Source organism: Capricornis sumatraensis, chromosome 11 (genome assembly GCF_032405125.1).
Source record: "Capricornis sumatraensis isolate serow.1 chromosome 11, serow.2, whole genome shotgun sequence".
In the NCBI taxonomy this organism is placed as follows: Eukaryota; Metazoa; Chordata; class Mammalia; order Artiodactyla; family Bovidae; genus Capricornis; species Capricornis sumatraensis.
The window spans coordinates 93,778,736-94,752,472 of record NC_091079.1 but is presented as its reverse complement, the minus strand read 5'-3'; the positions used below and the strand labels follow the sequence as shown (position 1 = coordinate 94,752,472).

Below are 973,737 nucleotides of genomic sequence, written 5' to 3'. Positions count from 1 at the left end.
TTCTCTCACAGTTTGACAGATTAACATTTAGCTGTTAAACAAATTATGAAAGAAATATTGCAGTTTTTAAAAAATACTATGTTTTAACCATTTAGCTTTTTAAAAAATATCAAACATTTTTGTAGAAAAAAAAAGATGAAATGAATATTTCAATTGTGAAACTTTGTTCTGCTCTTGTAAAAAAAGAATTGAATAATTTAAATAATAGAAAATGTTCTTTTCATATCATGAAAATCCTTTTGAAGTGAGATCTTGCTTACTATATCAAGTTCCAAGGACACCAGAAACATTAAAATACTGATGGATTAATTACATCTTACTTGGTTTTCTGGAGAATAAATATTTTATATAAATGCAAAAAAAGCTACTTTTATAAAATAAAATCTGGGCCTGTAGTTTGTGAAGCAAAATACTTGCATATTAATAGGTGGAATCTTATTCCTTAACATGCCTTATTTTATTTTAATTTTTATTTTTACTTTAATTTACTTTACAATACTGTATTGGTTTTGCCATACATTGACATGAATCCACCACAGGTGTACATGAGTTCCCAAACAGGAACCCCCCTCCCACCTCCCACCCCTTATCATCTCTTTGGATCATCCCCATGCACCAGCCCCAAGCATCCTGTATCCTGCATCGAACATAGACTGGCGATTCGTTTCTTACATGCCTTATTTTAAAAAGTAAAATTTCCTAGCTTTATTGAGATATGATTGACATATGCCATTATGTAAGTTTCAGGTGTACAATACAATGTTTTGATACACGTATATATTGCAAAATGACTTCCACAGTAAAGTTAGACAACACAGCCTTTCCCTGACATATTTACCATTTCATTGTGTTGTATGCTGAGAAACATTTAAGCTTGATTCTTCTCGAGACTTACAATCTTGTTAGTTATGGTTACTTCTGGTGGTTATTTCTGCATTACTAAAAAATCTGCTTATTCCACTCTTTTTGTGTGTTAATTTGAATCCCAAATCAGTGTGAGGGAGATTCAACACTAAGAATTGTTAAGGAGAACTTTATTTTCCTACCCAGAGCCCAAACAAACTTCCTTGATGGTCTATGCTGTTGGACAGATTTTTTTTCAGTTCAGCAAGAATGCACTTTTTTAAAGGGTGCTTTGACTTTGTTTTCAATAGAGTTTTTAGTGAATTTCTCTTGTGCACTGCCAATTAAAACCAGAGCCTTTCAGCTCCAAGACCACCCTCCACATTATCTACATCCAGGGCAACCTAAGTTAACACATCTAATACTTCTTCCTTTTGTATTTCTGGAACCTGGGGATTTCCTTGAGATAACAGTTATGTATTTTAAGAAAACAATATGAAAACAATATGCATAACTGAATCACTTTAATATATAGCAGAAATTAACACAACATTTTAAATCAATTATATGTCAATAAAACTAAAAAAATAGTTATGCATTTTAAAATGTATTTGTAAGAGGAAAAATATGCAGGAAAGGTTTTTAAGGAAGAATTTTAATTTAGTTTTTCATATTATCAACATCATAAGTCTTTTATTGATTTTTTAAAAAGAAACTATAAGTTTTCATTTTAGATTCAGTCATTTCATCAAAAAGAAACATATAAAAACCACCTTTATTGATTATATAATTTGATTTGTATGTCTTGAAAATACAAAATTATCAATATTTATTTTTGTTCAAAAGGCAAGCTTTTCTCTTTTATTACATTTTTGCTTCAGAAACAATTATGAATGAATTGTCAGATATGTATGGGGTCATTTTAGGAGCTTCTCAGTAAATCCTCTATGCCTGTGGTCAGTTAGATTTTTGAACTTAGGATATAAACATGCAAGAAAATGTTAACAACAGATTTGTGACTGATTCTCCCCCTTCCCGGGACCCTCAGAGGAATAAACAGCTTCATCAGACCTCCTTGTAAATCTGACCGTGATATTTACTGGTGGAAAGATACCAGGAAGACCCTATGTGTAGGAAATGTATTTAGTAGGACATTTTTGGTCTGTCTAGGTTGCTTAGGAGATCAGTCTTGGGTGTTCATTGGAAGGACTGATGCTGAAGCTGAAACTCCAATACTTTGGCCACCTCATGTGAAGAGTTGACTCATTTGAAAAGACCCTGATGCTGGGAGGGATTGGGGGCAGGAGGAGAAGGGGATGACAGAGAATGAGATGGCTGGATGGCATCACCGACTCAATGGACATGAGTTTGGGTAAACACCAAATTCCGGGAGTTTGTGATGGACAGGGAGGCCTGGTGTGCTGTGATTCATGGGGTTGCAAAGAGTCGGACACAACTGAGCAACTGAACTGAACTGAACTGAGGTTGCTTATTGCAGAAAAGCCTGTAATTTATGGATTTATGTGGCATGGCTGGCTGGAGATGGGGTAACTTTGTAAGGAAGCTTAAAATGGAGATATCCTCGAATCACCTTGCTTTCTCTTTTTTATTGGCCACATCATGGGGTTTCCCAAGTGTCTCAGTGGTAATCTGTCTGCCAGTGCAGGGGCTATGGGTTTGATCCCTGATCCTGGAAGATTCCCTGAAGAAGGACATGGCAGCCACTCCAGTATTTTTGTCTGGAAAATCCCATGGACAGAGGAGAATGGTGGGCTACATACAGTCCGTGGTGTTACTAAAGAGCCAGACACTATTGAGTGACTAAAACAAAAAAACGCAGCAAGTGGAATCTTAGTATCCCGACCAGGAATTGAACCCTGGCTCTCTGCAGTGAAAATGCTGAGTCTTAACCACTGGATTTCCAGGAAAGCCCCAAATATTTTATTTCTTTGCTGAGTTGGGTTTTAGGTGCATCATGCGACATCTTTTGTTGTGACACACACACTAGTTGTGGCCCACGGGCTCCCGGGTGCCTGGGCTCAGTAGTTGCTCCTCATGGGCTGAGTTGCTCAGCGGCATGTGGGATCTTCCCAGACCAGGGATGGAATTCATGTTCCCTGCATTGCAAGGCAGATTCGTAACCACCAGACCACCAGGGAAGTCCCTCCCACTGCCTTCCTCTTGTGAGAAATACTTTTGCACACAACACTCAAAACCTCCTCGTACATCTGAAATCAAAATGTGTCAAAATGCAGGAGAGAGTGGACAGTTTTAAATGCTGGGTCTGATGGTTATAGCTTTTCCCTAAAAGGATGTTTTATATATGTTTGACAGTGGCCTGTATCCATTGAACCATTAATGCAGTTTGCTGTGATTTGGGGAAGTCTGATTAGACAATTCAAACCTTAGGATTTATCACAGATCATAAGAAAATGATACAGATATTAATTCAAGCATCTTTATCAACAACTTAAAATACTTTCAGTATCTTGATCTTTGTCAGTAGCATGGTGTTCACACAGGCATTAAAATTACAGATGAATACTTTCACTCTGTTTAGATCAGTTCAGCCAGTCAGTTCACTCGCTCAGTCGTGTCCAACTCTTTGTGACCCCATGGACTGCAGCATGCCAGGCCTCCCTGTCCATCACCAACTCCTGGAGTTTACTCAAACTCATGTCCGTTGAGTTGGTGATGCCATCCAACCATCTCATTCTCAGTCGTCCCCTTCTCCTCCTGCCTTCAATCTTTACCACCATCAGGGTCTTTTCTAATGAGTCAGCTCTTCGCATCAGGTGGCCAAAGTATTGGAGTTTCAACTTCAGCATCAGTCCTTCCAAAGAATATTCAGGACTTATTTCCAGGGATGGACTGGAACTCCTTGCAATCCAAGGGACTCTCAAGAGTCTTCTCCAACACCACACTTCAAAAGCGTCAATTCTTCAGCGCTCAGCTTTCTTAACAGTCCAACTCTCACATCCAAACATAAATAGCCTTGACTAGACAGACCCTTTTGGGAAAGGAAATGTCTCTGCTTTTTAATATGCTGTTGGTCATAACTGTTCTTCCAAGGAGCAAGCATCTTTTAATTTTATGGCTACAGTCACCATCTGCAGTGATTTTGAAGCCCCCCAAAATAAAGTATCTCACTGTTTCCACTGTTCCCCAGTCTGTTTGCCATGAAGTGATGGGACCGGACGCCGTGATCTTAGTTTTCTGAATGTTGAGCTTTAAGCCAACTTTTTCATTCTCCTCTTTCACTTTCAAGAGGCTCTGTAGTTCTTCACTTTCTGCCATAAGGGTGGTGTCATCTGCATATCTGAGGTTATTGATATTTCTCCCAGCAATCTTGATTCCAGCTTGTGCTTCATCCAGCCCAATGTTTCTCATAATGTACTCTGCATATAAGTTAAATAAGCAGGGTGACAATATACAGCCTTAACGTATGCCTTTTCCAGTCTGTTGTTCCATGTTCAGTTCTAACTGTTGCTTCCTGACCTGCATACAGATTTCTCAAGAGGCAGGTCAGGTGGTCTGGTATTTCCATCTCTTTCAGAATTTTCCACAGTTTGTTTTGGTCCACACAGTCAAAGATTTTGGCATAGTCAATAAAACAGAAGTAGATGTTTATCTGGAACTCTCTTGCTTTTCCGATGATCCAATGGATGTTAGCAATTTGATCTCTGGTTCATCTGCCTTTTCTAAAACCAGCTTGAATGTCTGGAAGTTCATGGTTCAAGTGCTGCTGAAGCCTGACTTGGAGAATTTTGGGCATTACTTTGCTAGCATGTGAGATGAGTGCAATTGTGTGGTAGTTTGAGCATTCTTTGGCATTGTCTTTCTTTGGGATTGGAATGAAAAATGACCTTTTCCAGTCCTGTGGCCACAGCTGAGTTTTCCATATTTGCTGGCATATCGAGTGCAGTGCTTTCACAGCATGATCTTTTAGGATTTGAAATAGCTCAACTGGAATTCTATCACCTCCACTAGCTTTGTTGCTAGTGGTGCTTCTTAAGGCCCACTTGACTTTCCAGGATGTCTGGCTCTAGGTTGGTGATCATGCCATTATGACTATTTGGGTCATAAAGATTTTTTTGTATAGTTCTTCTGTGTATTCTTGCCACATCTTCTTAATATCTTCTGTTTCTATTAGGTTGATACCATTTCTGTTCTTTATCGTGCTCATCTTTGCATGAAATGTCCCCTTGGTATCTCTAATTTTCTTGAAGAGATCTCTAAACTTTCGCATTGTATTGTTTTCTTCTATTTCTTTGCATTGATCACCGAGGAAGGCTTCCTTATCTCTCCTTTTTATTCTTTGGAACTCTGCATTCAGATGGGTATATCTTTCCTTTTCTCCCTTGCCTTTTGCTTTTCTTCTATTCACAGCTATTTGTAAGGCTTCCTCAGACAACCATTTTGCCTTTTTGCATTTCTTTTCCTTGTGGATGGTCTTGATTCCTGTCTCCTGTACAGTGTTCTGAACCTCTGTCCATAGTTCTTCAGGCAGCGTTCTGAAAGTTCAGCAAATGGGAAACTGGAAAGTATTTTAGAATTAGAAATATGAATTTTGGCTCATTCTTCTTCAGTGGGTAGATGTGTGAGCTGGCTTCCCTGTTGGCTCAGTGGTAAGGAATCCACCTTCCAAAGCAGAAGATGTGAGTTTGATCCCTGGGTTAGGAAGATCCTCTGGAGAATGAAATAGCAACCCACTCCAGTATTCTTGCCTGGGAAATCCCAAGGACAGAGCAGCCTCGTGGGCTATGGTCCATGGGGTTGCAAAAGAGTCAGCAAAACTTAGTGACTCAACAACAACAACAAAGATGTGTGAGTTAAATTGAATCTCTTGCCTTAATCTGGAAATGGCACGATGGGGCAAAATGATATTTACGTTTCCTTCTAACTCTAAATTCTGTGATTTTGTGTCCCACAGAAGAAGACAAGAAAAAGAAGAGGGTTGCTTTTCTGGGTGAATTGGCTATTGGAATTTCACCAAGAGCACTCCGGATTTTTTGTGCAAGGTTGATTGCTGCAGTAGTGACTGCCAGCCCGAGTAAAGACAATCATGCTCCAATATGAATCTGATCAATATGTCTGGATGAAAGCCCTCAATGGCTCCTCCTGCTTTTGCTATCATGTCCAGGCTACCATTCTGAACTTTCTGGCCTTTAAAATCGATCTTTCCCTAACCCTCTGATTTCATGTAGACCGCACTCTTAGCCCTCGCTGAATTATTCGTGGTAACTTGAATCGCACTGCTTTCTCTCACCTCTATCCATGTCTTGGCTCACAGGTCCTCCTCCTGCCTGAAATCCTGTTCCACTCTTATCTATCTACCTCGCTGGGTATTTTCTTCTCCCAGCTTTTCTCCCAGTAAGTGTCCGTATAATCCTTTCTTTGTTGTTCCGATTGTACCTTGCGCCACATGTACACCTTCACTTTGTCAGTTTTCACTTGACAACCATTTCCAGATCTCTTTTTCCTGTGAGAGAGGAAGCTTGTTCAGGTTGAGGCTGAACATTTGGGTCACCTTCAAATCCCCTTTGTCTGGCTCAGTGCTAGTATATGCTAAATGCAACATGAGTGTTTGTTGAATTAATGATGAGAAAATGATGGTTTAGACCATCTCTTAGCTCAGAATTAATTATAAAGAGGTTCTCTGCAACAGAAACAGCTTGTAAGAAGTGGAGAAGATGCCTCTGGAGGACAGAGATATTGTTCAGTCGCTAAGTGGTGTCCAGTTCTTTTCAACCCTGTGAACTGCAGTGCGCCCAGCTTCCCTGTCCTTCACTACTTCCTTGAGCTTACCCAAACTCCTGTCCATTGAGTCGGTGATGCCATCCGACCATTTCATCCTCTGTTGGCCCCTTCTCCTCTTGCCTTCAATCTTTCCCAGCATCAGAGTCTTTTCCAATGAGGCAGCTCTTCACAGCAGGTGGTCAAAATACTGGAACTTCAGCTTTATATATTATGGTCTTATTAACTTTTATGAGTCATTATTCATTGTATGCAAGACTTGATTTTAGGCTGGGCATGGTGTAGGTTAAGAGAAGTATACATAAAATGATGATGGATTTTACAATGAATCATGTTTTAGATTTGATGAATATGGTTTATAAATGACATGTAGTAATATTTTATATATAATTCTAACTCTAAATTCTATAATTTTTGTATTTTTCTGAACATGTATATATCTATGCAAATATATGTAATTACACATGTGTACACAGAGATGGTAACAGAGCCATATTAAAATAAAAAGAATCATCAGTGGCAAATAGTACCTATTCTTCCTGGTTAGCTTCAGTAGAGCTTTATCCATCATAGCAATGTTGCTTGCATTAACTTGATTTTTGAGTGTTCTGTTAAGTTTACAAATGGATTTTAGCTTTATAGTTATATAAAAGATACAAGCAAATGGAATTTATATCTAGCTCCAGGTGTGAACATATTTATATCTTATTCCTACACAATTATTCAAATCAATGTTGGAGGATCAACAATAAAGTTTCCACTTTATAGAAATTCAAACTTTCTTTGAGCAAACCTTTATTGACAGAATTTCAACATTCCCACTGAAGTGTGATTAAGAGGAATTCTTAATAGTTTAAAAATCACAGCTTCTGCTTCTGAGAGGGGCATGGGTTGGAACGAACTTTCTTTCTTTCCTTTTGGAAGACTGTTGGACACAACCCTTTCACAGACCACAACCTTGTCGTGGCAAAAGGGGCTTGAAGCTATGAGCCACGGCATATGGTCCCATCAGTTCACAGCAAATAGAAGGGAAAAATTGGAAATGGTGACAAATTTTATTTTCTTGGGCTTCGAAATCATTGCAGATGGTGACTGCAGTCATGAAATTAAAAGATGCTTGCTCTTTGGAAGAAAAGCTATAACAAACCTAGATAGCATATTAAAAAGCAAAGACATCACTTTGCTGACAAAGGTTTGTATTGTCAAAGCTATAGTTTTCCCAGTAATCATGTACAGATGTGAGAACTGAATGATAAAGAGGCTGAGTGTCAAAGAATTGATGCTTTTGAGAGAAGATGCTTGAGAGTCCTTTCAATTGCAAGGAGATCCAGCCAGTCAATCCTAAACAATTTCAACCCTGAATACTCACTGAAAGGACTGAGTACTTTGCCCACTTGATGTGAAGAGCTGACTCTTTGGGGAAGACCCTGATGCTGGGAAAGATTGAGGGCAGAAGAAGAAGGAAGCCACAGAAGATGAGATTGGTGAATGGCATCACTGACTCAATGGACCTGAGTTTGTGCAAACTGGGAGACAGTGAAGGACAGGGAAGCCATATGTGCTGTAACCCATGGGGTCACAAAGAGTCAGAGATGACTTAGTGACTGAACAACAAATTGGAGAAGAACTACAAAATCAGCTAAGATTATATTTTCCCCTATGTGTACTAAAGATAGTAATATTTAGATAATTTTATGAGATCATTCTGAATTAAAATTAAATTTAAATAATTTGGATATTATTTCAGTAAAAGAATAGTAGCCACTAAGTTATAAAGGGAATAACTGGTTTATAGTAGATAACCTAAAGCAACAGCTTGAATGGAAACAACCATGAGTTTTCCTTTCTAGGTTTTGAGAGCAGTTTTCATTTTAGGAGAAGATCATTAACTGATAACAAGACTGAAGTGTGACCACGTCCTGAAAAATTCACTGCACTGAATACATTATATTTAGTAAGAAGGAAAGCAGATAAAGTATGCATTTTTTTAGTTATAAAAATTCAGAAAAAACTACTGGATACTCAGGACACCTGAGAAATTGATTTTGGCACTTATTTACAAAATAGAAGATAAAACAACAATCTCTTAAGGATTTGGGGAAGATTTCTAAAGGTAATGAATAGGATGACTTAAAAAATATCTGAATCAAATTCATTCCTTTGTTGTGGTTGAATAATATTCAAAAGCAGAGACATTACTTTGCCAACAAAGGTCTGTCTTGTCAAGGCTATGGTTTTTCCAGTGGTCATGTATGGATGTGAGAGTTGGACTGTGAAGAAAGCTGAGTGCTGAAGAACTGATGCTTTTGAACTGTGGTGTTGGAGAAGACTCTTGAGAGTCCCTTGGACTGCAAGGAGATCCAGCCAGTCTATTCTAAAGGAGATCAGTCCTGAGTGTTCCATGGAAGGAATGATGCTGAAGCTGAAACTCCAGTGCTTTGGCCACCTCATGCAAATAGTTGACTCACTGGAAAAGACTTTGATTATGGGAGGGATTGAGGGCAGGAGAAGAAGGGGATGACAGAGGATGAGGTGGCTTGATGGTATCTCCGACTCAATGGACATGAGTTTGAGTGAACTCCGGGAGTTGGTGATGGACAGGGAGGCCTGGCGTACTGGAATTCATGGGGTCGCAAAGAGTCGGACACGACTGAGCAACTGAACTGAATATTCCATTACATACATGTACCACAACTTCTTTATCCATTCCTCTGTTGATGGGCATTTAGGTTGCTTCAACATCGTAGCCATTGTAAATGGTACTGCCATGAACATGTGTCTTTTTGCATTATGGTTTTCTCAGGGTATATGTCCAGTAGTGGGATTGCTGGGTCATCAGTTCAGTTGAGTCTCTCAGTTGTGCCTGACTTTTTGTGATTCCATGGACTGCAGCACGCCATGCTTCCCTGTCCATCCCCAACTCCTGGAACTTACTTAAACTCATGTCCATCAAGTCAGTGATGCAATCCAATCATCTCATCCTCTGTCCCTTCTCCTGCATTCTGTCTTTCCCAGCATCAGGGTTTTTTTTTTTTTTTTTTCCCAATGAGTCAGTTCTTCACATCAGATGGCCAAAGTATTGTAATTTCAGCTTCAGCATCAGTCCTTCCAATGAATATTCAGGACTGATTTCCTTTAGGATTGACTGGCTGAATCTCTTTACAGTCCAAGGGACTCTCAAAAGTCTTCTCCAACATCACAGCTTAAAAGCATCAATTCTTTGACACTCAGCTTTCTTTATAGTCCAACTCTCACATACACATATGACTACTCGAAAAACTGTTGCCTTGACTAGGTGGACCTTTATAGGCTAAGTACTAAGATCATTGCATCTGGTCCCATCACTTCATGGCAAATAGATGAGGATAAAGTGGAAACGGTGGCTGACTTTGTTTTTCAGGGCTCCAAAATCACTGCAGATGGTGATTGCAGCCATGAAATTAAAAGACTCTTACCGCTTGGAAGGAAAGTTATGACCAACCTAGACAGCATATTAAAAAGCAGAGACATTACTTTACCAACAAAGGTCTGTCTTGTCAAGGTTATGGTTTTTCCAGTGGTCATGTATGGATGTGAGAGTTGGACTGTGAAGAAAGCTGAGTGCCGAAGAATTGATAGTTTTGAACTGTGGTGTTGAAGACTCTTGAGAGTCCCTTGGACTGCAAGGAGGTCCAGCCAGTCCATTCTAAAGGAGATCAGTCCTGGGTGTTCTTTGGAAGGAATGATGCTGAAGCTGAGACTCCAATACTTTGGCTACCTCATGCAAAGAGTTGATTCATTGGAAAAGACTCTGATGCTGGGAAGGATTGGGGGCAGGAGGAGAAGGGGACAACCGAGGATGAGATGGCTGGATGGCATCATGGACTCGATGGACATGAGTCTGAGTGAATTCCGGGAGATGGTGATGGACAGGGAGGCCTGGCGTGCTGTGATTCATGGGGTCACAAAGAATCAGATATGACTGAGCAACTGAACTGAACTGAAGGTTGGTCATAAGTTTTATTCCAAGGAGTAAGTGTCTTTTAATTTCATGGTTGCAGTGATTTTGGAGTGATTTGCAGCCCCCCAAAATAAAGTGTCACTGTTTCCATTTTTTCCCCATCTATTTGCCATGAAATGATGGGACTGGAAGCCATGATCTTAGTTTTCTTAATGCTGAGTTTTAAGCCAACTTTTTGACTCTCCTCTTTCAGCTTATCAAGAGGCTCTTTGGTTCTTCTTCACTTTCTGTCATAAGTGTAATGTCATCTGCATATCTGGGGTTATTGATATTTCTTCCGGCAATCTTAATTCCAGCTTGTGCTTCATCCAACCCAGCATTTCTCATGATGTACTCTGCATAGCAGTTAAATATGCAAGGTGACAATATACAGCCTTGACGTACTCCTTTTCCTATTTGGAACCAGTCTGTTGTTCCATGTCCAGTTCTAAATGTTGCTTCCTGGCCTGCATACAGATTTCTCAGGAGGCAGGTAAGTTGGTCAGGTATTCCAATCTCTTTAAGAATTTTCCACAGTTTATCGTGATCTACACAGTCAAAGGCTTTGGCATAGTCAATAAAACAGAAGTAGATGTTTTTCTGGAACTCTCTTCCTTTTTTTGATGATCCAATGGATATTCACAATTTGATCTCTGGTTCCTCTGCCTTTTCTAAATCCAGTTTGAACATCTTGAAATTCAGGGTTCACATACTGCTGAAGCCTGGCTTGGAGAATTTTGAGCATTACTTTGTTAGCGTGTGAAATGAGTGCAATTGTGTGGTAGTTTGAACATTCTTAGGCATTGCCTATATTCGGGATTGGAATGAAAACTCACCTTTTCCAGTCCCGTGGGCACTGTTGAGTTTTCCAAATTTGCTGGCATACTGAGTGCAGCACTTTCACGGCATCGTCTTTAAGGATTTGAAATAGCTCAACTGGAATTCCATCACCTCCACTAGCTTTGTTTGTAGTGATGCTTCCTAAAGCCCTCTTGACTTGGCATTCCAGGATGTCTGCCTCTAGGTGACGGATCACACCATCGTGGTTATCTGGGTCATGAAGATCTTTTTTGTACAGTTCTTCTCTGTTTTCTTGCCACCTCTTCTTAATATCTTCCTCTTCTGTAGATCCATACCATTTCTGTCCTTTATTGAGCCAATCTTTGCATGAAATGTTCCCTTCCTATCTTTAATTTCCTTGAAGAGATCTCTAGTGTTTCTCATTCTATTGTTTCCTGTATTTCTTTGCACTGATCACTGAGGCAGGCTTTCTTATCTCTCCTTGCTATTCTTTGGAACTCTACATTCAAATGGGCATATCTTTCCTATTCTCCTTTGCCTTTAGCTTCTTCTTTTCTCAGCTATTTGTAAGACCTCCTCAGAGAGCCACTTTGCCTTTTAGCATTTCTTTTCCTTGGGAATGATCTTGATCACTGCCTCCTGTACAATGTCATGAACCTCCATCCATAGTTCTTCAGGCACTCTGTCTATCAGATCTAATCCATTGAATCTATTTGTCACTTCCACTGTATAATTGTAAGGGATTTGATTTAGGTCATACCTGAATGGCCTAGTGGTTTTCCCTACTTTCTTCAATTTAAGTCTGAATTTGGCAATAAGAAGTTCATCATCTGAGCCACAGTGAGCTTCTGGTCCTGTTTTTGCTGACTGTATAGAGCTTCTCCATCTTTGGCTGAAAAGAATATAATAATCTGATTTCTGTATTGATCATCTGGTGATGTCCATGTGTAGAATCTTCTCTTGTTTTGATGGAAGAGGGTGTTTGCTATGACCATTGTGTTCTCTTGGCAAAACTCTATGAGCCTTTGCCCTGCTTCATTTTGTACTCCAAGACAACGTTTGCCTGTTACTCCAGGTAGCTCTTGATTTCCTACTTTTGCATTCCAGTCTCCTGTCATGAAAAAGACATCTTTTTTGAGTGTTAGTTCTAGAAGGTGTTATAGGTCTTCATAGAACTGTTCAACTTCAGCTTCTTCAGCATTACTGGTTGGGGCATAGACTTGGATTACCGTGATGTTGAATGGTTTGCTTTGGAAACAAATAGAGATCATTCTGTTGTTTTTGAGATTGCATCCAAGTACTGCATTTCGGACTCTTTTGTTGACTATTAAGGCTACTCATTGGAAAAGACTCTGATGCTGGGAGGGATTGAGGGCAGGAGGAGAAGGGGACGACTGAGGAAGAGATGGCTGGATGGCATCACTGACTCGATGGACGTGAGTCTGAGTGAACTCCGGGAGATGGTGATGGACAGGGAGGCCTGGCGTGCTGCGATTCATGGGGTCACAAAGAGTCAGACACGACTGAGAGACTGAACTGAACTGAACTGAACTGAAGGCTACTCCCTTTCTTCTAAGGGATTCTTGCCCACAGTACTGGATATAATGGTCATCTGTGTTAAATTCACCCATTCCAGTACATTTTAGTTCGCTGATTCCTAAAATGTCAATGTTCACTCTTGCTATCTGTTTGACCACTTCCAATTTACCTTGATTCATGGACCTAACATTCCAGGTTCTTATGCAATATTGTTCTTTACAGCATCGGACTTTACTTCCATCACCAGTCACATTCACAACTGAGTGTTGTTTTTTCTTTGGCTCCATCCCTTCATTCTTTCTGGAGATATTTCTCCACTGATCTCCAGTAGCATATTGGGCACCTACCAACCTGGGAAGTTCATCTTTCAGTGTCCAATCTTTTTGCCTTTTCATACTGTTCATGGGGTTCTCAAGGCAAGAGTACTGAAGTGGTTTGCCATTTCCTTCTCCCGTGGACCACATTCTGTCAGAACTCTTTACCATGATCCATTCATCCTGGATGGGACTACAGGGCATGGCTCATAGTTTCATTGAGTGAGACAAGGCTGTGGTCCATGGTAGCTTTAGTCCTAGGTTCTTAAGCCATCTCCACACTGTTCTCCATAGTGCCTGTATTAATTTGCATTCCCACCAACAGTGCAAGAGGGTTCTCTTTTCTCCGCATCCTATCCATTCTTTATTTTTTGTAGATTTTTGGATGATGGCCATTCTGACCAGTGTGAGGTGATACCTTGTTGTAGTTACAAATTTGAATCAGTTGAACTGAGGTAGAAGAACCTAGAACCTGTTATATAGAATGAAGTAAGTCAGAAAGAGAAAAACAAGTATCATGTATTAACACATATCTATGGAATCTAGAAAATGGTACTGATGAACCTATTTGCAGAGCAGGAATAGAGACACAGACATGGAGAATGACTTGTAGACACACTGGGGAAGAACAGGGCGGGACCGATTGAGAAGAGCGCTGAAATATATACATCACCACGTGTACAATAGATAGTTATTGGAAAGTTGCTGTACAACACAGGAAGCCCAGCCTGGTGCTCTGTGATGCCCTAGAGGGGTGGGTGAGGGTGTGGGAGAGAGACTCCAGAGGGAGAGGATATGTGTCTACTATGGATGATTCCCTCGTAGCTCAGATGGTGACGAACTCGCCTGCAGTGCAGGAGATCTAGGTTCCATCTCTGGGTTGGGAAGATCCCCTGGAAAAGGGAACAGCTCTGCACTCCAGTTCTCTTGCCTGGAGAATTCCATGGACAGAGGAGCCTGGCGGGCCACACTCCATGTGGTCACAAAGAGTCAGTCATGACTGAGCGACTAACACCCATTGTTGTACAGCAAAAGCCAACACAATATAGTAAAGTAATTATCCTCCAATTAAAAACTTAAAAATTTTAAAAAGATGTGAAATAGTCATATAAAAAAGGTATCTAGTAAAAATGAAAAATGCTCAAGAAATACTTGTTAATTAATTGAGTAAAATAAATTGTATTTCCAGAGAGCAATAAGATTTAAGACACTCTGTTTACTAAAGTATGTAACTTTCCTGAGCAATAAATATTTGCATTCTTACTGCTAGCTGTTGTAGGGTATATAGAGATAACCCACATATACCCTGTGACACACGCAGATTCTTCAGAGATGGATAAACAATCACAATTCACCTTCTCTAATGGACAGCTGTGAGTAATGTTATATTAACAGTAGCACAGACGAGCAGGTGACCGAGTCTGCCTAGGTGTGAGTGAAAGTGAAAATGCTGGTCGCTCAGTTGTGTCTGACTCTTTGCGACCTCATGGACTGTAGCCCACCAGGCTCCTCTGTCCATGGGATTCTCCAGGCAAGAGTACCGAGTTGGATTGCCATGCCCTTCTCCAGGGGATCTTCCGAACGTGGGTCTTCTGCATTGCCAGCAGACTCTCTGCCTTCTGAGCCTCCAGAGTGGCCCGTAAAATGGAGAGTAAATCTTTGTGGAGGAGTTAATGCTCACAGTGGGTTTAAAGGAGGAGGAATTCACTGAGTAGATGTGGAAAAATAGGACATTCCAGACACAGAGACATCATGCAATTAATTAAGGTATTACAGGTAAGTGGCAGTTAATGTGGCCAGCACATTGCCCATAGTAGACATAAAACAAATCTTTATTAAACTAGTGGTGAATATTAACAATAAATATGAATATATACATAATTTTCTTTACATTAAATATTAGTCATAGTCCATATTATTTCCAAAGAGGACCAAAGACACTGATTTTGCATTCTTTTCATTTTATAGGGTTAGCAAAATCATCAAAATCAAAAAACAAATATTCAAATAAAATTCCCAAATATGTTTTTCTTGAGTTGATGACATTGACTATTTACTGATATTACAAAGTAGATTTATAGCAACTTGGAGAAAATTTTCCATCATAAAATATGTAATACACTATTAAGACATATTTGATAGTATGATTTCATGTGATGATAAATTTAGAGTAGTTTTTTTAAAATCACCTGCCGGTGTAATGGCACTAGATGTAAATCAGCTGATATGAAGAATTTCTGAAACTTAAGTGATTTGAAGTATAGTATTTCAGTGACTAGAAATGCTCTCTGTTTCTCTGATTATAATATTTGCATTGCTTTTAATTTATAATTAAAATGCATGAGCAGCAAATGTACCAAATATTAAGGGTAAAAATGCCTTCAGGAAATTGTTAATAACTAGTGGCATCTGTGACTAATGAATTCTATATTGGTTTAGACTGTGACTAATAGAATAAATGTTTTGAAAAAACCCTTATGTTAGTATTTTATAAACAGTAATCAGGTCATGATGGATTTGTTATGTGGAATATGGATAGGGTAACTCTGTGAAGTTCCCTTAGTCTTTTACAAAGTTGATTAGCCTGTTTCAGTATTTGATTCCAATTATGGACTAGCATTGCTTATTTATTTCTTTTTTTATCATCAAGTGAGCTAACTGAAAGCACTTCAGTTAATTGAACATCATGATTTACTGTTATGTAAGAAGATTAATAGTGCATTTCGTAAAGAAGATTGTCTATATACAGTTAGCTCCCTGACTAAGCTGCTTTCCACTGGATTTTTTGGTTTTCTATATTCTAAATTTGTCGGCGATCTAAACCTAATGTTTTAGACATTTTTGAGTTATGTTAGGATGTTCTTCATCCTAATAATATATCCAGCACTAGTGAAACTTGGAGCTGGTTTATGACTAATACTGCTGGTTATCTCAATAATAAAAGCAGATGTATCCTTGACCCAACATGAGAATGGTACTAGTTTTCAACATTCAAATTTACCAGTAGTGAAAACTTTATTGATTGCTTAGGTTTGAAGGGTGAATATAATATATAGCAATTTGAAAAAATTTGAGGAAGATGACCAGTTCTTTATTTAGAAGGCAGAATCGATTTCATGTTGGAGTTGTAGTCTCCTGGTTCTTACAGTCTGCCGGATGTTTAATTTGAAATGTCTTGTGTATTTTATGATCAACCCACTTAAAAACAAAATTTATCTTCCTTACCATCAAACCAGTAGCGTCTTCTGATTTCTTGTTTAGTTAAAGGTGTTATCATTCCTTTACTTTCCTCCCTTACCCTAGTGATATGAATTATTTACCTGTTTCTTTGATTCTTCTTTACAGCTTCTTCTCTTATCCATCCCATTTTCAGCATTGTCTCTAAGCACATGGAGATGCTTTACTGCTGCTATAAGGTCTGGCTGGCTAGCAGAAGCCATGAATCATGCTCTGAGGCCAGCTGGTTAGCTTGTGTATATGAAGGCTGGAGACGCCCAGCCCTGAAATGTGATGAGAGGAGTCCCACAGAGCAGTTGTTGGAGCAGTGTTGCTCATATTCTTCTGTAATTTCAAAGAAATCGCTGGTTTCATTAAGTATGAGTTCTAACATTGGTCTATAAATATCTCTCATGTTGACTCTTGCGATGCACTCATTAGAAATTTAAAAATATACTTCTTCTGAAATAATTTAAAATTTAGAGGAAAGTTACAAGGACATGGCAAATAAATCAGTATCTGCTTCATTAAGATTCCCCAACCGGAATACATTTTGCTATACTTGTTCCTTCTCTGTCTCACTGTTTCTCTGTATACATGCTAATTACCGTAGTATTTTCTTGAATCATTTGAGTGCAAGCTGCAAACATGATACCTCATCACTCTTAAGCATTCAATGTATGTTTCCCAAAACAAGATTCTCTCCTACATGACCACAGTTCAAACCTCCAAATCAGGGACTCCATACCAGTCCGACATTGTCCAATCCACAGACTGTTTAAATTTTGCAAAAATGTCTCAACCATTTCTCCTTTTCTTCCTGGTCCAGAGTCCACTCAGGATTATGTGTTGCAATTAATTGCTATAACTCCTCAGTCTCCTTAAATCTGGAATGAGTCCTCTGTCTTTTCCTGACTTTCCTGACTTTGACAGTTTTAAAACGCACTAGCCTATCTTTTTACAGGATGGCACCATCTATTTTATACAATTCTGTCCAATTAATATTTCTAAAAATTTTAATCAAACCTCTCAGATAGTACCAGTCCAAATCTCACATTGGCTCTCTTATGTTTACAGTTGAGTTAGGAGGTTAAGGAGTTTTCAAATGTTGCTTTTGTAGCTCATGTCATTTATTAAATTTCACCACAAGTTATACTCATATTCATCCATTTGCTGATTTGTGGACTCATTTACTCAGTCATTGTAGGCCAGTGGCATTTCGTGTGTTATTTCACTTAAGGCTTGTAATACCTTATCAGATTAAGTTTTTATTATTGGCCCCAATAATCAAATGAAAAATGAAGCTTACAAGAATCAAGCAATTTGTCAAAAGTCAAAATAATAAACAGTATAGCTGAGACTCTAATGCCAAAGCTATAATGCTTTCAAGGGCTTATTTACTGAACATTGGCGATGCTGAAATTGAGACCCCTGTTCTTAAAAAACTTGCAGCTTAGTGGAGATACAGGCATGCAGATGGAGAGTGTAAATATTTAGATGCAGGGAATATAATTCATTCATTTTGAGTCCTGGCACTGCCTTATAATATGCAATCATCCAATATGCCCTGCCAAATAAATATATGTATTAAGTGGAAGGGGTTAAAAACACCCTGCTTAATTAGTTACTTAATTATACCTAAGATTTGCAAATCCGTTTTAACCTGAAGAATATTTTAATTTGAATAGTCAAAATAGCTTATATTTAAAACTATGTAATTTTAAATCAATTAGTACTTAAATGAGTGGTTACAAGCTATCTGTACACAGGCAGACAAATGTAGAGAATTTTGATTGCTACTAGTTAAGTTATATAATAAATTATTAAATGAATCTTGTGGGAATCTATATTGAATTAAATTATTGCATTTAATTCAAAAGATGCTTTCCAAATTCTACACCTCACTTTATTTTTGTAGGGTATTATCAGTTATGTAATTCCAGATGTAAATTTATGTGAAGTTTCTGTTATGGCCATTTCTGATTTCACAGAATAGTTGTAACTAAAGGGTTTATGAATGTCAACTAGTCTATTTATTTGTTCCTAGGATGTGTCCCCAAAAGAAACTTGTTTGCATTCTAGTGGAAATCTATACCAATGAACTCACTTTCTCTTAACATTTTGATATTTAGTACATTTATTTTTTTGCATAAAGTTGAAATGTCATCATGAATCATTAGAAATGGGCAACTTGACCTAGCAGGAAACATAAGAGTATTTGAAACTAGGGAGTGTGGATTGAAGAGCCAATTCCAACACTTACTGAATTTGGCAACTCACAACTTTTATGAACTGTAATTTTCTTTTCTATATAAACAAGATATGCATACCTCTTTTATAATATTTCCATCCATAATTATTTTTATGTTTAATTAAATGATGTTTGTGACAGTAATCTGTAACATTGAAAATGCTTGATAATAAAAGTTTTAATGGTAATTATAAGTAATAGATTAAAAATAAAAATGAGCACAATATTGAGCACATTATATCAGAACACTAAAAATAGGTTATCCTGGTTCATTGATATATATATATAGATATAGACATATAGTTGGTTAATGGATAACTTTGTTAAACCTTGTTATTGTAATACATCAAGATAACTACTTTAACATCATTTTCTCAAAGATTTCCTCAGTATTTATTGTAGAGGATCAGTAGCTTATTCTACAAGCACGTACTGAGACCACAATGAGTTAACACTATCTAGGCACCAAAATTTGTATGGAGTCCTGAAAGTGAAAGTGAAGTCGCTCAGTCGTGTCTGGACTCTTTGTGACCCCATGGACTGTAGCCTAACAGGCTCTTCCGTCCATGGGATTTTCTAGGCAAGAGTACTGGAGTGGGGTGCCATTTCTTTCTCCAGGAGATCTTCCTGACCCAGATATTGAACCCAGGTCTCCTGCATTGTAGGCAGACCATCTGAGCCACCAGGGAAGTCCTCATATATTACTGCTGCTGCTGCTGCTGCTAAGTCACTTCAGTTGTGTCCTACTCTATGCGACCCCACAGATGGCAGCCCACCAGGCTCCCCTGTCCCTGGGATTCTCCAGGTAAGAACACTGGAGTGGGTTGCCATTTCCTTCTCCAATGCATGAGAGGGAAAAGTGAAAGTGAAGTCGCTCAGTCGTGTCTGACTCCTAGCGACCCCATGGACCGCAGCCTACCAATGGGTGTATAAATGTTATAACCACTTTAGAAAATTGCCAGTTTCTTTTATTTTTCAATTCAGAAATTGTATTACATTATATTTGTCTTACTGACTCTGTTTTATCACAGCATATCTTGTTATACTAATTACAACCCAACATCCACAATTGTCCTGGGCCATTGGAATCCGCATCTCTCCCTTCAGTGCCTGGGAAATGAACAAAAGATCTCTTTCTCTACATCTATATTGCACTCCCAAAGCTTAATGAAACTAGAGTGTGTTAGTTCTGAAAACGTTTCTTTTGCATTCTTTGACTAATACATTCACACACACCACAGTTTCGGGTTACTGGCCTTTATAGAGACCCCACTGAGAGATGTAAAGATTTTTAAAAATATACATTTATTTATTTTAATTGGAGGTTAATTACTTTACAATATTGTATTGGTTTTGCCATACATCAACATGAATCCACCACAGGTATACACGTGTTCCCCATCCTGAACCCCCTTCCCTCCTCTCTCCCCGTACCATCCTTCTGGGTCGTCCCAGGGCACCAGCCCCAAGCATCCAGTATCCTGCATCGAACCTGGACTGGCAATTCGTTTCATATATGATATTATACATGTTTCAATGCCATTCTCCCAAATCATCCCACCTTCTCCCTCTCCCACAGAGTCCAAAAGACTGTTCTATACATCTGTGTCTCACATTTTAGGCAGTGGAAATGGTAGTTTTCATAGCTGAACAAAAAGCATCACTGTTTATTTGCCAATACAGATAAACATGAATGGCATTATTTTGCAAAGAGTCTAGTGACAACTGGCCCACAAAGTGTCATATAGTTGCTGAATCCTGAGTTTCCTTAGCATGTGACCTGTTTCTCTTTCATTACTGCAGTTTGAAGCATGCGCTGCGTTGTGTTTCTCAGTTTCTAATGTGGTTAAACTGCGTATTTACTCTATGACTCCTCAATTCTCCTCCTAGAAACTCACCCAACAGAAGTGAGTGCTTCTGTCCACATAAAGACTGGTATGGCAACATTCATTGTTAGCTCGAAACTGGAAATAACTCAAATGTCCAGTTTTGAGAGAATACTTAAAACTGGGGCCTATTCATACAGAGAAATATTTCAAAGCAGTCCAAAGGAGCAGACAAGTGATGTATACAATAACACTTAAAACCACTGTGTTGAAAGAAACCAGACACAAAATAATGCATAATTAATGATGTAATTTATATGAAGTGAAAGAACAGATTAAGCTCATCTGCACTAACAGAAATTCGAGTAGCAGTTGCCTCTAGGTGGTGGGTGGGACTGTGGGTATGGGGGGCAGCTGACTGGAAAGGAGCAGGAGGGAACTTTCTGGGGTGATGGAAATATGCTAAACCTTGATCTGGATGATGCTTACCTGGAATCACTATATTTGTTAAAATTTAGTGGTCTATATTTCATATTTGCACATTTTATTGTATATCAATTATAGATCAATAAAGTGCTATGAGCGACATTACCACATTTATGAGCTCTAGTGTGTGCTTTTTACTTTGAGAGAACATCTGATGTCTGGATTAGTCGGGTAAAGTCCTGAAATGCGCTCACGTCGTCGTGGAGGTGGAGAGTGAGGGCGCGGCTCTAGATACACGGTGGCAGTAATCCTTCAGTGCAGGGATACACACAGGCACAGCACAATGGATGGGACAATTTACTTGGTTGCATGATATTTTCAGGAAGCTTCTCAGAAGCTAATTCTAGACTGCTGAATGCAAACTTGTGAAGTCAAGCAGGGGCAAGGAAGAGATATAAAGGTCTCTGGGCTTTTTCATACATCTGTGGTCAGCAGGAAGGTCAGCTGGCCCTGGCAGCTGGTGAATTTAGTCTGTTTGTACGATGTCGATCTGGCTTCCTTGATTCTCTTTCATGTGGCTTGTCATTCTTCATTTCACTCGGGCCCTTTTACATGGTAGGGTCAGAGTACCAAGAGAATCAAGAAATAAAACCTTTATATGTAAGTTCTTTTCATGTCTTTTACAGCACTTTGGGTAATATTCTGTTGTCCCAAAGCACGTCGTATGTTCAACTCAGTTTGAATAGTTAGCAAAGTTAAATTCCATCTTTCAATGGGAAGGAAAGAATTTAATAACATTTTTGGGTAATCTATATAAAAATCCCCACTCAAGATTTGTTTTATATAGTTACTTTCCTTTTTTTTTTTTTTTTTTTTTAAGAAAACACCTTTTCTTGGAAGTTTCTAGGCAAGGTAATTTGTAATAGGTAGTTAAATAAGCATCAAGTCATACTACAGAATTTAATCACAGTTTCAACTTTAAAAGCCTAGGGGCAAAAGAGAAGACTGGCTGGAATAAGATTTGTGAAAACTTTTACAAACTAGAAATAAATTTGTTATGGCAATATTATGAGTGTTATGGGCCTCTCAGGTAGTGTTAGTGGTGAAAAACCTGTCTGCCAATGTAGGGGACGTAAGAGATGTGGAGATGATCCCTGGGTTGGGAAGATCTCCTGGAGGAGTGGAGGAGGGCATGGCAACCCACTCTAGTGTTCTTGTCTTGAGAATCCCACGGACAGAGGAGCCTGGTGGGCTACAGTCCATGTAGTCACAAACAGTCGGATATAACTGAAGCAATTTAGCATGAACGCATGGGTATTATGGGTATGGGTATATTTTATCATTTTTACTATTTCTTTTGGTTTTATATAAGAAAATGTCAACTCAAACTAGTTTAAGCACAAAAGAGAATTTATTAAGGGGATATGGAAATGACTCATGGATCCCAGGGAGAATGCTATCTTGCCCTTAGGGTACTGAAAAACCTCTATCTTCTCTGATTATCATCTCTTCACATCTCATAATTTTTTTCTTTGGCTCATCACTCTGACAGAAAATGACTTTTAACAACACCTGGCAGCCAATATGCTACAATTTAGAATCTTAGAGAATGAACTCTGACACAGGTCCAAAATATGGGGTACTGATGGGCCTACTTGTCCTTGATTAACGCTCCTTCCTTGAGGTCGGGTGAAATCGCTCAGTCATGTCCAACTCTTTGCAACTCCATGGAATGTAAGCTACCACACTCCTCTGTCCATGGGATTTTCCAGGCAAGAGTACTGGAGGGGGTTGCCATTTACTTCTCCAGAGGATCTTCCTGACCCAGGGATCGAACCCAGGTCTCCCGCATTGTAGGGAGATGCTTTACTGTCTGAGCCACCAGGGAAGTGAAAAGTGACTGTTGCCATGGCTATGACGTATATGGAAAAGCAACGATTTCAAGAAATTTTGGGAGAATATACTAGGAGGAAATGTGTTGAGAACATTCTACGTAGCCTTTATGCTTTAAGTACAAATAGTTTTTCTTTTTATGTCTGCCTCTGCACCAAAGCATCACTACGAACAAAGCTAGTGGAGGGGATGGAATTCCAGTTGAGCTCTTTCAAATCCTGAAAGATGATGCTGTGAAAGTGCTGCACTCAATATGCCAACAAGTTTGGAAAACTCAGCAGTGGTCACAGAACTGGAAAAGGTCAGTTTTCATTCCAATCCCAAAGAAAGGCAATGCCAAAGAATGCTCAATCTACTGCACAATTGCACTCATCTCACATGCTAGTAAAGTCATGCTCAAAATTCTCCAAGCCAGGCTTCAGCAATATGTGAACCGTAAACTTCCTGATGTTCAAGCTGGTTTTAGAAAAGGCAGAGGAACCAGAGATCAAATTGCCAACATCTGCTGGATCATGGAAAAAGCAAGAGAGTTCCAGAAAAACATCTATTTCTGCTTTATTGACTATGCCAAAGCCTTTGACTGTGTGGATCACAAGAAACTGTGGAAAATTCTGAAAGAGATGGGAATACCAGACCACCTAACCTGCCTCTTGAGAAATCTGTATGCAGGTCAGGAAGCAACAGTTAGAACTGGACATGGAACAATAGACTGGTTCCAAATAGGAAAAGGTGTATGTCAAGGCTGTATATTGTCACCCTGCTTATTTAACTTATATGCAGAGTACATTATGAGAAATGCTGGACTGGAAGAAACACAAGCTGGAATCAAGATTGCTGGGAGAAATATCAATAACCTCAGATATGCAGATGACACCACCGTTATGGCAGAAAGTGAAGAGGAGCTAAAAAGCCTCTTGATGAAAATGAAAGAGGAGAGTGAAAAAGTTGCCTTAAAGCTCAACATTCAGAAAACGAAGATCATGGCATCCGGTCCCATCACTTCATGGGAAATAGATGGGGAAACAGTGGAAACAATGTCAGACTTTATTCTTTTGGGCTCCAAAATCACTGCAGATGGTGACTGCAGCCATGCAATTGAAAGACGCTTACTCCTTGGAAGGAAAGTTATGACCAACCTAGATAGCATATTCAAAAGCAAGGACATTACTTTGCCAACTAAGGTCCGTCTAGTCAAGGCTATGGTTTTTCCAGTAGTCATGTGTGGATGTGAGAGTTGGACTGTGGAGAAGGCTGGGCACCGAAGAATTGATGCTTTTGATCTGTGGTGTTGGAGAAGACTCTTGAGAGTCCCTTGGACTGCAAGGAGATCCAACCAGTCCATTCTGAAGGAGATCAACCCTGGAATTTCTTTGGAAGGAATGATGGTAAAGCTGAAACTCCAGTACTTTGGCCATCTCATGCGAAGTGTTGACTCATTGGAAAAGACTCTGATGCTGGGAAGGATTGGGGGCAGGAGGAGAAGGGGACGACCAAGGATGAGGAGGCTGGATGGCATCACTGACTCGATGGACATGAGCCTGAGTGAACTCTGGGAGCTGGTGATGGACAAGGAGGCCTTCATGGGGTCGCAAATAGTTAGACACAACTAAGCGACTGAACTGACTAACTCACTGATGGGACTGGATGCCATGATTTTCGTTTTCTGAATGTTGAGCTTTAAGCCAACTTTTTCACTCTCCTCTTTCACTTTCATCAAGAAGCTCTTTAGTTCTTCTTTGTTTTCTGCCATAAGAGTGGTGTCATCTGCATATCTGAGGTTGTTGATATTTCTCCCAGCAATCTTGATTCCAGCTTGTGCTTCATCCAGCCCGGCAGTTTCCTATGCTATACAGTAAATCTTTGTTTCTTGTTGCATATCTATGTTTTAATTAGAAATCTAGCATTCTAATTCATAATAAGCCAAACAAGTGGAAGCAAAGTGTCATAATGTTTTTAGTTAGGCAAAAATTCATAAGTTTTCTAAAATATATATTGTACATATTTGTATATCTGTAACAAAAGCTTTTCTACTCCACTTGAAAAAGCCTTGGGAAAGAACATCAAAAAAAAAAAAAAAGGAAGAGATGGAGAAACTGGAGAACATAAACTAAATGAAATGGAAGCTCAGAATATGAAATAGAAAAATTGACACAAAATAGATAAAAGATCATCATAGCTCGACTATAAAGAAAGCTGAGCACCAAAGAATTGATGCCTTTGAACTGTGGTGTTGGAGAAGATTCTTGAGAGTCCCTTGGACTGCAAGGAGATCCAAGTAGTCAATTCTAAAGAAAATCAGTCCTGAATATTCACTGGAAGGACTGATGTTGAAGCTGAAACTCCAATACTTTGTCCACTTGATGAGAAGAAATGACTCATTGGAAAAGACCCTGATGCTGGGAAAGATTGAAGGCAGGAGGAGAAGGGGACAACAGAGGATGAGATGGTTGGATGGCACCACAGACTCAATGGACATGAGTTTGAGCAAGCTCCTGGAGTTGGTGATGGACAGGGAAGCCTGGCGTGTTGCAGTCCATGGAGTCACAAAGAGTCAGACACTATTGAGTGACTGAACTGAACTGAAAATATCATCATATAGTCCAGTTGTTTTTAAACATTACTGCGCATTAGAAACACACCTGGAACTCTGGAGAAGAAAACGAAATATTGAGCATTTGTATTTTTCAAAAAATTTTAAGTTAATTCTGATATGCATTTGGATTTTGCCATGTGATTACAGACTTTTCTATTAGATCTTAGTTTTGGTGATACAGAGTTCTATTATTTTTCTGTTGACTAATCATGATACAGTGGTGTTCAGTGAGTAACAGTTACATAATTACAATAGTAAAAAATGTTTATCAGTTTTCACAATCAATAGGGCTGCCGTCTATGGGGTCCCACAGAATTGTACATGATTGAAGCGACTTAGCAGCAGCAGCAGCAGCAGCCAGACAAAAAATAAAAGGTAGTCACAATTGTAAGCCATAATGGGAACATGATTAACCTAACAATATAAAGTAATAAGTACAATTTAGGGGGGAGGTCAAGCAGAGTGATATGGTAAGTGAAAGTGCATGAATGCACATGTTTTCATCTACCCAGCCAGTCTATGTCTTTTAGTCAGTGCATTTTATCCATTTACATTTAAGGTAATGATCGATATGTGTGAACCTATTACCATTTTCTTAATTGTTTAGGGTTTATTTTCTATAGGTATTTTCCTTCTCTTGTGTTCCCTGTCTAGATAAGTAGTGGCAGCAGTCTGCTCTAGGGATGATGGATTTTTTTATTGTGGATTATTACTTAGTATTGCCAGTATATGATAACAGTAAAATTATTATTTTTTAATTACCTAAGGGTAATACAGCCCTCTTGTTATCTATAAGGGACTGTCAACTTGCATTACCCCTTCTTCCTTGATAAAGCCATTTACCTTCGAATATTTTTTAGTAGTATTTTTAAATTAATGTTTTTGCCTCTTTATTTTGTCCACTAATGGCTTGGATAATATCTGTTCAATTTCTATTTGTTTTGTGGTTACCCTGATAATGCCTACATTTATCCTCAACCTATCAAACTCTGTTTTACAATGCCTTCACTCCTCTCTAGGACAATACAATGACTTTAGAATATTTAACTACAATTACTCTCTTCATGACATAAATATTATTTATGTTTTATCTCATAATCTTACTAAAAATCACATAAAACATTATTCATATTATTATTTTTTATAGTCAAAGGTCTTTCTGATTTACATGCATTATTTATCATGTTTAGCCCTTTAAGTCTTCCTGCCTCTTAGACTTTTCATCTCACATAATTTTCTCTTTTCCTGAAGTATATTTATTGATGTTTGTCTCATGAGAGTTTGCTAAAGACAGATTCCTTCATTTCTTTACTTGAAAATGTCTTTTTTTCATCTTCATTTTTGAGAAAATTTCTTTCAAGATATATTCTTTTAGCACATCGACAGATTATTATTTCCTGGCTTCCAGCATTGCATTGGAGAAGTCAACTTTAAAACTTGACCTTTGAAGATAATCTGTAAAGATCTTCTATCTCATGCTGTTATTCTTCAGATTCACCATGCGTTTCTTAGGTGTACCATTTTATTTATTTCTGTAAGATCGTTGGGCATCTTTAATCTATGGATGCGTGTCTGTGACTGACAGCCTCTAAAATGTCTCCCAGTGGCCCCTGCCCCCTTGCATCCGTGCCCTTATTTAGTCCTCTACGGCATTTATCTGGTTGGCTTGGGTTGGCCGGTAGAATGTTGCAAGAGCGATGGCATGTTACATCTGAGATTATTCCTCAGATCTCTCTCCCACCCTTTCTCTCTCTCGGATAATTTTCCCTCGGGAAGTCAGCTGCCATGTTGTTGCATATTGTTAGCCGCACTTCTGATAGACCCCCGTGATGAGGAATTGAAGCCTTCCACCAACAGCCATGCTGGTGATTTTGCAATCAGTGCCCTCACCCCAATCAAGCTTTCAGACGGCTGATTAGAACCTCATGTCATGCTTTAAGCCAGACCCACCTAAGTCACTTCTGAATTCCTGATCTTGTCTTTGTAAAATAATACATGTTTGTGGTCTAAGCCACTAAGATTCGGGGTAATTTGTTACATAGCAATAAATAACTAGTAAACTGGTGTTCATCATTTCTGGAAAATCCCCAGCCATATCTCTTCTCCTGTTCCTGCTTTGCTCTGTTCTCTCTGCTTCTTTTGATCCTCTCATGTAAAAATCTGTTTCATTCCCACTTTATTTTCCATTTTGTTTTGTCACATCGTGTTGCATTCTATGTAATTTATCCTGACTTTGCCTCGTGAAATCTGATATAATTGAGAAATAAAGTCTGTCAAACATTTTCTTATCACATTGGTGAAAAGTATATATAATTCTAACTTTGAAGGGGAAAGCATTCATTTTAAAACTAATTAGCCTGCAGTTATCTTTTTTTTTATGAATATAGATGCAAAATTATCAGCAAAATATTAGCAAACCAGATCCAACAACAATAAAAAAAATCATATATCATAATCAAATGGGATCCATTCCAAGTTCACATGATGTTTCAACATATGCAAATAAATCAATGTGATACATGACATCAAAAAAGATAAAACCCTCTTGATCATGCCAATAAATGCAAAAAAAGCATTTGAGAAAATTCGACATCCATTCATGACAAAAACTTTTACCAAAATGAGTATAAAGGGAGTATATCACAATATAATAAAAGCTATAAAAAAACCCATAGTCAATATTATACTAAATGGTGAAAAGCTGGAAACATTCCTGCTACAATCTAAAGCAAGGCAAAGATGCCCCCTCTTACCACTTCTACTCAACATAGCACTGGAAGTCTGAGTCACAGCAATCAGACAAGAAAGAGAAATAAAAGATATGTACACTGGAAGAGAAATGGTAAAATTTTCATTATATTCAGATGATATGATACTGTATATAAAAACCCTAAAGATTCCACCTGAAAACTACTAGAACTGATAAATGAATTCAGCAAGGTAACAGGATATAGTATTAACATATGGAAATTGGTTGCATTTCTTTACATTAATTATGAAATATTAGAAAGGGAATGTAAAAAGAAAATCTTTTAAAATCACACGAAAAAACACCCAAAAACCAAAACAAACCAACACTTTAGAAATAAATGTGACCAAGGAGGTGAAAGAACCTAGTTTTAGCAAGAATCTTTCTAAGTTTAACCAGAATTCTCCACCATCAATATCTGATTATCTTTCATATTTGATCTTCCTTCTCACCTCTCACTGTCCTCCAGGTAGTATCTCATCACACCAGCCTTCCTTCAGCAAGAATCTTGTTAGATCAGTGAGCAAGAATTATTCTACCTTTTAGTAATTTTCCACCACTGACTCCCCAGCTTGTTCCTTAGCTATAGAATTCCGACTTTCCTTTGTTATACCTGGAACTGAGCCCAATCTTTCCCCTACTGCAAAACAGCCTATCGTGAGCGTTCCTTTGAGTAAAGTCTGTTTTAAAATTTTAACAGTTTCATGAGTAATTTTTTCTCTAACAGTTTCATGAGTAATTTTTTCTCTAACAGTTTCATGAGTAATTTTTTCTCTAACTGTTCACCACCACACCAAGGCATGGTCTCTGTCCCAGTTAACTGTGGCTTCTGCTTCACCAGATCCTATATGGTTCCTGGGTTCTGACCTTGACCCCCAGATAAGCCATCCAAGTGAAATTTCAAAATTTCTTGCATAGACAAATGCTTTCAAAGTAAACATATCTTCTGAGTTTGTTTTCCCTTCTAGATTCCCATTTTCTCCTCAGCCTTGGCAGAGAAACTTCCTACCATTTGTCAGCTATTTTTCAGTATTTCTAAGAGAGTACTTTTCACATTCCTGGTCAAATTCATTTGGTAGAGTTTGTTTGCATACCTTCAGCTTTCTCTCATATAGAATGAGAACTATAACATCACTTTTACAATCTGGTAACAGTTATTAGATGAGGATGAGATGGTTGGATGGCATCACCAGCTCAATGGACATGAGTCTGAGTGAAATCCGGGAGTTGATGATGGACAGGGAGGCCTGGTGTGCTGCAGTCCATGGGGTCGCAAAGAGTCGGACATGACTGAGTGACTGAACAGAACTGAACTCAACAGAACCGTTATTAGATAACCTGTTAACACAAGAGAATAGTTTTCAAGCTCTCGGACTAATTCTTTCTAGCGGTGGTGGTGGTGGTTTTGTCACTAAGTTATATCCGACTTGTGACTTCATGCACTATAGCCTTCTAGGCTCCTTCTCTGTGGGATTTCCCAGGCAAGAATACTGGAGTGGGTTGCCATTTTCTTTTCCAACTGTAACCCCTGCCATTTGTTAAATTAGCTTCTGCTCAGCTGCATAAGAAGGGGCCTGACAGGCTTTATATCTTAGCTGAAAAGGAGAGGAGAGATTCTGGTTGAGAGAAAGCTCTCCCCCACCTCCACTCCCCAATTAGAAAAGGGAAAGAAGAAGTACGAAAATGTGGAAGGTGTGAAAATGCCTCTTGGTCTGGCCATTTGAAGCAGAGATGATCGTCCGGAGTTGACTGTGAGGAACGGAATCTGCTCTGGGCAGGAGTCTGTGTGAGACCAACACAAGGAGGACTGTGCTGGGGCCCAGGAACGAGGTCTGCGTGACTCCACATACGCATTCCCTCACTTTGAAAATCCAGAACCCCTCCATGTCTGAGGCACGGACAGTGCAGCTGTCATGAACTACAAGGGCAGAGTGAGGGAAAAGAAGAAATAGGCAGTTTTTATCATATATGTAGAATGGGTAAATGACAAGCTTCTACTGTGTAACACAGGGAATTATATTCAATATCCTGAGATAAACCATAAAAGAACATGAAAAAAATGTATATATAACTGAATCACTTTGCTGTATAGCTGAAATAAACACAACATTGTAAATCAACTATACTTCAATAAAAAAAAAAAGTAAAAGAAATAGGCAGTTTTTGTGGGCAGTGTATATGGATAAGGTAGAGCCAGACCAGGGGACAAGTTATAAGAAATAGGCTGAATTTTCCTGCTGTTGACAGTCTTGATTATGATGTGCTACTCTGGGGATAATCAGGGATCAAGGGGAAGGCTTTCGAGAAGAGCTGAGAGACCGCGGTGACCCTAGAGGGGGCGCTTGAGTGTTACGCCATTGAGATGATACTAATAGCAAATGTCTACGTGATACCACATGCAAGGGACTGTCTTAGATGCTGTACATGTACATGAAGAAAAAGTGAAAGTGAAGTTGCTCAGTTGTGTCCAACTCTTTGCGACCCCTTGGACTGTAGCCAACCAGGCTCCTCGATCTATGGGATTTTCCAGGCAAGAATACTGGAGTGGGGTGCCATTTCCTTCTGCAGAGGATCTTCCCAACTCAAGGATCGAACCCAGTTCTCCCACATTGCAGGCAGACGCTTTAACCTCTGAGCCACTAGGGAAGACCCTTTATATGTACATGAATCCGTTTAATCTCCACGCCGCTTTGTGAGGTGGGTGTTATTATTTTACAGACAAAGCGCCTATGAAGCCAAGAGAAGTTGAAGTGGGGTCTGAATCCAGGCAGTGTGGCTCCAGCATCTGTGCTGTTAATCACCATGCTGCAGCGAGATTCACAAGTCCACGCGAAGAACTCAGAAAACTCAAGGTCATTTATCAATGCAGCATCCAATGAGGCACTACGTGCAGATATTGAGTAAGGCCCATCACTTTTGGCCAAACTCTGCAAACTGAGTTTTTATTTAAAAAAAAAAAAATTTAAGAAGTATGAAAGATGGGACGCCACCTCTCAGAAATCATGCTTTAATTAGTTTCAGATACTTCCTAGGAAATCTAGTTTTCAAAATTTCCCCAGATGATTTCATCGTGTAGTCCAGTGTTAACAAATATTGTCTCAACAAGACTTTTTCCATTAAGTTAAGCATCCCTTGAATGATTAAGCCACCTGTTCTCAAAGTATGGACCACTCTCTTCCCCTGACTTCATCAACAGTACCTGGAAACTTGCTGTGCTTAGTTGCTCAGTCATGTCCTACTTTTTGCGACCCCATGGGCTGTAGCCCACCAGGCTCCTCTGTCCATGGGGATTCTCCAGGCAAGAATACTGGAGTGGGTTGCCATGCTCTCCTCTGGGGGATCTTCCCAACCCAGGGATCAAACCCAGGTCTCCCTCATTGCAGGCAGATTCTTTACCATCTGAGCCACCAGGGAAACTTGCTAGAAATGGAAATCGTTTGGTCCTACCCAGACCCATTAAATAAAAAACACTTTTATGGGGCCTAGGAATGTGTGTTTTAACTGGTAATTTTCTTGGTAATCTGATGCATGTTAAAGTTTGCGAACCACTGACCTTAAGTAATTACCACGGCTCACTTGTATATATACGTTTCACTTTGAAGTCATCAGTGTTAAATGTTAGGCTGCTTAAATGTTTTTCCTCTGTTTTGAATACTAGATTGTTATGTTACAGTTTGTATTTATTCTGTATTTTACCCATCTAATTTTCGACTTTATTAGATAAGCTCTCAATCTGTCCCTTGTAAATACACGTTAAGAGATCATGGTTTGGATAAGGCTGCATTGTCTTCAACTTTATGTTGCATTTTTCCTCGATGAGACACACATGGGAATTATGAATAATTCATTATCTACTAATAGCCTGATAGTGTTTTGGTTAATTAACCTAAAATGTAGGAAAACAGAATAGCTTTTAGTAAGAAAATATCTCTGGGGAATAAGTCGGGAGATAAAAAGCAGTGTACAAAACCTAGTCTCCTGTCACTTTTCTAACTTTTTTTGTTATGTGAATTGTAGTAATTGTTGCAGTAGGGAAGTAAACACTTGGGAAATCAGCTGGTGGCTTAGACAAGGTTGGAATCTTTATTTGATATGGTCACCATGTTACTGCATCTGGTTCTTGGCTCTGCAGGCTGAGAAATTAATTTCTCAAGCTTGCCCTTAGGTGATATCCTCAGGGCATTCTTACCACACCAAACCCCTAAGAGACTAGTGTGTTGCCCAGAGTTCTAACTTATTAACGTGTTATTTTAAATATTTAACTTTCAGGTAGGGTAGAGGGAATTCTCTTTCCTTTTAGCAAATCTATAAGAAAAGACAAATTGTAATTAAAAGGATGCTTGGTGAGCATAGAGCCAGTCCAGAGGGATGAACTGAAGGATAGGTGTCTGTTGCATCTGTCTTTCACTTGAGGTTGTTTATGAGGGGAGAGGGACTTATTGCTAAAATCAGAATGTGCTGTTCTCTGGGTCCTCCTGGATGCTTTCTTTTTAGAGAATCCTTCCTATTCTTCCTGTTTGATCATTCACTTTTTCTTGATGTATATTCTCTCTTCATTATGGAAACAATGCAATTTATTTGATTATATGTTCTAATTATCCTTCATGATGATGACTTTTAAAGAGAACTATTCTAATTTATTGAATGTTGATTTTTCTATACTTTCATTTTATGTTCAAAGTATGCTTTGAATATGCATGTGCGTGCGTCTACTTGCTTGTGGAAGTGGAGGTGAATAAGTTGACTGCAATTATATTGTGTTTTATTAAATCTAGGACACTATTATTGAGAAAAAAATAATTTGTAGTACTAAGGAATAAAACTCTGCTAATCAATGGCACCCCACTCCAGTACTCTTGCCTGGAGAGTCCCATGGACGGAGGAGCCTGGTAGGCTACAGTTCATGGGGTTGCTGGGAGTCAGACACAACTGAGCGACTTCACTTTCAATTGTCAGTTTCATGCATTGGAGAAGGAAATGGCAACCCACTCCAGTGTTCTTACCTGGAGAATCCCAGGGACAGGGGAGCCTGGTGGGCTGCTGTCTCTGGGGTTGCACAGAGTCGGACACAACTGAAGCAACTTAGCAGCAGCAGCAGCAATCATGACACAATGCTTTAGCACTTAGATGCTTTATTTTGTATTTATAAAAGGAACACTTTTAAGGACATGCACCCTTCTCCTCCAGGGAGAGCACCAAAATCACAACCAACAGTTGAACAACCATTGAATGGAGGACACTGGAACCTACAAAAAAAAGATACCCCATGTCCAAAGACAAAGAAGGAGCCGCAGCGAGATGGTTAGGAGGAGCACAATCTGATAAAGTCAAATCCCATGCCTGCTGGGTGGGTGACCCCCGAACTGGAGAACAATAGTACCAAAGAAGTTCTTGCACTGTCGTGAAGGTTCAGAACCCGAAGTCAGGCTATCCAGCCTGGGGACCCGACAAAGGGACTGGGAATCCCAGGGAATCTGACCTTGAAGGCCAGAGGGATTTGACTACAAGACTTCCACGGGGGGAAACAGGGACTCCAGTCTTGGAGGGCACACACAAAACCTTGCACGCACCAAGACTCGGAGGAAAGGGGCAGAGACCCCACAGGAGACTGAGACAAAACTACCTGCACGTGTTGGAGGGTCCCCTGTGGAGGCGTGGGTCAGCAGGGGCTCACTGCAGGGATGGGGGCATGGCAGCAGCTGTCTGGGAAGGTCCCCTTTGGAGTAATCCCTCTTGGAAATCACCGTTAACTGGACCATAGAGCCTGTGGACCAGAGGGCTGGGTCACCTCAGGCCAAAAAGCTACCAGGGAGGGAGCACAACCCCGCCCATCAGCAGGTAATTGGATGAAAGCTTTACTGAGCAGGCCCTGCCCACAGAGCAAGACTCACTTTTTCCCACCAGCAGTCCCTACACAAGTCTCTTAGCCTCTTCCATCAGAGGGCAGACAAATGAAGCAAGAAGAACAACAATCCCACAGGGACTAAAATAGGAAATACTTGAAGAGATAATAGCTGAAAACTTCCCTAACACGGGAAAAGAAATAATCAACCAAGTCCAGGAAGCACAAAGAGTCCCAGGCAGAATAAGCCCAGGAGGAGCACACTGAGACACATAGTAATCAAACGGGCAAAAGTTAAAGACAGACAAAATATTAAAGGCAGCAAGGGAAAATGACAACAGACAAGTGAACTCCATCAGGCTATCAGCTGATTTCTCAACAGAAACTCTACAAGCCAGAAGAGAACGGCACGATATCTTTAAAATGATGAAAGGGGAGAACTTGCAACCAAGAATACTCTACCCAGCCAGACTCTTATTTGATGGAGAACTCAGAAGCTTTCTGGACAAGCAAAAGTTCAGAGACTTTGGCACCACCAAACCAGCTTTACAAGAAATACTAAGGGAACTTCTCTAGGCAGAAAACAAGAGACAGAAAAGCCCTAACTACAGAAAATAAACCCAAAATAATTAAGAAAACAATAATAGGATCATGCGTATTGATTAAAAGCACCAAAAGACAAAGGCTGGCTGAGCAGATGAAAACACATGCATGTAGGCACTTGCACTTACCACATCACTCTTCTTGACGCCCCCCCACCAAATGAATGTAATTATTTTATACTGTTAGGTTAATCATGTTCCCATTATGGTTTGTAATAGTAATTATCTTTTACTTTTGTCTGGCTATTGATTGTGAAAACTGATAAACATCTTTAACTATTGTGATTATATAACTATTACTCACTTAATACCATTATATCATGATTAGTCAACAGAAAACTAATAGAATTTTATTCTCACCAAAGCTATCACTTAATAGAAAAACATGTAATAACTTTAAAAAATCCAGATGGATATCAGAATTATCTTGAAATCTCTTGAAAAATATAAATGCCCAGGTATTTTTTTTTTTTTTGGCCAGAGCTTCAGATATGTTTCTAACGAGCAACCATGTTTAAAAACAACTGGACTATATGAGGATCTTTTACTTTTATCTAGTTTATTTCACTTTTTATATTTCATATTCAGTGCTTTCATTTCATTAAGTTTGTCTTTTCCAACTTTTCCATTTCTTCTTTTGTTTTTTTTTGATGTTCTTTCTCAAGCCTTTATCAAGCAGAGTAGAAAATCTTTTGTGTATATGTATAATAATATATGCATTTCAGAAAAGTTATGAAGTTTTGCCTAACTAAAAAATTTATGACATTTTGATTCTACTAGTTTGACTTCATATGAATAAAATACTATATTTCTAATGTAAAAAGATAGATATGCAACAAGCAACAAAGATTTATTGTATAACACAGGGAACAGGGAATTATAGTCAAAATCTTATAATAATCTATAGTGGTAAATAATTTCAAAAATAGCATATATGTATATATATATATATATAAAACTGAATAACACACACAAAAAAGAATTCTACTTTTTGAAATTTAGGTCAGGAAGCAACAGTTAGAACTGGACATGGAACAATAGACTGGTTCCAAATAGGAAAAGGAGTACTTCAAAGCTGTATATTGTCACCCTGCTTATTTAACTTATATGCAGAGTACATCATGAGAAATGTTGGGCTGGAAGAAGCACAAGCTGGAATCAAGATTTCTGGGAGAAATATCAATAACCTCAGATATGCAGATGACACCACTCTTATGGCAGAAAGTGAAGAGGAACTAAAAAGTCTCTTGATGACAGTGAAAGAGGAGAGTGAAAAAGTTGGCTTAAAGCTCAACATTCAGAAAACGAAGATCATGGCATCTGGTCCCACCGCTTCATGGCAAATAGATTGGAAACAGTGGAAATAGTGTCAGACTTTATCTTTTTGGGCTCCAAAATCACTGCAGATGGTGATTACAGCATGAAATTGAAAGATGCTAACTCCTTGGAAGAAAAGTTATGACCAACCTAGATAGCATATTCAAAAGCAGAGACATTACTTTGCCGACTAAGGTCCGTCTAGTCAAGGCTATGGTTGTTCTGAGCGCCGAAGAATTGATGCTTTTGAACTGTGGTGTTGGAGAAGACTCTTGAGAGTCCCTTGTACTGCAAGGAGATCCAACCAGTGCATCCTAAAGGAGATCATTCCTGGGTGTTCTTTGGAAGGAATGATGCTGAAGCTGAAACTCCAGTACTTGGGCCACCTCATGCGAAGAGTTTACTCATTGGAAAAGACACTGATGCTGGGAAGGATTGGGGGCAGGATGCAAAGTGGACGACAGAGGATGAGATGGCTGGGTGGCATCACTGACTCAATGGACATGAGTTTCAGAGAACTCCGGGAGTTGGTGATGGACAGGGAGGCCTGGCATGCTGCAGTCCATGAGGTCACAAAGAGTTGGACATGACTGAGTGACTGAACTGAGCTAGTTGATTCAAGTTAGCCAGGCGTCCCAATGCATTACAATTTTATCCATTTGTAGGACTCTTCCTTTCTTAATTACTGTAATATTTTTGACTGCTCCTTTGCAAGAAAGTAAGGATTTGAGGTAATTTCTCCAACAATGATTATTATTCACTTAATTATTTCCCCACTCCTCTATTTCTATGTCTTTCTGTATGCTTAATAAGTTAATTTTAGTAATAAGTCATGGTCTAGTTTTTTGAAGGCATTTTAAATCATAATTCCACTCCTAATAGCAAGAGTGCATATAATCCGATTGAAACAAAAACAGTATGCACAATTATGTTTATGATCCCTGGTAGAGAGTGGTTGCAAAATGATGTAGCTCACTTTTAGAATGTTAAAATATAAACAAAATATGTGTGCTTTAGGGTTAATGACATATGGTAATTATTGAGTTTAATATTAGACTTTTTCTACCCTTTGCTTCTTCACTCTTTTATCCTGAAAGAAAGGAGATGGCAATGGAGTTGAGATTTTAACTTTAGTCATATGTTTAAAGATGAGAGTTCCTGGATTTTCCAGACATAGGAATAGGGAATAAAACTGGGCTATTCAGTGGTTCCCTTGTGGCTGCTGCTGCTGCTGCTAAGTTGCTTCAGTCGTGTCCGACTCTGTGTGACCCCACAGATGGCAGCCCACCAGGCTCCTGGGATTCTCCAGGCAAGAACACTGGAGTGGGTTGCCATTTCCTTCTCCAATGTATGAAGGTGAAAAGTGAAAGAAGTGAAGTCACCCAGTCATGTCCGACTCTTAGCGACCCCATGGACTGCAGCCCACCAGTCTCCTCCATCCATGGGATTTTCCAGGCAGAAGTACTAGAGTGGGGTGCCTCCCTTATGGCTCAGATGGTAAAGAATCTGTCTGCAATGCCAGAGACCTGGGTTCCATCCCTGGGTCGGGAAGATCCCCTGGAAAAGAATGGCGACCCAGTCTAGTATTCTTGCCTGGAGATTTCTATGAATAGAGGAGCCTGGAGGACTACAGTCCACGGGTGGTAAAAAGTGAGTCACGACTGAACACTGACACTTAAAGAGTTGGACACGACTGACGAGACTAAGCGTGCAGGCACACTGGGAGAAGACTTTAGGATGGGAGATCAGGTCTGTGTCTTCAGAGCCAGTTTGTGAAAATATTTTCCTTTTAATATTCACCTTCAACAAGCAATAACAATTTCTCCTCCTATGTTGTGGTCACAGGCCTTACTTCTCCAGGATTTCCAAGGCTCTTTGGATGAAGGTCTTATATTTGATATTTGCACAGCCACGAGTTCCACCAGGTAAGGTCAGTTGCTAGTCCAACAGAGTGACTTAGGGTCTAAGGCCAGAGGTTAAAAACCTGGTTGGATTAATTTGGCTGGGACTTGCCTGCTGGTCCAGTGGTTGAGAATGCAGGGGACATGGTTCCTTCCCCGGCCGGGGAAGATTCCATAATCCGCAGGGAAACCTGTGTGCTGCAGCTCCTGAAGTCAGGCACCCCAGAGCCTGTGCTTTGCAACAAGAGAAGCCACTGCAACGAGAAGCCTGCACACTGCAACTAAAGAGAGCCTTCATGCAGTCATGAGACCAACAGGCAAAATAAGTAAATAAAAATTTAAAAAATTAGTTTGGTTGGAGTAATATAGCAATATGGATTCAGTTTAGTATAGAACTGTTGGATTGCTCACTTCTGATCTTTTTCTTGGCAGATTCTCAAGTGGCTAGGGCCTATGGGATATTCAAAACATGAAAGAGTTGGAATATTGAGCGTAGACAACCCAAGTTCATCCACCTGAAAGCTTCTAGGTCTTAAATGTCTCTTTAATTTTTAGGTACTCAGTTTTTTCCTCCTCTGTGTTACCAAATGCCTTGCTCATTGAAATTCTATAACATTTCTGGGCAAATTTGATCTGTAGGTCATGCATTGATGAAAAATATATCTTTCTTAACTTTAGTATGTCTTTCAAAATCTTTAGAGAAAACATATGCTGAAAGGTAGCCCATATAATATCTACTAGATTTAATTTTATTATATTGATTGTGTAAACCTTGTTAATTTATTTTTCACTTCAGATATTTTTATATTAAGAATAAGTGATTATTGGGGGGAAAATACCCTCCATTTTGTGGACAAGGTCCTGTAAGCCTCAGGGCTCTTACACATCAAAGAAAGTTTTGTTTTGTTTTGTTTTTCAGTAGAGGATGAAAATAGGAGATCTATTTGCTTGCATTGACCTTTAGTAACCTGAAGCTCCTTGGGAAGCTAAAATGTGCCATGATATCAAAGAGATGTATTCCTTAAAGTTCCCTTGTTCTTTGCTTCACCAATACTTCTTTATTCTGCATTGACACTGAGATTCCTGCTCTTTTATCATTAATATTTAAACTTGTCACTATAAAAATCATACTAGCTAGTTACAGCAGGAACTTGGATATCAAAGGGTGGAACTGAGATAGTCATAAGTGAAAAAACAAAACCAAACCATCAGTTGGTCATTTACACATGAAATTCAAATTTTGAAAGTCATGTGGATTTATTGTACTTACATTATTAAAGTGTTAGGCAGCTTTGCTTTAGCCCAAATCATTATCCTTTTGAAACATTTGGATGGAAACACCAATGCATCAACTGGGACCCTGCTTGGATGTTATTTGCTTACCTTAATGTGTAATGTTACACTGCTACAGTCATCTGGTTCTCTTGAAGCTTGTTTATTGCATAATTACAAGGTAACAGGACACCAGGTCTTTTGAGATTTTGGCACAAAGCCAATAATACTTTTATTTCTAACTTTACTACTAACTTTTACTTCTCTTTTGTTGCTGTATTTTGGAACTAAATTCACACAAAAATTGATAGCTACTTACAAGATATGAAGCAAGCACCTTTGCAATATGGCTTATGAAGTAAATAGCATTTAAAGTGAATTCAAAAGCATGTTTAGTGCATTATTACATGTGAGTATTAGAAATACAGGCAATTAGTAAGGGCTAAGTCAAAGCTATGGTTTTTCCAGTAGTCATGTGTACATGCGAGAGTTGGACCATAAAGAAGGCTGAGTGCCGAAAAACTGATGCTTTTGAACTATGATGTTGGAGAAGACTAGAGAGTTCCTTGGACTGCAACGAGATCCAACCAGTCCATCCTAAATGAAATCAGTCCTGAATATTCATTGGAAGGACTGATGTTGAAGCTGAAACTCCAATATTTTGGCCACCTGATGCAAAGAGCTGACTCATTTGAAAAGACCCTGATGCTGGGAAAGATTGAAGGCAGGAGGAGTAGGGGACAGAGGATGAGATGGCTGGATGGCATCACCAACTTGATGGACATGAGTTTGAGTGAACTCTGGGAGTTGGTGATGGACAGGGAGGCCTGGCGTGCTGTGGTTCATGGGATCACAAAGAGCTGGACATGACTGAGCAACTGAACTGAACTCAACTGAGAAAGGGCTATAACTAACTCAAGCTTCTACTCTTCAGAGATTATTCCTGTTAAAAACCTTACTTTTAATTTCTTTCTCTCCATATGGGTGGGTATGTATATAGATAGTGATTAATAAAAATAGATATAATATTTAGGATTATGTATACCTGCTATTACTTTTTTATTTAGTAATAATACATTATGAATCAAGGAGATCAAACCAGTTAATCCTAAAGGAAATTGACTCTCGATATTCATTGTTGGACACGACTGAGCGACGGAATAACATCATGAATAGCATTGTGTCAGTAAATGTTGTGCTACAACCTTGTTTCTCTTGCTGTGTTAATTGTGTGAATTTAACAAATTAATTCCTTAGTGTTGAATACTTTCTGACGTGAGGTGAGGTGAAGTGTCCAACTCTTTGCGACCCCGTGGACTGTAGCCCACCAGGCTCCTCTGTCCATGGGATTCTCCAGGCAAGAACACTGGAGTGGATTGCCATTTCCTTCTCCAGGGGATCTTCCTGACCCAGGGATTGAACCTGGGTCTCCCGCATTGGAGGCAGACTCTGTAACCTCTAAGCCACCAGGGAAAATTTACTAAACGGGGTCCTACTTACTTTGAACTTTGGTTAATAGACTACATTTACACAAACAGAGTATTAAACAGTGTGGAAAAGGAAAAGGGTTCAGGGGTTAACTGTATGTTGCCTGCATGAAAGATATGCTAGAAAATAAAATGTCCTCAACTTTCAGTTTAAGGAATGAGGATGGTAATAGTGCAAAATGGAATACAGTTTTCTTCAGCTCTCCTGCAGATTTAAGGAAAAGAACCCAGACTTGCATTTAGGCAAGACTCTGAAGCACACCCACTATATTTTCCTGCCTTTTGGGAATCTGGAGCTATTAGTCATTCTAGAGAAATTTACACTTGAGAAGATTGTGTAAGAACCAAAGAAAAAAGATCAAATTTCAAAAGTTGTTTAATCTTGAGACTATGTAATCAGATGGAATTGCTGACAAGTGGCTATTTCATAACGTTCCTTAGTTAGAACTAGTTCATACAACCATGGTATGGTATAAGTAGATGATAGAATGCTTTTTTTCTTTTTCTTTTTAAAAATTGATTCTGGACTTCTACAGTCATTGAAGGAAATAATTTTTCTCCAAATGATAGTTTCTACTTTTAATAAATATTAATTTTTAATCTTTACTACTATGTTTCGAAATGACTATATTTAAATATTCTATGAAAACTTCCTTATTTACAGGGGTATGCCTGCTTCTTTCAAGCTCTTCATGATGATTTTATGTATAATTATATATATAATATATTCATATACAGGCTTTCTCATGTAGCATCTTGTAAGAACAAAGCTTTCAGGAAGCTGTTCTTTTCAACTGAACATACCCTCCTACCTATTTATCCCCTACTATCTACACATTCTTCATCTTGTTGCTTTAATATAAACATGAGCAGAATATAGTTATTTCCCTGCTGGGCCTTATAATTTTTGCATTAAGTTATGCTTATGTAGATGCAACAAGTGCTAGTTAAAAAGCAGCTTATGATAGGGAAGAAGTTTAAGAAAGTATTCTGGGAGCACTGAGAAGATAAAATAAGTTTAGTTTTAATAAAGAGAGGTTTTGGGGGTAAGTCAAGATTTGAGATAGATCTTAAAGGAGGAGCAAAGCCCAGTAGGCAGATAAGCGGAGTACCAGAAGAGGTCTTATAGCCTAAGGTTAAGTGTGAGGATGTTAACTTTAGACAGACTAGGTTCAAATTTGGGTTTTCTCTGTTCTAACCATGGTTTAAGTTCATAAACTCTGTAAATCTCAATTTCCTTTTCTAAGGAATAGAAAAATACTATGAATACTATTTAGGCTTTTGAGGAGAGTTAGTGGGATAATATTTGTGCCAAATAGACATTTAATAAATTTCCATGATAATTATTACTACAATCTAAGCCCCAGCATTTGGGACAAAGATTTGGCATATAATGAAGGGCTAAATAAATATTTCTTAAGTGAAAATTTTTTCAACTTGAGTAAAGATATTGAGAAATGTGTGTATGACAAGGTAAGGGAATGGTGACAAAATTTGGATGATTGTCCATAGGATAAGCACTGATGGTATTGATCTAATGAGTTTGTATGACTGAGTGGCTTTGAGAGAGGTAATGAGGGCTGTCAGTGAAGTCAGATGAGGGAGGTAGACTGAGGCTGTAGAATGTTTAAAGAATCTTATGATGTTTGATGTAATGTGCGTTAGGGAAAGTATGAAAACGACTTTGATATTCATAAGAGAAATATTCCAAAGATAGGCTTGATGCATTCTACTTAGAATAACAGCACTGGTTTTGAACAGAGAAAACATATGCTTATTACTTTGTTCTTTTACTTAACATATTTTTACCTTAGGGAAGTTACTATACCTGTGAAGACTTCAGTTTCTTAATTTTTAAAATAAGAATGAGAATATCCATATATATACATGCTGCTGCTGCTGCTAAGTTGCTTCAGTCTCACCCGACTCTGTGTGACCCCAGAGACAGCAGCCCCCGAGGCTCCCCCATCCCTGGGATTCTCCAGGCAGGAACACTGGAGTGGGTTGCCGTTTCCTCCTCCGCTGCACGAAAGTGAAGAGTGACAATAAAGCCACTCAGTCGTGTCCAACTCTTTGCGACCCCATGGACTGGAGCCTACCAGGCTCCCCCGTGCATGGGATTTTCCAGGCAAGAGTACTGGAGTGGGGTGCCATTGCCCTATACATATGTGTATATGTATATATAGTAAACAGCAAATTGCTTCACAGTATTAATTGATTTTGCTTGATTTTGGTCCACAGATTTTGAAAAAGGTAAAGACTAGAGGCATATTTGGGAATGGTTTTGCAATGGATGTTATTAGAAGAAAAAAGGATGAAAGATCCATGTAGTACATTTACATGTAGATGAAGAAGCAAATCCGGAGACAAAATGGGGAAGAGACCAGATAATTGGAAGAATGTAAAGTCCACCGGGCAAGCCAATATCTGTTTCCTTTGCCGCTATATTTCTAATATCTAGATTAGTCCAGGCATATAGTAGGCCCTCAGTAAACGTTCACTTAGGGTAAATAAACAATAGCCAGGAGATTGTAGATTTGAAATAGCAAAACCAGAATACTTACTTTGTATTCTTAAAAAAGTTGATATAATTGGAGGTAAATAGAAGATAGGTGATCTTCCAATACAACAATATTGTTTGGCCTAAGGAGGATGGAAGCACAGAAAATGAGGCAAAATAAACAAGCACTGACTAGTCATCAATTAGGTTTGTAGAAAATAGAAGGCCAGCAGCAAGACTGATGACTCTGGGGGAAGGAGTTAGTGATGGCCCTGTGTGCTTCTCATGTGCACACTTTTCCTGGGAGAAGATATCCACTCACAGGCTTTTAACGAATGTCTACTGGGATGAGACTCCAGAGTCTTCTCCTTTAGCTGAAATCTTTTCCCTGAGGCTAGAGCTATGTATCTAATGACCTACTCTTACATATTTCCATTTGGATTTCAAAAGAAAACGCAAACTTTATTATAAGAACTTGAACTAATTTTCTTTCCCTAAATTACTCTTTGTATCTATTTTCTTTTTTCATTAAACTTTTAATTTTGAGATAATTATAGGTTCAAAGGCAGTTGTGAGAAATAATGCAGAGAGATTCCATGTACCCTTTACCCAATTTTCCCAAAGGTAACATTTTGCAAATTATAGTACAACCAAGATGTTGAATTGATATATTCCTCCTATATATTTCTTTTATTTGTATTAAGAATTATTATCAAATTAGATGGAAATACTATATACATAGAGTAGTTAAAAGTTCAAAAGACATTCATAAATTATGTAGTAATAACAATTATCATTCAAAATTAAAAGTCATCTCTTAATTTTTCTGATTCACAATTTTTTTTCTTCAGACAGTAAAAGATGTCCCAGTAAAAGGGAGTGGTTTGCCCATGACTGTTCAGTCGTTTAGTAACCTTTCTTAGACCACTTTATCATGTCAAAATTGACTTGACTAAGCACCTTCTATAGATTTTCTTTTGGAGGGACCAGCACTCTCCTCTACCTACTGCCCAAGTCAGAAAATTACCATTTCTCACTCCAATAAAACATCTATTCATTCACTGTGGTTATGAGAGACAAAATCAATGTAGCTTCAAAACATTATGGGGCTTATCATATGAACAGAAAGCATACTTTTTGAATACAGGAAATTTCAAAGTATTCAAATGTTTTCTTAGAAGTTAAGATAGTTAATGAAAGACGGCCGGTGCTCTTGATGAGATGTTATAGATTTAATGCTAGAGAGCAAGGACTCTGCTAACCTTTTACGCTCTTGTGTCCCCAGTTCTGAGCACATGCCTGTTGTACAGTAGTAGGTGTTAGTCGCTCAGTCATGTCTGACTCTTCATGACCCCATGGACTGTAGCCTGCCAGGCTTCTCCATCCACAGTATTCTCCAGGCAAGATTACTGGAGTGGGTTGTTATTTCTTTCTTCAGGGGATCTTCCCCACCCAGGGATTAAACCCAGGTCTCCCATTGCAGGCAGATTCTTTATGGTTTAAATAGAAGTCTCTACTTCATGTTTCCCTGTACTTTACTGATATTTGATTGTTGATGATGAAGAGTGTGGAAGCATCCTGCACTGTCAGATGCTAACAGCCACATTCTCTGCCTAGAGGCGAGCTCCACATTGGGTCACATTATACCATTCCCCCCGCCCCCTATATGAAATGGTTAAAGCAACATTAGGGAATGGGTGATTTACCGTCTTACAAATTTTATCAGAAAATGAGAAACATTAAAAGCAAACCAGCTGAGCACTCAACTTATGAAGTTAGAAACAGAGTAAGAGAGCAAACCCAAATAAGTAGGAGGGAAAGACATAATAAAGGGCAGAGAGCCGTGAAATGCAGTACAAAGATAACACCAGAAAAAAACAGAGAAGGTTTCAGAATGGATCTTTGAAATGATTAATAAGATATGGAGACTTCTGGCAAGACTGATTAAAAAAGAAAAGAAATGGCATGTAAATAGACAAAATACAGAGTGAAAAAGGAGAAAGTTATAATAAGACAGAGATTAAAACTAAAATAAATCAAGACAACTATACCCTAACCAATTTAAAATTCATCATGAAATTATGTATATATACTTGAAAAAACATAAAAGGGCACAAAATTGGAAGAAATGGAAAATTGAATAGACTAATAAACATATAAATAAATCAAAATGGTAGTTAAAGACTCCTCTTTATGAAACTTAGGCCAAAATATTACCAATCTTTCAAGGAGCTGTTAATTCCAAACTTATAAAAAATTTTCCAGAATATAAAAAGTGGCAAAATATGCCAAGCCTATTTTATATAGTTAGCTTAAGCCTTATTCTAATACTGTGTGATGAAAGCACAAGAAAAGATGCCCACTTTACTTACTAACACAGATGTGAAATTCCTTAATAAAAAAATCATTAGCCAACTCAACTCAAAAGTGTATAAAAATAATATATTATGAAATAGGTTTTATCTAGGAATGCATGGACATCTGAATATACTAAAACATCTAAGAACTTAATTTATCCATTAATTGACCAAAGTAAAAATGTCATAGTTCTCTTAAAATTGCAGAAAGATATATTTGATAAATTCTATGTACTATAAAACCCTTAGGAGACAAGAAATAGAAGTCTTTAATTTGGAGAGGCTATATGTAAATTCTTATTGTAAGCAAACTTGATGGAAAAAATAAACATATTATTTTAAAGATCAGGAATAAGACAAGAATTTCTACTGTCACTGTCACTGACTTACACAACATTGGATATTCTGACGAAGCCCATAAATAAGAAAAACAGAAACGAATTGTGAGAATTGGTAAGAGAAATGCATGCCAGAATTTCCATGTATATGATTATCTACTGTATCATTTTCCTGGAGCTGGCATAAAAAATTTAACACAAGTTAGTTGACTCAAAGCAACAGAAGCCTATTCCATCACAGATCATCAGGCCAGAAGTTCAAAATCAAGTTCCAAAATGAGCAGAGCTGATTCTATCTGGACATTTTGAGGCAAGTCTGTTCCGTGCCTCTCTGCTAGCTTCCTGTGGTTGCCTTGACATCCCGGGGCTTATAGCTGCATTAATCCAAAACCTGTCTCCATCACCTCATTTCCTTTTCTTTATCTATGTGTCTTTGCATGGCATTTATAGAAGGACACCAGTCACTGGATTTGGGGCACATGACCTCATCTTAACTGATTACATATGCACAGATCTTATTTCTAAATGAGGTCAACTTCTGACATTCTAGGTGAATATGAATTTTTTGAGAACACTATTTAATCCAGTACATTTGAAGAGAACAAATAAGCCAAGAGAAACAAAAGATGAATTTAGAATGAATATGAAATTTTAGCACAATCATCAGATACAAAATCAATGTTTAATAACCAATGACACTTTTCTATACCATATCTAGACACTATCATCACAGATAAGATATTCACAATAACAACAAAATCCACAAAGCTTATAGAAATAAATATATCAAAGAATATGCGAGACATCTATGAAGGAAATTTAAAGTATATTGAAAGATATACTCTTTTTAAAATTATACAAAAAACATCAGAATAAAAAGAAAGACTTCCATATTTTATTTGGATGGATTAATAGTAAAAAGATTTACTTTTTATTAAAGTTTAAACTCAATACAATCATAATCAAAATTCATCCAGTTTTTTTGAGGAACATGATAAGCTTATTCTAAAATGTATGTGGAAGAACAGAGATCTAGGGGTAGAAAAATCAATTATCAAAGAAAAAAAAAGGGACATTTTATATTTTACACATGTAAATAAAAAGGTATGTATTATTTGAGCATATTAGATTGGATACCTATGTGAAGTTTAGGGAAACAGAAATGAATGAAGAGGCACCTTGCTCAGATCAACGTGTAAATGAACTGAAGCTTAAAATAAGTTACTTTGTGAGCATGGAGTCAGAATAATGGCATTTTTAAAGGGATTTCAGTCTCTAGAGAAGGGATAATACTTTTGCCATCATTTCCATGTATTAGGTAGCTGTACCAAGTCTGTAGGAGTCAGTGAACTAAAATGGATGCGAATGGGCGAATTTAATTCAGATTACCATTATATCTACTCCGTGGGCAAGAATCCTATAGAAGAAATGGAGTAACCCTCCTAACCAACAAGAGAGACCGAAATTCAGTACTTGGGTGCAAGGGAGAAAGGGAAAGGCATATCTAACTAAATGCAGAGTTCCAAAGAATAGCAAGGAGAGATAAGAAGACCTTCTTCAGTGAACAGTGAATAAAAATCGAGGAAAACGACAGAAGAGGAAAGATTAGAGACGGCTTCAGGAAAATTGCAAATATCAAGGGAACATTTCACCCAGAGATGGACACAAGAAAGGACAGAAATAGAAGAGTCCCAGTAAATGCAGAAGAGATCAAGAAGAGATGGAAAGAATACACCCAACTGCACAAAAAAGGTCTTAATGAACCCGATAGCTACCACGGTGTGGTCAGTCACCCAGAGCGAGACATTCTGGAGTGTGAAGTCAAGAAAGGGCTTAATGAACCCGATAGCTATGACGGTGCGGTCAGTCACCCAGAGCGAGACATTCTGGAGTGTGAATTCAAGTGGGCCTTAGGAAGCAATACTGCCAGTAAAGCTAGTGGATGCGGTGGGGAGAAATAGGGTGGATCAGGGGATCGCAGTGAGGGCAGGGCAGATGGCTGCTGGCTCAGATGGTAAAGTGGCTGCCTGCAATGCCAGAGACCCAGGTTCGAACCCGTGGTTGGGACGATCACCTGGAGAAGGCAATGGCAACCCACTCCAGTACTCTTGCTTGGGGAATCCCATGGACGGAGGAGCCTGGTGGGCTACAGTCCACGGGGTCCCAAAGAGTCGGACACGACTGAGCGACTTCACTGTCTATCTAGATGGTAGTAGACTCCTCTGAAGGTAACATCTGAACTGAGACCTGAGTGAAGTGCACTCTGAGGCTCTCAACACAAAGGAGGAATAACCAGTGCGGTAGGAGCGTGCTCGGTGTGTCTGAAGATGGAGAAAGAGGCCAGGGTTATCGGAAGAGAGTGGCTGGAGGAGAGTGGTAGAAGATACGTTTGGAGGACTAGCCAGACCAAGCAGTCAATTGCAGGCCTGGTAAGGGCTTTGAACTTAAGCTTCACAGTGAGGGAAAGGCAAGGAGGCACTCACTGTCAGGTGCCTTCACCCTGATGCCTCGCAGCCTCATCCCAGATCTGGCCCTCCTGGATAGACTGTGTCTCTGGACTCATCTGCTGTGCCTTTCACTTCTGTTCACTCGACCTCAGCCGCTCTGGCCCATCTGTGGCTTCTGCAGCAGGCCAGGCACACTCCAGGAAGACTCGATTCTCCCCTTCATTTCAATCTCTGGTCAAATGTCACCTTCTCGGAACAGCCTTCCTGAAGATTCTATTTGAAATATCAGCCTCCGTCACTTTTTATCCTCTTCCCACCCTTATACTGTGTTTTATTTTTTCCTCCTAATGCGTTACACTCTTGACGTCACATTGTTGTGCATTTGATTTCTGTTTTTTTTTTCCTGCTAAATTTGCAGGGTCTTTATCTCCAGTATGATTCATTACCAGGTATAGAAGGGTCTGGCATATTGAAGATGTTCAATAAGTATTTGTTAGATGAAAGGGTCCAAGGAAAGATTTAGCAAAGTTACTTCTATGAATCCCGTAGGAAACGCTGATCAAGTACTTCCTATGAGACAGTTATTATTCTAAAGACTCTAGGTGTGGGAGTGCTACGTTGCTTCCGTCTTGTCCGACTCTTTGTGAGTCTATGGACTGTAGCCCACCAGGCTCCTCTGACCATGGGATTCTTCAGGCAAGGATACTGGAGTGGGTTTCCATGCCCTTCTCCAGGGGATCTTCCCGACCCAGGGATCGAATCTATCTCTCTTACGTCTCCTGCATTGGCAGGCAGGTTCTTTACCACAAGTGCCACCTGGGAAGCTCCAAAGACTCTCAGTATATTAATTTATTTCATCCCCTCTGTACTTGCAAGTGAGAAAACTGAGGCAGGGAGAGGCCATGGAACTTGCCATACTCACACAACTAAGCGGTGTTAGACCTGAAACTGAATCTAGATGACAGGGCTCCAGAAGTCGGCACTCATCCATGTTTAATCCCATGTTCTATTTTTATTTTCTTAAGCTTACTGTTGGATGTTAAAAATTAATATATACCCTAGCATGCCATTAACTTTCAAAATTTACTACTGCTCTAAACATGGTAACAAATTGTTTACTTGAACGAACTTTAATATTATTGACAGCTTTGTTAGGAGTTTCTGAAAAAAATTATGGGAGAGGGAAAAGCAACTGAGCATTTACTAATTTGTTTAGGTCAGGTTGTTAGAGAAGGTAAACGTTCCCATTCTGGTGCATTCATTGGAAATGTATTTTTAACTTGACTACTCTTTTCCCCAATTAATTCTGGAATGAGAGAAAAGAAGGAAGTGACTCGTGGATAAGCTTCATAAGGTGGCACAGGATGAGAAATAGGACAAGGGTCAGTTTTGTAAATTACTAGAAATATGAACTTGGGAAAATTATTCTTAATAAGCAAAAGAGTTGAAATTTAAGGGATGTGTGCTGGATGGTCTGATGGGAACTCAACACCATTTTCCCCTTCCTCGGCTTTCTCCTAAATTCTCGGTAATGACATTTTTCCGAATCGCGGCCAGCAGGGCTCTGGATTAGTCTCCACCCTGTGGATCACCCATTCTGAGGCTGCAGGCAGTTGAGTTCATTGGTGGTAATAAGCCTGCATTTCTTGATTTCCTAAAAACCAGCAGAGGCTTTCCCTGACCTGTGCTGCCCCAACTCTCTTAGCTGTGTTTTATAAGCTCTAACTCATTTCTATTAAATTTATTTCTGGATGAACTACTTTAGACTGGCTTCTGCTTTTCTGACCTGATTCCTAATTGCTGTACACACATTTTCTCAGGAAGAGTACTTTATCTGATATGTCTTTTATAATTTGTTTCCTTCCACAAGGTACTAATATATATATATATATTTTTTTTTTTAAGAAAGTGAATGAAGATATTAGTGTCAATTACTGCCTTAAAATGTTTCATTTGTATCATTAAAATGGGTAAGTCAAACCAGTTATTCCATAATTTATATTTATATAATATTTATAACTTGTTTAGTACTCCTACAGTTTTTGGAATAAAGTCAATGGAGATTTCCTTGATAGGTAAGAACTGCCAGATTTTCAGTACAAAGAAATGGAAGAACCTTTCAGATATTGTTAAAAAATATTTGGATGCAACCAATTTCTTCTTCAAAGGAAGATGCTTGCACTATCTCTTGATTCTTCTGACCACTCCTACTATTTTACCACATTCTGTGTCATTAAACTAGGGACAGAACAAAATGACTCGTCTTTGTACAGAGCTTTTAGTTTACAAAGCACATTCCATATGTTGTATCATTGGATCCACACACATTTAAGCTCAGTTCCTATGTTTCCTGCATTTTCTCTTATTGAAGCACTTATGAATCACATTTACATTTTCATGTCTCTTTCACTACCTTTGTATTTCAGTTTTTTTGAGAACAGGAATCGTGCCTCAGTGATCACTGTCTGCCTGACGATTAGCTGGGGATCAAGCTCTGAGTAGATGCTCAGAAGTGGTATATTTAATGGATGGATGAAAGAGGCTGAAATTGAGCTGATGCAAGGTATTTTAGATTCTGAAATCCATGACCTCTATATGATGTCACTTTACTCCTCATTCAGAGTCTATTTATGATACCAGTTAAGTTGGTAAAATAATTGAAAAGAAAAAAACCGCTAAACCCCACACCGTATTTTAAGGAAAGTACTATAAAGGAAAAGGTGATATTTGGCTTTATTGATCTTTAACTTGTATTAACCCCAATTTACCTTTGCAGACACATCTCCCTGATCTCACCAACATAAATATTCCAGTCTATCCAATAGCTGTGACAAGGAAATGGTTAACAAAAGTAATTCACTTTAGGTGCCTAGAAATCTTGACAAATGCTTCAATGTCTGAGAAATTCAGGAAAGTAGAGAAAAAGCAGTGACAGATGGGGTGGTTTATTTTGAGCCAAGTTTTAGGCAATCTCTGTGTTGATGAAGAAGAGTTATTCATTCTGGAACATTACTATATGCAAAAAATTACATAAGTGCTGAAGACAGGAACATGTGTTAGGCATGGTGTCTATCCTCACGAAGTGCAATGCCTTGTGGAAGAGTCAGATATTCAACAGGTACCATAAGATGTGATAAGCACTGGATAAACGACAAAGTAAATGGTGGGATTTCATATTAAAGGATGCTCTTTATTCTCGAATTATGCTGGAAGAAGTACCCCCTTGATGCTAAGCCATTAGACATAGATCAAGTAGAAAGGACTGATATTACCTGTGCAAATTACCTATTTCCAAGTATAAAGTACAGTCTACCTTAGAGGCGTTTGCCCTGGCTTACAACAATTGATTGGAAACTAAGTGTTTAGAGCACAGAGGGGGAAAAAAAAAGCTCTTAGTAATGCACACACCCAACTACTTTTTAAGGAAAAAAGAAATTAATCTAAGACTTTCTGTCCTTCCTGTTGCATGTTAGAGTGAATGAAGTAAAAATTGCTCAGCTGTGTCTGACTCTTTGCAACCCCATGGATGATACAGTCCATGGAATTCTCCAGTCCACAATACTGGAATGGGTTGCCTTTCCCTTCTCCAGGGTATCTTCCCAACCTAGGGATCAAACCTAGGTCTCCTGCATTGCAGGGGGATTCTTTACCAGCTGAGCCACAAGGGAAGCCCAAGCATGTCATAGTAAATGAATATAAAACTGTGCATTTTTATTTAAATGTTTAATTTGCAGGAACAGTACCCAAGAATAGGCATTGGAGGGAGTGGGAAATGTAGTTAAAGTGGAAGTGGTCTTGGATTGAGTAACGGGGTTCCTTCATGAACACAAGACAAATAATTTCTATTTTCCGCTGAATGGAATTCTTGCAGAATTCTTACTAATGTTACAGAGTTTTGCTTGTATATCAATACTAGGAAATTAAAAAAAATTATACTTCATTTTAATTATAGTTAAAAGATTCTGCATGATTTAATCCACTATTGTTTTTTCCCCAAAAGCAGAGTGACTTTTTATTTTGGTAGACGTTTCTTACCAGATAAAGCACGTATTCATCAAGAATTGCTGTGATTGCCTAGCAGAGAGGAAAAAAAACCCTACCCTAAATTAAAAATAAAACCCATCTACTTTAATTATAAAATCAGAATGATTACTACCATTACTGATTATTTAAATATTCATGAGAAAAAGGCTCTAAATTTAGACGGCTGTATTTGAAGATAAGGTATGTTCACATTTCTTATAAAGAGATACAGTTAATCCCTTTCCCCATGGTGGAGCTCTGGGAGAACTGTGGAACGTGTCTTTCTTGCTTTCTGTACATTCAAAATGTAGTGAGTGGCACTAAGGGAGTTTTTCTACCAGGTCAAATGGAGTGGATCAGGATGCTTTTGCCTTAAATGCACAAAAATAATTTATTTCCTTATTCCTTTTGATTTCACACAATGCTTCAAATATTGACTATCTGAATTTTGAAAATTGACATGTCTATTTTTAAAATAGCCACATGAGTAAATGAAATATTGCCTGGTACCCAGGGAAATTCTGTGACTACCTGGAAAATATTGGAAAATCCCATATACCCTGGATAAACTGTTGTTCCAATGCCTAAATGTTAGAACTAAAATGGACTCTAAGGAATAATCCAGTTCAAGCCATGATTTTAGTGACAATGAGTTGAAGGCTCAGAGAGTTGAAGTGATAAAAAGTCAGATTTAGTAGCAGAAATGAGATGGAAATGTAGGCTCCCAGAGTTCCTGGTTAATACCCTTTCTGATGTTTCACCATCCTTGGACTTTTTTAGATCTCAGGGATAAGCATTTCAATCCCCACATCTGGTTTTTCCTTCAAGCAAAATTATTTATTAGGAACTGTGTTTCTGCCACATATCTCTTCCTGTGACTTTTTTCCCCCCATTCCACTTTCTCACTCTGTCCCTTGTGCTTTCTCTTGTTTCTCTTTGCCTTCAGAAAGTCTGCTACTCTATTAGAGGCTTCTCTTAGAGACTGCCATCTAGTAAATTTGCTGGTAAGGTGGGAGGCGGTGAAATGAGATGGATGAATAAAGACATTCCATTTTTTCATTCATTTTTAATGAACATTACTACCACTTTCCCTACTAGATTTTGTGCATCTGGAGGGCAAAAGCCAAGACATTTTCTCACTTTTCTGTTATTTGGCAGGAAAAGAAATGTGCAACAGATATAGCAAGTGTCAGTACGTTTATCTTTAAGTGGTACTTCAATCAAAGCAGCAGGAGAACACACACCACCCACAAGCTCAGCATCATTTTGCGATGTAACCAAATGTGATGTGAATGACATAAAGCTAAGGACACATTTCCATTAATGTTTTCTGAACTTACAAAATCTGCTAAAAAGCTATATGCCATCTCAGAAAAGAATAGCATATGTTGTCCAAAATTTGGTCAAGAACAAAAAACATCACTCAAGATCTCTCAAGCAGAAAAGGTTTCAATAAATCGGATGAAATGAATTAAACTAGACACATTTAGTTCAATAAACTATATAGTGAAGGTAATTAGATGCTTACAAAGCCATTAGCAGAGCTGGGAGTGTGAAGGTCAGAATAGAGCCTTTTACTCTCAGGTGTTGTAGTTTTCAGAAAATCTCTGGAATTACAGGAAACTACTGATTTTGTTCACAGTGGAGGGAAGGGCAACCACTTCACCATTCTTGCCTGAAGACTCCCATGGACAGAGGAACCTGGTGGGCTACAGTCCATGGGGTTGCAAAGAGCTGGATATGACTAAAGTGACTTGGCACACGTGCCCTGATTGTATCCATAGCTGCTTCCAAAGCTGAGCTTGGTGATTCCCAGGAAAGTACCTAAAGGTTTTGCTTGCCTCCAGCGCAGAAACAATACCCGGGTTTCTGCTTTTCTTTTGCCTCTTAAATTTTATGCAAGTGCTCCTGGCTGGCGCATTCTAACCTATAATCCCACTCACAGGAATTGTGAAGAAGGTAGCTTCCAGGCTTTAGCTTTGCAACACAAAAGGGAGCCTGGGGCAGGTGGGGAGGAACGGCATCAGGAGTCTAACGACAATCGAACACATAACAGTTTCCACAGCTTTTAATTCTTCTGCTTTTACCAATTATTTTAGATTGTATTAATTAAAAAATCCTCCTGGGTGTTTTGTTCCTTTAGTCATTTGACGATTTGAGTATGTAACTCATTTACGCATAATACAATTCTGATTTTGCCAAGAAGAGTAGCTTGATTAATTATTCATTAGAATATCCTGTAAGAGAGAACATGATATTTGGGCCATTGAAATAATTCTTCAAATGAAAAAATCATGTGGCTATACTCTGACAAAAACTTACCTCAGGGAAATATTTTGCCTTGAAAGAGTTCTATTTTTGAAAGGAGAAGTATAGTGAATACAAATCATAAATATTTTGGCTTGAAAAAGTTTTATTTTTGGAAGGAAAGTAAGATGAAAGCAAGTCATTTATGAAATTATTCCTTTTGCTTTGGGGAGAGACTATAACTTTGGGATTGGAATTTTGAAATAGCTTCCTAGTATAACTTAGGGATGAATGATTCTTTGCTTTTACCAATGATAAGTATCTAAGTATGACATGTACCTCAAAAACTTTCATGGTAACAAATACACAACTGCTGATACTTGAGGGATAATAAAAGCTCTTTTTATAGAAATGCTACCATTTTCCTGCCACTGATCATCACCTTTCTTTGCGAATATTTAACAATTCATACATTTCAAATCTATCAAAATATAGAGGTTAAATATGCTTTATTTCCCAGAGAAAATATTATTTCCTAATGGATTCAGAAAGAGAGTCACACAAAAGAATAAAAACATGCCTGTACAAATAATAGCTATCTATAAATAAGGAAGGGCTTCCCTGGTGGCTCAGTGGTAAAAAATCCACCTGCCAAGCAGGAGACATGGGTTGTATCCCTGGGTCGGGAAGACCCTCTGGAAAAGGAAATGGCAACCCACTCCAGAATTCTTGCCTGGAAAATCCCACAGACAGAGGAGCCTGGTGGGCTACAGTCCATGGGATCACAAAAGAGTTGGACATGAGTTAGCAACTAAACAGCAACATATAAATAGGAAAAGAAATTTAAAAATAGTATCTTTCCACTATTGTTCTTAGAGGGAAAATGGTCCTTTTGTGGGTGTGATTGATAGGTTAAAACTTGTTAATGTTGTGCTGATCACACTTTATTACCTTTGCTGACCCTGAAATTGTCAGCAATAGGATAGGGAGAAGATATTTGTATACACTACATAGGTGGTCTAACTAGAAGACAGTAAGGAAGTTTTCGGGAAAGAGAGAAATTGACAAATAGGAGAGTGTGTGAGGAGGGTGAAAAATGTTGGAAGAACAAGGATCAGTGAGGGTAAGGACCTGTATAACAGAGGATGAGGATGAGACGGTTGGATGGCATCACCAACTTGATGGACATGAGTTTGAGCAAGCTCTGAGAGTTGGTGATGGACAGGGAGGCCTGCTGTGCTGCAGCCCATGGCGTCACAAAGAGTTGGACACGACTGAGTGACTGAACTGATCTGAATGACCTGTATTCCTTCACTGCCTTTGGAGAGACATATAGGGGGCTGAAATTCTGCTTTATTAATTGATATGAGTAATATTATTTGCATCTTTGGACTGCATTCTTTAAATGTAATACTGATCCTGAATTGAGCTACATGAGTTATGGCTCAAACAAGTTTTCTGAGCACATGAGGCTTATAATTGGATGACCACAGTAGGGAGTCTAAGGCAGAAGAGAATTTCTGCTCCTTACCCACTGAGCTGGTCAACCGCTATGCTCCCTGACTTGGGGAACAGATTTTGCAATGAACACATCTTCCTTCTGGTATGAGATTTTAGAGGCTGCTCATCTTATATGTCGTGGTGGATAGTCCCACAAAGAGGAGACTGACTTTCATAAATATTAGGGTGGTCAGTCAGGTAGCTCAAGAAAGCCCAGCTTTTTGTGCAGCCATCCTCTTTACTTTGTGTGTTTGAGCTTGTGTTTGAATAGCCCATGAGTCTGACATGCTGGATAGGGGCACTCACTGCCTTGTCCTAAAGGGCCAGCCACACTCTTTCCTGACACCTTTCTGTCAGGATTCCGTCATGCACTTTATAAACATGTGAAAGTGAAAGTCGCTCAGTCTTGTCCGACTTTTTGCAACCCCATGGACTGTATAGTCCATGGAATTCTCCAGGCCAGAGTACTGGAATGGGTAGCCTTTCCCTTCTCCAGGGGATCTTCCCAACCCAGGGATTGAACCCAGGTCTCCCACATGGCAGGTGGATTCTTTACCAGCTGAGCCACAAGGGAAGCCCCATAAATATTTACTGAGCATTTAATATGTATCAGGAAGTATGCTCCGTTCTGGAAATACAGTAGAGAAAAAGAAAGGTGAGGTCCCAGCTTTCATGGAGCTGTCATTCAAGAGAGAGAAATGGACATTTCACAAGTGATAAACCTTAAGATAATCACAGACACCGATAAGAGCACTGTGGATAATGAGTAAGGTGATGAGATACAATAGAATAGGACGCCAGGGGCCAAGAAAGAACTCCTTCTGGAAAGACATTTATCAACAATGAGAAAGACTCATCTGTGGGAAAAAAAAAACTTGTTGAAGAACGTTATAGACCAAGAGAGGAGCCAGTAAAAAATTCCAGCCGCTAGAGAGAGGGGACCAGAGTGTGCCGATATGGTTCCCAATTTGCAAAGATTTTCTTTGGTGACTCTCTGCCTCCTAATTCTTCCATTTCATAACTTTGGGAAATTTTGCTCAATTTTTCTAAGCCTCAGTGTGTCTCTATCTTTATTGCAGGATGATAATTTTTTATTGTTTTATTGATTCAATGAGACAATGAAACACCGAGCATGATCTTCCGCACCTAAGAGAAAGTGAAAGTTGCTCAGTCGCGTCCGACTCTGCGAACCCAGGGACTATACAGTCCATGGGATTCTCTAGGCCAGAATGCTGGAGTGGGTAGCCTTTCCCTTCTCCAGGGGATCTTCCCAACCCAGGGACTGAACCCAGGTCTCCCACATTGTGGGCGGATTCTTTACCAGCTGAGCCACCAGGGAAGCCCAGCACCAGATAGGTATTATGTAAATGATCACTCATCTTCATCACCATTATTATTAGAATAGTAAAACTGTAAGCTAAAGGTGATGATGAGCCTTCCAGCATTCTATCTATATCTTTCAGTTTTATGTAGCTTAGAATAGCTTAGGATGCCATTGACATTAGATCGGAATTGATGTTAGAGCTGCATAATTGGGAAAACATCTGGGCAGAAACAGTACAGAGATTTCTACAGACCTCTCCTTACTCAATCATTTTACTGTATTCATTGAAGACGTTTTAGAAATCACTGCATGAGAGGGAAGCACTTTTATCCCAATCCCCTGGCTGCCCCAATCCATATGCCATAAAAAATCAAATTGCCTCTTTACCAATGGTTTGGGAACTTGAGCTCAAGATTTCTAATCAGCTATAGAAAAGTTAATATATCCTATAAATAAGTAATTAATTACCAATATTTTTAGCTTGATTGTCTAGACTGTAATGATTAAACTGAGGACAGATTTTATATTTGGCATGCTGCCCTGAATATTTCCATGAACTTCAAAACAACTCCCCACTCAAATCAGCTTCATTGGAGTGTGCAGTTCGATAAGCTGATTTCCTCAACTGTGAAGTCTGGATTTCTTCTAATTCATATCACTCATGAGACACACTTGTGGAACTCTCACTTAATATTTAAGAAGTACTTTGTGAGGAAAGTAACATGTACGAAGTTTATATTTAAAACTACATATGCACTGAAACACATATACTGTCATGTAAGAAAGGAATCACCAGTCTATGTTCGATACAGGATACAGGATGCTTGGGCCTGGTGCACGGGGATGATCCAGAGAGATGATATGGGGTGGGAGGTGGCAGGGGGGTTCAGGATTGGGGACTCATGTACACCCGTGGCAGATTCATGTCAATGTATGGCAAAACCAATACAGTATTGTAAGGTAAAGTAAAGTAAAAATAAAAATTAAAAAAATAAATAAATAAAACACCATATGCAAGCCCTGCCTTACCTCTCTATTCTTCTTGGAATATATCTATCCTTTACTTTGAATGAAATAAGCCATGATCCTTCTAAAGAGACTGATTGGAGATCCAACCAGTCCATCCTAAAGGAAATCAGTCCTGAATATTCATTGGAAGGACTGATGCTGAAGCTGAAACTCCAATACTTTGGCCACCTGATGGGAAGAACTGACTCATTTGAAAAGGCCCTGATACTGGGAAAGATTGAAAATGGGAGAAGGGGACAGAGGATGAGAAGGTTGGATGGCATCACCAATTCTATGGACATGAGTTCGAGTAAACTCTGGGAGTTGGTGATGGACAGGGAGACCTGGCATGCTGTAGTCCATGGGGTCACAAAGAGTTGGACATGACTGAGCAACTGAACTGAACTGAAATGTTATTTAAAAGAGCATTTTCCTGAAAAAATACAAGAGTTTCTATATGGTTAATGGAAGTGGTTGCTACAAATAACATTGACTTCTGCATCAGGCAAAAGCTTCAGTCAGTTTTCCTTTGCAAAGGCAAAGGCATTCAGATATAAGCTTGAAATAATAATAGTTTACCTAAATTGCAGGGAGCAGTTTAAATGCATGTGAAGGGCTAACACATAGCAAATAAAACCTTCATGACAGATCTAGAGAGAAGCTATGGAAGAAAAGAAAATACTTTTAATGATACTTTCCCCCCACTTTTCTGGACACGCGGCCTCACATTTTCCATCTAGCACTGGGACCTCCAGCCCTCCTCATCTCCATGCTTCTTCTTCCATTGCTATTTCCAGTATCTCTCCTCCCCAGGCCTTTACAGTGACATTCCAGCGGATCTCTCTACCATCATATTAGTTTCCTCTCTCCATCACAGATATCATTTGTCATTAATATCAGTAGATGATTATTATAACTATCACTAGGACTTCTAATAGTAAGATAAAAGAAGTAACAGTAATAATGTGAACTGATTTCTATAAATTCTTGCTTTAATAAAAATAAGTTAAATGTTGTTATGTTAATATAGTAATGAGGGGTTTAGAACGAGTGACTTTCCATGCACATGGCACAGTAGTTTTTTCTTATTTGGATATAAATTGGTTTGCGTGTGTAAAATCTTTTTAAAACCTCTATTCATTACTTGTTTTGCTTTTAGAAATGTTTGTCTTCACAATTTCAGACACATTAAGACTACTGACCAAACTATATGAGCGTTTTCTAAAGCTTGCAATATTTACCAAAGCTGGATCTTGAAGATATTGCAAAGCAACTTTATAGGCATAGGTACTTTTAAAATGAGTTGTTTTATCACATCCTTTAAGGGAGAAAGTTTTAGCTTTTAAATAATTGTTTGAGAGCTTTTCAAACATCTGAAGATTTTCAGTTTATCCCAATTATATTATTTTGACTTTATTTCACATGAAATTAAAATTGTAAAACTAATTTAACATCTAGCTATATTTGGCATCTATTTTAATTCTTATTAGATGGGTCACATAGCATTAATCTTACTTATAACTTTTTTCATTAAAGTAATCCACTTTTATTGTAGAAAGCTTGGAGATAAAGGATAATGAAAAAATAGAAAATGAAAAATTAATAGCAATTAAGGATATTTTAATTGGCTGTTTTAAAGGAAAATGTTTATCCTGGAATTAGGTTTCAGCTTTTGGAGATGAATGAGCATTACCCGGCATAAGAGCACGGGTGGCCTTTTAAACTGTCTTTTGTTTCTCACGTGTTCTATTATAATGGAAATTACAAAAATCAAATCACATGCTTCTGCCTTGGTTTAATGCAACTATAATTAAATAGACTTAGTTTGAAAAAAGTTGTGTCATGAAAGAAAAGGACTTTTGAAAACCTTTTATTATATTGGCAAAAAAATCATGAATTTTACTTGTTCAAGACATTTGACGTTCTGAAATTAAAGAAACATTTTAATTCTATTATTCACAAAGCATTATGTAAAAGAAAGTAAATCTTGTGATTAAGTTTTTAGAGAGCAGATTAGGACAAATATTAACAAGAGAAATTCTTTTCTTAAAAATGTTGTTTATAGAATGATAAATGTCACAAGCTTCCTAAGTCCATTAAAGAAAGAATAAGACATCTCGTGGGTTGTAGATTTTGGAGGATTTGTGCTCAAGATTTAAAATTTCATACAAATGGCTAATAAACACATGAAAAGATTCTCAACATCGCTTATTATTTGTTTGTGAAGTCGCTCAGTCGTGTCTGACTCTTTGCAACCCCATGGACTGTAGCCAATCAGGCTCCTCTGTCTATGGGATTTTCCAGGCAAGAGTGCTAGAGTGGATTGCCATTTCCTTCTCCAGGGGATCTTCCCGACCCAGGAATCGAACCCAGGTCTCCTGCATTGCAGGCAGACGCTTTACCATCTGAGCCACCAGGGAGAAATGCAAATCAAAAGTACAACGAGGTATCACCTCACACCAGTTAGAATGGCCATCAGGAAAAAGTCTGCTGCTGCTGCTGCTGCTGCTAAGTCACTTCAGTCTTGTCTGACTCTGTGCGACCCTATAGATGGCAGCCCACCAGGCTCCCCCATCCCTGGGATTCTCTAGGCAAGAACACTGGAGTGGGTTGCCATTTCCTTCTCCAATGCATGAAAGTGAAAAGTGAAAGGTGAAGTCGCTCAGTCGTGTCCGACACTCAGCGACCCCATGGACTGCAGCCTTCCAGGCTCCTCCATCCATGGGATTTTCCAGGCAGGAGTACTGGAGTGGGGTGCCATTGTCTTCTCCGAAGAAGTCTACAAGCAATAAATGCTGGAGAAGATGTAGAGAAAAGGGCACCCTCTTGCACTGTTGGTGGGATATAGCTGTTCTGGAAAACAGTGGGGAGATTCCTTAAAAAATTAGGAATAAATCTACCATATGACTCAGCAATCCCGCTACTATTCATATACCCTGAGAAAAATCACAATTCTAAAAGACACATATACCTCGTTGTTCACTGTAGCACTATTTAAAATCCCAGAACATGGAAGCAACCTAGATGCCCATCCACAGATGAAAGGATGAAGAAGATGCAGTCCCTATAAACAATGGACTATTACTCAGCCATAAGAAGGAATGAATTTGAGTCAGTTGTAGTGAGGTGGATGAACTCAGAGCCTCTTATGAAGAGTGAAGTACGGCAGAAAGAGAAAAATGAATATCATATATTAATACATATATATGGAATCTAGGAAGATGGTAATGATGAATCTATCTGTAGAGCAGAAGTAGACACACAGGCCTAGAAAATAGACTTGTGGACACAGCCAGGGAAGGAGAGTGGGGGGTGAATTGAGAGACTAGCACTGAAACATATGTATCCCCATATGTAAAACAGAGATAGGCATGGGGATTTGCTGTATGATGCAGGGAGCTCTAGAGTGGGGTGGGGTGAGAGGTGGGAGGGAGGCTCAGGAGGGAGAGGCTATATGTATACCCATGATTGATTCATGCTGATGAATGGCAGAAACGAACACAACACTGCAAAGCAATTATCCTCCAACTAAAAATAAACAAATTTTAAAAAATTGAATAATAAATTCTAAGCATTCCTATACACTAATAATGAGAGAGTAGAAAAAGAAATTAAGGAAACAATTCCATTCACCATTGCAAAGAAAAGAATAAAATACTTGGGAATATATCTACCTAAAGAAACTAAAGACCTATATATAGGAAACTATAAAACACTGATGAAATAAATCAAAGAGGACACTAATAGATGGAGAAATATACCATGTTCATGAATCAGAAGAATCAATATAGTGAAAATGAGTATACTACCCAAAGCAATCTACAGATTCAATGCAATCCCTATCAAGCTACCAGCGATATTTTTCACAGAGCTAGAACAAATAATTTCACAATTTGTATGGAAATACAAACAACCTTGAATAGCCAAAGCAATCTTGAGAAAGAAGAATGGAACTGGAGGAATCAATCTGCCTGACTTCAGGCTCTACTACAAAGCCACAGTCATCAAGACAGTATGGTACTGGCACAAAGACAGAAATATAGATCAATGGAACAAAATAGAAAGCCCAGAGATAAATCCACACACCTATGGACACCTTATCTTTGACAAAGGAGGCAAGAATATACAATGGATTAAAGACAAGCTCTTTAACAGGTGGTGCTGGGAAAACTGGTCAACCACTTGTAAAAGAATGAAACTAGAACACTTTCTAACACCATTCACAAAAATAAACTCAAAATGGATTAAAGATCTAAATGTAAGACCAGAAACTGTAAAACTCCTAGAGGAGAACATAGGCAAAACACTCTCCGACATAAATCACAGTAGGATCCTCTACGATCCACCTGTCAGAATACTGGAAATAAAAGCAAAAATAAACAAATGGGATCTAATTAAAATTAAAAGCTTCTGCACAACAAAGGAAACTATAAGCAAGGTGAAAAGACAGCCTTCTGAATGGGAGAAAATAATAGCAAATGAAGCAACTGACAAACAACTAATCTCAAAAACATACAAGCAACTTATGCAGCTCAATTCCAGAAAAATAAATGACCCAATCAAAGTATGGGCCAAAGAACTAAATAGACATTTCTCCAAAGAAGACATACGGATGGCTAACAAACACATGAAAAGATGCTCAACATCACTCATTATCAGAGAAATGCAAATCAAGACAACAATGAGGTACTATTTCACACCAGTCAGAATGGCTGCGATCCAAAAGTCTACAAGCAATAAATGCTGGAGAGGGTGTGGAGAAAAGGGCACCCTCTTACACTGTTGGTGGGAATGCAAACTAGTAGAGCCACTATGGAGAACAGTGTGGAGATTCCTTAAAAAACTGGAAATAGAACTACCTTATGACCCAGCAATCCCCTGGCTGGGCATACACATTGAGGCACGTGAACTGAAAGAGGCACGTGTACCCCAATGTTCATCACAGCACTGTTTATAATAGCCAGGACATGGAAGCAACCTAGATGTCCATCAGCAGATGAATGGATAAGAAAGCTGTGATACATATACACAATTTTGAAAAGGTACATAAGAAAGAAGTTAATTCAAAACCAAATTTAATATAATAATTAAATATTGTTATCTAAACTCCATCTATTAATATTTTTCAGAATAAAATATTTCTACAAACAAAATGTATATGTAGCTAGCAGGATATTTACTAAGTTTTTTAAAGTTGCTTATGAAGATAAGCTATAAAGATTAAACTGATAAACTCAACAAGTTTTTCCCTGGTAGTAATCGAAGATAATGAATGAAAGACTAAATAATGGTCAGTAACCTATTAGCTAAAGTGTGTTGTAAATGTCCAACATGATGCTAAAGATAATATATTCTATTAAAAACTCAAGAAAAACTGTATAGGCAGAATATGGTTATGCTATTACTGATGTATACATCTTTCTTGAGTTATCTGCACCATGGAGAGACAGAAAAAGAATATTTCATTAAGAGGAAAATAAAGAGGAAGTTAGAGAGGATTGACCCCGGGGCAGCAAGCCACAGCTGTGAGGCTGGTTGGGTGGAGGGTGCCCTCTACTCCTGGGTGTCTTCCAACATCAGCTCCAGCCTCCCCTAAACCCCCTTCCCAGCCACTCCAGCAGGGCCTTTGCTTGACCCCCGGCTGCATGTTGGCTGACATCCGACAGCAAGTAAAGATTTATACACTCAATGGAGACCTCAGTGGGACAGCCAGGTCACCGGGTAAGTAATCCCGCTCCGCAGAGTGGCCGAAGGGCACGTCCCTGCTGGATAGGGCCTGACAAAGCGTGGTCCACTGGAGAAGAGAATGGCAAGACACTTCAGTATTCTTGCCTTGAGAACCCCGTAAACAGTGAAGGAAAAACATGGTCATCAATCTACAAAGGGATTAAAGTTGAATTTTTATAAAATTTAAAGAAAATTTCAATAACTTCCAAATATATTTTATTACAGTGGTTGCTGTGGGATATTTCTTGAATTCCCTATACTAGACTTACAAAGGCACTGCATAGGAAATGTCAAGCCAAAGAATTATATAGTAAATGTAAGAATTTTAAATAATATCCCATCTAGGGTCTGAAGTCTTTTATTTCTTTTCCTTTCCCTCTGATTAATGTAGAGTACAGGAGAAATCTGTTGTTTTCCATTATGAATTTTAAAAAAACAAAGGCTTTATTTTGTTAATAGAGAACATTGACTGTCTATTTTTTTCACATTGTGGTTGTGATATTTTTCTTTGTTTTGATGTATCACTTTACCTTTAAAGATTAGGTTTGGTCTTTTTTTATTGTATAAATTTCAGATATAAAACATTATAATTTGATATCTGCATACATTACAAATTGATAACCCCCAAATGTCTAGTTATCATCCATCATAGTTTGGTCTTTTGTTTCTTCAGATTCATCAGAGGAAAATAATTCTATAGTAATCTTCATAGGAAATCACAGATGCATAAATTTTTAGAACAGGATAGAGAGGTACTACTAAACTAGCCATCAAATATATACATCCTTTTTAAATGCTCCCATTAAGTCATATAGTTATAACAAAAATATTTACCAAGTACCTCTTCTGACTCAGGGACTGACAAGCCATTAAGGTATGATCTGGTCTTCAATGAGCTTACAGTCTAATGAGAGCACAGATATACTTGCATATACAGTAAAATGTTCAGTGTACAAGGATACTATTAATTTTAGGGTATTATGATAGACTCATCCTCTGTCGTCCCCTTCTCCTGCCTTCAATCTTTCCCAGCATCAGGGTCTTTTCCAATGAGTCAGTTCTTCACTTTGGCCACCTGATGCAAAGAACTGACTCACTGGAAAAAACCCTGATGCTAAGAAAGATTGAAGGCAGGAGGAGAAGGGGACGACAGAGGATGAGATGGTTGGATGGCATCACTGACTCAATGGACATCAGTTGTAAGCTCCGGGAGCTGGTGAAGGACAGGGAGGCCTGGCGTGCTGCAGTTCATGGGTTTGCAAAGAGTCGGACGTGACTGAGTGACTGAACCGAACTGAACTGATGATAGCGCTTAGAAAATTATTTAATTCCCATTCTTCTGGTGATGGAGAGGCCACTTCATTGTATAAAGTTTAATCTTCAGGCAATTCTTGTAACTAGAAATGTCTTCCTAATTTAATTTAATTTTACTAATTTGCTTTTGGTACCTGCGTGTCTGTCTTAACTTTTTTCCTTTCCTGTCATTCTTGAATTATATGGTCCAATTTCATCAATAAAAGTTACCTCTTTAGTGCTCAGTGGGAAGAGAGAGGAGCATAGATGAGATGGTGGGCAGCCTGTGCACTTTGTATCAGGCTACTTTCTCCACTTAACATGAAACCCGTACTGTCAGAAACCTTAGGTCTCCTCAATACCAGGAAGAGAAGGAGATCCAGTTTTCAACCATGACTTGAGACCGTTCAATTGAAGAATGCTAACTGAAGTTCTTACTTTCTACCAGAGAAGATTACAGGGCACATTATGGGCTGAAGACAATCTATTGCCCGAGTTATAGGTATATGACTTATCACTCCCATGACAGTGATTCTGATATGCCTTCTAAAAAGTGAGGCTCACTGGCTTACCTATATATGTACCTATGTTAGGTGATACAGAAAAAAAAATTAGAATATAAAAATGAAAAAGAGTGAAAAAGCTGGCTTAAAACTCAACATTCAAAAATGAAGATCATGGCATCAGTCCCTTACTTCATGGCAAATACATGTGGAAAAAGTGGGAACAGTGACAGATTTGATTTTCTTGGGCTCCAAAAGTACTGTGGATGGTGATTGCAGCCACAAAATTAAAAGACACTTGCTCCTTGAAAGAAAAGTTATGAAAAACCTAGACAGCATATTAAAAAGCAGAGACATCACTTGGTCGACAAATGTCCATATAGTCAAAGCTACGGTTTTTCCAGTAGTCATGTATGGATGTGACTGTTGGACCATAAAGAAGGATGAGCACTGAAGAATTGATGCTTTTAAACTGTGGAGCTGAAGAAGACTCTTGAGAGTTCCTTGAACTGCAAGGAGATCAAACCAGTTCATCCTAAAGGAAATCAACCCTGAATTTTCACTGGAAGGACTGATGCTGAAGCTCCAATACTTGGGCCACCTGATGCAAAGAGCTGACTCATTAGAAAAGACCCTGATGCTGGGAAACATTGAGGGCAGGAGGAGAAGGGGACGGGAGAGGATGAGGTGGCATCACTGACTCAATAGACATGAGTTTGAGTAAGCTCAGGGAGAAGGTGAAAAACAGGGAGGGCTGGAGTGCTGCAGTTCATGGGATCATGAAGAGTTGGATATGAGTTAGTGATTCAACCAAAACAACATAAAAATACCTTTTAAATATTGTAAAGAATATTGAATGCTGTCAATTGTGAGATAACTTGCTGGGGGTTGTCGATTGATATTATATAAGTAACGGAATCTCAAATTACTTAAAATATCAGGATAAATTCAACTTCATCCCTGTCATCTCTGCCCTCTCCCTCCCAAATCTTAATCTGTTTTCCTGAGTGGGCGAGAAAGAAAGTGACCAAGCCCGATGATCTAGTATTGCACATGTGAACATCACTTGTTTAATTTATTAAGGAATAAAATGATGACAGCCACTGTAAACTGAACTGAACTGTGACAATGAGACAAGACAAAACTGCAGATGAGTATAATTCAAGGCCCCGTTTTCCAAGAGACAAGAGTGAAGTAAGAACAGAGGGAAACGAGATTCTTTTTAAGTAGCAGTCACATTGTGTTGAGGAATAAGGGAGTAGAGAGAATCCAGAAGAACTTTAGGAAAGGAAATGAAGGAAAAATATTGAGATTCATCATAAATATTGATGGGACACAGACAGTTGAGGTAGTGCGAGCAAGGTGAAGGAGGGTGAGCCAGTTTGTTGCAGACACAAACAACATAATACATTGCATGATAAATCTGAAAATGGAAGTTGAAGTCTGATCAGGGTGGAAGAAAGAGTTTATATTTTATTGTCTTCAGTTCAGTTCAGTTCAGTTCAGTCGCTCAGTTGTGTCTGACTCTTTGCGACCCCAAGAATCACAGCACGCCAGGCCTCCCTGTCCATCACCAACTCCCGGAGTTCACTCAGACTTGCATCCATCGAGTCAGTGATGCCATCCAGCCATCTCATCCTCTGTCGTCCCCTTTTTCTCCTGCCCCCAATCCCTCCCGGCATCAAAGTCTTTTCCAATGAGTCAACTCTTTGCATGAGGTGGCCAAAGTACTGGAGTTTCAGCTTCAGCATCATTCCTTCCAAAGAAATCCCAGGGTTGATCTCCTTCAGAATGGACTGGTTGGATCTGCTTGCAGTCCAAGGGACTCTCAAGAGTCTTCTCCAACACCACAGTTAACAGTAGATAATCACTGAGGATTTTGGATTTAGGGAGCAGCTTAATTACAACTGGAAAAGCTCCTTAATTTCAGTCTTATTTCTGCCATCTACTCCTTTCTCATGTTCCAATCTTTATTCTTAAATTCAGTAAATATTTACCAAGGTCCTGCTATACACTGGGTATGTTCTAGGCCTTGTGACGACTCAGCACACAGAACAGACAATTTCTACCTTTCTGAAGCTTGCATTCTTTCCTTTCACGGAGGATCCCTTCTTTCCATTGTTAGCTTTGTTCCCTGACATACTTCACAATTAAAAGCCTCTTTAGGAATTTAGGAATACAAAAGATTTGGGAAGAAAAGAGAAAAGAAATGACAAGGAAATTGGTTGGATGCTGGAAATTGAGTAGGCGGATGTGTCTGAATGGCACTGTTTTATTTCTTTTTTAATAACAGAGGTGTTTCTACTCTTCAGTGGTTCAGGCTGCCATAGCACAAGCCTCTTCCATTTCTGCTGGTGTTCAGAAAGGCACATGCGGCAAAGGAGAAGGAAAGAAACAGCTCAACTGCACACCTATGCAGCAGCTGAATTTTCCAGACCCCATCAAAGCTCTAGTGACTGAGGTGGTAGGTTTTAGTTGTCCAAGCCTGACAATTCTATTACCAGGAGCAGTAGAACTGATAAAGTTTTGGATGTACTGGATGTGAAAGAAAGGAACTTCAAATAAGGTTAGGTGACTGAATCTGCTATCACCGTAAATAGAACGCTGTGAGACATCAATATTTCCAATGTGGCTCTTTGAGAGAAATGGCATTATGGCTAGTAAACATAGCATGGTGAATATTTATAGTCTAAATTAAACTTCTGCTAAGAGGTTTGCCAGTTGAATTTGAGCTCACGGTCCTTAGATTCTGAACCACTGAGTTAAACTGACTGCAAGCTGCTGTGTCGGTTATGGTCTTCGGCGAAATTCAGCCTGTATCTTGCGCATGTTCGGCATGCGGTAATTGTCTAGGGGTCAGGAATAGGTTAATAGGATGGAAGGTTTCTGTGACATGTACCATAGTAAGTTGTTGAATTTTATAAAAGGTTAGGCATGTTAGTGACTTGATGTTGAGTGGGTTCGACTGCCAATATCCTAAGGGTAACACCCTGAGATGAATTTCCTTAATTTATATTCTCCTAGAACATCACTTATTTTGTACAGGTGTTTGAATACAGATGAGGCAAGTAGCCGCTAATCTTGTTTTTGGGTCTTTTCCTATTAATGATTTCTCATTTTATACTTTTCTGTGCTCCTTTTCTTGTTTCTTTTCTCCTTTCTCCTTAATTAGTTTATCTAGTGGTCTATCTGTGAAAGGGGCTTCCCAGATGACGCTGGTGGTAAAAAATCTGCCTGCCAACTCAGGACACACGAGAGTCGCGAGTTTGGTCCCTAAATTGGGAAGATCCCCGGAGGAGGGCATGGTGACCCACTCCAGTATTCTTGCCTGGAGAATCCCATGGACGGTAGAGCTTGGAGGGCTACAGTCCACAGGGTTGCAAAGAGTCAGACACTAGACTGAAGCAACTTAGCACAGGACAATCATTTATAGCTTTTGACAAAGTGAGAAAATGTTTCTCACTTTGTGAGAGTGAGAAACAAAAATATTTCTCAGCAAAAGTGTGAGTGACAAAATGTTTCTTTCACTTAAACATTTAAAGGCAATTGTATGGCTATTAATTGCCTTGATTTCAGTATTGTTGCATTTCAGGGATTAGAGAAGTGAGAGGAGAGCGAAAGAAATGAACAGCTGGTCAGTGGAGCAGACAGGACATACATAACCTTTATCGATGAAGCTCAGTGTCTTATTTGAGCACAGTTCAGAGCACACCGAAACAATGACAACAGTTGATCACAGATTACTAATATATTAATAATAATGATGAAAAAGTTTGAAATCTTGTGAGAGTTGACAAAATGTGACACAGAGACAGGAAGTGACCAAGTGCTATTGGAAAAGTGGCACTGATAAACTTCTATCCAGTTACCACAGACCTTCAGTAGCACAATAAAACGTAGCAAAGCACAGTAAAACAGAGTGCAATAAAATACGGTATGTTGGAGAAGACTCTTGAGAGCCCCTTGGACTGCAAGGAGATCCAAGCAGTCCATTCTAAAGGAGATCAGCCCTGGGATTTCTTTGGAAGGGATGATGCTAAAGCTGAAACTCCAATATTTTGGCCACCTCATGCAAAGAGTTGACTCATTGGAAAAGACTCTGATGCTGGGAGGGATTGGGGACAGGAGGAGAAGGGGACGACAGAGGATGAGATGGCTGGATGGCATCACCAACTCGATGGACATGAGTTTGAGTAAACTCTGGGAGTTGGTGATGGACAGGGAGGCCTGGCGTGCTGCGATTCTTGGGGTCGCAAAGAGTCAGACACGACTGAACGACTGAACTGAACTGAACTGAACTGAACTGATACTTTTAATTTTGTGAGTATTGCTGCTATGTTTTTTGATCATAATTATAATTCTGCATTTTGGATTCTGCACTTTGTCTTAGAGAGCATGCTTTTTTGTATAGTTCATCCTCTTTGATATGTGTACTTTGCCATCCCTTATGTGTGGAATATAGAAGAAATGATACAAACGAACTTACAAAACAGAAGGAGATGGCAAACTTATGGCTGCTCGCTGTGGGGAGGGAGAGTTAGAGAGTTTGGGGTGAACACGTAGACACTACTATAGTTAGAATGGATAACAGCAAGAACCTACTGTATAGCACTTGGCCCTCTGCTCAGTGTTATGCGGCAGCTGCACGGGAGAGGGTCTGAGCGAGAATGGGTGCATATATACGCATGGCTGAGTCCCTTCACTGTTCACCCGAAACTATCACAACAGTGTTAAGAGGCTACGCACCAGTACAAAATAGAAGGTTAAGAAGTAATAATAGAGGTAAAATAAAGATATTTCATACAAAGAAAGTGGTTATGGCATCTGTGTTCTTTTCATTTTCATGTGCCTGGTATGTATATGTTCATCTTTTTATATTTACCTTTCTGCTTTGTTTTAGAAGTCTCTATTGTCAACCTAATATGTGAATTCAGCCCACTAGTAGAAAAGATTTGTTTAGTGTTTTTGTATTTTAGTATGTTACTATGATTTTTTTTTACATTTTTATATGTTTGTTTTTGAAACTCGCAATATAGTTTGAATTTGTTTTGCTAATTCTTGTCTTGTATATAGTTAATTTGTAATATTTATATGCAATTATTCTGATTTTTCCTAATAATTACACTTCTAACTGTAAATTTTTATAACGAATTATTTTTAATGGAAAGTCTATTGACTATTTACTGTCATTCATAATAAAGTAATGATATTTCAATGCTTTCTCACCTTATATCTTTCCTTTCTATAACTGATTTCAATTAATAGAGACACTTCTCTTAGTTTTTGCATTTATTCTTTTTATTATTTTATACCTTCAAGTATCAGCTTTAAATGACTTCTCTTTTCCCTATCCTGCCATAAAAGAATTGAAAATGGGAGCTTGACTTAGAAATACCTTGGACTGGAAGTTTTGGTGCATTTTTTCCTGTGTCCTGTGAACTCGTAAACTTATTATTTTTGAATTTATGGATTAAAAAATGTGGACTTTTGAATCATGGATTGATTTCTTCAACCAAATATTTTTTTACTTTTGTCTACCATTATTTTGCATTTCTTTTTATCAACATCAATCCTGCATATAATGAATCTCACGTCTCCATATGCATGATTTTCTCTAATCAACTTGCTCATTTTTATCTTATTTTCTTCCTTTTCCCAACCACCGCTTCCATCTTTTACTGGGTTTGCAGCATTATTTACTTTCTGTCTGTTTTCCAAATGGAGCTTCTTTCTATGATAGCATTTTTTCCCCACCATTTATTTTCTACGTTCAACGATGTGATATTTTCCCTTATTCTGTTTTACTACTATTTCTCTCCAGAGCTCACGTCCTTTTCTTTTGAGATTTTATTGAATTTTTTGGAGAAATGTATTGATTACATTTTTAAAAATTCATGATAACATTGATGGTCACAGTTTTCATTTGTTTCTTTTTATATTGAAGTGTACTTGATTTACAATGTTATGTTAGTTTCAGGTGTACAACATAGTGATTCAATAATTTTATAGATTATATGCCATTTAAAATGATTTGCTCCTTTATCAATATTTTTGTGGTGAGTTACTAACTTTTTTTGTTTTTGTTTTCTACTCCTCTTATTTTCCTTTGGTGTGTTAGTAAAGACTTGTACGATGTCCTTGCATACTATTACTCATTTGTTTGATGAGATGGGTTCTAGCTGGACCATGCGTTTTCCTTGAGAGAAAGGTCAAGGCAATCTTTTCCGCTGGTAGAAGTTCTCGTTATAAGATAGCATGTATATGAGTGAGATGTTTATAGTCTACTTCCTCCCAGTCCTCCAAGATTGGCAGTTCTAGGGCTATCAATGATTCAGTCTCTCTTCTCCAACCTGTCTCACCAACAGACTGCTTCCTGACGGTGCCCTCTGCCTGTGTGATTCCTCCATCCATCCCTGCTGCCAGCTTCTGTTTAATGACATGCTCCCATGTCTAGCCTGTGCACTCTCTTCTTCTTAGCTTCTGGTTATCTCCGACATTGCGACGTAAGTGGGGTTTGTGTTTCAGGGTTTTTTCCTCGTTTTGAGTAATTTCTGGTATAAAAAGGGTCAGCACTGTCTTAAAATCAGAAGTCTCATTTTCACTGTGGATCTTTGTTTACCTAAATCTCTTGCTTTATTTTCTGTAAATATGGTACCATGATTAGTTGTCTGGCTGGATGGCATCACCGACTCGATGGACGTGAGTCTGAGTGAACTCCAGGAGTTGGTGACCGACAGGGAGGCCTGGCGTGCTGCGATTCATGGGGTCTCAAAGAGTCGGACATGACTGAGCGACTGAACTGAACTGAACTGAATGAAGGACAGTGTTGTGTTTTAAAGCAGTTAGTCCTTTTTGTTCAAGGTTGGAGAAATAGTTTGAGAGATTATCTGTTTGTTTCCAAGGCAGAAACTGAAATTAATAATATCATTATTAACATAATGCCCTTAATACATGTTTTGAGACCTCATTACTGGGATGAGAAACTGGGCCCTATTTGTCACTGGCTATGAAATGCAGAAATACATAGGTAACTCAGTGTCCTCATATATAAAATGGTTTAAAAAAACAGCAATATTTTTCATATAATACATTACCTAACATATATAATGTGCTTATAATTGTGTCTGAACATAATAGGTATTTGATAAATGTAGCTCTTATCACATCATTATTTTCACTATTGTTATGCATGCTTTTTTTTTTCATTAAAAGTGAAAGTATTAGTAGCTCAGCCAAATCTGACTCTCTTCGACCCCATGGACTGCAGCTTACCAGGCTCCTCTGTCCTTGGGATTCTCCAGGCAAGAATACTGGAGTGGGTTGCCATGTCTTTCTCCAGGGGATCTTCCTGACCCAGGGACTGAGCCACAAAGGAAGTCCTTTTTCATTCAAAATGAGTTTAAATAATTATAGTAACCTCTGTTCACTAGGAAAACTTTTGAAGCCAGTTAAGACGGAGGTGACCAAATTTTTAATTCATAACATTCTAAATGGTTAATTTTTATGAGTCTTTTTGGGACTATTTCAATCTTCACAACTCTGCATAAGCAGTAATGCAGAGGTCCTGCACTTCACACTTTGCCTAGTTCTAGTGCTTATATCTGAAACCCAGGGCTTCCTTATTATATTCTGTGCAATGTTTTTGAAAAAGGTATAGATACATATGGACATTTGAGGCAATGAGAAGTATATAATTTAAAAAATTATATGAAAGCGTCTTGTTTTGGAAAATCATTTCATAGCTGCAACAGAAGCTAAGTCTAAACTTGCCATATTGCATTTTAAAATCTAACTTTTTTTCATCAGCTTTCCCTCTTTTCAAAATGCTAACTCACAGGAGCACTGCAAGATGTAATTGAGAGGTAATTAAAATCAAGTCTTAATGTAAGGTTTTGAAGAAATGATGTGAATACTAATTTGGTATAGACTATGCTGAACATTTAGAAGATGTTTAAGAAAGCCAAATATTTCAAATTTCCCCTTGATTTGATAACGTTGAAGTGGAATAATTGACAAAGGAGTTTTCACATAAGAACTGATAGGGAGAATTTAGGTGTAATATGATCATTGAAAAGACCAACCGCATTAGATGAAAATCCAATTATTTTAGAGTAGAGGTCATATTATTTGTTATCTTTTGGAGTTATTTTATTGCACATATTTTTGTGCAGGGATCTTTTATATTTATTGTTAGTTCAATAATCATAAAACATATAGAGGAAAGTCAAGATTTAATTGCCCAGAAAGTTAAAAGAAATTTAGAGGTTACCCACCACAACAATGCTCTTCACAATACTCGATAAAGGCAGTAATTCAGCTTTTGATTAAATTCCACCTGAAGAGCAGGCCAGTCTAATTCGGGACATTTATAATTGTTATAGAAACTATTAGATCAAAACTTGTGTCTCTGTTACTTAAATCCTTGGAATCACTCTTTCCTCCTCTGTCACATTAAGTACAGTCACTTTTCCACTGTGAACACGAGCTTTGGGTTAACCGGTACTGAATTAATATGCTCTCTGTTCTGTCCACTAGTGGCATGACAGGCTATTAAATTTTCTCTGTTGTATGAACTGGAGGGTATCTTTGACTAAATCTGTTACCATCAATGGCAGAGGTGGAAACACAGCTATTTTTCTCACAGTTAAATCTGAGTGATGAAGACAGGACTTGGAAAAATAGAAGCCTTTATGATGTCTACCTACAATAGATTATCAATTATGACTCATTATTAGTTCATGAGTCATTTGAAATTACCTGATGTACAGTTATGTACAGTCCAGACAGAAATGGTATGGACCTAACAGAAGCAGAAGATATTAAGAAGAGGTGGCAAGAATACACAGAAAAACTGTACAAAAAAGATCTTCATGACCCAGATAATCATGATGGTGTTAAAACTCACCTAGAGCCAGACATCCTGGAATGTGAAGTCAAGTGGGCCTTAGAAAGCATCATTATGAACAAAGCTAGTGGAGATGATGGAATTCCAGTGGAGCTATTTCAAATCCTAAAAGATGATGCTGTGAAAGTGCTGTACTCAATATGCCAGCAAATTTGGAAAACTCAGCAGTTGCCAGAGGATTGGAAAAGGTCCATTTTCATTCCAATCTCTAAGAAAGGCAATGCCAAAGAATGTTCAAACTACCACACAGTTGCACTCATCTCACATGCTAGTAAAGTAATGCTCAAATTCTCCAAGCCAGCCTTCAGCGATACATGAACTGTGAACTTTCAGATGTTCAAGTTGGTTTTAGAAAAGGCAGAGGAACTGGAGATGAAATGGCCAACATCTGCTGGATCATCAAAAAAGCGAGAGTGCCAGAAAAACATCTATTTCTGCTTTACTGACTATGCCAAAGCCTTTGACTGTGTGGATCACAATAAACTGGAAAATTCTGAGAGAGATGGGAATACCAGAGCACCTGACCTGCCTCTTGAGAAATCTGTATGCAGGTCAGGAAGCAACAGTTAAAACTGGACATGGAACAACAGACTGGTTCCAAATCAGGAAAGGAGTACGTCAAGGCTGTGTACTGTCACTCTGATTATTTAACTTACATGCAGAGTACATCATGAGAAATGCTGGGCTATAAGAAGCACAAGCTGGAATCAAGATTGCTGGGAGAAATATCAATAACATCAGGTATGCAGATGATACCACCCTTATGGCAGATAGTGAAGAAGAACTAAAGAGCCTCTTGATGAAAGTGAAAGAGGAGAGTGAAAAAGTTGGCTTAAATGTTGGCTCAACATTCAGAAAACTAAGATCATGGCATCCTGCCCCATTACTTCATGGCAAATATATGGGAAAACAGTGCAAACAATGGCTGACTTTATTTTTTGGGCTCTAAAATCACTGCAGATGGTGACATGAAATTAAATGATGCTTACTCCTTGGAAGGAAAGTTATGACCAACCTAGACAGCATATTAAAAAACAGAGACATTACTTTGCCAACAAAGGTCCATCTAGTCAAGGCTATAGTTTTTCCATAGTCATGTATGGATGTGAGAGTTAGACTATAAAGAAAGCTGAGCACCAAAGAATTCATGCTTTTGAACTGTGGTGTTGGAGAAGACTCTTGAGAGTCCCTTGGACTGCAAGGAGATCCAACTAGTCCAACCTAAAGCATATCAATTCTGAGTGTTCATTGGAAGGACTGATGTTGAAGGTGAAAATACAATACTTTGGCCACCTGATGGAAAGGGGTGACTTACTTGAAAAGACCCTGATTCTGCGAAAGTTTGAAGGTGGGAGGAGAAGGGGATGACAGAGGATGAGATGGTTGGATGGCATCACAGACTCAATGGACGAGTTTGTATAAACTCCAGGAGCTGGTGATGGATAGGGAGGCCTGGCGTGCTGTTGTCTGTGGGGTTGCAAAGAGTCGGACACAACTGAGCGAGTGAACTGAAATGATGTACAGTTTGACTTGCAACTCGAAGTCTTTATTGAGAGAAATTTTCCAATATATGCAGTCCACATTCATGATGATCCAACCTTATTCTTACCATTTCCTAATCATACTAGCCTTTCCTTCCCTCTACCTTCTTCAGATACTATCTATTCAAGACCCGATTTAAATTCCATCATTTTCTTAAGGACATTTTGGCATGCACAGTGTCGGTAAAAACTGAGCAATTGAAATATGGTGACTATTTCTTGGTATACTAGACTCTTCTTGGCAGTGGGTCTTCTTCCTTTTAAGGCAATTTCTTTGGAATGAGTTCTGTGATTTGTGGTGCCCCACTGACAAAGCCCCCAAACTTACTCCTCTTCTTTTCAGACTCTTTTCCTTACATCTTCTTGATCACTTTATTTCTTCACCCAGTTCCTTGTCACTCCAATCCTTCTATTTCCTTTTTATTTTTTCTTAGTAGGTACTGAAGATCCATTAGTGTGAATTATTAGCAAATGAAAACAAGAGGTCAAGAAGGGCGAAACCTTCCAACTGTCAGAAAGCGAGGGGAAATAATTGTATTCTATGAAGTTTCCATTAAAGACAAGACGAATGTTTCTATCCCACCACATGATTTTTGATACGTTTATGTATTAAAAAGTTTAAATTCATGAGTGATATACACCTACCTGTTTTTCTATTAAATGATAATTTAATCTTTTACAAATCTAATACAGTTTGTCATCTTTTAGTAGCTATCCTTTGCTTAGGCAACGTAAAATAATTTATTATATACATTTTTGGAATGGAAAATTTAGATGATTTTGAGTAGCATTTTTAGTTTCTGTTTATCAGGAAACCTGGAGATTTTGGAATAAGAAAATATCTTAGGAAGCCCATTATAACATTGTTACATGCATAATCCATGTTGGTAACAACTGTTCCCAACTGCCATCCGGGGTAATTTGGGTCATTTGTGTAAAACTGTAATGAATCAGGCCTTGTTTTTAAAGAATGCAGTCTGTTCATATCTTCTTGATTCCATAACACTATGTGATCCAAAGAGGTTTTTTTTTGTTTCAGTTATGAATCTTGAGCATATATTCAACTCCTAAATAGCAATTCCTGCAAATAACATAAATGCCAAGTTTGAAATTTTGACTTTGTTGATGGTGGTCTGCTGAAAGCAAGTGACGCTTTTTCATGCTGAAGTCCCTTTCCCCTCTGTATGTGTCTAAGCAAGGAAGACTCTCCCTTATGTAGTCATCAGCTCCACTGACACATTTTAAGAAATTGAAAAGACAGGTTTTCTGTGGTTAGGCCACAGTTTTCAGACTTCTTCTGACTTTAACTAAAATATTCCGTCAAGAACTTCTTCTGAACATGGAGGAAAACACAATAATTATACTCTTTTTCTCACTTTGGCATTTAGCCATGGTTGATTAGAATTCTGTTGTTTGGGATGTAGACCTTCTGATTTCTTTTGTCTTGTATTTTCCTGAGTCTTTAATTAGTGAAGTTTAAAAATAAAGTCTGTATTCAAGCTTAAGCAAAAACTCTGATATACATTTTTTAAAAAAATTTAAATGTCACATTGGAACGAACCAATCTAATTTTTTTTTGGAAAGAGTTTTTTTTAAGAATATCCTTTTGCTTTCTACAAATGAGAGCAGTTTTATTATGTAAGTTTGGTGAATTTGGGGGCATAGACTTCACAATGCACTTCTTTTGGGCAAAGATAAAAAAGCAAGTCTGTTTCTGAAGACATCAAAACTCTGGGAGAAGATTGATAATGTATTGCCAGAAAGCTTTTCTTCTTAAATGTGCTCTATGTGCTCTGCTGGGCAGCAAATCTCTGAGAGTGTCTCCTAATGCTTACTGACACGTTGGTTCTCAACAGTGCAGGCTGATCTATCAGGTTTTCTGAGTAAAAACTTTCTATTATAATTACCTAAATCTCTGTGTATGTTCGCATGACAGCATGCAGTGGCTTATGAAAAATGATTATAAACTTTTGGTAAAATATATTCTTTTAAAACTTTCACAGAAGGATTTCATTTGCTCATAGATGTTATTCTTTAGAGATGAAGAAAGTGAGTCTTTGAAGGTTGAGTAACTTGCACAGCGTCCTGCTGTAGAAAGCACAGGAGTCACTGAACCTTTTTATTCTAGTGACAGGCTCTTTCCACCAAGCCATTGCTAGTGCTTTGGGAAACTGAACCCAGAGGATACTCTAAATCCACCCTCCCTGTGATTGAAAACGCTCTTTTCCCTTTTGACTTCTTTTCCCTCTTTTCCAAAGTGAATGTTCTGTTGTGAAGGACTTCTAGCTCCCATGATGATCTCTAAATGCACTGTCTGCAGCATTGATGTGGATGGATGCACACAGTCTAGAGAATGTTATCAAGAACTCATCAAACCCTTTCTAGGAATAGAGAGAAATATATAAGCCTCTGGTAACATCACCAAAAAATTCTGCCAGAGCAGGGAATTAAGTCATTGGTGAAGAATAGATTTTTCTAAGACACAGTTTATTCAAAGGGGTACTTATGACAATATTCTAAAAGATTATAAACTCTTTTCCCTAGAAGAGATTTGTATATTTTAACAGATTGGTGGAGCAGATGGAGATTTGACATTCACTCCCATAATTTACATTAACATGCTACAAGACAGACTTGCCTTGATAAGAAAGCCCAAACCACTTCAAAGATTCAGAAACAGCTTTTCATCAGTTCATTTCATCTCATTGAAACCTGATTTGATTTAGTCAACTTTGAAAAGAGGGACATCATAAATTTACACCAGGTATGATGATATATTGTAGCAAAATCCTTTAAAACGCCCCACCTTCAGAAAATGCAATTCATAAAAGTGATGATCTCTTATTGCCAAATGTGTCTATTTCATTATGATATTCCCTGCTTACTGAAATAGAAGAGTGAGTGATGCATCTGCTCAAGGAAGCAGAGGAACATTTAAACATCTGTCCAGTATCATAACATATGTTTAAACCTGTACTGAAAATTCCTTTCTGTAATCTTGAAGCCTTATAACTTTAATGGAGTTAAAGTTCTTTGTTTTAGATTTTTCTCTATTTAACATTAGAATTCCCTTATCCTTGACACAGATAATGTACTCCTCACTTTGGAGAACTCAGTCTAATTCAAGATACTTTTGTTATTAACAGTATTTCAATTATTGAGAGGATTGTAGGAATAGAAATAGGATAGTCAAACAGATGGGATCTAGTCATAACCAAAGTGAGAAATAATGGCCTATCATGAGAGGAAAATTACGTGTGCAAGTCTTAATAGTTTGTTCAGATCATAATTAGATGTTCTATATCAGCGACTTTCTTAAAGTGCACGATCAGTATATGTCTGGGGAATTTGGGTTGCTTCATATTGATTGGACATATTACCTAAGTCTCAGGTAAATTAAAATTTTCTGGGTTTCAAAGTTCAGTTCAAGTTCAGTCGCTCAGTCATGTCCGACTGCGACCCCAAGAATCACAGCACGCCAGGCCTCCCTGTCCATCACCAACTCCCAGAGTTCACTCAGACTCATGTCTATCGAGTTGGTGATGCCATCCAGCCATCTTATCCTCGGTCGTCCCCTTCTCCTCCTGCCCCCAGTCCCTCCCAGCATCAGAGACTTTTCCAATGAGTCAACTCTTCGCATGAGGTGGCCAAAGTACTGGAGCTTCAGCTTTAGCATCATTCCTTCCAAAGAAATCCCAGGGCTGATCTCCTTCAGAATGGACTGGTTGGATCTCCTTGCAGTTCAAGGGACTCTCAAGAGTCTTCTCCAACACCACAGCTCAAAAGCATCAATTCTTCGGTGCTCAGCCTTCTTTACAGTCCAACTCTCACATCCATACATGGACTACTGGAAAAACCATAGCCTTGACTAGATGGACGTTAGTCGGCAAAGTAATGTCTCTGCTTTTGAATATGCTATCTAGGTTGGTCATAACTTTTCTTCCAAGCAGTAAGCGTCTTTTAATTTCATGGCTGCACTTGCCATCTGCAGTGATTTTGGAGCCCCCCAAAATAAAGTCTGATACTGTTTCCACTGTTTCCCCATCTATTTTCAATGAAGTGATGGGACCGGATGCCATGATCTTCGTTTTCTGAATGTTGAGCTTTAAGCCAACTTTTTCACTCTCCTCTTTCACTTTCATCAAGAGGCTTTTTAGTTCCTCTTTGCTTTCTGCCATAAGGCTGGTGTCATCTGCATATCTGAGGTTATTGATATTTCTCCCGGCAATCTTGATTCCAGGTTGTGTTTCTTCCAGTCCAGCATTTTTCATGATATACTCTGCATATAAGTTAAATAAGCAGGTGACAATATACAGCCTTGGTGTACTCCTTTTCCTGTTTGGAACCAGTCTATTGTTCCATGTCCAGTTCTAACTGTTGCTTCCTGACCTGGATACAGATTTCTCAAGAGGCAGGTCAGGTGGTCTGGTATTCCCATCTCTCTCAGAATTTTCCACAGTTTATTGTGATCTACACAGTCAAAGGCTTTGGCAAAGTCAATCAAGCAGAAATAGATGTTTTTCTGGGACTCTCTTGCTTTTTCCATGATCCAGTGGATGTTGGCAATTTGATCTCTGGTTCCTCTGCCTTTTCTAAAACCAGCTTGAACATCAGGAAGTTCACAGTTCACGTATTGCTGAAGCCTAGCTCAGAGAATTTTGACCATTACTTTACTAGCGTGTGAGATGAGTGCAATTTTGCGGTAGTTTGAACATTCTTTGGCATTGCCTTTCTTTGGGATTGGAATGAAAACTGACCTTTTCCAGTCCTGTGGCCACTGCTGAGTTTTCCAAATTTGCTGGCATATTGAGTGCAGCACTTTCACAGCATCATCTTTCAGGATTTGAAAGAGCTCAACTGGAACTCCATCACCTCCACTAGCTTTGTTCGTAGTGATGCTTTCTAAGGCCCACTTGACTTCACATTCCAGGATGTCTGGCTCTAGATGAGTGATCACACCATCGTGATTATCCGGGTCATGAAGATCTTTTTTGTACAGTTCTTCTGTGTATTCTTGCCACCTCTTCTTAATATCTTCTGCTTCTGTTAGGGTTTCAAAGTTAGAGATAGGCAAATATTACTCTCCTGAATTTAAACTTAATACAAACAATGTTTGGGGGTCTTAAAAATATGGGATTGTTTCATAGCATAGCCCTAAATTGCTACTTCAGAGTGGCCTTGTTTTAATTCACATAATAATGAGCTTACTGGAATTTATTAAGCTGAAACATGAAAATCCATTTGTAGTAGTTTATTGCCATCAAAAGAAAATGTGTATCCCCAAATCATATGCATTTTCATTTTTTTACTCTATTGTATACAAACTAATTTTTCATCCAGTCAGTTGAGACTTTTGTATGAATCATCTTTGCCAAAGTGAAGCAAGATTTATGAATTTTGATGCAAACAACAACATGTGGTGAATCAGAATAAGATCAAGTAAGTTAGTATGTTCAAGTCAGTTTCACATATGGCCTGGGCTTTTATGAAACTGTGCATAACTCTTGGATAATATGCAAGGGCTTTAGCACTCTCTAGAAGGAAGCTATTAATTATCACCAACTACAGGAAAAATGTTTTCATGAAACAAGGAATTGTTTGTGAGATGACAAACTCACAACTCTTTCACGGACTTTGGTAGGAAATAAGGTATACTGTGGATCATCTTTTAGGAAATAAAGAACAGAGAGACTGAATATGGCTTTATGCTGTTGTCTCTTTATTGGCATCTGTGCAGTTTCCCCAGATATCATTTTTACATAGATTCTGACGATGGGTATGATAAAACTTTCCTGTGATATGCTCTCCCTAGAGCTGAAACGCATAAGTCTAAACCCGGCATATGTCACTTAGCCAGGAATTGTTTCCAACTCACAACTAAATACAGGCTGATTTAGATACACTGCTACTTTGAAATGTCTGTCACAGCTCTTAAAAGATCTCAATTGTTATTTGTGTTCTATCACATTGATACGGATTCTGAATTATTAGTCTCTGGCCTGAAATATTCAGCTTAGTCCTCTATAGTGGGATTCTAACCCAAAGCTACTAATATATTCATCAGTTATCAAAGTGATAATCTATTTGTTTGTCTATCTATCACCTGAATGTGAATAAATACATATAAAATCACTGTAAGGAACTGTGTGATCTGTGTCTGATGAGGAATATTGATGTTGAGTTACAGAAAAGTGGTAATGAGATATCCTGTAGCCAACTAATAGGGAACTTTGTGTCTTTGGGGAAAATCACCTATTTTTTTCAGTCAAATGGGCCTTAGGAAGCATTACTCTGAACAAAGCTAGTGGAAGTGATGGAATTCTAGTTGAACTATTTCAGATCCTAAAAGATGATGGCATTAAAGTGCTGCACTCAATATGCCAGCAAATTTGGAAAACTCAGCAGTGGCCACAGTAATGGAAAAGATCAGTTTTCATTCCAATCCCAAAGAAGGGCAATGCCAAAGAATGTTCAAACTATCACATAATTGCACTCATTTCGCATGCTGGCAGGGTAATGCTCAAAATCCTTCAAGCTAGGCTTCAATGGAAGAACCTCCATATATACAACCTGGATTTAGAAAAGTCAGAGAAACCAGAAATCAAATTGCCAACAATCCATTGGATCATAAAAAAGCAAAGGAATTCCAGAGAAACATCTACTTCTGCTTCATTGACTACACTAAAGCTTTTGACCTTGTGGATCACAACAAAGTGTGGAAAATCCTTAAAGAGATGGGAATACCAGACCATCTTACTTACCTCCTGAGAAACCTGTATGCAGGCTGAGAAGCAACAGTTAGAGCTGGACATGGAACAACAGACTGGTTCAAAATTGGGAAAGGAGTCTGTATATTGTCATCCTGCTTATTTAAATTATATTCAGAGCACATCATGTGAAATGTGGGCTGGATGAAACACAAGCTGGAATCAAGATTGCCAGGAGAAATATAAATAACCTCAGATATGCAGATGACACCACCCTAATGGCAGAAAGTGAAGAGGAACTAAATAGCCTCTTGTTGAAGATAAAAGAGGAGAGTGAAAATCCTGGCTTAAAACTCTACATTCATGTTGATGTATGGCAAAACCAATATAATATTGTAAAGTAAAAAACAAAAACAAAAACTCTACATTCAAAAAATGAAGATCATGGCATCTGGTCCCATTACTTCATGGCAAATAAATGGGGAAAAAAATGGAAACAGTGACAGACTTTACTTTCTTGGGTTCCAAAATTGCTGGGTATGGTGACTGCAGCCATGAATTTAAAAGACACTTCCTCCTTGGAAGAAAAGGAATGATAAACCTGGACAGCATATTAAAAATCAGAGACATTACTTTGCCAACAAAGGTCTGTATCATCAAAGCTATAGTTTTTCTAGGGCTTCCCCACTAGCTCAGTGGTAAAGAATCTGCCCGCAATTCAGGAGACCCAGGTTCAATCCCTGTGTCAGGAAGATCCCCCAGAGAAAGGCATGGCAACCCACTCTAGTATTTTTGCCTGGAGATTCCCAAGGACAGAGGACCTTGACAAGCTACTGTCCATGGAGTCACAAAGAGTTGGATATGACTGAAGTGATGGAACATGCATTGATGGTTTTTCCAGTAGTCATGTGTGGGTGTGAGTGTTGGACCATAAAGAAGGCTGAACACTGAAGAATTGATACTTCAGACTTTGTTGCTGGAGAAGTCTCTTGAGAGTCCCTTGGACTGCAAGGAAATCAAACCAGTCAATCCTAAAGGAAATCAACCCTGAATATTCATTGAAAGGACTGATGTTGAAGCTGAAGCGCCAATACTTTGGCCACCTGACTGAAGAACCGACTCAATGGAAAAGACCCTGATGCTGGGAAAGATTGAGGGTAGGAAGAGAAGAGGGCAACAGAGGAAAAAATGTTTGGATAGCATCACCGACTCAATGATCATGAGTTTGAGCTGGGACTCTGGGAGACAGTGACGGACAGGTAAGCCTAGCATGCTGAAGTTCATGGGGTCACAAAGATCCAGATGTGACTGACCAGTAGGAACAACAACAAACGGAGAAAAGACAGTCTTTTCAGTCAGTGGTGCTGGGCAAATTGGACAGGTATACATAAAAGAAAGAAATAAGAATATTTTTTCACATTATCTGCAAACATAAACTCAAAATGGATTAAAGAGCTAAATGTAGGACCAGAAACCATAAAACTCCTAAAGAAAAAATGTACTTAACAATTTTTAAAATAAATCTTAGCAATATTTTTTGGAATCTGTTTCCTAAGGTATCTTTTAAAGCAAAGAAAACAACAGGAAGAAGAAAGAAATAGAATCTAATTAAACTTAAAATCTTATGCACATCAAAAGAAACCACTGAAAAAATGAAAAGACAGCCTATTGAATGGGAGAAAGTATTTGTGATGATATGATTGACACCTTTATCCAAAGTACATAAACAGCTTATATAACTCAATATTAGAAAAATAACAACTCAATTAAAAAATGGACAGAAGACCTGAAAAATCATTTTCCAAGAAGATATACAGGCAAAAGGAAAGATGCTCAACATCACCAATTATCAGAGAAATGCAATTTAAAACCACCATGAGATATCACCTCATACCTGTCAGAATGGCTATGATCAAAATGCTATCAAAATAACAAATGTTGGCAAGGATATGGAGAAAAGCAAAGCCTAGTATACCGTTAGTAGGAATGTAAATTGGTGCAGTTCTTATGGAAACAGTATGGAGAGTCCTCAAATTGAAAAATAAACTACTGTGTGATCCAGCAATTCCCCTCCTTGGTATATGTCCAGAGAAAATCAAAACACTAATTAAGAAAGACATATGGACCCCAATATTTATTGCTACATTGTTGACAGTGAGAACCTAAATATGGAAACAACCTAAGCGTTCATCAACAAATGAATGGATAAAAGCATATAGTTACAATGGGATAATCTGTTATTGCAATGGGATAATCTGTTGCTGTTCAGTTGCTAAGTCATGTCTGACTCTTTAAGGCCCCATGGACTGCAGCACTCCAGGCTCCTCTGTTCTCCAGTGTCTCCTGGGGTTTGTTCAGATTCATGTCCATTGAGTCAGTGATGCTTATCTAAGCTCCCCATCCTCTGCTGCTCCCTTCTCCTTTTGCCTGAAATCTTTCCCAGCATCAGAGTCTTTTCGAATGAGTCAGCTCTTCACTTCAGGTGGCCAAAGTTTTGGGACTTCAGCTTCAGCATCAGTCCTTCCAATGAATATGCAGAGTTGATTTCCTTTAGGATGGACTGGTAGGATCTCCTTGCAGTCCAAGGGACTCTCAAGAGTCTTCTCCAGCACCACAGTGTGAAAACATCAATTCTTTGGCGCTCAGCTTTCTTTATGGTCCAACTCTCACGTCCACACATGACTACTGGAAAACCATAGCTTTGACTATATGGACCTTTGTCAGCAAAATGATGCCTCTGCTTTGTAATACACTGCCTAGAAATACTCAGCCATAAAAAGGAATAAATTTTTCTTATCTGTAACAACATGGATGGACCTCAAGGGTATTGAAATAGTCAGATAAAGACATAATGTGTGTTATCACTTAAACATGAAATCTAAAAAAAAAAATAATAAAAGAAAGCAATTTATATAACAAAACAAAAACAGATACAGAGAATAAGCTAGAGATTACCAGTGGGGAGAGAAGTGAGGAGGAACAACATAGGAAAAGAGGATTCAGAGGCACAAACTACTTTGTATAAAACAAATAAGCTGCAAGGACATATTATACTGAACAAGGAATATAGTCAATATTTTATGATAACTTTAAATGCAGTATAACCTGTAAAATATTGAATCTCTACATAGTATGCTTGAAACTAATAAAGTATTGTAAATCAATTCTACTTTAATAAGAAAATTGACCCCTGATTGCCTGGCTTCTGCTCTGTTGATGTCCTTTTAACTTGGCAACCGTCTGCTCCTCAGTCAAGGGAGTTAGGGTGAGTACACAAGGCTGAGAGGTGCTGTGGGAAATCCAAGATGGCCACTCAGTTGTTCCTGGCTTCGTGGCAAACCTCATTTTTCACAGCATTCCTTCACACACCACAGTGCTTTTCCTATACTTCAAGTGGTAAATAGACATTATGGGAAGATTTCTATAAAACTGTGAAAATGTTCTACCAGGATGTCTGACATTTCAGCACCACAACCCTGAAGAAAATTGTTTTCTCCTCAGAGGTCTCACCTCTCTCCCTCTGGAGTCTCTGAACACCTGCAAATGACACATGGTGGGGTTACTGAAATAGTCTTTTCATTGTATGTATGTTTTCTGGATGCCTTCTCTTGCTGCAAGACTCGTGCCCTCACAAAGAAAAAGAAACTGTTCAAGATGTGTTTTCTGCTTCAGGGGTATCCTCCACAAAACCTCCAGGGATCAGGGCGGCCATTACACTGGGAAAACTAAAAACTTTTCAAGCTTCTTGAAATTATCACTGTCACAGTCACTCTCAATCATTAGGCAAGACTGTCAGAGCTACTGGAAAACCTGGACTTAAGCAGATTGAGAATTAATTATAGGGGATTGAATGAACTGATAAATACTATAATAAGTTTTGTCATTTGTCTAAAACGTTACTGGTTTTTAATCTTTTGTTATCCAAATATAGGGAACTTTTTTTCCCAAAACTTACAGTCATTTGGTAATATCTTTGTAAGCAGAATTGAGACATTCATCTTTTTCTCCCTACATAATCCCTCCAGAATTCAGAAACTCTCAGACTAAAACTGCCCTTTTCCTGAAGCCCTGCGAACTGAAATTAGATGACTTGATATAAACTATGAAGAAGATGCCACAGTTAGGTCATATTTAAACCTCATATTTAATCATGCCTGATTCTGTAGAAGCCATACAGAAAATTTACCTGAACTCCTGAGGACATCATCAGAGACATTTCAAACTGCAAAAGATGCTTCAATGACTGACTGCTGCCTGGGCTAAGAATCTGTTTTATAACCTGGTCCAATCATTAACATTTGTTTGATTGCCTTGTTTGTTTCCACAGAAGTGCCTCTTACTAAACACCGAATTGTTTATATCATAGGCCTAACTTGGGGAACCTACCTGCATCACCGCGTCCTGCACTGAGACACAGTCTGTTTAACTGAAATGACCAGTTTGTTCTTAGAACTGAGAAAATGGTTCAATGAAATGAAGGACTCTAGTAACCCATTCTCTCTCTCCACAGTTACCAACTCAGCTTTTAACACATGAAACTTCCAGGTAAGTTTCAGAGGAGGTAACTGTTGAGGTTTAGAGTGGGCCAGTCAAAAATGTGCCTCAATGAGGGGTGTTAATTATTTTGAATTGAAGTTACTTAAAAAGCAATCAATGTGAGAGGAACACGCAGACCCTTCTTTTTGTTTTCCTGAAAACAGGAAGTGAAACTCCCTTGTGAAAGGTACATTCCCTGCAATTTGGGGTAGAAGAACACCTTCACCGCCAATGGTAGAGATTTGGGCCAAGAAGCCTATATAAACAAATCTTGTTACTTTCTTTTTACTATCCTATTCAAGGTTTGTTTCAAGTCTTCATTAATTGAGTAACCAAAAACCTAAGTTTCTCTGTCCTGTCAATCCTCATAAATTTATTGTTTCTTCATCTTTAACCACCTAATAAGCAGAAATTTGTGAGTTCTCCTTAGAGAAAAATGTTGTTTTTTAATAAATAAATCATAAAAGTAGTCTAATAATTAGAAATATTAAAGGCTAATATTGATATCTTAAAAAAAAGTCCATGAAATCTCTGGATATTGTATGGACCTATTCAGTTTGTTGTCTTCCAGATTAAGCTACCTTTTAAGACATGGACTATAATTTGAATCACTAATTGTTATCCTAGCCTTATCTGTTAGTTTGATTGTTATGCAAACTAATAGCATTATTATTCCCAAAATATTTGAAATCTTCTGAATCTACTAGAATGACAGTGAACCAGAGATTGGAGAGTCTTTGAGTCATTGAGTCTTTGCCTCATCACTTGCCATTGCATTCCAAAGAGGTCAACCAGGTTCAGAATCTTGATTGAGATGTGTCTGCCTGAGACCTTAACCCTAAGACCCCTTGTTACTCAAACACAACCCAAGCATGAAACGCTCTTCTCTTGCTCCTTTAACCCTAAGGTAAACTTCCCGTGACAAGTCCATTTCAGCTCTGTGGGACAAAACATCTAACTGATACAAAGGCTTGTTCATCAATGCTTTCTGGAAGAAAGATTTTAACCAGAAGGGGAAATGATGAGAATTTGAAATCATAATGGAATGAATAATGCCTGTTTAGGCATACGAAATGGAATTGGGCTGCTACTGGGGATCAGGCCACAGGCATGTCCTTGCACCACTGAGAACTTGAACTTTGTGAACTATACCAAACCCAAGGACCCCAGCCACTTTTAAAACAACATCTGCTACATACAACTTTGTGGTCTTAAGGCAGTTCTCCTTTGTAGTTATTCAGCCATTTTGGACCTCAACCAAGTTCTGCTCAATAAACACCATTACTCTTTGCCAGCTCCAGTTATAACTCTTGATAAACAGTTCATATAACTAACTCTGACCTTGTGGTTTCTGCCTTTATAAGTTTTCTCCATATTTTTGGAGAAAATTTCCATTGTAGTCCAATGGAAAACAATTTAAAGTTTTCTTGAATTTGTATCTCCTGGGCTGCAGTCCTAACAACGCTGAAATAAATGCCTCTTTACTTTAATCAGGTTTCTTTTTCTGAAGTTTTGGTTAACAAAGGTATTGTCTAAAATATTAAATACAATCTGCCATCAGAGGCAACCAACTAGTGAATATTGCATTCATATGTCATCCTTTAAAAAGCTTATCAAAGGGACAATGTTATGCACTGTGCATCTTTTCCTTTAATATTTAATCCTGGAAATCTCTCCCATGTTAATTATAGATCAAATTCACTTTTTCTAATGATTGCAGGGAAGTCAATTGCATTCAGATGTTCCATGTATCTACTTTTATTCTTAAAACTACTTTAATACTCAAGAAAATTTAGATTATTCTAATACTTTTGCTACCAGAAAATGACTAGTCTTTTAGATATTTTCATGGAGTTTTGTAATATTATCCTTGAGGCAGATCCTTTGAAATGGAATTGGCAAGTCAAATATATGTGCTTTTAAGGTTGTGATATATATTATCTAATTGCCTCTCCAAAGGCTGTGCTAATTTACATTCTTAATAGTGAATGAAAGCACTTTGGTTCCCACATCTTGGTCTGTACTTGGTATCATAAAACTTTAACAATTTTACCAGTCTAACTGATGAAAAATAGCATCTCATTATTGTTTCAATTTATTTATATATGAGTGAGGCTGAACATTTTTCTCTAAGTGTATTGACCTTTTAAAATTTCTTTTTACTTGAGGGTAGGGAGTATTATATTCATATTACCTTTTGTTCTTATTAATATGGACCTTTTAAATATTAAAAATTATTTTGTCTATCATATATATTATACATTTTCATCTACTTTTCTTTCGCTAAGGTATTTATTGGCTATAATATTAAAAAACCTGTAATTTAAGTGATTAATTATATAATTTTAATACATGGATTATGTCTTATCCTTAGAAAATTCTTCTCATCAAAGTTGTAAATACATGCACTTAAATTTTTTTTCTAAAATTTTAGTGACTTCATTGTTTAAAAAGGTTTCAATCTTTGAAACATCTAAAATGTGTTTCTCATTGCTAATTCAGTTGACTTCCTTCAGTCACACAGCTAGTGAGTGTCAAAGCCTAAACAAAAACTACAGCTTTTTGATACATAGAGTCTAGCATTTCCACTAAAGACCACAAGAGATGGAATCCATTCTGGTCAGTTTAAGCAGGGAAGGAATTTATTAATAGAGCTTCCATAGCTCATGGACTTCCCTGGTGGCTCGGTGGTAAAGAATCTGCCTGCCCAGGCAGAAGACATGGGTTTCATTCCTAGGTCAGCAAGATTCCCTGGAGAAGGAAATGGCAACCCATTCCAGAATTCTTGCCTGCCTGGGAAATCCTACGGACAGAGGAGCCTGGCGGGCTACACTTCATAAGATCACTGAGTCGGACCTGACTTAGAAACACTTAACAACAACACAGCTCATAGCATCTCTGTGGCTTTCACAGAGGAAACGGGGTGGCCTGGCAGTCATGAGTGCCCAACCTACAGACGTCTGTACTGAAGATGCTGCTGCTGCTGCTGCTTGTTGCAGTTGATGGTTGGGACTGCACCCCAGGAGCTCTACTACTGATGCTGTGTTACAGCCTGCCTCCAGGGAACACCAGCTAGTGAACACTATGCATACACGTCATCCTTTAAGAAGCTTTCCACCTCATTTACCTTTGCTGGCTCACTTGCCAGATCAATTTCCCGGAGTATAGTCTCCATCTTATATTACTAAATTGCAGACTCAACTAACTCCATATGGTGTATTTGATTGGCAAAATTTAGGCTCTGGGTGCATGGGATCCCTGGGAAGGCAGTAACTGGCTTCAAAAAACGTTGATAGCTATGGAGGTCCACTTTCGTTTCCATCCATTCTCTTCAGATTTGTTACTAAGTTTTGTGTGCTGTTGCTTGGGAACAGAGATATCTGTTGCCTACATCATACCTGAGAAAAGTAGAATTTTATGGCACACCATTGAAGTTGGAAAGCTCTCTCATTTTTATCAAGAGACAAAAAAGAACTTTAATGTATCTTCTGATTTTGCCTCTAGTATTCAGATGAGGCACATATACTCACAGTAGAGAATTTTCCAGCTGAATAATTTGTTTGAAGCTGTGTTTTAGAATTCTGCATAAACAGAGCTAATTCATTTATAATTCAGTTATTTTCACTCAAAACTAAGTATTTGAAAACTTAGATCCAACTTAATGCACCCGTGTTGAACATCTATTATGAACTAAGCTTTGTACTGCTCTCTACGTTCACTGAAGTTGGGAGAATTCTTTTATATCCTGTAATAACATTTTCAAATTGTATAGTTTAGTATTCAGGAAAAGGATGAAAATACACAATTGTTCATATTAAAACCATCTACTTTTGGCAACTTTTTCATAGTCTTTGGAACCAAAGTATATTTACTTGCTACTATGATATAACTGAACAGAGTCATAAAGAAAAAAATAATTACATCTATAAAATTAAATAAAAATGACAAATCTCTTAAAATACCATACTTGCATATTGAATTATTGAGTGGAAAAATGTATTGACAGTAGATTTGTCAGTTTTAAACTATACTTCTTTTTGTAGAGCTACTAAACATGAAATATTTTGAAGAAGTTTGAGCCTTACTATGTCATAATTTAGATATTCAGTTGGTGCATAAGATTTCTACCTTTATATTTACTACTTTGACTACTCTCATTTATTACTTTGACTACTTTACCATAAAAATGAACAGGTCTTAAAGAGCATCACGTTCAAGTACATGAAGATAGAAATAGTCTGTAACAGAAATGCAGTAAGAACCTCTAATTTTCTTAGAGTTTTCCCTTTGGTTTTCCTTACGTTCCATGGGAAATCTATTTTGAAATTGAATATATTTTAATTAAAAAATAATTACCATCAACTCTATTATCAGCTAAAATATAAGGGTTATTTAGGAGTGGGTAAAATAAAAAGCAAATTGGGTCTGTGCATCCATCTAGTCATTTCCCCTGTACTTCAGAGAAGTATTGTGCAATGTACTGTATCACAGTGGTAACTAAGATTCCCAGATTACTGATGATTTTCTTGAGCAAGATTGCTGAAATGGCTTTGGATCTTGTCTACAGAACAATGGTTGTGGCTGTGTAGTATTCTGGATAGAGAACATCTATTGGACTTCCCTGGTGGCTCAGATGGCAAAGCATCTGGCTACAATGCGGGAGACCTGGGTTCAATCTCTGGGTCAGGAAGATCCCCTGGAGAAGGAAACAGCAACCCACTCCAGTATTCTTGCCTGGAAAATCCCATGGATGGAAGAGCCTGGTAGGCTACAGTCCAAGGGGTCGCAAAGAGTCGGACACGACTGAACGGTTTTCTTTCTTTTCTTTCAAAATTGAAGAAAAGGAAGAAGTCTGCATGTTCATAAAACAATCAATCAGAAGTATAGGCTAGAACCAGATAGTTCAAACTGGGTTCCATTACCTGGCTCTAGTAGCAGCAATAATATGTAATTATAGTTAAAACTGACTGGTACTTTCTTCATATAATCTTCTATGGCCAGCCTTCATACGCATTACCTTATTCAACCCTCACAGCAACCTTGTGAAAGTGGTGCTTTTATTACTTTTATTTAAGAGATGGAAACAGTATCTTCAAGAGTTTAAAAATATACCCAATGTTATATAAGCAGAAAATGAGCTGGGATTCACATCCAGTTTTATAAGACTGCAGAGCTCCAGTTCTAAATCACTGAATTTTATGTTTTTTTTTTTCAATAGTATCCTTTTATGCAATAAATATATCATTGCTCTAGATCTTTTAAAGTATGGGGGGAAATCAAAGCAAAATTTGTTCTATTTTCAAAGCTAAAAAGTTAGTTCTTAGAAAAAAATAGACTGGTCTAACTAAGATAAATCTAGTACTGGTTATATATTCATTCATTTAATATTTATTAGACATCTACAATAAGTCAAGTCTTCTGCATGTATTAATATTGTTCCTTTTTCCAATAAGATTATAGTCTAATAAGCAGATGTAAAGACAAACATGTATGATTAAATATCAGAGTTTTTATGACACAGATCTAATCAGAAAAAAAGAAGGGTGAAGATAAAATGTGGCGGCATGTGTCAGAGTACATGTGGTGATGGCTGAGGTTGGGGTTAGAGTTTACTGGGGAGAAAGTCTTCCTGAGACAGATGCTTGAAATAGATCTCGGCCAAGCCAACAGAAGGCAGGGCATAGGATAGGAGGGGGACGTTAGGTAGGCTGGTCAGGGCCACACCAGGGCTAGGAGAGTCCTGGGGAGACGAGGTTGGGTTAGCAAAGGGGTGGGGGCAAGGAGGAACACTGACCACGCCAGGCACTGTGAAGTCAGGAAACTGGGTATTTTAAAAGGTGAAGAAAGGCAAAGAGTGAAAGACAAACCTGAGTTTGGCTTTAATCTGTATGGTGAAAAGAGTCACTGAGGAGTTTTAAGCTACGAAAAACATATAATTTAAGTTCTGAAAATATCACTTCATACAAGGATGAATTTGAATTTTGGGGGAAGCCATATGGAAATTTAGCCTATAGAGTACGAGACAGGTAAAAGAAGTATTTATGAGGTATGAAAATAAGCTGATAATTCCCTCTCCCAAATCACGTGACCATTGTAATCCCTTACCTACAGGACTCTATTTAATTTATGCAGCACAATGTCTGGCAAATAAATACATACTCCATACATATCTGGCACAGATTACGGTAATTTGAAGGAAAGAGATAATTTTTCAGTGAAGTGAGTCACTCAGTCCTTTCCAACTCTTGCTGACCCCATGGACTTTACAGTCCATGGAATTTTCCAGGCCACGATACTGGGAGTGGGTAGCCTTTCCCCTCTCCAGGGGATGTTCCAGGGATGGAACCTAGGTCTCCTGTATTGCAGGCGGAGTCTTTGTCAACTGAGCCACCGGGGAAGCCCCAGGAATTTGCAACAGGGGATAAAGAAAGAAACGGAACTTCCAAGGTCCTGTTTTTTTTATTAAAGTACTTTAAAAAGAAAAAAAAAATTGTTTGTAGTTTTAATTTACATGTTATAGTTTTGTACGTATTCTCAGGGGTCAGACATTTTAGTGATCTTGGATGAGCAAACCTTCCTTCCCAGCGTTCTCTGCCTGACTTTACTTGTGGTGTGGCCATGCTCATTATAGTCTCAAAGAAGGAAGACAACTTTGTGATAAAAGCAAAGATGACAACCAAGACAACCAACCTCATTCCAGGCGTTCCAGTAACTTTTTTGTGTATGTACCTAGCCGTACTGTTAAGCAGTTGGTTTGTATGAGGTGATTAAAAAGGCCAAAGATAAACATTTTCTTTTGTCTATGAAGTTGTTGTTTCTTTATTCTTTGGCCTGTTTGATGTATGTGTGGAACAATGTTGTCCAACAATAAACCAGAATTTTATTTTGTTGAGTTGTTCTAACAACAGCAATAACAAAACAACCCATGTTTTAAGAATTTTCTTTCTAGCACCTAGGATTAATACCTTTTCTCTCTCTCTTTTTCCCTTTATTATAACAATATCTCTTCAAATTGTTGTTCCCCTTACTTATTGTTTCTGGGAGAAACATGGTTTTCTATAATTCAAACATCAAAACAGGGTCATTTGAACGCTTTTGCCTTCAAGGTTCTTTTCCAGTTAGTCACATAGCCTATGTATTTTTATCCATTTTTTTCCCCATATCTGTGTTCTTTGGATTAATCTTGCTCCCAAGAGGAACCTTTCATATCTCTTATCTGAATTATTATAATTGCCTTCAACTGGTTCCTTCATTTTATAACCCTTTCCTTTTAATTCACATTAAACAGAGCCATGTGATTGATCCTCCAAAACTGCAGCCTTGAATGTACAATATTTAGGCTAATAATGATAGCAGTAACAATAGCTACAACAGCAAAATTCAATTGTGTCTCACTTTCTTCTAAATTTCTTTACTTAGCGCCCACAGCCCTTCCAGTTCTTACCCAGCTCTTTACATGGTTGCCTTTCTCACATTTCTCTTTCATGCATCTTACATCTTTTCTCATTTTATTTCCCCTTCTCATTATCTCAGGCTTTTCCATCCTTGTGCTTTGCTTATTTTTCTTTGTCAGAAATTGTCTTCCCCAATCTATGCCAGTTGAGATCTTGTTTATCTTTTAAGGCTCTTCCAACATCCCATCTTTTTTGTATTTCCTTCTCATATTCCTTAATAAGCCATCTCCCTCCTATGAGCTGAATTTTGAAAACAATTTTTTTTTTCTTTGTAGAAACAAAGCAAGTTATCAAGAGTTTGGTTCTGATGCAGTTATTTTCTTCTGCATAAGTTTATTAACATACAAAAAAAATTGTAGCAACAGCCTAACTATATTTGGCTAGACTCAGAGACAGTTTGGTTGTAAATGGAATATTTTGGACCTCATAATCTTTGATCCACACAAGACTCCCTCTTGTTTATTTGCTTCCCTTCTTCCCCATTCCATTTTGTCATTCTCTTACAAAATGTTTGCAGGTTTTTTGTGTGCAAATGTATTTAATTTAAATGATATATCCCATTTATTTGTTATTTTCTTGATATATATTTCTACATGGACTTGTAGCACACTTATGCTAACTCATACTTAGTATTCCACATAGGGCTGTTTTTCAATTAGTATGCAAATGTATGGTCACACAAGTTGTTAAAATATGTGCTTAGTCACTCAGTCGTGTCTGACTCTTTACAGCCCCATGGACTGTAGCTCTCCAGGCTCCTCTTTTTCAGGCAAGAATACTGGAGTGGGTTGCCATTTCCTTCTGCAGGGGATCTTCCTGATCCAGGGATCCAACCCGTGTCTCCTGTTCCTGCTGCTGCTGCTGCTGCTAAGTCACTTCAGTCGTGTCCAACTCTGTGTGACCCCATAGACGGCAGCCCACCAAGCTGCCCCGTCCCTAGGATTCTCCAGGCAAGAACACTGGAGTGGGTTGCCATTTCCTTCTCCAGTTCCTCCTGCACTGCAGGCGGATTCTTTACTCACTGAGCCATTGGGGAAATCCCTGTTAAAGCACAGAAATGCCTGAACATGGACTGATGAACAGTCTCTACTTAGAGTCTCCTGCGGGCTCCTCGGCTATATCTCTTGCTCTCTCCACAGTCCAGCATCTACAGGGATAATACCACGTGCTTTTTTGGGGGGTAGGGAGATGGGGTCTCTAGGACCCTGTTTCAGTGCCAAGGCTGGTATTCATTTTGACTGACTGGGACTGATGCCACCAGCTTTGTTACATATTTTGAGCATTAACCTGACTGGCATGAATCCACCACATTTTGCCTATCTGTTCTTCCATTGATAGACAACTTGATTGCTTCCAAAATGCTGTTGCTACAAGCAATGCTTGATAAACATCTTTGTAAATGTCCCCTTATGACATGTGTGAGAATTTCTTGGGAGATACTGTCAGATGCGGAAAATTTCTGGGTCATAGGTTGAAGCTGAGTTGCATAACCACCATCTTTCCCACAGAATGAGCCAACAAAGGAAGTCCAGGAAAAGCAATTTCCTTTTAAGCAGTGTGCTGTGATTTTCACAGAATCTGTTAGATAGAAGAACTTGGTTACACAGTCATGATTAGCTGAAAGAAAAGATGGGAAATGCTGTTTGTCTTGCCATGTGCTCAGATAAGTTATTACAGTATAAGAAAAGGAAATAGATTTTATATAATGAGCAATCTGCCATGCATGGAAGGGTTAACACAGAAGGACAGAGTTGCTCGCATCCTGCATACTCCCGAGAAAAGATTATCCTCAGGACTGACCCTTGGCCAGCTCTTGGGAGATGAGCTCTGAGTCCTTGGAATGCCTAGCTGGTAAGAGTGTTTTTGTGTGCCTGAGGCTGTAATCCATGAGGTACCAGTTTGATCAGACAAATTATGCTCGCAAAAGGATTTATGGTGAACATTTGTTTTTGCTCCATGAGGGCTAGAGTAGCTGAAGTCAGTTTTGCAAGCAAGCACCGCATACCTGTGTTACTGAGCCCCCACTACAAACCCTGGACTCCGAGGCTCTGTGGACATCCCTGGCTGGCAGTATTTGGCACATGTTGTCACATATTGTTGCTCAGCGGTTAAATGCATCCATGCAACTCCACTGATAAGGACATCTAAAAATTTGTATCTTGTTTCTCCTGGAGTTTGCCTCATAAAAACCTTTCCTCTTTGCTGAATTTAATTGGTATCTTTTGTAATAATAAATCATAAATGTGAGTTTAACCGTTTTTGAGTCTGGTGATCTTTCTAGCGGATCATTGAGTCTGGATGTAGTCTTGGGGATTCCTGACATGGACTCAAATTTCACCCTTAAAATATTGAAAAAAAAATCAGCACTTTAGTATACTTGCAACCCAATGAATAAATATGTAAAATTTTAATAAACAAGTCATCCTTTCCCTGTTTTCAAAATTTCTGAGAATAAATTGAGTATGTGAGAAGTTGTATTAACTCTTCCAAATCACAAGGGTACTCTGTAGATCAGTGACTCTGGCATTGAATCACATTAGAGTTTCACAGAATAGAATATATCCATCCAACTAAATTAGAATCAGACTGATCAGGTCTTAGCAACTGAGGTTGGAGGGGGTGGACAGGCTTTGTCAAGCACCACTTTACCATACTTGATAGGGTTCACTGCATGTGAGAGCTATCTCAAGGAGAGAATTGGAAAAATAACACCCTTTTACTACTCATCATTTGAGTTGTCATGGAAACATTGTTTCAACTGGTTGGCATGGTAACCATGTTATCCATGAGCCCAAAGAACCAGAGGGTAGGGCTTAAAATTTTGGTACATAATTCAGAAGGTTGCTGATCTTTGATATAATGCAGTATTTTTCTGATTCGGATTCTCAGATTTTTTTCTATTTATGTACTTTCTTGAAAATAAAACTACCCGCTTACTATTCTGGATATATTAATCCAACTTAAGTATCTAGCACAATCATTTTGTATAATTGCCTTTGAAAACCATTCAGTTTGCTATATAGTAATCATAGAAAATGTTTCCCTTGGGTTAATTCTCATTCCCCAAATAGTCTACTTTCTGTTCTCCATGTTTATTTGCACCCATTAAAAAGTACTCACTTTAATAATATCATATATAAAACATGCAACAAAATTATTTTGTTCTGAGTCTGTAGATGCCACTGAAAAAGGTAAAAGAAATAAAGGTGAATACTTGAAATAAATAGAGGCCAGTGCACCTGCTAGCAAGGTATTGCACAAAATCCTTCAAGCTAGGCTTCAGCAGTATATGAACAAAGAAATTCCAGAGGTACAAACTGGGTTTCAAAGACACAGAGGGGTCAGAGATCAAATTGCCAAGCAAAGGAGTTCCAGAAAAACATGTATTTCTGCTTCATTGACTACACTAAAGCCTTTGACTGTGTGGATCACAACAAACTGAGGAAAATTCTTCAAGAGATGGGGATACAAGACCATCTTACCTGTTTCCTGAGGAATGTGTATGTGGGTCAAGAAGCAACAGTCGAACTGGACATGGATCAGCTGACTGGCTCAAAATTGGGAAAGGAGTGCAATCAAGGCTGTATATTATCACCCTGCTTAGTTAACTGCTCTGCAGAATATATGTGAACTTTGCATGTGAAATGCTGGGTTGGATGAATCACAAGCTAGAATCAAGATTGCCAGAAGGAATATCAACAACCTCCAATATGCAGATGACACCACTATTAGGGCAGGCAGTGAAGAGGAACTAAACCTCTTGATGAGGGTGAAAGAGGAGAGCGAAAAGCCTGGCTTGAAACACAACACTGAACAAACTAAGATCATGGCATTTACTTCATGGCAAATAGAAGGGGATAAAAATGGAAGCAGTGACAGAATTTATTTATTTGGGCTCCAAAATCACTGTGGACAGTGGCTGCAGCCATGAAATTAAAAGGCACTTGCTCCTTGGAAGGAAAGTTATAGCACACTGAGACATCATATTGATGTTTGACAGAAAACAACAAAGTTCTGTAAAGCAATTATCCTTCAATTAAAAAATAAATAAAAAGTAGAGATACCACTTTGCTGACAAAAGTCCATATAATCAAAACTATGGTTTATTCTAGCAGTCATGCACAGATGTGAGAGTTGGATCATAAAGAAGGCAGTTGTTGCCATCTAGTAACTAAGTCGTGTCCATCTCTTGTGACCTCATGGACCATAGCCTGCCAGGATCCTCCATTTATGGGATTTCCCAGGCAAGAATACCTGTTTCCATTTCCTTCTCCAGGGGATCTTCCTGACCCAGGGGTCAAACCTGTGTCTCCTGCATTGCAGGCAGAGTCTTACTACTGAGCTACTAGGGAAGCCCCAATAAATGACCAACAAAGAACTGGTGCTTTCAAACTGTGGTGCTGGAGAAAACTCTTGAAACTTCCTCGGACTGCAAGGAGATCAAACTGGTCAATTCTAAAGGAAATCAACTCTGAATATTCACTAGAAAGACTGCTGCTGAGGCTGAAGCTCCAATCCTTTGGCCACCTGATGCAAAGAGCCGACTCACTGGAAACAACCCTGATGCTGAGAAAGATTGAAAACAAAAGAAGAGGCTGGTAGAGGATGAGATGCTTAGATAGCATCACTGACTCAATGGATATGAACTTGAGAAAATTCTGGGAGATAATGAAGAACAGAGGAGTCTGGTGTCCCACAGTCCAAGAGATCAGAGAGTCAGACACTGCTTGGCAACTGAACAACTACAGAGAGCCTAAATTTGAGGTTGAACCACGCGAAGCTGCATTTAGTTCAGTTTCTTCAGGCTATAGTGATACAGTGTGATTCCAAAGTAACTAGTTCCTCTGAGACGGTTAGTTTCTTAATGGCAGGATTCACATCTGGCTCATCTTCCACATCCTGACTTTTGTTAGAAGATGACTGCATGTAATATAAAACATACTCATGAGGAATATTTCTAACTTTGCTGGCTGGCTGACACCAATTCTTTCCTAATGGCACCCTGCCATTTTGTGGAGTTGCCTCTCTTCCATCATGCACAGTTTGGGGGGGTGGTGTCAGTGGTAACAACCTCCTCCTGGGAAAGCAGAAGTATTGAGGACCTCCTTTTCCCTGCTAGGTGAGGGGCTCATGAGCTTAAGCCTGGTCCGCTGATCACCGGGCAAACTTGAATGTACTCTTAGCAGTAAGTGATGCTGGGATGGGAGGCGTGGTTGAATAGTAACAAAGCCGTCGCCAGAATGTTTACGGTCAAGGTTGGTTGGCTCATTTGGTTTCTGCGGCCTGTTCTCTGCAGCCCATTGGCTCCGCCCCTTCTCCCACTGTGAGCCTCCAGACTGTGTAGCAAGTTCTGCAAGCCTGCTAATACTCTCTCCATCAACCCTTTTCATTTTATTTTTTTTCTTTTTCTTTTTTTTTTAATTTTAAAATCTTTAATTCTTACATGTGTTCCCAAACATGAACCCGCCTCCCACCTCCCTCCCCATAATGAAGAATCCTGCTGACAGTATATTTGTGGTTTTACTAACTGACATATTAAGAAGTCGTGAATGAATAAATATCAGTAAATAAATACCTACATCAGGTTCTATGAAAAGTGAAGAAGATAATGATTATCTAATAAAACTCCAAAAAATACTTAATTTACCTGTAAATTAATCCTTATAGAAAAAAATTTAGCAGTCTTTACAGGAAAAAATTTAGGGGGATAATGTATTACTCAGATATGGAGAAGAATGATATTTTTCTACAGAATTTCTACAGCTGCTGCCATTCTGCTATTTATTTCTGTCAGCTCAAAATAGACAAGAGAAAGATTAAATTTAATCCAAAGCAGCCAAATGATTAACTTAGACTCCTGCTTCCTAACATTCAATCAATTAATCAATCAGCTGATCATTCAGTAGACATTTATGGAGTTCTTAATACGTCTCAGTCATTACACTTCGCCTTGTAGGTACAAGGTTGAATAAACACTCGATGATGACAACTTCCCAGTTCTGAGGAGGAATCAGTCCAGTAGTGAAAGGATAATATATAAGATGAGATAGCATAAGCTCTGTGTTGGATTTTTGTGCAGATGTCATGGAGGCCTAATGCGGGAGCACCTCTCTGGGAAGGAGGAGAACGAGTATGTCAAAGCAGAGAAGATGACGCTTGGCTCCATACTGAAAGGGAGAAGAGATTTTTACAGGTGGAAGGAACAAGGGGTAAGGGGACAGTGTTGATTAGTCATAAGAAATCTATCATGGAGGCTTAATATAGGTATTTTGAAATAAATGAGTGGATTGATGACTAATAGTGGGCATGTTACACCATAATTTTGAATTAAAGTATTTTTAAAAGATTCTTATGGTCTCTTTTATTGATCCACATAAGCAAATTGTGAATTCAAATTCAGGAATTTCCCTGATCACGTTACACAAGAGCAATGTAAATACATCAACCATTTGTGGCATAAATCTGCAAATTTTCTGTAACAACTCAGAACTTTATCTGAAAATGGAGTTATCTGCTACGAAGAAAACTGATTTGGAACAATAACCATGTTACATTCTTATTCATTTGTATCCAGCAAAGCACATTCCTTCCCACAATTTTAGTCAATCGGCCAACTAGCACATCAATTTTATATGGCTTCCATGTCCACTCCTAACTGAAGCCATACAGATGAAGTTTAAAATGAAATGTGGTAAGTTCTCTGGACTCAGCCTTAAGCACATGTGATTATGAAGTGTGAGGGAGAGACCTGGGAAGCGTTGACGGAGAAATGTTTCTGTGCGGTCATCATAACGCTCGCTGCTAATGATCCTATGTTCACGGTCCATTGGAAAACGTTTCTCTCCTCATATGTTTACATTTCCCCTTATTCATTTGTATTAAACTTGTGCAAGGACTCTAATGATATTCTTTGTTATGTACATCACACACTCACTTTCTTTTTCCATGTTCTTTTCTGTCCTGTATCTATGACATGGGAGTTTCAATTTAGCCAAAATCACTTACTATTTTATCAGTCCTACTTAACAAGTGTGTAAAATGTATGCAAATTAAAGTTAACCCTTGAAAAACATTTAGCTTGAAGTGGGTGCATCAGCTTATACATGTTTTTTTTTCTTTTTTTTCAGCAAATACTGACTGCAGTACTACACAATTTGCAGTTGGTTGAATAAGCAGATATAGAATTTTGGATTTTGAAGACAATTGGCAAAATTTTGCTTCCCTGCTGGCTCAGGCAGGTGTCTGCCTGCAATGTGGGAGATTCGGGTTCGATCCCTTGGTCAGGGAGATCCCCTGGAGAAGGAAATGGTAACCCACTCCAGTACTCTTGCCTGGAAAATCCCATGGACAGAGGAGCCTGGTGGGCTACAATCCTTGGGGTCACAAAGAGTCGAATACATCTAAGCAAGTTCACTTTCTGTAAAATTTTATGGGGACTTTTGACCTCGTAAAAAGTATGCACCCCTGACGCCTTCCTGTTCAAAAGTCAACTGTATATGAAAAGACTGTAAGACTATTAATAGTCACTAGGAGTTGAAGGCTTTAGTTACTGTAACTATAATTAAATATGGCTGCTCACCTTAGAATAGAAGGAATTAAATGGGGATAGTGGTCAAAGGGACAGCTCATGCCACAATTTCTCAGATTATTTGCACTTATATTCTAGGAATACAGAACACCTACTCTCTTAATGATGAATAACACTGGAATAAAGCCACTGACTTGAGTGTTATGATTTTTGCTGATATGACTGGTTGTCATCCCTACCCTTAAGAAGAGTATTGTGGGTCCTGCCTAGAATATGGTAACTGAACTACAAATGTCCAGCCATGGAAAACAGAATGGGATGATTTACACCAACAGTTGGGAGTTGAGGCAATGAAAATACTTAAAAATGAAAGGCCCCTTGCAATTTATTAAGTCCCAAAAAATGTACAGTAACAGCCAGACACACCAGCTTTACTTGGTTGAGTTTGACACCCTGGAATTAGGCTATCCTTCTACCCAAATGATATGAGTACTAATGACCCTAGCAAAAGGAGGAGCTGCTTATTGTAGACAGGAACAATGAGAAAAGAACTTCTGTGGGAAGGAAGTAGTCATGGTCTTTTGGGGACAAATCATCTGCGGGATATCTCTCAGCTTCCGTATTTGCCTCCAGGGTGGAACTTCATGTCTGTAATAGTACCCAAAGTAGGTGTTGGTGAACATGCCCTAGTGAAAGTCAGCTGGAGTTTCAGTTGCCCAGAGGACTAAGTCTGAGGCAAAGTCAAGCTGGATCTGTGTTTAAATTGACGCTACTACCCCAGGCAATAACAAAGGCAGAAGAGATGTCAAAAGGACTATGTGCTCTGAACTTGACTGTGTTTGGGCAATGGGAGAGAGACTAGAAATTCCTCCTTTGGAAGCAGATTTTCTCTGTTTTCCCCTGGAGTCATGGCACACATTTTCACCAAACATCTTCACAGAGGAAAACAGCTCTAAAAAGATCCCTCACTTTTCTGTGAAAAGTTTCAACATGTTTTGAAATTTGCACAACTTGTGTCAGTTTGTTCTGAAATTTAGACAGCCAACTTCTTTTTGAACTCAAAATCAGAAAGAAAGAATCTTATTATAAAAAGTTGTTTTTTAAAACTTCTGGTCAAAACACTCTAACATTCTACTAACAACTGAGTTCTTTAAAAAAGTGATTTTGAGTGCTCTTTTGCTTTTTTCATGTTGTAATGAAGAGTATAACAGCAATAAATTGAATAGTTTTTGATAAGTAGGACTTCTGCACCTTGCTGCTGCTGCTAAGTAACTTCAGTCGTGTCCGACGCTGTGCCACCCCATAGACGGCAGCCTACCAGGCTCCCCCATCCCTGGGATTCTCCAGGCAAGAACACTGGAGTGGGTTGCCATTTCCTTCTCCAATGCGTGCAAGTGAAGTTGCTCAGTCGTGTCCAACCCTCAGCGACCCCATGGACTGCAGCCTACCTTAGGTTAGCAAATAAATGGCCTCTTGTTTGCTTCTCTCTCACTCAGCTTTCTAGAAAACATGTGTCATTTATATCTTAGTTTTTTTTTCTGAGACTAAATTCAGGTCTTTTATTTTCCTCTTTGATTCTCTTTAGCAAAGGCCTATATCCAGTTAACATTTTGCCTCTTTTTTCAATTGAAATATATGTGACATACAATAGTATGGTCTAATTTTCAGGTATACTATGTCTTTCAGAGATGACATTTGCGTACATTATGGGATGATCACTATGATGAGTCTAGCAACCATCTGTGCCTATGCAAAGTTATTGTAAAATTATTGAGCATGTTTCTTATGCTATATATTACATCCATGTGTTTTATTTATTATATAACTGGAAGTTTGTGCCTCTTAATCCCCTTCACATATTTCATGCACCTCCCACCCACTTTCCCTCTGAACTACTCCTATTGTTCTCTCTATCTATAGTCTGCTTTTGTTTTGATTAGTTTGTTTAGATTTCACATGTGAGACCATACAGTACTTGTCTTTCTCTGTCTCACTTATTTCACTTCTCTTTAGATTCATCCATGCTGTCACAAAAGCAAGATTTCATTTTTTATGACCAAGTAATATTTCATTGAACATCATTTATATATATATGAATAAAGAACATATATGCATATATATGTACACACCACATCTTCTTTATCCATTCATCTATTAGTAGATAGCTAAGTTGCTTTTATATCTCAAAACTATAAATAATACTGAAATAAACATAAGGTTGCATATATCTTGTTTAATTAGTATTGATATTTCCTTCGGGTAAATACCCAGACATGAAATTGCTGGGTTATATGGAAGTTGTATTATTAATTTTTTGAGGAAACTTCATACTATTTTCCTTAATGGTTGAACCAATTTGCATTCATACCAACAGTATATGAGGGTTCTCTTTCCTCTACAGCCTCACCAACACTTTTTATTGGTTGTCATTTTGATGATAACCACTCTCACAGATGTGACATGATATCTCACTGTAGCTTTGATTTGGAGTTCCCTGATGTTTGCTTGATATCAAGCATCTTTTCATGTGCCTGTTGGCCATTTATATCTATTCTTTGGAAAAACAATCATTCATCTCTTCAGGCCATTTTTAAATCAGTCTTCTTTTTGATATTGAGTTGAAAGAGTCCTTTGTATATTTTGGATATTAGCTCACTGTTCCATATATTGTTTGCAAATATCTTCTTCCATTCATTAAGCCTTTTGTTTTTCTGATAGTTTCCTCTACTCTGAAAAGCATTTTTACTTTGATGTAATTCCTTTTGCTAATTTTTGCTTTTGTTTCTCCTGCTTGAGGAAATATACCTCAAAATATTGCTAAGATCAATGTCAAAGAGTGTATTGCCTATGTTTTTGTATGTGAATTTTATGTTTCAGGTCTTTAACTCTTTATATTTTTAAGTCTTTAACCCATTTTGAGTTTATTTTTATATATGGTGTGAGAAAAGAGTCGAGTTTTATTCTTTTGAAGGACTAGACAGTTTTCCCAGAATCATCTACTGAAGAAACTCTTTTCCCCATTGCCTCCTATGTTGTAGATTAGTTAACTATATAAATGTGGGTTTATTTCTTAGCTCTCTATTCTGTTCCAATGATCTGTGTGTTTGCTTGTGCCAGAGATATTCTGTTTTGATTATTGTAGCTTTGTAGTATAGTTTGGAATCTGGGAGTGTGATACCTACAGCTTTGTTCATTTTTCTCAAGATTGTTTTGGTTATTTGGGGTCTTTAGTGTTTCTATACTGGAGAAGGCCATGGCACCCTACTCCAGTACTCTTGCCCGGAAAATCCCATGGATGGAGGAGCCTGATGGGCTGCAGTCCATGGGGTCACTAAGAGTCGGACGTGACTGAACGACTTCACTTTCACTTTTCACTTTCATGCACTGGAGAAGGAAATGGCAATCCACTCCAGTGTTCTTGCCTGGAGAATCCCAGGGACGGGAGAGCCTGGTGGGCTGCCATCTCTGGGGTCACACAGAGTTGGTCACGACTGAAGCGACTTAGCAACAGCAGTGTTTCTATACAAATTTTAGAACCATTTGTAGTACTTCTGTGAAAACATGACTTTGGTATTTTGACAAGGACTGCATTGAATCTGAAGATTGCCTTGGGTGGTATGATCATTTTAACAATACTAACTCTTTCAACCCATAAGCACAATGTATTTTTCTGTCTGTTGTGTCATTTTCATTTTCTTTCATCACTATCTTATAATTTTCAAAGTATAAGTCTTTCACCTATTTATTTAGTGTATTTATGACTTTCTCTGTATAATATAGTATTATGTTATCTGCAGACAATTCAAATGATTATAGTTTAACTTTTTTCTTTACGATTTAGATTCCTTTCATTTATTTTTCTTGTCTAAATGCTGTGGCCACTGCTTCCAATACCATGTGAAATGAAAGTGGTAAGAGTGGGCATCTTTATCTTTTTCCTGTTTTTAGAAGAAATGTTTTCAACTTTCTGCCTCTTTTTGTTAAATATCTTATTTGTGTTCTGCATTATATTTGATACTGGACTGAAGACAGTCCTATATTTGAGAATAATTTGTAGGAGATTAAATATATATTTTCCCTTCTCAGCCATCAGAAGGGGAAAAAACAAAAATCAATGGGAATTTTTTTCCCTAACTTTGAACATTAGAAGTCTACTGAAAGAGAAAGTGACTGAAGTTCAAGAAATCCAATTTCTATTCCAAATTCCTCTATTTACTGTATAACTCTATTCCTGTATTTATTCTATAATTATCCTTAAAGGATTGGAGATGATTCTCTTGTCCTATAGGAATTCTTCAGCAAAAGAGTGGATTTGTCCAAATTAGGCTTAGTCCTCTGAACATAAAGGTCCTTGTCTGTTCTCATTGCTTCACACTGGCTCTTCTCCTGGAAAACAAATCAGCATTCTACATTTTTCCTGTGGCTCTTTTTATACCTGACTTGGAGACGGAAAGGCTACCCACTCCAGTATTCTGGCCTGGAGAATTCCATGGACTATATAGGCCATGGAGTCGCAAAGAGTTGGACACGACTGAGCAATGTTCATTTTCACTTTTTTTGGGGGGGGGTGGGGGGTTGCAGTGAAATTTGTTCTCTTGACTTCAATACTAGCTTTTTCCCCATTGCTTATCTGCTTTTGACTTTTTTCTGATGTCATTTGTGTACTTTTATATCTACCAATTGTCTGATTTCTGTTAATAATTAGGTAAATCATTTGGTCTAATTTATACCACAACTCAATTTCACAGCCATGCCCTACTCTGATAATATCAAGGACTTAGCCTATTTTCAACTTTGAATTAATGCTGTCAAAATACCAAAGTCATGTTTTCACAGAAGTACTACAAATAGTTCTAAAATTTGTATAGAAACACTGCTGTTGCAAAGTCGCTTCAGTCGTGTCCGACTCTGTGTGACCCCATAGATGGCAGCCCACCAGGCTCTCCCATCCCTGGGATTCTCCAGGCAAGAACAATGCAGTGGGTTGCCATTTCCTTCTCTAATGCAGGAAAGTGAAAAGTGAAAGTGAAGTCGCTCATTCGTGTCTGACTCTTAGCAACCCCATGGACTGCAGCCCATCAGGCTCCTCCATCCATGGGGTTTTCCAGGCAAGAGTGCTGGAGTAGGGTGCCATGGCCTTCTCCAGTATAGAAACACTAAAGACCCCAAATAACTAAATTCAAAATTCAACTTTGAATTAACGTAAATTCACTATCACTTCTTCCTTAGGGGTGTTTACTTCAGTAGTTCCATTTTTGACGTAAAGAATACAACTATTGTAATTATGGGGTTAACATACACTCATGCATTTAAGAAGAAGTAGTTAATGGAGAAGGCAATGGCACCCCACTCCAGTACTCTTGCCTGGAAAATACCATGGATGGAAGAGCCTGGTGGGCTGCAGTCCATGGGGTTCACTAAGAGTCGGAAACAACTGAGCAACTTCATTTTCACGCATTGGAGAAGGAAATGGCAACCCACTCCAGTGTTCTTGCCTGGAGAAGCCCAGGGATGGGGGAGCCTGGTGGGCTGCCGCCTATGGGGTCGCACAGAGTTGGACATGACTGAAGTGACTTAGCAGCAGCAGTTAATGGTTACTTGAATACTCAATCACAGTTTGAATTTCCCCATTTTTTTTGTACAAAAGTTATATCATTATGATTTTTAAAGGCACAAATATTAACAGAGGCCAGGATTATTTGTGGTAAAGAGTGATGTTATATCTTCTATTAAACTGCATTATTCTGAAAACTCAGATACTTATCTATGTATCTTTAAGTTTATATTCACCTGTAAGGAAAATAAATAGAGTATTTGGCTTAAGATTCTTTGGCGACAGGCCTAACCACCCATGAATGAATAATAGCATCTTTATCTTAACAAATTTATTCCTAACCCTTTCTTCCTATGTGAATAATATCATATGGAATTAGAGGACAGCTTTTCTGTCTTCCAAGATCAGAACTGTGTGTTGCAAACACTGTCAAAGACACAAAAGGGGAGAGTACACGTAGTTAAAGTGATGGATGTCACTCATACTCAGAGGTAATTAGAACTATCACTCTCTTGGAATTTTTCATTTATTCCAGCAATAGCCATAGATTGTATCATCAAATCAAATATTTTTCAGTATTGCATTTACACAGAGGGTCAGGAATCCTGTCAGTGTGTAGGCCTGCCCTAGCTGGGCTGGCATTAAATACATACAGACCAGTGCAGACCTGGTTATAAATAAGTTCTTTAAGAAGTTTTGAGTTCAACTTTGGCTTCTGGTGAGTCATCAGTCAGTCCAGTCGCTCAGTTGTGTCTGACTCTTTGCGACCCCATGAATCGCAGCACGCCAGGCCTCCCTGTCCATCACCAACTCCCAGAGTTCACTCAGACTCACGTCCATCAAGTCAGCGATGCCATCCAGCCATCTCATCCTCTGTCGTCCACTTCTCCTCCTGACCCCAATCCCTCCCAGCATCAGGGTCTTTTCCAATGAGTCAACTCTTCCCATGAGGTGGCCAAAGTACTGAAGTTTCAGCTTTAGCATCATTCCTTCCAAAGAAATCCCAGGGCTGATCTCCTTCAGAATGGACTGGTTGGATCTCCTTGCAGTCCAAGGGACTCTCAAGCTGTACTGATTAACAATTTTCTCTGGCCTGCTTGAATCCTTGTGGTGTAGATTCTTGTCTGGGCCCTCATTCCCCTGTGGCCTGCCTATTTTGCAAGTTTCAGAGTTCCTCTATGTTACTTAATAGGTAAGACTTCCAATGACTATTCTCCTTACTTTGGAACTCTTACACTGTACTGCTCTTTGAATTGAACCGAAAAAAGAAAATTATTTGTCAGAGTTGGTATTTTACCCTCTCTGTATAGTTTATATTCAAATTTCATTACTTCATAGTTACATCTTTATTCTCAAGATATTCCAGGGCTGAAAAGTTTTGCAGTGATTCTTAAATCAATTGATCTATAAGTAGTAATTCTAAAACTAGAAGTCTGAGGATTTTTTAACTTAAAATAGTTTTTTTTTTTTTGACTTCTTAGTTGTTTCAGATATCCATTCTAATGGTTTGAACTCATTCTGAAATTTGCTTTTATTGTAGAGCATGTAATTCCGGCAATTCCCTAAAAGGTAAATGCTCTTAGAAAAAAAAAAAAAAGAAAAGAAAAAACACAACAACTTCTCTTTGATCGTAACTCAAATTCAAAGGCCAAAGTTTATTGGTAGTGTTTTGTTTTTTAGCTTTTCATGAATAGGCAGATATGGCTAACAGCAATTCCAGGCAGATTTGACAATTTATCAGGAGACTAAGGAATGACTTTGATGCTTTTGAAAATATAGCTAAGAACGGGCATCTCAACTAGGGTCATCATCAGTCAACTGTTCAGCTTGACAGTCTTTTTCAATGTTTAGTCAAGACTGTACTGGGGTATTTTTTTTCTTTGAAGAATCTCTATGATATTTTCCCTGGAGCATCTGCTTTTAAAACTTAAAAATAGATATGACATTCTAAATTTGGATCTCAAAGCATGTCTTAATTAAACTTGGTATCAGTCCAATAAGTATAATTTAATGTGAAATTAGTGACTAAAGCACTGAGAATCTTTTTAAGCTTTTTAAATAATCCATGAATTGCTAATATATCCTTAGCAATGACTGATGCAGATATGGCCCTACTTATTTTCTCTTTACTGTGTAGCTCTCTCAAAATACTTTGGCCATCATTATCATCATCATCATGATCAAGAAACTCTAAGGCCAAATTACAAACACTGTGTGCAGACCTTTTAAAGGAAGTGATCTTTTTCCAGCAGGTGACAACTTAAGAAAAATATTAGCAGCGTAGGTTATTTCAAAATGTCTGCATTACAATATGATAATAGTGATGGGTGCCAAGATCCTTCCTTCATTCCATTGTGAAGCCACAAGACAGCTAAGTAGAGGTAGCAAGTTCAGTTAACAATGCATTTTAATTGCCCAAGAAGGGATACACTCAGATTTAAAGGTGAATCCATAACCTGAATTACCAGCAGTAAAGATATAATAGAAAATTATCTAAATAAGTTGTGTTTGCTAAGAAACACCTAATACAAAACTCCAATTGTGATGAAATTTCTTTTAATTAAATTACCAGTTAAGTCAACAGAAATTTTAAATGTTATTTAATCAAAAACCAATGCATTTATATAATTATAGTAAAAATAATTAATAACTAAAAACTTAAGAATAAAATCTGTTAATCAATGTGGTATGTTCAGAACACAAATAGTAATACTTTGAAAAGATAAGGTTCACATATATAATGAAATATAGCAAGAATTGTGGTGAGATTAGGATTTTAGGCAAATTTTGCTCAAATAACCAATTAATCATCTGAAATGATGATATACCATATATCATCTCTCTCTCACACACACATATAAGTATATATATGAAAAACAAAAGAGTCACTCAGATGTCCAAATTTTTGCAACCCCAGGGACTGTTGCCTGCCAGGCTCCTTTATACATGGAATTATGCAGGCAAGAACACTGGAATGAGTAGCCATTCCCTTCTCCAGGAGATCTTCCAGACCCGGGGATTGAACTCTGGTCTCCTGCAGGGTAGGCGGATTCTTTAGCAACTGAATCACCAAGGAAGCCCATATATGTATGATTTGGTTATTGGGCACAAGCTCCCCTGGGAAGGAGGTACCTTCTGAATGCAGATTTTTCTTTAGCTGAGACTAACCTGTTGCTGGGGCAAGACATCCTCCCTTGAAGGAAGATTCTGGCAGATCATCTCCATGTTCATAAATACAATTCTATGAACCAATTTAACTGATATCCTTGGACAGTGCTGGTTAGAAGGAACAAATTAGAAGGAGAGACGTTGCCACATTAACAGAAGTAACTTGAACCATGTTAAAACTGGGAAGAATTCTCCAAAATTAAAAACAAAAAAAACCCACAAATATTTAATCGTCTGCCAAACTTAACAACTTAACAAATTCCAAAGGCACTATTATAGTACTCTAGTATAAAAGTTGACGTTCTTGTTGATAATCCTGAATCACCAAGCCATAAAATCTATTTATCAGCTTCTGTTACTTTTGTAGAATGTTTTGGTGCTTTAAAGTTTAGGTTCAGTTATCTAGAAATATTTTCACCGGTCTTTCTACCACCTTATGCGAGTATTTTCAAAGTTGGCTGTGAAGCAGGTGAGGGGCAATAAGAAGAGGTGGCGGTGCAGGTGCTGTGGTGCTTACCCTGGACTGTGGACCAGACTCTGTGGCCGGCTCTCGAGAAGCGCAGCGCAAGACAAAGTCCAGACCTGAGCCACCTGTGGGAGGGGCCAAGGAAAGCGAGGGAGGGTGGGAACCAGTTCAGGAATGAAAGAAATAGTGGATGAAATGGATGAACAAGAATTATTAGAGCATATACATACAAGGTGGAGAGGGCAGTGGCGCCCCACTCCAGTACTCTTGCCTGGAAAATCCCATGGACGAAGGAGCCTGGTGGGCTGTAGTCCATGAGGTCGCTAAGAGTTGGACATGACTGAGCGACTTCACTTTCACTTTTCATTTTCATGCATTGGAGAAGGAGATGTCAACCCACTCCAGGGTTCTTGCCTGGAGAATCCCAGGGATGGGGGAGCCTGGTGGGCTGCCATCTCTGGGGTCGCACAGAGTCGGACACGACTGAAGTGACTTAGCAGCAGCATACATACAGGCAAATCTGAAGGAATTTGCAAGGCAGAGGATGGGTATCCATCATGGGGATTTTTAGTACAATTTACACACCAACTTGCAGAGGGTGAAGAATGCATGAAAAAGAGCTGGCATAGGACCATACTGTGGATGATGCCACGTGAGGAAGCATTGTTAGTGAATTAGTTTTCCGAGGCTGTTGTAACAAAGCACCAAGCGGGGCGGGGGAAAAACCTAGGTGGCATAAAGCAAGAAAAAATTGTTGTCTCCCAATTCTTGAGATTAAAATCAGAAGCCAAGGTGTTGGCAGGGCTGTCGTCTCTCTGAAGTCTCTGCGGGAGAATCCTTCCATGCCTCTTCTAGCTTCCGGTGTTTCCAGGAAGTCGCTGGAATTCCTTGGCTCACTGGTGTGTCACTCCAGCCACAGGGCCATCTTCTTGCGTTGAGCTGTTTCATTTGCTTTGCGATATCGATGTTGGTTTGAACCTGTTTTGAGTGGATTCCCGAGTTACACCTAGCGGGGCAGGCGCTGGAGACGAGCGAGGCTCCTGCGTGGAGGCCGGGGGTGGGGGACCGAGGTCGTCCTTCAGCCGCCTCCGGCCTCGCGCGTGATGGGCCGCTCTGGGCTCTCCACGGTTCCCGGGGAACAGTGAGCCGGTAGGGAAGCGCGCGCGTGCGTGCAGTGGGGAGATTGTCAGCGAGGACTGTGTGGGTGAGGGCACGGGGAAATGGCAACCCACTCCAGTGTTCTTGCCTGGAGAATCCCATGGACGGAGGAGCCTGGTGGGCTACAGTCCGCAGGGTCGCAAAGAGTCGGACACGGCTGAGCGACTTCACTTTCCCTTTCCCGTCTGTGAATGTCCAAATTGCCCCCTTTTCATAAAGGCACCCGCCACGCTAGAGTAAGGCCCTCTCTAATGACCTCATTTTAACCGGATTATCTCTGTAAAGACATTAACAAATAAATCTATATTTTGAGGTACTGGGAATTAAGACTTCTTGAAGCAAATTTCTAGGCCCAAGATGGAGCCACTCCTGGTGGGATGCCATGTCAGCAAGCTGAAACTTAGACTTCATGTTCCTGTAAATACCTCCCTCAACCAGAAACACAGTGTGTCCAGCCAGGCAAACCCCGACTGCCAAGAACCTGTAATGATTTCTTTGTTCTAAATAAGGTCTGATATGCAATTCCAGCCAATCAATTTAAGCCAAATTCCCTTCCCTGTTTCCCTGATTGCCTTCTTTTGTAAAAGCTCACAGCCCTATTCCTTGGTTTGTAGTTCTCTGGACTCCGGAGAGGGGAGACTGCCTGCTTCAGGATGCAAAATAAGAAAGAAAGAAAGAAAGAAAGAAACCTGCTTTGCTCAGTTAAACTGTACTCTTTGAATATTTTAACAGACTTAAACATATCATTTTAGGGAACACATTCCAGCCCATAACAGGAAAAGTCTCATCAATCTTACTCCACGTGCTTTAAATTTTCACAGAGTTTATTCAGGTTGTGTCATCATGCTGTCTGTCCCTATTAATTTTTCACTTTATGGATTTTGTCTTTTCTGGAATCTTTATGACGATTTAAATGAAAGCTGGGAAGAGGTTTCCTGGAGTTGGTATCCAGATGCCATTTTTAACCATGTTGCTGTCCTGTTCTTTTGAATGTACTAATGTATTTCATGGCTATTTGGCAGTTCCTCCTAATATTTTTAGGAAAGTGTTTAGAGGATAAATGGAAGTCAGATAAGTAAAAGTTGAGAAATGAGTTGGATTTTCGTTGTGTCACTGTAGAATCTCAAATCTCTCGATAAATCCCTTACACCATATATTTCCTAGTTCTCCTTCTCATATCAAACCCTGACCGAAGCAGTTGGACAGAGGAAACAGCAGTTCAGGCTCTGAAAATCAGCTAGATTTTTTATTTTTATATCCAACCCATCAAAAAAGTGAATCATGTATGATTTTGAAGGACAATTTGATGTATCACAGAAAATGATAAACCATCAAAATTGTTGTATTCCAAAGCTGTGTTTTGGCTGGCTTTTTCTGGGTAGTTATTTCTCTTCTGTATTTGACCTAATAAAGTCAGGGATTTACTTCAACTAATCCATTTGTCATGGCCTATAAATCTGTTCTGTTTTGGTTGCAGATACCATGTAACTAAGCAATGATTAATAAAGATATTCAAATGGACATCAGCTCTCTTAGTGACCTACAGTTTATTAATACGTGAACACATATACATGCTTTTCATTCAAAGACATTGCCTCTATTAAGGACTAAAGTGTAATTTTAAACAATAGCAGCTACCAAACAACAACCAAAAAAAACAGAAAAATATGACTCCTGCCAGACTTTCTCTGAACAATACAATGTGACTAATAGTTCTCTAGAGAAAAAATGCACAGCAATGGCTATTTACCTAAGTAACATTTTATGCCAAAATATCACAATGATTTATAATATTATAGGCCATTTCAGAAGTTGCTAGAGGATACCTCATGCAGATAGTGTAAATTACAGTGATTTGTGGAAGTGTAGAGTGGAAGACTGGAGCAATAAAGAAAGAAGAATAATATTCTTCCTTGAATCAGTGGGGAAAAGCACAGCTCAGCACATGTCTCCAGGCACTTTTGAGTAGTACAGTGCATTGAAGTTCAAGTTTCTGAAATGTCAAACCTAAATGACGATGAGATTACATTAGAAAAAAATCAAGATGACAAGTGGCTCATTTGATGCTGTGAATAGTATCTTCATAAAATTCACTTTATGGTGTGGTGCACTGGGAAACACTTCAAGCTCTTAGGTGAAGAGGGAAATAATATTGTGAAATGTCTGAGGGGAGGGAAGCAAACCAGGAGAAAGAATTGGGCTGGGCAAAGAATTTTTAATTTAGGCCTCAATCATGAGCCCCTTCCTGATTCACTAGTGACCTTTCAAAAGTTGAAGGTAGGTAGGATGAAGAGGCCAATTTTGTCTGCTGCACAAATGAAAAGCAGAATCATCTGTTCAGGAAGTAGAGAGCACTCAGTAGGCTCACCCCAAGAAAGAGGAAACGCCTCACATCCTTCACAGGCTCTGTGAGTGCTGGCATGTCTGGACTTCACTCCTTTAGCCACATAATCCTGTGAATTAGAAAGTAAGGATGTATAAGGAATGGACAGGAATCATGGGCCATGCACACATCTATGACCTTTCTAGGTGCTTCTCATAGGCAGTTGTGAATATACGCAAGAGAATCTTTAAAATGTCTAAATCATATGAAAGAAAATGCAAGAGAGGAAGAAAAAGAAAGGGACTTTTTTTCCCCCCCTTTTAGATTAGGGGGACACAGTTCACATCGTCCTGGGTTTAAAGGGAATGATGCACTTTTAAATTGAAATAAATTTTGAGCACTTGCAGAGCAAAATGTTGGGAATTCAGAGTAATGTATCTGGAGAAAAGTCAGGAGAAAAAAAAGATTGTGTGTCTAAGGAGCTCCTGGAAGACAGTATTCATAGTGTTCAGGAATGATCACTACTGTGTGTCTTTGTTAAGAACACTCACTTATTCAATGGGGTCTTCCTTCTAACAAGAGGCACTGAGATTTAAAGTAAGTTTGGGAAAGTGCTGCTGAAATGTATTTTCCTTTGCTTGAATGGATGATGAACCAACAGGCTGAAGAATCCAGTGGAATTTGAATCCTGGAGGTGAATTTCAATGGCTGGAAGGGGAGAAAAACTATTTATCATCATCAAGACTGTTTTCAAGTTGTAGAATGGGAACAGTACTAGTTTCTGCCTGGTAGACTTTTGCAAAGATTGAACAAAATAGGGGATAATGCAATAAGAAGTCACTTAGCTTGATAATTAGAATATAGTCCACAGATGTTATCTGTCATTCAATTATTCTCATGAGACTAGAAATTCAAACAGAAACGTCATGAATTAGCCTTTTCTCATAAGGTTATGGAAGTAAACTTTGATCAAATAAACTCAAAGAGCTTGGTAGTAAGTGGAGCACAAATGGGTTTGTGATTTTCAGAGTGAATTTTGAACAGGCATTAAAACACTAGGGCACTTCCTAAGCTGGTAAAGTAAATGGCTTAACGTACCACCCTGGTTAAAATTCTTGGTAATGTAAACATTCTGTAGTCTTTCTCTATTTTATTTAGGAAAAATCTATTTTCAACAAGGAGACTCCATCTGTTTGTGAGTGCCTATAAAGGGAAAGAACTTTAAAGTTGGCAAGAGAAGATATTTTTAAAGTTCTGTGATATAAGGAATGTGCTTCAAATAATTTTACCTGAAAGCCATCATGGGAATTGTTAATGCCATCAAGTCTGACAAGGATTTCTGATCTCAGTAGTTTTCCAAACTGCATGATTGTTATAATGTTTAATTATTTCCTTGAAGAGTTGATTTCATTTAAGATGTTTTTCATTTATAATCAACAGCTGATAACATCTTGATTATTTTAAAAAGCCATCTTTCAATGCTCATATGCTCTGCCCTTCCTGCTGAATATTTATATTTCTTATAAGAAGGACTGGCACAAAATCTTACTTTGATCTTTTTGGTTAATATTATTAAGAGTTTGAGTTTCCTAGGTTGCTCAGTGCTAAAGAATCTACCCTTCAATGCAGGAGATGTAGGTTCCATCCTGGGGTTAGGAGGATCCCCTGGAGAAGAAAAAGGCAACCAACTCTAGTATTCTTGCCTGTGGACAGAGGAACCTGGCAGGCTACAGTCCATGGGGTCACAAAGAGTCAGACACAATTAAGCAACGAAGCACAGCAGCAGCACAGAGTTGATTTACAACGTGGCCTCAGTGTTGCAGAAAAGAATCAAATCTGTGTTGTAGAGGAGCCAATTCTAACTCCATGTTGGACACTCGTTTCTTTGACTTCCTTTTTGTTTCTTTTGTTATTATAATACAAAAGAGCCTGCCTCAGAGGACCCTGCCCCTCTGCCTCACGGTAAACTGACGTGCCTTTGTTCAGCTCATAGATAGAAAATCTGATGCCTGCCCACCTGTGAATAGCTACAACAAAAAGAAGAGATTAACACACTGCTTGCAACAGCTGGCCATTAGGAGAGGCGTTTGCAAGACTGACGACTATTTCACTTCACTTCCCCACTGCCTCTCCATCTCTGTGTTACTTTTAGGCCTCGTCACTCATTGCTGCTCTCTCTGGTTCTGTGAAAGAGCCTGGCTTCCAAACCCCCGACAATATGGTCACTCTGAGACATTAGTCTGCCGTCTTCTCGGTCAGCTGGCTTTCCAAATAAAGCCTTATTTCTTGCCTTACCTCATCTCTCAGATTCACTGACCTGTTGTGGGGCAAACAGAGTAAGCTTGGACTCAGTAACATTAATTTTATGTGTAGAGCAAAGTGATTCAGTTATACATGTTCATATATCTATTCCTTTTCAAATTGATTTTCCCATTAGGTTTTTACAGAGTATTGAGCAGAGTTCCCTGTGCTATACAGTAGTCCCTTGTTGGTTATCTATTCTAAAACTCCCAATTTTTATCCCCACCCCCACCTTGTCCTTTCAGTAACCATAAGTTTGTTTTTTTAAGACTGTTTCTGTTTTGTACATCAGTCCATTTGTATCATTTTTTTTATGATTCTGCATATAAGTGATATCATATATTTGTCCTGCTCTATCTGACTTACTTCACTCAGTGCGATGATCTCTAGGTATATTTATGTTCCTGCAAAAGGCAATGATTTATTGTTGTTTAGTTGCTAAGTTGTGTCCAATTCTTTTGTGACCCCGGGGATGGTATAACCCACCAGGCTTCTCTGTCCATGGGATTTCCCAAGCAAGAATATTGAAGTGAGTTGCCATTTCCTTCTCCAGGAGATTTTCCTGATGCAGGGATCAAATCTGTGTCTCCTGCTTGGTAGGTGGATTCTTTATCACTGAGCCACCTGGGAAGCTTTATTTATTTCATTCTATATAATGGCTTAACTGAATAATATTCCATTATGTGTGTGTGTGGAGAAATGCCACCGATTTCTGTGTATTTATTTTGTTCATTGGTGAACTCCAGTAGTTCTCTGGTAGCATTTAAGAATTTTCTATGTATAGTAGCAGGTCATCAGCAAATATTGACAGTGTTACTTCTTTTTCTTCCCTGTTTGCCATGGTTAGGACTTCCAAACCATGTTGACTAAAAGTGGCAAGAGTGGGCATCCTTGTCTTGTTCCTGACCTTAGAGGAAATGCTTTCAGTTTTTCATTGTTGACTTTGATGTTGGCTGTAGGTTTCCCATAAATGGATTTTATTATATTGAACTATGTTCCTTCTATGCTCACTTTTCTGGAGCGTTTTTATCATAAAAGGGTGCTGAACTTTGTCAAAAGCTTTTCTGCATATATTAAGATAATCGTATCACTTCTACTCTTAAGTCTGTTAATGTGGCCTATCACACTAAGGTAAGATTGGGCTTCCCTGGTGACTCAGACAGTAGAGAATCTTATATTTCTCTAAGCTTCCCTCTTAGAACTTATTTTGCCACAGCCCACTGGTTTAAGATCATTATGCTATCATTTTCACTGGTCTCTATGTATTTTTTGATTTCCTCAGTTACCCATTGGTTGTTTAGTAGCATATAGTTTAGCTTCCATGTGTTTGTGTTTTTATGCTTGTAGTTTATTTCTAATCTCATAGTGTTGAGGTTGGAAAAAAATTTGATATGATTTAAATTTTTTTTAATTTACTGAGGTCCAATGTGTGGCCCAGCATGTGGCCAATCCTGAAGAATATTCCATTTGTGCATGAGAAGAAAGTGTATTCTGCTGCTTTTGGATGGAATGTTCCATAAATACCCCCCCCCCCAAAAAAAAGATCAATTAAGGCCTGTGTTTTCTCATTGATTTTCTGTCTTGGTGATCTGCCCAGTGATGAAAGTGTGTGGGGTTAAGGTCCCCCACTGTTATCGTGCTGCGGTTGTTTTTTCCCTTTTATGGCTGTCAGCATTTGCTCTATGGGCTTTCCTGGTGGCTTATGGGTAAAGAATCTGTCTGCCAGTGCTGGAGATGCAGGTTTGATTCCTAGATTGGGAAGATCCCCTGGAGAAGGAAATAACAACCCACTTCAGTATTCAGGCCTGGGACATCCAAAGGACAGGGAAGCCTGGCAGGCTACATTCTATGGGATCACAATGGAGTCAGACATGACTTAGCAATGAAACAACAGCAACAATATTTGCCTTATATATTGAGCTGCTCCTATATTGGGGATATATAAATGTATTATTATTATAACTGCTTGGATTGATCCATTGATCATTATGTAATTTTTGTTTCTTGTAACAGTCTTTATTTTAAAGTCTACCTTGTCTGATGAGAGTATTGGTACTTTTGATTTTCATTTGTATGGAATGCATTTTTAAAAGATGATTATTGATATCTATGTTCTTAATGCCATTTTGTTAATTGGTCTGATTTGTTTTTGTAGGTCTTTTTCCCTTTCCTTCCTCTTTTGTTCTCTTCTCTTGTGCTTTGATGGCTAACTTTACTGCTGTGCTTATTATATTCCTTAATCTTTTTTGTATATGTATCTATTGTGTTTACCATGAGGTTTAGATATAGCAATCTATATAGAAACAAAATTGTTTGAAGTTGCCAGTCTTTTAATTTCAGAAGCATTTCCGAATCCTGTGTTTTTACTCTCGTCTTCTCACAAGTATTGGTTTTAATATATTTTTCTGTGAATGATTTCCTACTGTATGTTTGCCTCTCCTGGTGAGCTTTTTCATTCATAATTTTCTTGTTTCTAGTGGTGGCCTTTTCTTTTCCACCTAGGGAAGCTTGTTTAGCATCTGTTGCAACGCTGATCTGATGGTGGTGATTTCTCTTAACTTTTGCTTATCTGTAAAGCTCTTGATTTCTCTGCTGAATCTGAATAAGAGCCTTGCTGGTTGTGGGTTCTTCCCTTTCATTGCTTTAAATGTGTTTGTGCCACTGCCTTCTGACCTGTAGAGTTTCTCCTGAAAAATCAGTTAATAACCTTATGAGTGTTCCCTTGTATATTATTTGTTGTCAAAGTAAAGTCACTCAGTCATGTCCGACTCTTTGCGACCCCATGAACTGTAGCCTATCAGGCTCTTTCATCCATGGGATTTTCCAGGCAAGAGTGCTGGAGTGGATTGCCATTTCCTTCTCCAGGGGATCTTCCCAACCCAGGAGTTGAACCCAGGTCTCCTGCATTGCAGGCAGATGCTTTACCATCTGAGCCACCAGGGAAGTCCATGATTATTTGTTGTTGTTGCTTTCCCCTTATTCCTTTTAATATTTTACCTTTGTCTTTAATTTTTGTCCATTTGATTACTATGTGTCTCTGTGGGTTTCTCCACGTGTTTATTCTACCTGGTATTCTCTGAACTTTCTGGAGTTGGGTGACTATTTTCTTTCCTGTGTTAATAAAATTTTCAGCTAGTAGCTCTTTAAATATTTTCTCTGGTACTTTCTCTCTTCTCCTCTGGAGCCCCTATAAGGTGAATGTTGGTGCATTTAATATTGTCTCAGCAATCTCTTAGACTTTCCTCATTTCTTTTGATTCTTTTTTTCCTCTATTCTATTCTGCAGTAGTGATTTCCACAATTCTCTCTTCCAGCTCACGGATCCATTCTTCCGCCTCATTTGTTCTCCTGCTGATTCCTTCTAGCGTGCTTTTCGCTTCAGTTACTGTATTGGTCATCTCTGTTTGTTGTTTGGGCAGCTCTGGTGGCTCAGATGGTAAAGAATCTGCCTGCAATGCAAGAGAGCTGGGTTCAATCCCTGGGCCAGAAAGGTCTCCTAGAGAAGGGGATAGGTGCCCATTCAGTATTCTTGCCTGGAGAATCAGATCTGGGATCTTGGATCATCTTTACTATCATTTTCTGAATCCCCCGCCCCGCCCCCCCCCGTCCCTGCATGTATATTGCCTATCTCTATTTCACCCAGTTGTCTTTCTGGCATTTTATTTTGTTCCTTTCTCTGTGATGTATTCTTCTGCTGTCACATTTCATTTAATGATCTGTAATCATGGTTTCTATTCTACACGGGTGTAGTTCTTGCTTCTGTGGTCTGCATCTTGGTGGATGAGACTGGTCTAATGGGCTTGTGCCAGCTTCTTCATGAGAGGGACTGGTTTCTGCCCACTGGTGGGGAGAGTTGAGTCTTGTCCCTCTGGCGAGTAGTGCTGTGTCAAGGTCTGTGTTTATTGTGCAGGTGTGGGCTCAGGATGAGTAGGCAGCCTGTCTGCTGATGACTCGGGCTGTGTTCCCACCCTGCTGGGTGTTTGGTCTGAGGCATCTTAGACCAAACAGCACAGAAGCCTACAGGCTGTGGGTGGGGCTAGGTCTTGGTGAGAAAATGGGGCTCTCTTGGAAAGCTCATGCCAACAAGTACCCCCCACCAGAACTGCTGCCTCCAGGGTCTTTGTCTCTGCAGTCAGCCACGGCCACAGCTACCTCCACTGGAGTTGCTTCAAAACCAGCCAGAAGGTCTGACCCAGGGTCTTATAAGATCATTGCTTTTTCTCCTGGGTCCTGGAGTATACAAAACCTTGTGTACCCTCTAAGAGTGGAGTTTCTGTTTCCCCCACTCCTATGGAATTCTTGTTATCAAATCCTGCTGACTTTCGAAACCTGATGCTCTGGGACCTCCAGCTCCCAATGTCAGACACCAGGCTGGGGAACCTGACATGGGGCACAGAACTTTCACTCCTTTGGAGAACTTCTGTGGTATAATTATTTTCCAGTTTGTGGGTTGCCTACCTAGTATGGGTATGGGATTTGATTTTATCATGTCTTCACCCTTCTAACCATCTTGCTGTAGATTCTTTTTTTAGTAGGTTCCAGTATCTTTTTTGTTGTTGTTGTTATTGATGGTTATCAGCAGTTAGTTGTAATTTTCATGTTTTTATGGGAAGAGATGAGCTCACTTCACTTATTATAATTATTCTGTAAATCCTGTTAATTATTTTGTAAATCCTATAGTTACTTTATAAGTCCTGTAAGACTGAGCTATTATGATCCCTAAACAAGAACATAAATATATGAACCTATCAGTTCAGTTCAGTTCAGTTCAGTCGCTCAGCCGTGTCCGACTCTTTGCGACCCCATGAATTGCCGCAGGCCAGGCCTCCCTGTCCATTACCAACTCCCGGAGTTCACTCAGACTCACATCCATCGAGTCAGTGATGCCATCCAGCCATCTCATCCTTTGTCGTCCCTTTCTTCTCCTGTCCCCAATCCCTCCCAGCATCAGGGTCTTTTCCAATGAGTCAGCTCTTCGCATGAGGTGGCCAAAGTACTGGAGTTTCAGCTTTAGCATCAGTCTATCCAAAGAACACCCATATAGAGAAGACTAAAAAGAATGAACTAATGTTAATTGGACAACTGTGTTAAGCAAGCTGCATTAAATGATCTCTATTTTTTTTTTCATTCTTCAAAATAATCTTATGGATAGATATCTTTCCATTTTGCCTACAAAGAAACTGAGGCCTGTAAATAACTCAACATATAGGGCCGAGCTTGTTAATGGCTGAGGTGGCATCTGAAACTCTGTCCACCTGGCCTTTCATATGATAATAATATACATGTAAGAGTACTGTGGTTTACTATAACTGATTCATTTCTTTCCATTGGTTTTTGGTGAAGCCCTTAGCTAGGAGTGGTTTATCACTCTTTATTCTTATTATCTAGTTTTTGAGTCAAATGCTTCTCCACTTTGCCAGTACCTAGGGTTATTTTCTATGAATGTTCAGACTTTTGCTTATTGTCTCTCTAGACCTTGCTGTATTTAAGATTGCATGCCTGATCTAAGGGTTACTGAAGGGCTACATTGGGAATGTGACTAGTTAATTTTATTAATCTAATAAAGCTATTTGGATATAATACTTGCAAATCTTTAAACTGACAGGGAAATTGCTTTGGTAAATTTTTTGAAATCCTCTATTAAATCATGCAAGTTTATTTTAAGTTGACATATCTTTCCTAATAAATAAAGCTTACAGATATACCAGAATGAATACTCAAAATAGGTCTTAATTCAAGCAGGAAGTGATTAGTGCAGCTCTAGAGAAACCACTTTAGCTGTGGCACAACAAATTATACAAATGTGTGTAGCCACATCTGTGGAGAAATTTGATCCTCTTTTTCAGGTAAATACATAACCCATTCAAACAAAAGATTATATTTTTCTTAATAAAAATTTCTATACACTTAAAGAATATATGTGGCAAGGGCTGTGACTATATGTCTGTGAATGTACTATTACTTGGGTCCGTATATGGTAAAAGACTGAATCGAAACCAAGATTTTTTTGAATATAGGTAGTATTTTATTTATACATTATAGATAAGTAATAGTCATATGTGTATATACCAAAATATCATTGTCAATAGGTCCTGGAAAATGAGTTTATTTCTTTAATAGCATATTTATCAACACATTATCCAACTTATCAGTTGGAGTTTAAATTGCTTATAAATTAATCTTACAGTAAAAATTACTATTTGGAAGGATGTAAAAATTATACCTCAGAGCAATTTGCAATAAATGAAACAATAGAATTTAAGTCAGAAGTTAGTGACAATATTTTTGTACTCTGTACTCATTTTATATTAGCAAATTTGACATAAATTGATGTAGGTGTACAGAGTACCATATAAGTTTCATTTCTATCCATTTCCATATATGTCTGAATATATAAATAAATATATAAGTACTGTAATTCATTAGTCAGGGTAAGACTATATGCGGATTGCATATATTTCAGCTAATTTTAATATGACTTTTAATCATTCACATTAAAAATATGTACATGTATAAATATATTTGTATATTAATGATTTGCTTTGTTTTGCTATTATTATAAGCATCAGTTCAGTTCAGTTCATTTGCTCAGTTGTATCTGACTCTTTGTGACCCCATAGACTGCAGCACGCCAGGCCTGCCTGTCCATCACCAACTCCCAGAGCTTGCTCAAACTCATGTCTATCGAGTTGGTGATCCCATCCAACTATCTCATCCTCTGTCATCCCTTCTCCTCCCACCTTCAATCTTTCCCAGCATCAGAGTTTTTTCCAATGAGTCAGTTCTTTGCATCAGGTGGCCAAAGAATTGGAGTTTCAGCTTCAGCATCAGTCCTTCCAATGAATATTCAGGACTGATCTCCTTCAGGATGGACTGGTTGGATCTCCTTGCAGTACAAGGGACTCTCGAGTCTTCTCCAACACCACAGCTCAAAAGCATCAATTCTTCGGCACTCAGCTTTCTTTATGGTCCAACTCTCACATCCATACATGACTACTGGAAAAACCATAGCTTTGACTAGATAGACCTTTGTTGGCAAAGTAATGTCTCTGCTTTTTAATATGCTGTCTAAGTTGGTCATAACTTTTCTTCCAAGGAGAAAGCATCTTTTCATTTCATGGCTGCAGTCACCATCTGCAATGATTTTGGAATCCCTCAGAATAAAGTCTGTCACTGTTTCCCCTGTTTCCCCATCTATTTGCCATGAAGTGATGGAATTGGATACCATTGAAAGGTTGTTGCTGAACCATGGAAGATGCCAGGATTCTTGGCCTCCGGAGGGGAAGAATTCCATCCAGGGCCAGAGATGAGGCTTGATTGCTCAGAGCTTTTGTGTAATAGAGTTTTATTAAAGTATAAAAGAAATAGGGAAAATTTCTGACACAGACATCAGAAGGGGGCAGAAAGAGTGCCCCCCTCACTAGTGTTAACAATGGAGTTCTGTACTTTTAATTAATTATGACAGTGAATCCAAAGAATGTCTAGAGATTGTAAAGACCTTACTAGACTCACTCCCATAATTTACATTTTAAGATAACAGGATTAGCCAGAAGGTTTTTTCCAGAAACTCTCCTCAAGCAGGATACTTTATTGTTATATAATCCTAAGGAATGGAGAGGAAAAAAAGTTTGTCCTTTTCTCCTCCTTGAGAATTCCAGATCCCTCTCTCCTTGGGAACCCCTGGACTTCTTATCAAAACTCCCTTGGAATTGACTTTCTTAAGCCAACTTTTTCACTCACTTCATTCACTTTCATCAAGAGGCTCTTTAGTTCTTCTTCACTTTCTGCCATAAAGGTGGTGTCATCTGCATATCTGAGGATATTGATATTTCTCCTGGCAATCTTGATTCCAGCTTGTGCTTTATCCAGCCTGGCATTTCTCATGATATAATCTGCATATAAGTTAAATAAGCAGGTGACAATATACAGCCTTGACGTACTCCTTTCCCAATTTGGAACCAGTCTGTGGTTCCATGTCCAGTTTAACTGTAGCTTCTTGACCTGCATACAGATTTCTCAGGAGGCAGGTCAGGTGGTCTGGTATTCCCATCTCTTTCAGAATTTTCCAGTTTGTTGTGATCCACACAGTCAAAGGCTTTGATGTTGTCAATAAACCAGAAGTAGATGTTTTTCTGGAACTCTCTTGCTTTTTCCATGATCCAGCGGATGTTGGCAATTTGATCTCTGGTTCCTCTGCCTTTTCTAAAACCAGCTTGAACATCAGGAAGTTCACGGTTCACGTACTGCTGAAGCCTGGCTTGGAGAATTTTGAGCATTACTTTACTAGCATGTGAGATGAGTGCAATTGTGCAGTAGTTTGAACATTTTTTGGCATTGCCTTTCTTTGGGTTTGGAATGAAAACTGACCTTTTCCAGCATGAACATATGTAATTTATAGACTATCCTTTCCAGGAACAGATTGGCCAATGAGAGGACATGTAACACTTTATTTTATATAAATGTTTTGTATCTCTCCAGTTTTAATTTTTATAAATGTCTTGATAATTATACTTTAAAATATATGTATTGAATTAATTTAATTTTAATTGAAGCATTGTTCTCTCTGGAATTATTTGAAATATTAATAGTCTATAGAAAATTATCATGGTTAATTTCATCATTATTATTATTGGTCTTTGTAATATGGAATGGATACCTAAGGTGTATCTAGAAACACCAACCTATAATATGCTATTGCTGACTATGTAATGGGAAGGGTAGGATACATATGAAATGTATACTTGAGAAAAGGCTATTATTTAAAACATTTTCAATTCATGTAAATTTCTGAAGGCTTACCTCAGCAATAATAACAATACTACTAGTAAAAATGACAATTGAGTGATTATTATTCTGTGCTAGGATCTTAATATTCATTTTTAAATTTAATATTCATAACATTTGTATGAGGCATTGTTACCTTTATGGTGTAGACTAGGATTATGAAATTAAGATTAAGTGACTTGAACAGGATAATTTTACAAGTTAAGTGTTTGAGAAGTGAGTAGACTTCTGAAGAATATCTAGAAACTGAGATAAAGCTTCAAATGTCTGTCCACCAAAGACAAATTAATGATTATGCTATTGTTCTTGGAATGAATTTTAAGATTATTCAGAATATACTGCAAAGACTAATCAAAAACATTTCATGGAAGCTGAATTTGTGATTTCCTGGATTCTCTCTGGACACATACCAGCAGATACTAGCAGATGGTCATGCAAAATCTTGAAGATTACAGAAATATTCCATGGACAGAAGAGCCTGGAAGGCTACAGTCTGTGGGTCTGTGAAGAGTTGAATATGACTGAGTGACTATCACATTCATTTTGTTTTTCAGAGAAAATGAAGTAAGTTTTTAAAATTGCTTATTTTGCTGTTTTTTTCCTTAACATTCTTGTTTACTTGCGTTAGTTGTTTTCAAGCAAGGTCCAATTTGATGTGAAATTATTATAATATTAATTTGCTTTAAGCACATGGTTTTTTGCAGACAAAATATAGAAAAGATAAAGGAGACAATTTAGAAAAGGGGGAGAAAGAACTAGAAAATAAATAAAAGTTCAGTTCAGTCACTCAGTCATGTCTGACTCTTTGCGACCCCATGAATCGTAGCACACCAGGCCTCCCTGTCCATCAACATCTCCCAGAGTTCACTCAAACTCACATCCATCGAGTTGGTGATGCCATCCAGCCATCTCACCCTCTGTCGTCCCCTTTTCCGCCTGCCCCCTATCCCTCCCAGCATCAGAGTCTTTTCCAATGAGTCAACTCTTTGCATGAGGTGGCCAAAGTACTAGAATTTCAGCTTTAGCATCATTCCTTCCAAAGAACACCCAGGGCTGATCTCCTTTAGAATGGACTGGTTGGATCTCCTTGCAATCCAAGGGACTCTCAAGAGTCTTCTCCAACACCACAGTTCAAAAGCATCAATTATTTAGTGCTCAATTTTCTTCACAGTCCAACTCTCGCATCCATACATGACCACTGGAAAAACCATAGCCTGACTAAACGGACTTTTGTTGGCAAAGTAATGTCTCTGCTTTTCAATATACTATCTAAGTTGGTCATAACTTTTCTTCCAAATGGTATGGACCTAACAGAAGCAGAAGATATTAAGAAGAGGTGGCAAGAATACACAGAAGAACTGTACAAAAAAGATCTTCATGATCAAGATAATCACGATGGTGTGATCACTCACCTAGAGCCAGACATCCTGGAATGTGAAGTCAAGTGGGCCTTAGAAAGCATCACTATGAACAAAGCTAGTGGAGGTGATGGAATTCCAGTTGAACTCTTTCAAATCCTGAAAGATGATGCTGTGAAAGTGCTGTACTCAATATGCCAGCTAATTTGGAAAACTCAGCAGTGGCCACAGGACTGGAAAAGGTCAGTTTTCATTCCAATCCCAAAGAAAGACAAAGCCAAAGAATGCTCAAACTACCACACAATTGCACTCATCTCACATGCCAGTAAAATAATGCTCAAAATTCTCCAAGCCAGGCTTCAGCAATATGTGAACAGTGAACTCCCAGATGTTCAAGCTGGTTTTAGCAAAGGCAGAGGAACCAGAGATCAAATTGCCAACATCCGCTGGATCATGGAGAAAGCAAGAGAGTTCCAGAAAAACATCTATTGACTATGCCAAAGCCTTTGACTCTGTGGATCACAAATAAAAGTAAGAACTTGACAAAATTGGAATTAGAAAGGAAATTGATCAGTATGAACTTAGGGCCTTAAAGAACTTTTCTTTGATCAAAACTACTTGTGAAAGGAAAAAAAAATATCTAATACAGCCCCATCTATTTAAAATCCATGAAAACTTCAGTAGTTTACAATTAACTTTTATAAAGATGTCCTTGGTTCTTTGAGTTTTAAATGTAAGATTGGGAAGAGAATGGATCTGGAGAGTCTGTCAAATTTAGGCATATGAATTCCCAAGGGGTTACAGTTGGGATGGCGACGTGGGAGTCATGCAGATGAAGGTAGCTGGCTAGTGTAGAAAAAACACAAGATTAAATGTAATGATAAACCTCAAGAAATTTGAGTCTACAGAGTCTAGAGTTTATAAAACTGGAGACAAGAAAACAGATGTAGTTGAAAAGTTATAGTGCAGTAAAGTTTTTGTAGAGTGGCAATTTGATAAGCACTATTATAAGATAAACATGTTACTTTTGTAATGCACTACAATTTTCAATTCTGGCTAATATTTTCCAGATGAAGTTGATCTATGAATAATTATAACTATATCATGTTCAGGAATAAGTCACAGCCCTTTTGCTTTATGACCCATTATAGTTATGACACTAGAAAATATTTTTAAATGCCTTCAGAGATGATATGCAGAAGTAAAAGATGCATTAAGACTCTAAATCCTAGCTGTTGTTGTGAGCCTTAATTATTGTAAAGCAGAAGAAAACAAGAAAAAACATATATCATACCTTAGCAGAATATGGTGTGTACTGGTGTCTGATCATTACAAGGTATGTAGCCTTGGAGAGCAGTATAAATAATCCTGTTGCTACTGTTACATAAAAGGTTTCCAATACTAATGCAGACATTTAGTAAGCTGAAAAAAGGGCTCAGGACAGTGAAAGACCAATGACATGCGTTTCTCCTTTACCCAACCGAGACTCCTGAGTGCTACGGATTCTGCTGTACCTGCCTGTACGTTATCACTTCCCTCTTCAGTCCTTACTGCTCACTGTAGCTCACAAAGCCTCCTTCATAAGTTCCACTGGACTAAACTATCTCTCCTCCTGGTCTAGGTTTCACTCTTAGAATACGTATACACACATAGAACTGTGAACTTGAAGATTCCATGTTACTTTACCTATCAGGGCATTCCTTAAGCATTCCGCTTTGTGATGCCTGAAGGAGAGGAGAAGTCATTTGCCTCTTAACAAGCCTCTGGTCAGCTGCCTTTGAGCCATCACGATGCCTATGTCTTCTCTTCCGGCAGCCATTTTATCCCATATGACAGCTGTAAGCAATGTGCTGCCTCCTCCACTTCGCAGTATTCCAAGTGAGTGGGAAAACCTGTAGGGTCTACCATTTTTTTCAGTGGTACTGACCCCAGAGAAAAGAAATGGGGCTTTTCAGGGTTGGTAGGCACCCTGGGAGCCTTACTGAGAGCATAGTGGCCTGGAAAGAACACAGGTGTGCTGATTCTGCTGTGTCCTTCTGATAACATTTTCATCCTCTAGGCTTCCAGTGCTTTACTTAGTAAAATGAGCATTTTTATGAGCTCTCAGAGCTTCAAATAACAAATAGTTTAAAAATGAAAACAATGAAGGCTTAGAGAGGTCGCTTGTCTCACCTGTGAAATGTTAGGGACCAAACGACGGGCTCTAGGACCTGAGTCATGTTTACCAGAAAGAGACAGGATATGCGCTCATCCTGCCTGGCCAATCTTGTAATGCCAGCTACTCCTGTAACTGAGACAAAGAACTGCCTGTATATAAGCCGCCATACTCCTTTGTTCGGGGCTCTTGTCGGATTCCCTTGTGTGGGATGAGACTTGGGCCCTAGCGCGCTAGGAATAAACAAACTCCCTTCTTGCTTTTGCATTACTGTGGTGGACTTGCTCTCTCAGTCGGTTCAGAGATACAGGCTCGGAGCATAACATTTGGGGGCTCGTCCGGGATCTCCGTCCCGCCGGGGAGGACAACTCTCCTGGTAGAAGGGAGTAACCTCGTTAGGAGATAAGAGCTCTGAGCACCGGTGCTAACGTTGCAGAAGCCCAGATTAAGTCCGGGGCCCAGTATCATACTGGGGAGGCATCTGGGTGTAAAGTGCAGAGGCAAGTCCAGCATAAGGCCAGGGCCTGGTTTCGTCCTGGGGAGGCGGCTGGCTCTGGTTACTAGATTAAGTCCAGCATAAGGCCGGGGCCCGGTTTCATGCTGGGGAGGCAGCTGGCTCTGTGAACATCCTGCAGGTAAGATTGAGTGCATTGTTGGTGGCCACCTTGCGTTTGTTATCTGTTTGTCTATTTGTGGTGTCTGTGCTGCTCTTTGTGTGCTCTGTTGGCTCCCAGTGTACTTTTCTGTGATCATGGGACAAACAACTTCTACTCCTTTATCTCTTATGATTAACCACTTCTCTGATTTCAAGTCTAGAGCTCAGAATCTTTCATTACTGGTGAAGAAGAGCAAACTGGTGACTTTCTGTCCCGCCAAGTGGCCCACCTTTGACGTTGGATGGCCACAAGAGGGAACCTTCAATACCCAAATTATCCAGGCAGTTAAAGAGAGAGTTCAAGGCGCGTAGACGGTATGAGGCCAGTAATGGCCCCTGGCGCGCTGGGCCTGGGTTTTGCCAGAGTCGGGTTGCTTGAGAATACAGCCCAAAGCGGGTGGTAAACTCCATCTAAGGCTAAATACCGCACGATACCGATAGTCAACAAGTACTGTAAAGGAAAGTTAAAAAAAAACTTTAAAGAGAGTTCAAGAGGGTGTAAAACCGTTAAGAGGTAAACGGGTGGGGTCAGCGCAGTCCGCCTGGAGTATTCAACCCGGCGGCGGGCCCGGCCATGCCGGCGGCCCGGCGGATCTTTCCCGCTCCCCGTTCCTCCCGACCCCTCGCCACTCTTCCCTCTGCCTCCGGGCGGGGGTGGGAAGAGAAAGAGGGGGGAGATCGCGGGGGTAGGCAGGCGGGGACAAGGGTGGGGTCGACGGGCGCCCCGGGCGCATTTCCACCGTGGCGGTACACCGCCACTGGCTCCGGGACGGCTAAAAAGGCCCGGCAAAAAAAAAGGTAGCTCGGTGGGGGGGGGGGGGCGCCATCTTGCAGTGGTGGGTCCACCCTCCCTGAGTGTTACAGCCCCCTGGCAGCAGCGCTCGCTGACTCCTGGGGCCGAGGGAGTCAGCCCTTGTCGCTGTGCTCTCCCCCCTCCCGGCGCTTCCCCCTGCGCCGGGGTCTCTTCCCGGGGGTGGGGGGGGGCGCCTCCGAGTGTACCGCCAGACTCTCATGGCCGGCCTTAGAGCAGCCGCCAGGACGCCAACTAATTTGGCCAAAATAAATTCAGTGAGGCAGGAACCAAATGAGAGCCCAGCAGCCTTCCTTGAAAGGATAATGAAAGCTTTTAGACAGTATACCCCTATGGACCCACAGGCAGATGAGTCACAAGCGGCAGTTATGTTAGCATTTGTAAATCAAGCAGCCCCCAATATTAGAAAAAAGTTACAAAAGATAGAGAGGTTAAATAAACAATCCTTGCAAGATCTAGTGAGGGCAGCCGAGAGAGTTTTTAATCATAGAGAGACCCCAGAAGAGAGAGAGGACCGCATTAGAAGAAAAAAAAAATTTAGAGCTGAAGAAAACCGTAAAAATCAAAAAGAGCTGGCCCAGATATTACTTGCTGGGGTTGAAAACAAAAACAGGTTCCAGAAAGGAAAAAAATTGGACTCAAAAACTGAAAAAAAAAAAACGACAAGGCATAAGCTTGAGAAAAACCAATGTGCATTTTGTAAAGAGTTTGGACATTAGAAAGATAAATGCCCCCAAAAAAATCTAAAAGAGGGGCCCAAGAACCCCAAGAACGAGACTCCCTCTCCAGACAGTCATATCCTCTACGCGGGTAAAGATAGCGACTAGTGGGGTCAGGGCTCGAAGCCCCTCCCCGAGTCCTGGGTAACTATAAATGTGGAGGGAAAACCGGTTGGCTTCATGGTGGACAGGGGAGCCCAATACTCAGTCTTAAACCAAAAAAGATGGACCCATGTCTAAGAAAAGTAGCTGGGTGCAGGGAGCAACCGGGACTAAACGATATGGATAGACTACAAAACGGCATGTGAACTTGGGGGCCCACCAGGTAACCCATTCTTTTCTGGTGATACCTGAGTATCCAGCGCCCTTGTTGGAAAGGGATTTACTGTCTAAAGTAAAGGCCCAAATTCATTTCGACCACGGACAAGTGTCGATTTTAGATGGGACCGGGCATCCTCTTCAGGTCCTGTCTCTGGCATTAAAAGATGAATACAGACTCTACTTGCCAGAGGCCCCAGCGACAATAAGCCCCGAAGTACAACCATGGGTTCAAAGATACGCTCAGGCCTGGGCTGAAACAGCAGTAATGGGACTGGCCAAACAGAGGCCCCCTATCATTGTGGAACTGAAAGCCAGTGCTTCCCTGGTGAGGGTACGACATTATCCCATGAGTCAAGAGGCTCGACAAGGAATTACTCCTCATATACAACGCCTCATAGATGCTGGGGTCCTGAAAAGGTGCTGGTCCCCATGGAACACTCCCCTGTTGCCTGTAAAAAAGCCTGGGGGAACTGATTTTAGACCAGTTCAAGATCTACGAGAAGTCAACAAATGGGTGAGTGATATTCATCCTATGGTTCCTAACCCTTATACATTGCTAAGCAACTTGCCTCCAAACTACATTTGGTACACTGTTTTAGATTTAAAAGATGCCTTTTTCAGTTTGCCTCTTGCCCCTGCAAGCCAAGAGATCTTTGCCTTTGAATGGCAGGAAGACGGTAGTCAGACCCCTGTGCAGCTGACATGGACTCGCTTACCGCAGGGTTTCAAAAACTCGCCCACATTATTTAATGAGGCCCTGGACGAAGACCTCCATGAGTATCGGGTTAAACACCCTACCATTGTTTTATTACAATATGTTGATGACCTTATGCTGGCAGCGGCTACAGAGAAAGAGTGCCAAGAGGCAACAGGTGACCTTCTCCAAACCTTGGAGACTTTAGGTTACAGGGCCAGTGCCAAAAAGGCCCAGATTGCCAAGCAAGAGGTTACATACCTCGGTTATAAGATAAAACAGGGCCAGAGGTGGCTAACACAGGCTATGAAAAAAAACCATCCTCCAGATCCCTGAGCCGGCTAACCCTAGACAAGTGAGAAAATTTCTGGAAACTGTGGGATATTGCCGCTTATGGATCCTGGGGTTTGCAGAAAAGGCCAGGCCCCTATATGAAGGGACCAAAGAAAACAAAGACTAAAAATGGACTGAGCCAATGAAAGAGGCCTTCCAAAAGCTCAGGCGAGCCTTGCTAAAAGCTCCTGCCCTTGCCCTCCCTGATCCATCTAAGCCTTTCCAATTATTTGTAGATGAAAAGCGGGGGATAGAGAAAGGGGTACTAACACAGAGATGGGGACTATGGAAGCGACCTGTAGCTTACCTTTCAAAGAGACTGGACCCAGTGGCAGCCGGATGGCCACCTTGCCTCCATATCATCGTGGCCACCGCGCTCTTAGTCCACGATGCTGATACACTGACTTATGGACAGAGACTCTTGGTCTACACTCCTCATGCCATAGAGAGAGTTTTAAAGCAACCCCCAGGTAAATGGATTTCTAATGCCCACTTGACGCACTACCAGGCCTTGCTACTTGACACCCCACGGATTCATTTCCAAACGCCCTGCACTCTAAATCCGGCAACTGTTTTGCCCAATCCGGAAAAAAATAGCCCCCTCCATGATTGTGATGAGATACTGGCCGGGGTAACAGCAATGTGAAAGGACTTAACCAATACTCTACTGGATAACAGTGAGCTAAAATGGTTCACAGACGGCAGCAGTTATGTAAAAGATGGACAGAGACGGGTGGGAGCCGCAGTAGTAGATGACTCTGGACAGACGATATGGGCAGAGGCCCTTCCCCCGGATACCTCAGCACAAAAGGCAGAGTTAATTGCCCTGATTCAAACATTAGAGAGAGCCAAAGGAAAAAAAATAACTATTTTCACTGACAGTCGCTATGCTTTTGGCACGGTACACATCCAGGGCCCGATATATTGGGAACGGGGGTTTTTGACAGCTGAAGAAAAAAACAATTAAAAACTTGCCTGAAATTCGTAGACTTTTAGAGGCTGTACAGATGCCTCGGGCTGTGTCAATAATACAATTACCTGGACATCAGAAGGGTGACAGCCCCACGGCATGAGGGAATCGTGCCGCAGACCTGGCAGCTCAAAAAGTAGCTGATAAAGATTTCATCACCCCTGTGTTGGCGATCGGACTTCCACCTCCAGGTATGGGAACTCTGCCCCCAACCCCTGAGTATTCATCCACAAACCTTGCTTGGATCCAAAAACACACCAACCTTCAAAAAGGTGAAGATGGATGGTACCGAGACTCAGACGGCTACTTGATACTCCCTGCTCAGTTGGGACGGCAACTATGTGAGCATTTGCACTTGTCTACTCATCTGGGAGAAAAAAAAGACTCTGATGCTCTTTCAAACTGCGCGCCTGCGATTTCCCCGGCACCAGACAACTGTAAAGAACATAGTGCATGCTTGTAAGGCGTGTCAACAGATGAGGTCAAGAAAAGGACAACATGCAGGACTGAGGTATTGGGGAGAAGGACCAGGGCAACACTGGGAAATAGATTTCACTGAGGTAAGGCCAGGCAAGTATGGTTACCGGTACTTGTTAGTGTTGGTGGATACCTTCTCAGGGTGGGTGGAGGCTTTTCCTACAAAGGAAAAAACCACGATAATAGTGGCAAAAAAGATTAAAAAAAAAAAAAAAAAGTTCCCAGGTTTGGCCTGCCGGTGACCATCGGCTCTGATAATGGACCTGCTTTTGTGAGTCAAATAGTTCAGAGCCTTGCCCTAGCCCTGGAGACTAAATGGAAGTTACATTGTAAATACAGTCCACAGAGCTCAGGGCAAGTAAAAAAAATGAATCGGACTCTAAAAAAACTTTAACTAAATTGGCTATAGAGACTGGCGGGGACTGGGTGACCCTCCTTCCCTTCGCCCTCTTCCGTGCACGTAATACTCCTTATCAACTTAATCTGACCTCATTTAAAATTCTGTATGGGAGACCTCCCCCTGTATGTCCAATATTTAAAGAGAAGAAACTACCGCCTCCCACGTTGGGACAATTCCAAGAGGCCTTGATGGCCTTAAGCAAGGTGCACTCTCGTGTCTGGAAACTGCTCCGGGAAATACATGTGGGTCAAAATAAGGGAACTATTCCCTCACATGACATTGGCCCAAGAGATTGGGTATGGGTCAAAAGGCACCAAACCAAGGCACTAGAACCCAAATGGAAGGGTTCTTTTGTTGTTCTTCTTACCACCCCAACTGCCCTAAAGGTTGACGGTATCGGACCTTGGGTGCACTGCAACCATGTATGCCCAGCTGCTTCAGCAGAGCAGGAAGATGCTAAAAAAAAAATGAAAAGCATCTCTGCACCCGTCCAACCCCCTGAGGCTAAAGCTTCGAAGGCGCCAACAGGACCAGGACAGCTCGGCTGGGCCGTCTTGTGGATGACCCAGTTACTCTGCTCCGGAGCTGCCAGCGTGAACCCGCACCAACCCGTCAAAATCACCTGGAAGCTGCAAAATAGACTAAAACGTGAGATGCTTAACTCCACCACCGCAATACATCCACCAAATACTTGGTGGCCAGACTTATACTTTGACCTTAAGCCGGTGGTAAATGTACCCTGAAAGAGGGGCAAGCTCCGAAATCATGCATTCTGGGCATGTCCAGGTGCGCCGAGGCATAACTAAAAGATCTGTGGAGAGATACAGGGGGGACTCTGTGCTGCCCTAAAAAAGAGTGTGGTTTTTATGCTGATCACATAAAAATAGTTAAAAAATCTATGGCCGAAGTAAGAGAGGGACTAGCTCAATGTAAACGAGAACGTGAGACTCAACAAGGATGGTTTGAGTCTTGGTTTCAACAATCCCCTTGGTTGACCACCCTAATCTCCACCTTGCTGGGACCCCTGCTAATACTTCTACTGATGCTTACCTTTGGCCCATGTATTATCAATAGACTTATAGCCTTTGTAAAAGAACGCATAAATACAGTACAGCTGTTTGTGCTTCGACAACAATATCAAACTGTGTCTCAGGACCGAGAGGAAGATTCCTCTATATGATCTAAGGACAGGGGGGAATGTTAGGGACCAAACGACGGGCTCTAGGACCTGAGTCGTGTTTACCAGAAAGAGACAGGATATGCGCTCATCCTGCCTGGCCAATCATGTAACGCCAGCTACTCCTGTAACTGAGACAAAGAACTGCCTGTATATAAGCCGCCATACTCCTTTGTTCGGGGCTCTTGTCGGATTCCCTTGTGTGGGATGAGACTTGGGCCCTAGCGCGCTAGAGATAAACTCCCTTCTTGCCCTTGCATTACCGTGGTGGACTTGCTCTCTCTCTCGGTCGGTTTGGAGATACAGGCTCGGAGCATAACATGAACAAGTCCCTTGCTTCTGACGGGTCTCCAGGTGCCTACTGAGAGTTAGGCTTATAGCCTGACCTTTGTGAGTTAATTCATGCATAATTTTTACTAGGAGAATTCCTACTTAAAATTTTCAAGGGAAAAAAAGACATAATTCCCATTTTTCTTGCTCTGAAATGTATTCCATTTTATTTTAATTTTGTAGTCTTTGGTTTACAATATTAAAGGAACTATACATTTTGAGTTAAACATTTTGAAGTTTATATAATTTACAGTGTTTTCTTATATTATAGAGTCAGAATAAACCAGAATATTTTTCTCAAGACCCCTCTTCATAGTCATCAAATTCATAGATCTATTATTTGATCGCAAATACACTGACTAATAATATGTAATAGTCCCAGTGATAGCTGAGATTTAAAAAAATTTTTAGATACCAGCAGTAATTGTGACCTTTTCAACTTCAATAATGCATTTACCTTATTATTTTAATATTGACTGGGCAAATTTCTAGCGTTGATTTGAAAAAGCTAACCCGTCTGTTTTTTTACCTTCCTCTGAGAATTAACTTTTATGTATATATATATTTTAAATTAATGAACATAGTCACCAGCAAAAAGTTGCCACAGGCAGCACTTGATACCATTTGAAAGGCTCTACTTAAGCCTTGAACAGTATTAAATGAAGTCCTTATGTTAAATCAAATTTACTCTTATGTAAGTTACTTCTATATGTTTTTATTATTATTGTGCAAAAATTCTTGTATGTAGTCAAAATCATATTTCAATGTCAGTGAAAATAAATGTCAAATGTAATTTTGTCAAAAAGCGGCAGTCTCTACTGTACAGAAAAAAGTTACTCTAAGATGGTTTCTTTTTTAGCAGCCTAGGAACTACAGTAGCTGGGAGTTAAAAGATCAAATTAATTTAGAATCAATGGGATGAGATATGTGCTACCCTCTGTAGTGTCTCCCAAGGACACTTAACTTGTGTGAAGTGATTAAAAGATGAAAAATCAGCAGCAATTTAGATCTCAGAACTGAATAGAACATAATGGAAAGGCGCGGACCTCCCCGATTGTCCCTTTAGAGTTTCCTGCTTCATGTTCTGTCTGTGACTTCTCTTTAGATACGTGTCTGGCTTGCTTAGTAGCTGTGTCTTTGTGCTAACTCTAACAAGTCAGCAATTTCCCCTATTAAACTCTGCGGAAACAATGATCTCATGAAAGTGTGTGTGAGGATGCTTTCAACCCAAATATGACTGAACCTGAATTATAAAGGAGATATAAAAAGGAGTTACTCAAAATGTGGCATAAATAGGAAGGTGCAGATAGGGACCTTAAAGAAAGTCTAGGCATTATCTGTATTCTGTTTACTTAGGATCAGGTTAGCTACGTTATGTTTCGTGAGTCACGTCTACTTTCTCTGTAAATTTCATATGTGGATAACATTTATTGAGGGCTTTCTATAGGCAGTGTATAAATATTTTGCACGTTATGCTGTTATTTCATTTATTTTCTACAAGAACCCATGAGCTCTGTGGTAAGCAGAATATTGGCTTGCTTACCACAAAGATGTCCATGTCCTAATCCCTTGAACTATGAATATGCCGTGTTACTTGGCATGTAGACTTAAGGTTACAGATGAAATTGAGGCTGTTAATCAGCTGACTTTGAGACGAGACAGTGTTCTGGAATATCTGGTGGGCCCATCATAATCTGAAGGATCCTTATAAGTGGAAGAGGGCAGCGTGTGTGGCAGATGAAAGTGAAGTTGCTCAGTCGTGTCCGACTCTTTGTGACCCCGTGGACTGTAGCCCACCAGGCTCCTCCGTCCATGGGATTCTCCAGGCAAGAATACTGGTGTGGGTTGCCATTTCCTTCTCCAGGGGATCTTCCCTGACCCAAGGATCGAACCCAGGTCTCCTGCAGAGAAAGGCTGGCTTGGCTGTTGCTGACTTTGAAGACAGAAGGAGTAGGTAATGCAAGGAATTCAGGTGGCCCCTATAAACTGGAAAAGCAATGGATTCTTCTCTAAAGTTTGTAGAAGGAATGCAGTCGTGCTGACAATATGATTTTAGCTTTGTGAGACCTGTTTCAAACTTCTGACTTAGAGAACTGTAAGATAACAAAGTTGTGTTACTTTAAGCCAATAGATTGGTGGTAATTTGTGACAATGGTAACACAAAACCAACACATGCTATATTTTACAGTTAGGGATAGGGAGGCTTAGGTGTCATACTAATGTTCACGTAGGTGTCAAGTGGTAGAGATTATTCACAGTATCATCCTTGTTATGAATTTCCTCTCCTCATAAACCAACAACAAAGTCAGCCACACTTCGGCTTCCTCCTTGCCCACTACCCTGAAATCCCTTACACAGTTTACCACTTAAATGAGGGTGATGCATTTGTTTGAATTTTGCCATCTACCTCGACACTGTCGATTTCAGGAAGAGAACATATCACACGTCTTTAAACACCCCCTACCCTGCCCCAGTGCTATCTCCTTGGCTCTGAAATTCAGACCCACAAACACTCCAGTAGTTAAGCTTCTTGAGTCACTTACAAATATTTTCTTTGAAACTTTCAAGACTTCTACACTCTCTTTGACTTGTATCTCTGGATTCTTCATAACCCAGGAAAGAGATGATTGTTTTCGAAAACAAAAATGTCATACCACTTTTTCCTTTATATTTAAAAAATCTTACAAGTTAGCTAAACCTGCAGTAGTTTACCACCTATGTGAAACAGCATCTAATCTAGGGACACATTAGATCCGTTATTATTAGCAGTTGATTTTCTGAAGAGACAAAAGGAAGAAAAATGTTTTAATTTTTTTTTTTTTTTAAGGAGACAGTGAGCTCTCCTTTAGCATTTGGCTGGAGGAAACCATTTCACACCTATAATTAGTATGGTCCAGTTAGCTACCTTTGTTTGGGTTAATAAGTTATACCTTTATTTTATTTATACTTATTAGGTTTATCCTTCTGAGAAAGGACAAGTTCAAAAGTGTGCTTTGCATTTTGTAGTGGTTTATCTGATAATTTTTGTGCTTTAACAAAAGGGTTTGTTTGTTTGCTTTCCCAGTAACAAATGGCTTTCAGGTTCACAAGATATCAGTGGGTACATTTTGCTTGTTCCAACATGTGGGGATGCAGAAGGAAAAAAAGCACTCAAGATAAGATCAGAGACACTTGAAGGAATTTAGGAACAAGATACTACTCCTAAATAAATGCTTTCCTTTGCTCTTTTTCATTTTAAGGGCATATGAAAAAAAAATGGTGTCATTGTTACTAACTCTTCAACGGCATTTCCTGTATTTTGAGAGTTGTTATTTCTCTCGTAGCAAAAGATGAAAAGACCCTCAGAATGTATATTTATCTGTAAGGGGGAATATTACTTCATTTTAAAGTTCTACACTATTCAAATCCTAGGAGTCCAAGTAAGAAAAGGGGGGGTTGGGACTCATTTGCAGAGAAGCAGACTTTGTAATGTGTAAAGAAAGCAAAGCTGAAAAACAGAGCTGAAAGAGATGAGAATGGGTATTCCAAGAAGGGATAAAAGATGGAAAAAGAGGTTGGGTTATTGTGTGTGTCTCTGTGTGAGTGTAATCAATCATCGTCCTAATGGAACATAACATCAGATAGTTTAAGAAAAGAAATATTGGAAAGTTGTTTTCTCTACTTTGTTTCAGTTTAAAAGTCACTGAAATTTTTCTTAAAGTCCCAAAGGAGAAAGGATGAATATTTTAATGAAAAGGTAGAGTTTTCACTTTGGTCCTCAACGTGCTTGTACTTTCTGTTAGAAAATCTTGAATGGCCTTTAGAAATGAAGTTACCTCAATTTAAGTGAAAAAAAGTGAAAGTGTTAGTCGCTCAGTCGTGTCTGATTCTTTGCGACCCCATGGACTGTAGCCCACCAGGTTCCTCCATCCATGGAATTCTCCAGGCAGGAACACAAGAGTGAATGGCCTTTCCCTTCTCCATGGGATCCTCCGGACCAGGGATTGAACCCAGGTCTCCTGCATGGCAACTTAAACTTGAGCTTAATTGTGACTGCGGTGTTCAGGCAGGAGACCTTGAAGTAAATTGCAGCTCATCACAGGTCAGGTGTCTGTAGAGGTCACTCTGGGTCACCCCCAGTCTCAGGCTATTTTCTGCTCTGCTCCCGGCCGTCGTCTCTGCAGTAGCTCCTGCTTCAGTCCCCTGGTGTCGCCCTCCAGCCATCTGCATCCTCTGTCACCTTCCTCCCAACATACATTGTGGACCACATCTTCTTGGTGATATGATGATTTAAAATTAGATCATAGTAACTCTCTGCTCAAAAATTATCAGGGCCCTACTCTCCTCCAAAAATTAGATCACAATTCATTTCCCTTAATCTGGCATTTAAACTTTTCATGATTGGGCTTAAGTCTGTCTCTCATGTCATAAACTTTACACTTGATAAAGGGTAAAATGCAGCTAAAATTATTTGATTGACGTTCTTTAAACCTACCTGCAACACTTCTCAGGAGGATGAGAGAGGTTTCTAGGAGTAAACATTCATGTGACCCTATTTGGCAATTGTGCTCAGAAGGCTGTAGGGTAGAATCACAACCTTCCAGAAGAGCAGAATCAGGTGCTTCCCTTTTGTGGAAGCAGTTCTCACAGCTGCCAAGGCAGCAGCCCACAGAGTCCTCTTTGGCCCCCAGGATCAAGGTAATGAGAGTCACCAAGGGCAGGTACAAAATAGTACTGACTTAAAAGCCTCATATGAAGAGGAGCTAAAGAGCCTCTTGAAAGTGAAAGAGGAGAGTGAAAAAGCTGGCTTAAAACTCAACATTCAAAAAACAAGGATCATGGTATCTTGTTCCATTGCTTCATGGCAAATAAATGCTATGTTTCCCCAAATAAGTGGGGAAACAATGGAAACAGAGACAGACTTTATTTATTTGGGTTCCAAAATCACTGCAGATGGTGACTGCAGCCATGAAATTAAAAGACGCTTGCTGCTTGGAAGAAAAGCTATGACCAACTTAGAGAGCATATTAAAAAGCAGAGACATTACTTTGCCAAAAATTTCCATCTAGTCAAAGCTATGTTTTTTCCAGTAGTCATGTATGGATGTGAGAGTTGGACCTGAAGAAAGCTGAGCACTGAAGAATTGATGCTTTTGAACTGTGGTGTTGGAGAAGACTCTTGAGAATCCCTTGGACTGCAAGGAGATCCAACCAGTCCATCCTAAAGAAATCAGTCCTGAATATTCATTGGAAGAACTGATGTTGAAGCTGAAACTCCAATACTTTGGCCACCTGATGTGAAGAACTGACTCATTTGAAAAGACCCTGATACTGAGAAAAATTTGTTTGTCTAATGCTTAACATTCAAGTGTTTAGTAAATTGACAGAAGAATGAATAAATCTCAATTTGTGGGAATTTTGGTGAATTTTCTTTTACAAATCATTACATAAATAGTACGTGCATCAGACACAAGGCCAGGTCATGCTAATGGTACCTGCCTGCTAATGCAGGAGACCTAAGAGGCCTAAGATTCTTTCCCTGAGGGAGGAAGATCCCCTGGAGTAGGAAATAGCAACCCATGCCAGTATTCTGGCCTGGAAAATCCTACGGGCAGAGGAGCCTGGCAGGGTACATACAGTCCATGGGGTTGCAGAGCATGAGACATAACTGAGCACACACACAGAATCATGAGAATATTAAAAGTTGAGTGAGTCTTCCTCCCGACCCGTACTCCTGATCTTATCCTCAGAAGTATCATAAAACTATTTTTTCTTGGAGTTTTCCAAGCATATTCATGTTTATATGTGTTTGAATACAAGAAAATGCTACTGAAGGATGTTTAAGTTAGTGTGTCTCATCTTCTAATCCACCCTTCTATATTCTGCTTTATGAAACCGGGGCTGGGACTCTGCAAACCAGTTTTTCCCAAGAAGAAATGTGGCCTCCTATCAGGCTCTGTCAAGAGCATTGTTAGAGGGGGATTGGAAGGCAGGAAGAAAGTTAACGAAAGTGTTCATTCTTCTGATTTCTGTTTTTGGTTTGTTTCTCCTTGTTAATATCTCACCAGAAATGTGTTTTTCACCGAGGCAGTGGCTGGCTATTCCAGCAGCAGCAATTAATTCCGTTTGCATTTTTCCCGACATTCTCAGGAATAGCCCCATCACCTCCCTTCAAAAATCCAGTGCCAGCTGCTTAGGCCCTGTCCCCAGAGGGCCATGTTTCAGCTTTGTAGGGCCATTGATCCAGTTTCTAAGTTTTAGTAATTAAACCTTCATCAGCAGAAATATTGGTGGTAGATGCTTTCTGCGTGGTATGTGATGTTCCTTCTTTTGTCTTTTCATCTCTTTAATCCCTAACAGTCCTTTGTATTATTTTTTTTCCATTTAAACACTGATATGGCTTCTGTTCCTTGGCTACTGGATCCTAACTAATAGGGTGGGAATTTGTTTCTAGCAAGTTTTGCTGTTAAAATCAAATAAACACCTTGCATGTACCTTTTACAGTTGGCAAGCAAGTGCTTCAATAGAACTGCAAGGCCAAAGGATGTGTGCATTTTAAATTTTGATTACTGATACTGTCTTCTAAAGAGGCTCTACTAATTTCTAGTCCTACCATCAATGAACGTAAACTTCTATTTTACAGCGTTTCTACTGCTATTATGTGTTATAAAACAAATGTTTGTCAATAAATTAATTGGAAACAATTTTAACTGCTCTTTAAGTTTATTTTTCTTAAATAGCGAGGTTTAGAATCTTTTCATATATCTTTGGCAATTTGTATTCATGTGAATAGCTGTTTATGTCCCTTGCCCATTCACTGAGGTTTGTTTTCCCTTTTACTTAAAACAACTCTTTGTTTATAAAAGAAACGAGCCTTTCAGCTTGAGCTTTACAAGTATTTTTCTCAGTTTGTATTTTTCTTTTGTCTTTATGATTTTTGTGTCTGACAAAGATTTTAGGATGTTTGCGTAGCTTTGTCCTCTGTTATTGATTCTTGCTTAGAATGTCATTTTTCATATCAAGATTTAAACATATTTCCTCCATGCGTTCTCTTAGTGTTTGTATAGTTTTATTTTTCAGTGTTAAACTTGTTAAATAAATATTTGGTGCATCTAAAAATCATTTTGAATACATTTACTTTAGAATAGTGATGCAAGGCTACAACACAATATTTTTCCAAGTGACCAACCAACTGTTCTAACACCATTTGTTGAGTAATTCTTATTACTAATCTAAAATGTCAGTTTTTATTAAATACTAAATTTTTACATTTATTCTGGATCTATATTTGTAGTATATTATTACTGTTGACACTAATCTCTTGTTTTCTCTCATCTACTTATGCATTCATGTTGAACTGTTATAATTTTGAAACCTTATATTTCAATACCTGGTAAGATTAATCTTTACTGATTACTCTTTTTTAAAAGACATTTTTCTGGCTATTCTTCCGTTTTTATTTTCCTTTGTGAACTTTAGAACTATCTGGGCTTCTTCAACCAATAAACGTTTTGGTATTTTATCTGGAAAAAATGTGCTAAATTTAAAATTAACTTAAGGAGAACAGACATCTTTATGGTATTGAGTTTTTCTACTTAGGAACTGGTATCTTTATTCAACCTTTCTACTTCCAAGTTATGCAGGTGTCCATTTATGACACTCAATAAAGCTTATTCCTGGGCATTTAATTTTTTCCTTTTTAGTATAAAAATCTTTTCCTCATTATGTTTTCTAACTATAAAAGTCATACAAAGAAGCTATTGAATTAAAAGATAAAATAAAAAATTGAAGCCACAATTGTACAGAAATGCTGTAAATTCAACATAAAGAAATATACTTTTCCAGAGCCATTTGACACTCCATCATCCTTAAATATTTTATTATGTATTTCTGAAAAACAAGGACATTCTCTTATTATGTAATCACAGTACATTCATCACAACCAGGAACTTAACACAGATAAATTACTGTAATCTAATCTTTGGACCACATTCAAATTTAGCCAATTGTTCTTATAATCTTCTGTAAGTAAAGGATTCAATTTAAAATCTCACATTGCATTTCATTGTCTCGTCTCTTTGATTTCCTTTAGTCGGGAATGGTTTCTAAGTTTTCCCTGCATTTCATGACCTTGATGCTGGGAGATTACAAACCATTATTAGTAGGTTATGATTCAGTTTGATTTGCCTGATATTTCCTTATGATTAGATTCAAGTCAGATATCTTTGGCAGGAATGTCACAGAAGTGATTCTGTGTTCTCCTTCCGTCTTACCAGGTGGTGCATAATTTTACTTTAATCAGTTGATTTCAGTATACACAGAGAACTTCACTGTAAATTTACTCTTTCCTTTTTTGTAATTAATAAGTATTTTGCCAAAAAGTATTTTGAAAGTATATAAATATTCTATTTCTTCTCAAATATTTAATCAATTAATCATTGTAAAATTATGATTTCTTCATTTATTCAAAAGGGCTTCCCTGGTGGCTCAGCGATAAAGAATCCACCTGCCAAGCAGGAGATGTGGGTTCGATCCCTGGGTCAGGAAGATCCCCTAGAGAGGGAAATGGCAACTCACTCCAGTATTCTTGCCTGGAGAATCCCATGGATGGAGGAGCCTGGCGGGCTATAGTCCGTGGTGTCACAAAAGAGTGGGACATGATTTAGTGACTAAACAATAACAGCAACAGTCAACTCAAAGTATTTTGATGAATTACTATCATTATATGTTTTGATGCCTAAACTGTTTAATTATTCAATCTGGCCACTGGGAGTGCTCTCAAGGTTGTTAAGCATTTTCCTTCCTAGAGCAATATGATTTTTGCAGGTTCATCTTGTACTTTTCCCTACCTGAGCCCACAGACCAGCCATTTTCCCAAAGAACTCTAGTTCATTTTAATGCAGACTTGGATTTAAAAATCAAGATCAAAGTACTCTGGGTGTTCGTCGATGTTAGAGTGTTACTGCTCCCAGCCCCTCTCAGTGGACAGATTTAAGGAATTAGATTTTACAGTTATTTTTGCTTGCATATCAATTTACTTCTAATAAAAAGCCAATATTTCTGTTTCTATTTTGCTTGCATACCAATTTATTTCTATTGCAACTTAGTGTTGCAACTCTGTAGTCACTTTGGTCTTCTCCTTCTCTATTTGTAAGTCTCTTCTCTCAAGTGTGAAACCGTGCTCCTATAATCCAAACGTCTCTGACCAGTTCCCCTGTATGTGGCCCGTTTTCCATACCACTGCCCCTCTCCTCATCCCCACTGAGGGTCCTACACTCAACCCTGGCACATCCTGACGCTTCCCATTTCCCACTTTTGTGGTCCTTACCCCTCTTGGCCTCTAATACTCTTCCCGGGCCCACCCCACGTGTGGGTGCCCACCACCCCGGTATTGTGCCTTGGGACACCCTATCATCACCCCACACCTACAGCTGGAATTGACGCCTACCTTTCTCTACTCTCTCAGCAGTTTTGGGACTCATTGGTTCAGAGGAAGGTAAAAGCTATTGAATATCTAGTTACTCTCATAATTAGCCACTTAAATTGATACCCTAAGGGAATGTCCGTCTATGAAGTTCTGTTTTCTACTTAGATAATTACAATATTATCAAATAATTTTGTCTTCTTTATTCATTCTTTTTTAATAGGCATACCTTGTTTTATTATGTGTTGTAGATATTGCATGTTTTACAAAATGAAAGTTTGTGGCAGCCTTGCATTGACTAAGTCTATTGGCACCATTTTTCTCCTTTTAAAAAATTTATTTTAATTGGAAGATAATTACAATATTGTGTTGGTTTTGCCATACATCAACATGAATCGGCCACAGACGTACATGTGTTCCCCGCAACCTGACCCCTCCGCCACCTCCCTCCCCATCCTATACAGGGTTGTCCCAGTACACCGGCTTTGGGTGACCCGGTTCATGCATTGAACTTGCATCTGGCCATTGATTTTACATATGGTAACATACATATTTCAATGCTATTCTCTCAGATCACCCCACCCTCAAATTGGCATCATTTTTCTAACATTTGTTTACTTCTTGTCTCTGTGTTATATTTTAGTATTTCTTACAGTTTTTCAAACCTTTCCATTATTAGTGTTACATTTGTTATGGTGATCTCTGTTAAGTGATCTTTTTTTTGTCTCTTTTTCCCGAATTTTTGTAACTTGCATATTTCTTTTATCAAATCCTGTTTCTTGGCACTTGCAGACATGTGTTGCACTAGTGTATGTTTGTATTCTGTTCCTCAATTTATGCTGTTGCTTTTGGCGTTTCAACATTAAATATGATGCTGTCTTTTGGTTTGATATATTCATCAAGTTAAGAACCTTTTTTCAACTTAAATTATTAAAAAACAGTGTTGAATTTTATTGACGACTTCTGCATCTGTTGAAGTTATAATTTTTAAAATGTTCACTTGTGGCAAATTATATCATTGTAACTTGAAATTTCTTCAAATTACTATGGTAATCTTACATTTTTGTGGGTATGATTATGTTAATATGCTTCTGGACTTAATAAACATATTCATCTTTATTTATATATGAGATCAGCGTCTGTTTTTCATTTTCACACCATCATTGCTTTACTTGCTTCATCAAAGAAATTTGGAAGCGTTTTTTTTTCTGTGGTTTGAAACATTTAACTAACATTAGAGTTACTTCTATAAAAATTTGATAGAATTCACCGGGATAACACCTTGCTTTGATACATTTGTCTGTTTGTGTGTGTGTGTGTGTGTGTAAGAGAGAGAGAAACTGAACTGTGAGATTACTTTCTACTTCTTTCAAGGCAAATTATTTATTTGGGTTTTCTCTCCCTTCTAGGGTCAATTTAGGAAATACACATTTTCCTGAAAACTCACTCATTTTTAAATCAGAATTTTAATTATTTTGCATGTTGTTGTAAAAAGTACATTATCTTTATGATATTTCAAGTTAATTACACCCCAGTTATCTTTCCGACATTGAGTACTTATGACTTTTTTTTCCTTGTTTAGATAAGTCAGTTATTTATTTTTTCCCTTCAGGGAACAACCTCTTGAATTTGCTTACTTTTCAACAATTTTTCCTGTTTTATAAGTTCATTAATTTCTACTTTCCCATTTTCTCTCTTCCATTTCTCTTATTATTTTAATTTTCTTTTTCTAACTTCTTGAGTAGAATGCTTAATTCTTTTTCCTTTATTGTAATATATATATTTAGGGGAGTGTATTGTCCCCAAAGAAAGACTAATTACATCCCATCGGTTCATGAAAGCATTCACTATTTTTACTTTCTTGATATTTTATAATTTCAGTTTTGATATGCTCTTTGATTTAAGGAATATATTTGACATATGATTATATATCTCATTAACTATGTAAAATAATTATATCCTCAGTGATTCAATTTCCACTTAATTTTTGGGTTAAAAGGAAAAAAACTTACTGTGGAAGCTATTTTGTCTCCTGAGTTTTTCTTTCCAATTTGCTTTTTTTAAACAATTTTTAAAATTGAGGTATAGCTAATTTGTTAATACAAAAGCTGTGATTTTTTATTTATATATTTTAATGCCATTTAATTTGGAAAACATTTAATAGTAAGGCCCCATATCTAAACCTATATTGCTTGACTCATTAACTTTAGACAATGGATATTGACAGTTTAGTACAAAATAAGAAAACTTTCTCCATATCCTAATTTGATTATTAATGTCTAATAAATATTAATGTCTAAGTCTTTGGCTAAATTCATACCTTCAAATATTATTAGTACACATCCATTAGTTTTAAATGTTCTTTAGTCTGAACTACTATCTGTTGTGTGAGGAAATTTATACAAATATATTTTATACTTTTGCTTCTCTGAAGAAACTTCCAATTTGCTACTCATTATTATTTACACTGTCTCCACTAGAATCTATGGAGAATCTAAAATTTGCATGAAGGTTTAAGGATTTACTTAACCTTTGTTAGAATGTGTGCTAAGTTGGTTCAGTTGTGACTCTTTGCGACCCTAGGACCCACCAGGCTCCTCTGTCCATGGGATTCCCCAGGCAAGAATGCTGGAGAGGGTTGCTGTGCCCTCCTCCAGGGGATCTTCCTGACCCAGGAATCGAACTCACAACTCTTACTACTCCTGCACTGGCAGGCAGGTTCTTTACCACCTGTGCCACCTGGGGAGCCCTTTAGCACAGTCCATGCCATTTAAGGCTTAGTCGTATGTCTATCAAATTGTATTTTTCAGAGAGCTCATGGTACATTATATTCTTTGAAGTTTTTGTTACATTTATTTTTATTTATTTATATATACCTTATATATTTATTATATATATTTTTAAAATACCTTTATATTTATCTTTAAGAAAAAATTGTCTTACTGTTTGTCAGGGAAAAATTTGTCTTACTGTTTGCCAGGACTTTGCCGCAGAGAAGACTAAGGACAAATTGAATTTTGCTTCTTATAGGAGACGCTTCCTCTTTTGGCTGGGTGCTAAAATAATCGTTTACCTTTGAAACAGCAACGTTTAGCTGGTAACCTAGTGCATCTAAAATGTCTGGTCTCTTTGTGGATCGTGAACTATGCTTTCTCTTTCCTGTTCTGGGTCATGGTATTTAGTTCTTCAGATTCAAGTCTTTGTATGAGAAAAATGTTCTTGTATTATATATTCGAGCATTGCCCCCTCCCCACCACCCCTACCCTACCAATGCTACTATTTCCTTCTTCAGGAGCAGTTTTCACATGTAGTGTCTCCTGTCTTCATTTATCACTTTCATCTTTTTTTTTTTTTTCTCTATTGATGTTAACTTCTATCTTCTGGGACCATATTTTCTTAATACTCTATTGACAGTTTTGCTATTTCTAATGTGGATTTTGTTATAATTATTTTTTCTTTCCTTTCCTGAATATAACCTGTTCATTTGTAATTTATTTCTATTGTTTTATTTATATTTAATGCCTTATAGGTCATTTTTCTTCCATCAAGGGTTTGTGCGTGTGTGTGTGTGTGTGGTGGGACTTTCTTCCCATTTCCTGCTTATTATATCTTTTAATGCATATTATTTTTCATTTGATAGGTTAAGTGTTTTTCACAATTTCTCTTAGAGTATGTTATGCCTAGGTATCAGTATTATTGAATGATGGTTATTTTTTTGAAGGTGGATTACTTGCAAGAAAAAATGAATGAACGAGGGTAGCAGACTGGTGGAATTTTCTTGTATGTTAACTGTGAGCACTTTCTCATCACCTCTGTTCTGTACTCTTCCCTAAATTGTATGTCTCTAATTAGTGCTGTCATAATTCAACAGTTATAATTCTGCCAAGCTTTCTTGGTAGAGATTTCTCTATTTCTCTTTAATGACTGAGATCAGCTGCTTCTGTGATTGTCATCTAACATTTGCCCTCTGTTTTACCATTACAACAACCTGACTCTTAAAAAGAGTATAAGTACAGGTGGAATCCTTGTTCGGCCCTACATTTCATATATATCATGGGCTTAGGGTTCTTGAGAGTGTCCAGTCTCGAGAACCTGCCGTTCCAGGTAAGAGTTCATCGGTTGTATCCTCCAGGACCGTACAGTCTTCCCCTGGAGAATGCTGCTTGTTTCCTCAAACAAGAGAAGTATGCATATGCTTGCTTCTTTTAAGGTTCATTGACATCACATCATTTGGCTGATATTCTTCAAATTTCATAGTAAGGAAATGTGCTTAATCCTCAGTTTAATGAAGTCCGAAATATTTCCTCCTTTGAACACTTTTTTACTTAGTGAGCTGTTTGTCATGGTGAATAGCTTTTTAATGCCAAAAATGACATTTCCATGATCTTCAATCTCATGTAGAAAAGAAGGTAAAATGATTCATGTACAATACCCTACAAGGGGCAGAGTTGTTTCATTTGTTCATCTATTAGCTTTTGGTGTGTATTCTTTGCCATAGTCTTTTAAAACTTTATATTCATCAGCTATTCCTGCCTTCATTGGTTTTCTTTATTTTCCTTGCATACAACTGACCTTTGTCTGACATATAGAACAATGTTCTAATTTTCCATTATAATTTAACAAACAATATTTATTTAAATCCAAGCATTGTGACAAGTTCTAGAGTTTCCTATACGAGTGAAGAATGGATCCTACCTTTAGGGGACAGTGATAAATTGAAATAAACATTAAATACAATTGAAAAAATCATAACAAAGGATGATGCTTGCTCCACTACAATTATTTTCAGGTTTAGTAAAACTGCTTTTTTTTTTAGTGATGAGAAGTTTAAATGTCACAGACAAGTTAACTTTTGGGGTGGATCTAAAGTTTTTTTTTTTAAGTTGGGCAAGAACCAAAGAGAATATCATAATGAAAGGACTAAATATGTTCATGGAGTACATAGAAAATGTGTAGAACATGTGTTATTGAAACATGGGGAGCAAGGGAGATGAACATGGTGGTGGTGTTTAATGAAGTTCAATGAGGTTAATTTATGATTTAAAAAGGCATTGTATTCCATGCAAAGTTATGTGACCACCACTGGGATTTTCTTTTCTTCCCTTTTTTGTGGTCGCACTGGGTGGCATATGGGATCTTAGTTCCCCCACCAGGGATCAAACCCACACCCAGTGGAAATGTGGAGTCTTAACCACTGACTGCCAGGGAAGTCCCTACCATCGGAATTTTAGAAAGTACTGTGATACTAGCATGAAGGATGGGTTGGAACAGAAGAGACTGGAGTCAGGGAGACTAGAGAGATTATTGCAATAAGACAGATGCGACGCTAAGAGGGTCTCAAACACGATCCTGACCTGTGGCCTGCATGGCAGTGGCGCTTCTTCACAGCGGCCCTACTTGGCGGCTACACCATTAGGATTGGAGAAGACGTGTTTGAAAGATACTTTAGAGTGCATTTCAAAAGAGGCAGAATTGATGGGTTTCATAACACACTGGCCCTGAAAGGGAAACAAAAGAATAGGATCCCAAGGTTGGCGATAGAGTTACGGAAAATAACAGGATTTTCTTAACCCAGGTGGAGGATTCAGGAAGAGGATCAGGCTTTTGGGGGAAAGAAGTATGAGAGGAATTATCATTGAAGTCTTTGCTGTCTTGAGTTTGATTTTCTTGGATGACATTCACATGAATATCATCAGAGTGAAGGTTAGAATTCTGGGCTAGAGAGTTTGGTGAGAGGATCTGAAGCGTATGTGTGACAGTGGGGGTGTGAGTGCTGAGAAGGTCATGCAAGGAGAGGGTCTAAACTGAGAAGAGAAGACAAGGACCCTGAGAATGGATTGGTGGACAGCATGCTCAGAGGGGGAAGATGCGAGTTAGTTCAGTTCAGTTCAGTCGCTCAGTCGTGTCCGACTCCTTGAGACCCCATGAATTGCAGCACGCCAGGCCTCCCTGTCCATCACCAACTCCCAGAGTTCACTCAGACTCACGTCCATCGAGTCTGTGATGCCATCCAGCCATCTCATCCTCGGTCGTTCCCTTCTCCTCCTGCCCCCAATCCCTCCCAGCATCAGAGTCTTTTCCAGTGAGTCAGCTCTTCGCATGAGGTGGCCAAAGTACTGGAGTTTCAGCTTTAGCATCATTCCTTCCAAAAAACACCCAGGGCCGATCTCCTTGAGAATGGACTGGTTGGATATCTTTACAGTCCAAGGGACTCTCAAGAATCTTCTCCAACACCACAGTTCAAAAGCATCAATTCTTCGGTGCTCAGCCTTCTTCACAGTCCAACTCTCACATCCATACATGACCACTGGAACAACCATAGCCTTGACTAGACAGACCTTTGTTGGCAAAGTAATGTCTCTGCTTTTCAATATGCTGTCTAGGTTGGTCATAACTTTTCTTCCAAGGAGTAAGCGTCTTTTAATTTCATGGCTGCAGTCACCATCTGCAATGATTTTGGAGCCCCCCAAAATAAAGTTTGACACTGTTTCCACTGTTTCCCCATCTATTTCCAAACATGAAGTGATGGGACCCGATGCAATGATTTTTGTTTTGTGAATGTTGAGCTTTAAGCCAACTTTTTCACTCTCCTCTTTCACTTTCATCAAGAGGCGTTTTAGTTCCTCTTCACTTTCTGCCATAAGGGTGGTGTCATCTGCATATCTGAGGTTATTGATATTTCTCCCTGCAATCTTGATTCCAGCTTGTAGAGCAGCCTAATAAGGAAGAGGCAAGCTAGGAAGGCATGTTGTCACAGAGGTCTCACAGGCAGAAACTTCACCAGACTTCAAATGTCAAATGGGTTAGTAAGATGAAGACTGGAAAGAAGTTACTGGGCTAGAAACTACAGGATTTCCTATAATTTTTAATAAATACAATTTTTAACAAATAATGAAGGTGAAAGATAAATTTTAGTGAGTGGAAAAGCGAATGTGAGTTGAGGCCATAAAGATGTAGATGATTGCATTCATCAAGATATAAACAGAAGCTGTGTCAATAATTTGTTGTATAACATTCTCCTCATTTTCCCCTCTTCAGTTAATACGTGTTTATTTTAAGGTCTTAACTGTTCAGACAAGGGGTAGGAACAACAAGGCCTGCTTGTATAATTGTCCATGTTGGTATGTCAACTTTTATTTTTAGAAGCCCTTCATTGGGCACTATTTCTTTGCCTTTGATGGTTTATTTAATTGAAAATTTTCAAGTGCCTATGTTTATTGAATGTTATTGGAAGAAGAATTAACTTTGGGATTTTAGAAAACAGCGGAGTTGAAGAGAGAAGAATAAACACATTATTAACCATTGACATAGTGAAAGGTTGCTGCTATGAGCCACGAACAATGCCCAGATTCATGGCCTCCAGAGGAAACGAATTCAATCTGAGGCTTGGTCACTTAGAGCTTTTAATGTAGCAAAGTTTTATTAAAGTATAAAGGAGATAGTGAAAACTTCTGACATAGACATTAGAAGGAGACAGTTTTTAGCAAGGAATTGTATACCTATTAGCAAGCTGCTAATTAGAGAAAGGAAACATCTCAAAACAGAGAGAGTTGCACCAGGGCCCTCTCCCACAACAGGCATTTTGAGACAGCAATGGCACAGGGTGAGTCATCTTGGGCCATAAAACAATGGACATGAACCTTGAAGAAAGGCAGATTTCCAAGCAAATGCATAGTCCATCAACATACCCTAAGAAAGACATTTCCATGAGAAAAACTGCATTGGTTAGCTCAGGGTTTGTGATGAAGTTGAGTTCAGGTGGAACCAGGTGTCACCATGACAACACAGAAAAAAGAAACCTCCTTTAATTTTGCATAGAGAAGGAAAAAAAAAAATCCGCCACTTGCAGTTTATTCCCTCCTGTCACTTGGGGGCCTCTGGCCTGCCTGCCCAGGCTGTTAACACTCTGAATAGGTATGTTTCAGTTCAGTTCAGTTCAGTCCAGTTCAGCCGCTCAGTCCTGTCCGACTCTTTGCGACCCCATGCACCGCAGCACGTCAAGCCTCCCTGTCCATCACCAACTCCTGGAGTTCACCCAAAGTCATGTCCATTGAGTCGGTGATGCCATCCAACCATCTCATCCTCTGTCGTCCCCTTCTCCTCCTGTATTTATTGTCTATTATTACAGAAATTTAGGCTTATTTATTAATAGAAACATAGAACTAGATCAACTATCCCAGCACACACAGAGAATCAGTTACACTTGCAGCCTCTGATGGAAATTTTCCTTTCTCCTACCCTACTCCTTGTTCTGTACCTTGCTATGCTAGGATTCACTGCTATGTATTAGTATGAGACTTACTATTCTTACTAAAAGTTTATTGATAATGTTTCTGTTACTACTGGTACTTAACCATTTGTACTCTGAATACTGTATTAAGCAAATTTCTACTTATCACTGGATTCATCATTAGAGTATGGTACAGGTAATTACTTTGAAGCAGTCTGTTTCGTAGGCTTCCCAGGTGTTGCTACTGGTAAAGAACACGCTTGTCAAGGCAGAAGATATGTGCAACACAGGTTTGATCTATGGGTTGGGAAGATCCCCCGGAGAAGCCAATGGCAACCCATTCCAGTATTCTTGCCTGGAGAATCTGACTGACAGAGGAGCCTGGCAGGCTATGGCCCACAGAGTTGCAGAGTCAGATGCGACTGAAGTGACTTGGCATGCATGCGTACTCTGACATTTTCGCATCGTATTCTCACATTTTCTCTTTGGCTCCACTGTCCATCTCCTTTATTTTGCCCTATAAGCCACTCAGATGAGTCTAGTCTCATAGTAAATAGTGGTTATGCGTTTACAGTATTGTTAAGGCTTTACTTATTCTACCATTTCCTCTTTGCTTTATGCAAAGGATATTTATCTGTTATATTTTTAAGGGAAAGCTTGTTGGAGAAAAATAATTTAGTTTTCAGTTCAGTTTTATTCAGTTGCTTAGTCATGATTCTTTGCGAGCCCATGGACTGCAGCATGCCAGGCCTCCCTGTCCATCACCAACTCCCGAAGTTTACCCAAACTCATGTCCATTGAGTCAGTGGTGCCATCCAACCATCTCATCTTCTATCGTCCCCTTCTCCCACCTTCAATCTTTCCTATCATCAAGGTCTTTTCAAATGAGTCAGTTCTTTGCATCAGATGGTCAAAGTATTGGAGTTTCAGCTTCAACATCAGTCCTTCCAAAGAATATTCAGGACTGATTTCCTTTAGAATGAACTGGTTGGATCTCCTTGAAGTCCAAGGGACTCTCAAGAGTCTTCTCCAACACCACAGTTCAAAAGCAGCAATTCTTGGCACTCAGCTTTCTTCACAGTCCAACTCTCACATCCATACATGACTACTGGAAAAACCATAGCCTTGACTAGATAGACATTTGTTGGCAAAGTAATATGTTTGCTTTTTAATATGCTGTCTAGGTTGGTCACAACTTTTCTTCCAAGGAATAAGTGTCTTTTAATTTCATGGTTGCAATCACCATCTGCAGTGATTTTGGAACCCAGAAAAATAAAGTCTGCCACTGTTTCTTTCCCTGTCTATTTCCCATGAAGTGATGGGACCAGATGCCATGATCTTCGTTTTCTGAATGTTGAGCTCTAAGCCAACTTTTTCACTCTCCTCTTTCACTTTCTTCAAGAGGCTTTTTAATTCTTCACTTTCTGCCATATGGGTGGTGTCATCTGCATATCTGAAGTTATTGATATTTCTCCCAGCATGTGCTTCATCCAGCCCAGTGTTTCTCATGATGTACTCTGCACGTAAGTTAAATAAGCAAGGTGACAATATACAGCCTTGACCTACTTCTTTCCCTATTTGGAACCAGTCTGTTGTTCCATGCCCAGTTCTAACTGTTGCTTCCTGACCTGCACACAGATTTCTCAAGAGGCAGGTCAGGTGGTCTGGTATTCCCCTCTCCTTTAGAATTTTCCACAGTATTTATTGTGATCCACACAGTCAAAGGCTTTGGCATAGTCAATAAACCAAAAGTAGATGTTTTCTGGAACTCTCTTGCTTTTTTGATGATACAGCAGATGTTGGCAATTTGATCTCTTGTTCCTCTGCCTTCTAAAACCGGTTTGAACATCTGGAAGTTCAGTTAACATAATGTTGAATTTAGTCTTATTACTCGCAAAATGTATCTTTATGTTTTAACATATCTTTATAACACCCATCACAAACAAACAATTCACCATACTGCACAAATATGAAAATATATATTTACCCCTGAAGTAATATTAAGACATGTAAGAGATCATCAATATGTCACTCAGATAAAACACTGGATTTTTCTTTTATTTCAATAACATATAATGGACCATACATACACACACACACACACACACACACACACACACACACATATATATAATGTGTATATATATATATGGGCCATATATATGGGCCGTATTAAAGATGATATTGGCTTCCCTGGTGGCTCAGATGGTAAAGAATCTGCCGGCAATGCGGGAGACATGGATTCAATCCCTGGGTCAGGAAGATGCCCTGAAGAAGGGAATGGCTACCCACTCTAGTATTGTTGCCTGGAGAATTCCATGGACAGAGGAGCCTGATGGGCTACAGTCCATGGGATAGCAAAGAGTCGGACAAGATGGAGCAAGTTTAGTTTTTCAATTTAATAATATACAGTGAACTTTTTATATAATTAAAGACATGCTCAGTTGCTAAGTTGTATCTGACTCTGCAACCCCAGGGACTGTAGCCCAGCCCACCAGGCTCCTCTGTACATGGAATTTCCCAGGCAAGAATACTGGAGTGGGTTGCCATTTGCTTTGCCACAGTAAAGATATAGATAAAGATAATTGTTTTTAATTTCACCATGAATTTCAAGTTTAAAATTCTTTATAACCATTCATTTATATCAGCCACTAATCTCTTTTCAAACTTACTCTTCTCAAAATCCTTTATTTTTATCCCCAATATAGGGTTAAGCCTCTTCTACTTTTGCTTAAAGCTCAGATAAGACATATTTATGAAGAGAAAAAAGACTGGAAAATAATATAAGCTTAGTCCTCTTTATACTGTTTAAGCCTTATCCTTCTATTAAATTTCATCACCAGAAATGCTCACCTTTATAATTTATGGTAAAGTCTTTTGGTTTTTTCCTTTTTAATGAAACTGCAGGAAAGACAAGATCTAAAATATTGTTTAGTGGCCTTTATGTAAAACCTCTGTGACAAATAAATACCTCTTGGGAATGAGGCTTCCCTCATAGTTCAGTCAGTAAAGAATCTGCCTGCAATGCAGGAGACAGGGGTTGGATTCCTGGGCCAGGAAGACTCCCTGGAGAAGGCAATAGCAATCCACTCCAGTACTCTTGCCTGGAGAATCCCATGGACAGAGGAGCCTGGCAGGCTATGGTCCCTGGTGTCACAACAGGCGGACACGACTTAGTGACTAAAACACCAGTATATTGCTCAGTGGTTTTTATGTGAAACCTTTGTGACCAAAACCTGTTGGAAATGAGGATCAGTGGAGACGTTTTTGGTGAATTGTAAAGTATCCTTCTAGGCTGCGAGTACTATCTAGCCTAGTCTAAGTTTTTTAGTTCACTTGGCTGTGCCAAGCCCTGTGCAAAATTGGTCCTTCAGATGCTACAGCTTTCCTCAGGCAAGGTGAACTTTCAATTTTTCTGTTCTTTACTGGCAATTCATAGTCTGATAATACCTGTCCTATGGATTTTATATTTTTGCTTTACCTGAAAGATGAATATATTTACTTTTTCAGAGCCCCTTTCAAAGTCAGAATTTCTCAAACCTTGTCCTTTTCCCAAATCTCTATGGCACCATCCACTTTTTATGTCCACACCAGTCCCCAGGGCTATTTCTGGCCCTGCTGTTAAACTCAGTTAGGAAGATGGACTAAATCAACACTTAGTGTTTAGTCTTTTTTTTAACTCATGTATATAAATCTACTATAAAATTTTACAGAATATCCTATAATAGAAATATTACTATACTGAAAGTATTTTGATATAATTTAATTGTCATTTGATTCATTTAAAATAGTCATTCCATATAATGCTAAAATGCAATTCATTAATTTTTCCTTAAGCTTTAACTGAGTAATTTAAGTAAGAAGATACCTAAAATGTACAATTAGAATTTTCAGGTTTATTAAATGGTGATGATTTATGTGGTAGGCAGCAGCCAGTTTTTTGTTTAAATTTTACTAATCTCAGTTTTGCATTTAGAAAGTGTTTATCTGTTGTTGATTCATTTTTAGGTCACAAAAGGCTTAAAACATTTTTGAAATTTAGGATTCTGTAATCTGGCATTAAAGCAGATACATTTATTGAAATGCAATCAATGAATACATTTTGACAAAGGGTTAGAAATGCATTAGGCTGCTGATTTTCTCAGTACCTGTTCACTAAGGGAAGGAGTAATGTGCACCTCAGTATTCACTACTGCTTTCCATTCTACAACATTTCCAACAGTATGCATTCTCCTGGGATATGGAGAGGACCTGTTATGTGAGTGCCCATCTTTGCAATAACGGTTGTCATCAATATTCTATCTTCCTTTTCATCTCCTCTGAAAGATGTCAGTTCTTTCTGGCACTGAAGGGGAATGACAATTAGTTTGCTTCTTGGCTATGATTACTATCTTTCTGCTTGTAAGGGAGTGTGTGTGATTTGCTTACACTTGAACTTCAGAAGGAATTGCAAACTGAATGCAGACCCTGGAAGATGATCTGTAGAGCCCTGATGAGGAGCTCGCCAACGGTGGGGCCCTGCATAGGAATGAACAAAAATGACTAATATTTCAGAGATAGACAGGGTGATAAAGAGGGAGAGGGAGACCTCAAGAAAGCTCTTCTTTGAAGTTTCAGGTCTGGAGTTCTGGAACCACTTCACGTTTGAAAGGCATAGGATAAAGATTCTGAAAGGCTTGCTTCCAGAGAAGTGATATGATATAAACATTCCATTTACTGGAATTAAACACATAAAATATGCCAGACTAAATCTGACATACATGAAAAACATGAAATTCTTTCCTCTTTTTAATCACCCTATGCAATTCTTCTTGTGTATCAAATAAAGTCTGGTAATACCTCATTTTCATAGTCACTGAATAACTTTACTATGATGAATGGTTGCAATTAAACTCTGTTTGCAAATTTGGTTAATAAGGTTGCAGAAACTTACATTTTTAATTGATTTTTTTTTACTTTTGCAGACTTGCAAAAATCTAAGAACATTGATTATGGTGAGTTGAATGCATTATGCCACATGAGAGGAAAACAACACAGGTAGGTTATCATTCCTTTCTTTTCCTGTCACTCAAATGAATATGAATATGTTTGTTCCATGGATAAAGCAGAGTAATAAACCATTGCTGACTTTCAGAGGTACCTGATTTACCACACAGATAAAAATATCTGAAAACCTGGAGGTTATTTCTCCAGACTGAAGGGGCAGACTATATATGTCATATTTTAAGGAAACAATTTAGTGTGAAGCACGCATAACTCATCCCTAGCTGGACCCTTTCTAGTACTCAAAAAGTAGTCATAAGAGAAAAAAGCTTCAAATGGTCGAAAACACAAATCCTGAGTGAAATAGGCACTTTAGCAGTGCCTAGGAGATGCCTAGTTGAAATATATTCAACAGAAAGAACTAAAAAAATATTGGTTTAAAGCTCAGGATACCTAAGATATGTGATACTTGAAGATACAATTTTTAAAAAATCTATTTTCTTGTCAACTCCTTTTCCCAAGTTGGATTTTTGAAATTATAAAACTAGCTAGTTTCTTTCCTATCCATCAGTGTCTATCTATCCTCCTACTTTTCTTTACTGGGAGAGGCCCTTGCCTCATCTTAAGTCATATCTGCTTAATCACTTCAGATTATTTACATCTCCTCTTAACCACTTCAAATTATTTACATCTTCATTGATGTAAATTATTTCCATAATTATTACATAATTATCTACAAATTATTACATAATTATTTACAAGTTATTTACAAATTATTTACCTCTTCACTGATGTAAAGTATTTACATAATTATTTACAAATTATCACATAATTTTTAATAAATTATTTACATCTTACATTTCTCTACTCCTCCTTTCTTGGAGAAAGAGAGGAGGCTATGCTTTTTTTCTTTTTTTAAAAATTTTTCCAAAGCTTACATTTTTTACTATGCCTCCCTGTCCGTTTTGTACACATGACATCTTTTGCCATAGGGTAAAGAATTAAATAAACTTACTCTGGAGTCAGGCAAGTCGCCTGGTTTTAATCCTGGCTCAGCCACTTCCCAGCTGTGTGGCCTTGGACTGGTTACATAATTTCTTTTTACCTCAGTTTTCTCATTAGTAAAATGGGGTAACAGTCTTATCCATTTCAAAGAATTATTAGGATGATTAAATGAGCTAATGTATATGTAAACAGTATCTGGTACATGGTAAGAGCTATGTAAGTATTCTTATTATTGTTTAAAAAAGCTCACCCAGGCTTTTGACTGTTGAATTTATACGCGGCTCCCCTTAGCCTTTTTTTTTTTTCCACATGAAAGATTTTACGTGAGGCTTTTGGAGCAGAACGCTTCCTTTACCCTTATTTCCCTTTTGCTTTCTAGGCCAGATATTTTATTTTAAAATCTATTTCTAGATTCTACCTCCGTACCCTTGAGGAACCATAATAAGAGAGATTCAATCATGTAGCTCTGGGTCTGCCAAAGAATCCATTCTACAAAAACTTGGCCAGCCTTCATCTTCCTGGCTTGAGAACCCTCGCAGGCAGTGTTGCCTCTTCAGACAGTCACCGGGTCCGGGTGCAGTCTGGCGGTCCTGCCTTCCTCCCCTCTATGTAGTCCCCTGTTTTCTGTGCCTTCTGTTAGACACTGTCTGTGTGTGCTCACTTAGTCATGTCTCTTTGTGGCCCTTTGTACTGTAGCCCACTAGGCTCCTCTGTCCAAAGGATGTTCCAGCCAGCGATACTGGAGCGGGTTGTCATTCCCTCCTCCAGGCAATCTTGCCAACCTAGGGACTAAACTTGCCTCTCCTGCAGATTCTTGACCTCTGAGCCATCAGGGAAGCCCCTCTCTTTCACACTAGCTCCCCTGAATTTCTTGGATGTTTTCCTTTTGTAAACACCACGGGCCTGGAAAGGGGCACATCTTAGGGGGACTATGTATAGGTTTTGGCTCATTCTTTTAGAAAACATTTTGCTGTTGCTGTTCACTCACTAAGTTGTGTCTGACTCTCTGTGACCCCATGGACTACAGCACGTGGGCTCCTCTGTCCTCCAGTATCTCCTGGTCTTTGCTCAAATTCATGTCCATTGATTCGGTGATGCTGTCTAAGCATTTCATACTCTGCCACCCTCTTCTCCTTTTGCCTCAGTCCTTCCCAGCATCAGGGTCTTTCCAGTGAGGTGGCTCTTACCATCAGGTGGCCAAAGTTTTGGAGCTTCAGCTTTCGCAGCAGCCCTTCCAATGAATATTCAGGGTTGAGTTCCTTTAAGATTGACTGTTTTGATCTCCTTGCAATCCAAGGGAGAGGCTCTCAAGGGTCTTCTCCAACACCACAGTTTGAAAGCATCAATTCTTTGGTGTTCAGCTTTCTTTATGGCTTAACTCTCACATCTGCTCATGACTACTGGGAAAATCATAGCTTTGACTGTACAGACCTTTGTCAGCAACGTGATGTCTGCTTCTTAATACACTGTCTAGTTTTGTCATAGCTTTCCTTCCAAGGATCAAGCGTCTTTTAATTTCATGGCTGCAGTCACCTTCACAAAATTAGATATGGAAATGGGTATTTAAAATGAGAAAATAAACTACAACAAATTAATGAAGACTTGGCATTCAGGTTTCTTTTCCCTCATGAGACCTCTTAAGGCGATTTATCCAAAATGCATACATAGAAATTACTTAAGTCTTTCAGAGAGATTTAAGGAAAACTTGCTCTTTCATATTTATTTCATATGCATTATATGTTTAAAATGACAAATGAAATATACTTTTTCCCTGTAATATAAACAGAAAGGCTGAGAATTAACTGACCCCAAGGATTAAATATTTTTATACACATAAACTATGAAAGATCATAGTTTTTGGAGTCTACTGTTTTCTGGTTGCAGTGGAAGGATATAGAGGCTTCTCATTGCGGTGGCTCCTCTTGTTTCAGACATGCACTCCAGGTTGCATGGGCTTCATTCAGTAGCTGTGACTCCCAGGCTTCAGATCACAAGCTCAAAAGTCGTGGTGCATGGCTTAGTTGCTCTGCAGCATGTGGGATCCTCCTGGAGCAGGGTTCAAACTTTTCTCTCCTGCATTGGCAGGCAGATTCTTTACCACTGAGCCACTAGGGAAGCTCAGCTCTTTGTTTGATATTATACCATATATATAATGTTATACCATACATATGCATATATATCTTAGGTTGGCCAAAGGGTAGATTTGTTTTTTCTGTCAGATGACTCTAGTAGTGCTTGTTCTTTTTTACTTCCTTTGAAATAATTTTGTGAGACTGTAATGTGACAGCTGTCATGTTCAGTTCAGTTCAGTTCAGTTCTGTTGCTCAGTCGTGTCCGACTCTTTGTGACCCCATGAATCTCAGCAGGCCAGGCCTCCCTGTGCATCATCAACTCCCAGAGTTCACCCACACTCATGTCCATCGAGTCGGTGATGCCATCCAGCCATCTCATCCTCGGTCGTCCCCTTCTCCTCCTGCCCCCAATCCCTCCCAGCAACAGAGTCTTTTCCAATGAGTCAACTCTTCGCATGAGGTGGCTGCTTTAGCATCATTCCTTCCAAAGAACACCCAGGTCTGAGCTCCTTTAGAATGGGCTGGTTGGATCTCCCTGCAGTCCAAGGGAATCTCAAGAGTCTTCTCCAACACCACAGTTCAAAAGCATCAATTCTTCGGCGCTCAGTCTTCTTCACAGTCCAAATCTCACATCCATACATGACCACTGGAAAAACCATAGCCTTGATTAGACGGATCTTTGTTGGCAAAGTAATGTCTCTGCTTTTCAATATGTCATTTAGGTTGGCCATAACTTTCCTTCCAAGGAGTATGTGTCTTTTAATTTCATGGCTGCAATCACCATCTGCAGTGACTTTAGAGCCCCCCCCAAAATAAAGTCAGCCACTGTTTCCCCATCTATTTCCCATGAAGTGATGGCACCAGATGCCATGATCTTCATTTTCTGAATGTTGAGCTTTAAGCCAACTTTTTCACTCTCGTCTTTCACTTTCAACAATAGGCTTTTTAGTTCCTCTTCACTTTCTGCCATAAGAGTGGTATCATCAGCATATCTGAGGTTATTTATATTTCTCCCAGCAATCTTGATTCCAGCTTGTGCTTCCTCCAGCCCAGCGTTTCTCAAGATGTACTCTGCATATAAGTGAAATAAGCAGGGTGACAATATACAGCCTTGACTTACTCCTTTTGCTATTTGGAAGCAGTCTGTTGTTCCATGTCCAGTTCTAACTGTTGCTTCCTGACCCGCACATAGGTTTCTCAAGAGGCAGGTCAGGTGATCTGGCATTCCCATCTCTTTCAGAATTTTCCACAGTTTATTATGATCCACACAGTCAAAGGATTTGGCATACTCAATCAAGCAGAAATAGATGTTTTTTTTCTGGAACTCTCTTGCTTTTTCCATGATCCAGCAGATGTTGGCAATTTGATCTCTGGTTCCTCTGCCTTTTCTAAAACCAGCTTGAACATCAGGAAGTTCATGGTTCACATATTGCTGAAACTTGGCTTGGAGAATTTTGAGCATTACTTTACTAGTGTGTGAGATGAGTGCAATTGTGCGGTAGTTTGAGCATTTTTTGGCATTGCCTTTCTTCAGGATTGGAATGAAAACTGACTTTTTCCAGTCCTGCGGGCACTGTTGAGTTTTCAAAATTTGCTGGCATATTGAGTGCAGCACTTTCACAGCATCATCTTTCAGGATTTGAAAGAGCTCAACTGGGATTCTAACACCTCCACTAGCTTTGTTTGTAGTGATGCTTTCTAAGGCCATTTGACTTCACATTCCAGGATGTCTGGCTCTAGGTGAATGATCACACCATCGTGATTATCTGGGTCATGAAAATCTTTTTTGTACAGTTTTTCTGTGTATTCTTGCCACCTCTTCTTAATATCTTCTGCTTCTGTTAGGTCCCTGCCATTTCTGTCCTTTATCGAGCCCATCTTTGCATGAAATGTTCCCTTGGTGTCTCTAATTTTCTTGAAGAGATCTCTAGTCTTTCCCATCCTGTTGTTTTCTTCTATTTCTCTGCACTGATCGCTGAGGAAGGCTTTCTTATTTCTCCTTGCTATTCTTTGGAACTCTGCATTCAAATGCTTATATCTTTTCTTTTCTCCTTTGCTTTTCATGTCTTTTCTTTTCACAGCTATTTGTAAGGCCTCCTCAGACAGCCATTTTGCTCTTTTGCACTTCTTTTCCATGGAGATGGTTTTGATCCTTGTCTCTTGTACAATGTCATGAACCTCATTCCATTGTTCATCAGCACTCTATCAGATCTAGTCCCTTAAATCTGTTTCTCACTTCCACTGTATAATCATAGGGATTTGATTTAGGTCTTACCTGAATGGCCTAGTGGTTTTCACTTCTTTCTTCAATTTAAGTCTGAATTTCGCAATAAGGACTTCATGATCTGAGCCACAGTCAGCTCCTGGTCTTGTTTTTGCTGACTGTATAGAGCTTGTCCATCTTTGGCTGCAAAGAATATAATCAATCTGATTTCAGTGTTGACCATCTGGTGATGTCCATATGAAGAGTCTTCTCTTGTGTTGTTGGAAGAGGGTGTTTGCTATGACCAGTGCGTTCTCTTGGCAAAACTCTATTAGCCTTTACCCTGCTTCATTCCGTATTCCAAGGCCAAATTTGCCTAGTACTCCAGGTGTTTCTTGACTTCCTACTTTTGCATTCCAGTCCCCTATAATGAAAAGGACATTTTTTTTTTTGGTGTTAGTTCTATTAGTGTGCATTTAAAAAAGAAACATCCAAATTGGTGAATTTTTGTGTTCAGTTCAGTTCAGTTTAGTCTCTGTCTTGTCTGACTCTTTGCAGTCCCGTGAATCTCAGCACACCAGGCCTCCCTGTCCATTACCAACTCCTGGAGTTTACCCAAACTCATGTCCATCAAGTTGGTGATGCCATTCAGCCATCTCATCCTCTGTCGTTCCCTTCTCCTCCTGTCCCCACTCCCTCCCAGCATCAGGGTCTTTTCTAGTGAGTCAACTGTTCACATCAGGTGGCCAAAATAATTTTTGTGTAGCCATTTTAATATTGAAGGTGGAAGAAAAAATGTAACATTTTCAGCATATTATGCCTTATTATTTCAAGAAAAGTAAAAACACAACTGAAACACACACACAAAAATTTGTACAGTGTATATAGACTCGGTTGTGACTGATCAAATGTGTCAAAAGTGGTTTGCAAAGTTTCACATTGAAGATTTCTTGATGGATGATGATCCGTGATTGAGTAGACAAGTTGAAGTTGATAGAGATCAAATCAAGACATTAATTGAGAATCAAGCATTGAAAGTCTGCACCAGCTTGGTTATGTTAATCGCTTTGATGTTTGAATTCCACATAAGTTAAACGAAAAAACCTTGGCCATATTTCCACATGAGATTCCTTACTTAAACATAGCAAAAATGTTCTGTTTTAAAGACAGATTGTGGTAGGCAATGAAAAGCGGATAATAGACAATAACGTTGAATGGAAGAGATCATGGGATAAGTGAAATGAACCACCACCAACTACACCAAAGTCTGGTCTGCATCCAAAGCAGGTGATGCGTATATGGTCGGACTGGAAAGGAGTCCTCTATTAATGAGCTCCTTCTGGAAAACCAAAAGTTTAATTCCCATAAGTACTGCTCCCAATTAGACCAACTGAAAGCTGCATCTGATGAAAATCATCCAGAATTAGTTAACAGAAAATGCTCAATCTTCCATCAGGAGAACATAAGACTGCATGTTTCTTTAATGACCAGGCAAAAACTGTTACAGTTTGGTTGGGAAGTTCTGATTCATTGCCTGTATTCATTAGACATTTCAACTTTGTATTCCATTCATTTTGGTCTTTACAACATTCCCATAATGGAAAAAATATCAATTTCCTGGAAGACTGTAAAAAGCACCTGCAACCGTTCTTTGTTCAAAGAGGTAAAAAGTTTGGGGAAGATGGAATCATGAAGTTTCTTGGAAAATAGCAGATGGTATTGCAATAAAACACTGATCACAGGATTCAATAAAGTTCTTGGTGAAAATTAAAAATGTATGTTTTACTTAAATATCAAAGGAATATTTTGGGCAACCCAATACACACACACACATATGTACATATGTGTATTCACTGTCTTTGGATAGCTGTCTTTCCTCCCAGTCCTTCCTGTGGCCCAGGGTGTGAAGGGGAAACAGGGAGGCTGCTACTCCTTACCATTTACCATGTACCTCAACCATGGGCTCAATTCCTGCTGTTAAAGCTGCTCCTGTCTACTGTTTAAGTGCATGTGAGTTCTTCTCTGTCCTTCTCACTGAGAATCACACACACACACACACACACACACACACACACAGCATGCACATGTGCTCAGTAACTCCAGTTGTGGCTGACTCTGCGACCCCATGGACTGTAGCCCCCCAGGCTCCTCTGTCCATGGGATTTTCCAGGCAAGAATACCCAAGTAGGTTGCCATGCCCTCCTCCAGGGGATCTTCCCAACCCAGGGATCAAACCTCATCTCCTGCATATCCTGCATTGCAGAAGACATGGAGACGCTAGTTCAATCTTGCCTGAGAAATCTCATGGACAGAGGAGTCTGGCAGGCTATAGTGCATGGAGTCACAAAAGTTGGACATGACAGGAGCAATGAAACAATAAACATATATCCAGAATACAACCATTTCTCACCACTTCTACTAAAACCATCTTGGTCCAGAGCACCAATGCTCTTGCCTGGATTACTGCAATAGCCTATTGATTGGTTTTCTTACTCCACCCCTTGCCCATTTACAGTCTGTAAGTTGGCACAGTAGCCAGGGTAATATTGTTAAAATGTACATCAGAACATTGTTTGCTCAAAATATTCTAATGCCTTCCATATCACTCAAGGTAGAAGCTAGGATGTTCACGGTGGCCTGCAGGGTCCTACATGATCTCATCCCACTGCGTCTCTAACCGCTTCTTCTGGACAAGGCCCTTCTGTTTCTTTTGCTCTAGCCACAGTTACCTCCGTGAGCCATTCCTGCCACATCACGTACGCTCCTGCCCCAGGGCCTCTGCATCATGCTTTCTATCTGGGATGCTCTTTCTTCAGATGTTTACTCTGCTTTATCCCTCACTCCCCTCAGTGTAACAGGGAAGGACAAAATCTGACTCCATGCTGGATTGGTTTCTTTAACCTCTACTTTCCATTTCTTTCATTAATATAATCACTAAAAGGACTCTGTCTATAGCTGTAAGCATACACAATGGTCTGCCTTGGGGAACCCTGCCTGTCTACCTGAATGTGAAATAAAAGTGCCTTTGTTCAGCTCACAGGGAGTCACCTTGCCCCTGTGAATGGCTTCAGGAGAATTAACACATCCACTCCCTGAGGCTGGCTAAACCAGAATATATTTTGCCAGACTTATGGCCTTTTTACTTCATTTCCTCACGTCATTCCCCTCGCTATTCTATAAAATAAACTAGCATTCAGACCCCAATAAAGTGGTACTCTAGGACTCTAGTTAGCCATCTTCTTGGATGCCTGACTTTCTGAATAAAGTTGCTCTTCCTTGTCGCAGCACCTAGTCTCTTGATTATTGGCCTGTTGTGCAGTGAGCAGACCAAGCTTGCACTTGGTTACATCAGGCTGTCTGTGACCAGCCTATATGAAATAGATACTCTTAGCACATATTATCCTCTGAGTGTTGCTTTCATTTCTTAATAGCATATCTGGCATATAGTTATACAGTTATTTTTGTTTCCTCTCTCTACATTGAAAACTTCATAAGGAAAAAATTCATTTTATTTCTGATGTATTCTCAGTGATTAGAATAGTATCTGACATATTATTGGTACACTTTAAATATTTGTTGAATAATCTCCTTTATCTGGCATGATTGGTTTTCTATAATCTGAATAAATCAATATATTCTTGTTACTACCTGTTGATGTTAATATTACTCCTGAGTGAGTATCCCCTAAAGTCCCAAACCTTTTTATGAACTCCTTTCCCTTGATACTCTTATTAATCTTCCCTAAAGAATCTACCTGCAATGCAGGAGACCTGGGTTTGATTCCTGGGTCGGGAAGATCCCCTGGAGAAGGAAAAGGCAACCCACTTCAGTATTCTTGCCTGGAGAATCCCATGGACAGAGAAGCCTGCTGGGCCACGGTCCACGGTGTCACAACAGTCAGACACGACTTAGTGACTAAAACACGCACGCCATACCAACTTTAATTTTATTTATCCGTCAAGGTCCAGATTGTCTCCCATCAAATGTCATTGTTTTTAATTTTCCTACACATTTGTTTCAGAAAGTCTGTAACCTGGGAGTCAGAATGATTGCATTCTAGCTCTTGTTCTGCCACTAAGTGTGATGGAGGTATTTGTAATATCAGTTACATTCTCAGGGTTCAGCGTTCTCATTTGCAAAAGGAATGACATAAATTTGATCTGACAGATAAAATTTTAGCCATATTACTGTATAAAGCTGAAGCTATATTTTTATCCACACTTTTATCTTAGTGAATGATAAAATTATCTACACAGCTGTCCAAGCCAGAAACTGTTATATCATAGACTCCCATCTTCTCTGCATTTGATAAATAAATTGTAATCACATTACTTATAAGAGCTTTTATAATGGGATGCTTTTGACATCTCCAGTCTTGTCTCCCAGTGACTCTTCCTTTCCTCCCAGTGATGACATGACTGGTGGCTTCTTCACTACACCTGCACAATATTGTTGAGGGTCTTGTACTTTTTACTCATATTGATGTCTTGGTCTGAATTACCATCTTCCCATTCATCCCCAACTTCCAATAAATAGGTGAACTAATCTTCATAGCCAACCTAAAATCTTCTCCAAAAGAGTATTATTCTCCATTTCCACTTGACTCTGTAATACTTTCTATCAGAGCACTCCTGATAATTTATTATGCATTTGTTTAATTCATTGTTTAATTGTTAATAATTGTTTAATTAATTATGCATTGTTTAATTCTCTTGTTCTCTATTATAATAGAAACAGCTCCTTGAAGCCTATATTTATTAGATTAGGGTACCTGCCAGTATAGATTTATAAGGGAAATAGATTTAAGGGACTAGATCTGATAGACAGAGTGCCTGATGAGCTATGGATGAAGGTTCGTGACATTGTACAGGAGACAGGGAGCAAGACCATTGCCAAGAAAATGAAATGCAAAAAAGAAAAATGGCTGGCTGAGGAGGCCTTACAAATACCTGTGAAAAGAAGAGAAATGAAAAGCAAAGGAGGAAAGGAAAGATATGCCCATTTCAATGCAGAATTCCAAAAATTGCAAGGAGAGATAAGAAAGCCTTCCTCAGGGATCAGTGCAAAAAATAGAGGGAAACAATGGAATGGGAAAGACTAAAATCTCCTCAATAAAATTAGAGATACCAAGGGAACATTCTATGCAAAGATGGGCTTGATAAAAGACAGAAATGGTAGGGTCCTAACAGAAGCAGAAGATATTAAGAAGAGGTGGTAAGAATACCAGAAGAACTGTACAAAAAAGATCTTCATGACCCAGATAAACATGATGGTGTGATCATTCACCTAGAGACAGACATCCTGGAATATAAAGTCAAGTGGGTGTTAGGAAGCATCACTACGAACAAAGCTAGTGGAGTTGATGGAATTCCAGTTGAACTATTTCCAATCCTGAAAGATGATGCTGTGAAAGTGCTGCACTCAATATGCCAGCAAATTTGGAATACTCAGCAGTGACCACAGGACTGGAAAAGGTCAGTTTCCATTCCAATCCCAAAGAAAGGCAATGCCAAAGAATGCTCAAACTACCACACAATTGCACCCATCTCACATGCTAGAAAAGTAGTGGCTCAAAATTATCCAAGCCAGGCTTCAACAATATGTGAATTGTGAACTTCCAGGTGTTTAAACTGGAACTAGAAAAGGCAGAGGAACCAGAGATCAAATAGCCAACATCCGTTGGATCATCAAAAAAGGTGAGAGAGTTCCAGAAAAACATCTACTTCTGCTTTATTGACTATGCAAAGCCTTTGAGTGTGTGGATCACAATAAACTGTGGCAAATTCTGAAAGAGATGGGAATACCAGACCACCTGACCTGCCTTTTCTTACATCAGAAAGTGATGAAAAACTAAAGAGCCTCTTGATGCAAGTGAAAGAGGAGAGCGAAAATGTTGGCTTAAAGCTCAACATTCAGAAAACTAAGATCATGGCATCTTGTCCCATCACCTTATGGCAAATAGATGGGAAACAATGAAAACAGTGACAGACTTTATTTTTTGGGGGGTGGGGAATCCGAAATCACTGCAGATGGTGACTACAGTCATGAAATTAAAAGATGCTTGCTCCTTGGAAGAAAAGCTATACCCAACCTAGACAGCATATTAAAAAAGCAGAGACATTACTTTGCCAACAAGGTCTGTCTAGTAAAAGTTATGGCTTTTCCAGTGGTCATGTATGGATGTGAGAGTTGGACTATAAAGAAAGCTGAGTGCTGAAGAATTGATGGTTTTGAACTGTGGTGTTGAAGAAGACTCTTGAGAGTCCCTTGGACTGAAGGGAGATCCAACAAGTCCATCGTAAAGGAAATTAGTCCTGAATTTTCACTGGAAGGACTGATGCTGAAGCTGCAACTCCAGTACTTTGGCCACCTGATGCAAAGAGCTGACTCATTTGAAAAGACCCTGGTGCTGGGAAGATTGAAGGTGGGAGGAGAAGGGGATGACAGAGTGTGAGATGGTTGGATGGCATCACTGACACAATGGACATGGGTTTGGGTAGACTCCAGGAGTTTGTGATAGACAGGGAGGCCTGGTGTGCTGCAGTCTATGGGGTCACAATGAGTTGGACACAACTGAGCAACTGAACTGAATTGAACTGAACATGTGTGATCTGATATCTCCTTGTGGTTTTGATTTGCATTTCCCTGATAATTAGTGGTGTTAAAGATATTTTAGTCTGTTGATGGAAATCTGTATTTCTCTTTGGAAAAATGCCTGTTCAGATCCTCTGCTTATTCTTAAATCAGATTTTTTTTGTTGTTATTGAGTTGTATGAGTTCTCTATATAGTTTTATATATATACACACACATGCCCTTTATATATGGCACAGTGGTAAGCATTCCACCTGCCAGTGCAGGAGACATGGGTTCGATTCCTGAGTTAAGAAGATTCCCCTGGAGGAGGAAATGGCAACCTGCTTCAGCATTCTTGATCCCATGGACAGAGGAGCCTGCTGGACTCCTGGTGGACTACATCCATAGTGTTGCAAATAATCTGACATGTCAGAACCAGAGTATGCATCTTTATAACTGCAACTATACATGTAGCTGATTCCCTATGAAAGGGATTTGAAAACTGGATGAACAAATTCTTCACAACAAAGAGGAAGATATCAAGATGGGTAGAAGAAACAAGATACAACTTTGCCAATCAAAAGTCACATCCCTCACCCATCTGCACAGAAGAGACAAGTCCCCCCAAACATCTGGTCTTGAGGATCAACAGGGAATAGTAAGTGAAGTGAAGTCGCTCAGTCGTGTCCAACTCTCTGCGACCCCATGGACTGTAGCCTACCAGGCTCCTCCGTCCGTAGGATTTTCCAGGCAAGAGTACTGGAGTGGGGTGCCATTTCCTTCTCCAGGGGATCTTCCCAACCCAGGGATCGAACCCAGGTCTCCCTCATTGTAGGCAGATGCTTAACCATCTGAGCCAGCAGGGGTTCTGATAGTAAAATAGAGAATAGTAAAACTACTCTTAAAAGCCACACACACAGCCTCACTCAAACCCACTTGACCCAAAACTAAGTCAAGACATCAGATTGAACAATGCGTGGACCACAGGTGAAGTGGTCCTTCACCACTTACTAGTCTATGTTTCTCTCTGATGCACAAGGCTGAGTGAGGGTAATCCTGTCTGCTGATGATTGGGTGTGTATTTCCATTTTGTTTGTTGTTTGGATGAGGTGTCCTGCACAGGGTGCTATTGGTGGTTGGGTGATGCTGGGCCTTGTGTTCAAGTGGTTTTGCTTGTGTGAGTTCTCACTGTTTGATACCCCCTAGGGTTAGTTCTCTGGTCGTCTAGGGTCTTGGAGTCAGTGCCCCCAATCCAGGGGCTCTGGGCTTGATCTCTGGTCAGGAACGAAGATTCCACAAGTGGTTTGTTATGGCATTAAGTGAAATTAAAACAAATACCCCAAAATGAGAAACCAAAGATGAACCCCAGACCAATGGCAGTTACAAAATCAGGCAAATAATAATTAAAATAATAGAATATACATATATGCATACATACCCATAAGCAAAATCAAAACAGTCCAACAAAAATGAAGTACATTAGATTGACCTGGCAAACAAAGGATACTAAAAATTATGTGTACTAGTGAAGAACAAAACTCACTAAAGCACAAACTGGAAAACAAAACTAAACCATGGTGCCCACTGTGAAATAAACCAATGAAAACAAAACTAACCAATATTTTGAGAGGAAAGGGAAAGAAAGAATAGATAGGCAAAGTTAAATAGAGGTAGATAAAGAAAATTTATATACATTAAAGATTAACTGCAAGGGAAAAAAGAAGAGTTGGAAAAGCAAACAAAGGAATAAATGTAGAAATAATAATAATAGGTTTAAAAATTAAAATTAAAAAAAGGGAAAAGAAAAAAAAATTCCACAGAACTTCTAAAGCCCAATGTAGAAGCAGAGGTTTATAACAACAATAAAAGATGTGGTTAAAAAAAAAACTCAAAAGCTTAATTAGATTTCATAGTGCCAATAAAATCAACAACTATGACAGAGGGGGGAAAAAAGAAAAAAAATCCAAAAGAAACTACAGAACAAGTTAAAACAGAAGAATAATCAATGTTTTTCTTGAGTCACTGCTGTCACCCCTTTCTCTCGCTGGGAGTTACAGTCCACCTCACCTGCCTGGGATGCCCTCCAACACTGTGCTGGTCTCTGGACCTGCTGTGGGGGCAGCCCAGATTCTAATCTGGTCCTACTCCCGTGTGTTCTTGCCTCCAGTGTCCACCACTATCAGAACTACTGCGTTTTCTTCTGTGGGGGCTCTCAATTTCCTTTTATATATTCCATAGACAGAGTCTGCCTAGTTGATCATGTGGATTTAATCTGCAGCTTGAACAGCTGGTGGGGAGGTTTTGGGTCTTCTTCCTTACCTACACTACCCCTGGGTTTCAACTGTGGTTTTTTCTTTCCGCCTTTTATTTCTTTATGTGGGTCGTCTACCAGGGTTAGCTCCTGCGGCTGCCCTGGAGGACTTGGGTCTGCCCCAGTGAGGGCCAGGTGTGGAGGTGGTGCAGCTGCTTGGGTCACAGGGGTTCTGGCAGCACCAGGGCAGTTGGCAGCCAGGGGAGCAGGAAATATAGCATTCTAGAAAGATACGGCAACCAGTTGGCCAATGCACTCCAGTGTTCTTGCCTGGAGAAACCCCCCCCCCCCTCCGTCCCCCCACCGACAGAGAAGCCTGGTAGGCCAGGGTCCACAGGATCACGAAGAATTGGACACAACCGAGTGACTCCGCGTGCACAGATGCAAGACATTTTCACCCGTGGCAGCTCTGCCCCAGTGAGCGCTGAGCGTGAAGGTGGAGCAGCTGCTGGGATCGCGGGGACCCTGGTGGCGCCAAGTGTGCAGGGACACGGACTGTCTCCGTCACAGGAATTATGGCCCTGCTGCTGCTGCTGCTGCTAAGTTGCTTCAGTCGTGTCTGACTCTGTGCGACCACATACAAGGCAGCCCACCGGGCTCCCCCGTCCCTGGGATTCTCCAGGCAAGAACACTGGAGTGGGTTACCATGCCCTTCTCCAATGCATGAAACTGAAAAGTGAAAGTGAAGTCGCTCGTTCGTGCCGGACTCTTTGCGACCCCATGGACTTGCAGCCCACCAGGCTCCTCCATCCATGGGATTTTCCAGGCAAGAGTACTGGAGTGCGGTGCCATCCCCTTCTCTGAGTTATGGCCCTACCAGAGCCTCTTTTGGAACCTCTTGTAGCTGGCGATCAGAAGGCCTTTTTGGGCGGTGTTTTTCCATAGCTCTGCCTGTTCAGGCACTTAGAGGGCTCCCTCGCCTGGGGTCCTTCTCTGTTCAGTGTCAGGCACATAGAGGGGCCCCCCCCAGGCTGGCATCCTACTCTGTAGATCGGTGCATCAGGCACTTAAAGGGGCACCCTGTGTGGGGTCCTACTCTGTAGTGAATCAGGCGTTTGATGGGCCAGCCTCTTTATCGTCAGCTGCCAATGCTGGCGTGTGGGAAGAGAGGCTATGGTGATGGCTCCACCCCGTATGCATGACTCAGCAGTATCGCCTTGCTTCTTTGGCTGCCTGGCGTTCCTCCGCAGGCATTTCCCATCACAATCTCCTTCCTTAGATACCCTCAACCCGTCTCTCCAAAGTCAACAGCAGCCCTCACCGTGGGGTTGCTCCACAATCCCTAAACTCTGGCTTGCAGCCGCTGCACCTCCTAGGGGACCTGCGTCTCTGTCTGGGGTATGTTTGGCTGCGGTAAGGACTGTCTGATTCTCATTCCATTTAGGCGGCCACAGATCAGCTGTTTCACTCTCAGCCTCAGGTGTTTCTCTGATTCTGACAATTGCCCTGATGTGACGACCGGACCCCTGCTTCAGTTCCCCCACCCACCGAGGGCAGGCCCAGTCCTGCTAACACTCCTGTTTTTCCCCCTAATTCCTTCATCCACCCCGGTTTCGCATGGTTCTGTATATTCTTTTCCGCTGGTCAGGCACTCCTGTTGGCTCTCAGCTCGTGTTCTGCATGCGCTTCTGTGTCTGAAGGTGTAGTCCTGATGTATCTGTGGAGAGAGATGTACTCCACGTCCACCGGCTCCTCCGTTATCTTCTCCCCTCCCACTTACTAAGCTGGAATCATCTGTTAAAGAGGTAGGGGCCAATTAGAATACCTCCGGGAGCTGAGAGACTTGCACCAGGGCGTGCCGAGTGTCACTAATATCTTAGATGGAGATTTCCAAAATGGTTTCTACTAGTATTGGTATTAGCAAGGTAGCCTGTGATCACAAAAATGGCTCCCACTAGATTTTCATTACTAGCAATGAGAAAATGACTCTACCTTGTAATCCTTCCTGATTGTGGATCGGTGTGAATGGGATGTGATTTTCTGCGTCCATGGGAGGAAGTGAATTAAGGGTTTTTTAAACCACCATCTTAAATCTTCCACAAAACTTCAGTTTTATATACAGTTTAGATATTTTTTTCTTAAACTAGGGAGATTTTCAGTTATTTTATGGGAAGTAAAATTTTATGACAGATTAATATCTCTCTAAAGGCAATGGCACCCCACTCCAGTACTCTTGCCTGGAGAATCCCATGGACGGAGGAGGCTGATAGGCTGTAGTCCATAGGGTCGCAAAAAGTCGGACATAACTGAGTGACTTCACTTTCACTTTTCACTTTCATGCGCTGGAGAAGAAAATGGCAACCCACTCCAGTGTTCTTGCCTGTAGAATCCCAGGGACGGTGGAGCCTGGTGGGCTGCCGTCTGTGTGGTTGCACAGAGTCGGACACGACTGGAGTGACTTAGCAGCAGCAACATCTCTCTAAAAAGTTTAGATTCAGTCTTCATATTTTTGCAGTTTAACTTTGTCAAAAAACTTTGTCAAAATAGATCTTTTAAGTTTTCTCCAGGAATTTTATAAAATAAAAATCTTGGACTTAACCTTTTGTGATTAACTGCAATAGCATGTGGAACTCCTTTGAAAAAAATATAGTTTTAAAGCCATGATGTCATTGGCTAATGCACTTTATCAAAGAATGATTATTAAATTAATCCATAAAGGGAAGTTAATAATTTCCAAAATTCAAAGAATAAGTATAGAGGAAATAATAAAATAACACTTTGTAGTGGTATTCTCTGAAGACTGATGATTAATCTAACTTTTCATTTAAGTCTAGGATGTGTTAAATACATCGAGCTTACAACAGAGCATTTTTTCTTCAACTTAATATTGTAAGAAAAGAATCTATATAGTATAATATAAATTAATGGAATATAATATAATACAATATATCTGTTATACATAGTAAATTATGATATATACATATACACATATGTCATAAACATTTTATAAATATTGTATCTCCTAATGTGCAAAGATAACATTCATATTTCTTTCAGTTTTCATCAAATAAGTGTATAGATGCTACAACATTTATAAGACACATTCAACAAAAAAATCCAAAAGTGGTTGAATAGATTCAGATTTTATGACTTTTTAAATTAATTTGTAATAAAACTGTAAATCGCTTTAGGGCAATCACATAAATATAATTGATAAGCAAACATATTATGAAAAAGCTTATTATCTCCTGAGACTTGTGAGCAGAACTAAATGGGATGCAGAAGACATAGTCTGCTACTTAGGATATTCCTAGCTGCTATCTGTTGTTGTTCAGTTGCTCAGTTGTGTCCAGCTCTTTGTGACCCCATGGACTGCAGCTTGCCAGGCCTCCCTGTCCATCACCAACTCCTGGAACTTGCTCAAACTCATGTCCATTGAGTCGGTGATGCCATCCAACCATCTTGTTCTCTATGGTCCCTTCTCCTCCTGCCCTCAACCTTTCCCAGCATCGGGGTCTTTTGCAATGAGTTAGTTTTTTGCATCAGGTGGCCAAAGTATTGGAGCTTCAGTTTCAGCATCAGTCCTTCCAATGAATATTCAGGACTGATTTCCTTTGGGATGGACTTTTTTTTTTTTTTTTTTTTTAATCTCCTTGCAGTTCAAGGGACTTTCAAGAATCTTCAACACTGTGGTTCAAAACCATCAATTCTTCAGCACTCAGCCTTCTTTAGGGTCCAACTCACATCCGTACATGACTACTGGAAAAAATCACAGCCTTGACTAGACAGACCTTTGTCAGCAAAGTAATGTCCCTACTTTTTAATATGATGTCTAGGTTGGTCATAGGTTTTCTTCCAAGGAGCAAGCGTCTTTTAATTTCATGGCTGCAGTCGCCATCTGCAGTGATTTTGGAGCCCAAGAAAACGATGTGTGTCATTGTTTCCCATCTATTTGCTATGAAGTGATGGGACCAAATGCAATGATCTTAGCTTTTTGAATGTTGAGTTTCAAGCCAGCTTTTTCACTCTCCTCTTTCACCTTCATCAAGAGGCTTTTCAGTTCTTCTTTGCTTTCTGCCATAAGGGTGGAGTCATCTGCATATCTGAGGTTATTGATATTTCTCCAGGCAATCTTGATTCCAGCTTGTGCTTCATCCAGCCGAGAATTTTGGATGATGTACTCTGCATTTAAGTTAAATAAGCAGGGTGACAATATACACCCCTAATATACTCCTTTCCCATTTTTGAACCAGCCCATTGTCCCACGTCTGGTTTTAACTGTTGCTTCTTGATCTGCATACAGGTTTCATAGGAGTCAGATAAAGTGGTCTGATATTCCCATCTCTTTAAGAATTTTCCACAGTTTGTTGTGATCCACACAGTTGAAGACTTTAGCATAGTCAATAAAGCAGAAGTAGATGTTTTTCTGGAATTCTCTTGCCTTTTCTATGATCCAGCGGATGTTGTCAATTTGATCTCTGGTTCCTCTGCCTTTTCGAAATCCAAATTGTACTGCTGGAAGTTCTTGGTTTATGCGCTGCTGAAGCCTAGCTTGGAGAATTTTGAGCATTACTTGCTAGCATGTGAGATGAGTGCAATTGTGCAATGGTTTGTACATTCTTTGACATCGCCTTTCAGGACTCAACATAATAGAATCTATTTCTTTTTCACATCAAACCCTATAATGCTGTTTTGATTGGCAGGCTGTTTTTCTGGTTTAGGAACTCAGGTTTTTTCCAATCTTTTGCTCTCTGATCTTTTTCTGTGTGTCTTCCAAGTTCTCCCTAATAATTTGCTTCATGCGGAAAGGAAAAAAGGTAGAGGATCTCACATGGAAAGGATTTTTTTTGAAGTTGGGGAAAGATTTTGATGATCCCAGTCTGAAGTGGTACACATCCTTCACACCTCATCTTCCATATTCCATTGGCTAGAACTCAGCCAGATACTACAAGAGAGGTTAGGAAATGTCTCCTTCTGTGCCCAAGAAGAAGGTATGGTTTAGTTTAGTGTAGAGAAGTCTTTGAGATAAATATATGATATTAAATATTATACCTAGAGATGCTGATATTACTAATCTCTTGCTCTAAGGATAAAGAAATGAGGCATATAAAGTTCAAATGACTGGCAATTTTATATAAAGTATAAAAATTAGTACACAAGTAGGTTATCTTAACCACAAGACTAGGATTCTTCATGGACTTCCCTGGTAGCTCAGGCAGTAAAGAATCTGCCCTGAGTCAGATTCAATTCCTGAGTCAAGAAGTTCCCCAGGAGAAGGGAATGGCAACCTACTCCAGTATTCTTGCCTGGAGAATTCCATGGACAGACAGGGTGTTGCAGAGTCGGGCACAACTGAGCAGATTCTTAATGTTACACAGTCAAGGAACACTCCCAAAGCTGTTACTCAGTTGCTATTCTTCTCTCTGACCTCAGATACATACCACACCCAAAATTACCTTGATTGATCCACACACAGAAATTTAGACAAATTTTAAAGTAAGTTACTATCTTAGTCTGCTTGGGCTGCCATAACATAGTACTTCTTTTTATTGTTGTTCAGTTGAGATGTCATGTCCAGCTCTTTGCAACCCCATGGATGAAGCACGCCAGGCTCCTCTGTCCTCCACTATCATGTTTCCTAAAATTCATGTCCATCCAGATGATGATGCTGTCTAACCACCCCATCCTCTGCTCCCATCTTCTTTTTTTGCCTGCAGTCCTTTCCAGAACCAGGATCTTTTCCAGTGAGTTGGTTATTCCCATCAGGTGGCTGAAGTAATGGAGCATCAGCTTTAGCATCAGTCCTTCCAATGAATATTCAGTGTTGATTTCCTTTAGGATTGACTGACTTGATCTTCTTTCAGTCCAAGGGACTCTCTTGGGTCTTGTCCAGCACCATAATTCTAAAGCATCGCTTCTTTGGTGCTCAGCTTTCCTTATGATCCAACTCTGACATCTGTACATGACTACTGGAAAAACCATACCTCTGCTTATATGGACGTTTTGGCTAAGTGATGTCTCTGTTTTTTGACACACTGTCTAGGTTTGTCACAGCTTTCCTTCCAAGGAGCAAGCGTCTTTCAGTTTCAAGGCTGCAGTCACTGTCTGCAGTGACTTTGGAGCCCAAGAAAATAGAATTTGACTCTGCTTCCACTGTTTCCCCTTCCTTCTGCCATGAAGTGATGGGACCAGATGCCACAACCTTATTATTGTTATTTTTGAATGTTGATTTTCAAGCCAGCTTTTTCAGTCTCCTCTTTCACTGTCATTAAGAGGCTTTTTAGTTTGTCACATTCTGCCATTAAAATAGTATCATCTACATATCTGAGGTTGTTGATCTTTCTCCCAGCAATCTTGATTCATCCAGCCCAGCGTTTCACATGATGTACTCTGCATAGACGTTAAACAAGCAGGGTGACAACATACAGTGTTGTGGCATTTCTTGCCCAATTTTGAATTAGCCAGCTGTTTCATGCCTGGTTCTAAATGTTGCTTTTTGACCCACATACAGATTTCTTAGGGGGCAGGTAAGGGGCTCTGGTACTCCCAACTCTTTAAGGATTTTCCACAGTTTGTTCCACATTTGTCAATGAAGCAAAAGCAGTTATTTTTCTGCAATTCTATTGCCTTCTCCATGATCCAGTGAATGTTGGCAATTTGATCTCTGGTTCATCTTCCTCTTCGGAAGCCAGTTTGTGTATCTGGAAATTCTCAGTTCACATAATGCTGAAGCCTCGCTTGAACAATTTTGAGCATAAACTTGCTAGGTTGTGAAAGGAGGACAGTTGTATGGTAGTTTGAGCATTCTTTGGCATTGCCCTTCTTTGGGATTGGAATGAAAACTGACCTTTTCCAGTTCTGTGGCCACTGCTGAGTTTTCCGAATTTACTAACATACTGAGTCCAGCACTTTCACAGCATCATCTTTCAGGATTTTAAATAGCTCAGCTGGAATTTCATTTCCTCCTATAGCTTTGTTCATAGCAGTTCTTCCTAAGGCCCACGTAACCTGACACTCCAGAATGTCTGACTCTAGTGAGTGACCACAGCATCATGCTTATCTGGGTGATTGAAACCTTTTTTGTATAGTTCTTCTGTTTATTCTTGCTACCTCTTCTTAATCTCTTCTGTGTCTGTAGTGTGTTTTATCTTGCTCATCCTCGCACGAAATTTCCCTTTGATATCTCTAATTTTCTTGAAGCAATCTCTAGTTTTCCCTATTCTATTGTTTTCCTCTCTCTATTTCTTTGCATTGTTCAACTGAGAAAGCTTTCTTATCTCTCGTTGCTCTTCTCTGGAACTCTTCACTCAATTCGGTATGTCTTTTCCTTTCTCCCTTGCCTTTTGCTTGTTTAATTCCTCTATCAATATTTGTAAAAGTCTTCTCAGACAACCACTCTGCAGTCTTGAATTTCTTTTTCTTTGGAATGCTTTTGGTCACTGCCTCCTGTACAATGTTGCAAACCTCCATCCATAGTTCTTTGGGCATTCTGTCTAGCACGTATAATTCCTTGAATCTATTGGTCACCGCCACTGTATAGTATAAGGGATTTGATTTAGGTCAGACCTGAATGGCCTAGTGGTTTTTCCTACTTTCTTCAGCATAATACTATTAACTGTTTTACACATCAGAAACTCTCACAGTTCTGGAGGCCAAGCAGTCCGAGTCCAAGATGGCAGTTGATTCAGTTTCTGGTGGAGGTGCTCTTCCTCGCTTGCACAGAGGTACCTTCTCTCCATGTCCTCTCTTGGCCTTTCTTTGGTGTCTGCATGTGTGGAGGGAGAGATCCTTCTTACTCCTCTGCTTTTATGGCCACCAATCTTTTTGAATTGATTAGATATCGATTTGTACAATATAGTTTAGCCTTAGTATCTCCTAAAATTTCTATCTCCAAATACAGATGAAACGGGGAACCAGGGCTTCAGAATAAATTTTGAAGGGGTCATAATTCAGTCTACAGCAGTTGCTAATATTCAAACATCACAATTTTTTCACGTATGTGTTCAGATTTCTGGCTTCTTAAGAAAAAGCCCGCAATGTCTAAGCACTTTGAACTTCCCTTATTACAAGACAAAAGTGGATTTAAGAGAGGGGCCATGGCTCCCATTTTACGGGCATAATCTCTCCTGTTCACCACAGTCCTCACCTTTTGAAACCTGCTTGGGCAGGGCAAGCATTTAATTTTATGATCCTTGAATATGTAGCATCTTGGACATGGTTTATATTTCTTGTGTGTAAAGCTATTGGTTTGTTTATTTTTACTGAAGTATAATTGATTTATAATGATTTTATATTGTGTGTATGTGTGTGAGTGTGTGTGTGTGTGTGAGCTCAGTCATGCCTGGCTCTTTGTGACCCCATGAACTGAAGCCCATCAGGCTCCTCTCTCCATGGAATTTTCCAGGCAAGAATTACTTTCAGGTATACTGCATAGTGATTCAGTATTTTTGCAGACTGTATTCCATTAAAAGTTATTACAAAACAATGGCTATAACTGCCTTGCTATATATCTTTGTGGCTAATCTATTTTATGTAAGAGTTTGTATCTATTAATTCCATACCACTATCTTGTCCCTCCTTGCTTCTTTCTTCTTGCTGATAACCAAGATATTTATATATATATCTGAATCTGTTGTGCTGAATACATTCTTTTTATTTTTTAGATTCCACAAATACTGTCCAAAATACACAGTATTTGTCTTTGTCTGACATTTCACTAAGCGTAGTATTTTCTAGGTCCATCTACATTGCTGCAAAAGGCAGAATTTTGTTTTCATATTTTTGTTGTTCAGCCATGTTGGATTCTTTGTGCCCTCCCGCCCCATGGACAGCGACATGCCAGGCTTCCCTGTCCTTCAGTATCTCCTGGAGTTTGCTCAAACTCATGTCCATTGAGTCAGTTATGCCATCCAACCATCTCATTCTCTGTCGCCCCCTTTTCCTCTTGCCCTCATTTTTTCCCAGCATCAGAGACTTTTTCAATGAATATGCACTTTGCTTCAGGTGGTCAAGGTATTGGATTTCCAGCTTCAGCTTCAGTCTTTCCAATGAATATTCAGGATAGATTTCCTCTAGGATTCACTGGTCTAATACCTTGCTGTTCAAGGGACTCTTAAGAGGCTTCTGATGAGTAATATTCATATATATATACACACACCATATCTTTTTTATCCATCCATTTATTGATGGACACTTGGGTTGCTTCCATATATTATTTATTGGAAATAGTGCTATTAACTTTGGGAGGCATGTATCTTTCCAAATTAGTGCTTACATTTTTTTTCCAGATATATTCCCAGCAGTGGAATTGCTGGATAATATGGCAGTTATAGTTCTAGCTTTTGGAGGAAATTCTATAGTTTTTTACATAGTTGCCTTATCAATTTATATTCCCACCAACAGTGTACAAGTGTTCCCTTTTCTCGATATCCTCAGTTACATTTATTTTTAAAATTTTTGTGATAACAGCTATTTCAACAGGTGTAAGGTGATACTTCATTGTGGTTTGAATTTGCATTTCTCTAGAAATTAGATTTTGATCACATTTTTATATGTCTGTTACCCATCTGAATGTCTTCTGTGGAAAAATAACTATTCAGGACTATTGCCCAATATCATTTGGGTTGCTTGTTTGTTTCTTGATACTGAATCTTACAAGCTGTTTACATATTTTGGATTTTATACCTGGGTTGCTCGTGGCATTTGTAAATAGATTCTTCAATTCTGTTTGCTGTCTTTTTGTATTGACAGTATCTTTGCTCTGCTGAGGATTTTAAGCTTAATTAGGTCCCATTTGTTTATTTTTGCTTTTATTTCTGTTGGCTTAGGAGTTCAGTTCAGTTCAGTTGCTCAGTCATATCTGACTGTTTGTAACCCCATGGACTGCAAAATGCCAGGCCTCCCTGTCCATCACTAACTCCTGAAGATCAAACTCATATCCATTGAGTCAGTGATGCCATCCAACTATCTTATCCTCTGTTGTCCCCTTCTCCTCCCACCTTCAAACTTTCCCAGCATTAGGGTCTTTTCAAATGAGTCAGTTCTTCACAGTTTGGTTCAGTTCAGTCACTCAGTCGTGTCTGGCTCTGCGACCCATGAATTGCAGCACACCAGGCCTCCCTGTCCATCACCAACTCCCGGAGTTCACTCAAACTCATGTCCATCAAATTGGTGATGCCATCCAGCCATCTTATCCTCTGTTGTCCCCTTCTTCTCCTGACCCTAATCTCTTCCAGCATCAGGGTCTTTTCCAATGAGTCAACTCTTTGCATGAGGTAGCCAAAGGACTGGAGTTTCAGCTTTAGCATCATTCCTTCAAAAGAACACCCAGGACTGATCTCTTTTAGAATGGACTGGTTGGATCTCCTTGCAGTCGAAGGGACTCTCAAGAGTCTTCTCCAGCACCACAGTACAAAAGCATCAATTCTTCAGTGCTCAGCTTTCTTGACAGTCCAACTCTCACATCCATATATGACCACTGGAAAAACCATAGCCTTGACTAGATGGACCTTAGTAGGCAAAGTAATGTCTCTGCTTTTGAATATGCTATCTAGGTTGGTCAGAACTTTTCTTCCAAGGAGTAAACATCTTTTAATTTCATGGCTGCAATCACCATCTGCAGTGATTTTGGAACCCCCAAAATAAAGTCTGATACTGTTTCCACTGTTTCCCCATCTATTTCCGAACATGAAGTGATGGGACCAGATGCCATGATCTTCGTTTTCTGAATGTTGAGCTTTAAACAAACTTTTTCACTCTCCTCTTTCACTTTCATCAAGAGGCTTTTTAGTTCCTCTTCACTTTCTGCCATAAGGGTGGTGTCGTCTGCATATCTGAGGTTATTGATATTTCTCTCGGCAATGTTGATTCCAGCTTGTGCTTCTTCCAGCCCAAGGTCTCTCATGATGTACTCTGCATAGAAGTTAAATAAACAGGGTGACAATATACAGCCTTGGTGTACTCCTTTTCCTGTTTGGAACCAGTCTGTTGTTCCATGTCCAGTTCCAACTGTTGCTTCCTGACCTGCATATAGGTTTCTCAATGGGGTCGCAAAAAGTTGGACACGACTAAGCGACTGAACTGAACTGAACTGAACTGAATCTTTTCAGGTTATATACATATAGAATTAGAGAAAAATTATGTAAAGACCTCAGCAAAATTTTGGTCATATAGGAAGTAACGATCCATACAAACAGATGATTGCAAAATGTGTGTTCCAGTTAGAAAAAAAAAGAAAGATCTTAGGAAATTTCCCAATGGTTTCAGTGATTCGCATTTAAAAAACAGTAGATTCTTGGTCAGTGCATCTCTACAGTGTCTGAGTAGGAATGAAAATTTCTAATGTCATATAAATCACACATTGCATTATTCAAATCAGTTAAATAAGATTCTTAAAGTATATACTCTCTGTTTTGTGTAAAAAATTAACATGGTATTTTATGAACTCAGGACAAGAGAAAAAAGATGCTATAAATATTTTAAAGTGTGGTGCTGTTGACATTGACATTAACAATGAAACAAGAAAATCTTGAAGACTTTTATATTCAACGTCATGAGGCAAATATTGACTAAGACGTTTGTCAATGTTCAATTTTAAGTATGATTATTTTTGATAATTATTGACACAAGCTGTTGAGATGAGCACTCAACATTCTAAAAAACTGACCAAATTTTCATGATGTTGTCGGTTAAAAATTGAATGAAGCAGACTTTTCAGAAACAAGTGTCATTACCTAACACTGACAATTTGCTATATTTCGTTAGATCTTGTTATTCACATATTAAAATATTTTCACTGGATTGAAACCTGATTACAAGTAGGAATCACCTGGAGGTTGATATTCAAAATAGAGAAGACTACCCAAACTCTACTTTGCAGATCTTGCTTCATCAGGAAAAGGATCGGAAATCTATATTTAAAAAACACCTGAGACGAGTCCAGTGATCTGGATTTCAGAAATGCTGAAATATTGCTCGAAAACATCTTTATTCTGATCCTGAAACAATAGCACATGAGATTTTCATAAATAATTGCAAAGATTCAGATAACTACACTTTGAATAATGTGTATGTAAACTATATATGTGGAGAAGGGAATGGCAACCCATTGCAGTTTTCTTGCCTGGAGAATTCTATGGACAGAAGAGCCTTGTGGGCTACAGTCCATGGGGTTACAAAGAGTCAGACATGACTGAGGTGACTAATACTAATACAATACTAAACTATAGATGAATCATCTCGGGGGAATTTTAGTTACGTGGTATATTTTATAAGCAGTGTAATAAATTACAGAAATAAAATTTTAAGAAGACTCAGCTAAAATAATTTTTTGACAATTAGCATTACCCTAAATTTGATATTCTTAAAATATTTCTCAGTGAAACACACTACAGACAGTTTTTATAGTGGATATTTTTTAAGCATAAAATGTTTATGCTTCATATTTTTGTCATTTTCTTTTTTAGACTAAATAGTATAGAATTAGGTTGTATATATTGAGTTTAAAATCTTTCTTTCAGAAGTCTCATGGCACTTATAATAATTTCTCTTTCTCTCTTTTAAGCCAAACCAATATTCTATCAGCACACAATGTGTTTATGAAGCAATATCCTAAAATATTCGTGCAGAAAAAAGTCAGACTGCCTAAACTTTTCAAAGAGGAAGAGAAAAGGTAATGATATCTTCTTTTGAAAGCAAGCCTTTGTGTGTGTGGATGTGTGTGTGTTTGTGCAGATGTGTGTGAATGCATGAAAAAACAAGTGGAACTCAAACACTGAGTGTTTGGTCGGTTCCCAGTACTACATGTTAGGGATCAGCCAAGGAAACAGATATTGGTAAGGAAGGTTGAATTCTTACCATAATTCTGCAGGCTTTTAATTAGGTTGTAAGATAACTGGGACTAATAAATATGTGTAGCTCCTTGAATTTTTTCATTAAACAGCTATCCCTATACAACAAACTTAATAAGATAAAATACTATTAGGAATGAGAATATAGTAAATGATACAGAGAAAACTAAATAAATCATAATTTGTGAGAATATTTCATATAACTGGAGAATAATCTAGATGTTTTTGGTTCATTTTGTAAAAAATTCATACTACTAAAATTATTCAAGATGATATAAATAAAAATAATTATGGTATGAATAAAAGAGTTGTAAAAATAACTCTTCAAAAGTATTTTTGAAGCCTAAATAGAACAAAAGCAAAAATTAAAAACTCATAGTCTCAGTGATATGACTAGATGTTCTTTTTAAGAAAAGGTGCTTTCTATGCAATTTAATATTTTTGGAGTATAGAAAATGAAAATAGGTTGTGTATTTGCCATGCAGGTATAACAAGATTTCACAAGAATAGTATAAACAAGAAATATCAGTTTTTAGTTATGACTGTAAGACTCTACACATGGACATCACCAGATGGTCAACACTGAAATCAGATTGATTATATTCTTTGCAGTCAAGATGGAGAAACTCTATACAGTCAGCAAAAATAAGACTGGGAGCTAACTGTGGCTCCGATCATAAACTCCTTATTGCCAAATTCAGACGTAAGAAAGTAGGGAAAACCACTAGACCATTCAGGCATGACCTAAATCAAATCCCTTATGATTATACAGTGGAAGTGAGAAATAGATTTCAGGGACTAGATCTGATAGATAGAGTGCCTGATGAACTATGGACTGAGGTTTGTGACACTGTACAGGAGACATGGATCAAGACCATCCCCATGGAAAAGAAATGTGAAAAAGCAAAATGGCTGTCTGGGGAGGCCTTACAAATAGCTGTGAAAAGAAGAGAGGCGAAAAGCAAAGGAGAAAAGGAAAGATATAAGCATCTGAATGCAGAGTTCCAAAGAATAACAAGGAGAGATAAGAAAGCCTTCCTCAGGGATCAATGCAAAGAAACAGAGGAAAAAGCAGAATGGGTAAGACTAGAGATCTTTTAAAAAAATTAGAGATACCAAGGGAAACTTTCATGCAAAGATGGGCTTGATAAAGGACAGAAATGGTATGGACCTAACAGAAGCAGAAGATATTAAGAAGAGATGGCAAGAAAACACAGAAGGATTGTACAAAAACGATCTTCACAACCAAGATAATCACAATGGTGTGATCACTCACCTAGAGCTAGACATCCTGCACTGTGAAGTCAAGTGGGCCTTAAAAAGCATCACTATGAACAAAGCTAGTGGAGGTGATGGAATTCCAGTTGAGCTATTTCAAATCCTGAAAGATGATGCTGTCAAAGTGCTGCACTCAATATGCCAGCAAATTTGGAAAACTCAGCAGTGGCCACAGGTCTGGAAGAGGTCAATTTTCATTCCAATCCCAAAGAAAGGCAATGCCAAAGAATGCTCAAACTACCGCACAATGCACTCATCTCACATGCTAGTAATGCTCAAAATTCTCCAAGCCAGGCTTCAGCAATACGTGAACCATGAACTTCCAGATGTTCAAGCTGGTTTTATAAACCGTAGAGGAACCAGAGATCAAATTGCCAACATCCGCTGGATCATTGAAAAAGCAAGAGAGTTCCAGAAAAAAACATCTATTTCTGCTTTATTGACTATGCCAAAGCCTTTCACTGTGTGGATCACAAGAAACTGGAAAATTCTGAAAGAGATGGGAATACCAGACCACCTGACCTGCCTCTTGAGAAATCTGTATGCAGGTCAGGAAGCAACAGTTAGAACTGGACATGGAACAACAGACTGGTTCCAAATAGCAAAAGGAGCACATCATGGATGTATATTGTCACCCTGTTTATTTAACTTACATGCAGAGTACATCATGAGAAACCCTGGGCTGTAAGAAGCACAAGCTGGAATCAAGATTGCTGGGAGAAATATCAATAACCTCAGATATGCAGATGACACCACTTTTATGGCAGAAAGTGAAAAGGAACTAAAAAGCCTCTTGATGAAAGTGAAAGAGAAGAGTGAAAAAGTTGGCTTAAAGCTCAACATTCAGAAAACGAAGATCATGGCGTCTGGTCCCATCACTTCATGGGAAATAGATGGGGAAACTGTCAGACTTTAATTTTGGGGGCTCCCAAATCACTGCAGATGGTAACTTCAGCCATGAAATTAAAAGATGCTTACGCCTTGGAAGAAAAGTTATGACCAACCTTGATAGCATATTCAAAAGCAGAGACATTACTTTGCCAACAAAGGTCCATCTAGTCAAGGCTATGGTTTTTCCTGTGGTCATGTATGGATGTGAGAGTTGGATTGTGAAGAAAGCTGAGTGCCGAAGAATTGATGCTTTTGAACTGTGGTGTTGGAGAAGACTCTTGAGAGTCCCTTGGATTGCAAGGAGATCCAACCAGTCCATGCTAAAGGAGATCAGTCCTGGGTGTTCATTGGAAGGACTGATGCTAAAGCTGAAACTCCAGTCCTTTGGCCACCTCATGCGAAGAGTTGACTCATTGGAAAATAACCTGATTCTGGGAGGGATTGGGGGCAGGAAGAGAAGCGGACAACAGAGGATGAGATGGCTGGATGACGTCACTGACCTGATGGACATAAGTTTGAATAGACTCTGGGAGTTGGTCATGGACAAGTAGGCCTGGCGTGCTGCAGTCCATGGGGTCGCAAAGAGTTGGACACGTCTGAGCAACTGAACTGAACTGAACTGATAAGGCATATATGGGCTTCCCTGGTAGCTCAGCTGGTAAAGAATCTGCCTGCAATGCGTGAGACCCCAGGTAGATTCCTCGGTCGGGAGGATACCCTGGAGAAAGGGATAGGCTACCCACTTCAGTATTCTTGGGCTTGACTCAGACGGTGAAGAATTCACATGCGACACAGGCAAGCTGGGTTCTAAGCACAGTTGATACAGGCAGAGTAATAGTGCTAGTTGCTCAGTGGTGTCTGACTCTTCGCAACTCCTTGAACTGTAGACTGCTAGGCTCTCTTCTCTCTGGGGATTCTCTAGGCAGGAATACTGGAGTGGGTTGCCATTCTGTTCTCCAGGGGATCTTCCACACCCAGGCATTGAATCCAAATCGCCTGCATTACAAGCTGATTCTTTCCTACCTGAGCCACCAGAGAAGTCCACATACAGGCATACATAAAAAATAAAGTGTTAGCAATAGTGAATTAGCATATTGGTACACTATAGTTAAGTTGACTTCATCTCATGAGTACAAAGAAGGTTTGTTATAAAAGCTGTTGTTAAAATTTTATATTAGTAGCTCAAAGAGAAACTATATTATGATATCTACAGATGATGAAAAGGCATTTGATTTAATTCAGTATCCTGTCTCATAGTAAAAGGAAAATCAGGCAAGTAAAAATGTGTAATGAATACAATCATGTGACTGTTAAGAAATACAAAATCTTTCTCTCTCTTTTGGTCATGAAAAATCATCTGCTCTAAAGTAACAATAAAATATCTTAAAATGGAATTAAAATAAATTACAGAAAATATATTAAGAAATTATAAATCTCATCTACACTTAGCTTACATTGGTCCCTCATGTAATGTGATAAACTCATATATGCCCAGTTGATGGGAAGAAAGCTGCAGTTAATTCAGAGAACATTTGGCAGGATAAAATCATTCAGGAAACAAGAATCTTAGTAGACACTAAATTCCTAAACTATTAAATTATTCATCAATAACCTTTACCTATTATCACTGTCATATTCAACACTTTATAATTCATTTAATTCAAATGTCCTGTGACAGATACAAGAGCCAGACTGAAGTATGACACCTCCTTTGCGGTGGCAGCTCATGAGAATACTGATGCCAGGGCATTTGCTAAGCAGTGAAGTAAGACAGTCATGTGCAAGGAGAACAGAAGAAATGCTTTATATAACCATGAAAATGACTTGGAGCAAAGCTGCACTAATGAAAATAAATGGAACACATGGCAGAGACATAGGGAAACATTTCTACATGAGCAAAAAATGTGAGCGCAGGACGAGAATGAGACAAAGGGCTGTTTGGAACTGTGACCATTATCTAAACTCTTTTGTTTTTTGGTGGATCATCTAGAGAGAAGGTAAACTTTCGGTATATTCACAGACATGGGAAGTCAAATAGACACATTAAAAAAAAAAAAGCACACTAAATTTTGATCCAGAAGACTTGGATTTGCATTGTTGTTCTACCCAATAGCAAAAATGTGTCTTTGGAATTGTCTTTGAACATTAACTGCACTCCAGATTTTTTTACTCAGAAAAAGAGGTTAATGTTATTCTACTCAAAGTTATGCATTGAAAGAGTGTTTTAATTTAATAGTTCATTACTGAGCTTCACTAGTGACTCATATGATAAAGAATCTGCCTGCAGTGTGAGAGACTGGGGCTTGACCCCTGGGTTGAGAAGATCCTTTGGAGAAGGAAATGGCTACCCATACAGTATTCTTTATTGGGAGAATTCCATGGACAGAGGATTCTGACAGGCTACAACCCATGGGATCACTGATTATTACTGTGGACTACAGATTTAAACAATAATCACCTCCACAACAAATTAATAAAAATTCACAGCATTGCTTGCTTCAAAAATTTTTAAATAACAAGAAATATATAGACTTTAATCAATGAATTTTTACATTAACTTATATCCAAGGAAAAAGAAGTTTAAGATAATAATAGTAACAGAAGAAACAAAAGACATCCACAGAACTGTAGAAATCTATATTAAAGATACATTTATAAAAAACATAATTTTTTAGGAGAATGGGAATTTAAATATTTGTAAGGATTCCTGGATCCCTGTTAATATCTTGTCTTTATAAAAATTCCTATTTGATGTTACAGATACTTTAGGGGGACATATGTAATAAAGATAATATTTTGTATTATATTTTGATATTAATATATTCTCTTAATAATATGACTTCTGCACTCCATGCATCATCATGGTTTCAGAGAAAAGAGAAGGGTAAATACTGCATTGAGAAGGAGAAAGTTATAAAATGGAGGCATATGAGGAAAAGTAGTGATATAGAAACAGAGGAGGTTAGCTAAGCTTGAAAAGTGTTGATCTTCATTCACTCCCATTGGAGTACAAAATGAAGCTGGGCAAAGGCTAACAGCTTTGCAAGAGAATGCACTGGTTAGAGCAAACACACTCTTCCAACAACACAAGAGAAGACTCTACACATGGACATCACCAGATGGTCCATACCGAATCAGATTGATTATATTCTTTGCAGCTGAAAATGGAGAAGCTCTATACAGTTAGCAAAAACAAGACCAGGAGCTGACTGTGGCTCAGACCATGAACTTCTTATTGCCAAATTCAGACTTAAATTAAAAAGTAGGGAAAACCACTAGACCATTCAGGTATAGCTAAATCAAATCCCTTATGATTACACAGTATAAGTGAGAAATAAACTTACGGGACTAGATCTGATAGAGTGCCTGATCAACTATGGATGGAGGTTCATGACATTGAACAGGAGGTGGTGATCAAACTATCCTCAAGGGAAAAAAAATGCAACAAGGCAAAATGGTTGTCTGAGGATGCCTTAGAAATAACTGAGAAAAGAGAGGCAAAAGGCAAAGGAGGAAAGGAAAGATATACCATCTGAATGCAGAGTTTCAAAGGATAGCAAGGAAAGGTAAGAAGACCTTCCTAGGTGATCAATGAAAGAAATAAAGGAAAAATAAGAATAGAATGGGAAAGACTAGAGATCTCTTCAAGAAAATTGTAGATACCAAGGGAACATTTCATGCGGAGATGGACACAATAAAGGACAGAACTGGTATGGACCTAACAGAAGCAGAAGATGTTCAAAGAGACGGGAAGAATACACAGGAGAACTATACAAAAAAGATCTTCATGACCCAGGTAACCATGATGGTGTGATCACCCACCTAGAGCCAGACATCCTGGAGTTGAAAGTCAAGTGGGCCTTAGAGGGAATCACTACAAACAAAACTAGTGGAGGTGATGGAATTCCAGTTGAGCTATTTCAAATCCTAAAAGATGATGCTGTGAAAGTGCTGCAGTCAATGTGCCAGCAAATTTGGAAAACTCAGCCACGGCCACAGGACTGGAAAAGGTCAGTTTTCATTCCAGTCCCTAAGAAAGGCCATGCCAAAGAATGCTCAAACTACTGCACAGTTGCACTCATCTCACACGCTAGCAAAGTAATGCTCAAATTTCTCCAAGTTAAGCTTCAACAGTACATGAACCAAGAACTTCCAGATGTTCAAGCTGAATTTAGAAAAGGCAGAGGAATTAGAGATCACGTTGCTAACATCCGTTGGATCATAAAAAAGGAAGAGAATTCCAGAAAAACTTCTATTTCTGTTTCACTGACTATATTAAAGCTGTCTGTGGAAAATTCTTCAAGAGATGGGAATACCAAACCACATTACCTGTCTCCTGAGAAACTTTTATGCAGGTCAAGAAGTAACAGAATCAGACATGAAACAACAGACTGGCTCCAAATTGGGAAAAGAGTAGGTCAAGGCTGTATATTGTTACCTGCTTATTAAACTTATATGCAGAGTACATCATGTGAAAAGCTAGGTGGATGAATCATAAGCTGGAATCAAGTTTACCAGAAGAAATATCAACAACCTCAGATAAACAGGTGATACTGCTTTAATGGCAGAAAGTGAAGAGGAACTAAAGAGCCTCTTGATGAAGGTGAAAGAGAAGAGTAAAAAATCTGGCTTAAGACTCAACATTCAAAAAACTAACATCATGTCATCCAGTCTCACTCAGTTCAGTTCAGTTGTTCAGTCATGTCCGATTGTTTGCAATGCAATGAACTGCAGCACACCAGGCCTCTCTGTCAATAACCAACTCGCGGAGTTTTTTGAGTCATGTCCATTGAGACAGTGATGCCATCCAACCATCTTATCCTCTGTCGTCCCCTTCTCCTCCTGCCCTCAATCTTTCCCAGAATCAGGGTCTTTTCAGATGAGTCAGTTCTTCGCATCAGGTGGCCAAAGGATTGGAGTTTCAGCCTTAGCATCAGTCTGTCCAGTGAATATTTGGGACTGATTTCCTTTAGGATGAACTGGTTGGATCTCCTTGCAGTCCAAGGGACTCTCAAGAGTCTTCTCCAACACCACAGTTCAAAAGCTTCAATATATATACATATATGTATATATATAAATAAATAGTCTTCTTTGTATATTGTAGAGTTTAGATAAAATTCAATCCCACTAATCTACTTAGGTATTAAAATACAAAAACTGCATCCATAGAAAGAGCCAGAGGAAAATGTCCTTTAACAATGCGAAGGGGTTCCTGTCCGTATGAAATATGTTATTCTAAACGTTCACATCTCAGGATGCCTGTTAAGGCACAATTAACATGGATACTGGCATAACTTTTCTTTAGTATAAGAGCAATTGGAAATCTAATTAGGACATTGTAAGAAGGAAATTTCAGAGTAATGATAGCAAAAAGTAACCTCATGTGAATAGATGTCTACATCATGTATCATCAGGAATGCAAATTGAAGCAATAGTAAGACACCACTATAAACTTATTAGAAGATCCAAAATCCAGAACGCTGACAATGCCAAGTATCAGCAAGATTGTGGAGCAACAAGGACTCTCATTTATTACTGGTGAAAATGCAAACTGGTACTGGCAGTTTGGTGGTTTCCTACAAAACTCAGCCCACGGTTACCACAAAATTCAACAATAACACTTCTTGTCATTTACCCAAAGAAGTTGAACTATATGACACACAGAAGGTGGCACATAAATACTTATAGCAACTTTATTCATAATTGCCAAAACCTGGATGCAATCAAGATGTCCTTCAGTAGGTGAATGACTAAACGAACTGTGCTACATCAGATAATGAAATATTATCTAGTGTTAAAAGAGAGCCACAGAGCCATGAAAAGACATGGAAGAAACTTAATTACATGTTACCAAGTGAAAGAAACTAAAAGCCATGAAATTAAAAGACGCTTACTCCTTGGAAGGAAAGTTATGACCAACCTAGATAGCATATTCAAAAGCAGAGACATTGCTTTGCCGACTAAGGTCTGTCTAGTCAAGGCTATGGTTTTTCCAGTGGTCATGTATGGATGTGAGAGTTGGACTGTGAAGAAGGCTGAGCGCCGAAGAATTGATGCTTCTGAACTGTGGTGTTGGGGAAAACTCTTGAGGGTCCCTTGGACTGCAAGGAGATCCAACCAGTCCATCCTAAAGGAGATCAGCCCTGGGATTTCTTTGGAAGGACTGATGCTAAAGTTGAGACTCCAGTACTTTGGCCACCTCATGTGAAGAGCTGACTCATTGGAAAAGACTCTGTTGCTGGGAGGGATTGGGGGCAGTAGGAGAAGGGGACGACAGAGGATGAGATGGCTGGATGGCATCACTGACTCGATGGACGTGAGTCTGAGTGAACTCCAGGAGTTGGTGATGGACAGGGAGGCCTGGCGTGCTGGGATTCATGGGGTCGCAAAGAGTCGGACACGACTGAGTGACTGAACTGAACTGAAGTGAAAGAAGGCAATATGAAAAGGACATGTTGTATAATTCCAACTGTATGATATTCTAGAAAATGAAAAACTAGGGAGATGGTAAAAAGAGTAGCAGTTGCCAGGGTTAGGGGGAAGGGAGGGATGAATAGATGGAATCAGACGATTTCAATGAAAATATTCTATATGATACTATAATGGTGGTTATATATAATTATATGCTTATCCAGCCCATAGAGTTGAGGGTAAACACCAAGTGTGAGCCCTAATGTAAGCTATAGGTTTTGGCTAATGGTGATTCAATGTAGGTTCAGCAATTGTAAGAAATGTACTAGACTTGCAGAGGATGTTGATAATATGGAAAGCTGTGCATGTGTGTCAGGTGGGGTATATATGGGAAATCTCTGTACTTTCTGCTCATTTTGTATAAACAAATAAATACAAATACATATAGGAGTTATTTATTTTGTGATCCAAAAAGATGTATGGTGGAGGATTGCAGAATAAACTCTCCTTCATGGTCATTTATTGTTAAGCATTTACAGAGGTAGCATTACTTGAGAGTCAAAGACAGAAAGTTGGCATTGCTTTCAAAGCAACTTTCAATAAATTCCAAATCAGTGCTTCTCAGCTTTTCATATGTGCATTAATCTCCAGGGTATTGTGAGTAGTTGTTTTTTAAAATGCAGATTTTGATTCAGAAGGTCTAAGGTGGGGTAGAAAGAGTGTTTCTAATAAGCTGGCAGCTGCTGTCGCTCCCGGTCCATGAACCACAATTGAACTATTCAATTTTTTTTCTTTAAGAAAAGGAAAAGAAAAATACAGAATTGCAACTTTTTAATGGAAAAGTTTGATCCCCCTTTTAAACAATTCATTCATTCATTTATGGGCTTATTTCAGTTCGTTTAACAGCATTGCTGTGCATGCTCTTTGGCCATAATGCAGTTGTTTTATTAAATTTATAGCAAATATCATGTTGCAGTTAATATGCAGAGTGTGACATTTTGGAGTTTCTTTGGTAGATTTTTACTCAGTACATTTTAGTGAAATGTGGCAAGTATCTGTTATCTTTAAAATTTCAATTCTAATTAAGTATAGGATCAGATAAGGAAAAAACATAAGTAAACCGCTATGTTCAGAAGGAGATTCCAAGTTTATAATGTATAACAGATTATGACAGATTTGTAATCATAAATTGCAATATTTTGCAATATCATTTTCTCTCAGCTTGTGTTATGTAACACACAATTGAATGACTTAAGTTGGGAAGAGCGAAAAGATTTTGGGAGTCTGCAAATGGTGTTCTCCCATCCCACCAGCCCCAGGACTCCACCAAGAGTCCTCTCCAAGTTCCAAAGGCAGCCTGGCCAGAAGCGTCTTTTGGGATCCTCCTCATGGGCTCAGAAGTCTGTATGCTCACTCAGTTGGTCAAATTACCAATCACTCCAAAAGCTTTCAACATGTGTTTTGTGCAAACACCGATGCTTTAATTTGGACTTTAGATTCTGAAGAGATTAGGTTATCCCCGCTGCTTGAGTTAAAGCTCAGAATTTCACTTCTGGATCTAAAAGCAGTAGTAACAAGTGGCTATGATCTGATTAGAATGATGTGGAACTTTGTAATTTGTATATTTTCTCAAACATTTTAAAACAACAATTTGGTATAGTACATAAGCTACCTAGATGGATTATAAATTCTTTCTAAAAGTGTAAGTTCAGAAAGTGTTGGAAAATAGGAATATTTGGAGATAAAGCAACTGAAAACCTAGGCAAATGAATTCTAATAGATTGATTTTAAAAAATCTCTGCAAAATTGATTTTTTTGTTTGTGATTTGCTTCTGAAAATCACAGATCTGTTTTGAGAAAATCTGTTTTGTTCTCTAGCATTGTCAAAATTACCCTTGGAGAACAGCTACATCTAAGTAGTGTTTATTTCATGCTAGCTTGAATCTAGCCTCAAGACATTTAACTGTTTGGAAAATATGTATTTAACATTAGAACTAATAAAACTACTCTTGTTATGGTTGTAAAACCCATATTTTCATTGAAGTTTTGAGATCTATTGAATGAGATGCTCCTCGTATTTTTAAAAGTCAGAATTGGAACACTTCTGCTTTACTGAATGTGCATGCTAAGTCGTGTCAGTCATGTCCGACCCTGCCACCCCATGGACCATAGCCTGCCAAGCTTTTCTATCCATGGGATTCTCCAGGCAGGAATACTGGAGTGGATTGCCATGCCCTCCTCCAGGGGATCTTCCTGACCCAGGGATCAAACCCAAGTCTCTCATGTCTCCTGCATTGGCAGGCAGGTTCTTCACCACTAGCATGGCTCTATTGGTAAAGAACCCACCTGTTTCACACTCTCCGGAAAGAAACCTTATGATACCTCAGGAGGTTTGTTTATTTAGTCTTATTCACTTAATATATACCAAGCAGTGAGCATGCGCTGAATCAGTCGGGCAGGGTCTCTGTACTTAGAAGGTGCATGTTGGCGTCACTGAGAGGCCCTGAGTAAGAAGGATGAAAGAAATGAAGTGAGTGTCAGAGATGATTACAAGTTTGGGAGCTGCTTGCCCTGAAAGAGCTTATGCTAGCCACAGATGGGGTCCTGGAAATCAAGGCAAGCATCCCTGAGGGAAGGCAAGTTTAAATTCAAAGACGACTTAACGGTTGGCTACAAGAAAGGAGAGAATCTCTGAGGCAGAGAGGCCTGAGTGTGATGTTCTTCACACTGCTGATTATCCAAGCACTCAGGATGCTCTCCCCACTGACACTCTGCTTGCCCTGTTTAGCAGCTGGGAACAGAAACGTAAAAATGGTATTTCTTCAAAACGGCCCATGTTCTCCGCCACAGATTCCAAGAGGAAAATGGTGGGTGGGAGGGATGCGAGAGGAAAAAGGAAGAAAATAAAAGGGGAAGGGAAAGAGAGAGGAAGCAAAGAAAGGAGGAAGGAAAGAGGGAGAAAGGGAAGGGAGAAATGCAGGGGAGGAACGAAGGGCCATCTCGCCAGCTCGGGAGCAGTACTGTGACCTTTCAGAGAGTTCTATGAAGGCAAGAGAGGGAACTTTATAGAAACCTAACTGGTCACTTTAGCCATGCTCTGGGGTCATCCTTTGTGTCATCCTGATGTCATCCAGATTAAAGCCTTTAATATGACATAAGCGAAATTCTGTATGGGTTGGGGCGTTATTGTAGCAAAGTGATGGTGATTTGTAAAAATCGTTTATGTGTGCAGGATTTCCCTGTGTTAAAGTGGACTGATACAGGAGAGTTTCAAGTCTGAGTCTAAAAACAAGCGTCATTTATGTTTACGACCCCCACTGAGAAGTGATAGATTTTGCTGAAAGGGAGGACCTTTGGTTATGCTTCTTTCTTGATGATTTTGGTTGGAAGTATCTGAGAATAGGTGCTAAGAACGGAATTGCTTGGCCTCATAAAGGTATTCTAATTTGGAGCTGTGGAGCAAGTCTGGAGTGGGGAAAGGCAGACAAAAATGGGGTGAAAAAGAAGCAGGAGTAGCCAGGAAATAAGTGAGGGGAGATGTGTACTGAGTGAGGAAAACCCCCTGATCCTGGGCAGGGAGGTGAGGGCATTTAGGAAAAGAGAGGTCGGTTAGTGGATTTCAAGTACCCTGTTTCATATGTGGTCAGGATCAGTTCAGTCACTCAGCCGTGTCTGATTCTTGGCAACCCCATGGACTGCAGCACGCCAGGCCTCCCTGTCCATCACAAACTCCCGGAATTTATTCAAACTCATGTCCATTGAGTCGGTGATGCCAACCAACTATCTCATCCTCTGTCGTCCCCTTCTCCTCTTGTCTTCAGTCTTTCCCAGCATCAGGGTCTTTTCCAATGAGTCAGTTCCTCACATCAGGTGGCCAAAGTCATATGTGATACAAACATCTAAGATAACCCCAGCATTTGATGAACTCTGCCGTACTTACAAATGCTCTGAATACTTGGTTTAGTTTAGTTTAGGTATGTTGAGGAAATACAGAAAAAGTTGGTTTTACCTCTGGATAAACAAGGCATGCAATAAGGAGAATATTTAAGGAAGAAGCGCAGTGGCACAGGTGACATCAGGATGTAAGTATAATCTCCTGGGAGATTGCTGGAAATTTAGAAAGAGCTTTCTACATGCATGAATTTCCACGGGAACTTATTTTAAAAAGATAGCATATGATATTCCTTAGATGCAAAATTTAAAATAAAATGATGCATACAGGGTCATCGTTAGCATCTTTGTAATTAACCTCCAATTAAAATAAATAAATTTATATTAAAAAAAGAAAATGATGCAAATGAAATTATTTACAAAACAGAAATGTATTCACAGACTTAGACAATATACTTATGGTTAGGGGAAAAGAGTGGAAGGAAGGGATAGTTAATTTCAGGTTCACATATACACACTGCTATATTTAAAACGGATAACCAACAAGGACCTGTATATAGCACAGTAACTCTGCTCAGTGGTATGTGACAGGCAGCCTGAATGGAAGGGGTGTTTTTGGGGAGAATGGATATATGTAAATGTAAGTCTGATCTCTCTGTTGTGCACCTGAGACTATTGCAACCTTGATAATTGCTTATCACCAATAAAAAACAAAAAGTTTTTTAAAAAAGAAGTAGTGAACAATGTGAAATTATGAGTTCAGCTGAAGAAGTAATGTGAGTGGTGATGTCTTATTATTCCTGTTCATCAAAGATCATATGTAACTAAGAAAAAAAGTCACCTTTGAGTTAAAGGGAGTCAGTCCTAAGGTTCAAAAAGATATGGTTGAAATTTTGGACTTTCTTCCCTATTGTATAATATTGGTGGCAGGAAATTTTGCTCCCTGTCTCCAAACTGATCCTTCCATTTCCCTAAATTAGGGGTTCCACTCATTACTTAGATTAACCCTATGGGGTTAAGATTTACTCGAAGAGATTAGTATAAAATAAAAAGAGAAATTCTGAAAATTCACAAGCCACATTTTCTTTGCATTTGATTCTTCAAAAATTTAAAATTAGGTTCAGCTTGTGTGACACTGTACCTGAATAACTGGAATGGTGTTTATCATTATTTCTTAAGAGTAAGTAATAATCGTTAATTCCTATACAGATGTCAAGTAGAGAGCATTAAGTACTGACATAAGACTGTCCATAAAATGTGGAAATGAGAATGGAAAAAGAAACTAAATGGAAGCCACTGAGGGGAATGTGTGAGAGCTTGACAAATAGCTGATTTTAGAATGCTGAGCGAAAGCAAAGATCAGTTAAAATTAGATAATGTAGATTTGTAATCACCCAAGTGTGTGACCAATTCAGCAATGTTCTTTGGGCGGAAAAAGTAGGGTGATTAAATTGGAAATATGGAAATGATTCATACCTGGGAGCTAAGATAATGAACACAAAGAACTCTACTTGGGCTAGAGAGTCAAGAAATGTTTGCTGAATTGAATCATGACTGGAGGGAATTTAGGTTGCACGTAAAGATAGCACACAATATTTGATTAGTATTTTCTAAATATATATTAATATATTGCTATATTAAAAATTATCTTAGATATCCCAACTTTTTAATTTGTTGCCTATTAATATTTGCAATTAACCCTTCAGAGATAAATCTGTTATAATCTTCTCTAAATAACTTTCTTGTATGTCTGTATAGTTTGTCATATAATCTGGAAAATGTATTGCTGCCTTATTCTGTAGAATACATGTAAGTCCAATGTTCATTTTTAAATGTGGATTTTCTATTGCTCCTTGGAAATGAAAGAGAAGACATTGAGTCTGTCAAGGACATTAATTTAATAGAAACCAGGGAAATATTGCTTACCTCTGTCTAATCTTAAAATATTCTTTCTTATATTATAAGAGGTGACAGGATTCCAATGTTGACTGTCAAAAGTTTATAATGGAACTTGTCTTCAACTCTCCTCAATTTTAACTTTGGATATATTGGCAATGTGTGGGACAAAGTCAGCACTCTTGCTCAGCACAAAACAAAGTCTGCAACTCACCAACTTTCATCCTGGGGCTGGAGACTTACCCTCTGCTATTTCCCTGTTTTGACGTTAGTGATAATTAAGCTAACATCAACAGATAGAGTAAACTTAGTTTCCTGAAATGACTGAACTTAATTTTTATTGTTATAAGTCAGGATGATTTCAGTTTCCTTAAAAAATGACTGAAGAATCCCAGCAAATATAGAAAAGGACATATATTTTTCTGGCTTTAACTACTACTTAGTAAAATTCCGGAGAAGGCAATGGCAACCCACTCCAGTACTTTTGCCTGAAAAATCCCGTGGACGGAGGAGCCTGGTGGGCTGCAGTCCATGGGGTCCTAAGAGTCGGACAAGACTGAACGACTTCACTTTCACTTTTTACTCTCATGCATTGGAGAAGGAAATGGTCACCCACTCCAGTGTTTTTGCCTGGAGAATCCCAGGGACAGGGGAGCCTGGTGGGCTGCCGTCTGTGGGGTCACACAGAGTTGGACACGACTGAAGCAACTTAGCAGCAGCAGCAAAATTTGTATGGATTTACAAAAAAGTGATGGAGAAGGTTAAAGAAGGATTTTGAGGAATGAGAAAATGTTTATAAGAGGGCTAATGTAAGAACATATGGAAAATAAAGTTCTGTGATGGCCTCTAGACTAGTCAGATCTGGGTTTGAACTTCAGTTTGGTGATTATGGTGCCTTAAGAAGATTACCTTAAACTCTGAATCTTAGGCTCTTTATCTAAAAATGGAGACAAGAATGTACACACAAGAGTGATATTGGAGGATCAGATGAGATAATGTATGCTAATTTGACTTTATTTTGCTTAGTGGTGCTAATAAGTGCTAATCTTAGTGCTAATCTCTACACCTGAGTTCACTGAGGAAAAGAGAAAAATAATTTTTCTATGCAACCACAATGACCAACAAATAGAACAACATTTTATTTTAAAAAATCCTAAACACTTTAGATACAGAACTATTATTACCTATATACAAGGAACATAATAAACATATACATAATTTGTAACAACATATTACATATCTTGGAACAATCTTATCAGGCAACAAGTAGGACTTATATGAAAGAAAAAAGAATATTTGGAGGCCTTAGACTAACACAGGGCTTCCCTGATAGCTCAGTTGGTAAAGAATCTGCCTGCAATGCAGGAGATCCTGGTTCAATTCCTGGGTCAGGAAGATCTGCTGGAGAAGAGATAGGCTATCCATTCCAGTATTCTTGGGCTTCCCTGGTGGTTCAGCTGGTAAAGAATCTGTCTGAAAATAAAGAGACCTGGGTTCCATCCCTGGGTCAGGAAGATCCCCTGGAGAAGGGAAAGGCTACCCACTCCAGTATTCTGGCCTGGAGAATCCCATGGGCTGTATAGTCAATGGGGTCACAGAGAGTTTGACAAGACTGAGTGGCTTTCATGAACACTTCCAGTCTACCACAAAGGGCTCAGTTATCAAATCAGACTCAAAAGAATCAGAGATTTACCCAGTGTAAAACTTCACTAAAAATTTAAAGATACATGTATTTGTGAAAGACAGAAACACAGAGAAGTGTGAGATTATAACAGCTCCCCAGAAAAGATGTGATTGATGTCTACAACTCATACTTTAGTTTGTCTTGGCAATTTGCACAAGTTAACCACTCATAAACAGATTTTGAATTTTGTATGACTGAACATTTTAGGCTATATATAATATTGAATTGTTGCTAGTTTTGCTACATAAATATAATGATGAGGATTATTTTCTATTGTTGACTAAAAAGATGCACAGTGTGAGAGTTGCAAGTTAATTTTATTTGGGGCAAAATGAGGACTTCAGTCTGGGAGACAGCACCTCTGCTAGCTCTGAGAGACTGCTCCAAAGAGGTTGTAGGGGGAGGTTGATATATAAGATTTTGGTGAAAGGGGAGTTCAGTGCAATCAAAAGATTTTCTGCTAGTCATGAGGAGCTGATGTCACCATGAAGGGATTTAATATTTTTCTAGATATGAAGAGACACAAGGATAGGGGTCATTAAATCAGTTCCTGAAAATATCCAACTACCTGAAGACCCATCCCAGAAGTTTCCCTGGATTGCAGAACTCCTCACTGTCCACCCCGAATTCCCCTCAGAGGGTGATGAAGGTTGGAATTTGTGGCAGCACAGGGCTTAATCACCACAGAGGCAGATGGCAAATGCCCCTGTTGTCGTTCACCTGCTGGCAAATGTTCTTGGCAAGTGCTAGTCTGTAGTTGACACTACCATTTCCCAGAGAGCAAGACATAACTTAGTCCCTCAGTCAGTCATTGTACGTGACCATCTATTTGTCCCTGTTGCTTTTGGTGGTTTGCTATCTGCTGGTTTTCTTCTGGGCTTCCATCATGGCTCAGCTGGTAATGAACTTGCCTGCAACTTCAGGAGACAGAAGAGACTCTGGTTCAATCCCTGGGTCAGGATGACCCCCTGGAGAAGGAAATGGCAACCCACTCCAGTATCCTTTCCTGGAAAATCCCACAGACAGAGGAGCCCTAGGGGGCTACCGTCCATGAGATTGCAGCGTCAGACACGGCTGAGTGTAAACACAAGCATGCAAGCTGGTAGCAGGTATAACTTCCAGGTTGGCTTCAAATGGCTTAAATATCATTGAGGACTATTCTGAATCCTTTGGCTGCCACTTCCCTGGTGGCGTAGGCGTTAAGGAGTCTGCCTACAATGCAGGAGACCCAGGTTCGATCCCTGGGAAGATCCCCTGGAGAAGGAAATGGCAACACATTCCAGTATTCTTGCCGGAAAATTCCCATGGATGGAAGAGCCTGGCAGACTGTAGTCCTTGGGGCCACAAAGAAATGGACAGGACGGAGAGACTTCACTTTCTTTGGCTGGCTTGAGATTTTCAGTGTAAAGGCAGGAATTTCAGGAAACCCTTGCCTTGGGCAAATATGATGAACTTGCGCCAGAAGAATACTGGGTCAATGGGGACTCACTTTCTAAATTTCCCCTTCAGAGTTCAGTCCACAGACCACTCTTCTTTAGAACATAAGAACTTTATTCCATTGGCATTTGAAAATCAGAGCTGGGGGAAGGAAAGCCGTCAGTTGTTTTATGTATGAATCTCCAACATTGCTGAGCTTTACTGTACTTACTATTTATAGATGTAACTAGGGATAGAGTATTAAATAGAGTTCTAGGCTTCTGTGGATAGGATGAATGAGGTTCTGTGAAAATGGTAGAAGGGGAAATAAATTTTGACTCTCAGTTTTATCTTTGTAAATTATGGTGCAGTATCTTTCTGTATCTGTCAGACAAGTAAGTTTTGCTATTAAGCATTAATGTTCTGTGAACTGTGGATCGCAAAAAGCTCTTTCCAGCTCTACTGGAAAGTGGATATGAGTGATTAGACAAATTATGCAAACTCTTTAAGCTGAAATTTCCTTGTCCCATAAATGGGGGATAATATTTATTTAACTTAGTTAATGTTAATGATAACTATGTATATCATGTTTAATAGAGTAGCCAGTACCTTTAAAAAGACTCAAATATAAGTTAGATGTTAATGTGATGATTGTTATTGTTATTCTACATGATGCTTATTTTATATTTAACTCTAAAAAAGTCTCATGTTTATAAGTAGAGGTGACTAATCTGTGATCATTTGGATCTTTATCTTCTCCTGCTCTATTTTTTTTTCTTAAGGATGACAATGTTTGTTAGATTGGTTTTCCTTAGGCTTTTTAGTTACCTCTTAATTGGAAGGCTACAGTCCATGGGGTTGCAAAGAGTCAGACACGACTGAGCGACTTCACCTTCATCTTCATTGGAAAGCTTGGAGCTGGAAGGATAAATGGGAAAACGGTCATTCATTCACACATCTCTTGGGGACTTAAAAGTATATCATCCAGTAACACACGAATAAGTTATGGTGGCTGCTTCCAAGATGTGCATAATTTACAAGTTGGAAACAGAAGTTTTTTAAAAAGTACTTTTATCATTGGTGAAAAAATAGTTGCTGGAAAACAACCATGCGAAAATAAAGAAAGTGTGGTAACCATTGTCTTAAAATATTTTCCTAAGTATATGTACCTAATTTATTATGGAAGATGTTTTAATCACTTGGGACAGTCATAACATCTATAATCAAATTCTAGAAAATATTTTATATATGGTGATTTTGAGTGATAATTTTGAGACTTAGAGTGATGTGTTTAATTGCGTTACTAATGACCAGAGAAAAACAGACACGAGAAGGAATATATTATTAAAATGCAATATTATCTTGGAACAGAGCATTTGTACTCTTGACAATAATGTGTTCACATCAGTAACTTTATATACAACAAAAATATTATGTTTCCTTGTTTAGAATACCTGCTGAAGACACAGAAGAAAGTAAACCTCCGCAACCTGATGATTCTCACAACATAGCTATCCATGTTAAGAAAGCACGCAGTGGGCACACGTTATACGGACCAAAAAAGTATGAAGAGACGGTAGTGCAATTCATGGCTATTTTAAAGAAACTGTAAGTATTTTAAATATGTTACTTATGGTAGTTGAATAATTCTTTTGAATAGCTTTTAAAAAATCATTATTTATTCCTATTCAACATGGATAGTCTATTGGATAGGAACAAATCACTACTCTTTCCTCCATCTCCTAAAACCCAGGGAGAGGTGATTGAGGGTCCCCTTGGGGTGTATTAGTCATATTTGCTAACATCATAAATCTTATCATGACTCCATTAATCACATTGCAATGGGTCTAAATGCTTTATGTAATTCAAACAAAAATAATGCAACTGAAACCTGTTTAATTGATGGATATGTTGTATCTATAGCCCTCCATTTATCTTTAGCTGAACCATGAGCAGATCCATGGACTACTTGAGTAATGCCATTTAATACGTTTTTAAAAATAACTACCTTATACTCTAAAATTTTTTACTTTGTCATTATACTTGAAATTTTAACAAATTGATTTTGAGTAAGAGTAGCCGCTTTTTAAAGAAATGCAAATATGCCTGACAAGATTAAGAATACTAGTTATTGATAACAGAGCACTTTGGCTTAATCATATTATGATGTCTTAACTTATACTTAAATTCAGCAGCTCTGAGTAAACAATGTTAGATGGGAGGAAGGAAAAAAGAGGTTGAAACATTAAAATCATTGGAAAGGTCATATATGGGGGATGTCACCAGAAAGGAAGGGTGTAAATAAGTAGAGGACACTGTAATTGTGAAGTGTGTACAGAGAACAGACAATGGGAGGGAGAGGTGAGAGAGAAAAGAGAATTACAAATCTTTCTGTTAAGTTTTGTATTTTGAGGCATATCAGGTTAAATACAACCTTACACGTGTTAGTTAGATTTTGGGTTGTAAGCAACAGAAACTGGCTGGTTAATTAAAACAAACAAACAAGAAGGAATGGGGGAAGGGGAAACTTGTGGAGAAATATTGGATAGCTCCCAAAATAGAGAAAGAAGTATTTGACTCTTCTGGGTGTATAACATTGGACTCAGTCAGCTACAACTATTTTTGATTGGGGGTTATTAGGCTCATACCTTAGTTTCAGAGAGAAGGAGTCAGATTGTTGATTGTTGCAGTTTGCTTTCATATTCATATCTTGGATAAAGGCTGATGGGGATCACACACTTTAATTTACAGTTGTACTGAATTTACATTCAATTGGTAAGAGATAGGATTTCAAAAGAGAAAATATCAATGTCTCAGAAAGAGAGGGAAATGGATCATGAATAAACAATATTAAAAGCAATGAATTAAAACATGATGAAATTTTTATAAGTAATTTTGACTGACTGTATTTTTCACTTATTAATGAATTCAGTATGTACTTTTGAATCCCAATAGTTTCTGAAAATATTCGTAATTTTGGGACAGCAGTGGTGAATACAATATTTTTGCCCTCATGGGGAGCTTATATTCTAATGTAAGAGGGATAATACACACACACACACTATATATGTATGTATATGTATATATTATGTTAGTGATAGGTATTAGAAATAGAAACTAATGCTGAATAGGTGTATAGGGGATGATGGGAATGATTAGAGAAGTCATATAATTTAATGAAATGAGAGCGCTAGTGAATCAGATGTCTTGGAGAAGTTCATTTCAAGCAGAGGAAACACAAGTGCTGGAGCCAGGGATGACACGTGTTTTGTAAATTGGGGAAAAAAAAAAAAAATCAGCAAGCAGGCCAGTGTTGTGAAAGTACATCGGTAAGGGGAAGAATGGGTAGCAGTGAGTCTTCAGAGTTGGCTGAAGCAGATCATTACTTTGGATCTTGCAGGCTATGGTAAGTTTTCAATCTTGGTGTGACAGGCAAAATGGGAATGACATTGTTTTTATTTATGTGGTAATGTGTCATGTGGGTACCAGGAGGAGATTTGGGATGACCTGTCAGAAGGCTATATGGAATTGGTCTAGGTGTGAGATAACTGTGGTCTGAGTTCTGTTTTTAGGGAGTTCAGTTTGACACGTATCAATAGAACTTAGCATTTAAAAATACATGAGCTGAACAGTTTTCAATTGATATTCCTGGAAGCACATTAGGTTATTAGCTCAACCTGACCCCCAACAAAGATAATGCCGGGCAATTCATCTCCTGCTCTCACATGTTTGTATTTGATGACATTGCCTATAACGCCACCGGCTTTAAAAACAGAATTATGGATTTCTTTGGTAAACATAATTGATTTCTTTATAAATGACTAATTTCTGGAAAACAAGTGATGTGTATATGTAACTGTGGGGGTTGTAGAAAGGATAGGAGAGGAGACAAACTGATAAATGAGCTGTGAAAAGCAGTTCAAGATCCTCTGAGAAAACTTGGCCCAAATGATTTTTCTCCTACTTTCTCCAATTAAAGATGTTTCCTTTGAGGGAAGGAGGCATCTGAAGATCATTATGTTTCAGTGGAGCAGTGATGCAAAGCCGCTTCTCAGGAATGACTCAGAGAAATTGGTCCCTGAAAAGACATGAGGGTTTGTGCTTTTTAGATTTAGGCTGTTTAAAATCCAAATGCAATATGGTTCTTACAGTACTGTTTGCTAGTGAAATGGGGTATAAGAGGAGGAGATGTAATCTCAAAGTATATTTTAGGGTTACATGCTGATGAGAGAAATAAACTTTGTGGGTTATTAATTCTGTTAAAAATGCAAAGTTGGGTTAAAATCTAAGTGGAACTGGAAAGGCCCTCTTCTTTACATTAAAAAAAAAAAGTCTTTATTGCAAAGAGTTGACTCATTGGAAAAGACCCTGATGCTGGGAAGGATTGAGGGCAGGAGGAGAAGGGGATGACAGAGGATGAGATGGATGGGTGGCATCACCGACTCGATGGACATAAGTTTGGGTGGACTCTGGGAGTTGGTGATGGACAGGGAGGCCTGGCGTGCTGCAATTCATGGGGTCACAAAGAGTTGGACACGACTGAGCAACTGAACTGAACAAAACTGACTGGAAGCTAAAAGGGAACATAAGTTAACAAAGAATGATGCAAATGCTAAATGTAGTTTAGATTTCTGACAGAAACAGTTTATAAGAATTGTTTATAAGAATGGAAATTGTAAAAGAGAGCTATTTTTGTTAAAAGAGATGAGTTAGCCAAGGACAGAAATTAAAACCTCCTTGACAGTAGATTGATAGCATAGAAGAGTAAGGCACTTTCTTGGCCCACCAATGACAATGAGAGTTAAATTTAAATTTGGGGTGCACAAATCACAAATGCCTGACTTCAGAGTGAAAAGGAATATGTCTTGACTTGCACTCCACTAGTAATTAGTTGCTTAGTTCCTGCTGCGGCTGCTGCTAAGTTGCTTCAGTCGTGTCTGACTCTGTGCGACCCCATAGATGGCAGCCCACCAGGCTCCCCCGTCCCTGGGATTCTCTAGGCAAGAATACTGGAGTGGGTTGCCATTTCCTTCTCCAATGCATGAAAGTGGAAAGTGAAAGTGAAGTCATTCAGTCGTGTCCGACTAAGTAGTGTCCAATTACTTTGCGCCCCTGTGGACTGTAGCCTGTCAGTCTCCTGTCCATGGGATTGCCAAGGCAAGTGATGAGTTATATGATCTCGGGCAACTTTCTACCTCTTGATATATAATTCACTAATCTCTAAAATGGGTACAACTGTTAATGTCATAGGATCATTGTTGTTGAAAAGCCTAAATGAAGTTAAAAAATGTAAAGCCCTATGAATATTATTAGTCCATCACAGGTCTTTGCGCAAGTCAATCTCCCCTTTCCAAAGGAATCTTCCATGTTATGATAAGAATTTTTTATAGAAGACTTTGCTATATACTTCCTATAGCTGAAGTACAAAGAGGTTTCTAGTATTGCAGAATAACAGTGATCATATATATATTTTTTAATTTAAGAAGGAATATGCAGATTTCTCTTAGTTTGTGAATAAATCTACTGTGCTGTGCTTAATCATTCACTCATGTCCAACTCTTTGTGACCCCACGGACTGTAGCCCACCAGGCTCCTCTGTCCATGGGGATTCTCTGGGCAAAAATGCTGGAGTGGGTAGCTCTCTTCCAGGGGATCTCCCCAACCCAGGGATCAAACCCAGGTCTCCTGCATTGCAAGAGGATTCTTTACTATCTGAGCCACCAAGGAAGACCAAGAATATGGAGTGGATAGCCTATCCCTTCTCCAGGGGATCTTCCTGACCCAGGTATTAAACTAGGGTCTCCTGCATTGCAGGGGAATTCTCTACCAGCTGAAGTACCAGGGAAACCCTTGTGAATAAGTAATTGCCATTAATTATTTATTATGTATTTATATTAATTTACAAAGGTGCCAGTGATATTTTTATATTAGAGTTTCAAAAGCCACTAGTTGGTCACAAATTAACTAATGTTTAAGAAAATGATATCTTTGTATCATTCTCTTATTGTTTGGAAATAAGTAAATGCTCTCCTTACTTATTTCTAGTCAGATTTTTTTTTTTTTCACTGTGTAGCTATGTCTTAGTCCCTTTGTGTTGCTATAACAAAAAACGCATAGACTGGATGGCTTAAATAACAGAAGTTTATTTGTCGCAGTCAGTTCGGGAGGCTGGGAGGTCTGAGATCAAGGAGCCTGCACATTCCTTGGGTGGGGCAGGGCCCCTTCCCACGTCATCGGTGGCCATCTTCTGGCTCTGTGCTCACGTGGCCAAAGTGGAGAGAGCTCCCAGAGTGTCTTCTGAGATACAGTGCCCAGTGTGTGGAGCGGGGTGGGAGAGTGGTTCCCTGAACCAATACGCAGTTCAACTCAGAAACAGCACCAGGTTTCATAGGTTTGGGGTTCAGATCTGCAAAACTACTGTCTTTTCTCCAACTCATTCTCCCCTTCCAGACAGCAGTTGAAAGCTTGTGCTTCTGACCGACCTACCACAGATTAGAGGTTGCCACAACCCTTCCGTGGACTTCAGATGCCGCTCACAAGTCTAGATTGTTGCCTGTACTTCTGACCAACTGACTGTAAATCACAGGCCCCATGGCCCCTTCCTTAGGTTCAATTAATTTTCTAGAGCAGATCAAAGAACTCAGAGGAACATTTTTCTTACTAGATCACTAGTTTATTATAAAAAAAAATATAACTCAGGAACAGTCAGAAGGAAGAGATGCATAGGACAAGGTGTGTGGGAAGGGATGTGGAGCTTACATGCATTCTTGGAGCGGGAGTGAGTGAAAGTTGCTCAGTTGTGTCTAACTTTGCCACCCCACTGACTGTAGCCCACCAGGCTCCTCTGTCCATGGAACTCTCCAGGACAGAATACTGGAGTGGGTAGCCATTTCCTTATCCAGGGGATCTTTCCAACCCAGGGATTGAACCCACGTTTCCTGCATTGGCATGAGGATTCTTTATACTGTGCTACATATAAGCTCAAAGAAAGACATTATGCATATTATTAATATTATTGTTTAATAATACACATACTGCTGCTAAGTCGCTTCGGTCATGTCTGACACTGTGCGACCCCATAGATGGCAGCCCACTAGGCTCCTCTGTCTGGGATTCTCCAGGCTACAATACTGGAGTGGGTTGCCATTTCCTTCTCCAATGCATGAAAGTGAAAAGTGAAAGTAAAGTCGCTCAGTGGTGTCTGACTCTTAGCGACCCCATGGACTACAGCCTACCAAGCTCCTCCGTCCATGAGATTTTCCAGGCAAGAGTCCTGGAATAGGTTGTCATTGCCTTCTCCAATACACATACTATTATTATATAATACAGTTAATTAATATATATTAAATATTTTTATTGAAGTATAAGTTAGTTACAATAAAATGCATATTTTAACACATTCAATTTGATGCATCTTGACACATGTATACATCTATGAAACCATCATCACTGTATAAATTTGGTATGTCTTTGACATGTATATATCTATGAAACCATCACCACAATCAAGATAAAGAACATATTCATCATTCATAAGCATTTCCTTGTGCACCTTTGCAATCCTTTTCTTTTACTCAAACTTATAACCCATTCCCTTTCCTGAAGCAGCCACTCATTAGCTTTCTGCCACTATAGCTTGTTTTCCAGAATTATGTATACATGGAATCATACAACATATTTCGTATTTTAGTCTGGTTGTCTCACTGAACACAGGGATTCTGGAGAGTCATTCATATTGTTTTGCATACTAGTAGCTCATTTCTTTCTTTCTTGTGTGGTAATACATGATAATGTGCAACCATTTCTATCCATTCATCTGTTTATAGGCATTTGGTTTGTTTTTAGTTTTTGTCTATTATATTTATAAAGCTGCTATGAACATTCAAGTACAAGTCTGGACATTTGCCTTCATTTCTGTTAAGTAAAAACCTAGAAATGGAGAAACTTCAGTTAAGTTTAGTTCAGTTCAGTCACTCAGTCGTGTCCAACTCTTTGCAACCCCATGAACAGCAGCATGCCAGGCCTCCCTGTCCATCACCAACTCCCAGAGTTCACCCAAACCCATGTCCATGGAGTTGGTGATGCCAACCAAGTATCTCATCCTCTGTCATCCCCTTCTCCTCCCACCCTAAATCTTTCCCAGCATCAGAAGCTTTTCCAATGAGTCAGCTCTTCACGTCAGGTGGCCAAAGTATTGGAGTTTCAGCTCCAGCATCAGTCCTTCCAATGAACACCCAGGACTGATCTCCTTTAGGATGGACTGGTTGGTCCTCCTTGCAGTCCAAGGGACTCTCAAGAGTCTTCTCCAACACCACAGTTCAAAAGCATCAATTCTTCTGTGCTCAGCTTTCTTTATAGTCCAACTCTCACATCCATACATTGCCACTGGAAAAACCATAGCCTTAACTAGATGGACCTTTGTGAACAAAGTAATGTCTCTGCTTTTGAATATGCTATCTAGGTTGGTCATAACTTTCCTTCCAAGGAGTAAGCATCTTTTAATTTCATAGCTGCAACCATCTGCAGTGATTTTGGAGCCCCCTCAAAATAAAGTCAGCCACTGTTTCCACTGTTTCCCCATCTACTTCCCATGAAGTGATGGGACCAGATGCCGTGACCGTAGTTTTCTTAATGTTGAGCTTTTAGCTGACATTTTTACTCTCCTCCTTCACTTTCAAGAGGCTCTTTAGTTCTTCTTCACTTTCTGCCATAAGGGTGGTGTCATCTGCACATCTGAGGTTATTGATATTTCTCCCGGCAATCTTGATTCCAGCTTGTGCTTCCTCCAGCCCACTGTTTCTCATGATGTACTCTGCATAGAAGTTAAATATGCAAGGCTGACAATATACAGCCTTGACGTACTCCTTTTGCTATTTGGAACCAGTCTGTTGTTCCATGTCCAGTTCTAACTGTTGCTTCCTGACCTGCATACAGGTTTTTCAAGAGGCAGGTCAGGAGGTCTAGTATTCCCTTCTCTTTCAGAATTTCCACAGTTTCTTGTGATCCACACAGTAGGAGGCTTTGGCATAGTCAATAAAGCAGAAATAGATGTTTTTCTGGAACTCTCTTGCTTTTTTGATGATCCAGCAGATGTTGGCAATTTGATCTCTGGTTCCTCTGCCTTTTCTGAAACCAGCATGAACATCTGGAAGTTCACGGTTCACGTATTGCTGAAGCCTGGCTTGCAGAATTTTAAGCATTACTTCACTAGTGTGTGAGATGAGTACAATTGTGTGGTCGTTTGAGCATTCCTTGGCATTGGCTTTCTTTGGGATTATGGAGAAGGAAATGGCAACACACTCCAGTATTCTTGCCTGGAGAATCCCATGGTCGGTGGAGCCTGGTAGGCTACAGTCCACGGGGTCGCAAAGAGTCGGACACGATTGAGCGATTTCACTTTCACTTTCTTTGGGACTGGAATGAAAACTGGCCTTTTCCAGTCCTGTGGCCACTGCTGAGTTTTCCAAATTTGCTGGCATATTGAGTGCAGCCCTTTCACAGTGTCATCTTTCAGGATTTGAAATAGCTCAACTGGAATTCCATCACCTCCACTAGCTTTGTTCGTATGATGCTTTCTAACACCCACTTGACTTCATATTCCAGGATGTCTGGCTCTAGGTGAGTGATCACACCATCATGATTATCTAGGTCATGAAGATCTTTTTTGTACAGTTCTTCTGTGTATTCTTGCCACCTCTTCTTAATATCTTCTGCTTCTGTTAGGTCCCTACCATTTTGGTCCTTTATTGTGCCCATCTTTGCATGAAATGTTACCTTGGTATCTTTGATTTTCTTGAAGAGATTTCTAGTCTTTCCCATTCTGTTGTTTTCCTCTATTTTTTTTCATTGATCGCTGAGGAAGGCTTTCTTACCTTTCCTTGCTATTCTTTGGAACTCTGCATTCAAATGAGTATATCTTTCCTTTTCTCCTTTGCTTTTCGCTTCCCTTCTTTTCACAGCTATTTGTAAGGCCTCCTAGGTAAGTATATGTTGAACTTTTAAGAAATTGCCAAACTCTTCCAAAAGTCTTGTACCACAAACATTGCACTATTAGTTTATGAGTGTTTATTTCTTTTGCATTCTTGTCAAATCTTGATTTGATCATTTAAAATTTTTAGTTATTCTAATAGGCTTATAGTGCCATATCATGATTTTTAATATATCCTTCTCTACTAACTAATGATGTTTAATGTATTTGTCATTCATATATGTTCTTTGATGAAATACTTGTACATATATTTTACACAATTTAAAAGTGAAAACTCAATTTTAAAAGAGGGAAATATTTACTCAAATATTGAAGGTAATTTTTATATTCTAAACATATTAAAACATATACCAGATATACACCTAGTAAATATTTTCTTAGTCTTTAGCTTATCTTTTTCACTTTCTAAAGTTTCAAAAAGTAGAAGTGCTTAATTTTTATTAAATCCAATTTAATCGTTTTTCTTTTATGAATCGCGCTTTTGATATTGTATATGGGAAATTTTGCCCTATTAAAAATCTTGAAGGATTGATTGTATGTTTTCTTTCACAAGTTTTATAGTTTTAGGTTTTGCATTTAAGTCTGTTATTCATTTTGAGTTAATTTTTGCAAATGGTATAAAGTGTTACTAGAAGTTTGGTTGCTTTTTATTTATTTGTTTGTTTTGCTCATTGATATCCATTTATTGAAAATGATACTCTTTCTGGATTGCGAAGCCTTTGTAGTTTTGGTGGAAATTATCTATTCATGCACAAGTGGTTTTACTTATGGAATTTCTATTTTGCTGATGTATGTCTATCTTAATTTACTTAATTTACATGTGATGATTACTGTATTTTTTTGATATGTCCTAAAATCAGATGGGTTTGCCTATTGGCAATGGTGGTAAGGAGCCCACTTGTCAATGCAGGAGATATAAGACATGTGGGTTTGATCCCTGGGTGCGAAAGATCCCCTGGAGGAGGGCAAGGCAACCCACTCCTATGTTCTTGTGTGGAGAATCCCATGGACAGAGGAGCCTGGTGGGCTACAGTCCATGGGGTCACTCAGAGTTGGACACGACTGAAGGAACTTAGCATGCATGCAAGTAAAACCAGGGAGTGTGATTTCTTCCGCCTTGTTGCTCTTTTGGATAATCTTCAGTCTCTTGTGTATTCAGATGAATGTTTAGAATCAGTTTGTAAGTTGCTAAAAGAGAAAAGACTACTTGGAATTTTACATATTTATTGCAATTTTCATTTGCTTTTTAATTTTATGTTTGTTTTAGGTAACAGAACTTATTGAATCTTCCTAGGTTTTAAAAAGAATCTAGCTGTAGAACTCATTTCAAAATAAACTTTGTACAGATAAATAATGTGTTAAAATCATAACAATTTTGACCGAGAGATGGTTGGATCTGGAAAACTTTCTACTCTGTGTATAAATCCTATAAATCAATATTATTAAGACTTTGAAAGAAACTTTTTCTTTTTTTTAAGTTAGATTTACCCAGTTTTAACCTTTCATCTCTTCATTTTTTTTCTCTGCCTGAAGTATACCGTTTAATATTTTCCTTAGTGTGTCTTCTGATGGAAAATTCTTTCAAGTTTCATTTCTTAGAAAAATGACTTTATTTATTCTTCATTTTTGGAAAATAGAATGTGAAATTGGCAGTTATTTTATGACTTTTTGGCTTTGTTTCAGCTGCAAAGTCAGCTATCTGTCTTGTTGTTACTCCTTTGTTCCTCCTTTGAAAGTAATAAGACTTCTTTTTTTTTTCTAGCTATTTCTAAGATTTTTCTCTTTGTATTTGGTTTTTAAAACTTAAAAGTTTTAAAATCTTGCTTTTATTTTTCTAGTCACCAATTCTCTTTTGCTCATTCATGGAGCTGTTAATTTCAGTTATTTCATTTGTCATTTCTAAAAACTTCAGCGGACTATTTTTTATAGTTTGCAGTTCTTTGTCCAAACCTTCATATTATCGTTTGAGTTCTTGGACATTTCAATCATAATATTGATTATGATGCAAATTGGTCACATTTTAAGTTTACTATACACTTGGGCTAGCTATTGTTTTATTGATGTCTAGTCTTGTGCCAGATTCATCTGAATTAAAACTAACTAGCTTTATGATGTGTGCTGATATCTAGTAAGACAATTTCTTACTAATTTGTTAATTAATTACATATACAATGTAGTATCTTTCTCATTCAGGAACATGGTGTATATTTTGCATTTTTTTAAGTCATCTTTTGTGACTCTTAGTAGAGTTTCATAGAGATTCTATATTTTTTAAGGGGGTCATTTCCTAGTTCTTATATCTTTTTTGTAAATACTGTAAGTGCATTACTTTCTTATTGCATTTTTTTCAAGACCAGTCTCAAAAAAATTAATGGGCACAGTTGAAGAAGTACTTTTTCCTTTCAGATCTATTGAAGTATAATTGATACATAGCATTCTGTAAGTTTAAATGTATACCATAATAACTTAAATGTATTATGAAGTGGTTACCACAAGTTTAATTAATATCCATAAGCCTATATAAATACAAAAATGCTTTTTTTTCTTTGAGATGGAAACTTTTAGGATTATTCTCTTATAAACTTTCAAATCATTGTATTTTTTAAATATTGAAAGTATATGGGAAAGCTAGTGATTAAACTAGACCTATATATGTCAGTTTTGTTTATTTTTTCAAAACATCAGTTCTAAGTTTTACTGGGCTTCCCTGGTGGCTCAGATGGTAAAGAATCTGCCTGCAATGTGGAAAACCCGGGTTTGATTCCTGGGTGGGGAAGATCTCCTGGAGAAGGAAATGGCAACCCACTCCAGTATTCTTGCCTGGAGAATCCCACTGACAGATAAGCCTGGTGGGCTACAGTCCGCAGGGTCACAGAGTCGAATGTGACTGAGCGAGTAACACACACATATATATTGGTAGTTAAACAGCTAGCTTCCCAATATACTTGCAATACTTAAACAATACGATGATTTGCAAGTTTTCAGGAGAATAGGTCCTAAAAGTTCCCATCTCAAGGGAGAAAAAAATATATATTTTAGTAGGATTTCCCTGGTGGCTCAGATGGTAAAGCATCTGCCTCCAATGCGGGAGACCCGGGTTCGATCCCTGGGTTGGGAAGTTCCCTGGAGAAGAAAAAGGCAACCCACTGCAGTACTCTTGCCTAGAAAATCCCATGGACGGAGGAGCCTGGTGTCCATGGGGTCGCAAAGAGTCGGACACGACTGAGCGACTTCACTCACTTACTCCCTGGTGACTCAGACAGTAAAGCATCTGCCTCCAATGCCGGGGACCTGGGTTAGAGCTCTGTGTTGGGAACATGCCCTGGAGGAGGGTATGGCAACCCACTCCAGTATTCTTGCCTGCAGAATACCCATGAATAGAGGAGACCAGTGGGCTACAGTCTATGGGGTTGCAAAGAGTCGGACAGGACTGAGTGACTAACATTCACTTTCACTTGCACTTTATTTTAAAATGCAAAAACTAAAAATCCATTCAATATAAGTCTAAACATTTTCAGTTCAGTTCAGTCACTCAGTCGTATCCGACTCTTTGCGACCCCAGGAATCGTAGCACACCAGGCCTCCCTGTCCATCACCAACTCCCGGAGTTCACTCAGACTCACGTCTATCAAGTCCGTGATGCCATCCAGCCATCTCATCCTCGGTCGTCCCCTTCTCCTCCTGTCCCCAATCCCTCCCAGCATCAGAGTCTTTTCCAATGAGTCAACTCTTCACGTGAGGTGGCCAAAGTACTGGAGCTTCAGCTTTAGCATCATTCCTTCCAAAGAAATCCCAGGGTTGATCTCCTTCAGAATGGACTGGCTGGATCTCCTTGCAGTCCAAGGGACTCTCAAGAGTCTTCTCCAACACCACAGTTCAAAAGCATCAATTCTTCGGCGCTCAGCCTTCTTCACAGTCCAACTCTCACATCCATACATGACCACAGGAAAAACAATAGCCTTTACTAGACGGACCTTAGTCGGCAAAGTAATATCTCTGCTTTTGAATATGCTGTCTAGGTTGGTCATAACTTTTCCTCCAAGGAGTAAGCGTCTTTTAATTTCATGGCTGCAATCACCATCTGCATTGATTTTGGAGCCCAAAAAAATAAAGTCTGACACTGTTTCCACTGTTTTCCCATCTATTTCCCATGAAGTGATGGCACCAGATGCCATGATCTTTGTTTTCTGAATGTTGAGCTTTAAGCCAACTTTTTCGCTCTTCTCTTTCACTTTCATCAAGAGGCTTTTTAGCTCCTCTTCACTTTCTGCTATAAGGGTGGTATCATCTGCATATCTGAGGTTATTGATATTTCTCCCGGCAATCTTGATTCCAGCTTGTGTTTCTTCCAGTGCAGCGTTTCTCATGATGTACTCTGCATATAAGTTAAATAAGCAAGGTGACAATATACAGTCTTGACATACTCCTTTTCCTATTTGGAACCAGTCTGTTGTTCCATGTCCAGTTCTAACTATTGCTTCCTGACCTGTTTTTCCTAAACATTTTAGGAGAAAACTATTGGGAAAAACTCTATGATGAGCAAATAAAATGAAAATATTCTCCGTGTTTGGAGGCTTCTCTGTCTATGGGATTCTCCAGGCAAGAATACTGGAGTGGGTTGCCATTTCCTTCTCCAGAAGATCTTCCTGACCCAGGGATCGAACCTGGGTCTCCCACATTAGAGGCAGACTCTTTAACCTCTGAGCCACCAGGGAAACCATGTATTACATTAGTGTACATGAATTCTTTATTGAATTAGTCCATTGTTGTTTAGTCACTAATTCATGTCCAATTCTTTGCAACCCCGTTGACTGTAGCCTGCCAGGCTCCTCTGCCCATGGGATTTCCCAGGCAAGAATACGAGAGTAGGTTGTCATTTCCTTCTCCCAGGAATCTTCTTGACCCAGGGATTGAACTCATGTCTCCTGCATTGGCAGGTGGATTCTCACCACTGAGCCACTAGGGAAGCCCTAAAGTAATCTATACTGCTATGAATTGCCTTTTAATATCTGGTTTTACGTCTTGAGATTATACTACTTCATTCTCCCTATTTTCTTGTCATTTGAGCTTATTTTTGTCATTTACAGTCCCTTTAGTTGTTTAGTAGAAAATTTAGAGAAGAAACTAGCCATCTTTTACTAAAATTTACCTCAAGCCATTAATCTTATTTACAGAAAGCCAATATCCTTATTGACCTTCATTTCTTTAAGTGTCAGTGTGGGTAGATGAACTTCCTCTTGAGGAAACATCAATAATATTAATAGCAATAAGAATCAGTTTTTATTGCTATCTTCTAAAAGCATAAATGAGACAGGAAATAATCTAGGCAGTGGGTTTGAAAAAATTGTGTCACTGATTCAAAGTTAAATTGACTAGTGTTTTTTACTTGAAATTAGATTTATAAAACATTTTGAATGTAGTGTTATTAATAAATAAGCATCTCTCTTTTTTGTATTTTACAGTATATACACAAAATCCTGGTAACCCATCCTAATTTCATATTTGTAAATGATATGCTTTTTGTTTTAGGAACATATATTCTAAGTATAGCTCTCTATGTAACAAATACATATTCTTTTATAGAAAAAAGTATAATCTATACAACAGCCTAGGAATATTTGGAATATGAGTATATACACTGAATATTCCAAATAACATCACACAAACAATGTAACTTTTCATTGTCTTTTTTTTTTTCAGTTATGGAAAGGTTAAGATTACATCTTTGAATCAGTTCAAGTTTTGAATCTGTCACTGAGTTATTAATTCAGAATAAAGTATCAATTCACATTTTCCCTCTGTAGTCAACCTTGTCCTTATTAATCAGTAAATAACAACAGCATTTGTTTTCTTGTGTATTTGTAATATGGATGATATATTTTTCCTTAGTTTAAAAGAAGAGAATTGTCAGAAGGAAAACTATTATAAGAACACTAAATATCCAATTCCAAATGATTTTTCTCCTAAAAATATTTCTTAATACACAAACACTTTGGATAAATCAGCTCTTCAGTATAGAAATAGATTTTTATTTAGAACTAACTGTCTCCTATGGGAGGTCCCATAGGGGTGTATTTCTAAGGCTACTGCCTGTGCCAGAGGCTGCTCAGCTGACTCACCATCACTTATGAGGTTAACTGCTTATTTTTTACAGAGTTAAAAGGTGATATAAAAGCAAAGTGAGACATGCTAGATTCTTCCAATGTTGTTGAAAAATGTAACAATTAAAGGTCCTTGACAGAAAAATCTTTTTGATTGAATTACTCTACTTATATTAAATAATAGTACTTCCACAAACACATATGACTCAATTTTTTCTGTTTTCAGTGATTTTGATACTTATAAGTTCTAAAAGTCAAATTTATCACCACCTTTCAAGTATTTGACTTTATTTTTGTCTTCTGACTTCCTTTTTTGATTTTCATACTTGAGACTAGAATTTTTATAACAGTTGAAAATGTATTACTTTGAAGAATGAGGCAAATTAAACAATGTTCCAAAGAATGCTTCAGTTATGGTATAGTAAGCCCTGATCCTTAAGGGGCTTATTCCCCTGGTTGTGGGCAATCTTGCCAGCTGCTGGCTCACAGATGCCAGCTCTGAGTGAGGGAGCTATCCAGCCCAAGTTTGTGCCCTTTTGCTGACATTCAGTAACTAAGGTGGATGTTGGAGACTGTTTTATGCCATATTCACATTATGCATTTCTTGACTTTAGCAAATGTCTAGCTCATTGCCCAACTTGTATCTCAGTGTGGATTTATGTTCATATTTTAAACACATTTTGAGAAAGTATAAAAGTTTTGCCAGTTTAGATACAAAACCAAAGACATGATCCATGAAAGAAATAATTAATAAGGAAGAGTTTATTAAAATTAGAAATTTCTGTTTTGAGAAAGACAAATTCAAGAAAATGAGAATGAGTTAAGATACGTCAAAAGACTGGGAGAAAATGCCTGCAAAAAATACATCTGATAAAGAACTGGTATCCAAAATATACAGAGAAATTATAAAACTAAACAATAAAAAAACAAGTTGATTTTAAAAAATAGACAAAAGACTTTAACAGACACTTCACCAAAGTAAATATACTGATAAAAAATAAGGGTCTGAAAAGATACGTTGCATCACATGTCATCAGGGAAATGCAAGATAAAACAAGAAGGTGATACCACTACACACCCATCAGAATGGCTGAAGTGCAGGGCACTGACAATATCAAATGTTGGCGAGGATGTGGAAAACAGGAACTCTCATTCATTTCTGGTGGGAATGCAAAATGGCAAAGCTGCTTTGGAAGATAATTTGGTTTCTTATAGAACTCAACATCCTCTTTGTACCTGTGTGTTAGTTGCTCAGTTGCGTCTGACTCTTTAGGAGCCCATGGACTGTAGCCCACCAGGGATCCGCTATCCATGGAATGCTCCAGGCAAGAATACCACAGTGAGTAAGCATTCCCTTCTCCAGGGAATCTTCCTGACCCAAGGATTGAATCCGGGTCTCCTGCATCGCAGGTGAATTCTTTACTGTCTGAGCCACCAGGGAAGTTGGCAAGTGATTGTTCTCATTAGCATTTACCCAAAGAAGTTAAAAACTGTTCCCACAGAAATCTGCACATGGATGTTTATAACAACTTTATTCATAACTGCCAAAGCTTGGAAGCAACCAAGGTGTCCTTCAATAGGTGAGCGGATAAGTAGACTGTAGTAATGGAGACATCAGAATATAACCCAGAGTTAAAAGGAAATTAGCTATCACACCATGAAAGATGTGGAGAGAACTTGATTGCATATTAGTAAGTAAAAGAAGCCAATATGAAAAGACAGCATATGATGTGATATCAACTCTATATGGCATTCTAGAAAATGGAAAACTATGGAGGCGGTAAAACATTCATTCATTGCCAGGACTTGGGCAGTGGGAAGGGATGAATCGGTGGAGCACAGACAATTTTTAGGGCAGTAAAAGCTCTCTGTAGGATATTGTAATGATGAATACATGTCACTATACATTTGCTCAAGCACATAGTCTGTATACCAAGAGTGAACTCCAATGCAAATCATGGAGTTGGATAATTATAATGTGTCAACGTAGATTTATTAATTTTAATAAATGTCCTTCTCTGGTGGATGACGATAATGGGGGAGGTTGTGCATGTGTAGAGGCAGGGAGTATATGAAAAATCTCTATCATCTCTTGTTAGTTTTGCTCTGAATCTAAAGCTTCTCTAAAAGATAAAGATTATATAAAAAAGTTTACTGACTCAAGCAAATGCACAGTTAATATGCTATATTATATTAAAATTAATGTGGTAGAGTTTATTATAGAGATAAAGTTTATTTTAAACTTTTGAAAATGACTTCAGTCATATGTGTTATAGACTGTATAGTACATATAGTCATATGTTCTAAGAGCCTAAAGGGACTATACTTAAATTTTTTGGTTACACTTTGCTGTGTTTTATGGGGCAAATTATTTGCTATTGTATTATTAAGGGATTTGCAAAGATCTCAAGATATAGGATAAGAGTAATAGTTGATACTTACTGAACTTTATATTTGTTGTTGCTTTTAATGTTCACAGCAATCTAATTAGGTGGGAGATATTATTTCCCATTCCACTCCCTACCATTTTAACAGATGAGGAAACTAGGGTTCATTAGTACTTTCTGGGAATCGAATCTGGGACTGAAACTCAGAATGATATGAAAGCAAAATGTCTGTTTTCAGCCACTGCAGTATACAAATTTGCCTATTAATACTCTGCAGAACTTTCGTATGCATAAACTCACACCCTGATATACCTGCACATGGTACTTTCAGAGTATGTTTTTGAGAGGGAGACTAGACACAGCAGTTTGTTTGGAAAATAAGGTGAGACCTTGAAGCTTTACATAAAATTAAGAAACATGAACAGCCTACATAACAGATCACATTTGGGATGATGCAGACTGTGGGAAGACTGTGGTATTGCTCTGTGTGTGCACGTGTGTATATGTGTGTACATGCTGTATGTTTACACATACTCAAGCCTTCCCAAAGAACATGAGACAGATGTCTGATTACAAGGGTTTTAGATGCCCTTGCCGGCATAAGTCTCTTAATTCTGTTAATTTAATCTAAGATTTGTTGATATATATATACACACACACACGCACACATGCATGTGTGTGTGCTCAGGTGCTTCAGACTCCAAGGACCATAGCATGCCAGGCTCCTCTGTCCATGGGATTTCCCAGGCAAGAATACTGGAATGGCTTCCCATTTCCTCCTCCAGGAGACCTTCCTGACCTAGGGCTTGAACTCATGTTTCCTGTGCCTCCTGCATTACAAGCAGATTCTTTACTGCTGAACCACCAGGGAAGCCTATATATTAATATATAATTAAACTCCCCCTTTAAAATGTTGAGCTTGATGGATTTTGACAATTGTGTACAGTTGTGTAACTGTCATCAAAATTCATCCTTTATGCGGTCCATATTTTCTCATCCCTGAACCAAGATACCCTCTGATCTATTTTCTGTCATTAGAGTTTGGCATTTACTAGAATTTCATATAAAAGGAACCTTGGATGGGAGGCAAGTTTGGGGGTGAATGAGTCAGTTCAGTCATTCAGTCGTGTCCGACTCCCTGCGACCCCATGAATTGCAGCACACCAGGCCTCCCTGTCCATCACCATCTCCCGGAGTTCACTCAAACTCGTGTCCATTGAGCTGGTGATGCCATCCAGTCATCTCATCCTCTGTTGTCCCCTTTTCCTCCCACCCCCAATCCCTCCCAGCATCAGAGTCTTTTCCAATGAAACAACTCTTTGCATGAGGTGGCCAAAGTACTGGAGTTTCAGCTTCAGCATCATTCCCTCCAAAGAAATCCCAGGGCTGATCTCCTTTTGGACTGGTTGGATCTCCTTGCAGTCCAAGGGAGGTGAATGGATACATGTATATGTATGGCTGAGTCTCTTTGCTGTTCACCTAAAACTATCACAATATCATCAATTTGCCATCAGTTCAGTTCAGTCACTCAGTCATGTCTGACTGCAGCACGCCAGGCCTCCCAGTCCATCACCAACTCCCAGAGCTTGCTCAAACTCATGCCCATCAAGTTGGTGATGCCATCCAACCATCTCATCCTCTGTCATCCCCTTCTTCTCCTGCCTTCAATCTTTCCCAGCATCAGGGTCCTTTCCAGTGAGTCGGTTCTTCTCATCAGGTGGCCAAAGTATTGGAGTTTCAGCTTCAGCATCAGTCCTTCCAATGAATATTCAGGACTGATTTCCAAACCAGTCAATCCTCATCCATAATTGCATTCTAATTTAATTTTCCTTAGTCCCTCAAAAAAGAAGCCTCTCTCTCAGGCTTATTTCCTACCTGGTAATTTGTTTTCTATTATCTAAAGGATAATGGGGCTTCCCAGGTGGCCCTGGTGGTAAAAAATCTGTGTGCTAGTGCAGGAGGTGCAAGAGACATGGTTTCAGTCCCTGGGTTGGGAAGATCCCCTGGTGAACAGAATGGCAACTCACTCCAGTATTCTGGCCAATAAAATCCCAGCGACAGAGGAGCCTGGCAGGTTACAGTCCATGGGGCAGCAAAGAGTTGGACATGACCGAGTGATGGACCACACCTATTTAAAAGACCAACTGTCCTTGTTTCTACTATTATTATTACTCTTCCAAAATTTTTTATTCAGGAGGAATTTCTAGAGGTTTCCAAAGCCTCTTTTCCTCGCACTCCACCTCTCCTTTGGTGACTGCTGCTCACAATTAGACAAAATCTTACATGCACATTTGTTGCCTTTTTTTAATCTTATGGTCTCACCAGAATTATGAACTTTTTGAGCATAGAAACCATGACTTCCTACCAAGCACTGGTCTTAATGCTGAGAATGCTCAAAAGCACAATAAACACATCGATTAATTGATGCAAATGTCAATAACACTGACAATTTTACCTGAGCACAAGCTAATGCAAAAAACTTGTAAACTGCAAAAATGTTTTCATTGGGGTTTCTAAAAGTTTTTTCATACTGTTGTTTTATATATATATACATGAACTATTTGTACTTTAAAACACTGTAGTAGTCGATTGAATATAAAGTTTTACAGCTTTTGTTTTCAGTTTTAGACACCAACATATTTTCTGCTTTTGGGCAGAAAGACATGTTCTATCTTAAATAATTAGTTATGAAATTAGACTGGGAGTGGAGAGTAAGCAGAATAGTTGAGTGTCACAAAGTTCACACAGTGAAAGCATAGTGAGGTTAGAGCTTAGACAGTTAGGTATCCTCTGTCTTAAAGACCCAATATTTTATGGTAATACAGAGTCACAGCTGAAATCTTCATCCTAGGACCATGAGATACTTGCTACCTTTGCTATGGATACACAGTGTATTTAAGAGCCAAGACTCTCACCCCTTTTTGATGATCAACGTGATGTATTTAGAGGAGACTTTGCTTTAAAAATATAATCATGAAAGCTCTTTACAGAAGACACTTTGTATACCTTAGAGGAATTTGGATAATATAGAGCAAGCCTCTCTGCCTGTGGCTGATTCACTGCACTCTTCAGTGTCCTGGAGGAGGCCATTCTCCTCTGTCACCGCCTTGGAAATGTGATTAGATCACATTCAGTTTGTCAACATTCCCAACCCTTTGGTTGGTTTTCCCAAATGTTTAGGCCGCCTTGAAAAGAATTAAGCCAGTTGTTGCTGATAGGGCTTCATTATCCTGTGAAAAAGTGGTTAGAGAGATATTAGCTCTGAGGAGGCAGTTTTCCTGGTAGACATGAAATGGGGTCTGTGAAAGCGGTGGGTAGTGTGTGACTCCTGACTGGTTCTTCTTAGGTCCGGTGTGACAGGGCTTGTGCGTTCTAGTATGACCTTTATTGCACTCTAGCTCTGAGGTCTCTCAGGAGTCACAGTGAGGAGAGGTTATAGCCGTTCTCCAAGCTTATTTAGCCACCTGAGTCATAAGTCTCCCTCCAGACCCCGGGGTGTCTCGTCCCTTAGTGAATCCTAATCTTTCTTGTTGGCAAGGTCGTGCCCACCTTATGATATGGCTTCCTCACCACTAGCAGCTCATGGAACAAAACAGAATAGAGTTCAATGTTCCTTGGTAAGCCTGTTTCTTTTTCTCAAAGGCTGAGTAAGCCCAGAGTGCACTCAAGATTCCGTTTCTCCACACCCACATTACAACACAAAGGCAAATCTATACCATAAATACTAAGTAGATAGAATTGATTTTCATTTCCTGTGGTTATCGTGGTCTATCAAGTTGCTGACAATTCTGACCATTGTTTTCAGAGGAAATACGGGGTCAGGTCCCTTGTGAGTCTCTAGGTTCTCATATCTTGATTAATATCATACGGTAGTTTCACGTACATTGAACTCATGGCCAGCAGTTCTAACTCATGCCTAAATGAAGCTTATCTAACATTTTCTCCAGAAGGCACATCGCAGCCCTCTTACAATTTAGGAATACTAGACAGCAAGTGTAATAGGGAAGAACCTTTTACACGTTCATGACTGCAGCGATGCTGCCAATAAGCTTAATTACACATAATGGCCCATTTCTGGGAACCCTGCCTTCCAGGCAATGAGCATTATGCTAAAATATTCTTGTTTAGCTCACAGGAAACATCCTGGCCAGGCCCACCTGTGAATGATTGTACTTATACATCAGTATAGGTAGAGATAGAGATACAGATAGAAATCCTTCCTACAGTCATTCACAGGTTTCACTTTAGTGACTATCAGTTAAACTTTTAATTCCTTAAAAAGTCAGGTTCTCTTTTTGTTTTCTCCATTTTAATTCTTATTCCCAGTAGTCACTTATTTTTTTTTAAAATAAATTTATTTATTTTAATTGGAGGTTAATTACTTTACAATATTGTATTGGTTTTGCCATTTAGAAAGATGGTAACGATAACCCAGTAGTCACTTATAAGTGTTCTTTGTAAGAAGAGGGAAAAGAAGAAGACATATCTTCAGTTTATTTATCTCAATATTGAGGGGATAATAGAATTATCCAGATATTGTCATTTGCTAGCATACCCTTTGGAGAAGGAAATGGCAACCCACTCCAGTATTCTTGCCTAGAGAATCCCATGGACAGAGGAGCTTGGCGGGCTACAATCCACGAGGTCGCAAAGAGTCGGACAGTTTGCGACTATGAAGGGTGGACTCAGAGGTAAGAGCCTCCAGTGTGAGCCGCTGTGCTTCATTCTGCTATAGAAACTTTACTTGATTTTTATGAAAATTCACATATAAATTGTTTAGTTCTCCTTTTACCTTTCATACATTACATCTAATTCAAAACCAAATCTTTCTGAGATAACCCTAAAAATAGAGGATGTCCAGAATTCAATCCATGTTTTTCCTCCAGTTCCAAAAGAGCAGAGCTAATCAGAGCCACTGCTGTGTCTCTCTAGGTTCATTTCCGTGGACTCCTTAACTAGTCTTGGCTTCTATTCGTCATCTGCCACAGCTTGTTCATAACATAGTAGCAAGAGTGGTCCTTCAGAAGTTAGATCATGTCTTTCCTCTACTCCAAATCCTGGATGGTTAAAAACTGGAGTTCCTTAAACATTCCACAAGGCAGTATATGAGTTTAACTCCTTGCATTTGTTCAAACCCATCGTCTTTTAGTAATAGGTCCAACGTTCATTCTATTGCAGCTGCATGGTCTTTTTGCTGTTTTTCAAAAATACCAAATATATTCTCCCCTTTGCACTGATGTTTACCTATCCTGAAACCCCTTCCCTCACATATTCTCAGGCTAACTCTTCCCTAAAGTCTTTGCTCAAATGTTAGCTTTTCAATAAAACCTGCCCTGGTCACCCAGTTTAAATCGACAACATATTTCCTTTGCCCTGCTTTCCTCACCGTCCTTACTCTAATGTATTATTCTATATCACTTATTGCCATCTAGCATATTATGTAATTTATTTAATTATGCTTACTATTTGTCTATCTTGTTTCATCTCTAGAATGTAAGTTTCACAGACACAAGCATCTATGTCTGTCACAAGTATCTAGTAAGTGTCTAGTAAGTATCTAGATATGTGCCTGGCATGTATTTTGTGTGTAGGAAAATATTTATTGTCTGTTTTAAATAGTCAATCTTCTCTTTCTTAGGACAGATGATAAGAAAGTGAAATCCAATCACCTTTTTCCCTTGAAGAAATTACCAGTTCATGCCCATAAAACTTGGCTGAAACGTTCATTGCTTTATCTTTTTCTGACCTTCATTTTGGAAGGAGTCCAGATTTATTTCAATGTTTGCAAAGAAACGAGGGAGTTAAACGTCGAAGATCAGAAAAACAATGTAAAAAAATCTTGATATTTAATATTGTCTTGTACATAAATGAAAAGATATGTTGAAAATCTTTTTTGATTGTTCCATGTTCTGTGGTTCTTCGTGTTTTAGAATATTTGTGTCGGACTTTAAAAAAATAAACAATTAAAAAGAAGGGAGAAATTCCTAATTTTATGATATTCCAAAATACATAGACCATCAGAATATAAGACTACTTGTTATTGTAACTGGATAATGATAAAAGGAGACCGGTTAAGATGAAAGGAGCAGTTTAGGAGTTGGGTAGATCTTACTTCATACAAATCATAATTGTGCTGCCACTTAAACTCTATGTGAGTCTGACCTTTCGTAAAGTACTTAAACAGTAAATTGGTGGGGGGAAGTTATTTATCAAGTAGGAGACATCAAAACTTTATCAAAGAGAAAAACACTTTATTAGGGAAAAAGTAATCTCTTTATTAAAAAAAAAGAAGGAATTTAACCTCTGGAATTGGTAACTAGATGAGATGAAAAGCCCAGCAAGGAAAACTTAAGCAACTCAGAAATTACTACAATAGGAGGGACAAAGGGAGAAAGAGGAAACAGCAGAGTCCGTGGATTAGTGCATGAAACGGCAAAATGATAGGACACTGAAAGAGGAAGTCCCCAGGTGGGTAGGTGCCCAATATGCTACTGGAGATCAGTGGAGAAATAACTCCAGAAAGAGTGAAGGGATTGAGCCAAAGCAAAAACAATACCCAGCTGTGGATGGGACTGGTGATAGAAGCAAGGTCTGATGCTGTAAAGAGCAATATTGCATAGGAACCTGGAATGTCAGGTCCATGAATCAAGGCAAATTGGAAGTGGTCAAACAGGAGATGGCAAGGGTGAACATCAACATTCTATGAGTCAGCAAACTAAAATGGACGGGAATGGGTGAATTTAACTCAGATGACCATTATATCTACTACTGCAGGCAGGAATCCCTTAGAAGAATTGGAGTAGCCATCATGGTCAACAAAAGAGTCTAAATGCAGCATGTGGATGCAGTCTCAAAAACAACAGAATGATCTCTGTTCGTTTCCAAGGCAAACCATTCAATATCACAGTTATCCAAGCCTATGCCCCAACCAGTAACGCTGAAGAAGCTGAAGTTGAACAGTTCTATGAAGACCTACAAGACCTTTTAGAACTAACACCCAAAAAAGATGTCGTTTTCATTATAGGGGACTAGAATGCAAAAGTAGGAAGTCAAGAAACACCTGGGGTAACAGGCAAATTTGGCCTTGGAATGCGGAATGAAGCATGGCAAAAGCTAATAAAGTTTTGCCTAGAGAACACACTGGTCATAGCAAACACCCTCTTCCAACAATACAAGAGAAGACTCTACACATGGACATCAAGATGGTCAACACCGAAATCAGACTGATTATATTCTTTGCAGTCAAAGATGGAGACGCTCTATACAATCAGCAAAAACAAGACTAGGAGCTGACTGTGGCTCAGATCATGAACTCCTTATTGCCAAATTCAGACTTAAATTGAAGAAAGAAGGGAAAACCACTAGACCATTCAGGTATGACCTAAATCAAATCCCTTATGATTATACAGTGGAAGTGAGAAATAGATTTAAGGGACTAGATCTGATACATAGAGTGCCTGATGAACTATGGACAGAGGCTCATGACATTGTACAGGAGACACGGATCAAGACCATCCCATGAAAAAGAAATGCAACAGAGCAAAATGGCTGTCTGGGGAGGCCTTATAAATACCTGTGAAAAGAAGAGAAGCGAAAAGTAAAGGAGAAATGAAAGATATAAGCATCTGAAGGCAGAGTTCCAAAGAATAGCAAGGAGAGGTAAGAAAGCCTTCCTTAGTGATCAATGCAATGAAATAGAGGAAAACAACAGAATGGGAAAGACTAGAGATCTCTTCAAGAAAATTGCAGATAATAAGGGAACATTTCATGCAAAGATGGGCTCGATAAAGGACAGAAATGGTATGGACCTAAGAGAAGCAGAAGATATTAAGAAGAGGTGGCAAGAATACACAGAAGAACTGTACAAAAAAGATCTTCAGGACCCAGATAATCATGATGGTGTGATCACTCACCTAGAGCCAGACATCCTGTAATGTGAAGCCAAGTGGGCCTTAGAAAGCATCACTATGAACAAAGCTAGTGGAGGTGATAGAATTCCAGTTGAGCTGTTTCAAATCCTGAAAGATGATGCTGTCAAAGTGCTGCCCTCAATATGCCAGCAAATTTGGAAAACTCAGCAGTGGCCACAGGACTGGAAAAGGTCAGTTTTCATTCCAATTTCAAAGAAAGGCAATGCGAAAGAATGCTCAAGCTACCACACAATTGCACTCATCTCACATGCTAGTAAAGTAATGGTCACAATTCTCCAAGCCAGGCTTCAGCAATACGTAAAGAGTGAACCTTCCTGATGTTCAAGCTGGTGTGAGAAAAGGCAGAGGAACCAGAGATCAAATTGCCAACATCTGCTGGACCATGGAAAAAGCAAGAGAGTTCCAGAAAAACATCTATTTCTGCTTTATTGACTATGCCAAAGCCTTTGACTGTGTGGATCACAAGAAACTGTGGACAATTCTGAAAGAGATGGGAATACCAGACCACCTAACCTGCCTCTTGAGAAACCTATATGCCGGTCAGGAAGCAACAGTTAGAGCTGGACATGGAACAAGAGACTGGTTCCACATAGCAAAAGGAGTACGTCAAGGCTGTATACTGTCACTCTGCTTATTTAACTTCTATGCAGAGGACAACATGAGAAACTCTGGGTGGAAGAAGCACAAGCTGGAATCAAGATTGCTTGGAGAAATATCAATAACCTCAGATATGCAGATGACACCATCCTTGTGGCTGAAAGTGAAGTGGAACTAAAAAGCCTCTTGATGAAAGTGAAAGTGGAGAGTGAAAAAGTTGGCTTAAAGCTCAACATTCAAAAAACGAAGATCATGGCATCTGGTCCCATCACTTCACGGCAAATAGATGGGGAAACAGTGGAAACAGTGTCAGACTTTAAAAGACGCTTACTCCTTGGAAGAAAAGTTATGACCAACCTAGATAGCATATTCAAAAGCAGAGACGTTTCTTTGCCAACAAAGGTCCGTGTAGTGAAGGTTATGGTTTTTCCAGTGGTTATGTATGGATGTGAGAGTTGGACTGTGAATAAAGCTGAGTACCAAAGAATTGGTGCTTTTGAACTGTGGTGTTGAAGAAGACTCTTGAGAGTCCCTTGGACTGCAAGGAGATCCAACCAGTCCATCCTAAAGGAGATCAGTCCTGGCTGTTCATTGGAAGGACTGATGCTAAAGCTGAATCTCCAATACTTTGGCCACCTCATGTGAAGAGGTGACTCATTGGAAAAGACTCTGATGCTGGGTGGTATTGGGGGCAGGAGGAGAAGGGAACGACAGAGGATGAGATGGCTGGATAGCACCACCGACTCGATGGACATGAGTTTGAGTGAACTCCAGGAGTTGGTGATGGACAGGGAGGCCTGGTGTGCTGGGATTCATGGGGTTGCAAAGAGTCAGACACAACTGAGCGACTGAACTGAACTGATCTGAACCGATTAGAAGTGATAATGGTGGATTGGATCATAGGTGCTTGAAGTCAATTAGGAGGCTAATAGTTACACAAGATAGGTGCCCAAGAAAGAAAGAACATGGGGTTTCTATCCATGTTTCTGGTTTCTCCCTATGCCTGTACTTGAATTCCTCCCCAGTACCTCTCAAATGCCACACCTTTGGAGAAAGAATCAAAACACGTGGGAGATCAAAGAATAAATCTAACACCAAATATACTAAGAATTGACACCAAATATTTGTAAATTAAGCACAATACTTAAAGTATTATTTTGTATTTTGCATAATAAATCATAATTTTGTATTATTTTTTATCACTGCAACTCCTAGACTTATGTTGTCTTAGTAAATTCAGAAAATTTACTTTGAAAATTATGTTTTTTTCTCAAAAGATGGATGTAATTTTATTTCTAACGCACAAAGCCCCCAAATCTAATCTATATACCACATGCCTTTCCTGTTGAAGACGCTCTTGTTATTGCTGACTTCTTCGGGGTAAAGTTCAAATTCTTTAGCTTGAAAGCAATGTTCTTCTCATTGTAACTACAGCTTACCTCACCTGCCATTTTCAGCCTACACCAGCGTTCCCTCTTTCCTCTGAACACAATTTCTCTTTTCGTACTTTTGTGCCTCTTCTCACATGACTCCCCATTCTTCTCCTTGTGGCCGGTTCATCTCCACTGTCCAGGCCCAGCTCAAACTTCAGCCCCTCTGGGAGAAGAAGCTTTCTTCCGCTTCCAAGTCAGACATCAAACAGGGCAAGAGGCATGGTATTTAAATTATGAGTGAGCAACTGTGGAGAACCAAGCTCAAAGGGGCGCCCAGCATTCAAAAATCAGGAAGGACCCAAGAGGAGAAGCTGAGAAGCCACAAACCAGGTGGTAGCAGGCTCTCCAGTGTGATGTGAAGGGAACCAAACAGAGCAGTGTTTCAGCAAGCGGGGAGAGATCCTCGGTGTTGAATGGGTGAAGTGCTCAATGAATAAAGAAGTCGCGTCTAAGGGGGAATTCCACAATTGGTCAGAAACTAAAATAGATGCGTTGTTTCGAACGCTTAGTCTCTAAAAATGTCCAAGGATACAAAAAAGGATGCAGTTTCCTGGCGCAAAGCTTGTCTCAAGTGGCAAAGAAATTCAGGGTAGGATTACTGAGGCAGGAGGGTAGTCTAGGAGAAATTCTATATGAGTTCTGTATTACACCATATGCATTTGAAGACTCAGCATTGAGGCCTCATTTATACAGTCCAACAACGCATGCATAGGTAGGTATGCTACCTAATAGACGTTTGGCAATACAAAAGGTATTGTTACAATGCAACATGTAACAGGGGCTCATAGTTAGGAAAATTTCTGTTCAGAGTTCAGATTCACTGAAGGTAAAAGGAGGGTTCTCGTGGGCATGGGATCCTACAGGTCCATTTTGGAGTTGAGATCCTAGGTAAAGTCAAGACTGTGGAACCTGCTCCAGGGAGCTCTTCCCCTAAATTCGGCCTCAGTTCTGATTGACCATTACTCTGAACTGAGGAATAAGGGTGAGCGATCTTCTTCAGTAAGTCTCCCTGTTGTCCACGTCCTCAATCCCTAACCTTAGTTCTAAGTGAGGTTTCTGGAAGGAAATAATATTTTCCAGACAGAAGACACCACTAGTCCTATTTTCTTTGTATTAATAATTATAGCAAGTGCGAAATGAATGAGCCAAGAAGACAATTAACCTCCTTATTTATTTGCTTTAAATGTTTTACTTCCTAATGTAAGCGGATGAAAGCTAAAAATATGTATCTATTATAATCTCCTTGTTAGCATTTAATTGAACGGTGTGAAATAAAAATTCATATTATTACTAATTTTCCTAAATATATTCATCATTTATTATCATGTTTTTATACTATAGAGACTGCAGAAATATTAAACTCTTGGAGACTCAATTCTCAGCAAACTAGAAAATATTTTCTTAAACAATCTTTAAGCTTTTATTATATTTTTCAACTAACTTATGCTTTTAGATTATGTGACAATTTTCCCTTAGTGTATATTTCATATCTTTTGGATATAAAAGTATCTTTTGAGCTTCCAGTCCTAGGTTTCAACAACTGACAGTGACTTTACTCTATCTGAGATTGTAACTTTCCATGTTTGTCCATTGAGTTATCTTTGTCATTTCCCCATGTTACTTAAGATATTTAGTTACATGAATAAATAGTTTCCATCTTTATGCTAGTTTTCTCTTAGCTTGTGAAATTTAGTTGCCCCTTGTTGTACTTCAGGGGAAATAAAAAGGTTTTTTATTATTGAAAAATACATTTTAGATGACATCTTAATATTTTCCTTAAAAATTTGGAAAAAATGTTTAAATATTCCTATTTTTATGTTTATAGTAAATTGCATTTTTCTACTTATTTTATCTTATTTTGCTTAATTTTTATTTGATGTTGACTAAAAGAGTTTGACTCAGGGTTTGAGTTGCTTTTATTTATTTTATTAATTAAAATTTGTATATAGCTTTTAAAGTTTGCATTCCATTTACAACTATTATAAAAGATTGGGTATATTTCTCATCTTCTACAATATACTTCTGAGCATATCTTACAGCCAGAAGTTTGTGCATCTCATCCCCCAATTGATATATTGTCCCTCCCCATCTCTCCACTGGTAGTCAGTTCAGTTCAGTCCCTCAGTCGTGTCCAACTCCTTGTGACCCCATGGACTGCAACACGCCAGGCCTCCCTGTCCATCACCAACTCCCGGAGTTTACTCAAACTCATGTCCATTGAGTTGGTGATGTCATCCAACCATCTCATCCTCTGTCGTCCCCTTCTTCTCCTGCCTTCAATCTTTCCCAGTGTCAGGGTCTTTTCAAATGAGTCAGTTCTTTGCATCAGGTGGCCAAAGTATTGGAGCTTCAACTTCAACATCAGTCCTTTCAATGATAATTCAGGACTGATTTCCTTTAGGATGGACTGGTTGGATCTCCTTGCAGTCCAACGGCCTCTCAAGAGTCTTCTCCAGTACCATAGTTCAAAAGCATCAGTTCTTCGGTGCTCAGCTTTCTTTATAGTCCAAATCTCACATCCATACATGACCACTGGAAAAACCATAGCCTTGACTAGACAGACCTTTGTTGGCAAAGTAATGTCTCTGCTTTTTAATATGCTGTCTAGCTTGGTCATAATTTTCCGTCCAAGGAATAAGTGTCTTTTAATTTCATGGCTTCAGTCACCATCTGCGGTGACTTTGGAGCCCCCAAAAATAAAGTCTCACTGTTTCCACTGTTTTCCCATCTATTTCCCATGAAGCGATGGGACCAGATGCCATGATTGGTTACTCCACTGGTAACCACTAGTTTAGTCTCCACATCTGTGAGATTGCTTCTTTTGGGGCTATATTCATAAGTTTGTTGTATTTTTTAGATTTCTACATCTAAGTGATACTATCCAGTGCTTGTCTTTCTCTGTCTGACCTATTTCACTTAGCCACATGTTTACCCTTTCATCTGCTGATGGACACTTAGGTTGCTTCCATATCTTGGTAATTGTAAATTATGCCTATAAATATTGGAGTTCATGTACCTTTTTGAGTTAGTTTTTTTTTTTCTTTCTTTTTTGGATATATACTCAAGAGTGAAATTGCTGGGTAATATGGTGTTCTGGAGTATGGCAGTGCTGAAGAAGACTCTTGAAAGTCCCTTGGACTGAAAGGAAATCAAAGCAGTCTGTCATAAAGAACATCAACTCCAAATATTCAATGGAAAGACTGATGCTGACTCTGAAACTGATGCTGACTACCTGATGCAAAGAGCCAACTCATTGGAAAACACCCTGATGTTGGGAAAGACGGAAGGCACGGGAGAAGGCAGTGGCAGAGGATGAGGTGGTTAGACAGCATCACCGACTCAATGCACATGGATATGACAAACTCCAGGTGATGGGGAAGGACAGGGAAACCTGGCATGCTGTGGTCCATGGTGTCACCAAAAGTCAGACAGTGACTGAATAAAAATGGTAGTTCTGTTTTTAGTTTTTTAAGGAACCTTCATACTGTTCTCCATAAAGGTTTACCAATTTACATCCCCACAAGCAGTGTATCAAGTTTCCCCTTTCTCCTTATCTTGGCCAACATTTGTTATTTGTAGATCTTTTTGATGATTTGTAGGTCATTCTGACAGGTATGAGGTGATAGTGCATTGTGGTTTTGATTTACATTTCCCTATGAATACTGATGTTGAGCATCTTTTCCTGTGCTTGTTGGTTATCTGCATTTCCTCTTTGGAAAAATGTCTATTCAGTTCTTCTGCTCACTTTTTAATCAGGTCTCTCTGTCTCTCTCTCTCTCTCTCTTTTTTTTTGATGTTCAGTTATATGAGCTGTTGGATATTAATCCTTTATTGGCCATATTTGCAAATATTTTCTCTCATTCATTTTTATTTTATCAGTAATTTCCTTAGCTGTGCAAAAGCTTTTAAGTTTAGTGAGGTCCCATTTGTTTACTTTTTATTTTATTTCCTTTTTTGGAGATTAACCCAAAAAAAGTTTACTACAATTTTTACTAAAAAAAATTTTTGACTAATTTTACATTTTGTTCATTAAATTTTCAAATATCTAGATAAGATATTAAGCAAGTCAACATACTACCCTTTTCTCTTAATAACATAGTACTCATATAATAACTGAATAACTTTAAACCACTACTGGTACATGAATATGTTTAAATGATCTTTGAGGTGAAGGATAAGAGAAGAACTAATCTAATAAATTAATATTTTGGTCTACATATTTATTTTCATATAGACTTTAAAAAACACTCAAACCAACCCACTGATGCATTACACTAAGCTTTTGAAATTTTATCTACATAAACTACTTCTGTGAGATGTAGATACTTCTCTTAATGCCTACTAATTTGAAATGCACAATTATTTTCTTTGTGTTTTAAAATATCAATTTAGGACTAATGTAATGGGTTGGTTCTCCAATCAGTTTCTCCCTGTTGTTTTTTGTTCTAAATGTCATCTTTATTTTAATCTATTTACATTTGTTTTTAAGCACATTGCTTGATGTTCTCATAGTTTAACGTATTTTCTATTATATGCTTAATTTTAGAAACAATGAGTATAGAAATCTGGTGGTGAAAGTGACTGTACTGGTGTTTCTCACACACTTTACACAGTAATTACTTTCCTTGCCACCCCTTTGTACTTTTTCTTTAGTCTTAAAAGTGCTTCCTGAAGAATTTATCCAGTAAGAGTTAATTTTAGATGTGCTGGAGTTTATTTTTAATGTATATCTGAATCCCCAGTGTTGACAACTCAAATGTATCCTGTCATGTAAGGCCCTGCTGAGTGAAATGTTTTGCCACAGCTAAACGTCTGGAAAGAAAAGCAGAAATCATCAGGGAGTTAGCTTGATGTATGAAAGACCCACAGGAAGCAAAATCGAATTGATGTTAGCCAATAGGAGCAATTAAGGAAGAATGGGCTTGTGCCAAAATGTTCCTTGTAAGCTTATTTGGGGAAATTTTATTTCTTAGCCTTACCAAACCATCTTTATTCATCCTTTTATAAACAAAATGTCCTGTTCATAATTGCAAAAACGTTTCCCTTCAATGCAAAAAAAATTGTGTTCACATTTTCAATGAATTTATATGGATGATTTTTTGCTGTTTGACAGTCTTGTTTTAATTATGACATCTGTTCTATTTATCAGCTTCCCAGGTGACTCAGTGGTAAAGAATCTGCCTGGTAAAGCAGGAGACATAAGAGATTTGTGTTCAATCCCTGGGTCAGTAAGATGCCCTGGAGAAGGAAATGGCAGCTCACTCCAGGATTCTTGCCTGGAGAACCCCATGGACAGAGGAGCCTGCAGGCTACAATCTATAGGGTCACAAAGAGTCAGACATGACTTAGCAACTGAGCAGACATGTTCTATTTATAATTAAAAGTAATTACATGTTTAAGTTGAAATGTGTCATGGGTTTTCTATTTTAACTATCCATTATCTTTTCCTATTTTGTGCTTTCTTTCTGCATATTATCTGGTTAGCCATGTATTCTTTCATTTACTTTAATTTACAGTAGTAATGGTTATACATAACCTTGATTTCCTAGTGAAAGTGAAAGTGTTAGTAGCTCAGTCCAGTCTGACTCTTTGACCCCTATGGACTGTAGCCCACTAGGCTCCTCTGCCTGTGGAATTCTCCAGGCAAAAGTACTGGAGAGGGCAAGTTCAGTCAGCTCAGTTCAGTCGCTCAGTTGTGTCCGACTCTTTGCGACCCCATGAATCACAACACGCCAGGCCTCCCTGTCCATCACCAAGTCCTGGAGTTCACTCAGACTCACGTCCATCAAGTCCATGATGCCATCCAGCCATCTCATCCTCTGTCGTCCCCTTCTCCTCCTGCCCGCAATCCCTCCCAGCATCACAGTCTTTTCCAATGAGTCAACTCTTCGCATGAGATGGCCAAAGTACTGGAGTTTCAGCTTTAGCATCATTCTTTCCAAAGAACACCCAGGGGTGATCTCCTTCAGAATGGACTGGTTGGATCTCCTTGCAGTAGAAGGGACTCTCAAGAGTCTTCTCCAACACCACAGTTCAAAACCATCAATTCTTCGGCACTCAGCCTTCTTCACAGTCCAGCTCTCACATCCATACATGACCACAGGAAAAACCATAGCCTTTACTAGATGGACCTTAGTTGGCAAAGTAATATCTCTGCTTTTGAATATGCTATCTAGGTTGGTCATAACTTTTCTTCCAAGGAGTAAGCGTCTTTTATTTCATGACTGCAGTCACCATCTCCAGTGATTCTGGAGCCCCCAAAAATAAAGTCTGACACCGTTTCCACTGTTTCCACATCTATTTCCGAACATGAAGTGATGGGACCAGATGCCATGATCTTCGTTTTCTGAATGTTGAGCTTTAAGCCAACTTTTTCCCTTTCCACTTTCACTTTCATCAAGAGACTTTTTAACTCCTCTTCACTTTCTGCCATAAGGGTGGTGTCATCTGCATATCTGAGGTTATTGATATTTCTCCCAGCAATCTTGATTCCAGCTTGTGTTTCTTCCAGTCCAGCATTTCTCATGATGTACTCTGCATAGAAGTTAAATAAGCAGGGTGACAATATACAGCCTTGACATACTCCTTTTGCTATTTGGAACCAGTCTGTTGTTCCATGTCCAATTCTAACAGTTGCTTCCTGACCTGCATACAGATTTCTCAAGAGGCAGGTCAGGTGGTCTGGTATTCCCATCTCTTTCAGTATTTTCCACAGTTTATTGTGATCTACACAGTCAGAGGCTTTGGCATAGTCAATAAAGCAGAAACAGATGTTTTTCTGGAACTCTCTTGCTTTTTCCATGATCCAGCGGATGTTGGCCATTTGATCTCTGGTTCCTCTGCCTTTTCTAAAACCAGCTTGAACATCAGGAAGTTCACGGTTCACGTATTGCTGAAGCCTGGCTTGGAGAATTTTGAGCATTACTTTACTAGCATGTGTGCAGTACTAGCATGTGTGAGATGAGTGCAATTGTGCAGTAGTTTGAGCATTCTTTGGCATTGCCTTTCTTTGGAATTGGAATGAAAACTGACCTTTTCCAGTCCTGTGGCCACTGCTGAGTTTTCCAAATTTGCTGGCATATTAAGTGCAGCACTTTCACAGCATCAACTTTCAGGATTTGAAACAGCTCAGCTGGAATTCCATCACCTCCACTAGCTTTGTTCATAGCAATGCTTTCCAAGGCCCACTTGACTTCACATTCCAGGATGTCTGGCTCTAGATGAGTGATCACACCATCATGATTATCTGGGTCATGAAGATCTTTTTTGTACAGTTCTGTGTATTCTTGCCACCTCTTCTTAATATCTTCTGTTTCTGTCAGGTCCATACCATTTCTGTCATTTATCGAGCCCATCTTTGCATGAAATGTTCCCTTGGTATCTGTACTTTTCTTGAAGAGATCTCTAGTCTTTCCCATTCTGTCCTTTTCCTCTATTTCTTTGCACTGATCACTGAGGAAGGCTTTCTTATCTCTTCTTCCTTTCTCTGGAACTCTGCATTCAGATGCTTATATCTTTCCTTTTCTCCTTTGCTTTTCGCCTCTCTTCTTTTCACAGCTATTTGTAAGGCCTCCCCAGATAGCCATTTTGCTTTTTTGCATTTCTTTTCCATGAGGATGGTCTTGATCCCTGTCTCCTGTACATTGTCACAAACCTCAGTCCATAGTTCATCAGCCACTCTATCAGATCTAGTCCCTTAAATCTATTTCTCACTTCCACTGTATAATCATAAGGGATTTTACTGCAGAGGGTAGTCATTCCCTTCTCCAAGGCATCTTCCTGACCCAAGGGTTGAACTTGAGTTTCCTTCATTGGCAGATTCTTTACCATCTGAGCAACCATGATTTACGAATCTGTGGTAAATTAATGCTCTTCCACTTTCAGAAAATTCAAAATGGTATTAGAACAGTTTAACACCATTTAACTTTCTTTGCCTTTGTTCTTTTTTCATCACTTAATTCTACATATATGTTTCCATCTGTCAAACATTATTGGTATCATTTATTATTTAGGCCAATATTCATTCCAACTCATCCACCTGTTTATCCTGCTTTGACTCTTCTTTTCTTCCTATTTCCCATGCTTGATAGCTTATGATGAGCGATGTCAGATTCTAGATCTCTGAAGAAGATTTAGCTTTGGGACCAGGGAGCAGACTTGATCACTCAAGAGCTTCTGTGCAGCAGAGTGTTATTAAACGGAAGAAAGGACAGGGAAAGCTCCTGACATGGACATCAGAAGGGGGTGGAGAGTGACCCCCTTGTTAGTCTAAGCAAGGGAGCTATATACTTTTTAATTGGTTATTACAATAAATCAAAAGAATGTCTCAAGGTTTCAAAGATCTTACTAGACCCACTCCCACACTTTACATTTTAAAATGATAGGATTAGAACTAGCTATAGAAAGATCTTACCAGACTCACTCCCATAATATACATTTGAAATTAACAGGATTAGTCAGAAGGTTTCCAAGAAGAAACTGTCCTCAAGCAGGATACATTGTTGTTACATAATCCCTAGTACAGAGTTTAAACTGAGTTATTTGTTGTGTAATCATCCATTCTGGGCTTAAAGAAAACCTCAGTTTTATGTGACTAAGACTCAGGAATATAGAGGAGAAAAGACTTTTGTCCTTTCTTCCTCCTTGGGAATTCCAGACCCCTGTCTCCTCTTCAAGAGCCCCAGACCCCACTCTCCTCCTCGGGGACCCTGGACTTCTTATCAACCTGCCTACAAACTGACTCTCTCAGTCTGATCACTTTTCTTTGTAAGGAAGAATTCCTTTCTAACTTAGGTCCGCTGGTGACAAATACTTTTATTTATTTGAAACACGTTTATTTTATCTTTGCTTTTAGAGGATATTTTTACAAGTTGGAAAATTTTAGTGTTCACTTAGGTGCATTAAAGTTGCCACAGCAGGGTTTTGTCCCCTTCGGCTTCTGTGTCCCCTCTCCTCCCCTCTCCTCATCTTTGTCCTCCTCATCTTCCTTCCTCTCTTCCTTCTTTTTGTTCTTTGACATAAAGTCAACTGAGGGTCTTATTTCTCTGTTTGAAGGGGATATCCTCTCATGACTTGCTGCTTTTAAGTTTTCTTCCTTATCTTTGGATTTTGGAAATTTTTTTCCTCTAACATATTAATTTGTTGTTAGTTGATACAGATCTTTCGGTCACTCAGTCGTGTCCGACTCTTTGTGACCCCATGGACTGCAGCACGCCAGGCCTCCCTGTCCATCACCAACTCCCAGAATCTACGCAAACTCATGTCCATTGAGTTGGTGATGCCATCCAACCATCTCATCTTCTGTCATCCCCATCTTCTCCTGCCTTCCATCTTTCCCAATATCAGGGGCTTTTCTAAAGAGTTGGCTCTTCACACCAGTCCTTCCAATGAATATTCAGGACTGATTTCCCTTAGGATGGGCCAGTTGGATCTTCTTGCAATCCAAGGGACTCTCAAGAGTCTTCTCAAACACCACAGTTTGAAAGCATTAATTCTTTGACTCTCAGCCTTCTTTATGGTCAACCCTCACATCCATCATAACCATAGGTTTGACTATACAGAACTTTGCCTTTCTCTTCTTTTCTCAGCTATTTGTAAGGCCTCCTTAGATAATCATTTTGCCTTTTTGCATTTCTTTTTCTTGGGGATGGTTTTGATCACCACCTCCCATATGGCATTGTGAACCTTTGCCATAGTTCTTCAGGTACTCTGTCTATCAGATCTAATTCTTGAATCTATTTATCACTTCCACTGTATTATGGTCTTTATTTTTGGAAAAACTGCACACGGAGTTTTCTCAAATATTACTTCCTCCCTTACCTCCATTTTTCATTCTCTAGCACTTTAAATACATGTTTTAGACCTGTAATAAGTGGCCTATATACTTCTGAAACTATTTTGATTTTTATCTTTTTATTTCGACAAGCTTCACTCTGGCTATTTTCTACTGATCTAACTTCCAGTTTACTAATGCTCCATTTTTTGTCTAAGCTGCTGTTAAATGTACCTACTAGCTTTTATTTCTGTTACAGTATTTTCGTTTTTTTGAATTACATTTTTCTTCTTTATAAATTCCAGTTCTGTGGTAATCTTTATACTGTCATGTCTTCTTGAATATATCGAAAACATTTATTTGAAGTCCATGTCTGAAAACTATAATATTTGGATTACTTATAGGTGTGTTTTTGCCTTTTCCCCTCTTTTTCTCTTCTTTGATTTATAAGCATTTGATTTACTCTCATGGCATGTCTAATAATGTTGTTTGTAAGCCAGTCATTGAGTGGAAAACCCTATAGAGACTGAATAATGATATCTTTGATGCGAGAAGATGAATTTTTTTTTCTGGCAGAGATGATAGGAACAGATCCCCATGTTGCAGTCATAGCTGGAAAGTTTAGGACTGGATTCAGTCTTTCCTAGAGCTGGTTTTGTTTGTTTTGTCTTATTTTCCTAAATAATGGCTCTTTAGGTTTTTCAATCAAAAACATGGGATGTTTACTAGGGTTTTCTCCTTCTTGGCAGTCTCTGAATTTCAATATTATTTCTGTTCAGCATCGTGAGATTGTAGAAAACTTTGTTTAGATATCCTGTTAAATTTTATATTTTGTTTGGCTTCTTAGCCTCTTGGCTTATGTAGCTTATGAATCATCAAATGCCTTGAGGAAAAAGCAGCAAAAACCATTTTGCTCATCTCTAAGAATTTCCATCTCTGCAGCATTTTGACTTGTTGTCTACTTTAGTTTTATTTAATACACTAAAAATTGTATGTTTCTTTGCTGCTTTTGCTAAATACTCATAAAAATGTACCCAACTTTTATCATTTTTCTTTTTTTCCTTGTTGGGTGGAAGTTATCTGAGAAGACCTACTTTATCATAGCCAGAGCAGAATAATTTAATTTTCATCTAATATCTTTAAGATAAATCTAAAAAAAAATATTTTATTAAATGGGTTAAGTCTTTATTCTCTTTCATTTGAATGGTCATTTTTATTTAAGAAAAATATTTCATTAAAAACTATGTTTTATCTTCTGCTTTTAGAGTTAATGTTAGGTATAGTCAATTTGTTCCAGGACAAAAACTTAAAGAATAAACATGAAGATCGTACTCTTTTCAGAGAAAATTAATTGAAACTCTGGAGAAAATAAACAATATTAGAAGAACAGCTGAGATAATTGACACTAAGAATAATTGCACATGGAATAATTTATGCTCGAAGGAGAGCAGATTTATTGGAGTATTAAAGCTAGGGAACATTTGGGATCTTTGGTTTTGTACTTTTTTCCTATGAATTGAAATTAGTATAAATAAAACCATGTAGGTGAAGTTCTCTAGAGGACATCTAAATCTCTTCTGGGACAAGTTCATTGTGGTTTTTAAATTTACAAGCTATAAGGAATTAGAAAGTCACTAAGTGAGCAATGAAAACATGCTATCTCTAACAGCAGATGAATGAGCAGGAAATTTGTTATCCAACCTTATAGAGAAATTTCTGGTTGCAGAAATGTTAGTGATTTTGTTGGTTCTTAATGTTGCTGATTTTTGTGAGGGCAAGGCTATACACAATAGGTATAGTTTAGCAGACATCCTTTATTCTTTCAAAGTAATTTTATGCAAGTTAGTTTGAGAAGTTTACCTGCAGTCAGGAAATGCTCTTGTAGTAAATGTATTCTTATTCCTATTATATTTACTCATACTGCATAGACCCAAGAAGTATGTGAAGATAATTAAATGTGATTTTGGAGCTGTATTTCTTACATATTTGAGATATTTTCAATTACAGACTTCCTAAACCTTTAGCAATCTAATGGCTACATTTTCTTATCAAAAGTTGAAATTAGATTCATTGATGTAAACCAGTGGGTCTGAACTGGAGGTGATTCTGCCTCCTATGTGACATTTGGTAGTATCTGGAGATATTCTTGCTTGTCACTCATGTCATGAAGTTCCCATTGGCATCTGAGTGTAGGCTAGAGGCCAGGAAAGAGCCTTAATACACCCTTGTGCTGTGCTGTGCTTAGTCGCTGAGTTGTGTCTGACTCTTTGCGACCCCATGGACTGCAGCCCACCTGGTTCCTCAGTCCATGGGATTCTCCAGGCAAGAACACTGGAGTAGGTTCCCATGCCCTCCTCCAGGGGATCTTCCCGGCCCAGGGAGCAAACCCAGGTCTCCTGCATTGCAGGCAGATTCTCTCCCTTGTTATTGCCAATATCTTAAAGGCATCTCTAGTCTTTCCTATTCTATTTTTCTCTATTGTTTTGCATTATTCATATAAGAAGGGCTTCTTATCTCTCCTCGCTGTTCTCTGGAATTCTGACTGCAGTTGGCTGTATCTTTTCCTTTCTCTCTTGCTTTTTGCTTCTCTTCTTTATTCAGCTTTTTGTGAAGCCTCCTCAGACAACCACTTTGCCTTCTCGCATTTCTTTTTCTTTGGTATAGATTTGGTCCCTGACTCCTGACTAATGTTATGAACCTCTATCTGTAGTTCTGGCACTCTGTCTATCAGATCTAATCCCTTGAATCTATTTGTCACCCCCACTGTATTATCATAAGGGATTTGATTTAGGTCATACCTGAATGGCCTAGTGGTTTTCTGTGCTTTCTTCAATTTAAATCTGAATTTTACAATAAGGAGCTCGTGACCTGGGCCCAGTTCTTGTTTTTGGTGACTTATAATTAGAGCAGCACTATTTACAATAGCCAACACATGGAAACAACTCAAGCACCCATCAAAAGACAATTGGTTTAAGAAAATGTAATATATATATGCATCCACACACACGTAAAATGTAATGTTTCTCAGCTACATAAGGAATGAAATTTTGCCATTTGCAGCAAAATGGGTAGACCTAGATAATATCAAACTAACTGAAGTAAGTCAGACTGAGAAAGGCAAATATTATATGATATCATTTTTGTGTGGAATCTAAAAAATAGTACAGATGAATTTGTATACAACACAGTAACAGACTCGCAGACATAGAAAGAAAACTTACGGTAACCAAAGGAGAAAGGGAAAGTGGGAAAGATAAAGAGTGTGGGATTACCAGATACAAACCACCATACATAAATAGAAAACAACAAAGATTTATTGTATTGCACAGGGAGCTATAGTCAGTATCTTGTAATAGCTTATAATGAAAAATTACCTGAAAAAATATGTGTAGATAACTGAACCATTTTGCGGTATACCTGAAACTAACACAACCTTGTAATTCAATTATACTTCAATGAAAATAAATTATTTTGGAGAGTTACATCTTTCTCTTGGTGAGAAGAGAAATAATAGGTTGCATCAGATGAGTCACAGTGACGCAAAGAAAGTGAAAAATAGAAGTTAATCTCAGATGATTCCAAGTGGGGTAATCTACCGTAAGGAAGAAAAAATACTCGGTGCTCTGAGCTTTAATGTTTCAGATGAATTTGATTACATTTTGTTTATTCTGGTCCTTCAGTGTATTAAATTCACAAATCTCCAATTGAATAAACATTTATACTACAGGCTTTTGTAGCTGCTATTACTGAGATCATAGTTTTGAAATTAGCCTGCCTGTTTTTATACTACACATTGTCAAATATACTGCTTAACCCCCAGAAAAGTGAATATAATTCAACATTGATTCTCAGTAAATATCTAATAATTGCTGGAAATGTTTTAACAGTCTATATAATGGGGACAATTTGAAATTTAAAGACAACTTACGTTTGTTTGCTTGAAGTCAAACAAAATTTGTCTTCTGGATTTGAAAATAGGGAGAGAAGAAAGAAGGCAATTTAAAAAACGATTCTGTGAGCCCAGCCACCTTCAAATATTATAGTATTTAAATCTTGAAGTAAGGCTTCTAAGTGGATATTATTATCACTCTTACATAAAAGGAATCTGAAGCTTATGCTATTAGTGTCTCTCATAGTGTCATGGGTAACTTGGCATGTCATATCTCCAAAACAGAGAGATGAGACCTGAATTTAGATCCTTTGACGCAAAGGTCAGGGGTTGTTATGGATGATGGTTTGTGATTCCCCCTTAAGCATATGTTAAAGCTAAATCCCTGAAAGAGTGCTAATTGGAGATGGGGCCTTTGGGAGATGACTTGAATATAAGGATGCCACCTTCATGAATGGGATTCAGTTTCAGTTCAGTTCAGTCACTCAGTCGTGTCCAACTCTTTGTGACCCAATGGACAGCAGCACGCCAGGCCTCCTTGGAGTCAACTCCTGGAATTTACTCAAACTCAAGTCCATTGAGTCAGTAATACCATCTAACCATCTCATTTTCTGTCTTCCCCTTCTCCCACCTGCAATCTTTCTGAGCATCAGGGTCTTTTACAACGAGTCAGCTCTTCGCATCAGGTGGCCAAAGTATTGGAGTTTCAGCTTCAACATCAGTCCTTCCAATGAATACCCAGGACTCATCTCCTTTCATGGACTTCCCTGGTGGCTCAGACAGTAAAGCGTCTGTTTACAATGTGGGAGACCTGGGTTTGAGCCCTGGGTTGGGAATATCCCCTGGAGAAGGAAATGGCAATCCACTCCGATACTATTGCCTGGAAAATCCCATGGAGAGAGGAGCCTGGTAGGCTACAGTATATGGGGTCGCAAAGAGTCAGACATGACTGAGTGACTTCACTTTCACTTTCATCTCCTTTAGGATAGACTGATTGGATCTCCTTGCAGTCCGAGGGATTCTCAAGAGTCTTCTCCAACACCATAGTTCAAAAGCATCACTTCTCTGGCGCTCAGCTTTCTTTATGGTCCAACTCTCACAGCCACACATGACTACTGGAAAAACTATAGCTCTGACTAGCTAGACCTTTGTTGGCAAAGTAATGTCTCTGCTTTTTAATAGGCTGTCTAGGTTGGTCATAACTTTCCTTCCAAGGAGTAAGCATCTTTTAATTTCATGGCTGCAATCACAATCTGCAGTGACTTTGTAGCCCCCCAAAATAAAGCCTATCACTGTTTCTACTGTTTCCCCATCTATTTGCCATGAAGTAATGGGACTAGATGCCGTGATCTTAGCTTTCTGAATGTTGAGTTTTAAGCCAACTTTTTCACTCTCTTTAACTTTCATCAAGAGGCTCTTTAGTTCTCCTTTGCTTTCTGCTATAAGGGTGGTGTCATCTGCATGTCTGAGGTTATTGATATTTCTCCCAGAAATCTTGATTCCAGCTTGTGCTTCCTCTAGCCTAGTGTTTCTCATGATGTACTCTGCATATAAGTTAAATAAGCAAGGTGACAGTATACAGCCTTGACGTTCTCCTTTCCTGATTTGGAATCAGTCTGTTGTTCCAAGTTCAGTTCTAACTGTTGCTTCCTGACCGGCATATAGGTTTCTCAAGAGGCAGGTCAAGTGGTCTTGTATTCCCATCTCTTTCAGAATTTTCCACAGTTTCTTGTGATCCACACAGTCAAAGGCTTTGGCATAGTCAATAAAGCAGAAATAGATGTTTTTCTGGAACTCTCTTGCTTTTTCCATGATCCAGTGGATGTTGACAATTTGATCTCTGGTTCCTCTGCCTTTTCTAAAATCAGCTTGAACATTAGGAAGTTCACGGTTCACATATTGCTGAAGCCTGGCTTGGAGAATTTTGAGCATGACTTTACTAGCATGTGAGATGAGTGCAATTGTGCGGTAGTTTGAGCATTCTTTGGCATTGCCTTTCTTTGGAATTGGAATGAAAACTGACCTTTTCCAGTCCTTGGCCACTGCTGAGTATTCCAAATTTGCTGGCATATTGAGTGCAGCACTTTGACAGCATCATCTTTCAGGATTTGAAATAGCTCAACTGGAACTCCATCACCTCCACTAGCTTTGTTTGTAGTAATGCTTCCTAAGGCCCACTTGACTTTGCATTCAAGGGTGTCTGGCTTAAGGTGAGTGATCATACCATAGTGATTATCTGAGTCATGAAGATCTTTTTTGCGTAGTTCTTCTGTGTATTCTTCCCACCTCTTCTTAATATCTTCTGCTTCTGTTAGGCCCAGACCATTTGTGTCAGGTCCAGACCATTTCTGTCCTTTATTTTGCCATCTTTGCATGAAGTGTTCCCTTGGTATCTGTAATTTTCTTGAAGAGATCTCTAGTCTTTCCCATTCTGTTGTTTTCCTCTATTTCTTTGCATTGATCGCTGAGGAAGGCTTTCTCATCTCTCCTTGCTGTTCTTTGGAACTCTGCATTCAAATGGGTATATCTTTCCTTTTCTCCTTTGCCTTTCACTTCTCTTCTTTTCACAGCTATTTGTAAGCCCTCGTCAGACAAACATTTTGCCTTTTTGCATTTCTTTTCTTGGAGATTGTCTTGATTCCTGCCTCCTGTACAACGTTAGGAACCTCCATCCATAGTTCTTCAGGCGCTCTGTCTATGCGATCTAATCCCTTGAATCTATTTCTTACATCCACTGTATAATGTAAGGGATTTGATTTAGGTCATACCTGAATGGTCTAGTGGTTTTCCCTAGACCCAGTCAGATCCCGGTCTTGTTTTTGCTGACTCTACAGAGCTTCTCCATCTTTGGCTGAAAAGAATATAATCAACCTGATGTTAGAATTGACCATCTGGTGATGTCCATGTGCAGAGTCTTCTCTTGTGTTGTTGGAAGAGGGTGTTTGCTATAACCAACGCATTCTCTTGGCAAAACTCTATTAGCGTTTGCCCTGTGCTCTTATAGAAGATACCCCTGAGAGCTCTCTAGTCTCTTCCCGCCCAAGTGAGAGGATAGCGGGACAGCTGTGTGTGAAGAAGGAAGTGGGCTCTCTCCAGACCCTTTACGTTCCGTTCCAGTTCCTTGTTCTTGGACTTTTCAGTCTCCAGAACTGTAAGAAATAAATGTCTATTGTTTATAAACTACCCAGTTTATGGCTTTTTTTTTTTTTTAAATAGCAGCCCACAAAAACTAAGATGGCGGTCTTTCATCAGTTCATGCTTCCTTTGTTTGACAGGATCCTCTGTTTATGTTTAGGTATGGCTTCAGTGACTCTCTCTTGCATGAGAGATTTTCTGAGGATAACAAGTGAAAAGATACACAAACCTTGTTGATGAGGGGTTCACAATGCAGAGTTTATGGACCTTGTAGATTGAATACTGTGACATGTTAAAAATATAAAAAAGATTACAGTAAAATATACCTTTAAGATGATGTAAAATAATCATCTCTTAAATATAATTATAGAATTTGCAATCTACTGTATTATAAATATTTTTTCTTCGTGTGATTTTTTAATCTGAAAATGAATGTCCTAGGCCCAAACACAATTTTTACACTTTGAACTTTTGTACTATTTCCTCACCCTTAGAAAACCGTAATAGTACTTATATATGTAAGGCAATAATCAGATCATATATTTCCTTAGAAAAATTTTAATTCAAGTGTTCAATTGCCATTAACCATCTCTTCCTTGTAGTCCTGCATATCAAACAGGCCATATCGTACTGAATTAAAATTCCAAACCACTCTCTTGAAAGGAGAAAATGCTTTGTTAGCATGGTTCAGTGTCTTTCTTTCCTGGAAAGCTTAGACTTTATCATTTTAAATATTTATTATGACATTTAAAAGCTTTCTTAGAGTTACTTATTTTGATCATTAACTAAAAATATAATCAGATATTTTTTGTCTGAATTTCACATTTTCTTTATGTTGATAGATTAACCCTGAATAATATTTCACAAAGAAAACTGTTAATGAATTATTACAATATATAAAATATAGAAATATCTTTTTAGAATCAAGTATTTCATAATGATTTCTTAGTGTTGATGTTGTTGTTCAGTCACCAAGTCATGTATGACTCTTTGAGACCCCATGGACTGCAGCACACCATGCTTCCCTGTTCCTCACCATCTCCTGGAGTTTGCCCAAGTTCATGTCCATTGAATTGGTGATGCCATCCAACCGTCTCATCCTTTGTGCCCTCTTCTCCTTCTGCCTTCAATCTTTCCTAGCATCAGGGTCTTTTCCAATGAGTTGACTGTTCTCATGAGGTGTCAATGTATTGGAGCTTCAGTTTCAGCATCAGTCCTTCCAAGGAATATTCAGGGTTTATTTCCGTTAAGACTGTTTTGATCTTTTGGTGTTGAAGGGACTCTCTAGCGTTCTCTCCAGCCCCACAGTTAGAAAGCGTCAATTCTTAGGCTGTCTGCCTTCCTTGAGTACCCTCACATCATTACAGGACTACTGGAAAGACCATCCCATTGACTATACAAAGAACGGTTGGCAAAGTGATGTCTTTGCTTTTTAAAATACTGTCTAGGTTTGTCATAGCTTTCCTGCCAAGAAGCAATCGTCTTCTAATTTCATGGCCGCAGTAATCATTCGCAGTGATTTTAGACCCCAAGAAGAGGAAGTCTGCCACTGCCTCCACATTTTCCCTTTCTATTTGCCATGAAGTGATGGGACCAGATGCCATGATCTTAGTTTTTTGAATGTTGAATTTTAAAACAGCTTTTTCATACTCCTCTTCCACTCTCATCAAGAGGTTCTTTAGTTCCTTTTCATTTTCTGCCATTAAAGTGGTATCATCTGCAAGTCTGAGATTGTTGATATTTTTCCCTGCAATCTTGATTCCAGCTTGTAACTCATCCAGCCCAGCTTTTCGCATGATGTGCTCTGTGTATAAGTTGAATAAATGGGCTGACAGTAAGCAGCGTTGCCGTATGTCTTTCTCAATTTTGAACCAGTTGTTCCATACAGGGTTCTGACTGTTGCTTCTTGACCTGCATACAGGTTTCTCAGAAGACAGGTAAGATGATCTGATACTCTCATTTCTTTAAGAATTTTCTATGGTTTATTATGATCCACACAGTCAAAGGCTTTAGTGTAGTCAGTGAAACAGGTGGATGGTTTTCTGGAATTCCCTTGCTTTCTCTATGATCCAGCAAATGTTTGCAATTTGATCTCTGGCTCTTCTGCCTTTTCTAAATCCAGGTTGAACAACTGGGTGCTCTTGGTTCACATAATGCTGAAGCCCAGCTTGAAGGATTTTGAGCATAACCTTGCTAGCATAGGAAATGAGTTCAATTGCCTGATGGTCTGAACATTCTTTAGTACTGCCATTCTTGGGAATGGGGATGAGGATTGACATTTTCCAGTCCTGTGTCCACTGCTGGGCTTTCCAAATTTGCTGATACATTGAGTGCAGCGCTTTAATAGCATCATCTTTTAGGATTTTAAATAGATTTACTGGAATTTCATCATCTCCACTAGCTTTATGAGCAGCAATGCTTCCAAAGGCCCACTTGACTTCACACTCCAGAATGTCTGTCTCTGGATGAGGGACCACACCATCGTGGTTATCCAGGTCTTTGAGGTCTTTTTGTATTTTTGAGGTCTTTTCTGTGTATTTTTGCCATCTCTTCTTGATCTCCTCTGCTTCTGTTAGCTCTTAACAGTTTCTTTCCTTTATTGTGCCCATCTTTGCATGAAATTTTCCTTTGTTATTTCCAGCTTCTTGAAGAGATCTCTACTCTTTCCCCTTCTGTTGTTTCCCTCTGTTTCTTTGCATTGTTCATTGAAGAAGGCTTCTTGTCGCCCCTTGCTATTCTCTGGAATTCTGCCTTTAATCAGGTACATTTAGTACCCTTCCCTTTCTCCCTTGCTTTTCACTTCTCTTCTTTCCTCAGCTATTTGTGAAGACTCCCCACACAACCGCTTAGCTAACCTTCTTGCATCTTTTTCTTTGGGATGCTTTTGTTTGCTGCCTCCTGTACAACATTACAGAACTTTGTCTGTAGTCTTTCAAGTCCTCTTTTACTAGATCTTATCCCTTGAATCCCCTCCACTGTATATTCATACGGGATTTGGTTTAAGTCGTACCTGACTGGCCTAGTGTTTTCTCCCATTTTCTTTAGTTTAAGCCTGAATTTAGCTATGAGGATCTGATGATCTGTGCCACAGTCAGCTCCAGGTCTTGTTTTTTGCTGGCTGTGTACAACTTCTTCATTTTTGGCTGCAAAGAATGTAATCAGCCTGATTTTGTTATTGACCATTTGGTGATGTCCATGTGTCAAGTCATCTCTTGTGTTACTATGACCTCTGCAGTCTCTTGGAGAATTGTGTTAACCTTTGCCCTGCTTCATTTTGTATTCCCAGGCCAAACTTGCCTTACTCCAGGTATCTCTTGACTTCTTTCTTTTGCATTCCTGTCCCTTATGATGAATAGGACATCTTTTTTTGGTGTTACTTCTAGAAAGTCCTGTGGGTCTTCATAGAACCTTTCAACTTCAGCTTCTTTGGCATTGCTGGTTGGGGCATAGACTTGGATTGTTGTGATATTGAATGGTATGCCTTGGAAATGAATCGAGATCATTTCGTCATTTTTGAGGTTGCACCCAAGTACTGCATTTCAGACTCTTCAATTGATTATGAGGACTACTCCATTTCTTCTATGGGATTCTTGCCCAGAGCAGCAGATAAAATGGTTATCTGAGTTAAATTCCCCCATTCCAGTCCACTTTAGGTCACTGATTCCTAAAATGTCGATGTTCACTCTTGGCATCTCCTGTTTGACCACTTCCAATTTACCTTCATTCATGTACCTAACATTTCAGGTTCCTATGCAGTACTGTTCTTTACAGCATCATATTTTACTTTCATCACCAGACACATCCACAGCTGAGCATCATTTCCGAGGTTGAAAGAAAGAAAGGTTTATAAAATCAAGTTAAATCATTTTAAATGATTAAATATTAAATTAAATCATTATGTTAAATCATCACCATATTAATCATTAAATATGAAAAATTTTCTTGAATGCATAGAAGGTGACTAAGAAATTTAAAACATATGAATTAACATCCTTTTGTGTTTTGAGGGTAACTTTTGGGTGGGATGAATGAAGAGCAAGGTGGGGAAAATTGGCAGATGAAAAAAGTGGGAAAGGAGTTAAAGTCTATGATCCCAGATTATATGACTGATATCTTTTCTTTTACAAGAGGCATTTTCTAAGCTTTCTGAGAGGAACATTATTACATTTTAAATAGATTTATGAAGTGTTCATTTTTTTCTATAAATCAACTTTTATTTAATTTCAAATGTTTTGCTTTTGTTTTAAATTAAAATAAACTGATGTTATCAAAGCATTCTTTTTGAGACATGTCTTTTCAAAGCTCACAAATCAGTAAGACCTACAAACACTGGGAGAATCAAATTTTGTCTTTACGGTGATGATTTTCTTGCATTTAATAGAGCTAGAGAGTTATATCTGAGAGTTTTCTTTACTTTTCTCTTTTTCTTTTTCTCTTCTTTTCCCTTCTCCTTGTCATCTTTTCCTTTTCTTTCCCTTTCTTGCTAAGATTATAGAGTACATATACCTGCAGGGAAAATGTGATCTTTTCCATTTTTAAAATATATGTACATAAAAAATTCTATTCTAAAATGTGGCTAATCTTCAGATAATAAATTTATGTGTAAAATATTTCCTGATTTAGAGAAAAAAAAAAATCAGGGAGCAGAAGAGTAATACTGGAATATTAAAATAAATCTCATCAAAATGACTATTCTATATATAAATGAGAAGATGCTTACAAAAGAATTCTTTTGTAATATTTCTTTATTCTAATTTGAAATATAAGCAAAATATTTTATTTTAAATAGGTGAAAAAAAAAGGATATATTTGTCCTGCAAAAGTTTTCATGAAGAAGAGAATTGTTCTTATCTCTCTTTCTCAATCTCTTTCTCTTTTTCCCTTTCATTTGAAATCTGCATATGTTTCATTTAAAAATACTCTTTCAGGGGGCTTCCCTTGTCGCCCAGTGGTTAACAATCTGCCTGACAATACAGGAGACACGGTTTCGATCCCTGGTCGGGAAAGATCCCACATGCCACAGGGCAGCTAAGCCTTGCTAACCACAGCTATTCAGGCCACGTGCTGCAGCTGCTAACTCCTGTGTGTCCCGGAGCCCGGGCTCTGCAGTAAGAGGCCATCGCAATGAGGAGCCTGCACCGCTGCAGCTGGAGAGTAGCCCCCGCTCACTGCGGCTAGAGAAAGCCCACGCACAGCAGCGAAGACTCCGTGCAGTCAAAAACTAATTTCATTCAGATGTACTTGCGTGAAGAGTGAAAATGCAGGAGAGACCAACAAACAAATACACGGCAAAGGGCTCTGAGCATGTACTCTTCAAAGGCACATTAATTCAAACGCGAAATACAGGCTCAACCAAAATTATTGCAATTTTTGTATAGTTATATAATTATTAGAAAGGGTGGCAGGTAAATCAGTGTAATTAAGAAAGGTAAAAATAATCAAAAGCGATTGACCTATGTGAGAGAGACAAAGGGAAGGATGAGGAACTGTCTCAAGTACTTTTTTTAGAAGTTTTTAAAAATATTTGAAAAAGAAAATTGTGTCATTAGGAATAAAGATTTATGGAAAATAACTTACATATTATTATTTTGCATCTTAATTTGTTTGGCAATTAATATAGCAATTATATTTAAATTGTAAGGATATGAGATATGTTTTTAAGATATATTTTCACTTCAAGGGATTAATTTCCTAAAATATCAAGTCTGAATGTATGTAAAAAATAATTGTAAGCTGCCATGAAATTGAAGACCTTGAAAATGTATGTAGGTAGATCTGATTTGTAATATACTGTGTCAGGCACTTATATGTGTGTTCAGCATTCCATATACAAATTGAAGCCATGAATATAATAAATTGCAATAAAAGTGAAATAAATTTAGATATTCATTTTCTTATTGAATTCTGTACGTTGTTCATTGAATTTAACACATCTGCTGAGTTTTCAGGATTATTATCAGCATGCAACAGAGATGATTACTAGTCAAGATAAACACTTGCAAAAGTTTTTTATTTTTTTAAGTGCTTGATGACACTAATTCTTTTAAGCAGCCTGCTAAGTGTTTTATGGGTGCTGGAATTAACGTAAGTAACCATGGAAACTGTCTTACAATGTTTTGTGGTTGAATGGGATTTAAAATATCCATTTAAAAACATAAACACTTTGACAGCTGTGAGAATATTTACATTGCCTCAAATTTGGATTTGATAGCACTGCTTGAAAATGGGAGGAATCAGGATTGAAGCAGAAGCTATTCTAGATATTTTTGGAGATCTTATGTAGTGCTCCAGTACTTTGGTTTATCTGTACAGATTGGCCCACATTTGGGGAGGTAGTAGAGGGGGAGCAAATCGTAAAATTCCAGACATCCTGTTCCGGGGCATGGGAATCGTATTTTCCTTTTTGTTCTCTTGTCTCCATATAGTCTGTTCCTTTTGCTTATTCTTCCCATGTCGGCTCTTTCTAATCTAACTGACTAAACACATTTTAAATAATGAAAAAAAATTTAAAATAAAACTGTCAGTTCATTTTGATGCTGTAGAATTTATCCATGAATGCAATATATCATTAGAATTCTTAGTAAAAATGCACACCTTTTCATGCTGTTTGATGTGGGGTGTTCAGTGATTCAGCTAGGACTCAGGATATGATGGAAGGAAACCCAGCTCCAGCCATAATCCTAGTGTTCAAGGCAAGAAGAGGGAAAGATGGTGATGAGCATGTCTTCCTCTTCTTATCTGTAAGAAAATGCAACTTTTCCAGAAGCCTCCTTCACTCAACATATTTTTGGTTATATGTGATAGTTGGGTCTTATGGATGCTCCCAACTTTTAAAAAGTTTTGAAAAATATAAATAAGCCTTTCTTTTTAGATTTAAATTTATGTATTTTTAATGAGAGGATAATTGTTTAACATTGCTGTGTTGATTTCTGCCATAGGTACACATATGTGCCCTCCCTCTTGAACCTCCCTCCCACCTCCCACCCCATCCCACCTCTCTAGGCGGTCACCGAGGGCTAGATGTGAGCTCGCCTTGTCATTCAACAAATTTCCTTGTCTGTCCAGTTAGTTCCACTGTGTATATGTACCACAACTTCTTTATCCATTCATCCATTGATGGACATCTAGATTGCTTGCATGACCTCTGTGCTAAGTCGCTTCAGTCATGTCTGACTCTGCTACTCTGTGGACTGTAGCCCACCAGGCTCCTCTGTCCATGGGCTTATCCAGGCAATATCCTTGGAAGGAATGTTTTGACCAACCTAGACAGCATATTAAAAGGCAGAGACATTACTTGGCAAAAAAAGGTCCATCTAGTCAAGGCTATAATGTTTCCAGTAGTCATGTATGGATGTAAGAGTTGGACTATAAAGAAAGCTGAGCATCAAAGAATTGATGCCTTTGAACTGTGGTGTTGGAGGAGACTCTTGAGAGTCCCTTGGACTGCAAGGAGATCCAACCAGTCCATTCTAAAGGAGATCAGTCCTGAGTGTTCATTGGAAGAACTGATGCTGAAGCTGAAACTCCAATACTTTGGCTACCTGATGCGAAGAGCTGACTCATTTGAAAAGACTGGGAAAGATTGAAGGGAGGAGGAGAAGGGGACAACAGAGGATGAGATTGTTGGATGGCATCACTGACTCAGTGGACATGAGTTGGGTGAACTCCAGGAGCTGGTGATGGACAGGGAGGCCTGGCATTCTGTGGTCCATGAGGTTGCAAAGAGTCAGACACGAATGAGCAGCTGAACTGAACTGAACTGAACCATCCAGGCAAGAATACTGGAGTGGGTTGCCATGCCCTCCTTCAGGGGATCTTCCTGACCCAAGGAACGAACCTGGGTCATCTTCATTGTGGGCAAATTCTTTAGCATCTGAGCCACCAGGGAAGCCCCTTGGCTTCCATGTCCTAGCTATGGTAAATAGTGCTGTGATGAACATTGGGGTACATGTATTTTTTTTTCAATTATGTTTTCCTCAGAGTAAACGCCCAGTAGTGGGATTCTTTAATGTTTTAGTTTTTTAAGGAATCTCAATATCTGTTTCCATAGTGGCTGTATCAGGTTGCATTCCCACCAACATTGCAAGAGGGTTCCCTTTTCTCCACACCCTCTCCAGCATTTCCTGTTTGTAGATTTTTTGATGACTGCCATTCTGACCTGTGTGAGGTGATACCTCACTGCAGTTTTGATTTGCACTTCTCTCATAATCTGTGATACTGAGCATCTTTTCACATGTTTATTAGCCATCTGTATGTCTTCTTTAGAGAAATGTCTGTTGAGGTCTTCTGCCCATTTTTGATTGGGTTGTTGGTTTTTCTGGTATTGAGCTGAATGAACTGCGTTTGCATATTTTCGAGATTAATTCTTTGTTGGTTGTTTGATTTGCTAAATATGCCTTTCTATCATGAATCTGTAATGAAATATGGCAAGGGACCAGGGATTGGAAATAGCAATTTTATTATCAGTTGACAGTGTCTCTCCCTGGGACTTAGTCATGGGGAAAAAAATGGAGAAAAAAGATGCTTTAAGTACATATTGACGTTTTAGTAGAAAACTGCCAGTTTATTACCTTGGGATACACTGTGTCATGGAAATATGTTCAAAGATCCCAAGCTAAGGAGACATTTGTGGGTTAGGTAGTCCAGTATCAGGTAACAAGGAATAAAGTTCTAACATCCACAGTTGCTTCAACATGAAGTATAAGGAAATTTCTTTTATAACCAAAAGGGACAGAGCCAGTCTGTGTTTTCAAAGAAGATACTGGAAAACTAACACTTGACGTATCTACTGGCCAGACCTCAGTCCTGTGACTGTAGCTGGGTGCAAAAGAAGCAGGGAAGTAATCTCTTTTCTGTACATCTATGTGCCTGAACAACCTTCTGTTATTGGTATGGAGAAGTGTGTGTGTGTGTGTTGGGAGGGACAAGTAGTGTCTGGAACACGTTTAACTTTTTGATTTTTCAGTTTTAGACATTCTCTAGTCACTTCTTACTATAGAAATTAAGGATACCCCATGTATCACTCCCTATCCATACCATTCATGCTTCTCTTTCTTAATTTTTGATTAAATCTCTTTGGTGGTTTTCCACTATTTTTACTGTTGGCTCAGTGGTAAAGAATTCAGTGGTAAAGGTACTGCCAGTGCAAGTATGTGGTTTCAACCCCTGGGTTAGGACAATCTCCTGGAGAAGGAAGTGGCACCTCACTTCAGCACTCTTGCCCCTACCCATGGACAGAGGAACTTGGTGGGCTACAGTCCATGGAGCTGCAGAAGAGCTGGGCATGACTGAGCATGTCTAATCAGCAATGATTATTTTTGCAGACTGAATATTAGTCACAGTTGTTCCATATAGCATCCCATTTCCTTTCTCATACAACTTTTTGTTTTTCCTGGAGTTAATAAAGTCTTTAATTTTTTATTTACCTACTTGTTTTTATATCTATCATTAATTTACTTCCAAACTGCTCAAAAGGGTAAGGTTCTCTTACTAAGGTCAAATATGTCAAATCTATATATCTATCTATCTCTCTACAATGTTTTTGAGGCAAGGTGCCTGGATACTTTGTTTTCCTGCTTCATTTATGATAAATATCATCCAAGCTTGGTGCACATCTGGCATCCTGGGGCTTACTTCCCCTTCATCCTGTGAAGTCCCTTTAACTTCCACTTGTAATAGATCAACCTGGAAATTACTATTTCTTCCCAGGTCATTTACTTCCTCCTTTGAGGGCAGCCTTTCCTTTGTGAACTTCTAAGAATGTTAACATTTTTTGAGACCTTGGATATAAAAATATGCTTTTTATTAGTATCTTCTCTCACATTTAATTACCAGCTTGGCTTGATGTACAATTGTATAGTTCAAAATGAGTTTACCTCAAAATTTTCTTGCCTTGTCTTTCAACTTCCCAGTTGCTTTTGTGAGGCCTTTGATGCTACTGTGATCAACAATTCTTTGAAAATGCCTTTCTTTTTTTTTCAAACCAAATTTTTTTTCTTCCTGAAAGCTCTCAGTATCTTTATTTCTACAGTTCCGAAACTTCACAATAATTTAATTATTGTCGACAGTTTTTCATTCATCTTGTTGGCTGTTTGATTGGCATTTTCAGACTCCAAGTTATAACTTTACAAATACAAAAATTGTGCATATTATTTCTATGATAACTACTTCACCTTTTACATTTTATCATTTTTTTGAAAAATATAAATCTTTCAACATTATCCCCCACCCTTTATTGAACTTATAAATCTGATGTTTTTCTGCAAGTTTAGTGTTTTTCAAATATTTCTATTAAAGGCATCCTTTTATTTTAAGAGTTTAGCATTCTCTTGTCTTTCCTGGGTTACTAGTTTTTTAAAAATATGTTTTCAAATCCTTCAGAGAATACTTCTTGGTGAAAAAGTTTTTTTTTATGGTTATGTATTTGTGACTACATTTCCTGTTGGAAACTTTTCTCATTTGTCTAGTTGCCCATATTTAAGAGTGAAACACTGAAGTGATGACTTAAAGTTTTGTTTGTAGGCCTCATATAGGATGAAATAGCTTGTTGCTGGGCATTTCAGTCTTTCTACGTGATTTTCTAGACTGTGTTGTTTTGAAGACTAACCCTGTACAGAAAGGCAAGGAAAGACTGAAGAAAGATTCAGACCCCTGCAGATTAATGGGTATCAGGCTAAACAAGCCAGAATTTACATACAAGGCTTGTTTGGGGCAGCCTCAAGATAAGTAGGGAGAAGCAATGTCACCCCACTCCAGTACTCTTGCCTGGAAAATCCCATGAACAGAGGGGCCTGGTAGGCTGCAGTCCATGGGGTCGCTACTAGTCGGACACGACTGAGCGACTTCCCTTTCACTTTTCACTTTCATGCATTGGAGAAGGAAATGGCAACCCACTCCAGTGTTCCTGCCTGGAGAATCCCAGGGACGGGGAGCCTGGTGGGCTGCCGTCTATGGGGTCGCACAGAGTCGGACACGACTGAAGCGACTTAGCAGCAGCAGCAGCAGCAAGATAAGTAGATCTCTGCATGTGCCTGCTAGAGTCTTATGTGTTGTTAAGAGGCCTTAACTCGGTTCAGCTGCATACACTGTCCGGATGGTCTCAGCAACACATTGTCTTCTCAAGGCTGTGTCCTTTGAAACTAGCTCCCACTGTGGGGCATTTCAAGGACAAGGGAAATGTGTAAGGAGCCTCCAGTTTCCCTGGTCCAACTTGAGGGTCAGCTGTCGGTCATGCCCTCTCAATGAACTCCTCTTGTAGTCTGGTTAGTTTCACTCGAGCATCATCTTTTAATCTCTGATCTGTTTGTACCATGGATCAGAGTCTTGCTTCCAGTCTTCCTGGGACTTGACGATGGGGAAGCTGCTGAGCTGAGGGCGTCTCATAGTCTGCTGTTTGGACTTAACACTTACATGTCCCTCTTCTCAATAACATGACTCTCTGTCTTCTGTTTCCCAGAGCCTGCACAAATGGTAAACCTTCTGGTGTCACCTGTATGGTGTGAGGGAGGGAATCTAGAGATGTAATACCTAGTATAAGTGCATGTTCGGTCAGGACTCCTTTTTGTAGGGGTCCTACCTGTACTTCCCATGAATGCCTTTAGTGAAACCTGTTGCCTCTGATTTCTGAGATTTTCCTGGAGTTTGTATAGTAAATCTTTTACCTTTGTGGGCTTCTTCCCAAGTATAAGCCTTTATCAGAGCAGAGAAAGTTGAAAATTAACTCAGTTACTGTGGTCTTTTCTTTTTCTAAAATTTTATGACATCTTTTGTCTGCTGTTAACTTTTTTCATTGTTTGTGTATGCCTGAATTTATATATCTTTTTCGGTTCTTTCACTTATATTTTAGTGATAGTTCAGGAAGAGTGAAGATATCTTCAACCTGCCATGTTCAACTGGAAGCTAATTATCTATTGCACATGTGTGCATTAATACTCTCTGGTGATTTTTCTGGGTGTATGTCTTTGGAATTCAAAAATGATTTTCCTATTCACATTTCTACCTCTTCCCAAATTTACTTACTAATTTAGTTAGTGGATCACAAATTACTGAAGTATGTTTGTACTTACTAATTTCAACCTTTTCCTTAGCTTTTTTCTCTTTATTATTTCTGAATACTTATATTGTTGCTGGTGTTCAGTCACTAAGTCGTGTCCAACTCTTTGTGATCCCATGGACTGCAGCACACCAGGCTTCCCTGTCCATCTCTATCTCCCAGAATTTTCTCAAACTCATGTCCATTGAGTCAGTGATACTATCCAATCATCTCATTCTCTTTTCCCACTTTCCTCCTGGACTCAATCTTTCCCCACATCAGGGTCTTCCAGTGAGTTGGCTATTCACATCAGGTGTCCAAAGTATTGGAGCTTCAGCATCAGTCCTTCCAATGAATATTCAGGGCTTATTTTTATTAGGATTGACTGGTTTGATCTCCTTGCTGTCCAAGGGAGTCTCAACAGTCTTCACCAGCACCTCAGTTTGAAAGCATCAGTTCTTTGGCCCTCAGCCTTCCTTATAGTCCAACTCTCACATCTGTATATGACTACTGGAAAAATCATACTTTTGACTATATTAATCTTTGTTGGCAAAGTTATGTCTCTGCTTTCTAATATGCTATTTAGGTTGGTCATAGTTTTTCTTCCAAGGAGCAAGCAACTTTTAATTTCATGGCTGCAGTCACCATCTGCAGTGATTTTGAAGCCAAAGAAAATAAAATCTGCCACTGTTTGCACTTTTCCCCCATCTATTTGCCATGAAGTGATGGGACTGGCTGCCATGATCTTCGTTTTTTGAATGTTGAGTTTTAAAGCAAATTTTTCACTCTCCTCTTTCACCTTCATCAAGAGACTGTTTACTTCCTCTTTGCTTTCTGCCATTAGAGTGGTATTATCTGCATATCTGAGGTGGTTGATATTTCTCCTAGCAATCTTCGTTCCAGCTTGTGAGTCATCCAGCCAGGCATTTCACATGATGTACACTGCATAGAAATTCAACAAGCAGGGTGACAATATACAGCTTTGATATACTCCTTACCCAGTTTGGAAGCAGTCTATTGTTCCATGTCTGGTTTTAACTGTTGCTTCTTTACCTGCATACAGGAGGCAGGTAAAGTGGTCTGGTATTTCCATCTCTTTAAGAATTTTCCATAGTTTGTGCTTCAGCATAGTCAATGAAGCAGAAGTAGATGTTTTTTTTGGAATGCCCTTCCTTTTTCTGTGATGGAAAAGATGTTGGCAATTCGATCCCTGGTTCTTCTGTCTTTTCTAAATCCAGCTCGTACATCTAGAAGTTCTCAGTTCATGTACTGTGAAACCTAGTTTGATAGGTTTTGTGTATTACCTTGTTAGCATGTGAAATGAGCACAATTATTCAGTAGATTGCACATTCTTTATCATTGCCCTTCTTTTGGTTTGGCATGGAAACTGACATTTTCCAGTCCTGTGGCCACTGCTGACTTATTTGCTGGTATATTGAGTGCAGCACTTTAATGGCATCATTTTAAGAATTTGAAATAGTTCAACTGGAATTCCATCTCCTCCACTAGTTTTACTCATAAGATTCTTCCTAAGGCTCACTAAACTTCACGCTCTAAGATGTCTGGCTCTAGGTGAGCAATGACAGCTTTGTGGTTTTCCGGATCATTAAAACCTTGTTTTGTAGAGTTCTTCTGTGTGTTTTTGTCCTTGTCTTAATCCTTCTGTTAGGTCCTTGTCACTCTGTCCTTTATTGTTTCCATTTTTGCATGAAAATTTCCCTTGGTATCTCCAATTTTCTTGCAGGGATCTCTAGTCTTTACCATTCTGCTGTTTTCCTCTATTTCTTTGCGTTGTTCACTTAAAAAGGCTTCCTTATCTCTTCTTGCTATCCTCTGGAGCTCTGCACTCAGATGGGTATATCTTTTATTTTCTTCTTTGCCTTTCATTTCTTTTCACAGCAATTTGTAAGGCCCCTTCAGACAACGATTTTGCCTTTTTGCATTTCTTTTTCTTTGGGATGATTTTGGTCACCACCTCATATACAGTGTTATGAACCCGCCTCCACAGTTTTTCAGGTATTGTCTTCCAGATCTAACCCCTTGAATCTATTTGCCGCTTCCACAGTATAAGCATAAAAGATTTAGGTCATACCTGGATGGCCTAGTGGTTTTCCCTGCTTTTTTCAATTTAAGCATGTATTTTATAATAAGGAAGTCATGACAATCTCATCCACAGTCAGTTCCAGGTCTTATTTTTGCCGACTGTATAGAGCTTCCCTATCATCAGTTGCACAGAATGTAATCAGTCTGATTTCAGCATTGACCATCTGGTGATGCCCATGTGTAGAGTGGTTTCATGTTGTTGGAAAAGGATGTTTGTTATGACCAGTATATTCTTATGACAAAACTCTGTTAGCCTTTGCCCTGCTTCAAATTGTACTCTAAGGCAAACCTGGAGAAGGAATGGAAAACCACTTCAATATCTGTGCCTCAAGAAACTCATGAACAGTATCAGTTCAGTTCAGTTCATTTCAGTCACTCAGTCGTTTCCGACTCTTTGTGACCCTATGAATTGCAGCACACCAGGCCTCCCTGTCCATCACCATCTCCTGCAGTTCACTCAGACTCACATCCATCGAGTCCGTGATGCCATCCAGCCATCTCATCCTCAGTCGTCCCCTTCTCCTTCTGCCCCCAATCCCTCCCAGTATCAGAGTCTTTTCCAGTGAGTCAACTCTTTGCATGAGGTGGCCAAAGTACCGGAGTTTTAGCTTTAGCATCAGTTCTTCCAAAGAGATTCCCAGGGTTGATCTCCTTCAGAATGGACTGGTTGGATCTCCTTGCAGTCCAAGGGACTCTCAAGAGTCTTCTCCAACACCACAGTTCAAAAGCATCAGTTCTTCGGTGCTCAGCCTTCTTCACAGTCCAACTCTCACATCCATACATGACCACTGGGAAAACCATAGCCTTGACTAGATGGACCTTAGTCGGCAAAGTAATGTCTCTGCTTTTGAATATGCTATCTTGGTTGGTCATAACTTCTCTTCCAAGGAGTAAGCGTCTTTTAATTTCATGGCTGCAATCACCATCTGCAGTGATTTTGGAGCCCAAAAAAATAAAGTCTGACACTGTTTCCACTGTTTCCCCATCTATTTCCCATGAAGTGATGGGACCAGATGCCATGATCTTCGTTTTCTGAATGTTGAGCTTTAAGCCAACTTTTTCACTCTCCTCTTTCACTTTCATCAAGAGGCTTTTTAGTTCCTCTTCACTTTCTGCCATAAGGGTGGTGTCATCTGCATATCTGAGGTTACTGATATTTCTCCTGGCAATCTTGATTCCAGCTTGTGTTTCTTCCAGTCTAGTGTTTCTCATGATGTACTCTGCATAGAAGTTAAATAAGCAGGGTGACAGTATGAAAAGGCAAAAAACATATGACACCAGAATATGAATTACCCAGGTTGGTAGGTATCCAGTATGTCACTAGGGAAGAGGGGAGATATAGGTCCAGAAAGAATGAAGAGTCTGGGCTGAAATGGAAATGACACTTATTTGTGGATGTGTCTGGTGGTGAAAGTAAAGTACAATGTTGTAAAGAACAATATTGCATAGGAATCTGAAGTGTTAGGTCAGTGAATCAAGGAAAACTGGAAATGGTCAAGCAAGAGATGGCAAGAGTGAACATTGATGTTATAGGAATGAGTGAACTAAAATGGATGGGGATGGGTGCATTTAATTCAGATGACCATTATATCTACTACCATGTCAAGAATCCCTTAGTAGAAATGAAGTAGCCCTCATAGTCAACAAAAGTCTGAAACATAGTCATTGGGTATAGTCTCAAAAATGAGAAAATTATCTCTGTTCATTTCCAAGGCAAACCATTCCATATCATAGTAATCCAAGTTTATACCCCAATCATTAATGCTGACAAAGTTGAAGTTGAGTGGTTCTATGAAGACTTATAAGACCTTTTAGTGTTAACACCAAAAAATGATGTCCTTTTATTGTAGTGAATTGGAATGCAGAGAACCACTCAACTTCAACTTTGTCGGCATTAATGATTGGGGTATAAACTTGGATTACTATGATATGGAATGATTTGCCTTGGAAATGAACAGAGATAATTTTCTCATTTTTGAGACTATACCCAATGACTATATTTCGGACTTTTGTTGACTGTGAGGGCTACTTCATTTCTACTAAGGGATTCTTGACATGGTAGTAGATATAATGGTCATCTGAATTAAATGCACCCATCCCCATCCATTTTAGTTCACTCATTCCTATAACATCAGATTTATCAGAGATTTATCTATTTTATTTTCCTTTTCTAAAACAATACTCTTGGTTGTAATTTTCATTTTTACTATTTCTTTTTTAAAAAAAGGATTATAATGGATTAACTTTTTTCTTAATCCGCTATATCCATTAATTCTTAACATGTAATTTTCTTTCTCCTATTTTATGGCTCCTATTCTCAATTTTTGAGTTGAATGCTTAAATAAGTTATTTTTAATATTTTCATTTAACAATGAAAAACAAAGCTTTTAAATCTTCTAGTGCGATATGATGAAATATATGTTTTATTTGGAAGTAGTCTCCCTATTATTAATTTTCATGTGATACATTATTATGGCTTCTAATTAAAGTAATTTATTGTTTCAGATTGAAAAAGCAATGTACATATTTTAGAATACTCAGACACAGGAAAGAGATTATATTGTTTAGAGAGGTTGCAGGCAATAAATGTACAAATGAAAAAGTTGCATTTATTACAATTTCAGTGTAGTCTGAAGTTGTAAAAATTGCAGTGAAGAAAAATAGAAAAGGAAAAGGTGCCAGCGGAAGGAGTGGGAAAAACTAGTTTAAATATGGTGTTAAGGAAAGTCTTCTCTAGGAACATGACATTTGAGAAGATAACTAAATGATGTATAAGAGTGAGCAATGTGCTTTTTTGGGGGGGTGTGCAGAGTAAGGAGTTGCAGGAGCATATCTGAGAGAGGAAACAGAACATACAAAAGTTCGAGTCAGGAATTAAGTTATTTGCAGAAGAGCAAAAATACCAGTATAGGTGAAATGGAATGAGGGAAGAGGAGACTGCCATTATGAGAGATAAAGAGCATATTAGGGTTCTCAAGATAAGCTATCTATCTATCAAGGAGATTTATAGTGAGGAATTGGCTCACACAGTTAGGAAGCTGAGAAATTCTCTCAACGCCATACACAAGCTGGAGATCCAGGAACACCTGTGATGCAATAGAGTCAGAGTTCAAAGGCTCATCAGAGAGGTCAGTGACGTATATATATCCCGGTGTGAGGGAAGAAGAAACTAAGACGAGATGTCCTGCTTTAAGTAGGAATAAAAGAACAAACCAGTCCTTCCATAGCCTCTGATTTATTCAGGCCTTCAGTGGATGGTGTGACGGCACCTGCACTGAGAGGGCCATCTAGTGAGTCCATGGGCTCAAATGCTAATCTCACTTGCAAACACCCTCACAGACACCTCTAGAAATAACGTTTCATATGGTCGCTTGGTGGCCAGAAAACGTAACACATAAGATTGGCCATCCCAAAGATGAGAAAGCTCTAGATTATATGATAGTGTATGGAAAAGTGGATTTGAAAGATGTTGAGAGGTGTTAAAGAAGCATGGGAAATGTTCTGATGTAAGCAGTACAAGTATTATGACTGTTTCTCCAGGGATCACCCTGGAGGAATAAAGAAAGAAAGGATGGCAGGTATAAAGGTATTCCTGGAATCTAGGAGTGCAGTGATGACAGTTACTTTATCAAGGTTGAACTAGCAGGAGAGATGATGAGAAAGCAGTCAGATTTATCATATAATTGTAAGCTAATTTTTTTAGCTCAAATATTTATTTCATTGAAGTATAGTTGATTTTCAAATTTGGAAAACTCAGCAGTGGTCACAGGGCTGGCAAAGGTCAGTTTTCATTCCAATCCCAAAGAAAGGCAATGCCTAAGAATGCTCAAACTACCGAACAATTGCACTCATTTCACACGCTAGTAAAGTAATGCTCAAAATTCTCCAAGCCAGGCTTCAGCAATACGTGAACCATGAACTTCCAGATGTTCAAGCTGGTTTTAGAAAAGGCAGAGGAACCAGAGATCAAATGGCCAACATCCGCTGGATCATCAAAAAAGCAAGCGAGTTCCAGAAAAACATCTATTTCTGCTTTATTGACTATGCCAAAGCCTTTGACTGTGTGGATCACAATAAACTGTGGAAAATTCTGAGAGAGATGGGAATACCAGACCACCTGACCTGCCTCTTGAGAAATCTGTATGCAGGTCAGGAAGCAACAGTTAGAATTGGACATGGAACAACAGACTGGTTCCAAACAGGAAAAGGAGTGCATCAAGGCTGTATATTGTCACCCTGCTTATTTAACTTATATGCGGAGTACATCATGAAAAACGCTGGACTGGAAGAAGCACAAGCTGGAATCAAGATTGCCAGGAGAAATATCAATAACCTCAGATATTCAGATGACACCACCCTTATGGCAGAAAGTGAAGAGGAACTAGAAAGCCTCTTGATGAAAGTGAAAGAGGAGAGTGAAAAAGTTGGCTTAAAGCTTGATATTCAGAAAATGAAGATCATGGCATCCGGTCCCATCACTTCATGGTAAATAGATGGGGAAACAGTGGAAACAGTATCAGACTTTATTTTGGGGGGCTCCAAAATCACTGGAGATTGTGACTGCAGCCATGAAATTAAAAGACGCTTACGCCTTGGAAGAAAAGTTATGAAAACCTAATAGCATATTCAAAAGCAGAGACATTACTTTGCCGACTAAGGTCCGCCTAGTCAAGGCTATGTTTTTCCCAGTGGTCATATATGGATGTGAGAGTTGGACTGTGAAGAAGGCTGAGCACTGAAGAATTGATGCTTTTGAACTGTGGTGTTGGAGAATACTCTTGAGAGTCCCTTGGACTGCAAGGAGATCCAGCCAGTCCATTCTAAAGGAGAAGAGCCCTGGGATTTCTTTGGAAGGAATGATGGTAAAGCTGAAACTCCAGTACTTTGGCCGCCTCATGCAAAGAGTTGACTCATTGGAAAAGACTCTGATGCTGGGAGGGATTAGGGGCAGGAGGAGAAGGGGACGACAGAGGATGAGATGGCTGGATGGCATCACGGACTCGATGGACGTGAGTCTGAGTGAACTCCGGGACTTGGTGATGGACAGGGAGGCCTGGCATGCTGCGATTCATGGGGTCGCAAAGAGTTGGACACGACTGAGCGACTGAACTGAACTGAAGCTAATTTTTTTAGCTCAAATATTTATTTCACTGAAGTACAGTTGATTTGCAATTTTGTATTAGTAATAGTTGGTGCAGTAGTAAAAGAATCTGCCTGCCCATATAGGAGATGTAGGAGAGGCGAGTTTGATCCCTGGGTCAGGAAGATCTTGTGAAGGAGGAAACAGCAACTCACTCCAGTAATCTTGCCTGGAAATTTACATAAACAGAGGAGCCTGGTGGGCTAGAGTCTATGGGATTGCGAAGAGCTGGACACGACTGATCACGCACACATGGACACATTAGCGTTAGTTACACAGAATAGTGATTCAGTATTTTAAAAGGCTAAACTACGTTAAAAAGTGTTTCAAATTAATGCCCCTAATTCTTTATGCTGTACAATATGTCCCTGTTGCTTATTGCTTTTTTTACACAGTAGTTTATATATCTTTATCTCCCTTTCCTGTCCCACCTTTCCCTCTCTTTCTTCTCCCCAGTGGCAATCATTTGTTTGTTTCCTCAAACTATCTGTGAGTCTGTTTCTGCTTTGTTCTGGATATGTCTGTTTATTTTTTAGATTCCACTTTTAAGTGATATTATATAGTATTTATCTTTATGTGGTCTGATTTATGGTGCCTGACGGAAAAAAATGAATTAAAGTTATTTCTTAGCCTTTGGCCTGAACTGTGGTTTTTTTTTTTTTTTTTTACTGAGGAGAAAGCTCTGGGAAGAGCAAAGTTTTGGGGGGATAGACGAATCAAAGGATCAGTCTTCAATATGTTTATTTAGATTACCTATTATTATTATTTATTCAACATATTTCAGTTGAGAAATTGATTTAACAATGGGATATAAGTACCTGGAGCTCAGATAAGGGCCTAGGGCAAGACATGACTCATGAATAGGATTTAAAACCATGGACCTGAATAGAATCTGCTAGAGTGATTCTTTTAGAGTATAAGTAGAGAAAAATATTTCCAGGCAAGAATTTTACATGTCTCCTGAGAAACCTGTATGTGGGTCAAGAATCAACAATCAGAATTCTGTATGGAACAACTGACTGGTTCAGGACTGAGAAAGGAGTATGACAAGGTTGTTTGTTGTCACCGTGCTTATTTAACTTATACACTGAGCACATCATGAGAAATGCTGGGCTGGATGAGTTACAACCTGGAATCAAGATTGGTGGCAGAAACATCAAGAACCTCAGATATTTGGATGATACCACCCTAACTGCATAAATGAAGAGGAACTGAAGAACCTCTTGATGAGGGTGAAGGAAGAGAGTGGAAAAGCCACCTTAAAACTAAATATTAAAAAAAAAAAACTAAGATCATGGCATCCAGCCCCATCACTTCATGACAAATAGAAGGGGAAAAAGTGCAAGCAGTAACAGATTTCCTCTTCTTGGGCTCTAAAATCCCTGTGCATGGTGACTGCAGCCATGAAATCAGAAGACAACTGCTTCTTGGCAGGAAAGCCGTGACAAGCCTTGACAGTCTGCTGAAAAGCAACGACATCACCTCGCCAACTAAGGTGCATATAGTTAAGGTCATGGTCTTTTCTCATCACATACGGTTGTGAGAGTTGGATCATAAAGAAGGCAGAGCATCAAGAATTGATGCCTTCAGTCTGTGGTGCTGGGGAAGACTCTTGAGAATCCCTTTGATAGCAAGGAGATCAAACCAGTCAATCTCAAAGGAAATCAACCCTGAAAAATCATTGAAGGACTGACGCTGAAACTGAAGCTCCAATATTTTGGTCAGCTGATGCAAATAGCTAAGTCACTGGAAAAGACCCTGATGCTGGGAAAAATTGAGGACAGAAGGAGAAGAGGGCATCAGAGGATGAGATGGCTGGATGGCATCACCGATGCAATGGGCTTGAACTTGGGCAAACTCAGGGAGATGGTGGGGGACAGGGCATGCTGCAGTCAATGGGGCTGTGAAGAGTCGGACACGACTGGGTAACTGAACCGCAGAGAGAAAAAAGCTAAGTAATAAGCTATGTCTAGCAATGCTGTGGAGAATATGAGGTTGTCAGGGGACGTTTAACTTTGAGGAATCCAATATGTTACATTTTTCTTCCTTTGTGTGGCCTTTCTCAAGGATTCTCTGTTCCTTATCAGTTCCTATTTTGGGACGAGTAGCAGTGCAAGCAGTTCTCAGGACTGAGATCATGAGAAAGGGTATCTCCTTGGATTCCTTTCAGCGACTCCCTTCAGTGACTCTTTCCAGCGTCAGCAATCTTGTATGTTTTAGACTATCCATATTGTGGCTATTGATAAAATTTCATCCTGTGTAATAGCTGAGTAATCATCTTACTAAAGATATATAACCCTGCATTTCTGCCAATAAAATACCCTTGCTCCATCAGAGCTTGGGTCCCCATGTCTTTCTTTCTTTCTCTCTCTCTCTTTCACTTTCTTATTGTCGACTCCAGACTGCCAGGTTCCAGTCCATTAAAGGACCACAACAGTTGGTAATTTCAACAAAACTAAATGATGGAAAAGAAATTTTGATTAAAGTAAATTAAACAGAGATTGGGCAACTAGGAACCAGCATATCTTGTTTTGGAGAGTTTTATGTGAAATAATGCTTATAAATATTTTATGGCCAACAGAATGTTTTAAGTTAATCTGTTTTTCACAGAAAAATTTGAATATATGTAGATATGTATACATATACTATGACTAACAATTGTTTTATAAACACTAATTATACAGTGACTATTATATAAATTAAACATATATACCCTATAAGATATAATAAAATACAATTATAAATATACTTGTTATACTTTTATATCTTCATATCCTCAGAAATTATATATAATCTGACATTTATTAAAATCATTTATTGTAAATTTAGGTTTGCCAAGTTCTTCTTATATTTTTCTATATATAGAATTCAATGCAATATATTTTACCTATAAATTTTATAAATGTGATTCAAAGGTTTCCAATTTTTGACATTTTAGTTTTGTTATTTAAGTCAGCTCATGTTGTATACACAGTGGCCTTTGGGCTCTGATATTAGGATCCAGGTTAGGGCCCTGGAACTCTGAGCCCTTGTGTTTTTTGGTAGGTTTGGAATGAACCTTTGGATCTCATGTTCATCACCTGTGGCCATAGGTAAGCAGAACTGTTGTGCAGAAAGCTTACCACCACCTGTGCCCCAACTCTGCTGGAACCAGTGCGTATCCTAGAGGCCTGCAGCCCCCACTACCACTGCCTGCTGGGGAATAAGTCGCTATTTCTCACATGCTCAGTTTCTCTTCTGTCTCTCCTGATGGTTCTAAAAGCCCCTTCTCTCTTCTCTGCGGGTAACAGTGAGAAACCTGGTGTTTCACTTCACTGATATGACCTCTGCCATCCCTCTGCCAGAAAGGATTTCTCCTCCCTCTTGAAGAGCAAAGTTCCTGTGTTGACATCTTCTAGAAAGAGTTGCACAGTAAGGAAGAGCTCATGAATGAGGCACTCTTGTTCTTAATGTTAACACAAGGTAGATGGTTCTAAAAGGATTTTCGTTTTACTTTCAAGATGGCTATTTTTCTTCAAACTCCAATTTTGGTTGTCTATGGAAGCATATTTCGCTCGGACCTAATGAAAGTTGAGTCTCAGTGTCCTTCCCTTACACAGTCCTTCTAAGGCCCTGGGAGGGATCCTAACAATGGGCTCACATGGTAGTATATTTTTTTTGGCATTTTGCAAATTAATTTTTTTGTATTATGTTTATTAAAGAGGGACTCAGTATAAGTTTTAGGCTCCATAAAATCTGGCTGTGCCCTTTGACATTTTTTTCTTCTAGTTGTATTGATATGGAATTGATGTACAGCATACGGAATAAGGTGTGTGACATAGTGATGTGACTGACATACGTCATGAATGATCACAAGAAGTTGAATGAACATCTATGGTCTCATAGATAGAAAAAGAAAAAAAATTTTTTTTGATGAGATACCTCAGGATTTGCTCTCTTAACAGCTTTCATATATAGTGTGCAGTAGTGGTAATATTTATCATATTGCACAATACATTCTTGGTACTTATCTTATAACTAGGAGTCTCTACCTTTTAACTGCCTTCATCCAATTCCTTCTCCTTGCTCCTCTCTCACGTTAAATATTTTAAGTCAAATAGTTTTTCTTCTTTCTTTCCCTCTCTTACACTTTCCCTTTCTCTCTTCCTCTTTTTTCTGATTGCTTTGTTCCTTCTTTTCTTTTTTCTTAAACTCCTGTGCTGACAATTCTAAAACTCCTGAGAAAAAAATGGGAAACTCAAGGAGAATAAAACAATAATAACAATACTGAACAACTTTAACTGAAATGCTTACCGAGCATTTACTAAGAACCAGGAACTGCTCATTTGCACACATTAATAACCGATGTACTGCCTGTGTTTGTACTGCTGTTTCAATCATGTCTGACTCTCTGCGACCCCATGGACTGCAGCACGCCAGGCCTCCCTGTCCATCACCAACTCCCGGAGCTTCTTCAAACTCATGTCCATTGAGTCGGTGATGCCATCCAACCATCTCATCCTCTGTCGTCCCACCTTCAATCTTTCCCAGCAACAGAGTCTTTTCCAATGACTCAGTTCTTCACATCAGGTGGCCAAAGTATTGGAGTTTGAGCTTCAGCATCAGTCCTTTCTATGAATATTCAGGACTGATTTCCTTTAGGATTGACTGGTTTGATCTTGCTGTCCAAGGCACTCTCAAGAGTCTTTTCCAACACCACAGTTCAAAAGCATTAATTCTTCGGTGCTCACCTTTCTTTATAACATAGAAATATGTTCTTTATATTCATAATGATATTAAACTAAAAATTTTTGAATTAAAAAATGTCTCCAACAAATATTAAAAAGGGTAACATATTTATTGTATGATGAGCTAACAGAATCTGAAAGAGAAAATGGGTAAAAAATATAATTCATAAGAGATAAATACAGTTTGTATACTTTAGATAAAAAAAATTTTTACACATGAAGGAAGAAGCTTGTCAGCAATAAGTATTTCAAGATAAGGATTGCAAGAATTCTTGGCAGAAACAAGATTTCATAAGAGTGAAACTCAAATTCATCTTTCAATGTAAATTTGATTTTGAAAAGCCAATTTCAGGATTTTTAAACTGGTGCTTGAGACTCTGTGAATGTTTGCAATGAGTAAATAGCATATTCACATCTCTTGTACTAGTGGAAAAATTGTTCTGCTCAACACCCACCACTCAGTGATGGCTTGCCCGAACTTTGTACCAAACAAGAGACAAGCAAGACACTGGGAGTTAGGAAATCCTGTCACTAAATAGGATCAGTGTCCTTAAACAAGGTTAATCAATCCCATCAAGTGGAAAATTCATTTGGATTTGGCTGACTCAGGCTGTATTGACAGCAGGTTACAGAATAATGCTGCAAACAGTTTTATTTTTCAGATGCTCTATGAGCCCCACAAATGGCCAATTTACTTCATTCCTTCTTTTCTAATCACAAAGATTTAATCCTCAATCTCCATTCTCATTGGCCTCCGAGAATAGCCTTCATAATTATTTACACTCAAGTTGAATGTACTAACTGTTTAAAAACTAGAGCTTCGTTTGCAATTTGAAATAACTAGTATGAATTCACCAGGTCTGAATATATTTTGTATGTCCTATTCTGAGATGGGTTTAGGAGTGTGGGAGTGAGCTGATGACATTTCTAGTCGCTTAACATTTGTCTTTGTTTTGTGTGTTCCAAGCAAGTGTATTTCAGAGACTATGAAACTTGTGTAAGAAAATATGCCTTTAAAGTGAAATGGACGAGAACATTTCCCCGATAGTTACACAAAAGAAGAAGCGGTAGCTCTGACAGAGGCCACGTGACTCTCCTAATGGCTTCCCTGCAGGCGCCGCCATAATTATCCTACGCTGTGGTCTGTCCTGTCAGCACAGCTAAGCTTGACAGGGAAAATGAAATGATCAATGTTATTCAGAATCTATTTTCAGCTGAGCAGTGATTGCTGAGCAGAGATAGTCAATTATCTATTGGTGAGGGTAGGCCATTAGTGACATTAAGGTATGACACCAGCTGAATGAAAAGTGAACTGAGCTTGTTGCTAGCCAGGGGCTCAACTTCCAGACAAGCGGAAACAATCGTTCAGAAACAATAGCCTACTTCAGAGGTCTGCAGTGACAACCTGGGTTATTTCCAGTTTCCAAGTAGGTGTGTACTACTTTGTTATTCAAGGCAAAGTTAATTTCAGTGAATAACCTTTATAACAGCAGCATCTTTCAACACTAATTTTAGGCTTGAGAAAAATGGACACATTAATGCCTGTGTGTATGTTTGTGTTGTGTGTTTACGAGTATTAATAAGTGAGATTTTACTGTCATCTTCCTAGAAGGTGCCTAAATTATTAAGGAAGCGCTCACTTTGGCAGCACATACTCTAAGCTATTAAGGAAAATCTGACATTTTCAACAGCTAATATTTTGATTACTTACTGTAAATCAGGTACCTCATTAAAGTGCTCTACATATTATACATCATTTCCCCTTAAATGTAATAGGATTTAAGGTAAATCTTGGGCCTTAGGTTAAAAGTCTTATGCAACTCCACAATTCAAAAAGGAGAAGATAGGTCTTAATACATGTTTAAAAAAAAGGATTTTGGCTGATTATAATTTTAGTACATGGCATCTACTGATGGGGTTGCCAAGAAAATGAACCAATAGCTGTATTAATAGTATAGGAACTGAAACACAAGAAATCATGGTACAGATCAGATCCACTCAAAGCATGTGTTCACTTTATGTGTTCTGAAGGAGACTGGCAAATCGTGACCTTATGGAGATGAAGGTAAGAGTTACAGAGGGTGGCTTAGAAGTCCTATCACACGTATCAAGCTCCTCTGGCATTCAGCTAGAGCCCAAAGCACATGAGAATGGGAGAACAGTGATAATTGTCTTCAAATTCACTCAAACCTCCTTAACACAGGCACCATGTTTCTGGAAAAAGAAGTGATTGGACCAGTGTTGCAAGAGTGGTAATGGTAAGGCTATATGGGCCTCATATGGCTATCCAGCTGTCCAAGGACAACTTATTGAAAAGACCATGAATTTTCCAATGCTCTGCAGAACCATCTTTGCTTTAGATGAGGTGTCAACATAGTCAAGTGGTTGGTTCTGGCCTCTGTTCTCTTACAGTCTATTGGTAATCTTAATGCTGAGACTGTATCACCTTAATTACTTAGTTTTATAGTTAGATTTAATGTCTGAAAAGTTCTCAAATCTTGTTCTTTAAGAATCACAGCTATTTTTATTCCTGGAATCTCCATTAAAAGTTTAGAATCAAGGCTTTAATTTCCAGAAAAGAGGATTTGGAATACTAACTGAGATTCTATTGTCAATATATTGATTTAAGAAAATTCTCTTCCTAGGTAAGGAAAGCCCCTTAGAACACTGCAAATCCACTGTCCTCCACCCTGAAAAACATGCTATTTTTCATGTCTTTTAATTTCTCTATATTTTAAACTCCAAAATACACTAGTATTTTCAAAAACCAGTATATTTTTTGTGTTTTATATCTGCTTTTATGTTTATTTCTACTTTTTTATCTTGAAAAAAAAACCCATTTAGTATTTTTTTTTTAAGCTCAGGTCTTCCAGTGACAGAATTAGTCAATATTCTTTGCATATCTGAAAGCGTTATTCCTTACCTTCTCTTCCCCCCAGCCTCACCACACTCCCAACCCTTGGCCAGTCACCTGGAGCAGCCCGCCAGCCTGCACGGTCTCCCCTTGGCCCAATGCCCTGCGCAAAAGTGACTGCAGGAGGGTTCGTTGGGTGCCTCTTCAGCCCCAGGCCCCTTCCTTAGCTTCACTTTTAAAAGACATTTTCTCTAGGAATCTAATCTGATAGCTAGGTTTTTATGACTGAGTTTGTTTTGTCTTCCATGAGGCTTTTAAAATCTGAGGCTTGTTGCCTTTTATTGCTCAGGTGCTATTAAAAATTTGATTCTGTTCCGCTTACTTCTCTTCTGCAAACACAACTGCACGTGCGCTGCACCTTCTCAGGGCGTCTTGATAACTCACTCTCTGTGTATTTTTCATTCTGCATACTTTAGTCTGGCTGTTTTCCTCGATCAGTGTTGGTTCATAAATTCTGTATGTCTTTTCTTCTGTTCCCAACATCTATTCAGTTCTTAATTTGACTGTTGTGCTTTTTCATTTTCATACTTCCATTTGCTTTTTATAGGTTTACCAGTTCTCTGCAGAAGTTCTAATATCTCTTTGAAGCATAGTAGGCAAAGTTCATTTTACAGCCGATGCCTGATAACTCCAGCATCTAGAGTTTTGTGTTTATTTCTGTCGGTTTTTCTGCTGTTTTGTTTTGTTTTGTCAATGGTGTCTTTCTACTCCTGGGGCCCAATTATTATTATTATTATTTTATGAGCCAGACACTTTTTTTGAAAAATAGTAGAAACACTGTGAGCATTAGTGATGCTACCACTCCCCAGACAGGATTTACAATGCTTCTGGTAGGATTCTAGGAGCCGTATCAATATGGACTTCTTATTCCCATCTAAGGAATTGGGATGATTTGAGATTAGGCCATATGTAGTCCCTCTGTGATCCTAATTCTAATTCATTCTTACTCTGAAACTTAACCTTTTCAGCTACCAAAAAATTTGTAGGGTGTTTACTTGGCACACTTTTAGCTGGCCTGGATTCCAATTTTTTTCTCTATTTTCCACCTCAAAATGTTATTAAGAGGTTTCTAAGGGAAAGGAAACTAAAAATATTGAATGTACTTTTCCTCATGGCAATATCAACCCTCTGTGTAAATATTTTCATGTGTTGTCCAAGCATTAAAGTTGTCCTCCAAAATTTCCACCAAACTTAGGAGTAAATTGGGCCTTGTCAAAAGGCACATGGATGTGTATGCTGAACTCAAACCTGGCTCTCTCAAATTCTAAAGCACATATTCCTAACCAATATGTGACTTTTTCCTACTAACTCTATATTTAAGTTACAAAGAAGAAAACCACAGTGATTCCTGGAGGTCATGAAGGAAGCACAAATTACTGGAGGTTAGGAACTTCAATACGATCCTACAGCAACTTTCGGGAATTCGCCACATCTAGGGTTAGACTTCATCCTTTTATTTTTAGTGACCCAGGGTTGTCAGCATGATGGTGGCAAATCCTTGGACTTAGAGTCACAATACCAAGCTCATAGATGGTCATGTGTAAATCCAAATGCCAACCTACTCAAAATGATCATGAAATATAGGTTTATGCCAGTCAATTAGTGATCTCTGTTACTCTTGGTAAGGAACTGGAAAAATGATGAACTATAATTAGAAGCTTGTATGTAATTAGAACAAGAGTTATTTGGGTGTTACATAGATTACCATACTCCTAAAACCAGGAGTGCTTAAATCCATGGTTCAGAACATTCTCTTCCCTGAAAGAGTGTTCCTGCCTTATAAATTGGGGGGCTTCCAATTTTTATTCACTTATAGGGTGTCTCCTCTTTCCTCTTATTCCAGTTCTTTCTCCCTAAAGAAATATCTCAGATACTTTGATCAGAGCTTTAGGTATCCCCAAACTTTTCAACTGAATAATTAGACATTCTAGAGTATTCAATTACTTTGATTGAGTAGGTAGGTTTATTGTTTTAACTTAATGTACAGCTTTATGTATCTTAATTTCAGATAGAAATTATACACATTCTATTGCTTGATTTATTGATAAGCCCCTTTTAAAAATAATTTTACAAATTCTAGAAACTGCTCCTATTAGGTTATAATTAAATATTCTGAAAAATAACAATTCTTTGAAAAAGTATGATTAAATCATGCATCTATCTGTTTGTATATGTCCATATGATTGGTAAAATATATTTTATTTTTGCTTCCTATAATCTGCTAATTGTGTTATACTTTATAATATAATTACTTCATTTCTTCAAGCTAGGCAGTTTGTCTTTCTGGGTTTTGCTTGTGAAATAAAAGTTTGGGATTAGATAATACTGATGGTTCCTTCCAGATCTAAAATGTCATGACTGTGATTCATGCGGGCTTGGAAAAAATCATTCTACTGGCGGCATTTTTCACTTGGGCATAATCCTCTTGTGTGCTGCTGTCATTAGTCAGGGGCATCATTTCTTCTGCATGATCAAGCACGTGAGAGTTGAGCTCATTTCTCTAGAGATGGAATATTAAGCATGTCTACATCTGGTGCTCATATGTGAACAAAATGCTTAAAAATTGATCCTTTGACTGTATTATGCCAGTGAATAAGCTTGGGGAAAAATGGATAAAGCGTCAAGAGGAAACATAAACATTTCTCAATGTGTGGCTATTGCATGCCTTAAAAATAAAAGTCCACCCTAATAACTGTACAGTTTTCATGGAATTACTAATTCTCCTGGTGATATTTTGACTTTGATCTTAAACCCCATGATGTTACCAGAAAACATATGTTGTGTACAATACAACACATCTACTTTGATTTTAGAAAATGCTACTTATGGCAGTTTTAAATGAGGTACAGCTTTCCTTTACAATTTAATATTTGTAAAACTTTTAAAAAGACCAATAAGGGAAAGCTTAAAGTGAAAACAAGTTGCATTTAGTCACGAATATTTAAATCGTTTTTCCACCTTCCTCCAGGGTAACTCTTCAGAGATTTCAGAACATTCCTTTCATTTTTCAGTCATCACTTTTAATAATAGTGGATTTTAGGTCCAATGTAGTAAGATAAGAAAATAAAAGTTATATGAAGAGGAAATAGAGAACAATGTTTTCACTGGCAAATGGCATGATTACACATGTAGAAATTACAGAATACTCTAAAGAAACTTTAATATAATAACGTACTAACATTGGTGAACACAAGATCAATGTAAGACAAACCTTTGTGCTTATAATTTTGAAAAAAATAAGAAAACCAAGGTTACAGGTGATCAGATAACTTACTGATGTGCCAGTGTTTATCAGTGTTCAGTTTCTGTGTGTTTAGACCACATCATGACACTGAGCTTGTGTGGTCACTCATGTTTGTGTTTGGATGAGCTAATTTAGAATATTTTATAGAGCAAAGGGGTGTATCAATCAATAAGTCCATCTGTAAGTTTAATACCTCAGAGGAGAAAGATAATTTGTCAGAATCTCTTCTAGGTTTGATGTTCAATATATGTTGTTCAGTTGCCAAGCTGTGTCTGCCTCTTTGTGACCCCCATGGAGTGCAGCACACCAAGCTTCCCTGTCCCTCACCATCTCCCAGAATTTGCCCCCCGTTCATGTTCATTTAACCGGTGATCTGTCCAACCGTCTCATCTGTCACTCTCTTCTTGTGCCTTCAATCTATCCGATCATCAGGGTCTTTTCCAAAGAGTTGGATCTTCCACATCAGGTGGCCTGAGTACTGGGGATTCAGCTTCAGCATCCGTCCTTCCAATGAATATTCAGGGCTGACTTCCTTTAGGATGGACTGGTTGGATCTCCTTGCAGTCCAAGGGACTCTCAAGAGTCTTCTCCAACCCCACAGTTCAAAAGCATCAATTCTTCAGCACTCTGCTTTGCTCATGGTCCAGTTCTCACATCCATACATGACTACGGGAAAGACCATAGCCTTGACTATACAGACCTTTGTCAGCAAAGTGATGTCTTTGCTTTTTATACAATGTTTAGGCTTGTCATAGCTTTCCTGCTCAGAAGCAATCATCTTCTGAGTTCATGGCTGCAGTCACCATCCGCAGTGATTTTAGAGATTGCAGATTTAGGGGAAATCTGTCATTGTGTCCACATTTTCCCCTTCTATTTGCCATGAAGTGATGGGACTGGGTGCCATCATCTTAGTTTTTTAATATTGAGTTTTAAGCTGGCTTTTTTACTTTCTTCTTTCACCCTCAACAAGAGGCTCTTTAGTTCCTCTTTGCTTTCTGCTGTTTAGAGTAGTATCATCTACATATCTGAGGTTGTTGATATTTCTCCTGGCAATCTAGATTCCAGTTTGTAACTAATGCAGCCCAGCATTTCTCATGATGGGCTCTGCGTATAAGTTAAATAAGAGTGACAGTAAACAGCCTTGTCATACTCCTTTCTCAACTTTGAACCAGTCAGTTGTTCCATATAAGGTTCTAATTGTTGCTTCTTGTCCCATATACAGGTTTCTCAGGAGACAGGTAACACAGTCTGATATCCCCAGCTCTTTAAGTGTTTCCACAGGTTGTTATTATCCATGTTGTCAAAGGCTTTAGCATAGTCAATGAAACAGTAGATGCTTTTATGGAACTCCCTTATTTTCCTTTATGATCCAGCAAATGTTGGCAATTTGATCTCTGCTTCCTCTGCCTTTGCTAAACCCAGCTTGGACATCTGGAAGTTCAATAATACTGAAGCCTAGCTTGAAGGGTTTTGAGCATAACCTTTCGAGCATTGGGGTGAGCAATTGTTTGGTAGTTTGTACATTCTTCAGTACTGCCCTTCTTGGGAATTTGAATGAAGATTAAATTTTTCCAGTTCTGTGGCCACTGCTGGGTTTCCCAAATTTGCTGACATATTGAGTGCAGCACTTTAAGAGCATTATCTTTTAGGATTTTAAATAGCTCTGCTGGAATTAAAAATGTACTTAAAGCAACTTTATGAATAAAGTTATTTTCTCTTCCCTTCTCAGCCAGGCTACTTCCTCTCACTTAATTTTTCCCTCCTCTCAAAGTATTTCTCCACAAGGAAGGCAGAGCTCTAAAAGGGCCTAGATATTACACCCATCACGCAGGTAAAGCTCCAGATCTCCTAGACTAATGTAAGGCTCTCACATAGATGGAAAAAGAGTAAGCTCCTTTTGGGATTGCCCAGGAATATTGCAAGTGTAGAAACTGTCTTCAACAAAACTGTGAGTTACTTGAGAAATGTGAACCAAAAAAAAGACCTAGTTGGAAGTGAGAAAAGCAGCCGTGTCTTGTTCTTGCAAGCTACACATGCTAATTTGGTGCAAAGACGAAGAATTTTTAAAATGAATAACAAATTTCTGTTTTGTAAACTTACCTGTTTATGTCTTTTGTATCATCTAAATGATTTTGGTGTTATTTCATCATCTATTTGTTGCTATGGCTACTCCTGCTATTGTTGTTGTTTTGAAAAATAGTTTTGAATAATTATAACTACAAGGAAGAAATTTTGTGTATGCTTATGTCAGGCAGTAAGAATAGTGAACAGTGGGAATTGGAATAAACTAGGGCTCTCTTGCCTGGAAAATCCCATGGATGGAGGAGCCTGCTGGGCTGCAGTCCATGGGGTCGCGAAAAGTCAGACGCCACTGAGCGAATTCACTTTCCCTTTTCACTTTCATGCATAGGAGAAGGAAATGGCAACCCACTCCAGTATTCTTGCCTGGAGAATCCCAGGGACGGGGGAGCCTGGTGGGCTGTCACCTATGGGGTTGCACAGAGTCGGACATGACTGAAGTGACTTAGCAGCAGCCGCAGCAGCAGCAGCATACAGTATATATATAAATACAGGCCGAGAGAGAGATCAGCCTTTAGTTTTAACCATATTGCTGGCTGTAGTTGCACCTCACTGTTTAGTTAGCATGACTTTATCTGATAACTGGTGAGATTGAGTGACTTTTCATTTGTTTATTGACAAATGAAATGCAATTTTTAAGGAGATCTGTTCAAATATTTTGCCCTTTTTAAAAATTAGGTTGTCACCATCTTATTGAGGATATAAACCCATTGTAGGCTGTATGTGTTACAAATATCTTCTCCCACTGTGAGGCTTTAGTTTTCAGTCTCTTAATGCTATCATTTAATAAATGCTATTTTAAATTTTAACATGGTCTAATATTTCAATCTTTTCTTTTTTTGTTAATAGTTTTTGTATCATGTTTGGGAAATTGAAGCTCTACCAGAGCTTTATAAGATATTCTTTGTTACCTTCCAAAGTTTTTGGTTTGTCTTTCACACTTAGATTTATAATTCACTTGAAAATATTTGGCATTTCATTCAATCTGGAGATAAATCAGCAGTGAACTCACAGCTTTATAGGAGTCTTCCCATGTGTGAAGAGTTGGTTTCTCCACTTATGAGACCTTTTCTATTTTTTCTCAATAATGTTTTATTTTTCGATTTGAATTTGTTCGATTTATTCTAGATTTATTTATTATTTCAGATACTACTGTGCATAGTAGCTTTTAAAATTTTGTTTGAAATATTAAATATATACAACTGACTCTTACATTGATCTTGTGTTCACCAGTGTTAGTACGTTATTATATTAAAGTTTCTTTAGAGTATTCTGTAATTTCTACATGTGTAATCATGCCATTTGCCAGTGAAAACATTGTTCTCTATTTCCTCTTCATATAACTTTTATTTTCTTATCTTACTACATTGGACCTAAAATCCACTATTATTAAAAGTGATGACAACTGTCAAAAGTCATTATGTCTGTTAGAGGAAAGCTTTCAGCTTTATGTGTGATGATTGTTGTAAAATTGTTTTCCTTATCATACTAAAGATGCTCTCTTATAGTCTTGGTTTCCTAATTTTTTTTTTTTTTGGTTAATATTATTGAATTTAAATGAGTTATTTTTTATACATCTATTAAGATGATCACATGGATGTTTTTCTTTATTCAGTGGTGAATAATTCTGTTGGAAAGTTTTTGAAAATTAAAGCATCCTTGACTCATTATAAACCCAACTTAGTTTTATGTATTCAGTTCAGTTCAGTTCTGTTCAGTTCCGTCACTCAGTCGTGTCGACTCTTTGCAACTCCATGAATCGCAGCACGCCAGGCCTCCTTGTCCATCACCAACTCCTGGAGTTCACTCAGACTCACGTCCATCGAATCAGTGATGCCATCCAGCCGTCTCATCCTCGGTCGTCCCCTTCTCCTCCTGCCCCCAATCCCTCCCAGCATCAGAGTCTTTTCCAATGAGTCCGCTCTTCGCATGAGGTGGCCAAGGTACTGGAGTTTCAGCTTAACATCATTTCTTTATCTTTCAGATTATTGCTTGGTTAAGCTTGTTAATATTTCACTTAAGATTATTTTGACTCATTTTTGTGAGTGAGCTTTGTATTTAATTTTCCTTGCTATGTAGTTTTCTTGTAAGGTTTTATTTTTAAGTTTATGCTTATAAAGTGAACTATGAAAGGTTTCCCCATTTTCTTCTTTCTGGAAGCATCTGCTGAAGTTTTCTTTTTCTTTTTAGCTCTATCTAGGGATGGAGTGGCAGTATAAGTTTAGAGTTAGGAGCATAAGCCTTGGCTCTTCCATTTACTTTATCCCTTTGGAAAAAGTATATAACTTCTGTATGTCTCAGTTGCTCATCTGTACATGAGCAACTGAGATTTTATGAGGATTAAACATATTAATTTTTTGTAAAACTCTTAGAATACCTTATGATACATAAAAGTACATAATATAAAATTGCTTTCAGCTGTACTTCTCAATTATTCACGAGGTAAAACATATAGTATGCCCATATGCCATTTGCATATATTCCTTTTGAACTGTGTACACGGGGGTTTTGGAATATTTTCCTGTGTACCTTGTTATTTTTGTCTTTAATGGCTCTCTGAGAGAGACACCTTTAGCCCATGAGTCTAGCCTCTGTCTTCCAAATTTCCACTGATATAGTGAAGCAGCATAGAGATATGTTTGTAAATGTGGTAAATTGGTATACATTAAACATGCAGATACTTCAAGACATTTCTGAAAGAGTGCAGATGTTTTGAGAAAGAGTAATGCAAAGATTTGCTTCTTGTGTAGAAAAAGCTGTAACATTCCTAGCATGAAGTGAATGGGAGCTGCTGAGGAGGCCGAGTGACAGGGCAGGGAGTAGTTTTTAATAAACCTCTGAGAAATGCTCTGATTTCTAGGGTCCACACGGACTGGTGATTCTATAACAATAATTATACCCTACACCTGGATGGTATGTTAATAGGGCCTGAAACAATTTGTCCCAAAGATATAATTACCTTCCAAAGAGGACTTTTGACTGATATTACTGGGGGTTTGTATTCTCAGCTTAAATTATTAGGCATCCTAATTGTAATAAAATATGAGATAGTGTAGTGTCTGACTCTGCGACACTGTGGACTGTAGCCCACCAGGCTCCTCCGTCCATGGGATTCTCCAGGCAAGAATACTGGAGTGGGTTGCCATTTCCTTCTCCAGGGGATCTGCCCAACCCAGGGATCGAACCCAGGTCTCCTGCATTGCAGGCAGATGCTTTAACCTCTGAGCCAGGTGACGCTTAACCTTAGATAGTGTAAGGAAATATTAATTAGAATTATAATTGTAATTATTGCTACTCATCCAGTTGAGTGCAGTAAAGCTCTGACAGGCTTATGTCAGGAAAATGTAACTGAGAGATTTATTTGAGAAATTTATGAACAAATATTCATGGTGAAAACTACAGAGGTTTATGAATTAATTTTCTTTGAGACTGTCTTGAATCAGTGTTCATGATTTGAATGAAGAATTTAGCATTCTGAAGTTTCTTAACTTTGCTGATGTCAAAAGTTGTAATTGTTTGCTTCTTGAAAACATCACCAAAATAGCATGTTGAAACAAATGGCTTACCACATAAAGGGAGGTATCGATCTTAATAGTGTTTAGTGGTGTCTCAGAATGGAGAGAGCAAAGGCAAGGTATTTATGAGGCTTATGTGACCTGGATTAACAAGGTTTTTTTCAATGTTTGGGCTTGGTTAGGATTGGTCAAGTTTGGGGATATAATATTTAATAAGTGATAGACCCAGAAAGACAAGAATATTAAGGCAAGAATTTCTAAGTAAGTCTGAAGATGGAGAAGCTCTGTATAATCAGCAAAAATAAGACCTGGAACTGATTGTGGCTCATACTGTGAGCTCCTTAATGGAAAATTCAGGCTTAAATTGAAGAAGCTATGGAAAACCACTAGACTATTCAGATATGACCTAAATCAAATCACTCATGTTCATGCAGTAGAGATAACAAATAAATACAGGCATTATATCTGGTAGACAGAATGCCTGAAGGACTATGGATGGAAGTTCAGACCTAAACAAGAAGCAATTACTAAAACCATCCTCAATAAAAAGAAAGGCAATAGGGCAAAGTGGTTGTCTGAGGAGCTTTTACAAATAGCTGAGTAAAGAAGAAAAGTGAAAGGAAAGGGAGAAAGTGAAAGATATGTCCAAGTGAATGAAGACTTCCGGAATATAGCAAGGAGAGATAAGAAGGTCTTCTTAAATGAATAATAATCCAAAGAAATAGAGGAAAATAATAGAATGGGAAAGACTAGAGAACTTTCAAGAAAATCGGAGATACCAAGGTAACATTTTATGCACAAGTGGGTGTGAATAAGGACAGAAATGTTAAAAAACAGAACAGACTAAAAAGAGATGGCGAGAATACACAGAACTATTCAAAAAAATGTCTTAATGACCCAGATAACCATGATGTAGTGGCCACTCACCTAGAGCCAGACATCTTGGAGTCTGAAGTCAAATGGGCCTTAGGAAGAATTACTTTGAACAAAGCTAGTGGAGTTGATGAAAGTCCAGCTGACCAATTCAAAATCCTCAAAGACAGTGCTGTTAAAGTGCTGCAATGTGTCAGCAAATTTGTAAAACCTGACATTAGCCACAGGTCAGTTTCACTTCCAATCCCAAACAAGGGCAATACCAAAGAATGTTCCAAATACTATACAATTTCACTCATTTTACATGCTAGATTTAGGTGATGCTCAAAATCTTTCAAGCTAGGCTTCAGCAGTACATGGACTGGGAACTTCCAGATACACAGGCTGGGTTTCAGAGAGGCAGAGGAACCAGAAATCAAATTGCGAATATTTGATGGATCATGGAGAAAGCAAAGGAGTTCCAGAAATATATATGCTTCTGATCCACTGACTAGGCTAAAACCTTTGACTGTGTGGATCACATTTGTGAAAATTCTTTAAAGAGATGGGAGAAACAGACCACCTGATTTGTTTCCTGAGAAACCTGTATGCTGGTCACGAGAGAAGAGTAGAACCGGACATGGAACAATGGACTGGTTCCAAACTGGGAAAGGAGTATATCAAGGCTGTATATTGTCACCTTGCTTATTTAACTTATGTGAAGCGTACATCATGAGAAGTGTTGGGCTGGATGCATCATAAGCTGGATTCAAGACTGCTGGGAGAAATATCAACAACCCTAGACATGCAGCTGATAGCACTCTAATTGCAGAAAGCATAGAAAAACTAAAGAGCCTCTTGAAGATGAAAGAGAGTGATAAAGCTGGCTTAAAACTCAACTTTCAAAAAGCTAAGATCATGGCATCCAGTCCCATTAGTTCAGTTCAGTTCATTTCAGTCACTCAGTCATGTCTGACTCTTTGCCACCCCATGAATTGCAGCAGGCCAGGCCTCCCTGTCCATCACCAACTCCCGGAGATCTCCCAAACTCATGTCCATCGAGTTGGTGATGCCATCCAGCCATCTCATCCTCTGTCGTCCCTTTCTCCTCCTGCCCCCAATCCCTTCCAGCATCAGGGTCTTTTCCAATGAGTCAGCCCTTCGCATCAGGTGGCCAAAGTATTGGAGTTTCAGCTTTAGCATCAGTCCTGCCAATGAACACCCAGGACTGATCTCCTTCAGAATGGATTGGTTGGATCTCCTTGTAGTCCAAGCGACTCTCAAGAGTCTTCTCCAACACCACAGTTCAAAAGCATCAATTCTTTGGCGCTCAGCTTCCTTTACAGTCCAACTCTCACATCCATACGTGACCACTGGAAAAACCATAGCCTCTACTAGACGGACCTTTGTTGGCAAAGTAATGTCTCTGCTTTTGAATATGCTATCTAGGTTGGTCATAACTTTCCTTCCAAGGAGTAAGCGTCTTTTAATTTCATGGCTGCAATCACCATCTGCAGTGATTTTGGAGCCCAAAAAATAAAGTTTGACACTGTTTCCATCACTTCATGGCAAATACATGGGGAAAAATTGGAAGCAGTGACAGGTTTGATTTTCTTGGTTTCCAAATCACTGCAGATGGTGATTGTAGCCATGAAGTTAAAAGACACTTGCTCCTAGGAAGAAAAGCTATGACAAACCTAGTTTATTAAAAAGCAGAGACATCACTTTTTCAGCAAAGGTCCATGTAGTCAAAGCTATGGTTTTTCCAGCAGCCATGTATGGATGGGAGGTCGGACTATAAAGAAAGCTGAGCACTAAGGAACTGATGCTTTTGAACTGTGGTGTTGGAGAAGACTCTTGAGAGTCCCTTGGACTGCAAGGAGATTGAATCAGTCAATCTAAAGGAAATCAACCCTGAATATTCATTGGAAAGACTAATGCTGAAGCTGAAGCTCCAATACTTTGGCCACCTGATGCGAAGAGCTGACTCATTTGAAAAGACTCTGATGCTGGGAAAGATTGAAAACAAATGCAGAAGGGAGCAGCAGAGAATGAGATGGTTAGATAGCATCACTGACTCAATGGACATGAATCTGAGCAAACTCTGCGAGGTACTGGAGGACAGAGGAGCATGGGGTTGCAGAGAGTTGGACATGACTTAGTGACTGGACAACAACAAGTGATTTCTTATATATTTCCATTTGTATTTAATTAAGATGTTTCTCATTTTTCTTATGGATTCTTCTTGACCTATTGGCTATAGAGTGTGTTGCTTGATTTCCAAGTATTTGGGATTTTCCAAATATCTTTCTATTTACCTCTAATCTAATTTCCTTGCATGTTTTCTGTTTGATTTTTAAATTGGTTTCTTTTATCACCTAAAGTATAGTTTATCCTAATTAACATGCCTCATGGTTTCTGTTGTTATTGCATGGATTATCCTATAAATGTAAACTGGCTCAAGCAGGTTGATAATCTTATTCAGACACACAATCTCTCCTCTAATTCTTTCCATGTATTACTCTGAGTACTGATAGAGTATTTTGGAGGTTCTTAACAATAATTGTAGGTTTATTTATACCTCCTTTCAGTTGTATCAGTTTTTGCTTCATGCATTTTAAAATTTTATCATTAGAGGAATGTCCATTTAGCATACAAATATGCTCTGGATCCCTTTATAATCCTGCGATGTCCCTCCTGACCCTGGTAATATTTCCTATTTTGTTATTTACTTTGTCTGTTTTATTGTAGCCTCTGTAGCTTGCTTTTGTTTAATGTTTAAATGGTATATTTTACCCTTTTACATTAAAGTCTTTACATCTTTATATTTAAAGTGGGATTCTTATATACTGCATATACCTGAATCATATGTTTGTGTATGTGTATGTGTGTGTTTAATTCAATCTCTATAATTTAATTAAAACTCAACATTCAAAAATTAAAGATCATGGCATGCGATCCTATCACTTCATGGCAGACAGATGGGGAAACAATGGAAACAGTGACAGATTTTATTTTCTTGGGCTTCAAAATCATTGCTGATGGTGACTGCAGCCATGAAAGTAAAAGATGCTTGCTCCTTGGAACAAAGGTTATGACAAACCTAGACAATGTATTAAAAAGCTGAGACATTACCTTACTGACAAAGGTCTGTGTAGTCAAAGCTATGGTTTTTCCAGTAGTCACGTGTGGATGTGAGATTTGGACGATAAAGAAAGCTGAGCGCCGAAGAACTGATGCTTTTGAACTGTGGTGTTGGAGAAGACTCTTGAGAGTCCCTTGAACTACAAGCAGATCCAACCAGTCCATTCTAAAGGAAATCAGTCCTGAATATTTATTGGAAGGACTGATGATGAAGTTGAAGTTCTAATACTTGGGCCACCTGATATGAACAGACTCACTGGAAAAGACCCTGATGCTGGGAAAGATTGAAGTCTGGAGTAGAAGGGGACGACAGAGAATGAGATGGTTGGATGGTGTCACCGACTCAATGAACATGAGTTTGAGTAAACTCCAGGAGATGGTGGAGGACAGGGAAGCTTGGTGTGTTGCAGTCCATGGGGTTGCAGAGTCGAACATGACTGAACTACTGAACAACAATAGGCCATTACATTTGAGTATGATTGTAATTAGAATAAACCTACCACTTTTCTGGTTTTTCTCTATATGTTCCATCTGTTCTTTTTTTTTTTTTTTCTCATTTAGAATTTTCTTTAGAATTGAGTTTTATAAATGATTCCATTTTATTTCGCCTATTGGTTTATCAATTGTAGATCTTTTTAAAACATTTTAGTGGTTACTTGAGGTTAACAATGTACAATTTTAATTTTTCACAGTCTTTAAATATTATTTATTCCATGTCACATATGGTATTTTAATATTATAACAATATATTTCCATTTTCTTACAATTCTTTATTCTTCTGTTTCATATACTCTATCTTATATGTTTCAAAATTCATAATACACTGACGTTTTAGCCTTAGATAATAAAAGTATCTGTTAAAGAAGTTAATAAAAATGTTTATATTTAGCTTTATTTTTGTTATTTCTAGAGCTCCTCATTTGTTTCTATAGATGCCAATTTCCATTTGGTAGTATTATCCTACTGGAAGAAATTGAGTTAATATTTCTGGTAGCACAGAACTACTGACTATAAATTATTTCAGCCTTTGTTTGCCCTCAAATATGTTTATTTTACTTTTGCTTTTCATTTGTTTTGAGAGATGTTCTCACTGATATAAAATTCTGAATTAATCACTTATTATGTTATCCTTCTGTCTTCTGGTGTGCATAATTTCAGGTGAAACTCTTACTATTCTTATATGAGATGTACTATTTTCCTCTGGCCAATTTTTAGATTTTTTACTTTTCAAAATTTTTTCCTCTGTTTAGCTAAAATGTGTTAGTTATCGTTAAAAAATTATATTGCCTCATATTTTCTGAGCCTCTTAAATCTGTATTTTGATGCCTTTCATTATTTTTGCAGACTTGCCAATAATTACCTCTTCAGCCAATACTTACTTCATCTGCCTCATTTTCTTATCTTCGTCTTTTGGAATCCTTCCACGGCTCCTGGATGCTCTATTCTGAATTATTTTAAGTCTCTCTCTTTTTTTTTTTTCCTCTTTGGGTTTTAGTTTGAGCAATTTCATTGACCTGCCATCAGGTTCATTAATTCTTTCCTTAGCTATGGTTAAGTCTCCAGTGACTCAGTTGAAGGTGTTCTCATATGTAGCATGCTTTTTATTTCAGTTGTCGCCTTAGTAACCCGATGGATCATATATGGGTCTGGTTCATTTGATCTCTTTGTCTTCTACCAGTGTTTTGCTTTTCCTTGCTGCCTTCATTTTTCTCAAAACTTGTACTTGGTGAGCAGACATGTATGTAAGATAGGAGAGTAACAGTGATTCATGCTGGAAGTAGGGCTCACTTTTTCCTTTGTTCAGTTTTTGGAAAGGAAGATTGAGCAGCATTTGGAGCTTTTATTGCTATGGTTACCCTCAATACGTGGGTTACCCTCAGTTTCTTTATTTGTGCTGCCACTAGAATCTTTCCCAAGGTGCGGGTAAGATCTTTGAAAAGTCTGTAAATGAATGTGAACTGTCTTTGAGTCTGAAGCTCCTAATGGTTTTATAATCTCACCATAGCCCTCACTCACATCCTTTTAGAAATTTTAAAGTGATTTTTTTTCTTAAGAGTATGGCACCCACTTCCTCTTCTCATTCTCTGCCTCATTTATACCCCTCTCTCCTTGGACATAGCTGCTTTTCCTTAGATTTTAGGTGCATTTTTTTGTCCTGCAAAAAATGTCCTCAGCTCTCTAATTTATCTGAAACATATATACCTTTATAGATTATTTGGCTTTTTCTGATTGTTAGAGCATGGGGGAGACATCCAGGCTTTATACTTGCTAAGCAGAATGCAAATTTTGAAAAGTAGAAAAATAAGGTATATCAGCAGGGAAGAGAATATTTTTTGACAAGTATATAAAGATATATCCGAAGCAATAATTATTATATTCAGATTTTCAGATGTTACTATACTGAAATATTGTCTCTTGAGCAATACAAATATTATGAATCTGCTTTTAAGGCCAAAGCATCATTTATTTTTAAAATGATGGTTTTATGAAAAATGAAATAATTCATTTTATGGGAGTAGATTTGTTGAAAATACAAATTACAGGATTGATGTTAAACCATAAAACAAAACAAAATAATTTAATAATATATGTCATATAGTCAGTATTTAGCTTTGGGAGTTCTGTGAGGTGTTACTAACAAGATCCTGTAAAAGTTTATTAACTGCTTGTATTTGAATACTTCTGTTGTAAGTAAAAGAAAATCTGACTTAAACCACCTCAAACTGAAAAGTAAATGAGCTTTCTGTAAAACCCCAAATTCAAAGGCAGTAAGAATTCTACGCACCGGTTGAGCAAGAAGTTCATAATTATCAACAGTGCCGAGTGACATTGTCTGTCACTGTTCCCCTTGGCCTTCCTTTGAGGGTCGGTTTTATCCTTTGTCCAGCTTAGCTATTCAGACCTGACACTTAGAAATGATTCTGTGAAAGGAAGGAAGAGGGCCCAGCATTCAAATAAAAACTCAAGAGTCGTTCGGTTCAAATCAGGTTTGGTTCTATGCCTACTCCTGAACCAATCACTGTCCCCAAGGAAATGTAATATGCTTCCTGGATTGGTCTAAATCACGGAATTCTTTCCTGGAAAGGTCAGTGAATTAAACATCTTTAATAAAATTAAAGACAAATGAACATCAAGAATACCTGGGAGGCAGAGCACCGGTTGTTAGTAAACTTCTTAGTATCCATTCTATATATATATATATATATATATGTATGTATATATATATATATATATATATATATATATATATGTATATATATTTATATATAAGTTCTCACTAGGTATAAAGAAGTAAAGTGGACACTGTGGAATGCATGGAGAAAATTCACTATCTACTTTCAAAAATGGAGCAAAATATGACAATATGTGGCAAAATATCAGGAAACATATTGTTGGGAGATATTACAAGAGAGAACTTTTAGAAATTCTTCTATCAAAATATATTCCTGAGAGTTATAGGTTTTTAGAGCTTAGAGTTACCTGAGAGATCACTGGGTTCACCTTTCTCATTTTACAGATGAGGTAACAGAGACCAGAAATGCTCAATGATTTGACAGAGGTCATATAGGCAGCAAGCAGTGGAGCCTGAGAGAGGACACAAGTGCTTTGGCTCTGAGTCTGTAGCTCTTTCCATTACCTTGTGTTTATTCTGGAAGAGGAAAAAAAAATTGTGATCACATTATGTGCACATAAAGTCATGTGTCACTATATAATAGTCTTTTTCAAGTGATAAATTGATTGCAAAAGTTCTATCCTCCTTTCCAAAGGCTGAGTTGTATATATGCCTGCTTATGAATGTAACTTTCAGGTTGAAAGGCATATTAGCTTTCCCCCTCTGTTTCAAAGACATTTTTAAAATGTTTCACCTTTGACACTGCTACCTACTAACATTTGTGAATATTAAGTAATGTTAGAGGTTAATGCACTGCTAATGATAGGTTGTTGTAACTCAGTTGACCCCTTGGGCATGAAATGTCCAATAAAAGTATCTTTTTGCAGCAAAACTAAGTAGTCTTAGTCATATTGTAAAGGACAATGGGATGTTTTGTATATCCATATGGCCTAGCTGTCTTTCAGGGTAATCTGAAAAGAGCATTTATGACTTTTATAAATCATTTTTTTAAATTATTGATGAATTTACCTCATTTTCTGTACTATGCCATTCATAGTTATGATTCTTTTTAGGAGTGCTTGTCTTTTAAATGTCATAGTAAATTAACCTTTAATAATATTTAAGTGAAAAAAATTAAAATCATATCTGAAGGAAATTAATTTATTTTATTAAAAGTAGTAGTATTATTTAGTGTGATTAAATTTACTAAGGAGGAGTAAGTTTGACACTGGTTTCACTATCATTTTGTTGACATGCACGCACAGTTGCCTCAGCCATGTTCAACTGTTTGTGACACTATGGACTGTAGCCTGCCAGGTCCATCTGTCCTTGGGATTCCCAGGCGAGAATGCTGGAGTGGGGGGCCATTTCCTCCTCCAGGGGGTCTTCCTGACCCAGGGATCGAACCCTTGTCTCTTATGTCTCCTGCATTGGCAGGCAGGTTCCTACCACTAGTGCCACCTTCTTCAACTCCACATCTCTCTATTAAACATGAAGAGTATTTTTTTAAAAAAATAATAAATTGAGAGAGTAGTACCGCCCTATATATACTACCATGTGGAAAATAGCAGGAAGCTGCTGTATAGCACAAGCAGCTCAGCTCAAAGCTCTGTGGTGACCTAGAGGGGTGGGATAGTGGGGTGGGAGTGAGATTTAAAAGGGAGGAGATATATTTATACATATGGCTGATTCACAATGTCATACAGGAGAAACTAACACAACATTGTAAAGCAATTATGTTCTAGTAAAAAGGTCTATAAACCAAGTGTTCTTGAAAATAAGTTGAAATGTTTAATGCAGTATAACAAAAAATGAACTCTTATAACTGTCCTAGGTATTTTGGTGGACAGAAGTATAACAGGAGAAGAAATTACTTTCATGGAGGAGATTTAGGAAAGACTCCATAAAGAAGAAAGTAGTTGAGCAAGGTTTTTAAAAGGCTTAGTAGAAACTGGAAAAAATAAATATTGAAGCATATAAGCAGGGAACATCACAGAATCTACAGGGAATGGCCGGGTGTCTTGTCTATGGGAGAGATGGATCAATGAAGTGAAGTTGATGGGATCACAGGTGAAAAAGCAGGTAGAACATAGTGGAACCAGATCCAACAGTGTTGTGAATAGTATTGGACGAACTCTAGACTTGATTCCTTAGTCAGTGATAGTCATTAAAAATACAATCTCGAGAGTCACATGGTCAAGTATCTGAGTATAATAAAAGATATTATATTTCAGCTGTATTAAATAGTCTCAAATGTGTGTGTATACGCACATTTGTGTATGTGTGAATGTGTGTGTGTATGTAGAGATGGGGGGGGGGAGAACATGGAAAATAATTAAATGATATTATTGCATATTCTTATCCAGAGACATTGGAGAAGGAAATGTCAACCCGCTCCACTATTCTTGCCTGGAGAATCCCAGGGACTGAGGAGCCTGGTGGGCTGCAGTCCACGGGGTCGCTAAGAGTCAGACACGACTGAGCGACTTCACTTTCCCTTTTCACTTTCATGCATTGGAGAAGGAAATGGCAACCCACTCTAGTGTTCTTGCCTGGAGAATCCCAGGGACAGGGGAGCCGGGTTGGCTGCCATCTATGGGGTTGCACAGAGTCGGACACAACTGAAGCGACTTAGCAGCAGCAACAGCAAGAATAAATTTGAGAAAAAAATAAAAGTGTCAGATAATTTATGAAAAGTTGGAAGAATGAAGACTGAAAGCAGTTACTGAATTTGATATTTGCAGACCCTTCATTCTATAAAGATCTGTTTATGAAACAGTCATGAGATAATATTGCAAAATTTGAAAACAAATGAAGGGTTAAAAAATGGATTTGGAGTTGTAATTTACTCTTGCTTTTTCCCAAAGAATCATTTCTTTCCTTCTATATAAAAACATTTTTATAATAGACTTTCACAGTATTGAAAATGTCACTTTTTCATACAAATGTCTTTTATTAATAATGTATAGATATTTGATAACATATCCTCAGATTGGTTATTCAGATATAGTCTGAATACACCTTTTTAATTTTTAGTCACATGGTTCTTCTGGTATACCCTTTCAAAGAATGTAAATGGATTGAGAATGTACAAGACAGAGCATGTTTTAAAAGATAGCTTCAAAAAGATTATTTCCTTTCCCTCATTCTCTAATACATCCTCTGGAGAATGTTAATTTGTTGTGAATGACTGCCCTGTGTTGGAGTTAATAACCTTCTAAGATGGTTGACTGATGGCAATGCAGTGTTTACCAACATCTGCAGAAGATCAGGGAGTGATTAAAACTATATTAATTCAACAGAATATATCAGTTTTCAGTATTCTACTGAATTAACAGCTGAGGTGCCATCAAAGTACAATTATAGTTATATGCAATTGATATGAAATGTCTATAACAGGATTCTTAATTTTTTTATCTTGAAAATCAATTTTTTATTTAAAACATTTTTCAATTTTGTTGAGGAATCATTGAAAAATATATATATTTAAAATATCCCATGTAATGATCTGATATACATATACACTATGACCAACCTAGACAGCATATTCAAAAGCAGAGACATTACTTTGCCGACTAAGGTCCATCTAGTCAAGGCTATGGTTTTTCCTGTGGTCATGTATGGATGTGAGAGTTGGACTGTGAAGAAGGCTGAGCGCCGAAGAATTGATGGTTTTGAACTGTGGTGTTGGAGAAGACTCTTGAGAGTCCCTTGGACTGCAAGGAGATCCAACCAGTCCATCCTAAAGGAGATCAGTCCTGGGATTTCTTTGGAAGGAATGATGCTGAAGCTGAAACTCCAGTACTTTGGGCACCTCATGTGAAGAGTTGACTCATTGGAAAAGACTCTGATGCTGGTAGGGATTGGGGGCAGGAGGAGAAGGGGATGACTGCTGGGGTCCAGCCCCATTGGATCCAGGGTAATTTGAAGTGGGGATGGCGTGGTGAGGAAATACTTATTTATTTAGAAATATAAGGAGAGATTAGGAAGAAATAGTGTAGTAGGAAAATTTAGTGGAGAAAAGATGTTGAATAACTTGGTTTACGTGGAGAACTAATAAAACCTCAGGACAAGAGGTTTGCACCATCTACGTTAGGCCACCAGCGCCCTTTTGAATAGCAGAGGGTGCCCCACCTTAGGCTCCCTCTCACATGGGTCTTAGAAGCCAGGGCAAGTAAGTGGACTTGGTGAGCCTCCACACCCCAGATGGGAATTCAGCCAGAAAACAGAGTAAGAAAAGACACGGGGGAACCAGTCTTTCTAATGACGAGCCCATCCTCTATTGTCTGGAAAAGCCTTTTATACTTTTGATTGTACATAGAGATCAATGGATAATACAAAATTATGCAGCATCAGCAGCCCTGACTCTTATCAAGACCAGGCTTTCTCTCTGCATACCTAGTTGCATACACAAGTCTTAGGTGATTTACATCATCTTCTGGCCAGAAGGCCAATTAACATTTTACGGCCCTTTTCTGATTAAGGGTCTGTTAACCAGAGAACTTATTTGTGTTGTTCTTTCCAATGCCACTCTCAGAAAGCACTAAATAAATTACATTCTTACATAGCAAGGACACAACAATTTGTAACAATGAAATAAGTACAGTGATTTATAACAAAGAGAAAAGTAATTAACTCAAAAGTCTAGTGTTGCTAACATCAAAACTACTATATTCCTTTTTCTGTATCCCAATTACATTGATTAATATCCTTCAGGTGCCTAAAAGATAAAGAATATGGAGGCCTGGCAGCAGTCATTGACTCAACAGTGAAACCTGTCACCAATATAATTTTTAGCTCTTTAGAAAAGGCTCTGTATCTTTAAGATACTTTAAGCTTTGTGCCTCTCACGGTTGGGGGGTTGTAAACAATTTACAAGTTGTAAAAGTCTGGGCAGACCAGTCAGGTATTTTAGGTTTAAACCGAGACATTCTTTTTATATGCAGGAGACTGTTAACTGGAGCCCTAAGTTAATTCCTTTTAGAGGAAGGTGATTGAGGATGGCCCCCTGTTATGTCAGAAGAGTGGAAAGCACAGTGCAATAAGGCAGGCAGACTCTGGCTTTTCGGGTAGATGTTCAGGAAAACCCAGGGGGAACCCCTGAAGCCAGATCACGCCTTTGCATATGTCTGGCTTCCTTCCTCATGACCTTTGCCACGGGCGGGATTCCTCATGCTGGCTCCCAGCAGACGACAGAGGATGAGATGGCTGGATGGCATCACCGACTCAATGGACATGAGTCTGAGTGAACTCCAGGAGTTGGTGATGGACAGGGAGGCCTGGCGTGCTGCGATTCATGGGGTCGCAATGAGTCGGACACGACTGAGCGACTGAACTGACTGACTGACTGACACTATGGAATGTTACGACATTTCAATATGCTATGTTGATACTATATACAGTATTGATTTAATTCTTCTATGTAACAATTGCAGGGAGATATAGTAATTTAACTTTCCTAAAGAGAAAACTAAGACACTGAGAAATTTTATGCAGGAGCAAAGACATAACAAGATAAATAGTCAGGGTAGGGGTTTAGGTCTATTGATGCTGCCTCTAACTCCACTCAGTCTCCTATCCGAGAGAAATAATTTGGTTTTTATCTATTCCCAATAATTGGGAAGTTCTTGCATGTACATTTTAAATCTAGAGAAATTTCACAAGTTTTAGGATTAGTGTGTGACCAATATATAACTGCAAATTGGATTCATAGATATATATATACACATATATGTATATATATATATGCTTCCCAGGTGGCCGTAGTGGTAAAGAACCTGCCTGCCAAGGCAGGATACATAAAAGACTTAGATTTGATCTCTGGGTTGGGAAGACCCCCTGGAGGAGGGCATGGCAACCCACTGCAGTATTCTTGCCTGGAGAATCCGCACGGACAGAGGAGCCTGGCGGGCTACAGTCCATGGGGCTGCACAGAGTTGGATATGACTGAAGCAACCTAGCACACACACACATGTCTATATTATATATATGTATATAATAAAATTCCCTTCCCTCCCACCCACTTTGTTGGCCACCTCCTTTGCTGTGAGAGGCATTTTTATTCACTAACATAGTTATCTAAGACAGAAACCTTGGACTCACCTCTGTTCCTCTTCTCATCCTCATTCATGCCTGCCATTTTGAGTTTATCATGGATCTTTTAACTTTTACCTCCTAAATATCTGTGACAGGGCCTAAGGATTATTAATATATGAATAAACACAGTATTTTCACCTCTGACTTCTAGGATAAATATATATTATTTCCTTTGTGAACTCTTGGCAACTCTTTTTCTGTAAATGATTCATTAAAAGGGGTGGTTCGTGTAAGAAACGCATTAAAGGGGGCTTCCCATTTGTGAGGAACTTAACTTGTTGTTGGGATGAATTCAGTTCAGTTCAGTTCAGTCACTCAGTCGTGTCTGATTCTTTGCGACTCCATGGACTGCAGCATGCCAGGCCTCCCTGTCCATCACCAACTCCCGGAGTTCACCCAAACTCATGGTCATTGAGTCAGTGATGCCATCCAACCATCTCATCCTCTGTCATCCCCTTCTCCTCCCGCCTTCAATCTTTCCCAGCATCAGGGTCTTTACCAGTGAGTCAGTTCTTCGCATCAGGTGGCCAAAGTACTGGAGCTTCAGCTTCAGCCTCAGTCCTTCCAATGAATATTCAGGACTGATCTCCTTTAGGATGGACTGATTGGACCTCCTTGCAGTCCAAGGGACTCTCAAGAGTCTTCTCCAACACCACAGTTCAAAAGCATCAATTCTTCGGTGCTCAGTTTTCTTTATAGTCCAACTTTTCATTTTTCTGACCACTTGTGAGCAGTAAAAGGCAGATGAGAACAGAAAGCCAATGACTTCTTCTGGCTGGGAGAAAGGGAGTGAGCAGCCTGGCATTGTGCAGTGCTTAGGGAGTTGGCAGAAAGAAGTGAATGGAACTGTTCTATGGCTGGGAGAGAGCAGCATGCTGACAGGAAAAACTGATTGCAGTGAGCCGAAAAGAGTGCATTCGTTTCTCCAGAGAAACTGAAGCAATAGGATGTGTGTATATGAGGACAAAGATTTATTTTAAGAGACTCGCTCATGTGATTTTGGTGCTGCCAAGGCAATCACCTGCTGGGAAGACTAGAAACCTGGGGAGACTTGATATTGCAGTTTGAGTCCTAAGGCAGCTGGAGGTAGAATTCCTTCTGAAAGGAGGTATCTCAGGCTTTTTCCTTCATGCTGTCAACTGACTGGATGAGGCCTAATCACATTATGAAGGGTAATCTGTTTTAGTCAAAGTCTACTGATATGTAGGGCTTCCCAGGTAGCTCAGTTGGTAAAGAATCTGCCTTCAAGAGGCAGGAGACCCTGGTTGGATTCCTGGGTCAGGAAGATCTGCTGGAGAAGGGATAGGCTACTCACTGTGGTATTCTTGGGCTTCCCCTGATGGCTCAGCTGGTAAAGAATCCACCTGCAATGCAGAGACCTGGGTTTGATTCCTGGTTTGGGAAGATCCCCTGGAGAAGGGAACAGCTACCCACTCTAGTATCTGGCCTGGAGAATTCCATGGACTGTATACTCCATGGAGACACATAGAGTCGGACACAACTGAGTGACTTTGGACTTCCGTAGTAGCTTAGATGGTAAAGCAACTGCCTGCAATGCAGGAGACCCAGGTTCAATCCTTGGGTTGGGAGATCCCCTGGAGAAGGAAATGGCAACCCACTCCAGTATTCTTGCCTGGAGAATTTCATGGACAGAGAAGCCTGGCAGGCTACAGTCCATGGGGTTGCAAAGAGTTGAACATGATTGAGCGACTAACGCACTGATTTAAAAGTTAATCTTCTGAAGATGAATAAAGCATGTCTTCACAGCAACATCTAAATTGCTGTTTGCCCAAACACCTGGGTACCATAGCTTAGCCAATGGATACATAAAATGAATTATCACAGAGGATTTTCAAGGATATCTCAGTGAGAAGTAGTGTGCAAAGTCCTCAAAGTGAAGTTGCTCAGTTGTGTCTGACTCTTTGCGACCCCATGGACACCAGGCTCCTCCGTCCATGGGATTTTCTAGGCAAGAGTACTGGAGTGGGTTGCCATTTCCTTCTCCAGGGAACTTTCTGACCCAGGGATCGAACCCAGGTCTCCCACATTGTAGACAGATGCTTTACTGTCTGAGCCACCAGGGAAGTCTGTTAAAAAGTCTACAAAGTCCTCAAACCAGTCCTCAAATCCCAAAATGCAGTGAAAAGCACCTTGATTTTCAAAGTGTTGATTGCTGTTTAATGCAATCCTAGCTGGGGGGCATCAGCTTCATTTAAACAACATGTTGAATGCATCCACCTCTTTTCACCATATTGCTGCCATGCTTCTGTGTGGAGGGTTGCTTCTTGTCTGAAGGATTGTAACGTGGTTACCCATTTAGTCTCCCTACGATAACTCTGGTCCTCCTCCCCAGTATTTTTTTCCACTTTCCTCTATGGAGTTGATGTGACTTCTACAAAAAATGAGATTCAAGTGTTTCCCCTTAGTCTGAAGAGCTCAGTACTTAGCACTGACTGTAAACTTCTTGAGTACATTTCCATCTTCAGCTTATACCGTTTCCTCCTCCAGTCTGTGCTTTAAGTGTTCTAGGCCTGTTCCATTTTGGCCTTCTTCACTGTAACACTTTTACAGTAATTCCCTTTTTAAAAAATTATGCCCAGTGAACTTTGACTCTCCTCCCATCCACACGTATTCTTCTACTGCATTTATGATAAGAAACTATTTCCATTTCTTCAGTTCTCAATTTGAATGTCATTTTATCAGAGGAATCTATCCTAACTCCAAGAACAAGGCCGATTCCTCTTTAAATGCTTCCGTAAAGCCCTATAATAATTTGTTTAAAAATCTCTATCCCTTTCTAGTCATATTAGCACATACTAGGGACGGAATAACTAGTGAATTCATGGCTGGATCCACTTCAGAACACACTTCTACAAAGCATCTTTCATAATGTTCTGGTTTTCTGAAAGTGGCATCTATGACAAGCTCTCTTTCTCACCTCCCGCTTCAGCAACAGTGGGAAAATACAACTTGTGGATCATGCAGGTCCACTGATGACTGTGCAAGGAATTTGGATAAGCAGGATGTTAAAGGCTCTGGCTTCCCAGAATAAGATGCTATGGATTCATTTTTTAGCTTTTCTTCTTTCTCCTTTACAAGGCACAGCTTTAATTAGAAGATATGGGGGTTATTGCAGGTAGAAAGGGCCCAAGCTTTGGGAATATTAAGCATAAGCTCTTAGGTGAACCTCTTTTCAGATCTGAGAGCAAATGCTTCCTTTTCCTGTTACTTTCCCTGATGTTTCTTTCTTCTCCAGTGCTTTTTAAAAATTTAAATTAGTTTTTTAATTAAATTTTGCTAGGTAGGCTTACTTTCTTAGAGTGGTTACAAAAACCATCAAAGAGAAAGAAATGTCATATTTATGCATTCACTTCATAATGAGAATACTAATTTCTTAATGTTCAAGTTACATCTAGCCCCCTGAGATGTTAGATGACCTAGTCTCATTGTTATGACTATTCATTGTTTGAGCCTGTAAAAGAGCCTGCAGAACCTTAAGACTTTAATCCAGAAGTCAGCTTGTCAGGAAATTTTGCCCAGGGCTGTTCTGTTAAACCCACAAAAATAATTTGTGCATTGTGGATAAATATCTAGAACCTACTCAAACATCACATTCACAGAAGCAAAGCCTCTTCACCTAACCTGTGAAAGCTTCAGATTAAATGAAGGTTAATTACATTTCCTACTGTTTTGTTTTTACAAAGTGAAAAATGCAAAATAAAAAAACCTAGAAGCTGCAAATTAGAATTAACATTTCACTCTCTTTTGGAGGCTAAGAGATTGCTTATGTTGGCTTTGGATTCCTGGAAAACCTAGTTCTTGCTTAAGATCCTACACCTGATGACCTATATTGAACATACTAACTCATTTAGAAGATAAGCCTGTACTATTTTGGATAGCTTCCTATTTGAATATCATCTTTCTTTCTTATTTTCCTTTATTAGATGGCTTTCCTCTCTGCTATATATAACAGTCAATAAATAGGTTTTATTTTTAATCTGTGATTTTGCATCATAAATACTAGATATGTTTATATCCTCTAACTAAATTGCCTGTTGATAAGTGCTAATCTTATTATCTTTTTAACTTGGCCTAAGGCAACCACCCAAATTATTATGTTCTGAGCAAATGAGTGAATGAATGGTTATGTATTTGCTTAGTCTTTGAAACACCCCTTCTCTTTTTGTGTTATTGAATGCACCTTTAGAGGATGTTAGGTCAGTCAGTCAGATCACAGTTCTTTTTCTGCTTTTAGACTCACCCTTCGGAGAAGGCAATAGCAAGCCACTCCAGTACTCTTGCCTAGAAAATCTCATGGACAGGGGAGCCTGGTAGGCTGTAGTCCATGGGGTCACTACAACTGAGCGACTTCACTTTCACTTTTCACTTTCATGCATTGGAGAAGGACATGGCAACCCACTCCAGTGTTCTTGCCTGGAGAATGCCAGGGATGGGGGAGCCTGGTGGGCTGCCGTTTATGGGGTCGCACAGAATCAGATATGACTGAAGCGACTTAGCAGCAGCGGCAGCAGCAGCAGCAGACTCACCCTTATGCTCTGAAACAATAAGTCCTTTCAGGTGTTTTTAAATACGACAAAAAGGAACTGATTTGTGGGGAATCAAACAGGGGCTGTATTAGTCACCCAAGCTGTCACAGCAAAGACTGTATAGACCAGATGGCTTAAACAGCAGAAACAATTTCTGACAGTTGTGGAGGCTGAAAAGTCCAAAATCAAAATGCTGGCTAATTGGATTGGTAATGAGAGGCCTCTTCCTTAATTGCAGATGGCCATCTTCTTCCTGTGTTCTCAGGGGGGTGGGGGGACCCTGGTGTCTCTTCTTATAAGGACGCTCATCCATCAAATCAGAGCCCCACTCTATGACCTCATTTAACCCTAATCACTAACTCCAAATACAAGTCACGTGGGAGTTAGGGTTTCACGTATGGATTTTTGGAGCACACAGTTCTGTCCATTGCAGGGGCACTGGGAAATTTTTAATGTAAAAGTCTACTTTTAATGCTGAAAATCATGATTAAATCAGAAGAATCTGAGAGAGAACTCAGCAGAGCTACAAACGTGCAACAGGTCCCTTTCCTTCCACAAGTCTCCTGCTCTCTAGAATGGAGAAAGAATGGGAAAACCATGCGTCTTACTTCCAGCACAATCAATTAGGCTCTGAGTTACAGGTCACAGGCCAGAGAGTGGAGTCAAGGAGGTAGCAAAGTCCACAGAGCAGGCTAAGATGAGGGGGCTTTGCTTCTTCTGATTCTATTTATTTCCCCCTTACTCTTCCCTTTATAAACCTTTACTTTACAAAGCTGTGTGCATAGGGGTAAAAATATATTACAAGGAAATTCGAGTGAAAGCAAATGTAAGTGTCAAAGAACAGTGCGTGCAGCAGTGGCTGAAGCAGAAATTAAGGTAAGAAGGGGAAGATCCAGGTACACCAGGAAGTAGGCATCCCTCAATCACATGCCTTTCATTTGACATTATTCTTTCCAGAGCACTTCCTGAGCACCAACAGTTCACTTTTAGTGAGGGGAAAAGGTTACAGGTTATGTTGAACTTTTCAGGGATAAAGGAAAGTGTTGTGCTTTCTTTTACTTTCTTATGCAATGAACCTTGTGTATATGAGCTTCATTTTGCTTTTCCATTTTAATTTTGATTTTGATATCATGTAATTTTTTTCTTTTAATTCTATACTTCTATTGTTTAAACTAACTCGTGACTTTTTAGTTGGACCTAAAAATGAGTGAGGAGAAAATATTCTTCATAATTTGCAAGAGAAGAAACTGAGGTTCACAGTTTATGTAACACATGAAATCACAGACCTCCCACATGAGGAAGTTGATTCAAACCCAAGAGCGTCTGATTCCAAAGACTGCTGTCTTTCATGTAAAACACTTCAATGTGTACCAAGAAAAGCATTTATGTTTCTTCACTTGACAAGCATGGGCTCTGTCTCTAGAGGCCATTAAAAATAATTACAGTCTTCATAGTGGGGCAGGAGGCTGTGTTCTGCTTTGATGTATGAGAAGAATAACATTTTAACTATGATTTTTGACTTTATTCTTCATTAGTTTACATCATGTTGAGCTTTTTGGGAAGCATTTTAGTGCAATACATGTGACAGCAAATTTGATAAGATTAACTGGCGGTTGATTATGCTTTGCCACAAACTTTCCTCCCTGTTGCCTCAGGTGCTTTTTAGCTTAGTGCAATGATCAGCAACTAGAGAGATTTGCACTCTTGACACCTTAGCAGGTAAATTAACTTCACGGTCTGTCAAATTCCACTAGAGTCATAATTATTTTGACCGTGTTGTGACACACAAAGCTTGTAAAGTATTTTAAGTGGCTTGAATATTGATGATACATAAATATGTATGTCTAAAGATGAATATAACATAGTTATGTCACCCTTTGCCTATTACTATAGGGAGAAAACTCATTTCATCAATGAAAAATTCCCAGGGATGATCAATAACTTATACTGGAAACAAAGGTGTAACACATGATGATAAATTGTTATTTTAACACTCATAAGAAAATTATAAAACTCATGAATATGTCATGTAGAAAGAGTATGGTGTTAGACTTGGGTTCAGATACTGGTTCATTCACATCATGGTTTTATAGCCATAAGCAAGCCTTAGTTTGCTGTTCTGTGCTAAGTTGCTTTAGTTGTGTTTGACTCTTTGTGACTCTATGAACCATAGGCCACTATACTCCTCTGCCCATGGGATTCTCCAGGCAAGAATACTGGAGTGGGCTGCCTCAGCCCTCCTCCAGGGGATCCCCTCTACCAAGGGACTGAACCCATGAACCCAAGTCTGTTATGTCTAACCTGCATTGACTGATGGGTTCTTTACCACTAACTCCACCGGGGAAGCTCCAAGCCTTAGTTTACTCACTTCTAAAAACTTCGGGTTAACAATTGTGATATCTTTCAAGCTTTATTTTTGACAAATATTATATTTGACCATGGGCTCCCCTGGTGGCTCAGTTGGTAAAGAATCTGCCTGCAATGCTGGAGACCTGGGTTCAGTCCCTGGGTTGGGATGATCCCCTGGAGGAGAGCATGGCAACCCACTCCACTATTCTTGCCTGGAGAATCCCCATGGACAGAAGATCCCGGTGGGCTACAGTCCACGGGGTTGCAAAGAGTCTGACACGACTGAGCAACTAAGCCCAGCCCGTATTTCACCAACTATTTGGAATAAAATAGCCCACAGAAGAGAGGTGATGGTGATCTTGCTATGAACAACTTAATAGTTTTAAGCTTCAGTTGAATAGACAAATACTACAGTGAATAATAGGTATTCTGAGGACAAGAGAAAACTAACCCAGACTGGAGTAAGATGTTTCTAAAAGAGTAAGAAAACTTCTTGAAAAATGAAACTTAAAACATGACTGTACATTATCCAGTGGGGAGAAAGACCATATGGAGCTTTTGGGAGGCATATAGCAATAATATTATGCCTAAGAGTATAAAACATATTAGGATTTTGGACTGTTTTCAAAGGTCAGAGAGAAATCAGATAGGATTTGCTTAATTCATTTAGTTATTCATTGAACAACTATTCATTACCAAACTTGTGTTAGGCACGATTCTGGGTTCTAAGCACATAAAAGTAAAGAAACAGTGAAAATTATTAACCTCATGCTTACATTACAGTGGGAGAAAACAACCTAAATATAATAAATAAATGGACTATATATGAAGCAAGACTATCAATGCTGTTGGGGAAAAGCAAATTTAAAATAAAAGGCAAAGTTAAGGGACTCCATTTTTAGAAAAAATAATCCAGAATGGCAGCCACGTACTAAGCAGATAGGAAGGAAGCTGAAGCACTCAGAGACGGCCCAGACCATAAAGGACTCTGGGTATTGTGACAACTTGGGCTTTTACTAGAAATGAAGCACAAATTCTTGAACAGAGAAATACTATTTCCATTTTATACTTAAAAAATAATCTTTGGCAGAGACATAATAGTATTTGTTTTATATTTTAAAGCAATAACTTAGGTACTAACTTGACACAAATAGTGGGATAGCAAGGGTAGAAGCTGAAAATGAATCAGGAGGCAGTTGCAATGTCAGACCAAGCCACAGACCACGGTAGATTTAACCAATTTCAGAGGCGATTAGTAGACACACTCTTGAAAATGTTCTGATGGTTGACCATTTAATGTTCTCTGCTATTTTGAATGTGAAAGTGAGAAAATAGAATATCTAAGGAAGATCTTTCACATGGAGATAGTAAGCGAGTAGTTAAATATGGATGTCTGGAATTCAGGGAGAAGAGCTATACATTTGGTCATTTTGTGAAGCCACTAGACTGGATGACATCACCAAGGAAATGTTTGTAGACATAAAATGGAAGTTGCAAAATTGACTCATAGCATACTTTTAAAGTTAAGAGGCCTGGAAGAAGATGAAGAATCAGGAAAACAATTTAAGAAGAAAAGTCAATTAGTTAGGAGGAAAATAGAAAAAAAATATGTATTCCTGGAAGGCAAGTAACGAAAGTGGTTCCAGGAGAAGGACATGTAAAATTCTGCTGAAAGTTTGGGTCAAGTTGAAGACTGAGAGTTAACCATTAGACCTAATAGTGTGGGGCTATTGGTGATGCTAACAAGAGCAGTTTCTTTAGAGTTGAAGCTATGGCTTTTGGTACCGGAGAAGCTTTGTCATTATTACCAATATGCAGATAACAATATCTTGATAAATTATTTTAAGATGTTTTAAAAGAAAACATCTGTTTGCAAAAAACTGGAAAAAAACAGGCAGAAACTGGAGGGAATTTGACCTTTGGAAATGAAACCAATATCAGATGATATTTGTGTATTTGCAACTTTTTTGTCCTGATGGAATTCTTGATCTGAGGGCAGGATAGCAGAAATCCGTCTTAAAGGCTTACTTTGTCAGAGACTAGAGTGCAGAACTGGCAAAGTAGCTGGAAAATTTAAGTGGAAAACTAGACTTGGTGAGTCTTAAAGTCTATGTCGTAACTCTACCAAAGGCTTTGTTTTCCCACTGAACTACGCATGTAAGGAAGGTTCAGTTCTTCTAAAACTAGTAGCTATAAGAAAGAAATGAACAGAAATTTCAGCTTCTGCCTATTGCTGGAGATATATTTTTGCAATCTGAATCTGACTGCCTATTAGAGCAAAACCTCAATACCTTTTAGAGAAAAGTAAATCCAAGACTGTGTACAATGTACACAGCACAATGCCAAGCACACAATAGAATACTGCTAGGCATAAAGTAGCAGGAAAAAGTTACTCAATAAAAGTATCAATGAATAGAAACTCTAAGATGATACAGATGTTGGAAACAATAGACAACAACTTTCAAGCAATTATTATTATGTTCAAAAATAAAAAGCAAAACAGAATCATAATGAATTAACAGATGGAGAATCCAAACAGAGAAAGTGTAAAAAGGAACGAAATTAAAAGACTAGAATTAAAAACAAGTAGTATTGTGACATCAGCCTCGTGGCAGGGTAAAAAGCTCCCTTACTCTCTCCCCTGTAATCTACAACAAGTAAAAATAGCCATAACTCAATACAGGTTCCTCTGGACCAAGCGCTAGGATGCTGGATAGACCTGCACGTCTGTATGTCTGAAGGTGGTGGAACTAGAACCCAGAGAGGAGGAGGAACAGAGGAACGCCAGTGGTGGTACCCATGAGCTCAGACCCGTGGTTGAGACAGCTGAGTTCACAGCCCCAGAGGACACAGTAGCAGCAGCAGATGTGGAATAAATGACTCCAGGCTCCTGGTTGCAGTGGTGTCTGCAGGCACAGGGAACTGGGGAACAATGGCAGCAGGAACTGTGACCCAGGCCCTTCCAGTTTTGGCAGGCCCTTGACACTCAGGGGCCCCAGCCCCCTGCCCTCAACAGTAGCATCTATAAATCTGACAACTCCAGAACGGCAGAGGTGCCCAACAATCCTAACTTCCTCCCCCAAGCTCTTGCTCTCTAAAACGCAATGGCAGTGCCAGGGACACAGACTGCTCTGGGTGCTGCAGAGATGCCCACCATCCTGATGCCCACGTCAGCAACACCATTGACTACAGCGATACCGACAGCAGGGACGTCAGTGATCCTGGAGGCACAACCACCAAGAAGGTGCCTGGCAGAGGTGGTGGAAGAGAGACAGTGCAGGCTCGCAAATATAGACAGAGGCAATATTTGTGCTATAGTGCCACCTACTGAAGAAGAAAAGAAAGGCCTCTAACAGCACCTGTTGACGAGTGAGAATGAAACTTTATACAAAAAAAAGTTTTACCCAAATAAGAAAGTTGTTCACTACTACAAATGTGCCAGCAGTGGAAACTCATCAAGCACAGTGATGAAAATGTGGTAACATGGTATCTTTCTCTCTCTCACACACACATACATCAAAGACTATTCTTCAAGAACCAAACTTTGAGTTATGGAAGTTTGCAATCTAATAAAGAAATCAGCATAGCTAACAGGAGGAAACTCAATGAGCTACAAGAAAACTCAAGATGGTACATAAACTATACTTCAATTAAAAAACAAACTATTAAAAAAAGAGAAAATTTTAAAAGGCAATTCAATGAACTAAAAACAGAAGGCAGACTTTACCAAAGATACTGAAACTCTAAACAAATAGAAATACTTGAACTGAAAAACTTAATAAATAAGATGAAAACTGCAATAGAAAGCATCAAATTACAGCAGACTCTATGAAAGAGAGAATTAGCAAGCTTGAAGATATAAATCTAGAAATTATTCAAGTAAGAAGGAACGAGAAGTAAGATTTTAAGAAATGAAGAAATTATGTAAGAAATATTCTGCTCCATCAGGTAAGGAATGAGTATCCTGGAAGAAGAGAAGCGAGAAGGGAGCTGAGAGTTTATTTAAAGAAATAAAAGCCAGAACTTCCCAAACTTGGGAAAGTAACTGGATATTGAAGTATATGAAGCTAAAAGAACTCCTAATTATCTCAAAGCAAAAAGACCTTCTCTAAGAAACACTATATTAAAACTGTCAAAAGTCAATGATATAAAATTTAAAAGTAGCAGGGAAAAAGGACAGTGACCTACAAAGGAATCTCTGTGAGGCAGTCAGATTTCTCTGCAGAAATTCTAAGGACCAGGAAAAAGCTGAATGCCATCCAAAAAGTACTGAAAGATAAAAGCTGTCATCCAAGAAAACTCTACCCAGCAGTGTTATCATTCAGATACGAAGGAGAAACACTTTCCCAGACAAACGTATGAAAATGTTTACAGGAGTTTTTCTGCCTAAAACAAAAAGACAGAGGTACACAAAAGTTTGAATCACACTATGAATAGATGAGCATAATCAGAAATGACAACTTTATACCAGAAGAGGTTGCTAAGCATTTAATTAGAGCATACATGTTAAAGAGAAAAATGACACCTTCAATGAGGCTATGAACTCGCACCATAAAAAAAACAAACAACAAAAAAACACAAAATGAAGAAGACAATATGGAACCCACAGAGGCAAATGAAAAAAAAAACTATTATCAGTCAGAGCCCTGATGCACTTTCTTCAGTATCGTGGAAGTCAGACTCAGTGGGACCGTCACATCACGTTCAGTCCTTTAAGGGCCAAGCCCTTCTTCCATCTGCCGAGTCTTCCCCCCAGGACGAAAGCATGACTGCCTCCCCACTGATGAGTGTGGATGCGAGGTCTTCATCGTTAAAGACTCTGCATTTAAACTGACCTTTTTAAGATTAGGTCTTGGACATGGACAACAAAACTTCTGGTCCCACGTATTGGGTGCCAGCGCTAAACCTCACGAAGCTGAGCCCCCTCAAATGAGGTCCTCGTATCTTCACAGCAGGACTCACTGTCAGGGCGCATGCTGTTATTCGGCCAGCTGGGCACTTTCTTTATTTTGTCCCGTAGTTACACTCGACTGCTCATCACCCTGTAACGTCAGCAACCGCGGGGAGCAGCTCTCCCTCTTGACGTTCCCTTGTCACGCTCTCCGTGAGAGTCAAATGTAAACGCTTTTCTGTTCATGTCTAGGTTATAATCAAATAGCAGCTGTTGTTTTTTTTCTGATGTGTAAGGGCCGTCTTGAACTTTGCAGTGTTTTCATTCCGATTCCACGCGTGGTTCTCTGCCCTCTTTCCGTTCCTTCCTTCCTGTCTTCCAGCTCCCAGGACAAGAACGCAAAACCACACTGAACTGTTTCCTTCTCCAGCTTCACTGGATGTGTTGCCGTTTATTATCTTACACCATGCTCTGAAGATAGATGTTCTGAATCCTGAGAGGTTCCTATTTGTATGCATTTATTGTATATTTTGCTGATATTGCACAAGCGGTGTGTACAAAAGGACACTCTTGGTTTCATCCCCCAAATCTGAGTTCTGCTGTACTTAGAGGACATCTCCCAACCGTGGCTCACGAGGTCTGTTACCTCTCTGCTGCCACCTTCCCTTCATTTCCTGCCAATCTTCCTGTGCTCTAGTTTCTAGCAATATTCATTTCTGTTTCTTGCATATAGAAGGCACATTCACACTGGAGGATACTGTCCATCCCTGATCTCTTTGCCTGTCATGCTCCCAGCTAAAGTATTTAATCTTCAGAGAGCCCATTTGCAACTACTCTTCTAAAATTATCATCAACCATGTCATTATTCTCTATCTCAGCATCTAGGTTGCTTGTTTTTTTTTTTAAATTTTCAATAGCACTAATATCCTAGTTTGAAATTGTTTTATTTGTAAAAATACAAGCTTCAGGAAGGTAGAAATCATATCAATATGTATTACATATCCTAGTAGCACTATTGGAGAAGGCAATGGCACCCCACTCCAGTACTCTTGCCTGGAAAATCCCATGGATGGAGAAGCCTGGTAGGTTGCAGTCCATGGGGTCACTGAGGGTTGGACACAACTGAGTGACTTCACTTTCACTTTTCACTTTCATGCATTGGAGAAGGAAATGGCAACCCACTCCAGTGTTCTTGCCTGGAGACTCCCAGGGATGGGGGAGCCTGGTGGGCTGCCATCTATGGAGTCGCACAGAGTCAGATGCGACTGAAGCGACTTAGCAGCAGCAGTAGCCCTATTACCTAATTTAGTATCTGGTGAATCAGTTCAGTTCAGTAGCTCAGTCATGTCTGACTCTTGGCAACCCCATGGACTACAGCATGCTGGGCCTCCCTGTCCATCACCAACTCCCGGAGTTCACTCAAACTCATGTTCATCAAGTTGGTGATGCCATCCTACCATCTCATTCTCTGTCATCCCCTTCTCCTCCCTCCTTCAATCTTTCCCAGCATCAGGCTCTTTTGCAGTGAGTCAGCTCTTTGCATCAGGTGGCTAAAGTATTGTAGTTTCAGCTTCAGCGTTAGTCCTTCCAATGAATATTCAAGACTGATTTCCTTTAGGATGGACTGGCGAATATGCAATTAATATTTGAATAATGACTATATCTCAAGAATTTATCTTGCTGGGGCATTCCTTTTAGCCACCTTTTAGCACTGCAGCGTTGGCATCACTGGACTTGGAGCTGGCCTCCTGGGAAGACCCAGACTTCTAAGAAGAGCTTGCTCCAGCCTGTGTTCTGAAACACACTCACAAGTGCTGAGCAACTGACATGCCCTTCATATCCCTGCTATCTGTTCATTTCTTTGCTACCTGTGTACCTCTTTAAATAGAATACTTGCTTATGCCTCTAGTTACTTGTTTCCTTTAGAAGTGAAATCATGTTCATGTAACCAAATAAGAATAATACATACTTTTAAATACTTTTAAATTGATAAAGGAACCCTCTTCTTTCTATTAGTGACATAATAATCTTGTGTATAGGCAGTTCACAGCTGTGTTCTAAGAGGCTTGGGGTAAACTGACATCTCAATCATATGTTCTCACAAATGTTATATCATATATGTGGTTTTTAAACTTCCTGCTTAGTCTTCAAGCTACTTTTAAAAGTGTATTGAATATACCTAAAGTAAACTTTTAAGCTATGCTTTCAAACAAGATGTTTCTTAAAATGTCTTGTATTCTATGAAAAACAGGGCTTTGAGGTCAAGGTTGGGTGAACAACTTTACAGTTGTTCAAATGGTAATTCTCAGGTAGGGGTATACAGCAGAATCACGTGGGGTGTTTTGCCCCCCCCAACTTTATCAAGGTACAATTAACAAAAATTGTAGTATATTTAAAATATACAATGTGATAATTTGGGATTTCCCTGGTGGCTCAGATAGTAAAGAGTCTGCCTGCAATGCAGGAGACCCAGGTTCCATCCCTGGGTTAAGAAAATCTCCTGGAGAAGAGAATGGCAACCCATTCCAGTATTCTTGTCTGCAGAATTCCATGGACAGAGGAGCCTGCTGGGCTACAGTCCATGGGGTCCCAAAGAGGTGGACATGACTGAGTGACTAACACTTTCACTTTTTATACATTGTGAATGGATTCTTGTAAGGCTTTTAAATTACTCAAATGACTAGGTCCAATATGAGATATTATGAATTAGTGAGTCTGGCTCTTGGTGTTTGTGTACTTTTTAAAAGCTTGCAGATGATTCTGACACATACTTCTTAAGAATCAATACTCTAGGTAATTTACTATCCAAATTTTCCATGAATTAAAGGGACATTGGAGAGTGTAGGAGAGGAAAAGTTAGGAGCTTTTGCTGTGTGAACATTAAGACAGTCCTCAATCGAGTTCCGGGATCATTTTTATTTTGTTAATCTGCTTGATATATTTGCAATGTTGGTAACCTCTTCATGTATATGAGACTACTTGCCTTTGGCTTACTTGTAATCTATTACTGTATTTATAATAGTGACTTTCTTCATTTGTGTTAGGATGTTTTATAACTTGTTTTGGTTTCAATGAAATAACTACTTTTCCTGTGTTTCATTGCCTTTAATCTCTTGGTCTGAATGCTAGCCAAACTTTTGTGGTTTCTACAGGGACAAATGTATGTCTTTATCCATAACAACACCAAAAAGAAGCATTTGATACAAGTTTTCTATACAGCTGGCAAAAGGTTGCTTTACTTTATCCTCCACTTTGTTCCACTTAACATATTTTTAACTGACTGAAAGAGTTCAGGTATTCAGCTTATCTAAGTATATAATCAAAGCTAGACTTAATTGCTGCAAAATCTGGAATTTATGAAGATGGTGTTTGATATTGTTTTCTGTTGAGGGGAAAATAAACAAAAGCTGAGATAAGATCCTAAGTATATTGAGCAGTAGGGAGTGATACTTCCAACCCCTAGGATTACTTCTAATAGACCCCGAAGGACAGTTCATATAGGCACACAGTGACAGAGAATCACTTTGGCTGATCTTTAACTTCAGTATATTTATGCACAGGGTTTGAGAGGTAACACTGGTGTGTGAAGTGTATCTGGCACACTGTGGTTAGGAAATCAGTATTATAATTCATTAGTATCTACATAGTAAAATATTTGCATAATTCAACTCACATAAATCTTATTATAATATAGAGCTGTGTTAGTGTACCTGAACTGGGCAGAAAACATGTCAGAGTTTACTCTGTACAGAAGACTGAGCTAGATAAGCTTGAAGACAAACGTTAATAGAAAAGAACAAAAGCTGTCCTGGAGATTGTTTGCAATATGCCTCATCCCCAGACCTCCTTGTTCATAATAGTCCAGTTTTGCTTCTTCCAGCCTTTTGACCAAACAGCTAAATCATTTGTCACTGCTCATGAATCTGTTTATATTTTTATCCACTTTTCTCTTCACACTAAAAGAGTAGATGACCTAACGCCATCTGAAGCTCTGCCTTTTGGGAGAATTTCTCCACACCGCCGTCTTTAGGGCCCCCCAGGAGTGGGGCTACGGTATAGTAACCAGTGCTCTGAAAACATGCCTAGTTCTCTCTGGCAGGCACACACTTGCTTTACAACATTAGGTATAGCCCTTTGAGTCCTGCGGGCTTACCAGAGACTCTACACGGATTTTTTCCTAGAAGAATACAAATATTGTTTATTGGTTGAAATACTACCCTTTTATGCTATCTGACATTCTTCTCTCCACCTATCATTTTTTATAATTTAATTTTTAATTTTTGCAGGAATCTAGTTGATTTAAAATGTCTGTTCCATGTGTACTGCAAAGTGATTCGTTATACATATACATTCATCCATTCTTTTACAGCATCTTTTCCTGTATAGGTTATTGCAGAACATTGAGTAGACTTCCTTGTGCTGTACAGTGGGTCCTTATTGATTATCTATTTTACATGTAAGTGTAAAGTGTTAGTCTCTCAGTCGTGCCCGACTCTTTGCGACCCCATGCACTGCAGCTTACCAGGCTCCTCTGTCCATGAGATTTTCCAGGCAATGATACTGGAGTGGGTTGCCATTTTCTTCTTCAGGACATGTAGTGGTATATATATGTTAATCCCAAATGTCTAATTTACCCCTTCTTCCCTACCCTACTTTCCTTTGGTACCATAGTTTGCTTTGAAGTCTGTGATCTGTTTTTGTTTTGTAAATAAGCTAATTTGTATCATTTAAAAATATTTTAAAATTATTTCCCTTATTTGTTCATTTATTTTTGACCCTGTCATGTGGTTTGCAGAATCTTAGTTCCTTGACCAGAGATTGAACCTGGGCCCTGGCGGTGAAAGCACGGAGTCCTAATGACTGGACCACCAGGGGATTACTGATTGTTTCATTTTTTAAGATTGCACATGTGAGTGATATCATATAGCATTTGTATTTCTCTGACTTATTTCAATTAAAATGATAATATCTAGGTCCATCCTTGTTGCTGCAAATGGCATTATTTTATTCTTTTTCTATGACTGAGTACTTTTCCTTTGTATATATGTGTCACATTTTCCTTATCCAGTCCTCTGTTGATTGGCATATGAGTTGTTTCCATGTCATGGATATTGTGAATAGTACTGAAATGAACACTGGGGTGCATGTAACTTTTCCAATTACTATTTTCTCCAAATATATGCCTAGGAGAGGGACTGCTGGATCATATGGCAGTTCTGTTTTTATTTTTTAAGGAACTTCTATGTGCATGCATGTGTGCTGCCCCTGTGTCTGACTCTTTGTGACCCTCTGGACTGTGGTCTGCCAGGTTCCAGAATACTGGAGTAGGCTGCCATGCCCTTCTCCAGGGGATTTTCCTGACCTAGGGATCAAACCTGCATCTCTTACGTCTTCTGTGTTGGCAGGCAGGTTCTTTACCACTAAGGCCACCTGGGAAGCCCAAGGAATTTTTATGCTGTTCTCCTTAGTGGCTGTACCAATTTAAATTCCCACCAACAGTGTAGGAGGGTTCACTTTTCTCCACACCTTCTCTAGCATTTATTGTGTGTAGATTTTTTGATGATGGTCATTCTGACCAGTGTGAGGTGATACCTCCTATAGTTGTGATTTGCAGTTCTCTAATAATTTGTGATATTGAGTGTCTTTTTTATGTACTGTTTGGTCATCTGTATGTCTTCTTTGGAGAAAAGTCTATTTAGATCTTCTGCCTATTTTTCGAGTATGTTGTTTGCTTTTTTTGATATTGAGCTACATAAATTATTTACAGATTTTGGAGATTGAACCCTTGTTGGTTGCCTCATTTGCAAATATTTTTTTCATTCTATAGGTTGTCTTTCCATTTTTCTATGGTTTCCTTTGCTATGAAAAGTTTTAAGATTAATTAGGTTCCATTTTTAAAATTTTGTTTTTGTTTTTATTACTCTAGATCTTGCTTTGATTTATATTCAGTGTTGTGTCCATATTTTCCTTTGGACGTTTTAAAGTACCCAGTCTTACAGTTTGGTCTTTAATCTATTTTGAATTGATTTTTTTGTGTGTTTGGTCTTAGAAAATGTTCTAATTTTATTCTTTTACATTAAGCTGTCCAATTTTCCCAGTAGCACTTATTAAAGAGACTATCTTTCCTCCATTGCATATCCTTGCCTCCTTTGTCATATAATAACTGAACAGGTGTGTGGGTTTATCTCTGGACCTTATACTCTGTTTCATTGATCAATATTTCTATTTTTGTGCCATTATATCATACTGTTTTGATGACCATAGCTTTGTAGTACAGTCTGAAGACAAGGTGCTTGATTCCTCCAGCTCCGTTTTTCTTTCTCAGGATTTCTTTGGCTATTTGGGGTCTTTTGTGTTTCCATACACATTGAAAAACTTTGTTCTAGGTCTGTGAAAATGCCACTGGTAATTTGATAGGGATGGCGTTGAATGTGTACATTGCCTTGGGTAGTATATTTATTTTTACCATATTGATTCTTCCAGTCTGAGAACATGTAGCTTTCCATCTGTTTATGTCATTTGATTCCTTTCATCAGCATCTTATAGTTTTCAGAGTATAGGTCTTTTGTCTCCTTAGGTAAGTTTATTTCTATGTATTTAATTCCTTTGATGTGATGATAAATAAGATTGTTTGATTTCTGTTTCTGATATTTTGTTAGTGAACAGGAAGCAAGAGATTTTTGTGCATTCATTTGCGTTCTGCAATTCCACCAAATTGATTGATGAGCTCAGGCAGTCTTCTGGTAGCATCTTTAGGATATTTTATGTATATTATCATGTCATCTGCAGACAGTACCAGTTACTTCTTTCCCAATTTGGATTTCTTTTATTTCTATTTCTTCTCTGATTGCTGTAGCTGGCACTTCCAAAACTACGTTAAATAAAAGTGGTGAGAGTGGGGATACTTCTCTTACTCCTAATCTTAGAGAGAATGCTCTCAGTTTTTCACTATTTAGAATGATCTTTGCAGTGGGTTTGTCATATATAGACTTTATTATGATGAATTCACTCATGGTTCAGAAGGTAAAGAATTCACCTGCAATGTGGGAGACCTGGGTTTTATCCCTTGATTGGGAAGACTCCCCTGGAGGAGGGCATGGCAACCCACTCCAGTATTCTTGCCTGGAGAATCCCCATGGACAGAGGAGCCGGGCAGGCTATAGTTCGTAGAGTCACTGAGCTGGACATGACTGAGCAACTAAGCTCAACACGCACCTATTTGCTCTATGTCCACTTTCTGGAGAGTTTCTATCAGTAATGAAGGTTGAATTTTTCTCAAAAGCTTTTTCTTCACATATTGAGATAATGATATGATTTTTATTATTCAGTTTGTTAATATGGTGTATCACACTGATTGATTTGTGGATATTGAAAAATTATTGCAGTCCTGGAGCAAATCCCACTTGACCATATTATAAGACTCTTTTAACGTACTATATTCAGGTTGCTAGTATACTATTGAATAAGTTTGTTTCTATGTCCATTAGTGATATTGGTCTGTAGTTTTCTTTTTTGTGTGGTATCTTTGTCTGGTTTTGGTACCAGAATGACGATGGCTTCATAGAATGAGCTTGGGAGTGTTGATTCCTTTGCAATTTTTTTGGAAGAGTTTCAGAAAAATCAGTATTAACTCTTCTCTAAATGGCTGACAAAATTTGTCTGTGAAGCCCTCTGGTTCTGGACTTTTGTTTGCTAAAAGTTTTAAAATCACAGTTTCAATTTCAGTACTTGTGATTCATCTGTTAATATTTTCTATTTCTTTCTTGTTCAATCTTGAAAGATTCAGTCTTTCTAAGAATATGTCCATTCCTTCTAGATTGCTTCCTACTTAGAAATGCTTTTGCTGTCTCTCATAGGTTTTGGATCATCTTATATTCATTTTTGTATTTTTTCTTTTTTCTTTCATTTCTTCAGTGATTCATTGGTTGTTTAGTAACAAATTTAGCTTACATGTGTGTTTTTTTTACAATGTCTTCACATGTTCCTCTTTATATTTATTCTATATTGGACCCTGCACTTCCTGGACTTGAAAGAGTGTTTCCTTTCCCATATTAGGGGATTTTTTGGTTATTATTGCCTCAATATTTTCTTGGGCTCTATCTCTCTTCATCTTGCTGTTTTTCTAAGATGAGATTTTATCTAGTCTCTTCATATAGAACATATTTCTCTGCTGTTTTGTTTGGTCTAAGTTTCTGTGTTTATAGCCTCTGTTGTTCAAGGTTAAAGTTCTTCTTTTTTCTGGTGTCTGGCCCTTGTTCCTGGAGATCTTGGGTTATGCAGTCTTACTGACTGGAGGGACTGGTCTCTGCTCATTGGTGCATGGAGCAGGATCTTGTTCCTCTTGTGAGCAAGGTCATGTCAAGGGGCATATCTAGATGCAACCATGGGCCCTAGTGGCTCAGATGGTAAAGCGTCTGCCTACAATGCAGAAGACCCGGGTTCAATCCCTGGTTGGGAAGATCTCCTGGAGAAAGAAATGGCAACCCACTCCAGTACTCTTGCCTGGAAAATCCCATGGATGGAAGAGCCTGGTAGGCTACAGTCCATGGGGTTGCAAAGAGTCGGACACAACTGAGCAACTTCATTCTTTTTTTTATGGGCTCAGGATGACTTTAGGCTGCTTGTCTGTTGATGGGTGGGGCTGTGTTCCCATCCTCTTGGTTGTTTGACTTGAGGGGTCCTAGTGCTACAGCCTGCAGGCTAGAGGGTGGGGCCAGGTCTTGGTGCCAAAATGGCAACCTCCAGGAGAGCTCATGCTGGGGGCTCCTGGTTTTTTTTAGAATAGGTATCTCAGCATGCCCTAGACCAGGAAACTCCTGAAATCTTTACTGATTTAGCAGCTATTTCCTGTCTTCTGGAGAATTTATCTGTTCAGGCATCCAGAGTGCATGCCTCTTCTTGCTCATCAAGTACAATTCACATGATGCCATTGACATGATGGGCCAATCTGATGGTCCGTGCAGCATCCAGGTAATTCATGTCCTTTGGCACTATTGTGTGACAGAAAGTTAAATTAGCCCTTGCATACAGCAGCCATAGAATGTATATGTTATACATACATCACATGTGAAAGTAACATTTTCTTCTCTTCCTAATGGATATGGAAAAGGATGCATTTGCTGGATGAATATCTCCACACCTCATAGCAGGGCAATATGAATGCATTCTAGTAAAGATATCACATCTACCATGTCAGCTGCTTTAAGGCTGTCATGAAGCTGAGTTTTTAGCCATCTATTTTTATTCAACGTTATCTATCTCTTCAATTTTTTATTTTTATATCTGTGTGGGACAGACTGATGAAATGAGATATGAAGAGAACTGCTACCCCTTCATCTCAGAGGGTAAAATTAAACTCTTTAACTAATTTCAGGATTTACTGTGTATTTCTTTTTTATTTACTGACTTGGTCTGTTTCAGGAGCTTCCACTTGTCTTTTCCTAAAACAATAATCCTTATACCACTAGACAAGGAGTCAGTGTGAAAGTTCTGAGAGCTGCTAAGTGTGTTCATTTAAAAAACACATTCAGGGTTTGAGAAATGACCACTAAGTGGACCCATGGGCACAGTAAAAAACTGAGATAAACCTTGGTTAGGACTCCTTTTATTTTCTGAACCTATAATATCACTCTCAGCTCAAATCCTATGTCCACCTGCCCTTGAAAAATATGAGTATTCTCCTTAATCCAAGGTATATTTCCTTGGTTATGGGACCTCTTTGGTCCCATTCTTCAAAGACATCTGGCCTCCCTTTCAGTCAATGCAGTTGTGGTCTGAGAACTAGTTCAGGTTTGAAAACTGAACAGTGGACTGCTTTTCTGTCAGGTAAGCTGATCAACCTTCTGTTGATTCATTCTTGATCTCTGTTGATTAAGCAATATTCTTGGTGACCGCTCATCCATCCTTCCTCTAGGGTCATGCTGTATGAGTCGTTTCATGGAGGCTCAGATGGTAAAGAACCCATCTACAGGATTGCAGGAGACCCAAGTTCGATCCCTGGATAGGGAAGATCCCCTGGAGAAGGAGATGGCAATCCACTCCTGTATTCTTGCCTGAGAAATCCCATGGACAGAGGAGCCTGGCAGGGTACAGTCCATGGGGTCACAAAGAGTCAGACACGACTGAGTGACTAACACTTTGAGCCGCCTCCATAGTTCTGTGAGTCAGGTCCAACCTTGGTTCTCATTAAGATCAGATTGTCTATAACGGTAGCTACTCTCACATTATCTCTGACAGTTTAGTGATGTCATATGCTCTCTGATATTCTGGAAAGTTATTGCCTCCATTAATAGTAGGGAGACCAGTTACAACTATCTCTACAATACAGAATTCCCCAAAGCACTGGCGCCTCCCTTATGAAGGCATTCCTTGCTGTCCTGATAAACAGAATGTCTTCTGGATGCTCCTGAGAACAGTGTCAGATGCGGGGTCTTTCATTCTTACATGATGGATTCACTCTTGCACCCCCACTTTTCTGAGACTTTTCATTCTTTGTTCCACAATTCTGAAATCATTTCTGCATGTAATATAGGCCATCGGCATCTCTGATCTTTGAGTGGATATTCTAGTTATTAAAAAGCCTCTAAGGGCCATGTCAGGCAATTAAATCCAGAGTCACAGGAGAGTGACCTATTTCTGACAGAATTTCTTCTAACTAGTTTAACGTTCTATTCAGCACTCTAAGATACATTTCTGGGCCAAGCTCCTGGAGAACTAGTTACATCCTATAATCCTTTATCAAAAAATCACTCCCTCCCTTAGTGGCTCAGCAGTTTATCAATGGTCAGTCTATTTGACCCTCAGGAGGTTTGATCCCCACCACTGGTCTGGCAGACAGAAGGAGAGGCGTAACATTGAAGATGGCAAGTGCTGTCCTGTGAGACAGCTGTTCTGAGGCCCTCTCACAGTTTGGAGGCTCGGAAGATGCTCTTACTTCTGTCAAGTGGAGGTGGGGTATGCTATCATAAAACTCAGGGTAGCCTAAAGTTGCGTGTTTCTTCATTGCTACTGCACAGATATCCATACCTCAAATCTTAAGGTTCCAGTCATTCCTAGTAAGTCCTAACTTTGGCCTGTAAGCATTGCCAAGGTGAAAATTCAGCTTTCTCTGATGTTCTGTTTCTTTTGCAGTTAATTCCTATAATTAATTAGGCCTCAAACAGCACTGGGTGAGAGTCTCTTTGAACCCTGCCAAGGGGGCACTCTGACTCTCAGACTTTGCTTTAAACTGTTGATTGACTGATTGGAGCCTGTCATTTCTCCCTAATAAATTAGTAGCTCTCAGCCATACCCACTCAATTCTCCACTAATTTTAGAGTTACTTTTCCCCTGTATCTATCAAATGCCAAAGACACTAAAGAAGCTAGTGCATCTGCAACTAGTCCTGTCCTAGAACCCCACGGTGCACTTCCCAGCAATTGTCCTGCTTCAGCACACTGCATACACCACTGATGACCAGGGCTGGGGTCTTCACTGGGACTGGCTGATAAGAAAGTCAATTTTAAAATCCTGTCTTCACAGTCTACTGTAGAGACACCCCTGCCTCCTGAGCCAACTCTCTCAGGTCAGGTTTCCTACCGGTGAAACTTCAAAAGGGGGTTCCTGTGTGAGGCAAGGTTCTCAGGAAATGCCTGTAAGTGAAGAAGAGGAGGAAACCAGGATAGAGGAAGAAGCTAGTTATCAGTTCAGTTAAGATCAGTTCAGTTAAGTTCAGTTCAGCCACTCAGTCATGTCCGACTCTTTGTGACCTCATGAATTGCTGCACACCAGGCCTCCCTGTCCATCATCAACTCCCAGAGTTCAGCCAAACCCATATTCATTGGGTCGGTGATGCCATCCAGCCATCCCATCCTCTGTCATCCCCTTCTCCACCTGCCCCCAATCCCTCCCAGAATCAGGGTCTTTTCCAGTGAGTCAACTCTTTGCATGAGGTGGCCAAAGTATTGGAGTTTCAGCTTCAGCATCAGTCCTTCCAATGAACACTCAGGACTGATCTTTAGGATGGACTGGTTGGATCTCCTTGCAGTCCAAGGGACTCTCAAGAGTCTTCTCCAGCACCACAGTTCAAAAGCATCAACTTTTCAGCGCTCAGCTTTCTTCACAGTCCAACTCTCACATCCATACACGACCACTGGAAAAACCATAGCCTTGGTTTTACCTTAGTAATGGTAACTGACACATTACTGACTGACAGTAACCTTAGTAATGGTAACTGACTGACATTACTTTGTTGGCAAAGTAATGTCTCTGCTTTTCAATATACTATCTAGGTTATATTTTCCTTTGTTGTGCAGAAGCTTTTAATTTTAATTAGATCCCCTTTGTTTATTTTTGCTTTTATTTCCAGAATTCTGGGAGGTGGATCATAGAGGATCCTGCTGTGATTTATGTCGGAGAGTGTTTTGCCTATGTTCTCCTCTAGGAGTTTTATAGTTTCTGGTCTTACATTTAGATCTTTAATTCATTTTGAGTTTATTTTTGTGTGCGGTGTTAGAAAGTGATCTAGTTTCATTCTTTTACAAGTGGTTGACCAGTTTTCCCAGCACCACTTGTTAAAGAGATTGTCTTTACTCCATTGTATATTCTTGCCTCCTTTGTCAAAGATAAGGTGTCCATATGTGTGTGGATTTATCTCTGGGCTTTCTATTTTGTTCCATTGATTTATATGTCTGTCTTTGTGCCAGTACCATACTGTTTTGATGACTGTGGCTTTGTAGTAGAGCCTGAAGTCAGGCAAGTTGATTCCTCCAGTTCCATTCTTCTTTCTCAAGATTGCTTTGGCAATTCGAGGTTTTTTGTATTTCCATACAAATCTTGAAATGATTTGTTCTAGTTCTGTGAAAAATATGGCTGGTAGCTTGATAGGGATTGCATTGAATTTGTAAATTGCTTTGGGTAGTATACTCATTTTCACTATATTGATTCTTCCGACCCATGAACATGGTATATTTCTCCATCTATTAGAGTCCTCTTTGATTTCTTTCATCAGTGTTTTATAGTTTTCTATATATAGGTCTTTAGTTTCTTTAGGTAGATATATTCCTAAGTATTTTATTCTTTTTGTTGCAATGGTGAATGGGATTGTTTCCTTAATTTCTTTTTCTACTTTCTCAATATTAGTGTATAGGAATGCAAGGGATTTCTGTGTGTTGATTTTATATCCTGCAACTTTACTATATTCATTGATGAGCTCTAGTAATTTTCTGGTAGAGTCTTTAGGGTTTTCCATGTAGAGGATCATGTCATCTGCAAACAGTGAGAGTTTTACTTCTTCTTTTCCAATTTGGATTCCTTTTATTTCTTTTTCTGCTCTGATTGCTGTGGCCAAAACTTCCAGAACTATGTTGAATAGTAGCGGTGAAAGTGGAAACCCTTGTCTTGTTCCTGACTTTAGGGGAAATATAAGCAAGGTGAAAAGACAGCCTTCTGAGTGGGAGAAAATAATAGCAAATGAAGCAACTGACAAACAACTAATCTCAAAAATATACAAGCAACTTATGCAGCTCAATTCCAGAAAAATAAACGACCCAATCAAAAAATGGGCCAAAGAACTAAATAGACATTTCTCCAAAGAAGACATACGGATGGCTAACAAACACATGAAAAGATGCTCAACATCACTCATTATCAGAGAAATGCAAATCAAAACCACAATGAGGTACCACTTCACACCAGTCAGAATGGCTGCGATCCAAAAATCTGCAAGCAATAAATGCCAGAGAGGGTGTGGAGAAAAGGGAACCCTCCTACACTGTTGGTGGGAATGCAAACTAGTACAGCCACTATGGAGAACAGTGTGGAGATTCCTTAAAAAATTGCAAATAGAACTACCTTATGACCCAGCAATCCCACTGCTGGGCATACACACCGAGGAAACCAGAATTGAAAGAGACACATGTACCCCAATGTTCATCACAGCACTGTTTATAATAGCCAGGACATGGAAACAACCTAGATGTCCATCAGCAGATGAATGGATAAGAAAGCTTTGGTACATGTACACAATGGAGTATTACTCAGCCGTTAAGAAGAATTCATTTGAATCAGTTCTGATGAGATGGATGAAACTGGAGCCGATTATACAGAGTGAAGTAAGCCAGAAAGAAAAACACCAATACAGTATACTAACACATATATATGGAATTTAGAAAGATAGCAATGACGACCCTGTATGCAAGACAGGAAAAAAGACACAGTGGTGTATAACGGACTTTTGGACTCAGAGGGAGAGGGAGAGGGTGGGATGATTTTGGAGAATGGCATTCTATCATGTATACTATCATGTAAGAATCGAATCACCAGTCTATGTCCGACGCAGGATACAGCATGCTTGGGGCTGGTGCATGGGGATGACCCACAGAGATGTTATGGGGAGGGAGGTGGGAGGGGGGTTCATGTTTGGGAACACATGTAAGAATTAAAGATTTTAAAATTAAAAAAATAATAAAATAAAAAAGGAAACTGAAAAAAAAATGTAAAAAAAATTTTTTTTACAATGGGGGAAGAAGTTCAATTAAGCATGATCTTTCCTAATAAAATATTAATAGGAAAAAAAATATACTATCTAGTTTGGTCATAACCTTCCTTCTAAGCAGTAAGCGTCTTTTAATTTCATGGCTGCAATCACCATCTGCAGTGATTTTGGAGCCCCCCAAAATAAAGTCAACCACTGTTTCCACTGTTTCCCCATCTATTTCCCATGAAGTGATGGGACCGGATGCCATGATCTTCGTTTTCTGAATGTTGAGCTTTAAGCCAACTTTTTCACTCTCCTCTTTCACTTTCAACAATAGGCTTTTAGTTCCTCTTCACTTTCTACCATAAGGGTGGTGTCATCTGTGTATCTGAGGTTATTGATATTTCTCCCAGCAATCTTGATTCCAGCTTGTGTTTCTTCCAGTCCAGTGTTTCTCATGATGTACTCTACATATAAATTAAATAAGTCAACATGGCTTCAAATTCAATCTGATTTCACAGGGGATTTTTGAAGCAGGGTGGCTCTGATGGAAAAGAATCCACATGCAATGTGGAACACCCAGATTCAATCCTTGGGTCATGAAGATCCTCTGGAGAAGGGTATGGCTGTCCACCTCAGTATTTTTGCCTGGAGAATTCCATGGACAGAGGAGCCTGCTGGTCTACAGTCCATGGGGTTGCAAAGACATGGATATGACTGAGCAACTAACATTTCAGAAGCATGATTTGTACTAATGAGATTGCTCTCTCCAGGAACAAAGGGGATAGGAATTAGCTGAAGGTTACCCCAGGCAGAAGGTAGAGGCGGGATCACCAGGACATCTTTGGGCAAGTTGACTCATGCCTGTCAAGGACAGTTCTTCTGAGAAGAGTTCCAGTGTCAGCCATTGGCAGTAATCAGGGATGGGTGGAGGAGCCAGATAAGAGGAATCCAGTGGGAACATCCACGGCATCTGTAACACTCATGATAGAATATTTGAGAGACAATGTAATGTTAATAGGTTGACCTTTGAAGTTTTATAGATCTGCATTCCTTTGGGCAAGAAATAACATTTCAGATTTTGTTTCCTCTACTGTAAAAATAAGATAATAACTCGTCTTATATTTGAAAGGATTAAGTGAAGATGAATCTGTAAAGGAGCCAATAGGTGCTAAATTTGTGTTATGTTAACTAAGCAAGTAAAACTTGTCTATTTTACAAGGAAAAATATGTATGTTTATTCAATTCTACTTAACATAGAAAGCTAATCTATAACTCTTAATTACCTCGAAAAGAAAATGTGGTACTGTATTTCTTAGATCAGTGCAAAATAAATGAATAAATCAGAAAAATGAAACATTGACATCACTGGTAAGAATAAAAAAAGTGTATTATTTAGCCAAGATACAGAAGCAGATCTTACCTATGAATTAAGCCATGTGATTAATGTTTAAAGAAAGTGAGCTACTATTAGCATTCCTTTTCAGCATACTACTCAGTACAATTTTTGAAAAGGTTATTGGTGAAAAGGTATGCATGGCATAAGATTCCTAATGTGCATATAAATTTCTCTTCAAAGTTCAGGATGTCACTTTGTTTCATTAGTGGTTCTTGGGATGTCTTAGTCTGAGTGCCTTAGTTTAGGATCAGGTTTTCAGCCAAGTGATGAGATCTTTTTTCATGGAACACCCAAGCGTTATCAACCACCACTATTAGCCCTAGCATTCACTGTACGCAAGTGATTCATTACCTTGCAAGACAATCGACATATACAAGGACTATGTCCTGGCTCTTTTCTCCTCGCCTCTTTTCCTTAATTCAATTTCATCTTTAATTTTTATCTGCAAATTCGCATTTTCTAGTTCCCTTTCATAGCAGGACCCTTGCAAGTGCCCTCTGTACTTGAATTTCTTCATCTGATTATAAAAGTGTTTGCATATCATGAATGAAACAATTTACCCAAGAGCTTTTGGATATCCTTGGTAACTGACACATGTGCTCTTCCAGTACAACAGCAAACATGTTCACAGTCACTGTAATATAACTCTTATTATTAACCACTTCACTTCAGGAGGCTGTCCTCTAGGTAAGTATATTTCTTTCATATCTAAAATAAATATGAAATAACTGTGCAACCAGAATCATATATAAAATGAATATGAAATAAATATGCAACCAACCTCTAATATAAGTTGTAGCATCATATGATGCAACAAAGCAATCATAAATATAAGCTGCAACATGCAATTATTTTTTAAAAGGGATTGGTCCTTAATTATCATTTAATCTATATAACCTACCAGAGGTGACATGTAATGACTAATTTATTGAATCCATCAGCAAACGCAGTTAGGAACTATATATATAAACACTAGCTTTTTAAAAATACATTCCTGTCAGGCATACAACTTTTTTTTTTTCACTTAAAAGTGCTTTCAATGATATTCTTTAGAAAAATTTCTCAACATAAAAAATATGAGACATACACAGTACACCATATCATGAATTTACCATTATTTATATCAGTTTATAGAACATTTAAAACTGTAATGTGTTGTATATGTATATATATTACATATATATGCGTGTGTATATCACATATATGTTGTGTGTGCCTAACCTTGTCTCTGTTAATTGCATACATTAGGATACCCACTGAATTTAATGTAAATATCAACCACTTTGAAATTACCTGCAATCTATTTGATGGTAATGAATGAGCATGAAAATATGGAAGGAAATGGGAATATTTTAAATTGCTCCTAGTTCCTGAGGCTTTCTTTCAAAAATAATCTGAATTTTCCCATACTAGAAAATATTTTCCACTCGATGCAGAAAATAGCTGTGCATGTTTATAGAGTGATATTAAGTGGAAAGGCACAAATACATGGTATTTGGACATGTGAAATAGGTCTTAAGATGGGAGTTCCCACAAGACAGCTTATACATAGGTACCCAGAACTTGAGGTCCAATTAATTTAAGATGATCAGAGTTGTCTTACCTGCTAATTATCTTTTCTCATCTCTCTCAAAGGCCAAAGATATTGTTGAGTCTTTTGGAGACTGTTTCTCTGCAAGTGTCCGTAATTCATATTTATTGTTGTTCAGTTGCTCAGTCATGTCCTACTCTTTGCAGCCCCATGGACCGCAGAACACCAGGCTTCCTGTCTTTTACTGTCTCCAAGAGTTTGCTCAAACCCATGTCCATTGATTCGATGATGATATTCAACCACCTCATCCTCTGTTGCCCCTTTCTCCTCTTGCCTTCAATCTTTCCCAGCATCAGGGTCTTTTCCAAAGAGTCAGCTCTTTGCATCCGGTGGCCAAAGTATTGGAGTTTCAGCTTCAGCATCAGTCTTTCCAATGAATATTCAGGACTGAAGTCCATTAGGATGGACTGGGTGGATCTCCTTGCAGTCCAACGGACTCTCAAGAGTCTTCTCCAGCACCACAGTTCAAAAGCATAATTCTTCACTGCTCAGCTTTCTTCACAGTCCAACTCTCACATCCATATATGACTACTGGAAAAGCAATAGGTTTGACTAGACAGATCTTCATTGGCAAAGCAATGTCTCTGCTTTTTAATATGCTATCTAGCTTGGTCATAGCTTTTCTTTTAAGGATCAAGCATTTTTTAATTTTGTGGCTATAGTCACCATCTGCAGTGATTTTGGAGCCCAAAAGATAAAGTCTCTCACTGTTTCCATTGTTTCTCCATCTCTTTGCCATGAAGTGATGGGTCCAGATGCCAAGATCTTCATTTTCTGAATGTTGGGTTTTACGTCAACTTTTTCACTCCTCTTTCACTTTCATCAAGAGGCTCTTTAGCTCTACTTTGCTTTCTGCCATAAGGGGGGTGTCATCTGCCTATCTGAGGTTATTGATATTTCTCCTGGCAATCTTGATTCCAACTTGTGCTTCATTCAACCCGACATTTTGCATGATGTACTCTGCATATAAGTTAAATAAGCAGTGTGACAATATACAGCCTTGACGTACTCCTTTTCCTATTTGGAACCAGTCCATTGTTCCATGTCCAGTTCTAACTGTTGCTTCCTGACCAACATACAGATTTCTCAAGAGGCAGGTCAGGTGGTCTGGTATTCCTATCTGTTGAAGAATTTTTCACATCTTTTTGTGATCCACACAGTCAGAGGCTTTGGCCCATCAATAAAGCAGAAGTAGATGTATTTTCTAGAACTCTCTTGCTTTTTCTATGATCCAACAGATGTTGGCAATTTGACCTCTGGTTCCTCTGGCTTTTCTAAATCCACCTTGAACATCTGGAATTTCATCGTTCATGTACTCGTTAAGCCTGGCTTGGAGAATTTTGAGTATTACTTTGAGGAGGTGTAATATATATTTTACAGGATGATCAGGGTGAGCTTCACTGAGAAAATATTTGAGAATAGCTTTGAAGGAGGTGTAGGAGGGAGGTCTGCCAGTGTATTAGTCCTCCAGGCAGAGGGCACAGTCTGGGTGCAGAGGCACAGAAGCCTTAAGGCAGGAGAGGGCTTAGCATTTCTAGCAGGAGCTAGGAGGCCGGTTGTTGCTGGAATGGAGTGAGACATTAAAGGCGTGATGGCTTTTGCGTTCATGCAGTGGGAGGGATTCACGATTCTATATTCAGTGCCCATCTATTGTATGTTCTCATTTCTCTGCTTCTGCTGCCCAGCATCAGGCTTCTTAACTTTAGAAATAGCCATTGCCGCTTTTGCCTTCACTTCAAATTTTTTTTCCTTCTTTTTAAGCACGCCTGATAAGAGCATAATTGTATGCCTAACTACTTTCCCTTCCTACAACTTCAGTTTGGCAAAGGCCCTGAATTTTTCTTTGTACCTGCCTTTTTCACAGAAATATTTTGAACCTTTACTCATAGAAGCGAGTAAAGCCTGATGCACATGTAGCCAGTCTCAGTTTTATCACTTACACTTAGACAGTTGTCCATAGCTCTATTGCTTATGCACTTTTCATTCAATAGACGTAGTCCGCAACTTCTGTGTACCTAGTACTGTTCTGTGTCTATGTAAGGACATAGAACACCTTGAAGGTGTAATAAACCCTCACTGTTCTTGGTTGCGTGAGTCCAAAGGCTAGCAATGGTGTTTACACAAGAGGAGAATTATTAAAACATAGATCCAGGAGTTGCAGTTTTAATAGAAAAAAATGGCTTTTAAAATAGAATTTATTTAATTTCTGTCATAACAGTTTAAGTTAATGGAGAGTCAGAAGCTATTTTAATGAGTGAAAAATAGTTATAAAGCTTTTAAAAAAGACATATTAGTAATTGGTGTATATATATATGTGCATACATACATATACAAAAATCTGTTTATATAAAAAATCTATATATACACATAGCAATCTTTCAGCATTTCTTAGAGGAAACAAAACTCTCTTTGCTTTGGAAGTCTATTTAATCCACACGTGGCTCTGATTTGTTCTGCTGTTCACAACTTACGAGGTTTTTCTAGTGCTGTCAAAATATTTCTCACATCACACGGACATAATAATGTAGAAAACTCCAGTGACTTTTGACAGCTGTGTAATGGTCTCTAATGTTAGTATGGATTATGTTGGGGGTTTAAACTACTATTCAGATCAATAGTACTAATGTTGAGCTGGTATTACTATGTTGAGCGCATACGATTTGTATCTTCATAACAACAAAAATTAAAAACAGGCCAAGGAGAGGAAAGAGAACACTGATATCTAACATAAAACTAGAGATTTAATTTTTTACACTAAAGATGATAACAGGTATTCATTATGTAACTGTATTTAGGCAGAGTGATTTTCCTATATGGCTTTAACAAAGTTCCATAATTTGTTACTCTTTTTATCATTCAATTTAAAATATTTTAAAGTTTCTTTCTTGAGTTTTCCTTTGACTTGTGGATTTTTTTAGCAGTGTGATTTTTTTCACTGATACATAATTGATCTTTATTCTAGATACATTATGTTTATTGATTTTTAAATTATTTCATATCACTAAAGAACAGTCTTGCAGGATTTCAGTATTTTGAAATTTATTGAGACTTGTTTTATGGCTCAGTATATGGTCTATCTTGGTGAATTTTCTGTGTATTCTTAAAAAGAATATATTCTGCAGCCTTTGGGCATATGTATTATAATTGTCAACTAGGTCAAAGAAGATGATAGTGCTGTTCAGATCTTCCATGTCTTTTCTGTTTTTCTATTTTTTAAAATCTTGAGAAAGGAATGTTAAAACTATGCAACTATAATTGTGAATTTGTTTTTTATTTTAATTTTGTCAAATTTTTCTCAGATGTTTTGAGGCTCTGTTGAATGCATGAATATTTATGATTTTTACTCCTTTTTAGAATTTACTATTTTCTCATTTTAAAATATTTCATTTTCTTGTTGCCTCAAAGTAAACGTAAGTAGTACTAATATTAATATGGGATTCTAGCTTTCTTACATGTTACACATGGTTTACCTATCCATTCTTTTACTTTCAGCCTACCTTCATTTTTTATATTTAAAGTATGCCTCTTGTAGAAAGGTTGCTATGTCTCTTTTCTGTATACCTTCTGAAAATGTCTATGTTTAAGATTTTGAATCCCCAGTTCTGTGCACTTAATGTGCTTATTCATTATGTAGATTTTTCCTACCATTTAATTACATCTTTTCCATTTTCCCCACGTTTTTGTTTCTGTTGTCATCTTGTTTCCTCATTTTTTTTTTTAAAGTTAACTCATTTTTGAAAATAAATTTCTTATATAATAGTTTTGTGATTCTGGTTCTTTGCAATCTTAAATGGTTTCTCCAAGGGATACAATATATGTTTTTATCCTTTTTTATTGGACTACAATAGCTTTGCAATATTGTGTTAGTTTCTGCTGTGCAGCATCATGAATCAGCTATATGTACATGCATATCCTCTCCCTCTTGAGTCTCCCTTCCATCCTCCATTCCACCCTGTGAGGTCTTCACAGAGCAGGCGGCTCTGTTTGCATACAGTAGCTTCCCACTGGCTGTCTATTTGACACAGTAGTGTCTGTAAGTCAGTTCTGCTCTCTCAGTTTGTCCATCCCTCACCTTCCCCCTGCCACGTGTCCACAACTCTGTTCTCTACAGATATGCCTTTCTCTTTTCACAGTCTGTTTAGAGTTAAGTATTATATGATTCCATGCAAAAAAATAAAAAAGCTTTGCAATCAATATTAGACTCCCTTTCACTTCACTTTGGCTATTGTTGTCATATATACTATATCCGTAAGAGATATCTCTATATATGTTGCACTTATACTCTTTTACTCTTATAATTAAACATTTAAAACTGTTACCTATAAGTGTTGCTTTTGTGATCTCTCATAATTTATTTTGTATAATTCAATTTAAAATATTTTAAAATTTCTCTTGAGCTTTTCTTTGATGCATAGATGAATTATTTTTGTTCTTATGTTAAATATTAGAACACACACACACACATGCGTGTATGTTCAAACCCCATAGTACAATGCTATGTTTTGCTTTAGCTGATCATAAGTTTTATTATTAGCACAGAGAAAAACATGTGTGCTTAATGACTTAAACTCCATTTCTGATAGTCTTGATTCCCTCTATAGGATTTGAGTTTTAATTTGGTACCATCTTCCTTTATCTAGAGCTTCCTTTATTATTTCTTATATTGTTTTTAGCTAAGGATGAATGCTCAGTTTTTATTTATTCATTTTGTTTTTCTATATTTGATTAGGATATTTTCACTGGATTTATAAACATACATTCTCAGTTTTTCTTTTAGCACCTTAAATATTTGTTCCAGTTTCTTATTTTGATTTTTTATAATGAGATATAGATGTTTGTATTGTTTCTATCTGTAGATAGTGTCTTTGGGGAGAATTGCTTTTAAGATTTTCTTGGCACATTGGAGTTGCAACTGTTTGACTTTAGTATGCATCATATATATAGATTTGTATATACAGTTTAGGGCTTCTTGAGATTACTGAAAGTATAACTTTTATATCTTCACTATTTCTTCAAGTATTTTTTTCTGCTTCTTTTCTCTCTTCTCTCTCTATAGGACTCCAATGCATGAATGTTATGACTTGATGGTATTCTGCAAATCACTGAAGTTCTGTTTAGTGGTTCTTCATCTATTTTCTCTGCTTTCTTCAAATTGAAAAACTTTTATTAATTTATCTTCAAGTTTGATAATTCTATTTTTTTTTAATTTCCCAACTGACCACTCCTTAATGAGGATATGTATTTTTTTAATGTAGATATTTTTTATTGTCATAATTTTAATTTCATTTATTTTTATATTTTCTATTTTTCCACTGAAATTTCTTTTTTATTTATTCACTACAATCATGGTTTCACATACTTTTTGGCAATGATTATACTTGCAAATTTAAAACACTTCTCTGCTAATTTCAACTTGTGATATTTTAAGTGTCAGATTATATTGTTTTTTAATCTGTGTACTAGTCATCTTTTTCTGTTTTTCATATGTCTAATAATTTTGACTTTTTACCTTCAACATTGTGAAGACCCTGGGTTAAGTTGTGTTCCTCTCAAAACTTGATTATTTGCTTTAGCAAGCTGGATCAAAACTCCAAATTCAGCCTTTTCTGCAGCGAGCAGAAGCTGAGAGCTCTGTTTATATTTTTAGCCTTATCTGGGCTGTTTGTATGTGCTTTTGGCCTGGTTAGTTTAGAGTTTAGCTAGACAGGGAGTCAGGTGTATAAAAGAATGAATCAGACAATAATTTGAAGTTATTGAACTCTAAATCTGATACTAAGAATGGGAAGAGAAGGGGGAAGCTATTCGTCATGTGTGATTTAATCTAGATGCAGGGTAACCCAAACTATTCTGATGATAGAGCATTCAGAAGCATTTGTTTAGCGCCTATCTGAAAATTGTTACTTAATAAAGCACTTCACTTTTTGCTTTATACCTCTACTACTTGCTGTTAAAAATAGAATAGAAGTTATCAAATATTAGAGTATTTGCCAGACATTGAAAGTATTGATGGTTCCTTTATTTTAAATATAAGTTTATATTATTGGGAAAGTATATGTGCTTTTAAATTTGTTCATAAAGTACATTGAAAAAGGGCTACTAATAGTGTAAGTCTGTGTTATCCGTACGATGAATTCATTTAAAATGTGAGTTATTTGGACTGAGACTCAGGTTCTCAGGGAGCCAGCACATTCCTTGACTTTCCAGTTTCCCTGTACCGTGTAAACAACGTTTGGTAGCAGGTGAACATACTGATCATTCTGCAAATGATGGCATCGGGAGACAAAGAGCAATGCTGAGACTCCTGCAGCCAAGATGGGTGTGGGAGGGTAGCTGTAGTTTCCAATGACCTGAGACGAAGTCGGATTAGTTGACAAGCTTCGAGATGACTCCTGACGAGGATGGAAGAAGCAGCCACAGATTTCAGCACAACCAAGCCTGAGGACCAAGAGGAGATGGCAGATGCCAACAAAGGCTAGAAGTTCCTGATCAGCTCCACCTGTTGATGTTGCATTAATATAAAAATATCAGCCTTCCCTCTCGAGTTGTCATTGTTCAGTCGCTCAGTTGTGTCTGACTCTGTGACCCCATGGGCTGAAGCACAGCAGACATCCCTGCCCTTTACCATCTCCGGGAGCTTGCTCAAACTCAAGTCCATTGAGTTGGTGATGCCATCCAATCATCTCATCCTTTGTCATTCCCTTCTCTTCCTGCCTTCAATCTTTCCCAGCATCACGGTCTTTTCCAATGAGTCAGATCTTCACATCAGGTGGCCAAAAAGTATTGGAGCTTCAGCATCCATCCTTCCAGTGAATAATCAGGACTGATTTCCTTTAGGATTGATTGGTTTGATCTCCTTGCAGTCCAAGGACTCTCAAGAGTCTTCACCAACACCACAGTTCAAAAGCATCAATTCCTTGGTGCTCAGCTTTCTTTATAGTCCAACTCTTACATCCATACATGACTACTGGAAAAACCATAGCCTTAACTAGATGAACCTTTGTTGACAAAGTAATGTCTCTCCTTTTTAATATGCTGTCTAGGTTGGTCATAACTTTTCTTCCAAGGAGAAAGTATCTTATAATTTCATGACTGCACTCATCATCTGCAGTGATTTTGGAGCCCAAAAGATAACATCTGCCACTGTCTCCACTGTTTGCCCATCTGTTTGCCATGAAGTGATGGGACTGGATGACATGATCTTAGTTTTCTGAATGTTGAGATTTAAGCCAACTTTTTCACTGTCCCCTTTCTCTTTCATCAAGAGGGTCTTTAGTTATTCACTTTCTGCCATAAGTATGGTGTCATCTGCATATCTGAAGTTATTGATATTTCTCCTGGCAGTCTTTATTACAGCTTGTGCTTCATCCAGCCCACCATTTCTCATGATGTACTCTGAATATAAGTTAAATAAGGAGGGTGACAACATACAGCCTTGACATAGTCCTTTTCCTATTTGGAACCAGTCTCTTGTTCCATGTCCAGTTCTAATTGTTGCTCAAGAGGCAGGTCAGGTGGTCTAGTATTCCCATCTCTTTCAGAATTTTCCACAGTTTAATGTGATTCTATGAAGACCTACAAGACCTTTTAGAACTACTACCCCTCCCTCCAATTTCCTTTTCACTATAGGGGACTGGAATGCAAAAGTAGGAAGTCAGGAAACTCCTGGAGTAACTGGCAAATTTGGCCTTGGTGTACACAATGAAACAGGGCAAAAGCTAATAGATTTTTGCCAAGAGAAAGCACTGGTCCATAGCAGACACCCTCTTCCAACAACACAAGAGAAGACTATACATATGGACATCACCAGATGGCAAACACTGAAATCAGATTGATTATATTCTTTGCAGCCAGAGATGGAGAAGCTCTATACACTCAGCAAAATCAAGACCGGGAGCTGACTGTGTCTCAGATCATGAACTCCTTATTGCCAAATTCAGACTTAAATTGAAGAAAGAAGGGAAAACCACTAGACCATTCAGGTATGATCTTAATCAAATCCCTTATGATTATACAGTGGAAGTGAGAAATAGATTTAAGGGACTAGATCTGATAGACGGAGTGCCTGATGAACTATGCACAGAGGTTTGTGACATTGTACAGGAGACAGGGATCAAGACCATCCCCAAGAAAAAGAAATGCAAAAAATCAAAATGGCTGTTTGAGGAGGCCTTACAAATAGTTGTGAAAAGAAGAGAAGTGAAAAGCAAAGGAGAAAAGGAAAGATATACCCATTTGAATGCAGAGTTCCAAAGAATAGCAAGGAGAGATAAGAAAACCTTCCTCAGTGATCAGTACAAAGAAATAGAGGAAAAGAACAGAATGGCTTGCAGATTTTTGGATCGCAGCCATTCTGACTGGTGTGAAGTGGTACCTCACTGTGGTTTTAATTTGCATTTCTCTGATAATGAGTGATGTTGAGCATCTTTTCATGTGTTTGTTAGCCATCCGTATGTCTTCTTTGGAGAAATGTCTATTTAGTTCTTTGGCCCATTTTTTGATTGGGTCGTTTATTTTTCTGGAATTGAGCTGCATAAGTTGCTTGTATATTTTTGAGATTAGTTGTTTGTCAGTTGCTTCATTTGCTATTATTTTCTCCCATTCAGAAGGCTGTCTTTTCACCTTGCTTATATTTTCCTTTGTTGTGTAGAAGCTTTTAATTTTAATTAGATCCCATTTGTTTATTTTTGCTTTTATTTCCAGTATTCTGGGAGGTGGATCATAGAGGATCCTGCTGTGATTTATGTCTGAGAGTGTTTTGCCTATGTTCAAAAAACACCAATACAGTATACTAACACATATATATGGAATTTAGAAAGATGGCAATGATGACCCTGTATGCAAGACAGGAAAAAAGACACAGATGTGTATAACAGACTTTTGGACTCAGAGGGAGAGGGAGAGGGCGGGATGATTTGGGAGAATGGCATTCTATCATGTATACTATCATGTAAGAATTGAATCGCCAGTCTATGACGCAGGATACAGCATGCTTGGGGCTGGTGCATGGGGATGACCCACAGAGATGTTATGGGAAGGGAGGTGGGAGGGGGGTTCATGTATGGGAACACATGTAAGAATTAAAGATTTTAAAATTAAAAAAAAAGAAAAAAGAAAAAAAGAAAATGAGCAAAAAATAAATAAATAAATAAATAAATGAAAGGTTTCTGGAAAAAAAAAAAAAAAGAACAGAATGGGAAAGACTAGAGATCTCTTCAAGAAAATTAGAGATACCAAGGGAATATTTCATGCAAAGATGGGCTTGATAAAGGACAGAAATGGTATGGCCCTAACAGAAGCAGAAGATATTAAGAAGAGGTGGCAAGAATACACAGAAGAACTGTACAAGAAAGATATTCATGACCCAGATAATCACGATGGTATGATCACTCACCTAGAGCCAGACATCCTGGAATGTGAAGTCAAGTGGGCCTTAGGAAGTATCACTATGAACAAAGCTAGTGAAGGTGATGGAAATCCAGTTGAGCTATTTCAAATCCTAATGGACGATGCTGTGAAAGTGCTGTACTCAATATGCCAACAAATGTGGAAATCTCAACAGTGGCCACAGGACTGGAAAAGGTCAGTTTTCATTCCAATCCCAAAGAAAGGCAATGCCAAAGAGTGCACAAACTACTGCGCAATTGCACTCATCTCACATGCTAGTGAAGTAATGCTAAAAATTCTCCAAGCCAGGCTTTAGCAATACGTGAACCGTGAACTTCCTGATGTTGAAACTGGTTTTAGAAAAGACAAAGGAACCAGAGATCAAATTGCCAACATCTGCTGTATCATAGAAAAAGCAAGAGAGTTCCAGAAAAAAATCTATTTCTGCTGTATTTACTATCCAAAGCCTTTTTAACTGTGTGGATCACAATAAACTGTGGACAGTTCTTCAAGAGATGGGAATATATGGTAACTACTCCTTATGTCAACACTTCACACACTTTGTTTTAAATTTCTCTCCCTCTTTCTCTTTCTCAAACATCAACACACATCCTTTACATTTCTATTTAATTAAGAAACAATGATTAAAAAACTGAAAATGTTACATTACTTAATCTAAAGCACATTATAAATGGTAGAAATAAGATGCAAATTGTAAATTAAAGTCTCTCTCCCTTCAAAGGGATTTGCTTTTTCCATTTATTCTTGTGACTTGAAAATACTGATTATTCCTCACTGTATTTTTCCTCGCTTAACTGATGGCAAATGATTATAAAACTTTGAGCTTGAAGAAGACTATCCTATAAAATATTAAATGTAAAAAAGTCTTGATGATTTAGACAATCTGTGAATATTAAACATAATGATTGACTAAAATATTGATATTTATTGACATCACAGTATGGAATGACAGATAATGAAAGGATTTTTGTCTAGAAGAATAAAGCATTTCCTTGTAAATTTTTTATATTCAATTTTTGAAATTATAGCAATATATCAAAATTCATGCTAGATGTATTAAAAATTCAAAAATTCAGCATTTCAGTTGTCAAGATACCACATTATGTAGAATCAGAAACTTTAATAAGAAAAAAATTACCATGAGATAAAATGAGAAGAAGCCCCAGAGTAGGTGTAACTTGTGGCAATATGTTGGTGGCTATTATCATATTTCATCTGTAGGATCTAAATAATTTCTGGACCTTGTCTTTCTATCATAAATAATACAAAGTTACTGTTTAGGTCTGCTAAACCTTTAGCCATTTTTAGGATATATGAAGTTTTTGAAGAGACTATGGAAGGAACATATCTCCTAAAGTGTTCACTCTAAACATTAAAAAAAATATATTCTGTTAACATTGTTGATTACCTTTAAACATCTACGGGTTGTTCAGTTCATAATAGTGTTCACTCTTGGTCTTTTCAAAATCAATGTACTGGAAATGGCTTTAGTTTTTTCAAGCTGCCTATGTTTCATTTAACAATATGACTACCAAATAAAAATGGATTTTCTGATTACAGATCTTAATGAGACTTATTTCAGCATCAAACTATATTTCCAGTGATAGAAATCTAGAGTGTATTCACTAACATAATGGAAGTGTATGCACTGTATTTTGTGTTGATTTCTTTGTTTCTTGAAAAAGAAGGAACTGCGTAAATGCGTATGTTCCTGTACTCTTGTTTCTACTTAATCATATTATAAAAAATTGGTTCAGTATCTTTCTGTACCTGTGTTCTAAATTCTCAGAAAATCAAAGCACATCACCAATTCTACTTATAGTCAAGCTAATGTATATTTCATTTAGGACAGATGATTTTCCACCCATTTTTAGTATTCTTCAGTTTTAAACATTTTCAAAGTCCTCATAAGTATAACTTATTTCAGTAACTGATCTTGTATTGGTCTTCATGTATAATATTTTCAAATAATGGTGATTCTAAAACATGAAAATATACATAATAGTATTAGATAAATGAAGAGCAGCAGTTGAACTATTAGCCTAATGTAAAAAGAAAGGGCAAGATCAGTTAGTATAAGTCCTATAGGAACACTCACGAAAGTTTGATTTGACCTTATGTCTAATTACATTTTATATTCTAAAAAAAAAATAGAAACAACTTCTTTTTAAATTTTATAGCACTCAGGGTAGCTCACACTAAATATTTCATATGTTTTTAATACTGATCATGTTCATAAATTGCATTTATAATGTAATTATTTCTTTGAAGTTGAGTAGATTTATCTGGTGGCAAAGATTTAAAAAAAAAATTCCTTTAACCATGAAGCATATTTATGTACATAAAGCAAACTGGAACATCTGTATTTTGCCATTGCATCAGTTATCTTTATTTTCCCTTCAATATCCCTATTTTTTAATATATTTGTCAACATTTATTGAAATCCAACTATTTGGCAAGAGAGAGCAAAAAGAAGAAATGGGGCTACAAATCAGTGAATTAAGGCCATTGTACCACCTTTAGAAATGACTGGTATTATTTTTTCTGAGTTTATTTGTTTTTGAAATATGCTTGACCTACAAAGCTATGTTAGTTCCTGTTACACAACACAGTGATTTGATATTTCTGTGTATTTCAAGATAATCACCACTAGTCTAGTTACCATCTGTTACTATTAAAAATACCATATAGCCATTGACTGCCTTCCTCACGCTGTGCATGAAACGAGTGGTATTGTTGTCTTGAGGAGTAGCTGTTACTGGGCCTACCTACTCCAGTATTCTGTCTTAGAGAATTAAGTGGACAGTCCGTGGGATCTCAAAGAGTTGGACACAGCTGAGCAACTTTCACTTTCAACATTTCCACCTGGTTTTGTAACCGTGATATAGCCAACTATTAATTCCTAGCTTTGTCTTCATACGCTTTTGTCCATTATATGCCCTGTTGGTATGTCAGCTATTCCAAGGATTGGTTCTAGGTTTGTGCTAATTAACCAGCATAGTATTAGGCCAACAGGATATCTATTAATGGCACCCATATCAACACATTTAACTTAAAGACTCTCAAAATTAAATTCATAGATATGTTCTACTGCTTACTATTAAACATGCATATATTTCTATTATTTTCAGAGAAATCAAAATAATTTTCTTTCACTTGTGGCTTTTAAATACTATTTTAAGGCAACATTGCAGGGCCACAGAATAGATCCTCCCAATAAAATAACTACTAAAGGGCTCTTCTAATAAAAGTAAAATATGTCATGGGTAAATTACACCAAATATAAATGCTAATGCATTTTAAGAATTGTTAAAATCAGTTAATTCTCATAAAATAAAATAATAAAAAAGTAAAATGAGGCAATATCATAAGAGAGAGATCTAAATATTAAGCTAAGATCTAAATAATAAAGTTGTGAGAAATAAGAAGACAAAGTGACTATTCAATGGTTTGATGGAAAGAAAGTCCAAAGACTTCAGAAATGTGGAGAAACTGAACTGAGTTTTCTCCACCAAGCTTAGGACACTTGAAAAGGCCAAAGTGTGCCTAGGTTGCTGGTATTCCTTGGAACTCAGGAAAAGAAAATTCACCTTTAAAAGAAAATGTCCTCAATTTATGCCCAAAGCGATCTATCTCATGGATGACATTTAAAAATTTGACTTTCATTAAAGCACAAAATCACTCAACATTTAAGGAAACAAGTCACCACTATTAAAATAGACTGAAATAACAAGTAGCAGACTTATTCCTCCAATGAATGAATATTCATTGGAAGGACTGATGCCAAAGCTGAAACTCCAATACTTTGGCCACCTGATGTAAAGAGCTGACTCATTGAAAAGACCCTGATGCTGGGAAAGGTAGAGGGCAGGAGGAGAAGGGGATGACAGAGGATGAGATGGTTGGATAGCATCACTGATTCAATGGGCATGAGTCTGAGCAAACTCTGGGAGATAGTGAAGGACAGCAATTCCCAGTGTGCTTCAGTCCATGGGTTGCAAAAAGTCAGACAGGAGTTAGCAACTGAACAACAACAGCAAATTCTTCCAATGACTTCAAAGACTATAACATCAGATTCAAGATATAAATTAAAAGAAGGAATAGACATTAGTAAAATATAGGAACCAATAGAAAATGTCTTGCTGAATTTGAAAAAGAAATCCCATGAGATATTTTAGAAATTAAAACATTATTATAGAAATAAAAACTCACCTTGTTGTTGTTCAGTCACTAAGTCGTGTATGGCTCTTTGTGACCCCAAAGACTGCAGTACACCAGGCTTCCCTGTCCTTCACTATCTCCCACAGTTTGCTCAAATTCATATCCATTGAGTTGATGATGCCATCCAACCATCTCATCCTCTGTCATCCCCTTCTCCTCCTGCCTTCAATCTTTCCCAACATCAGGGTCTTTTCCTATGAGTCAGCTCTTCACTTCAGGTGGCCAAAGTTTTGGAGCTTCAGCTTCAGCATTAATCCTCCCAAAATTCAGGATTGATTTCCTTTAGGTTTAAGTGATTTGAACTCCTTGCTGTCCAATGGACTCTCAAGAGTCTTCTCTAAATCTCACTGCTGCTGCTAAGTTGCTTCAGTTGTGTCCAGCTCTGTGCGAACCCATAGACGGCAGCCTGCCAGGCTCCCCCGTCCCTGGGATTCTCCAGGCAAGAACACTGGAGTGGGTTGCCATTGCCTTCTCCAATGCATGAAAGTGAAAAATGAAAGTGAAGTCGCTCAGTCGTGTCCGACTCCCAGTGACCCCAAGGACTGCAGCCCACCAGGCTCCTCCATCCATGGGATCCTCCAGACAAGATTACTGGAGTGGGGTGCCATTGCCCTAGGTGTAAGAAAAAGAAGACAAATAAATTTTAATAGAAAATAAATTTTATGGTAGAGTTTTAGGAGGTAGTAATTTTAACATGTGTATAAAAACATAAAAGACCCAGTTAGCCAAAACAATTTTGAGAAAAGATAGAGCTGGAAGAACTGTACTCCCTGGCTTCAGACCATACTATTAATGCAAAGCTATAGTAATCAAAGCAGTATGATACTGACCCAGAAACAGACACACAAATCAATGGAACAGAATAAACAATCCATAAATAAACAAGTGGTGCTAGAAAAATTGGACAGTTACATGTAGCACCATATATGAAAATAAACTTGAAATGGCTTAAAGATCTAAATGTAAGACCAGAAACTATAAAACTCCTAAAGGAAAGCATAGACAGAACATTCTGTAACATAAATCATAGCTATATATTTTTTGGATCTGTCTTTCAGAACAAAGGAAATAGCAGTAAAAATAAACAAATAGAAACTAATTAAACTTATAAGCTTTTGCACAGCAAAGGAAACCATTGATAAAACCAAAACGCCAACCTAGTTAATCAGAGAACACATTTATAAATAATAGGACCAGTAAGGGGTTAATATCCAAAATATATAAACAGTGCTACAATTCCATGATGGTAAAAAGGGAACCTGATTATAAACAAGCAGAAGACTTTAAACATTTTTTTCAAAGAAGACAACAGGTGGCTAATAGGCACATGAAATAACGCTCAACATTGCTGATCATCAGGGAAATACAAATCAAAACCACAGTGAGACATCACTTCATATCTGTCAGAATGGCTATTATGAGAAAGAACACATATAACAAATGCTGACAAGGATATGGAGAAAAGGATGTGTACACTTTTCGTGAGAATGTAAATTAGGGCAGCCTTTGAGGAAAATGGTATAAAGATTTCTCAAAAAACTAAAAATAGAGCTACCATATGACCCAACAGTTCCATTCTTGGGTAATATCTGAAAAACAGAACAATACTAATTTGAAAAGATACATGCACCTCAATGTTCATAGCAGCATCATTAACAATTGCCAAGATATGGAAGCAACCTAACTGTCCATTAACAGATGAGTGGGTAAAGACATGGTATGTAATATAAATAGAATGCAAGACTGCCCTGTCATAGAAAAGAATGAAAAAAAAAAAGCCATTTGCAGCCACATGGATGGATTTGGAGGGCATTATGCTTACTGAAATGTCAGACAGAGAAAGGCAAATACGGCATGATATCACCCATAGGTAGAATCTAAAAGTTGTAACAAAGTAATTAATATAACTAAAAAGAAGCAGATTCACAGATATAGAGAGCAAATTAGTGTCATCTACGGGGAGAAGGAAGTTGGGAGGGGGGCAACATAAGGGGAAGGGATTAAGAAGTACAAACTATTATCTATAAAATAAGATACAAGGGTATATTTTACAACATAGGGAAAATAGCCAATATATTGTAATAACTATAAATGGATAATAACCTTCAACAATTATGAATCACCTGTATTGTATGCCTGTAACTGACATAATATTGTACATCAACTATACTTTAATTAAAAAGAAAGAGCTGAGGATAGATATAATCATAATGGATACTAAAGGAGAGTAGACTACAGAAACCTCTAAATTCTCCAGAAAACTTCATGTCAATTTTAGAAATTATACTTATCAAAAGTATCTTTTATAGATAAGACAGACATTTTCAGATGCACAAAATTCAACACGTGGTCACCAAAGAAAATTTTAAGGATGCATTTTAGGAAGAAGTGAAATAATTCCATAATCCAGGCTTATAATAAAAAAAAAAACTCATAAGCAAATAAACTACATGCAATTCATGTAAACAAAACATCTGTATAAAGTTATAATAATCACAGTTGGAATAATAATATGTAATGATACATTTAATTTTGGTCATTTCCTATTGCAGCCCTGTAAAATAGATTTATCAATATTGTTTATTTTACAGAATAGAGATTCAGATAGGTTTATGACCTGTCTAAGATTAATTTAGAAGGGGCAGAATTAGATTTGAACTCAGAATGTTATGTGGCAGCCAAGGAAGAATACTAATCTGGAAGCATGAATAGACAGACTAACATGCTGCAATCTTTAATTTATAGACTGCAGAATCTCGGAGAAGAATGTTGACATATAGCCCAGCATGCTTTTGTGAGTCATATACTGCTGAAATTCTCCAGTCATAATCAAGGGGGATCTGAATCTGATTCAGAATAATAACTGGCATGTGTCCTTGGTCATACAGTTTCCAGATCTGAGAATAAAGGATAAAAAGAAACAAATTTGAGCCCATATTTTTAGGAGTGTCTGTAAGTTAGTTATATCACCCTGCAGTAGAGTGCTGTGGTAGAACAGTTGTTAATCATAAGGGGTCAGTTTCCCTGGGAAACTTAAGACAATCTAACTGACTAAAAATTCATTTCATTGCAAAAGGAATGAGGCCCCAATCTGTTCCTTGCAGTCAGTTCAGTCACTCAGTCATGTCCAACTCTTTGTGACCCCCATGGACTGCAGCACGCCAGGCCTCCCTGTCCTTCACCAACTCCCAGAGTCCACCCAAATTCATGTCCATTGAGTCGGTGATGCCATCCAACCATCTCATTCTCTGTCATCCCCTTCTCCTCCTGCCTTCAATCTTTCCCAGCATCAGGGTCTTTTCCAAGGAGTCAGTTCTTCACATCAGATGGCCAAAGTATTGGAGCTTCAGCTTTAGCACCAGTCCTTCTAATGAATATTCAGGACTGATTTCCTCTAGGATGGACTGGTTGGATCTCTTTTCAGTCCAAGGGACTCTCAAGAGTCTTCTCCAAAGTCACAGTTCAAAGGCATCAATCCTTCGGCACTCAGCTTTCTTTCTAATCCAACTCTCACATCCATACATGACTACTGGAAAAACCATAGCTCTGAGTAGATGGACTTTTATCGGCAAAGTAATATCTCTGCTTTTTAATATGCTGGCTAGGTTGATCATAGCTTTGCTTCCAAGAAGCAAGCGTCTTTTAATTTCATAGCTGCAGTCATCATCTGCAGTGATGTTAGAGCCCCCCAAAAATAAACTCTGTTACTGTTTTCATTCTATTTGCCATGAAGCAATGGGACCAGATTCCATGATCTTAGTTTTCTGAATGTTGAGTTTTAAAGCCAACTTTTTCACTCTCCTCTTTCACCTTCATCAAGAGGCTCTTTAGTTCTTCTTCGCTTTCTGCCATAAGGGTGGTGTCATCTGCATATCTGAGGTTATTGGTATTTCTCCCGGCAATCTTGATTCCAGCTTGTGCTTCATCCAGCCTGGCATTTCACACAATATACACTGCCTATAAGTTAAATAGGCAGGGTGACAATATACAGTCTTGATATACTCCTTTCCTGATTTGGAACCAGTCTGTTGTTCCATGTCCAGTTCTAGCTGTTGCTTCTTGACCTGCATACAGATTTCTCAGGAGGCAGGTAAGGTGATCTGGTAGTCCCATCTCTTGGAGAATTTTCCACAGTCTGTTGTGATCTACACAGTCAAAGGCTTTGGCATAATCAATAAAGCAGAAGTAGATGTTTTTCTGGAATTCTCTTGATTTTTCAATGATTCAACAGCTGTTGGCAATTTGATCTCTGGTTCCTCTGGCTTTTCTAAGTATAGCTTGAACATCTGGAAGTTCACAGTTCACATACTGTTGAAGCCTGGCTTGGAGAATTTAATTCAAAAAACCATTATATCTAGTACTGTGGGCAAGAATCCCTTAGAAGAAATGGAGTAACCCTCCTAGTCAAAAAAAGAGTCGGAAATGCAGTACTTGGATGCAAGTTTAAAAATGACAGAATGATCTGTTCCCTTAACTATTACCAGTCTCCAGAGTCATGAGACTCCATGTCTCACGTATGTGATACTGTTCTACCAATGTCTAACATGCTTTGAACTAACAGTCTTCCTATTGTACGCACTGTCCAGGGCCTGAACATCTATACTTAGAAATCTAGGGGTAGTTTCTTTTCCTTTCTATACCTAGGTAGAACAGATTATTCATTTGTTGTTGTTGCTACCGAATGTATGGTATGTTTTGTTGGTGATTACATGTAACATTGAGCTCACTGATTTCGTAAAAAATAACATACCATTGTTATTTGGACTGTACTCGAGGAGAAATGCAGAGAAGGCAATAGCAACCCACTCTAGTACTCTAGCCTGGAATCTCAGGGACAGAGGAGCCTGGTAGGCTGCAGTCCATGGGGTCGCTAAGAGTTGGACACGACTGAGCGACTTCACTTTCACTTTTCACTTTCACGCACTGGAGAAGGAAATGGCAACCTGCTCCAGTGTTCTTGCCTGGAGAATCCCAGGGACGGCAGAGCCTGGTGGGCTGCCGTCCATGGGGTCGCACAGAGTCGGACACGACTGAAGCAACTTAGCAGCAGCAGCAGCAGAGGAGAAATGGGAGTCCCTTGGATTAGGATCACAAGATTACTGGCATGAACCTTTTTAAGTAGCTTTATGACATTTTCTCTATCTCAAGAAAGCTTGTACGATTTTGCATTATTGCTTGACTGAGAGTGGTAGGGATGTATTTATAGTTGAACTGTGATAAGAGATCATGTTAGGTAGAGAGTATCTTTGACACTGTATTTGTCTAAAAGAAATGTATGTACAACTGGAAATTAGAGGGTGAGGTAAAGTGCACGTGGCCATCACCGTCTCTGCCGTTATCGCATGCCAAGCACTATCCTGACTGAATAGCCACAGCAAAACAGTTCTTATTTTCATGTGCTTTGACTCCCCTGAGCATAGACACTTGGATTTCCGGGGTAGAACTCAGTCCAAGGGCAGACAATCCCTAGATGAACAGGACATGAGGTGGATTTTTGTAAAGGAATAAAATAGGTCTTTCTCTTGACAATTCAAACGAGAAAAACAGTGGTGTGAATCAGATAGTAATGGGGATAGAAACTGAAATGATGCAGCAAATTAAGAGTAAATGCACAAAGGGTCACTGATAAGCGAAAACCATGAGGGAACATAAGAGACTTAATAAGGAAAACTAGCAAAATAGAGGTCAGCTATCCCGAATAGAGGGATTCCCTGGTGGCTCAGATGGTAAAGCGTCTGCCTGCAATGCGGGAGTCCCGAGTTCGATCCCCGGGTTGGGAAGATCCCCTGGAGAAGGAAATGGCAACCCATTCCAGTACCCTTGCCTAAAAAATTCCATGGATGGAGGAGTCTGGTGGGCTACAGTCCATGGGGTCGCAAAGAGTCAGACACGACTGAGCGGCTTCGCTATACAGAATAGAACAGTGAAAGTATTTTGTTTACAAAGCCCATAGCAATAAGAGTAGAGATGCACTGAGTCAAAAGTGCATAGAATGTGCTATAGAGTGAAGATCTACAGGACTTTCCGCTTTTGCTGTAGTTCCTAGAGTTCCTTGAATTCTAAATGGGATTTCAGTTCTAGTTCCTTTGAGGCCCAACCATATTTGATTAAGATTCTTGTCTTTTTGTGTGTGAATTGATGTTTCTTTTCTCTCAAGCAAGAGACCTAAAGTCTGAATGGCTTAAGCAAAATCCACAGTTCATTTCAAGACTATGTCAAAGCAAAATCTCACTGGACAGAATCAAATAGCAAAGGAATCCTTTATTCAGCAGTGATAGGGGTCAAGACCACTGAGACAGAAAAGAGATTAAACTTAACATCTCTGAAAAAAGAGGTGGGAGAGTTTTTAAGTGCTGGAGTGAGCTAGTGAAAAAGTGTTGGAGGGCGCCAGTGAGAGGTTGTTAGTTTCATGAGACCATTTGCCTTCGCCCAATGGCACTTACTGAAGTTCAGTTCAGTGCAGTGGCTCAGTCGTGTCTGACTCTTTGCGACCCCATGGACCACAGCACACCAGGCCTCCCTGTCCATCACCAACTCCTGGAGTTTACCCAAACTCATGTTCACTGAGTCAGTGATGCCATCCAACCATTTACCCTCAGTCGTCCCCTTCTTCTCCTGCCTTCAGTCTTTCCCAGCATGGGGGTCTTTCAAATGACTCAGCTCTTCACATCAGGTGGCCAAAGGATTGGAGTTTCATCTTCAACATCAGTCCTTCCAATGAACACTCAGGACTGATTTCATTTAGGATGGACTGGTTGGATCTTCTTGCAGTCCAAGGGACTCTCAAGGGTCTTCTCCAACACCACAGTTCAAAAGAATCAATTCTTTGGCGCTCAGCTTTCTTCACAGTCTAACTCTCACATCCATACATGACCACTGGAAAACCCATAGCCTTGATTAGATGGACCTTTGTTGGCAAAGTTGTCTCTGCTTTTTAATATGCTGTCTAGGTTGGTCATAACTTTCCTACCAAGGAGTAAGCATCTTTTAATTTCATGGCTAGAGTCACCATCTGCAGTGATTTTGGAGCCCTGCAAAATAAAGTCTGACACTGTTTCCACTGCTTCCCCATCTATTTGCCATGGAGGGATGGCACCAGATGCCATGATCTTAGTTTTCTGAATGTTGAGTTTTAAGCCAACTTTTTCATTCGCCTCTTTCACTTTCATCAAGAGGCTCTTTAGTTCTTCTTCACTTTCTGTAATAAGGATGGTGTCATCTGCATTTCTGAGTTTATTGATATATCTCCCTATAATCTTGATGCCAGCTTGTGCTTCATCCTGCCCAGTGTTTCTCATGATGTACTCTGCATATAAGTTAAATAAGTAGGGTGACAAAATAAAGCTTCGACGTACCTTTTTCTCATTTGGAACATGACTAAGTGACTGAACTGAACTGAACTGTTGTTCCACGTCCAGTTCTAACTGTTGCTTCCTGACTTGCATACAGATTTCTCAAGAGGCAGGTCAGGTAGTCTGGTATTCCCATCTCTTTCAGAATTTTCCACAGTTTCTTGTGATCCACACAGTCAAGGCTTTGGCATAGTCAATAAAGCAGAAATAGATGTTTTTCTGGAACTCTCCTGCTTTTTTGATTATCCAGCAGATGTTGGCAATTTGATCTCTGGTTCCTCTGCCTTTTCTAAAACCAGCTTGAACATCTGGAATTTCACATTTCACGTATTGCTGAAGCCTGGCTTGGAGAATTTTGAGCATTACTTTACTAGCATGTGAGATGAGTGCAATAGTGTGGTAGTTTGAGCATTCTTTTGCATTGCCTTTCTTTGGAATCGGAATGAAAACTGATCTTTTCCAGTCCTGTGGCCACTGCTGAGCTTTCCAAATTTGCTGGCATATTGAGTGCAGCACTTTCACAGCATCATCTTTCAGGATTTAAAACAGCTCAACTGGCATTCCATCACCTCCACTAGCTTTGTTCGTAGTGATGCTTTCTAAGGCCCACTTGACTTCACATTCTAGGATGTCTGGCTCTAGATTAGTGATCCCATCATCATGATTATCTGGGTCGTGAAGATCTTTTTTGTACAGTTCTTCTGTGTATTCTTGCCACCTCTTCTTAATATCTTCTGCTTCTGTTAGGTCCAGACCATTTCTGTCCTTTATCGAACCCATCTTTGCATGAAATTTTCCCTTGGTGTCTCTAATTTTCTTGAAGAGATCTCTAGTCTTTCCCATTCTGTTCTCTTCCTCTATTTCTTTGTATTGGTTGCTGAAGAAGGCTTTCTTATCTCTTCTTGCTATTCTTTGGAACTCTGCATTCAGATGCTTATAGCTTTCCTTTTCTCCTTTGCTTTTCACCTCTCTTCTTTTCACAGCTATTTGTAAGGCCTCCCCAGACAGCCATTTTGCTTTTTTGCATGTCTTTTCCATGGAGATGGTCTTGATCCCTGTCTCCTGTACAATATCACGAACCACATTCCATAGTTCATCAGGCACTCTATCTACCAGATCTAGGCCCTTAAATCTATTTCTCACTTCCACTGTATAATCATAAGGGATTTGATTTAGGTCATACATGAATGGTCTAGCGGTTTTCCCTTCTTTCTTCAATTTGAGTCTGAATTTGGCAATAAGGAGTTCATGATCTGAGCCACAGTCAGCTCCTGGTCTTGTTTTTGCTGACTGTATAGAGCTTCTCCATCTTTGGCTGCAAAGAATATAGTCAATCTGATTTTGGTGTTGACCATCTGGTGATGTCCATGTGTAGAGTGTTCTCTTGTGTTGTTGGAAGAGGGTGTTTGCTATGACCAGTGCATTTTCTTGGCAAAACTCTATTAGCCTTTGTCCCGCTTCATTCCGTATTCCAAGGCCAAATTTGCCTGTTATTCCAGGTGTTTCTTGACTTCCTACTTTTGCATTCCAGTCCCCTATAATGAAAAGGACATCTTTTTTGGGTGTTAGTTCTAAAAGGTCTCTTAGGTCTTTATAAAACCGTTCAACTTCAGTCTCTTCAGTGTTACTGGTTGGGGCATAGTCTGGATAACTGTGATATTGAATGGTTTGCCTTGGAGATGAACAGAGATCATTCTGTCGTTTTTGAGATTGCATCCAAGTACTGTATCCCATTCTTTTGTTGACTATGATGAAGTTTCTGAAGTTAGACTTCTAATTTCCACAGAGACTGGGAGATAGGTTCTCTGTCTTGATTACACATCAAAGAGATGGCTTTAAGGTCCTTGAGAAAGACATTGCTGGGTTGTACAAAACTGCAAGAGGTTAGGAGATTTACATCTCAAAGGAGCTGTGAATTTACAGTTACAATTTTCTAAAGTGAATGCTCTAAAAAATGGTCAGGGGCTTATTATCAGGAATAAACCTGTCTAAAGTTTAGTCAGATTGAGGGAAATGTTAAAACCTTCTTGGTCAATCACCTGAGAATTCAAAGAGCTGCAATCTTGACAATCAAGCTTTAGGGAGGCAAGGAGCCGAAAAGTTGTAGTGATGTTGGCAGCAAGAGGTCTGTGTTCTCCCAAAACACCATTGTGAAGGCAACATAGTTGGGCTTCCCTGGTAGCTCAGAGGGTAAAGCGTCTGCCTACAAAGCAGGAGACCTGGGTTTGATCACTGGGTTGGGACAATCCCCTGGAGAAGGAAATGGCAGTCCACTCCAGAACTCTTGCCTGGAAAATCCCATGGATGGAGGAGCCTAGTAGGCTACTGCCCATGGGGTTGCAAAGAGTCAGACACAACCCAGCGACTTCACTTTCACTTTCTTTCCAACTATGACTTGGCTGTATCTTTGCAGTTACTTAAAAACTGTCAAAAACATCGTTTTGACCCAGTTTAGATGGGGTGCATATATATTCATTTTTCATTCATTTAGCAAGTGTTTACTGAGTGTTTACAATGTACCAGACACTTTCTAAACATAGAGACTTATTCATTAGTGAAGAAAATATTCAAATTTCTCTGTATTTAAATACCTATAAAGTCAACAGATGGGACCAAAATAAGTAAACAAAATATTTAGCAGTGACATCAACCAGATGATGGAGTAGGAATCTTCTTTTAACTTTCTTTAGGATGTTTCTACCACTTTCTTTAGGATGTTTCTACCATCATTTCCCCACAGAAACTTTATTTTGTCAACAATCTGCAGGTGAGAGTACCTTTTTGGGAGTTCAAGTTTCTAGCAGCGAAGTTCTAGCATACCATTAGAGCAATATCTATCTCTATATACAATATATCTGAGAATGGGTGTGTTGAAGAGGGGAGGAAGAATGGTTGCCCATCATCTGCATCATCCCTTTTCCAAGGCAGCAGAGTTCAGGGCCATGTAGTTTCTCCCGTGGAGGAATGCAAGAACTTAGTGAATGAGTGCCCTCCTTCCAGCTCTTCTGGATGCTGCTAAAGAGGCTCACTTCTTCCTTACTGTACCTCGAGTACTGAAATTATAAAACTGAGAGGGAGGGGGAAGGGAATGTTTCTCAGAATTCATCATAGGGCAGCAGAAGCTTTATGAACTCCATCAAAAAGTCTACCCATGAGCCACTTGGGGTGCCTCAACTGTGATTCTTCCAACTGGCACGTGAGCACCCTTAATATTAATCCTCTGTGTTCCTCACCCCCACCCCTGTTTTAGATTCTCCATGTAGCCTCATGCACAATGGTAAGACGCTTTTGCAGATGGCTAACATACATGCACAGAAAGCTTGCCGCCTCTGTGGGATTGGAAGAAGCCTGTATTTCAGAATTCCAGGTCCTTCCCTAAGGGAAACAAACGGGAGGCTCTCAATCCCAAGTCTGTCATTGCAGAATTGAGAGATGGCATGTCAATTTAAATATCCCCTCTCCAGTGTGGAGAAAAGGGAACCCTCTTACACTGTTGGTGGGAATGCAAACTAGTATAGCCACTATGGAGAACAGTGTGGAGATTCCTTAAAAAACTGGAAATAGAACTGCGTTATGACCCAGCAATCCCACTGCTGGGCATACACACCAAGGAAACCAGAATTGAAAGAGACACGTGTACCCCAGTGTTCATTGCAGCACTGTTTATAATAGCCAGGACATGGAAGCAACCTAGATGTCCATCAGCAGATGAATGGATAAGAAAGCCGTGGTACATATACACAATGGAGCATTACTCAGCCATTAAAAAGAATACATTTGAATCAGTTCTAATGAGGTTCATGAAACTGGAGCTGATTATACAGAGTGAAGTAATCCAGAAAGAAAAACTCCAATACAGTATACTAACGCATATATATGGAATTTGAAAAGATGGTAACGATAACCCTGTATGCGAGACAGCAAAAAAGACACAGATGTAAAGAACAGTCTTTCGGACTCTGTGGGAGAGGGAGAGGGTGGGATGATTTTGGAGAATGGCATTGAAACATATATAATATCATATAAGAAACAAATCGCCAGTCTAAGTTCGATGCAGGATACAGGATGCTTGGGGCTGGTACACTGGGATGACCCAGAGAGATGGTATGGGGAGGGAGGTGGGAGGCGGGTTCAGGATTGGGAACACGTGTACACCCATGGCAGATTCATGTTGATGTATGGCAAAACCAATACAATATAGTAAAGTAAAATAAATAAATAGTAAAAATATATATATATCCCCTTTCCAGAAGGAGCAGGTAGTGTGGAGCAGGTGCATTCAAAGAAAAGTTTGGAGAAAGCCTCAGAATCTCTAGTCAGGCTCACCTGTGAAGGCATTTCTCTATGAAAACTAAAGGTCAGTGAAGACTGGAGGAGGTGAGTGCTGCCTCGGATGTAGACAGTAGTGCAAGACCTTGAGGACCATGAATGACCAAGGACACCTGACCCCACCAAAGGTACACAGGCACACAGTTATTTTTCTGTAACCGGCCCCCTAAAAAGGAAATCTAAAGGTACCTGGCAAAGAATTCAAAACCTATTTTAGGAAGCTCAATGAGTTACAAAAAACAAACAGACCACTCAATGAGATTAGGAATAAATATGTATGTAAAATGAAAAGTTCAACACAGAGAGAGAAATCATTTAAAAATACAAAAATTCAAGACCTGAAAAATAAATTGAATGAAATGAAAGCGTCAACATCATATTTAAACAAGCAGAATAAAAAAATATCTGAGCAAGTCCGTGACATGTATGATATACCATCAAATGAGCTAATATTTTCATTATGGGAGTTTCAGATATAGAAGAGAGGGAGAAAGAGGCAGACCATTTATTGAAAGAGATAGTGACTGAAAATTTTCCAAATCTGGAGACAAATATGGACAACCAAGTGCATACAGATGAAAGGTCCAAAATGATATTTAGCCCAAAGAGGATTTCACTGACAAATCAAACCTTAAAAAAAGAGAGAGAGAGACAGTTTTGAAAGCAGCAAGAGGAAAAAGAGGGAGATCATAGAAAAGGAAGCGTCAATAAGATTACTAGCTGATTTCTTAGCAGAAAACTTGCAGGGCAGAAGATGTGGCATGGGCCTTCCCAGACAAAAAAGAGCTGATGGAATTCATCCTGACTGGAACTGTTTTAAAAGAAATTTGAAAGGGAGTTCTTCATACTGAAATGAAGCTAATTTAGTAACAATAAAACAAACTAAAGTACAAAGTAAAGGCAAATATATAGTCAAATTCAACGTACTCTTTTGATGTAATAGCAGTTTGTGAATTACTTTGAATACAAGTATAAACTTTAAAAGACAAAAGTACTAAAAAAAAGCTATAGTTACAATAGCTTGGTAATGGGTATACACTTTAAAAAGACATAAACTGTCAATCTTGAATAAAATAGAGCAGAAGTAAAACAGTTCCTTATGCAATTGAAGTTGTCATTGTCAGCTTAAAATAGGCTCTTACAACTATAAGAAATTTATGGAAGCCTCATGTTAAAGTGAAAGTTGCTCAGTCACGTCCGACTCTTTGCGACCCTATGGACTATACAGTCCGTGGGATTCTCCAGGCCAGAATACTGGCGTGGGTAGCCTTTCCCTTCTCCAGGGGATCTTCTCAACCCAGGGATTGAACCCAGGTCTCCTGTATTGAAAAGAGATTCTTTACCAGCTGAACCCTAAAGGAAGCCCAAGAATACTGGAGTGGATAGCCTATTCCTTCTCCAGAGGATCTTCCCGATCCAGGAATCGAACGAAGGTCTCCTGCATTGCAGGTGGATTCTTTACCAACTGAGCTATCAGGGAAGTCCAAGCCACATGTCAACCATAAGTCAAAAACCCATAGCAGACATACAAAAGATTGTTGTCATTGTCCTTTTGCTCAGTTGTGTCAGACTCTGCAATCCCACAGACTGCAGCACACCAGGCTTCCCTGTCTTTCACCATCTCCCAGAATTTGCTCAAACTCACGTCCATTGAGTTGGTGATGCCATCCAATCAGCTCATCCTCTGTTGTCCCGTTCTCCTTCTGCCTTCCATCTTTCCCAGCATCAGGGTCTTTTCTAATGAATCGGCTCTTTGCATCAGTTGGCCAAAGTATTGGAGCTTCAGCTTCAGCATCAGTCCTTCCAGTGAATATTCAGGACTGATTTCCTTCAGGATGGACTGGTTTGAACTCCTTGCTGTTCAAGGGACTCTCAAGAGTCTTCTCCAACACCACAGTTTAAAAGCATCAATTCTTTGGTGCTCGGGTTCTTTATAGTCCAACTCTCACATTCATACGTGACTACTAGAAAAACCATAGCTTTGACTAGATGGACCTTTCTTGACAAAGTAATGTCTCTGCTTTTTAATATGCTGTCTATATTGGTCATAGCTTTTCTTCCACGGAGCAATAAAGAAATCAAGGTATGTCATTAGAGAAAATCATTAAATCACAAGCAAAACAGCAAGCAAGAAAGAAACAAGTGAATTAAAAAGAAATAAAAAAGCAATTAGTGAAATGACAACAGAAAGCCCTTACCTAGCAATAATTCTTTATTTTAAATAGATTAACTTCTCCAATTAGAAAATATAGAATGAATAGATTATAAAAAAAACCACACACACACACACACTGTATACTCTTTACAAGAGATTCATTTCAGTTTCAAGAACACATTGGCTTAAAGTGAATGGATGGAAGAATTACTCCAAATATTCCAAGCAAATGGAAACCAAAAAAATAGATAAAAATGATGTGATATACATATGTATATGTACATGTATATACATATATAGAGAATATAATAATTCTATTCTATTATTTAATATTCTATTCTATTATCTAATATAATTCTATTACTCTGTATAATATATATACAGAATAGAATAATACTCAGGCATTTGCAGCAACATGGATGGACTTAGAGGGTATTGAAACTGTTAGTCACTCAGTCATGGCTGACTCTTTGTGACCCCAGGGACTGTAGTCTGCCAGGCTCCTCTGTCCATGGAATTCTCCAGGCAAGAATATTGGAATGGGCTACCATTTCCTTATTTAGGGGATCTTCCCCACCCAGGAATTGAATCCTTGTCTCCTGGATTGCAGGCAGATTCTTTACCATCTGAGCCACCAGCGAAGCTTAGAGGGTACTAGGTTAATTGAAATAAATCAGACCAAGAAAAATGAATCCCATATGGTTTCACTTATTTGTGGAATCTAAAAACCCGAATCAAAAAACCTAACCAAACAAAACAGAAACAGGCCCATCAATTCAGTTCGGTCACTCAGTCGTGTCCGACTCTTTGCGACCCCATGAATTGCAGCATGCCAGGCCTCCCTGTCCATCACCATCTCCCGGAATTCACTCAGGCTCATGTCCATCGAGTCCGTGATGCCATCCAGCCATCTCATCCTCGGTCATCCCCTTCTCCTCCTGCCCCCTATTCTTCCCAGCATCAGAGTCTTCTCTGATGAGTCAACTCTTCGCATGAGGTGGCCAAAGTACTGGAGCTTCAGCTTTAGCATCATTCCTTCCAAAGAAATCCCAGGGTTGATCTCCTTCAGAATGGACTGGTTAGATTTCCTTGTTGTCCAAGGGACTCTCAAGAGTCTTCTGCAACACCACAGTTCAAAAGCATCAATTCTTCGGCACTCAGGCTTCTTCACAGTCCAAATCTCACATCCATACATGACCACAGGAAAAACCATAGCCTTGACTAGACGGACCTTAGTTGGCAAAGTAATGTCTCTGCTTTTGAATATACTATCTAGGTTGGTCATAACCTTTCTTCCAAGGAGTAAGTCACCATCTGCAGTGATTTTGGAGCCCCCAAAAATAAAGTCTGACACTGTTTCCACTGTTTCCCCATCTATTTCCCATGAAGTGATGGGACCAGATGCCATGACCTTAGTTTTCTGAATGTTGAGACTTAAGCCAACTTTTTCACTCTCCTCTTTCACTTTCATCAAGAGGCTTTTTAGTTCCTCTTCACTTTCTGCCACATGGGTGGTATCATCTGCATATCTGAGGTTATTGATATTTCTCCCGGAAATCTTGATTCCAGCTTGTGTTTCTTCCAGCCCAGCGTTTCTCATGATGTACTCTGCACAGAAGTTAAATAAGCAGGGTGACAATATACAGCCTTGACATGCTTTTTTTCCTATTTGGAACCAGTCTGTTGTTCCATGTCCAGTTCTAATTGTGCTTTCTGACCAGCATACAGATTTCTCAGGAGGCAGGTTAGGTGATCTGGTATTCCCATCTCTTTCAGAATTTTCCACAGTTGATTGTGATCCACACAGTCAAGGCTTTGGCATAGTCAATAAAGCAGAAATATATGTTTTTCTGGAACTCTCTTGCTTTTTTCATGATCCAGCGAATGTTGGCAATTTGATCTCTGGTTCCTCTGCCTTTTCTAAAACCAGCTTGAACATCAGGGAGTTCACGTTTCATGTATTGCTGAAGCCTGGCTTGGAGAATTTTGAGCATTACTTTACTAGCATGTGAGATGAGTGCAATTGTGTGGTAGTTTGAGCATTCCTTTGCATTGCCTTTCTTTGTATGCAGAATAAACTGGTGGTTGCCAAGGAGAAGGGTTGTTGTTGTTCAGATGCTCTTTGTGACCCCATTGACTCCAGCAGATCAGACCTCCCTGACCTTCACTATCTCCTGGAGTTTGTGCAAACTCTTGTCCATTGAGTAGATGATGACATTCAATCATCTCATTCCTGTCACCACCTTCTGCTCTCAATCTTTCCCCACATTAATGTCTTTTCCAATGAGTCAGCTCTTTGGATCAGATGGCTAAAGTATTGGAGCTTCAGCTTTAGCATCAGTCCTTCCAATAAATATTCAGGGTAGATTTCCTTTAGGATTGACTGGGATGTGTCCTGCTGCTGCTAAGTCACTTCAGTCGTGTCCGACTCTGTGCGACCCCATAGATGGCAGCCCACCAGGCTCCCCCATCCCTGGGATTCTCCAGGCAAGAATACTGTAGTGGGTTGCCATTTCCTTCTCCAATGCATAAAAGTGAAAAGTGAAAGTGAAGTCGCTCAGTCGTGTCCGACTCTTAGCGACCCCATGGACTGCAGCCTACCAGGCTCCTCCATCCATGGGATTTTCCAGGCAAAGGTACTGGAGTGGGGTGCCATTGCCTTCTTCCGGGATGTGTCCTAGTTGGCCCATATTAGGGCAGGTGGGTTCTTAGCATATGGAGCCTTAGTTCCCTGACCAGGGATTGAACCTGGGCTCCCTGTATTGAAAGTGTGGAGTATTAACCACTGGACTGCCAGGGAAGTCCCAAGAAGGGTGGTAGGGGGACAGAGAAAATAGGTGAATGGATTAAGAGGTATAAACCTTCAAATCTAAAATAAATGAATTGTTTATTACATTATGTGACATAATGTATACGTCAGGAATGGAATTGATGATATTGTAATACTTTATATGTTACAGGATAATAACTGGTCATAGTGTACTGATCATTTCATAATATATAAGTATATTCAATTACTAAGTTGTCCACTTGAGATTAATGTAATAATGTGTGTTAATTATAACTAATGGAAAGAATTAGTTCTAATTCTAATTAAATAAAACACATCACTAAAGACAAATGGATCATAGAAGAAATAAAAAGGGAAATTAAAAAATATCTTGAGACAAACAGAAATGAAAACACAGCATACCAAATCTCATGGGATGCCCCAAAGCAGTTCTGAGATGTGTTTATAAGAAATAATTTCAGCAAGAAAAAGGAAAGATCTCAAATAACCTATTTTTGCTTCTCAAGGAACTAGAAAAATAACAAATTAGGCCCAAAGTAAGTAGAAGGGAAGAAATATTAACAAAAGCCAGAGCAGAAATAAGTGAAATAGAGACCGGACCAAAACACAATATATGAAACTAAGAATTTAGCGGTTTTTTTTTTTTTTTGAAAAGATGAACAAATAAGAAACCTTTTGGTAGACTAAGACAAAAAGATGTCTCAAATTCAGAAATGTAACAATGGATATTGCAACAGATACCACAAATACTATGGATCATAAGTGACTATTATGAATAATTATACACCAAAAAATCAGATAACCTAATAGAAATGGATACAATTCTAGAAGCATGCAACCTAACAAGCCTGAATCAGGATGAAATCAAAAATCTGTATAGAGCAATAGTGAGTAAGGAGATTGAGTCAATAATGAGAAACCTCCCAGCAAGAAAAGTCGAGGGCAGATGATTTCTCTGGTGAATTCTGATAAATTAACACCAATACTTCTCAAACTCTTTTAAAAAATGGAAGAGGAGGGTACATTCCCAAATTCATTTTATACATCCAGCATTACTTTATAGCAAGACTATATGGATGTCAAATGAAAAGAAAATTATAAGCCAGTGTCTCCGAAAAAAAAACAGACCACAGAAATCCTGAGCAAAGTACTACTAACTGAATTTGACAGCACACTAAAAGGATCATGCAATGCAATCAAGTGAGATTTATCCCTGGGATGCAGGGATGGCTAATACATGTGAATCAATCAATACATGTACCACAGTAACAAAAACTGTGAAAGTGTTAATTACTCGTCATGTCTGATTCTTTGCAACCCCATGGACTGTAGCCCACCAGGCTCTTCTATCCATGAAATTCTCCAGGCAAGAATGCTGGAGTGGGTAGCCATTTCCTTCTCCAGGGGATCTTCCTGATCCAGGAATGGAACCTGGGTCTCCTGTACTGCAGGAAGATTCTTTACTCTCTACGCCACCAGGGGCAACCACCATATTAACAAAATGAAGGATACCACTCATATGATTATCTCAATAGATTGCGGAAAAAACATTTGACAAAATTCAACATAAAAACTTTCTACAAGGTGGATATAGAAGGGATACATCTTCTATAATAGAGCAAAATTTTACTTTTTTTATTGCTGTGATAAATGTCATGGGAATTTAAATAGGAATTGCATTAAATCTATAGATTGCTTTGACAATGGATATTTTAACAATGTTAATTCTTCCAATCTGTGAACATGGGATGTCTTTCCTTTTATTTGAATCTTCTTTAGTTTCTTTCTTCAAAATATTTTTCAGTGTATGGATTTTTCACCTCCTTGATTAAATTCATCCCCAAATATTTTATTATTTTTGATGTAATTTCAAATGATAGAGTTGTATTTCTTTTTCAGATTGTTCTTTGCTAGTGTAGAGAAACACAATCAATTTTGGGGGGTTAAATTTGTATCTGATAACTGCTGAATTTGCTTATTAGTTCTATCATTTGTGTATGTGTGTGTGTGTGTGTCTATGTATGTGAAATCCTAAGACTTTTTTTTTTTGCATAAGATTTACATCCAGCAGAGACTGCTTTACTTCTTTTCTGGCTAGGATCCATTTTATTTCTCTTTTGCTCAATTGTGCTGGTTAAAATATCCAGTGTTGTTAATAGGAGTGATGAGAGTGGACATCTTTGTCCTGTTTCTGATCTTAGATAAAAAGCTTTTATTAACTATTATTATTACTATTATTTTTTTTATTTTTTACTATTGCATATGATAGCAGCAATGGGCTTTTCTTATATAATCTCTATTATAGAAGGTACCTTCCTTCTATGCCCACCTTTTAGAAAGTTTTTATGTTGAAAAAGAAAAAGTTATATATAGGGTGGACCAATGTGGGGAGAATCTGGAGTTGGCTGTAGCATGAGTGGGTGAAGATATAAGTGTAATTATGGAAGGAAAGAATTATTAAACCTCAGCTAAAGAAGAAGACAAGGAGACATTTGGAAAATTGGGGGAACCACAATTTTACTTAATTCACAATTTTGTATAGCACTGAAATAGATGGGGAAACAGTGGAAACAGTGTCAGACTTTATTTTTTGGTGCTCCAAAATCACTGCAGATGGTGACTGCAGCCATGAAATTAAAAGACGCTTACTCCTTGGAAGAAAAGTTGTGACCAACCTAGACAGCATATTGAAAAGCAGAGGCATTACTTTGCCAACAAAGGTCCATCTAGTCAAGGCTATGGTTTTTCCAGTGGTCATGTATGGATGTGAGAGTTGGACTGAGACGAAAGCTGAGCACCAAAGAACTGATGATTTTGAACTGTGGTGTTGGAGAAGACTCTTGAGAGTCCCTTGGACTGCAAGGAAATCCAATCAGTCCATTCTGAAGGAGATCAGCCCTGGGATTTCTTTGGAGGGAATGATGCTAAAGCTGAAACTCCAGTACTTTGGGCACCTCATGCAAAGAGTGGACTCATTGGAAAAGACTCTGATGCTGGGAGGGGTTGAGGGCAGGAGGAGAAGGGGACGACAGAGGATGGGATGGCTGGATGGCATCACTGACACGATGGATGTGAGTCTGAGTGACCTCCGGGAGTTGGTGATCGACAGGGAGGCCTGGCGTGCTGCAGTTCATGGGGTCGCAAAGAATCGGACACGACTGAGTGACTGAACTGAACTGAACTGAATCCTATATTCCTTGTCAAGAAGGCTGTAGATTGATAACTGTCAGCAGCCTCTCCATGCAAAGCTGTTTCGTTGTTGTTTGGTTGCTGATTCATGTCCTACTGTTTTAAGACCCTATGGACTGTAGCCCACCAGGCTCTTGTGTCCATGGGATTTCCCAGGCAAGAATACTGGAGTGGGTTGCTATGTCTTCCTCTGGGGGATCGTCCCGACCCACGGACTGAACCTGGGTCTCCTGTATTGCAGGCAGATTGTTTACTGCTGAATCACCAGGGAAGCTCATAAAGCCGCCTATTCTCTACATATTCCAAATATCTACACATAATTCTGCTCTTACATGGTTCTAGCATTTCTGTAGTGAGTTTTCAGATTATTTCTAGTTTTCCAAATTTTCACTAATGAACATATGCTAGATTTTAGTCCCTTCAGTCATGTCCGACTGTTTGCGACCCTATGGACTACAGCCTACCAAGCTCCTCTGTCCATGGGGATTCTCCAGGCAAGAATACTACAGTAGGTGGCCATGCCCTCCTCCAGGGTATCTTCCTGACCCAGGGATTGAATCCAGGTAACCTGCACTGCAGGCAGATTCTTTACTGCTGAGCCACCATAGAAGTCCTTTTAAAACTGAAGAAAAAACAATAAAAACCTAAGTTCTCAAGGTTAAATAAAGCAGTATATTTCTGCTTTGTGGGAGCCATTGTGGTTTCTGGAAATTGTGTCCTATTAATTTTACCTCTTTTAAGTTCTCTAGCCTAACCATGTTCCTCATTTAAAATAATATCAAAACAATTTCCAATAAACACTACATACAAGGAGAATAGATATAGAAATAGGATTTCCTTCACCTTTGTTAAGAAGGATATTCTATAGCTTTCCTGTTTGTGGTCAGTTTGTTTAAAAAGTGGTTGAGGGTGATATGCTCACACATGTTTCTAACTTGACTGGTTAGCTATTTACTCTTCAGCTTGTTGCAGGTCTCTCTAATTGGATAGAAAATGTTAGTTACTCACCACAGCATAAAATAGTGGAAGGTGACATGGGGAAAGTGCTTTACTAGTCTCTTGGGAAAGAAAATTGCTTATCTGTAATTGTTTTGCTAGATGAAGAAGTATATCAGACTGCCATTTCCACATGAGTTTTCTGGATATGATGGGAGCTACTACTTTAATGTCAATGGAAAGAAGCCCTTGTAGGTTTTCTCAGCCTTTTGTATGCTCTAGTTAACCTGAGGGACCTTTAAGCTATAATTTGTAGAGAAAGACTGCAGAATGACATGGAGGAGGTAAGCACTGAATTGTAAGTCATGTCCCAGCAGGCAGGTAACAAATTATGAACAGAAGCATTGGGAATAAGAAAAAAGAAAAGTAAATTCACATATCACCTTTTACCTAAAAGCAGACAGTGTCGCAGGATATTGATGAAGTAAATGTCATAAAATTCCAGAATGTTGTCTGGAGCTTGAGTGAGAAACGTAATTAATTGCTCATTCATTTAATGACTGCTTGTGGCTCACCTACATTGTATCAAGTACCATGTCAGGCAATGGAGACACATCAGTAAGCAAGGTAGACACGGTCTGTGTATTTAGATAGAATATACAATTAAACAAGCAATAACACGTTGGAGAGAGATAAACTGTATTTGGAGACTTGCACAAAAATCGACATCTTATCTCATTTTGGGAGAACTTGGAAGGATGAAAAGGCATGAATAATAAATAAGGAGTTCAGTAGAAAGAAACTTAATGGCACTCCAGAAAGAAGAAACCATATATGAAAAGACCAGAGAGACAAGAATCTGGGCTGAAGAGAGTGAAATTCAGGATGACTGGTGCACAGCATCATGTTAAAGTGGAATTGACACCCAAATAAGTCCAAGTGCATTCTTCTTTCTACAATGATTTATCAGATGCCTAACAGTTTTTGATCTCAGATACAGAGATAAAATATTTTCTAAACTGTAGTATCTTCAGTTATGGATAATAAAACCAACAGTAACACAGAGTGAAAAGTGATATAATTGTGAGAGCCTGAAGCTCTAAAGAAACACATAAGTAGTATGTGTCTCAGCAGCCTCTCCATGCAAAGCTGTTTCGTTGTTGTTTGGTTGCTAACTCATGTCCTACTGTTTTAAGACCCTACAGACTGTAGCCCACCAGGCTCTTGTGTCCATGGGATTTCCCAGGCAAGAATACTGGAGTGGGTTGCTATGTCTTCCTCTGGGGGATCGTCCCGACCCACGGACATAAGTTGGAAAATAAGGAGGAAAGTCTAAGAACTGAAAAAGTTTTAAGAGGTGATTCTTGAATCGAATTTTAAAGGGCCATGAGGAGTTGGTTGAGGGGAAGGGAGTGGATTTAAGCAGTAGGACAGCGTGTCCAGTGGTTTAGAGACAAGAGAGAACAAGATACATTTTGAACTGTGAGTGGGATGTTTTTACTACAGTAGCATTTTCCAAAGCCTCAGGAAACATCCTGTAGGAAGATCTGGAAACAAGCGTATTGTCTGTCCCCTTCTTGGAAAGTCACAATGCCCATTAGCACAGCAAAAGATCTGAAAATATCTACAGTGAATAACATAACACTGTTTGATTCAGCATTTTTCAAAATTGCTTTATCATAGAACTTCCTCTATTACCTTCCTTTTTTGGGGGTAGAGGGATCAGGAGTTGAAACCAATTAAGAATCTATGAAACACAGTTTGGAATTGATAGAAGGACCTACCTAAACTCGGTGGCAGGGAGTGTCAGAGGATGAGGCCACAGAAGTAACTGCTACAGGTTAGATCAAAAAGGCCTTGGTCTGCCTGTCTTGTTAGGGAAGAGCATAACAGATCTTTCTTCCAGTTGAAAGGAGCCCCACTTAGTGATATATCAGGCCTTAGCACTCGCTCCACTCTAAGGGTGTTGGGAACCACCTCTCTGAGAGGTAAATTAGGAAATATTTACATGGAAGTTTGGGCATATTGTCATCATTTTTCCTCTTTTCAGCTTAGCTTTTATTCACTATAGTAAGAACACTTGACGTGGGATCTATTAACTTTAGTTTTTGAGCGCACAATACAACATTGTCGATCATAGTATCAGTGCTATACAGCAGATATATAAAGTCACTCGTCTTCCATAACTGAAACTTTGTACCTACTGAAAAGCAGCTCCCCATCTCTTCCTCCCCCAGCCCCAGAAATCACCATTCTACTCTTTTTTTATATGTCTATTTTAGACACCTCGTATAAGTAGTATCATGCAGTATGCCCTTCATTGAGTGTTTTGTCTCATTTAGCATAATATCCTCAAAGCTAATCCAAACCGCCACATATGACTGGATTTTCTTCCTTTTCTTCAGAGCTAGTACACATGCTACATATTTGTATTTAATGTATGTACTGCATTTTCTTTATAGACTGCTTCCACATCCTGGCTACTGTCATTAGCGTTGTAATAAACATAGGAACATCTTTAAGTTAGCGGTTTCATTAGTTTTGGATAAATGCTCATAATTGACTTTGCTGGATCATGTGGAGTCACTATTTTTAATCTTTTGGGGACTCTCCATACTGTTTTCTAATGATAACCCTGTATGCAAGACAGCAAAAGAGACACAGATGTATAAGAACAGTCTTTTGGACTCTGTGGGAGAGGGAGAGGGTGGGATGATTTGGGAGAATGGCATTGAAACATGTATAATATCATATATGAAACGAGTCGCCAGTCCAGGTTCGATGCATGATACTGGATGCTTGGGGCTGGTGCACGGAGACGACACAGAGGGATAGGACAGGGAGGGAGGTGGGATGGGGGTTCAGGGTTAGGAACACGTGTACACCTGTGGAGGATTCATGTTGATGTATGGCAAAACCAATACAATATTGTAAAGTAATTAACCTCCAATTAAAATAAATAAATTTATATTAAAAAAATTGACTGCACCATTTTACATTTCACCAACAGTGTACAATTTCTGTACATCCTCATCAAAGATTGTCATTTATTTTTTGTTGTTTTGTTTCCATAGCAGTCATCTTAACAAGTGTGAGGTGATATCTCATTATGATTTTGATTTGCATTTCTCTGATGATTAGTGATGTTGAATATCTTGACATGCATTGCCCATTTGTATGAGAAATGTCTATTTGAGTCCTCTACCCATTTGGTTTTTTTAATTGGCTCCTTTGTATTTTTTTGCTGTTAAGTTGGAGGAGTTGTTCATGTGTTTTGGATATTAATCTTTTATCAGATATATTGTTTGCAAATATTTGATCTCATTCCATAGTTTGCCTTTTCATTATGTTCACCATTCTTTGCTATGCAAAAGTTTTTCGGTTTGGTGTTATTCCACTAATCCACTTTTGCTTTTGTTGTCTATGCTTTTGGAGCATATTTCATATTCAAGGAGTCATTGTCATAAGGACAGACATATAGACCAATGTAACAGAATAGAGAACCCAAACATCAACTCAGGCATACATCACAAGTCTTCAAGAGTACACAAAGGGTAATCTCTTTAACATATGCTGTTAGCAAAACTGGATATCCACATCCAAAAGAATGAAATTGCATACTTATCTTAAAACACACACACAAATCAACTCAAAATGGATTAAAGATTTAAATGTAAGACCCCAAACTGTAAAACTCCTAGGAGAAACCATTCTTCCACTTGAAATATGCTTTTACAAGGGTGCACTCTCTCCAGGTGGAGAAATATACTCTTGTTCAACAATACCTAGGGCTGGGATAGTTTTTCTGATTATAGAAAATGCTTCATTAGTAATAAAGTAATAAAAAATAATAAAAAGTAATAAAATAAATTAAGAACATTTAAAAAGTAATATAAATAAGCATAGCTTTGTTAGTAATAGAGTGCTTTAGTTATCTATTTCTTATTATCTTCACAATTTGGCAGGTAAGAACGTGCTATTTATTATCTTCCAAGAGATCCAGATATTAAATGATTTGATCTCTATTGTGTAGGTAATTGGGAGCCACTGAAGTATTTTATCAGTGAGCAACATGGTCAGACTTCCCTTTGAAGGATTGATGGCAGTGTGGAAGATATGCTGAAGGGGGCACACGTGGAAGTTGAGAAACCAATTAGAGAGGAGGAATCCAGGCAAGAAATGATCAGAACTCAAACTACACCAATGGCAGTGGCAATATGAATAAGGAGATATGGGTATGCGGTTTAGTTAGAAAGTGAATCAACAGAACTAGGAGCCAAGAGGTGCGATGTAAAATAGAGAAAACCTAGGACAACTCACAGATTTTTGAATGGAGGTGAATTATATTTGGTTTGATGAAAGTGTACAACTTTATTCCCAGCACACTGAACTGACATGCTTTAGAAATATCCAGGTGGAGGTGTACAGTTGTTACATTATATATATATATATTTTTAAAGTTGAGAGACATTTATAGTGCAGAAATGCATGCATAGCGGTTGTTCACATTTAGTGATATTTGAAGTGCTGGTCTCAGTCACTCTTGAGAGTGTGTGGGTAGCGGTCCCACTCAGTATCAACACTTAACCCCATTATGTGCCTAATCTGTGCCAGCACTATAGTAAGGACTTTGCACACATGGTCTCATTTACTTCTCTTGATAGTTCTTTAAGGTGAGCGCAATCACCATCATTTTACAAATGAAACTGAAGTTTCCACTTGTTTTGGCAACTAATAATTCATTTGGTTCATAATTATTTCCAGGATGGCTTAAATGTATCTGATAAAATAAACTTGTAATCAGACACAAACATATATACGTCTTTGTGGTTTGTTATCGCAAATAGTTTTTGTAGGGGGTGTATATTCAAAGAATGTTGCTCAGTGATGCCTTTTGACAAATTTAATTTTAATCTTGATTGGGATTTCAGTTTGTTATGAAAATAAAGAACAGAAAATCATGGTGCTGTCATTACCTTTTCATTTCTCTATCAAAGATCAAATTCAGAAGCATTCTTTCTACAGCATTTATGAGTCAGAAACATAGTTCCCTACTAGAATTCTAGTAAAAAAGAAAAAAAAAAAAAAAGGAAGAATACACTTATTTTCCACATGCATTTGGGGTAGGAAGTGGTCCAAGATCTAGAATTTGGTGAAAATCAGCTACTTTGAAGTTTAAGGCGCAGAGCTAAATGAGTTTGTGACCCCTTGTATGGTGGAGGTATCTGGATAGTCAAGTTTAGAGGAAGCCTCTGCACCCATGAGCTTTAACAGCAGACTGACCAGCAGATGAACATTATCTTAAAAAACAGCCTACTCCAAAAAGTAAGTTAATGTAGATTTATCAGCAATTGTTTATGCACCATCTGATTTCTGAGATTTAAACTTGATTATCAATACTGTTTCTTTTCTAATCAGATGTGTTTTTTCTTAATTGTTGGTCTGTCTGGCTAGCTTTGAATATTCAATAAGATTTTTTTTGTGTGTACATATATATTAGATGGTAAAGAAGCCTCCTGCAATGCGGGAGACCTGAGTTCGATCCCTAGGTTGTGAAGATCCCCCAGAGGAAGGCATGGCAACTCACTCCAGTATTCTTGCCTGGAGAATCCCATGGACAGAGGAGCATGGCGGGCTATAGTCCATGGGGTTGCAAAGAGTTGGACACAACTGAGTGACTAAGCATAACACATATATATATACATTTCCATAAATCTGAAAATAGAAAATAAATATCAAGGGTGCCTAGTGAGAAAAAACAGGAAAGAAAACCCTTCACACCAGTGGGAGAGTTGATGTCCACTGGAATTGCAGAATGCAGGCCGAAGGTAACGGTGATAAGGTGACCGTCTTGGCCAAAGTTAACAGACACATTGGTATCCCACATTATGACCACTCTGCTACCTGGAATAATTGACAACTGACTACATATAGAGATACATTTGATTTCTTTGTACATTCTGCAGAGTGCCGCAGACGGTGCTTTGGCTGACATAAAAGACACTTATTGATGTTCTTCCTTTGCCCTTCCCCATCTCCCTTCTCAAGTGCCTACATGCCAGGGGCTTTGCCTGGAGACTTGACTGGATTCCCAGGGCCACTCTTCCTGTTAAACAAGCTCAGGCTGGTCAGAGGGATCTCAGGATCCTTAAGAGTAGAGTTTGGAATTCTGAAGTCTGTATAATTGACATAATTTCATTCCCAGCACATTTGTCTATTTTTCCTTTCACTGTGCAAAGCAGTTTGATTTTTTTAAGTTAAAAAAAATGTTTGGCATGGATAAAGAGCTGTGATTTCTCTCTTTAATACATTCATAAAGTCAGAGTAAATTGAAGTTGGCCATTCATTCTCCTTGTCAATCACATAAGCTTTGAATCACATAGATGAATTTCAGATTCACTAATTACTGCATTATATTATGATAAGCATGTAATTAAACTTATACTTTTTTTTTTGGATTTTACAATTTGGTTAGCAAGGTGTAATAGGTTTTTATACAAAATGTAATGAGTTATTGTGTATCAAGTGCGTAGGATAGTGTCTGATCCTCAGAAGGTACACAGAGTATATCAAGAGTGTTATTCATTTGGCCCTAGGCTTGATCTCTCTTGGGTCAAACTGTGTGGCGTAAAATATGGACTCCACACTTTAGCAGTCTGGACTTTGGATAAGTTATGTAACATCTCTCTGGTTCAGTTTCCTCTTTTGCTATGAGGGGTTCATAATAAGATCTAGGCTTTAGGTTCATGAGAAGATTAAGTAAGTAAAGCTCTTAGAATGGCTCTAGATAATACTGAACCTTCAGTAAGTATTTTTGATGAAATGGATTATATAGTATATCAAAATTACTGTCACTGTGTGGTGTTGTCAAAGGTATCATGGGAAACTGTATGAAGCTTATGCTCAATAGCAAGTTATAGCAATTATTAAGATAAATTGGGGAGCTGGAGAATCTGTCCAAAGACAGATGCCTGTTGTTACACAGTAAAGTAATAAATACTCTGGTACTATATGTAAAGACTTTTTACTCTGAGACTAGTGCATAGTCTAATCAGTTCATAGCACTACATAACAATTGTCAGCATAATATCAATTTAAGAGTTTACATTAAATAAACTTTCTGGAGTTAAAGAGAGTGAGCAAGAACTAAAACAGAAGCATTCCTTAGCAAACACCTTCATTGTTATGCAAGTTACATTATGCAGAAAATATCATATCTCATTTCCCACACAATTTAATAGCCTGCCAGTTATCATTTAGCAGGATCAAGCTATAAATCTTTTATACAATTTAAAGAAGGCTTATGGCACTCATTACTTCTTTCACTTTTTAAAAAGTTTCTAATAATCTTTTTTTCTTTGTAGTTAACAAGGTGCTAAACTCTAAGTTTTCTAGTACAAACTGAGTGTATCATATTGCCTGGTTTCATTGGGTGTTTATTTGCATAGATTATGAGAGGTTAGTATTGAATTCCAAGTAAGCATAGAATCAGTTCAAACAGTACTTGCCGTAATCCTTTCCAGTGCATGATCCTTCAAACAATATCTTAGAATTCCAAGTGGCCTTTATTAATTTAAATGAAGTAGAAGACTAGTTTTTTTTTTCTTAGATTAGTCTAAAAGCTATACTTAAAAAAAAAACCCACATATATGTTTTTGGAATTTTCCTAAGATGTAAAAAAATGGACCGATTCAGAAATTCTTCCTCTAGCCCCTGTATAAAGCAGAAGTGAAGAATTAAGTGTTGACTGATGAAACGCGGCTTGGTGCAGTGGGAGACAGGGCTCTTGGCTGTGAGTGTTCTGTCCTTGTGGCTCTGTGAGGCAGGAGTGGGATGGTAGCTGAAGGAATGCAAACTTCCATGTTTGCCTTCTACTTGGAGATGGGACAGATTTCTGTCATGCCTTTTAAGGTTCTGTTGCTGGATGACTGTCCATTCCATCTGCCATAGGATGGAAACTGCTCTTCTAGACAGCTTCTGATGACCTCTGAAGAGCACCTTCTGCAGTTAACCCATGGCAGTTGGTCCATGTCTTCCAAGAATCATGGCTGTGCCAGAGCCACCACTAACCTGTTTTCTAAATTACTTATGCATTTCTGGCTGTTGGAGCCTTCTGTGATCAAGCAAGTGAGCTGGACCACTCTTATTACCACCAGTGATATAATAGGACTTACAAATCAACGTGAGTGCTCATACTTTTAATATGTCCGAAAAGCTCTATATACATCCCAACACAAGCAACAATAAGATGATTCTTCTCCATGCCTTGGGTTCAATAGAGTAGTGTGCTAAGCAAAATATGTCAGATAGAGAAAGACAAATACTACCCAATCCATCTTATATGTGGAATACAAAGATAACACAACAAATGAAAAGTCAAAAAACAAGCTCACAGATAACAGACAACACATTAGTGGCTGCTGGAGGCAAGAGGTGGGGTTGGAAGAAATGAGTGAAGGGGAATCACAAGGTTTAAAAAAAGAAAAATCAAGACTTATTCACAAGTACATTCACAATTTAAAAAGTGTGCATGTTAAAAAATACATTATAAAAAAGGTCAACCTAACCAGTAATTTAAAAAGGCAAATTTAAAAGTGAGATAGTAGGGGGTCTGGATCAAAATGGCAGAGAAGGATGATCCTGAGCTCATATCGTCCCAAGGACACACTGAAACTGCAACCGCATATAAAACAACCATCTCTGAGACCAACCTGAAGACTAGCAGAACAGATTTCCTACAACTGAGGATATAAAGACAAGGCCACATCTGGAGGGGTAGGAGGGTCAGAGATGTGGTTGAGTCAGAATCCATACCCTAGGTGCAGAGACCTCAAAGCAGGAGGGTTTTGAAAGCTGCAGAGGTCCCCCAAGGAGCGAGATCTCTAACTGACCCCTTGCTGGGATCCTTACCTGGGGAAACTGGCACTGGAAGATGAGTCCCCATCATTCTGCCTTTGAAAATCACAGGGTGTATATCTGAGAGAGCCTGAAAGCTGTAGGAAGCCCAGACTCTGCTCCTGATTAATACATAAACTCTCTTCAAGGCCCAGCACAGGGGCAATAGCTTGAAAAGCATTCAAATGAAGGGGAGATCCATTTGCTAATTTCAGGAAGTGAGCCAGAAAGGCAGAGATGTGGTGGGACTTTCTCCAGGGACAAAAATGCAAGCAGGCTCCTTTTTTGGTTGTTTTGTTTTGATCAGTCCATCCACTTAGCTGGCCTGGTGCTGGTGGGGGCACCTTTTTCTCACTCTCCATCAAGCTAACTAACACCATGTGCTTGGCCCCAGCCCAGAATTCCTCTGAGGGCCACCCCACCATACCACTCACACTGGCCTCGAAAGTGACTCCCACCCCCCCTCCACCGGGCAGGCCACACTGACCAGGACCAGTGCCCCTTCCAAGTGGCTCCTGCTCCAGGAAGCCAACCTTCCTCCGCTTAGTGGGAGCCTCTGCCAGCATGAATCTCGCCTCAGAGTAGCTCCTGGCTTCTGTGAAGCCAGCCCCCGCACCAGAGTTCCGGTACAGGTGTTATCGGATCTTGCACAGCCAGTCCAGGGGCCAGTTCTGTGTTGTTAGCACACCTGTGGCAGTAGAAGCCAGGCCTGACAGACAACCATGTTGGGGGGGGGGGGCAGTCCCCACAGCTGTACAATAGTAGTAGTTGAGGTTAAGCCTTGGAGCCAACCCCACCCATCAGCCTGCCTGAGGCAACCATAGCTAAACCACAACACCCTCAGATTCAGGAAAGCCGCCACCAATAAACAGCAAATACATTGAAATCAGCCAACTACCATGTCAAAGACACAGCAGTCACCAGAGATGGCCTGGATGAAGGTCTCAGGATCAGTACAGACATTTTCCATGTGGAAGCTGACATCAATGACATCAATACTTAGCTCTTTTGCACATTCCTAAAGAAGCCTGCTAGTTTTGACTCTGGGGCCAAATTTCACACTGAGGCGGCAGACTGCTTTGGAATCATCGGTGGCAACCCACAAAACCGACTTTTCCTTTGGGTATGCCCTGGCAACTTTTATCAACTCAACTTCACTATCAAAAGTCATCATCTGGATTCCATTATTGGCAGCATACTTAATCTGAGATACTTGCTTGTAAGAATTCACATAGATAATCCTTTCTGGAGGCTCTGTGAGACTCTGCACCAATTGTATCCCAGTCATGCTGGCACAGTCATATCTTATTCCAGTGGAAGCTCAGGACTTTACTGCGGTTCTGCTCTCATTACACTTGACTGCATTAAAGGGGATGACCAGTGGAAGAGCTTTTAACCATCTCAATTATTTCTTTAGAATGTCTTCCTGGTCTGCCACATGGAAAGCATCCTTATCATCAAAAGAAGAAATTTCATTAATTTTTTTTTGGTCCAGAATGTCTTTGCAGTAAAGCCTTTGTCCAGGAAATGACAGTGAAACTGTTCACTACCAAAGTTGTTCATAGTTGCTTGATGTCATTCTGAAACACAGCAAAAAGGAAAACTAAGAGATTTTAAAGAAATTATTGCCAGCTTTTCACAAAAACTTTTCTCCAGGAATTTTGAGTCCCACTGAAGATGCATTGCCCTCAGTGCAATGGAGGGAGTATTCTGACAAACACAGAATTCGGGGTTCATCTTAGAAGGCATGGGTACACCACACCGGCCCCACAGAGATGCAGGACCACAGGCTGCCCACTGCTCCATTTCTGCTCCCATCAGCTCCCCGTCCAGCCACTGGCCGCCTTGCTCCCACCTGCAGAGGGCTGCCAGCCCAAGCTGGGGCTGCAGTGCTGGAAGAGAGGTGTTGCTGGTGGACGCTGAGGAGACTGACCATAAAGGGACTGTAGATGGACGAGAAAAAGCCATAACTGGAAATAAGAAAACAAGGAAAGACGACTATCTCACTGATAAAAGCATATACACAGGACAGGTAGTGGATCAACCATCTATAAATCAAGCATGACATTTAAAAGACAAGTAAAATCATTATACCTAAAATAGTTACGAGATACACAAAACAAAAATGCAAAATAAGACACCAAAAGCATTAAATGATGGGGGAGGGCAGTAGAAAGCTGCTGCTTTGACAATGCACACGGATTAAATGACTATCAACTTGAAAACAGATTGCTATACACATAGGCTGTTATAAATGACCTTCATGGCAACCAGAAACCAAATCCTATAACAGATGTGCAAAAAATAAAGGAGAATAAATGTAACACTAAAGAAAGTCATCAATCACAACAGAAGAGAAAAAGAAACAGAAAGGGAGAGAGGAGAGCTACAAAACCCATCAGACCACAAAGGGCAAGCTGTAAATAATTACATTTGCTGTGCTTGGTCATGTCTGACTCTGGGACCCCATGGACTGAAACCCACCAGGCTCCTCTGTCCATGGGATTCTCCAGGCAAGAACACTGGAGTGGGTTGCTATGCCATCCTCTAAGCGATCTTCCCACCAGGGATCGAATCCAGGTCTTTGTATTGCAGGCGGATTCTTTACCATCTTAGCTACCCAGGGAAGCCTGAGAATACAGGAGTGGGTAGCCTCTCTCTTCTCCAGGGAAACTTTCCAACCCAGGAATCGAACTGGTGTCTCCTGCACTGCAGGCAGACTCTTTACCATCTGAGCCCCAATAATTACATGCCAATCAACAATTACTTTAGATGTAAATGGAATAAATACTCCAAACAAAAGACATAGGGTAGATGAATGGATAAAAAAAAAGTGAAGTAGCTTTTGTTATTTTGAAGTGTTTTTATACTCTGTTGTTTTTACACAAATAGTGTTATAAAACTCATTTCCAAAATTGATTTTATATTTTTCTAAAATATGATACCTAAATACATAAATACATTGTTTATCATAGGTATAAACAACAGAAGGATGGAACAAGCACAAAGAACTTTATATAGTACATTTTTTTCAGCTCTAGTTTTATCAAAAATCAGTGCCCATTAACACCATCTGAAAATGAAATACATTATAAAAGGTATATGGATATTCTCCATGACTTCATTTGTAGCAGAGTGACTTTTATCATGAGGGTCAAAATTGACTATATTCTTGAATTATCAATATATTCTTCTAGAACAATGTTGTTAACAACTTAAAGCAGTAGTCATGATGTTTTTAAATTATTAACAAATGTATACTTTATCCAATAGTCAATTTTTACTTAAATCACTTTAAGTCAGAATATAAATCTGTAAAGGAATCTCTGCAGAGTGGAATTAGTAAGACGTTGAGTCAAACAACTAAGTTATGGGAAGGCTCCTAAACTAGATGAGGCTTCACTTAAAGTTTTCTCCAAGCAGAAATTTTTAACCAGAGATGAGGTCTTATGACAATTAGAAAATCCAGAATGTATTATAATGGAGATCAATATTTGATGATTGAACTACGTGGTGTATTTCCTTAATTCAAGCATCTTGTTTCTAGGAACTGGTTTAGCTGCTCTAACAAAGAGATCCTAAAATACAGTGAATTACATAATCTAAGCTTTATTTTATTTGCTTGTGTAACAGACTAGAGAAGTTTGGGCTGGCAGGAGCCTCAGCTTCAGCAAGATATTCAGGAGCTAAATTTGCTTTCATCATGTTACTTGCCATCGCACATATATATAACCCTCCATATATATCTGCAGGGAGAAACGTAAGAGTGGAAGGGGAGGGAGAACAGTTTCCCCTTTGTGTATGTAATCAGGAATTATCCACATCACCTTCTTTCACTATACTTTGGCAAGAGTTCACGCTTGTAGACACAGTCAGTTGCAAGGGAGGCAGCTGTTGCACAGCTAAAACTTGCAAGGATTTCTATTACAAAAGGTAGAAGGGGAGGCTGATAGTGACAGACAATCTTCAATCACCCCTGTGCTTTTTCATGACAATATACGGTAGAAGGGCATCAAAAAGGACTCGTTACATGACAAAATACACATGAGCTGCTTAAAGGAAAACTTGGAGAATATTGAGCCAACTAATAATTGAATGCACATAAAAGCAGTCTAGAATTCCAAAAACAATAAAAATAGAGAATTTAAAAAATTTTTAGAAACACTTTATTGAAGAACTGGAAATTCTAAATCAGTTTCTACAGCACTGAGTGTGACTTATTCAGACAATGTATTGTATTCAGCTATGCCTTACCAAGTAACTTGGCAAATCTAACTACATATCCACTTTCAAGTACAGGAAAAAATTTAAAAAATCATATTATTGACACAATAACACTTTCATTAGTTTATCCAGAACATTGTAAAGCTCTGGAATACAAAATTTAAAGGCCAAAATATGATGAAAGCATTTTGTGTATGTGTGTGTGCCCAGTCACTCAGTCATGTCTGACTCTTTGCAACTCATGGACTGTAGCCTTCCAGGCTCCACTGTCCATGGAAATTTCCACTCAAAAATACTGCAGTTGGTTGCCATATTTTTCTCCAGGGAATCCTTCTGACCCAGGGACCAAACATGCATCTTTGGTGTCTCCTACATTGGCAGGAGGGTTCTTTAGAACTAGCACCACCTGGGGAGCCACAGAGCAGCATTTTATTAGATTACAAAACAGTTTCATACTTAGGTCTTGGTGTCGAAGTGTTGCTCTGTAAAAGGTTTCTTTATAGAGTTAATTCAGGTATGCTGAGTGTTCAAACATATTGCAGGGTCTTTCTACAACAAAATATTAGACATCCCCCCTCTTTTATTTTATTTTTTTGACCTACAACATTATGTTAGTTTGTGTACAAAACATAGTGGTTTTATATCCACATGCATCTAAAAACGGGAATTCCCAGGCGGCACTAGTTCTAAAGAAGACACCTGCCTGTGCAGGAGACATAAGAGCCACAGGTTCAATCGCTGGGTCAAGAAGATCCTCTGGAGAAGGAAATGACTACCTTTCCAGTATTCTTGCCTAGGGAATCCCATGGACAGAGGAGCCTAGAGGGCTACAGTCCACAGGGTCACAAAGAGACACAACTAAAGTGACTTTAGCACACGAAATGATCGTCGTGATGAGCCTAGTCGTCTGTCACTACACAAAGATGTTTCATAATTATTGACTGTATTCTCCGCACTGTGTATTTTGTATCCATGGCTTATTTATGTTGTGACAAAGATTGTGCCTCTTAATCCCCCTCACAGATGGATTTCTCTCTTTCCCATACTGATCTCTCTTGACACCACCTGTTTCTTCTGCGTATCTATGACTTTGTTTCTGTTTGGTTAGGTTTATTCACTTGTTTTGTCTTTTAGGTTCCACATAAAAGTGAAATCACATAAGATGTGCTTTTCTCTGACATTTCACTTAGGTCAGTATCTTCTAGGTGCATTCATATTGTCACAAATGGCAGGATTTCATTTTTTATGGGTAAGTAATGTTCCATTGCTTGTTTACGTGGACTGTATAGCCCATGGGATCACAGAGTCGGACATGACTGAGTGATTTTCACTCCACTTCATATAAATATTTACACACACACACACGTATAGAAATGGGATTTCAAAAAATTTACCTCTGCTTCACTGACTACACTGAAATCTTTGACTGTGTGGATCACAACAAACTGTGGAAAATTCTTAAAGAGATGGGAATACCAGACCACCTTACATGTCTCCTGAGAAACCTGTATACAGGTCTAGAAGCAACAGTTAGAACTGGACATGGAATGATGGACTCATTCAAAATTGGGAAAGGAGTACATCAAGGCTATATGTTGTCATCCTGATTATTTAAATGCAAAGTACATCATGCAAAATGTCCGACTGGATGAGTCACAAGCCAAAATCAGGGCTGCCAGGAGAAGTACCAACAACCTCAGATATGCAGATGACAACACTTTAATGGCAGAAAGTGAAGAAGAGCTGAAGAGCCTCTTGATGACAGTGAAAAAGGAGAGTTTTAACTGGCTTAAAACTCAGTATTCAGAAAACTAAGATCATGGCATCTGGTCTACCAAGGTCCACATAGTCAAAGCTATCGTTCTTACAGCCATCATGTATGGAAGTGAGATTTAGACCATAAAGAAGGCTGAAAGCCAAAGAACTGATGTTTTCAAACTGTGGTGCTGGAGAAGATTCTTGAGATTCCCTTGGGCAGCAAGGAGATCCAACCAGTCCATCCTAAAGGAAATCAAAGTAAATATTCATTGAAAGAACTGTTGCTGAAGCTGAAGATCCTAACTTTGGCCATCTGCTGTGAAGAGCTGACTCACTGGAGAAGACTGTGATGCTGGGAAAGATTGAAGGCTGGAGGAGAAGGGGACGACAGAGGAGAGACGATTGGATGGCATCACCAACTAAATGGACATGGGTTTGAGCAAACTCCAGAGATAGTGAAGGACAGGGAACCCTGGTGTGATGTAGTCCATGGGGTGGCAGAGAGTCAGAGATGACTTTGCAACTGAGGGACAACAACAACAATATAAATATCCCACATCTTCTTTATCTATTCATTTATTGAAGGACTAGGTTGTTTATATGTCTTGGAAAAAGTGCTGCAGTGAACATAGAGATGGATATATCTTTTTAATTAGTGTTTTCATTTTCTTCAGATAAATACCCAGAAGTGGAATTGTTGGATTAGATTGTAATTTATTTTTAAAATTTTGAGGATATTTCATACTGCTTTCCATAGTGGCTACACCAATTTACATCCCCACTAAGAGGGATATAAACATATTTATTCAGGAATAGGATTTTTTTTCTGAGTCTAAGCTAAAGTAGACAAGCTAAAGTAGATATTCCATAATAGGAAATAAGCCAAGAAAAAACATATACTTACCACGGGAATATTAAAAAAATCCTTAAACATTGACCCACACTGTAGAAACTCAATGAATATTTTAAATTAATTTTTAATGCTTAATATTGTTCAGTATGCTAAAGTTGCAAGGAAATTTAAAAATTATTTAGAAGAATTTGAGTAATCAAATTGATATAGTTAAGTTACAGGTCTGGAAATTAAAACTTTCTGATTTCTCATAATTTTAAATTTCTCAAATTTTAATCTTGACTCATAGAAGTCCCATGGTTTTAAGACTCTGTGGACAATTTTCACTGTGACTTCAATATTAATGTTTAATAAAAACAACCCACATTTCTATCAAATTTCTTGTTATTTTTCTGCATAAGTTATTACTTACCCCAGACAGGTTGCAAACCTAAGAATCATTCTGAAATCCTGTTTCCTAGCATGCAAAACTAAAAATTTATCTAAATCCTGTCTGACTTTTCTTTGCAGTATTGTTTCTTATTTATGCACATTCAGCTAGTTTCTTTGCTATTATGTATGATATAATTATTGTAAACAATTTCATAACCACACTTTTATTTCCTAACTATAACTTTCTGCAAGTGAAATTTCTAAGTCAAATGTTATAAACTTGTAAAATGAAATAAATTTTTAGCCATTGAGAGATTACATAAAGAAATTAATGTGACCTTTCTTCGTGTTCTGCATCCAGGTATTGAACTCTCTTTTTTGACATCTACTTAGCATACTCAAAATAGAACTCTCTGCTTTTACTGCCTACCTGCCTCACTGTCAATGACTCTAAGCTATTTTCCATTTCCTTCTCTCACCATACGTCAGATCAAGATTCACTAAAGTGACAAATGTAAGCATTATATTTAATAATTTCTGTCCATTTTACGCCACATGTTGATAAGTCTTTTTAGGTTTGTCTCCAAAATACGTCTTGATTTTGTCTGCTTCATTCCATTCACACTGACATCAGTCTCTGATCAGCTTGCCACCTGGATATTGTGATAGCCTCCTTTGTAGACTCTTGGACTCTGCTACTTCTGCCTTCGAGTCTGTTATATACACAGCTGCTAGAATGCTCTTTCAAAACACAAACTGAACTGCAATGGCTCTTCAGTTAAATCTGTTTACTGATGTACCATTTCTCTTCTAATAAAATCTAAAGTAAAAACCAAACAAAACAATTCAAAGAAAACTAAACTTAACAGGTCCACAAGTGACGTGGGGGACCTGGTCCTGCCCATTCTTCTGAAAGTCAGCTCTTCTCATTCTTCTTTGGTGCTCCAATCTCTGGTCAGCTTCTCTTCTCTTCCTCAGGATTTCTGATCTTTGCACATGTGGTTCTTTCTTCTCTCTTTTTTTTTTAAATTAGTGTGTGGTTGCTTTACAGTGTTGTGTTAGTTTCTGCCGGACAAGAGAAGCAGCTATATGTATATATGTATCCCCTCCCTCTTGGGTCTCCCTCCCCAAAATCCTTCTTAGTAAGAAAAAATAAAGATTTAATGCATTATTATGTACTCTGTTGAAAGAGGAAAAATGCATTTTGTTGGGGGGTGGGGTATGCAGGGCTCCCGACACTGGTTGTTCACTGAAAACTTCTCTCAGAGTCGAATATTTAAGAGTAGACAGAAATATAAGGAAGAGCCAGCCATAAGTTTTTGTGACAAGAATGATTGGAAAATAAGCTTATTTCCATTTGGGCAGTTCTTTCCCAACTATTCTTGTTGCAAAAATTTATGGGTGGCTCCTCCTCATACTTCTGTTTACCCTTAAATATTCTTCTCTGAGAGAAGTTTCCCATGGACAGCCAGTGTCAGGATCTCTGCATCTCCACCACACACACACACACACACACACACACACACACACACACTATTTTTCCCTTTTCAACAGAGTATATAATTATGTATTTAATGTTTATGTTTTATTACTAAGAGAATCACAGCCCATGCTCCATCTATCATTTTAAACAAAATCTATGAAGTCATTTTCTGAAGCTTAAATTCAGTAGCTGTTATGTGATCTTATAAAATATTTTGAATTTTTGGTAGCAGAAATAATGCATGCTCTTTGTGAAAAAATTCAGTATTATTTGGAAACATTATCATAAAACATACTTACCTTAAATCCCACAACTTTGATATTATCACCATTAACATTTCTGTGACCATTCATTCAAGTATGTCTTTAATATCATATCAAACATAATTATGCATTATAAAGTGAAATCAAAACACACATGCTTTGTATGGAAATTTATTGTAAACTGTCATTTAGAAATTTGGCTTCTTTCTACCTTTTCTCCTTAAATATGATTTTTAAAAAATATCAACACATTGCTGTATAGATATGTATATGATCAGCAAGATTTATTATTATTTTATCATATTGGGATATTATTGATGCACTTTGGATGGCTTTTCTCAATTACCTTCTACATCATGAGAATGTTGCCAAATTTATGGTTATAGAGTTAATGTGTAATGTATCTCTAGTACTTCTAACAGCAATCTCCCAGTTGAGAGGCATATTTTATGAACTAGGCTACAATAGTCATTCTTGTGATGTTGCTTAAGGGTGAAGTTAAAATTTAGATTTGGAAGTCTGAATTAAGAACTCATTAGCCTAATATGTCTGGTGTACTATAACATGCATTTTTCATTTTTGAGGAAGATTATTTCAATTTATAGTTACAGCTTTTCAGTCTTGTTTTTTTTTTTTTTTTTTGGTGATACTCATCAATGTACCTGGAGACAAGGCTGGGATTCAGAGGAGATGCCAAAGTATGTGCCAAAAAACTCAGTAGTCAAGATAAAATATTTTTAATGCAAAAATTTTTAAAAATAAAAATAAATGCAAAAATCTATGATGAACAAAATATTAGAATTTTAAACAGATGTGTTTTCTTGATTTGTTTTATGATTCTGCATTTTTATTCAATGACAAGTACTGTTATTTTCCATCTGCTCACTGTTTCTGAACCACTGGGTGGTCGGGTCCCTACTAGGTGGATTTATGAAGGTTGACAATGGTGTGTGAACAGATTAGGCAATGCAGGGTTTTATATTCACTCATGGGTTTTATTATATAACCTTTTTATTAACATTTTCCACTTGGTTCAAAATATGGGAGGTATTTTGGTAAGTCTACATACAAGGGGCATTTTTTCTTTTTTTTGCTTCTGTTTCCAAGTTAGCTCCACATGACAGTGCTAGATGAAAATATTGTGATTTACTCACCTAGAAAATATGATTATATTTCTTTATTATGTTCCCTTAGTCTTCAATTATTTGAATATCTAGTTCAGTAATAAGCTTAATTAAATCATGCTTGCACTGAATTCAGTCTGTCAAGGATTAAGTCAGTTTGTTAACTTAGGTTAAAATTTACTGTTTTATAATTCTTGCATTAATATTTACTGACTTTTCAGTTTTGAATGAATATTTGCAGTACAAAATACAGCAGATGTTACTGGTTTCTTCTTCTTATTTTTGCATTCCTAAATTATGAAAAAGAAAGATAACCATAAGTAATAGTCAATTTTAAAAAGTGTTATTTCCCTATTCCCATGTAGAATGGCAGGACAGAGGAAAATGATATCTGACTTAAGCTGTATCTGACACCGACACTATCTGTGTTACCTTGAAATCTGAGGCTACTCACGTTCATTCAATAATAAGAAAACCGACTATTTGAATTTACAGTGCTGTTACTATATGACACGAAGCAGTATAAGTGAAACTGCTTTGAAAATGTAAAAATGTTATTCAAATTATTCTTGAATGCTATTAATTATGCTATTCTTGAATGCTAATAATTATTCAAATGCTATTATAATGATTCTTATTATATGCATTCATTTTTTTCCATAGAGGGAGAAGGAAACATTCTCGGGACATAAAATGGGAGTAAAGGTGTAAAAGGGCGTATGTAAGAAGTAATTGTCATGGCTCAAATTGATAGCACGGCTAGTTCTGCTACTTCCTCAGATATACTCTTGCTATGAAAAAGGTTTGCTCCCAAAAACCTCATAATGTTGAAAATCATTTTATGAAATAACTGTTCCAGTGGAGAGAAAGACTGAGATTTAGAGAATTTTATCCTCAAAATAATGGAGTTTTTTTTTCCTACAGTAACTTCAATATGGAATTATTTTAAATAGCAAAATTCCATAATTCTAAATCTTACCATGTCACTGAACAAAGCCAGTGCTGATAATGAAGAATTTGGCCTTTCTTTTCCTAAAACCATGGTCAAAATATTAACACAGTGTGGCTTATCATTCTTATTACACATTTTATATAAACACAAGGCACAAAATTTTACTACCCATAAGTCCTAACATCCTTTTTTAATCACATAGTAACCAGTATTAATGAGATAATGCAATTCATATTCCTTAATTTGTTGATGTTATAGTAAATAATATTATAAAGCCTCACACTGTAGTAGAATTGCATGTATTATAAAAATTGCTTTCTAGTATATTAGAAAGAAGACAGCTCTGAGAATAATTATAACAAAAAATGGTTTGGATTTATATGCATGACTTTGGGTAATTGTTGAAGCAGAGACATTACTTTGCAGACAAAGGTCCATACAGCCAAAATCATGGTTTTTCCAGCAGTCATGTGCAGATGTGAGCGTTGGACCATAAAGAAAGCTGAGCTCTTAAGATTTGATGCTTTCAAACTGTGGTTTGGAGAAGACTCGTGAGAGTCCCTTGGACTGCAAGGAGATCCAACCAGTCCATTCTAAAGGGAATCAGTCCTGAATATTCATTGTAAGGACTGATGCTGAAGCTGAAGCTCCAATACTTTGGCCACCTGATGCAAAGAGCTGACTCATTAGAAAAGAACCCTGATGCTGGGAAAGATTGAAGGCTGGAGGAGAAGGGGACAACAGAGGATGAGATGGTTGGACGGCATCACTGACTCAATGGACATGAGTTTGAGCAAACTTAGGGAGATAGCGAAAGACAGGAAAGCCTGCTGTGCTGCGGTTCATGGGGTCACAAAGAGTCGGAAATAGCTTAGTGACTGAACAACAAATAATACAGAATGTAATAAAACCTCACTTTTATTTGCTTATAGTCTAGTAGGAGATAACTGTGAAGAACAAGAAAAGAAAATACATATATACACACATAAGCATACAATAAGGTCTCTTTCATTGAAGGCAGATTCTTTATTGTTTGAGCCACCAAGGCGTGTGGGCTGCCATTTCCTACTCCAGGGGATCTTCCTTACCTAGGGAAGGAAGATCTTACCAGTGTCTCTTGTTTCCTGCCTTGGTAGGCAGGTTCTTTATGAGTAGTCCCACCTGGGAAGACAAAATCATGAAGTGCAGTATTATTTTTTCCTCAAAGCCTGACCAAACAGATATGGAGAAATAAAAAGATGTCATTTTTATTACCAGCCTTCAAAAAGTAACATGTTTTAAAATTAAAATGGTTATATAGTTATATTTCAATAGCTATCTATAGATATGTTTATATATTCTACAAACAAATATATAGATTTTGATCAAATAAATAGATAAAAATTTCAGTATATATTTCAATACTTATATATGTCTTGTCATGGTGAAGAAGCTTGTGTAACTAATGAAACTATGAGCCATGCCTTTCAGGGCCACTCTAGATGGTTGGCTCATAGAGAAGAGTTCTGACAAAATGTGGTCTGCTGGAGGAGGAAATGGCAAGCCATTTCAGTATTTGTGCTTGGAAAATCCCACTGGTGGTATGAAAAAGGGAAAAGCTATGACATTGGAAGATGACTCCCCCCAGGTCAAGAGATCTCCAAAATGCTACTGAGGAAGAGCAGAGGGCAATTAATAATGGCTTCAGAAAAAATAAAACTGCTGGGTCAAAGTGAAAATGATGCTCAGCTCTGGATGTGTCTAGTGGTGAAAGTAAAGTCTGATGAAGTAAAGAACAATATTGCATAGGAATCTGGAAAGTCAGGTCTATGAATCAGGCATTTTGGATGTGCTCACGCAGGAGACAGCAAAAGTGAACATCTGAGGAATCAGTGAACTAAAATGGACGGGAATGGGTGAATTTAATACAGACGACCATTATATCTACTGTAGTGTAAGGCAAGAATCCCTTAGAAGAAATAGAGTAGCCCTCATTGTCAGCAAATGAGTCTGAAGCAGTACTTGGGTGCAATCTTAATAATCTCGATTCGTTTCCAAGGCAAACCATTCAACATCACAGTAATTCAAGTCTATTCCCCAACCACCAATGCTGAAGAAGCTGATGTTGGCCAGATCTAGGGAGACCTACAAGACCTTTTAGAACTAGCACCAAGAAAAGATGTGTCTTTCATAAGAGGGGAATAGAATGCAAAAGGAGGAAGTGAAGAGATACCTGGAGTAACAGGCAACTTCAACCTTGGAATATGAAATGAAGTAGGGCAAAGGCTAAAAAAGTTTGGTCACGATAACATACTGATCATAGAAAACACCCTTTTCCAACAACATGAAAGATGATTGTACACATGGACATCACCAAACGATCAACACTGAAATCAGGTTGATAATATTCTTTGCAGCTGAAAATGGAGAAGCTGTAAAAAAAAAAAGATCTGGAGCTGACTGTGGCTCAGATCATGAGCTCTTTATTGCAAAATTCAGGTTATTTTGGGGGTCAAAATCCATTATGATTATAAAGGATCTTATAATCAAGATCTCTTTTGACCTAAGTCAAATCCCTTGTGATTATACAGTGAAGGTGACAAATAGATTCAAGGGATTAGATCTGGTAGACAGGGTGCCTGAAAACCTATGAACAGAGGTTCATAACATTATACAGCAGTCAGTGACCAAAACCATCCCCAAGAAAAACAAATGCAGGAAAGCAAAATGACAGTTGTCTGAGGAAGCTTTATAAATAGCTGAGGAAAGAAGAGAAGTTAAAGGGAATGGAGAAAGGGATAGATATACCCAACTGAAAGCAGAGTTCCAGAGAACAGCAAGGAAAACAATGGGATGGGAAAGACTAGAAATCTCTTCAAGTAAATTGGAGATATCAAGGGAAAAGTTCATGCAAGTTTGGGCATGATAAAGTACAGAAATAATAAGGACAGAAGGAGAAGAGATTGAAAAGAGGTCTCAAGAATAAACAAGAGAATTATACAAAAAAGACCTTAATGACCCAGATAACCACAATGGTGTGGTCACTCACCTAGAGCCAGACATCCTAGAATGTGAAGTTAAGTGGGTCTTAAAAATCATTATCGTGGGCTTTCCTTGTGGCTCAGCTGGTAAAGAATCTGCCTGCAATGTGGGAGACCTGGGTTCCATCCCTGGGTTGAGAAGATCCCCTGGAGAAAGGAAAGGCTCCCCACTCCAGTAGTCTGGCCTGGAGAATTCCATGGACTCAGTCCCTGAGGTCACAAAGAGACTGAGCGACTTTCACTTCACTTCACTTCAAGATAATGGAGGTGATGTAATTCCAGTTGAGCTATTTAACATCCTAAAAGATGTGGGTTGGAGAGCTGCACTCAATATGTTGGCAAATTTTCCACAGGACTGGAAAAAGTTAGTTTTCATTCTAATCCCGAAGAAGAGCAGTTCCAAAGAATATATAAACTACTATACAACTGTGCTCATTTTGTGTGCTATAAGCTTATGCTCAAAACCCAACAAGCTTCAGCAGTACATGAACCAAGAACTTCCAGATGTACAAGCTGGGTTTACAAAAGGCAGAGGAAGTAGAGATCAAATTGCCAACATCCACTGGATCATAGAAAAAGCAAAGGATTCCAGGAAAACATCTACTTCTGCTACATTGACTATGCTAAAGTCTTTGACTGTGTGGCTCACAACAAACTGTGGAAAATTCTTAAAGAGGTGCGAATACCAGACCACCTGACCTGTCATCTGGTCCCATCACTTCGTGGCAAATAAAAGGGGAAAAAGTAGAAACAGTGACAGATTTTATTTCCTTGGGCTCCAAAGACACTGAGAAAGGTGATTGAAATTAAAAGGAAATTGATCCTTAAAAGGAAAGCTATGACAAACCGACAGTGTATTAAAAAGCAGAGACATCACTTTGCCAACAAAGGTACATATAGTCACAGCTATTATTATTTTAGTAGTCATATACAGATGAGACAGCTGGATGATAAAGAAGGCTGAGCACTGAAGAACTGATCCTTTTGAATTGTGGTGTTGGAGAAGACTCTTGAGAGTCCTTTGGACTGTAAGGAAATCAAATCAATCTTAAAGGTAATGAACCCTGGATATACATTGGAAGGATTGATCCTAAATCTGAAGCTCCCATACTTTGGCCTCCTGATGCAAAGAGCTGACTCATTGGAAAAGACCCTCATGCAGGGAAAAATTGAAGGAAAAAGGAGAAAGGGGCAGCAGAGGATGAGATGGTTAGATAACATCACTGACTCAATGACTATCAATTCAAGCAAACTCTGGGAGATGGTGGAGAATAGAGGAGCTTGGTGTGCTGGGGTCCTTGAGGTTGCAGTGTTGGACGTGACTTAGGGACCAAACAACAAGAGTTTTCATCAGTTTAAAGAAATCAATTCAAAAGAGAAAGCAAAACAAACAAACAAAAAAATTGCAGTGTCAAAGTTTTTTCTTCCATAAAACAAATAAAGAAGTATATAATTGACAACATCATGCATTTTAGTATTTCTTTTATTCAATGCCTAACCTAAAGGGTTTTCTCCATATTGTCATTTTTATTACCAGTTTTCAAAAAAATAACATTTTAAAAAATTAAAATATTTAAAATAGTATATTTCAGTAGCTAACTGCTGGGGGCCAGCATGAGGAAACCTGACCGTGACAAGGTCATGAGGAAGGAAGCCTGACAAAATGCAAGGACGTGATCAGGCTTCAGGGGTTCCCCCTGGAATTTCCTGAGCATCCACCCCCACCCCCCCACCCAAATAAGAATCTGCCTGCTTTTCCAGTCTTCTGATATTCTCTGGAAAAAGTCAAATCAGGGCTTTAGTCGTCTGCATTTGAAAGGGATGTTTCAGTTAAACCCCCTCTGATAACTCTCTAGCTTGCCTAACAGTTTCCCCTGGATCTCTTACAGCTCGTGAATTGCTTACAGCCCCCCAACCGCAAGAGGCACAAAGCTTAAAGGCATCTTAAAGATACAGAGCCTTTTCTAAAGAGCTAAAAATCATATTGGTGATGGGTTTTCATTGTTGACTCAATGATTGCTGCCAGACCTCCATATTCTTTATCTTTTAGGCACCTGGGAGGATGTTAATCAATGTAAACGGGATATGGAAAAGGATATATAATAGTTTTGATGTTAACAACAGTAGACTTTTGAGTTAATTACTTTTCTTTTGTTGTAAATCACTGTACTCCTTTTACTTGTTATAAATTGCTGTATATTTGCTATGTAAGAATGTAACTTTATTTAGTGCTTTCTGAGAGTTGCACCAGACTTTGGGAAGAACAACACAAATAAGTCTTCTGGTTGACAAACCCTTATCAGAAAAAAGGTTGTAAAATGTTAATTGGCCCTTTTGGCCAGAAGATGATGTATATCACCTAAGACTTGTGTATACAACTAGGTATGCAGAGAGAAAAGCCTGGTTTTGATAAGAGTCTGGGCTGCTAACGCTGCATAATTTTGTGTTACCCATTGATCTCTATGTACAATCAAAAAGGTATAAAAGGCCTTCATACACAATAGAGGCTGGGCCAGTCGCTGGACTGGTTTCCCCCGTGTCTCCTCTTTACTCTAATTTTAGGCTGAATTCCCATCTGGAGCGGGGCGGCTCACCTAGTCTACTTACTTGTCCTGGCTTCTAAGACCCACGCAAAAGGGAGCCTAAGGCGGGGCACCCTTCGATATTCAAGTGGGCGCCAGTGGCCCAACGTAGATGGTGCAAATCTCTTGTCCTGAGATTTTATTGGTCTTCCCCGTAAGCCAAGTTATTCAGCCTCCTTTCTCCACTTAATTTTCCTACTACACTATTTCTTCATAATCTAATCTTATATTATAAATAAATAAGTTTTTTTCCCTCACCAATGCTGTCCCCACTTCGAATTCCCTGGATCCACCTGGGCTGGACCCCGGCAGCTAACTGCAGATATGTCTATATTTTTCAAATATATAGATTTCAATTAGACATAGATATAAATTTTGTTGTCTATTTCAATATCTATATATACATCTACTGCAGATAAGTAGATATATAAGCTACAGATAGATACCGAAATACAGCTATATAAATATATATATATATATTATGTCTCAGTTCAGTTCAGTCACTCAGTCGTGTCTGATTCTTTGCGACCCCATGAATCACAGCATGCCAGGCCTCCCTGTCCATCACCAACTCCCGGAGTTCACTCAGACTCACCTCCATCAAGTCAGTGATACCATCCAGCCATCTCATCCTCTGTCATCCCCTTCTCCTCTTGCTCCCAATCCCTCCCAGCATCAGAGTCTTTTCCAGTGAATCAACTCTTCGCATGAGGTGGCCAAAGTACTGGAGTTTCAGCTTCAGCATCATTCCCTCCAAAGAAATCCCAGGGCTGATCTCCTTCAGAATGCACTGGTTGGATCTCCTTGCAGTCCAAGGGACTCTCAAGAGTCTTCTCCAACACCACAGTTCAAAAGCATCAGTTCTTCGGTGCTCAGCCTTCTTTACAGTCCAGCTCTCACATCCATACATGACCACAGGAAAAACCATAGCCTTGACTAGATGGACCTTTGTTGGCAAAGTAATGTCTCTGCTTTTCAATATGCTATCTAGGTTGGTCACAACTTTTCTTCCAAGGAGTAAGTGTCTTTTAATTTCATGGCTGCAGTCACCATCTGCAGTGATTTTGGAGCCCCATAAAAGAAAGTCTGACAGTTTCCACTGTTTGCCCATCTATTTCCCATGAAGTGATGGGACCACCTGTGTAAATACCTACTCCTCTATCCACCTGACACATGTAACTGTTTGTGACTTTGCTAAGGATTTATTTCCCCTCAGATCACAGAAATGTTAGAGCTAACCTAATGAAATTTAAGTTTGTCGGTTTCCTTGATCCTAACATTAGATAAGGAAAGAGTACACTCTAAAATATATGTTAAAGAGGATAATAGTAGGGTATTTCTTACATTTTATATTTTTCTGGCTAGCATTTTGACAGTAACTGAAATATAGTCACAATTAGTTTAGATTGGAAAACTTTTAAAGTAGTCTTACTAGTCAGCAATCCTGACAAAAGAAGTCTCTCCTGTTATGATAGTGATAATACTGGTGGATACCAGTGTTATTCCAAAGGAGGAGTCTTCTTGAGATTCAGTTGTACTGCTTTTTTCTTGACCCGTAAAACTCACTAAATATATTCCAAACAGATTTTAAAAACCCAACCTGCTAGATGAAATTGTACAATCTGTTGTAATAGCCTTCTAACTGATCTCAGTGCATTAGTTTTAATCCATCCTCCTTTGTATGGCCAGAGTGACAAAAAGGCAAATCCCTGTAGTTATTACTCATAATGAAAGTCTTTGGATGACTTTAACTTTTCTTATGGCAAAGTCTAAAATTCTTAAGAGTTTACAGTGCCCCTGGGATTTTACCTTTCTGTCACTTTGGCCTCATTTCATGTCCTTTTTCCTCCTTGCCTTCTCTGCTCTGATTTGTCTGGACTGTCTTTACCAGCCTTTCTTGAACACTTGACTCTGGACCCTTGGGCGTGAAATTCCTTATACCTTCAACAGTGGTATCCTCCCTTTCCCCATTGCTCAGTTTATTCTTCTGGAATATTTTTGACCCAGCTAGACTAGGTAAGCCTCTCTATTACTTCCCATAGAACAGTGCTTTACCCTTCATAGTAGTTTTATAGAAGTTCCACAGCCACGTGTTCCTGCGTGCTAAGTCGCTTCAATCATGTCCGACTCTGTGCAGTGCAATGGACTGTAGTCTGCTAGTCTCCTCTGTCCATGGGATTCTGCAGGCAAGAATACTGGAGTGGGTTGCTGTGCCCTCCTTCAGAGGATCTTCCTGACTCAGGCATCGAACCTGCTTCTCTTATGTCTCCTGCTTGGCAGGCAGGTTCTCTACCATTAGTGTCCCCTGGGAAGCCCCTCCATAGCCGTGTGTTAATCGCTCAGTAAAGTCTGAATTTTTTGCGACCCCATGGACTGTAGCCTGCCAGGCTCCTCTGTTCATAAAATTCTCCAGGCAAGAATGCTGGAGTGAGTTGCCATTTCCTTCTCCAGGGGATCTTCCCAACCCAGGGATCAAACCAGGGTCTCCCACATTGTGAGTGGATTCTTTACCGTCTGAGCCACCAGGGAAGCCTACAGTCCATGTCATGTTTCCTTTAATATCTGACTTCTTCACTGTGTTTTATGTTGTGGAAGATAAGGAACATATTTGTCTTTTTCTTTGTTGTATGATGCCAATATTTGGGCTTCCCTGGTGGCTTAGTGGTGAAGAATATGCCTGCCAGTGGGGGAACCATGAGTTCGATCCCTGAATCAAGAAAATCCCCTGGAGGAGGAAATGGCAACCCACTCCAGTATTCTTGCCTGGGAAATCCCAAAGACAGAAGAGCCTGTGGGATACAGCCCAGGGAGTCACAAGAGAGTCCGACATGATGTAGCAACTAATGAACAAAAACGCCAATATTTAGAATAATATCTAAAAATCAACCATTGCACAAAACTATTTGGTGAATAGAAAATGAATGAATGATCAGATAATATGGGCTCTTTTTTAGCTGACCAAAAAAAAAAAAAAATTTCAAATACGGGTAGAAGCTACTGTTTGCCTTCTGATTTTAACATGTAGTCATTACATTCCTCTGAGCATAAGAAGAGAAGTAAGGTGATTAAGTTGAGAATGATTAAGATTCCTGACAAAATTGCTTGTCAGTCTCTCTTACAGAGAAATCCATCACATCAATTTTGTTTCTCGGAAGCAGCTCTTTCAAACGTGTAAGGGCAAAAGATGTGTGCTAAGTCGATTCAGTCGTGTCTGACTCTGTGTAACCTTATGGGCTATAGTCCCCCAGGCTCCTCTGTCCATGGCATTCTCCAGGCAAGAATACTTAAGCGGGTTTCCATTTCCTTCTCCAGGGAAATGTTCTAAACCTCTGTGCACTTTGGTACTCCATGGTTATCTTATTTATTGAACCTGAGCATGTTTAGGAAGTGAGATTATAGGTGACTTTTGAAATATTTTGAGATCTTACTTATGCCCTTTTTGTGTGGCTATTGTTAACCACTAAGGTCTTAGGAACCAAGTCTGTGAAAGATGTTGAAGAAATGTTCTTTGATGAGGTACCTTTCCTGAAGGGTCTCAAAATTCCCTAATTTGGTGTTGGATTCCTAAAGAAATATAAATTAAGTTCTTTGAAACTTGATTTATGACCTGCTCCTCCTAAAATTTTTCAATCAGCAGGTTAGTTTAGTATGTTCTTTAATCACATCCCTGAGAAATGATAGGAAATCTGTTTTTTATCTTGGAGGTATGTATCTTTTGATTTTTTCACACCACAAGGAAAAGCCCTACTCGTCCTCTCCAGACAAAAAGAAGAGACATTTTAAAAAATTGTCAATTTTCTATAATATATACATGCTAAGCTTGAAAAGAAGAGTTAAAGTTGTTGTCACTGATCTTTTCATTTTCAACAGTGTTTAAGAATAGCAAAGAAAGCCCAAACCATCCTGTGACTCTGGTGTCTGCCTTTCATGACTGACCAGACCCAATTTCTGGAAAAACTGATAATGATCAACACTTGTCACCTGAATTTGGATGATCAAATAAAATAAATTGTTATTCTGTTCATTCATCCTTAACTGATTAGGCAATTCAAATGAGAAGTCACAGAGAAGGTGATGTGCATATTAATAATCAGTGATTCAAGAAAAATTCCGGTACACACTAGATTCCATGAAAATAATTTTATACTGGATTAGTTGAAAGCATAAAGGGGAAATGGAGAAAAATAAATGACATTTGGGGAAAATCACATTTTTAACTGTTTTAAGTAATTTTGTTCCTTTGACAAATGATGCCTTTAAAATTAGTAAGGAGGCCCAAGGGTATGAGTGTATGCATCCTTTAATTAAAGTGACCTTTTCAGCTGGAGTTTTTTTTATCCCAATAATCTGTGGTTCACAGAACATTGGATCAAATGTTATATTCTCTCTAAAACCCAGGAATTTAGCTGAAAATGTTTTTGTATTGCCAACATAACCACCATCAAGTTGCAGCAAGTTTTGGGGTTCCTTGGTGCACCCGGTATGGACTCTAGGGACAGATATAACCAAATGGAATAGACTCACTGGTATTCTACTCCCAGATGGTAATCCCCACTGTAATGTTGACCTTTGTTTTTCTTTTCCCAAATTGTAAACCTGAGCAAGTTTCACCTTGGTCTTTGATTCAGGCTGATACCTTTATTTTGCTCTGTGTTCCTCCTTCATGCCTTAAGAAAATTTCTACCTCTTTTCACTCCAGATTCAAAGCCTTCAGTTTTTAATCCAGTCTGATTACTGATTCTATTTTCTTCTTATTGTTTCTTTTGCTTAATAACTAGACCTTAATTCACAGGTAGATTTAGCCTGAAGGTAATGAAGCTTAGGCTTTAGGCCTGTCATTTGATCAGCATGGGTTCCTTCCACAGGCCTGGGAGAGGCCTTAGAAATTTACTCACATGGTCATAAATTTTTGTAAAGTTCGCAAAAGTAAGATATTTTACCTTTAATCTCTTGTTTTCATTTAGCCTGCCAACTGTTTTTCCTTTGTTTGACATTCATGACAGCTGGCATTGGAGTGGCTTCTGGTGCTTTGTGGGTCCAGTTTAGGGAGAATTGAGTTAAAGATACATATCATTTTGGTCTAGTGGGATATAATTTTTGATTCTTAGTCATGGTTGTACATGCAGGTTATTACTGCTCACTGTTCTAGTGTATGAATGACTGTCAGAATTAACCCGATCACTCACTGAGAGGACCCAAAACGTCTTGACTGGATCAGAATTACCATCACCATATGGCAGCCTGGTAACAGAAACACGTGAGCAGCCAAATGGTACATATTTTGAAATATATCAGGAGAGAATAGAATCCATGGAAAAGCTTTTCACATTTTAAGGCTCATGCATGAAACAAATGTGGATTTAGATATTCCCAAATTTGACAGGAATTCTAATGTTTTTTTAAAAAAATTTTAAGTTATTGAGAACAAATTTAAAAATTTTTACTCACCAAGCTCATTTTTGTTCTTTCAATAAAAATGACTTAAAATTGGTGTCATACAAAGAGGTAAAAAAATGTAAGAAATGCAGTAAAAATTTTAGAATAGCAAATATAATAGTTGTTACTCTTCAGTTGCTAAGTCATGTCCAACTCTTTGTGATCCCATGGACTGCAGCACACCAGGCTCCTCTGTCCTCCACTATCTAGATGTACTTATACAACTAATTTAAAAATTCTGTACTATTTTTCTGGTTTTGATGATGTTTGAAATTGTCTAGCTTTTAAAACTTTTAATTTATTGTCCTTGCTTCCCTTCCTCAGTTCAGTTCAGTTGCTCAGTCGTGTGCAACTCTTTGTGACCCCACGGACTGCAGCATGCCAGGCTTCCTTGTCCATCATCAACTCTCAGAGTTTATTCAAACTCATGTCCGTTGAGTCAGTGATGGCATCCAGCCATCTCATCCTCTGTCCCCTTCTCCTCCCGCCTTCAATCTTCCCCAGCATCAGGGTCTTTTCTAATGAGTCAGTCATTCGCATCAGGTGGCCAAAGTATAGAAGTTTCAGCTTCAGCATCAGTCCTTCCAATGAACACTCAGGACTGATCTCCTTTAGGATGGACTGGTTGGATCTCCTTGCAAGTCCAAGGGACTCTCAAGAGTCTTCTCCAACACCACAGTTCAAAAGCATCAGTTGTTCTGTGCTCAGCTTTCTTTATGGTCCAACGCTCACATCCATACATGACTACTGGAAAAACCATAGCCTTGACTAGATGGACCTTTGTTAGCAAAGTAATGTTTCTGCTTTTTAATATGCTGTCTAGGTTGGTCATAACTTTCCTGCCAAGGACTATCTTTTAATTTCATGGCTGCAGTCACCATGTACAGTAATTTTGGAGCCCTCCAAAAGATAAAGTCAGCCACTGTTTCCATTGCTTCCCCATCTATTTTCCATGAAGTGATGGGACCGGATGCCATGATCTTAGTTTAGCCCTTAGTTTATGTCATTTGTTTAAGTCCTTATGGACTAAGGAATCAGCTTCCCTTCCTAAATAAAGACATTTGTTCCAATTTTGTAATTTATAAATTTATGCTTTATAATTTGTCATCCTCACTAAAACCTGGAATAGTCCCTGCCCTAACTCAATTACCCAATAACTCAAAAAAAAAAAAAAAAAAAAGAAAGAAAAGAAAAGAAAACAACTATAGTGAAGGTTTAGCTAAGTGGATGCGAGCCAAGGATCCAGAATGAGACTACGGGAATAAAATTCTGACTCTACAGTTTCTTATCTATGTGTCCCTGAACAAATTACCTAACATATGTAAGCCTCATTTTTCTTATTTTAAAAAGGAGGAGATTGGGTTTAGGAAATATAATTCCTAGTAATTTATGATAATATAAAGAATTTTAAAATGGTAGGCAATCAACTAAATAAAATAATAGAATATTCATGTTGAAAGGAACTTGGATTCTGTGTAATTTTACATTGGCTCTGTGACTCTCTCGCTGCTCCTTCAGATGTGAAGGAGGAGAACTGGGTCTGGTTTGGAAACTCACCTAGCCTCCCACTCACTAAACTAGTGAGGTCTGCTTTCATTTATACACAAGTCTGTGTAAGATTTAGTTTGAACAAAGTGTTCTGTGACTGTGTGTGTTTGAACACCATCGCTCCTGTCCAGTCCTGTGTGCACGCTGAGTCACCTCAGCCGTGTCGGCCTCTGCAGCCCTCTGAACTGCAGCCTGCCAGACTCTCCTGTCCGTGGGATCCTCCAGGCAAGGACACTGGAGTGGATTGCTACTTCCTACTCCAGGGGATCTTCCCAACCCAGAGATGGCACCAGTGTCTCTTATATCTCCTGCATTGGCAGGCAGGCTCTTTATCACTGGGTCACCACTGGGAAGCCCTATCCCATCCATTTATATACATAGATATATAACCACTTGAGAGCATTAGTAAAAATATTAAACATTGCAAACAAGTAGTAATCTGTTCTCCATATGATCTCAATCTCATATGTGGTAATAAGATGTTATTTAAAAGTAAACAAAGAAATACTGACCACAGCAAATTTTGCTGTCCAGACCAGAGTTTAATATTCAGTGAAAATGGGATAATGATAATAAGCCACTTGAGGAAACATAAGCTTCCCCCCAGCTCTCAGGGATATTGAAGGAATACCGTTTCCCACAGTACAGAAGACTGAGCTCCCTGGTGCATTCTGTTTGGTTGGATATTTTTAACCATTATTGAAAGAAAATATGCACTCAAACAGCAGGAGGACCTGATAAGGAGCTAAATATTTGAATTTTTATATACATTCCCAAGGATCTGTTCCATTGTTTTTAATTTTTAATTGCACTTTTAATTAGAAAACATGATTTCTTTATAGCTTTTACTCAAATTGCCTGACAGAATAATCTCAATTCCTCTTTAATTTGACAGCTCTTTAACTATATGAATCAGCTTTATCCAACAAATATCTTCATTTCCAATTAAAAGTTAATTGTTTTATGACAGGACCTAAAGATATTTTCTTTGATGTTTATAAGTCACTGAGAAGAAGAAGTTAATCAGCCTCTCTGAAGTTTGCTTTCAATTTTAGAGAACTTCATGGGCCTTCTGGCAACTCTTCCTTAATACATTTTTCTTGCAATTAGCATTCCTCCTGAATTCTGATTCCAAGAAATATTTTGCAAGTTTTGTTGTTGTTATGTGTGTGTGTGTGTGTGTATATGTGTAATTGAGTGTTAGAATGATTTGTTCTTCACTTAGAATATTTTAGTATGTCAATTTATTTTTAATCATCCTTAACTACGTGTCCTTAAGGAAGTAAACCTCTTTTTTTAGTTTAAACATTGCTTCTTATAGCATTTTCCACCGCTGCTCTCTCCATTTACTTGCGCCTGCATGTTCTGATTTACTACAGTTTTATTGGCAAGCATCCTACTCAAGTTAAATGGCTCTATTTATGTGTCTTTTAATTTAACTTATAATATTTCTTCAACAAAATTTTCTGCACATGGAGTCTAACTGCTTTTTTAGCCACTGCTACAAGGACCCAGTCAATCCTCTTATATGCTGGAATCCCCTCTTGGGGAGAAGAGTTGTGAGTGGATTAGCAATGGAAGACAAGTACTTTTATGAAAGAGTCTAAATCTTTTTAAAAAGGCCATGTGAGTCTGCCAGTGTTGGAAGTTAAACTTTGTGTAGTCTCAATATTTAAATTGACTAGAAGATGTCGTATTGATAAGAAACAAGTGCAAGAAATTTTGTTTATTTTACTCTTCAACCTCGTAAATTAGGGACTATTAGGAAAGCTAGATTAATTGAAAAAAATGCAGAAGCTCCATTTCATCTACACATCTAAGTAAATTAGTGTTAGGAGCATAGAGACCATAAGAGAACCCTAACCACTTTCCCACAGCCACAGATAGGTTTTCTAAAATGATCAAACTCTCTTCTCACCAGCACGAAGTGTGATGAATTAGTGGAGAGTGAAAAAGTCAACAGGTTAACAAGAGGTTTACACAGTATAGATCATGTGTCCCTATAACTTGAAACAAATAGAGGTTCAGGGAATGATAGTATGAATGCCAATGGCTACACATAACAGAAGTCAGCAGATGCCAATGCATGCAGGTGCTGGTGATCAGAAGCCACAGGCCTACTTATCATGGCTCTTTATAAGCTCCTAAGTTTGAGATGATCACCAGGAGAGCAAGGCATGGAAGAGAAATCACATCATTATTTTGCTTGCAACTGTAATGCCTGAAATACTTGGAATATATTAAGACGTTGCTTTTTGTCACCAGCTGGAATCGGGGCTAGAAATAGAAATAAAGATGAGTAAATGAACCTGCGAAGGGAATAACCTTTTTTTGACGCCGCTGCAAGTGGCCTGATAATTCATAACGATGATAATGGTAAGAACGGCAGTATTAACTCCTTATTTAGTGGTACTGGTTTGAACACTATAGTTGTTGAAGCATCTCTCAATATATGAATGTCTTCTTTTTGCTCATCTGGTTTCTTTCACTCAAATTTTTCTACATTCAGAGTAGGTCAGGAAGATGTGGCAAGAAGGAGTGGGTATGATGTGTGTAAAAGTTCCTGCCAGATGAGAAACGTAGAGGTTGAAAGAGAAGAGAAGTCCAGTTTAGAGAGAGGAAGTGAAGGTCAGGTTTTCAGAACCAAATGTCTTATTCCAACATTTTGAGGATAGTAAACACAAGGGTGTGTGTTAGACCGCACTGAAAAATGTTGGGGGGATTTCATTGTTTGTCAGGGTGTAGCCTCAGACGCCCTAAAGACAAGTGCCCACGTGGGCAGCGTAAGTGAGGCAGGCACGGTGGCAATGGGAGCCTGGGGGCGACTCACAGCCCCTCTCTTGTTGCTCATTTTCCAAGCATGACATTCCAAATATTTGAAAATTCTTGAGTGCTTGAGTAGGAAAGACAGAATTAAGCTGAAAAGTAGGAAGATATAAATCCTATTTATCAGGAGTAGGATTTCCAGAGTAAGATTATGTTAGCTGAAGAAAAGAAATGGTTTTAATTTTCAGTCAGAATATGGAAATTATAAGCCCATTCTTTTTTTTTTTTTAAAATCAAGCTAATAGCTATAATTTTGGGATGAATTCCAGACTTTTAAACTTTATTTCTTTTAATGCCTTCTGGTAGTAATATTATTTTACAAATGTTTTTGATTGTCCCACCCACAAGGGCCACCTGTGCTTCCTACTGCTTGTCATTAAGTGAGTTAAATCTATGCTGACTTTGTGCTGTGGGAGGAAATTAGGGGTGTTGCTATCAATCAGAGAATTTAAGGTTCAGCATGGAGTACAGGTCTCCTAGAAAGGCAAAATGAAGACCTCTGTATATCTGCTCCTCTATACACGCAATGAAATACTGGCAAAGACTGTCAAAATACATTTTTTTTTCAGAACTCTGAAATTAATCAAATGCATGGAACAAAATGAGGAGCATTTATTCAAGACAAACAGCAGAGTTTGTAGCCTTTTATCTTGACCTCTTTTAATCCTTCTATCTCCAATTCTGTGATGGTCTTGAAAACTGGCAGCCTTGCAACTTCTGGGAGGACAGATTGTTCAGAAGCACCTTAAAAACCCAGTCCCAGATCACTGCTACACAGTTTCCTGGAAAAGCCACATTCATAGGGTTTTGCTCTTATTTGGCCCTGAGAAAGAGGGGAAAAGTTATTTCCAGATTTGCTACATTATTCAAACTGTTTAATTTTAAATAAAAATTATGAGACATGCAAATAGATAACAAGTGTCTCCCATTTGTAGGGAAAAAAGCAGCCAAGAACAAACAATGCCCTTAGATTCAAATGTTAGAATTAGTAGATGAAAATTTTAAATCTACCATTATGAAGAGGTTCAAAGAAATAAAGGAAACTGTATCTAATGAATTAAAGTAGGACATGAAAACAGCCTACCCACTGGCAAAAGTTGGGTGACTTAATAGTTCAGGCATTTAAGAAAATCTCCAAACAAGTATTAGATGAATAAGTGAAATGAACAGAGGGTTAGCTGCACACTATGGCTCTGATGGTAAGGAATTCACCTGCAGTACAGGAGACCTGGGTTCAGTTCCTGGGTTGGGAAGATGCCCTGGAGGAGGGCATGGCAACCCACTCCAGTATTCTTGCCTGGAGAGTCCCATGGACAGAGGAGCCTGGTGGGCTGCAGTCCATGGGGTTGCAAGGAATCAGAAACGACTGAGCAACTAAGCACGCACACACGTAGGGCACACACCCTGGTGGCTTAGACATTAAAGGATCCCCCTGCAGTTCAGGAGACGTGGATTCATCCTCTGGGTTGGGAATACTCCCTGGAGGAGGAGATCGCAACTCACTCCAGTATTTTTCCCTGGAGGATTCCATGGACAGAGGAGCCTGGCAGGCTACAGTTCAAGGGATTGCAAAGAGTTGGACATGACTGAGTGACTAACACTTTCACCCACTCATGAGAATAATAATGTCTCACCACATAGATAATATCACTAAAAGAAATTACAAAAAAGATACAAATAGAGATTATGGAGTTTGAAAGTACAGTAACAAATAAAAACTTCACTATAAGTGTTCAACAAGAGATTAGTTCTGGCAGAAGAAAAGTTTGATAAACTTCAAGAAGATGTATATATTAAGATGATCCAGTCAGAAGAACAGAAAAAATAAGAATGCAAAGGATGAACAGAGCCTCAGAGACCCGTGGGACATCACCAAGTATACCAGAATCAACACAGTGAGAATCCCAGAGGGAGAGAGCAAATAAAAGAGCGAGAGATTGGAAGAGGGAATAGCCAAATCTTTCCAATTTGATGAAAAACATTAGGCTACTCATCCGTATTGGTAGATGTGGCTACTATATATATATCTAACAACATGGTTCATTTCCAAATCTTCTCTAATCCTTTTCATTTAGCTTGATAGCTGGTCAATTTTACCCAGGTAATAATTCATGGCTGCATGAATTATTATAATATAACTAACTCTGAGCAAACAAAACCCAGTAACTTTCTGGGTTTGCCCAACTATTATCAGAGAAACGACAGGTTTTCTAGGCACTTGGTCTACCTTTCAAGTTATTGCAGGCAATTACCATATCAAATGTTTCAACACTAAAAACATATGTCTGTTTTTAAAATCTGTGATATTATTTCCTTGTCATCCTCTGTTTCATTGCTAATCAATGACATTTATTTCAGGATTTTGTTATAATATCACGCCATTTCTAAATACTAGGTCCTTTTTATTGCATCTGAATTACACGGTTTTAAATGATGTTAAATGGGGTGCTGGTTTACTCAAAACTATTTCTTAAGAATATTTCTTAAAGAGATGGGAATACAAGACCACCTTACTTGCCTCCTGAGAAATCTGTATATAGATCAAGAAGCAACAGTTAGAACTGGACATGGAACAACAGACTGGTTCAAAATAGGAAAAAAAGCACGTCAAGGCTGCATATGGTCATCCTGCTTATTTAACTCCTATGCAGAGTACATCATGAGAAACGCTGGGCTGGAGGAAGCACATGCTGGAATCAAGATTGCCAGGAGAACTATCAATAAGCTCAGATATGCAGATGACACCATCCTTATGGCAGAAATTGAAGAAGAACTAAAGAGCCTCTTGATGAAAGTGAAAGAGGAGAGTGAAAAAGTTGGTTTAAAACTCAACATTCAGAAAGCTAAGATCATGGCATGTGGTCCCATCACTTCATGGCAAATAGATGGGGAAACAATAGAAACAGTGACAGACTTTACTTTCTTTGGCTCCAAAATCACTGCAGATGGTGACTGCAGCCATGAAATTAAAAGATACTTGCTCCTTGGAAGAAAAGCTATAACAAATCTAGACAACATATTAAAAAGCAGAGACATTACTTTACTGACAAAGGTCCGTATAGTCAAAGCTGTGGTTTTTCCAGTGGTCATGTATGGATGTGAGAGCTGGACTATAAAAAAAGCTGAGTGCTGAAGAATTGATGCTTTTAAACTGTTGTATTGGAGAAGACTCTTGAGAGCCCCTCAGACAGCAAGGAGAGCAAACCAGTCAATCCTAAAGCAAATCAGTCCTGAATATTCATTGGAAGGACTGATGCTGAAGCAGAAGCTCCAATACTTTGACCACCTGATGCAAAGAACTGACTCATTTGAAAAGACCCTGATGCTGGGAAAGATTGAAGGCAAGAGGAGAAGGGGGTGACAGAGGATGAAATGGTTGGTTGGTATCATTGACTCAAGGGATGTGAATTTGAGCAAACTCAGGGAGATAAAGGACAGGGAGCCTGGAGTACAGCAGTCCGTGGGGTTGGAAAGAGTTGGACATGACTGAGCAACTGAACTGAATGAAAAGTAAATAAATATCCTCCATCACAGGATAACTGTTTTATTTAAAATTACACATGCATCTTTCAACTTAACATTTATATTCTCAAATGTTAAATTACAGATTCTTTTGCTCTGACTGTAATAGTATTTTAAAAATACAGAATAAATAATAGCTAAAACATCAATCATTTTACTGTCTAAAAAGTATTATTATTATAATGACTAATAATGAGAGATATAATCGTAAAACTGAAGCATTGCGTTTTCTATTAAATACGTAAACCCACTATTTAATACCCCTATAGTTTAAAGTTTCATGGAGGTGCATCTTTATCTTGAAAGGAGAACACATTTGAAAGATGTTTAAGACGAAAGAGAACACTATCACTTATTCTTGAGCAACCATTTTAAAAATAAGAATAAACAAATTTGGAAACTCAAAAGTGAAGGATTTTTTGGCCTGTCTGTTTCTTTGTATTTATGCTATAGTCTGTTAATATGCAATCTTTTTTACTTTAAGGCCCATTCACAGGACTCCATTTGAACACAACATTGTGTGGAAGATGCTGAAAACGATTCCAGATTTAACCTCTCAACTACTTGATGAGCATCTGAAAATACTTAGTAAGAATGTCATTTCTGAAACCTGGATAAAAGGCAGCACAGGTAAACTGACTAATCTGGAGGGAAATTTGGCAAGACAAAACGTGTATCATTATTTTGAGTTTTCTGTCATAATAATCTGAATTTCACTTGACATGCTAGAGTGTAGTGTTTGGCTGTATATAATTTGTAAAGTTATAACTAGTGAAACAAATAACACTTCACATTTTGGTAATTAGATTTTAAAGGTCTACAGTGGTGTTTCTCCCTTTTGAACATGCATCAGAATCCCTCAGGACTCACTGAGATGTGTTGCTATGCTTAGCACCTAAGGTTTCTGATTCAGTAGATTTAGGATGAAGCTTAATTTGCATTTCCAATAACATTCCAGGGGTTTCTGCTAGTCTGGGAACCACACTTTGAAAACCATTTATTGACACACACATTCAATAAACAATCTAGCATTGATTTTCATAGTTAAGACAGTAAGTGGTCAGAGTACTTATCTGACTGACCCAGATATTGAGAAAAACAAAAACAAAAACTTCAGACAAATTTTAGTTAGGTCTCCCATTTTAATTTCTAGTGCCTTGACCAGGGATATAAAGGGTGCATTAACAGAAGCATTTTATATGTTAATATTTTGGGGCAGTGGCCTATAAATAAACACACACACAGAGTCACACACACACATACCTAAACCAACAGACTTAAACATTATTCTTTTGCATTTGTTTAATACGTATTAGAAAATTATGAAAAGGCAAAAACAGATGACACTGAACGATGAGCCTCCCAGGTCAGTAGGTATCCAATATGCTACTGGGGAATAGCAGAGAAATAGCTCCAGAAAAAAAAATGAAGAGGCAGATTCAAAGCAGAAATGACACCCACTTGTGGATGTATCAGGTGGTGAAAGTAAATTCCAAGGCTAAAAGTACAATGTTGAATAAATCAAGGTAAACTGGATGTGGTCAAACAGGAGATGGCAAGAGTGAACATCAACATTTTAGGAATCGGTGAACCTAAATGGATGGCAATGGGCGAATTTAATTCACATGACCATCATATCTACTAGGGGAAAACATCCCTTAGAAGGAATGGAGTAAACCTCATAGTCAACAAGAGAGTCCAAAATGCAGTACATGGGTGTAATCTCAAAAGCGACAGAATGGTCTCGGTTTGATTCCAAGGTAACCATTCTATATCACAGTCATCCAAATCTATGCCCCAACGACTCATGCAGACGTCTATGAAGACCTATAAGAACTTTTAGAACTAACACACACACACACACACACACACACACACACACACACAATGTTCTTTTCCGCATAGGGGATTAGAATGCAAAAGTAGGAAGTCAGGAGATACCTGGAATAACAGGCGAGTTTGACCTTGGTGTACAAAATGAAGCAGGGCAAAGGCCAACAATTTTGTCAAGAGAACACACTGGCCATAGCAAACACCCTCTTCCAACAACACAGAGACAATTCTACATATGGGCATCACCAGATGGTCAATACTGAAATCAGATTGACTATATCCTTCACAGACAGAGATGGAGAAACTGTATACAGTCAGCCAAAACAAGACTTGGAGCTGACTGTGACTCAGATCATGAGCTCCTTAGTGCAACTTTCAGACTTCAATTGAAGAAAGTATAACCACTGGGCCATTCAGGTAGGACCTAAATCAAACCCCTTATGATTATACAGTAGAAGTGACACATAGATTTAAGTGATTAGATCTGATAGACAGAGTACCTGAAGAACAATGGATGGAGGTTTGCCACATTGTAAAGGAGGCAGTGATCAAAACCATTCAAGAGAAAAAGAAATCCAAGAAGGGAAGATGGCTGTCTGAGGAGGCCATACAAATAGCTGAGAAAAGAAGAGAAGTGAAAGGCAAAAGAAAAAGGAAAAGAAATGCCCAACTGGTGCAGAGTTCTGGAGAACAGTGAGGAGAGAAAAGAAAGCCTTCCTAGATGAACTATGAAAAGAAATAGAAGAAAATGATAGAATGGGAAAGACTAGAGATCTCTTGAAGAAAATTAGAGATACCAAGGGAAAACTTCATATACAGATGGGCACAATAAAGGGTAGAAATGGCAAGGACCTAACAGAAACAGAAATAATTAAGAAGAGGTGGCAAAGATACACAGAAAAATTGTAGAAAAAAGGTCGTAATGGCGTAGATATCCATGATGGTGTGATCACTCGCCTAGAGCCAGACACCCTGGAGTATGACGGCAAGTGGACCTTAGGAAGCACTACTATGAACAAAGCTAGTAGAGATGATGGAATTCCAGCTGAGCTATTTCAAATCCTAAAAGATGGTGCTGTAAGAGAAGGTGTTGCTGCACTCAATATGCCAGAAAATTTGGAAATCATCAATAGCCACATGTCTGGAAAAGGTCAGTTTTCATTCCAGTCCCAAAGGAAGGCAATGCCGAAGAACCTTCAAACTACTGTATAATTATGCTCATTTCACACACTAGTAAAGTAATGCTCAAAATCCTTCAAGCTAGGCTTCAGCAGTACATGAACCAAGAACTTCCCAACATTCAAGCTGGATTTAGAAAAGGCAAAGTAATCAGAGTCCAGATTGCCAGCATTAAAAAAAACCAAAAAACCACATATATTTTGTGTTGAATTTTCCACAATGAATGTATATGTATGTGCTAGTGTTTGTAAGTAGCTATTAGTTTTTTATAAAAGGTTTTAAAACTAAAATTAGAAGCAAATACTGCATTCTCCAGGTATTGTAATGACTTGTGTGATAAACTGATAAAATATGAACTTTCATTACTTAACAAAGACCAACTTTAAAATGTGAAGATTTATGTTAAATAAGACTTTGCAATTCATTTCAATAGTGCATATTTTTAAACACATCAAACATTTTTATTATCTGTGTTTACACCTACATGTGCTACAACCCTTCTCTTGAGTTTTTAAGACATCTAATTCTGGCAACTCATTTGTGTTCCACTATCAAAGCAGTCAACTCATTAAATATCTGACCTTTGTAAATCTCTTTGTTCATCCAACTCTAAAAAAACAAAACAAAACAGGTCCAACCAGGTGTCTTTCTTTTTCCCCTTTCTTTATTCATGTGTGCATTTCCCTCCCTCTGCTGTTATTTAAAGTATTCACCCTAGTAACCTCTCATCACAGGCTGCTGACTCTCACTCTGCTACTAAGGCTTTGGCTTCGTTCTCAGGATTCTGCACAGCTGTTTGCACCTTCTGGTCTCTTCTGGTCATGGGATTTTTTGGAGTTTCATCATTTAAGGCAGCTTCCTACTCAGCCTCTCATGAATTGTTTTCTTAGACAATAAAATATTAAAGAGCAGCAATTTTTTTATTTCAAACACTGAATAATACACATACATATTTCTAGCTTAGGTGAAAATGGTACTAAAAACATGAGTGCTATATGACGATCATTATATATAAAGGTTGTTTATGCTGCTATAATAAAATACTTTATATATATATATATATATATATAGTACATATGGTAAACTCTATATGCTATATAGACATAGTTTACTTAATTTAATCGATCCCAAGAGTTCCCCACTGGATCTCATTTTATGGCCTGGGCAGAAGGCATTTTTAAGACTGGCAAACTAAAGTTCAGAAAGCTAAGAAAATTAGCTTAGAAGAGAATCCATTTTAATGGCTAATATGGAATTGGATCATAGATAAAAACTTTATTAATATCTACCTTTAAATTAACATTGCAACATTGCTATGAAATTATTGATATAGGGATTTTTGTCTCTCAATATATATATATGTCAATTTTTCCCTTTTCTTTACTTGAAGTCCACTAAGTCTTAATGTTATTTCTCTACTATTTGTTTCAATTTATTCCCTTTTGGTCTTACGTTCTATGAGGTTAGATCTGAAAAACTCCATAGCTCCTCATTTTTAAATATTGTATTTATTTTTAATGCTGAAAAATATGTTTAGATCACTAAACCTTAAACAAATCTTAGTGTACATAGACTTTATTTTCTGTGGTGGCTTAAATTTCATATAGCATATAAAAACATAGTAGTTACATCTCATGAAAAATCTAATGGGCCCCTTCCCCATATATAAATTAACCATAATTTGACCAATATGGTCTTACAATAGAAGTAATAAAATATTTCACCTTACCGTAAAGACTGTGTCTTTCTTAAAGGCAAATGTGGCCTTGAAGAATATATATTGATTCTAAAGTGTACATGTGTCTTCACTGCAACTAAGGTGTTCTCCATGGGTCATAAAGATTCATCCTTGAAAGTTACATTAATTTTCTCAAAACCTCACAAATGTCTCTTGCATAGGGTATGCATGTGTGCTTAGTTATATCTGACTCTTTGAGATCCCATGGACTATAGCCCGTTAGGTTCCTCTGTCCATGGAACTTTTCAGGCAAGAATTCTGCAGTGGGTTGCCATTTCCTTCTCCAGGGAATCTGCCCAACCCAGGGATCAAACCTGCATCTCTCCTATCTCCTGCATTGGCAGGTGGATCTCTACCACAATACTGCCTGGGAATCCTCTTGGGTGAGAGGAAGGTAGAAATGAAACTGGAATCCTGAAATGCAGATAAACATTGAAAACAGTTTCTGGAGATTTAATATGGGATTTTAAGTATTGTTGACTAATTTAAATATTGTAATTAGATAAGTCTTTTTCATCTGTATTTCTAAATGTTTATTAAAGCTATCCAAAATTTTTTAAAGTAATCTTTTTATTGGTAAAATTTGGTTATTTATATAGTTTTGAAGTTCTGATTTATTTAAACTTGAATAGTAAGTTCAGCAACATATAAATATATTTCAGTGAATATTGGAAAAATAAGAAAATATAATATGTGTAGATAATTTGACTTAGCATGATGATTTCTGAATTGGAAATTGAACTTAGAAATACATGATTCTCCCAAGAATACGTAATGGACGCAAAAATGGGACTAAATACAAATCTCCTAAACCAGTACTTGATCCATCTATAGTATCTTATTTTGAAAAGAAAAAATGATCAGTGTGTAGTAAATCATTTAAAATGGTATCTACCGAAAGACCTAAAGGTAAGACTGGATATCATAAAACTCCTAGAAGAGCACATAAGTCAAACAGTCTTTGATATTAATTGTAGCAATATTTTTTGAGTGTGTTTCCTAAAGCAGAGGAAATAAAAGTAAATATAAGCAAATGGAACTTAAATGTAAAAGCACAGAAGAGGAAACCATTGACAAAAAGACAACTTACTTAATGGGAACAATTTTTTGTAAGTAATGCGATTTTTATATAAATGGAGTTAATATCCAAAATATTTTAAAAACTCATACAACTCAACATCAAAAATATAATTAATTCAGTTAAAAATGAGCTGAATAGATACTTTTCAAACAATACATGCAAATGGTCAACAAGCACAGGGAAAGATGCTCAGTCTCAGTGTCAGGGGAATGCAAATTAAAACCAAAGTGGAATACTATGTTTCACCTGTTAGAATGGCTATCATCGAAAAGACCAGAAATGACAAATGTTGGCAAGGATATGGAGAAAAGGAAACCTTTGTAAGCTGTTAGTAAGAAGGCAAAATGGTGCAGCCACTGTGGGAAGCAGTATGGAGGTTTCTCAGAATACTGGTATAGCACCCTGCAGTCCCATTTCTGGGTATTCATCCAAAGAAACCAAAACCACTGATTTGAAAACACTAATTTGAACATGCACCCAGTATTCATAGCAGCGTTATTTACAACTGCCAAGATATGGAAGGAACACAAGTGTCCATCTACAGATGACTGAATAAAGAACATTGAATACTATTCAGCCATAAAAATAATATTTTGTCATTTGAGGCAACATGGATAGACTTAGAAGTTATTATGTTGAGTGAAATAAGTCAGAGTTGGAAAGACAATTATATGATATCACCTATATATAAAATCTAAAAAATAAAACAAACTAGGGATTATAACAAAAAGAAACAGGCTCACATATATAGAGAACAAACTGGTGGTTACCAGTGGCGATAAAAAAGAAGAGAGGGGTAAGATAAGATGGGATAGGGGATTAAGAAGTACAAACTACCTTATATAAAATAAATAAGCTGCTGGGATTTATATAGTGCCATACATGGAATATAAACATGCGTGCTTAGTCACTTCAGTCGTGTCCAACTCTCTGCGACCCCATGGACTATGGCCTGTCAGGCTTCTCTGTCCATTGGATTCTCCAGGCAAGAATTTGGAGTTGGGTTGCCATTTCCTTCTCCAGTGATAAAGTGTGAAGTGAGTGAAGTGAAGTCACTCAGTCGTGTTCGACCCCCTGCAACCCCATGGACTATAGCTCACCACGTTCCTCCATCCATGGGATTTTCCAGGCAAGAGGACTGGAGTGGGTTGCCATTTTCTTCTCCTGGAATATAACCATATTTTATAGTAAATAGAAATGGAATATAACCTTTAAAGAATGAGTCACTATGTTGTATATCTGAAATTTACATAATATTGAACATCAGCTATATCTCAACAAAAAGAGAAAGTTATATCTACCTAATATTAATAAAATATTTTCTTTTAAAATAGAGCCCCTCGTTGCCATTTCAAATACAGCTATCATCTTTTATATAAATGGAGTTAGCAGATTCCAGAATGGCTTTGTTTGACTGCTTTTTGAATAAGTATAATTTGGGTACTGATGAGATATTTTCTGACCAAAAATATTTTCCATGGATCTCAAAGTCCCTATATTCCTTAAACTCCTTAGTTGGGCTTCCCTGGTGGCTCAGATGGTAAAGAATTTGCCTGTAATGTGGGAGACCTGAGTGATCCTTGAGTCAGGAAGATTCCCTGGAGAAGGAAATGGCAACCAACTACAGTATTCTTGCCTGGAGAATCCCATGGACAGAGGAGCCTGGTGGACTACAGCCTATGGGGTCACAAAGATTAAGGCACAACCAAATTCCTTAGATTGCTTAAACTCTTAAGGCCTCCTTAATATCATAGATATTTTTAAAATTTAAATATAAAAATTGATACATTGCAAGCAGAATTTATTTAGTTAGAGTCACTGTCACTGGGCCAAGGCTGAAAGAAAAGGAAAATTTCCTCCAGAGGCCTGAAGAATGACATTCATCAGTAAGGTGAACATGTTTTATGAATAGAATTCAGTGAAATTCCAACAATATTCACACAGAAAGTATGTTCAGCTGTGAGTAACAAAGAACTAGAGGACATTAGTTTATAACATTTTTCAGGTTTATTTTATTTTATGTTACATAATGAGAAGTCACAGGACAGTAGTTTAAAGACGTGAGGTGAGGCCTCCGAAATTCTCCTTGCATTTTCCTCAGCTCAAATATCCTATACCCATTCTAGTGTGGAAAAAGGGGTGATGTGCATATCTGGAAATCAAAAATCCTCTCAATGTTTTATTAATCAGAATGATCATGTGACCACACAAGTAAACATCTCTGGGAAATGCAAGGTGTTTTTTTTTCTTATACAACCCACATGAAAGCTATTCAAAAACAATGTTTCAGACTTCCCTGGTGGTTCACTGGTTGAGTCTGCCTACCAATGCAGGGGGCATGTGTTTGAACCCTGCTTCAGGAAGATCCCACATGGCACAAGACAACAAAGCTTCCCTAAGGCAGCCACTGAAACCCTCATGCCGCAACCACTGAAGCCCACACACCATAGCGCCCAGGTTCTACAGCAAGAGCATTCACTGCAACAAAGAGCCTGTTCAATGCAGTTCAGTCATTCAGTCGTGTTTGACACTTTGTGACCCCATGGACTGCAGCACACCAGGCCTCGCTGTCCATCACCAACTCCCAGAGTTTACTCAAACTCACGTCCATTGAGTTGGTGATGCCTTCCAACCATCTCATCCTCTGTCATCCCCTTCTCCTACCACCTTCAATGTTTCTAATCATCAGGATCTTTTCAAATGAGTCAGTTCTTCACATCAGGTGGCCAAAGTATTGGAGTTTCAGCTTCAACATCAGTCTTTCCAATGAACACCCAGGACTGATCTCATTTGGTATGGGCTGCTTGGTTCTCCTTGCAGTCCAAGGGACTCTCAAGAGTCTTCTCCAACACCACAGTTCAAAAGCATCAATTCTTTGGCGCTCAGCCTTCTTCACAGTCCAACTGTCACATCCACACATGACTACTGGATAAACCATAGCCTTGACTAGACAGACATTTGTTGGCAAAGTAATGTCTCTGCTTTTTAATATGCTGTCTAGTTTGGCCATAATTTTCTTCCAAGGAGTAAGTGTCTTTTAATTTCTTGGCTGCAGTCACCATCTGCAGTGATTTTGGAGCCCCCCCAAAAAAAGTCTGCCACTGTTTCCACTGTTTCTATTTGCCATGAAGTGATGGGACTGGATGCCATGATCTTAGTTTTCTGAATGTTGAACCTGTGGACCACAATAAAGATTCAGTGGAGCCAAAAATAAAACATAAGCATTTTTTTAAAAAAAGGAATATTTCTGCAGTGCCTTTGTCACACAGATTAGATGTTTAATAAGAAATGATATTGAGCTATCTAGGAAGTATTTATTTTAAGCTCAGGCATCCAAAGAAACACTATGTTTGCTTTAGTGAAGATTAAAGAAAATCACTATTTTATAGTCACCATGTACAGATGGCTTAAAGCTCAACATTCAGAAAACTAAGATTATGGCATCCAGTCCCATCATTTAATGGCAAATAGATGAGGAAACAGTGGAAATAGCAGCTAACTTTATTTTTCTGGGCTCCAAAATCACTGAAGATGGTGACTGCAGCCATGAAATTAAAAGACGTGTATTCCTTGGAAGGAAAGTTATGACCAACCTAGACAGCATATTAAAAAGCAGAGACATTTCTCTGATAATGAGTGATGTTGAACATCTTTTCATGTGTTTGTTAGCCATCTGTATGTCTTCTTTGGAGAAATGTCTATTTAGTTCTTTGGCCCATTTTTTGATTGGGTCATTTATTTTTCTGGAATTGAGCTGCAGGAGTTGCTTGTATATTTTTCAGATTAATTGTTTGTCAGCTGCTTCATTTGCTATTATTTGTTGGGAGAATGGCATTGAAATATGTATAATATCATATAAGAAACAAATCGCCAGTCTAGGTTCGATGCAGGCTACATGATGCTTGGGGCTGGTGCACTGGGATGACCCAGAGAGATGGTATGGGGAGGGAGGTGGGAGGGGGGTTCAGGACTGGGAACGCGTGTACACCCGTGGCAGATTCATGTTGATGTATGACAAAACCAGTACAGTATTGTAAAATAAACTAAAGTAAAATTTAAAAAAAGTAGAAAAACAAACAAAACAAAATGAAAGTAGAGACATTACTTTGCCAACAAAGGTCCGTCTAGTCAAGGCTATGGCTTTTCCAGCGGTCATGTGTGGATGTGAGAGTTGGACTGTGAAGAAAGCTGAGCGCTGAAGAATTGATGCTTTTGAACTGTGGTGTTGGAGAAGACTCTTGAGAGTCCCTTGGACTGCAAGGAGATCCAACCAGTCCATCCTAAAGGAGATCAGTCCTGGGTGTTCGGTCATTGGAAGGGCCGATGTTGAAGCTGAAACTCCAATACTTTGGCCACCTGATGGGAAGAGCTGATTTAATGGAAAAGACCCTGATGCTGGGAAAGATTGAGGGCAGGAGGAGAAGGGGCGACAGAGGATGAGATAGTTGGATGACATCACCAACTCAATGGACATGGGTGTGGGTGAATTCCGGGAGTTGCTGATGAACAGGGAGGCCTGGCATGCTGTCGTTCTTGGGGTCGCAGAGTCCAACACGACTGAGCAACTGAACTGAACTGAGCAGATGTACAGATGGTATACAAAAGAGCCCCCCATTAAGGACTCAGCTTAGACAAAAGCAGAGAAGGCAAGCAGGTGACATATCATAGGGGATAAAAAGAAAGAAATGCAGGTATCCATTAAAGTCAACTTGTAAAGTTTTTATTTACAAGTTAATAAGCAAATGGTAAGAAAAGCACCCCACTTGAATAATTTCCTCGTTTGGAGCCATTAGTAAGTGATAGAGAAAAGGAGCAACATCATCCAGTTCCCATGATGTGCTTCTCCAAGATGACGGGCTTCAGAAAAACTAAAACTGATTTGTGTTTCGTTCAAACCTTCACAAGTGAATGAGCCTTCCAGACCTTCAGCATATATTTGAACTTTAGGTAGTGGGGTTGGATGACAGATTGTGGAGAGTTAGAAAATGGAATAGAAGAAATGTTGAAAAAATACCCAAAACTTTTTCCTAGTAATGATCCATTTCTCTTTTCATAGTATATTCTTTACTCAGTTCTATGAGTGATTCATCCTGCCTAGAGCAAACATAAATGAAAATTATTAGTGATAAACTGCTACTTATATAAAACAAAAAGAATGGCACTTTTGAAGGGGACAGAAACATTTTAAAAAGTTCAAGGGCTTTTCTGGCACTTTTCTCCTCATTTTGCCTGAAATCTATTAATCTTGATTTGTCACCACGATTTTTTCCTAGAATTTATCAGTTCCATAAGGGGATTGATTAAATAGCTGTCAGCAAATAGTACTCTAAGTGTAGATATCTTTGTTATTTTTGTTATTTGTCTAAATTTTTGTGAGGCCTAACTGCTACATTAAAGTCACTGTCAATGAATAAATAAAAAGAAATCTGCTAAAAGGGAAGCAATTGTAATATGTATTGCAGACACATACATGTCAAAGCACCTTTGAAATAAGGTCTATAGTATATCTTGTTTGGTTTTATTTTCTTTCAGTGATTGGAAATGATGGATTTTATATAATACTGAAAGGCCTAGCCCGACGTCAAACACAAATATATAAAAATCTGATTGAAGAACATGACTCTACAACCTCTTTCATGCCTCAGAGTTTTCACAGCTTTGTTTTCAGTGAAGACATCAGAAACCCTCTATTGACTGGAGTTGGTCACACAGTAAGAAATGAATATTTGCTCCTTCAATAAGCAATGATGTATCATTGTTATAAACTTTATCTCTTCCAGATATTTAAATTTACATATATCCAGTGTTACCTGAAATATTAAAGCTAATATAGCTTTTAAAAATTAAAAATTATACTGTCATCACAACTGGAGATGTGTTTTAAAAAAGTTAATGTGGGATGCCTTCCACAACATACTGCCCACTGACTGGTGTTTTGTGGTGCATTTGATTACTGAGACAAAACCATTCTAATTAGATCACTAAATGAAAAAAGAGGGCTGTTTTGAGATAAGAGAGAGGGAGGGAGTGACTTAAGAAAGGGAACACAGAGGACAGAACATGAAGGACCTTTTAGTAAAATTAAGAGTGTGTGCTTGTGCTGTCTGTCTCAAGAGCAATGATAGGTAATCAAAAGGTTGATTCTATTAAATCAGAAAGTCTCGACTGAAGAAAACACTTTGTTTATATGCAATGTTTGAAGACTATCAACTGGCTCAAATAAAGATTTAGATCTTTCTGGATACCTGGATACCCCACATGAGGGTCAGAACTGGTTCAACTAGAACTGCAGCTCTAAAAGCCAGTTTGGGATATAGGGTGATCAAGATGCTCAGAGGAGTAAATAGCCGAAGAAACTAATTAAAATCAAATGATTTTAGCACTAAGGATTGAAGTCAGGAAGACCTAGAATATTCTTAGATTCAAGAAGGATAAGCATAGATAAAGACAATAAAGACAGACATGGATAAAATATTAATGTTTTTTTTCAGTCATTAAGTCATGTCCAACTTGTTGCAACATTATAGACTGCAGCACAACAGGCTTCCCCATCCCTCACTATCTCCCAGAGTTTGCCCAAGTTAACATCCATTGAATTGGTGATGTTATCCAATCATTTCATTTTCAGCTGCCCTCTTCTCCTTTTGCCTTCAGTTTTTCCCAGCATCAAGGTCTTTCCCAATGAGTCGACTCTTCACATCAGGTGGTGAAGAATTTTGGAGCTTAAGCTTCAGAATCAGTTCTTCCAATGAATATTCAGGTTTGTTTTCCTTGGGGATTAACTGGTTTGATCTCCTTTGCTGTCCAAGGGACTTTCAAGAGTCTTCCCCAACACCACAATTCGAAAGAATCAATTCTTTGGCACTTAGCCTTCTTTAGGGTCCAGCTTTCACATCCGTTCGTGACTGTTGTAAAACCATAGCTTTGACCTTGTGGAACTTTGTCAGTAAAGCGATGTTGCTGCTGTAATATGCTGTCTAGGTTTGCCATAGCTTTCCTTCCAAGAGGCAAGTGTCTTCTAATTTCAAGGCTGCAGTCACCAACTGCAATGACTTTGGAACCCAAAAGAAAAAATGAGACAAAAACATAGAAGTATAAATTGTTGATCACACATGAATGACTAAGGCTTCTAAACTTCTATCTTGATTGGAATGGAAAAGAATGAACTCATTACTCAATGGCCAACTACTGTGTTGTTTTTCAGTCATTCAGTCATGTCCAACTATTGCGACCCCATAGACTGTAGCACGCCAGGCTTCCCTATCCTTCATTATTTCCAAGAGTTTGCTCAAAGTCATGTCCATTGAGTTGATGGTACCATCCAGCCATCTCATTCTCTGTCACCCCCTTATCCCCCTGGCTTCAATCTTTCCCAGCATCAGGGTCTTTTCAAATGAGTCAGCTCTCTGCACCAGGCCCCAAAGTATTGGAGCTTCAGCTGCAGCATCAGTCCTTTCAATGAGCATTCAGGGTTGATTTTCTCTAGAATTGACTTGTTTGCTCTCCTTGATTTCCAAGGAACTCTAAAGAGTCTTCTCCAGCACCACAGTTCAAAAGCATCAGTTCTTCAGTGTTCGGCCTTCTTTATGGTCCAACTCTCACATCCATACATGACTACTGGACAAACCATAGCTTTGACTATATGGAACTTTGTTAGCAGTGATGTTTCTGCTTTTTAATATGCTGTCTAGGTTTGTCATAGCTTTCCTTCCAAGGAACAAGTGTGTTTTAATTTCATGGCTGCAGTCACCAACTACAAAGACTTTGGAACCCTCCAAAATAAAATCTGTCATTGTTTCCATTTTTTCCTCATCTATTTGCCATGAAGTGATGGGACCAGATGCCATGATCTTCATTTTTTAAATGTTGAGTTTAAGCCAGCCTTTTCACTCTTCTTTAAGCCAGCTTTTTCACTCTTCTCTTTCATCTTTATCAAGAGGCTCTTTCGTTTCTCTTCACTTTCTGCTGTTAGAGTGGCATCCTTTGCTTATCTGAGGTTATTGACATTTCTCCCAGCAATCTTCATTCTCAGTTCAGTTCAATTCAGTCACTCAGTAGTGTCTGACTCTTTGTGACCCCCATGAACTGCAGCACGCCAGGATTCCCTGTCCATCACCAACTCCTGTAGCTTCCTCAAGCTCATGTCCATCGAGTCAATGATGCCATCCAACCATCTCATCCTTTATCGAACACTTCACCCCCTGCCTTCCATCTTTCCCAGCATCAGGGTCTTTTCCAATGAGTCAACTCTTTGCATCAGATAAACAAAGTATTGGAGTTTCAGCCTCAGCATCAATCCTTCCAATGAGTATTCAGGACTGATCTCCTTTGGGATGGACTGGTTGGATTTCCTTGCAGTCCAAGGGACTCTCAAGAGTCTTCTCCAACACCACAGTTCAAAAGCATCAGTTCTTCAGCACTCAGCTTTCTTTATGATCCAACTCTCACATCCAGACATGACTACAGGAAAAATCATAGCTTTTTCTAGAGGGACCTTTGTTGGCAGAATAATGTCTCTTCTTTTTAATATGCTTTCTAGGTTGGTCATAGCTTTTCTTCCAAGGAGTACGCGTCTTTTAATTTCATGGCTGCAGTCACCATCTGCAGTGATTTTGGATTAGAATCTTAATTCTAACTTGTGATTTAGCATTTCACATGATGTACTCTAGAAAGTTAAATAAGTAGAATGATAATATACAGCCCTGGCATACTCCTTCCCAATTTTGAACCAGTCCATTTTTCCATGTCTGGTTCTAACTGTTGCTTCTTGACCTGCATACAGGTTTCTCAGGAGACAGGTAAGGTGGTCTGGTATTACCATCTCTCTAAGAATTTCCTGGAGTTTCTTGTGATCCACAGTCGATGCCTTTAGTGTAGTCAACAAAGCAGAGGTAAATATTTTCCTGGAATTCCCCTGCTTTTTCTATGATCTGGTGGATATTGGCAATTTGATTTCTGGTTCCTCTTCCTTTTCTAAATCCAGCTTGTACATCTGGATGTTCTCTGTTCATGTACTGCTGAAGCCTAACTTATAGGATTTTGAGCATTACCTTGGTATTTTGTGAAAGGAGCATAATTGTGTGGTAATTTGAACATTCTTTCACATTGCCCTTCTTTGGGATGTACATGAAAGCTGACCTTTTCCAGTTATGTGGTCACTGCTGAGTTTTCCAAATTTCCTGGTGTATTAAGTGAAGCATTTTAACAGCATATTCTTTTACAAGTAGAAATACCTTAGCTGGAATTCCATCCACTCCAGTCTTCTAGGATCAAGTTGTTTGCTTGTTGAAGACAAAACTCAAGAATTTAATGAAATAAGATGGGACTACCAACTCTGAATCCTGAATTAGGTCTTTGAGGGCAGCAGTAATAGGTGTCATTCTTACATGAATGTAGTAGTGTTTTTGTTCCAGCTTTGCATAATTTTTTTGTTCCAGGTGATGTATAATTTGACAAGAAAATTTGTCTGTGTTTAGGGTGTGTATCTTGGTATTTTGATATATGTATTGTGAAGTGATCAGCACAATCAAGCTAATTAACATATACATCATCTTATATAGTTAAATATTTGTGTGTTTGTAATGAGAACACACTATCCTCCTAGTAAAGTTCAAGCATACACTATTTTGTGTGTGTGTGTGTGTGTGTGCATATGTGCTCATTTGCTCAGTTATCTCTTACTCGTTGTGACTCCATTGACTTCAGCCCAACCAGCTCCTCTGACCATGGAGTTTTCCCAGCAAGAATACTGGAGTGAGTTGCCATTTCCTACTCCAGGGGATGTTCCTGACAGGAATCTAACCTGCATATCCTGCGTCTCCTGCACTGGCAGGCAGATTCATATTGTTGCTTATATTCAGTTCAGTTGCTCAGTTGTGTCTGACTCTTTGCGACCCACGAATTGCAGCACGCCAGGCCCCCTGTCCACCACCATCTTCCGGAGTTCACTCAAACTCATGTCCATCAAGTCAGCGATGCCATCCAGCTATCTCATCCTCTGTCATCCCATTTTCCTACTGCCCCCAATCCCTCCCAGCACCAGGGTATTTTCCAGTGAGTCAACTCTTCACATCAGGTGGCCAAAGTATTGGAGTTTCAGCTTTAGCATCAGTCCTTCCAATGAACACCCAGGACTGATCTCCTTTAGAATGGACTGGTTGGACCTCCTTACAGTCCAAAGGACTCTCAAGAGTCTTCTCCAACACCACAGTTCAAAAGCATCAATTCTTCAGTGCTCAGTTTTCTTCACAGTCCAACTCTCACATCCACACATGATTATATTACTGTGTTGTATACTAGATCTTTAAGAGTTACTCATCTTGCATACAGCAAACTTTGTACCCTTTGATCAATATCTGTCCATTTTCCCTAGCCCTTACACCTTGTGGCTTCCCTTGTGGCCCAGCTAGTAAAGAATCTGCCTGCAATGCAGGAGACTTGGGTTTGATCCCTGGGTTGGGAAGATCTCCTGGAGAAGGAAAAGGCTACTCACTCCAGTGTTCTGGCCTGAAGAATGCCATGGACTGTATAGTCCATGGGGTCGCAAAGAGTCAGACATGACTAAGCAACTTTCACTTTCACTTTATACCTTGCACCAACATTCTACTGTCTTCTATGAGTTTGACTATTTTAGATAAAATATATATGTGAGATCCTATCTGTCTTTGTTTGGCTTATTTTACTTCAGTTCAGTTCAGTTCAGTCCCTCAGTCATGTCCGACTCTTTGCGACCCCATGAATTGCAGCACGCCAGGCCTCCATGCCTATCACCAACTCCTGGAGTTCACCCAAACTCATGTGCATCAAGTTGGTGATGCCATCCAGCCATCTCATCCTCTGTCGTCCCCTTCTCCTCCTGCCCCCAATCCCTCTCAGCATCAGGGTCTTTTCCAGTTAGTCAACTCTTCACATCAGGTGGCCAAAGTATTGGAGTTTCAGTCTCAGCGTCAGTCCTTCCAATGAACACCCAGGACTGATCTCCTCTAGGATGGACTGGCTGGATCTCCTTGTAGTCCAAGGGACTCTCAAGAGTCTTCTCCAACACCACAGTTCAAAAGCATCAATCCTTCAGTGCTCAGCTTTCTTCACAGTCCAATTTTCACATCCATACATGACCACTGGAAAAACCATACCCTTGACTAGATAGACCTTTGTTGGAAAATTAATATCTCTGTTTTTTAATATGCTATCTAGTTTGGTCATCACTTTCCTTCCAAGGAGTAAGCGTCTTTTAATTTCATGGCTGCAATCACCATCTGCAGTGATTTTGGAGCCCCCCCAAAAAAAGTCTAACACTATTTCCACCATTTCCCCATCTATTTCCCATGAAGTGATGGGACCAGATGCCATGATCTTCGTTTTCTGAATGTTGAGCTTTAGGCCAACTTTTTCACTCTCCTCTTTCACTTTCATCTAGAGGCTTTTTAATTCCTCTTCACTTTCTGCCATAAGGGTGGTGTCATCTGCATATCTGAGGTTATTGATATTTCTCTTGGCAATCTTGATTCCAGCTTGTGCTTCTTCCAGCCTGCTGTCTTTCATGATGTACTCTACATATAAGTTAAATAAGCAGGGTGACAGTATACAGCCTCGATGTACTCCTTTTTGTATTTGGAACCAGTCTGTTGTTCCATGTCCAGTTCTAACTGTTGCTTCCTCACCTGCATACAGGTTTCTTAAGAGGCAGGTCAAGTGGTCTGGTATTCCCATCTCTTTCAGAATTTTCCACAGTTTATTGTGATCCACACAGTCAAAGGCTTTGGCATAGTCAATAAAGCAGAAATAGATGTTTTTCTGGAACTCTCTTGCCTTTTCGATGATCCAGTGGATGTTGGCAATTTGATCTCTTCCACTTAGCATAATGTCTTTCAGGTTCATTTGTGCTGTTGCAAATGTCAGAATTTCCTTCCCTTTCAAACTTAATAAAATCCCATTGTTTGTGTATACATGGTATTTTCCACTTCCGTTCATCCATGGATAAATAGATTGTTTCCATATTTTAGCTATTGTGAATAATAAGTCAATAAACAAGGAAATGCAGCTGTCTCTTCAATATCTTGTTTTCCTGTTTTTTTAGATGACAGCACAGAAATGAGATTCCTGGATTGTATGGTAGTTCTGTTTCAGTTTTTTGAGGGATGATCCATGCATGCGTGCGTGCTTAGTCACTTCAGTCTTGTCCTACTCTTTGCGACCCTGTGGACCATGGCCTGCCAGGCTCCTCTGTCGTGGGATTCTCCAGGCAAGAATACTGGAGCGGGTTGCCATTTCCTTTTCCAGGGAAGCTCCCATACTGTTTCTTAAAAAGGCTCTACAAATTTACATGTCCACCAACAGTATACAAGGATTCAATTTTCACCACGTCTTTTCTTTTTGATAACAGCTGTTCTAACAGATGTGAGGTGATATCTCATTATGGTTTTAGTTTCATTTCCTTGATGGTTACTGATGTTGAACACCTTTTCAAGCACTTGGTCATTTTAATGTATTATTTTAAGAAATATCTATTTAGGTTGTTTTCGGATTTAAAACATTGTGTTATTTGTTTCTTTGCTATTGAATTGTGTGAGTTCCTTATATATTTTGGATAGTAACCCCTTATCTGATATATGGTTTAAAATTTTTCTCCTGTTATATGGGCTACATTTTCATTTGTTTATTTTTATTTTGCTGTGCTGCTGCTGCTGCTGATAAGTCGCTTCAGTCGTGTCCGACTTTGTGCGATCCCATAGACGGAAGCCCACCAGGCTCCCCCATCCCTGGGATTCTTCAGGCAAGAACACTGGAGTGGGTTGCCATTTCCTTCTCCAATGCATGAAAGTGAAAGGGAAGTCACTCAGTCATGTCCGATCCTTAGTGACCCCATGGACTGCAGCCTACCAGGCTCCTCCATCCATGGGATTTTCCAGGCAAGAGTACTGGAGTGGGTGCCATTGCCTTCTCTGAAGCTTTTAAGCTTAACGTAATTCTGATGGTTGATTTTTACCTTTATTTGTACTTCTGGTATTGTGTCCAAAAAATCATTACCAAGGCCAGTTTCAAGGAGCTTCTTTCCTGCCTATTTTTCTAGGAGTTTTGCAATAGAAGATCTTGTGTTTAAGTCTTTAATCCATTTCAAGGTAATTTTTGTAGTATGCTCTAAGATATGAGTTCGGTTTCAGTATGTGGTTATCTGGTTTTTCAAGCACTATTTATAGAAGAGACTATTCTTTCCCTGTTGAATTTTCCTGAAGTCCTTGTGAAATATATGTTGACTGTATGTGACGGCATTTATTTCTGAGCTCTGTTTTCTGCTCCATTGGTATGTCTCTCTTTTTATGCTGATGCCATAGTGTTTAAATTACTATATCCTTGTAGTAAAGCTTAAAATTAGATCCTGTAAGGCCTCTACCTTTGTTCTTTTGTCTCAGTATTGTTTTGGTAATTCAGTCTTTTGTGGTCCCATACAAAGTTTCTGTTCAGTTCAAATTTTAGGATTTCTTTATTTCTGTGAACAATACCACTGGAGTTTTGATAGGGGTCACATCGATTCTATATATGACTTTGTATAGTATAGACATATTTATAATATTAACTGCTCCAGTCCATGAACATGGGATATCTTTCCCTTTGTATCTTCTTCAATTTTCATCATAAAAGTTCTGCAGTTTTCATTGTACAGATCTTTCAGTTCCTTGGCTATATAAATTTTTAATTATTTTATGTTTTTGATATTATTGTGAGTGGGATAGTTTATTTGTTTTTCAGGTGTTCTATTAGTATATAGAAATGCCACTGATTTCTATACATTGATTTTATATCCTAAAGCTTTATTGAATTTTTAAATTAGTTCCAACAGCTTTTTAAAAAATTTTTCTGCATATAAGATAATTTCACCTACAAATAATAAAACAATTTACTGTGTCCTTTATGATTTGGATGCCTTTTACTTCTTTGTTTTAACTAATTGGTCTAACTAGGATTTCAGTATCATATGGAATAATAGTGATGAGAGAGGTATCCTTGTCTTTTTCCTGATCTCAGAAAAAAAAGCTTTCAATCTTTCACCATTGAGTAGGATGGTAGCAATGGCTTTGTCATAACAGCCTTTATTGTGATGAGGCATGTTCCTTCTATACTCAATTTGTTGAAACGAAAGACTGGTATATTTTGTCAGATTTTTTTCTGTATATATTGAGGTGATCATATGATCTTTATCTTTCATTCTGAGAATGTGGTGCATCACATTTATTGATTGCATGTATTGAACTATCCTTGCCTCCCAGGGATAAATTTCACTTGGTCATAGTGTATAATTCTTTTAATATGCTGTTGAATTGGAGTTGATAATATGTACATTTTAACTATGTTAATTTTTCCTATTTGTGAACAAAAAATATCTCCATTTATTTGTGCTTTCTTTAATGTCGTTACTGTTTTATAATTTTTAGTACATATCTTTAAGTTTATTCCTAAGTATTTTATTATTTTTGTTCTTATAAATGCTTTCTCAATTTTTTTGTATAATTTGTTATTATGTATAGAAAAGACACTGATTTTGTATGTTACTTTTGTATTCTGCAACTTTACTGGATTTATTTATTATTTATAACAAATTTTGGTGGAGTTTTTCAGGTTTTGTACATATAACATCATGTCATGTACAAGCAAGTTATTTTATTTCTTCCTTCCTGATTTGGATATCTTTTCTTCCTTTCTCTCCTTTTGTTTTTTTTTTTTTTTTTCTTTTCTTCTTCTCTTTCTCTTTGTACCATTTCTCTGCCTAGGATGCTAGTACTATGTTGAAGAGAAGTGGAAAGAGTGGGCATCCTTGCCTTCTACTAAATATTTTTAGGTTTTTATTGGTGGGTTGCTGTTAAATTGTTACTTCTGTGGGGGAATGAGGACTGGGTGGGAATTCCCAGCCTTCCTTCTTGCTGATGTCTATGATATTGTTTTGGTTTACTGTCTTGGCTAAGGTGGAAGATAGTAGGGAGAGGGAATTTGAGATTTCTACTTGATCTTCCTTACTGATAGCTCTTAGCACAAAGACCAAGAAATCAATATGGGGTCAATATCAAGTATCCATTCAAATTACATATTTAAAGTCCATGGAAGCTGTCATGTGGTGGTTCTATGAATCCAGTGGCACCACTGTGAACCAGACCTGGGCCAAGCTCAGTTTCTTTATTTTTTATTTTATTTTTTTTTTTTCCCATTCTGAGTCTTTGTTGCTACATACATGGACTTTGCCTCTAGTTGCAGAGAGCAGAGGCCACTCTCCAGTAGCAGAGTATGGGCTTCTCATTGCAGTGGTTTTTCTTTTTGAGAAGCAAAGGGCTCTAGGGCATGTGGGCTTCAGTAGTTGCAGCATGTGGACTCAGTAGTTGCAGACCCCAGGCTCTAGAGCACAGGCTCCATAGTTGTGGTGCACACGCTTCGTTGCCCCACAGCATGGGGGATGCCCCTGGATCAGGGATTGAACCGGTGTTCCCTGCATTGGCAGGGGGACTCTTTGCCACTGAGCCATGAGGGAAGCCCCCAAACTCAATTTTTTTATTGCATTCTCTATATTTTCTCACTGTAAAGATGGCAATTATGATACTTAATGTACCAGGTTTTAAAGTCTCTACCCTGAGTTTCAGAGTTCAACAGAGTACTTGCTGGGGTTGTGTATGCAAGGTTATTTGGAGCTATCATATCCTTATAATAAAATATTAAGTCAAATTCTTACCTTTTTCTGTTTTCCAACTATAGAAGAATAAGTTTTCCTTATATGCTACCATGGAGTTCTTTGGTTATATCAATTTAAGCTGATGATAAATTTTCCTAAAATATTATTTCTTTTATCCATTGTATTTATATCCCCCCAAAACAGTTATTCTTTTTGAAAATTTATTTTTAATTAAAGTATAGTTGAATTTCAACATTGTGTTCATTACTGCTGTACAGAAACATAACTCAGTTATTCTTTTCTATGGTTCTTAATACTCATCCCCAACATCTCAAAGTCTAAGATACTGTAGCTTCCTGAGCATTGTCTTCTGACAATACCCTTGCCCTGTTCAGCATCATTAAAAGTTTTATCAATTGTACTGCCACAGCAGGCCAGGAACTACCACTACTAAAGTAATGGCTTTTTATCGCAAGCTGGCTGGCAAGCAGTTAATAACTCTAAATCATTCTTTTTTCTAGTACTTATAGAATATTTTGAAAAAATAATATAGATAAAACCAGACAATTCTATTGCATGTCAGCAACTCTAGCGATTTTGTTCTTAAGTCTGCTGAAGAAAAAGTATGTGACTATTGCCTATAATTTAATTTGGATTGGTAAAAATATAAAGTATCCTTATGGACCCTGTTTCCTATAGAAAATGTGAGTTACATTTTAAAACATGCTATTTTTTGTCTAATATTATTGACTTGCTTTTCTGTGTATTTATTTAAAAAATAAGCATTAAATATTATTTATGTTTGTGAGTTTTGTTGTTTTTCACAAAGCGTTATGTTTTACTTTTCCTCCATCTATTTGGCTTCTTTACCACTATTTGCTTTTTTTTTTATTGTGTTGTATCAGAGAAAAGCCTCTTGAAGAAAGTGAAAGTGGGGAGTGAAAAAGTTGGCTTAAAGCTCAACATTCAGAAAACAAAGATCATGGCATCTGGTCCCATCACTTCATGGGAAACAGATGGCAAAACAGTGGAAACAGTGTCAGACTTTATTTTTTTGGGCTCCAAAATCACTGCAGATGGTGACTGCAGCCATGAAATCAAAAGACGCTTACTCCTTGGAAGGAAAGTTATGACAAACCTAGATAGCATATTCAAAAGCAGAGACATTACTTTGCCAACAAAGGTCTATCTAGTCAAGGCTATGGTTTTTCAAGTGGTCATGTGTGGATGTGAGAGTTGGACTGTGAAGAAAGCTGAGCGCTGAAAAATTGATGCTTTTGAACTGTGGTGTTGGAGAAGACTCTTGAGAGTCCCTTGGACTGCAAGGAGATCTAACCAGTCCATCCTAAAGGAGATCAGCCCTGGGATTTCTTTGGAAGGAATGATACTAAAGCTGAAGCTCCAGTACTTTGGCCACCTCATGCAAAGAGTTGACTCATTGGAAAACACTCTGATGCTGGGAGGGATTGGGGGCAGGAGGAGAAGAGACGACAGAGGATGAGATGGCTGGATGGCATCACTGACTCGATGGACATGAGTCTGAGTGAACTCCGGGAGTTGGTGGTAGACAGGGAGGCCTGGCGTGCTGCGGTTCATGGGGTCACAAAGAGTTGGATACGACTGAGCGACTGAACTGAACTGAACTGAACTGATCAGAGAATCACATAAAAAAAGAGAAGTAATACTATCTTAACTCTTTAACTTAAAATTTTGTAAACAAGTGGGCATTATCTGAGTATAATGAGCATAAAGTGAAAAGCATTCAGTCAAAAAATCAAATACATTTTTTATGAGATGCAAACATATTACACTTATTCCCTGTTACAGATCTAAATTTGACTAAAAGAAATGGTAAAGTACAAATAACAATTTTTGTTTTTGTTTTTCTTGATATTGATTTATATAGTAAGGCAAATTTGTTTTGTGGTGGCTCAGACAGTAAAGAATCTGCCTGCAGCATGGGAGACCTGGGGTCCAATCCCTGGGTTTGGATAATCCCCTGGAGAAGGGAAAGACTACCCATCCAGTATTCTTGCCTGGAGAATTCCCATAGACAGAAGAGCCTGGAGAGGGCTGCAGTCCACAGGGTTGCAAAGAGTCGGACATGACTGAGCGAGTAAGCACATCACATATAAGGAAAAGAGAGAAAAAAACATTCATTTACAAGATCATCAGTAAGGATCCTAAGTAATTTAAAAATCTTTAGTTTGTTTTTAATTAGTTTCACAATTTTTCAAAGAACAATCATAAAGAAAATCAAGTTTCCTTAGAGTCAATTCAGGTATGATATGGTATATTTTAACACAAACGTACACACACACACTCACTCTGCATTTTATACCTTATTTTGTATTTTATACTTTATATACCCCTAAAATTGATATATATTTGGTTACACTGGTATTTTTATTAAGATGTATTTTTAACATGATAACATTTAGCAACATTATACAAGAAATTTTTAAATGGAAGCTCTTTATTACTAAAAATAACTTTATAGTTTATTAGTAGAGCTTTTCTTTGAACAATAAACATTTGAAGACATGTGCAATGAAAATCCTTTGATAAATGTATATTGAACAATTTGGACCGAGTAGGCGGAGCCTGGTGGCCAGCCGTCTATGGGGTTGCACAGAGTCGGATCCGACTGAAGCGACTTAGTCGTAGTAGTAGTAGTAGGGTAAAATTACAAAATAGCTTTAATATTTTTAATAACAAAGCTTTAAAACAATCTGTGTAGTAGTATTTTTCCATGCTCTCTGGATGAAATCTCAGTCAGATTCCTAGTTATTAACAAGTAGCCTCATTTTTAGATATTAAAATTTGCAGTCTTGTCTTCATATCAAAATTTCAAACTCTCATGGTTGACAACACAACTTGCATCTTATTAAGCTATAATTCTGCAGTGGGGGAAGGAGTTCACGATAGTTTATTCCCCCTTTCTTACTCTGCATCCTCTTCTATTTATTAACTGCTTTTTCTGCTCCTCTCAGAGGATCAGGAAGGAAGGGAGAATGAATATTAGAGGTGAATTTATGGTTACCGTCAGTGATTTGGTGTCTAAACGCAATCTTTTGTATGTCTTTCCTTCTGTAACTCCCTTGAAAGGTAATGTCTTGTGAATGCATGCTCAGTTTTGTCTGATTCTTTGTGACCCAATGAACTGTAACCTGCCAGGCTCCTCTGTCCCATGGTATTTTTGAGGCAAGAATACTGGAGTGGGTTTTTATTTCCTCATCCAGGGGATCTTCCCAACTCAGAGGCTGACCTGTGTCTCTGTATTTCCTGCATTGACAGGCAGATTCTTTACCACTTGAGCCATCTGGGAAGCCCACTGTCTTGTACAGTGAGTTATTTAATACAGCTTTTGTCCCTGGCTTCATGCAGTGGAGATCACAGAAGTCTTTTGAATCAACTCGCCACTTCAGGCAGATCCCCAGGTTTGCTCCCTTTGCAGAGAGTTCCACACTCTTTAACTTTGGTGAGTCCACCTAGCTGATGGGAGAGGGAGAGCCACACACTTAGCCCATCAGCCTCCTGTCTTCTTGTGACTGAACTCAAGTTTGGCTGCCCACTGATCAATCAGTCAATACGCACAAGGTAGGTGAACGGTTGCTTTCTCAGAGAAAGGAGAAATTGCTTTCTCAGAGTTCTAGCAACCTGGGGAGAAGGTGGATTTGTGCTCCAGATCAACTCGGAAGAGTCTGCTTGGCTATGACTGCTTTTGGAGTCTCAGTGAATCATCCAGGCAGGAGGTTGGGTTCTGTGTCATTTCCCCTTGCATGCAGACTGGCTGACTCCTGCTGATCTTTCTTCAGATGCTATCTTGCCCACGTGATCTGCCTGCAGGATTGCTAATGAGGCTACTGGGAGTAGAGAGCTAGTCATTTTCTTACTACTTAATGCTTCATTCTTATTTCTTTCAATCTGGGAAAAGAATCAACAGGTTAGCAAGGCACTGTGTGTGTTCAATGGAGAATAAGTTAGAAGTTAGGTTAAATTATCTAGTGATCTCATTCCTATAATGAAGTTCTTTTAAGGCCAGAGAGGAACAGAAGCAGGCAGACAGGAAAGGGGCAGAAAGAGCTGCTTTCAGTCCTCACTTTGAGCTTTGGGCAAAGGGAAGGAGGAGGATCGGAGATGATTGCAGGACTCTGACAGCTCTCACTACACAGACCTCTCTGTCTTTTCCATCAGTACTGTGATCTCAGTTTACAGTCTCTCAAGGCGGAAAATGAGCTAAAGTTCACAAAATCAATTTTACGATTGATAAATCTCTATGCAAGTTCTACACATTTTGATTTCTAATACTCTGAAGCAACAGGAAAAGTCACTTTCACTGTAGGGAAACTACCCAGAGCACTCTGTTACATAAATATCCATTCAATCTTTATTATGTGTGCATATATAGTCTACTTTATATCACTTAAATTTCTATAAATACAAGTTTAACATCTTAGAATAATTGAAAATATTGCACTTAATATTATATGTGTTTTAGGTATAACACATCTTATGTAATGATATATCCTGTTAGAATATATCTATATGAATATAATAGGATGTTGTGTGTACACATAAAAATACATATAGCACATAGAATGGAATAGATTATATATATTGCCACATGAAATCTTACATATAAAATTATTTATTAATTTTCTTGAAACTCCCCCATCTGACAAAAACTGGGATATTGAAATATATCTATATTACTTATGGGTTTTGCCACACAAAAAATTAATTTCAACAAGATAGTTTCTCAGAGTAAAAACGTTTTTTCATTGTGTGTGTGTTTATGCATGCTAAAAATTCAGTTAAATCAACTAGTTTTATTAAGCAGTTATTATGTAAATATTTTTAAGTGCTGTGTTGAGTATACAATATAATCTTAAAATGGTTAGAGATATAAATTTTGAAACTGTCTACATAGAAGTGTGATATTAAATCCATAAGATAGATAAAATCTTAAGGAAAATAGTATTGAAAAGAAAGAGCTGAACTCAAGGAGCAAATCTTAAGTAAATTTCTCACTTGAGAAAAAGGAAAGTAGTCACTATATATCCCAGCAACGGAGCTGACTAGAAATATGACAGGGAGAAGAAAATTCCCCTGAAGGTGAGATGATTAAATAATTATTGGTATTTGGAGGCCTTTCCTTTTACAATGAGAACTTTGCATGAACCCCTCATGTTTTCTTGCCTGGTTGTAGGTGGTGACTCTTCGTGAGTATTTTGTTATGTGACTTGGTAACATCCTAAAATGGAGAAAATAGGTTTCCTTTGAGGATTATAATTTAACTAAAAGTTAAAACCTTTATTTTTGTTTAAATTTATTTTTTAATTGGAGGAAGATTGCCTTACAGTGTTGTGTGGGTTTCTGCTGTAGAACAATAGGAATCAGCCATAGTTTTCCATGTATCTCTTCCCTCTTAAGCCTCCTTCCTCTCCCCTCACCCATCCCTCTAGGTCATCACAGAGGGTCAGGCTGGGCTCCCTGTGTTATGTAGCAACTTCCCACCAGCTCTCTATTGTACCCTTGATAGTGTTTATATGTCTACACTACTTTTTCCATTTGTCTCACCCTCTCCTCCCCCCACTGAATCCATAAGTCCATTCTCTCCATCTGCATCTCCACCCTCTCCTTGCAAATAGGTTCATCGATACCATCTTTCTAGATTCTGTGTGTATGTATTAATACACAATATTTGTTTTTCTGACTTACTTTACTGTGTTTAACAGGCTCTAGGTTCATGCAACTCACTGTAACAGACTCAGATTTGTTCCTTTTTATGCTTGAGCAATATACATATTACCATACATCTTTATCCATTCATCTGTCAATAGTCATCGAGTTTGCATCCATGTCCTAGCTATTGTAAATAGCTCTGCAACAAACATTGGGGTACATGTGTCTTTTAGAATTGTGGTTTTCTCAGAGTATATGCCTAGTAGCGGGATTTCTGGGTCATATGGTATCTATTCCTAGTTTTTTAAGGAATCTACATACCCTTCTCCATGATAGCTATATCAGTTTACATTTCCACCAACAGTGTAGCAGAGTTTCCTTTTCTCCACACCCTCTCCAGCATTTATTGTTTGTAGATTTTTTGATGACTGCCATTCTGACTGGTGTGAGTTGATACATCATTGTAATTTTCATTTTCTAACAATTAGTAATATTCAATATCTTTTCATGTGTTTGTTGACCACCTGTTCCTGTTCTTTGGGGAAAAGTCTGTTTAGCTCTTCTGCCCATTTTTTTGACTGGGATGTTTGTTTTTCTAATTAATATTGAACCGTATAAGCTGCTATATCCTTTGTCTCACTTGAAATTATGTTCTCCTATTCTGTTACGGGACTTCCCTGGTGGCTCAGACGGCAAAGCATCTGACTAAAGTGCAGGAGACCTGGGTTCAATCCCTGGGTCAGGAAGATCCCCTGGAGAAGGAAATGGCAACCCACTCCAGTATTCTTTCCTGGAAAATCCCATGGACAGAGGAGCTTGGTGGGCTACAGTCCATGGGGTCACAAAGAGTCATTCTGTTATCTTTTAATCTTGTTTATTATTTCATTTGCTGTGCAAAGACATTTAAGTTTAATTGGGTCTCATTTGTTTATTTCTGTTTTTATTCCCACTACTCTAGTAGATGAGTCAAAGAGGATCTTGCTGTGATTTATTTCAAAGTGTGCACTGGCCTATGTTTTGCTCTAAGAGCTTTATTGTTTCTGGCTTTACATTTAAGTCTATAATCCATTTTGAGTTTATTTTTGTGTGTGATGTTAGGAAATGTTCTAGCTTCATTCTTTTAAATGTTCAGTTCAGTTCAGTTGCTAAGTCGTGTCCAGCTCTTTGTGACCCTATGAACCACAGCATGCCAGGCCTCCTGTCCATCACCAACTCTTGAAGTTTACTCAAACTTATGTCCATGAGTCAGTGATGCCATCTAACCATCTCATCCTCTGTTGTACCCTTCTCCTCCCACCTTCATTCTTTCCCAGCATCAGGGTCTTTTCAAATGAGTCAATTCTTCGCATCAGGTGGCCAAAGCATTGGAGTTTCAGCTTCAGCGTCAGTCCTTCCAATGAATATTCAGGACTTATTTCCTTTAGGATGGACTGATTGGATCTCTTTGCTGTCCAAGGGACTCTCAAGAGTCTTCTCCAACAAGGCAGTTCAAAAGCATCAATTCTTTGGCATTCAGCTTTCTTTATGGTCCAACTCTCACATCCATACATGCCTAATGGAAAAACCAAAGCTTTGACTGGATGAACCTTTGTTGGCAAAGTAATGTCTCTGGTTTTTAATAAGTTGTCTAGGTTGGTCCAAACTTTTCTTCCAAGGAACAACCGTCTTTTAATTTCATGGCTTCACTCACCATCTGCGGTGATTTTGGAGCCCAAGAAAATAAACTCTGTCTCTGTTTCCATTGTTTCCCCATCTATTTTCCATGAAGTGATGGGATCAGATGCCATGATCTTAGTCTTCTGAATGTAGCTGTACAGTTTTCCCAGTACCACTTATTGAAGAGACTGTCTTTTCACCATTGTATATTTTTGCTTCCTTTGTCAAAGGTAAGGTGCCCATAGGTGAATGGATGTAACTCTACTTTGTTGCATTGGTCTATATTTCTGTTTTTATGCCAGTACCATACTGTCTTGACAACTGTCTCTTTGTAGTATGGCCTGAGGTCAGGAAGGTTGATTCTTCCAGCTCCACTCTTCTTTCTCAAGATCACTTTGGCTCTTCAGGGCCTTTTGTGTTTCTATTTGTTCTAGTGCTTTTTGAATGGTGGAAAATACCATTGGTATTTTGATACAGAGTGCATTGAATCTGTAGATTGTTTTGAGTAGTATAGTCATTTTCACAATAGTGATTCTTCCAATCCAAGAGTATGATATACCTCTTCATCTGTTTGTGTCATCTTTGATTTCTTTCATCAGTCTCAAATAGATTTCTGCATACAGGTCTTTTCTCTCTTTAGGTGGGTTTATTCCTAGGTATTTTATTCTTTTGCGCCAATGGTGAATGGGATTGTTCCACTAATTTCTCTTTCTGAGTTTTCATTGTTCATGAATAGGAATGCAAGGGATTTCTGTCTATTAATTTTATATCCTGCAGATTTACTATATTTATTGATTTGGGCTAGTAATTTCTTGGTGGCATCTTTAGGGTTTCCTGTGCATAGAATCATGTCATTAGCAAATGAGGGTTTTATTTCTTCTTTTCAGTCTGGATTCCTTTTATTTCTTTTTCTCCTGTGATTTCTGTGGCTAGGACTTCCAAAACTATATTAAATGATAGTGGTGAGAGTGGGTACCCTTGTCTTGCTCCTGATCTTGGAGGAAATGCTTCCAGGTTTTCACCATTGAGAATGTTTGCTATGGGTTTGTCATACATGGCCTTTATTATGTTGAGGTAGGTTCCTTCTGTGCCTGCTTTCTGAAGAAATAGGTGTTGAATTTTGTCAAAAGCTTTCTCTGCATCTGTTGAGATGATCGTATATTTATTTTTCATTTTATTAATATAGTTTAACACAATGATTGACTTGTATATATTAAAGAACCCTTACATCCCAGGGATAAACTCCACTTGCTCGATTCCTTTAATGTGTTGCTGGGTTCTGTTTGCTAGAATTTAGTTAAGGATTTTTGCATCTTTGTTCATCAGTGATATGGTCTGTGATTTTCTTTTTTTGTGTATAGTTTCTTTGTCTGGTTTTGGTATCAGGAGGATGGTGGCCTCCTAGAATGAGTTTGGGAGTTTTCTTTCCTCTGCAATTTTCTGGAAGAGTTTGAACAGTATAGGTGTTACCTCTTCTCTAAACATTTAGAATTCACCTGTGAAGCCATCTGGTCTCAAGCTTTTATTTTTTGGAAGAATTTTGATCACAGATTTGATTTCATTGCCTGTGATTGGTATGTTCATATTTTCCATTTCTTCCTGTTTCAGTCTTGGAAGGTTGTACTTTTCTAAGAATTTACCCATTTCTTATAGATTGTCCATTTTATTGGCATATAGTTGCTTGTAATAGTCTTTTATGATCCTTTATATTTCTGCATTGTCTATTGTAACATCTCCTTTTTCATTTCTAATTTTACTGATGCAACTCTTCTCTCCCTTTTCTTCTTGATGGGTCTGGCTAATGGTTTGTCAATTTGATCTTCTTAAAGAATCAGCTTTAAGTTTTATTGATCTTTGCTATTGTCTCCTTCATTTATTTTTTTATTTATAACCAGTCTTATCTTTATGATTTATTTCCTTCTACTAATTTTGTTTTGTTGTTCTTTTTCTAGTTGCTTTAGGTGTAAGGTTAGCTTGTTTGTTTGATGTTTTTCTTGTTTCTCTAGGTAGGCTTGTATTGCTGTAAACTTGCCTCTGAGCATTGCTTTTACTGTATCCAATATGTTTTGAATTGTGTTCATCATCCTATTTCTGGCATAGACTATGGTTTAATAAATAATAGTATACTATTATTATTGGGATTCCCTTGTGACTCAACTGAGAAAGAATCTTCCTGCAATGAAGGAGACCTGGGTTTGATCCCTGGGTTGAGAAGATCTCTGGAGAAGGGAAAATCTACCCACTCCAGTATTCTGGCCTGGAGAATTCCATGGACTGTATAGTCCATGGGGTCACAAAGAGTTGGCTATGACTGAGTGACTTTCATTTTCATCATTACTCTTAATATAATTGAATCAGATTAAGAAAAAAATATTAAGAATATTGATTCATACTGCAGGATAAGTAACTCTCTTCCAACTTTTATCGTGGCTGTTAGGCTGGAGTCAATCCGTATCCTAAACACTTCCTAAAAGTTTTCCACCAAATTAAATCCTACTGGAAGCATCATTTCTCAGCTGATGCATTCAGCTGGTCTTCAGCGGCAGTGAGTTTACTCATTGTGTCAGGAACTAGGTATTTTCATTTCCATTCCCACTGGAGAATCTCTGCTTCTTGAGTAACATTTTCAGAAGCTATAATCTTGGGAGGAGAAGCTTATATACCTTACGGAGACATTCTGTTTTTCCCTATCCTCTCCTTCCTTGCCTCCAAATCATGTCACAGATCCTCCTTCCTGTGTTCCCATTTGTATTGAGACAGGTTCCTAGCATGTACTACCTCAGTTTAGTAGTTAGCTCATTAGGAATTTGCTTCTTATTCATTGGTTAGACCATATGGAAGCTTAATCAGTTTTCTAACAGGGATATCTGGCTAACCCATGATCTTGAAACTCACATTTGTTCTTGTTTGCTATGGTTATTCTGTATTGCTATCATTGCTAGTTAATGTGTGCTTTCTGTCTGCAATTTAGTTTTGCTATTTCTAGTTATCTGTATGTCTAGTTGGAGAAGGCAATGGCAACCCACTCCAGTACTCTTACCTGGAAAATCCCATGGACGGAGGAGCCTGGTAGGCTGTAGTCCATGGGGTCATGAAGAGTCGGACACTTACTGAGCGACTTCATTTTCACTTTTCACTTTTATGCATTGGAGAAGGAAATGGCAACCCAACTCCAGTGTTCTTGCCTGAAGAATCCCAGGGATGGTGGAGCCTGGTGGGCTGCCATCTGTGGGGTCGCACAGAGTCGGACACGACTGAAGCGACTTAGCAGTATATATCTAGTTACAGCTATCACAATCTCCAAAATTCCATTTCACTACTTACAAAACATAGTTATATATCTCAATGCTATAGACTCTTGTATGCCTGCCAGCATGCATCAGCCCTTTCACGCAGTCACGTCCAACTCTTTGCAACCCCATGGACTACAGCACACCAAGCCTCCCTGTCCATCACCAACTCCTGGAGCTTGCTCAAACTCATGTGCATCGAGTCAGTGATGCATCCAACCATCTCATCCTCTGTCAATCCCTTCTCCTCCTGCCTTCAAACTTTCCCAGCATCAGGATCTTTTCCAATGAGTCAGTTTTTCGCATCAGGTGGCCAGAGTGTTGGAAATTCAGCCTCAGCATCAGTCCTTCCAATGAGTATTCAAGACTGGTTTCCTTTAGGATGGACTGGTTTGATAGCCAGATGTATAGGATAGTCTTACACATCCATATTAAGAATAAAGTGCACAGTTAGAGAAAGAAGATAAAGAATAAGGGGAATTGTAAGTGCAGTTTGAAATAATGAAAATTATGATACAAAAGCACAGAGTTTGATATGAGACAATTGTAGGCTTGAATCCTGACCCTGCTGTTTACTAGTCATTTGACCTTGGACATGTTCCATAATTTTTCTAAAGCTCTATTTCTGCATTTGTAAAATAGATTTAGAGGTAGTCATAGTATTATTAATATCCTCCTCTTACTACTCTTCTGAAGATTAAGTAAGATGACTGATGAAACTGATTTCCAAAATAAAGGGCTCAATGCATTTTTGTTATAACTATTACACAATAGTAAGTGAAGTCGCTCAGTTATGTCTGACCCTTTGCAACCCCATGGACTGTAGCCTACCAGGCTCCTCTGTCCATGGGATTTTCCAGGCAATAGTACTAGAGTGGATTGCCACTTCCTTCTCCAGGGGCTCTTCCCGACCCAGGGATCAGATGGTTAAAGCCTCTGTCTACAATGCAGGAGACATGGGTTTGATCCCTGGGTTGGGAAGATCCCCTGGAGAAGGAAATGGCAATCCACTCCAGTACAATTGCCTGGAAAATCTCATGGACAGAGGAGCCTGGTTGGCTACAGTCCATGGGGTTGCAAAGGATCAGACACGACTGAGCGACCTCACTTAGTAGTATTTGCAGTCAAAATATAAAGAAAGTAGGTTGAAATGCTTAGATTATAAATGGATAGAATAACTTAGGGAAGGCATTCTCTGTGTTTATGAGGAGCTACTAAGAAAATAGAGTCAAAATTCACAAAGTATTTTTTTGTGTGTGTGTGTGAATGAATAAACCTCATGACTAAATAAATTCATCTAAGGGCAAACCATTCAATATCACAGTAATCCAAGTTGATGCCCTAACCAGTAACGCTGAAGAAGCTGAAGTTGAATGGTTCTATGAAGACCTACAAGACCTTTAAGAACTAACACCCAAAAAAGATGTCCTTTTCATTATAGGGGACTGGAATGCAAAAGTAGGAAGTCAAGAAACACCTGGAGTAACAGGCAAATTAGGCCTTGGAATATGGAATGAAGCAGGGCAAAGACTAATAGAGTTTTGCCAAGAATATACACTGATCATAGCAAACACCCTCTTCCAACAACACAAGAGAAGACTCTACACATGGACATCACCAGATGGTCAACACCGAAATCAGACTGATTATATTCTTTGCAGCCAAAGATGGAGAAGCGCTATACAGTCAGCAAAAACAAGACCGGGAGCTGACTGTGGCTCAGATCATGAACTCCTTATTGCCAAATTCAGACTTAAATTGAAGAAAGTAGGGAAAACCACTAGACCATTCATGTATGACCTAAATCAAATCCCTTATGATTATACAGTGGAAGTGAGAAATAGATTTAAGGGACTAGATCTGGTAGATAGAGTACCTGATGAATTATGGACTAAGGTTCATGATATTGTACAGGAGACAGGGATCAAGACCATCCCCATGAAAAAGAAAGGCAAAAAAGCAAAATGGCTGTCTGAGGAAGCCTTAAAAATAGCTGTGAAAGAAGAGAAGCAAAAAGCAAAGGAAAAAGGAAAGATAAATGCAGAGTTCCAAAGAATAGCAAGAAGAGATAAGAAAGCCTTACTCAGTGATCAATGCAAAGAAATAGAGGAAAAGAACAGAATGGGAAAGACTAGAGATCTCTTCAAGAAAATTAGAGATACCAAGGGAACATTTCATGCAAAGATGGGCTCGATAAAGAACAGAAATGGTATGGACCTAACAGAAGCAGAAGATATTAAGAAGAGGTGGCAAGAATACACAGAAGAACTGTACAAAAAAGATCTTTACAACCAAGATAATCATGATGGTGTGATCATTCACCTAGAGCCAGACATCCTGGAATGTGAATTCAAGTGGACCTTAGAAAGCATCACTACCAAGAAAGCTAGTGGAGGTGATGGAATTCCAGTAGAGCTATTTCAAATCCTGAAAGATGATGCTATGAAAGTACTGCACTCAATATGCCAGCAAATGTGGAAAACTCAGCAGTGGCCACAGGACTGGAAAAGGTCAGTTTTCATTCCAATCCTAAAGAAAGGCAATGCTAAAGAATGCTCAAACTACTGAACAATTGCACTCATCTCACACGTTAGTAAAGTAACGCTCAAAATTCTCCAAGCCAGGCTTCAGCAATATGTGAACCATGAACTTCCAGATGTTCAAGCTGGTTTTAGAAAAGGCACAGGACCCAGAGATCAAATTGCCAACATCCACTGGATTATGGAAAAATCAAGAGAGTTCCATAAAAACATCTATTTCTGCTTTACTGACTATGCCAAAGCCTTTGACTGTGTGGATCACAATGAACTGTGGAAAATTCTGAAAGAGATGGGAATACTAGACCATCTGACCTGCTTCTTGATAAACCTATATGCAGGTCAGGAAGTAACAGTTAGGACTGGACATGGAACAACAGACTGGTTCCAAATAGGAAAAGAAGTACGTTAAGGCTATATATTGTCACCCTTCTTATTTAACTTATATGCAGAGTACATTATGAGAAACGCTGGACTGGAAGAAGCACAAGCTGGAATCAAGATAGTAGGGAGAAATATCAATAACCTCAGATATGCAGATGATACCACCCTTATGGCAGAAAGTGAAGAAGAACTAAAAAGCCTCTTGATGAAAGTGAAAGAGGAGAGTGAAACAGTTGGCTAAAAGTGTAACATTCAGAAAATGAAGATCATGGCATCTGGTCCCATCACTTCATGGGAAATAGATGGGGAAACAATGGAAACAGTATCAGACTTTATTTTTTTGGGCTCCAAAATCACAGGAGATGGTGACTGCAGCCATGAAATTAAAAGACACTTATTCCTTGGAAGGAAAGTTATGACCAACATAGATAGCATATTAAGAAGCAGAGACATTACTTTGCCAACAAAGGTCCGTCTAATCAAGGCTATGGTTTTCCCAGTAGTTATGTAAGGATGTGAGAGTTGGACTGTGAAGAAAGCTGAGTGCTGAAGAATTGATGCTTTAGAACTGTGGTGTTGGAGAAGACTCTTGAGAGTCCTTTGGACTGCCAGGAGATCCAATCAGTCCATTCTGAAGGAGATCAGCCCTGGATGTTCTTTGGAAGGAATGATGCTAAAGCTGAAACTCCAGTACTTTGGCCATCTAATGCAAAGAGTTGACTCATTGCAAAAGACTCTGATGCTGGGAGGGATTGGGGGCAGGAGGAGAAGGGGATGACCGAGGATGAGATGGCTGGATGGCATCACTGACTTGATGGACGTGAGTCTGAGTGAACTCTGGGAATTGGTGATGGACAGAGAGGCCTGGTGTGCTGCAATTCATGGGGTCACAAAGAGTCGGGCACAACTGAGTTACTGAACTGAGCTGAACTGAAGTGCATATTTTGGAAATAGTGCTAAAGTTAGTTAGGAGAGCAGAAGATCTTGAATTTTGGCTTTAAGGAGTTTGTATTTACTTGAACACTGCATGAAATTATATACATTGGTTTATACCCACAAAAGCATTCAACACAACAGTTTAGATATGGTATAGTTTTGAAAAAATAACAATAGAAATATTCTTCATGGTGTCTGGTAGATGAAGAAAGAAGGATAATTAAATGATCACTACTATGGTATTAGTATAATATATAATATAGTGATATTATGACAGCTGAAGTACACTGTGATTAAAATTGTATACCTTTGTCATTCAAATACTTTAAATAATGTAATACCAGTACCAGTGCTTGCACACAGGAAACAAAATGATATTTATTTGCAGTTGTTTTGGGAGCTATAATTGTATCATTTATATTCTTGCTAAAATTAGACAAAGCAATTGGTCTGCCTTTTTTTTTATTGAATACATTGGGTAACCAGAGGTAATAAACACATGTACATAATTTAATTGCTCACTGCATAAATTTAACTATTGATATTTATGTTAAATATTGGATTTCCCTGTAGCTCAAGGTAAAGAATCTATCTGGAATGGAGGCCACCCAGGTTTGATCCCTGGGTTGGGAAGATCCTCTGAAGAAGGGAATGGCAACCCACTCCAGTATTCTTGCCTGGAGAATCCCATGGACAGAGGAGCCTGGCAGGCTACAGTTGATGAGGTTGCAAAGAGTCGGACACAACTGAGTGACTAACACTTCACTTCATATTAAATATTGATTAAATCCTATGTTTTCTAGGAATATATCCACTCTCAGAGAACTACTTTCTTGGCCTTTATCAGTTGCTAGCTAGTTAGTCAATAACAAATTGTGTGAGTGAGGATTAAGACGTAGGGATGGGGACAGAGGTTGGAATTGGTAAAACAAATTTGTTGCTAAAATGTATTCTCAAAATTCTCCAAGCCAGACTTCAGCAATATGTGAACCGTGAACTCCATGATGTTCAAGCTGGTTTTAGAAAAGGCAGAGGAACCGGAGATCAAATTGCCAACATCTGCTGGATCATGGAAAAAGCAATAGAGTTCCAGAAAAACGTCTATTTCTGCTTTATTGACTATGCCAAAGCCTTTGACTGTGTGGATCACAATAAACTGTGGAAAATTCTGAAAGAGATGGGAATACCAGACCACCTGACCTGCCTCTTGAGAAATCTGTATGTAGGTCAGGAAGCAACAGTTAGAACTGGACATGGAACAACAGACTGATTCCAAATAGGAAAAGGAGTATGTCAAGGCTGTATATTGTCACCCTGCTTATTTAACTTCTATGCAGAGTACATCATGAGAAATGCTGGACTGGAAGAAATACAAGCTGGCATCAAGATTGCCGGGAGAAATATCAATAACCTCAGATATGCAGATGATACCACCCTTATGGCAGAAAGTGAAGAGGAACTAAAAAGCCTCTTGATGAAAGTGAAAGTGGAGAGTGAAAAAGGTGGCCTAAAGCTCAACATTCAGAAAACGAAGATCATGGCATCTGGTCCCATCACTTCATGTTCGGAAATAGATGAGGAAACAGTGGAAACAGTGTCAGACTTTATTTTTTGGGGCTCCAAAATCACTGCAGATGGTGACTGCAGCCATGAAATTAAAAGATGCTTACTCCTTGGGAGAAAAGTTATGACCAACCTTGATAGTATATTCAAAAGCTGGGACATTACTTTGCCGACTAAGTTCCGTCTAGTCAAAGCTATGGTTTTTCCTGTGGTCATGTATGGATGTGAGAGTTGGACTGTGAAGAAGGCTGAGCACTGAAGAATTTATGCATTTGAACTGTGGTGTTGGAGAAGACTCTTGAGGGTCCCTTGGACTGCAAGGAGATCCACCCAGTCCATCCTAAAGGAGATCAGCCCTGGGATTTCTTTGGAAGGAATGATGCTAAAGCTGAAGCTCCAGTACTTTGGCCACCTCATGCGAAGAGTTAACTCATTGGAAACAACTCTGATGCTGGGAGAGATTGGGGGCAGAAGGAGAAGGGGACGACCGAGGATGAGATGGCTAGATGGCATCACAGACTTGGTGGACGTGAGTTTGAGTGAACTCCGGGAGTTGGTGATGGACAGGGAGGCCTGGCGTGCTGCGATTCATGGGGTCGCAAAGAGTTGGACAAGACTGAGCGACTGAACTGAACTGAACTGAACTGAAGCATATTTTGAGCAAGTTAATCACTTGATGATCTTTGAATCCTGAGTTTTCAGTCTCCCAACTACTAAATAGTTCTAATTTGTGTTATCAGCAATGATTGTGTCTTTCTTATACCTGAGGGCAATTGAGCCATGAGGATCTTAGTCATAGTCTCCAAAACATTTCAAGTTTCATCAGATATTTGGATGAATTTGGGGGGACTTCGGAAGCAGTGATAAATGGTTAGTCCCACTGGAGAAATAATACATCATTTTAATATGATAGTTGAATAGCAATTTCATCTCTAGGTCCAGAATAAAGCTCAACCAATATTTTCAAATGGTAATTTATTCCAAATAATTTTAAGCTATAGGGCAAGCATAATATTGGGATATCCTAAAGACTAAAACAAAGTCATGTTTGATAAGCATAAAGAATTTGTCTTTCAGGATATTTAATTTCCAGATCTCCAGATTTCTGAAAGTACAAGTTGTGTAATCTTCTAGGTATCCTATTCTCTAAGCTGGTTGTCTTCCTTTTTATTGCCTCTCCATATCAAAATGCTTGCTAGGGATGCATTCTTCATCCAGACTTCTGATCCCCTCCAACTCTTATTTCATTCATTTAAGGATTATCTTGGATGATTTTCTGCTATCTTAGATGCTGGTCTTTCTGAACCCCTATCTCAACTCCCCATGCAAAGGTGACTTCCTTGAGGTTGGCGAGTTTATATTTCTCTGATGCCTAGTATTCCATAAACTTTTAAGGTGTTCAATAAAAATATATCAAATTTAACTTGTATGTACTGCTGCTGTTTTTATGGACTACATTTATTTTATCTAAATTTAAAATACATGCCATATTTTGTTCTTGAAATGTAAATATTAGATTATTTAAAAGTTAAAAACCAAAAAAAAAAAAAAAAAAGTTAAAAACCAAAAATTCAGTCAAAAAAGATGGGAACTTAACATACAATTGTTTCTCCAGTCATTTAAAAATTCAAGATAAATAGCTTGTGATGGATTTAAAACATGAAGGTATTTCTTATCATGTAGTGACCTTCTATTTTCACAGTTAAAATATGTGGTATAACTAAAAACTAACCTTAAATCACAGAAAACAAACTATTGTTTGAAAATAAATTAGAAAAAGTAAAAATTATGCAGCCTATATGGTATTTTTAATTATGATAGTATGATGACACATTTATAGGAGATTAACTTGGGAAATACAGAACAAAGTAACATACATTTTTACTATATATTATAATTACTTTTAGTAGATAAATTAATATTTTTAGAGTTTCAATATCAAACTCTCAAAGATTAGTAATACTGTGTCATATCCTTTTTTTTTTTTTTTTTTAACAGCACAGTATTTCTTTATATCCTCAGAACTGGACTAGAAGTTTCAGACCTCTTTCAATTAGTTTTTTAAATGACTAAGATAATAAGCTTTCTAGATTTTAGCAGTAATACTCGATGCCATAATGAATGGAAATATATCAAAATTTTGAGTAAATATAAATTAGAAATCTAGCATTCTATTCATACTTGTTCAGACCAGTGGAACCACATGTGATACATTTTTGTTACGCAAAAATATATGCTAACTAAAAAGTGTGTTATTTTAGATATATTAAAAGTTTTTCTACTACACTTGAGAAAAAAACAACAAAAATGAGAAAGAGAACTTGGAAAACATTAACTAAATTAAATGAGAGCGTGGAAAATGAAATTTAAAAGAGTGAGACAGATAAGAATAAAGATCATCATATAGTCCAGTCATTTTTAAACCTGGCTGCTCATTAGAACCAACCTGGGGTGTTGGAGAAAAAAACAATACTTGAGCATTTGCATTTTTAAAAAAATTCCAAGATAATTCTTATACGCATCTGGATTTTGAAAAATGATTACCGATTTTTCTATTAAATGTTAGCTTTAGTGAAATAGAATTCTATCATTTTCTACTGACAAATCATGATACAATGGTATTAAAATGAGTAATAGTTACTTAGTCACAGTAGAAAAATACATTTTATCAGTTTTCACAATCAATAGACAAAAATAAAAGACAATTACATTTGCAAGTCATATTGGAAACATGATTAACCTAACAATGTAAGATAATTACATAGAATTTGGGAGATTAGGTAGAGTGATGTGTTAGGGAAAAGTGCATACATGCACATGTTTTCATGCATCCAACCAGTCTTTGTCTTTTGGTTGGTGCATTTAATCAGTTTTCATTTAGGTGATTATTGATATGAATGATCCTATTTCCATTTCTTAAAAGTTTTGAGTTTATTTTTCGTTGTTTTTTTCCTTCTTTTGTGCTTCCTATCTAGAGAAGTTCCTTTAGCAATTGTTGCAAAGCTGGTTTGATGACACTGAATTCTATTAACTTTTGCTTGCCTGCAAAGCTTTTGGTTTTCTCTATCAATTCGGAATGAAAGTCCTTCTCGGTAAAGTATTCCTGGTTTTAATTTCTTCCTTCTCATCAATTTAAATATATCATGCCATTTCCTTTTGGCTTGTAGACTTTCCATTGAGAAATCAACTAATAACTTTATGAGAGTTCCCTTGTATATTATTTGTCTATTTTCTCTTGTTGCTTTTACTATTTTAACTGCATTTTGTTATTGTTGTTCAGTCACTAAGTCATGTCCAACTCTCTTTGTGACCCTATGGACTGTAGTGTCCCAGGCTTCCCTGTTTTTCACTATCTCCTGGAGTTTCCTCAAACTCATGTCCATTGACTAGGTGATGCTATCGAACCATCTCATCCTCTGTCACCCCCTTCTCCTCTTGCCTTCATCTTTCCCAGCAGCAGGGTCTTTTCCAGTGAGGCAGGTCTTTGCATCAGGTGGCCAAAGGATTGGACCTTCAGCTTTAGCATCAGTCCTTCCAGTGAATATTCAGGGTTGATTTCCTTTAGGATGGACTAGTTTGATCTCCTGGCAGTCCAAGGGACTCTCAGGAGTTCTCCTACAGACCTTTGTCAACAAAGTGATGACTCTGGACTTTAATACACTGTCTAGGTTTGTCATAGTTTTTCTATCAAGGAGCAAGTGTCTTTTAATTTCATGGCTGCAGTCATCATCCCTAGTGATTTTGGAGCCCTAGGAAATAAAACCTGTCACTGTTTCCACTTTTCCCCCTTTTATTTGCCATAAAATAATGGGACCAGATGCTGTGATCTTAGTTTTTTGATGAGTTTCAAGTCAGCTTTTTCACTCTCCTCTTTCACCCTCATGTAAAGATTCTTTAATTCCTCTTTTCTTTTTGCCATTAGAGTGGTATCATCTGCATATCCGTGGTTGTTGCTATTTCTCCCAGCAATCTTGATTCCAGCCTGTGATCCAGTCTGACATTTTGCATGATGTGGCTTCCCTTGTAGCTCAGTCAGTGAAGAATCTGCCTGCAATGCAGGAGACCTGGGTTTGATTCCTGGGTTGGGAAGATTCCTTGGAGAAGGAAATGGCAACCCACTCCAGTATTCTTGCCTGGAGAACCCAATAGATAGAGGATCCTGGGAGGCTACAGGCCTTGGCTTTGCAAGAGTTGGACATAACTTAGTGACTAAACCACAACCACCACCTCCACTCTGCATATAAGTTAGCTAAACGCGGTGAAGATATCCAGCCTTAAGGTACTCCTTTCTCAGCTGAACCAGTCCATTGTTCCATGCCCAGTTCTAACTGCTGTTTCTTGACCTGCATACGGGTTTCTCAGGAGACAGGTGAGGTGGGCTTGTATTCCCATCTCTTAAATAATTTTCCACAGTTTGCTGTGATCCATAGTCAGAGGCTTTAGCGTAGTCAATGAAACAGAAGTAGATGTTTTCTGGAATTCTCTTGCTTTTTCCATGATCTAATGGATGTTGACAATTTGACCTCTGGTTCCTCTGCCTTTTCTAAATCATCTGGAAGTTTTCAGTTCAAGTACTGTTGAAACCTCACTAGAAGGATGTTGAGCATAGCTTTGCTGACATGAAATGAACACAATTGTATGGTAGTTTGAACATTCTTTGGTATTGCCCTTCTTTGCAGTTGAAATAAAAACTGACCTTTTCCAGTCCTGTGGCCACTGCTAGGTTTTCCAAATTTTCTGGCATATTGAGTGAAGCATTTTAACAACATCTCTTTTTTTCTTCTTCTTTTTTTTTAATTTTAATTTTTATTTTATTTTACTTTTAAGATTTGAAATAGCTCAGATGGAACTCTACCGCCTCCACTGTCTTTGTTAATAGTAATGCTTCCTCAGGCTCACTTGACTTCACAGGATGTGTGGCTCTAGGTGGGTGACCACACCATCATGGCTAGCCAGATCATTGGCTTTTTGTACAGTTCTGTGTATTCTTGCCACCTCTTCTTAATCTCTTCTGCTTCTGTTGGGTCCTTGCCATTTTTTGTCCTGCCATTCTTAGAATGCTACCTTTCTCCCTCAATTGTGTTCACTCTTCCAGACATGGGATGGCATAGCATGTGTCCTTTCATTAGTGAAGAAAACATTTCCACAAAAAGCCCGGATGGCACAAACCTTCACTCTTATCTCACTGGCAAGACAGGGTCATAGGTCCATGGTCTGAATGTTTGTATTCTCTCAAAGTGCATATACTGAAATATTAACTCCCAAGGTGATGGTATTAAGAAGTAGGGTCTTTAGGTTATAAGAGTAGAGCACTTTGAATGATACTGAGCCTGCAAAAGTGGCTTGGAGAGACCTCTCAACTGTCTTATATCATATAAGAATACAAGAATTCTACAGCTTAGAAGAAAGCTTTCACTCCCATGCTTGCACCTTGATCTCAGACTTTCAGCTTCCAGAACTATGGGCAATAAATGTCTCTCTTTTAAAAGCCACACAATCTATGGCACTTTGTAACAGCAGCCTGAATGGACTAAGACAGTCCACCTTTCCACTCAGAATTGATAAGGGTGAGTTTATCACCCTATTAGCTTAGAACAATCAGCTTTCAGCACCATGGGCTTAATTCATAATCCCCAGGCACTTTGAAACCTCATGCCTTAAAGAAACCAGGTTTCTGTCAGCAAGCAAGGCAGGAGTGGGGAAGTGCTGTTGAACAGATGTATAAATTTCTGACACAAAATTCTCAGAAGTTAGTTTGGCATTATGCAAAACCTTTTAATAATTCTGTTGTTGTTTAGTCACTAAGTTGTGTCCGACTCTTTTGCAACTCGATGTACTGCAGCCCACCAGGCTCCTCTGTCCATGCGATTTCCCAGGCAAGGATGCTAAATAGACATAGATACCATATATAGACAAAGTTCTCCATGAAAACAAGACCCTTGAGACCATTAGTGTAATTTCAGTACCTTCATTTTTGTGGTATTGTCTTCCTAATATTTTGAGCATTGAACATGACTGGTGCCTTTGTAATATGAGATTGTTTTTCTTAGGAGCTGAAATGACCACTTCTGTCTAGGTGCAATTTAGCGTTTATTCTTTCCAAATGCTATGGTGCATCTCTACAGCAGATGGCTGTAAATGTGTTCAATCACACAGTTTTTCTAACTGTACTCTGGTCATTTGAAGACCACCATATATAATCAGAAGTTTGGGATATAACCCTTCATGCTCCCCATGTGGACTGGTTCCCATCTCTTACATCAAGAACTTCTATACTTATCTGTCTAATATTATCCCTCTGAATAAGTTTTCTTTTCAGAAACTATTTTTCAATTGGTGATTTGAAAATAATCCTTGTGGAATCCATTTTGATTAAAACATTTGATGAGCAGATTCATGTATTTCCACATAAATTGATAATAACGTGAGTATATTTTATGGAAGAGCAAATACATAAAGGCATTTAAATTAGATTAAATCCCTGGTGTTCCTCCTGATATTCATTTCTAGTTTTTCTATGCTCTTATAACCAGAGTTATTCATTTTTATGACAGCTATGGTGATGGACAGGGAGGCCTGGCGTGCTGCAATTCATGGGGTCGCAAAGAGTTGAACACGACTGAGCGACTGAACTGAACTGAACTGATGGCTCAATTGTGATTCACGATATACCAGATTTTACAAAGGAGAAAGCTTTTTTTGTGTGTTTTTACTTAAACATGAAACAAAGTATACTTTTTCATTTTATCCAATTCTATGAAATTGATTCACTATTTAATATCAAACAATGATAGTTGACTTTCAATATTTTGTTATTATAATGGGTTTTAACATTATTCAAAATCAATTAGGTTTTTATTTCAACTATTATATTTACACAAAGAAAGACAATTTCATAGCTACGCTCTGTAAACATCTTATAATCAGAAAAGCAATTAGCTATTTTACCTAGAGAATAAGTTAATAGAAGCACGTAATTTATTCTTTCATTGGTTATTTTAATACTGCTAATTCAACAAACCTTAATTAAGCATCCATGTTGTGTGTGTACCGACTGCTGAGTACTGAAAAAATAATGAGTTCAATATTGTTATTGTTCTCAAATTTGAAGTCTAATATGCAATATTTATAAAACTTTTTAGGTGTTATGGAGAAACTTAGAGGAACATTTCTTGCCTCTAAAGGGTTTATAATTTGACTGGGGGCTCAATATATGTACACATACAAATTATATGACAACACGAGATAATCTTTATGAAGTGCTAAATAACTGGGACAAAGAAGTTCTACAGAATTTCAGAGGCAGGTGAGACACTATGGGTTCAGTGTCAAATAATGCTTGTTGAAAAAGGGGAATTTGTGATAACTTTTAAAAGACAAGATTTGATTATAAAGTAAGGGAGAGGACACATATTGTGTGTGTGTGTGAAGAACCCTATTTTGAGTAGTGATTTAGATATGAAAATACACATATACCTGGCAGCTGTGAAGTTTAGAAAATTCAATGGTAAATGGATAAAGGGCAGAGCTAAAGAAGAAGTAAAGACAAAGTGAAAAGGTAAGACGAAACCAGATATCCAAGGGCGTCTAAACAATAAGCTGAAAAGCTAAGGCAACAAAGTTTGGATAGTTTTCCTTTTCCCTTACTCCCCAGAGTCACCTTCTATCCTTCTATTCTTTACATTCCACCCCAAGGCTAGCTTGTAGGGATTAAATCCAAGGGCTCTTTTGCCCACAGGCCTGCAATTGGATTCAATCCATGGAGACCAGAAAGAGCAGGAGAGCAGAGATCAGAGTATTTGTTCCCTGATTCCTGCTCTGCAGTGTCACTAGCTGAATCTCCCACCTGAAGGTCACAGCGCATGTTCAGTGGACCTCTCCACACACACATTTCAGCTAGTCTCCAAGGGTTCCCTCTTCAGGCCTAGGGAAGATGCCTGTGCACTTCTCTCTTAGCCCCTGGATAATACATGCTCACATTTGATCCCCCTATATCCTAATTAGCTTCTTCATTAAATTCTTTTAATATTACTGTGGTATTTCTCCCCTGACTGATAACAAGGTAAATATGGAAGTAATTGTTTCAGAAATATGAATATTATGGCAGGGAATCAGAAATAGATCGGCAAACTAGAACTATGGAGAGAATTAATGAACAGAATTAAGTACCCAGGGGGCAAATTCAGGTAATGAAAATACATGAATACTATTAAAGTAGTAATGATGAAAGTTATGGACAATGAGATAATAACAGCATATTAAACATGAATTGAGCAGTCATGAGAATTGCAAGCATATGGAAATTAAAAGGGAATAAAAATTTGCTTAAATAAGGATGTTAACAACTGAAAGATTCTGTGCCATCAGTAAAAACATTTTATCATACATAAAACAAAATAGAGAAAAGATGTCTAAATTAGGGTAGACATTTACTTTATGAATTTTACATGTATTTTATTTATGGAGACATGAGCAGTAGGCACTTTGAGATGTGATTAGTACTACAAATGTAGTCAGAAATGGAGAGTGGTATAGGAATATTACAAATAGTGATGATATCATGTCATTAGTGTTGAGTTCTAAGATATCAGTTCAGTTCAGTTCAGTTGCTCAATCGTGTGCAACTCTTTGTGACCCCATGAATCGCAGCACGCCAGGCCTCCTTGTCCATCACCAACTCCCGGAGTTCACTCAGACTCACGTCCATCGAGTCCATGATGCCATCCAGCCATCTCATCCTCTGTCGTCCCCTTCTCCTCCTGCCCCCAGTCCCTCCCATCATCAGTCTTTTCCAATGAGTTAACTCTTTGCATGAGGTAGCCAAAGTATTGGAGTTTCAGCTTTAGCATCATTCCTTCCAAAGAACGCCAAGGACAGATCTCCTTTAGAATGGACTGGTTGGATCTCCTTGAGTGTTGTCTAATATGTAGAGCAGAGACCTGAGAACTAATCTTGGAAATGCTTCCACTCACCCAGTATGAGCAGAAAGAGGAGGCAGTCAAAAAAACTGAGAAAAAAATTCCTGAGATAGGTGGAAAATGACCCAGAGACTAAAATTAAAAATAAATAAATAAGTAAACCCCAATTTCTGTATTCTTTACCTTATCCAGATTATTTAACTAAATTAATTTGTTATAATCAATGGTCAATAACTTATACTATAATCAACTTATTACATGGCGTTTTCCTTTAGAGGAAATAAAAATAATTATTTTTCTTTCTGGTTATATTCCAATGACCAGTTTTTAAAAAAATCTCTGCTGCATTGAATAAGCAGATAATTTACTATCTGATCCTATATGTATTAATTATGGCTTAATCAACTACAGTCCAAGCAGGGATTGTAGATTGTATTATAGGTTATAGTGATGCAATAATATTCTGCAGAAGAAAAGGCTCTACTATTTTTTTTTTTTTTCACCCAGTCGTGTTCGACTCTGTGACTCCACAGACTGTGGTCTCTGTCCATGGAATTCTCCAGGCAAGCGTACTGGAATATGTTGCCATTTCTTTCTTTAAGTTGCTATATAGGTTAACACTGATTTTACCTTTTAATTTCATTCAACCAAGGATTAATAGTCACAAATGTATTTTAAAATCTACAGAGGAGGAGAAATATGTTAAATGTGGAAAGAATTAGTGTCTAAAGACCTGGGGTATAATCCTTGTGTTATTACTTTTGAGCTACAGGAATGTAGGGGAAAGTCACTTAAAACTCTTGAACAGTAGCTAGATAATGTCATCTATTTCACAGAGAGCTAGAAAGTAAGCAAGGGCAGTTCTACATGTGAGGAGCTGGGAAGTCACCACTCTGTCCTTGAAAGTAAAAAAGTGTACAGACTGTAATATCTACATCTCTTCTTGTATCCATAAAAAAGGGAGGGCATAGGACAGACGACAGCCTGCGAGATTGAAGACAGATAAATACAGTGAGTCAGGGTTTACCAGAAATGAGGCTCAGGAGTCGAAACTTCTTTGGGAACCAGTGCTAGGGTACAAAAATATGAACTCTGATGAATTGTTGGAAGCCTTGTACAGACAGCTCAGTTAAAATCTTCAGAGGAACTCAGTCTTAGGGGGGCCTTTATAACATTGTAAGATTTAGCTCCAGGATCTTGCCTAGGTTTTTCATAGTAAATATCAAGAGAAAAATCTTGGGCTTCTGGGCAGGGGAGAAGCCATTTTTAAATACACCACAGCACTCTGCTCTTCTTAACAAAGCCTGACCTTAGGGAAAACTGGTTAACCAGAGCCTAACGTGATGGAGTTTTATCGGAGTATAACTGAACTGGGAAAAGGGAAATATCCAATCTAGCCCAGTCTAGCCATGCTGTTCCATATAAGTGGGAAGGAAGAAAAACCCTAAGAAACACTTGTGAAATTCACAGCCCAAGGGCAGTCTTTTACTAAAAGACTGACATATTCGCAGCCTATAGACTGTAGAACGTCTCCTCTCTCCCAAACCTTGTCTTTTTACGTCATTTTCTTTTACCCATTTCATCATGTCCAGGCATCAAGAGAAAAAAAATTACAAGGCATGCATAAGGGCAAAAATATAACATAAAGAGACAAAATATAATATAAAAAGCATCAGAACCAGACATGAGAAGAATGGTGAAATTATCAGACCAATAATTTAAAACAGTGTTAAGGGCTCTAATGGATAAAGTAGACAGCATGTAAGAACATATGGACAATGTAAGCAGAGAGATGGAAATCACCAGAAAGAAACAGAAATGATAGAGGTCAAAACATTGTAATAGAAATCAAGAATGTTCTTGATAAGCTTAGCAGACTGGACATGGCTGAGGAAAGAATCTCTGAGTTTGGTGTCTTATTAGAAGGCTAGAAAATCGAAAAGCAAAGAGAACAAAGACCCAAAACAAAAGAACAAAATATTCAAGGACTATGGGACAGCTACAAAGTATGCAAAACATATACAATGGAAATAATAGGAGAAGAAAAAGAGAAAGGAACAGAAGGAATATTGAAGCAATGAGTGAAACTCACAGATCCGGAATCTCAGAGAACACCAAGCAAGATAAATACCCTCCCACACACAAAAAAGACAAGCAAAAGCAAAAAAGCTTTACACGTTGGCATTCTATTTTCACGCTACAGAAAATGAAAGATAAAAAAATTCTGAAAAGTGCCCTGGTGTGTGAGGAACCTTATGTATACAGAGGAATAAATAATTTCATCTGACTTTTTGGAAGCCACAGAAGCAAGAGGGGCATGAAGTGAAATGTTGAAAATGTTGAGAGAAAAAAAACCTACTGATCTATAATTCTGTACCCTGGAAAATTATCCTTCAAAAATACAGGAGAAATAAAGACTTTAGAAGACAAATGAAAACTGAAGGAATTTGTTGCTGGTATACCTACTTTGTAATAAATCTTGAGAAACTTTTCAGAGAGAAAAAAAATAATATGGGTCATAAACCTGAATCAACATAGAAGCAAGGAATATTATTGGCGAAGAAATGAGTGAAAATTTTCCCACTAAACAGATATAAGGCATGAATTTCTCCTTTCACAATTCCTTTTTAACATTATATTGATAGCCCTTGCTAATTCAATAAGGCAAGAATAAATAATAAAAATTATACAAGTTGGGATAAAGGAAGTAAAATGTGCTTATTACAGATGACATGATTATATAAAAAAATCTGAAAGAATAGACAAAAATATCTCCAAGAATTTATAATTAATATAATATAATAATATAAAAAGTCACAGAATACAAGGTTAATTTTAAAAGTCAATCAGTTTCCTATATACCAACAGTGAACAAATGGAAATTGAAATTAAAAACACAAAACCATTTATGTTAGCATTTTCAAAATGAAATATTTAGGTATAAATTTAACAAAATATATACAAGATCTATGGGGAAGGAAATGGCAATCCACTCCAGTATTCTTGCCTGGGAAATCCCATAGACAGAAGAGCCTGGAGGGCTACAGTCAACAGGGTTGCAATGAGTTGGGCATGACTTAGCAAGTAAACTACCATCATGTACAAAATGTATATGAGCAAATTATAAACTCTGGTTAAAATTAAAAGATGATTACTCCTTGGAAGGAAAGTTATGACCAACCTAGACAGCATATTCAAAAGCAGAGACATTACTTTGCCAACAAAGGTCCGGCTAGTCAAGGCTTTGGTTTTTCCAGTAGTCATGTATGGATGTGAGAGTTGGACTATAGAGAAAGCTGAGCTCCAAAGAATTGATGTTTTGAACTGTGGTGTTGGAGAAGACTCTTGAGAGTCCCTTGGACTGCAAGGAGATCCAACCAGTCCATCCTAAAGGAGATCAGTCCTGGGTGTTCATGGGAAGGACTGCTGTTGAAGCTGAAGCTCCAGTCCTTTGGCTACCTGATGTGAAGAGCTGACTCATTTGAAAAGACTCTGATGCTGGGAGAGATTGAGGGCAGGAGGAGAAGGGGATGACAGACGATGAGATGGTTGGATGGCATCACTGACTCAATGGACATGGGTTTGGGTGGGCTCCGGGAGTTGGTGACGGACAGGGAGGCCTGGCGCGCTGCAGTCCATGAGGTCACAAAGAGTCAGACACGACTGAGTGACTGAACTGAACTGAACTCTGATGAATTAATTCAAAGAACTAAATAAATGGAGAGATAGTATGTTCACAATATGAAGTCTCAGTACTGTTGAGATGTTACTTCTTCTCACTTGATCTGTATATTCAATGCAATCCCGACCAGATTGCTGGGGAGTTATTCTATAGATATAAACAAAATGGGGCTTCCTTTGTGGCTCAGATGGTAAAAAAAAAAAACACCTGCCTTGTGGATTCCTGGGTTCAACCCTGGGTTCAGAAGATCCCCCAGAGGAGAGCAATGCAACCACTCAGCATCCTTGCTTGGAGACTCCCCATGGACAGAGGAGCCTGGCGGGCTACAGTCTATGGGACTGCAAAGAGTTGGACACGGCCGAAGCAACTAAGCACACATAAAGAAAATGATTCTAAAGTTTATAAAGAGAGGTAAAAAGCAAGAATAGCCAACACAATATTGAAGGAGAAGAAAAAAGCTGGAGAACTGATGTAACCCAACTTCAAGAGTTACTGTAAAGCCATAGTAATAAAGACAGTGTGGTGCTGGTGAAAGAAAAGACAAATAGATCAGTGGGAGAAACTAGAGAGGTCAGAAATAGAACCCCATAAATATGGTCATCTGATCTTTGACAGTGGAGCAAAATCAGTATAAAGGAACAAAGATAGCCTCTTCAACAACTGGTGCTGAAACAACAGGATATCCTCTATCAAACCCAGGAATGCAGACACAGACATTGCTATTGTTCAGTCGTGCAGTTCAGCTTAGTCACTCAGTCGTCACTCTATGCAACCCCACGGACTGCTGTCTAGGTTGATCATAGCTTTTCTTCCAAGGAGGAAGCTTCCTGTAATTTCATTAAAGTCCCCCACTACTGTTGTGTTACTGTTAGTTTTTCCGTTTATCTTTTTTAGTATTTGCCTTGCATATTGAAGTGCTCCTATGTTGGGTGCGTATATATTTATAATTGTTCTATCTTCTTTGATAATGCCTTCTTAGATACAACATCAAAGACAAGCTATGAGAGAAGTAATTGATACGCTATATTTCAGTAAAATGAAAAACTTCTGCTCTGCAAAAGATAGTATCAAGAGAATGAAAAGACAAACCACACGCAAGAGCTACATCTGATAATGGTATGGTTCAAAATACAGAGAGAACTCTTCAAACTCAATACCAAGAAAATAACCTGATTAGAAAATATACCAGAGACCTTAACACCTCACTAAAGAAGACAGACAGATAACAAATAAGCATACAGAAAGATATTCCACATCATACGTGAAGAAGGAAAATGCAAATTAAAACAACAATAAGATAGCACTACACACTTATTCAAAGAGCCAAAATCTGGAATGCTGACACTACCAAATATTGGTGAGTGTGTGAATTAACAGGAATTTTCATTCATTGCTGATGGGACTGCAAAGTTGTCTAACCACTTTGGAAAGCTCTTTGGTGATTTCTTACAAAACTAAGTGTATTCTTACCATATGATTCAGCAATTGTGTCCCTTGGTATGCACCCAGAGGAAATTAAAACATGTAAACACAAAACCCTGGATGCATGTTTATAGTAGTTTTATTGATAATTGCACAAAATTGAAAGGAATAAAATGTGCTTTATAGGTAAATGGTTAAACAAACAGTGGTATATGCAGACAATGGAATATTGTTCGGTGATACAAAGAAATGAGCTATTAAGCCATGCTCACACATGGAAGACGCTTAAATGCCTATTGCTAAGTCAATGTGAGGATTACAATAGTATGCATTCTGGGAAAGACAAAATTATGGAGACATTTAAAGAAGTCAGTGGTTGCCAGGGATGGTGGTGAGAGGGGAAAGATGAATAGGAAGAGCAAAGAGGACTTTTAGGGCAGTAAACATATTCTACGATCTAACGATAGATTCATGGCGTTATACGTTTGACCAAACCCTTAGAATGAACAGCCATACTGTACATTTTGGACTTTCGGTGATTATGTGTCAATTCAGGTTCACCTTTGCTGAGAAATATATCCCTTTGCTGAGTGATGTCGATAATGGGGGAGGGTATGCATATATTGGGGCAGAGGTTATATGGTACATCTATACCTTCTCAATTGTGCTATAACCTAAAGTGGCTTTAAAAAATAAAGCCTTAGAAAAGATATTTGGGACACAGCAATTGTGACCCACAGAGCCAAGGGACCATCTGAAGTTGGTGAGGAGGATGGGGGAATAGGGATGAGGCATGGAAGGTTTTTAGAGAAGAGTCTATAGGAAATAAGAGTTAGAAGGGATATAGAATAAACTTTGTGCATGTTCACAGTTTATTGAGTAGCTATAACTTTATTTACTGTTAATGACTTGATCTAATTACACCTTTGCAAGAAAGTCAAGCTGTGCAGTAAAGAGAGAATTAATGATTATATTTATTGAGTGAAAGGATCAGAGAAATAAGTCACTTAGGATGGAATTGGGAATTTTAAATTTTTGAAAAATCTATAAGTACAATTAGTTATTTAAAAAGTATTAAAATGAATATCTATAGTTACAATTTTTCAGCAATCATTCTCCTAGCCTACTCTGTGCCTGGTCTGTGCATTCACAGGGAGCATAAAGGAGTAATTGGACCAACTCAGGCTCGGGAGCCAACCTGCCTGAGTCCCAGGACTGCCTCTGCCACTTAATAGCTCTGTGATCTTGGGAGGCTTACTCAGCCTTCTTAATCTCACTTTTGTCACTTTGAAAATGAGTATAGTAATAAACTCACATCATGGGGCTATTATGAGGATTCAAAGAGCTAATATTTGTCAGGTCTTGAGTCCACTGTCTTGTATCAGGAAGCAGTTTATGTCCTTATTAAATAGAAAAATCAAAATGGACTGCTATTACAAGATTAATGTACTTAATAACTATCTATTCTCTTATAATATAATCAGTAACTATAAAAATATAGCATAACATTTGAATCCGAGTGATTGAGTGGCCACACTTAGTCCCAGACTGCTGTGCAAGCTGCTAATGGTAAAGTTCCTCACCATTATAGGTGCTGTACATCTGCTGATATTTATTTTCTTTTCAACAAATCCATCCTTCTTGCCCTCTTTGAGCCAAGAGTTTTGACTACTAATATTTTTCCTTTCCATGACTAAAGATCAGTAATTTTGAAACAAATGAACAAACCAAAACCAACAAAAATGATTTTTATTTGGTTCAGTGCAGCAGACTTTTTTGACACTAGCATCATAAATCTTTAAAGTGTTAGAGATTCTTGACAGCTTGGGAAAGCACACAGTAATACATTCTCTGAAGTCAGCCTTGTGTTTTGGTAGAAGTTCCTCTAGCAGATTGCCTTCTATAGCGTGCTATTTTCCCCAAGAGTTGTTTAGTTTTTCCTTTTTCCCAGGGCTTCCCTGGTGGCTCACACAATAAAGAATCTGCCTGCAATGCAGGAGACCTGGGTTTGACCCCTGGGTCGGGAAGATCCCCTGGAGAAGGGAATGGCTACCCACTCCAACATTCTTGCCTGGAGAATTCTATGGACAGTTGGAGCCTGGCAGGCTACAGTCCATGCTGGTCACAAAAGACTCAGACACGACTGAGTGACTAACATTTTCACCTTTCCCCTTTGTTCAAGCAAGAACTACCCCAATGTTTTATTCAAATGTACTTTGATATTTCAATTCACCCTTCTTTGTAATATTGTTTTCTTACTATAGTACTTCCTACTATATCACTTGAAAGTATTTGAAATTCAACAACCAACTATTTGAGATTGTTTTGCCAAAAGTTTTAGTTTCATTTTAGGTTTGAAGGTTCATTAACAAAAGAAGCCACAGGTTACACATAAATATTTAATTTTTTTATAGAAGAGTTATTTGATGTAGTTTCAATATATAGTCATTAAAATAAAAGAAATAGAAGCAATAGAGAAAAGTAACAGCATATACATCACCAAATTGAGCCAGCACCTACATCCAGATTTGAACAGTGCTAGGATGTCCCACATTAACAGTAATCTGGAGTCTCAGTTGGAAAAGGGTTCCAGTGCATCCACCCCACGGGCAAGACTTTAAATCCCAGTTTTGGGAGCTCCCGTTATATTCCTAGACCACAAACTGATGGCTACAAGTTGAATGTTGAAAATTACAACTACAGACATTCATTTTCATGCTTATTCTTTTAAAATAACTAATTGCACTTACAGATTTTTCAAACCACCATCAGTCTGCATGTCAAAATGCAGCTCTGGTTTCACTTTAACTTTTACAATGCTGTTTCATCTTGTGAGTCACGAGACTTCTTAGACCCTGGGGGATTGGCCAGACCTCCAGGGGCTCAGAAATTACAAGACTCACTCCCTCTCTTATCTAAAGTGCTGTCTGACTTTCTGGTAACAATTGGTGTGTTCACAAGCAGGCAAGTAGTCCAGGTAATATCCAGGCAGGTCAGAAGCCGGTCAGAAGCCTGCTCTCCTTCTTCTGAAGCCTGAGCAAGACTACCTCCATTTTAAGTTCCCTATCAGATATGTATCTAAGTACGGATATACTGTGAAGACCAAGAACCACCCCCCCCCCTCCTTTTTTTTCCCTCTGTAGGAATAGGTTTGAGCATGAAAAGTATTCCCTTGGTGACTGGTGCATCCCTCATAGATTCATCACTGCCACACGTGTGAGTGCATCACAGGCCTGTAGTTTGTTCTGTCTGTTTTCAATGCCAAAGACTCAAGTACATTTAGGCACAGTCCAAGAACTATGCTTTATCCCTAATCAATTATTTATTAAGCACAGTAATGAAGATGGCTGAATATTATGTTTTAACTATATTATTAAAAGATAAAAAATTAGAATCAGAAAGTCAAAAGCTTTCTAATTGAGTTCCAAGATAGGCCCCCTCCCCTTTAATAAATTACTTTTCAGTTATGGATTTAATAATTTTACTTTCTTTCCCTGCTTTTAAGAACCACATTAACAGGGTCTTTTCTAATGAGTCAGTTCTTTGCATCAGGTGGCCAAAGTATTGAAGTTTCAGCTTCAGCATCAGTCCTTCCAATGAATATTCAGGACTGATTTGCTTTAGGATGGACTGGTTGGATCTGCTTGCAGTCTAAGGGACTCTCAAGAGTCTTCTCCAACATCACAGTTCAAAAGCATCAATTCTTCAGTGCTCAGCCTTCTTTATGGTCCACCTCTCACATCCACATATGACTACTGGAAAAATCATAGCTTTGACTATACAGACCTTTGTCAGCAAAGTAATGTCTCTGCTTTTTAATATACTGTCTAGGTTGGTCATAGCTTTTCTTCCAAGGAGAAAGTGTCTTTTAATTTTGGGGTTGCAGTCACCATCTGCAGTGACAGCCACTAAATGACCTGCAAAACTAAAAATATTTGTTTTCTAGTACACTATAGAAAAGGTTTACCAGTCCCTTCTCTAAATCGAAAATACTAAAGAACTGACTAAACTGCAATAGAACATTATTGTAAATACCTTGTTAATCTGAAAATAAATAATTCACAGAATTATAGGAAATAATAAAAAATACCATTAATAAAAAAAAAAAAACAAGAGAAATGTAACAAAATTTTTGTTGCAATTCATTTTAGAGAATGGTGTACATATTCATTAAAAGATACTAGAGAAATGTTCACGGACAGGACCATTTACTATTTTAAGATGACAAGCCTCCCAAATGATCTATAAATTTCAAGGAATTCCAGTGGGGGGGTAAATCAAGTATCTCTGTGGATAGTGACAAATTGATTTTAAAAATTATACTAAAGAGCAAAAGGCTAAGAATAGTGTAGAAATGTCCAAAGAAGATACTTTGAAAAGGGGAACTTTTCTTACCAGATAGCAAGATAGCAAGACTTAAAATAAGCTACATAATCAATATAGTGTTTTTATAGCAAAATAGGGGGTCATAGAGGAATACATTGGCAGCCAGACAATTCAAAATTAGGTGCAGATATATGAGCTCTCATGTGAAACAATGTCACAAAGAGCAGTGGGGATAATTCAAGAATATGACCTAAGACAATTGGTTATCTACGTGGATAGAAAATATAAAACTGCATGTTTGCTTCCCATTATATGTAAAAATAACTTCAGATCACAGGCTTAACTGTGAAAGGGATAATCTCAAATATTTTAGAAGATGGTGTGACAGAATTTTTTTCATGATGCCATGTTAGCAAATGCTTAAGTATTTTTTAAATGAGCTATTTATAGAACTAATCTGTAAGAATATATGGGTAAAGTCAAGAACTTTTTATTTATCTCTTGATACCCTAAGTAAATGAAGAGACAAATATACCTTGAAAGAAGATATAACTTCAACATACAGAAGAGGCAAAGAGCTAATGTCTGAAATGTATAATGATCCACAAATCTAAAAGGAAAATATAAGAAAAATACAAACCATATAAATCAATCTTTTACAGAAGAGAAGCGATGAATTAAATGTAAAGCAAAGGACAAGTTGCTTCACCATCTTATCAATCTAGGAAATACACAGTAGATAAATTTTACATTTAAAAATCAATACATCTAAATAACAAAAATATTACAATCAGTAGTGCGTGCTGAGTCACTTCAGTCATGCCTGCGTCTTTGCGACTCTATGGACAATCACCCACCAGGCTCCTCTGTCCATGGGATTCTTCAGGCAAAAACACCAGAGTGAGTTGTGGGTCCCTTCTCCAGGGGATCCTCCCGACCGAGGGATCAACCCAAGAATCCCTTACGTCTCTTGCGTTGTCAGGACGGTTCTTTACCACCAGTGCCACCTGGGAAGCTCACAGTATTACTACCAAACTGGAAAACATTTTTAAAAACAGGTAATACAAAATGGTTGAGCAGTTTCAGAGAAAGAGAATGCATTTACATGGCAGATGGGGTATAAATTAGAACTTGTACTTTAGAAGAGTTTAATATTAGATGTTAAAGTGCCCACACATATTATTTCATGGAAATTGCATCCTTAGGCATTTATATTAGAGAAATAGTTACATATGATATGAAGTGTCATGCACAGTAATGCTTATATCATCATTGCTTTATAAATGCAGACTTATAACAACACAAATATTCGTTAACATTATTTTGAATTATTTTGAATAAATAATTTGAGTATTATCATGCAGCAGTGAAAAGTGAAATGTACTAGGTACTAGGTAAACATGATTGAATTTCAAAACCTTTATGTTTGTCAAAAAAACAGAATGCTATTTACTCTTATATTTTAAGTACTGTGAAGAAATAGATAAAACCATACTATTCATAATCTGTTTTTAGGGTTATTTTAAAGTTTAAAAAATTAATATCCTGATAATTAGTATAATGACTTTCTATCTAAATAGGAAAACTTGTTTTCTTTAGCCAGATAATCAGCTAACAGAAGTTAATTTTATTACTAATTTAATTTCTATTGAAGTTTAATTGACTTGCAATCTTATATTAGTTTCAGGTGTAAAACATAATGATTCGATATGTCACCTGAAATTTAGTTTATGGTTGTTCACTGAGCTGTGTGCATGTGCTTATAGGATCTAGTCTGGGCTGTTCAGGAGAGTTTACATTGTGAGAGTTATAACACATGTCAAGAACACATTTCCTGAATTCTACAGGTACTTCTTTTCTTTGCTGATCCACTTCCTTCCTGCAATCTTAAATGTATCTGTTATGTGAACTAGAAAGTGTGTAGCTTGTTAAAAGACTTTGGAAAGAAATTTAACTCAAAGAGAGAAATAAAGACACACACATATAAAACATACAATCTGCAAAGTGCAATCAATATCAAATACTCACACACTCATCAGGATATGATGTGAATGGAGAGATGCATAGTTCAGACACTGTGTATTCTCTATTATTGTTGTTACTGTTCAGTCACTACTGCTGCTGCTGCTGCTAAGCCGCTTCAGTCGTGTCCGACTCAGTGCGACCCCATAGACGGCAGCCCACGAGGTTCCTCTGGGATTCTCCAGGCAAGAATACTGGAGTGGGGTGCCATTGCCTTCTCCAGTGTTCAGTCACTAAGTCACTAAGTCACATTCAACTCTTTGTGACCCCATGAACTGCAGCACTCCAGACTTCACTTTTCTTCACTGGCTTCGAGAGTTTGCTCAGATTCATGTCCATTGAGTCAGTGATGCCATTCAACCATCTCACCCTCTGATGCCCACTTTTCCACCCACAATTACTCTTTTCCCAGCATCAGGATCTTCTGCAATGAGTTGACTCTTCACCTTAGGTTATGGAAATTATCAGTTAAAAATAACTGTGATTGTATTTTGAAGAATATAGATGAGGGGAGAATCTCACTATAAAACAAAAATTGTAATAAGAAACAATTTAAACTTTGTGACTTAACAATATAAAAATTAATAACTCAATACATGTGTTTATCAGCAGATTAAATACAAAAGGAAAGAACTAATGAATTAAAAAATAGATTAGTAGAAAAAATTACTGATTACAGAAAAGGGCATAAGATGGATAGTCTGTTCAGTGGTGCAGTTGTGTCTGACTCTTTGTGACCCCATGGACTGAAGCATGCCAGGCCTCCCTGTCCATCACCAACTCCTGGAACTTACTCAAACTCATGTCCATCGAGTCAGTGATGCCATCCAACCATCTCATCCTCTCTCATCCCCTTCTCCTCCAGCCTTCAATCTTTCCCAGCATCAGGGTCTTTTAAAATGAGTCAGCACTTCGCAACATGTGGCCGAAGTATTGGAATGTCAGCTTCAGCATCAGTCTTTCCAATGAATATTCAGGACTGATTTCTTTAAAATTGATTGCCTGGATCTCCTTGCCATCCAAGGGACTCTCAAGAGTCTTCTCTAACACCACAGTTCAAAAGCATGAATTCTTCGGCATTCAACTTTCTTCACAATCCAACTCTCACATCCATACATGACCACTGGAAAAACCATAGCTTTGACTAGATGGACCTTTGTTGGCAATCTAATGTCTCTGCTTCTTAATAAGCTGTCTAGTTTGGTCATAGCTTTTCCTCCAAGGAGCAAGCATCTTTTAATTTCATGGCTGCAGTCACCATCTGCAGTGATTTTGGAGCCCAAGAAAAGAAATTCTGTCACTGTTTCCATTGCTTCCCCATATATTTGCCATGAAGTGATGGGACTGCATGCCATGATCCTAGTTTTCTGAATGTTGAATTTTAAGCCATCTTTTCACTCTCCTCTTTCACTTTCATCAAGAGTCTCTTAGTTTTTCTTCACTTTCTGCCATAAGGGTGGTGTCATCTGCATATCAGAGGTTATTGACATTTCTCCTGGCAATCTTGATTCCAGCTTGTGCTTCATCCAGTCTGGCATTTCTCATGATGTGCTCTGCATATAAGTTCAATAAGCAGGGTGACAATATGCAGCCTTGATGTACTTCTTTTCCGATTTGGAACCAGTCTGTTGTTCCATGTCCAGTTCTGACTGTTACTTCTAGACCTGCATACAGATTTCTCAGGAGGCAGGTCAGGTGATGGATAGAGGTGATGACAAATTCTGACAAGTTAGTAATAAAGTTTAACGAAAAAGAATGGGACAGAAGCAATATTTGGCACTCTCTAAAGTAGTACAAAGAGTCGGACACAACTGAGCGACTGAACTGAACTGAACTGAAAGTAGTACAGGTTGAAAACATGTTCCCGACTGTGAAAAGACATCAAGCAACAGATTCAAGTTGTATATGAATTACAAGCTAGGCAATGACATCTAGACACATTAGAAACTAATAAAACCAGTCAGAGGAAATCTTGATGTTGAGGCTGATAGGATGGGCACAGCCCATTCAAAGGTAAATGTTAATACTCTCTCAATAGATCATTATGTCACAAAACATGGAATGACAATTATTTAAGTAGTCAGGTAAAAGCAGTTGACAACCCATACATCTATAGCCAGAAAAATATCTTTTAAGGCAAAATAAATATGTGTTCACACAAATAGTAAAGAGAGATCTCTGCCAGAAGAACTGTGCAGAAAGGAATCCCAAGGCAAAGAAGTTCCGGAAGAAAAAATATATATATTTCTCCAAATAAACTACAAGAATTTAGTAAGGAATGAAGAGCAAAAGAAATTTGTGGATATGTGGTTAATCTAAATATTCTTTGACAGTATAAAACAGTTTTACCTGTGGAGGTCTACATGTATATAGAACTATAACAAAAGTGGTAAAACCGAAAAAAAGAGGATATGGTAAATGGATTTAAAGATGTTTTGCATCTTTACCTTTCTGAAAACTGAAAAAAAAAAAAAGCCTGCTAATTTAAAGTATACTCTGGCAAGACAAAGATATATCTTATTATTACCTGAACAACCACCAAAAGAATAATAATAAATATACTATGCTAAATAAAGGTATATCAAATAACAGAAAAACATTTGATTAAAATAAAGCAATGAAGGAGAGAAAATGACACAAAATAGAAAAATAAAAAACAAAAACAAGCATTAACATGTCAGATTTAAACCTCTATGTATCAATAATTACATTATATATAAACAGGTGAAATAAACTTCAATTAATAAACAAAAGTTGTCAGACTAGATAAAATAACACCTTATACGCTAACACATTTTATTACAAATATATACGGATTTGCAAAGAAAAATGATAGAATATAATAAATCAGAACCCACTAAAAGGAAGTCTGGGATAGCTATTCTGATAGTAGGTAACATATGCTTTATTGCATAGCACGATTAAAGATAAAGAAATATTTCATGAATGTGAAATTATATGCCCTAAAGTTATAATCTAAAACATATAAAGTGAAAGCTGATGGAGCACAAAGAAGCAATAAATTCACAACTAGGGTGGGGGATTTGAATAGAATCTGATAAAGGCCTAGACCTAAAAAAAGACATCAATAAAGACATAGAAATTCTGAACAACACAGCAAACTTGACCTAGTCAATTTGTATTCAACATTACAAACAGTTACAGACTACACACTCCTTTTAAGGGCACATGAAACATTTTAAAAAGTTGACTTGGTGCTGTCATAAAATGAGTCTCTACAAATTTCAAATGATTGATTCAAGCAATTCAAATTTGAAATCTTCAGTAACCACAATGGAATTAAGCAAGGAAGGCATCATATAAAATTGATACTGAATTCAAAATTAACCTATAATTTTTTTTTTTACAGCAGGACTTTTAAAAATAAAAAATATTTGATTAGAATATTACTGATCTTAAAGAGGCTGCATGTGATGATTATGTAACTCAGGCTCGCTTGCTGCTGAAAGTGAAGTCGCTCAGTTGTGTCTGACTCTTTGCGACCCCACAGAGTTTAGCCCACCAGGCTCCCCTGTCTATGGAATTCTCCAGGCAAGAATACTGTAGTGGGTTACCATTTCCTTCTTCCTTGCTGCTGAAAATGTCACTATACTGGAGGGAAGGAAACAAATTTCTTTATCCTTACAATCTAAAGTTAGTAATATAATATTATCATTGAGTTTTTAGAGTGCCCATACTTAAAAGAGCGTTGCATGTTATATAACAAAACAATAAGAATGCATGCTTTATTAGAAATCCAAGGGGTGACGGATGAACCAGGTGATTTTGTGAAAGAGATGAGATTTAAACTGGGCCTTAAAGCCCAGTAAAATCCAGACAAGCATCCAGTGTGCTACCTATTTCAGACAAGTGTTTCTTTTGAACAGTTGAAGAGGTGGAAATACCGTGAGGGTGTTTGAAAAAAAAAAAAAAAAAAACTCTTGTTTTAGAGGAAATAAAAAGAACTTCTTCTCTTATTCATTATGATGTCTAGACTCTTGCTAAAATATGTGAGGGAAATAAAAGGACATCCTTTATAGCCAACTTTTAAAAAGGAATTTATTGACTATATCTAAAAGTCAAGTTGATTTGTAAGTTTCACTTGTTGCTGTTCAGTGGCTAAGTTGTGTCTGACTCTTTGCGATCCCATGGACTGCAGTACACTGGGCTTCCCCGTCCTTCAGTATCTCCCGCAGTTTGCTCAAACTCGTATCCATTGTGCTGATGATGCCATTCAACCATCTTGTCCTCTGTCGCCCCCTTCTCCTCCTGCCCTGTCTTTCCCAGCATTGGGATCTTTTCCAGTAAATTGGCTCTTCACATTGGTGGCCAAAGTATTAGCACTTCCGCTTCAGTGTCAGTCCTTCCAATGAACAGGCAGGGGTGATTTCCTTCAGGATGGACTGATTTGATCTCCTTGCTGTCCAAAAGACTCTCAAAAGTATTCTCCAGACCACATTTTGAAAGCATCTTTGGTGCTCAGCTTTTTTAATGATCCACCTCTCACATCCATATATGACTACTGGTAAAACTATGCCTTTGACCATATGGACCTTTGTTGGCAAAGCAATATCTCTGCTTTTTAATATTCTGTCTAGGTTTGTCATAGTTTTTCTTCCAAGGAGAAAGCATCTTTTAATATCATGGATGCAGTTTTCACTTAGAGACTGCATAGTTGTTAATATAATCTTAAATGATCAATTCTTTTTCTATAGTAAGAAACATCTTCTTTGACTCAGCATACAAGTTTGGAGCAAATGTACTCAGAGAATTCTTCTAAGTCTCAGCCTATGGGATGACATAGGTCCCAAGCAGATTATCCTTACAAAGTTTGTTCCTTCTAGATGTCACAATACAGTCTCAATAAGATCAAAATCCTCCAAAAGATTATAAAAGGCAGCAGCTTTCCCTGCCTCTTTTATTTATAACATTGTTTAGTTAAGAAGGTATCTTCTATATAAACCTTTTAAATCATAGGGAAAAAATAATATTTTTCTGTCTATAGCAATGCTTTTGAACCTTTTTGGAAAAAGAGAGACAACCTTGCAAATCTAATGAAAGCTGCAGAAACTCAAGAAAAATGGAAATTTACAAACAACCGCATATTGGGGTGCAAAATATTAGGACTTTGAGTTTTAAAAGTCATCCTTAGAGGTCAGTCTTGAACCCCTCCTCTATCAAGACTTTGCGTTTTCTCTGTCTCTTCAGTCCCTTAAAACAAAGAAAACATGTTTCATAGTGTTAAGAACAATACCTTTCCTTGGTTTAACAATAGCAGCTGTAATTTTAGTTATTGATCTTGTTTAATGTGCCTGGAAGCTAGAATAAATGGAAAAATAGTACAAGAACAAAAATTGTACCTAAGAAATCCTTTTGTTTCTTCAGAAAAGTTTATTCTTGAAAAATGTAGTTTAAAACAAATCTCAACATGAAGCTTTTATTTAAAAAAATTGTAATGGATGTGTGTGCACGTGAGCTCAGGTGCTCAGCCATGTCTGACTCTTTGCAACACTATGGACTGTAGCCCACCAGACTCTTCCATCCATGGGATTCTCTAGGCAGGAATACTAGAGTAGGATGTCATTTCCTCCTCCAGGGGCTCTTCCTGATCCAGGGATTGAACGCACATCTCCTGCATCTTCAGCCCTGGCAGGTGGATTTTTTATCACTGAGCCACTTGGGAAGCCCCATAAAGGATATACCAACTCCTAATGTTCAGAGGCAAGTTATTTGGATTATTCATTTTTGGAAAAGTTAATTCTTAAATCATGGGAATACATTGCTTCACAATAACTTTATCTATCAATTTATTTTTCAGTAAAATGACATGAGATTTTGGAAGTGACAGAAAATTTCCTTTTGTGTGCCTCTACTAACTATCCTCCTAAACAAGATTATATACAAAATCTTGAAAATATTTTCCAAAAAAATTGAGAAAGACTGAGTTTTAAATCATTAAAGTAGCTTCATAATATTATCTAATTTTAAATTATATTTATTGAAAAAATTAGAAAATGCAGAAAAGGGCTTCCATTCTGGCTCAGATGGTAAAGAATCCACCTGCAATGCAGGACACCTGGGTTCGATCCCTAAGTTGAGAAGAGCCCTTGGAGGGGGGCCTGTCATCTCACTCCAGTATTCTTGCCTGGAGAATCCTCATGGATAGAAGAGCCTGGCGGGTTACAGTCCATGGGTTCACAAAGAGTTGGACATTACTGAGCAACTAAACACACACACACAATAATAAAGAGAATTCTCTGCAATTTCATCATGTAAAGGTAACCAGACCACCTGACCTGCCTTTTGAGAAACCTATATGCAGGTCAGGAAGCAACAGTTTAGAACTGGACATGGAACAACAGACTGGTTCCAAATAGGAAAAGGAGTACATCAAGGCTGTATATTGTCACCCTGCTTATTTAACTTATATGTAGAGTACATCATGAGAAATGCTGGGCTGGAAGAAGCACAGGCTGGAATCAAGATTGCTGGGAGAAATATCAATAACCTCAGATATGCAGATGACATCACCCTTATTGCAGAAAGTGAAGAGGAACTAAAAAGCCTCTTGATGAAAGTGAAAGAGGAGAGTGAAAAAGTTGGCTTAAAGCTCAACATTCAGAAAACAAAGATCATGGCATCTGGTCCCATCACTTCATGGGAAATAGATGGGGAAACAGTGGAAACAGTGTCAGACTTTCTTTTGGGGGGCTCCAAAATCACTGCAGATGGTGACTGCAGCCATGAAATTGGAAGACGCTTACTCCTTGGAAGGAAAGTGATGACCAACCTAGATAGCATATTGAAAATCAGCGACATTACTTTGCTGACTAAGGTCCGTCTAGTCAAGGCTATGGTTTTCCCAGTGGTCATGTATGGATGTGAGAGTTGGACTGTAAAGAAGGCTGAGCACCGAAGAATTGATGCTTTTGAACTGTGGTGTTGGAGAAGACTCTTGAGAGTCCCTTGGACTGCAAGGAGATCCAACCAGTCCATTCTGAAGGAGATCAGCCCTGGGATTTCTTTGGAAGGAATGATGCTAAAGCTGAAACTCCAGTACTTTGGCCACCTCATGAGAAGAGTTGACTCATTGGAAAAGACTTTGATGGTGGGAGGGATTGGGGGCAGGAGGAGAAGGGGATGACAGAGGATGAGATGGCTGGATGGCATCACTGACTCGATGGACCATGAGTCTGAGTGAACTCCAGGAGTTGGTGATGGGCATGGAGGCCTGGCGTGCTGCGATTCATGGGATTGCAAAGAGTTGGACATGACTGAGCGACTGAACTGAAGAGGTAACAGCTATACATATTTGATGTATATAATTTTACTTATTTTGTATATCAACATAAAGATATTAACAGATAATACAAGCATGAAAAATATGAGAATATTTAAAATTGAAATGTAGTTGACTTCTAATATTGTGTTAGTTTCAGGTGTATAGCAAAGTGGCTCAAGTGTACATTTAGATATTTTTCCATTTATAGTTTTTACTACAAGATACCAAATGCAGTTCCCCCTGCTATACAGTAAATCCTTGTTATTCATCTATTTTTATATGATTCTGCTCATCTGTTAATCCATATTCACAACTTATCCCTATCCGTACCTCCCTTCCCCTTTTGGTAACCTTAAGTGCAATTTATATGTCTGTTAGTCTTTGTAAATAAGTTAATTTATACTATTTTGTAATATTCTGCATATTTCTCTGATTTGCTTTACTTAGTAGGATAATCTCTAAGTCCATCCATCTTGGTGCAAAATGGGATTTTCAATTTTTGAAGGCTGAATAATATTCCCTGTATATATACACCATATCTTCCTTATCCATCAATCTTAAGAGTTGATGGACACTTACGTTGCTTTCATGTCTTGGCTCTAGTGAATAGTTCTGCTATAAATGTTGGGTTAATTGTATCTTTTCAAATTAAAACTTTTGTCTTTTCTGGGTTTATTCCCAAGTGTGGGATTTCTGCATCCTGGAACAACTCTCCTCTTTCAGTGCTTTGAGGAATCTCTGTACTCTTCTCTATAGGGGCTATATAGTGCCAATTTATATTCCCATCAACAGTATAGGAGGATTCCCTTTTCTCCACACTTTCTCCAGCATTTATTATTTATAGACTTTGAATAATGGCCAATCTGACTGTTGTGAGGTATACTTCATTGGAGTTTTGATTTGCATTTCTCTAGTAATTAGCTACATTGAACATTATGTTGTGTGCTTCTTGACCATTTGCATGTTGTCTTTTGAGAAATGTCTATTTAGGTCTTCTGCCTATTCTTTGACTGTATCATTTTTGCTTTTTTTTGTTGGGTTGTATAGCTCTTTGTATAGTCTGGAATTTAAGCCCTTATTGATCATAAACTTTGCAAATATTTTCTCCCGTTGGGTAGGTTGCTTTTTCTATGGTTTCCTTAGTTGTGCAAAAGCTAATAAGTTTGATTAAGTCCCATTTATTTATTTTTTTATTTTATATCTGTTGTCTTAGAAGACAGAGAATGTTGCTTTGAACTTGCATTTTAGATGTTTTCTAAAAAATGTCTAAAATTAAACACAAGCTTCCTATTATCATTGAAAAAAATAGAAGGAAGTTTGAAAATAAATATAATAAATCTTCTGTCATTTTCACTTCACCTCTTCTCTGAATAGCCTTGTAATTACATTTGTACAGCTTTTCTTGAACTGACACAAGGATAACCAAATGTATACACTTATACAGAGTACTGTTTTTGTAATTGTTTCTTTTAAAAAATATTTTAAAAATAGATTTGCATCTGTTATTTTTTTCATCATAAGCAGTGTTAAAATGTTTAGATGTAACTGATTTTTATCAGTTTGTTAGAACTTAAAGTTATATGAATGTGTATATATATATATAATTTATTTACATATGTATGTGTGTATACATATATGCATAGACATACAAGCTACACATAACACACACCCACATGTTGACCTAAGCTGATGACTTACAGGGATACTGCAGTCAGGAGTTGCTATAAAGTGCTGCATTAACTTCTTTAAATATAGCTCTAAGAAAGAAGTGAATTCAGTTTAGATTCTTAGGAAAGGAGTTTCTGGATAAAGTATTTCATATGTTCTTTAATTATTTTAGTAAATATTGCCAGATTATTTATTTTCCATTTTTAAAGTTTTGGGGGTTTTTTTTGTACACTTTTTCACCTTATGTATTAAAGAATCTCCCCAGTCTCATAGGTTATAGTAATTTAATATTTTCAATTTAATATGGATGAATTAATATAAAACTGTTTTCTAATGAGGTTGAGCATATTTCTTCCCTTTGAAGTTCATTTGGCTATTTTCTTCTGGAAATTTCTGAAAATATTTTCATCATTTTTTGTAGTTATTTGCTTTTGTTGTTTTTATTTTCAGGTCAAATTATTAGTGTTGTCAGACATTTTTGGTATATAAAGTTTCATCATTTTTTTATTTTTATTTCATTGCATTTATTTCTCTTTTCCATTTGCAAAGTTCTAATTCCTATAATATTAAACTTGTAATTTGAGCTAAGAAAAGCTACATAAATCTTTTTTCTTTCCTAGTTTCAGAGCATAGATATTTTCAAGTATTTTAATTCTATCTTCCTGCACCTCTCCTTGGCATTTCTGCTGGAAATTATTTTAAGTTTATCTTGTTTTAAATGCATTCCATATTAGTTATTTAAAAATTTTTGTATATGAAAAAATGAAATTTACATTTACCAATTTTGTCAACTTTTTGCATTCCTTCTTTTTGCAATGAATGTTTTCCTAGCTAAAATTCAATTTTTAGCGATTTGTTTCACATGCTGTCTGAAATTATCATCTTTTTTTAACTCATTCTGTATTGCTATTTTAAGCAAATACACAATTCTAGTTCTTTGAAAGTTCTTTTTCTTGAGCACTTTGAAGATGGCCAAAGTTATAGAACAGAATAGAAATGTTATGAGCATTAATCACTTAAATTAATTCAATTAAAATAAGTGAGTGTATGAAGAGTGTTAGAAGTTGAATGTTTGCCTGATATTGAGTGTCTGATATTAAAAAATGAACCAAGAAAGAAAACCTTAAGAATTTTATTCAAGGTCATGGATGATTTATGCTTTTATACGAATTTATTGGGTAACTCAGAGTGAGTCTTATTAAACAACAATTAGAATATCAGGAAAAATATGTATAAATCGTCTGCTGGAAGTTATTGATAGTTAATAAGATTAGGTGGCAAGCAGACACAGAACTACATAAGAATGGCCATAATGACCAAGATAATCACGATGATGTGGGGAATCACCTGGAACGGGACATCCTGGAGCGTGAGGTCAAGTGGTCCTTAGGAAGCATTACTACAAACAAAGCTAGTGAAGGTGACAGAATTCTAGCCGAGCCATTTAAAACCCTACAAGATACTGGTTTTAGAAAAGGCAGAGGAACCAGAAATCAAATTGCCAACATCTGCTAGATCATCGAAAAAGCAAGAAAATTCCAAAAAGCATCTATTTCTGCTTTATTGACTATGCCAAAGCCTCTGACTGTGTGGATCACAATAAACTGTGGAAAATTCTGAAAGAGATGGGAATACCAGACCACCTGACCTGCCTCTTGAGAAACGTGTATACAGGTCAGGAAGCAACAGTTACAATTGGGCATGGAACAACAGACTGGTTCCAAATAGAAAAGGAGTACGTCAAGGCTGTATATTGTCACCCTGCTTATTTAACTTCTATGCAGAGTACATCGTGAGAAACGCTGGCCTGGAGGAAGCACAAGTTGGAATCAAGATGGCTGGGAGAAATATCAATAACCTCAGATATGCAGATGACACCACCCTTATGGCAGAAAGTGAAGAGGAACTAAAAAGCCTCTTGATGAAAGTGAAAGAGGAGAGTGAAAAAGTTGGCTTAAAGCTCAACATTCAGAAAATGAAGATCATGGCATCCGGTCCCATCACTTCGTGGGAAATAGATGGGGAAACAGTGGAAACAGTGTCAGACTTTATTTTTTTGGGCTCCAAAATCACAGCAGATGGTGACTGCAGCCATGAAATTAAAAGATGCCTACTCCTTGGAAGGAAAGTTATGACCAACCTAGATAGCATATTCAAAAGCAGAGACATTACCTTGCCAGCAAAAGTCCATCTAGTCAAGGCTATGGCTTTTCCAGTAGTCATGTATGGATGTGAGAGTTGGAGCATAAAGAAAGCTGAGCACTAAAGAATTGATGCTTTTGAACTGTGGTGTTGGAGAAGACCCCTGAGAGTCCCTTGGACTGCAAGGAGTTCCAACGAGTCCATCCTAAAAGAGATCAGTCCTAGGTGTTCATTGGAGGGACTGATGTTGAAGCTGAAACTCCAATACGTTTGCCACCTGATGCAGAGAGCTGACTCATTTGAAAAGACCCTGATGCTGGGAAGGATTGAGGGCAGGAGGAGAAGGGGATGACAGAGGATGATATGGTTGGATGGCATCACTGAGACCATGAACATGGCTTTGGGTGGACCCCGGGCATTGATGATGGACAAGGAGGCCTGGCATGCTCCAGTTCATGGGGTTACAAAGGGTCAGACACAACCAAGTGACTGATCTTAACTGAACTGAACTGAAAGCCCAGTTTTATTAAAAAATGAAAGCACCCTAAGAACAAACAGTGATATATAAATCCTGTAGCACATGTTGAATGAGCTGCTTTCATCCCAAGAATAAATGTCCACTGTGTCCTTTAACCACATTAAAAACTTAATGAAGAGGATCATCTCAGATGCAGAAAATTCAGTATTCACTCATGACAAAATAAAAATTATCACTTAAATATGATAAAAGGCTCACATTCATTTATAATAAAGGAAAATTAACAGTAATTATTGACAAAACAGAAATATTATATATAGCATTACTATAACATGATTTTCTCAGCTATGCAGATGATACCACTCTAATGGCAGAAAGTGAAGAGAAACTAAAGAACCTTTGATGAGGGTGAAAGAAGAGAGTAAAAAAGTTAGTTTTAAACTCAACATTAAAAGCACTAAGATCAAGGCGTCTTGTCACACCATTTCATTGCAAATAGAAGGATAAAACATGGCAAGAATGACAGATTGTATTTTCTTGGGATCCACAATCACTGTGAAGTTTGACTCCAGGCATGGAAATAAAAGCTGCTTCTCCTTGTAAGGAAAACTATGACAAAACTAGACAGTGTATTAAAAAGCAGAGACATCAACTTGCTGACAATGGTCCAAATAATCAAAAGTATGGTTTTCCAATAGTCATATACATATGTGAGAGTTGGACCATAAAGAAAGCAAATGTCAAAAGATGCTTTTGACTTGTGGTATTGTAGAAGACTCAAGAGTCCCTCGGACCACAGGAGATCAAATTAGTCAATCCTACAAGAAATCAACCCTGAAGAGTCATTAGAGGGACTGATGCTGAAGCTCCAATACTTTGGTCACCTGATACGAAGAGCTGATCATTGGAAGAGACCTTGGTCCTGGGATAGATTGAAGGCAGATGGTGAAGGGTGTAGCAGAAGGCAAGATGGTTAAATAGCATCACTGACTCAAGACATGAGTTAGAGAAAACTCCAGGAGATAGTGGAGGACAGAGGAACTTGGCGTACTACAGTCCAGGGGGTCACAGAGAATCAGACAGGGCTGAACAACAACCAACCAACAACTTGCTTTTCCCATTTAACATGTCATACAATCCTTTAAGGTCTTAAGCTTTATATAAAATCATTCAGTTCTGGTTCCTCACCTTGTATGGTCTTGAGCTTCTTATTCTAGTATGTGTGACAATTCCTAGACCTCAGACCCTGAGACTCTCATCTAAGTTTGATATTACTCTGGATCACTTTGGTTCCAGCAGTTACTTTAAATTCCTTCTCTATTTTCAAGCTGGCAGATTCAATTTCAGCTATTCATTCAACTAAGGACAACATTCAACCTTTGTGTGGATTTGAAGTGGAAGAGTAGAGATTCTCCCACATCAGTGGTAGCCAGCCGTATTGATCTGCTGTCTTCTCTGAGAAGCTATCCCTGTTTTCCTAGGTGCCCTTCAGTTTTTCACAGGCAAACATGAGCACAAGCCTTCTATGTAGCTGTACACATTCTCACTACATCCTAATAACTTACAGTATGTATTCTAAGTGGTAATATTTTTGGTATGCTTAATATCTATTTGTAGCATAGTAAGTTAGGAGACCCTACATGGATACATACCTATGCCAGTGATTTATACCCGCTTAACACTATATTCCTGGAGAAGGAAAATGGCACCCCACTCCAGTACTCTTGCCTGGAGAATCCTATGGAGGGAGGAGCCTGGTAGGCTACAGTCCATGAGGTCACAAACAGTTGGACATGACTGAGCGACTTCACTTTCACTTAACCACTATATTTGTTTTCATTATTACCACCAACATGAGTATAATAAAATAAATAGAAGACCCATGGATATAGGTGCACTATTTTCTCATCCCTTCAACATACATTTATTGAACGGCTGTTATGCAAAAAGCACTATTTCAGGCATTTTAGATGAATCAGCAAATAACACAGAAGATCTATTCTTATGATTTATTTTCCTTATGCTAGTGAAAAAATACAGTTTTCTTGTTTTGGGCAAGTAATATTGGCCAGAAGAAAAGCCATCCATGCCAGACTTCAGACCCTCTTCTTTCACACACCTGGGGCTTGGCCTATGATACTCCCTTTTGTAGACTCTCCTAGACTGATCTTACCATTGATGTTTTTATGTTGATGAATAATGATGAGGTTTAAGTGGTTGGTGTTTTCACAGCTTGGACAATGGAGTACCTTTGGAACCTTGGAAGTTGCAGCTCATATTGAGCCAGAAACAAAGGAGTACTCAGTGGTGACAGAAGAAGACTGTGAAATTCTTAAAATTCCAGCAAATAATTATGCAAAGTTAAAAACGGTATGTGTTTCTTGTTGTTGATGGTGGTGGTGTTCAGTCATTAAGTTGTGTCCGACTCTGTGACTTCAAGGACTGCAGCACACTGGGCTTCCCTGTCCTTCACCATCTCCCAGAGTTTGCTCAAACTCATATCAACGGAGACGGTGATGCCATGCAACCCTCTCATCCTCTATCGCCCCTTCTCCTCCTGCCTTCACTCTTTCCCAGCATCAGGGTCTTTTCCAATGAGTTGACTCTTCACGTCAGGTGGCCAAAGTATTAGAGCTTCAGCTTGAGTATCAGTTCTTCCAGTGAATATTCAGAGTTGATTTCTTGTAGGATTGACTGGTTTGATCTCCTTGACTCTCAAGAGTCTTTCCAGCACCACAGTTAAAAAGCATCAATTCTCTGCTGCTCAGTTTTCTTTGCGATCCAACTCTCACATCCACGCATGACTACTGGAAAAACCATTGCTTTGATTATATGGCCCTTTGTCAGCAAGGTGATATCACTGCTTTTTAATACACTCTCTAGGCTTGCCATAGCTTTTCTTCCAAGAAGCAACCATCTTTTAATTTCATGGCTGCAGTCACCAGTGTGACCACATCTAATCTATATGTTAACACATTATGAGTGTTTGACTCTCTAGATAGAAGTTATCCATATCTCTTTTAATATTTTAATTTGTTTTGTATTGGAGACCATAAAAAGAAGATTTGATATACATCACTTAAGCCTTTGATGAGCAGTTGAAGTGGAAGGGATGGTCTCCATGGATATAATTTATTACACATGTGCATTGGGTGCATTTGCTTCTCCATAAATTTAAGATTCATTCATTCATTCTTTTTTAATTCATTCATTCAATGACTGTCAACAATGGCATTTCATCAACTAGGGATACCAGAGAAATCAGACAGAGATCTATAAACCTGTATAATCTGCCTCAGGAATAAGAAAAAAAATATAAAAAAACAACTAGGGATTATTGGCACACTATATCATTGGTATAGCACATGTCAAAATCCAAAACTGCATGACTAGGTGATCACAACTTAACTCTGACCCCCTAATTCTGCTGCATTAGGAAGACTCATTTTCCTCAATTTTGACAATTTATTCTATTTCATTCAAGTTTCAAAATATACCCATCTTCTATTTCTCCTCCCCTGAAGGGTAGAGGAAGTCTGTATAAATTGTAGATTGAGAGACTACTATGGTTATCCTCTGTCAGAAATTCTTCATAGGATTTAACCCTGGTGTGTGTGCCACAGGCAACCTAGGCTACAGTGAGATCCTCTTTGGGAAGGAGACCAAGAGACATCCATCTTCAGATTAGGTCTTTAATAGTTGGGATTTCTTTTGATGCAGTGGTCTCAGTGTTAGTGATACAGAAGACATTCCCAGGATTCAGTGAAGTGTGAAAGTGCTAGTCGCTCAGTCATGGTCAACTCTTTGCAACCCCATGGACTGACTGTAGTTCACCAAACTCCTCTGTCCATGGAATTCTCCAGGCAAAATTACTGGCTTCTGCTGCTGCTAAGTCGCTTCAGTCATGTCCGATTGTGCGACCCCATAGACGGCAGCCCACCAGGTTCCCCCATCCCTGGGATTGTCTAGGCAAGAACACTGGAGTGAGTTGCCATTTCCTTCTCCAATGCATGAAAGTGAAAAGTCAAAGTGAAGTCGTTCAGTCGTGTCTGACTCTTAGCGACCCCATGGACTGCAGCCCACCAGGCTCCTCTGTCCATGGGATTTTCCAGGCAAGAGTACTGGAGTGGGGTGCCATCACAATTCCCATCTCCAAGGAACCTTCCTGACCAAGAGATCAAAACTGGGTCTTCTGGTAAAGAATTGCAGGCAGATTCTTTACTGTCTAAACCACAAGAGAAGCCCGAGATTCAGCTTCCTTTCAAATCTCTGGTTTCAGAGTGGCTGGCCTGAAAAAAGTTTCACACATTTGGTTTTATTTTCAAAATGTCAGTATCATTTATTTCAAAAAAATGTTGCATCAAATACAACATTTGAGTGCAGTCAACTATGATAGAGTTCTTTCAAAAATGCTAAAATATTTATAAGAACTTAAAAATATATGAAAGGTGGGAAAATATTTTAGTAGCCAATATGAAGATTAAAATTTCAATTATATGGTCTTGCTTTTATAAAAATTCAAATATATTCTATTATAGTTTGCATTTACATAACCTTTATTTTTCTTTTCACTGCCATTTGCCTATCTTCTATCTTTTATCTCTCTTTTTTTAAAATTACTTAATACATAAATTTTGATGGTGACTTTTTGTTTCAGGAAAAGACAAAACTGGAAAATCAACATAAGGTTAAATTAATCCGTAAGTGCCCGTATTATGTGGAGTGGCCTACTTTATCCATATATGAACTAGTTACATTCACTAAATGGAAAAAATTTCCCCCAGGTCATGGTGAGCTTAATGCAATTTTGGATTACTTTCTTTACATTATATTATTGAAATTTGTAATTTCTCATAATTTTAATATTTTATAAATATTATATTAAATATATCTAATGTTTTATAATTTAATATTTTATATACTATTTTGTCATGTGTGTTTCTCTAATATATTTAATGTTAACTTTCGGTTGGACATTTAGATTGTTGCTTTTTTAATTAAAAATCATTCTGTATTGATTCAAAGGGTGATCTCAGAAGTAGAGTTACTTCCACATCCCCTATTTCTCCCCGTAATCCCTACCCTTCTTGACTTACCCTTGCTGTCAATGTAAGGACCAAAGTATATGCAGTGAGAAATTATAGTCATCTTTTTGTGTGTGTAATCTCGGAAGAACACATACTTAAGTTGCACATTTGCTTGTCTGAACCCATGCTACACATTATCAGGGAAAATATCATTACACAGAGTAGTTAAGATTAAAAGCAGGAGCCACAGTAGTGATGCTGACTATATTTCCAATATTTAGACCTGCAATGATGCATGAACATGTTGGATTACATACACGCAAAAAATGTAGGTGCATTGAGTTATTTTTACAATATTTTCATCTATGAGAAGTGTACTAAATAAAAGATGCCGACTGGAATGGGTTGATTTTGGGTCCCACAAAACTCATATGTTGAAGCCCTAATCTCTTGTTATTCAGGCACTAAGTCATGTCCAACTCTTGCCAGTCCTTGGACTGTAGCACACCAGGCTCCTCTGTCCTCTTGCTGATTCGGTGATACTATCTAACCATCTCATTCTCTGCTGCTCCCTTCTCCTTTTGCTTTCAGTCTTTCCCAGCATCAGGGTCTTTTCCAATGAGTTGGCTCTTCACATCAGATGAGCAAAGTATTGGAGCTTCAATAATAATACTTACAGTGAATATTCAGGGTCGATTTCCTTTGGGATTGAAAACTTTGATCTTGCAGTCCAAGGGACTCTCCTAAATCTTCCCCAGTACTGGTTTGAAAGCATCAATTCTTTGGCACTCAGCTTCTTTATGGTCCAACTCTCACATCTATACATCAGTTCAGCTCAGCTCAGTTTGGTTGCTCAGTCATGTCCAACTCTGCAACCGTTTGGAGCCAGGCTTCCCTGTCCATCACCAACTCCCGGAGTTTACCCAAACTCATGTCCATTGAGTACGTGATACCATCCAACCATCTCATCCTTTGTCATCTATACATAGCTACTGAAAAAAAGTATAAGGACTATAAGGACTTTTGTCAGCTAAATGATGTCTGTGCCTTTTAGCACACTGTCTAGGTTTGTCATAGCTTTCTTTCAGGGAGCAAGTGTCTTTTGATTTAATAGCCACAATCACCATCCACAGTGATTTTGGAGCCTAAGAAAATAAAATCTGTCACTCTTTCCACTTTTCCCCCTTCTATTTGCCATGTAATGATGGGACCAGATGCTATGATTTTTAACGTTGAGTTTCCAGCTAGCTTTTTCACCCTCCTCTTTCACCCTCATTAAGAGGCTCTTTAGTTTCTCTTCATTTTCTGTCATTATAGTGGTATCGTCTGCATATCTGAGGTTGTTGATACTTCTGGCAATCTTGATTCCAGCTTGTGATTCATCCACCTCTATGTATAAGCTAAATAAGCAGGTTGACAATGTACAGTGGCCTTATCATACTCTTTTCCCAGTTTTTGGAAATTTCCCCAAAAGCCAGTCATTTTTCCATGTCTAATTCTAATTGTTGCTTCTTGACCTGTAGATAGGTTTCTAAGGAGACAAGTAAAGTGGTCTGGTACTCCCTTCTCTTTAAGAATTTTACACAGTTCATAGTGATCCACAAAGTCAAATGCTTTAGCATAGTCAGTGAAGTGGATGTTTTTCCGGAATGTCTTTGCTTCATCCATGATCCAGTAACTGATAGCAATTTGGTCTCTGGTTCCTCTGCCTCTTCAAAACCCAGCTTGTACATCTGGAATTTCTCAGTTCATGTACTGCTAAAACCTAGCTTGGGGGATTTTAACGATGACCTTGATAGCACGTGAAATGAGCTCAATTGTATGATAGTTAGAACATTCTTTGGCATTGGCTTTCTTTGGGAATGTAATGCAAACTGACCTTTGCCAGTCTTGTGGCCAATACTGAGTTTTACCCAATTTGCTGACATATTGAGTGAAGCACTTTAACAGCATCAACTTTTAGGATTTTTAAACAGCTCAGCTAGAATTCCATCACCTCCACTAGTTTTGTTCATAATAATGTTTCCTAAGGCCCACTCGACTTCATGTTCTAGAATGTCCGATTCTAGGTGAGTGACTGCACCTTCCTTGTACAGTTATTCAGGGTATTCTTGCCGCCTCTTCTTTATCTCTTCTGCTTTTGTTAAGGGCCTTATTGTTTCTGTCCTTTATGGTGCCCATTCTTGCATGTAATGTTCTCTTGATACCTCTAATTTTTTTTTTTTGAAGAGACTTTAGTCTTTCCCATTATATTGTTTTCATCCATTTCTTTGTATTGTTCATTTAAAAGGCCTTCTTATCTTTCCTGTGAAACTCTGCATTCAGTTGGGTATATCTTTCCCTTTCTCCCTTGCCTTTCACTTCTCTTCTCTTCTCAGCTATTTATAAAGCCTCCTCAAACAGCCCTTTTGCCTTCTTGCAGTTCTTTTTCTTTGGGATGATTTTGGCCACTGTCTCCTGTGCATTGCTATCCCCCATCCATAGTTTTCCAGGCACTCTGTCTACTGCATCTAATTCCTTACATCTGTTCGTCACTTCTGCTGTATCATTGAGGGACTTGGATTTAGGTTATCCCTGAATTGCCTACTGGTTTTTCCTACTTTCTTCAGTTTAAGCTTGAATTCGAATATGATGCTACTTAGATGCCTTTGGGATACAATTAAGTCATGAGGCTGGAGTCCTTCTGAATGATATTAGTGCCCTGAAAATTAGGAAGAGAAAGAGTTGATCTTTTTTCTCAGCTATGTGAATATACTTTAAGAAGACAGATATCTGCAAACCAGAAAGAAGGCTGTCATCAGATATTGAATCTGTTGGCACCTCGTTGTCCCAGCCTCCTAAGTTCTAAAGCAAATGTTTACTGTTTAAGCCACCCAGCCAGTACTAATTGTTATCACAGGCAAAACTAAGTCACTAATTCAAGAGGAACTATGGTAGGTGGGTCAGAGTCTTGGATCTCATTCAGTCAGGAATCACTGTGGTGCCCGACCTCAAACCTATAGATGCTAATTGCAATGAAGGATGTGATCAGAAGGAGGAGAACATTTCTGAATTAAGTTTAATATTAAAGTTCTAAAAAGAATGAGTCTAATTTATTAATTCCAAAATGTGACTATTCTAATAATAAAAGTATGTTGAAAACGTGGTGGAATCTGGCTACGACATTATTTGAGGAAGTCACTACATAATAGGAAAGTGAGGTTTAGCATAGACCATATAGATGTTTCAATTCTTGAAAAAAAAAAAAAAAGTACATTATGCTTCAAACACTGAGTCCCTAATAAACCTGTTCAATTTAGTCTGACTCTGCACACTTTGCTGAATTTGTTCCAAGTTTTTTCTGTGCTTTTTTATATATTATTTATCAGTTTTTGAAATGCAGCGTTTCACCCACATTTAGCCAAATTTTTTTTTTCATCTTGCTTATAAAAATTGAATATGATATGTTGCATTTTCTTTTATGAAACTTTTCCTAATGATGTATTCATTTTTTGGCCAAAAGTATATTTAGAAGACAAGTAGTAAACTGATCTGTAAAAAATTGGAATTTAGCATTTGTAGAGTCAGTGCATGTATTGTATAGAATTATTTTTAAATTGAGTGTTTGGATTTACCATAGGGTCTTCCTTTTGTATTAGATATGTCAACTCTTGGCCCATACTTCAGTTCCAGGGCTATCTTATATAAGAATATTATAGCCTTGCCAATTTATCAGGATCTTAATAGTTCTGAGATGATTTTAAAGGACGGAAGAAACTGTAATCAAAGAGATTTTTCAACTACATGAACCACAAGTATACGGGGTTTGGAAAAAGGGGAACAGTCATGTGTTTTGTTTTTTTTTTTTAATTTACTTGATTACTAATGATGACTAATTTGTGTTTCAACATAAAATATTTAACTTTAACATCAAAAAATTAAGAAGATCCTGACTTGACACATAGTTTCTTAGACATGCTGGGTTCAAGTTTGTTTTTGGTGAATGTATTTTGCACTAATGGTGGAAACTATTATATTGAAAAATCCATGATTATATTTTGCAAGTCAAAAGTTACCCTATTCTTCTTCTGTTCCCAATTGTTTAAATATTTCATCCTTATTCTTTAACAGCTAAAAAAAAATTTTTTTCCTCCTTAAGGAAGAATGGCAATTTCACTAGATGATTCTCAAAACTTCTTTCAGCTCTGAAATACTATGGTTCTCATAAATAAACATACCGAAGTGAAGAATAAGTTCTTTCAATCTAATTTTCTTTTATGGTGCTAGGAAACATGATGTATCAAAGAGAAAGCATTAGATATAATCCATCTCAACTTTACTCAAGATTTATTTTGAACTTTTATCAGAAAATGTGGAGCATAGCTCAAATTATACTTTCATTATCTAGATTCGAAATTAGCAGTTGCATGAATTCCAAAGCATGATTATGTGTGTTTTGATCTTATTTTAGGAAAATATATTGGTGAAGTTTCAGAGAGATTTTGTTATTGAAAATCTTGATAGAACTTAACATTAATCCCTGGAAATCTATGATATAAGTAAAGCTTACTTCTGGCTCTATTCCTGTGTTAACTTGTCTTTTTCCTTCTGCTTCCTTTGCAAAAGGAGACTGAGTATAATGTATGTGTACAAAATCTTCCCTGGTGATGTTTTCTGAGTTGTGATTGACTGGAAAATGGCAACCAGCTGATCTCACTAACCAACCTATGTCTAGGTGTATCATGTGTATAAGAACAAAATGGTAAATTCATTAGACATCAATGAACCATTTGTGCAGATTTTATTGTTATCCTGCTTATGTCAATATGCTCCATGTTTTCCAGGTTGGGTATGATGCAGCAAGCATAATAATTAGAGATACTAAAAATGTATTATTCAATTTAGTTTTAAAAGATAAAATATGCACATATAACAATTGTGAAAAAAATCTAGACTTCACAAACCAAAAATGGAGAGTTTTAGCCACAACGTTTCTACCTAATGTTTCTTTGTGTGTGTGTGTGTATATACATGTTTTTATTTTTATTTTATTTTTTTTACTTTACAATATTGTATTGGTTTTGCCATATATCAACATGAATCCACCATGGGTGTACACCCCAAATTTTTTACATCTGTCTATGCAGATGAATTAACTATGGAGAGTATCAAAACTCTTAGCCCCAAGGACACTCTTGAGCATCCCAGAATCAGGTTTATGTCTTGGAGTGCCAGTGATTATGCTGTGTTTTTCTTTCTCTCTCTCTCTTTTTTTTTTTGCATTAAGTGAATATTTTGTAATGTAGCATATTACTTCATTTAATTATTTTAATAGACTTTACTGCTTAAAGAAATTTTAAATTCATGCAAAAACTGAACAGGTGGTACAGAGAATTTCCATATATCACCTGCCCCTGATCTTGAATGCTACCCCTGATTATTAGAGTATTCCACCCAAGTGGTTCCTTTCTTATAGTAAATGAATCTACATTAAAACATCATCAACAAAGCCCATAGTTTATCTTAGCGCTCATTTTTGGTTTTAGACATTCTGTAGCTTGGACAAATAGACGTATGCCCACCATTTTGGTATTGTGCACAGTACTTAATGCCTTAAAAATTCTCTGTGCTGTACACATTCATCTATTCAAACCTCTGGCAATCAGTGATCTTCTTACTGTTATCTTTTGATTTTGCCACTTGCATATTGTCACTGAATTAAAATCATACAATAAATATGTAGCTTTTCAGATTGGTTTCTTTCCCTTTAGCATTTAAGTTTCTTCCAAATCTTTTCATGGTTTGTTAGTTAATTTCCTCTTAACACTGGATATATTCCATTGTCTGGATGTAACCCAGTGTGTTTAACTGTTCATCTACTGAAAGACATCTTAGTTGCTTTCAGGTATTGGCATTCTGAATAAAGCTGCTAATAACATTTGCATGCAGGGTTTTCTGTGAACATAAGTTTTCAACTCCTTTGGGTAAACATTAAGGAGTGAAATCACTGGATAATATGATAAAAGTATGTTTTATTTTGTGAGAAAGTAAAAAACTGACTTCCAGTGTGGTTGTACTATTTTGTATTTCCACCAGCAACGAGAGTTCCTGTTGCTCCTTGCTGGCATTCGCTGCTGTCAGTGTTCTAGATTTTAGCCAAATAGATTTGCCTTAATTTTAATTTCTCTGATGATATAAGAATGGAGTACTTTTTCATGTGCTTTTTGATTGATATATCTTCTTTGGTGAAGAGTTAAATTCTTTGTCCCATGTTTTTAAATTAGATGTTTTTTGCTTTCATATTGTTGAGGTTTAAGAATTCTTTATATATTTTGGATAACAGTGTTTTTCAGATATGTCCCTTGCAAATATTTCCTCCCAAAGTGTTCCTTGTCTTCTCATACTCATAATATAATGTATTTTTGAAGATCAGAAGTCTTTAATTTTAATGAAGACATCACTAGACCCAAGAGACATGGGTGTGATCCCTAGGGTCGGGAAGATCCCCTGGAGTAGGAAATGGCAACCCACTTCAGTATTCTTGCCTGGGAAATTCCATGGGCAGAGAAGCCTGGAGAGCTATAGTTCATGGAGTTGCAAAGAGTCAGACAAGACTGAGCACATACCCAAGTGAGCAAGTCAAGTTGTTCCAGCACCATTTGTTGAAGAGACTGCTTTTGCTTCAGAATATTATTTTACTCCTTTGTTAAAGATCTGTTGATTGTGTTTGTGGAGTACATTTCTGGTTGCTCTATCCTGTTTCCCTGATGTATTTTTCTGTCCTTCAGTCAATATCACAGTCTTATTTACTGTTGCTGTATAGTGTTTTGAACTCCAAGCCAGGCTTCAGCAATAAGTGAACTGTGAACTTCCAGATGTTCAAGCTGGCTTTAGAAAAGGCAGAGGAACCAGAGATCAAATTGCCAACATCTGCTGGATCATGGAAAAAGCAAGAGTGTTCCATAAAAATTCTATTTCTGCTTTAATGACTATGCTAAAGCCTTCGACTATGTGGATCACAATAAACTGTGGAAAATTCTGAAAGAGATGTAAATACCAGACCATCTGACCTGCCTCTTGAGAAACTTGTATGCAGGTCAGGAAACAACAGTTAGAACTGGACATGGAACAACAGACTGGTTCCAAATAGGAAAAGGAGTACATCAAGGCTGTATATTGTCACCGTGCTTATTTAACTTCTATGCAGAGTACATCATGAGAAACGCTGGGCTGGAAGAAGCACAAGCTGGAATCAAGATTGCTGGGAGAAATATCAATAACCTCAGATATGCAGAAGACACCACTCTTATGGCAGAAAGTGAAGAGGAACTAAAAAGCCTCTTGATGAAAGTGAAACAGGAGAGTGAAAAAGTTGGCCTAAAGCTCAACATTCAGAAAATGAAGATCATGGCATCTGGTCCCATCACTTCATGGGAAATAGATGGGGGAAGAGTGGAAACAGTGTTAGATTTTTTTTTGGGGGGGGGCTCCAGAATCGCTGGAGATGGTGATTGCAGCCATGAAATTAAAAGACATTTACTCCTTGGAAGGAAAGTTATGAACAACCTAGATAGCATATTAAAAACAGAGACATTACTTTGCCAACAAAGGTCCATCTAGTCAAGGCTATGGTTTTTCCAGTGGTCATGTATGGATGTGAGAGTTGGACTATGAAAAAAGTTGAATGCCAAAGAATTCATGCTTTTGAACTGTGATGCTGGAAAAGACTCTTGAGAGTTCCTTGGACTGCAAGGAAATCCAACCAGTCCGTCCTAAAGGAGACCAGCCCTGGGTGTTCTTTGGAAGGAATGATGCTAAAGCTGAAACTCCAATATTTTGGCCACCTCATGTAAAGAGTAGACTCATTAGAAAAGACCCTGATGCTGGGAGGGATTGAGGGCAGGAAGAGAAGGGGACGACAGAGGATGAGATGGCTGGATGGTATCACTAACTCAATGCACATGAGTTTGGGTGAACTCTTGGAGTTGGTGATGGACAGGGAGGCCAGGCGTGCTGAGATTCATAGGGTCGCAAAGACCCGGACACGACTGAGCTGAACTGAACTGAACTAAACTGAACTTAGATGGTGGCTGTCCTTCAACTTTGTTCTTCACCTTCAATATTGTGGGGACTCCTTTGAATCTTTTGCCTTTCCACATAAACTTTAGAATCAGTTAATCAAGCACACACACACATACATACATACAAAGGAATTTAATTTGGATTGCCTCATATCTATAGATCAAGTTAAGAAGAAATGACATTTGATGATAATATCTTACTATCCTAAGCATGAATTCTCTCTCCTTTAATTGAGATATTTAATTTCTTTCATCAGAGTTTTATAGTTTTCCTTGTATAGATCTTGCACATATTTAGTAGATTTATACCTAAGTATTTTGTTTTGGGGAATCCTAAGGTAAATAGTATTTCATTTTAAGTTTCAAATTCCACATGTTTATTGTTAGTTGATACAAGTAGTTTTGGTTTCATGAATTTTTTATGTTGATTTTTCTGTTTTCAATTTTCTTGATTTCTGCTCCAATATTTATTAGTTTATTCCTTTTTCTTCATTTAGATTTAATTTGCTTTTCCTTTTTTAATTTTCTAAGTTGATGCTTAGATTTTTTTGTAAGCTACTTCTTTTCTAATAAATGAATTCAATGCTATAAATTTCCCTCAAAGCACTGCTCTCACTGCATCCCATAATTTTGATGAATTTTTGATAATTGTGTTTTCATTACTTTTAACTCAAAATATTATTAGATTCCTCTTGAGATTTCTTCCTTGACCCATGTATATTATTTGGAAATGTGTTGTTCAGGTTCCACATGCCAAAAAATTTTGAAATTTTCCAGTTTTCTTTCTGCTATTGATTTCTAGTTAATTCCATTGTGGTCTAAGAGCACACACTGTATGATTTTTATCCTTTTAAAGTCAAGTCATGTTTTATGGCCCAAAATGTGTTGTCTATTGGTGAATGTTCCACGTGACCTTGAGAGATGACTATTCTGGTGGTGTTGTACAGAGAGGCTCTATTCAGTTGACTAGTGGTGATACTGAGTCCAACTAAGTCCTGCTGGATCTTTCTCTTTCTGAGGGAGAGGAGTTGAATTCTCTAAACTTAATAGTGGATTTGTCCACTTATCCTTGAGGTTCTATCAATTTTGCTTCACATATTTTGATGCTCCGCTGTTAGCACATACATGTTAAGTATCATTATGTTTTCTTGGACAACTGACTTCTTTATCATCGTGTGATGCCCCTGCTTATCACATAAAATTCCTTACTTTGGAGTTTGTTCTGCCTGAAAATAACATAGCTACTTGTGCTTTCATTTGGTGAGTACTAGTATGGTATAATTATCTCCATAAAGTTATTTCTGATTTATATGTGTCTTTATATTTAAAGTGGATTTCTTGTAGACAACCTATCATTGGGTCTTTTTTTTTTTCCTTTTTATCCACTCTGATAATCTTTGTCTTTTAATTTGTACATTTAAACCATTGGTATACAGAGTTATTATTGATATAATTTTATAATATTCATCATATTTGTTACTGTTGTCTATTTGCTACCATTGTTCTTTGTTTCTGTTTTGGCTTCTACTCATTTTCTGCCTTTTGTGATTTTAATTATTTCATATGATTCATTTTCTCTCCTTTCTTAACATGTCAGTTTTACTGTTTTAAGTATAAACATTTTTACTGTTTCTTATGGTTGTCCTGGAGTTTACAATATACACTTATAACTCATCCAGGCCCACTTTCAAATAACTCATCAGTCCACAGTTAGTGTGAATACCTTGTATTGGGTTGGCTAAAAGGTTTTCTTTTTTTTTTCCTTAAGATGAATCTAAGTGGTGCTCAGTTGTCTTAACTTCATTTGAAACTGTTTTGTTAGATGGTATTGTGACAGCTGTCACATCAGCATCATTTTTTAAAAAATTACCAAAATTGGTGAATTTTTGTGTAGCCACTTTAATATCAAAGATGTAAGGGAAAAAGCAACATCTTTCAGCACTTATGCTTTATTGTCTTAATAAATATAAAAAGGAAGCTGAAATGCAAAAAGAAAAGATTTATGCAGTGTATTGAGAAGGTGCTGTGACTGATCAAATGTGTCAAAAGTGGTCTGCAAAGCTATGTGCTGGAGATTTCTCACTGAATGATGTTCCATGATTGGGCAGGCCAGTTGAAGTTGACAGCAATCAAACTGAGACATTAATTGAGAACAATCAACATTATCCCATTACCCTAATGCAGGAGACAGCCGACATACTCAAAATATCCAAATCAAGCATTGAAATTCATTTGCACCAGTTTAGTTATATTCATTCCTTTGATGTTTGGGTTCCATATAAGTTAAGCAAAAAACCAAATATATAAAGAAAAACCTTCATGACCGTATTTCTGCATGCAGTTCTCTACCTAAGCATAATGAAAATGCTTTATTTTTAAAATAAATGGTGACAGGTGATGAAAGTGGATACAGTACAATCATGTGGAATGGAAAAGATCATGGAGCAAGGGAAATGAACCAGCACCAGCCATACCAAAGGCCAGTTTTCATCCAAAGAGGGTGATGTGGTGTATATGGCAGGATTGGAAGGGAATTCTCTGTTATGAAAACTACCAAGTTTCCCTGGCAGCTCAATTGGTAAAGAATCTATCCACAATGCAGGAGGCCCTGTTTTGCCTCCTGGGTCAGAAAGATCCCCTGGAGAACGGATAGGCTACCCACCGCAGTATTCTTGGGCTTCCCTCATGGCTCAGCTGGTAAAGAATCCTCCTGCAATGAGGGAGACCTGGGTTCAATCCCTGGTCTTGAGAAGATCCCCCGGAGAAGGGAAAGGCTACTCACTCCAGTGTTCTGGCCTAGAGAATCCCATGGACTCTATAGTCCTTGGGGTCACAAAGGGTCAGACATGGCTGAGCAACTTTCACTTTCTTTATTATGAGCTCCTTCTGGAAAACTAATTAGTTCCAACAAGTAGTGTTCCTTATTAGAACAACTGAAAGCAACACTTGATGAAAAGTGTCCAAAATTAGTCACCAGAAATGCATAATCTTTCAATAGGAGAATGCAAGACTGCATGTTTTTTGATGACTAGGCAAAACTGTTACAACTTGACTGGGAAGTTCTGATTTATTCTCTCTATTCACCAGAAATTGCACCTTCAGATTTACGTATATTTCATTCTTTATAAAATTCTCTTAATGGAAAAATTTTAAATTTTCTGGAAGACTGTTAAAGACACCTGGGTCATTTCCTTTCTCCAAAAGATAAAAAGTTTGGGGAAGATGAAATTATGAAGTTTCTTCAAAAATGGCAGAAGATAGTGGAACAGAATGGTGAATACATTGTTCAGTAATGTTCTTGGTGAAAATGAAAAATATGTATCTTTATTTAGAAACCAAAGGAACTCTTTGACCAATCCAATAGTAACAAAATAATCCTTCCTCTCACCTCTTCTATCATTGCCGTCATTAATTTTACTCATATACAACATAGTTAAGCAGATACATATTTATAAGCATACATATTCAAATATAGTATTTCATTTTTGTTTTGAACAAAGTGTTATCTGTTAAATAAACTAAAAAGAAAAAGTTTTTATTTTACTTTAATTTTCATCCTTCCCTGATAATTTCCCTTTCTTTACATAGAGTAGAGTTTCTGGCCTATATCATTATCTTTCCCTCTAAAGAATTTATTTTAATATTTGTTACAAGACATTTCTAGGTCTTCAATTTTTATTTGTCTGAGAAAGTCTTTATTTCTCCAGCTACTTTTGAAGGATAATTTTGCAGAGTCCAGAATTTTCCACTGGTAGATTTTTTTTTTTCTCTTAATATTGTCAATATTTTACTCCTCTCTCTTCTTGTTTTCATGGTTTCCGAGAAGGAGCTGGTTGTAATTTTTATCTTTGATCTTCCATATGTAAGATATATTTCCCCCCCTCTGGCTTCTTTCAGGACTTTTCTTATCTCTGATTTTCTATATATTGGAAATAAAATGCTGAGATGTGGTTGTTTGGGTTTCTGTTCATATATATATATATATATATATATATATTTAAAATTTTTCCATTAAGAGAATTTTATAAAGAATGAAATATACATAAATCTGAAGGTGCAATTTCTGGTGAATAAAGAGAATAAATCAGAACTTCCCAGTCAAGTTGTAACAGTTTTGCCTAGTCATCAAAAAACATGCAGTCTTGCATTCTCCTATTGAAAGATGATGCATTTCTGGTGACTAATTTTGGACACTTTTCATCAAGTGTTGCTTTCACTTATATATATATATATATATAAGTATATATATATGTGTGTATATGTATATATGTACATATATATATATATATACACATATACTTTTTTTTTAATAGGGGAGGGCACTTATGCTGTATATATCCTGCTTGATATTCTCTGAGCTACTGAATGAGCATATGGTTTGGTGTCTGTTACTATTTTGAGAAATTCTCAGTCATTATTAGTTCAAATATGTCGCCCTTCCTTTCTCTCTTCTTCTTCTAACAGTCTCATTAGGTATGTTATAGCTTTTGTAGTTGTCCCACAATTCTTAACTATGCTTTCTTTTTATCTTCTCTTTGCCTCTCACTTTTTGACGTTTCTAATTGGATATCCTCAAGTTCAGAGAGTATTCCTCAGCTGTGTGCAGTCTGCTGATAACCCTTTCATAGACATTGTTTTTTTCTGTTATGTTGCTTTGTATTTCCAATATTTATTTCTGATCTTTCATAGAACTTCCATCTCTCTGCTTCCTTTGTCCATTTGTTCTTGCTTGCTGTCTACTTTATTCATTAGAACGCTTAGGATAAAAATTCCTTGTTTGATAATTCCAGCGTCTCTGACATGTCTTGCTTACTCTGTCTTTTCTATCTGTGATTTTTGTTTTGTAGTATTTAATCTTTTTCTTGATATCTAGGTATCAATTTGCTATAATAGGTTTTAGTTATGAGGCTGTAAGGTGTAGAGGGAGGAGGTCTCCACCTTATCATGAGCCTATGACTCTCAAAGGTGAACTTCACACATAATCCAGTCTACTCCCATTCCTATTAGAGAGGAAAAGTGAGCCAGAGTTGACTGGAATTAGATATTTCCCTTCAATTCAGTTAACCATTGGTAAAAAAAAACCCTGTTAGGTTAGATTTGACCCACGCAGGCCTCGATAAGAACAGAGTATGTGGTCTTATTTCATGTCTGAGTATAAGAGTGCTGGCAGAAATCCAGCAGGTAAAACTCATAAAAGCATGTGATTCTCTGTTGCTTGGATCCCCTGGGGTTTTAAAATCTCACATTTATCTACAGTGAGCCTTCTGCAATTCATTAATTTCAGTGTTATTCTTTCTACCTCAATCCTGGTTCTTATGCAGATTTCTACTCTAGTAAGTTGTGATTCTCTGTATTTATTTGTTAATATCTTCAATTCTGTGAGTGGCATTTTGACCTATCATCTCATTTCTCTTATGATTTAAGAATTCTTGAATTTTTTCAGTTTTCCACTTGTTAGGATGCAGTGGTATCTCCCAAACTCCTTACATGCTGGACTGGAAAAACCCTTATATTTTTCTTTTGCTATACTTGTTACTTCTTTAATGTTTGTTCTAGGGCAACTGTACACATTTCAATTTATCAAAACCTGCTTCAAATTTACTAACTTATTTCCAGTTAAATATAAAAACACTACAAAGTATAGCTCTTTTTCCTCTTTCCCTTTTGTGCACTGTTGTTGCATACATATTTCATTCAAATATATTACAAACTGAGCTAAAATTATCATTATTATTTTATGCAGTCATGTTTTTTAAAGAAACTGAGAAAAAGAGATGGAAAGTATGTTTACAGTGTTTGCTGTTTGATAACCCCTATCTTAACACTAATCGTGCTATGTCACAACTAATGGCTTAAGAATGAGTTTTCTTAATAGACTCTGGAATGTATCCATCTTATTTTCCAGTATCCAAAAAAGTGCTTAGAATTTCTAGGCCCTTGAAATATATGTTGAAAGAAAAAAATGAACAAATGTTTTGATGGTGGTGTGTGCCTTTAGGCCCTAGTTAGCACATATTTCTTCCAGAAGTAATTAATTTACCCCTTGACTGGTCAGTATGGATGGATTGTTGGTGGTGGTAGTTTAGTTGCTAAGTTGTGTCCAACTCTTTGGGACCCCATGGACTGTAGCCCACCAAACTCCTCTGTCCATGGGATTTCCCAGGCACGAATACCAACGTGTCCTCCATTTTCTTCTCCTGGGATAGATGTGTTGCATCAACACTAAGCATAAATTTTCTTTGAGAAAAATGCTATTTGTTGGTTTAATCTTAATACACTTATATATAGTATGGACCATAAAGAAAGCAGAGTGCCGAAGAATTGATGCTTCGAACTGTGGTGTTGGAGAAGACTCTTGAGAGTTCCTTGGACTGTAAGGAGATCCAACCAGTCAATCTTCAAGGAAATCAACCCTGAATACTCATTGGAAGGACTGATGCAGAAGCTGAGGCTCCAATACTCTGGCCACTTGATGTGAACAGCTGACTCACTGGAAAAGATCCTGATGCAGGGAAAGATTAAAGGCAGGAGGAGAAGAGGGTGACAGAAGATGAGATGGTTGGATGGCATCACTGATTCATTGGACATGAACTTGGGCAAATTCTGGGAGATGGTGAGGACAGGGAAACCTGGCATGCTGCAGTCCAGGGGGTCTTGAAGAGTCAAGACTGAACAATAGCAACATATTTAAACATATTTTGTTGTCAAATTTTGATTAAAACAAACTTTTTGTTTTAATATTGCTGAGTAAAAATGTAATATATATATAATATAATGTAATATATGTAATATATAATATATGTAATATATGTTATATATATATATATATGATTGCATTCAGTCAACCACCAAGAATTCTGGCAGGCTACAACATTTTCAATTCATATCCAGTTAAAATAGAAGCCAGTTTAAATTTGATATACTGTTAATGAGACAGACATTAGCATGATATTAAGAACACCACCAGGTAAAGGCAATTTGAAATTCTGTTCACTTAAAGAAATCACCTGGGGCAAAACATTTTGAATCAATTAAACTAATCATTTTTATTGTGAGCCATTATGTGCATATCTCACTATATGTGCAGTCAACTTCTATAATGTAAGGGAACGGAAGTGGAACAATGTCTGATAAATATACATATCATCTCCTTCCTACTTTTTAACTTCGTCATCATACACATTGTTATATTCTCGTGAGAAATAACTTTTGCTTATGGTGGACTCTGCACATTGTATTCGTCTTTGTCTCTTCCATACTCTTCTAACCTGTCTTAGTCTACTGTGAAGGCTAGAAAAGCTAAAGATTGCATCTCCTATATCCACTGTAACTGCTTTAATTTTGATTATGGCCTGAGTGCTGCCTTGCAGATATGTTTACACAAAGTTTGGAAGAAGTCAGGGAGCAGCTCTTCTTATGAGCCTATGGTGTTTCTGATCTGATTCCCAGCATTACTACAGATCATTGGAAAGATAGAGGTCTCCTCTAAGAGCTTCATACTGTGGGGGAACATTTTCACTGTCTAATTTTTTTCCCCTGACTCTCTAATTGTGTGTTTTTTATTTAAATATTTTCTTTATTTAGCTGCACTGGGTTTTACTTGTGGCATGTGGGATCTAGTTCCCTGACCAAGAATTGAACCTGAGCCCCTGCACTGAGAGCTCACGATCTTAGCCGCTGGACTAGCAGGGAAGTTCCCGACTGAAGAGTTTTGAAACAAGGTTCCATGGCCCTCTGACAGTTTTTTTTTTTTTTTTAACATCTTCTAATAAACTGGTTTCTATTTAAATTTAGATAAAAAGAGCCTATTGTTTGTATTCAGAAACCAAGATTAGTACCCTGGCTGGTTGTTGTATCAAAGATAATTTCTTCTGTAAACAAGTACTTTTTCATAATTTCTTCATTTGACTTTTAGTCAAGTAACATTTTTACTAAACATTTATTATGTGAAAAACATGCTAGCTGCTTTGGAGAGATTAAAAAAAGTGCCTTTAAAGTCAGATGAAATCAAGTATTTGAGTAGCTATCATGTAAAGTTGGGGCTTCAAAAGTGGTTCAGTGGGTAGAGAATCTGCTTGCAATGCAGGAGACATGGGAAATGCAGATTTGACTCTTTCTGGGTCAGGAAGATCCCAAACCCCTTCCAGTATTCTGGAGAATCCCATGGAGAGATGAGCCTGGTGGGCTACAGTCCATAGAGTTGCAAAGAGCAGGACACCACTGAAGTGACTGAACATGCACACGCGTAAGGTTTGGTTCTGATCTCAAAGAATTAACGATTACAAAAATATATAAGATTGAGAGGGAGAATGTTTTGGACATGATTGGACAGTGCCTGAGAGTGATAGTTGTAGGCAGGAAAAATATGAGTCAATACAGGGCTGCAGATCTTAAATCAAAACAATGCACCTTTCAAGTGCATCTTTAAAGAGTGCCTCATTCACGTCAGCGATTATTCACCAGCAATGCGAGTTCAGTCAATACCATAGAGATCTGAAGCATTTTAACTGCCAGATTTATATACATGTGCCTTATTTTACAGCAAATGTGGCATCATTAAAGATTTTCAATAGTAGAAGAGGCTTGAAGAAGGAAAAGTTTGAGAGGAGTGAATTAGAGATATGTGAGTGATGAGAGACACTAGAAAACCAGGAAAACAGATAGCCATCTATTTTGGTAGTTGTTTAGTCACTAAGTTGTGTCTGACTCTTTGCGACCCCATGGACTCTAGCCTGCCAGGCTCCTCTATCCATGGATTTCCCAGGCAAGAATACTGGAGTGGGTTACCACTTCCTTCTCCAGGGGATCTTCCCAACCCAGGGGTTGAACCCTCATCTCCTCCCCTGCAGGCACACTCTTAACCACTGAGTCAGCAGGGAAGCCCATTTTGATAGTGCAGAGGCGGGGGGGAAAAAAAGGTACTGGTGATGCTAATAACGGAAGGAGATTTATGTGAGACCTATTTTAATTGTTCAAGGTATTGCATGAAATAGACCCTTTCAAGTACATTTTCAGTATGCCCTTACACTGTTAGCAGCCTACACTACATTTTGTTTTTGTCTTGCTTTTTAAAAATATCAACGAGAATACATTTTTGCTGCATAGATATGTGTAGATCTTGGATTTCAGCCTAAACTCTTACTCTAGTCACCAACCAAGATTCTCAGGCATGGTTTTAAATGAATCTGTGCTCTCCCTCAATACCTCAGAGTTAAAACAGTTTCTCTAGTATTTCCCAAAGGTAATTAAATACAGACTACCCCATCCCCATTCTCAAAACATTTGTGAATGTAAACAAGTATTTTATGTTCATGGAACAGATGCTATTTTTCCTACTAAGAACCCAAAGCAAGCAGAAGTTTCTCAACGACTTGCTACATCTATGGACAGATAATTGTAACATGCCTTCATTGAGAAACTTGGTATTATGTAGTTTTTTTTTTTTTACTTCTTACCTTGTACAAGCACACGTATTTCCTCTTCTCTCAGTGTGGTCATTAAAGCCCAAGCTCTTTGGTTGCTGCATTCTGCCAATGTTCCCAAAGCTGCTGAAAGACCTGTCTACCACTTGATTTTTAACCTTATTATCATTACTAATTTATATTTTGACTAAAGGATTTATAATGCTATAGATCATCTAAAGATACAATTTCACAATATGTATATTTTTATTATTCTAGCTTATACATTTATTTCTCAAATCCACATAAGTATAATCCAAAATTTCTACATGGAAATTTTTTTTTTTGTTATAATTTCTTTCACATTTCAAGAAACCTTTTTTTTTTTTTCCATGAAGTGGCTGTCTCTCTCTTTTTTTAATTTTTCCTTATAATTTGATAATAGACTTATTTGCTAGAGTAATAATTAATTATGGAAATGTGTAATGACTATATAAAATTAAACAATTTTATCGACATCCTATGAAAAAGCTTTAGTTTTATCATATTAGGTTGGTGCAAAAGTAATTGCAGTTTTGAGTTGTCAAAATTTGCCATTTGATATTGGAATGCCATTCTTAAATGTGTTTTACATCAATTTAATGTGCATTTTTTGCTTTATAATTTTTTACCAATGACTTATTGTGTGTGTGTTTGTCACTCAGTCATGTCCTACTCTTTGCAACCTGATGGACTGTAGGCCTCCAGGTTCCTCTGTCCATGGAATTCTTCAAGCAAGAATACTGGAGTGGGTTGCCATTCTCTTCCCCAGGGGATCTTCCCAACCCAGAGATAAAACTCTGGTCTCCTGCATTGAAGGCAAATTCATTATCATCTGAGCTGTGAGGGAAGCCTTATTACTTGCTGTTTATTTATTTATTTATTTATTTTTAATGTTTATTTTTACTTTATTTTACTTTACAATACTGTATTGGTTTTGCCATACATTGACATGAATCCACCACGGGTGTACATGCGATCCCAAACATGAACCCCCCTCCCACCTCCCTCCCCACAACATCCCTCTGGGTCATCCCCGTGCACCAGCCCCAAGCATGCTGTATCCTGCATCGGACATAGACTGGTGATTCGATTCTTACATGATAGTATACATGTTTCAATGCCATTCTCCCAAATCATCCCACCCTCTCCCTCTCCCTCTGAGTCCAAAAGTCCGCTATACACATCTGTGTCTTTTTTGCTGTCTTGCATACAGGGTCATCATTGCCATCTTTCTAAATTCCATATATATGTGTCAGTATACTGTATTGGTGTTTTTCTTTCTGGCTTACTTCACTCTGTATAATCGGCTCCAGTTTCATCCACCTCATTAGAACTGATTCAAATGTATTCTTTTTAATGGCTGAGTAATACTCCATTGTGTATATGTACCATGGCTTTCTTATCCATTCATCTGCTGATGGACATCTAGGTTGTTTCCATGTCCTGGCTATTATAAACAGTGCTGCAGTGAACATTGGGGTACATGTGTCTCTTTCAATTCTGGTTTCCTCGGTGTGTATGCCCGCATTTTAGACTGTGGAAATTATATTAGACAAAAAGCAAATTCGAGCAATTTTTTAATTAGAGTTCAAAGTTGGTCATAAAGCACCAGAGACAGCTCACGACATCAACAATACAATGCCTTTGGCCCAGGAGCTGCTAATAAATGCACAGCAGCAGTGGTTCAAGAAGCTTTGCGAAGGAGACAAGAGCCTTGAAGATGACGAGTGCAGGTGCCAACCACTGGAAGTGGACAAGGACCTACTGAGAAGACCATCGAGGCTGGTAAGAAGCAGTCCAAGAACTCACCGCTGGCCATTCTACAGTCAACTGGCGTCTGGAGCAGATTGAAAAGGTGAAAAAGCTTAGTGAGTAGGTACCTTGAGAGATGACTGGGAAAAAAAAAAAAAATTTTGAAATATCATCTTCTCTTATTCTATGGAACAAGGAACCATTGCTTAATCAGATTGTGACGTGTAACAAAAAGTGGATTTTATACGACAACCAGAGGTGACCAGCTCAGTGCATAGACTGAGAAAATGTTCCAAAGCACTTTCCCAAAACCAAACTTGCACCATACAAAGGATCATGGTCACTGTTTCGTGGTCTGCTGCTGGTCTGATCCACTACCACTTTTTAGATCCCAGCAACACCGTTACCTCTGAGAAGTATGCTCAGCAAATCCATGAGATGCACTGAAAATTGCAGTGTCTGCAGCCAGCATTGGTCAACAGAAAGGGCCTCATTCTTCTCCACTGCAACAATGGCAAACCACACATAGTACAACCAACGCTTCAAACGTTGAACAAATTGGGCTATGAAATTTTGCCTCATTTGCTATATTAACCTGAACTCTCATCAACCAACCACCATTTCCTCAAGCATCTCGAAAACTTTTCATAGGGAAAATGCTTCCACAACCAGCAGGAAGCAGAAAATGCTTTCTAAGAGTTCAATGAATCCTGAAGCAGGGATTTTTTTTTTTGCTACAGGAATAATCAAACACTTCTCATGGACAAAATTGTGTTGATTGAAATGTTTCCCATTTTGATTAATAAAGATGTATTTGATTAAATAATCAACAACTGAATCATTTAAATAATGATTTAAAATTCAGAGTGCAAAATTACAGTTACTTTCGCACCAACCTAATAGATGCTGTAATAATTTACCCTAGAAATAGTATAGATTACATGTCATTAAATATAATTTTTATTAATATTTTCATTGTGACTTTTTTATTTCATAGTTAATGATTTGCCCATGTGGAAAATATATGAATTTAAATGCATGTAGATAATATCTTTAAAAATAAACTTTATTAGAATCTGAATACAGTATTTTTAATGTTTTGTCAATAGAAAATAAGACACACTGCTATGAAAATCCAAAGATATTTGTTGCTTGAAAAAAAGTCATGTTGGAGAAGTTCTTATTTAGGTGACATAACACATTCTTAAAAATTGCACACATATTGAACAACTTGGTAAATATAAATTTAACAACACAATTAAATTATTTATTTTATTATGACAGGCATAACAATGACTCTCTAAAGATATATTCATTTCCTAATCCTGAAACCTGTTGAATATTACACATACCTACAACTATGAGGAGCTCAGTCATGTCCACACCTTGATATCAGACATCTGACCTCTAGAACGACCAGTGAATACACTTCTACTGTCTCAGCCCACCTAGTTTGTGACCATTTGTTACAGCACTCGCAGGAAACTAGTACAACTCTATACTACAAGACCACTGATTTTGTTCTGAACTGATTTTGCAATTTGACAAAGGTTTATTAATATCCATGGGATATATCCAAACAAAAGTTGTAGGAATTATGTAGCTTACTCAGAATTAATTAAGTTTTAGTAAGACAAAGGTGAATAATAATTAAACACTTATGTAAAGTAAAAAAAAAAATACTGTTGATTTAAATAATCTTCCAACTACTAGATAGTAATAGTCAACCATTTATTTAATTAATCAAGTCCTTAGAAATATATAGGACACTACTGAATATCATTTAATAATAAAATGTTCACCTATTCCAATTTCCTGTGAGTAAATAGAAGTCTTCATGAACAACCAAGGCAATGTTGGAGATCTCTATGAAATACCTTTGTTGCTGGTGACGATTAGTCAATAAGTCGAGTTTGACTCTTGTGACCCCATGGGCTGAATACCATTAGACTCCTCTGTCCCTAGGATTTTCCAGGCAAGAATACTGAAGTCAGTTCAGTCAGTTCAGTCACTCAGTCGTGTCAAACTCTTTGTGACCCCATGAATCGCAGCACGCCAGGCCTCCCTGTCCATCACCAACTCCCGGAGTTCACTCAGACTCATGTCCATCGAGTCCGTGATGCCATCCAGCCATCTCATCCTCGGTTATCCCCTTCTCCTCCTGCCCCCAATCCCTCCCAGCATCACAGTCTTTTCCAATGAGGCAACTCTTCTCATGAGGTGGCCAGAATGCTGGAGTTTCAGCTTTAGCATCATTCCTTCCAAAGAACACCCAGGGTTGATCTTCAGAATGGACTGGTTGGATCTCCTTGCAGGCTAAGGGACTCTCAAGTTTCTTCTCCAACACCACAGTTCAAAAGCATCAATTCTTCGGTGCTCAGCCTTCTTTATAGTCCAACTCTCACATCCATACATGACCACAGGAAAAACCATAGCCTTGACTGGACGGACCTTAGACATTACCTTAGTAATGTCTCTGCTTTTGAATATACTATCTAGGTTGGTCATAATTTTTCTTCCAAGGAGTAAGCGTCTTTTAATTTCATGGCTGCAGTCACCATCTGCAGTGATTTTGGAGCCCAAAAAAATAAAGTCTGACACTGTTTCCACTGTTTCCCCATCTATTTCCCATGAAGTGATGGAACCGGATGCCATGATCTTCATTTTCTAAATGTTGAGCTTTAAGCCAACTTTTTCATTCTCCACTTTCACTTTCATCAAGAGGCTTTTTAGCTCCTCTTCACTTTCTGCCATAAGGGTGGTGTCATCTGCATATCTGAGGTTATTGATATTTCTCCTGGCTATTTTGATTCCAATACTGGAGTGGGGAGCCATTTTCTTCTCTAGGAGATCTTCCCAACCCAGGGATTAAATTCACATCTCCTGCACTGGACACGACTGAAGCGACTTAGCAGCAGCAGCAGCAGCACTGGCAGGTGAATTACAGGGAAGCCCTCATGGAATACTTTACTTTTTTCTAGTTTCCATATATGACTTTTTACCTTGTCATTGCAAAAGTTATAGTCTTTCCTATGAATGAAAATTAACATTTAGCATTCTATCTTTTGACATCCAGAAGCAAAGTTGCATTTTGCTCCACACACACACACACACACACAAATCCAACTCCATTTACTCACATTTTAAGAAAATCAAATATATGAAAATAAACTTTTTTTCTCTACACAAACCAAATATGTGGATACTTCAGTCTATAAAAATGCTCAATGATGAATACTTTTTGTTTTAATCAATATGACTTCTAAAATTTCAAAACAGAATTTCTTTCAATGCTAACTCTTCCACTGCATAACAGTATCAATTGCTCATTTCTATTTTTCAGCATATCAAAAATGTTCTATAATAACTATTATTTTATAAATAAATAAATAGGCATAATTATAATTTGGTGTTTAGACCCTCAAAGAAATCTAATGATTAAAGAACAATCTCTATTGAATGCTGTAATATACCATTCAATCTCCCACCTGTGGAACTGCATTAATATAAGTCCTTGCCAGTTTTCATCATGTTTGAAATTATAAACTTTTTGCAATGGCTTCTTTTTGGAAGATACTTTTATATTTGGAAAGATGTTATGAACAAAGATAAGACACCAGGATTATGGAAGTAGGCAATTAGATATATAGTGTATGGTGTGTTATGAATTTTAAGGGGCAAGGGAAGTGATAATAAAAATAAATTTGCTTTATTTACCTTGAATTCTAAGGCCTAACCCATTATTGTATGAAATCAAACCAGAATTATACTATAGATCTGTCCAGGAAAAGAACATGGATTAGACCAAAGGACTCCTTTTCTGTATGATGAGATCTTGAGTATGTCTAAAAAGATGAAATAAAGAAGTAAGAATGATTTTATTGAAGCAGAAATTAGAGGAAGAGTCTGTATCATTTGGTAAGACTGTAATTACCTATGATGATTTTTTCCACTGTACCCCTGATAGCTATATAAAGGAAAATAAGTTTTTTCAAAAAACATGAAACTGAACAGATAATTCACAAAGTATTATAATGTAATAATATATGATTTTGCAGAAGTATGCATCTTAGAACAAAGCTGTCCAACTGTAATAGCATAGAAGGCACATAAACATTCTTAAATCTTTAGCAGTGACATTTAAAAAAGTAAAAAGAAGCAAATTAAATTAAATTTAATATAGTGTAGTCCCTCCTTATCTGTAGGGGATACAATCCAAGACCTAGAATGATGTCTGAAATGTGTATAGCACAAACTGTACATGTATACTGTCTTTTTTCTTTTTCATATGTATATATGATAAAGTTTAACTAAACAAACAGGCAGAGTGAAGAGATTAACAACCATAACTAACAATAAAATAGAACAATTATAACAATATATATAATAAAAGTCGTGACTATAACCTTTCTTTCTCAAAACATCTTACTGTACAAATTTAATGTCTTTTCCATCTTAACTAAGAACTTACCAAACACTTTGGCTGTGACTTCTGCAGTTGAAGTGTGACCACAAAATTAGCATACATGTCTTTTCCTTTCTTCACAATTTCACAGATAGGAGATTCGCTCTTATTGTAACATCAGCATACTATTTTTTTCCCATTACTTATTAATTCAGGAGCTTTTACCTGTTCACTTAAAGAAAGCACTTATACTTTCTCTTTGGCATATATGAATTGCTAGCATCACTACTCTTGCACCTTTGTGTCATAATTAAGTACAATAAGACTCGCTGGGACACAAACCCTGTGATATTACAACAGTTGACCTGATGACCGAGATGTCGCCTAAATGACTAATGGGCAGGACACGGGAGACAAAGGGATGATTCACAGACTGGGTGCGACCCAGCTGGGCGGGGTGAGATTTCATCACGTTACTCAAGCAAGCTACAATTTAGAATTTATTAATTATTTCTTGAATTTTCCACTTAATATATTCAGACCATTGCTGATTATGGAAAGCGAAACTGTGTTAGCTAAGTATGTACAATTTCAATAGGCAACCAACACAAAATTACTAATTAGATACATTGAAAGTGAAGTCGCTCAGTCCTGTCTGATTCTTTGTGACCATATGGACTGCAGTACCAGGCTCCTCCGTCCATGGGATTTTCCAGGCAAGAGTACTGGAGTGGGTTGCCATTTCTTTCTCTAGGGGATCTTCCCAACCCAGGGATCAAACCCAGGTGTCTGGCATTGCAGGCAGATGCTTTACAGTCTGAGCCACCAGGGAAGCTTAATTAGATAGTTTACATCATTTTATTAAGGATAAGTGTTCAAATTCAATCTTCAAAATCCAATGTGTTTTTTACACTTCCAGTGCATCTCTGATTGGCTTCACTGCTTTCCAGTTCTCAACAGGTGCATATGGCTAGTGATTCCATAATGGACAGCAGAGATTTAGATACTCTTCCTGCTATTGGAAAACATAAAAAGAAGCAAAAATATTGATGTAAAAGATTTACAGAACTGGATTTTTAGAATTACCGATAGTAAAGATGAACTATATGTCTGCTTTTGTTAAAAAAATATTTTTTAAAATAATTATAATGGCTACTTCCTAAAAAGTGACTCTAGTTAAGAAGGTAAATCATGGAATTATAAGTTTGTTTTCCTATCTCTTACATTTCAATGTCCTAAATTTCTCTGGAATTCCACATTTACAGATGAGTGAAAATGTATGTGTATGCATGTGTGTGTTGGGGGGGCAAGATTACTTCAGGAATGTGAAAACCAGTACATTTAATATTTTTATTTTCATTTTTAAACAGTATCATACTAATAAACAGGTCTATTGAGATACCACACAACTTTATCTTCATAGATATTAATAGCCTTGATAAAGTGATATTTATATTTCTATAATTATTAATGAAGAATTTATTTAAATGAAATTATATTCTATAAGCATCAGGGAAAGTGAAAGAAAGTGAAGTCACTCAGTCGTGTCCAACTCTTTGTGGGTTGCATGGACTGTAGCCTACCAGTTTCCTCCATCCATGGGATTTTCCAGGCAAGAATACTGGAGTGGATTGCCATTTCCTTCTCCAGGAGATCTTCCCGATCCAGGAATTGAACCCGGGTCTCTCGCATTGTAGGCAGATGCTTTACTGTCTGAGGCATCAGGGAACTTGGTATTAAAAGGCATTCTTAACAAATTATTTGCAAAAAATTTTCAAGTGATTTGATAAATCTGATTTCTAATAGTGAGATTATAACTATGTTACTATACTTTTTTGTAATAAAGCTAATTGGAAATTCCACAAAGCTAATATATATAAATATATCATAAGTATACTCATTTTATATTCATAAAGGGAAACTATATTAAGGGAAACATATCAAGGAAAACTGAAGCTCAAAATGTACTTTTCCAAAATTAGACTATTGTAAATATAATATTTGAAATCCAGAATGGACTAATGAGAAAATGAATCCTCTTTCCATTATACTGCCTTATTTCTTCAGGAAGTGTTCTGGTGTTTGGAAAAGTCAAGAAAACTGCCCTTGTGTTAGCAGACGTAGGTGTGTCAGACTCCAGGCAGTACACAAGCTGGAGTTTTGTTTGTTTGCTTTTAAGTCAAGTCAAGCATATTATTCCACTTATTTGCCATTGTGAACTCTGAGGAATAACTTTCCTTCATCAATTTACATGTCTACTACACTGCTTGTGCTGCTGGCCAAACATTTCTAGTCCCTATGCTCTTATTAAATCACATTCAATTTATAGAATGTTCCCTGCTTTCTTTTAGAAGAAACACCAAATTGTCTAATGTTTTAAGAAACTTTTATTGCTATAATAGATAATGAGGAATAGACATGTGATTAAAGCCCTCTGTGCCCTCTTCTCTTTTCTTGTTTTCACTTAGGCATTACAGTTCAGTTCAGTTCAGTTCAGTCACTCAGTCATACCCAGCGCTTTGTGACCCCATGGACTGCAGCACACCAGGCCTCCCTGTCCATCACCAACTCTTGGAGTTTACTCAAACTCATGTCCATTGAGTCAGTGATGCCATCCAACCACTTCATCCTCTGTCATCCCTTTCTCCTCCCTCCTTCAATATCTCCCAGCATCAAGGTCTTTCCAAATGAGTCTGTTCTTTGCATCAGGTGGCCAAAGTATTGGAGTTTCACCTTCAATATCTTTCCTTCCAATGAATATTCAGGACTGATTTCCTTTAGAATTGACAGCTTAGATCTTGGAGTCCAAGGGACTCTTGAGTCTTCTCCAATACCACACAGTTCAAAAGCACCAATTCTTTGGTGCTCAACTTTCTTTATAGTCCAGCTCTCACATCCATACATGACCACTGGAAAAAACATAGCCTTGATTAGATGGACCTTTGTTGGCAAAGTAATGTCTCTGCTTTTTAATAAGGTTAGTCATAACCTTTCTTTCAAGAAGCAAGCATCTTTTAATTTCCTGGCTGCAATCACCATCTGCAATGATTTTGAAGCCCCTAAAAATAAAGTTTGTCATTGTTTCCATTGTTTCACCATCTATTCGCCATGAAGTGATGGGACCAGATGCCATGATCTTTGTTTTCTGAATGTTGAGCTTTAAGCCAACTTTTCAAGTCTCCTCTTTTACTTTCTTCAAGACGCTCTTTAGTTCTTCTTCACTTTCTGCCATAAGGGTGGTGTCATCTGCATATCTGAGGTTGTTGATATTTCTCCCAGCAATCTTGATTCCAGCTTGTGCTTCATCCAGTCCAGCATTTCTCATGATGTACTCTGCATATAAGTTAAATAAGCAGGGTGACAATATACAACCTTGACATACTCCTTCTCATATTTGAAACCAGTCTGTTGTTCCTTGTCCAATTCTAACTGTTGCTTCTTGACCTGCATAAGATTTCTCAGAAGCAGATAAGGAGGTCTGGTATTCCAATCTTTTGAAGAATTTTGAAGTTCAAGCTGGAATCAAGATTGCCAGGAGAAATATCAATAAGCTCACATATGCAGATGACACCACCCTTATGGGAGATAGTGAAAAGGAACTGAAGAGCCTCTTGATGAAAGTGAAAGAGGAGAGTGAAAAAGTTGGCTTAAAATTCAACTTTAGGAAAACTAACATCTTGACATCTGGTCCAATCACTTCATGGCAAATAGATGGGGAAACAGTGGAAACAGTGGCTGACTTTATTTGGGGGACTCGAACTTCACTGCAGATGGTGACTGCAGCCATGAAATTAAAAGATGCTTGCTCCTTGGAAGGAAACTTATGACCAACCTAGACAGCATATTAAAAAGTAGAGACATTACTTTACCAAAATACGTCCAACTAGTCAAAGCTATGGTTTTTCCAGTAGTCATGTATGGATGTGAGATTTGGAAAATAGAGAAAACTGAGTGCTGAAGAATTGGTGCTTTTGAACTGTGTAGTGTTGGAGAAGACTCTTGAGAGTCCCTTGGACTGCAAGGAAACCCAACTAGTCAATCCTAGAGGAAATCAGTCTTGAATATTCATTGGAAGGACTGACGCTGAAGCTGAAACTCCAATACTTTGGCCACCTGATGTGAAGAGCTGACTCACTGGAAAAGACCCTGATGCTAGGAAAGATCGAAGGTGGGAGGAGAAGGGGACGACAGAGGATGAGATGGTTGGATGGCATCACTGACTCAATGGGCATGGGTTTGAGCAAGCTCTTGGAATTGATGATGAACAGGGCATCTGGGGTGCTGCAGTCCCTGGGGTCCCCAAGAGTCAGACACGACTGAGTGACTGAATTGAACTGACTTCTTTAAAAAGAGAATGAGTACAGACGCTTCAGTCTCAATATGAGACAGCATGAGGACTAGCTACAGAAATTACCCCAGACCATATGTCACCTCTGTGTAGACTTAAAAATGGTTCAGCTGTCTCTTGGCAGATGCAGCCTTCTACCAGCGTACACAGTATGGTGATGGGGACAGGAGGTGAATTTGAGCCACACTAATCCCTGAAGGGAGGTGGCCGTGTCTTCCAGTTCTCCCTCCTTTTCTCTGGTGCTTGTGACATAGATCTGATCTTGGATTGGCATTGTTAACTAAGGGGAAAAAGGGCTGAAAATAAGGAGAAAATAATGAGAAATTAAGAAAACAATAGTTGAAGAAATAGGTGAGGGATATTAAGAGGTATAAAATTTCAGTGGGAAAGTAAATGAGTCATGGGTATCAAATGTACAGGGTGAAGATAGTAACTAATATCTTATTGTAATGATTTATAGTGGTGATCATTTTTAAATGAATAGAAATATCAAATCACACTTTGTGGTATGTGTGCTGCGCTTAGTTGCTCAGTCATATTTGATTCTTTGTGACCCCATGGACTGTAGCCCACTAAGCTGTTCTGTCCATGGGGATTTTCCAGGCAAAAATGCTAAGAGTGGGTTGCCATGCCCTCCTATGTTATATAATAGAAAGTAACTTAGTGTTGCAAGTCATTTTTACTTCGAAAGCAAACAAATCATAGAAAAGGAGATCAGATTTATGGTTACCAGAGGTGGAGTCTGGAGGAGAGGTAACTGGATAAAAGTGGTCAAAATGGATAAGCTTTCAGTTACAAGATAAATAATAGTGCTCGGGTTATAGTGTGGCCTCCCCTGTGACTCAGTGGTAAAGGATTCAGGTGCCCTTGCAGATGCAGGTGATGAGGGTTCGATCCGTTGGTCAGGAAGATTCCCCTGTAGGAGGAAATGGCAACCCACTCCAGTATTCTCGCCTGGAAAATCCCACGGACAGAGGAGCCAGGCTGGCTACAGTCCATGGGGTTGCAAAGAGCTGGACACGACTGAACGACTGAGTATGCAAACACACACAAGGACAGGGTATGACATGTAAATGTAATTAACACCAAATGTGTTAAGAGTAAATCCCAAAAGTTCTTATCACAAGAAAAATACTTTTGTTTCTATTTCTTTAATATTGTGTCTGTATCAGAGGAATGATTTTTACTAAGCTTGTGATCATCATTTCATGGTGTATACAAGTCAAATCATTCTAATGTGACATACGATTTACACAGTGCTATGTTCCAACTATATTTCAGTAAAACTAAAAGAAAAAAATAGTGGAAGTAAGGCAAAACATTGTTTTCACCCCTTAGATTCTTGATTTAACTAACAACTCTTAATACATGGAGAACATATGTAAATCAGTCACCCACAATTAGCACTACTTGCAGTTGAAATAAATAGATACTCACCAAAAGTTAATATAATTATATTTTTGTTATAAAATATTTTTAGATGTTTATGGATTAATTTTATTAATATTATTCTCAAGACTGGAAACTTTAAAAAAAATTTATTTCTGAGTGAGGGAATGTATACAGAGTGACTAGATGTAAAGAATGTGATAATAAAAATAATTCATATCTGAATCTGCAAGTACTTACAATATGTAATACCCAGAACTCTACAGAATCATTAATACCTGTTAATTCCCATTCATATAATACCCAGAACTCTCTGTCCTTATTGCATTTAGAATCCATACTGAAGAACTGAAAAAAATATCTTTAAAATTATATACTGCTAAATTGAAAGCTAGACATGTTAACTTCTAAGAGGTTAAAAATTTACGGATGTACTGGTATGTTAGGATCAGTAAGTGGCAATTTAACTGAAATAAAATTAGAGTCATATAAATGACTTGCTGGTAGATTAAGCCTTTATTTTATTTGAAATGGTTGCCATGTATGTCTCATGTTTTGATGGAGGAAGAAGGCCTCTTTGAAAATGGATCCACATTAGAGATGAGTATGGTTTATTTATTTATTTTTACTCCCATGAATTCTGCTAGTAAGTCATTTAAAGAGGAACAAAAAATAAAATCTTATAGCTAGAATATTTTATTTTGCAACTCACAATTATTAGACCTTTCTGGTAGATTCATCTTTAGATTTCCTAGAAGTATGAACTCTTTCACACGTAAAATATTTATTAGTTTAATATTTTATTAAATTTTAATTACAATGACAAATAGAAACAGTATGAACAGTATTTTTAACAAACACAATTGACTGTTGTCAAGAATACAACTTACATGATGGTAATTGAAGGACATGAGGCTATTGAAGCGCCAGTGATTAGCTACAGATATTCAATGAGACAAGGGCACGTGTTATGTTTACAAAGACATTTAACTTGTCATATATTAAATGGAGTCTGGTTAAGAGAACTTTTGCTAAAAATTTAAGTGATCAGAGCCTAACAAAGAAGACTTTATGGATTCTAACTTTACTATATTTTATTAGGTATTTTTGCATTTTCATTACAAAAGTCAAACTCAATGAATCAAGAATGAGAAACAACAAAACATAACATATAACTAGGAAGCTTAGGAACTTATCTTTCAGAAACAACTGGATCCAAGATCTGAACTAAATTCACTGTGATTATTTGTTTTAGTCCTTTATTCTGTTTTGCTTTCTCTTCATTTTCCTCTCTAGCATGGTTCCCATATTACAGCAAAAAATACCTACAGAAGGCATTTTCATCACAGCCAACAACCCCTGTGAAAAAGTCCTTTTTCTGATTGTTCCAGGAAAAATCGGGTATGACTCATGGCTGAGCTGGAGTCTCATGTGCACTCTGAACAATTCCCCTGGCTAGGGTTGGAATTTATTGTTCAGCTGGATCTGGATCACAGTCTTGCCTCTGGAAAATGGTAAAGTCCTCCTAGGATTACATGGACTGCCAAAGGGGATAAGTGTGTTTCTACGGTGCTGTTGAGACAACAAAAGTAGATGCTTTATCCAAGTGGAAGTGTGGCATTACATAACGTTCTTTAAAGCATTTGTGCAGCACTCGGGCAGAAGTAGTCAAAGCACTGCCTCCAGTGGGGCCCAGCTACGCCTTGTTTTCTCTGTCTTCCAAACCATTTCTGCTTCTGAATCCTCCTATAACCTACCATCCTACTATAAGACTGGCCATTTCCTGGTACCTAAGAAGAGGTGTTGTGCTATCAGGTTTGGTTCTTAAAATTACAAAATTTCCTCTAAATTTCTCAGAGGCCTTGTTTCTGGTGATACTGCTTCATGTATTTATATTTGCAACTCCCTTCATATTGCTTCACAAAATGTAATCCCCTGCATGAATTTTCTGAAATCACTAAAATGATTCTTGCTCATTCTTTTTAAAAGAAGAAATTTATAAGCTTCCATAGTTTCAACAAAGCAAAAATCTGTATCTATCATCTAGACTATCTCTTGGACTGAGTGATACTGGAAGACTTTCCTCATTTTTCTTTAAAGCAAGTTACTCTCTTGTATTGGGTTGGCCAAAAAGTTTGTTCAGATTTTTCTGTAACAGCTTATAGGAAAACTTGAACAGATATTCTTGCAAACCCCAAACTCAATCTTCTTGAAGAACCGTAGCCGTGCTTTGAGATAATAATCTAATTTTAACAAATTCATACCTGTTTTTTTGGTAAATCTATTTTTCATGACTATGTGTGAGTTACATATGTACAACCTCCTATATTCTTTTGGGACAATAACCACATGATTAGTTTTGATTCTTTAAATATTAGCACTACTGAATTTATATCAGTGGTATTGTTACATATTTTGGATCCCAAACAAGTGTTTATTCAAGATTTCCCAAACTACTAGTTAATCACAAATGATCAGGTCTTCAACTTCTGTGAAATATAGTGGATACTTACATTGCTTGGGGCTTAATCTACCTGTGACTATAGTATTCTTATTTCACATTTTAATGTTTTTTTTTTCATGTCTATAGCCAATGACAACCACATGAGCAATTACTCATAAGTCCATATGTTGTTTTTCAAACTTTAATAAAAATGTTATTTATATATTTTTATTCAGTCTAGGACTTTACAAGACTTAGATATTCCAGATAATAATACTCCATAAAAGTCCTTTGTTGAAACAAGACAAATCTTGGATCAGTAGAGCATAGACATGTTGAACCTGTGTTTCTCTCCTGATCTCTTTAGGCTCCCACATTTTACAAAAGCATTTACGAGAATGTTACAGTTGGTCTGGAAAATTCCATGGAAAAAGAAGCATGGTGGGCTACAGCCCGTGAGGTCATAAAGAGCAGGACACTATTGAGCAACTGAGCACACACACATACATAGAGCAATGAGATTAATAATTGCCCTGAGAAAAAAAATGCACATTCATATGCATTTATGCTTAAAGGCTATAGCAGTTCTGCCTGAAGTTCTCAAATGGCATACTTTCAATTTTTGAATTATGCATTATTTAAATTTTCACCATGTTTATGAGGAAAATGCCATTTTCCAATGTTTATTTTAACAAAAAGCAAATTCTTCACTCAGAAAGTTTGGATAGGTTTTATACTAAAATACCGTGTACCTAAATTCTGTTTTAGACAAGACCGTCATTGAACTTGAGAGATTTCCTTCTTTATACACATACTATATTAATATTAATCACTTTATGTTTGCTTGACAAATATTATTTTAGAAAATGTTGCTGAAAATTATCTGGAAATAATATTTGCCATAAAATATAAAACATAAATCAAATTTGGGTTGCTATTCAAGAATGAATGACATATTTGAATAAGGTGACAATAATTATTCAAGCTTTTTACACAGAACAATTTTATATGCTTAAGCAGTTATTCTCAAGAAGTACTTTGGCCCTTAATTTATTCATGCATTTATGAATATAAAAGACATAATATTAAAAAGTAGAAATAATATGTAATACGTGGACAAATCATTCAATCATGAAAGTGATATAAATAATTTTTAATGTGTGTGAACTACAAGAATATCACTTAACAAACTACCTCAATCACTGATTGAGTGTCATGCATTACCTGGGATATCTTTGAGAAGAAAGTGACATTTTTATCATAGGGACAACTTATACCTTATATTTTGTAGAAATGTCCTCTTCAGTTCAGTTCAGTCGCTCAGTTGTGTCCAACTCTGTGACCCCATGAATCGCAGCATGCCAGGCCTCCCTGTCCATCACAAACTCCCAGAGTTTACTCAGACTCACGTCCATCGACTCAGTGATGCCATCCAGCCATCTCATCCTCTGTTGTCCCCTTCTCCTCCTGCCCCAAATCCCTCCCAGCATCAAAATCTTCTCCAATGAGTCAACTCTTCGCATGAGGTGGCCTAAGTACTGGAGTTTCAGCTTTAGCATCATTCCTTCCAAAGAAATCCCAGGGCTGATCTCCTTTAGAATGGACTGGTTGGATCTCCTTGCAGTCCAAGGGATTCTCAAGAGTCTTCTCCAACACCACAGCTCAAACGCATCAATTCTTTGGTGCTCAGCCTTCTTCACAGACCAACTCTCACATCCATACATGACCACTGGAAAAACCATAGCCTTGAATAGACGGACCTTAGTCGGCAAAGTAATGTCTGTGCATTTGAATACGCTATCTAGGTTGGTCATAACCTTTCTTCCAAGGAGTAAGCATCTTTTAATTTCACGGCTGCAATCATCATCTCCAGTGATTTTGGAGCCCAAAAAAATAAAGTCTGACACTGTTTCCACTGTTTCCCCATCTATTTCCCATGGAGTGATGGGACCAGATGCCATGATCTTAGTTTTCTAAATGTTGAGCTTTAAGCCAACTTTTTCACTCTCCTGTTTCACTTTCATCAAGAGGCTTTTTAGTTCCTCTTCACTTTCTGCCATAAAGGTGGTGTCATCTGCATGTCTGAGGTTATTGATATTTCTCCCGGCAATCTTGATTCCAGCTTGTGCTTCTTCCACTCCAGCACTTCTCATGTTGTACTCTGCATAGAAGTTAAATAAGCAAGGTGACAATATACAGCCTTGACGTACTCCTTTTCCTATTTGGAACCAGTCTGTTGTTCCATGTCCAGTTCTAACTGTTGCTTCCTGGCCTGCATACAGATTTCTCAAGAGGCAGGTCAGGTGGTCTGGTATTTACATCTCTTTCAGAATTTTCCGCAGTTTATTGTGATCCACACAGTAGGAGGCTTTGGCATAGTCAATAAAGCAGAAATAGATGTTTTCCTGGAACTCTCTTGCTTTTTCCATGATCCAGCGGATGTTGGCAATTTGATCTCTGGTTCCTCTGCCTTTTCTAAAGCCAGCTTGAACATCAGGGAGTTCACGGTTCACGTATTGCTGAAGCCTGGCTTGGAAAATTTTGAGCATTACTTTACTAGCGTGTGAGATGAGTGCAATTGTGCGGTAGTTTGAAAATTCCTTGGCATTGCCTTTCTTTGGGATTGGAATGAAAACTGACCTTTTCCAGTCCTGCGGCCACTGCTGAGTTTTCCACATTTGCTGGTATATTGAGTGCAGCACTTTCACAGCATCATCTTTCAGCATTTGAAATAGCTCTACTGAAATTCCATCACCTCCACTAGCTTTGTTCATAGTGATGCTTTCTAAGGCCCACTTGACTTCACATTCCAGGATGTCTGGCTCTAGATGAGTGATCACACCATCGTGATTATCCAGGTCGTGAAGATCCTTTTTGTACAGTTTTCTGTGTATTCTTGCCATCTCTTCTTAATATCTTCTGCTTCTATTAGGTCCCTACCATTTCTGTCCTTTATTGAACCCATCTTTGCATGAAATGTTTCCTTGGTGTCTCTAATTTTCTTGAAGAGATCTCTAGTCTTTCCCATTCTGTTGTTTTCCTCTATTTCTTTGCATTGATCACTGAAGAAGGCTTTCTTATCTCTTCTTGCTATTCTTTGGAACTTTGCATTCAGATGCTTATATCTTTCCTTTTCTCCTTTGCTTTTGCCCTCTCTTCTTTTCACAGCTATTTGTAAGGCCTCCCCAGACAGCCATTTTGCTTTTTTGCATTTCTTTTCCATTGGGATGGTCTTGATCCCTGTCTCCTGTACAATGTCACAAACCTCATTCCATAGTTCATCAGGCACTCTATCTATCAGATCTAGGACCTTAAATCTATTTCTCACTTCCACTGTATAATCATAAGGGATTTGATTTAGGTCATACCTGAATGATCTAGCAGTTTTCCCTACTTTCTTCAATTTAAGTCTGAATTTGGCAATAAGGAGTTCATAATCTGAGCCACAGTCAGCTCCTGGTCTTGTTTTTGTTGACTGTATAGAGCATCTCCATCTTTGGCTGCAGAGAATATAATCAATCTGATTTCAGTGTTGACCATCTGGTGATGTCCATGTGTAGAGTCTTCTCTTGTGTTGTTGGAAGAGGGTGTTTGCTATGACCAGTGCATTTTCTTGGCAAAACTCTATTAGTCTTTGTTCTGCTTCATTCCGTATTCCAAGGCCAAATTTGCCTGTTACTCCAGGTGTTTCTTGACTTCCTACTTTTGCATTCCAATCCCCTATAATGAAAAGGACATCTATTTTGGGTGTTAGTTCTAAAAGGTCTTATAGGTCTTCATAAAACCATTCAACTTCAGCTTCTTCAGCGTTACTGGCTGGGGCATAGGCTTGGATTACCGTGATATTGAATGGTTTGCCTTGGAGACGAACAGAGATCATTCTGTCATTTTTGAGATTGCATCCATATACTGCTTTTCAGACTCTTTTGTTGACCATGATGGCTACTCCATTTCTTCTAAGGGATTCTTGCCCGCAGTAGTAGATATAATGGTCATCTGAATTAAATTCACCCATCCCATCCATTTTAGTTCACTGATTCCTAGAATGTCAACGTTCACTCTTGCCATCTCCTGTTTGACCACTTTCAATTTGCCTTGATTCATGGACCTGACATTCCAGGTTCCTATGCAATATTGCTCTTACAGCATCGAACCTTGCTTCTATCACCAGTCACATCCACAGCTGGGTATTGTTTTTGCTTGTCTCCAACCCTTCATTCTTTCTGGAGTTATTTCTGCACTGACTTCCACTAGCATATTGGGCACTTACTAACCTGGGGAGTACCTCTTTCAGTATCCTATCATATTGCCTTTTCATACTGTTCATGGAGTTCTCAAGGCAAGAATACTGAAGTGGCTTGCCATTCCCTTCTCCAGTGCACCACGTTTTGTCAGACCTCTCCACCATGACCCACCTGTCTTGGGTTGCCCCACGGGCATGGCTTGGTTTCATTGAGTTAGACAAGGCTGTAGTCCAAGTGTGATTAGATTGACTAGTTTTCTGTGAGTATGGTTTCAGTGTGTCTGCCCTCTGATGCCCTCTTGCAACACCTACCATCTTACTTGAATTTCTCCTACCTTGGGCATGGGGTATCTCTTCCCGGCTGCTCCAGCAAAGCACAGCTGCTACTCCTTACCTTGGATGAGGGGTATCTCCTTCCACCTCCCTTCCTGACCTTCAATGTGGGATGGCTCCTCTAGACCCTCCTGCACCTGCACAGCCACCACTCCTTGGATGTGGGGTTGCCCCTCCCGGCTGTTGCCCCTAGCCTTGGGCATGGGGTGCTACTCCCGGCCACTGCCCTGGCCTCAGGTGTGGGGTTGATCCTTTCTGCTGCTGCCCTTGGCCTCGGGCACCACCCCTGGCCTCGGACGCGGGGTGATTCCTCCCGGGCTTTGCCCCTGACCTCAGATGCGGGGTAGCTCCTCTCGGCTGCCGCCCCTGACCTCGGACGCGGGGTAGCTCCTCTTGGCCGTTTCTGCACCGTCACAGCCTGGCACTCTAGGCCACTGCCCCTGACCTCGGACGTGGGGTAGCTCTAGGCTGCACTTAGTGTGCCAGCACGCCGCCGCCACCACCAGCTGCTCTTAGTGTTCTCTTAACTAGAATAATACAGGTTTAAAAATTATTTATTGTTAAATAAGTGGTAAGAGAGATTAAAAAATGTTAGTTAAAAATATAACATTTTTAACAGTTTAGTTACTCTTAATATATCAGTTCAGTTCAGTTCAGTCACTCAGTCATGTCCGACTCTTTGTGACCCCATGAATCGTAGCACGCCAGGCCTCCCTGTCCATCACCATCTCCCGGAGTTCACCGAGACTCACGTTCATCGAGTCCGTGATGCCATCCAGCCATCTCATCCTCGGTCATCCCCTTCTGCTCCTGCCCCCAATCCCTCCCAGCATCAAAATCTTCTCCAATGAGTCAACTCTTCGCATGAGGTGGCCAAAGTACTGGAGTTTCAGCTTTAGCATCATTCCTTCCAAAGAAATCCCAGGGCTGATCTCCTTCAGAATGGACTGGTTGGATCTTGCAGTCCAAGGGACTCTCAAGAGTCTTCTCCAACACAGTTCAAAAGCATCAATTCTTTGGTGCTCAGCCTTCTTCACAGTCCAACTCTCACATCCATACATGACCACTGGAAAAACCATAGCCTTGACTAGACGGACCTTAGTCAGCAAAGTAATGTCTCTGCTTTTGAATATGCTATCTAGGTTGGTCATAACTTTTCTTCCAAGGAGTAAGCATCTCTTAATTTCATGGCTGCAATCACCATCTCCAGTGATTATGGAGCCCCAAAAAATAAAGTCTGACACTGTTTCCACTATTTCCCTATCTATTTCCCATGGAGTGATGGGACCAGATGCCATGGTCTTCGTTTTCTGAATGTTGAGCTTTAGGCCAGCTTTTTAGCTCTCCTACTTCACTTTCATCAAGAGGCTTTTTAGTTCCTCTTCACTTTCTGCCATAAGGGTGGTGTCATCTGCATGTCTGAGGTTATTGATATTTCTCCCTGCAATCTTGATTCCAGCTTGTGTTTCTTCCACTCCAGTGTTTCTCATGATGTACTCTGCATAGAAGTTAAATAAGCAAGGTGACAATATACAGCCTTGATGTACTCCTTTTCCTATTTGGAACCAGTCTGTTGTTCCATGTCCAGTTCTAACTGTTGCTTCCTGGCCTGCATACAGATTTCTCAAGAGGCAGGTCAGGTGGTCTGGTATTTACATCTCTTTCAGAATTTTCCACAGTTTATTGTGATCCACACAGTCAAAGGCTTTGGCATAGTCAATAAAGCAGAAATAGATGTTTTTCTGGAACTCTCTTGCTTTTTCCATGATCCAGCAGATGTTGGCAATTTGATCTCTGGTCCCTCTGCCTTTTCTAAAGCCAGCTTGAACATCAGGGAGTTCACGGTTCACGTATAGCTGAAGTCTGGCTTGGAAAATTTTGAGCATTACTTTACTAGCGTGTGAGATGAGTGCAATTGTGGCGTAGTTTGAGCATTTTTGGCATTGCCTTTCTTTGGGATTGGAATGAAAACTGACCTTTTCCAGTCCTGTGGCCACTGCTGAGTTTTCCACATTTGCTGGCATATTGAGTGCAGCACTTACACAGCATCATCTTTCAGGATTTGAAACTCTCAATTGGAATTTCATCACCTCCACTAGCTTTGTTCGAAGTGATGCTTTCTAAGGCCCACTTGACTTCACATTCCAAGATGTTTGGTTCTAGATTAGTGATCACATCATCATGACTTCTGGGTCGTCAAGATCTTTTTTGTACAGTTCTTCTGTGTATTCTTGCCACTTCTTCTTAATATCTTCTGCTTCTGTTAGGTCCAGACCATTTCTGTCCTTTATCAAGCCCATCTTTGCATGAAATGTTCCCTTGGTATCTCTAATTTTCTTGAAGATATCTCTAGTCTTTCCCATTCTGTTGTTTTCCTCTATTTCTTTGCACTGATCACTGAAGAAGGCTTTCTTATCTCTTCTTGCTATTCTTTGGAACTCTGCAGTTAGATGCCTATATCTTTCCTTTTCTCCTTTGCTTTTTGAATCTCTTCTCTTCACAGCTATTTGTAAGGCCTCCCCAGACAGCCATTTTGTTTTTTTTGCATTTCTTTTCCATTGGGATCCCCAAGTAAGATGGTAGGTGTTGCAAGAGGGCATCAGAGGGCAGACACACTGAAACCATACTCACAGAAAACTAGTCAATCTTATCACACTAGGACCACAGCCTTGTCTAACTCAATGAAACCAAGCCATGCCTGCGGGGCAACCCAAGACAGGTGGGTCATGGTGGAGAGGTCTGACAAAACGTGGTGCACTGGAGAAGGGAATGGCAAGCCACTTCAGTATTCTTGCCTTGAGAACCACATGAACAGTATGAAAAGGCAATATGATAGTATACCAAGAGGGAACTCCCCAGGTCATTATGTGCCCAATATGCTACTGGAGATCAGAGGAGAAATAACTCCAGAAAGAATGAAGGGATGGAGCCAAACCAAACACAATACCCAGTTGTGGATGTGACTGGTGATAGAAGCAAGATCTGATGCTGTAAAGATCAGATATTGCATAGGAACCTGGAATGTCAGGTCCATGAATCAAGGCAAATTGGAAGTGGTCAAACAAGAGATGGCAAGGGTGAACGTCGACATTCTAGGAGTCAGCGAACTAAAATGGACTGGAATGGGTGAATTTAACTCAGATGACCATTATATCTACTACTGCAGGCAGGAATCCCTTAGAAGAAATGGAGTAGCCATCATGGTCAACAAAAGAGTCTGAAAAGCAGTACTTGGATGCAATCTCAAAAATGACAGAATGATCTCTGTTCGTCTCCAAGGCAAACCATTCAATATTACAGTAATCCAAGTCTATGCCCCAGCCAGTAATGCTGAAGAAGCTGAAGTTGAACGGTTTTATGAAGACCTACAAGACCTTTTAGAACTAACACCCAAAATAGATGTCCTTTTCATTATAGGGGATTGGAATGCAAAAGTAGGAAGTCAAGAAACACCTGGAGTAACAGGCAAATTTGGCCTTGGAATACGGAATGAAGCAGAACAAAGACTAATAGAGTTTTGCCAAGAAAATGCACTGGTCATAGCAAACACCCTCTTCCAACAACACAAGAGAAGACTCTACACATGGACATCACCAGATGGTCAACACTGAAATCAGATTGATTATATTCTCTGCAGCCAAAGATGGAGATGCTCTATACAGTCAACAAAAACAAGACCAGGAGCTGACTGTGGCTCAGATTATGAACTCCTTATTGCCAAATTCAGACTTAAATTGAAGAAAGTAGGGAAAACTGCTAGATCATTCAGGTATGACCTAAATCAAATCCCTTATGATTATACAGTGGAAGTGAGAAATAGATTTAAGGGCCTAGATCTGATAGATAGAGTGCCTGATGAACTCTTACTATATAATGATGTTAGAAAAGATATGTCAGCATAGAAATAATTTGAGTAATACTCACCAAGACAAAGATCTCCCCTTCCTTCTTGTATCTTGCATTTTCCTGTTTGTTTGTTTGTTTGTTTGTTTTAGAAGACTGATCATATTTAGTGACAGCCTCTTCTAGAATATTAGTGAGATCCTTGCTGATACCAGAAGTACATGTAATAAAAGTGTGAATATTTTAATGTGCGTAAAAATAGTTAATTTGATTAAATTTTCATGGAGTAGATTATACCAATGTTGATGCTGTTGTTGTTCAGGTGCTCAGTCATGTCTGATTTTTTGCAGCTCCAAGGACTGCAGCACTCCCTGTCCATCACCATCTCCCAGATCTTGCTCAGACTCATGTCCATTGAGTCAGTGATGCCGTCCAACCATCTCATCCTCTGTTGACCCCTTTTCTTCCTGCCTTCAGTCTTTCCCAGCATCAGGGTCTTTTCCAATGAGTCAGTTCTTCGCATCAGGTGGCCAAAGTACTGGAGCTTCAGCTTCAGCATCAGTCCTTCTGATGAATATTCAGGACTGATCTCCTTTAGGATGGACCGGTTGGATCTCCTGGCGGTCCAAAGGACTCTCAGGAGTCTTCTCCAACACCACAGTTCAAAAGCATTAATTCTTTGGCACTCAGCTTTCTTTATGCCCCAACTCTCACATCCATGCATGACTACTGGAAAAACCATGCCTTTGACTGGTCGGACCTTTGTTGGCAAAGTAATACCTCTGCTTTTAATATGCTGTCTAGGTTTGTCATGGCTCTTCTTCCAAGCAGCAATTGTCTTTTAATTTCATGGCTGCAGTCACCGTCTGCAGTGATTTTTAACCCCCCATAATAAACTCTATCACTGTTTCCATTGTTTCCCCAACTATTTGCCATGAAGTGATGGGACCCGATGCCATTATATTCATTTTTTAATGTTGAGTTTTCATTATAGAGATAGAATTAAACACATAGACACACTCATAAGATTCACATATATGCAGTATGCAAGAAGATCATTCTGTCATTTTTGAGAAAGTAATGTAAATCAAATATTTTATTTGGTAAGCAGAGTGTTTGAAAAACTAAGAAATACAAAAAATATTGCAACTTAATATAATGCAGAGGTGCTATTTAAAGATTAGGGAAAAGATAGTTTATTAAATGCCTGATTGTTGGACAAGTATTAAAAAGAGACAAATGCATTCAGGTGGATTAAAAGCCTCTGTATAAACTAGGATGTCATAGCACCATTATAAGGGAACACTGGCAAATTTACTTCCTAACTTTTGGTGGGAGATGCTCTTTTAAGCATGGCTAAAGAAACATGTAAAATATCTTTTTGAAACTAAAATTTCAAAATTCAAATTGAAATATTATTCCTAGAATAATAAAAATTCAGTATTCTGAGTTGCAGTGTGATTCATATCAGCAAGCTGATAAAATTGTTGTACACCTGAGGAAAATGATTTCTAATATAAAATGGCTCTTAACCAATCAATTGTAAAATCTCAGGTGGGTAGAAAGAGAGAGTGAGAGGAAAGGAAGAAAGGAGAATGAAAAGACAATTCTTATCATTCACCTTTGCTCATCATTTTGAAAATTCAATTTTATTTAATTATACATTTTCTATTTGATTGACAATCATTCAAAATTTCATTAACAAAGATTTTCTAGGATTGGAAAACAAGAATCTTATGTGCTTTTAGTTAGGCATATCGCTTGGTTTGACATGCTTCAAGATTAATTTAGCAAAGTCTATAAAAGCATAACAATCTTCCTATTAATAAGTTTTATTTCTAAAAGTTTATACTACCAGTAAATGTGCACTTGTTTATTCAAAGATATATGTGCAACAATTTTTTTTGCTCTAGAAAGCAAATATCCATCAATAATGGGCTGGTAAATAAATTAGGGAAAATTTGTCTAATGGGGATCTTCCCAATATAAAGAATGAAGCATATACAGATGCATAATGTACCTTCATAAAGTACATTATGCATCTGTATATGTACAAATAAGTGTACAAATGCATAATGATATACAAGATACACTAAAAAGTGAAAAAGTGCCAGACAGTGGGTAATTATTATTTTCTATATAATATTTACATTTGATACAGCTATTTAAATATTGATATGAATTTTTAAATATATGCATTATAAAATGTAATATTAATATATATTTAACAGAAGGGCTGGAGAAGAAAGATAATTTGGATTTGAATCCTGCCTGTACTACTTTCTAATTGTGAGGCCTTGGGTAAATCATGTAACTTCTCCGTGCCTTATTTTCTCCTTTGTAAAATGGGGTAATAATCGCACTTTTAGCAGAAGGTGTTTTTTGTGTGTTTGTGAATGTCAGGATAGAGATATCTCAATTTTATTAATCTTCTCAAAGAAACAGCTTTGATTTTCATCTATTTTCCCTGTCATTTTTCTGATTCTTTTTCATTGATTTGTACTCCATCTTTATTAGTTCCTTTTTCCTGTGTATTTTGACTTTAATTCACTCTTTTAGTATCTTAAGCCAGAAGCTGAGGTTACTGATTTGAGATTTTTCTTCATTTTTAATATTGCCATTTAATGTTATTCTAAGTCCTGCTTTGGATGTATATGCCAATTTTGGTATGTAACTCTTTTTGTTTTCATCTTTCAAAATGCTTTCTAATTTTCTTTATTTTTCCTCTTTCACCCACTCCTTGGAAATATGTTATTAAACTTAAAACTATTTTAGATTTTGCAGGTTAATAATTTTAAATTTAATTTTGTTTTGGTTAAAGCACATATTTTGTATGATTTAAATATCTTTAAGATTATTGAGACTTTTTATATGGCCCAGAATAGGGTCTATGTAGTATGTGTTCCATGCGTGCGTGTAAGCAATGTATATTTTGCTATTATTGGGTGGAATATTAGTTTTAATTAAGTGTGGGATAGTTTGGATGTCATTTCTTAAAGTGCTCATTCACTGTTTTTTGGGTATGCAAATAACACGTACTAGATGGGTTAAACCTGTCCCATGGCTCACTGTGCGCTCTTCTCTGTGTGTCTGTGTGTACATGTTTGATCTTCCTTTTGTTTTCCTTCTCCGCTTCATTTTGGATAATGTCCATTATCATATCTTCTAAGTGACTAATTATTTTGTTTGTAGTGTCTGGCGTGTAGGTTGTATATTTTTCATGTCAGATATTTTAGTCCTCATCTCTAGAAATGTGCTTTGCATTATTTTTGTATTTTCCATTTTCCTACTTAACGTGTTCTCTTTTCACTAGTTTATGGGATGCATATGTCGCACACGTCTCTGACGCTTTCTTCTCTCTTCTGGGATTCATATCATGCGCATGCTCTACTACGCAATGACGTCCTGCAATCTGGTACATTCTCTTCACTTTTCGTACTCTTTTTTTTTTTTTTTAATCCTTTTTCTTCTCCTTAATTTCTTGCTCTTAAGCCTCAATAATTTTCAAAGTCCTGTCTTCAAGTGTGCCGATTCTTTCTTCTGGCTAGTCAAAAGCTAAGTCCTTGCAGTGAATTTTTCAATTCAGGTATTTTAATTCTTCAGTTCTAGAATTTTTATTGAGTTCCTCTACATCATTTTTTTTATGTCAATTATTTACATGTCTGCTCTCTCTTTTAATTTACTGAACATCTTTATGACGGCTATTTTAAATTCTCTGTTAATTCATATTTCTTCGTTTCTTTAGGATCGTTTTCTTGTGATTTGTTTCTCTGAATGTCCCATATTTCCCTGCTTTTTGCGTGTCTAGATATCTTCTGTCAGAACTTGGGAATGTGAAAAACCAACTGCTTCTCCCAGTCTTTGTGACATAGTTCTGCACAGGGAGGAACCTCTTCAGTCAGCCTAGCTAGAGAGTCTAGCGATCTTTGAAGCCTTTTCCGGGAATGCGTTTTCTCTGGTCTTGTGTGTCTAATCTCCTTGTTGAAGAGGTTTGCCAAGTCCCAGTCAGGAGTGCCACACACTGTCTGCATGTCGTACTGTAGATTCTGGAACACGCTGGGAGGCTTTTGTTCTCAGTGGCCCTCATCTGGCACCCTGATCCCGTCAGTGCTCAGGTTCAGACAGTCCGGCAGCACACTGAAAGACAGAGCGGTGGACGCCTGCCTCCCTCTTCTCCCTCCCCTGAGGGAGAGGCCACAAGCTGTTCTGGACTTTGCTGCTCCACGCGTGTTCTGGAGAACATGCCCCTCAGCTCTTATTTGTTCTCAGAGGTCCCCAGGCATCTGAAGTGTACTGAGTTCTATCTGTGCTCTCAGAGAAGCAAGCTGGAATCCAATGGCTCAGGAAGTTCCCCTGAAAGTTCAAAGCTTTGGACATACAATCCAGCCTTGTCTCTCCCTCCCTGGACAGAAATCAGAGGCAGTCATTTTCCCCTGATCCTGTGGAGTTGTGCTGGGGGAGGGAAGGGTGGGGAGACGATGACAAGCATGTGCCATGGGTGTTTTTTAACCAGCTTTGATATGGCTGGTTTTGTACTTATCTGGGTGACGAAAGACTCTTATTTAGTCTCTGGACTTCTGACAAATAGACCCAGTCTATGGATTGCTGTGGAATCAGTGTCTCTGGGAGAGGAAGGAGGGTCTTGTGTTTGTTATTATACCATATTGCTCAAAACCAACTTATTTTTACTCTGTAATTATGGTATACCGCTACCAGAGACCATATTATAAATCAGTTGCCAAAAACATTTATTTTAGGAAATGTTTTATCTTAATGTAATTATGAAATAATATATAAGCAATGCCTACATTTATTATATACTTGTATACTGAATATTACAAAGCATAGCTTTACTCTTACAAACATTGACTGTTACAGTCATGAGCCTTTTCCTATATCTTGCCAGATTTTTAATTCAGAAGCAAACAGCTTTTGCATATTTTCAACTGAAGTTGAATATTATAGAGTTAATGAACTCATTTCCACTGGCTTTTATAAAATTAGCATATTCCATGTCAGAAACAGTTTCTAAAGTTATGAATTTTAGTGAAAAAGTGAAATGAAGTGAAAATCGCTCAGTTGGACTATATAGTCCATGGAATTCTCCAGGCCAGAACGTTCCCTTCTCCAGGGGATGTTCCCTTCTCCAGGGGATCTTCCCAACACAGGGACTGAACCCAGGTCTCTGGCATTGCAGGCAAATTCTTCACCAGCGGAGCCACTGGGAAGCCTGAGAATACTGGAGTGGGCAGCCTATCCCTTCTCCAGCGGATTTCCTCAACCCAGGAATCAAACTGGGGTCTCCGGCAATTCGGATAGCAGGCAGAGTCTTTACCAGCTGAGCAATCAGGAAGCCCCTTGGATTTTAATTGAAGCATAATATAATATATTCAATGGATTATCACATTTTATTTAAGCATTTCCTTATTGATTTTCAAGTTGCATAACATATATTACACATACAATTTTGTCTACTTATATATTTAAATACCTGATTATTTCCTTAAGAAAAAATCTTACAATTAGATCCATTTCATCAACGTGTCTAAAATGTTAAAGGATTTTGACATGTTATAAATTTATTTCTTATAAAACCTCAAACAACTTTTTCATTTCATTTAGACCATTAGTATATTTAAAAACCCAGTGTGCAAGAGAATAACATATAGTTTATAATGGAGGATGTATCATGTATCAGAAGGGAAAAGCAAGTCATTTTTAAAATAAAAATGTTATTAGAAAAACAAATTTGCTAACTTATCATGTTCAGTTCAGTTCAGTTGCTCAGTCGTGTCTGACTCTTTGCGACCCCATGAATCGCAGCACGCCAGGCCTCTCTGTCCATCACCAACTCCCAGAGTTCACTCAGAGTCGCGTCCATCGAGTCAGTGATGCCATCCAGCCATCTCATCCTTGGTCGTCCCCTTCTCCTCCTGCCCCCAATCCCTCCCAGCATCAAAGTCTTTTCCAATGAGTTATCATGTTAGAATGTATTAATCAGGCTCTACCAGTTCTAAAATTCAAACATGGCATAGGGTAAGAATTAGGTTTTGGGTATATTGAATACATTTGATCAAATAAAAAAGGAAACTTTGACAAAAGTGTTAGAAAATAATCTGCACACATGGGAGGAAGTTCAATAAGCTATTTAACCTGATAGTATGCTACAGAAGTTATTTAAGATGGAAATGGACTATAGCCTGCCAGCTCCTCTGTCCATGGAATTCCCTAGGTAAGAATACTGGCGTAGAGATGGAACCCGGATCTCCTGCATTGTAGGTGGATTCTTTACCTTTTGAGACACCAGGGAAACCCGATTATTAACTTGAAACTAGAAATAGCAATAATGGGTATGGGTATGCAATTTATACTGAGTATTCAATTTATATGGAGTTGTTTAACATGTGAAAATAATGTGATTAACAGGAAAAAATAGGTTCAGAGAAATAAACAAAATGATATTGTAAAAGAAGATTAATAAAAAAGTTTATAAAATCTAATTTTAAAAAATTCCATTAAAAAATGAAAATAGGATTTATCATATTTTTTAAAGTTGTTTGAAAAATGTTAAAAATAACAACTTCACACTTTTTTCTCATCATAATAATGTATACAAAAATGAAGCTGGATCATCAGTAGTTGTAATGAAATGTACTTTTGCATAAATACCGTATAAAGTGATTGAACTAACTTGAGTATAAATGACCAATGTTTTGAAGAAATGTAATAAAATAAATTTTCTTTATTTGGTTTACCTACACTGGTCCAGACTACATTAAGATATACAAAGTGGAATATATCTTGAAATTAATTATTGTGAAATTAATGAGGTAAATCGTTATTTCAAGCATATTATAAATGCATCATACTACTCATGTTCTTTCTTGACCAGTCCATTTAGTACATGATTATTCATCTCTAATATAATATTGCTTAAGTAATTTAACTGAAATCAATGTAGATGATTATGTAGTGTCAGAATGAAGTTGCTAATCAGTGTATCCTTATTAAATGGACAATTACAATGATTATAATTTATGGTTGAAATATTTTAATATGATTGTCAGGTGAAAATGAAGAAACTGTTTAATATAAAAATAATTTTCTTCTATTAATTTAGTGATATTTTTAAAGTACTCTTTCTTGCAGATTAATTTAGATTAACTCTTCAGTCCTCTAAAAAACTCTATGAAATAAGGTCATTTTGCCATTTCAATTGAAAACAGAATTTGATTCCAAATGTCAGGCTAAACACAGACACGTGTGCATGTGCACACACACTCACACACACACATAGATATGCAACAAGATTCATCACAGTGCTAGGCAAAAGAAAGAATAATGGTATCCATGAATCGGAAATATTTTTGGAAGATGACAAATTACATTTTTTATGTTATTTGAAATGTTTTTTTTTAATATTTGTTTGCTTAGCATATAGTCAACCATTGTTAATGTCACCTAAATTCTTTGATGATCGACCCCTGCTGCAAGAAAGAAATATTCTGGCACTTGACCCATATTTGCTTACTTATGACTACTTTTGTGGAATAAAAATTCTAAGTATGGTAATTATGAAGCTTGATTTATTCTGACTGTGAAACCATAAGTGTAACTGACCTTCAGTTAAATATTAGTCCTTTCTTCAAAACTTTCTCTTTTATTACATTAATAGCAATGCTTCCATTTCTTAATGTAATAAAAGAGAAAGTTTTGAAGAAAGGACTAATATTTAACTGAAGGTCAGTTACATTTCTTAAGTAAACAGTTCATAGTTCATATAAGAAACAATAACTATGTAAGATAATGGGAAACATGACTTAAATATATATGTATATATATATGTTTATAACATAAATATATAGTTATTTTATAATAGTATGGTGGCTATAATTAATGATGCTGGTTGGCTAATGTATCTAGAAATACACATTTAATTAAGGGCTAAATTTCCCCAAAATAGTATCTTCATATCTGTGGGATTCTTTTGAAACCTGGATATACTTGGATTTATACAGGAAGAAATTTTTTCCTGGGGATTTAGACGTGCAAAACAACTTTATAATTTAAAAATCAATGTTTGGTACCTTATAGATTGCCGGCAGAAATATCATTAACCTCAGATATGCAGATGACACCACTCTTATGGCAGAAAGTGAAGAGGAACTAAGAGCCTCTTGATGAAAGTGAAAGAGGAGAGTGAAAAAGTTGCCTTAAAGCTCAACATTCAGAAAACGAAGATCATGGCATCTGGCCCCATCACTTCATGCAAATAGATGGGGAAACAGTGGAAACAGTGTCAGACTTTATTTTGGGGGCTCCAAAATTGCTGCAGATGATGACTGCAGCCATGAAATTAAAAGACGCTTACTCCTTGGAAGAAAAGTTATGACCAACCTAGATAGCATATTCTAAAGCAGAGACATTATTTTGCTGACTAAGGTCTGTCTAGTCAAGGCTATGGTTTTTCCAGTGGTCATGAATGGATGTGAAAAAAGCTGAGCCCTGAAGAACTGATGCTTTTGAACTGTGATGTTGGAGAAGACTCTTGAGAGTCCCTTGGACTGCAAGGAGATCCAACCACTCCATTCTGAAGGAGATCTGCCCTGGGATTTCTTTGGAAGGAATGATGCTAAAGCTGAAACTCCAGTACTTTGGCCACCTCATGTGAAGAGTTGACTCATTGGAAAAGACTCTGATGCTGGGAGGGATTGGGGGCAGGAGGAGAAGGGGATGATCGAGGATGAGATGGCTGGCTGGCATCACTGACTCGACGGACGTGAGTCTGAGTGAACCCCGGGAGATGGTGATGGACAGGGAGGCCTGGTGTGCTGCGATTCATGGGGTCACAAAAAGTCGGACACGACTGAGCGACTAAACTGAACTGAACTGAGATGGTGTAGACATTACTCCCATTACCATGGGCTATTGTTAAGAATTTTCAGAGAAGTTTTCTCTTTTGTTTTCCAGTCAAATAGTGCCACAACTAGAAGAGGAAAATATCTTCAGTACTCTATCTGTAAGGTGGGATTTTTCCAGTTCACCCCACAAGAATATTGCTCTTGGGGGTTTTTTGAAGGAGGATGTGCATGTCTGATCTCTCAGACAGACTTTGCCACTGGTTCTAGGGCTTTCTTTATCCTGTGACTGCACTCTCTTTTTATTTCTGGCTTTTGAGGTTGGTGTTTTTGTGTTTGTTTTTGCCTAATACCACCTCATATACTTAAAAACATTTCATCCAGAATTTTTAGTCATGCCGCTTGGTTTCATAAAAACCTAAGGCACCATGCTATGAATTTCCTCTTGTGCTCAGTTGACTTTTTGAGAAAATTGAAATTCAGTATTGAGATGTTGCATTTGTCCATCAAATATTTATTGAATGGCTACTTTGCAAGTAGTTGCATGAATGAAAGACAAAAATAAAGATCCTTGTCTTGATGGTTCTTGCATCCTAGTGGTTAAAGGACATAACACACAATAAGCACAAGAAATAAATGAGTGAATTAGCATGTTAGGTAATAATAAAACCATGAGGAAAAAGAGAATAGGGTAAGAGAGCTGGGAAAGAGAAGGCTAAACTGTAGGGCGATCTATCACGGTAGACTTCATTGAGGGGGGAGATCTGAACAAAGACGTGGTGAGTGTAGGTGAGTGTGTCTTCATCCCTGACTTGTAAAAGGCTCTCAGTTCAGTTGAGTTGCTCAGTCATGTTCAACTGTTTGTGACCCCATGGACTGCAGCACACCAGGCCTCCCTGTCCATCACCAGCTCCAAGAGTTTGCCCAAACTCATGTTTATCAAGTTAGTGATGCCATCCAACCATCTCATCCTCTGTCATCCCCTTTTCCTCCTGCCTTCAATCTTTCCCAGCATCAGGGTCTTTTCAAATGAGTCAGTTCTTAGCATCAGATGGCCCAAGTATTGGAGTTTCAGCTTCAGCATTAGTAAAAAGCTCTAAGCACCAATATTTGTCCTACCTTGGAGCGTGGAATGGGAGGAAAAGGGAGAAAAGACCAAGAATGTGGAGAAGAGAGGGTTCAGGGAATCTAACATCAAGTCTGGACCTTCTTCATCTATCTTAATTTTTAATGAGCAACCAATCATATGCTGTTACTTTCTGTGAAATGATTCTATAAATGTATTGTATTAGTAAATTCTTTTCTTGGAGAGGCTTCCCTAGTAGCTCAGATGGTAAAGAATCTGCCTGCAATGCAGGAGACCTGGGTTTGATCCCTGGGTTGGGGAAGATCCCCTGGAGGAGGTCGTGGCAACCCACTCCGCTTTTCTTGCCTGGAGTATCCCCATGGACAGAGGAGCCTGGCGGCCACAGTCCACGGAGTCACAGAGTAAAGCACAACTAAGCCACTAAGCATACAAATTCTTTTCTTGGAGTAGTTTCTGAGGCATGTTCAAAATTTAAATTTCTTCCACCCATATTTCTTTGGATTTTCTCTATCAATAATTAATATAACCTTTTTTCCCCCAAATCTCATACTTGTGAGATTAGAGAAATGCTCACTTATTTTTATTTCTGTGTAATGTGACAAGTACTTAACTTGCATGAGAGAGTTTTACATATAGTGCTCATACTTTAGAATAATGACCTATTTTAACCTGCCATGAATTCAGAAGGTGTAGGATACTAGGAAATTAGTCAGCAATCAATTTTTCTGACACATATTTCTATTCAATACTTGCTTCCACTTAGCCCTAAATATTCTTAAATAAATATAAATGTAGATTTTCAAATAATAAAGAGGTAATGTTTACTATCGGTTAAAGTTTCATTAGTACGGACCCTTCCAGAAATACTCAGCATTTGTAAATACAAAGTTGTTTCTAATCAAGATTTTTCTTAGCAACATTGCAACAGCAAAAAATATATATTTATAAGGAAAACTGCCAGGGTCTAGCCCCGGTGGATCCAGGGTGATTTGAAGGTGGGGGGACGGCGTTGGCGTCTTTGGAAAAATACATATTTAACTACAGGTATAGAGAGAGATTAGAAATGGATAGTGTAGTAAGAGATAGTGTAGTGGAGAAAAGGAGGCTAAATCCGGATGGGAATTCAGCCAGAGAAACGGGAGCAAGAAGGAAGCGACATGGGGGAATCAGTCTTTCCAGAAACTGATCTGATTTCTTTATTTTTGGGTTTGCTTATATACCTTTTGTTACGTACAGGGATGAATACAGAGTCACGTGGGGGTCAGCAGTCCTGACCTTTATCAAAATCAGGTACTTCACATAAAAAGGTCTTAGGGATTTTATGATCCTTTCTTTTTGATAACCAAAAAACTTATTTTTTCCAAGGGTGCTTTTTCTTAAACCAGGCACCACCCTCCAAATAAAGTTGCATTCTTATATGATGAGGGTGTAGTGAGTTACAATCAAGAAAGGAATTTATTTAACCCAAGGTTAACATGATTAATCTTAAAGGTTAATACTTATTTCTCCTATATGCTTAAAGGTTAATGCTTATTTCTCCTATATGCTAGTTATATTCATTATAAAGGCAGCTAACATGGAGATTTAGCAGCAAACATCAGCCCAACAAATAAAAATCCTTTCACCAATGCTCCCCTTAAGATCTATTTAGTCTTAAGATAGTGATAAAGTTACATTTTTACATAGCAAGGACACAGTGATTTATAACAAAGTACAGTGATCTATTACAAAAGAGAAAATCCATTAACTCAAAAAGTCTAGTATTGCTAACCTTAAAACTACTATATTTCCTTTTCTATATTCCAAATACATTGATTAATATATTCTCAGGTGCCTAAGGATATGGGGGCCTGGTGGCAATCATTGACTCAACAAGAAGAAAAAGCCCTATGCTAATTAAGACTCTCAAAATACTCAAAAGCTCTCTGTGCTGTTTATGGTTAACAGGTAGTACACAATTATGTGGCAGCAGTATGGATAATCCTGTCACACAAGCTAGTCTGTCAGCAGAGAGGTTTGACCTCAGACATCCTTGTCCCACCCAGAGCAGGGAATTAGCAGCAATTATTGACACAACAAATGAAAAACGCTTCACCAATACAATTCCCAACCAACCCACTACACTAATAATTTCCAACTCCCCAAAAGAATTTGCCTTTAGCAAGTCCAAAACATCTCGTGCCTCTCAGATTGGGAGGCTGTAAACAATCACATGTGGCCAGACGAACCTATACAGGTGGGCTAGATAACCTTCAGAGGAGTCCGTAAGCTGAAACACTCTTGTCACGCCCAGGAATTTTTATTGCCTTGGAGCTACACATTTACTCCTTCTCCGAGAGAAACGGTTATGGGGGGGGAGAATCCCCTGTAAAGTCAGAGGTGTAGGTGAGAGCATAAAACAGACTCTGGTTTTGGGGCTAGATGCTCGGGAACAGGGGGTTTGCTGAGGCTTGATCACGCCTTTGCGTATGCCAAGCCTCCTTCCTCATGACCTTTGCCATGGGTGGAGTTCCTCACGCTGGCCCCCGGCAGAAAACATATTCAAAAATATTCCCCCAAATTGAAAGTAAAGTTCAAAAGTAGCACTTGCTAGCATTTGTTTCTTAAATATTGTTCTTTTCCTAGTAATCAAGTTTTATAAGAACTGGTATCCATTCAGCTAATGTGTGTCCTGCTAGAGGTGCATCAGTCTTACTGATACTCTGATACAAAACTGTGTTTTGGTCTGTTAGGCTAATGGACTCGAGCTTATCTTAATTAAGGAGGTGTCCTTTAACAATCCTTCTAATCACTAGTTCTCATTTAAACTGAGACCTTAACTGTTTCAGTGCTGATTCTAAAAGCCAGCTGGGAATTATCTTTCTTATCATGACTTCTTCTAACTGACCTGAAAATTGGAATAAAATTACTTTATTAGATTTTTTTTTTTTACTATTTCCTGGTATATAATAAACAACAGGAAGGAAAAGAATAATACCTGATGTTCACTTTCTATGAACCTTTCTGATTTTCTTCCCTTGCTTATTTACCTTTAAGATAAAATGAGGTTTCCTCTTTTCATAATGATCTAATAATTTCATGTTTTAGAATATGAGTGTGAGTTTTGATGAGGCTCTTTAAAGCTTAAGTTTGAAATACAAATAAATGTTATTTCCTGAATATTACCTTCAAATAATAATGAATAATATTTCTCCTATGTAGTCCATGACTAAATCTTTCCACTTAAAACTGTATTATAATCCTTTGGATATTTCTATGTTGTTCATCATTTTCTGTGTATGGAAGAGGAAAAGGTATCGAGATGACAACATTTATCTTGACATCACTGGCATAAGTTCTTTGCAATGGGAAGCAGGATCAAAGGCTGAACGATTAAAATTAAGAAACACAAGAGAGAGGTGTTAAATCTTTACAGGCAGTAGGTGCAATTCTTTTCCTAGTCAAAAAGTATCTAAAATTTCTTATTTAAGTGTAATGAGACACATTTTTGCAATGTCAATAAATTCAGCCTGCTTACTTAGGTGAAAAGTGTTTTGCTGTATGGTCTTCATTAAGATAAACATTTTCTATGATTAGTATAGAGACTATAGACAATTACTCAGGCAGCAACTGCTCCCTCTAAGGAGGGAGCTTACTTCATAGGTTTTACTGCAATGGTTCAGCTTTTCCGTTGTTGCCTTGCCTTTAATACAAAGATATCCCACTGCTGGGCATGCACACCAAGGAAATCAGAATAGAAAGAGACATATGTACCCCAATGTTCATTGCAGCACTGTTTATAATAGCCAGGACATGGAAACAACCTAGATGTCCATCAGCAGATGAATGGATAAGAAAGCTGTGGTACATATACACAATGGAGTATTACTCAGCCATTAAAAAGAATACATTTGAATCAGTTCTAATGAGGTGGATGAAACTGGAGCCGATTATACAGAGTGAAGTAAGCCAGAAAGAAAAACACCAACACAGTAGACTAATGCATATATATGGAATTTAGAAAGATGGTAATGATGACCCTGTATGCGAGACAGCAGAAGAGACACAGATGTGTAGAGCGGACTTTTGGACTCTGAGGGAGAGGGAGAGGGTGGGATGATGTGGGAGAATGGCATTGAAACATGTATACTATCATGTAAGAAACGAATCGCCAGTCTATGTTCGATGCAGGATACAGGATGCTTGGGGCTGGTGCACGGGGATGATCCAGAGAGATGATATGGGGTGGGAGGTGGGAAGGGGGTTCATGTTTGGGACCTCATGTACACCCATGGTGGATTCATGTCAATGTATGGCAAAACCAATACAGTATTGTAAAGTAAAATAAAGTAAAAAATAAAAATTAAAAAAAGATAAATTGATCTCTATTCACTTTGATACTATACATGCTTCTTTATATTCTATATAAGGCTTGACTTTCAAGAAAAGATTTACTATAGTGCTGCTCAAAAAGTTAAGAATAGTGGGCTTTTTAAATATCTGCTTAAATGTATCCTTCTCTTACCTATAACATTGCCAGAAGACTCTATGCTTTTCTTTATGTCCTATTGATTGATTACAAGAAGTAAAACAATGTCTGCTATCATATCACATTTTGGCAAAACGCTACTTTTTACTTTTTTAATTGTGTCTATAAAAAGATTCCCATGTCTATACAATTTACACATAAGCCCATAGCCATAATATGCTCTGATGTTTGAAGATAACTTCATAATGTTATTATTTAATAAACAATGTATAAAACAGTAGAAGAGTTACATAAATCTTTATTCAAGCAAAATAAATGACATGACAAATAACCTTTTACTTCCTTTTTTATTATACACTTTGAGCTCTGAAGCTCTAAATGTTCAAGATTCACAGATTTTTCTGTTTTTTTTTTTTTTTTTTTTTTGAGACAGTTGTTAAATCACTGGCAGTTTGAAACAGGCCATGGCATGAATATCTGCACCATGAAAATCATCAAATGCTACAATTTTGGGCTTGCTCCAAACTCCTCTTCCTCTCCTCCACCACACAGTTTACTAGCACACCATACCAAATTCTTGTCAATGTTTATTTCTATTTTAGGTGCTGGTATAAATATCCGACATAAATTTTTCATATAACAAGCATTGCCTGTATACTGTCATTCATTAAGAAGTTTATTGTTAATAGTTGTTGAATTAAACATGCCAACTTTTATTGTCCTAGTAACTAAAATAACATCTTCTAGAAAATTATGTGAAACAGTGAATTATCTCTTTTGTTTACAGTGATCGTGGAAAGTGGAAATATAATCTCTTTTGTGGCTTATATTAATTCTGGATATTGTAAGATTTATAGAAATATCATAGGATTTTCAAAACCACAATCAAGAAAAGTGGTAAGTTTTAAATGTATGTATTCTTTTTAACTGATTAATCTACTTTAATAAATAGGAGATATTAAGCATGGTTTTCTTGTGTTTATTGATCATTTTTATTTACCTTGTGTTGTGAAACAGCTGTTAAATTTTTTTAACTAATTTTCATTGCATTTATTTTATTCTTGTTACTGAGCTATAATATGTAAAATAAATTGTAAGACATGTTGAGTTGTAAGACTTAGAAATGACCTAGAAGCACATTTAAAGATGCTTTACATTATTTATCAAAGAAATGCAAATTAAAACCACAACAAAATACTTTTACAAGCATATCAGATTGGTTAAACTATACTTAACATATCACTCAGAAATTCCACTCTAAATATTTACTCAAGAGCAATAAAATACACATTTACCAAAAGTGTTATGTGAATCTTCACATGTCAAAACATAAGTAATAATCTAAATGTCCATTGACAGTGAGATGAAGAAAAACATTGTGGTTTATTCCTGGAGGATCGTGCCTCAACTGAAAGAACCTCATGCACACAAGAATATGGACGGGTCTGGAAGCACTAGGTTGGGCAAAAAAGTGAAACTCAGAAGAATGCATTCTGTATGATGTCAGTTTTATGAAGTTCTAGAATAGGCAAGTTCTAGTTCAAACTGGATTTAGAAAAGGCAGAGGAATCAGAGGTCAAATTGCCAACATCCGTTGGATAATAGAAAAAACAAGGGGATTCCAGAAAAATCATCTTCGGCTTCACTGACTATGCTAAAGCTTTTGACTGTGTCGATCACAACAAACTGTAAAATTCATAAAGAGATGGGAATACCAGACCACCTTACTGGCCTCCTGAGAAACCTGTTTGTAAATCAGGAAGCAAGAGTTATAACTGGACATGGAACAATGGACTGGTTCAAATTTGGGAAAGGAGTATATCAAGCACATCAAGGTGTATATTGTCACCCTGCTTATTTAACTTATATGCAGAGTACATCATGTGAAATGCTTGGATGAAGCAAGGCTGGAATCAAGATTGCCAGGAGAAATATCAATAACTTCAGATACGCAGATGACACCACCCTTATGGCAGAAAACAAAAAGGGAATTAACGAATCTTTTGATGAAGGTGAAAGAGGAGAGTGAAAATCCTGGCTTAAAACTGAACATTCAAAAAAGAAGACCATGGCATCCGGTCCCATTACTTCATGGCAAATAGATGGGCAAACAATAGAAACAATGACAGACTTTATTGTCTTGGGCTCCAAAATCACTGCAGACGGTGACTGAAGCCATGAAATTAAAAAAACACTTGCTCCTTGAAAGAAAACCTATGACCAACCTAGACAACATATTAAAAAGCAGAGACATTACTTTGCCAACAAAAATCCGTCTAGTCAAGGCTATGGTTTTTCCAGTAGGCATGTATGGATGTGAGAGTTGGACTGTGAAGAAGGCTGAGCACCGAAGAATTGATGCTTTTGAACTGTGATGTTGGAGAAAACTCTTGAGAGCCCTTTGAACAGCAAGGAGATCCAACCAGTCCATCCTAAAGGAAATCAGTCCTGAATATTCATTGAAAGGACAGATGCTGAAGCTGAAGCTCCAATAATTTGGCCACTTGATTTGAAGAATTGACTGATTGGAAAAGACCCTGATTCTAGGAAAAATTGAAGGTGGGAGGGAAAGAGGGTGAGAGAGGATGAGATGGTTGGATGGCATCACCGACTCAATGGACATGAGTTTGAGCAAACTCCAGGAGTTGGTGATGGACAGGGAAGCCTGGCATGCTGCAGTTCACAGGGTTGCAAAGAGTTGGACACGACTGAGTGATTGAACTGAACTGAACTGATAATCAGCAGATAGGATGAATTGTAATAATCTTATTTTATATATATTTTTTTAATTAGAGGATAATTGCTTTACAATATTGTAATTGGTTTTTGACATACATTACCTCATGCGAAGAGTTGACTCATTGGAAAAGACTCTGATGCTGGGAGGGACTGGGGGCAGGAGGAGAAGGGGATGACAGAGGATGAGATGTCTGGATGGCATCACTGACTCGATGGACGTGAGTCTGAGTGAACTCCGGGAGTTGGTGATGGACAGGGAGGCCTGGCGTGCTGCGATTCATGGGGTCACAAAGAGTCAGACATGACTGAGCGACTGAACTGAACTGAACTGAAGCCTGGCATACTGCAGTCCATGGGGTCTCAAAGAGTTATCTCATACAAAGTATACTAAATTATGATTGCTAAATGGTATCCTATGATGTTGAAAAATGGAATTAGTTCAAGGTTTCATAAACATCTTGGTGGATTAAAACATTTAATTTGTAGATCACTAAACTATGGTGCTTTCATTTATTTTATATATGCTGAAATTCTCTTATCAAGCTGCTATTTTTCTAACAAAATTTAAGTGTATGTATAAATAAGTGTCCTCTTGATTTGCATGAAAATACTAACTTATTTTAAATACCATATACCAAAATGATTTATGAACAGTACGTTTCTGGTAGTAATAATATTTATCCATTACGTGAAAGTGATTTCATTAAACATTATTTGTATCTATTACAGAAAAAAATTCAGAAACATGTTTATATGGGTAGACTTAATGAGAAGGAGTCTTTTGGTGAGATAAGTGTTCTTCTTCAAGTTCCTTTCACCTGCACAATAGTTACTGGAGAAGACGTTGAGATGGCAATTATTGAAGATAAGGACCTACATGGTAAATACATAAATGCCTTTTATTTCAACTATTCTGCCATTTTGTTTGATAAGTTTTTGATAAGAGTAGTTGTATTTCACAGACAAATTAGGATACTCAGGTAAGTATGGGTGTATGTGTGTTATTTGCAGAGAAAACATATTCATATATAATCCCATTTATAACTTCATAGTTTATCTGCATTAATTGTGCTACTTTTGGAATATATTAGCAATATTTTAAAAGACTTGGATTGTAAATTACTAAAATCTCCTTGTTAATTCCCGCTATCATCAATAGCAACATTTCCTCCCTTTCTAGATTTTTTTAAAATCACTGCTTCCTTGTTTCTTGTTCATGTCAATTTTGTACCCTCGTCCAATATATAATCCATATCAAGTGTATGTAAAAATCAATGGCTTGCAGTATCTAAACTTTTATCTTAAAATTAATTTTTAATTTTTTGTTGAAATATAGCTGACTCACAATGTGGCACTAGTTCCAGGTGTACAACAAAGCAAAGTGAGTCAGTTACACATATGCACACATCCACTCTTAGGGGTTTTTTTTGAGATAAAAAAATGACTTTATTGGCAAACTGAAATTTAAGAAATCAAATCTTTTTACAGATATTGCCAAAGAAATCCATTAAATTAATTTTAATAGTCATTTCCTAAAGTTGAGATTTATTTATTTTTTCCATTTTTAAAAATATAAATTTATTTTAATTGGAGGTTAATAACTTTAAAATATTATATTGGTTTTGCCATATCAACATGAATCCGCCACAGGCATACACGTGTTCCCCATCCTGAACCCCCTCCCTCCTCCCTCCCCGTACCATCCCTCTGGGTCGTCCCAGTGCACCAGCCCAAGCACTCTTTTTTTTCCCTTTTAGATTCTTTTCCCGTATAGGCCATTCCAGAGTATTGAATAGAGCTCCCTGTGCTCATTATTTGTCTATTTTATTACTATATACTGAAGTGTGTATGTCAGTTCTAATCTCCCAGTTTTCCTTCTTTATCCCTTAAAGAAGTTATAAACAAGTCATCCTTCTTTATTCCCTGGTAACCAAAACTTTTTACATTTGTGACCATACTTCTGGTTTGTAAATAAGTTTATTTATATCACTTTTACTTAGATTCCACATTTAAGTAATATCAAGGATATTTATCTTTCTTTGTCTGATTTACTTCAATCATATGATAATATCTTAAGTCCATCCATGTTGCTGTAAATGGCAGAACTTTGTTCTTTTTTATGACTAACTTTCCATTGTACATATGCACCACATCTTCTTTATCCATTCCTCTTCCGATGGACATTTAGGTTGATCCCATGATCTGGCTCTTGTAAATAGTGCTGCAGTGAACATTGTGGTGTACATATCTTTCTGAATTATGGTTTTCGCTGGCTGTATCCTTAGGAGCGGGATTTCTGGGTCATATAGTTATTTTAGTTTTAGTTTCTTTGAAGACATTCTATATTGTTCTACTTAATGGCTATACATTCCCAACAGTGTGGCAAGTTTCGCTTTTCTCTACACACTCTCCATATTTTATTGTTGATACATTTTTTTGATGATGGCCATTCTGACCATGTGAGGTGATATGTTACTGTAGTTAATATTTCTCTAATAACTAGTGATGCTAAAATTTTAGAGCTCGAGAGGTATTGGAAGAATAATCACCCAGTCATGTGTGATTGACCCTCCAAATACTATAAATATTCAAATAGGATATGCACTTGAATTTGAAATGGAAATGATAACATTGATTAAAAGATCTAGAAACTTATAGAAATTAACATAGGTGAGAGATGTGCTTTCAGATCAGTTCAGTTCAGTTGCTCAGTCGTATCCGACTGTTTGTGACCCCATGAATCACAGCACGCCAGGCCTCTCTGTCCATCACCAGTTCCTGGAGTTCACCCAAACTCATGTGCATCGAGTCAGTGATGCCATCCAGCCCTCTCATCCTCTGTCGTCCCCTTCTCCTGCCCCTAATCCCTCCCAGCATCAGAGTCTTTTCCAATGAGTCAACTCTTTGCATGAGAGATTTATTTTAAATAAGCTCAATTAGAAAATTTTCATATTACTTATATATGATTTGGCTGAATTCTCTTTTCTGAATTTCAAGGTTTTTTTTTAATGTTTCTTAGAGAATATGTATCCTCTACCTTTTTAACTCTGATTGTGTTTAGCTTCAAATTCATGTGTCCACTTTCAGTAGGTATCCGTTTGAAATTGCATTGACTAATTCTTTCCTTCTATGACATTCAACTACCAAACCTCTCAAAATACATGTCACTTAAGAATATGTACTAACTACTAATTACATTTACAATAGTCTCACTTGACATAGGCTAGATTTTTCTTTTCATGTACCAATGATGTTAACTGATGCAAGGTAAATACACTTTGGACTTTTTGGCGTAAAGCAACATGTCACACAGGAAAGTCCTTCTTTCAAGCATGTATCAGAATCATCTTTGTCATCTGGCAAACTAAAATTCAAATAGATGTCATAGTTTCAGTTTTATTTGTGTTTTGTGAGTATTGTTCATATTTTTAAATTCCATGTATTTGTTCATTTGGAACTGATGTTATAAACCTACTGACATGTTGGGTGACTAATTAAACATTTAGTTTTCCAGTAATGCATTTTACAATTCCTCTCCAAATTTACTGTATTTAACAATCTTTAATAGATTGCAACATAATCCACATATGAGAAGAAAACATTATCTCAGGGATATAGTTCACACTCTTATTTGCTCCCATATAAATTATGTTAAAGAACCAATATCACTTAAATGATCCAGGTTATTAACGATATTTAGTAAATACCTAAAGGAAGCAGCGTAGTCACTATATTTTTACCTGGGATAAGTCGAACAGAATTCAAGAAACATAAAAGAGTACATAAATGCTAAATATTATATATGGAGAATTATATATATAACTGTATATGATCATAGAGGAAACGTTCAGTAATTAATTGGACATTATTTGAAAGGACTTAAAGTATGTTTTTTTTTTCATTTAGATTGTTAACTTTTGGAAAATAGCAAAAAACTTGTTTCATAATCTATGTAAATTCTCCTCAGATGTTACCTTAAGTATCTAAAAAAAACTGAGAACAAGATTATTAAGTTTAAGCAATATAAGTATATATTTTCTTAATATGACGACACTGGGAATTTAGCTTATCTGATTACTATTTTTATTAAGGTAATGTATCTTTGCCCAGATGCAGAATTTATACCTCAAGTCATTTAGATTAAAATTATACATACCAACTACCTTAATTTTATTGATATCTGAAATTCTCATCATACCATTAAAGCAAGTGTACCACTTTTGTAATGAGAAATAATTGCTTTCATGTAAAAAATGGATTGCCACTGTTATTAATTATATCTCATTCAACCATGAATAACTGAAAAACTAAGAGACAGCTATGAATTTAATTGGGCTTTTCTAAAAGGAAAATTCCAATTTCAAGATGTCATCAGTACACACTATCTGAACGGTTTTGTTTGTTTTATTATTAGGAATAATATCAAAAGACGTTTATCTCTGATAATAATTATTTTAAACAAAAACCTAGGAAACCAGATTTTTTTCTTTTACCACAGATAGGTCTTTTAGATGTTTTAGAAGCAATGAATGTATTCTTATTGAAAAGATCTCCATCCCAACACCCTCGGTATTTCTCCTTTTTGCTGAGACGCGTTATAACCAGGTGTCTCCTTGGTAACAAAGTTAACCAGAAAAGCTTAGACTCTTGAATGATTTGCTACCACAACTATGCTTTCCTTTCCTCTTTGTTTTTTGTTTCTGTTTGATGATAAAATTGTTGTGTAAATATATATTTCCCAGTTAAAAATAAGGTATGACACAATAATTTTTGTCTAGAAATCCTTTTTACTCATTACTAATAATGTCAATGAAGAAACACAAATTCATTTGAGGTTAATTTTTATTTTATTTTGGACAAAGTTTTGTGTGAAAACAATGTATTTCATGTAACTTTCTCAGAAACTAATGGAGTAAAACATCATTCAGTTCATTAGGAATTTCATAAACATATTGAAGAAAAATTTATTGTTAATGATAAAACCATTCAAATATTTTAAACATTTTGCAGACATGTAGACGTAGTTCATAGTTGGGAAATTAAGTTTATTTTATGAAATATCACATATCTTACATATTATACATATGAATAAATGATAACATTAATCAGAAAACACTGATAAATTTTGTAAAGTTTATGTTGTTTATTTTACATAAAAAAGTCAATGTTTTGCTTGGGTATTTTCAATAATTTGTTTCATAAACAAAATATTAAACCATTTCAGTTTATGGTTTTGGGGATGACAGAGTTGACTTAAGTCTATTTTAAGAAAAGAAGCAGGAAGATCTATAATACTCTATTCTCAGTTTTAGACTTGCTGATGCTCTGCTTTATACTACACAGTAAGCTACTTGTTCTACTAAATGCTGTTCTATCATAAATGTAGTCCTTGATGAATTATGTAGTCAGTGATTCAAAGGGGCTGTGTTTGAATTGTTCTGCCGTGTCTCTCAACAAGAAGGTATACTTGTAAGTAGGATTATTTGCTATTGGTGAAAATGATCTTACACAATTTGGGCACATTTAGTTTTAAAAATTTAACTATAACCATTTTGCATTCTCCTTGCATAAAAAGTTAAAATGTTACTCAGGGTTTTGGGGCGCTTCTATTAAAATATAACCACAAACTACTGTATACACAAAAGCAATAACTGGTTTATTGAACAAGTTCAACTTGGCATTCACAAAGCAATTGTGCAGTGTCTTCCACATGCTTTGATATTTTTTCAGTGAGAGGAGTTTTCCCCCTGCCCTTTACAAACAAGTCTAATGATTTTATGAATACTCTAAGTCATAAAATATGCTAAAATTTATTTTTGGTTTCCAAATATTCTCAACTGAGTTATTAATGCATCTAACTTGATAAGAAGCACACATCCAAATTCGACGCAGTGTTGGTTGGCTTGCTACATTCTTGTTCCTTGTTTTCTTGCTGCTTGTCAGCTGGGAAATCCTTCTCAGCCACTAGAGGATGCCCCATTCACAAGCCCTCTCCATCTCAGCAATGAAAAACTCCCATCCGATCTCTCACACTGAGTCATTCAAATTTCTTTTCTCTACCAACTGCTTTTGAACAGCTCATTCTGTGGGTGATCTTGCTTGGTTCATCTAGATAAGCTCTCTAGAAGAAGATCAACGTGTTAGTAGTCTTACTTTTTTCTGTGAAATCTCTCTGATTTATAATATAACATAACAATGGGAGTCATACCGTAATCATGAAGGGCACATTAGAATACTGCTGCCACATTGCTGGGGGCATAATCACCTATATAAAAACCACTTCATTAATTTTCTCCTTTGATGAAGACAGTCTGCTATGGTGAGAATATCATGAGTGTTTCAGATAAAACTTCAGTGTGCTAATTTATAGTCTCTCATCTTCTGTGGGGATTCTCTGGTGGCTCAAATGGTAAAGAATCTGCCTTAATGAGAGAGACCTGGGTTTGACCCCTGGGTTGGGAAGATCCCCTGGAGGAGGGCATGGTAACCCAGTCCAGTATTCTTGCTGGAGAATTCCATGGATAGAGGAGCCTGGTGGTCTACCGTCCATGGGGTCCATGGGGTCATAAAGAGCTGGTCATGACTGAACAACTAAACACATCATCTTCTGTGAACTGTGGCTGTAAGAGGTTACCCTAACCCCTAGATTCCAATGTTTTAATGGTAAAAGTTGGTATAACAATAATTACTTTCTAGAAATATCCTGACCCAGGTGAAAGCCTTAGAAAAGCATCAGATACACATTCAGACTTGCATAGTCATATTTGGAAATTTTACTAGAAATCTGCATATTGGGTAATCAAAATAGCTAACGTTAGTGATTCTTTACTGAATTAAGTTGCTTTATTTGCATTATTGCATTAAATCTAATGACAATCCTTTGAGTTAAGCTTATTAAACAAATTTTACAAAAGAGGAAACTAATGCTTATAAAGCAGAAGACACTTGCACAAATAAAAAGGAATTTGTAATCATGGAGCCAGAATTCAGGCCCAATTCTGTACAAAGTCCATGCTCTTAACTATGCTTCTCATTTTATAGAGGAGAAATTGGAAACTTAGAAAAAGGGAAATATTTAACTGAGGACGTTTGTCTAGTGTGTCAGAGCACATCTTGGAAACCAGCTTTCAAGGCTCTTAATTATATAATACTAAGCATTGGTATTTATTAATTTATGTGTGAATAGTCCTGGGAAGTAGAACCATTCTACTTAGAATGTAATACAAAAATACGTGTTATACCAAAATACTATTTATGGAAGTAAGGTTTTTTAAAATATATATAAATAAGTAAAACATTTTATAGTAATGTAACTTTTATTTCTTTAGAGAAATTGTTTTAATATATAGATATTAAAATGTTGTGGAGCTCTAAAAGGGAAAATCAATGAAACATTGATATATAAATTACATATAACTTTTAGGGAAATACTCGTTGTCTCTTTAGGAATAATTTTTTCAAAATAAAATAATAGTTAAAATATATTTTATAATTCTTAAAATGTTTTAGGCAAAGGAAAAGAAAAATGTTCCAGAAGAAAAATCTTCTGATTCTTTGTATATATATATATAAATAGGAATAATTAGATGCAGTGACCTTTCAGATAAGGGAAAATGGTGGTGCTATGATAAAATAATTATGTCAACAGAGATAACAGTATCTAAAAATATGCCATTCCTTAATTCACCTGAAACAGTTGCTAGGAGTTACTGTTGTCATGTTAGAGGTAATTACAACCAAATTCATGTAACAAGCACTAAATAGAACGGGAATTTCTATCTCTTGACCTGAAATGTCATTGTATTTATCCACTCGAGACTAAATTATATCAAGACAGTGGTATTTCTAAAAAACACTAAACAGACTTCATAGTTTTCTGGGACTCTGGGGAGGAAGGAGGTAAAACAATTGCCCTGTAATTTATGTATCTTTATTAGAGAGATGATTTGAGGGAAAGAAAGAACACGGTTGATCCAGTCTACTCTCCTTGGAGGTCTCAGGAAATAAACTATTGATATTTGATAGGAAATGCATGCATGCTCAGTCATGTCCAATTCTTTGCAAGCCAAGGGACTGCAGACTGCCAGACCCCTCTGTCCATGGGATTCTCCAGGTAAGAATACTGGCATAGGTTGCCATTTCCTTCCTCGAGGGATCTTTCTGAGCCAGGAGTTGAACCTGTATCTCCTATGTCTCCTGCATTGTGGGTGATTTAGTGGAAAGAATCCTTATCAATGGAACACTCTTAAAAGGATATCTTTGGCTAGGATTGTTTATAGCAAACAAATCTAGGATATGTAAGGTTTAATTTCATAGAAAATATTAAATAAGATCACTTATCTAGATATAAACTAAAAATTCTTCATAAGCTTAATGTTTCCTGCTCTGTGAAGTAACTCACATATCTTACTTGGAAACCTCATCTGCTATTCCAGGTTAGAAATTCATGTCTAAAGAATGATATAATGGCCCTGGGAGTCATCATTGGTGTTCCAAATTTCTCTCTGCTATGCTTGTTTTTGCTACTAGCTTGTATCATCAAATTATTAGTAAATATGTAACTCTGATCTGATACATATTATTCTTTGGTTAGCTCAGGGAAGAGGAGAAGAAAGAAAATGAAATAAAATAGAATAACTTAAAATAAATATGTTGAAAATAGAATAACTAGAGAAAGAAATGAAGTTGCCAGAATAGCTGCTTTTGTCTGGAAGAAAATAAAAGCATACCATCTCTATCTTATTGCAAACATAAAAATTAAAATTCTTGATGATATGTAGAGTTAGAGGTTAAAAAAATCTTCTAAATAGTACTCCTTTTTCTCTCTTCCCATTTCTTAGGTATTTAATGTAGCAATGTCTCATGTCCAGGTACCAAAATCCTACCGTTTTGGGAACAAATTGCTGCAAACTTAATGTCTTCACAAGAAAAAATTGTTATCTTACAGTTCCAGATATTGGAATTCTGATATAGGTGACACTAGGCTAAAATCATAGTGCAAGTAGGCCTGTAGGCCATCTAAATGTCCCAGGAGAAAATGTTTTCTTGCCTTCTGCAGATTTTAGAGATCTCTTGCATTCCTGTTTTTTTCAGTCTCCTCCTCTATCTTCAAAGCCAGCAGTGGCCTATCTTGAAATCTTTCTCGGACTCTTACACTTTGCCTCATTCATCCACCTATTTTTTAATTATAGAAGGAATTTTATTTTTTTTTTAATGTACACTGTTTAAAGATTGCACTCTTATTTATAGCTACTACAAAATACTGGCTATATCCCCCGTGTTGTGCAGTGCACCCTTGTAATCTATTTTATACCAAATAAGTTACACCTCCCATCCCCAATCCCTGTACTGCCCCTCCCCAACACTGGTAACCACAGTCTGTTTTGTGTTTCTGTGAGTTTGCTTCTTTTTTGTTATATTCACTAGAATGCTGTATTTTTCAGGTTTCATATACAAGTGATTTTTTCCTTTTTTTTTTCTCATCAAGTTTTGCATAGTCTAGCAAGCTAGTAGTTAACAAGATTGCTTCCTAACTCAAATTCCACATTCCTCAAAGGTTTGTTATAGTGTCACTCTTAGGTCAGCCTGGTGAAATAGTCATTATCTACAATATTTAGATATCATTTTAGAGAGGAAAACAGAAACATGTTGGAACATACATTGATACTTAAAATTTCAGTTAATAAATATCATTGCATTTACTTTCATGGCCAAAGTAATGCACATGGAATGCTCAGTGAGCACCAGGAGTGAGACATATGATCCTCACACAGGTATGGGCAGAAACATTGGTGGCAAGAAATTCCATCTATCCACTGTAAGAATTCGTTTGAATATAGAAATTAATATATATATATATGCAAATATTTGCTACGCCAAATTCTCTGACTGTGTGGATCACAGCAAACTGTGGAAAATTCTTAAAGAATGGGAATACCAGACAAACTGACTTGCCTCCTGAGAAATCTGTATGCAGGTCAGGAAGCAACAGTTAGAACTGGACACGGAACAGACTGGTTGCAAATCGGGAAAGGAGTATGTCAAGGCTGTATATTGTCACCCTGCTTATTTAGCTTATATGCAGAGTACATCATGAGAAATGCTGGATTGGATGAAGCACAAACTGGAATCAAGATTGCCAGGAGAAATATCAATAACCTCAGATATGCAGATGACACCACCCTTATGGCAGAAAGCAAAGAAGAACTAAAGAGCTTCTTGAAGAAAGTGAAAGAAGAGAGTGAAAAAGTTGGCTTAAAGCTCAACATTCAGAAAACGAAGATCATAGCATCAGGCCCCATCACGTCATGGGAAGTAGATGGGGAAATAATGGAAACAGTGACAGACGTTGTCTTTGGGGCTCCAAAATCACTGCAGATGGTGACTGCAACTATGAAATTAAAAGATGCTTGATCCTTGGAAGAAAAGTTATGACTAACCTAAATATCATATTAAAAAGCAGAGACCTCACTTTGCCATCAAAGGTCTGTCTAGTAAAGGCTATGGTTTTACCAGTAGTCATGTATGGATGTGAGAGCTGGACTATAAAGAAAGTTGAGCGCTGAAGATTTGATGCTTTTTGTGTTGGAGAAGACTCTTGAGAGTCCCTTCGACTGCAAGGAGATCCAACCAGTCCATCCTAAAGGAAATCAGTCCTGAGTGTTCATCAGAAGGACTGATGCTGAAACTGAAACAACAATACTTTGGCCACCTGATGCAAAGAACTGACTCATTTGAAAAGACCCTGATGCTGGGAAAGATTGAGGGCAGGAGGAGAAGGGAATGACAGAGGATGAGATGGTTGGATGGCATCACCGACTTAGTGGACATGAGTTTAAGTAAACTCCAGGAGTTAGTGATAGACAGGGAGGCCTGGAGTGCTGCAGTTCATGGGGTCACAAATGACTGAGCTACTCAACTCAGCTGAACTGTACGAACGTGAGTTTTAAATGCATAGCCTTTCTTCATTTGGATGATGAATTATAGTTATAACATTTATTGACACTAAGAATTTTCCAAAATAAACTTCAGGAGATATGTATATATCAGTTCAGTTCAGTCACTCAGTTGTGTCCTACTCTTTGCAACCCCATGAATTGCAGCATGCCAGGGCTCCCTGTCCATCACCAACTCCCAGAGTTCACTCAGACTCACGTCCATTGAGTCAGTGATGCCATCCAGCCATGTCATCTTCGGTCGTCCCCTTCTCCTCCTGCCCCCAATCCCTCCCAGCATCACACTCTTTTCCAATGAGTCAACTCTTCGCATGAGGTGGCCAAAGTACTGGAATTTCAGCTTTAGCATCATTCCTTCCAAAGAAATCCCAGGGCTGATCTCCTTCAGAATGGACTGGTTGGATCTCCTTGCAGTCCAAGGGACTCTCAAGAGTCTTCTCCAACACCACAGTTCAAAAGCATCAATTCTTCGGCCCTCAGCCTTCTTCATAGTCCAACTCTCACATCCACACATGACCACAGGAAAAACCATAGCCTTGAATAGATGGACCTTAGTTGGCAAAGTAATGTCTCTGCTTTTCAATATGCTATCTAGGTTGGTCATAACTTTTCTTCCAAGGAGTAAGCGTCTTTTAATTTCATGGCTGCAATCACCATCTCCAGTGATTTTGGAGCCCCAAAAAATAAAGTGTGACACTGTTTCCACTATTTCCCATAAAGTGATGGGACCGGATGCCATGATCTTAGTTTTCTGAATGTGAGCTTTATGCCAACTTTTTCACTCTCCTCTTTCACTTTCATCAAGAGGCTTTTTAGTTCCTCTTCACTTTCTGCCATAAAGGTGGTGTCATCTGCATATCTGAGATTATTGATATTTCTCCTGGCAATCTTGATTCCAGTTTGTGCTTCCTCCAGCCCAGCATTTCTCATGATGTACTCTGCATAGAAGTTAAATAAGCAAGGTGACAATATACAGCCTTGATGTATTCCTTTTCCTATTTGGAACCTGTCTGCTGTTCCATGTCCAGTTCTAACAGTTGCTTCTTGACCTGCATATATATATAGCATTATATATTATATGTGTTACATATATATATAATATACACTATATATATTACATATTTATATATTATATTTATATAATATATATTATGATATATGTGTTATATTATATATATAACAAATTTAAGCAAATCATAAAAATCCTATGTAAATAGTTCCAGGGCTTCCCAGGCACTAATGGTAAAGAGCCCACCTGCCAATTCAGGCAACTTAAGAGACACAGTTCCCTCCATCTCTGGGTCTGGAAGATCCTAAGGATGAGGGCTCGGCAACCTACTGCAGTAATCTTACCTGGAGAACCCCATGGACAGAGGAGCCTGGTGGGCTACAGTCCATAGAGTCACAGAGTCAAACACTATTGAAGTGACTCCACATGCACACAGACAGTTATATGATGATATACAAAAGAGTGGAAATATATCCCTAGGTTTTCAACTACTGTTGTCAGGATGTAGATTGAGTAGCATATTTGACTTTTGAAGTTAAGAAAAAAATCTATTAAGAATATTTCAAGGCAAAAAGATAAATAGTGAATAGATTATTTGATTCCCAATTTATGAACTCTTCAAAATTCTCACACTTTTTCAATTTATTTTAGTATTCAATTTTGTAAAATGTATTCATTTTTTAATGTGATTATATTATGAAGATACCAGTTCTTTTAAAAACGATAATGGAATTCTCAACAGTTCATTTCAGTGGTTATCCCACCTGCCTCATAAAGATAGCTGTTTCAGTCTATCTGTTCATTAAACCCTTGACTTTATACCTAGTCTCATGCCCATTTGAGATATCTGTCAAAGGAGTTGAACCACACATTTTTAAAGTACTACCATATCCCCGGCACTTTTTCAGGTGCTCTAAAATTGTTTGCCATTTCCCTTTTAGAGAAAAAGAAGGAAGTTCCTTTATGTGTAACTTTTCATCATTATTACTATACTTATGAAAGCAAAGAGTCGGCATTTAAAATAAGGTCTTCTTGACTCCCGATTCCTATACTTCTTCTCATACATTTATAATTCTGTTATTTTTCATACTATAATATTAATGTGTCCTCTTTTATGCACATGGAAACTTTTATACTGCAGGAATTCTCTCTTTTTGAGTGGCAATTCACAAGTACAAAACTGACCGGCACTTAGAATTATGTCACCTTTCTCAACATCACCAAATGCATTCAAGAGAATCAGTAGTAGCAAATCATATTATGCTGGTTTTAAAGAGACACTATCCAATGTTAGAGAAGTGAGTGAAAGTGAAAGTCGCTCAGTCGTGTCCAACTCTTTGCGACCCCATGGACTGTACAGTCCATGGAATTCTCCAGGCCAGAATCCTGGAGTGGGTAGCCTTTCCCTTCTCCAGGTGATCTTCCCAACGCAGGGATCGAAGCCAGGTCTCCCGCATTGCAGGCAGATTCTTTACCAGTGAGCCACAAGGGAAGCCCAATGTTAGAGAAGAAACGGGTAAAATAGCCAATTGTAAGCAAGGTTCTGTTAGACAGTGAATCTTCCTAGTGGTACAATCCAAGTCATGTGAAGTGAAAACATAGAATTGTGAGGAAGTTGAATGCTCTTTGGCTTCTTAATAGTCTTAATATTCTTCTAGAATACTGTTTATGAGGTACCAATGATTCTTTGATTTTAACACATAGTGATATAAATTTAACTGCTTGCTAAAACTAATAGTGATTATGAGACCTCAGTATTTTTGACTTGCTGAAAATTAGATTCAAGGAAGGCTCATTCACATAGTTTTCAAATTCATTTGACATGTGTTTTAAAACAGATGTACTGCTTGAATAATAGTATTGAAAGTAAGAGAGAGAAGTTTAATTATGTATTATCTGCATATAACATTGTATAACAGAATCCTAATAGAATTGGCTATTTCATCTGTAGCCATTATATAGTCTTAAAATATTTTGTTCATCTTTCAACAGATATTTATGAGTGCCTGCTTTGTAGAAGACACCATTCTAAGCACTGGGGATAAAACAGTGAACAAAACAAAATCCTTGTTTACATGAAACTTACTTATTGGGGAAGATACATACTATAAAGATGTATGCACATATTACATGTCAGGCAGTAATGAGTGCTCTGAAGGAAAACAAAGCATATCAGAAAACAGATGGAGAGATGCTATTTTAGACAAAAGGATCAAGAAGGACCCCATATAATATGATATTGTACCTGAGACCTGAGGAAAGTGCAGAATGTCTGGAGGAGGAAGGACAGGGGCAGAATTAATGAAGAATGTAAAAAAGTCTGAAGAGCCTGCTGAGAATGATTCATGATCAGTTCAGGGTAGTTCGAATGAGTGACTAAGCAGGAACATTGTAAGAGATGAAGTCAGAATAGCAGCAGGAGAAAGGCAGATATAGGGTCATTAAACTTAAGGATCTTTGATTTTACTCTGGGTGAGGCTTTGGGGATTTATAAAATGAAGAGGAATATAATCTAGGTTTGTTTTTCTTTAATCACTTTAGTTCCATATGGAGAACATATTTGAAGGGCAAGGATTGAAGTGAAAAGATCAGTTGTGAGGGCATTAGAATGTCCATGTAGAAAATGATGATGGAGTGCTCTAAATCAACTTACAAATTCAGCAAAATCCCTATTAAAATCCCAGCCTACCCCTTTGTTTTTCTTTTGGCAGAAAATGACAGACTGTTACTAAAATTCATAGAGAAACACAAAAGATGCAGAATAGCCAAAATAATCTTGATAAGAAGAAATATGGAAGACTCCCAAACTTTAAAACTTACTGCAAACTTGTGTAGGAGTTGCATAAAGAAAGACATATATCAATGGAATACGACTGAGAGTCTAGACATAAACTTTTTATAGTTATGGTCAATTTTTGACAAGATGACAAAATAATTCAAAGAGAAAGAATAGCAATTTCAAAAGTGATCCAGAGATAATTGGGTATGCTCACTCACAAAAATGAAGTTGGACTCCTACTTCGCACTACAGGCAAAAATTAAGTTTAAATAGTTGCAAAGACTGATAGAATTGAATGTAATAATAAAACTAATAAAACTCTTAGGATAAAATTTGGAAGTCTTTATGACCTTAAGTTAGGTAAACTCTTTTTAATTATTATACCAAAGTACAAGCAAGAAAGGGAAAAGAAGTGGCTTATTGAAGTTCATTAAAATTAAAAACTTTTGCATTGCAAATTATACTAACAAGAAGTGGATAAGGCAATCCACAGAATGGAAAAAAGATTAGAAATAATTTTTATAATAAGGTATTGAATATCGAAAGAGTGCTAACACTCCCCATTGCTGCTGCTGCTGCTAAGTTGCTTCAGTCGTGTCCGACTCTGTGAGACCCCAGAGACGGCAGCCCATCAGGCTCCCCCTTCCCTGGGATTCTCCAGGCAAGAACACTGGAGTGGGTTGCCATTTCCTTCTCCAATGCAAGAAAGTGAAAAGTGAAAGTGAAGTCGCTCAGTCATGTCCGACCCTCAGCGACCCCATGGACTGCAGCCATAGGCTTCTCCATCTATGGGATTTTCCAGGCAAGAGTACTGGAGTGGGGTGCCATTGCCTTCTCCAAACACCCCCCATTAAAATCAGTAAATTGTCTGAACAGACATTTTTCCAAAATATAAAATAAGGTACTGTGCACATAAAAAGATGCTAAGCATAATGATTAAGAAAGTGCAAATCAAAACTGCAATGAGATAACATTTCTTTTCCACTATTGTAGCAAAAATTTTCAAAGAAAGACAATAAATTCTTTCAAGGATGTGAAGTAATGGGAATTCTCATACACAACTGATGGAAATATAAAATGGTGCAACCACTTTGAAAAATAACGCAATAGTTCTTCATAAAACCAAACATACCTTTACGGAATAACTAAGCAATTGCACTCGTAGGTGGTTGTTACAGTATTATTCATAATAGCCAAAACATGGAAACAATTCAAATGTTCATCAACGGATAATATGTGATATATCCATACAATGGAATACTCAGCAATAAAAAGGAGTGAAGTACTGATACAGAGTGAAACATGGATGGGGCTTCCCTGGTGGCTCAGATGGTAAAGAATCTGCATGCAATGCAGGAGACCCAGGTTCAGTCTCTGGGTTGTACAAATCCCCTGGAGAAGGGAATGGCAACCCTTCCCAGTATTCTTGCCTGGAGAATTCTATGGATGAACCTTGGAAACATTGTGCTCAGTAAAAGAAGCCAGTCACAAAAGATCGTATGTTATATAATCCTGTTTCTATGAGATATCCAGAATAAAATCTATAGAGATAGAAAGTAGATTAGTGGTTGTTAGGCCTGAGAGAGGGATAAAGAGTGATTGTTTGTTAAAAGATGTGAATTCTTTTGAATTGTAATAAATATTTTAAATTAAATTGTGGTATGTTTCAGTTCAGTTCAGTTCAGTCGCTCAGTCATATCTGACTCTTTGCAACCCCATGAATTGCAGCACGCCAGGCCTCCCTGTCCATCACCAACTCCCAGAGTTCACTCAAGCTCATGTCCGTTGAGTCAGTGATGCCATCCAGCCATCTCATCCTCTGTCATCCCCTTCTCCTCCTCCCCCCAGTCCCTCCCAGCATCACACTCTTTTCCAATGAGTCAACTCTTCACATCAGGTGGCCAAAGTATTGGAGTTTCAGCTTCAGCATCATTCCTTCCAAAGAACACCCAGGACTGATCTCCTTCAGAATGGACTGTTTGGATCTCCTTGCAGTCCAAGGGACTCTCAAGAGTCTTCTCCAACACCACAGTTCAAAAGCATCAATTCTTTGGCTCTCAGCTTTCTTCACAGTCCAACTCTTACATCCATACATGACCACAGGAAAAACCATAGCCTTGACTAGACAGACCTTTGTTGGCAAAGTAATGTCTCTGCTTCTTAATATGCTATCTAGGTTGGTCATAACTTTTCTTCCAAGGAATAAGCATCTTTTAATTTCATGGCTGCAATCACCATCTGAAGTGACTTTAGTAAAGTCACTCAGTCGTGTCCAACTCTTTGTGACCCCACAGATTGTAGCCTACCAGGCTCCATCTGTCCATGGGATTTTCCAGGCAAGAGTACTAGAGTGGGTTGCCATTTCCTTCTCCAGAGGATCTTCCCAACCCAGGGATCGAACCTGGGTCTACCTGCATTGTAGGCAGACTCTTTACTGTCTGAGCCACCAGGGAAGCCTGAAGTGACTTTGGAGCCCCCCAAAATAAAGTCTGATACTGTTTCCACTGTTTCCCCATCTGTTTCCCATGAAGTGATGGGACCAGATGCCATGATCTTCATTTTCTGAATGTTAAGCTTGAAGCCAACTTTTTCATTCTCCTCTTTCACTTTCATCAAGAGGCTGTTTAGTTCCTCTTCACTTTCTGCCATAGGGTGGTGTCATCTGCATATCTGAGGTTATTGATATTTCTCCCGGCAATCTTGATTCCATCCAGCTTATGCTTCCTCCAGCCCAGCGTTTCTCATGATGTACTCTGCATGTAAGTTGAATAAGCAGGGTGACAATATACAGCCTTGACGTACCCCTTTTCCTCTTTGGAACCAGTCTGTTGTTCCATGTCCAGTTCTAACTTGCTTCCTGCCCTGCATACAGGCTTCTCAAGAGGCAGGCCAGGTGCTCTGGGATTCCACTCTGTAAACATGGGCTGCTTTTCTGCATGGACTTTTCTCTAGCTGTAGTCAACGGGGGCTACTCTCTAGTTGCAGTGCGTGGGTTTCTCATTGCAGTGGCTTCTCTTGTTGAGAATCTTGGTCTTTCGGCACGTGGGCTCAGTATTTGCAGCTCCCAGGCTTTAGAGCACAGGCTCAACAGTTGTGGTATATGGGCTTAGTTGCTCTGTGACTTAAGGAACCTCCCAGGATCAGAGATTGAATTCCTGCCTCCTGCATTGGCAGGCTAATTCTCCACCACTGAGCCATCAGGGAAGCCCTTTGTGTTGCTGCTCCTGTTCATGATGTCAATTGTGTTGGTGCTCCGACTGTTCACTGATCCCAGGGTAGGTGAGACTCAAGCCAAGAGGCTGGAAGAAGATGCAAGCAGCTGTAGAAACTACAGACACGTTTTCTCTCTCCTGGGTGGCACAACAGCCGTAGCAGCCACCATAACATAATGTAGCCATAACATACCCTCATATAACAACCATGATGCCGCGCCACTGTAGCCCCAACGCAGCAGCAGCCAGGGCTTTCACGGTGAAGCTCATACAGGCGCACCTCGCAAAGTAGCCCGTGAGCAAGTGAGTACCCTGGGATGTGCATGCGCAGTGCTGTACCTGATCTCAGCTGTGACATAATCATTATTTACAAAGAGTGGGGCAAGAGAGCCTGACCATTCCATCTTGGCTAGTTTGTACTCCCCACATGCCTATAATCTGAGCCACCAGGGAAGCCATATGGCTCAGCTGGTAAAGAATCTGCCTGCATTGCGGGAGACCTGGGTTTGATCCCTGGTTTGGGAAGATTCCCTGGAGAAGGGAAAGGCTACTCACTCCAGTATTCTGGCCTGGAGAATCCCATGGACTATACAAAGAGTCGGACAAGGCTGAGTGACTTTCACTTTCACTTTGGGCTTCCCAGGTGGAGCTAATGGTAAAGAACTCGCCTGCCAATGCAGGGGACATAAGAGACGCAGGTTCGATCCCTGGGTCAGGAAGATCGCCTGGAGAAGGAAATGGCAACCCACTCCAGTATTCTTGCCTGGAGCATCCCATGAGGAGCCTGACAGGCTACAGTCCATGCAGTCACCAAGAGTCAGACACAACTGAAGTGACTTAGCACGCATGCATGCACACACATATTGCTGGATTTTAATCATTTTAATTTTTTTAATCTAAAAAATGATCATTTAAAAATTGTTTAGCAGAAAAGTTTAAAGGTCTTTCTATAGCTTTTTGTTTGTTTGTCTGTTTTGTTTTAATGTCATAACTATGAAGTGAACAAGTTCTTGGACAGAGGAATTGAAAAGATAGGGATGACATTAACTAGAACCTAGGAGTCTGGGAGTCGAGTAAAAGTAAAATCAGGGATGGAATCAAGACTGTATTTTTAACATGTTAACTCTACAGACACTAAGTATTATCAGGAGGAGATTTCAATAAGCAGACTGGCAGCTGTTCATTGTTCAGGGAAAAACGGGGAAACAATTTCTACAGACAAGACTCAAGTACAGTTCACACTATGATTTTAGACAACTATTCTTGGCCTTCCAGTAATATTCTACCTCCAGAAACACTGCATTTGAGCTGTTAATTAGATATAATATGATCCAAGTAGTTTTAATTCTTTTTTTAAATAACAAAAATGAGAGTTTCTAAGTAGACCTACACACTATTGTTTATTATTGTGTTTTGTCTAACATGAATTCAAGTTTTTAGACAACACGTAGTATATAATTAAAACTAGGCTTGAGAATTTCAAAGAAATATAAACCACGCTTTCTTTCCCGGAAGAGATGGTGAGGTTCATCGAAAGTATGGATTGCGAGAGAAAGCCAATTGCACCTAAATAGTGGGAAGTTTAGGGGTAATAAGGGGTCAATATACTAAGCTGTAACAGACTAAATGATAAGTGCCAGTAAGTGTAGGACATATAAGTACTATACTTTGGAAAACAGAAAGAAAACACCTGTGGACTGGGTGGTCATATAATTATTATAAAATAAGTGTGACTTTTTTCAGATTCACAGACAACAGATGCAAATACATTGACAATACAAATAAACATAATAATTAACATAACAGCAACAATAAAGATGATATCAAATTACAAACTATATTTTTTGTGGGCATGATCAAAGGGTATATTTTTTAATCTGTTGATTAGATATAATAATCATCCATACTGAGTATGTTATGAATATGCTAGTACCATGGGGAGTATTTAAAATCAGAACTGCCTTAAATAATTATATTTTAGCTTCTCCAGGCCAGAATACTGGAGTGGATAGCTATTCTCTTCTCCAGGGTATCTTCCCAACCCAGGGATTCTAACCCAGTTCTCCCACATTGCAGGCAGATTCTTTGCCAGCTGAGCCACCAGGGATGTCTATATTTTAGCTTATTGATATAAAATAAGAAGATTCTTGGTAATATAAAGCCCTGATAAAAATCGAGTAGTTATCCCCAACTCTAAACCTAGTAGCTATTTAAATGAAGAGATCACCTATGAGCTGGGGAGTAAGGTGATGTGGTAGGATGGTTCAACTTTGTATAAATGTATTCAGTTCAGTCAGTTCAGTGGGGTCACTCAGTCATGTCCAACTCCCTGTGACCCCATGGACACACCAGGCACACCAGGCTTCCCTGTCGATCACCAACTCCCAGAGCTTGCTCACTCCTGTCCATTGAGTTGATGATGCCATCCAACCTTCTCATCTTCTGTAGTCCCCTTCTCCTCTCACCTTCAATATTTCCCAGCATCAGAAACTTTTCCAGGGAGTCAGTTCTTCATATCAGGTGACCAAAGTTGCTGCCATCAACTCCAACATCAGTTGGAGTTTCAGCTTTAGCATCAGTCCTTCCAATGAATATTCAGGACTGACTTCCTTTAGGATTGACTGGTTGGATCTCCTTGCAGTCCAAGGCATCTCAAAAGTCTTCTCCAACACCACAGTTCAAAAGCATCAATGCTTCAGCACTCAGCTTTCTTTATAGTCCAACTCTCACATTCATACATGACTACTGGAAAAAACAGCTTTGACTAGATGGACCTTTGTTGGTAAAGTAATGTCTCTGTTTTTTAATATGCTGTCTAAGTTGGTCATAGCTTTTCTTCCAAGGAGCAAGTGTCTAATTTCATGGCTGCAGTCAGCATCTGCTGTGATTTCAGAGGGCTCCCCCTGACAAAAAAAAAAAAAAAAAAAAGAGAAGTCTCTCACTGTTTCCATTCTTTCCCCATCTATTTGCCATGAAGTGATGGGACCAGTTGCCAAGATCTTTGTTTCTGAATGTTGAGCTTGAAGCCAACTTTTTCATTCTCCTCTTTCACTTTCATCAAAAGTCTCTTTAGTTCTTTGCTTTCTGCCATAAGGGCGGTATCATCTGCATATTTGAGGTTATTGATATTTCTCCCAGCAATCTTGATTCCAGCTTGTCCTTCCTCCGGCCCAGCGTTTCTCATGATGTACTCTGTATATAAGTTAAATAAGCAGAGTGACAATATGCAGCCTCGACATACTCCTTTTCCTATTTGAAACCAGTCTGTTGTTCTATGTCCAGTTTTAACTGTTGCTTCTTTACCTGCGTACAGATTTCTCAGGAGGCAGGTCAGGTGGTCTGGTATTCCCTTCTTTTTAAGAATTTTCCACAGTTTGTCATGATCCCCACAGTCAAAGGCTTTGACTTAGTCAATAAAGCAGAAATAGATATTTTTCTGGAAGTCTCTTGCTTTTTCGATGATTCAGTGGATGTTGGCAATATGATTTCTGGTTCCTCTGCCTTTTCTAAATCCATCTTGAACATCTGGAGGTTCACAGGTCACATATTGCTGAAGCCTGGCTTGGAGAATTTTGAGCATTACTTAACTAGCATGTGAGATGAGTGCAATTTTGCAGTAGTTTGAACATTATTTGGCATTGTCTTCCTTAGGGATTGGACTGAAAACTGACCTTTTCCAGTCCTGTGACCACTGCTGAGTTTTCCAAATTTGCTGGCATAATGAGTGCAGCATTTAAATAGCATCCTCTTTTAGAATTTGAAATAGCCCAATTGGAATTCCATCACTTCCACTAGCTTACTTCATAGTGATGCTTCCTAAGGCCCACTTGACTTCGCATTCCAGGATGTCTGGCTCTAGGTGAGTGATCACACCATCATGGTTATCTGGGTCATGACGATCTTTTTTGTACAGTTCTTCTGTGTATTCTTGCCACCTCTTCTTAATATCTTCTGCTTCTGTTAGGTTCATATCATTTCTGTCTTTTATTGTGCCCATCTTTGCATGAAATGTTCCCTTGGTATCTCTAATATTCTTGAAGAGATCTCTAGTTTTTCCCATTCTACTGTTTTCCTCTATTTCTTTGAACTGATCCCCGGGGAAGGCTTTCTTATCTCTCCTTGCTATTCTTTGGAATAGAATGTTGAATGGAACTGATGTTAAAGCTGAAACTCCAATACTTTGGCCACCTGATGCGAAGAGCTAACTCATTTGAAAAGACCCTGATGCTGGGAAAGACTGAAAGCAGGAGGAGAAGGGGACGACGGAGAATGAGATGGTTGGATGGCATCACCGACTCAATGGACATGAGTCTGCACAGACTCCGGGTGTTGCTGATGGACAGGGAGGCCTGGTGTGCTCTAGTCCATGGAGTTGCAGAGTCGAACACAACTGAGTGACTGAACTGAACTGAACTGATTCTTTGGAACACTACATTTAAATTGGTTTATCTCTCGTTTTCTCCTTTGCCTTTTGTTTCTCTTCTTTTCTCAGCTTTTTGTAAGGCCTTCTCAGACAATCAGTTTGCCTTTTTGCATTTCTTTCTCTTGGGGATGATCTTGATCACTGTCTCACGTATAATGTCACAAACCTCTGTCCATAGTTCTTCAGGCATTCTGTCTATGAGATCTAATAGCTTGAATCTATTTTCACTTCCACTGTATAATCATAAGGGATTTGATTTAGGTCATACCTGAATGGTCCAGTGGTTTTCCCTACTTTCTTCAATTAAGTCTGAATTTTGCAATAAATCTTGTTTTCAGTTACAATTTGCATTCTCACTTTTTTCCCTCCTTCTCTCTGTGGCTAATGGGAAAGTCTAGAATAGTAATTTCTATTCTTTTATCTGAACTTATCTGTATAGTGATGATTTAAAAAGGCAATCAAACTAAATGTATTTTAAGATTTAAGAATCTCTGTATTTTACTTTTCTGGTGTGAGACTATCTGTATATCAAAGGGTGACATAAATTCTAAGACAGTTTATTTTTTAACATTTAGTTTAGGTTTCAGACAATTGTTAGGGAAATTAAATAAATAGTTCTGTTTAAGCTTCAGAGACAAAGCAGAGCAGGCCTCTGACCTTGCTTCTAACCTGCATGGACACTGCCCAGACTGGGAGTAACTGAAGTGACTGTTTGCTGGGAGTGCAAGAGGTGCAGCACCTTAGATAAGATGGGGGAGGAGCCTTGAGATTGTTGAGACCTGGAGGGGGCCAGGGCAATCAAGCTCCAGGCTTAGCAACATTCCTAGTTTTACATGACAAAACCAAATCTTATCCTGAAACCAAGCTTGCAATTTGCTCACAGATCGATGATGATATAGTCTGGGTCCATCCTCGGATTATAAGTGGGAACCCCAAACTGCAGTCTTTGATGTCTCACCCACAGACCTTTTCCCAGTTGGAATTCCAGATGCAATGTGGCAGGGGAATTCCCAACACTGTTTAAGTCTGGATGTTGGTCAGAATCCTATTTGGTGATGTATCTTCTGCTCTTCTATTTTTCTTTTCTTTCAATGTTAGTACTTTGAAAGTAAGCTAGATAATTCTCTGGTAAATATTTGTATTATTTATTTGTATATAATGAGTGGCTTATTTTGTTAACAAATCCTTTGAACCTGAGATGAAAGTGAAAACTTTCGGAAAACAATTAAATTCACTGTTTATTTGATTAAATCATTGTGATTTTAAATTTTTTATGACTCTGTTTCTACTAACTCAATAAAAAAGAAAATACCATTTTTACATGGGCTAAAGAAATATCTCTATTGTTTATATGACTGCCATGATGAAGTAAATCAAGCTGAAGTATTGTTTCCTTTTCAGTAAAGACACTAATAGAGTCCATAGAGTCACAAAGTATCAGAGAGGACTGAAGCAATTTAGCACACAAGGCAAGCACACCAAATCACCAAGTCAATTATTTGAATTAAAGTAAAATGATATTGTTTTACTACCTTGTTCACACTTTGTTCACTAAACATAGGTCAATAGTTCAGAGTACTTTGGCTTAATACTTCTCTCTTGAGAATTTGACAATATAAAGTTAAATATGTCCTTTGAATTTGGCATATATGAGTATAGACCCCTTCTAGATAAAGTTTAAAATAGTAATATTTGAATTGAATTTAAAGATCCTGCAGATAGAGTACATGCTTGGTTGTATGCCAGTGATATTGGCAAGGATTTTTTTGGTCAATAATAAAATTTTTTTTTTTTTGCTGAAGTTCTACCGCTTTTAGAATCGTTCTAGGAAAAATTTTCTTAAAAGTCTTTTATATGTTATACAACCTACTGAATTGTTCACTCTTTTAAGAAATATTTATTGATGTCCTAATAGTGCCAAACACTTTCTTAAAACACTGTAATCAAGATTTACAAAGTCATTTTGAGCATAGCGAAGGAAGAGAATTGTTTTGTGTAAAGTAGTGTTGTGAAACCTTGGTGTGCCTGTGTCATTTTAAACTTTTGAGACTCTCATGAGAGCTAGTGATCATTCCCTTCAGAGGCAAGGCAGGGATGTTACATAGGCTTGCCCACAGAGCCTTTTCCATACATTTCAGGAGCACGTAGAGGTTAATGGAAAACATAAAAAATGTCGCAGAGAAGGCTTATGGAAGACATATTGAGGTGAGTTTAGGTGTATTTTCCCCCAGCTCATTCCTTCCTTAGAGCTCAGAAATTATGGCACACAACCTTCTTATATCTGTTGTGAGTGTTTATCTATAATGTGACATGATTATGCAGTCATATAAATTCATTTTTTCCAAACACCACATTATTAGTTTTATAGGACTATAGACATTTCCTTTAAATCATTTAGCAAACTTCTGTTAGAATTGAGATGTTGCCTCCTTTCACTGAAATGTCCATGCTCAACTTAAAATCAGATGTTTTTTTTATGTCATCTTAGATATTTGTCTTTTATAATACTTTGTAATCTAAAATTTTATGGCAAAAGTCTTCAAAGGAAAAATATTATTTTATTCCTTGTATATCTTCCCTTTTAAAATGCATTTTTAATAAAAAATAACATTTAGTATTGCTTCTGTGGGGAAAAAAATTCAACAACGTACTACCTAAATTGTCAAAATAAATAACACACCTACAAGTAGTAAAATTTCTCTTATAAATCTCCCCAGTTGCCTCCTTTGAGGCAGCCATTTCTTTTTCTTTATTTTCTTCAAGACTTTAAACATATATTTATATGAGTTTATATAGAGAGTTAACCCTTGAACAATATGAGTTTGAACTGTGTCGGTTACCTATATGCAGATTTTTTTTGCAATAAGTGTATTGGAAAATTCTTCAGAGATTTGCCATAAGTTGAAAAAACGTGCAGACAAGTTACAAAGGCTAGAAATACTGAAAAAAAATTAGTTATGTCATGAATGAACAAAATATATGTTGATGCTGGTCTATTTTATCATTCATTACCATACAATATTCACAAATCTACTGTGAAAATTAAGATTTATCAAAACTCCCGCACACAAACACTCGCAGGTCATACATGGTGCCGTTTGCAGTCAAGAGAAAGGCAAGTGAATGTGCAGACGGACTGGTAAAGCGAACCCGTGTCCCGCTGACTCCAGTGCGTGCTGGACTACTGTCACCAGGTCACGGAAACCGCCTGTTGCTGTCACAAGGAGCTCAAGAGTTGTGAGTATCTGCTTAAAATTCTGTGCGATACTAATCATCTCCACATGAGCAGTTGATCTTGCCAGTAAATTGGTGTCACAGAAAAAGTGATGGCTCATGGTACTTGCACATTTTTCATTATATTTAGCACAATACCGTAAACCTTGGGTCACACCAAGAGACCCACATGAAGTGTCGCTAGTGATGCTGGAAGCACTCCCAAGAAGCAGGAAAAGATATGACATTACAAGAAAAAAATTGAATTGTTTGATATGTACCAGTGATTGAGGTCTGCAATTGAGGTTGCCTGCCACTTCAAGCGGAGAAGGCAATGGCACCCCACTCCAGTACTCTTGCCTGGAAAATCCCATGGATGGAGGAGCCTGGTGGGCTGCAGTCCATGGGGTCGCAAAGATTTGGACACGACTGAGCGACTTCACTTTCACTTTTCACTTTCATGCATTGGAGAAGGAAATGGCAACCTACTCCAGTGCTCTTGCCTGGAGAATCCCAGAGATGGGAGAGCCTGGTGGGCTGCCATCTGTGGGGTCGCACAGAGTCGGACACGACTGAAGTGACTTAGCAGCAGTAGCAGCAGCCACTTCAAGAGAAATGAATACAGCGTTAAGAACCATTATATAAAAAAGGAAATAAGGAATGCCATTGCTGTGGTCATTCCACCAGATTCGAAAATCTTGTACTTCTTGCAAACTACTTTTAAAAAAATCTCATATTAAAAATGCAGTTTTGATGTGGGTACACGATTGCTCTAGGAAAGACATATCTATGGATTTCTAAGATGATTTGAGAAAAGTGAAGTCATTATATGACAACTTAAAGCAAAAGAAAGGTGAAGGATCTAAAGCTGGAGAATTTAATGCTGGTAAAGGACGGTTTGATAATTTTAGAAAGAAATTTGGCTTAAAAATATCAAGATAACAGGTAACTGAGAGGCAACAGATGAGTTCCCAGGTGCTGTTAAGAAAACCATTGAGGAGAAAGGATGTCTGCCTGAGCAGGTTTTTAATGCAAGCATTCTTGGGGGAAAAAATGTCACAAGTGATATTTATTAGTAAGGAAGAGAAGAGAGCACCAGGCTTTAAGTCAAGAAGGAATAGGACAATTTCACCATTTGGTGCAAATGCTCTTTTCTCAAATGCTTCTAACTTCTGAACCTTGAAAAGATAAACAGCAGATGCCAGTTTTTTTGTTTTTTGTTTTGTTTTTTAATTGTACAACAAAAAGACCTGGATAATGAAACACTTTTTCTGGATTTGTTCCATTTATGTTTTTTTTCCCTGAAGTCAGGAAATACCTTGCCAGTAAGGAATTGCCTTTTAAAGTGGTTTTATTTTTTTTTTTTGGGGGGGGGGGAGGAGGGTTAATTCCCATAGTCATCCAGAACCCCATGAGTTCAGGACCGAAGGCACCAATGTGGTCTACTTGCCCCTAAATACAATGTCTCTAATTCAACCTTTAGACCATATGGTCATAAGGACCTTTACAACAGACTGTGAACTCTATGGAAGAGAATCCTGATGAAACATCATAAAAGTCTGGAAGGATTACACTCTTGGAGATGCCATCACTGTTATAGAAAAAACTGTGAAATCCATCAAACTTGAAACAATAAACTCCTTCTGGAGAAAACTGTGTCCAGATGTTGCACCTGACTCCATAGGCTTTACAATAGAGCCAATCAAGGAAATTATGTGGATATAGAGGAAAAAAGAAAAAAAAAAAAGGGTGGAGTGTAAAGAGTTTCAAGATATGGATCTTAGAGAAACTCAAGAGCTAATATACATCACATCAAAGGGATAAACAGAAGATAACCTGATGGAGATGAGTGCTTCCGAACTAATGCTGCAGAAAATGAAGAAGCAGTGTCAGAAACAAACAAAAGAAATTGACAACGGATAGCCTGACAGAAGAGTTCTGATTGTTGAAAACTGCTTTTGACTTTTTTAAAACATGGATCCTTTTATGATATGAGCATTGAAACTAAAACAGACAGTGGACAAGGGGATTGGTACTATATAGAAGCATTTTTGGAGAAATGAAAAAGCAAGGGAATCAGACATAAACCATGATGGATTTTTATAAGGTTACACAGAGTATGCCTGCCTCTTTTGCCTGCCCTTCCATCTCCTCCATGGCTTCTGTATCTGCTATCCCTGAAAAACAAGACCAACCCTCCTTTTTCTCCTCCTCTTCAGCAGCAGAATAGCATACAACTGACTGACTTTCACTTTCACTTTCAGCCTACTCAGTGTGAAGACGAGGAGGATGAAGACTTTCATGATGATCCATTTCCACATAATGAATAGAAAATAATCATCATACCATATAGTTAATACACTTCAGTTCAGTTCAGTTCAGTCACTCAGTGTGTCCAATTCTTTGTGACCCCATGGACTGCAACACACCAGGCCTCCTTGTGAATCACCAACTCCTGGAGTTTACTCAAATTCATATCCATTGAGTCAGTGATGCCATCCAACCATCTCATCCTTTGTAGTCCCCTTCTCCTCCTGCCTTCAATCTTTCCCAGCATCATGGTCTTTTCAAATGAGTCAGTTCTTCACACCAGGTGGCCAAAATATCAGAGCTTCAGCTTCAGCATCAGACCGTGCAATGAATATTCAGGACTGATTCCTTTAGGATTGACTGGTTGGATCTCCTTGCAATCCAAGGGACTCTCAAGAGTCTTCTCCAACACCACAGTTCAAAAGCATCAGTTTTTCGGTGCTCAGCTTTCTTTATAGTCCAACTCTCACATCCATACATGACTACTGAAAAGCCATAGCTTTGACCAAACAGATCTTTGTTGGCAAAGTAATGTCTCTGCTTTTGAAAATGCTATCTAGATTGGTCATAGCTTTTCTTTCAAGGAGGAAGCGTCTTTTAATTTCATGGCTGTAGTCACCATCTGCAGTGATTTTGGAGCCCAAGAAAGTAAAGTCTGTCACTGTTTACACTGTTCCCCATCTATTTGCCATGAAGTGATGGGACCAGATACCATGATCTTAGTTTTCTGAATGTTGAGTTTTAAGCCAACTTTTCCCTCTCCTCTTATACTTTCAGCAAGAGGCTCTTTAGTTCTTCTTCACTTTCTTAAAACATAACTGTGGTGTCGTCTGCATATGTGAAGTTATTGATACTTTTTCCAGCAATCTTGATTCCAGTTTGTGTTTCATGCAACCCAGCATTTCTCATGATGTACTCTCCATATAAGTTAAATTAGCAGGGTGACAGTACACAGCCTTGACATACTCCTTTTCCTATTTGGAGCCAGTCTGTTGTTCCATGTTCGGTTCTAACTGTTGCTTCCTGATCTGGATGCAGATTTCTCAAGAGGCAGGTCAGGTGGTCTGGTATTCCCATCTCTTGAGAATTTTCCACATTTTGGGGTGATCCACACAGTCAAAGGCTTTGGCATAGTCAATAAAGCAGTAGATATTTTTCTGGCACTCTCTTGCTTTTTCAATGATCCAACGAATGTTGGCAATTTGATCTCTGCCTTTTCTAAATCCAGCTTGAACATCTGGAAGTTCACAGTTCATGTACTGTTGAAGCCTGGCTTGGAGAATTTTGAACATTACCTTGCTAGCATGTGAGATGAGTGCAATGGTGCTGTAGTTTGAACATTCTTTGGCATTTTCTTTTCTTTGGAATGGACTTCCCTTGTGGGTCAGCTGATAAAGAATCTGCCTACAATGAGGGAAACCTGTGTTCGACCTGGTTTGGGAAGATCCCCTGGAGAAGTGAAAAGCTACCCACTGCAGTATTCTGGTCTGGAGAATTCCATAGACTCCATAGTCCATGGAATTGCAAAGAGCTGGACATGACTGAGTTACTTTCACTTCTCTTCCTTGGGATTGTAATGAAAACTGACCTTTTCCAGTCCTGTGGCCACTGCTGAGTTTTCCAAATTTGCTGGCATTTTGAGTGCAACACTTTCACAGCATCCTGTTTAGGACTGAAATAAGTGAAGTGGAATTCCATCACCTCCACTAGCTATGTTCATAGTGATGCTTCCTAAGGCCCACTTGACTTCACATTACAGGATGTCTGGCTCTAGGTGAGTGATCACACTATTATGATTATCTGGGTCGTGAAGATCTTTTTTATATAGTCCACCAGGGCTTTCCTGGCAGCTCAGAGGTTAAAACGTCTGCCTGGAATGTGGGAGACTAGGGTTCGATCCCTGGGTCAGGAAGATACCCTGGAGAAGGAAATGGCAACCCACTCCAGTACTCTTGCTTGGAGAATCCCATGGAGGGAGGAGCCTGGTGGGCTACAGTCCATGGGGTCGCAAAAGGTCGGACATGACTGAGTAACTTCTATGTATTCTTGCCACCTCTTCTTAATGTTTTCTGCTTCTTTTAGGTCCACATCATTTCAGTCCTTTATTGTGTCCATGTTTGCATGAAATGTTCCCTTGCTATCTGTACTTTTCTTGAAGAGATCTCTAGCCTTTTCCATTCTACTGTTTTCCTCTATTTCTTTGCATTGATCACTGAGGAAGTCTTTCTTATCTCTCCTTGCTATTCTTTGAAACTCTGCATTCAAATGCCTTTTGCTTTTCTTCTTTTCACAGCTATTTGTAAGGCCTCCTCAGACAATCATTCTTCCTTTTTGCATTTCTTTTTCTTGGGGATGATCTTGATTTCTGCCTCCTGTACAATGTCAGGAACCTCCATCCATTGTTCTTTAGGCACTCTGTCTATCAGATCTAATTCCTTGAATCTTTGTCACTTCCACTGTATAACTGTTTGTCACTTCCACTGTATAATTGTAAGGGATTTGATTTAGGTCATACCTGAATGGTCTAGTGGTTTTCCCTACTTTCTTCAATTTAAGTCTGAATTTGGCAATAAGGAGTTCATGATCTGAGCCACAGTCAGCTCCCAGTCTTGTTTTTGCTGACTATATAGAGCTTGTCTATCTTTGGCTGCAAAGAATATAATCAATCTGATTTCCGTATTGACTATCTGGTGATATCCATGGTTAAAGTCTTCTCTTTTGTTGTTGGAAGAGGGTGTTTGCTATGACCAGTGTGTTCTCTTGGCAAAACTCTATCCTTTACCCTGCTTCAGTTTGTATTCCAAAGCTAAATTTGCCTGTTACTCCAGGTGTTTCTTGACTTCCTATTTTTGCATTCCAATCCCCTATAATGAAAAGGATACTTTTGGGGGTGTTAGTTCTAGAAGGTCTTGTAGGTCTTCATAGAAATGTTCAACTTCAGCTTCTTTAGTATTACTGGTCGGGACATAGACTTCGATTACTGTTATATTGAAAGATTTGCCTTGAAAACGAAAAAGGATCATTCTGTCATTTTTGAGATTGCATCCAAATACTGCATTTTGGACTCTTTTGTTGACTATGATGGCTACTCCATTTCTTCGGGATTCCTGCCCACAGAAGTAGATATAATGGTCATCTGAGTTAAATTCATCCATTCCAGTCCATTTTAGTCTACTGATTCCTAGAATGTTGCCATTCACTCTTGCCATCTCGTTTGACCACTTCCAATTTGCCTTGATTCATGGACCTAACATTCCAGGATCCTATGCAATACTGCTTTCTGCAGCATCAGACTTTACTTCCATCACCAGTCACATCTACAACTGGGTGTTGTTTTGCTTTGGCTCCATCTCTTCATTCTTTCTGGAGTTATTTCTCCACTGATCTCCAGTAGCATATTGGGCACCTACTGACCTGGGGAGTTCCTCTTTCAGTGTCCTATCTTTTTGCCTTTTCATACTGTTCATGGGGTTCTCAAGGCAGGAATGCTGAAGTGGTTTGCCATTCCATTCTCCAGTGGCCACATTCTGTCAGACCTCTCCACCAGGACCCATCTGTTTTGCGTGGCCCTACATGGCATGGCTCATAGTTTCATTGGTTAGACAAGGGTGTGGTCAATGTCATCAGATTGGTTAGTTTTTTGTGATTGTGATTTTCAGTCTGTCTGAAAGAGGATAAGAGGCTTATAGAAGTTTCCTGATGGGAGAGACTGACTGAGAGGGGAGCTGGGTCTTGTTATGATGGGAGGGGCCTTGCTCAATAAATCTTTAATCCAATTTTCTGTTGATGGATGGAGCTGTGTTTCCTACCTATTATTTGAGTGAGTGAAGTTGCTCAGTCGTGTCTGACTCTTTGCAACCCCATGGACTGTAGCCTACCAGGCTCCTCCATCCATGGGATTTTCCAGGCAAGAATACTGGAGTGGGTTGCCATTTCCTTCTCCAGGAGATCTTCCCAACCCAGGGATTGAACCCGGGTCTCCAACATTGTAGGCAGACGCTTTACCATCTGAGTCACCAGGAAAATCATCTGGGGCCAAACTATCCTGGGGGCTTCCCTTGTAGCTCAGTTGGTAAAGAATCTGCCTGCAGTGCGGAAGACCTGGGTTTGATCCCTGGGTTGGGAAGATCCCCTGGAGAAGGAAATGGCTACCCACTCCAGTATCCTTGCCTGGAAAATCTCATGGACAGAGGAGCCTGGTGGGCTGCAACCCATTCATTCACAGAGTCAGGCATGATTGAGCAACTAACATTTACTTACTTATACTATCGTGGAGGTAATGAAGATAATGGTGACCTCCTTCAAATGTTCCCCTGTACACACTGCTACACTCGGTGCCCTCAAGTGCCCCCAACTCTGCAGCAGGCCACCACCAACCCACACCTCTGCTGGAGACTCCTGGACACTCATGGGCAAGTCTGGGTCAGTCTCTTATGGGGTCACTGCTCCTTTCTCCTGGGTCCTGGTGTGCACAAGGCTCTGTTTGTGCCCTTCAATCTGTTGCTTATATGTGTGCCTTCATATGAGAATATAATAATTATGTGGCAAGAATTGTGTGACACAGTTTTCATTAACATCTAAGTAGTGGTTCTGTGGAACATCAGTGCACCACTTATATAAAGTGAATAGCCTATCCTTACTTGGGGATAAGGTGAGTGATATTTAATGTAATATTAATAATATGTTCAATTTCTTAGTGTCATAACTTTGCTTTCAAATAATTACATTGCTTACAGTATGCCTGTCTCATAATTGGAGACACTGTGTATCAGATTATCATCACAGGTGTTTTCTTAAAAAAAATGTAACAAAGCTTCCAATAGTGTATTATGAATATGAATATAATATACTGTATGCCATAAAAGTTTACAAGGATTCATTCATTAGTGTTAGGCAAGTCTACCGTGAATCAATCACATAGATTACACTAGGCTACCATAAAGCAATCATATCGTTGCTTCTTTGTTATTGATGCATGAATCATCATACCTATAAATAAATATGAATTTTTTCACATTATCTTTTCATTTTTTATTTTGAGTGTTACAATATGTATAACACCTATACTATTTTATATCATATAAGACAATACTGATGCAAAGCCTAACACAATTCCTCCTGTAAACAGACACTGTAAACTTACAGAATCAATAAATGCAATATTGTACTGTGAATGTACTTTCTCTTGCTTATGATTTTCTTGATAGAATTTTCTTTTCTCTATCTTGCCTTATTGTAAGAATATGTTATATAATCTGTATGACATGCATAATATGTGTTACCAGTTCTTTATGTTATCAGTAAGGCTTCTTGTAGTGGTACAATTTCAACAGTTAGTTTTGGGGAGGTCAAATTTTATTTGCTGTAAGAAATTTTCCTGATATAAGTGCTCATATTAATGTTTTATATACACTTATATTTCCCTAGTCAAGATCTAGAAGTGGTGTTACTTAGCCATACTGCAGGTACACTATAAACTTTGTAATTCCACCAGCACAGTATTCAAATCCTTGTTTCCCCATAGCAACATTGACTATATAATCATTTCAGGCTATGGTCATCTGATGATTTTAAATGATTCTCATTATCCCTGGATTCCCTATTTGTGAACTTACCTCCTCACTAAAATTAATTTTAAGCCCCTAAATCTTTATTCACGATGCTTTCTGGATCAGTCATAGACTTGCTCAGGGCAATGAAACTTTTGAATCACCTGATACACACCTTCCCAGCTGAGAAAATGGTGGTCAGTTCTCATATTGCAAAAAAGTGTAATTTTTGCAGTGTATTAGTGTTGCATTTTCCATAGTTTGTGCTTCTTGGTGATTCTGCCATTTAAAACGGCCCCCGAGTGTAGTGCTGCTGTGCTATTTGGTGCTTCCACGTGCAAGAAGGCGGTGGCATGCCTTAGGAAGACAAGTGTGTTAGATAAACCTAAGTCAGGCATGAGTTATAGTGTTTGCTGACTGTAAGTTCAATGTCAATGAATCAATCAACAATATTTACTAGATGATGTTGCCTTTAAAGGGCTTCCCTGGTGGCTCAGACAATAAAGACTCTGCCTTGCAATGCGGGAGACCTGGCTTCCATCCCTGGGTTGGGAAGATCCCCTGGAGGAGGGCATGGGAACCGGCTCCAGTATCCTTGCCTGGAGAATTCCCTGGACAAAGGAGGCTGGAGGGCAAGAGTCCATTGGGTCGCAGAGTCAGACACGTACTTTTAAACAGAAATATCCATAAAACAATGTTATGTATTGATTAGCTGATGAAAATCTTGTGACTAAAGGTTCATGGAAATCTAACGTATTTCCCTGTGGAGTAATTGTTCAGTTTTTGTGGCAATTTTATACAACACAAATATGATGAGTAATAATCAAATGTCTACCACTCTGATTTTCATTCCATTAATTAGTAATGTTGCAAAACATCTTTTATACAAGTATTTAATATTTACACTTCTCTTTTTGCTATTATCTGTTTATAGCTTTTGTCCATTTTCATTAGATTTTCTCTTTCATCAGTTCATATGTTTTTCTTATATTAGTAGCACTGAAAGTTTTCCAGTTTAATATATTGAAAATATTTTCTCTAGTTAATCCACTGTTGGTTTTTTTAATATTTCAACCACTTCTTTTTATTAATATAATGAAAGTTATACATGCCACTTACTTTATGGATTCTCAATTTTTTGTCTAATATGCTACAGTTTCATTTGTTTATCAAGTTCTTTGAATTATCTAGAATTTCTTCTCATGTAATGCAGGGATCATTTTTATCCCCAATAATAAAGTATAGCTAATTGCTCTAATATTGTGTATTTAATAGCCCATAATTTTATCACTGATTTTAGGTGAAACTGTTTAAAAAGGTATATTTTTCTATTTCTGAACTCTTGATTATTTCATTTGTTGCTTTATTATTTGAAAAGTTTTCACACTGTCTTAGTTACTCATTTTATAATACAACTTTCTATTTGTCAGGGACACTTCTTATTTTTTTTTTTTAATTTTCTATATATTTTATTTATTCTTGTGCATTATTTCTTCCAGAACTGAAATTTTTTTTTTTTTTTTACCCTAGAAATGATTAGTTCTGTTAGTAATATTTGTATGAGGAGTAGACTGCATCCCTTGACTAGAAGTGCTGGCGTAACCCCTTTAGTGTGCCCACTTTCTGAGTGTGTGTATTATTTCATCAGTCACCTGCATCCAATGCCCTTGCCATAGCCTAGTGAGGCTGTGCTATTACAAATCAAGACTATTTGTTGTGTGAGAGTGAAATCAGAGCGAAATGGCCTGTTTTGCTATGTGCTGGGAAATATATGTGAAGCATAAGTCTGCCACAAAACGGTTTCCCTCTACCCTTTATATAGTTTACCAGACAGTTCATGGCAGCAAACAGATCTTATCTCTTTCTCGGTTAGTGTTGGAGGTATAATGAGATTACTTTCTACGCTCATTGTCTGTAGAATTCTACGTAGATTTCCTTCCTTTTTTGAAACATAGCATAGATGCAAACATCACAGACGCAAATGTAGTCACGCCTTCAATTATGCTATGATTAAATTATAATCATCAATATCCTCTACAATTTTAGATGCCAATGTCTTTATATTATGACCTGGATTATACCTGTGTTAGAGGCAAAGCACATTTCTGCAAGTATTTCCTTGTTATATTAATAAATTTGAAATATCACATCTTCTTAAGTATCTATTCCCTAGTGACATCTAAATATTTATGTTTGGATTTTGTCAGTTAAACTTTTGAAAAGTTATGCTGTTTTTCTATTTCTGGAGCTACCTTATTTTATCTTTATGTGTTGACATATTTTGGACACTCTTTGTTTTGAGAAAATAGATCTCCAGAGAAAATAGAAATTGCCTAGTTACAGGTGAGTCTGTTTGTAAACCAAATTGTTGATCTGTATTAAAAATGTAATAAATACTTTCTGTACTCACGTGAGTTGAATAAAATTTAAAATGTATTTAATACAGATTACTTATGAGCCTCTCACTTTTTAAAAATATTGTTCAGGCTACCTTTGTTTTCAGTTGCATACATTTCCTAAAACTATAGATTTCCTTACCTAATCCGTCTTTATTTAAACCTGCTTCATCCTCTTTTTTATTATATTTCAAATAAGCCTCTCATCATTCTAAGTCCCAGAGAGGGTTATAGGGTTTATACAATTCCTCTCTCTTAGAAGTTTATATTCACCCTGTCACCCGTGTTCGATACTTAAAGCAGGAAAAGTGTTTGGCTCAAAGGTTTCTTCTTGCCTTTCTTAGTTTTCCCTGTAACTTATTGGGCTTTAACTCTATTATTAATATTCTTTTAGACCAAGAATGGCAGTAAATCTAAAACAAACACAGGTTTTACTGCTGTAACTTTCAAACCCATCTAGTCACCTGTGAGGAGAAAATTATTCTCTTAGTGGGACACTTTTCTTACTTGCTAGCTTGCTATTCTTCAATGATTAATTTTTTAATTAAATCGAGGACAGTTTCCACCCCCCGAAGTTAAGCATCCTGAAATAAAACTATTTGTTTCCATTTATTTTTTATTATAATGGAACAAATATATTTCTGTTTTCTTTTCATGCTTCATTTTATTTACTTCACTGCTTTGACCTGTGACGATTCAATTAACAAGTTATTTTTGTAATTACTGGTGTTCCTTTTATGCATGCATATAAATCATGAAGATTAAATAAGTGAGGATTTTAAAGACGCTACCAAATATGCACTAGTCCTAAGGATCCCTGTGTCCTAAGGTGTTGTTAGCTTTGGGCACCTTGCATACACATGGTTTTAAGGTCGCAAACACTCTTCCTGATACCCTTTCCAGTTTTCCCCAGTGTTTCTCTCCCACTTCTTCAATCTGTAATTTTTCTGAGGGAAATTCACTTGATGGAATACAAACATATCTAGAAGAAAGGAGTATGGGGTTGGTGTAAATAGGTCTGACTCTGGAACAAGCCTGCCAAGTTCCAACTCTGGATTCACACTTACATTCTGGGCTTTCTTGAATAATTTATGAAGTCACTCTTCAGCTCTGGATGCCAAAAATTCAGTCATCTGGGAGAGGAGGAGGATTACTCAAATATTTGACGCTTGGAAGGTCCCAGTCCTGATCCATTCAGAAGAAAGGGCTCAGAACAGGGTCCTGAAGGATCCTTAACATGCCAGTCATATATTTAATCATGGGACAATCTGGGGTCTGGACCAGCTGAGTGCTCATGGGATCCTTAAGTTTCTTTAACAGTGGTTATTTAATTTAGATGGTGAGGAAATAGTTCAGTATTGTAACTGGTTCAATTGAACGGGAGTAACCCAGAACTATGACTGATATGCAATTATTTACATCAGGTCCTTTCCAGAAAGATTTTTCTAAGCACCAGAGCAATGATGTCAGGAAAGAATAAAAGAAAGGTAACCATACCAATTCGAAGGTGAAAAAGAACTGGAAGCCTTACTCACTCCCCACTTCACAGATTAACAATCGGCGGTCCATACACTGGCAATGGCACCTTGTGTGGGTTGCTCCTGTTGAAAGATATTCATTACACCTTACTTTCTTTGTCCCCACCCGGAATTATTCTCCAGGACTCAGCAGAGAGTTTATGAGCTACCGATCACTCTTCAACTGTAAATATTTTTTCTGTTTATGATAACCAGATTTAATTTCTCTAGTTTACAACTGAGAACACTGTTAAATAATCTGGTACCAGTACTGGATTACTGGCAGTGACATAACCCCCAACATGTATATCAATTTGCTGAAGGACTCTATTATTCTTGGTAGAAAATTGAAATTTTGTTGACATGCTTGGTTAGATTATGGTTTGTTGTACATTTGGAATAAGAACAATATCTTTAAGAGTTTGTTAGGAAAATATCAGGATGTTGCAACATGCTGATTAATTATTATGACCATCATATATACTTTCCAAGAAAGAGACAAGTTTAGGCCTCTCTGGACACAAGGAATAAAGAAAAGACAGTTTTTTAAATAAGCATTTTCCCTCTGTTGAGGTAAAGTTGATATCCAAATTGATATCAGGATTTGAATTGCTGATAACTGGATTCTTTGCATTGCTGGAAAATACACTGTAATCCAAATTTAAGGTCTGATAACTGACAGAAAGATAGAATTCTTAGAAGATAAGATTACTTAAAATATAAGTCTGAACTCTTAACCCTCTTTTAAATACCTCTGGTTAACCCCGTAGTTTCAACTTTGGCTGCACATGGCTTTTTAAAAAATAATGATGCTTTGTTTCCAGCCCTCAAATTCTTATTTAATTAATTTTTCTTAAACATTATTACGAGCATTGGTTTTTTAAAAATGTTCCCTAGGTAATTCTTGAACAATTCTTTCTTATTGAAGAAGTCTCTGGAATGTAACCTGGAGGACAGAATCATATAGATTTTGGTTTATCTCTGTTTGAAACTATTAATTTGTGAACTAGAGGGTACTTGGTACACAAAGGCTTGTGATGAGGAAATAGGAAGCCCTCCATAACAAAAACTGCCTAAGTATCATCTTTGGGCACAGTTCCTAGCCAACTGGATAAAACTGAAGTAAGTATATTAGGGGCCTATTGAGGTTTTAAAGATAATCATATTAACATAAACAAGGCTTTAAAGTCCCATATTCTTATTCTTCTCACAGTTAAATGAAATAGTTTGTTCATTACCTAGAACAATGCCTCACACAAGGCAGGCACTCCCTGAAGGGCAGCATTGGTTTTTATTATTATTATCACTATTATTATTATCTTCACTCCTCCTCCTCCTACTACTGAGAGTAAAAGAGTTGAGTGTTTTTTAAGTAAATCCAGGGACTATCGCAACCACAGTTTTAAAGCGCGTTTTTTCTTGCTGCAGCACACAAGCTTTGTGTTTCCACAGTTCCTTTAGACCCCTGGCCTTGGTCGCTTCAGTCGTGTCTGAGTCTTTGTGACCCCACAGACTGTAGCCCACCAGGCTCCTCAGCCCATGGGATTCTCCAGGCAAGGATACTGGAGTGGATTGTCGTTTCCTCCTCCAGGGGAACTGCCCGACTCGGGGACCGAACCAAGTCTCCTGCGTCTCCTGCATTGTAGGTGTTCTTTACCGCTGGGCCTCTGGAGAAGCACAGATGTTTTATTACTGCCTCAGACCAGATTACCGATGTTCTTCATCTTTGATTTTGTGAAAGACCTGAATGAGTCAGTAACTGAATGGTTCGTGTTCTAAAACAGTAACACATGGAAGGAATAAAGCAAGGGAGACATCATGAGAATAACTCATGCTATGCATCTCTTGAACACTCCATCCTTGAGCTATGACAGCTCATTTGGCATGAAATGTGACTAACAATATCAATGGCAGAAGGAAAGCCTGCATTCAATATTCTGGCCAATATGCCAGGGTCACTATTTCAGAGATTTTCAAACTATCTCCGTTTTTATTGTGATTCACATTAGAAATATTACAATTACAGATATCTATTTTACCACTGAAAATTTAAGCTCTGGTAAACATCAAATGTCTGACAACAGGTGTAATTGGGGAGATTAATCATCCAGTAACAATGTGAAATCTCTACACATTTGCATCTTTCAGTATATTTCTCTGAGGACCTTGAAGTGGAGCTTTATTTTGGGATTCACCAAAATGACAAGATTATTTTGATACTTTGCATCATTTGGAAATATATCTTCTTTTAATTAAATAATTATATAATCAAGAGAGATTTTAGACGAACATTCATTTAATGACCTGTATTACAGTATATAATCTAAATTGTTGATGCCAACCTTTATTCATGAATGGGGAATATTTTAAATGTCAAATATCTTATAAACATCTATAACTTGATATTATATTGGTAACTATAGATTGATAAGATATCCAGTGGCAAAATCTGCTATGAATTTAATAACAATTTAAGTGATTTTTGTATCAGAATAAATTCTAAATACATTAAAAAATATTTTAAAAACATATTCACTCACTAATATGTGGCTTATATGTGGGTTTACATGCCACTGGTAGCATCTTCATGGTTGCCTATAGCTGCAGACACAGATTGAGAAACAAGGTATAAATCAGACATTTAAAAAACCACAGAAGCCCTTTCTTGACTTTTCCCAGTTATGTAAAAAACCTATCTACATCCTCAAAGTAAATTACATTCTTGCTGGCAATTCTGTGAAGTTATGCGCATTTTTAAGTTTTGTATAAGGAAAGATAGTGTATAGTTTAAGTTTATGGCCTCTTTTTGCTCATTATTATATTTGCAAGATTCATCTATGTTGTTGTTTACATTAGCATTTTATTTCTATTGCTGAATGATATCTCTTATCTGATTATACTATACTTTTTAACCAATTCTTTTGTTGATTGATATGTTGAGTAAATTGGTATTGTTTCTAATTTGGATTTGTTATGAAAAAATACTGCCATGAACATTTTGACATTCTAGTAAATGTCTTTTACTGAGTGTATTTCAGGTAGTCCTTTTTCTCAGAATTGAATTTCTAGGTCATAGTTTATGCATATATTCAATTTTAGTAAGTACTGAAAAATGATATGTACAAATTTCATTCTTCCTATCAGTCTATAAAAATTCTCATTACTTCCAATCTTTGCAAACTCCCTATATTTTCTGTCTTTCGAGCAAGACCAATCTAGAGAGCATATTCAAAGCAGAGACATTACTTTGCCTACAAATGTCCATCTAGTCAAGGCTATGGTTTTTCCAGTGGTCATGTATGGATGTGAGAGTTGGACTGTGAAGAAAACTGAGAAGTGAAGAATTGATGCTTTTGAACTGTGGGGTTGGAGAAGACTCTTGAGAGTCCCTTGGACTGCAAGGAGATCCAACCAGTCCATCCTACAGGAGATCAGCCCTGGGATTTCTTTGGAAGGAATGATGCTAAAGCTGAAACTCCAGTACTTTGGCCACCTCATGCGAAGAGTTGACTCATTGGAAAAGACTCTGATGCTGGGAGGGATTGGGTGCAGGAGGAGAAGGGGACAACCGAGGATGAGATGGCTGGATGGCATCACCAACTCGATGGATGTGAGTTTGAGTGAACTCCAAGAGTTGGTGATGGACAAGGAGACCTGGTGTGCTGCGATTCATGGGGTCGCAAAGAGTCGGACACGACTGAGCGACTGAACTGAACTGAATCTCTTTATAGTTTCAACTTGCATTACCTTGAAGAATAATAAGGTTAAATAATGTTTAAATATATATTCATTTGTGATTTGGATACCCTTTTTATATCCATTTGTTCATTTGAATGTTGAGTGGCCTATATTTTTATTCATTTGTAGATTTTTCAGTAAATTATATACATGAGTCAGATGTATATATTGCATGTATTTTCTCTCACTTCTTGGTTTGAATTTTCTCCTAGTGAATTTCTCTTAACGGTTTCATTAGATGAGAAGTTTTTCACTTTAGTCCAGTCCAGCTCATCATTTTCCCCCATATAGTGATTTTTACATTCTTTCACTGAAGCTCATGTCTACCTCATATTCTTAAAGACAGTTGTCTACACTGTCTTGTAGATAAGTTTCTTTATTGTTTCACCTTTCCCCTTTAGTTCTCTTCAATACAATATATTTTACATTTTTTTGTTTGTATTTTATGGTTTGAATTCTTGGTAATTATCTTTTCAAGTATTGCTTCTACTGCCTTGTCCATTTTCTTCATGGGATTATGACTCTTGGAATATCAGACATTTTCTGAAATTTCTTCTCTGAATTTTCTTTCCATGCGTCAAGCTAAGCATTTTCTTCTGATCTATATCAATTCATTAATCCTCTGTGAATAAATCCATATTCATTAATCTTTTAATCTTCTTAATCCTACCTATCAAGTCTTTAATTTTTATTACCTTATTGTTCTGTAACCACCTTTTTCTTTTTTATTCACAAAAACTAGCTGTCTACTAAAATTTTCTATCCTAAAATGCATTTTCCATAAACCTATAAATCAAAATTGTTGTAGAGTCCTTATAATTTTAACATCTAGATCACCTTCCTAAATCTCTATTTTTTATTTTCTTTTTACTCTTTTTCTTTTTTGTATGTATATTTACCTTGTATGGTGATAGCCTGGTAATATATGATCGAATCCTAATTATTGTGTAAAAATATAGTAGGGATAATTTTTATTTCTGAATGATCTTATCTTTCCTGTAGATATTTACTTTTGCATATTTCTGACTTATCTCCTGAATCTAGTATTGAAACTGAGCTGATTTAAAGCTGGGTTTCAGTTCTTTTTCAGGCTGGGCTATTTCAGATTTGCCCTTGTACACTGACTGTAGCCTTCCAGAATCTGGCATATTAATCAGGTTTCTTAATTGGCCCTGAGCTTCATTTCTCCCTTCCCTGCACTTGCAAGACTGCCAAAAGATTTACATAGCTTCTTAGCCTCTTACACCAACCTCTAGTTATTTCTGAATCTCTAGGTTTTCTCCTGCTTAAGAATCAGCAAACATCAGGAAAGAAAAAAATGGCACTGAGCTACAGTTTCATTTTCCATTCTCTCTTCTTCCCTCAAATTTTGGTTGTCTTGGTAATTTTCTGATGCCTCCAAAGAGATTTAATGTGTTTTACCCAGCTTTTCCAGTTGTTCCTGTCAGTAGAGTTGGTCTGACACAAACTAGTCCATCATAAGCAGAAGCAAAGTCCCAAATATAATGTATTTTTGAAAGGCCTGTTGTGGATTTTTTCTACAAGAATCTGAAGAAAGAGCAGCTTTCCATTTACATGATATCACAACTTTCTAACTCAATAATATCAATGATTTTTACTTTTCTTCAAAGGCCTTATTTCTAGTTAGCATTGTGCTTGCCAGATACCTTCCTGACTTACTCCCATTTTGAAATGTAGGAGCCCATAGTGACCATGAATTTTAGTGTATGCTTTATTAATTTAGAAAATAACAGAATTTTAACTCCTATTACTATACTTGAGATTCCATTTAATTGAAACAATTTTCTGAATCCTTTCCAAGGCCTTTGGATACTTTTTCTATTCTGCTCCCACAGCTTTTATTATATGATTTTTCATATTTTATTTTAATTATTTGTCTCTCCCTATCACTAGAGTAAAGATCCCCTGGAGAAGGTCATGGCACATCATTCCAGTATTCTTGCCTGGAGAATCTTATGGACAGGCTAAAGAATCTTATGGACAGGCGGGCTAAAGTCCATAAAGTCACATAGAGACAGACATGACTGAAGGGACTTAGCAGGCACCACTACAGTATCTGGCTATCAAAGTCATAGCTATACTTTATTTATCTTTATTTCTGGTACACAATTGAAGCTAAATATTTTTAATGAATGAATGAATAACATAATTCCCTACATAATCATGTTCAACTTGCAATTCACTAAGAGTATCAACTCCTCTATCTATAGTTAAGCTTAGACATTACATAGGCAAGATTAGTTGAGTTACATATGTTTTCATCTCATTTATAAACGTATTTTTAAATAGTCATTCTACAAAATTCTCGCAAACAGTGTGCTCTTGCCAAAAGATGATTATCTATAACCAGCCAGATAAGTTGTTCTTAAAAATATATTAATGAACACAGGGTAAATAATAAGCCCCCACCAGAAACTGAATTACTTAAATTTTATTGGGAATTTATTGACAATTTTTTATCCTTCTCCTGAGATGTCGTTATTTTTTATTTTAGGTTTTTTACATATATTTCTATAATAATTATAATACGTTCATTACTGCTTTCTAAATTGCCACCAAGTTACATGCACTGAAACATTTCTGGTAAATTAGCTGAATTTTCCTCTTACGAAATCATAGCAGTAAAGTGACAAACGCTACTGTAATGACTTCAGGTACTATTTTCTCATAAACACTAAGATGAGTGGCCTTGAAGTGAATAGCTATAAACAATGCTGCTGAAACAGAATGGGATTTTCTGACACAGATGGCTTTTACTGTATAGAGAAATACTTGACATAAGGTTTTTTTTTTCCTCTCTCATTATTGCAACTGATTAAAATTTTATGAGGATTACCTCGACATTCATTAGTGCTTTTGGGGCACAAGTCCACCAAACTGCCCTTCCCCACTATTAATGATCAGAGGTAACTTCAATACCTTAGATTTATAATACAATAAAGGTCAGGAAAAAAATTTAAATAACTTAGTATGGGGTTTTTTTTCAGATTAAATTGAGATATTTACCTCCTTCATTTTGTCCATTTTGACAAATTGGGGAATGACATTCATTTTTTAAATATACTGACTATTTTCTTATAACATCCCAATTCCTCTGATATATTGTTATTTTATGTGTTCCTTTTAAATATTAAAACTTGAATGAAGTGACATCTGCAAAGTATAAAAATAACAAAAGCAAAGCAGTTAATACTGGATCAACATATCACATCTGGCCAATGTCTATGGCTAGCATTCTACTCTCAAACATTAGACAAAAGAGTAACATGTGCCTAAAATGCACAAGTAATTTTTATTAAGACGGCTCTGTGCTCTGATGCTTTAACAATCATCTGCATGCTCTCTCTTCATATATTGTTTTCCAAGTTCATGAGAACCTAGATCTTTATGGTACAATTACCAAGAAAAATATGCATTTTCATAATATACTGCTGCTGCTAAGTCGCTTCAGTCATGTGCAACTCTCTGCAACCCCATAGACGGCAGCCCACCAGTCTCTCCCATCCCTGGGATTCTCCAGGCAAGAACACTGGAGTGGGTTGCCATTTCCTTCTCCGTCATAATATACTAAGAGACATTATGTTTTCTTATTTGTGTTTTTTGGTAGTTTAAATTTATTTGCCTGTTTTTTGAAATAATTCAAGTTTTAATTCACCTGAAGGTTTGTTTTATTTTTAACAGCTAGTGTCATTTTAAGTATTTACTTTGGTAGATTTTACTCTCTTATTTAATTATAACCCTTGAATTTGAATTGGTGAGCCTAAACAGCAACCCACTCTAGTGTTCTTGCCTGGAGAATCCCAGGGATGGGGGAGTCTGATGGGCTGCCATCTATGGGGTCGCACAGTGTCGGACATGACTGAAGCAACTTAGCAGCAGCAGCAAACAGCTTAGCTACCCTTGAACAAATGTTTATGTTATTATTTTGTTTGTCAAATTGTCTTATTTCTCCTTTTATTTTGCTATTCTATTTTAATATGCCTACATCATACACACCTGGAAATACTATGTACTGGATGGTTGTGGGTAGAAGGTTAGCAAAGGAGGAGTTCATAAATATATACTAATAATATTATACTTCAAGGTGCTAATACAAGAACTGTTAATTAGACATCACTGGATACATTGTTATGTACTTTTATTTATACCTTTAGATTTTTTTTTCAAAATGCATTGCTATTTTTTATAACCACAGTAAAAAAGCATTTTCTTATTAAAAAAGTAATTTCTATAATGAGAAAATACGTGCAAGTACTTAGTGATTTTGACCTCAGTTTGCAAGCTGCTGAGAATATAGTGCTTGAATTGGATAATCCATTTTTGATGATAAAATTGAGCTTCACAAGCAACATTGCCCCAAATGAGTTATAAGTGTGTCAAGAAACTGTTATTTTCTCAGCCCTCTGGGGCCCAGGTGCCTGATGATATGTGTCTGTTTCCTCTAGCAGCAAGCCACTTGTTGGATTGTCAGGCAAAGTGGAGAGGGGTCTTCTGAGTCCCCAGTAAGCCCTGAAGATGTCAAGCAATGTGAGCAACAGCTGGCATTTATTACCATACCACAAAGAGGGGCGCCACCCAGGAGGTGCCCTCTCATGTGGAGGCTGCCCGTGCTCTTTGGAGATGTAGCGTTAGTTTTTGCTTTGGTGGTGGTTATCTCCAGGAGCACTAATGGGACTCCAAGATCATGTCAAATACTGGCCCTCAAGTTCACTTTCTAATTTGGTAAGTCCAGGTTGTGGCCCAAGGTTTTAACAGCCAGCACCGCTGGTCTGAGGGTCACACTTTAAGAACCACTGCCTCAAAGGGTCTTTTAGGGCCTCTGGCTATCCTGAAGATTTCCCTAAAATGTCCTGCTTCAGGCTGTTAAAATTCTATAAAGTGGGAAAATATCGGGTGTCACTATCAGAGAAGCAGTCTCAGAACACAGGCAGGCATCCCTGTAGCCCCTAGAGCACCCTGTATCACTTGCTCCTCCCGGTGCTGAGCAACAGATTGCTGATGACTAGTTGTTCCAATCATTGAAACTTTTCCTAGAGTTTAACTACTGCTGATGATTTCTTATATTTCTCCCTATTTCATTTCAATGCAACCATTAATTGACATTCTATATTCCTGTCTAAATATCAAGAAATGAGAACTCACTTTTGTTTTTTTTTCATGAAGGACTAGATTATTCAAATAAACCTTCTGCTTAAGAGCTATAAGAAGCTACATAAAATATGTTTTAAAAATGGGTATTTGAGCATAAAATATTTAAAAAATTTTGCATTGTCTAGGATGTGGTTAAATGCATTAGAATAATGTCAAGAATAATATGTGTTTTCATCTCTAGGGTACACTTTTACAAAATAGTAGGATATGTATAAATATGAAATTGATAATAATAATCAGTAGAAAATGAAATAACACAAAAAATTTAAAATAAGACAAGTGGATAAAATTTTAAAACATGACCTGAGGGGGATAAATAAAAAATAAATAGCAAAATAAAAGCAAAATCCAAGTATATAATGCTTGTAAGAGGAAAGAGTAACCTAGAAATATTGAAAGAAAAAAAAAAAGGCTACAAAATACTTATCATGTAAAGAATAACAAAAAAGTGTATGCAGAAAACAAAATATAAGTTTCAAAAGGATATTTTATTAGAGTTAAGTTAAAAAATGTATAACTGTTGTCAGAAAGCTAAAACAATTAAAATTTGTGTATTGGGAATAATATGGATTCACATTAAATTTAATATTTTGACATAAATCTTTAAAGGAAATACATACATTTATAATATTAAGATATGATATGCTTCTGAAATATATAATAAAATAAGAAGATAAAAATCAGCAAAAGTGATACAGTAAGGACCTACATAAATTCTTACAATTATGCAGTGGAAGTGACAAAGAGATTTAAGGGATTAGATCTGCTGTAGTGCCTAAAGAATAATGGATGGAGGTACATAACATTGTATAGGAGGTGGTGATCAAAATCATCCCCAAGAAAAAGAAAGACAAAATGAGGAGGCCTTACAAATAGCTGAGAAAAGAAGAGAAGAGAATGCAAAGGAGAAAAAGATATATATTCAGACGTCTGAATGCAGAGTTCCAAAGAATTGCAAAGAGAGATAAGAAAGCTTTCCTAAGTGACCAATGTGAAGAAATAAAGGAAAACAATAGAATTGGAAAGACTAGAGATCTCTTCAAGAAAATTAGAGACACCAAGGGAACATTTCATGCAAAGGTGGGCACAATAAAGGACAGAAATGGTATGAATCTAACAGAAGCAGAAGATATGAAAAAGATGTGGCAGAATACACAGAGTATGATACAAAAAATATCTTAATGACTCAGATAACCAGAATGGTATGATCACTCACCTAGAGCCAGACATCCTGGAGTGTGAAGTCAAGTAGGTCTTAGGAAATATCACTATGAGCAAAGCTAGTGGAGGTGATGGAATTCCAGTTGAGCTATTTCAAATTCTAAGAGATAATGTTGTGAAAATGCTGCACTCAATATGCTAGCAAATTTGGAAAACTCAGCAGTAGTCACAGGACTGGAAAATGTCAGTTTTCATTTCAATTCCAAAGAAAGGCAATACCAAAGAATGTTCAAATTACCACACAATTGCATTCATCTCACACACTAACAAAGTAGTGCTTAAAATTCTCCAATTTAGGCTTCAACAATATGTGAACCAAGAACTTCCAGGTGTTCAAGCTGGATTTAGAAAAGGCAGAAGAACCAGGGATCAAATTGCCGACATCCATTGGGTCATAGAAAAGCAAGAGAATTACAGAAAAGCATCTACTTCTGCTTCATTGACTACACTAAAGCCTTTGTGTGAATCACAACAAACTGGAAAATTCTTGAAGAGATAGGAATGCCAGATCACCTTACCTGCATCCTGAGAAATCTATATGCAGGTCAGGAAGCAACAGTTAGAACCTGACATGGAACAATGGACTTGTTCAAAATTGAGAAAATAGTATGTCAAGGCTGTATATCGTCATCCTGCTTATTTAACTTGTAACAGTACATATGAGAAATGCTGGGCTGGATGAAGCACAAGCTGGAATCAAGATTGCCGGGAGAAATATCAATAACCTCAGATATGCAGATGACACCACCTTTATGGCAGAAAATGAAGATGAACTAAAGAGCCTCTTGATGAAAGTGAAAGAGGAAAGTGAAAAAGTTAGCTCAAAACTCAACATTCAAAGAAATAGGATAATGGCATCTGGTCCTATCACTTCATGGCAAATAGACGGGAAACAATGGAAACAGTGACAGACTTTATTGTCTTGGGTTCCAAAATCACTGCAGAGGGTGACTACAGGCATGAAATTAAAAAGCACTTGCTTCTTAGAAGAAAAGCTATGATCAACCTAGACAGCATATTAAAAAGTAGAGACATTGCTTTGCCAACAAAAGTCTGTGTAGTCAAAGCTATGGTTTTTCCAGCAGTCATATATAGATGTGAGAGTTGGACTATAAAGAAAGCTGAGCACTCATGAATTGATGCTTTTGAACTGTGGTGTTGGAGAAGACTCTTGAGAGTCCCTTGGACTGCAAGGAGATCCACCCAGTCCATCTTAAAGGAAATCAGTCCTGAATATTCATTGGAAGGACTGATGTTGAAGCTGAAACTCCAGTACTTTGGCCACCTAATGCAAAGAGCTGACTCATTAGAAAAGACCCTGATGCTGGGAAAGATTGAAGGTAGAAGGAGAAGGGGATAACAGAGGATGAGTTGGGTGGATGGCATCACCAACTCAATGGACATGAGTTTGCATAAGTTCTGGGAGTTGGTGATGGACAGGGAGGCCTGGCATGCTGCACTCTATGGGGTCTCAAAGAGTCAGACATGACTGAGTGACTGAACTTGATGTCTGAAAGACCTATGAAAATTATCCTCCTTAAAAGTAATGGGAACAATATTGGCAAATTTATGAAGATAAAACTTTTTTCAGTTTGCTGAAAATTGACCAAATGCTTATAGCAATCTGGAGAACATTTATTTAAGTATTAATACAGCTGAATCTCAATAAGACCAGTGAGCATTGTGGCCTTTTCCTTATAACCACGCCCCCTTTTCAACTCTACAATAGTCTTAAAAACCAACAGCCTACCATCATGGTGAAACTGTAATCTCCAGAAAGGCAGAGCAGATTGTTACCCCTTCAAAACTTCCTCCCCAGAGACCTATCATTCTTTGTCCTGCCCAGTGGTTCTCTGAAAGATTGTCTTTATGTGACATACTCAGCTCAGCAGTGAAACTGAAAGTTGCTCAACCCTGTTGATTCTTTGTGACCCCATGGACCATAGAGTTCATGAAATTCTCCAGGCCAGAATACTAGAGAAGGTTGCCGTTCCCTTCTCCAGGGGATCTTTACAACCCAGGGATCAAACCCAGGTCACCTGCATTACAGGCAGATTCTTTACCAGCTGAGCCACCAGGGAAGGCCAAGAATGGAGTGGGTAGCCTATCTCTTCTCCAGGGCATCCTCCCCACCCAGGAATTGAATGGGTCTCCTGTATTGTGGGCAGATTCTTTGCCAGCTGAGCTACCAGAGAAGCCCAGAAAACCTATTTTCCCGGGTGTTTTTTGAAAACAGTAAGAGTTATTTAAACTGTTGTTTAACCTAGCAGCTGCTGAGGGCAGTGGATAACATTTGGAGAAAACAGTAGGCTAAATCACAACTTCCATTCATTTTATGAAGCAAAAACATGAGGTATTATACCTTTTATGTGACATGATGCCAAAAGCAGACAAATATATCACAAGATAAGACAATTATAGGCCAAAACCTTTAGGAATATAGATGCAAACGTCCTTAACAACATACTGTCAAACTGAATCCTGCTCATATGAAAAGAATTATACACTGTGATGAAGTGGAACTGCTCCCAGGAATGCTTGTTTATTCAGCATACAAATACCACTCAATGTAACAACTAACAATGTAATGTTTGATTAATACACCATATTGACATGAAAAAACAACAAATATTACATTATTTATTTGACAAAAAGAATGCTTAATAAAGTAGAAGTTGAAAGGAATTTTTATATCCTGAAAAAGATCATACATTGGATAATTAGGTAGGAAAAAAAAAAAGAAGATATCTATTTGGAATGGAGGAATTAACATCATCCTTAGGAATTAAAACAAAACAAAACAAAACAAAACACAACTATCAGCCAGTAAATCAGGTCAGCAGGATATAAGATTAATATACTAAAATTAACTACTTCTGTGCCCAAGCAATAAACAGTCCATGGGGTCACAAAGAGCTGGACACAACTGAGTGACTGAACTGAAAATACCTGAAACAACCTGAAAATAAAATTAAGAAAATAAGTCCATGTATAACAGTATCAAAAAGAATAAGACACTTAGGGATATACTTAAGAAAAAGAGATGTTTGACTTGTGCACTGAAAACTACAAAACATTATTGAAACAAAGAAAACTAAATAAATTAAAAGATGGCATGTATTCATTTATTGGCAGACCTAATGCTGTTAAGATGGCAATACTCACCGAATTGATCTACAGGTTTGATATCAGTTCAGTTCAATTCAGTTCAGTTCAGTCGCTCAGTCGTGTCCGACTCTTTGCCACCCCATGAATCGCAGCACGCCAGGCCTCCCTGTCCATCACCAACTCCCGGAGTTCACTCAGAGTCGCGTCCATCGAGTCAGTGATGCCATCCAGCTATCTCATCCTCTGTCGTCCCCTTCTCCTCCTGCCCTCAATCCCTCCCAGCATCAGTCTTTTCCAATGAGTCAACTCTTCCCATGAGGTGGCCAGAGTACTGGAGTTTCAGCTTTAGCATCATTCCTTCCAAAGAAATCCCAGGATGGATCTCCTTTAGAATGGACTGGTTGGATCTCCTTGCAGTCCAAGGGACTCTCAAGAGTCTTCTCCAACCCCACAGTTCAAAAGCATCAATTCTTCGGTGCTCAGCTTTCTTCACAGTCCAACTCTCACATCCATACATGACAACTGGAAAAACCATAGCCTTGACTACACAGACCTTTGTTGGCAAAGTAATGTTTCTGCTTATGAATATGCTGTCTAGGTTGGCCATAACTTTCCTTCCAAGGAGTAGACATCTTTTAATTTCATGGCTGCAATCACCATCTGCAGTCATTTTGGAGCCCCCCAAAATAAAGTCAACCACTGTTTCCACTGTTTCCCCATCTATTTCCCATGAAGTGATGGGACCAGATGCCATGATCTTCGTTTTCTGAATGTTTAGGTTTAAGCCAACTTTTTCACTCTCCATAATCCCTATCAAATGTCAAGTGTTTTTTTTTTCCTTGCAGAAATTAACAAACTGATTCTAAAATTAGTATGGAAATTATGAAGAACCTAGAATAGTCTAAAGCATCTTGAAAAAGAACAGCTAAGTAGGCAAACTCACACTTCTGGATTTCAAAACTTACTACACAAGCTACAAACAGTCATGATTGCATAGTACTAGCATACATTAAATATTAGACTAATGGAATATAATTTAAAATCCAGAAATAAACCTACATAGATGGCACAGTGGCAAAGAATCGGCCTGCCAAGCAGGAGACATGAGTTCGGTCCCTGGGTTGGGGAGATCCCCTGGAGTAGTAAAGAGCAATCCATTCCGGTGTTCTTGCTAAGAAAATTCCATGGACAGAGGAGCCTGGAAGGCTACACTTCATGGGATTCACGAAGAGTCGAATATGACTGAGCACACACAGTAGGCTAGGCTATTTATGATTAATTGGTTTTCAACAATAGTGCTAAGACAATGTCAATGAATGGTGCTGAGAAAATGGATATCTACAGGCACAAGAATAAATTTCGACCCCCCTACCACCAACTATATGCAAAAACTAAGTTAAAAATGCATAAAATACTGAAATATACCAGCTGAATTTACAGAATTCTTAAGAGAGCTGAATCTTCATGATCTCGCATTAGGGAATGGTTCCTACATATAATACTTAAAGAACAAGAACAAGTTAACTTAATAGCATTTTTTTTTAAAGATGAAATTTTGTGTGCATTAAAGTCACTATTCAGAAACTAAAAAGGCCATGCATGCATAAAATGGAAGATATTTAACTTGCAAATTGTATATCTGATTACAGTCTAGTGATATATATATATACACACAGTATATATATATATACAGTAAGATATGTAGAACTACTGAAATTCTACCAAAATCATCATAAACATTTAAAAAGTGAGCAAATTATTTTGAACTCATGTATCTAAATTAGGAAAAACGTTAATTAGAAAAATGTGATGTCACTTCCATTCACTAGAATGACAAAATAAAAATCACAATAATAACTGTTAATGAGAATGTGAAGAAATTAGAACCCTCATACATAGTTTGTGGGAATGTAAAATGGTGCATTAGAAAACAGTTAGCAGTTCTCCAAAAGTGAATCACTGAGCTTTCATGTGGCCCAGTAATATCACTCGTAGGTATATACTCAGGGGAGTTGAAAACATATGTCCACACAAAAACTTTTACATGAGTGTTCATAGCACCAAAGTAGAAACAGCCTAACTGTATTTATGAATGACTAAAGAAGCATGGTACATCCATACAATGGACTTTGTTGTTGTTCAGTAGTTAAGTCATGTCTGAATTTCTGCAGCCTCATGAACTGCAGAACAGCAAGCTTCCTTGTCCTTCACCATCTCCCTGAGTTTGCTCAAACTCCTGTCCATTGAATCAATGGTGTCGTCCAACCATCTTGTCACCTTTTCTTTCTGCCTTAATCTTTCCCAGCATTAGGGTCTTTTCCAATGAGTTGGCTCTTGGCATCTGTTGGCCAAAGTATTGGAGATTCAGCTTCAACATTAGTCTTTCCAATGAATATTTAGGGTTGATTTTCCTTAGAAATGACTGGTTTGGTCTCCTTGCAGTCCAGGGGACTCTCAAGAGTCTTTCCCAGCCCCACAGTTCAAAAGCATCAATTCTTTGGCATTAGGCTTTCTTTATGGTCAAACTCTCACATCCATACATGACTACTAGAAAAGCCATAGCTTTGACTCTACAGAACCTTTGTCAGCAAAGTGGCGTCTCTGCTTTTTAATAAACTGTCTAGATTATTAGTTGTCTAGGTTTGATAAGCTGTCTAGCTATCAGGAGCAAGTGTCTTTTAATTTCATGGCTGCAGTCACCATCCATAATGATTTTGCAACCCAAGAAAATAAAGCTTGTCACTGTTTCCACTTTTTCACCATCTATTTGCCATGAAGTGATGGGACTGGATGCCGTGATCTTAGTTTTCTGAATGTTGAGTTTTAAGCCAGCTTTTTCACTCTACTCTTTCACCCCCATTAAGAAGCTCTTTAGTTTCTCTTCACTTTCTGTCATTAGAGTGATATCATCTGCATATCTGAGACTTCTGATGTTTCTGCCAGCAATCTTGATTCCAGCTTGTGATTCATCCAGCCTGGCACTTTGCATGATGTAATCTGTATATTAATTAAACAAGCAGGGTGATAATACACAGCATGTCATATTCCTTTCTCAATATTGAACCAGTCAGTACTTCCATGACTGATTCTAACTGTTACTTCTTGAGTAGCATACAAATTTCTCAGGAGATGGTAAGGTGGTCTGGTACTCCCCTCTCATTAAGGATTTCCCATAGTTTTCTGTGATCCACACAATCAAAGGCTTTAGCATAGTCAATGAAGCAGATGTTTTTCTGGAACTCCTTTGCTTTCTCCATGATCCAACAAATGTTGGCAATTTAATCTCTGGTTCCTCTGCTTTTCTGAAATCCATCTGGTACATCTGGAAGCTCTCAGTTAACATACTGCTGAAGACTAGCTCAAAGAATTTTGAGCATAACCATACTAGCATATGAAATGAGCCTAATTGTATAGTAGCTTGAACATTGTTTGGAATTTCCCTTCTTTGACATTGGAGTGAAAGGTGATCTTTATCCAGTCCTGTGATCACAGCTTAGTTTTCCAAATTTGCTGACATATTGAGTGCAGCACTTTAACAATTTCATCTTTAAGTGGCTCAGCTGGAATTGTGTCTCCTCCACTGGCTTTGTTCATAGTAAATCTTTCTAAGGCCCCCCTCATCCTTACTCTCCAGGATGTCCAGCTGTAAGTGAGTGACCACAACATCCTGGTTATCTGGCTAATTAATTAATACTTCTCTTATATGGTTCTGTGTATTCTTGCCACCTCTTCTTAATCTGCTCTGCTTCTGTTAGGTCCTTACATTTCTGTTATCATGCCTATCCTTGCATGAAACATTCTCTTGATATCTCCAGTTTTCTTGAAGGGATCTCTAGTCTTTCCCATTCTATTGTTTCCTCTATTTCTTTTCATTGTTCATTCAAGAATCTCTTCTTATCTCTCCTTGCTATTCTCTGGAACTCTGCATTCAGTTGGGATTACTTTTCCCTTTCTCCTTTGCCTTTCATTTCTCTTCTTTCCTTAGCTATTTGTAAGGCCTCCCATGATAACCACGTTGCCTTCCTGCATTTCTTTTTCTTTGGGATGACTTTGATCACTGTCTGTTGTACGAGCTTATGAATCTCCATCCATAGTTATTTGGGCACTCTGTCTACCTGATCTAATCACTTGAATCTATTCATCACCTCTACTCTATTATCATAAGGAATTTGATTTTGGTCACTCCTGAATGGCCTAGTGGTTTTCCCTACCTTCTTCAGTTTAAATCTAGATTTTGCAATAAGGAGCTCATGATCTGAGCCACAGTCAGTTCCCAGTCTTGTTTTTGCTGACTATAGAGCCTCTCCATCTTTGGCTGCATAGAACATAATCAATTTAATTTTGGTATTAATCATATAGTGATGTCCATGTGTAGAGTTGACTATTGGGTTCTCGAAAAAAGGAATTTGCTATGACCAGTGTATTCTCTTGACAAAACTCTGTTAGCCTTTGCCCTGTTTCATTTTGTATTCTAAGGCCAAACTTGCCTGTTATTCTGGGTATCTCTTGATTTCCTAGTTTTACATTCCAATCCCTTATGATGAAAAGAACATCTTTTCCTGTGTGTTTTAATTCTAGAAGGTCTTGAAGGTCTTCATAGAACCCGTCACCTTCAGGTTCTTTGGCATTGGTGGTTGGAGCATAAACTTGAATTACTGTGATGTTGAATGGTTTGCCTTGAGCTTGTATACAAGCGCTGCCTTTTAGACAGTTTGCTTTGACTGTGAGGGCTACTCCATTTCTTCTAAGGGATTCTTGCCCACAGTAGTAGATGTAATTATGTATACTTCCCTTTTATTCTCAAATATGCCCCAGTTTGGTTGATAAATTAGTTTGTATCACAAGACTTAAGAGCATAGTATCTTATATTAATAAGCATATGCTGGTATTTTCAGCATCTGTCATGGAAAATAATTCATGGTAAGGAATAAGGTAATGGCTTTGGTGTAGGCAGTCGATAATATCTGCCACTAATTAAGTACTACATAATTTCTAATTTTGAAATTAGACATTGTATAAATTAAATAATTCATGCTAAAATTCTCTGTGATTATCTGGTTGTCTGTGAATGTGAATTTAAGAAGAATCCTCAGTGAGCCAATTTTATTATCAGGGAAAAATCCAATTTTGTCTTTTTATTTCAAAATATTGATAAAGATAATTTTAGCTGCTTCTCCATTTTTGCTTTTCTATTTCTCTTCATGATATTCTAATATATTTTGTTTGGTTTTCCTCCAGCATTAGACCCAGTGACCAAGCAACTTATGCTTCAGACGGCTAAGCCAACCTTTAGTCATCTGTCAGATGTAAGTAAAATGTTCTAATAATAACACAAATCTCTTTTCATGATAGTTAAATGTAAGCATTTATTATGTTTAAATATGCTTGGTTTTCTTGCTAATAAAAATGAGTTCATATTATCCACCCCAGAAAATAATGGAATAGGATATTTGCAAAAGTTCTTACAATGATCCCTCTACCTACTTATGTGTTTCAATGTTACAGTAATACCTATATAATGTGCAGACTTATAACACACTACAAAGACATTTACAGCTTATCACAACAAAGTTTACCATGTGATTATTCTTACATAAAAAAGCTTCCCTATTTTTGTTCTAGGAGCTTTATAGTTTCAGATCTTATGTTTAATTCTTTAATCCATTTTGAATTGATTTTTCTATATAGTGTTTAAGATAAAGATCCAATTTCATTCTTTTTCATGCCTGCAGTATAGGCACATAGATGAACTTTCATGCTAAATGATATAAACCAGTCACAGAAAGCTAAATACTGCACATTTCCAGTTACAGAAAGTAACAAATTAGACTCAAGGGAGCAAAAATTAGAATTGTGGTTTCCATGGATTGGAGAGTTGCTAACTCCCCTTTCCAGGGTATCTTCCTGACCCAGGGATTGAACCCAAGTCTCCTGGGTCTCTTGCATTGAAGGCAGATTCTTTACCATCTGAGTACCAGGAAAGTCCCTAATTAATTGATATAAAATCTCAGTTTTGCAAAATGAATTTTCTAGAGGTCACCTGTACAACATTCTGCCTATAGACAATACTACAGTATTATATACTTAAAAATCTGTTAGGTATATAACACTTTTTCAGTTTGAGTGTATTCTTTTTATGTAAATAAGATATAATTGCAATAAATGCAGCTTATGCCAATCTCTATAAAACTTACATTTATAATGTATTATAGAATGCGTGTATGTGCAAGCTCAGTCGTATCTGACTTTTTCAGACTCCCATGGATGGTAGCATTCCAGGTTCCTCTGTCCATGGGGTTTTCCAGGCAAGAATACTGGGGCAGGTTATTTCCTCCTCCAAGGGATCTTCCTGACCCAGGGATGGAACCCACATTTCCTGCAGCTTCTGCATTGGTAGGCCAATTCTTTAGCACCGAAACACCTAGGAAGCCCTTGTAGAATCCATAGAGAGTCATTATAAATTATACCATTTAGAATATTTTTTTCCCTTTTTAAAATTTATTTTAATTGGAGGATAATTTCTTTACAATATTTTGTTGGTTATACAAGAAAAGAAAAACCTTGAACAAGTTTATGATATAATGAGAATATGGGGAAAAGAATGTTAAGTCAATAACATTCTGGAGAGGAGTGAAGAAGGCTAGAATCCTGATGGCATTGTTCTACATAAAAGGAAGGGAGAAACCAAGGCCACATGTCTGTAGTGAATATTTGTGAAAGTGGAAGATATGATGTTTGATATGAGAAATAGTAGAAAAGTCAAGGAAGCAGACTGGCAATTTAACCAAATAAGATGATTGAGGCCCAGAAATCACTGGAGGGAGTTTTTAAAGACTAACCTGTTTATGGCTCCCCAGACACCACTGGTAAAGAATCTACCTGAGAAAGCAGGAGATGCAAGAGACAAGGGTCGCTCCCTGGGTTGTGTGGATACCTGCCGGGGTCCAGCCCCGGTGGATCCAGGGTAATTCGAAGGGGAGACGGAATCGTCATCCTAGGAAAAAAACTATTTAATTACAGATATAAAGAGAGATTAGAAAAGAATAGTGTAGTAAGAAAATCAGTGGAGAAAAGAGGCTGAATAACTTGGTTTACGTGGGATACCAATAAAGCTTCGAGACAAGAAGTTTGCACCACCTACATAGGCCACAGGCGTCTTTCCATTCTCCCGAAGGAGAGGAGGCACTGAGGCCTCCTGGTCGGAGCTTAGAAGCCCAGGCAAAATTAGCAGACTTGGTGAGTACCCACGCTTCAGATGGGAATTCAGCCAGAAGGGGAAAGAAAGAATGACACGGGGGAATCAGTCTTTCCAGAAACTGATCCGTTTTCTTTATTTTCAGGTTTGCTTATATACTTTTTGTTATACATAGGGATGAATACAGAGTCACGAGGGGTCAGCAGACCTGACCCTTGTCAAAATCAGGTGCTTCATATAAAATTATACAAAGGTCTTAGGGGTTTTACATCATCTTCTGGCCATGAGGCCTGCTGACATTTTATGGCCCTTTCTGATAACGGTCAGTCATCCAGAAAGCTTATTTTTTCCAGGGGTGATTTTTTTCTTAAACTAGGCATCACCCTCCGAAGGTACCAGATAAAGTTGCATTCCTATAGGGTGAGGGTGCAGGGGGTTATAACCAAGAAAAGGAATTTACTTAGCCTAAGGTTTAACATGATTAATCTTAAATGTTAATACTTATTTCTCCTATATGTTAGTTATATTCATTATAAGGGCAGGGAATATGGAGATTTAGCAGCAAATATTGGCTCAACAAATGAAAAACTCTTCACCAGTATAATTTCTAATTAACCCACTATACTATACTAATAATTTTCTAACTTCTCAAAAGAGTCTGAATATAGAAAGTTTTAAGGCATCTCGTGCCTGTCACGGTTGGGAGGCTGTAAACAATCACATGTGGCTGGACGAACCTGCTCAGGCAGGATAGAGAACCTTCAGAGGAGTTTGTAAGTTGAAACACTCTTGTCATGCACAGGAATTTTTATTAACTTGGAGCTGTAAGTTAACTCCTTCTCCGATAAAGGTGGTGGGAGTAAGCCCCCTGTAAAGTCACAGGTGTAGGTGAGAGCATAAAACAGTAAAGTAGGCAGACTCTGGTTTTGGGGGTAGATGCTTGGGAACAGGGGGTCTCCTGAGGCTCGATCCCACCTTTGCATAATGTCTAGCCTCCTTCCTCATGACCTTTGCCAGGGGCGGAGTTCCTCACGCTGGCTCCCGGCAGATACCCTTGAGTAGGAAATGATCACCTGCTCCAGGATGCTTGCTTGGAAAATTCCATGAACAGAGGAGCCCGTGTGGGCTACAGTCCATGGGGTTGCAGATAGTCAGACACGACTGAGCACAGCACTCACGCACAAACATTTTTACAGCACGGAGCTCAAAGCCAGCCATCCCTTCCATCTCCCCACAAAACTCGTAGCGAATCCCTTTAACTCAATCATGATTTTGGTGTTTCCTTGTGGTTGAACTGGAACACACGTTGAGTACTCCTTTAGTACTAAAGAGTGGTGAGAACAGAAGCTCTTCAGAGAGAGCAACTTGTGGGTTATACTTTGAATACTCATCTGGGATTTCCAAATTAATATTTTAGATTAAATCATTGTGATAAAACTGACACGGTGTTTCTTCACTATGGTTGCTAAATGATACATGCCGTGATGGTAGCTGGCATGTGACTGAGTGGAAGAGAGACCTTACGAGATGAACATTGTGCAGTTTAATATGGAAAGATTCAAAGTGAAAGAAAGTGAAAGTGTTAGTCGCTCAATCTTATCCGACTCTTTGCGACCCCATGGACTGTAGCCTCAGATTCCTTTGTACGTGAAATTCTCCAGGCAAAATTACTGGAGTGAGTTGCCATTCGCTTCTCCAGGGAAGCTTCCCAACCCAGGAATCGAACCCAGGTCTCCACATTGCAGGCAGATAAAGTGTTAAATACATGAACCATTCCATATATGTGAATGAGAGAATTAAGAAATGTCATTTTAAAGTTTTAAGCTAGCAATGGATATATAACTGAGCTACAACAGTTAAACAAATCTTAAGATATTAAAACATTTCCAGGATTATTATAAAATGTCCATGACAGATGTCACCTGTAGAGGTGAAATTCCCTAGAGAAAGTACACTATTGGGTTATTTGGTCATCCATCAAGTATTAGAATGATTTAGTGAGGTTGAAAGCTGCCAGAAAATAGAGAAATGTATTGGGAGTGTAATGCCAGTGACATGAGAGAAATATTTTGATTTGTAGCTAGAATATGCCACTGAAATGCTCAGAAGGAGCAGGTTTAAAGTAGAGAAATGAAAGAGATTACAAAATCATTTGTAAGACCAGTGGTAGGACTTACATAACATGGACGTGTCTCTCTGTTTTTGGTGGCATTATATGATAAAGTGGAAAGTAGCTGGGGCTAAGATCAGAGGATTTTGATTCTAAATCAAAAAGACAAGAAATAAAATACCTTTACACATATTTTAAAAACTAAAGAGATTTTGTAATAAGCCTTCTGAAATATGATGTGGAGAAAACACTGGAACTACTCAGAAACAGTACTTTAAGAGCAATTTATAAATTAGCCATCCTGGAAAGACCTTAAATTCACTAAAAAAACAAACTTGCCCCTTTATAACTGTCTCTTAACTGTTTCAAAAGAAAGGAGACTAAAGAATAGGAATTCCTGCCCTCAGTAAATAGAAATAGCCGACTTGAAACTTTAATAGTCATTTTAAATTGGCCCATCTTCAGATTGCTAATATGAGTCTCATCTGCCTGAGATCATATGAGATGGAAAAGAGGAAGAAGGTGGCCTCCTGAACTTGCCCTTGGCACTGGAATTGCCCATTTGATTCTGGTCTGGTGGTTGTCCTACATAGAACTGGAAGGACCACCTGAGGCAGGAAAAACAGATTTTGGAAATAAAAGCAAAGAGCCTTCCAAGAGGCGAAGAAATAGAAACAACCATTCATTTTGGTTATTTTAAGGGTAGAAACCATAATCTTCTAGAGAAATTAAGCTCATGAAATGAGAGGTTTTGAAAGGAATGCTGAGATATTGGTGTGAGCAGCTTAGTCACTCATTCATGCCCAACCCTTTGTGGACACACCCGCCAGGCAGGCTCCTCTGTCCATGGGATTTTCCAGGCAAGAACACTGGAGTGAGTTGCCATTTCTTCCTCCAGGGGATCTTTCCGATTCAGGGATCAAACCTGCATCTCCAGTGTCTCCTGCATTTGCAGGTGGATTCTTTACCACTGAGCCACCTGGGAAGCACAGAGATATCAGTATTAGGGGCTAAAGGTGTTTTTGGAAAGTGGGCTATAGCTCAAAGGATAAAAGGTGCTAAATAGATAAGGATTTTACTTTTAAGTTCACCTCTAAACCTCCCCTTTGGTAGCAATAATTGCATACTTCCTGAATTAGCTTCCCTGTGGCTCAGACGGTAAAGCGTCTGTCTGCAATGTAGGAGACCCGGGTTCGATCCCTAGGTTGGGAATATCCCCTGGAGAAAAAAATGGTAGCCCACTCCAGTATTCTTGCCTGGAAAATCCCATGGACGGTGGAGCCTGGTAGGATACTGTCCATGGGGTCGCAAAGTGTCGGACACTACTGAGCGACTTCACTTTACTTCTTCACTGACCTATGTTGTGTGCTTAGTTGCTCAGCTGTGTCTGACGCTTTGCGACCCCAGGGACTGCCACCCGCCAGACTCCTCTGTCCATGGGATTCTCCAGGCAAGAATGCTGGAGTGGGTTGCCGTTTCCTTCTCTAGGGGATCTTTTGAACCCAGGTCTCCAGCATTGCAGGTGGAGTCTTTCCCTCTGAGCTCCCAGGGAAGCCTGACCTCTGCTGACACAAGTATAATTTTGCTTGACTGAGGGAGGGCTTCCCTGTGGCTCATATGGTAAAGAATCTGCCCCCAATGCAAAAGACCCAGGTTTGATCCCTGAGTTGGGAAGATTCCCTGGAGAAGGGAATGCTACCTACTCCAGTATTCTTGCCTGGAGGATTCCATGGACAGAGAAACCTGGCTGGCTACAGTCCATGGAATCACAAAGAGTTGGATATGAGTGAGCAACTAACACTTTCACTTTACTTTTTTTTCACTGACCTCTGTTGACACAAGTGTAATTTTGCCTGACTAGACTGAGAGAGGGGTAAATCCAGACTCAAAAGAAGAGACTTTCTCCACAGTTAAGTCATCAGACTGGAATAGGAAACACCACCCCAAAAGAAGACGTTGAGAAAGCTCTGTTACCTCTGGATTAGGAGAGGAATTTAAGCAAGTAATCAGTGGAGCCCTCGTAATACCAAGGAAATCCTGGTGTTGTCTTCTCCTTGAGAAGATTTTGGGTGGGGGGATGCCCAGATATTTTTCTATAGGAAATAATAGAAATGAGAAAGAAAAATGTTTGTTATTCACCGGGGTTAGTGGATGTAGGAACTGCTGGAGAGGAATGGTGAACCAGCAGGAAAGGTCGACCCTGTGAGCAGAGGTCAAGACCATGCAACCTGGGGTCTAAGTATAAAGGGGAAAGTGATGTGTCAGAGGAAAAAAAGCAGAAAAAGTAAAATGGATCAAGGAGAAGACCCTAAGTTGGAAGTACAGCCAAAGAAGGACTTAGAAGAAAATACACATTTATAAACAAACAAAGTTGGCTGCAGTTGCAGGTTTAAAGTAAAAGTTCTGTTTCCCCTCAAAAATCTTCAACTGCTTACTAACGATTTTTTTTTTTCTTTTTAACACTCGGTGGAAAAAGATGCCAGCTCTGACTTACAGTTTAGTGGGGACAAGAACAGATGCTGCCTGCAAAGCCAGCCACATGTGTTAAACCATATAACACAGAAAAATCAAACACCCTTTATTTTCCAAGTGTGCTAATAGTCACACAAGTGTTCATTTTTAATTCTGTATAGGCCCCTGTCTTGTTTTATGATGATTCTAAAGCTGTTTCAAATTTTGCCTCCTTCAGGGGCATCTATTCTGGTCCTTTGCACAAGCTAGAATTATTTTGTTAACCAATTCTTGCAGAATCATATGAGGAGAATACATATCTGAGTAAAACACCTGTATCCTTTAAACATTTTTTCATGCTGATCAGCATTTTTCCACCATCACAGAATTTTATTGCCTCATTTTTAATATGAAGCATTTCAGGCACAGCTCAGTAGTATTTTTATAATTATTGAATTTTTCAACAAAGCCAAATTCTTATGCATATTGCCACGAAGAGCCACCTTTAATATTCATTTTCGACCTTTCTCCCTGTTTATCTATTCAGACTATGTTTAATTCTCTTATGTTTACTTCTAAAAGCTCTATTGTTCGAATTTTCACAATTTATCTGAAGCTGACTTTTGCGAATGGCATGAATTTAAGGCCGTTTCTTGTTTACATTTTTTCTATGTGGATATTCAATTTTCTCAGTTCCATGTCATGAAAAGGCCATCCTGTATCCACTGAACTACACTGCCACCATTGATATGAATCAGGTGACTACGTATGCATGAGTTTACTCATGTATTCTCTTTTTTTAAAATAGGCACATTGGCTATTCCTATACAAGTGCCACAGTGGCTTAATTTTTGAGAATTACATATAAATTTGGGACTTTTTGCAGATGAAATCCTTCCACTTTGTTCTTCTTCATGATTGTCTTGTCAATTCTCTTTGTCTTTGAATTTCCTTTTAATTTTATAATAAAATCAACTTATTGAAATACACAAAATAGCTTGCTGAGATATTGAGGTTTTCTATTTGCCCTCATTTTTCAGTAATTTTATTTTGATGTATCTATCTTATTTCTATTTATTCTCTTTCAGTGTTAGAGCTTTTTCAGTCTATAAGTTTATATCTTTCATTCATTTTGGAAAATGCTCACCCAGGATAGTTTCAAATAATGATTCCACTTCATTCTTCTTCCTTTCCATCTCAGACTCTGTTTAAATGTGTGTGAGAAAATTTTACTCTGTATGTACTTTTTCTACATATTTTCTATATTTATATTTCTCTTTGTCTCTGCTTCACCTAACTTACTTTCAGCTGCTCTTCTTTCCAGTTCACTAATCCTATTTTACACTCTTTAATGTGTGGTTTATTTGTTGCCATCTTAAATTCCAATGATGTAGATTCTAATTATCAGATGATAGCACAGTTTTTCTTCCTTTTAGTTCATCTTTTTCTACTATTTTCTTGAATACATTAGTCAAAGTTATTTTCTTTGACTATGATAAGAACATTTAACATAGATTTACCCTGTAAATAAATTTCTAAGTGCCTATATTGTACTGTTATCTATAAACGCATCATATAATAGATCTGAAAGTAAAAAAGGAGAGTGAAAAAGTTGGCTTAAAGCTCAACATTCAGAAAACGAAGATCATGGCATCCAGTCCCATCACTTCATGGGAAATAGATGGGGAAACAGCGGAAACAGTGTCAAACTTTATTTTGGGGGGCTCCAAAATCACTGCAGATGGTGACTGCAACCATGAAATTAAAAGATGCTTACTCCTTGGAAGAAAAGTTGTGACCAACTTAGATAGCATATTCAAAAGCAGAGACATTAATTTGCTGACTAAGGTCTGTCTAGTCAAGGCTATGGTTTTTCCAGTGGTCATGTATGGATGTGAGAGTTGGACTGTGAAGAAGGCTGAACACTGAACTGTGGTGTTGGAGAAGACTCTTGAGAGTCCCTTGGACTGCAAGGAGATCCAACCAGTCCATTCTGAAGGAGATCAGCCCTGGGATTTCTTTGGAAGGAATGATGCTAAAGCCAGTACTTTGGCCACCTCATGTGAAGAACTGACTCATTGGAAAAGACTTTGATGCTGGGAGGGATTGGGGGCAGGAGGAGCAGGGGATGACAAAGGATGAGATGGCTGGATGGCATCACTGACTCGATGGACGTGAGTCGGAGTGAACTCCGGGAGTTGGTGATGGACAGGAAGGCCTGGTGTGCTGCAATTCATGGGGTCGCAAAGAATCAGACACGACTGAGCAACTGAACTGAACTGAACTGAACAGCTTATTTATCCTGTATAACTGACACTTTACACCTATTGAGTAGGAACTCCACATTCTACTCTCTATTATATGAGTCCAGCTGTTTTAGATACTTCATATAAGGGGAATCATGTTGTATTTTTCCTTCTGTAAACTGGGTTATTTCACTTAGCATAAGTTACTTCAGTTCATCCATTTTGTTGCATGTGACAGAATTTTCTTTTTTAAACTAGAATAATTTCCATACACACACGCACGTGCGCACACGCACACACACACACACACACACACACACACACAGAGAGACATACCATATTTCTTTATCTAAATGTTGATGGATGTTTAGGTTGTATCTGTATCGACTATTTTGAATAGTTCAAAAGCATAGGACTAAAGATATTAATCTGATGTCTTGATTTGGACTTTTTTTGATTGCCTGCCATAAGAGGCACTGCTGGATCATATGGTAGTTCAGTTTTAATTATCAAGGAGCCTCCATATTATTTTCCATAGTGGCTATTCCAATTCACATTTCTACCTACTGTGTACAAGAGTTCTAATTTCTCCACATGTCCACCAACAGCTATCCTTTGTTTTTTTATAATAGCCATGCTAATATGTGTGAAGTGAAATCTCAGTGTGGTTTGAATTTGCATTTCTCTGATGGTTAATGATATTCAGCTCCTTTTCATGTACCTATTGGCCGTATATATGTCTTCTTTGGAAATATTTAAGCTGCTTTCTCATTTTGTGTTTTGTTTTTGTTTTTTTTTGAACCAGAATACTTACTAAATGACTAATTGTTCCATCCTTAAAATATACTGGATGCTACAATAGCAGGTTTCTCAGATTTGGGTATGGTTCCTTCAGGGACCTCATGTCTAAATCTGCCAATGACAATTTGTCATTTAGTCTTGGCACTGGAGCTATACTATTTGCCACAGGTCCACTTCTCAAGGTGGTCGAATCACAGTGACATCATCTTATGCATATCTCATTGAGACACTTCATTCCATCTGTCATCTTATTTCTGTAGCCTAGTCCAAAAAACTATCTTTTTTTAACCTTTAAAAGAGCTACAGATCTCTTCGTTATAAGCAAGGGCATTTATTTGGCCCATGATCTCTGTCATTGTTGTCTTCAGAAACAAATAGTAGTAATGCAACAGATTTCAAACGATATGCTAACAAATCTTCTTTTTAAAAAATTGTGAACTTAATCATAGAGGATCTATATTTCAGAATATTAAAATTTCACTTTTTCTGAGTGTAAGTTGCCCTTAAAATGATGTATAGAAAACATTTATCTTATTAACTAAGAATTTACATATATGTGTGTCTAGTGTACTAACAAAATAGTTCAATAAGATTGTGCTGTATGTTTAACCATTTTAAAATCAGTTTATCTAGGGTTTTTTTTTTTTTTTGCTATTGAATTAAGAATGATTTCCCAAACATGAAACCCCCTCCCACCTCCCTCCCCATAACATCTCAGTGGGTCATCCCCATGCACCAGCCCCAAGCATGCTGTATCCTGCGTCAGACATAGACTGGCGATTCAATTCTTACATGATAGTATACATAATAGAATGCCATTCTCCCAAATCATCCCGCCCTCTCCCTCTCTGAGTCCAAAAGTCCGTTATACACAGCTGTGTCTTTTTTCCTGTCTTGCATACAGGGTCGTCATTGCCATCTTTCTAAATTCCATATATATGTGTTAGTATACTGTATTGGTGTTTTTCTTTCTGGCTTACTTCACTCTGTATAATCGGCTCCAGTTTCATCCATCTCATCAGAACTGATTCAAATGAATTCTTTTTAACAGCTGAGTAATACTCCATTGTGTACATGTACCAAAGCTTTCTTATCCATTCATCTGCTGATGGACATCTAGGTTGTTTCCATGTCCTGGCTATTATAAACAGTGCTGCGATGAACATTGGTGTACATGTGTCTCTTTCAATTCTGGTTTCCTCGGTGTGTATGCCCAGCAGTGGGATTGCTGGGTCATAAGGTAGTTCTATTTGCAATTTTTTAAGGAATCTCCACACTGTTCTCCATAGTGGCTGTACTAGTTTGCATTCCCACCAACAGTGTAGGAGGGTTCCCTTTTCTCCACACCCTCTCCAGCATTTATTGCTTGCAGATTTTTGGATCGCAGCCATTCTGACTGGTGTGAAGTGGTACCTCATTGTGGTTTCATGTTTGGGAACACATGTAAGAATTAAAGATTTTAAAATTTAATAAAAAAAATAAAATAAAATAAAATCTTTTCCAGTTCAAAAAAAAAAAAAAAAGAATTAAGAATGATTTCCTAATATGTTTTGGGTATTAATCCCATATCAAATATATGAGCTAACCAGTATTTTCTCCCATTCTGTAGGACATTTTTTTAATTGTGTTGATTATTTCACTTGTTGCAAAGAAATTTTTGAGTGTCATGCTATCTCACTTGTCTGTTTTTGCTTATATTGTTTGTGCTTTTGTTGTCATTTCAAAGAAACCATTGCCCAGACCAATGTCACATAACTTTTCTTATATTTTCTTCTAGAAATTATACAATTTCGTCTTATATTTAATAGATTTTGAATTGATTTTTTTATGTATAGTGTAAAATGAGGTTCAAATTTCAGCATTTTACATGAGTATATTCTGTTTTCCCAGTACCATTTGGTGAGAAGGTGATCCTTTCCTTATTGATCATTCTTGGCCTCTCCTTGAATGTCAGTTGACCATATATGCGAGGTTTATTTCTAGGTTCTCTGCTTCCACTGGTCTTATATCTGCTTTTAGTCTAGAACCATACTGTCTTAATTGCTATAGCTTTGTAATTTGAAATCTGAAAATGTGATAAGCACAGTTTTGCTCTTCTTTCTCAAGATTGCTTTAGCTATTTGGGGCCTTTGTGATTCCATATGAATTTTAGGATTGCTTTTCCTTTTTCTTTAAAAAATACCATTGGGATTTTGATAGAAATTGCACTCAGTCTGTAGATTACTTATGGACATTTTAACATTGATTTTTCCAATCCATGAACACATAGATATAATTTATTTTTGTATCAGTGTTTTATAGCTTTCAGTGTACAAGCATTTTAGCATCTTGGTTAAGTTATTCCTCAGTTTTCTTTTTTTCAGTACTGTGGTAAATGAGATTATTTTCTTAATTTCTTTTTCAAGTATCTTGTTGTTATTATTCATAAATATAACTTATATTCACTTTGTATCCTGCAACTTTAAAACTAGAAAAAGTACTACAAAAAAATGATAGCCCAATATTCTTTGAGAGCATAGAATCAAAGCCTCACAAAATACTAGCAAACCAAGTTTAGCAGCACATTAAAAGGATCATACATCTTGATCAAGTGGTGCTTATTCTTAAACCAAAAGGATAGTTCAACATAAACATTTAATATGATACACCAAGTGCACAGAATGATAGATAAAAATCACATGTTCATATCAAAATATGGAGAAAAAGCATTCGTTTAAATTTGCTAGTCTTTGATTATTAAAGCTCTCAACAAACTTAGCAGGAAAGCACATCAACATAATAAGAGACATATATGACAAGCTCAGGGAACTTCCCTGGTGGCTCAGTGGAGAAGAATCTGCCTGCGATGCAGAAGACACAGGGGACCTGGGTTTGATCCCTGGGTCAGGAAGATCTCCTGGAGGAGGGCATGATAACCCACTCCAGTACTCTTGCCTGGAGAATCCCGAGCCTGGCAGGCTGCAGTCCATAGGGTCCACAGAGTGGGACATGACTGAAGCAACTTAGCATGCATGCATGACAAGCTCACAGATAATCTCATACTCAACGTGGAAAAGCCAAAAGCATTTACTCTAAGATAAGGACCAAGGCAAGGATGCCCACTGTCACACCACTTTTGGCTGGATGGCATCACTGACTCAATGGACATGAGTTTGAGTGAACTCCGGGAGATGGTGATGGACAGGGAGGCCTGGTGTGCTGCAGTTCATGGAGTTGCAAAGAGTCGGACATGACTGAGCAACTGAACTGAACTGAACTTGTTGGGACCTGACCTGAGCCATGACAGGCTCAACAGGCCACACTAGGCCTAAGCCTCAGGTTCTTGTAAGCATGAGTCATAATTCTGGGAAGCCCCACCAAGGTCCCTGATGACACCAAGGTCCCCGATAACACCAAGGTCCCCGATGACACCAACGTCCTCCCTGATGACGCCGAGGTTAAATCAATCATGATGACCCAGGGTTGAGTCAATCACCACATGCCAATTACACTATTGCTGAGACAAAAGACCGCCTGTATATAAGCAGCTGTGATTCAGAGCTCGGGGCTCTCGTCAAGATTCCACTGTGCTGGATGAGACCTGGGCCCTAGCTCGAGCTAGCAATAAACCCCTTCATGCTTTTGAACTGCTGTGGACGTCTTATTCTCTCAGTTCTGGGGATTCGGACACTGGGCATAACAAACTGAACTGGAAAATCCAGCTGAGACAATTAGTCAAGAAAAAGAAATAGAGAGCATCCAAGTTGGAAAAGGAGAAGCAAAATTATCTGTTTATAGATGACATGAGCTCATATGTAGAAAATTCTAAAGAATTCATGAACACACACACAGACAAAATGGTCAAAATTATTTTAAAGTACTGATCTCCTTATGCTCTGCAAGAACAATAGTCAACCACAAAGTAATCCATTCTACCCAGAAACAGAAGTTCTGCACTTTTTTTTTGCTAAAATCGTGAATCAAAACACTTTCCCTGGGTTAATTTTTTTTCCATTAGCTTCTTTGGTGTGACCACTTTTCAGGGCTTCCCTGGTGGCTCAGTGGTAAAAAGAATCAGCCTGCCAATGCAGGAGACATAAGTTTGATCCCTGAAGGAAATGGCAATCCTCTCCAGTATTCTTATCTGGGAAACCCCACCTGATATGAAGAACTGACTCATTGGAAAAGATCCTGATGCTGGGAAATATTGAAGGCAAAGGAGATGGAGACAGCAGAGGATGAGATGGTTGGATAGCATTACCAACTCAATGGACGTGAATTTGAGCAAACTCTGGGAGATAGTGGAGGACAGAGGAGCCTGGAGTGCTACAGTCCATGGGTCACAAAGAGTCGGACACATCTTAGCAACTGAAAACCAACAACCACTTTCCTATGGTTTTCAATTTCCCAGTGAATGATTCTAATGCCTTTCAGCCCCTAACATCTGGAGTCATTCAAGGTGAGTCTCCCTTGCACCCAAGCATCTTCCCAAGCAGGAATACCTTTGTCATTGTTGTTTAGTCACTAAGTCATGTCTGACTCTTTTGTGATCCCATGGTCTAGAGCCCACCAGGTTCCTCTGTCCATGGGATTTCCCAGGCAAGAATACTAGACTGAGTTGCTGTTTGCTACTACAGGGGACCTTCCAGACCCAGGGATTGAACATACCTCCCCTACTTTGGCAGGTGGATTCTTTACCACTGCCCCACTAGGGAAGCAAGAATACCTTTACTTATGATAATTAACTTACTTATCCATTTTAAACATTTATATATTAAGATTATGACATTGTGGACTTCCCTGGTGGCTCAGACGGTAAAGCGTCTGTCTACAATGCGGGAGACCTGGGTTCAATCCCTGGGTCGGGAAGATCTGCTGGAGAAGGAAATGGCAATCCACTCCAGTGCAATTGCTTGGAAAATCCCATGGACAGAGGAGCCTGATAGGTTACAGTCCATGGGGTCGCATGAAATAGAAATTCCTTTTCTCCAACTTTATTCTTTGTGAAAAGGGTAGACTTCAAGCAAGGCACTTAATGACCATGATTTGATAAATTAATAAATCCTATGGAGAACAAAGGAAGTCTGGTAGTTACATGAGAATAACTGACAGAATGCGCAAAAAGATTTTTAAATATGCAAAGACTAGAGAGACATTACTCTGAACTACGGCTGACTCACACTGGTTGAAAAAGAAGCAAAAGGAGCAGAGAGAATAAATAATAGCACTTAAAATATTGTTAGACCAATTCAATAACAGACCAAACTAATGAAGAATTTAACTGTCAACATAGAATATTACATTCAATGAAACATATTGGGAAAAATAAAACTAGACATTTTGCAAAATGGAAAAATATAGTCTGAGACCCTTTGTAGCTGGTGAAAAGCCTTTCAGTTATCACTCTCATGCTAAATCCAGGAGTTGGCGAGGGACAGGGAGGCCTGACGTGCTGCAGTCCATGGGGTCACAAAGAGTTGAACCCGACTGAGTGACTGAACTGAACTGAAATACAGTTTTTAGTAGAGCCAAGCAATGATATTTAATTTTTAAAGCTAAAAATCAAAAATTTCATTCCAGAAATGTATAAAATACAGTAAATGGAAAATTAGAAGGAAAATTAAGACGTTTTTCTTTATTCAGCTCTTCCCTACTTCTTAGGTTCACTTGTCAGTAAATGTACTTTCTGAAATATTCTGGAAATCTATGGAAACCTATATTTCTGTTGTACAAGAAAGGGTTAATTAAATACTCTCTGGAAAAGGCAATCTTTAATGCTTGTTCCGATGTTCCCCTTTTAACCTGACTGAAGGTCCTTACTGAGTGTGTAGCATTCTGCCCAGTGGTCCTGATCTCAGGGGGCCTTGGCCTGTGGTTGCGGGAAACAGGGCCTCAGTTCCTGGCCAGAGAGTGAAGCTGAGTTGCAGCAGTGAGAGCTGAATCCTAGCCACTAGACCAGTGCTTAGTGCCAAGGCCCTGGCCTCTCAGCTTTTCATATTTTCCAGCTTCTTTTTGTTATTTGACTAAGTGACCAGCTACAAACGGGCTGAACTTTAAAACTGAAGAAAGGAATTATTTTAGTGTTGTTCCTCCTATTTAATCCACTTCACTTAATCTGCTGAGGACAAGTTGATGGTTTCCACCTGGACTACCTAATAGGATGACCTATGGAAGTGTTTTGAGTAGTTATATTTATCCTCCTCTTATTCTGCAATTTCTAATTCAGGATTTTTGAAATGGAGGTCAGACAACCTGCATTTGTAAAAATTTCATGAATGATTATATTACAACTCTCTTCAAGCTTGGAGACATTTACCTGGCACTAATCCACAAACATGTTTTTTTTTTTTATATTTTGCTGTTTAGTCCTGAAATTAAAAAGAACAAAAACAAAACAAGACAAAACCCTACTTTTAAAAGACCGTTAGGTCAATCCAGGTTGTCTGTTCAAGTATATGTGCTCATCATACGCATAATTACCTTTGAAACAGATGATGGCACTGATCATCTTTTCGTTGCAGTAACTCTTAAAAGATCTGGGTTTGTACTGAATAATAAAAAACTAAAATACTAACATTAGAAAAAGGTGACAGGAGACAGAACTTGGAAGTAATTGTCACGTATTCTCATTCACTTGAGAATCGGTGATTAAGAATTTCCGAAACAATATTCAGTCTAGCTCTTCGCTTAGATCTGGAAACTTTTCAAACTGTCCTTTAGAAACAAACCAACAAACAGACTTCAAAACTCTTCTACATATTACGCCACGAAGTATATAAACCTGGAGCAAACATAACACATGGTTAAGTTTTAGTGGAAAGTGATATTGGAGCTCCTTTTATCTGTGTGTCCGTATGTACGGATGAGCACTCACGTGCACACAGGATAGCTCCTGAAGTAGTGTGGAAATGCAAAGCCTCCTGCTTTAGAAACACCACAGTGGATTGCTGGGGTAAGCCACGTCGTCTGATAGTTGTGTCCACCCAAACTTGATTGCTTTGGCTTTGCTGAATTGGCTTCTGTGTCATAGCGCAGCTGAAGTTGAGAATGTTATTACTAGAAATGTCATGGCACTTCTGACATTACTGTACTGAAAGGATGTAAGTGTGGGTGTAATTTCTAATATTCTTTTTAAGACACATGGGAAATGTTTTTCTGGTTACAGTGTCAGTAATAGGTCTTTTCCTGAATGAGTATATTGTTTTCATTTCAAGGATACTGTGACCCATTAAATGAAATATTGATCCTTCTTTGTGTTGACTACTAGAAAGCTTCAAGCTAAATTTGTGTCCCATCTCTAGCAGATGCACGGAAACATTTGGTGTGTCTTCAGTGTACTCATCTTGCTTCTGACATCATCCTCCTTTCCTATCCTCATTTTCCCTCTGTCCCAATTTTCTCACTCTTGATTTATTTTATTTGCAGCGTTGAATATATTTTTACAAGAAGACTGTTTTAAGATTATCTCTTTTAACAGGAAAAGAAAGTGAATTCAAGCTAATCATTATCACATGGTACCAACCACCTAATTTAAATAACTTTACCTTTAATCAATATCTATATATATATATCTGTGTATATGTATATGTGTGTGTGTGTGTATATATATATATATATATCTGGAGGAGGAAATGGCAATCTATTCCAGTATTCTTGCCTGAAAAATCCATGGAGAGAAGCCTGGCAGGTTTCTCTGTCCATAAAATCCATGGTGAGTCTGTCCATAGGGTCAGAAAGATGTGGACATGACAGCAACTGAGCATACAAGTATATATATGTATGCACATATAAATATGTGTGTATAGCGCTTTAGCATTAGTTGCTCAGTTGTGTTCGACTCTTTGCGACCACATGGACTGTAGCCACCCAAGCGTCTCTGTCCATGGAATTCTCCAGGCAAGAATACTGCAGTGGGTTGCTATGCCCTTCTCCAGGGGATCTTCCTGAGCGAGCAAGGGATCAAACCCAGATCTCCTGCAGTGTAGGCTGATTCTTTACCATCTGAGTCACGAGGTAAGCCCAAACATATACATATATAAATATATATGAATATAAATGATATGCTTTTGCAATGATCAAAATATAATTTCGCAATGATATTCTTTGGATTATCATTCAATCACTAATTTAGCGTATTATTTAATTCATGGTTTAAATAAGAATGTACAGCAATATATTAAAATGACCAAGATTATTACCAGAGAAGTTTAGAGAGAGCTTTTTATTTGCTAGCCTGAATTAACAGGTGATAAAAGAAAATGTACTAAGAGAGTAATTACAGTTCAGTAAGTCCCCTGCATAGGAGCATTCAAGATGAGAACTTTAAAAGATGAGAATGTGTCTCTCGTTAATGTCAGGTGGGAGTGAAACTGTAGCTTGTCTTCCATCCCCTATTGCTGCTGATTCTTCAGCTCTACCATCTTGAACCTCTTCTTTCTGCTCCAGTTAGTAAATCGTCTCGCCTGTTAACTTGATGCCAGGCCCTGTATGCCAGCTGTTGTATTGGACTACTGTACTTTTCAAGGTACTATACTGTATGATTAAAAATGTTACCTTTATTTTCTGTGCTTGTTTTATTTTTGCATTGCTTATGAGAAGAGTATTATAAACTCATTATAGTACTAGACAGCAGATTGTGATTGTTGGGTACCTAGGCTAACTTTATTCGACTTAACAAAAAAATTGGAATGGTCTCTTAGAACAGAATGTTTTAGTATGTAAGGAACTTATTTTTGGAATGTAATTCAGAAAACACTTTAATTAAATGGATAAAACGATCCCTGTCTTTAGATGCTTCCTGAATAGACTCAATAGGCAAGCATTTAATTTAATTAATCATTTAATATAATCAATTTATTCTATGACATTTCCAGCCCTAAGCATTGCTGTGGATCATCTGTACTAAGTGCTTTTATGATTTTTAAATTCAGTTTAAATTGAAATGTTTTCTAAAAGAAATATAGAGAATAACTATAAACTCAGAGGAATTTTAAAAGATTTATATGGTTTTTCCTGTGGTCATGTATGGATGTGAGAGTTGGACTGTGAAGACGGCTGAACACCAAAGAATTGATGCTTATGAACTGTGATGTTGGAGAAGACTCTTGAGAGTCCCTTGGACTGCAAGGAGATCCAACCAGTCCATTCTGAAGGAGATCAACCCTGGGTGTTCTTTGGAAAGAATGATGCTAAAGCTGAAGCTCCAGTACTTTGGCCACCTCATGCGAAGAGTTGACTCATTGGAAAAGACTCTAATGCTGGGAGGGATTGAGGGCAGGAGGAGAAGGGGATGACAGAGGATGAGATGGCTGGATGGTATCACGGACTCGATGGACATGAGTCTGAGTGAACTCCGGGAGTTGGTGATGGACAGGGAGGCCTGGTGTGCTGCGATTCATGGGGTCACAAAGAGTCGGACATGACTGAGCAACTGAACTGAACTGAACTGAACCATATTTAATATTCCCACCAAAATAATTATGAAAATAAAGCTTAGGAAGTAAAAACAAATGTTATGTTGCAATATGAAAATTGCTCTGCTCCTCATTAGAACAAATGTTATAGTTTCTTAAAACTACTCTTAATTTAATATGCTTTTCTTTTCATGCATAATAATTGTAAGAAATCCTTCTGTTTGTAATCACAGTTTTCCAGAAGTAATAAAACCATAAAGCAAACTTTTAAAACTTGGCAATGATTTCTTCCTTTGAAAATAGATTTTCAAGTTTTCTGAACATTTTTCTCATTGGAACAACTTTTTTTCTTGCATAAATAATTTTAAAAATAATAAAGAATGTTTGAGGTTCTCTGCTATTTCAATAATTTTATTTTTGAAACAGGAGAATCATGTTATTACATTTACAGTGAAATGTTCACTGTTGCCATTTACCTATGTGTATAGGACGCAATATACTTTTTGCTTGTGAAATACAAAAAGTACAGATAACTATTCCTTAATGAATAATTAATATTGCTAGGCTTTTCCTATTGTACTCTTAAGTAAGTCATATATAAATAATTCTATCTGTATTTAACAGACAAGTTTGCCAAAGCTGTACTACTTGCATGTACTGACAACCACCAGGGAGTTAAGGACCCCAAAATTTATACCGCAATTTTCTACATCTAGTAGGAAATTAGACTCACCATAGGATCTATTATTTTTCACTCTGTAGGCACAAATTGTTGTTGCTATTCAGTTACCCAGTCGTGTCTGACTCTTCACGACCCCATGGACTGCAGCATGCCAGGCTTTCCTGTCCTTCACCAACTCCCAGAGTTTGCCCAAGTAATGTCCATTGAATCAGTGATGCCATCCAAACATTTCATCCCTGTCACCCTCTTCTCCTTCTGCCTTCAATTTTTCTGTGCATTGGAGTCTTTTCCAATGAGTCAGCTGTTCACATGAGGTGGCCAAAGTATTAGAGTTTCAAGATTCAGTCCTTCCAAAGAATATTCAGGGTTGCTTTCTTTTGAGATTAACTGGTTTGATCTCCTTGTTGTCCAATGGACTTTCAAGAGTCTTCTCCAGCACCAGTTTGAAAGTATCAATATTTCTGCACTCTGCCTTCTTTATTGTCCAGCTCTGACATCTGTACATGACTACTGAAAAGATGTATATTGACACCCTAATATGTGACAAATTCTATTGTTAGTCACACTGACATAACTTGATGCTTTACATTGCTGATATGTGATACTCTTTTAATTTCTATACATTTACTTTTGGGACAAAACTTTTCCAGCCTAAGGAAAATTAAGATGTACTACTTAAGACTAGAATTTCTTTTTACTATGGATTTTTTTCCTTATCCCATAAAAGGTTACTGTTTTTCACTTGAAAAGTGAAAGTCGCTCAGTTGTATCTGACTCTTTGTGACCCCATGGACTATATACCGTCTGTGGAATTCTCCAGGCCAGAATACGGGAGTGGGTATCCTTTCCCTTCTCCGGGGGATTTTCCCAACACAGGGATCAAACCCCGGTCTCTGGCATTGCAGGCGGATTCTTTACCAGCCGAGTCATTCTCCCTATATATTTATATATATACATACACATATATTTTGTGGTATAAGTATATACCAGAACTCATATATTTTTGGTGGGAATGATACAATTGCTTTGAAAAACACATTGGCAAAATTATAGATGCTTTGAATGATGTTAGTTTCCTCCAGAAGATTTAAGTTTTCTCAGAAGAGAAAGGTCATGAGAATATTACCTTTATTTCATTGTTGTTGAGTCTTTCAGTAATGTCTGACTGTTTATAACCCCATGGACTGCAGCACGCCAGGCTTCCCTGTCCTTCACCATCTCCTGGAGCTTGCTCAAAACTCATGTCCATTGAGTTGGTGATGCCATCCAACCATCTCATCCTCCCTCATCCCCTTTTCCTTCTGCCTTCAATCTTTCCCAGCATCAGGGTCTTTTCAAATGAGTCAGTTCTTCACATCAGATGGTCAATGCATTGGAGCTTCAGCTTCAGCATCAGTCTTTCAAATGAATACCCAGGCCTGACTTCCTTCAGGACTGACTGATTTGATCTCCTTACTGTCCAGAGGACTCTCAAGAGTCTTCTCCAGCACCACAGGTTAAAGGCATCAATTCTTTGGTGCTCAGCCTTTTTTATTGTCCAGTTCTCAGATCCATACGTGACTACTGGAAAAACCATGGCTTTGACTATACAGACCTTTGTAGACAAAGTAATGTCTCTGCTTTTTAATATGCTGCCTAGCGTTTGCCATGGCGTTTCTTCCAAGGAGCAAGAGTCTTTTAATTTCATGGCTGCAGTCACCATCTGCAGTGATTTTGGAGTCCAAGAAAGTAATATCTGTCACTTTAAATAATATTGGTTTATTTTCAACTCCTCAGGTTTCTTATAACAGAATCTTGTCTTTCTTGAAGCTATCCATTCTACAAATATCATCTAAAATTGTTCCCAACCTGAAGATAGGAATATTGAAGGCACAATCATTTTCTTCAAGTGACTCAGGATTATAGACAGACTTGAACATACCCACATTAATAAGTGTAATATAAACACAAAATGTGTTAGTTTTATGGCAGTTGAGGAAGCATAGGGGAAGTATTAGCATTATACACTTATACTTTCACTCTTCTTGACTCTAGATTTGGAAAATAAAAAATCTTCTCAAACTCTATTTCAGCTGAGTGGTCACGTGATCTGGTTCTAGCCAATGAAATACTTTAGAATTTTTCTGTAGATAACTTGACTTCTAAAGAAACAGACAATATCTCACTAGCAAAATATTTTTGACTTTCCTCATTATTCTGGCTTGGAACACAAGTTGGAGAAAAGATGTAGCAAGAAGATATCAAGAGCATGTTTCCTTGAATACATCTGTTAATTGGGTAGTCTACCCCCAGATTTCATATATAATCAATCTAATCAATCCCTGACCTCTTTAGCCATTGCAGTAGGGCGACATGTATTCTTAGGACAAACACTGAGATGAGAAAACAACAGCTAATTTTGCAGGCAGAATACAGAGAAATATAGATGGAGTGAATCTACATGAAAAATATATCATTTTATCTAAACCATAAAAAATGAATAGGCTTTTTTGGATGTAAATACTAAGAAGTGGTGAGATTATCTGTATTTTAATTACCACATGAGGTGTAAGAAAAATGCAAAGTTGAAATGGAGAGGATATGTTGAACATTTATGGGAGAGAAGTCTGAGAAGTAATTTGATGTTTTGTGAGTGACTTGAGTTTTATATACTCAGATGTTCTCCTGTGGTCTCAATGATTCCTTAGGTAGGAAGTTCTTTAGGGGTTCCTGGACCTAATTTCAAAGCATAGGCATGTGTATACGTGTGTGCACACATGCCTGTGAAGGCTTCCCCTCAACAACAAATAAAGTTCAGATATCAGTGGTGTCCAAAAATTCAAATAAATGTCACTCAGTTCTGATGCCATCCACTCCTAGATGGCATCAGAGTTTGCCAATAAAGGTTTCAGTCCCACAAGATGTCCTTTCACTTCAGAGAATAACTGCCAGCCCTGTGCAGACGGGCTGGCCTTATAGCAGAAGTTCCCATGACCCCCTCCTGGAGTTCAGTTAATTGGCTAGAACAGCTCTTCAGGAAATCCATTTACTCAATAGACTACTGATTTATTATCAGTCAGTCAGTCGTGTTTGACTTTTTGTGACCCCATGGACTATAGCCTGCCAGCTCCTCTGTCCATGAAATTCTCTAGGCAAGAATACTGGAGTGGGTTGCCTTTTCCTTCTCCAGGGATCTTTCCAACCCAGGGATCAAACTCAAATCTCCTGAATTGCAGGTTCCTTACTGTCTGAGCTGCCAGGGAAGTGATTTGTTATAAAGGATATTAAAGGATAAAAATAGCCAGATAGAAAGATACATAGATTGAGGTTCTGAACAAAAGAATTTCTATCCTTATCAAGTTTGGCCCAGCACCTAGAAGGTCTGGTTCTCCAAGCTGGAAGCTCTCCAAACCCTCTACTTTGGGGCGTTTATGGAGATTTCATTATATAGGCATTAATTGTATAACTTATTGGCCATTGGGGATTAATTCATCCTCTACCCTTCTCCCCTCCCAGGAAATCAGAGGGTGGAAATGAAAGTTTCAGTATTTCTATTCTTGGCTCCCTTGGCAAACAGTCCCTTCTACGTGCTTTCTCTAGGTGCTTCCAAAAGCCCTCTTCATTAACATAAACCTGGTAGTGGTGGAAAGACATTTGTGATAAAATAAGAAGACACCCATTTCACCCATTTCATGGCTCTGCAGAAGTTTCAGGAACTGAAGACAAGATATCAAATGTCTTAGCAAAAGATGATCTCATTGCTCTTATTGCTCAGGAAATTCCAAGGGTTTTGTGAGTTGCATTGAAGGACCAATTAAAAGCTGTGGATGAATACCAAATACATATTAGAAACATATTCTGATCACCTGAATGACCAAATATGTATATATTTCTTATAAATAATGATAATGCAGAACATATGCAGCCAACGTTTCATAAAAATTACTTGTGTAGAAAACAGAGTGGGGGTATAAGCACAGCAAAGTCTTGATGTAAGTAACATACCCCAGGTATACTTAGTTCTGTGACTTCCATACAAATGTACTGAAATGATGTAATATAATGTAATTCCTCAGTGATGTAATTCAAATGTGATCTGTAAATCTCCATTATGAGGATGGCCTTTGATATTTTTGGAGGGATATCAGTATCCACATAAAGTTACAAAGGGTAAAATCAGCAAGAGTGCTGCTATTAAGATCCTAAAGCGAACAGTTTTTTTTTCTTTTTTTTTCCTTCACCTGACAGAGCTTGTAGTTCATCATGAACTTCTGGGACATCAGTTCAGTTGCGCTTTTCATTACTGATACACTAATTAAAAATGACTTTTAGCTTTTATCATTTTGTTTATTTTTCATTATACATATGCCCTTTGGGATTTCACAATGGGTGTTGTCTTAAAATTCTCAGAGACAAATAAACAAAGCAAGCTATTCATTATTGCTTCTGGACTTAACATTGTATATGATGTAACTCTAAGTGCTTACTTTCACCTTTCTCCGGCCAGAATATTCTGGGATTTCCTCCAGGATAAAGATCAGCTCAGTGGGATCCATGCATCTGTAACATCTGGACTGTCTCAGTGTAGCCTTGTCACTGCACACAGAGGCGGGTGAAGGTTGAAGTTTTCATAAAGTACAGCAGCCTGCTTATATTTTGCAGCCAAAAGCACAAGCATATTGTCAGCCTGCCTACTTTCTAATGCAGGGTTCTGATACAGTATTTTCATTACTCACACAGCACCAGTCACAAAATATCAAGACAAATTTACACCAAGCTAGAAACCATTCAGCGTCTCTGTGGAATGCAGGGGAAAGAAGACCGCCCCCAACCCCAGCCCGTACATTGGAACCAGGGCTTTTAAACAGATACGATATATAGCACATGAGAAGAGTTAGGAAAGCTATAAATAATAACAACATAATTGCCGAGGAACAACAAAAATCTGTCATGAACCTGTTTGAATATGTATATAGCCTGTTGGGATTTTCTTGTTTTCCTCTCCTATCCAGCCTCTAACAGAGGGGTCGCTGTTGCTGCTGCTGCTGCTGCTAAGTCGCTTCAGTCGTGTCCGACTCTGTGCGACCCCATAGATGGCAGCCCATCAGGCTCCCCCGTCTCTGGGATTCCCCAGGCAAGAACACCACTGGAGTGGGTTGCCATTTGCTTCTCCAATGCGTGGAAGTGAAAAGTGAAAGTGAAGTCACTCAGTCGTTTCCGAATCTTCGCGACCCCATGGACTACAGCCTACCAGGCTCCTCCGTCCATGGCATTTTCCAGTCAAGAGTACTGGAGTGGGGTGCCATCGTCTTCTCTGAACAGAGGGGTTACCCATTTGGAAAAGTGCTGAAAAGTTAGGTCTCTCCTGTAGCTCAAACAGTAAAGAATCTGCCTGCAACGCAGGAGACTTGCAGGCCCTCTTTTGTCATAACCAGGCATCATAAAAAAGAGACGGTAAAATATAGAGTGAATTCTAACAATTTTCGTACAGGTCTAAGAATGATAAGAAAACTAGGTAATCTGTGATCATCACAGATATTCTTTGCAATTCCATGGACTGTCCATGGACTTCTCCAGGCCAGAATACTAGTGAGGATGGCCTTTCCCTTCTCCAGGGGATCTTCCCAACCCAGGGATTGAACCCAGGTCTCCCTGCATTGCAGGCAGATTCTTAACCAGCTGAACCAAAAGGGAGGCCCAAAATAGAGAGTGAATTATACCAATTTCTGTACAGGTCTAAGAATGATAAGAAAACTAAATGACCTGTGATTATCACAGATATTACTTTTCTTTTTCCTAAATCACGCATTCTTCATTTTAATAATAGAAATAAATGCTACCAAATACTTCTGCAAGAAATTGATGGATTCACATTAAAAATGAAAAATACAACATTCAGCAGAGCTTTGTTTTTCAAAAGATACTAGAAGTAGCTTTTGTATTTTCAATTCTCTTTGATTTTATATTGCCATATTTGAGTAGTAATAATATTTGACAGATTAGATATAGTTGGATGGCATCATTGACTCAATGTTCATAAGTCTGTGCAAACTCTGGAAGATAGTGAAGGACAGGGAAGCCTGTCATGTTGCACTTCATGGGGTCGCAGAGTCAGACATGACTTAGTGACTGAACAGCAATTTACTATATGCTTTGTATTTAATAGTCAAACCCTCACAAGAATTCTATGAAGCAGTGCTATCAGTATCTGTTTTTAAGAGAATAATTTGAGGTACCGGGAAGTTGGATAATCCCCAAATCATCTGCCTAATAAAGTTTATGGCTGGAGTTTGAAATCAGGCTACATTGTTTCAGAACCCAGGTTCTTAATCCCTCTCTATTGAGTAATGGGTATCTTGAGTAATCCGTTCTAGGAATGCTAAATTTTATATTAACATTTCATTTGGGAAGTTGTAGGTAAAATTTAATTGACCCACAATTTTATTTAAATATGACAGAATTCTGTTTTATTTAATCTAGGTATTGGGTACATATATAGGATATATATGTATATATAACTCATGAATTATATATATATAATTCATGAATTATTTTTTAAAAATATTTAGTGTACAATTGACAAACTTGTTTTCTTTTTACCTTCTTTCTTGACTGCTTATATGAAATTATAATTCAGTCAGTCAGTCAGTTCAGTCGCTCAGTCATGTCCAACTGTTTGCAACCCCATGAACTGCAGCACACCAGGCCTCCCTGTCCATCACCAACTCCCGGAGTCCACCGAAACCCATGTCCATTGAGTCAGTGATGCCATCCAACCATCTCATCCTCTGTCATCCCCTTCTCCTCCTGCCCTCTATCTTTCCCAGCATCAGAGTCTTTTCCAATGAGTCAGCTCTTCGCATCAGGTAGCAAAAGTATTGGAGTAAATAACCATATGTAAATATTTACTTTTATCTAATTTTATTGTTATGATTTTAGGATAGTCTTAAAATTTCTACTATTATCTTTGAAATTCTTTTGCTTATAAACTATCGTTCATACAAATTTTATGGGTAACTGAAATAAGTCTGGAGATTAATTCCTATGTCATTTTAAAAAGAAAACATCAGTAAGAAGAAAATATCCACATTAATTCAAGTGTGAAATAGTGTGCATGCTCATGCCCATCATTGCTCTAATGACTGTTGACTGCAAAGACATTCAACATCTCATCTTTTAATAAAGTTTGACAACACACTCCTGATAATGTAGGCCTCGTTGATTTATCTACTTATTTCTGAATTTATTACATTTGAAATTTATAGATCCTTGGCCGACCTTTGGTATCAAATGGTACCATAGAGCATCATGCATTGAAGACAGTCCTTAAAATAGTCAAATATTGCATTACTCTGCTTTCACACCATTTAAAGACTAGAAGAGTTCTGGGACTGCCTTGGAAACTCACTGAGTGTTTAGTTTCAACTTCAATTTTCTGTTGATAGGCTTTGACTCAAACAAACTAATACTTTACCTATTTATACTTTATTCCATGCAGTCTTATACTTGTGATGACTTCTGCTACATGAATTAAGGTACTCAATCTTTTCCATTGTTAAGGATCCTATTCTCTTTTGATCATCAGCTTCTTCTGGCATTCATTTCTGCAATATGGCTTATGATGACTAACCCTAGATCTAATGCTATAATTCCCAAACTATTTTTGATGACTGACTAACTACTCTGTCTAGACTAGACCCATTTGGTAAGACTGGTAATAAATCTTCTAACTGAAGATAACAGGAATATCTAAGGAAGCCACAAGTGAACAGTGCTTATTTCTTTAGCCATAAAGAGATTCAGCAATAAAGCTGTTACCTTGGGACCGTTTCTTTTATTGAAATCTTTCATTATTTATTATTTAAAATGTTTAGGCCCTATATCCTCAACAAGAGTATACATTATAAGGACAATACTTTTCAAATTTCGGAAACCTCACAATAGCACTCAGCTCAGGGCCTTGTATAAAGTGTATAAAACTATCTTTAACTGATTGAAAATAAAAAATGTGGTGAATTAATATTTCAAATTTTCGATAACAATTGAAACAAGTGAAATGTAATAGGGAATCTAGGCCAAATCAGATTTTGATAACAATCTCCTATGTGATCCAACAAGCCTGATTCATTTCTCAAGTTAATGACCTTTGCTCTAAGCCCACAGTTTTCCCCGTTTGATTGTATGTATTCCAGACTCTTCCGTGAAGATTAACCTCTGGACTTTTTTAAACAAATGGACATAGAGTCTAAGGTGTGTGATGCTGCTTACAGATCACAATTATTAAATGATTGTAGATGACTTTAAATTTTTAAATTTAGGTAATATAACCTCTATACTCTCTTCTAGTTCTAAAACCCATTCATTCATATTCCATGGCTTATAAATTAGAGTTCAAGTAACTCAGCTAATACCAGCTCATCCATGACTCAGCCCCTACAGACTTTTCCAGGGCTTTCTCCTGCCATTTACTCTTTGTGATGATCAACTAAAGCAAAATTGCTTGCAAGTATTTTTAGTGTGCTGTCCTATTTCATGCCTCTGTGCCTTTGCCTATATGTTCTATTCTTTTATCAGCCTGGCAAGTTCATCTTTCTAATCCCGTCCACAGGAAATTTTCTCTCTAAAGTCTTTCCCAAAGCTGCAACACTGCTGGGAAAATTCCTCTCTGTCTCTAGTGTTCTACACTGCTTTTGTACCTTAAGCATCATTTAATTTTACTGATAAGACATTTGAAGTCACCTCTCTACCCTACTAAGATGTAAGCTGTTTAAATGTGGAAGCAGTCTTTCTTTATCTTTAACCACTAAGATGTTAAGATGAGGTGAACATAAAAATACACCTAGTCCACTTGCCATGTTTATAAATGAAGACTGTTGTAAATGTTAGATGCTATTTATATTTAAAATTTAATTTGTATTTTATTTAAAATTGTCAAAGTATACATCAGAAATTACTTGCTAATCAAGTGAATTTTCTTATTCAAGTAATGCATTTATATGTCAGTTCTGATAATGCATGTTCTCATGAGGATTAGAGAATTGGACTGATTTCCTGTCGTGAAACAAGGAAATCCCATTCTTCCTTCTCAAAATCCTTTTGGTGCCCTTCTGAATACAGTAATATATTTGACAGCATATCTTTATAGGTCTATGTCCCTGTTATCATAAGTCTAACTTTCACGTTCTAGAAGAACTTGCCATTGTCATCTGTCGATGATTTGCTATAAGATAGGAAGTGTCATTGGAGGGAACACTAAGATAGATTTTTTAAAATGTTTATTCCATATACTTTATACTTTTAAAAACTTTATAATAAGCTACACTTATATTTTTATTTTTAGTAAATAAACAAAATAAATAGTGTATCAGACTGAGTTTGGTTCCATAACTGTTTGAGTCCCTCAAAAACAATTTATTTCAAAAATAATTGCATTTTGAAATAATTTGATCAATGTCTTCTTTATATGTTGTCTTTAACACTGTTAACCAGAGATATCAGTTTCTCTTTTCAAAATTTTGACTCATCTGATTCAAGAATGAAATATACAGAAGATAATAGAAATAAAAACTAAGATCTACTTTGTCCTTTAATATTTCATCCTAACACAAAATAAAACATAATATCAATATTTCTATTGGAAACTTATATAGAGCAATCATAGTACTCATTGATCAAGATACACGCTTCCATTTTCCAGTAGAAATGAGTTTGCATGATAGGACCCAAATAAAATATGCGGATTTATGTTTTGTATCCCAGTTTATCTAGTGTTCTTTAATTCATCTATAAAGTTAATGCAGAATTGTTAGCAATTTCTGAAATACTGCCTCTATTTTATTTATTTTTTTTTTGTTTCTTATGTCTTCCAATGTGCCTTTTCTCACTAGGATTTTTTTTAATGTGCTCATTTCTCTATGTTTTATATACCAAAATGTTTTACTTTCAACCCACATTTGAATGCTAGGTTAGTTGAGTAAATATAGCTTCAATATTATTTTACTGCTTCATTGTTCATTTTACAAGTACATAATCTGGAGGTGAACCTCATTTTTTTCCCTGTGTTATATTTTTTTAAGTTTCTCTTTTGACTCCTTGTCAATGAACGTTGGGATCTTTTGTTCTGAACACATAACACTTTCCAAAGCGTGGGAAATTTTCTTTGATTCCTACCATTGAGTATTCTTTAATTGGGTTATTCATCAAGTGTTTATTATGTACCAGCTATGTTCCAGTCAGTATCTGAGTATAGAGGGCAGAGTAGGTGACATATAGCAAGTGCCAGAAGTCTAGGGAAGGAGATCAACAGTAAATAAATAAATGATTTTGATTGCAGTCAAGCTTATGAGGGTAAAGATAGCAAAAAGTGGAGTACTTCACATGAAGTGTGTTATTCTGTAAAGCTCAGATAAGGAAGGCCCTGTGGATAGGTTGATATGTGAGCAGAGATCTGAAAAAAGTTGAGGTAATGAATCTAAAATTTCCAGGAGCTGACTGTGGCTCAAATCATGAACTCCTTATTACCAAATGGAGACTTAAATTAAAGAAAGTAGGGAAAACCGCTAGACCATTCAGGTATGACCTAAATCAAATCCCTTATGATTATACAGTGGAAGTGAGAAATAGATTTAAGGGCCTAGATCTGATAGATAGAGTGCCTGATGAACTATGGAATGAGGTTCGTGACATTGTACAGGAGACAGGGATCAAAACAATCCCCATGGAAAAGAAATGCAAAAAAGCAAAATGGCTGTCTGGGGAGGCCTTACAAATAGCTGTGAAGAGAAGAGAGGTGAAAAACAAAGGTGAAAAGGAAAGATATGAGCATCTGAATGCAGAGTTCCAAAGAATAGCAAGAAGAGATAAGAAAGCCTTCTTCAGCGATCAATGCAAAGAAATAGAGGAAAACAACACAATGGGAAAGACTAGAAATCTCTTCAAAATAATTAGAGATACCAAGGGAGCATTTCATGCAAAGATGGGCTCAATAAAGGACAGAAATGGTATGGACCTGACAGAAACAGAAGATATTAAGAAGAAGTGGCAAGAATACATGGAAGAACTGTACAAAAAAGATCGTCATGACTAAGATAATCACGATGGTGTGATCACTCACCTAGAACCAGACATCCTGGAATGTGAAGTCAAGTGGGCCTTAGAAAGCATCACTGTGAACAAAGCTAGTGGAGGTGATGGAATTCCAGTTGAGCTCTTTCAAATCCTGAAAGATGATGTTGTGAAAGTGCTGCACTTAATATGTCAGCAAATGTGGAAAACTCAGCAGTGGCCAGAGGACTGGAAAAGGTCAGTTTTCATTCCAATCCCAAAGAAAGGCAATGCCAAAGAATGCTCAAACTACCGCACAGTTGCACTCATCTCACATGCTAGTAAAGTAATACTCAAAATTCTCCAAGCCAGGCTTCAGCAATACGTGAACTGTGAACTTCCTGATGTTCAAGCTGGTTTTAGAAAAGGCAGAGGAACCAGAGATAAAATTGCCAACATCTGCTGGATCATGGAAAAAGCAAGAGAGTTCCAGAAAAAACATCTATTTCTACTTTACTGACTATGCCAAAGCCTTTGACTATGTGGATCACAAGAAACTGGAAAATTCTGAAAGAGATAGGAATACCAGACCACCTGACCTGCCTCTTGAGAAACCTATATGCAGGTCAGGAAGCAACAGTTAGAACTGGACATGGAACAACAGACTGGTTCCAAATAGCAAAAGGAGTACATCAAGGCTGTATATTGTCACCCTGCTTATTTAACTTCTATGCAGAGTACATCATGAGAAATGCTGGAGTGGAAGAAACACAAGCTGGAATCAAGATTGCTGGGAGAAATATCAATAACCTCAGATATGCAGATGACACCACCCTTATGGCAGAAAGTGAAGAGGAAGAAAAAAGCTTCTTGATGAAAGTGAAAGAGGAGAGTGAAAATTTTGGCTTAAAGCCCAACATTCAGAAAATGAAGATCATGGCATCCGGTCCCATCACTTCATGGGAAATAGAAGGGGAAACAGTGGAAACAGTGTCAGACTTTATTTTTGGGGGCTCCAAAATCACTGCAGATGGTGATGGCAGCCATGAAACTAAAAGATGCTTACTCCTTGGAAGAAAAGTTATGACCAACCTAGAGAGCATATTCATAAGCAGAGACATTACTTTGCCAACAAAGGTCCATCTAGTCAAGGCTATGGTTTTACCTGTGGTCATGTATGGATGTGAGAGTTGGACTGTGAAGAAGGCTGAGTGCTGAACAATTGATGCTTTTGAACTGTGGTGTTGGAGAAGACTCTTGAGAGTCCCTTGGACTGCAAGGAGATCCAACCAGTCCATTCTGAAGATCAGCCCTGGGGTTTCTTTGGAAGGACTGATGCTAAAGCTGAAGCTCCAGTACTTTGGCCACCTCATGCAAAGAGTTGACTCATTGGAAAAGACTGATGCTGGGAGGGATTGGAGGCAGGAGGAAAAGGGGATGAGAGAGGATGAGATGACTGGATGGTATCACCGACTTGATGGACATGAATCTGAGTGAACTCCGGGAGTTGGTGATGGACAGGGAGGCCTGACATGCTGTGATTCATGGAGTCGCAAAGAGTCAGACACGACTGAGTGACTGAATTGAACTGAACTGAACTGAAGCAGGAATATTTCTATATTAATAATTGAGAACATTTTCTTCTGGTAATAGTTCTCAATGGGAATGGATACTTGGCATTTCTTTAATAATAGGCATATACAGAGCTTCCCTGGCAGCTCAGCTGGTATAGAATCCACCTGGAATGCAGGAGATCCCAGTTTGATTCCTGGGTTGGGAAGATCCCCTGGAGAAAGATAGGCTGCCCACTCCAGTATTCTTCACCTTCCCTGGTGGCTCAGACGGTAAAAGATCTCCCCACAATGTGGGAGACCTGGGTTTGATGCAGGTGGATTTTTTTACCAGTTGAGGTACCAAGGAAACCCATATATTTGCATAAACAAGTATAAAATGTTTTACTTTACAAAACAACTTCAAATACTTCAAATCCTATTGAATATTTTGCCTAATAAAATTATTTTTCCTTAAGAAATTAAGGTTAAATGCCAAATTTTGTGAGCTAACAAGATCATCATTCTTTCAAAATAATAAATATAAGTAACAGAATATGAGCATAATAAGACTTCTATTTGAAATTGCATGAGAGAAGTTCAAGTGAATTTCATTATTGGGGTATTATCACACATTTTTAAGTGAAAATTGACATTGCAAATGTCAAGTACGTTGTTTCTCATATATGTTTTTCTGGTTAGGAATGGCACAGACATTCTGAAAAAAGAGTTGAAAATTTAGTGAGAAATGTTAAAGAATTGATATTAAGAAAGGCACACAAAATAAAGGAAATGAATTACATTATGTGATCATTATTAAAAATATTTCATGTAGAATGTGTAAAAGTATTCACTGTTCAGGTTATAGAATAGGAATTAAGTTAAAAGTCATAAGAAACTTTGATTCAAACCAGTGTAAGACATTTCATTGTAAGTGTAAGACAGTGTAAACACTTTATCAGATCCTTTTATCCGCCAGTGGCCCTTGCTCTCCTGGAAACGGCTGAAACTCCATCCCAGGGGAGTGCTCCAGTTAAGACTGGGATTCCATGTGGTGAGAAACTCACAGAGAAAACTTGCAGTGCTATTTCTTGTTGTTTAGTTGCTACCACATGTCCAACTCTTTCCTGATCCCATGGACTGTAGCCTCCCATGCGCCTCTGTCTTTAGGATTTCCCAAGCAAGAATACCAGAATGAGTTGCCATTTCCTTCTCCAGGGGATCTTCCCCACCCAGGAATGAAACCCACATCTCCTGCATTGGGTAGTATTGCAGGCAGATTCTTCACCATGGAGCCAGTGAAGAAGCCTAGTATTATGGGGCTAATAAAATGATGTCTAATGTTCCACCTAAAAGATTCTATACTCTTTTTCTAAATGTTGTTTCTGTACAAATATAAGGATTGAAAGTCATGTGTCTTTGCTTAAGGTTGGATTAGGTCCTTTAGAAAGTTTGTTTGTGTTTTGCTTTTGCTAAACAATGGATTTTTGTTGTATTTGTTAAATAATCACTCTCTCTTATTTATTAGCAATACTCTAAATGAATGGTTTCCTAAAATTATGAAAATAGGACAATATAATTTGATTATTATTTATGTTTCTTTAATCCATCAGACAATGTTACTACTTTTTTGGAAAATGGATATTAGATTTAAATTGCAAGAATCTAATTTTCTAATCTTATCATCTAAAATTGCAAGATTAAATTTCACTGTAAACAATTAGAGATGGATTTTAAAGTATATATGCTGTTAACATTTTCTTTTCTTTACTCCAGGTGCTCTGTTTCTTCAGAGGCAACATTTTGTGATAGGTTTGAGAGCTTAAGTGGGTAAGATTAGGACACTTTAAACAGAGAAGGAAAAAGAGTTAATATTTGCTACCTAAGTATAGTATCTTCAATATTTTAAGCTGTAGCTGATTTCATAGGTCTGTTTCTCACAGAACTAAAATTGGATGATTTCTTAAGGGTTATTTTAAAAGGAATCAGAGAAAACTCATGTTATATCTTATATAGAGCTGCCTCTTATAATCTCTTTCTAATAAAATCTGAAAAAAATTACAATATATCACCTACCAAAAAAATCCAGTTTAAAAATCCCAATATTTATTAGAATATCTTTATTATTGTTCAATGACATTTCCATTTTGTTGAAACAACTTATTATTTAGTTGGCATACACGTTACAAAAATTTTATTTATATCTCTTTTTCTTCTATATGATCAGCCATGAACTATCCTTGCGGTTCACAAAGGCCTAAACATAATGTTGTGATGAAATTAGCTGTTTGTACAACAAAACCTTTTCACTTTTCTCTCCTGAACACACAGCTAGATTACGTTTTTTTCAGATTTTCCTGTAGTTTTCAGATTCTCCACGCATGATCCTTCATTCTCCATCTTCTCATTTGGTTCTGGATTCAGAAAATCTGGAGGAGGACTCTGAGGCCTCTGGAATGAAGGAGCCACGTGATGGAAAGAGTCTGGGTCCCTGAATGACTGTGCACAGCAGGACCACCAGCCATCCCTACCAACCTGCACTGGAAATAAATCTTGAAGTTTCTTAGTGCTTTTCCTGTATTTCTAATGGAAGTCAAGAGAAGACATATTTTTTTTTCGTTTACTATGTTTATGGGAAAGCATCATCAGTATTTATCAAGACAAAAGATATCTATTTTTAGTGTAAATTCACTCTGAGTTTAAAGAAAAATTACTTATCTTCAGGTTGGGAGGGCCTCCCAGCAGAAGGACAGCAGACAGTGTCAGCGCACGTGCAGCCTAAAGGTGACGTGCCGAGCTGGTGCTGAGTCCCGAGCTTTTGAAGCTGGAGAAGGTTGCCCACTTAGGAGGGCTGCCCCTTTTAAAGAGTGTCAGCCCTGGAGAGCATAGAGGGCAGATCCCTTCCAGAGGGTCTAGAAATGCCATGCAAGATTTTGGAGCTTGAGGAGGGAAGCAGGATGCTGCTTCCTTGCATAGGGTGCTGCCAAGCCCTAGTGTTGAAGTCTGCATGGGGTAAGGATTTCCGAAGGGAGGGGACAAGGTGCGGACTATCACGTAGGAGGCACTGAAGAGGCTGTTGTCTGTCCATTGGCAGGGATCCACCAGCGGGCAGTGTCAATATCCAGGATTATTGAGGAGGGCACTGGGATAGCAGGAGCAGACCCAGTGTGGGATGTCTGAGATGGAGCTTCCTTGGGGGGAATTCCCTAAGGAGGAAGTGAACAGAGCTAGAGATAGGAAATTGGTCATCTGCAGGAAGAACAACCAGTGAATAGTGCTAGAGATAGGAAATTGATCACCTACAGGAAGATTAACCAAGTACGTAAATATGTTGAGGATGCCTTAAGCCAGTTTACTCACTATTAGAGAAGTTAGTTACAATTTGTAAAAGAGAAAAAGAAAACTAGAAAGAAACCTGTAGTAGAACACTGAAATTGAAAGTATTGAATGTTGGTTTAACTGGATGTATAGACTTGTTTTATCCACTGAGAGACCTTGGGAGAGGGACACTCCATAGCAATGAGCATATGTAGCAGCTGCTGCTTGGAGTCTGAATATATATAATATTATTTATCTATGTATATTATCTATACAATATATATTAGTTACACTATAAATTATATTTCAATATATAATATTGATTATAACTTTTGAATACAATTGAAAACCATGTTTCCAAACACAAATAAATAATTAGGGCTGAAGATGCAAAGAGGAATGGAGCATTTCTAAAGTAACCACCACCCCCCCCCCATAAAATATGTCCTAATTACTAAAGGAAGAAAGGAAAATTTAAGAAAAAGTAGAGAAGTTAGGCAGACAGCTTCTTAATCATGATATGTGTTTCTTAATTTTGACAGTTATAAGCATGTAGGAAAAGTTCTTGTTGATAGGAAATATTAAGGTATTTGAGAATGATGGGTGGGGTTGCTTAAAGAAAAAAATCTAGACATTTCAGTAATTATTTATATATTATAAATTTAAGAAACTAACCAATAGAATTAATACTAATAATGCTGTTCAGTTGCTAAGTCACATTCGACTCTTTGCTATCCCATGGACTGTACTGTGTCTGGCTCCCTGTCCTTTACTATCTCACAGAGTTTGCTCAAATTCATGTCCATTGAGTCAGTGATGCTATATAATCATCTCATCCTATGCCTCCTCCTTCTCCTTCGCCTTCAATCTTTCCCAGCATCAGGGTTTTTCCAGTCAGCCCTTAACATCAGGTGGACAAAGTATTGGAACTTCAGCTTCAGCATCAGTCCTTCCAATGAATATTCGGGACTGCTTTCCCTTAGGATTGACTGGTTGGATCTCCTTGCAGTGCAGGGAACTCTCAAGAGTCTTCTCTGACACCACAGTTTGGAAGCACTAATTCTTTAGTGCTCAACCTTCTTTATGGTCCAACTCTCATATCGGAACATGACTACTGGAAAAACAGTAGCTTTGTCTCTATGGACTTTGTTGGCAAAGTGATGTCTCTGCTTTTTAATATGCTGTCTAGGTTTGTCATGGCTTTTCTCCCAAGGGGCAAGTGTCTTTTAATTTTGTGACTGCAGTCACAATCCGCAGTGATTTTCGAGCCCAAGAAAATAAAATCTGTCATTGGTTTCACTTTTCCCCTATTTGCCATAAGTGATAAGACCGGATGCCATGATCCTAGCTTTTTGAATGTTGAGTTTCAAGCCAGATTTTTCATTCTCCTCTTTTATTGTCATCGAGAGGTTCTTTAGCTCTTCACTTTCCGCCATTATAGCGGTATCATCTGCATATCTCACGTTGTTACTTCTCCCAGCAATCTTGAGTGCAGTTTGTGCTTCATCCAGTCCAACATTTCAGGCGAGGTACTCTGCATAGAAGGTAAATAAGCAGGGTGGCAATACAGAACTTTGTCATACTCCTTTCCCAGTTTTGAACAGTCAGTCGTTCCATGTCCAATTTTAACTGTTGCTTCTTGACTCATATACACATTTTCCCAGGAGACATAGCAATAAAATGGAAGACTAAATTGAAAATAGCAAAGGATTTGGACAAACATATCACAGAATAAAATATGGGAGGGCTCAATAAACACGTGACAAGTGTTCAGTATCGTTAATCAATAGAAAAATCCCATGTGAAACCACAATTGGATACTATTTTATATGTACCAGAATGGCTAAAATTTAAAAATGAAAAACAGAATATATAACTGAATATTTATATGGAAAAATGAATAATAACCCTATCTTCATTCTATAAAAATAAAATCATCATCATCATTGTTTAAGACAGATAAAGTAACTGTAAAACCTAGAGCCGTAAATCTTCTAGAAGAAAACATAGAAAAATGTGTTTAATGACTTTGACGTCATAGATTAGCACATAGCGAGATGAAAAGCAATTAGATTTTACAACCAGCTTCGAGAAATCTTTGCCATTCCCAACAAAGTAAAGAATACATCTACCCTATGACTCAATATTTTTACTCCTAAGTATTTAACACAAAGATCAATGAATACAAAAATATTTTTACAAAAATGTTCATAGTATTTTAAGTCTTTTTTTTTAATTTTTATTTTTACTTTATTTTACATTACAATACTGTATTGGTTTTGCCATATATTGACATGAATCCACCACGGGTGTACATGCGATCCCAAACATGAACCCCCCTCCCACCTCCCTCCTCACAACATCCCTCTGGGTCATCCCCGTGCACCAGCCCCAAGCATGCTGTATTTTAAGTCTTAATAACAGGAAATGAAAAACCCAAATATCCATCAACAGAAAAGTTAGTTAGCTATCTGTGATTCATTAAAACAGTAGAATACTGCTTGTTATAAAATGTAATAAACTGATACACATAAAGAATCTTATATATTATGCAAGGTGAATAAAACTAGAAGCAAAAAAGATGACATATTGTATGATTTCATTTAGTAAAATAGCCAAAAATAACCTACAGTGGTAGAAGTCAGATAGCAATTGCCTCTGTGAAAAGGGGTTTGACTGAAAAAAAGATTGTTATAAGGGAAATCTCTAGGGTGATTAATTTGTTTTGGGTGGTGGAAGCTCATCAAACAGATAATGTAAGAAAAGTACATTTTATAGTGTATAATTTATTCTTCAATTTAAAAACAATTTGCTGAAGTTTCACTTATGAAGGGATTGGTTAGGGTGTAGCTTTAACTCACTTGAATAGAGTTTATTGTTTATTAAATTCAGGGCATGGTTACACTGGCTTGGGGAGGATGTCACCTCACCCACCAAACTAAGAAAGGGAGGGAGGAAGGAAGGAAGGCAGGCAAGTAAACAAATAAAAGCACTCGATTTTTTGTTTCTCTTTTGTATAACTAACAAATATTTATTAAGCACCTGCTCTGTCCTCTATGTAGGCTTTGCAAATAGAGTGATAAATTAGTCAAATGACTCACTGCCTTTGCAAAGCTTCGAGTGGGGAGAAATGAATTAAGTGTACAATGTCAGCTATTCCACTTGAATTGAACCAAGGAAGTCCACACTGAGAAGATACTTGAGTAAGCTAAAAATGAACAATGAAGGAAGCCACTTAGAAATTTTTGACAAAAGATATTAATTTAAGAATTTATTTTGATAGTGCAGATTAATCATCTTTTACATGTTATAGTTTTTATTTTGTTATTTTATGTAGAAATGGTATGAAAATAATGAAGATAAATATGATTTTTTAAATGTAATATATCATTACTTTTATTTTGGAAAAAAATATAGTTTTGGCATCAGTGTAAGGACTGGAACTTGGGAGGATATTATTATCTAATACATAAACAAAATTATACTCTTTAAAAACCAAATGATGCTATTAGGAAATTTTACGGTCACTTGTCAGAATTTCTTACACATCAGAGAGGATCTAGGCTTTCCATGCCTTGCGTATGTTTAGAGTGTCATCCTGGACTTCTGCTAATGCTGAACATCTGCGTTTTGTTTTCACTGAAAGATGTCTCATTTGGACTGCCAAAAGAGAAGGAGGTCATTAGTTATTCAATAATATGAAGTTATCCAGAAGACTATCCCTGTATGAGGAATATTAATGTCAGTAGATTCATAACCATTACCATTAATCCTAAGGATTGCTTCACACTGAGAGTCATTATAGGCATAATTTCAAAAGAGAATGTCAAACTATCACAAATCTCCCAATAAAAACAGAATCAGTTTTATATAGCATTTACTGCTTGGGAAACATTTTTAAGCTGATATTTTCTGAAAACTAAAGTGAAAACATAAGGAATGAACAAGGTAGGTACTTATGCGTCTGCTGAATTCCCAGGATTCGAGTTATGTTTGTATAGCTTGCGTTCATGTATTTTAGTGAAAGATGAATATTTCATGTGACTTCTCTCTATTAATTTGTTTATTTATTTTATAAATTACAACAAATTGTTATCCATCATGCTGAACAACTGGAAACTTCCAATTTTACATGAAAGACCATATTCCAGAAGAGAAACAAGCAGCTGTACATTACATATCTTTAATATCCTTATTACACATAACAATGTATAAAACCAATTCATTATAATTTGAATTATTTTGATCACACATAAGGCAAAGGTACTAGTACAGGTTTTGATATGAATAGTTGGAATAAGTGGTTCATTCTTTTTGCTGCTTATTGTATCTTTTAATATTCATGTTTGTGCTCTTCTAAAATGTATAAATATAATAGACATGCAAATATGTCTTTCTAAAATGCAAAAGTGACCTTTTATATTTGATAACTAAAGACTCTCTGGGAGACTATTAGTAAGATAGTTGGTGATTTTTGATATTTAGGTACATATTATATAAGCATTTATTCAATATATGTGTGTGCTGTAGCCTAAGTTGCTTCAGCTGTCTGTCCTTTTGTGGCCCCATGGACTGTAGCTGGCCAGACTCCTCTGTCCATTGGATTTTCCAGGCAAGAATATTGGAGTGGCTTGCCATGCTCGCCACCAGGGGTCTTCCTGATCTAGGGACAGAACTTGCAACTCTTACATCCCCTGCATTGGCAGGTGGGATCTTTAACACTAGCACTGCCCTGGAAACCCTATATAGACCTATATTCACTCACTACAGTCACACTTTGAATTTAAAAGTAATACAAACAAATAGCTGATATTCACAGAACAAATGGAATAATAACTTAGTGACACATAGCAGCAGAGAGATCATGTTGACCAAATCTTCGTTTTTAAAATGGAAACAATTCTAATTTCATCTTCCTGTTCCTTAGTTTTGTATATTATAAAATGGAAGTTTTATTAAAATAAAAGAGTGCATGGAAAGGCTACATACATGCTCGTGTGTGTGTTCAGTGTCCCTTCATATAAATATAATTAAATTGCTTATATATTTGGTAATTATTCATTATAAGCTACCAGTGAAACTTTGTTTCAAGACCCTGTGTGTCTTTGAAGTTGTGACTCTGCAATACATGAGGTACTGCTCAAATAGGTTATCCCATATCTTTTACCATGTGTCTATTTGACTTCTACTATTATTTCCCAGCCCTCCAGTTATACATGTGCAAGGTTTGAATCACAAGTTGTTGTTCAGTCACTCAGTCATGCCTGACTCTTTGCAGCATGGACTGCAGCATTCCAGGCTTCCCTGTCCTTCACTATCTCTCAGAATTTGCTCAAACTCATGTCCATTGAGGCAATGATGCCATTCAACTATTTCATCTTCTGTCACCCCCCTCTCCTTCTGCCCGCAGTCTTTCCCAGCATCAGTCTTTTCCAACGAGTTGGCCTTTGTATTAGGTGGCTGAAGTATTGGAGCTTCAGGTTCAGCATCAGTCCTCCCAGTGAATATTCTAGTTAGTCACTGTTTCCACTGTTTCGCCATCTATTTGCCATGAACTGATGGAACTGGAGCCACAATCTTAGTTTTTTGCATGTAGAGTTTTAAGTCAGCTTTTTCACTCTTCTTTTTCATCTTCATTAAGGTGTTCCTTAGTTCCTCTTCACTTTCTGATATTAGGATTGTTTCATTTGCATATCTGTGATTATTGATACTGCTTGATTCCAGTTTGTGATTCATCCAGCCTGGCATTTCACATGATGTACTCTACATAGAAGTTAAATAAGCAGGGTGACGACATATAGGCTTGAAGTACTCCTCTCCCAATATTGAACCAGTCCATTGTTCCTGGTCTTTCTAAGTGTTGGTTCTTGACCTGCATACAGATTTCTCAGGAGGCAGGTAAGTGAGTGAGGTCGCTCAGTCGTGTCCAACTTTTCGCGACCCCATGGACTATAGCCTACCAGGCTCCTCCCTCCATGGGATTCTCCAGGCAAGTGTACTGGAGTGGGTTGCCATTTCCTTCTCCAGGGGATCTTCCTGATCCAGGAATCAAACTCGGGTCTCCGGCATTCCAGGCAGACGCTTTAACCTCTGAGCCACCAGGGTCATCTTTTAAGGAACTTTCCACAGTTTCTTGTGATCCACACAATCAAAATCTTTAGTGTCGTCAATGAAGCAGAAGTAGATATTTTTCTGGAATTCTCATGCTTTTTCTATGACCCAGTGGATGTTGGTAATGTAATCTGTGCTTTCTCTGCCTTTTCTAAGCCCAGCTTGTACATCTGGAAGTTGTCAGTTCACATACTGTTGAAGACTAGATTGAAGAATTTTGAGCATTACCTTTCTAGCACGTGAAATGAGTGCAATTGTGTGGTAGTTTGAACATTCTTTGGCACTGTCCTTCTTTGGGATTGAAATGAAAATTGACCTTTGCAGTTCCATGGCCACTCCTGAGTTTTCCAAATTTGCTGACACATTGAGTGCAACATTTTAACAGCGTCATCTTTCAGGATTTCAAATAGCTCAGCTGAAATTCTATCACCTCCACTACTCCACTTCATCAAGGCCAAATTGACTTTACACAACAGGATGTCTGGCTTTAGGTGAGTGATCACACCATAATGGTTATCTGGGTCATGAAGACCTTTTATGTACTCTGTGTATTCCTGCCACCTCTTACTACCTCCTGCTTCTGTTAGGCACACACAGTCTGTGTCCTTCATCGTGTCCATCTTTGCATAGACTGTCCCCTTGCTATCTCAAATTTTCTAAGAGATTTCTAGTCTTTCCCATTCTACGGTTTGCCTCTACTTCTTTGCATTGTTCACTTAAGAATGCTTTCTTTTCTCTCCTTGCTATTCTCTGAAACTCTACATTCAGATGGTTATTACGTCTTTACTTTGATCCTTTGCCTTTCACTTCACTTCTTTTCTCAGCTATTTGTAAGGCTTCCTCAGACAACTAATTTGTCTTGTTACATTTCTTTTACTTGGGGATGGTTTTGGTTACTTCCTCCTTTACAATGTTATAAACCTCTGTTATAAAAAACCTCTAGTTTTTTAGGCACTCTGTCTGTCAGATGTAATCCCTTGAATCTATTTGTCCCTTCCATCCTATAACCATAATGGATTTGATTTAGGTCATACCTGAATGGCCTAGTGGTTTTCCCTACTTCCTTCAATTTAAGTCTGAATTTTGCAATAAGGAGTTCATGATCTGAGCCACAGTCAGATCCTGGTCTTGTTTTTGCTGACTGTATAGAGATTCCCCATCTTAGGTTGTAAAGAATATAATCAATTTGATTTGGGTTTTGACCATCTGTCCACGTGTAGAATTGTTTTTTGTGTCATTGAAAGAGGGTGTTGCTATGAGCATTACATTGAATCACCATACACAGATTAAATAATTAAAAGAAACATTGGCTCATTTAATTAATCTAACCTTTTGTTTTTCTATAGGAGGACGTCAAAAAGGAATATTTGCAAAAGGAACAAAAGAGGGAATGGAAAAGTTTCAAGGTACAATACCATATATTGCAACAAATATTTAGGATAGCTATTTATTCTTCAAACTGCATTAAATTAGAAATAGCTTTTCCAGAGAGTATGAATATTAAAGAAAGTGAAATTTTTATTATAATAAATGGATATAAAGGCAATATTTCTACTAAAATATCAATTATTCTTTATATATTAATACTGTTGTGTAAGAAACATATCAAATAAGTTTGTAGTAACTTTTTTTTTCTTAGAAGGAAGATCATGCATTTAGTACCTACTGTGTGTTTAGATTATGTATGCTGCGTCATTTAACCCCAATAACTCCTGTGATTACTTTTCTTATTTTATGGAGGAGGAAACCAAATATTGGAGGTTAAGGAAATTGTTCAAGAAACTTCCAGTGAAACAGCTTGTGTGAAACAACAAAAGAGGGAATGGAAAATTCAAGATAAAATGAGTTCCTTGACATTTTATGTCTCTTTCTAGGAGAGACATAGAAAGTAGCTTGCAAGTGAGATTAAAACTATATTTGTAATATATGCATCAAAAGAAAAGCTGTTGACTCTAGTGATCTCCATTTTGCTATGAGATCAATCCAAATTTTTTAACTTTGAAAAATTTACTGCCAGAATCATTATCACCGTCATGTATCCAGTACCATTTGTAAGATATGCACAGTGGGTGAAGCAGCTGCAAATATTTCATTCATGTATATCACTAAATATTTGTAAAAGCAAAAATGGTATAACTCTGAAGACTATGTCACAACTGAGACACATAAGCTCTGATATGTGCAAAAAAATCAAACGGAACTCAAAATAAGGTTCTAAGACAACACGCCACTTTTTAGAGTAGCAAACTCTTTTTCTGGCTAACACAGTAGAGTATTGTGTGAGACACCGCATCATCAGTATGCAGTAAGAATGTCACACCTTTAAATGGGAAAGGTATTTTCCATTTTATTGGAGCATTTTATTTTTCAAAAATGCTCCAATAGATACCTCCAATAAAAAGAAGGAAGGATAAATGTTTTTCAAACAGTTCAATCCACCATAGGTAAGTGCTGTACAACTACTCTATGACTTTAAGCCTAGAAAATGTCTCTTCTTTGTGTTGTAGTCCTCTGGGGTGGGGGGACCTACCTAATACTTAGAAAAGACAAGTGCATCAGAAAGATTTTTAAAATATTTATTTCTGTTGAAGGAATAGTGAAACAAAGGATAGAATGAGTGCCTACACCAAAATACTACCTTCTATAACCACGTACAACAATGCAATATTTGAGCTGAATGACAGCTTGCTCTTGCCATGGTAAATTTCTAATTCAGTGTTCTAGATAAGCTGTTTTTTCTAAGTTTGTTCATATTCTTGTCAATGAGCTTTGATGTTTCTCCCATTGGGAATTTTCATTGCTCCAAATATTATAATTTACCAAAAACATAAGGTTAAATCTATTACTGAAATATATAGTATTTTTTCTTTTAAATTCTAGTTCTTTCTAAAATAAAGTTAGATCATGTCTATGCTCACACACAAAATAAAAATAAATAAATAAAGCTATTTTAATGCTTTCCAATTTTCCTTAAAGAAATCTAAATCTTAAAAAGTAATAATTTGTGTGTGATTTTGTAAGAATTTTGCCCCTATCAAAATCCTGTTTGCTGAAATTTCAATTCTCTAAAAGACCGTTCTCTCTCTTTCTAAAAACACCTTTACCTGAATTAATTTACAACTGCTAATTTTCAGTTTAACTACTACACTGTATTTCAATAAGGGAAAGAGATTGACAGACACAGTGCCTGTCACATAATGGGAACTCGATAATTATGAAAAATGAATGAATTATATACACACTACCAGCAGATGCCTTTGCTATTGAAATGATCTTGAATAAAGGTGTCATAACTTTGTCGATGTCACTCCAAATCTCTGATGAGGGAATCCTTGGAAAATCTGGGAGTTCAAAGTCCTTCATCCAAGCTATTTTTTTCTTTAATAATTTTCTTCTGTAGAAATATCGTTATTGTGAAACAAAACTCCATCTCAGATGGGACTCATACTTGGTCAAAGCTCAGATCAGGAGTTGAACCCCATATCCCCACCTTCGGAGGGGACTCAAATCTGCTGTCTTCTAATTAGAACTGCTCACCTGGTGTCAAGACTTACTGAAGCCCAGGTTCTTTTGCCTCATCACAGAAAGAATCCAGGATGAAGCAAAAGGATAGGTGGGTAGGCAAATAGTGAGTTTATTAGTTTGTAAAAAATACAAATGGGCAGGTAAGGGAACACAGTCCCAAGAACTAAGAAGGCTGCATTTTTTTTTTTTTTCATCAAAGGAAACATGGGGAAGGAAGACCACCTTCTTCCCCATTCTCTGCTAGGCATCAAGGTTTACATCATTTGTTTTTCCCTTGACCCCATATGGTCTAACCAAAACTGTCATGGCACTGTTTAAATTATATGCATATTAGCAAAAAGGTGGTAACATGGTACTAAAATAAAGTAATTCATCCCAGATTCCTGTATAATGTTCCCTATCACCTAGATTCTTTCCCCTACATTTCTGACTTGGCTACATGCAAAAATTCTACCCTTCAAGGACCGTTAACCCTTTGGCTCCATGTAATAAGATTCACATCTCATATCTATTGTTTTTAACTATGAAGATTTTTAAAGTTTATTTTATTATGTTTTAAATATTAGGATTTGCTCTTTAAGTTTTTTAAAGAATTTTTTAAGTATTAAGGTTTTTATTTTATTTTATTTTGTTGTGTTTTAACTATTAGGATTTGTGTCTTGAGTATGCCTGGCACTTGAATGTGCCTAGTCTTCCTTCAAGGTAGAGTAGGTTGTAGATTGGATTCTTTCCTTGAGTGTTTATTAGCCTACAACAGTCTCCCAAACTCACTTAAAATTCATCTTCTGTCTTTAGCCCTCTAGTGAGATTTCTAACTAACTATAATATTCAATTTTCCCCTATCAACTGTATATTTAGAAAATGATTCATAGAACTTCCAGCTGGATATGAAAGACTATCAAATTTATTAAATTTATTTATTCACAGAGTTGTCCCTGAAGTTGTTGCTGTTTTCTCAAGTCCTTAAATATAGATTGCTTGCAAGTTCATCTGTCACAGAAATTCTTATTAAACATGTTCTGTTACTTAACATTTGATGATGGGTCCTGGCAAGATTTCTGCTACAGAGCCAAGGAGTAGCCATGTTCAACATTGATTTCCTTTCTATATTGGAACACCTATGTTTGGGGCATGTGTAATTTCCTTGGTTCTGAATCGCCACAGCAAAGATTTGAAACAGTGTTATACATAGCTCGATTACAACTGAGTTTTACTCAGCAAGCAAAGGATAAGACACCCTTGAGGGGTGAGGGCAAGCCAGCCTCAAAGGAGAGGCCTCAATCTGTCTTGGCTGCCTCCTTTTATATGTTTGTCTCCTTCCTCCCTTGAGCCTGATGCAAATTGGGCTGGCCAAGAAGGGGACGTCTTTGTTTCACATAAGGTTATCACTCCGGTCTATGGATCTTTGTCCCATTTTCACGAGCTTTTTACTTTCTTTGTCTTTTACCCACTGCCATTTTTGACTCCTTTCTCCTATTTTAACTACCTAACACCTAGACCTTAAAAAAAAAAGTTCTGTGACAATGGGAACATCAGATTTCATATTAATAGTCTAAACCTTATACTTACACTAACAGAAGAGACTGTGAACTTACATATTTATGCCTTCTAGCCCTATAGCTAGAAATGTATGTATTCTATATATTTTGTTGTTGTTGTTGAGTTATAAAACTGGAGCTAAAAACCAATTGGAAATTGTATGGACCAATGCATAGGTGTACACAATGGTGTGATTCATATATTTTTGCCTTTTCATACTGAAAAAAGATGAATCACAAACTGGAATCAAGATTGCTAGGCAATATCAACAACCTCAGATATGCAGATGATATCACTTTAATGGCACAAAGTGAAGAGGAACTAAAGAGCCTCTTCATAAGGGTAAAAGAGAAGAGTGAAAAAGCTGGCTTGAAGCTCAACATTCAAAAAATTAAGATCATGACATCCAGTCCCATTGCTTCATGGCAAATAGAAGGGGAAAAAGTGGAAGCAATGACAGATTTGATTTTTGGGGGCTTCAGAATCACTGCAGATGTTGACCACAGTCATAAAATTAAAAGACTCTTGCTTCTTGGAAGGAAAATTATGACAAAGCTCAGATCATGAACTCCTTATTACCAGATTCAGACTCAAATTGAAGAAAACAGGGAAAACCGTTAGACCATTCAGGTATGACCTACATCAAATCCATTATGATTATACAGTGGAAGTGATAAATAGACTTCAGGGCCTAGATCTGATAGATAGAGTGCCTGATGAACTATGGAATGAGGTTCATGACATTGTACAGGAGACAGGAATCAAGACCATCCCCATGGAAAAGAAAAGCAAAAAACCAAAATGGCTGTCTGGGGAGGCCTTACAAATAGCTGTGAAAAGAAGAGAGGCAAAAAACAAAGGAGAAAAGGAAAGATATAAGCATCTGAATGCAGAGTTCCAAAGAATAGCAAGAAGAGATAAGAAAGCCTTCTTCAGCATTCAATGCAAAGAAATAGAGGAAAACAACAGAATGGGAAAGACTAGAGATCTCTTCAAGAAAATTAGAGATACCAAGGGAATATTTCATGCAGAGATGGGCTCAATAAAGGACAGAAATGGTCTGGACCTAACAGAAGCAGAAGGTATTAAGAAGAGGTGGCAAGAATACACGGAAGAACTGTACAAAAAAGATCTTCACGACCCAGATAATCATGATGATGTGATCACTAATCTAGAGTCAGACATCTTGGAATGTGAAGTCAAGTGGGCCTTAGAAAGCATCACTATCAACAAAGCTAGTGGAGGTGATGGAATTCCAGTTGAGCTCTTTCAAATCCTGAAAGATGATGCTGTGTAAGTGCTGCACTCAATATGCCAGCAAATTTGGAAAACTCAGCAGTGGCCACAGGACTGGAAAAGGTCAGTTTTCATTCTAATCCCAAAGAAAGGCAATGCCGAAGAATGCTCAAACTACCGCACAATTGCACTCATCTCACATGCTAGTAAAGTAATGCTCAAAATTCTCCAAGCCAGGCTTCAGCAATATGTGAATCATGAACTCGCTGATGTTGAAGCTGGTTTTAAAAAAGGCAGAGGAACCAGAGATCAAATTGCCAACATCCGCTGGATCATGGAAAAAGCAAAAGAGTTCCAGAAAAACATCTATTTCTGCTTTATTGACTATGCCAAAGCCTTTGACTGTGTGGATCACAATAAATTGTGGACAATTCTTCAAGAGATGGGAATACCAGACCACCTGACCTGCCTCTTGAGAAATCTGTATGCAGGTCACGAAGCAACAATTAGAACTGGACATGGAACAACAGACTGGTTCCGATAGGAAAAGGAGTACGTCAAGGCTGTATATTGTCACCCTGCTTATTTAACTTATATGCAGAGTACATCATGAGAAGTGCTGGACTGGAAGAAACACAAGCTGGAATCAAGATTGCCAGGAGAAATATCAATAACCTCAGATATGCAGATGACACCACCCTTATGGCAGAAAGTGAAGAGGAACTAAAAAGCCTCTTGATGAAAGTGAAAGAGGAGAGTGAAAAAGTTGGCTTAAAGCTCAACATTCAGAAAACGAAGATCATGGCATCCGGTCCCATCACTTCATGGGAAATAGAAGGGGAAACAGTGGAAACAGTGTCAGACTTTTTTTGGGGGGGCTCCAAAATCACTGCTGATGGTGACTGCAGCCATGAAATTAAAAGACGCTTACTTCTTGGAAGAAAAGTTATGACTAACCTAGATAGTATATTCAAAAGCAGAGACATTACTTTGCTGACTAAGGTCCGTCTAGTCAAGGCTATGGTTTTACCTGTGGTCATGTATGGATGTGAGAGTTGGACTGTGAAGAAGGCTGAGCACTGAAGAATTGATGCTTTTGAACTGTGGTGTTGGAGAAGACTCTTGAGAGTCCCTTGAACTGCCAGGAGATCCAACCAGTCCATTCTGAAGGAGATCAACCCTGGGATTTCTTTGGAAGGAATGATGCTGAAGCTGAAACTCCAGTACTTTGGCCATCTCATGTGAAGAGTTGACTCATTGCAAAAGACTCTAATGCTGGGAGGGTTTGGGGACAGGGGGAGAAGGGGACGACAGAGGATGAGATGGCTGGATGGCATCACGGACTCGATGGACGTGAGTCTGAGTGAACTCCGGGAGATGGTGATGGACAGGGAGGCCTGGCATGCTGTGATTCATGGGGTTGAAAATAGTCAGACACGACTGAGCGACTGAACTGAACTGAACTGAGACAGCATATTAAAAAGCAGAGATGCCACTTTGTCAACAAAATCTGTCCAATCAAAGCTATGGTTTTCTTGTAGTCATGTATGAATCTGAGAGATGGATCATAAAGAAGCCTGAGGACCAAAGAAATGATGCTTTTGAACTGTGGTGTTGGAAACGACTCTTGAGAGTCCCTTGGCCTGCAAGGCTATCTAACCAGGCAATCCTAAAGGAAATCAGTCCTGAATATTCATTGGAAAGACTGTTGCTGAAGCTGAAGCTCCAAAACTTTAGCCATTTGATATGAAAAGCCAACCCATTGGAAAAGACCTTGATTCTGGGAAAGACTGAAGGTAAAGGAGGAGTAGGTGGCAGAGAATGAGATGGTTAGCATCACTGACACCACAAACATGAATTTGAGTGAACTCTGGGACATACGGAGGGCAGAGGTGTGGTACAGTCCACGGTGTCCCAAGGAGATGGACACAACTTAGTGACTGAATAACAACACAATGATGTGTTAATCAATGTGTTTAGTAAACTATTCCTCTCCCTCTCAAAACACAGCAAAACAAAGAAACAAAAACTATGTTTTCATGGTGCAAATAATCTCTTCATAGCCAATTTCAAGCTCCAAACATGATGTCACTATTCATGCAGTTGGAAAGAGATGTACCCATTTGACTCTCATGGGACATGAAATGACCCTAACACTCAAGAAATTCCTGATGTCTGTGAGATTAGGTGCTTATGAAGTAGAAATTACTAGGCAGTCAGTATAGGACTCTGAGACCTCTGTCTTGTTTTCAATGAATATCTCACTCCATTAACCTAAAGCTATATACCTTTTGTCCAGAATTCCTGGAATTTGGGCCTGATAAATTATCAGCACTCAGATCTAGGGAAGAGCAGCAATTAATTTCTGTTCCATATGTCTGAGGGAAAAACAACTGATGATCATTAATCTTTAACCCACATACCTGGTCGATTGTAAAACTGCCAAGGGGCATGAACAAGAGTGGAGGTTAATCTGAAGATCAAGAGAAGACATAAGGATGTTAAGTTAAACATTATGACCCTCAAGCACTGCAGCCCACCAGGATCCTGTCCACAGGATTCTCCAGGGAAGAATACTGGAGTGGGTTGCCGTTTCTTTCTCCTAACTGACTGATTAGACATGGCATATTTTAAGAACAGGAGCCAACCAAAAATGTACAGATTAAAACTGGTAAGGATATAAACTGCTCTAAGTCCCACCTTTGGGGGACTCTTTACCCCCACTCAGTGTCTGTGCTAAGCTTTGTACTTTCCTTCTCTTTAATACATTCTATTTGCTTGCTACTGTGTTTGTGAAGCTCCCATTTAACTTACACAAATCTGACTTAAACACTAGGTCCAGGAAGGTGGCTTTAAGAATTTCCAGAGAGTAAAGAAAGTGATAATGAGGAAAGGAGCCATTCTACCTAGACTGGTTGAGTTATTCTGTTAGGGGAAGTACACAGATTGAAACCGCTCACCCTGGCCAGGAACTATAGTAACAATTTGCATGAGTTGTTTTATGACAGGAGATCCTGATAAGGAATTTGGAACTAATAAGCCACTATCAGGCTTCCCTCTTAGCTCAGCTGGTAAAGAATCTGCCTGCAGTGCAGGAGACCCCCGTTCAATTCCTGGGTTGGGAAGACCCCCTGGAGAAGGAAATGGCAATCCACTCCAGTATTCTTGCCTGGAGAATCCCATGGACAGAAGAGCCTGGCGGGCAACAGTCCCTGGTGTCGCAAGAGTTGGACATGATTTAGCAACTAAACTACTACTACTACTAAGCCACCACCAACCGGAAGAGTTCGGGAAAGGTCGAAAGGAGACACCGCGTGTCTGTCTACTTCCCAGAATCCCTCTCACTAGCATCCATCTTGGCTGAGCGATGAGTGCGCCACCAGGAAAGACTCTGAATTAGAATGATTGATCAAAGACCACCCAGAAACTAATCCCATCACCATAAAACCTGAGACTGCGAGCCACGTGGCAGAGCAGTTCTCCTGGGTTTCCTTACCCTACTGCTCTCCACCCGGGTGCCCTTTCCCAATAAAATCTCTTGCTTTGTCAGCACATGTGTCTCCTTGGACAATTCATTTCTGAGTGCTAGACAAGAGCCCAGTTTCGGGCCCTGGAAGGGGTCCGCCTTCCTGCAACAATTCTACCGCACTTCCTGAGACATGAGGTAGCCACTAAACACTCTTATGGAAGATCAAGTGAAATGTAGAAATTTGGAGGATATTTGTTTATATACTGAAATATTATTTTCTAAGTATTTTATACACGTGTCTCCCTCTTTTTTTTTATTTTAAATTTTTTTTATTTAATTTTAAAATCTTTAATTCTTACATGTGTTCCCAAACATGAACCCCCCTCCCACCTCCCTCCCCATATTTAAAGGGGCTCGTGAATAGAAACCACAAAATACAGAATAGTATTAAATACATATGAAAATAATAAATACTTGAAGCAAACTTGAATATAGAAGTGAGAAAAGGATAATTTGACAGATTACTTTCTAATGCCTTTTCAGTTTTCAATTTTAGATTTAAAATACTGAATCCTTCAGTAGTTTGAAATAAAAGTGATATAATAACAATTCCAACTTATATACTTCATTCCAATTTATTCTCAGGATAGAGATTTGCGGTTTTTTGTTTGTTTTGGGTAATTTTGAAATTATTTTATTCTATTTGGAATAAATAGTAAAATATTAATAATTATGAATTGAAATAGAATTGTAAGTCAGAGCAGAAATCTAAAGTAAATGAAACACTACAAAAATTAGAATAAAATTGCATTTCAAAATATCTGGAATAATGGCTCCTTATTAATTTTTAAGCTATGTTTAAATTTTTAATGTAAATATTCAATAGATTGCAGAAATAGTAGTCCAGTCGTGGTCTTTGGTCTACAGGTATAATTTACATGGGTTAAGTGGTTTTATAAATTTTGGAAAAGGGGTGCAGTGGACAGGAGCTGGTAGCATCATTTCAGTGGACATATTAAATTTGTAATGGTATTGGTTACAGTTGTTTAGATTTTTTAAAATTAATTTTATATTTCACAAGCATTTCAGATTAATCAAAGAATATTAATGCTTATTGCTCTCAATAAGAGACACAATGGACACAATTTAGTATATTCCAAATTGTACCAAAAAAAAAAATTCAAAACAACCCAAAAAGTTACTCCCCAAAATACAAAGGAAGTGCAAAAGTTTCTCACTCATTTATGTGAGTGTAAGTTTTTTCCTGTCTGTAAGTCCAGAGCCAAAAAATGTATAATTCTGTGGGGAGAAAATTTCATGTAAACGTCAGTGTTCAAATGCCCTACTTGCATATATATTTTTGATTATTGACACATATTTAAATCAACGTTTGCCCTAGTTCTTTGACCCATAACATTGTATCTCTACTGTATCTCTTCAAGCAAAATTAAATATCACTTATTCTTCTCTTTTCTAGGCTATATTTCATTAGTTCCTTCAATTCCCTTCATAAATGCTGTTCCTTTTAATTATTGTGTTGCTCTCTTCTGGACCCTAAATGATTACCATGAGATTATGAAATTAAATTTCACTTGTTATGCCTAAGTCTTTAAGTATCAAATTATCATATTAATTGACCTGTTGCCTCAGACTACCCTTCATAACTAAAATGGAATATATTATTAAGAAGTGAAAATGTTTTTCTTTTCCTATTATACCAAAGTTTATCTTTTTTATTGTAAAATTGATATTTTCTTATTCTTCCCATTGAAATTATTACTAAAGGAAATATTAATCATTAATTCTCTGAACTGTGTTTAAAGCTTTTAAAAGGAGAATTGAAGCTTTTTTTTTTTAACATCTCTTTCTCAACTCTTTTTGAGAACATTGTCTCCTTACCTGACATTTTACTTCTGTTCATTTCCTGCTGTAGATTTTAGATTTCTTGAAGATCTCTTGTTTACATATGTATGTCCAGGACTTATCACAGAATGACATAGGGAAGACTTCAGTAAGCATTAGTTAAATGATGAAAACTGATATCTGGATAATCAAAATGACTCTATCTTCTGAAATGTAAAAAAAAAAAAAAGAAAGAAAGAAAGAAAATAGTAAAGTGTAAGCAGTCACTTCTTTTATAGATCTTCTGGATCTCTTTTATGGGAGATACATAATTATAGAAATATGGACACAAGTGTATGCATAATGTGTGAGAAGTTCTCTAAAAGAAGCTGCAAAGAAAAGAAATAGGTATATGAGATAGAAAAAGAGGTACATCGATCAGTGTTTTCTTTGACTTAATGGAATTTGTTTTATTATCTTGTTGAAGACTAAACCTAAAATTCTAGTTATATTAAGATAATTTGTTATTTTTGATGCAATTCCATGTAGCACTTTTTATATCTAATTTCTATTGAGGTGAAAATCATGTAACATAAACCATGTAGCCCTTTTTATATCTAATTTCTATTGAGGTGAAAATCACAGAACATAAAATTAACTATTTTAAAGAGAGCAATTCAGTGGAATTTAGTACATTCATAATATAGATATTATGCAGCCACAATTTCTAAATTATTTTCAACATCTCAAAAGGAATCCTCATATCTACCAAGCAGTTACATCCCCAATCTCCTCTTTCTCCTATCCTCCAGCAGTCACGCATTTCCTTTCTTTCTCTATGAACTAACTTATTGTTTTCAGAAAGTAGCATCATACAGTATGCGACCTTTTCTCCGGCTTCCTTCATTAGCACAGTGTTTTTGAGGCTCATCCAAATTGTAGCATGCTCTCCATTATTACGCCTGCACCACTTACATGTACGTATCACAGCATTTTTGTTCATTCATCTGTTTTTTTCTTCCAATTTTAACTTACATATTATTGACATACACTGCTGTATAAGTTTAAGGTGTACAAATAATGATTTGACTTCATACATCATGAAATGATTTCAGTATGTTTAGTGAACATCATCTCACTATAGATGAGCTGAATGGTATTAAGATTAGTGTATTTTTTGAGACTTTTCTTATTTACTGAGGTAGATACCTGTCACTCTAAATTTCCCTTTTAGGACTATTTTTGTTGCATCCCATATACGTTGGTACGCTGTGTATCCATTTTCACTTATATCCAGGGTTTTTTTTTTTTTTTTTAATCTCCTTATTTCTTCAATGGCTCATTCTTTGTTTACCCTCTATGTGCTTGTGCTTTTTGTAATTTTCTTATTGTACCTAATTTCTAGTTTCATAGCATTGTGATCGGAAAAGATTGTTGATAACTATTTCAATTTTCTTAAATTTACTGAACCATTTTTGTGATCGAGATCATATGAGTATATGCTCTGTGCTTGCTAGCATGTGAGCCTGAAGAATGTTTCACATGCACTTAAAAAGAATATGCATTCTGCTACTTTGGACTGGAATTTTATATATATATATACTTATATGAAAAAAGAATGTATTAGTCACTCAGTCATGTCCAACTCTTTGTGACGCCAAGAACTGTAGCCCTCCAGGTTTGCTGTCCATAGAATTCTCTAGGTAAGGATGCTGGAGAGGGTAGCCATTCCCCTCTCTAGGGGATTTTTCTGAACCAGGGATCGAACCCAGGTTCCCCACATTGCAGGCAGATTCTTTACCATCTGAGCCACCAAGGAAGTCCATATATACATAGATATGAGAGCTGGGCCATTAAGAAGGCTTAACACCAAATGCTTTTGAACTGTGATGCTGGAGTATACTCTTAAGAGTCTCATGGACAGCAAGGAGATCAAACCAGTCTATCCTAAAGGAAATCAAACCCGAATATTCATTGGAAGGACTGATGCTGAAACTGAAGCTCCAATACTTTGCCCACCTGATGCAAAGAGCCAATTCATTGAATAAGACCCTGATGCTGGGAAAGATTGAAAGCAGGAGGAGAAAGGGGCAACAGAGGATAAGATGGTTGGATGGCATCATTAACTCAGTGGACACGAATTTGAGTAAACTCTGGGAGATAATGAAGGACAGGGAAGCTGGCATGCTGCAGCAGTCCATGGGATTGCAAAGAGTTGGATTTGACTGAGCAACTGAACATATATTCCAGCTGGATGATATATTAATTAAGGTAAATGGCATGTTAAAATTACCTAAAATTGTGTTACTATCAATTTAAATTTCAGTATTTGCTTTGTGTACTTAAATTCTATGTTGAGTGCATATATGTCTACAAGTATTATATCTTCCTGTTTGATCAATACCTTGATCATTAGGTTCAGACAGGAAAGAATTCACCTGCAATGTAAGAGATCTGGGGTCAGTCTCTGGGTTGGGAACATTCCCTGGGGAAGGAAATGACAACCTATTCCAGCAGTCTTGCCTGGAGAATTCCTAGAACAGAAAGTTATAGTCTACGTCTAGTGGGGCATGGGCTGCTTTGGAGAGTCTCGGCTGACCACCACTAGATTCGATAGGTAGAATCAGAAATGGCATCCCCTTCCAGCACTAAGCCAGTTAGGTAAAAGTTGCATGCACGCATGCTATGCATACTAAGTTGCTTCAGTCATGTCCAACTCTGCAGCCCATGGACTGTAGCCCTCCAGGCTCCTCTGTCCATGGGATTCTTCAGGCAAGAATACTGGAGTGGGTTGCTATGTCCTTCTCCAGAGGATATTCCTGACCCAGGGATTGAACCAGCATCTCTTGTGTCTCCTGCATTGGCAGACAGATACTTACCACTAGTATCACCTGGGAAGATGAAAGGTGAACCACAAACAAACCAAGATAAATGAAAACTGGCACTTACCAGCTTCTCTGTACCCAGAGTGAATTCCAAAACATCCCTACTCCTTGGACACATACTCTATAATTATTCAGTGAATCTCCTTATGTATGCATGTTGCTGTGTGCTTCAGTCGTTAGTCATGTCCGACTCTGCGCAACACTGTGGACTGTAGCCTGCCAGGCTCCTCTGTCCATGGGATTCTCCAGGCAAGAATACTGGAGTAGGGTGCCGTTTTCTTCTCCAAGGGATCTTCCCAACCCAGGAATCAAATCCGGGTCTCCTGCATTGCCAGCAAATTCTTTACCGACTGAGCTATGAGGGAAGCCCCCTATGCATGCTAAGTTGCTTCAGTCATATCCAGCTCTGTGTGACCCTAAGGACTGTAGCTCTCTGGCTCCTCTGTCCGTGGGCTTCTCCCAGGAAGTATACTCGAGTAGGTTGCCATGCCAACCTCCAGGGGATCTTTCCGATCCTGGGATCGAACCCTCACTTCTTACATCTCCTGCATTGACAGGTGGGTTCTTTACCACTGATGCCACCTAGTAAGCCCTTTGTTATGAATGCTGCTAAGTCACTTCAGTCGTGTCCGACTCTGTGCGACCCCATAGACGGCAGCCCACCAGGCTCCCCCGTCCCTGGGATTCTCCAGGCAAGAACACTGGAGTGGGTTGCCACTGCCTTCTCCACGTTATGAATGACCCAGGTACTTTTCAGAACTTTGCCTCTGCACTGGAATTCAGGGAGACTTAGTTTTTGCAGATGCCCTTTAAGAGTGGAGTCTCAGTTTTCTATGGAGAAGGCAAATGCATCCCACTCCAGTACTCTTGCCTAGAAAATCCCATGGACGGAGGAGCCTGGTGGGCTTCAGTCCATGAGGTCGCTAAGAGTCGGACACGACTGAGTGACTTCACTTTCACTTTTCACTTTCATGCCTCCCCAATAGTCAGGACACAGAAGTACCATTGATTTTCAAAGCCAGATATTGTGGGGGATCATTTTCCCAGTGCAGATCCCTTGGCCTGGGGAGTCTGGTCGGGGGGTTGAATCTCTCATTTCTCAGAGGCAACCTTCAAGGCTGTGATATCATTTCAGCCTAGAGGTCACAATACTGACAGTATGGTTCACGGCCAGACCACAGCCCCCCACTCCCACCCACCTCACTGTGGCATGTCCTTTCTATTTTCAGTTGTGGAACATATTTTCTAGTCAACTTCAAGTGATTCTCAGAGATAGTTGCACCATCAGTTCAGTTCAGTTGCTCAGTCATGTCCGACTGTTTGCAGCCACATGAATTGCAGCATGCCAGGCCTCCCTGTCCATCACCAACTCCCGGAGTTCACTCAGACTCACGTCCATCGAGTCAGTGATGCCATCCAGCCATCTCATCCTCTGTCGTCCCCTTCTCCTCCTGACCGCAATCCCTCCCAGCATCAGACTCTTTTCCAATGAGTCAACTCTTCTCATGAGGTGCCCAAAGTACTGGAGTTTCAGCTTTAGCATCAGTCCTTCCAAAGAAATCCCAGGGCTGATCTCCTTCAGAATGGATTGGCTGGATCTTCTTGCAGTCCAGGGAGATCTTCATCTTTGGCTGCAAAGAATTAATCAGTCTGATTTCAGTGTTGACCATCTGGTGATGTCCATGTGTAGAGTCTTCTCTTATGTTGTTGGAAGAGGGTGTTTGCTAAGACCAGTGCATTTTCTCGGCAAAACTCTTTTAGTCTTTGCCCTGCTTCATTCCGCATTCCAAGGCCAAATTTGCCTGTTACTCCAGGTGTTTCTTGACTTCCTACTTTTGCATTCCAGTCCCCTATAATGAAAAGGACATCTCTTTTGGGTGTTAGTTCTAAAAGGTTTTGTAGGTCTTCATAGAACCATTCAACTTCAGCTTCTTCAGCATTACTAGTTGGGGCATAGACTTGGATTACCGTGATATTGAATGGTTTGCCTTGGAGACGAACAGAGATCATTCTGTCGTTTTTGAGATTGCATCCAAGTACTGCATTTCGGACTCTTGTTGACCATGATGGCTACTCCATTTCTTCTGAGGGATTCCTGCCCTCAGTAGTAGATATAATGGTCATCTGAGTTAAACTCACCCATTCCAGTCCATTTTAGTTTGCTGATTCCTAGAATGTCAACGTTCACTCTTGCCATCTCTTGTTTGACCACTTCCAATTTGCCTTGATTCATGGACCTGACATTCCAGGTTCCTATGCAATATTGCTCTTTACAGCATCAGACCTTGCTTCTATCACCAGTCACATCCACCGCTGGGTATTATTTTTGCTTTGGCTCCATCCCTTCATTCTTTCTGGAGTTATTTCTCCATTGATCTCCAGTAGCATATTGAACACCTACAGACCTGGGGAGTTCCTCTTTCAGTATCCTATCTTTTTGCCTTTTCATACTGTTCATGGAGTTCTCAAGGCAAGAATACTGAAGTGGTTTGCCATTCCCTTCTCCAGTGGACCACATTCTGTCAGACCTCTCCACCATGACCCGCCCATATTGGGTTGCCCCACAGGCATGGCTTAGTTTCATTGAGTTAGACAACGCTGTGGTCCTAGTGTGATTAGATTGACTAGTTTTCTGTGAGTATGGTTTCAGTGTGTCTGCCCTCTGATGCCCTCTTGCAACACCTACCATCTTACTTGGGTTTCTCTTACCTTGGGCGTGGGGTATCTCTTCATGGGTGCTCCAGCAAAGCACAGCCACTACTCCTTACCTTGAACGAAGGGTATCTCCTCACCGCCGCCCTTCCTGACCTTCTATGTGGGATAGCTCCTCTAGGCCCTCCTGCGCCTGTGCAGCCACCGCTCCTTGGACACGGGGTAGGTCCTCCCGGCTGCCGCCCCTGGCCTCAGGCGTGGGGTTGCTCCTCCCGGCTGCTGCTCCTGGACTCAGGCGTGGGGTGGCTCCTCTGGTCCACTGCCCCTGACCTTGGAAGTGGGGTAACTCCTCTTGGCCGCCGCCCTTTGGACATGGGGTCCTCCCGGCTTCTGCCCCTGACCTCGGTCATGGGGTAGCTCCTCTCGGCTGCGCTTAGTGCGCCGGTCGCGGCCGCCCGTGCTTAGTGCGCCGGTCATAAGTAGTTGGAATTTTGGTGTGTTCATGGGAGGAGGTGAGTCCAGGGTCTTCCTACACCACCATCTTTTCCTACCCCTCTTAGTAGCACTTCATAAATGTGAAAGATGCTCACTATCATGAAGCTTTGCCTTTCAGAGCTTAACATTTATTTGATCTCAATATATAATGTGGAACTTGTAGCATAGCAGCATAATATAACTCAGAGCATCCAAAGGGAAGTAGTTGTAATTCACTTGTTTTTCTCTTTTGTATGGAAAAAAGTGGGAGGAGCTTTAACATTCATTTTGTGCAGTGTGCATTGTGATGTCTTATCTTGAATATATACAGCTCTGTGAGTTTTGCTTAATTCTCAATTTCCATGACTCTAAACATAATGATACATACTCAGATTACTGTAATTCAACAGTTGTTTTAAACAGTGGCTAATAATATAGCATCTGTCTCAATTTTACATAGACCAATTGCATATGTTATATGCATGGCTAGTGTCCATTTATCAGTGATAGGAAGATAAAAAGTTCAAGAATTGAGCAGTGGGGCTGAAGAGCTAAATCAGTTACAGGTAGAAGGCCACTTTATGTGCAGTGGAGCACATGTCATTGTCATGAGTCCTGAAGTGTCAAGACAGCACATCATACGGTCTGTGTAGGGATCACAGGTCCATGTAAGGATTCAATGTGTCAGCATTTCTTGTTTGTTTGGTTGCTTGCTTTGAATTTAAAAATCTAGACTGACATAGATTATGAAGCAACAAACTGATAAATGATTACATATAAAGTAAGATTCAGCACGCAGAAGGCTAAGCCAGGCCGCAAACTGAGTCTACTGATAGGTACACCTTGCAGTTTAGAAGACAAGCTTCCTACCCAAGCAAAGGGCAGGAAATTATGTTACTGGCATAAAAACTGATAAATAAATGGAACAGCATAGAAAACCTGGACTTAAGCCCACATAGATAGGGTCAAATAATTTATAGCAAAGGAGCCAAAAATATACAATGGAGACAGGACATTCTCTTTTAATAAGTGGTATTGAGAAAACTAGACAGCCATATTCAAAAAGAAATTAATTTCTATCTTACACCATACACAAAAATCATCTCAGAATAAAGACTTTACTGTGGGACCTGAACCCTTAGGACTTCTAGAAGAAAACATAGGATAAGCTCCTTGACACTAGTTGTGGCAATACTTTTTTTGGTTTGATACCAAAAGCCAAGACAACAAAAGCAAAAAATAAACCAGAAATAGATATTAGAAACCAACTAGAAAACTTCTTTACAGAAAAGAAACTATCAACAAAATGAAAAATCAACCTCTGCAATAGGAAAAATGCTTGCAAATCCAATAATTTTTATAATAGTAAGTTTGTACATGTAAGAGAGATGTGTAAGGAATTTACAAACATGTTTTGAATATGTTTATTTTTATTGACACAAATAGATATATAGGTATATATAGATGTCTCTGGGTATAATATCCATGCATTCTGTGTATTCTTGTCTTGAATGTGATACATTTATTGATTCATTTGACCCTTGTATTTCAAAGATAACAACACAAGCTAAGTTTTTAAGTAAACTATTCAATTTCTTGAAGAAACAACTTGCCATCTGATGATCACTGATTTTTTTTCCCCATCTTTTGTGACATGAACTTAATGTTATTCTTGAGAATCTAATCCCAACAACTGCCTTGCTCTCCTTGCCTTTCCCATATCATTTGTAAGTGAAACTGGTTGTCAAAGTGTCAAAGCTGGACTATGTTTCTGATGTTGAGCTTGCCCACTTCTCAACTGCTGCTTTTGATAAAAGATGTAATCATCTGGGAAATATAAATGCAGTTTGTGGAGAAAGCTGAGTCTTTCTCAGAATGAGTGTTTAATGGGTCAAGTTCTGTCATCAGAAACTCACAGACAATTCACACTGGAATACATGTGTGAGAGTGTGGGGATATGCAAATGGACTGCCCTTTGTGTTTAACTTGGCAGTCTTTGTCCTTACTGCTTGCTGCATCATTTTATAACAATAACATCTTCTTCCAAGATTCCCATGACTATATTTTTAATAGAAAAACCTGGTTTTTATAAAATTTGAGAAAAGGAGTTTAGCTAGGGAGGCTGTGTTACAAACCTTTGCCCATTTTCAAACCAAGCAATAAATTTAAAAAGCTTTGTGTCTAATGTAAACCTGAAATGAAGAGGTGCTGTAAAGTGTTGAAATTAATTTTCCAGTGCAATGGGAAAACTCAAGTTCTGTAATGTCAGCTTCTGCATTTTATCTTTTAGCTCTCTCAAATTTATTTCTTTTTTTTTCCTTTCTCTTTCTCTCTATCTCTCTTTTTCTCTCTCATGACAAAAGATATACTTTAACTTACTGTCCACTAAGCTCATTATTTCCAGTTCCTTTCTGAGCTTTGTTGCTAAACATGCTCATGGTATCCAGACAAAGAAAAGTCCTGTAAGAGAGAATGAGGATCTGTTATATTCTACATGGGTGAAAGTTGAAGACATTATGCTAAGTGAAATGAACTAGACATAAAAAGGCAAGTATAATTCCACTTACAGGAGACACCTAGAATAGCCAAATCCCATCTTACATTTACAGAGGCAGAAGGTAGGGTAGCAGTTACCTGGAGCTCAGAGGTGAGTAGAGTGGGGAGTTTTTGTTTTGTGGATGCAGAATTTCAGTTTGGGATGATGAAAACCTTTTGGAGATGAATAGTGGTGATAGTTACAAAACAATGTGAATGTAGTTGAAGCCACTGAACTGTATGTCTCTCAAGGGTTAAAATGGTGTTATGCATATTATATTACATTGAAGAGACAGAGAGATAGAATAAAAGCATAAGACAAATGAATGTGTTTTAGATCATATTTGAAATCTCTAATTTTGGAGAAAGAAAATTTTAGTTTTCCAATTTATCTGTTTTTGACAATTAAAACTTAATAGCTTAAATTCAACACACAGTTAATACAGTATATTATGAAATCTAATATCACAACAATAAAACTCAACAAAGCCTAACTCTGACTTTTCTTAAGACTTGACTCTCTAAAAAATATACTGCTAACAAGGTAAATTAGTAAGAATAAAAGTTACTAGCATCTATTTTTTTTTCAACTTTCAACTATTGTGTTTATAGTGGAGTTTTTTTTTTTCATATTTTTATTATTTTTATTTTTTTTATTTTATTTTTTTTAAATTTTAAAATCTTTAATTCTTACATGTGTTCCCAAACATGAACCCCCCTCCCACCTCCCTCCCCATAACATCTCAGTGGGTCATCCCCATGCACCAACCCCAAGCATGCTGTATCCTGCGTCAGACATAGACTGGCGATTCAATTCTTACATGATAGTATACATGATAGAATGCCATTCTCCAAAATCATCCCACCCTCTCCCTCTCCCTTTGAGTCCAAAAGTCCGTTATACACAGCTGTGTCTTTTTTCCTGTCTTGCATACAGGGTCGTCATTGCCATCTTTCTAAATTCCATATATATGTGTTAGTATACTGTATTGGTGTTTTTCTTTCTGGCTTACTTCACTCTGTATAATCGGCTCCAGTTTCATCCATCTCATCAGAACTGATTCAAATGAATTCTTTTTAACGACTGAGTAATACTCCATTGTGTATATGTACCACAGCTTGCTTATCCATTCATCTGCTGATGGACATCTAGGTTGTTTCCATGTCCTGGCTATTATAAACAGTGCTGCGATGAACATTGGGGTACATGTGTCTCTTTCAATTCTGGTTTCCTCGGTGTGTATGCCCAGCAGTGGGATTGCTGGGTCATAAGGTAGTTCTATTTGCAATTTTTTAAGGAATCTCCACACTGTTCTCCATAGTGGCTGTACTAGTTTGCATTCCCACCAACAGTGTAGGAGGGTTCCCTTTTCTCCATACCCTCTCCAGCATTTATTGCTTGCAGATTTTTGGATCGCAGCCATTCTGACTGGTGTGAAGTGGTACCTCATTGTGGTTTTGATTTGCATTTCTCTGATAATGAGTGATGTTGAGCATCTTTTCATGTGTTTGTTAGCCATCTGTATGTCTTCTTTGGAGAAATGTCTTAAATGGGAAAATATTCATCATGAATCCAGAGAATATACAGAGAATAGTTTCCACGTGGCTGGTGGAAACTGAAAGCTCAGAGGAGTGTTTGAAGGGCTTCTCTAGAGCGCCACGAGTGAAATCATTTTACATGCTCTGTGAGAAGGAAGACGTGTGCTGTCTCTGCCACAGTGCCGAGCAAGGCAACCTGCTTCAGAGAGAGTACCTGCGGGGTAGACCCCGGGAGAGTGGGCCCAGACACTGGTGGCTTGCAAGTGATGGGGTCAACCCAGGTCAAGGAGGCATCTGCGTGTGTTTGAATTGCTCAGCCGTGTCTGACTCTTTTTGACCCCGTGGACTGTAGCCTACCAGGCTCCACTGTCAATGGAATTTTCCAGGCAAGAGTACAAGAATGGGTTGCCATTTCCCACACCAGGAGATCTTCTCAGTCCATGGACTGAACCCAGGTCGCCCGTGTCTCCTGCATTGTCAAGCATGGATTCTTGACCACTGTGCCATCTGGGGTGGGCTCAAAGCAGAGCATGTCGTTAGTGACCATGAGCACAGACCAGTTTCCCCTTCGAAGGCTTAAACTACGTTAGACTCATGACATTTGCACTATTCTGAAAAGAATGGAAAGGATATCAAGAGTGACTAAATTCAATTTCTTGTATGCCCTGGGTAAATTTTTCAAAGTAAATTAAATTTAACTTAGAAAAATCAAAGATTTGCTACTTTTTTGTGCTGCATGATAGGGTAAATTTTAGGACCATTGAATGAATTTACTTTTTCCTGAGAAAAAAAAATCTGTTACTAAATTTATGCTATATCTTAATACCAATGGGGATGTAACTATACTTGGAGGAATAGGTTTGCTTAATTGAGAAATGGAAGCCATGAAACTTACAAAATGTCATTTTAACTTAGTTGCCTATGAAGTTGAATGCGTTGGTGCCAAGGTGCAGCAACTTCTATTAAGAGTTCTCCTTTTGTTACTATTTTCATGTTCTATGAATTGTGTCCTTACCTGGCTTTATTGCTCTTCTTTGCTGTTATTTCATCTTCTATTTACCTCTATTTATTTTTACAAAAATATAAATAAAAGATAAATAAGCAATCATAAAACAGTTTGATGCTAATTTCAAGAAAATATTTCTATTGATATAAGCTTCTGACAAGAAAGACTTCTTGAATATATTTCTCTGATATTCTACTATCTTCTTTTGTCAACAATTTTATTCTTTGTTACTTTTCAGTCATTAATATCACATCATAAGTTTTGTGGGGGTTTTGAACCATTTACCTTAAGGAGGATTATGCTCTATCTAAAAATTTAGTGATAATAAAAGAGAAGATTGACTCAGATTCAAATCTGGGCTTTACCATTTTTGAGCTGCATGACTCACAGGTTGCTTAATATTTCCAAGTCCTAATTTGGAATTTTTCAACTTATGTAACACTTGTCCCCTAGGTTCCATAAGTTCAGATCATAGTGGAACAACTAATGTCTTTGTGATATCAAGTATCTCTTGTTTTTATTGTAATTCTATATATTATTGCTTCTTATTACTATCAATGTTAACAGAAAAATAATATAAATGCATCCTGAACTATCTGGATTACCACTTTGAAGTATTGGTTTACTGCCCAGATTCATTTTCTTTGTGTTTAATTAGTATTATTTTAATTATCAGTACTTTTGTAGATTTACCATTTTGAAAAATTTTTCTCTGTCATAATTGAATGGTAACTAGTAAAATGATATTACATGAAAAAAGTTTTTCAGCCCTGCAAATGAAAAAATGAAGTATGAGAGTTAAATTAATAGGCTGCACAAAATAGTCAAAGCATACTGAACTAAAAACAAAAAGTTATGCTCTAAGAACAATAACATATTTATTTCCTGAAGCTTGATATAACAAGGTGAATTATAGTATCTTTTAAATTAAATTAATGCTAACATGAATATCATTGCTTTCAGAGTTGTTTTACAGACATTTTCTATGTTTTAATAGGTGCAAAGTATTTATATTCTAAGAATTAAACATCATTTTATTATTATATATTTAAGCAACATGTAATTACTCACATCAACTCTGACTCAACTAGAATTTTTATTAAAAACTGCCTTAATGTCTTCTACTGAAAAGTAATCAAATACTGCCCATCTTTCATGTTTATTGTGAGCATTAAATGAGACAGTAGGCATTCAACACAAACTCATTCCCTTTTACTTACTTATAAATATCACCTATTTTCCATGGCTTTTATTTTCTGTTTTCAAACTAAAGTCAATATAAACAAAATTAAATATAGAATTATATGTATTTTAAATATTAATGTGGTCTTCCAGATTAGGCTAAATTTTGCCATGGTACAAATGATTCCCAGGCCTCTGTTACTCTCAACAACAAAGGTTCACTTCTCACACACTTGTCTAGTAGAGACTGACACTTGTCTACATTTGGCTGAGACTCAGAGTGTTGCTCTCACATGACTAAAGAGAGATACTGTCGGAAATTGCCAACAGCTCATGAAGCTTCTTTTTGGAAATGCACACCCCATGTCTCAGTCTATTAGCCAAAGCAAGTTACATAGCGATAGCTGGCATCAATGGAAGAGAGAAATCTAAGCCTCTTCTAAGGAGGGGCACCATAGACAGTTACCCTCTTAGCTTGGAGGATCCAAAGAGAGACTTTACACAATTTATTATAATACAAGCTCTTCCAGTGACTATAATAGTTTATAATATTGACAAGTAATAAAAATTGGGCAGATAACTCCTTGTTTAATCTGCTTTAATATAAGTATCAAGATGATAAGCTAAATAACATGTATAAAATGTTTCAGTGGGAAAAAATGCTTTATAACTTCAAATATAATTTCTCCTCATATTCTTGTTTTAAAACTTAAAAAAGCTCCATTCAGAAATAACATCTAGATGTAAATATTGAAAGGGTTTTATTTAATAGAAAATTGAATATAAATTGTATTTTTTAATAGATTTTTCTTAGGTGAAAATTCTACCAACATATATCTTAAGAGAGATTCATATTGTTTATTTCTATTTGTTTTTATATGAAATGTATGCTTTATAACCTTAGGATTGATAGGATTAATTATTTTTAATAATCTATTTTTTTCTAGGATACAACAGTGAAAAACTCCTTGTATCATAATGGAATTATTCCAGGCTTTGGAAAATGGGACCATTCCTATAGCAGCATTCGTAGGCATCTCAAGGATACTTTAGTCAGTTATTAAACAAACCAACTCATAAGAAGCTGGGGATTTCAAGCAAGAATTATTCATTCTTTTTTTCTTCACTTGAAATCACTATAATGGTCTTCATTTGAAATCACTGTAATGGTCTTCATTTGAAATCTCTATAAGGGTCTATGTTTACTCCTATTGCCTAGCTTTCTACTAGCTTAGTCACATAAATAAATTTCTGCTGATATATTGGACAACTGAATTTTCTTTCATGATGTTAGGGTCTTGTAGCATAAAAACCACACACAAAAAAAATTTGTACCTAGATTTTAGAACTACATATATTTAAAAATAAGATTTCTTATAATCTAAATCCCAATTGCTATAATTAAATTAAATATTATGATTTGCCTCATTATATTAAGTATACAATTGAAACAAAAATAGGAATTTTTGGTTTGCTTTTTAAAACCTGTTAATAATGCATTTTAATTTAGCATCTTAAATTTGTTTGCAAAGCATAGCTTCTTTTTGGTGGATTCTATAGTATGTGTAAGAAAGATGAGAAAACCTTTCTCAGTGATCAATGCAAAGAAATAAAGGAAAATAATAGAATGAGAAAAACTAGAGATCTCTTCAAGAAAATGAGAGATACCAAGAGAACATTTCATGCAAAGATGGCCTCAATAAAGGACAGAAATGGTATGGACCTAACAGAAGCAGAAGATATTAAGAAGAGGTGGCAAGAATATACAGAACTGTACAAAAAAAATCTTAATAACTCAGATAACCATGATGGTGTGATCACTCACCTAGAGCCAGACATCCTGCAGTGGGGTGTCAAGTGGGTCTTAGGAAGCATCACTACAAACAAAGCTAGTGGAAGTGATGGAATTTCAGTTGAGCTATTTCAAATCCTAAAAGATGATGTTATGAAAGTGCTGCACTCAATATGCCAACGAATTTGGAAAACTCAGCAGTGGCCATAGGACTGGAAAAGGTCAGTTTTCATTTCAATCCCAATGAAAGGCAATGCCAAAGAAAGTTCAAAGTACCGCACAATTGCACCAATCTCACAAGCTAGCAAAGTAAGGCTCAAAATTCTCCAAGCCAGGCTTTCAAGAGAATGTGAACCGTGAACTTCCAGATGTCCAAGCTGAATTTAGAAAAGGCAGAGGACTCAGAGATCAAATTGCCAACATCTATTGGATCATCGAAAAAGCCAAAGAATACCAGCAAAACATCTGCTTTATTGATTATGCCAAAGCCTTTGACTATGTAGTTCACAACCTGTGGAAAATTCTTCAAGAGATGGGAATACCAGACCACCTTAACTGCCTCCTGAGAAATCTGTATGCAGGTCAAGAAGCAACAGTGAGAACTGGACATGGAACAGACTGGTTCCAAATTGGGAAAGGAGTACATTAAGGCTGCATACTGTCACTCTGCTTATTTAACTTATATGCAGAGTACATCATGAAAAATTCTGGGCTGGATGAAACACAAGCTGGGGTCAAGATTGCCAGGAGAAATATCTATAACCTCAGATACACAGATGATGCCAACTTTATGGCAAAAAGCGAAGAACTGAAGAGCTTCTTGATGAAAGTGAAAGAGGAGAGGGAAAAAGTTGGCTCAAAGCTCAGCATTCAAAAAACAAAGATCATGACAACCACTCCCATCACTTCATGGCAAATAGATGGGGAAACAATGGAAATAGTGAGAGACTTTATTTTCTTGGGCTCCAAAATCACTGCAGATGGTGACTGTAGCCATGAAATTAAAAGATGCTTGCTCCTTGTAGGAAAAGTTATGACCAACCTGGACAGCATATTAAAAAGTAGAGATGTTACTTTGCCAACAAAGGTCCATCTGGTCAAAGCTATGGTTTTTCCAGTAGTCATGTATGGATGTGCTAGTTGGAGTATAAAAAAAGTTGAGTGCCGAAGAATTGTTGCTTTTGAACTGTGGTGTTGGAGAAGACTCTTGAGAGTCCCTTGGACTGCAAGGAGATCTAACCAGACATCCTAAAGGAAGTCAGTCCTGAATACTCATTTGGAAGGACTGATGCTGAAGCTGAATTTCCAATACTTTGGCCACCTGATGTGAAGAATTGACTCAGAAAAGACCCTGATGCTGGGAAAGATTGAAGGCAGGAGAAGGGGACAACAGAGGATGAGATGTTTGGATGGCAGCACTCACTCGATGGACATGAGTTTGAGTAAGCTCTAGGAGTTGATGACAGACAGGGAGGCCTGGCCTGCTGCAGTCCATGGGGTTGCAAAGAGTCAGGCACAACTGACTGGCTGAACTGACTGAAGATGAGTTAGCCCATTTGGACTGCTATCAGAAAGTGCTCTAGACTGGTTTCCTTATAAACAATAAAACTGTATTCTTCATAGTTCTGGAGGCTGGGAAGTCCAAGATTAATACAGCGGTAATTGTCATATCTGGTGAGGCCTGGCTTCCTGATTCAGTCTGCAGCTTCCTGTGTCCTCACAAGATAGAAGGGACAGGAAGCTCTGTAGAAGTAAAGAACACCAATCCCATTTATGAGGGCTCCACATTTGTGATTGAAGCACCTCCCAAAGGGCACACCTTATGTATTAAGATTTCAGCATATGAATTTTGGAGGATACAGACATTTAAACCATTGTATAAGCAAATGCAAAGTTTACCCACTATAGTTTAAAAATATATTTCATTAAATCCAACTTGCACATGATTCTAAAATATCCTATTTAAAAATTTATGCCTCTTCTTTATTTATCATTACCATTTTGACTGATGCATTTTCTTTGATGCTTCTGATTCCTATAACATCTAGAAAAGTGCCTACAAGATAATCATGTGACATATCTCATTGCTTTATTCCCTGGTATCTCAGCTGGTAAGGAATCTGCCCCCAAAATGGGAGACGTGGGTTTGATCCCCGGGCACGGAAGATCCCCTGGAGAAGGGAACAGCAACCCACTCCAGTATTCTTGCCTAGAGAGTTCCATTAACATAGTAGCAGTCTGCAGTCTATGATGTTGCAAAGAGTTGGAAACTACTGAGTGACTAACAGTGTCACTTTTTCTTTTTCATGTTCAACATTATTTCTGATAATATGTGCTTTATCCTAGGAATTTATCTATACAATATCAGAGAAATGAATTTAAGCAGAAATAATAAAGATGAAGTGGTTTATTCAAATATCAGGTGAAATATAAAAATCTCAGCTGCTGTCCCTTCCCTAATGGGAGTAAGAGAATTGATAAATTCAGAGTGGGTTTTGAAAACGACTCTGCAGGACTTGCCTAGTAGAACACGTTAAAATTCCATTTTGATGATTCCAAATGTCTTCAAATATAAAATAGCTTCAAATTCCCTCAAAATCTACAACCTAAACAAATTTCTAATTTGACCTAAAATTGTATAGTTAAGTTTTGAGACTTAGAACATTCATAAGCAGTGAAACTATTTGTGGCTAACTACTTTAAAATATTTAGCATTTTTATACTGTATGAATTCTCCAAAAAACATTTACAAAGTGTTTAATGCATGCCAGGCATTGAACCAAACATGAGACACTAAAATATCATTAAAGTATAGACAGTTTCTACTGGGGCTAATCTAGGCTTGGATAAAAAGGTATAAGTAAATTCTGCAATTATGTAATAAGTACAAACATGAGTACATACTAAGTATGATGGTGTTATCCAGAAAAGAGTCATCAAAATCTTAAATTTTATAGAGAAGTTTTCAGATATTAAGAGAGAAGATTTCAGTCCATAAAAAGAAAATGGACATTTTTCTGAGCAGATCCAAGAAAGAAAGTCTTTTCAGAAAAAGATGATGAAGGGCATTGCAGACACATGGAAAGGGCAAAACACAATAGTTCCGAATGTATACAAGTTCAGAATGTATAATTACTGAGGCATTCCTAGACTCGAGGGTGCTTGTGAAGAAACATTAGAAAATGAGGTGGCAAGTGATGAGATCAAGGCTAGCATTATGCGGGCGCTACTTGTGCAAGGGTGACAGGCCTCATCCTTAGAAAATCCTCAGTTACGCTAAATGCTTGTCTCATTATCTTGAAATTCATAATCATTTATGAACAAGTGACCCAGTATTTTAATTTTTAACTAGACTCACAAAAGTATGTAGCTGGTTCTGAATGATTTCTTTATTATAATTAAGTGTATATACACCATGCTAAAGGCTTGAGTTTTATCTTATGAGGCCTATTGGTCATTATATAAATATCATGTTCATATTTTAGGGGAAATCACACTAGTGGAGAAATTAGAAGCAAAAACACAATAAGAGAACAACAGCAATAGTCCAAGTGAGATATGAGAGCTTGAATCAATCAATGCACGTTGAATAAGTGAATAAAAATTCAGAGATAGTGAAAAGAAAATAATTCAAAGGACTTGGGGTAGTTATAGGCAGAAAAGGACACAAGGGTCTACCAAGTTGCTTTCACATATTTTAACCATTTAACAACCCAGGATGGAAAACTCTGATTAGTTCTTGAATCATTATGATGCAATCTTTAATGACGCAAGCATTAAATCTTATCTCTGCCCTACAGTCTACCCAAAAACAATTCTGATAAAGGGTACTCTACACTTCGGATCTGTGAAAACCAGATCTATTCTGAGTCTTGTAGGACTCAAACTTGTTCCAGCTGCAGATTTTAGTTAGCTTCAAAGGCTAAAACAGAATTAGACAGAGAAGAAGTTATATAGAGAGAGATATTTATGAATGGCACACATGCTTGTGTATGCATATGTAGAGAGCTGGATGATAGGTAGGTAGGTAGAACAGATATGTTTCTGGGCATTTTGTTTTTACATTTTTTGTTAAAGTGAAATATGTTCTTCTATCAAAGTCAAATAAATACATCCACTTGTTTTGTAACCCATTCCTTATAACTTATGCAATTACTGCCTTAACTTGGTTATTCTCTCTTCTTCATTATCAGAGTCGTCTATCATGCGAGGTAATCTTCAGCATATAAACTTGCAGTATTCTAAATCTTCCCAATGACAGCCATAATAACATTCTTCAAATCACTTATTGGCAATTATTAGCTGTCAGTTAACTTCATTGTTAAAGACAGACTTTCTATTTTAACACTGTCTCCATTCTCCTAACTCACATTTCCTTGTTTATATTATGAAATATTGAAGTTCATGAATACAGGTAAAACAATGATATAGGGGACATTCATATGATCTCTATTCCTATTTAACAAATAATAAAATAGAAGCCCCTTTTCCAATAGAATCAGAGTCAGTAATTAATCGACTAATGGGAAAATTTGATCATACTGAAGAATGGTGGAAAATTATGTATACTGAACCCTTTCCATAGCCTTGAAGGACTTTCCTGGTGGCTCAGATGGTAAAGCATCTGCCTATAGTGCAGGAGACCTGGGTTCAATCCGTGGGTCAGGAATATCTCCTGGAGAAGGGAATGGCAACCCACTCCAGTATTCTTGGACTTCCCTGGTGGCTCAGACGATAAAGTGTCTGCCTACAATGCGGGAGACCCGGGTTCGATCCCTGGGTCAGGAAGATCTCCTGGAGAAGGAAATGGCAACCCACTCCAGTACTCTTGCCTGGAAAATTCCATGGACAGAGGAGCCTGGTAGGCTACAGTCCATGGGGTAGCAAAAAGTTGGACACGACTGAGCAACTTCAATGTCATGTCCTGTATATATATAATTTGTATATGTACATCAAACACTACAATATTAAAACATGAAATTAATTCATTTATTAAACAGTTATCAGTTAAAGTTCTTGCAGTAATAAGTGAGAACTTATTATGAGTCCTTAAACAGATAAACTCAATTCTCTCAAAAACCACATGAAGCAGGTTCTATTATTATTCCCTACTGCACAGATAAGGAAATGAACACACATAGAGGTTAGTATTCTAGTAAATGTTAATAAATGTTCTTTTGTGTTTGTCAATTTGTTTTTGATGAGTATCATAAGGAAAAATCCAAATCATTAGCAAACTAACAAGCCTATAGCAAGCTAACAATACATACTTTGTTAAGCCCCTAAATGAAATTAGAACAAATTTCCTGGCTGTGTCAAATGATCTCATTATTGTTAATGATTTCATTATTGCAGAAAAGAAATGTCTTTAGTGGCTCCTAGAAGAATTCCATAGTCCTCTGCCACTCTCCTCAAAGTGTGGCCTTCTGTTTGATCAGACAATACCATAAGCTGTAGAGGATTTTACTAGCACTCTATAGCTTTCCTTTTAATTTCTTTTATGATGTGCTGCTTCATACCTTCCCTTTATGAATAATGTAGCCTTGGATATAGTGCTTTTAAATCTTTCATGCTTAAAAAACCTTGAAAATATATCAGATCATGTACAAATTGCTATCTGAAAGTGCTTTTCAAGCTCTTCTCTTATGAATAAAATGAAATACAGGAGTTGATTCATGTTGACATAAAATGGAGAATATTGACAGTATAAAGTGGTTTGAAGCACCATGAAATTATAGACTTATAAGATAATAAAACTATAAAGGCCTTGAGAAATCTTCTGTTCAATCTGCCTGTCTTTAGACAGGTAAATGTCTAAAATACTTTTTGATAACATTTTTTTTACACTCTTTCTGAATATCACCAAGCAGAAAAACTCCAAAACCCACCAGAGAACCTCATTAACTGATTTTGATTAGGAAAGGGAAAAACAAAAAAACAGAACTTTTGTATATAGCAAAAAATGTCTCCTAATTTCTGCTACATGACTATTTATTTTTTCCCCTTTGACTAAAGGAACACAAATGTTTTCATACTTCTTAAGACCTCACTATTATTTTTTTTTTATTTTATTACTTGTCACTATCTCTTTCTAGTTTTTTCAAATAGAATAGCCAAAATTGAAATTTTTACTTTTCAATTCTTGTAGAGTGATGTCACACAGTAACATTGCTCAGTCAGTGTGCATTATGGTGATTCTGAATAAAAATTAAGCAAGTTTTGCTACTTTATATATTCCTTCCAATTTTTGTCTAACCTTAGTGTTCCCACTATATTAACCATTAGAGCTGAAATGCTCTCAGGATAACTAGACTTCAGTGGTGATAAAAAGTTATTTTGATCAAAACCAAAGGTTATTTGTCTAGTTACCTTCACATCCTATGTATTTTTTACTGTCTTTAAGATGCTTACCTATGGCTTTATCAGAGTATAACATCGAAATGGTTAGAATTTGCACTTAGAGAATGACATAAAAAATGTGTTACGAACAATGACACCCTCAATTAACCTTCTAAGTCTTGTCACATAAGTTTAATAACATTCTTGCTTCTGCTTTACGTTTTATTTTCTTTTTTTGGTTTGTTTTTTCCTTCTCTCACAAATTGACTTTAGCAAGTTCTTGTTGAATATTTCCAAAAAGTTATTACACAGCTACCTCAAAGTCAATAAATTCAAAACTAAGCTCACAATTTTCTTCTGAAAATTATCTCTTCATGATGTGTTTTGCTGCTTAGCTGATGGCATCATCAATCTTAGAAGTTATGCTTATTTTCCTTTTGGTGCCCAAGTTAAAAATCCTGGGAAAAAAACACCATGTCAAATTTCATAAAGTGTACCTAGGGTCAATTAGTACAGTCAAGACATGGGCTATAAAAATATGACAGGTGTCATAAATTTGAAATAGGCAGTGGGGTAGTAAATGATATTCCCAGAAGTTGGGAGTGGAATCAGGATGATAAATTAATTAATGTCATCTGCTGCTGAAGTCCCGATTGATTAATTTCACCGAGGTAGGAAAAAGAGTGAGTTTAAAGGAAAGATGCTAAATGTAGTTTGGGATAAGTTGAACTTTCAGTTTCTGTGAAAACACAGATGGACATGTCTAAGAAGACACTAGATATTTAGAATTCAAACATTGAGGATTAGGATTTGGGTGTTGAAAAGAGTGAAAACCTTTTAAGTTATGTAAATTAGATTGTGCCAGAAGTTTATAAAAACACAGTGGGATAATCGCAGGGATACAGTCAGGACTCAGAAACATCTAGAATCCAAACACAAATGCCATAAGCATTCTTATCATCCATATTCCATCTCTTATTTGTATGAAAGTCATTCTGTGGAAGTTTTCTTTCAGTTCAGTTCAGTTCAGTTCTGTCACTCAGTCATGTCTGACTCTTTGCAACCCCATGGACTGCAGCAGGCCAGGCCTCCTGTCCATCACCAACTCGCAGAGTTTACTCAAGCTCATGTCCATTGATTGAGTCGGTGATGCCATCCAACTATCTCATCCTCTGTCGTCCCCTTCTCCTCCTGCACTCAATCTTTCCCAGCATCAGTCTTTTCAAATGAATCAGTTTGTCTTGCCAACAAAAGTCTGTCCAGTCAAAGCTATGGTTTTTCCAGTAGTCAAGTATGGATGTGAGAGTGGGACTATAAAGAAAGCTGAGAGCTGAAGAATTGATGTTTTTGAACTGTGGTGTTGGAGAAGACTCTTGAGAGTCCCTTGGACTGCAAGGAGATCCAACCAGCCCATCCTAAAGGAAATCAGTCCTGAATATTCATTGGAAGGACTGATGCTGAAGCTGAAACTCCAATACTTTGGCCACGTGATGTGAAGAACTAACTCACTTGAAAAGTTTTCTTTGGCAGATTATATTTTTCAAAGATCTACTTCCATATTGAAGTAGATCCCAACTTACAAGGTGTTTTTTTTTTTTTTTTAATATAAAGGTGATGCCTGCTCATCAAAAAGTATATATTCCCTCATTTTGAACATAGCTGACCTTTGCAACTGTTTTGAATAGTAGAATGGAATAAAAATGAGACTGTATTATTATATATAGAGGGTAGGTCACAGAGCTCCATGTGAAACATTCCTGCTCTCTTTCAAAACACATACCTAGGGAATTTGGAGCCACATGAGTATGGTTTCTGTATTGCTGATCCTGTTAATGATGCCAACTGTCTTGCTGTCCACTGAAACCAGGGTAGGAAATGCTGGAGATAAGAGGCTGAAAGAAGACAGGAGGAGCAGTAGGAACTGCGGACACGTTTACTCTCTCCTGGCTGACACAGCAGCCGTAGCAGCAGCCACAACACAACCGCAACAGAGGCATAACGTACCCTCGTATAACATAACCGTGATGCTGCTGCAGTGTTGCTCCGGGGCAGCAGCAGCCAGGGCTTTCATAGTGACGCTCATCCAGGCGAACCTCACAAAGCGGCCGGTGAGCAAGTGAGTACCTCGTGATGAGCATGCGCAGTGCCGTACGTGATCTCAGCTGTGACATAACATTATCACAGAATGTGGAGCGAGGGAGAGAAGCCATGGGATGAGAGAGCCATGAGATGATGCCATCTTGGCTAATTTGCTCCTTCCCTACAGCTACCTTGATGCCGTAGTACTTGAGACATCTTCATTTTGGAGAGAAATACAGGGAAACTCAGCTGTTCCAATATTCTCAGACCAAGTTCCAGACTCAGGACAAATCTTTACGATGAGCCCAGGAATGGCCGCCATCTTACTTCAACTCATGAGAGACCCTGAGACATTCTTATTTATTTACTCTCTGGCAGGTAGAGTGTGTTTCTGACACCGCCAAAATTTCTGCTTCCTCTGGTCTCCCACCGCCCTCTAGTTTCATATCTATTGAACACTGGGTGGTCTTCATTCTTTTCTGACTGGGGCAAGTATAGTGGTTGGTGAGAATGCCTTAAAAGCTGAACAATACCAAGTTCCCCTCTGACAGGTATGAGGATTTTCTGGAAATGTAGTTTGAAAACTGACTTGCCCATTGAATTCATTTTGTTTGGGGGAATTCCACTGGATAATATGTAAAGTCAGAAATCTTGTGCTGATATATAAATTTGGATTTTGTTTCTCTTCTGATTTTAAGTAAACAAGAAGGTTCTATCTATAATTTTCCAGTTTAAATGTGACTTGTTTTATTTTATCTTTGAGTATTAGAAAATAAGATATGTAGATGTGAAATAAAGCTTTTTTAAAAAAATAGAAAGCTACTCCTGAGTAATAGGAATAAGGTGCAAACTGGAGATGCTAGATCGGCATATGTAGAACAGAAGACATTCTCCATGTCTCTGACTCTTCCAAGGTAATGAACACATTTAAAGTTCTAATACAACATTTCTTGCTGGGCAAATCACCCTTCCCAGCACAAAAACAAAACAAATAAACAAACAAGAAAAACATGATGTTTTTTCTTTTAACCTTCAACAGTCATTGATCCTCAGTTATAGACATAAACTAGCTTCACAAAAATGGTATATGCTCTCTTAGCCTGGTATTTTCCATCTATTTCAGATGAATTAACCATATTCTTTGATATTACATTATAGCAATTCTATTAAAAGCCACATAAAATAGTTCCTGTCATAGAGTTTCAACTTCCATGAGTGTTATAAATATCAAAAAATGTCCCTTTTACCAACTGCTTACATAACTTTAAACACTGTACTTTCTAGTACATAGGCATAATAATAAGTATTTACGACAATAAATCAGCTGACTGCCAGATTTAGCTATTTAATATAAATATATAAAATGACTGAATTTAATCTATCTTACATCATAAGGCATGGGAATTATTACTATGCTAATTAACAAAGAAAGGAACTTGGGTTTGTCCAAAGTAAAATGGCCAACAATCCTGACTTACCCAGTACTGAATAGTTTCTCAGGACATAAGATATTCAGTGATAAAATTGAGACTTTCAAGGGCACCCTGATATGGTTTATTGGTATATCAGTAGTTTATGCAGAGTGAAAAACAGCTTTACTGAATCCAAAGGCCAAGAATACAATTACTAGGCAACTTTATTTCCTAAGAGATGTAAAGATAGTCACTATTCCCCTTTCATTTTGAATTTAATCATTTACAAAATTTTTATCATCTCAAGTGAAATTTTCTAATTCCAGAAGCCAGTTCCTCTCTCAGGTAGGATTTGCTGTTGCCAGTAATCAAAACCCAACAAAAGCTAGTTTAATTCAAGGAGGCTTTAGCATTTCATCAGTATTGTTAAATACTAAAAAGAAACTAAATGCTATAATATCCAAGATTCATTGAAATATTTAATTAAGCATTTAAAAGAGTGACTTTTTAAACTTTTACTTTTGAGTCAACACTTTAACAGTCAAATAAAAAACAGTTGAGCCTCCAAATTAATAATTATTAAACTTGCAATGATTTTGCTCAATAAATATTTTTAAAAGTTCCCAGTCAGTGGTTATAATCTCCCAGTTATTTTTTTTTACCCTCAGTTCAGATTCCTGTTCTGATATTTTCTATTTTGCCTGGAAACTCTTAAGCTTCCCCAGTGCTGTTTTTACAGAGAAAATACAACTGGGAGGAAACAACCTTCCCTGACCCAATCCAGACATTGACAGAAGTTTAACTACTGAAGCTGGGAAAGGGGAATGACAGCACCTGGGGATTAGATCTCAGTTATTACTTCTCACAAAATCTACTGGGCATGTCCAAGTCAAAAATGTTCCCCACTATCTTTCTAACTTTGCCCTCAGCTATGACATGCTAGAGTCCTGCTCCCGTTCAGTTCACAGTCTTTCTCACATTCCCTGCCCTTGAGGCCCAAACACCTGAGTAACCTACAAGTCAGTTATCCCTTCTACAGTGAGACACCCAAGGGAAACACCTCTTTATCATTATATTGTTACTTGCCTCACCAACTATCCTTCAAACTAGATTATCCTTTAAATATACAAAAAGTTCAATAATGTATTTTCAAAATTAGGGTTAGACATCCCTCAAATTCTGCTTTTCACAAGAAGAATTTTGAGATAAATTTTAAAATTTCTTATAACAGGAGGAAGATAAATTGCTTTGATTTTGGTGAAAGCAGCCAGGGAAAGTAAAAAGAAATTTAACTACACTTGCAAGAAGCTTGGCTTAGATAAAAAGCATATAGATTTGGCATTGTCTAACAGGGGATACATTTTTATTCAAAGTTTTTTTTTTTTTTTTCCCTTTTCTTGCTTCTTTTCTTCACTTTGAAATATATGGGAGACTTGTATGTTTAAGTTAAAGACAGAGAAGTACAGAATGTGAAATGTGAAGTAAAAGTGAAAGTGTTGGTTACTCAGTCATGTCCAACTCTTTGGGACCCCATGGACTGAAGCCCACCAGGCTCCCCTGTCCATGGGGATTCTCCAGGCAAGAATACTGGAGTGGGTTGCCATGCATTCCTCCAGGGGATCTGTCCAAGCCAGGGATTGAATCCAGGTCTCCTGCATAGCAGGGAGATTCTTTACCATCTGAGCCACCAGGGAAGGTCAAGAATATTGGAGTGGGTAGCCTATCCCTTCTCCAGGATATCTTCCCAACCCAGGAATTGAATGGGGGTCTTCTGCATTTCGGGCAGATTCTTTACTGGTTGAGCTAGCAAGGAAGCCCAAGAAACCCTATGTAAATACATATATGCCACCTCCTTATAGAACCTGCATGTCATACAATTATAGAGCTTGTTTCCATGAATGAACTCTAAAGTTTTTAATCAAATTTTTGGATCATATTTTAAAAATCACTGTTCTGACAGAAAATATCCTCCATTGAAATTATTACCTATTAATGTGATATAATCATTTAGAAAGTCAAATGCAATCAACATTTTGTTAGTATACTTTGAGTTTCAAGTAACCAAATCTCCTGCTACTAAAATGTTTAGCATGATGATATTATTTGCTCACAGCATTGTATCCTTAGGTAGAAGGGCTCTAAGATTGAAGAATTCAGCACTCTTTCCATTCAGTCATTCTCAGCATGTCAGTTCAGTCCTCAGAGACCAAGTTCCTTCAGCAGATTTATTATTCTCTCAGATTTTACTCTCTGAATTTGGGGATGTGATGAGACTCTCATGAAATGTAAGTCTCTATGAAAAAGGTGTTTATTTCTGGAAACCTGCTGTTATGCTGGAGAGATGAAAGGAGGGAATGTAATTTGGATGAGAAGACATCTTTTCTGCCAGCATCCAGTCTGTAGAATTGAGAATTTGAGTAGCAGCTGATCCAAGAAATAAGACAATTGAACAAATAGAATGCAGGAAGACTGGAGATAGAATATTTTGTATGTGACCAGAAGCAAGAAGCATCCAGGAATTCCCTAGAAGTCTTTAATTAATGGAATGCTTTATAAAAAATTGAAATGGAAAGTATGAAAATAAAAAGCAGGAAAAAGCAACAAAAACTTCAGAAATAGAGATTTGACCCACCATCATCTGAGATAAAGTATGTTGAATATTGGTTGGTTGATTCATATAAGAATAGTGGGAATGGTACAGGAGCAAGTAGCAACATAATTTAAGAAGCTGGAAGACAGATGGAAGAATTTTAAGTGGCATTTTAAGTGGTATTTAAATTTAATTAAATTTAAATTTAATTCTTTTAAATTTTAAAAGAATTTTAATTTTAGAAGACCTAGAAATGTAAACTATAAGAGTGAGGAAAGCCAAAAGTTAACTTTTCTTTAAAAAAGAAACCTCAACAGGTTTGGTAGCTGACACTTCTAGATGATTCCTGAGAGGGTATAGGCAGAGTGCTAAAATTAGGATGGTTGTTTAACAGCTACTACTTAAGAACTTAAAGTCTTAGATTCCCTTCTACACTTTGGTGAGTAGAAGTCTAAATATTTTTCCCTAGTAGAGGATAATGAATGAGGTCACTGGGCCCAGGACACCATCAGGGACTTTGTGAAGTGAAAGTTGCTCAGTCCTATCAGATTCTACGTGACCGCATGGACTGTAGAGTCCATGGCATTCTCCAGGCCAGAATACTGGAACGGATAGCTGCTCCCTTTTCCAGGGGATCTTCCCAACTCAGGGATTGAACCCAGGTCCCCCGCATTACTGGTGGATTCTTTACCAGCTGAGTCACCAGGGAAGCCCAAAAATACTGAAGTGGGAGCCTATTCTTTCTCCAGCGGATCTTCCTGACCCAAGAATCCAACTGGGGTCTCCTGCATTGCAGGTGGATTCTTTACCAGCTGAGCTATCAGAGACTTTATATCATATCAAAATATTTTTTTAAAATCCTACAATAAAGGACATACATTTCCAGGTATTGGTCGTGGTGGTGGTTTAGTCGCTAAGTCATGTCCGATTCTGTCCATGGGGATTCTCTAAGCAAGAATACTTGAGTGGGTTGCCAGTTCCTTCCCCAGGGGATCTTCTTGGCCCAGAAATCGAACCCAGGTCTCCTTCATTGCAGGGCAATTCTTTACCAACTGATCTACAAGGGAAGCCCTTCCAGGAATTAGGATGTCCAACATAGGAAGGGCTTTCCCTGTGGCTCAGTGGTAAAGAATGTTCCTGCAATGCAGGAGATGAGAGTAGACCCTGATTCAATCCCTGGGTTGAAGATCCCCAGGAGGAAGAAATGGCAAAGTACTCCAACATTCTTGGTGAGAAAATTCCATGGACAGATGAGCCTGGTGGGCTACAGTCCATAGTGTTGCAAAGAGTCGGACATGAGTGAGCAACTGAACACAGCACAGCACACATGGGAAAGAAAAGAGGGCTCTCTAGGATGGTAACTGAAGGGCACGTTAGTATAATTTGGTCTTCATTACTCTGTAATAAGAAAAGAGGTCAGCCTGTTCTGTTTAGGTAACATTTGTTATAAAACAGATTTGCTGAAGGCTATCTTCACATTGCCTTCATCATTATATGTCAAATTTGTAACATAATGAAGTTAGTTTGCATTCACCAAAACCGGGAGTAAATAAAGACAAAGGCAAGGATAAGGTCCAGAAAAACAAAAACAAACAAACAAAAAAAGAATAAAAGAAAAAAATTCTCATTTAGGGAAGAGATAAAGGAAACTGTTCCAGAGTGATAGAGAAGGAAACATTGTGACACCATATTCATAGCAGGCCTAGAGAACAACAGAAGTGCGTAGAAGTAGAATGCAGTTTACAGGTTGATGTCTCAAAGAAAAGAAAGAAACTGTAAAATGCCTGATGGTATTTCCCTTAAGGAGGAAACTGCTGAGAAACAAACAAGGGAGGGAGTTACAAAGAAGGAAAGTGAAGGAGAACAAAAGAATTACTGACTTTAGGAAAAGAATACTTCTGCTAGGATGGATATTGTGAGTGTAACAGCAAGAAGTGTTAGTGAGAATGCAGAGAAACTGTAAGCCCCACAGGATACTGGTAGTGATGCAGAAGAGTGTAGTGGCTGTGAAAAATGGTTTATTATTTCCTCACGGGTTAAACATAGAATTATCATATGACCAATAGCAATTCCGTGCCTGCTGCTGCTGCTGCTAAGTTGCTTCAGTGGTGCCCGACTCTGTGCGACTAAAATGAATTATAAACAGGTGCTAAAGCACACAGTTGTACATGAATGTTCATAGAAGCAGTATTCAAAGAGTCAATTTGTAGGAAAATAATGTACATAAACAGCTAAATAAATAGAATGTGATACATACACATAGAACATTACTGTTTAATAAAAAGATCAAAGTACTGATATATGGCACATCATGAATAAACTGCAAAAGCATTATGCTAAGTGAAATAATCCAGACAAAAAAGATCACATATTTTATGATTCTATTTATATGAAATAGAATAAGTAAATCTATAGAGACAAAAACCAGACTTGTGGTTTCTAGGGATTTCAGTAAGGGAGTGGGAATAGTCATTAATTGCTTAAGGGGTACAGGATTTTCTTTGGCGGTGATAAAAATATTTTGGAAATAGATAGTGGTGGTGGTTTCACAATCTTGTGAATATACTAAAACCGCTTTTTAAAATCATCCATTTTGTGTAATATGAATTTCAACTCAATTTTTAAAAATGGGAAAAAAAGAAAAACAGAAAACAAGAAATAAATGAAATCGTGATGTGCTACAATCTAAGTATGAATCACAATGTTTGTACAAATATAAGTAATAAGAGGCCAATAGAAAATTTCTAAAAATAATGATTAAAGTGGTAACAGAATCATGTTACCAGAAATTTAGAGATGCATAAATGCACTAAAAAGTGAAAATGATCCATCTTTTGGGGGAACTTAGGGGAATGTGAAGGAATGGAGCAGAAGCTGCTAGATTTTCTATAAGCTTTTGGTAATATATGATTTTCTATGTAATGCACATTTTTTATAACAGTAGTAACAATTAATATTGTATTAATCACTAAATTATTAACTGTTTATGTGAGAGTCATAATGTTGACATCATAGTGTTTTTAAGCTAAAGCAAAAGAAAAGCACCATAAAATTTTAACTATTTTGAAAAAGACTAATATCCTTTGGGAAAAATTCAAAGCATTGAACTTGCAATTCATGGACACATTTCAAGTCATTAAGCTGTGAAAATCTTCTCAACTTCTCTGACAATTAAATGAGTTTATTTTGTTCAATGATGTGGACCTATAACTGTTTGGAATACTACAAAATGAAAAAAAATATTTTGAGAGAAACTGGGTAATATCTACTAAGTCTTTGTGTGTGTACATGCTAAGTTGCTTCAGTCATGTCCAGCTCTTTGCAACCCTATGGACAGTGTAGCCTGCCAGGTTCCTCTGTCCATGGCGATTCTCTAGGCAAGAATACTGGAGTGGGTTGCCATGCCCTCCTCCAAGGGATCTTCCCAAGCCAGGGACAGAATCCACATCTCTTGTCTCCTGCATTGGTAGGTGGATTCTTTACCACTAGTGCCACCAGGGAAGCCCATTAAAATCCTTAACATCTTCAAATTTCAAACCACTTTCTAAACTGAATCTCAGTTATACATGCAGTCCCTTATAAACAAATTCTACACCTTCCTTCAAAGTCTGTGAATACTGTCTTACAAGTAGATAAACCCTTAACGATGTTTTTTTTTCAATATTGTTTTGTAACAGGGTACTGATTAAAGTCAATCACTCGGTAGACTACCATGCAGTCATTTCAAGGATGCTCCTTAAATGGATGTACTGACAACAGAAAGTGTGAAAAGCAAGTTACTCAACAATACCTATTGTATGAGTCCATTCATCGTGTCCAACCCTTTGTGACCCCATGGACAGTAGCCTGCACCAGGCTCCTCGGTCCATGGGATTTTCTAGGCGAGAGTACTGGAGTGGGTTGCCATTTCCTTCTCTGGGGAATCTTCCCAACCCAGGGATCGAACCTAGGTTTCCTGCATTGTAGACAGACGCTCTACCGTCTGAGCCACCAGGGAGTATTCATGTATATAATGCAATTTGAATATTTTTAGATAACAGTGTAAAGAAAAATGCAATTAACAAAGGCTACTTAAAAGGGACAGGCTATGAAGAGATTAGCAAATTTTCCATACACATTTGCAAGGTTTTCCCCATGATGATGTGTTGGTTTTCTCAGTGAAAACAAAATAGCTATGGAAAATAAATTATTCATATGTTTCTTAAGTCAGTCTTAGAGAGCTCACAAGACTACATCACATAGATATGAGTAATTAGTCTGTATTAATGTACATTTAGTTCATATCGATTACTTAATAAATGTGATCACATAGAAGTAAAGGTACAAGGAAGTTAATTGACTGCTTGTTCCAAGAAAGCAGAAAACCATAGTCATGAAGTGAATTTTCAATTACCAGGTTAAACAGAAGCAGTACAGTTCACATCCTCACATACTCCTGCCACAGTTTTTGGATCTATCTATCTATATATCTTTTTATTTTTAACTTAGATTCCTCTGATATAATTAAATCATTGACCTAATTTTGACTTATTTTCCTTAAGTCTCCCCACCAGAAAAGCAGTTATTTTGTTCTTAAATAAATACCAGAAACAAATATTGCATGTGATGTCCCATTTTCAGATTATTTAAAATTTTCAAAGAATCTGAAGGCTCCGAGGATGTTAGTGTTTAAACATCACCTAAGACAACTATTCCCTGTTACCTAAAATCAGAGAAATAATATTTCTTGAAACGCATCTTGGCTGGTTTATCTCATCACAAATATTCATTCACTCAGCCTTTATTTGTCTTCCATTTCTCACACCATGTGTCTCCAGTGCTTGTGGAGAAATTGATCAAATGATCTCAATTTTACATCAGAAATTTGGGGTACTGCTCTTCTATAATCTCAAAAATACCAAGAGCTTTGTTGCTGCCGCTGCTGCCAAGTTGCTTCAGTCGTGTCCAACTCTGTGCAACCCTATAGACGGCAGCCCACCAGGCTCCCCCGTCCCTGGGATTCTCCAGGCAAGAACACTGGAGTGGGTTGCCATTTCCTTCTCCAATGCATGAAAGTGAAAAGTGAAAGTGAAGTCACTGAGTCGTGTCCAACTCTCAGTAACCCCATGGACTACAGCCTACCAGGCTCCTCCGTCCATGGGATTTTCCAAGCAAGAGTACTGGAATGGAGTGCCATTGCCTTCTCTGAAGAGCTTTGTTAGGGAACCTAAAATAATTGACTGGGAAATTAAAAGTTTCTAAACTTACATAACTGGTTATAATAGTTACCAGACAAAGAAATAACAATTTGAAGCAATCTTTTTTTTTTTATTAAACTTAAAACATATGCTCAAACCACCGTGATTTGCTTTCTAGTGCTTTGTAAAAACAAATCTGCTTTCTCATGGATATATAAACCAGCAGAATAAAATGCTTTTCTTGGTCAGAAGCCTTATGTAATATTTCAAACTTATTCTCTGTTGTACACCCAGCCCTGTTACAACACAACTGTCCTCTTTTGTTCATACTCAAGAACTCCTAGTTCTTAATCAGGAAACCAGCCTTGAAATAACCTATGACAGTTCTAAGGGTTTTGACTATAGGTGAAGTTAGGCTGTTTTGACTTTTAAAGGCTAACGTTGATGTCGTTTTGGACAAATGCTTTGAATTTCAGCTTGTTTTCTCTAAGCCTTCTGTCTTTAATTATGCACAAAATGAAATAACTAAACACACTCTCTTATCTGTGCTTCTCCTGAAACAGCCCAGGTTTATATGTGTGCATGTGTGTGTACACATATCTGGGTTCAGTCTAATCCCCATCCCTCAGTATTTCTTTATAATTAGAACAGAAAATAGAGATAAACTGATATAAGGTGAGACTGAATCAACAGCATTGTCAGTCTACCCTTTGGCATGTATATTCCATTCATTCCAGTTCATTTCCGTTCTTCTGGCAATCAACAGTATTCAGTAAGGTTGTGCCTACCACTTTCTAGCTTTTAAAGAGAGATATACATTTTACAATTTCTATGCTTCAGACCTTTCTTATTTAGTATCTTTTCAGATCAGGTGCCTTACTAATTGAACATAATTATTTCTTGTTCATTTAAAAGTTCCAAAACTCTTCTAAAAAATTAAATATGATGTTTGTACTATATATAGATAGTTTTAGAAGACAATTGGTGTACTTTCCTGTAAAATGCAATTTTCTAGCTTTCTTAATTTAATTTTGATTCCATTAGAATATATATTTGAATATATTGAATTTAATCACTAAATTGAAGTCAAAAACTTTCTTTTTTTTTCTTCTAGAGGAAAGTCATTAAAACCTAGTCATAGAGTCATTTGGAAAGGCATATTAAAAAGCAGAGACATTACTTTTCCAACAAATGTCCATCTAGTCAAGGCTATGGTTTTTTCAGTGGTCATGTATGGATGTGAGAGTTGGACTATAAAGAAAGCTGAGCACTGAAGAACTGATATTTTTGAACTGTGGTGTTGGAGAAGACTCTTGAGAGTCCCTTGGAGTGCTCCAACCAGTCTATCCTAAAGGAGATCAGTCGTTCATTGGAAGGACTGATGTTGAAGCTGAAACTCCAATACTTTGGCCACCTGAGGCAAAGAATTGACTCTTTGGAAAAGACCCTGATGCTGGGAGGGATTGGGGACAGGAGGAGAAGGAGATGACAGAGAATGAGATGGTTGGATGGCATCACTGACTCCATGGACATGGGTTTAGGTGGACTCTGGGAGTTGGTGATGGACAGGGAGGCCTGGCATGCTGCAGTTCATGGGGTTGCAGAGTCGGACATGACTGAGTGAATGAACTGAACTGAACTGAACTGAACTGAATTGCATACAAATTTAAAGGAATCCATGAAATTATAAGAACATTTGAGCAGTTTCCATAAGCAATCTTGATACCTCAGAGATCTCAAAATGTGTTAGCATTTTAAAAATTTGAGAGTAGATGGCTGCAAAATCTAAATGTATCATGTTTCCCATTACCCTATTTTACATGGGCTTAGTATGATTTAAATATATTTTTGGCCTGAATCCTTGAAGAATCTGCCAAGTTCTTTTTTTAAAACAAATTATTTGTTACAAAACACTTCATCACTTCCTCCACTTTAACATCATTTTTTTATTGATGATCTATATAACTTGAATCTCCGAAAATGATCTTAATAATCACGTCTGTGATTTGTTTTACACCACCTTTTTTTTTTCCTAAAAAGCCTTTAGAAGATTTGTTTGATCCTATATATGTAATAGTCCTTTTTTTACAGTATCGTCCACTTATGAGCTACAAAGAAAATGAATGTGAAAGGCATGTATTTCTGCTGGCCAGATGTCAGAGTGTGGTGGAGATAAGCTTATTGGTATGATAAGGATTTCCATTATTTTTTATTCACATATTTCACACATCCTTAGATACTTATATAGGCAACAGTTCAAATGAACCATATTTGAAACAAGTACCTTAGGCAATCAAAAATTTTGACATTGGTTATAAAATAGATATCATTGATTCCACTTTCAGACATTAAAGAGTTTCCAATGAAATAAAAATCACTTTGGACTTGTGGCTTATCTAACTACTGGCAGTGCTAAACAAAACAAAACTCCCTATTTTTGATTTTTCTTATGTGCGAATGTTGTTTGTCTAACACAATGTTTCTCAAAAGTTGGCACTGTTTTCAGAAACATCAACATCATCTGAATCTTACTAAAATACAAATTCTGGGACTCCACCACAGCCTGACTGTATCAGAAATTCTAGGAGTGGGACCCAGAAACATGGATTTTAAAAGCTCTTCATGTGATTCTAATGTACACTTCAGATTAAAAAACACTATTATGATAGAATTCTTAAGATTTTAGTTTTCCTAAATATTTATTAGGAAGCTTCCTGGAAAAGACATACTAAAAGGAAATGATGTCACACACCTAAAACCATAGGTAGCATTGTTAAAGAAAGTATTTTTTCACCACAAATATATCTCCCCAAAAGACAGAAGTTTAGATACTCCAGATACTCTATTTACAGTTTGTGAACTGATTCACTGAACCAGAAATTTGGAACCATTATATTTTAAGTGAACAACTATGGTAGTGAATGATTAACTTGTAGTTTATAGATATTTCAAACTGCAGATTGCATTTTACATGCATGTTTTTCGTTAAGCTGTAGGGCTAAAAATTTATAACTTTTCAGACATCTTGATAAATTATCATACTGAAATTTATTAACTACAAAATGTTATGATCCAAAAATATGTTTCATGTCATAAATAAACATGGGGACAAAATTTCTAAATCATCATTTTTCAAAAGCTTAATCCTTCCCTTTATATTCCATCATAATCCATATAATCAAGTACTTTATTGCTCTGAAATAGTTTGTGTCCATTTTGGCAAAATAAGCTATGGAAAAGAAAATAGCTTTTCCATATATTAAAATAGTTCCATATGAATCTTTAATCTTATCAGTATGTGAGCTGCCAATTTAATTGAATTTGTCTCTAGCTATCTCATTTACTTCTTCAGTAAGAGATACAAGAAATCATTTGTGTGAATCTGCATGCTAAAAATGTATATCACAGTATAGTACTATTTCTACTAACATATATTTGAGCTATTAGGTTTTGTGATAGCAAAAGTTTCATTTTCAAATACATAATACAATTTTGAAATTTCATTTACTTTGAAATTGGCTTTATACTTTGAACATTGTGAAGGTTTAGATGAATATATATTCATTTATTTATTATTTTTTATTGGAATACAGTTGATTTACATAGAACTTTTGTTTTTTAGTGGATCAGTGATTAATGTGAATTAGTTTAACAAATAATCTTTGCACCAAATAGTAAAATATTGTTTAAATGTTTCATGGTTTTATTAGGTAAAAAGACCTATAATTCCAATGTATATTTATTAATGTCCCTAAATCTTGACTTTAGAATAGACATACTATACACGGCCAGGATTATTATAAAACTTGATCAACAGACTCAATATCCAATGAATATGAGATACATCAGTTCTATTCAGTTCAGTTGCTCAGTTGTGTCCGACTCTTTGCGACCCCACGAATCGCAGCAGGCCTCCCTGTCCATATAGTATGTTAAAAATGGTTGAGCACATCACATAATGCTGCAAAATAGTGATGAGTGGAAGCTTGCAAATGTTTAAAATAACAGGGCAGATAATCTATTCAACAATGCCAAAAAATATCGAGAAATAAATAATGTGTCTCTGAAAACAAAGGTGTGTGTATATAATAGAGCTAAGCATATAACATTGAAGAGCAAGGCCAGGGAGCTTGGAGGGAAAAACACAAAAATAAACACGGGAAACAGAAATGAAAAAAATGGTAGAAGAATGCAGGTGTGAATAATTAGTAGATGATTAATCGATGTTACTTTATATTGGCAGATGATTTTATAATTCGCTAAGTGACCGAATGGTGACCAAGATGTGAGATTTGTTGATGTTATGTCTCAGTTGGAAAGGAGATAGTCAGAAGGGAGCCAACTGTTTATTATGTAAGGATGAAAGGATTTCCAACTCTCAGCCATTTGTGAGGTCTCTATTTTTAAGCCTTTCTCTTCTGTTTTTAAAGTCTTTGGGTTGATGTTATTCTTCCATTTGGGTTTCTTAAATAAAACAACCACAAAGAATAAATCTTAAAAATAAGAGACTTATTTTAGGGCAATGAGAAAAAAATATTGTCTCAGCAAGTATACAATGTATTCGTGTAAATCAAGGTGTTATTCTTATCCCTAAATATCTATTTTTCTAGTTTTGAATGATTACTAAGGTCTATATTTGTCTCACATTTCATGTGATGGAGAGTCATTGAGGATGGGAGGCTGTGTCTTTGTTCGCTAAAGAACTGGATCTCAATTCTCATCACGGTTGGTTCAGAAACTACTTTTAAGAAGTCTATGCTTCAGCAACACTTTTTTGAGTAGAACTGGGCTTGCCATTATTTCATGAAATGATTTGATTATGTCATCTGGTCGTTCTGCTAATCACTAACAAGCAAGGAGCGGGAAGTGGAGTCATCTTTTGGCTGGATGGCAGATATCAGAGAATACCAAAAATTTTTGGCTGTCTGGTTTTAAATTGGTCGCCCTAGGAATCTTCTAGTGAATAGAGGCATGTATGAAAACAACTGCTTGTATTGTATCTCTGCTTTTATCTTTGATAGGTAACATAAAATAAACCTTTGGTTTGAGACGTCAGCAGACTTGCTACTAAAATTGTCTACATATTAAGGAAGGGGTAAGAACCTAGTGCTGGCTTCCCAGTGGTGGCAGTGGTAGAGAAGCTGCCTGCCAATGCAAGTTAAATATAAGAGACACAGATTCAATACCTGGGTTAGGAAGATCCCCTGAAGGAAGGCACTGCAGCCCACTCCAGGGTTCTCGCCTGGAGAATCCCATGGATAGAAGGACCTGACAGGCTGCAGTCACACAGAGTTAGACATGACTGAAGTGCTTTTGCACACATGGCACGCAAGTACCTAGTACCGCGAATGGATCCCTAGGAGAAAGTCTAGGGGAGAAGCAGGGTGGCAGACGGAGGCGGAAGTGAGGAAGAAGGTAAGACAAATAGAAATAAGTTTCGGAAAAAACACTTTCTTACCATCATGAAAATCTTGGGTTAATGAACAGCAAGTTATTATTTAATTTTTCCAATTTAATTTTATGAAAGAAAAGAATGGAAAAAAGTTGAAAACCACAGACTTCAAATTTCTTGCACCTATTATGAACGGTGTGAAGAAGGCTGAACTGAGAAAAAACTCTTCTGTAACTTACGTGCACCACTAAAAAGTTAGTAGATTCTCTAATCCTCGATTTCTTCCATTGTACTGTATAAATAATAACATATCTGAGTTCATATACTTGTTGTGGGAGAACATGAATAGATCAGTGCCTGACACTTACTTATTACTTAATAAATGTTTATTACTATTTTTCTCTTCTCATATATTTAATGTATCATATATTCACTACATATAATGGCATGCTGTATGAACACAACACATATTAATACCTTTGTCTCAAGATAGGTTTCCCAGAAAATAGATGGGGTTGAAATTTAATATACAAGAAGACTATTGGAGAGTATATTAAATTATAAATAACGAAGTAGTACTGTTCACAGGGAACCAAGTTTATTGTTGCTTGTCTCAAGTGTACAGTAGGATCGGGCAAGTGATCCAGATGATCATGACCCCTATCAGATGTGATTTCATTTCTTCCCTTTAGGCCTCTTGAAACAGAAGGCTAAAGTGACCCGTAACAACCATAGCTTGCTTAAAGTTTAGAAAAAGTCTTGCTGCAGTCCCTGGTGGGAAGAATAAGGAACTCTACACCGATAGAGCCCAGAGTTTCAGGAAGCCTAAGTTCCTCAATTAGATCATCATTAATAATTAAGTGGAGCCATTCCTATTTCCAATCCTTGGTTACAAGATATGAGTGTTGTACCCATGGGGACACAGACAAAATAATATCATCAATTTAGAGTATATTGTTTCATAGAAGATGGTACCCCATCTATACACTGATATTCACAAGCTGAAGCCCCAGCTGTGCCTTCCAATAGCTATTCCGTCTAACTGTCAGGCTGGCAATTTCTGAGTGGTGAGGTTTGCAATGGATCTAAAGTAGGGGTTCCCAGCTTCCAGATCATGGCCCGTGAGGAATCCAGTCGCACAGCAGAAGAGAGCAGCGGTGAGTGAGCTAAGCTTCACTTAGTTTTAAGTGTATTTAAGCTGCTCTGGTCTCTAGTGTTACCGCCTGAGCTCCGCCCCCTGTCGATCAGCTTTGACATCAGATTCTCCTAGGAGCATTAACTCTGCTATGAATTGCACACGCAGGGATCTAGGTTACTTGTTCTTATGAGAATCAAATGCGTTGATGATCTAAGGTGGAACTAAGGCAGTGATGCTAGTGCAGGGGAGCGGCTGCAAGTGTTAATTATCATTAGCAGAGAGGTTTGACGGCAAAGAGACCATAATAAATCAATTCCTTGCAGACGCATATCAAAGCCCAATCAGGGAAAGGCAAGTGGCAATTAAACTACATCTGGTGGCAGGTTTTATAGCAGCAAGCAAGTTGATGGACTCAGTTGTACAGCTGCATCTGGTGGCAGGTTTTAATTTGGAATGCAACACTTAGTCCATGCAGAGTCCATCCACTCTTTATTTACTGGTTCCATCTGTGCCTCTTTCCTGCACCATGCACTTATCTCAGTAACCATATTCATAAGCCTGTAAGCTAACCGTGGCCAAAATGATTAAAAAACAAACATCACTGGAGAGCTTCTTTGACAGGGGGGAAGATCCAATGATGAGACAGCACAAGACTCTAAAACTGCCAACGAAAATAAAGCTGCATTTAAAAGAAAATACAGAGTCCTACTTAAGAGTTCATTCCAACAGGTGAGTCCCATTCCCCAAGCCAGCTTGTGTAATCTGTGGTGACCAGCTATCCAACAAAGTCATGAAACCTTCAAAACTGCTCTGCCACATGGAGACCAAGCACCCTGTGTTAAAACATAAGCCTTTGGGGTTTTTTCCAAAAGAAAAAAATGTGAACATCAAGAACAGAATCACTTATTGAAGGCCACTATTTCAACAAATGTGTCTGCGCTGAGAGCATCATACTTACTGGCTTAAAGACGCTTGCCCCTTGAAAGAAAAGCTATGACAAACCTAGACAATATATTAAAAAGCAGAGACATCACTTTGCCAACAAAAGTCCGTATAGTCAAAGCTATGGTTTTTCTAGTAATCATGTACTGATGTGACAGGGGCTGAGGGGTATAGTCACTACATTGTGTCCAACTCTTGCAACCCCATGGACTGTAGCCTGCCAGGCTCATCTGTTCATGGGATTTCCCAGGCAAGAATACTGGAGTGGTTTTCCATTTCCTTCTCCAGGGGATTGGATCATAAAGAAGGCTGAGCACTGAAGAATTGATGCTTTTGAATTGTGGTGCTGAAGAAGACTCTGGAGCATCCCTTGGACTGCAAAGAGATAAAATGAGTTGATCCTAAAAGGAAATCAACCCTGAATATTCATTGGAAGGACTGATGCTGAAATTGAAGCTCCAATACATTGGCCACCAATGCAAAGTGCAGACTCATTGGAAATGACCCTGATGCTGGGAAAGATTGAAGGCAGGAGGAGAAGGGACAAAAGAGGATGAGGTGATTGGATGGCATCACTGGCTCAATGAACATGAGTTTCTGCAAACTCCAGGAGATAATGAAGGACAGGGAAGCCTGGTGTGCTGCAGTCCGTGGGGTTGCAATAAGTCAGACAGGATTTGGTGACTGAACAACAGCAATGGACCACATTGGTAAAGCTAAGAAGTCTTTTACTACTGGCTTAGAGTTGAATCTGCCTGATTCTAGGGACATTTGTTGAAAACTTTTAGAAGAGGCTGCAGTTCCAATGGTGGCATGTGTTCCCCTTTTGGTTGGCACCATTTTTAGATGAGGGCTTCCCAGATAGCAATGGGTAAAGAATCCACCAGCAATGCAGGAGGAGACTCGGGTTTGATCCCTGGGTTGGGAAGATTCCCTAGAGGAGGAAACACCATGCCACTCCATTTTGCTTGAAAACTCCCATAGACAGGGAGGCAAAGACTTGGGCATGACTGAGTGACTAAACAGAACAGAATAATTAGATGACTTAATGAAATAGGAGAGAATATTGGGGCACAATTGTCAGAGAGGATTAGTAAGTCACAGTGACATGCAATCCAGGCTGCTGGGTCTACGGATGTCGACAACAAGGCAACAAGGCTGGGGTTTGTGAGCTCTATTTTCAGGAGGATGTGCAGGAGGAAACATGTGCACTTTCATTGCCAACTAATACCACTGCTGGAGAGCTATTCAAATCTCTAGATGATTACATATCAGGAAAACTGAATTGGTCATTTTGTGTTGGTATACGCATGGACACAGTGGCTGTCATGACTGGATGGCTTTCTGGTATCATTCTTTGAATCAAAGAGGTCACTTCTGAATGTGAGTCTATGTATTGTATCATCTATAGAGAAATGTTGGCGACCTACAAACTACCACCTGAACTTAACAATATCTTGCTGGATGTGATTAAAATTTTCAACCGCATTAAAGTCCATGCCTTTAATTCAGTCTGTTTGTGCAGCTCTGTAAAGAAATGAACACGGGCCACACTTCTTGTCTTGTATATAGAAGTGTGATTGCTTTCTAAATGTGTATCACTGGCCAGAGGTTTTGAGTTAATGAGAGCCACTCCAGAGATTTCTTTTAGAAAAGCAATCACCACTGACGGCAGATTTCAGTGGCATAGATTGGGTTGCAAAACTTACTTGTGTGACATATTCAACCTGTTCAATGAGCTCAGTCATTTCAGGGGAGAACAGCTGTGTTCAAATGGGCGGATAAAGTGGCCGCACTCAAAGCCAAACTGGAATTATGGGGACAATGAGTGAATATTGGGCTTCCAGCATTAGCAGAGATTTTGAAAGAGGTTGATCCAGTGCCTTCTTTCTCCCAGAGAGTGCATGATCACCCATCTCAGCTTTCAAAAGAGTTTGAGCATTACTTCCAAACGGTAAAGCATCTGTCTACAATGTGGGAGACCCGGGTTCGATCCCTGGGTCGGGAAGATCTGCTGGAGAAGGAAATGGCAATCCACTCCAGTGCTACTGCCTGGAAAATCCCATGGACAGAGGAGCCTGATAGATTACAGTCCATGGGGTCGCAAAGAGTCAGACACGACTGAGCAACTTCGCTTTACTTTCACTTTCCAAACCACAAAGACCTTCGAGTTGGGAAGAAATGAATCCATGACCCATTTGAATCCAGGTGAATCAACTCTGTCTGTGTTAGAAGGGGATCAACTGCTTGAGATCACAAATGATAGTTTCCTAAAAATTATGCTTGAGACAATTTTAAATCTCCATATGTTCTGGATTAAACTCAAGGCAGAATATCCTGAGACTGCCACAAAAGGCCTGAAAAGCCTGGTTCCATTTCCAACATCCTATATTTGTAAAGCTGTGTTTTCTCTAGTGACAGCAACCAAATGAGATTATGGAGTGGATTGGACTGAAGAAGCACACTTTGCGTGTCACTGTCTCTCCTCACCCCCAGAGGGGACCGTCTAGTTGCAGAAAATCAAGCTCAGGGCTTCCACTGGTCCTGCATTGTGATGAGTTGTATAATCGTGCTTTATGTCACAAAGTAATAATCATAGAAATTAAGTGAACAATAAATGCAATGTGCTTGAATCATCTTGAAACCTTCCCCCAAGCCTGGTCTGTGGAAAACTGCCCTCTACAAAACTGGCCCCTGGTGCCAAAAATGTTGGGGCCCCTGAGCTAGGGGATCTCTTGAGTGTATACTCACTGAAGTCCTCTGCTGCCAAAAAGTAGGACCCATGGTCTGATCTAATATTGAATTGGATACTACATTGGCAAATCTGATGCTCTAGAAAGTAGTTCAAATATTCTTCATCCTATTATTCTGAAGCAAGCTAAGAACTTGCAGGCAAGAAAGGTAAATTTATATGTAAATATATGTGGCTTTCCAGTAAAAAATAAATCTCCACCTCTTCTAGGAATAAGAAAGGTTCAGTTTGGGGAAGAATGGATACATGCATATGTAGGAATGAGTTCCTCTGCTGTTCACCTGAAACTACCACAACATTGTTAATCCGCTACACTCCAATACAAAATTTAAAAAAAGAAAAATTGAAGTTAAAAAAAGACTTGATGTAATTACTCAAGCGCTTAGTATCTTCCAGAGGTGGTGCCATATTTAGGACTCAGCATAGGTTTCTTCTGGGGCTTCCCTGGTGGCTCAGCTGGTAAAGAATCTGCCTGCAATGTGGGAGACCTGAGTTTGATCCCTGGGATGGGAAGATCCTCTGGAGGAGGGCATGGCAACCCACCCCGGCATTCTTGGGCTTCCCTTGTGGCTCAGCTGGTGAAGAATCCACCCACAATGCAGGAGACCCAGGTTCAATTCTTGGCTCAGGAAGATCCCCTGGAGAAGGGATAGGCTACCCACTCCAGTATTTTTGGGCTTTTCCTGGTGACCTATGATGGTAAAGAATCTGCCTGCAATGTGGGAGATCTGAGTTTAATCCCTGGGTTGGGAAGATCCCCTGGACGAGGGCATGGCAACTCAGTCCAGTATTCTTGCCTGGAGAATCCCATGGACAGGGGAGCCTACAGTCTATGGCATCACAGAGTCAGACATGACTGAGCACCTAAGCACAGCATATAGATTTTTTCTGCCAGTAGTTGGACTTTCAGCTGTGGAAGCTTTGCAATAACCTCTATCATTTCCACTGCAGCTGCTCTATTAGTCTGACCATTTACCACACTGGAGTTGGCTCATGTTAAACAGCAAAGTCATTCTGTCTGCCCGACTGTTCAATGTATCAGCACAGAATACGCTCTTTGGTGAGTGCTAACATGTGAAGCTTAGATTTTCTCACTTCATGACCAAACCCATATGTTCATCTACATATTTCTTCTTTGAAACTCTTCATCCCTAGCCTTCCAATAGTTTTCCTTCGAGGACTCTGAACAACCAGCCAAGGCATTAGTCACTGCTTATGAAACTGTATATATTTTTATTTAAAGCCAATTCTCTTTCCACACCAAGTAGACGATGAAATATACTTCCTGAAGTTTGCCGATTAAGAAGATGTTCCTTCTTGCTGATCTTTGAGCTCCTTTTGTGGGGGGTCTAGTAGAGCAGAAGCCTATTATTAGTCTGGACACATACACCTAGTTAATGAAGCCTTTGTGAAGCCAAATCTGAATTTTCCTTTTCTGCTGACAGACCATAAGAGACCCTCCCTTTAGCAATAAGCATAGAATGAGGGCTACTTGTCAGTGCAATAGCAGTAGATGGCATGAGAATTCACGCCAGCTTAACTTATCTGTGCCTTCCGATCCTGTTCAGGCTTAGTCTATATGTGCGCCAATTTCATCTTCACCATGTTGCCACTGGGCCTGCATGACCTTTTGACTTGGTGGTTCAGACAGAGGGTAGTGCTTCATTGGTACTTGATATCTTGTAGTTAGCTGCTCCATTTCTTTGCGAGAAGTAGAGTGTCAAAGTCAGTTTCACATGACCCTCCTAATATAAACTCAAATTAGGTTTATTTGCCATTTTGTATATCACTGAACTTTGCATTTAGAATTGTGAAAACTGGCCTACAATTTTCCTCTCTTGTAATACTTTGTCAACTGAAGACTGAAGTTATGCTTGCTTATATACTCTTAGGAGTTTGTATAATTTCGTTCTTATTCTTTGGCAGAGTTCACTGCTAATGCTATCTGGACCCAGATTTTCTTCTGGGGAAGAGTTTTTATTATAGCTTTAATGTATTTAATTGCATAAGAGTAATCAGGTTTTCTATTTATATTTTAGTCACTTTAAGAAGTTGTGTTTTCCACAATGAATTATGACACTATAGCAGTCAGAATGGCAATCATTAAGAAAATCTACAAATAGCAAATGCTGGACAGGATGTGGAGAAAAGGGAAACATCCTACAGTGTTGGTGTGAATGTAAGGTGGTGTAGCCACTATGGAAAACCGTGTGGAGGGTCCTCAGAAATCTAAAAGTTGAGTTGCCATACGATCCAGAAAAAGCATCAGCTTCCCTGGAGGCTCAGATGGTAAAGAATCTGCCTGCCAGGCAGGAGACACGGCTTCAGTCCCTGGATCTGGAAGACCCCCTAGCGGCAGAATTTCTCTTCCTCTTCTCACTCCGTCTATCCTTGCATTAGCTCATTGCTCACCAGAGCTTCTCTAGGAGATGACTCATGTGATTCTTATCTTCACTTCCTGTTTCCTTCAATCCAGTCTCGAGTTTCATTTTTATTTTGTTCTTTTGGGACATAAATTGGATCAGTTTGTGATGTGAATGAAATTATCAGTTATCACCAAGTACTCTGAAGTTTGTTGCTGTCAGTCCGTAAGTCGTGTCTGACTCTTTGCGACCCCTAGGACTACAACATGCCAGGCTCCTCTGTCCTCCACTATCTCCCAGAGTTTGCTCAAATTCAAGTCCATTGAGTCGGTGACGCCGTCCAACCATCTCATCCTTTGCTCCCGACCTTTCTCTTTTTGTTTTCAATCTTTCCCAGAATCAGGATCTTTTCCAATCGGTTCTTTGCATCAGGTGGCAAAAATATCAGAGCTTCAGCTTCAGTCAATAACTCTAGTAATTGCTTGCTTTGACTTTTCTTACTCATGGAATCAGGTCTCTCATTCACCTTAAATATTTTGGATAGTGTGGACACCTCATGCAAAGAGTTGACTCATTGGAAAAGACTCTGATGCTGGGAGGGATTAGGGGCAGGAGGAGAAGGGGATGACCCAGGATGAGATGACTGGATGGCATCACTGACTCGATGGACGTGAGTCTGAGTGAACTCCGGGAGATGGTGATGGACAGGGAGGCCTGGCGTGCTACAATTCATGGGGTCGCAAAGAGTCGGACATGACTGAGCGACTGAACTGAACTGAACTGAACTGAATAGCATTTTAAAAATATTTTTCACATCACTGTGAAATATATTCTTTCAAGAACACCAACTTCTTGCCTCTCTATCCCCATTCCATTGTGCTTCTCACACTTTGTATTACTGTGAAAATGAAACTTTAAATGATTGTCTGCCTAATATTTTTTGCTAAGAAAAATTTCCATGAATATTATAACTTCAAACTTTCACTTGAATCTATAGATCCTTTATAGAATGTTTACTGCTAAACTTTGTCATAAAACCTTTTAATTATGTCAAAATCAGCACAAATTTTCCTGAGAAATTAGACTGATAAAATGGGTTTGAGTGGAAGATATTCTTCATACAATTTTCCCTCAAAATGGACATATCTTTTCTTTGCTGCTTTTCCTTGCTATGGAAACTGCATCCTCAGTCCAATTACTTGGTGGTGGACACTTACATTACACTTGAATAAACCATGTAAATTCAGATCATTAATCTAGCCAGCTTATCATAATTTTTGGTTATTATAATACTCAATTATAGCATGCATGACTTCAGTAACAGAATGTTTAGAAAAGTCCTAGTGTTTTTAGACTTTTGAAACTTTCTAGAAAATCTTCCAGACTCTAGGAAGATTGAAATTGCAGTTAGTTTTCCTTCACTGGTTCACTCAACACATGTGTGTAACAGCTATGTATTAGGAACTGAATATGTGGGGGTAAGCAAAACTTCAATGATACTTGACATAAAATAGGAGGGATCAGAGACATTTCATGAGAAAATAAATAATTATAAATCTTAATTTAAAGCCAAAAGTCCAATGTGGACCATCTTAGCAAAGATGCTTTCCATATATTAAATTAATTTTATATTAATGCTAAACTCAGAAAAAAAATCTTCCATGTGAAGTCTTTGTTTTAAAATTATATCAGATCAAGAATATAGGTAACAGTTCCATATATGCTATTTAATATCAAACTGATATTTGAAACAAATATTTAAAAAATATTTTTTAAGTCCATTTAAAATTTCAGAAAGTTTCCAGATAATTTTGTGAATTAAAATTTTTTTTTTTAATTTCTTCTTTTTAACCTACTTTAGTGATGTGGTCCTGAGTTATAGGGAATGGCCTTAAAGCTGTTCCTTCAAAAGGACTGCTAAACATAGTCTTGGTGCGAGCATGCTCAGTTGTTTCAGACTCTGCGACCCCATGGACTGTAGCCCACCAGTCTCCTCTGTCCGTGGGATTTTCCAGGCAAGAATATTGGAGTGGGTTGCCATTTCCTTCTCCAGGGGAAAATGGTCTACACTAGACCAACTCAGTTTCATTCAATTTATGCCCATTAGTAAGTGGTTACTAAATGTGTTAGCCACTATACAAAGCTATGGAAGTCATTGCTGATATTACTTAAGCTCTTCTAGTGTTTTATAACTGCATAGACCTGAGAACACTTTAAGAGGAATTTATGCTTATCTCCAGGAAACTTCATAAAGGCTCTCAGAATTGAATTTAGAATTGTACAAGACTGTATGAGCTGAACTGATACCAGATAGCTATCTCAAGGAAAGAATTTTTATTGTTTAGTCAGTCATATCCTACTCTATTTCAACCCATGGACTGTAGCCTGCCAGACTCCTCACTGTGAGATGTTCCAGGCAAGATTACCAGAGTGTTTTGCCATTTTCTCCTCCAGGGTATCTTCCTGACCCAGGGATCGAACCCACATCTCGGAGTCTCCTGCACTGCAGGGGGATTCTTTGCCTCTGAGTCACCCACCAGGGAAGACCAATAAAAGATTAATTATATATATATATATATATATATATATATATATATATATATATACACACACACACACTTGTGGGAAGCTGGTCTGGAATCAATATTTATAGAAATAAAAGGCAAGAATAGAATGAGAAAGACACTTTCATAGAAAAACAAATATGAGAAATCATTAAGCTTGACTAGGGGAATAGGGGAATATATATATATTATGCTGTTGTAAACTCAAGGAATAAAAAACACAATGTCCCCACATTTCTATCACATTTAATATTTTTATTCAATCAGCTTGAAGACAGAGTTTGGATTTAATTTGCTTTATGGGAATTTGTGAGTCTTAATTATAAAAGACATAAAAAGAAAGGGGCAATTCCTTTGTATATATTTGATTATGTAGGAATGATGTTTCAGAAATGATGCATTTCCCAGGAAGGCTCAGGGCCAAGAAAAGAAAAGAGTTGGTGGTTTGAGACAGCTGGTTATATTTATCAAGCCTGGGGTTCCTCTTGGGTGGTGGCCTGCCCAAGTTTTTAGTTGTGTGGTTAGCTAATAATATGAAAACACAATATAATGGGAGGGCTAAAAATGTTCATTATATAGCCAACAAATGCCATACTTGTGCCAAAAGATATAGCTTTTTTTACATCATACATTATAAAAATATGATATCATTTCAAATAAATAGTGTGGAAAAAAAAGAAAATGCCTAATAACATATCTTGATGACACATACAAGGAATATTTCTTTATTAATGAAAGCCTGTGCTTAGAAAAAAAAAGAATAAACCATCCATTATTTTTAATCACTGAAAATTAGTCACAGAGAAAAACAAATTGCTTTTCTGTCTACATACACATTTTTCATTATAATCATGGAACATATATTTTTTTCACTAACAGTTTAATTTCATTCAGGGCCTGCAAAATGCCTTAAAATAGTTTTTATGAGTTTTTTCCTATAAGACTTGTGTGTATGTGAGGGTGGATGTATGTGATAAATAGTCACATTGGGAGCTACAGCCAGGGGAGAAAAGATGAGGAGGATTCTGAAATCTTGGTCTTTAATGAATAGGTTTGATTTCATAAGAGAAAAGTTACACTGTAGTAATTCAACCTTGTCATGCAGGGTTTATAACTCATGTCCACTTTTTATCTTCCAACACTTACTTTTGTGGAGAAGTGCCCTGGATATTCTCTGTTGGTTCTAAGAACATTTACAACCCATCCGTGATTTCCTGAGTATTAGGAGCTGAATGTCTGTAATACTTCCAAAAATCTTTGCCTGCAGTGTTACATGTACAGTTTAGGTCACACCAATAAGATGCATTCACAGGAAGTGTGGTGGGCTGAAAAGAAGCAGACACCACTTTCTCCCTTCTAAGGCCGTAGGCTGACAGTGGGAAAGCTGTGGTGCATCAAATCTCTGACCCCTCTGCAATAAATTTGAAGTTGGTGGTAGATCTAATTTTTACCACTTGGAATTCTCCAGTCTGCAACAATTTTCTACATATCTAAATGCTTGAATAACATGCCTTCCTTTGTTAAAATCAGAGATCATGTCTCTATTACAAATTGAGCCAAGAGTGATAGATTTGCCTATCAGTTCAGTTCAGTCACTCACTCATGCATGTCCAACTCTTTGCGACCCCATGGACTGCAGCATGCCAGCCTTGCCCGTCCATCACCAACTCCCAGAGCTTGCTCAAATTCATGTCCATCCAATTAGATTTGACTATAATTTTACATAAAATTAAAGAAAGACAATGTAGTATAGCCAGTCTTTAACCTCGAATATAAAAGCCATTTATGAATTAAGGCTAGTTGAAAGTTGAAAAACCACAAATAATTTCTACCATATTAAAGATGTGCCAATAATCATGTCATAATATATTATCAGTTTTTTTAAAAATCAGTTCCTGGTTATATGCTGTATGGAAAAGTTTTCATTACTAAAATGCATTTGAGTTGTCATTGTGGGAGACACATGGTAAGTTATTTACTATAAGCTATTTTTTATTTTTTTAAATAAAGTAAAACTAATATATTATTAAAACATTTTATGCTTTCTTATCTGTGTTTTGGGTTTTTTTTTTAAGTGAAAGCAATTATATTTAATTATAGTGAATACAAAAAGTTTGGTTCTAATATCTTTGTACTCTCTCTGGCATTTAACTAATATAAAAGCTGACTACACTATGCCAGAATACATTATTTGCATCACTAATATATGTAAGAAACGCCTCGGGAAGAAAGAGCCACCCCTATGGACCGTTGATCAGGGCCTTTATTGGGCAGTCGCTCTCGGGCAGAACTCCCGGGCGCAGGTGAGCAAGGAAGCAAAGGGAGTCTGCGAGGTATGAGGGGTGGGGAAGGGTTTTATAGCCAGGGCAGGGCTCCCATATAAGGAAGATAGCGCGGGCTCAGCGGTGATTGGTGTCCAAGGGCTCCGTGTCGGCACCTGATTGGATGGCTTGGTTGTCAGCCCGCCTCCGGGACTTGTCTGCGGCACTTTTCCGGGGCATGCCTCAACACGCCCGGGCAAGCCTCAACATGCCCGACCTTGCCCGACCTTTCAATATAAATACAATAGCTCTGAAAAGAGATAGAATATCTTTACCCGGAACGGATATGGACCATGTGAAAAGAACAAAGTCAGAAATAGAATACATTTAAAGTACAAAAAATGTTTCTGTACAAGAAGACAACAATCTAAGAAATATAACTGCGCTTACTATCTCATGTCAGAAGAATAATTACAAATAAGAACTTCTAAATATGCTGTTGTATATACAAAAATATGTGTAAATTGTAGTTCTCCCAGAAAAGAGAAGTTATTATTCAGAATCAGTGGGAAGCTTGATCTCCTAGAGACTAAAGGAAAAATTTAAAACTTGGGAGCAATTTTTAAATGAAAACTGTCTTAACTCAGGCTTCAATAACAAAACCCCAGACTAAGTGTCTTAACACGCATTATTTTTGAGCAGTTCTGGAGGTTGGGAAGTCCCAGGTCAAGGTGCCAGCAGACTGGAGTTTCGGTGAGGGTTCTCCTGGCGGGCAGACTGCCATCTTCTCAGCATATTCCTCAAATGATGGCGAGAAGGCAAGCTCCAGGCTCTTCCTCTTATAAAGGCCAGAAGCCCATCATGGCGACCCACCTCCTCTAAATCTAATGATTTCTCAAAGGCCCCACCTCTAAACACCATCATATTGGGAGTTAAAGCTTCAACATATAAACTTTGGGGAGACAAAAACATTAGTTCACAGCCACATGTCTACTTACAAAGTGGTTACTAAATGCAGCTATATTTTTAGTGCCATCATATGAACTTCAGAATGCATATTTAGAAATAAATTATGCCATATCAAATTATTTGCCAAGGATGACGCAGGATGAAGACACTGTTAAAGAATACAAATGGGCTTCCCTGGTGGCTTACTGGTAAAGAATCTGCCTGCCAATTCAGGAGACCTGGGTCTGATCCCTGTCCTGGAAGACCCACCTGCTGTGGAGCAACCAGGCCCAGGTGCCGCAACAAGTGGGCCAGCAAGCGCTTTTAGGCCTGGGACCAGAGCCGCAAGTCTGAGCCCATGAGCTCCAACATCTAAGGCTCACCCTAGAGTCAGGGCTCCACGAGAAGGTGGTCCATCGCAACTAGAGAATAGCCCCCACTCTCCACAAGAGAAGAGCCCGAGCAGCAGTGAAGACGGAGCGCAGACACAAATGCATAAACAAATTTTTAAAAGCGACAAACAAAAAATCCTTTTAAAACAGAATACACTTACCGATAGATCTCTTACGTTTACATTGGTGAGTGCTGTTTTTTAAAGCATTTTTTGTTTGCCTTTTTTTTTTTTTTTTCATTCTATGTATTTGTTTACACATTTTTGTCTGTGCTGGGTCTTCACTCTCTAGTTGTGGTGCGCAGCCTTCTCTCCTGGACACTGGCTGTAGGGCATGTGGGCCTCCGTAGTTGTGGCGCACGCGCTCAGTAGCTGCAGCTCCCTGGCTTGGGAGCTCTGGCTCAGCAGTTGTGACTCACTGGCTTGGTTGTTCTGAGGCGTGGGGGATCTTCTCGGATAAGGGATCAAACCTTTATCTCCTGGGTTGGTAGTGTTGTGTGAAAATTGTATAAGGTTTCAGTTCAGTTCAGTTGAGTCGCTCAGTCGTGCCCGACTCTTTGCGACCCCATGAATCATAGCACGCCAGGCCTCCCCGTCCAGTTGTGTGAAAATTGTATAAGGTTTAATTATGTTGAATTTGTTCATAGTGCTTTTCAGATCTACTATATCCTCCTACTTTTAAGTCTAGTCATTCTACTAATTTTTGAGAGCTTAATATTGAAATTCGAACTAAAAGTCTTATCTATTAAAAATACTGGTTACATATAGTAGAACTGTATATAACTTTGTTCTGTATTTTCCAAGTCTCTTGTAAATATGTTATCATACTTTCATAATTAAAAAAAATTAATTAAATAGAAAAGAATACGAACATGTATTTAGTATGTAAACAAACACCTGTTTGTTACGTAGTCTTATGAAGTATAAAATCTTATAAAGTATAAAATAGAATTTATACTCTATGTTACATAAAATCTTATAAAGTATAAAAAGGTAGTCCATTTGAAAAAAAACCACTGATAAGAAAGTTACTTCAAAAGGAATGTAGGAGATGGGGCCAGTTATAATATCACCACATTTCTCTAATCACATTTCATCTCTTCGGCATGAGATTGTAGGAATTTTTTACACCATAACGTCAATAAATTGCTCAATTAAAAAAAAAAAAACAAGTTGGTAGTCTTCTGGATGAGCTTTTATTTCTAGTGCTTTTGCAAGGGAAATAGAGTAGTCCTTATTTTCCTTAACTTTCATTTCTCTTTATTTCATTGTCCTGTCCTTTTTTGAATATATGTAAAAATAATTAAACACATAGGTTTAAATGGTTATTTGTTTTGAGAATATCTATTTCAGTCTGTTCTGGTATTTTGTCATTTTCCCTTTGGGTGTTATTCCTTTATTTGAATACTTTTTTTTGGCAAAATGTGTTATCAATATATTCTTCCACTGTGAGACTCGTTTTACTCTTTATGAAAACTTACAAAGAAATGTTAATGTATCATTACATTTTTGTTTGGTGCTTCTTATACCATGTTTATGAAATCTCTACTCTGTAATCATACAAATATTCTTTATGATACATTCTAAAGTTTTATTTTACTCTTTATATACATCAATCTATAGTATTTATGTATGTATATGTATATAATATCTATCTCTTGATATTTTAATTTCCTAATCTTTATTCACTTTGAATTCCTGAGACGTAAGCAATTTTATCATAATGCCCCTTATCATGTGGCCTTATGGTGGGCCACTAATCTAATGGTGTCCTTGGAAAAGGAGAAATTTAGAAACAGACACACATGAACAGGGAGAATGCCAGGTACAGTGAAGGCAGAATCAGGTGATGCGTTAACAAGCAAGGGCCAGCAAAGATTGCCAGCAACTACCAGAAGCTAGGGGAGAGACAGCGAATAAATTCTTCCTCCCAGCCCTCAGAAGAAGCCTTCTCCTCCCTGCAGGTGGAAAATCAGCTGTCACTCCAGCCACAACTCATTTGAAGAGTTTATATTTTTCCTCAGAGTGCTTTAGAAATTTTTCTTTTTTACTTTTCCTGTATGAATTTTCACGATGAAATGGTTAGACTTGTATTTCTCCTTACATATCTGATTTGGGTTTCGCTGGACTTCTTAACTTTGTGACATAAGGCCTGTCATCAGTTATGGAACATTTTCAACTTCTATCTCTTCAAATATTTTTTTCGGAACCATTAATCTCCTTCTTCTTCTGAAATTTCAATTAACTAGTCCTTTGTCCTTTGCTTGTTTCGCCTAAAATATATCCTGCATTGTCCACTTTTCCCTCATGCTGAATTCTGGATTATTTATTTTAATTTATTTTCTAATTCAGTAATTCATTCAACTATTTTTAACCTGCCTTTAAATCCACCAACTGAATTTTTAATGTTTATTTTTACTTTTTTACTTTTAGAAGTTATATCTTATTCCTTACCACTTTTCCTGTGCTGCTTGTTTTAGTTGCTATTTCCTATTTTTATTTTAAAATGTATTCTCTATTTCTTAAAACATATAAAATGAAGTTATTTTGTAGTCTATGCCTGATTCCAATATATGAAGTCTTTGCAGGTCTATTTATGTTGTTTTCTACTAAAAAGTGAAATTCACTCAGCCGTGTCTGACTCTTTGCAATGCCATGAACTAAATAGTCCATGGAATTCTCCAGGCCAGAATACTGGAGTGGGTAGCCTTTCCCTTCTCCAGGGGACCTTCCCAACCCAGTGATGGAACTCAGGTCTCCTGCATTGCAGGCAGATTCTTTACCAGCTGAGCCACAAGGGAAGCTTAGCTTCTGCTAGTTATGTTATTATACTAGGTATGTTATTATACTAGTTATGTCATTATATGTTTGCTGTGTTTGTGAATATTTTTACTAGATATCGACAGTTACGAATAGTTTTAGAATTAATTGATAGCTAGAGTGAAGATACCTACTTCAAGAAACAATTTGTGTTACATTCTTCCAGAAGAGCTTTAAGACATGCACCCTGAAAGATGCCCGAGTTTCAGATCATGTGAAAACTTCTCCATTTCTTATCTACTCTCAACCTCAGGGTATTTTTGGAGACACAACTTATTGTGGGAGCACTTCCTCTTTCACTCTTTACCTTTCGTGAATAAATGGCTTTGATATTTTGACCCATTCACTGTTTTAAGGTTGTAAAAATAAAAGTTCAGAACTTTCAGTTCAGTCAATATGTTATGGGAAGAGTACTTTTTTTTTTTTTTTCTCATTTGTATCTATCTTTGAATTCTCACTTCTACCTCAGGATAAGTTTGGTGATTTCTTACAAATATCTGACCATTTAGAGGCTCTTAAGAATTTTTTCCTAAATGTCCTTTAAAACAAAAAAACTTTGGTAACTAATTTAATCTCTTCTCACAAGAAATGAAAATCTCCCCATTAATCTTTTTAATGATGCAATTTAAGTTTCTGAAGGAGCAGCTAGGCACATTTTTACAACTGGGATAACATTTTTTGCACAGGTATCAAAGATTAATATGTTTTGTAGTAGACATTAGAATAAGTAGATTTCCCCATTTAATGACTAATTTTATAGTGAAAAAGCCCTTTGTCTTATGTATTTTGTACTTACCTATCTGAATAATACTTCTTCTCTAATGTGATTATTTGCTTGCATGTTGTACAAGGCATGTAGCCTTCTAGGGAGACCTATGTTTTATTCTTGTACAAACTATAGCAAAGTGGCTATGTGCATTACTCTGGAGGTAGAATACTTGAAATCTAACGCTTTCACTGACCCCTCTGTGACCACTTTACCTCTCTAGAACTCAGTTTATTGTTTATGAAATGAGAATGCAATTTATCATGTAAATAGTTGAGGATTAAGTTAATATAAGTAGAGCAATGACATCTCCTAATCATGTAATAAATATCAATCATCACTGTTTTAAGTATGTCCTTTAATAGAACACTGTACTTTTGGCAAAATGTTCCATAAGTACTTGATTAATGATAGATCAGCTATAATTATTCTAATACTGCCAGGCAATTGCATGGTGGAATGCCACATGCACTTTTTGAAGAGCAGAAATTTATTCCTGCAAATTGAGACAGTGCTCAAGGAATGGTACTGAAAGCAATTAATCTATTTTTAAAGTTGGTAACCTAAAAAACAAGTTACTTTCAATGAATGCTAAAGAACATATTAAAAACCCGTGACACTGATAGAAGTTTTCTTAAATTGCTTATGCATGTAATTAATGATATTCATTTTTGGATTGTAAAAAGAGCTCATTGAAATATATTGCAGCTCTCTTCCATGTATTACAAGATTCACAGGATGCCAGGAAGTCTGTTATATTTAGGACTACATAGAAAGGTCTGATTTCATGTAGCTAAAGTTCACATCTGATAAGTGGAATTAATTTTAGGCAATATCATACAAAACTTTTAAATGGCCATTTTATAATTTCCTTACCCTAGTACAGATATGTCTCAGGGAAAACAAAGAGAAAACCTTTCTCAGCACAAGTCACTCTTAGCTATTGTCCCATATTAAGCACAAGCCATTCTCTTATCTAGTCAAACTGTTTTTGGCCAAATATGGAAGTTTAATTAAAAATATATAAAGAAAAATGACTATCATTTTTGAACAAAGCACCCAGCCAGAGGGAAATTTTATCATTTTGGCAGAGAGGTAAAGTAAAAGAAGATGAAGAAACAGATTTTGACCATATCCTTTCTCTTTTATAAAATAATCCAAACTGATATCATGTCAGAACTGTGCTCCAATTTAATTTCATTTCAGCTTTTATCTAACTTAACATCAGATCCCCAAGAAGAGAATATCTAGCCTGCATTTCCAAGTCATACAGTTTAACATGGAAGTCTTTTGTTCCACTGAATCTTGCTTAAACATGTATTAAGAAACTCAAATGTAGAAATTCACTATTATTTGTTTGAAATAGATGTTCACTTTTGTGGTGAGGTAACTTCCTCATTCTTATTTTTCTAAAGGTTTTGTCATGTATTCTGATTATTATAAGTTTACTTTATTTAACCTGTTGCCGTGATATATCCTCTTATTAGACTGATTAATTCAAATCCCCATTGAGTTGAATTTTTTATTCTGGTCATGTTAGATTATTATCTTAATATTCAGTTTAATTGAATTTAATATATTTTCATTTGTAATACTCTTTGGATCTTGTAGTTGAGGGCTGTTTTACATATTTTGGTATCCAGATGCTACCAATATTGGAAAATGCATATGAATATTTGAGCATTTTTTTCTGTCTTTTGGCTCTTACCTTGGACTTTTAGAAGTTTCTTACAAAAGTAGTTTTCAAACTACTGGGTCTGTTATATGAGTGAGACAATTTTTTTTTCTTGTCCAGTAACAGTTGAAAAATTCTGAAAACAACTTCTTGGTAAACATTGAGGAAGTTTTAACTAATTACAGTATTTTAAGTAAAATAGGTATTTGTTAAGAACTGTGAAATAATCTTTTGAGATTTTACCATGCTTGTAAGCTAATTTAGTCTTTTAGAATTTCATGGATGCTGAAGGAAAACACAAGAGCCCAGGATCAAAGACATAGGACTTATTACTCAAGGCATGGCAGGCAGAAGGAACTCCGTTTGTATTGCTTCCCTCTGCCTGTAAAATCCGATAGGAACAATGTGGAGCAGCCTAGATCAGTGTGTACACTCAGTGGGCCATGCCACAGCTGAGCTTAGGAAAATTCTAATTTATGAGTTGCTGTCAAACGTGCCCCAACTTTGCCTCAGAGGGAGACATCTTTATTATTTTGGAAAGCAAACACGTCTGCCTTTTGCCCCACTGGGAAATACTATCTCTGTCCCTCATGTGCTGTGCTTAGCCGCTCAGTCGTGTCCCTTTTTGTGACCCCATGGACTGTAGCCTGCCAGCATCTCTGTCCGTGGTGGTTCTCCAGGCAAGAATGCTGCACCAGATTGCCATGCCCTCCTCCAGGGGATCTTACCAACCCAGGGATGGAACCCAAGTCTTCCACATTGCAGGTGGATTCTTGACCAGCTGAGCTACCAGGGAAGCCCCATCTCTATCTCTCATACCAATTCACTATAAAACACATTCTCTAAAAAACTGCCTGTTCAGTGACTTAGAAGCAACTCAAAAGCTCAGAAGATGGGAAGAAATGTCTATGGATAACTATCTTAGAATAGTTGCTTTATCACTATGTTTCCAAATATATCTTAAGTTTTGTCTCCAGTACATAAACTACCCTTTGCTTATGTCTTTTATCATTCTTGCATTTAATTTGTTGCTTTATGACTATTTCATGATTAAATTCAACCTAATTTCTCTTGTTTATGCAGAGAACTTAATGCTCAATGAAAATTTTGCTCACCAGTCTGCTGAGTGTCACCTTTGTGTATATCTTGTCTGTGCATTATTTATTTCTTTGTATTTTAGAAAGTACATTTTTACTTCTGAAACACTGTTTTTCTATCTTATGGTATTTTAAATTAGACAGCTTATTAATTTCCTCTACATTAATAACCAATAGAAATCATAAAATTAGTTTTCTGGCCCACCTACAGAAAGATGAGTGTCTTTGTGATTTTAAATATTTACAAATAACTTCAATTTGCTCTTAACCTTTGGTTTTCTTTCCCCTTTTCCCCCTGTGTGGTGAGATATAAGCAAGCTAAAAAGTAATGATATCTGACTTTAGTGCAGTGTAACAAAATAGTGTAGCATGCAAAAAATCCTCTAAGCACTGGTAGGAACGGGATAACAGAAAATAAGGTCTTTTCCCTTGCAAAGTTTGCAAAATGGTGTATATCCACCATAGAAGTTTTTAAAATTGCAATTTTGCAATATTTTCTGAGGTTGGTATTATTTTCATTGAAATGTTGATTTTCAATATTGTGTTACTTTCAGGTGTAGAGCAAAGTGTGTCATTTATATATGTGAATATGTATATGAATATATATATTCAGATTATTTTCCATTATAGGCTATTATAAGACATTGACTATAACTTTGTTATACAGTAAATTCTTATTGCTTATCTATTTTCTGTATAGGCATTTGTATCTATTTATTTTATTCCATATTCCTAATTTATGCCTGCCCCCTCTTTCCCTTTTGGTAATCATAAGTTTGCTTTCTATGTCTCAGAGTCTATTTCTATTTTCTATATAGATTCATTTGTATTGCTTTTTAGAGTCTGCATATAAGTGTTATTATTTTTACTATTTATTTTTTAATATGTTCTTCACTGAACTGTAAGCTCCATAAGAACATTGACTATACTTCTACCCACACATTGCCAACATGTAATTCTATAACCTTATAACACATAAAATTAAAACTTCTTCATATTATAAAATATTTAAGTTTTAGTTCTTCAAACAAAATGGCCTTGTTGCCTCAGTTTCTTACAGCTTAGCTAATATATTTGGCAAGCTATTCCCAGTTTTCTTAAAAGAGAGTAAGAACTTCTCTGAGGTGGAAACATGCCAGAACAATTATCACACACATAAAAATATTACCCCTCAACAGTCATTTACTTTTGCAAGATTAATTTGAGTCTCTTTTCTTGCTCTTAATTCATTATGACTACTCAACTCACTTGGATTATTTCTTGGGGATATTATTTATTATTTATTGCTTGGTAACCATAATTCTGTGTTTTTTAAATAAATAATATCCTGTGATCATTTTAAAGACTTTGGCATTTCTTGCCCATTACTATACTTAATTCCAAGGACAAAGTTCAAGACTGTCTACGTTAAACTCCATACAACTTTCTTGAATCAAGGCACACCTTCTGCAGCTATTCTACATGTACCTCGCACTCCAGCCACTGACGGTAATTTTTACTTTTTAAAATTTATATATTTTTGGTGCTTTTGTGTTTTTGTCCAGAAGAGATGACAGGGAAAGCAAGTTAACCAAAATAGTGTAATTAACAACTGTTATAGTGTTCAAGCTTTTATTGCTCATCACAGAATAAGCCAGTAAATCAAGAGATGAGGTGTTGGGCCAGGAATAGCACCTTTATTTGGAAAGCCAGCAGACCAAGAAGATGGGGGACTAGTGTCCCAAAAAACCATCTTAGCCAAACTAGAGTCCAGGCTTCGTTTTTACTAAAAGTGGAGAGGATATGGCTGGTTGTCACAAATTTCTTGGTGTCAGAATCTTTTGTTCTTGCCACTGTTCACAGGGGTCTGGTCATATATTGTTCTCTGCTCTGAATGGAAAAGGTCAACCCTGCAAAGCAGAGCATTAATAAAGTGCTATTATGTGTGAAAGTGAAGTTGCTCAGTCGTGTCCAACTCTTTTGGACCTTAGGGACTATACAGTCCATGGAATTCTCCAGGCCAGAATACTGAAGTGGGTAGCCAGTTCCTTCTCCAGGGGATCTTTCCATCCCAGTGATCCAACCGAGATCTCCAGCTTGGCTGGCAAATTCTATACCACTGAGCCCCCGGGGAAGACCCACTATTCTGTATATTTGGGGCTATAAACCACATTCTTTTATAAAGGGGTAGAGTGAGCATGACTAAGCAAGGAAACAGAGCACAAAAGAGCTAAAGGAATAGGTCTAAGGTGGAGTCCTTTGCTCCTCTCTGTTACAGAACTGTAGTAAACAGGCAAATTGAGTGATATAAAGTGAAAAAGTAAAGAGTGAACACTCAGTCATGCCCAGCTCTTTGCGACCCCATGACTGTAGCCCTCCAGGCTCCTTTGTCCATGAAACGCTCTGGGCAAGAATAAAGGGTTGCCATTTCTTCAATTAATGGAATACACATAGATAGCCTTTGTAAATAGGTTAAAGGAAGATAAATAATCGCTTACATTCACAGAAATAGGAGGACTCAAAGAATATTGAATTCCTTGAACTGTCTGGAAACCAAAGAGCTAAAACAATAACCAGAAAGAAGAGTTGAAACAATGTAAGTAACAATTATTAAAAGGTTTAAAAAAGTTATTCCCAAGAGCTATTATGAAAGCTGTAATTTGAAATTGGGCACATAGCCATGAGCGTGGAAGCAAGATTCTCTAGATAATTACAGGAATTCACCATCAAGTTCACAGGATTCCTGCTGTATAAAATATAAGTTGGAGAAAAATGCAGAAGGTTATTTTGTCTTAAAAAGAGAAAGAAGTGTCAACTATGTCTGCCTTTATGTTACTTTCAAGCAACTTAGTGCATCAAATGCTAAAGCAAATCAAAAGAACAGAGTTACATTGTGATCATCATTTATTACTTAGGAACACTTTCAGCCACAGTACATTCTTTGAAAAAGAAAAGCATTAAAAAGAGTTAAAAAATGGAGAATTAAACACTACTTTTATTGATTTAATAAATATAGGATTGCATTATTTTCAGTCAATTTATCTTGAAAAAATAGCCCAAATATGTTGTCACTATCAATAGTAGTGAAAATCTAAGTTATCTTTTCTAAAGATAAGGCATGTTGAATGGGATGCAAAATAGCATAACAGAGAAGAATAAATCTGACTCCATATTTGATCTCTTTTACTTCACCTTTATGCCTTATTGCCTTAGCCATGCTGGCTCTGTGCTTTTGCTAAAAGAATGTGGCCTGTCAGTTCAGCCACTCAGTCATGTCTGACTCTTTGTGACTCCATGGACTACAGCATGCAGGCCTCCCTCCATCACCAACTCCTGGAGCTTACTCTAAGTCATGTCCATTGAGTCGGTGATGCCATCCAACCATCTCATCTTCTGTTATCCCCTTCTCCTCTCACCTTCCATCTTTCCCAGAATCAGGGTCTTTTCAAATGAGTCAGTTCTTCGCATCAGGTAGCCAAAGTATTGGAGTTTCAGATTCCACATCAGTTCTTCCAGTGAATATTCAGGACTGATTTCCTATAGGATTGACTATTTGGATCTCCCTGCAGTCCAAGGGATGCTCGAGAGTCTTCTCCAACGCCACAGTTCAAAAACATCAATTCTTTCATGCTCAGCTTTCTTTATGGTCCAACTCTCACATCCATTCATGACTACTGGTAAAACTATAACTTTGAATAGATGGGCATTTGTTGGTAAAGTAATGTCTCTCCTTTTTAATGCGCTGTCTAGATTATAACATTATAGGAAATGAAGATCTTTTCTGTAGAGTTCTTCTGTATATTCTTGCCATCTCTTTTTAACATCTTCTGCTTCTGTTAGGCCCAAACCATTTCTGTCCTTTATTGAGCCCATCTTTGCATGAAATGTTCCCTTGGTATCTCTAATATTCTTGAAGACGTCTCTAGTCTTTCCCATTCTATTATTTTCCTCTATTTCTTTGCACTGATCACTGAGGAAGGCTTTCTTATCTCTCCTTGTTATTCTTTGGAACTCTGGATTCAAATGGTTGTATCTTTCCTTTTCTCCTTCACCTTTCACTTCCCTTCTTTTCTCATCCATTTGTAAGGCCTCCTCAGACAACTATTTTGCCTTTTTATGTTTCTTTTTCTTGGGGATGGTCTTGATCCTTGTCTCTTGTACAATAGCATGAACCTCCATGCATAGTTCTTCAGGTACTCTGTCTATGAGATCTAATCCCTTGAATCTATTTCTCACTTCCATTGTATAATTGTAAGAGATTTGATTTAGCTTATATCTGAATGGTCTGTTGGTTTTCCCTACTTTCTTCAATTTAAGTCTGAATTTGGCAATAAAGTGTTCATGATCTGAGCCACAGTCAGCTCCCAGTCTTGATTTTGCTGACTGTATAGAGCTTCTGCATCTTTGGCTGCAAAGAATATAATCAATCTGATTTTGGTGTTGCCCATCTGGTGATGTCCATGTGTAGAGTCTTCTCTTGTGTTGTTGGAAGAGGGTGTTTGCTATGACCAGTCCATTTTCTGGACAAAACTCTTTTAGCATTTGCCCTGCTTTGTTTTGTATTGCACGGCCACATTTGCCTGTTACATTCCATGTCCTTCCGAAATATTGCTCTTTACAGCATCAGACTTTACTTCCATCACCAGTCACATCCACTTCCATCACCAGTCACATCCACAACAGAGTGTTGTTTTTGCTTTGGCTCCATCTCTTCATTCTTTCTGGAGTTATGTGGTCTATAGCCTAAAGTACATAAGATAGCTCATTTCTCAAGACTTTGACCTTTAAGAGTCCATTCACATAGAGATAAGTTGCCAAACAGAGAATAGCATTTGTTGTGTTGTAGGTAAGCGTTCTTGAACCAAGACATTTACCACAACTAATCATGTCCTGCATTCACCATGCCTTTAAAAATGCTTTGCTGGAATTCTTCTGGGAGTTCAGGGCTTTAGGTTTTGGAGCATTGAACCCACGCTTTTTTTTTTTTTTTTTGCACGATCGTATAATAGAACTTTCTCTGCTCCAAACTCTGACTGTAGGTTTCTTTGGCCTCACTAAATATCAAACACATGAACTTGTGTTTGGTAACAATAGTGCATTCTAAACAAAACAATAGGCTACCTAATTGACTCAAGTGTTAATTTTGATCATAATCTTCGTGGGATATCTAGAGAAGAAAATAATAACTGATTGAAAGATGCATGTGACACAAATATAGAGCCTGTTTCAAGAAGGAGTCAAAGTAAATATTCAAGTAGAATCTCATTTCATTAAATTTTTTGTTCCTAGTCTCTAGAGCCTTAACACATACCTGTTGATTAATAAGTATTCAATAATACCTGCATAAATGTTGGTTGAAATAAAACTCAGATCCATACTCTTAAGGGTTATAATATATTTATTTGTGGTTTGCACATTGAGTGTGTTATTTTTGTGGAGTAAATGAGTTCATGACTAATAATAAGCACTATTAAATGTGTGGGCATCCATTTCTTTTCTTTCTTCTCTGTCTCTCCCTTTGCCTTTTACTAGAAAAAGGATTTACAGCAATTTTCAGAGAAAAGAGAGAGTTTTGCAGAATTGGATAACAAGTGTCTGTTTCACAGACACTTCCAGTGTAAGCCTGATTTGCTCTATGCCTTAATATGATATCTTCATCCTATAATGTTATTATATATACAACTACATCAAGGCTGTATATGACCAGCAAACCAGGAGCAAAATTAGTATTCAGAGTTCTAGCACCCTTTACTTTACTCAATTCACTACTACATATTTATATATATATATATATATAAATAATTTTATTATTCAGTTTGTAAAAGGTAATCTAATTCTGATTTATTTTAAAAGCAGAAAAAATGGAGCAATGTCATGTTTTCAAAATAAATTCTTCATTACAGGAACGTTAAATTAGGGGTTTTAAACAAAGTGGATATGACAGAGCATACAACTATGAAAGAAACTGACATTTTACCAAAGTCTTATTCTTTGCATCGTCTCCTATAGTTCTGTTTAAACAGGTGTATCACAGATGTGGAAACATCTGGCAGGTCAACACAATTCTGCCATGATCATATACAAGTTAGGATTGTGCATTTTTTGATATCTGATTGTTAGTAAGGACCTTTCTCTGGACAAATTTTGGTACATTGCATGAAGTGATATATTTCCACTTGGTTTTCTTTTCTTTCCAGGAAGTATTTTCACATGTGTTCACTGGAAATGTTTTGGTGGCTATGGTTACTTATTATTTGTTTTAGTAATGTATGTATAATTCTCATTGACCTTTAAGTAATCACCTACTCAATTGTTAGGAATAGGCTGAATTATAATCGATACATTTTAATTTTATTTTTTCTTCTCCAAAGACTTTTGTGGACCTTTTCAAATTATAAGAAAATTGCTTCAATTGTGCATGATTAATTATACCAGTCCATCAAGTTCTTGAGTATTCCTTCTTCACTTAGACTGCATACGTTAAGGAAATGAATGAGACTTCTTTTAACCTTATACATATCCAAATAAAAGCCTTCACTTTCTTTCATTAACATAATATAGAGTATTGAGTATACATATAATGTATGCGGTTAGTGTTTATACTATATGTTTGCAACTTTAGGAATTTTTTTTTGGTAGAGAAGGGGATAAAAATTAGAAGATTATAGATTTTGAAATTTTATTTTTGTAGTACACATGTGTAAGTCCCACAATAAAAAGTTGCAATGCTTGCTTTAAATTACCTGCTTGCTTTTATGAGCCAAGAAATATTTATGAGACTAAACAAAATATTTTACAAAGTTCAGGGCCTGAATATCTATAGCATTTACCCAAATCAGAGCAAATTAATAAGGCTGACAGCACTTTACAGAGAGTGTCTGTAAATCCTGAGGGGAAAAGCAGGTTGTACCATTTGGTCCAGTGCTGGCCATTTGGGGGATATATGGTGGTAATAAGAGACTTTTCTTTCCTGAAAGGACTGAGGCTGTGTGACCCCAGGGAGAAGCAAGCACCATGGGATGCTCTAAACCCCATCTACTATTTATCAAGATGTGAAACATATTGCAAACAGCCCAAAATCATACACCACAGAAACAACTTTAGCCCGGGAATAGAAAAGAAAAACAAGGAAAATATGATAAACTAGGTTCTTTGCTATAATTCTCAGCTCCATTTCTATCGGTTTATCAACTGTTTCTTTATTTTTCTAGTTACTTTAGAATTTCTTGTTGAAGAAGATTTATTTTCAAATGCACCGTGAAGTATCAAAATTGCAAGGTCTTTATTTGTTTGTTTCATTGTTGTCCTTCAAAACATGCATTTTTCCTAAAAAGACTATTTTGTTTGTGTGTAAAATCAACCACTCATCTACATTTTAATCAGGTTATTGTCATCTTAAATATGAACTCTGAATATTAGCTCAGAAATTCATGACCACCCCACATCTGCTTGGAAGACCAACAAACCTAACGAAGTGTCTCCATAGGACAAGAGCAGCATGAGGGAAGGTGCGAAGTTCTGAATATTCTAGTCTCCTAAAATGGCCCATTATACATACTCATTGAAAACCTTTTTTTTTTTTTTCATGAAACCAGAAGATTGTTACAGAGTTGCACTGAAGAGGTCCAGAATTCTCACAAAACTATCTGCACAGCAACCAGCCTACAATGGGCTTCTGATTTCTTCACCAGGGAGGCCAAGCCTACTCCCAAGTTTCCAACCACGGTGTCTGCAACGTGCCTCCTACTTTGACAGCTGTTGAATGCCACAAGGGTTACAATAGCGTATGCTGGGAGGACTCCAGATGTCTTCCCACAGTGGTGGGTCCATTTCTCATAAAAGACAATGAGAGAGAAAAACTAACATAATATTTATAGAAACTTCTTAATCTCTGGTGCATTGTAAATGTTTACAGCTCAAGGTGGTGAATCTGGCTGCTTACCAAATGTATTTTTTCACCCCGGAGTTTAACGGCAGATTAGATTTAAATATTTCTAGTCCCTATCACTATCCGTATTTAAGTCTCTGTCTCAATTCTGAATCAGTCTCTTTTTCTTTCTCCCTCTCTTTCTCTTATTCTATAAATATTTACTGTGCCATTTTTTCCAAGCTGTATTTAAACTCATTTCTGCCTATCTCGGGCAAATAAGAGAATTTCCATTCTTTGCACCTGTCTCTGTACCAAAAATACTCGACTGACTCAATCCAACATTGGCAAGGTTTCTAAATTATTAAACCATATGGAAAGAAGCTTTATTGAAATGCTGAAGCAATTTACTTCCTGAAGAGTACTTTCCATTGGACCTATTTGATTTTGAACATAACCCATCTGTGTAGAGATGTTTCTTTGGTCTTGCCCTCCTCATACATTCTAAGAGGTGAATGAAGAGAGAACTGTTTTAGTCCAATTGTTTAACTTAAAAAAAAAAAAGAGAAAAGATAAGAAATTAGTAAAAGATGCTGAAGAAAATATCACAAAATGTGATATTGGGCTAGTTGCAAGTTTATTTTGAGAGACTGGGGAGTGGAATTCTGTCTCTTCTGTAAAAGGAGAGAATTCAATGATTCTTTTTCTTTCTTTCTTTCTTTTTTTTTACAGTTTCTTCCAGTTCTAATATTTACTAATCTGTGGTCCAAATTTTTCCAAGCCCTCCTGCTTTCTACAGCTCTCATGTTACTCCCCCACCTTAACATCTGATGTCATCTTTCATTATTTCTTTAAAAATAATCTTGTTCTCATGAACTCGCTTTCCTTCAACCACATCAGAAAATGAAAGTAGAGAGAAAATAAACAAAGCTGATAATAAAAATTGAATAAATTTTGGTCCATCATGCTATTTTCTAGACTGAAGATACTAAACAAAGAGTATCCTTTGACAACTTTCTTTTGCAGTTTCAACATTTTCTTAATTACTCAGGACAGAAAAAGCTACTACATGAAAAATAAGCAAATTGTGCTTTGATTTTAGCAGCAAAGTCTATTAAAACAGCTAAAGAAAAGTTTAAGTAGACCAAAATTGAGATTTATTGCACATGCTACTAATTTGTATTTATTTTGATTAATGTTAACACAAACATTATGGCTTTCCTAGTGGCTCAGATGGTAAAGAAAGTGCCTGCAATGCAGGAGACCTGGGTTTGATCCCTAAAATGGTACGATCCCCTGCAGAAGGGAATGACTACCTAATCCAATATTCTTTCCTGGAGATTCCATGGACAGAGGAGCCTGGCGGGCTATAGTCCATAAGCTCGCAAACAGCTGGACACGACTGAAGCACTAACACACACAACATATAAATTAGTGAATGGTTAGAAAACCATTAACTAAATGGTTTTCTTTTGCTTAATGAAAGCTATTTTGTTTTAAATTTAAGTATAGTTGGAAGTACACATTCTTCTCTTGTTTTGCTCCTTCGTAAGATTTTTCAACTCAGAACTGCTCCATAAGAATGATGACTCAGCCACCACTTACACATTAAGAATGCTTTGTGATTTGTATTTTAAGTAAATAGGCAAGGTTCTTTACTTTCTAAAAATCTTTCTCTACCACTTCTTTTGTTAAATGCTTTGGTTATGAACAGTAGATCTGCCCATTGGTAAATTAAGTATCTAAATTTGAAAACTCATGCTATGACATTTTAAGACAAATATACAATTAGAAGAGAATCTAGCATTATTAAATTTTTGAATGGGGAACAACTAAAGTCTAGTCTCTTAGCAACTTTGTAGCTGGTAATAGAGTTGTCCTTCATTATTGGGGGGTGATTGCTTGCCAAACTCCCTTGGATAGCAAAATTTAAGAACTCTCAAGACCCTTTTTTAAAAAATGGTATAGTATTTGCTAGTAAAAGCCGAATTTAGAAAAGGCAGAGGAACCAGAGATCAAATTATCAACACTCCTTGGATCATAGAGAAAGCAAGGGAATTTTGGAAAAATCGGCTTCATTGACTATGCCCAAGACTTTGTGTGGATCACAACAAACTGTGGAACATTCTTAAAGAGATGAGAATACCAGACTACCTTTCCTGTCTCCTGAGAAACCTGTATGCAGGTCAAGAAACAAGAATTAGAACCAGCCAGGGGACAATGGACTTGTTCAAAATTGGAAAGGAGTACAATAAGGTTGTATATTGTCCCTTGGTCTATTTAACTTATACGCAGAGTACATCCTGTGAAATATGGGGCTGGATGAATCACAAGCTAGAATTAAGACTGCTGGGGAGTAATATCAAAAGCCTTGGCAGAAAGTGAAGAGGAATTAAAGAGCCTCTTGAGGAAGGTGAAAGAGGAGAGTGAAAAGCTGGCTTAAAACTCAATATTAAAAAAAAAAAAAAAACACTAAGATCATGGCATCCAGTCTCATCACTTCATGGCAAATAGATGGGAAAAAGTAGAAGCAGTGACTGGTTTTATTTCCTTTGGCTCCAAAATCACTGCAGATGGTGATTGCAGCCATGAAATTAAAAGACGCTTGCTCCTTGGAAGGAGAGCTATGACAAACCCAGATAGCTTATTAAAAAGCAGAGATATCACTTTCTGACAAAGGTCTGAAAGGTTGCTGCTATGAGCCATGTGCTACGCCAGGATTTGTGACCTCTGGAGAAGAGGATTTTGACCTGGAGCCAGAGATGAGGCTTGATGACCAGAGCTTTTTGTGTAACAGAATTTTATTAAAGAATAAGAGAGACAAAGCTTCTGACATAGACATCAGAAAGGGGCAGAAAGAATGTCAGTCTGCTAGTTTTTAGCAAGGTGTTTTATGTCTGTTAGCAAGCTGCTAGTGAGATAACAGAGACACCTCAAGGCTGAGGGAGTTTCACCAGGCTCTTCTCCCACAAGATACATTTTTGAGAGAGAATGGTCCTCTCTGTCATGCCATCCCTGGCCATAAAACAATGGACATGAATAGTGGTTTGTTGAGCCATTATCAACCCAAGGTTTGAGAAAAGAAAATAAGGTTAATCTTAGGCAGAACCTATTTGAAGAAAGGCAGATTCCAAAGCAAATCCATAGTTTCATTAACATAGCTTAAGAAAAACATTTCCATAAGGAAAATCATATTGATTAGCTCAAGGCAGAACCAGGTGCCATCAACACAGAATTAAAAGAAGCCTCTTTTAATTTTGTGTTGGGAAAAGGAAAAAAAAATAGATAATGTCTGACACTTGCAGTTTATTTCCTCCAAAGTTATGGTTCTTCTAGTAGTCATGTATGGATGCGAGAGTTCATCAAGAGGACTTAGCCCCAAAGAATTGATGCTTTTGCACTGTGGTGCTGGACACGACTCTTGAGAATCCCTTGGACTGCAAGTAAATCAACCAGTCAATTCTAAAGAAAAAATAAAAATAAAACCCTGAATACTCATTGGAAGGACTGATGCTGAAGCTGAAGTTCTAACATTTTGGCCACATGTGTGAAGAGCCGACTCACTAGAAAAGACCCTGATGCTGGGAAAGATTAAAGGCAGGAGAAGAGGGCTACAGAGGATGAGATGTTTAGACAGTCTCAAGTACTCAATGAATAAGAATTTGAGCAAATTCTGACAATGGAGGACGGAGGAGCCTGAATTCTGAAGTCCATGGGGTCACAAAGAGTTGGACATGACTTAGTGACTGAACAGCAACAAACAAAATAGTATTTGCTTATAACCTACTCACATTCTCCCATATTCTTTAAGTTACCTCTTAATTTTCGTATAATACTGAATACAGTGTAAACACCATGAAAATAGCTGTAAATAATATATAAATGTTATGCAAATAGTTGTCAGCTTGCAGGAAATTCAATTTTTTTTGTTTTGAATCTTTCTAGATAATCATTTTCAATTAATGTTTACAATCTGCAGTTGGTCAAATCCTTGGATATGAAGCCTGCTAACATGAAGTTTCAAGGGTACAGTATTGTGGACTATGGTCACTATACTCTGCCTAACCCTCCAGGATGCATTTATTAAGTAGCTCTAAGTTTGTCACCTTAAACAGTATATCCCCAATAGCATTGTAATTTGAAGAAATTTAAGACATGAGATGAATTAGTTTATCCAACATTGGAAGTATAAGAATAAACATGATTCTAGACATCTGTATCTCTTTTGCTGTCTCACATGCTTGGGGCTGGTGCACTGGGATGATCCAGAGAGACAGTGTGGGGAGGGAGGTGGGAGGCGGGTTCAGGATTGGGAACACGTGTACACCCGTGGCGGATTCAGGTTGATGTATGGCAAAACCAATACAGTATTGCAAAGTAAAATAAAAAATAATAATAAAATAAATATTTTAAAAAAAGAATAAACATGATTACTGTTTTTAAAAGAAAAGAAAAGAAAAAAAAAAACACAGTAGGGCGTCCTTGTGACTCAGTGGTAGAGAATCCGCCTGCCAATGCAAGAGACGCAGGTTCAATTCCCGGTCCAGGAGGATCCTATATAATGGAGGAGCAACTGCGTCCACATGCCACAAGTATTGAGCCAGTGCCCTAGAGCCCAGGAACTGCAACTGCTGAGCCCAGAATTGCAATTATTGAAGCCCATATGCCCAGGGGACCACAATCCCTAAGAGAAGCCTATGCGGGGCCAAGAACAGGAGCACTCTCCCCTCCCACTCATCACAACCAGAGAAAGCCTGAGTGCGATGACAAAGATCTCACACAGCCAAAAATAAATAAATAAATATTTTTAAATGAAATTTTCTGAAGAGTATCTTTTAAAAAATGAAGGTATCTGAACTGCCCTTTAGGGTTCCTATTTAGAACTTAATTTAAACAAGGAACTGAATTTAAGGCAGCTTCCCAACGGAAAATCACTTCACCATAGCCAGTAGCCAGGAATCTAATATAATAAGGAGCTTAATATTTCGCTTGGACTTCCCTGGTGGCTCAGACGGTAAAGTGTCTGCCTACAATGTGGGAGACCCGGGTTTAATCCCTAGGTCGGGAAGATCTCCTGGAGAAGGAAACGGCAACCCACTCCAGTATTCTTGCCAGGAAAATCCCATGGATGAAGGAGCCTGGTAGGCTACTGTCCATGGGGTCGCAAAGAGTCTGACACGACTGAGCGACTTCACTTTAATATTTTGCTTGTCTTCTGCCCACGCTCTCCTCCACTTTCCAGGAGTGGGAATTCTACCCTGAGGTAAGGTCAGGATGAAGTGCTGATGTCTACAGGTAGATTATAGTACAAAGGCACAGAATTAGTGGGAAGAAAAAGGTGGTTTTTTTTTACACAACCCATTTGAAATGGGGTTTATTCCCTAGACTCATTAATTTTTAATAATTTGTATTTAATAATCCAAAGCAAATTGCTTTATTGTTGTTTTGCATTGATTATTTATACCATGTTCAATAAAACAAGATTAGAGTTCAATAAAAGCTGGTCCTTAGTGTAGGAGGCAGCACTAGGAATAACAGTTGGAAATTTCTCGCTATTAAAATCACTGTTCAGACTGAAAGAACAGATATTTAACATGGATGCATAAGCTGAAAAGTGGAAATTGCTAGATTTTTAGACTACAAGTTTGAGAAGCTGAAGACTAAGAGCTGAATTAGAAGTTATCTAGTTCAACATACTTACATTATTGTAAAAGTATTGTCAGGAAATGGGAGGTGATTTTCCTTAAACCTATATCAGATAATTATCTTCTGCAAACACTTTTATTTAGTAGACTGCTGGAGTTCATTTAGCAGAATGACTGGCTTTGTCATCATCATTTCATCTGTGATCTCAACAACTTCATTACCCTAAGTAGTTCAGTTTCCTTAACTCTAAATAAGGATAATGATAGCTCCTACTTTGTAGAACTGACATTAAGCTTAAACATGTAAAGAATTTAAAGAGTTCAGGTCAGTTCAGTTCATTCACTAAGTCATGTCTGACTCTTTGTGACCCCATGGACTGCAGCACGCCAGGCCGCCCTGTCCATCACTAACTCCCGGAGTTTACTCAAACTCATGTCCATTGAGTCGGTGACGACATCCAACCATCTCATCTTCTGCTGTCTCCTTCTCCTTCCGCCTTCGATCTTTCCCAGCATCAGGGTCTTTTCAAATGAGTCAGCTCTTCACATCAGGTGGCCAAAGTATTGGAGTTTCATCTTTAGCATCAGTCCTTCCAATGAACACCCAGGACCAATTTCCCTTAGGATGGACTGGTTTGATCTCCTTGCAGTACAAGAGACTCTCAAGAGTCTTCTCCAACACCACAATTCAAAAGCATCAATTCTTCTGGCACTCAACTCTCACATCCATACATTACTACTGGAAAAACCATAGCCTTGACTAGACAGAATTTTGTTGGCAAAGTAATGTCTCTGCTTTTCAATACACTGTCTAGGTTGGTCACAACTTTTCTTCCAAGGAGTAAGCATCTTTTAATTTCATGGCTGCAATCACCATCTGCAGTGATTTTGGAGCCCCTCAGAATAAAGTCTGACACTGTTTCCACTGTTTCCCCATCTATTTCCCATGAAGTGATGGGACCAGATGCCATGATCTTCATTTTCTGAACATTGAGCTGTAAGCCAACTTTTTCACTCTCCTCTGTCTAGGTTGGTCATAAAAGAGTAAAGCATAATAATTTATTGAGTAAAACAATAAGTGTTGGTTATAATTAATCCTATTAGAATGTATATTCAAATTTTTGAAATTTAAAATAACTTGTTTTAATTTAAATTTAGTAAATTATGAATGGGAAATTATATAAAGTTCATAAATGCCAATGTTCTTATAGTTTAGGCAACAAAAACCTAGAGCTGTTTACACTCCCAGAATATCCAAGATATACATATAAAGCAGTGACGATATGGGCAATTATTTTCATTCTGCCTACTAATATTTCAAGGAAAAAAAAAGCCCTTTACTTGTTTAATGCCATATTTAAACATATTTACTTTAATTGGGCATTCTTCTTCCTATTCATCAAACTACATTGGTCATTTTAAAATACCATTATCTTTACATTCATTTTTTTAAACTTTATTGAAAATTTTGCAGCATCTTCAGTATATTTCCAAATTTTCATGTTTTTTTAAACAACTGGTAATACACTGATAATTATATTCAACCCCTTTATTAAATTCAAAGCAAACCAAAAACTCACTGTTTTCTAAATGGATGCTTTTGTTTCATTTTTATACTAAGTAAGAATAATAATAGCATTCTGAATTTAGTACTTCTTTTTAGTAACCTGTTTGTTTATGATGATCTAAAATTTTCTTTATTTTTAAAAAGTACATTTACATTTTTAAGTCATTCTTTATGCAGAAACAGATGAGTTGTTTTGCTTTCTACCCTCTTAAAATTGTTCTTGTAGTACAGTTCTTGAAATCTCAAACCTATCATCATACTTTGGATTGATCTCTGTTTGCTTTGGCCTAACAGCTTAAAACAGGAATTCAGGTCCCCACCAGAGACTTAAGTTAGGCCAACGCAATGAGAATGTTGAATCCTAAGCATTAGACCTCTAGGGACCAGTGTCCAGTGATGAGGCCCTGGCCTGTCAGCTCTGTAGAAATGAATTTTTACATAGAGACAGGAAGTAGTGAAACGATAAAGTATTTATCAAGAGGAAAAGGACACATGTGGATAGACATATGGGCGGGCTCAGAGAGAGGGGTACGCCCCTGTGGTAGTTTGAGTCACTCATATGGGGCATTTCTTCCTGGTTTCCTTCAGCTGGTCATCTTGCTTTGCCTGGTTCTGAGCCCATATTTAGTTTATCTAAGGCGGCTTCCCTGGTGGCTCAGAGGTTAAAGCGTCTTCCTCCAATGCGGGAGACCCAGGTTCGATCCCTGTCCACAGGGTTGCAAAGAGTCGGACACGACTGAGCAACTTCACTTCACTTCAAGCGTCCTCCATGTGTGTATGTACCTCACTTGGTCAAGATGGGTTCTAGTGAAGAATGGGTAGGGTAGGTTGGCATCACTTACTTTAGGTAAGCTGCACTTCAGTAGGCAAGTTGGCGCCCCCTCCCTTTTTGACCTCCAAGGCGCCTTTTCGGAAAGTTCTCCTTGAAGTCAAGAATGAGGAAAATGTGGCCTCTATATCTTATCCTGAGCGACTTCACTTTCACTTTTCACTTTCATGCATTGGAGAAGGAAATGGCAACCCACTCCAGTGTTCTTGCCTGGAGAAACCCAGGGACAGGGGAGCCTGGTGGGAGGCCATCTATGGGGTCGCACAGAGTTGGACACGACTGAAACGACGTAGCAGCAGCAGCAGCAGCAGCAGCATATCTTATCTGGTCAGGGCTCCCCTCTTACTTCTACTATCTTCATCTCAGATTGTTGGTCTACAGGGAACGAACTCCTGATACTCACCCCAGGGGCCCATCCATCTCATGCCTCAGAATAATTTCAGTGTTGACAATTTGAGGGGAGCATTCATACTACATCAATGAATTATTCAGAGACAAGATGTCGGATATCTGTTATAATTTAAGATCCACTTTTTTGTCACATGTTTTTCTATAAAGCCGCAATAGAAGAATGAAAAATCCTGGCCAAAGCAAGTCTTCAAACAAATGCTTCTGGTAATACAGAAATATTTTTTGTTCTACTAAATGATTTGTCAATAGCAAAGTAGATTAAAATTAAGCTACAGTTTATATTGTAATCAAACTTTAAAGAATTTTAAAGTCAAAGCATATTTTGCAAGGATAGGTTAAAGGATTCATCAACTAAAGCTTGAAGATTAGAGGGTATTCTCAATAGCTCAGTCTGGTTCAAGTCACTCTTTCAAAAACAACTTTCTATGGCCAAAGAGACTTCCCTGATGGCTCACACAGTAAAGCGTCTGCCTACAATGTGACAGACCCAGGTTCAATCCCTGGGTCAGGAAGATCTCTTGGAGAAGGGAATGACAACCCACTCCAGTATTCTTGCCCCCCGGCAAAAAAAAAAAAAAAAAAAAAAAGAGAGAGAGAGAAGCAAAAAGCAAAGGAGAAAAGGAAAGATATAAGCATCTGAATGCAGAATAGCATCTGAAAGAATAGCAAGGAGAAAATAACAGTGCAAAGAAATAGAGGAAAACAACAGAATGGGAAAGACTAGAGATCTCTTCAAGAAAATTAGAGATACCAAGGGAACATTTCATGCAAAGATGGGCTCAAAAGGACAAAAGGACAGAAATGCAAAGGACAGAAATGGTATGGACCTAACAAAAGCAGAAGATATTAAGAAGAGGTAGCAAGAATACACAGAAGAACTATACAAAAAAATCTTCACCACCCAGATAATAATGATGATGTGATCACTCATCTAGAGCCAGACATTCTGGAATATGAAGTCAAGTGGGCCTTATAAAGCATCACTACCAACAAAGCTAGTGGAGGTGATGGAATTCAAGTTGAGCTCTTTCAAATCTCGAAAGATGATGCTGTGAAAGTGCTGCACTCAATATGCCAGCAAATTTGGAAAACTCAGCAGTGGCCACAAGACTGGAAAATGTCAGTTTTCATTCCAATTCTAAAGAAAGGCAATGCCAAAGAATGCTCAAACTACCACACAATTGCAGTCATCTCACATGCTAGTAAAGTAATGCTCAGAAGTCTCCAAGCCAGGCTTCCACAATACATGAACTGTGAACTTCCAGGTGTTCAAGCTGGTTTTAGAAAAGGCAGAGGAACCAGAGATCAAATTGCCAACATCCACTGAATCATGGAAAAAGCAGAAGAGTTCCGGAAAAACATTTCTGCTTTATTGGCTATATCAAAGGCTTTGACCATGTGGATCACAATCAACTGTGGAAAATTCTGAAAGAGATGGGACTACCAGACCACCTGACCTGCCTCTTGAGAAACCTATATGCAGGTGAGGAATCAACAGTTAGAACTGGACATGGAACAACAGACTGGTTCCAAACAGGAAAAGGAGTACATCAAGGCTGTCTATTGTCACCCTGCTTATTTAACTTCTATGCAGAGTACATCGTGAGAAACACTGGGCTGGATGAAGCACAAGCTGGAATCAAGATTGCCGGGAGAAATATCAATAACCTCAGATATGCTCTGAAGAGAAGCTAAAGAGCCTCTTGATGAAAGTGAAAGAGGAGAATGAAAAGGTTGGCTTAAAGCTCAACATTCAGAAAACAAAAATCATGGCATCTGGTCCCATCACTTCATGGGAAATAGATGGGGAAACAGGGGAAACAGTGTTAGACTTTATATTTTTGGGCTCCAAAATCACTGCAGATGGTGATTGCAGCCATGAAATTAAAAGTTGCTTACTCCTTGGAAGGAAAGTTACGAGCAACTTAGATAGCATATTGAAAAGCAGAGACATTACTTTACCAACAAAGGTCCGTCTAGTCAAGGCTATGATTTTTCCAGTGGTCATGTATGGATGTGAGAGTTGGACTGTGAAGAAAGCTGAGCACCAAGGAATTTCTGCTTTTGAACTATGCTGTCGGAGAAGACTCTTAGGAGTCCCTTGGACTGCAAGGAGATCCAACCAATCCATTCTAAAGGAGATCAGTACTGGGTGTTCATTGGAAGGACTTATGCTGAGGCTGAAACGCCAATATTTTGGCCACCTCATGCGAAGATTTGACTCATTGGAAAAGACTCTGATGCTGGGAGGGATTGAGGGCAGGAGGAGAAGGAGACGATAGAGGATGAGATGGCTGGATGGCATCACTGACTCGATGGACGTGAATCTGAGTGAACTCCGGGAGTTGGTGATGGACAGGGAGGCCTGGCGTGCTGCAATTCATGGGGTCGCAAAGAGTCGGACATGACTGAGCGACTGAACTGAACTGAACTGATGGCCAAAGAGGCAAAAGAATCCCAAGAATACAGTGCGGGAAGGCACAATTTACTGAAGAGGGGTGGTTTTGTTGTTTTGGAAGATGAGATTGATAGAAAACAAAAATTAATAGGACTAGTCTACTCTAGTCCAATGTTTGACTTCCCAGCAAACACACATTTACATACAAACTGGTAGAAACTCTCTACAATATTTCCAAAAATACTCTTACCCAGCATGATGCAGTGCGCATCACTTTTCCAAAGTGAGATATCTCAAACTCATTCCAAGCTTAAACCCTTGTGAATCAGTGATTTGATATCCCAGATGTTCTGACATTGATTTAAGTGATATCCCAGACGTTCTGACATTGATTTAAGTTTATTTTATACTATTCAGTAGTATGGGTTAGGGACAGGGAAGCCTGGTGTTCTGCAGTCCATGGGGTTGCAAAGAGTGGGACATGACTTGGCAACTGGACAACAAAGTGCTATTAATCTTGGGCAATTCCAGATCTTACTTCTAATAAATTCTGCAACTAGTGAGCAACAAAGCAACTAGATAAATCCTGGACACACTTGACAATATAAATAAAATGAAAAATATGCATTAAATATTTATATGCCACTTCATATCCTCTCAAGTAAGTCGTACCAGAAATCACTTTGCAATAGAAATTGATTCCTCTGATTCATGAAGGAGTTTCTCTATGTCTCCTTTCCTTATCCAAGATCCTACTGTTTCCTATTTTACTTATTAACTTTAGGATCTGATAAAGAATCTATTTTCTGCAGTTAAGTAAGATGTACAGTCCTTAACAGCTGCACCTTGCTTGTTTCAGGCAAACATGTCCCTTAAAAACTTACATGCTTATTTTCCTCTTGTCTCTCTGCTTTTAAATATACCAGCTTAGACATGAGCTTGTTCCTTTCTTGTAATATCTCAAGAAAGTTACTAGAAATTTGTTGAGCACTCCTCCCCAGTTTTCATGATGTATGGTGTTCCTTGCACACTTCTGCACCAGCTCCCAAAGAAGAGATGGAATAAGGAACCACCACTGGTGCATTTTTTCATTTGGGTGAAATAATCTCCTAATGACTTAATGGCTTAAGCATTAGGAGACTGCTTTCCCTCATTTCCTGTCCACATCAACTGATGGAAAATACAGACTAGGTTAAGCTGCTACAAACTCAAATTCCTTTTCCGGTAGGTAGTTCCAGCATCAACAGTGGGACACAAAGCATTAGTAAACGTCGTCTAGTCATCACACTTAGCTGTGTTCTGTCATCCAGGCTTAATAAGAAGTAAAGAAAACATTTGTCTTTTTTATCTAATGACTATTTCGTATTGTCTCATATTTGATTCAGAACTTACGCAAGAAAGAGAAGTGGTATTTATGGGACTCTCAAATACTAAAATTTGAAGGAAATTTATGGAAATATTTAAGCAACTTTACTGAGGGTTTGGGATGTCAATTCCACTAGTTTACCTAACTAATAGGGGCTTTCCAGGTGGCATCAGCGACAGAGAAACTGCCTGCCAATGCAGGAGACACAAGAGACACAGGTTCAATCCCTGGATTGGGAAGATTTCTTGGAGGGGGACATGGCCACCCAGTCCAGTATTCTTGCCTGGAGAATCCCATGGACAGAGGAGCCTGGCAAGCTTTAGTCCATAGGGTCACAGAGAGCAGACATGACTGAAGCAACTGAGCATAAGCTCAACTAATAGTTACCGATCATTGTCTCTACACAGCAGTATATAGAGAAAACTTATTCAAGTTGTGGATATGACTGAAAATTAGGGAAATATTTTCTTTATTCTCAAATAGAACTCATATTTTCTGTTTGGGGGTGAAGCAAGAGAAAAAGTTTTGCAATGCTGGAAACATGTTTTATCCTATCTCATTCTAAATAGTTTGGTTGTAAGCATTTTGCTTCTATTTCCACCCAAAGGTCATTTCATTTATCCATTACATTTGGAGGTAGAAGTGTGGATGGAAAAATCTAGAAGGTGGAAGACCAGATATAGAAGAAACATAACACTATTACAGTTCCCCTTTTCATGTAAAATTTGCCATTTTACTCTTTCTTTGTCCCTTTGAGTTCTATTTTGGTAATGTAAGACAATTTTATGCATGAGTATAGTTATTTTCCTTTCATTAAAATCGATATAACACTTGATCCATGCATCAGTTTCATCTATAATCATGACTTCAAAGAAAATTGGAGAACAAAGTCAATTATTCAAATAATCTAGAATCACATTTTTATACTCAGTGTCAAGATAATTGACAAAAGCATCACAGACTTCAATTACCTCAAAAAATGTACATTGATTCTCTTCGTCATTTGGAATGTTTTGATGTGGCTTTGCATTTAATCCATTTTATTTTTATTCTTTTATTGTTATTTTAAAAACATATTTTATCATTGCTTTTTATCCTTTTGTGAATATGTAAGCATCTTTTGTGAATGTTTTGCCTGCTGTGCTTCTAAAATCCAAAATGAGTATAGAAACGATAGGTCTGTTATAAGAAACTTCAGATTTTTCAGTGCGCTTATTTTTTCTTTCTTAAGATTTTCTGCAATTACCATGAGTCACTATTCTCCTACTATTCCCCAAGTGTCTATTTTTCTAGTGTTACCTCTACCAAGATGAGGCAGAAGAGTAAAAAGGCAAAAGAAAATTATCCATAGAGGAGCTTTCAGGAAAGGAGCAAAGAGGAAACAGTGCTTCCATCAAGGTTCAGTCTCTATGAATCAGTCAGCAGGAGTGAGAAATCTGAAAGAAAATATATATTGGTTTTGTTGCCATATTTAAAAATCTTATTTCAAGTACTCGTTATTATCAAATGAATGAAAAGGAAATGACTGTGAAATATCCGCCTTCCAACAGAAAAGAAGGATAGAGAAGATATCATTCTTTGAGGGCAAAAGTACACAATTTTGCAGGGAAGTAATTACTTTCACTTCAGCCTCAGGGTCTGACACCAGCTCTCCCCCAGTGGCACTAAATAGCAATAGTGATTTCATCATGCAATGCTGAAAATAGCTCTGCCCCAAAATGCTCCTTCCGTTGAATGCGTGACACAGAGCAGTAACCAAAATTCTGGCGGGGTCTGTATCCCCCGCGTATCTCGCACATCACTGCTGTGTTAGTACCAGTCACAGGACTACTGCAAATGCAACTGAAGTACCCAAGGAGTCAGTTTCTGCATGGGCTGAACATGACGCATCCTGAGGCCAGTTGCTGAGACACAGTCATATGTTTGCATGCAAGGCATCATTTTCCCTCTAGCTCTTCACTTAGTATAAACAGTCAAGGCAATTGTTTGAGCAATAATGAACTGAATCTCGCCTTAGCAACACTCTAGATTTTTAAAAAAATAAATAGCTGTATTCTACTTTTAATAATAATGTGTTTTTTTCTTCTGTTTTCCTTTTAGTCTGCCTATTCTGAAAAATCATGTTTCATTACTATAAATCATAAGAAACTGCTTTACATCTCTCCTGCATTAACATTTCAAGAGTAACAATATGACTGTATAGAATTTCAAATGTTGCTACCTGAGTAAACTGGACATTGCTTTAAGGAAACATTACAGTTTGTATAATACAAATCCCAGGACCCAAGCTAAATAAGAATATGCCACTACTCATACTAATGGTGTCGAATAAGTTAGATTTTATGCTTTTTATTTATCCCTTTTTTTGATTTGTTTGTGTTCTGAGGTCTTTTGAGGGAGCAGAACTCCATCAGTACAGCCCTAACTACCTTTATTTTAGCTGTGTGAGTCTCTAAAGGGCTCAGTTATCCATTTATTGCCTTTGGTGGAAAACAGTGAAAGTGGATAAATTGCAATGAGGCAATCTTGAAATAAACATGTATCACATGACATTATAAGATATACTTGATCATGAAGAAAGTAAGCTATCAAAAAAGCGAGCTATCAAACAAAGTACAAGCTATTATTTTGGAGATGTTCAATTATTTTGTTTTATAACAGATACAATCTTTTTAAAATAAAACATTATTCAAATTAATAACTCTTTACCCACTTTCCTGACATTTAAAAAAACAATCTTATGTTTAGTTTTAATAATGAAACATCTTTGTTCAGTTAATATAATATTATCAGTCTTCTAGAAGAATATAGATTGAGGTGTTAGATAACACTGAGTAACTGAAGGGAGATGGAATTTAAGATTTAGATGGGGTCAAAGCAAATTCTTAAGACAAATGCAAAATTTTAACCAAGTGCTTGAAAGAAGAGAAAATTTTACAATAACTATAATTGTAGTCTTTTCAAATAGAGGTTACTATTAGTTACAGTTAAATTTTTCAAAGACTTAACCTTATATATCACAGGATATAGAAGTAGAAATGACCTCAAAATAAGTCTAAGCAAATGAGTAAATCGAAGAAACTTTCTATTAAAAAGAATTGAAAGTGTCTATATCTTTTTATCAGCATCACATTTTGTCTACAAATATATTTTTTTTTAATTTCAGCATCCTAACACCATCCATTCTTCATGGAGCTGTGGTTTCATGGGGACTGGCAGTTCCCAAAGCCAGAGAAGAGATCCTAATCCATCCAGACACTCATTCCAGCTCCGCTTCCCTTTAGCTGTGGATGGCTTAGAACTGGGCGTGGACTCTCCTTGTGGCCAGCGGTGTGAGAGGAGAATTTTTCTTGGGGTCTTTGAAAGTATATTTCTTTATCTTCCAAAAAAGCTAAAAGAAAAACTCTCTTCTTTGGAGATTGCTGTCCTGGAAATGTTATCTAGAGCTGTTGTAGCTATTTTGTAACTCTTAGAAGAAGGAATATGAAGGGCAAATACTTAACACAGTGACAGAGTAGAGCCAGGAGGAAAAACAGGATTCTCAGTGTTATTAATAAACTTCAGATTAGACCAGGGCAAAAGCCTGCCTTAATTCTGGTCTTTTTCTTTAGTGAGATGAATAATGATGATGATAATATTGTTCTAGACAATTTGAAGTGATATTTCTATCTCTTCTTGTCAAAATACTCCTAAAATATACAATTTCTTACACATACCCACACATACACACTGTCTGGTGACTTGCAGGAAAGTCACCAGGCAGGTGACTTTTAATTATAAACATAAAAGGACTAAGAATTCACAAAGTGAAAGAAAAGAAACAATACTGAGACATTAACTCATGATTGTTTGGTTACACCACGAAAAACCTAGTGCTCATATTCTCACCCACTCATATGCACAGCCTGGAAAGAGAAAAGATCTAATTTCAGAATCTTTCCCCAGAGCATCTGGTAATGCCAAAATAATTAGTTACTTTGCTGGCATTTATATAGGAGCATTTATATAAATTTATATCATGCAGACCAATCAGTATATTGTTTTCATTCCAAGTGTTTTGGCATAATGGGGAATAATCTAGGAAAATTTTGAAAGTTTGAGACAAGAATTTCATTTCTAGTTATCCAGTGAAAGATATTGATTGTGTATATCATATCTCATATTCTCTGAGAAGTACTAAAGTTAGAGAAGTGAATAAAACACAGACCCAACTGTAAAATCCCAACACATAATTCAAGGTGTTATCACCAATAATATCTCAGGTCTCTCTCCAAGGTATGGATAAAAGAAGGTGAAGTAATTCTCATACACTTATTTCAGATATAATCTGTGTTTCCAAAGCAACAATCAAAATGGAAGATTTTTAACTAAATATGTTTACCATGTAGATTTTTGGAGAAAATAATTTGTACAGAAATCAGTTAACAGGGCTATTGCAGGTGATCAAATTCATAGCATAATTGTTTAATTTCACTAAGTCTTTTTTAATGTCTAATAGAATAGACATAAAAATCTAATTCAATCATTTGTTTTTATTAAAAACCAACTGCCAAAAAAGCTTCTGTCTTCGTGTTATCCCATAGCATCTGAAGATCCATTTTGGCTCACATAATTTTAGCACAAAGAGCTTGAAAGGCATTTCAAATAAAGTGTCCATGGTATGTCAGCATTAAAAATGTTAGACTATTTATTGTTGTGAGGAGCTCAAATTTGAAAGAGACAGCTGATAAAGATGTAATTAAAATCTTGCCTGTTAAGGAATCTTATGAATTATTAAAATCCAGATCCTATTCTTCCTTCTTAAATTATTCTTTTCAACTTCTTTTTGCCACATGCACCACCCTCCCTCCAGTCTTAAGCAATTACCCTTTCTAAGGTCAAAGAAGCACCTATAGGGCCCGTCTGGAAAGCTGAGATAAGGGCCTGTGGTTCAGCTGAAATAGCTGTTGGACTGAAACATTACAATCAGGCTGGGGAGGAAGCCATTACCTTGGGGCTCTCAGAACAGCTAAAAGAGATTTATTCAAGTACACTTTACATCAATTCTTGAATGTCTGTCTTTATATTTATACAGCTTCATTTTCATCTAGCTACAAAGTGTTGACTTTGTATTGATTTATGTGCAATGCTAGACTGAATATTGGAGACAAATTTTTAGACTTAAAAATATATTTTATGAAAGATGGATTAACTGTCTGTTAATTTCATTAAAAATGTTCAGTAGAAATGATCCTTATTCAAACTGTTCATACTTGAGGTTTATTTTAAAGCAAAATTTCTTTCATGTATTTATTTTTTCTTCTGAAGAAATTTTCTGTGCATTTCCAGAGGAAAGTTTTATTTAATCAATGCTTGAGTTTAAAAATACGCATAAACATTCCATCAAAGGAATTTGCTGGGTTAATGTTATGATTGGGTCTTTATGGAATCAGGGACACAAATATTTATATCATAAATCTGTTCTGTTCTTTTATCTATAACATTGAATGTTTGCAGGGACAAGTTAAACCTTGGTTTCTGGCCTGTTTAGACAGAGAGAGTCGTGTCAGCACCTTCACCGATGCTGGATGCTTAGATGCCGATGATAGATCGTTAGCCAGGGTGGAGTGGGGACAAGCAGCGCCACTGCACGACCACAGCAGAAGTTTATGAAAGTAAACATTTTGCTCTGGACTCAACCCTCCATCAAAGTAATTATAAATACATCACTAACAAGCAGTTTTGATTTTCATCATACATGGGTAGCAGCAGAAACATTTCTAAGTATTCCAGAGCTAAAGCAGATGGGGCTAAAACACTTCATTATGCCTTCAGCTGGATCAAAGCAAGAAGAGAGGTGGGATATAAAATCACTGGTGAAAATATGCAATACATTTACATAGTCATCTGAGCATAGACCTTACAGACAAATGCTAATATGATAGTGTGGGTTATTAGGTTTTTTAGCCAAAGACCCAAATCTGCAATGGCTGTTTAAACCACTGGGCTTCCCTGGTTCAAGTGGTAAAGAGTCGACCTGAAATGCGGGAGACCTGGTTTTGATCCCTGGGTCCGGACAATCCCCTGGAGAAAGGAATGGCGACCCACTCCAGTATTCTTGCCTGGAGAATCCCATGAACAGAGGAGCCTGGAGGGTTACAGCCTATGAGGTCGCAAAGAGGTAGGCACAACTGAGCAACTAAGCACATTCAAACCGTTATGCAAGAATTCTCGACGTGCACTACTAAATTTTCATCCATGTGTATACTGTTTATTCTGTTATGAAAATATATGGCACTTAGAACAAGTCTTAGTGAGTTGTGCAATGCAACAGGGAGCAAGATTAAATTTATATATACATAATTCTATATATATATAATTTCATATATTATTTTGATATATAATTTGTGGGTTATATATATATATATATACATTTATTAATAATTTTCTGTATCATGCCAGGCACTGGAACTAAGCATTTTCATGTATCATCCTATTTAATATTTTTTAAAATGTCTAGAAAATAAGTAATGTTATCATTACTGTTTTTCAGAGTGGAGTCTGGGTAGTTTTAAGTAATGTTACATTACATGGCTAGTAAGCAGAGGGATTATGAGCCTTACTCTTGCAACAGAGAAAGTTGTATATTTTCTGGAATAAGTGAGTTTTGTCTTCTAGTTACATGTGAGGTCAGTAATAAAAGAGGAACCATGTAATCGTGTGATATTTATTAATAAATTTAAATACATTCTAAAGCAAAATAGTCATGATTATATCATGATTGTTTCCTTCCTTCTTTTTTTGTTTTTAATTTTTTAAAGGGTATTGTCATAATTTCAAAATCTAGTGTGGCCTCTTCTAGTTTCTCTAGCCCAAATTAGACACTAAAAGATCTGCATTTACTGATTTTAAATTATTCTATGTATGAGCATAGAAAACTTGAGGAGCGGATTTCTTCTTTAATTTGGGGGATAAGGGAGGGCTCTTGAAAGTTCTTGTATAACATAAATTCAGATCAATTCATTTATCAATTTCAACTTTTCATTTGTCGTTCAAAGAGAAAGATAAGGAATCTTATTTAGGAAAAGAAAAACTGGCTGAATTAGTTCAATTGTCTTTTCAGAGTTGAAACCATGCCATAATCAAAATCTGAAATGAACATTCTCAGTGTCTTACTGATGATAAAAAGGCCATTGCCATTCTGCTCAGAATCCATGTTGTTTGAGAGAAAAGTAGGAAAGCTTTCTAAAAGTAAATAACAGTAATGTTTACTGAAATAATTACTTCATGAAAGGACAGAGCCATATTTTGGGGGGCCTGAAAGTTATAAAATATGGAAGCCTTTTTAAAGAAAACACATAGTGTTCCGCAAATAATATAATCATGGTCAATTCAACACCACCGGATGTGAGAAGTCATATACAGAATGCCCTTCTTTCAGGGGATTGGGCACTTCTAAGTAAAACGCCTAGATGCTTAAACGCCAAAGGCTTCAGGTATATCTCTCTTTGACTGAAGGTTTAGACTCTGCGCTGAGCTTATTTAACCTCCATATCAAAAAAATGAGAGTGGAAACTGAGGCCTGGAAAGACTGAATAAGCTCCCCAAGAACCAAAGATGCCCACTCGTCGTTCAGACACACGCATCTGACTCCTCTAGGTACTTTCTGTAGATCTTATCAGTATCTGCAAATAAATTTTATAGACAGCATGGAGAGAAAAGGGACAGTTGGTTAACACTGGTACTTTCATGAAGGCTCTGAAAATTGTGTATTTTTATGTTATTTTTTCTACCGAGATTTATTTACAGTGTTCCCCAAAGTAAACAGTTTGTTGGCATCAGATCCTGCATTATGGTAGTAATGTGTTAGTAACAACAGCAAAAAGAAAAATCAAATGCAACCAAGAAATGTTTTATAGAACAATATGATAGTTATGTGAGGAATGGAGACATTTTCACATTGAGAAGAAACTAAATCTTCAACGTATATTATTACGTTTATTATTCAGTATGAAGAGATATGGAAGGTCATAAAAACCTGACACTCTTTACATGGAATATTTAATAAATAATTATTTATCCTGCTGTGTAGATAAATAGGACAAAAGGGAAAATAGTAATGCTATGAAGAGATGAAGCCAAAACAAGGAAAATAAAATACCTCTTATTCTTTGAAGTAGTGGGAGGTAAAATAATACAATATGTTATCCTTGGAAAGGGATTTTCAAAATGTTTTCATTGGAGTTCTAGGAATTTCAAGACATTCCTGGACACTGCCTGTCTACCTCAGACACATCTCCACCAATATCAGGTATTTTAGACACACATTTCTTAAAGAAAGTAAAGAAATGGGAGCAGACTGTGTTTATGGAGGAGACCCAGGAATCATGTCCTACAGGTACAAATAAGGGAGAAGAATAACTTGCTGGTTTTAGAGGTTTATTGATACACGTGGAACCAACTAAAACCAAATCAACACAAGTTTTGCTTATACAAATAAACCCCTACTGGGTATGTGTGTAATGGACCGATGGTGCTCTTAGGAAATCTATATTCAGGTCAACCAGAATGAATAATCGTCCATGAGGAAGAAACCCTGTGATGGTGATGCATCTTTTGAGCTTAGAATTGAAACAACTGGAAAATTCTCAGACATTAAAATTTATTTTCTAATACCTTATCAAGTTTGAAAGTTTGTTCTTAAGTCTTGGTTTAAACGTGAAGAAAGAATACTAAATCACTGCCCCTTACAATAAGAGTGGAAATGCTAGTCCAAAGCATGGGGAATGGGAAAGCACAATAATGTTAACTGAATGAATAAATTAATGATTAATTAAATCAACTTGCCTATAGGGAAAGTGTTATTCTTTCCTTGAAATTCACTGAGAAAGCCTAGTAACTGTGGCAAAGCATAGATAGCTTCATAAACACTGACTTTTGAACTATGAACCTTCCAAGATGTCACAGAAGTGATTTTTACATTACTTTGAAGAAGACTGGGGGTCTAGGAGGTGTGGTTGGTTGGTTGTTTTTTAACACTGATTAAAGATTTAAACTTGATTTAAACTTTTCAAAGAATCCATTGTTTTTTAATATTTCATGAATTTGCAACTCTAAGTAAAATTTCAACATAGAAATATTTATGTCTTAAAAGATGACAGTTACCATCCTAAGATCCTTGAGTACATGTGTGATAACTGCAGAATCTCATTAATGGGTTAAAGAAGGAGTTTGCAAGGGGAATGAGGGTACTATAATCGCAAGTGAAACCTTAACCAGCTTAACCAGCACACACGCTCTTTTATACAGAAAGCAGGTAAGGCCTGGGAATTTTAGATTGTGAGAAAGAGGCAGTTCACTTTTCCAGGTTTATGGATGTTGAATGCCACATAGTGATATGTGGCGGTGGCACGTATCACGTATCTGAAGCCTGTGGCAGTAATGAGCCCTTGGGCTTGAGTACAAGGTATTCAGTGAAACTAGAAGAATTACTTCTGAAACTAATTATAGCCACAACATGCTATCATTATTAAATTTTTAGCCATTTATCTGTAAACTCGTGAAGCTTGGTCCCAGTCAACTGCATGAGTGAACGAGAACAAGGAGTATCAGGATACCATACTCTGCCTACTATGGCCTCACTAGAACAACTGTGTGTCCAAATGAATTGCCTTTTGAATTGTGGTGGGCCTGCTGAGAATTAGGTTGGGGAGTGAGAGGCGTTTTGCCTCCTTACACACCAAGGTTCTCGCAATATTTAGCTTTTAATAAAGCAAGGAAAATTAAACCACAACATGAGTAAAACTTCTGTAGAATTTTTATTTAAAAAGTGATCATATTTTCATTGTTATGGAAAAGGAAGCTATTTAATGCCTTACGGGTCCCACACAGTAATAGGCAGAATCCTGCAGAGAACATTGTAACAACTTGCAATCTGATATTTACTGAGCACAGAAACATGTTGGACACTGCCTACCAGCCGAATTAGATGAACCTTTTGCCTAGAGAGGTTATAAAATAAGTTAACATACATTTTAAGAGAAAAGACCTAAATGTGCCTGATTTAGTATATCCATTGTCCAAGCAAAAAACGGCTCTTATTTTTCCTATTGAGTTCTGTGTTTTATAACAAAATATCAAATTCTGTTTTGAATATTATATTAAGTATATTGAGATTAATGGCACATGTTAGGTAACCATGAAATAAGATTTAGTCATGTTTTGTCAAGGTATCCCAGATGAGTAGTTATGTATTCAGAAAGTACTGGGTGAGTGCATGCTTAAATTAAGGAATAAAAATTTTTGACTCCTTTTCATTTAGCATTATCCTCAAAAAGATCTTACAGGAACTTTGTAATTTAAAAGGTGCCAACACACATTATTGTGCAAATATAGTCATATACATACGTCCCTCTTGTGTCTGAAAGACAAAATTTAATTATTTATTAAGATCTTCATGACTCAACTATTTAACTGAATTGATTATAAAACACATTATACTGAAAGATGCAAAAGTTTCCTAACCAATGTTTCCATATTCAGAATATACAGTGTACTATGGGAATGTGCATAGACTGTGAACTTAGGAAAGGTGCAGAAAATTAATAACAGAAAATGATTCTGTTTTAATTCCATTTCAAATGTAAAAGTTACTAAAGAGATACCATATACTGAACATCATGTAATACACTAAGAATGTGATGAAATTGTGAAGTGATGATATCAGTAAAGTTATGACTGCCAAGCAATGAACAACTCAGTCACTCTGCAAAGAGAATACTAAGGATCTCTAAGGATTGTGTTCCCGAGGTTAAATTCTTAAAAAGAGGGAGAGGCACTTGCCTCCTTCAATGCCGATAGAACGTTTGATTTTAAAAACTCTATTTACTTAAAAACTGTATATTCATCAAAGAAAAATGAAAATTGAAAAACTTTTATAGAGACCTACACTCACTACCTTGGTTCTGTTCCACTTGCTCTGCTTTTAAACTATCAAATCGTTCTTTTTAATATTCACTTATTATATCAGTTTTTGAGTCCATTTAAATTAGAAACAATAGAGCAATCTTCCATAAGTACTTAAGCACTGTGTCACTGCATAGATCTATATTTGCTCACGGTGTTTTTTGATACAAAATCAAAATAGAGTAAAATGCTTGAGTATATATTCCCAGTAAAAAGTTTTGAAGATACCCAACACTAATATAACCTCCAAAAATGCTCCCTTTTACCACTGTTTCTGCCCTAATGCCCACAAATGGCTGTTCTGATAATTTCCCAAGATAAATTTTGCCCGTTCCAGGATATCATAAACATGGAATTATAGAGTGCAGCTTATTTTGTGTGAAGCATAATTTACTTAGAATAGCATCTTCTAGATTCATCCATGTTTCTGCTTGTATCAATATGTTCTTTCTTTTTTTTTCTTTTGCTAAGAGAGAGTATGGATATTAAAAAGCTAGTTTTTGCACTGTTTTTCTGATGAATATCTGGGTTGATTTTTATTACAGCTATTAGAGATTACACTGCCATGGAAGTCCTTATACAAGCCTTTTTATCCATACATGCATTTCTAGTGTGACTATGTCATTTTGTGTTTGTCCCACAGTGCATGAGTGATCCAGTTTCTCCACATTCTCAATACACTAAAAAATAAATTAGCTATTCTGGCTGCCTCTGAATGTCATTTCTAAACAATAGTCTGACTTTTGATATTGCTCAATTCTATTGGCATTCTATTGACTACCCTCAGTTCAGTTCAGTCATTCAGTCGTGTCTGACTCTCTGCAACCCCATGAATCACAGCACACCAGGCCTCCCTGGCCATCATCATCTCCCGGAGTTCACTCAAACTCACATCCATCGAGTCAGTGATGCCATCCAGCCATCTCATCCTCTGTCGTCCCCTTCTCCTCCTGCCCCCAATCCCTCCCAGCATCAGTCTTTTCACATGAGGTAGCCAAAGTACTGGAGTTTCAGCTTTAGCATCATTCCTTCCAAAGAAATCCCAGGGCTGATCTCCTTCAGAATGGACTGGTTGGATCTCCTTGCAGTCCAAGGGACTCTCAAGAGTCTTCTCCAACCCCACAGTTCAAAAGCATCAGTTCTTCGGCGCTCAGCTTTCTTCACAGTCCAACTCTCGCATCCATACATGACCACAGGAAAAACCATAGCCTTGACTAGACAGACCTTTGTTGGCAAAGTAATGTCTCTGCTTTTGAATATGCTATCTAGCTTGGTCATAACTTTCCTTGCAAGGAGTAAGCGTCTTTCAATTTCATGGCTGCAGCACCATCTGCAGTGATTTTGGAGCCCCCCAAAATAAAGTCTGACACTGTTTCCACTGTTTCCCCATCTATTTCCCATGAAGTGATGGGACCAGATGCCATGATCTTCATTTTCTGAATGTTGAGCTTTAAGCCAACTGTTTCACTCTCCTCTTTCACTTTCATCAAGAGGCTCTTTAGTTCTTCACTTTCTGCCATAAGGGTGGTGTCATCTGCATATCTGAGGTTATTGATATTTCTCCCGGCATTCTTGATTTCAGCTTGTGCTTCCTCCAGCCCATCATTTCTCATGATGTAGTCTGCATATAAGTTAAATAAGCAGGGTGACAATATACAGCCTTGACGTACTCTTTTTCCTATTTGGAGCCAGTCTGTTGTTCCATGTCCAATTCTAACTGCTGCTTTCTGACCTACATACACGTTTCTCAAGGGGCAGGTCAGGTGGTCCGGTATTCCCATCTCTTTCAGAATTTTCCACAGTTTCTTGTGATCCACACAGTCAAAGGCTTTGGCATACTTAATAAAGCAGAAATAGATGTTTTTCTGGAACTCTCTTGCTTTTTCCATGATCCAGCAGATGTTGGCAATTTGATCTCTGCTTCCTTCCTCTGCCTTTTCTAAAACCAGCTTGAACATTCAGGAAGTTCACAGTTCATGTATTGCTGAAGCCTGGCTTGGAGAATTTTAAGCATTTCTTTACTAGCTTGTGAGATGAGTGCAATTGTTCGGTAGTTTGAGCATTCTTTGGCATTGCCTTTCTTTGTGATTGGAATCCAGAGAGCATATTAAAAAGCAGAGACATAATTTTGCCAACAAAGTTCTGTCTAGTCAAAGCTATGTTTTTTCCAGTCATCATGTATGGATGTGAGAGTTGGACTATAAAGAAAGCTGAGTGGCAGAGAATTGATGCTTCTGAACTGTGGTGTTGGAGAGGACTCTTGAGAGTCCCTTGGACTGCAAGGAGATCCAACCAGTCCATCCTAAAGGAAATCAACCCTGAATATTCATTGGAAGGACTGATGCTGAAGCTGAAGCTCCAATACTTTGGCCACCTAATATGAAGAATTGACTCATTTGAAAAGACCCTGATGCTGGGAACGATTGACGGCTGAAGAAGGGGACAACAGAGGATGAGATGGTTGGAATGCATCACCCAATGGACATGAGTTTGAGTAAACTCCAGGAGTTGGTAATGGAAAGGGAAGCCTGTCATGCTGCCGTCCTCTGGGTTGCAAAGAGTCAGTCATGACTGAGCAACTGAACTGAACTGAGCACTTCTCCACTTTGAACGTGCATATTTATTCTGTGACTGTATGTTACATTATTTGCTTATTGTTACACCTACTACTACCACTAGAGGGCAGGAATCTTGTCTATCTTCCCCACTGTATTGCTTCTGCTTACTGTATAACACCTAATAAAAATTAAAGTGAATGTCGCTCAGTAGTGTCCAACCCTTTGGGATCCCATGGACTGTACAGTCCGTGGAATTCTCCAGGCCAGATTACTGGAATGGGTTGCCATGCCCTCCTCCAGGGGATTTTCCCAACTGAGGGATTGAACTGAGGTCTCCCATATTGCAGGCGGATTCTTTACCAGCTGAGCCACCAGGGAAGCTCATAACACCTAACAGAAATGCATAATTATTTAATGCTAATATGCTTTCTAAATGTGTTGATATCTTGAAAATGCAATTAATAAATATTTGATTTATATTGGTAGTTACAAAAATAAGTGTTTTAAAATCGTGTCAGAGAGTATGGTATAATATTTTTGTGCATTGGCTAAACTCATTTTTATCACGTATACAAGAGTTAGAAAGGCCTGAGTTAACTCCTGCTGGGTTTTTTAATATCAGAGAAAATTGTATTCTTGCTCAAAAGAGAAACTTTTCTTCTTCAAAGCATTTCTAGGAAAAACCATTTTTTAAGGCTTTAAAAATCAAATCTTTACTACCAATAAGAATAACTCCTTTCTATAATTTCATGTTTTATAACTCCAGCAGAAAATTTTTAGAGTAATTCAATATCCTTTATTTCAGACACAGTACAGAAAAAGCTCCCCCAAGAAGGACTTAAATCATACTTCAAAATTTTCAATGAGAAAGATTGAATCATCTATGTATGACTCCCCATTCTTAATTTGTGATCCATTATACATATTTGCTTTTGTCAGTGCCTTGCCCCTATGTTCTTGCCTTACTCTACCACAAGGCAGATTCTTCTTAGCACATGTGTTTTTGCCTGAGTAACTGCCCTTGCTGGTAATGTCTCTTTGCCATTTATATAATAGACTAGCGCTGCTAGAGAATGAACTCTGAATGTTGTGCTCTTACCGGGACTGATGGCAGTGGTGTAAGAACATTGGCTCTCAGAGCTCTCCCAGCAGGATTAAGCTCTAGGAACCAACAGTGCACAACTGCTTGGAAAAAAGCACTTTATTAGCAGCATTACTTTCTCTCTCTTACTTTCTAATCCTAACAACTGATGCTTTATGGAATCACCTCCAAAATAAATAACTTGGATTTTAATCCTTTTCTCAAGGTCTCCTTCTGGGCGACCCAAATGTAGAATAAAAATCCCTATTTGAATCAGAAAAAAAGGATAGCAGTTTTTGCTATCCAAATATTCCTAATTCTCATGAATGTAGCACAGCGAAGTTAATGAGTGAGCAGGACTCTGCCAGATACAAATAGAAAGCAGTGTTGTTATTTTTCTCCCTCACTACAACCCTATTGAATTTATGTTGCCAGTTCTTCGTCATCTCTACATAAAAGTTTATGAAATTCTCATAACTCTTGTGTTCACTTTCAAGTTTAATAAATAGTGTAATATTTAATATTAAAGTCTGTGATTTTTGCAACACTAACTAGAAATTTATTAGGCTCAGAAATAAGCATTAGAGAAAGAGGCAAAATTTTTTTAACTGTTTATCTGCTATCTGGGAGCAAAATTTGCCACCCCAAAATACCATTACTAGTAGTTGCAGCTTGCTCTGCTCACTGTACGACAGGCCAATGAATCTGAGAGACAAGGTGTTAATGCAAGGAAAACAACTTTATTCGGAAAGCTGGCAGACTGAGAAGATGGCAGACTAATGTCTCAAAATAAACAGATTGTTGGGGACTGGTGCCAGGTTCTTTTGTAGAACCAGAGGGAGAAGCAGTGAGGAGCTGAAGACAAAATAGAGAGGGAGAGGCAGTGAGTAAGTAAAGTAAAAAGGGTCATCAATCTTGCAAGACATCTCCGAGAATGGTCAGCATCAGGGAAGGCATGTATTAATCTCTTCTTTCTTGCAGCTATTCACAGGTGGGCAGGGATTTATTATCTCTCTGTGAGCTGAATGAAGGTACTTTAGCAGTTAGGCAGAGGGGTGAGTCCCTCTGAGGCAGGTCATTATGGATGATTCAAATAACAACAGCAATGAAAAGCAAGTCAAATAAACAGTTCCAACATGGAGTCGGAATTGGTTCTTCTCTGAAACAATATGTCTCTTTGGCATGTTAAGTGTTTTAAACTGGTTATTTTATAAGAAACAATAGGCATGGAAAAAACTCTGAAAACTAAGTAGGGGTTGCTGCTGCTGCTGCTAAATTGCTTCAGTCGTGTCTGACTCTGTGCGACCCCATAGATGGCAGCCTACCAGGCTCCCCCATCCCTGGGATTCTCTAGGCAAGAATACTGGAGTGGGTTACCATTTCTTTCTCCAAAGTAGGGGTTACCCCTTAGTAAAAAAAAAAAAAAATATATATATATATATATATATATTTAGATAGATAGATAGATAGATAGAGAGATAGCGATAGATATATCTATAGATACATCTACATTTTCAAGGGAAATCATTTTGTTAAGGGTATTCCCGCACTGTACCAGAAGAGGTTGACCAAATCCCTAGGAACATATCAATGTAAAACCTTTGACTTAAATCTTCATAAAAACCTTACCCTCGTTTACTGGGCTTTTCTTGGTAACCTCCCATAACTGCTTCCTCCACCTTTAACATCCTCATTTGTCTTTAGCTGGAGGATGGTATTTAAAGTGAGGACTTTGGCCATTTTGGAGAGTTACTGCGTTTTCCTGGGCCTCTTCCTTGTATGAAGTGAAAGTGAAAGTGTCATTTGTTCAGTCGTTTCTGACTCTGCAACTCCACGGACTGTAGCTGACCAGGTTCCTCTGACAATGGATTCTCCCAGCCAGAATCCTGGAGTGGGTGGCCATTCCCTTCTCCAGGGGATCTTCCTGACCCAAGGATCAAACCCTAGTCTCCTGCACTGCAGGCAGATTCTCTACCATCCAAGCCATTGGAGAAGGCTTCTTCCAAACATACATACTATTCAACAGTTATGTGATATGTTTCTTGTTTATCTGTCTCATTCAGTTTACTTCTTAGACCAGCCAGAGGGATTTAGGAGAGCAAGGAAAAACTCCTTCCTCCCAGCCACCATATTTCTCATCTCCTCCTCACCTTCCTCCTCCTCCTCCAGGTACTGTGCTGCCTCTGGCTCCCCGGGGTTGGAGCAGAGAAAGAAGAGAGAGGACACGGACAGAATGCTATAATCCAGAAGGGTGTGGCTAATGCTAGAATGCTGGCTCTTTCTCTTCTCGGCGTTATGGAGGGTGGGAAATGGCCCCATCTTTGCTGCAGATCTTGCTTAGTACTAAGCCTGAAGTTAAGAACGTAGTCCCCAACTGGGACTTTCCACCTTTGCTGGCTGCTTTTGCATTGGCCACCACACCCCCGACTCTTTCAGCCAGGATCATCTTTCCTCAGGAAGAGAGCCCTTGGGTTTTTCAAGGCTAGATAGCTTCTAGAGCTCCATGAAGTCTCATGCATCCCTGCCTATGGTCAGTGAAAATTGATTTTGCTCCCACCAAAGCCCCCTCTGCAAGCCCACCAGTCAGGCAGCTATAGGCAGCCCAGTCCCTTGGAATCAGACTTCTCCAAGAAAAGGTCAACACCAAGCATGTTCCCCCAACTCTAACCAACCAGGTCAAGGACTAAGGGTGTCGGGGGAGTGTGTAATTCCCTCCATTCTATCTCACTGCAACAAAAATTTGAAACGGCGTATCAGCGTTACAGTTTACAGCTCTGTTACACTTCATAGTTTTATTTCCCAAACAAAGTACACCCTTGAGGCATGAGGGTGGGCTGTCCCCAAAGGAGAAGCCCCAGCTGGTCTTGGCTTCCTCTTTTTATACATTTTGTCTCCTCAACCCTGAGCTTGCCCTATGCAAAATAGGGCCAGCCAGAAAGGAGGTGTTTGTTGCACCTCAGGTTCTCACTCAGGTCCACGAATTTTTCCTTTGTTCCCTTTTTGTGGGCTTTTCCCTTTATCTTTAGCCACTGTCATTTACGATCCCTTTTTCCTATTCTAACAACCTAACAAGGGTCTCTCCATTCCATTGCCCAACCTACTGATGATAGCCATGGCCATGCTCCCTGAAGGGATTTCTTAGTTTCCTTTCTTGGCTCCAGATAAGGACTAGAAAGGAGAATTGTACAACTCTTCCCACAGAGACCCATTTCTTATGATCTTTGTGCTTTCCTTTATATTGCCTTGAAGAAGCTCATAGAAAAGTGTTTATCCATCTGTCTTCTGGGTCACCCCTTAGCAAGTTCTGTACAGCTGGTCTGGTACCGCGCTTTCAAATTAGTCAGTATTCAACACCCATTCTTCTAATCTTTGTGACCTCAGCTGAAATTTTGAGACAGCATAGGTCTCAAAATATAATATATTTTATATGTAATATGTAATGTCTCAAAATATAATCCTGCTACAGCTATAATTAAAAATCTAAGTAAAGGAACTGAACTTTTTAGGGCTCACATTAGTCCAAAATTTGTCCTACATCTTGATCATACATTCACTTCAGTTCAGTTCAGTCACTCAGTCCTGTCCGACTCTTTGTGACCCCATGGACTACAGCACGCCAGGTGACCTGTCCATCACCAACTCATGGAGTTTATTATCCTGTTATTGACTTATTTTATATATCATTTGATCATTTTCACTAGTGACACCCAAGTTAAGAATTCAATTTACAAATATTTTCTACCAAATGATTGTTTAGACTTTGTGACTAATTTATGAGGATTTATTGGGAGAGTATGTTTATTAAAACACCTGGGCATTTGCAGTTATTTTCAAGAATTGATAAAAAATGTCTTACATGTAAAATATACTATGAATTCTAAAATGACAAAGGAAATATTGCATGTCATATTCTGTAAGCTCTCATTACCCAAATTAATTACAGATTCAACATCAAATATCATTTTAAAAGTCTCCTTTCTATACTTTTCTATATTTTCAATAATGAACATATATTCAGTGTGTTTGAAAATTACTTTTAGAAATAAAATTACCCAAATCAGAATGCAGCTGTGTTTTAAGAAGTCTTCAAAGGGTTGACATTCTTAGAGCCAGCTTGGCATTAGGCAGATTAGTGAAGTGAAGTGAAAGTTGTTCAGTCCTGTCTGACTCTTGCAACCCCATGAACTATACAGTCCATGAAATTCTCCAAGCCAGCATACTGGAGTGGGTAGCCATTCCCTTCTCCAGGGGATTTTCCCAACCCAGGCGTCAAACCCAGGTCTCCTGCACTGCAGGTGGATTTTTTACCAGCTGAGCCACCAGGGAAGCCTCAGGGAGAAGAGTTCAGTTCAGTCACTCAGTTGTGTCTGACTCTGTGACACCATGAACCACAGCACGCCAGGCCTCCCTGTCCATTACCAACTCCCATAGTCCACCCAAACTCATGTCCATCAAGTTGGTGATGAAATCCAACCCTCTCATCCTCTGTCATCCCCTTCTCCTCCTGCCCTCAATCTTTCCCAGCATCAGGGTCTTTTCAAATAAGTCAGCTCTTCACATTAGGTGGCCAAAGTATTGAAGTTTCAGCTTCAATATCAGTCCTTCCAATGAACACCCAGGACTGATCTCCATTAGGATGGACTGGTTGGATCTCCTTGCAGTCCAAGGGACTCTCAAGAGTCTTCTCCAACACCACAGTTCAAAAGCATCAGTTCTTTGGCGCTCAGCTTTCTTTATAGTCCAACTCTCACATCCATACATGACTACTGGAAAAACCATAGCCTTGACTAGACAGACCTTTGTTGGCAAAGTAATGTCTTTGCTTTTCAATATGCTATCTAGGTTGGTCATAACTCCTTTCAAGGAGTAAGCATCTTTTAATTTCATAGCTGCAGGCACCATCTGCAGTGATTTTGGAGCCCCCCAAAAATAAAGTCTGACACTGTTTCCACTGTTTCCCCATCTATTTCCCATTAAGTGATGAGACCAGATGCCATGATCTTAGTGTTCTGAATGTTGAGCTTTAAGCCAACTTTTTCACTCTCCTCTTTCACTTTCATCAAGAAGCTCTTTAGTTCTTCTTCACTTTCTGCCATAAGGCTGGTATCATCTGCATATCTGAGGTTATTGATATTTCTCCTGGCAATCTTGATTCCAGCTTGTGATTCCTGCAGCCCAGCGTTTCTCATGATGTACTCTGCATATAAGTCAAATAAGCAGGGTGACAATATACAGCTTTGACGTACTTTTTTTCCTATTTGGAACCAGTCTGTTGTTCCATGTCCAGTTCTAACTGTTTCTTCCTGACCTGGATATAGGTTTCTCAAGAGGCAAGTCAGGTGGTCTGGTATTCCCATCTCTTTCAGAATTTTCCACAGTTTCTTGTGATCCACACAGTCAAAGGCTTTGGCATAGTCAATAAAGCAGATATAGATGTTTTTTCTGGAACTCTCTTGCTTTTTCCATGATCCAGCAGATGTTGGCAATTTGATCTCTGGAGAAGAGTAGCATCAGTTAATTTATTTGGTCATTATTTAACATTATAATTACTCTAATTACTGGACAAAAACATTTTCTAAACCAATGAAACATCTGTAAGATGTTCACATTTTATTTCAGGCTGATATATTGATCTAAGATGTGGTTGCAAAGACATTGGATCCAGAGGCATAGTGCTTTTGTGCAGATATTAAGAATAATGATTTTCATAGAAACTCATAAACTAGGGATACATGCATCATCTTTTTCTCTTATATCAAGTTTGGAAACAGCTTTTCTTAAACCAGAAGACTATTTAAGGCATTCATCTCACTGAAAGTCAAAATGATTATTTGCCCAAGGGGAATTCTGTTTTATAATAAATAAATATGGGCTTCAGAGATTTACAGAATTTGAGATGGCACTTAGTAGTATAAGTTTTCCCACTTTCTTTTAAATAAGAAATGTCTTGAGATACTTAAAAATCAATTAATTTTAGACTGTAGTTTGCAATAGTATCAGAATTTATGATATTTTTCTGCAGTGGAAACTTAAATTGTCCTCTTAGTTGTAGAAATTAAATGATCCTTAAAAAACCCTCTATTTAAAAGGTGTTATTGACTTATTACATACAAATGATTAGTATGTTTTTGCTAAAAAGCAGAATCATATGCCTTTAACCAGTCAATAACATTTCTCTGTTTGCAAATGAAAAGTTTCCTTTTCTCATGGCAGGCAGTGAACTGAACCTGAATTCTAAGAGTCACTCTGCGTTTTTTCTCGTTCACATCGCAGTAGTAGCAAGGTTCTGGAGTTAGAGCTCAGCGGACAATTTGGTTAATGAAGGCAGCACAAAAAGGCTTCTGATTGCTCCTAAACATCTGCATCATCGGCTTTCTATAGTATAAGCAGCATTTAGCTTTCCTTCAGGAAATAACCTAAAAATAGAGGAAGGAACTTAGATAATGATGGCCTCACATTTAAGATGTGTGCTAACATTCTCAGGGTGATACGCAATGAGAAAAAAACAAAAACCAGGAAGAATGGGAGGCAAGAGCTCCTCCGAGGCTATATGGGGAGGGGCGAGTAGTCGTAGCCTGGATCTGAACAGCTTAATAAGGATAGAAGGAAGAGAATGCACGTTGCAGGGAGAAAGCCAATTCTGATTCCATGTTAGAAACTTTTTCTTTGACTTGCTTCTCATTGTTTTTGTTATTATAATCATACTTACTAGCTTGGCTCAGAGGACCCTGCCCCTCTCCTTAACTGTAAATGAAAGTGCCTTTGTTGAGCTCATAGACAGATAATTTGTCCCTGATTGATGCTTTTGAACTGTGGTGCTGGAGAAGACTCTTGAGAATCCCTTGGACTGCAAGATTTTCCTAAAGGAAATCATATTCAGGGGAATATTCATTGGAAGGACTGATGCTAAAGCTGAAACTCCAATACTTTGGCCACCTGATGTGAAGAGCAGACTCATTGGAAAAGACCCTAATGCTGGGAAAGATTGAGGGCAGGAGGAGAAGGGGATGACAGAGGATGAGATGGTTGGATGGCATCACCAACTCAGTGGACTTGAGTTTGAGTAAATTCCGGGAGTTAGTGATGGACAGAGAGGCCTGGTGTGCTGCAGTCCATGGGGTCACAAAGAGTCAGACATGACTGAGTGACTGAATTGAACTGATACTAGAGATTCAAAATAACCATGATTTATCTAAAAAGATAAAATAAAATTCATTTTTCTTTTACATAAGTATACTAATGGAATGATTAGTGTCATAATATTTTAGATGTTAAAACTAATTACTTCAATGAGCAACAGATGTTATTAAAAGATGAGTGTGTTTCCATTTTAATACCATCATAAATTTCTAAAATAGTCTGGGCTTCTCAGGTGGCTCATTGGCAACAAATCCACCAGCCCATGCAGGAAACCTGGGTTTGATCCCTGGGTTGGGAATGTCGGGGGAGTTTGTAATTTCCTCAGTTCTGTCTCATCACAACAAAAATTTGAAGCAACCGATGGACCAGTGTCACAGCCCTCAGAGGGACCAGTGTTACAGCTCAGTTTTATTTAGAAAGTAAAGGAAAATACATCCTTGAGGCATGAGGGCATGCCGACCCAAAAGACGTGAAAGGAAGAGAGGCCCCCAGCCTAATTTTGGTCCTCTTTTTATATGTTTTTTCTCCTCCCCCTGGGCCTGCCCTATGTAAATTGGGCTAGCAAGGAGGGCTGTTTGTTTTACCTGAGGTCCTCACTCCAGTCTTCAGACCTTCTTTTGTTCTATTTTCATGGGCTTTTCCCTTCCTTGTCTTTTAGCCACCACCATTCTGGACTCCTTTTTCCTATACTAACTACCTAACAGGGAGATCCCCTGGAGGGGGAAAGGGCAACCCACTCCAGTATTCTCGACTGAAAAATTCCATGGACAGAGGAGCCTGGGGCGCTACCGACCAAGGGGCTGCAAAAAAGTCAGCCATGACTTAGTGACTAACAACAACACGGGTGTACTATTGTTACCGAGTCCAAGCTCGCCTTGCTCAGTGCACAACAGGCCAGTGAATCTGGGAGACGAGGTGTTGAGGCAAGGAAGAGACTTTGACTGGGGAGCTGGCAGACCGAGAAGATGGCGGACTCGCCCCTCAGAGTAACTATTTATTGGGGTCTGGATGCCAGATTCTTCTATAGGTCAGAGGAAGAAGCAACGGGGAACTAAAGTCAAAAGGCAGAATAGAGAGGGAAAGGTAGTAGGGAGGAAATTGAAAGGGTCTTCACTCTTAGCAAAGAATCTCCTAAGGAATGACCTGCCTTTCAAAGCAGTGTGTAAATCTCTCCTATTCACAGGTGGGCAGGGACAAACTATCTCTGCGTGAGCTGAACAAAGGCACTTTAGTTTACAGTCAAGCAGAGGGGCACAGCCCTCCAGGCAAGCCATTCTTTATAATTATAATAACAAAGCAATGAAAAACAAGTCAAGGAAACAGTTTCCAACATGCAGTCAGAATTGGCTCCCTCCCCGCAATGTTACAGAGAAGGCAATGGCACCCCACTCCAGTACTCTTGCCTGGAAAATCCCATGGACAGAGGAGCCTGGAAGGCTGCAGTCCATGGGGTCGCTAAGAGTCAGACACGACTGAGTGACTTCCCTTTCACTTTTCACTTTCATGCATTGGAGAAGGAAATGGCAACCCACTCCAGTGTTCTTGCCTGGAGAATCCCAGGGACAGGGGAGCCTGGTGGGCTGCCATCCCTGGGGTTGCACAGAGTCGGACACGACTGAAGTGACTTGGCAGCAGCAGCAGCCACATTATGTCATCGCAACCAGTTATTTATATCACCTTGTGCTGTGCTGTGTTTAGTCGCTCAGTCATGTCTTACTCTTTGTGATCCCATAGACTGTAACCTGCCAGGCTCCTCTGTCCATGGGGATTCTCCAAGCAAGAATACTGGAGTGGGTTGCCCTGCCCTCTTCTGGGGGATCTTCCAAACCCAGGGATTGAACACAGGTCTCTTGCATTACAGGTGAATTCTTTACCAGCTGAGCTACCAGGGAAGCCCTTATGTTGCCATAGTACTGAGAAAAATTATTTTCTGAAAAGAAACAAGAAAAATAAAAGCAAAGCCTACTTTTCATCCATTTGTATTAGTATCACATAGGAACAAGCTGCACTGAGAATAGTAACTTGCAATGAAATCAATCACAACAATTTTTTTTTTTTGGAGGATGTTAAAAGGTAATATGAGTTCTTGGCTAAATGGGCATAGCAATGTATTTTTAAAGTTTTATGAGAAACTGAAGCTCCACAAACACCTTAATAGACAAAAATAATAAAGCAATTCTTAAAAGTTAAACTTTAATAAGAATAACTTGTGATTTGAAAAAATACAGAGACAGAATAAGAATAAAGTATTTTGGGAGACATCTATTCAATTTTCTTTAGCTGCTGGTAGAGAAATAGCATGTTAATACTGTAATATCAAGATGCTAATCACATCTCAAAATGAATAAATCACATTGTATAAAGAATATTTTTTCTAAAGGTAGCTGGGGTTATGACATTCTGGGTTATTCAGAACACACCTGAACATTAAGTACAATTTTGGACACAGTAGCAAAAAGGCATGTTTAAGCTGGAACACTTCCAGAAGAAAATAAACCAGCAAGTGAAAGTCTGAGACTGTGCCAATTCAGAAGCCAGAACTGTGGCCTCTTGGAGATAAACATGTAAGAAATGTGGCAGCTGTCTTAAAATACCTAAAGTGTATCAGGTTACAGGACAGTAAACCTAGTTCATGTAGTCTCAAGAGACAGTACTCAGACCAGGCGAGGATTTGGTTCACTATATAGTCAATATCTTTCTAACAACTAGAGCTTTTTGGAAGTAGAATTGACTACATCAGTAGGAAGTGAATGATCCACCACACAATTGTACCTTCACAAACCAAAGCTTCCCTGATAGCTCAGTTGGTAAAGAATCTGCCTGCAATGCAGAAGACCCTGGTTTTATTCCTGAGTCAGGAAGGTCCCCTGCAGAAGGGATAGGCTACCCATTCCAGTATTCTTGGGCTTCCCTTGTGGCTCAACTGGTAAAGAATCTGCCTGCAGTGCAGGAGACCTGGGTTCAATCCCTGAGTTGGGAAGATCCCCTGGAGAAGGGAAAGGTTACCCACTCCAGTATTCTGGACTGGAGATTTCCATGGACTGTGTAAGTCCATGGGGTCACAAACAGTCAGACACAACTGAAAGACTTTCACTTTCACTTCAAACCAAGGGTATATTTTCTAGAAACATTTCTAGAGAAGACTCATGTCCGTTCTTAGAGGTTCTCTAAGTCTCTTTGACCAATCACTCCTATATTGCTTTTAAGTAGAGCATGAATGCCACAGGCATACATGGCCTCCTTATTCATTGATTCGTACTATTCTACTTCTCAGGCTCTGGGGATGCTGCATTCTTTTAGCCAGCACATTAGAAGAATTCTGAAAATTGCAGAATTTTAGCTAAGAAAAAAAGGTATGTTTCGACTATTACTGGTGGTGATTCTATAATGAAAAATATATCTTATTGGTACCCTGATGTTAAAGATAACACTGAGCTGAGGACCTCAAGTGAAATTGTGTTAACATGATAGCCACACCATTCATTCTCACAGATCCTTGCAGGATTTCCTTCTTTCCTTGAAATAAGAGTGACTAAGATTGGCAATTTGTGATTGCCAAAAATACACCATAAAATTCCTTAAAAATGAAAAAAGAAAAAAACAGCAAGAGAGAATGTCTTGTGGCTCAGATGGTAAAGAATCTGCCTGCAGTGGAGGAGACCCAGGTTTGATCCCTGGGTTGGTAAAATCCCCTGGAGAAGGGAATGGAAACACACTCCATTATTCTTGCCTGGGAAACCCCATGGACAGAAGAGCCTGACCAGCTACAGTCCATGGGGTGGCAAAGAGTCAGATGCAACTGAGTGGTGAAAACTATCTTTTTTTTTTTTTCACTAAAATCCCTAAAGCGTTATAAGAAGGAGGACTCCTGAAAATGAGGAATGCATTTTGTAATAGGTAGGATCTGTTTTGTTTGAAATAGCTCCAGCTCAAATGGTTAGCTTCTATAACATCAGTGTTCACATCAAGAGAAAAAAAGAAGCTAGATAACACACACACATACACACAAGCAACAGAAAACAAGGAAAAAAGCTGTTTGAAGGCCTTGGAAGAACAAGAAAGCTAGACTTAAAGGACTAAGATGTCAGGAAGAAAGGAAATATCTTATGGTGAGTCTCAAAGTGTCTATTTGCCCATCCAGAAAACTCTGACCAAGGAGAAAACTGTGTTTCAGTGTCTTCCAGAAGTCCCATGTGAATGGGGAAATAAGAGCAAGAACTCATGACCTTCCAAAGAAAATGGGCTCTGGTAATCAAACCTAGGTTTCAGTTGAGACTTTTAAAGGACCACATCCTACCAGTAAGAGCAGACCAAAATAAAGAAATCTTTAACAAGGAACCATCATCTCTCACTAATTTAACTGTCTTCCAAAAGAAACATAGATTCTCTCTTAGGAAAACTGGCATCATTCAAAGGCTAGATATATTTTTATGCACAATGTCTGGGATTGATGTACCTGGTACATTAGAATAAGCATTTTTTTTTTCCCTATGATGACTGCTGGATGGTATCTCAGATGCTTTGAAACAGAAATGAAAATTTGTGTTATTCCTTTGAATGAGCTCTGAACTCTAGGCAAAAATTTTGTCTAGTTTCATATTTGATTTTTATCTATTTCAGTTCAGTTCAGTCAGTTCAGTTCAGTCGCTCAGTTGTGTCTGACTCTTTGTGACCCCATGAATCGCCACATGCCAGCCCTCCCTGTCTATCACCAACTCCCGGAGTTCACTCAAACTCACATCCATCGAGTCCATGATGCCATCCAGCCATCTCATCCTCTTTTGTCCCTTTCTCCTCCTGCCCCCAATCCCTCCCAGCATCAAAGTCTTTTCCAATGAGTCAACTCTTCGCATGAGGTGGCCAAAGTACTGGAGTTTAAGCTTTAGCATCATTCCTTCCAAAGAAATCCCAGGGCTAATCTCCTTCAGAATGGACTGGTTGGATCTCCTTGCAGTCCAAGGGACCCTCAAGAGTCTTCTCCAACACCACAGTTCAAAAGCATCAATTCTTCGGCACTCAACCTTCTTCACAGTCCAACTCTCTCATACATGACCACTGGAATAACCATAGCCTTGACTAGATGGACCTTTGTTGGCAAAGTAATGTCTCTGCTTTTGAATATGCTATCTAGTTTGGTCATAACTTTTCTTCCAAGGAGTAAGTTTCTTCCAATTTCATGGCTGCAATCACCATCTGCATGGATTTTGGAGTCCAAAAAAATAAAGTTTGACACTGTTTCCCCATCTATTTCCCATGAAGTGATGGTACCGGATGCCATGATCTTCGTTTTCTGAATGTTGAGCTTTAAGCCAACTTTTTCACTCTCCTCTTTCACTTTCATCAAAAGGCTTTTTAGTTCCTCTTCACTTTCACCATAAAGGTGGTGTCATCTGCATATCTGAGGTTATTGATATTTCTTCTGGCAAACTTGATTCCAGCTTGTGCTTCTTCCAGCCCAGCGTTTCTCATGATGCACTCTGCATAGACGTTAAATAAGCAGGGTGACAGTATACAGCCTTGACGTACTCCTTTTCCTATTTGGAAAGCAGTCTGTTGTTCCATATCCAGTTCTAACTGTTGCTTCCTGACCTGCATATAGGTTTCTCAAGAGGCAGGTCAGGTGGTCTGGTATTTCCATCTCTTTCAGAATTTTCCACAGTTTCTTGTGATCCACACAGTCAAAGGCCTTGGTGCAGTCAATAAAGCAGAAATAGATGTTTTTCTGGAACTCTTTTGCTTTTTTGATGATCCAGCGGATGTTGGCAATTTGATCTCTGGTTTTTCTGCCTTTTCTAAAACCAGCTTGAACATCTGGAAGTTCACGGTTATCTATTTATCTATTTAGCGAATATAATTAGCTCACCAAGACCAAATCAAAGACATAAGGGAAGCATTTCAACCAGGGAAAAAGTTATATTGAGGGATGAATGTGACAGAAATAAAGACAGAGAGAAAGAATAAAGGAAAAGAGGGCTGGAGGGAGAGGAGGAGAGAATAAAGCAGCCTTAATGTGAAGAGATCCCGATAATAGCTAATACGGAGAAAATATCTTCAGCTTCTTTAAACTTAAAATGTCACCCAAAAGGCATTTGGGGAGTTGTTTTGCCAGTAAATGTCATTATCTATAAGGAGAAAGACTAATAGACTCTCTGAACTATTATGGCCTCAGTAAAATATATTGTCAATTTTTATAAGACATAGTATAATACATTCATCTCAAAATTATAGTGTCTCTGATAAATAGTGCATTTGTCTTTGTCTTTGTTACAGTATTTAATACTCTATGTATTGTGGGATATACACCAAGTTTACAAGACTTGGGTAATGAGAATTGGTAAAAACCTGAGGCTACCTTTATGATCCTATTTGACATTTTCATTCAGCAGTGATGCATGCAACTTTGGCAAACAGTGCAATGTAAAAAGGCAGATAACTTCCATACAACCCTTATTTCTTTTATCACACATCTATATGGCAATGAGGGTCACTGAGGCACAGTGGTCCTGAGATTCCAAATTCAATATATATCCTCAGGTCTCCTGGAGAGATTTCAACTTTTCAGATCCAGTAGACTGGCCGCTGAAATCTCCAGGCAGTTATTCTTTAAATGAAATATCAGTGCATCAGCTTAGGCAAAAAAATTTGATGAGTTCTCAGAGATAATTAATCTTCAGTTTTAATGTCATCATCAAGAAACAAATATTAAGGGACTAACTGTACAGGAAGTACACTGAGAAAATTATTTCAAATTGCTTCTCTTTAAGAGCTTATACCATACAAACAGCAATATGTCAATGGTAGATGGTAAATTCTTATTTGTCTTCCAGTTATCAATGCAAAGGTCACTTGTACAAAGATGTATTTTTGTATTTTCCAGACTAATATGAATCCCCTACTTAAAAAATTCTCATAGCATAAGGTCCTTCTAGTTTCCTGTAGGACTTATTGCATTGGAATTTTACCCTTATTTCAATAGCTATTGGATAAATATCAGTCTTTCACAAGTACCATAAATGATGTGAGGAAGGGGAATATGTCTAATTTTGTCCACCTTTGAGTCCCAGAGAACTGTTTGCACTACCACATAATGGATGTTGAAAACTATTTACTGAATGAATAAATCAATGAATGGAAGATTTAATAAAACAATAGCCAATGAAAGAGAGTGAAAAGGCTGCCTTAAAATTCGACATTCAAAAAATGATCATGGCATCCAGTCTGATCACTTCATGACAAATAGATGGGGAAACAATGGAAACAGTGAGACTTTATTTTGGGAGGCTGCAAAATCACTGCAGATGGTGATGCAGCCATGAAATTAAAAGACACTTCCTCCTTGGCAGAAAAACTATGATCAATCGAGACAGCATATTAAAAAGTAAGAGGTATTACCTTGCTGACAAAGGTCCATCTAGTCAAAGCTTGGCTTATCCAGTAGTCATGTATGGATGTGAGAGCTGGACTATAAAGAAGGCTGTGTGCCAAAGAATTGATGTTTTTGAACCGTGGTGTTGGAGAAGACTCTGGAGAGTCGCTTGGACAGCAAGGAGATCAAACCAGTCTATCGTTAAGAAAATCAGTCCTGAATACTCAATGGAAGGACTGATGCTAAAGCTCAAGCTCCAATACTTTGGCCACTTGATGTGAAGAACTGACTCACTGGAAAAGACATTGATGCTGGGAAAGATTGAAGGCAGGAGGAGAGGGAAGGGCAGTGGATGAGATGGTTGGATGGCAACACCAACTTGATGGACATAAGTTTGAGTAAGCTCTGGGAGTTGGTGATGGACAGGGAAGCCTGGTGTGCTGCAATCCATGGGGTTGCAAAGAGTCAGAAAGGATTGAGCAATGAAATGAATAAATTATAGAAGGTGTAATAGTTATAAAAAGTATCTAAATGCTTTGATTTGGGGAATATAATCAAAATAATCTTTTTTAAAAATGCACTTAATCAGATTGTTCAATGCATTTAATTAAAAATATTACAAACAATCCTTTTTAGGAATTTTCTTTTTTTAACTTTCCTTTTAAAAAACTTCTATTTTGTATTGAGGTAGGAGAAGGAAATGGCAACCCACTCCAGTGTTCTTGCCTGGAAAATCCCAGGGATGGGGGAGCCTGGTGGGCTGCTGTCAATGGGGTTGCACAGAGTCGGACACGACTGAAGTGACTCAGCAGTAGCAGTAGCATAGCTGATTAACAGGGCTTCTCAGGTGGTGCAGTGGTAAAGGATCAGTCTGACAATGCAGGAGGCACAAGAGACATGGGTTCAATCCCTGGGCCAGGAAGCTTTCCTGGAGGGGGAAGTGGTAACCCACTCCAGTATTCTCACCTAGAAAATTCCATGGACAGAAGAGCCTGCTGGGCCACAATCCTGAGTGTCATAAATAGCTGAACACAACTGAGTGAATGGCACACATAGCTGATTAGCAAGTAATGTTGTGATATTTTCAGGTGAATAGTGAAGGGACTCAGTTATACATATACGTGTTTTCATTCTCCTCCAAACTCCCCTTTCTTCTAAGCTGCCATATGACACTGAACAGAGTTCCCTGTGCTATACAGTAGGCCATTGTTGGTTATTCATTTTAAGTATAGCAGAGTGTGTATGTCAGTTTCAAACTCCTTGGCAGCCACAAGTTTGTTTTCTAAGTCTGTGAGTCTATTTCTGTTTAGTAAGTATAAGTTCATTTCTATCATTTCTTTTTTAGATTCCACATATAAAGGATATGATAAAATATTTCTCTTTCCTGTTTGGTTTATTTCACTGAGTGTAACAATGATTAGATCTATCCATGTTGCTGCAAATAGCATTATTACATTCTTTTTAATGGCTGAGTAATATCCCATTATATATACAATACTACATCTTCTTTATCCATTTCTCCATCAATGGACATTTAATTTGCTTGCATGACTTGCCTACTGTAAACCATTCTACAACAAACACTGGGATGTTTGTATCCTTTCAGATCATGCTTTTCTTTGGCTATATGCCCAGGAGTGGCATTGCACGGTTATATGGTAGCTCTATTTTTAGCTTTTTAAGAAACCTCCTTACTGTTCTCCATAGTGGCTATACCAATTTGCATTCCCACTAACAGTGTAGGAAGGTTGCTTTCTCTCCAAACCCTCACCAGCATTTGTTGTTTGTGGAGTTTTTGAGGATAGCCATTGTGGCTGTTGTGAGGTGATATCTCATTGCAGTTTTGACTTCACTTCACTAATAACTAGCAATGCTGAGCAACTTTTCAGATGCCTCTTGGCCATCTGTATGTTTCCTTTGGAAGATTTAGTAAAATAATAGCCAATACATTACAGAGGACCTAACAGATTTACAAAAAGTAAGTATCTAAATGCCGTGATTTGGGTAGTACAATCAAAAGAATCCTCTTTAAAAATATACTCAGTCAGATTGCTCGATGTATTTAATTTAAAATATTAGAAATAATCTCTCCTTAGAAATTTTCTGATGAAATGCAATTATCCATATGTGAAGTCAAGGCTATGGTTTTTCCAGTGGTCATGTATGGATGTGAGAGTTGGACTGTGAAGAAGGCTGAGCGCCAAAGAATTAATGCTTTTGATATGTGGTGCTGGAGAAGACTCTTGAGAGTCCCTTGGACTGCCAAGAGATCCAACCAGTCCATTCTGAAGGAGATCAGCCCTGGGTGTTCATTGGAAGGAATGATGCTAAAGCTGAAACTCCAGTACTTTGGGCACCTCATGCGAAGAGTTGACTCATTGGAAAAGACTCTGATACTGGGAGGGATTGGGGGCAGGAGGAGAAGGGAATGACAGAGGATGAGATGGCTGGATGGCGTCAGTGACTCGATGGACGTGAGTCTGAGTGAACTCTGGGAGTTGGTGATGGACAGGGAGGCCTGGCATGCTGCAATTCATGGGGCCATAAAGAGTCGGACATGACTGACCGATTGAACTGAACTGAAGATACTGCGTTAGATATTAATTCTATTGCTGGGTTGTTTAGGGTCAATATTTTGAGATGTGTCAATGAATGGGAAATTTTTCACAGGTGTTCCTTTTCAGATTAATCTTCATGGTCTAATAATAAAGAGAATGAGTGAATGGGTATGTGAGGGAGTGTGGTAGGAAGGGAGGGAAGGAAAGAAAGAGCAGAACTTGGCACAAACATAGTGTAGTGGTTTAGATCCTGGCATTAGCTCTGGATGGTTGGGATTTGTAAACCTGTCTCTAAGGTGGATTCACTCTGTGTCTTATGTAACGTTTTAAACCTCATAGGGGACTCAGTTTTTTCAACTAAGGTCTTATTAACGTGCCTATACTGTCAGGCAATCAACAGGATAATTGCAATAATGTATACAAAGTGTCTAAAATTATGGTAATCATCACTGTAGGTGCTATGCGAGCATTCACAATTAAGTTTCCATCCTTCTCAAATTTAATATATTTCAATCCCAGAGGGATATTGTTGCATTTTTCAGAACCTTAACTCTTTAGAATTTGACCTTCTTAGAATAAAAAGTTGTGGTCCAATATTTAGGAAATACTGCGTAAGGTAGTTTGCATATAAATATTCCTATTGACTTTGCAGCATTTGTATGTCATGTAGTAAACACTAAAATGTGTTAAGATAGAGAGCAAAACAGAGAAAGCGATTTGATTAAAATATTTTTGCCACATTTCTTTTCCTATGTTCCAAGTATTCTATATCTATATTTATATTCCTTAAAGGATAATTTAACAATAAGGAAGAATACAGATGCTATAATTTTTTTAAACCTACATAGATACACACACACACACACACACACACACACACACACACACACACGAAGATTAGAATCTCTAGTACAAGCTCTATCTGCCTCATTACCCTTTATGGGATCAGAATAGCTCCCAGGTAGCACTTGGATTTCAAATGATAATGAAAATTAGATAAGGCATCTAACTTCCCCCAAAAGACTATTATTTTGATGGGAATACCAGACCACTTGACCTGCCTCTTGAGATACCTATATGCAGGTCAGGAAGCAACAGCTAGAACTGGACACAGAACAAGAGACTGGTTCCAAATAGGAAAAGGAGTATGTCAAGGCTGTATATTGTCACCCTGCTTATTTAACATCTATGCAGAGTACATCATGAGAAACGCTGGGCTGGATGAAGCATAAGCTGGAATTAAGATTGCCAGGAGAAATATCAATAACCTCAGATATGCAGATGACATGACCCTTATGGAAGAAAGTGAAGAGGAACTAAAAAGCCTCTTGATGAAAGTGAAAGAGGAGAGTGAAACAGTTGGCTTAAAGCTCAACATTCAGAAAATGAAGATCATGGCATCTGGTCCCATCACTTCATGGGAAATAGATGGGGAAACAGTGGAAAGAGTGTCAGATTTTATTTTGGGGGGCTCCAAAATCACTGTAGATGGTGACTGCAGCCATGAAATTAAAAGACGCTTACTCCTTGGAAGGAAAGATATGACCAACCTAGACAGCATATTGAAAAGCAGAGACATTACTTTGCCAACAAAGGTCCATCTATTCAAGGCTATGCTTTTTCCAGTGGCCATGTATGGATATGAGAGTTGGACTGTGAAGAAAGCTGAGTGCCGAAGAATTGATGCTTTTGAACTGTGGGGTTGGAGAAGACTCTTGAGAGTCACTTAGACTGCAAGGAGATCCAACCAGTCCATTGTAAAGGAAATCAGTCCTGGGTGTTCTTCGGAAGGACTGATGCTAAAGCTGAAACTCCAGTACTTTGGCCATCTCATGTAACGAGTTGATTCACTGGAAAAGACGCTGATGCTGGGAGGGATTGGGGGCAGGAGGAGAAGGGGACGACAGAGTATGAAATGGCTGAATGGCATCACTGACTCGATGGACATGAGTTTGGGTAAACTCCGGGAGTTGGTGATGTACAGGGAGGCCTGGAGTGCTGCAATTCATAAGGTTGCAAAGAGTCAGACACGACTGAGCAACGGAACTGAACTGAAACCTTGCTATAGTGCAGAAGAGCTTTATCTCCTTTTACCTGTCTACACATTTGGAGGTTCCATAAACTGAGTCTTTACTATACAAACAAATTAATGCTCAGGTTTCCCAGGGTGCTTAGTGGTAAGGAATCTGCCTGCCAATGCAGGTGCTACAGAAGACACAGGTTTGTTCCCTGAGTAGGAAGATCCCCTAGAGGAGGAAATGGCAACCCTCTCCAGTATTCCTGTCAAGATAATCCCATGGACAGAGGAGCCTGGCGGGCTACAGTCCATGGTGTCACAAAGAGTCAGACATGACTGAGCACACACACACACACACACTTTTAAATACAGTTTTAATCATATATGCATATTGGTTCTATTTCAATACAAACAGTATTTTGTTTTCATTCTGTAGCCCCAAATGCTTTTAGGAAAGAAACTGTCTTCAAGATATTCCCAAGATACCAATTTTAATATCAATTCTCCTATATTAAAATTGGAGGGAAACATCAATTATAAAGCTTAAAATGTTTAAAATCAGGATTAAAACTTTCTGTACTCATGTTATGCTTTCTATACTCATTTGTTTTTAACATTAACGGATGTGTTATTAATATCCATCAATGTTTACTATGATTTTCTAAAATCTAAAATATCCACAACCTCTCTAAAACTTCCATATTCAAATAACAAGCCTGGTGTAAGAGGAACAAGGTTCAGCAAATAAGAAAGGAGTCATAGAGTCATAAAGTAAATACATTAAACTTTCTGTTTCAGGATTGAATGAATCAGAGGAAATTTTCAAATATCAGAAAATCCCAGTATACTAAAATTATTAAATAAGGCATGGGCATTAAAAGGATAATTCAGTCTCAACAAATACCTTATACCAATCCAAAAAGCATACATGATTCAAGGCTTAAATTTATTGAAATTTGGCTGCATTTGAAACTAGGCAACTGCATCTATCTCTCTATGATAGAGTGCCTGATGAACTATGGACGGAGGTTCGTGACATTGTACAGGAGGCAGGGATCAAGACCATCCCCATGGAAAAGAAATGCAAAAAAGCAAAATGGCTGTCTGGGGAGGCCTTACAAATAGCTGTGAAAAGAAGTGAAGTGAAAAGCAAAAGAGAAAAGGATAGATATAAGCATCTGAATGCAGAATTCCAAAGAATAGCAAGGAGAGATAAGAAAGCCTTCTTCAGTGATCAATGCAGAAAAATAGAGGAAAACAACAGAATGAGAAAGCCCAGAGATCTCTTCAAGAAAATTAGAGATACCAAGGGAACATTTCACGCAAAGATGGGCTCGATGACAGAAATGGTATGGACCTGACAGAAGCAGAAGATATTAAGAGGTGGCAAGAATACCCAGAAAAATTGTACAAAAATGATCTTCACGACCAAGATAATCACGATGGTGTGATCAATCACCTAGAGCCAGACATCCTGGAATGTGAAGTCAAGTGGGCCTTAGAAAGCATCACTATGAACAAAGCTAGAGGAGGTGATGGAATTCCAGTTGAGCTGTTTCAAATCCTGAAAGATGATGCTGTCAAAGTGCTGCACTCAATATGCCAGCAAATTTGGAAAACTCAGCAGTGGCCACAGGACTGGAAAATGTCAGTTTTCATTCCAATCCCAAAGAAAGGCATCGCCAAAGAATGCTCAAACTACCGCACAATTGCACTCATCTCACATGTTAGTAAAGTAATGGTCACAATTCTCCAAGCCAGGCTTCAGCAATACATGAACCATGAGCTTCCAGATATTCAAGCTGGTTTTAGAAAAGGCAGAGGAACCAGAGATCAAATTGCCAACATCCGATGAATCATCAAAAAGCAAGAGAGTTCCAGAAAAATATCTATTTCTGCTCTATTGACTATGCCAAAGCCTTTGACAATAAACTGTGGAAAATTCTGAAAGAGATGGGAATACCAGACCACCTGACCTGCCCCTTGAGAAACCTGTATGCAGGTCAGGAACAAACAGTTAGAACTGGAACAACAGACTGGTTTCAAATAGGAAAAGAAGTACATCAAGGCTGTATATTGTCACCCTGCTTATTTAACTTATATGCAGAGAACATTATGAAAAACATTGGGCTGGAAGAAGCACAAGCTGGAATCAAGATTTCCAGGAGAAATATCAATAACCTCAGATATGCAGATGACACCACCCTTATGGCAGAAAGTGAAGAGGAACTAAAAAGCCTCTTGATGAAAGTGAAAGAGGAGAGTGAAAAATTTGGCTTAAAGCTCAACATTCAGAAAACGAAGATCATGGCATTCGGTCCCATCACTTCATGGGAAATAGATGGGGAAAGAGTGTCAGACTTTATTTTTGGGGGCTGGAAAATCACTGCAGATGGTGCCTGCAGCCATGAAATTAAAAGATGCTTACTCCTTGGAAGGAAAGTTATGACCAACCTAGACAGCATATTCAAAATCAGAGACATTACTTTGCCAACAAAGGTCCATCTAGTCAAGGCTATGGTTTTTCCTGTGGTCATGTATGGATGTGAGTGTTGAATTGTGAAGAAAGCTGAGCACCGAAGAATTGATGCTTTTGAACTGTGGTGTTGGAGAAGACTATTGAGAGTCCCTTAGACTGCAAGGAGATCCAACCAGTCCATTCTAAAGGAGATAGGTCCTGGGTTTTCTTTGGAAGGAATGATGCTAAAGCTGAAACTCCGGTATTTTCACCACCTCATGGGAAGTGTTGACTCATTGGAAAAGACTGTGTTGCTGGGAGGGATTGGGGGCAGGAGGAGAAGGGGACGACAGAGGATGAGATGGCTGGATGGCATCACCGACTCGATGGATATGAGTTTGGGTGAACTCCGGGAGTTGGTGATGGACAGGGAGGCCTGGCATGCTGCAATTCATGGGGTCACAAAGAGTCAGATACAACTGAGCGACTGAACTGAACTGAACTGAACTGTATCTATAGCTCTTTCATTGCATCTTCAAAAATATATAAAGAGCTACTCTGTGTCCATCAGAGTTCTATATTTTGGGGATAGAAAGGTTAAAATAAGGTCTTAGTTCATAAGTGACTTACATATATTAGGTTCCATGGATACTGGTCAAGTAAACAAGTAAAATAATTCAGAAAATTGTAAGTCATATAAAGCAAAATTCCCAAGGTGGTCAGAGGAGAAACTTTTGAAGAACTTATATTAGTTTAAGATATGCCTGATCAGGAGTAAAAACCTGCATAAAGTTTTACAGGGACTAGTTACAGACAGAAAAATCACCCACTGCCAAAGCCTTAGCAAAGTAGATACCTGGGTTTGGCATGTGTGTACACCAAGAAGAAAGCTTTTATGGCTTGAACTCAGAATATATTTATTAGAGAGAGAGAGGTAGGCTAGGACTAGACAGTAAAAATCTTAGGAGACATTGGAGTGCAGCTTAGACTGTCTTTATTATCATCAATGTATGGTATACAGTTAGGAGCAGGACAGTGCCAGAATCTGAATTGCAAGATAACTCTGGTTGCTACTGAAGCAATTTAGATGGGACATAATGTTAGAGTATAATGATAGCAGTAAAGATGGAAAAGGTTGAAGGCTAAGAAAAGGAAAATGTTATGGAATAATGGCAAGGTTTTTATTTAACTAATTGAGTATATCAAAATAAGATTTACTAAGGAAACTTTGGAAGAATACAATTGGGGAAAATCAAGAATTTTACTTTTGCCATGTTATATTTCAAATTCCTATTAGACCTCCAAATTGAATTTTTAATCAAATCAATTAGATACATATCTCTGGGAGAAAATCTAAAATGGAGATACACATCTGAAAAAGTCAGAATTGGAGATGCATACATGTGGAACTCACTAGTTGAAGGAGAAGAGCAAAAGCTTCGGTACCAATATCGAGGTCATGCTGACATTATTGCTTGAGCAGATGAGTAGAACCTTGTAAAAGGGAAAGGGGTTGCCTTTATGGTATGAATTGTCTGATAACTCGCCTTGGGGTAATTAGGAAAATGAATACTGGTTTTGAGTTTAACAGCCCTATAGGAGCCTGATACAGGAAGTGTTTGGGGTATGGGGTTTGGATTTATTGGTTCGTGAAAGGCACATTCACAGAGGAATCATTTTTTTATCTTTAGGAATTAATCAGCCCTGGAAGGGGCAGGCTATTCTAGATGAGTAAGGCCTTAAGTTATCAAGGCATCAAATGATACAGAAAATGAAGAACATGGTTAATACATAAAGTGTCCTAAATATAAAAGAAAATAAGGAAAATATGATATGAAAGAAAAAAATGAAATGGTAAGAAACAAGGAATTTTTAGTTATGTCAAAAATGACTGAGAATAGACAAAGTTGAGAAGAGGAAAGTTACCATTGACATTGTCAACACAGATCTTCCAATAACCACAAAAAGAACAATCTCAAAAGAGCTGTGAGATCGAAGCCTGTCAGAGTGAGTTGAGGACTCAATGGGGGCAGATGAAAATTTTGAGATAACTCTTGGTAAGAAGAGAACAAAGCAATGATACATAAAATCACTTAATTTTGTTTTACCACTCAGGTTTCAAATTTGCTTGGTGAATTCCATTAAAGAGGACCTTGATGTTGCCAAATGAATGCTGAATGCTGAACTTGCTCCCAACTCTTTTTGCTCTCTCAGTTCTCAGAATAGACAAAAGAGCCTTAAAGTTGAGGCTGCACATTGGAGTTTTCAGACAAAGGGGAAAGACCTAAAGATGGTGGCATTTCGTTCTCTGAAAGATGGCCTCCTGAGGTGATCTTACAGTGGAGCTGAGATTCACAATTGAAGCTACAATATCCAGAGCTTCCAAAACAGAACGTTCATGATTCTTTCTTTATACAACCATCTATGATATTTCAATGGAAATAAGAGTTTATGATATTCAAGATTCTAGATTTCAGATCTACACTGTCTGGATTAAAAGCAAAATGTTACTACTATCTCTGTGGGTACCTTGGGTAGTACCTTTAATTTCCTTTATCTCTATAATGAATACTATTTACTTCCTACTGCATAGAGTAACTAATAAGCAAATAGGAAAGATATTCTTAGTAAGCATTATATCAATGCCAACAATTCATGTTATTGTTTTATGACTATGAAAAACAGTGAAAATGAAAGTCACCCAGTCGTGTCTGACTCTTTGTGACCCTATGGACTATACAGTCCATGAAATTCTCCAGGCCGGACTACTGGAATGGTAGCCTTTCCCTTCTCCAGGGGATCTTCCCAACCCAGGGATCAAACCTAGGTCTCCCACATTGCAGGCGGCTTCTTTACCAGCTGAGCCACCAGGGAAGCCCAAGAACCGTGGACTGGATAGCCTATCTCTTCTCCAGCAGATCTTCCTGATCCAGGAATTTAACTGGGGTCTTCTGCATTGCAGGTGGATTTTTTTTTTACCAACTGAGCTACTGGGGGAGGTGATAGCAAAAGACGAAGACAAAGAATGAATTTAGATAAATATGACGGCAAAACAAAAGGATAATGAATGAAGTTATATAAATAATATTATTGAGTAAAACTGAAAATAAAATTACTCTAATTTTCTAAAAGATAAGACTGAATAAAAACAAAAAAAATCCATAGAAATATTGGAAGATAAACCTGAGAAAATATTAGAAAAAAAAAGTAGCAGAGAAACTATGAGACAGTACAGGGGAAAAAATTAAAAGAATCGGAAAATCAGTTGATTAGTTTCAATATAAATTTCTTCTCTGGCATCTTAAATAAAGAGGATGCTCAGGAAGGGTATTTAAAGATTATGGAAGAAAGGAAATGATCAACAGAAACATACCAAGTGATTTCCCAGATATGACGGGTTTGAATTTCCAGAATAATAATAATAAAAAAAAAAAAACTGAGTTTTGGGCACAATAGATGAAAGAGATCCACACATTATTCTATTGTAACAGAATGCAATTTTCACACGCATGTGAAAAACTAAATTTTAATGTGTACATTTCAAAATTTGAGTTTCAAAAGTGAGAGAAGACTTTACCTTGAGTAAAATCAGTAGACACTTCACGAGTAAGGCTGTAGTGAGTGTGAATAGAGCATGAATACGAAAGGAGAGGCAGATCTCAAAATTCTGCAGTCAGTGCTCACTCCTGAAGGGCAGTCCTCAGTAGCTCCTGCAAGGGAGATACTGATAACAGGAGATTGACATGTACAAGACGCAGGGGGGGATGGGGATGTGAAAGTGCCCTGGGTCACCGGCACTGATACAGGTTAGTCAAATGAAGTCTTCAGATGGGCAAGCTTCTTAAAGTAAACATATAAACATTTCGTGTCTGTGTCAATCAGCCCTTTCCAGGGAAACAGAACCAGTAGGAAGTATATTGATGTTTCTTTTTTAATGTGAAGCCTTATGAGCTCTAAGCAAGGATCCGTGCCATGGCATTTTCTAACTTCTAGAAATTGCCTTTCATTGCTTGCCCCTCTGCACCTCCAAAGCCAGTTATGACCAGCGGAGTCAGGCTCACATCGCATCACTGTGACACTGACTATCCTGCGTCCCTCTTCCACACTAAAGGATGACCGGGTTACACTGGGCCTACTGTTCAGGACAGTTTTCTTATTTGAAAATTGGTTGATTACCAACCTATTTCCATCTGCTGTTTTAATCCCTTTTTGCCGTGTAATGACACATACTCAGAGGCTCTGGGGATTGAGATACAGACATCTTTATTCCACCTATCACAGCCATGGTCTCCTACAAACAAGCAGCAGCTGCTTTTTAGACAGTTAACCTGTACCCTGCAACTCTCAACTAGTCCTTTCCCACTCATTTACAAGTTATTAAGAGTTGACTCATTGGAGAAGACCCTGATGCTGGGAAGGATTGGGTGCGGGAGGAGAAGGGGATGACAGAGGATGAGATGGCTGGATGGCATCACCGACTTGATGGACAGGAGTTTGAGTAAACTCCAGGAGTTGGTGATGGACAGGGAGGCCTGGTGTGCTGCGATTCATGGGGTCGCAAAGAGACAAGACTGAGTGACTGAACTGAACTGCACTTGGTCTTTATGGGCATCTGAGGCTGAATTACTTGTTATAAACATGTATGTGTTTGTGAAAGGCACAAAGCTATTTTTTAGAAACTAGATGATTATTTAATTTTCATGAGCCCAGGAATTAAAAAAATCTGGAGTGACTCCTACATTTCATTTGAAGACTTGAGTCGCTTTTCTCTTTCTAGTTGACCACAGTTCAAAAATGTCATCACAGATAAACAAACTAACATTTTAAAATAACTACTAGGAATGAACAACTCTGCTAAGTGCTTACATGTACAATCACAAAATTTTGGTTGACTTGAAATGGACTAAGATTACTTTGCCACAAAACCTTGCAAAAGATTCAATTGAAAATTGAGTTGTATCTTAGTTCCAAAGCTGAGAAGACATTAATATCAAAGAATAGGAAATGTTTCAGATGTAATTTCATTCAACTACCAAACTGAGAATAGGCATGAACAAGTTCTTTGTGAGCAATGACCAGACATCATCTTTTGTGGTAGAGATTGAAACAATATCTATTTTCATTTTTTTTCACTTTGTTTTGTTGTGTGTGTATATATATGTTTTCCTAAATTGTTTATTTGTGTTATAGAGACAAAAACATTCCAATATCATTTTGTAGTCTGTTAAATCTGGGATCTTGGGAGGAAAAATGTATCCATATGCAGAGACACAGAGAGGAAAGAGAAGAATAAATACGAAGTTCTCAGGATCACCCCCTCCTAAGGGAAAGCTAAACTTCTAAAATTAACACTTATTTTGCTGCAGAGCAAGAAGCTGTGTAATTCTGCTAATCTAGAAAATTTCTAAAGCAGTCAGGACAATGTACATGTTCTTTTCCAATGTCATTATGCACAGCAGGGACAGAGGAATGCACTGTGGAACCATTAAGCTTAAATTAAAATTACACCTTAGAGTGAAATTCTGCACTAATGTACATTATGTTACTTGAGGGTGCCTTTGCTTCCTCCTCTCTTCGTTGAGTAAAACATCAACTTGGTTTCATTTAGAAATCTAAGGAGGGAAAAAAAACAACCTCATTACATTACCATTTGTATTCTGTTTTGTGCAGGGACGCCTTGGGGGCCTAACATTTTGTGAGGATTCTCTTTGGGTCTTCTCCTGCCCTTGTTCCAACTGTGTAGGTTCTAGGAGATAAGGGAAGCAGTTGTAACCTGCTGTTCAGTACCTCCTTTAAAAGTCAAAACTGTAATGGAATATACTTGAAAAAGACTTTCTCACATGATGCTTAATTACAAAGGAAATTTTATGGAAATATGTGGATTATTTAAAGTTACTAAGCATATGGTCCAGATTTCCTTTCTGTATGATTCAATCTGGAAGCCTGCATGAATGATTTCCTTTGAACCATATTTTACAATGAAATATAACATGCAGTGTACACATGTTATATACCTCATAGTATATAGTAAGTAGCATGACATAGTAAGCAACATGAATAAATATTCCATGTATTTGGGAGGGTTCAGCCCTTAGCTATAGTTACCTAGCATTCCTTCCTCATATGTCATATCTGCATGTAAATATATATATATACATATATACACATACACACGCACACACACATATATACACACATATATAATATACACAAATGAATAATTTTATATATGTATGTACACATATATACATATATGATATACACATGTGGATAATTTTACCAGCATGTGTCGTTCGATCTCATTTATTTCATAGGGAATAGCCTACTCATTTGCAGGTAGCTTCTCTGATTTGCAAGTGTTTTATTCAATAATGGTCCAGACTAAACTTATCTTAAAAAGGAATTTTACTATTGAACTAATTAAATTTTTTTTCTTTAATGGCCAAGATCTGATTTTACCTGTTCCTCAACTTGTGAAACTATTGTTCAAAATTTTACTTTTACTGATAGAATGAAATTATGGCTACTTTTTTGTGAAAGTTTTGAATATGTCTTTATTATCTCTCCTCATTTAACTTATAAAGCTAGTTCTATGTGATGAACTGAATGAGAGAAGTAATTAGAATCATTGTTTCTGTATATGATAAAGTTTTTTAAAAAATCATAATATATATGATAAAAAAAGTATTCAATATATATAAAACTTTAAAAAATACTTTTTAAAAGCAAGCTTTGCCATACATTGACATGAATCCACCACAGGTGTACATGCGTTCCCAAACATGAACCCCCCTCCTACCTCCCTCCCCATAACATCTCTCTGGGTCATCCCCGTGCACCAGCCCCAAGCATGCTGTATCCTGCATCGGACATAGACTGGCAATTCATTTCTTACATGATAATATACATATTTCAATGAACGCATGTACACCCGTGGTGGATTCATGTCAATGTATGGCAAAACCAATACAGTATTATAAAGTAAAATAAAGTAAAAATAAATTTTTTTTAAAAACAGCAAGCTTTTAAAAATATCTACTGTTAACTATCATCAGCAAGGAACCAGAAAGCTTAGTTAGGACCTATTTGGCTTTTTGTGAAAATCTACAAAACATAGGGCAAAAAGTATCCTTTTTAAACTTAGTCCCTTCTTTGAAACCCAAGTCCCTGAAAAGAACTATTTAGGTAACTGGGTTTTCCTCCCAACTAGAATCCCTATTCTTTCCCCTCACTACACTTCATCTTCCATCCTGGCTCCAGAAAATTCATTTCCTAAAAACAGATACAGTATATCAGCTCTTGTTTTATAACATTGGTTTACCGTCAGGCTTTTCACTGAGGTAAGGCAGAACTGTATGAATATGTCAGTGTTAACAAAAAAGCCTTTTGTACCTCACTTCCTATCATCAGATAGGCTTGAGGTCATTACCACCCAAATGGGACACATGTGAGGGAAAAATTAATAATTACCCTGGGACAACAGGCAAAAGCTATGGTTTTTCCAGTAATCATGTACAGGTGTGAGAGCTGGACAATAAAAAAGGCTGAGCACCAAAGAACTGATGCCTTCATACTGTGGTGCTGGACAAGATACTTGAGAGGCCCTTGGACTGCAAGGAGATCAAACTAGTCAATCCTAAAGGAAACCAACCCTGTAACATTTATTGGAAGGACTGATGCTGAAGCTGAAGCTCTGATATTCTGGCCATCTGATGCAGAGAGCTGACTCATTGGAAAAGACACTGCTGGGAAAGACTGAGGGCAAGAGGAGACGGGGAGGACAGAGGATGAGATGGCTGGATAGCATCACTGACCTGATCGACATGAGTTTGAGCAAACTCTGGGAAATAGTAAAGGACAGGGATGCCCAGTGTGCTACAGGTCTTGGGGTTGCAAAGAGTCAGACAGAACTGAGTAAAACTGAACAACAACAGGCAAATTGGAAATGTTTGCTGAGAGTTTGCAGTCTGTTGCATCCAAAAATTAGGGTTAAAAAAAAGAGGAAAGTCCCTTTATGATTTATTTAGTTTTCAGCCAACTGTATATACATTTACTCAACAAACATTTGTGAATGCTTACTCTATGCCAATCATTCTGCCAGGAGCTGTGACTACAAAGATGAGCAATTTTCAATGCCTGTCCTTCAAGTTAAGGACAAGCACTTGAAAAATTGTTGCATTGATGGCAAAGTCCCAATCACTTTCTTGACACAGGTCTCTCAGAAAGTACCTTACACTCTGGGCAATTGCCTTACTCCTGCTGGCTTTATTAAATTTTTGGGCAACGACCTCAAATTTCCTTTGTGAACACATTTACATAAGGAGTATTAACCCTCAATATTTCATTTTAGCCACTGATAAAGTCAAGAAAACACACCTGATTATATTTTTGAAGCTATAAGCAAAATGCAATGACAATTGAATGACTATTTTTGAGGGACGGGAAATTCAGTTCAGTTCAGTCGCTCAGTCGTGTGCCACATATGCAACCCCATGAACCGCAGCACACCAGGCCTCCTTGTCCATCACCAAGTCCCAGAGTTCACTCAAACTCATGTCCATTGAGTCAGTGATGCCATCCAACCATCTCATCTCTGTCATCCCCTTCTCCTCCCGCCTTTAATCTTTCCCAGCATCAGGGTCTTTTCCAATGAGTCAGCTCTTTGCATAAGCTGGCCAAAGGATTGGAGTTTCAGCTTCAACATCACTCCTTCCAATGAACACCCAGGACTAATCTCTTTTAGGATGGACTGGTTTGATCTCTTTGCAGTCCAAGTGACTCTCAAGAGTCTTCTCCAACCCCACAGTTCAAAAGCATCAATTCTTCGGCACTCAGCTTTCTTCACAGTCCATCTTTCACATCCATACATGACCACTGGAAAAACCATAGCCTTGACTAGATGGACCTTTAGTGACAAAGTAATGTCTCTACTTTTGAATATGCTATTGAGGTTGGTCATAACTTTCCTTCCAAGGAGTAAGCGTCTTTTATTTTCATGGCTGCAATAACCATCTTCAGTGATTTTGGAGCCCCCCAAAATAAAGTCTGACACTGTTTCCATTGTTTCCCCATCTGTTTGCCATGAAGTGATGGGACCAGATGCCATGATCTTTGTTTTCTGAATGTTGAGCTTTAAGTCAACTTTTTCATTCTCCTCTTTCACTTTCATCAAGAGACTTTTTAGTTCCTCTTCACTTTCTGCCATAAGGGTGGTGTCATCTGAATATTTGAGGTTATTGATATTTCTCCCGGCAATCTTGATTCCAGCTTGTGCTTCTTCCAGCCCAGCGTTTCTCATGATGTACTCTGCATATAAGTTAAATAAGCAGGGTGACAATGTACAGCCTTGACATACTCCTTTTCCTATTTGGAACCAGTCTGTAACTCCATGTCCAGTTCTAACTGTTGCTTCTTGACCTGCATAGAGGTTTCTCAAGAGGCCAGTCAGGTGGTGCTGGTATTACTTTGCCATAAAATGTCCATCTAGTCAAAGCTAAGGTTTTTCCAATAGTCATGTATGGATGTGAGAGTTGGGCCATAAAGAATTGATGCACCAAAGAACTGATGTATTTGAACTGCAGTATTGGAGAAGGCTCTTGAGAGTCCCTTGGACTGCAAGGAGATCCCACCAGTCGATCCTAAAGGAAATCGGTCCTGAATATTGATTGGAAGGACTGATGTTGGATTTGAAATGCCAATACTTTGGCCACCTGATGTGAAGAATTGACTCATTTGAAAAGACCCTGATGCTGGGAAAGATTGAAGGTGGGAGGAGAAGGGGACAACAGAGGATGAGATGGTTGGGTGACATCATTGACTCAATGGACATGAGTTTGAGCAAAATCCAGGAGTTCACAATAGACAGGGGAAGTTGACATGCTGCAGTCCATGGGGTTGCAAAGAGTCAGACATGACTAAGCTACTGAAATGATGATGAGCTCATGATGGCACAGCATTGGTGGCCTTGTGAAAGTAAGCATGACCATTTAAGGCAATAGTTAGGTAATATTTTGTCTGACATCAGGAAAAATGATAGCATGAGTGAACTTTCGGGAAGTACCTTTGCACTCTAGACAAAAATTGATTGTGGCGTGATACTATAACTTTAAAAAATATCAGTCATTGTTTCCTGAGATAGGCTTGTATTGCTGTAAATTTCCCTTTTGGCACTGCTTTTACTCCATTCCATAGGTTTTGAGTTGTGTTTTCATTGTCATATGTTTTCTAGGTTAATTTTGATTTCCTTTGTGATTTCTTTAGTGATCTATCAATTATTCAGAAGCGTATTGCTTAGAGTTCATGTTTTTGTGTTATTTATGGAATCTAGAAAGATGGTACAGATGAACCTATTTGCAGGGTGGAATCGAGATGCAGACACAGAGCACAGACTTGTGGATACAGTGAGGGAGGAGACAAATTGAGAGAGTATCGTTGAAGCATATATGTTACCATATGTAAAATTAGATAGCCAGTGGATATTTTCTGTGGTCTCCCGCATTCCAGGCAGACGCTTTAACCTCTGAGCCACCGAGGAAGCGGCTGTGTGATGCAGGGAGCTCAGATCAGGTGCTCTGTGACAGCCTAGAGGGGAGAGATGGGATTGGAGGTGGGGAGGAGGTTTGAGAGGGAGGAGACATCTGTACACCCAGGGGTGATTCATGCTGATGCATGGCAGGAACAAACTGTTGTTGCTGTTCAGTCACTCAGTCGCGTCCGACTCTTTGTGACCCCATGGGCTGCAGCACCCCAGGTTTCCCTGTCCTTAACTCTCTCCCAGAGTTTACTTGAGCTCTTGCCCATTTTGTCAATGATGCCACCTAACCATCTCATCCTCTGTTGTCTGCTTCTCCTGCCTTCAATCTTTCCCAGTGTCAGGGTCTTTTCCAATGAGTAGGTTCTTTTTGTCAGGTGAATAAAGTATTGGAAATTCAGTTTAAGCATCAGTCCTCCCAATCAATAAATATTCAGGATTAATTTCCTTTAGGATTGACTTGTTTGATCTCCTTGCTGTCCAAGGGACTCTCAAGAGTCTTATTCAGCACCACAATTCAAAAGCATCAGTTCTTTGGCACTCAGCCTTCTTTAAGATCTAACTCTCACATACATACATGACTACTGGAAAAACCGCAGCTCTGGTTATACAGACTTTTACTGGCAAAGTGAGGTCTCTGCTTTTTAATACTGTCGGGATTTGTCATAGCTTTTCTCCCAAGGAGCAAGAGTCTTTTAATTTCATGGCTGCAGTCACCATCCGCAGTGATTCTGGAGCCCAAGAAAATAAAATCTGTCACTGTTTCCACTGTTTCCCCATCTATTTGCCATGAAGTGATGGGACTGGATGCCATGATATTAGTTTTGTGACTGTTGAGCTTTAAGCCAGCTTTTTTACTCTCCTCTTTCACCTTCCTCAAGAGCCTCTTTAGCTCCTCTTCACTTTCTACAATCAGGGTGGTGTCAGCTGCGTATCTGAGGTTCTTGATACTTCTCCCTGCAGTCTTGATTCCAGCTTGTGCTTTATCCAGACCAGCATTTTGCACGATGTACTCTGCATATAATGAATAAGCAGGGTGACAATTTACAGCTTTGATGTACTCCTTGCCCAATTTGGAACCAGTCCATTTTTCCATGTCTAATTCTAACTGTTGCTTCTTGACCTGCACACAGGTTTCTCAGGCGGCAGGTAGGGAGGAAGAAACCAAAACAAAATTGTAAAACAATTACCATCCAATTAAATATAAATATATTTTAAAAATAACAGTCAAATACATGCAATTTTGATAGGTTAAAGAAGACTCTGCTACTGCTGCTGCTAAGTCTCTGTAGTTGTGTCCGATTCTGTGTGACCCCATAGACGGCAGACCACCAGGCTCCCCTGTCCCTGGGCTTCTCCAGGCAAGAGTACTAGAGTGGGTTGCCTTTGCCTTCTCCCAAAGAAGACTCTATAAATTAACAAATAGTTGTTCCACATCCACTGGCAAACTATACTCTTCAGAGTTGTAGACATACAATGTTTTGATTTATTTGACATCTCCTTGCTTAGTGGGTGAGGCCTGGAAAGAGGAAACAGACTCAAAGGCAGGATTCAAATTCTCAGCGAGCTTATATTCTTAAAGCAAAACAATACCACCAATAAAGCAACACTCAAAAGCAACACTTACAAGCAATACTTGTAAGGCGACTAAACAAAAACTGAGAGCGATATTACAAAACTTGAAGGGGGATACCCCCAAAATAGCATAATGGATGATTAAATTCCCATATATATAATTTTTATTATTATGGATATGACTTTTGAATTTCCCATTGTAACCATTATGCAAATAATAAGACTATAATATTTGACCTCAGACATATTTCTCTTTTACTGTAAAAACTTGCACTCAAAAGCCGTGAAAAAGGTACTTTCTTACTTACTATCTAGTGCAGCGAAAAATAACATAAAATGGGGACACAGAGAAGTCTTCCTTCTTTCTTTGCAGCTTTGTGATTATTTTTAAAATTACACCATAGCTTTTACCCTTATTTTAAATTCTTGCTGATTTAAAAAAATACAATAGTTTTAAACAAACTGATTAGAACAAAGATCTAACTATATATATCAAAATAAAAATGGATAGTTTTTATAACTCTTGAGTTTGATGGCTTCCTGAAGACACCTTTGAGAAGAAATCCAACAATATACCAATACTGATGCTCTTTGTTTTAATAGCTGCAAACTCCACAGCTTCTACTGATATTTTGCAGCATTTCCAAAATGTTTTCATAAGATAAATAGCTCCTTTGGATATTAATAAGTACTTGTTTGCTATCATTGTTCTTGTTTTTATCCCTATGAGTAACAAGTTTGGAAAACATTGGGATTAACATAGTTAAAAATACTTCTTTACTACAAGACTTTTTAAAAGTTTTAAAATATTTTTCAACCCTTCTAAAAGGTGATAGGATGCATTATTCCTCAAAATTAGATAACCAAGGAATCCATTCTTACTATGATTGGGGAGTTGGTGTCAAGTGGGGAAACTTTTTCAGGGGGCAACACTGTCAGGGAATTTTACTTTGAAATACACTTATCTGAGTATCAAAGAACATGCTGAGCATACTTAGTTATTATTGACTTGGATACAGCCAAAATCTACTATAGTGTCTCAGTCAGAATGATGAGCATGATTAATGGATGATCCCCTTGATTATTTTATGATAATTTGGAAACTTCTTAAAATTGAAGAATAGTTTGTTTACAATGTTGTGTTAGCTTCAGATGTACAGTGAGGTGATATATTTATTCTTATTCAGATTGTTTCTATTATAGGTTATTACAAGATAATAAGTATAGTTTTCTGTGGTATACAGTAGGTCCTTGTTGTTTTCTATTTCATATGCATTAGTGTGTACTGTCAATCCCAAACTCCTAACGTACCCCTCCCCAACATTTACCCCTTGGTAACCATAAGTTTGTTTCCTATGTCTGTGTGTCTGTTCCTGTTCTGTAAATAATTTCATCATTTTTTAGATTCGACAAATAAGTGGAATATGAGTGGATATAAATAAATGGATAAGTGGATATAAAAATATAATGCGATCTTTTTTCTTTCTCTGACTTCACTTAGTATTTCAATTAGTATGGCAATCTCTAGGTCCGTCCTTGTTGCTGCAATGTCATTATTTCATTCTTGTTTTATATATACTCCATATATATGTTTGTATCACATATTCTTTATCCTTTCCTCTGTAGATGGACACTTTAGGTTGCTTCCACATCTTGGCTACTGTAAATAGTGCTGCTATGAACAATGAAGTGCATGTATGTTTTCAGATTAGAGTTTCCTTTGAATATATGCCTGGGAGTAAGACAACTTGATCATATGGTAACTCTATTTCTAGTTTTTTAAGGAACCTCTATACTGTTCTCCACAGTGACTGCACCAATTTATATTCTTGATTTCCTTTTCTGATTTGTATTTCCTTTTGCTGTTCTGATTGTATGATTTCAGTTATCTAACTTCCAGGTTGCTATGGATTCTTCTGTATCACCTGGTCTGCTGTTAATTACTTCTGGTGGTTTTTTTTTTTTTTTAGTTACTATATCTTCAACTCTGATTGGTTCTTTTTTATATTGTATATTTTTCTTGCTAAACTTCTCATTGTGTTCATCTATTGTTTCCCCTAATTCGGTTAATCTTCTTATTACTAATGCTTTGAATTCTTATTTGGTAAGGAGTTTTTCTGGCAGTCTTGTAGGTTTTAGTGATGCTTGTTCCACTAGATATATTTTTGATACTTTGAGTGGGGAAAAATGAGTTCTACATCCTCCTATTCCTCCTTGATCTCTTCCCCAATAATTTGGAAACTTTTACACAGTTATCATATTTCTTCATGTTATAAATGGCTTACATTATTTCTAATTTCAGCGGGTCATGTGGCCTCTTTTAATTTTCATTTGAAATTATGAAAATATTCATCTGAAAGAAAATTCATAAAGTGCATAAAATCATTTTTGATGCTTATCAGTTCCATCTAAATGTTATACTTTAATTTCTTCATAGGATAAGAACACACACCCATGCATTGCTGAAATATTTACTTAATTTAGAGTTACTACTAAACAGAAATTTGTGATTGAAATTATAACTATACATCTGTAAGGCAATCATTCTATATGACAGAAGAAGGTATTCAATCAAAGTAAGTATACCAGAATTGCATCAGCTATAACAATCTCCAAGAATAGGAATAGTTATATTTAATAATAATACTAATTTTACATAAATAATTTACCTTTCCACCTAGTCAAGCCTGTATATTTGCAAATGTTCTTGAGTAGGCTATTTATTATATTTGCCTTTTTATTTTATTTTGGTGGCATAAAGTAGTGCTGTAACTCAATTTAAGAACATAAACAAGAAGAAAATATATAAACAGCTAAGTTTGATAAAATAATAAATACAATATGACTATTATAAAGAGTCACTCTTCTGCATATTCAAAACATATAACTATGTGATTTCTAAAAAAATTACTATGACACTTTATCTCCTTTCTGCTATATCTAATTTATGTTTCTATGCAGAGCCATGATATTATGAAAGATCAGTGTTCTTGTTTGTATTGGTCTAAAGATAATGACAATTTTACTACCCACATCTCAAAACTACAATTTCCAAACTATCATTTCCTCACAAAAAATTCCTTTTTGGAAATGGTTTCTTTTCATTTTCTTTTTTAAAATCATCCATATACCATATTTATTTTGAGCACATGTTTCTTCTTTTTCATATGTTTATAAGCAATTGAGAATTCTAATTCTGTACTCAGGATATATAGTAAAGCTTTGTAGAAAATAATAATAATTAAAAACATAAGGCATAGAGAAATTTCTCTATCACTTAAAAGGGAGAAAGCAGAAAATGTACTGTTGAATCCAGTTTGAGAATCTTTCTGACAAAATGACCTTTAAATCAACTACTACTGTATAATTGATCTTTCCTATTGACCAGACCCCAAGGTCTTTCCTTGATAAGATTCCACTTCAAAGCATGAAGCCTAAATTTTCTTTTAAATGGAATTTATACTTTATTTTACTGTGCAAGTTGTTTTTAAATTGTCCTGATCTGTATTGCGCTTTATTACGTTTCTGCTCTAGCTGCATTCAGCAACAGAGTTAACAGGTCCAGATTCATAAAAGAAAATAACTCTTAAGAGCATAACATTAAAATATTTCAGGTTGTAAAATAATTAAAACACTTTGCCCATTAAATGAGTATAAATAATTCATCAAATTTGAATATATCTGAAATGGGTTGCATTGGGAAATAACCTAGGTGTCTGTTTATTAACTCTTTTCCACATGTTCATTGGTTTTCTAGTTATTAATTTTTTAGCAAACAAGATATTATTAGGAAGAGAGCATAAAGTCAGAAGTTTGGTAAACTTACATATAGTACCACTTAAGAGTCACCAAAAATCCTTACCCACTCAAATCTTGAATGAGGGTGCTTACTGTTTCTTAACTCTTGATTTTTGCTGAATGTCATGAATTGCTCTCCAAAATGTACCTATAATTCCTTGGTGTAAGGAATTATATCCCTCAATTCAGAAGAGAAACATATCTTCTTCATTTATCCTCAGAAACAATGGCATTCTGATTTTGCAAGATTTCCTGACTTCAGCTGTACTTGCCAACAATAAAGTCAGTTAGGCTATATTGTAAAGTAAACTAAAGTAAAAATAAAATTTTTTTTAAAAATTAAAAAAAAAAGTAATCAGAAGCAAGAGCACAGAATAGATTTATCTCAGAGAAAGTTTAAGAATATAAAGCACTTTCTTTTAAATAAGCAAATTGAATTAACTAGCAGTTATTCTGAGAATAACATGAAATGTTTACATACCTAACCAAAGCAAATAGAGTATATATTCTTTAAAGTGTTTTTGTACATTTGTAAGATTTATAGTTCATCTTATTAAGTTACTAAGTTGATATGACTATCAGTAAAAATATTATTTTTCTTGTCAAGGTGTTAGTCACATTACTAACCACCAGAATTCTGACAATAACTAAAAGCTATCATATGAACACATCTTAACATGTGTTCATTTAATTTAATCATAGATCAAATTATTTCTGATCAACATGTATTGATCATCATTTGATCAATAAAGTAAGTGTGAAAACACCAGCTGGTACTGCATCCAGTGTCATTTCAATATAGTATTTTACTCTTAGCTTGATAGTTAACAATGAAGTTATACTTTTTACCACCAAAGAGATAATTATTGCTATTAGACTAAATTTAGAATCCAAAATTTTTGAGATAAAATATAATACTCAAGCTATTGCTACTTTTCAATATAATTTCCTGAAAAAATGTCATACAAAATAAACACAAAGTTATTGCTGCTTTTAATAGAGTCATACATTTTCACCAAAACTTTTAAAACTTGTGAAGATATTATTCTTTAGATATATTTTTCAGTCACTTTAAAAAAATCTAAAATTTTTGGAGCTGTTTTGACTTGGGGATACTGAAAGTATATAACTGCAAATACTGCAAGGTTTAGTGACCAGCAATTATAGAACTACATACTATGCACATCGCCCTCTGGTACCTGGATTTTCTTTTGGGGTTAGATGTGCAACCCTAGTCTGGCAATCAACTTTAACCAGGAACTTATTTATAAAGGTGCCATCCTTTCACTTTTTTTTTTTCCCCTAAGACTATTTGGAAAGATAATTTCTATTTTGGGATTTTGAGAGAGTCTAGTTAGTATAATAGCAGCCTTTATAAAATAATACATGGTAATCTTAATACAGAGTAATGGGCGCTGGAATTGATTCTACTTTTTAGACTGAGTTTTCAGCACTGTCTTCTCTGAGTACATGATATTATAGAAAAGCTTTGGAAACAAAAACTAGAGAAGGAATCTCGTAAGAAAAAAACAAATAAACAATGACAACAAAATGTGGCATATTTAAAAACAAATTACAATGAGAAAACTTACTATTTTGCATGAGTTCAGTTCAGTCATCAGTCATGTCCACCTCTTTGTGACCCCATGAACTGCAGTATGTCAGGACTCCTTGTCCATCACCAACTCTCAGAATCCACCAAAACCCATGTCCATTGAGTCGGTGATGCCATCCAACCATCCCATCCTCTGTTTTCCCCTTCTCCTCCTGCCTTCAATCTTTCCCAGCATCAGAGTCTTTTCCAATGAGTCAACTCTTCACATGAGGTGGCCAACGTATTGGAGTTTCAGCTTCGGCATCAGTCTTTCCAATGAACACCCAGGACTGACCTCCTTTAGAATGGACTGGTTGGATCTCCTTGCAGTCCAAGGGACTCTCAAGAGTCTTCTCCAACACCACAGTTCAAAAGCAACAATTCTTTGGCGTTCATCTTTCTTTGTAGTCCAACTCTCACCTCCATACATGCCCACTGGGAAAACAATAGACTTGACGAGAAGGACCTTTTTTGGCAAAGTGATGTCTCTGCTTTTCAATATGCTGTCTAGGTTGGTCATAAATTTCCTTCCAAGAAATAAGCGTCTTTTAATTTCATGGCTGCAATCACCATCTGCAGTGATTTTGGAGCCCAGAAAAACAAAGTCAGCCACTGTTTCCACTGTTTTCCCATCTATTTGCCATGAAGTGATGGGACTGGATGCCATGATCTTAGTTTTCTGAATGTTGAGCTTTAAGCCAACTTTTTCACTCTCCTTTCTCACTTTCTTCAAGAGGCTCTTTAGTTCTTCTTCACTGTCTGCCATGAGTGGTGTCATCTACATATCTGAAGTTATTGGTATTTCTCCCAGCTATCTTGATTCCAGCTTGTGCTTTTCCAGCCCAGTGTTTCTCATGATGTACTATGCATATAAGTTAAATAAGCAGGATGACAATATACAACATTGACATACTCCTTTTCCTATTTGGAACCAGTCTGTTGTTCCATGTCCAGTTCTAACTGTTGCTTCCTGACCTGCATATAGGTTTCTTAAGAGGCAGGTCAGGTGGTCTGATATTCTCATCTCTTTCAGAATTTTCCACAGTTCATTGTGATCCACACAGTCAAAGTCTTTGGCATAGTTAATAAAGCAGAATAGATGTTTTTCTGGAACTCTCTTGCTTTTTCGATGATCCAGCAGATATTGGCAATTTGATCTCTGGTTCCACTTGATGAGGAAGAAATATAATCCATTGAGAAATGATCTCCTATGGGTCAAATAGCAAATTATCTCTGAATTTCAATTAACTTTAAATTCTGTTTTTGTTGCTAATGAGTGCAAAACAAATTGAGGATCCCATGGATTGCTTTGCCTATTCATTTTTGGAATGTTAAGATACTTCGAGATTATGGTAAATTGAGAAGTTTCATTACTCTTGTCCTCAAACTGATAACATACAAACTTTGGTAAGTTGCATGCCACCGATGCAATAAGAATACAATTAATTTTAAAACTTCCTGGCTGATCACAAAAGAATTCTAACGTGATCTATCAGTGTTCTGTCTGTAGGAAAATTCACTGCCTTCATGAAAGAGTGTCTTCAGTCGTGAAAAATCCTGTGTCTCAACTTTATTTTTTAAGATTGCACCATGACCGACCAGAATTGCAAGTCACAGATTTATAGTTTATCCATATGGGCAGTGTGTATTTTTGCATGTAAATATACTTCATTCTTTTACCTAAAAATAGTACAGTAAAGCAAACCATGAGAAACAATCTCCTTTCTACCATTTTTCTCTTAATTAATGCAACAACAAAAAGCAAGATAATGTTGGTAATTAATACCATTAGAGGGGTGGTAGTATTTTCTAGCAATTAAAAATACTTCAAGAATTTCTGTATGAGGACTTCTCATGGACACTGAAAATGATCTTTTATTTAGAGATCATCTTTCATTACACTGAAAATGAATATATTTCCAGCAGTGCGGAGAAGAAAACTCAGACTTGACATTTATAATCCTTGTCTGTATTACTATTTGTGGAGGGGTAAAAAGAGCAGCTGTATTGCACTGGGGAGAGAATTATCATATTTTGTTCTATATTCAAATAGACTTGCTATATTTGATACAAAGGCTCAAATTTACCCTGAAATGAAATTTAGGGTCCCTGCTAATTTTTCATGATGTGTCTTTCAATAATCCACTTTATAATATGCAAACATTAAGTATCATTTTCAAATAGAGCTTTCTCTAAGGGAGAGCTGAAACTATGACCCCTGAAGAATAAATCCCCTCTACTCAATGGTCATTAGATGTCACTTCTCTCCCAAATGGTGCAGCTGTAAAAAGGTTTCTGTTTTCCTTGGCAACAAACTCAAATTGTATCCAACAAGGAATTAAAAAGCATTTAAATGGGAACTACAGATGTGTGAGCCATTTGGAAAAATAACTTACACTGATTTAAGTGAAACTTATGGAAATTTTTTGAACTAACTTGGAACCATTTTAAAAGTTTAGATCATAGTTGAAATATCTTACCACACTATTTTATATCACCCTCATTGGCTGCCTTTTGATTTCCATAAGTACGTTTAGTCTCTGTGAATGTACCAGAAACTCATTCCTAGGGATGAAAGACTACTTAAAGTGCAGACAATAATGTAAAGAAAAGAAACATTTTATTCTGTTCAGGTTTTAGGTATGCATATAATTTGTATCTATGTATAAATATATACAGACATATTTAAGTATATATATTCTTTGGTGAAGAATTGGTGCTTTTGAACTGTGGCGTTGAAGACTCTTGCAAGTCCCTTGGACTGCAAGAAGATCAAACCAGTCCATACTAAAGGAGATCAATCCTGGGTGTTCATTGGAAGGACTGATGCTGAAGCTGAAACTCCAATACTCTGGCCACCTGATGCAAAGAGCTGACTCATTGGAAAAGACCCTGATGCTGGGAAAGATTGAGAGCAGGAGGAGAAGGGGATGACAGAGGATGACATGGTTGGATGGCATCATCGACTTGATGGACATGAGTTTGAGTAAGCTCTGGGTGTTGGTGATGTACAGGGAAGCATGGTGTACTGCAGTCCATGAGGTCACAAAGAGTTGCATGTGACTGAGTGACTGAACTGAACTGAACTGAAGCAAGATATGGCAAATTTGAACATTGACATCTAAGGAATCAGTGAACTAAAATAAATAGGAATGGTGAATTTAATTCAGATGACCATTATATCTACTACTGTGGCAAGAATCCCATAGAAGAAATGGAGTACCCCTCATAGTCAACTAAAGAATTCAAAATGTGGTACTTGGGTACAACCTGAAAAGTGACAGAATGATCTTGGTTCATTTCCAAGGCAAACCATTTAACATTATAGCAATCCAAGTCTATGCCCCAAGGACTGATGCCAAAAAAGCTAAAGTTGATCAGTTCTATGAAGGACTACAATACATTCTAGAGCTAACAATAACAACAACAATTTTAAAAAAAAGCTATCCTTGTCATCATAAGGGATTGGAATGCAAAAGTAGGAAGTGAGGTGATACCCAGAATAACAGCCAAGTTTGGCCTTGAAGTATAAAATGAAGTAGGGCAAAGGCTAGAAGAGTTTTGTTAAGAGAACTGCTGGTCATAGCAAACAACCTTTTCCAGCAACCCAAAAGATGACTCTACACATGGACATCACCAGATGGCCAATATAGAAATCAGATTGATTACATTCTTTGCAGTCAAAAATGGAGAAATCCTATAAACTCAACAAAAACAAGACCTGGTGTTGACTGTGGCTCAAATCATGAGCTCCTTATTGTGAAATTCAGGAGTAAATTTGACAAAGTAGGGAAAACCACTAGGACATACAAGTATGACCTAAGTCAAATCCCTTATGATTATACAGTGGAGATGACAAATAGATTCAAGACAGTAGATCTGGTAGACTGCCTGAAAGACTATAGACAGAAATTCATAACATTCTACAGGAGAAAGTGACCAAAACCATCTCAAAGAAAAAGAAATGCAAGAAGGCAAAATGGTTGTCTGAGGAATCTTTACAAATAACTGAGGAAAGAAGAGAAGCCTAAGGTGAGGGAGAAAGGGAAAGATACCCAAGTGAATGTAGAATATCTGAGAATAGCAAGGAGAGATAAGAAGACCTTCTTAAATGAACAATGCAAAGAAATAGCAGGAAACAATAAAATAGGAAAGACTAGAGGTCTCTTCAAGAAAATTGGAACTATCAAGGGAACATTTCATGCAAGCATGGGCAAAATAAAGGACAGAACCTGTAAGGACTTAACAGAAGCAGAAGAAATTAAGAGATGGCAAGAATACACTGAAGAACTATACAAAAAAGGTGACCCACATAACATGATGGTATGGTAACTCACCTAGGGCCAGACATCCTGGAATGTGAAGTCAAGTGGGCCTTAGGAAGATTTGTGAAAAGTGAAATTGTTAGTCACTCAGTTGTGTCTCCCTCTTTGCAAACCCATGAACTGTAACCCATCAGCCTCCTCTGGCTATGGAATTCTCAAGCCATGAATACTGGAGTGTGTAGCCATTCCCTTCTCCAAAGGATCTTCCCAACCAAGGGATCAAACCTGGATCTCCTGCATTGCAGTCTGATTCTGTACCATCTGAGACACTAGGGAAGACCTTAGGAAGAAATACTAGGAACAAAGCTAGTTTAGGTTATAGAATTTCAGCTGAGCTATTTAAAATCCTAAACTATGGTGCTGTGGAAGTGCTGCCCTCAATGTGACAGAAAATTGGAAAAACTCAGTATGGACACAGGGCTGGAAAAGATCAGTATTCATTTCCATCCCAAAGAAGGGGAATGCCAATGAATTTTCCAACTACCATACAACTGCACTTATTACACAGGCTAGCAAGGTTATGCTGAAAATTCTTCAAGTTAGGCTTTAGCAGTATGTTAACCAAGAACTTCAAGATGTACATGCTAGGTTTGGAAGAGTCAGATTAATCAGAAATTAAATTGCCAACATCAGTTGGATCATAGAAAAGGCAAGAGAATTTCAGAAAAAATCTACTTGTACTACATCGACTATGCTATAACCTTTGACTGTGTGTCACAACAAACTGTGGAAAATTCCTAAGAGATGGGAGTTTCAAACCACTTTTCTTATTTCCTGAGAACCCTGCATGTGGCTCAAGAAGTAGCAGATAGAACTGAACATGAAACAGCTGACTGGTTAAAAATTGGGAAAGGTGTACAAAAAGGCTGCATTCTGTCACCCTGCTTATTTTACTGCATAACTATTTCTGCATAATTATTAATAATTTACTGCATAATTATTTCTGCATAATCTTTATGCAGATTGCCTCATGCAAAATATCAGGATGGATGAATCACAAGCTGGAATCAAGATTACTGGGAGAAATATTAACAATCTCAAATATGCAGATGAAACTACACTAATGGTAGAAACTGAAGAGGAAGTAGAAACTATGTCTCTTGATGAGGGTGAAATAGGAGGAAGAAATAGGAGAAAAAGCTGGCTTGAAACTCAACATTAAAAAACTAAGATCATGGCATCTGGTTCCATCACTTCACAGCAAATAGAAGAGTTTTAGTGGAAACAGTGACAGTTTTTATTTTCTTGGGCTCCAAAGTCACTGCAGATGGTGCCTTCAGCCATAAGATTAAAAGACACTTGCTCTTTGGAAGGAAAGCTATGACAAACCGAGACAGTGTATTAAAAAGCAGAGACATCAGTTTGCCAACAAAGGTCCGTCTAGTCAAAGCTAAGTTTTTTTCAGTCAGCACTCATGTACAGATGTGAGATTTGGACCACAAAGAAAGCTGAGTGCTGAAGAGTTGATGCTTTCAAAGTGTGGTGCTGGAGATGACTCTTGAGAGTTCCTTGAACAGCAAGCAAATCAAACCAGTCAGTGCTGAAAGAAATCAACCCTGAATATTCATTGAAAGGGCTGATTCTGAAGCTGAAGCTCAAGTACTTTGGCTACCTGATGTGAAGAGATGACTCACTGGAAAAGACTCTGATGCTGGAAAGATTGAAGGCAGAATGAGGAGGGTGTGGCAGAAGATGAGAGAATTAGATAGCATCACTGACTCAATGGACATGAATTTGAGCAAACTCCTGGAGATCATGGAGAACAGTGGGGCCGGGCATGCTGAAGTCCATGGGATCACAAAGGTTTGGACATGACTTAGTAACTGAAAAACAGGAAGTAACAAAAAGCATGCTTTTTGAAATTATGCCAACATTCTTAATTCTTCCTAATGATTCTATCCCTCTTTCTTCTGTATGTCCCAGTTTGAGTCTCAGTTTCTCAGTGGATACTATTGAACTACCGTCCAATTGAATCAGGTGAATTGTGGTCATGTAACCTAAAGCCTGACCAGTCTAAGAACCAAAGTCTAAGAAAGTCCGAGGTCACATGCTTTCACCATTTGTATTTTGTCATAATCAACGTGCTATGAAAATTGTTCGAATAGACATATGTTGGCATTAGTGGATGAAGTCACTCAGTCATGTCTGACTCTTTGCAACCCCATGGACTGTAGCCTACCAGGCTCCTTTGTCCATGGGATTTTTCAGGCAAGACTACTGGAGTGGGTTGTCATGTCCTATTCCAGGAGATCTACCCAACCCAGGGATTGAACCCAGGTCTCCTGCATTGTAGGTAGATGCTTTACCACCCATCCGGGCCACCAGGGAAGTCATTATGTCAGCAGTAATTTTTATTTTTGTTAAGATCTACCAAAGACATCAGGAAAGAAGCAGAATCAAGTTTAATTTTTTGTTTGTTTGTTTTATATTTGGCATTAAACTCTGGCCAATATGTGAATAAAATTTATAGTCTTGCTTTTTCTTTTAGTAATTATTTTTTAATTGAAGGATAAATGCTTTACAGAATTGTGTTAGTTTCTGCCAAACGTTAACATGAATCAGGAATTCCTGATGTTCATAATCTTTTTAGAGTTTCTGGTATTATGCTTCCCTTTAATTGGCTTTTCTTTGTCTAGACCAGCTATATAGGATTGAAGTGAAGTGAAGTTGCTTAGTCGTGTCCTGTCCGACTCTTTGCAACCCCGTGTATTTAGCCTGCCAGGCCCCTCTGTCCATGGGATTTTCCAGGAAAAATACTGGAGTGGGTTGCCAGATTGGGTTAGCTGAAAATAGAAAACAAATTATTTCAATAACTTTGAAAAATGATTGCACACAAATGGAAAACATTCAGCACTTTGTAATCTAAATAGGGGCCTTCCTGGTTACTCAGTGGTAAAGAATCTGCCTGCAAATGCAGGAGATGTGGGTTCAGTCCCTGGGTCAGGAAAATATCCTGGACAAATAGATGGCAACTTACACCAGTAGTCTTGCCTTGGAAATCCCATGAACAGAGGAGCCTGGCCGGCAACAGTCCATGGGGTTGCAGAAGAGTTGGAAATAACTTAGAGACTAAATAAGAACAAATAATCTCAATATTATGGGACACTCCTATGGATGAACAGTGGCAAGTTTTTAGTTTATTTTATCTATTTTTAATTGATTTATATGCAGACTTAAATTTATAAGAAACTGAAAAAGAATTTTTAAATAGAAAAGATTAATGTTTGAAAACAAGTCAAATAGCAATAATCTGGTGAATTCTTTTATAGTTAAATCTATATTATTTAACAGCAGGAAACCTAAAAAAATCACAATTTATTAAGCTGAGAATGATAAATATCATAGCTTATAATGAAGGTTTTTTGAGTTAATTTAGGTTTGGATATGTTTTGAAGCTCACATTCTTTTTTAAAAACAATCGATTATTCATGTCATTAAATTTAGGGCTTTATGTATTTTAAAATACTATGGTAACTTTAATGCCCCAATAGTAATTTTGAGGACAAGATTATTGGTAAAGCACTTAGGCAACAAGGAGATCAAACCAGTCAATCCTAAAGGAAATCAACTCTGAATATTCATTGGAAAGACAGATGCTGAACCTGAAGCTCCAATACTTTGACTACCTGATGCAAAGAGCCAACTCTTTGGAAAATATCTTGAAGCTGGGAAAGTTTGAGGGCAAGAAGAGAAGGGGCCAATAGAGGATGAGTTTGTTGGACGACATCGCTAGCTCAATAGACAAGACTTTGAGCAAACTCCAGGAGATGGTGACGGACAAGGAAGCCTATTGTGCTGCAGTCCATGGGGTCACAAAGAGATGGACACTGTTTAGCTATTTTTAATGAGAATTAAATATTAACGTTAAAAGTAGACAGGATTTTATCTACCAGAGTGCCTACTCACTTACTACCTATTTCTCATGGCAGCAAAGATGCATAATTCTCTTTATTTTTACGAGGTAAAGAAACAATTTTAACTTTCCTTGGGGAAGTGGAAAGCAGATTTGAAGATTTATAGTGACTATTTCTTAAAGACCTTCGAGGGTTATGTGCACTCTTCTGCACTCTGCATGATTTGCTAAGTTTTGTTTCACCTACTGCTTTGCTCCCTCATTTCTCAGGAAGAAGAACTCTATGTTGCAGTATTCCATCATCATCACGCTTTGTGTCTTTTCTTTGAGTATTTCTTCTTGAATTTTATGAAGTTGCCTTATTTTTATTTTTAACTCTTAAGCATCTGGAAGATCAATGATTAAATAGTCATATAAAAAGAGAATAAAAAAAACTCTAAAAGCAGAGATTTGGGGTAGTCAAAAAGTAGAAAAAATGATTACAATTAATTCAATAATGGTAACAAATGCTTTGGCCATCTGTTGCTAAGAACTGACTTATTGGAAAAGGCCCTGATACTGGGAAAGATTGAACGCAGGAGGCGAAGGGGAGGACAGAGGATGAGATGATAGGATGGCATCACTGATTCAATGGACATGAGTTTGAGCAAGCTTCAGGAGTTGGTGATAGACAGGGAAGCCTGGCATGCTACAGTCCATGGAGTCACAAAGAGTGGGACATAACTGAGAGACTGAACTGAACTGGACAAACACTTAAGACTTACTATGTACAAGGCAATTAATGGGTGCTCTATTCATGTATTTAATTCTCAAAGAAAAATTGTGAGAAAATCTTCTTTCATTTAAAAGACAAGAAAACTGATTTTAAAGCCTAAATAGTTTCCAACAGTCACTTGTAAATACTTTTATACATAAAAGTGTTCAATTATATATTGTCTTTGCCTATATAGCTCTTGAAATATGGGAATTTTCATTTAGTATTTGTAAAATAAATACAATAGTTAACAAATTAATAAACTTTAATCAAGTTTAGAAATCAGGAGATAGAAGCTATTGAACTTTATAAATGGAATGCTGACTTTATTATTAACAAAATTAAAGGAGAATTCATGAAATATAGCAGTAGTGGCCTTAGAATTCAGCCTTTGATGGTAAAGTGGGTAGTACAGAGCAATGCGGAAAGAAGACATTCAGTTCAGTTCAGTCGCTCAGTCGTGTCCGACTCTTTGCGACCCCATGAATCGCAGCACGCCAGGCCTCCCTGTCCATCATCAACTCCTGGAGTTCACTCAAACTCACCTCCATCGAGTCAGTGATGCCATCCAGCCATCTCATCCTCTGTCGTCCCCTTCTCCTCCTGCCCCCAATCCCTCCCAGCATTAGAGTCTTTTCCAATGAGTCAACTCTTTGCATGAGGTGGCCAAAGTACTGGAGTTTCAGCTTTAGCATCATTCCTTCCAAAGAACACTCAGGGTTGATCTCCTTAGAATGGACTGGTTGGATCTCCTTGCAGTTCAAGGGATTCTCAAGAGTCTTCTCCAACACCACAGTTCAAAAGCATCAATTCTTCAGTGCTCAGATTTCTTCACAGTCCAACTCTCACATCCATACATGACCACTGGAAAAACCATAGCCTTGATTAGATGAATTTTGTTTGGCAATGTAATGTCTCTGCTTTTCAATATGCTATCTAGGTTGGTCATAACTTTTCTTCCAAGGAGTAAGCATGTTTTAATTTCATGGCTGAAGTCACCAACTGCAGTGATTTTGGAGCCCCCCCCAAAAAAAATAAATAAAATAAATAAAATTTAAAAAATACCTTATCTTTGACAAAGGAGGCAAGAATATACAATGGAGTAAAGACAATCTCTTTAACAAGTGGTGCTGGGAAAACTGGTCAACCACTTGTAAAAGAATGAAACTAGATCACTTTCTAACACCGCACACAAAAATAAACTCAAAATGGATTAAAGATCTAAATGTAAGACCAGAAACTATAAAACTCCTAGAGGAGAATATAGGCAAAACACTCTCAGACATAAATCACAGCAGGATCCTCTATGATCCACCTCCCAGAATTCTGGAAATAAAAGCAAAAATAAACAAATGGGATCTAATTAAAATTAAAAGCTTCTGCACAACAAAGGAAAATATACGCAAGGTGAACAGACAGCCTTCTGAATGGGAGAAAATAATAGCAAATGAAGCAACTGACAAACAACTAATCTCAAAAATATACAAGCAACTTATGCAGCTCAATTCCAGAAAAATAAACGACCCAATCAAAAAATGGGCCAAAGAACTAAATAGACATTTCTCCAAAGAAGACATACGGATGGCTAACAAACACATGAAAAGATGCTCAACATCACTCATTATCAGAGAAATGCAAATCAAAACCACAATGAGGTACCACTTCACACCAGTCAGAATGGCTGCGATCCAAAAATCTGCAAGCAATAAATGCTGGAGAGGGTGTGGAGAAAAGGGAACCCTCCTACACTGTTGGTGGGAATGCAAACTAGTACAGCCACTATGGAGAACAGTGTGGAGATTCCTTAAAAAATTGCAAATAGAACTACCTTATGACCCAGCAATCCCACTGCTGGGCATACACACCGAGGAAACCAGAATTGAAAGAGACACATGTACCCCAATGTTCATCGCAGCACTGTTTATAATAGCCAGGACATGGAAACAACCTAGATGTCCATCAGCAGATGAATGGATAAGAAAGCTTTGGTACATGTACACAATGGAGTATTACTCAGCTGTTAAAAAGAATTCATTTGAATCAGTTCTGATGAGATGGATGAAACTGGAGCCGATTATACAGAGTGAAGTAAGCCAGAAAGAAAAACACCAATACAGTATACTAACACATATATATGGAATTTAGAAAGATGGCAATGACGACCCTGTATGCAAGACAGGAAAAAAGACACAGCTGTGTATAACGGACTTTTGGACTCAGAGAGAGAGGGAGAGGGCGGGATGATTTGGGAGAATGGCATTCTATTATGTATACTATCATGTAAGAATTGAATCGCCAGTCTATGTCTGACGCAGGATACAGCATGCTTGGGGCTGGTGCATGGGGATCACCCACAGAGATGTTATGGGGAGGGAGGTGGGAGGGGGTTTCATGTTTGGGAACACATGTAAGAATTAAAGATTTTAAAATTTAATAAAAAAAAAATAAGAAGAAGACATTAAGTACAATGAAATCAGGAAATTTAGATTAATGAATGTAGAAATGCTTGCTCCTACATTACAGTCACACAAACATGAACTTCTAACAGATTGAAGACTTAAATGCAAAAGCTAAAACTATGAAATGAATGGAAGAAAATATGAGACATACCTTAATGGGAAAAATGGGAGAATAGCTTCATGATATAAACATATTTCATAATAAAAAATTTTGAAAACAAGCCATGAGATAATTTTCTGGATTAAATTATATCAAATTTAAGGATTTTTTAATATTTTTTATGATAATGGTCACTATCTACATATCCATCAAAAATTTCCTAGCCTCTCCTGTAGCTAGATTTGGGAACTGTGTCTTATTTTGGGCAATGGGCTGTGTGCCAAATTAACATGTGTTACTTCTGTTAAAACACACTTAGAAAAGAGTATGGTTAAACCATAATTTCTATCTCCTTTTCTCTGTATCAGTGGAGATCATATTTAAAATGGTAGTGCCAACAGATGGAGACCTCTTAAACTCCTAAGTCCCCACTTTGAAAGGACTCTTTGCCTGGCCAGAACTATCACAAACTTTGGATGATATTCTATGTTAAAACACTTAGATTTTGAAAATGTTCATGAATAGCCTTCTCTCTCCTGACGATTATACCCATCAACAAAGGCTAGAAGATGATCTTCTGTCTGAAACCAAAAGAAAAAATAAACGTAATATAAAATGAACTCCTAGAAGTCAACAAGAAAGGTATAAGAAATATAATAAAACCAATGAACAAAGAACAGTAATATAAAATTCAAAACACAGAATAATGAAATTTCTAACAAATATTTGATTCTAATTCAATAGGAAGTTTATCACTGTGAATTTTAAAAATGGTAATGCTGAAGACAAATATTGGATAAAAGCAAGTGTTAGGTGGAAGAAATATTGAAAGTTTCATATACTTCTATTGAGAGTTTAAATAGTTGCAGTTGTTGTAGAAAGTGCTTTTTCAGAACTTAGTAAAATACTATGTGTATAATTTGGGGTCTAGAAATTCCACTCCTGGTCATAGATTCCCACCTGGTCCAGTAACTCCTTCTTGTCTGTTTGTAATAGAAGATTCTCATTCTCTATGGAATGGATTTAAAAATGTAGCAAATTAAATTATTTAATATTGTTAGTAGGTAAAAACAAAGACTATATATCTGTGCGTGTGTGTGTATAGCAAAGTCATAAAAACACAATATTGTTTGAGAAATGAAATATTTAGATACAAATATCAATAGCATTTATGTTGATTTGAAAATATGTACAATAGTATATTTAAAGGCATATATCAAATAATGGGCATATACCTATGTTGGAGGAAGCAATGGGAGTATGGCATAAGAATGAAAGAAAAGATTTTTTTTTCATCAGTGTTTTATAGTTTTCTATATATAGATCTTTTGTTTCTTTAGGTAAAAATTTTCCTAGATATTTTATTCTTTTCATCACAATGGTGAATGGGAATGTTTCCTTGATTTCTATTTTCTCATTGTTAGTGCATGGGGATGCAAGGGATTTCTGTGTATTAATTTTATATCCTGCAACTTTACTATAGTCATTGATTAACTCCAATAATTTTCTGGTGGTGTCTTTAGGGTTTTCTATATAGAGGCTCATGTCACCTGCAAACAGTGAGAGTTTTACTTATTTTTCAATCCGGATTCCTTTTATTCCTTTTTCTTCTCTGATTGCTGTGGCTAAAACTTCCAAAACTATGTTGAATAGTAATGGTGAGAGTGGGCACCCTTGTCTTATTCATGACTTTAGAGGAAATGCTTTCAATTTTTTGTCATTGAGGATAATGTTTGCTGTGAGTTTATGGCTTTTATTATGTTGAAGTATGTTGCTTCTATAACTGCTTTCTGGAAAGTTTTTATCATAGTGGGTGTTGAGTTTTGTCAAAGGCTTTCTCTCCATCTATTGAGATAATCATATGGTTTTTATCTTCCAGTTTGTTAATGTGCTGTACACATTGACTGATTTGCAAATACTGAAGAATCCTTGCATCCCTGTGATAAAGCCCAGTTAGTCATAATGTATGATCTTCTTAATATGTTGTTGGATTCTGTTTGCTAGAATTTTGTTGAGGATTTTTGCATCTATGTTCATTAGTGATATTGACCTGTAGTTTTCTTTTTGTTGTGGCATCTTTGATTTTGGTATTAGGGTGATGGTGGCCTCATAGAATGAATTTGGGAGTTTACCTTCCTCTGCAAGTTTCTGGAAAAGATTGAATAGGATATGTGTTAGCTCTTCTCTAAATGTTTGGTAGAATTCACCTATAAAGCCATCTAGTCCTGGGCTTTTGTTTGTTGGAAGGCTTCTGATTAGCTTCGATTTCTGTGCTTGTGATGGGTCTGATAAGATTTTGTATTTTTTCTGGGATCAGTTTTGGAAAGTTATACTTTTTTTTAAATCTAAATTTATTTATTTTAATTGGAGGCTAATTACTTTACAATATTGTATTGGTTTTGCCATACATCAACATGAATCTGCCATGGGTGTACACATGTTCCCCATCCTGAACCCCCCTCCCACCTCCCTCCTCATACCATCTCTCTTGGTCATCCCAGCACACCAGCCCCAAGCATCTTGTATCCTGCATCGAACCTGGACTGGTGATTCATTTCTTATATGATATTATACATGTTTCAATGCCATTCTCCCAAATCATCCCACCCTCTCCCTCTCCCACAGAGTCCAAAAGACTGTTCTATACATCTCTGTCTCTTTTGCTGCCTCACATACAGGGCTATCGTTACCATCTTTCTAAATTCCATATATGTGCATTAATATACTGTATTTGTGTTTTTCTTTCTGGCTTACTTCACTCTGTATAATAGGCTCCAGTTTCATCCACCTCATTAGAACTGATTCAAATGTATTCTTTTTAATGGCTGAGTAATACTCCATTATGTATATGTACCACAGCTTGCTTATCTATTCATCTGCTGATGGACATCTAGGTTGCTTCCATGTCTTGGCTATTATAAACAGTGCTGCGATGAACATTGGGGTACATGTGTCTCTTTCAAATCTGGTTTCCTCAGTGTGTATGCCCAGCAGTGGGATTGCTGGATCATAAGGCAGTTCTATTTCCAGTTATTTAAGGAATCTCCACACTGTTCTCCATAGTGGCTGTACTAGTATGCATTCCCACCAACAGTGTAAGAGGGTTCCCTTTTCTCCACACTCTCCCCAGCATTTATTGCTTGTAGAATTTTGGATCACAGCCATTCTGACTGGTGTGAAATGGTACCTCATTGTGGTTTTGAATTGCATTTCTCTGATAATGAGTGATGTTGAGGATCTTTTCATGTGTTTGTTAGCCATCTGTATGTCTTCTTTGGAGAAATGTCTATTTAGTTCTTTGGCCCATTTTTTGATTGGGTTGTTTATTTTTCTGGAATTGATCTGCAGGAGTTGCTTGTATATTTTTGAGATTAGTTGTCAGTTGCTTCATTTGCTATTATTTTCTCCCATTCCGAAAGCTGTCTTTTCACCTTGTTTATAATTTCCTTTGTTGTGCAGAAGCTTTTAATTTTAATTAGGTCCCATTTGTTTATTTTTGCTTTTATTTCCAATATTCTGGAAGTTGGGTCATAGAGGATCCTGCTGTGATTTGTGTCAGACAGTGTTTTGCCCTATGTTCTCCTCTAGGAGTTTTATAGTTTCTGGTCTTACATTTAGATCTTTAATTCATTTTGAGTTTATTTTTGTGTATGGTGTTAGAAAGTGTTCTAGTTTCATCCTTTTACAAGTGGTTGACCAGTTTTCCCAGCACCACTTGTTAAAGAGATTGTCTTTTCTCCATTGTATATTTTTGACTTCTTTGTCAAAGATAAGGTGTCCATAAGTGCGTGGACAACTTGGAAGAAATAGACAAATTCTTAGAAAAGTACAACTTTCCAAAACTGAACCAGGAAGAAATAGAAAATCTTAATAGACAAATCACAAGCACAGAAATTGAAACTGTAATCAGAAATCTTCCAACAAACAAAAGCCCAGGTCCAGACGGCTTCACAGCTGAATTCTACCAAAAATTTAGAGAAGAGCTAACACCTATCCTACTCAAACTCTTCCATAAAATTGCAGAAAAGGGTAAACTTCCAAACTCATTCTATGAGGCCACCATCACCCTAATACCAAAACCTGACAAAGATGCCACAAAAAAAGAGAACTACAGGCCAATATCACTGATGAACATAGATGCAAAAATCGTTAACAAAATTCTAGCAATCAGAATCCAACAACATATTAAAAAGATCATACACCATGACCAAGTGGGCTTTATCCCAGGGATGCAAGGATTCTTCAATATCTGCAAATGTTTCAGTGTAATATACCACATTAACAAATTGAAAAATAAAAGCCATAGGATTATCTCAATAGATGCAGAGAAAGCCTTTAACAAAATTCAACATTCATTTATGATAAAAACTCTCCAGAAAGCAGGAATAGAAGGAACATACCTCAACATAATAAAAGCTATATATGACAAACTTACAGCAAACATTATCTTAAAAGGTGAAAAATTGAAAGCATTTTCCCTGAAGTCAGGAACAAGACAAGGGTGCCCACTTTCACCGCTACTATTCAACATAGTTCTGGAAGTTTTGGCCACAGCAATCAGAGCAGAAAAAGAAATAAAAGGAATCCAAATTGGAAAAGAAAAAGTAAAACAATCACTGTTTGCAGATGACATGATCTTCTACATAGAAAACCCTAAAGACTCCACCAGAAAATTACTAGAGCTAATCAATGAATATAGTAAAGTTGCAGGATATAAAATCAACACACAGAAATATCTTGCATTCCTATACACTAATAATGAGAAAATAGAAAGAGAAATTAAGGAAACAATTCCATTCACCATTGCAACAAAAAGAATAAAATACTTGGGAATATATCTACCTATAGAAACAAAAGACCTATATATAGAAACTATAAAACACTGGTGAAAGAAATCAAAGGGGACACTAATAGATGGAGAAATATACCATCTTCATGGATTGAAAGAATCAATATAGTGCAAATGAGTATAGTATCCAAAGCAATCTATAGATTCAATGCAGTCCCTATCAAGCTACCAATGGTATCTTTCACAGAGCTAGAACAAATAATTTCACAATTTGTATGGAAATACAAAAAAACTGTAATAGCCAAAGCAATCTTGAGAAAGAAGAATGGAACTGGAGGAATCAACCTGCCTGATTTCAGGCTCTACTACAAAGCCACAGTCATCAAGACAGTATGGTACTGGCACAAAGACAGAAATATAGATCAATGGAACAAAATAGAAAGTCCAGAGATAAATCCATGCACCTAAGTTATACTTTTCTAAGAATTCATCCACTTCTTCCATGTTGTCCATTTTATTGGCATATGGTTGCTGACAGTAGTCCCTTATGATCCTTTTTATTTCTGTTTTGTCTGTTGTGATTTCTCCATTATCATTTTTAATTCTGTTGATTTGATTTCCCCCCCCACCCCCACCCTGCCACCTTTTTTTTTTTTTTTTAATGAGTCTGGCTAGCAGTTTTTCTATCTTATTTATCTTCTCAAAGAACCAGCTTTTAATTTTGTTGATTTTTTGCTATAGTTTCCTTTGTTTCTTTTTCATTTTTTTCTGCTCTGCTGCTGCTGCTGCTGCTGCTGCTGTGTCGCTTCAGTCGTGTCCAACTCTGTGTGATCCCAGAGATGGCAGCCCACCAGGCTCCTCCATCCCTGGGATTCTTCAGGCAAGAACACTGGAGTGGGTTGCCATTTCCTTCTCCATTTTTCTGCTCTGCTTTTTATGATTTCTTTCCTTCTACTAACTTTGGGGTTCTTCATTTCTTCTTTTTCTAGTTGCTTTAGGTGTGAAGTTATTTATTTGATTGTTGGGAGCCAGTGTGAGGAACTCCGTCCATGGCAAAGGTCATGAGGAAGGAAGCTTGGCATATGCAAAGGCGTGATCAAGCCTCAAGAAACCCCCTGTTCCCGAGCATCTACCCCCAAAACCAGAGTACTTTACGGGGAGCTCTCCCCCATAGCCATTTCTCTCAGAGAAGGAGTTAACTTGTAGCTCCAGTTAATAAAAATTCCTGGGCATGACAAAAGTGTTTCACCTTACGAACTCTGAAGGTTCTCTGGCCTGCCTGATCAGGTTCATCGGGCTGCATGTGATTGTTTACAGCCTCCCAACCTTGAGAGGCACGAGATGTTTTAAAACTTTCTAAATACAGACTCTCTTGAGAAGTTAGAAAATTATTAGTATAGTATAGTGGGTTGATTAGAAATTATATTGGTGAAGGGTTTTTTCATTTGTCATGCCAATAATTACTGCTAATTCCCTGCCCTGGGTGTGACAAGGATGTCCCAGGTCAAATCTCTCTGCTGACAGACTAGCTTGTGTGACAACCCCTCAACCATAAACAGCACAGAGAGTTTGGAGTATTAGCATAGGGCTTTTTTCATTGATGAGTCAATGATTGCCATCAGGCCTCCATATTCTTAGGCACCTGGTAATATATTAATCAATGTATTTGGAATATAGAAAAGGAAATATAGTAGTTTTGATGTTAGCAATACTAGACTTTTTGAATTAATGAATCTTCTCTTTTGTAATAGACCACTGTTCTTTGTTATAAATCACTATGTCCTTGCTATGCAAAAATGTAACTTTATCACTATCTTAAGACTAAATGCATCGTAAAGGGAACATTGGTGAAGGGTTTTCATTTGTTGGGCTGATGTTTGCTGCTAAATCTCCATATTCCTGCCCTTATAATGAATATAACTAGCATATAGGAAAAATAAGTATTAACCTTTAAGATTAATCATGTTAAACCTTAGGTTAAGTAAATTTCTTTCTTGATTGTAACTCATTACACCCTCACCGTATAGGAATGCAACTTTATTTGGAGGGTGGTGCCTGATTTAAGAAAAAATCACCCTTGGAAAAATAAGTTTTCTGGTTAACTGACCGGTATCAGAAAGGGCCATAAGATGTCAGCAGACCTCATGGCTAGAAGATGATGAAACTCATAAGACCTCTGTATAATTTTATATGCTGCTAAGTCTGCTAAGTCGCGTCAGTCGTGTCCGACTCTGTGCGACCCCATAGATGACAGCCTGCCAAGCTCCGCCGTCCCTGGGATTCTCCAGGCAAGAATACTGGAGTGGGTTGGCATTTCCTTCTCCAATGCATGAAAGTGAAAAGTGAAAGTGAAGTCGCTCAGTCATGTCTGACTCTTAGCGACCCCATGGACTGTAGCCCACCAGGCTCCTCCATCCATGGGACTTTCCAGGCAAGAGTGCTGGAGTGAGGTGCCATCACCTTCTCTGAATTTTTTTTTTTAATATGAAGCACCTGATTTTGACAAGGGTCAGGTCTGCTGACCCCCATGTGACTCTGTATTCATCCCTATGTATAACAAAAAGGTATATAAACAAACCTGAAAAATAAAGAAATCAGATTAGTTTCTGGAAAGACTGATTCCCCCGTGTCATTTTTTTCGCTCCCCATTTTCCTTGCTGAATTCCCATATGGTACGAGGGTACGCACCATGCCTACTGACTTTGCCGGGGCTTCTAAGATCGGACTGGGGAGGCCTCAGTGCCTCCTCTCCCTCGGGAGAATGGAAAGACACCTGTGGCCTATGTAGGTGGTGATTAGTATTCCATGTAAACCAGTTATTCAACCTCTTTTTCTACTACACTATCTGTTTCTAATCTCCCTCTATATCTGTAATTAAATAAGTTTTTTCCAGGAAGCCAATTCTGTCCCCACCTTCGAATTACCCTGGATCCACTGGGGCTGGACCCTGGCATTTGATTTTCTCTTGTTTCTTGAGGTTAGCTTATGTTTCTATGAAACTTCCACTTATCACTCCTTTTATTGAATCCCATAGGTTTTGGGTTGTTGTGTTTTTATTTTCATTTGTTTTTATGCATATATATATATATTTTTTTATTTCTTCTGTGATCTGTTGGTTATTCAAAACTGTTTTGTTTAGCCTCCAAATGTTTGTATTTTTAATAGTTTTTTCCCGTAGCTGACATCTAATCTTACCACATCATGATCAGAAAAATTCTTTGAAATGATTTTCATGGATTGGAAGAATCAATATAGTGAAAACGAGTAGACTACTCAAGCAATCCATAGATTCAATGCAAACACTATCAAGCTACCAACCGTATTTGTCACAGAACTAGAACAAATAATTTCCCAATTTGTATGGAAACACAAAAAACCTCAATAGCCAAAGTAATCTTGAGAAAGAAGAACAGAACTGGAGGAATCAACCTGCCTGACTTCAGACTATACTACAAAGCTACAGCCATCAAGACAGCATGGTACTGGCACAAAGACAGAAATATACATCAATGGAACAAAATAAAAAGCCCAGAGATAAATCCAAGCATGTATGGACACCTTAACTTTGATGGAGGCAAAAATATACAATGGATAAAAGACAATTTCTTTAACAAGGGGTGCTGGGAAAACTGGTCAACCGCTTGTAAAAGAATGAAACTAGAACACTTTCTAACACCATACACAAAAATAAACTTAAAATGGATTAAAGATCTAAATGTAAGATGAGAAACTATAAAACTCCTAGAGGAAAGCATGGGCAGAACACTCTCTGACATAAATCATATAAATCCTCTATGATCCAACTTGAGCATGGAAATAAAAGCAAAAATAAACAAATGATACCTAATTAAAAGCTTTTGCACAATGAGACTGTAAGCAAGGTAAAAAGATAGCTTTCAGAGTGGGAGAAAATAATAGCAAATGAAGTAACTGACAAAGAACTAACTCAAAAATATACAAGCAGGTCATGAAGCTCAATACCAGAAAAATAAATGACTCAATCAAAACATGGCCCAAAAAACTAAAAGACATTTCTCCAAAGAAGACATATAGATGGCTAACAAACACATGAAAAGATGCTCAACATCACTGCTTATCAGAGAAATGCAAATCAATTCCACAGTGAGGTACCATCTCATGCTGGTGAGAATGTCTGCTATCAAAAAGTCTACACACAATGAATGCTGGAGAGAGTGTGGAGAAAAGGGAACACTTTACACTGTTGATGGGAATGCAAACTAGTGCAGCCACTATGGAGAACAGTGTGGAGATTCCTTAAATAACTGGAAATAGAACTGTCATATGACCCAGCAATCCCACTGCTGGGCTTACACACCAAGGAAACTAGAATTGAAAGAGACAAGCATACCTCAATGTTCACCACAGCACTGTTTATAATAGCCAGGACATGGAAGCAACCTAGATGTCCATTGGCAGATGAATGGATAAGAAAGTGTGGTACATATGCACAATGGAATATTACTCAGCTATTAAAAAGAAAACATTTGAGTCAGTTCTAATGAGGTGGATTAAACTGGAGCCTCTTATACAGAGTGAAATAAGTCAGAAAGAAAAATACCAATAGAATATATTAATGCATTTATATGAAATCCAGAAAGATGGTAATGACAACCCTATATGCAAGACAGCAAAAGAAACACAGATATAAAACAGATTTTGGACTCTGTGGAAGAAGGTGAGGGTGGGATGATTTGAGAGAATAGCATTGAAACATGTATATTATCATATGCGAAATATATGACCAGTCCAAGTTTGATGCAGGAAACAGGGCCCTCAAAGCCAGTGCACTGGGACAACCCAGAGGGATGGGGTTGGGAGGGAAGGGGGAGGGGGTTTGGGGATGGAGGGGGAACACATGTATACCCACAGCTGATTCATATCATTGTATGAGAAAATCACCACAATATTGTAAAGTAATTAGCCTCCAATTAAAATTCAGTTCATCAATCGCTCAGTCATGTCTGACTCTTTGCACCCCATGGACTGCAACATGCCAGGCTTCCCTGTCCATCATCAACTCCTGGAACTTACTCAAACTCATGTCCATCGAGTTGATAATACCATCCAACCATCTCATCATTTGTTGTCCCCTTCTCCCCCTGCCTTCAATCTTTCCCAGCATCAGGGTCTTTTCCAGTGAGTCAGTTCTTCACATTGGGTGGCCAAAGTATTGGAGTTTCAGCTTCAGCATCAGTCATTTCAATGAACATTCAGGACTGATTTCCAATTAAAGTTAATTAATTTAAAAAAGAAAAAAAGAAGTTCTTGACTTAAATAAATATGATAATAAAGTATGAGTTGGAAAACATGATTAATTCAACACTCTGCAAGTGAAGCCAAAGAGAAAAGAGATAATAAAGTACTGGGGAAATGAGAGTAATAAGAAGAATTAAGAAATTCCCAACTGTGAACTTCATTGAAACGTTTGATTTTTAGGCTTATGAAAATAATATGAAAAAGAATGCTCATGAGTGCAAAAGCAGTCAAGAAAATAAGTCCTATTTGACCCAAATTCTTATTCTGATGTCTGAAGCACAAAAAGAAAGTCACTTATTATTCCTTGTAGTTCTATGTACAATAATTTTATTGAATTAGGCTTCAACATTATGAAAAGTCATGAAGAAATATTTCTGTTCTTCAAAGTGTTTCTCTTTTTTCTTGTAAAATCACAACACCAAGAGAGAGAAAAATATTTTTAATGCCATACAAGATAAACTGGTATTAAACATAGCTTTCTTTGGCAAGGCTTATTTGTAGTAGATTTTCATATGTTTATTAAAATGGAAGTACAAATCCTACAGAGTCACCCACACAAAATAAACCAGCTTGCATGATGACATAAGGAAATACAGTATGAGACAGTACGTGGGTATAATTTTGTTCAGACATTCAGTAAAACAATCACCACAGGAAGTACAGCTGAGATTGGAATTCAAGTTCATAAATCCTCAGGCTTCCTAATGGCATGTTAAATAGTTTGCATACTAAGTAAAAATAAAGGGACAAGCCCGTATTTTATAACCTTTTGTGAATCTAACATTGCTTATGTGTTGCAGTAAATTTGTGACAATTTTATGGACAATACACAGTAAGATTTGTGACAACAGTCAATAACAAAAGTTTTTATTCTAAACAGTTTGCTGATTTTCAAAAAAGCCTTTTGAAAGTGAAACTATATATGCTCATTTCTGTTCAGCTTTAGGTCAAGAAAAGATCATTTTATAGGAGTTATGGTTGATTATATGTTAACATTCACAAGTAACAGACTATGGCTATTTTAGAATCAAAATGACAGTTATATGAAATGATAATGTAGCTATATTGGGAAACATAATTAAACTACCTTTGTGCTTTGAATGATAATTGCAATGAGACTGCTTGATGAAAATTTGATGATGAGAAGTTGAAACGTTACTGACTCCAGTCTTATTTAGAAACACAAAATTTAATCCAGTCTGGTGGAAACTATTTGATTCTAAGTGTTAAGTGAGACACCAGTTAAAAATTGTTCTTTCGGACTTCCCTAGTGGCTCAAACGGTAAAGCGTCTGTCTACAATGCGGGAGACCTGGGTTCGATCCTTGGGTGGGGAAGATCCGCTGGAGAAGGAAACGGCAATCCACTCCAGTGCTATTGCCTGGAGAATCCCATGGACAGAGGAGCCTGACAGGTTATAGTCCATGGGGTCGCAAAGAGTCGGACACGACTGAGCGACTTCACTTTCACTTTCACTTTCACTTCCCTTTGAAATCAGCAAACTGTACTGTGACAACTGCCTTTCTCCAGACGAGAAGAGTTTCTTTTTGTACAACTGAGCCAACAGCAGGCCAACTTTTTTGCCTCATATATACCACTCTGTTGCAGACATTAGGCAGGAAACCAGAGCCCGGCTGCTAAGCACAGTCTAAAAAGGGCCTGAAGACCCCAGAAGACACTCAAGCTGCTTATAGGGAAAGGCCAGGTGGCTCTGGAATCAGAACAGCCTCACAGGGTGCTGCCCTTGCATGTGAATTTTTTCACTGACTTAGGATACTGCAAGCTACTTCTGTGGATTTCCTGAAGTTAAACCGCCCTGCATTTCTGGAAGAAGACAACTTGCAAATTGTATGTTGTCAAATTAATGATGTATATTTTAAAATAATTTATTACTTTTAATTTAATACATCTTGCATGCGATGAGACGATTGCTTATTGTTAAGTTTGAAATAGTTTTCTTTATTCTTAACACGTTATGGAAAAACTCAAATGAACTTTTTGCCTAACACAATAAGTCAATATAAATACAAAGATTATAAGAATTGTACTGTAACTCCTTGAATAGATACTGTTATATATATATCATTCCCTTCTCCAGGGGATCTTCCTGACCCAGGAGTTGAACCTGGGTCTCCTGCATTGCAGGTGGAATCTTTATCATCTGAGCCATAAAGCAGGCCCTAGTTTTATAGGTGTTTTTTGGTACAGGGATATATGTGTGTGTGTGTGTGTGTGTGTGTGTGTGTGTGTATACAGCTTTAGGTACATAATCTTTTTTCACTGCCATTGCATCAAAGTGGATTATTTTGCTCTAAACATTTAGATATAACTTAATTCATACTGCATGTTTGTTTAATTTCTCTAGCAGTCAAGTTCTGCTTCCATCTCAAGACTCTGATAATCTATATAAAGTGGATCATATCTCTTTCTTCCACAGCTATCATCTTTCTTGATCATTTTCTACTCTTGCTATTTCTTTTTTAAAGAACTTCTCTATTTCCCAACATCATTGATATAATTTTCTATTATATAATGAAATGCTTTATTTCTTGGTACCTTATAATGAACATTAGTTTGCTATTGTATTTTATTACCTTTTTTTCATTATCTCTGTTCACCCCTAATTTAATTCTATATCTCAAAAAGAAAGTTCCATTTACATATCAGTTTTTTCTCTATTTCATATGTTTTTGTTATTTTATTATACTGAAGATATATCATATGTATTGAAAACAGTCTTTTGTTTTCTGTAGAAATCCTTTATGTATGTATAACTTCTTCTACAACTTAAGGTCAGCAATTTACTTTTTGCTGTGGTTGTCACCTAACATTGGAGAAGGCAATGGCACCCCACTCCAGTACCCTTGCCTGGAAACTCCCATGGACAGAAGAGCCTGGTGGGCTGCAGTCCATGGGGTCACTAAGAGTCGGACATGACTGAGCGACTCTACTGTCACCTAACTAAAACTTTCTCCTTCGTTATTCAACCTTGAAAGAAAGATGATCTATACTGCTTAATGTTTCTCACCAACAGGTATGTGTAATCCCTTTGAACCATATCACAATCACAAGAAATACCTTTGTACATATTTTTGTCTAGAAGATAACTGTCAGTGTAGTTCTCCTGGTATAGCCAGACATTTCCTTTTGCTACCAGTTGCTAGTCCTTGGAGTTTAAGGAAATGCATTTTTGTGTAGGTTATTTGCAATAAGTTATAGTTATCCATGGTGCCTCAGATGGTAAAGAATCTGCCTGCAATGCAGGAAACCTGGGTTCACTCCCTGGGTCAGGAAGATCCCCTGGAGAAGGGAATGGCTACTCAATCCAGTATTCTTACATAAAGAATTCCATGGACAGAGGAGCCTGGCAAGCTATAGGCCCTGTGGTCACAAATAGTTGGACATGACTAAGTGAAAAACACTTTCACTTGCATAGTTCTTCTTTAGAAATAATGCATTAAATAATGCATTAATTCCCAGAGTATACATTATTGCAACTCTTTTTGTAAACCTCTGCTTAACTTTACATCAACGACATTTTCTTTTTACTATGGATGCATCACTGAATTTTCAAGAAAGGATAAAGAATCTCAAAGTTTTAATTCTAAACTTTATCATTGGAAATTTTTAATATAATAGGATATTTAAGTTTTTAAATTGGTATTGGTTCGCTCATGGTCAGTCTCAAAAATGAAAGGAAGGGCTACATTGTCAGTTAAGGCCTGATGTCATAAAATATGACCGACATAAGATTTCACTCATCTTTGAAGTGTCCCAGTCATTCTTTGCATTTAAACAATGGATAGTTCTTTGTCTAAGAAAAACAACATTATTAAATTATCTTCAGTAATTGAAAAGGAAGACTATCTGATTTGCAGGAAGTCCAGAGTAAAATAAAATCATATGAAGTAAACTAAACTTATCTTATAAATACCATATGTGTAGACTCTGACAATGGCTTTTGTTGATTTAGTATGAAAGTAATAGAATAGGAGCTTGAATCATTGTCTGAAACAGAAGAAGTCTGAAACATTTTGCAGAATTGGCTTTTTATTTTTTAATCCTACACTTCACTTAAAAAGCACTCCCATTATTTTTTAAATGGTAACTTAGTTGGAATAATAAGAGATCTGACCAAGTTTTTGTTGTTGCTCTTGGATCATTGTTTGGAAGCTCATGGAAAATCCCTTTACCTCTCTGCCAGACTTTAGATTTCTGTCCTTGGTATATTCCTGCAATGGCCAATGGCGATAGTTACTGCAAAACTTGGAAAGAGTTGTCTTTCACATGTGTGGAAGTTAATGAATCATATTATCTCCAGGGAAGGGATACTAAACATTGAGACTCTGGAGGTAAATTTATTTTATATTTTGAATTTTGAACACTTTCAGTGTCTACATTGATTATCTATTTGTATGGCCAACCCCTGAGATAATTAGGAAAGGTAATAAATTCATCTCTGAAGCCCTTTCTTGACTCTTTCTGAACTTTTTCCTTTATTTTTTTTTTTTTGTTATAGCCATATTCCAGGGATTTGGTAATTTCAAAATTTCCACTTCTCTAATCTCTCTGTCAGAAGAGAATATGTAACAATTAAGTAAATCATAATGTGAATTTTTTCAGTGGTAAATTCCCTACAACCATTCTCTGGAGTTCTTTTTGAGAGTTATGAGAGTTATATATGTCATACAGGGGAGAAGGTGAAATAAAGCAGACCCGGATCAAGATTTAACATTTTATTTTTATAGGATGAAACTTAAAAATTACTTCAGTTTTTCCATCCTCAATTTTTAGATTAATGATTTCTGTAATTAATATCATAAGAATCAAGTGATGAAACCATATAAGGGAAGTAATTACTTAATAAGCACACAAAATACATATTTATGTATAAATGATGTGTAAATGTAGAGCTAGAAAACCTGAAAAGAGAATATTTGAACATATAGGTAATTATATAATCTGCTTATGTGTAGTGTCATTCTCACTTTTAAAGACTGTGAATCTTAACTATTTTAGGAAAAAAGGATCTTTCCATGCTCTTGCTAGTTACAAAATAAAAACTTGTATCACCTTGGAAGTATTTGGAAAGTGATTTCTTCTTTCTCTTTAATTTACTCTTCCCATTGAAAATAAGTGACAGATTTATTTATTCAGATAAGTTATGTTGGTGCTTTTTCTTAATTAACTAGATATAATAAAACAGTGACACCATCATATTACAAGTCTTTCATGAGTAAATAGATTCTGGATTGGACAAGGTCAGTACTTTTAAAATATTTCAATTGCAAATTATTTTTTTAAAATATGAAATGTTATGTGCAAACACCCTATATATAATAGATAAGAAAATGGCTGGATAGTTTGGGGTGTGAGGAGAGATAACCATATCACTGCACTGATAGGGTTTCAGATTGTGCATTGCAGCTTTTAAGAAACTTCCACTTAGTAGTTTTAATATAGTATCAAAGAAAGGAATCCATAGTTATTAAATAAGATTCTTCTCTTTTCCAAGTACATACTGTCTGAGGCTGGATTATATGGAAATATTGTTGTTGCTATTCAGTTGCTCAACCGTGTCCAACTGTTTGTGATTTCATGGACTGGAGGGCACTAGGCCTCCCCATCCAGCACCAACTCCCAAAGCCTATTCAAGCTCATGTCCATCAAGTCGGTGATGCCATCCAACCATCTCGTCCTCTGGTCCCCTTTCTCCTCCCACCTTCAATCTTTCCCAGCATCACGGTCTTTTCCAGTGAGTCAGCTCTTCTCATCAGGTGGCCAAAGTATTGGAGCTTCAGTTTCAAGATCAGTACTTTCAGTGAATATTCAGGGTGGATTTCCTTTAGGACTGACTTGTTTGATCTCCTTGAGGTCCAAGGGACTCTCAAGAATCTCCAACACTGCACTTTGAAGGCATTGGTTCTTTGGTGCTTAGCTTTTTTTTTATCATCCAGCTCTCGCATCCATAAATGACTACTGGAAAAACCATAGCTTTGACTAGATGGACCTGTGTAAACAAATAATGTCTCTGCTTTTCAATAAACTGTCCAGGTTTGCCATTGCTTTTCTTTCAAGGAGCAAGTGTGTTTTAAATTCATGGTTTAACTCAACATTCACAGTGATTTTGGAGCCAAAGAAAATTAAGTCTGTCACTGTTTCCATTTTTTCCTCATCTATTTGCCACGAAGTGATGGGACCCGATGTCATGATCTTTGTTTTTTGGATGTTGAGGTTAAAGCCAATTTTTTTCACTCTCCTCTTTCACTTTTATTAAGAGGCTCTTTAGTTTCTTTTTGCTTTATACCATAAGGATGGTGTCACCTGCATATCTGGGGTTATTGATATTTCTTGATTGCAGCGTAGATTCATCCAGCCCAAAATTTTGTATAATGTACTCTGCATATATGTTAAATAAGCAGAGAGACAATACACAGCCTTGACATACTCCTTTCCCAATTTTGAACCAGTCTGTTGTTCCATGTCTGATTCTGACTGTTGCTTCTTGACCTGCATTCAGGTTTCTAAGGAGACAGGTGAAGTGGTCTAGTATTCTCATCTCTTTAAAAATTTTCCACAGTTTGTTGTGATCCACACAGTCAAAGGCTTTGGCATAGTTAATGAAACAGAATTAAATGTTTTTCTGGAGTTCTCTTGCTTTTTCTATTATCAAACAGATGTTGGCAATTTGATCTCTGGTTCCTCTTGCCTTTTCTAAATACAGCTGGTACATGTGGAAGTTTTCCGTTCACATACTGTTTAAACTCACCTTAGAGGATATTGAGCATTACTTTGTTAGCATGTGAGATGAGTACAATTGTGCAGTAGTTTGAAAATTCTCTGGCATTGCCCTTCTTTGGGACTGGAATGAAAACTGACTTTTTCCTGCCCTCTGGCCACTGCTGCGTTTTCCAAATTTGTTGGCATACTGAGTGCAGCACTTTCACAGCACAATCTTTTAGGATTTAAAATAGCTCAGCTATAAACACATCACCTCCACTAGCTTTGTTTGTAGTGATGCTTCCTATGGGATCTGTCTATGGATGCTTCAGCTCCAGGAGTTGGTGATGGACCAGGAATCCTGGCATGCTGCAGTCCATGGGGTCACAAAGAGTTGGACATGACGGAACGACTGAAATGAACTGATGCTTCCTTAGGCCCACTTGAATTCACACTCCAGAATGTCTGGCCATAGGTGAGTGATCACACCATTGTGGTTATCCAAAACATTAAGATCTTTTTTTGTACAGTTCTTCTGTGTATTCCTGCACCTCTTTTTAATCTCTTCTGTTTTTGTTAGGTACATGTTGTTTCTGTCCTTTCTCGTACCTATGTTTGCATGAAATGTTCCTTTGGTATCTCTAGTTTTCTTGATGAGATTTCCCAGTCTTTCCCATTCTATTGTTTTCCTGTATTTCTTTGCATTGTTCACTTAAAAATGCTTCCTTATTTCTCTTTGCTATTCTTTGGAACTCTGCATTCAGATGACTATGTCTTTCCTTTTCCCCTTTGCCTTTCACTTCTCTTCTTTTCTCAGCTATTTGTAAGGCCTCCTCAGCAAACATTTTGCCTTTCTTTTTCTTGGCAGTGGTTTTAACCACTGCCTCCTGTATAATGATATGACCCTCCATCCATAGTTCTTCCAGCACTCTATCAGATCTAATCCCTTGAATCTATTTATTACCTCCACCGTATAATCATAAGGGACTTGATTCAGGTCAGACCTGAATGACCTAGTGGTTTTCCTTATGTTCTGCAATTTAAGCCTGAATTTAAGTCTCTTTTGCCTGGCAAAGCAATAAAAGCTATTCTTTTCTATTTCACCAAAAACTCTGTCTGTGCATTTCTCTGTGGCAACAGTGAGCAAAGACAGTTCGGCACATTTGCAGCCATTCTAGCAGCATTCACAATGGCTGCTACCCAGTTCCATGCTGGTGTCAGATTGTTTGCTATGTCTACAGTGACTAGTGTTTCCTACAGTGAAGACCAAGTAGCATCCAGTGAGGGCCATGTACGGTGCACCCAAGTGATGCAGGAGCCACCCCAGCACCTGTGATATCCCCCTTTATGTCCTGACACCTGTAAAACCTTTCAACTCCCTTAAGTTATGGATTCCCGCTTTACTTTAGGGATGTCAGTATTTGTGCCTTTTTAACTGGGGAGGCAGATGGATGGTTGTAGTCCCCATTGTTGCTGCTCAGTCCCTAAGTCATGTCTGACTTTGTGACCCCATGGACTGCAGCACGCCAGGCTTCCCTGTCCTTCACTACCTCCTAAAGTTTGCTCAAACTCATGTCCATGGAGTCAGTGAAGCCATCTAACCATCTCATCCTCTTCCACCCTCTTCTACTCTTTCCTCAATTTTTCCCAGCATCAGAGTCTTTTTCTCAATGAGTGAGCTTTTCACATTGAGTGGCCAAGTATTGGAGCTTCGGCTTCAGCATCAGTCCTTCCAATGAATATTCAGGATTGATTTCCTTTAGGATTGACTGGTTTGATCCCCTTGCTATCTAAGGGAGTCTCAAGAGTCTTCTCCAGCACCACAATTCAAAAGCATCAATTCTTCAGAGCTCAGTCTTCTTTATGGTACAACTCTCACTTCTGTACATGACTACGAGAGTAACCATAGCTTTGATGATATGGACTTTTTTCGACAAAGTGATGTCTCTGCTTTTTAACATTTGTTATTAAAATCATATTTGCTAGTGTTTTTATTAAAAAGTACCTTTCCTGGTAGCACAGATAGTAAAGAATCTGCCTGTAATGTGGGAGACCTGGGTTCAGTCCCTGGGTCAGGAAGATCCCTTGGAGAAGGGAATGGCTACCCACTCCAGTATTCTTGCCTGGAGTGGTCCACAACAGAGGATCCTGGTGGACTACAGTCCACGGGTTCAAAAAGAGTCAGACAGGACTGAATACCTAACACTAACACTTTCCGCTTGGAGGCTCCATTATCTCCCAGCCTCATGTACAGAGCTCCCTTGTTCTCTTTAATCCCTAGACCCCCTCCAATCTCATTTTTTGTGAATAGATTATTAAGAAAAAAATTGCCTTCTAGAGTATGCCAGACAGAGGAGGTCTGGCTCTGGATTGATTAGTTTGCATATCAAAGCCATACTGTGGGCCGAGTCCTCTGCTATCTCTAAGAACTGGTTAGCCCCTGGAAAGGCAGTCTCTTCCCTGCCAGAAAGGTTTTTAAGATGTCAAAACATCACAGTACACAAAAAATTAAAATATATGTAGCACTGTTACTGAAAGGTGTGTGCAGCCTAGGTGCTCGCTGCTCAAAAGCAAATAACCAGGCCAGGTTGATACAAAGGAAAGTTTGGTTTATTTCAGATGCTGACAACTGGTGGTGAGAGTGGGTGAACATCTGTCCAAAGATCAACCTCTCCCCTCCGGCAACAAGTGGGGCAAATCCTTTTATAGACAGAAAGTGGAGGTGATAGAATTCCAGCTGAGCTATTTCAAATCCTAAAAGATGATGCTGTTAAAGTCCTGCACTGAAAATGCCAGCAAATTTGGAAAACTCAGCGGTGGCCACAGGACAGGAAAAGGTCAGTTTTCATTCCAATCCCAAGGAAGGGCAATGCCAAAGAATGTTCAAACTACCAAACAACTACACTCATTTCCCATGCTAGTAAGGTTATGCTCAAAATCCTTCAAGCTAGGCTTCAGTAGTACATGAACCGAAAACTTCCAGATGTACAACTGTATTTAGAAAAGGCAAGAGGAACAGAGATCAAATTGCCAACATTCACTGAATCATAGAGAAAGCAAGGGAATTCCAGAAAAACATGTACTTCTGCTTCTTTAACTGTGCTAAAGCCTCTGACTGTGAATCACAACAAACTGTGGAAAATTCTAAAAGAGATGAGAATACAGACCATCTTACCTGTTTCCTGAGAAACTTGTATGTAGGTCAAGAAGCAAGTTAAAACCTTACATGGAACAACTGACTAGATCTAAACTGAAAAAGGAGAACAACAAGGCTGTTTGTTGTCACCCTGTTTATTAAACTTATACACAGAATACATAAGGCTGTTTACTGTCACTCTGTTTATTAAAGTTATATGCAGAGCACATCATGTGAAATGCTAAGATGGGTGAGTTACAAGCTGGAACAAGATTGCTCAGAGAAACAGCAACAACCTCAAATATGCAGATGATACCACCTTAATGGCAGGAAATAAAGAGGAATCTCAAGAGCCTCTTGATGAGGATGAAAGAGGAAAGTGAAAAAGCTGAGCTTAAAGCCCAATATTAACAAAACTAAGATCATGACATCTGGTCCCATCACTTCATAGCAAATAGAAGGGGAAAAGGTGGAAGCAGTGATAGATTTCCTCTTCTTGGGGTCTAAAATCACTCAGATGGTGACTGCAGCTGTGACATTAGAAGACAATTGCTTCTTGGCAGGAAAGCTATGACAAACCTAGAGTGTATTAAACAAAAAGGAAAGACATCACTTTATCAACAAGTTCCACATAGTCAAGGTTATGGTCTTTCCAGTAGTCATATACAGGTATGAGAGTTGGATGTTAAAGAAGGCTGAATGCCGAAAAAATTGATGCTACTGAATTATGGTGCTGGAAAAGACTCTTGAGAGTCCCTTGGACTGCAGGGAGATCAAACCAGTAAATCCTAAAGGAAATCAGTCCTGAATACTCATTGGAAGGACTGATGCTGAAGCTGAAACTCCAATACTTTGGCCACTTGATCCTAAAAGCCAAAGCCAACTCACTGGAAAAGACCCTGAAGATGGGAAAGATTGAAGGCAGGAGGAGAAGGGGATGATGGAGGATGAGATGGTTGGATGGCATCACCGACTCAAAGGACATGAACTTGAGCATACTTCAAGAGATGGTGGACGACAGGGAAGAGGCGTGTGATGCAGTCCATTGGGTGGCAAAGAGTCAGACACAACTCAGTGACTGAACATCAACAACAACTGTATAAATTTAAAATATAGATCTTAATGATTTAACTTATGTACATCATTAAGTCATTGCTACTTCAATTTTAGTGAACATCCATTATTTCATACAGATTCAAAATTAAAGAAATAGAAAAATACTTTTTCATTGTGATAAAAACTCAGAAGTTACTTTCTTAACTTTCATGTATAACTTACAGCAGTGCTAATTATGTTAATCATGTGTGTGTGTGTGTGTGTGTGTGTGTGTGTGTGTGTGTGTGTGTGTTATGGTCTAAACTATATCTCATCCAAAATTCATATGTTGAAACTCTCATGATTAGAACCTCAGAATGTGGCTAATTTTGAGAAGAGGCTGGTTATACTGGAATGTTATACTGGAGCTAATCCAATTTCACTGGTGTCCTTATAACAAGAGGAGATTTGGAAATGCATAGTGACACATTGGATGCTCATAAATAGAAAAAAGACCATGTGAAGTTATAGGGATAAGGTAGCCATCTGCAGCCAAGGAGAGAGGTTTTAGGAGAACCAAAACCTGCCAACACCTTGATCTTGGACACCTCATCTCTGGGTCTTCTCAAGTGGATTTATAATTAATGGGTGAAAATTTCATCATGGAGTACAAAAGAGTAATAGCTATATGAAAGCATGGATTAAAAATTCATTTTCTCCTAAATGTGTTTCAATTTTTGTCATTTTATGATTTTTATATTTAATTTGTAAATGTGCTTTTTAATTCCTGTGCTAAAATTCAATAAATGGCTTGTTGAAGCACATATCACAAGAGTATATAGTAGAAATGTCTACTAAAAGTAGAAAGAAGCATCTTAAAAAGTTCACGTATTCAACATTACATATTTGCAAAACTTCACACTTAACATTCCATCTACGATTATCTGCATCATAGTAAAATTCCTGTATTCATTTTGGATATTTCTTGATGCAAAAAGAAAAGGAAAAATCAATGCTTTGAAGAAAAACTAGATACAACTATAAATACGATGGAAAAATTTTTGGAGGACCTAAAGAAAATTCTAAAATCTCAAGTAATCTGGAATTTTCAAAATTTCATTGAACTATTAAATAAAGAATGCTAGAAATCCTTACATAGCAATTCTTTATTGTCTCTCTTACATGGAAAACAGAACGGTTTCATTTCATGTTGTAGAGAGAAATTTTAACTGGTAAGATTTCAAATACAGTTATAACAGGATGGGGTCGCTAAGAGTCGGACATGACTGAGTGACTTCACTTTCACTTTTCACTTTTATGCATTGGAGAAGGAAATGGCAACCCATTCCAGTGTTCTTGCCTGGAGAATCCCAGGGATGGAGGAGCCTGGTGGGCTGCTGTCTATGGGGTCGCACGGAGTCGGACACGACTGAAGCGACTTAGCAGCAGCAGCAGCAGCAGCAGCAGCAGCAGCAGGAGTTAAGCAACACGAGAGGGCGAGGGTGGGATGATTTAGGAGAATGGCATTGAAACATGTATAATATCATATGTGAAACGAATCACCAGTCCAGGTTCGATGCATAACACAGGATGCTCGGGGCTGGTGCCCTAGGATGACCCAGAGGGATGGGATGGGGAGGGTGGTGGGAGGGGGGTTCAGAATGGGGAACACATGTACACCCATGGCGGATTCATGTCAATGTATGGCAAAACAATGCAATATTGTAAAGTAATTAGCCTCCAATTAAAATAAATAAATTAATTTTTTTTAATATAAAAAGTTACTTATAGGACACTTCCTCTTAAAAACAGGCACATACTAAAGTGTGTTTTCATCTTTTAGGATATTGATTGGAATGTATTTAATGTCAATATATATAAGCAGTTGAAGTGCTTAGTTGACTCATAGCCTGTTTCCTAGAGGCAGAGTTCAAAACTAGAGTTAGAAGTCTCTTCAGTCTTTCTCATATGCAGCCCACTGACGAAGAGTAAGTTTTGGAACTTAGGGCCATAGTGCATCATATTAATTTTTCCATCCTCTGGTGTTGTTTCTTCTTGTTATATATTGCTGTCCCCATATATTAATAATAAAGACAGTCTCAGTACCATCAAAATCCTTGCTATCACTTATGCAACTTTTATTACTCAGTATTCAGAAAGAGGAAATTACATTTCATCATACTTAATCTAAACTGGTAATAAAATCAAAGCATTTAAATTACTATACTATGTGAATTTTTATGATCTTGATTTGGGTTAAAATACTTATCTTTCTTTAATGTACCATAATGTTTCATTAGGTAAAACTTTTGCACTCTTCTTGCTTCACTCTTAAAAACAGGCCTCTCCTTTCCTCATTATTTCTTTCTCCATCATCAAAAAGAAAGTTTGGAATGGTTTAATGTTCTTCTGGTTCCACACTGCCTATCAACTACCATTCTGTTCACAACATCTCAAGTACTCCCACTTTGTATCCTTGTCACAATTATCTATTAACTTTAGAGTCACAACTTGATATTTTACATAGATTATACTTGACTCACTTTCCCATCAACTTCATAGGCTACCATCATCAGAATATCCATGTGCGTTACTATCACCATTGTAGGCAGCCATATTGTTAGATCCTGCCATTTAATGTTTTTTGAATCATTTCCCTTCTTTGGAAGAATTTTTGTATGAGTACAAACTGGATGAAGGCTTTCACACTATTTTCCACATATTGAAATTTAAAATTTCTCTCATCAGATCATCCTTCTTTTACCCTCTTTTCAATCACTGCATTGAATTCAGTCTTCAAAGCTATTCATTACATCTTCTTAAATATCGCCATCTTCTAGTTACTTTAAAATTTCAATTGCTTTTTTTCAGATGCTTTAGCTCATTCTCAACAGAATCTCATATCCCAATTCCTTCAACTATACTTGCTTTTGCCAGCTTCTAACTGTAGTTCTAACCAATGGTCTATTTGCATTATCTGGATAAAATTACATAATCTGGAAAAACTGATAGTTTTTAACCTGAAATAAACCCTCCACTGCTGCTTAGTTGTCTTTTCACTAATTCCTAGTTTGTTAAATTTTCTGTTTTGCTCTGTGTCTAGTCTCAGCCACTTCCTTTCACTCAGTGAAGCAAAATGAAACCAAAAAAATCTGCGCCATTAAAAAATGAACTTATTTGGGACTTGCTCAAACACAACTATAGGTTCACTATTCCTAGCAAATTTCTCCACAGTCTCAGAAAAAGAATGCGCTTTAACTCCAGCCAAAGCAGTCATGTCCATTTGTACCACTATCACTGCATCTGAAACTCACAACCTCGTTATCCTTCCCTTTTTTCCACCATCACCACTTGTCCCTCTCAGTAATCCTAAAAAACATTTAAAAATATTCCCTGTCCAAAAGAAGATATTAATTTTTCAAATTCTCCTTTACCTGGGAATAAAGGAAAGAAACATGGCAAATCCTACATCAGCCATGAGACCAAGTTCAGAATCAGCTGTCATAAACCACTTTGCTGGTACTATGTAACACTGATATGATATAATAAAAATGACAGCTTCACTCTGTGATCTACATTCCCTAAAGCACAACCCCAGTCTAATTTTGAGAAACTCTGCTCCTCATACTGCAAGTTCATATTAAACAATAAAAGTCAGAGGAATTATCACACTAAAAGAAGGCTAAAGAGATAGAAGAACTAAATATGATGTGGCACCCTACATGAAACCCTGAAAGAGAGAAATAATTAGGTAAAATAAGCAAACATGTGTGTGTGTGTGTGTGTGTGCTGTGTTGCTTAGTCAGGTCTCTTTGTGACTCCATGGACTGTAACTTGCTAGGCTCCTCTGTCCATGGAACTTGCTCCAGGGCACCTTGGCAACCTAGGGATTCAACCAGTGTTTCTTGAATGCCCTGTATTGGCAACTGGATTCTTTGCCAATATGCTACCTGGGAAGCTCAAACAAACCTTCTCCAGGGGATCTTCCTGACTGAAGAATTGAACACACATCTCCTGCACTGACAAGTGGATTCTTTACTCATGAACCACCAGAGAAGCCCCAAATAGCACCCCCGACACACACACACACACACACACACACACACACAGAGGTTAATCTATTATTAATATTTTGCTATGGCAATTACTCACAGTTGATGAATGAATAATGGCACATTTTGTTAAATAAAATTTAAAGTTTACTTAAGGAAATCTGAATAAGCTAAAAATTCTATTTAATAAAAATATATCAATATTAGTTCATCAAATAAAAGTAAGAAATGTAAGGAGAAAGGGACAGATATACCCAAATGAATGAAGAGCTACAGAAAATAGCAAGGAGAGATAAGAAAGTCTTCTTAAGTGAACAATGCAAAGATAGAGGGAAACAACAGAATGGGAAAGGCTAGAGATCACTTCAAGAAAATTAGAGGTATCAAAGGAACATTTCATGCAAAGATGGGCACAATAAAAGAGAGAAATGTCAAGGACCTACCAGAAGCAGAAGAGATTAAGAAGAGGTGGCAAGAATACACAAAAGAGTGTACAAAAATAATCTTAATAACCCAGATAATCACAATGCTGTCATCACTCAGCTAGAGCCAGACACCCTGGAGTAAGAAGTCAAGTGGGCCTTAGGAAGTATGACTACAAACAAAGCTAGTGGAGGTGATGGCATTCCAGTTGAGCTGTTTCGAATCCTAAAAGATGATGCTGTGAAAGTGCTACACTCAATATGCCAGCAAATTTGGAAAACTCAGCAGTGGCCACAGGACCGGAAAAAGTCAGTTTTCATTCCAATCCCAAAGACAGGCAATGCCAAAGAATGTTCTCTGGTGGCTCAGATGGTAAAGAATCTGCCTGCAGTACAGGAGACACGGTTCAATCCCTGGGTCGGAAAGAACCCCTAGAGAAGGGAATGGCAACCCACTCCAGTATTCTTGCCTGGATAATTCCATGGACAGAGGAGCCTGGTGGGCTGCAATCCATGGAGTTGCAAAGACTCGGACATGACTGAGCAAATAACACCCACATACACACAAAGAATGTTCAAACTACAGTACAGTGGTGCTTATTTCACATATTAGCAAGATGATTCTCAAAATCCAATATAGGTTTCAATAGTATGTGAACTGAGAACTTCCAGATGTACAAAATGGATTTAGGAAGGGCAGAGGAACCAGATATCAAATTGCCAGCATCCATCGGATCACAGAAAAAGCATGGTGGTTCCAAAAACCATCACTATCTGCTTCATTGACTGCACTAAAACCTTTGACTGTGTGGATCACAACAAACTGTGGAAAATTCTTAAAGAGATTAGAATACTAGGCTGCTTTATTCTAAAATAGTACTGAGAGTACCATTTTAGAGTTCAGGTCAAGAAGCAACAGCTAGAATCAGACATGGAATGGCAGACTGGTTCAAAATTGGGAAAGGAGTACGTCAAGGCTGTATATTGTTATCCTGTTTATTTAACTTATACTTAGCGTACATTATGTGAAATGCAGGGCTGGATATTTCACAGGCTGGAATGAAGGTTGCTGAGAGAAATATCAATAGACTCAGATATTCAGACGATACCCCTTTACTGGCAGAAAGCAAAGAAGAACTAAAGAGCCTCTTGATGAAGGTGAAAGATGAGAGTGTAAAAGCTGGGTTAAAACTCTACCTTCAAAAAACCATGATCATGACATCCAGCCCCATCACTCCATGGCAAATAGATGGAAAAAAGTGGAAACAGTGACAAATTTTTTTTTTCTTAGGCTTCAAAATCACTGCAGACAGTGACTGCAACAATGAAATTCCAAGATGTTTGCTTCTTGGTAGAAAAGCTATGACAAACCTTGACAGAGTACTAAAAAACAAAGACATCACTTTGCAAACAAAGGTCCATCTAGTCAAAGCTATGGTTTTTCCAGTAGTCATGTATGGATGTGAGAGCTGGACCACAAAGAAGGTTGAGTGCTGAAGAATTGACACTTTTGGACTGTGGTGCTGGAAGTCTCTTGAAGGTCCCTTGCAATGAGAACAGATCAAACCAGTCTATCCTACAGGAAATCAACCCTGAATACTAATTGAAAGAACTGATACTGAAGCTGGACCTCCAATAACTTTGGCCACTGATTGAAGATTCAACTCATTGGAAAAGATCCTGATGCTGAAAAAGACTGAGGACATGATGAAAAGGGAGAAAAGGAGGATGAGATGGTTGGATGGCATCACCGATTCAATGGACATGAGTTTGAGCAACATCTGGGAGACAATGAAGGACAAGGAATCCTGGCATGCTGCAGTTCATGGGGTCTCAAAGAGTCAGACACAACTTAGGGATGGAACAAAAACAAGGGAGTTTATGAGGCTTCCCTGTAGCTCAGTGGTAAAGAATCCTCCTGCTAATGCAGGAAGTGTGTGTTTGATCCCTGGATCAGGAAAATCCCCTGGAGAAGGAAATGGCAACCCACTGCAGTATTCTCACCTGGGAAATCCCATGGACAGAGGAACCTGGTGGACTACAGTCCCTGGTGTCACAAAAGAGTCAGCAATGACTTAGGGATTAAACAGCAGTAGCAGAAGATAGATGGTAAATTCTTGCACTATCTGTATATTTTTCCTTGTTGTAAATATGAAACTGTGCTACAAAAACCAATCTATGAAAACAAGAAAAGCCAATCAGGATTTAGGTCAATGGAGATGATACAATCACCTGTGTTAATAGTAAAGCTCATAGTCACATTTGCAATTATATCTTAATTGAATACCCATTATGTATCTCCTGACTCTAACCTGTAGAATTTCTCAGAATAATGAACAAACTGATGATTATCATGAATAAAATCGAGGCTTCTCCATGTTGAAGTACCTCTATAAATCTTAACAGCATGAAAGGATACAATTGAGCAAACCAGAATTGCTTACTCTCTCTGGACAGCTGGCTCTCAAGAGTTAAGAAAGAGGTCTTGTTTGTACATGTCAGCTTCTATTTTCAAAGATAACACTGAAATTCTACAGAAGAGGGTGGAATGAGAAAGTTTATGGACACGATCAGGGTTATATCTAGTTGAGGTCTCTTGTTACAGAAACAAGGACAGAGTGGGATTTCTGTCTAAGACAGAGGGCTAATCACAGAGAAGAGCCCCATACAATGTTCTAGTTTTATAGAATCTTATCTCTGGACTATCCCAAGAGGCTTTCTGATGTGCATTCAGTTTGCAAATCCTGAACAGCAAAGACAGCATGCTTTGAGAGGTGTGAAATTCATTCTTAGAAGTACAGTCCACATCAAGCCTGCGGACACCAAACTTCTTAGAAGACAGGTCTTGCACATTCTTAATTTCATCAGCTCACAGTCTGAAACTGTTCTAAGACTAAACCGCCAAGTTTTTCTTTACAGATAAGAAACTATTTTTTACTTATTTTTTAAAAAATGTATTTTTCTGTTTAAAATAATATATGTTTATTGATGATAACTTTAAATTTAGAGAAAAATTAAAAGTGCAAAAGTGAACAGAAACTTTAATTGTAATCTGACCCCCACAGTATGATCAAAACTAAAACATGGATCTTTTACCACATATATGCCCCCCCCCAAGTTTACATGCTGTCTAACCTTATTTTTCAAGCATAGATACATTTGTAAACATAAGGTTTCCAATTCTGTTTCTCTAAGTAACTTTTGGGTCCAAGTCATCCAGCTTTTTTCATCCACCCACCATTTTGTCAAAGTTGCTCTTATCAGGATAATCAATAACACTTAGATTGCAAAATTTATTAAGTAATTTTAATCTCTTGTAATATTTCCGCATCACAATAATATTGGTGGTGATTTATTCATTGATGTATATAATATATATAATCTATAATAATATATACGATAATATATATTCATTTATATATTATATAATATATAAACTATAGATTATATTATAAATTATAATTTATTGGTAATTTCATATTTTATTTATATTTTATATTTTATTTACTATAAATAGATCTAATTTACTGTGTTTAATCTATAATTTTATTATAGACTATACTCCAAGAGAGACTAGATTAAATATTAAGAATGTGTATAATATTCTATATTTAATCTTTGTAAACATTTGCCATACTGCATTAGTAATGAATTCATAATACAGTATTTGAAACACTTATTTTTTAAAATATGGTAGAAAACATTTTTAGAGTTTCATCAATTGCTGATACTGCATTTTTTGATGTTGCAGTATCTTTGGTCAGCATCATGGATGTAGTGGTCCTGCTTCAGTGCATCAGGGAATGCATATGCTTTGTCAGATATATTACTTACAAGGGAATATCTATTTCTTAGTGCTGGAGCCGTATATAGGCTGTCCACTAGAGATTGTTCCTACATGAAATGGATAAAATATTTATTGCTGGTGAAATATGTATAAACAAATACAAAACGGATTTTGCCATTCCTTTTGTTCAGACAGTACATCATTTTAAGAATGAAAAAAAAAAAAGCCTCAAGTTCTGCATAATTTGACTCTTACCTCGTTTTCTAACTTTAACTTTTATAACAGCCCATTTGTTCTCTGTGTTCCAGGGCCTTCTGTCTGTCATGACCAGATTCTTACTTCTGCTCCCGTGGGGCTTTTGCACATACTGCTTAATTCTCTTTCCTTCAAGTCTGCCCTTGATGGACACAGGCAATAATTTTCATCTTTCTATCATCAAGCTATTTCTTCAAGGAAGCTTTGGATGACTCTTTCATTATGTCAAATTTCTTTACTATATGTTTAAGATATCATGTGTTGCTCTTTCTAGCATTAATCAAAGTTGCAAATATGTGTGACTTATGATTAATAAGTCTTTCTCTACTACTAACTTTTAAGCTCCATGACAGCATAGAACTTGTCTACTTTGATTCACCATTTCATTCTAAGCATTTAGAATTATTATTCAATCAATATCTGTAAGTGAAAGAATCAGTCCAAGAATAAACAATAAATATACAAGACAGGATAATTCTAATTTTACAAATGAGAAAACTCATTTAGAGAAGTGTATTATTTTCCATAAAATCATATGATTAGTAATGACACATTTGATCCAGGTTTATCTGATTTAAAATGTGCACCTTTCAAGACAAAAAGAGATAGGCTGTAATGATAACCATAGAAATGCATACAAGACAGAACAAGCAGTTCAGTCATCTATAATACTTAGAAAAGACATCTGAACTCTTCTTTATATATAGGTTTCATTTCTTAGAGAATTGAAACAACTAATCTACAACAAGTCAGCCAAGTGGAAATTGCCTGTTTCAAGATATTGTCAACTTTGGAATACAAAGTACAGGACAAATAATACATTTTTCAAAGTAGATCTTTAAATGATAATCTCAATTATTTTCCCATTGCTGCTGCTGCTGCGTCACGTCAGTTGTGTCTGACTCTGTGTGACCCCATGGACTGCAGCACGGGAAGCTTCCCTGTCCGTTACCAACTCCTGGAGCTTGCTCAAAGTCATGTCCGTTGAGTCAGTGATGCCATCTAACCCTCTCATCCTCTGTCATCCCCTTCTCCTGCTAGCTTCAATCCTTCCCAGCATCAGGGTCTTTTCCAGTGAGTTGACCCTTTGCATCAGGTGGCCAAAGTGTTGGAGCTTGAGCTTCAGCATCAGTCCTTCCAATGAATATTCAGGACTGATCTCCTTTAGGATGGACTGGTTGGATCCCCTTGCAGTCCAAGGGACTCTCAAGAGTCTTCTCCAGCACCACAGTTCAAAAGCATCAATTCTTCAGCACTCAGCCTTCTTTATTGTCCAACTCTCCCATCCATACATGACTACTGGAAAATCATAGTCTTGACTAGATGGATCTTCGTTGGCAAACTAAATTTTAGGAGCTATGAATTGAATTATCAATGGAAATAAATTATTCCCACTTATCAATGTAAATTCTTTGATAGATCACTTAATTTCATTCTTTATCTAAATAGCTCTTTTTCAGGTCTAGCAGTATCAATCAGCCAGCCATTCGTTCTCCCAGGCATCCCTTGGCCCTCTGTTGTCTTTATAATCAAATTGTAAAAAGATTTTATGTGCTTCTGTGCCTTCTACATTTCTAACTTTATTCTAATTTTCTAATTTTTAAAATTCTCAGAGTTCATGCTTGTAGAATATGAAAAATTATTCTCATACTGTTCCTTGATACCATTCAGTTAGAAAACAGTGAAAACATAGAATATACATTTTTCCTACTGAGTTTAGTGTATTTGTGGTAGCACAACAGTAAGGCTCATCCAATTTTTCATTCATGTTTTTTTTTTTTACTTTGTGCCAAGCTCTTTCTCGGTTGAACTTACTCTTCTTGGTGTCTATCCCTTTAAGCCTACACACCATGTTCCACATATTAAACAAATCCCTTTTCCCACTGACACTGTGACTTACATTATTCACAGCCTTGCTACTAAAAATACCACTTCCTCTGCCTTATTTCTTTCAGTTATTAAATTGAAATACTTTCCATTTCAACTGTACCACCAAAGATAAAATCAACTAAGAATTTTGAAGTACTTCAAAAGATATCAGTTCATCTAATCTAGCTACTATAACTGCTGATTATTCTCAGGGAGTTATTTTCTCAATAAAACTTAACAAATTAAGTGCAGACTTACACTCTGTGTCTCTACTCTAAGACTACAAATGTCTTTGAAATACTGAACTAAGTCGAATATAATTAGAAAGTCAGACTTCTCTTCAAACACCCAAGAGATATTTCAGCTTCAGCTATAGGCATCTCTGACTGGTTTCTTTTTAAAGTGTGTGTGTGTGAAATATAATTGATTTATAATGTGTTAGGTGTATAGCAGACTGAGTCAGTAGTGTATAAACATGTTATTGTTCAGTTTTCTAGTCATGTCTGACTCTTTGCAACCCCATGGACTGCAGTACACCAGGCCTCCCTCTCCCAGAGTGTGTTCAATTTCATGTGCATTGCATCATTGATATCATCCAGCCACCTCATCCTCTGACACTCTCCTCCTTCTGCCTTCAATCTTTCCAGTACTGGGCACTTTTGAAATGAGTTGGCTGTTTGAATCAGGTAACCAAAATATTGGGGCTTCAGCTTTAGCATCAGTCCTTCCAGTGAATATTCAGCGTTGATTTCCCTGTAGACTGACTGGATTGACCTCCTTGTTGTCCAAGGGACTCAGGAGTCTTCTCCAACACCACAGTGTGAAGGCATCAGTTCTTTGGTGCCTGAGCTGTATGGTAGGTCCTTGTTGTTTATATAGCAGTGTGAGTCATTAATCCTAAAGTGATAATTTATCCCTCTGCCACCTTTCCACTTTGATAACCATAAGATATTTTTTCTATGTTTGTGAGTCTGTTTAGTTTGGTAAGGAAGTTCATTTGCATTTTCTTTTGATTTCACATAGAAATGATTAGCCTCCGATACTTCATTTAGTATGATAACCTCTAGGTCCACCCATGTTGCTGCAAATGGCATTGTTTCAATATTTTTCATGAATGATTTCTTAAAGTCTACCCCTGTCAATCTTCATATTCCACCTAGAGTGCTTTCTGTGAAACACAGACCTGAACTTCTCCTGTCCCATGTATCCTTCCCATATTCAAAACATTTGAATAATTTATTGTTGCTCCGCAGTCAGGGGCAGCGGCCGAGAGGAGCAACACCGTGTCCAAGGAGCAATGACTACACGGGCACAGGAGGGCCAAGAGGAGCTACTCCACGTTCAAGGTCAGGAGGGGCAGCTGTGAGGAGATACCCTTCGTCCAAAGTAAGAGAAACCCAAGTAAGATGGTAGGTGTTGCAAGAGGCCATCAGAGGCCAGACACACTGAAACCATAATCACAGAAAGCTAGTCAATCTAATCACATGGACCACAGCCTTGTCTAACTCAATGAAACTAAGCCATGCCTTGTGGGGCCAACCAAGATGGGCGAGTGAAGTTGGAGAGGTCTGACAGAATGTGGTCCACTGGAGAAGGGAATGGCAAACCACTTCAGTATTCTTGCCTTGAGAACCCCATGAACGGTATGCAAAGGCACAATGATAGGATACTGAAAGAGGAACTCCCCAGGTCAGTAGGTGCCCAATATGCTACTGGAGATCAGTGGAGAAATAACTCCAGAAAGAATGAAGGGATGGAGCCAAAGCAAAAACAATACCCAGCTGTGGATGTGACTGGTGATGGAAGCAAGATCCAATGCTGTTAAGAGCAATATTGCATAGGAACCTGGAATGTCAGGTTCATGAATCAAGGCAAATTGGAAGTGGTCAAAAAAGTGATGGCAAGAGTGAACGTCAACATTCTAGGAATCAGTGAACTAAAATGGACTGGAATGGGTGAATTTAACTCAGATGACCATTGTATCTACTACTGCGGGCAGGAATCCCTCAGAAGAAATGGAGTAGCCATCATGGTCAACAAAAGAGTCTGAAATGGAGTACTTGGATGCAATCTCAAAAAAGACAGGATGATCTCTGTTCGTTCCAAGGCAAACCATTCAATACCACAGTAATCCAAGCCTATGCCCCAGCCAGTAATGCCGAAGAAGCTGAAGTTGAATGATTCTATGAAGACCTACAAGACCTTTTAGAACTAAAACCCCAAAGATGTCCTTTTCATTATAGGGGACTGGAATGCAAAAGTAGGAAGTCAAGAAACACCTGGAGTAACAAGCAAATTTGGCCTTGGAATACATTGGAATGGAGTAGGGCAAAGTCTAATAGAGTTTTGCCAAGAAAATGCACTGGTCATAGCAAACACCCTCTTCCAACAACACAAGAGAAGACTCTACACATGGACATCACCAGATGGTCAACACTGAAATCAGATTGATTAGGATCTTTGCAGCCAAAGATTGAGAAGCTCTATACAGTCAGCAAAAACAAGACTGGGAGCTGACTGTGGTTCAGATGATGAACTCCTTATTGCCAGATTCAGACTGAAATTGAAGAAATTAGGGAAAACCACTAGACCATTCAGGTATGACCTAAATATAATCCCTTATGTTTATGCAGTGGAAGTGAGAAATAGATTTAAGGGACTAGATCTGATAGAGTGCCTGATGAACTACGGACTGAGGTTCATGACATTGTACAGGAGACAGGGATCAAGACCATCTCGATGGAAAAGAAATGCAGAAAAGCAAAATGACTGTCTGGGAAGGCCTTACAAATAGCTGTGAAAAGAAGAGAAGCAAAAAGCAAAGGAGAAAGGGAAAGATATAAGCATCTGAATGCAGAGTTCCAAAGAATAGCAAGGAGAGATAAGAAAACATTCCTCAGCAATCAGTGCAAAGAAATAGAGGATTACAACAGAATGGGAAAGACTAGAGATCTCTCCAAGAAAATTAGAGATAACAAGGGAACATTTCATGCAAAGATGAGCTCGATAAAGGACAGAAATGGTATGGACCTAATAGAAGCAGAAAATATTAAGAGGTGGCAATAATAAACAGAAGAACTATACAAAAAGGATCTTCATAACCAAGACAACCACCATGGTGTGGTCACTCACCTAGTGCCAGACATCCTGGAGTGTGAAGTCAAGTGGGCCTTAGAAAGCATCACTACGAACAAAGCTAGTGGAGGTGATGGCATTCCAGTTGAGCTATTTCAAATCCTGAGAAATGATGCTGTGAAAGTGCTGCACTCAATATGCCAACAAATTTGGAAAACTCAGCAGTAGCCACAGGAATGGAAAAGATCAGTTTTCATTCCAGTTCCAAAGAAAGGCAATGCCAAAGAATGCTCAAACTACTGCACAATTGCACTCATCTCACACACTAGCAAAGTAATGCTCAAAATTCTCCAAGCCAGGCTTCAGCAATACCTGAACCCTGAACTTCCAGATGTTCAAGCTGGTTTTAGAAAAGGCAGAGGAACCAGAGATCAAATTGCCAACATCTGCTGAATCATGGAAAAAGCAAGAGAGTTCTGGAAAAACATCTACTTCTGCTTTATTGACTATGCCATGCCTTTGACTGTGTGGATCACAATAAACTGTGGAAAATTCTGAAAAAGATGGGAATACCAGACCACCTGACCTGCCTCTTGAGAAACCTATATGCAGGTCAGGAAGCAACAGTTAGAACTGGACATGGAACAAGAGACTGGTTCCAAATAGGAAAAGGAGTATGTCAAGGCTGTATATTGTCACCCTGCTTCTTTAACTTATATGCAGAGTACATCATGAGAAGTGCTGGACTGGAAGAAACACAAGCTGGAATCAAGATTGCCGGGAGAAATATCAATAACCTCAGATATGCCACCCTTATGGCAGAAAGTGAAGAGGAACTCAAAAGCCTCTTGATGAAAGTGAAAGAGGAGAGTGAAAAAGTTGGCTTAAAGCTCAACATTCAGAAAACGAAGATCATGGCATCCGGTCCCATCACTTCATGGAAAATAGATGGGGAAACAGTGGAAACAGTGTCAGACTTTATTTATGGGGCCTCCAAAATCACTGCAGATGGTGACTGTAGCCATGAAATTAAAAGATGCTTACTCCTTGGAAGAAAAGTTATGACCAGCCTAGATAGCATATTCAAAAGCAGAGACATTACTTTGCCAACAAAGGTCCATCTAGTCAAGGCTATGGTTTTTCCAATAGTCATGTATGAATGTCAGAGTTGGACTGTGAAGAAAACTGAGTGCCGAAAAACTGATGCTTTTGAACTGTGGTGTTGGAGAAGACTCTTGAGAGTCCCTTGGACTGCAAGGAGATCCAACCAGTCCTTTTTAAAGGAGATCAGTCCTGGGTGTTCTTTGGCAGGAATGATGCTAACGTGGCTAAAGTTGAAACTCCAATACTTATTGCCAGATTCAGACTGAAATTGAAGAAATTAGGGAAAACCACTAGACCATTCAGGTATGACCTAAATATAATCCCTTATGATTATGCAGTGGAAGTGAGAAATAGATTTAAGGGACTAGATCTGATAGAGTGCCCGATGAACATGCGAAGAGTTGACTCATTGGAAAAGACTCTGATGCTGGGAGGGATTGGGTGCAGGAGGAGAAGGGGATGACAGAGGGTGAGATGGCTGGATGCCATCACCTATTCGATGGACATGAGTTTGTGTGAACTCTGGGAGTTGGTGATGGACAGTGAGGCCTGGCGTGCAACAACTCATGGGGTCACAGGGTTGGACATGACTGAGCGACTGAACTGAACTGACTGAATGACTGTTGCTCTGAAGTGAAGCACAGCATACTTAATATCTCAAACTATGCAGTCCATTCAGGGTCTGTCACATGCTCCTTCTTCAGTTACTGAATATCCGCCACTCCCTGCCGCAGGGCCTTTACATATGTTGTGTCCTCTTCTTGAAAGGTTTTTTCCTTTATTGCCACCACTTATGCAAGATCACTTTCTCTTTCTTCAGATCTAGTTCAAACTTAACAGTTATATAAGAAGATGTACATAAGTAGCTTTATGATCCCATTGCATTCATTTATATGCTCTCAGAATGCCACAATTAATATCTAGTCCTTCCACTGGAACCATTGTCCACCATTAATTCTCCAGCATGATGAATCATGTGTGGCTAATGAATAAATAGAAAATGAGTGACTAAATTTGATTACAATGCCATTTATACCTATTTAGGGAACAATCAATAGCACTCACAAATCACAAAGAGATAAACTGATAGTGGTTTAATAATATACCTAGTACAACCACTATGGAGAACAGTGTGGAGATTCCTTAAAACACTGGAAATAGAACTGCCTTATGTCCCAGCAATCCCACTGCTCGGCATACACAATGAGGAAACCAGAATTGAAAAAGACACGTGTACCCCAATGTTCATTGCAGCACTGTTTATAAAAGCCAGGACATGGAAGCAACCTAGATGTCCATCAGCAGACGAATGGATAAGAAAGCTGTGGTAAATATACACAATGGAGTATGTCAGCCATTAAAAAGAATACCTTTGAATCAGCTCTAATGAAGTGGATGAAACTGGAGCCGCTTATACAGAGTGAAGTAAGCCAGAAAGAAAACCACCAATACAGTAAACTAACACATATATATGGAATGTAGAAAGATGTTAATGATAACCCTGTATGCGAGACAGCAAAAGAGACACAGATGTGAACAGACTTTTGGACTCTGTGGGAGAGGGAGAGGCTGGGATGATTTGGGAGAATGGCATTGAAACACGCATCAGTTCAGTTCAGTCACTCAGTTGTGTCTGACTCTTTGCGACCCCATGAATCACAACACGTCACGCCTCCCTGTCCATCACCATCTCCCTGAGTTCACTCAGATTCACGTCCATTGAGTCCGGGATGCCATCCAGCCATCTCATCCTCAATCATCCCCTTCTCCTCCTGCCCCCAATCCCTCCCAGGATCAGAGTCTTTTCCAATGAGTCAACTCTTCACATGAGGTGGCCAAAGTACTGGAGTTTCAGCTTTAGCATCATTCCTTCCAAAGAAATCCCAGGGCTGATCTCCTTCAGAATGGACTGGTTGGATCTCCTTGCAGTCCAAGGGACTCTCAAGAGTCTTCTCCAACACCACAGTTCAAAAGCATCAATTCTTCGGCCCTCAGCCTTCTTCACAGTCCAACTCTCACATCCATACATGACTGCAGGAAAAACCATAGTCTTGACTGGACGGACCTTAGTCGGCAAAGTAATGTCTCTGCTTTTGAATATACTATCTAGGTTGGCCATAACTTTCCTTCCAAGGAGTAAGCATCTTTTAATTTCATGGCTGCGGTCACCATCTGCAGTGATTTTGGACCCCCAAAAAATAAAGTCTAACACTGTTTCCACTGTTTCCCCAACTATATCCCATGAAGTGATGGGACCGGATGCCATGATCTTCGTTTTCTGAATGTTGAGCTTTAAGTCAACTTTTTCGCTCTCCTCTTTCACTTTCATCAAGAGGCTTTTGAGTTCCTCTTCACTTTCTGCCATAAGGGTGGTGTCATCTGCATATCTGAGATTACTGATATTTCTCCCTGCAATCTTGATTTCAGCTTGTGTTTCTTCCAGTCGTGCATTTCTCATGATGTACTCTGCATACAAGTTAAAGAAGCAGGGTGACAATATACAGCCTGGACGTACTCCTTTTCCTATTTGGAACCAGTCCCTTGTTCCATGTCCAGTTCTAACTGTTGCTTCCTGACCTGCATATAGGTTTCTCAAGAGGCAGGTCAGGTGGTCTGGTATTCCCATCTCTTTCAGAATTTTCCACAGTTTATTGTGATCCACAGTCAAAGGCTTTGGCATAATCAATAAAGCAGAAGTAGATGTTTTTCCAGAACTCTTTTGCTTTTACCATGATCCAGCGGATGTTGGCAATTTGATCTCTGGTTCCTCTGCCTTTTCCAAAACCAGCTTGAACATCTGGAAGTTCACAGTTCACATATTGCTGAAGCCTGGCTTGGAGAATTTTGAGCATTATTAGTGTGTCAGATGAGTGCAAATGTGCAGTAGTTAGAGCATTCTTTGGCATTGCCTTTCTTTGGAATTGGAATGAAAATTGACCTTTTCCAGTCCTGTGGCCACTGCTGTTTTCCAAATTTGCTGGCATATTGAGTGTAGCACAGCATCATCTTTCAGGATTTGAAACAGCTCAACTGGAATTCCATCACCTCCACTAGCTTTGTTCGTAGTGATGGTTTCTAAGGCCCACTTGACTTCACTTTCCAAGATGTCTGGCTCTAGATAAGTGATCACATCATCATGATTATCTGGGTCGTGAAGATCTTTTTTGTACAGTTCTTCCTTGTATTCTTGCCACCTCTTCTTAATATCTTCTGCTTCTGTTAGGTCCATACCATTTCTGTCCTTTTTCGAGCCCATCTTTGTATGAAATGTTCCCTTGGTATCTCTAATTTTCTTGAAGAGATCTCTAGTCTTTCCCATTCTGTTCTTTTCCTCTATTTCTTTGCATTGATCACTGAAGAATGTTTTCTTATCTCTCCTTGCTGTTCTTTGGAACTCTACATTCAGATGCTTATATCTTTCCTTTTCTCCTTTGCTTTTCACCTCTCTTCTTTTTACAGCTATTTGTAAGGCCTCCCCAGACAGCCATTTTGCTTTTTTGCATTTCTTTTCCATGGGGATGGTCTTGATCCCTGTTTCCTGTACAATGTCATGAATCTCATTCCATAGTTCATCAGGCACTCTATCTATCAGATCTAGGCCCTTAAATCTATTTCTCACTTCCACTGTATAATCATAAGGGATTTGATTTAGGTCATACCTGAATGGTCTAGTGGTTTTCCCTACTTCCTTCAATTTAAGTCTGAATTTGGTAATAAGGAGTTCATGATCTGACCACAGTCAGCTCCTGGTCTTGTTTTTGCTAATTGTATAGAGCTTCTCCATCTTTGGCTGCAAAGAATAAAATCAATCTGATTTCGGTGTTGACCATCTCGTGATGTCCATGTGTAGAGTCTTCTCTTGTGTTGTTGGAAGAGGGTTGTTGCTATGACCAGTGCATTTTCTTGGCAAAACTCTATTAGTCTTTGCCCTGCTTCATTCCGCATTCCACGGCCAAATTTGCATGTTACTCCAGGTGTTTCTTGACTTCCTACTTTTGCATCCCAGTCCCCTATAATGAAAAGGACAACTTTTTTGGGTGTTAGTTCTAAAAGTTCTTGTAGTTCTTCATAAAACCATTCAACTTCAGCTTCTTCAGCGTTACTAGTTGGGGCATAGACTTGGATAACTGTGAAACATGTATACTATCATGTAAAAAATGAATCGCCAGTTTAGATTCGATACAGGATACAGGATGCTTGGGGCTGATGCACTGGGATGACCCAGAGAGATGATATGGGGAGGGAGGTGGGAGGGGGGTTCAGGATTGGGAACTCACGTACACCCGTGGCGGATTCATGTCAATGTATGGCAAAACCAATACAGTATTGTAAAGTAAAATAAAGTAAAATAAAAAGTAATAATATAAATAAAGCTGGGACTATGGAGCTTCTATAATATATACCATCTTACAGAAAAACTAGAATCAACATTTTGGTCAACCTAAAATTTTTATGCAGTTCTAGCATCTGGCTAGTTCTTCTTTGTAACTAAGCTTATTCTTTATAACAGGAGCATGGTAAATGGAATTCAGTTCATCCCAGATTTATGATCATGATCAAGAGCATTTAATACATGCCTTTAAATTTGCTTTTAGGGACTTTCCTGGTGGTCCAGTGGTTAAGACTCTGCATTCCTCATGCAGGGATCACACGTTCCACCCTTGGCTGGGGAATTAAGCTCCCCATGCCCATGGTGTGGCAAAAAAAAAAGGAAAAGAAAACAATTTTTGCTTTTGTGTCTGTAATGTACAGTGGCGATTTAACTTTTAGCAAGTATTTGATATGGCACAGGAAGAAATACTACTTAATACATAGGCTGTGTTGTATAATATAAAGAATAAAGAAAGGGCAATTCAAATTTATCCTAGACTTCTGAGTTGGAAACATGAAGTATTTGCTAGGTGACTAGAAATGAACCATGTCACATTATCTATCTGATGCAGGTATCGATAGTGGTAAGGAACCCACCTTAAGAGACACAGGTTGGATGCCCTGGGGCCCGGAAGACCCCATGGAGGGCATGACAATCCACTCTGGTATTCTTGTCTGTAGACTCTCATGAACAAAGGAGCCTGGCGGCTACAGTCCATAGCTTCGCAGAGTCAGAAAGGACTGAAGCAACTTAGCATGCACGCACACACTGTTGTTAAATGTTGATGTTATCATGATGACGATATGCTCCTCTTGCTGGTATTAGCACTGGGTGAAACAAGATCATCTTATATACAGAATAGAATATTTCAACAGTACATGCTATCCAAAATAAACAATTTAAGATATTACCATTTTGTATACAATTGATTTTTTAAAATATATTTCCTACATGGATTTATTTCCTTATAACTGAAACACTCATTAGTTTATTTATGTATTTATTTGTTCATTTTTATTTAGGGCCACCATGCTTCCTCATGCACCGGGTACCAGCCACTGGAGCTGTAGGAAGCACAAGGGGCTCTGCGCCAGCAGCAGAGAATCCGCTGGCTCACCACAGGCTGGTGGCCGCCGTCATCATGACTCCTCACTCACTATTTTAAATGAAGATTTCCTTCCCTTTTTTCCACCAAAGACATTTTCTTTGGATTATGGAACTATTGCAACCTCACCAGTTTTCTGATTAATCAAGAAAAACAAGTGATCAATACTGAGTAGCTTAAAAAAAGCAATGAAATTCATTAAAATCAATGTTTTTAATTTGCAATCATTTACACTGCATGTTTGCAACAACAACAACAAAAAAAAAGCTTAGTTCACTGAAGCTTCCACTGAAGTCAGTAAAAATTGTGTGCAGGAATTATTTAGTTTTGTTTCATTTTATTATTTTTTTAAATTTAAATTTATTTATTTTAATTGGAGGCTAATTACAATACTGTATTGGTTTTGCCATACATCAACATGAATCTGCCATGGGTGTACATGTGTCCCAGTCCTGAACCCCCCTCCCACCTTCCTCCCCATACCATCCCTCTGGGTCATCCCAGTGCACCAGCACCAAGCATCCTGTTTCAGTGTGGAAATGGAAACAATTTTTAAATTCATTTTTAAATGAACAATTTGTTCTACTTTAATTGTAAGTATGTTAAAATATTTCTTTGAACATGATTTCAAAATATGCATATATTAAATTAATTCTGAACTTGTAAAAAGTGGGATATATGTTTTCTTGAAGGTAATAGACCAATTGTGTATTCATCATTTTTATTTTATAATTTGAAGTGGATAAATATCATGATACATATAAACCTTCAGTTTCATTTTTTCAAAAGATCTGGGAAAACACTGTTAGATGGGAAGAAAAAGTGGTAGTTTCTATCAAAAACAAAGTAATAATATAGAAAATAACAGGTAAAAATATTTATGAAATCTGTTTTGAGAGAAGATTAGGTAAGTTTTTGAAGTTTCACCAAATTAGCTATGAAGCAAGGGAAAGATATACCCAACTGAATGCAGAATTCCAGAGAATATCAAGGAGAGATAAGAAGGCCTTTCTCAATGAGCAATTCAAAGAAATAAAGGAAAAGAATAGAATGGGAAAGTCTAGAGATTTCTTTTAAAAAATTGAAGCTATCAAGGGAACATTTCATGCAAGGATGGGCACAATAAAGGACAGAAATGGCAAGGACCTAACAGAAGCAGAAGAGATTAAGAAGACACGGCAAGAATATGCAGAACAATTATACAAAAGAGGTTTTAATGACCTGGATAACCACGGTGGTGTGATCACTCACCTAGAGCCAGTCTTCCTGGAACATGAAATCAAGTGGACCATAGGAAGCATTTTTATGAACAAAGTGAGTGGAGTTGATGAAATAACAGCTGAGATATTTAAAATCCTAAAAGATATTGCTGTTAAAGTGCTGCACTCAATATGTTAGCAAATTTGGAAAACTCAACAGTCGCCTCAGAACTGGAAAAAGTCAGTTTTCAATCCGATCCCAAAGAAGGGCAACGTCAAAGAATGTTCAAAGTATCGTACAATTGTGTTTGTTTCATGTGCTAATAAGGTTATGCTCAAAATCCTTCAAACTAGACTTCAGCAGTATGTGAACTGAGAACTTCCAGATGTACAGCTGGGTTTAGAAGAGGCAGAGGATCCAGAAATCAAATTGTCAAAATTCACTGGATCATAGAGAAAGTAATGGAAATCCCGGAAACAAAACTCTGCTTCACTGACTACTCTTAAACCTTTGACTGTGTGTCATCACGACTGTAGAAAATTCTTAGAGACGCAAATAGCAGACCACCTTACTTGTCTTCTGAGAAGCAGGCATGTGGGTCAAGAAGCAACAGTTAGAACCAAACATGGAACAACAGACTGGTTCACAATTGAGGAAGGAATATGACAAGGCTGTGTATTGTTATCCTGCTTATTAACATTTATGCAGAGTATGCCATGCAAATCCTGGGCTAAATGAATCACAAGCTGGAATTCAGATTGTTGGGAGAAATATCAACATTCTCAGCTAAGCAAATGACACCGCTCTAATGGGAAAAAAAAGAAGAGGAGGAACTAAAGGGCTTCTTGATGAGGGTGAAAGCATAGAGTAAAAAGCTGGCTTAAAACTTATCATTAAAGAGCTAAGATCATGACATCTGATCCCATCATTTCTTGGCAAACAGCATGGGAAAAACTGGAAGTAGTCACAGATTTTATTTTCTTGGGTTTCAAAACCACTATGGAAATTGACTGCAGCCATGAAATTAAAAGATGCTTGCTCCTTGGAAAGAAAGCTGTGAAAAACCTAGACAGCATATTAAAGAGCAGAGACATCACTTTATCAAGTGTAAAACCATAGAGCCAAAGCTATGGTTTTTCCATTAGTCATGTACAATGTGAGAGTTGGACCATAAAGAAGGCTGAACACTGAAGAATTAATACTTTTGAACTGTGGTGATGAAGACTCTTGAGAGTCCCCTGGACTGCAAGATCAAACCAGTGAACCCTAAAGGAAATCAACACTGAATATTCACTGGAAGGACTGATGCTGAAGCTGTAGCTCCAATACTTTGGCCATATAATGGGAGAGCTGACTCATTTGATAAGACCCTGATGCTGGGAAAGATGAAAGGCAAAAGGAGAAGGTGGTGGCAGAACATGAGATGGTTAGATAGCATCACTGATTCAAAGAAAATGAACTTGAGCAAACTCCAGGAGATACTGGAGTAGAGAGGAGACTTGAGTGGTGCAATCTATGAGGTCTATGAGGTCACAAAGGGTAAGACATGACTTAGTGACTGAACAGCAACAAAGTTATGAGGCAAAAGAAAAGACACTGTTATCCTTATTAGTCATAATACTCTTACATTTGAAAAATATTTCAAACAATCCAGGTGCTTTAACATACATTATTAAACTTGATTTCTTTATCAACATGATGAAGTTAGCAAAAGAGGCCATTATCACCTCAAAAAGGTTAAGTAAGGTTTTGAAACTGTGATAATTTGAACTGATAAGTGGCCAAAAGCCCTCCTTTATTCACTGCCAATCTAGTCCTCATCCCATGATACTCCAAACCCTCTAATGTTTTGTATGTATATACTGAGCTCAGCTCCGTTCAGTCGCTCAGCCGTGTCCGACTCTCTGCGACCCCATGAATCACAGCACACCAGGCCTCCCTGTCCATCACCAACTCCCAGAGTTCACTCAGATTCATGTCCATCGAGTCTGTGATGCCATCCAGCCATCTCATCCTCTGTCGTGCCCTTCTCCTCCTGCCCCCAATCCCTCCCAGGATCAGAGTCTTTTCCAATGAGTCAACTCTTCACATGAGGTGGCCAAAGTACTGGAGTTTCAGCTTTAGCATCATTCCTTCCAAAGAAATCCCAGGGTGGATGTCCTTCAGAATGGACTGGTTGGATCTCCTTGCAGTCCAAGGGACTCACAAGAGTCTTCTCCAACACCACAGTTCAAAAGCATCAATTCTTCGGCCCTCAGCCTTCTTCACAGTCCAACTCTCACATCCATACATGACCACAGGAAAAACCATAGCCTTGACTAGACGGACCTTAGTCGGCAAAGTAATGTCTCTGCTTTTGAATATGCTATCTAGGCTGGTCATAACTTTCCTTCCAAGGAGAAAGCGTCTTTTAATTTCATGGCTGCGGTCACCATCTGCAGTGATTTTGGAGCCCCCAAAAAATAAAGGCTGACACTGTTTCTACTGTTTCCCCATCTATTTCCCATGAAGTCATGGGACCAGATGCCATGATCTTCATTTTCTGAATGTTGAGCTTTAGGCCAACTTTTTCACTCTCCTCTTTCACTTTCATCAAGAGGCTTTTGAGTTCCTCTTCACTTTCTGCCATAAGGGTGGTGTCATCTGCATATCTGAGATTATTGATATTTCTCCCAGCAATCTTGATTTCAGCTTGTGTTTCTTCCAGTCCAGCGTTTCTCATCATGTACTCTGCATAGAAGTTAAATAAGCAGGGTGACAATATACAGCCTTGACGTACTCCTTTTCCTATTTGGAACCAGTCTGTTGTTCCATGTCCAGTTCTAACTGTTGCTTCCTGACCGGCATACAGATTTCTCAAGAGGCAGGTCAGGTGGTCTGGTATTCCAATCTCTCTCAGAATTTTCCACAGTTTATTGTGATCCACACAGTCAAAGGCTTTGGCATAGTCAATAAAGCAGAAATAGATGTTTTTCTGGAACTCTCTTGCTTTTTCCATGATCCAGCGGATGTTGGCAATTTGATCTCTGGTTCCTCTGCCTTTTCTAAAATCAGCTTGAACACCTGGAAGTTCATGGTTCACATATTTGCTGAAGCCTGGCTTGGAGAATTTTGAGCATTACTCTACTAGCGTGTGAGATGAGTGCAATTGTGCGGTAGTTTAGTTTGAGCATTCTTTGGCATCGCCTTTTTTTGGGATTGGAATGAAAACTGACCTTTTCCAGTCCTATTAATATTACATAATTATATGTTTATATGTTTTATAAATACATTTAATTATATTATAGTACATAATATTAATATAAATTTAATTAGTACTTAATACACACAAAGAATTTATTTTTAGGCTGGTGAAAAAGATAAGTATAATATTTTGTATATTTTCTTGTGGGGGAGAAAATTTGAAATGTGACTGAATTTATCAGTAAGCAAATAGAGTAAAATTTACTGAAAATGCAAAATTAATTTATGATTCTGGATTCAAAACAACTTTAAATCTGTAATTTGATACTTTTAACTTGAACTGCTCTCCTCTAGCTGCCATTGCCAAGGAGACTTCACACAGAGGGAGTGGAAGCAGCTTATGACCGCTGCTCCTGCGCCTTGGGCCCAACTCCACATACGGGAGGTCACCGACTGTCATTGAGCCCAGGAAAAGCCCCAGCTCACACATGGCTCTAGCCCTAGCCCCTCCATCTCTAAAACCTCCATCAGTATGGTAGCTGCCAGCACATCCTAGAGAAAAATGTGGCTTGTGCTCACTTCAGACCAGCCCTCCCACCAAAGGTACTGGATATGTGCAGACTTCATAGGGATGTGCCACACACGGACACCACCTCAAGACTGGGATAGGCAACCTTTTACCTAGTTACTAAAATGATCTTGCAAAAAGTACTAAAGGGTCTTCTTTAATTGTAAGAGAAAAGAAGAAATTATAGGAAAGGGAAAAGCCTGCTAGTAAAAGCAAATGTACAGTAAAGCCTGTACACTAGATGCTGGTACAAAGATTAACAGACAAAAATTGTAAAATCATCAATAACTACAATGAACAGCCAAGAGATAGAAGATGTGAAATTTGACATCAAAGAAACAAAGCATTTGAGAGGAGAATAAAAAATGTAGATTTATTAGAATGGGTTTGAATTTAAATGCCTATCAGTTTAAAATACGTGGATCCAGTTACAAGTCAGCAACACGAACTCCATGATCATCACACATATTTTGCAAATGGAAGCAAAAGAAAAGCTGAGGTATCAATCCTCACATCAGTCAAGGTAAAATTTAAAGCAAAGTTTATATTAAAAATATAAAGACAGGCATTATAAAATGATAAAAGGAGCAATACAAGAGGATATTAACTGTTTTAACATTTATGCACCTAGTATCAGTTCAGTGAAAAAAAATATGAGTGAGACTACTAATCTAGTCTTTGTAGTGAAGAGAACTGGCTTATTCTCTGGATTTATGCAAGCATATTCTACTTCTAGATATCTGACCAAAGAAATAAGGCATCCCTTTTTTCAAGACACAAGTCTGACTGACACTGCAGTGTTCTTACGTATCTCAAATGGTGTATGTCTCTTTGAGAGGGCCTTCTGCAAAGGCATCAGAGAGATACTCACTTTCCTGGCCAATAGGACACAATGAAAAACCATTCTACAGTTACGTAGTGTACTTGAGAAATAAAGAGTTAATTCAACCTGTAAGAGCTGAAGTAGCATTTTAGATCTGGTTTTTTTGTTTGTTTGTTTTTTTGTTGTTGTTGTTTAAATTTTTATTTTTACTTTATTTTGCTTTACTATACTGTATTGGTTTTGCCATCCATTGACATGAATCCACCACTTTGGGTATATTTATTTCCATAATCATTTCATAGACTAGTTGCTCAATATAGCCAGATTTCAGACTTTCTTTCTTGCTTAAATGGTCCAATGAATTGATTCAATTTATCCCAACAAAGGTTTGAAGCTATTTTATTTTCCCCTGAATGACTAGTTGATTTTTATCTTGATGGAAATCTCAGTTCAAAAATATTTCTGCTGAATCAGTCTCACCACTTCCTTTAGTTAGTCATGAAGCGAATTTCAGCAGAGGTTTGGGATTAAGCAAGAAAATGTAGTGTACTGACAATCTGGCCCAGACCTTAATTTATAGTCTTGTTTAAAATTAAGGTTGGCTTTGCCTTTGGCCTCAAGACCAGAGACACAATTTATGCTAGGTATATCATTAGGTCAACCAAAAGAATGTAGCTAAATTGCAGCTATATTTGTCCTTGGAATCATTCATTTTCTTTACTTCTCCATACTGCCTGCTCCTGCCTATACATAGGTACTTTAGGGTTTTGTTGTACATGTTTCAAATCCATAGTGGAATGGACCTCTCCAGGCTCCTCTCTTCTATCACTGCCTCTATGTTAGAACTTTCCTCCTACTTTCCACCAAGATGTATTTGCCCAAAGAAAATTATCTCAAATAATTGCAAAAAATGCATTGCTTTTCAATCTAGAGGAGATTTTAAGAAACATAGGCTGAGATAGAATTTTCAGTACAAGATGTAGGATTAATACTTGAAAAAAGAAGGGGAAGGAGGTAGGATTAGGCAAGGAAAGACATTTAATTGAAATGAAGGCTGGATAACTACAGCTGACTCAGCAGGAAACTCTGAAAAAACACTGTCCACAAGAGCTGTGCTACACTGGGCCTAAATGACCAAGGTCCCATCACTTCATGGCAAGTAGATGGGAAAACAGTGAAAACAGTATCAGACTTTATTTTTTGGGGCTCCAAAATCACTACAGATGGTGACTGAAGCCATGAAATTAAAAGACACTTGCTCCTTGGAAGAAAATCTATGACCAACCTAGATGGCGTATTAAAAAGCATAGATGTACTTTGCCAACAAATGTCCATCTAGTCAAAGCTATGGTTTTTCCAGTAGTCATGTTTGGATGTGAGAATTGGACTATAAAGAAAGCTGAGCACCAAAGAATCAATGCTTTTGAATTGTGGTGTTGGAGAAGATTTTGAGAGTCCCTTGGACTGAAAGGAGATCCAACCAGTCCATCCTAAAGGAAGTCAATCCTGAATATTAATTGGAAGGACTGATGCTGAAGCTGAAACTCCAATACTTTTGCTACCTGATGCAAAAAATTGACTCATTTGAAAAGACCCTGATGCTGGGAAAGATTGAAGGCAGGAGGTGAAGGGGACAACAGAGGATGAGATGGCTGGATGGCACCACTGTCATGATGGACATGATTTTGAGCAAGCTTGGGGAGTTGGTAATGGACAGAGAGGCCTGGCGTGCTGCAGTCCATAGGGTTGCAAAGAGCTGGACACGACTGAGCTGAACTGAACTGACTGACCAAGTTTGTACCTCCACCTTGTTTAATCACCATCTGCAGTCTCCCCTAGGAGCTGTGAACTTGTGTATAGCACTGTCTAGAGCTGTCAGCCAGAGGCAGTGTGCTGACTGCACTCTCCACAGCTGTATAGAAGTCTATGTACCTCCACAAGCCTGCTCAAACTCATGCCCCTTGAGTCACTGATGCCATCCAACCATCTCATCCTCTGTAATAACCAGAGGAAATAAAATGAATATTTCCCAAATATATGTATATACAGAAACCTTAATTTTCTTCCAATAATGTAGTTAATATCTTTCAGAACATTAATAATTTGGAATATCATATTAAATAAATAGTTGCTAACTATTTGGTGAACACTTAGTGACATTTTTCCTCAAATTAATCAAACCAAAATAATATAATTTTATTTTAAATTGTTATTTAATTGTGAGATTAATATAATGTAAATATTGTTAAATATTTGACAGATATAAGCTATCCTAGGTAATAGATTTTCTGGTGGGTTATATGACAAAATATTGACTAATATTAATTTTATTCTGTAAGATCCTCTTTTTGAATAATTTCTTAAAATTTTTGATTAATTTTTGATGCTCAGATAGAGGAACTGTTACACTGATATAGCACTGAGCTCTATATTTGATCTTATTTTTATAAAATAAAATAAAATACCTATTTTATAAAATAAATAATTATAAAATATAATACCAATTTGGTATTTCTATCAGTAACTTTAATAAAAACATTGATAGCATGCTTATCAAATTTTCAAGCAATGTAAAACTAAAGGATTGAGTTTATGTACTGAAATTCAAAATCCAAATTAGAAATAAGCACTATAGCTAAATGTATGGCCACAAACTGAGATAAATTTAACAGGAACATACAATAATCTGTATATTATTTTCCAAATTCCTTGCTCAAGTATATGCTGGATATTATTAGAATTTAATAAAGCTCATATGCAAAAGATTGGTAAGATTTAGTAGTTTACAAACAATATATTTCAACACCTTAATAACTGTTTTAAAGGCTCATACAATTACTACATGGAGATAATAGAATTGTTTTCTTCAGAGATTAAGTTCGGACATACTTTACTTTCCCTTGAATATCCCACATCTGGAATATGTTTAGTTTTGGTTTGCTGTTTTAATAAGGGGTTGACAAACTGTAAGTCTTTGAGGTACAGAAACCAAGATGTAATTATATGACATCAAAAATGTTGAAAGGAACTGTTGATTTTAGCTTAGAGAAGGCCAAACTAAAAGTTGAAGGTAGGCATTGGATGAACTGTCATATTAGGAGGGAGTAAACTGATCATGTGATATTCCAGAGGAAAAAAAAATGAAGAAAGCTATTTTTGTATGGTTGAGTATTAACTTTCTTGGACTACCGTAACTAAAATTTTTACGAATTTGGTCACTTAAAAACAATAGAAATATATTTTCTCATAATTCTGGAGGTTAGGAGTTCAAAACCAGGGTGTCAAGAACACCATGCTCCCTCTGAAGACTAGGGAAGAATGTTTCCTCGTCCCTTCACTTTTGGCAGTTGTCAGAACCTTTGAATTCTGCGACTTGTGGCTACATCACTCCTATCCCATGGCATCCTCCTCTCCTGTGTCTTCATGTGGCCTTTTAAAAGGACACCAAACAACATCCTAACTAATTACACCTGCAGACACCTGATTTCCAAATAATGTCACATTCTTCAGGTTTTAGGTAGACACACATTTGAGAGGACAAGATTGGCCCCAGTATAGTCTGCCACCTCCCAGTTCACATCTGTCCCATATGCAGTGTTCACACTATTCTAATAACCCCCAAAGTCTGCAGCTATTTCATCAAAGTTACTTGTTTCTCCATCAAAATCACACAAATCAGGAGTGGGTGAAACTCTGGATATGATCTACCCTAAAGCAAAATTCCTCTTCATCTGTGGACTTGGGAAACTAGAAAACAAGTTATCTATCTGCTTCCAAATGCAGTGGTGAGACATCAAGAATAGATATTCCCAAGGAGGAAGGGGAAAGATGGAGCTGTGTCATCCCAGTCTGCCTTCTGTGGTCACATGGCTATCTCCTCTCTGCGTTTCCACATGTCCTTCACGTAAAGAGCTTCCCTGGTGGCCCAGAGGTTAAAGCGTCTGCCTCCAGTGTGGGAGACCAAACATACCAGTCATTGGATTCAGGGTTCTCCGTGGAGGCAGAGTTGGTAGCTTTGGAAATAAAGAGATGGAAAACCTGTAATTTTCACAATCACTTTAAACATGTATTTTTAACTGTGCCAATTTCAGATCTTGGTGAAAAATCCTTGGTCAACATGTTTGTATTTTCTGACCACAAACATACCTTGTAGTTTTCATTTCAAGGTGACTTTCACTTTGTGGGTAAGGAGTAGATGTATTTTTGAAACTTGCTGAAAGGCATGGGTTAAGCTAGAGATGAGCAATGATTTCCAAAGAAATTGATGTCACTGACAGAAAAGTGTTCCTGACATAATGGATGTTAAGGAATTGCTCCTCACAGTTCCTGTCTCCTTTTCATCAAGTATTGACTATTCAGTGTAGAAAGATGACAGAAAAAAAAACCTGGACATAGTATATAGCTTTTGTTCATTTATTTGCCCCCTTCTTGTATTTGTCCATGCAAATCTATCCTGAGGAATCAACTGAGACTTAGAAGAGACTTTTTTTTTTTTTAACCTAAAACAGTTGGATATTTCTGGGGGAAAATCTCCTGAGTTAAAGGATAAAATGAATAGGAACTAATTACGAATAACCTCCACTCAGGATTTACTTTTATAAATCCTCAAGTTTTACAAAAATAAAAATCAAAGAGACAGGTGCTAGCTAGGGAATGCTACCTAATCCAGTAACTCACCAAATTCATCAGTCCTTAAATCTATTGGTAATTTTGCATAAGAAAACACCCAAAATTCAAACAGCTTGTTTTGTTTATGGATTATCTGGATTAAACAAATCACTGTTCAATTTTACTTTGACATTAACATATACTCCTTCTGTGCTACTCTGAGGAATACTTAGATTCCAGATGAGTGTAAATGGTGAAGCTTTAAAATATATTCCACAAATATCCCTTTAACAGAGAATATTTTATTTATGGAAAAGAACATTAAAGTTGTACATGAGACCTATCATTTAACACCTGAAAGATGATCATGACAAAAATAATTTACATTATGGCCAGAGAAGAAATTAGAAGCTCTACAAATTCTGGGATCATTGCTTGTCTGTTTGTTTCCTAATGCACCCTTAGGACCTAAACTGTGATTGGCATATGATAATCACTCAATCAACATGCTGCCTGGCATGTTACAGTTCATAGGGTTGCACAGGGTTGCAGTTCATAGGCTTGCAGCATTGGACATGACTTAGTGACTGAACAGCAACAACAATCACTCAATATTTGTTTGATAAATGAACAAAACCATAAGGTCACATTTCACCTTAATGTGAAGATGTATTTTCATAGGCATGTTCAAAGTTAGAAATAAGCTGCCTATTACTGGATGAGTTAACTATTGAAATGGTTGATCATTTGGCTAACCAATATTTAAATATTAAATGAGCAGTTCCACAAAACACACCTACAGTTAATTTTAAGCAATTTGTGAAAGTATGTCATTTTCAAATACTATTCCCCAAAGATGACTTAGATTATATCACAGGTATCATTGTACAGTACAGAAGAGTTTGGAGTAGTTGCTGACATCAATGGCTGAAGAACATGTAAGGGGAAAGAAATTGATTGTCTATGACATCTGAGTAAGAAGACATTGAGTTTAAACATTCAGGTAAAAAGTATCAAAGGCGAAAAAATAAGGGAGAGAGGGAGGAAGAAGGAAAATCAAAAGAAAGGAAAGAAAAGATAAGGAAAGAGGGAGGGAGGAAAAATTATATGAGAAAGTGTGCAGTGTTTATGTAGATCAGAGTTGATTCATATAGTTCCAATATTTTCTGGAACCCACAAAAATTTACATTTCTCCCAGTTTCCTTACCTATATGATGAAGATAAGAATACTAAATACCTCAACAGGTGGTTTCATGCATTAAATGAGATAATCTATAGAAAGAATTTAAAAGATTTTAAGTTCAGTTCAGCTGCTCAGTCGTGTCTGACTCTTTGCGACTCCATGGACAGCAGCAGGCCAAGCCTCCCTGTCCATCACCATCTCCTGGAATTTACTCAAACTCGTGACTATTAAGTCAGTGATGCCATTCAACCATCTCATCCTCTGTCATCCCCTTCTCCTCCCGCCTTCAATCTTTCCCAGCATCAGGGTCTTTTCAAATGAGTCAACTCTTCACATCAGGTGGCCAAAGGATTGGAGTTTCAGCTTCAGCATCAATCCTTCAAATGAATATTCAGGACTGATCTCCTTTAGGATGGTCTGGGTGGATCTCCTTACAGTCCAAGGGACTCTCAAGAGTCTTCTCCAACTCCACAGTTCAAAAGCATCGATTCTTTGGTGCTCAGCTTTCTTTATAGTCCAACTCTCACATTCAAACATGTCTACTGGAAAAAAACCATAGCTTTAAGGCCCTGGCTGCAGCAGACCCAGGTCACACAAGCATGTGGCATAATCCCTCTTGGGGGAGGTCTCCATCAGCCCCACCATAGAGCTGCCAAGCAGACTCCCACAAACTGCAGAACAATTATACCAAAGAAATTATCACACTGTTAAGAAAGTTCTAGGACCCACAACAGATTCTCCAACCTTGGGATCCAGCAAAGGGACTGAAAACCCCCAGGAAATTTGACTCTGGACGCCAGTGGGATTTGATTACAGAACTTCCACAGGACTGGGGAAACAGACTCTTGGAGGGCACAAACCGAACCTTGTGTGCAATGGGAGCCAGGAGAAAGAAGCAGTGTCCCCATTGGAGACTGAGTCAGACTTGCCTGTGAGTGTCTGGGAGTCTCCAGTGGGTCAACAGTTTGGCCTCAGGCCAGACAAGAGGGAGGGGACACAACCCCGCTCACCAACAGAAAGAAGATTTACTGAGCATGGCCCCGTCCATCAGAACAATATCCAGCTTTCCCCACAGTCAGTCTCTCCTATAAGGAAGCTTCCAGAAGCCTCTTTATCCTTATTCATCAGAAGGCAGACAGAATGAAAACCACAATCACAGAAAACTAACCAATCTGATCACATGGACCACAGCTTTGTCTAACTCAATGAAACTATGAGCCATGCCATGTAGGGCCACCGAGGATGGACAGGTCATGGTTGAGTTCTGACAAAACGTGGTCCACTGGAGAAGGGAATGGCAAACCACTTCAGTATTCCTGCCTTCAGAACCCCATGAACAGTATGAAAAGAAGATCTTCAGATATAGAATATATATATATATATATATATATATTTATTCAGGTATAGGATATTCTGTAAATATTCATTTTGAACATCATCAATATAATGTGTTCATTTTCAGGAAAGTAAAGGGACATGACATTGGTTTCTGCTTTCCTACCGTAACAGCAGAAGGCCGGGTGGTTTTTGTGACTGCCTGACCACAGACCAAGGGAGCTGGACTTTCTGCACTCCTGGCTCTGGAAAAGCCTTGTGTGCATGGACTGATGGAACAAAGATTTCTTATATTTTACATGCTATTGATTTTAGTATATTGACAATAATTCCTGTTCCATGTTTCAACAACTTGTTTTGTTGAGTTGAAATAATAATAATGGCATTATAGAAACTACTAACTATGAAAGTTGGAGCTTTGGTCAGAGTTAAATTTTAAATGAGTAATTTGAATTTCTTCTTCCTCCTCATAATAACCTTCCAATGGTTACATTTTCTTTTGTGCTACAGTGCATTGTGAGAGACAAGCAAGTTTTTCTGTGTTTACACCATCCAAGCAAATAAAAGACTTTTCCCTCTAACATTTGAGGTTGTACAAAATACAAATATCTTTCTTTTAATTTTGCAAGTATCTTTTTTAAAATTAAAAATCCTAGTATATGCTACAGGAAGTATATTTTACATCTGATGACTGATCGATATTCAAACCATCATTTGGTAAAGCTGCTTGATATTATTTTTTGGATAATTTTATGGTGACTTTTTAAAAATGAATGCACTTTTGCTAGTCAGAAATTAATCTGAACCCTCAAGGCTCAATTTCAGATTTGAATTTCAAGTTTCAAGGTTTGATGTCAGCCTTGCAAATTTCATCCTTCAGGGTCTATCTGCATAAACCATTTATACTACACTATATCCGAGCAGATCCCACGTAAAGAAAGATTATGGTTCTTAAGTTGTCAAAAAAAATGTGCTCTCAAAAAAGACTACTTAAGATTCTAGACTTGTAATAAAAGTCATGGTATTTCTTTTTTCTTTTTTACTGTGATTTTCAATAACAAACACCTTTCATGTTTTGTCATTGTCTCTCTCCTTCCCTCTCTCTCTCTTTCAGACACACACAAACATACTTATAAGTAAACAAAGCAAAACAATAATGAAACAATACTTATATTTACAAATGTGCCTTTAAAGGTAAATGTGCCTTGACATTTTCTTTTTATTTTTATTTTGTGCTATATATTCTATTCTACTGCAGTCTCTTCTATTTAAAATAAAACATGTATCAATGCTCACCAAATTGGATTTATGACCCATTTATGGTTACAATAGGCAATGAAATGTGAGAACACCAAACAATTTTTCAGAAATTACAGCTAAGTAGTGACCAATCAGTTCATCCCATGCTTACTGCCAGAAAGAGGAAAGTCTCATTCTAAATAATATTGAGCAACAAAAAGTCTGTTGTTGGAGCGTGGGTGGCAAATTTCTGTCTTAGAGGCCAGATTCTTTTAAAGATCTGCACTCTTCCAGGTATAAGGAGGAGATAGTTTTGGCTTTTTCCTGCTGACACCAATTTAGTCCCAACCAATTTAGCCTTTGTTCAGTATTTTTCACTTTATGAAAGTTTTATAATTAATGCACCATAGTTGTAATAGAAAATCTTCTGAAATGGATAACATAACGGATTAGATTTTTCAAGAAGATTTACACAAATCTAAGATTTTTACTTAGCATAAATATTTACTAATAATTTTAAGAACATAAGCAATTGTAAAGCACTAGAGCAATAGAAAATGTATAGGTTTTCCAATGCAGTTCCCCACGTCTTTTTTTGCTACTGCTAAAATACAGTCTCAATATACAGTATCTTATACAGAGTCATTTTGGTCAGAAACATCTCCATTCATCCTCACATAATTACATATTTTCTGTGACATTTTCAGGGAATCGTACTCTGTAAAATTCCAGATCATACTCTGTAGATTCCAGATTTGTTTTCCAAAGTAATGCTAAATAAATGAGATTTATCCAGTTAAAAACATTCTAAAAATAGAGACTCTCCAGAAAACAAACAAACAAACATTATTTACCAGTAGGACTACATTGCCATATTTTATAAGGAGATTAGTCAGGGTCAAATTCTTTCTCTCTTGAGAATGCTTCTTCCATTTAAAAGAAAGTATAGATTGTGGTTCAGCATGCTAAATCATTTACTTCTCAAATATTTTTGATAAACTTCCATTTTGCATCTCCGGGTTCTGCCACAAATGTGAGATGTATGTGAGATGTAACGGGCTTCAGTTTAACAGGGGAAAATCGTACAAAGGAAATTGGGCTCACTTTCTTGATTTGACCCATTTGGCATCATAACTAACACTTCCCTTTCAAGAATGGCTGTTCAGATACTCATCAGCACAAATAGGTCGGAAAAGCTAGTACCTTCTGGTCTTTAGTGGGACTAGGAAGCATTCTGGACTACTTGAGTGCCAGCTAATTTTACAGTGGCTTATGCCTACCCATCAGACGAACAGAACTGCCATCCCCCTTGTCTGTGTGGTCAGTCAAGAATGTATTGGGTATATGGGAATTAAATGCTGGGCAGTCCTGTCTTAGATTGTATCTACATTATCTTGCTACAAATATTTTGTCAGATAGTCCATAGTTAAAATCTAAAATATCTTTTATTTTCATTAACATTTTATAAACTTTTTATGCAAGAATAAGCCTTAGAACTGCATGTTTAATTTTAAAATGCAAAATTTTCATTTCTAAAGAAAATTGGTAATGACTGTGTGATTTATGTAAATTGTCTGTCATCATTAACACATTTAATACACACTAAAGTGGGAAGGAGGAAGCATACTAGCATCATGTACCACATAAAGGAAAAATTTAAAGAAGATGCATTTGTATCTAATTGAAAAGTTAGTAAATATTTTAAGAAGATTATTAAAGGAAAGAAAGTACAGGTATACAATTCATGTTTAATAATATTCTGTGAAGTAAGAATTTTATTTAGCTCAAATACTATTTTAAAATTAATTTTGTTCCTTTATGATGGATGGACAATATGATTCTTCATTAGCAGAGCAACATTTACATGATACATACTTTACATTCATGTCATTAGATGCTTCAAATAAAAAATCTATTTAATATTGAAAATTGTTCATTTTTCATCAAATTTTAAATCAAATAAATCTTTTGGTATATTATTCTATTTAAGTTAAATGCCTAATATTACTGCAATTATGATTCTATAGCAGAAGATGATTGCTTTTCAATAATAAAATTTCGGGTGATCCAGTTTCATGGTATAAATAATATTATTAATAAGTTAAATATAAACTAATTATATGTCAAAAATCAGCAAACATTTACTAATTGAAATTAAAGCCATTACATCAAAAATTATGTTATATATATATATATTTATAATAATTAAACTACAAAGCTAAACTACATTAAGAAATTGATGCTGAAAATAAAAAAATACTTCAGGAAGAGCAATTATGCTATGATTTTTTCTTTCTTTGCTGCTATTTATCAGTTAAGGCATAGATCTATTTGAACCTTCGAGAAATTTTGTAAGTCAAAATGTCTTATATGTCTTTTAAATTTTTATGTCTTGTTTACGTATCTCCTAAATTGTATATAATTTCTAAAGTTTAGTCACATTCGATCAAATGAATTGGAAATTTGCAACTAGAAAAAAGTAAATCAAATTTAATTTTTTTTAACTTTAACCAAATTCAGTATCTAAACAATATTTGAAAACTACAAAACACTCAAACTTATCAAAAGGAAAACAGGGACCTGAAGAAATTAAATCATGAATTCTGAAATGGAATATACTTTTAATTTGAATTTCTATAGTTGCACTCCAGAATAGTTTGATTTTATGTAGAAAATGTGTTAGAGCACTTAGTTTTAAGTGTATACATTGATCATTGACACTGGAAATGAAAAACACTGAGAAAGTCTATGATTTTTAAGCATCTACAACATTAAAAAGAAATGCACACAATAAAATATTTAAGATCATTTTTTTTAATTGTCAAGAACAGTTACTCAAATGGTGACCAAAAAGAGTACCTACAAAAACACTTGACCTAAGATATTTACACATTAACTACAAAATAAAATTACAATTTATATAAATTACTTTTAGAAGAATTTCTCTTGAGTTTACAAGGCATATAAAAAGTATAATTTCCTTAGAAATGTCACAGTTAACAGAAAAAAATCAATAAAATGTTTCAACAATTTCAAATATATTACTCACAAAATGTAATTATGAAAAAATTTGTAATTTTGTAAACGATTTTAAAATAATGACACCATACTAAAATATATTCATAAAAGACATTAGAAAAATATAGCTAATAAACTAATCAAAATAATATGAATTTGAATGAAAAATAATTTTTCTATTGTGGTATTTTTTTAAAGTACAAATAATGGGTAATATGAGAGGTGTTTTACTACAATGTCTTTGCATATACATTAATTTTATTTTATTAATAATGTAAGTTTAAAACTCATTATTGAATAGAATAATTTTATAGGTCTACAATAAAAACAAATTTGCTGGTTCAGTTCATTTCAGTCGTTTAGTCATGTCCAACTCTTTGCAACCCCATGAACTGCAGCATGCCAGGCCTCCCGGTCCATCACCAACTCCCGGAGTCCACCCAAACCCATGCCCATCGAGTCGGTGATGCCATCCAACCATTTCATCCTCTGTCATGCCCTTCTCCTCCTGCCTCAATCTTTCCCAGCATCAGGGTTTTTTCCAGTGAGTCAACTCTTCACATCAGGTGGCCAAAGGATTGGAGTTTCAGCTTCAACATCAGTCCTTCCAGTGAATATTCAGAACTGATTTCCTTTAGGATGGACTGGTTGGATCTCCTTGCAGTCCAAGAGACTCTCAAGAGTCTTCTCCAACACCACAGTTCAAAAGCATCAATTCTTCAATACTCAGCTTTCTTTATAGTCCAACTCTCACATCCATACATGACCACTGGAAAAACCATAGCCTTGACTAGACGGACCTTTTTTGGCAAAGTAACGTCTCTGCTTTTTAATATACTGTCTAGGTTGGTCATAACTTTCCTTCCAAGGAATAAGTGTCTTTTAATTTCGTGGCTGCAATCACCATCTGCAGTGATTTTGAAGCCCAGAAAAATAAAGTCTGACACTGTTTCCACTGTTTCCCCATCTATTTCCCATGAAGTGATGGGACCAAATGCCATGATCTTCATTTTCTGAATGTTGAGCTTTAAGCCAACTTTTTCACTCTCCTCTTTCACTTTCCTCAAGAGGCTCTTTAGTTCTTCTTCACTCTCTGCCACAAGGGTGGTGACTTCTGCATATCTGAGGTTACTGATGTTTCTTCCAGCAATCTTGATTCCAGCTTGTGCTTCCTCCAGCCGAGCGTTTCTCATGATGTACTCTGCATCAATTCAGTTCAGTTCAGTTCAGTCGCTCAATCGTGTCGGAGTCTTTGTGACTCCATGAATCACAGCACGCCAGGCCTCCCTGTCCATCACCAACTCCCGGAGTTCACTACAAGTTAAATAAGCAGGTATGTGTTGGTTAACCAATTAATATTTCAAAATAATATTTATTTAAATGCCTTCATTCAATCCACTTGGAATATATATATATAAATGTTTCTGTGGTTTGTCTGTTTCACTCAGTAATGTACAACTCTTTGTGACTTCACGGACTGTAGCCAAGCAGGCTCCTCTGTTCATGGAATTCTCCAGGTAAGAATAGTGGTGTAAGCAGCTATTCCTTTTTCCAGGGTATCTTCTTGACACAGGAATCAAACCATATTGCAGGGAGATTCTTTACCATCTGAACCACTATGGAAGTTTCTTATAACAGTTTCTGTAGTATATTCTATGGAAAATGTACTTCAGAATCAAAAAAATTGGAAAGCAATTTTCTTCCCTTGAAGATTCACAATCAGAATAATATGGTAATTATTCTAAGAAACTTCTAGCAATTTATTAAATTTGATTTAGCCAAGACATCCCAAAATACATTTTTTGAACAAAGATATAATTGGGTCTATGTAAAATTTCTGTAATCTGTGTTTTATAGAACATTTTGGAAGCTAGAAGAGCATGCTATTTATCCACTCTAGCTTATCAACCCATTGATAGAATTCATTTGCATCTTTGAACTTTGGCTGAGAAATTTAACCAATAATTGCATTCATCCTAGACAGCATATTAAAAAGCAGAGAAATTGCTTTGCCAACAAAGGTCCATATAATCAAAGCTTTGGTATTTCTAGTAATCATGTACAAATGTGAGAATTGGATCATAAAAAAAGCTGAGTGCCAAATAATTGATGCTTTTGAACGGAGGTGCTGGAGAAGACTCTTGAGAGTCCCTTGGACTGCAAGGAGATCCAACCAGTCCATCCTAAAGGAGATCAGTCCTGAATATTCATTGGAACGACTGATGCTGAAGCTGAAGCTCCAAGCCTTTGGTCACCTAGAGCGAAGAGTTGACTCAATAGAAAAGATACTGACACTGGGAAAGATTGAGGGCGGGAGGAAAAGGGGATGACAGAGGATGAGATGGTTGGATGGCATCACCGACTCGAGTTTGATGTCGAGTTGGCATCACTCGACATGAGTTTGAGCAAGCTCCGGGAGTAGGTGATGGGCAGGGAGGCTTGGCGTGCTGCAGTCCACGGGGTCGCAAAAAGTCAGACACGACAGAGCAACTTAACTGAACTGAAGAGAACAGTTATAAGGGTGTATTTTGAGATGATTACCTCTGAGAGAAGAGGGCTTAGGTTTTAAGGTTCTTTTCTGTCATCCTTCCTCCTTTTCTAGTTTTCCAGAAATCCTTTTTGGGTCAATTCACAGGCAGACTTATATAGGTTATGTGTGAGGCAGTTTGCTGCTGGTCAGTTTCCTTCCCACCCACACCATATGAGATGGGTCAAATCTGTTAGCATTCTTGAATGACACTAAAAAGTGAAAATATATACTTGATTAGAATACAAGTATTCCTAGGTCAATAATGACACCTAAATTGTACCCAGCTGGTTCCCTTACCCCTACTGCTCTCCACCCGGGTGCCGTTTCCCAATAAAATCTCTTGCTTTGTCAGCACATATGTCTCCTTGGACAATTCATTTCTGAGTGTTAGACAAGAGCCTGGTTTCAGGCCCTGGAAGGGGTCCTCCTTCCTGCAACAAATGGCAACTCTGGTGGGACCCTTCTTCACTGAGACTGACATCCTGACTACTTGGGGTACTCAGGGGCCAGCTTGCCTGCCAATGGACCAGATCCAGGGGCCACAACTGAGACCCTTTTGTCCCTGGTCTCCTCCTGACGTGGACAACTGGCCAGAGTGCCCTGACTGGTAAGGAACAAGAGACTTTATTGACCTCTCTCCCCTTCCCTCTCTCTTTCCTCTCCTTAACGCTTCCTATCCTTCCCCGTTTTTCTAGTCCTCCGGCCTGGACGCAGGAATCTGGTCGAAGGGCCCTCAACCTGAGCTGAGGATTGGAGACTGATCACCTTCTCTTGGCAGAGAACTCGAATTCTGGTTCTGGTCTGGTCTGATTTCTGGTAGGGCTGAGTTCCAGTCCTCCCTTCTCTGGAGGCCCAGGGAAAAGTCCCGTAATGCCTGGGTACCTGTAGGTGGCAGAACATGTCTATAAGGCCACCCCTCTCACCCCCCCACCTCCTGCCCCTTCTTCTTTCAACCTGGCTTCCTTTCCTCCCTTGAAATCTTTGATGTTAGTACTTGGATTCTTATATTTAAGGGCTTCCCTGGTGGTGCAGAGGTTAAAGCGTCTGCCTGCAATGTGGGAGACCTCGGTTTGATCCCTGGGTTGGGAAGATCCTCTGGAGAAGGAAATGTCAACCCACTCCAGTATTTTTTGCCTGGAGAATCCCATGGATGGAGGATCTTGGTAGGCTAGAGTCCACGGGTCACAAAGAGTCGAACACGACTGAGCGACTTCACTTTCACTTTATAAATTAACAATATTCTGGACAAGTACCCGTATGTTATGGTGAGAAATCATTGTCCTAAGGAAGCTTTAGTGTGTGTTCCATTTAGTTTCCTAACCAGTTTTAGTGAGACAAATGGTCCCCCCATCTTCCTCTATCACAGCCACTAGTCTGCTTGTCATTTTGACCCTCACTCTTTTTTATTTGCAGGAGACATTATCCATAGGGAGTAAGAAAGTCACGGTTAAGGCAAGTCTCAGGTTATTCAAGGGGCCAAGAGTTCATTGGGGACCAAATAAAAGCCTGTGTCTCTCTAAGGCCCCAGTTATCTCCATGTTTTTTCATCACCATTTCCTTCCTCTACTCCCCACATTCTGCCTTGTGGACTCTTTCTGGTGAATGGATGGGATAAGAGGTCTTTCATTTCTGTTCTTTCATATTATTCATCTTTATCAAGGAATGCAAATGGCCAGTTGCTTGAATAAGGAGTGACTGTGGGAAATTGTAAAGGAAAAGCAGAGAAGAGTGAGGGGAAAAGTATAGTATCCAGGCAAAAAAAAAAAACAAAAACCAAAAAACATGATTTAATACCTTTTAAATTTTATCTTGGGCTTAAGAAAAGTAAGTGTCTCCCATACAGACAAAATATGCCTAAAGGTACTTTGGAATGAAATAGATGTTCTATGTAGAGTTCCATAAATTTCAGATTATTTTGACTATTTCACTAATAAGTGATGGCAGGACACTTAGACTTTATTCTAAAAATATGGAGATATTAGTGAAGCATTTCAAGCAAAGAAATCATTATTGTTTTGAAAGATCACTCTGGATGCTGAGTAGAGGATATATTATAGGAGGATAAGAATTGAGGTTAGCACTGTAGCTATAAATATTTTAAAAAATGTGACCTGATTTGGGCTATATCTCGATGGGAGAATCTAAAAGGACTTGCCTGGTGAAGTGGATGTGAGATGTAAGGGAAATGTAGGAATGAATAATAATTTCTTATTGAATACCTTTCCTGAGTAAATAGAGAGAGATGGAAATGGAGATACTTTGGAAAAAGTAGATTTGGGTGTTGGAAATTGTATTCTATTCAGAAATGTAGCGTTTGCCAATGGAATTGAGAATCTAAGTGAAGATGTTGAGAGAAAGGCTTGATATTCATTCAGAAGATACAAATATAAGGGACATCAGCATATAAGCACTGTATGAAGTAATGAAATAGAGTAGCTCACCTAAGGGGAGAGCATAGAAAGAAACTAGAAGAATCAAGGACAAGACTGCAATAGAAAAGTAGCTGGTGAAAAAGCCACCAAAATAGAAAACCAGATGATATTATATATTCAAGAAGTAGGGAATATTTAAACTATCAAAGTTGCAAGTGTAAGTAAGAAAAGGACAAGAAACTGGCCATTCATTTTGGCAAGCTGGAGGTCATTGGTGAGAGTTTTCAGAGGGGAGAGAAGAAAGAACAGCCAGATTTATTAATGAACAGGTTGAGGAGTAAATAAGATATGAAGAAGTGTGTAAAGGCAATACCACCTAGGAGTTTCTTTGAAGAAGAGTTGAGAAATGGAGAGTAACTGCAAAGAAATGTAAGAAAAAAATAAGATGGATAACATTCATGCAGAACAGCACGGTGATGAGAATGTTCTAGTATGTGGAGAAATAACTGAGGCAAATAGCAAATTGACTTCCTGCTTTATGAAACTGAAGTTAATTCAGAAATTAGCCAAAAAAATAAGAGACTGGTGATTAAAGCTTTATGATGTCCCTTCATGAACTTTTGTGGCGTTTAATAATGATTTTCATTACATCTTGACATCACGGGATATTTTGTAATGTTTTATAACTGGAGAGATAAAGAGAAAAAAAGAGAGATAAAGATAAAAAATATGAGAAGAAGGCTTAATAGACATCTGTCACTCCAAATATCACTTCAGTATTTTTTTTTAATCAAACCTTGTAAAACTCCTTGAAGTTAATAGATTACAACCAACTTCTGAAAGGTGAGGTGAATTTAATGTCTCCTGCCTTAAGAGAACAGCGGCTGATGATAGTATTTGAAAATCTAAGAAAATGCATTTCACAAAATCAAATGGTGAAGTATAAAAGCTTTGCTATAAACTAATGAGGGACTGAGAGTTGAAGCTTAGGACCATTTAAGGAGGAGGTGAAGCTTCTCGCTCATGCGTGCCTTAAGCCGTGTGCATCAGCGGATCTTTCCCGAGAACTGGCCTTTCTTTAGGTCCCGAGCTGATGCATACACAGCACAAAGTCTTACTCATGGAAATGCTTTTCTTAGGCTCTGTGTTAACGATTATAACTGTTACAAATCTTGCCTGGGAACCTGTCTCTCAAGACTTGTGCCCCTGATGACACAGCCGCAGTGTATCTGGACCAGAGAAGTTTGCCCAGAACCCGTCCTCCCTGGTTAATCTTGTGACACAGTTATCTCAGGATGCATGCCTTTGAGAGGAGTCTGGTGGAATTTTACAACCTTGAAGTGTTCTTTTTATCTATTCTCAGCAACCTGCTGAGGAGTATATAAACCTTGCTTAAGGTAGTGAAGCAGGTACTCTCCTGCCCCCTTCCAGTGTCTCTCTATCTCTCTTTTTTTTTAATTTATTTATTGAAATTAATTGGAGGCTAATTACTTTAGAATATTGTAGTGGTTTTTGCCAAACATCGATATGAATCAGCCACGGGCACACATGGGTTCCCCATCCAGAACCCTCCTCCAGTGTCTCCTGCTGCAAGCTTTCTCTAATTCCTGTTGCTTTAATAAAATCTACACAAAACTCTGAGTGACTGAGAGTATCTTTGGTCCTGGAGTTAAATCTTTCCCTTTGGAGACCATGAATCCAGCGGCACCATCCACTGTAAGCTAAGATCAAGCCTTGGGAAGTTGGAAAGACTTTTTTTTAGTAGTAGATTATTAGTGTGTGGAATTGGCTCCTGAAGAAAGCAATAAAATCTTTAACAATGAACACACTGAAAATGATTTATGCACTTGAGTGTACAGTTGACAGCCTTTAAACATTAGTTGTGCAAGTGGAGAGATCATTAAGCACCATATGGGTTCTTTCTTTGAAAAAGCCCTGTTTCAGAACAGCAAAGGGTGGAGAGGAAACAGGATTTCTGTTTCAAAGCACAGATTATTTTCTTCATTTTAAGACAAGGAAAATATTAAATGAGTAAAATCTATTTTTATAGTAATCAAGGTAATAATGGAAACAAGTTAGCCAGAACTTTCATCATATCCTGGATTAGTGAAACATGACCTGCTTGCAGTAATCCAAGGCCAAGGAAGGAAAAAAGTAGCATTATTCAGGAAACTGAAGGACTAAGGAGCAGCAGCATTGTACAATGACGATGACAATATGGATTAGCCGAGCTTAACTAAGTATTCTGGAGAAGGCAATGGCACCCCACTCCAGTACTTTTGCCTGGAAAATCCCATGGATGGAGGAGCCTTGGTGGGCTGCAGTCCATGGGGTTGCTAAGAGTCGGACACGACTGAGCAACTTCACTTTCACTTTTCACTTCCCTGCATTGGAGAAGGAAATGGCAACCCACTCCAGTGTCCTTGCCTGGAGAATCCCAGGGACGAGGGAGCCTGGTGGGCTGCCATCTATGGGGTCGCACAAAGTCGGACACGACTGAAGTGACTTAGCAGCAGCAGCAGCAGCAACTAAGTATTCAGCAATTTTGTCATGATGCAGTTTTGTTTTTTTGGACATTTATAAACATGACAGCACAGAATGCTGACAATACCTTCTTATACACTTGCAGACTGAAGACTATAATGGAAAATATTTGAATACTCAAAGCCCCCAAACCCCCATTATCTACAATATCCAGGTCGTTGAACTAAACTGTGCTTTACTTACCTCTCGCTGATAGCTACCATGCTGCTTAATACTCCTCAGTATTAATCATCCTTGAATTACCACCAGCTTCCAGTTCCAGTTCCTTTCATTTTATTAAAAAAAATAAAAAGTTAGATACAAGGGAATCCGTACAACAGAAGAAAAACATTGTGCTCATCCATTGGCAAACATCTATTCCAATATCACAAGGTTTTTCTAACAAATTAAATGCTAAAGTCAGAAGGCTGTGTAATTTTGATACGTCTGAGGGCTTGTTAACATTCTGATTTTTATGCTATAGAAAATATTTTATGCTCTAGAAATATTTTAAAATTGGCTTCTTTACTGGGGAGAAAAAGCATTGAATAGGATTTTAATGTTAAGAAAGGACTTACAACCATATTTCCAAAGAATTTGTCTGATTGAAATACATACAATCTCACTTAAAAAAATCCAGCTATCCAAAAAGGGTGTGTTCGAGAAATGTGCTGTGCTTAGTCACTCAGTCATGTCTGACTCTTTGCAACCCCATGAATTGTAGCCCCCCAGGCTCCTCTGTCCATGGGAATTCTCCAGGCAAGAATACTGGAGTGGGTTGCCATCTCCTCCTCCAGGGGATCATCCCAACCCAGGGATCGAACCCAGGTCTCCTGCATTGCAGGTGGATTCCTTACCATCTGAGCCACCAATGGACAGGAAGTACTCAGGATCCCATCAAGATCTGTGATAAAGCCAAATGACAAAGATCAGTGTAACTTAGGTGTCCGGGCGATAGAAATAGTGCAAAAATAGACCTTCTGGTACAATAGGGTTTGATTTGCAAATCAACTCACACACCATAATAAATTTAGGTGTGATGTCAAAGTAAAGTGGAAGTCACCTAGGTTCACATGGATTTCTGTTTTCTAGTTAGGATTGTGGGACAGAAAGTATTCACACTGAGCTAAACCTAACAAGCCATGAAGGGGAACTATGTCCACAGATGGCCATTCACCTCCAGTGTTCCAGGCTCAATTCAGTCGTGTGTTCTGTCCAGAAAAGTTTTATTCTGTGCTGCCTTCCAATTTGGGGGCATTTAGGGGCATCCCCTGCGTTTCCATAGTTCAATGGCCTCAACCCTTCCTTATACTGCTTTCCAGTGAACCACTGTCATCTTTTTTAAAAAGATAAATTCCTGCATTTATTGTTGTCTTTATTTATTAGAAATTTAATACATCATTTTAACTGTGCTGGTGTTTTCATTGATATATTATGTTAGCTGGGACTCTGATTAGAACATCACATAGGTTCTAAAAGCTCTGTCCTTGATTTTATTTATCCAATAAGCTAAATTATTATCAGTGTATATGCTTTTTAAAAAAGATATATATTGCCATATATCAAAGTATCTGTAATAATATTTAGACTCATAAGATGGAACACTAGAGATAGAAAAAAAAAAATCACTCATTGCCCTTGGGACATGCCCTTCTTTCTGAGTCTTTTTTTACAAGAGAACAGGCAGGAAGGTCAGGGTATCCACATTCCTCTGATAAGTCTTTAATTTTTTTTAAAAAATTTGTGTACGTGTCTGTGTGTGTTGGTGGGAAATAGAGATAGAGAGAGAGACACAAAGACAGAGAGACAGAGATAGAGATATAAACAGAAGTAGAAAGAAAGAGACAGAGAGAAAATTTTGCTTCAGAGACCCAGGAGCTAAAATACATGGAGACATTAGTTCTTTCTGTTTTAACCAAAACAATCACATCCTGTTTAATCAACATTCAAAGGTTGCAAATATTCACAAAAGAACCAAGGTTTTAAATATTGGGAAATCAAGCCACATTTAGGCATTAAAATGTGGTCTCATGTTCAACTTTTTAAAAGAAATATCGGCGAGAAATGCCAAGTTACTTTTACAAATATATTTATATATGTTAGTGGAGGAGAGTCTGGAGACCTCACCACACATGAACTTCAGTTTGGGGTAAGGAAAAATGCAAAGAAGAATCTAAGGTCTTATCTGTTGCAAGAAAGATTATTGATGATAAGCAAAGAAATAACAGAGAGATCACCTCAAGAGAGACGTGGGTCATGCCAAGGGAGGCAATGGCCCTGCGGGGCTGGAGTACATGGTATTTAAGGCAAGGTCATTTGCATAATCCTGTAGGTCCTTGATTGATAGTCTTGACTGACAACTGCAGGTTATATAACAAGATGTTCTACCACTCATGTCCTTCCCATAATTCAGTCTGTTATAATTTGATGCACATGTTCATAGAATATTTATGAGCAGCTAATGAGTCCAATGACCACCAAAGGTTACTTTAGTACATGATAATGTGTGGTATGGACATATGCTAGAGTACGGAAAGTCACCATCCGTCTACCAGTAGGGAATTTTTTTGGCCCCCTGACTATCCCAGATGTTTAGCTGAAGGGGCTACCTCTCATCACTCTCATCTAACTTTCTGCCTAATATATACAGTTTGTAAAAATGAGAACATGCGATTCAGTTAAGGAAGAACCAAGAAGATTGCTTTGTCTCATAAAGTGGCAACAATTGAATATTATCGTTATTCTTTATGTCTAACTGATAGAAACAAAGGAAAGGGACAAAATAGGTGATTACATAGTTAATCTTACTCGGGGATTATAAATTTAAAAACATAGGCGATCCCTGTAAGCTAATGATTATTCAAGAAAATAGGTTTGCTTAACCACAAAACTATGCAGGCTTGCTTAGCAACAAAACCATGAAACACGAGACACAGCCCCAAACATCAGAACAACGGTTGCATGAGACCCGCCTGCTGCAGAAAAATGATTCTTAGGACACACTCTCTGCACACACAAGAAACAATAATTTGTGGACCTAGCTTGACCGCACAGGGACGAGAAAATTCCCCTTCTCAACCTGGTGAAAGAGTGGATGATAGAAACGTGACATGACATCCACTCAAGAAAGAGCAAAACGTTGTTCTCTTAACCCAACTTTTTCTTTGATTATAAAACTGTAGCCCAGTATGTTCCAAAGGCATGGCATCCTCTCACTTGTCTGCTTATAAGCCTCAGAAGAGTTCAACTCTAATAAATCACTTTTTATCTATCACTTTGCCTCTCACTGAATTTTCCTTGCACGGAGAAATAAAGGACTGTTACCAGAGCTCTTCGGAGCCTCCAGAAATGATACCAATCTGTTTCAAAACTTTGTTGCTACCATTCATATATCACATCATAGATATCCTCTTAAGATCTGCCTTTCCCAAAAGGAATTCGAGCCATTTCAGAATGGGTAATATGCCTTACACATCTTTGTATCCTTAACGCAATGGTGGTGGCGGTGATTTCATTGCTAAGTAATGCTCGACTCTTGTGACCCCATGGACTGTAGCCCACCAGGCTTCTCTGTTCATGGGATTTTCCAGGCAAGAAGACTGGATTGGGTTGCCATTTCCTTCTCTCACCTAGCAATTGAACAAATGTCGCCTGCCTCGCAGGCAGTCTCCTGCACTGTACTCAGATTCTTTAGCACCAAGTCACCAGGGACGCCCTAACACAGAGCTTAGAAATCAAAGGCTTGTTGAGAGAACAAAGAAATTAAAATATTTTTGATACGAATATTGATCTCTTTCTCATAACTTTCAAATGCTAATTTGAGGTATCAGGACCTTACATACTATCTGCAAAGGACATCCCCCTCCATAGTATTCATTACTATTTTTATTAATAGTACTTACTATGGATACTATTCTATTGCATGTCCTTCTTCATATGCCCACTATTATGACCAGATGGGGAACTTTGGAAGATATTTTTACCTTTTTTTTTTTGACATGTAATAGATGGTCAATAAATATTTTCAGAATATAATATATTATTTGAAGATATTAGAGACAAATATATATATAAATTATCATAAGTAAAAAATTTCACTAATTTTGAAATACAGAAATCATATTCTAATATTTGATATGATCTCTAGATGAAAGACTATTTTAGTGAGGAATTTCAAGATGCAAATAAACTGTAAAAAACTTTTTAAAATACTTTAAATCATAAATAACTCACTAGTTACAAAACTAATACTTAGCTTCAAGATTTTGAAGATTAAGAAATAAATGGAGAAATTTTCTTAAGACAGCTTGCAATCTAAAATACCAAAAAAGAGATTTCAGACTGCTATTTTTCAGAGTGCCTAAATTTTCAGAGGTTGGAATTATTCAACCATGCTTAAAAATGAAGCATAACTAATGGAAATAAAGAGATGAAGAAAATTTTGATTGAAAAACAAATTTATGCTGTGCTATGAGATGCTGTGATTCAACGTAATGCAATGTTGATGCTGGTTTTCCCTTTGTGTTTCTCTCTGCTCCTTTTCTCTTTGTTCTTATAATTACAAGCTTCGATGATGTATAATGAGGGTATCAAATCACAGGTTTTGAAGCAATAAAAGTCCTGCATTGGAATAGTCCACTCATTCACATCTTCGGGTTACAAAGAAGTGATATTGTTTAAAAAAAGAAAAAAGGAGGAAAACAACAACAAAAAACCTCTCAATACCACTTTAAAAGAAAATGCCTTAGTGAAGGGCATGTCCTATACTCTATTAAAAAGTTTGAAACCAGTCATCTTGACTTCTAAAAGATCCACTTGCTGAAATGCTTCTACTCTCTGTTAAAGCCAGCTAAACAGAGAACTCCACAAAGAAGTGTATGGTAGTCCTGGCCATCTCTGGTATGCAAACAAGTGCCCTCATCAGCATCCTTGCCCCTGAAGCTTCAGTTTCATTTAAGCTTTTTGGTGGTGGCATAGATCAAGCTATTCATTTTTCCCAGTTTGATTGAGATATGTTGAGACATTATGTAAGTTTAAGTGTAGTGTGCTGATTTGATACATGTATATACTGCAAAATAATTATCACAATAAATTTAGTTAATACTTATATCTCCTTACTTTTTTGGTGTGACAAGCACATTTAATATTCTACTTTTTTGCAACCTTCAAGTACACATTATTCTTAACTATAGTCACCATGCTATATTTTAGGTCCCTAGAACATGTACCTGGTGTTTCTTTTGCATTCCAGTCCCCTATAATGAAAAGGATATCTATTTTGGGTGTTAGTTCTAAAAGGTCTTGTAGGTCTTCATAAAACCGTTCAACTTCAGCTTCTTCAGCGTTACTGGCTGCGGCATAGACTTGGATAACTGTGATATTGAATGGTTTGCCTTGGAGACGAACAGAGATCATTCTGTCGTTTTTGAGATTGCATCCAAGTACTGCATTTCGGACTCTTTTGTTGACAATGATGGCTACTCCATTTCTTCTGAGGGATTCAGGCCCGCAGTAGTAGATACAATGGTCATCTGAGTTAAATTCACCCATTCCAGTCCATTTTAGTTCACTGATTCCTAGCATGTCAACGTTCACCCTTGCCATCTCTTGTTTGACCACTTCCAATTTGCCTTGATTCATGGACTTGACATTCCAGGTTCTTATGCAATATTGCTCTTTACAGCATCAGATCTTGCTTCTACCACCAGTCACGTCCACAACTGGGTATTGTTTTTGCTTTGGCTCCATCCTTTCATTCTTTCTGGAGTTATTTCTCCTCTGATCTCCAGTAGCATATTGGGCACATAATGACCTGGGGAGTTCCTCAAGAAACACCTGCGGTAACAGGCAAATTTGGCCTTGGAATGCAGAATGAAACAGGGCAAAGACTAATAGAGTTTTGCCAAGAAAATGCACTGGTCATAGCAAACACCCACTTCCAACAACACAAGAGAAGACTCTACACATGGACATCACCAGATGGTCAACACTGAAATCAGATTGATTATATTCTTTGCAGCCAAAGATGGAGAAGCTCTATACAGTCAACAAAAACAAGACCAGGAGCTGACTGTGGCTCAGATCATGAACTCCTTATTACCAAATTCAGACTTAAATTGAAGAAAATAGGGAAAACCGCTAGACCATGCAGGTATGACCTAAATCAAATCCCATATGATTATACAGTGGAAGTGAGAAATAGATTTAAGGGCCTAGAGCTGATAGATAGAGTGCCTGATGAACTATGGAATGAGGCTGGTGATATTGTATAGGAGACAGGGATCAAGATCATCCCCGTGGAAAAGAAATGCAAAAAAGCAAAATGGCTGTCTGGGGAGGCCTTACAAATAGCTGTGAAAAGGAGAGGCGAAAAGCAAAGGAGAAAAGGAAAGCTATAAGCATCTGAATGCAGAGTTCCAAAGAATAGCAAGAAGAGATAAGAAAGCCTTTTTCAGCGATCAATGCAAAGAAATAGAGGAAAACAACAGAATGGGAAAGACTAGAGATCTCTTCAAGAAAATTAGAGATACCAAGGAAACATTTCATGCAAAGATGGGCTCAATAAAGGGCAGAAATGGTATGGACCTAACAGAAGCAGAAGATATTAAGAAGAGGTGGCAAGAATACATGGAAGAACTGTACAAAAAACATCTTCACAACCCAGATAATCACGAAGATGTGACCACACATCTAGAGCCAGACATCCTGGAAAATGAAGTCAAGTGGGCCTTAGAAAGCATCACTACGAACAAAACTAGTGGAGGTGATGGAATTCCAGTTGAGCTGTTTCAAATCCTGAAAGATGATGCTGTGAAAGTGCTGCACTCAATATGCCAGCAAATTTGGAAGACTCAGCAGTGGCCACAGGACTGGAAAAGGTCAGTTTTCATTCCAATTCCAAAGAAAGGCAATGCCAAAGAATGATCAAACTACCGAACAATTGCACTCATCTCACATGCTAGTAAAGTAATGCTCAAAATTCTCAAAGCCAGGGTTCAGCAATATGTGAACCGTGAACTCCCTGATGTTGAAGCTGGTTTTAGAAAAGGCAGAGGAACCAGAGATCAAATTGCCAACATCTGCTGGATCATGGAAAAAGCAAGAGAGTTCCAGAAAGACATCTATTTCTGCTTTATTGACTATGTCAAAGCCTTTGACTGTGTGGATCACAATAAACTGTTGAAAATTCTGAAAGAGATGGGAATACCAGACCACCTGACCTGCCTCTTGAGAAATCTGTATGCAGGTCAGGAAGCAACAGTTAGAACTGGACATGGAACAACAGACTGGTTCCAAATAGGAAAAGGAGTATGTCAAGGCTGTATATTGTCACCCTGCTTATTTAGCTTATATGCAGAGTACATCATGAGAAACACTGGACTGGAAGAAACATAAGCTGGAATCAAGATTGCCGGGAGAAATATCAATAACCTCAGATATGCAGATGACACCACCCTTATGGAAGAAAGTGAAGAGGAACCAAAAAGCCTCTTGATGAAAGTGAAAGAGGAGAGTGAAAAAGTTGGCTTAAAAGCTCAACATTCAGAAAACGAAGATCGTGGCATCCGGTCCCATCACTTCATGGGAAATAAGTGGGGAAACAGTGGAAACAATGTCAGACTTTATTTTTTTTTGTGGGGGGGGCCTTCAAAATCACTGCAGATGGTGATTGTAGCCATGAAATTAAAAGACTCTCACTCCTTGGAAGAAAAATTATGACCAACCTAGATAGCATATTCAAAAGCAGAGACATTACTTTACCGTCTAAGGTCCGTCTAGTCAAGGCTATGGTTTTTCCTGTGGTCATGTATGGATGTAAGAGTTGGACTGTGAAGAAGGCTCAGCGCCGAAGAATTGATGCTTTTGAACTGTGGTGTTGGAAAAGACTCTTGAGAGTCCCTTGGACTGCAAGGAGATCCAACCAGTCCATTCTGAAGGAGATCAACCCTGGGATTTCTTTGGAAGGAATGATGCTAAAGCTGAAACTCCAGTACTTTGGCCACCTCATGCAAAGAGTTGGCTCATTGGAAAAGACTCTGATGCTGGGAGGGATTAGGGGCAGCAGGAGAAGGGGACGACCAATAATGAGATGGCTGGATGACATCTCTGACTCGATGGACATGAGTCTGAGTGAACTCCGGGAGATGGTGATGAACATGGAAGCCTGGCATGCTGGGATTCCTGGGGTGGCAAAGAGTCGGACACGACTGAGCGACTGCCCTGAACTGAGAACATGTACCTAGAAATTTGTCCTCTTTGACCAACATTCCCTCTTGTCAACTGCCATTCTATTCTCTGCTTCTGTGAGTTTTTTTGTTTGTTTTGTTTGTTTGGATTTGATATATATATAGTGAACTCGTACAGCATTTGTCTTTCTTTGTTGATTTATTTCATTTAGCATAATGCCCTCAAGATCCGTCCACATTGCCAGGAAATGGTGGCATTTACTTTTTATAGATGAATAATATTATGTTGTAAATATGCACTATATTTTCATTATGCATTTGTCTACTGAATAGTTGATCTACCTAAATATTTGAATGTATCAAATAGAAACACCATTCAGGTGAGACATTTGTCTTGCATTGAATGAACAATGTGATGTGAAACTTTTATAATATATATCGTCCGCAACCAAAATCAGCCAAGAATTGAAAGAGAAAAGTCGTGTTAAAATATTTTCACTAGAAATGCCAATGAATGGCCAAAAATGATACTCTTTGATCAATCAGTCTCCTATTGGGGGCACTCAGAATTCAACACTATGAGATCACAAGGTACTTTATAATTGGAATTTTCCATTGGATTGGCCTGGTATATTAAGATTCTATATTCTACTCTCTGGCAGTTCAGTGGTTAACACTTCACCTTCCAGTGCAAGGGGTATGGGTTCAATCCTTGGTAGGGAACTAAGATCCCACATGCCTCATGACCGAAAGGACAAAACATAAAAAGTAACAGAAACAACATTGCAATAAATTAAATAAAGACTTTAAAAATGGTCCGTATCAAAAACCATCTTTTTAAAAAGGTTTAAAACAAAACAAAACAAAAATATTCTATTTTCAAATAAAAATGAGTACTCAATAAGCCTCAGGAAAACTCTCTATAGTTTCCATATATCAAGAATGTAAGATATTTTTAAAGAAATTTAACAAATCAAATTCTTAGCTATGGGGGTTTTGCATTAACTATATAGAAATCAATTCTATGGGTATGTTAAGAAATATACCAATTCTCTACACTGAAGCGGAGCTTCCAGTTTCCCTAAGATTTCCCAATTTGTACTAGTTTCTTCCTCAAAGGAAAAAAGGCCATCATTGCAAAGTGATTTTGTCACCTACTAGATAAAAGTGCTCCATAAATTTGGATTCACCAGTGTGAGGCTATAATGGGGAAAGCTGTACACAGTTATTTATGTACTTCCAACTTTATACAATGCATTGCAGTGAACATAAGCCACTCTTTCTTACTTAAATACTTCACTTTAAGTTATGAAGCAGTTCAAAACCAGAAGGCTTAAAGACATTGAAAAAAGTGCTTTTCGCTTTTTCTTCTTCTTTTTTTTTTACATAGCAATTTGCAAGCTTTACCCTCAGCAGAGATTCAGACAGGGTTGATGTAGTTTGGGCATCAGTACACTTTTAAAGCACCCCTGGCCATTCTAATGTGCAGTTAAGATAGAAACCATTGTTTCATAATGTATCATTGACAACATTTTCTACAAATCTGAAAGATCAATGTGATTGATCACTATTGAAAAATCAGTAATCTATGTGACCTTTAATAACAATGTTTTAAAAGTCACCAAATAAATTTGCTTGATTACAAACCTTTTTCATCTATTTTTTTAATCATTAAATCATATTAATATAATTATCCATATGATCAGGTAGATCCCTGATTACTCCCAGGCTTCTACACTCTCCATGAAAGTGAAAGTGAAACTCACTCAGTTGTGTCCCACTCTTTGGGACCCCACGAACTGTAGCCTACCAGGTTCCTCCATTCATGGAATTCTCCAGCCCAGAATATTGGAATGGGTAGCCATTCCCTTTCTGCAGGGGATCTTCCCAACCCAGGGACCGAACCAAGGTCTCCCACATTATAGGAGGATTCTTTACTGTCTGAGCCACAAGGGAAGCCCACATTCTTCACAAAGCCTCGTCTAATCAAGAGATGTTCAAAAGGCACATACGTGTATAGGTATGAGGAGTAGAGGGAAAAAATTTAACTGCAGTTAAAAGACATCTTATATTTTATGCATGATTTGTAAGAACATTTCTTCAGAAAAAGAATCTGAGGAACTCAAATCCTTTCTCATCTGGGAAGAAAAGAATAAAGGGTTTGTATAATTTTAAATTAAAGTATAAAAATGTCATAGATTTATACTACTTCCTCTTGCTATCTGTAAGATTAAGTTTCATCAGATAACAGAAGTTTTTTTGTAGTAAGCTGGAAATGCTATTGTTCAAAATCACTAGGAAGTTCTTAGTTCTATTTCCTTATTTCTTGCTTCTTATGATTTTTTTTTTTCTTTTCTTGCAGGCACAGGCTGCAATGATGAAGTAGGAAGGAAAGAAGAAAAAGAGAGAGAGAAACACATTGGAAAGGACCGTACTGTCACTTGTTGACCTGAAGCAAATAGCATGCTAGGTATTTCTTTAGCAATGATGGATTTATTCAGGATCAGCAGTGAATTTCAATTAGGGATTTGCAAACATGGTAAGCCACCTGCGAGTATCCGCAGAGCCGGAAAATGATAGCGTGTTTATAGAGAGGAAGAGGCAGTTGGGAAAGAAAAGCCCATGGTTTTTCTTGGCTGAACCCTTGCCAGGAAAGAAGAGGAGTCTTTCTTTTTCCTGGTGGTCTTCCTTCTTTCTTCTTTCTCCTGCTGTCTTCACAGGGCATGAGGAATTCCAATTTTCTCTTATCTTTTAAGGTTTGTTTACTTAATATTTGATTAAAATTTCTTATTATTTTTTTACAAATTCTGTAATACTTTTACAGAAACTGCAAACTTGAAAACTTTACTCCTTGTGTCTTTTGTTTGTTTGTTTGTTTGTTTATAGCTAAAGAGAAGTAAGGGCATCACATTGTAATCAGTTTCCTATACCCTCAAAGTATGTTGCAAATATGAATAAGGAAGGTTCATCTCAGGTGTCTCTCAGTCATGTCTGACTCTTTGTGACCCCATGGACTGCAGCACGCCAGCCCTCCCTGTCCTTCACCAACTCCCAGAGCTTGCACAAACTCATGTCCATGGAGTCGGTGATGCCATCCAACCATCTCATCCTCTGTCGTCCCCTTCTCCTTCTGCTTTCAATCTTTCCCCGCATCAGGGTCTTTTCCAATGAGTCGACTCTTCGCATCAGGTGGCCAAAGTATTGGAGCTTCAGCCTTAGTATCATTTCTTCCAATGAATATCAGGACTAATCTCCTTTAGGATGGACTGGTTTGATCTCCGTGCAGTCCAAGGGACTCTCAAGAGTCTTCTCCAGCCCCACAGTTCAGAAGCATCAATTCTTCAGCTGGAACAGAAACTAATGTAAGCTACCACCAATACATTCCAATTACATAACACAATAAAACAAAACATAGCTGCCACAAATCCCAATCTGTAGATGATCATGAGGCCTAAACTGAAATCACAATTCCTCTCTTCTACCATATAGTCATGTGCTCCTTATCCTCTTCCAGCACTTCAACTGATTTATTTATTTATTTCACTTAGTGGAGCAAAATCTTCATTCTCATTATTCTTTTCACTCAAAAGCAGGTTAAGGGGGTTCAGGATAGGGGACACATGTACACCCATGGCTGATTCATATCCATATATGGCAAAAATAACCACAATATTGTAAAGTAATTGGCCTCCCATTAAAATAAATTAATTTTTAAAACTCAGGTGAAATACTTTTGTAAAAACTGGCCAAATAAATAATGATTGAATGTTTATTGAACTCTTCACATATACAGTCACTGTAACAGAGCTTATTATCTTTTTAAACCTTTTAAACAATCCCAATATTTTCCATTTTTCATATGAGGAAGCAAGTTACAAATATTTTAATAATATGTAAAAGTTTCTTATCTAATTTAGTGGCATATATGTCAGCAACAAAGAGTCAAACACGACTGAGCAACTTTCACTTTCACACTTTCATATCAAAAACAACAAATTATCTCATTCAAGAGCTGCCTCATTTGAAAAGACCCTGATGCTGGGAAAGACTGAGGGCAGGAGGAGAAGGGGACAACAGAGGATGAGATGGTTGGATGGCATCACCGACTCAATGGACACGGGTTAGAGTATCACAGGTTTGGTGATAGACAGGGAGGCCTGGCGTGCTGCATTTCAAGGAGTCGCAGAGAGTCGGACACGACTGTGCGACTGAACTGAACTGAACTGAACTGAACTGAAAGCTTTCTGTGTTTCTCATGACCAATGCAGCTTTTGGACTCTCACATATCCCCTAAAAACACATGTTTCTTCTATTTTGTAACAATAAAAAGCAAGCACAAATAGTACTCAGATTATAAGATGACATTAATATCACATACATGATTAAACTTTGAAAATAACTGAATATTCATTTCTTTCTATACATTCTTGTAGGGTTGTGTGAGCATTTGCTAGAGAATTCCAGAAAGACAACTACTTCTGCTTCACTGACTATGCTAAAACCTTTGTGTGGATCACAACAAACTGTGGAAAATTCTTAAAGAAATAGAAATACCAGACAACACTACCTGCCTCCTGAGAAACCTGTATGCAGGCCAAGAAGCAACAGTTAGAACCAGACATGGAACAATGGACTGGTTCAAGATTGGGAAAGGAGTATGTCAAGGCTATATATTGTTACCCTGTTTATTTTATTTATATGCAGAGTATATCATGTGAAATGCTGGGCTGGTTGAAGCACAAGCTGGAATCAAGATTGTTGGGAGAAATATCAATAATCTCAGATATGCAGATGACACCACCCATATGGCAGAAAGCAAAGAGGAACTAAAGAGCCTCTTTATGAAGGTAAAAGAGGAGAGTGAAAAAGCTGGGTTAAAACTCAACATTCAAAAAACTAAGATCATGACCTCTGGTCTCATCAGTTCATGGCAAATAGATGGGGAAACAATGGAAACAGTGAGAGACTTTATTTTTTTGGGCTCCAAAATCACTGCAGATAGTGCCTGCAGCCATGAAATTAAAAAACACTTGCTCCTTGTAAAAAAGTTATGACCAACCTAGACAGCAAATTAAAACCAGAGACATTGCTTTGCTGGCAAAGGTCCACATAGTCAAAACTATGGTTTTAACCAGTAGTTATGTATGGTTGTGAGAGTTGGATCATAAGGAAAGCTGAGTGCCGAAGAATCGGTGCTTTTGAACTGTGGTGTTGGAGAAGACTCTTGAGAGTCCCTTGGACTGCAAGTAGATCCAATCAGTCAATTGTTTGTGCAAGCTCTGGGAGTTGGTGTTGGACAGCGAAGCCTGGTGTGCTGCAGTCCATGGGTGCTCAAAGAGTTGGACATAAGTGAGAGGCTGAACTGTGCCGATAAACCATATAATATTATTTAGCCTTAAAAATAAGGGAATCCTGTCATTTGGGACATGATGAACCTGGAAGGCATAGTGCTAAGTGAAATAAGCCAGATGAAGACAAGCACTGCGTAGTGAACGTATGGAGTCTAAAAATTTTTTTAAAGCCAAATTCATAGAAGCCTAAAGTAGAAAAGTGGTTGCCTAGGGCTCTGGAGGGGGAGAAATGTGAAGAGGTCAATAAAAGTGTACAGACAATCTTTAAGTTATAAAATAAATAAGGCCTGAGGATCTAAGGTTTAAGCTGATAACTATAGCTGATAACACTGTTGTCTAATTGAAATTTGTGAAGAGAGTAGAAAAGTGTTCTCACTGATAAAAGGAAGAAATAATGTTTTAGAAATATAACTCTCTCCTTTTCACACACACACACAGTTTTGCCCTTTTATAGGAAAAGAGGAGACATAATGAGACCCTAAACATAGAGCTCGCTTGTCTTCTTTATTCTATAACCCAGGAGTAACTGGTTTATCCCACTAATTATATAGGGGAATAGGCTTCTGAATGATCAGCTAAAGTGCCAGGCCAGGAAAAACCCTGGGAATCTGGAGCACTGTCTGTTGGCCTTCGGTACCTGTTGTGAACCCAAAGCTGTTACGTGATCACATGTCTCCAGTAGCTAAATAAAAGGGCCTTGGAATCAAGGTCTGAAGTAGGATGGAACCAGGTGTCCTAGTGACTTACTCATAGAATTTGTGCTTCTAATCCATTTATCCTTAGAATCTTCTGGATTCTTCTGGAGCTTTAGATACTAAGGAGGGAAAAGTTTCCTCTAAGGGATACAATAAGAGTCCACCTAAATTGGACATTGACTACATCTGCTTTGTGGCATCTTCACTCCAAAATACTCACAAAAAAATGACTAGACTAGATGACAAGGATGGCCAGAAAACCTAACTGACCATATTAGCAAGACAAATCGGTATGCAATGGGGACCAGGATAAATGTGTCTGGAATAAAGAGGGCTCTGTTGGCATTGCTTGTTGCTTCCATGCCTGGTAAAAACGGTGAACAGATAATGGGAGCAACCACATCATAACGGCCAGTTAAATAAGGCCCAGACTCCTTATGTATAAAGATCTGGACCATCTTGCTAGACATTTTAAAGTAAAGATCATGAATAAATAAAAAGATTTTCCAAGGTCAGCTGCAGCAGAGATGATTCCACTTCAATTTGTTTGATTGTTTTGCTAACTAATCCTCTTTAAAGTCTTTTGGGGGGACTTCCTTGGTAGTCAGTGGTTAAGACCCTGTGCTTCCACTGCAGAGGACATTGGTTTGATTCCTGGTCAGGGAACTAAGATCCCACATGCCACATGATGTGACCTAAAAAATAAATAATGGCCACTCTTTGAAGAACTTGACTTACATTTCTCATCTCCAGGAAGAAAGAACATTCTGTTTTCATAAGTGAGTGTGAACTTACTGGAATGGCTCAGCGTGTATACTACAGCAGGTCCAGTTTCTGTGGGTCTCCAGATCCACTTAGACCTGCCTGCTCCCATGATCCTGGCTTCCCACTTAGAGCTCCCCAACAAAGGAATGGATGTGAGAGTTGGACTGTGAAGAAGGAAGAGCGCCGAAGATTTGATGCTTTTGAACTGTGGTGTTGGAAAAGACTCTTGAGAGTCCCCTGGACTACAAGGAGATCCAACCAGTCCATTCTAAAGGAGATCAGTCCTGGGTGTTCTTTGGAAGGAATGACGCTAAAGGTGAAACTCCAATACTCTGGCCACTTCATGCGAAGAGTTGACTCATTGGAAAAGACTCTGATGCTGGGAGGGATTGGAGGCAGGAGAACAGGATGACCGAGGATGAGATGGCTGGATGGCATCACTGACTCGATGGACATGAGTCTTGAGTGAACTCTGGGAGTTGGTGATGGACAGGGAGGCCTGGCGTGCTGCGATTCACGGGGTCGCAGAGAGTCGGACACGACTGAGCGACTGAACTGAACTGAACTGAACTGAACAAAGGAATGGCAACCCACTGCAATACTCTCGCCTGGAAAATTCCATGGATAAAGGAGCCTGGTAGGCTGCAGTCCATGGGGTTGCAAAGAGTTGGACACAACTAGGCGACTTCACTTTCACTTTTCGTTTTCATGCATTGGAGAAGGAAATGGCAAACCACTCCAGTATTCTTGCCTGGAGAATCCCAGGGACGGGGGAGCCTGGTGGGCTGCCTTCCATAGGGTCTCACAGAGTCAGACACTACTGAAGCGACTTAACAGCAGCAGAAACAAAGGAATGATGTAACATCAAGTAATAAACAGAGGTAAATTTGTATTTGTATCATACCATCCAGCAATTTCATACCTGAGTATTTACCTACAGAAAATGAAAACAAAAATTAGAAAAGATAGGGGGAGAGTAGGAAGAAGGTCCAAGAGGGAGGGGATGTATGAGTACATACGGCTGATTCACTTCCTTGTGCAGCAGAAACTAACGAAACACTGTAAAGCAACTATACCCAAATACAAAAGAGGCAGGCACCCCAATGTTCATAGCACTCAGTATTATTTACAATAGGTAAGATACAGAAGCAACCTAAGTGCTCATTGACAGATGAATGAGTAAAGAAGACATGTTTATGTATGTGCATATATATATATACACATATATATACATATATGTCTTCCCAGGTGGTGATAGCGGTAAAGAACCCATCTGCCAATGCAAGAGATATAAAATATGTGGGCTCAATCTCTAAGTCAGAAAGATGAAAATCCCTTGGAGGAGGGCTTGACAACCCACTCCAGTATTCTTGCCTGAAGAATCACATGGACAGAGGAGCTGGTGGACTATAGTCCATAGAGTCTCAAAGAGTCAGACACAACTAAAGCAACTTAGCACATGTGCTTAAGTTAGTAAAGCTAACTGAGTCTTGAAAACTGGTGAAACCGTGTCATATGTGACAACATGGATGGACCTCGAGTGTATCATGATAAGTGAAATAAGTAGGACAGAGAAAGACAAACCCCATATGTTTTCACGTGTATGTGGAATCAGAAAAATCAAACAAATGATTCACAGATACAGAAAACAAAATATTAATTACACAGAGAAGAGAGATGGGGAAGGGTGAAATTGATTTAGGGGATTCAGGAATATAAACTGCCAATTATAAGATAAATAAGCCTAAAGCTGAAACTCCAATACTTTGGCCACCTCATGAGAAGAGTTGACTCATTGGAAAAGACTCTGATGCTGGGAGGGCTTGGGGGCAGGAGGAGAAGGGGACAACAGAGGATGAGATGGCTGGATGGCATCACTGACTCGATGGACGTGAGTCTGAGTGAACTCCGGGTGTTGGTGATGGACAGGGAGGCCTCCCATGCTGCTACCCCTCCATGGGGGTTGCAAAGAGTCGGACACGACTGAGAGACTGAACTGAACTGAAGGATGTAATGTACAGCACAGGGAATACAGTCAATATTCTATAATAACTGGATAGAGTATAATCTCTAAAATTTTTGAATAACTACAGTATGCATCTGAAACAAATATAATATTGTAAGCCAGTTTTGCTTCCATTAGAAAAAAAACGTTTATCTCAGCCTTCCCCACGTATATGGATTGATGCTCACCAACACCTCTATCAGGATATTCTCAGTGGAAGCCCCAATAATTCCAGTATCCCAAACTCATGGTAGCTCTATCATCTCAGCAACTGCCTAATATAGCCAAGTAGTACAACCTAGAAGTGGAGAAAGCTCAAACCCTATAGAAAAATTGTTGACCACTGAGACACAAGAGACAAGAAGAGCCCTGCAGACCAACTGCTCAACCATCCTGATGTCAGTGCATTGAATTATGTGACTGATTAAATACCTGAGTGTTCTTGTAAGGATGTGATCAATTTGGTAATACATAACTTAATTTTGGCTTTCTCTCCATCTCTGCCTCATCTTTCTCCCATTCTTCTCCTGTACCCTCCTGGATTATAATCTCCCAATAAAGCATTAACAAATAAGCATAGTCTTAGTCTATTTTTGAGAGAACCCAGGCTGAGAAACCTTCCTCAACAAGTCCTCTGACATCTATCCTTAACCCCTGTTGCTAGCAGAGGTAGCTGCTGAACTTCAGTTAATGGATTTATGAAAATATTTTACCTGTGTATGTTTCTTAAAGAACACTGAGATCTACCTAAGGATGAAAATCATGAAGAGTTTCTAAATTCCTTTTTAAAGAGTCTAATTGAACTTGCTTTTCAGCAAAAGAAAAAAAATTAGTTTCAAACAGTATAAAATTTTGTGCAGATGTATGAGTACTTGGCATACATGCCTGCCAAAGATTAAAACACCAATATGTGAAAAGAGGAAGAAAAGTACATTCAGTTCAGTTCAGTCACTCAGTCGTGTCCGACTCTTTGCGACCCCATGAATCACAGCACTAAAGGCCTCCCTCTCCATCACCATCTCCCGGAGTTCACTCAAACTCACGTCCATCGAGTCGGTGATGCCATCCAGCCATCTCATCCTCTGTCGTCCCCTTCTCCTCCTGCCCCCAATCCCTCCCAGCATCAAAGTCTTTTCCAATGAGTCAACTCTTCTCATGAGGTGGCCAAAGTATTGGCGTTTCAGCTTTAGCATCAGTCCTTCCAAAGAACACCCAGGACTGATCTCCTTCAGTGGACTGGTTGGATCTCTTTGCAGTCTAAGGGACTTTCAAGAGTCTTCTCCAACACCACAGTTCAAAAGCATCAATTTTTCAGTGCTCAGCTTTCTTCACAGTCCAACTCTCACATCCATATATGACCACAGGAAAAACCATAGCCTTGGCTAAATGGACCTTTGTTGGCAAAGTGATGTCTCTGCTTTTGAATATGCTATCTAGGTTGGTCATAACTTTTCTTCCAAGGAGTAAGTGTCTTTTAATTTCACGGCTGTAATCACCATCTTCAGTGATTTTGGAGCCCCCAAAAATAAAGTCTGACACTGTTTCCACTGTTTCCCCATCTCTTTCCCATGAAATGATGGGACCAGATGCCATGATCTTCGTTTTCTGAATGTTAAGCTGTAAGCCAACTTTTTCACTCTCCTCTTTAACTTTCATCAAGAGGCTCTTTAGCTCCTCTTCACTTTCTACCATAAGGGTGTCATTTGCATATCTGAGGTTATTGATATTTCTCCCAGCAATCTTGATTCCAGGTTGTGATACTTCCAGCCCAGCATTTCTCATGATGCACTCTGCATATAAGTTAAATAAGCAAGGTAACAATATACAGCCTTGACGTACTCCTTTTCCTATTTGGAACCAGTCTGTTGTTTCATGTCCAGTTCGAACTGTTGCTTCCTGACCTGCATACAGGTTTCTTAAGAGGCAAGTCAGGTGGTCTGGTATTCCCATCTCTTTCAGAATTTTCCACAGTTTATTGTGATCCACACAGTCAAAGGCTTTGACATAGTCAATAAAGCAGAAATAGATGTTTTTCTGGAACTCTCTTGCTTTTTCAATGATCCAGTGGTAGTTGGCAATTTGATCTCTGGTTCCTCTGCCTTTTCTAAAACCAGCTTGAACATCTGGAAGTTCACGGTTCATGTGTCAACATAATGCCATAGTAAACATTACTTGATTAAGCCTCATGTATATGAAAACAATAGACTTTCATTGTGAAATATTTAAACAACATATGAGAAAAATGAAACTGAATGGGTAAAGTATAAACTTTTAAAAAGTTTTGACAGAGTGTCAGATACAGAAAGTGAGAAAGATAGAGATACATAGCCTAATAATGAGTATCAAAAAATGTAGAACATATTTTTATAAATAATATATAAAACTTATTTAATAATTCATTAGCTCCTTTTTTCCCCCCTCACACCTAGTTTTCTAGATCCTCATTTTCTCCCTGTAGAGTTGATAAATTTGGTGATTTGAATATAAAAACTCTCCTGCCGAGCAACAGATTTGCTTTGTAGTCACTATCGGTCAGCACTAAAAATTCTTGAATTTATTCTTATTTAAAGTAAAAATATTCATTCATATTAAAATTAAACTATGTTTATAATATTAATGGAAACCATTTTAATATGCATGTATAAAGATCACAGGACTTTGACAAATATGTTATTTTATAAACCGTCGTTTAGTTTTTAGGAAAAACATGAAGCCAAGAGAGTTTGACTTGCTCAAAAACACAACCACACAGCAGATCTACTCATAAGTTCTGATTGACAGGCTACAGTTTAGCCATCATTTTACATTTCATATGCTTTTCCCAGGTTGGTCACTCAGTCCTGAGGCTGTTACTTATTCTCAGTTCTATATATAAAAACACTGAATTCTTCTTCAAAAAATCAACATCCTGTATTAAAATAGAAACTCCAAACATCAGTCTCAGTACCAGCTTCTCCTTGCCCTGCAGAGGCTATTAATCTTGTTAATTGCAGATAATTACATTAGGAGAAACAATGTCATATAGCACAAGATTTATTAAGAAGCAACATCTTTAGTGTAACAATTTTTGTAGAAATAATTTAAATTAGTATTTCTAAAAGAAAATGTGATTGTACTTTTTAAAAGAATAATACTACTGGCAAAATAATTGGCAACAAATTTTTTGACTCTCAATCAACATCAACTATAGATGTTAAGATTGTAAATGTAACTTTTTCTAAGTGTTTATTCATTAATACCTCAAATATTTACTTACTACATGCTAGGAATTAAGCTTGCTGCTGAGGATATAAGAGCAAAGGAAGCAGGTTTGTTATATTCACTCAACAGACACTGATAGGATGGTATCAGGAGATAACCTTTAAAAAGAACCAAAAGGAATAGCAGTTTTCATAACTGCTGTAAACTTGGGACTGTGATTTAACACATTCCAAGAAAAAGATATCATTTTTGGGTAGTGTTTCTAAGCACAGTTTGGACAATTTTACTTGGCAGTCACAAGTCAGTCCACTGGCACAAGTTTTAAGAGGCAGACAGTCCCAAATGCGTTATTAAAGGAGTATGTAGGGGAACTAGGGACAAGGTCTCAGTAGCCAAAACAGGGGCCTCATCTGTGGACTGCTTAGCATTTGTCCTGTGATCCGCCAGCTGATCTCAACTGCTTTTAAGACTTGTGTGTGCTCAAGGTATACTATTAAGTGAGAATCATTAGGAGAGGTAATTCACTCTCTCTCAAAGAATTGGAGATTATGAAGGAAAATATCTATCAGGCTAAATGAGTGTTTTGTTTCTTAACATCCTAAATATTTTTGCCTAGTAGTGACTTAAAAGAAAAATATGAGATTTGACTCTGATAGGATTTACATGTGCTAAAATTTATCTATTTACTTTGTCTTTTATTGAAGAACATTGAGATTGCAGCATTCGATAGTTTACTCTAACATAATTTGCTTTGGCTCAAGTGTTAAAGAATCCACCTTTCAATGGAAGAGACACTGGAGATGAGTTTTGATCCCCTGGAGGAGAAAATGGCCACCATTCCAGTATTCTTGCCTGAAAAATCCCATGAGCAGAGGAGCCTGGCCAGCTACAGTCCTTGGGGTTGCAAAGAGTCAGACACGACTGGGCATGCATGCATGCAGGTATCTAAGAACATCTGAAGTGCTCTTGTTCATGCCTTCAGGCCAGGACTTCAACTCTCCTATTTGCTCAACTTCTGGAAAGCTCCATTAATCTAAAAAGAAATGATACAAAGGCAGTTACCAAACAGAGACTCACAGATTCGGAGAATGAACTGATAGTTGACTGAGGGGAGGGCGTGGGGAGGGCAGGAGGGAAGCATGCGGGGAAGGGATAGTTAGGGAGCTTGCGATGGACACACACATACTGTTATATATAAAGTGAATCACACAGAACAAATAAAATGTCAGACATTTTTCCAGTAAAGACAGATCTATTCAGGATCAGCAACAAATTGAAATTCAGTATCAGCAAACATGTCAAGCCATGAGCAAGTCCCCCCAGTGCAATGGAAGGAGAAAAACTTCTAGAGAGATGAAAGCAAGTTGAGAGGGCTAGAGTTAAAAAAAAAAAAAAAAAGAATTTAAGATGGTTTCTGTTCATTAATTTTTAATGTTATAAAACAACAAGAGCAAGTAACAACAGTAAGTAATAATACTCTTTAGATGTATATAAGTCATCATAATACATAATTGCTAGATATATGAAAAGCCAGAAATATATATCCTATTCTCAAAAGAAAAGACACAAAATGAGGTTCAATTTCATGACAACTCATATCTGGGAATGAACACCCTAGGATCTAAAGCAACTATTATAAATACATTCGAAGAAATAAAGAAAATTATCCTTGAGCAAATTAAAATATAGGAGATCAAATCAGAGAAATGGATATTTTAAAAACCCAATGGAAATCTCAAAAGGAACATATATAATATAATGAACCAAAAAATGTCACTGGAACAGATCAGGAAAGGCAAAGATAGATCCATATAGATTATCCAGTCTGAAGAAAGGCGAGAAGAAAACATTGGGAAAGCATGCAGCTTATCAAAATGTCTTCAGTATTTGTAATTAGCTTCTTGGATGGACAGGGAATGAGAATGGGGTAGAAAAATTCTTTCCTAGTGTGTGAAAACAACAAATTTGGTGAAAGACATAAACGTAGATTCATCAAGAGAAGTAAACCCCTGGCTCAGTAGCCTCCAAGAAGGATGGAATGAAGAAACCTAGGTCTATCACATTGCACTCAAACTGCTAAAAATAAAAGACAGAGATAACTTATTGAAAGCACCCAGAGAAAATAGCATGCTACATAGAGGGAGTAGCAATTTTAAATCCCTATCCTTGCATCAAAAACTCTGCAACCTACAATACAGGTGGCGCTAGTGGTAAAGAACCTGCCCGCCGAGGCAGGAGACTCAAGAGATGTGGGTTGGATCCCTGGGTCGGGAAGATTCCCTGGAGAAGGAAATAGCAACCCACTCCAGTACTCTTGCCTGAAAAATCCTGTGGACAGAGGAGCCTGATGGGCTACAGTCCTTGTGGTTGCAAAGAGTTGGACACAATTGAACACACAGACACACACATACACACACACACACACACACACACACACACACACACACGAATATTCCATTTTAGAAATTCTGGAACCTGCAATACAATAGAACAACATCTGTAAAATATTAAAAGCTTGCAATTGTGAGCTGTGAGCTATGCTGGGATTCGTGACCTCTGGATGTGACCATCTCGATCCTGAGTCAGACGAGGCTTGATCACTCGAAGCTTTTGTGTAATAAAGTTTTATTAAAGTATAGATGGCTAGAAGAAGCTTCTGACATAGATGTCAGAAGGGGGAAGAAAGTGTCACCCTTGCTAGTCTTTAGCAAGGAGTTATATATCTGTTAAAGACACCTCAAAACTGAGAGAGTTGCATCAGGCCACTCTCCCACTACATGCATTCTGAGATAACTTTGGCACAAGGCGAGTCATTCCAGGCCAAAAAACAATGGACATGAATCTTAAAGAAAGGCAGATTTCCAAGCAAATCATAGTTTCATTAACACAGCTTAAGAGAACATTTCCATGAGTAAGAAATACTGATTGTAGAGCTATGTTTGGTTCCTGGTTTGCCAATGATTTGAAGAAAAGCAGATTCCAAGGCAAATACATAGTTCATTAACGTGTCCCATGAACGGAGGAGCCTGGTAGGCTACAGTCCATGGGGTCGCTGAGAATTGGACATGACTCAGTGACTTCACTTTAACTTTTCACCTTCATGCATTGGAGAAGGAAATGGCAACCCACTCCAGTGTTCTTGCCTGGAGAATCCCAGGGATGGCAGAGCCTGGTGGGCTGCTGTCTACGGGGTTGCACAGAGTCAGACATGACTGAAGCGACTTAGCAGCAGCAGCAGCAGTAACATAGTTTAAGAAAACCTATCCATAAGAAAAATGTATTCATTAGCTCAAGGTTTGAGAAAAGTTAAGTTCAGGCAGAACCAGGTCTTGTCACAACAACACAGAGTTTAAAAGAAACTTTTTAATTTTGTCCAGAGGAGGAAAAAACAAACAAACGTCTGCCACTTGCAGTTTGCTTCTTCCTGCCACTTAAGAGGGAAAAATAAGAAAAATGCCTGCCACTTGCAGCCTATTTGCTCCACGTGGGGACCTGTAGCCTTCCTACCTGTTAGCTTTTCACTATATAAACAAACAACAACAAAAAAAATCCTGTCTACCAAGCATTCTGGTTTATCTTGTGGTCTATGAGGGCATGGCAACCCACTCCATTATTCTTGCTTGGAGAATCCCCATGGACAGAGGAGCCTGGTGGGCTACAGTCCATAGGATTGCAACTGAAGCAACTTAGAACACACACACACACACACACACACACACACACACACACACACACGAGCTCAAATAGTGTGGGGGTTTCCTGACTTATGCAAATTTATGTATGCATATTAATTATATATCCATGGCATTAAATAATGGTTCATGAGAAAAATCTGCCTTTAAAAACCTTAACATTTAAGTGAGGGGGCTTGGAGCATATAGTAACTTAAGCAACTGAGTGCCCAGGACAGAGATACTTTCATCGGAACTAATCTATTCCAAAGAAAGAAGTCCCAGGAAAAAAGGTGTCTGGCATAAAGGGAAGCTAAATCTATCCTTGGAGAACACTTCTAATAAGCTGAAGCAGGCACAGAACATACACGGTTCACAGACATAACATAAGTTATGAGATATCTGGAGAGAAAGAGGACCCGGCTCCAATTCTGAGAGAGAGAATGAGATAGAAACGATTAAGCAGGCTATGTATGAAGTAGGTGGTGGGGGAAAGAACAGGAAGTATTTAGGGGAAAGGGGGAGAGGTAGGTAGAGAGAAGGAGTTGCCTTTATGTTAAATTTTATTGTATGTTTAGTTTAAAAAAGATTCATTTGATCCTCCAGTGTCAACATGTTTTGACAAGATTTCTTACTTCTTCTGTTGAACTAGGGACTTAGCTAGCCCAGCACTTTAGCTCCAGTTTCTCCTTTCCTGCCTTGTGGACTCTGCCACAACCATTTTCTATATCAGCTAAGCCCACAGTCTGACCCTGGACCTGGGCACAAACTTAAACCTTCTCTTACTGTTAAGAAAGTTTTTCTTATCCCATAACCTCACCCTCCTATCATATGACCTCAAGGAAAGAAATAGTCTAATTATTAGATAGGACCTAATGAATGCCAAGTCAGTGATTAAATAAAATTGAAAGAAAGACTATTGGTACCTCGTACTTTAGCTGTATTAGGGTTCTTCTTGTGGCTTCCCTTGGGGCTCAGCTGGTAAAGAATCTGCCTGCAATGCTGGAGACCTGGCTTCAATCCCTGAGTTGGGAAGATCCCCTGAAGAAGGGAACGGCTACCCACTCCAGTATTCTGGCCTGGAGAATTTCATGGACTATACAGTCCATGGGGTCACAAAGAGTGGGATATGACTGAGTGACTTCCACTTCACTTCACTTCAATGAATGTCAAGTCAGCTATTAAATAAAATTCAAAGAAAGACTATCAGCACCTTGTATTTTAGTTGTATTAGGACTCTTCTAATTTCTGTTTAATTATATCTGGGTTTTCAATCATTTAAGCATGAGATTTTTTGAAGAGTGGCATAATCAGATGTTACAAAAAGGTCAATCCAAGCTCTGGTGGCTACCCCAGGTGGTTTTGTGAATAACGTGTGTGCATGCATGCTAAGTTGCATCTGTCCTATCTGACTCTTGGTAACCCCATGGACTGTAGCCCTCCAGGCTCCTTTGTCCATGGGGACTCTATAGGCAAGAATACTGGAGTGAGTGGTCGTGCCCTCCTCCAGGAGATCTTCTTGACCCAGGGATCAAACCCACATCTGTATGTCTCCTGCACTGGCAGGCACTTTCTTTAACCCTAGCATCACCTGGAAACTCCTTTTATGAGTGAGAGAAGCATTCAATTTTTTACTTTGCTAATAGGTGTACTTAATATTTTATATATATTACAAGTGGAAGCAAATTACTTCACTAAACATTGAATTAAATTGCACCTGTCATTTTGGATAGGATTGGCAGGAATCTGTAATAATGAAAATGTATGTATATGTTTGTATATACACATAACTCTAAATAAAATATATTTCTTTAATGTATTTTTATTAAACCAAGACTTTATAACAAAATTAGCAATTTTGGATAAAACCTAATGCTCTTTTTCAAAGTTTACACTATCATCTCATACATCTTGCTATATCAACTTTTATATTTTCACCCACGGTCTCTATACCCATTGGCTTTTTTCCTATTAACATTCAAATATTTTTAAAGTCTCTGAAAAAATAAATAAAATGTCCCATAAATTAATCTCTCCATTCAAACAGCAATAATTTGTATCTACTGTTTACCAAACACTGAACTAACTTTAGGACAAAACAGCATTAAACATGAATAATATGATCCCTCATGACTTTGTTGCCTAATAGGGAAAACTGAAATCAAACAAATATAAGACATGATGCTATTGAGACATATACCACGGTTACCCATGTTCCTTCCATATATAACTCTCAATTCCCCTCGCTTTTGTAACCAAATTTTTTGAAAGAAATGCCTTCACCCACTGTCCCCAGTTCTTCTCCTTTATATCACTCCTCATCTGACTATAATCTGACTCCTAGCAAACCATTCAGTTGGGACTGTTTCACCAAAGTCTCAAAAGACTTCTTGTTTCTAAATCTCACAGACCTAAATTAAACAAAATGATTGAGTCTGGCATGGGATGATCAGGGAAGGTGTCCCAGATGACATGAAAATCCTTCTAAATGTAAAAATTAAAATCACCTACCAACTGGTAAACAAGATGAATAGAAAAAAAAAAAAAAACTCATTAACTTAACCAAAGCAATAAAAGCACTCAAAATAAGAAAGATAAATCCAAGACCTCTCAAGCTTCCAGAGAAAAAATGAAAATAACAATATATTCACAGAAGAAAGAAGAAAACTGTCACCAAACTTCTGATCAGTGGGATGGTACATTCATTTTTCCAAGGGACAATGATTTAAACTAGAATTTTATATTAACTTGCTTAGAAGGTGATAGAGAATCGATGGTTGGATGGCATCACTGATTCAATGGACATGAACTTGGGCAAACTCTGTGAGATGGTGAGCGATAAGGAAGCCTGGCATGCTGCAGTCTGTGGGTTGTGAAGAGTTGGGTGTAACTTGGCAACTGGACAACAACAACAAGATGTGAAGGTAGAATAAAAATATTATCAGGATTCAGAGATCTTTCCCACTAATGAGCTTTTCTTCAGAAGTTCCTTGGTGATATTAGCCAGTAAAATGAGAGAACAAAATGGAACAAAACAAAAAATATATATGATTTAGGAAATAGTTAACAGAAACCAAGAAAGCTTTGAGGGAAATTCCAAGACATCTACACTCTTCTATTTATAGAAGTAAAAAGTCAAGATTTTTAAAATGTGGATGGGGAGATTTAGGAGCGTGTCTTCCAAGGCCAAAAAAAAAGAAGAAAATGCATTTTATAAAATAAAGATTCAGGGAAACAATTAAGCCATGGTAATGACACAAAACAGCATGAAAAGGAGAAAACTGAAAACAATCAGGGAAAAGACACTGCTAAAAATGGCGGAATCATGGACGGAAGAAGCCTGAGTCGCCGAGTCATCTGATCAGGTATACCTAAGTTTGGTGCTTATGCTGCTAAGAAGCAAACTATTATATAAGTTTCAAAGATTTGGGTCATATCTGTTATAGAAGCTAACGTTTCTTTAGCACTTTGCTCTGTGTAATGCTTTTTTTAGCCTAACTTTCACCTTGTATGATACTTCAACCCATTTCAATTTTTACCCGTTACTGCTTTTTTGCTTCTCATTCTTTATTTTTATCAACTCCTCTCTTCTCTCCTCTGCTTTTTCCTTTCTCCTTTTCTTCCTCCTCCTACTTCTTATCCTTGTCTCCTCACTGTTCAATTTGTCTCCTTTAACTTTTAACTCCCACTTTTAAAACTCACTTTTGTTTTGGATTTATCTACTGTACACAACAAAAAATCTGGGGTTTTGTATAGTAAAAAAAGTAAAGCTGTTTATTTTAACAGATGAATATAAGCTTATTTTTATTAATATAGCAATTCTGTTCTTCAGTTGGACACGGCTGAGTGACTGAACTGAACTGATTCTGTTCTTATATATTTCTTCATCACTGAAACTCTTTATTATCTGACGTGCTTTCTGCTTTACCTCTCTGATATTTTGAATGATCTGCCTTTTCATTTTAGATTTACCTTTGTAGTGAAAACTTAATCTTCCATGTATTTCTCTTATCCTTTATAAGTCGTATCTATTGTTTCCTTAGTAAGAACAATATCGAAGTCAACACATCTTTTCCTTTTCCCCATCCTCTCATTTTTTCTACTATGAAATTTGATACAGCAATATTTTCTCTATTGTCTTTATCCTTGTATTACCAATGATTCTATTAGAAACATGTTGAGTTACTTGATCTTTTTGCCTAGTTGTCTGAAGTATTATCTGTCTATTTTTGAAGATTTGTAATGATAGCAATAGTGTATTTGTGTTGATCATCTTAACTTAAATCCCTATCTTACATTTAAGGTGCCATTTAAATATTTATATAAAAGGCATGTTTTATGTCCATATAAAATTATATTTAATATTAGTCTGTAATTTACTCTCTCCTTTTTTGGAGACTGCAACTCTCTTCTTCTAATTTGGTGGATCTCTTTGCCATTCTTTTACTTCTTATTTTCTTCCTAAAAGTTTTAATATTTTCTATATGCCATTTTGTCTTCTTCAATTGTCTTTTTTCTCTTTTCTATATTTCTGAGGTTCCTGAAATATCTGCTCTCACAAATGCTTTTTTCCACTTTCTTCATTTTTTAAATTTTTTTCTAAACTTTATAAGTTCACTTATCACTTCCTACCACTGTAATATCATTTCTTTTCTACTTCTTACATTTCTGTTTCATGGATTTGCTTTATAAAAGTTGTCTATTTCTTTATCATTGTATTCATTTTCTCCAGGGCAACATATCCAAGTTCTTATTAATAATTAATCACACTCATGTTTATTTCTTACATTATTTTTTATCTATACCTTTCTACACCATTTTTTATTTCCTTGCCTATGGATGACTAGGGTATTCCTGAAGCATGGCTTTGCAAGAGCTTTAGAGGAAGAGCATAAAGGATGAAATCAAAGGGGCATTTCAGACTAACAGTTTTCTTAACACAAAGGTGCTGTTTCTCTTAAAAGACTAAAGATATGCTGAAAAAAGGATTTGTCAGGGTAATTTTATTATAGCCTTCCATCCTCAGCATCTCGACGTCCTATTGTGTTCTGGGCGGCACCTTACGCCAGCTCACTTCAATTTTCACCTTGACGTGAGAAAACATAAGGCATAGGTTTTTTGCCTCATGACGAGTCCTTCATTTTCTTTTCTTTTTTTTTTTTTTGAGTCCTTCATTTTCAATACGCTTTTTGTGCTAGTGCCACTTTTCAAGATACACTTCTTCTGGCCTTTCTCAACGCTATGATTTCCTTGCTTAGCTTCTCAGCTTCATTTCCTCCCACATATTCTGCTTCATTTCCACTATATTGGCAGCCTTTACCTTTCATCCAAAACCTGGGGATTATATTGTCTCCTCATTCTGCTGAATATAGAACTGTGATAGTCTTGTTTTTGAGCAATTTCCAGGAATAGAAGGGACAGTGGTTGATTTATATAGTATAATTCTTACCAGAAATGCATCTCCATATATTGACAACTCATTTAAATCCTATTTACATACTTTTCATTTGTAGAAATTGTTTTGAAATTTTCTAAAATGGAAGAAAAAGTTCAAACACTCTTAAACATTTTCCTGAAATTAATTGCTTCACTAATTTTTATTTGCTTACTTATTTTATTATGTACCTGTCACTAATTCACTCTCAACTGTTTTGTGTGTCTCTCTTCTTTTTATCTGGATATATAGATTTCATTTTTTTATGAAAGAATCCCTTTGGATCCCTCTTTTTTTATGCTCTCTTGCCATTTGTATGAACTCTAGGCATATTTTTTCTTTCTTCTTAGTATTTCCCTTCATTCTCACTCTTAGAATTCTCTGAGTTCTTTTCTTAATGGATTTACATGTATTTCTATTTGTAAGTTACATACACACTCCCCAGGAACTTTTAAAATTATTTGATTATACTTTTATTAGTACATTGACCAATGTAGCAGGCAAAATTCTAAGATGGTTTCCATGATTCCTGCCTATGGTATACACTGTCTTTAAATTTCTCCCCTGTTGATATCCACTCTCACCACTTTTATTCAACATAATTTTGGAAGTTCTAGCTACAGCAATCAGACAAGAAGAAAAGTAAAGGGAAATCTAAACTGGAAAAGAAGAAGTTAAACTGTCACTGTTGGCAGATTACATGATGCTATACATAGAACATTGTAAGGATACTACCAGAAAACTCCTAGAAATCATCAATGAATTTGGCAAAGTTTCAGGTTACAAAATTAATACACAGAAGTGTGTTGCATTTCTACACATTGTCAACAAAAGAACCAGAAGAGAAACTCAAGAAGCAACTCCATTTACCATTACATCAAAAAGAGTAAAATACCTAGGAATAAACCTGAGGAGACAAAAGGCCTGCACTCCAAAATTTATAAGGTGCTGATGAAAGAAATCGAAAAAGACATAAACGTATGTAAAGATGTACCATTTTCGTGGATTGGGAGAATCCATATTGTTAAAATGACTATACTGTTTAATGCAGTCCCTATCAAATTACCAATGGCATTTTTCACAGAACTAGAGCAAAAAAATCTCAAAATTTGTATAGAGACACACAAGATCCTGAATAGCTAAAGCAATTATGAAAAAAAAAAGAAAGAAAGAAAGAAATGCAGCTGGAGGAATCAGGATCCCTGACTTCAGACTACACTAGAAAGCTACAGTCATCAATACAGTATTGTACTGGGACAAAAACTAGGAAGATAGATCAATGGAACAGGATAGAAAACAGAAATAAGACCATGTACCTATAGTCAATCTATGACAAAGGAGACAAGACTACACAATGTTGGAAAGAAAATCTCTTCAACAAATGATGCTGGGAAAACCAGACAACCATATGTAAAAAACTGAAATTAGATCTTTCCTTAACTCCATACACAAAAATAAGCTCAAAGGAGATTAGATAACTAAATGTTAGACTACACTATAAAATTCTTAGAGGAAAACATAGGCAGTACACTCTCTGACATAATCAGAGCAACATCGTTTTGAATCCATTGCCCAGAATAATTGGAATAAAAGCAAAAATAAACAAATGGGACCTACTTAAACTCAAAAGCTCTTACACAGCAAAAGAAACAAGAAACAAAACAGAAAAAAAGACAACCCACAGACGGGGAGAAATATTTGCAAATGATGTGACTGATAAGGGGTTAGTCACAAAATTTACAAACAGCATATGACACTTAATAGTATCAAAACAAACAACCCACTCAAAAAATGGGCAGAAGATCTGAATAGACATTTCTCTAAAAAGTACATGCATATGGCCAATAGGCACATGAAAAGATCTTCAAAATCACTGGTTATTAGAGAAACACAAATAAAAACTAACAAAATATCACCTCACACTGGTCAGAATGGCTCTCATCAAAAATCCACAAACAACTAATGCAAGAGAGGGTGTGGCGAGAAAGGAACCCTCCTGCACTGTTGGAAGGAATATAAGTTGGTACAGTCACTATGGAGAAATGTATAGATGTTCTTTAAAAAACTAAAAACAGAGTTACTCTATGACCCTGCAATCCCACTAAGGGGCATATATCCAGAGAAAACGATGGCCTGAAAAGATACATGCATCCCAATGTTCATTGCAGCACTCCTTACAGTAGCCAAGACATGGAGGAAACCTAAATGTCCATCAACAGAGGAATGGATGAAGATGTGAGGTGTGGAATATTACTCAGCCGTGAAAAAGAATGGAATAAGGCCATTTGCAGCAAAATAGATGGATCCAGAGTGTGTCATACTGAGTGAAGTGAGTCAGACAGAGGAGAAATGTCATATCACACCCTTCATATGTGGACTCTAAAAAAAAAAAAGATACAAATGAACTTACTTACAAAATAGAAAAAGACTCACAGACTTAGAAAATGAACTCCTGGTTGCCATGAGAGGAAGGGATAATTAAGTACTTTGGGAAGGTCATGTACACACCACTATATTTAAAATGGATAACCAACAAAAACCCATTGTATAGCACATGGAACTCTGCTCAGTGTTATGTGCCAGCCTGGATGGGATGGGGCTTTGGGGAAAAATAGATACATATGTGTGACTGAGTACCTTCACTGTTCACCTGAAACAATCACAATATTGTTAATTTGCTATACCCCAATATAAAATGTTTTAGGTGTTAAATAAATAAATATAAAAATGAAACATCCCCCCCCCCCCGAGTGTGACAAAGGCCTGTGAACATTATGGGATATCACCCTATGTTTAGGTTATATTATATAGAAGAAATAGATTTTCAGATGTCTTATGGTTCCTATAATTGGTTTATAGCTAATCTAAAGGGATATTATTCTCTATGGAACTATTTAAGTGGCTCTGTTAGAAGAGATCTGAGAGATTTTAAATGAGAGATTGACCTGATGGCCTTGAAAGAGGAAACTTCCTTGCTGTATATAGGACTCAAGATAGAGAGCAGTGGGTGAACATTAGGAGCAGAGAATAGTCTTTGGCTTAAAATCAGTAAGTGGGGATCTTAAACCTACAGTCACAAGAACTGAAATGGCCAATAACCACTGACCTTGAAAAAGGACCCTGGCACAACCCTGGTTGACATTCCAGTATTCTTGCCTGGAAATCTCATGCACAGAGGAGCCTGGTGGGCTACAGTCCATGGGGTTGCAAAGAGTTGGACATGACTGAGCAGGCACTCATGCATTGATACTAAAACATTCTCTTATTGAGGGACTGATATATTTCAAGTAAGACAGCACATGTATCACACGTATTAATATTGGGAAATTGGCAAAGGGACCAATAATAGCTTGCTGCCATCAGAATTAAACTTAAGGTAAAAATTATATTAATGTGTGAAAAATAAAAGTGAAACTGATGGGAAAGACAGATAAATGTTGAAATCTTTAAATGTAATGATGTGAGCAGGGATTTTGTTATTTTCCTCTCTTAAATTTTAAATTCCCATTTGGTGTCTGGCTTAGTTTGAAAAATAAAGCCTTTTTACAAAGCTACCAAGTAAATTCTTTTGATATTTTTAGCTAAATCAAAACCAGGAAATATCCTTTTGTGGGAAAGTCTCCCAAAGGGTGCATGGATTTTTGATCAATTTCATAAACATACAGACTCTGGAGGGTCTGGCCACCCCATTTTTGTATATATACAAACAATGCAATGTTGGAAGAATGAAGTCCACCTATAATCACAGTGCTTATATCTACCAGTCACTAAAAAATGTCATTGAAAATTCATCTTTGATTTTGAAAATTTTAGGTAACAATATAGATCATAAAATTTACTTTCCAAAATAACTGTCATCCCAACAAAGTTTTCTAAAATAAATCTGTTGTCCTTATTGTTAATAATGTAAAAAAGTGGGTCATAGCAAAGCCAATACTTCTGGAAAATTTTTAGGAAAGAATCAATAATTTTGCCAAAACAAAAATAGATAAAATTCACTTAAGTTTAGTAAAGTAACATTTGTAAACAATTTATACATAGATATATCTTTTGAATACTTCTAGGAATACAATTCTGAATGTCATTGGTAAGATTAAGGTAATTATGTGCTGTATTGAAAAATCTGAATTGAACTAAGTTGTTTAAAAAAAAAAATCTCTTATCACAATAACCCAATTCTGCAGGCAAGCACACAAAGAGAAACAAATAGAAAAAAGCAGAACATACTTCTATTTTGCTAGTTGTGTCTTTATACTCAGTTTAAAACTGAATCTAAACCAAAAATGATGAGAACTAATAATTAATATAATTGAAGGTTTTATAAATTATATTTTTTAAATTAGTCACACAGTAATTATAACTTTTCAGTAGTTGATGTGGGATCAACAGATAGAATGGCACTGTACTTAAGAACAGAGAATATACTAACCCAAGAGATTTCAATGAAAGTCATCTCTTGTTTTTATTTTGATGGCATGTGTGTCTAACTGGCCAGAAATTACCTTGTTTTCACTTAGATATTGATCAGTACTTCTGCTCCTAGGATGTATCAAAATGTGATGACACTGCTATGTATCTTTTATACATGAAAGTCATTTCTTTATGTAACTAGATTTTTTGATTATTAAAAAAATAAGTAAAAAGTAAGATGTTTTTCTCCTCTTTTACTCATCTTGGGTCATACAGTAATATTTTGTATTAATAACATTACTTTCTGCAGCTCTAATGTACAAATTTCCCCTGGCCTAGTGTTATTCAAAATTTGATCTGATTTACATCTTAAGTTTCAAAAGGTAGGCATACAAACTATCTGAGAGGAAACTCAGAGGTATCATCAATACCCCTAGCTATAACATCTAAATAAACACATTTCAACCCTTCTCTTTAAACTCTTACTCTCACCATCTTCTTCTCAGCGAATTTTGCTTGTTCCTGTGTGTTAAATATTTCACTACTTTTTTGTCAGCTTCTATTCCTTAGATCCTTTGACTTTTTGATGTTCTCTAATGTTAGATATTAGAACTGGACATGGAACAACAGATTAGTTCCAAATAGGAAAAGGAGTATGTCAAGGCTGTATATTGTCACCACGCTTATTTAACTTATATGCAGAGTACATCATGAGAAACGCTGGAAGAAGCACAAGCTGGAATCAAGATCACCAGGAAAATATCAATAACCTCAGATATGCAGATGACACCACCCTTATGGCAGAAAATGAAGAAGAACTAAAGAGCTTCTTGATGAAGGTGAAAGAGGAGAGTTAAAAAGTTGGCTTAAAGCTCAACATTCAGAAAACTAAGATCATGGCATCTGGTCCCATCACTTCATGGGAAATAGATGGGGAAAGAGTGGAAACAGTGGTAGACTTTATTTTGAGGGGCTAAAAAATCACTTCAGATGGTGACTGCAGCCATGAAATTAAAAGACGCTTACTTCCTTGGAGGAAAGTTATGACCAACCTAGACAGCATATTGAAAAGCAGAGACATTACTTTGCCAACAAAGGTCCGTCTAGTCAAGGCTATGGTTTTTCCAGTAGTGATGTATGGATGTTAGAGTTGGGCTATAAAGAAAGCTGAGTGTTGAAGAACTGATGCTTTTGAACTGTGGTGTTGGAGAAGACTCTTGAGAGTCTCTTGTACTGCAAGGAGTTCCAACCAGTCCATCCTAAAGGAAATCAGTCCTGAATATTCATTGGAAGGACTGATGCTGAAGCTGAAACTACAATACTTTGGCCACCTGATGGGAAGAATTGATTCACTTGAAAAGACCCTGATTCTGGGAAAGATTGAAGGCAGGAAGAGAAGGGGACGACAGAGGATTAGATGGATGGATGGCATTACCGACTCAATGGACATGGGTTTGAGTGAAATCCAGGAGCTGGTGATGGACAGGGAAGCCTGGCATGCCGTGGTTCATGGGGTCGCAGAGAGTTGGACACGACTGAGCAACTGAACTGAACTGAACTGAGCATTCTTTCACACACCTCTATTCTTATTCTGCAGATTCTCAAGAAATTCATTTTTACCCAACTTTTCAACCTAATCTATATAAAGATCTCAAATATGTGTTCTCAATTCAATCCAAACCTCCAAGGATTAATTTTGTCTAGAAACTTTCAGCCAGATATTCCACAGATACCTCAAGCTTAGCACAATCTTTATATGCAGGCCAGAGAAGCTTTCCTCTTGGGAATTTCATCTCTACATAGCCTGCCCTTTATCTTGAAAATAAAAGGGACTACACTGGAATGCCATTGTATTATTGGATACAGACACTACCTCAGAAAGGAGAAATGGTTAAATGAAAGAAATGACAATCACCCTGTAAAATCCTACTTCTGAATATCTAAAAGAGTAGCATTTTCTGTTATTGAAAAGTTTTTTTTTTTCCCCCCCATGTTTTCCTAAGGATTCTGAGGCATTAGCATGGAATTTGCAACAGTCCCATATGGAGACAGGAATTGCCTATGTGTAGAGCTACACGATTTGCATGAAACATGATATCAATTTTTGTTGACAACAAAATGAATACCGCATATCATAAATACAACAATTTATTTTTTTATAAAAATTTTTAAGACTAAATTCAAATTTTTTCAGCTTAATTGTAATAATTTCATTTTAAAATTTGGTACACATTTAGTATACTTTGATTTTCAGTGTTAATAATCTTAGAAAAAGTTTTGAAACACTTTTTTGCATTTATTTTAATTTACATTTTTGACGAAGATCTATTCAAATTCTAGATATTTGAATAGAATTCTATGTTATTTTCAATCATCTAAATCACTCAGTGAATACAATTCACTGTCATGATAGTAATTAAAAGTATAGAAGTATAGCCCAGAAAAGGAAAAAGACAAAAAAGAGACAAGAAACACAAACATTTTCTAGATGGGGCATATTTTTCAAACGAGGATAATAGGGTGTATCATTTTTAACAATTTGTTAGCTTGACTTATAACTTAAATACTTAGGAATATGGCACAGGCACGTCGGTTGGTACTCTTTCCATAAGCCCTAAAAATGTTAGGGGTGGGACTCCCAAATTCTTTGTTTCCACAACCGAACTTCCCCTTTTAAATCTACTTTCCTTCATTGATTTTCTGTCTTGATGCCTGACACAACCTACCACCTGATGACTTAAACCAGAAGCCGGAATGTCACTCTAATTTTTCACACTGAACATCTACCCATCAAGGTTGTATTTACTTTTTAGTTCATTTACATAATGTCTTTAAAACTGTCTCTTCCTCAGATATCCTCCTCTAGCCCCTACAAAGCAGCCTCTCCCACTCTTTCATCCAGTGACATCTTTCCTCTAATTTCTTCATTGTACTTATTAGTTTGGGTAGTATTATATGTATGTACTTATTTATCCATGATTAATTTCCACCCCTTCACTTGAAGATAAGCTTCAAGAAGGTTTATCTAGGTCATATTTGTATTTAGGGAGCTTAGCATAGTATCTGGCACATGACAGCCACTCAATAAATAACCTATTAATGAATAAATTTTCTTTGTCCACATAGAATGTTGTCATTGGCTTTATTAATGCATTTAGAATATTTTTTCACCGACTGTTTAGAGAATAATTCTCTTAAATAATTGGATTTTCTAAGCTACAATGGTGATTAACATTTCAACAAGAAAACTTAGGGTAGGTGATGAAAAATGCCTGAATCCTGGAAGAATTCTCCCCTGTTTGACAATCATCTGAACTTACTTTATTCTTAAAAATGCCATTCTTTTAATAACATACAATAATTATTTTTAACAGGCTCTCCTTGAATTACAAAAGATAACTTTTATAAATTATCAGAAAACAAACTATAAATCTACAAATAAAGATATTCTTTAATGGCTCACTTGGTTCTGAAATTTATTTGGCCTGTATGATCGATTTTTTTTTAATTTCTATATTCTAAACATTGGTGTTTCTTGACATTGATAAAACATATGAGGTCAAAGAATGTGCAAGTTACTCATATTAAACACAACCTTGAAATGATATCTTGATTAATGTGTAGACACATGTCTTGCTTTTCTCCAATTATATTCTTTGTCAGAAGTGAGGGTTTTCAACATTTCCCGTGGAATTCTATTATGTTTTTTCATTCTCTTTCCCATGGGGAGAATACATGACATTTTTTTTTTCTCAATTCCCTGCTTTGGCTGTATTATTTTAGTCTATGGAACAGATGGCTTTCAAATTATTGAGCTTGCTCTTGAGAAATGTCTTTAGAAATGCAAACTTAGTCAGAAAACCTTTAAGCAATTTTTCATGTGGTTTTCATAGAGTTAGTCTGTGGGACTTGTTTTGAAAATGGATAACATTATTCATATCTAAGATAGTATAAATTCAACTTCATTTATATTTTTCTTAATGTGTAAAATGTTTTAAAGGCAGCTAAAAGACTACACGTGGTAGATTAGTAAATACAAGCAAAACTTTAAAATGAATTTAAATTAATTCAAGAAAGCAGAAAAAAAGCAACTGTTCTTAATTCTCTTCAAGAAATCATTCACTTTCTCTTAGTTTTTTTTTTTAATAAATTCTTTGTTTTTAGAAATGATTTTTCCATACCCACATTTGAATTCTGAAGAAATATTTCTGTGTCTGCCCTTAATCTTCTGGCTAAGCCCCTCAAAGCACTACAGTTATCTTTGCAAACCTGCAACAGTACTTCTTTCTAAAACTTGCTATTTTTTCAGTCATTGCGTTGATCAAAAAATCTCAGAAGCTTCAGCGTCCATTGATGGCATCCATAGACCACTCTTTGAGCCCGACCTGAGTTCATCTCTTGGTTAAACATTTGTGTGATCTTTCAGGCCTGGTCATAAGTAGTCAAAAAGGCTTTCCTGACAGGCCACATGGGCGAAAGTGCCCTCCCCATACTCAGCTTTGTGCACAGCCAAAGCACTGTGGTCACTGAAGGGTGAAGCATATTGCAGTTTGTAGGGCACCAAGATTTGCTACCCCAAAATGTGTCCGTTTGGCATGAGCATTAATTTAGTCTGATTTTTAAAGAAACAGACTCAGGAAGCCTTTCCGTTTTAACTTCCCCCTTGCGGTGCTTAGTTGCTCAGTCCTGTCTGACTCTTTGTGACCCCATGGACACGCCCACCAGGCTCCTCTGTCCATGGGGAGTCTCCAGGCAAGAATACTGGAGTGAGTTCCCATGCACTCCTCCAGGGGATCTTCCCAACCTAGGGATCAAACCGAGGTCTCCCACACTGCAGGAATATTCTTTACCTTCTGAGTCACAAGGGAAGCCTTAGAATACTGGAGTGGGTAGCCTATCCCTTCTCCAGGAGATCTTCCTGACCCAGAAATCAAATCAGGGCTTCCTTCCTTGCAGTTGGATTCTTTATCAGCTGAGCCACCTTCTCCATGGACATTTAGTCACTAAGTCATAAACACCATATATTACCACATAGTAAGAGAGGGGGACAAAATGTCAAGGCACACCATGGTTTTCAAGGATTTCTTTGTCTTGTTGGACATTTATATTCTTTTAGCTTTGTTACTCTATAAAATATATGTATCGGGTCATGTTGAGAAAGTCCCTGAACACTGCATCTTAACATTAGAGAATCAACCACCTAACCTTCTTCTTATTTGCTCTTATTCTCTAATGCTGGTTTCCTCCATAAACAGATATGGTTCCGGAAGAAACAAAAAAGGAACATTATATTTGTGAAAGTTCCTCTTAAATATTCCCTTTATGCTAAGATCATAACTGTCTTAAGGAATAAGAAGAGATAAGAAAATTTGTCTCACAAACTTTCCTAAAAATCCAAGAAACAAGGGGAAAATTCTTCAGTATAAATAATACGACACAAAGCTTATAAAATAAATAACAATCATTGTTTGAGACGTATACAAGATAAAGGAAGAAATTTTAACAATTGTCAAGAAATAGCTGTGTCCCTCCCCTTATTGTTGAAGCCTATATACACTACCATCTTCCTGACCTGTGAAGTGTCACTATATTAAAAGATAACTCATCACATAGTAAAAGTTGCTTATCTTTAATTTATGATATAAAAATGAGGCCAGGAAAACATGAAAAAAAAAGCAGACCCAAGTTATAGTAGAAGGGATTTATGCTAGCTATAATGAAATATGATGAGAGTAAAATGAGATGCTGCAAAGAACAGTATTGCATCAGTTCAGTTCAGTTCAGTCGCTCAGTCATGTCCAATTCTTTGCAACCCCATGAATTGCAGCACGCCAGGCCTCCCTGTCCATCACCGACTCCCAGAGTTCACTCAAACTTATGTCCATCGAGTCAGTCAGTGATGCCATCCAGCCATCTCATCCTCTGTCGTCCCCTTCTCCTCCTGCCCCAAACCCTCCCAGCATCAGAGTCTTTTCCAATGAGTCAACTCTTTGCATGAGGTGGCCAAAGTACTGGAGTTTCAGCTTTAGCATCATTCCTTCCAAAGAACACCCAGGACTGATCTTCAGGATGGACTGGTTGGATCTCCTTGCAGTCCAAGGGACTCTCAAGAGTCTTCTCCAACACCACAGTTCAAAAGCATCAATTGCATAGGAACCTGAAATATTAGGTCCATGAATCAAGGTAAATTTGGAGAAGGCAATGGCACCCCACTCCAGTACTCTTGCCTGGAAAATCCCATGGATGGAGGAGCATAGTAGGCTGCAGTCCAGGGGGTCACTAAGAGTCGGACACGACTCAGCGACTTCACTTTCACTTTTCACTTTCATGCATTGGAGAAGGAACCCACTCCAGTGCTCTTGCCTGGAGAATCCCAGGGATGGGGGAGCCTGGTGGGCTGCCATCTATGGGGTCACACAGAGTTGGACACGACTGAAGTGACTTAGCAGCAGCAGCAGCAAGCAAGAGATGGTAAGAATAAACATCGACATCTTAGGAATCAGTGACCTTAAATGGATGGGAATGGGTGAATTTAATCCAGATGACCTTTATATCTACTACTGTGGGCAATCATCCCATAGAAGAAATGGAGTAGCCCTTATAATCCACAAAAGAATCTGAAATGCAGTACTTTGAGGTGCAACCTCAAAAATGACAGAATGATCTCAGTTCGTTTCCAAGGCAAGTCATTCAACATCACAGTAATCCAAGTCTGTGTCCCTACTGTTGGTACAAAAGACGCTGAAGTTTATCAGTTCTATGAAGACCTAGAAACCCTCTTAGAACTAACATCAAAAAAAGATGTCCTTTTCATCATTGAGGATTGGAATGCAAAAGTAGGAAGTCAAGAGATACCTGGAGTAACAGATAAGTTTGGCCTTGGAGAACAAAATGAAGGAGGACAAAGGCTAACTGAATTCTGTAAGAGAATGCATTGGTCATAGCAAATACCCTTTTCCAACAACACAAGAGATGACCTAACATCTGGAGATCACCAAATGGCCAATACCAAAACCAAGTTCATTGCACTCCTTGTAGCTGAAGATGGAGAAGGTGTATACAATCAGCAAATACAAGACCTGGAGCTGACTGTGGCCCAGATCATCAGCTTCTCATAGCAAAATTCAGGCTTAAGCTAAAGAAAGTGGAGAAAATCACTTGGCCAGCCAGGTATGACTTACGTCAAATCCCCTATGAATATGCAATAGAGATAATGACTGGATTCAAGGGATTAGATCTGGTGTCAGAGCGCCTGAAGAACTATGATGGAGGTCCATAATATTGCACAGGAGTCAGTGAACAAAACTACAGCAAAGGAAAAGAAAGCAAGAAGGCAAACCAGTTATCTGAGGAGGCCTTGTAAACAGCTAAGAAAGAAGAGAAATGAAAAGCAAGCAAGGTGGGAAAGCTTCAGTTCAGTTCAGTCACTCAGTCGTGTCTGACTCTTTGCGACCCCATGGACCTCAGCGTGCCAGGCCTCCCTGTCCATCACCAACTCCCGGAGTTCACCCAAACCCATGTCCATTGAATCAGTGATGCCATCCAGCCATCTCATCCTCCGTCATCCCCTTCTCCTCCCACCTTCAATCTTTCCCATCATCAGGATCATTTCAAGTCAGTCAGTTCTTCACATCAGGTGGCCAAAGCATTGGAGTTTCAGCTTCAATATCAGTCCTTCCGATGAACACCCTGGACTGATCTCCTTTAAGATGTACTTGTTGGATCTCCTTGCAGTCCAAAGGACTCTCAAGAGTCTTCTCCAACACCACAGTTCAAAAGCATCAATTCTTCGGCGCTCAGCTGTCTTTATAGATTATCAAATATTTTTCGATTTTGGAAGAACACCCCGGAGAGAAAAGAAGGCCTTCTTCAATGAACAGGGTATAAAACTAGAGGAAAACAATAGGAGGAGGAAAACTGGAGATCTCTTCAGGAAAACTGGAGATGAGATATCAAGGGAACATTTTGCCCAAACATGGGCACAATAAAGGGTATAAACGGTAGAGACCGAGTAGACGGAGGAGATCAGGAAGAGATGGAAAGAATGCATGGAAGAGCGGCCAAAAAAGATCCAAATGGACCAGGTTGCTACAATAGTGTGGTCAGCCACCCAGAGCCACATTCTGGGGTCGCAGTCAAGTGGGCCTTGGAAGCACTGCTGTTAATAAAGCTAGTGGATGCCATGGAATTCCTGTAGAACCATTTGGAACCCTAAAAGCTGATACCATCAAGGTGTTGCATTTAAAATGTCAGCAAATCTGGAAGACCCAGCAGTGGCCACAGGACTGGAAAAGAGCAATCCTCATCCCAATTCCCAAGGAGGGTAGTACTAAAGAATGTGCTAGCCATCAGACAATCACACTCATCTCCCAAGCTAGTAAGATCGTGCTTAAAATCTTGCATTCTAGGCTTCGTGCTTAAAATCTTGCATTCTAGGCTTCAGCATCATGTGAACCAAGAATTTCCAGATGCCCAAGCTGGGTTTAGAAAAGGAAGAGGAACCAGAAATCAAATTGCAAGCATTCCTGGATCACAGAGAAAGCTAGGGAATTTCAGAAAATCATTTACCTCTGTTTCATCGACTACACCAAAGGTTTCACTGTGTGGATCATTATAAACTGTGGAAAGCTCTCAAAGAGATGGGAATACCAGACCATCTTACCTGTCTCCTGAGAAACCTGTATGTGAATCAAGAACAAAAAGTCAAAACCCTGTATGGAGCAACTGACTGGTTCAAGATTGAGAAAAGATTATGACAGGACTGTCTGCCGTCACCGTGTTTGTTTAACCTATACTCTGAGCACATCATGAGAAATCCCGGGCTGGATGAGTTACAAGCTGGAATCAAGATAGGTAGGAGAAACATCAACAGCCTCGGATATGTGGTTGATAACACTCTAACGGCAGAAAGTGAAGAGGAACTAAAGAGCCTCTCGATGAGGGTGAAGGAGGAGAATAAAAGAGCTGGCTTAAACCTAAATAATACAAAAACTAAGATCATGGCATCCGGCCCCTTTACTTCACGGCAAGTCGAAGGGGAAAAGGTGGAAGTAGTGAGAGATTTCCTCTTCTCTGCCTCTAAAATCACTGCGCATGGTGACTGCAGCCATAAAATCAGAAGATGTTTGTTTCTTGGCAGAAAAGCTGTGACAAACCTAGACAGTGTGTTAAAGAGCAGAGACACTCCTCTGTTGACAAAGGTCCATACAGTCAAAGCTATGGTCTCTCTAGTGGTCACATATGGTTGTGAGAGCTGGACAGTAAAGAAAATGGAGTACCAAAGAATTGATGTCTTCAAACTGTGGTGCTGGAGAAGTCTCCTGAGCGTCTTTTGGACAGCAAGATCAAACCAGTCAATCATAAGGGAAGTCAACACTGAAGACTCATTGGAAAGATTGATGCTGAAGCTGAAACTCCAGTATTTTAATCTTCTGATGTGAACAGCTGACTCACTGGAAAAGATCCTGATGCTGGTAAAGATTGGGGGCAAAAGGAGAAGAGGGTGTCAGAGGATGAGATGGCTGGATGGCATCCGCAGTGCAATGGACATGAACTTGGGCAAACCCTGGGAGATGCTGAGGGACAGGGAGGCCTGACAGTCCACGGGGTCACAAAGAGTCAGACAGGACTAGATGACTGAACAGCAACATAATAAAATATATCACGAGGTCCTGTTCATATAGGGAAGCTATGAAATGCATTTCCTTAAAAAAGTCAGTCCATCTAGGATTCATTTCCATCTACCTGGGATGGAATAGACGTGATCTCACGTAAAAGCAAGGTGGATAGAAAATGACTTGTCACTCCAGTCAGTGTATCCCATTTTTTAAAAATGTAGTACTTTTAATTTAGTCTTTCCTTGGAAAACAAAAATAGCCAAGTTTTGTCATCCAACTGGTGAAACATTATGTGGAAATGAGGGTGATGCATTATTCTCTTCTCTCCATACTTGATAAAATGTCCATGTTCTCTATTTAGGTGATTTTTTCATCGCAGCTGGGAGAATTATACAAATGCCAAGTAAATACAGGTGAGATTGTGCCCATGATTAGTATTCTATGGGAAAGTAGGCTTTACTGTTGCTACCTTAAATGTTAGACATTTTTCAATTTAATATGTAACCTTTTCATTCTCATTTTCTTTTTATGGTCCGCTAGTTCTCCTATTTGTTATTTTTAAACACAGATTTTACTCAAACATCCTGCCACTCAGTAGGTCTGCTTTCACTAAGATTTTCTTAGAGAACCAGGGAAGTTAACAAATGATTCAAGCAGATGATCTGAATGATGAACATTTGACCTGTATATTCAAAAATCGTGAGCTTTGTTCAGCTTTTGTCACAGTTTCAAGGTATTAACATTTTTTAGACAAAATACCATCGAAGATCCATGGAATGTAAAAGCAAAAATTATGCACAAAACGCTTCACTGTGCACCAAGAAAAACAAAAAGAACAATCATATTGATATGAATTAGTGCCTAAAAACTTAATGTGAAGTGAAGTCGCTCAGTCATGTCCAGCTCTTTGTGATCCCATGGACTGTAGTCTACCAGGCTTCTCTGTCCATGGGATTCTCCAGGCAAGAGTACTAGAGTGGGTTGCCATTTCCTTCTCCAGGGGATCTTCCTGACCCAGGGATCGAACCCAGGTCTCCTGCATTGCAGTTAGACGCTTTACCCTCTGAGCCACCAGAGGAATTTGAATTAATTTTCAACTCTGAGGAGAGGAACCCCTTGCCCATCTTCTTCAAATAGAATCTGGTAAAGTGAGCATCCAAGCCAGAGTGTGTACATGTGGGAGGTGCAGGAGCAATGGGGCATAAATAGGGATGGGCACCGGCTGAGCTTATGTTTTCCACTAGTGAGTGTGAGTGGGTTGTGGGTTGGTAGAAGAGGAGGCAAAAGGTGGCCTTCTGGTTCCCAGTAACTTTCTCTCCTTCTTACTTCTTTTGCTACCTTTATCACCATCACTTCCTAATACTGAAGTGTCTAACCAGGTAAATGTGACAATGGGTGGCTCATAGGTTCTAGCAGCAAAAGACTGAAGCTTGAATCTGACTCAAGCCCTTTCTGCTTGTACATCTTGGACATACGAACTAAACTTCCTAATGTTCCCTCGTTAAAAAAAAAAAAAAAAAAAAAACAAAAAACGAGGAAACAATGCATACCTCATAGGATTGTGGGCTTGTTTGAGCTGAGTTGTGTCCGACTATTTGTAGCCCCATAGACTGTAGCCTGCCAGTCTCTTCTGGCATGGAATTTTCCAGGCAAGAATTCTGGAGCAGGTTGCCATTTCCTATTCTAGAGGGTCTTCCCAACCCAGAGATCAAGCCTCTGTCTCTTGCATCTTCTAAACTGTTGTTGTTCAGGGGCTCAGTGGAGTCTGACTCTTTGCAACCCCATGGAGTATAGCATGTCAGGCCAAGTCATTCACCATCTCCTGAAGCTCACTCAGACTCAATGTCCATCAAGTCAGTGATGCCATCCAGCCATCTCATCCTCTGTCATCCGCTTCTCCTCCCGCCTTCAATCTTTCCCAGCATCAGGGTCCTTTCCAATGAATTGGCTCTTAGCATCTGGTGGCCAAAGTATTGGAGTTTCAGCTTCAGCATCAGTCCTTCCAATGCACACTCAGGACTGATTTCCTTTAGAATGGACTGGTTGGATCTCCTTGCAGTCCAAGGGACTCTCAAGAGTCTTCTCCAACACCACAGTTCAAAAGCATCCATTCTTTGGTGCTCAGCCTTCCTTATGGTCCAACTCTTACATCCATACATGACTTCTGGTAAAACCATAGTTTTTACTATATGGACCTTTGTCAGCAAAGTAATCTCTGCTTTTTAATGTGTTGTCTGGATTTGCCATAGCTTTTCTTCCAAGAACCTAGCATCATTTTCAATTTTAATTTCTTACATTGACAGGCAGATTCTTTACCACTAGCGCCACCTGGGAAGCCCTGTTGAAATATTTAAATGTCTAAACTATCTAACTTCGTGTGAGCAGTTGTTAGGTGTAAGATAATGCTAATTCACTTCTCCCTAAAGGATACCAGTGCCTGTTCTTGTGAAGACCTCCATTCTCTCCCTTGCAAAATTGTTTCCACTTTATCAATCTAGTCACCTGGGATGCCTTCAATCCTGTATTTTCAGGTTCTTTAATTTCATGCCTGAATTATTTCAATAGTCTCTTAACTCGCTTTGATCTCCAGGTTCTTCCCCCTCCCATTTCTCTTGTTCACTTTCGCCAAACTAATCTCTCTAAAGCGTCATTCTGACTCTATCATTCTGCTGCTATAAAATATTTAAAGAACTTCTAACAGACACAAGGAATGTTGGAAACTGCTCACTGACATGGCAGACCAGGCCTCGACCTAGTATAAACTAGCTGGCATTTGTTTCTTCGTATCTGTTAAATTCCAGGTGCTTTAACGTGCATTTCCTCTAATCCTTACAACAGTATGGCAAGACAGGCATTATTACTCCCAGTTTATACCAATAGGAAACAGAGGATCAGGCAGGTTTTAGTACTGGCCGAAATTCAACAACCACAAGGTAAGGGTGTCTGAACTCACATCTGGTTCTGCTTCCCTGTAAAGTCGGCATATACTACCTCCCATACAATTGTATCCCCACGGTGGACTGTCTCTAGACTATATTCTTACACTTCACATGTTTCCAATTATGTGGTTACATGTTGGCATCTGCCATGAGCCATGAGCTCTTCCCCTGGAGGGACTATGTCCCTTTCTTCTGGGTGTCTCTCAGCAGCTGCCTGGCACAGAAGGGACACCCAGGAAGGAATGTACTTTGAATGAAGGGATTGAAGTGGGCTTTTAGGGAAAGGAGCAACCAGAGTGCGGTGTGGGTAATCTTATTTTGAAATCGAGGCGCACATTCACTAAAAGCTGTGCAGGCAGTGTGGAATAGCAGATGAGAGCAGGAAGATGAAAGTGTGCTTACATTTCAGCTGTACCTTTTCCCTCTTCCACAGCAGTGAGAGCTAGCCCTCCTGTGTTTCAGGCTTCCTTTCGCATCTAAGACTATAAACCGTACATTTCCTCTTGGCTTCACGGTGATGCTTCCCCAGTCTCATCTCCCTGATGAGCAACTGAAGCCAGGCCTCTGCAGTGAAAGCACTGAATACTGACCACTAGGCCACCAGGGAACTTCCTACACTGTGTATTTTTCTTAATTACATGCATTATGAATTTTTCTTCTCCTCATGTCATATTCTGCACTTACCAGTCGTTGTAGTCACTTTAGATGAACAAGTGACTTTATTACTTAAGGGTAGCTCATAATTATAGCTTTATTTTAGAAAGAAATAATGTCGTCTGCCCAGGGAAACACAAATAACTTTTTAGTACTCAACTGTGCCACTCAAGGTCTAATTCTGACCATACACAGCATAGTCTCATTTAAAGCTTATTATATAAATATGTGTGTGTGTGATTTAATTCTCCTTGGGTGGCTGAGAAGCCATGAGTACATTCATTTTTGCATTTAGGATTTATGGATATGTCTATAAAGAATAATTTCATATCAGAAAACAGGTAGAAAAGGGTCTAATCAAATCAATTTAATCAGTCCAGTGACTTTTAAATTTGAAAAGGAAAGGATAGGTAGGCTCAAAGCTTAGCTCTAATAAAAGGTAAGCTTACTTCAGGCTTTAAAATACGCAAGTAAAGCCCAACTACATACTTGTACAACAGTGTATTGCAACCTAGATGTCCATCAACAGACGAATGGATAAGAAAGCTGTGGTACATATACACAGTGAAGTATTAGCCATTAAAAAGAATACATTTGAATCTGTTCTAATGAGGTGGATGAAACTGGAGCCTATTATACAGAGTGAAGTAAGCCAGAAAGAAAAACACCAACACAGCATGCTAATGCATATATATGGAATTTAGAAAGATGGTAACGATAACCTTGTATGCGAGACAGCAAAAGAGACACAGATGTATAGAACAGTCTTTTGGTCTCTGTGGGAGAGGGAGAGGGTGGGATGATTTGGGAGAATGGCATTGAAACATGTATAATATCATATGTGCAACGGATCACCAGTCTAGGTCGATGCCTGATACAGGATGGTCGAGGCTGGTGCACTGGGACGACCCAGAGGGATGGTACCGGGAGGGATGTGGGAGGGGGGTTTAGGATGGGGAACACGTGTACACCCATGGTGGATTCATGTTGATGGATGGCAAAACCAATACAATATTGTAAAGTAATTAGCCTCCAATTAAAATAAATAAATTTATATTAAAAAAAACTATATTGCTGAATTTGAGCAGTTTCTTTGCAGATGCCTATATTTTTGCATTTTTCTAAGATATGAATTTTCCAAGAAGTAGATAATTGTCAGCACACCCTCTCACTATTATTTGCCTTTCAGCAGCACAATGATTAGTGGAATAAGTTAGGTACAACTACCCTTGGAAAACCAATTAATACTTTAATACTAGTCAAGAAGAGAATGCTGGAATTAAACTTAACTGAAAAGCAGTTCCCAGGACTTGTTGATATGTGTGATGATAAATAAAGGATGAAGAAACAAATGTAAAAAAAAAAAAAAAACAGGTAATGGCAGAAATAGCAATATAGAACTAAAGATTAGATTCAATGTTTATTAGGGTTTGGTAATTCAATTTCAGTACTGGCATTTAGATTTTTGGTCATTTTACATCAGAAAGAGTGGATAAGGTAAAAACACCATGAAGCAATAATGGCTATTTATCATAATAGTAAAAATGATTTTATTTATTTTATTAGACAATTTTCCATTCTCTTTATGAGAGGCAGTACATGTCTGCATTGCTACATAATTGGTTTCGGCTGCTAGCCATCTGACAAAGTTAATTATTACATGTCTGTGTGGAGGTCCTAGGAGAGGTTCCAATATCTACAGAATTCAGTTTGAAGCAGCTCTATCAGGTAGCAGAGGGATAGTGAAATCTTTTTGCTTCCTTTATGCAAGAAATGTGATCAATTCCTACTATGAACATAGTAGAATTTAGCTTTCCATTTAAAATATTTCTATTTCTCCTTCCAAAAAGATAGGTAACATCTAAGAAATCTTTTAAAAATGAAAGCTAAAATGGTGGTGTTTTAATACAAAAATAGTTTCTTATTGGTCTCATATTTTGTGGTGGAAGAACTTGGCTCTTATTCTTGTTACCTACTCTCAATACAATTGTGAGTGTGTGTGTTTGTGTGTGTGTGTGTCAACAAGAGAAATATGTTTCTAAGTGTAAGCAATTATGGCTGCCAATTAAAAGAAACAAGGAAAATCCTACCAGACAACCCTGGGAAAATAATAATACCACAAATATTTACTTAAGATGACCATATAATTTCTCATTGAATGCAAGCGGCCTTGAGAATAAAAGGAGATACTATTAATACTAGGCTAAAGTGTTAGTAGCTCAGTCATGTCCGACTCTTTGTGACCCCATGGACTGTAGCCTGCCAGGCTCCTCTGTCGATGAAAATTGCTGTATTTATTTGTCAAAATGGTTAAATATTGACAATTTTATTTGGTTCACCTTATGCTTACTAGAGTCATTTTGGGGGCTTCCCTAGATTTCAGGACTCTCTCTAAGGTTATGTTAGTTCTAGGCTGACCTGTAACTGACCTAATTTTTAGCTTTCTTACTAATAAAATCAGGATAACGTTTCTACTTTGAGTTATTTTGAAAATTATATTATATTTTGTTTGACAAATATTGCAATCCTTAGTTTTATAGCCATTCAATAATTCTGCTCTCTTTTTTAAAATATTTCATTCAGTTTAGGCAATATTCAAGTGATCCATGCATACTGAAAACCCAAACAGCTTCCAAAGGTATCTCTTTTTTGTATCTCTTTTTTTAAATAAGAAACAGCATAGGCCTTGAAAAAAATCTGGCTCAACATATATAACAATAATATCCTGCAGTATGGAGAACATAAATGTATTTTATTGTTTCTCCTCTAAAAAGCAAAAAAAAAAAAAAAAAAAAAAACATTGCCTGATCTTATGGTTACAATCTGAGAAGAGAAAATCCAAGGTCAGGACATACATACTTTCATACATACACTGACAGAGAAATTAAGTAACACAGACTTACATTTTGAGTAAGTCAACCAGGCATGAAACGAATGGCCAGTCCAGGTTCAATGCATGATACTGGATGCTTGGGGCTGGTGCACTGGGATAACCCAGGGGGATGGTACGGGGAGGGAGGAGGGATGGGGGTTCAGGATGGGGAACACATGTATACCCGTGGCGGATTCATGTTGACGTATGGCAAAACCAATACAATATTGTAAAGTAATTAACCTCCAATTTTAAAAAAAAAGGCAATGAGTCTACTAGGTTGTTTATAATCACACAAGTTCTCCTGGAGGTGATGTGATCAACACTTAACAAATGAACAACTGAACCCATCAGGATGTATGTCTGGCATACCACATACATGTGTGACACGTTCACTTTCAAGAGTTAAGGAAAACATACCTGCAATGCACTGATTAGTGCCCACATCCACCTCTGAGGATCAGAATGAAATTCTAGGCCACAGAAAGATAGAGGAAGCCTTCAAACTGAAATTCTGGCTTTTGCCTTTACTTTGAAGGATCTATCCTGTAATAGCTGCAGAGCTGTAAGAGGATGTTGGTCACAGAGGAAAATGTAGCTTGAGTTGAATCTGAAGTTTGAGTACACGATGTTGTCTAGAAAAAAAACATTGGCAATGTAAAAAAGGCACTATCTTCCCTTCAGTTCATTTCAGTCACTCAGTCATGTCTGACTCTTTGTGACCCCATGGACTGCAGCATGCCAGGTCCCTCTGTCCATCACCAACTCCCGCAGTTTACTCAAACTCATGTCCATTGAATCAGTGATACCATCCAATCATCTCTACCTCTGTCATCCCCTTCTCTTCCCACTTTCAATCTTCCCAGCATCAGGGTCTTTTCAAATGAGTCAACTCTTCACATCAGGTGGCCAAAGGATTGGAGCTTCAGCCTCAGTATCATTTCCTCCAATGAATATCAGGATTGATTTCCTTTAGGATGGACTGGTTAGAGCTCCTTGCAGTCCAACGGACTCTCAAGAGTCTTCTCCAACACCACAGTTAAAAAGCTTCAATTCTTCAGCACTCAGCTTTCTTTATAGTCCAATTCTCATATCCATACATGACCACTGGAAAAACCATAGCTTTGACTAGATGGACAATATGGACTAAATCACATCTAAATCGACTGCAATAAGTTCTGTGTTTACATGATGCTGTACAATACAGTTTTATGTAAGACTCCTTTTTTTGTATTTTTAGTATTTTTTTTTTAACTTGGTTTCTGTTTACTAAGTGTAGAGACACTTGGGGATTTCAAAACAAAGAAAGCTTATGAGTCAAAATAAAGTGCTATTGATTTCAATAGAACAAACATAACATATAAATTGATAAAAAGCATTTATCTCTTATAAATGTGTTTTCAAAACAAGGCTTTTACCTTCAGTTCAGTTCAGTCACTCAGTCGTGTCCGACTCTTTGCGACCCCATGAATCGCAGCACACCAGGCCTCCCTGTCCATCACCAACTCCTGGAGTTCACTCAGATTCACGTCCATCGAGTGAGTGATGCCATCCAGCCATTTCATCCTCTGTCATCCCCTTCTCCTGCCCCCAATCCCTCCCAGCATCAGTCTTTTCCAATGAGTCAACTCTTCAAATCAAGTAAAGATAATTTAAGCTTCCTTTTGAAAAAGTTTGAAAAAAGGTAGGGAAATACTTAATGTACTTATATAGATGTCCTTAGACTCTGAATTTCTAGAATTTATGGGGGTAGCTGCAATGCAGGGAGTATTTTTATTTTCTTCAGTGTTAAAAATGAAAAAAATTAAGATCAGATTCTATAAGATTTCCATTCTAGTCCAAATGATCTGATATGCATAGTATATGAAACTAAATAATTATTGGAGGTTTTTTTTTTTACCATTTCCCAATAGTAGAGAAATATGAAGCAAGTAGTACACTGAAATTAACATCGTATTAGAGTGCTTCAGTTATAAATCAAGGAACAAATGACATAACTAGTAGGCTGAAATAATTTCCAAGAAAAAAATCAATATTCCACAGTTCAAATTTAAGAGATAATAGTATCACGATATGTACTAAAAAATGATTTAAAAGCCGTTTTGCTGTTCATGTATTACAGCAGTTTACTGAAAACTTTTCCTGTTGCTCGTTCTTTGATTAATTCTACCATCTGGAGATACAGTTATAAATGCCCTTCGTAATTAATAGATAATCCAAATAAGGGAAATATTTAACATTAAAATAGAAAAACATTTGATTTCTATTGTTGCTTAAGTCACCAGCAGAGTAAGATTATTGATTACACACACACACACATATTCAATATTGATGACAGATTCCCAAAGTCTAAAAACGATTAGAAATTAGTTAATACATTATTTCCTTTTGCATCTTCCTCTTGTTCATTGATTCTGAAAACCATAACAAATCTTTTTATTGAACCACATTATCCTTTGGACGTTTTCTTTGGTTTCAGTTCTATTTTGGTATTCTAAGAGAATACCTCGCAGCGCATGGGTTACGAATTCTTGATTTCATTACATATTTATTAAAATCTTACCATGCGCTGTTGTAATGACTACATGGCTAAGTTCAATGCAAACACATTGAACTTATTATTTTAAATTTGTTCATAAGTAGCTCAGCACCTACTTATGTCTATTCCTTTAGTAACAAAACTAGGCTATACATTTCTGTTGGGGGATTATACATATATTTTTATTATTGGTAGTTACTCTTAAATATGTGGCATTATATTTAAAGGATGATAATTGCTTAAAACAGAATTACACTAAGGAAATAGAAATGCCTGAATGCTTTGCGCATGTTTTCTCTTCTCAATATACTTGATGAAAATACATTCACAGGTTACTAGGGCCAAACACTTTTTATTATTTGTAAGGGTTTTGGTGTCAAACCATGATAGACATAGAGCTATCATACAGAGCTATGCTAGACCCATGAAGAACATCTTTCTCTAAACTAAGTAGGCCTAAAAGTTCAAGGCTCAAAATAGGGCATGTGCTTTTCTCTCTGTTTTCACATCAGAACCCAAAGTCTTAGATCTCCGGGCAGATCTAAGAGCTGCCACCCAGAGAAAAATCCAAAGCACGGGAGTGGGAGGATCAGATATAAGACAAACATTCCCCCTAATTTCAGGAGAGGAGTTCCTCTAGGCTGCCTGATCTAGATTTTCCAAAGGCAGATAAGACGAACAGAAATATAACGGCAGTTTCTCAGAAGAATTTACCTAGGAAAAGTGGAAATTCTGGAAGGACCATTATTTATCTGTAAACTACATAAGCGATCGCACTTATAAGCACAGTAGTGACTGTGTTAGTCACTCAATCATGTCTGGCTCTTTGCTGGGTTCCTCTGTCCATGGGATTCTCCAGGCAAGAATACCAATGCAAGAAAGTTGTCTTTCCCTTCTCCAGGGGATCTTCCCAACCCCAGGATTGAACCCAAGTCTCCTGCATTGGAGGCAGATTCTCTACCCTCTGAGCCAAGAAGGAAGCCCAGTACAAATCCATAGCCCTATACTCTTCCTTAAGAGGGAGTGTTCTCAAGTCCCCAGTAGAAACTGCTTGGGAAATACCAAGAGACAAAGAAGAGCTTAGAAGTTCTCCCTGAAGACCTAGCAACTATATGGAGAAGAGATTACCTAAACACGATAAATTTAATTCTGCACTTTCTTCAAGAGTGTATAGAGATCTATGAGTCTTAGAAATGTGTATATCAAGTAGAATTCTTTTATCTTTCAAGATTTATTGCTTGGATGTGCTACAATAATTTAACATTTCCTTGTATATTCACTTTTTTTTTCTGGCACAGCTTGCCAGATCATTTCCTTGGAAAGATTTGGAAGATTATTCAGAATTTCTCATACTCTCTAGACAGGATAAATAAATTATATGATAGTGCTTTTATAACGTTAAAAATGAGAGCCAAATCTTTTTTATATAAGAGCAAATACATTCAAATACTCATCCAAAACTGTAATTTAATGCTCTCTTTGATTTCTAGCTATTCTGGTTTAAGATCGAAGAACTTTAGCTTCAGCATAAGTCCTTCTAATGAATATTCAGAGTTGATCTCCTTTAAAATTGACTGGTTTGATCTCTTTGCTGTCCAAGGAATTCTCAAGAGTCTTCTCCAGCACCACAATCCCCAGACATTAATTCTTTGGTCTTCAGCATTCCTGATGGTCCAACTCTCACATCCATACATACTATTGGAAAAATCATGGCTTTGGCTATACGCACCTTTGTCTGCAATGTGATGTCTTTGCTTTGTAATGCCCTGTCTAGGTTTCTCAGGGCTTTCCTTCCAAGGAACAAGTGTCTTTTAATTTCATGGCTGCAGTCACTGTCTGCAGTGATTTTGGAGCCCAAGAAAAGAAAACCTGCCACAATTTTCACATCCCCCCCATTGATTTGCTATGAAATGATGGGACCAAATGCCATGATCTTTGTTTTTTGAATGCTGAGTTTTAAGCCAGCTTTTTCACTCTCCTCTTTTACACTCATCAAGAGGCTCTTTAGTTCCTCTTCACTTTCTGCCTTTAGAGTGGTATCATCTGCATATCTGAGGTTGTTGCTATTTCTTCTAGCAATCTTGATTCCAGCTTGTGAGTCATCTAGCCCTGTATTTTGCATAATGTACTCTGTATATAAATTAAATCAGCAGGGTGACAAAATGTAGCCTTGATGAACTTCTTTCCCAGTTTTGAAATAGTCAGTTGTTCCATGTCCAATTCTGTTTCTTCTTGCCCTGCATACAGGTTTCCCAGGAGACAGGTAAGGTGGTCTGTTATTCCCATCTCTTTAAGAATTTTCCACAGTTTGTTGTTATCCACAGAGCAAAAAGCTTCATTGTAATCAAGGAATCAGAAGTAGATCTTTTTTAAAAAAATTCTCTTGTTTTTTCTATGATCTGACGGACTTTGGCGATTTGATCTCTGATTCCTCTGTCTTTTCTAAATCCAGCTTGTACATCTGGAAGTTCTTGGTTCATATATTGTTGAAGCCTGGCTTGAAGGATTTAAATTAGTCTTATCAAGAAAGCATTGTTAATTTTTACTGCAAACCAGAAAAACTTACTGGAAACATTTCCTTTTAAGATGTAGGTCTTCTCGAAAGGATATTTAATTGAGACTTCTTGAATTAAAAGATAATAATATAAGGCCACTAGCCCAGTCACAGATATGAGCTTTCTAATCTTGTGTTTAGCACTCACTTGATACTATTATTTGAAGAGAAAGAGGGAAAAAAAGAGACAGAGAGAAAGAGGAAGAGGGTGAATATATCTATTGTGGATTAGAAATAAATTAGGCAAATCACAAGGAGAACTTGAAATGTTAGATGTCTCCCTTCCAGGCACTGCATTGTACATTCTCAACATCAAAGGGAAGCATTCTCCAAAAGCTCTGTTTACAACATCTAATTTCTAGACCTTGTTTTCTCTCTACTATGAACTACATGTTTATTTCTTCTCAAAATTTATATTGTAAAAACCTAACCGTCCATGTGAGTGTGCTTGGGGATGGAGCCTTTTACGGAAGTCATTTAGGTTAAGTGTGGTTGTAAGTGTAGGACTTTAGTTTTCCAGGGTGTGTCCTTATAAAAAAAAAGAAGGAATACTAGAGCTTCCTGTCTCAGCCAAGTGAAGCCACAGCAGGAAGGCTGCCATCTGTAAGCCAGGAATACAGCTCTTATCAGGAAGTGAACTGGCCAGCACCTTGATTTAAGAATTCCCAGACTCTAGAGCTGTGAGAAATAAATTTATTTTGTTGAAGCCACCCATCTCTGGTATTTGGTTATGGTAACCTCAACAGACTAATGCACACTGATCTTCCAGTTCCAATATCTCCACTCCAAAATTTTTTCATGATTTCAACCCTTTTGACATCTGTACTAGATTTACTTCACATCACCGGTCCTGTGTCGTTTTCTTACTTAACCAGGGTGATGTTACACAGTCTTGTCATACTCCTTTCCCAATTTTGAACCAGTCCATTGTTCCATGGCCTGTTCTAATTGTTGCTTCATGACTTGTATATAGGCTTCTCAGGAGACAGGTCAGGTGGTCTGGTATTTCCATCTCTTGAAGAATTTTCCAAAGTTTGTTGTGATCCACACAGTCAAAGTCTTTAGCGTAGTCAAAGAAACAGAGGGAGATGCTTTTCTAGAATTCCCTTGCTTTTTCGATGATCCAGCAGATGTTGGCAATTTGATCTCTGATTCCTCTGCCTTTTCTAAATCCAGCTTGTATATCTGGAATTTCTCAGTTCAAATACTGCTGAAGCCTGGCTTAAAGGATTTGAGCATAACCTTGCTGTCATGTGAAATGAGTGCAATCGTGTGGTCGCTTGGGTACTATTTGGCATTGCCCTTCTTTGGCATTGGAATGAAAACTGATCTTTTCTAGTTTTGTGGTCACGGCTGAGTTTTCCAAATTTGCTAACATATTCAGGGCACCACTTTAACAGCATCATCTTTTAAGACTTGAAATAGCTCAGTGGGATTTCCATCACCTCTTAGCTTTGTTTGTAGGAAAGCTTCCTAAGGCCCATCTGACTTCACACTCCAGGATGTGTGGCTCTAGGTGAGTGATCACACCATAGCGGTTACGCAGTTCATTAAGATCTTTTTTTTGGTATAGTTCTTCTATATTTTTGTTGCCACCTTAATCCCTTCTCTTTCTGTTAGGTCCTTATCAGTTTTATCCTTTATCATGGCCCTCCTCGCATGAAGTTTTCCCTTGCTCTCTCCAGTTTTCTTGAAAAGAATGCTAGTCTTTCGTATTCTATTGTTTTACTTTGTTTCTTTGCATTGTTCACTTAAGAAGGCTTCCTTATCTCTGCTTGCTCTTCTCTGGAACTCTGCATTCAGCTTGGTATATCTTTCTCTTTCTCCTTTGCCATTTGCTTCTCTTTCCTCAGCTTTTTGTAAGGCCTCCTCAGACAACCACTTTGCCTTCTTGTATTTCTTTTTCTTTTGCATGGTTTTGTTCACTGCCTGCTGTACAATGTTTCGAACCTTCATCCATAGTTCTTCAGGCACTCTGTCTACCAGATCTAATCTCTTGAATCTATTTATCACCTCCAGTATATAATCGTAAAGGGTTTGACTGAGGTCATACCTGAATGACTTAACAGTTTTCCCTACTTTCTTCAATTTAAGCCTACCCTTTGTAATAAGTTCACGATCTGAGCCACAGTCAGCTGCAGGTCTTGTTTTTACTGACTGTATAGAGCTTTCCATCTTCAGTCACAAAAAATATTATCAATTTGATTTCAGCATTTCCACCTGGTGATGTCCATGTGTAGAGTCATCGCTTGTGTTTGTGCTGTTGGAAGAGATTGCTTGCTATGACCAGTGTGTTCTCTTGGCCAAACTCTGCCAGCCTTTGCCCTTTTTCTCCATTATTAAAATATGTGAAGACTTCATGACGTCTTGTCCACAGTGCTACAACAGATTTTCTCATGGCTTTCACTCTTGATACTTCAAAATCTATTCTGTGCACAAATACCAGAGAGTACATTTTTAAATAAGTAAATTTTTAAATAAGATTACCTTCCTGCTCAAATCTCTCCAATGCTTTGGCATTTATTCAGAATGAAGACAAACTTAATGGTCAACAGTACTGTATATGATCTGGAAGTGGAAGTGTTAGTTGCTCAGTCCTGTCCCATTCTTTGCCACCCCAAGGACTGTAGCCCGCCAGGCACCTCTGTCCACAGAATTCTCTGGGCAAGCATACTGGAGTAGGTTGCCTTTTCCTACTCCAGGGGATTTTCCCAACCCAGGGATCAAACCCAGGTCCCCGTATTGTGACCTACCATCCAAGTCCCCAGGGAAGCCCATATGATATGAGTTCTGTTTATTTTTCTGACTCCTAACATTGTGCTTGTCACTCATCCTGCCCAAATTGGCTGGCATTCAGAATGTTTCTTGAATGTGCACAGCTTGTCCCTATCTGAGTGCCTTTCAACTTGTCATTTCCTCCACCTGGGATTAGTTTCACCAATTGCTGGTCTCACTCCTTCACTTTATTCAGGTTTCTGCTTAGATCCCGTTTTCTTAGTGAAGACTTCCTGGATTGAATTTTAAAATCACCCTCCCATATACATCTTGTGCTGTCCTTAGCTGCTCATTCATATCTGACTCTTTGCAACCCAATGGACTGTAGCCTAACAGGTTCCTCTGTCCATGGGATTCTCCAGGCAAGAACACTAGAGTGGGTTGCCATTCCCTTCTCCAGGGATATGCATCCTAGACACACAATTTATTTTGTTTTAACTTTCTTTATAATTCTTTACTACTTTTATAAGCTTACTTACACAATTTTTGCCAAATTCTCGCATTCCCTGTGGTACAAAATGGCAGACACTAAAAGTAGATACAAGAAAATAAAGGTGAACCGCTTCCTCACAGTCTTACAGTTTAATGAAAATCTCTATATCATCAGGACTACAATTTAATAGAAAAACCTGTAATCACTTTTTAAAATCCAGAGGTATATCAGAGTTATATTGAAATTGTTTGAAACTTACAAATGCCCAAGTATTGCTGTTTTTTTTACCCAGAGAGCCAGCTGTTTATAATGATGAGACAGTTGGATGGCATCATCGACTCAATGGACATGAGTTTGAGCAAACTCCAGGAGATGGTGAAGGACAAGGAAGGGAAGCTTGGCATACTGCAGGTCATGGGATTGCAAAGAGCTGGACACAACTGAGAGACTGAACAATAACAACAGCTTATAAAGACTTCTATAACCAAACTCCTGTTTTGCCTCTACAGTTCATATTTATTATCTTCTGACAATTCATGGAGTATAATATTTTAGTTTCAGCAGCTAACTGGTGTAGAGTTGAGTTTTGAACAAGGTGTCACATATATATCATGGCACTGTCAATTTCAACTTTTAAAAATTATAAATATTACAATAACTACATGAAATAATAATATAGATTTACTTCCTTGTTTAGTTTAACACTAAAATAAAACCTCCTTTAGGGCAAGTGTTTGGTGGTCTTGTTTATTTTCATTTTCCAAAGAAAGCTGAGCACCAGAGGATTGATGCTTTTGAACTGTGGTGTTGGAGAAGACTCTTGAGAGTCCCTTGGACTGCAAGGAGATTCAACCAGCCCATCCTAAAGGAAATCAGTCCTGAATATTCATTGGAAAGACTGATGCTGAAGCTGAAACTCCAATACTGTGGCCACCTGATGGGAAGAACTGACTCATTTGAAAAGACCTTGATGTTGGGAAAGATTGAAGGTGGGAAGGGAAGGGGATGACAAAGGATGAGATGGTTAGATGTTATCACCGACTCGATGGGCATGAGTTTGAGTAAGCTCTGGGAGTTGGTGATGGACAGGGAAGCCTGGTGTGCTGCAGTCCATGGGGTTGCAAAGAGTCAGACTTGACTGAGTGACTGAACTGAACTGAAGTGTATAGGTATAACAGTGGCTGGGGTTCCCTGATAGCTCAGTGGTAAAGAGTCCACCTGCAATGTAGAAGACCCTGGTTTGCTTCCTGGATCGGGAATATTCTCTGGAGAAGGGATAGGCTACCCACTCCAGTATTCTTGGGCTTCCCTTGTGGCTCTGCTGGTAAATAATCTGCCTGCAATATGGGAGACCTGGGTTCAATCCCTGGGTCAGGAAGATCCTTTGGAGAAGGAAATGGCCACCCACTGCAGTATTCTTGCCTTGGAAATACAATGGACATAGGAGCCTGGTAGGATACAGCCCTTTGGGTCTCAAGAGTCAAACACAACTTAGCTACTAATTGATCACCACCATAACAGTGTCTAGCACATAATGAGGATACAATTTCTTGAAAGAAAGAATGATAAATGAATGGGTACAGGATACAGGATGCTTGGGGCTGGTGCACTGGGATGACCCAGAGAGATGATATGGGGAGGGAGGTGGGAGGGAGGTTCAGGGTTGGGAACTCATGTACACCTGTGGTGGAGTAAAGTAAAAAAATAAACTAAAAAAATAATAAAATTTTAAAAAAAGAAAAAAAGAAAAGAAAATGCTACTATGAGATTTAAAAAATGAATGGGTAGATTAGATAATAGAGAAATAGTTTAGGTTAAATTTAAATAAATTCACTTTATTCTACAGACTCTTTGAATAAATCTTCACAGTTAGTCACCCTTTGGGTAAACCTTGACTCTGTATTTTCAAGTTGTTTTTCTTTGCTTTAATTGACCACAGATTCAGAAATTTAAGTATTCTCCTGGAAAGACACTTTTATTTGATCTCATAAATCTCACAATGAATTTTCTTACTGGCTTCTATATATAAACACTTGCCCTCAAATCTCTACTTACTTTTAAAATTGTTTATCTTGAATATTTAAAGCCTAAAAAATAATTTATTCTTTTCAATAATGTCATTTTTTATGAAGCTTTCTTAAATTTACGACCTAGAAGGATAAATATTTACAAAAGATGATTCATAAATTAATATCATCATTGAATATGATATTCTAGAATTGGTAAAATGACTTCTTACTGAACAATTGCCCACCTCAACTTTATTCCATTCCAAGTTTCTCTCCCCAAATTTACCAAAATTCAATTATGATTAATATGAATTCTAATAACTAGATTTTATTTCAAAGTGTTACTATGCTCAAAATCTGTGTGAATTACCTAAAGAAACTAAAATTACTTCTCTATCCTTTACCTGAACATTATCAATACAATTTTCACATAGCAAGAACAGTATAAGTATACATATAGATTAATTTTTTCACATCATTAGGATTTACTCATTTTATAAATTAAGTATTTTTTTATTTTAACATAACCCTGAAAGGGGAAGAATGCTCTGTATTTAGCTATCAGGCAATCTAGACACATTCTAAAACTAAAATAAAGAGACAGTTGTATTTTTCTTAGTGGTTTCCTGAATTTCTACCTGGAAAAAATTTACTATATTTGATGATATTATGAATATCATATACAATTAACCATTTAAAATATCAGGACTGGTTTCAGCACTTTTGATAATCACTTCCTCTGGTTACACACTCTTTACTGGGCTTGGGATTTGTTCCAGGAAGTAGCTTTACCTTCTTTTTTACTTTTTATTTATTTCTAATTGGAGGATGTTGCCTTACAATGTGTTAGCTTCTGCCTTAAAACAATATGAATCAGCCATATCCCTTCACTTTCTTCCCACTCACCCCATCTCACCCTCTAGGTCATCTCAGAGCACTGGGCTGAGCTGTCTGTGTTATATCTCAACTTTCCACTCACTGGCTATCTATTTAACACATGGTAATGGACTTCCCTGGTGGTTCAGTGATAAAGAATCCACCTGCCAATGCAAGAAATGTGAGTTTGATCCCTGGATCAGGAAGGTCTCTTGGAGAGGAAAATGGCAATCCACTCCAGCATTCTTGCCTGGGAAATTCCATGGACAGTGGAACCTACTGGGCTACAGTCCATGGGATCACAAAAGAATCATACACAACTTGGTGACTAAACAAGAGCAATAACAATGGTGTATCTATTTCAATGCCACCCGCTCAATCGTCACACCCTCACCTTCCGCATTCTGTATACATGTCCACTCTCTATGCCTGTGTCTCTGATCCTGCCTGCAAATCAGTTCATCAGTACCATTTCCTAGATTCCAGATATATATATTAGCAGACAATATTTGTAGAGCCTGTTACTCAGAGTGAGTTTCCCAGGTGGCGCTAGTGGTAAAGAACCTGCCTGCCAATATAGGAGACATAAAAGACTTGGATTTGAAAGAGAAAAACAAATATCACTTTCATTGCGATCAAAGACATCCCCAAGAAAAAGAAATTCCAAAAGTCAAAATGGTTGTCTGAGGAGGCCTTACAAATAGCTGAGAGAGGAGAAAAGTGAAAGGCAAAGGAGAAAAGGAAAGATAAACCCATCTGAATGCAGAGTTACAAACAATAGCAAGAAGAGGTAAAAAAGCCTTCTTAAGTGAATAAAGCAAAGAAATACAGGAAAACATTAGGATGGGGAAAAACAGAGATCTCTTCAAGAAAATTAGAGATACAGGGGAATATTTCATGCTAAGATGGGCATGACAAAGAACAGAAACACTACGGACCTAACCGAAACAGAACATATTAAGAAGAGGTGGCAAGAATACACAGAAAAACTTTACCAAAAAAGGTCTTCATGACCTGGATAACCAAGATGGTGTGATCACTCACCTAGAACCAGACATCCTGGAGTGCAAAGTCAAGTGGGCCTTAGGAAGCTTTCCTACAAACAAAGTTAGTGGAAGTGATGGGATTCCAACTAAGCTATTTCAAATACTAAATGATGATGCTGTTAATGTTGCATTCAGTATGCCAGTAAATTTGGAAAACTCAGCAGTGGCCACAGGACTGGGAAAGGTTAGTTATCATTTCAATCTCAAAGAAGGGTAATGCTAAAGAATGTCCAAACTACCACATAGCTGTACTCATTTCACATGATACCAAGATCATGCTCAAAATCCTTCATGCTAGGTTTCAGCAGTATCTGAACTGAGAACTTCCAAATGTTAAAGCAGGATTTAGAAAAGACAGAGGAACCAGAGATCAAATTGCCAACATCCTTTGCATCATAGAAAAAGCAAGAGAATTCCAGAAAAACATTTACTTCTGCTTCATTGACTATGCTAAATCTTTGACTGTGCTGATCATAACAAACTGTGGAAAAGTCTTCAAGAGATGGGAGTACCGCACCATTGTACCTACCTCCTGAGAAACCTGTATGCAGGTCATGAAGCAACAGTTAGAACTGAACATGGAACAATGGACTTCTTCAAAACTGAGAAAGGAGTACATCAAAGCTGTATATTGTCACCCTGTTTACTTAACTTACATGCAGAGTTCATCATGTGAACTGCTGGGCTGGATGAAGCTCAAGCTGGAATCAAGACTGCTGGGTGAATATCAATAACTTCAGATATGCATATAATGTCACACTAATGGCAGAAAGTAAAGAGGAACTAAAGAACCTCTTGATGATGGTGAAAAAAAACTGGCTTAAAACTCAACATTCAAAAAATGAAGATCATGGCACCTGGTCCCATCACTTCATGACAAACAGATGTGGAAAAAATGGAAACACTGACAGACTTTATTCTCTTGGGCTCCAAAATCAGTGTAAGACATGTGACTGCAACCATAAAATTAAAAGAGCCTTGCTCCTTCAGAGAAAAGCTATGATAAACACAGAGCATTAAAAACCAGAGACATCACTTTGCTGGCAAAGGTCCATATAGTTAAAGCTATGGTTTTTCCAGTAGTCATGTATGAATGTGAGAGTTGGGATTGTATAGAAAGCAGAGTGCTGAAGAATTGATGGTTTTGAACTGTGGTGTTGGAGAAGACTCTTGAGAGCCCCTTGGGCTGCAAGACCAAACTAGTCCATCCTAAAGAAATCAATCCTGAATATTCATTGGAAGGACTGATGCTGAAGCTGAAGCTCCAGTCATTTGGCCACCTGATGCAAATAGCCGACCCTTTAGAAAAGACCCTAATGCTGGCAAAGACTGAAGGCAGGAGAAGGGAACAAGAGAGGATGAGATGGCTGGATGACATCACCAACTCGATGGACATGAGTTTGAGCAAGCCCCGGGGGTTGATGAAGGACAGGGAAGCCTGGCGTGCTGCAGTCCATGGCGTTGCAAAGAGTCAGAGATGACTAAGTGACTGAACAACAATCTCATACAAGAATTCCTACAAAACTTAGAGGAAATCAATATGTATACAAAATAGTTTAATTTGTCCAGAATGCAGAAATGACAAGGAAACTGAATTTGTAATAAATATTAATTAACTGGTTAGTACTAGTTGTATGATTTTATTTTCAATATAATCTGACATTGCAAGATTTTACTATTTTTAAGCTTATGCTTTACACAATTCACAGAAAGATGCTCTTACTTTAACTGAGTTCTAAAAGAGATAAGACACAATTACCATGAAGTTAATGATCTTAAAAGACAATATGAATTTTTAAAATCTAATTATTTTACTTATTTTGTATTGAATTAAAGATTTTTACAACTCTTTATAATTTTAAAACATTTCATACACATATTTCCATATATTCCCATTATAACATTTTTCCTCCTGCCCCGGTGTTTCCACTCCCTCTCTCCTCTCCCCACTGGTAGCCACTAATTTATTCTCTGAATCTGCGAGCCTGCTTTTGGTTTATTCATCAGTCTGTTATATTTTTTAGATTTCACACGTTAGCTGCATCATACAGCATTTGTTATCTGTCTGACTTACTCACTTAGCACATTGCCCTGTTGCTGCAAATGGCAAAGTTCCGTCCTTTGTTATGGCTCAGTAATATTCCATTCTCTCTCTATGTATATATATATGTATACACATATATATATGTGTATACATATATACATGTATATATATATATACACACACACATCACATCTTCTTTATCAATTCATCTGTTGATGGACGTTTTAGTTGCTAAGAGATAATATGAATAAAAATAATGGATGAATCTCATAAACATACTGTTAAGCAAAAGAAGGTATATACAATAATGTATCTACTATATGATTCCTTTTATATCAAGTTCATTTACATGGAAAGTTACTGTAATGTTATTAGAAGTCATCACAATAACCTTGGAAAAGTGATTAGTGACTTAAAAGGAACATGAGATCAATCCCAAGATTCTGTTAAAGGTCTGTTTCTTTTTTTTGAAATTCAAATATTTTTATTTTTTTACTCTTTCTTAAAGTTTATTTTATATTGGAGTATAGTTGATTAACAATGCCGTGTTAGTTTCAGGTGTGTAGCAAAGTGCTTCAGTTATGCGTATAAATGTACCTACTCTTAATCTGAATGTAGGCTATAAGAGATACATTCACTTTGTGAAAATTCATTAAATTTGTGACTTGTACACATCTATAGCTGTTACGATTTCATTTAACATGTATCTTACATTTTTCTAGTAAAAGTTTGACCAAAGAGAGAGGAAAAGGAAGTTGGAAGAGCTGTAGAAAACAGTCCATGGCTTATCATTGGTTGAGTCCTTATCAGGAAAGAAAAGGAGTCCTTTTTATTTTGGTCTTGTTTGCTGTCCCTGCAGGGCATGAGAGCTCCCCTGTCTGGTCTCCCAGCTCTACTTCGGTGAGGTCTGTGCTTACCATTTTTCACAACACTAATCCCATTCATGAGAGCTCCATCTTTATGAGAGACAACTAGTCATCTCCTAAAAGCTCCATCTTTTGAGAACTTCATCTTGGGAATTAGGATTTCAACATATGTGTTGGGGGTTGGGACATATTCAAGATTACAATCACCAATGCAATTATACAGGAACTCTGAGGCTCAGTCAATCACTAATTAGATTTTGTTAAGAATATTTATTGAAAACCAAGAAAAATGTAGAATATATAAAATAATATATTTTATTTGACCCTTTATTTATTGATATATGTTATAACTTGTGCTGCATTATGTTTAAGATTTTCATTAAAAACACATTTTAATCATCTTGTGACAGAAATAAAGACTATCACAAAGCTTATCAAGACACTACTTGAAAAAGTACATTGACACTTGGGTTTGGCATATTTAGTCAGTTTTTACTTCAGTGCTTAGAAAGAATGGTGTTAATCTCTCTTTTCTTGTCACCACATGCTATATCAGGAACAGCCAAATTGCTTGTATAAAGTTCAAACTAAATATAAAATCATTTTGTACAGAACATGCCTTTACTCAGTGGTTAGGTGGCATTTTCTAAATGAGCCTTCTAAAAGTACTGGGAAAATTTTCTCCAGAAAGGTCCTTTCTACTACTTGAAAGGTCACTTTTTCTTGAAAATTTTTCTATAAGAGGGCATTATTTACCTGCAATTGGGCTTTACTATTTCCACCTAAAAATAAATGGGTATTTTTATTTATTTATTTTCATCATAAGCTACATCTGCTCATTACTAAGGAGTGACCATTAATACAGAGTAGTTTTATATTGAAGACATTATGAGGAAAATCAGGATATTAATTTGCTGTAGGAGCACTTTCGATGTTCTAGAATGGGTTCTACTTTCCGTCCAGTAGTCTCCCATTATAATCAAGAATGATAATGCAGTTATTAAGAGAATGTAAAGAATTCAAGAATGATGGTGGTGAAAAACAAGAGTGAAAAATCCAGTTTGAAACTCAACATTAAAAAAACCAAGATCATGGCTTCTGGTTCCATCACTTCATGGTAAATAGAATGGGAAAAAATGGAAGCAGTTACAGGTTTTATTTTCTTGGACTCCAAAATCACTGTGGACTGTGACTGCAGCCATGCAATTAAAAGACACTTGCTCCTTGGAAGGAAACCTGTGACAAACCTAGACAGCAGATTAAAAGCAGCGACATCCCTTTACTAATAAAGGTCTGTATAGTCAAAGATAGGACTTACCTGGTGGCTCAGACAGTAAAGCATCTGCCTATAGTGTGGGAGACGCAGGTTCAATTCCTGGGTCAGGAAGATCTCCTGGAGAAGGAAATGGCAACCCACTCCAGTATTCTTGCCTGCAAAATCCCATGAACGGAGGAGCCTGGTAGGCTACAGTCCATGGGGTTGCAAAGAGTCGGACACAACTGAGCGACTTCACTTTCACTTCCACTTTCACTTTCATAGTCAAAGGTATGGCTTTCCAGAAGTCACGTATGGATGTGAAAACTGGATCATAAAGAAGGCTGAGCACCGAAGAATTGATACTTTTAAATTGTGGTGCTGGAGAAGACTCTTGAGAATCCCTTGGACTGCAAGGAGATCAAACCAGTCAATCCTAAACGAAATGAACCCTGAATATTCACTGGAAGGAGTGATGCTGAAGCTGAAGGTCCTATACTTTGGTCATCTGATGTGAAGAGTTGACACATTGGAAAAGACCCTGATGCTGGTAAAGAATGAAAGCGAAAGGAGAAGGGGACGACAGAGGATGAGATGGTTAGACAGCATCATTGACTCAACGGCCATGACCTTGAGCAAACCTTGTGAGATAGTAGAGGACAGAGGAGGTGGAGTGCTGCAGTCCATGGGGTCGCAAAGAGTTCGACATGACTTGGTAACTGAACAACAACAGCAAACTGATGGCAGAGCTCTTTGCCAGGCCAGAGCTGCTCTGCAGTCTTCATGCAAATAGGCTGCAACCCTTCACACAGCAGGCAGGATGGCTGAGCAGCAGCTGAAGACAGGGGTTTCCTTGTGCTGTGGAAGCAGGAGTACCATCGTGGGCTGGAAAATTAGAAGACAGGATGTTCTGGTATGAGGAGACGCTTTCCTTCCTGCAATGGCCTTCCAGCACCCCCTCTTAAGAAACGTTGACGTTTGACTAACTTTGGAGAAAAAAAAAATGCTTTAGAGAATTCAGGCCATTATAAGCAATAAGGTCTAATGTTCCCCTCCCTTTGACTAACCATTTTTTGGGAGGTTAAATAGTATTTTTTTAGTTTAATCTTTTTCTTTTATATTTGAGTGTAGTGGATTTACAGTGCTGTATTAATTTCAGGTGCACAACAAAAGATTCAGTTATACATATTAAGACATATGTCCATTCTTTTTCAGAGTCATTTGAATAAACTTTATATTTTTCTTTATATATATATATAGTGTCAAAGTATAGTTGACTAGTAATGTTTCAGGTGCACAGCAAGGTGATTCAGACACATATATTATTACTGAAATTATTTTCCTTTATAGGTTATTACAGGATATTGACTATCATTCCCTGTGCTATAGAGTCAAAGCTTGTTACTTGATACAGCTCTACTTTTTAAACTGGAAATATAGCACTTTATTCATATTATGTCAAGCAAGTGGAATCAACAGGTCATTTTTTTTTTATTTAGGCAAAAATTCATTGGTTTTCTAAAATATATACTTTTTATTATTTACATATATGTATACAAAAGCTTTTCTACTATGCTTGATAAAAGCTTGAGAAAGAGCATGAAAAAGAAGAGGAGGTGGAGATATTGGTAAACATAAGCTAAATGAAATGGGAGCACTGAATATGAAATAGAAAAAGTGAAACAAATTAGATATGAGTAAAAGATCATCATATAGTCCAATAAAACATGACTGCTCTTTATAAACAGCTGGCTCTCTGGGTAAAAAAAAACAGCAATACTTGGGCATTTGTAAGTTTCAAACAATTTCAATATAACTCTGATATACCTCTGGATTTTAAAAAGTGATTACAGGTTTTTCTATTAAATTGTAGTCCTGATGATATAGAGTTTTATTATTTTTCTGTTAACCAATCATGATACCATGGTTTTAACTGAGTAATAGTTACATAATCACAATAGTAAAAGATGTTCATCAGTTTTCACAATAAATAGCCAGATAAAAAATAATTACGATTGTAAGCCATAATGGAAACATGGTTAACCTAACAATATAAAATAATTACATGCAGTTTGGGAGATCAAGCAGGATGATGTGGTAAGTTGAAGTGCAAATGTGCATGTTTTCACCTGCCTAGCCAGTCTATGTCTTTTCGTTGGTGTATTTAATCCATTTACATTTAAGGTAATTATGGATATAGGAAATCAATCCTGAATATTCATTGGAAGGACTGATGCTGAGACTGAAGCTCCAATACTTTGGCAACCTGACGCAAAAAGCTGACTCATTGGAAAAGACCCTGATACTGGGAAAGATTGAAGGCAGGAGGAGAAGCGGATGACAGAGAATGAGATGGTTGGATGGCATCACTGACTCAATGCACATGAGTTTCAGCAAGCTCTGGGAGTTGGTGATGGACAGGGAGGCCTGGCGTGCTGCAGTCCATGGGGTCACAAAGAGTCGGACACGACTGAGCTACTGAACAGCAACAACATGATCCTCTTACCATTTTCTTAATTGTTTTGGTTTTATTTTCTGTTTGTCGTTTCCTTCTCTTGTGTTGTGTTTCTTGCCTAGAGAAGTTCTTTAATATTTGTTGTATTGCTGGTTTGGTGGTGCTGAATTCTCTTAACTTTTGCTTGTCTGGAATGCTTTGGATTTCTCCATCAAATCTGAATGAGAGTCTTACTGGGTAGAGTATTCTTGGTTCTGGGTCCTTCTGCTTCATCATTTTAAATATATCACGCCATTCCCTTCTGGCTTGTATAGTTTCTATTGAGAAATCTGCTGATAACCTGCTCGGAGTTCCCTTGTGTGTTGTTTGTCATTTTCCCCTTGTTGCTTTTAATATTTTGTCTTTGTCTTTAATTTTTGTCAGTTTGATTACTGTGTGTCTCGGTGTGTTCCTCCTTGGGTTTATCCTGCCTGGGACTCTCTGTGCTTCCTGGACTTGGTTGACTATTTCCTTTCCCATGTTTGGGAAGTTTTCAACTACTATCTCTTCAAATATTTTCTCAGGTCCTTTCTGTCTCTCTTCTCATTCTGGGTCCCCTATAATGTGAATGTTGGTGCATTTAATCCTGTCCAAGATTCATGGGGTCGCAAAGAGGCCGACACGACTGACAGTTCAGTTCAGTTCAGTTCAGTTCAGTCGCTCAGTCATGTCCAACCCTTTGCGACCCCATGAATTGCAGCATGCCAGGCCTCCCTGTCCATCACCATCTCCTGGAGTTCACTCAAACTTATGTCCATTGAGTTGGTGATGCCATCCAGCCATCTCATCCTCTGTCGTCCCCTTCTCCTCCTGCCCCCAAATCCTCCCAGCAACAGAGTCTTTTCCAATGAGTCAACTCTTCGCATGAGGTGGCCAAAGTACTGGAGTTTCAGCTTTAGCATCAATCCTTCCAAAGAACACCTAAGACTGATCTCCTTTAGAATGCACTGGTTGGATCTCCTTGCAGTCCAAGGGACTCTCAGGAGTCTTCTCCAACACCACAGTTCAAAAGCATCAATTCTTCGGCACTCAGCCTTCTTCATAGTCCAACTCTCACATCCATACATGACCACAGGAAAAACCATAGCCTTGACTAGACGGACCTTCTTCAGTCAGTCAGTCAGCTCAGTCGCTCAATCTTTTCCGACTCTGCAACCCCCATAAATTGCAGCATGCCAGGCCTCCCTGTCCATCACCAGCTCCTGGAGTTCACCCAAACCCATGTCCATTGAGTCGGTGATGCCATCCAGCCATCTCATCCTCCGTCGTCCCCTTCTCCTCCCACCCCAAATCCCTCCCAGCATCAGAGTCTTTTTCAATGAGTCAACTCTTCATATGAGGTGGCCAAAGTACCTGAGTTTCAGCTTCAGCATCATTCCCTCTAAAGAAATCCCAGGGCTGATCTCCTTCAGAATGGACTGGTTGGAGCTCCTTGCAGTCCAAGGGACTCCTTAGGCTGTCTTAATTTCTTTCCATTATTTTTTCTGTATTCTATTCTGAGGTACTGAATTTCCACCATGCCTGTCCTCCAGGTCACTGACCCACTCTTCTGCCTCAGTTATTCTGCCATTGATTCCTTCTAGTGTATTATTCATCTTTGCATGTTTGCTCTTTAGTTCTCGTAGGTCTTTGACAAACGTATTTTGCATCTTCTCCACTGTTTTCCACTGGATCACCTTCACTATCATTTTTACGAATTCGTTTTCTGGAAGTCTGCTTGTCTCCACTTAATTTAGTTGTTTCACTGAGGTTGCATCTTCTCCCTTCATTTGGGACATCACTTTCTACTTCTTTTTAAAATCTTTATTAAGTTTCTGTAATGTGTTTTTTTTCTTCTTGATTGCAAACCCCTGACTTCTATTTTCTTAGAGCATTTATTTTTTAAAAACTTGCAATAGTATTTTTCTACCCTTTGATATGTTAATCATCTCCCAGACTCTTGCCAATTTTACAACTCAGGAATGTCTTTTTCAAGGAAATGGGGGTCATTCTACTGAATTATTATAATCATAAAGGTAGTGCCCCTATCTCCCAGTCTCTGGCCTTGGAATGCAGAATGAAGCAGGGCAAAGACTAATAGAGTTTTGCCAAGAAAATGCACTGGTCATAGCTAATACCCTTTTCCAACAACACAAGAGAAGACTCTACACATGGACATCACCAAATGGTCAACACTGAAATCAGATTAATTATATTCTGTGCAGTCAAAGATGGAGAAACTCTATACAGTCAACAAGAACAAGACCAGGTGCTGACTGTTGCTCAGATCATGAACTCCTTTTTTGCCAAATTCAGACTCAAATTGAAGAAAGGAGGGAAAACTGCTAGACCATTCAGGTATGATCTAAATCAAATCCCTTATGATTATACAGTGGAAGTGAGAAATAGATTTAAGGGCCTAGATCTGATTGATAGAGTGCCTGATGAACTATGGACTGAGGTTCGTGACATTGTACAGGAGACAGGGATCAAGACCATCCCCATGGAAAAGAAATGCAAAAAAGCAAAATGGCTGTCTGGGGAGGCCTTACAAATAGCTGTGAAAAGAAGAGAGGCAAAAAGCAAAGGAGAAAAGGAAAGATATAAGCATCTGAATGCAGAGTTCCAAAGAAGAGATAAGAAAGCCTTCTTCAGTGATCAATGCAAAGAAATAGAGAAAAACAACAGAATGGGAAAGACTAGAGATCTCCTCAAGAAAATTAGAGATACCAAGGGAACATTTATTGCAAAGATGGGCTCGATAAAGGACAGAAATTGTATGGACCTAACAGAAGCAGAAGATATTAAGAAAAGGTGGCAAGAATACATGGAAGAACTGTACAAAAAAGATCTTCACGATCCAGATAATCATGCTGGTGTGATCACACATCTAGAGCCAGACATCCTGGAATGTGAAGTGAAGTCGGCCTTAGAAAGCATCACTACGAACAAAGCTAGTGGAGGTGATGGAATTCCAGTTGAGCTATTTCAAATCCTGAAAGATGATGCTGTGAATGTGCTGCACTCAATATGACAGCAAATTTGGAAAACTCAGCAGTGGTCACAAGACTGGAAAAGGTCAGTTTTCATTCCAATCCCAAAGAATGGCAATGCCAAAGAATGCTCAAACTACCGAACAATTGCACTCATTTCACATGCTAGTAAAGTAATGCTCAAAATTCTCCAAGCCAGGCTTCAGCAATGTGTGAACTGTGAACTTCCTGATGTTCAAGCTGGTTTTAGAAAAGGCAGAGGAACCAGAGATCAAATTGCCAACATCCACTGGATCATGGAAAAAGCAAGAGAGTTCCAGGAAAACATCTATTTCTGCTTTATTGACTATGCCAAAGCCTTTGACTGTGTGGATCACAAGAAACTGTGGAAAATTCTGCAGGAGATGGGAATACCAGACCACCTAACCTGCCTCTTGAGAAATCTGTATGCAGGTCAGGAAGCAACAATTAGAACTGGACATGGAATAAAAGACTGGTTCCAAATTGGAAAAGGAGTGCATCAAGTCTGTATATTGTCACCCTGCTTATTTAACTTCTATGCAGAGTACATCATGAGAGACGTTGGACTGGAAGTAACACAAGCTGGAATCAAGATTGCTGGGAGAAATATCAATAACCTCAGATATGCAGATGATACCACCCTTATGGCAGAAAGTGAAGAGGAGCTAAAAAGCCTCTTGATGAAAGTGAAAGAGCAGAGTGAAAAAGTTGGCTTAAAGCTCAATATTCAGAAAACGAAGATCATGGCATCTGGTCCCATCACTTCATGGGAAATAGATGGGGAAACAGTGGAAACAGTGTCAGCCTTTATTTTTTGGGGCTCCAAAATCACTGCAGATGGTGATTGCAGCCATGAAATTAAAAGACGCTTACTCCCTGGAAGAAAAGTTATGACCAAGCTAAATAGCATATTCAAAAGCAGAGACATTACTTTGCCGACTAAGGTCCGCCTAGTCAAGGCTATGGTTTTTCCTGTGGTCATGTATGGATGTGAGAGTTGGACTGTGAAGAAGGCTGAGCACCGAAGAATTGATGCTTTTGAACTGTGGTGTTGGGGAAGACTCTTGAGAGTCCCTTGGACTGCAAGGAAATCCAACCAGTCCATTCTGAAGGAGGTCAGCCCTGGGTATTCTTTGAAAGGAATGATGCTAAAGCTGAAGCTCCAGTACTTTGGCCACCTCATGTGAAGAGTTGACTCATTGGAAAAGACTCTGGTGCTGGAAGAGATTGGGGGCAGGAGGAGAAAGGGACGACAGAGGATGAGATGGCTGGATGGCATCACTGACTCGATGGACGTGAGTCTGAGTGAATTCCGGAAGTTGGTGATGGACAGGGAGGCCTGGCGTGCTGTGATTCATGGGTTTGCAAAGAGTCGGACATGACTGAGCAACTGAACTGAACTGAACTGAACTGGCTGTGGGATTGTAGTTCTTGCTTCTTCTGTCTGGTCTCTGATGAATGAGGATAAGAGGATTGTTCTTTTCTTCTGAAAGGAGGAACTGGCCTTGGGGGAAAACTGAGTCTTGCTCTGGTGGGCAGGGCCATGCTTAGTAAAGCTTTAACCCAATTTTCTGTTAATGGGTTGGGCTGTGCTCCCTCCCTGTTAGTTGTTTGGCCTGAGGCAGAATAAACATCATGACAATACAGTACTCTTCTATTTGCTTTATTTTTGCTTTTATTTGAACAAATAGCCACAGTCAGTTTGCGCAGTTTTGAACATTAAGAACAATTTCATTATCTTCGAAGTTTCAAAAAACATTTCACATGTATTTTTATTGATTGTTAATTATATCTAGTAAGACAGAAGACAGGCATTAATTTGCCCAAGAATTCACAGCCATTTTCTTGGTAAGTACTAGCAACTATTATGGCATAAAGCTGTATTTTTATATATTAACTCAATTTTATAGTAAAAATATTTTATGTACAACTGTAAGGAAACTGCTGCCCAGATAGTTCCAACATAAAAATTGATTATATTTTAAAAGTTCATTGAGTTGTCTGATACATAAATTGGAAAATACTTTCTCTGTAGAAAATAGTAAAAATGATATTATTTCCCAGGCTAGCCCAACAAGGCTATTTAAACCGTACAGTAGTTAAATTATGCATTTATAAATATGGCTTAAATTCTGGGATCCAGGAGAAACTTTGGCTTCATTTATTGACATGGCCAGGTTGTCCTAAGCCATGTCAAGTGAAATTCCCATTAATCTGCTTTACTCTCTGATTATTTCTTCCCAAAGGCCAGGTACATTGCCTTTTCAATCTACTTGATAAACCAACCCATTTGTATGCAAACTTAAATGCTTTGGTTGCTATTTAAGTCAGCTTAGTATCTCAGCAAAGTCAGAATTTAGTAAGATGTGATCCACAAGGCAAGAGTTGTTGGTCGTCAATTACCTAACGCCCTCTGGTTTGATGGGAAACCATGAGGAGTTCAAGCAATAATACTGATAAGTGGATGAAAGAATAAAAGAGAAGAGAACGTGAGAACAAAGAGACATGCAGTCAGGATTCAAGGACAGAACTGAAGTCTAAACAGAGAAAGAATCCTGCCTCAAGAATCAAGGAACTGAGTTGGCTTTTGAGCCAACTGTAAAGGTGACTGAGTAAGAAGCAGTTGGCTATAAAGACCCAGTGAGAGAAACTGGTATCTAGAAAGATCTGAATTGTTCAAAATAACTAAATGAAAATAAGACAGGCCATGTGTTTGAATTCCTCCTATCATAGTTTATTTCTCAAGGTTCCCAGTACAGAACTTAAAGGAATTAAGACATTAAGAAAATGCTTCTCTCGAGTTCCCGTATCACGTGCAAAGTTTCCCAGAGAAGTATTACTTGAGAACTCAGAGCAATACCCACCTTGGGGCTGTATTAGGTTCTTCCGTTCCTTCAAATCAACAACCTAAAAATAACCATATAGTGTGTTCTTAAAAAGAAGTCTCTAGGTAGCTGCAACCTTTCAGCTAGCAGTAGGAATAGCGGTCTAACAGAAAGAGATCCTATACTGTAATGGAGGAGCTAGGCTTTGAGAAACTAAATTGGATCATTGTACCTAAAATCCCTAGCTTGGCCATTAGAAGTTGAACTCTAGAAACATTAATGAACAATTACGTTTACACTATTAAAAAAGAGTTTCATCATGAACCCTCACTTATCCTTCTCTTTGCTCTCAATACATATGAATGTCTCCTTCTCAAGTGTAGAAAATATTTTCAGTGATTTTCTGACTCTTCAGCAATGCAACGCTATGCCCCTACTCCCTTCTTGGTAAATCATGTTAATCTTCCAATAGGAGATGGAGTACATTATAATCAAGCACCATTTATTCAGCCTCCTTACTTAGGAAGAAAGTTATGGGGCCATGTAAATAATTTCTAGTAAACTACTTATACTTGCCCATACATATATATATATTTTTTTTGGTTCAATACTTTTATTTATTTTTTTGTTAACAATATATATACTTTTATTTATTATTATTATTATTTTTAATTTTTATTTTTACTTTATTTTACTTTACAATACTGTATTGGTTTTGCCATACATTGACGTGAATCTACCACAGGTGTACATGAGTTCCCAAACATGAATCCCCCTCCCACCTCCCATTCCATATTATCTTTCTGGATCATCCCCGTGCACCAGCCCCAAGCATCCTGTATCCTGCATCAAACATAGACTGGTGATTCGTTTCTTACATGATAGTATACATGTTTCAATGCGATTCTCCCAAATCATCCCACCCTCTCCCTCTCCCTCAGAGTCCAAAAATCCGCTCTAAACATCTGTGTCTCTTTTGCTGTCTCACATACAGGGTCATCGTTACCATCTTTCTAAATCCCATATATATGTGTTAGTATATTGTATTGGTGTTTTTCTTTCTGGCTTACTTCACTCTGTACAATAGGCTCCAGTTTCATCCACCTCATTAGAACTGATTCAAATGTATTCTTTTTGATGGCTGAGTAATACTTCATTGTGTATAGGTACCACAGCTTTCTTATCCATTCATCTGCTGATGGACATCTAGGTTGTTTCCATGTCCTGGCTATTATAAACAGTGCTACAATGAACATTGGGGTACATGTGTCTCTTTCAAATCTGGTTTCCTTGGTGTGTATGCCCAGCAGTGGGATTGCTAGGTCCTAAGGCAGTTCTATTTGCAATTTTTAAAGGAATCTCCACACTGTTCTCCATAGTGGCTGTACTAGTTTGCATTCCCACCAACAGTGCAAGAGGGTTCCCTTTTCTCCACACCCTCTCCAGCATTTATTGCTTGCAGACTTTTGGATCGCAGCCATTTGACTGGTGTGAAGTGGTACCTCATTGTGGTCTTGATTTGCATTTCTCTAATAATAAGTGATGTTGAGCATCTTTTCATGTATTTGTTAGCCATCCCTATGTCTTCTTTGGAGAAATGTCTATTTAGTTCTTTGGCCCATTTTGTGATTGGGTCATTTATTTTTCTGGAATTGAGCTGCATAAGTTGCTTGTATATTTTTGAGATTAGTTGTTTACCCGTTGCTTCATTTGTTATTATTTTCTCCCATTCAGAAGGCTGTCTTTTAACCTTACTTATATTTTCCTTTGTTGTGCAGAAGCTTTTAATTTTAATTAGATCCCATTTGTTTATTTTTGCTTTTATTTCCAGAATTATGGGAGGTGGATCATAGAGGATCCTGCTGTGATTTATGTCGGAGAGTGTTTTGCCTATGTTCTCCTCTAGGAGTTTTATAGTTTCTGGTCTTATGTTTAGATCTTTAATCCATTTTGAGTTTTTAAAAATCTGTGAAGAATTAACTGAAGCATGAATCACCTTATATTGAGAAGCTAAAATGTATCAAAATACACATAACAATGGCTAAACTAAATACTATCTCCTATTAAATATATCAGTTCAGTTCAGTTCAGTCTCTCAGTCGTGTCCGACTCTTTGCCAACCAATAAATTCCAGCACATCAGGCCTCCCTGTCCATCATCAACTCCCGGAGTTCACTCAAACTCAGGATCCATTGAGTCGGTGATGCCATCCAGCCATCTCATCCTCTGTCATCCACTTCTCCTCCTGCCCCCAATCCCTCCCAGCATCAGAGTTTTCCCAATGAGTCAACTTTTCACATGAGGTGGCCAAAGTACTGGAGTTTCAGCTTTAGTAACATTCCTTCCAAAGAACAGCCAGGATTGATCTCCTTTAGAATGGACTGGTTGGATCTCCTTGCAGACCAAGGGACTCTCAAGAGTCTTCTCCAACACCACAGTTCAAAAGCATCAATTCTTCGGTGCTCAGCCTTCTTCACAGTCCAACTCTCACATCCATACATGACCAGTGGAAAAACCATAGCCTTGACTAGATGGACCTTTGTTGGCAAAGTGATGTCCCTGCATTTTAATATGCTGTCTAGGTTGGTCAAAACCTTCCTTCCAAGGAGTAAGCGTCTTTTAATTTCATGGCTGCAATCACCATCTGCAGTGATTTTGGAGCTCCCCAAAATAAAATCTGACACTGTTTCCACTGTTTCCCCATCTGTTTCCCATGAAGTGATGGGACCAGATGCCATGATCTTACTTTTATGAATGTTGAGCTTTAAGCCAACTTTTTCACTCCTCTCTTTCACTTTCATCAGGAAGATTTTTAGTTCCTCTTCACTTTCTGCCATAAGGGTGGTATCATCTGCATATCTGAGGTTATTGATATTTCTCCTGGCAATCTTGATTCCAGTGTGTGCTTCTTCCAGCTCAGCATTTCTCATAATGTACTCTGCATATAAGCTAAATAAGCAGGGTGACAATATACAGCCTTGACGTACTCCTTTTCCTATTTGGAACCAGTCTGTTATTCCATGTCCAGTTCTAACTGTTGCTTCCTGACCTGCATACAGATTTCTCAAGAGGCAGGTTAGGTGGTCTGGTATTCCCACCTCTTTCAGAATTTTCCACAGTTTCTTGTGATCCACACAGTCAAAGGCTTTGGCATAGTCAATAAAGCAGAAATACATATTTTTCTGGAACTCTCTTGCTTTTTCCATGATCCAGCAGATGTTGGCAATTTTATCTCCAGTTCCTCTGCCTTTTCTAAAACCAGCTTGAACATCAGGAAGTTCATGGTTCACGTATTCCTGAAACCTGGCTTGGAGAATTTTGATCATTACTTTACTAGCATGTGAGATGAGTGCAATTGTGTGGTAGCTTGAGCATTCTTTGGCATTTCCTTTCTTTGGGTTTGGAATGAAAACTGACCTTTTCCCGTCCTGTGACCACTGCTGAGTTTTCCAAATTTGCTGGCATATTGAGTGCAGCACTTTCACAGAATCATCTTTCAGGATTTGAAATAGCTCAACTAGAATTCCATCACCTCCACTAGCTTTGTTAGCAGTGATGCTGTCTAAGGCCCACTTCACTTCACATTCCAGGATGTCTGGCTCTAGATGAGTGATCCCACCATCATGATTATACAAGTTGTGAAGATCCTTTTTGTACAGTTCTTCCATGTATTCTTGTCACCTCTTCTTAATATCTTCTGCTTCTGTTAGGTCCAGACCATTTCTGTCCTTTATCGAGCTCATCTTTGCATGAAATATTCCCTTGGTATCTCTAGTTTTCTTGAAGAGATCTCTAGTCTTTCCCATTCTGTTGTTTTCCTCTATTTCTTTGCATTGATCGCTGAAGAAGGCTTTCTTATCTCTTCTTGCTCCAAATCTAGAACATATGCTGGTATAAGCTGTGTTCCATCACAGGTAAGTGTGAAACCTTGCTTCAAAATGTTGCTCACTGTTAATTTTCAGAAGATCCATCATAGGACCCTAGGAGTAATTGGTAGGCAAGTGACTGAGGAATGCCTATTAGAGAACAAAGCCTTGGGTGATCAAAGTGCTTCTCTAGAAACTGTTGCATCCCCATGATATTTAGGAAAGATACTATTAAAAGTGAGAGTAAGTGATAGTTGCTCAGTCCTGTCTGACTCTTTGCAACTCCATGGACTGTAGCCCACCAGGCTCCTCTGTCCATGGAATTCTCCAGGCAAGAATACTGGAGTGGGTTGCCATTTCCTTCTCTAGGGGATCTTCCCAACCCAGGGAACTGAATATGGGTCTCTGGCATTGCAGGCAGAGTTTTTACCATCTGAGCCACCAAGGGATGCCTACTGTTAAGAGACATTTCTAAGTATAAAGACAGGTCAATTTAAAAAGTATCAGCAGATACTTGCTTGACTTTATCCTACAATCTATAGACAATACATTAGAATATGTAATGAATCCATACACCTTTTCCAAAGGAATACCCAAGACAGAAGTAGCAATAAAGTTATAAATGACAATCATCAATCATATGAAATATTTTAGATGAAGTTTACCTCTCTCAAATAAATGGGGACTGGGCAAGCGGCCATGATGGAAATACAATGTGCTTTTAACTTTGCATGAAAAATAATGTTCAGTTCCATGTTGCTGAACATAGTTCTGTTTTTGCCAAATAAATTTTCTACTTTAAATTACTCTCCGAATGCTTTATTAAAACTCTGCCTCTGGCATTTGTTTTGGAATCTGTAAGTTTTGTTGCTTCCCTACTAGGCTTCCCTAGTAGCTCAGACAGTAAAGCATCTACTCGCAATACGGGGACCCAGGTTCAATCCCTGGGTCAGAATGGTCCCCTGGAGAAGGAAATGGCAACCCACTGCAGTATTCTTGCCTGGAGAATTCCAAGGACAGAGGAGCTTGGTGGGCTACAGTCCACAGGGTCATAAAGAGTCAGACACGACTGAGCGCCTTACACACTCTTTTGTTGCCACCTCCTGGTCGCTGTCCTCTGAAGATTCTACTTCTTTCCCGCTGTCCTCTGACACCTCGGTTGCCCTTGGAAGTTGTAATATCCTTCCCCTGGTCCTTCTTGCTCTGACTGCTCCATAGCCACAGAAAATTGCCAGCACCGTGAATCATGCCACTCTTCCTGTATTTCTGTTACTGGTGTAGCAGGGATGTCAAGGCAAACACCCTGTTTTCCTTTGAGAACGACCATTCCCTTCACTTTGGCATCAATATCCTCACTCAGAAGCTCTTCAGGTTCTTTCCAAGCAGAAGTAATGTTTGGCATTTCAATCGAGCACTGCAGATTGCGGTCACAAAGCCTGCATTTGAGTTCCTCAAGGAGCGCTGGTCCACCGACGTGGCACCAGAGAAGTGGGCCAGGGCTGCTGCCGGGCCTTTCAGGGCTCCCTGCTCCCCTATCAGGTTCATCGGCTGACTGCTCGAAGTGACCAGTCGCAGCGGGAGGCTCAGAGTCCAAGAGCCTGAAGGCATCTTTGCTAGAAGCTTTCATTATCTCTGTTGCAGGACGAACACCCATTCACTTAAATGGAATTCCCACTTTTTGCTCCATTTCGGCTAACTGGTATCTTCTTTGTGCTGGGAAAAGCAGATGCAAATCCCAATCATTCCAACTCTACCTGGTCGCCCAGAAGCATGAACGTAGGGACTCCACATCCTTTGGCGGAGAACGTTGAACAACCAGGTGAACCTCAGGGATGTCTAACCCATGTGCAGCAACATTGTTGGAACCCAAACTCCAAAATCACCTTTTCTAAAACCTTTCCTGGTGATTTCCCTTTCCTTCCGTGGATTGTCTCTGTGTAATAACTGGGCATCTTGCCTTATGGCCACATTCTGCAACAACTCCTAGGCTTCTTTCTTCATTTCACAAAATACAATAGTGCGCCCTTGAAAACCACTATCTCCAATAACTGTGGCCCTCTGAGTCCAGTGGCACTTGATAGCCAGATGTTCTACAGTTATTGCCATTTTCTGCATCTGTTTACCAATCAGGTCCATTTATTCATATGTAGATTTCATGTATTTCTTAGCAACATTACACAACCAATGGGGGCAAGTTGCAGAAAAAAGTAATGTTTTAGGTTCTCTTCTGAATCATTCTTGCATGCCATGGATAAAATCTCTTCCACTTGATCAGCAAAGCCCTTGTCCAACATTTGGTCAACCCATGCAGGACAACACACTTAAGTTTGGTGAGATCTAGCTTGCCATTCTGCAGGTGGTCTTTTTTTTTAAGTAAATTTATTTTTTAATTGAAGGATACTTGCTTTACAGGATTTTGTTGCTTTCTGTCAAACATCAACATGAATCAGCCATAAGTATACATATGTCCCTCCCTCTTGAACCTCCCTCCTGTCTCCCTCCCCATCCCACCCCTCTAGTTTGATGCAGAGCCCCTGTTTGAGTTTCCTGAGACATATAGCAAATCCCCATTGGCTATCTATCTTACATATGGTAATGTCAGTTTCTGTGTTACTCTCTCCATGCATCTCACCCTCTCCACCCCTCTCCCCACATCCATAAGTCTGTTCTCTATGTCTGTCTGTTTCTCCATTAGTGCCCTGCAGATAAATTCATCAATACCATCTTTCAAGATTCCATATATATGCATTCAGTTCAGTTCAGTTCAGTTCAGTTGCTCAGTCGTGTCCGACTCTTTGCAACCCATGAATCGCAGCACCTATATGATATTTATCTTTCTTTTTTTGACTTACTTCATTCTGTATAACAGGCTCTAGATTCTTCCACCTTATTAGAACTGATTCAAAGTGTTCCTTTTTAATGCTAAGTAATATTTCATTGTGTGTATGTACAACTTCAGTACATTCATCTGTCAGTGGACATCTAGGTTGCTTCTATGTTCTAGCTGTTGTAAATAGTGCTGAATAAGACCAGAAACTGAAAAACTCTTAGAAAAAAACAGGCAGAACACTCAACAACATAAATCAAAGCAAGATCCTCTATGACCCACCTCCTAGAGTAATGGAAGTTAAAAATTAAACAACTGGGACCTAATTAAGCTTAAACACTTTTGCATAGCAAAGGAAACTATAAACAAGGTAAAAAGAAAACCCTCAGAATGGGAGAAAATAATAGCAAATGAAAAAAACTTACAAAGGATTAATTTCCAAAATATACAAGCAGTTCATACAATTCAATACTATAAAAACAAACAACCCAATCAAAAAGTGGGAAAAAGACCTAAACAGGCGTTTCTCCAAAGAAGACATACAGATGGCTAACAAACACTTGAAAAGATGTTCAACATCACTCATTATTAGAGAAATTAAAATCAAAACTACAATGAGATATCACCTCACACTGGCCAGAATGACCATCATCAAAAATTCTACAAATGATAAATGCTGGAGAGAGTGTAGAGGAAAGAGAACCCTCTTGTATTGTTGCTGGAAATATAAATTGATATCACCACTGTGGAAGACAGTATGGAGATTCCTTAAAAAAAAAAAAAAGTTAGGAACAAAACCACCATATGACCCAGCAATCCCAATCCTAGGGCTACACCCTGCTGCTGCTAAGTCACTTCAGTCATTTCTAACTCTGTGCAACCCCATAGATGGCAGCCCACCAGGCTCCCCCGACCCTGGGATTCTCCAGGCAAGAACACTGGAGTGGGTTGCCATTGCCTTCTCCGATACACCCTGAGGAAATCAAAATTGAAAACGACACAGGCAGGTGATCTTTGATACGACCTGATGTCCCAACCAGGATATCGATCCCATTCCTCATGCATTCAATTTGCCCTCCGTAGGATGTTCCACCATAAAAACAAGCAGTTGCCGGCTTTTTTTGTGATGTCACTGAAGTCTCTGCTTACTTGACTTGCCAACTCCCTGTGAGTGCAAGAACCAGTACCTGAGGGGCAGGGCCACTCTTCCGGTCTTACAGTTCTCCCTGAAGTTTTTCAACCAAAGGGAACGCAAAGGAAAATGTCTTTCCAGTTCCTGTTCATGCCTGTGAAATCAAATCCTTCCCACTATAGATTTGGTGAAACGTCTTTGCTTGTATGGGAAACAGGAAGGTCACTCCATAGGCTTTGAGAAGTTTAATATTTTCTTCAGATATGGGAAAATTAGAGAAAGCTCTTTTTTTTTTTTTGCTCCACAGTCATTTCCTGCTGTAACTCACTGTCTTCTTCACTGGTAGCTTCCTTGGATTTGGAGTCAGATCCAAAATCAGGGAACCTATTCTTGAAGTTGGGGCTTTTCTCTCCAATTTATTCATTTGTCTCTTTTTCTTTCTTCATCTTTTTGGGCTTAGGTGCATCGACTTTTCCTCAGTAGGCTCTTCATTTTTTATAACATTTTTGGTTTTAGGAGAAACAATTGTCTTTTCATGGGGCTCCTTTGATTTTTTTGGACTTTTGTTTTTAGGAGAAATAATGTCATCTTGAGATGGCTCCTCTTTCTTTTTGGCCTTTTTGGATTTAGGAGAATTCATGTCAACCTCAGAAGGCCCTGCTTTCTTTTTAACCTTTTTAACTTTGGGGGATCAATTGCCAACATGCGCTGGATCGTTGAAAAAGCAAGAGAGTTCCAGAAAAACATCTATTTCCGCTTTATTGACTATGCCAAAGCCTTTGACTATGTGGATCACAATCAACTGTGGAAAATTCTGAAAGAGATGGGAATACCAGACCACCTAACCTGCCTCTTGAGAAATCTGTATGCAGGCCAGGAAGCAACAGTTAGAACTGGACATGGAACAACAGACTGGTTCCAAATAGGAAAAGGAGTACGTCAAGGCTGTATATTGTCACCCTGCTTCTTTAACTTATATGTAGAGTACATCATGAGAAACGCTGGGCTGAAAGAAACACAAGCTGGAATCAAGATTGTTGGGAGAAATATCAATAACCTCAGATATGCAGATGACACCACCCTTATGGCAGAAAGTGAAGAGGAACTAAAAAGCCTCTTGAAGAAAGTGAAAGAACAGAGTGAAAAAGTTGGCCTAAAGCTCAACATTCAGAAAACAAAGATCATGGCATCCAGTCCCATCACTTCATGGGAAATAGATGGGGAAACAGTGGAAACAGTGTCAGACTTTATTTGGGGGGGGCTCCAAAATCACTGCAGATGGTGACTGCAGCCATGAAATTAAAAGACGCTTACTCCTTGGAAGAAAAGTTATGACCAACCTAGATAGTATACTCAAAAGCAGAGACATTACATTGCCGACTAAGGTCCATCTAGTCAAGGTTATGGTTTTTCCAGTAGTCATGTATGGATGGGAGAGTTGGACAATAAAGAAGGCTGAGCGCCAAAGAATTGATGCTTTTGAACTGTGGTGTTGGAGAAGACTCTTGAGAGTCCCTTGGACTGCAAGGAAATCCAACCAGTCCATTCTTAAGGAGATCAGCCCTGGGATTTCGTTGGAAGGAATGATGCTAAAGCTGAAACTCCAGTACTTTGGCCACCTCATGCGAAGAGGTGACTCATTGGGAAAGACTTTGATTCTGGGAGGGATTGGGGGCAGGACGAAAAGGGGATGACCGAGGATGAGATGGCTGTATGGCATCACCAACTCGATGGACGTGAGTCTGAGTGAACTCCAGGTGATGGTGATGGACAGGGAGGCTTGGCATGTTGTGATTCATGTGGTCCCAATGAATTGGACACAACTGAGTGACTGAACTGAACTGAACGGAACTGAACTTTGGGTGAAATCATTTCTTCTTTTTCTTCTGCTGCCTCTTCAGTCTTATGAGATTTTGGCTTCTCTTTTTTACCTTTCCTCTCATTTTGCTTTCCCAGCATCTCTACTTTTTCCATGGATGTGTCTGGCACCAAGTCCACATCACTAAGAAGTTTCCTTGGCATCACTCAGCACAAGTGTACACCAAGTGGTCTTGTCTATCGCATAGAGAGGAAGAGACACGGCCATTTTTGATTAAAAGAAGAAGGCCAAGCCCATGACAATCCTAGATTTGATCCTAGAACAGAAAAGTGATGTGAATGAGACAGAGAAAAATTTGAATGAGAGTGAATTCTCACACTGTTGCGTAAGTTCTAGACCCCACAGTAACCTGGTCATCTGAGCCCACAAAGACACTGGGAGTCCCCAGGGAATCTGACTTTGAAGGACAGTGGGATTCTATTGCAGAACTTCCACAGGTCTAGGGGAAACAGAGATTCTTGGAGGGCACAGACAAAACTGTGTGTGCACCAGCACCCAGGGGAAAGGAGCAGTGACCCTGTAAGAGATAGAATCAGACCTGCCTATGAGTGTTTGAGGGTCTCTTGCAGAGGAGTGGGTCCACAGTGGCCTGCTGCAAGTACAGGGGAACTGGCAGAAACAGTCTTGGGAGGTGAGGTTTGGCATAAGTCCTTTTGGAGGTCACTTTTACCTAACTGCATCTATAATAGCTTCAGAAAGATTAAAACTTAGCAAAGGAGGTGAAAGATCTGTACATTAAAAGCTATAAAACCTTGATGAAAAAATTTAAGAAAACAAAAATAAATGGAAAGATATTTCATGCTCATAGACTGAATAATTAACATTGCAAAACCTCCATACTACTCAAAGCAATCTACAGATTCAATGAATTTCCTATAAAATTCCAAAGGCATTTTTCACATAAATAGAAAGAATAATCTTAAAATGTATATGGAGTCACAGAAAGCACTGAATATATAAAGAGATATTGAGCAAGAACAAAGCTGGAAACACCATACTTCCAGTTTCAAATTATGTTACAAAGTAATGAAAAAGTATGTTTCATAAAAACAGGCACATAAGCCAATGGGACAAAATAAAAGACCTAGGTGGAAGCCCACATATCTATGGTCAACTAACCTTCTGCAGGGGTCTCAAAAATACAACACAATGAGAGGAAAGGATAATCTCTTCAATAGATTGTTGGGAAAATTTGATATCCACATGCAGAAGAATGAAACTGGATACAGAAAACCAACCAAAATCAGATTAAAACCTAAACCTATCATCTGAAACCACAAAATTCCTAGGGGGGTGGAATATGAGGAAAGGGCTCTGTGACGCCGTTCTTGGCAATGACTTTTTGGACGTGACACACAAAGGTGCATGCAACAAAAGTGAAAATTAACAAATGGGATTAAGGAAAAAACTAAAAATATTTTGCATGACACAAGCAACAATCAGCAAAATGATAAGACAGTGTACAGAATGGGAGAATATGTCTGTAAACTACATGTCTAATAATTGATTTTATCCAAAATATATAAGAGATTCCAATAACTCAAAAGCAAATAAACAAATAATCCAATTTAAAAAATGGAAAGAGGCCCTGAATAGATATTTCTCAAAAGAAGAGGTTAACAGTTACATTAAAATGTGTTTAATATCATTAATCATCAGGAAAATGCAAATCAAATCCACAGGACCTATTGCTTCATAATTATGAGAATGATTATTATCAAACAAAAGATAACAAGTATTTGGCAATCACATGTTGAAAAATAAAGAGCCCTGGTACACTGTTGGTAGGAATGTAACTGGTATAGGCTTAATGAAAAACATATGGAGATTTCCCAAAATACTTAAAAACAGAATTACCATGTGATCCAGCAAGCCCACTTCTGGGCATTTATCCAAAGAAATTAAAATCAGGATACCTGCACTATCATATTCATTCCAGGACTATTCACAGTTGCCAACATATGGAAATAATATAATATTCATCAGTGAATAAATGGATAAAGAAAATGTTATACACACACAGACATACACACAATGGAGTATTACTCAGCCTTAAAAAATAGAAAATTCTGTGATTTATGACAACTTGGATGGAACTGGAGAACATATACTAAGTGAAATAAGACAGAGAAAAATAAAAACTGTATCATCTCACCTATATATGGAACCTAAAAGAGTCAAACTTCTGGAAGAAGAGAGTAGAATGGTGATTACCAGGGGCTGATAAGAGGAGGAAATGAAGAGACAGTGGTTAAATGGCACAGTTTCAGTTATGCCAGATAAGTAAATTCCAAAGATGTATTCTGCAGCATGCTACTTATAGCTAATGATACTTTATTATAGATTTAAAATTTGCTAAGCCTGTAGATATTAATTTCAGACCCTAAAAATTCCTCAGAAAACTACTAGAACTGATTAAAAAAAAAAAATGGAAGCAAAGTAGTAGGATACAAGGTTAACATACAGAAATCACTTGCATTTATTTACACTAACAATGAAATATCAGTAAAGGAAAGTAAAAAAGAAATCCATTTTTAAATCACATTTAAAAAAACTAATGACCTAAATGGGGAAAGAACTTGAAAAAAAATCATGTATATGTATAACTGAATCACTTTGCTGTACACCTAAAACTAACACAACATTTTATTAATAAATCAACTATAGTCCAATATAAAATAACATTTTTTTTAAATTTAAGCATTTAGTGATAAAGCTGACCAAGGAGGAGAAAGACTTATATGCTGAGAACTATAAAACACTGGTAAAGAAAACTGAAGCTGATTCAAAGAAATTAAAAGATATCCCATGCTCTTGGATTATAAAATTAATATTGTTATAATAGCAATACTAACCAAAGCAATATACAGATTTCATGTGATCTATCATATTACCCAAAACATTTTTCAGAAAATTAGTATAGATAATCCTAAAATTTATATGGAATCTAGTCTAGAGTTGCAAAAAATCCCTGAAGAAAATAGAAAAAAAAATGATATATAACCACCCCAGACTTCAGGCAATACTGCAAAGCTACAGTAATCAAAATATCATGGCTTTAGCATAAAGACAGTCAATGAGCTATCTCAATCAATGGAATAGAAAACAGAGCCCAGAAATAAACTCATAAGCCTACAGTCAATTAATCTTTGACAAAGGAAGCAAGAATATATTAAAACAGTAGAAGAAAAACAGTCTCTTAGTAAGTGATGCTGAATCGATAAAGTTAGAACACACACTCATCAGTTCAGTTCAGTTCAGTTCATTCGCTCAGTCGTGTCCGACTCTGCGACCCCATGAATTGCAGCAGGCCAAGCCTCCCTGTCCATCACCAACTCCCGGAGTTCACTCAGACTTGCGTCCATCGAGTCAGTCATGCCATCCAGCCATCTCATCCTCTGTTGTCCCCTTCTCCTCCTGCCCCCAATCCCTCCCAGCATCAGAGTCTTTTCCAATGAGTCAACTCTTCTCATGAGGTGGCCAAAGTGCTGGAGTCTCAGCTTTAGCATCATTCCTTCCAAAGAATACCCAGGGCTGATCTCCCTTAGAATGGACTGGTTGGATCTCTTTGCAGTCGTGCTCATACCATACACAAAAATAAACTCAAAATGGCTTAAAAAGTTTTTAAGAGACATGACACCATGAAACTTCTATAAGGGAGCATAAGAAAAACTTGTTGACATAAATCATGCCAATGTTTTCTTAGGTCACTCTCCCAAGGCAATAGAAATAAAAGCAAAAAATAGATAAGTGTGACTTATTCAACTTAAAAGCGTTTTCACAGCAAAGAAAACCATAAACAAAATGAAATGACAGCTTATGGACTAGGAAAAAGTATCTGTAAGTGATACAATTGACAAAGGACTTAATTTCCAAAATATGGTAACAGCTCATGCAACTCTAATATCAAGAAAACACTCAATCCAATCAAACCATGGGCAAATCTAAATAGACATATTTTCCAAAGACATAGAGATAGCATATGAAAAGATGCTCAACATTGCTAATTATTAGAAAAATGAAAATCAAAACCACCTTGTGGTATTGTCTCACATTAGTTAGAATGGCAATCATTAAAAATTCCACAGATAGAAAATACTGGAAAGCATGTGGAGAAAAGGGAATCCTCCAATATAGTTGGTGGGAATGTAAATTGGTGCAGACACTGTGGAAACTGTATGAAGATTCCTTATAAAACTTAGAGTTGCCATGTGATCTATCAATCTCACTCTTGGACATATATCTGGAGGAAGCTATAATTCAAAAAGATACATGCACCCTAATGATCACAGCGGCACTGTTTACAATAGCAAACTATGGAAGCAACCTAAATGTCCATCGGCAGATGGATGTATAAAGATGTGTTACGTGTGCACCATGGAATACTACTCAGACGTAAAAAATAATGAAACGATGCCATGGGCAAACCTAGAGATTATCACACTAAGTGAAGTAAGTCAGACAAAGATATCTGCTATACTGAATCATTTATATGTGGAATCTAAAACATGGCACAAATAAACTTACTTACAAAACAGAAACAGAGTCACAGACAAGAAAAATGAGCATGGCTACCAAAAGGGAAATGGGGGTGGAGAAGGAATAAACTATGAGTTTGAGATTGCAAATACAAAGTACTATGTATAAAATAAACAAAGTCCTACTGGATAGCTCAAAGAACTATGATCAGTATTCTGCTAACCATAGTGAAAAAGACGATGTAAACATATGGATATCTGAATCACTGTGCTATACACCAGAAACTAACGCACGCAACATTGTTAATCAACTATACTTCAATTAAAAAAATATTCATTAGAGCCAAACAATTGTGGCATTTTATCCTGTATCTGTAACTTTAATGCTTTTAAAACGTGTATTGAAAAATCTCTCAGTTCAGTTTAGTTCAGTCCCTCAGTCATGTCCGACTCTTTGTGAACCCCTGGACCACAGCACGCCAGGCCTCCCTGTCCATCACCATTCCCCAGAGCTTCCTCAAACTCATGTCCATTGAGTCGGTGATGCCATCCAACCATCTCATCCTCTGTCGTCCCCTTCTCCTCCCACCTTCAATCTTTCCCAGCATCAGGATCTTTACTAAGAGTTAAAGAATACATTTTTTTTTGTACTCAATTCCTTCACCTCTTTATTTCAATATTAATGTTCCATAAAAGTCACCCACATAAACTGCATAATGCAATAATTTTTAATGTTTGCAAATTGTACTGCAGCCATCACTACTTTATAATTTTAGAACATTTTCATCACCTTAAAATGATGGGTGGTTGTTCCTCATTCTCATCTACATGTCAATTCCAAGCACCCATTATCTACTTTCTCTTAAGGTTTGTCTATTGTGGATAATTTATATAGATAAAATCATAAAATATGTGATGTTTTATGAATAGCTTATCATAATGCTTCACTTAGCATAATGTTTTTAAGAATCACCCATGTTCTAGCATTTTGACACTTCATTTCCTTTCATGATAGAATAATATTCCATTGTACGGATGTATAATATTTTATTTATCTAGTCATCAGCTGGTGGACATTTGGATTACATTTTGGTGTTATTAATAATTTTGATATGAACATTGTTCAAGTTTTTGTGTAGAGATATATCACTTTTTCTCTTGGCTATATATACCTAATGATGAGATTTCTGGTCCTATGGTAATTCTGCTTAACATTTTGAGTAACTTCAACTATATTTGCCAAAGAAACATAATTTTACATTTCACCACCAAGGTAAGAGCTTTCCACAACCCCACCTAAATGTATTAATTTTTATTATCGTGGCATTCTAATAGGTTAAGCAGTGATATCTTACTGTGGTTTTGATTTGCATTTTGCTATTAATTAATGATGCTGAATATGTTTCTTATTGGACAATATTCTTTTTTGTCCATTTTTATCAGCTTTGAAGAAATGTTTGTTCACCTGTTTTTAATTGGGCTATTTATCTTTTATTATTGTGTCATATGTAGTCTTTATATAATCTGGATACAAGCTCACTGTTACATATTATTAGCAGTTAAACATCATTCTTCTCTGAAGAGATGTTAAAGCCCTAACACTCAGCACCTCAGAAGAGGATCTTATTGGTAAATAGCATTGTTGAATATGCAATTGATTAAATTGATATGATATACTGGAATAGAGTGGGCCTTTAAACCAAAATGACTGATACCCATATAAGATGATGGCCATTTCAGATGCTGAAACAAATACCTAAAAATGTTTAAGTGACTATGAAATTGTATAATGGGTAGAGGCTAGAGAGACATAATATGAAAGTCTAGACTGTCTTGAAGACTGCTTGTATAAACATTGATAATAGAGGTAATTCATGTAAAAGCTTAGAAAGAAAATTAATTTAATAGAAAACTTCTATCTTCTTAGAAAATACATATGTTAAGACATACTTGTCTATGGTTCTGTGTGTATTAGTGCCTACATGTTCGTTATTAATTGTCCAATATCTCCCTGATACTGAGATATAAAATATAGCATATGCATCAAATTATCTTTCTAAAGTCAAAAATAAAAGTTAAATTCTCAAATACACCTGCACCTAACAATTTCAGATAAGACATGTACTTAGTTAGGTTGAATGTGTTTAGATCTTACAGCCTAGAATTTGCATGTATACACACTCACAGTCACACATTTACAAACACATATACACACACAGTTGTGCACAGGTCCTAGAAAAACTCTTCATATGTGATTAGGAATCATAAAAGAATACTCATGATAACATTTTTGAGTGACAAAATATTTAAACAAGTAGATATTTGAGACAACAGCATCTTATAAAGCAATAAATATGTTTGAATTAGAGCTAGATGTGACTATGTAAGTGTTCTCCAAGCTTAAGTTTGAGAAATAGAGCAAATTATAGATGAAAACACACTATATGGCACTTAATATAAGGTAAAAGCACATGAAAAGCTGGCCTATGTATCATTTATAAATATGATCATATGTAGGAAAAGTGTAAAGAAATTCAAGTTCAGTAGAGTGAGGAAGAGGAAAGCAAAGGTTAAGAGTTAAAGAGAAGCATAGACAGGGGCTTTAATTTTTTGACTGGATCCCAAGTGTTTATCAAATTAATATCTGTGTTGGATGAGGCTAGTTTCCACAAAAATCTAATCTTTTCCTTCACAGAGTAAAATTTCAGCCAGGATTATATGGAGGCTACATCTGCTAGATTCCAAGCAGTAAGCTGTAGCTATGTGACTACAGTCAATAGTCAATAAAATGATTTCCAGGTCAAACCATTAACAGAGAAGGTATGCTTAATCCATGATCCATAGCTCCTTTCTTTTACAATGGGCTCCAACCAGCACATGCCATTGGTCCAGCTTCAATTATGGTGGAGACAGAAGCAGGAATGACTTTTAGGACCTTCTGAAGGGCTCTAAGCAGAGCTATCTGCCAATTTGTAATGGCTCCTTTGTAATAGTAATAGAAGAGGGGTACCCAAACTTCTATCATTTATATCAGTTCTTTGTGTGTCTATACAACATTTCTTTATGTTTACCTTGACTAATGTCTCTATATTTTATATGTCTGAACTAGTCTATAATATAAAATGAAAAAAGTGTGGCACATATGATATTCTACTATTTCTAATTTTCTTGCAATGTACTATATTTTAAAATGGCCTTAAGAATCAAAATTTATCAAAGGAACACATAAGAAAATATTATGTTTTTTCTATGTACATAATTTTTATGTATAATTATGTAAGTGATTGAAATTTTTATTAATTAGTTGCCAAGGTAAAAAAGCAATTAACTCTGTTAGAAAGATGAGTTCTTATTTCTAACTCATATGCTGTTTCTCTCCTTCATTAATCTCTCAGCAAATTGATAGATCTAATTCAGTGAGTTAAACTGAACATGACTGCTCTTTGTTAAAGATAAATGCTAATAAAGCTTTAAAATATGTCTCCAACAAGTAAACGTACCTCCACTGGACAATGCAATTTATTTCACTTTTTACAAACAGTAAAAATAAAAATACTTACTAGCATAGTTCTTCTGTTGTAGATGTCTTACTCTTCTAACGTAATTTTTATTCCTTTCTTTCAAAAACTTCCACTTTTCCGTTGTTCGGAACCCTTGTGATAGACAAGCGGACCAATCTATGTTGTGATTATGAGGGTAACTTCCTAAGGCTCAGTTTAAACACACTCTTTTTTTTTCAGATGTGGGCAAATACTCTAATGAAAAAAAATTAATGTTTACCTGGAAATATTGAGAATGGATATTGCAAAATGATCCCTTTTTTCTTTCTTTCAGAATAACAGCTGTAAGGGATGCCCTATGATTATTGCATCCCTCAGTATTCTGATAGGAAAACAGAAGCTTTCCTAGGCATTTCAAGCAGTAAAGATTCCAATACAGGTTATTAGAGGCTTACACAGCTTCTGAAGGACTGGAAGGTAAACGTGAGAGACCATTGTTAGATTTTGAGAAAATCAGAAGTGCAGGATTTACAGGAAATCGTTTCAGTCATTTCAGATGCTGCAGAAACAATGTGGGAGATTCCATTATAACAGGATGTTGGGAAGATAATGGCAAAACCCACGTGTGTAAACTCTCTCTGCCCACACACCTGCCTACAAGCTGGAGAATAATGGCTTCTCCTTCTCTTAGGATTTTCAAACATCCTGAAAATGTGCTACTTGTTAGACTCTTAACAGGAAATTCTGCTAACAAGAAGCTCTGGAAAACATAGTTCTCAGACCTCTTGCTTGTGAACTAGGGGAGGGTAAGTAAGGCAGCAAGGATGATACTGTGTCACAACAGGAAATCTGGAAATAAGACTTGTCCTGTAGCCATCTGGCTTCTACACAGAGGAAAACCATCTCCAAGTAGAGGTCGTTAGAGTCATACAGATCTGAGATGGAATTCTAATATTCTTAACCTCAAGATTCAGCTGTCCGTTAGACTTCTCAATTATCTAAATCAATTCTTGTATTACATTAAAAGATCCTTCTACTTCATTAAAGTGCTTTTGGCTTTTTTGTGGTTTTTTTTTTTGCATTGAAATTCCATCTGTAGAAACCAAGAGGGTCTTCATTAATGCAAACAGAAGCAGAACGATTGTGGACTGTGATCTTAATCAACCTGTCTTTTCTTTGATTATGGGAAGATAATGCCTCACAAATGAATGGTGCCTTAGCTTGAGCTGCCATAACAAAATGCCATGCAACAGAGGGCTTAAACAATGGAAGTTTACTTTCTCATAATCCTCGAGGTTAGAAGTTTGAGATCAAAGGGACCAATGGGTTTGTGTTCTTACGTGTACTCCTTTCCTGACTTGTAGACTGGTGCCAACTTGCTACATGCATACATGGGCGTTCCTGAGGACATGCTCATGGAGGGTAAGAAAGACAGTAAGCTTTCCGGTATCCCTTATAAGCGTGCTAATCTTATCCTAGGAACCCACTTCATGACCCAATTTAACTTTAATTATCTCCTAAAGGCTGCGTTTGCAAATAATAATACATTGGGTCTTAGGGCTTTCAGATGTGCATTTTGAGAGACTTAATGCAATCATGCTATCCCATCCCTCTCCTCCCCCACCAAATATATGTCCTCTCACATTCATTCTATCCCCACAGCAAGCGAAGTCTTAACACATTCCTGTATAAATTCATATAAAGTGTCATCAAAATATTATCTAAATTCAGTCTGAATGAGATTTAAGATACAGTTCTTCATGAGGTAAAATTCTTCTCCAGCTGCGACCCTGTGAAATCAGACTGAATAAAAATAGATTAAAAATGGTCAAAACCCTAAGCAGACAACTTACCAAAAGGCATCTAAGCATATGAAAGGATATTCCACATGATCTGTTATTAGCGAGTTGGAAATTAAAACAGTGAGTTATCATTATAAAGCTGGAACACAGAAACAGTAAATCCTGGTAAAAGTGTGGAGGAAAAGAAACTCATTCATTGCTGATGGCAATGAAAAAATGGTACAGCCACTTTGGAAGACAGTTTGGTAGTTTTATACAAAATTACACACGTTTTGGCATACAGTCTTGCTACCACAGTCCTTGGTATTTATCCAAATGGGCTGAAAACTTATTATGTCCACAAAAAGTTCTGCATGCAGGTGTTTGTTGAAGCTCTATTTGTAAGTGCCAAAGCTTGGAGGCAATAAAGATATTCTTTAGTAGGTAAGTGATTTAACAAACTGTGTTAAATGCAGACACAAATATTATTTGATGATAAAAGAAAATAATTTATCAAGCTATGAAAAGATATGGAGAAAATTTATCTGCATATAACTAAATGAAAGAAGACCAAAAAATGGATATTGTATGCCTCCAACTATATGAAGTTCTGAAAGATAATCATGGAGACAATGAAAGATCAGTGTCTGCCAGAGATTGGAGAGAAGGACGGAAAACAGTCAGAACGGGACATTTTTAGGGCACTGAAAACATTGGCTCTCTGTATGTTTATTGGTAAATACATGCCATTGTGCATCCCTCAAAACCCACAGAATGCAGAGCACTTAGAAGGAACCCAACATAAACTATGAACTTTGGGTGACAATGTCAGCATAGGTTCATTGATTGCAACAAACGTACCATTGTAGTAAGGAATATTGGTAGTGTACATTTGCGAGGATAAGGGATTCATCCTATCATTCACTATACCTTTTGCTCAATTTTTCTGTGAACCTGAAACTGCTCTAAAAATAAAATCTATTTTTTAAAAGTTAAACACATACTTAGTGTAACACCCAAGTCCACTCCTAGTTATGTTCCTAAGATATTAAAGCATACATTCACAAAGATTGGCCTGCAAATGCTCATAACAGCAACATTCTCAGATGCTGAAAATTGGAAACAATCTAAATGTTCATCAACATGTTATTGGATAAATTGAATCTGATTACCCATTGAATTAACATAATTAACCAATAAAAAGGGAGGAAATACTGATACATGCTACAACATGAAAGAATTTCAAAAACATTATGCTAAGTAAATGAAGTTTGATGTAAGCCATACATTGCATGATTCCATTTATACGAAACATCCAGAAAGGGTAAACCTAGAAAAAACAGAAAAATAGTGTTTTTTATAGATGGATTAGGGATGGAATGCAAACAGATAAGAGGAATATTTTCGAAGTGATGAACATATTCTAAAACTGAATTTTGATAGTTCTCCAGATCTATAAATTAATTTAAAATATTTCATTCACACACGCAAAAAGTGTGAACTTAATGTTGTGCAAATTTTTACTCAATAAAACTGTTTAAAATGACAGCATTTTTTTTCTTTTGGCAATTTCCAAGCTTGATTATAAAATGCACAGTAAAATTGAAAGGACCTAAAGCAAGAAAGGAAAAAAAAAAAAAAAACTTTTGAGAAAGAACAAAGTCTGAGAGCTAATACTAAATGATTTTAAGATAAAACAAAATTAAACTAACAGTACAGCACAACATTTTGCATCAAGATGGAGAAATAGATCAATGGAATTAACTATGGAGTCCAAAATATGTTCACATGAATATAGACAAATGGGTCTTGACAAAATAAAAAGCAATTCTATAGATAAAGAAAGCCTTTCTGTATACTATTTACTAAAATAATTGAATTCCATATGGAAAAGATAAATTTTGAACAATATCTTGCCCCAGATAAACAAATTAACTTAAAACTGATTCTATACCTAAGCATAAAAACCTGACAGCTTTCCCAACGGCTCAGCAGGTAAAGAATCCATGTGCAATGAAGGAGACACAGGAGACCTGAGTTCCATCCCTGGGTCGGGAAGATCCCTGGAGGAGGAAATGGCAACCCACGCCAGTCTTCCTGCCTGGAGAATCCCGTGGACAGAGGAGCCTGATGGGCTACAGTTCAAAGGGTCGCAAAAAATCAGACATGACCAAGCGCAGAAGCATAAAAGCTAAAATAATGAAACTTCTAGAAGAAAGCATGAGAAAAAGTTTGTGACCTTGGATTAGGTGAAGAATTCTTAGATACGATATTGAAAGCAAAAGCTCTACAAGACAAATAACAATCTAGACTTCATTAACGTTAAAAGCATCTTATCTTTGAAAGACACTCACAGGAGACTGAATACAACTGGGAAAAAAAACTTTGCAAAGCATAGATATAATAAAGAATTGTATTCAGGTCAAATAGAGAACATTAAAAATCAAATAAAAATGATGACAACAAAACTTAAAAAATGACCCAACGTTTGAGCAGACACAGTGTCAAAGAATATTGGATTTCAAACAAGGACATGAAAAAGTGCTCAACACCATGAGTGTAAAGGAAAGGAAAAGAAAAAGAAAAGAAAACCATAACATACTTCTATGTAACTATTGCAGTGTCTAAATTTGGAACACTGACTATATCAAGTGTTGGCGAGATTGTAAAGAAAGTTGAACTCTCACACACAGCTGGTACAGATCCAAAATGATATGCTGCTGCTGTCACTTCAGTCGTGTCTGACTCTGTGCGACCCCATAGACGGCAGCCCACCAGGCTCCCCCAACCCTGGGATTCTCCAGGCAAGAGCACTGGAGTGGGTGCCATTTCCTTCTCCAGTGTGTGAAAATGAAAAGTGAAAGTGAAGTCGCTCAGTCGTGTCCAACTCTTAGCAACCCCATGGACTGCAGCCTACCAGGCTCCTCCATCCACGGGATTTTCCAGGCAAGAGTACTGGAGTGGGGTGCCATTGCCTTCTCCAAAAATGATATAACCACTCTGGAAAACAGTTTGGCAGGTTAACATGCTAAGCATACCCCCATTATTTTTCTTCTATGTACTCTCCCAAGAAGAAAGATATGTCTGTACAAACCCTTGCGCACAAATATTAATAGCAATTTTGTTTGAAATAGACAAAAGCTGGAATCAGCAAAATTGTTCCTCAACAGGTGCACAGAAAAATTACAGTATATTTATGCAATGGAATTTTACTTGGCAATGATAAAAAGTGAGCTATTGATATACAACTTGGATGGGTGGGTATCAAAATAATTATGCTAAAGAAGTTAGATAAAAATATTATACACTGCATTATTGCACTTTCATAAAACTCTAGAATGTACAAACTAACCTGCAGTGATAGCAAATCACTTAGAGAGAGATTCCCATAGAGAGAGGGATTGCCAAAAAAGTTAGAAACATTTTAGAAAGTGATAGGTGCTTATTATCTTAATGATATTGATAGTCCGCCAGGTGTATAAGGACATAAACCTATCAAATTTAAAGTTTTAAATCCATGCATTTACTTTACATCAGTTACATCTCAATAAAGTGATGAAGGAACAAGCAGTACAAGATAGATTTAGAGAGGAGGCCGGGACCCACATTAGGCAGGCTCAGCAGAGTTTGTGCAAATTGCAAATTTTTAATGAGAGAGGGAAATTTTTGAAATGCTTTCAGAAGGAAGGATATATTTTAATTTGCATGAAATTAGGAGAACACAGAATGTGACCCAGGACAGATCATTGTACTTAACAAATAGAGCGATCATAGTGTTGGAAGACTGTTACAATCCACCAGGAGCTGCTGCTGTGAAACATGACCCACCAAAGGGTTTGGAGCTCCTACGGAGCATTAATAGATACATTAATTAATGTAAGGAGGCTAATAATTACCAATGTAAGGAGAGCACTGACCAACTACAGGGTTTTTACACCAATAGTATATGCATGTGAGGGTAGAGAGAACTAAAGATTGGTAAAGTGCCGGAGTCCAGCCCCGGTGGATCCAGGGAATTCGAAGGGTGGACGGCGTTGGCGTGGAAAGACTTGTTTATTGATTAATATAAGATTAGATTAAGAAACTATAGTGCAGTAGGAAGATTAAGTGGAGAAAGAGGGCTGAATAGCTTGGTTTACGCGGAAGACCAATAAAATTCCAGACAAGGAATTTGCACCATCTACGTTGGGCCACCGGTGCCCGCTTGAATATCTAAGGGTGCCTCGCCTTAAGCTCCCTTTCGCGCGGATCTTAATAACCGGGGCAAATAAGTAAACCTGGCAAGCCTCCGCGCCCCAGATGGAAATTCAGCCTGAAATTAAAGTAAAGAGCAGAGGGAAGAAAAGGGAGAGAAAAAGAGAGAGAGAGAGAGAGAGAGAGAGACGGGGGGAGCCAGATTCCCAAGAAACCAGGCCGAGACTAGTCCGAGAAACTGGTCCGAGAATCTGGTCCCGTCCTTTATTGTTCAGAAGGCCTTTTATACTTTTGATAAAACATGGAGATCAATGGGTAACACAAAGTTATGCAGCGTTAGCAGTCCAGACTCTTATCAAAACCAGGCTTTTCTCTCTGCATACGTAATTGTATACACAAGTCTTAGGTAATTTACATCATCTTCCAGCCAAAAGGGCCAATTAACATTTTACAGCCTTTTTTCTGATAAGGGTTTGTCAACCACAAGACTTATTTGTGTTGATCTTCCCAAGGTCTGGTGCCACTCTCAGAAAGCACTAAATAAAGTTACATTCTTACACAGCAAGGATACAGCAACTTATAACAAGTAGAGGGAGTACAGTGATTTACAGCAAAAGAGAAGCAATTAACTCAAAAGTCTAGTGTTGCTCACATCAAAACTACTATGTATCTTTTTCTACATCTTGCTTACATTAACATCTTTTCAGGTGCCTAAAAGATAAAGAATATGGAGGTCTGGCAGCAATCCTTGAGTCAACAGTGAAAACCCTCTACCAATATAATTTTTAACTCTTTAGAAAAGGCTCTGTATCTTTAAGATGCTTTTAAGCTTTGTGCCTCCCGCGGTTGGAGGGCTGTAAGCAATTCACAAGCTGCAAGAGGTCTGGGGAACCTGTTAGGCAGGCTAGAGAGCTATCAGAGGGGTTTAACTGAAACATCCCTTTCAAATGCAGAAGACTAAAACCCTGAATTGACTTTTTTCCAGAAAATATCAGAAAAGCGGAAAAGCAGAGCACAAAAGCCGGCAGATTTTTGTTGGGGTACATGCTTAGGAATTTCCAGAGGGGTCCCTGAAGTCTGAGCACGCCTTGCGTATGTCAGCTTCCTTCCTCATGACCTTGTCACGGGCGGGATTCCTCACACTGGCTCCCGGCAGTAAAGAATGATTAAGGCTGGAGAGTACGTAGAAGAAGCTGCCTAAATTCAAAATTTTGTTAATGCCCTCCACTCAGTGATCAGTGCAAAGAAGTAGAGGAAAACAATAGAATGAGATAGACTAGAGATCTCTTCAAGAAAATTAGAGATACCAAGGGAACATTTCATGCAAAGATGGTCTCAATAAAGGACAGAAATGGTATGGACTTAACAGAAGTGGAAGAGATTAAGAAGAGGTGGTAAGACTACACAGAAGAACTATACAAAAAAGATCTTCATGACCCAGATAATCACAATGGTGTGATCACTTACCTAAAGCCAGGCATCCTGGAATGTGAAGTCAAGTGGGCCCTAGGAAGCATCACAATGAACAAAGCTAGTGGAGGTGATGGAATTCCAGTGTAGCTATTCCAAATCCTGAAAGAGGATGTTCTAAAAGTGCTACACTCAATATGCCAGCAAATTTGGAAAACTCAGGAGTGGCCACAGAACTGAAAAGGTCAGTTTTCATTCCAATCCCAAAGAAGGCACTACCAAAGAATGTTCAAACTACTGCACAATAGCACTCATCTCACACACTAGCAAAGTAATGCTCAAAATTCTCCAAGCCAGCCTTCAGCACTAGGTGAACCATGAAATTCCAGATGTTCAAGCTGATTTTAGAAAAGGCAGAGGAACCACAGATCAAATTGCCACTGGATCATCGAAAAAGCAGGAGAGTTCAAGATAGCATCTATTTCTGCTTTGTTGACTATGCCAAATCCTTTGACTGTGTGGATCACAACTAACTGGAAAATTCTGAAAGAGATGGGAACACCAGACCACATGAGGCGCCTCTTGAGAAATCTGTATGCAGGTCAGGAAGCAATAATTAGACCCAACATGGAACAACAGACTGGTTCCAAATAGGAAAAGGAGTATGTCAAGGATGTATATTCTCACCATGCTTATTTAACTTCTATGCATAGTACATCAAGAGAAATGTTGGGCTGGATGAAGCACAAGCTGGAATCAAGATCGCCGGGAGAAATATCAATAACTTCAGATATGCAGATGACACCACCCTTATGGCAGAAAGAGAAGAGGAACTAAAGAGCTTCTTGATGAAAGTGAAAGAGGAGAGTGATGTTAAAACTCAACATTCAGAAAACAAAGATCATGGCATCCGGTTCCATCACTTCAGGGCAATTAGAGGGGGAAACAATGGCAGACTTTACTTTAGGGGGGCTCCAAAATCACTGCAGATGGTGACTGCAGCCATGAAATTAAAAGACGCTTACTCCTTGGAAGGAAAGTTATGACCAACCTAGATACCATATTCAAAATCAGAGACATTACTTTGCCAACGAAGGTCCGTCTAGTCAAGGCTTGGTTTTTCCAGTATTTATGTATGGATGTGAGAGTTGGACTATAAAGAAAGCTGAGTGTTGAAGAATTGATGCTTTTGAACTGTGATGTTGGAGAAGACTCTTGAGTCCCTTGGACTGCAAGGAGATCCAACAAGTTCATCCTAAAGGAAATCAGTCCTGAATGTTCATTGGAAGGACTGATGCTGAAGCTGAAACTCCAATATTTGGGCCACCTGATGTGAAGAACTGACTCATTTGATAAGACCCTGATGCCGGGAAAGATTGAAGGCAGGAGAAGGGGATGACAGAGGATGAGATGGTTAGAAGGCATCACCAACTCAATGGACATGAGTTTTAGTGAACTCTGGGAGTTCATGATGGACAGGGAGGTCTGGCGTGCTGTAATTCATGGGGTCACAAAGAGTCAGACATGACTTAGCAACTGAACTGAACTGAACTGAACACTTTTCTCAAGTGCCCCACAATCCCCAAATATCTTTTTAAATCTTCTTTGTCCTACCATATTCCAGTAAGTTTATTTGGGCAATTTTTGTGTGATCTAAAGAGATACCTACTATTGCATCAATTTTACACTAACAATCATGTTTCTTAATACTCTTGTTTATTCTTTAGGGTAATGGACTTGCCATGGAAACACATGGCAAATTGAAATTTTTTTCTTTAAGAATATAAGAATATATTAAAAATTAAAATTAGCAGTAAGCCAGAAGGAAGACACTGGAATATAGAGATTATGAACTAGAAAAACACAGATGAGCAAAAGTGGAATTTCAGAAATTAATCACAAGTTAAACAGATTATGATGTTCAAGCTGGTTTTAGAAAAGAAAGAGGAAAAAAGATCAAATTGCCAACATCCGCTGGATCATGGAAAAAGCAAGAGAGTTCCAGAAAAACATATATTTCTGCTTTATTGACTATGCCAAAGCCTTTGACTGTGAGGATCACAATAAACTGTGGAAAATTCTGAAAGAGATGGGAATACCAGACCACCTGACCTGCCTCTTGAGAAATCTGTATGCAGGTCAGGAAGCAACAGTTAGAACTGGACATGGAACAACAGACTGGTTCCAAATAGGAAAAGGAGTACGTCAAGGCTGTCTATTGTCACTCTGCTTATTTAACTTCTATGCAGAGTACATGATGAGAAACGCTGGGCTGGAAGAAGCACACACTGGAATCAAGATTGCCAGGAGAAATATCAATAACCTCAGATATGTAGATGACACCACCCTTATGGCAGAAAGTGAAGAGGAGCTAAAAAGCCTCTTGATGAAAGTGAAAGAGGAGAGTGAAAAACGGCTTAAAGCTCCACATTCAGAAAACGAAGATCATGGCATCTGGTCCCATCACTTCATGGGAAATGGATGGGGAAACAGTGGAAAGAGTGTCAGACTTTATTTTGGGGGGTTCCAAAATCACTGCAGATGGTGACTGCAGCCATGAAATTAAAAGACGCTTACTCCTTAGAAGGAAAGTTATGACCAACCTAGACAGCATATTAAAAAACATAGACATTACTTTGCCAACAAAGGTCCATCTAGTCAAGGCTATGGTTTTCCCTGTGGTCATGTATGGATGTGAACGTTGGACTGTGAAGAAAGCTGAATGCTGAAGAATTGATGCTTTTGAACTGTGTTGCTGGAAAAGACTCTTGAGAGTCCGTTGGATGGTAAGGAGATCCAACCAGTCCATTCTAAAGGAGATCAGTCCTGGGTATTCTTTGGAAGGAATGATGCAAAAGCTGAAACTCCAGTAGTTTGGCCACCTCATGTGAAGAGTTGACTCATTGGAAAAGACTCTGATGCTGGGAGGGATTGGTGGCAAGGGGAGAGGGGGACGACAGAGGATGAGATGGCTGGATGGCATCACTCACTCGATGGACATGAGTTTGGGTGAACTCCGGGAATTGGTGATGGACAGGGAGGCCTGGAGTGCTGCAATTCATGGGACAGCAGAATCGGACACAACTGAACAACTGAACTGAACTGAAACAGATTATTAAAGGTTTTTTTTACAGTTTCAAATACTTAGGTAAATCAGCTACATAAAGCCAAGGTCTTGACTCATCCATCAGTAGAGTAATTTTCCATATTCTCTTTCCTGCCAGTTTACTCAGAATATTGTTTTTCCCCAAGTACAGAAAAAAAAAAAAAAAAAGATATTCCTCCTAATGAAAGCCATTTGTAATGTGAAAGGATCTTTACTTAAGAAGCAAGTTAAAGGTTCAATAAGGTAATTAGGAAGCTAAAAATGCTCTTTAAATTACACCTTGTGAAAACTTCACTTGAAGTTCTTTGCACTCAAAGTTGATCATTTATATTCTAGGCATATGGAATTGATTTCTGTCCTCAAATATATGTGCAACGTCCTACTTGCTCATCAGATCTAGGAATTTCACGATTTGACTTACAAAGTGAAGTGAAGTGAAGTGAAGTAACTCAGTTGTGTCTGACTCTTTGACTTACAAAATAAAAGCTAAAATGTTAATCCTATTGCCATTCCATTCATACCACAAAAATATGCCTTTCCCAGTAATGAAGCTAGAAATGTTAATAATGAATTGAGTTTTTTTAAAAAAGAAAATTTTCTAATTAGCAAACAGGACCCCACCAAATACAGATAAAATTTGGATCTCCACTTAAAATAGGAGAGCATTCATTATATTTTTAATGACATCTAGGAGCTGTGGTTTAGGTCGTGAAGGGGATTTTTCATTACATCAATTGTGTTTAAAAGAGATAACATTTTAAATTTTTGAGTTGTAAGACCTGGAATAATCAATGTAATATTTAATGTTAAGAGCACAGTTGGAAGAATGATAACACCTAAGAGTTACTTTAAAGCTACAGTTATAAAGACTGTAGTTTGGGTCGAAGAAGAGACAAAAAGATCAATGAAAGGTAGGGCTCCCAGAAACTATCTATGTATACGGTTAACTGTTGCTTTGCAAGGCAGCAAAGACAATACAATGGAGTAGACAGTCTCTCAACAAATGGTGTAGAATAAATGGACATACACATGCCAAGGATATGAATCTAGACACAGACGTTTCACAACAGATAGTCAAAATGGAATACAGAATTCAAAATGGAATACAGAACTAAAAATGGAATACAGAACTAAAACTAAAGTGCAAAACTATAAAACTCCTAAGGCATGGTGAGTTTTTTTAGATACAACACCAAGATATACTCCATGAAAGAAGTAATTGGTATATTGGACTCATTATAATTAAAAACTTTATATTATATTATGTTATATAAAAATATAACATAATTAGGAAATAAAGAATTGGAGGAGCTACACTCCTAAGTATTTAGATGTTGCATTCTTTTTCTCCCCAAGTTTTTACTTGATACAGAATGACACAAGGTTTCAGGAAATATATTGAAAACTTACAATAGTTTTGTCTATGCCAAAAAAGGGGGGCTGGGGAGAAAGATATATTGATAGTGCGGGTGGGGGTTTCCCTGAGGGAATGACCATTCCGATAGCTCCTTCCTGCTATGGAGAAAATGAGAGGTTTCTTTCTCTTTTCCGTAATATAAGCATAATTATAGTATATTAATGTTATAATTATAAAGAATTAAAATATATAATATATTATATCATATATTCATATATCATATTTAATATATTTAATATAATTTAATTATATTTTATATATTAAATATAATATTTATTTATTTATTACTTTATAATATATAATTTTTTATATATTATAATATGTTATATTGTATTATGTTATTATATTATATTATATTATATCTAGTTTATAATTATAACATATATAACATATAAAATAAATAAACATATTATATATATAATATATAATATATAATTTATTATATATTATATAAATACATATAAAATATATATAATAAATATAATATATAACATAATATATATCATATTATGTTATATATAATAAAATAGTATAACATATATGCAATACAATATATATTATTTATTATTATATATCATGTATATTATATATGTTATATAACATATAATACAAATATAATAACATATAACATATATAATATGATATAATATAATAATATAACATATAATACAATATAATATATATTATAATTTAATATTATATATGTTATACAATTTTATATATATTTTAATCTATATTTATATTATCAATATTATATAATATATATAACATGTATAATATAAATATATATTAGAATAAAATCATTTCTATAAATATACAATTATATATATATATTAAAATATTTTTATATATGTCTTTTTATAATATAATATAGAATATATTGTATATAAAATATAATACGATATATAAATATATATTATAAATAATATAGTATATATAATAAACTATTTAAAATATAAATATATGATATATAATATAGATATATAATATATGATATCTAAGTCATATATTATAATATTGTATATTATATATTATATATAATCTTTAAATATAAATATTTAAACTTATAAATCTACAAACACATTTATATGTAAATATATATTATATTACATGATATATATTGTTATATGTATAATATATTATTAATATTAAATATTTACTATACATTAAATATATTTAAAATATATTATAATTTGTATTTAATTTATATATTATATATTTTATAACATGTAATTTATTATGTATATTGCCTAATATACACATTTTATACTTGCAGATAATATATTATATTATATCATATATATAATATATGATGTAATTAATTTGATAAATTGATATATAAAGTGTATATTAAATTTATTATATGAATTAATTATATAATTAATTATATAAAATATTATATAATTATATATAATATATTTTTTAACATATATAATTATAAAATGTATTATTTAATTTACATTTTAATTATACATTATATTTTAAATATAATACATTTATCATAATAATAATATAATGTATTTATAATATATTCATTGTTAAAATATATTAAATAAAATATTATATATTATATATTTCTATATATTTTTTACAATATAAATATATATGCTGTTGCCGCTGCTAAGTCACTTCAGTCGTGTCCAACTCTGCGACCCCATAGACGGCAGCCCATCAGGCTCCACCGTCCCTGGGATTCTCCAGGCAAGAACACTGGCGTGGGTTGCCATTTCCTTCTCCAATGCATGAATGTGAAAAATGAAAGTGAAGTTGCTCAGTCGTGTCTGACTTTTAGCGACCCGGTGGACTGCAGCCTACCAGGCGGCTCCTCCGTCCATGGGATTTTCCAGGCAAGAGTACAGGAGTGGGGTGCCATTGCCTTCTCCATAATTAGACATAATATAATATTATAAAACATATACAATATTTAAATATCAATATATATAATATATATTATAAAATATACATGAATATGTTTATAAATGTTTATAAATTAATATAAATAATACATTATTTAATTATATTACATATATTTAATATATATTATAAATATTATATAATATAATATTATGTTATTACATATTATAGCATTATTATATTATTTTATTTATTATATATAAATATATTATATATCAGTTCAGTTCACTTCTGTTCAGTTCAGTCCTTCAGTCATGTCAGACTCTTTGCAACCCCATTAACTGCAGAATGTCAAGCCTCCCTGTCCATCACCAACTCTGGGAGTTCACTCAAACTCAGTCCTATCAAAATTATGGTTAAAGGGATTTAAAATATGTATATTGTTCCTTTAACCATATTTTGATAGGACCATCTTTTTATTGGAGCATTTAGCCCATATATATCTAAAGTATATTCAAAAGGTATTAAATTTAAACATTTTTTGAAAGCTACGTACTGGTTACACTTTGTTGCTTGTTTTCTAATTGCTTTTAGAGTTCTTTTCTATTTCGATCTCCTTTTTTTTTCAGATTTTATTTATTTATTTTTTTTACTTTATAATACTGTATTGGTTTTGCCGTACATCAACGTGAATGTGCCACGGGTGTACATGTGTTTCCAATCCTGAACCCCCCTCCCGCATCCCTCCCCATACCCTCTCTCTGGGTCATCTTTCCCCTGTGGTTGGTGATTTTCCTTAACATTATGTTTTATTCTTTTCTGTCTTTCTTTTTATGCATCTATTAGAGCTTTTGTTTTTTGGTTTCCATAAAGTTTATCGATACCAACTCATTTTATCTGCTTGTTTTAAACTGATAGTCGTTTAAGTTCAAGCCCATCCTTGAAGTTCTACATTTTTTTCTCTCCCTCCACCACGTTTTATATATTGGCACATTTTACAGCTTTATACCCTTAACTCTTTACTGTAGTTAAAGCTGATTTTTTTGGTCTCTTTCATCTTTTAATCTTTGCACTAGCTTAACTAATCTACTGTCTTTATTGTGCATTTACTTTAAACAGTGAACATTTTGTGTTTTACACGTTATTATTTCTTTTTATGATCTTATGTGTGTGTTTTTTTCCTTAAAAATGGCACTTTAACATTTCTTGTAATGTCAGTTTAACGCTGATAAGTTCTCTTAGCTTTTTCTTGTATGGGAAAGCCTATCACTCCTATTCTGAAAACTCATCTTTCTAGGTGGAGTATACTTGGTTCTAGTTTTCTGTTCATCCTTTCCCCTCAGCACCTTAAATATATCATGCCACTCCATCTGGCTTGCAAAGTTTCTGCTGAAACCTCAGCTGATAAACTTTTGGAATTTCCCTTGGATGTGATTCTTTGTTTTTATTTTGGGACATTTAAAACTGTCTTTTTCTCTTTTAACTTTTGTCTTTTTAATTAGGATATGTCTTGGTGTCAGTCTCTTCGGGTTTATCTTGCTTAGAACACTTTGTGCTTCCTGGACCTGCATATATTTCCTTCAGGTTAGGAAAATTTTCAACCATTTTATTTTCAATATATCTTTAGCCCCTTATTGTCTCTCTTTTCTTCATGAGCTCCCTATGAGCAAAAAGTTAGCACACTTGACATTGTCTCAGAGGTCCTTTAAACTATTCTTTTTTAAAATTTTATTTTTCTGATTAGATGTTTTCCACTATTCTAAGTCTCTTATACATTCTTCTGTATCATCTAATCTTCTATTAAATTCAATTATTGTATTATTCAGCTCTGATTGGTTCTTTTTTATATTTTCTAGTTTTTTGTTGAATCTCTAATTGTGTTGCTTTATTGTTTTCCTTTATTTCAGTTAGCATTTTATGAGCATTTTTTAAAAACTCTTTATCAGGTAAATTTCTTATTTGTTTCTTTATTTTTTTTGGAGTTTTATCTCTCTCTCTTTTATTTTTTTCTGTCATTTGGAACACATTCCTCTGTCTCCTCTTTCTGTCTGACTTTCTCTGTCTCTATGAAATTAGATGAAAGAGTAACCTCCTTCAGTCTAGAAGACGTGTCTTTCTTTGAGAGCATCCCCATGCAGTTTGTGTGTGCCCAGGGACTTTGACTGGAGAGCTGTACCTAAAGCAAGCATGGACCATCCTTAGAGGCTGTGGGGACCACTGCCTTGGCAGGTGGTAGGATTGGAGCTGGAGGGACTAGACCCAAAGCTGGTGTGACCTGAGGCTTCTCCTCTGGTGCAGTGGAGGTCACTGCCTTGGTCAAGGCTGGGATTAATGCTGGAGGGGCTGAAGCTCTGGTCCAGAGTGCTCCTTTGTAGTCAAAATGAATTGTGGCCTCTCCCTGGCTCAGTGGTGGCTGCCACTTTGGTTGGGGGTATGAATCTGGGGCCTGAGGGGCGAGAGTCACAGTCCAGCTTCTCCCTGGACTCGACCAGAGACAGGACCGGAGCTACAGGGTCTGAAACAGCAGCCTGGCGTAAGCCTTGGGTTTTTTCAGTGGCAGTTGCTACCTTGGCAAGGTGTGGGTCTGAAGCTGGAGAGGCTGGAGTCAGAACCTGGGGCAGGCTGGGGGCCGTGCTAGGGCAATCCCGGTGGGACAGCAAGAGGCCCAGACAGTTTTCAGTCTCCAGCTTCTGTGCTGGGACCGGGAGCAAGCAAGTCCACGCATGTGCTCTTCAAGAGGAAAGTCTCCGTCTCCTACAGCCCTTCAGTAAGTCCCACTGGCTTCCACACCAAATGAGGGGCTCATCTTCCCAGTGCTGAATCCCAGGGCTGGGGTTCCCAATGTAGAGTTTAAACTTTATTCTCCAGAGATGATTCCTGAGCCTGCGGTATCCTCTTTCTCTTCTGAGTCTCCCACTAAGTGTGTGGTGCCAACTAAACTGCTTGTCCTCCTGCCCTCCCAGACTCCTTCTGGTTCTTTCTTATATGTTTTACTGTACATTAATTCTGCTGGTCAGTGGTTAGCTTTGTTGTGTTCATGGATGAAGGTGAGTTCAGAGTATTAGTTGTGTTAGTCACTCAGTCGTGTCTGACTCTTTGAAACCCCATGAACTGTAGCCCACCATGGACTCCTCCAGGCAAGAATACTGAAGTGAGTAGCCATTCCCCTTTTCTGGGGATCTTCCCAATCCAGGGATAGATCACAGAACTCCTGCATTTCAGGCAGATTCTTTACAGTCTGAGCTACTACTCTGCTATCTTGATCCCACCTCTTGCCTAAATATAGCACACTCAACAGGTAATTCTCCCCGCCCGGCAACATTTTTTTTTAATACACTTTTAGAAGTTTAAATGAAATTTCTGAAATGCTACCTGTCATTGTATTTTGTTCTTTTCTGCTCACATTTGGCAAAATATGTGATAATATCACTGTTACAATGATATTTTTGAATCTAATCTAGTGCATAAGAAAGTAAAATTTTTGAGAACTACAAATTTATTGTGACACACATACACAAAGTTTTATATTGTTGTTGAGAACCAAGGAATTAAATGATCTCTAAATAATCACAGATTTTATGAAGTCTAATATAACAGAAAATAGTGGTTCTATATATGAACACTGTAAACCTTCTTGGAATACCCAATTGCCTTTGTATATACTGAAGATAAAAACTGTGTACTGGTTTAAAATGATAAGTTTTCTAACTCCAGAGGCCTTATTGTAGCTCCAGCTAATTTGTATTTGACTTTCATCATTAGATCCTAGACTTCTAGAATTACTAAGAATTCTGCAGGACCACTGTGATATTGGGAAAATTTTTTTACATCATGGTTTCTGTATTTTAAGAGCCTACAGTTTTAACTAGCCCACCCCAGCACAGACAAATGAAGGAAGAGTGTATATATATATATGCATAAATAAGAGACTTCCCTGGTGGCTCAGACAGTAAAACATCCGACTGCAATGTGGGAGACTGGAGTTCAACCCCTGGGTCAGGAAGATCTTCTGGAGAGGGAAATGGCAACCCACTCCACTATTCTTGCTTGGAAAATCCCATGGACGGAGGAGCCTGGTAGGCTACAGTCCATGGGGTCGCAAAGAGTCGGACACGACTGAGCGACTTCACTTTTTTTTTCCCCCCACTAAATAAGATCAGCAAAGTCACTTTTCACATCAAAAATAAATTTTCCAAAATTGTGATATTAAGAAGGTATAAATAGCCAACATTTTCAATTTAATGGTAAGTCAATACAGGTAACTTTGAGTATAAGTTCATCAAGTCCAAGAGATCAGCTTGTTTTCAGCTAAATTGTCTTAAAAAACATTTCAAAGAAAGCTTTTTCATTTAATTCATTCTTCTTTGTGGAAGGAAGATTTGGTACTTTAAAATTCATTTTTTTACTTGATCTATCCCAGAAACCATATTGCTTAAGAAAATTGGAGAAAAAAAAAAAAAAAAGACAAAGAAGAGAATATGGAAAGATCTCTATGACATTCCTTTTCACAACTGCTGTTACATGTAAGGAATTTGTCATTCATTGTTAAAAAAGGATCCAGCTGTTACAAATGAGTTTTATCCAAAGACAAGAAGACTATACCCCCAAAGAACAAACAAATCTACCTGAAAGGATTATAAGAGAGTGGAAGAAGAGCATAAAAATTTATTAGTTGGGCAAGTGGCTAAAAGAACTCTCTAACACATCAAACTAAAAGTTACATATGCTCTGAAGATGATAGTAAAGCTTGTACTGAAGCTGATAGTTATGAGGTGTTTAAAAGCTGTCATTCTTACAAGATTTCCTTTTGTTATAAGCCATATTTTTATGACTTTGAAAATGGCAATAAAATAATGACCTCATAGAGTCTCAGAGTTCTTCCATGAAACACTTTGACACACCCTTCATGGGCTAAATTTCTCCATGATAAAACCAATGGGAAATGAGTTGGTGGGGATGAGAGCTTCCCAGACTTTAATCTGTTTCTGATTTTTTTAACAACTCATTTTTGGAGAAAACTAGCACAGCATTTTAGAATGGGTGAAAAATGGAACAGATTATAGTTCCATTATTATAGAAATAGTCTAATAATAATCTGCTTCATTACACTGCTTTCTATTGAATACATAATATAATTTTTATCAGTCTTTTAAGAGAGAGAAATACTGTTTATAATGCTAGACAACAACTTGAAGAACATCACATCATACATGATTTACTACTGAAAACTGTGGGAATAAGCTTGGTTTCTGGTATTAATTAAAATACTATTTCTATTTAAAATTGGTTGATTCTCGGTTTCCTTGTTTTCTACAAATTTTGATATTTCATTCATTTCTACATATTTTCTTCTGCTTTAAGATATTTAACATGATGCATACATCCATATTTTAACAACAATGCTTACTGAGCTTTTAAAATTAGAAGTTATTGCATGTACATTTTAGAAACTCTGGAAAACACAAAAATCAAAAGTATAAAAGTTTTAAAAATAAATAGAATCCTTTCTTTCACTACAAAAAGATAAATACTATGATGGCTAATCTTATGTATCAACTTGGCTATGCTCTGGTGCCAAGTTGTTTGGTTAAACACTATTTTAGATGTTGCTATAAAACTATTTTACGTTTAAAATAATTGCCTTTAAGAAAAGGGCATTTTCCATAATGTGTATGTGACTCATCCAAAGAGTTGAAGCACTTAAGAGAAAAAACAGGTTTTTTAGAGAAAAAAGGTTCTGCCTCAAAATTGTAATGTAGAAATCCTAATTTCCCAGACTGCTGGCTTCACGTTTAGATTTCAGACTCAAGACTGTGACTTGACTTTTTGCCTGTTCTGTGGATTTTGGACCTACCAGTCACCACAATTAGGGGAATCAATACTTCAGAATAAATCTTTCTCTCTTTCTCTCTCTATCTACCCATCTCTTTCAATATATATATGCAAAGTGTTGTATTATATACACATAATGTTCTATATATGTATATATATATATATGCAAAGTGAGAAACAAGGAATTAAATGACCTCAAAATCTTTACAGAATTTATGAAATATGTGTGTGTATATATATATATATATATATATATATATATATATATATATAGAGAGAGAGAGAGAGAGAGAGAGAGAGAGAGAGAGAAAGTCACTGCCGCTAGTTATCTATTTTGTGGAAAGAGGAGTTTCCTGGGATAAGAGTAAATACAGATTCATTAGCCCTGGAAAAGGGCTTTGTTGGTGAGTCAGATACCTAGAGGAAAAATTGGTGGAAGAAATGTCTGTGAATGTACCTATCTGAGGGAGAACCAAGTCTGAGGGTCTTAGTATCATATGTTAATGCCCACTACAGTGCTGCTGCTGCTGCTGCTGCTGCTAAGTTGTTTCAGTCATGTCCGACTCTGTGCGACCCCATAGATGACAGCCCACCAAGCTTCGCTGTCCCTGGGATTCTCCAGGCAGGAACACTGGAGTGGGTTGCCATTTCCTTCTCCAGTGCATGAAAGTGAAAAGTAAAAGTGAGGTCGCTCAGTCGTGTCCGACTCTTAGCGACCCCACGGACTGCAGCCCACCAGGCTCCTCCATCCATGGGATTTTCCAGGCAGGAGTACTGGAGTGGGGTGCCACTAGAGTGCAGCTATAGCTAAGGGACGTTAAACCACTACACAGACAAAATGACTCAACCAACTGAACTCAACATGATTTTGCTATCAACTTCCCCAGTACTCTCCTAACGCGTTTATGAAACCATGATGGCTATGAGGAAGGCAAAGTATGGAGTCAACAGCCGTAAAGCCAAGATAAGTCCTACAACTGCTCAACATCTGATGTGCTCATCACAGAGACAAAAGCTGAAGCCCAACTATAGTATCAACACTTAAGGCAAGTACCAGATTACTGGTGGCAAACTGACTCACATCCAATTCACTCTATCCTGGAAGGAAAAAGGATTTACCTTAGTGCCTGTGTTGTCTGTCTTTCCTGTGTCTAGGGCCTCAGCTAGCCCCAATATACAAAAGTTTAAAGTATTAGGGCCACCTCCACATTTCAGAAAATATCACCTAGAACAAAGAGACCCACTGCAATAGCAAAAATTGAACTGAACAAAGTTAAACAGTCAAGAAAGACTGAATCAAGGATATTGCAATGAGGAGAGAAGCCAAAGCCTGTCCTTGATTCTCTGTCAAAACAGATGCATGATACTGGATGCTTGGAGCTGGTGCACTGAGATGACCCAAAGGGATGGTACTGGGAAGGAGGAGAGAGGGGGGTTCAGGATGGGGAACATGTGTATACCTGTGGCAGATTCATGTTGATGTATGGCAAAACCAATACAATATTGTAAAGTAATTAACCTCCAATTAAAATAAATAAATTTATATTTAAAAAAAACAGAAGACAGAAGGGATTTTAAATGTTAGGATGAGTTAGTGGAAAACTATTGGAGGGTATTAATGGGGTGGGCCATTTAGATTGATCAATGTGTTGAACACATTGAGTTATTTCTGAAAGGATTTACAAAAGATTTTCTCTGATTAGTCATTTGTGTTTGTTAACTGGCATGCATAGAAGTTAGGATTCTACCTTCCCACAGAATCTGGGAGATAAGGGTCCTTTACACTTCAAAGGAATGGCTCCGAGTATTTGAAAATTACTTTCTGGGGCTGTAAAATTGGTAGGAGGCTGTCAAAAAAAAATATTCATGTCAAAGGGACAGACTATAAGTTTTCCTAAAGTAAATTCTCTAAGAAAGGGGAAATTAGGGTCTGGAGGTGCAGGGAAGTGAAAGTCGCTCAGTCATGTCTGACTCTTTGCAACCCCATGTAGCCCACCAGGCTCCTCTGTCCATGGAATTTTCCAGGCCAGAATCCTGGAGTGGGCAGCCCATTCCCTTCCCCAGGGGATCTTCCCATCCCAGGGATTGAACCCAGGTCTCCTGCACTGCAGGCGGATCCTTTACCATCTGAGCCACAAGGGTTTGAAATCTATCTAAAATTTAGTCCAGCTGAGAGAAATATTAAGACTCTCTTCAGCACCAATTTATGGTGAAGGAGACAAAGCAGTGGGCATTTGGACAAGGTATATACTGATTCTATCAAATAAACTGACAGCAGGATAGGTCAATGGAATAACCTTTTGACAAAACCCTTAAAGTACAGACTTAAAGATAAGATCCTGCAGGAATAGGGGAGCATCTTCCAGGATGGCATATATACCTTAAATCAATAAACTTCATATGATGCTGCATCCCAAATTAGAGTGTATAGGCTCAGGAACCAAAGATTAGAAGTAGGAGCAGCCCAGCCTACCATCATCCCAGAATTTGCCCCTGGAAATTCAATCCTGTGGGTGCAGAAATCATAGTTCTCAAGAAACGCAGCTACAATGGAGCACAGAGTTGTTCCCATTGAGTGTTAAGCTATAGTTGCTGCTTATCATTTCTGGCTTCTCCTGTGAGGAGACCAGTAGGCTCACACTGGCTTCCGGAATCAATTGTATGCCTTCATTCTCAACATGTAATTTTGCATTCGTAGTTTAAAGTTAGGCAAGGTGGAAATTGCAAGCATTACAAATCTAACCTTCACAGTCCTACTCCCAAAGTTGGCTCTTCAACATTTTCCAGCACGCCACCGACAGCAGGAAAGCGAAGGAGTCTTCATCCTCGTGGGAGTAATTGGCCTTAATTATCAGGAAGAGGCAGATACTCCATTGGCCAAAGCAGCGGTAACTCTGAACTCAGAGTACCTTGACCTTAACTGAGGGGCACTACAAGTTTCCTAATCACTTTCATGTGTCAGAGAACCAGTTATTCCTCCCACCACGTTGCTAGGAAAAATCTCTGGACACATTCACCACAAAGACTCTCAACTTTTTGGCCCTAGAAAGTAGAAAGAGTTTTTTATCTTCCTATTAAAAAAGAAAGAAAAAAAAACAACAAAACACTCATTTTCTCCACAGCAGGAAGGAGCTGTGGGAACAGTCAGTTCCTTCAGGGGAAACCCCCACCCTAACTATCAGGACGTGTTCTTTCTCCCCCCTCCCCCCTTTTTTGTCATAGACAAAGCTATTATAGTAGTTTTCAATATATTTTCTGAAGCCTTGTGTCATTCTGTATCAAATAAAAACTTGTGGAGAAAAGCAATACAACATCTAAATATTTAGGAGTGTAGACCCTCTAAATCTTTAAGGCATAGAAGGTAAACCCATTTGTATTACACTTTGCGTTTCACTCCAGAGTATCTCCACTTGAAGCTCTTTTTCCTAAATTAGGTGAGTAATTATATTACTTTTTGGCCACTACCTCGATAATTTTCCTAAAACAATGAAGGTCTGTTTTAAAAGTAATTGACTTGTTGATCTTTAGACTCAAAAAGGCCATAATTACCAATGTACTTGGAGAAGGAAATGGCAACCTACTCCAGTATTCTTGCCTGGAAAATTCTAAGGACAAAGTAGCCTGATGGGCTACAGTCCATGGGGTCGCAGAGTCAGACATGACTAAGGAGCTAATACACACCAATGCACTTGCATAAAAAAAAGTTCTTCTTCATGGACATTCTACTGCACACACATTTTTCCTCTCTAAAAGGCATTTCTTTATATTAAGACACCTTGGAGCATATTACAACACTTCCTAGTGTTATACACTTTTCCCCCTGAAGTTATCATACTGACAAATTGCAAATGATGATATGCCAGAATAGGATATATGAAACTGATATCAATTTGCTTATCAAATGGATTCCCATACACAGCTTGTCTATCAAATCACACATTATGTACATAAAAGTAGTAAAAAAAAATTCAACAAATATCTATGCATGTCCAGTGTTTGTTTTTAAATAAATACCTAAAAATAATATTATTTTGATTCCAAAATTATGCAGAATTCTAAAATTTTGCTACATCTTATGAAGTGGACCTTTACAAGAGAATTAAAATTTCAGATTCTTCACAACTGTGTATGAGATCACTTTTTCCCCTTCCTACTTCTAACCAAACTCTATCATAAAAAACCAACTATATACCAGTGATTATTTTTCCTGCTTTTTGATTCCTATGACCTTATACGTAACTTCAGGGGGCGTGCAGAAGACTTGTGTCTTCCAGGTTCCAGAAAAGATCTGTCCAGGGCAGTGGGGAGAGCTCCTGGTGCCTGTTAGGGACTGAATTGTCCATATGGACTGAACACAAAGATCATATGTTGAAGCTCTGCTCTGCTCTGTATTTGGAGATAAATCTTATAAAAAGATGTAAGTTTAAACAAGGTCATAAAGGTGAGGCTCTAAAACAACCTGTTTTCTTAAAAGAAGAAGAGACACATGGGGTACACGTACACAGAGAAGCCCCATCTGCATACATAGCAAGGAGGTGGCCACCTGCAATCCAAGGAGAGAGGCCTCAGGAGAAAGCAGAACTGTCCGCACCTTGATCTGGGACTTCCAACCCCAAGAATGGGGAGTAAATAAATTTCTGTAGCTTAAGTCACCCAGTCTGTGACATTTCCTGACAAAGTGGACATGATTCCAACTATAGCAAGAAAGTCTTGAAGGGGACCTGACATTTAGTTTTTGGTGTTGAATGAAGGCTGAAGAGGCACATTCTGAGCAAAGAGTTTTATATGTGGAATGTTATGGGTGGAACTCCCAAGGCAGTTATGTGTACCCAGATGACAGCCAACTTTCGTGCAGTGTGTAGCCTTGTTTTGAAAGATATTTTCCAATTAACTGTGCATCGAGACCCAATGTACTGGGTATGTGGGAGAGGCTTCCAGTTCAATGCAGTTCTCAACACAGAAGCTGCATAGTGGAGAGAAAACTTTAAGAAGAGGAGGATCTCAACCTTGAAGAACTTTGGAGTCTGCATTCCATAGACCCCCTTCACGTGTGGGGAGGGTGATAAGGCTTTCCCAACCAGCTTAGGTCTTCTCCAACATAAGGTCACTTGCAGCAAGGAGAGCCACATAGGAGTACCAAGAGGGAGGAGGCCTTTCACACTAGACAGAAGCTTTACAAATGCAATGAGTAACCGAGAGCCTTCAATTACAACAGATAACTTGCTCAGCACCAGAGAACACACACTAGGTAAAATGCTTATGAACATGGTGAATGTAGAAAATTATTTAGCCATAAATCCATATAGCATAAGTCATACACTGGAGAGTGCACACTAGAGAAATACCAGTGAATGCAGCAGTTGCAGGAATGTCTTTAACTTGTTCTTCACTTGCAGCCACCAATACGTGTGGGAGAAGCCGTCTCAGCTAGACGAGCTGGTGCTCGTCTAGTGCCTTAGTAATCTTAAAATGCTTAGAGAACTCAGATCAGTGCCCCTGCCTCTTCAATCCCTGGAGGGAATCTTGAGTACTTGGAGCCCTGTGGGATTTCTAGTCCCCCTCCCTATTATTTTCCTCACAGACAAGATCTATTTTAGCCTCTTCTATCCCTCCCATTGATGAGATAGGGATTCCCATTCTAGGGTTAGGAGGATGGTTGGACACATGTGGACAGATGTGACTGATAGAATTAAAGTAATCACATATACTTACAAGGGAGAAGGACCCTGCATGCCACACAGGACCACACTCACACTGGGGTTGCATTTGGTAACCGAGTAAACAGCCAGGGAGTGTAAGAGACAGGCTTTGTAATATCAAGAGGACAAGATGACTCCTGGTTCCCATGGAAGGATGGAAGTGAGCTGTTGTAATAATTCTGCAGGTCAGCGGGAAACTAAAACTTGTCACACAGGGATAGCCAGGCGCTCTGCATAGTCCCCTTGGTAAGAAGGGTTGTTTGGATAGGGACTTTGTTCATGGGGGCAGAGTGAGGAAGGGAATTTGTCAGTAGGCCATTCAAGGCCCTCCTGGTTTCATCAGATATCAAGGCAGCACATAATGCTGGGCCTTGATTTTAGGTCTTACACTGCACCATCTTAGTCAAAAAGGCCTGAACTTGATTCTGCTTGTAACTTGCAGGGAAGGTTTACCTTCTTCATGGACATTATGTATTTGTTAGGTTTAAACACCACTCAACTGGAGAATAATCTGCTTCACGTTGCTCTGGCTTCTATGACCACAAAAGGCTTACTTTAAAAAAATAAACAGACTTTATTTTTAGAGCAGTTTTATGTATATATGGAATTGAGCAGAAAGTACAGGGAGTTCCCATATACCACTGCTCTCCTTTATCACAGTTTCTCCAATAACATCTGGCATTAGTGCAGAACATTTGTTAAACCTGCTGAACTGATATTGAATTATTATCTTTACCTAAAGTCTATAATTTACATTAGGATTCTTTGTGTTGTCCAGTTCTATGAGTTTTAATGCACTCATATGTTCATCACGGAAGTATACAGACTAGTTTCACTATCATAAAAATACCCTGAGCTCCACCTTTTAATCTCTTTCAGTTCAGTTCAATCATTCAGTCATGTCTGACTCTTTGTGACCCCATGGATTGCAGCATGCCAGGCCTCCTTGTCCATCACCAACTCCCAGAGTTTACTCAAACTCATGCCCATTGAGTCAGTGAGGCCATCCAACCATCTCATCTTCTGCCATCCATTTCTTCTCCTACCCTCAATCTTCCCCAGCATCAGGGTCTTTTCCAATGACTCAGTTCTTCACATCAGGTGGCCAAAATATTGGAGCTTCAGCTTCAGCATCAGTCCTTCCAATGAATATTCTGGACTGATTTCCTTTAGGATTGACTGGTTTGATCTCCTTGCAGTCCAAGGGACTCTCAAGAGTCTTCTCCAACTCCACAGTTCAAAAGCATCAATTCTTCAGGTCTCAGATTTCTTTGTGGTCCAACTCTCACATCCATACATGACTACTAGAAAAATCATAGCTTTGACTGGATGGACCTTTGTTGGCAAAGTGATGTCTCTGCTTTTTAATATGCTGTCTAGGTTGGTCATCTCTTTACCCGCCCTTGAAACTTCTGGAAACCTCTTGTCTTTTTATATTTCTGTAGTTTTTATTTTCTACAATGTCATATAGTTGGAATTATACACTTACACGGTCTTTTAGGAATGACTTCTTAACGAAGCAATATGCAGTTAAGGTTACTCTATGTCTTTTGTGGCTTGATAACTCATTCATTTTATCACTGAATAACATCCCGTTATGCAGCATGGATGTATGTAGCATAGTTTGTTTGTCCATTTATCTTTTGAAAGTCTATCTTGGTTGCAAACAGTCTTTGGTAAATATTAATAAAATTGCTGTCAACAAATTTTTTTACTAATGTGATGGGTAAAAAATAATATATCATCTTTACTTTATTTGTTCCCTTCCCATTTATTTTATTTACAAGTGAAAACTAACAGCTTTTCATTTTACTTAGCAGTATTTTTTTCTTCTGTCAACTGCCTATAACTACTTCTGGTGGTTTAAAAAGATTATAGCTAGTCAGTATTGAAAGTTTACAATGTAATGTGGACAATCAATACCTCTTTTAACCCTATATCTACCTTAACCTATATTCACTTCCTAAATTCTGTTACCTAAGGAGTTTTGCAGATGATGAATGAAAACAATGAAAATAGGGAATTTTCTCATGTCACACAGATCGTGTGTATGGGACATAGCTTGATCTCAGTCTCTAATTTCAAAAATTTATCTGTAACTACCTTCTGTATCTTCTTTACTGATCAGCTCATCTATCAATAGATTTATCATATTATTAACCACATCTCTCTAATATATGCTATTCATCTATCCTAGGGCTTTTCAGTCTATGAGCTGAAGTCATCAAATTTACATCACCATTCCTGACATCATCTCTAATCTACAGAATGTTTCGTATTTCCAGTTGAGGGTTTAATAGACACCTAAAAGTTAACCTATTCCTTTCCTGAAACTTTCTCCTCCAATCTGCTCCGATTTGAATAATTTGACTCTCATCTATCAATTCTGAAGTTTAAAAAAGCACTGTTACCATCTTTTATTGGTGTCTTTCACTCTTTAAATTACATCCATTAGCAACTTTTATTGACACGAGTTTCAAAATATTTTCCAAAATAGTAATTTCTGATTATTTCTATTAATAATTCTCACATGCAGATCCAAACATCTTTTACCTGGCCATGGCCATCTTGTACTAATTGTTTTCATATTTTTAACTTTTGAGTTGTAATATATATGTAAAATGTGAAGGGTATAGCTATGTGAATTGTATACATATTATGGGTCGAGATAAAGAAAACTTAGCATTTCTGAGTTTCCTTCATTTCTCTTCCCAGACAATAGCATTCTTCCCACAGATATGCCCATTATCCTATAAGTTCAATCACCATAGATCAGTTTTCACTGCTCTTATACTTTAGAATGGAATCATGTAGTGGGATTGTGGGGTCATATCGTAGCTTTCCTTAAAAAGCAATATCCATAGGGTTCTCCATAGTGGCTGTATCAGTTTACATTCCTTCCAACAGTGCAAGAGGGTTCCCTTTTCTCCATAGTCTCTCCAGCAATTATTGTTTGTAGACTTTTTGAAGATGGCCATTCTGACTAGCGTAAGGTGACACTTCATTGTAGTTTTGATTTGCATTCATTTCTCTGATAATGAGCATTGTTGAGCATCTTTTCAAGTGTTTATTAGCCATCTGTATGTCTTCTTTGGAAAAATATCTGTTTAGGTTTTCTATTTTTTTAATTGAACTGTTTTCTAAACCAAGATTTATTTTCTCCCTCCATGACTCTTTCTATTTTTTTCTTTAATAAATTCATTTGTACCATTTTTTTTAGATTCCACACATAAGCAATATCATTTCTTTGTCCTTCTCTCTCTGACTTGGTACACTCAGTATGACAATCTGTAGATCCATCCAGGTTGCAATTCCCAAGTTGGGGATTTTCTTATAAAGCTAAACGTCCTCTTAACATAATGGTTATGCCCTCTTAAATAATGAATGCATCCTTTTAACAGAACATGTTGCTACAAATGGCATTATTTTGTTCTTCTTCATGGCTGAGTAATATTCCATTCTATGTATGTACCACGTATATCCATCCATTCCTCTGTCAATGCACGTTTAGGTTGCTTCTAAATGTCTTGGTTATTGTAAACTGCTCTGCAGGGAACAGTGGGTTGCATGCATTTTTTTTCAAATTATAGCTTTCTCCAGATATATGCCCAGGAGTAGGAGTGTTAGATGAAACGGTAAATCAATATTTAGTTTTTTAAGGAACCTCTCTATTGTTCTCACAGTGGTTGTGCCAATTTACATTCCCAGCAACAGTGTAGGATGATTTCCTTTTTTTCCATAACTTTTCTGTCATTCATTGCTTGTAGATTGTTGATGAATGCTGTTCTGAGTGGTGTGCGGTGACATCTCATCTTAGTTTTGATTTACATTTCTCTAATAATTAGTGCTGTTGAGCATATTTTCAGGTGCTTTTTAGCCATCTGTATGTCTTCTTTGGATAAATGTCTAGTTAGATCATCTGCTTGCTTTTTGATTGGTTTGTTTGCTTTTTTAATATTGAGCTGCATTAGCGGTTGTATATTTTGGAATTTAATTCTTTGTTAGTTGCTTTGCTTGCAAATATAATTTTCAAATCTGTGTGTTGTCTTTTCATTTTGTTTCTAGTTCTCTTTGCTGTGAAAAAGCTTTTAAGTTTAATTACATCCCATTTGTGTATTTTTGTTTTTATTTCCATTACTCTAGGAGGTGGATGCAAAAAGACATTGCTGTGATTTATGTCAGCAAGACATAAATCTATCTGTGCTTTCCTCTAAGATTTTCATCCTATCCAGTCTTACATTTAGGTCTTTAGTCCATTTAAAGTTTATATTTTTTTGCATGGTATTAGGGAGTGTTCTAACTTCATTCTTTAACCTGTAATTGTCCATTTTTCCTAGCACCATTACTTGAGGAGACTGCTCTTCTCCATTATATATTCTTGCCTCCCCCATCATAGATTAGTTGACCATAGGTGCTTGGGTTATCTCTAGACTTGCTCTCCTGTTTCATTGATCAAATGTTAATTTTTGTGCCAGTAGTAACTGTTTTAATTACTGTGGCTTTGTAGTGTTGTCTGAGTAAGGGAACCTGATTCCTCCAGCTCCATTTTGTTTGCTCAAGATTGCTTTGGCTGTTGTTCAGTTGCTCAGTCATGTCCGACTCTTTGTGACCCGGTGGACTGCAGCACACCAGGCTTCCTGCCCTTCGCCATCTCCCAGAGCTTGCTCAAACTCATGTCCATTGGGTCAGTGATGCCATCCAACCATCTCATCCTCTGTCGTCCCCTTCTCCTGCCTTCAATCTTGCCCAGCATCAGGGTCTTTTCCAGTGAGTCAGCTCTTCACATTAGGTAGAAAAGGTATTGGAGCTTCGGTTTCAGCATCAGTCCTTCTAATGAATATTCAAGATTGATTTATTTTAGGATTGTCTGGTTTGAGCCCCTTGCAGTCCAAGGGACTATCAAGAGTCCTCTCCAACATCACAGTTCAAAAGCATCAGTTCTTCAGTGCTCAGCCTTCCCTGGGCTTCCCTCATAGCTCAGTTGGTAAAGAATCTGCCTGCAATGCAGGAGACCCAGGTTCGATTCCTTGGTCGGGAAGATCCCCTGGAGAAGGAAATGGCAACCCACTCCAGTATTATTGCCTGGAGAATCCCCAGAGGAGCCTGACAGGCTCCAGTCCATCGGGTAGCAAGAGTTGGACATGACTTAGCAACTTAGCTACTACTACTACAGCCTTCCTTATGGTCCAACTCTCACATCCATACATGACTAGTGGAAAAACCATAGCTTTGACTATATAGACCTTTGTTGTCAAAGTAATGTCTCTGCTTTTTAATATGCTGTCTAGATTGGTCATAGCTTTTCTTCCAAGGAACAAGCGTCTTGTAATTTCATGGCTGTAGTCACCATCTGTAGTGATTTTGGAGTTCAAAATAAAATAAAGAAAATAAAGTCTGCCACTATTTTCATTGTTTCCCATCTATTTGCCATGAAGTGATGGGACCAGATACCATGATCTTAGTTTTTTGAATGCTGAGTTTTAAGCTAAGTTTTTCACTTTGCTCTCTTACCTTCATCAAGAGGCTCTTTACTTCCTCTTTGCTCTCTGCCATAAGGGGGGTGTCATAAGGGTGGTGTCATCTACATATCTGAAGTTATTGATATTTCTCCCAGCAATCCTGATTCCAGCTTGGGCTTCATCCAACCCAGCATTTCATATGATGTACTCTTCATGTATGTTAAATAAGCAGGGTGACAATATACAGCCCCTTGACATACTCTTTTCCCACTTTGAACAAGTCCATTGTTTCACGTCTGGTTCTAACTGTTGCTTCTTGACCTGCATACAGATTTCTCAGGAGGCAGGTAAGGTGGTCTGGTATTCTCATCTCTTTAAGAATTTTCCACAGTGTGTTCTGTTCTACACAAAGTCTTTAGAGTAGTCAATGAAGCAAAAGTAGACATTTTTCTAGAATTCTCTTGCTTTTTCTATGATCCAACAGATGTTTGCAATTTGATCTCTGGTTCCTCCTTTTTCTGAAAGCAGCTTGAACATCTGGAAGTTCTTGGTTCACGTACTGTTAGAGCCTGGCTTGGGGAATTTTGAGCATTACTTTGCTAGCCTGTGAAAAGTGTAATTGTGTGGTAGTTTGAACATCTTTTAGTATTGCCCTGGCTTTGCTTTGGCTAATCAGAGTCTTTTGTGTTTTCATACAAATTGTATATTTTTTTCTTTCTGTTTAGCATTTTTAAAATTGAATTATCTTTGCGTTCTTAAGGTAAGAAGCTACCATATGACAGTGGAAGACCTGGAATTATATATTAATCAATATTAATTTAATCAATTTAATAGTATTAGTTATTATTTCTTTAATTATCTGTCTAAAGAATCTTTTACTTTTGAATTTTCTACTATAGACTTATTTCATTTCTTTATCAGTTATAGTACTAGAATTCACCACTTAGCAACATAATTTCAGCAACTCTGAGTATTTTTATGCTTTGTGATATATTATATAAAACAATAAAAATATCTAATATTTAATATTAACACATGCACGCTATTTGTGGTATTCTTCTGAATACTTACAGCGCTATGATATCAACACCTTATTATTTTTGTTTTGCAGAGGACAAAACTGGAATTCAGAGAGGTTGATTGCCCCAAATCACGTGAGTACACTCGGTCCATGTGCTTTTCGCACATAGGCCATAAACCATATGCTGTGCTTTTAACCATATTTTACTGGAAAGGAGTTATCTTTACTCTAAAAACTTGATACAATTTGGCACCCAATTCCTTAACTTGTACTTAAAATTTTGTTAAAAAAACTGCCAACAATTTTCCCTTCACTTTGTATCATCAGAAAAGATAGACTTTGAATATATGGAATTTAGAAAGATGGCAAAGACGACCCTGTATGCAAGACAGCAAAAAAGACACAGATGTGTATAGCGGACTTTTGGACTCAGAGGGAGAGGGAGAGGGTGGGATGATTTGGGAGAATGGCATTGTAACATGTATACTATCATATAAAATAAATAAACAAATAAATAAAATTCACTGAAAAAATTTAAAAAAAAAAGAAAGAAAGAAATGAGACTTCAAAAAACAAACCAAGATACCACAACACATCTTTTAAAATTGCCAAAATACAAATCACTTATGACACTAAATGTTTTTGAAGATATGGAGCCACAGAAACTCTCATTTACTGTTGGTGAGAATGCAAGGTAGTATAGTCTCTCGGATGACAGTCGGGAATTTTCCTATGAAACTAAACAATCTCTAACATAATGATTCAGCCAACACAGTCTGTGGTATTAACCTAAATGTGTTAAAAATTTGTACCCACACAAAAATTTGCACACAGGTGTTTCAGTCACTTCAG

The 973,737-nt window shown here is 38.0% G+C and overlaps 1 protein-coding gene and 2 pseudogenes across 1 annotated transcript; 1 reads left to right on the top strand and 2 right to left on the bottom strand.

Moving 5' to 3' along the window:
- The first annotated feature begins 129,447 nt into the window (after window positions 1–129,447).
- CNBD1 (cyclic nucleotide binding domain containing 1) lies at window positions 129,448–623,247 on the top strand. The gene is made up of 15 exons (XM_068983440.1): window positions 129,448–129,535; window positions 159,296–159,368; window positions 174,168–174,173; window positions 185,982–186,089; window positions 205,184–205,342; window positions 400,877–401,022; window positions 411,756–411,934; window positions 472,102–472,239; window positions 474,527–474,659; window positions 530,356–530,465; window positions 533,037–533,187; window positions 588,148–588,215; window positions 589,767–589,873; window positions 590,055–590,145; window positions 623,083–623,247. The coding sequence occupies exons 1-15, from the start codon at window positions 129,448–129,450 to the stop codon at window positions 623,245–623,247; spliced, it is 1,722 nt and encodes a 573-aa protein (XP_068839541.1).
- On the bottom strand, window positions 371,254–371,992 carry LOC138088705 (ornithine decarboxylase pseudogene; annotated as a pseudogene).
- A 304,852-nt stretch (window positions 623,248–928,099) lies between the features above and the next one.
- LOC138088733 (nucleolar RNA helicase 2-like) lies at window positions 928,100–933,277 on the bottom strand (annotated as a pseudogene).
- Between the last annotated feature and the right edge of the window lie 40,460 nt (window positions 933,278–973,737).

What these genes read in the sequence shown, in the direction of transcription:
- CNBD1 (XM_068983440.1), top strand. Translation starts at nt 129,448, where the DNA reads ATGCCTATGTCTTCTCTTCCGGCAGCCATTTTATCCCATATGACAGCT. An exon ending in TGACTGGAGTTGGTCACACA is followed by an intron (nt 411,935 to 472,101) that starts GTAAGAAATGAA and finishes GTGTTTTCACAG; the next exon opens with CTTGGACAATGGAGTACCTT. An exon ending in CCTTTAGTCATCTGTCAGAT is followed by an intron (nt 588,216 to 589,766) that starts GTAAGTAAAATG and finishes ATGGCTCCCCAG; the next exon opens with ACACCACTGGTAAAGAATCT.